Source organism: Schistocerca serialis, chromosome 4 (genome assembly GCF_023864345.2).
Source record: "Schistocerca serialis cubense isolate TAMUIC-IGC-003099 chromosome 4, iqSchSeri2.2, whole genome shotgun sequence".
NCBI lineage: Eukaryota > Metazoa > Arthropoda > Insecta > Orthoptera > Acrididae > Schistocerca > Schistocerca serialis.
Genome location: NC_064641.1, coordinates 757,649,363 through 758,802,795, shown reverse-complemented (window position 1 = coordinate 758,802,795; position 1,153,433 = coordinate 757,649,363). Strand labels below are relative to the sequence as shown.

General features: G+C 41.8%; 4 protein-coding genes and 1 non-coding gene across 5 annotated transcripts; 2 read left to right on the top strand and 3 right to left on the bottom strand.

The window, feature by feature from the left end:
- The first annotated feature begins 177,139 nt into the window (after positions 1-177,139).
- On the top strand, positions 177,140-235,837 carry LOC126473306 (uncharacterized). Its single transcript, XM_050100281.1, has 14 exons — positions 177,140-177,196; positions 177,297-177,386; positions 188,841-189,068; positions 189,154-189,279; positions 190,951-191,062; positions 191,146-191,334; positions 202,559-202,738; positions 202,935-203,107; positions 203,189-203,299; positions 206,768-206,829; positions 207,593-207,652; positions 224,080-224,316; positions 227,456-228,374; positions 234,594-235,837. Coding segments are annotated over exons 2-14 (2,727 nt in total). The 5' UTR covers positions 177,140-177,196; positions 177,297-177,384; the 3' UTR covers positions 234,922-235,837.
- A 45,091-nt stretch (positions 235,838-280,928) lies between these two features.
- Trnat-agu (transfer RNA threonine (anticodon AGU)) lies at positions 280,929-281,000 on the bottom strand. The gene has a single exon. It is a non-coding gene; the product is annotated as a tRNA-Thr (tRNA).
- Positions 281,001-313,069: 32,069 nt separating this feature from the next.
- Positions 313,070-330,072, bottom strand: LOC126473305 (ATP synthase subunit d, mitochondrial). The gene is made up of 4 exons (XM_050100279.1): positions 329,849-330,072; positions 329,600-329,768; positions 314,813-314,950; positions 313,070-313,303 (listed from the first exon to the last, which is right to left on the bottom strand). The coding sequence occupies exons 1-4, from the start codon at positions 329,974-329,976 to the stop codon at positions 313,199-313,201; spliced, it is 540 nt and encodes a 179-aa protein (XP_049956236.1). The 5' UTR covers positions 329,977-330,072; the 3' UTR covers positions 313,070-313,198.
- Positions 330,073-330,243: 171 nt separating this feature from the next.
- LOC126473304 (uncharacterized) lies at positions 330,244-460,801 on the top strand. The gene is made up of 10 exons (XM_050100278.1): positions 330,244-330,560; positions 330,840-330,935; positions 341,256-341,960; positions 366,553-367,234; positions 382,533-382,764; positions 393,515-393,723; positions 405,548-405,695; positions 414,771-414,975; positions 436,817-437,118; positions 459,087-460,801. The coding sequence occupies exons 1-10, from the start codon at positions 330,343-330,345 to the stop codon at positions 460,610-460,612; spliced, it is 4,323 nt and encodes a 1,440-aa protein (XP_049956235.1). The 5' UTR covers positions 330,244-330,342; the 3' UTR covers positions 460,613-460,801.
- Positions 460,802-504,151: 43,350 nt separating this feature from the next.
- On the bottom strand, positions 504,152-1,136,859 carry LOC126473303 (endothelin-converting enzyme homolog). The gene is made up of 16 exons (XM_050100277.1): positions 1,136,297-1,136,859; positions 710,203-710,341; positions 701,288-701,446; positions 697,465-697,613; positions 685,819-685,881; positions 657,935-658,138; positions 615,606-615,733; positions 615,308-615,411; positions 613,459-613,586; positions 606,085-606,183; positions 583,389-583,570; positions 565,224-565,337; positions 541,943-542,210; positions 539,051-539,146; positions 515,489-515,565; positions 504,152-504,911 (listed from the first exon to the last, which is right to left on the bottom strand). Exons 1-16 carry the CDS (start codon positions 1,136,672-1,136,674, stop codon positions 504,809-504,811), a joined length of 2,391 nt encoding a protein of 796 aa, XP_049956234.1. The 5' UTR covers positions 1,136,675-1,136,859; the 3' UTR covers positions 504,152-504,808.
- Positions 1,136,860-1,153,433: the final 16,574 nt, after the last annotated feature.

The following is a 1,153,433-nucleotide window of genomic DNA, read 5'->3' as shown; positions in this document are numbered from 1 at the left end:
CGCACTGCTGCTAGGTCGCAGGTTCGAATCCTGCCTCGGGTATGGATGTGTGTGATGTCCTTAGGTTAGTTAGGTTTAAGTAGTTCTAAGTCTAGGGGACTGATGACCTCAGATGTTAAGTCCTTGGAGCCATTTGAAACATATTGATTGCATCATTTGAAATCAAGTTTAGCGGCTTGAGAGCAGCAAAATCAATGGCCAGAGGGTTAAGTAGGTCACATATCTCATCAACTTTTTTGCTTGTTTCGTCACCGTCACGGTTCGCTCCAGATCTCAGTCGGCAGAAATCGGCAAAAATATGAAACCTTTGATCTACTAACATACACTGCCGGAAAGAAAAGTAGTATGTCTGGAAAGGCGGCGTTGATTTTCATCCGATGGCGACATATGTCAGCTGGAGGTTAGCGGATGTACTGAGAATGGTTTCAACGTCGTCTGGCAACAGATACCGTAGTGGCATAGCTACAAGAGCATAATTTGAGCTTACTCTTAAATAGGGAATGCTCACAGGCCCAAGGTTCATTCTGGTGCAAACCATGAAGCAAGCAGGCAACCATGTCACGGGGACACAATCGTGCTTCCTACAGCCAACTGAGCGACTTTGAAAGGTGACAAATAGAGCCCTTCCCAGCGGCGGGATGGTCCTTTCGGAGAATTGCCACACAAGTTGGATGTGCTGTGTCAGTTGTGCAACGATGCTGATATCAGTGGTCAGGTAATCATTCTCACACCCATAGATGAGGTTCTGGACGTCCACACACAAAAGACGCCGTCCAGGATCGTCGTATTGTAAGGACAGCAGTGGCAGGTCGTACAGCTGCCACAGTACACGTAAGAGGGCTTGCGATACAGACGTGTGTACATGAACTATTGAGAAATGGTTATTAGAAGTAGGTCTATGGGCACGCACACCTCTAGCCTGACTTGCTCACGCAACGGCATCGACGTACACAGCTCGACAGGCCCACTTGGAAGATGGAATGGTGCGCCGTTGTCTTCAACGATGAAAGCAGATTCTGCTTGAACGCAAGTGATGATCGTCTGCGCATATGACATAGACCAGGTGAGCGCTGTTTCGTAGAGTGCATTTGCCAAAGACACACTGGCTCCCACCCAATGTCTTTTGGTCTGGGGTGCATCTTCGGTGTTTCTGGAAGGGATGGAAACCAGCGCTCTGTAGGTGTAGAATGTTGTTAGGCCCCTAGCGACAGGAAGATGTGTTGTTCCAACAGGATAATGCTCGCCCACGCTCAATGTGCTCTGCAACACGTGCGGGAACTTCCCTGCCCAGAATGATCTCCACAGCGTCCCTGGTCAGCACGATCTCCAGACATGACTCCAATAGAGCACATGTGGGATTAGATTGGGTGAGAAAAATCTCGTGTGACACTTCAACCAACAAGTCTTACAGAATTACGTGAACAGGTCGGGCGGGCGTGGAATAACATCTCCCAGGATAGTAGTCGCCATCTGTACGATTGCCTGGATGCCACAGTCAGCGTCTGCATTGTCACCCATGGAGGCTACACCACAAACCAATATAAGTGTTTCTGCATGGGTCGATACCGGATACCTCAGCACCGCTTGTGCTGTTGCTCTAAATGTTCAAATGTGTGTGAATTCCTAATATACCAAACTGCTGAGTCATCGGTCCCTAGACTTACACACCACTTAAACTAACTTATGCTAAGTACAACACACCCACCCATGCCCGAGGGAGGACTCGAACCTCCGGCGGGAGGAGCCGCGCAATCCGTGACATGGCGCCTGAGACGGCACGGCCAATCCGCGAGGCTCTATTGATCTCTAAATGTAATCATTTCATGTATTCCATATACACTGTTGCAACAATAAATTGTGAGTAACTTGCTAACCTCTAAAAGAGTGTGCCATTTCTTTCGGCAGTGTAATTACATCAGCACCCGCTCCCCGACGATACAAGGCTGTACAAAAATTGTCTTAACACCAGATTTATGCAGAAGGTCTTGTATAAATGTTCGATTAAGGCAAATACATTTTATATTGCAATATAAGATCGCGTAATTCGTAAAACTGACCTTGTCAAGTTTTAGCAACAAGTTCAAAATTGGTTCAAATGGCTCTAAGCACTATGGGACTTAACATCAGTCCCCTAGACTTAGACCTACTTAAACCTAACTAACCTAAGGACATCACGCACATCCATGTCCGAGGCAGGATTCGAACCTGCGACCGAAGCAGCAGCGCGGTTCCGGAGTGAAGCACCTAGAGCCGCTCGGCCACAGCGGCCGGCTTTAGCAACAAGTTCATTGTCGTAGATGAGTGAACTGTGTAGTGGCAACTGTGTGGACCAAGCACGCTATTGTCACATAAACATTGTTAACGATAGACATCTGTCCGTTCTTTTAATGATACCGTTGAAATGACACTGTAGCAACGTGAGACTTTACAGTGGCGGTTCGTGTGAACGGCTTCTTCGCCGGCCGGTGTGGCCGAGCAGTTCTAGGCGCTACAGTCTGGAACCGCGCGACCGCTACGGTTGCAGGTTCGAATCCTGCCTCGGGCATGGGTGTGTGTGGTGTCCTTAGGTTAGTTAGGTTTAAGTATTTCTAAGTTCTAGGGGACTGCTGACCTCAGAAGTTAAGTCCCATAGTGCTCATAGCCATTTGAACCATTTTGAACGGCTTCTTCTCGTAGGCAGAAGACAGAAATTCGAGGGATAAGACAAATCACGTATCTCGCCGGTTAATTCGTAAGCCGTATTCTTTACGGTCAGTTTCTACGCCACCTCTGGGCCTGCACCTTGGCAGTGTCCCAACACGCTACTCTCGTAGTATGGCGTTGCATATCCGAGGAACGCATTGTCAGCTTTAACCGACAGGCGACTACTGTGTTTCCGATGCTTCATTTTATGCGTTACATTCACTTAAAAGTTCTACTGATATAGAATGAGATGACAAAAGTCATGGGATGGCGATATGTGCGTATAGACATGGCGGTAATATCCCGTACACAAGGTATGAAAGGGTAGTGCGCTGGTAGAGCTGTCATTTGTATTCAGGAGATTCATGTAAAAAGATTTCCAACGTGATTCTGTCCGCGAAATGGTAGTTGGAACTAGACGCATGAGACATTCCTTTTCGGCGATCGTTAGGGAATTCAGTATTCCGAGATCAACAGCGTGCCGAAACTACCAAATTTCAGGCATTATTTCTCGTCATGGACAATGCAGTGGCCGACGACCTTCACTTAACGACCGAGAGTTGCGGCGTTTGCGTAGGGTTGTCAGTGCTAACAGACAAATATAACTGCGGGAAATAATAGCAGCAATCAATGTGGGACGTATTTTAGGGCAGTGCGGCGAAATTTGACTTCAGTTAGTTACGGCAGCAGATGACCAACACGAATACCTTTCCAGAATGAGATTTTCACTCTGCAACGGAGTGTGCGCTGATATGAAACTTCCTGGCAGATTAAAACTGTGTGCCCGACCGAGACTCGAAATCGGGACCTTTGCCTTTCGCGGACAAGTGCTCTACCAACTGAGCTACCGAAGCACGACTCACGCCCGGTACTCACAGCTTTACTTCTGCCAGTATCTCGTCTCCTACCTTCCAAACTTTACAGAAGCTCTTCTGCGAACTTTGCAGAACTAGCACTCCTGAAAGAAAGGGTATAGCGGAGACATGGCTTAGCCACAGCCTGGGGGATGTTTCCAGAATGAGATTTTCCCTCTGCAGCGGAGTGTGCGCTGATATGAAAATTCCTGTGCAGATTAAAACTGTGTGCCCGACCGAGACTCGAACTCGGGACCTTTGCCTTTCGCGGGCAAGTGCTCTACCAACTGAGACGAGATACTGGCAGAAGTAAAGCTGTGAGTACCGGGCGTGAGTCGTGCTTCGGTAGCTCAGTTGGTAGAGCACTTGCCCGCGAAAGGCAAAGGCCTCGAGTTCGAGTCTCGGTCGGGCACACAGTTTTAATCTGCCAGGAAGTTTCACGAATACCTTTGCTTACAGCACGACATCGCCTGGAGCGCCTCTCTTGGGCTGTACCCTAAGCGACTAGAGAAACGTGGCCTCGTCGGATGAGCTGATGACAGGGTTCGAGTGTGGCGCAGACCCCCGAAGCCATTGACCCGAGTTGTCAACAAGGCACTGTTCAAGCAATTGATGGCTCTGTAATGATGTGGGCTTGTTTCCATGTAACAGACTCGGTCCTCTGGTCCAACTGAACTGATAATTCGCTGGAGAAGGCTATGTTCGGCTACTTGGAGACCATTTGCAGCCATTCATGGACTTCATGTTCCCGAATACGTCACCAGGCCGCAATTCGTGATTTGTGCGGAGAACATTCTGGACAATTTGAGCAAATGATTTAGCACCAAGATCGCCCGACATGAGTCCCGTCGAACATTTATGGGACATAGTCGAGAGGTCAGTTCGTGCACAGAATCCTGTAACAGCAACACTTCCGCAGTTATGGACGACTATACAGGTAGCATGGCTCAATACTTCTGCAGGGGACTTCCAACGACTTTTGAGTCCATGGTACGTCAAGTTGCAGCATTACATAGGGCAAAAGGAGGTCCAACACGATATTGAGAGGTATCCCATGATTTTTTTATCTTATTGTAGCATTAATTTATCGCTTCTGGATATTTCACTTTTTTGTCTGGTACTGTATAATGGAACACCCAGAAGACATGGCTGGATGTCAGTGTAACTTCGTACAAATATCGGTACCCACCATCAGCAGCTATGTAAACGATTGGGGTTACAGTTCTCTGTGACAGGCAAAATGGCCAGCAGAGTGCATTAATGTTGGTCGCTTTCAGCGTTGTTCAAATGGTTCAAATGGCTCTGAGCACTGTGGGACTTAACACCTGAGGTCATCAGTCCCCTAGACTTAGAACTATTTAAACCTAACTAACCTCAGGACATCACACACATCCATGCCCGAGGCAGGATTCGAACCTGCGACCGTAGCGGTCGCGCTGTTCCAGGCTCAGCGTTGTTACGAGGACTGTTAGGAAATGTAAAGGGCGTGAACAGCGTCAGATGTTGAGTGATCACTGTGAAGAACACGCAGAGATGTCAATGTGAGACAGCGTATCAGCACCTGACAGAGTAAGAAATGGGCCTCATTGTGGGTCTCCATTTGACCGGTTGATCGAATCGAGCAATATCCAGATTTTCGGTGCGTTCTGATATGACAGTGGCCTGATGTTGGGCTTCATGGATACGCGAGGGTAGGCATACACGTCATCGACGTTCCGGACGAACACGGCTGGCCACCACAAGGGAGGATCGCCATATTGGGCACCAAACACGTCATGCGCTTTTTACACCTGCTCCTGTTATCTGAGAACAAGTAAGGGACTCCGTGCAATATTCTGTGTCATCCCACACCAATATTGGGAGATCAGAAGCAGGCGGACATAGGTAATTACTGTCTCATTTGTACGCTGCCGTGAAAACGTCAACACAAACAGCTGTGTATGGAGTAGTGCCATGACCAGGAAGCATGGGCTGCTGATGAATGGCATCGCATTGTCTTCAGCGATGAATGGCGTTTCCGTACTATCCTGATCAACGTCGTCGAGTATGGTGGTGATCTAAGGCGAGGCCAATTCTTCCAGTCTTTTGGAGAGGGTTGGTGGTGTTACCCCATGATGTGGAGAGCCATCGAGCATGACCAGGTCACGGATGGCAGTGACTGAGATACATCTGATAGCACAACAGCTCGTGAAGGACATGATGCATCCCCACATGTTACCCTTCAAGTGACAGTGTTCTGTCATTTTTCAGCTGGACAATGCTCGTCCACATATGGGCCGTTTCTACAGGTCTGTTCCCAAAAGAATCTTGTATGGGACCAACTCGGATATCAACTCTGTCCCAGGGCCAGTATCCAGGATATCAAGGACCAGTTATAACAGCCAGAGGGGGTGACGTCATACTGATGTGTGTGGCCTCATATCACCAGGTTATGTGTAAATTTTACTCGGTTTTATTCACTTCTTTTTGTCAGGCAGTGCATTTCCTGATCAGCACATTGGTGTCCGGAGCACGTTAGACTCTTTATATAGTACAGCAGATGTATCACCGTTTACTGCATTCGTTTTGAAACTGTTCTTTTTTTTTTTTTTTTGTTCTCGAGAGGTCTGAAACATCCTTTGCAAAGGGCTCATGTGGGTGTAAAATAGGGAAGTATTCTGTTTTGCATCCTATGGACATTTCGTGACTGTCCTGCTGGAGAATCGGCCGGCACCCTCAGATAGCTGCAATTCCACACCCAGTCACCGAGCGAAGTGAGACAGTGGTTACCAGCCTGGACTTGCTTGCGGGAGGACTATAGTTAAAACTCGCCTCCAGGCATCCTCATTTAGGTTTCCCATGAGTTCCAGGAAAATGCTAGGATGGTTCCTTTGGAAGAACACGGGTAATTTCCTTACCAATCCCTCCCTAATTCAAGCTTGTGCTCCGTCTCTAATGACCTCGTTGTCGACGATACGTTAAACGCTAATCTCCTGCTCCTCCTCCTCCTCCTCCTCGACCCTCCTCGACACCCAGTTTAGTTAGATTGCAATGCCAGTATGAGCATCATGTACAATAGTGGAGATAGACAGCACGTGACACCATATTGAAACCAGCATCTCAATCAGTTAATGGATAGATAGTGGCTACAGCCGACTTCTGAATCAAACATTTTCCGTATTTTAGTATTTTTTATCGAGACTTTTTTATTATTAAATAAAGTTTTGTGCATGGTTTGGTTATATAGAAAATACGTAAAAGAAGTAATATTTTGTTCCACTAGTAAGAGTGTTTCAAAAATATCTAGATTTTGCTGATATATTTTCCTAGGTAAAGGCATTTGATTACTGAAAAACGACGTTATTTCCTCCAAGGCTGTGTGTTTATTTGGACCACTTTAGATCAATTTCACTACGTAGCCATTTTCGTGTTGACAAGTTCGCGAATATATGCCATATTACATCTAAACCGGAATGATACATAATAATTTTTTTAGCCTGAATCTAAGGAATGATATCGTTACAAATGTGATACGATCAGCCTACAGTTTAAGAATATTTCCGAATAAATATTCTGAATTTGTTAACAGATTTTATGAAAGTGAATACGTAAATTTATTAAATATTAATTACAGTATCTTTATACTGTTTATCCATAATACACTACTGGCCATTACAATTGATACAACACGAAGATGACGTGCTACAGACGCGAAATTTAACCGACAGGAAGAAGATGCTGTGATATGCAAATGATTAGCTTTTCTGAGCGTTAACACAAGGTTGGCGCCGGTGGCGACACCTACAACGTGCTGACATGAGGAAAGTTTCCAACCGATTTCTCATACACAAATAGCAGTCGACCGGCGTTGCCTGGTGAAACGTTGTTGTGATGCCCCGTGTAAGGAGCAGAAATGCGTACCGTCACGTTTCCGACTTTGATAAAGGTCGGATTGTAGCCAATCGTGATTGCGGTTTATCGTATCGCGAGAATGCTGCTCGCGTTGGTCAAGATCCAATGACTGTTAGCAGACTATGGAATCGGTGGGTTCAGGAGGGTAATACGGAACGCCATGCTGGATCCCAACGGCCTCGTATCACTAGCAGTCGAGATGACAGGCATCTTATCCGCATGGCTGTAACGGATCGTGCAGCTACGCCTCGATCCCTGAGCCAACAGATGGGGACGTTTGCAAGACAACAACCATCTGCACGAACAGTTCGGCGACGTTTGCAGCAGACTGCACTATCAGCTCGGAGACCATGGCTGCGGTTACCCTTGACGCTTCATCACAGACAGAAGCGCCTGCGATGGTGTACTCAACGACTAACCTGGGTGCACGAATGGCAAAACTTCATTTTTTCGGATGAATCCAGGTTCTGTTTACAGCATCATGATGGTCGTACCCGTGTTTGGCGACATCGCGGTGAACGCACATTGGAAGCGTGTATTCGTCATCGCCATACTGGCACATCACCCGGCGTGATGGTATGGGGTGCCACTGGTTACACGTCTTAGTCACCTCTTGTTCGCATTGACGGCACTTTGAACAGTGGACGTTACATTTCAGATGTGTTACGATCCGTGGCTCTACCCTTCATTCGATCCTTGCGAAACACTACATTTCAGCAGGATAATGCACGACCGCATGTTGCAGGTCCAGTACGGGCCTTTCTGGATACAGAAAATGTTCGGCTGCTGCTGCCCTGGCCAACACATTCTCCAGATCTCTCACCAATTGAAAACGTCTGGTCAATGGTGGCCGAGCAACTGGCTCGTCACAATACGCCAGTCACTACTCTTGATGAACTGTGGTATCGTGTTGAAGCTGCATGGGCAACTGTACCTGTACACGCCATCCAAGCTCTGTTCGACTCAATGCCCAGGCGTATCAAGGCCGTCATTACGGCCAGAGGTGGTTGTTCTAGGTACTGATTTCTCAGGATCCATGCACCCAAATTGCGTGAAAATGTAATCACATGTCAGTTCTAGTATAATATATTTGTCCAATGAATACCCATTTATCATCTGCATTTCTTCTTGGTGTAGCAGTTTTAATGGCCAGTAGTGTATATACTTCGTTACTTCTTTTTACGTAATCATCAATACCTGTTTGTGAGATACGAAGTAATGCTTCGATCCTTGCCTTGAAACGAAAATATTTTTAAGGCAAACGACCATAAAAAGATATGCAGCAAACTCTTTGTCTGAATGTTTCGTAGGTGATGTTTTGGAAGGGAAAATCAGGAAGTTTCCATGTCAGACAAATTGGGAAGCAATCTACATCGGATAGTCAATATAAGATATAGGTAAAATACTCGTTTTTCAATATGACTTTAAAAAACTGTAAAGCACAAATGTCAGTAGGTTAAAGATATAGTTTCACTCCATTGGAAACTACGTTTGGCTTAATATGGTTTAATTGATATAAACAAAATCGTGAGAAGACCATATTGTTGAATAAGAACTCTTATTATCAGCATTAATAGACACAAAACTCAGAAGAACATTCCAGCAGCAGAATGTGGTGTGAATACTTGGGCTGCTAGTAGCAACATTTTTATGTACTTTGTATTGATAGTCAGTGCAGAAATCAGGAATATTTGTTTTCCCTCGAATTCAAAATTTGGTAAATAACGAAGAATTTAATGGGATAAAATGTTAAATTATCTGACTTACTACAGCAGTTTTTCCAGCAACCTTCGGTTTCTGATATATTCTGTTTGGTGTCTTGACGTTGTTTCAGTGTCTTTACTGAATTTAGCATGTAATGGTACTTGAATTACGTAACCATTACAGCACCTCACCTCAACCTTTCGATACCAGCAATATTCTACTGTGTTTCTGTAAAATATTTCTGTGATAACATTCAGATTTAATATCATTAATGTCGAGGTACTTTGATACATCGATATGTTTATATTGCAATGATATAATTCTTACGTGTATTCTTTCTTTTGTCACTATGATCTTTGACGTACTCGTAACTCTGAATTTTGGGCGCGTAAGCGGTTATTAGGGAGTCAAGTCTTGGTCGTCATGTTGAAAAGATGCAAATTGTAGTCATGTTTATGAAATGTGAACTTTAACAGTGAGGAAGATATTTTCAAGTATGTTTTATATTGTGAAGTGATATTGCAATAAAAGTAATAAAAAAAAGAAGTGTAACTTAAATTCGGAGTGCTGATTACTTTTTTACGTTACCCTTGTCTTAACTTGCAAAAGTTTAATCTTCAAGAATGGTTTATGAAACACATCTATAAAACTTTTGAATATCGCAGAATAACACCTAGGCCTCTTTGCATCCAAGCTTGGAATCATCACTACCTAGATTTTCGACGATTGAGCCATGAGTTCACAACGAGACCAGCGTGGGAAACACGAAAAATGAGTGCCTAGTTTATTCATTATTTCAAGAAATGACTTTAATAACTGTGCTCTAATGACACCTGCCACATAATATAACTTTGTTGTTGCCCTAAAATGCAATATTTAGCAGCGTGAGCAACATTCACAATCATAATTAATTTTTGACCTTTGTTGTGGTAGGGTTGTTAGAAGCAGCAGTCATAATAAGTAAACCATACAAACAGAGCGTGATGAAAAGCACCCAAAAAAATACTTTACACTTATTTTTGATAACCATCTGAAAGTGAATTACAATGACGCAAAAAACGGAACTACAAAAAAAAAAAAAAAATAGAGTAATGACATTTCGGGAATACATTTGTCTACATTACATATTTAAGTGATTAACAATGCAAGATCACAGATTAATGTAAGCGCGAGGTAAGCCACTGCAAACATGAAATGTTGGTACATTAATAATCGATGTAACCACCAGAATGTTGAATGAAAGCATGCAAACGTGCGTTCATTGTGTTGTACAGGTGTCAGATGTCAGTTTGTGGGATGGAGTTCCATGTCTGCAGCACGTGGCCAGTCAATACAGGGACGGTTAACGCTGCTTGTTGATGACGCTGGAGTTCTCATCCTATGATGTCCTAAATGTGCTCGATTGGAGACAGATCTGATCATCAAGTAGGCTAAGATAACATGTTGACACTCGGTAGAGTCAGTCAGGGAGCGTGGGATAACCACGAGAGTACTCCTGCTGTCATACGAAATAACACTCCAGACCTTAACTCCAGGTGTAGGTCCAGTGTGTCTAGCACGCAGATAGGTTGGCTGCAGGTCCTCAATAGGCCTCCTTCCAACCAACAAATTGCCACCACTGGCACCGAGACAGAACCAGCTTTCATCAGAAAACACAGCAGACCTCCACCCTTCCGCTCAATGAGCTCTCACTTGACAACACTGAAGTCGCAAATGGTAGTGGTTTGGGGTCAGCGGAATGCACGCTCCAGGGCATCTGGCTCGGAGCTGTCTGTGAAGTAACCGATTTGCAACAGTTAGATGTGTCACTGTGGTGCCATCCACTTGTCAAATTGCTGCTGCTTGTGCAGCACGATGCGCCAGAGCGGTAAGTCAAAGATGGTCTTCCTTCCTGGTAGTGCCATGTGGCCGTCCACAGCCCGGTTTCTTGCGACCGTACATTCTGGTGACCACCGCTGCAAGCAATCATGTACAGTGGCTATATTCTTGCCAAGTCTCTCTGTAGTGTCGCATCCAGCTTCTCGTAGCCCTATCACACAACCTCGTTCAAACTCAGTGAGGTGTTGATAATGGCGACTTTGTCGCCTTTAAGGCATTCTTGACTAACATCAAACCACCACGTCTAAACTCAAAGGTAACTAACGCTCATGACTTTTGAAGCATGTATTTAAAGGAAACCTGATTTGCATTCTCCTAGTGACCCAATAGCGCCACTCATGCGACTGATGCGAAATTTGAATAGACATCATCTTTCAGCCGTAGAAACCAGCCTATCACCTTTCATTTATGTGACACAACTCCTTCTTGGTGTTGCGATTTTTTTCCATCAGTGTACTTCCTATGAAACTGAAGCATTATCTTCCAGTCATGTGTGAATGGTGAACCAGATGATTTACGGTGTACAAAACAGGAGAATCCACTGAAGGATATTTTTAGTGCACGAAGACTACCATGGCCGGTATATGAGCGGAGGGCAGGGCACGCGTGGGCAGAGCGGTAGTGGTGGAGGCTGCGGGCCCGTGCTGTATGGGAAATGTCGAGCGCTGGAGAGGAAGTGCCTTTCAGAGCTGAAGTCTATACTCACATTTTTTTGTAAATATTAAGCAGCGCCCCTTCACGTCCACACTTGCATAGTGACGAATCAAAAACATCTGTCGTCTCTTCTTTGATGAGTATCTAAAAAAAATTCCGCCGAAAATGCAGCGATTTATTTTCTCCTGGTTTGTTAACCATTTGTAACTTTCAGAGCCGTGTCACGAGTGGGAGATTTTGAATAAAACACACACATTTATTTTGTTGCCATGTTAAAATTTTCTTCTACTTGCAAAATTCAGCGGACTTTACACAGTCTCACCTCATTAACTTGTTGTGCAGACGCAGTTGCGACATAATTCTGAAACAGTGGTTTATTAAATTGATTAAGTGAGTAACTGAGGAAAAATAAGATCAGCATCTAATGAAAAAGCATATCATCGGTACAAAATAAACGTGTAGGCTAATGACTTCACTTATGTTGTACCAAAACCCATAGCATTTCTCATTTCACCATAAATTACATTCTTTCATCGAAAAAGTCTGCAGTTAGTGGAATAACGTGGTAGATAATGAAGTGGATATTTCACTCTGGGTTTATCGTTGGCGCGGCGCCTTAGCAAATGAGTGCGCTACGTCAGATCAATTTTCTCGAGATTGGTGTCAGATAGACCTCCACTCAAGCCTACAGAAAAATTCGATATGTTAGCTAAATTTCATTCGCAGCAATATATTATGCGATTTGCACCAAGCGCAAAATCATAGAGACTCCTATTTTTCATTGCAAGCCTTTTCGAATTTCACGCAGTGTCTTATTTCCATGTAAATACCCACATCAAAAAAAGTTTTGCATCACCCCGGTTCCCAGAACTCCTGAAGATAAACGTTGACTGTGGATATTGTATCACAGACATGGTCTCTTGGACTGTTCAGAGATGTCACTAAGCCCACACAAAGATGTAAACAACCATGCATGAGCAGCGCCTATTAGACGGAGGGGGCCCGACAGCCGAACAGTTCCAGTCATTCCACTAGGAGGGAGGTACACGGCTCGTGTTGTTTTGTCTGTAGTTCATCAATGCCTAGACGGTCAATACCGCGGTTCGATGGCGTCACCATTGTTACTTCGTGCCAGGAAGCGCTCTCAACAAGGAAAGTTTCTAGGCGTCTCGTAGTGAACCTAAGCGATATTATTCGGACGTGGAGGAGATACAGAGAGACAGGAACTCTCGATGACATGCCTCGCTCAGACCGCCCAAGGTCTACTGCTATAGTGAATGAACCGCTACCTACGGGTTGTGACTCGGAGGAACCCTGACAGCAACGCCACCATGTTGAACAATGCTTTTCGTGCAGCCACAGGACGTCGTGTTACGACTCAAACTGTGCGCAACAGGCTGCATGTTGTGCAACTTCACTCCCGACGTCCATGGCGAGATCCATCTTTGCAACCGTGACGCCATGCAGCGCAGTATAGATGGGCACAACAACATGACGAATGGACCGCTCACAGTTAGCAGCACGTTCTCTTCACCAATGAGTGTCGAGTATGCCTTCTACCAGACAATCGTCGGAGAAGTGTTTGGAGGCAACCCGGTCAGGCTGAACGCCTTAGATACACTGTCAAGCGAGTGCAGCAAGGTGGTGGTTCCCTGCTGTTTTGGGGTGGCATTATGAGGGGCTGACGTACGCCGCTGGTGGTCATGGAAGGCACCGTAACGGCTGTACGATACGTGAATGCCATCCTCCGACCGATAGTGCAACCTTATCGGCAGCATTTTGGCGAGGCATTCGTCTTCATGGACGACTATTCGCGCCCCCATCGTGCACATCTTGTGAATGACTTCATTCAGGATAACGACATCGCTCGACTAGAGCGGCCAGCATGTTGCCCAGACATGAACCCTATCGAATGCCTGGGATAAGTTAAAAAGGGCTGCTTATGGACGACGTGACCCACCAACAACTCTGACGGATCTTCGCCAAATCGATGTTGAGGACAATCGGGACCAACAGTGCCTTGATGAACGTGTGGATGACATGCCACAACGAATACAGGCATGCATCAATGCAAGATGACGTCCTACTGGGTATTAGTGGTGCCAGTGTGTACAACAATCTGGACCACCATCTCTGAAGATCTCGCTGTCTGGTGGTACAACATGCAATGTGTGGTTTCCATGAGTAATAAAAAGGGCGGAAATGATGTTTACTTTGATCTCTATTCCAATTTTCTGTACAGGTTCCGGAACTCTCGGAACCGTGGTGATGCAAAACTTTTTTGTATGGTATTATAGTAAGTACGACCATTAATGTAATAATGCTCACATCACAATGAACCTGAGATATAAAGCTACAAGTGAAGCAATAATGAAATTTTTTACCGAGTAGTCTCAGTAAAATCGTCTCAGAAAGGTTTCAGGGCTTGCCCGTCGATTGTGTCAACGCTGACCAGCCGAAAGGTGGCAAACGTTTGGCGGCCGCCCTTTCAGAACAAACGAATGAACTCGTCCAGCGCTCTTTATGAAAACCGGTCACTGCGCTTCAGCCACCGTATACTACGTGACCTACAATTATCGCGTGCCGGCCGAGGTGGCCGAGCGGTTCTAGGCGCTTCAGTCTGGAACTGCGCGACCGCTACGGTCGCCGGTTCGAATCCTGCCCCGAGCAAGGATGTGTGTGATGTCCTTAGGTTAGTTCGGTTTAAGTAGTTCTAAGTTCTAGGGTACTGATGATCTCAGAAGTTAAGTCCCATAGTACTCAGAGCCATTTGTACCATTTGAGCCATTTGAACCAATTATCGGTTTGTAAAACTTCGTCACTCAAAGTACTGCAAATCCCATGTTTCAAGCGTTGTTAATGCTTTTACCTTGTCCACTGTTAAACCGATAATCATCATACTAGCAATAAAATTTGACATAGATTACATTAACTGTGCTCCTGTAAATGTAATGTCTATAAAACAGGTCGCTCGCTTGTTAAATCGGTTCATGTCTTCAGCTGTGAGTAGGGAAACGATGAATCTCATATCCACTTCAAACAGAACGTAATGTCAGTAACTTGGTCTTTCCTATCAGTCAAGTGATTTATAGCTGGGCGTTTCGTTCTGGGTATATTTACGAGCTGACCGTTATAATGCTGTAATGGGTTTGCTTAGCAGACTAATAATGGTCCTAATCACTTTTCTGCGTACTTTCGCATCCAGTTTCGACAAACATTCTGTCACCTGCAATAAAAACATGTCACATACAGAAATACGGAAAACAATGAAGCCCAATCACAATTGGTACATTCGTAGGACGCAAGCGTAGTCTGCAACTAACTGTGGCAACTGGCACTTGATTAGGGCTGATCGAATGATCCTTGTGCTCTAACGGGAAGAGAATTCCCGATACGCCGCAGGTTTCGACACCGTATCGAGCGCTGCTCGAAAACTCATAGACTCTCGCGGGTCGAGTGCAAGCGATATACGAGAAAATATGAACTAGACACAACAATAAGCTGCAGCTCTGCTTTAAAATTTGACAGTTTCGTGAAACACAGTCGAAAACGAACTTTGTTGTATATGCTCTGTTGTATGTGAACACATTTGCAACAGGAATTTTCATACAACAGGAATGGATATATAAACGTTTATGGCGATTTAAGTACAGGTAACAGTGAAATCTGAAGCGTTTCTCTGTCTTCATTAGCTGAGATGTTTTAAATAGGTTTCTCAGTACGCTATAGCAATAATATGATATGAAGGGCGTATTTCAATAGTGGTGCAAGTCCATTACCTCCACTTTTCTGCCTATAATGTTTCTGCAATTAATGATCCAAACAAACAGAAAGAAAGTTTAATCTCTAGCAAGAAGCCATATGCTTTAATATTTCTGGTATCTCAACTGTAGATTTTTCAGCACTCATTTAACTTTAAGACTCTGTATCTCACAACGAACAAAATTGGACTTGTATCACTATTGAAATAAGCACTTCATATGTTTATCCAAACATTTTTTAGAATATGATACCGTGACGAGAGAGAGAAATCTCAAATGACGGTGAACCTGTTCCAAAATTTTAGAGAAAAGAAAGTATTGATTTCTGATCAAATCAGATGATTACGATTTAACGTAATACTTCAGTTCACCATCTGTTTCTTTTTGTGAGGCGGAGACTTCAAGCCAGTGAAGTGATTGCCGACGGCATTGTTTGATGGCAACTGACCGATCAACCTGACAAAATTCTTACGTACAAAATATAAGCAAGGAACTGTAAGAAATGATCGTCAGGTCATCCTCAGGGATGTTCTGCTTAGCGATGATGCAAAAATAACGAAAGAACATGTAATGTGTTCAGTCGTTACGCCACCGAGCAATTCGTGACCAATCCTTTCTTTAAGCCTCTGAAACAATACAGAATTAGACACAAATTACCTTTGCCATCATGGGAATTAGTCAGGTCAAATATTATAAAGTGAATACCGCACACACATAGTTGTCAGAATATGCTCTATTTAAGCTAAAACGGAATTAGCAGAAACATACACGTTTATGTTACAAGAGAACGACCCTAACACGGTTCTATGGAGTAAAAATTTGAAGTGAAGTCTTTCACTTGTTTTTAACAAATAGCTACTCAGAGGTTTTTTTTCACTTCTAGAAGCTTGACCTAGTAGCAAGAGCTTTTGGCCTCAAAGCTTTACTTTGCCTTTAATAACATAAAATGGTTCGTAAATAAAACAGGACAGAAATTCACATAGTATTACAATAATTTCAAAGTTTTGTTCATATATGTTCTCGTAGTTTCATGCATGATGCAAAACGATATTTCGTATATAATCGTATAAAGCCAAAAAAAGCCTTTAAAAAGTATTTCTTGTATCTGAACCCTTTACAATAATTTACTTAGTTATTAGAGGTTTTAATTATTTACCATGTAGGTTGCAAATCAGCATTTAAATCCTTGTTCACATAATAGAACAACAGGTATAAAGTTGTCAGATTTTAATCACTTTGAAAACTAGATGATGACACTCAAATGAAACAGGGAAGGGAAGAAATTAACTGATAATTAAATGCCTAATAAACGAAATAAATCATATTGAACTGACTGTAACTGCAACTGCGAGAATAAATTGCAGCCGCGAGGCCCATTGTGGAGATAGTCCAACAGACTACACTATATCGCAGGGCTAAGGAAACCGCAAAAATCCGACTGAATCAAGACTGTGACCTATTATTTCATCTACATCTACATGACTTCTCTGCAGTTCACACGCAAATGCCTGGCAGAGAGTTCATCGAACAACTTTCATACAGACTACACTATATCGCAGGGCTAAGGAAACCGCAAAAATCAGACTGAATAAAGACGGTGACTTATTATTTCATCTACATCTACATGACTTCTCTGCAATTCATACGCAGATGCCTGGGAGAGGGTTCATCGAACAACTTTCACACTATGTCTCTAGAGTTTCGCTGTCGAATAGCGCACGGGAAAAACGAACAGCGAGTGAGGTGGCGCAGTGGTTAGCACACTAGACTCGCATTCGGGAGGACGACAGTTCAAATGAGTCTCCGGCCTTCCTGATTTAGGTTTTCCGTGATTTCCCTAAATCGTTTCAGGAAAATGCCGGGATGGTTCCTTTGAATGGACACGGCCGATTTCCTTCCTCATCCTTTCCTAATCCGAGCTTGTGCTCCGTCTCTAATGGTCCCTTTGTCGACGGGACGTTAAACACTAATCTCCCCTCCTCGACTTCCCGAAAACATTATCCTTGTGATCGTTTCAATTTAAGCTGTTCGGTATAGTTATCCCTGTATTTAGTTGAACTGACAGCTTTTATATTTATGTAAATTATCATGTAACCGAAATCTAACGAATTTATTTCAGTACTCATGTGGATGACCTCACAGTTTTCATTTCTTAGGGTCGATTGCCACTTTTGCATCATACAGATATATTGTCTGAAAGATTTCGCAGTTGGTTTTTATCTTCTGGTGGCTTTACGAGACGATATATGAAAGCGCCATCTGCAAACTACCTAACATGGCTGCTCGTATTGTCTCTTAAATAACTTACACAGATTAGGAACAGCAGAGGACCTATAACATTTTCTTGGGGAACGCCAGATATCGCTTCTGTTTTATTCGATGACTTTCGGTTGATTACAGTGGACTGTGACCTTGCTGACAGGAAATTATTAATCGAGTCGCACACCTGAGTCGATACTCCATAGGCACGTAATTCGCTTAAAAGTCGCTTGTGAGAAAGGGTATCAAACGCGTTCTGGACATCTAGAAATATGGAATAGATTTGAGGTCTCCTGTCGACAGCTCACATTACTTCATGACAATAAAGAGCTAATTGTGTTACAGAAGAAAGATATTTTCTGCTTCTGTGCTGACGTTCTCAATAAATCTTTTTTCTTGAAAGTACTTCATTATGTTCGAACATAGTATATTTCCAAACCCCCACTGCAAGTTGACATCAGTGATACGGGTCTGTAATTCAGCGGATCACTCCTATTTCCTTTCTTGAGTATTGGTGTGACTGTGTGGTGTTCCTCTATTTATGTACGATCTTTTGTCGAGCGAACGGTTGTATATAATTGCTAAGTATGTCGCTGTTATATCTACATACTCTGAAAGAAACCTAATTGTTATGCAGTCTGGACTGGAATTCTTCCGTTTATTCATTGATTTGAGCTGTTTAGCTACACCAAGAAAATCTACTTATAAGTTACTCGTGTTGGCAGCAGTTCTTGATTCGAATTCTGGGATATTTACTTCGTTTCCTGTAGTGAAAGAATTTCAGAAAACCGTATTTAGTAATTCCGCTTTAGTGGTTCTGTTATCAACAACATTGCCATTGCTATCGTGTAGCGAAGATATCGATTATGGCTTGCCGCTGGTATACTTCACAGACGACTTCTTTGGATTATCTCCCAGATAGATTTCGTCGTGCAAAATATTCAAAGTATCTCGCATTGGAACGAGTACTAAATTTCGAGCTCCTGTAAAACTTCACCATTCTTGGCGATTTTGCTTCTTTTCAATTTGGCATGCTTCTTTTATTGTTTCTGCAACAGTATTCTGACCTGTTTTGTGTACCATGGGTGATTAATTCCGTCTCTTATTGATTTATTTGGTATAAGTCTCTCAGTGACCGTCGATACTACTTCTTTGAATTTAAGCTGCATCTAGTCTACTCTTACATAGTTTGAAAGGAATGGAGACTGTCTCTTAAGAAGGTGTCAAGCGAATTTTTATCTGATTTTTTAAATAGATATATTTTGCGTTTATTTGCGGTGGGTTTGAATCTTATGGTTTCCAGTCTCGCTACAACTACCTTGTAGTCACTAATTTCTGTATCCGTCATGACGCTCCCTATTTGTTTGGGTTTAGTTTTGCTAAAAGGTTATGTACGTTATCGCAACCATTTACAATACGAATGAGCTACTGAAATAAATGCTCAAAATAATTTTTGGAGAAAGCATTTAGAACAATTTCTGATGATGTTTTATACGCACAGGTCACATCAATACTCAAGAAAGGAGATAGGAGTGATCCGCTGAATTATACACCTATATCACTGACGTCAACTTGCAATGGTATTTTGGGAATATACAGTGTTCCAACATCATGAATATACATATCGAGGATAGATGGAAGCCACCGTCGACCGACCACAACTGTATGAGTGGGGTACCGATTTCAAATGATACTCAAGTTTTCTTTTAACCTTTCAGCAACTGTATGGTCTGAGTCTGGGATAGGTAAAAGGAATCAATTATTAATTTAGTCCGATTTTCAAGTATAACCTTTATCCATACTAACTCACAGGAATTATCTACCTCAGTTTCGCTATGAGATATATTACTTCTTACAACAACACATGCCACCACCAGCTGCATTTAAACTGTCCTTTCCGAATACAGTGAAGTCCTTTGTAAAAATTTCGGCTGAGTTATGTCTGGCTTTATCCAGCTTTTAGTACCTGTAACTATTTGAACTTCAGTGCGTTCTATTGGTACTTGAAACTCTGATTCTTTCTCACCACAGTACTGCTCTAATACCTATGATTCCTATATCCACTTCTGTCATATATTTGACTTGTACCGTTTGGAACTAAAGCTCTTTTTGCTCTTTATTGAGATCCACTTACTCAAAAAAAAAAAAAAAAAAAAATACCGCCCTGTCCACTCCAAACACCCCTCCCCTTCCTCCGCTACCCATGTAGCTGCCTCCTATGTATAATGCACCTCTGACCTATTAACCGTAACCCTATACACCACCACCTTATGGCGTAAGTCAGATAATCTGCAGCCTACAAGTTGGCAGAACCGTCTGAGCCTCTGATTCAGACTCTCCACTCGGCTCTGTATTGAATGACCTAGAATGGGTCCTATCGACGATGTCACAGATAGCGAGCTCTGTCTTCATCTTGCAACCAAAACTGTCAGTCTTTACCACTTCAGATAGCCACTAAAAACCAGAGAGAATGTCTTCTGATTTAAAGCAATACACATCATTAGTAGAAGCATGAGCCACCACCTGCAGTTGGCTGCACTGTGTACTCATCACGTCATCCAGAAGCACCTGTTCCACATCTGGGATGACTCCCTCCAGTATGCGTACAGAGTGCACGCTGGGCTTCTTCCCCTTCAGCCATATCTCAAGGCCCCCATTGTGCACCTAATGCTGGAGCTCCCTACTGTCAGTAATGTCACCCTCTGTGAGTACTTCCTCTGAAATAAGACAAGTGACTGTATCTGGCTGAGGATGTCTATCAGCCGCAGATAGCGCCTGAAACCTGTTTGTCAGACAAAACGGGGAAGCATTTCGATTGGGCCCCTGGAAAGTATTTCGCTGCCTGCGCCCCGTTTGAACAATCTTGCACTCAGCCACAGGTGAGGGGTCAACCCCAATGCAGGCAGTAACTGGAGCGCTTACAGTAGTGACATACAGTTCACCGTACATCCCTCAGATTCCCATGTTCGGCCACCCACAGTGAAGTCCATTGGCAACAGCCTCAAGCTGCATGATGGAAGCCAGTACCACCTGGAACTGTGGACGAAGGATAACCAACTTAGTCTGCTTCCAAACACAGCAAAAACAGTTTCTGTCACAAAGATGGTGGAACTATACACTACACAGTAACTAAAATGAGGGTGTGTGCCTAGTAAGCACATAGACATGCAAGGCTTTTACTAATGAAATTACTAATCTTGAAATTAGATCAAAAACAACAGAGTCAAAAGTATGTATACCAAGAAAAATTTCAAGCAAACTACACTTCCAGATGTAGGTGAATATCGGACAAAAATGCTTTAAGTAAAACTCACAAGTCAACATCTTTCGTAGGAACCAAACCAGAAATGCAGATATGTTCATTTCAGACAACTGATGATATTTTGAATCAGTAAAACAAAACTTCTATCACATAACACATATGCATGCTTTGCAAAGCCAGATTCCAAATATCTTTAATAAATCTGTTATTGTTTGAACCTATTTGTTACTCAAGTAAAATAGTTTCTTGCACCATGACAAAGTGTTAATTTAATAGTGGTCCGATGAAACAAAAAATAAAACAAATAGATTAAAGAAAGGCAAGAATAAATTTGGTATCATGCACACACACTAAACATGTATCAAACGCTGGCTTTTGCAGTTTGAATACAGTGTAAGCTTTGTATTAAAAAATTATCTCTATATGAGAAATAGAATATAAGGACATCAAAAACTTGTACTTTACATATCGTTTTCAATTGCCAACTATTGGTTGGCCCTGTGTGTGCTTGTTAAGAGTGTCGTGAAATAAAACTTTAAACTTCATGAAATAAAAAATTTAAAATGAAAATGAATCTAATTAAATGCAGAAAGAAACTGTCTTCTCAGTGGAAACTATATAACTAAAACTCAGTGCCGAAGTAATTTTTGAACGTTGTGTTACCATATGAAGCGCAAATTTTGAACTGGAATATCCACAAAAATAAATTACTACTCTGCTCAGAAGAAAACAACTTGTCTGAAATTGTTAACACTGTTCACTGAAAATTAATCTTTCTACTAACGCGACACCAGACAATCCAGACTACGCACTGCTCAAGACCGCCAGCTGAAGTCTGCCCTTAAATAAAAGTGACTTATGTTTTGCTCAGCATGCTGTTTTTGTGTCTGGAGTACTGACGTTCTCGAAAGCAAATACAAATCAGCAGATGCAGGAGCTAAGGAAAATAAACTACTCACTACTAATTTCTTTCTTTTTGCTTATCAGAAACAACCTGTGACTTGTTGTGGCGTAAGGTGCAATGCACACGCGACAAAATATTCAAAACTTTTCTATGAATCATGGAGGTGGGTTTTACTTTAAAGTAAATCGTTCTTGAGAAATCAAACTCTGATTACTGACAAAAAGACTGCACAACATAGAAGTACTCTAACAATTACAAAATTCTCTCTTTACAAAAAAAGTACAAATATTTCAACCAACTGAGTTATATGTGACATAATATGAAGAACACTAATGGTGAAAGTTATTAGTTATCTGAGGAATAAGATTTCCTTCAATTAATAGTTCTGACAAACAAACATTTCACTCTTGCACATGTCTTCGCTTGCTTTAAAATTCCTCCAAAAATTTCTCCATCAGTTTAAAGAACGAGAAAGTATTACAAATCAGTTTTCCTCTCCATAATATAGTATTCCAGATAGCTTCTCCAGATTACAAAAAACAGATCTCATTCTCTGAAAAAAAATTTCAACTGCTCGCTACAAATCATCAGATAAGAGTACCAGAGCGCTGCACAACTGACTGACTAGCAAGTCAACCACAGATAAAACGAAACACAGAGTCAAGGATCTTATTCACGACTCATGCAGTGCGCTAATTCATCTTTGTCCCAGTACAGTACTAGTGAATTATTTATAACAACAGAAAACATATGAGAACCTTACAACAGATGACATCTAGACGGTACTATCTGAAATGTCACAGTTAATATTTCCTTCCCTCTAATGCTTCAGCAAGATTTCTTGGGTAATGCGACAGCCTCGCATCCGTTTAACTTCCGCGATAGCGTTTTGAACGAATTGCTCGCGAAACTCGCTGTCATATCTGCGAACTGGCCGGGGCGGACCGCGAGGGTAAGTGACGTATTGCAGGCCGTCACGAGAGGGGGCGCGGGGTTCGCGACCGACAGCCGGCTTCCCGTCCCGATAATGGCGGCACTTCCGGCGCTAATGAAGCCTGTTAGCGGGCAAGCCATTAGCGGGAGGCAGCCCGCCAGCGCGCCCCTGCCGTCACAGGGCGCCCCGCCCCGTCCCGCCTGACGAGTGCTGAGCTGAAAATCCAACCAGCGGACCAGCTCAGCAGGCGCCGGCCCCAAGCCAATCCGGCGGAAGAGTCCGGCCCCTCGCGCAACCTCACAGTCGCGCCTCTACCTTCACCCACGTCCGGGGAAACTCGCTCAGGTTGCACACATTAATATGAACACTCATCTCGCCGTTCAGTAACATAAAGATCTCATGGGACTGCTATGGTTACTACACTGCCGCCATTAGAACTGCAACGCCAGGGAGGATAGCAAATAAAGAAATTTTGCTTTGCCTATAAAGTATGCACTATCTGATCAAAGTCGTCCGGAAACCTTCTTTAATCCAGATTTGACTACTAGACGTCAAGAGAGACGGACCCACTGGTATAAAAGGAAGTGGCGAGTTTTGGATTGCCAGTAGAGAGTAAGTATGAATTTGGCAGTTATTGCAAAATATCCATGTAGAATTGAAACATCATGCCATCTGTTGATTATCTTGTACATTTGACCACCAGATTTCAATGTTTAGCAGGACAATTTAGGGAGGGTTTTGAAATATGTTTTCTTCCACTGTATTTGATAAAGTCATTAGAAGATCAAAACAAATCGCAAAACGATTTAGAAAAGATATCAGAATGGTGCGAAAAGTGGCAGTTGATCCTAAATAATGAAAACTGTGAGGTCATCCACATGAGTGCTAAAAGGAATCCTTTAAACTTTGGTTACGCGATAAATCAGTCAAATATAAAGGCCGTAAATTCAACTAAATACCTAGGAATTACAATTACGAACAACTTAAATTGGAAGGAACACACAGAAAATGTTGTGGGGAAGGCTAACCAAACACTGCGTTATATTGGCAGGACACTTAGAAAATGCGACAGATCTACTAAGGAGACTGCCTGCACTACACTTGTCCGTCCTCTTTTAGAATACTGCTGTGCAGTGTGGGATCCTTACCACATAGGACTGACGGAGTGCATCGAAAAAGTTCAAAGAAGGGCAGCACGTTTTATATTATCGTGAAATATGGGAGAGAGTGTCAATGAAATGATACAGGATTTGGGCTAGACATCATTAGAAAGAAAGGTATTTTTCGTTGCGACGGAATCTTCTCACGAAATTCCAATCACCTACTTTCTCCCCCAAATGCAAAAATATTTTGTTCATTGACCTACATAGGGAGAAACGGTCACCATGATAAAATAAGGGAAATCAGAGCTTGTACGGAAAGATATAGGTGTTCGTTCTTTCCGCGTGCTATACATTATTGCAGTAATAGAGAATTGTGAAGGTGGTTCAATGAACCCTCTGCCAGGCACTTAAATGTGATTTTCAGAGTATCCATGTAGATGTAGATGTAGATGTAGAGAAGCAGTAACAGCAGAATGGGTCCATTAAGAGAGCTCAGTGACTTCGAAAGTGGACTAATGATTGGATGTCAGATGATTAACTGATCCATCGGGGACATTTCAATCTTTCGAAAGCTGATCAAGTGGACTGCTGGTGATGTGTTTGTGAAGGAACCAAGTTTAGGTAGGTCTCACATACTGACGAACAGAGACTGTCGAGCACTGCTGAGGATGGTTGCAAAAAATCGCATGAACTCAGCGGAAGGAATCAGTCGTGTGTTCCAAAATGCTACCGTCAGTCCAGCTAGCGTATGAAGTCAAAAAGAATGGCGGAGAATGGTCGAGTAGCAACTCATAAGCCATACATTTTTGTAGTCAATGCTCAGCGACGCTGGGAATTGTGTAAAGAGCGGCGCCGTTGGACAGTGGATGACTGGAAACGAGTGATTTGGATTCATGAATCACGCGATGCTCTGTGGGCCAACCGATGGATGGGTTTGAGGCTGGCGAATGGCTGGAGAGCGTTACCTGCTACCACTTGTAGTGCCAACAGCAAAGTACAGAGGAGATGCTGTTATAGTATGGAGGTGTTTTTCGTAGTTAGGGTATGATCCCATTATTGTGCTTAAGAAGATGCTAAGTGCAGAAAGATACGAACACGTCTTACCGTTCTGTGTACAGCAGAGGAACAATTCGGAGATGATGGATGCACCCTGTCATAATGCAGCACATGTGAGCAGTGATTTATCGACAATAACTTTCCTGAAAGCCACTAGGCTACCCACAGTCTCGAGCTGAACCCAGAGGAACACCTCTGGAATGAATTAAAACGTCGACATCACTGCAGACCCTAGTGTCCAACGTCACTACCTTCTTCCGATCTTGAGGAGGAATTGATCGCCATTCCTCCCGGTTCAGTTACCCCTATGAGAGTGTCCCCAGGTCAGTGAAAGCTGACATGAAGACGAAGGGTGGAGACACCCCATATTAATGTCGAATAATAGATGTCTGGTTGCTTTTGATGAGTGAATGAAGTAGGAGGAACACTTGATTAAATTTGTAGATGACTTGGGGATATATAGGGTGTGAAATTTAGTACACAGGATGCTCGCAGCAACAATGGCTCTAACTCAGCTTGGACGTAAGTCATACTTAAGCTTGCATTACAGACACGGGTGTGCCATTACATGCTGTTTCAACTCTCTGCCAGAGTTCATCAACCATAGAGGGTGGCGAGTGGAGGTGAACCAGTTTGTCAGCAGCCTATTACCAGATATTTCAGTAGGTCAGAGGTCTGGATAATATGCTGACCGTTGGAACAGTGGAGTGTCCTCTATACTGTGTTAGGTCAAGACCGCACTGGCGCCATGTGGGTTTGCATTATCTTGCTGGAATGCAATGCCTTGAGGGTCTCTGCGATACAGCACCACCACCATACTTAACACGTCAAAAATACCCCTACTGTCCAAATTATCGGCTATATGAACCGAGATGATCGTATTATGTCCTCAGTGGCACCCCATGGCACCACACCAGGTGCTGGCTCTCTCATTGGCAGCTCCACACAAAGACACTTTCATATGATTCTGCATGCACAACCAGGACTCAACTGAAAAGACAACTTGGCGCGACTCCAGCCTCCAGTTTTTTATTTGGCGCACCATTGTCAGCACGCTTATCTCTGATGCCATGTGCTCTATACATCGTCCCAATATTTGTGTGGGTACGTGCCATGCAGCAAACAAGCACATTTTCTGACTCATGATACGTAGTGCTGTACGATCGTGCACAGTCAAGTGAACAATTTGCGTTACAGTCTTGGGGTCCCATACAAGGTAAACAGTAATAGCACAGAATGATAAACTAAATTCCCTATAGGCCATGACCCTGCTTCTGTCGAATTCCGACATGTAATTTTGGCGGTTTCTCCTTCTTATATGAGGGTTAACACAATCCTCTCTCGGACAAACAACTTGCAAATGCGATTTCTGAATGAGAAACCCACTGGGCAATGTGTCCTTCTCCACAGAAAGCAGACTTCCCCAGGGGACACCAGCTTGTCGAAAGCACCTTCTGTGCTAGTCGGGGAGGACTGTGTGGTTTGAGAAGCTGTGGGCTATGCCGACGATAGCGTAACAACTGGGATTATCACCCATGCTGGACTGGCCACAGCAGAGGGTTACTATGGGATTAACCTGCTGAATGAAACCTACAAAATTTCCTTTAGTGTCATATACAATAGACTGCCTCCATATGCAGAAGAGATTCTGGGAGAATATCAATGTGGATATCGGCTTAATAGATCAGCAACAAATCAAACATTTGTGCTGAGGTAAAAATGTGGAGTATAACATACATTATTATAACATTGAGCTTCATAACCTCTATGATGACTTGAAGCAGGCCTTCGACAGCCTTTTCAGGCCAGGACTGCTAAATGATTTCTTATTGCTTGGTATACCATCCAAATATGTTTCACACACTCAGGCAACATTGGGTAGTTCCAAAGCTGCAGTGTCAGTGGTTGGAGAACTAAGTAATTCATTTGGCATTAGTAAAGGAGTCAGTCAAGGCGACACCCTCTCTACACTGCTTTTCAATATAACTCTTCAAGCATCCACTTACTTTGGTGCCAAGCCAACTTAGATGTGTGCTGATGATGTAGCAATTATTAGTGGAACAAGGGTTTCACTAGAAACATCAATATATGAGGTGAAAGAAGCCAAGCAGTCCAGGGGTCCTGCACCAATGAAATGAAGACTAAGGTCATAATCTCACCAGGAGCGAAAATAACAACTTGGATAAACTATATACAGCAGAGCTCAATACTACATTTGCATAACTTTGATTATCTGAGAGCTAATATTAACAAGACGAATTCCATATCAATTGACATTAAACTGCACATCCTGAGCGGTAATATATGGTTCCACACGTTTAAGAAACTATTGGTCTCCAGGTTATTAAACAGACAGCTGAAATTTTCGTTCCTGGTGAGATTATGTACTTAGTCTTCATTTCATTGGCAGCAGGGCCCCTAGATTGTTGGCTTCGTTCAGCTCATATACTGTTCGCTCTAGTGAAACAATTCTTCTGCTATTAATTGCGTGGTTGTTTCTCTTGTATTTATTTTTGACTCATTTTGACGAAATGCTTGTTATAGCAACTATTTTAAACACTGAAGCGCCAAAGAAAGTGGTATAGGTATGCGTATTCAGATACAGAGATATGTAAACAGGCAGCATACGGCGCTGCGGTCGGCAACGCCTATACAGCGTGATTCACGAAGATATGCAAATATTTTAGTATGTCATTCTACAAGTAAAACTAAAGAAAAAAGTTCATATAAACATAGAGGTCCCCTTGACTACCGCACGACAACGCTTTACGCCTTGTTTGGCCTGTCAACACTGACATTGGACTTTTGATGACTGGAAACATGTTGCCCGGTCGAACGAGTCTCGTTTCAAATTGTATCAAGCGGATGGACGTGTTCGGATATGGAGACAACCTCATGTATCCATGGACCCTGCATGTCAGCAGGGGACTGTACAAGCTGGTGGAGGCTCTGTAATGGTGTGGGGCATGTGCAGTTGGAGTGATGTGGGACCCCTGATACGTCTGTATACGACTCTGACGAGTGAGATGTACGTAAGCATCCTGTCTGATCATCTGCATCCATTGCCAGCCGCGGTGGTCTAGCGGTTCTAGGCGCTCAGTTCGGAACCGCGCGACTGCTACGGTCGCATGTTCGAATCCTGCCTCGGGCATGGATGTGTGTGATGTCTTTAGGTTAGTTAGGTTTAAGTAGTTCTAAGTTCTAGGGGACTGATGACCACAGATGTTAAGTCCCATAGCGCTCAGAGCCATCTGCATCCATTCATGTTCACTGTGCATTCCGACGGACTTGGGCAATTCTAGCAGGACAATGTGACACCTCACATTCCAGAATTGCTACAGAGTGGCTCCAGGAACACTCTTCTGAGTTTAAACACTTCCGCTGGCCACCAAACTCCCCACAACATTATTGAGCATATCTGGGATGCCTTGCAACGTGCTTTTCAGGAGAGATCTCCAGCCCCCCGTACTCTTATGTATTTATGGACAGCCCTGCAGGATTCATTGCATCAGTTCCCTCCAGCAATACTTCAGACATTAGTCAAGTCCATGGCACGTCGTGATGCGGCATCCTGTGCTCGCGGGGGGCCCTACACTGTTATGCAGGAGCCAAGGTAGCCCCTGACGGCCGGCAACCTATATTACACCACAGAAGACGAGGGTGTCTATGTCCAAGGCACCATGGTACATACCGGCTAATTACATACAAGATAATGGAAACAGACATTCCAAGCACTACTTCCTGCAGGGGGAGCTCGAGCCATAGCCTGCAGGAAGTATCACTACGCCAAAACCTGACTGGCTGGAGACTGTTATTTAGGGGCTAGAACCAGCCCCGATGTTCGGTTCGCTCTACCTGCCGACCTCGTGTACTTCGACTACTGAAGATTACGTCTTCGTCTTCGTCTCTGACTTGGACTCTTACTAGTGTGTGTGAGTGTATGTGTGTGTGTGTGTGTGTGTGTGTGTGAGTGTGTGTGTGTGTGTGAGTGTGTGTGTGTGTGTGTGTGTTACCACGAACCTTTGTGGAAATTTAAATGTGAACTTTTGTTTGCCTCAATTAGGAGACTTTAACTGGCATCGTTAATGTTGCCTTTCGTTTGTTGTTCAGTCATCAACCTTTGTGAACATACATCAATAAAAGTTGTGTTTGTTAAAAATTGGGAATTGTCAGTCACAACACTACACGATTTTAGGCAGGTGTACCAGTTTCTTTGGCTCTTCAGTGTATTATGTAATTTATCCACTTCCACATTTGTTATTAACTTTTCTATAACTATTCTGTGTATACCTGATTGTAATAAGAGTTTTTCATCCTGCGTTCCTGACTGGCTATTACTGACGTAATGGAGTATGAGGTGTGCAGAACATCGTTATTTAAGCAACAGCTCCGTTATTCTCTTCAGTAGTCGACACTTGTGGATCGATGATACCTGCTCCGTTCACCACCACCGCCTGCCGTTATAGGTATAATTTCTTTCTTTTCCCTTTGGTATATTTTATGTATCTTATATTTTATTATTATTTCCCTCAAAATCCATTCTTAGATTTCAGTTTAATATGGTCTGAAGATTGCCCACTTCGACCGAAACCGGTTACCATTGCCAATAAATATTTGATTGTGGTCAAGACAGTTTTAATTCAATTTTAACGTATTACTTTGGCCGAAAATGTGTGCCGGACCGAGAATAGAACTCTGGACCTTTGTTCTTCGCAGGCAAGTGCTCTACCACTGAGCTACACAAGCACGACTCACGACCATTCCTCACAGATTCAATTCTGACTGGACCTCGTCTCCTACCTTCCAGACTTTACAGGAGCTCTTCTGGTAGGGTACATGTCCGCGAAAGGCAAGGGTCCCGAGTTCGAGTCTCGGTACGGCACACAGTTTTAATCAGCCAGGAAGTTTCACATCAGCGCACACTCCGCTGCAGAGTGAAAATCTCATTCCGAATTAGATTAACCGGCCGTGCAATGAATTATGCAGGCGTGGTTTTACGTTTAGTTGACCAGCTTGGTTATGATCATGAAATTGACGTCAGTCAACCATTGCATTTTGTGCAAACCACCCTATGGGCGGCCACAATATAACCCATCAAATGTGAACTGGCAAGTGAGGCACCACCCCGCAAAAATGGAAAATGGCATAGGAACGATCCTTGCGGTTCGAGGGCGCCATCTCATCGGGCAGACGAGAGACGAAATTACGGAGAGCGCTATGAACAGCGAAGAGTAGGTGCGAAAATCGTAGTGATACGCAATCCAGCTCCATGAAGGGAACCACGTGAAAATCACGAAAAGATAAATATGAGACGAGATAAACTAGCGAACTAGGCTTTGACTTCGCCATTGGACGGAATGCATCTCCAGGATCCTTAATTGTAAATCTGGAGACTTAGTTAAAGTATTATCAGGAATTAGATATCCACAAGGTATTTTGGACATTGGAAGTAGGACAGAATGGGTTACGAGTTAGTTTTTGATAGGAGTTTTGACATGTGTGTGTGCACAAGTTAAACGTTTGCATTTTACTGGATAATGAAACTACATGAAAACCGTAGAGCACAAGGAGATAAAGTAAGTTTGCTGAAGACAAAGGAGCAATACTTCGTACAGAGTGAAGAAAATAACACATGACAGTATTATAGAGATCGAGACCCAGAAGAGCTGCTGCTAATCAAAAGATCTGTGACGTATTTCGCACCTCAAAATATTTATTGAATAAGGCATACTAGAGACCAAACAACCAGTCTCATAACCACGAGCGAGCGTACAGTAAAGAATAAGAGAGAATTATATGGAAGAGTTTTGTTATAAATTACACGTATACAGCTTCCTGGTAAGGTTTAAAGCATTGAGCTACTACTGGAGGATAATAATAAGCATCGGACGTGACATTGGACAAGTCTACCCTATAAGGACGATTTGCGTGTTGTAGGTTTGATACTACATACCAGTTAAGGGGAGCACTGAGTGGTAATTGCCGCCAGCAACGGGACACCAAGCAGTGTATGTTTTGCTGGACCCAGTGGAGAACTGAGCCTTCGAAGACTTTTTTATTGTGTTTAGGTAAGCCAATAAGGTGAGGCACTAAGCGATGACATAGGAAGGAATAGTATACTGGCACGCCACATTACGTAAAGGTATGGGAGTAACCAACTGAAGGTGCAGGACACACTTGTGTATTTTGTTTATGCTGTTCGCAGAGGATGCGACTGTCATCTGGAGTAAGTCCTTAATTGCAATATGGAATATCTCAGACAAGGGGAAAGTAGCGCCATGAAGGTAATGATTTTGTGAAGAGTACACTAACTTAAGAAATAGAGGTAAGGTGAAATCACAAATTCAGGTATGGAAACTAGGCTACGTGGCTGTATTAATGTGGTAATGAAAACCATAATAGAGCCAACCATATGTTATGCTTGTGTGTCTTATATGTGTTTCAGAATCATCATCTGAGAAGCAGAATGATTAGTTCTTTTCAGAATTCTTGGAGTGTAACGAGAAAAAAATGTTCTCGAGAGAGACAGACAGAATAAAACCCGTCATCAAACTGAGGAAGTATGTCTGCACACAATGACAGTGCAATAATGAGGTGCAGGATGTGCTGGCGGAATTCCGTTAATCATCTTCGGATATCTCAGAGAATAGCAACACTTACATGCCTTGTACATTAACTGCATGTCCATTAACTATTAATGAGAGACTAAAGAACTTGCCATTATCACCAGTGACAAAATTAGATCTAAAAATGTTTAAATATTAATTGATAAAACTAGGTTTATGTGTACAGTCATGTTTGTATATTAATTATTAATCTGATTGTTCATTTGTAATACACAAAGAAGCCCGATCTCATTGTTCCACTTTGAAGACGCCATGGAGCCAAGATGCAGTTGTAAAACACAATGACCTTGCGCCGCATGATAGTTTGTAGTTTTTGAAAGCCAAAGGGTCACGATAATTTATTATTCATTTATTTTTGAGAGGATAAAGGACGGTAATACTTTTAGCCCTTATGTTTATTTGATGCCAATTAGTAGCTTTGTTAGGCAAGGACGTTGAGGGTCACAGCTATTATGTAAATTTTATTTTGATGGGCAGCATGGAGGGTAAAAATCTTAGAGGGAGACCAAGAGATGAATACACTAAGCACATTCAGAAGTATGTAGATTGCAGTAGGTACTGGGAGATGAAGAAGCTTGCACAGGATAGAGTAGAATGGAGAGCTGCATCAAACCAGTCTCAGGACTGAAGACCACAACAACAACAACGCCTAATATTCCCATGTAACACTGTTTCAGTACAATACGACCGGAATGGCCATGCCGCTTGCGAGAGAAGGCGAGACGGGACACTTGACAGTAAGGCACCTGTCCGAAGAGACTGAGATGACCTCGAGACACTAGTGTGAGGCAAGGACGCACAACACGCTGTGCGGCTACTGCTGGGGGAGCACTGCCTCCCTCACCCCAGCCAGGCCTTTGCTTGAGGCTGGTTACCTCTCAGCACGTGCCTAGCACCTTCCTAGGCCAGTGTGGGGAGTCACATTTGCCCAACTTGTTTCTGCCTCTGGCGACCTGAACCACTCCCCAAGGGCACCACCTCGAAAGGTTGCAGTCTGCTTGTTTGGCTTACGACGCCCTTGGTAACAGCCAACAGTCTGGTCATGAAGTGACACTACAGATGATATCAGATCTGCAAATACAGCACTACTCATGAGGAAGGCTGTAAGTCGACCTGACTCATTAGCGAGGCTGTGTGATGGGACTGCACGAAGAATTGCTTATGAGCAAATTATTGCGTTTCCCACAAGGTCATGCTAAATCTATAAACAATACTAATCTGTAACTTCTTTGAACAATTGCTTGGTTACAAACTTAAAACTTGGAGACAAATGATACACGTTGGAGTTGCAAACATCACCATATTTCCTAGTTATTTGTGTGTGATAATGAACACTATTATGCTACTTTCCACGGTATTGATTTACTTGTGAGTCAAGGAAATAAGCTTTTACTGTTGTTAACTGTGCTATTAGGAGACTGGTCAGACGTTAGAGCAGGCACTTGTGATCCTCATTATGATAGACACTGTATGTCATGTGAGAAGGAATCAACTGTTGTTTCCTTTCATATTTCATACTTAATGCTAGCCAGTGGCAGTTACACAAGTATTCGTATAGCAGAGTTGTCTATCGTTTTTAATAATCACCGCATTTTCTTGGTGTATGCACATTCGAATGTAAACATGATCATATGTCTTGATGGTTTATAGATTTGTTCTTCCACCTGATCATACATCAACGCAGGTGTGATACAGTTTGCTTATATTACATTTTGGATATCATGTAAATATGCTTACATATTTTTCAACGTATTTTTATAAATCTCCTTTGTAACTTTCACGTATAAAATAATAAAAATGATAATAATTTTTTGTCAGTATGAAAACTGATAAATTCTGGCGTAGGCACCGCTACGCCATGTCTCTGTGAAATCAATCTGAAAAATTCTTACCTCATGATGGTGCCGCCGGACAACGGTCTATATATCTACTTGTAAATGGCACAGCTTAGTGCAATGCTGGCCCATCTACTAATACTGGACAACGTTTGTCTGAGATCTGAATTATTAGAAAAACTGACTTTGCTTATTGACACATCTGCACAGCTGGTCGTCTGATTACTAAAGAACACATGACTATGATGTGCGATAATTTCTGAAATAGTTAGACTTAAATAAATGACTTGATCGGGACTGGTAATGACTTAAGGCAAAATTATTCTTTCCTTATTTGTAGACTGGTAAAAATTATGTTCTGAAAATCCTTTACATTATTGATAAAGATCTGCAATCCATTATATGAAAAATTGAATGTTTCAAATCTGGGTCAACTGATGCTGACGAATCACAAACAGATTTAAACAAACATACAAGTGACTTAACTACGCGCATGCCAATAAAAATAATAAAATTTACCTTACAATATATGGCTATAAACTGCGCTGTACCAGCGACAGCCTACAACTCCAATGTAGCATCAAGTGACTGCAACAACTACCGAGACTGCTCTGACCTGCGACTCTATTGCTGCAAAGATATTTTTCTGTCGCAGGCAGCGCGTGAGCAATACATCGAAATTACATTTGCTCCAGCAGGGTGGTGAACCCCTTACACCTTGTTCAGTGTGATGTAACTTCTAGTAGGATATGTTTACAGCGGAATAAATGATTTGGTATTGGCATACAGCAAGCAAGAATATAGTAGCAATTGTTAATTTGACATTGAGCATGTGAATATTTTGAACACAGAACATGTGCATGTGTGAGTCTATCAAGACACTGCCTTCATTCATCAATATTGTACAACTAAATAGTATTATTGTGTAGTATTGTGTAAGTTGGTGCTTCCCTTTATATTACATGTATTCCAAATAAACTCATTCTTACACCAGCATATATGATGGAGTGCAAGGAAGCTTGTGAGTAAACATTAGCAGTTTGTCGTCTTGGTACCTCGTTAACCCTATCCACCCATGATATATGGCATGAACCTCATTAGTCGATGATCATTCATAAAGGAAATAAAAATAGTTGGCATATCCCAACAAAAATGTCTTTGATGAACTTGTGCCACAGACTAAATCAGTAAAACTTTATCGTCATCCATTTTGAAAATGACGAGGTTCTGTTACATGGCAGTTTATGCCCAAACTGTTACACAATCTATTTTTATAACGTAATAAGCACATCCCAAAAATAAGTATAGTCAATTCGTTAACTCTGCATGAAAGCTGCAGACAATATTCACTACTGCGAAGGACTCCACTGCTTACTACTTTTTTCCGTTTCCTTTTACAAGCATCAAAAAAAGTTTTGCAGCACCCCGGTTCCCAGAACTCCTGAAGATACACGTTGACGGTGGACATTGTATCACAGACACAGTCCCTTTGACTGTTCAGAGATGTCACTAAACCCGCACAAAGATGTGAACAACCACGCATGAGAAACGCCCATTAGACGGAGGGGGTCCGACAGCCGATCAGTTCCAGTCATTCCACCAGGAAAGAGGTACACGGCTCGTGTTGTCTGTAGTTCAACCATGCCTAGACGGCAATACCGCGGTTCGGTCGCGTCCGCATTGTTACTTCGTGCCAAGAAGGGCTCTCAACAAGGGAAGTGTCCAGGCGTCTCGGAGTGAACCAAAGAGATGTTGTTCGGACATGGAAGAGATACAGAGAGACACGGACTGTCGATTACATGCCTCGCTCAGGCCGTCCAAGGGCTACTACGGCAGTGGATGACCACTACCTACGGATTATGGCTTGAAGGAACTCTGACAGCAACGCCACCATGTCGAATAATGATTTTCGTGCAGCCACAGGACGTCGTGTTACGACTCAAACTGTGCGCAATAGGCTGTATGATGCGCAACTTCACTCCCGACGTCCATAGCGAGGTCCATCTTTGCAACCATGACACCATGCAGCGCGGTACAGATGGGCCCAAGAACATGAGGAATGGACTGCTCAGGATTGGCATCACGTTCTCTTTACCGATGAGTGTTGCATATGCCTTCAACCAGACAATCGTCGGAGACGTGTTTGGAGGCAACCCGGTCAGGCTGAACGCCTTAGACTCACTGTCCAGCGAGTGCAGCAAGGTGGAGGTTCCCTGCTGTTTTGAGGTGGCATTATGTGGGGCCGACGTACGCCGCTGGTGGTCATGGAAGGCGCCGTAACGACTGTACAATACGTGAATGCCATCCTCCGACCGATAGTGCAACCACATAGGCGGCATATTGACGAGGCACTCATCTACATGGACGACAATTCGCGCCCCCATCGTGCAGATCTTGTGAATGACTTCCTTCAGGACAACTACATCTCTCGACTAGAGTGGCCAGCATGTTCTCCAGACATGAACTCTATCGAACATGCCTGGCATAGATTGAAAAGGGCTGTTTATGGACGACGTGACCCACCAACCACTGAGGGATCTAGACCGAATCGCCGCTAAGGAGTGGGACAATCGGGACCAATAGTGCCTTGATGAACTTGTGGATAGAATGCCGCGATGAATAAAGGCATGCGACACTGCAAGAGGGCGTGCTAGTGGGTATTAGAGCTACCGGTGTGTACAGCAATCAGGAGCACCACCTCTGAAGGTCTCGTTATATGGTGGTACAACATGCAATGTGTGGTTTTCATGAGCAATAGAAAGGGCGGAAGTGATGTTTACGTTGATCTCTATTCCACTTTTTTATATAGGTTCCGGAACTCTCGGAACCAAGGTGATGCAAAACTTTTTTTTGATGTGTGTACTATGGTGAGGGGGACTTTCTGCGGCGTTGGGGCTTTTTTTAGCTGGCTCAAAATAAGGATACTAAGTTAGATGGACTGGAGTATGATAAGCTTGTTTGACAATGAAAGCCGTCTCCATGCAGGTATAGGATGGTGAAATAGCAGCTTCTTGTGTCCACGCAGCAGGAGTGTAGGAGAGGGCGGAGTGCATTCCATAAAACCCGCATTGTGCGAGACACTAAAAGGAGTCCTCTCTGGCTACATAAGATGGGAATACCAGGTGAAAAACATAGAGCTTCAGACCATAAGACCAAATGCTGTAAACTGGCATGTCATGCAGGAATGGTAACTGAAATCTGAGTAAGAGGTTATTTCGGAACAAGGCGCGTTTTCCCCATGAGCGCCTATATGCTAGACTTTTGATTGGCCATGGTGGAAACCCGTCATGTAATGCAGGAGATTCTCTGCCTTCCCTCCTGTGCTATACCATTCTTGGTTAGCTGTGAAAAAATTTGTGAGAGTAGGGAATATTAATCTTGTTTATAAAATTATTATTGGTCAGAACTCACAAAGTGTGCTGCAATTGGCAGGCGAGATTTCTTCGCTGGGAGAACCATCTAAGTTGCAAAGAGCAAAGTCCGAATATACACTCCTGGAAATGGAAAAAAGAACACATTGACACCGGTGTGTCAGACCCACCATACTTGCTCCGGACACTGCGAGAGGGCTGTACAAGCAATGATCACACGCACGGCACAGCGGACACACCAGGAACCACGGTGTTGGCTGTCGAATGGCGCTAGCTGCGCAGCATTTGTGCACCGCCGCCGGCAGTGTCAGCCAGTTTGCCGTGGCATACGGAGCTCCATCGCAGTCTTTAACACTGGTAGCATGCCGCGACAGCGTGGACGTGAACCGTATGTGCAGTTGACGGACTTTGAGCGAGGGCGTATAGTGGGCATGCGGGAGGCCGGGTGGACGTACCGCCGAATTGCTCAACACGTGGGGCGTGAGGTCTCCACAGTACATCGATGTTGTCGCCAGTGGTCGGAGGAAGGTGCACGTGCCCGTCGACCTGGGACCGGACCGCAGCGACGCACGGATGCACGCCAAGACCGTAGGATCCTACGCAGTGCCGTAGGGGACCGCACCGCCACTTCCCAGCAAATTAGGGACACTGTTGCTCCTGGGGTATCGGCGAGGACCATTCGCAACCGTCTCCATGAAGCTGGGCTACGGTCCCGCACACCGTTAGGCCGTCTTCCGCTCACGCCCCAACATCGTGCAGCCCGCCTCCAGTGGTGTCGCGACAGGCGTGAATGGAGGGACGAATGGAGACGTGTCGTCTTCAGCGATGAGAGTTGCTTCTGCCTTGGTGCCAATGATGGTCATATGCGTGTTTGGCGCCGTGCAGGTGAGCGCCACAATCAGGACTGCATACGACCGAGGCACACAGGGCCAACACCCGGCATCATGGTGTGGGGAGCGATCTCCTACACTGGCCGTACACCACTGGTGATCGTCGAGGGGACACTGAATAGTGCACGGTACATCCAAACCGTCATCGAACCCATCGTTCTACCATTCCTAGACTGGCAAGGGAACTTGCTGTTCCAACAGGACAATGCACGTCCGCATGTATCCCGTGCCACCCAACGCGCTCTAGAAGGTGTAAGTCAACTACCCTGGCCAGCAAGATCTCCGGATCTGTCCCCCATTGAGCATGTTTGGGACTGGATGAAGCGTCGTCTCACGCGGTCTGCACGTCCAGCACGAACGCTGGTCCAACTGAGGCGCCAGGTGGAAATGGCATGGCAAGCCGTTCCACAGGACTACATCCAGCATCTCTACGATCGTCTCCATGGGAGAATAGCAGCCTGCATTGCTGCGAAAGGAGGATATACACTGTACTAGTGCCGACATTGTGAATGCTCTGTTGCCTGTGTCTATGTGCCTGTGGTTCTGTCAGTGTGATCATGTGATGTATCTGACCCCAGGAATGTGTCAATAAAGTTTCCCCTTCCTGGGACAATGAATTCACGGTGTTCTTATTTCAATTTCCAGGAGTGTATTTGCTATAGGGACATTGAACACTGCACTTGCTGCATAGATGTTGAAGAGTACACTTTCTTCAGGTATACACGCGAGAATGCTCTTCACTTTAGGCAGCTGCTGAGAGAGGTACCTCTGACTTAGAGCAAAGTACAGAACTCGAGCTGCACCCAGAATTTCCAGCCTTTACTTCAGCTGTCTTCCACACCCACACCATTTGCAAGTGATAAGCATGTGTCACTGATGCAGCCACCAAGGCCAGGGTAACGTCAGACTAGTTTATATGCACCAAGATTTAAGTCAACATATTTAACATTCAGCTGCAGCTAGTTGCACCTGTCATGTGCTTTGGCGAAAACATTGGTATTCGTTCTTGCTTTTCCAGGGATCTTTCTTCAAATCACTGACCATTTTTTGCAATCATTGGCCGTGTCTGTGATATACCTTCATATTATACTTTCATGTGTCCCGCCACACGTACTAAGGCTATAGTTCATAACTGCAATCCCTTGTCCACTCATGAAATGTTTATATGCTTAGTTCAATGAGTAAATCATTTTGTTTACTGTCTTATGGCAATAAACTAAACTGTTATATTGAGGACTAGTTTCCTTTCATAACTGGATGACTGCCTTCATTAATACGAGGGCTATTCGGAAAGTAAGTACAGATCGGTCGCGAAATGGAAACCACTGTGAAAATCAAAAATGTTTTATTTGCAACAGTTAGCTACACCTTCCAGGTACTTTGTATATAGTCGCCGCTCCGGCTTAGATATTTGTCATAGTTTTGTGCAAACTTCCCAATACTCTCACTGTAGAAGACAGCAGCCTGTTCTTTCTGCCAATACCCTACGCTGGTCCACAGCTCATTGAATGCATCAAAATGTTGTCTTCCAAGACAGTGGTTCGTGTGAATAGAGATGAAACTCAAGAGCATAGACCGAAAACGTTGTAGGGGCATCTTCATTGCCCCTGCAGAGTGCAGCTGAGAATGTTCTTGAATAAGGAACCACATGACAGTAGTGTTATGCGGGCTGCATGACATCAGGCGAAATCTCTCACCATGCCACCATTCCTGGCGGGAGACGCTATTTTCTAGGCACTTTTACATGCTTACTGTGCACTCAGAACTGAAAAGAGCGACGTGACGCGATCGACTGGCATACTACAGACACTGTCAAATACTTCTGTTAAAAGCTTCATCAGCTTATCACTGTGGTTTCCATTTCTCGACCGATCGGAACTAACTTCCCAAATAGCCCTCATGTAGCCTTGTGATGTGTGGTTCTGTTATTTTTGTGCTTAATTGGGCCACCCCTAGTAATTTCCAATTAGTAAGACGTTATGCATCGTATGACATCGGTTTCTGTTAAAACTGCACGATCTTTTAGAGAGCTTTCCTTCACTTTTGGACACTGGGGAGCAGACTCATAGAATCTCAGGAGTATTCTAAATGGCTCAATTGACATTTCATGCAATTATTAGCGCATTTTCCAATTCTGTTCACATATGGAGTGTGGTAAGAATAGCTCTTAGATGTCTCTGTGAACGCTGTAATTAATCTAATCTTGTCTTCAGGATCGCTATGGGAGCAATATGTGGGGGATTGCAAATTATTCCTATAGTTATCATTCAAAGTTGGTTCCTGAGATGCTGTAAGTAGGTTTTCTAGGCATAGTTTACATCTGTCTTCAAGAGTGTGTCTGTTCAGTTCTTTCAACATCTGTGTGACACTCTCCCAGAGGTCACTGTGGGAACGTGGCCATTCGTGCTGCCCTTCTCAGTAAATGTTCAACATCCCCTGTTAGTCCTACTTGATACACGTCCCACACACTTGAGCAATATTCTAGGACGGGTCGCTTGAGTGATTTGTCAGCATTCTCCTTTGCAAACTGACTGCATTTCCTTAGTATTCTACCAATAAAACGGTCTGCCACATGGCTTTTTACCTACGACTGATCCTGTGCGATCGTTCTCTGTCATATCCCTGCAAAGTGTTGCAGTCTGGTATTTGCATGAGTCGGCCGATTCAAACAGTAGAGCACTGATAATGTGGCCATAGCATACTATGTTTTACGTTTTTGGAAAATTGACAATTTTACAATTTCGAACATTCAAAGCTGGTTGCCAGTCGTTGCACAACTTTGAAATCTTATCAAGATCGGACTCAATATTTGTGCAACTTTTTTCACACAGTAACCGTTACCTGCAAAATGTCTTAGGTTACTGTTAAATTATCTGCAGGGTCCCAATACACTTCGTTGGGACCCACCATAACTTCTTTACAAATCCGTCAATGACTATATTCCAGACAACATCGACGACCTCTTTACCAAACCAAAATTCCGTTGCTATCTCGATAACAACCGTGGGGTGGTACTGATACGTGATACCACAAAAAGCATTTCAAAAAGAAGAACTTCTGTACATCTAAGACAGATTTAAGTATAAGGAATTTTTTCTAAAGGTATTTGTCTGATGGCCAGCCTAGTACAGAAGTGAAATACAGACGATAAACAGTTTGAACAAGAAGAGAATAGAAGCTTTCGAAATGTGGTGCTATAGAAGAATGCTGAAGATTAGATGGGTATATCGAGTAAGTAATGAGAATGTACTGAATCGAATTAGGGAAAAAAGAAATTTATGGCACAGTTTGAGTGGAAGAAGGCATCGGTTGAGAGCACACCTCTGAGTCTCAAGGAATCGTCAGTTTGATACTGGAGGGAGTTACACGGATAAGAATTTTAGAGAGAGACCAAAATATGAATACAGAAAGCAGTTTCAGATGGATGTATATGGCAGATACTACTCAGAGATGAGAAGCTCTGCAACGCGAAGACTAGCCGGGAGGGCTGCATCAAACCTGCCCTCGGACTGACGAGTAGATCGACTATATTTTTTGCTGCTGACATACATTTTATTTGAGATAAGAATCACCAGACGCGATCTTCGGCCGATTTTTGACAGCAGATACTTAGTTTTACAGAAAAGTACAACTTAGCTTCTTTACTGTTGTACTTCTTTTTGAAATGCTTTTTGTGGTATCACGTATCAGTACCACCCCACGGGTGTCGTCGAGATAGCAACGGAATTTTGGTTTGGTAAAGAGGTCGTTGAAGTTGTCTTTACTTGTTAGTTCACACATTTAACGCTTAGTGTCTCCACTGATACTTCACTGGTCTTTTATCATCTTACATCTACATCTACGTCTACGCGATTACTCTGCTATTCACAATAAAGTGCCTGGCAGAGGATTCAATGAACCACCTTCATGCTGTCTCTCTACCGTTCCACTCTCAAACGGCACGCGGGAAAAACGAGCACTTAAATTTTTCTGTGCGAGCCCTTATTTCTCCTATTTTATCGTGATGATCATTTCTCCATATGTAGGTGGGTGCCAAAAGAATATTTTCGCAATCGGAGGAGAAAACTGGTGATTGAAATTTCATGAGAAGATCCCATCGCAACGAAAAACGCCTTTGTCTTAATGGTTGCCACTCCAATTCACGTGTCATGTCTGTGACACTATCTCCCCTATTTCGAGATAATACAAAACGAACTGCCCTTCTTAGTACTTTTTAGATGTCATCCGTCAGTCCCACCTGATGCGGATCCCACACTGCACAGCCATACTCCAGGATAGGGCGAACAAGCGTAGTGTAAGCAGTCTCTTTGGTAGACCTGTTGCACCTTCTAAGTGTTCTGCCAATGAATCACAGTCTTTGGTTTGCTCTATCCACAATACTGTATTATCTATGTGATCGTTCCAATTTAGGTTATTTGTGATTGTAATCCCTAAGTATCTAGTTGAATTTACAGCCCTCAGATTTGTGTGACTTATCGCGTAATCGAAATTCAGCTGATTTCTTTTAGTACTCACGTGAATAACGTCACACTTTTCTTTATTCAGGGTCAATTGCCACTTTTCGCACCATACAGAAATCTTATCTAAATCATTTTGCAAGTCGTTTTGATCATCTGATGACTTTACAAGACGGCAAATGACAGTATCATCTGCAAACAGATGCCTATGTCGTTAATATAGATCAGGAAGAATTTATTTTTTTTTTTCATCAGTCTACTGACTGGTTTGATGCGGCCCGCCACGAATTCCTTTCCTGTGCTAACCTCTTCATCTCGGAGTAGCACTTGCAACCTACGTCCTCAAGTACGAGTATTTGCTTGACGTATTCCAATCTCTGTCTTCCTCTACAGTTTTTGCCCTCTACAGCTCCGTCTAGTACCATGGAAGTCATTCCCTCATGTCTTAGCAGATGTCCTATCATCCTGTCCCTTCTCCTTATCAGTGTTTTCCACATATTCCTTTCCTCTCCGATTCTGCGTAGAACCTCCTCATTCCTTACCTTATCAGTCCACCTAATTTTCAACATTCGTCTATAGCACCACATCTCAAATGCTTCGATTCTCTTCTGTTCCGTTTTTCCCACAGTCCATGTTTCACTACCATACAATGCTGTGCTCCAGACGTACATCCTCAGAAATTTCTTCCTCAAATTAAGGCCGGTATTTGATATTAGTAGACTTCTCTTGGCCAGAAATGCCTTTTTTGCCATAGCGAGTCTGCTTTTGATGTCCTTGCTCCGTCCGTCATTGGTTAGTTTACTGCCTAGGTAGCAGAATTCCTTAACTTCATTGACTTCGTGACCATTAATCCTGATGTTAAGTTTCATGCTGTTCTCATTTCTACTACTTCTCATTACCTTCGTCTTTCTCCGATTTACTCTCAAACCATACTGTGTACTCATTAGACTGTTCATTCCGTTCAGCAGATCATTTAATTCTTCTTCACTTTCACTCAGGATAGCAACGTCATCAGCGAATCGTATCATTGATATTCTTTCACCTTGTATTTTAATTCCACTCCTGAACCTTTCTTTTATTTTCATCATTGCTTCCTCGATGTACAGATTGAAGAGTAGGGGCGAAAGGCTACAGCCTTGTCTTACACCCTTCTTAATACGAGCACTTCGTTCTTGATCGTCCACTCTTATTATTCCCTCTTGGTTGTTGTACATATTGTATATGACCCGTCTCTCCCTATAGCTTACCCCTACTTTTTCAGAATCTCGAACAGCTTGCACCATTTTATATTGTCGAACGCTTTTTCCAGGTCGACAAATCCTATGAAAGTGTCTTGATTTTTCTTTAGCCTTGCTTCCATTATTAGCCGTAACGTCAGAATTGCCTCTCTCGTCCCTTTACTTTTCCTAAAGCCAAACTGATCGTCACCTAGCGCATTCTCAATTTTCTTTTCCATTCTTCTGTATATTATTCTTGTAATCAGCTTCGATGCATGAGCTGTTAAGCTGATTGTGCGATAATTCTCGCATTTGTCAGCTCTTGCCGTCTTCGGAATTGTGTGGATGATGCTTTTCCGAAAGTCAGATGGTATGCCGCCAGACTCATATATTCTACACACCAACGTGAATAGTCGTTTTGTTGCCACTTCCCCCAACGATTTTAGAAATTCTGATGGAATGTTATCTATCCCTTCTGCAACAATAGAGCGTCTATAACTCTTCTTTGGGGAACGCCGGATATTACTTCTGTTTTACTAGATGATTTTCCGTCTGTTACTATGAACTGTGGCCTTTATGACAGGAAATCATGAATCCAGTCGCACAACTGAGGCGATATTCCGTAGACACGCAGTTTGGTTAGAAGACGCTTGTCTTCTGGAAATCTAAAAATATGGAATCAATTTGACATCACCTGTCGAAAAATTTTTTATCCTAAAATGGGGTCAGCATTCCACTCCATACACCCATGTGCCCTGCTTACCAATACTTTAACTTACCAACAACCACTGAAGATTAAAAAGGGAAAAACAAACACAGCAACACTAATACTACAACAGACTTCATTTCCAACTGGATACCTCAGTGACTGACCTACTTAACAACATCAGAAACAAGTGACTCACAGACAAACCTAATCCGGAAATCCACTGAAGCACAAACAGTTACCGAAACTCGGTGGGAATGCAATAAATATGAGCACCAACGACCAGCTATGTATTACAAAAATTTGATGATCTAAGCCCACTCACTTCTGGATGTGCTGAAATATAACCACGAGTAACATTACCCTATTACTATTTACTAACATGCAATTTAAGGAAATACCTGCAACGGAAGGCAAGACCCTTCACCAGACATGCTTACACGGGAATTGATCCCACTCCTCATGAATATTGCTAACACCGACGGACTTGTACAATGTAAAATGACAGTGGCATATCATCAGCACATCAGAATTAATAGGTGCTAGGCTAATAGGCGTAGCGCTTAAAAGCACACAAACGTCTAAAGAACACCTAGAGCCGCTCTAACCACGGCTTAACAAACAACAAACGAGTTCCTCTCAAGAGAACTTACGCAAGCACAACAGCTTATCACCAAAAGCAATAAATTCTTAGTCGCTGCTCGTATTCCCTCAACAGCTAACAGCCAAAGAAGAACGCAGCGTCATTGAACTTACAAACATCGACGGCCGGAAACTAATCGAGGTAATCAACAATCTCTAACTACGCAATTCTTGAAAGGAGATCGGGAAAAAATCAAGAAAACAAAACCACTCGTAGTAACTTTCATAGACAACAACGTGTCAATGGCCCACTGCGAAGGTTCCGTCCGAATCACTGCCCGCTCGCCAGGCAGCCGCCGATGCTTGCCTGGCTAAAGGTAGAGGGTAGCGGCCGCTTACCCAGTACACAACACTCTGAAACAGCGGGTCTGTTTATTTAACTCGGTAGCCGGGAAGTGTCGTACGGCACAGTTTGATAATGAGAATCATCCTATTACTTAGCGACTGCCAACAAGCTTCAAACATAATTTCAAACCTTTTCTAAGTTTTTTCTCGCTTACGTGCTTAACGTCAAATATTTAACACGCTAACTCGTTTGTAAAGCAGTCGGAAGGTGGAAGCTGTTTTGTACATGGGAGTTGGAGTCTTTAGAGATTCGTGAGTTTGTTAGTATATTACAAAGCCCTACATACCATTCCCATAGGGATCGTAAGACAAGATTAGACAAATCACAGCGTTCACAGTGCCATTTAAGCAATCGTTCTTCCCGCTCTCCATGTGTGTTCACGTTGATGTAGAGGCATACTGGTTGGTCAGAAACAGTGTGAAAAGCTTGTAAGGACGTTGCAGAGTAGATTGTACTGATACATAACTGTAGAGAAAAAAATTTGATACGTTGAGTCGTTTCCGAGTTAATTAGCACTGAAGTTAGCCAATCAGGCCGTTGTACGCGCAGATTGAAGTGATCCGCCAGATACGATTAGTATCAGTTGTTCTCATAGCGTAGATGATAGCGTACGAGATTGCTCAGTCCTTGGCTCGGAATCGATTGTTATTACTACCCGATACTCAGTTTTTGTTTCGCTCTCTTGTTTGGTTTTAGGAAGCGACACGAAGTACACGTCTGGCGACACCGTCCCTGGCAGGCCGCTTGAATTTTCGCGCGGAACGGCTGATTGGCTAACTTCTACGTCTACATCTAGATTTATACTCCGCAAGCTATCCAACGGTGTGTGGCGGAGGGCACCTTACGTGCCACTGTCATTACCTCCCTTTCCTGTTCAAGTCGCTTATGGTTCGCGGGAAGAACGACTGCCGGAAAGCATCCGTGCGCGCTCGAATCTCGCTAATTTTACATTCGTGATCTCCGCAGGAGTTATAAGTAGGAGGAAGCAATATATTCGACACCTCATCCAGAAACGCACCCTCTCGAAACCTGGACAGCAAGCTACACCGCGATGCAGAGCGCCTCTCTTGCAGAGTCTGCCACTTGAGCTTGCTAAACATCTCTGTAACGCTATCACGCTTACCAAATAGCCCTGTGACGAAACGCGCCGCTCTTCTTTGGATCTTCTCTATCTCCTCTGTCAACCCGACCTGGTACGGATCCCACACTGATGAGCAATACTCAAGTGTAGGTCGAACCAGTGTTTTGTAAGCCATGATAATTAACTCGGAAATGGTGCAACGTATTGAATTTTTTCTTAACAATTATTTCTCAGCACAGCCTACCCTATAACAGCGTTACAGAGCTTTTCAGACTGTTTCTGATCACCCTGTATATGTCAGGATAGCACTGGCGCCGAGTCTCATCTGTTTCTTGAAGAAGCAGAGACCATTTCCTCTCTCAGGATTTAAGTTTCAACTAAAAATATGAAATTTGTAACCTGTTTTACGTTTATTCCTGTTTGATGCATATTTCTGTACATAAAACTGTAAAACCACACGAAAGAAAACAAATTAGATGAAGTCTGCAATAAGTTGCCAAATGCTATAAAGAAGAATAGCACTTCACTTTGGAGGTATGGTTGCCTCCAGAAACGATACATGCTTGTCACTAAAATAGTATGTTCTGTCTAAGATACGTCGCAACCCGGCTGATGCCTGCGTAGTGCAATCTGTGCAGTTGACGAAGTGCGTTAACTAAAATGTAATTATCGAAGGCTGAGGCTTAGTAAGACACCTTCAACGGAGTGAGAGGAGAACATACAGGTTGCTTAACATAGGCGATTCTGGAGAGGAGAGGACAAGCTGTGACTCATAGGACGTGAATAAGGATGCAGACGCTTAAGGTTTCAATTCGAAGACAATTTGTTACCCCAACGATTTCACCGTATTATGGACGTGTCTTACAGTGCCTGATCTTTGCAAATCAAAGAGTATGCTTACCACTCCATATTTTAACCCTTTGCAGGCAGTTTCGATTCCTGAGTTCGACCTTTTGCTATCAGGGACCAGTACTTTGCTTCCAACTCATTTCCATAATACACAATCATACACTTAAGCCACAATTAGAGACAAGTGCGAGATTGCGTTTTTTCCTCCCTACTGTCTGCGTGACAGAAAGATCAAACACTACTCGTGCTACTAGAGACAAACTCTGTTAGTGTTTTTTCTTTCCGAACAGATGGAAAATTGAAGATAACAACTGTTGCTGGCTACTTATCGAAAATTCAGTTGCCCTCTCCGACTGTGTACTAACTTCTCGCAGTCTTTACTGCATCAAAATGTCATTCTGTAGTGACTTCGAGGCTACTGCTCCTGACGACTACTAAGTCTGACTGGTTCCTAGTAATTATTACTTCTAACTGGTTTGGCGCTCTGTCCTGCCCGCTTGTACAGTGTTTTTTCAGGGCTCTTGGACGAGTTTCTCTCGAAGCATCTCTTTCCTCTGACTGTTGCGAAAATCTTCCTAAGAACTGAAATTTTTCCAGCACTTTTTGACTGATTCAGATGTGTTGGATCTATACTCAGTGTGGTTTCTGCAAGCTACCCTAGCATTGTTATTCTCGCCAGCAGTTACTGCACGGCTACTTTCTTGGCTAGCTGCCAATATCACATACTTCGTACGAAAGTTTGGTCCAGAAACCTTGCTTCCTAGTGTCTTCCATGCACCACATCTGAGAATTGCCTAAATTATACTTAATGATGTTTCTTTCCTCTCCTAGCAGCCATAAAAGTGCTCCACGACCTCTGTCAACAGGTGATCCAGTTCACGAGAAGAACTTTAGAAGAGTGGTTGGTGGCGGCTAATTGAGTGAAATTTCAAACACCCTGTGATGTGGTTTATGACATTCACATCCAGTAACAGCGAAGAATAACTTGAAAAATGTCTGTCAGAAACTTCTTTCACAGTATTTATCACTATAGAAGTTGCAAGTTACTATCACGGCTCAACTTCTTCTTTCGTCTGCTGGGGATATTGTATAGTGAAGCATAGCTGCCTATTTTACTCAGGAGGCAGAATTCTGCCACCCCAATCAGATGGCTAGGCAGTTAGGATTTCAGTCGAATGGCCCATGTGGACGCAGAACAACGCACTTCTTTTGCACTGTCTCTGGTGCCGACATCCGCTTATGCTTGTCCTTGCTGTTGCTAACTTCTTCTGAGTGTTAAGTTCAGGCGTTAGCATGTTGTTTATTACTGAGTTGGACATTTCTAAGCTGCATTATTCAGGATTTCTGGTTGGAGCGTTGTTTGCTAGCGTCACATTGCCGTAATTCTATATTACCTGATTTGCAGATTTTTTCTGATTGTACGAGACATAGGATCTCTTTGCTCCAATCACAGCTTTGTCCATTGTATAAGGATAAATAGCAGTTTTTCATCAAGTCATCCACGGATAAATGTCATCATTCACGTTACTTTCCCACTTATTTGCATTTGTTATAGGGCGTTTTCCCTATCTTTGACAATATGTGGTGCTGTATTTCCAAATAGTTTCACGGAATACATACGTATGTATCTTGTGGTGTCACCGCCAGACACCACACTTGCTAGGTGGTAGCCTTTAAATCGGCCGCGGTCCGTTAGTATACGTTGGACCCGTGTGTCGCCACTATCAGAAATTGCAGACCGAGCGCCGCCACACGGCAGGTCTAGAGAGACTTCCTAGCACTCGCCCCAGTTGTACAGCCGACTTTGCTAGCGATGGTTCACTGACAAAATACGCTCTCATTTGCCGAGACGATAGTTAGCATAGCCTTCAGCTACGTCATTTGCTACGACCTAGCAACGCGCCATGTTCAGTTACTGTTGATATTGTAATTAATGTACAGACAAGAGCTACGTTCAACATTCATGGATTAAAGTTAAGTATTCCACCATCTGCGTCCGTTTTTCTACATTCTAATTTCCTTGTCCTGTTCCAGACCTCACGCCAGCCTGCGTGAGCTAAAACGCGTGCCTTTCGGCTTCCTCTATTCATACGGGTTGGCTCTCCTGCCAATCCACAACATATCTCATGTTTGTGAATTTACATGCTTACTTTTTTAGTAATAATGCGAATTAATTTCAAGTCTATCCTTTATTTTTCTTCATCTCGTACACGTTTCTAAACTCTACGACATTTATGCTCAGTTTATATGAGGGTATTTATCCTTTGCCCGCGTTTGTAATCGACGCGAGCACAGATAATTGAAAAACAATCTTCCTTCCAAAGAATGAACATAATGAGAAACTAATTTCGGAAGATAGATTACCTTTCTTCATTGCATACAACTTTCGGCCAGCATAGGGGGGGTTGGGTTGTTTGGGAGAAGAGACCAGACAGAGAGGTCATCGGTCTCATCGGATTGGGGAAGGATAGGGAAGGAACTCGGACGTGCCCTTTCAAAGGAACCATCCCGGTATTTACTTGGAGCGATTTAGGGAAATCACGGAAAACCTAAATCAGGATGGCCGGCCGCGGGACTGATCCGTCGTCCTCCCGAATGCGAGTCCAGTTTGATAACCACTGCGCCACCTCGCTCGGTCCAACATAGGGCAGACTAGACGTACAGAAAGCTTCAGGTCACCTGCTGCAGTCCTGAGTGCATCAAGAGTCGGTTTCTTTGGGGTCCATGTCTCTTATTATCATCTGTTAGGAAATACAAGTTGCGGTTCACATTGGTATGGCACGCGTTTGCTATATAAGAGAAGACACAGCTACACTTATAGGTTGTGTTAGAATGATTGAATATCTTGATTATAATTTTGCATTACTTTAACACATGTTAGTCGCCTCTTCATATATTTCGTTACGCTGTGGAAGCATATTTACTGTCTAATATTTGACTGATAGAAGTCAAACTGTGCTGCTGTTCTTTCATGGGTCAACATTTTGTAAAAGAAGGGGAATATTTCGTGGTCATTAGTACCGGAGGCGTATTTGTTGTGCACTCAGGTTAAAGGCTTATAGATAGCAGCAACATTCATGTGTCTTATCCTACCTGGATTTCAATTTTAGTGTTTCTGATTTTCCAAAACAAGTGTGCTGCTACTAAGATCATTCACGTTGCAAATATTCTGTGGATTAGGTTTTCATAATATGTGAGTTTCAAATTGCTGTAAATGCGTTCCTAGGAGTTTGTGAGGCAAATACATACTGCAGATAGTTTTAACGGGATGTGTGGTTTCCTGCTGAAGTTATATTCACGTAATTCTGTCTCCATATGCATTTCACTTAACTAACGAGAAGACTTTTATGTAACTAAGGAGAACGTCTTGATCAGATTCAAATGGTTCAAATGGCCCTGTGCACTATGGGACTTAACATCTGAGGTCATCAGTCCCCTAGAACTTAGAACTACTTAAACCTAAATAATCTAAGAACATAACACACATCCATGCCTGTGGCAGGATTCGAACCTGCGACCATAACGATCGCGCGGTTCCACACTGAAGCGCCCAGAACCGCTCGGCCACTCCAGCCGGCTCTTGATCAGATTCAGTGGGGCTTATTATTGTATAAAAGTTAATATGTTTCTTTCCAGAGTTACAATTTTCTTTTGCTATGTGTAGTGATTATTGTACATGTGTGGTTATGCTGCTGATTTCATTGCCGTGTTCACATGCTAACACTTATGCCATTTTAAAACACTGATTCATTGCTTTTAAGCCTAACACATGAACTTGAAAGGACCGTAAATACTGATCAGTGTGGTACAGTGAACTGATGCTTTTTGGTGTTCTAGTATTGTTAGTTAATAGGGGAACTCGTTTTGTATTATTACTCTTGCTTTGAAGTGGATTAATAATTATTTTGTGTACTTGGAAAACTGTGGGATACTTTGCTGTTCCACAGTAAATACAAATTGAAATTGTCTTATAAACTGTGAAAGCTGGATTATCAATTATTTTTGTTGGATACTGCATTTATTTCTATACAGATACTGTGACATAGGTCTTTGCAGTTTAGAAGATTTACAAATTATCTTTTACATTTTGTCTTCCTTTCATGAAATGAGTATTGGGTGACTGAAATTTTCTTCTGGCTTTATGTTGTGTCTTGAATCTCAAGTGCTTCTGTCTTTTATACTTCTGCATATTATTTGAGTTCCTTAGCTAACTTAGAACAAGCTCATCTTACTGCTCTTGCATTTATATACTGGTTGCTAAGGTGTGGAATTATTAGAATCATGTAAGGAGGAATCTCATACAAGATAGTGTGAAGACTCTGTATAGTAATTTTTTGATGAATTGTTTTTGGTTTTTGTATTTTGTAAGTGATCTGATGTGCCACAGGAGTAATAATTTGCATACTGATTCAATTGATCTGAGGCTGTATATCAGTGTATTGTGGTGAAAATTCAGTTTTTCGTGTGTTGGCATTTTAACAGTAGCTGTTAGCATAACTTCCAGAAACCAAGCCTTGTCTATAGTAAAATCATAGTGCAAAAAACTTGTTTATGTGTATTCATTAGAGTACTCAGGTTCAAAAGTATTTCGACGGGAGTGTTGTCAGATTCCAAACTGAAACTGTCTGCAATTTATTTTTTTCTTTAATCTGCTGGTCTTGAGGGAGAACCTTCTACAGTGAAAAAAAAAGTATTTCGTGTGATGTTGGGATAGAGGGAAGCCAGAGAGGGGTTGGAATAATGCTTAGTGAGATCCAAGTTAAACGTGATGTGCATTTGTGTTGTAGCTCCTTTGCAAGTTCAGGTGGAGCTTAAGATGTAGATGGATGTTCTTGTGAAGGTTCAATGCTAAAAAGGGTAGTCTATTTGATGAATCTATCAGGATTTTGCCTTGAAAATGGTGTATGATTATACAAATTGAAAACTGTGATTTTTGTGAGGCAGATTTCTCTTTTCGAAGATTATACTGTATTGACGATGTATGATACTTTTGCCATTACAGAGTACTGTGAATTTAGTTTTGCACAGGGTTGCTATTTTGTCAGTTATTTTGTAAATTTATGATTGAATTTCTCGATGGGAGTGTTGTCAGATTCCATTGTTTACGAGATCACAGGGACCTGAAGATCTTTCACATTTCTGGGGTAACTGTAGAGAGGAATATGTACGACCAGGTACATGCCATTACATTAATTTGCTACTGAATGGATTGCCTTGTGCTAGGACTGTGGCATTAACTTGTGATATTTGTAGAAGGTTTGGCCATGAACCACAGCAGTGCTGTGAGTCTCGCTGGGCCACGATACGTAGTAAGGATTAGTGGATTTGTTTTGCTTATCGATACAGCGTCAGTGTACTGGGTTCTTGTTTGTTCTATAGCATAATTCAGAATGGATGTTACGCAGCGATCAGAAACTCGAGCCGCAACTCTAAGTGAAGCCATTGAAATTCTGGAGCCAGGTGGCCACGTTACTCCAGGGTAAAGTAGAACAAACTCGGCTTAATGAGGAGCTGGCGAAGGGACTGGAAACGTTACAAATCGTAAGTTGGACAGACGCAATCTCAGGGAGGGGACACCAAGGCCTTAGTGAGCATACCTGTCCCGTCCATTGATACTATGGCACCCAGCCTCACTGCGCCTTTTTCTGGAGAGGCATCCGAGAATGTGTTGTCTTCATTAGTGAAAGTGGAAATACCTGCCATGTCGGTTGATACTATAGCAGCCGAGAATGTGTTGGTCTTCGTTGAGGGTGTGAGGGCAGCAGTTGAATTATGGAATTGGTCTGATGAAACGTATCGACATAGGACTAAGTTACGATCAGTGCGTGTCACTAAAATGTGTGTCATGTACCATGAAACCCATAGTAAGGCACAGACATTTGACCACCTGGCTGTAAAGCTTCTCCAGCGGTCATAAGCAGAATAGTGCCAGGTTTTTCTGAGAAAAACTCATTTGATTAACGCAGAGGTAAAGTGAGTCGGTAGAAGCATTCTCTAACAGGATTCGTAAAATGTACTCGCAAATTCATGAAGTTTCGCAGAATGCTGAGGCAGATCGAGTCCCCTTCTTGGAAGTGGAGAAAGGACCTTGGACATATTCGTAATGGATGTTTAGGCGGATATGTCGCTGCGTGTGAGGATGAAAAATCCTAGTAATTTGTTCTCAACTCCCAGCATTGCCACGCAGCTGGGTGATATCGATATTGCGGCCCAGAAACGGGATGACCCTGGTGTCTTCTGCTCTGGCGTCAAGTGTTATGGATGCGGACAGATGGGCCTCGTAAGGAAGCAATGTCGCCATTTGCAGTGTCTTGAGTGTAGTGAGTGTAGTGTTGGCAGAAGCGCCAACACTGTGTTGCTAGAGGAGGCCGAAATGCACGCGTTTAATTACATGCTGACTGGCGTGAGGTCTGGAACAGGACAATATCTTGAGAATTGCAAATAAAGGACGTAGATGATGTAATACTTAATTTTAATCCACAATTGTAGAACATCTCTCTTGATGATACATGCTGCACATAATAAATATCAATTGAATACGGCGCCTTGCTAGATCGTAGCAAATGTAGCTGAAGGCTATGCTAACTATCGATTCGGCAATTGAGAGCGTATTTGTCAGTGAACCATTGCTATGAACGTCGGCTGTACAACTGGGGCGAGTGCCAGTACGTCTCTCTAGACCTGCCGTGTGGTGGCGCTCGGTCTGCTATCACTGACAGTGGCGACACGTGGGTTCGACGTATACTAATGGACCGCGGCCGATTTAAAGGCTACCACCTAGCAAGTGTTGTGTCTGGCGGTGACACCACAGTGAGATCGACATAGGTCATGTGACTGCAAGAGTAGCACTCTGTCTTCAGGCCACAAGTGGCCCATCGGGACCATCCGACCGCCGTGTCATCCTCAGATGAGGATGCGGATAGGAGGGGCGTGTGGGCATCACAACGCACTCCCGGTCGTTATGATGGTTTTCTTTGACCGGAGCCGCTGCTATTCGGTCGAGTAGCTCCTTAATTGGCATCACGAGGCTGAGTGCACCCCGAAAAATAGCAACAGCGCACGGCGGCCTGGATGGTCACCCATCCAAGTACCGGCCACGCCCGACGGCGCTTAACTCCGGTGATCTCACGGGAACCGGTATATCCACTGTGGCAGAGCCGTTGTCGACTGCATGAGTAGGAATCAGGATAAAAAGACTCAAAGGAAGCGTTCGGCAAAAGCAAACGAAGTGCCTTTACTATCAAAGACCATTCCCAATAAAACGGTATACTGCAAGGACGTGTGCATAGACGGACTGTTGCTTGCTTGGCACTGTAAAGGATGAGGAGCATAAAATGTTGGTGGACACGGGTGCACATGTGCCGGCTTTCAGTCTGAATCTCTTGGGTGGGAAGAAACTTCAGTCACCACGGTACAGGTTACGTGGAGTGTGTAGCAATGAGGTGGAATCATTAGGAACAACACTGCTCAAGGTTAGCAGATAGAATAGCAAATGGAAGAGTTGCCACATTTGGTGAGGGGTACTGTACAATTCTCGGATTTCATTTTCTGGAGAAAAATTTCGCTATAATTGATCCTTCGTGGCATTCGTTCGAGTTTGGTGAAACATTGTTTCCGGTAGAAGAGAGAGCTGCTACCGAAACAATGTCCCAAGGTGCACCCGACGTGAATGTCCTGCCAACTAAACTGCGTGCGCATTCACTAAAGGCTAATTCGTGGGATAACGTAGCAGTAGGCACAGGAAAATTTAGCAGGGGAACTGTTGCGCATGGTGGGACCGTTTGACTACAACAAGGAATTAGATAAGTCGCATTGTGTGGTGCACAGGAGCATAGCACACGATACGGTTATGGATGGGGAATTTATAGTTCCCGTGAAACCGAACAGATTAAACATAGACGAAGTTAGATGCCAGTTTGTCTTCGAAGATAGGCCGAGTGACGACAGTAGCCACGAGCATAAAGTTAGCAATTCTGCGCTATGTGAGAAAGTTGAACACTTGCAAGGAAAAGATGGGGAATATGTGGAAGCTTTGTTTCTTAGGTTCACGGATTCGTTCAATTCGAGGGACCCGTTACGAGTGACGCCTATAACACAACGTAGGATACCGGTTGGAAGCAACGCTGCGGTGTATAGGAAGCCATACAGGGCCTTAAAGCGTTTACAACTATTAGGAGCAGTTCATCGACCAATAGTTAGATGATGGAATCATTGAACATAGTGATAGTCCCTAGGGTGCAAATGTTGTCATCGTGCCCAAAAAGTCGTCGGACGGTGCTAAGAAATATAGACGCTGTTGCGTTTATCGCTACTTCAACGCAAGGACTATCAGTGACGCGTAGTCGCGCATTGTATTGCGTTTCATATACACAAGGTTCTTAAAAGCTATTCCCTATGCAGTTGTGTCAATAAATAACTCGTAATAAGTATGAAGAGTAACATGGGTGCCTCTTACAAAAATAATGTAAAAATCCTGATGGTCTAGGCAAATTAGGCTTTTGCTTCCCAATAAATATGCAAAATTTTTGATTCCCAATAAATATGCACAAGCTGAAAATAACTTTAATCGACGTTAGACATCCAAAATAAGAGTTATGTGAGCTTTCGACGATTTCTGGCTTGTGTTAAACTTTTGATGGCCCAAAATCCACGGAAGTTATGGTCTTTTTTTGAGCTTTTCGCATGTGACTCTAAACGATGCACTTCCAAGAAATACCAGAACGAAAGAAGTTCAAATTTCACGTAGAATGACGTACTTAAAAGAATCGATTCATCCGTTTACCCACAATCGATGCCCAAAGATCGGAAATTTTTACCACGTTGACAGACGAGTGAATTATGCTCATGTTCCAACGCCTGTAACTCAAAAACGGCTTCTCCCAAATGAGAAATGTCATGTATCCAAGTTGTAGAGCATAAAATTCTACGAAAAAAGAACTTCTAAAATTCAAAATTCGTTCAGTCCTGTGCTGAGAGTGTAATAACAATGTGAAAGTATTCGTAGCGCTAAATTCCTTCTAAGCCTTTTTTGTGCAGTCAAAAATCTTTGGAACCAACTGCATCTATTAGTTGCCTTAAAAGGCAATAGAATAAAGAAAAATTAATTAAGCACCTTCAGGTGACCAATGTGTTTAACAATTTTAAAACAGTTACAATTAGTAACTCGCTTTTGACGGCAGCCAAGAAGAGCAAAATTTTGAAAAAATTGCATTTGGCAACTAGCTGTGACACCAGTTGGGTAAAGGCACATGGGTGAACTCTTGCGCTTAATTAAATTATCCTGAAGGGACATGAAAGAAACAATGTCAAAAGATATTCCTGTTTGTCGTCTTACATGAAGCAGCTGCTAATAGTATTTAAGATAAAATGCTTACAAGTATACGTCAACTATGTTAAATGGACAGCGAAAATCTATTTCTTTGGATGTAACTATAAAAAAACACATGTCTTTAACACCCCGATGTTATACCAATTTCTGTTCTCCTAGAATTGTACTATCCGAGAAATATGGACAAAAAACTGCCTCACTGCAATGAAAAACACCCTGCAACTTGCTTATCATATCCATGACACACTCTACCCTATTTCGTGATAGTACAAAATCGGGCTGCGCCCTCTTTGAGCTTTTTCGATGTCCTAATTCAATTCTCTCTAGTAAGGATCCTACAGAGCGCAGCAATACACAATTTTATTATAAGTATCTTGTGAGGAACGATGTCACAAGCGTTCTGGAAATCTAGAAATATAGAATTAATTTGAGGGTGTGTCAATAGACCATTACCTTCAAGATCATCCATAATGTTTAAACACAGTAGAGATTCCAAAATCCTACTGTAAAAAGATATTGGCGAACTGGTCTGTAATTCAGCTGATTACTCTTATTTGCTTTCTCGAGTACTGGAGTGACCTGTGCAGCTTTCCAGTTGTTTTGTATGGATCTCTTGTCGATTGAGCGGTTGCATATTACTGCTGAGTCTGGGGCTATTCTTTCAACATACTCTGAAAGGAACTTACTGGTACGCTGTCTGGGCTGGAAGACCTGGCTTTCCTGACGAAAAGCTGCATTCACAGTTAAAGGTTTCTATACAACATTCCAGCACTGGAATATCATTACAGTCAGTTTGACAGAATACATAGAGACAGTGTAGATCACAGTAGCCTGTCACCTAATTGTACATCATAGGTGATGGAGGCAGCTATTACCTTTTCTGTTGTTCTTTTAGAGGAAAGTCTGCTAAAATGTAGGCAGTCCCAAATCTCCTCACCTGATAAAAAGAGCACAACTCAGTCGTTTTCATAAAATCATTTATAGGAGTTTTGCCTAAGACATGGACTAATGGGCAAAAAAGACAGTTAAATACAGAGTTTATACAGGATGAAGAAACACTATGGGCGATAGCAATTGCTGAATGTTGCCAGCCATATGAATAATATGAAAAGGCTTTCTCTTCCAGATATTGGTCTACCTGCGCACAGAAATGGCTCAGAACGGAAATTTTTAATCCAGAGCTCTTCCATAGTCAACAAGGTAGATTATGTAAATACTTCAAAAAATATTTGAACAAAACAGCGTACTGGGATGAACTGATCTCACACCAAAATGTGTTGTGGATTCATAAAGCGTAACTACCACTAGGTATCAGAGAAAAGTTAATAAATGTTCCTCAAACGAACTTTGAATACTTTACACCGATATTGTACTTGATGAATTTGATACATGGGAATTTTAAAATGAATAATATCGACATACTGTGCCAGTCCATTCCATTGGGTAACCATTTTAACTATCAAGGTATATCAAACGATTGCTGTGACAGGTGTTAGCATCGCTGATCCCTTGAACCTAAATGAAAGCACAAGGCATGACAGTAGGTATAGTCCCGAGTACTTTGTTAATGGAGAAAATCAATGAAGTTATAAAAATCACAAATGGTGGAATCCTAGTTCAAGAAATAATGATCAGTCAAATGTAAATAACGATCACCATACTGATAATCAAGTGCAAAACCACAACTGGCACAATCAGAATCCAGCAGTTAATGTGGTTGAGGTGGCGCAAGACAACAGCCCTGTTATACCAAATTCTGTATACCCTGAAATGTAACTCACAAGGTGGGGCTAGGGCAGTGATGCTAGTTCCATTAACTTGTTACAATGCAATGATGGTACAGATATTAAACATAAGTTCTGTATTGATCATAGTATGTTTAATAAGCAGTATGAGAACCTAGTTCAGGCTGTGGTTAATGGTTTAGTGGGAAACATACCAATTATTATTGTACTAGATACTGGAGCTGCTGCCATTGCGATGTCCACTAACTTATTAAGTAGAATTAATGAGATTACTAATGTTCCTACCTTGCCTGTTCACAACAGTAAAAATATCAGAGCGGTAGGTACCAGGTCGCTCAATGTGAAGGTGCAAACACAGTTGCCTGTAATCCTAGGAAATGGGCTATTACGTGCATGAACCTAATTTTAGAAGATTTGATCATGAGCTGCATCCTTGGTATTGAATTTTTGTGGGAGAGGGACACCAAATTAGACCTTCCTAATGGCAAATGGTAGATGTATTGATGGATATAATATTGCTGTAGGTTTATTGAAAACAAAAGTCAGATACAATAAGTACCATAAAATTGCTGCATATCAGCAGTCAGCAGTCTAGTTGCATAGATATAATCTCTAATAAAGATCATATTAGTAAAAAAATGTTGGAATCCAAGTATCTCAATTTACAACAATATGTTTAGCTATTACATTTATTATTAAAGTGTGTAGATGTATACGCAGAGAAACCAGGCATCATCCAAGATGATGAATATTATGATATTCTGTGCAAGTAATTCCTCACAAGACCCATTGTCATATGTCTTGCTCTGTCCCATGGTCCAAGCAAGAGCCTGCAGCTAAAGAATTATGTAAAATGCTATTGTACTCAGCTCCATTTAAAATCATTGTTATACCACATGAAGAGATGTTCCTATTACTCTTCCATAGAGGTTTTTGGAAATACATAGAACCCCCAAGTTCTACATATAAGCAATGACAAAAACCTAATTATATGATTTATCCAAATAAGTACAAGAGTGCTAGTAAGCTTCAGTAATTAATATGGCTTTCAGTCTTATAGATACTAGATGTATAATACATGTATATCCTATAGTAAACTAATATGTAGTTCAAAGAATATCTAAAAAGAAAATTTTCTTCTGTCAGTTAAATGACAGTTACATACAAACATAGCTAAGCTGTGAAAGAGCGTTACTGAGTGTCTAGCTAATCATTTCCATGCCTAATGTATTTGTATACATGTACATGGTAGTGAGTGAGCACATAGAATAAAATGCACATCAAATTCTTTTAAAGTATTTCACACAGGACTATCACTGTGCCATTAAAAAGTACTTGCAGTACTATTGACAACTGTGTCTATGTTAATAATTATTGCTAGTTCATTGAACTAAGGACATTAATAATATTATGAAGAAATAGTCAGTGGAATATACAAGTACAAATTAACAACATGTTCATGTCTTCACTTAGGAATATATAGATGAGCACTAAGACAAAGGAGAGCATAATTTACTATCTATGCTTTCATATAGATTAGATTAGATTAGATTAATAATAGTTCCATGGATCATGAATACGATATTTTGTAATGATGTGGAACGAGTCAAATTTTCCAATACATGACATAATGAAGTTAATTTAACAGCATACTTAAGTTAATATAACAACTTTTTTATTTTTTGTGTTTTTTTATGTTTTTTTTTAATAATTTTTTTCTTAATTTATATCTAAAAATTCCTCTATGGAGTAGAAGGAGTTGTCATTCAGAAATTCTTTTAATTTCTTCTTAAATACTTATTGGTTATCTGCCAGACTTTTGATACTATTTGGTAAGTGACCAAAGACTTAAGTGGCAGTATAATTCACCCCTTTCTGTGCCAAAGTTAGATATAATCTTGAATAGTGACGATCATCCTTTCTCCTAGTATTGTAGTTATGCACACTGCTATTACTTTTGAATTGGGTTTGGTTGTTAATAACAAATTTCATAAGAGAGTATATATACTGAGAAGCTACTGTGAATATCCCTAGATCCTTAAATAAATGTCTGCCGGATGATCTTGGGTGGACTCCAGCTATTATTCTGCTTACACACTTTTGTGCAATAAATACTTTATTCCTCAGTGATGAATTACCCCAAAATATGATACCATATGAAAGCAATGAGTGAAAATAGGCGTAGTAAGCTAATTTACTAAGATGTTTATCACCAAAATTTGCAATGACCCTTATTGCATAAGTAACTGAACTCAAACGTTTCAGCAAATCATCAATGTGTTTTTTCCAATTTAATGTCTCATCAATGGACACACCTAAAAATTTGGAATATTCTACCTTAGGTATATGCTTTTGATTAAGGTCTATATTTATTAATGGCGTCATACCATTCACTGTACGGAACTGTATGTACTGTGTCTTATCAAAATTCAGTGAGAGTCCATTTACAAGGAACCACTTAGTAATTTTCTGAAAGACAGTATTGACAATTTCATCAGTTAATTCTTGTTTTTCAGGTGTGATTACTATACTTGTATCATCAGCAAAGAGAAATAACTTTGCCTCTTCATGAATATAGAATGGCAAGTCATTAATATATATTAAGAACAACAAAGGACCCAAGACTGACCCTTGTGGAACCCCATTCTTGATAGTTCCCCAGTTTGAGGAATGTGCTGATCTTTGCATATTATGAGAACTGCTTATTTCAACTTTCTGCACTTGTCCAGTTACGTATGAATTGAACCATATCTGCACTGTCCCACTCATGCCACAATATTTGAGCTTGTCAAGCAGAATTTCATGATTTACACAATCAAAAGCCTTTGAGAGATCACAAAAAATCCCAATGAGTGGTGTTCGGTTATTCAGATCATTCAAAATTTGATTGGTGAAAGCATATATGGCATTTTCTGTTGAAAAACCTTTCTGGAAACCAAACTGACATTTTGTTAGTACTTCATTTTTACAGATATGTGAAGCTACTCTTGAATACATTATTTTCTCAAAAATTTTGGATAAAGCTATTAGAAGGGAGATTGGATGGTAATTGTTGACATCAGATCCATCCCCCTTTTTATGCAAAGGTATAACAATAGCATATTTCAGTCTATCAGGGAAAATGCCCTGTTCCAGAGAGCTATTACACAGGTGGCTGAGAATCTTACTTATCTGTTGAGAACAAACTTTTAGTATTTTGCTCGAAATGCCATCAATTCCATGTGAGTTTTTGCTTTTAAGCAAGTTTATTATCTTCCTAATATCAGAGGGAGAAGTGGGCGAGATTTCAATTGTATCAAACTGCATAGGTATGGCCTCTTCCATTAACAGCCTAGCATCTTCTAATGAACACCTGGATCCTACTATATCCAAAACATTTAGAATATGATTATTAAAAATATTTTCAACTTCTGACTTTTTGTTCGTAAAGTTTTCATTCAATTTGATGGTAACACTGTCTTCCTGTGCTCTTGGTTGACCTGTTTCCCTTTTAATAATATTCCAAATTGTTTTAATTTTATTATCAGAGTTGCTGATTTCAGACATGATATACATACTTCTGGATTTTTTAATAACTTTTCTTAATATAACACAGTAGTTTTTATAATGTTTGATAGTTTCTGGGTCTCTACTCTTTCTTGCTGTCAGATACATTTCCCTTTTCCGGTTACAAGATATTTTTATACCCTTTGTAAGCCATGGTTTGTTACAAGGTTTCTTACGAGTATATTTAACTATTGTCTTGGGGAAGCAGTTTTCAAATGCATTTGCAAAAATGTCATGAAATAAATTACATTTTAAATTGGCATCAGGTTCACGGTACACCTCATCCCAGTCTAATTGCTGTAGGCTTTCCCTGAAATTTACAATTGTTAAATCATTGACTGAACGTACTACTTTGGAGAACTGCTTAGTATTGCTGAATGGAGCTGTGTCATATATTGCAACTAGCTGTGCACCATGATCAGAAAGACCATTCTCAACAGGCTGAGCATTTATCTGGTTAAACTTATCTTGGTCTATAAAGAAGTTATGTATCAGTGAGCTGCTATCCTTTACCACCTGAGCAGGAAAATCAATAACGGGTGTCAAATTGAAAGAACCGAGTAATACTTCAAGGTCATTTTTCCTATTACCCTCTTTCAGAGATTCTACATTGAAGTCCCCACAAATAATAATTTGCTTCCCCCTGTCTAACAGATAGCACAACAAGGAGTCCAAATTTTTCAGAAATAGATGAAAATTTCCTGATGGGGACCTATATACAGTTACAATTATAAATGTGCCTTTATTTAATTTAAGCTCACAGGCACATGCTTCTATATGTTTCTCTACACAAAACTTTTTTGTTTCTATACTTTTTGCACAATGATAACTTTTGACATAAATGGCAACTGCCCCTTTCTCCCTATTTTCTCTCATTACATGTGCAGAGAGCTTATATCCACTTACATTTACCTTATCCATATTAGTAACAATGTGATGCTCAGACAAGCATAGTATATCTATTTCATCCTCAGCTTATAAATCTTCTAAACAAACCAGTAGCTCATCTATTTTATTCTTTAAACTCACAATATTTTGATGAAATATACTTACATTATTTTTAATTATACTTTTATGAGAAACATTTGCAGTACTCTCCTGTCTGAGTTTTTCATTGCGCTTAGCCCTAGTTCCTATACCAGTGGTCACATGGTGTTCAGAGGGGCAGATTATGTCAACTCGGTTGGGTGACTTTAATTCATCAATGCAATTACCTAGGACTGAGATACAACTTGGTGGAGATAAAATTTCTGGTGATTGGTGAAAATTTGTAATTGACAGCTGTGATTGGTGATCCAATGTGCTAGAATTGTGCTGTTTAATTTCTTTCCTAAACTGAAGATTTGTTTCAATCCTGACCTCTCGTAGAACTTGACATCTTTCTGTCTTACCATCCTAAAAAAGGTGCTGCTCCAACACCTGTGACCACTGGTATTTTACCATTCATGGCAGTGTTTCCCCCCCTTAATATTCCTGCTATTACCCCAGCCAGTTTCCCCTTCCCCTTCCTGTTGAGATGTAGGCCGTGCCTGGTATAGTCCCACCTACTGAGAGAATCAACAGGAACCACACCAATATGAGCCCCTGCACCCAACCCAAGCAGCCGTTCCAACTCCAAATTAACTCTCCCAACAGAAGAGTCCAAATGAGGCCAGTCATGGCGTCTCAGGACAGATACAAATTCAACATTGGTGTGTCTCGATGCCGACACATCTTTACCAGGTCACACTCTATACTGTTCCCAGGATCTCTGTGGATGCTGTTCCCTGGCCCTCCCACAATAACCACGGTGTCTTCCCTGGTAAATCCTTTACAGAGTGAACCTAAATCCTCTGTCACCTGATCCGGACTAGCACTTGGTTTGAAAAAATTTGTGATCTGGTATTCTGGTCCTACTTCCTCCTGCAGAAGTTGGCCTACACCTCTGGCATGAGAACTGCCTAACAACAAAACTTTCTTCCTTTTCGATGACTTTCCTACATTCTTTTTGAATTTCCTATTGAAAGTTTGTTGTGTCCTGTCCACACCTACCTCTGCTTGAGGCTCATCAGTTTCTAACTGAAGCAACAGGTCAAACTTATTTTTGACATTCACCACAAAACTGTCAGACTTAGTTCTAGACCTGTTCCTTCTGTTACCTGTTGCCACTTCCCACCTCTCTTTGCCCTTCTCCCTCCTTAACCTGTCCAGATCTTCCCTAGCCTGATCTAGCTCAGCCTGAAGGGCAGCAATTTTCCCCTCCTGTTCCACTATCTTCCTATCTCTACTGCAAATCCTACATAACCACTGATGAGCCTGATCCACTTCCCCGACACCCACGCCACTGCAGTCCCCCCAGTGAAAAAAACTACTGCATCCATCACACCAAACCCCAGAACTAACAATTCTACGGCAAGTCAGGCACTTCTCACTCATGGCAAAAATAATACTTTAGCTAGAATAAATCAATTAAATTACCGAAAATAAAAAAAAGACGTTACAAGAATTAAGCCTATTCACAAAATGTATATAAGCAAGTTTCTGGTTTAAAATTCCGCTGTTTTTCTGAGATCTGTATTAAAACAATGAAAGTATATGCTATTTATTATATATTTCACTCGGTGGAATGAAAAAAAGGACAATTAAACGAGATACTTTAAGTTTGATTCTCCAAAAACGTTACGAGAATTAAGCCTATAAACAAATGTATATAAGCAAGTTTCTGATGTAAAGTTACGCTGTTTTTCTGAAATATATTGTAAAACAATGAAGTTATATGCTATTTACGATAGTATAGTTTTGAGAATCAAATATATTTTTCAATAAGATAATAATTGACACCCACTTAAATGGCATTGCAATGAAGACCAGAAACTAACCTTTTACATTTAATATGCATAATAGCTGTGCCCCAGCAGCAACCATTGATAAACGGTAAAAGGATGTCTACCGTCATGATGGGCATAACTGGTGCAAATAGAACATACAAGGTTAATATAAAATCAGCACATTTCAAGATTCTTCATGCTTCTATATATGTATCTATGAATGATAATTTAGGACTGTTGTTTAGGAATAATTTCTAGCTTGATACCTGAGGATTTTCATAGGCATGTGGGTAGTGATATTAGATACATACGGACTATGATCAATATAGTGTAGAACTGACATTAGCTCTTAGCTAGGAAATCTTTGATTCACTCATGCTTGAGCTTGTTGTATTGTTCTCATATTCCAGTGTAAGAGTAGTACAAGCAGAGATTTATGTTTTGAAAATAAACAAGGATGTCCTAAACCTTTAATAAGTACAATAACCTCATGAAAATGTGCATCTCTCACAAGCTCAGGTCTAAATGTCACACTCTTACACGTGGGTGAATCATTGTGGATTTGAGTTCTTGTTTCCTATAAAATGTGTAAATGCACATTAAATATTGTTTGCTTACACTTTGTGTCATAAGAAATTATGATCCATGGGGACAGTATTAAAACGATTGTTCACATAAAATGAGAAATGAAAAACTCTGCCACTACGAACTGTATGTAGAAGTGCTTGTGTGTAAGCTTTACAAAGTGGACAGTTACAACACTCCTCCAAATGATATTAGCAAGTATTGACATGGACAGCTGTCTAGTTCATAAATAAATAAATTCTCATTGGCCTTATTCAAGTTTGTAGTAAGATGTGCTCACATCGATGATCCAGTGAGAGCCCTCAACTCCAGACAAGTTTTATGAACTGTTTTATGCAAGCAAGCACACGTAAGGTAACTGTGAGAAATCAGTAAATGCCCACTGTATCCACACTCGCTGTAAGCAACAATACTGTCTGCACTGTGCCTGATCGTCAATGTGGAACAATAGCATGTAACAGTTATTGACTTGATCTGTGCAGTGCCTATTTTGAAACTTAGTCCTATAATGACACTTGTCAGGTGCATATGGTAGACATTAACATTTATAAGGCTTGCCTGTGAAATATACCACAGGTTACAAATAATAGACGACACTTTAAATCAATATACTAAAACGTACAGATCAATGGCAGTACAATGACCTGCTACACTAATAGAAAAAGAAAATGGGTCCCCAATAAAACCATGGAATTATTTTTAATGTATTCAAATAATACAAAAATTGTTCATGTATGTGTTAACAAGATTTTTATTTCACAACAACGTAATGTAGTCTTGTGTGTTATTGACACAACTATTTCATGTATTCCATATCTGACTAGCTGCCTGATTCCTTGAAGTGTAACCAACCTTTCCTGAGGTCCGTGACCTTCTACCACTTTATCAGCCAGGCCATCCGGATCCCTACTCTTCCACAACATGGCCTGTCGCCGACGAGTGACATTTCCTTCCAGCCTGAGGTCCAACTCACCTCAACAAGGGAGACCATTTGTTGATAGCCACCATAAAAAAAAAGAAACTTTCCTTTCACATTTTACACATGCATGTTGTGTTTACAAAGACTGTTATGATTTAACGAACTCTAGAGAATTTTGTTATTTGTTCTCAGACAAAAAATGTTGAACACAACTGTATGTCCGCTCCTCATGGATAAAATTCAAAATTTATTGGATGCTGCATTCTCAGAAATCTCCGTACTTTAACTAATCGTGTTTGAGACATATGAACTTTATCGAAAAACAGTATACTTACACTGGTTTTCAAGGACCTTAAATTCGTTATCAGTTGTATGTAAAAGAAACTCCAGATTTTATGTGGCGTGCTCCATGATCCATAATGCTTATAATTATAATGATATTAAAGTCTTAAGGCTCTGTTACGGTTTCCAGCTCAGGTTCTCCATGGACTTCACCTGAATTGAGGGCAATAATGTTATAAATAATCCTAAGTGTGGACAAAGTGATCAAAACTTTAACAACACAGTATCATCTTTAATTACCTAGTTTAAACCTCATCAGCTTTCTAACTAATTAATGAGGTGAATATCAAGTGGCAGAAAGACTCTGATAACAATGTTTGTTTCGTAAAGCCAGATACAAACGAAAACCAATGTAATTCAATCGAAGGAGTCTCTTTCGTGACTACTACGTAATTAGTTACACTAGGTAAGTGATTAATGTTTACCGTTTCTTTCTAAAGTTTTTGGTAGCAACTGAAGTGAATAACATGTAGTCAAATAATGGAAGCCTGATTACACTAATGGACACTGACTCCATCATTCAAGGGGGCTGTATTACACCTCTTTTGATAAAAACTCATGAGTGAACTTTCGAGTCTAATTAAAAGATCCTGAAGGGACATGAGAGTAACAATGTTAGATCTACTGAATGAACAGTAAAAAACTATTCCTTTTGGTTGTACCTATGGAAAAATAAGGGTCTCTAACACAGTCATGTTTTAACAACCTTTGTTCGGCGCCAGGTATTCTACCTGAGGAATATGTGATACTCAATTGTCCTGTTTTCTTGTCCTGCCATCGACAAAATATGGATGTACGTTGTACTAGATCTATCTTTTTCCCAGTAATAATTAGAATGTCGCATTTTCAGTCTGTTTTATTCTGTAAAACGGCAAATCTCTCAGGTCTCCTGCTTTAATGATATAAGACAATCAATTTCTGGGCGTTTAAATTAAACTGGAAGCGACTTGTTTGGTGATGTGACGATCGAGCGCCTTAAGCGTTGCACGGAGCCATCAGCAAAACGTTACCCACATGTCGCAGTACTGCAGTGGATTCTCAACCAGCCTCTTGCTGTAGCCCTAGCTCGCTGCTCTCTGGTTGGGTGCCTGAGCTGCAGTTACCAGACAATGGATCAAAGACGTTATGTTAGAGGCACAAGTATAATTAAAGGCTCTCTCACGGATCACATACATGTGACTAGTAGACTTGAATGATAAAAGACAAGTACACACAGTACGATGAATTTACGACATGAGTTTGAATTTCTGATAATAGAATAATAACAACTTTGTTACGTAAATGGACAGAATACACTTACAATTCTTGTTCATTAACATACTAAACAAACAGTGATAGTCTGAGATACACAACCCGCTAATATACAAAGTTACAATTGGCGATATTTTTGGTGACACCATTAGTGTGTGTCGTGGAACTTTCAATAAAATTCTTTCCTTTGGATGGAAAGACTAAAATGCTGCTACAAAATTTTGTAGAACAGACAAAAAATGCCGATGTGTGACTTCCTAGCTTTAAGATAAAAAATTAGTTCAAACACCTCCTTTTTAAACAATTGCTTTGCTGCCCTTCACACGATTAGGGGCACTGAGTTCATAAAAAGTATGTTTGAGTAAAAATATAATATTACTACTTGCCAAAGAGTCTATATTATGTACCTGTTCTCATCACTCTCTGATGCATGTCAGCACGTTGTAGGTGTCGCCACCGGCTCCAACTTTGTGTGAATGGTCTCAAAAGTTAATCATTTGCATATCACAGCATCTTCCTGTCGGTTAAATTTCGCGTCTGTAGCACGTCATCTTCGTGGGGTAGCAAATTTTAATGGGCAGTAGTGTATATATCTCACTAACTATGTTCTTCTACTGGCTGAGAGAGTACCCTTGCCAGTCTGTGTTTGATAGCTGCTGTTAAAATAGCACTAGCAAGTGGCCCTAGCCAGTCTGTTGTTGTTGTTGTTGTTGTGGTCTTCAGTCCTGAGACTGGTTTGATGCAGCTCTCCATGCTACTCTATCCTGTGCAAGCTTCTTCATCTCCCAGTACCTACTGCAGCCTACATCCTTCTGAATCTGCTTAGTGTATCCATCTCTTGGTCTCCATCTACGATTTTTACCCTCCACGCTGCCCTCCAATACTAAATTGGTGATCCCTCTTGTCTCAGAACATGTCCTACCAACCGATCCCTTCTTCTAGTCAAGTTGTGCCACAAGCTCCTCTTCTCCCCAATTCTATTCAATACCTCCTCATTAGTTATGTGATCTACCCATCTAATCTTCAGCATTCTTCTGTAGCACCACATTTCAAAGTTTCTATTCTCTTCTTGTCTAAACTATTTATCATCCACGTTTCACTTCCATACATGGCTACACTCCATACAAATACGTTCAGAAACGACTTCCTGACATTTAAATCTATACTCGATGTTAACAAAGTTTTCTTCTTCAGAAACGCTTTCCTTGCCATTGCCAGTCTACATTTTATATCCTCTCTACTTCGACCATCATCAGTTATTTTGCTCGCCAAATAGCAAAATTCCTTTACTACTTTAAGTGTCTCATTTCCTAATCTAATTCCCTCAGTATCACCCTACTTAATTCGACTACATTCCATTATCCTCGTTTTGCTTTTGTTGATGTTCATCTTATACCCTAATTTCAAGACACTGTCCATACCATTCAACTGCTCTTCCAAGTCCCTTGCTGTCTCTGATAGAATTACAATGTCATCAGCGATCCTCAACGTTTTTATTTCTTCACCATGGATTTTAATACCTACTCCGAAATTTTCTTTTGTTTCCTTCATTGCTTGCTCAATGTACAGATTGAATAACATTGGGGATAGGCTACAACCCTGTCTCACTCCCTTCCCAACCATTGCTTCCAGTCAACATTGTCAAAAGCTTTCTCTAGGTCTACAAATGCTAGAAACGTAGGTTTGCCTTTCCTTAATCTTTCTTCTAAGATAAGTCATAGGGTCAGAATTGCCTCACGTGTTCGAACATGAGGCAATACTGACCCTACGACTTATCTTAGAAGAATGATTAAGGAAAGGCAGAGCTACGTTTCTACCATTTCATATATTGTAACGTTATATTTACACATGACGGGCAAACAAAGTACGGGAAGTATCTTGTCGTTAAAAAAAATTAGTCAAAGCATCCTGCAATATTCAAAACTATTGCTGCGACTAATAACCGTTCGAAAATCGTGCGTCTCAGCACATACCTGAATTAATGTACGAGGAAATGCAGTTGGTGTATTTATTCTTCGCTCCTCAAGCCTGCATTCAGTGCCATACATTAACAGTGATATACACCAGTATAGGTAAGTTTGCAAATGCAAGTTTTGTATTGCTCCCACAGCGACAGTGACCAGTTCACAACACTTGCACTTCGACGCAAACATGTCTATGAAAAAAAACATTTGCAGTCGGATCAAAGAAGAGAAGGTGTAGGCGGTGGACTTCCAACGTTAAGTGCAGTTTTCAGAATGATTCCTACAACATTGTCACAAAATTTCACCACAATTCTGCTCAACGCCGCCGTGGACACGCCACCCACATTTCACCCCTTCTTTGAACCCTCTGCATTGGAGGTTAGAACGCCACCACCCAGAGTTGAAGTCACGCCGATTCCTCGTGGGTGACCGAAAAAAATATTTTATACACGCCGCCACTCATAACCGACACATCAGAGAACAGCATAAAGGACGTCAGTGAAACCACCCCTTTCCTTGTGCCATTGACTCCCATACATTTCACACTCGAAGACGACAGATCTCAGTGCAATGAGCAAAAGGTCGACGTTCTTGACAACCTTTTAGGCTGCTGACACACCTTGAAGTTTTAACCCCTCTCTCAGTGGAGCTGTATGCACACTGAACTTTATCCTAGCCCTTTGGTGTGCAGTGTGACCGCAGTTTTTTCTTTCGGATACAGCCTGGAACAAGTAACGGCCGTTCAAACTCATTCGACGAAATTTGAATGTGATCTGAAGCGCCAAAGAGTTCTTATGCTTATTTGAACCTCCTGTTCCAAGCACTCCTTTTCCGTTATCGTGGAGGGGTACGACGTTGTCACATGAGTGAGTATAACAGCAAAACGTGTCTCTAAGAGTCCCCGTTCGACAATACCTTCGGTAGCACCCGCCCACATTTATTGAGAATTTTAAATATGTGGCCTTACAGACAAAACCTGCTGCCAGGCAAGTTGCCTTTTCCTCGCCCACCCATAAAGGAAAAGCGTGATTTCGAAGTTTGGTGTCATCGTTCAGACTTCCATTGGAGGTAAAATTTGGTTACAATATGACGGCATTAACACACCGCACACTTCGGATGAACTTCGGAGCTGCGATCTTCCTTTCTCATGTGTCGACACATTACTGTTTCAAGCATCGCCGTGTCCCAGGCTGACCTCGCAGCGAGTCAGGCTTTTGCGTCATTACAAAGGGAGATAGAAGGCATCTTTCAGCCAAATATTAAACTTCTGCGTTGTAATGGGAACCAATTTCGGGATTCCAAAAAAATGATCATTTAATTCTGTTGCGTAATGTGTGTAGGATCCGGACATTAATTTGTGATCGGTTAACAGAAAGCATTGTCCCACTATTTGTTAGAGCGCTCCACATTAAATACAGTCCAGGAGGGCCACACATGCAAAAGTAACGAACACCTGTGGTCGTTCTGTATGAAGTCTCTTAATCATCCATGATAATCCCAGCAGTAAGATGCTATTTCTTACATAGGTGTAAACCAATCACACAGGTATTCCTAAAAATAATAAAGCTCATTCATACACGAAAGCCTTTTCCCTCTCTTCAGTTCCATAATGTCAACATTATCACAGCAATCAGAGATTTATAATCACTCTAGCAAACTATGACAAACACCCTATACATATTTTTGGTATTCCATGGAAGAAAGTCAAAGTAATTATCGCGATAATTCTACTCTTGGCATGTCGTATTTCACCCAAATTTTCTATGTTGCTAATGTGTATTACATCTTAAACAAAATAGGTATTACAGAGCACTTGCCACAAGCAATTGTTTGATTTGTGAAGAACACTACATGGCAGTTAGCTAAGTAACAGATGTGCAGTACACTCCACACAGTAAGGTGTCCTCCACTTGACATAGAATATTATGGCAACTAACATATGGGACGAAGCTCTACGTCAAAGCAAATACACTCAGAAGCCTCCATACAGCGTATGATGGAGAATACACCACACTGCCTTCTTGTAGAGAGGTGAGGATTTATGAGTCCAATGTTGAGGGTAGATATGGTGCATATACACACACCAAGGAATACTTTCACATATTTCTCTTTTTCACACACACACACACACACACACACTCTCTAATAATGTGGAGTTGCAACACATATACATAAGTAAAAGGGGGAACATAATATTATAAATTAAACATATATTACATATTAATTTTTTTACTAGTTTCATTTACAAAAAAAAAACTTCGTTCATAAAGGAGAATGATCCTAGCCTTGTTCCACACAGATAAGTATCCCTTAGGTAGGGGTACTTCAATAAAACAGGTAATAAGTCTTCACTTGTCTCACTCATCTATTTCCTCAAAAAATTTGTTGTATGTCTTTTCAATATAAATGGGTCTCTTCAGTGTTCTGGACGTCAGAAAATGTTTATGTTAAAAATATTTTAAAAGAAATACCAAAGGTGTTATCTGGTAAATCCATGAATATGTTAATCATCCCAATCACATTCTGTACTCAGAATTATGATAAGAGAATTTTTTCAAATTTTAATGATTATATGAGTGTAAAAGATAATTAGGATTGCTGTAAATATAGCTTAGGAATGAAAGAACATGTAACTGATGCTATTTTCAATGGAAAAAATAAATATATTTTTTATGAAAATTAAAAATACATATAATGTAAATTTTATCAAATTATTATTTTATTATGTCAATGTGGTAGTATATCAATTTTCTTGTCCAAACCATATATTGTATCATCTTGAGAGCTTAAAGATGTTTTATTAACCTCAACAGAATAAATCTCATATTTATCATTATGTATCAAATTTTGAGTTCCATGTTGTTCAGTAATCTCATATTATTAAATAATCTTTACAATCTTGTAAGGTTATTTTATTTTTTATAACATATTTCTTAATTCCTTCAGATTTTCTCTCCTCAATATCAGCAATTTTACAAACATACATTTTTTTATGTTAAACCACAAAAGTCTCCCTCTACTTGCCATTACATTCTTCGTTCACTTTACCTAATACGTTTTTACTTACTGTGGAATGTTGTAAATGTTATCTTTTGGATAACAGCTTGTGTCAAATTCATCAAGAATTTTCGTCATATCTTCATAAATATCTTCTATTCTTATATTCTAAATGTAACTGTCAGTATCTTGATAAGGTTTTCTTTTGGATATTGTTCTTCCTTTGAAATTTGGTTTTCCTATAAGGTTTTAAGACCTTTTTGCATGTGGAACTACCTTTATATCCTCTCCATTTCTAACATTTTCCACAGTTTTTCCAAATGCTGAGTGATTCACCAGCTTGAAAAATCTTTATCAAAATCATGTTATCCTTTAGTTCTCATTCCTACATAAAGATCAAATATTTTTGGAGCCTTAAATTTTAATGTTGAATATATTTTAGGTATTTTCATTCCTAGAAATAAATATTGTTTAAAATTTCAATAATGAAATACATAAATTTATTGTCATTCAGTGTTGTAAATTACTTTGTTCTTCAGTTGCAGGTACAATTTTATTTGCAAGAACTACTGGTAAATCTTTATACTCATTTCAAAGTTGTTTTCATATTCTAAATCTACTTTCAAAATATGTCAATATTCAAAATTATCATCAGTTTTCATCACATCAATATTATTTTCCCACCCATAGTTTCCATATGGTAAAAATTGACTCGTAGCCCAGACATATAAATTACTTCCATCTAAATACATTAAATAATTTGCTTTCTTATTTCTGTTATAATATTTAAATACTGAATCATAACATTTCTAATATTTATTATTTACTGTGACATACGTTTTATAATATTGATGTATTCCGCTTCTAATTCTTTTTCAGCTATTAATACCATGTCACATTCATCCAATAATTGTAAAGTAACTTTAGTCATTTCTAATATCGAATCCCTTTCTTAAACCTGCCACCATAAACAAAGAAGATAGATTTACATCTTAAGCTCTTATATAAGATTTTTTTTACAATTTTCAAAAACTATAGAGAAGAACAAAACATCAATCTATAAGATATAAATTGTGATATCAATCAATATATATATATATATATATATATATATATATATATATATATATATATATATATATATTAAACGTTTCCCAATATTATAGAATTTTTATTTCGATGGAATATCTATTTCTGCAATTTCTCTGAAACCATCCATATAATCATAAGTTTAACAGCCTTTTTAATTACTATATTTACTAGTTTTTCTAGTAAACATTTTCTGATGTTTCTCATTTGATTTTTTCTAAAATAGGGGATGATAATTTACCAAATGCAGAAGTAATAAATTTAAATGTATCAAAGAACGTCACTTTCAGATAATCTGTTTTTATAAAACTAATATATCCATCTTCATTATTTGTTATTAAATCTCCCCCACCCCCCATGAACCATGGACCTTGCCATTGGTGGGGAGGCTTGCTTGTCTCAACGAGACAGATAGCCGTACCATAGGTGCAACCACAACAGAGGGGTATCTGTTGAGAGACCACACATATGTGTGGTTCCTGAAGAGGGGCAGCAGCCTTTTCAGTAGTTGCAGGGGCAACAGTCTGGATGGTTGACTGATCTGGTCTTGTAACAGTAACCAAAATGGCCTTGCTGTCTGGTACTGCAAACAGCTGAAAGCAAGGGGAAACTACAGACATATGTCATCTTGTGTCTGTATATGTGTGGATGGATATGTGTGTGTGTGTGTGTGTGTGTGTGTGTGTGAGTGTATACCCATCCTTTTTTCCCCCTAAGGTAAGTCTTTCCGCTCCCAGGATTGGAATGACTCCTTACCCTCTCCCTTAAAACCCACTTCCTTTCGTCTTTCCCTCTCCTTCCCTCTTTCCTGATGAGGCAACAGTTTGTTGCGAAAGCTTGAATTTTGTGTGTATGTATGTGTCTGTTTGTGTTTCTATCGACCTGCCAGCGCTTTCGTATGGTAAGTCACATCATCTTTGTTTTTAAATATATTTTTCCCATGTGGAATGTTTCCCTCTATTAGATTGATATCATTAATTTGAACCCAACAATTACGTTTGTTATTGTCACTGTTGCATTTCGAAATCTTTTCTGTCGTCTTATTTTCTCTTTCTGTTTTTGCCAGTAGTTTCACTTTGTATTCACCTTCTCCTTTTTACCGTAATCTGCTATACAATTTTATCCCGCCTATATATACTCAATAATACGTAACCCACTTCCAAACCATAAAAAAAAACAAAAAAAAATTTTGCCGCTTTCAACACAACCGCCGCTATAAAATCCACCATTTCTAGTTCACAAACAGTTCCTTTCACCTTTTAAACAACCATTTCGGCTAGTTCTAATAACTTTCCCTTTATTTCCGTTTCCGTTTTTCCCACATCAATGATAATTTTTAACCGCTTCCCACAGGTTTTAACGTCATTATTTCTTCGTCAGACAATTGTTAGCCTCACTTTCATAATACGCCACCACAAAACCACTCCTTTTAATATATTACACGCAGTTTTTTCGAAATTTTCCCGAATTTCTCCGTCCTTTAACGTGTTTTGGCGGCAACACAACCACCTAACCTTTGTGCACATCGTTGTCTACCAACCCAAGTCCAACAGCCCAGCTGTAACCAATACCTTTTCGCCTTTTTTCACACCAGATCTCCAGTTACTTTCCAGTCCACCTTTATCCCTCCCCATATATTTTTATTTTCATTTTCATTTCCTCATGTTACACTTTCCACCTTTTAATACCATGTCACCCTCACAACACCCCCACAACGACCCCATTAAGTTTTATTTACATTCCCTCCGCAAAAAGGTCTTTAAATATGTCTGCTTGTGTCTGTATATGTGTGGATGGATATGTGTGAGTGTGTGAGTGTATACCCGTCCTTTTTTCCCCCCTAAGGTCAGTCTTTCCACTCCCAGAATTGGAATGACTCCTTACCCTCTCCCTTAAAACCCAATTCCTTTCGTCTTTCCCTCTCCTTCCCTCTTTCCTGATGACGCAACAGTTTGTTGCGAAAGCTTGAATTTTGTGTGTAAGTATGAGTCTGTTTGTGTTTCTATCGACCTGCCAGCGCTTTCATATGGTAAGTCACATCATCTTTGTTTTTAAATATATTTTTCCCACGTGGAATGTTTCCCTCTATTAGATTGATATATATATATATATATATATATATATATATATATATAGTCACTAACTAAAACTACTTCACCTCATGGTCTCTGATATACAGCATTAGTTTTTTGAGAGTTCTGTGGTAAAAATATGAACCAATTAGTTATTAAATTCAGTTTAAAATTTTTTGTCATCAACTTTCGACATCCATTTCTGATAACAAATATAAAATTCAATTTTAAGATAGTAACTGATCAACATTCTTAATATGACATAACGATTCAACTGGTTCAAATAATGAAAATGGTACAACTGGTGTCTGTTTTAGTACAGAAGGTTGTGTTTCTGTAGCTGATATTTTAGCATCTAAATTTTGAATGGCGTCAATGTTATCTTGAGATCAACTGAATATTGATCCATTCAAATGAGAATAAATTATTTATCGAAAAATATATGTATGTTGTGAACTTCATGAGTGACCGTTTTCATGTATTATTACTTCAAATAGATTTATTTTTGGGTATTTAAATCAATCTCGAAATACCATATCCCACCTTGACCGAAATGTATTTGCACTGAATTGTTATTAGTATCTGGAAAAAGTGCATCTGCTACTACATTATCTTTTCAACCTAATGGTGCATAGATATTTGGGCTCGATTACTTGAATATTGATTACATTTATTAATTTTATATTTAATTACATGTGATTTGCTCATAATTAAAGTATCAGGATTAATGATATGTTCAAACAAAATATCTAGGTATTTTTACTCTGAAATAAATACTTTTCTGCTACTTGTATTACTGTTTTAATTGCTCCTTATAGTGTCGCATTATAAACTTTTTTTTGTACTTATAAACAATTGTATAATAGCTGTCAAATGCATCTTTTACACCACATCGAGACATATTCACAAAATTAGTATTTTCACTTATTTCACGTTTTATTTCCAGACTACGATAGCATTAAAGAATCTCTCAATACATCATCACGTACTCTACTGTTCAAATATTCTGATATCTCCGAGTTACCAACATCATTTAAATAAGTTGTGCATTACATTTAACATCTCCAAATATCATTTTTACCAACAGACCTAGGAAAAGTGTTTTCATTTTAATATATTAATTCAATAATTAATGAAAGAGAACTGATGAAATCATAAGATTTAGATTAAAATTATTTTAGCATATTTAGACAAATTCAATTCTGACATATTAAAAGGAAATGAAAAATCATCTTTAATTATCAATGAATCATGTTTCCATAACTTAATTTCATCATCGAATATAAGAACCTAAAAATTAATATATCCAAGAAAAATTTATCTAATAAAAAAGGTTTCTAATAAATGGAGTGTATCCTAGCTACAAATAAATCTGAATCAACAGTAATGTTTATTATGTTCTATTTTAGGAACTGAAAATTTATCAATACATGGTGTATAGATATATTAGGCTCCATTATTTGAACAAAATTATATGTTGAATACAAATAGTTGTTATGTTTTTTACATATTACTCTAGAGGCAGTGAATTATTCTCATTGTGTTTTTAAGATATTTAAATACGTTTATGATACATTTGTTAAAATTTATAAAATTACACATATGGAAATAAAACTTGATGTTCCATTAGCTCTATAATATGAAAACATACAAAATAGAATTAAAATTTTAAAAACAAATAATGTTGTTCCAAACAAATGTATGTTATTGATAGTTAATAATTTTAAGGAATCAGTAATGACCCTTAATACAGTACAATGTAAACACATATAAAAATATTATTTTAATCTAGGAAAAAGATTGATAGATTTTCCAATATTTGCATCAGAACAGAAACATTAAAGAAATCTATAGGTTTTGAAAATTAACTGAAAATAGAGAAGAGCAAAAATATCTACCTGTTATAGAATAAGAAGTAAAATTGAAGAATAAAAAATTAGTAGTGGTAAACTACAAAAATCTGAAATAGAGTACAATGACTTCATCTACACAGGTAGGAAAGTTGTTCTTCAAAAAGATTATTTTTTTAATGTTGGTGGTAGAACTAAAAAATTGATTAAATCAAGATTATCTGCATGTCTTACTGGAGAAATCTAAATAATAAATTTTATTATAGATATATCAAAGAACATATCAAATATAGAGTATCCAAAGAAAACTTTTAATCTACCTTAAAATTTATATTACAAGAAGATAAAGAGTTGCGCAATATGAAATTTTATGATTTTAAATATCATTTAGAAAATATTTTAGTGCCAAAGAAACATAAGTGAAATAATGATGAAATAAAAAATAAGTCATATGGGAATCTTCTAACACAAAATATATTCAATCTGTTATTATCAATCAAGAACTTATAACTAAAGTTAACAACAACACAATTGATGTAATCATATAACATAATCTCATTCAGGAAGATAAAGCCAACACTAAAAGAATGCTAATATATCCTAACAAAGAAAAAATAATAAGCAAAGATTTTGAATAATTTTTACATGATAATGGTTATAAAATAAATAAGATAGGGGAAATATTTAATTTAACTAAAGAAACACCTGGAGATAAAATTAAATGTGTATATTAGTCTCTCACGTGTAATAATTATAAGTAGTACACAATAACTGTACCATGTAGTTTCAATAAATAAGTGAAAAACTATCAGTGAATTGATTCATGAGTGTAATATATAAGTGCAGCCTTAAATTCATTATCATCAGGATAACAAAAAGAAGGAAAAATGAGAACGAAAATTTCTTTGTTGAGAGTCTGTCCATTAACACACAAAAGAATTTCACAATATAATTTTATCTTTATTTTCCAATTATTGTGTGAATTATCAACTCCTAATCAATTAACATACACATTTTCCTTTTTATAAATTTTTCTTAAAGTTATATGTGCAGAAATTTTGTTTTTTGTACTTCTCACTAATAAATATTTCCTTTCATATCTTTCAATTTATGTCTAATTAGATATGAAAATTTAATGCTTTGAATTTCAAATATTTCTGTTTACCAGTCTGCAGTAAAAGTATTTTCAAAAATTTATTTCCTTTTGCTTATTCTCACTTTATCTCCTATGTAAAATTTTGATTTATAGTGATTAGATAGAATTTTAGTCTGATCCAAATTAAATATATCTACATCTTTTTGTTTCATTTTTATTGTCAAATATTATGTATTATTATGTTCTTCAACCAGTTTTTTGTAGTAAATCACCCAACTTGAAATTATCTTGAGGATAAATTTGTTTCCAGATTTTACCGCCAATGTTCTGTTAACTCTTTAACAAAAGATCCTTTTAATTGTGAGAAAGTCGAATGATGGTTTGTTTTATTTTTTCATAAGGTCTTAAAAATTCTTATTGTAGTAGTATTTTCTATTATCTATCTGAAGATTTTTCCAACCTTCTTAAAATAAACTTTTTTCAAATGATTGTGAAACATTTTCACTTGTTTCATCTTTAACTGGAATAACCCAAGAAAATTTTGCAAAAGCGTCTGTTACAGTTAGTAAATATTATTTAGTTGTAAAATTTATTTTAATTTTCGAAAATCCATTTTTGCTCAATCAACTTGCCTTAAATAGTCTAAATCAAGTGAAACAACATTTCTTCCTTTAAAAATTTTCTCTTTGCCATTTTAACTCATTAGTTTCTTCTTGAATATGTTGTGATGGACTGTGTGCATCTTTGGTATACATATACATACTTTTTTAGCAAATTTGCTTCTTTATTTTCACATACTGCACAAATTCTTTCAATCCTCTGTCATACTTTTTTGTTATTATACTTTGAGGATGATGAGTTACAGTAAATTTTGGCATTTAAGACACTAAATACGATCGTTCTTAATAATTGATATCCTGATGTCTCATTTGACTCTGGATGGGTGAGAGTTCATAGGTCATCTAACACTGTTTCAGACCATTGATGTTGCCTTCTTAGAGCAACATCTGAACTTACAGACTATGGTATGGTGAATACAAAAAATTTGGTTGCATTTTAGTAATGGAGAAGAGACTGAATGAAAATGCATTTTGTGAAGTAGATTCTATTGTGGTTAGAGAACCAGTGTATTTGTCTAGTTTCAGAGGTAATGGAAGTCACGATTGGTTGGTGCCTGGTAGACGTGCACAGCAAAGCCTACGGGCCACTCAGCACCACATACAGAATCGGTTCAGTAAAATGTTATACATGTAATTGTTGTGAGCGTATTGATAGGCAATGTTGGGAGTCGAGATGGCTCATGATTATATGTAAGAATTAAGTTAATATATTTTGTTTCGTTTTCTTGGGAGTGCTAGTTCTCAAAATGAGTGTTGTCATGGGCAAAGCTGCAAGAGAACCAGAGACACAAGGTGTCTCAGAGCCAGAAGCAGTATGCCTATTGTTATAAAAGGTAGCACAATTATAAAAGGTAGCACAATTATTAGCAGATAATACAGACCTGCATGGGATGGTAAAATCGCGATCATCACAGTGAGATGTAGATTTGTCAGTCGCAAGTTTAATTGCTTCTTTTTATGAGCAGGAAACTGAGGATGAGCAAGCCTTTTTGGGAGTCCATGGAAATTTGGCTCAGATGTAAGGTTGGTCTGATAAAGAAGTATTGAGTGATGCAAAATTGAGAGATACAGTGGTAGCTAAAACTTATGTAGGGTATAAAGGAGCCGTTATGAGAGCCACAACATTCAAAGAATTTAAAGAAGGTTTATCAAGATACACGATATGAAATAGTGCCAGGCACTACAGTGAACAATTACAGATAATAACTAAGGGAAATACGTGGACTGTGGAACAGTTTGGGGATAGAATAAGGAAAATTCGTGGATGTTCCAATCAATGAGGTTAGGATGCTGCAGTCAATGAAATTATTTTGCAAGAAGTTGAGCAAAGGGTGTCTGATGCCTTTCTAAGAGGGTTGCATATGGTAATTTCAAGACAAGTACAAACAGGTGGTACACTGGATTTCCACACAGCAGTGCAGTTAGCTATAGAATGTCAGGAGATCGATTTGTCGACTCACACAGCAGAGCAGTGGAATGAAAGGTAAACGGGCAGTGTTTGCAGCTAGTATAAGATGTGTCAGGTGCGGACGAATGGGGAATGCAAGAAGGCAGTGTCGACAACCACAGTGTGAAGTGAATAAAGTAAGTGGAAGTATTACTTTTAAAATTAGAGGACCAGGGAAGATACATGTTAAACGCCAGTCCAGGTCCATCTACGGCCATTCCCATTAAGGCTCAGTGCTACAAAATCATACGCAGAGGTGGATTGTGCAATAAGAGGAATAGTAGGAAAAAGGGTTGCAGGATATTATTGGACAAAGGTCGCCAGTAGTGATCTGATGAAATGTAAGCAATGGTACCCACCATGGTACAGATCATGTGGAGTAGGAGATGAAGATGAAATACCATTAAGATTGGTGGGCATAGACTTTTGCCTTAATACGGTTCAGTTTAAACAATGTGTAGAGATGGTGCCACACTATAGTGAGAGCTATGACATGTTCCTATGATTAGATTTCTTATATCAGCATTATGCCATTATCTATCTTTGGCAGCATAGGGTGGACCTTGATGGAAAAATGTTTGAGTTAGGTGAAGCTATTGTCAGTGCAGTGATGTTGTTAGGGGAGTCTGTCGCAAAAGCCGAACCGACTAAACCGCAAACAATCTCACTAAGACTCAGTTTACACGTTTTTATACCTGATGTTACTGGGAAATCACTTTGGGTCTGTGTTAAGTCTAGCTAACCAATAGAAATTTTCTATCTTGTGGAAATGTTGCAACAAAATGAAGCATTACATCAGGTGGGTTGCTAAGTTAAAAGAGCTACTGTACACATATGAGAAATAAAGGATGAAGAGAAGGTACCTGTTTCTACAGATAATTTTAGTGCAGAGGACATAGGATTAACCAAGGGGTTGTTAATCGCTAATATGGATATCCTGCAGGAAGAGGAATGGGATACAAGGTCTCCCAGCAATGGACAATCGCCTGACGCCATTGAAACCATAATGTGAGGAAAAGTGAAGCAACTAGAGCAAACAACAGGCAACAGATGGAACAATTACTTTTGGTATTTAAGGATTTATTTTTTCCTAAAAGACCATTACTATTTATGCATATTATACAGTACTGCATACCAATGGGAAATGAATCACCAGTCTACCACAAACCATACAGAAAACCTAGATACTTGCAGACAATTTTGGAAAAATTTATGGGTCAACAGCTGAAATATGGAATAACTGAAGAAAACAATAGTGCATGGGTGCAGGAATAGTCGTCATGCCAAAAAAAAATCACTGGATGGAACATAAAAGTATAGGTTTTGTTGTGATTACAGACATGTAACAGTGAAAAAGATAAGTCACGAAGCCTTTGGCAAAAATCACAGAAACCTTGGACCATGTAGGGCAATGCATACATTTTTCACCAATGGAATTGAAATGCAGTTATCACAAGATAAAGGTTACACTGCAGGAGCGACACAAAACAACGTTTTCAGCACCCTGGGACACTACCAATTCAGATGAATGCCATTTGGATTAAAAAATGCACTTGCAGTGTTACAGACATTGTTGGACCGAGAACTCAGAGGTTTAAAACTATGGCAGTGCCTAGTGTACATCTATGACATAATCGTCTATGGGAGTGATATGGAACATCATATGCAGCGATTAAGGAAAGTATTCCTAAAGTTAAATGCAGAAAAGTTAACAATGAGTACAGAAAAGCGTTATTTTGTGATGGAAGGGGTAGCCTACCTAGGTCAAATCCTAAGTAAAGATGGCGTCAAGGCAGAGCCAAAATTAATAGGACCTGTACATGAATTTCCCGTCCCAGAATCTGTAAAGAAGTTACAGTTGTTCTTAGGAGTCACAAACTATCACCACCAGTTTGTAAAAGGATTTGTGAATATTGCCACATTGTTGACAATGCAGTCATCTATGGTATATCCGCATTATTTATTGTTTTGTCGATATACGATTTCGTCCTTTATATGTTCATAAGAATTCTTGTTTATTATAGATCTGGAGATGATCTTATAATAAGATCAACACCGGTCACCGCATTAAAAAAATTTCTGCAGTCTAGACTACTTCCTGTTTATTTATAAAAATCGATATAACTTTTAGTTACATGAAAAATATTGCTCAATTCACTAAAATATTGATCAATTAAATTTTTTCTTTTTCAATGAAATCCTTTTTAACCTCAGTTCTTATTTCTTATAATTGACCTAATATTACTTTTACAGTGCACTAACATTTGCTTCATTTCTGAAAATGTCCATTTATTAGTATCAAAATACCTTCAAAGTTATAATTGTCTGACAATACCTTTAGCACAAATGAATAAAAATGACCACACATAACTTCTCTCAATGTTGTCATATAATTCATTTTGACCTAGATATTTACCTAACTGGTTTGGTATATTGGCACCAAATGAATCAAATACGGTTTTTGTATTATCTGTTTTATGATAACAAATCCAATGTACAGAAATATGATTTGAAATATCTAAATTAACTGTTCCACAATAATTTTTTTGTCTGTGAAGTAACAGATCAGTCATAAAACACCAAAAAAAATTTTAATTTTAAATTGTTTAATTAGATTTTCTGGGTCAAAAATACTTAATGGATTAGGATATGTATTAATTATTTTTTTCGAAAAGTTTTGTAAACTATAACCCTTTTTTCTAATACGAATTATGTCTTTTTTACTGTGGTAATTTAGCCCCATTTTTTTCTTTACCAAGAACTAATTCAGTGACAGATGTTTCTTCGACAGTTAAACAACCGATAACTCCTAATGCTGCTAATAAAATCGGTAAAATATCTCCCTCACCTTTTTTTAACCTGCTCCATGTTTCTTTTTTATTAAATATTGAATAGGTTTTATAGCAGGAGTACATCATGTTATGAAAAAACTCCACCAGTTCTTTGCTTTTGTCTGTTTCTTTTCTGAGCATAAGTTAAAAAATTATCAATAATATATTACTGATTATTACTGAGTTCAGTTTTTAAACGATTTAGCTTCAGTATTGCCACTCAGTAGCCCAAAATCATCAATGCTGAAAGTATTCATTTATATAGAGTAAAAATAATTAAAAGTCTTACAATCCCAACTACTATCATCAATTTCCAATCATAGTTCTTTTACCATAAAATTCTTTTTCCATACATTGTTCCTCTAACTGCTGTTGCAGCTAATTTTCTCCAAATGATGTGGCTTCAGCGCACATTGATGTCCAGAGTCTAAATCTTTATTATCTCTCTATGTATGATCGTGTTTTTACATTCTTCATCTAACTGGTTTATACCTTCAGCTCCTCCCGCTAAACTATCTTCTAATTTTGTTCCTGACCCATAGTAACACTAGTCTGGAAGACATATTTCAATTCGTAATTTATTAATTATTGTGTTAAATGATCCTTTCCTGTATTTTTCGTTTTCCAAAACATATACAATCGAATGTTCAAAAATCTTATTAAATAAAGAATAATGATAAAATTATTAAATTTAACGATTAACATTTTTGACACACCAGTGTTTTCATTACAATAATTCATATTTATTACTAATTCTCTACCATTAATTACAATTAACCTTACAATTAAATCTTTAACATCACTCTAACAGACATATTAGCTGGTTCTTCTGTATATTTTTCATTACTCCTTCATTGATTCCCCAATTTCTGAATAATCTGTTCTTGGCTGTCTTCATTTTGGAAAATAAATTTCCAAAATTCCTTTTATCAAATTATTTGATTTTATTTTATTTGGATTCTTGTCAGAATATAGAGCTCCTGAATCAGATTATATATTTGCATAATTTGATAAATCGATAGAATCGAATTTTATATTTACATCATCTATAGGAATATGTTCTTTAGTTAAAAGATTCATGAGAACATACATACCTCCACATCCTCTGCAACCACTAAATTATCTTCATCAGATGCTAAATGACCAATACGTTTAAGCATACCAACAAGTTTTAATCCAAAACCTTTATCTTCACTGTGATTTAAATAGTTCAATATTTTTCACCTATATTTATTTTTTAGGGTTTTGTTCTTTTAGATTTTTAGCCTCTTCTTCATATTTATACATACATCTTGTATTTCTGGTTCACCAAATGTATAACCAGTTCTTTAATAAGGTGGTATATGTTCAAATTTTTCTAAATGTTAATGAGTAAAGCTTTGCTGTGATCAAGAATAATTTGATTTCCCAAATCTCTAATTTCTTCAATAGCTTTTAACACATTATCACCCAATCCATAGGTTTCTCCTTTAATTTTATTGATTGCATCGATAACAGATTGATCTCCTTTTTCAGGCTACTCATGTTCTGTTCTTGGTTGTTTGTTCCATCTTTTAAATTATTTTAATTCTTCGACTTTTATTCTATTTTGTTTAGTTTGTTTAACAAGTTATAGATCATTTTGCCAACATTTAATTCGGATAAAAATTAATTTTTTGACAGTTTTTGTTTATGCTTAACATGTTTAATATTTTTTTTTACATTTATGTTCATGTTTGATGGTTATGTTGATGTTTAACGTTTATGTCTACATTTTTACTATGTTTATGTTCAATATTGAATAATATCTAACAAAACCGATTTAAATTAAATTAATTTTTATAGAAATTTTTAAGATAAAGTAGTGTATATTTACATTCATCAAAAAAATAAAACCACATGTATCTGGTCCACTTTTAATTTCATTACCAGATAACTGATAAATTGAATAAGTTTGAGCACTTCCTTCTAAATTTTCATATTGTCGTAAAAATCAAATGCTTCAGTTACCTCATTTATGTTCATGTATAACAGTTTGTTAATATATTTTAATATCTACATCATCCATTTCAATCATTTCTGTAATTAATTACATTTCTTCTCCTATAATTTCGCCATTATGACTTTGATTCCAACCCTCATGCTAAAATACATCACGTTAATCACCATTAAATCTCTGTCTGTTGTTACTCTCTAATGCTCTATCACATTTGTCCATGTGTTTCAAAAACTCTTCAGTAGATTTGTCATGTCCATAAATCAACCCAACTGTACTTTCCCTGGTAATCTCTTCAACACATTCACTCGTGTAACTTCAGTAAAAGGTTTGGCTAAATGGATCAAACTTTCTAGTTGTCTCTCACAAAGGTCTTTCGTGGCTCCATGTGCTTCTGTGCAACTTCGCCCATTGAAAAATTCAGTTTTAATCCTAACCTGCTTACTTTCTGACCATCATTTACTTTGGAAATTCTTCTCCAAACTACTGTATCTCATTTTTGTGCTAGTGTTTGAATTAGTCCATGAAAGACCCTCCCCATCTGAAAACAGTCATAAAAACATAATTTTAAAGTCATAAGTCATACCAGAATTAAAACTATCTCAACAGTGATGCATAAAATCAACGGTGGATCTTATTAGCACTAGGAACTTTCTTATATGCAGTTACTAGTAAAACGTTTTGCAACAAAATTTTGCTGCAACTCAGTTAGCCTTTGGCTAATAATACTCACACCATTGCAGCATATATCCGCATTGTTTTGTTCCACAACATTTCGGGAGAACTGCTGGATGTCTGTAATTCGGCGCCGAGTCTTCTGGCCACCTTCAGGTGCTACTGGCGAGAACGAACTGAGCTCTGGTATTTAAGGCCCCGCCGGCACATGCATGGTGGATTCACTGGGCGTTGCGTGTGCGCTACTTGAGTGCATTCGATTCTGCTGCGCCGCGCGCCCTCTGTGCTGAAAAGTCACTACTTTGCAGCTGCAGTAACATAAGTCTGCTGATGAAATCACTAGATTTCTTTATGTGAAGTGCACATTTCCCTACCATTGGTTTGAGCAAAGACGCCCAGTATTTTGTTAATTCGTAGGTGGCCTCTCCAATATTATTCACAATTGGACATAATGACACGTTATCCTTGTGGATCTTAGGTAGTCCATACAGCCTAGTTGGAACAAGCTATTTGGTTTTAGTCTCTTAATTACCTCCTCTGGTAAGGAACATGAAGTATCTGCGCTAGCAGAATAGATATGTGGAAAACACAAGTCCAAAAACAATTTATTGGACACATCAAAACCAAACAATAATACAATCTCCAAAAGAACAACAGACTCGTTCCGAACTGCAGATAGCCACAAGTATAAAATAGCAAATAATAATAGTAGAGACCTGACCCTTCATGGGGAGGATCACAATAAACAACCCTACAATGTCAAGATGTTCGTCGACTATACAAAGTCCATCTGCATGAGATCGGACAGCTAGAAGAGGCGTCTGGCCGTGGCTGATGGGGTGGCAGCTCTGTAAACTTCGGAGCGGTGCGCCTGGCGTATCAAAGAGGTTCCTGGGCTCACCTCTGGTGCAGCTGTTCTGTGGGCTCTGCTAACGGGTAATGGTCCCTGGAGGCCGTTGGTGGAGCCCTGGTGTTCTTTCGTGTTATGGCCGCCGGTAAATATTTTTGTTGACAATACAGACGACGTAGGTTTTCCTGGTTATGCCCTATGATGCAGGCATCCCGTGTTGGTTAGATGTGAAGTGGGATGCCGATGATGTAGGCGCTACGATGTATGAAGTGGGCGGCCACAGCAGAATTCCGCAACACTCAGAAAGTAGGATCCTTATAGATTTTGCGATATGTTGAGTCGCTTAACAAAACATTGATCTTATTAATATAGTCCTCCTGTAGCATTAAAACAGTAGCATTACCTTTGTCCGATTTAAGTACCACTGTATCCGCGTCTGCTCGCAAGTTACAGGGCCCTGCCCTCCCCATAGGCGAGATGTTACTCTTTGGCGGTGTAGCTCTTGTCAGTACACGACAAGACTCCCGAAGCACTTCCTCAGCTTCATCTGTAGCAAGGCGGCGCACAGCTTCTTCGGTGAAACTGACAAAGGCCACGAGTGGTGGTGAAATAGGTGTAGGAGCAAAACTCAGAACTCTTGCTAGCACAGACGTAGTACCGTCACCTGTTTCACCACCATTAGTGGTAATATTTCAGCGCAAATAGGCAGAATATTAATAAAATATAAAGTAAAAGCAATCTTTCGCCATTCTGCAAAAATTTCGTCATTCTTGGGATCTGCCAAAGACAACCTAGAGCTGCTCAAGGCAGGTGTTTACAGGATTCCGTGCGAATGCGGCAAATCTTATATAGGGCAAACGAAGGGTACTGTGGGGGATCGCATTGTAGAACGCCCGTGGCATACACGCCTCCTTCAGCCTTGTAAGTCTGCTATAGGCGAACATTGAGTTTCCACTGGTCATGTAATGAATTACAGTGAGACAAAAATTGCGGCCCATACGTTTAACTTTTGGAGCTCTACTGTTAATGAATCCGTCTAAATACGACTGTCTGTCAGTGAGTCTCTTATTAATCGAGAGGGCGGTTTTCAGTTAAATTCGGCATGGAATTCAGCCGTTGAAAAACTTCATGTCCCCCGCAGCTGGAGTAGTTCTGTGATGGAACCTCGCGAAGACAATCGAACTGATATAGATGAAGCGAGTTTTCACCATGGAGAGCTCGCGGTGCAGCAGAATCGAATGCGCTCAAGTTGCGCACGCGCAACGCTCAGTGAATCCACCACGCATGTGCCGACGTAGCCTTAAATACCAGAGCTCAGTACGTTTTCGCCAGTATCACCTGAAGATGGCCAGAAGGCTCTGCGCCGAAATATTGTGATAGCAAGTTACAGACATCCAACAGTTCTCTCGAAATGTTGTGGAACAATATGTATGCCGGGAAAGTTTTAAATCTCATATCTACATTGTTAGTTACAAAGTTCTTTACATCAACATCTTTCATGTTAATTTCAGAGACTTGGTTATTTGTATTGGTTTCTAGGTTTTTTAATTTTGTTCCTGTTCCTACCTGTTTTGTTTTCTTTTACAACATAAACTATGATTACTTTGTTTTATATACAGCACTATAAACAGTTTTTAAAAAAATTCTCAGTTGGCTCAATTTGATCTGTGTGATTTGACTCAAATTCACCAATATTGGTTTCATCTGATCCTATCAAAGCATCGATCTGTTTATGTTCTGTTCCTACCACCAATTTGAAGAAAGTTATTGTTCCCTTATCTCTGTGACCTGTACAGTACTAACTTGCTTACCTACACTGGCTAAACAAAAACAAATCGCAACTATTTCTTGGCCTCACTCAGTCCAGCCTTCCACACCCTCCTGTCAGCTGCATATTCATCTCCCAGACCCAGCATGTCTCCCGTGGTATTATCCTTCAATCTCATTCTTGGCTGTCCTAATGATCTCCTTCCTTCGGCTTCTCCAACCATTACTGTATTTATTACCGAGTTCTCCCCTCTCCTCATGTCTGCACACCTGAGTCTTTTAGTTTTCACATTTGCTACGATATCAGGTAGTGTGTTTAACTGTCTGAGTTCTCTGTTTTTCCTTATTCTTCATTGTTCATTCTCTTTTACTGGTCCATATATTTTTCTCAGTACTTCGTTTTCAAAAGTGATGAGCTTTTTCTTTGTATTTTTTCTGTAAGGGTCCATGTCTCGCTTGTGTAGCACACTATTGGTTTGATGATGGTCTGATATATTCTTATTTTTGCCTGCCTGGATAGTAACTTGTATCTTATGATGTTATGTATAGCTTGAGTTCTCGCTATAATCTCTTGTCCTATGAGGTTTTCTTGGTTGTTATTGACACTGAGGTAATGAATACATCAGTCTTCTGTATTGTTAGGTTCTTGATTGATAGATGGTTTCATCCTAAGTGAGCTCTTCTTCCTATTACCATGAAGTTTGTTTTACTTTCATTTCTACTTAGACTTACTTTCATTGCTTCCACCACTAGTACAGTTCCCATTTTCTCCAGGTCTTCCATGCTCTTTCGTATCACTGCAGTATCAACTGTGAAAGCCAGAACATTTGTCCTTTTCCCTGTGGTGACTCCTGCATATTCTGGTATTACTCTCTTCAGGGTGTTGTTGAGTGCCGAATTGGACTGGATAGGTGATATAATATCTCTCTGTCTCACTCCTGTTTTTACCTCAAATGTTTTTGAGAACTCCCTCTGTACATTCACTATACAGTTTGATTCCGTCACACAAATTTCAGTTAGCTTTATCAGCTTGTCCAGTATCTCCCACTCTGCCATTATCATCTACATCTCTTCTCTCACTATGCTGCCATATCCTTAGTTGAAGTCTACAAACATACAGCTGGTATCCTGATTGTGCTCCCAGTTCTTACCTAGTATTTGTCTCAGTGTGAATATTTGGTCAGTTGCTGACTTATCCTTCCTGAATCCCTCTTGTGCTGAGTCTAATATTTCTTCAGTGTATGGGTTGACCCTGTTCAGTATAATTCTTGTTGTTTTATAGTAGAGATATCTTTCTTTAGTTCTCTATCTATACCCGTGGTCTAGGGGTAGCGTCTTTGATTCATTATCAGAAATGTCTTCGGTCCCGGGTTCGATTCCCGCCACTGCCTAAATTTTGATATATAATCAGCATTGGCGGCCGTAGTCTTCCGGCATAAGAAGTCAGCCTCATTCTGCCAACGGCCTTGTCAGAGTGGGCGGAGGAGCGGATAGAGGTTCAGGGCACTCTCTTGTCCTAGGGGTGGGAAATTGCCCCTAAAGGCGGAAGAATCAGCAATGATCAACGATATGAGGATGCAGAAGGCAATGGAAACCACTGCATTAAAGACACGTAACGTGTATCCACAGGACATGTGGCCTGTAATTGAAGACGTGTCATGATGATCTCTCCATTGGCAAAAGATTCCGGAATAGTCCCCCATTCGGATCTCCAGGAGGGGACTGCCAAGGGGGAGGTTACCATGAGAAAAAGATTGAATAATCAACGAAAGGATAACGTTCTATGAGTCGGGGCGTGGAATGTCAGAAACTTGAACGTGATAGGGAAACTAGAAAATCTGAAAAGGGAAATGCAAAGGCTCAATCTAGATATAGTAGGGGTTAGTGAAGTGAAGTGGAAGGAAGACAAGGATTTCTGGTCAGATGAGTATCGGGTAATATCAACAGCAGCACAAAATGGTATAACAGGTGTAGGATTCGTTATGAATAGGAAGGTAGGGCAGAGGGTGTGTTACTGTGAACAGTTCAGTGACCGGATTGTTCTAATCAGAATCGACAGCAGACCAACATCGACAACGATAGTTCAGGTATACATGCCGACGTCGCAAGCTGAAGATGAACAGATAGAGAAAGTGTATGAGGATATTGAAAGGGTAATGCAGTATGTAAAGGGGGACGAAAATCTAATAGTCATGGGCGACTGGAATGCAGTTGTAGGGGAAGGAGTAGAAGAAAAGGTTACAGGAGAACATGGGCTTCGGACAAGGAATGAAAGAGGAGAAAGACTAATTGAGTTCTGTAAGAAGTTTCAGCTAGTAATAGCGAGTACCCTGTTCAAGAATCACAAGAGGAGGAGGTATACTTGGAAAAGACTGGGAGATACGGGAAGATTTCAATTAGATTACATCATGGTCAGACAGATATTCCGAAATCAGATACTGGACTGCAAGGCATACCCAGGAGCAGATATAGACTCAGATCACAATATAGTAGTGATGAAGAGTAGGCTGAAGTTCAACACATTAGTCAGGAAGAATCAATACGCAAAGAAGTGGGATACGGAAGTACTAAGGAATAACGAGATACGTTTGAAGTTCTCCAACGCTATAGATACAGCAATAAGGAATAGCACAGTAGGCAGTACAGTTGAAGAGGAATGGACATCTCTAAAAAGGGCCGTCACAGAAGTTGGGATGGAAAACATAGGTACAAAGAAGGTAGCTGCGAAGAAACCATGGATAACAGAAGAAATACACTCCTGGAAATGGAAAAAAGAAGACATTGACACCGGTGTGTCAGACCCACCATACTTGCTCCGGACACTGCGAGAGGGCTGTACAAGCAATGATCACACGCACGGCACAGCGGACACACCAGGAACCGCGGTGTTGGCCGTCGAATGGCGCTAGCTGCGCAGCATTTGTGCACCGCCGCCGTCAGTATCAGCCCGTTTGCCGTGGCATACGGAGCTCCATCGCAGTCTTTAACACTGGTAGCATGCCGCGACAGCGTGGACGTGAACCGTATGTGCAGTTGACGGACTTTGAGCGAGGGCGTATAGTGGGCATGCGGGAGGCCGGGTAGACGTACCGCCGAATTGCTCAACACGTGGGGCGTGAGGTCTCCACAGTACATCGATGTTGTCGCCAGTGGTCGGCGGAAGGTGCACGTGCCCGTCGACCTGGGACCGGACCGCAGCGACGCACGGATGCACGCCAAGACCGTAGGATCCTACGCAGTGCCGTAGGGGACCGCACCGCCACTTCCCAGCAAATTAGGGACACTGTTGCTCCTGGGGTATCGGCGAGGATCATTCGCAACCGTCTCCATGAAGTTGGGCTACGGTCCCGCACACCGTTAGGCCGTCTTCCGCTCACGCCCCAACATCGTGCAGCCCGCCTCCAGTGGTGTCGCGACAGGCGTGAATGGAGGGACGAATGGAGACGTGTCGTCTTCAGCGATGAGAGTCGCTTCTGCCTTGGTGCCAATGATGGTCGTATGCGTGTTTGGCGCCGTGCAGGTGAGCGCCACAATCAGGACTGCATACGACCGAGGCACACAGGGCCAACACCTGGCATCATGGTGTGGGGAGCGATCTCCTACACTGGCCATACACCCCTGGTGATCGTCGAGGGGACACTGAATAGTGCACGGTACATCCAAACCGTCATCGAACCCATCGTTCTACCATTCCTAGACCGGCAAGGGAACTTGCTGTTCCAACAGGACAATGCACGTCCGCCTGTATCCCGTGCCACCCAACGTGCTCTAGAAGGTGTAAGTCAACTACCCTGGCCAGCAAGATCTCCGGATCTGTCCCCCATTGAGAATGTTTGGGACTGGATGAAGCGTCGTCTCACGCGGTCTGCACGTCCAGCACGAACGCTGGTCCAACTGAGGCGCCAGGTGGAAATGGCATGGCAAGCCGTTCCACAGGACTACATCCAGCATCTCTACGATCGTCTCCATGGGAGAATAGCAGCCTGGATTGCTGCGAAAGGTGGATATACACTGTACTAGTGCCGACATTGTGCATGCTCTGTTGCCTGTGTCTATGTGCCTGTGGTTCTGTCAGTGTGATCATGTGATGTATCTGACCCCAGGAATGTGTCAATAAAGTTTCCCCTTCCTGGGACAATGAATTCACGGTGTTCTTATTTCAATTTCCAGGAGTGTACTTCAGTTGATTGATGAAAGGAGGAAGTACAAACATATTCCGGGAAAATCAGGAATACAGAAATACAAGTCGCTGAGGAATGAAATAAATAGGAAGTGCAGGGAAGCTAAGACGAAATGGCTGCAGGAAAAATGTGAAGACATCGAAAAAGATATGATTGTCGGAAGGACAGACTCAGCATACAGGAAAGTCAAAACAACCTTTGGTGACATTAAAAGCAACGGTGGTAACATTAAGAGTGCAACGGGAATTCCACTGTTAAATACAGAGGAGAGAGCAGATAGGTGGAAAGAATACATTGAAAGCCCCTATGAGGGTGAAGATTTGTCTGATGTGATAGAAGAAGAAACAGGAGTCGATTTAGAAGAGATAGGGGATCCAGTATTAGAATCGCAATTTAAAAGAGCTTTGGAGGACTTACGGTCAAATAAGGCAATAGGGATAGATAACATTTCATCAGAATTTCTAAAATCATTGCGGGAAGTGGCAACAAAACGACACACGTTGGTGTGTGGAATATATGAGTCTGGCGACATACCATCTGACTTTCGGAAAAGCATCATCCACACAATTCCGAAGATGGCAAGAGATGGAAAGTGCGAGAATGATCGCACAATCAGCTTAACAGCTCATGCATCGAAAATGCTTACAAGAATAATATACAGAAGAATGGGAAAGAAAATTGAGAATGCGCTAGGTGACGATCAGTTTGGCTTTAGGAAAAGTAAAGGGACGAGAGAGGCAATTCTGACGTTACGGCTAATAATGGAAGCAAGGCTAAAGAAAAATCAAGACACTTTCATAGGATTTGTCGACCTGGAAAAAGCGTTCGACAATATAAAATCGTGCAAACTGTTTGAGATTCTGAAAAAAGTAGGGGTAAGCTATAGAGAGAGACGGGTCATATACAATATGTACAACAACCAAGAGGGAATAATAAGAGTGGACGATCAAGAACGAAGTGCTCGTATTAAGAAGGGTGTAAGACAAGGCTGTAGCCTTTCGCCCCTACTCTTCAATCTGTACATCGAGAAAGCAATGATGGAAATAAAAGAAAGGTTCAGGAGTGGAATTAAAATACAAGGTGAAAGAATATCAATGATACGATTCGCTGATGACATTGCTATCCTGAGTGAAAGTGAAGAAGAATTAAATGATCTGCTGAACGGAATGAACAGTCTAATGAGTACACAGTATGGTTTGAGAATAAATCGGAGAAAGACGAAGGTAATGAGAAGTAGTAGAAATGAGAACAGCGAGAAAATTAATATCAGGATTGATGGTCACAAAGTCAATGAAGTTAAGGAATTCTGCTGCCTAAGCAGTAAAATAACCAATGAAGGACAGAGCAAGGAGGACATCAAAAGCAGACTCGCTATGGCAAAAAAGGCATTTCTGGCCAAGAGAAGTCTACTAATATCAAATACCGGCCTTAATTTGAGGAAGAAATTTCTGAGGATGTACGTCTGGAGTACAGCATTGTATGGTAGTGAAACATGGACTGTGGGAAAACCGGAACAGAAGAGAATCGAAGCATTTGAGATGTGGTGCTACAGACGAATGTTGAAAATTAGGTGGACTGATAAGGTAAGGAATGAGGAGGTTCTATGCAGAATCGGAGAGGAAAGGAAAATGTGGAAAACACTGATAAGGAGAAGGGACAGGATGATAGGACATCTGCTAAGACATGAGGGAATGACTTCCATGGTACTAGAGGGAGCTGTAGAGGGCAAAAACTGTAGAGGAAGACAGATTGGAATACGTCAAGCAAATAATTGAGGATGTAGGTTGCAAGTGCTACTCTGAGATGAAGAGGTTAGCACAGGAAAGGAATTCTTGACGGGCCGCATCAAACCAGTCAGTAGACTGATGACCAAAAAGTTCTCTATCAACATTTTGTATCCCTTCCTGTAAATGGAACATACAGTTGCACTTTTCCATTCCTCTGACATTACATCTTTCCTCTGCACCTCTTTTATCGTTTTGGTTAACCATTCATATGTCTTGTCTCCCTCTTCCTTGATGAGCTCTGCTGATATTATATTCATGCCCATTTTTCAGTTTTTTATTACTTCCTTCACCTCTACCAGAGTTGGTTCTTCATTAATATTTGTATGTTCTGGTTATTTTTTGCCCTGTTTTCATTGTGGTATGTGTCTATTGGGTTGTTCAGCAGTTCTTTGAAGTATCTCCTCCAGTTCTCGAGATTCTCTTCATTTGTAGTGATCAGTTTTCCATTCTCATCTTTCGTTACCACAGGCTTAGATCTATGCTCCTTTCTATAGCTTCTCATTGTCCTCTAAAACTGTTTACTATTGTTCTGGCTATAGTCCTCCTCTGCCTTCTCTATCTGTTTATTTGTGAATGATCCTTTCTCTTGTCTGATTGTTCTTTTCATTCTTATTGTGGTTTTCTTGTATTTTGTTTTATTTTCATATTTGTTACTGCTTATTATTGACTGTCTGGCTGTCTTTGTGTCCTGAACTGCTCTTCTACATGTTTCATTGAACTATGGTTTGCCCTAGATATTGCTATTATTCTTATCTCCTAGTACTTCCTGTGCTGTCTCCTTTATAATTGTTGTTTGTTCCATTTTATATTGATATCTTCACCTTCTTTCGTATTGCTTCCGTTCTCTAATTCTGTGGATCTATTTCTAAGCTTAATATTAAACTGTTTGTTCACCTCCTCTTCTTCTAGCCTTCCTACATCTACTTTTGGCTTCTTTTGCCAATGCTGCTCTCACTTGGTTGTTCTGGTAATGATTGTTTGATCTTCATTAGCAAAAGAGAATGGACTGGTTCTACCTCAAGCTTTCTCATTGTCTTAACTCTGTTCTTATGATTTTTCACTATCAATACATGGTCTGTTTGGTTCCTAGTTAGCTCATCCAGTGAAGTCCTTGTTGCTTTGTGTACCTCTTTATGTGGAAATGATGTACTGATTATTTTCCTGTTTCTAGCTGTGGCGAAGTTGATGAGCCTTGTACCATTATTATTTGATTCAGTGTGCAAGCTGAACATACCTTTATATGGTTGTCATTGGTGTTGTTGTACTATTTTGGCATTTAAGTTTCCCATCACAGTTCTGATGTCATATTGTGGTAATCTGCAGTACATATGGTCTAAGGTGTCACAGAATTAGTCTTTTATGTCTTCCTCCTTGTCCAGGGGCATAACTCTTACTAATGAGATTATATATTTACATTTTATTCTCGTGTAGCATATCCTTTCATGGACATTTTCTAGTGTCATCTCACTGACCATTATATGACGCAAATCCTGTCCCAAATATATAGTAACCACATTTGTTTCTGCAATATATGATTGTATAGTTTTTCTCTCTGTGCATGCCTTGCCCAGGCCATATTATCTCCTACATAGCTGTAATATTGATCTTGTACTCTGTTAGTTCTTCAGCAGGTATCTTTGTCTGTCCTGTAGCGTATAGTGTTCTTGTATTCCATGTTCCCATTTGTAGTTCCTTATTTGTAAGCTTATGTCGTTTCCCATAACATTCAGTCCAGTCAAAGGCTGTGTGTAAATGTATGGGAACCTTTCAGTTTTTTACAATGTTGAATGGTTAGCCCAACCCCTCTACTTTATGAGGGCTTGTGACAGATGGAAGACTATCTTCCCCCTAGGTGTCGTATCCAAAAGTTGATTTCTAAGTTAGCTTACCTTGTTGTTAGTGGCATCAGTTTTCCTACTCAGTTCAATTTTTGTTTGCTGTAAACTGTTATTTAGTTAACTTTTTGACGCTTCTACTCTGACACTCAAATAATTATTTGATTCTTCAACTTGTTATTCTGATTCTTAAGTTGTTCCTGCATAAATGCCTTTAATTGTTCAAAAGATGGATGTTAGGTCCTAAAAGTTTTCCACATCAAAGCCTCAGAATGGACTGGAAACACTACTCACATTCCCATACATGGCTCCCTTTTCATGACTCTGATTAAGTTATACATTACTACTATGAATGCTTCACTTTGATTATCATTATGTTCCAATCTGTGATCTGAAATTGGTGCATTGTTATCTACCTTTGCATGGTTTTCCATTATCAACACTGTATACTACACAACCTAAATATAAAGTATTTCACTCGACCTAACAGTTCACAGCATAACAATACAGAAGACAGAAAACATTTTAAAAAATAAACAGAATATTTAACTGTTGTGTCCACATTTTAATTTACGTTTCTCATTCACCCGTCCATTCAACATCACAGTCTATATTTCAGTATTCAGTGTCTGTGCTTTCTCACAGTTCTTACATGGAATTTTAGTTTAGTATCATTTCCAGTCCTGGCCTGAAATTTGAAAGTAGTTAGAAAACTGATCTTTAGTTTCTCAGATGGCTCCCAGCTCTGAACACCAAATTAGAATGCAACTATAATCAGTGCACTTAACTTTGTGACTGGCTCTCATGTTGTGTGTGCATGTGTGTAACTCTACCTTCTCACAGCAGAAATTATTATGTCATTAGATTCTCTATGCTTCTGTAAGATCTCTCTCTACTTTTTGAATCCCAGCTCTACACAATAATTTCAAGTAGTAAAATATTCTTACATTTTTCTGAAATTATTTTAAAGATAAGGCTGACATGACTTTGCTTCAACAGACACCAAACTCACACTACTCCTCACAGCACTGCATTGCCCTGCTGGTACATTCACCACATATAAACATGTACCAACAATCAAGATACTTCATAGAACTGTTATGTAGCTGTTTTTCACAAATAATAGTTAAACTCTTGGAAATTTAAACAGTTTGCTAGTGGAATAAATATTGACATAATCCAAAGTTTTTTGCACAATCATAATTTTATGAATCCATTAACATTATGATGTGCAATTACTTAAAGTTAGCTACACCAATTACTACAGCTGTATAAATACGAATTACAATGACATTATGATGAATTAAGGATCGCTGAGATATTTTCAGCAATTTTACACCAAGTATTTTTACTGAACTAATGGCTTTTACCAAGAAATTTTTATTATATCTATATTCTTGAGTTCGTTTATGTTCTGAAAATGATGAAATATGTTGCAGTTGGATACTTTCATGAACATTACAACATTTTAACCACAAAATATTTGAAGTCAGTTTCTTAAAACTGTAAGTGTTTCAGCATATTGTACATTTATGTATATAAATGTAAAAGTTCTTCACTGCAGATAAAGACATGTGATATGGGTACCAAGATCTGTGGTTGAAAGAGGTATCGATAAATTCATTTTCTCAATCCCCATTCTGCCATGATTCAATCTTAAATTATAAATGTCAAATAGTATGAGTTATTTCCACCAAGTTACAACATTCATCAACCTGTGTTTACATAGAATGTACTAAATATGTCGAATGTAAAGTGCAGCACATCAAACTTCAATGTTAACAAATGTAAGTTCCAAGACTCCACTGTGCATTATAATATGGAAAAAGTCAAGTATATGTATATATCTTATAAAATGCTAAGTGTAATTGTGACAACATGACAAAATGATCAAACCTCTTCTTTACTGAATATTTCCTAAAGCAAAATTTGAAAAAATATTGTGACAACTAACTTAAATATTCTACAACTCATGGTACAAAATTCAAAGTATAATCCTACAGCGGTTCCGAATTTCCATGACAGAATGTGCTTCTAGACAGTTGTTTTCCATGGAATTTATTATTTTTTAACAAAACTGTTTGATAACAGTAATACTTATTTGTATAGTATCAATGACAACAACCCCCCTCCCACACCAGTTCCTTGTTACATTTTAGTTTGAGCAACCCCCAACTCCTCTTTAAGCACTATTCTCTACAACAGTCAAGACTTGCTGCAAGAAACACACAGTTGACACAAAATGTTAGATAGAAACATCAATTTTTTTCAAAACAGTTTCAATACTTATCTTTTACTAATTTCACTTCTCAAGACATGTTCTATTATAAACCCATCAGACATAGTAAGTATTTATTATTTTGCTTACACATCAAGCTCTGTAGGACCAAATTAAGGAGCAAATCTCTAAGGTCATGGAACGTATCAGCATATGAAATTACAACATAAAAGTGTCAACAGATAAACATAATTGTTTATGAAAATGAGAAAAGTCAGTTTATAAGTTTAAGTAAACACAATCAACACTACAACAAGAATCAACTTAATTTTTCAAGGAACTCCTCGACAGAATAGGAGGAGTGACCCACGAGGAAACTTCAGTTTCGACTTGAAAGCATGTGGATCACTGCTAAGATTCTTGAATTTGTTGTAGCTTATTGAAAATGGAAGCAGCAGTATACTGCACACCTTTCTCCACAGGACTTAAGGAAGTCCAATCCAAATTCAGGTTTCATTTCTGCCGAATATTAAATGAGTGAAAGGTGCTTATTCTTGGGAATAAGCTAATATAGTTAACAAGAAATGGCACTAAGGAATATATATATTGAGGGGCCAATGCGAAAATACCTAGACTCATGAACACTGATTGACAAGAGGTTCCGCACCTTACACCACTTATTGCCTGAACCACCCGTTTCTGGGCCAAAAATATCCTTTTAGAATAGCAACAACTACCCCAAAATTAACACCATGTGACACAAGTGAATGAAAATAAGTGAAGTGGACTAATTTTTATGTCGAACGATCACTCACTTCAGATACCATTCGAACAGTAACAATGGCAGCATTAAGTCTTTGAACAAGATCCCGAATGTGGGCTTTCCAAGACAGCTTACTATCTGTCTGAACACCTAGAAAATTGAACTGTTCAGTTTCACTATTCATATGCCCATTCTGTGAAATTAAAACGTCAGGTTTTGTTGAATTGTGAGTTACAAACTGTAAAAACTGAGTCTTACTGTGATTTACCATTAGTTTATTTTCTACAAGCCATGAACTTCGGTCACGAACTGCACTATTTGAAACCGAGCCTATGTATCACACAGCATCCTTTACTACCAAGCTAGTGTCATCAGCAAACAGAAATATTATTGAGTTACCCATAATACTAGAGGGCATATCATTTATATAAATAAGGAACAGGAATGGCCCCAACACTGATCTCTGGGGCATCCCCCCCACTTGACTGTACCCCACTCAGACCCCACGTCACAGACATTCTCAACATTGTGAATAATGACCCTTTGCTGTCTGTTGCTAGAGTAAGAGGTGAACCAGTTGTGAGCTGCTCCCCGTATTCCATAATGGTCCAACACCTGGAGCGATCAAATACAAAATTTAAATCGAAAAATATGCCTAGCATTCGAAACCTATTGTTTAACCCATCCAGTACCTCACAAAGAAAAGAGAATACAGCATTTTCAGTTGTTAAACGACTTCTAAAGCCGAACTGTATATTTGACAGCAAATCGTGTGCTATAAAATGATCAATTACCCTTATATACACAGCCTTCTCAATAACTTCATCAAACACTGATGGCATAGAAATAGGCCTAAAATTATCTACATTATCCCTTTCTCTCTTCTTATAAGGCAACTTTGCTACTGAGTACTTTAATCGTTCAGGAAACTGACCATTCCTAAAGGAAAAATTACAAATATGGCTAAATACAGGGCTAACATGTGCAGCACAGTACTTTAATATTCTGCTAGGAATTCCATCATAACCACAAGAGTCCCTAGTCTTCACTTATTTAATTATTGACACAATCTCCCTCTGGTCTGTATCACACAGGAGTATTTCAGACATCAATCTCAGAAAAGGCATCTGCCAAGAAAATTATGATTCCCTGTAGAAATTAAATTTTTATTCAATTCATCAGCAATGCTCAGAAAATGATTATTAAATACTGTACATATGTCTGATTTATCAGTAAAAGAAATGTTTTTACTGCAAACTGACTTTATATCATCGACCTTGTGCTGCTGACACTTCCTTCACAACTGACCATATAGTTTTAATTTTATCCTGTGAATTAGCTATTCTGTTTGCATATGACATACTTTTTGCCTTTCTAATAACATTTTTAAGTGCCTTAGAGTACTGTTTGTAATGGGCTACTGTAGCTTTATTGTGACTACTTCTAACATTTTGATATAATTCCCACTTAGTTCTACATGGTATCCTTATCCCACTAGTCAGACACCCAGGCTGCCTATTACTGCTAGTACCCTGTTTAGAATGTTCTAGTGGAAAGCAACTCTCAAAGAGCATGAGAAATGTGTTAAGGAAAGCATTATACTTATCATCTATGCTATCGGTACTATAAACATCCTGCCACTCTTGTTACTTAACAAAGCTTAAAAACTCTCTATTGCTGTTGGATTAACTTTCCTACATAGTTTGTAATTAAAGGTGACATTTGTTTGAGTACTAAAGCCTTTTAGTGTTAAGATTTGCACGTCACAGTCTGAAAGGCAATTCACTCTTTTCCTAACAGAATGCCCATCTAGTAATGAAGAATGAATAACAATATTGTCTATGGCTGTGCTACTGTTCCCCTGCACCCTAGTTGGAAAAAACACAGTCTGCATCAGATCATATGAATTTATGAAATCTACCACCACCCTCTATCTTGCGCCATCGTACACAAAATTTATACTGAAGTCACCACATATAACTAATTTCTAGTACTTTCTGCTCTAGTTTGAGCAGAAATGCTCTGAAGTCAGAGTAGGGGACCAACAAACAACAACAATTAGAAGTTTAGTTTCACTAAATTCAACTGCCCCTGCACAACATTCAGATATCTGTTCAGTGCAGTATCGTGATACATCTATGGACTCAAATGGAAAACTGTTTTTTTACATACATAGCCACTTCCCCACCCCACAAGGAACTCCTTGAAAAACAGGCAACTAATCTATATCCTGGTAAAGGAAGACTCTGAATTGTCAAATTATTTAAGTGGTGCTCCTATATATCAATAATTTCAGAGTCAACATCTATAAGCAGTTCACTAACTTCATCCCTAATACCTCTTATATTTTGATGAAATATCCTAATTCCTTCTCTACTTCGAAATATTACATCCTTTGAAGCTGAGCCCTAAGTTGGAGAGACTTTCCTTAAGCAGGTATACCTATTAGCTGAGTTCAATCTAAAAAAGGTGCAGCTCGAACACCAACTACTAGAGGAATTTTTCCATGAGTGATCCCACCACCACCACCACCCACTACACTTTCCTAGACTTCCCTTCCCATACTTATTTAGGTACAGGCCATGCCTAGTGAATCCCCAGGTACTGATAGACCTAACTGGCACCACTGAGATATGACCCATGCCCTCTGCCATCAGTGCCCTCCCCAGCCCCATGTTAATGCTCTAGCAGCCGCATTAAGATGAGGCCAATCATGACGCTGAAGCAGTTCCACGAAATGCACATTATTGCGACCAGTTTGACTAGCTATCTTTACCAGGTCACTACCTACATCATATTCCCCGTCCCTATCAAGACTGTTCCCTGCTCTACCAACTATTACTACCTGATCATCCTTCACAAAATTCCTACATAACTCTACCATGCAAACTACCTAGCAACAGAACCTTCTTCTTTCTGTTAGACTTTGCAGCTGACCTAGGCCTCCTAACTGCTGAGAACTGCCACATGTTCCCCACATCTACAGTGACACGAGGCTCCTCTCCACTCAACTCTGACAGTTTGTAACACCAATATCGGTTGTAAGTAGGGTATACTATGTAACTATGTGTATATGATTATGAAGTGGTTGTTCTTTACTAATTAAGGTCATTTAATTGTGAGAGGAAATTTAAAGTTTATTATGTATGTATTGTAAAAGATAAAGGATGTTTAAAATTAATGAAATTTTATAATATATGTCTGTTCACAAAGGAAACTATATATATTGGATGCTGGTTCATGCTTAGGGAATTTTTATTGTAAAGTATAAAAGCTGTAGGGAACCCCCTCCACAACGGAAGTGGCTTGGTGCGCAGTAAAAGGTGGTTTTGGCGGTCTATCTAGGCAGCTACTTGGTGGGATCACTACGCAGTCAGTGGGTAGCCATTGTACAGTGAGCATTGAGGGTGCAAGGGAGGCATCTGAAAGCCAATTTATATTGCTATCTGTCTCGGATGTGGGTTCGGTTGCCGCATGGTGCTCTTGGTATTATGGAATGGCTCTAAAACGATGAAAAATCCGTAGCCAAGAAGGAATGGTAAAGAGCATTCAACATGATGAGCTTGAGACCAGTTAGCCACCACATTGCTTGCCACCACTATTGCGCCACAGTTCTGCCAACTTCAGGAGCACATGTATGTATTATAGCATGGACCAGTATAATTATGTTTTTTTTTTTTTCAATAATAATTCAAGTGCTATAAACTTGTGTTTGAAACTTAAAGTTATCCTAATCTTGATCCAATGCACGATCCCATCCTAAACGTGCAGAAACCAACGTAATGTCTCTTTCTGCTATAAGTTATATGAGGATTCTATTAAGTTCGTGAAGTTAAATTTCGTAAAGCTATCTTTCATAAAACCTCGTAATAAACAATTACAAATAAGCAATATTATATTTGCAGGTTGCCAAATTAAACTTTAAATTCTGTTTGAAAACGAGCGCCAGGCTACCTACAAATAATAACAGATGTGTTAGCGTGATAAAATTTGTGCAAGAAGGCACGTGACCTATAATAAATTGTATCACTGTAAATAGTCACTTTATGATAAAATAAATCTCGTGATTTGGTGCTAATTAATTTTAATAGTACTTTTAAATAAGTCCTTCTGCTCCAGCTTCGTCGTATTTCCTGTGGAAATAAAAAGTTTAAATGCGCCACGTAATGGCAGCCAACTTTCTCAGACAAAGATGATTGCAGCTAGCTCCGCAGCAGCTGCAAAGAATGCTACACAAACTCTTGCATATAACAAATGTGGCGTGGGTTCCTTAAATGATTACTCTGCACTCCAGATTAGCTTATTATATTTTCGTAACTCCTTTACACATCAATTACGTTCTAGTATTTAAATGAGAGCAGGACAAAAGCTATCGCAATAGAATCGTACCTTCTGCACTCAAACAATAGCTAAGACACAAGAAAACATCAGAAGACGACAAAGTTCTTTGTCTTCCAGTCATTTTATAATATAACAAAGATTATAGTGTTCAGTTCTTTAGTTTACACATATGATCTTATATCACGGAGAATAATGTCTTTTTTCTATTATCAGAATCAATAAAATGTCTTTAAAGTTATTTTGTCACTTTGTCCGTATCACAATTAGGCATTAAAGTTCACACAACATTATGCATGTATAGTTCTTTTGTCGTTATTTATCTTGTTCATGTCAAATATATGGAAAGGAACACTATATCGCCCCCTGGGCTACAAGGAATATACATATAAATGTTTGGTCCTATTAGACCACAAGCGTCACTTTTACATTGTTCATTTGTCACATTCATTTCACATTACAGTTTCTTTTATATATCATGGCTGCGGATAGGTATATTACATTCAGCTCTTCCATTTGGACATACGCCGCAGGGAAACGCCAGAAAAACCTCGGCAGAGCTATTGATCTTTACCCACTACACGAATTTCAAAACGTGATCATGCATATTACATCATTATAAATATATACATAGAAAAGAAACAGTTTTCCTGCAAAAGATCACATACACAGGGTTTTATATGAGTGTTCTATGAATTTAATTCTGTTGTTTATGAAAATCATTCAAAAGATTAATCGACGAATTTCTTGTTGCATGTAGGTGGTGTCACTGGCGTTGTATTGTGCCATTGCGATGTCTCCTGCCCGTTGTCAAGTAATATCAACTGGAAACGTTCTTTTTCTTGTCTCTTGTGCTTTGTATGTCGGCATTGTTGCATGGTTATGCATCAATCGCTCGCGTAGTCAGGATGCGAGAAGACGCTCCCTGCTCACTGCCGCCGTTGGATAAGCAGCTGCCAGCAGAAAGTCGTATACTCCTAGCTCACTTATTTGTTACATAGTTTAATTCTTCATTTCTTTGCGTGTTTTTGGTACTTGTATTGTTTAATTCATAAATTTCGGGCGTATTATAGTATTTGAGAGATGTAGCATTGCGTTTTAGTACCTGAATAGTGTAAAATCGCCTAGTCTCCTTCCGCCGCCGAGCAGTGTATCAGCAGTGCGCAAGTAGTAGCATTACTGCATTTACTAGGCAATCTTTTATTTTAATAACCGTTTAAATTTTGTGTCGATTTGTTTGTGCTCTCTGTAGATTAGTTCAGACGTTCTTTGCACAACAGTTTTTAGCATGGATAGGGACTGCAACTGCTGTGTTCGGATGCAGGCTGAGTTGGCATCCCGTCGCTCCCAGCTTCAGGCAGTGTTGGCATCGGTCACACAGCTTGAGGCTGTTGCCAATGGGCATCACTGTAGGGGTCCGGATGGGGGTTTGTCGGGGACAGCCATCTCGTCCCACGCATCCCCCGATCGGACTACGACTGTGGTTGCCCGGGATGCTGCCCACATTGAGGCTGATCCCTCACCTGTGGTAGAGTGGAAGGTCATCTCAAGGTGTGGCATGGGGTGAAAGACATTCCGGTGGGCTGAACGGAAGGCCTCTCCAGTTTGTATGACGAACCGGTTTCAGGCTCTGTCTCAGGCTGATACTGATCTTCGGCCAGACATGGCTTCTTGTCCTGTTCCAGAGGTTGCCCTCAGTCTGCAAGATGCGGGCGGTCGCAGAGGGTGGGCTTACTGGTAGTTGGGAGCTCCAACGTCAGGCGCGTAATGGGGCCCCTTAGGGATATGGCAGCAAGATAGGGGAAGAAAACCAATGTGCACTCCGTGTGCATACCAGGGGGAGTCATTCCAGATGTGGAAAGGGTCCTTACGGATGCCATGAAGGGTACAGGGTGCACCCATCTGCAGGTGGTCGGTCATGTCGGCACCAATGATGTGTGTCGCTATGGATCGGAGGAAATCCTCTCTGGCTTCCGGCGGCTATCTTATTTGGTGAAGACTGCCAGTCTCACTAGCGGGATGAAAGCAGAGCTCACCATTTGCAGCATCGTCGACAGGACTGACTGCGGACCTTTGGTACAGAGCCGAGTGGAAGGTCTGAATCAGAGGCTGAGACGGTTCTGCGACCATGTAGGCTGCAGATTCCTCGACTTGCGCCATAGGATGGTGGGGTTTCGGGTTCCGCTGGATAGGTCAGGAGTCCACTACACGCAGCAAGCGGCTACACAGGTAGCGGGGGTTGTGTGGCGTGGACTGGGCGGTTTTTTAGGTTATATGGCCTCGGGCAAGTACAGAAAGGGCAACAGCCTCAAAGAGTGCGGGACAAAGTCAGGACATGCGGGGACCAAGCAGCAATCGGTATTGTAATTGTAAACTGTCGAAGCTGCATTGGTAAAGTACCGGAACTTCAAGCGCTGGTAGAAAGCACCGAAGCTGAAATCGTTATCGGTACAGAAAGCTGGCTGAAGCCAGAGATAAATTCTGCCGAAATTTTTACAAAGGCACAGACGGTGTTCAGAAAGGATAGATTGCATGCAACTGGTGGTGGCGTGTTTGTCGCTGTTAGTAGTAGTTTATCCTGTAGTGAAGTAGAAGTGGATAGTTCCTGTGAATTATTATGGGTGGAGGTTACACTCAACAACCGAGCTAGGTTAATAATTGGCTCCTTTTACCGACCTCCCGACTCAGCAGCATTAGTGGCAGAACAACTGAGAGGAAATTTGGAATACATTTCACATAAATTTTCTCAGCATGTTCTAGTCTTAGGTGGAGACTTCAATTTACCAGATATAGCCTGGGATATTCAGATGTTTAGGACGGGTGGTAGGGACAGAGCATCGAGCGACATTATACTGAGTGCACTATCCGAAAATTACGTCGAGCAATTAAACAGAGAACCGACTCATGGAGATAACATCCTGGACCTACTGATAACAAACAGACCCGAACTTTTGTACTCTGTATGTGCAGAACAGGGAATTAGTGATCATAAGGCCGTTGCAGCATCCCTGAATATGGAAGTTAATAGGAATATAAAAAAAGGGAGGGAGGTTTATCTGTGTAGCAAGAGTAATAGAAGGCAGATTTCAGACTACCTAACAGATCAAACCGAAAATTTCTGTTCCGACGCTAACGATGTTGAGTGTTTATGGAAAAAGTTCAAGGCAATCGTAAAATGCGTTTTAGACAGGTACGTGCCGAGTAAAACTGTGAGGGACGGGAAAAACCCAGCGTGGTACAACAACAAAGTTTGGAAACTACTGCGAAAGCAAAGAGAGCTTCACTCCAAGTTTAAACGCAGCCAAAACCTCTCAGACAAACAGAAGCTAAACGATGTCAAAGTTAGCTTAAGGAGGGCTATGCGTGAAGCGTTCAGTGAATTCGAAAGTAAAATTCTAATTACCGACTTGACAGAAAATCCTAGTAAGTTCTGGTCTTACGTTAAATCAGTAAGTGGCTCGAAACAGCATATCCAGACACTCCGGGATGATGATGGCATTGAAACAGAGGATGACACACGTAAAGCTGAAATACTAAACACCTTTTTCCAAAGCTGTTTCACAGAGGAAGACCGCACTGTTGGTCCTTCTCTAAATCCTCGCACTAACGAAAAAATGGCTGACATCGAAATAAGTGTCCAAGGAATAGAAAAGCAACTGGAATCATTCAGCAGAGGAAAGTCCACTGGACCTGACGAGATACCAATTCAATTCTACACAGAGTACGCGAAAGAACTTGCCCCCTTCTAACAGCCGTGTACCGCAAGTCTCTAGAGGAACGGAAAGTTCCAAATGATTGGAAAAGAGCACAGGTAGTCCCAGTCTTCAAGATGGTTCGTCGAGCAGATGCGCAAAACTATAGACCTATATCTCTGACGTCGATCTGTTGTAGAATTTTAGAACATGTTTTTTGCTCAAGTATCATGTCATTTTTGGAAACCCAGAATCTACTCAGTAGAAATCAACATGGATTCCGAAAACAGCGATCGTGTGAGACCCAACTCGCTTTATTTGTTCATGAGACCCAGAAAATATTAGATACAGGCTCCCAGGTAGATGCTATTTTCCTCGACTTCCGGAAGGCGTTCGATACAGTTCCGCACTGTCACCTGATAAACAAAGTAAGAGCCTACGGAATATCAGACCAGCGTTTTTAGCAAACAGAACACAGCATGTTGTTATCAATGGAGAGACGTCTACAGACGTTAAAGTAACCTCTGGCGTGCCACAGGGGAGTGTTATGGGACCATTGCTTATCACAATATATATAAATGACCTAGTAGATAGTGTCGGAAGTTCCATGCGGCTTTTCGCGGATGATGCTGTAGTATACAGAGAAGTTGCAGCATTAGAAAATTGTAGCGAAATGCAGGAAGATCTGCAGCGGATAGGCACTTGGTGCAGGGAGTGGCAACTGACCCTTAACATAGACAAATGTAATCTATTGCGAATACATAGAAAGAAGGATCCTTTATTGTATGATTATATGATAGCGGAACAAACACTGGTAGCAGATACTTCTGTAAAATATCTGGGAGTATGCGTGCGGAACGATTTGAAGTGGAATGACCATATAAAAGTAATTGTTGGTAAGGCGGGTACCAGGTTGAGATTCACTGGGAGAGTCCTTAGAAAATGTAGTCCATCAACAAAGGAGGTGGCTTACAAAACACTCGTTCGACCTATACTTGAGTATTGCTCATCAGTGTGGGATCCGTACCAGATCGGGATGATGGAGGAGATAGAGAAGATCCAAAGAAGGGCGGCGCGTTTCGTCACAGGGTTATTTGGTAACCGTAATAGCGTTACGGAGATGTTTAACAAACTCAAGTGGCAGACTCTGCAAGAGAGGCGCTCTGCATCGCGGTGTAGCTTGCTCGCCAGGTTTCGAGAGGGTCCGTTTCTGGATGAGGTATCGAATATATTGCTTCCCCCTACTTATACCTCCCGAGGAGATCACGAATGTAAAATTAGAGAGATAAGAGCGCGCACGGAGGCTTTCAGACAGTCGTTCTTCCCGCGAACCATACGCGACTGGAACAGGAAAGGGAGGTAATGACAGTGACACGTAAAGTGCCCTCCGCCACACACCGTTGGGTGGCTTGTGGAGTATAGATGTAGATGTAGATGTAGACGTTGTCTCATACCGGACATGCAACAGATGCACGTATGTTATAGTCATGGGTTTTGTTTAGTGCTGTTGCTGTGGGTAGAAATTGGTTAACAGACAATATTGCGTCATCGAGGCACAGGCTCTGTCAATTGTTAGTATCGGTGTATTTGCACTTGCGTGTGCTGCATTTTGTAGGAGACATGATGCCTAATAAAGCACTACATGTCGCTGTTATCACCATTTCGCATGAAATGTCAACGTTTGTCATCTTTTTGTTTGATGCTGGTCCACTGTAGTCGTTGTCATATAAACGTTCTACTACGCTGTTCACGGCATCGTATGTTTATTGGCGCACTGAAGGTAGCGTCCAAATTCACAGTATTAATTGCACAGTTCAAACACACACTGTACACAGTTTTGTGTTTTATACCATTGTACGTATAGACATTCGGCCAATGTCTGTACCTCGTACGGCTAACGTCGCACAGCACATAAATGTTCACTGTCCAAGGCTATCACCAATACATTCCTCAAAGCTCACACTGCATTTGCAAATACCAACACACTATTTCAGTTCCTGTTAGTATTGCTAAACGTATGACTTTGACAAATGGCATTACATGATTCTTGGTTTTGACATAACATAGTGACACATATGTCTGCTTCTGCATAAAACATATTACATGAAATTTTATGACTCACACTGTACTGCATGGTATATCTTTGCATACAGTTGATGGTTACATTATACATGTAAAGGATTCTGGCCTGACTTAGCAATATGTGAATCCATCTTATGAGCAAAATTGGTTATTTGACATATTTAAGTAGTAGCTAGGATCTCTACACATGTTCTTGCTTCATAAACTTTTAGCGTAAACGTGTATCCTCGGAAGATGTTTGAAGCTATTTTACGACAAGCTCTAATGTTACGTTATTATCTACTCTCAAATAATTTAGTCTTATGCCTATACTTTCCCCTTTATTTTTCAAAGTACTGCACCATAGATGTCACACAGTGTGCACGTAATAAAACACATGCATCATGTGTAAACATTTTCACATGACTTTAATAATATTTAGTGCATGAATTGAATAAATATTGCACATGAAACATATTAACACTTATCTTTATTAAATCTATTACTGTTTGAAAATTCAAAACAATACATAATTATAAATTATATTTTGAATAAAATTTATTCTTGAACTGAAGGTCCTTTATCTTTTTTCTTCTCATTGAAATGATGCAAATGTAGTTACTCATTGTCACATGGACAAAATATCTTACATACTAGATACAAAACATAAAACACACTTCTTATAATTACAATATATATATATATATATATATATATATATATATAGCATTAGAAAATTGTAGCGAAATGCAGGAAGATCTGCAGCGGATAGGCACTTGGTGCAGGGAGTGGCAACTGACCCTTAACATAGACAAATGTAATCTATTGCGAATACATAGAAAGAAGGATCCTTTATTGTATGATTATATGATAGCGGAACAAACACTGGTAGCAGATACTTCTGTAAAATATCTGGGAGTATGTGTGCAGAACGATTTGAAGTGGAATGACCATATAAAAGTAATTGTTGGTAAGGCGGGTACCAGGTTGAGATTCACTGGGAGAGTCCTTAGAAAATGTAGTCCATCAACAAAGGAGGTGGCTTACAAAACACTCGTTCGACCTATACTTGAGTATTGCTCATCAGTGTGGGATCCGTACCAGATCGGGATGATGGAGGAGATAGAGAAGATCCAAAGAAGGGCGGCGCGTTTCGTCACAGGGTTATTTGGTAACCGTGATAGCGTTACGGAGATGTTTAACAAACTCAAGTGGCAGACTCTGCAAGAGAGGCGCTCTGCATCGCGGTGTAGCTTGCTCGCCAGGTTTCGAGAGGGTCCGTTTCTGGATGAGGTATCGAATATATATATATATATATATATATATATATATATATATATATATATATATATATATATATATATATATATATATATCAGACTCTCTTCAAAACTTACATACTACAGGGTGAGTCACCTAACATTACCGCTGGATATATTTCGTAAACCACATCAAATACTGACGAATCGATTCCACAGACCGAACGTGAGGAGAGGGGTTAGTGTAATTGGTTAATACAAACCATAAAAAAATGCACGGAAGTATGTTTTTTAACACAAACCTACGTTTTTTAAATGGAACCCCGTTAGTTTTGTTAGCACATCTGAACATATAAACAAATACGTAATCAGTGCCGTTTGTTGCATTGTAAAATGTTAATTACATCCGGAGATATTGTAACCTAAAGTTGACGCTTGAGTACCACTCCTCCGCTGTTCGATCGTGTGTATTCGAGAGAACCGAATTACGTAGGGATCCAAAGGGAACGGTGATGGACCTTAGGTACAGAAGAGATTGGAACAGCACATTACGTCCACATGCTAACACCTTTTTATTGGTCTTTTTCACTGACGCACATGTACATTACCATGAGGGGTGAGGTACACGTACACACGTGGTTTCCGTTTTCAATTACGGAATGGAATAAAGTGTGTCCCGACATGTCAGGCCAATAGATGTTCAATGTGGTGGCCATCATTTGCTGCACACAATTGTAATCTCTGACGTAATGAATGTCGTACACGCCGCAGTACATCTGGTGTAATGTCGCCGCAGGCTGCCACAATACGTTGTTTCATATCCTCTGGGGTTGTAGGCACATCACGGTACACATTCTCCTTTAACGTACCCCACAGAAAGAAGTCCAGAGGTGTAAGATCAGGTGAACGGGCTGGCCAATTTATGCGTCCTCCACGTCCTATGAAACGCCCATCGAACATCCTGTCAAGGGTCAGCCTAGTGTTAATTGCGGAATGTGCAGGTGCACCATCATGCTGATACCACATACGTCGACGCGTTTCCAGTGGGACATTTTCGAGCAACGCTGGCAGATCATTCTGTAGAAACGCGATGTATGTTGCAGCTGTTTGGGCCCCTGCAATAAAGTGAGGACCAATGAGGTGGTCGCCAATGATTCCGCACCATACATTTACAGTCCATGGTCGCTGTCGCTCTACCTGTCTGAGCCAGCAACGATTGTCCACGGACCAGTAATGCATGTTCCGTAGATTCACTGCCCCGTGGTTTGTGAAACCCGCTTCATCGGTAAACAGGTAGCACTGCAACGCATTCTCTGTTAATGCCCACTGGCAGAATTGGACTCGATGATTAAAGTCATCACCATGTAATTGCTAATGTAGCGAAACATGAAACGGGTGAAAGCGGTGACGCATGACACTACTTTGACTCAGTCCACCGGCTCTCGCAATGTCCCGTGTACTCATGTGTGGGTTCATGGCAACAGAAGCTAACACACCAACTCCACCCGCTTCTCCTGTGACGGGCCTGTTACGGACCCGTTTGCGTGCTACGACCATACCTGTTGCATACAGTTGGCGGTAGATGTTTTGCAATATGCGGCACGTTGGATGCTCTCTGTCCGGGTACCGTTCTGCATACACCCTGCAGGCTTCAGCTGCATTTTGTCGACACTCGCCATAGATGAGTATCATCTCCGCCTTTTCAGAGTTCGAATACACCATGGTCACAGTTCCTACAACACTACACTATCACAGACGTCTGGTAACACGGTGTACTACAGTTGGTCTGCGTGCGAAGACGAATGCAGAATAACAATAGCAGCAAGCGCTACATGCGGACACTGCGACAGCTAGACCAAACCACAACAGTGCACTACAGCCACACTCGTAAACACGATGGTCATCGTAAACATGTCCCTGCAGATGCTGCTCGCCGACCGTGGCCCGTGTGTGTTACAACACGCAACTGAACGTCGGAGGTTTCAAGCGTCAACTTTAGGTTACAATATCTCCGGATGTAATTAACATTTTACAATGCAACAAACGGCACTGATTACGTACTTGTTTATATGTTCAGATGTGCTAACAAAACTAACGGGGTTCCATTTAAAAAAACGTAGGTTTGTGCTAAAAAACATACTTTCGTGCATTTTTGTATGGTTTGTATTAAACAATTACACTAGCCCCTCTCCTCACGTTCGGTCTGTGGAATCGGTTCGTCAGTATTTGATGTGGTTTACGAAATATATCCAGCGGTAGCGTTAGGTGACTCACCCTGTATATGCAAAATACAGAAAAGGTATTCATGTTCACTCTCCAGGCATAATAAATTTCTTCAAGTCCTCATAAGGATATAGTCCTTTGATTTTCCCACTAGTCAAATCAGCTAGAAGGTAACTACAATTATGTGGGATTTGCACAATTCTGAAAGGTCTGGTACATAACATCTGCCACTTTCTATTCTCCTTTGTGATGAGAGATGACTTAGGGTGATTTCTTATCAGGACTAAGTCATTGACTTGATATGTGACTGCTTTTCTTATCATCTTGCCATATTGAAGCTTTCATCGATGAGCAACTCTGGCCATATTGTTGACTGCGTCTTTTATTCTCTCCTTTTGGGTGGTATCCTTGCATGGTAGTTTTGGCAACCGAGTGATGCAATTGTTTGGCTACGAAGCATTGAATAATAGTTCGTGTGCTGTATATCCTGTTGTTGGGTGTGGCAAATTGTTGTGGATATTTTCGAATAAATGTATTAACTCTCGTCATTTAGTATGCTGCTGATGAGCATAGGTTCGGATAAATCTATTCATTTCACGAAATATTCTTTCCACAGGGCTGGGTTCCGAGTGGAAATGTGCAACTAATCTGTGCTTTATTTCCTGGTCACATAGAAATTTCCTCCACAGCTTATAACACTACTTTACGCTACAGCTATACAATAACCTCAAAGCTGGAGGCAGTTTGTAAAATTGAACTATTTTGTTAAAGTAATTATAGTATAAAGCAACAGAGCAGTGTTACCCTCTGAGAGGAATTTTATTTGTGTTGACAGTGAAATACCTAACGGAGGGAGCTTATCGGAAGTGAAAGTCAGAATTACGTAAATATTTAAACAGTAACAAACAATAATTTACTTATCTACAGGGTCCAAATGATAATAAAGAAAACGGTCGCCGGTCTAATTGGGAGTGAGAATGATTAACATTCTCGTTCAAGAAAATAGTTATTAGTAACTTTAATGGACAAACACAAACTATACTTTGCCACATGCGAGTGCAATGAACTCTGACACCTGCATATGTTAATGTTAAGGTTGGAACTAACGGCTAGAACAGAACAAACTATTTACATAAATATAACAGATAACAAAACACACCTTGAGGACTTAGTCAAACTAAATTGTCTCAATAATGTTACTATTAATATTCTATGAAGGATCGTAAATTGGACATAAGTCCAGTATTACTTTTCAAACATTTTCCTATCTGACAAAAAATTGTAAACGTATCTCACTGCAAAATTATAAACGGGTCATATGTTAAGTCTCTCTCAGATAAATACCTTTTTATTTAGAATGAAAATTAAATGGAATTCACTAACAGATTACTTCTCACTGTCTTCTGAATAAAGAAATTATTGTTTTCATAGATAGTGGTCTTTCTATTAATCGTTATCTAGCATGAGCACAATAACAAACTGTTGATCCGGTTACACCATTAATATGCACTTTTAATACACAAGGTGAGTCCAATATCGTTCAGAAGCTCACTTGAATAGGAAGAGTAATTGAAACTTGCTATAATTAAGTAACTTTGTGCATTTGAACTACTTTCAGTGAAGGGGGCCCTTAATTTTGACCACTGTAGCAGAGCATACTAAAAACACTTTCAATACACTAAAGAAACAAGCCCTTAACAAGTATGAAAATGTAACCTTCAACAGTATTAGTTCTCAACTCTTACTGCAGTAGAAAACAACTTGATGTTGTTATAAGACAATAGCTCAACTTTGGTCGATTTTCAACAGACTGCACTGTGATCACTTACTAAGCAAAACTTTGTAAACCTCAGTTTTGAGAACTTTTACTTTAGAAGTTGGCAACAAAATTTTAATAAGCAGTTTTAATAGAAAAATTATTTTCAGCAAACATTATTCACTATATTACTCAGTTCTGCTAAAACACTGAGCTTTAATGTTCTTTCAATAAGGACACTCAGTAATCACTTTAGCATGGGAAGGACCCTAAGTGGTTGTGTGACTAGGGATAAAAAATCAAGGTAGGCATAAGTGTTCGAGTATAAGTTACCTTATATTTGTGCACACTAAAACATCCAATGAGCTGATCCTTCACCATACATTTTTACTATTCCTTGGTTCCTTTTCAATAACTGCGTAATGTGGTGGCGATTGCATATTGGCAGGTGGATTTGCAGGTAGAATTGCTGGACTCTGTCATTTCTTGGTGGCGGTGATAGACATCGGTTCCAAAATAGCTCCAGCTCTTTATCCATCCATCCGAGGCATTGGAAAGCGTCAGGAAAAGCCTCTCTCGGAACCAGCACAATACACAACATTTACATGAGCAGTTGATAGTTTAGTAACTCATCCCCGATTGACTCTCAATTCCACCTTTCCTACCCAGGCCAACCACAATTTGCACACGCTACACAGTTCTGTTCCCGAGGGGAACCACAACACCTTTTACATACAAAATAACTAAGAACCCTAAGTGAAGGTCAGCAGTTTACATAACAGCAAACAAACATTTTGAATAAAACAGAAGATTTGCATATATTGGTAGTTCTACACAAAATTATTTAAATAAAATTATTTAATTTTAAAGATAACCAAAGAGGTTATATAGGAAGTCAAAAGATCATTACAGAGATTATACTTCATTACGGTATCGAATTAATCGTACACTAATTACAGAAGTTCAACGATGGGATGTTGAACAAAATAGAAAGCTAAATGAATCAACAAAAGGTATGTAATGTCTAAACTATGGTGTTACAAGCTGACCAGTGAAGTACTTAGCATTGTCTGTGAGAATATTCTGCGATTTTCCTATTTGTGGTAAGTAATCTTGTAGCATACGTTGCACCATCTGTCTGGAAGTAGTAGCTTTCATTGGAAACAATTTAACATATTTCGTGAAGGTGTCATAAAATGCTAATATATACCTCATTCCACCGCGAGCAGTCGGTAGCGGTCCTGCGACGTCTACTGACACTATTTGCAGTGGCTGTACGGGAATAATTGGATGTAATTCTGTTTTATTACTCCGATTGTTGGCTTTAGCTTTCTGACACAGATCACATGTTCTTAGTATCTTTTGAACTGTACGTTAAGATTAGGAATGTAACAATGTCGTTGAATCATATTTACACATTTAAAAAATTCCGATGTGCCCCCAAGTGTAGTGCGTGTACCAGACAAAAGTTTGAATGTACTTGTACAGAATACACACACACCAAATTTCTGAGGCGATGTCGTTTCGATGATATGAGATGTTATTTTCTATTTTATACTGTAAGGTTTCGTTGCTGGTTTGCCCTGTTTTCACTGAATGCTTTATTTTTGTCCAGATAGGGTCTTCGTCTTGTAGCTGTCAGATATTTCTGCATGTGTGTAAATATTCACGACGGTGTGGTTGTGACACCATTAGTAGCATCTTATATTCTGATGCTGGCTCATTCATTTCCACTACTTGTGACACGCCTACAGGTAGACGTGATAAAGCATCAGCAATCACATTATCCTGTCCTTTTACTTACATTATTTTTAAATCGTACTCCTGTAATACAAAAGGCCATTGGGCTAGTCTGGCATGTAAGAGCTTGCAAGTTAGTGAAAAACTTAAAGCTTGATGATCACAGAATAATTTGGTACCATAAACATAATAATGAAATTTTTGTAAGGTCCAAACTACACTTAGTGCTTCCAATTCTGTAACTGAGTATGCTCTTTCACAACTGTTGAGCACTCTGCTGGCAAAAGCTATTACTCTGATTTCACTTTCTCCATTTACCTCTTCAAGTTGAAATAAACCTGCTCCTAAACAATAGGATGAGGAATCAGTAGCTATGCTAAGGTCCTTGGTCATATCCGGATGATATAACAATATAGCATTTACTAATGTCTCTTTAATCTCTTCGTATGCTTGTTGGCATTCCCGGGGCCAGTTCCAGATGGTGTTTTTACGTAAAAAGTTAAGCAATGCTTCATTGTTGAGCTGCTGGTTCGGTACAAACCGGCGGAAAAAAGAAACTAATCCAGTAAATGATTTTAACTGCTTCTTATTGGTGGGTTGTGGAAATTCTCTGATTGCTTGTAACTTCTTGCCATCGAGCATTATTCCTAGAGGTGATATTATATGCCCAAGGAACTTAAGATGATTTCTCCCAAATTTGCCGTTATTCCTGCTTCTGTTAACTAATTTAATACTCTTTCCAAGATTTCGACGTGCTCTTCCCTTGTGGGTGTGGCCACTAGAAGATCGTCCACATAAAGAGTCACCTTTTCGAGTAAATCCACGCCTAGTGCTTGATCCAGTGCGGTAATAAACACACCTGCGCTTACATATATCCAAAAGGCAACACTCTGAACTGATAACTTCTTTCATTAAAAATAAAGGCTGTATATTTTCTAGACTCTTCAGTTAATGGGGTTTGCCAATAACTGCTTTGCACATCTATCGAGGTTAGATACTTTACACGATAGAACTTCTGCAGTTGTTCTTTTAAACTTGCTGGTCTTCCTCTAACAGGTATAATAATGTTATTTCTGTTTCTGGGATCTAGGACAAGTCTGATTTTCCCTCTGGGCTTGGCTACAGCTAACAGACGACTACTGTATGATGATAATGATGGTTCTGTTATCCCCCATTGTAACATTTTCTGGATTTCTTCACTCACTGCTTCCTTTTTCGCCCACGGAACAGAATACGATGCTTGGCAGTATATCTCATGGGGAAACACCCCTATGTCATACACGTACCCTTTGGTGGTTCAAGGTTTTTCAGAAAATACGTTATTGTAGTTATTTAATAGCTGTGTAAACTGTTGACGTTGAGATCCGGTTAGGTATTCTGATTCGTGCACATTACTATCGAGCGTGTCCGTCCAGCGAAGTGTTTCAGGTTGAACTAGATCTGAATAATATTCCTCTTGCCCTCTTAAGTCACTGATTACTTGGAATATGGGCAGTCCTCCGCTTTTCACCTGTATGCTCTGGCAATTTTTACCAAGAACATTTTCAGTTGGCATAAAATCCAATACAATCTGTCTATAGCCATTCATCATGCAAATCTTTCCGGTTTAAAGGTCTATCTTTGCCTTTCTCGCGCTGAGGAAGTCGCACCCCAGGGTGAAGGCTACTCCTAATCCCTTGACCACAATAAAGTTACATTTAGTAGTATCCTTTCCCAGGCATAAATCCACCAGCACGTGGTACTGAATGTGTTGTGCCTGTGCACTAATTGTTCCAGTGACACGACAGTTTTGTACAGAATATGTGCGTAATTTGCGGTTTTGACTCAAGGTTCTGTATAGATCGTAGCTCATTACGTTGGTAGTAGCACCTTTATCTATGTAGACTTCTATCGGAATCTCATTTATCCTTCTTTTATGGTAGTTTGCAGTACATTTGTTTCTGTTGGATTACATTTATGATGTTCAGTTAACAAATCTTGTTGCATATTACTTCCCTCCTGGTACCTTAGTAATCTTACATTATTTTGTGCATTATTTGTAGATGTGCCCCCTTTCCGCCCGTCGACCTTCAATTGGGAGATTATTGAGGTCTTTTTTCGTTTGACGGCCTAGTCATGTCGTTGCTTCCATCTGATGACATTTCCACTATTCGCAAACTGCTGATAGTATCTGTCCACGGTTGTGGTATGACATTGGTATCTTGCACAGAATTCTGATTATGGTATTGATATTGGGTGCTATTAACTGGCGGTGGTGGCGTCATTGAAGTTTGCATCCTCTGCACCGGGCAATTGTGGTTATTTGCACTGTTGTTTTGGTTTGGCTACTGACCTTCATTCATTTTTCGCTTGTTGCTCGGGTTATTGTTGTTGTTGTTGTATGTGGGTTGACTTCTCTCTTCCCATCTCCTTTTTTTTATTATATGGCGTTTGTCCATTTCCATTCTTCCTATTTTGTTCGGTATATTGGTCTGATTTTCGGTTACCATTATTTCCAAAATTGGAATTGATATTGTTATCACGATTTCCACACTTACGGGGTGAAGAATTTCCATTCTCACGGTCCCTATTTGACTTATTTTCCTCCTTTGAAAGATCAATTTCATCCAACAGAAACAGGTATCGTTCCAAGTCATCTTCTGGTACATTTATCAACTTGTCACGAATATAGCTGGGTAACCGTAATTTTAATATTTGGATAACATCCCATGGGCTATACACTTCAGTTCTCAGTCTTTCTGAATTGCTTTCGACCAGTATCGTTCCAAAAAATGTTTCTCAAACTACGGTACACTGTGGCAATTATCTACGACTTCATTTGCCCATAGGGCACCGTCACCTTCAATGTGTGCGATTGTTAATTGTATTTTCTACTGTTCATTCCAGGCAGTCGGCAACATATTACGGAATCCTATGATAAAAATTACTGGATGTATGGTTTTCTTTTCGGCGTTTAACACCTGGAATTGGTGTTTGATTAAGCTTCCACCTATGTTGTTTACGGAATAAGAAGAATTATGATTATGAATCGGCTAGCTTCCCTGTACAGGTACATTCTCTCTGGCCGAATTATTGGTTTGTTGATACGGACTGTACATAGCACGTTCATTACCGTGCAGGTTCCGGATGAGCGTGCCACAGTCGTTGCTTTTACTCGCTTTCGATTGCGCACGCTCTTGTACAGATATTTTTAGAGTGATTTCCTCCTGCCAGAGCGGTATATTTCGCTTCGATTTTTTCACCTCCGAGTGGTAGCGTTTCGATATTAGTTTGTTTGCCTACCGCTGCTCCGTTAATAGCTTGTTGCATTGTAGCCTGCACCTTGCTTTCTACTTGTTCGGAGATCTGGTTTTCTTTTTCATTTAACCAGTCTTGGAACTCCTTTTCGACCTTTTTTGCTTGTTCATTTAAATGTTGTTCTATTGTCTCTTTCTGGGCTATTTCTAAATTATCCATGCGATTAGATAGTTGCTCCACGTCTTTCTTAATTACTGTCTGTGCAGTTTTTAGCATTTGCTCATCTTCAGTAGTTCGGAATGGGCTTTCTTCATTTCGGTCATCTCTAATTGTATCTTTTCAAATTGGTTATTCAAACTACTAATACTCTCCATTAAGATTTGATCTCTTTTTAGCAATTCATGTTCCCTTAATCTATCTCTTTCTTCTAATTCTAAGAAATTCAGCAAATGGATCCGGTATTGGTGAACATAGTGGTGTGGTAGTTATCCTACTCCTTGAAACTTTAACACTATCCCTGCTGGTAGCTGCTACTAGTTCTAAAATTTCAGTACGCTAGCTACTTACTGGCATTTCACTGGAAATTATAGTGTCTATGTTCTTTACTCGTTGCTCACTATTAATGTCTAACATTTTGTTACCCCTGTCCATTTCAGGAAATAACTGAACATTATCTAAAACACCCGTCCCAACATCTGGTTGCAACTCCAAAACTCGTCCAACTTTCCCCATAATGATAATATATTCACTTATCTAACTACTAAACCTATACTAAACTATAAATGCGGACTATGTTCACAAATACTAATGTTACTACTTCAAAAAATCACAAAATTATCACTTGGTTACTATGGGGTTGTTACCAATGCAGAATTTATTCTATCTCACTAAACACCATGTACCATCTATGATACTGTACTTTGATGATACTTGTCTATGTAGCAAGCAAGATATGATGCCCAGTGGTCCGTTACCTGAAGGTTTTCTCTTCTTATTGCAATCTGCATCATCTCAGGTTATAGTCAGTACTTCTCTGCTATTCTCGCTCAGGATGTTTATACATGAAATGAAATTTATTTTCTATTAGAACACAATAAAAGTGAATGAATACCTATATACATATATACTGAATTATTAATATTTCCTCTTCTCGAGCCCCACGTTCTTGGGCAACATCCATTTGTAATGTCTCCTTCTGCTATAAGTTATATGAGGATTCTATTAAGTTCGTGAAGTTAAATTTCGTAAAGCTATCTTTCATAAAACCTCGTAATAAACAATTACAAATAAGCAATATTATATTTGCAGGTTGCCAAATTAAACTTTAAATTCTGTTTGAAAACGAGCGCCAGGCTCCCAACAAATAATAACAGATGTGTTAGCGTGATAAAATTGTGCAAGGAGGCACGTGACCTATAATAAATTGTATCACTGTAAATAGTCACTTTATGATAAAATAAATCTTGTGATTTGGTGCTAATTAATTTTAATAGTATTTTTAAATAAGTCCTTCTGCTCCGACTTCGTCGTATTTCCGGGGGAAATAAAAAGTTTGAATGCACCACGTAATGGCAGCCAACTTTCTCAGACAAAGATGATCGCAGCTAGCTCTGCAGCAGCTGCAAAAAATGCTACACAAACTCTTGCGTTATAACAAATGTGGTGTGGGTTCCTTAAATGATTACTCTGCACTCCAGATTAGCTTCTTATATTTTCGTAACTCTTTTACACATAAGTTATGTTCTAGTACTTAAACGAGAGCAAGACAAAAGCTATCGCAAAACTGGTACAAAGATAATAAATATAGCAGTAAATGCCAGTTCACACTGGATGTCATGTCAAGTTACCTCACATCCTGGCAAAACATTCTGCAATGCTTTTCCAATGGTGGCATCCACATTGGCCATACCATTACGTCACATCACATTTTGGCATGATCAAGGATTCTTGAGAAGAAAAGTTTGATGGTTGAAATCATCTGCCCATTCATTGTACATCATGTGACTCCAAGCTCATTTCCTCCTGATATATGGCCGTGGACGATCTCTGTATTTCACTTCAAAGTGGTTTGTTTTTTGTATTAGTTGTTTAATGTTCATTATTTGTTACAAATTGTTACATTTTCTTATTTCTGTCATTAAAATTTATGATAAATGACGAAAGACGAATTGAAACAGTGAGGTAGCAGTCTGAATTGTATAATATGAGCGTACTAAATTACTTGTCCCCTACTTCATTTATAAAGCGGATTTTTATACATAGCAGTACCGTATTTAATATTTTAGAATGAAATGAAGTTAAGAAAATACTGTGAGTAGAATCAGATGATTAAAAGGTGACATTTATTTTAGTGTTATCATGCATATGTAGTGTTTCATAGAGAAGTGGTCTGAAACCTTTGACAATGCAAGTTGTTCATTTAAATATGTGTTTGTGGTAGGCTTATTTATTGTTAAGTAGCTCTCTGGATTGTGTGTGAAACATTTTTGCAAGCATCAGTGGTCAATATTTATGTGGTTACACTAGCTCATCACAGCACAGATAAGGCACATGAACTATTAAAAGCCAAATTCGAGATGTAATGAAAACCTATAAATCTTGAAGGGAATGGTATTATGGGAACCCACCAGGATAGCCGAGAGCGCTAACGCGCTGTTTCCTGGACTCGGGTAGGCGCACTGGCCCCGGATCGAATCCGCCTGGCGGATTAACGACTACGGCCAGTGTGCTGGCCAGCCTGGATGTGGTTTTTAGGCGGTTTTCCACATCCTACTAGGTGAATACCAGGCTGGTCCCCACGTCTCACCTCAGTTACGCGACTCGCAGTCTTTTGAAACACATTCACACTATTTCAGGATTTACACTAGACTCAGACAGCTGGGGTACACTAATTCTGTCCCGGGGGGTATGGGGTGGCAGCAAGAAGGGCATCCCGCCACCCCTTAAAATTAACCATGCCAAATACGTTCTTAATCCTACCGACCCTGCGCACAATGCGGGATAAAGGCAGTAGCAAAAGAAAGACAGAGAGGAAAGGTATTATGGGAAATACGATTATTGCACAAACATTTGCTGGTCAAGCAACTAAACTGAACCTTAAACAAATCATTGGCAGCTCTTTATATCGCATTCCTTTTAGTAATTCTGGGTACAGTTTTGCGTAATAAATAAAAGAACTGATGCTTAAATATAAAATACAGATTCCTCTTCCTCAAGCTCCTTTTTTTTTTTTGGACGCACACTCCTTTTTGTGTTGTTTTCCACTTCTGTCTTCCTTCTCTAACATACAAGCTATCTGTGGAACCTGCAAACAATTCTGAGTACAATAAATGTAATTTTCGTACAAATATGCGCTCCAGTATCCACGTTTGTAAGTTACCGTCTCGTGTATGTGCGCCTCGCGAGTAAAAACAGTTGAATATCACCTTGCGAAGATCGCAATGCCCGCGAAAAAAGCAGTTAAGGACAGCCATTCGAGTTGAGATCATGTGACTTGAACTGATTTGATGGGCCATGACGTGACGGATAGTGTGAATACACTTTGACCTGACAGTTCCGTGACGTGATGGTGCCGTGCGGCCAGCGTGAATTGACCGTAACTATGTTTGTTTACTTTACACATATCTTCTGTTTCGGTGCAAGATGCTCTCACGAGGGTGCAGCAGCAACTGGTCACGGTCGCTGCTCGGACGCACCTGTAACTGTGTCTCGCACTGTACTACTCAATACAACGAGTGTATGCATTCGTCTGGACTGTGGAAAGAGCGAATCAGTGCACAATTACCTCGCTTTTTGCGGCTGCCTACACTTTGGACCTCTGGGCACAAATAAAACTGTTCGAAAGTGTTTCAGCACAAATATCATATGCTTTGAGTTATATGTGCCGCTGCCGCGAATTACGAGTATGCTGTCACTGTGGCATTGTGTGTGAGTCTCTGAGATTGCCATGCATTACGATTTTCTCCCACGCATCAACAGTGACATCTGTCCACAGTAGACCACTTCAAACTGCAAGCTCCGCGAGAATAGTCTTGTGAAGTGCATCTCAAGCCAGCAGACGTCTGAACTCAGCCTCTCCATTTCGACAACACGACACAAGTGAGCAGCGCCGTTCGTATCCACTGCCGCCGGCAGCTGCAGCCTAGTTAGAGCTCAGTAAAGACGCAGGCTCTGTTTCCTTCATCTATATCCTATGTGCTGATATCCTTAATTATGGATCCTGTCGAAAAACGAATTTTCAGTAAGATGAGAGCAGCTACCACATTACGAATGACTCCACATTTGTTAACAGATTTCAGGAAAGATCAAATCTCAGCAACATTAGAGCCAGTGTCAAGTACAGGGTAAATCAAAAAGGGTTTTACGACTTTGGTATGATGTAGAAATTTATTGAGATAGCTCACAGAATCGGTAGATGTGTTATTTTGTAGCAAATAATCTCAAGTTTCACATGAAAGTGTCGAGTGTCAGTTTGGTTTGATGTGTCTACCATTTGTCATGGGCTAACATCCCACCAGTAAACAATTTCTTCCCACACGCGTTGCTGCAAATGGTGAGTAGCTCCTGCAGTGCCACCGAGATTCGATTTTTCAGGTTAGCAATATTGTGTGGTAGAGGAGGAAAATGCACACCGTCTTTAACGAAACATCACAGTGAGAATTCCAATAGTGTCAAGTTTGGGGAGTGAGGTCACCATGTGATTGGTCATTCGCGGCCAGTCCACCGACTAGGGACGCGATTATCGAGGAAATCTCGAACTTCCATGAGGAAATGAGGTGGTGCACAGTCTCATAGGTAGTAAACCATCCTATCTTGGTCATCTTCATCGATATGTGGAATTGAGAAGTTGTTAAACATATCCAGATACACAATACAAGTGACAGTTTTCTCCATGAAGAATAGAGGGCCATACACTCAACAAAGTTCTTGCGCCAAAAGTAAGGCTGCGTTCTACATAAGTGTCAGAAGCGACCGACATCTGGATACGCGACACTCCACCTACAAGCAGCAACATTGAGCGAATAGCACAGGTGTTCTGCGTGCGAGCGACCATCTAGCGCTACAACATGGCTGCTTAGAGCTGACCAGCTGTTTCTATAAAAACGTTTGACTTTCTTTCCAAGAATTTTGTATGCTTTACCTTTACAGACTATTTAGATCAACCGAAACGCTTGGCCTTAACACCGGCTATTGATGAATTCGCATTATCAAATATCTAAAATTAAATGGTTGTTCATGGTAATTTATTAGGAATTTAATGTGTGTGATACACTGGGGTAGGTGCGTATACAACTTAAAAATCAAGTACTTTGGCAAGACCTTAAAAATATACTTAGTGATGCAGTGTGAGCAGTAAACATAAAAAAACTTAGTAAACAGAATTGTAACTGAATCAGTTAAGAAAATAGGAAGGGGCTAGGACCGAAACCACAAACTCTCTATAGCCGCAATTTCAAACCGTGAACGTTACTGTTACACCAAAGTTAACTGTTGATTTGGTGCACTCATCCTTTGAATTTACAGGAGTCAGTCATTCTTCCTTACTTATTGGCTGTTAAAAGTTCTTGATCATGTACAAAACATTCATCTTTAATTTATTGATGAGATAGTCGAATGCTCCTCTGCTCATTCACGTATATTTGAAGAATTTGTCTGCTGACCTTTGTAGTTGACCATACAAATTGTGAAATTCTCCACGAAAAATGATTTGTCTGAAAGTATGAAATAAAAAATATTAGGGAAACGTCTGATACATCTCATTTTTTGTTCATGATTTCGAGCATCATTCAAAGGCACGTAGAATGTCTCTCTGATCTATTTAATTCTTTTACACAAATCATTTCACAAAATATTTGACCAATTTCTTTCATTTTTTATTTTCAAGTTTTATTCAGGAAGCATAATCTTACTTGCTTGCTTGCCTAACGTCTTCTGTTCTCGAAAGTCCTTACTTTGGTACTTGATTCGAAGGAAGCCTTCTTGACATTTAAATACCGCACAAACGTCTCTTTTTATGTGCAAAATAGCTAGGCCTTGAACAGGTGAACTTTTTGACACTTCATTTACGTAGTTTGGCAGCAGCTTTCCGTGAAATATTTCAATTTTTCCTCAACTCATTGATTAAGATTCCCTTAATTATCCTGATTACTTGCAAGCAGTTAAATATTTTCATGCAAAACTAAACGTTACGCTGGTCACTTTGATACACCATTTGCCTGCTTCTCTCTCTTTGTCTGGCTATGAAAATTCGGACAAAACCTCATGGTGTAATTTATAGGGAGTTTTGTTTTCGCCCTGCTCACGCGTTTACAAAAACGTATTAAGTGTTAATCGTACCGTAAAATAGTTCTTTCTGCGTGCTGTCATTTCCAAAAAACGTCGTATCGATTTCTTGAAGCGCTTGTGAGATACGACGATTTTTCCGACTACTTGGTTCCCGAAGCGCAGGAAAGGATTCGGACGCGCCGCGAGAGACCCGTCCGCGGATGTAACAACAAATATCTCAAGACTGAAAAGAGCTATCATTCCGATCTCAACGTTAAATACAATTTAGATATATTGGTTACATTTCATACGCAGTAATGTATGGCCTTAAATGAACTACACGGAAAGTCTACGCAATATGATTTTACTTCTGCAAATTCTTAAAAATTTCGTGATGCCGTGTACCCAGTTCCATGCAGCACAGTAACCATGACGAATAACGAAAATAAATTAAGACTTTTATCGAGCAAAGATATCAAGTTATAGGACACAGAAGAATCAAATTTTTTCACCCAATAGTTTCCTAAAAATCGGATGATAAGTATTTCAGAGCTGCCGTCGCGTCCTCTCCACTGTTTTGTCGAGAAGACACGTATCTGTCGCTCTTACTGTCGCGCTTGCTGCAGCGACAATATTCGAACGTCGCTAACTGTAGCAGAGGACAGGCAGCACCACGGACGTCGCCCACGTAGGACACTTCCGTAACCATACCTGCGGTGGTGTTTCGTCGTCTGAAGCTGTCACTCGCTTCTGTCACTTACGTAGGACACAGCCTCAACTGTAGGCCTGCTTGGAGGTTCATTAGCGTGTTCAGTGCGAAATTTTCGCCGAACGGTTATTTCAGAGTTTGTTTCGTGAAACTAAAGTACGAGGGTGAGTCAAATGAAAACCTCAAATTTGTAATAACAAATCAAAATTTCGCGCCGTTATCCTTTAAGTTGGTAAGCGTGCTACAAACAGCATGCAGAATGGCCTGTAGGTGGCAACATAGTGCAGGTGCACACTTTCCGAGCAGTAGTAGTATAAAGATGGCCACCCCACTTGCGACTTGCACCAGGGAAGAACAGCGTTCTGTTATTCGGTTTTTGCTTAGTGAAGGTGTGAAACCTATTGAAATTCATCGACGAATGAAGGTTCAGTACGGTGATGCATGATTGTCACAGCAGCAAGTCTACGAATGGCGTACGAAGTTCACAAATGGTGTGACTTCAGTGGAAGATGCTCCTCGTCCAGGTCAGGCACAACGAGTTGTGACTCCACAGAACATTGCAGTAGTTGAAGCCATAGTGAAGGAAAACAGCCAAGTGACACTGAATGACATTGCAGCATGTTTACAGATTAGTCATGGGTCAGCACACCACATTGTGCACGATGTGCTCCAGTTTCACAAAGTGTCTGCAAGATGGGTGCCACGGCAGCTGACTCCTGAAATGAGAGAACAACGTGTTGATGCTTCTGAAGAACTTCTTCCGTCCTTTGAACGAGGAGGTGATGGCTTCCTTGCAAGAATCGTTACTGGGGACGAAACCTGGGTTCACTTCCACCAACCAGAAACGAAGAGAGCGATCAAGGAATGGCGCCATTCATCAACACCAAAACCAAAGAAGTTTCGAACAGAACCATCAGCAGGGAAGGTTATGCTGACTCTCTTTTGGGACGAAAAAGGCGTCATTTTGGAGCATTACATGCCTAGAGGGACCACTGTTACCAGTCCATCATACACAGATCTCCTAAAAAATCATCTGCGGCCTACAATCAAATCAAAGCGACGTGGATTGCTCTCAGAAGGTGCCCTTTTGCAACATGACAATGCAAGGCCCCACACTGTCTGTACAACAGTGGCAACAATCACAGACCTGCATTGTGAGTGTCTTCCTCATCCACCATACTCACCAGACCTTGCCCCAAGTGATTTTCATATGTTTGGACCACTCAAAGACGCAATGGGAGGAAAGAAGTTCCGTTCTGATGAAGAGGTACGCCACATGGTGCACGAGTGGTTGCACGGACTACCAAAAGAATGTTTTTCTAAAGGAATTTAGGCACTTTGTAAGCACTAGAGGACTCATTGATCGTGGGGAGATTATGTCGAAAAGTGATACAACTTTGTACCATTTCTGAACAATAAATAGTATTTTAAAAAATATTTAAGGTTTTCATTTGACTCAACCTCGTACATTGCGAGAACGCCCCGCACAGGTGAAAGTAGCCATTTTAACTGTGCACTGCGCTGGCACTCCTGGTGGTGGAATGGGGTACTAATACACTATATGAATCAAACATGAGGTTGTTTGATACAAAATGGCACATCTACCGATCCTGTAACTTATCTCAATGCATTTCTATACTTTTCCGAAGTTGTAAAGTCCTTTCTCTGTACAAGTAAAGATGAACACAAACACAGTTAGAGACCGACGATGTGGGAGAGTCTTATAATGTTGACAGGGAGTCTTTTGAAGGGTTGTGCTTACATCTAGAATCAAAGATAACGATATTACTCCAGTCAGATGTTGTGTTACCTTCTCATTCTGCAAGTTCATGAAGTCTGAGTGAAATAAAGTTCCCAGCAATTTCATTACCATAATCCAATGGTAGCATTGCAGAATTCATCAATTTTTTTGATACTTAGAGCACTGGTTATTAACAGTGGGACATTAAGTGATGTCTAGCGGCATTGTTATTTGTTATCATGTGTATCTGGTGAACTTCGTAAGCTGAGTGAGAGCTCACTGGTTACAAAACGTAAATTTAAGATTGCATGGCGTCTGATTGTTCAAAGGTACAACAACCCCAAGTTAATTGTTGATTTGCGTACAAAGGAACTCTTAAATATGGCTAACATCAGAACTAAATCTGCTAGGCCTTACCAGTTAATGATGAATCTGAACGCGACTGAGGTCATGCAAGGCAGCATTTCATTGCATGAGATATTACTGTCCCACATTTTGCTGGATCACATTATTCTGAATCTGAGGGATCGGTGGAAATCGAAAACAGCTGAAACCACGATTCCTCGTTCTAAGGATCTGGTGTCATTTTTATAAAACCGCTGTCAGACATTGGAGCTTATTCACACAAAATCCTGCACGAGTCCCAGCAGCCGGTCGCAAAGCACACTAACGCAAGAGCGTACAGTTCTCGAGAAACATTTCTCGCTGCTGCTCCCGAATTTGAATTCTGTGGTAACTCGACACACAGAATAAGTAGGCGTGCTAATTGTTGGGTCTTGCCCACTCGTCTCGTTTAGGGTGCCTGAGGGATGCTGCATTCTCGGAATGCTATACAACAATTCAAGCAAATAACATTAGTAGTTTTATTTCTTTACAGCAGATTGACAATACTTTGAAGTACTAATGGAGTCGCAAGCGATGGGCGACATACAACGTAAATCAGAGTTCATGCATGTTTGACACACAGTCTGTGGATCACTACAATCTGATACCATAGCACTCTCTGCTAGGCCGCGCTAGTGCTGTCCACTAATGTCTGGCCAAGGCTGCCAGGACGGGCCTTATATTCACTTCTTGTAGGTCTCGCTCATTTCGTGGCTCGGTCCTAATCAGCGCATTGGCTGAGGTCGTTTCACCACCTTCTCTGGTCTTCCGTTCTTCGTCTTCATTCCAGCGCTTGTGGTTACACCGTAACATTAAGTTCAAAGAGAGCGCTACTGCAAGCAGAATGGTTTTCGTGAATGGACAAAAGCTATGTTTCACCCGTCTGGGCACGAATCGTAGGCAGAAGGAATGCAGTGCCGGCAGCCTGCCACATTTGTAACAGGCACCACATTTTGCTACTGCACAGGGTGCAAATCAGTTACAAAGTAAGAAGCAAAAATATAGCGAAAGGAAACATACTGCTCAGTGAAAGGAAAGTATTATTATCAGTTGCCCATATAAACATTGCCAACATGTGGTACAGTGTACCGATGCAGAGCACTTCTTGACAGTGCCTCACACACGGAATTTTTGTCTAAGAGTTTATCAGATCGAATGGGACTACAGCTCAGCCGGCGTCTGATTCCAATAGGTAGTATCAACGATGCCCAAATAATAGCATCGTCATGCATTTACGAGGTGTTGCTGACTACCACACCTCTGCTGTCTGTGCTTTACTATCACGCATAAGAGGGCCACTCCCAACAGCATCCCTTGAAACCAACACCTGGCAACTTACTTAGCATATAAGATTAGCAAATCCATCATCGAATAAAATTTGTGAGATTGATCTCCTGCTTGGAGCATCGACGTTTTTTGACATATTGACACCCAGTCAGCTAAAGAGCGTGAACCATCCAACCTTATAGGACACATCATTCAGCTGGACTGTGCCAGGAAATACACCACCTCACTCAATCAAGTCCAGTTCGCGAAGGTCACGCCTCGCACGCAACAACAACCTTAACATTCAGGTCGAGTGATTCTGGCAGTAGAAGTCTGTTTCTGTGCACATGGAAGAACAGGGATTATGTGAAGAGCATTTTGCGAAAACCATTAGAGGAAACTTGACAACAGGATGACTTCACAGAGCATCAAAGGCAATCATTCGTATGGTACAACAGCAGTATTACATGCAGACTGTACAACTAAAACATGGCTAATAATCCCCAAGAAAAGCAAACTGACCTCACTTCATCCCTTTCTGGACGAGGAAGAGTTGTTAAGGGTGGGCGATAGGTTGGAACAGCGAAAGGCTTCTTACAGTGAGAAGCACCCCATGATACTTCCCCCTAAGCATCATGTAAATAAATTGATAATCATGGCCGAGCATCTCTTTTGTGCACTCAGTATCTCAACTCTTGTTAGCAAGCCTCAGACAACAATCCTTTACATTCAATGGAAGATCTACAAACAAGTAAATAATCAACAAGTCTTTTACTTGTTACCACACACCCATCTTATGGTACAACTTCCTTCAGAGCGAGAAGAACAGAGCAGACTTTTCCTTAATTGCAGGACTGACTATTTAGGGCCGCTATTCATCAGGGATGGAGAAAGGAGGAGCAAAACTAGGGCAAAGGTCCACGTTGCCGTCTTCTGTTGCATGGCAACAAAAGCACAGCACAACAAGATTGTCACTCATCTGTCCTTCTCAAATGTTCATTGCTGCTCTTCGAAGATTTGTTTCAAGACGAGGATTTGCGCAAACGTTTACAGTGACTGTCGGAAGACCTTCATGAAGGCAAAGGAATGAGCTGCGTGAACTGCACAAGCTGTTCAGATCTCATTTCTATGCCACACAAATCCATAAGTACGCATCGCAGAATGGTATACGGCGTCATTTTATCCCAACTCACGCACTGCATTTTGGCGTGCTATGGAAAGAAGGTATAAACTGCATCAAGATAAATATAAAGCGAGTCATGGGAAACCAAGTGCTGAAGCCTGAAGAAGTATACACATAAGAAGTATACACACTACTAACTCAAATTAAAGCTTGTTTTAATTCCGGATCGGTGATGCAACTTCTTAATAGCCCAGATGAACTCTTATACCTGATCAGCCAGAACATTATGTCAACCAATCTATTGTCGACATAAACCCATTCAGGCGATAGCAGCATCATCAAGAATGACTGTTAGTCAGACACACACATGGTGCATGTAGTATCAGTGAGCGTGCTGTCCGTGTGTAGAATGGGGGAGTCGCACCATCTACCTGAGTTTGACTGAGGGCAGATGTAATGGCCCAGGCACTTGGCACAACCGTTTCGGAAACTGCACGACTTGTCGGATGGAGGAGTGCTGTGGGGAGTGTCTTAAACACGTGGCGAAACCAAGGTGAAAACATGTCCAGACGACTTGGGGTTGGATGGCCATCCCTCATTACAGATGTCGTAGGCTTGGCAGAGTGGTAAATGCGACAGGCGGCGAAATGTTGCGGACCTAACATCAGGCTTCAGTGCTGAGCAGAGTACAAGTATGCCTGAACACACAGTGCATCAAATAATCTTAACGATGGGCCTCCACAGCCAATGACCCATGGTTGTGCAAATGTTAACACCACAACATCGGCAACTATGACTGAAACAAGTTCGTGTCCTTCGGCACTGGACGTTGGCGCAGTGGCGGAACATTGCGTGGACTGATGAATCCTGATACCTTCTTCATCATGCCAATGGGAGGGCACAAATCCGTCGTCTTCCAGGGGAACAGCTCCTTCAGCTCCTTGACACATGTACAGCAGAATGGAGACAAGCTGGTGGTGGCTCCGTTATACTGTGGGGAACATTCACGTTGGCATCCATGGATCCTGTGATTGAAGCACATGCAAGGCAAGTAGTATGGTACACTGGTAGCAGGCCACGTACACACCTTCATGATAATCATGTTTCCTGATGGCAGTGGCATTTTTCAGCAAGATAATGCGCCATGTCACAGGAACAGGAGTGTGACAGAGTGGTTCGAGGAATGCAGTGTCCTGTTACAATTGATGTGCTGGCCCCACAACTCACTAGATCTGAACCCAATCAAACACATCTGAGCTGTGATTGAACGTGGTGTCAGAGCTCATCGATCCCATCCCCAGAATTTACAGGAATTAGGTGCCTTGGGTGTATAGATGTGGTGCCAGCTCCCTCCAGCGACCAACCCAGGGCTCATTGCTTCCAAATCATGACACATTCCCGCTATTGTCCATGCCAGGGGTGGACATGTCGGTTATTAGGCAAGTGGTCATAATGTTCTGGCTGAACAGAGTATAAACGACAGCTGACGAAGATCTGTGTTGATCCACACGAAAAATAGACTCTTGTACTCTTAAAAATTCATTTAGTATCTGAACGAGTATTTCTTTTGTGCACAGTGGACCTGAATTTTTCAATCATTTATTTCCTTGTTTGTTTGAGTTAACTTGTACCAGGTATGATTATCTGTATTTGCGTAATTCGTAATTTATGCAAATTAGGTTGGCAGAATGTTGTGTGTTGGTGCCAGGTGCCCTCACAAGGGTGCAGCAGTGACTGCTCACTGTCACTGCAGGTAAGAATTTCTACCTGGCCTTCAGCACTGTGGAACATCTGGATGACAGCAGAAGTGAGGGAGATGGGTTCAAATGGTTCAAATGGCTCTGAGCACTATGGGACTTAACTTCTGAGGTCATCAGTCCCCTATAACTTAGAACTACTTAAACCTAACTAACCTAAGGACATCACACACATCCATGCCCGAAGCAGGATTCGAACCTGCGACCGTAGCGGTCGTGCGGTTCCAGACTGTAGCGCCTAGGACCGCTCGGCCACCCCGGCCAGCGAGGGAGATGGGTCTTGGCTGCCAACCATGCAGACATATCTGTAAATGTATCTCTTAATGTAATGCTAAAAATAGAACGATGTACTTTCAATTTTCAGCCACCTTTTCTCTGCAACGAATGTACACATTCGTCTCTTCTGTGGAAAGAGCGAGGTGGCACAGAATTACCACGGGTTTTGTGACTGCCTGCAACATAATAGGTTCACTAATTACATCACAAACTGTCTGTTTTATTTGAATAACATCGTTACGAAACGTATATGAACGTTTCGCATATGAACCAAGTTATGTGAGTATTGTAACCTCCAATACAACTGGCATCGATCTGTTCACAATGTACTGCTCCACTCTACTACATAACATGCAAATACTATTCTTGAATTAGTTGAGTTTCCCACCATGTAGGGTTATGTCTGCAAAAGAAACAAAGAAGGAGCATGGGGAAACGCAAAACTAAAACAACAGAGTTTGAAACTGAGGATTATTGATAAGTCAAACCACACAAGCGGTCTAAATTACTGTCTGCTGAGATGAAAAAGTTTTTTGGATACTTGCATAATGCATACCAGATAACGCATAACATATACTGTTTCATTTATCCCAAATCAAAGAAACTTCTTGTGTTTAGAAACATAACTTTCTTGAAACCATATAAACAGAAAGGTGGACATATTTCATACAAAAATCTGAAGTTGAAAAAAAAGTACTTTACTGGAAAAAGAGTGAAATATTTTTTGATTTTATTAAACACTGAAAATACATTTATACATTATCATATGTGTGTACATATAACATGATTTTTCTTGTTTTGTCTGAAATATGTGAACTTCATATATTTTAGTGTTGTTGTTTTATTTATTGACACATCTAGTTTCATAGGACCAAACTGAGGAGCAAGTAGCAAGTCTCCAACGTTATGTAACGTGTCAGTACATGAAATCACAACATAAAAGTGATAGCAAATAAAATTGAAACGTTTATGAACAGAAAAAGGCAAGCCATGAGTTTAAGTAAATACAATCAACAATATGACACAGGAATTAGCTTAATTTTTCAAGAAACTCCTTGACAGGTTAGAAGAAGTGACCTATGAGGAAACTCTTCAGTTTCGATTTGAAAAGTGTGTGGATGACTGCTAATATTTTTGAATTCTTGTGGGAGTTTGTTGAAAATGTTTGCAGCAGTATACTGTATACCTTTCTGCACGAGAGTTAAGGAAGTGTGATTCAATTGTAGATTGGATTTCTCCCTGGTATTAACTGAGGAAAAACTACTAATTCTTAGGAATAAACTGATATTGTTAACAAGACCCGACAGTAAATAATATATATATTGAGAGGCCAATACCAGAGTACTGAGACTAGTGAACAGGGGTCATCAAGAGGTTCATGAACTTACACCACTTATTGCTTGTACTGCCTGTTTCTGAGACAAAAATAATCTTTGATAATGAGAAGAGTTACTCCAAAATAAAATACCTTATGACATAAGCGAATGAAAATAAGGAAAGTAGACTAATTTTCGTGTCAAATGGTCACTCACTTCAGATACCATTCGAATAGTAACAATGGTAGCAATAAGTCTTTGAACAAGATCGTGAATATAGGCTTTCCATGACAAATTTGAACTGTTCAGTTTTACTAATCATATGCCCATTCTGTGAAATAAAGATGTCGTGTTTTGTTGAATTGTCTGTTGTTGTTGTTGTTGTTGTTGTTGTTGTGGTCTTCAGTCCTGAGACTGGTTTGATGCAGCTCTCCATGCTACTCTATCCTGTGCAAGCTTTTTCATCTCCCAGTACCTACTGCAACCTACATCCTTCTGAATCTGCTTTGTGTATTCATCTCTTGGTCTCCCTCTACGATTTTTACCATCCACGCTCCCCTCCAATACTAAATTGGTGATCCCTTGATGCCTCAGAACATGTCCTACCAACCGATCCCTTCTTCTGGTCAAGTTGCGCCACAAACTTCTCTTCTCCCCAATCCTATTCAATACTTCCTCATTAGTTATGTGATCTACCCATCTAATCTTCAGCATTCTTCTGTAGCACCACATTTCAAAAGCTTCTATTCTCTTCTTGTCCAAACTATTTATCGTCCATGTTTCACTTCCATACATGGCTACACTCCATACAAATACTTTCAGAAATGACTTCCTGACACTTAAATCAATACTGGAGAGGCTACAACCCTGTCTTACTCCCTTCCCAACCACTGCTTCCCTTTCATGTCCCTCGACTCTTATAACTGCCATCTGGTTTCTGTACAAATTGTAAATAGCCTTTCGCTCCCTGTATTTTACCCCTGCCACCTTCAGAATTTGAAAGAGAGTATTCCAGTCAACATTGTCAAAAGCTTTCTCTAAGTCTACAAATGCTAGAAACGTAGGTTTGCCTTTCCTTAATCTTTCTTCTAAGATAAGTCGTAAGGTCAGTATTGCCTCACGTGTTCCAGTGTTTCTACAGAATCCGAACTGATCTTCCCCGAGGTTGGCTTCTACTAGTTTTTCCATTCGTCTGTAAAGAATTCGTGTTAGTATTTTGCAGCTGTGACTTATTAAGCTGATAGTTCGGTAATTTTCACATCTGTCAACACCTGCTTTCTTTGGGATTGGAATTATTATATTCTTCTTGAAGTCTGAGGGTATTTCGCCTGTCTCATACATCTTGCTCACCAGATGGTAGAGTTTTGTCAGGACTGGCTCTCCCATGGCCGTCAGTAGTTCCAATGGAATATTGTCTACTCCGGGGGCTTTGTTTCGACTCAGGTCTTTCAGTGCTCTGTCAAACTCTTCACGCAGTATCATATCTCCTATTTCATCTTCATCTACATCCTCTTCCATTTCCATAATATTGTCCTCAAGTACATCGCCCTTGTATAGACCCTCTATATACTCCTTCCACCTTTCTGCTTTCCCTTCTTTGCTTAGAACTGGGTTTCCATCTGAGCTCTTGATATTCATACAAGTCGTTCTCTTATCTCCAAAGGTCTCTTTAATTTTCCTGTAGGCGGTATCTATCTTACCCCTAGTGAGATAGGCCTCTACATCCTTACATTTGTCCTCTAGCCATCCCTGCTTAGCCATTTTGCACTTCCTGTCGATCTCATTTTTGAGACGTTTGTATTCCTTTTTGCCTGTTTCACTTACTGCATTTTTATATTTTCTCCTTTCATCAGTTAAATTCAATATTTCTTCTGTTACCCAAGGATTTCTACTAGCCCTCGTCTTTTTACCTACTTGATCCTCTGCTGCCTTCACTACTTCATCCCTCAAAGCTACCCATTCTTCTTCTACTGTATTTATTTCCCCCATTCCTGTCAATTGCTCCCTTATGCTCTCCCTGAATCTCTGTACAACCTCAGGTCCCATCTCCTTAAATTCCCACCTTTTTGCAGTTTCTTCAGTCTGTTAGAAACTGTAAAAACTAAGTCTTACTGTGATTTAGCGTTAGTTTATTTTCTACAAGCCATGAGCTTATTCATGAACTAAACGATTTGAAACACAGCCAGTGTTGCCTACAACATGCTTTACTACCAAACTAGTGTCATCAGCAAACAGAAATACGGTTCTAGGCGCTCAGTCCGGAACCGCGCGTCTGCTACGGTCGCAGGTTCGAATCCTGCCTTGGGCATGGATGTGTATGATGTCCTTAGGTTACTTAGGTTTAAGTAGTTCTAAGTTCTAGGGGACTGATGACCACAGATGTTAAGTCCCATAGTGCTCAGAGCCAAACAGAAATATTTTAGAATTACCTGTAATACTAGAGGGCCTATCATTTACTTACATAAGGAACAGGAGTGGCCCCAACAGCGATCTCTGGGGTACCTCCCATTTGACCATACCCCACTCAAACATGACATCATAGCCATGCTCAACACTGTGAATATGACCTTTTGTTGTCTGTTGTTAAAGTAAGAGGTGAACCAATTGTGAGCTACTCCCTGTATTCCATAATGGTCCAACTCCTGAAGCACTATTTAGTGATCAACACAATCAAACGTCTTAGTTAAGGGGACATTGGGTGAAATTATCGAATTTTGTGACCCATTGTCTTAGAAATTTTTTAAGACATCAACTTACAATTTTCCATAATTATTGAATGCACCTTTCTAGCTACATTGAACTAGAATTATTATTAAAATTGTATTGTGGGACATTTTGTCTTTTTTTTCAAACACTCAATTTTTTGACAGAATTTTGTAAATAAATGAACATCAAAACAAAACAGCTCAGGATATTTTAATTATTCTAGTTCCATATGTGTTTAATCTCACATTTGGCATGCTGTGAAAATTTCATGTCTCTACTATCAGTACTTTTTTAGAAAATGGGTCATTTATTGCAAAAAATATAGTTCAGAAATATTGAGATTTAAAACGTTTTTATTACATATTCTTATACATACTTACATTTCTACGTATTTTATGCACTATAATTGCCCTGGCGCATTGCCTGTGTCTTCTTCAGTGTCACAACAACCCAGTGCTTGCCTCCTCTTTTTCTTTCCTCCTTCTTTTGTCATTTGCTGAGCAGTAAACTCTGCTTCATGTACACGAAGCTCATCCAGTTCCCACAGTGCTTTAGCTGTGTTCTGTCCAAATCTTACCCCTAACTTCTCCAGAACCTTAAGTCTTTCATAGTTCCCACCATTAAAAGTTATTATAGCATCATACACTGCTAACTTTAGAGTCACAAGGCCAGCAAATACATTTTTAGGCACATGGCACCACACAACATTATTGAAAGACTCATTCACATTCTGGGTCTTCCCATGTAAACACTTCTTTAGTAGCTCAGGATTTGCCAAATCTCTGTAAATAGGTTTGATTGCCTCCATTACTGCCAAGGGGAGAGAATGATTATGTGTAAATTCATGAAGGGTGCAAGAAAATTTAGCTTGCCTCTATTTACACCAAGTGTTCAGTGGAGGGGGGACAGAGCATGACATGGCTTTTCATTGGTTGATATTTGATGAAAGAAAGTGCTCCACACAGCTCTTTTCATCTCTAAATTGTCGCAGTTATCTCTGATGGCCTTCCCGTAATATTCCTGCTATTCGTCAACTACTTTGTCTGTTAGTCTTCCAGCACATGTTATTGTCTTGCCATCAGACAGCTGTGTTACCCAGCTTGGTTTTTAGGCTATGCACACGTGTTCCCATCCTTTCCTTGACGTATTCTACACACTCAACTTTTGGTATGGGAACATCATATGGCTTACTGCTTTGTACTGCAATGACAGCCTTGCTGTGTCCATCACCTAAGAAATTCAAATATCTGACATCTCTCTCCTTCTGCGAACGCTGGAAAATGTTAACTGCTCCTTTTACCTCCATTCCTCCAATTCCGCAATCTTTTTTTTTTACACTGCTGCTTATTAAGTAATCTGTTCTTCTGGTTCACTGTACAGCATTGGCAGTACTTACCAAAAACTTCAAAATCCAAAACTTTTCCAGTGTCAATACTTATTACAGATGTAAAACCTTTTTTTGAACTCAACCCACGCTTTTGCCAGGACCCATCCACAGAAATGCTGATATCTGTGTGCACTCATTTTCTTCAACAACTTCTGATGTAGCAGCAACCACTGAATCTTCGGCCACAGCATTTACAGAGTCTCCAATAGCTCTTGTCTGTTTCATATACCTAGACGGTGGTTTTGGCAAATTCAACACAGTGCAGAGAACATTACCAGCCCTTGCACCTTTATCAACGCGTCTAGGGCCATAGAACAGTCTCTTATTGGTTTCATACATCCCCCAGGCTGTGGCTAAGCCATGTCTCCCCAATATCCTTTCTTTCAGGAGTGCTAGTTCTGCAGGGTTCGCAGGAGAGCTTCTGTAAAGTTTGGAAGGTAGGAGACGAGATACTGGCAGAAGTGAATTTGTGAGGAAGGGGCGTGAGCCGTGCTTGGGTAGCTCAGCTGGTAGAGCACTTGCCCGCGAAAGGCAAAGGTCCCGAGTTCGAGTCTCTGTCTGGCACACAGTTTTAATCTGCCAGGAAGTTTCATATCAGCGCACCCTCCGCTGCAGAGTGAAAATCACATTCTGGAAACATCCCCCAGGCTGTGGCTAAGCCACATCTCCGCAATATCCTTTCTTTCAGAATTGCTGGTTCTGCAGGTTCGCAGGAGAGCATCTGTTAAGTTTGGAAGGTAGGAGACGAGGTAGTGGCAGAAGTAAAGCTGTGAGGACGGGGCGTGAGTCGTGCTTGGGTAGCTCAGTCGGTAGAGCACCTGCCCGTGAAAGGCAAAGGTCCCAAGTTCGAGTCTCGGTCCGGCAGACAGTTTTAATCTGCCAGGAAGTTTCATATCAGCGCACCCTCCGCTGCAGAGTGAAAGTCTCATTTTGGTGACTTTGTATTGGCGACCTTGTGCTGCTGACCATATATTTCCTTCACAACTGACCATGTAGTTTTAATTTTATCCTGTGAATTAGCTGTTCTGCTTGCATACCACATACTCTTTGCCTTTCTAACAACATTTTTAGGCACTTACAATACTGTTTTAATGGAAAAACTTATTTGTTAATCTTTCTGCAGTTATTATTATTAGGGTAATCAATTTTCATTTTCATGATGTACAACTAGTATCCACTTTGACAATTTGTTTCAATTGTATTAACCTGAAAATATACTGTAAAGGACTTTACAGACAAAATATAAGCAATGTGCTAGTTCAGCTGATTTTGATTTTATTACTGAATATAATACTGGCTGCAACACTTACACATATTAAGCATATTTCACTTAAAAACTGTCTTTTATAAAATTACCTATTTGTCAAAATTAACCATTGGACAGTTCCACTGCTGTGGCATTAGAGTTTTGCTAGCATTTTTATGCTTTCCAAATTCTTGGAGACAGTTGTAATGGAACTTATCAATGGCTTACTTTCGCCACAAATGGACTTGACAATACACACAGATAATTGGATTACTTGACACACATAAGCAATTGCATTACTCAGCACATGGACATAAACAGATTACTCTATACACTGACCTACTTCTGAAATCACAAAAATTTTTGTTTTGACTAAACATACAGGAAAGTACTTACATTCAGTTACGAAAATATATGTTCAAGCATTGGTATTGAGTTGGATGGTATTAATATAATTACTTTTGAGTGACATAATATTTTATATGTTCAATTAACCTAAAAATTTTAATTACATTTGAAGTCATAGATATTGCTATTCTTAATTATTAACTTTCAAAATGAAATCAAAGAAAAGATAACAAATAAGCAGTTCTAATGCTGTATAAAATATAATATTTAAGGTGTACATAATTTTTGTACTTCTTGATTAGCAGTTGGAAGTTGTATGTTAGTAGGATCTTATGCGTCATGTTGTCATATGAAATCCAGACATGTGATTGAGACTGTGCAGTTTAAGAAGGAGTACAGAAGATAAACTGCCTCCAACAAGCTATTTCATCATACACATCAAAAAAAAACCTGAACATCCTCCTGCAAATTCAAGAATACATCTAGATACTGGCCAACAAACAAGGATGTCAAAATATGTCAAAAGGAGATAATAAGTTAAATAACGATTATTACTAAATTAACTTATATTACGATCTTCATTTTATGAAAAGTTCAACCTATACTCATGAGCTCTTTTCATAAGTAGAACAAATTATGCAACCATATCCAGACTTCCCACTTGTAAGGTTCATTATTAAAAATTAAGTATTGTTGATGTGAGTACAGATGTTGGAAGAGGCAATGGGGAAAGAGATTTTGATGAGCAAATGGATCTTTAAAGTCAAAGGTGATGGTCAGTGTAAAACTGGATTGGTTGTTGGAGCTTGTCAATACGAAAATGGCATAAATTGCAAGTAATTCTTCAGCCCAGTAGTTGATATCTGTTAATTTCATTCAGATTTATGGTATACACAAGGAATGACCAGAAATGAAAGTGATAACAGTGGGAGCTCTAAATATCCAAACATTTAGAAAAAAAAACATATTTGACATATACCAGGTGAGACATGCGCCATTGATTTTCGTATAGTTTCCAGACAGTGGCTGGTGCAGCGAAAAGAGTACATAAGTGCAATCTGAACCTTGTGGGGACGAGTCCCTATGTGAAAAGTCTATTATTTTCATTGTTTACATTGCTTACATTGCAAATACGGCGAAATAATTCATATAGTTTATTAATATTTTCAGAAAGGGCTTAAGGCAAGGCAAAAAAATTTGAGATTGCAAAAATTTGCCAGGGAGGGATTCTACAGCATACACAAGAACTTCATACATAAAATCACATTTGTTATTTTACAGTTGATGTGTCGTATCTTCTGGAGAGATATTAATCACAAACATAAGAGAAGCAGGAACTTTCTTGGCAACTTGCATATGTTATAAACGTCACATTTTCACCATTACATTGCGGTTTTCAACTTTCTATAGGAAAACAGACTTACTGTTGTTGCACAGCTTGACAGCAAACCATGTGTAATGTGTCCTTTTGCAAAGTATTGTCGATGATAGTTGGAGATGCACAACAGACCGCTATTTGATGCAGTCTTCTTGAGACATGATTTCCTTTCTTCTCTCTCAGCTTGGGAGCTTTTTGATCAAATTATTTATTTGATGATAAAAATAGATATTACAGGGTTGCATTAGTTGCTGAGGACTGCTCGAAGAAGCCAAAACGAAACTAATGGAATACACATTTGTTTATCCTTTAATTACAGTTCCTTCTTGGAAAGTTATTTGCAGAGCCCTGTAGATGCTGTAAGTACAATCCTTTCATTTATGAACATTCCCTGCATGTACCGTAAATTTTGAATGAACTTGTTGATGATGAGTAGTTTATCACACCTACACTACAGTACATTAAACTCTGTAATTCATTTATTGCTTGTCTCTATCTCTCCCTCTCTCTCAAGATAACTTAACAAGATTAATTAACATGTGGCACAAAATCAATGTTATCGCAGTAGCTTCAACCTTTTTAATGTTCATTTGTTAACAGTTTTATTTTTAGTAATCACTTCTCTTGCAACAGTCACCTCCATGGTGGGATGTTTTAGGGAGATTCTCTGTCTTCTGTGTGTAGGAAAAATATAAACTTCTCTCAAGAAGTACACTGTTTATTACAAGTCTGGAGTGAGGTTTTATATAGTAGCAGGAAAAATATGTCTATAAAGATTCCTGTCTCAAAGATTTTATATCACGAAGATGACACCTTATTAACATGATATGGACACAGGAAATTTATCTATCTATTCAGAGGTAGGCCACAGAAGAAGATCCTGGAGCTGCTACTGTACTCATGCTCATAAATTAAGGATAATTGCAGAATATGGCGCCACAATACGTGGCACTACGCAAAACTGGCCCTAATAGCATAAGCACATAGGGAACACACACGATACAAATATGTAAGTCCGCGGTATTGGTGATAAATTGAGAAAACAGTCCAGAAACACATGTGCTACAAAACACCACTGCTTCCTGCGCTTGTACCCGGACATCAATATGGGATATGATCAGCATGCACATGTACATAGGCTGTACAATGGGTTGGCATACTCTGGATCAGGTGGTCGAGCAGCTGTTGGGGTATAGCCTCCCATTCTTGCACCAGTGCCTGTTGGAGCTCCTGAAGTGTCGTAGGGGCTTGAAGATGTGCAGCGATACTTCGACCGAGAGCATCCCAGAAGTGCTCGATGGGGTTTAGGTTTGGAGAACAGGCATTCCACTCCATTCGCCTGATACCTTCTGTTTCAAGGTACTCCTCCACGATGGCAGCTCGGTGGGACCGTGCATTATCATCCATCAGGAGGAAGGTGGGACCCACTGTGCCCCTGAAAAGGCGGACATACTAGTCCAAAATTATGTCCCAATACACCTGACCTGTTACAGTCAAAGACATATAGGGGTGTACATGCACCAATCATAATCCCACCCCACACCATCACATCACGACCACCATACAGGTTCCTTTCAAGGAGATTAATGGTTTGGTATCTGGTTCCTGGTTCACGCCAGATGAAAACCTGGCGAGAATCACTGATCAGACTATACTTGGACTGGTCCGTGAACATAATCTGGGACCACTGTTCTAATGTCCATGTACTGTGTTCTTAACACCAGGTTTTACAGGCTCTCCTGTGACCAGGGGTCAGTGGAATGCACCTTTTAGGTCTCCAGGCGAATGAACCATGTCTGTTCAGTCGTCTGCAGACTGTGGGTATGAAGACAACTGTTCCAGTGGATGCGGTAAGGTCCCGAGCATGGCTACCTGCAGTATTCCGTGGCCGTCTGCGGGCACCGATGGGGAGAAATCGGTCTTCTTGTGGTGTTTTACACTGTGAATATCCCGTATTGTAGTGCTTGGACACGTTTCCTGTCTGCTGGAATCGTTGCCATAATCTTGAGATCACACTTTGTGGCACACAGAGGGCCTGTGCTATGACCTGCTGTGTTTGAACAGCCTCCAGTCGTCTTAGTATTCTATCTCTCATAACGTCATCAAAATATGTTCTTTGATTCATTTTCAACACACAGTCACCATTAGCACATCTGAAAACGTATGCACACTTACTCGCTGCACCCTACTCTGACATGTACCAACACACCTCTTGTGGACTGCTGCTAGCGCCAGAGTGCGAAGACCACAGGACAAATGCACCGCATGGTGATACCCTGAGGTGATTTAAACCAGTAAACCGCCCACCAGAGCGTTGATTCACCAGGAGCGTTGTTTCACCATGTATCATCATTATCCTTAATTTATGAGCATGAGTGTATTTAGGAGAAATGAGGTAAAGTGACAACTTATATAGATATTACTTTACAAGACATTAACGAGAATCAGTAGTGTTACAGGTTAATGTAACAACAGCAACAGTTTGGTCTGCCATCCCCATTCACATATCTTCAAAAACTCCCCACTACTTATAAAAATTTTAAAAATAACCAAATCACGTAGTCGCCACTTCAGCTGGCTACAAATGACAGAACAGTGCTGAATGAACATATAAATGGGTAGATAAAAGTATTATATCATATACATTGTAAATGAACAAATTGTGCTTTACTTCTGTGTTACATGTTTGCAACTATTATGGATGAAAGAGATGAGTAGCAAAATCGAGGATGTAAAGCAGCTAGGCAGCCGTTGTGACCGAGCGGTTCTAGGCGCTTCAATCCGGAATCGCTTTTACAGTCGCAGGTTCAAATCCTGCCTTGGGCATGGATGTGTGTGTTAGGTTTAAGTAGTTCTAAGTCTAGGGGACTGAGGACCTCAGATGTTAAGTCCCATAGTGCTTAGAGCCATTTGAGCCGTTTTTTTGAAAACAGCTACAAAAAAATTATATTGGTTATGTACTGCAGATAAATTGCAAAAGAATGAACAGATAACCATTTTCTAACAAAGGTAGGAACCACCCCATTAATGAGCTGGCATTACATTTGTTAGTGTCTTTATGAATAGTAAACATAGATCCTATCTTGTCCTAAAAATTTGAACTATGGTTACTATTATTATTTTTATTAGTAGTAGTAGCACTAGTATTGTTGAACCAAAAAAATTACTTCAATATTACATTGACCATAACAACTAGTCGCCATTTGGACATAGCGTAAATTGCACATAAAGTTTTGAAATGTCTCATAATATATTGTAAAGAAGATTACTGTTCTAATTTTCAACAGAATTTTTTTTCAGTTTGTCGATATGGAACCTGTCAATAAAGTTGTTGTTTAGAATAGTGAAGCAAATTTAGGTGTAGGAAATGTCTCTGTGCAAAGTCAGACGACAAATGCAAGCGAACCATGACAGGTCAGATGTTAGCAGAATACCCACGAATTTTACTTAAAGTCAACTGATATTGAGGAAGATATTGTACTGATCGGAAATGTAACATTATTTGCAGTAGATGAAATCACTCACAAGCAACTCCAGTGAACATTATTTAGATAATTGCGAAAGATGCACTTGTATGCATTCTGGAAAATCTATATGTTCGACATTATATGAACACAATCTGTCATGAGGGAACAAATTCTGAAAGATACACAAAGCGCTAGCACTTCATTAATTTCCATGACACAAATAATATTAAAAGGTATTAGTGATCTAAATACGAGCATGCACAGTTTCCACACAGACTTGTATAATGATGTAACAGAGAAATTTGACAATTTGAGCACAGAGTAATGCATAGACCTACACAGAAATTTGGTGAAAGATTCATGCACAGACTTGTCAACTGAATAAAATAAGGCAATCACAAGCTCTCGTCCATAGAACAAGTTCAGAATAAGCTACAAACTGCACAGATCGAAATTACAGAAACCTTGAAGGTTGTGCAAGGCAATATCATGGAATCGCAATTAATTTACAAGAACTTACCGAATCAAGTACAAATACAATAAGGAGAGTTGAAACACTTGTAGCTAGGTCACGAATTCTTGAAAGAATACTGAGAAGGTATTGGCAAAGATATCAAGAAACTAACTGAAATAGCCAAGGTCGTGTTGTTAGATAGTGACACTATGCTTGCACAAAAGTTCGTATAAGGGCATAAAATGTACATGAGTTTCACAGAAGAAGTAATGACACAGAAGCAAAGCAAAATAATTGTTAAAATCGACTCAGATATCAAAACAGCAAAAGAGTGAGTACATACAGAGCTCATGAATGGTAGCAATAGCCCAAATGAGCCGAGTGCAATCAACAATCGTGTCCAAATAGATGTGTCAGGAAGCAGAATGCTTACACACTTTCACCTGTGACTATATAGTGTGGTGCTAAAAGGGAATATCATTTGCAACAACCAATACCACTGAAAATGCCGTCACATGTTGCATATAATAACACACAGGCAGAGATGGTGGCGCAGCCTGCAAACACAGTTGCTTGTTTAACATCTGTTTTATCAGATGAAGGCCTAATTAGGGACAGGCGATATCCAGCATACTCGACTGATATTAAGAAAACAAACTGTGTCGCACTCATAAGAGTGTTCTAGAATGTGCTGCCACACTGGATGTCAGAACGAAAGATCAGATCATAGTAGGCTGTATTCAAGATGACAGTTTGCTTGGTATTATGGACATTACTGAGACTTACCACATATATGAACAATTCGAGCAAGTGTTCTTGACAAATTCAGGTCACTTCCTATACAAGGGAGGTTGAGCTGTGATATTTGAACACTCAACCCTTTAATAATAACCAGGGATGATTGCGGCAGTATTCTGAAAAATATTGTAAAAAAGGCAGTACTGGACAAATCCAATCTCACATGTTGATATATGTGAGATATGCAAGAGTTGCTTCCCGCCATGTATCAGTAGAGAGAGCTATGTTGAGATTTCGAGCGCAATATTCACATATTTTTAAAAATCATGAAATTTATGCTAAATTTCACAAAAACGACTAAAAATTTATCAAACCACCGAATTTTGACAGAATGTGAATTTTAATAAGAACAAAGTTAAATTGATGAACACAAGAACAATCGTGTTTTTCATGCATTTTAACGGTTTGTTTGTCTTTTTCTCAAATATTTTAATCATTTTCAAATATTTTCACCAATAATTTCGAGCATTTCCATCATTGCCCAAACACTCTTCAAATATTTTTTCCAAATATTTGACCGTGAAATCATGAAATATTAATTCATATCCTCATTTCACCTCTCTTTTGCTCGAATGTGATGAAAAACAATGGAAAAAAACACAGTAAGACAACTAATAATTTTTCACTTTCCTCAGTCCTTAATTTCACCACAAATTTTACGTTAAAAAACTTTTTTTACTATAAATGGGTCTCATCAATGTTTTGAAAGAATTAGGAAATTTTAACATTAAATAAATTTTAGTAGAAATATCAAAGATATTATTTGATAAAATGTATGAAAATGATAATTATCACAAACACTCAATACTTGAAAATTATGAAAAAAGTTTTCCAAATTTTAATGGTGATATGCATTTGAAAAATGATAATGATGGCTGGTAAAATAGTTCAGAGATCAAAGAACTTACAATTTGTTCATTTTTAAGTGGCAAATTTAAATATATCAAATATAAACTTAAGAAAAATATTAAAAAACATTAAACGTAAATCTAAAATAATTATAGAATTTTACAATGTCCATATGGCAATCTATCTACTTTACTATCCAAAACATTTATTTTATTATCAAGTAGACTTAATGTTTTTTGACCTCAACAGAACAAATTACATGTTTACTATCTTGAATTAAAGTCATAGTTCTTTATTGTTCAGTGTTATTAAACGAATAATCTTCATAATCCTATAAGCCTATTTTATTTTTTACAATGTATTACATACCACCTAGTGACTCTTTCTCATCTTCATCAACAATTCTATAAGCACACATTTTTTATCTTAAACCCTAAATTTGTACACTTCCTTTTTCCATTAGATTCATCTTTCATTTTAATTAATACTTCCTTATTTCCAGAATGAGATTTTCGCTCTGCAACGGAGTGTGCGCTGATATGAAACTTCCTGGCAGATTAAAACTGTGTGTCGGACCGAGACTCAAACTCGGGACCTTTGCCTTTCGCGGGCAAGTGCTCTACCGACTAAGCAACCCAATCACGACTCTCGCCCTGTCCTCACAGCTTTACTTCTGCCACTACCTCGTCTCCTACCTTAGAAACTTAGCAAATGCTCTCCTGCGAACCTGCAGAACTAGTACTCCTGAACGAAAGGATATTGCGGAGATGTGGCTTAGGCACAGCCTGGGGGATGTTTCCAGAATGAGATTTTCACTCTTCAGGGGAGTGTGCGCTGATATGAAACTTCCTGGCAGATTAAACTGTGTGCCGGACCGAGATTCGAACTCGGTAACTTTGCCTTTCGCGGCAAGTGCTCTACCAACTGAACTACCCAGGCACGACTCAAGCCCCGTCCTCACAGCTTTACTTCTGCCACTACCTCGTCTCCTACCTTAGAAACTTAACAAACGCTCTCCTGCGAACCTGCAGAACTAGTACTCCTGAACGAAAGGATATTGCGGAGACATGGCTTAGCCACAGCCTGGGAGATGTTTCCAGAATGAGATTTTCACTCTGCAGCGGAGTGTGCGCTGATATGAAACTTCCCGGCAGATTAAAAACTGTGTGTCGGACCGAGACTTAAACTCGGGACCTTAGCCTTTTGCGGGCAAGTGCTCTACTGACTGAGCTACCTAAGCACGACTCACGCTCCGTCCTCACAGCTTTACTTCTGCCAGTACTTCGTCTCCTATCTTCCAAACTTCACAGAAGCTCTCCTGCAGAACTGCAGAACTAGCTCTCCTGAAAGAAAGGATATTGCGGAGACATGGCTGTGCCACAGCCTGGGGGATGTTTCCAGAATGAGATTTTGACTCTACAGCGGAGTGTGCGCTGATATGAAACTTCCTGGCAGATTAAACTGTGTGCCGGACCGAGACTCGAACTCTGTAACTTTGCCTTTCGCGGCAAGTGCTCTACCGACTGAGCTACCCAAGCACGACTCACGCCCCATCCTCACACGTTTACTTCTGCCAAAACCTGTTCTGAAGGTTTTCAGGAGAGCTTCTGTTAAGTTTGGAAGGTAGGAGACGATGTACTGGCAGAAGTAAATCTGTGAGGATGGTGCGTGTGTCATGCTTGGGTAGCTCAGCCTGTAGAGCACTTGCCCACGAGAAGCTAAGGTCCCAAGTTCGAGTCTCAGTCCGGTACACAGTTTTAATCTACCAGGAAGTTTCAATACTTTCTTATTTACTTGACAAGTGTTGTTAATGCTATATTTTGCGTCATCACTTGTGTCAAATTTATCAAGAATGTCTTCATATTTTCTGTTTCTTTATTACAAATGTAACTGTCAGTATCTTAATAACAAACGTCAATTTTTTCTCCATATTTTGGTTGACAACATTACAGTTTAAGTTCTACATGAATTCTTTAGATAAATATGGAATGCTCATTCCAACATAAACTGATTTGTTAAACAATTTTTTGCAGTATTCTTTTGAGTTGCAGCAACATTTTCGTTGAGCATTGATTATTTCTCCTATAAAATTGGTTTTTCACAATTTTTGCATCTGATATTTACTTTTTAATCCATTCTGATTTTTATATTTTCCAATTTTTTCCAAATACCAAATTATTCATTAACTTGTAGAAATCTTCCTGAAAACAATTTTTTGCTTTAATTTCTGTAGTTAACTGCATACTTTCTTTGTCACTCAATGCTGTCAATAACTTTTTTCTTCAGCCTCAGGCAAAATAGTATTTTGAGGACCTAGTGTTAAAACTTTATGTTCGTTGTGTGTATTTTTTGGATATTTTAAATCTACATCAAAAATTTTCCATTTTCTGTGTTATAAGGAATTTCACTTAATTTTTACAATCAAAATTACTTTGATCATTCCATTTAAATACGTCATATACCAAGCATCAACTCATAGCCCCCAACACATAAATTATTTTCACTTAAATGCGTTAAATAATTTTATTTCTTACTTCAATCATAATCTTTCAAATATTTATTATTTGCTATGAGAAACCTTTTACAGCACTGAGAAATACTGTCTCTTATACCTTTTTCAATCATTAAGATCACAACATAATCATCTAACAATTTTAACATAAACTTTTTCCATTGAATCCCAACTTCAACCATGCACCACAAAATATCATGGTGGATCTAAATCATATGATATATTTCTAAAATTTTCAGTGGTATAACACAACAAACAAACATCTGTTTTAAGATAAAATTCATGATATCCACATATATTTTTTCTATGAAACTTTTCCCAAATTAATTTTTTTGTTTGCAATTGTCATCACTAAATCACTTTCATTTGATTTATTATAGACTTTTTCTTTTAATTGAAGATAAATTTTCAAATTTTTTCAACTATCCATATAATCATCAGGATTAGCTCCTGTTTCAATTACTAAATTTAGTAAGTCTTCTAGACAAATTTTCTAATTCTTTCATTCGACTTTTTTCTGAAATTTGATTACAGTTTATCAGGGCTTGAAGCCATTAACTTAAATGGATCAATACTTCTGATTTTTTTCATTATTTAGTATTAAATCTATTTTTTTCTAGACATCAAGTTCTTTTATGGAAGAATATAAGAATTACATCTGGATAAAATATGTAAATAAACTGATACAAAACTCGTATGTTTTAGCCGTTAATTTCATTTATTACACAGTGGATTTATATATTTTCCAGTTAAATGATCATGATGAAGAACTTTTTGTTTTTTGTGAATAATTACACCTATATAATGAACTAGATATTCATTTATTGTGTTTCAGTTATCTTCAGATAGAAATAGTTCCATTTCTTTAGTTTCTAAATATAAATTACCAATTCCTTCAACTTGTTTCTCGATAATTTCATAAATTTTAAGATAATTTGGACCTCATTATAGCAATGGTTTTCTGTAATGTCGTTTATGTATTTAATGCAATAACTAAAAGTACTTGGTTCATGTTTAAGATATTTCATTCTATTTCATTTTTCTGGATCAGTGGACAATTCTCCATTTTTAAAGGTAAATATCCAAAATTAACAAAAACCAATGGAATCCTTATTGCATATTAATAATTTTTGAAAATTACATATGTAACTGTGTTTGAGCTTTTAACGGTTTATTAACTTAACAGTTTGGAATATAACTGTCTAATTTTTCTTTATTATTAAAATGTAATGAACATTATCACAAATAAATTTCCACTCTTAAAGTTTAGAGATCTGAATTGAAATAACTCGAGATAAATGTTTAATACAACAGAAATGCGAGTTACTTTCATCTTTAAAGTATGGTAGATGAATATTCTTATCTTAAATAGATTATTTATTTTCAGTTAGTATGCTTGACACTTTTCTTCAAATGAATAAACAACAACAGATATATTACAGTGAGTCTCAGTTTTTGGAATAGTGTCAATCTCAACTGTAGCTTCAAGTTCTTCAGGTTTTTGATCAATGTCAGGTCCAACATCTTTATAGTTACTAATTCATTCTGGATAGTTACTTACATGCTGCAATGCCAATTTTATTGACCACAAAGAACATTTTCGAACACTACTTTTAACACTAACATAACATTTCTCTTCCTTTATTTTTTCTGGTAATTTGATGTAAGGACACTCACTGCATGGATTATATTTATCTACTGCTAACTTTAATCGAATGATTCGATTTAATCTTCATCCAGATCCTGCAGCTCTAAATTCTGACTGTCATGCTGAAATTTCTTTTTTTTTGCCATTTTCATAACATTACATAAAATATCTTTAATTCGTTATTATATAATAATCTGCTTGTAATTTAAATTCAATCTTTTTCATCTTATAGTACAAAAATTATAAAATTTACTTTTAGTCCATTACGTACTTTTAAATTTTCTTTCACTGTTTCCCTAATTTTTGGTTTTGGTGCTTCCCAAGTTGAAGTTTGGATCAACCTAGTTAAGGTTGATTTCTTAATTTACAGTTTGTAATCTACTTTCAAATTTTTATTAACTAGATACTGAAAGACCGTTATTCTCATTTTTGTTTTCCAAATACATTAGTAGAATATGGAATACTTTCAATTGTTGAGTTTAATCATTATTAAAAATGTCATGAACATTTCTAATCTAAAAATAAGGTAATTGTTCAAAAATATTTTTCTGAATATTTTTCTATTTATTACGATATTTCACTATCAAATCAATTCAATCATATTTTATCAATCTACTATGTCCAGCTACATAACTTCTGTTACAGTAATCACGAAGTTCATCGTTTATAAACTTTTTCAATTTGTTGCATTTTATTTGGTAAAACATTTTATTTGAAATATAACAGATAATAAAAAATTAAAAATTAATTGAATAAAAGATAAATAAAGAGAATCCCAAATTAGTTAAAAGTAATTATATATAAAATAAACATAAATTTAATTGAGTTCAAGAAGAAGGCAGATTCAGAATTAAGACTATGAAATTATTTTTAAATGGTTTGAAGCTGTTTTTTTCACCAGTTTATCATTAATATTTATAAGAGAAAGAAATTTTGTAGGAAATAAAAAATTAGACATGAGAATCTGTTAATAATTATTCAAAAAAATTTAACATCATTCAATCCAGTTTCGAGCTGTGTTCGCATTTCTTATTTGTCATATATTTTGATACACAATTAACACATTTACTTGGACAATTGCATTAGCTTCTGAATTTGACTAAAAACAAAACTTTTAATTTCTTGAAATGTTAAACATTCCTTTACTAACTCTTGTAAACCTGAACTTAATTCTCATAATTCTATACATCTTCTTTTGTTATATCCTCGAATACAGATTCGAAATTGATTTTATATTTTTCTTTAGATGATAGACTAGGATAAAAACAATAAAAATATGTAATTTTTGACATTTAATATAATTTTCTTTTTCATGTTCATTTTTTTCATGATTTTCATAGATAATATCATCTTGGAATGTTCATAATTATAAACACTTCGAAAGTCCTTTGTAATAACATTAAGAAATATATTTTCAACATAGACATAGAATTCTATTATTATTATACAAGTTTTATGAGCCTAGATAAAAAATGTTCTACATATTGTTCTATAACCATCTTTTGTATGCTGTTACAATCATGGTCAATACTCAGCAACTGTGTACCTAGTTTCAACATAGAACTATAAACCCAAACAGTTGCAATTAAATTACTGTTTGATAAATGACCTAGGTTTTGACACCTACTAAAAATGTCTTCATCAGAATGAAATTTTTATAAACCATAAAATTACGTTGCAAAAAAATGGTCGGAATTTGGAGAAGCTATGCTAAGTTTAAAAATAAATGAAACCATTGCAACCTTTTCCACATATGTCTAGCTAGGAACAACATCAGAGATTTCTCCTGACTAGGCCCACAAGGCAAAGACTAGAACTTTTTATTTTATTTTTGACTTGAATGAGCACAGCTACTCTAAATTCAGACCACTGTTTTTTTGCAGTGTAATTTTACAGTTTATGAGAATTTCATTCTGATGAGAACACCCTTCATAGGTGTCAAAATCTAGGTCATGTACCAAACCGGTTGGCTTTATAATGCTAGTTGCAAATTACAAACATTTTACACATTTTAGTTTAGACACAATCTGAAGATTTCTTGCTCACTTCCGATGGTAAAAAAGTTTATAACATAAAATCAACTACAGTAATAGTTAAATGTTCAAGGTTTTATTATTTAACCTTTGGAACAGGAATTAATTCAAATGATTTAATACAACTTATACAAAATATAATAAGGTGTAGCTAACTAAAAATTAATGATATTAAAGCAAAAAAATTTTCTAATAAAAGAAAATTCTTTAGTACATTGATTGAAACCAAGCTACAAATAAACTGGAATCAATAGTAATGTTATGTATATTATATTTTATCAACCAAAGCAATTACTAGTTAAACTTAGGAATGTGGTTCAAAGATATTTGGTTTCCATTGTTTGGACAGAAAAAATGTTGATTATTAATGTTATTGTATATTTCGTTCATTACAGATTTGCAGAGGATCTGAGTGTATTCTCTATGAATATGATTATATACAAAATTAAACCAAATAAATAACACCTAAAATTTATATAAAAAACTACGATTTTACTATCAGATACAAATTTAAAAAATAGAAATCAGTTACAGAACTAGAGATGGTGATGAAATTACACACTATTCTATAACAACTCAGTAAATATCAGTTAATTATATGAACTACACAAGAAGGGCAGAACAAAATAAAGGTCAACAACTTGCAACCATTTTTGAAAAATACGTAAAATTCTGCCAACCGGTTGCATAGGTTTTCTATATACCTTGACCAGGATGAGATTTTCACTCTGCAGTGGAGTGTGCACTAATATGAAACTTCCTGGCAGATTAAAACTGTGTATCGGACTGAGACTCAAACCCGGGGCCTTTGCCTTTTGCGGGCAAGTGCTCTACCGACTGAGCTACCCAAGCACGACTCACGCCCCGTCCTCACAGCTTTACTTCCGCCAGTACCTCACCTCCTACCTTCCAAACTTTACAGAAGCTCTCCTGCAAACCTTGCAGAACTAGCACTCCTGAAAGAAAGGATATTGCGGAGACATGGCTTAGCCACAGCCTGGGGACTGTTTCCAGAATAAGATTTTCACTCTTCAGTGGAGGGTGCGCTGATATGAAACTTCCTGGCAGGTTAAAACTGTGTGCCGGACCGAGACTCGAACTTGGGACCTTTGCCTTTCACGGGCAAGTGCTCTACCGACTGAGCTACCCAAGCACGACTCACGCCCCGTCCTCACCGCTTTACTTCTGCCAGTACCTCGCCTCCTGCCTACCAAACTTTACAGAAGCTCTCCAGCGAACCTTGTAGAACTAGCACTCCTGAAAGAAATGACATTGCAGAAACATGGCTTAGCCACAGCCTGGAGGATGTTTCCAGAATGAGATTTTCACTCTGTTGGCAGGAGAGCTTCTGTAAAGTTTGGAAGGTAGGAGGCGAGGTACTGGCGGAAGTAAACCTGTGAGGACAGGGCTTGAGTCGTGCTTGGTTAACTCAGGTGGTAGAGCACTTGCCCACGAAAGGCAAAGGCCCCGAGTTCGAGTCTCAGTCTGGCACACAGTTTTAATCTGCAAGGAAGTTTCATACCTTGACCAGTTTTCGTCACGTCTACACCGACATACAGACTGGCTCCAATGCTGCACTATGGTTGCATGCTAACAATGTGGAGTGAAGACTGAATTTAAATAATCAATATGCCCATTGTAGTGACAATACGTAAAAAAATTATAAATTGAGCTAAGGAGGGTATGGAGAAGAGAAAAAGTAAATGTATATCAAATATTACAAATTATATTATTGTATATAAGAATTTTGTAAAGTGAATAATGGGTAAAAGTTTTAAAAAAGCTCACATGTGTAGGAGTACTAAAGAAACTTGTTAAGTTTGGGCAAACAATAAAGGGTACTGACCTCCCTCCAGGCCAAGAACCCAATATAGAAATAGTAACATTTGCACTGAGCAGAGAATAGACAGACACTAAACAAGCAAAAAAGTATACCATTACTACTATTGTATTCTGCCATCCAATAAAGCATGGACATGCCAGTCTCCATTAGAGGGGCAGTTTGTCAATCTCTCTCTCTCTCATGACTTATAGGAAGACAATCCTCTCTCTCTCATGATTTATAGGAAGATAATCCTAACAATATTATACAAAACGTGGTATGAAATCAGTGTTATCCGATTAATTTCAATTTTTAATACTCTTTTGTTAACAGTTTTCTATTTATTAATCACTTCTCTTGTTTCAGATGACTCCATGGTAGGATACCTTATCTCTTCGTCTTTTATCTGAAGAAAAGGAGTGTAAGCTTATATCAAAAAATAACCAACACAGGGTTGTAACCTCGGAACAGAAAAATAATTACAATACTCACATTTGCGTATCCTCTCGACAGAAAAAAATCTCGTTTAAGTTCCCAATAGAAAAATGTCTTTCCAATAATAAAATTTCAAGTTTTCGTGTGACCTTCCATTAAAGACTGACTGCACATCGAGATTATTAAGTTTTGACCTCAGCAGCGCTGCATTGTGGCTCTGTGAAATCATCCTGAATAAACTGAAAAATTCTTACCTCACAATGATGCAGCCAGATAATGCTATCTATATACCTGCTCCTATAAAAAAATTTTGGCACAGTCCAGTACAATGCTGGCTACTAGATTTTCATTTGTAGGAAAACAACTGATTTTATTTTGCTTAATCAACATGAGTATGCACAGGAAAAATTCGTAAAATCTTTAAACTCAGATAAACGACTGGCGAAAGTTTTCATCAGACCAAAAGCTATTATTGAAACATTTCTGCAAGGAATTACATGGGACTTTAACATTACACTTAAATCAGATGTGGCAGTTAACATATGCGTGCAGCAACAAAGAACAATAATATTTTTTTACCTTACACTACATCGCTCAGGTACTGCCATCATTCTGCACGACCAGCCCAACACAAGTCAACCACTGAACTGCCCTGTCTGAACTCCAGAACTCAAGTTCTCTGTGCGAGCTACAAAACACAACTACTCTCTATGACCTATTGAACTCGACTTACAGCCAACACTGCTCCGACCTGCGATTCTATTGTAGCATAGATATTCCATATTGCAAGCAGCACATGAGCAATCCATCGAAATTAGATCCGCTCAAGTGTACTAGTCAATTGGACTTGCCATGAGCAACAAATTTCTCTATTGCAAATAGATATAACATATTTAGTTTACTAAGTCTACAGTCACATAGTATATATGACATTATTCATAAATAATATAAGTACAGAACATATTAAGAAATGTCAGAAAGTGCATATGTACTGTAAAAGTCTTTAACATTTTTATACGAATTGAACATATTAAGAAGTGAAATGAAGTGCACATGCACTGTAAAAGTCTTTAGCATTTTTACAAGAACTAGTGAAGCAATGGCAAGATAGCATCATGGCTGTAGCACAGTGGGTTGTACATAGCTGCACTAAAAGTCCATATCTTTTTACAGAAGTACAACACCAAGTGAGACAATCCGAAGTCCTCTTCCATGGAGTATTTATCAGTGTAGCCAAGACACTGAAATGTTGTACTAATGGTGTATGTTATCATTTTGGTAGTACATTAGTTACAGCAAACAGTATGTCCATAATAATACTCTGTCGTTCATGGTGGTGGACAGCTTGATATGCCAACACCATGTTCTTGTAGAATCCATACTCGTACATCAACGTAGAATTAGTGCAAAAACCAAATAGAGTGCTCCATGACCGTGAGGATGGACAGGATAAAGGGATGCCTCAGTAATTGGTCGTAATTAGGTCAGAAGGTGAAGGATACATTGAGTCTTATACTAATCATCATTCAGAAGTACATATTAGTATATCATCATAGTTGAATAACTGTTGGCACTCAGTGGTCTGTTGTTTCATTGTGTATTATGAACCTTTCATTGAGCATTACAAAGCATCATTCAGAAGCACATATTGGTATATCATCTTAATTAAATAGGTGTTGACACTCAGTGGCCTGTTGTTTCATTATGTATTACAAAGCATTCATTTAGCAATACAAAGCAACAATTCAGAAGTACGTATTCGTATATCATCTTAATTAAATAAGTGTTGGCACTCAATGGCCTGTTGTGTCATGATGTATTACAAAGCGCTCATTGATCATTAAAAAGCGTCATTGAGAAGTATATATTGGTATATCATCTTAATTAAATAAGTGTTGGCACTAAGTGGCCTGTTGTTTCATTATGTATTACAAATGAAATAGAAGTCATTCTTCAAAACTAGGATTTATTGCATGTAGCGATAAGCTGCTAGTGAGTACATATGATATTATGCAAGTGACATAAGATATATTTAAAATGTAAGAGATTTGACCTAGTAGTCAAGGTGCTTAGCCTAATAATACATACAGGTAATGGAATCAGTACATCAGACAGAATGGAATGTTGCATTATATTTTGGACTAGCAATATTTTTAGAGTGGTAACATTATTTATTTGTGTACTGGTAATAGATGGGACTAGTAATAATATTGTTGTGTTGGGATTAATATTTAATTGCTGGAGCATGAAAATATTTGCCTTTCATATACTGCTGGAAATAAAGTAATGAAAGTCGTTTGTCATTCATCATGAGTCAGGTGCAGCAAGGTTAGCAAAAACAAGTAGAGTATATATGATCACATTCATGACTCATAGGAACAACTAGGTAAAATGCAGGTACTGGAACAGCCTTAATAACTAAGTGCCTGTAGCATATAACATAAGGACATATTTCAGAAATGATCTTAATATCATGAAAGCTTCTCCTAGAAAAAATACAAAGTGGATTATTGAGCTGAAATAAGAAATGTATTCAAATTATGCTGACAAGCAGTAAACTTCAAATTAACAGGCAATAAAACGTGCACTTATTATACCATATATGTACTCTAGATATCTTTCCCAAAACAGAACTGCAACAAATACTTAAATAACTACATAGCATCTTTTAACTAATAGAAAATATATAAACTTCATCGTTATCATCATCTGCAAAGAAAAACTTCATTATTCATATTACCATATTCTTCATATTTCATCATCATTTATTATCATTTGCAAACAAATAGACACTTCATTATTCATTATTCATATTACCAATTTCTTCATACAACTATTCATCATCATTCATTATTTCATATATTACAGAGTTTCTTACTTCTAGCATATTTCATCACTAAAATAAACATGTGTAAAAATAATTAGTCAAGACTGCTATCATACAGTGTGTATAGTATATTCTTGTTAATGATGTTAATTCCAATCCATTTACTTTTCGTGACAAAGTATTGCACCTTCTTTCTCTCCTTCTGATGGTAAAATATCCATGTAATTTTACAATAAATGCTGTGGTTGCTTAATTTATTTCTTTTACAGGATATTGCTTTCTGAAAATGATGAATATGGATCATTATCTTGCATTTATATCATATACTCATTGAAGGAACTTATGTTTCTAATGATATAACTAAGCATACAGCAAAGCATGACAAAATGTGTTAGGCCAAATCCATAGACAAGAATATTTTCAACTAAAAGAGTATTTACATAATAACATAATGTAGTAGCATAAAAATGTAGAATAGTCATGACAGTGGGATATCATAAGGCGAAATGTCAAGGTCAACTGGTGTTTGTTACATCTTACAGACTACATAGTGCATACAGAGAATATTCTACTCTCTATAGGAATACTCTCATATATACATTATAAAGTGGAAAATGTCTCAGTTCTGTGATTATAGTACATGGATTGACTTGCTAAGTTCAACTTATTGGGACTTTCCCAAGAAAATTATGTCATTTAGAAAATGTGCACAATCTGATATATAACGACAAGAAAAGCGACGTGCTAACTTTACCTTGCCAGGCACTTGCCAAGAAAAATACGATCATCATCAATAAGTGGCCATATAAATGTAAGCGTATCTGGAGAAAATGGCATTACAGTGTGATAAATCATAAAGTATGTTCATTGTATAAAGGGTTTAATATTTGAAATGTGGTGGTTGCCCTTAGATTTTCTGGTTCTTAAAGTTTCAATATGTACTACATTGGGGTGAGGAATGCTGCGAATTCTATATGGATCAGCGTATAGACACTCAAATTTACTGCATCTACTCTTTCCTCTGTTGGATAAATAGTGTGTACGTACTAATATTTTCTGTCCTATGTGAAATTCGTGGTGTTCACAAACCAGTTTTTGCTGTCTTCTGCGGCGCTGTGCAGCACGCTTGATATTTTTGAGCGCAATGTCAAATACTTCATGGTGGCACAGTCTTTGAGATGTAGGAAAAGGTACCAATTCTTTAATTTTGTTAGGTGGTTCAACATTTTTCAAGATAACATTAGGAGATAACACAGTAGATTCATTTGGTATAGAGTTAATTACATCCTGGAACTGGAATATGTGTGTGTTCCAACCAATACGTCTTTTATGGCAATTTGAAGAAGCGTGGTACTTGGATATATAGATCGGAGAAATGTTTCTAGCTTGTAACCCATGTGTCGATGTCGCAGATCGAAGTTGTGGTCCATTGACGGTAAATTACTTTCCATACATGACCCACAAAGGTAGGAAATGTTTTACAAATCCATTTGAAATAGATTTAGCAGTAGCTTTGCGTAGCAGAGTGAAGGTAACAAATTTCGAAGTGAGTCCAACAGCGATAAAGATGTATTAGAAACGTCTATTAGATCTGGGAATCGGTCCAAAAATATCTACTGCGGTCATATGTCTTAATTTAATGGGTACAATAGGATGTAACAGTGCAATATGTGAAGTCATGTCTGATTTAGTTTTCTGGCAGATTTTACACAACGCTAAAACTCGTCGACTACATTTCTCCATGTTGGCAAAATAACAATTCTGATGTTGGGTAAGAAAACACTTTCTGGCTCCATAATGTGCATAGCTTAAATGAGTATACCAAATTAATTTGTTAACCAGTTCGTCAGGAATGCAGAGTAACCAGTTGTTGCTGTCAGGGCGAGAGCGGCGAAACAGAATGTTATTGTGTACAGTATAATTGTTTCTAATGGTGACATTATTCCTATCTTGACAAAGGTATTTAATTTCTTTCCACACCTTGTCTTTGCTCTGTTCTTTCGCTATGTCTCGTAATGACGACGAAATAAAATTTTCAAATGCAACTTGTTGAATATACATGAGGCTGAAATTTGTTTGACAGAAATTGGTTGCGATGTCTTGCTGATTGTTGCTGAGAGAACGGGATAGAGTGTCTGCTGTAATATCTTTTATACTGGAAATGTAAACAATTGTAAAATTAAATTACTGTAAATAAAGTTCCCATCTGCTTAACTTGTCATGTGTACATTTCGCGGAAAGTAAAAACTGTATAGTTCTATGATCTGTGTAAACGGTAGTATGCCTCCCATAAAGAAAATGCCTAAATCTGGTAAACGCCCATGCAACACATCATGTTTCTAGCTCTGCAATAGAAAAACTGCGTTCAGCAGGTGACAGAATGCGACTTGCAAAGGCGATGTTTTTAATTACTGTAGTACCGCCTTCTTCAATTCCCTGAAAAATATGTACACCTAGAGCGGTGTTAAAACTGTCAGTGGCAATGGAAAAATTTCTGGTGGGATCTGGGTGTGATAAAAGTGGTGCATTCAACAAATTCAAACTGTGTTTGACTATCCCAGGAGCAAATAGTGTTTTTGCGAGTCAACTGGTATAATCTAGGGGTGTCTAAAGCAGACTAATGAATAAATTTACGAAAAAAGTTCATCAGTCCTAGAAAGCTGCGTAGTTGTTTCTTGGTCGTTTGAACAGTAATATCAAGTAATGCTTGAAGTTTTTCAGTGTCAGGCGCAATGCCTTCTTCTGATACTACATGCCCAAGAAATTTTATGGAGGTTCTGCCAAAGTACGACTTGCTAAGATTATCTGTGTGTCCTTGTGCATGAAAAGTTTGTAACAGCTGTTCAAGAACCAAATTATGTTGAGACCAGTTAGCTTCTGTGATAAGGATGTCGTCTACCTATGTTGTGATTCTACCTTTAAGTTGTGTTGGAAGTACTGAATTCAGACCATGAATAAATGCTGCTGAAGAAATTGTTAGACCAAACGGCAATTAAATCTAAGGTGGAATAAATAGCAGTACCATGAAATTTCTGTAGAAGTTACTCTAGTGTCTGTGGGTGATCAGTTTCATTAATAATAATGTCATTGACATGACGGGAATCTAGTATGAGGCGAAGTGAGCCATCCTTTTTCATAACAATGTGGAGTAGGTTTATATACAGACTAACTGCCAGTTCAATAATCCCTTGGTCTAGCATAGTTTGTAATTCTTTCTTAACTTGTTCTCTGTGGATATGGAATAGGATAATGTTTGGCTTTAAACGTGTCATGCTGTTTAACTTGAAATTCATACATAAAACTGGGCATAGTACCAGTGTAACTTGTCATGGTCACTACTTGTAAGTTGCGGAAAAAAATGGTGTTATGTGTAAGTTGCGTGAATCTCACTTTGAATAAGAAAATGCTATATGACATAGAAATCAACGTAAAAGATTGGGCCGACACCGACTCTAGCCACATGACAAAAATGGTTCGACTGAAACAGAAAATTAATTAATTTAATCCTAAGAAAAAAAACTCATAAAAGATCATTCATTGTACTATCACTCATAAAAAATGGGATGTAATTACTAGTTAGGTCCAGGCATTGTTCACGTGAATCAAATATTAAAATAATGCGTGAACACTGTTCATAAGAGCAGCTTGCAGCAGCACTCCTGAAAACAACATCTATTCTAAAGAATTTATTTTAAATAAAAGGGTAACACTACTTATTGGGCCTGTGTGCATGGAAACACTATGGATGAGCTAACAAGGAAGCTACAAGGTAAATGGCGTAGGTAATAGAGACGTAACATCGGTACACAGGATAAGATTCCTGGCAAAATTATTTATTCCTTAAAACGTTGATGTAATGCATCTACACAACTGCTGTTGCCTGGTAACTAAGTACAATTTCTTGTGAAACGGGACACGATTCACGACACACTCGTATGTTCATGTGGTTTGTGGAGACACGATTTCGACATACCATGGCCAAGTTTTAACGACATTAAGCCACGCAGCTGCGAACAATTAACATTTTTCAGAAAGCACATTTGAATGGACAAAGTGTGATGGCAGTGGGCCAAAAAACTCTAATATTAAACCATGTGGACAGCTTCCAGCGGACATAAGGTAAATGAGAGAAAGAAAATTCATGAAGAGGCAAAATTATTAAGGTGCAGGAAAGATTAGAACGTATACAGACCCAGTTGCAGGCAGACAAACATTCACACTGAACCGAGGACTCACTTCTTACTTATGCAACACCTTTGTGTTACGTTCCTCTTACAGATCAAAGTCTGTATTAGGAATTAAACTGAAAATCTGCAGAAGCCTTGCATTCCTTACTCCAACAAGGATAAACAATCTTTATAAGATGAGACGTGAGACCAAAAGCTAAAAGCTCCCCTCTCGCTACGAAACAACGCGCCATGCAGTTAAACCAACTCACCGTTCTTCGAAGAGAGCTCGGCTGTAGACCCTCTGCGCACTGGAACCAGACTGACTGTCTCACACACTCCAACGTCTCCCACGTGATTCCATGGCCAGAAAAAGCCAGAGGTGAGGCTTCCACCACCAATCTAACACCGGTAACTTTCACACAAGGAGAGCAAACCTCTTTGCCTACCTGAAAACAACAGGGGTTGGCCATTCTCTACGACTACCGCTGATTCTCTGCAGCAGACGAAACCAGCGTATAGCGACATGAAACACGCCATATTCATTCACTCACGCCTGCCAGAGAGTTTTGTATCACTGGAAAGTAAATAAAATGATAATTAAAGGGGACTACAGGACCGTTTCACCAGGAATGTTGTCAAAAACTTCGGCTTGCTGTAAAAGAATTTTGCGTAGCTCTGCACGTTCATCATATGTATTTGCGTCGCTCTGTTTTACTTTGTCAGAAATTATTTGCATAACGTCACAATCGGCTTCATCCAGTGTATTGTAATTGTGTACATACATATCTTGAACAATGTGGTATGCCAATCTACATTACAAGATATAGAAATGACCTCTGTTCGATTATTTGCCTGTTCTTCTGCTGATAATGCATGCTGAAATTCCAATGCCAGTTTTACCTTTTCATCCTTTAGCATCAAATAGCAACTTTGAAAGTCTAATAATAGCGTCATATTGCACCAAAAAATTCGTACATAAAATAACGTCTGTTGTCAGTAAAGGAACAATCCAAAAATGTGTGTGAAACATATGGCCTGAAATAAAAAAGGATAAGTATGTCTGTAATTTTATGTCTACTCCTTTACCAGATACTGCTCTTACTTTAGTTTTGCCTAGTGGTAATGTATAATAAGTATACATTTCTTGAAAGTCTCTTCATTTATTACTGACGTAGGTGATCCAGAATCGATTACTGCTGAAAATGTGGATGATCCAATTTTTACTTCAATAACAGGGTGGGAAATGTTTTTTTGTAACTGGTTTTTCATGTAAAAGCGTGTCTCGGATATCGTCAAAAGTAATAACATTTTAGTGAACAAAATCTTGTGTGCCAAAAGTATTGTTTATGTTGCTGTATGTCGCTGGAGGAAGTAACCTGTACTGTATCTAATCACGTTTCTTCTGACATACTGTTATTTGCAGGAGGATGCTGTGGCATTTCGACTATTTGTACTGTTCTGTTACTTCATCCTGACGTATTTGTCTGAGAATGATACCGACTGTCTGGTTCATTCATAATAAACTGTGGTTGTGGATGATTCTGCTGCTGATAAAACCTACTGTTATTAAACGTGCGCTGAAAACTTTGCTCATTGCTTTTACGTCTGTCATGATCGTCGCTACTATATGGCACATTGAGATGGGAGTTGAAATAATGCGTTTTCTGTATGTACTGGTTTCCTTGTTACCGAGCGTTATTATTCAGCGGACCCAATGCTGTATGTGCAGGTGGTAAAACATTAAAGCCTGCCTGACCTTGTAAACTACATTGTTGGTTAGGTTGCCAATTGGTTGGTTTTGTTGCTGTTGTGGGGAAAAGCCACGATAGTTGCCAAAATGTGTTTTCAGTTGCTAATAATTTTGAGGATACTGATGATTAAAATTTTGTTTGTTATTAAAATTGTGGTACTTGTCATTTCTGGAGCGTCTATCTCCTTTGCTATTAAAATATCGTGGCTGGTCATAGTTGCCATATACCTGTTGGCGTTGGTTATGTCATGAAAAATTTTTACTGACGGAAGAATAACCTGACTGCTGGACTTACAAAAGCTGTAATAAATCTCTAAAAGCCGAAATGTTTTCTTTCTGTTGTCCAGTTAAGAGCGAAACTCTTAACGATTGTGGTAATTTTGAAATACATAGTTGGATTAATGCTGACTCACTGTATGGTTCGCACAATTATTGGTTTTGGTGTACCATATGTTCAAAAAAATTGCGTGATAGTGGAGCAGTTTGAGTTTTCATAATTTGGTAGGCTAATTAACTGATTTTTAATTCTGCACTGTGTCGTCATCGACCAATAAGCCGACAGAAAAGCATTTTGAAATTCTTCTACCAAGTAACATTGTCTCATGATTGGTCTCATACTAGTTGCCAGTTCGCCTTCCAAAAAACTGCAAATAAATTCTAATTTGTGTGTTACAGGCCAAGTTGGTGGAAATGCAAAAGTACGTTGTTGTATCCAGTCCAAAGGGTGAATCTATGTTCTGTCATTCTTAAATACCTTAAATTTCCTGACTCACAGAAGGTGCTTGTAATCAAAATTATCATCTCTAAATGTCTGACCAAGATCGGGGTTGTATAAGAATCTGTTTGCCTGTGTCTGTTCGGAATCTAGGTCATGTACTCTCTGTAATCTGCCTAAGTTTTATTGAATGTGGGAGTGTGACAAATGTTCAGATTGTAGCATATGCTGTGACATATTAGAGGTTGAAACATTTTTCATTTCTGTCACTTCTTGCTGTAAAGATGACAGTTTTCTATGCAATGTATTGTTGGACGTACCTATCTCACTGATTGTCTGCTGTATGTTTTGGAATTCAGGTGTTTGATTGAATGAAACTGGTGACATATCATCTGATTTGGTGTCTTTGTTATTTTTAATGATGTCAATACACCTGCCCAGTTCATCAGATTTTTCAGTCAGTGATTTTACCTGCTCATCATTTTTGGTGTCACAACATCAATTTATTTTTGCGTTTTATGTGTGGTTTTGTTTAATTTCTTAACATCTGCTTTGATGGTAAAGGGATCCTGTACTAATTCCAGTTGTTCAAGTCTGTTGCTAACTGTCTGAAAGTCTTTTATGTATTTATTTTCCAAGGTCTGAATAGTAGTATCTGTTTTTGTTTTCAGATCGTTAAGTTCATTCTTTAGTTCTTTGTTCGATTGTTTGACTGTGTTAATTTCATCTGATATTGTAGCAATGTTTGTGTCTACATATGTTTTTACTTTCACGAACAATTTGCGCTTGTCTTCCTGTCTCTGTGTAGTAATTGTTTCCATGACTTTTTTCTTTACTTCATTCTGTTCCTGTATGAATTCGCGGTAACGTATTTTGTTGTTTTGTAGGTGGTGATTAAAATGTTCGTCAATTTGGGTGTTCTGTTGTTCAAATTTCTCATCAACTTTTGCATCCAAGGTGGGTGAAAGTTCTGCTGCTACTGCTTTAAGCTCATCGTGTAAACGTATTGTGTTTCCTGAACTCTGTTTAGCGATTGCACTGATTACATTTCTAACAAGGGAACCTCCACATCGCACCCCCCTCAGATTTAGTTATAAGTTGGCACAGTGGATACGCCTTGATAAACTGAACACAGATCAATTGAGAAAACAGGAAGAAGTTGTGTGGAACTGTGAAAAAATAAGCAAAATATACAAACTGAGTAGTCTACGGGTCGCATAGGCAACATCATGGACAATCTGAGCTGAGGAGCGTCGTGGTCCCGTGGTAGTGTGAGCAGCTGTTGAACGAGAGGTCCTTTGTTCAAGTCTTCCCTCGAGTGAAAATTTTATTTTCTTTATTTTTGCATATTTATTATCTGTCTGTTCGTTCATTGACGTCTTTGTTTACTGTAATAAGTGTAGTGTCTGTGTTTAGCGACCGCACCGCAAAACCGTGCAATTAGTAGACGAAAGGACGTGCCTCTCCAATGGGAACCGAAAACATTTGATCGCAAGGTCATAGGTCAACCGATTCCTCCACAGGAAAACACGTATGATATATTCTATACGACTGGTGACAGCATGTGCGTCACATGACAGGAATATGTTGTCGACCCACCTAACTTGTACACTTGGCGAAGGGGTAAAAACATTCTTCTATCTTGCCCGATTTAGGTTTTCTTGTGGATGTGATAATCACTCCCAAAAAAGTGATGAAAACATGAGTTTGTCACATAAACCGAAAATAAAAAATTAAATTTTTCACTCGATGGAAGATTTGAACCAAGGACCTTTCGTTCCGCAGCTGCTCACGTTACCACGAGACCACGGCGCTCCTGCATCCCCAATGTCCTTGACGTTGCCTAGCTTCCCATGAACTACACAGTTTGTATATTTTGCTTATTTTTTCACAGTTCCACACAACTTCTTCTTGTTTTCTCAATTGATCTGTTTTTCAGTTTCTCAAGGCCTATCCACTGTGCCAACTTATAACTAAATCTGAGGGGGGTGCGATGGGGAGGTTCCCTTGTAAGTAATTTTGTTTTAGCTTCATGTGCATTGCGTATCTCTTGTGCAATCGATCTAATTTCCTCACTGCTGTTCCTGCACAAGCCTTAATTCCCTCATGTAATTGTTCTTTAGTTTCCTTACATTGCATGGCAATGTCTGTAATCTCATCATTAATCTGTTTGAAGTTTTCATTAGTTTGTTTGATCGACCTGTCGTGCTTTTCATTCGACTTTTTGAAATTTTCATTAAGTTGTTTGTTCGATTCATTAAGTTGTAGAAATATTGCCATAATTTGATCAATGTTAAATTTAGCTGCTCTGTTTCCTGTGCTGTGTGATAGTGTATCTGCATTTGATATGTGTTCTGTAACCATTTGGTCATTGTCTGATTCATGAAAAGCTTTGCTGATCAGTTGTGCACTGTTGGTCACTACATCGGAATTAAATAAACCTGACATATTTTGAGTCTTGTAGCAATTAGCATATGTGCACAGCAACAAAGAACAATAACATTTTTTTTACCATATACTACATCGCTCAGGCACTGCCATCGTTCTGCATGACCAGCCCAACACAAGTCAACTGCTGGACTGCCCTGTACGAACTCCCGAACTCAAGTGCTCTGTGTGAGCTACAAAACACGACTGCTCCCTCTGAGCTACTAAACTCGACTTACTGCAGCACTGTTCTGACCTGCGATTCTATTGTAGCATAGATATTCCATATCGCAGGCAGCGAGCGAGCAATCCATCGAAATTACATCCGCTCAAGTGCGCTAGTGAATAGTAATGAACGCCTAATGAACCCCTTACAGTGTTTATTACAACTTTGGAGTGAGTTTAATTTAGTAAGAGGAAAGATATATGTCTATTACGATTCCTACTACGAAAATTATATCATAAAGATGATGCCTCACCAATATGATACTGTCAGATGAAATTTATTTATCTAGTAAGAGGAAGGCCACAGAAGAATGTTCTGGAGTTGCTACTATCAAGAACAAATCATGTTAAGCGATAATTTCTGCATACATTACTTTACAAGATACTGATTAGAATTGGTAGTGTTACAGGTGATTATAACAATAGCAGCTGTCTGTTCTGCTGCCTCCCCCACATATCTCCAAAGACTTACAGTTATTTATAATTTCTTTTTAAGAATGACTAAATCACATCGCCGTCATTTGTGTAGGTGTCGTCCCCTTGTAAGACTGTTGTTTGTTCTGGCAGCAGAGAAAAATTTCCAAGTGAGAGTGTTTGTGTTAAAAATAATCTTTCTCTGTGGGAAACAGAATGAAGAGATTTTGATGAAGATACAAAATAGCTGGAAAATTTGTGTTTTGACGAAAGGATGGATGGCAGTAAAACCCAGACAAATTTTCCAAAGAAAGACAAATTCAGTTACAGTCATATCAATGAATATTAAAAGATGTACCTGAAGAAATGTACAGGATTATAATGGTGATGATGGAATTATAATACATAAAGACTTAGAGAAAATTGACAAACTGTTGAAGAACCTCAGATTCACCGTCATTCATGAAGATCGAAAGAAAGGGCATTAACGATATGTCAAACGAACTCTGAGCTAAACAGATGATTCTAATAATTATTGCCTTTTCTGTAACGACAAAGAAGATGAAGGAGATGACACTATGCATCTAACTGTGCATTGTGACGCTTATTATGCACTGTTAGGCTTCGCTAGTACTTGGGTGGGTCACTTTCCATGTCTGCCGAGTGCTGTTGGCAAGTAGGGAACAGTCAACCCTTGTGAGGCCTATTTAGGAGGTACTTGATTGGAGAAGTAGCGGTATCGATCATGAAAACTGAGAATGCCCAGGAGAGTGGTGTGCTGACCACATGCCTCTCTGTATCTGCATCCAGTAATGCCTAAGAGCTGAGGATGAAACAGTGGCTGGCCGGTACCATTGGGTCTTCAAGATCTGTTAAGATGGTGTTTTTTTCTTTTTTATGCTGATTATTCACAAAGAGACATGAAGAGTACAAGTGCATACAATATGCTTTATAAAATTTCTCCCATTATTTCGTGTATCAAGAAACAATATATAAAACCTACTTCATCAACTTATGCAGAATATATTTCAGCAACAGGATGCACCAAAGAAATAATCTCATCAAAACTCTAGTACCAGAGCTACAGGGTGTTTCAAAAATGACAGGTATATTTGAAACGGCAATAAAAACTAAACGAGCAGCGATAGAAATACACTGTTTGTTGCAATATGCTTGGGACAACAGTACATTTTCAGGCAGACAAACTTTCGAAATTACAGTAGTTACAATTTTCAACAACAGATGGCGCTGCGGTCTGGGAAACTCTATAGTACGATATTTTCCACATATCCACCATGCGTAGCAATAATATGGCGTAGTCTCGAAATGAAATGACCCGAAACCTTTGACAACGTGTCTGGCGGAATGGCTTCACATGCAGATGAGATGTACTGCTTCAGCTGTTCAATTGTTTCTGGATTCTGGCGGTACACCTGGTCTTTCAAGTGTCCCCACAGAAAGAAGTCACAGGTGTTCATGTCTGGCGAATAGGGAGGTCAATCCACGCCGCCTCCTGTATGTTTCGGATAGCCCAAAGCAATCACACAATCATTGAAATATTCATTCAGGAAATTAAAGACGTCGGCCGTGCGATGTGGCCAGGCACCATCTTGCATAAACCACGAGGTGCTCGCAGTGTCGTCTAAGGCAGTTTGTACCGCGACAAATTCACGAAGAATGTCCAGATAGCGTGATGCAGTAATCGTTTCGGATCTGAAAAATGGGCCAATGATTCCTTTGGAAGAAATGGCGGCCCAGACCAGTACTTTTTGAGGATGCAGGGACGATGGGACTGCAACATGGGGCTTTTCGGTTCCCCATATGCGCCAGTTCTGTTTATTGACGAAGCCGTCCAGGTAAAAATAAGCTTCGTCAATAAACCAAATGCTGCCCACATGCATATCGCCATCATCAATCCTGTGCACTATATCGTTAGCGAATGTCTCTCGTGCAGCAATGGTAGCGGCGCTGAGGAGTTGCCGCATTTGAATTTTGTATGGATAGAGGTGTAAACTCTGGCGCATGAGACGATACGTGGACGTTGGCGTCATTTGGACCGCAGCTGCAACATGGCGAACGGAAACCCGAGGCCGCTGTTGGATCACCTGCTGCACTAGCTGCGCGTTGCCCTCTGTGGTTGCCGTACACGGTCGCCCTACCTTTCCAGCATGTTCATCCGTCGCGTTCCCAGTCCGTTGAAATTTTTCAAACAGATCCTTTATTGTATCGCTTTTCGGTCCTTTGGTTACATTAAACCTCCGTTGAAAACTTCGTCTTGCTGCAACAACACTGTGTTCTAGGCGGTGGAATTCCAACACCAGAAAAATCCTCTGTTCTAAGGAATAAACCATGTTGTCTACAGCACACTTGCACATTGTGAACAGCACACGCTTACAGCAGAAAGACGACGTACAGAATGGCGCACCCACAGACTGCGTTGTCTTCTATATGTTTCACATCACTTACAGCGCCATCTGTTGTTGAAAATTGTAACTACTGTAATTTCGAAAGTTTGTCCGCCTGAAAATGTACTGTTGTCCCTAGCATATTGCAACAAATGGTGTATTTCTATCGCTGCTCGTTTAAATTTTATTGCCGTTTCAAATATACTGGTCATTTTCGAAACACCCTGTATCTAGAAGATTAGTGAAGACCATTCTTCACGTAGACAATCAAACTACCACACAAATGTTAGGTGAAGGAAACATACAGATGTTAGATTAGATTAGATTAATTCTAGTTCCATGGATCATGAATACGATATTTCGTAATGATGTGGATCGAGTCGAATTTTCTAATACATGACATAATTAGGTTAATTTAACAACATACTTAAGTTAATACAACAACTTTATTTTTTGTGTTTTTTGTTTTTCTTTATTTTTTATTTTTATTTTTTTTATTTTTTAAATATTTTTTTTCTTTATTTATATCTAAAAATTCCTCTATGGAGTAGGAGTTGTCATTCAGAAATTATTTTAATTTCTTCTTAAATACTTGTTGGTTATCTGTCAGACTTTTGATACTATTTGGTAAGTGACCAAAGACTTTAGTGCCAGTATAATTCACCCCTTTCTGTGTCAAAGTTACATTTAATCTTGAATAGTGAAGATCATCCTTTCTCCTAGTATTGTAGTTATGCACACTGCTATTACTTTTGAATTGGGTTTGGTTGTTAATAACAAATTTCATAAGAGAGTATATATACTGAGAAGCTACTATGAATATCCCTAGATCCTTAAATAAATGTCTGCAGGATGATCTTGGGTGGACTCCAGCTATTATTCTGATTACACGCTTTTGTGCAATAAATACTTTATTCCTCAGTGATGAATTCCCCCAAAATATGATGCCATATGAAAGCAATGAGTGAAAATAGGCGTAGTAAGCTAATTTACTAAGATGTTTATCACCAAAATTTGCAATGACCCTTATTGCATAAGTAGCTGAACTCAAACGTTTCAGCAAACCATCAATGTGTTTCTTCCGATTTAATCTCTCATCAATGGACACACCTAAAAATTTGGAATATTCTACCTTAGCTATATGCTTCTGATTAAGGTCTATATTTATTAATGGCGTCATACCATTCCCTGTACGGAACTGTATGTACAAAATTCTATTATGTTAGTAACAACACAGAGAAGATCTGTGAGGTGAAGTAGTGTACTGCAAAAGGACAGTTGACAAACATACTCACCAATGCAGAATTGGTTTCTTTTGCAGATGACACTTCTATTGTAGGAAATTCAAGTTAATATACATCAACAGAAGAAATGGTAAACAAGATTCTTAAAAGTACCGTTGACTGATTTGCTGTGAGTGATCTAACATCAACTTTAAAAAGGCACAACATATTCAGTTCTGCACATCTAGGGACTACACCAATAATAAATGTAACTCATGGTGAGGAAATAAGAAATTGGGTGGAAACATTAAAATTCTTAGATGACGAAATTGATTAAAATTTAACATCTTTAATTCCTAAAACAACTTAATTCAGTCACATTTACACTTACAAGCATTTCGAATCTTGGAGGGAGAAAATCAGTTAGCTGATATATTTTGCATTTTTTTATTCTATAATGTCGTATGAAATAATACACTGCAGTACCTCACCTTTGAGAAAGAACGTCTTCATTTCTCAAAAACATGCTGTAAGAATAATATGTAGTGTTCGTCCACCATCATCTTGCAGAAACCTGTTCAAGGAGTTGGGCATTCTGACTACTGCTTCACAATTTATTTATTCCCATATGAAGTTTGTTATAATTAATTCTGTGTAGTTCAAAAATAATAATGATGTACATAATTACAATACCAAAAGTAAAAATGATATCCATTACTTCACATTATAGTTGTCTTTAGCACATTGATAACTTGCCCAGTAATATAAAATTTCTGATCACTTTCTTAAAATATGAAAACAAACTGCTAAAGTTTCTCATTGACAACTGCTTTTATTCTATATCATATAGAACAATTTCTATTATTGTAATGTGCAAAAGGTTGTGGGTAGGAATTACTAACTCATATGTTTATATTTAATATCAATAATAATAAATCAGATAAAACCTTGCAAATGTTCAGTGTGTGTCCATATTTACAGGTGAATGTAAAACAAGTTTCAAATCAAAAATTTTTCGGGCGTTGTCAACACCATTGACACACTTGGAGAAATACCTGCACACTTTGCTGTCTTGAAAATAAAAGGAAAAGTAATAATGCTAGTAGTAATATAATGAGAAAAAATAAAAGGGAAAAGCAGAAATAAAAGAATATACTGGGAGCAAAGAAAAAATTTTGTACGTTTGTATCCTCTTTTATTGTAATTTAAGTGCATTTTTATCCCTCTACGACCCTACCATAGTGTACACATTTTGAAACTTGTTCTTTGATCATGATCTTCGACTTTTGCTTGCAGCTTGACTGATCAACACTTGTGTGTTAACCTGCCAGCTTTTATGCCAAAGCAGTAGTGCTGTGGAATTACTGGTTACATTTTTTTAGATATTTCAAATATTTTCTGTTTGTTTGACCTGGTGTTATGGCATTAATTATCATTTTCAAACTATCTCATGTCAGCAATGTCATATACTATTCTGGTTAAAAAGCATATATGACATGTGAAGTGTCACAATAGATACTCTTTGTAACTACATTTAATTTTTCTGATTAATAATTCTCATGAAAATGTAATTTGCGTTGACATTCACAGCTTTTATTTTGCTTCGATTTTTGTGCTAGCACTGTGAAGATGGTCTGTGATCACAACCAGTAGCGGATAAATATATTGTAAGACAGCAAAATATGTGTCATGCATTTCTCCAGATCATTTCACATCATTACCATTTATCATGCAAATTATTCTTGGGACACGAATCTAGCTAACTAACTAATTTCAAAGTCTGACAACTTTAGGACGGCTATTATGCAAACAATTGCCACAACTTCGTTTTAAAAGTATGTTAGGTAAGAACTGATTACTGAGTAACTAAACATGTAAAACTTATGACTTAGATTTACTGAAAAGAACATTGAAAGTGTTGAAGAACTGGTAAAATACAAATTTCCTGTATGTTTTCTTAAAGTCTGCATTCAGAACAAAAACTAGACAGCAAGTTATCTGAGAGTATGAATAAAACATGTCTGCGTTGTACAAAGTTGATAGTAAAATAACTTATATAGTTTAATCACTGTGTATATTATATTCGAAATAAAGTGAAGAATGAAAATCAAATACGCAACAGTTTATGGATACAGGATCTAAGAATAAAAATGGTTAACACGGATAACATGAATAACGATATATGAGTCGTAAGAACAATCTAAAAACAATAACAACAAAGAGAAGCACTTAAATATGTCTCAAGGAAATATTGTTTAACATGCAAGATAGATGTGATACTTGTTCTTATGCAAGATTTAATGAAGTCTTACTAGTTGTTATCTTTGTTTTTCAGTTTCATAAATTTTTGTAAATTCTTGTTTACATTCCAATGTATGTTGAAAGTGTTGTAGAAGTGGTAAAGGATGGTGTTTGCTACACATTTTTTAAAGGCTGGCAACCAGAACAAAAAAATTAATGTGAATTTTCTGAACATGTATATAAAATGTATCTATGGTGTGTGTTGTATGAAGTTGGTAATAAATTAACTTATATAGTTTAATCAGTGTGTATCTTACAGTTCTCAAAAAAAAGAGAACACTGTAAAGCAAAGACACAACAATGCATAACATGTTAGATTTAACAAATAAATTAATCTTTCATATTGTAAAGTGTTTATTAATAGTTCAATCAAAGATGGTTCTCTCTTCTTGCAATATAAAAAGTTGCAGAGCCTTCCAGTTTCTGTCGTTTTAGCCTTCAAATTTAGTTTTTTTATTCTATTTGAGATAAAGAAAATAATGGAATCAGTCACCAATAATTGAAATTTATATTCTAAGATTCAACTTCAAAAATTTCTTCCTGATCTACAGTTTATGTATTTCCAGAACATTTACTAGTAGAATTCTTAGATGCGCAGTTATTGAATTACATGTAAAAATTTTATGTTGTCAAAAGACAACTACTTCCTTTGATATTCAGACCGTAATCAAACCATTTCATGACTTAATTACATAGTACAGTTACAATGTTTTTACTTTTTGTTTGATTATTACACTAAAAAGCAATAATGCTCCGCACAGTGCAACACCCATCTTCTCATTGTTGGTTGCTATTGGCTAATACGCTGTGATCACGGTCACACCAAAATTCTAAGTATGTTGAGAAATATTATTCTGTGTTGGCTAGATCCTCTTAACTTCAAATGGAACAGAGAACAAAATAATTTTGATTGAATAAATTGTCAAATATCTGATGTACCTAAATTGAAATATAAATATTTAAATGATTCTTTCAGGGAGTAAAAACAATAGTGTTATAGCAGCATTTGTAACATTGCAGCTTCACATTCCTATTCATAGGTAATAATTTCAGATTACATTCCTATAGATATTAATAGTCAAAATCTTGTGTAAAATATATTTATTAAAGCTCCAGCCACTTTGAAAAAAATTCCAGTATACAGTGATATGTGCCAAAACTTAACTAACTCCTCCCGAACAGGCCATGAAGGCCCAACGATACCCACCGGCCGCCATGTCATCCTTAGACCATAGGCGTCACTGGATGCAGATATGGAGGATTATGTTGGCAGTACACCGCTCTCCTGGCCATATGTCAGTTTCCAAGACCAGAGCTGCTACTTCTTAATCTAGTAGCTCCTCAGTTTGCCTCACAAGGGCTGAGTGCAAACCTGCTTGCCAACAGCACTCGGCAGACCGGATGGTCACCCATCCAGGTACAAGCCCAACCCAACAGCGCTTAACTTCTGTAATCTGAGAGGAACCGGTGTTGCCACTGCTGCGAGGCCAACACTTAACTAAGGAGGAGCAAAAGCAAAGACATTAGGAATGCTGCACATCCAAATTAAAATAAACAGAATCCAGCACATGTAACTTATGTTATTAAAGCATGACTTAGAAGGAAATAGACGCTGCACAAGTGTAAAAGAAGAATTTAACAAAAATGTTTTAACTGAAAGAGAAAAACTACTGTTACACAAGTAACATAGTGTGAAAAGTAAGAACCAATTTTTCAAGATATGTTCTTGTTCTGTGACAGTACACTAAACGTTGTTGACAATGGACAAGATATGACGATATGATCACAGAGAAGGATTATAAATACAAGTTGGAGATTTTGACAGAAGAAAACAAAACCTTTGGTTATATTTTTATGCAAAATACCTTAAAAGATATGTCTGAAGGAAAAATTCGGTGGAAAGGCAGAAAGAACATGGCGCTGCGTAGCGGATCTAAAGGATCTACGAATTACGAAACGAAAGACAGACGCAGCGATCAAAATGCAGTCGAAAAAAACTTTATTCGCACAGCCAAAGTGAGCGCGCATGGGAAGAGTAGGTTAACTACCAAACAGATGAAGTCAGCCTTCCCCCTAACAACGTCAACACTTGCTTCTCTACAATCGTTGAGAGTGTCATCCATTCTGTTTTCTATGAAGGGTATCACTTGAAATGAATTACGGAACAACATGAAGTTCTGTTCCCTTCTGTGTCATCCAGTGGTAATCGACATTTATACAAAGGAAGTGAATAAAAGAAAGCAATAAATTAATCTTAAAGCCTGCACTGGGCTTGAATAAGCACATAAATAGGTTAAACAACTTTCATTAAAAATACAGTTCTTTAACAATGAATAATTCAGCTTTATTGGTGGAAAAATATAGTTTCTTATATGATCGGACATTCAGAAGGAAAACTTAGGAAAAAATAAAAGTACGTTACGTTCAGTCTTACAAAGGTTGTTTGACATGTAGGTTTTGTATGGCCTATTAATTTTTCGGTCAAACTAAAGCTAAAGTTTTTAAATGTTTGGTCGACAATTTTGTAGTCTTTCAGTTCTCAGCAGTGTCGAATATTTACCTTAACCTTCATCAAGAACAGTCGTTCTAAAGTTTGCTTTGGGCATTAAGAAACTCCATATCATTACTTATTCCTTAATAATGTACATACTGATTTTGTGAATCACGTTTCGTGGCTTATAACCTCACTTTCGATGTTCAGTAAAGGGTGCAGGGAAGAGACATTATGCTGACGTATCCTCTAGTTCCCTTCCATGTTGGAGCTCGAAATAAACGGATCTACTAAGCAATACACTTCTTTTGGGATATACAGCAGTAGACAATACATTATCACGAATACTTTTATGAGGAAAACACAAATTTGTTATTGCTGAATTTCTTTAAAAAAAAATGTTTAGCTCAATACCTTTTACGCTGCTGATGTGGCAAATAATATCTTTGGCGTGCGAGAAACCATTTTGTTGATGCAACCTTGATCTCTTCCGGTTCTTCCTGTCATTGTGCGGCTTTGATAGTAAGTTGTCGTTAAGAATTTGTTGGTTTTTGTTGGATTTAATTGCCGTGTTTTGCTGTAAATGTGCTTCAGATACTTATATTTGTTTCTTTTTCTTTAGCAACCGCCGGGTTCCCAAGTTACTGAAGAAAAACCTAAAAAAAACTGATTTATAGCAACTGCTAACGGACGTGCTGTAGTAAGCTAAAATGTAAGTTACAATTTGGAAGTATGGCATTAGCCGCCTACCAGCTCAGTTCAAGAGAGGAACGTTATGAATGAGATGTTTTCACTGTGTAGCCGTAATGGTGGAGCTCTAGGAAACATGATCGAAGAGGCACATTGATTACCTCGAAATTCGTTTGGTTATGCTATGAATCTAATAAGGTTATAGAAAACAAAAAATATCCCTTGCTGTAACTATTGTTATTATCACAGTTTTAGTTTTGCAGAAAGTGTTTATACTGGAGTTCTATGTCTTGCTGTTTGAGGTATGAGGAAACTTCAGTTGACTACATCGTCGCCATTTATGATTGGCATAGCTCAGGTTATAGTCTTGGCTACGTCATACTTCCCGTAACTCTTTACCAATAAAGTTCATAAATTTGATGCGTGGATTTGCGGCCATTACTAAACTCGAACCTTCTATTTTACGTCACGGGAGAAAGCTGTAATTAATGAATGGCTGTTCGTAAACCACGCCAGATGAGTTGCGAGGAAGTTGCATAGTTTGCTTATTAGTTCGGTTGAAAGCAAATAAATAAAAACGTTTTCTTTTGGTGAAACATAATTTCACACTGTAAAATCGCAAGAGAATATCAATGCCGTTAGAAATCGGTGCAGTGTTAACATTGTTGCGTATGTTAGTAATAAACTTAACTGCTAAGAAGGCCTCATTTAGCTCATTGTGTACGTCACCAGTCATTACCGATATTACATTCCTTGTTCGTGGGAGCAGTGTATAAGATTATTGAACAAGTTACTTTGTTGTAAGTTGTGGCAATAGATGTACTACATATGCTTTGGCAGTTAGAAATGTTTGCTACTCCTTTGGTGAATTGAGACAGACCTTTCTTGATCAGTAAAAAATTACATTTGTTCTAAAGTTACTAGCTTGACTTCTTAGCGTGTTCACCCCCCCCCCCCCCCCTCGACACATCGTTACTGGTAACTATTATGAGGCCTGGAAATTGCTGTAAAATACACAGTAACATGACATTATTGTCTGGTACTTATATGTAGCCCATTTCTTGATACATAGGCATGTCATGTGCTATTACAACTTTTGGTAAAACTAAATCCTGATTTCCAGTTTAACTATCCCAGTATCTGTACTAAATACAACAATACCTGTAATGTGTCCTCTGCTTTACACCCAAAATAGACGTTGAGTGCCCATGTTTTAGAACATTTCTTGTGGGGGAAATGGGCATGGAGAATGTCTGTATAGGTGTGACATAGCACGTTCACTAAAAGTACATGTTGCTTAATCTGGATGTAGTTGCTCACTTCTTAACTTAATTCACTTATGAACTCAGTCTGTTGTACGCATGTAAACCAGCAAGTGGTACATGTTCATTTGTAATATTATGCAAGTAGTACAACTTGGCACTTTGTATGAGGATTGTTGGAAATGAGGATCGACAGCTCCTGCTTTGTGAGGCGAACAGATGTAAAACATTTACATGAGTTCCTATGAAATCTGAGCCAGTACTTCGAACTGACAATTGATTAATCGATTTTAGGTAAGGTTTTCACTGCACCAAAACAAATGAACTGCCCTTGAGCAAGCAATTGGTTTGATTACTTCTGAAGTGTTACACAGGTTTTGGAAGTCTTAAACCGTACATTTGGTTGATGATTCTGAACATTATTGTAACACTGTAAATTTGGTTAGTTAATCAGGAATGTAACCTCCAATGCTGAATCAGGCGTAACAGCAAGTCATATAGCTCTGGCTAAAAGTATTGAGCCTCGTGATACCACTTATCAACTTTGGCACAGTGTCTAATCAAAGTAATGGACTAAAACCATTCATGAAAATAGTGTTTGCCCTGGTAGCTGAGTGGTCAGCGCAACGGACTGTCGTGCCAAAGGGTCCTGGTACGATTCCTGGCTGGGTCGGAGATTTTCTCCACTCCGGGACTGGGTGTTTTGTAATCTCATCCTCAACAACACGCAAGTCGCCAAAGTGGCATCAACTCAAAATACTTGCACCAAACAAACGGTGTACCTGATGGGAGGCCCTATCCACACTACGTTTCCAATAAAACAGTGTGTGTGAAATATGCGTTATGACAGTTATAGTTATTTCCATGGACGATAAATAGTTTGGACAAGAAGAGAATAGAAGCTTTCGAAATGTGGTGCTACAGAAGAATGCTGAAGATTAGATGGGTAGATCACATAACTAATTAGGAAGTATTGAATAGGATTGGGAGAAGAGAAGTTTGTGGCACAACTTGACCAGAAGAAGGGATCGGTTGGTAGGACATGTTCTGAGGCATCAAGGGATCACCAATTTAGTATTGGAGGGCGGTGTGGAGGGTAAAAATTGTAGATGGAGACCAAGAGATGAATACACTAAGCAGATTCAGAAGGATGTAGGTTGCAGTAGGTACTGGGAGATAAAAAAGCTTGCACAGGATAGAGTAGCATGGAGAGCTGCATCAAACCACTCTCAGGACTGAAGACCACAACAACAACAGTTATTTCCATGGCAAAACATTTGTTCGATTTGTCAACTCTTAACCATATTTTCAGTGCCAACCAGTCTCTACCAGACCTTGGGCTATACTAGGGAGACCTGCATGTTGCCAGAACCTGCATTCTGAAAAATGAAGCAAAATAAATATGCCGATATCAGTAGGTTCTACCAGCTTCCAGCCTTGCAGTGAGATGCGTGAAAGTGAACTGTGTGTGTCAGCATAGGTGCATTCACTAACACTTGCAGTACCAGTGCATTTTCAGGAACTTGTATTGCCAAAGAGGGGGGGGGGGGGGGATACTTTATACCCTCCCTAAAATGAATTTTTAAAAGACATAATTTATTGATTGTTTTTACTTACATTAACAACATGTTTATTAAAGGAGTATTAATTTGCAGGTAGGGTATGGAACCTAACTGTATCATATAGCACACTAAATACCATCTCACTTTCAGTAATGCGTGCTATAATGGGGGATGTACTTTATGACCACCACAAAAAATATAAATGCACATTTTGTTGGTTATGTTGACTTTTACTTCCAAAATGTTTTAAAGGGGGTACAAATGTATAAGTAGGTCCTAGAGTTGAAAATGTGATACTCATTGTGAAGTCACATCTCTGCTACTAAGACTTACATTTTTGGATTAAGTTAACTGAAAAATTGAAAATGTTTGTGGACTCTGGTAGAAGAATTCATTAAACAATAATTTTTTCCAAAATTTTAAAATATTATGTCCCTGACAAGATAAAAATATTTTTAAAAAATGGGCACAAGATATCTCCCCCCCCCCCCCCCCCCCCCCCAGTGTTGTAGGAGTTAATAGCCATGAAAATGACGTCCGAGTGTAACAATTAAAACATTGAGTGTTGGTAGTTTACCAGAGGTACTAAGGGTTTCGAAAAGTTAAGATGTCCAATATTCCGTTTGAGTTTAAGGTATTCCTTAAAAGTTTCTCTTAGCTTTCCTAGAATTGTAAACAGCGATTATTGCAAACAATAGGGGGAAAAAAAACTAGGTGTAGATGTGAAATTCCGAACGTTTGGAAGCTAATCACAATTCTTACATCAAAACTAATAGTATATTGTGAACAGAAAGACCTAGTTTTCAGATAGTTTCTGGTGTTTTGTTGTCTTGCTGCAAGATGAACAGGGATATAATAAAGGCTGTGCTTGTCATTAACAGTGTGTTTAAATCTGATTTTGTTTTTATGAGGATTTGCTGAAAAGTAATGCCTCCAAATTTTTTTGTGAAAGCTCTTAAAGCTTTGTTAATAAAATATTACTTTTCAGCATGCCTTTGTATATCCCTTAGATCATTAGTAGTTTTATTGTAACAGTGCAACTACATCAAACTATTCACACTGGTAGGTATGGCAGGGCTGTTTTGTGGCATAGCAATAACATTTGTCCATTGCATAAATGTAGAGAATGATGTCATTTGTTGTTAATGATTTAAACAGTGCATGCCAAGGGAAACAAAAAATTGTATGCCAAAACATTCTGCTCTTGTTACATTACTACATGATACATCCTGCATTGCAGGTTGTTCATGACGTTGTTGGTAGAGTGCGCTGGCCTTCCCAGTAGCGGTAGCTTGTGCCTGCCTGGTATTGCATTCGGGAGCCAATCTGCCATTCACCATTAGATGTCAGTGGCATCGTTTTAACAGTGATGTGTGGCCCTAATTCATTTAGTTAACCAGTCTGTACAAAGGATGTGCAAATTATATACCTCAAACCTTCTTCGCAAAGCAATCTTATCTATTATTGAAAACCACATCAAAAGCTCTGCAGAAGTTCCTGAGATTCGCACGAACATTTGAACAGAAACTGTGGTGGGGGACTTCAATTTGTATATTGATATAATACAAATGAAACACGGCTGATTCTGCGGTCATGGAGAATGTAGCCCTTTCATACTTAAGGGGTTTGTATAATTTCAAAAAAATGCAATGAAAGTGATTGTGTGCCCGTTTATTCAGGACTGACAGTATAAGCAGTAAGAATGGTTCCAGCAAGTAAATTAATGTTAATAGTTTGCAGACAATTTTTTTTTTTAGGGGAATGGGGATTTGGAGTAGTATACTGGGTTGAGAGACACCATAAGTCTGCTGTGACCTGTGACGTAGTTGTGATGTGTGGTGTGATATCGAGATATGGTGTGCTTGTTTTGGAATGGAATTGAAATCTTCTTGTAGAGGACACAGTGATGAAGAGATGGTATGCTCTATAAGAGTTTTAATTATGTGGTAGCAATGTTTGTGAGCTATGTTGTTGTCATTTATTGTGCTAAATCGTCATGGTGTGGAGTGTACGAAATTACCAGGTGACCCAAAGCAATACACTGTGCAGAATGTTGGCATGTAAAACAATTTGTAAAATTTAAACTGTATGTTAAGGTTCCCATGTAACAACTAAGTGGATCAATGATTTTAATTAAATCCTGGGTTATTCATAAACAATGATCCAACTACCGTCTCCCATGATTTAACTAAACATATTTATCCAACTATCCTCTCATGTTTTAATTAAAACATGAGGAAAGAGTGGTTGTTTGAGTGCCTCTGTGCGTGCAGTAATTATTCTAATCTTCTCACAATCCCTATGTGAGTGATATGTAGGGGGATGTTTTATATTCCTAGAATGATCATTCGGTTCTTGAAACTTGGTTAATAGACTTTCTTGGGATAGTTTACGTCTATTTTAAAGTCTTCCAGTTCAGTTCTTACAGTATTTCTGTGCCCCTCTTCCATGGATTCAACAAATCTGTGACCATTTGTGCCACACTTCTCTGTATACGTCCAATATCTCCTGTTAGTCCTATCTGGTATGGGTACCACATACCTGAGCAGTATTTTAGGATCGGTCGCATGAGTGATTTGTAAGCAACCTCATTTGTAGATAGGTTGCACTTCCCCAATATTCTACAAATAAACTGAAGTCTTCGTCGTCATACCATTTCGTATCTGTACAAAATGTTAAAACCCAGGTATTTGTATGAGTTGGCTGCTTCCAGCTGTGACTCATTGATATTATGGTCATATGATACTACCCTTTTTCATTTTGTGAAGTGGTTAATTATACATTACTGAACATTTGAATCAAGTTGCCAATCTTTGCACCACTTTGAAATCTTATCAAGATCTGACTGAATATTTATGCAGCTTCTTTCGGACAGTACTTCATTATAGATAACTGCGAAAAATTTAGGTTGCTATTAATATTGTGTGCAAGGTCATAAATACGTGATGGCACACCCAAACTTACTTCTTCATCCAAGATAATATGGTGTCCTCCCTACCAAAAAGTCCTCAGTCCAGTCACAAATTTCACTTGATATCAGATGTGATCATACTTCTGTCAATAAGTAGTTGAAGTACTGAGCCCAATACTTTTCAGTAATCAAGAAATTTCTTTTATCCATAGCTTACAGTATGTCGTGTGAGACAAGTGTGCATTGGTTTTCACTTGATTAGTGTTTTTGGAATCCGTGCTGGTTTACCAGAAGGAGATGATCATTCTGTAGTAGACACTTAAATATGTTTTGAACGCAGAATGTGTTCAAGATTCTACAACAAATCTCCAACCTTCTTGTAGACTGTTGTGACCTGTGCTTTTTTTCCAACTACTGCGCTTGTTTTGTTAGAGGGATCTACAGTAATTATTGTTAGGAGAGGGGCAAACTTGGATGCAAATTCAGTGTAGAATGTGATAAGGATTCCATTAGGCTCTGGAGCTTTGTTCAGTTTTAATAGGTTCATCTGTTTCTTAACGCCACTGACACATACTTATTTCAATCATCCTTTCAGTGATACAAAGATTACATTGGATCAGTTCTCCTGGGTTTTCCTTTGTAATGGAATATTTGATAATAGAGTTCAGCATTTCTGCTTTTACTTTGCTATCACATCAGAATTCTTTGGGTTTTGTGGAAGTTCATTTGACAATATTCTGCTACAGTTGTCTTTGGAGACATTCTGTTGCTCTCTTGACAACCAAACTGATTTCATTCAGCACATCTCTTACATTCTGTTCCGTGCATTGTTTTATACGTATTGTGCATGTTTGTTTCTTTAGAAGTTTCTTTACAATGGCTCTATATCATGGGGGTCTCCCAATATGAACTGTTCTGTTGATCGGTTGGCCAAGCAGGCCACCACTTTGTCACCCCTGGAGCTGGGTCTCGTGGAAAGAGACCTCTGGTCAGCCCTATATCGCAAGGTCCGCGATGTCTGGCGCTCTGAATGGTCTGTCTTGTACACGCCAAATAAGCTCCCCATGGTAAAGTCATCCACGGCCGTATGGGAACTCATCCTTGAGGTGCACGCGTAGGGACTCAATTGTTCTCTGCCATCTCCGAATTGGACATACGCGGTTGACCCACAGCTATCTCCTTCACCGTGAGATCCACCCAAGTGTCGCTGTGATGCAGGGCTGACAGTGGTCCATCTCCTGATGGACTTCCCCCCCTTTTAGCCGCCTTGCGACAGTCCTGTAATTTACCAGCTGCACTTCCTTTAATTCTGGTTGACGATTCCTCTATAGCTGACTGTTTTACATTTTATCCGTGCAGCTGGGTTTTATCACTCACTCCAGTGTGGGCACTCTCGTATGATTTCTCAGGCTACATCCACTCCAGCGACTTTTAATTGTGACGTGGATACCAAAATAGTGTCTTTCATGGTAACAAGTTGTGTTGGTACCTCTATCAACGCTTGCTAGCTCTAGTAACTATTTTCTCTGCTCCTTTTAAGTGTCCTCTATTTTGTGTTATTGCGGTGTTCATTTTAGCTCTGTACCCCATGGTGTTCCCTCCCTCTGGGTGCAGAAGTTACTCTTTTACTGTATAGGCCTTTTACAAGTATGACTGTTTGGAACAGGGGACTGATGACCTCGATGTTTAGCCCCCATCAAACCCCAAAACCAACCAATATGAACTGTTCTTCTGGGCACGTACATATTTAGTGCGTGGTCAGTTATTCTATTATACCTGAGCCATAGCTGCTCTACATGCTGCTGCCCTGTGCTGTAAGTTTCAAGCTCCTCATTGAGATACGACATGCTGATTTTTTATCTAGTTTACTGAACACCAACTAAAAATATTATGTAAGATATCTTGTGTCCTCCTAAAGTCACTCATTTCGACACCTTCCCCTACACTACAGCATCATCAGCAAACAATTGCAGATTTCTTCCCATCCTGTTCGCCAGATAATTAATGTATCTGGAAAATAATAGTGGTTCTATTGCATTTCCATGCGACACTCCTAATATACCCTTGTCTCTGATGAACACTCACCATCAAAGGCAACACATAGGGCTCTATTGCATAAAAGAAGTCTTTGAGCCACTCTCATATCAGAGAACCTATTCTGTATGCTCCTACCTTCGTTAAGTCCACAGTGGGGGACTGTGACAGATGCTTTCCTGAAGTCTTAGAAATATGGAATCTGCCTATGCCCTTCATCCGTGGTTCACTGTGGACTGTGAGGGAAGGGCAAGCTGAATTCCACACAAATGATTCTTTCAAAAACAGATCTGGTTCATGGACATAAGGTTTAGTTCTTGGTCCCAAGAAAATTTATTATATTTCAACAGAGAATATTTCCAAGGATTCTGCAGCTAACCAGTGTTAGGGATATTAACCTGTGGTTTTGTGGGTCTATTCTCTTATCCTTCTTAAGTACAGGATTTACTTGCACAGTTTTCTACTGCTTGGATCTTTGCACTAGGCGAGGGATTTGCGATAAATGCAAGCTAAGGAAGGGGCCAACATGAAATTTAGAACTTCATTGTTCACTTTGCTATCTTTAACTGCAACTCAAGAATGGTCAATGAGTGACTGGGTAGAAGCCTTAGACCCGCTTAGTGATTTTACATAAGACAGGATTTTCTGAGGTTCTTAGCCAGATTTGTTGCTAAGGGATGACAGTGGTAGTTGTATACTTCGCGCATTGATCTTATCATGGACGCGCGGATCTATTCTAACTTTTGTCTTTCATCCTTTGTGCGTTCTTTTGAATCGAGAGTGCAACAGCCTTTGCTTCCTCAGTGTTTTCCAACTTCATAGTTAAACCACGATGGGGTTGGACCCATACTGCTCCAGAGCATGATTTACAACTTGTTCAAACTTTGCCTGTAATTCCTTTATGGGTATCATACTGTAACTAATAGATGTCAGTTGATTGTCTTAAGTGAGATGCTAACAATCAGAGACACTCTTCTAGCCTTATTCACTGATTTATTAATTTAGCAATTATGGTTGCTGTGATGACATTAAGTGCCAGCAGTTCATGTAAATTGCTTAAGCACCTTTCTATTTGCAGTATAAAATATAGTATACAGTGATATTAAAACATGAAGTTAACAAAGTTGATACAGCCTGCAAGGTGAAGATGGCTTCTGAAGGACTACTACACCTTCATCCATTAGATGGCCATGCATGAGCAGATTTTAGTGACAGGCCTAGTTCAGCGTGAGTTTTTGGTGGGCTGGTGAGCTGATGTGCTACTGTGGCAGAACAATGTGCTCACATTGGCTGTCATGCAGTCTGAGAAACTATTTGGTAACATCTTTTTGTCAGTTATGCTTTACATATCAGCATCATGATAAAGCAGCTATTATTTTACAAATGCTCATAGTTATTGTGATGTTCACATGTAAGTAACACAGTGAAATTCGAAAAGTTTGCAATGAAAAATTGGGATGGCTATGAATAAGCATTTTGTGTATGTTAGACCGTGTGTTGCTGTATATGAAATGTAACTGAAGTATTGAATTTTTCTTCAGGCTTGATAGGTGATCTTTTATCTCCAGTCTCAGGAAAACAGATGTTAACGAGTGCACTCGTGTTTGTCCGTGTCAGCAGTAAGGCTAGACTGAAATACTATTGCTGTCACTCGTATCTCTCAAATGGTTTGAGATATTGAAACGAGGTCTTGCAAAATGATAGCATGTAGAGGAAAGTATTTTGCAATGGTAAACAGGCGGAACTTCATTATCTACTGTGGTATACTAGTAACTGCTGACCGATAACTGGTGAAATGTGAATTAGTATAGCTTTGCAACAAGATCAGTGAAAAAGGCACACTTTTATATTGATACCAAGAATTTGCTTTTTTATAAGCTTTTGACCTGTGATTTGTTCTCATTTCCTCATTTAATCAACTGTTCTATCACAGTTGCAACTGTATTAGGGTGTCAGGAAGGTAACATTGTATAAACACTTGGTTGTTGTGCCAAAAGAAGCAAATTTTTACACAGCAACCAGAGAAATGAGTGGTTTTCAAGTGAGAGTAAGTTTTAGTTGCTACAAGTATAGTAAAATAGTTGGACCAGTGACCACATTGAAAAATTTGTACAACTGTACTGCGAAATACCTTTTTTGTGGCAAATGATACATGAACATTAGTCAAACAAGAATGTAAATGTTAGAGCACACAAAGAGATGGTCAAACATTACTAGACAGTATTCCAACTATGGACCAGTGTTATATAAACTAACAGTAGTGCCAAACAAGGGTGGTTTTTTTTTGTAAGTGAAAGCCTACGACAATTCATGATGTGAGCAAAAATTGATGTAATATATCATGAGTAACATAATCATATTTTCTAACAAACAGTTTTCGGATGCAGTAAGCAAACTAGATCGTAAAAGTGTTTCATTACAGACTGCCAAAGACTTTTATTTTAATAAAGCAAAATGCATTTGTGACAAGTACACATTTTGTTGTAGTAGCAAAGATAGATTTGAAGTACCTTCAGTAATTCCAGAAATAATCCCAGAAAGATGTAGGTATCCTGAAAAAATGTGTGAAAGGAGGTTTGGGGAGGAGTTGTATAAATCAACACTGTAGTGAGTGCCAGTAAAATTTTGCTTGTGCTGTGATTATTATTATTGACTATTCCCACAATTTTATGTCCATTATTTTATGGGTATTATGAATTACTGTACTTTACAAAAGTTCAACCAGCCGGCTAATCTGTTTTCTTCCTAGTGTTGTCCATATTTTCTCTCGAAGATATGAACTACTTTCCAAGTGCGAAAATGTTCTGCAATAAAATGTTGTTGCATACTTCAGTCCGGAGACTGGTTTGATTCAGGTCTCCATGCTATCTTGTGCAAGCTTCATCTCTGAGTAACTACTGCAACCTACATCCTTGTGAATCTGCTTAGTGTATTCATCTCTTGATCTCCCTCTACGATATTTACCCTCCAGTACTAAATTGGTGATCTCTTGGTGCCTCAAGAACATGTCCTACCAACCAATCCCTTCTTCTAGTCAAGTTGTGCCACAAATTTCTCTTCTCCCCAATTCTATTCAATATCTCCTCATTAGTTATGTAATCTACCCACCTAATCTTCAGCATTCCTCTATAGCACCACATTTCAAAAGCTTCTGTTCTCCTCTTGTCTAAATTATTTATCATCCACGTTTCACTTCCATACATGGCCACACTCCATACGAATACTTTCAGAAACGACTTCCTGACACTTAAATCCATACTCGATGTTAACAAATTTCTCTTCTTCAGAAAGGCTTTCCTTGGCATTGCCAGTCTACGTTTTATATCCTCTCCACTTCTCTCAGCATCGCCCGATTTAATTCAACTACATTCCTTTATCCTTGTTTAAATGCCTATAAAATGCTTCATTGTACAACAGAGTTTGATGTGAGACACAGTTGCAACTGTCGAGCATGCATGGCAGTTCTGAGTCAGTGTCAGAGATTGCTGTGGTTCTGGCCTGTGGTGGAAATCTTATAGTGTGTGTGGCTAGTTATACAGCACCTTGTATGACTGTTGAAGATGCCTGTACCAAAAGCCGATGCCTAAAGAAGACATATCTTTAAATGATGATATATCAGTATAATTCCAGTCTCTTATTTTTTAGAATTGTATTGTTGGAAGCTTAATACTATATAAAAATGTGATCCTCTATTTTGATTTTATTAGGTACAGAGATCGAAGCAGGAATCGCGGCAGGCCAAGGTCCAATGATCGTGGTCCGAGGGGTGGAGGAGGAAGAGGATTTGGTGGTGGTGGTGGTGGAGGGGGATTTGGAGCAAGCAGTCTCAAAGGAAAGCAGCCTGGTGAAAGATTAAGACGGCCGCGATGGGACATGTCAGCACTACCGCCATTCAGGAAAGATTTTTATGTACCACATCCAAATGTGTTAAACAGGTTGGTTTTGGTCGTTGTCCATTATGTTGCTTGTACATGGGTGTATATAAAAGTTGACACTTTTTTCTCCTTCTGTTTTTTATAGAAGCCCTCAAGAAGTTGCACGGTACCGTGCAAGTAAGGAAATAACTGTGAAGGGAAATGCCGTTCCAGATCCAGCTTTAACTTTTGAAGAAGGAAATTTCCCAGATTATGTTATGAACGAAGTTAGGTGAGATAGTTATAGTTACAGTGCATACATCATAACAGTTTAAGGTATAGACAAGTTGTAATGGTTGATAAATGAATATGAACCAGCTTTGCTTTCCACTATCCAGAACTTAAGCATGTGTCAGTTGACACTTCACTAGCTTCTCATTGCAGTTGAGGAAGGAATTTAAAAGCAAAATACACAAGGTTATTAACAAGTGGAGATGTTTATGTTGGTGACTGGTGAGTGTTTCAGTAGCTGCTATATGGCAGATAGTTTTTGATGTCTGTGTTGACATATGTGAAGCTCTTCGAGGATTTTGTTAAAAGTGTACACATAACGTGGTGATCTCAACAAAATATGGTAACAGAAATGTGTAATATTAATGTGACCTTTTCACATGGGGTACCTGATAACAACTGCTGTATGTATGCTAGAAGATGGATAATGTGGTCACTGGTAAACAATTTTTATTTATCATCAAAAATTTCTGTAATAACAGTGAAACATCAGTCACGTTATCGCAGATACCATGAATGTAATAAAGAGAATGGTCAGGTCTTTTCGCATATTTTTAATCAGCATAACTGACACCTGTTGTCACTTGTTTACTTTCAAGGAAATTTGTTGTTTTTCTTTTAAATAGGAAGAGTTACAGAACTTGCGCTTATTCACTCGATTCCCCAATGAGACTATTGCTTCAGCAGTTTTCTACCAGTCATATTTCTTTTCCTTTGTCTTTTGTGCTGCAAATCTGTTGGTTCCCAGAAACACGTGCGATACCTACATCCAACAGTACATTCTCTTTGGACCACTCCATTGCTCATGCAACTCCAATCAACAATAACAAAAGCAGAGAAGATAACAAACAAGTTTTTTGTAATACTAGGGCCAGTATAGAGATGACACAAACTGTCTTCAATGGTTTGCAGAAAGATTGATAGCCGCAGAACACAAGCAGATGTGAACCAAACGTGACTAAATGCCATTTGACCAGAGATAAATCTCGTTTGCTGTTGCACGTTCCTTGTTTTCGTGTTGGTATAAAGGAACCTCAGTATGACAATAGAAGACATTGAATGATATTACATGTTGCACTAATCCCAAATGGAGAATGCTTCTTGTACTGTTTTCCGAATTTCTTTGGATAAACTCTGTTTTCTTTTCCAAGTATCTAAAAATCATGTTTTCATATAATTGTCAGATTGTTTGAAAAGTTATTACCATGAGTGTTCCCCTTCTACGACTCTCACTCCATCTGTAAATATTTTGAATCATGAGTTTTAAAAAGATCTGTATGTGATGATTAATGCTGCTCTTTCATTTAATTTGTTTTACCTTGACCAGATGGATAGACTTTGCAATGTGCATGCAATGAAATGAAATGTGAAAAATCTGGAACTGAAATTCTTTTTGTGCGTACCTGTTGCAAAATAATTTCATACGTTAATTAACCGTAATATGTGTAATACTTGTATATAATAGCTTCAGGTAACACTTCCTGCATAATTACAGTATATTCAGCCTGATGTTCTTATAACTACTTTGATTTATTTGAGATTTGCAGAGCAGTTTACTGTTAAAAAAGATTTTTGTTATTTTTAATGTTGATATAATAAAATTAAAGTATTTGCATATGAAGTGAAATACACACATTAAATTTGCCTTTTTTTGTTAATCTTTCCTCAATAGACGGCAAGGTTTTGAAGAACCCACTGCCATACAAGCACAAGGATGGCCCATTGCTCTTAGTGGAAGAGACATGGTTGGAATAGCACAAACCGGTTCTGGGAAGACACTAGCGGTAAATAACGAGTATCAAATAAATACTTGTAAATCTGATTCAGTCATCCCTTTGTGTCTAATTTATTCTTTTTTTCTTTTTAGTACATTTTCCCAGCAATTGTCCATATCAATCATCAACCACGATTACAAAGAGGTGATGGCCCTATTGCACTAGTGTTGGCTCCCACAAGAGAACTGGCACAGCAGATACAACAGGTTGCCTCAGAGTTTGGTGCTTCATCTCTTGTAAGAAACACTTGTATCTTCGGAGGTGCGCCAAAAGGACCACAGGTGTGTTATAACTGAAACGTTTCTCATGGTCAGGCAGAGTAATCTCCCTCTCTCTCCTGTGTGACATTTCATAAATATTTGAAGATACTAACTATTGCTATTAACCTTGAACGTAAAAGGTCTGAGACGTTAACTGACTGTATTGTAACATTTTGTGTGTGTGATGTAAGTTCTAGACTACAAAGGTCTAGAATTTGACTTCGTGTCATTGATATAATCTGGTAAATTATGGTTTGTGAAGAGGAAAAAGACCATATATCTTTAATCCAAAAAGTATGCATCCCATTTACCACCATTAATCAGTCTGTCTACAATTCTGAAGTGGTTAGTCATTTAATATCTTCATACTCCAGCAAAACATGAAAGATGGCTGTTAAAACCGCACATTGCACATGTTGCAAGAGAACTGTCTAGCGACAGTTTTATCTGTGACTCCGCGTATAACTTGAGTAAAATGTGGGCCACTGTTGAAGTCATTGAGGATTTTACTCATGTCGGGCAACTCCAGTCACTGCTCATTACTTTGTCAGACCCAGCAAAGATTTTTCTTGTTGCATGAATTTTGTCTCATTGCTTAGTAATAAATTAAAACCCCTATTTTACATTTTCATGCAGTCTAGGCTGAAAAAAATGCCAAATTAAAGGCAGTGCAGAATCAAGGAAAATGTTAACTCTCCAAACCCAAGCAGAAACAAATATATATTACGCTTTGCATATATAATTAAAAATTGTAATCCTCTAAAAAACATTGTATAAAATCTCTATAAATGAGAGCAATTGAAAAATAGAATTCAATGCTTATGCAATAATTAGAGGTAATGAATTTCATCACTTCTTAAAAAAAATCACGAATTTGTAACAGTAAGTAAAACCTGTCAAAATATTGAAATTAGTATCTGAGTACAAGGAAGCAAGCTATTTTCCGACATACTGTGGCCACAAATGGTACATCAAAACATGTGTTTTTGAAAGATCTTTTGTTTGTGCTCACACAGAAAAAAAGCAAAAATTGATGACTACGGAGAATTAAACCGAAAACTGTGAAGTGCAGTGAAAGGTATGGGAGTGTTTCTTTCCTCCTCTAGCCAATGACATATTGCACACTAGTGATGTGAGCACAGTAACCTCCTGTGTATCCAGCAGGTGAGCTTAATTTGTGTTAAAAGCCCCATTTATACAATGGACTCTTGTCTCAGTTGACTACTCGGGACAGAGGTGCCTACTGTGGCACTCCTGGTGTTTTATTTCTGTACTGAGAATCATCTGTTTTGAGTGGTCATTTTTGATCACACGTCAGTGCCAAAATTGCAGGTGTTGTGAAACCTGTCTGCTATGGAATTTGACATGTGTATGGTGAAAGTGAGATTATAAGCGATTATCCTGTTTGTAGAAAAATTGATACAGTAACAAAATGTAGGAAAAAGCAATGATAACAGAGTTAATTAATGACAGAGGCAGAAATCATGTTCTAGTCAAACATCTTGTGGTAAATAGTTCATACTCCTGAGAACTGCAAGAATGGGAAATGTCATCCAAACATTTCAGAACACACACATTTAATTGCTCGAGAAAATATGTGCTTGCAAACGTATCGGGCACTATGTAGAGCTCAGTAAATAGTGCCTTTTATCCTTTTTATCTTACTTTTTATAGATGCCAAGTAACATCAAAAATTATTTTTCTCATCCAGCAATTCTAATTTTTTTACTGTTGAAATAATTTTAATTAAAACATTTATCTGTTTACATTCTTAGCTGTGCACAGTATAGGCACTTTCTATGTAAAACGTAAATGCTTTTTGCTTTCAATTATTTTGTCTCTCCTGTAGGAGAATGCTATAGTTGAATTCTTTTATCTTGGCGGCTCGCGCATGCCCGCCCAGACGCGGTAGATTGCTGCGTTGCCAGTTGCACACGACGCACGCGCCAAGAGAAACAGCGCCATAGTATAGTATAGTTCGCAAGCTTACACTTAGGGGGGAGCGCGCAGTTTATGAAGTAGAGCCACCACGGTCGCATTAACCCTTTCGCTGCTACAGAGACGTGCTCCCCGCATTCCGCGCTGTGCGCGATTTTGTCACTGCACTGCTCGCCTGTGCTGACACATGGTGTTTCCGACTGCTTTGACACACTTATCATTCGATTCCACAAAAACTATTTGGCCCAAAAATTAGATTTTTACGCGTCTTCTTGACTGATACCTTCCCCCCACTTCCTTTGACTGACTGAAGTGCTTTAAAATAAAGCCAAACGTGCCCGGTGTAAATAACTTTTATTACAGTCGCGAAAGATGGAATATTTCTCAATACTACATACAACACCTATGTGGTACTTAAATTAAATGAGATATTGTTATACAGTAAATTTTATATGAAATTTAGGTACCTTGTTCACATTTCATTCTCAACATTGTGGCAACTAAAATCGACCATACGGAAAGTATACCCTATGGACTTTTACCTCTGCAAACTCTTCAAAATTTCATGCAATGGTTTACTACATTTAATGCTGCACAATAACTGGGTTGAACATCGAAACAAAATTAAGTCATTTATGGGGGGAAGGTATCAGTCAAGAAGATGTGTAAAAATCTAATTTTTGGGCCAAATAGTTTTTGTGAAATGGAATGATAAGTGTGTCAAAGCAGTGGGAACACCATGTGTCTGCACAGGCGAGCAGTGCAGTGATGACAAAATCGCGCACAGCGCGGAATGCGGGGAGCACGTGACTGCAGCAGCGAAAGGGTTAATGAAGAGACAAAGCACTAGAAATTTCAAAAAATTGCATTCAAACGAATAAAATTCATGAAGTAATACACTTCGATATTGTTTTAAAATAAAAAAAATATTTAGTATCGCACAAGGTTTGAACACTTTACATTACGCTTACTAACCCAACACCTTAACCGTTACGCTAGCGCAGCTCGTCCTGCAACGTCTCTACAAAAGGAGTCTAACAGGTCACGCAAAATTCTGACAAACACTGTTGGTATGCCTATGAATTACTCGCACTTCGTCGAAGTACAATAGGAAATAAACAATTACAGCTGTTCTTTATTGCGAAAAAGCGGTTCGTGAAATTGATACAAACACCTTTCCTTGCTATCGCCTGAATTAAGAGACTTATTGCTTGTTTGGATTAATTAATAGAAAATGAAGCAATTGGTATAAAGAATGGTTTTTCCAAACTTTCAAAAAACAGTCTGCTATCAAGACATTGCTTTTGTTCTATTATTGACTGAATGTTTCCAAAACTGAAGACACTCATCCGTGCTCTGCTCTGCAGTCGACATCTGGCAACGTCGTTCTCTGTTCATTGGCTGACTGTATTTTTTGACGTGAGATGCGCAGAACGAACCTAAACTTGGCCGCCAACATAAATGACGCGCACTTTAGTAGGAAAAAATACCAGAACCTTGTGTAACTTTTCGGTGTACCACGAAAACAAAGCAAACAAAAGAATAAACATTAACAAGACAACAAATCACAAAATGCATTTCTATAATAGGAATGAACTCAGTCAGGATTGGTTATAGCTCCCAGTGGTAGCAGATGCTGCCATAGTACGTTGTCTGCACGTGCGCAGCATATGACATACTTGGAAATTTAGAACTCCAGCATGATCTATAGATAATTGATGTCGTAGACACATTTGTCATGGTTTTACACACAAGTACGAGAGGCGCGAGCACTTAGAGTAGCCGATTTTGACCAGTAAATAGCTCAAGTAAAACCAGCTTCAGTGTGGTGTCATTGCACTGGTTGATGGGTGACGTTACAAGTCATCAACTAATAAGAGCATACTACCAGAAATCAGACATTTCTTTGATTCTGTTGTTGTTGTGGTGGTCCTCAGTCCAGAGTCTGGTTTGATGCAACTCTCCATGCTACTCTATCCTGTGCAAGCTTCTTCATCTCCCAGTACCTACTCCAACCTACATCTTTCCGAATCTGCTTAGTGTATTCATCTCTTGGTCTCCCTCTAAGATTTTTACCCTCCAACACTAAATTGGTGATCCCTTCATGCCTCAGAACATGTCCTACCAACTGATCGCTTCTTCTAGTCAAGTTGTGCCACAAACTCCTCTTCTCCCCAATCCTATTCAATACCTCTTCATTAGTTACGTGATCTACCCATCTAATCTTCAGCATTCTTCTGTAGCACCACATTTCGAAAGCTTCTATTCTCTTCTTGTCCAAACTATTTAGTGTCCATATTTCACTTCCATACATGGCTACACTCCATACATTCAGAAACAACTCCCTGACACTTAAATCCATACTCAATGTTAGCAAATTTCTCTTCTTCAGCAAGGCTTTCCTTGCCATTGCCAGTCTACGTTTTATATCCTCTCTACTTCGACCATCATCAGTTATTTTGCTCCCCAAATAGCAAAACTCCTTTACTAGTTTAAGTGACTCATTTTCTAATCTAATTCCCTCAGCATCACCCAACTTAATTCGACTACATTCCATTATCCTTGTTTGTCTTTTGTTGGTGTTCATCTTATATCCTCCTTTCAAGATACTGTCCATTCCGTTCAACTGCTCTTCCAAGTCCTTTGCTGTGTCTGACAGAATTACAAGGTCATCGGCAAACCTCAAAGTTTTTATTTCTCCTCCATGGATTTTAATACCGACTCTGAATTTTTCTTTTGTTTTCTTTACTGCTTGCTGAATATACAGATTGAGTAACATGGGGAAGAGGCTACAACCCTGTCTCACACCCTTCCCCAACCACTGCTTACCTTTCATGTCCCTCGACTCATAACTGCCACCTCGTTTCTGTACAAATTGTAAATAGCCTTTCGCCCCCTGTATTTTACCCCTGCCTCCTTCAGAATTTGAAAGAGTATCCCAGTCAACATTGCAAAAGCTTTCTCTAAGTCTACAAATGCTAGAAATGTAGGTTTGCCTTTCCTTAAACCTTTGCACTCTGTAAGGCAGACACAGGGCGGCCCCGCGCGCTCGTATTTAAATCGCCGCCGCCTGGGCGGCAGTGCACCGCAGAGATTTGTGTGGATCTCTTTGTGGAAACAATGTGGCCACTGGCCAACAATTGGGGTATACATAGGGTATCAAACTGCAGATATAACCATTCAATGAATCCGAAATTACGTAAACTCTTGAGTCCCCATTTTGTTGGTTTTTGAGGATTGTACATTTTGAATAATACACAACCCTTGAACGATACTGTAGATTCATCAGCAGCTAAATACTGATATGGTCGATAAATTTCGAGAAACCTACCTGACAAATAATTCAGTACATTTGTCACTTTACTCAGACGTGACTGAACCTGACTGTTGACATGTGTAGCACTCGTCGGATTAGAAACGTGAAAGTGCCCAGAAAATTTGCATAAATCGTTGGCGACTAAAACAGTCTGGAAAGAAGTTTGGATGATTGTAACCATTCTCTTGAAAAAAGTCCTGCAAGTTGTTACACTTTTGTAATGCCATATTCAGTAGCACACCATGGAAGTGTTTCATTTCTTTCATGGTAACATTTCTCCAGTCCCGCCATGCAGAATGTTGTGGAAGTGGTGTCACTTTACGTATTTTTGATGTAGCATACCTATTCGTTTCATCTGCTATTTGTTGAAGTAGGTTATCTGTAAAAATTAATTGAAAGAATCCGCCGGGCGATGATGGAACAAAACTAGTTTCTGTTATAAAACCACACTTCGATTCGTCAAAAGGAAAATCTGTGAAGTCAGTGTCGCTCCACATTCGCCACGAATCCTCTGCTGAATCACTAGAAACATGCACATTGTCACTGTTTTCTTCGTCATTGTCACTCGTATTGTTTTGAAATGAATCACTATCATAATCAGTCATTTTCACTCTTGTTTTCACTTAGAGATTGCTCTAAAAGATCTAAAATCTCTTCCTCAGAAAGGACTGTACGTGAAGAACTAGCCATTTTGAGCGCGTGGACTTGAACGTAATAATTACAATCTTTGACTTAACACAGCTGCTACTGTTTGACACAGAGTTAACACTAGATGGCAGCAATAATGCCTAGTAGACTCAAAATACGTCTGAGAACTTCAAAAAGTCGTGTCGAATGAGGCTCAACATCGGAGCGGAAAACAAATTTCGCGATGTCGAGTGGCACTCAACATTGGAGTGGAAAGGGTTAATCTATTTTCTAAGATAAGTCGTAGGGTCAGTATTGCCTCATATGTTCCAACATTTCTACAGAATCCAAACTGATCTTCCCTGAGGTCAGCTTCTACAAGTTTTTCCATTCATCTGTAAACAATTCGCGTTAGTATTTTGCCGCCGTGACTTATTAAGCTGATAGTTCGGTAATTTTCATATCTGTCAACACCTGCTTTCTTTGGGATTGGAATTTTTATATTCTTCGTGAAGTCTGGGGTATTTCGCCTGTCTCATACATCTTGCTCACCAGATGGTAGAGTTTTGTTAGGCCTGGCTGTCCCAAGGCTCTCAGTATTTCTAATGGAATGTTGTCTACTCCTGGGGCCTTGTTTCGACATAGGTCCTTCAGTGCTCTGTCAGCCTCTTCACGCAGTATCATATCTCCCATTTCATCTTCTACATCCTCTTCCATTTCCATAATATTGTCTTCAAGTACATCGCCCTTGTATAGACCCTCTATTTATTCCTTCCACCTTTCTGCCTTTCTTTCTTTGCTTTGGATTGGTTTTCCATCTGAGCTCTTGATATTCATACAAGTGGGTCTCTTTGATTCTAACTGAGCATATTCTTCTAGACTCGGGGTTTGGATTTGAAAGATTTACAATCAGTGTTGTTACTGAATACAGTACATTGAAAATACTTGCAAAAGATGAGACTGAGTTATAAGTGACACAAGAAAGGTGGCGGCTGGGCCCCTGCATCACATATTGGCTCGGTCAGGAACATGTCATGTTGACTGCTCTGTTTTTTCATTGCTGCCACAATCTAGCAGTAGTTGTATCATTGTGCAATGATGCTGAATGTTGCAAGTTGTGTTGACATTTCCTCTCACATCTACTCTCTTCACAGCGGCAAAAAACATTCCCTTAACTCCGTCACCATCCATGGTGCAAACCATATCTTCTTCTGTGCCACTTAAAACTCGTTGAGTCACATCAGATGTCAAGAGGAAGGAAATGGGATGAAGTCAAGTGAGATGTCAAGTGTGTCTGTTGACTCCAAAGGAAACTGCTTAAATTTATGGATGTACACATACATCTACTTGGGTACTCCACAAATCATGCTTAAGTGCGTGACAGGGGGTTCGTCACACCACCTTCATAATAATTCTCTCTTATTCCACTCTTAACAGCGCGTGGGGAAAAAAAAATCTTTCTGTGCACACTCCGATTTCCCTTATTTTATTATGTTGACTGTTTCTACTTATGTCGGTGCCAACAAAATATTTTCACATTTTGAGGAGAAAGTTGATCAAAAAAACCAGAAACGCCTTTGTTATGATGATGCCCGTCCCAAATCTTGTATTCTTCCCTCCCATATTTCTCCATAATGCAAAACGTGTTGCTCTTCCTTCAGTTTTCTCGATGGACTCCGTTAATACTATTTGGTAAGGATCTCTCACTGCGGAGTAGTATTTCAAAAGAGGGCAGACTAGTGTAGTGTAGGCAGTCTCTTAAGTAGATCTGTTGCCTCTTGTCATTGTTCTGCTAATAAAAGTGCAGTCTTTGGTTTGCCTCCCTCACATAGAAAATGTGTTCTCTCCAGTTTAAGTTGTTTCTAATAGTTATTCCTAGGTATTTAGTTGAACTTATGGCCTTTAGATTTGATTAGTTTACTGTGTAACCGAAGTTTAACGGATTCCTTTCAGCACTCGTGGATGACCTCACACTTCCCATTATTTAGGGTTCATGGCCGGTTTTTGCACGACACACATAATATCTTTTCTAAATTGTTTTGCAGTTTGTTTTGATCTTCCAATGACTTCACTAGACAATAAATGACAGCATCATCTGGAGACAACCTAAACCGGCTGCTCAGATTGTCTCCTAAGTCATTTATATAGATAAGGATCAGTAGAGGGCCTATAACACTACCTTAGGGAATGCAAGAAATCACTTCTGTTTTACTCTATGACTTTCCGTCAATTACTACGAACTTTGTGATCTCTCTGACAGGAAATCATGACTCTAGTCAGATAACTGACACAATATTCCATAAACACTCAATTTCATTACAGTGAAAAATCCAGGATGGAATGTAACAATATTCTGAGAAGGAAAGTCGCTACTCACCATACAGCTGAGTGTTGTGTGTGTGTGTGTGTGTGTGTGTGTGTGTGTGTGTGTGTGTGTGTGTGTCGTTTGTAAAGGCCATTTGTCGTAAGCTGCAAGTGTGAAAATCTTTTTGTTGTGCCTATCTGCAACTCAACATTTCCACTATATGGTGAGTAGCAACTTTCCTTCTCAGAATATTGTTAAAATTTCACTACAAGATGCTTATGAGGAACTGTATCAAAAGCCTTATGGAAATCCAGGAATACGTAATCAGTTTGAAATCCCCCGTCAACCGCACTCAATACTTCGTGGTTCTCTTTGAGGTAATCATGATGTCCGAACACAAAATATGTTCCAAAATTGTGCTGCGTATCGGCTGTACTGGTATGGGCCTCTAATTTAGTGGATTGTCTTGAATATTAGTGTGATTTGTGCAACTTTCCTGTCTTTGGGTACAAATCTTTAGTCAAGCGAGCAGTTGTATATGATTGTCAAGTATGGAGCTATTGCATCAACAGTCTGGAGGGAACCTAGTTGAAATATGGTCTGGACCAGAAGACTTGATTTTATTAAGTGATTTAAGTTGCTTCACCACTCCAAGGATATCTACTAAGTTACATTGCCAGCTGTTCTTGATTCGAATTCTGGAATATTTACTTCATCGTTTGTGAAGGAATTTTGGAGGGCTGTCTGTAGTAACTCTGCTTCGACAGTACTGTTGTCTATAGTATACCATTGTTGTTGTGCAGAGAAGGCATTGATTGTGTCTTACCACTGGCACACTTCATATACGACTAGTCTCTCTTTGGAGTTTGACAGGTTTCAAGACTTAAGTTTCTTTGTGTAAATTATTATAATCATCTTGCATTGAAGTCCATGAAATTACAAGCTTCTGTAAAAGGTCACCAATCTTGGGGATTTTGCATTTGTTTAAATTTGGCTTGCCTTTTTAATTGTTTCTAGAACAGTGTTGTGACCTGTTTAGTGCACCGTGGATGATCAGCTCCATCATTTCTTAATTTATTTGGTTTAAGTCTCTCAATTGCTGTCAATACTATTTCTTTGAATCCAAACCACATCTGGTCTACACTTAAGTGTTAATTTGGAAGGAGTGGAGATTGTCTCTAAGGAAGGCGCCAAGCGAATTTTATAAATTGTTTCATCCAAGTTGGATGGTCAGTTAAAGGAGCCAATTATTATTTTATTCCGGTTACCAAACATGACCTCTTCCCATACTAACTCACAGGAACTATCTGCTTCAGTTTCATTAAAAGATAAATTACTTCTAAAAGTAACAAACATGCCACCACCCCAATTGTATTTAGCATATCCTTTCTGAACCCATTAGGTCCGTGGCGAAAATGATAACAACAAAGGCTGCATGAATGCTGCACCCACAAATTATTTGAATAAGAATTTGAGATGGGATGCCCTATGTGTCAAGTATTAGATCAAGTTTCCGATCCTATTGCTGTGAAGAATAAGGTACTGTAAGCTTCAGAGTAGGAAAACAGAGAATACTGGGGACATATTAGAACAATTGTGGAACTGACATCTGAAGAAAAGATGAAGTGTGTGTAGCTTCTCAGCAAACTGCTAGAGTTAGAAATGAATGATATTGATGATGCCAAAAATATGTATTGGAAAACACAACCACTTTTTTTTTTATGAAGTTCCATATTTGTATAGTCTGGCATATAATCTTTCATGATTAAAGTTGTGTAAATACTTTTTTATAAAATAAAACACAAATTATGCATTGAAAATTAACCTTCATATAATGACTAAGAACCTCCCTTAAGTATTTCTTTTTCAGAAATAAATAGTTGAAACTGATACATAAATTGCTAGCTACTAGCTAGGGGAATGTTATTTCCAGCAAGTTCCCAAGCAGAAAATCTGAAATCTCAGTGACCTGAAATTCACAAACAAAAAGTCGTCACTTCGAATTTGTCTTACCTTTATCTAGGTACATCTTTACCTCCAGTCGCTTTTGTGTGTTTTTCTGTTGCCTTTCATCTCAATAAACGCACCACAAGCCCTTCCAAGCAAAGAAGGGGATCCTTAGCAGACTGCGTGTGCAGTGTGGCAACATGTGGACGTAAAAGTACATGGGTTCTTTCCACAAACTTTTGTGCTTCCTCAGTTACTCGGTGTGTATGCAATTGTGCACGATGAAACAGTCATTGTGTCTACATACCTTTAGGGCAATAATATAGCTTTCCACATACGCTCTTGCATATTAGCACTAATGTTTTGAAAACCACTCACGGTAGACATTTTGCTTCCATTTTTAGATGTTTCTATTTGCAGCGTAAGTCACTTATAAGGTTTTCTTGTAAGTTTATTTTGCAATATGTAGGCTCACCATTGTTGAGCTTGATAATTTTCTTGTGGTTGGATCAGTATTAAGTTTGCCTGGAATTATGCCTTTGTTTATGCATTCTGTGTTTGTTTTGCTGAGATTAAAATTTCTTTGTGCTGTATTGGTCCTATGAAAGTATTCAGTTGTTCAGTATGATAGCAGAAACAGTGAAAGTAATGCATCTAATATTGTTGTTGTTGTTGTTGTTGTTACTATTTCATTTTTACATGAGGTTCAGTACCTCATACTGAGTAAACTACTGCAATAATTTATTAGTGGGTTTTTTTGCAAGATAGTGTGTCATAACACTGTATTTTGTTAAAGTACGCTTCTTCAAACTCTTCCGGCATAATTCGTCTTAACTATATAGGGTCTGTGTATGATTCGCTCACTAAGAACAATGATAGTTTTAATGGCTGTGAGAGAGCACATGTAGGTACTCTGTAAATGCTGTAAATATGTTAACTTTCCTCAGTGTTTCACTGCACTTTTTATGTGTATCTGTTTCAAATGTTTCGTCTAAGTGTGAAACAACTAAGTAGCTATAGTTTGTGGCAACTGTACTGTGTGTTTCCAGTGTCAGTTAGATAAAATTAGAGTTGTCTTATCAGTTCTAAATCAATTCCCGTTCACCTTTTAGGCAAGGGACTTGGAACGTGGTGTTGAAATAGTGATTGCAACACCAGGACGTCTGATAGACTTTCTGGAGAGAGGTACAACGAATTTACGTCGTTGCACATATTTGGTTTTGGACGAAGCTGATCGTATGCTTGATATGGGCTTTGAACCACAGATACGGAAGATAATTGAGCAGATTAGGGTAAGTATGTCCATGGCACAAACTTGCTTCCAAGCATTATCTAACTAAACGTAATTTTAAACGAATTTTGTAATTCTTATTTTCAGTGTTACAATAGATTTAACCACATAATGTATAGGTTGTGTGTGATCTATCATATGGAAAACAATTAGTTTTATGTTCTCATGACAGTAAGTGTTGTTTTCTGTGTTAAAAGCCTGACCGACAAGTCCTGATGTGGTCAGCAACATGGCCAAAAGAAGTTCGTAACCTGGCAGAAGAGTTCTTAACAGACTACATCCAGATAAATATTGGCTCTCTGCAATTATCTGCCAATCACAATATCCTTCAGATTATTGATGTATGTCAGGAGCATGAGAAAGAAGCAAAGTATGTACAGATGTTATAAGTGTACTGTTAATATTTTTTATTTTTATTATGTGTTTCAATGTTTTTTGTTTTCGTTCACAGGTTAATGAAGTTGCTGTCAGAAATAGCTGCTGAACCAGACAGCAAAACCATAATATTTGTAGAGACTAAAAGGAAGGTGGATGATATAACAAGAAGCATTGTTCGTTATGGGTAACGTATTCATTTAGGTGAAATAATTAGTACCATCTAATACCACATGGCAAATTGTCATCTGTTTTTAGAAAACAAATGGCTGCAACCTACAGATGATGGTTTCAATATGATATAGGCTTCAGTGTCTTTACATTTCCCCAGAATTAAAATATTATAAGAGGATATTTAATGGAGGCCACTGTAGCTTGACTGACTGACTGACTGACTGACTTGACTGACTGCAAAATGCCACAGGCAGATTGTGGAGGTGCACCAGAGTAGCTACTATGTGGAAAATACAAATAAAATTTGTGTATTGTTGCACAATTTCAATGTACATGCGTTACAATGCTATTTACATCTGTTCAAAAGTTTACTCATGACATAAAATGAGGTGAGGAGAAACAATCTAATCGCAAATTTTCATATGCAGTGGGTACTATTTTAGGAGGGTTGAAACATTCGTAGTGGCAACTATTTATTTACATCTTATAAGGAATAGGCACATGTTTCAAAGTTTTAATGTCTATCAAAGTAGTCACCAGAATTGTATATAAGCGATTGCCAGCAATGTGTAAGTCTTACGATATCCTCAGCAGTGTCAGTTTTGTTGATAGTTAAGTGTAGCAGCCTATTGCCTGGAAAATCTCTTAACAGTTGTGGAGCAAGTGCCATGGCGTGCTTCCTTCAATTTAGGAATTAAGTTGAAGAGACATGGTATTAACGTCTGGGGTGTGTGGTGGATGATAACCCAACAAATCAATTACAACCTGCGCCCGATTATTATCCTGCAAAATTATAGGCTGGTCCTGCACATAGTGTCACCTCTTGTTTCTCTAATCTGGTCACAGGTTATGTTCCACAAATGAACAGCTTTGTGAAAGAAGCAGGGACACTGTTTGCAGGACCTACCTGCCATTTTGCATGACAATGCTACGGTGCATATGGTGAAAGCAGTGATTGATTTGTTCAATCAATAGCATTGGGAAATGCTGTGCCAGCCACCACAATCTCTGAACTTAGCCCCTGTGACTTCAACTTGATTCCTAAATTGAAGGAAGCATTTCATGGCATTTGCTTAAGAACTGGCACAGAGATTCTTCAGATGGTAGACTGCTACACTGTAACTACCAACACAACTGGCACTGCTAAGGGTATCACAAGACTGCCATGTCACTGGCAATGAGTTATACACAGTGCTGGTGACTATCATACTTGTCCTGGTGTTCTGCCACTGCTGACCTGGTGCGTTGTCCCAGATAGGCAAACGTTTCGTGCTCTGCAATTTGTGTGCTGATTGGTCTCGCCTACATAGACCAGTCCACATTGCACACCAATTTCATAGACTCCTGTGGAGGTTAGCTTGTCAATTCCCTCTTTCGTTGAGCCTAAAACATCTTTTATTTTGTTATTGCTTCAGAAGATTGGCTTGATGTCGGCGCCGTGGAGAATTTTGCCCACACGTTCAGTGGGGTAATAGGGATATGTTCTGTACTTCCTTCTGCTGTTCCCTGTTGCCTTCACTGTTGTCATTATAGTTTTATCTATCATATTCTTGCCACAACCATCGGCTTCAAAAATGGATCTGAGCTTTCGTAGTTTTGCCTTCAGGTGTATGTCATCACTGATTCTGTGGGCCCACATGATTAAAGTGTGAAGGGCAGACTTGTGCGTAGTATGATGGTGGTAGGAGGCATGGTCATGCTGGTGGCTTTTCTGTATACTGTGCAGCCAAGTATACCATCAGGCTTTCAGTAAACTTATATGTCGAGGAAAGGCAGCACCCCATTCTTTAATCTCAATTGTAAACTATATTTCACTATGCTGTTGATTGAGACATTGGTAGAACTTCAGTAGTTTTTCCTCACCATGTGGCCAGATGAAAACACATCATCAACATAACGTAGCCCGCAATTGGAGTAATGGTGCGCTGTTTCTTCAAATGCCTCCATGAAGATGTCTTCTGCATTAGGCAAGACAGGGGAACCCATAGCTAAACCATCATTCTGTTCATAAAATTCCCATTTCCATCGTGCATTTAACATTCTTTGTCTTTTCCGTGTAGTACCAAAGTCTCGATCAGAAGGCATGTAGCTATGACCAGTCACTAAAAACTTGATTTCAACACTTATTATATCTTTCTGAAACAAGCAACATTAAAACCATCAACATCAAACAATTTTTGTTCTAGTTGTCACACTACAAAATGAGTTCCTTCTTGTGAGTTAATCCTGAAGCCATGAGCTTTAATACACAGGATACCACTTCATTACCTCCTCGACCAGTTAGGCCTTCGTGCCACATGCACTTCAATGATGTTCCTGCATCGATATGTATTCCCAAGTTATGATTTGAGAGCTGTCATGAGTAAAACTTGCTGATGTGTGTCAGTATAGGTGTAAACATAAATTGTTGCAAATCTATGGACACAGTACATGCCTCACTTAAGGGCATCTGTGAATTTGTAAAGTAGATTTTCATCAAGTCCTGAGGTGTCCTGGTGTGTTTGTGACAAGTTTGTAGTGTAGACTTGGCAATTCATTAGATGTTATTTTTGCCTGCATACTCACTTTATCACATAGTTCACCCATCATTTCTTGGATTGCTGAAAGAAACATTGCTGTAGAATTTTTTGAAGATGGTAGAATAATATTTGTAAGTAACTGAAGAAGCCACATATATTTCTCTAAAAGAAGTGTATGTGTGGCTTACATTTAAATCAAGACTGAAATATTCTTTACTTCCTTTTGTTGTTTGAGGAAACTATTGACACATTCTGTGATTTGGTTCACATTTTCATTGTTGAACTTCTTTTATGAGCTCGAGAACTTGGAGTGTGTCTTCTACAGTCCTTGCACAATGTTCCTGCCTTTTGAAGTTTCACCGTGCCACTGCCATTCCTCTTACGCCAATCAGATGTTTCGTGAACTAACTAAAAGGAAATCTTTGTGGTACTACCAACCTTTTCCATGTTACTGACCTTGGCTCTTACAACAGTTTCTGTGAAAAATTTGACATTGCACAATTTTGGTACTTTCAGCATTTCCAGTCTTCAGTTTTGATAATATACTGACATTGTTGTAGCTATGTTGTAACCATCACCTTTCGTTATGATCATGTGCAAAGGACATTCACCCCAAAAAGTTCTTTGATCCTTGCCTTCTGTGTAAGCATTAGAATTAAACCTTCTGAAATGTGTAATAAACTTTGGATCATTGTAAGATGAAATGGAATGCACACCTTTAGCGTGTAGAATGTTATATTCCAAGTGATATTGGCGAGGTGCTGAAATTTTGCAAAAACATGTAGGACAAAATATATTGAGGAGCACTATTACCATTGGCTGTTGCCAGGATGAGAATGGCAGTTTAACTGATAATCATGCTGTCATTTAGTTTAGATGACAACTTCATTGTTTCAAAATATCTACTTATTATCCATATTTTTGTACAGACCCTATGCTAACTGTTGTTTTTCTTTATTTAGATGGCCAGCTAAAAGTATTCATGGAGATAAATCACAGCAGGAGAGAGATTATGTATTAGCAGGTAAGGTCAACAACATTTTATTTAAGAATAATTGGAAATTGAACCCAGTTTGCAGTTTTGTGTTGTGTGATACATTGTAATTTGTAGTCACATTTGTGCAGTATGCCTGTCATTTTGAAATCCTGGATCCTCTGATTTTGCTGAACTAAAATTTTATTCTTTGAAGTGTAGCTTGGAGTAAAAATCCACTCTCTAAATACACCAGTTTTGGGACTGGGTGTGTATGAAGTTAGCAAACTGTCTCAAAAGTTGGCAAGTGTTAATCTGCAGGGTTTGTTGCTTTTGCTAGTGCTCACTATTTGCTGCATTGTGTGTGTGTTGAGTAGTACACATACAAATAAAAAAGATCTGTAATTTGGACCAAAGAAGAAATCTGAATGTAATTTTCTAAGTTATATTGCCATGTTCTACTTATTAAGGTGCCTGTGAATGACATGTCTTCACTATTTGGTAAGTAGCTATCTCTTCATTCTCTATCAGCGCCACCCAGGGTTTGTCAGTATTGTCCACTTCTGTTATGTGAGAAGCATAATTGAACATTTGATAATTAAGGTAATTAGCTCATACAGACAAATTACTAGCATTGACTATTAGTCAAACCTTTCTTACTTTGCTGTTAAATTTAGAACAGTGGAAACCAATAATATTTTAGAAGGAAGATCTCATTTGATGATATTTTGCAACCACCCAGAAATCATTTTTATTGCAATTATCAAGAATTTTTATTCTACATAAAATTTCAATGTAATTGTGTTTTTTCCAGAATTTCGAAATGGGAAGGCAGCAATTTTGGTTGCCACAGATGTTGCTGCGCGTGGTTTGGGTAAGTACAGATAGATTACTCCAAAACATTATTCATTTTTCCATGTTTCAAAGGTAATTTTGCCATTGAAATTTTGGATGTAATGGATTTGGAGTACAAAATCTACGTATTCAACAGTTTTCGTAACTTTTATTTCTGTTCACTGATAAGAAAGACAACACTGTTAGCTCAGGCAAATCACGCTTAATATAATACTAAAATTGAAGCAGTTATTTTTATACACATATGACTGAAAATTTCTAGTTAAAATTTTTCAGTGTTAATTACATAACAGAATCATTTGTTTCATCCAGGGAGAAAACACTATACTCATAAATTGCATTAGTAATTTAAGGAGTACAGATAAAACCCATTGAATAGTTGAGACACTAAGTAGTTGACAGATATATAAAAAAGCTAGTAACATAGTCTTATTTATCTGCCTGTCAGTGACTTAGCTCATAAACTGTTGTGTGAGTTGTTTCTTCTGTTCCTTACATAACATTCCATCAAGGAACTTCCATTGTCATTTATATTGCATTAGTGTATCTAATTACAGATAGTTCTGAATGCCATGAGATTAATGCAGTGTTCATGTGAGTGAAAACATTCTGTTATTTTCCAACATGGAGTAAAGTGTGTTATTACAGATCTGTGTTTCTTTTTCATCTGTGATTTCTTTGTTGCACTATCATTCATGTAACAGTACATTTTGACAGTTTTCAGTATGTTAGTATTTCTTCATCAGCGTTTACAGCTGAGAGGTTGATGTATAAAAGGGGAAGTTAAATTCAGGTAACAGCCAATCACCTCATTATGACATTAGCAGACAATGCTGCATTGGAGTGGTAATAAGTTATGTTATATGTAATATTCCTTAAAATTGATCAAGCTATTTGTAGTTACATAAGTCATTTAAAACCCATATCTATAGAGGTTATTGGAAATATTACACTTAGCACCCAGTAATAGTTCTGAAATATGGTATAGATTGTATACTGCAGCCAAGTTCAAGGTGTCAAATTATTAGATAAAGCTGACCTGTTATTCCCTTAAGCCTGCAGTGAACATGATAAATTTTAAAATATATGCTCTACCAGTTATAGCTTATTTATTGCCCGTGGTCTTTTTTAAAAATAAATGTCCAAAACTTATACCAGGTGTTCTGTTGGAGGTGAAAAGACAAATTGTGGCAGTGGTCACCAGACTGGTTGACAAAATAGGAAAAGCTGATGCCCTGTAAACATTATTTCTTAGGATTATTCACGGTTGTTTTCATGCATCAACATTGTACATGAAACATCTGACAGTGTTACAGCGAAACCCCTATTTATTGTTGATTTGACTGGATGAAATACAGTGTATGGAGGTGTGCTGGAAACTACTTAAACAGCATTAATGGATCACTCAGGTCACACTAAATGGTGGTTTCACTGTTCAGCTAGCTGTTACTTTATCCTTAAGAGGGTCTCCCAAATTTTATATCTAAGAATCCCACAAGAGTGTGAAATTCCAGTGGAGCTATTTGGTAAATCTATATTTTTTTCCCCCGTAACATTTGGTGGAAGGAAACCATTGCTCACTAAAGATGCAAATGGAGTAATAGACGTTCAGTGAATTTGTGTGGAGTAATCCTCATTAACTTCATAGTTTTTAAGCTGAGTAGTGAAAAGTCCTCCACCAAGTGTGTTTCATAACTTAGTTGCAATCATGATAATAACATTCATTCAACTTTTTGTAGTCCAGCTGTCATCTTGTAAGCATTTTTTAATGCCAAGAAAAATAAACTGGTGGGTGTTTGGTTTAATTTATGCCTACTGTGATGGTTGGAAAATGACAATGTGTTGTGATAAAGTCTATCTCCTTAATTAGGTTTATCAGATGCTAAAGATTACACATTTCCTTTGCTTTACACACTGCCTCACTTATAGAATATTACTCTCTAAATTTATATCATATAGGAATTGGGCTTCTCAGGGCATGCCTTCATAATCTTCTGGAGCACCACAATATCGATACAAGTAAGATGCTTGAGAGAGAACAGTTGTTTTGTATAGTACAGTTACAGTAAAGCTGTGGAAACAGTTAGATCAGGTGAATGGAAATCGCCAAGTAGAGATTATAGCATGATTTACAAGTAGAATGTACATACAACAAAGCTTTTAAATGTAAAATGGTAATTGCAGAAATGCATGTGGATTTGGGTGAAGGGGAAGTTCACAGTATTGGGAAGACAAAATTACGCAAAGGTGGAGACAAATCAGGTGGTCAAGAAAAGGGATAGCGCAATGTCAAGACATCCTTTTCAGCAGTGGACTGGTGATTTATTGCTGCTGAATAAGTTAAGTCGTCGTCATATAACAAGAAATAATCGCTAAAGGTGAAGAGGTCAGAGTGCACTCATTTAAGTTAGTGTTTCAACATTATAGGATTTATTAACTGTTTTACAGTTTCTTTGAATAACACCACAGTTACTTAAACTTTGTCAACGACTTCCCACTGATTTATCATAGTGCAGCATGTTTTTTTCCAGTTTTGAACAAATTGCATCACTTATCCAATCAGATTTTGAAGCTTCATATCAGATTTTATAAACCTATGTCACTGTAAAATCAGCAGTGTTGTGAAATTTGCTACCCCTCTTTCTCCTCTATATATTTGCAAAAGTTTTTCAGCCATTTAGTCTCTCACTGTGCATTTAGTCTCTCACTGTGTGTGTGGGTGGGTGTGCGCGTGCGCGCTCACCTGCCATACTCAAATATGTGAGAGTATCTTCAATTCCATAATCTGTCTTTTAAATTTAGAACATGTCAGTTACTCAATGCTGTTAATGTCGGTCAGCTCTTATGTGCCCTCTTCTCTGGTGCTTTGCTAGGGTACTAAAGATTTTCTCAAGTGTAAAGTAAATTCCCCAGCAATGATTACTGCGTATTTAGAAGTCATTGTGTTGGCAAGTGAGAGAATTCCTGTTACAGGGTATACACGACCCGGGAAAAACTCAGGAATTTTTTCATCCGCGAGAAAACCGGGAAAAACCCGGGAATTTTTCGGAATTCCGGGAATTTTTCTGCTACTGGAGAATGATACTGCAGCAATAAAATATAAACGAGAGGGGAAAAATAAAACTTTAGTGGTAAAGGAAATGTGCAATTTACAACAACAAAACATCGTGCACGCACAAGCGTCTGCAAATTGCAAAAATATGTCAAAGGCCGTAGGGCGCAGACTGTAATTCTTCGTAACAATAAACTGCTTGCTATGAGCATGACGTCACAACTGTTCACATTAGATTCGTTTGACCAATTGCCAGCAGTCTGTTGCGCATGCGCATTTGACTCGCGTATAAGCAGTACCTTCTCCCGCTACTTGAAGTTTGGCTGTTAGCTGTATCGGTAGTAGCAGCAAGCAACCAGATACAAACGAGAAAAATTTTTCTCGCGTGCCCTAGCTGCCAGATTCACGCTTGCACAGAGTTATCTGAGTTGTTGTGGGGAGGGGGTTAACCTCCACGTGACACGTGTTTACGTTAAGTGATTTCGCTGCTTCTCTTCGTGTACAGCTCCCACGTCAAATGAAAACAAATCGGATTTCTGTGGCTGGGAGCTATCAAGTGAATTAAAATACATTCACATAATTACGGAAGGCAAAAATATATTATTAATTTCAGTTTTCTGATTTTATTTTATTTCCAAGTTAGTAGCAGTCAAGCATTAATCAACCGCCTTGCAGAATAGTGAAGTTATTTTTGCAAGTTTGCTAAAGAAATTTGGCTTTATTAATATTTCCGCTGAGGCAATCATTTTATTTGAAACGAAGTGTTTCATTCTACAGTATTCGCTAGTTCTAACTGTTCGCTGAATTTCAAGTGCACGTTATCATCTTCTGCCATATATGGCATTATGCCATAATAAAGAACCAAAAATGAGATCGTAGAGTACTGGTACTCCAAGAAAATTTACATCCCAAAACCACACTGAAAAGCTTAATATCAGATGAGACCTACTTCATTGTGAATCCGGGAAAGCCAATTTGCACTTCAAGCCGAATTATGCATTTTAATATGGTTTACGAAATTCCGATGCTCTTTGGAGTATCCTCTGATGCTCTGTTTCTTTTATGGTGTGATGTAAGCTCTCTTAGTGCTTTATACACATGAACATGCGGGCTTCCTACACCACTGCAGTTCCACACGCACAATAACGCCTGTTTTCTGGCACTCTCTGGCAACTGGTAAATCGAACCTATTTCCAACGGTCTCCGGATAGTATTGCGAACGGTGGTTAGAAAAGCGTTACTTTCAAAGTAAATTTCTTTTTACGCAAGATGAATTATGTTACGTGTGAGAAAGTGGGCTGGATATCTAAATCACAGAGCGTTCGAAACTGAACAGTTTGAGGACCAGCCACATACTAGAATTTCGAATTTTAAATTTACTGGCACATTTGTGTGATGTATTTTAAAGTATAACACACGCAAAAAAAGATCAATATTACATGTGTAAGCTTAGCCTCTGTTGTAGCATGTTAATCTTAGAAACCAATATTATATGTGAAAGCTTAACTTTTCTTGTAGATATGCGGTACTGTGTACATTAATGTAAACCGTTAACTAACTCTTGCGTGTTCGCGCTATGTAACCAGTGATCTTGCTATTGGCTGACTATAACACGTGTCCTATGCTCTGAATAGCTGCTGTCATCGGCTGGCGAGATCTCGTGACTTGAGATATGACTCGCTTACAAAAGGACATCGCAACCTCGGTTTCAACACTCCGGAAACTAACGCCCTGTGTTTGGTGCAATTCAAATTTATACTTTCGTAATCCGAAAATATGCAGCGTATATGTTGCTGCAAATCAAAGGTCTTTCCAAAACTTCTCTCTCTTTTTATTAAGTCTCACCAAAACTTCTGCCCCGTCTTTTGTCTTTTTTTCCCGGGAAGTTCTATGCGATTGTATAAAACATTTACCTTTCAATCCTGATAAGGTTTACAGTTCCGAGGGAAAATCTACGAAAAACCTACTGTCACTTAGCACAGAAAAAGTGTATTTTCGCCTGGGAAAAAGCATATTTTTTAAACGGGATATCCGGGAATAATCCGGGATTATTTTTTTCCTTGTCCCCGTATACACCCTGTGTTAGCAGTGTGCTATTTACTAGTAATGATACTTATTTATCAAGTGAGTTAATTGCAACATTGAAGTCTTATTAATCTTATAAAATTGTGTGTTTGCAGTTGAAAGTGCATGCCAATCATTGACCTTAAAAGCCAGCTCTCACCTTCAAGCAGCATATTTCATAAAACTTCTTATGAATGAAAAGAATTTTTGAATAGATGCATTATATAATGCCAGAAAAAATTAGTATACACTTTTAGAAGTTTAAATTTCACTAAAGATTTATTGTTGCAACAGTGCATATGAAGTACATGGAAATGATCACACTTACAGGTCAATAGCACACGCAGTTCTGAGGTTCCAGGTATCAACCTGTGCTGAAACACATTAGTACACGGTGTAGGCTGCATGGGTGGCAGTGTGGTCACGGACTCTTGCATCCAGTCAGTCGTACAGTTGGGGGATACAATCCTCAGATATTTTATGCTATTCCCACTCAACCTGATCATATCATTCAATAAGAGATTGTTGACTGACAAGTTGCTCAAGACACTTCTCGTCCTATCATATACCACTTATGCTCAATGGAGGGACATATCTGGAGATAGTGCTGGCTGGGGAAGTTGCTGCATGTCTTACAGGGGAGCATTATCCTTTTGAAACTATACATCACCTTCCTGTTGCAAGAATGCGTCTAACAACATTCTGCACCTACCGAGCTTTGGTTACGACCCCCTCCAGAAACACCAAAGGTGAAAGAGAGTTTCAGCGTATCGCACCCCAGACCATAAGAGCTGGGGCAGCACCATTGTTCATGGATGAATGCATTCTATGTAACAGCATTCACCAGATCTATACTGTGTACACAAATGACCGCCACATGCACGCAGGCAAATCTGCTTTCATCATTGAAGACCAGGACGTGATGTTCCATCTTCCAGCTGAACCAAGCATGTTGATGCTGTGGCATGTGTGGAAGATGGGCTAGAGATGTGTGTGCCCATAGCCCCACTGCTAATAACCAGTTCACAGCATCTGGTTTGACAAGCCCTCTTATCTGTGCTGTTTGTAGCTATATGATATGCCACGGCTGCCCTTACAATACGACAATCCCCGTGGGCGTCTGTGCCATGTGTATGTCCAGAACAGTGTCTACAGGCATGAGAATATTCACGTAGCCACTACTGACACAATTGATGCAGCACACCCAACTTGTTTGATAATTTTCTGAAAGGACCATCCTGCCACTCAAACGGCAACATTTTGACCCCTTTTAAACTTGCTCAGTTGGCTGTAGGAAGCACGTGTGTGTGTCTGTGGCACTGTTGCCTGTTTGCTTCACCCATTTGTATCTCACTGACCCTTCTGGCTGTGAGAAGTCCCTATTGAAAGGTAGACGTAGATGGAGCTCTGGTAGCTATGCCACTACCCTATCTGTTGGTGGACAGTGTTGATACCAATGCCAGTACATCTATCATCAGGTGCCATATGCTCTCATTGACTCAAAATTGTCATCTTCCTTAAGTGTACTAATTTTTTTGTCTGGCAGTGTGTTTTGGTTACTCGGGTCAGTATCAGTATTGAATATTGAGTAACTATCTTATCATACTTTGTGTACTAATGACGACAAATCTCTACGCATCTTACTGTCAACACACTATATCCTCAGGCTGTGCATCTAAGAGCATCCATGTTCCATGAGCATCATAAAGGTCTTCTCTCAGAATAAGGTAGTGAGAGAATCAGTGAAACTGAATCAAGCATGCCTGTAGGAGCAGCGTAAGTTAATACATTCTGTTAGGGATATTACTTTTTAGTTTTGTGTCTTCAGATTTGCTGTTAGTAATGTTATGGTGAAGTGTAAATGTTGGAGAATACTAAAATACAGTCTGGTAAGGGTGAGAAATGTACTGAGAAGTTCTGTCAAACTCGCATGTTGCTGAATGAACCAATCGGAAGACAGCATAAGAATATAGTGCATAGCACTTGTTAAGCAGCCCTGGCATTGAAGTAATCGGCAAAACAATCGGTTGGTGTTCATGGACATGCAATTGTTGAGTAGCCTCTGATCACAAATATAAATTCACTGCACCATTTAGTGGGGCAAGTAATGCTGTGATTGGTCTGTGGAATTGGTTTTATGGAGGGTCAGTTCACAATATATGAAGTTGCTCTTTGGGTCGGTGGGTATCTAGTGGATGCGTAGGGAATATTATTGAGTGCATTGTAGTGGCACTGAAATGGAATTGAGGTGTTGTGATGCTCCTTTAGCTACACCTCTGATTTAGGATCAAATGATTAAAGCCTGATATGATAATCATGAAATAGTGTCATATAGATCTTATATTTTTCCCTGAGACATTTAAGTCTCTTCTTTATCTACGATTAATGGCTGAAGCAGAAGAAATGAATAAAAATTTGTATTGTGGCCGGGACTTGAACCCAGGTCTTCTTGCTTGCTAGGCAAAAATACTAACCATTACACCACCATAGCAATGGTATAGTGAAGTGAAAATGTCTGAGAATACCAAATACTTAACCATAGCAATGTTACAATGAAGTGGAAATGTTGGAGAATACCAAATTTCATTTCATTTCTTCTGCTTCAGTCATTATTGTAGATAAAGAAGAGACTTAAAATGTCTCAGGGAAAAATATAATAATATCTATACGGTCATCTATGGTACAGGACTTTCCCATTACGTCCAGCACTGGGGTGCTATTCCAATGCTGGAGAGATCTGGCAGTAGTGACAATGTAAGGGAAAATAAGCTGAAGATACGGATTGAAGTTTGTGTTGGAGAGGGCACTCAACTTGGGTAGTTCATGCAGGAATGTTAACCATAGGGCTGTGGTGGTGTAATGGTTAGCATGACAACCTGGGCTAGAGTCCCGGCCGCAGCACAAATTTTTAATTCATTTCTTCTTATTCAATCATTACCGTAGAAATAGTGTCAGTTACATCACAAACCAGTCTGACGAAGGTTCTGATAAATGCTGTTCACCAGTCTTTGGTAGGAATGGGAAAGAGAGTTTGCCATTCAGTAAGAACTTAGTGGAATGCCATTTTACAGACATGGTGATGTAACTGTAGCAAAAGGGAAGCATTCAGACTGTTAGACGGTTGATGTCTCTTTAAAAAAATGACAGAAATCGCCGGGAGACTTCTGGTCATGTGATGTATTTGAAACTCCAAATTTGGAGGTTAGAATTCTGTCACTGCAGGTATCACAAGTGCATATACAGTCAAAAGGGGCAAGTACTATATGAATTGGAGTGAGCAAACCATTCCATAGTGGAATCGGTGTAAGTTGATTACTGTTAGTTGCAGTGGGCTGGATGTGGCAGCTTCACGTGTCTACAACAATCAGTAGCGTAATGCAATTTTGTAAACATCTCTGTGACAACACTTCAGTATTGTCACAGCTATATAGATGACTTGTTTTCACCTGCAGCCTTTTGTGCTTCATAGTTGAAAGCTGGCAACAGTGCTGCAAGCTCTCGGGGATCTTTCTATGCCATCTCGACTGTACCAGGTTGTATACGCCCCAGGACAATCTGGGAAAACCTGGAAATTTTTTATAATTCCAGCAGTGTTTCATCGTTTTAGTTTTCAGTTAAACTTTCATAATTTTGACTGGTAAGAACTGATATTACAACAAAGAATTTTACTGTATCCCACTACTGCGGAATAATACTGCAGCAATAAAACACATAAGATAGAGGGAAAAGTGTAAGTTGCAAAAGAAATGTACTATTTACAACAGCAAAATACAGTGCACAAAGCGTCTGTCAACAGCAAAATGTCTCAAAGGATTTAGGACGAAGACAATGCAATACTTCATAACAAACTGCTTCTAATGAGCATGACATTATAATGTTTACGTAAGGCTCGTTTGAGCAATTGCCAGTGGAGCTTGTGCGCATGCGCACTTGAGTCACATATGAGCAGCACATTCTCCCACATCTAGTTACTTGATGTGGTGTGGCAGTTAGCTGAATCAGCATTAGGAACAAGCAGCCAGAAGGTACACGGAAGATTTTTCTGGTGCACCCAAGCTGCCCAATTCATGGATGCAAAGAGCAATGTGAGTTGCAGTGGGAGAGAGGTTAGAATGCATTCACATGATTAAGGAAGGTTGAAATATGTTACTTGGTCTCAGATTTTTAGTTTGTTTCTAAATTTTTGGCAGCGAGTCGTTAATCGCCTTGTGGAAAAATGAAGTTATTTTTGTTGATTTGCTAAAGAAATTTGGCTTTTATTAATATTTTCCGCACAGGCAGTCAGTTTATTTGAAACAAAGTGTTTCATTTCACACTGTTGGCTAGTTTCAACTGTTTGCTAAATTTCAAATGAATGTTTTCATCTTCTGACACGTATGGCATTATACCATAATAAAGAACCAAACATGAAATAATACAGTACTGATACTCCCAAGACAATTTGAGTCCTGAAAACCACATTGAAAAGCTTAATATCAGGTTGGGGCCTACTTCTTTGTGAAGCTGGACATAAGAGCGTGTACTTGTAAGCCAAATTATGCATTCCAGTGTGGTTTAAGAAATTCCAATGTTATTGGAATATCTGATGTCCTGTTTATTTTGTAGCACAATATAAGATCTCTCAATGCTATTATGTACGAACATACAGGCTTCCTATGTCACTGTAGCTGGGCACATGCAGTGACGTTTCATTTCCTGGTGCTCTGACAACTGCATGACTTAAAACAGGTTGTGGAAAATATTGTGAATGTTGATTTGATGAGAGTTACTTTTAAAATAATTTTGATTTCACACAAGATGATTCATGTTACATTCAAGAATGTGCTTTGAATTTCTTCAATCACAGTGCGTTTGACTCTCATTTATAACTTAACCCTTTGAGTGCCAGTCACTTAACCAGAATTTCGAGCCCAGGAAACTAGACATTGTCATCATTTAAAATTTTACTGGCACACAAAAAAACGTGTATATTATATGTGAAAGCTTAGCTTTTCTGTTACTTAAACTATATATGTTAATTTAAACCACTAACTTTTCCTACTGTTGTGTTCGCACTTCATAAATGGTGTTGCTATTGGCTGACTACATCACGTGTCCTGTGCTGTGAAAGTCTCCTGTCATCAGCTGACGAGATCACGTGACATGAGCCAATGAGCTATGATTGGCTTACAAAAGCTCATTGCAATCTCACTCAATTACAATGCTTTGAAAACTAATGTGCTGTGTGAAATTTGAGTACATGCTTTTGTAATACGAATATATGCAGTGTACAGGTGCACCATCAGAGACCTTTCCAAAATCCTTTTTCGTTTTTAAAAGTGCCAAGAAGTATAAAAGCTTAACAGTTCAAAATGATTGATAGGTTTTGTAGTTCCTAGGGAAAGAATACTGTCACTTCATGCAGAAAAAGTGTATTTTTAATCCAGGGGAAAACCAGGAATTTTTTTCTTGTGCTTATATACACCCTGTGTACAAAAATTTGATATAATTATCACAGGATTGAAGTTACTGAAAAGCTTAAGTTTTAGTGTATTCAAATTAGTTGGTCACGTGCAGTTTTGAATACATGGTGTTCGATCATAGCATGTGACTGCAAAATTTTTCATTTCCCATTGCCTTTTCTCGTTTCTCTACCCAGTCAGCATTGTTCTATATTGATTTTGGTTGTGTTGGTGACATTAGGTGCCTAGATGGCCTTCTTGATGCTGTCGTACTGCCCACTACCCCATCTTACATGTGTCTGATGTAGATTTCAGATCTCATATTCAGATGTGATAATATTTCCCAAGTGTTTGCCTAATGTGTATTTGAGGCAGAAAGTTGGTACCAGCCCTAATATACCTCATTGAGTGTGGGTAACAGGCTGGAAACCCCACGCAGGCTGGCCGGCTCCCCAGCCCTCGACGTTAATCTGGGGTTGGTAGCCAAGGACATTCCATCTCGACCAGTAGGTTGTGTTATAAAGCACTGTGGTGTTACAATCAATGGAAATAAAGATAGCTTTCCTATGAGTAATGACTCAGCTAGTCTCTTTGGTATGTCCTCTCTCCTTTTGACACTACCACTTCAGGGTTAAGAAGAGCCTTAGGGGCAGTAGCAAGTTGAATTTCTGACTTTCTTGTTGTACACAAGACTCTTTTGGTCTTTGGGCTTCGTCTTATTTTTGTAAACAGTGTTCACTTTTTGTTTTTGTGCGACGCCACCCTTAGTTTTAAAACACTATTTTTCTGACAGGTTATTCCTTTCAAAAAGAAGTAAATGCATAGATAAAAACATCAACTTAGCAGGACAACACACTTGCAAGGTTTTAGAGCCAGTGGCTCCTGGCAGAAGGGTTGATGAGAAAGGAAAATAAGGAAGGAAAAGTAATGGTGAGGTTGAGGGAAAATGGCAGAGTTCAAAAGAGTTACTCAAAATACCAGATTAAGGGAGACTTACCGGACAGGGTGAGAAGGAAAGGATAATCATGGTGGACTGCCTGCAGTCTGTCTTTCCTTCTCAACCTGTTCTCGGTAAGTCCCCCCTGGCCTGGGGTTCTGGGCTACTTTTCTGAACTCTTCCCCTTTTCCTAAACTTCATCAGTCCTCCCCCCCCCCCCCCCCCCCCTTTCACCCCTCTTCTGTCTCCAGCAGCCCTTCTGCCAGAACAAGGAACCACTGGCTCCAAAAGCTTGCAAACTGTAATACCTTTTTGTGTGTCTCCTCCCGCCGCCGCATGATGAGTAGGCTTCTTTTATATATCTAATCACTTAAAATTTCAGAAATTGATTGTTTTCATTGATAGATTGTTTCTTCTCACACAGAAGTGGTGGTGGTATGTTAAGCCTTTCAATTATTTTGATATGATGGGGAAAATAAGATAGATATTGGGGAAAATAAGATAGATATAGGAGATATATTGCACATTAATGTAAAGAAGTTACTATTCTCCAAGAATGAATATGTATCAACATACTCATAGGGGCATTGTTGGATTTTGTGTATTTAAATTATTGAGCCTAACAAAAATTAATATTATCAACTACTTGTGTTCAGAAAACATGTTCCAAATTGTGCAATATGGAACAGGTTTGGTCATTTGTTAAAGCTCCATTCGTGAAAAAAGTTAAAATTCTTGGTTTCAAGTAAATAAGGAGTATAAATTAACTCATTTGTGATAATACCATTTTTTATTGTGTATACTAACAGTTGTTAAACACAGACGGATACCGGCCTTGAGAGTGATCAAGAAAGATTGTTAGGGTAGCCCCCGTTACAGTTTCCAGCAAGCTTAAGCTGTATGGAAATTTTAGCCAGGTAATTAACTGATATCTTTATAGAATGAAAATACAGTAAAACCCGTCTTTCGTAGTTGGCCAAGGGTCTTATATAAAGAGTTGTGGGAAAACATAAATATGGGAAATTACAATTTAAGTGCATACTTCAGAAATGATCAGTAAGCAATTTAATTCATTGTACTCACATGTAAATTGAAATGCTTGGTCTTGTATACATTTCAGATTTCATGAACACATTGGTAATTCTTGCATTTTTACCAATAAATCTGTAATTGTAGTTATTATTGTAGTTCACAAATATATTCAAAAGAAAGATGCTTGCACATACAACAGAAAATTTTTAAGAAAAATGGAATAGCAGTTGACAAAGCGCAAAGTTAAATGATTATATAAGAAAACAGCAGTGATAGAATGTTTGGTAAATGTTGTCATGATGTACCCTGCAGGAAGATACTCTGCAGGATAATGAAATATTATTCTGTAGCACTTAAGAGGGAGAAATTAACACCTTGAAAATCGTTGTTTGGCAGTCATTATTATAAATATCATTGCTGCTAATTTCACTCACAACAATTTAAGCTGTGCTATTAGCTCCCAACCTAACCAACACATTGGAAATCACTTCATATTCCGTATGGGGGCATACAGTTTACCACTTGATAATATCTTCCTTGAAATGAAAAGTATTGCTCATTTGACGAAAAATAGCCCAACAGGTTTCATGTAGTTCATATATTTTCCTAAGAGATGTCACATATGCAAATGTTCAAAACTAGTTTGTATATTAATCGAAAGACTCACTGCCATAGCTCTTGTTCATCATTGCCAACTTTTCCTCTGCTCAGACTAAACTGAAGTCTACCTTAACACAGCTACTAAATGTGGGAACACTTGTAATAACTACATGTATATTTATTGTTAAGTTGACTTTGGTAGGGGACGCAGCACTGGTGGCACAGATTGTTCAGGCTTGATAGACGTCTGTCGATATATAGCAAGGAAGTCCAGGGCCCAAGAGTGTTTTCTGCTTAATATTTGATACTTGTAAACATTACTGGAAGTTCAATATAATGTCAGCCACTTTTTTTTTCATGAGTTGTGTGGTGTGACATAAATAACTACACACAAATAGGTGCAAATCATTGTGAGTATAGGGAGCTTGAAGGGGCCAATAAGAAGGTTTAAAAGGTTGGAAAACATTAATACTTGAAATGTTAAGTGGGGTTATACTGTATGCCCAGATATGAAAGAGTAGTGGTTCATTTCAGCGTAAGAAGTCAATATAATGTTCATTCTCCCTCTCTATTAACTCCACCTTCCATTCTCTTATTCATAATTTTTTAGTGAAGTATACCTGTCAGTTTTGTTAATTTAGAAACACTGATTTCAATTTTGTCAACGTGCTTCAGAAATAGTGCAGCTGTTGTATTTAAATTAACTGTAAGTAAAACAGTTGTCATGGAATGTCTCTTGCCCAGTGATCATTTATGTACGCAGACTGACTGAAACATGACAAAACACAATCTACAAACAATAGTCAGTCACACTGTTGGGATTTGCTGTGGAATATCAAACTGCTCCAGCATTTAACATGTACTATTTTTCCTCAGTGAAGTGGCACACAGTGTGTATACGCATAAATGGCACTGTACACTGTCAAAATTACATTTACATCTAGCATTACTCCTGAAATACGTCTGTGTGCAGAAATGGATACTTCTACTAAACCCATGTTGAGGTTCAACTTGAGTCCCTTCATTTTGTACCTTTTGAACTACTAAGCATAACTTAAAAACAGTGCTTAAAATATGCATGTTTACTCAGTCTAATGATTTTTCTCTCTGTTCAGACTGCAATTTTTCTGTTTACAAAGTCTATAAAAATTTGTTCTCCCTCTCCCTTCCTCCTACCTCGAATCTCCCCCCCCCCCCCCCCCCCCCCCCCCACTCCCATGCGAACACACACGCTAGCAATTAGTCAACTGTCTATTACTAAAATGCCACAATATTTACATGTTTCTAAAGGAGGTCACAGTTGAACTATTTTGTAAGCTGACCTCTATTGTAATTCAGTATTTTTTCCCCCTCTACATTTTTGTGAATAGTAAAAAAATAACTGTATAAGTAATGTGAATTTAGATGCCCTCTGCTGATACAGTATTTGTAATAAACTAGATTGTTTCATATATTGTTAGAAAAGTCATTAGGTTCCTCAAAATTACACGAAGTCCAGAACTGTAACATATTTGTAAGAAAGAAAAGGAGAAAAAGAAAGTAAACATTTCTGCACTCATTACACTGTATATTTTTCGGTTTCCTAAATTTTACTTCATTTCAATGACTTTTGAGAAACATTTATAATATACCTAGTTCTGTCACCAGTACTCTTTTGACTTTTTTGGCCACATTTTCAGGAAATGTGTGATCTTTGCCTGTTTTCCTTCCTTTTGTTTAAGATAATATAAGGGAGATTGCAGTTGGAGGTGACCAGTGTAAATTTTATTCTACATTTACCAGTTCGTTTGTGATGCTCCACTGAATTAATGGTATATATTATTGTTAATCAAGATTGTGTTATTAGTTAAGCACAATAATTTATGTACGCTTCAGTTTATTTATAGAGTTTAGCAACAACAAATTCCATTTATAAGTATGAAGTAGTGTCTCTATAAGGAAGTTGTGGATGATTCTTTGCTATGATTTCTGAGAACCTCGTTTTAGCACTAAAATTGCTCAGAATTTCCTTGAAATTAATTTAATGTTTGCTTTTATACATAGTTTAGAAGTAACTCAATCAAATTATTCATTTGGCACTTCTGAAAATTGCTTTTTATCTGGTGGTAAAGCAGACACAGTTGTGAATCAAACCAGTAGTTCCTTTCTTATTTGTTGAAGTGTTGATGAAAGTTTGATTGCGTACATATTTATCTATAAATCATCAGACTTTTGGTTATATCTTGATAGTTGGGCATCAATTTTATATTTGTCAACTAATCAGTCTGGTTGTTTCTTATTTTTCAGAGGCACATGCAAGATAATTTAGTAAAAAACACATGTGCTTTATAGCATCTGTCTGGCAGTGCCTCTGATTGGTTGGTTACTCCTCGAGGGCAACGGTGTTGAAGCCCACGGGAGAGCCAGCCACAAGCAGTTTAATTCATGCCACGATTCTATGAACACCCTTCTCCTATCGTTTGTCACACCCCTACCCACTCAACTCTTGAGCAGTTAGGTTCACAGCTGAGTGATATGCTGTCAAGGAATAGACAGGTAAATAAGTTCTTGCCAGAAATTTATATGCATATTGGCACACACACAACTCAGTATAAAGAAAAATCAAAACACACACATTTAAATCCTTGGTATCAAAATTCAGTGCCAGTATGTATATACGAAATGGTTTTAAGCATTTTGTCATTCAGTATGTTATACAAGAATATTACTTTTTTATTTTAAAAATTGTTTTGTCATTGTCAGTTCAATACTACAATCATTTTATAGATGTTGAGTATTGCAGTAGTGGAAAACCAGGTAATTTGAGTAATCAGTTTTTAGCTGATAGTGTGCATTCATTCTTCTTTACAAACTATGCTAAGGCAAATAAAAAAGGACTACAGTCGGTGAATACATAAAGAATGGGAGGAATGGCAACAATGCATAATGGATACTGAAAATATTATTTTTAATTTTAACTTCATTGCTGAGGTACAGTGGTAAAGAACAGAAGAAATAAAGAGAATAAATATTTGTTGCCAGTACAACCACTGAATGTGAGGTAAAGGCTGGTTCATTCATATCCACTATTCCATGGTTTATTTCTCTGGTGGGTAAGACTAACCCACTCTTTCCAATTTCTCATATATTTGTTTCCTTTAGTGTCTGAACATTCCGCTATGAAGGATTGAATTCAGTATACATTTGCTGTTGCCCTGTCACCATTTTTATGTTGATTTATATTTTTTATCTGTCTTGGTATGGATATTATAAGCTTTATAGTTTTGTTGCTTGTAAGCCATATAATCGGTGTCACAATGTCTGTATTTCTTTGCCTTCAGATGTTGAAGATGTCAAGTTTGTCATCAACTTTGACTATCCTCAGAGTTCAGAGGATTATGTCCACAGGATAGGACGAACTGGACGATCAGATAAGACAGGAACAGCATATGCATTTTTCACACCAAGTAATGCAAAGCAAGCAGGTGATTTAATTTCTGTGCTAAAAGAAGCCAATCAAGTAGTGAATCCAAAGTTACAGGAAATGGCCTCTATTGGAGGTGGATTTGGAGGAAGAGGTAAAACCTGTTGTATTTCCTTATTTAAAGTAATTATTATTTGTTAACTTTTATGTTAATAGATGGGGGTACAAAACATTTGCTGATGTAATTCACTATGCACAAATTGTATCACATCATACAAGTTAAGAATTTGTATTTAATTTGGTTTTTTCACTAATATTTAGATTAAAGAAATCATGATTTTCCTTGGATTTTCCTTCCCCGCCACCACCACCTGTACATCAGTTGGTAAAAATGGAACTCCTATAGGATCATCACCATGTTCTGTCTGTTACAATCCCTTTGCTGAGGAAGATGTAGAGGTATCCAGTTGAAATTTGTCAAATACTAATGTCCTTTGGTGGTGTGAAAATTTAAGCTTGTAAGTCAGTGCAGTCAGAAGATACATTCATGTCACATATTTCCATACTCGTAAGCTCACTCGCCAAAACCTATAGATCGACTATCGACATGTAATCAAGTTTGTAAGGAACTTTCAGTGCGTGCTACTCGCACTCATGTTTTTTCTTGTTTTTGTTATTATTATGGAGAATTTTCCTAAAGTGTGATAGCTAGAATGTATGTGAACAAGTGAAATGTTAGCAACATCTACTAGTCCCTAACCTGCATCCACATAAACAGAAATTTTGCAAACTACTTTAACCATTTCAGGGGGTTAGAGTTCTTGCTGTGGGCTGTGACCTAAAAGTTTCCATTTGCTCGAATCGATACCCATGGTTTTGATGCAATGCTAGTAATACTATTTCCTGAAGCTTCACCAGTGTATGTGAAGAAATTAGTCATGTTTGTGTGCACTGTAAGAACATATGGTTGTATTTAAAGCCATTGTATTAGTTTTCTGTAATTAAATTTTAGACACTACATTTGCTTTAAATTGGTTTCTCGAATTAGTATACAGTAATCCTGCTTCACTCTACATGTCATTTGGTCCGTGATTTAATTTCTTGACACACTCTCAAAGTGAACTTTATTGCCCATTTCAGCTGATTACTTACTCTGTAAAGCAGCGAGAAGCTCACAACTAGTGCATCGTATGTAAGTGATAGTCAAGAATGACTTTGTCAATATGCTTCACAGATTGTGTGAAAGATATCTCACAAACACGATGAGAATATGTGGAGATAAATGAACATTGTTGTCTTTCTAGTTCTGCCACACGAACTGAAGTTAGTCTTTGGCCTAACCAGTCCTCCTCCAATTTTTCAATCCATGTATTTTTCTCCAGTCAGTCCTATCATCTTCATATCCTATCCGATCTCATCCGTCTGTCTCAGCCAGTCATCCTCTGGGTCTGTTTGCTGCGATACCTTCTTCCACTGCCTGCCTGGTGATCTGGTAATGCCCATACAACTTCAGTCTCCACTCTTTAATCACAACCATAATGTCCAGTGATTTGCACGACCCCTGAAATTCACTATTCTTCCTTTTCCTTAGTCACTATCCTTCACTGGTCCAAAAATTTGCTGACAGCATTCTTAAATGTCAAGAATTTTGCTTTTTATCTTTTGGGTCAGAGTTGAGGTTTCTGCTTCATGTAGGACTACAGTATTACAAACTCCTATAGAATCTAATCTGAGTCAAAGCTGGGACTGGAACTGCTTTCTGAGTGCAAACGATGCCTGTCTCATGCTTGAATTCTTCGCATTATATATTTTTCTGTCTCAAACCTTTCACTGGGTGGTGCCCCAAGATATTTGAACTTTCACCCTCTTGAAGATTTTACCATCCACATCTAAAGGTCTGTCATTGCTCCCTCTGCACACTGAGGTATTCATCTTCAAACCAGCTCTCATTGCCTCTTCCATTAACATCATTGCCTTCTGAACCAGATCTTGCTTATTATGTGCTATTAAAACTACATCACCTGCATAGGCCAGGGTGTCGATCCTTTTACACAATTGAATTCCTGTCTCTAGGCTTGTTACCTTTCTCAGTGCTCTTACTGGAACCAAACAGCAAGAGCAGGGGCAGTCTCTCTATCGCACTTTAGTCCTCATCTTTTCCCTGGCATATTTTCCATCCAATTTTCACTGTGCGTGTTGTCTCAGTATACATGCTTGTGTTAGTTTTATTAGTTTTCTGGGAACCTGCACCATTTCTAGTTCTTGCGATATTGCTTGTGTGTTCACACTGTCACCAATAGGAAAATTTTGCTGAGACTTTGTTGCAACTTGTGACAGTGTAACTGTGTATGCGCCCTGCAAAGGTGCATCCATATTTGTCACAGAAGTCATTTTTTCGAAATCCTCTCCCATTCAGCATTTTTTGCTGTTAGTCAAATGTCAAAATGGAAAACAAAATAATGTGGGGGAGAGGATTTTGAAAAACATGACTTTGTTAAATGGATGCACCATTGTAATGTACAGCAAGACCCATGTTAATATTACTTTAAGTTTTAATGTCTGTTACTGTTTCAATGGTATTCATTCATAAACATTAAACTCAGGTGTCCCCTCCCTGCCGCCGCCGCCCCCCCCCCCCCCTCCCCCATCCCACCCCCACCTCTCTAAGGGGCATTTCACACTTTAAAGGCTGTGTGGGCTTCTATGGAAAAATGTATCTTTCGTTTTGCTCTACATTACAACATACGCAAAGCCTATCAAACTTGAAGTGTATCATTTTGGTAGGCTTACATGTAAGTTATTCACTCATTTCCATGTTTGCAGATAGTTACCTTTGTGGTGGAATTTAATTTCTTCTGAGTTTTAAAATCGCATTGTTATTGCCTGGCTCTGTTTGTCAACCTTTCTGTAGGGATGTTTTTGTTTAATGCAGTGTAATTAAATCTGAACAAAGCACCTATCAACAATAATCTTTTAACATATGTGCAAATATTATATAACATTTTGACCAAATTCTAAAGCAGACACTTAACTGAAAAACTTTACTGACAAACTATAAACTAATGGGTACATGTTTTAAACCTAAACATTGAAATAATATGAACATTTATATCACTTCTGCCTGTCCCAAATTATTTCTTCATCTCCTTCCCCCCACTCCAGCTGCCAGAGATAGTTCAGATATCAGTATTTAAACGTAAAAGTTGTGATTCCTTATGTAGCCTCCTGTAGAGCTGATTTGTGTGTTACGTATTTTTATATTAAGACTTAGCAGGAATATTAATTTGTTTCAGGAAGAAACCGATGGAGCAGTGGTCGTGGTGGAGGAGACAGAGGGCGTGACAGAGGTAGAGACCGTGATGCAGACAGAGGTGGTCGTGATAGAGGCAATGATCGGAGTGGAAGTAGATGGGGTGACGGAGATCGCGGGGGTGGCAGGCGAACCCGCTTTTCTGACAGAGACAGAAGTGATTTCAGTAGGGACAGCTCTCAGAATGCAAACTTTGAACCACTTGGTGGAGGGGGAGGCAGTCGTCCAGGTTTGGGTTCTGCTAATAGTCCAAGAGGTCTGGGCTCAGGAAGTGCCATCCAGGGAGGACTCGGTTTGCAGAATATCCCAAGCAGTAGCGGTTTGGGTGGTGGATTAGGAAGCCAGAGGCCAGCTCCTGTGAATCATGATACTGGTGGTCCAGGATTTGGAGGACTTGGCAATCAGAGAACTGGTCCTGCCAGTGGTAGGGCCGGTCTGTTACAAAATCCTGATTTCTCTCAGGGTGGTGGTCGCAGTGTTCTTAATCCCGACTTTCAGCATGCTGGGAATAGACGTTCTAGTAACACTGACTTTCCACCTGAAGGGAACAGAAATATGCTGAATTCAGATTTTCAGCAAGGCGGTAACAGGAATATTGCAAATGCAGATTTTCAGCAAGGTCCTAACAGAGGCCCACCAAATTCAAATTTCCAGCAGAGTGGTAACAGGGGACCTTCAAACCAGGACTTCCAGCCAGGAGGGAATAGGGGAATGCAGAATTCGAGTTTTCCTCCGGGTGGCAACAGAGCGGGCCAGAACCCTGACTTCCAACCTGTTGGAAACAGAGGCCCACCTAATCCTGATTTTCAACATGGAGGAAGTCGTCCGCCCAATGAATACCAGACGGGAGGAAATCGTGGGCTGCAAGATTTCAACCAGCCGCATGTTGGAAGCTCTGCCAGGTATATATGCTTATCGCATTAAAAGGAATTCTTTTCTCATATATTAAGTAGTAGTTGTTATTTTCAGTCTGTAGACTGGTTAGGTGTTGCTCCCTTTGCAAGCCTATCCTGTGCGAGCATCTTCATCTCTGAAAAACTACTGCAGCCTACATCCATTTGGACCTGCTTACTGGATTCATGCCATGGCCTTCACTACAGTTGCCCCAACACTTCCTTATATTGCCATGCTGACAATTCCTCGAAGTATTGGGATGTGATCTATTGACCAATCCTGTCTTTTAGTTAGTTATGTCTTGCCACAAATTTCTTTTTTCTCTAGATTGATTCACTACTTCCTCATTACTCAATATACCAACATAATTTTCACATTCTTTTATTCTCCTCTTGTCTGAACTGCTTACCGTTAACATTTTATTTCAGTAATGGATGACGTTCCATACAAATACCTTCAAAAACAACATTTTTTGTGTGCATGACTAGTTTTGCAAATTTTAAAAATCCCTTGTGTTAATATTAAACAGAAATATGATAAACTAGGGGTTAAATTATGTAAGTTAAAACAAAATTTAAATGATGTATTGTAATGAACAGCATCCATTATTGTGGAAGTGGAAATGAAGATGTCAGAAGAAATGTCAATAAAATTGTGGGCCAAAGTTCTAAATTAGAATGGGTGTTGTCAACATCATAGCATCAGAACAGGAAGATAAGCATAATTGGGGAAGATATTCAGAGAAAGCTGTATATCCTGCAAAAGATGAATAGAAGATAGCAAGAGCGAGACAGTCAAGACAGAGAGAAACAAGGACAAACAAATTACGAAGAACTTCCCATCAGTGGAAACTTCTGCAGTTGCTACTACTGTACTAAAGGACATCAAATAGGTTGCCAAATCATTGTACACTTAATGGCATAAAATGTAAATTTTATGCATGGATTTGAATTTTGCTGTGAAGAAGTTGCTAGGGACATTCCTGTTTCTAAGGTAGTCGTTGTTATTGAGTGAATATAAATTAAAGCTGGTAGTAATTAGAGATAGCATTTAATGAAAGGTTGGACAATTATGTTACCTAGTATATATAATTTTTTATTAAAAGTGACAAGATAACAGGAGTGATTTTGTGAAAAGTGAAAGCCACCTGTGGAGAAAATGGGTGTTTACCAAATTATCTAATCCAATCTACTCTTTTTCTTGTCTTGTAAATTATTAGATATAGTCACTTCTCGATTCACATTTGAGTATCCTACAGCTAGCAAAAATTTACACAGTTGTTATAACCTGCTTCGTCACTGGTTAATGAAAGCGGCATAAACAGTTAAATTTGTGCAGTAATATGTAGACCAGATAAGAATGCAGTCTATACAAGGTAATTCCCAAAAAGCAATGAAAATATGGGCAGATTCCGGAAAGTGCTTTGTGAAAAATTTGCAAAATTGATAACTTAGTATAATTGGACAGTTGAACTGGAATATGGTATTTTATTTCATTTTTAGTCCTACAACAAGAGTTTTCTGAGTAGAGTGTTTGCTTTTGTAAAATCTATACACACACACACACACACACACACACACACACACACACACACGTTTAATGGTGCTAGTTACTTTTCGTTCCATTTAAGGTTTCAATAATTCTGTGGAGAAGCAGCTGGATTCTCTCACCCAATTCAATATTTGCAAAACCTACAGAATGTTGATTTCAAATAAGCACTGATGTGCATAATAGAGATCTCTTTCATGGCCATTCAGAGCTATGTGACATGTACTTGAGAACACTACAAACAGAACCAACAAGGCCTGGGCCTCGGATTTGAACTGAAAACAAGTAGTTCTAAAGAAAGACTTCGCTTGGTCGAAATGTATTGACCAGTTTTGTGTTCACTGTAGCGTGTATATTAAGAGGCATTCGGCTGTGAACATAAACATCCGAGAACTCTGATTGCTCAAGAGGAGAGGAGCTGTATGGGGAAATAAGCCCTGTCTTCCTCTCACAGGGCAACCAGCCTGCTATTGTAAGAACAAATGCAATTTATGGAACATAGTACTTTATAGAGAAACACACAAGATTGAATGAATACAGGATGTGCATAGTACTGAACACATCAACTGGACAGCAGTAATTCAGGTTACAGAATAGGCTGAGCACCCGTTTGCTCTCACTTAAATAATACTGTTTCTTTGATGGCCCACCAATATGTGCCAGGGAGCTGACCCAGGTGGTCTGTGTACTCTAGGGACATGCGATCTCTGAAATTGTGTGCATATTGAGTGAAGGTATGTCACACCCTGCACCCATTTTCTGTGTTTTATGTAAAGCAGAACTGACTCAGTCAAAGGAATTACTGATCCCTTATGATGATGTGTGACTAACCCTTGACTCCCATAACAGATAAGGATTAGTCTCTCCACTCTTACACACAGCAAAGCAGAATACATAAAGCATTTGGTAATGGCAACCACACAATTCCTTGCCTAGGTTGTTAGTGTCATAAACGAGGCTGACCAGTATATTGCAGAACACTCGTCACAACTAAAATTTGCCAAGTTAAAATGGCTGCATAATACCACAGGATGTATACGCCTCAGGAAAAACTCAGGAATTTTTTCATCCAGAAGAAAACTGGGGGAAACCCCGGAACTTTTTAGAACTCTGAGTTAGTTGTTCTATTTTTCAGTTAAACTTGTGTAATTTTGATAAGAAGTGATACTCCAACAAAGAATTTTACTTTAGCCCACTATTGCTGAATAACGCTGCAGCAATACAAAATAAACAAGAGAAAAATACCAAAGTAAAACGTAAATCACAAAGAAAATACACAATTTACAACAACACAGCGCACACACAATCCTCTGTCAAGAGTAAAATGCGTCGAGGGCTTTCGGACGATAGCTATGCAGTACTTCATAACAAGAAACTGCTTTCAGTGAACACTACGTCATAACTGTTTATATTGGTTTCATTTGCTGGCTGACCAGCAGGCTTATCCACAGAACTGAAGCTGCGTATGAGCAGTGCCTTCTCCTGCTTCTGGCTACTTGAAGTGTGGCTGTTAGCTGCACAAGCAGTAGCAGCAAGCAGCCAGATGCTAACAGCAAAAATTTTTCTAGTGCACTCAAGCTGCCAGATTTCACTCACGCACAGAGCAGTCGGAATCATAGTTGGGGGGGGGGGGGTGGTTAGTCTCCACTTCTGTTAATTTTTGTGTAAAATACGTTCAAATAATTATGGCAGACTAAAATATGCTGTTATTTTAAGTTTCTGATTTTATTGGTTTTCCTCATTATTAGCAATCAAGTATTAATTGATTTGCAGAACAGTTATTTTTGTTGGTTTGCTAAAGAAATTTTGCTTTTATTAATCTTTTCTTCAAAGACAGCCAATTTATGTGAAACAAAGTGTTTCATTCCACATCAGTTTCAATTGTTCACAGAATTTCAAGTGCACATTTTCATCTTCGACACTTACAGCATAATGCCATACTAAAGAACCAAACATGAGATAATGCAGTATTGGTACTCCAAGAAAATTCGCATTCTGATAATCACAATGAAAAGATCAGTACCTGGCAGGGGCCTACCTCAGTGTGAATGTGGACATACAAATGTTCACTTTGAGTGGAATTATGCTTTTTTAGCATGGTTTACAAAATGCTGATGCTCTTGGAGTATTCTGACATCCTGCTCCTTTTCTGACGTGATGTCAGATCTGTTAATGTTACATACTATGAAGATATGTAAATGTTCACTTAGAGATATCTAAGCAGGCAAATTTTGCCTGTAGTATTGAATAAAATGTTTTGTTTCAAATAGACTGAAAGCTTCAGCAGAGTTTCATCAATCTGTCTTCCGTGAAACATTTTTTCGATCACAAGGCATTAAACACTTGTCTGGTACCTTCTCTAGGCTTTACATTATTTCTTAATTTGTGTTGTTTACATCTTAAATTTACAGCACACCATTCTTCAGTAAATTATAGACTGGGAGCACACCGTCTTTTATCATTGTAACTCCCAACGAGGCTTTTTATTTACTTCTGGAGTAGAATATAAACTGCCAATTATGCAGTTTCTGGCATCACAGAAAACTTTAATTTTTTATACTATTTCAAAAAGTCATGAAAAGCTTATTTTCCGTAATTCTGAGGTATACGAACAACTTTTCCCCCCCTAAAGAAATTTGTATTCTTTGTTTTTCGCTTTTTGCAGTGCTATGTGGATATAAACCCGTTTGGAAATGTTAGATAACAGAATTCCAGAATACAACTAAAAAGTGTGTTAAACTCAACACATAGCAAAATACTAGGATTGTTTGAGTTGAAGAGTATAGGTTTGACATGATTATTATGTCAACAACTGCTTTATTTTGCATTCCTGGCCTGTATAGAATATGAAAAAAATTGCCATAAGTACAGAACTCCTTATGTCCCCTTTGAACAACACACTGCAATGCTGTACTTTGGGCTCATGATGCCCCACCATGCACAAAATTCCAAACAGAAAAGCAACAAAAGGCATAACAAACAGAGCAGACACCAAGCAATGGCTTCCTACATCATCGTAGCTGCACAGTAATGCCCGTTTTCTGGCACACTATGGTAAGTGCTCAAACCAACCTATTTCTAACACATTGCAGGAAAATATTGTGAATGGTGATTTGAGAAGCACTACTTCCCAAATAAATTTCCTTTTACACAAGATGATATATGTTAAGTATGAGAATGTAGGATGAATTTCTTAAATCATGAACGTTTGACTCTCATTCTAAATTAAATACTTTGAGGACCAACCACTTTGAAAAATTGCGGGCCCAGAAGACCAGCCGTTTTGTCATTATTTAAAATTTTACTGGCATGTGTATGTTCGATACATCTTGAAGAGTAACACACGCAAGAAAGGACCAATATTATATGTGAAAGCTTAACTTTACTGGTAGTATATTAATTTAAACCATTAACTTTTCAAATTCATGTGTTTGTGCTACTTAAGTGATGTTGCTATTGGCTGACTACTTAATGTGTTCTGTGCTCAGTTTGAGTGCTTTGGAAACTAATGTTTTATATTTGATGGAATATGTATTTATACTTTCATAATCGAAACACACGCAGTGGACAAGTTTCTGCTTATCGAAGATCTTTCCAAAACACATTTTGTTTGCCGTTTTTCCTTTCCCAAAGTGTGCGGAAGTTCTACACTGATGTCTAAAACCTTCATCATTAAAAGGAATTGTAGATTTTACAGCTCCGAGGGAAAGTTTACTGTCACTTAACACGGAAGCCATACATTTTCACGTGGGGAAAGAGGATATTTTCACTCGGGGGGGGGGGGGGGGGGGGAGGGGGTGATTTTGAACGGGAAATCTGTGATTAATATACCACCCCACCCGCATGTACACCTTGTACCAATTTATACCACCCCACCCGCATGTACACCTTGTACCAATTTTAATTAGCAGACAAATGTACGCTTCTCTTTGTCTAAGGTGCTAGGTCCTATGGCTGTGTCCTGTGTTCCAACAGTTGGCAGGGGACTGGGACGTAACTTATAAACACATTGATACATCATCGCATTTGTGTGTTGGTAAGCTCTTTCTTTTGAAAACACGTTCCTACACACATTCTCTTTCGAAGTTGTGCTCAGCCTAGACAGATGTTGTGCAATACCATTAACTGAAAATTGGTAATTTTCCCTACATTCATAAGCACAAAATAGAGCTCTTTCAAGCTGTCTCAGATAAAGTAGTTCTCCTGGATAAAATTCTATATGAACCAGGTGTATTACATAGTTTGCATTTTGAGGTAGAATTTACATTTATCACAAAAGCAAATTCTTCAGACTTTAACTGTTGTTCATGTGTCTACTGGTAATTTAAGTTTTCTCATCAGTTTTATCTGCATTTAAAATGAATTCTCCAAAGTGGTGCAGGTAACTGCATATTGCACCTAGAAATATTTGAGGAAGTGACTAAAGTGTTAGTCTTTTGTGCTAGGAATCAGTTGTTCTTGGTGAATATTTTTGAAACTAGTTGTCCCCTCTTAGTTTTCCTTGTTTGGATTGTGGCACTGTAATAGTTCATGTGCTTCATTATTTTTAAGTGTGTACGCTCTAAGATATTCGTTATTGCACATATTGTGTTTTTGTTAAACAGTAATGTGACTTTTGGTCACTTTATACTCTTAGTATTAAAGCTTTCAATTTATTGTACACACACTTTTTTTTCCAGGGGACCACCTCACAGCTTCCCACACAATGATGATGTCAGCAGGGGGCCTCGTGGTAGAGCTGGAGATGGGCAACTGTCAGGGCCAAGCAGGGGTGGTCAGCCTCTTCTCAATAACCCACCGTCATTGTTATCAATGAACTTAGCTAAACCGCCACCTCCACCACCAGCACCTGCAGGAAAAACAGGTGGTCCACCAGCACAGATGCCATACATGAATAAAGGGTCATCTGCATATGGTGGTATGAGCAATAGTGGGAATTTCAATCACTACCAACAGAATCCACAGTCACGTAATACACAAAATGGTTTTGGCTACCAAAGGAATTAAACTGGATTCTTAATATTTGTGTAATAATTTCAAAACATTGTCACAATTTAATTTGTGTAGTTTGTCACTGTGATAGTGTGAATGGAGCAAGGAAGCTGCACATCACCTCCATCACAATCTTAATAGAATTGTTTAGCACATGACTGTGCATCCATTATAATCTCATATTTATCATGATTTAATGCATATTGACCACTACTTGTGCATTGTAAGCTGTCTGGTTCTATGTGAGGCTTCATAGTTTCGTGTATTAAAATGGATTTGTTTCGTCCTAGCTGTTGTAACTTAAGACAACAATTACCTGGTTGTAAAGCATGGTGCTTAATGACAATGCATGGTTTTGATTAAACAAATTTGCATTTGCAGATTGATTTCTGCTCAGACATGTGCAAGCTCATATTACTTGCTGTTGTTGCACCTTGACCATGCAGTGAATAGTGGAAATGAGTAATTCTCATGTACAGATGAGAGTGTTCAGCAGAAGTGCTTCTTACAAATTTTTAAGAAGCTGCCTTAATGGCACAGCTGTAGTTAAATTGGGCAGGCATATTGGGATTATTAAAATATAAATCATACTGTCTATCTTATCTGACGGCTGTTGACATTCCCATTCACAACTTCATGAATTTTTCATAATTTATAAATGTGAAAGTTAATTATTTTGTGTTCTGTTGAAAAAAGTCATGTGAATTTTTGTTCAGAATTTTGTACGTTCAGTATTTTATGTTTGTATATTTTTAATAGTTGTGCTTGAAAACAATTTCACACTGATGAAAATAAATATTGTGACAGGTGTGAATTTTTAAAGCATTACAAGTGCTACTTGCACACATAACCTTTCTCAATGTTAATTGGCACAAGACAAAAATGTGCAGTAATGTAAAATTCATACATGTGAATAAAATTATAAACAGTCTTCAATTGACTTATTGCTTGCGCACTCTCTCTCTCTCTCTCTCTCTCTCTCTCTCTCTCTCTCTCTCTCTCTCTCTCTGTGTGTGTGTGTGTGTGTGTGTGTGTGTGTGTGTGTGTGTGTGTTTGTGTGTAGCAATTCTGATGCTAACTTTGTTTGAACGTATGTGGAACCTGTAACAATTGATTCTGGCATGGGCACTTTGACATTGAAGATTGTGTTGACATGAATGACTGTGGCAATATCAATATAAAGAGGAGGTTGAGTATTTGAAATTAACTTTAATTTACAAAAATTGGCGCACAAACCTTAAACCATAGCATACCTTGTGTCGAACTAAGTCCATTGTAAACAGGTGTCGTCTTCCTTTTGTGCAAATGCACTTCGAAAATGTTTACTTATTGATTCTGACTGTTTCAATGTCTCCCAGGCTTCTGGAAATATCATCATATTGTACTGTGATGGCCTTTAGTGAAGGATTTTTACGATATTCCACATATTTTCAACATTATAAATTTTGGAGCCTGGATTGTCATTGGCTGTTGTGAGGTGTAGCAAAGAAACCACCTATAGTAATTGTTTCCACAATTATGTTTAGTGCCACTACGTTGTTTAGAAATAAAGTTATTTTCAGCTACAACTACACTCCACAAACCAGCATACAGTGCATGAAAGTGCATACTTTGTGTACTACTGTTCTCAGTCCAGATAGTTTATTTTGCATATTATTCCTTCAGTGAAATGTAAGTTTCACATTCCAGCAAAACTTAATTGTGTACACTAAAACAAGCACTGATTCCTCTGTACTGCATTGTCAGAAGGGTAGCTCTGAAATTACTAGGTATAAAGTAAAAAATATTTGTGAAATTAGTGCACTATATGACTTGATGTAGAAATTATATTGTTGTATTGATTTTATTTCGTCTTTCTGACTTTACAGCATTTATGATTTTGAATAGAAAGTTTAGAACAATAGGGTAATTCACAGGAAGATAAAACAACTTTATTCAGTGAGAAAGAGCAGTAAAATTTTCGGAGTGCCATCAAAATTGGGTATAACTGTCATTTCCTTCTGTAAATAAATTGTTTACAAGTAACTTGGAGGAAACTTTCTAGCAGATGAACCAAAGAAGCAGTGGAAACCCACATATACGTTGTATGTAAACTACCGCACATGACAGTTGTGCTTTTGTGAAGTACTTATCTTTTGGAATCCAGCAAAAAATTATATTTTGTCAGTTGTCTATATGTGTTGGTAAATATTATTCCCATCTCCATTTCTGTTTCAATATAGTCACAATCTTCCACTTCTATCTGCTCACTGAGCAGCCCTCAGTTTTTAAGCCCATGCCTCACCACTGCAAGTGAAAATTATACACTTGTTTAGAAATCCACTAGGATTTATTAACTACAGTTTACTGGGCATGTAATTTCAAATTTTAATATGTGGACATTCTGGTGTTAAAGCTTTTAACTTTAAAGAATGCATCCACCAAAGTGAAATTCCAGCAGTCGCAGATCACACACAGGAGTAACATCAAACGTTATGAAAGGGAAAAAAGAGGGAAAGAACTGGCTCATCTTGTAATTGTCCTATTTTCTCCAGTCCCCACCCTTCATCTCCAGATCATAAATGCATATTTTTGTTTTTGTGACAGTGTTTAATGCAGTCATTACATTTACTGAATGTGAAGATGATAAAGAATTTAGAATTGTGGGATGAATTTGTTCACATCAAATTTGCGCATGGTTAACATCAGATTTTTGTAAGTCAGTGTCACTTTTTACATGGCCAAGAAGTGTGTTCGTGTTCAGAAAAATACGATCTTGTACTGACTTGGTTGGACCAGTAATTATTTATTCTTTCAGTGTCATTCTCAATAGTGAAACAATAAAACCAATGCGCTCAAGACTCAACCCTCTTAAGGGGTTGGAACGCCCTGTCCTGACAATGTTAAATTTAGTCACTTGGCTTCCCTGTATTTCAGGAGCCACTGTAGCCATTGACATGAAACTTTTACAAGACATTAAACCATATGTTGTGGGTCTACTGAACTTCAATAATTGGCCACTGCTTTCGGAAATACATTTTTTAATTATACATAACATTATGTTCTTCTTTTAGTTCAGTAGACTCAGGATATAGATGTTATTACTCCCTGAAAATTTAAATACTCTACTCGAAATGGTTTCTGGGACTTGGGGAAAAAAGCAACAGAAAATGTAAATTTTTCAGGAACGACTTCTAAATTTTCAAAAGACTGTAATTCACTTAATTTTTTTTTTTTTATTTTTAATCACTTAGAAGCACCCTGCACCATAGTGTGTATCGACCTCTTGATCTCTTTCCAAGTTTTTTCTTCTTCCTGCACTCCTTAGTGGCCAACTGTGCTGCATGCTCTGCTTTATCAGTGTGAACCTTGTCAATCTGTTCAAGGTATCTGATGCAGTTTGCTCCAGGATTAATTCCCACATGCTGTAGCATTTTCACCCTACGAATGTTACCATCATTAAAAGCAATAACAGCTCCCCACTTTAGTGTCTTCATTCCAACAAAGCATTTTTTGATAAACGAGCCCATATAAGATTATTGAATGACTCATTGGGATTTTGAGCGTGACCATGAAGACACAACTTCAGGAATTGCCAGGTCTCTGTAAATAGGTTTTATGATATCCATGACTGCTGCTGGGATGAAATGTTTATGGCTGTATGAACTACTGCCGGCCGCGGTGGTCTAGCGGTTCTGTCGCTGCAGTCCGGAACCGCGGGACTGCTACGGTCGCAGGTTCGAATCCTGCCTCGGGCATGGGTGTATGTGATGTCCTTAGGTTAGTTAGGTTTAAGTAGTTCTAAGTTCTAGGGGACTTATGACCTAAGATGTTGAGTCCCATAGTGCTCAGAGCCATTTGAACCATTTTTTTGTATGAACTACTGTATTTGAGTACTGGACATGGCACCATAAACCAGGGCCAGGAGGGCAAATGTGGTGTACTGGTTTTTCATCAGTTGACCGTATGTGGAAGAAGGCAGCCCATAGTGCCTGCTTCATTTTCAACAAATCCTCAGTATTATTTCTAATGGCCATTCCATAATATTGCTGTTCATCAATCATTTTGTCTGACAGCCTACCTGTTATGGTTTTACCATCAGATAGTTTCTTGTGTCTCAAACTTTGTTTCAATTTCCTCAACCTGGTGCCCATCCTCTTCTGGACATGACTAACACATTCCAGTTTTGTGATAATGTTCTCACCATAAGGCTGAGTGGCTACTACACTGTTACATGCGTTTTGAGTCTCCATCACCTAAGAAATTAATGTAACACACTCCCCTTTTGTTCACAGATCGATTAAAAATGTCAGTAGCTGCAGAGGCCTCCATACAATCACTTGTTCCTTCATAATTTCTGTCACAGATATGCCCTTCTTCATTCCCTGATTTACACTTATAGCAATATTTAGTTAAAATCTGGAAATTATTACCTTTCCAGTATCAACACTAGTCACCATAGCAACAGAATTCTTTGAACTGTAGCCATGCTTCTGTCAAGTGCCATCAAAAGCTACTGGTTGTCAGTCATACCATCACTGATTTCAACAGCTTCATTTGCAGGACCCTTCATTGACTCATGGCAACAGATTCCACAGCAGCTCCAATAAATTCTGCATACTTCTCGATTTTACAAGGTGGGCATGGCATATTCATCACGGCACACGTCGTTTCTGCTGCAGTGTGTCCTTTGCCAATAGCTCTCGATCCATAAAAACCAAAATGTGAGAGTATATTTACAACTGGCACAATTAATAAGGTTCCTGGTTAGTCCATTTGATACCTCACTGTCTTCATGTAAACTAACTGGCCTCCACATATTTTACAATACATACATTCACCTAACACTCTTGTTAGTATGTGTAAATCAATCAGAACATAACCTAACCTACCACTTACATCACTTTCGTTTTGGGAAAAAAAAAAATAAAACTGTGTATCACAAGTTTTATTGTAGTCTTTGAAGCACTAGTGGATGTTTCTCTAGATACTGAGAAGTTTGCCTGTATTTCATTGTCCATAACTTCACACACCAAGTGTTTCCCTTTATTCGAAAATCTATTACCATGAAACCCATGTTTCTTAAAAACACTTCATTTTGGCATCATACTTTACTTTTTGAGATATTTACCAATCTATTCGTCAATTTTCCTCGGAAAAACATCAACACTTCGACATACAATGTGCGTTTATACTATAAAATGATAAGATACTGCTTTTGGCAGTGCTACCAATGCAAACACATAATTTAACCTTTATAACACAGCATTCTATATAAAAAATTAGCATATTTTTTTTAGATCTTGAAAGTAATGCACATAAAAATTTTAACAATTTCAGCCAGTGTAGATTATACTTTTTTAATAAAATACTTCCCAGGTGATTATATAAGTATATATAATCAATATAATAGAGGGAAACATTCCACGTGGGAAAATATATCTAAAAACAAAGATTCTGTAACTTACCAAACGAAAGCATTGGTACGTTGATAGAAACAATAACACACACACAAATTTCAAGCTTTTGCAACTCACGGTTGCTTCATCAGGAAAGAGGGAAAGACGAAAGGATGTGGATTTTAAGGGAGAGGGTAAGGCGTCATTCCAATCCCAGGAGCGGAAATACTTACCTTGGGGGGAAAAAGGGACAGGTATACACTCGCTCGCGCGCGCGCGCGCGCACACACACACACACACACACACACACACACACGTGTAACAGACACAAGCAGACATGTGTAAAGGCAAAGAGTTTGGGTAGAGATGTTAGACGAGACGGAAGTACAGAGGCAAAGATGTTATTGAATGACAGGTGAGGTATGAACGGCGGCAACTTGAAATTAGCGGAGGTTGAGGCCTGGTGGGTAACGGGAAGAGAGGATATATTGAAGGGCAAGTTCCCATCTCCGGTGTTCTTATAGGTTGGTTTCAGTGGGAAGTGTCCAGATAACCCCGACGGTGTAACACTGTGCCGAGATGTGCTGCCCGTGCACCAAGGCATGTTTAGCCACAGGGTGATCCTCATTACCAACAAACACTGCCTGTGTCCGTTCATGCGAATGGACAGTTTGTTGCTGGTCATTCCCACATAGAAAACTTAACAGTGTAGGCAGGTCAGTTGGTAAATCACGTGGGTGCTTTCACACGTGGCTCTGCCTTTGATCGTGTACACCTTTCAGGTTACAGGACTGGAGTAGGTGGTGGTGGTGGGAGGGTGCATGGGATAGGTTTTACACTGGGGGCGGTTACAAGGGTAGGAGCCAGAGGGTACAATATATAATCATTTTATAATGAGGTAAAAATCTGAAAATGTGGAAAAAAAAGGTTTCCCCTTAAGACATTGAATGCCACAGTGGTGTTGGTGGCCATAGCTGACGTCTATGCCTGAAGCCGTTTGCTTGGTGGCAGCTACAGCAGTGCCTGACACCCTGGCCTGGCAGTAAGCCATCCATCAGCGTGTGTATTTATATTTTTTTTTATTTATTTACTTATCCATCTGTAGACAAATATTGTATGGATGTTGAAAAGTATATGTAAATTTATGGGAAAAAATTTGTGGAAAAGGAACATACTAAATTTTACAGGAAGTAGTACAAAGAACAATACTTGGTCATACAAAGTTATACAACTTTTTATACATGTATACTAACAGGAGATGGGACCTGGATAAAGAGGTTGTACAGAGTTTCAGGGAGAGGATAAGGGAAAAATTGACAGGAATGGGGGAAAGAAATACAGTAGAAGAAGAATGGGTAGCTTTGAGGAATGAAATAGTGAAGGCAGCAGAGGATCAATAGGTAAAAAGATGAGGGCTAGTAGAAATCCTTGGGTAACAGAAGAGATAATGAATTTAATTGATGAAAGAAGAAAATACAAAAATGAAGTAAGTGAAGCAGGCAAAAAGGAATACAAACGTCTCAAAAATGAGATCGACAGGAAGTGCAAAATGGCTAAGATGGGATGGCTAGAGGATAAATGTAAGGATGTAGAGGCTTATCTCACGAGGGGTAAGATAGATACTGCCTACAGGGAAGTTAGAGACTTTTGGACAAAAGAGAACCACTTGCATGAATATCAAGAGCTCAGGTGGAAACCCAGTTCTAAGCAAAGAAGGGAAAGCAGAAAGGTGGAAGGAGTATATAGAGGGTCTATACAGGGGCGATGTTCTTGATGACAATATTATAGAAATGGAAGAGGAGGTAGATGAAGATGAAATGGGAGATATGATACTGCGTGAAGAGTTTGACCGAGCACTGGGAGACCTAAGTCGAAACAATGCCCCGGGAGTAGACAACATTCCATTAGTACTACTGACAGCCTTGGGAGAGCCAGTCCTGACAAAACTGTACCATCTGGTGAGCAATATGTATGAGACAGGCGAAATTCCCTCAGTCTTCAAGAAGAATATAATAATTCCAATCCCAAAGAAAGCAGGTGTTGACAGATGTGAAAATTACCAAACTATCAGTTTAATAAGTCACAGCCGCAAAACACTAACACGAATTCTTTACAGGCAAATGGAAAAACTGGTAGAAGCCGACCTAGGGGAAGATGAGTTTGGATTCCATAGAAATGTTGGAGCACGTGAGGCAATACTGACCCTACGACTTACCTTAGAAGAAAGATTAACACTTTCGCTGCGGCATCGGTGCAGGTGCGCAACTCTCCAGTGTGGCCCGGCAACGTGCAAGTGCGGGCCGGTAACACTCTGAAAGGGCACGTACTGCTTGGAGCCGACGCTCCTAAGACAGCTGAGTTACAGGCCGACATCAAGACCTTGTAAGATCTGTAGGATCATGTTCTATACTTACTTAATGATGACGCCTACACTTAGAGGTTTCCATTTACAGATCCTAGATCCCTCTTTTGTATTTTCGCTCAGCGATATGTTGACTGCATTATCGTTCATTTCGTCACCTATAAGTTTCAACAATTCGTCTGTTACCAATAATCTGAAGAAATCCATAGGAGAATTGCCAGCAAGATGAATTTGCAGAACTTCTTCCTTTGTAAATGGGCGATACTGCATATTATGTGGTTCTTTATGCCAGGACTCACCTGGATTATCTCCGTGTGAGAGGTCGGGCTCTTTTTCGTCGTCGATTTCCACACAATCGTCGTGATTCGTATCGTCAGATTCGGAATTGTCACGAAACAGATTCGAAAGCTGTGCTTCCACGCTATCATCACTCTGCAATTCTTTTGCAGCCTGTAAATGACAATCTCCATGGTATGCCTCGTCCTCACTACACGAAAAATCACTGTCGTCTAGTACACTAAGTAACTGTTCCTCTGTCAATTTAACACTTTTCTGCTCCTTTTCACATTGGAGGGTCTAGGTGTTGGTTGATTTGCCACCATTAAAACAATATACATTCGATAACTGACCCCACAAAACAAAAGTTTACACGCTTTGATGCTAGCTTAGACGCTGCAACTAAACTGAGTAATCCGACAGTAAGCGCGGATGCTTATAAGCGTCAGCCGTACTGGCTCATGGTTTGTTTTGACGCTTATAAGCGTCAGCCGCAGAAAAAGGCAAACCTATGTTTCTAGCGTTTGTAGACTTAGAGTAAGCTTTTGACAATGTTGAGTAGAATACTCTCTTTCAAATTCTGAAGGTGGCAGGGGTAAAACACAGGGAGCGAAAGGCTATTTACAATTTGTAGAGAAACCAGATGGCAGTTATAAGAGTCGAGGGGCATGAAAGGGAAGCAGCGGTTGGGAAGGGAGTGAGACAGGGTTGTAGCCTCTCCTTGATGCTATTCAATCTGTATATTGAGCGAGCAGTTAAGGAAACATAAGAAAAGTTCGGAGTAGGTATTAAAATCCATGGAGAAGAAATAAAAACTTGGAGGTTCGCCGATGATATTGTAATTCTGTCAGAGACAGCAAAGGACTTGGAAGAGCAGTTGAACGGAATGGACAGTGTCTTGAAAGGAGGATATAAGATGAACATCAACAAAAGCAAAGTGAGGATAATGGAATGTAGTGGAATTAAGTCGGGTGATGCTGAGGGAATTAGATTAGGAAATGAGACACTTAAAGTAGTAAAGGAGTTTTGCTATTTGGGGAGCAAAATAACTGATGATGGTTGAAGTAGAGAGGATATAAAATGTAGACTGGCAATGGCAAGGAAAGCCTTTCTGAAGAACAGAAATTTGTTAACATCGAGTATAGATTTAAGTGTCAGGATGTCGTTTCTGAAAATATTTGTATGGAGTGTAGCCATGTATGGAAGTGAAACATGGACAATAAATAGTTTGGACAAGAAGAGAATAGAAGCTTTCGAAATGTGGTGCTACAGAAGAATGCTGAAGATTAGGTGGCTAGATCACGTAACTAATGAGGAGGTATTGAATAGAATTGGGGAGAAGAGGAGTTTGTGCCACAACTTGACTAGAAGAAGGGATCGGTTGGTAGGACAGGTTCTGAGGCATCAAGGGATCACCAATTTAATACTGGAGGGTAAACATCGTAGAGGGAGACAAAGAGATGAAACACTAAGCAGATTCAGAAGGCTGTAGGCTGCAGTAAGTACTGGGAGATGATGAAGCTTGCACAGGATAGAGTAGCATGGAGAGCTGCATCAAACCAGTCTCAGGACTGAAGACCACAACAACATACTGACAGTATTGTAACTGCATAGTCTGATTGCCCTAAGGCTTTACTTTTGTCTTCCCTGAACAGGAAGCCCTAGTATTCATCATTACAATAATTCAGTAAAGATTTTACCTCACTCAGCAGCTGTCCATCAGATTTAAAAAATTGACAAAGTTGAGGAGATGAAAGACAGTGTAATTCAATTTTGCCTTAATATAAACATTATCAGAATTAATTGGCCTAAATAGTCATTTACTGGGTAAAAACATTGTTCAGGTAGAAATTCTTTAAATTCCACTTTAAATCTGTTTTCATCTTCTAACTTCCTGATGTTGGCTGTAGTGTAGAGTTTTGTACCAATATGGCTCACATGCTTTCGTATGTGTGTGTGTGTGTGTGTGTGTGTGTGTGTGTGTGTGAACGCACGCGCAAACAATCTGCTTACACCCACCAATGAACCTTTGACGGTCTTTCAGTGCCCCTTTTTTATGCTTGTCAAGACATTTGACAACGTAGCCGTAAAATGTTTACTGTTGGTTTCAGTGGCATTATACCACCGTAACAGAAGATTGCACATCACGTCAAGAGTCTGAATAGTTAAAGCGAAAAATTTTAAATGTTTTGCACTAGCATCATAAGAGGCATAGTTTGTAGTGTTTTTAGTTAGAAGTATCATTATAGTGTTTTAACCACAAGAAATCATTATATATAACCACCTGTGTAATGGGGATACAAGTCATTCTTCAGTCAATAATCACTGAAACTGGGTTCATAGCTGCAATTTGGTTAGTGATTTTGTCCCGCCTTCAGCTGTCATTTTATTTATTTGTTGTGCTATTGTGCAATATCAGTCCTAGACTATTTTTAAGTATCTAAAATAGAAGCATAATATACAGCGTGCTAGCATCAGTTAAGAATTAAACAAAGTATATCAGATCTCAAAATATGCTAGAAACATTACAAGTAACATTGCAGAAGATGTAACAGTCAGAAATGTTAGCTCAGTTATTATGGGAGCATTGTCACTATTAATCAGTAGAAGCTAGGTACAGGGACATTGTCTATAACATCTATTGAAAGACATACCACACAAATTGGGCCCTTTTTCACAATCCAGAATATAAAAAAATTAACAGTAAAGATTACCAAAATTTTTATATTGGACAAACAGGAAGATTAGCACCCTGTTTAAACACCACACAATGACAATGACAATAACCTCTCCACATTTGTGCAGATCACAAAACACCCAGTGTTCATAAATCGCTACAGATCCTTCACAGAAAGGTAAAGTCATGGACATTACTGAAGAGACTGAAATTTACATTCATCAAAAGGACCAGTTGAACAGTTTTATAAACAAACAATCAAAACCACACAATCAAAAATTTCTGAAATTTTGTGCAAGTTCTACAACAAAATATTGCAAAGGCATAGAAACCAGTCATCATGCTAATCAAGTGTAGGCCATTCTAAGATTTGCGCTGGCACAGATATGCCCACTTTCGGCACTGGTGTGGCGCATCGTGTAACAGGAGTTTTACAGTCTGTGCACGATGGGGAAGTTTATCTTGAGATGCATTTTGTTCTGATGATGCATGGCTGTATATGTCAGGGTACGTAAATTTTCAGAGCAATCGACGTTGGAGCTCCGAAAATCCTTATGAATCACATCAACAACCTCTGCGTGATGTGAAAACGAATTTGGTGTACAATTAGTGCAAGACAAATTATTGAACCAATCTTTTTCCACAAAACAATACACTCTTACAGCTATGTGAACAATATATTGCAACCATTTTTTTGAGAATTAACACTTAACAAAAAGATTACGCATATTTCATGCAGGACCACACATCCACAATTCTTCTGTGACAGCAATACGAAGTGTTTTTAATGATAGTATAGTTGACTGGCCTCCTCGTTTTCCAGGTCTAAATCCATGTTGTTTTTTTCTTTGTGGAATGTTAAAAGACGAGGTGGATGCAACTGATCCTCACATGGTCAAAGAGTTGGAAGTCAGTAATTTTCCAGATTTCGGCAGCCGAAATACGTCGAATGCTTGCTAATGTGTACAGATGATGTCAGACTGCTCTTACCACAGAGGACCTACTGTACATAAAGGTAAGCTTAAGTTAATCAGATGATGATGTTTGGTTTGTGGGGCGCTCAACTACGCAGTTATCAGCGCCCCTACAAATTCCCAACCATTGCTCAGTTCAATCTCGCCACTTTCATGGATTATGATGAAAGGATGAGGACAACACAAACACCCAGTCATCTCTAGGCAGATTAAAATCAGTTAATCAGATGACAACGCTGTTTACACTTAAGGGGACATTGTATGTCCTATTCTGCCACTGTTAAATTATCGAATTGTGTGACCCATTATCTTGGAAACTTTTTAAGACATTAAACTTACAATTTTCCATAATTATTGAATGCACTTTTCTAGATATACTGAACTAGAATTATTAATAAAATTGTATTGTGGGGTTTGTTATCCTTTTTTTTTCAAACACTGATTTTTTGGCAGAATTTTGTAAATAAATGAACATAAAAACAAAACTACTCAGGATATTTCAAGTACTCTAGTTCCATATGTGTCGAATCTCACACTTGGTATGCTGTGAAAATTTTATGTCTCTACCGTCAGTACCTTTTTAGAAAATGGGTCATTTATTGCCAAAAAATGTAGTTCAGAGATATTGAGGTTTAAAACCTTTTTTATTACACATTCTTATACAGACTTACATTTCCGTCTCTTTTATGCACGGGAATTGCCCTGGCTCATAATCAATGTCTCCTTCAGTGTCACAACAGCCTATGCTTGCCGCCTCCTTTTCTTTCTTGCTTGCTTCTTTTGTCATTTGCTGGGCAACTACCTCGGCTTCATGTAGATGAAGCTCATCCAGTTCCCACAGTCCTTTAGCTGTGTTCTGTCCAAATCTTACCCGTAACTTCTCCAGAACCTTAAGACTTAAATGGTTCAAATGGCTCTGAGCACTATGGGACTTAACATCTGAGGTCATCAGTCTCCTAGAACTTGAAACTACTTAAACCTAACTAACCTAAGGACATCACACACATCCATGCCCAAGGCACTGCTCAACTGTGGCGGTATATGCGTAGCAGCGAAATTTGAAAGTCGCACATCAACATTCAAAATATTATTTGAAGGTCTCACAATTGTCTGATTTTAATGTATTATACACCAAATTGTTCAGGAAGGTACAAAGTACATTATAGAGTAGAAAACAGAAAATGTCAAATTTCAACGAATTTTACGTACGTCCCTTTAAGGGGATACGGAATCACCTATCCCCGCAATGTTAATATATGCCTACTATAGGGAACATTTTCTCACAAACTACTGGAGACAGAGAGGTAAAAATTTTACTGTATGTGCATTCATATGTTACAACAATACTGAAACAACAGTTTATTGTCAAAGTATTTTCTTACAGAGATATTGTACATTTATTTTTAAGTAAATTTTTTCCATCGCTTTTTACTAGACTATCACCCCTAAGTCTTTTGTAAATCAAGTAATTAAAAAATCGTTGTTTCAGTATGTAATAGGGACCTATGTCACTACGTCATAAAAATTTCAGACTTCTAGGTTGACCAGTACCTGAGATAATATTCCTAGATGAAGTAAAAAGTAAACTTACGGGAAACGGAGAAAGAAGATTAAAACATTCCTGATCCGTAGCTAATACCCCCTTCACAGTCTTCATAATCATCTTCAAGTCTTCTTTTGGCACCCCTCTGCACCTGTCTTGCTTTTTTCACTAATGTCTTGATTATATTATCAGCATGCCTTAGTCTGTGCTGATCTAAAAAGAACATAGCACGTACCGTACGGGAACCAACACACATACCCAACTTTTGAAGGACCTGGCATTTAGTTATATTTCCAAGATTGAAGGTTGCCACAGCATCATACACACCAAAATGTAGTGTATTAATTCCGACAAACACTGTTTTTGGGAGACGATGCCATATCACACTATTCAAGCACTCGTTGGGGTTCTGCGTCTTTCCGTGAAGACATTTCATCAGAAGACTTCTGTCAGCCAGATCTCTGAAAATGGGCTTTATTTCTGCCATGATGGCTGATGGTAGACTGTGGTGGTGAATGTATTTCTCTCCTGTTGTTAGTCCCCTATTGTATTTACACCAGCTGTTTTCACCTTTGGGGCACAAACCATGTTGTGGATGCTCATCCGTGGATGCGGTGTGGAAATATAAAGCCCATATAGCTCTCCTCATTGCTTCAAGATTGCCTGTATTTTGCCTGATTGCAAGGCCATAGCAGTTCTGAATGTGGTCTATTATGGAATCAGTCAATCTTCCTCTGCCATCCAAGGTTTTCCCATCATCTAGTTTTTTCCCTTTCATAACTGATTTTAACCTTCTCAGCCTCGCACCCATTCTCTTCTGCACATGTCCTATACATTCAAGTTTGCTTATATTTACACTGTTCCCATATGGTTTGCTTTCCAAAACTTCTTTGAATGCTTTAGAGTCACCATCTCCCAGATATTTGACATAGCGAACATTATACCACTGTGAAGAGCGATGAAAAATTTTCTTCACCCCAGCAACCTCCATGCCACCACTACTACCATAATAATTAGCAATACAGTCATCACTGTGTTCATTTTTCAGCCTGCCTGTGCACCTACAGTATTTAGACATTATTGCAACATCAATAACCTTGCCAGTATCAACACTAGTTGCTGTTACAACACCATTGTTGGAGGTGTGGCCCCTTTTCTGCCACGTGCCATCAAACGCCACTGTGAGGTCACGACTGCCGTCATTTTCTTCCACTGCTTCTTCCACAGCAACCTGCATTGACTTCTGTGCTACATCTTCAACTGCAGATCCTAGTACATAATTGTAAGCTTCAAACTTTGAAGGTGCACTTGGAAGATTTAGAACACCACATAGCATATCACCAGCTGCTTTGCCCTTACCAATTGCTCGCAATCCATAAACTAACCTAATATTTACACTATAAAGTTCAGTTTTCTTGTATCCATTATTTACAGTTACTGAAACCGAACTTGGAAACTTACAGCTGTATTTACAAACACTGCATATTAAATTAAACTGGGCAGCCAGGCCAACATGGGATTCTACTTTCAGAGAAACGTTTCCATGACATTTTTTGCAGCACAAACTGTTTTCAAGAGCTTCACACAATATATTCGTATCAATGAGTTCAAAAACTTCATTCCCTCTATCAAGTAAATTATATTTCTCTTCCAAATCTCTTAGTTTTTTATGAGAAGCACTGTTTTCATTTGGTGTAAGTTCGTTCGGCAAATCAGTAATAAGTGGATTCACATTTTCCAACAGTGATGATGACGAACTGCTTTGCTTTGCTAATGAATCATTATTTCTTTTCTTTTGCCAGTTCACACGCTTTTTAAATACTTTTGCTTTAGCTCTAGGCATTTTCACTGCGAAAAATGAAGCACTAAATACGAAATAACTCAACAACAACTACTTTCTTATATCACACTGTTTACAAAACAGTCCCGTCACAAAGTCAAAGAGTAACTTGAGGAAACCAGAGAGAAACATTTTCGGGCAACTAGTGTATAAATAGTCGCTGGAAACCGGGATATTTGAATTCATGTCACTTTAAAGGTACTGCCAAAAAGTTCATGGTCAGCCACGAGAGACGTGTATAACTAAAGCGCAATACCCGATCTCACAAATATATAAAAATAAAATAGTTATAATTGTAGTAGAGCTATGTATGATACGTCATTTTAAAGAGGAAACATGGCAGAATATAATACGCCAATAAAAAAAAATTCGATTTTTTAACCCAAAATCCGATTCCGTATCCCCTTAAGGCAAGCTGTTCTCCTTACTGGAATCTAGTAGACAACTGGGTTTTGCTGCAATGAATAAAGCATACCTTTTTAGCTAAAAAAAACTAAATGTCAACATTAAAAAAATCGGCTACGATGAACTGAAGAGTTTGTTGCAAGGGAGACAAAAAATACTAGTTGTAGCGCGGGCGACGACGACAACCATGCCAAAAATCATGTTTTTGAGAAAAACGCGTTTCAAGTTTGACAAGTTTTTATCGTGTATAAAAAAGGGTCAAAGTTTGAAACTTATGGGATATGATCGAAATTTGAAGGGCATTTTCCGCGTATGGCTACACTGAATAGACATACAGCTAAATCTGAAGCAATGTTGACGATTTCGCTTCTGCTGGATGTTATGTTTGGAGCATATCTCCAAATGAGGCAACTGAAATTTTCGTTCACATTTTGAGTAAAACCGCCCAAACAACGCTCCAGTAAATCAGGTTTACACAAGTCGGTATCAATTCAAACGCTCACAGAATCGTTACTTTTTGGAGTTAGCGCATAATATTTTCGGGAATAATTCTTCTATGTATACACATTTGAAATCAGTAATTTAAAAAATTCGACTTTTTTCGACCGTCACCCCGTCGTTGCCTCAATTCGTGGGACGCGCGTGCGCAGCCGACTAGCAGCAGCTTTTAGTGTCCTGAGAGACGGGCGCTGTGGCGGCTGGCATATTCGGTGTCGGAGGCCGGTGGCTGTGGCGCGCGACTCGCGGTCCCTTCCCGGGCGTCTTTCGTGAGACACCCTGTACATACACTATGTGATATCCGAACACCTGGCTTAAAGCGACTTATACAAGTTCGTGGCGCCCTCCATCGGTAATGCTGGAATTCAATATGGTGTTGGCCCACCGTTAGCCTTGATGACAGCTTCCACTCTCGCAGACATACGTTCAATCAGGTGCTGGAAGGTTTCTTGGGGAATGGCAGGCCATTCTTCACAGAGTGCTGCACTGACGAGAGGTATCGATGTCGGTAGGTGAGGCCTGGCACGAAGTCGGCGTCCCGAAACATCCCAAAGGTGTTCTACAGGATTCAGGTCAGGGCTCTGTGCAGGCCAGTCCATTACATAGATGTTACTGTCGTGCAACCACTCCACCACCGGCCGTGCATCATGAACAGGTGCTCGATCGTGTTGAAAGATGCAATTGCCCTACCCAAGTGGGAATCAAGAAGGTGCTTAAAACATCAATGTAGGCCTGTTCTGTGATAGTGCCACGGAAAACAACAATGGGTGCAAGCCCCCTCCTTGAAAAACACGACCACACCATAACACCAGCGCCTCCGAATTTTACTGGTGGCACTACACATGCTGGCAGATGACGTTCACCGAGTATTCGCCATACCCACACCCTGCCATCGGATCGCCACGTTGTGTACTGTGATTCGTCACTCCAAACAACATGTTTCCACTGTGCAATCGTCCAATGTTTACACTCCTTACACCAAGCGAGGTGTCGTTTGGCATTTACCGGCGTGATGTATGGCTTATGAGCAGCCGCTCGACCACGAAATCCAAGTTTTCTCACCTCCCGCCTAACTGTCATAGTACTTACAGTAGATCCTGATGCAGTTTGTAATTCCTGTGTGAGGGTCTGAATATATGTCTGCCTATTCTACATTACGACCCTCTTCAACTGTCGGCGGTCCCTGTCAGTCAACAGATGAAGGCCTGTCTGCAAGTTTTTGTGCTATACGTGTCCCTTCACGTTTTCGCTTCACTATCGCATCACAAACAGTGGACCAAGGGATGTTTAGGAGTGTGGAAATCTCGCGTACAGACGTATGACACAAATGACGCCCAGTCGCTTGACCACATTCGAAGTCCGTGAGCTCCACAGAGCGGTCCATTCAGCTCTGTCATGATGTCTAATGACTGCTGAGGACGCTGATATGTGGAGTACCTGGCAGCGCAACGCACCTACTGTGAAAAACATATGTTTTTGGGGGTGTCCTGATACTTTTGATCACATAATGTATCTCCCACTTTTCTGTAAGGTATCTGAAATTATCTGGAACTTATTATCTTCTGAATTAACATCAAAGCCTTAGACCATTGCTAATTTCGGTTACAAATAATTTCAAAATTACTGTTAGATTCTGAACTTGGGCATTATAATTTTGTTGATATATTTTTTATGTTCCATTTGACGTGCAGCATTTGTAAATTAACTCACTTATTAGAAAGTTCAATATTTTGATCGTCAAAAAGGTATTTAGGATGGCTGCCATCAATAACGAGTAGTGTGAAACATTTATTTGAAGATTGTGCAGGAGAGTTTGAATTTTCAAAGGAAACACTTTTAAATATATATGCCTCTACGGATCCCCCAGCACAAGACTGCAGGGTTTTCCTCTGCAGACATGACACTACCCTAGGCCCGGTTCTTAAGAAAGACGTGAAGTTGACTGCACATGGCGATTTTTCCATAGAAATTTTGTAACTGATATATTATTGAATTTATTTGAAGCCTAAAACTTGATGAAGGCAGTAGTTTCGACTATAGGTCAGGAAAATAGCAGCACAACAGATATCTTCATGATTGGTTCTCTAGCTGATAGGCATGGTGTCAGAAAAATCAGATCATAATGCAAAAATAGTTGGGTTAGATAGAGCAGCAATCAGTCGTAGAATTGCTTTAATATGAGATTTATAGTCACAACGCAGATCAGATTTCGACCTGTGTCAGGTCATTATCAATGCAGTGCGGAATTGTAGCACGAACAACTGCTACAATTCCGCACTGCATTGATAATGACCTGACACAGGTCGAAATCTGATCCGCGTTGTGACTATAAATCTCATATTAAAGCAATCCTACGACTGATTGCTGCTCTATCTAACCCAATATAACCACAGTCGTTGCGTGCACCCACCCCATGGAGGGCAACCTGGCAAAAATAGTTTTACTGAAAGGAATCAAGGCAGAGTCATATCCCAAACTAGTGAATAAAGAGTCCACTTGGAATTCAGATAGTTAAAGCAAACTCGGTAAGAAGCACACGATACAGACAAATGACAAATATAACACATTTTTTAAAACTTTTATCACGTTCTTTGAGACCTTTCTCAAAGACAAGACAATTTCTCTACAGGCAATACTGCAAGAGCTGAAGAATGTCGTCAGACAGTTTAAGACAAAGCATTACGCCAAGAGAAGAGAGAGCTCTCAGAACAAAATCTAAACTATGAGGTCAGTTTTGACAAAACAATCAGAACTGAATATGAGTGATTAACATATTACACCCATGTTGTGTGAGAATGAAACTTACAAGGGAACTGTCCAATCTGACTTGTCGAAACATGGCCTGACGTTTTTTATACAGGAAAAATACACCAAAAGAAACACAATTTCAAAATTTTAGCTGCTAAGACACATTGCATATAAAAAAAGTTGAGATTTGCCCAAGTCGTAGCCCGTGAGGCTCCTGGAGACATGTATTATACATCCCTGCCATAGTTGCAGTAAACGGCGCATTCACAACACGGCGAGCACATGTCCTTGGTTGACGCCTCATCAGTGAATACGGTAAAACGCGATGGTAATTTGCAAAGCGAATTTCATTTTCTGTTGATAGTTTCACTAACACAATGGTTTACAGTTGTATTCGCTCGAATTTTCGATTCATTTAAAATTCACGATAATCAGCAGTTGTATTTGTGGTATCATTAAATGTCAACAATGTAGATTTGGGTATATGCTTGTCAATAGCATCTGTCTTTATGTTGCTTCCAGAGTTTCAGAGTAACGTGGAATCCAAGTATTTTTTTCAACATTGCAAAAGATGAATTATGAGGAATATGGTACTGGTATGCAATCTAAATCATGTACCTCTCCTGAAGATCAGTGGCGGATATAAAAATTTTGCGGCCCTAGGCACACCATATTATATGCGCCCCCCCCCCCCCCGCCCCCCCCAAAAAAAATGTTTTAAGTAATAACTATTACCCGATCACTTCACAATTTCCGTTTTGGGTGGGAGTGCTGTGAGCTGTTTCCAAACTCCACTATTCGTTAATTGTTCCGAAGGACACGTCAGCGGTCTAGTCACACTCATTCAAAATGTAATGTAGTTTGTGAACTGTACTTGGTGTAAGCCAGCGGCAAACTTAAAACTGCATGGTGTTAACACATTCTTCTGTCTAAAGACAACAGAAATGAACACAAGGAAAATAACTTTTCTTTTATGGACTAAAAACTCGGCAGAGAGTGTAGGTGACAATTTTTGTTATACATTCACTTTTAACACTTTCTTTTACACGAAACCGTTGAAAATTAAAATAAAAAAAGTTGTGTTACGATCTAAAAATTGAAGCGAATGTGTTATACATTAGAAATTGATACGTTTTACAGAGATGCGTTGAAAATTAAACTATCGTTTTACGATCTAATAACTTGAATGTGTAGCAGATAAAAAAAAACACATTCGATATTAACACATGAATATATAGGAAAGACATTAATAAATGAAAATAAAATAGAGATTTCGTTGCACGAACTAATAACTAAATACAGATGAACAAACAAAGAACTTGGTTTGCTATTACATAATTTTACAGACTAGTGTGGAATAATCAAATTTGTTTTATAATCTAATAGTTAATGTGTACGCTATCTATCCTAGCCTAAGAAAATTGCGCGAAAGAAAGTGCAGTTAGGGTACCTCCACTAACCTAAGTCAGCCAACCACCACCTCCTCCTACGGATTGGTAGGCATAGGACTGGACCTGTGCTGGACATTAGTCTTTATTTATACAATTTTATGCAGTACAGCCATCCGGTGTGTTCATCACGAGGTCCAGACTCGAACTGACTTAGTACACTATACTGTCAGCAGAGGGCGCTGTCGTCTGTGACGTAATCCACGATGGCGGTCTGGGGTGGGGAAAAATGGCGGGAAAACAACTCTGCCTGTGCTGGACATAAGTCTTTATTTTGTAGGCAGTATCTCCACCGCGAAATCTAGAGTCCAACTGACCTAGAACACAGTACAGCCACCAGAAGGTGCTGTTATCCCTCATGTGACGTAATACAAGATGACGATCTGGAGGGAGAAAATGGCGCGAAAATGACTCAACCACGCTGGGCTGCTGGAAAGAGTAAAGAAGGAGTATACTTTATTTATTTTGGAGCAATTTATTTAGGGATGGAGTATATTTATCACACTGATACAGAACAACGCTCTGACATGCTTGGGGTCACACCACACAGCCCACAGACCTGTAAACTACTACTAAATAACACTCTGCACACACGCAAACATCTCCTAAAATACCGAAATAATTTCAGTACAGTCTACAGACCTGCTAGCAAAATAATGCAACAGACGCAGCTGCTAATTGTAGGCTGTGGAAATAATGCATCCCACAACCTACACACATGCAAACTACTACACTGAAATAATTTCAGCACGCAGCACACAGACATGCAAACTCCTCCTAAATAATGCAGTACACAGATATGCAGGCACAAAATCAAATCGTTAACTGTCCAAGTAATGCATAGCACAGCCCACAGACCAGCTCGCAAAATAATGCAACAGACACACAAACAACATACGTAGACACTACTCACTGACACCTGTCCACCAGATCGCACAGGAGGCTACCGACAGCCCCGCGAAGTAATGTAGCTGTCAGCTGTCAAACCACACACAGACGCCCTCAAGCATGAGGTGGTGACATCCCTTTCATACTTGACACCTGAGAAATTCCTCTCGAAAATACATGGACACCTACCCACTGTTGCTGACACGACTGCAGAGGAGCAAAGGCTTACTTGCTGAGAATGCTGACGCTGCCACGAGTAACCGCCGGATGCAAGCCAGCATGACCCATTGCTCTCACGGCCCTGCAGGTGAAAGTTGGGCCTATTTTCGGGTATACAGTAAGTGTTATACTGACGTCACAGAACTGCAACGTGCGCTCACGCCGGTCCCATATGCGAGACACCTCTGGGCAGCACGTGTGTGTGTTTACTGTTGCTGACATGATACCTATGGATACTGACGTCACATCTCTATGTAAATAAGCGCCATGTGTTCACCGCTGCTGGCGAGACCCCTCGCTCTACCTGTGGTCCAATGCAGAGAGAGAAATGTTGCAATGTTTCTCAGAGTAGCACAGTGTGTGTTGTTTCTAGCTGGACATGCGAGCTGCGTCTAATGGTGCTTAACTGCCCAGCGTGACTGACGCAGCGCCACAAAGTGCGTCTGCATAGCTACAAACCATCAGAAGCTCATTTAAGAAGGTTCTCAATCTTATACTGAAGCCACATGGCTATCTAAAATAATAACCAAGTCGAACTCTAGTAAACTGTATAGTGTCCCAGAAATACTTAACATGCGCTTTTGTAGGAGTTTTCGTGATGTTTCAGTTTGTATTGACGGAAATTCTTGCCTTAACAGAACCTGTTTAAGAAAATAGCCCAGAATAACATCGGATGCAGTCTTCCTAGCGGTCCTAACATAATACCTGGTCCATCACGTGTTACCCTTCCTGCTTGCAACACACACAATCGTTCCTACCGCTATGTAGAGACCCCTATATCCCAGCACAAAAGAATGTCTTGTGAATGAAGGGAGCATTATGATTGGCTTTTTTAGAATTTACCCTCTGAATTATTGATGCGATCAGTGTGGACGTACCATCTGCCTTTTGCTTCTTTGTGCAGATGAGACTTTCAGTGGGAAAAAAACCTATTTTAACAGATAGGCATACTGAATCACTAGTTAAACCCTGCAAAGTGCCCTCCATATCGTCAAATATGGAAAGACTCTTACACAATTACACTGCTCTCCCACTGAGGACTGGAGTGGGAAACCAAACTCCAGCCCAGAAACATATCATCGTGTACTGTGTCGACGTAGTAAACATACAAAACCGCCCTTTTTACATCATTCATACTTATACTGCAAAGACAGACAGCACAGTACGTATACCTGCAGCACTAGGGCAGCCACGCCCGACGGGTGGCCACAGCACCCTCAGCATACTGAAGTCACTCTCAGAACCGTTCTACGAATTCGGGCTCTCTTCCCCCGGCACAAACGCGTTACTGCTTCTGGTCCAGACCTAATTGTTTGCTTGCTTTTCTACACCCATCTCCAGACTCTGGGATTACAAGAACATAAGTATTTTCGCATGGTTTGCCATAATATTATACCATTTTCGCGGTACTTCTCGATATCAAGCACATAGCAGTAGCCTACCGATCGTTCACGCAACATAATTCCGAAGATATAGACTGGAAATTATTTTTCTACAAACTCGAAACTTTAGCGCTTATCCAGTCTGCGAGGACCTTTACGTGAGAACTCATAACAAATAGAGGAAAACGGTATTTCCAATAGTGAACACCGATGCCGGTGATGAAACAGATTCCAAATCGTCCCTATAGTTTACAAAGTCAACAAATGTGTTTCTATTGTCTAGAGAGCAAGCAAAAGTCTCTTTCACCTGCTGGATGCACACACCACAACCGACCTTCTCTCAACTAAATATAGGCGCGAAATGTGCAGAAGCAGTCAACCAAACAATTTACATGGGAGGGAATAACGGTCCAGCGCAAATTCACCCCCATATTCAATCTTCTCAAATTTCCACGCAATCACATACTAACTATTAGTTCACTATATTGCCATCTAGAGGACGGCAAAGTTAACTCAGATACATTCATATATTCCAACAGGCCCTTGCATTTGGTCGGCTGCTGCCATTAATGGAAAACGTGAATCATTCCTGCACAGGTCACTGGAACTGAATGCCAAGCACACATAGACAGAATGATCCTACTAATTGGTTCACATATATATTTTATCCCTGTACTTACAACTAAATGTTGGCATTGCGGGCTCGGTTGTATGACACGCGTCAGTGAGTAATGTAGTAACCAAAACCAACTGCGGGAACGCCTTGGGCTGCGGATCGGAGGCACCAGGCAGGGAAGCCGCCTGTGTGGAGCACGCACCACCAGGTAAACACAGGGACGAGTCGGACGACAGACCAACGACAACTGACAACAACCGACCACGACCGACTATGACCAACACGACAAGGAAGAGATAAACAACGGAGGCTTGTGAAACCACAACACCAAACACCAGCAGTAAATCCACTGCGAACCAGAGCCAGGCAAATGTCAACAACGGGAAATGACCAGAACGCAGTACCGCCGAGATAGAAACGAAATCCAGAGCGAGTACCAGACTGACTGGACTAGGTTTTTTTTTTTTCTTTATTGTATTTCAATTCCCCATTGGGGCGGGCTGGCAGCAACATATGCGCTGCTCTTCAGCCGAAAGACATAGGACAAACAATAGAAGACGTTTAAAAATAACAAAGGAGAGAATATGGTGAACACAGATATAAAAAAGGGGGAACATCATGGAAGGCAATAGACAAAAAACGGGATGACTGTAAAATGGAGATAAAAAACTGTTTAAAAGTAGCACACATAAAAAGCCACACACTGCGACAATTAAAAGAACACAAGGCACAGTATGACGGGAGCATAAGAGGTATCGACGGATGGCGTAGCACATAACAAACACTGACGGCGAACCTCAAGGCAGTACACAATTAAAATCACACCTCTTGACGCACAGGAGAAACAGCACTAAACACAACACTGATGTGGCACACTGACGATGATCAAAACAGAGGATCTGCCAGGCCCAAGGAGATGAGGGAGACCGGAAGAAGGGAGGGAGGGGAAGAGATGGGGGAGAAGAGCGGGGGGCGCGCTGAAGAGGGCCAGGTAGGGAGGGATGTGGGAAGGAAAGAGGCAAGTATGGGGTGCAGGGTCTTAGGGGAGGGGGGGAAAGGAGGAAAATCCGCTCTGGGAGAAGGAGGGAAGAGGAAAAAGGGGGCCCTGGGGGGGGGGGGGGGGAACAAGGCCAGGTTATAGTTGGAAGGAAGGGTAGATGTCACGGCAAAGTTCGCCATCCGGGAGGGGGAGGCGTTGGAAATTGCCCTGAGGAAGGAGATGGAGGGTGTGGAGGTGGAGAGAGGGAGGGATACAGCGATAGAGGCGCGGCAATGGGCGAGGGGTGGAGAGGAAGGAGGAAACCAGAGGGTGGGGGGATCAAGCCTGCGGACAATGTAAAGGATGCAGAGATGTTGGAGGAACAGGAGGAGGTGGGGGAAGGGGATCAGTTCATACAGGAGCCGTGTGGGGGAAGGAAGGCGGATACGGAAGGCAAGGCGGAGCGCATGGCGTTCAAGGATTTGGAGGGCCTTGTAAAAGCGGGTGGGGGCGGAGATCCAGGCAACGCTGGCATAACAGAGGATAGGACAGATGAGGGATTTGTAGGTGTGGAGGATGGTAGAAGGATGCAATCCCCATGTCCAGCCAGACAGGAGTTCCAGAAGGCGGAGGTGGGAATGGGGTTTCTGCTGGATGGTCTGGAGATGAGGGGTCCAGGTGAAGTGTCAGTCAAGGGTGAGGCCAAGGTATTTCAGGGTGGGGATGAGCTGGATGGGACGACCATAAAGGGTGAGGTAGAAATCATGGAGGCGAAAGGAGCGAGTGGTGCGGCCTATGATGATTGCCTGGGTTTTGGAGGGGTTGAGACGGAGGAACCACTGGTTACACCAAGTGGTGAACTGGTTAAGGTGGGTTTGGAGGGTACGTTGAGACCGTTGAAGGGTAGGATAGAGAGCCAGGAAGGCAGTGTCATCAGCATACTGGAGAAGGTGGACTGGTGGGGGTGGCTTGGGCATATCAGCTGTATACAAGAGATAAAGGAGAGGGGAGAGGACAGAACCCTGGGGAACACCAGCCGTGGGATAAAAGATGCGGGAGTTGGTGTTGTGGAGGGTGACATAGGAAGGACAGTGCGAGAGGAAGGAAGTGACCAGACGGACAAAATTGACAGGCAGGGCGTAGGTTTGAAGAGGAGACCGGGATGCCTTACATGGTCAGAGGCATTTTGGAGGTCAAGGGAAACAAAAATGGCGGAGCGACGGGAGATGAGCTGGAGGGACAGAAGGGGAACAAGGTTGAGGAGTTGGTCCTCAGCAGAGAAGGAGGGTCAGAAGCCACACTGGGTAAGGGGGAGGAGGTGGTGTTGAGCAAGGTGCTGATGGATACGGTGGGAGAGGATGGATTCAAAGACCTTACTGAAGACGAAGGTGAGGCAGATGGGACGATAGGAAGAGGCGGCAGAAGGGGGTTTGTTGGGTTTGAGGAATAAGAGGATGCAGGAGGTCTTCCACAGGTCAGGGTAGAAGCCAGTAGAGAGGATGACATTATAGAAATGGGCGAGGACAGTCGGGAAGGAATAGGGGCTTTCTCGAAGGTGACGGTAGGTGACACAGTCATGACCAGGGGCCGTGTTGCATTTGGACCGGAGGATAAGTTTAATGTCTTGTGCTGTGACGGGAGTGTTTATGTCAGAGGGGGGTAACTGCCCCAAGTACTGGAGACTAGGAGCAAGTGGAGCGACCAAGGTATCGGCACATTCCATGACGGTGGGGAAAAGAGAATAATCAAAGTGGGGATCATCGGGGATAGAGAAGACCTCGGAAAGGTGGGTAGCGAAGTGGTTGGCCTTACTGAGGTTGTCAGGAAGGGGGCGATCGCTATGGAGGAGGGGGTAGTGGGGAGCGGAAAGGGAGCCAGTAAGGCGATGGAAGGCGGACCAGTACTTGGAGGAGTTGATAGGGTGGCGTTGAGTCGTGTGCAGGTCTGGCGCCAGTCTCGGCGTTTCGTTGCTGTAATACTGGACTAGGGCAGAGCGGGTCCCTATATACGAAACCGGAGGGAGCGGCTATTGGCCGCTGTCTGCACGTGGTGTAGAGGTGGTGCCCTCGCTGCGCGAGAGCCGCTGCGCGGAATAGCCGCCGCGGAGGCGGAGCCCTCTATGGGCTGACCACATCCATTTGTTCTGGCGCGTGTTCGACTTCCGCGGCGGAAGGTACTAGAAGTAACATATCGGAAATACACCCCACTGATGGCTGTGGGTCTGGAAATAGAAAAATCAGTACCCATTCTAATGACTTGATATATTCTTTGCATGCTATCACAGTTCTCCATGTCAAATCCACACCTTCCTTACGACTGTACATAGTAATTTCCTTTGCCCATGTTGGAACACAAACACATACTTTATAAGCCTGATGCTCAAATGCGAACATATCACGCACCCTCTACTACTAAATATAATACTTCGTCAATAACTGATCGCTGTTGGTATGAAATAATACTGAGAGAAAATCAACCCTGGATGGACATGTCTCATAAGTTTTTTTCTTTTTTCTTTTTTTTTTGCGAATGCTACTCTGTGTCCTAGAAAGAGAGGTTTAACCACCAGATATTAAAAAGCCTCGATCTCAACAACTACTGTATGTTACTGTCACAAGTGGTCCTGGTTCTACAGGTGCACACAAGTATCCATGTTTAAAGCTATATTTGCTTTATAACTCGAGGTACAACATTACCTCTGAATGAGGTGGTTTTTCAGGACAAATACGGAGACGGTGATCGTAGGAATGTGTGTTATCAGACCAGCACTCCGGTTATGCGTCGCCGATGGTGCAACCTCGTAATAAAATCACTGAAATATGAAAGTGGCCGGCCGTAGTGACCGAGCGGTTCCAGGTGCTTCAGTCTGGAACCGCGCGGCCGCTACAGTCGCAGGTTCGAATCCTGCCTCGGGCATGGATGTGTCTGATGTCCGTAGGTTAGTTAGGTTTAAGTGGTTCTAAGTTCTAGGGGACTGATAACCTCAGATATTAAGACCCATAGTGTTCAGAGTCATTTGAGCCATTTGAAAGTGATTCGGCTAAGGAACGTGGTATGTAAGCGGTATTTGCGGCTCACTCACGCCGCCCCAGCTAGATATTTCTATAGTACTTGTAACGTTTACTGTCTCGATACCATGTCAGAGGTTCTGCAATATATCCACTGAGCTATAGGCGATGACTGATTGAGAAGGATCACAAACAGTAGTAGTAGATGATGTGCTGATTGAAGTCGTAAGAAAATGTACACTACCTTCGTAGATCTCTAGTGTTACGCTATCTGCTACAAATGATGTCCATGATTTGGAATCAGGTCTTTCCATTCAAGCACATACCTGCATTGGATAATATTGACAAGTCCTATAATGATTACAACCACTACTCAATCATATTATTGGCACTCCCGTGTCTCAAATCGATCCACCTTTCTCGAATCTATCTGCTACAGTAAAATTCCATCCTGGTTTTAGTCAGCCCCTACATATCTTGCAACGGCTCCCATTTCTACAGCATTTTGCATGTGATCATTCCAATTTAAGTCGGAACTGAGCAGAAGTCGGAGAAAGCCATATGCACCACCTCCTGCAACCCATGTAGAAACAGAACGACCTGAGTTAGTGCAACAGAACTGTGTTTTGACCATTCGACGGAAATGAAGCCTGCTCCTGCAACACAAAATAGTATAAAAGACAGTACAGGAACTTGGGGAAGGACGTGGATTTTGTTACTGCATTGTGGTGATTCTCCAAACTACATACAAATACTACAGATCCAGGCACATTCACATCTATCTCCCCAACATGCTATCTTCGTAATTCTGTACCATCCATCAGAGAAAAATTACAACCTATAAAAGCTCAACTAATTTCATCCGATATAGAACTCACTTAGTCCCCGTTGCAGGCGCAATGACTCATAACTGCGATGTGGATCTGGCACAGAGAGAGAGTTTTGTGATGCTCCCCAGAAAAGCATTCCTAACAGGACACCACGTCCGTCATCAAATTTACCTGTCAAACTGCTTCTGCTGCCTATGCGGGACGATCCTATTAAATACACAGGTATTGATTGATCAACTCCAAGGACCAGTTTAAAATTCCATCACCTATACTGTAGGAGGATGACCGTGTCCTGCAGACTAAACAGTAAGTCGCATGACATGCTCACTGTGACCATGTGTCGTTGTTGAAACATTATTTTGTAACATGCGTTGTACACTATCAAACATTTCGTTTTTATGCCATGACCTCGAGGTCTGGGTCAGCTTCTAAACTGACACTAAGACACTCTGGTCTACTGCCTCTCGCAGACAACTAGACATCGCATGGTGTAAACTATTTTGTTACTACAGCTACCATAACACACGACACATACTGGATGATTTTAAATAAAAGACAGTTACAACATAAGGAAACTACACTACTGGCCATTAAAATTCTACACCACGAAGATGACGCGCTACAGACGCGAAATTTAACCGACAGGAAAAAGATGCTGGGATATGCAAATGATTAGTTATTCAGAGCATCCACACAAGGTTGGCGCCGGTGGCGACACCTACAACGTGCTGACATGAGGAAAGTTTCCAACCGATTTCTCATACACAAACAGCAGTTGACCGCCGTTGCCTGGTGAAACGTGGTTGTCATGCCTCGTGTAAGGAGGAGAAATGCGTACCATCACGTTTCCGACTTTGATAAAGGTCGGATTGTAGCCTATCAAGATTCCGGTTTATCGTATCTCGACATTGCTGCTCGCGTTGGTCGAGAGCCAATGACTGTTAGCAGAATATGGAATCGGTGGGTTCAGGAGGGTAATACGGAACGCCGTGCTGGATCCCAACGGCCTCGTATCACTAGCAGTCGAGATGACAGGCATCTTATCCGCATGGCTGTAACGGATCGTGCACCCACGTCTCTATCCCTGAGTCAACAGATGGGCACGTTTGTAAGACAACAACCATCTGCACGAACAGTTCGACGATGTTTGCAGCAGCATGGACTATCAGATCGGAGACCATGGCTGCGGTTAACCTTGACGCTGTATCACAGACAGGAGCACCTGCGATTGTGTACTCAACGACGAACCTGGGTGCACGAATGGCAAAATAACATTTTTTCGGATGAATCCAGGTTCTGTTTACAGCATCGTGATGGTCGCATCTGTGTTTGGCTACATCGCAGTGAGCGCACACTGGAAGCGTGTATTCGTCATCGCCATACTGGCGTATCACCCGGCGTGATGGTATGGGGTGCCATTGGTTACATGTCTCGGTCACCGCTTGTTCGCATTGACGGCACTTTGAACAGTGGACGTTACATTTCAGATGTGTTACGACCCGTGGCTCTACCCTTCATTCGTTCCCTGCGAAACCCTACATTTTAGTAGGATAATGCACGATCGCATGTTACAGGTCCTGTACCGGCCTTTCTGGATACAGAAAATGTTCCACTGCTGTCCTGGCCAGCACATTCTTCAGATCTCTCACCAACTGAAAACGTCTGGTCAATGGTGGCCGAGCAACTGGCTCGTCACAATACGCCAGTCACTACTCTTGATGAACTGTGGTATCGTGTCGAAGCTGCATGGGCAGCTGTACCTGTACACGCCATCCAAGCTGTGTTTGACTCAAAGCCCAGGCGTATCAAGGCCAGAAACCGTTGTTCTGGGTACTGATTTCTCAGGAGCTATGCACCCAAATTGAGTGAAAATGTAATCACATGTGAGTTCTAGTATAATACAGGGTGATTCAAAAAGAATACCACAACTTTAAAAATGTGTATTTAATGAAAGAAACATAATATAGCCTTCTGTTATACATCATTACAAAGAGTATTTAAAAAGGTTTTTTTCACTCAAAAACAAGTTCAGAGATGTTCAATATGGCCCCCTCCAGACACTCGAGCAATATCAACCCGATACTCCAACTCGTTCCACACTCTCTGTAGCATATCAGGCATAACAGTTTGGATAGCTGCTGTTATTTCTCGTTTCAAATCATCAATGGTGGCTGGGAGAGGTGGCCGAAACACCATATCATTAACATACCCCCATAAGAAAAAATCGCAGGGGGTAAGATCAGGGCTTCTTGGAGGCCAGTGATGAAGTGCTCTGTCACGGGCTGCCTGGCGGCCGATCCATCGCCTCGGGTAGTTTCATAACTAACCTTTTTCGTAGGACTCTCCATACAGTTGATTGTGGAATTTGCAGCTCTCTGCTAGCTCTACGAGTCGATTTTCCTGGGCTGCGAACAAATGCTTGCTGGATGCGTGCTACATTATCATCACTCGTTCTCGGCCGTCCAGAACTTTTCCCTTTGCACAAATACCCATTCTCTGTAAACTGTTTATACCAACGTTTAATACACCACCTATCAGGAGGTTTAACACCATATTTCGTTCGAAATGCACGCTGAACAACTGTCGTCGATTCACTTCTGCCGTACTCAATAACACAAAAAGCTTTCTGTTGAGCGGTCGCCATCTTAGCATCAACTGACGCTGACGCCTAGTCAACAGCGCCTCAAGCGAACAAATGTACAACTAAATGAAACTTTATAGCTCCCTTAATTCGCCGACAGATAGTGCTTAGCTCTGCCTTTTGTCGTTGCAGAGTTTTAAATTCCTAAAGTTGTGGTATTCTTTTTGAATCACCCTTTATATTTGTCCAATGAATAGCCGTTTATCATCTGCACTTCGTCTTGGTGTAGCAATTTTAATGGCCAGTAGTGTAGAAGAGTCTGGCTGCGTTGTGGAGAGTTTCCAAACTGATGTCCGAAAGTGACTGGCTATCTCTACATCTTAACTCATCTGTCACAGTGACAGAACAGATGACGGCTCTGTGTTTCCTTTCGAGTGATTCCTCATATTGCACTCATGTATACGATCACTGTGTCGGTGCTAGCAACCCTCAGAATGTGTCACCCATCCACAAAACTCATTCACCAATTCAAACAAGCGCTGTCAGTCAATCATTATGTGGTAACCAACAGTGCGCCAATGCACGGATGGTATGGAAAAGACACAGCCAGTGTACTGTAATAATAAGCATCACAGTTGACAGCATGAATAATTTTAGCAGTTGTACAGTAATTTCAACACTGACCAATGATGTGACAGCATGTTTCCCCAATTTCAGAATCATAGCTAAACCACCCCTTCTCTGTTTTGCGAGCATCACTGTGAATGTATATAGATGACTGCGCGGTACGTCCATTCAGTGTTAATTCTCGAACACATAAATCATCAAAGTATGCCAGACAGCACTCTACATATTTCTAACACCTTGAGCACAGTACTTAATTAACGATCTATCTCTCTGCGTATGAGAGTCACAGAGCATTCTCGCTGTCTTAGGGTAAAATTAGAGTGTGAAAGACCCTCATCACATTATCACTGAACAACGTGCCCTGCAGCACCGTTACCGAATTAATCTGCAACAGATTAGAAGTAGACCGCTACAATCCACGTCACGTGAATGAATGGAGCTTTCCGAGTCCTCACCCATCCAAGTGCACGAAATTTCTCGAGATGTGCCCATTTCGAGGAGCTTAGCACTCCTTTTCGGTGTACAGTAACAGATTTCAAAGTGTCGTGATGGTGATGTAATAGCAGATGGTTAAGAAGAACAAGAAACGACAATGTAAGAAATATATTTCAAGCGCAGGAGATACATCCTTCTTCCCGGTTCCTCTACGATACACTATGTTATCGAACTGTAAAACGAAAAAACTACTTCCTTAAAACGTTGGCTCTGTGTGATACGTGTATAACATAGCTTTCCAGAGATGTATAGCGCCCACTGTTCGCATCCGATCTAGGTTCGGAAATTATACTATGCCTGCATCAGCCCTACATAAAATGAACGAGGTATCATGTTAGTACCGCTAGGAAGACTGCATCCGATGTTATTCTGGGCTATTTTCTTAAACAGGTTCTGTTAAGGCAAGAATTTCCGTGAATACAACCTGAGACATCGCGAAAACTCCTACAAAAGCGCATGTTAAGTATTTCTGGGACACTATGCAGTTTACCAGAGTTCGACTTGGTTATTATTTTAGATAGCTGTGTGGCTTCAGTATAAGATTGAGCACCTTCTTAAATGCGCTTCTGATGGTTTGTAGCTATGCAGACGCACTTCGTGGCGCTGCGTCAGTCGTGCTGGGCAGTTAAGCACCATTAGATGCAACTCGCATGTCCAGCTAGGAACAATACACACTGTGCTACTCTGAGAAACATTGCAACATTTCTCTCTCTGCATTGGACCACAGGTAGAGCGAGGGGTCTCGCTAGCAGCGGTGAACACATGGCGCTTATTTACATAGAGATGTGACGTCAGTATCCATAGGTATCATGTCAGCAACAGTGAACACACACACGTGCTGCCCAGAGGTGTCTCCCATATGGGACCGGCGTGAGCGCGCGTTGGAGTTCTGTGACGTCAGTATAACACTGACTGTATACCCGAAAATAGGCCCAACTTTCACCTGCAGGGCCGTGATAACAGTGGGTCATGCTGGCTGGCGTCTGGCGGTGGCTTGTGGTGGCGTCAGTGCACACGGCAAATAAGTCTTTGTTCCTGTCCGGTCGCGTCAGCAACAGTGCCTAGGTGATCACGTATTTACGAAAGGAACTTCTCAGGTGTCAGGTATGAAAGGGATGTCACCACCTCATGCTTGAGGGCGCCTGTGTGTGGTTTGACAGCTGACAGCTACATTACTTCGCGGGCCTGTCGGTAGCCTCCTGTGCGATCTGGTGGACAGGTGGCAGCGAGTGGTGTCTACGTACGTTGTTTGTGTGTCTGTTGCATTATTTTGCAAGTGGGTCTGTGGGTTGCGCTATGCATTATTTGGACAGTTTACGACTTGATTTTTGTGCCTGCAAATCTCTGTACTGCATTATTTAGGAGGAGTTTGCATGCCTGTGTGTTGAAATTATTTCGGTGCAGTAGTTTGCATGTGTGTAGGCTGTGGGATACATTATTCCCACAGTTTAGAATTAGCAGCTGTGTCTGTTGCATTATTTTGCTAGCAGGTCTGTAGACTGTACTGAAATTATTTCGGTATTTTAGGAGATGTTTGCGTGTGTGCAGAGTGTTATTTAGTAGTAGTTTACAGGTCTGTGGGCTGTGTGGTGTGACCCCAAGCATGTCAGAGCGTGTGTTCTGTATCAGTGTGATAAATATACTCCATCCCTAAATAAATTGCTCCAAAACAATTAAAGTACACTTCTTCCTTACTCTCTCCAGCATCCCAGTGTAGACTGAGTCATTTTCGCGCCATTTTCTCCCTCCAGACCATCATCTTGTATTACGTCACATGAGGGATGACAGCACCTTTGGGTGGCTGTACTGTCTGCTAGGTCAGTTGGAGTCTAGATTTCGTGGTGGTGGCACTGCCTGCAAAATAAAGACTTAAGTCAAGCGGAGGTCAAGTCCTAAGGGCCCTAATCCATAGCAGGAGTTGGCAGCTGGCTTACTTAGGTTAGTGGAGGTAGCCCAACTGCCCTTTCTTTCCCACCATTTTCTTAGGTTTGTAGAGATAGTCGAAGTGACCTTCCTTAACGCGAAAATTCAAACTTGGTGCCAGTTCGCAGGAGGAGCTGGCAGTCGGGTGACTTAGGTTAGTGGAGGTAGTTCAAGTGACCTATCATCCCGCCATTTTCTTAGGTTAGTAGAGATAACTGTGGTGTGATGCATTATCCTGTTGGAATTTTAACTTCCCGCCATTTTTACGGTGGAGGGAAGGGGAGGGACGTTAGGTTAGTTGAGGTAGCCCAACTGACCTATCTTCTCCCAAAAATTCAAACTTCCCGCCAAAATCCGCCATCTTGGGTGGCGTCACGGCTGACATCTTGGATGACATCACGTGTGCCATCTTGGATGACGTCATCGTCTCCATCTTGGATAATGGTACTTGGGGTGACAGGAAGGTAGCCTTACTACTGTGTAGCTAGATGCTGCATAATAAGTGTGCACAATACCTTTAATCCACGTAAGGGCTGAACAGTTTTGTACTGCAGCTGCTGCTCTCATCATAGCTCTCTCTAACGGCATCAGCCAAGCTTTTACATATTATCGACAGAACTGAACTACGTTATTTATTAACACTCTTTCATCTGAAAGTAGTCTACGACAACGTATATTTCCGCGAAAATTACACATTTCAGCAGACGCCAAGAATACGCAACAGTTGTAATACAGTACAGTATCAATATGACATGACTGTACAGCACCGAGCGGCCTGGGTCATTCGGGTATTGTTTGGTATTGTCGGGCGCCTTCGGTCACGTCTGCATGTAAACGAGCTTAGTTCCGCGTTCTGCCATCAGCAATTGTAAAATAAACAGGTATTACGTTGTTTGTAAATCCAATGAATGTGCTCTAAGTTATAATAAAATCACATTATAATCTTAAATTTTTAAAACTAATATGAATAAATAAACAAACTCATCAGTCAGCAAAGTTTTCGTCTGGATTTGACGGCAGAAAACTCGTTGATCATATCTTCATAGTTCAGATGGTTATCAGGTTTCGATGTGAAGAATGGTCAAGAAGTAGGTACGATTTCAGTCTTTCAAGAGCCGAAAATTTGTCAACATTCAGAAACATGGACTGTAACCTCTCTTTTCGTAAAAATTTACTCATTTCGACTGGTATATCACTAATCTCAGAAAATTTCAAAAGTTCCGCGAAAAGTACACATTCACTAGGGAAGGAAGGCTCTAAATGTGTGTCATATGACGCTTGGAGTTTTGCTGCACGTTCGGGTGTACTTTTCTTAGTGTAAGTTCTTGACATATTGCTTGCATTGTCGTATGACTGGCATCTGTAGACAGTAATATCAATAAAATTTGTAGACAGGACTTTTAGTAGGCCCTCAGCTAAGTTTTCGGACTTGTGTCCTGGGTTTGGCAAAAACAGAAGGAAACGTTAAACAGGTTTACCATTCTCGTTCACATATATCTTAATATGAAAGATAAATGATCAATATGTGAAATGTCTGCAGTAGAATCTACTATTATAGGTAAATATTTGGCCTGTTTTATTTCACTTATGATAACTGTTTTTATTCGTTCAGAAAGAAGCTCTATTATTTCATCACAGATTGTTGAAGAAAGATAACTTCTATGTCCCTGCCCTGGATTTCCATATCGTTCAATGTGCTCTGCGAGAAAAGGATCAAACTCTGCTATAAGTTCAAGAGACATCATAAATTGACCATTATATAATGAATGGAATCTTACAACGTGTCCACATAGGGGAAGTCCATGACTTGTTAGCTTCTTCACTTCTGCAAACACCCAAATATTAAATCAGCATTGTGCTGCCATCTGTCACCAATGATATGAGATTGTTACACCACCTAGCGATCAGGGTTACCATTGTCTTACTGTATTTGGATTGAAAAATTCAAATTTGAGGGTTACCATTGTCTTTCCTCATATCCTTCAATTAGTCACGTTTCGTGCCAACCGTACTTTTATCATTTAGAGCGAAAAACAGAGTCGCTTGTGCAGTCGATGAGTGCTATGACACATTCGTATACAACAATGCCAGTGATAAGTATCAGCGAGTTACTGTTTTCGCAGCTTTATCCTTGCCTTAAGGAACATCAAGGCAAATTAGGACCAAAAATTAACAAAATGCGCCGTTTACTTGTAGAAGTCGTGTAATCGACATAGCAAAATCTGGAAAACTGGGAGAGAGTAATTCTCAATGTTAGATCCGAAACGTCTTCTTACCATTAGCAGAAAATAATTCATTGCTTTTGTTGGACTTTTGGCTTGAACATAACAACACCTGTCTTTAGGACGACGAAATTTAGTTCGGATTCCCATTGAAGCTAATGGTATGATTCAGCCTCCCGATTAAAAATTTTTTCGATAGTGTAAAGCATTTTTCAGAAAATTGTCAGACAGTAAAATTTCGGACAAATCTTTGTCATTTCTGGTTTATTAGCGGAACAGTCATCTCTGTTCAGTCATCTCTGCGTTGTCAGTTTGCAGCACATTTTACGAATGACTGAATGCTTCTGTGCGTGCAGTAACATGCAGAACGGCCACGACAATTTTTTATTCCATTCCAATTCTATCTCAATAAAACACTAGTCATTCCAGTGAAGACTTTGTATAGTGCAGCGAATTGTTTGTTTTCTTCATTCATGGACATCGCATATTTGTGTGACGACTGCAAGGAATAAAAATGGTTCAAATGGCTCTGAGCACTATGGGACTTAACATCTGAGGTCATCAGTCCCCTAGACTTAAATCTACTTAAACCTAACTAACCTAAGGACATCACACTCATCCATGCCCGAGGCAGGATTCGAACCTGCAACCATAGCAGCAGCGCGGTTCCGGACTGAAGTGCCTAGAACCGCTCGGCCACACCGGCCGGCATCACACAGTCATATAAGCTGAATACATTGGACGTTTCTGTACGGCTGGCAAGGAATAAACAAGGGCCTCTTTCAATGTTAGCAAAATATACAATATTGAAAAAATATCATAAGAATTGTGCCACAGGAATTGTTTTAAAATATTTAATATTAATAACTTGAAGTGCCGACTGATGGAAGTCGTTTGTAATGTAACATCGCTTTCACTTTCTTTCCTCTGCTAGTCACTCGTTTAATAACAGTTACATCTCTGTAATAGTTTAGCTGTCGATATGAACTGCAAGTAATTAAAAAATTAACGATTTGGGACATTTTTGGTGCGGTTTAAATGCTTAAAATTCTTATTCGTGCACCTTGGACTTCGGGCAGCAGGATGCTACGTCTTCTTATCACGGCTGTGTCTGCTTAATCCCGCAGTGCCCAGGAGGGGCGTATTATGAGAGGTTGTTCGTTTGGCAAAAACGAGTAAATTTAACATTTAAAAAAAACATCTTGCCATGCGTCTTAGCAGCTAAAATGTTGACCGTGCATTTTTTTCAGTGTATTCTTCTTGCGTGAAAAACTTCAGGGACGGTTTCACCACGTCGGATTGGGCTATTGCCATGTTGGTGATCCACCAGTGGTGCAAAATATTTAACAATCGCTTCCTGTCAATAGTCGACAAGTTAGAGAAAAATTTTGTTGCTACAGGTGAATATTCGCAACTCTTACATCTACTTCTATACTCTGCAAACCATCTTGAGGTGCATGGCAGAGGGTACGTTCCATTGTGCCAATTATTAGGGTTTCTTCCCGTTCCATTCACGTACGGAGCGTGGGAAGAATGATTGTTTGAATGCTTCTGTGCGTGCAGTAATTATTCTTATCTTATCCTCACGATCCCTGTGTGAGCGATAGGTAGGGGATGTAGTATATCCCTAGAGGCATCATTCAAAACTGGTTCTTGAAACTTTGATAATAGACTTTCTCGGGATAATTTACGTCTGTCTTCAAGAGTCCGCCATTTTGGTTTCTTCAGTGTCTCTGTGGCACTCTCCCACGGATTCAACAAACCTGTGACCATTCGTGCTGCTCTTCTCTGTATATGTTTAATATCCCCTGTTAGTCCTATCTGGTACGGGTCCCAAATACTTGAGAAATATTCTAGGATGGGCCATACGAGTGATTTGGAAGTAATCTCTTTAGCAGAATGACTGCACTTAAACGGTCTTCTACCAATAAGCTGAAGTCTAGCACCTGCTTTACACACGACTGAACCTATGTGATCATTCCATTTCATATCCCTACAAAGTGTTACACCCAGATGTTTGTGTGACCAGGGCCCGTAGCCGTCTCCAAAGTTGTGAAGGGTTGTCGTTGCCTAGTTGCTCGACGTGGAGCACTTGCCGTATTGCTGTCTCAGTTGAGTGCGCAAGCCGGCGTAGAACTGTCTTTTTGGCTAGAGTGTACCAGGTAGCTGAGTCTGGGGCTTCGACCAGGTCAGCAATCAAGTTCTTCTGGTCGTGCAGGTGGGTGATAAGGCACAGAAATCTGGTTGATTCGTCGAGTTTGAAATGGTCGAACACTTCGTCCTCAATTTTGAACCAGGTTGTTGCCCTGTCAGGATTGAACGGCGGCAGCGTCGGTAAGTGTTGTAGGATGTTCGGAACAACAGGGTGAGTTGAACTCGTCGGGGTACTGCCTGAAACGAGCTGTTGTTGCTGCAGTATTCCAAGAGAGTGTGTCTCCAGGGTGTGTGGCGATGACGGCTGGTCGAGTGGCAGCGTGAAGGTGATGCATTGTGGTTGAGCACGATCCGTCATGAAGCGGAAGGCTGACACGGGTGAGACACTGTAATGTGTCAATTGCGGTTGCGGAAGTTCGACTGGAGCCGGCAGGGGGGCCACAGAAGAGAAAAAGTTCAAAGTTTGAAAACATGTGCCAGTCTGCAGAAAACTTGACGTGCGATCAGAGGCTGCAGAGGTGCGGGCTGTCCAAAAGCACTGTGAGGAAAATGATGTCGAACATTGGGCGAAATGTGCGAATGTTCACTGTTCATAGTCACTTCACTCAAAACGGTTTGCAGAAAAGGTGAATGTCATGGCACAAAACACTGAGGCGTAGCAGAAGGACAGAGATGGGGGTCGGGCACAGATAACAAGCCATTGTTCCTGTTGCAGGCTGAGGTATTGAAGCAGGAAGGCATGTGCTGATGCTGAACCGAGACAGGCGCGGGCGTGGTCGGATGCTGAGGAGGGTGATCTGTGAACAAAGCAGTTCTGGCCACATGTCAGGAATCCACGTGGTACTGCATGGATTGCGGTGTGGCAAACTGTTGTCCTGGCGGTGATAGGTTATCCAACGGAGCATCCACAGAAATCAGCATTGATTCCGCACTGCACGGAGCTCTGTAACAGGTAACTGCACCGTCGATGAGGGAGGGCTCATGTGGCAGGAACAAAGGCGTCTGATAGCCAGAGTCATGCACACTCCTAACCTCACTTATTGTTGCAGGCACGAAAACGTCCGGCGAAATCGGCGTAATCGACGAGTGAGAGGCTTTGTGTTGCAGTCCTGACGGGTGTACATCGCCCGCAAGACGATGCATGTCGATCACAAAATCCGACATTAGGCGTTGGGCCAAAGCCATTATTCGAATGTTGTGTTGATGTAATACACACGAAAATAACCGACGCGGAGGCCGCGGACACAGTAAAACGGCGAAAACGGAATATGTTACAACTCGGGGTCACCAGTGAGGTGGATGCTCGGGTTAGATACACCAAACAACACCTTACAATCCGGAGTTCATTTATTTACCTCTTCACACAAGTAAGTCACAGAGAACTGGATGGCGGAACTACACAAAGATAATGTTTTGTTAGGTGCAAAGATGATGCTCAGATCGATACTGGTGTCGATCTCATCGGTGCCACACACCTATTACGTTTGCTTCTGCTCCTTTTCCTACTATCGAATTCCAGTCCAGTGTTCTATGCTTCAAAATTATATATTCTATGATAAAACTGATAAGACTTCAGAACTTGTGCAGTTGCTACACTCTTGGTGGCAGTATTTCTGGTAAGGCAGTCGGTGCACACTATTATCTATTTAAACTGAGCAACTTCTAGCGGATTTGGTATCATATGTTCTGCAGGAAACTAGGGCACATGTTTCCATTGTTAACATCCCCTACATTGTCTTGCATAATGTCTGAAAGATAGGTAGAGACATGCCAGTGATATCTGCTTTTGATTCTGTCAGAAGTCTTCACAAACTACAGGTTAATTTGATTTCTGGTAGTCATGAAAATACATTAGCATGTCTCACTGTAAAAGATCTGGGATAACAAGCCACCATTTCCATCCCACTGGGTCTTAATTCATTTTATACTGTGTTCTATCTCTTTAATCTGAATTCTACTTGGTTGGTTTTTCCTTTTGTTTAGCTGCAGTTTTTGTGAGTGTAACAATGACAGGGAAATTACCATTCTTGTGTTATCTCCCCAATGGATTCTGTGAAATGTAGTTGGCAGCCTCATATCTGCATGCATTTTTTGATTCTACTGTCATCTTGTATTTCTGAAGCCACAGTGCCCATTATGCCAATCATCCTGATGGATCATACTGGCTTGTCAACTTGCATAAAGAGTGGTGGTCAGTCACAACAATGAGGGATCTACTGTATAAATAAGGTAAGAACTTACTGATTGGCTAAGTGACTGCTACGCACTCTTTCTGTTGCAAAGTAATATAACCGAACTGTAGTTACTTAACAGGTCCAGTATGCACTGTAATTATCATATGCCCACAAAACTTGATAGATATGCTAAAGCATTAATGTGGAACCAGTTTACACTGGAAAGAACAAATAACCTCAAATTTTGGCCACCAAGTGCAAATCTGGTGCTGTACATTGTTTATATGATGGTATGACATCCACTCTGTCATTCGACAAACCATAACATGTGAGAAAAGTACGGCTATCGAGAAGACAGATTGTGCTGTTAGTGAACAGCAGCAATTACTGTGCTGCATTGAGAGAGTATCACCAACTGAAAGGTCTAAGGACAGGCCCAGTGTCATTAAATGGCTAAAAGAAGATGATCGTGAAATTTGAAAGCACAGTTGAGTTTGCTGAGGCTCCTGGAAGAGGAAGGCGATGTACTCTGGTGGAAGAGGTTGCTGTTGCTGTAAGTGGCCATGCAGCACATGCCCCAGTTTAGTGCTAGTGCTTCTACAGTGTCACAAGAATTGTACATCCCATGGTCAACAGTACGGAAAGTTTTGCAGACTATTTTACACTGGTACCTGTACAAGACGCAGATGGTGCAGCAACAGAAACCTCAAGATTAGCAGAAATGTTCTGAATTTGCTTCTCGGTTTCTGACATGGATCAAAGTTGCTGACATTTCGCCAGGCAATATTTTATGGGGTGAAAAGGCACATTTAGCAATACAGGGTGCAATGAAAACACAGAACTGTTGAATTTGAGGTAACGTTAAACCATGTGTTGTGCATGAGGAGCTATTGCACTCACCATATGTGACTGTGTGGTGTGGATCCACAACCCCCTTTATTCTCAGTGCATTCTTCTTTGAAGAGAATTCACCCAGAGGCGTGTTAGGTATACTGTGACGTCTGCACGTTATTGAGGCCTCCTGGTACAGCATGTGATTCGTGCTTTGTAAGAGCGCAAGTATGTGAAAACCATAGTTTTAATGCAAGATGCTGCTCACCTGGTGAAATCTCTGCTTATTGCAACCTTCCACAAACTTGAATCTCCAAAGATTTTCCAGATGCACAGCCTGCTAGATCACCTGATCTGAATCCATGTGACTTTTGGCTCTGGATATATCTAAAAGAACGCATTTACTAAGGACGTGTTTGGTCTCCACCTGATCTGAAGGCCAGTATACAGGAACATGTTGCCCAGACACCACAATAACTGCTGCAGGCAGCTGTTCATGACATCATTTTGTGGGTGCAGTACCTCGTCAACATCACTGGTGCTCATACTGAGTAGACTGTGTAAGTGACAGATAATAATAAAATCAACATTATGCCTTTCTCACTAGTTTGACCTTTTCTGTCCAAGTCCCATTCTTAATTCATTACATATGGAAATATTTCTGTACGTGTTTTTGCATTCAAAGTGGCAGATTTGCACCTGGTAGCCAAAACTGGAATTCTTTTTTCTAGTGTAAATCAGCTCCACATTAACACATTGGAATATCTACTAAGTTTTGCTGCCATATGATAATTAACAGCCCACACTGGACCTCTGTGGGTAACTGCATTTTTGTTATAGCCATCTGGTACTACTTTATGACTTGGAGAGTACTCTAGAGGTTGTATCAATCACTCTTTCAGTGCTTCCTACATTTGCACAAGAACTGCGCATATCACATGACAACTAACATAGTTTGTAGTTCAGTCTTGACATTCTCATAAGATATGAGTGTCTCTGTATGGATGCAGAAAGATTTATCTTGCCCCTTGCTGCGCGAAATTTGGGCAGCTCTCTGTGGCAGTTCTTGGAGTGGTCATAACTAGCAGCTGAAATCTCTTATGAGGCATCTGTAGTAAGAGCATATTCCAAGAATGCCTCTCACATAATTAGCTAAGACACATCATTCATTTAAGATGTTTAATCAGACTGTCCATTTGGTGTTCGAAGGTGGCTGGAGCACAGCACAGACCACATGGCATAACTTGAACTTGCAAGTGCTATCAGGTGTTATGACAGCAGTTTTTTCCCAGTCAGCCTCATCAACCTTGACCTACCAGTAATCAGTCTGCATGTTCATAGTGGAGAAATACTTCACTCTCAGTAGATAGTTCGTGGTTTCAGTAGTTCATGGTAACACCCAGAGGCCTGTCAGGTATACTGTGACGTGGTATTTTTTTTTTTTTCAGAATTTAATAATACCTTTCTCATCCACAAAAGAAATCACAGTATGGCCTACTTCTTTCTAAATTTCCTGTGTTCCACTGGGCGTACCTAATACAACCATTAACTGATGGAGATGAACCCCAGTGTTTATATGATGCTTCACATTTTGTTGGCAAGTTCTCCTCATCTTCCTTCTTGACTTGATGAAGAATGGGCTGTGCTGAGCTTTCTTCTCACACAAACCAGGACCTATTGGCAACTAGACAGTAGAACCCTCTAATGTTCCGTTGATAATGGTAGTATAGCATGGTTTCCATCAACAGCACTAAGCTCACCTTGCTGTATGGGTTCAGCTGTACTTATGCACATCCTTAAGTTACGTTTTCCTAGCTGTGGAAATTTGTCGCAGCATGCTGCGGAATATGCTTACCTCTTCCGCTGTCCGATGCGGGTCGCAGGGTGCTGCGTGAAAAGTTTTCCTAGGAGTGGCGCGGTGCACATCGGAACCTAAAGAATCAAACTTTTTTTTAGAATTTGGCAACTGAACCTGATAGAGTGATACGAGAACTACCTCCTGATACATTTTTTAACCCAATAAAAATTTTGTGCTGTGGAAAAAGATAAATATTTAAGATTTTAAGAAAAGTTGATTTTTCACGCTACTCGATATTTATCACGCCATATCTCTTAAACTAAGTGTAGTACAACAACATAACTTTATAGTTGCCTTCAGTAGTATATGTCGATAATGTCCGCAAAGGTTCTCGCCAATAGAGTTGGTAATAGTGAAGTAATGAATTAAAATGTAACATCTGATGCGGTACTTTACCAAATCAACATCCAAAATGTAGTAAGCAACAAACTTTTCCCTGTTATTTTTTTTGTAGGGGTTGAAAGTGAGAAAAAGTTTCAGTTTTAAAATAATTTTTACAGTTTATTGGAAGTTGGTGGGTGCTTCTCCTAGACGAGAGCAATTTCATGCGGTTTGTTGGCGCAACGCTATTTCCTGCACACTGTGAGGAGCTTTCTGCTAGGCCCGGGGCAGTGCAACACGACAGTAGCAGCGGAGACAGTGAAGGACAAACATGCAGCGCAGTGCTCGAGCTAAAAACTGTTAATTTTGGCACTCCAAAAGTACATGGAAGTTAGGGAAGAGGAGGAGGAGGACTGTATGTTATTAGAAAGAGTACTCAGGAAGTGCAATGCATTGAGACAAATGTTCTTGCATTGTGAAGAAAAAGGAGCATATAAAATTTTAGTTACATAAAATTTACTCGACGATGCGGAGAAGTTTATCGCATTTTTCAGATTCACACTCAACCAGTTTCATTATTTTCTTTCATCAATTGAAGACAAACTGGGAAGTAATTTCTGTAACCGAGTGACAAAAAAGGCATCTACATCTACATCACACTCCACAAACCACCTAATGATGTGGGGTGGAGGGTACTTTCAGTACCACTATCTGATCTCTTCAACGCTGTTCCACTCACAAATAGTTTTATTCATTTTTCTTCCGATTTCTGACCACATTAAGTCGGCCATATTCCACAAAATTTGCTTTTCTGAAACCAGTTGTTCATCCTCTGAGGCAGAGAAGGGTCAGCCAACATTACTGGTGACTGTTTCTATACAACACTGTTAAAAATAGTATGTTGTTGCCTGTGCGCGCGAAATAAAAACAGCGGAGCTGTCGTCCCGCTGCCGCCCAGTTCGACTACCCATGCTCCTCTGGCCAAGTAAATCGTTGCGACACGCACGACAGACTCCTCCCAAAGCACGCAAGCATTTCTCGCAGGGGGAGTCTGTTGCGGCACTGCATTGTCCGCACCCTAGGAAAAAGGTCTCGTATGTTTGCAATGTGAGAGTGAGCATCAGAGTCTCACACGCGTTTTATGCAGTACGCTGCGGGAAATTTCCGCAGCTACGGAAACGCAGCTTTAGGGATGCATTGAGTTGTTTCACAGCAACTGGTGACCCATAGCTCTCTGTGTGCTCATGGGACAATATGATTGTCAGTAGCATATAGATTTCTTTTGAGAGGCTGAGTACATTTTTGCACTTGACTTGAACTTCAAATTTTAACTTAGCATCCAGATGACTGACATCAACTTATCTCATTGACGATGGTGAGGAGAGTGTCTTTAATGATTGACAACCAGAGGATTTGTTGCACGAACTTGATAGAGTACCTCAAATTTTCCGCAGTCTTTAACTGCTTATGATTCCTGCAAAATGTCCCTTCCTAGGGTAGAATTATGGTTGCATTCTTTTAAAAAGACAAATTGAAGAAGTTGCATTTGTCATAAATAGTTTTTCTCATACCACAGCTTATTGTCAGTTGGATATTTTTTTCCATTTGGAATCTTCAGCTCAATGACAGGTTGGTCATCAAAATGATATCTAAACATTTAGGCAACTGTTGTCATAGGGTAATTTTATCTTTGGTAGCCTCACTTTCATAGATGGTCACTTCATTTAGTTTTGCTAATTATAGAAGTTGGATGATTGGATGGAACCTCTGTATGTTGACAAGGAGTGGCTGTGGTATGTTGTAGAGTGACCTCAAAAAGGGTTGGACAATAGGCTTTGTCCCACATGTTGGCTATATAGTCATGTGCAGTTGCCTGATGAATGTAGACCTGCCCTGTTACTTGATGATGCCTTGCTGCACAATAGTCATCAAACACACTTTTTAATTTTTTACAGTAGTGCATGGTAGGCATACTTCATCCACAGTTAAAACATACTGCCATAATGTCCTCTGTCGCCCATATGCTCATTTTTCTGTGTGCCAATCCAACTGGTGAGGGAGCCAGCTGTAGCTCTGCTGTTGAGAACCACGGATTTTGTACAGGGTTCCCAACTTCACAGCCGGCCGGGGTGGCCGAGCGGTTCTAGGTGCTACAGTCTGGAACCGCGCGACCACTACAGTCGCAGGTTCGAATCCTGCCTCGGGCATGGATGTGTGTGATGTCCTTAGGTTAGTTAGGTTTAAGTACTTCTAAGTTCTAGGGGACTGATGACCTCAGAAGTTAAGTCCCATAGTGCTCAGAGCCATTTGAACCCAACTCCACGTTAGCTTGCCTTGTAGGGATTGATCCTAATGTCTTCAAGTAGCAATGCTAATTCCTTTTGATTGGATTCTACATTCAGCAATGCTTCTTTAGGCTATATAGGTTCAACATTAACAGACATCATAAACGGTTCTCTCTCTTCTCTTGATAGGTTAACAACAGTTCAAATCATCAGTCAAGAATTACTTAGTTCAGCATGGAAAATCTAGAAAAACAAAATTCTACCACTATTTGATGTTGTATTTGTAAAATGTTTTCAATGCATAATGCTATATTTCAATATTATGTGTGTAATTTGTCTGATGTCTGTTGCACACAGTATAATACTATATTTACAGGATTATAAAATAAATCAAATGAAACTATATGGTTACAGTGATGTTTTCAAGTGTCAAGCATCAGTGATAAATACATGCAAACTGAGAGAAAAAATGACAATTTGTACGAAGGCCGGGATTCAAACCCAGGTCTCCTGCTCACTAGGCAGATGTGCTAACCACTACACCACCCCAGCACAGTGGCTTTGCACAACTATATGGACTACTGTAGTATCCATCCCTCCTTAATCCAAATTCCCATTTATGCCTCAACCTGCTTGATATTCCCTCAAAACTCAAAACAACATTGCAGAGGGTCTTCATCTGTAATGGAATAGCACCTCAGCACTGAACAAAATGAGTATAAATAAAATAAATGGTGGATAAAGGCAAATTGTGATGTTACAATGGTAAATTACTATAATTTTATTTGTCTTGATTGCAATATAAAGAAGCAACTAGATGACTAGTTTCTACAGCTGCATCTACAGTCTGAAAACCACTGTGAAATGCATGACAGAGGATAGGTCCCATTGTATCAGTTATTAGGATTTCTTCCTATTCCATTCACATATGCAGCATGGGAAGAATTATTGTTCGAATGCCTTTGCGTGTTTTGTAATCATTCCAGTGTATTCCTCACGATCCCCGTGTGAGAGAAATATAGGGGGTTTTAGTATATAGCTAGAGTCACTATTTGAAGTTGGTTCTTGAAACTTTGTTAGTAGACTTTCTCGGGATAGTTTACATCTATCTTCAAGAGTTTGACAGTTCAGTTTCTTCAGCATCTCTGTGACATTCTCCCACGGCTCAGACAATCCTGTCACCATTCGTGCTGACCTTCTCTGTAAACATTCAGTATCCTCTGTTAGTTCTATTTGGTATGGCTGCCTCCCACTTGAGCAATATTCTAGGATGAGTTGCATGAGTGATTTGTAAGTAATCTCCTTTGTAGACTGATTGTGCTTTCCCAGTATTCTACCAATAAACCAAAGTCTACCATATGCTTTCCCACAACTGAGCGTATCTGTTCATTCCATTTTCATATCCCTACAAAGTGTTACATCCAGGTATTTGTATGAGTTGGCTAATCCCAACTGTGACTCATTGGTTTATTTATTTTTATTTTATTTATTTATTTCTGAGTTCCACAAATCCTTGATGCGAGTGTATCGCTAGGGTGTAGAATGTGTCTGATTTTTGTGTATTTTGTTAATGCTTTAGGTTTAAATAAGAATGTAGTTCATAAATTCTGCTGGGCAACAATAACTGAAAATGATGTTAGCAAAGCAATAGACAAAGTAAGTAGTTCCCGAGCAGAGGACTTCTATGGTCTGTCAAACTTTGTCATAAAGAAGATATCAAGTGATCTTCTGTCCACTCTAACCACTCTCATTAAATGTATATTACAGCAAGGGATTTTCCCCGACTGTTTGAAAATAGCAGTAACTATTCCCATATTTAAGAAAGGAGATAAATCACATCCAAGTAACTATTGCCCTATTTCATTAATCCCAATAATATTTAAAATAATTGAAGACTGTGTTCACCAACAAATGAATCACTACTTTGAGAGGAATAACTTGTTAAGTAACTCACAGTATGGATTCAGGTCTAAACTATCCACAGTTAAAGCGGTTGAAACTATTGTTAGTGACATATATGATGGCTTTGAAAACAAATTAATCTCTTGTGCTACTCTCCTAGACCTGAGTAAAGCATTTGACACTGTATCTCATAGTACTTTGATCATGAAATTAAGACACTGTGGCATGAAAGAGGGCACCCTGAAATTATTAGAATCCTACTTAAGCAACAGAGTACAATTTGTTAGTGTAAATGGGCAGCTGTCAAACCCAAAAACAATAAAAACAGGTGTGCCACAGGGCTCCATACTTGGGTCCTTCCTGTTTGTAGTGTATGTTAATGATATGCCACAGTATTTACCCTGTAAAACAGTCCTCAATGTGGACGATACATTTTTTATCAATTCAGGACAGACTCTTGAATCTGTACGAGAAAAAAATAATATAATATTTGAAAAATTGGGTCATTGGTTTAGTGCAAACTCCCTATACATAAATGAAACAAAACCTGAGGAAATATTCTTTAATTTGAAGGTATCAAACAAAGAAAATAAGTCTGTTAAGATTGACCAGAAACTTAGCTGGGATAAATATATCACATACATCTGTTCTAGACTTGCACGTGCTATGTTCCTACTTTGTAAGCTTAGGAATAATGCAGCCAAAACTTACTGCTGCATTCATATTTTGCTTATATCCACCCCCATCTTTCACATGGTATTCTGCTCTGGGGAAATTCTTCTAATTCAGTATCAATTTTTAGATGGCAAAAAAAAGCTCTTCAATGTATAGTGGGTTTATCTCCTAGCGATACATGCAGGGAACATTTCAAAAAACTTAACATCATGACAGTTCCTTGTTTGTAGATCTATTATTGCTTATTACACGTAAAAGAAAACATAGCTCAATATCCCCTTATGTCATCTGTCCACACCCATAATACAAGACAAAACCACACAATTGATCTAAAAAATGTTCAAATGTGTGTGAAATCTTATGGGACTTAACCGCTAAGGCCATCAGTCCCTAAGCTTACACACTACTTAACCTAAATTATTGTAAGGACAAACACACACACACCCATGCCCGAGGGAGGACTCGAACCTCCGCCGGGACCAGCCGCACAGTCCATGACTGCGCCCCCGCGCGGCACAATTGATCTGCCATACTCTAGATTGTACAAGATACATAATAGTTATAAATATGTAGACCTCAAACTGTTTAATACGCTCCCCAAAATTGTACAAACAGTATCTAAAAATAAATTTAAGACAACATTGGGTCAGTGGCTCAAAGGTAAAGCATTTTACTCAGTTGATGAATATAAAGATTGTAATATGGCAGATTTGCTGTTTTAACATAGAGAAAGGTACCTCTGCCTGTAGTAGGATCTAAATTTGGAAAAACAATATCCAACATATAAGCATAGACCTATTTCGAGTGCTCTATATTTGTATCAATATCTTAGGATAATGACATAGTGTTATCAACATGTATATGATAATGACATAGTGTCATCAATATGAATACTCCCCCCTTAATATAAATTTATATAATGTTTTCTTTTTTATTGTGAAATTAACGCCATATTAAATTCCAAATATTTGCTATTGTACTACACTAACATTCATATATTTATATATACATTGTTATGAGAATATAACCATATTTATACTGTAATTGAACTTACTGATGAAGCCCATTGTATAAGAAAATACTGAACGGCTAATAAAGATTCTTATTCATTTTTTTTAAAAAAAAAAAAAAAAAAAAAAAAAAAAAGCACATTGCGAGCAGCAGCACCAGTCCATGATGGGAGTGGCAACTGGGTGGGGGAAAGGAGGGGGCTCTGGGGTGGGGAAGGGGAGGGATAGTATGTTGGGGATGGCGGACAGTGAAGTGCTGCAGGTTGTACGGTGGGCAGGGCAGAGGTGTGGAAGGGGGGTGGGGGGTGGAAGTGGAAAAGGAGAGAAATAAAAATAAAAAAACTGGGTCTGGTGGTGGAATGAGTGCTGTGTAGTGCTGGAATGGGAGCATGGAAAAGGGCTGGATGGGTGACAACAGTAACTAATGAAGGTTGAGGCCAGGAGGATTACGGGAATGTAGGATTTATTGCAGGGAAAGTTCCCACCTGTGCTATTCAGAAAAGCTGATGTTGGAGGGAAGGATCCATATGGCACAGGCTGTGAAGCAGTCATTTAAATGAAGGATATCATGTTTGGCAACGTTTTCAGCAACAGGGTGGTCCACTTGTTGCTTGGCCACAGTTTGTCGGTGGCCATTCACATGGACAGACAGCTTGTTGGTTGTCATGCCTACATAGAATGCGGCACAGTGGTTGCAGCTTAGCTTGTAGACCACATGACTGGTAGCCTTTCCTTTGATGGGATAAGTGATGTTAGTGACCGGACTGGAGTAGGTGGTGGTGAGAGTATATATGGGACAGGTCTTGCATCTAGGTCTATTATAGAGGTATGAGCCATGAGGTAAGAGATTGGGAGCAGGGTTTGTGTAAGGACGAACGAGTATATTGTGTAGGTTCGGTGTACAGCGGAATACCACGTTTTCTCTCCTTTTGCGCTTCTCCTCCTCCCTCCCCACCTCTCCCCCTGCTCGTTGCCCAACCTGCAGCACTTCACTGTCCACCATCTCCACCATACTATCCATCCCCCTCCATGCCCCAGGCCCCTCCTTTCCCCCACCCAGTTGCCACTCCCATCATGCACTGGTGCTGCTGCTCGCAGTGTGGTTTCAGTTGCCTGAGACTGCAGTCGTGTGTGCGACTTGCGTTTTGTGTGTGTGTGTGTGTGTGTGTGTGTGTGTGTGTCTATTGTTGACAAAAGCCATTGGCTGAAAGCTGTAAGTGTGAAAATCCTTTTATTGTGCCTATCTGTGGCTCAGCATCTCTGCTATATGGTTAGTAGCAACTTTCGTTATCATAAAATAGTGCCAGTTGCATCATAACCTCATTCCTTTTAGTGAACCAACAATGTTGGTGATGTAAACAAGTTGTCAAAATAAAACCTGTAGCACAGGTTTTTACTCTTTTTTTAGGAATTGAATCAATCATTTGAACCAAATATGCAGCATATTTTTCAAATGCTTTCTTGTACACTTCATACCTTTGTGGATCAGTTCCTTGGTATATTTGAAAATCCATTAGATACCCATGTTTGTGTTAGGCACCGTAGCTTGTACCCCCATCTAATAGGTTTACCTTTCAGAAATTGTTTGCATCCCTGCCTGCCAAAATAATTTATCATCCTCACACCATAATGCACATCTTGCTTAGGCTGAAAGTGGAGAGAACACACTTTTCTTAGCACATTGATTTGTGTATTATACTTGAGTGAATGAATCTCATAATTGTTTCAAATCTGTCTTTTCTCATCAAGTTGTGCACTGTTTCATTTCCCAAGTCCAACCCTGACTTCCTGTTTTTTAAGCCAGTGCAACTTCATTCACCATGACAGGTAAGTCTATGTTGCAGCGTGTGTATGGCAGGATCAGTGTAGTCACTGTCCTGCCATACACACGCTGCAACATAGACTTACCTGTCATGGTGAATGAAGTTGCACTGGCTTAAAAAACAGGAAGTCAGGGTTGGACTTGGGAAATGAAACAGTGCACAACTTGATGAGAAAAGACAGATTTGAAACAATTATGAGATTCATTCACTCAAGTATAATACACAAATCAATGTGCTAAGATGAAGCCACACTGTCTTGCAAGAAGGTTGTGGTGGTGCCCGTTCAACCAGTGGCGTACCATTAAAACACCTTCTGTGCATTAACAAAAATGTGGTACTGAAATGCTGCCTCTGTACAATGCACTCATAATGTCAGTCCCCACAACATCCCCAATCAAATTCAAATTCCCACGGAGAGGCAACGCCGCTTACCACAATTACGACAAGTGAGTTGGTGCAGTGGTTAGCTCACTGGATTTACATTCGGGAGGATGACGGTTCAAGATTGTAGCCCAAGAGAATTAGAAATCCTAGAAAACCTTTCACCTCTCCATGTGTTATTTTGGGATCTGGGCAGTTCTTGAACATAACATATTTTGTTGATTCAAAGAAATTTAACCATTTCATAATACCGAAACAGCTCAAAGCACTGAACTGGAGGCAAGGTTCTGTATTTACACACTAAGGAATTAAAGTGTTATTGCTTTGCAGATCCTCTCTTCTACAATCTCTGGTTACAATTTTTAAGATCTGTAGCCTTTTTGCTCCACCTGAATTGATTTTTTCTTGTTTATCATTGTGAGAGCACACCATCTCAGGTTTACAACCTAGCCAGTTATTGTTCGTCAAAACCTCTTCTGTGCCAGCATGAAGTTGTCTTGGTCCAAGATTATTGCTCTTTCTACCCCCATCTTCTTCACAACAATCTTCATCTGACCCTACATTACTTTCAGGAAGCTCAATAAATATATTTGTTACAACTTCTTCTGTCTCAAGAATAGCCAGGATTCCATGCACAGACAGGTCTCCGAGAAAGAAGGAATTATTATACTGACTGTTCTGCCTAGCGTAACACATGTGCAACACGCAATTAAAAACTGGATTAGGAACCATAATAATGAGCTGCATTTTGTGGTTAACCTGTATCATAGATTTCAGCACCTTTAACATTATAATCAAGCAAAAGTTTTAAGAATTGTGTGAACTGTTGTGACAGAAAATAATATTTATTTCTTATTCCAAGACATAATTTTAGTTAGAAAAAGTCTTCAGTAATTGAAGCACCAGATACTGTCCTCTTCCTGCTTTCTACTAGCAGAAACACCCAAATATCAACAATAGAACTTTCTTGTCTGGGAGACATACACCAATTAGCATTTCAGATGCACAGATTGTTGCCAGCAAGAGAAAACAATGGCAGGATATTATGTGACATATGTTACACTAGGCAGAAATGGGATAAACCGATGTCAGAGGATGTGGCAGTCATTTCTCTTATTCCAATATCAAAGAACATAAACAAACTGCAGGTTTTTATGGGCAAGGTTATATATTATAGCTGATTTATCCCCCAAACAGTGATGGCAACCCACCGTTGAACCAACTGTGGTGGGAAGGCATCCCTAACCAGTGGTCCGCAGATTGTCAACAAGACTTTCTTCAGCTGAAGCAATGCTGCCAAACTAATATATGTCTATCCTTGTATCAACCTCATTTACCACTTGGGTTAGCCATGGATACATCACCATTTGGCGTAGGGACCATTCTATTGTGTAAGTACCCATATGGTTTGGAATAGCCTATCACATTTGCAGCTTTACTGTATGCATGGAGAGCTGCATCAAACCAGTCTCAGGACTGAAGACCACAACAACAACAATCACATTTGTCTCTATGACACCGACCACAGCCTAATAAAGTTTCTCACAGATACAGAAACAGGCAATGGCAATTATGTTTGGTACCTGGAAGTTCCACATTTCCCTGTATGGCAGCCAATTTCATCTGGTCACAAATCATAAGTCAATGTCATCTGTACTTGGCCCTAAGTCAAACTTGCCTCAACACACATCTCAGATGTTACAACACTGAGCTCTTTTCTTATCAAATTAACAATGCTCCATTCATTGTCGTGCGTCAGCTCAGCATGTGAATGCCGACACAGTGTCAAGCTTTCTTAGGGGCCCACTTGAGGAATTTGATAAACATGAGACAGTCTGTTTCTGCATTGATTCACACTCAGAAGTTGGTGGAAGAGTTTCCCTTTACTTCCAGAGATGTTGCAGCAGCCACAAGTAAGGATCGACTCTGAAACCAAGTGAACCAGTTTCTACAAATTGACTGGCCACAAACCCTTCTCTCAGCAGCCTCCACGGAACGAAGTCTTCTTCTTTTTTTTGTCTCTCTCTCTCTCTCTCTCTCTCTCTCTCTCTCTCTCTCTCTCTCTCTCTTTTTCTCCACATCGCTATACCATTTATTCTCTCAAAGGTGTCCTATTGTGGAACCTGCATGACCAGAAGTTGTTGTCTTTCAAAGGGAGTATTAGGCAACAATTAACTGAAATAGAGAAAATGAATGAAATGTAGAGTGAATGTGTAGTTTTGAGAGAAGATATAATGAAGGCAGCAGAAGATCAAATAACCAAAAAGACAAGGCATAGTACAAATTTTTAGATAACACAGGTGATACCGAATTTAATTCACTGAAAGAGAAAACATAGAAGTGAAGCAGGCAAAATGGAATAGAGGTGTCTAAAAATAATTGCAAAGAGCAATGGAATGTAGTTGAATTAAATCAGCTAGAAACATAGAGAAACATAGAGAAAACATAGAAGTGAGGCAGGCAAAATGGAATAGAGGTGTCTAAAAATAATTGCAAAGAGCAATGGAATCTAGTTGAATTAAATCAGCTAGCAGTAAGATAATAAAAGTAGTAGATGAGTTTTGCTATTCTGCAGCAAAGTAATGAGATGTCCAAAGTAGATAGGATATAAAATGCAGACTGGCAATAGCAAAAAACGTGTTTCTGAAAAAGAGAAATTTCTTAACATTAAATACAAATTTAGGTGTTAGGAAATATTTTCTGAAGGTATTTTTCTGAAGTGTAACCTTGCATGGAATGAAACGCAGATGATAAACATTTCAGATAAGAAGAGAATATAGGATTTTGACATGTAGTGCCACAGAAGTATGATGAAGATTAAATGGGTAGTTTGGATGGTGGTTGTTGGGATGTTTAAGGGGGACTAAACAGCTAAGGTCATCAGTCCCCCAGGTAGATTGGATAACTAATGGAAAGATACTGAATTGAATTGGGGATAGAAAAACATTATGGCACAACTTGACATCCTGAAGCATCAAATAATTGTCTGTCTGGTAATGGGGGGAAGTGGTGTGGGGGGGGGGGGGATTTACAACTGTAAAGTGATACCAAGGGTGGAACACAAAAGTATGCTCAAATGGATGTAGGTTGCAGTAGTTATTCATATATAAAGAGGCTTCCAATGGAAACTACTCTCAGACTGAAGACCACAACATACTTTCAGACTCTACATGAAGAAAATGACATATTTTTGTATACAAAATGAGTAATATCTGATAAAACAATAGATAAATGGAAGCAGTAATGTACTGAATGGAGAACAAATCCTTGCTTTTTTTAAATAAAGCACACAATGTCACTATGACACCAAGTTTCAACTACGTTTTTTTTGTGTTGTGATCTGAAGGAGTAAAAGATGAATGAGTATGGCTATTGCTTAAAGATCAAGCATTTTACATGTTAGCTGCATCTTTGAATTGCAAGTCTGTGTTCTTTTAGTTAAAACATGAGACCTGCATTGCGCACACTATTCACCAAGGTTGTGTGGTACTAAAAGAAGAGTACTCAAGCATGAGTGAATTTGTATCTTACATTAACAAAATTTCAAACGAAGGTCCTGCCAGAAGACAGACGTACATACATCAGACCACATTCAGATTGTTTCTCCACTATTCCACTTGCTAATTGTGAACATGAAAAACGAACACTTAAGTCATTCTGTGTAAGCTCTGATTTCTTATTTTATTATACTGATGACAAGGGGGCTTCAACAAAATATTTTCACATTTGGAGAAGGAAGGTAGTGATTAAAATGTTATGAAAAAACCTCGTCACAGTGAAAAAGCCTTTATTTTTACGATTCCTGGCCCAAACCACATATATCCATAACACTATCTCTGCTATTTCACAATAATACCAATGAGCTGCCCTTCTTTTAAGATTATCAATGTCTGCCAGTCCAGTCTGGTAAGGACCCCACACCACACAGCAGTAACTCCAAAAGAGGATTGAGAAGCATGGGGTAGGCAGCCTTTGGTCCACCTTCCACAGATTTTCTAGTGATTACTTCAGTTTCAGTTTTTCATAATTGGAATCCCTAGGTATTTAGTTGAATTGTCAGCCGTTAGATTTGTTTGATTTGCCATGTAACCAAAATTTAACAGATGTCTTAATACCTCATCTGGATGATCGTTTTGTTACTTTAAGTCAATTGCCATTTTTAGAATGATACAGTTACCTTATCTAAATCATTTTGAAATTGGTTTTGCAATATGGCAAACGACAAATTAACTGCAAACAATATAAGAGGTCTGCTCAGGTTGTACCCTAAATAGATTATGTAGAGTAGAAATTGCCTGTAACACTTTCTTTAGGAAGCCAGATTCGCTTTCGTTTTGCTTGATGACTTCCCGTAAATTACTACAAACTCATTCATTCCATGTCAGGAGGTCTAATTTCCGAAGACGTTCCCACATGGCCATCACAAATTTTGTTGAAATTTTGTGTGAATACTTACAGATATATAAGCATTTGTTTGACCGCATAGCGTAGCTATCAACAGTGCATCCCAGAATTTTCACCAAATTGGAGACAATATCTCCGTCAATATTTTCTTGAAAGTAACAAAACTAGACTATTTTTGTATAAGTTTTTACTCTCTCTTAGGTAAAATAATAAAAAATATTTCATAAGCATTTTTCATGTGGATAATTTGAAAAGAAAAAAAAGAAAGAATGAAAAAAACAGACTGAGAAAAAATGTGAAGCTTAACGTTTTATACCTCCAAAAGTAATTGTGGGATAAATCAAAAACTTCAGATGGAATAACTTACCAGTACAAGGTCTCTCAATATAAAATTTCATTCTCCCACTTCTTTCCATTAGTTAACATATTGAGAGCAAAGTTAACAACTTCTGTAAAAATACCAAAAACACGTCTTTTTAGCCCACTTTTCTAAACAATTTTCGTAAGAAAGATCATGTTCTAAACAACCTAAACAATGACATTTGGTTTTGAAATGTGAGCATATAAGGCACAGAACATGATGACAAGGAGTAGATGCACTGAAAGTACATGCATATTCCACAGTTACTCAAATTAGATCTGACATCTGTTGCTATGTTCTACAACTGTTTAGTACATTGTGAGGAAGGTAATATCAAAAGCCCTGATGATTAGGAAATGAGCATATTCTTGTTTCTTTGAACACCTCTAAAGCATTCAGCTTTACAAAATTATTTTTAGATAAAGAATTCAATATAAAAGTTAGTTTTCTCTTTTTGGTGACTCTAATAATTTGAGTTAATCGCATTTGAAAAGTGTAATTTCTTGAGTTCTGTCTTATTAAAAATTCTTCTCAAACAATCACCACTGTGTGTTGAACCATGTTTTGCATGACAATGTTCATAACTAATGTTGAACAGTATTTAATTCTCTCTAAAATGTGTGCTTTGTGATTTTCTTATGTGAAATTATTCTTTTTAAATAACTTTGAGTTTAAAAATAAGTTTGTATTTCAGCACTGTAATACAAACATAATCCTATAATTATGTAACTGACTAATTTTACATGGAAAATATCACAAGGTTCACATTATGGAGAAAATGTCATATCAAAAATTACTTTAACAATTGGCTGTACTTATGTCTGCTTCTTTCTTGGGGAGTCTTGTACAGACTACCTGCATATTACTGATGCGTCTGAGTGAAGCTCATATGTGCTTCGTAAGACCATTCAAGGTTTATAATCTGATCTATATTCATAATACTATTATTACTGATTACGATTTGTCTAGCAACATACGTAGCAACATATAAATATTTTTGTTGGCTGTTTTAATCTGGTGTTATACCCTCTACCATGGAATTCACAGTTGTTTGCAGAGTACAGATGTATACATCATACATAATTTCATTCAGTCATTATTGGAGCCAATGGTGTTTGAAAGAAATACTTTTGTGACTGAGGAGAAATAGACACAGAAGGGAGCTGCTTACCTTGCTACTTAACTGGGCAAGGAACTGGAGCACCAAACTGTCATGCAATTTTTCATGCAAAAAAAAAAAAAAAAAAAAAAAAAAAAAAAAAAAAAAAAAAAAAAACTGTTTTGAAAATTTTTAAGGATTTTAGTGAACGCAGAGAAGAGTTACTAGTCTGACACACTGAAGCAAAGCTGGGCAATACATCCCAAGTTTGTCTACTACACCATGAAGCTCTGTTGCTGACTAAATATCAGAATTTTTTGAAACAGAGAGAGGGGGAAAGGGGGAGGGGGGGAGGGAGGGAGAGAGGGAGAGAGGGAGAGAGGGAGAGAGTCATGATCACAGTCTGATGAGGACTTCATACCAAATGAGTTAAACACTAGCTCATCATCAAATGGTATTTTACCCCCGAATAATAATGAATAAAAAATAGGAATGCGGGTAAGCTACTACAAACAGCATAGTGAAGGCATTATTGTAGCCAAGATAGATACAAAGCCCACGCCTACCACAGTAGTACAAGTTTATATGCCAACTCAGCTCCGCAGATGACAAAGAGATTGATGAAATGTATGATGAGATAAAAAAAATTATTCAGATAGTGAAGGGAGACAAAAATTTCATAGTCATGGGTGACTGGAATTCGGTAGTAGGAAAAGGAAGAGAAAGAAATGTAGTGGGTAAATATGGAATGGGGGTAAGGAATGAAAGAGGAAGCCGCCTGGTAAAATTTTGCACAGAGCATAGCTTAATCATAGCTAACACTTGGTTCAAGAATCATGAAAGAAGGTTGTATACATGGAAGAGGCCTGGAGATGGCTCTGAGCACTATGGGACTTAACTTCTGTGGTCATCAGTCCCCTAGGCCTGGAGATACCAGAAGGTTTTAGATAGATTATATAATGGTAAGACAGAGATTTAGGAACCAGGTTTTAAATTGTAAGACATTTCCGGGGGCAGATGTGGACACTGACCACAATCTATTGGTCATGAACTGCAGATTAAAACTGAAGAAACTGCAAAAAGGTGAGAATTTAAGGAGATGGGGCCTGGATAAACTGACAAAGCCAGAGGTTGTAGAGAGTTTCAGGGAGATCAATGGGGAACAATTGACAAGAAAGGGGGCAAGAAATACAGTAGAAGAAGAATAGGTAGCTTTGAGAGATGAAATAGTGAAGGCAGCAGAGGATCAAGTAGGCAAAAAGACGAGGACTAGTAGGTATTCCTTGGGTAACAGAAGATATATTGAATTTAACTGATGAAAGGAGAAAATATAAAAATACAGTAAATGAAGCAGACAAAAAGGAATACAAACATCTCAAAAATGAGATCGACAGAAAGCGCAAAATGGCTAAGCAGGGATGGCTAGAGGACAAATGTAAGGATGTAGAGGCATATATTACTAGGGGTAAGACAGATATTGCCTACAGGAAAATTAAAGAGACCTTTGGAGAAAAGAGAACCACTTATATGAATATCAGGAGCTCAGATGGAAACCCAGTTCTAAGCAAAGAAGGGAAAGCAGAAAGGTGGAAGGAGTATATAGAGGGTCTATACAAGGGTGATGTACTTGAGGACAATATTATGGAAATGGAAGAGGATGAAGATGAAATGGGAGATATGATATTGCATAAAGAGTTTGACAGAGCACTGAAAGACCTAAGTGGAAACAATGCCCTGGGAGTAGACAACATTCCATTAGAACTACTGATAGCCTTGGGAGAGCCAGCCCTGACAAAACTCTACCATCTGGTGAGAAAGATGTATGAGACAGGCGAAATACCCTCAGACTTCTAGAAGAATATAATAATTCCAAACCCAAAGAAAGCAGGTGTTGACAGGTGTGAAAATTACTGAACTATCAGTTGAATAAGTCATGGCTGCAAAATACTAACACAAATTCTTTACAGATGAATGGAAAAACTGGTACAAGCTGACCTCGGGGAAGATCAGTTTGGATTCCACAGAAATGTTCGAACACGTGAGGCAATACTGACCATACAACTTATCTTAGAAAATAGATTAAGGAAAGGCAAATGTACGTTTCTAGCATTTGTAGACTTAGAGAAAGCTTTTGACAATGTTGACTGGAAAACTCTCTTTCAAATTCTGAAGGTGGCAGGAATAAAATACAGGGAGCGAAAGACTATTTACAATTTGTACAGAAACCAGATGGCAGTTATAAAGAGTCGAGGGGCATGAAAGGGAATAAGTGGTTGGGAAGGAAGTGAGAGAGGGTTGTAGCCTATCCCCGATGTTATTCAATATGTATATTGAGCATGCAGTAAAGGAAACAAAAGAAAAATTCGGAGTAGGAATTCCATGGAGAAGAAATAAAAACTTCGAGGTTTGCTGATGACATCGTAATTCTGTCAGAGACAGCAAAGGACCTGGAAGAGCAGATGAATGGAATGGACAGTGTCTTGAAAGGAGGATATAAGATGAACATCAACAAAAAGCAAAACGAAGATAATGGAATGTAGTCGAGTTAAGTCGGGTGATGCTGAGGGAATTAGGTTAGGAAATGAGACACTTAAAGTAGTGAAGGAGTTTTGCTATTTGGGGAGCAATGATGATGGTAAAAGTAGAGAGAATATAAAATGTAGACTGGCAATGGCAAGGAAAGCATTTCTGAAGAAGATAAATTAGTTAACATCGAGTAAAGATTTAAGTGTCAGGAAGTCCTTTATGAAAATATTTGTATGGAGTGTAGGCATGTATGGAAGTGAAACATGGATGATAAATACTTTGGACAAGAAGAGAACAGAAGTTTTCGAAATGTGGTGCTAGAGAAGAATGCTGAAGATTAGATGTGTAGATCACATAACTAATGTGGAGGTATTGAATAGAATTGGGGAGAAGAGAAATTTGTGGCACAACTTGACTAGAAGAAGGGATCAGTTGGTAGGACATGTTCTGAGGCATCAAGGGATCACCAATTTAGTATTGGAGGGCAGCGTGCAGGGTTAAAATTGTAGAGGGAGACCAAGAGATGAATACACTAAGCAGATTCAGAAGGATGTAGGTTGCAGTAGGTACCTGAAGATGAAGAAGCTTGCACAGAATAGAGTAGCATGGATAGCTCCATCAAACCAGTCTCTGGACTTAAGAACATAACAACAACAACCCCCAAAACAAACAGCAATCACCAGAGATAAGCCTCAGTATGTGAAGCAGAAATTCAAAGGGTACAGAGTATGACTGAAGAATGTAATGGATGTAAATCAGCATACGAACGAGTCAGTAAACGTAATCAACGCAGAAGCTGTGCTGACTGAAAATTTGCTGACTAAACTGAAGGGCAAAATGCCAGGACCCCAACTATGCAAAACTTAACCTTGGCACCTACAAGAGGGACAATCAGAGAAATGGCAACATATTTTGATTATCAGAAAGGATGGTAATTCATGCTTGAAATTCTAAGCAGAGAAGACCATTCTAGCACTTTATGAAAATCATCAAAGAAGACAATTACCAGCAGTAGCCACTAGTAGAGGGCAAAATTCTCTGCATGATGAAATCAGCAGATTATGTCACAGAGTGCAGGTAAGCTAATACAAACAGCACAGTGAATGTATCATTGTGGCCAAGATAGACACAAAGCCCACACCTACTACAGTAGTACAAGTTTATATGCCAACTAGCTCCGCAGATGGTGAAGAAATTGATGAAATGTATGATGAGATAAAAGAAATTATTCAGGTAGTGACGGAAGACAAAAGTTTAATAGTCATGGGTGACTGGAATTCAAGAGTAGGAAAAGGGAGAGAAGGAAACAAAGTAGGTGAATATGGATTGGGGGATAGAAATGAAAGAGGAAACGGTCTGGTAGAATTTTGCACAGAGCATAACTTAATCATAGCTAACACTTGGTTCAAGAATCATGAAAGAAGTTTGTATACATGGAAAAACCCTTGATATACTAGAAGGTTTCAGATAGATTATATAATGGTAAGACAGACATTTAGGAACCAGGTTTTAAATTGTAAGACATTTCCAGGGACAGCTGTGGACTCTGACCACAATCTATTGGTTATGAACTATAGATTAAAACTGAAGAAACTGCAATAAGGTGGGAATTTAAGGAGATGAGACCTGGATAAACTGAGTAAACCAGAGATTGTACAGAGTTTCAGGGAGAGCGTAAGGGAACAATTGACAGGAATGGGGGAAAGAAATACAGTAGAAGAAGAATGGGTAGCTTCGAGGGATGAAGCAGGGAAGGCAGCATAGGATCAAGTAGGTAAAAAGACGTGGGCTAGTAGAAATCCTTGGGTAACAGATGAAATATTGAATTTAATTGATGAAAGGAGAAAATATAAAAATGCAGTAAATGAAGCAGGCAAAAAGGAATACAAACATCTCAAAAATGAGATCGACAGGAAGTGCAAAATGGCTAAGTAGAGAGACCTTTGGAGAAAAGAGAACCACTTGTATGAATATCAAGAGCTCAGATGGAAACCCAGTTCTAAGCAAAGAAGGGAAAGCAGAAAGGTGGAAGGAGTATATAGAGGGTCTATACAAGAGCGATGTACTTGAGGACAATATTATGGAAATGGAAGAGGATGTAGATGAAGATGAAATGGGAGATACGATACTGCGTGAAGAGTTCGACAGAGCACTGGAAGACCTGAGTCGAAACAAGGCCCCGGGAGTAGACAACATTCCATTAGAACTACTGACAGCCCTGGGAGAGCCAATCCTGACAAAACTCTACCGTCTGGTGAGCAACATGTATGAAACAGGCCAAATACCCTCAGACTTCAAGCAGAATATAATAATTCCAATCCCAAAGAAAGCAGGTGTTGAAAGATGTGAAAATTACCGAACTACCAGTTTAATAAGTCATGGCTGCAAAATACTAAAGCGAATTCTTTACAGATGAATGGAATAACTGGTAGAAGCCGAACTCAGGGAAGATCAGTTTGGATTCCGTAGAAATGTTGGAACACGTGAGGCAATACTGACCTTACAACTTATCTTAGAAGAAAGATTAAGGAAGGGCAAACCCACATTTCTAGCATTTGTAGACTTAGAGAAAGCTTTTGACAATGTTGACTGGAATACTCTCTTTCAAATTCTAAAGGTGGCAGGGGTAAAAAACAGAGAGCGAAAGGCTATTTACAATTTGTACAGAAACCAGATGGCAGTTATGAGAGTCGAGGGGCATGAAAGGGAATCAGTGGTTGGGAAGGGAGTGAGACAGGGCTGTAGCCTATCCCCGATGTTATTCAATCTATATATTGAGCAAGCAGTAAAGGAAACAAAAGAAAAATTCGGAGTAGGTATTAAAATCCATGGAGAAGAAATAAAAATTTGGAGGTTCGCGCTGATGACATTGTAATTCTATCAGAGACAGCAAAGGACTTGGAAGAGCAGTTGAACGGAATGGACAGTGTCTTGAAAGGGGGAAATAAGATGAACATCAACAAAAGCAAAACGAGAATAATGGAATGTAGTCGAATTAAGTTGGGTGATGCTGAGGGAATTAGATTAGGAAATGAGACACTTAAAGAAGTAAAGGAGTTTTGCTATTTGGGGAGCAAAATAACTGATGATGGTTGAAGTAGAGAGGATATAAAATGTAGACTGGCAATGGCAAGAAAAGCGTTTCTGAAGAAGAGAAATTTGTTAACATCGAGTCAGGAAGTCGTTTCTGAAAGTATTTGTATGGATTGTAGCCATGTATGGAAGTGAAATATGGACGACAAATAGTTTAGACAAGAAGAGAATAGAAGCTTTCGAAATATGGTGTTACAGACGAATGCTGAAGATTAGATGGGTAGATCACATAACTAATGAGGAGGTATTGAATAGGATTGCGGAGAAGAGGAATTTGTGGCACAGCTTGACAAGAAGTAGGGATCGGTTGGTAGGACATGTTCTGAGGCATCAAGGGATCACAAATTTAACATTGGAGGGCAGCATGGAGGGTAAAAATCATAGAGGGAGACCAAGAGATGGATACGCTAAGCAGATTCAGAAGGATGTAGGTTGCAGGAAGTACTGGGAGATGATGAAGCTTGCACAGGATAGAGTAGCACAGAGAGCTGCATGAAACCAGTCTCAGGACTGAAGACGACGACGACGACGACGACGACATGTCACAGACGAACAGGATTTTATACAAGTTAGACTTTCAGACGCAGAGACAAACATACATAAAATGTTGTTGATTTGCAGTTTACAGGAAATCTATGCGAGTTACAGGAATCAAAATGGGCCTGAAAGAGGGTTCCCAAAATTTTATGTACTTTGACGAAAATGGTGTGTAACAAACAGTTGGATCAGATGGCATGCATGTAGTGTGTGCATGTCTAGTTCATCAGCTTATGTTTAGCGAAGCAGCAATAAGTGAAAATTATAAAAACCTTAGTTTGCAGCCGAGAACCTAAAAAATGCGTGTTACATAACTGCGAAATATCTCCTGGGCCAAAAGCTGTAGCATCTGCAGTTGGCAGCTGCTTCATAGAACATGATCCACAGGAAATTACTGTTTACAAACAATGGCTTCATATTAGAGTCTGTCATGCCATCATTACGTTGCCAAATACCACCTGCTTAGCTGAGTGGTAACATGCTTATCTTTAGCAGGATCTATTGTGATCAGAGTTGATCTTTCTTTCATGATCCCATTTGGTTTTCAGGGTCATGTTCATCAATTGTTTTCTTTATTCTTTTCATTATTATTTTAGTGAATATTATGAAAGATGCTATGTCTCTAAGTGCTAGTGTCCTCCAACTCTGCTTTTCCTTTATATAGAACTTTTATTACTGGTTGTCTCCACTGTCCTGTAATGGTGGCCATTTCCAGGAACTTCTTGTAGAGTTTTGCCCACACTGGCATTAGTATTTGGGCTTTGTCTTTTGAATGTTCACAATTCATTCTGTCAGAGCCTGCAGCTTTTTTGTTCTTGGTGCTGTTAATGGCATCTTTGACCTCTTATGTGACCAGCCGGACCCATTACAGAGTTGTTTGTGGCAATATCTCTGGTTTGCCCTCTTATCTGCCTTTCAGTCCATCCTTATTCAGTATGTTGTTGAAGGGCATGGCCAACAGTATAACTTTACTCATGAGACTCAACAGCAAATTAATGAAACATGCAAAAAGTTCAAGTAGCTTGAAGTAAACACAAGCTAAGGATCGTAACGGATACCTCTTCTAGCTTCGACCTATTACACTTAAAATAAATGTATCATCAGGTGTGGGAACCTGTAGTAAGGATACCAACATGTGGCTGCTGTCGCACAGCTTTAAAAGAAACCAGCAGCATTTAAGCCACCTTGGATCACAGCAACATGGTTATACAATTTTTCTGTCAGTATACTAACATTCCACATAAACCAAAAACTATACAGACACAAAATATCTACATTTACATCTACAACAACATTCATTCATACTCTACAAACCACCGCATAGCACATGGCAGAAGGTATGCCCCATTGTACCAGTTATTAGTGTTTTCTCCCATTCCATTAATGAATGGAGTGCGAGAAGAATGAATGAATGAATGCCTCTGTGCATGCTGAAATTATTCTAATCTTGTCCTCATGGTGCCTATGTGAGTGATACGTAGGGTGTTTTATTATGTTCTTGAAACTGTTAGTAGATTTTGTCATATTTTGTGTGTATCTTGAACAATCTGCCAGTTCAGTTTCTTCAGCATCACTGTAATAGTGTCCCACAAGTCAGACAAACCTGTGACCATTTGTGCTGCACTTCCCTGTTTATGTTTGATATCTCCTGTCAGGCCTATATGGTACAGGTCCCACACGGTTGAGCAATATTCTAGAATGGCTCACATGAGTGATTTGTAAGTAATCTCCTTTGTAGGCTGCGCATCCCCCAGGATTATACCAATACACTGAAGTCTACCACCTGCTTTATGCACAACTGAGCCTATGTGATCGTATCATTTCATATCCTTACAAAATGTTACTACCCTTGTATCAGTATGAGTTGTCCAATTCCAGCTGTGACTCCCTGATATTATAGTCATACGATATTACACTTTTCATTTTGTGAAGCACATAATTATACTTTTCTGAACATTTAAAGCAAGTTGCCAGTCTTTGCATCACTTTGAAATCTTAAGATCTGAATATTTACGCAGCTTCTTTCAGACAGTACTTCATTATAGGTAACTGCATTAAGTCTGAGGTTACTATTAATATTGTTCACAAGTCATTAATAAACACTGAGGAGCCAAAGAAACTGGTACACCCGTCTAATATCGTGTAGGGCTCCCGCAAGCACACAGAAGTGCCGCAAAACGATGCAGCATGGACTCAACTAATGTCTGAAGTAGTGCTGGAGGGAACGGACACCATGAATCCTGCAGAGCTGTCCATAAATCCGTAAGAGTATGAGGGGTTGAGATTCTTCTGAACAGCACGTTGCAAGACATCCCAGATATGCTCATTAATGTTCATGTCTGGGGAGTTTGATATCCAGCGGAAGTGTTTAAATTCAGAAGAGTGTTCCTGGAGCCACTATGTAGCAATTCTGGATATGTGGGGCATCGCATTGTCCTGCTGGAATTGCCCAAGTCTGTCGAAATGCACAACAGATATGAATGGATGCAGGTGATCAGACAGGATGCTAACATATGTATGAACTGTCAAGAGCTGTATCTAGACATATCAGGGATCCCATATCACTCAAACTGCACACACCCCACACCATTACATAGCCTCTGCCAGCCTAACAGTCCCCTGCTGACATGAAGGACCCATAGATTCACGAGGTTGTCTCCGTGCCCGTACAGGTCCATCTGCTTGATACAATTTCAAACGAGACTCATCCAACCAGTCAACATGTTTCCAGTCAACAACAGTCCAATGTCGGTACTGACAGGCCCAGGCGAGGAGTAAAGCTTTGTGTTGTGCAGTTTTCAAGGGTACACAAAAGGGCCTTCTGCTCCAAAAGCCCATATCGATGATGTTTCATTGAATGGTTCATATGCCAACACGTGTTGATGGCCCAATTGAAATCTGCAGCAATTTGCAGAAGGGTTGCACTTCTGTCACATTGAAGAATTCTCTCTGGGAAAATTTCCACTTCTCACTATCTTGGAGATGTTGTGTCGCACCACTCGTGCGCCAACTATAACACCACATTCAAACTCGCTTAAATCTTTATGACGTGCCATTGTAGCAGCAGTAACTGATCTAACAACTGCGCCAGACATTTGTTGTTGCATATATGTGTTGCTGACTGCAGCGCCCTGTTCTGCCTGTTTACGTATCTCTGTATTTGAATATGCATGCCTATACCAAATTCTTTGGCGCTTTGGTGTACAACCTGCAACATGAACAGCAAGGATACCAACACACTTCCCTGCGGCACCCCTGAAGTTACTTCTACACCAGAAGATGGCACGCCATCCAACATAATATACCGTGTCCTCCCTACCAAAAGTTCTATACTTTAAACCAGAATTAAACAAGCACTTTAATAGCATTGCACAATAAAGACATACTCAAAATTCTCTGACAAATCCTTTCCAAAAATGTCAAGCAGACTGCTCTGAACTTTACCAATATTTGGACAGTGTGTCAGTGGTGTAAAACTTGGAAGCATTTTATATGGTGTGTGTTTCAGCTATTATGCAACAATTTCACCACCATTATCTCCAGTGCCTTGGTACTGCACAGATAAATTTTGAAATTTAGAACCAGTTTGATCCTGCAGCTGTTATAGCAGAAAATCATGCTGAAATATGTCATGATGAGTCATGTCAAAAGATACACCCTATTTTCTGAAGTTTTTCGAGTTATTCTGACCCGATCTCAATTCCTAGCCATCAGCACTTTTGATATTACCTTCCCCAAAAAGCACTAAACAATTGTAGAACATGAAAAAAGGTATCAGATTTCATTCACCTCCACCCTGTCTTTTAGGGTACTGCACAACAAAATCAAGTTTATGTGGTTTAGAACACACTCTCTATAATGAAAATGGTTTAGAAGAGTTTGCAGGAAAAACTTTTTTGTGAAAGTGTGCTAAAAATATCCATTTTTTGTGTTTTTACAGAAATTGTCAACTTTGCCCTCAATTTGTAAACCACTGGAAAGCAGTAGGAGATGAAATGTTATATTCTATGACTGTATATTGGTAGATTTTTACTTGCAAAGTTTCAGGTTTATCCTGCAATTACTCCCGGGGATGCAATAATCTGAACTTCATTATTATCTAGTGTACTTTCTCAGTCGACTTTGCTTGAAAATATCCATAAAAAATTGCTCATGAATTTTTTTTAAATCTTTTGCTTGAGAGAACACAGAAAGTTATACAAAATAGCCTAGTTCTGTTTCTTTCAAGCAAATATTGTTGCAGACATTATGTCTCAAAGATACCAAAAACTCAGGGGTACACTGCTGAAAGCTGCACTATGGGATCAAACATGTGCAAATGTTCACACAAAATTTCATCAAAATCCATTATGGTCATGTGGGAACCTCTGGACCACTATGGATGGAATGACCCAGTTGTAGCCTTTCTGACAGAAATCACAGAAACAATTGCACAACTGAGAACTGAGACGATACATCGTAGGCACACTATTTAATTAGAAGCTGTTTGTAAGGACCGTTGTCAAAAGCCTTCTGGATATCTGGAAATATACAAATTACAGAGCTTTCTTTTAAAACCTTCCTCCACCAATATGCAAGGTACTTGTCTGAAAGCCACTGTGTTTAATTGTAATAATATTCAGGCTACATTCAAATTTTTTGGTACTTTGACAGATGATTCTTCAGCTACAAGAAAGGTTAAGGAACTTTAAACAAAAACTTCCAGATGAAATTTGTCATACACCGACAATCCTTCCTGACAACAACCATGAAAAAAGTAGGAGTATGTTTTGAGAAAGAAGCACAGTGGACCATTTTGGAACACACGTAGGATGCACTTGAAGGTAACGAAAAACAGAAGCTCATAGAAGGCTGACCCAGAACTACTGATGTAGAAGCTATGGTGTCAAACAAAAATCTCGATTAAAACTTAATAATTAAATACATACCTTTTGTGTGTGTAGATGTAGAACATTTATTTTTAAAAATGCTGAGCAACAGCAGGTACAGCATCACTTTAAAAATTAGAACATTTCTTTCAACTGTCTTCTAAATGAGTGACTGAAGATGTGTTCAGTGCTGCGTTTCATTATCTTTTACAGTGAGTTAGTGAATTAGTTTGGAGAGTTTGAGACTTAATGAAATATTGCGTTCCATGATAAATTTTATCATTTGGAATTGGTATAACAAAATGTTGTCCATTATAATGTATATTCCCTGAATTAAAAAGTTCAGGTGAGATTTTCATTGGCCCCCTTTAAATGAGAGTTTATGAGGTTTTGCTGGACCCCCCTTTCCCCATTTTGACTCCCATAATTAACAGATGTCCCCCGAGTAGGCTTTCATGGGATAGTTTGAGTCCATTTTCAAGTATTTGTTAGTTCATTCTTCTCTGCACATACTTGGCTGTCTCCCATGGGTCAAACAAATTTGTGATCATTCACACTGCCTTTCTTTTCATTTGTTCAATATCCCGTTAGTCTTATTTGGTATGGTCCCACATATTATAGCAGTATTCTAGGATGGATTGCACAAGTGTGTTGTAAGCAATATTATACCAATTAACTGAAGTCTGCTACCTGCTTTACATGCGACTGAGCCTATGTGATCATTCTATTTCATATACCTACAAACTGTTACACCTAGGTATTTGTAAGAGTCTACTGATCCTGCGACAGTGATATTTTAGTCATAGAATACTACTATTTTTTATTTTGGGAAGTGCAGAGTTTTACATTTCTAAACATTTAAAGCACATGTGGGCTGCAGGTGGCCCACAGGCGAGATCCAGCTTGCAACCAGTTTTAGTCTGGCTTGCAGAGGATTTATTTATTTGGGGGGGGGGGGGGGGGGGGGGGGGCAATGGCAATGCACTCTCTCTGTGACATTTTTGAATTTTTGAGTATTTGTCATTCCGGTGTTCGCATTATTCTAGTTTGGCTTCTGTATTATACAGCCAATATATGCTAAGTTAAACAAAATGGCCTTGCTGTGCTGGTACTGCGAACAGCTCAAAGGAAGGGGAAACTACAGCTGCAATTTTTCCCCAGGCGAAGTGGCTTTATGTGTGGTTAAATGACTGCATCCTCTTGGGTAAAATAGTCCTCCATTTAGATCTCCGGGTGAGGACTACTCAGAAGGACGTCATCATCAGGAGAAAGAAAACTGGCGTTCTATGGATCGGAGCAGGGAATGTCAGATCACATAATTGGGCAAGTAGGTTACAAAATTTAAAAATGGAAATGAACAGGTTAAAGTTAGATACAGTGGGAATTAGTTTGGTGGCAGTAGGAACAAGACAGTTCTAGTCTGGTGAATATAGGGTTATAACACAAAATCTCCCCCGTGAACCATAGACCTGAGGCTTGCGTGCCTCAGCGATACAGATAGCCGTACCGTAGGTGCAACCACAACGGAGGGGTATCTGTTGAGAGGCCAGACAAACGTATGGTTCCTGAAGACGGGCAGCAGCCTTTTCAGTAGTTGCAGGGGCAACAGTCTGGACGATTGACTGATCTGGCCTCATAACATTAACCAAAACGGCCTTGCTGTGCTGGTATTGCGAACAGCTGAAAGCAAGGGGAAACTACAGCCGTAATTTTTCCCAACGGCATGCAGCTTTACTGTATGGATAAATGATAATGGCGTCCTCTTGGGTAAAATATTCCAGATGTAAAATAGTCCCCCACTCGGATCTCCGGGCGGGGACTACCCAGGATGACGTCGTTATCAGGAGAAAGAAAACTGGCGTTCTACGGATCGGAGCGTGGAATGTCAGATCCCTTAATTGGGCAGGTAGATTAGAAAATTTAAAAAGGGAAATTGATAGGTTAAAGTTAGATATAGTGGGAATTAGCGAAGTTCGGTGGCGGGAGTAACAAGAGTTTTGGTCAGGAGAATACAGGGTTATAAATACAAAATCAAATAGGGGTAATGCAGGAGTAAGTTTAATAATGAATAAAAAAATAGGAGTGCAGGTAAGCTACTACAATCAACATAGTGAACACATTATTGTGGCCAAGATAGACACGAAGCCCATGGCTACGACAGTAGTACAAGTTTATATGCCATTAGCTCTGCACATGACGAAGAAATTGAAGAAATGTATGATGAGATAAAAGAAATAATTCAGATAGTGAAAGGACACGAAAATTTAATAGTCATGGGTGACTGGAATTTGATAGTAGGAAAAGGAAGAGAAGGAAACGTAGTAGGTGAATATGGATTGGGGGGGAAGAAATGAAAGAGGAAGCCGCCTGGTAGAATTTTGCACAGAGCATAACTTAATCAAAGCTAACACTTGGTTCAAGAATCATAAAAGGAGTTGTATACATGGAAGAAGCCTGGAGATACTGACAGGTTTCAGATAGATTATATAATGGTAAGACAGAGACTTAGGAACCAGGTTTTAAATTGTAAGATATTTTCAGGGGCAGATGTGGACACTGACCACAATCTATTGGTTATGAGCTGTAGATTAAAACTGAAGAAACTGCAAAAAGGTGGGAATTTAAGGAGATGGGACCTGGATAAACTGAAAGAACCAGAGGTTGTACAGAGTTTCAGGAAGAGCATAAGGGAACAAGTGACAAGAATGGGGGAAAGAAATACAGTAGAAGAAGAATGGGTAGCTTTGAGGGATGAAGTAGTGAAGGCAGCCAATAATCAAGCAGGTAAAAAGACGAGGGCTAGTAGAAATCCTTGGGTGAGAGATGAAATATTGAATTTAATTGATGAAAGGAGAAAATATAAAAATGCAGTAAATGAAGCAGGCAAAAAGGAATACAAACGTCTCAAAAATGAGATCGACAGGAAGTGCAAAATGGCTAAGCAGGAATAGCTAGAGGACAAATGTAAGGATGTACAGGCTTCTCACTAGGGGTAAAATAGATACTGCCTACAGGAAAATTAAAGAGACCTTTGGAGAGAAGAGAGCCACTTGTATGAATATCAAGAGCTCAGATGGAAACCCAGTTCTAAGCAAAGAAGGGAAAGCAGAAAGGTTGGTTGGTTGTTTCGGGGAAGGAGACCAGACAGCGAGGTCATCGGTCTCATCGGATTAGGGAAGGACGGGGAAGGAAGTCGGCCGTGCCCTTTGAAAGGAACCATCCCGGCATTTGCCTGGAGCGATTTAGGGAAATCACGGAAAACCTAAATCAGGATGGCCGGACGCGGGATTGAACCGTCGTCCTTCCGAATGCGAGTCCAGTGTCTAAGCAGAAAGGTGGAAGGAATATATAGAGGGACTATACAAGGGCGATGTATTTGAGGGCAACGTTACAGAAAGGGAAGAGGATGTAGATGAAGATGAAATGGGAGATATGATACTGCATGAAGAGTTTGACAGAGCACTGAAAGACCTAAGTTGAAACAAGGCCCCAGGAGTAGACAACATTCCATTAGAATTACCGACAGCCTTGGGAGAGCCAGTCCTGACAAAACTCTACCATCTGGTGAGCAAAATGTATGAGACAGGTGAAATACCCTCAGACTTCAAGAAGAATATATAATTCCAATCCCAAAGAAAGCACGTGTTGACAGATGTGAAAATTACAGAACTGTCAGTTTAATAAGTCACGGCTGCAAAATACTAACGCGAATTCTTTACAGACAAATGGAAAAACTGGTAGAAGCCGACCTCAGCGAAGATCAGTTTGGATTCCGTAGAAATGTTGGAACACGTGAGGCAATACTGACCCTACGACTTATCTTAGAAGCTAGATTAATAAAAGGCAAACATACATTTCTAGCCTTTGTTGACTTGGAGAAAGCTTTTGACCATGTTGACTGGAATACTCTCTTTCAAATTCTGAAGGTGGCAGGGGTAAATTACAGGGAGCAAAAGGCTATTTACAATTTGTACAGAAACCAGATGGCAGTTATAAGAGTTGAGGGGCATGAAAGGGAAGCAGTGGTTGGGAAGGGAGTGAGACAGGGTTGTAGCCTCTCCCCGATGTTATTCAATCTGTATATTGAGCAAGCAGTAAAGGAAACAAAAGAAAAATTCAGAGTAGGTATTAAAATCCATGGAGAAGAAACAAAAACTTTGAGGTTCGCTGATGACATTGTAATTCTGTCAGAGACAGCAAAGGACTTGGAAGAGCAGTTGAATGGAATGGACAGTGTCTTGAAAGGAGGATATAAGATGAACATCAACAAAAGCAAAACAAGGATAATGGAATGCAGTCGAATTAAGTCGAGTGATGCTGAGGGAAGTAGATTAGGAAATGAGGCACTTAAAGTAGTAAAGGAGTTTTGCTATTTGGGGAGCAAAATAACTGATGATGGTCGAAGTAGAGAGGATATAAAATGTAGGCTGGCAATAGCAAGGAAAGCGTTTCTGAAGAAGAGAAATTTGTTAACATCCAATATTGATTTAAGTGTCAGGAAGTCATTTCTGAAAGTATTTGTATGGAGTGTAGCCATGCATGGAAGTGAAACATGGACGATAAATAGTTTGGACAAGAAGAGAATAGAAGCTTTCGAAATGTGGTGCAACAGAAGATTAGATGGGTAGATCACATAACTAATGAGGAGGTATTGAATAGGATTGGGGAGAAGAGGAGTTTGTGGCACAACTTGACAAGAAGAAGGGATTGGTTGGTAGGACATGTTCTGAGGCATCAAGGGATTACCAATTTAGTATTGGAGGGCAGCATGGATGGTAAAAATCGTAGAGGGAGACCAAAAGATGAATACACTAAACAGATTCAGAAGGATGTAGACTGTAGTATGTATTGGGAGATGAAGGAGCTTGCACAGGATAGAGTAGCATGGATAGCTGCATCAAACCAGTCTCAGGACTGAAGACAACAACAATACAAAATCAAATAAAGGTAATGCAGGAGTAGGTTTAATAATGAACAAAAAAATAGGAGCACGGGTAAGCTACTACGAACAGCATAGTGAACACATTATTGTAGCCGAGATAGACACAAAGCCCATGCCTACCACAGAAGAACAAGTTAATATGCCAACTAGGTCTTTAGGCGACGAAGAGCTTTAAGAAATGTATGATGCGATAAAAGAAATTATTCACGGAGACAAAAATTTAAGAGTCTTGAGGGACTGTAATTCGATATTAGGAAAAAGAAGAGAAGTAAAAGTAGTAGGTGAATATGGAATGGGGATAAGGAATGAAGGAGGAAGCCACCTGGTAGAATTTTGCACAGAACATAAATAAATCATAGCTAACACTTTGTTTAAGAGTCATGAAAGTGTGTTGTATGCATTGAAGAGGCCTGGAGACACTGAAAGGTTTCAGATATGTTATATAATGGTTTTATTATTTATCGTATGATGTGTACATTGATTTACATTTATATACAATATTTTCAGGACTAAAATGTACAATCACAAGTTCGTACAATTTTACAGCTCTATGTCTAGTTCTTCAATCCACTTGACTGCTTCATCCGATGTACGATGAATGTCCATTAAAGTTCCTCTGAAAGTACGATGAGGGCAGTCAGCAACAATGTGATGAATCGTCTGTGAGGGGGCACCACAGTAACAATTTGCAGAGCCAACCCATCCCCATTTGTGCAGTAGATAGCCACATCTGCCTTGTCCAGTTCGAATGCGGTTAATGATCCTCCACTGACGCCTTGGAAGATCAAATCCTTGCGTCTGCTTGGAAGGGTCCTCGACTAGATGTTTATTGGCTACTGAAGACTGATCCCACTGGAGTTTCCATGAACTGTTGATGTTGAAAGCAGATCCTTCAAGGTCGAGTGCTGTGCGCCATGGTGGTTTCCTCGATTTCAAGCGTTGGTGTGTTCCTTGTACAATATCTTGATGGATGGGGAGCTGGGGGTTCTGCTGAATGTTTTTCCACGTCTTTAGGAGAGCTTCTGATCTTCTTAGGGCTGGAGGTGGGATATTGCTTAGAACCGGCAGCCACAGCGTGTTTGTGCTCCGAATACATCCTGTGATTAATCGCATTGCCTGATTGAGTTGCACGTCTATCTTCTTAGTGTGAACACTGTTGATCCAGGTTGGGCAGCAATATTCAGCAACAGAATATGACAGAGCTAATGCTGTAGATCTCAAGACGTTAGTATTGGCTCCCCATGATGTACCAACACGCTTCTGAAGAATATTATTTCTAGTTTTAACTTTAGCAGCCACATTTGATAAATGCTGCTTGAAAGACAGAGTTCTATCTAGTGTTAATCCCAGGTACTTTGGTGTACTACAGTATGGCAACACTTGGTCTCTGAATACAACTTCTGGTTTGTAATTTGACTGTCTGTTACGTAGGTGGAATGCAGATATAACTGTTTTCTGAGGATTTAGGTGGAGGCACCATTTCTTGAAATATTTGTCTAAGGCTTCCAGATCAGTGGATAGAATAGTTTCAGCATCAGCAAAGTTGGAGCACTGAGTCACCAGACAAATATCATCAGCATATATGAATTTCCTTGAAGATGTTTCTGGTAAGTCGTGTGTATACAAATTGAAAAGGAGGGGAGCCAGAACAGACCCTTGAGGTAAGCCGTCATTTAGTTTAAACATTCTGCTCCTATCATTATCTGAGTAGATCTGAAAGTACCTATTGCTTAGCATATTGTTGAGTAAGGCCGTGAGTTTACGACATGGGAATCTGATTCCTAAATATCTATCTTACCATTATATAATGGTAAGATAGATATTTAGGAATCAGATTTTAAATTGTAAGACACTTCCAGGGGCAGATGTGCACTGACCACAATTTACTGGTTATAAACTGCAGATTAAAATTGAAGAAATTGCAAATAGGTGAGAATTTAAAGGGATGGGACCTGGATAAACTGAAAGAACCAGGGGTTGTACAGACTTTCAGAGAGATCATTAGGAAATGATTGACAAGAATGGGGAAAGGCAGCAGGATCGAGTAGGTAAGAAGACGAGGGCTAGTAGAAATCCCTGGGTAACAAAAGAGAGATTGAATTTAATTGATGAGAGGAGAAAATATAAAAATGCAGTAAATGAAGCAGGTGAAAAGGAATACAAACGTCTAAATACTGAGATTGACAGAAAGGGCAAAATGGCTAAGCAGGGATGGATAGTGGACAAATGTAAGGATGTGGAGGCATGTATCACTAGGGCTAAGATAGATATTGTCTACAGGAAAATTAAAGAGACCTTTGGAGAGAAGAGAACTACTTGTATGAATATCAAGAGCTCAGATAGAAAACCAGTTCTAAGCAAAGAAGGGAAAGCAGAAAGGTGGAAGGAGTATATAGGGGGTCTATACAAGTGCAATGTACTCGAGGGCAATATTATGGGAATGGAAGAGGAAGTAGATGAAGATGAAATGGGAGATATGATACTGCATGAAGAGTTTGACAGAGCACTGGAAGGTCCAAGTCAAAATAAGGCCCCGGGAGTAGACAACATTCCATTAGAACTACTGATAGCCTTGGGAGAGCCGGCCCTGACAAAACTACCATCTGGTGAGCAAGATGTATGAACAGACGAAATAACCTCAGACTTCAAGAAGAATATAGTAATTCCAATCTCAAAGAAAGCAGGTGTTGACAGGTGTGAAAAATTATCGAACTATCAGTTTAATAAGTCACAGCTGCAAAATAATATCACAAATTCTTTACAGACGAATAGAAAAACTGTAGCCTGGGTCAGTCTTTTCTTCTTTTGAGGCTAGAGTTTTAGATGGAAGCATTAAATAATTTAGCCCTGTTTCATCACAGTTACACAGTTGAATGGGAGCAAGATTTTCTTCTTTTATAATTTTGCTCGATTTCTCAGAATGTTGTGTAAGAGCTTGAGAATCCACAGAAAGTCTTGTGCCACAAATTTCAAATTGCCTTATGTCTTATCACTTCTTTCACCTATCCAATCATCCTAAACTTGCAGCAAAATCATCCTCACCTGCATTTAATTTATTCCTAAAACATGAAGAATAGGCCCTGAAATTGGATTTCCTTTTTGCCTTTGTTGAGTGAACCAAACAAACAAAGCTTCATTCGCGTTTCTCATACTCAGATTTCTTCACTGACTTCCATTCTAATGACAAAATAGAGTACTTGCTGATGAAAACTTCTCATTTTGTGTCTGTTCTATGCCAATCTCGAACTGTCACTTCACTGACACCACACTTGGCAGCAAATTTTATTAATGTTTCTTCTTTGTCCTGTCTTTTCAAAGCCTCCAGTTTCACATTCAAAGGCACAAATTTCCTACTGTTCCTACCACTCTTTACAATGTATGAATTAAAACATTAAGAAACACCATTACGTATGTCCAGTATACGGCACATAAACATGACACTTTAAAATTAATGTGACACAGGTGGGCTCACTACCGGACAGATGTTACTACACAACTGTTGTTCAAATCATGTAAGGAGGTGGCCCAAATTTTCAGCTGTTCTGCACATCCCCCTCCACTAGCCACTGGCGACAAATAATATTCATTCTGAAACTTCCTGGCAGATTAAAACTGACTGTGTGACGGACCGAGACTCGAACTCGGGACCTTTCCCTTTCGCGGGCAAGTGCTCTACCAACTGAGCTACCCAAGCACGACTCGTGCCCCATCCTCACAGCTTTACTTCTGCCAGTACCTCGTCTCCTACTTTCCAAACTTTACAGAAGCTCTCCTGCAAATCTTGCAGAACCAGCACTCCTGAAAAGAATTTAAAAGCAGGTCTCCTACAGTTGACATTGGAAAAAAGAAAAACAGACTCCAGAACTATGTGGTGTTGGCAAGAGAACTGTAACGAGAATTGTAAAGGAAGGTGTCAGAGCTGTAGGAACCGGAGAAACAGTTCACGTTGCCTGGAAAGCATCGAAATTGCAAGGAACCTGTAACACAAATGGATAGTTTTAACAATGATGTTTTAAAGTGTTCCCTGTGAATGATGAATCCTTGACACAACAAAAACGTGTTACAGTTATGCAGGCTTCAATGGTAAGCGCTCCGTCAAGGTAAAGAATTTTAAAAGAAGTTGGTTCCAGGTATGTTAAGAAGAGAGTTTTTAGTTCAAAGAAGTGACCTAGGTGCAGCATGAACTATATCCCATAAAAAGATTCACGATATAGGAGAAAGAGGTAGTTGATGAAACATGGGTCACTTAGAATTTACAAGATGATCTGCTGGAAAATGAGTGGTGGTACTGGCAGTTTTAAAGTTCTCATAGGGACAGGTTCTCTGATAATTATTCTGCATGCTCACTCTTCTTCTGGTCTTATTTCTTAGAACAAACACAGTAATAATATTTCTTAGTTTTAAAGACTCGTGGTTTAAAAAATGTTTGTCAACTTATCAGTTGCATACATAATAATGAGAACTTCCTAGCCTTTTTGATTAGGACTCTGTATCCTTTTAATCATGCAGACTATAACTTTCAACATACTGCCCAAACAGAAGTTAAGCTTCTCCCACGATGTTGTAAACCTCTTTCATTTTCAAGGCACAAACTGGATAAGGCCCTAAAATGACAGTAACTGTTACTTCGAGATATCAGTCAGATTCCCTAGAGTTATTCATATGTGATGGTTAATTGTGTGCTTGTTCAATGGATTACAAATGCAGTCTCTCACTATAATATCGAATGTGTTAGCTTACACTCATTACGCACGCATGTGCAGGAGCAGCAGGACTGCTGCTGCTGCTGCTGCTGCTACTACTACTACTGTAGTAGTAGTAGTAAAATATCTACTCTTGCTCCATTTTGAAAATTATTTTTACAAATCTTGTTGTGCATCACCACTTAATAGCTCTGACAATTATTAAAATTTCTGAAGAGCACAGCAGTCATTTTAGGACCTGTAGGTTTCAAGAGGCAATAAGTTGATGTGAGTAAATCACTAAACTTGACAAAAGAATGAAACAAGCATATTTTATGTACTTCTGTAAACAGTTATATTAATTCACTATACATTCTAATGAAATTTGTGTAAAGTACAGAAGGAAGAAACTGGTATCAGTCTAATCCTGCTAAGGCTACCACACAATTAATGTCCAGATTCCTGAGTTGCAACTGCATCTGATGCTTTGTATCCAAGCTGCTCCTCTGGATTGTGGGGCCAGAAAGTTGGCCTGTTGATAGGGTCTAGTGCCTAAATAAAAAGAATAACTTGATTACATGCTGCACACAAGTACAAGATCATATGAAAACAAACAGGCTGTTTAATGAACACAAATGAACACAACTAATGGACATGACTTAGAAACCCATTCACTGCCTAAGCATCCAGAGGATATCGCTTGCCACATATCCACTAATTAAATATTCTCTGTAGCTCAAGTGTTTTATTTGCTTCCTTACCTATCCTAGTGACTATTTTATGAACATATGTAAAGGAATATGCTTACTGAAAAAAGAGAAATACAAAATCTCGAAAAGAATAAAATACAAATTTCAACCAGCAGTCTCAAAGAATTTTATATATATAAAAACAAAGATGATGTGACTTACCAAACGAAAGCGCTGGCTCGTCGATAGACACACAAACAAACACAAACATACACACAAAATTCTAGCTTTCGCAACCAACGGTTGCTTCGTCAGGAAAGAGGGAAGGAGAGGGAAAGACGAAAGGACGTGGGTTTTAAGGGAGAGGATAAGGAGTCATTCCAATCCCGGAAGCGGAAAGACTTACCTTAGGGGGAAAAAAGGATGGGAATACGCTCGCTCGCGCAGCAGACATGTCTGCTTGTGTCTGTGTGTGTGTGTGTGTGTGTGTGTGTGTGTGTGTGTGTGTGTGTGTGTGTGTGTGGGCGCGCGCATACCCGTCCTTTTTTCCCCCTAAGGTAAGTCTTTCCGCTCCCGGGATTGGAATGACTCCTTACCCTCTCCCTTAAAACCCACTTCCTTTCGTCTTTCCCTCTCCTTCCCTCTTTCCTGATGAGGCAACAGTTTGTTGCGAAAGCTTGAATTTTGTGTGTATGTATGTGTCTGTCTGTGTTTCTATCGACCTGCCAGCGCTTTCGTATGGTAAGTCACATCATCTTTGTTTTAAAATATATTTTTCCCGCGTGGAATGTTTCCCTATATATATAACCATTTCCTCCCATCTAATCAGATTTTTAGGTTAAAGAACCTTCATATTCATATGAAATCTCTGAATGCAGTAAACAAGGTTCAGTGATAGTCTAAATACAGAATACCATCTTTCATATGTATAACAGCTCTAGCTTTGGTTACAGCTACTATTAGGTCTTTGTTAACTTCATAACTGATAGGGACTTCGGATGTACAATCTTTGAGCATAGCGAGGATTACCTCATCTGTATGCTTTCTTTCGTAACTAATTTTTCACTCACTTTTCTTCTAGGACACATTTACCACTAGCATGAAATCAAGCTGTCAATTTCAGTAACTTAAAACAAAGAGACTGTTTTAGTCTCCAGTTTAGAATTGTGCACTATCTGGGTATTCATTAAGTATAATGGTAGGATTGATTTCCAGCCATCTTTGCAGTATATGGAAGGCTTACAATTACTACGTAACAATAGCAGTGAACTACATGCAACACATGAAGAGCCTGCAGAAAGGGTCAGGCTTAAACTGCAGAACATACTAGGGGGCAGTGAAATGTAACATAGCATAATGATATGGTTCTTACCTGGTCTGGGAAGGCATCTCTGAAATCTTCCATAGTCATTTGCTCAAATGGTAAGATAGAACGCAGCTTATTTGCCTCTGCTTCAAAGTTGGCTATTCTTTCATTGGAAGCTTTAATGTAATCTTCAATGGCTTTTTTCTGTAACAATGATTTTAGTTAATACCATAGGAGAAAGATATCATATAAAACCCTGTCAGACACTCCACAAAATTTACACCTTCAAATGACTTATTGCCTACAGGTTTAAATTTTACATCTAATACATGTCTTACAGATTTCCAAATTTTGTTTATATTAATGGTTTTGTAAATTTTGACAAATTGGCAACTTGAATTACGTTCCAGTGTAGGTCTAGTCTGTTTTTGTTTACAACTTAAAGCCCAAAGTTTCTTTCAGCTAAAGCTTGCATGCAAAATATACACCACCACCACAAGAAGAAGAAGAAGAAGAAGAAGAAGAAGAAGAAGAAGAAGAAGAAGAACAACAACAACAACAACAACAACAACAACAACAACCAGAGTGATGATCAAGACGGGACGTGTGTAAAAAATTAAAAACTGAATAGTTTCACAAAGCCATTACATGAGGCATGAGTATAGAGGTGGTATACTTTCCACCACCATGGTATATTCGAATACCTTCTAAGTTTGTCTATGGTTCTTCATAATGGTACAGCTGCTCCTTGTTTCATGAACTTCAAAACAATGGGCAAAAGAGTATTGCCAGTACATCCCAGAAAGAAATGATGGTTCCTTTCACTCTAACCTTACAAATAAAAGATGCAGTACAATACTTTTCTATGGTAAAAATCACAATGCTTCCACAGCAACAGTAAGGAAACACTTGTGTCCCCTTGCCTGTTGACTACAGAACTCCTAGCCTACACAAATCATGGAGAAAAACAGTTCAAAGATTAATTTGGAAACTTATGCAACTCAGCATTCTTGATCGCTGACAATCCAAATGATAGGCGTGGCAGTAAGAACTTGTGCTATATAAAGATGGGACAAAAACACTTGGAAGCCAAGCACCTTGTGAGCCATTTGCAAGCATGTTCCTAGATAGTGTGTAATGCTTGTCAACAGCTCGTGTCAAGTTAACTCAGCTTGAGCCACTAGCTGCTGATTCTGCCAGTGAGTACAAAGGCTCAGAGTGGATGGCACTGTTGTGTGCTTATAAATGTGTACATGATCATGAGCAACGTGGTTCACAGAATGCTCAGGCGAGGTTAGCTTTTTCCCACCGAGCAGCTCATGAACATATTGTTTTTAGGGGTGCGTGCACTTCAAAGCAAAACTCTGGGATGCTGGCAGCAATTTCAAACAAACTTGATATAAATATGAATGGGGAAAAAACAACAAACTAGGACACCCCTATACTAGATGTGATACTGAAAATTTGTACTTTTTACTTTTTCAGGGATCCAACAATAGCAGAGGTCCTAATACTGAGCTCTGTGGTACATCTTGTTTAACAGTTTTACTACCAGATAGGATAGTGGTTATGGAAATATTTGTTAGCGTAGTACATATTGATTTTCTGTATGCATAATGAGTGCATGTGATGCAAATATAGTAGCATATAATATTAGCATAATTCTGAGTTTGTACTTCCAACACAAATGTGAATGAGTGAGCATGTGAAGTTACTCACAATACCACTGTATAGCGAACTTTCGTTTTCATAAATGTGAAACAATAACAGTAAGATCAACCTGTTGGTAAAAAGTCAACTACAGTTTCAGATGAGACATTATTACCCACTTATGAGTGTTTCTTCTTGTGTCAACCAAAAAAACCTCCACTTCTTTGGCCACATTGTGAGAAGAGTTGGAGACAACTATGGATGGAAAGATAGGGGGCACAAGACCAAGGGGAAGAGCAGGCACAAGACCAAGGGGAAGAGCAGCACGCAGGTGGAGACATCAAATCAAGAACATATCTGGAAATGTGATGCATTTCATAATAAACAATTTAGGGTCAAGTTGAAATGGTTTGTCTGATTTACAACTTACATGATTTTGCTTAAAATTGGTGGCCAGCAACAGCATTATCATGCACTAGCTGATCTTACTAGTGTGGAATGCTCAATTCCTCCTCATCACTTCCCCTTCCACTACAATGAACACAGCATCTAACACATGAAAGGGTGTTGAAATTACACACAACTGTTAATATTTTTCTTTGTGGCAGTGTGTTCATTAATAGTGTGCATAAACATTTCAAAACATGGAAAATGAGCCATAGAAAAATTTGCTCTTTTGAAGAGCACACCGCAGTGCGTAGCGTAAAGCAGTCGCCTTCTGTTTCTGGCAGTGGCGCCGCTGTGGCAATCGCAGCTTTGGTGTCTCCCTCTGGTGGGAAAGGGGAAAGTTGCCTGTTCACGTGCATTTAAGAGGCGCTATGAGCTCGGTAGTCGGTCAATCTGAGTTGCCGAGTCTGGTTAGGGGGTCAGTCGGAATGAGTCTGGGGGCAGTCTGTCAGTCTCGGCGAGTCGGTCAGTTGGTCAGTGCGGAGCAGTCTGTGTCTGTCATCCGGAGTGCTAGGATGTGTTAGGCCGCCAGTCTGCTCGAGTTTGTGCACGCAATGGACATTGGCAGTTGGATAGATCGGTAGGTCGGTCTCTTCTCGGGGCAGGGATGTCGGGTAGCTTTAGGGCATGTTTCTTCTGTAGGGGTGGGTCTGACCAAGTGATCGCTTAGCCAATGTCGGTCTGCTGTCTGGAGTGCCAGGACGTCTGTCTTCGGATCGACTTTTAAGGCCGGTTGGATTGATCGGTTGGTTGGTCATGCACTGAGACACAAGATGCCTTGTCCGTCTTGAGCGTCGGTGCACGAGGTCGCCACGGAAAGTGCTGCGCCAGGTCTTCGTCAGACATCACTGTTTGTTATAAGTTAAGTGACTGTTGATATGTCGTTTCATTTACTTGTCAAATTCTACTTGTTTTCTTGGTCACTCTCTCATCCCCAGCTTACTCGTCTGTCTCCCATCCTCATTTGTTAGCCAGTTAGTGTCTGTCTGTCGGTCTGCCATACGTTAATAGCTGCCTCTGTCACATCTGTCGGATTCGGTGTTAACGAATTTATAGAATTAAGGTAAAGGCCGAATTCCTGAAATATGTTTTTAACTTGCCTATCATCTTGCGAGGCGGTATATGTGTAATGTAGAGCATGTTGTACATTTTATGTAAGTCTGAATTTCATGGGTTTTATTTAAATAGTCATTTTTAAAAAGTTGCCACCCTTCCACCGTAAGAGCCCTTTTAAAACAAATTGCACTTTTGGAAGCAAATAATTTCTTAGTGTGAGTGTTTGTACCATTTCCATCCCTCTTACGGGGTGCATAGTTAATGTGTATGTGTGAGTTGTTAAAACGTTTAGTTTAAAGTAATCTGGTGTGTTGCAGATTTGCACCAGTGTAGTTTTTCAGAGGTCGTCGTGAGTGGTCGTGACTATGGCCGTGTTGAAAGGGAGCGGAAGCTTCTCAGCCCAAAGGCGCCTACTGTAAAAAAATTGTCATTCTGCCTCTGAGTAATTGTAACTTGATATTTAGAGGGTCCTTTCTGACTACTTTTAAATCTGTTTTGAAAATGCTTTTAGGAATAAAATTCACATTTGTTAAACGTAATTTTATTTTCCATCAGTTACTTCCTGGCAACTACTTCCACGCTCACCTAGTGTGATTAAATGTGTTAATGTTCTTGGTGAATCGCTAGTAAAAAAAAAACCTTTAAAGAAAAGAACTTGAAAGTGTAAATTCACGGTTCAGAAAAATTTCTGAGCCAGAGCACTCCACCATGTTTGCATGGCATGCACTGGTATTTCTTATACAGAGCCAATTCAGCCATCAGTCCCTTCTATTCTATTTTATAGTGCATTTCACATGCTTATACCTCTAAAAACGTCTTAGGCCTACATGGCAATTTCACACCTGTATATAATTCTCTACTCTTAATTCAACCACTGGCGTAGTCCATATCAATTCAGTCAGACTAGGAAAAAATCTTACCTTCATAGTCTCTGATGTTACTGAATTTAACGTATGTTAAAATGAAGGATTAAGTAAGGAACACGTATTTTGTTGTTTTTGCAAAAAAATTCTGCTATGAGGTACAGCTCTCCGAAGATGACACTGTGCATACCATTTTGAAGATGTCTAAGGCATTCAGCATGACCGGGTTGCCTCCAAACAAATCTCTGACGATTGTCTGGTTGAAGACATATGCGACAATCATCGGTGAAGAAAACGTGATGCCAATCCTGAGTGACCCTATTGGCATGTTGTTGGGCGCATCTGTATCACGCTGGATGGTGTCATGGTTGCAAAGATGGACCTTGCCACAGACATCGGGAGTGAAGTTGCGCATCATGCAGCCTATTGCGCACAGTTTGAGTCTGTCCTGTGGCTGTACACAAAGCATTATTCAAATGGTGGAGTTGCTGTCAGGGTTCCTCTGAGCCATAATCCTTAGGTAATTTTTTTTTTTTTTTTTTTTTTTTTTTTTTTTTTTTTTTTTTTTTTTTGTAGGGTTTAAGGGCGCTCAACTGCTGAGGTCATTAGCGCCCAGTCACTGGTGTTAAGAGCACAAGGAACCTGCTAAAACTCAAGGGGATGGGGGGACATCAAAAGGACCTGACAAAGATGCAGATGAAATAAGTAAAAGGTTAAATGTCTTTGGTCAAGCCAGTTAAAGTTATAAAACGCAGAAGACGAGCAGCTGCTCGAGCGTCATCAGCTAAAACATCCGGTAAGGTAGATGGCAGGGACAGGACAACACGAAATTGACTAAAACGGGGACACGACAATAAAACATGGCGCACCGTTAATGCCTGACCACAAGGGCACTGCGGGGCTGGGTCACCAGAGAGCAGGTAGCGGTGGCTAAACCGGCAATGCCCAATCCGCAACCTGGTCAGAAGGACCTCCTCGCGCCGAGATGGTCGGGAGGAAGTTGTCCAAGCAGTTGGGAGCGGTTTTACTGCCCGGAGCTTGTTTCCTTGGAGGGATGACCAAGCATGCCACCACAAGGACACAAGCCTCTTACATACATCCCCACAAACGTCAGATGACGGGACACAATGGGAGGCTGGCCGAGGCTGGAGGACTGCAGCCTTGGCTGCAGCATCCGCAGCCTCATTCCCAGGCACTCCTACATGTCCGGGGACCCACAGAAAGCTGACAGAACCGCCATTATCAGCGAAATAATGGAGGGACTGCTGTATTCGTTGAATCAAGGGATGGACCGGATAGGGAGCCCCAAGGCTCTGAAGAGCACTGAGTGTGTCAGTGCAGAGGACATACGATGAATGGCGGTGGCGGCGGGCATACTGAATGGCCTGATGGAGAGCAAAAAGCTCGGCCGTAAAGCTGGAACATTGGTCAAGGAGCCGGTATTTAAAGGTGGCGGTCCCGACGACAAAGGCACAGCCGACACCATCGTCAGTTTTGGAGCCATCGGTGTAAATAAAGGTGTGACCAGCAAGTCGAGCACGAAGTTCGACAAACCGTGAGCAATACACTGCAGCCGGAGTACCCTCCTTCGGGAGTGCGCTGAGGTCGAGATAAATACGAACCGGAGCCTGGAGCCAAGGTGGTGTCGGGCTCTCACCCTCTCTGAAGGTGGTAGGGAGGGCAAAATCCAATTGTCGAAGCAGGCGACGGAAGCGGACTCCGGGGGGCAGCAGGGCAGACACATATAACCCGTACTGACGGTCGAGAGAATCAGCGAAGAAGGACTTGTAAGAGGGGTGTTCGGGCATAGACAACAGCCGGCAGGCATACCGACACAGCAGTATGTCGCGCCGGTAGGTCAACGGTAACTCGGCAGCTTCAGCGTAAAGACTCTCGACAGGACTAGTGTAGAAGGCTCCGGTCGCAAGACGTATCCCCCGATGGTGGATGGAGTTGAACCGGCGTAAGAGGGATGGCCGAGCGGACGAGTAGACGAAGCTCCCATAATCCAGCTTCGATCGGACTATGGACCGACACAAGCGAAGCAGGACAGTGCGATCCTGCTCCCCAAGATGAACCGCTAAGAACTCTGAGGACATTAAGGGAACGTGTACAACGGGCCGCCAAATAAGAGACATGTGGAGACCAACACAGTTTCCGGTCCAACGTGAGCCCTAGAAACTTAGTTGTGTCCACGAATGGGAGAACAACGGGACCGAGATGTAAGGATGGCGGAAGGAACGCTTTATATCGCCAAAAGTTGATACAAACCGTCTTCTCTTCAGAGAACCGGAAGCCATTTGCCACGCTCCATGAGTAGAGGCTGTCTAGACAACGCTGGAGGCAGCGCTCCAGGAGGCATGTTCTCTGGGCACTGCAGTAGATCGCGAAGTCATCGACAAAGAGAGAGCCTGAGACATTAGGTGGAATGCAATCCATAATTGGATTGATCGCGATGGCAAAAAGGGCTACGCTCAAGACGGAGCCCTGAGGCACTCCGTTCTCCTGGAGGAAGACGTCGGACAATATGGAACCCACACGTACCCTAAACTTTCGATCCGTTAAAAAGGAATCAATAAAAAGGGGCAGACGACCGCGTAGGCCACACTTGTGCATAGTGCGGAGGATACCTCCTCTCCAACAGGTATCATAAGCCTTCTCCAAGTCGAAGAACACGGCTACCGTTTGGCGCCTTCGCAAAAAGTTGTTCATGATGAATGTCGACAAGGTCACAAGGTGGTCAACAGCGGAGCGGCGGCGACGAAAGCCGCATTGGACATTAGTAAGTAGTCGTCGAGATTCAAGAATCCAAACCAACCGAGCATTAACCATGCGCTCCATCACCTTACAGACACAGCTTGTAAGAGAAATGGGGCGGTAACTAGAAGGAAGGTGTCTATCCTTCCCGGGTTTGGGTATAGGAACAACAACAGCGTCACGCCAACGCATGGGGACCTGACCTTCGGTCCAGACGCGATTGTAGGTACGAAGAAGGAAGCTTTTGCCCGCCGGAGAAAGGTGGGCCAGCATCTGAACGTGAATGGCATCTGGCCCCGGAGCAGAGGACCGGGACAGTGCAAGCGCACGTTCGAGTTACCGCATAGTAAAGGGGGCATTGTAAGTCTCCAGATTCAGCGAGTGGAAGGAAGGTCGCCGAGCCTCGTCTGCCTCTTTCCTGGGAAGGAAGGCAGGATGGTAATGGGCGGAGCTTGAAACCTCCGCGAAAAAGCGGCCAAAGGCGTTGGAGACAGCCACAGGATCAACAAGGACCTCATTACCTGAGGTCAGGCCAGGTACTGAGGAGTGGGCCTTAATGCCCGACAGCCGGCGCAGGCTACCCCAAACAACGGAAGAGGGAGTAAAACTGGTAAAGGAGCTCGTGAAAGAGGCCCAGCAAGCTTTTTTGCTGTCTTTGATGACTCTACGGCATTGCGCTCGGAGTCGTTTGTATTCAATACAATTCGCCAACGTAGGATGGCGGCGAAAGGTGCGTAAAGCACGTCGTCGAGCACGGATAGCGTCCCTACAAGCCTCGTTCCACCAGGGGACGGAAACGCGACGTGAAGAAGAAGTAGTACGAGGTATGGAATGTTCGGCAGCATTGATAATAACAGCCGTGAGGTATTCGACCTGACTGTCACAACTGGAAAAATCGCGGTCCGGAAAGGTCGCCAGGGAGGAGTAAAGTCCCCAGTCAGCTTTCAGTATGTTCCAGCGCGAAGGACGTGGGGATGGGGTGTGGTGCAGGAGACGAACGACACAGGGGAAGTGGTCGCTCGAATAGGTGTCAGAAAGGACATACCACTCGAACCGACGGGCAAGAGTGGTAGAACAGATCGAGAGGTCCAAGTGGGAGTAGGTATGAGTAGAGTCCGAGAGGAAAGTCGGGGCGCCGGTATTGAGGCAGACAAGATTGAGATGGTGGAAGACATCCGCCAAGAGTGAGCCTCTTTGACAGGATGCAGGAGAGCCCCAAAGGGGATGATGGGCATTGAAGTCGCCAAACAATAAGAACGGCGGGGGAAGCTGATCGATCAGGTGCATCATGTCAGCCCGACTAACAGCAGATGACGGTGGAGTGTAGACGGTACAAACGGAAAAAGTAAAAGCAGAAAGAGTAATGCGGATAGCTATTGCTTGGAGTGGGGTGGTCAATGGGATGGGATGGTAATATACATCGTCCCGAACGAGCAACATGACCCCACCATGAGCTGGGATACCGTCCACAGGGGCGAGGTCATACCGCTCCGAGGTATAGTGGGAAAAGGCAATACGGTCAGTCGGGCGCAACTTGGTTTCCTGGAGACCAAGGACGAGCGGACAGTGCAGGCGGAGGAGCAGTTGTAATTCCTCCCGATTAGATCGAATACCCCTTATGTTCCAATGAAACAACGCCATTGCTAGTCAAAAAGTTGGGGGAACGAGACGGGGAAGAGCTGGTCACCTCGATGGCCGCGGAGGGCCAGGTTGCGAGGCAACAACGCTACAACTGACGGCAGGCGGATCCAGTTCCATCGACTCGTCGCCAGCTGCGGCCGCTGTCCCTGATTGTGTAGGAGGGGCCGCATCATTTGCCGACAAAAGGCCGGCGGAACGCCTGGCAGCAGAGCGTCCCGGCGAAACTGAGGACGGCCGGGAGCAGCGACTCACGGATGAAGCGTCAGATGAAACGCGCCGGGGTGGAGAGGGGGATAGAGATTTCTTCTTGGAGGCCTTCTTGGAAGGCCGAGGAGGCACAGGGATGGTGGGCTGGACCCGAAGAAGGTCCTCACGCGCGGGGTCCGTTTTGGAACGCCGGACCTCGGAAGCTGGGGTCCGGAACGTTTCCCCGATGGACGCCTGAGAAGAGGATCGCTTCTCAGGTGGCGTGGGGGGAGGAGGAGGAGGAAGGGTGGCCCCTGGGGCAGGGGGGGGTGGGGGCTGCGGGGGAGGAGGATTTGGAAGGGAGGGATTTGGGAGGCGGAGGCAGAGCCCCCTGACGGGCAGAGGAGGCGGAGGGGGGACAGGATAGAGGTGAGGATACAGCGGAAGGAGTGGACACAACTGAGGCAAACGAAGTGGCCAGTGACACGGGATGAAGGCGGTCATACTTCTTCCTGGCCTCAGAATAAGAGAGCCGATCCAAAGTTTTGAGTTCCTGTATCTTTTTCTCCTTCTGATAGGCGGGGCAGTCCGGGGACCTAGGCGAGTGGACGCCAGGACAATTAGGGCACCGAGGTGGTGGGGTGCAAGTATGTTCCTCACGAAGAGGACGTCCACAGTCGCCACAAAGGGGCTCAGCCTCACACCGGGACGACATGTGCCCAAAGCGCAAACACCTAAAACAGCGCATAGGAGGCGGGACGTAAGGTCGCACGTCGCACCGGTAGCACATCACCTTTACCTTCTCCGGGAGAACGTCCCCCTCGAAGGCGAGGATAAAGGCCCCGGTGTCGATGCGACGGTCCTTGGGGCCGCGCTGGACTCGCCGGACGAAATGCACGCCGCGGCGCTCCAGGTTGGCCCTGAGCTCCTCATCAGATTGTAGCAGGAGGTCACGATGAAAAATGACCCCCTGCGTCCTATTGAGTGCCAGATGTGGGACAATGGAGACTGGGATGTCCCCTAGGCGGTCGCACGCCTGGAGTGCCGCCGATTGTGTGGCAGAGGTGGTCTTGATAAGAACGGACCCCGATCTCATCTTGCTGAGAGCCTCGATTTCCCCGAAGACGTCCTCAATGTGTTGAACAAAGAACATGGGCTTGGAGGTGGCGAACGTCCCCCCATCTGTTCGAGAACAGACCAAATAGCGGGGGAAGTACTTCGCCCCAAGCCGGCGGGCCTGTCCCTCCTCCCATGGAGTGGCCAAGGGGGAAAGGGCAGGAGAACCAGAACTAGAAACGGTACCTTTTCTTTTGGAAGACTCGGCCGCAGAGCGACCTGATACATGTTGACGTTTCATGTGCGAAACGTCCGCCCCGATACCACCCACTCCGACCAGGGGCTCTCCCCACGGGCGCCACCCAGCCGCAGCAAGGGCCACCTGGCAGGATGACCATTGCCGGGAGTCCTGATGCCCCAAGGAGACGGGCATCTACTCCTTGGCCAACGTGGGGAGGGTGCAGCTCAGGTATCGGCAGTACGATCCCTGTGTTGTCAGGGGGCTACAACCTAGAGGGTACATGACGACCCCACCACAACGGGCTGGCTACCGTGCTGGATTTCTGGTGCCATGGAAAGTCCATCATGATCGCTGGTGCAGATGGAGAGGCACTATGGGCGTAACGTGGACAACCCATCAGGCGTTTAGGCCCAATTTAAGGAATAATGGGTATGGTGACAACGCCGGTGCAATGCTGAGTGCCAAGGTCTTAGTGCACTTAGGACCAGTGGTACACCATGTAAGGTGTCCTTCCCCAAAAGGCTCGTACTTCTGTAGAATTTTGAAAAATGGAGGTCAAACCCCAAGGGGGACCATCACATTAAGGCCAAAACATTTGAGACTCCTTTTAGTCGCCTCTTACGACAGGCAGGAATACCGCGGGCCTATTCTAATCCCCGGACCCGCAGGGGGGAATCCTTAGGTAGCATTAATCCACTACAGTAGTAGCCCTTGGGCAGCCTGAGTGAGGCATATCATTGACAGTTCCTGTCTTTCTGTATCTCTCCATGTCACTCCAACGCGCCTGGACACTTCCCTTGTTGAGAGCCCTTCCTGGCACAAAGTAACAATGCGGATGTGATCGAACTGCGGTATTTACCATCTAGGCATGGTGGAACTACAGACAACACAAACCTTGTACCTCCTTCCTGGTGGAATGACTGGAACTATAGATCTTTGGGCAGGTTTAGTGACACATATGAACAGTGAAAGGGACTGTGTCTGTGATACGATATCCACAGTCAAAGTCTATCTTCAGGAGTTCTGGGAACTGGGGGGGGGGGTGCAAAACTGTTTTTGATGTGTGTAGTTAAAACTTTCACAATTCACTGTAGGACGCACAATTTTCAACAGCTGAACTGATATTTGTGAAAAATTCCTGGCAAGAAGTGCAAGAGTGCTTTGATTCATTTTCTTCTGAAGATGGAATTTCTACTTTGACGGGTTTCGTCAGTTTTGCTGTAGTGTATTCATCTGCGGCTTAATAATTTCTCTCCACTTTCTTGATGCACAGAGCTTATGACTACTTCACTGACCATGGTTTCTTACCAGGACTAACACCTAACTCTGTAGTTGACCGATTCAGGGTACTTAATTCTTCCTCTATTGATGTAAAATCTGCGTCATCTGCACCATGGGAGGCTCCACCTTGTTCACATACTATCATTGTTGTTATTCTCTCAAAACATTTACAACACAAAAAGTCATCACTTGAAACATCTCCACTTTGAAACAGTCTTCAAATGTAAACATTTATTCCCAACATGAACAAAGTCTGTTTTTTGTTTGTCTTATATATCACTCTTATCGATATGCAAATAGTCAGCACACTTCATTCTCCTATGGCCCCAGTCAGAAGACATTCCGAACAGTCCTTCATAAAACACTGCAACTGTGTTAACTGGCAAATTTCTCACGACGACACAGAACTCACTGGATGGTCTCAGATTTCTTAGAAGTCTCTTCAGTAAACAAATTAGCACTGAACGACTAAAATACAGATACCTGTAATGAACAACCCCAACAGAGAAACTGACAAGAAACTGCAACAAAGTGTAAGAAATATCTCCAATAATGAAAGTTAAAAAGAATAACTGCAACAAAGAAAGTGATAAGAAATAACTGCAACAAAGAAAGTGATAAGAAATAACTGCAACAAAGAAAGTGATAAGAAATAACTACAACAAAGAAAGTGATAAGAAATAACTGCAACAAAGAAAGTGATAAATAACTGCAACAAAGAAAGTGATAAATAACTGCAACAAAGACAATAGCAATAAACATTGTAATAAAGAAATTAGTAAGAAACACCTTCGGTGAAGACATACATCACCCTGAAAGTTAAGAAAAATGATTTTTTAAAACAAAACCTGTCCAACTTTAAAGTGGAAGCTCTCCTTTAAGAACAATATAGTACTACATGGTACTAGTCAACAGAAAGAAAATCTAACTTTTTGGATTGGTATTTTTGGAAAAAAATAAATTCTGTAAATTATAAAAAAATTCAAAAGGCAACAGTAAAAGAGCTTTGGGAGAGATGTCTAGATGGAGGACACCATTGTAATAACAAAGCAATTATCATTCAAATAAAAAAAATTCTAACAAAATATCTAGAACTGGATCATTTAAAAAAATAAATTCCAATATTCGCACCTTCAAAATGGTGTACACGGTGTCATCGTTGGAGGCCTGTATCTCAGAGCAGGAATTTTTTTGGAGAAAACAAAAATACATGTTTCTTACTTGCTCCTGAATTTTAACATATGCTGCATTCAATAACATCAGAGACTGAAGGTAACCTCCCTGCCTGAAGTGATATGGATTATGCCCACTGTAGAACTACAAGGCCAGCTAAAGTTAAGTATTGGATCCTCCCTGGAATCTTTGTTGTGGTGACAGACTGATCTGTAGCACAGCCTGAGGTCTATGCTAGTGTGGAAGGTGACAATTTGGTTGAGAGTTGGCAAAGCCATCAAATGTGAAAGCAGAAGTACATCCGCACCATATTGAAAAACCGAAGGGAGGACCCAATGGGCAGTTTTTACCTAGTAGGCCTACACCAAGTTCTCTTTAAAGTTTGCAAAACATTTAACAACAGTCTTGTGCATGTTTCTGATCAATGGCATACCCTTTGATACAATTTTCAGAGTTTATGTGTAATATATTTAGGTACATAATCTACATCAGAATACATGCTGAAGGCTTGTCCCTTATCTTTTATACATTGTGGGAACATATCTTGCAGTTTTAGTTTGTATGATGAAAAGTATGTTAAATGTGGAAATATGTGTTAAAATATGGCGCAGAAGTTGTCATTAGGCTACGCAAAAGGTCAGCCTATTACCACAACTATTTGACATTTATATTCACTGGCGTCCACAATTCACAACCAAATTATCAATCTTCCAATCTAACCAAGACATTGGTTTACGCTACAGACTGATATGTCACCACAACCAAGACTTCGGGAAGGGAACCCAATACCTCACACTAGCTCAACACAGCATATTTCCATAGTAAAGTTCATGGGTGCTTATATACAGTAGTTAAAACATCTAGCAGTTTGGTTGCCTTTCTGCCATTTTACATCACATCATGCAAATTTTTCATAAGAACTAACCCAAACAGCACTGATAAAGGATGCTACACATGCAGGTAATGACATCTTCCAAATACAGCTTTCCTGTAATTACCAATCCCGTTACTCACTGCACTGAAATATTCACAGGTGAGACACTATATATATTTTTAGTGGTTAATGCTTTATGGTTTGTGATTGAGTTGTTTGGAACTATAGTCTACATTTGTTTAAGGCCTACTTACATGAAAATTTACTGATGAAAAATACTGGTATACACACTACTTGCTCAAGACAACTTCTTTTTCTATGCTGCAGAAGACAAAAGGATGCATATGAGGATCACGTCAATGCTCCCAACCCACTCATTCTCACCTCTAATGCCGCCAATACAAACTCACTGCCTTGATCCTTGAATAAATATTTACTTCATCACAGTTTTACAGCAAAGTGGACATTATCAAAGGAGTATCATAACAGTAGTACTATCAGACAGACTCCTATCACTAGTATGTTTGTAATGTGGCAACATGGCAGTATTCCATTCACATGCCATCTGCACAGTTCATGTTTAATTATGAAGCTGTGACTTCTACTTCGAGTATTGTTGGATCACGACAGTATCAAGTTGGAGCAGGAAGGAGAAGGCATTAAAAGTAGGAGCCTGTTCACACCATCTTTTGCATTTTAAAGGATTTAAAGATAATGTAAGTCAAGAAAGCTGGACGGGTATATTCTACACCCATATGCCCTGAATATGAATCCAGCATTTTACATGTGTACATCTTCATGAGATATAAATCGTTTACAAGAATGATAAAATTGATACTGAATAGGTTACAAACAGCACATGTGACAAAAATTCATGGGCATCTCTAGTCAATATTCACAGAACCCTTTTGGACATTTTGTTTGCTAATGAATTCATGATGTGATGTAGGGAATCCTAAGACAAACATAACTAGGATTTGGAATGAAATTACCTGTGACCTTTGCAAAATCCAATGCCTCACAGTTGTACCACATTGCATTGCAAGCATTATCATTTTCATTTCATGTCAACTACCCTGACAAATGTAGTAACATCTACCAACCAAAGTTTGCTGCTGTGGAGGCCTACACCTCTTAGTAAAAATACAGCAGGCTACAGATCTGAGGAAACTGTACATGTACATGAGACTGTAATATTTGCCGGAAGAATTGACATACTATCTATAATTAACACTAGGACCATAAACTGATAAGTCAGTATGTCCCAGTCCAGCAGACTAAGTACAGTACTATAAAAATACAAAACTCTGGTTCTAAGACATTATCCATTACATCCACACACATTTCAGACAACTCTTAACTACTATAGTTTATTTACCCATGTTTTGCGTACAGTTCTCCCTGCTTGATATGATGAACTCAAATGCAAAAAGCGGTAGAGTCGGGACATTTATTTACTTCTCACATTACAGAAATACAATTAGAATATTTGTGTTGTTCTTGAAACGCCAACGAGTGCTTAAGTTTAATTTCACGCCAGCCTTAATCCGATGTACGAATATATCAACGAAGGACAATTGGATCCAGTCCACTGTAAATAAGTGATGTAATTCATATAAGACACTTACTATTTCTTTTTCTTGTGCTTCAATCTGTGGTGTGACGTTGTCGGCCGGATATGGAACTTTCAGTGCTTCATACTGTTTCTGGAAATCATCAACCATAGTTTTCAATGGTACGCGTGTTTTGTAATACGTCCAGTCAATCTTCGGCGGGTTTTCTGGATTTGCCAGCATTCTGTGCACAGTGAAATAATGTGAAACCCTTTCCCCATTTTAACGACTAACCAAATTAACAGAATCTTAAGAGCAAAATACCTTCTAACGTATGAATCAGATTTTGCTTTAAATGCGACGAAAAATGACTTCTGATCTTCCGGTACTCTTTCGGCCATTTTTGCCCAGTCTACGGACACTTGTCTAATTCTTCTTGCAGCTGAAGCCATTTCTGTAAATTGTAAATTACACTTCCCTTTAACGCTTGTCTTACGAGCTCCTCACGCAGATCTTGCCTTAATGCCTTCTGCCTTGCCGAGTACCACGATCGTCCTTGCTTACCGAACCTTTACGAGCTCTCCCGGTTTCTCACGACTATAGAGGCGGGCGTTCAAACAGATGCCGAGCTGCTCCGGAACCCCACGGAGTTCGTATTTCCCGCACTTTCCCATGTTAATAGAATCGTCTGCTACTTGTCGTTCATTCGCCATGTTGGGGGTCGATATGGGCAGAGGGCTGGGCATAAAGAGGATAGTATATTACGACCAAGAGAATCAAAAGTTTTTGTGATAATTTGGAGGCATTAGGATGTTGTGATGCCCAAAAAAAGTTCTAGAAACAGTAAAATTATACGTAAAAGCTCTTGGAGGACGAAATTACTCCAACCTACCTCGGATGAAAAGAAAATTGTGAGTAACATATACATTGGTGCGGGTAATGCTCGGAGATGGATTATTTTGAAGAAGAAATTAGACTACCAGAGTGATGTTGACTTTGTCGCCTATTTACTAGATCTCGCCGAACCTCTTTCTGGGTAAGGTATATTCAGTATCCTGCAGCGCGAATCTTCTGCATGCATCTCGGATAAATTGCTGTAGCGACGTATCTCCTGTCATAGTAATGATGATTTGGGGGTGTGGTTACGAGCTAGAGGCTGGATACTGCATAAAACTTTTCATCAATCGCTTTCCCGCCATGTTACAAATGACCGATTTATAGTTTTGTTCGATGATGACATGCGTCAGTGAATACTCAGTTTGATCCTCGTACTGCAAAGAAATTACATGACATCGTAATTGCTGATTACTTGCAGGGGAGAAAATACGCACCCCACAGTGAACGATCAAGATAAAAAAGAGGACAGCGATTCGTTGGCAGCCTGTGATGTACAAGAAGATACGGATGACAGGTAAATTGAGGAACAGATATACGATAACGTTTCAGCGATGTATTAAGAGCATGTTTACATATTGTAAGATTACTCATGCTTACTCGGTCGTATTTACAACATTATATCTGCGGAGAGAGACCAATGGGCTTGCGCTTTATGTCCACATTTTAGAGCTGACGCCTGTTTAGTCATCGACGAGTATCTTCCGTCCGAACTAACGAGAAAAACGCGTCTTGATAATAAAAATCCTCTTCTTCTGTTGTCCTGTACCGCACTCTCGTAAATGCGCTTTTCGCAGCTTGACGAACAAAAATAAAATCACCTGCAGCAATTTGACAATGAAGAGGGGGAACAGAATAAAACCGCTTATGAGCTTGTATTTGTAAGGTCTGTGTTTAATCTGAGTAGTCAGTCGCATTTCATCTTCAGATGCACAGTTTTTTAAAAAAAAAAAAAAAAAAAAACTGCAGGAACAGAAAGATAAAGATCAAGAACTCCTGCAATTATGATCTATGTAATGGGTCCCTTTTTTTTTTTTTTTTTTTTTTGCAGCTACGATCATATCTATCTTCCATAACTATCCTAATAATGTATTTTCTCTGATAATACATTTCTTCCAGTCTCTTCATCCTCTACAGAATTAGTTGGCATGTAAACTTAGGTAACTGTGGCCGGCGTTGGCTTCATGTCTAACTTGGCTGTGATAGTGCGTTCATTATGTTTTTCATAGTAGCTTTGTTTCATAGTATCTTAGGCCTACCACAGTTCTATTTTCTCATTCATTATTAGGGCTGTTTTCTTATCCCTACCTGATTTTTGTATTGATAACCCATTACTGATCTGGCCAAAAGGACTGTTCTTCCAGCCAATACACTTCATTTAGTCCCACTATATCTAATAATTTCACCTTATCCATTTCCCTTCTCAAATTATGTAATCTACCTACCTGATTAATGGATCTAACATTCTACATTGTGACCCACAGAATGTCAGAATGCACATCCTTGTGAGTGGTCTCTGCCTGGAGACCTGAATGGGGGATTATTATACTTGTGGAATATTTTACCCAAGGGGATGCTATCATTGTTAAGCCTTACAGTAGAACTGCATGCTCTCATTGAAAGAAGGCTGTAATTTCCCCTTACTCTCATGCATCTGCATTACTATCATGACTAGGCCATGTTGATTAATGTCACAAGGCCAGACCAGTTAATCAACTAGACTGTTGTTGCCTCTGCAACTACTGAAAAGGTTACTACCCCTCTTTGGGAACCATGGGTTAGTCTGGCCTCTCCACATATACTCCTCAGTTGTGGTTGCACCTATGGTCTCACTATCTGTGTTGACAAGGAGCACAAGTCACCCCACCTCGGCAAGGTCCATGGTTCACTAACAAGTTGTTTTTCTATTATCTCACTTGGAGCTATGATAGAATAATAAGGACCAAACCTTTCTCCATAAGTGTTTTGTCCAGAAAGAAATTTATTTAACATTAATACTGAAAAAACACCTTAATAGATGACTATTTTTTGCAGAAAATTACTTTTTCTGAATTTGCTTTCCCTATGCACTGTATTTTTTGCATTGTTCAACAGTTACTTATTTGGGAACATTCTGACAAACTTTTCATAAATTTAACATGCAAGTGTGACACCAGCTCTCATAGCCCTTGTCAAATAATATCCTTCAAATGTATTCATATTGCACTTGATTATCCATCTGTTGATCCACTGTTTAGATAGTAGTATTTAAAAAAAATACATATTCCTGTGTTGAGGAAGTTCTACAGTATTGACATTTTCAGTCTGTCAGACTTCTTTGTCCTTAGCATGACACAGTCAGTTGCAAGTCTCCAGACTTCTTTTTCTGGTACTTTCATTATTTCCCATATTTGTTCAAAATGCCCTCACGCCAATTCCAAGTTCATTTGCAATACGACACAACTTTGAATTTGTCTGTCTTTAGAATCCTTAACTTCCAGATGTATTCCTTTTGAAGATTTGCCTTATAACCAACTCACACCTGTTGCATTTCAAGAAGGCTCTTAGCTCCAACCAAATATTTTGTTTCAGGCACTAGTTCTATTTTTAATTATGGTAAAGTGATAATTTGTAGAATTAAACTAATCTGTCATGATCATTCTGATATCATTGGCTAATTGACTTGTTATTGGGCTCGTGGATCTCTGTTGGCTTTGCAATTCCTTCTCATACAAGTTCCATCTGAACTGATAACTCTTTCTGTTCTTGTGATTGAAGAAAAATTTTCTCCTATCAGTGTTCCTCTTCTGTTAAGTCACTCTTTCCTTGTATGGGAACCCATGGTGCCACCTTAAGAAAGCCAAGAATACTTCATATTTCCTGTTACATCATGAATTAGGACAAAATGCCACCCACCACATAGAGGAGGCATTAAACAGAAGATGGACGAACTTCATTCATCTCTGTGCAGGTCCTAAGTCTTATTATCCCATCCTAGATTTTCCATTGTTTAATGTTTCTTCTTCTAATATATCCACTCAGTAACACTTACTGCACTGCTCTGTGATACCACTTATATTTTTGTTTCTTTTCTTACCCTAAAAAATGCATGGCAGGTTTGTTGACAAGAAGCTCCCCTACCTGCTCTAATAGTTGGCTGGAGCCTACCATTCCCTTCTTAAACATCAGTTAGATCCTTGTGTGGTAATTGCACTCCAAATAATAGTTGATTGTGGTCAAGTGTCTTGTTGTTCAGTCTCAGGTAAATTCTCCAGTTATATAGTGGATCTGAAACTCTCTCTGCTAATGTGGTTTCTCTGTGCATCACGAGTATGGCACACTGTGTAGTAATGGCAAGCAACTCGTGGACAATTTAACTTGTTCTTCATATTCCCATGAAAGTGTTTTTGTTCTCAGGTACAATGCTTTAAACTACTATTGTTATGGGAGCAGATTGGGTAGGGCAACTCCCACTGCATGCTGTGTATAAGAGACTGTCAACTCTACCACTTTGCCAGCTGCCTCAGTCATCTCTCTTTTACTCTGTTTTAATTCCTTTTAGTCGAGGTTAGGCCTTTTTACGTTGCACCTAATTTTCCATTTTAAAGATATGACTCTGATGATTAGTGGGTGCATTTCCAGTCTTCAAAGCTTTGTCTACAACTCATCAGCAGTGGGACTTATCCTGTTGAATGCAGAAACCTGTGGGACACTTGCCTGGTCCCACCACCTACTGATCTGATTTGTTACATTATTTTTATTATTGTTGGAGTAACTGATGCCCATTTCATTTTTAACCTTCTTGCTTTTATTATTGGCTAGAAGAATGTTTTTACTCTTATGTGGATTATTTCTCAGTTGTGGCATGGATCTTGTCTTCAGTGTTTCAGTTTTTACAAGTCCTATTTACTCTCATAGGTTCAAATTTCTCATGGATGCCAGTAACTCCAGATGAACACTCTCTTGACTGATGACCTCACTGTTTGGTCCTCAATCCGCAGCCAAGCAGCACCCCTACGCGATTCATATGTCTGATAGCAAATGTTTATAATTAAACTAACAGTGTTCAGAGTGCTGCAGTGCAGCCTGTATACATTGCAGTACACTGAAACATTATAGGTATGTTTGTTTATTAATTGATGTGCAAGTGGAGCATTTTCACTTTGTGCTATAAAGTGAAAATCAGAATGTGAAAAACCGAGCAAGGTGGCGCAGTGGTTAGCACACTGGACTTGCATTCGGGAGGACGACGGTTCAATCCCGCGTCCGCCCATCCTGAATTAGGTTTTCCGTGATTTCCCTAAATCGCTCCAGGCAAATGCCGGGATGGTTCCTTTCAAAGGGCACGGCCGATTTCCTTCCCCATCCGCCCCTAATCCGATGAGACTGATGACCTTGCTGTCTGGTCTCCTCCACCCCCCCCCCCCCCAAAAAAAAAAAAAAAAAAAAAAGAGAGAGAGAGAGAGAGAGAGAGAGAGAGAGTGTGAAATGTTTTCTGTTTTGACATAATGCACATAACTGCCACATATAGGGTTCTACTCTGCCACATGTTGTGCAGGAACATCCACTGTTCTCAGCTTAGGTGACTGTGTGGTGCAGTTTCAGATGTACAGTGACATCTGCATGTTAGAAGCACCTCCTTGTGCAACATGTGATTCCAGCTTTTCAAAAACACAATGTATCCACACCACTATTTTCATGCAAAATGGTGTGACGCCATCTGTTACTTGCTAGATGAAAAATGTGCTTTAAGGAATTGTCGGTAATGTCTGCATCAAGATTGTGCGGTCTCCCCAGATCCCTCGACTTGAATTCACGTGACTTTTGGTTGTGAGAATGACTGAAAGACTGTGTCTATCATGGATGTATCTGGACGCTTCCTGCTCTGAAGGATAGTGTACAACACATGACACTGATTTATTTTACTTTTTTTTCCATCACAGTCCATGAAATACAGAAGCGTCCGATCCAGCCCACCTGCTTTGACCCATGACGTCACAAATATGGCTGAAACGACCATAAACCATGATTCCAATATGGCGCATTATGAGGACGAAAATACATCAAGAAACAAACACACACACTTTCCACAAAAAGCCTAATGACACTAACGGGACAAGCGCAGGAAATGGGGTGTTTTTCGGTGTAGGCAAACTAAATATAAACAAATTTAAACACCAACCCCCATACAAAACGTCGAAAAAAACCGACATCACAAAACTCCCCAAATACCACTGAACACAATATCATCTGGAATCGGACACTTCCCTTTACCTATATAGCTCAACAGCAGCTCCCGATCCCATAAATTAGGGTCAAACACTTCCCTTGGCCTGTATAGCTCAAAAACATCTCCCGATACCAATATCAACATACACAGCCACACATTGGGATCGAACACCTCCCTTGACCTGCGCACTGTTAATTTTATCCGTCATATCCATTCCTGAACAGAAACAACCACCGATTAATTTTACTAAAATTACCACACGATGTACAGCGAACAACACTAAATTAACCTTCACACAAAATCGTTAACTCACTGAAACGAATTCCACTACAAAACAGACCTGACACTCGAACAATTCTGGATAATGAGCAAAAGCAAACAGCTCATTACACCACACAAACGAAAACCCTGAACATACTACCAGAGAGCACAACAAACCACAACACGACGACATCTACAAACACGCCACACTCACAAACCAAACTCCGCACCGTCATGACGTCACACACGACAACACCCTTACGTCACAGGTCAAAGGCGACGCATGGGATCGGACGCTTCTGTCGACCTATTTATTTTACTTTTTTTTCCATCACAGTCCATGAATGTGGCAATTGTACCTACAGTTTTTCAGCATCTTTATGATGTATACAGCCTGCATTGCAGCACTTGGAACATTATCAGTTTAATTACAACTACCTGGTGCAGACCCACTTGAATCAGGTTCAGCTTCGCGTAGTGTCTTTATCAAAATTGGGGTCAACAGAAGCGTCTGATCCCACGTGTCGGCTTTGACCCGTGACATACGGGTGTTGTCGTGTGTGATGATGTCATGATGGCGCGGAATTTGGCTTGTGAGTGTGGCGTGTTTGTAGATGTCGTCGTGTTGTGGTTTGTTGTGCTCTCTGGTGGTATGTTCAGGGTTTTCATTTGTGTGGTGTAATGGGCTCAGTTTGCTTTTGCTTATTATCCAGAATTGTTAGTGTCGGCTGTGTTTGTAGTGGAATTCGTTTCAGTGAGTTAACGATTTTGTGTGAAGGTTAATTTAGTGTTGTTCACTGTAGATCGTGTGGTAATTTTAGTAAAATTAATTGGTTGTTGTTTGTGTTCAAGAACGGATATGACAGATAAAATTAACAGTGAGCAAGTCAAGGGAAGTGTTCGATCCCATTGTGTGGCTGTGTATGTTGATATTGGTATCAGAAGATGTTTTTGTGCTATATAGGCCAAGGGAAGTGTTTGATCATAATTTATGGGATCGGGAGCTGCTGTTGAGCTACATAGGTCAAGGGAAGTGTCCGATTCCAGATATCATGGCTTAGTGGTATTTGGGGAGTTTTGTGATGTCGGCTTTTTCGTCGTTTTGTATGGGGGTGGGTTTCTAAATTTGTTTATATTTAGTTTGCCCCCACCCAAAAACACCCCACTTCCCGCGCTTGTCCCGTTAGTGTCATTAGGCTTTTTGTGGAAAGTGTGTGTGTTTGTTTTTCGATGTATTTTCGTCCGACTTTATATGCGCCATATTGGAATCGAGGTTTATGGTCGTTTCCGCCAGATTTGTGGCGTCATGGGTCAAAGCAGACAGGCGGGATCGGACGCTTCCGTATTTTCCAAAATTGTCCTCGTAGATAAGCATAGCTAAAATCTACTAAATAATGAAGGCATGCAAACTGGGCAATTGCAACCACAATTTTCTAATAGTCTTTAATCCCATTAAAAATGATCATCATAGTTAAAAAGTGTAAATGTCCTGTGGCACTGTTGACTTTGATATCCTACAGGGAGGGTTCATCCACCTGTCAGGAAGGGTGTCCTTGCTCTGTCCACATTGTCCCCTTTCCTTGCTGATATGTGTAATGTCATATGTGTATTTGTAGAGTGTAGGTGATTGTAATGGATGCGTGTATAGTGCAGTGTCATGTTTCAATATTATTAAAAGGATAGTTGCTACTCACCATATAGCGGAGGTGCCGAGTTGCAGATGGGCACAACAAAAAGACTGTCAGAAAGTGGGCTTTCAGCCAACCAGTCTCTGGCAACTGAAGCTAGACGCTGTCAGTTAAATGTCTATGCAGCATACTTGAAACGACTGTGACAACATGTTGGCAGGTCCACATGTTTAGACTAAGAGGTCTGTTAGGAAAGTACCCAACACCCCCCCCAACACCCCCCTCCTGAAACCACCTGATTGATTTGAATCTAGCCTGCTTGTTTGAGCTGTCCTTGAACTTTCATGCACTTCCATTGTGACTGAAGATTTGGCCACGAAGAGAGTGTCGGTGAACTCGTGCTTAAGCTGCCAATGACAGAGCAAAAGTTACTTCGTGATGAAGTCTCACAGGACATGCTGGACTCAACAAACAGTAACCCCGACTTCATGAACACCCTGTGATGAGTCGTGGGTGTACAGGTACAACTTCAAAACCAAACGCCAGTTGTCACAGTGGAAACCTTACTCGTCACCAAGACCAAAGAAGGCCCGCCAAGTGTGCAGCAATGTCAAAGTGATGATGACTTCTTTCTTTGACTCCCATGGTATGGTATAGCATGAGTTTGCACCACAGGGTCATTCACCAGAGAGTGCTGCACGGATGTCCTCCGTTGCCTATGTGATGCTGTGGGGCGCAAGAGACTGGACTTTCGGTCAACAGAAAATTGGTGCCTCCATCACAACAATGCTCCTGCATATTCCTTACACATGATTAAGACTTTTTTGGCAAAAGAAAACTAGAGTCCTGTGCTTCAGCAGGCTCCTGACTCTTGCGATATGGCCCCCAGCAACATCTGCCTGTTCCTGAAACTCAGGAGGCCATTGAAAGGAATGCAATTTCAGACAAGGGAGGACATTATGGCTGCAACGACAGCCGATCTAAACTCCATTCTGAAATAGGCTTTTTTGGCATGCTTCCAACAATGTGACACCACTGGGAGAAGTGTGTGAAGTCAGTGGAATCCCAAGGGAACAACTGCTTTGAGGTTGATTAGGCTTCAGACATTCCAGGTAAGCCAGGGTTTTTTTTGTGGCCAAAGGTAAGATACGTTTCTAAGAGACTTTGTATGCTGCAGAAGTTTCACTGGGAAGCCCTTACACATCCTCCATATGGTCCTGACCTGTATTTGTCTGATTTCCATACTTTTAGAGCCCTGAAAACAGATATTATTGGTTATCAGTTTGCTTTGGATGAAGAGGTGCACACCTGTATACAGTCATTGTTCCATAGACAGCCACTAACATTTTTCACTGAAGGCACTGACTGTCTTGTCACACAATGAGATAAATGTATTTACAGTTAGGGTGATTACTTTTGAAGTAATTTAAGTTTAGTTCATTTTTCCATCTGTCTCGTTTTCGTTTGCTCCTTATAGTTTCAACTGTGAGGAAAAGGCATGGACATGTACAGAGAAAAATTGCACACTCCCACATATGATTTCTACTATCCATTTTAATATATTCATAACCAACCACTGTTTGTGTTTTATTGTCAGAGAGTCTTTAAAGTTCTTAATATGTAACCACTATGTAAGTAGCTGAGTTGTGCTGTTTGAGCAGTAAAAATAACTGATAGTGGCTGAAGTACAGAGGATGTAAACTGCAGTGGAGCTATAGCAAGAAAACCATTTCAGAAAAAAGAGGAATTTGTTAACATCTAATATAAATTTAAGTGTTAGTGAGTCATTTGTAAAGGTATTTGTTTGGAGCACAGTCTTGTACAGAAGTGAGACATAGACAATAAACAGTTCAGACCAGAAGAGGGTAGAAACATTTGAAATTAGGTTCCATAGAAGAATGCTGAAGATTAGATGGGTAGATGGAGGAACTTATGAGGTGATACTGAATCAAATTGAGGAAAAGTGAAATGCATGGCAAAACTTGGTTAAAAGAAGTAGTTGATTGATAGATACACCTGAAGGTCAAATGGTTGTAAGTGCAGTAGTTATTAGGTGTTGAAAAGACTTGCTCAGGATAAATCAGCGCGGAGAGCTGCATCAAGTCAGTCTTCGGACTGAAGAGAACAACATGTGCCCATGGGCTATTGTTCCTAGAAGATTGTTTATGAGGAAATACTGTGTCACTAAGCATTTACTTCACATTCTGCAAGGGTCCTGATAACTATGTCGTTGGGTACCATGAAGCAAACTTCATCACCACCACCACCACCACCACCACCACCACCACCACCACCAAACAGCTATTTATCATAGGCTACTTGAGCAGTACGTCACCACATCTGGTTGCAAGTTCTGTAGTTTAAGAAATGTTTCGAGACTTATGAACAGCACTGTGAAATACACTGGTTTGTAGGCACATACTATTACATGGAATAAAACATATTTGAGTAGCTTATGGTGGAAAAGAAGTGAACAGTTGGAATTTTGCTTTGCATCATTGTCAGTGCCATTGCTTGACTAAACAATTTGGGGTAAAACAGTTATAATGAATAATTTCAAAAATTCATTGCAGCTATTTTAGTAACACAGACACTGTATAGTGTATGTGTTGGTCACCTGAATATACAATACCCTTGAACATTGACATGATCATATGGCATTATTAACTGGGAGACACCATCTGGAGTTGTTTGGCTGCCTGGTACAAGTCTTTCTATTTCATCCCAATTCGGTGACTTGCATGTTTTGTGGTGGTGGTATGAAATGTTTAGGACAACACAGACGTCCAGTCCCCGAATGAAGAAAATTTCTGATTTGGACAGGAATTGAACCCAGGACACAGTGGCCTAGAGGCAGTGACACTAACTAATAGACCACTAGTTGCAGACATTAATTCACTAGTAAGAAAACTTTCTCTAATTGTTGCAGTAATTTGATAATGATTAACAAATCTCAGTACAAATGCCTTTACAAGAACTGATTTTAGTTATCTGTGGAAATAGATTTTGCAGTTAAGGATTTTTTTTTCTTAATTTTAATATAAGTTTGATGGTAATTTGTAGAATACTTTGTCAGTGTTGTCTGAGAATTTGACTAGCAACTGGTCACATTTAGTCACATCCTTGACATTGCTAAGAATATTGCTCTTTGTATAACAGCTGTTAATAATGGAAATGGTGTTTGCTTTTTAGTTTGCAATATGGTTTGAGACACAGATAAGTAAACGTCAGAGCATGCTTATAATGTGAGATTCAACCCAAGCAAAGAAAAAAAAAAAAAGTTGAGACGATGCCGGCCAGGGTGGCCGAGCAGTTCTAGGCGCTACAGTCTGGAACCACACGACTGCTATTATCGCAGGTTCGAATCCTGCTTCGGGCATGGATGTGTGTGATATCCTTAGGTTAGTTAGGTTTAAGTATTTCTAAGTTCTAGGGGACTGATGACCTCAGATGTTAAGTCACATAGAGCTCAGAGCCATTTGAACCTTTTTTTAGTTGAGATGTATGTGCAGTTTTACTAACTTGAGAGATTATATCAGAAGAGACAAAATGTGACTGAAAACAAAACTTCAAATGCTGCTGTGTGGGGGGGAAACCATTTTATGGGATGCAGTTTTTTTAATCTGTGTTGTACATTTTGTGACTATTCACATTCATTAGTTCTTATTGAAATTAATTTTCTTGTGAATCCTTGCATGTGAAACATGTTACACACATACGGTTTCTTTTTATATTTCAGCACCAGCTCTGTTACACAAGACATCAGTGATGGAGAATGGCAACCTACTAGCTCAGGAGCACTACGCAGAAGCCCTCGAACCCAGAATGCTCCAATCAAATTGCATGTACGCAGAAGTGCAAGGAATAACCTTGAAAATGTTGATAGTGGACAAAAAGTTCCTTCAGATAGAAAATATAAGAAAGACAAAAGTGATAGCGTAGATGAAAGTTTTGATAAATCTGCCTCAGACTTTGAAGGTTCAAGTGTTTCAGTAAGTGATGAAGTTAAAGCAAGTACTTCAGACAATATTCATGTGGTCACAGAAAATGTAGAGCCAGAAGGAAAAAGTGTTCACAGTTCAGGAACTTCTGCTGAAGATCTACCTGTGGAATCGAGTAGAAATAATTCTAAAGTGTGGTTTAATGAAAGTTTTTGTGATGTTCAATTAGGAATTGAAAAAAATAAGTCTTCCACTGTAACACTTTCGCCATTAGTTGTTTTGGAAAATGTAATGCAGCCTCTGGATGCCGGTGATAGCGAATCTAACAGTGTTTTGATTGAAGTTGGAGAACGCGTTAAACTGAAAAGGAGGAAGAAGAGACGCAATCACATTATAGATGAAGCAGGAGAAACAGATGAATTGCAGAATGGGAAAAATGAGCATATACATACCAGCAAGCACAGGAAGAGGAAACATAAACATGGAGAGCACAGTACAAAAAAGTATGTATCATGTTTTCAAAGTAATAATATAGTATACAACTACAGCATACAGATTTGACCTTCTTTAGATTGTTGGCAAAATACATGATAGGAGCAGTTTATACTAGGAATAGAGGAAGTAAAATTCATTTTGTTGTTAGGATTAATTTGCAATAGGGTCTGAAATGTATAACTGCACCTGCATTGCTGGTTCTATGTTGTGAAGCAACAAATGGTGTGGCCTAATCGGTGGAAAATCCAGGATGGATAACAAAAATGGAATAGAATAGATTGCTATTCAGCACATAGAGGAGGCACTGTTCAGCAGACAGGCATATTTAAAAGTAGACTAAGCTTTGTTTAATAACTTAGTCTACAGAAGCGTCCAATTCCACTTCTCTGCTTTAACCCAAGATGTCACCAATATGGCGGAAATGACCATTTTTAACATTTCCAATATGGCACCTATGACGTCATTACATAAGCGACCACAAACACGAAAATACATATAAAACCAACACGCACATCTCTCTCTCCAAATATAATCAAACTAACGTGACCAGTGTGGGAAATTTGGATTTTTTTTTAGGTGGGGACAAACTAAATATAAACACACAAAGACACACACCGCGATCCCAAACCACACAAAACAACGACATAAAAACACCACAAAATTCCCAAGTTCCACTACACTTATAGTATCAACAGGAATTGGTCACTTCCCTTCACCTACATGGCTCAACTGCAAATGTCGATACCACAAAATAAAAACTAACTACTCCAAAAATTATAATCACACCGCAACTGTCGATACCACAAAACCAACACCTAAAACAACAAAAATTGGAATCGTACACTTCTCTTGACCTGAAAAATTTGTAGCACTGTTACTTATATTGTTGGAACTGGCAGAAGATATTTCTTTGGGATATAATTTAAAAAAGTAAATAAATCATTGATACACTGACGGAGACCTTTGCATGTTTGGGTTAACATAATACAAATGGAGTGCAGTAGATGGCTTGAAGACTGTTACATTGCAACATCTTTTTATATTCTAAGCATGTTATTCACATTGAAGTTGCCAAATTTCTGGTGGATTTATGACACACACCCACCCACACACACACACACACACACACACACACACACACACACACACACACACACAAATGAGGCAACAAAACCAATGTCAACACTCCTTACAACTCACAGAAGTCATTATGGAAAAGTCAGATTCCACCCATCTGCTTTAATCCATGACATCTTCAACATGGTGGACATCCTCAACCTTGACATCACTATATATACACATGACCATATATAAAAACAACAAGGGGAGTAGGGGGTTTATGGCGGGGCCAATCTTAATATAGCCTACAACAATATGAAAAACAATAACACTCAAAACTACACATTATCCACAGAATCAAACATGAAAAATTCTCAAAATATGACATAACATCACAAACACAATAAACCACAGCAGTCGCAGATTTCACTTCATGGTTTAGCTCAAAGGAATACCTCAAACCCAAAAACAAAACAAAAAAAAACTAGAAAATGAGGTTTTGCAAATTTCACTTGTCCTATATAGCTGAAAAGAAGCCCTCAGTACCAAAAAACCAACACAAGCTGCTCCAAAACATGGTATTGCTAACTTCAGTAGACCTATAAAGTTAAAATGAAGCCCTCAACACTTAGAACCCAAACATGTCAAAAACCCCAGTACCACAATTTTCACGTAACCTATGTAGCTCAAACACAATCAGTGATACCGAGACCTCTGACACGAATCGAAAATCCAAAACCCACAGTTTCACTAGACCAATGAATATACAAACATAAACTATAAATGCATAACAAACAAAATATTTAAAAATGCACTAACTTCAAAACAAAAAGAAAATTATTTAGCAATCAAAGCCACCAACAAGTAAACCTAGATTAGCCACCTCCCTACAAAAACAATATCAACCAAACACACTTCTTGCATTCACTCCAGTCGCATCAGTCTCATGTGCATAAAAGATTCAAAAGGACTGATAACAAAAAATGTCCAATTCCATCTGTCTCCTTTGACCTGTGACGTAAGAGTGTTGAGGTGTGTGACATCACTAAGGTGCAGAGTTTTTGAGTTGGGTGGGTTTGTAGATCTCGTGTTGTTGTATTTGATGGTGCCCTCTGGTGGTGGATGTAGACGTGCTGAGTTTACCATGTGGTATTTGGTTCATTTGAGTTTAGATTGTCATCGTGCTAACATGGTTTTGAGTTTAGGTAGTTGATGTGGTAATGTAGGTTATGGAAGTGCTTCCAGTGAGTTATTAAGGATTTTTTTGTTTAGGTGTTTGGCATATTTGTTAGGTCTGGTTAGTCTGGTGTTTGCTGTGCAGAAAGAAGTCTTTTTTTTGTTAGGTATGGGTATGACAGTGCAGTTCATGAGATGGATGATAATAAACACATGATGATGGTATGATGTCTGTCAAACAATTTCTGCAGATATTAAGTCTTATTGCTGAATGTGTTAGCTGTCACGTTTGTGGCAACAACATGAGGTTGGCAAGAGCTCCGGCAGCTCAGGCCCAGGATACGTGTATGTGGCATTGTCAGTGCAAGTGTACGTGTGTGTGGGGGGAGGGGAGGGGCAGGGGGGGCATGTGGTGGCCAGCCAAGGTGGTATTGCCAGAGGCTTTTGTAGGTAAGTAATTTTTGTTTTGGTTTTATTTTATAGCAATTGTGATATTTTGTGTGTTGTATATTTATAGTTGGTCGGTTGTGTTTTAATTGGTATAGTGAATATGGGGTATTTGGGTTTTTGAGTTGTTGGGATTTCAGTTCCACTTTTCGGAGTTGTAGGTGTTTGTTTTTTGGTATCGATAGCTGTGGTTGAACTATATAGGGCTAGGGAAATCTCAAATACCACTTTTTGGGGTTGTAGGTGTTGATTTTTGGCATTGGTAGGGGTGATTGACCTATATAGGTCAAGAGAAGTGTCCAATTTATATGGTTTTGTTGGTGTAGCGGAATGCTATAAATTTATTTATTTATTTTGGGATGGTGCAGTGTTTTTTTGTTGTTGTACATTCAGCCTTAAACCCCCAATTTTCCGTGGTTGCTCCGTTAGTTCCATTTTATTTTTGGAGTGAGATGTTATTGTGTCAATTTAATTTTTGTTTATGTTTATTGGAATGTATATGTAGTGACGTTATTGTTGTCATTTTGTATACACTGGAAGTAGCTGTTTCCGCCAAATTGATGACGTCATGACTCAAAGCAGACGGGTGGATTCAGCCGCTTCTGCAATGCCAAATTTCCCTCACGGCCCACCTAAAGCTCTTGAACCAGGTTCCATGCCAAATATCTCTCCAAAATATTATCATGGTGACATGTCCCTATGTGTAAGTCCCTGATACTACAGGGCAGGAATGTGGTAAACTTCATCCTTTCACCACAAATGTGACATACATGTAAAACACCACTACCACCACCAAGTTATTACATTTTGTTCCATGGAACACACACGCCACAAACATACTTAATACAAAAGCCCAAATGCATAAACCGTGGAGCCGTTAAATCAAAAAAACTCACTAGCAACAAAGCACATTCTTCTGAGAACAAGTTCATACAATGATTACTCACAATCAAATTACCGAATACCAGGTATAACACAAACTCCAAATCTCAACATCCACCACACGAGTGTGCCACCAAATACCACAACACAATGACTACAAATATGAAGCATCGCAGAAACACTGTGCCACAGTGATGTCACACACAACACGACCATTACATTACAAATCAAAGCAGACGGGTGGAATCACACGTCCAATGACACCACACAAATAATCACAACATTGCCTGGTGAAGTATTTAAGCAGTTTACAATATTGGGGGACATAGTGAGGACTTCTTTGATCAGTACTGCTGGCCCTACTGATCCCTCAGTCAATGGAATCTTGATTGACACAATTTGGGACAAAGTTCTAAATCATTCTCTAAATGCTACGGGATGAGACAGCATTGTCTCTATATTTGGCAGTAGACTGTATTAGCGAAAATGAAATAGGATACACTGCTACTTGCCATACACAGGAGGCAGTGAATAACACATTTAAAGGACACAAGGTCAATGGAGGCGTCCGATCCCACCCGTTGGCTTTGACCCGTGACATAAGGGCATTTAGTTTATGAGTGTGTTGTGTTCGTAGGTGTCTTCTTGTTGCGGTTGGTGGTGTCCTCTGGTGGTGTATTGGGTTAATTTGGGTGTCGGTACTTGAAGTGTGCATTTATCGGTCTTGACTGTTATAGAAGAACGGAATTAGTTTCAGTGAGTTAAGAATTAAGTTTCCGTTGTGTTTATGTTATTGCGCTGTCGTTTGATGTTATTGATTTGCTGTTTGTTGCATGGTTGTTGTTGTTGTTGTTGTTGTTGTTGTTGTTGTTGTCTTCAGTCCTGAGACTGGTTTCATGCAGCTCTCCATGCTACACACACATGTGTGCAAGCTTCATCATCTCCCAGTACTTACTGCAACCTGCATCCTTCTGAATCTGCTTAGTGTTTCATCTCTTGGTCTCCCTCTACGATTTTTACACTCCACGCTGCCCTCCAATGCTAAATTTGTGATCCCTTGATGCCTCCGAACATGTCCTAGCAACCGGTTCCTTCTTCTTGTCAAGTTGTGCCACAAACTCCTCTTCTCCCCAATTCTATTCAATACTCCCTCATTAGTTATGTGATCTACCCATCTAATCTTCAGCAATCTTCTGTAGCACCACATTTCGAAAGCTTCTATTCTCTTCTTGTCCAAACTATTTATTGTCCATGTTTCACTTCCATACATGGCTACACTCCATACAAATATTTTCAGAAACGACATCCTGACACTTAAATCTATACTCGATGTTAACAAATTTCTGTTCTTCAGAAAGGCTTTCCTTGCCATTGCCAGTCTACATTTTATATCCTCTCTACTTCAACCATCATCAGTTATTTTGCTCCCCAAATAGCAAAACTCCTTTACTACTTTAAGTGTCTCATTTCCTAATCTAATTCCCTCAGCATCACCCGACTTAATTCCACTACATTCCATTATCCTCACTTTGCTTTTGTTGATGTTCATCTTATATCCTCCTTTCAAGACACTGTCCATTCCGTTCAACTGCTCTTCCAAGTCCTTTGCTGTCTCTGACAGAATTACAATGTCATCGGCGAACCTCAAAGTTTTTATTTCTTCTCCATGGACTTTAATTCCTACTCCGAATTTTTCTTTTGTTTCCTTTATTGCTTGCTCAATATACAGATTGAATAACATCGGAGACAGGCTACAACCCTGTCTCACTCCCTTCCCAACCGCTGCTTCCCTTTCATGCCCCTCGACTCTTATAACTGCCATCTGGTTTCTGTACAAATTGTAAATAGTCTTTCGTTCCCTGTATTTTACCCCTGCGACCTTCAGAATTTGAAAGAGAGTATTCCAGTCAACATCGTCAAAAGCTTTATCTAGGTCTACAAATGCTAGAAATGTAGGTTTGCCTTTCCTTAATCTATTTTCTAAGATAAGTCGTAGGGTCAGTATTGCCTCACATGTTCCAATATTTCTGTGGAATCCAAACTGATCTTCGCCAAGGTCGGCTTCTACCAGTTTTTCCATTTGTCTGTAAAGAATTCGCGTTAGTATTTTGCAGCTGTGACTTATTAAACTGATAGTTTAGTATCGTCGCATGGTGAGTCGTTTAATTCAATTTGTGCCCACAACTCTTGGACCTAGTAATGGCGTTAGTTGAAATAGCAACCAAGTTCATGAACAGGACAACAAATACTAAACTATGTCATTTTGCACAATTTGCGATAAAAATAGTTAACAAGTTACGGAACCTACCACAAAGTACTGCAGTACCATATTGGCCCAAAAATAATCTACACTTTTTATCCAGATTTTATCCTTTAAAACTTAGCATGGGCTTATGTCCACCCCCTTGTCTTTATAAACATCTTTGCTAAAAAACACCCTCATTTGCAACAATACAACTAGCATCTGTAATTGAAACTGACAGAAATGAATTTTATTATGCAACAGTGCAAACTTTTTCCGATATTTTATTGACTTTAACATTGTGTATATCTACCTATATTATTTTGTTAGCTTGTAATTCAGTTTCAGTTGTATAGTGGTAAGAAAGTGCGATTTAAGCTGATATTAATGACCATTTAGAGCATAAAGCATCATCAAGCCAGGGAAGTGGGTGCAGTTACAATGCAAGCTTGGCAGTTGAGCACTATGCCAAAACTGCAACCAATAGAGGGGCCAGAAGAAAGTACAGATTGGATGAATTTAATGTGTGATGTTGGGTTTCTTCAGAAGAAAAAATGGAAGACGGCAGTTTCAATGAGAAAATCATTCAGGGGACTGAAATACAGCAAAATAATGTGAAGCTAAGGTTCTTACCTATGTGCAAGATAAGAGTAAAGATGGTATGCCTATCTCACGAGAAATAATCAAACTGAAAGCCTTGGAAATCACAAGAATATTAAATAAGCCACAAGGAGAATTCAGTGCACATATTGGTTGGTTTTATTGGTTTATGTGGAAAAATGGCCTCTCTCTCTCCTATGAAGTAATTCACTAGTACAGAGAATGCCAGTAGATTTTGAGGAGAAGCTGGATAACTTCCAGTGTGGTACATCATCCAGTTGTGAATGTCTTGCTCATACCCTATTCATCTGTTTAGCATGTTAACAAAATGCCAGAATTTTTTTGATATGCCAAGCAATAAGACAGTAGGCATGAAAGGGGCAAAGAATTCCATTAAGAAGAACTGGGACTTAAAGTATAGGATAATTATCACTTAGCTTTTACAATCAATGGGGAAAAGAACCTCTTACCCCATTCTGAAGAAGCAAATTTTCCTATGGGCTTAGTGATTCGCTGCCAAGAAAAGGGCTGGACGACAATGTAACTGATTGTTGCCTGGATGTCTACTGTTTGGGTTCACAGATTGGGGCACTGCTTGCTAAAGGGAGCCTTGCTATTTTTGGATGCTTTTAAGGGACATCTAATAGCTGAAGTAACAGATAAACCCGCTGCACAATAGGCAAACCTTGTTGCAATACCTGGAAGAATTACTTCAGAACTACCGTTTCTAAATATAGTCATAAACAAGCCGTTCAAAGGCTGTCTCCAAAAAAAGTATCTGGACTGGCTCATGGAAGAAGACCATGCCCTTACTGGGTCTGGTAAAATGGAGAGCCATCAGTCACCCTTCGGTGTGAGTTGGCTCCTCCTTAATCGCCCTCTATTTCATCGAAGTCTATAAACGAGGGGTTCAAAAAATGCTGCACATCAAATGTCCTGAGTGGCAGCATTAATGACATACTGTGGGAAGAGAATGAGGAAAATGATGAGAGTGAGATCAGTGAAGTGAATACCGATGCTGGTGTGAGAATGAATAAGACAAAATCTGACTCTGGTATGTTAGGTGCCAATGTGTTGTATCATATGTTAGAATAAATGTTTACAGTGCATGCCTACATCTTACATGTAAGTACAAGTAAATTTCTGATAATTTTCTCCTCTTTATCTATGCACAGCTTATTTTAGCTTCAAAGTATGAGTGCCATCTTCACTCTGTCATTGGTGCACGAGTCACAGTGCCAGTGGTAGGAAGCACTCAAATATATTCTGAGCCTGTTCGTCCTGTCTCTTGTTCATGGGACTATGCAGACAGGCAACACTGCGTTAGGATGGAAACAATGCAGTGTTGTCTGGTGCCTGTTTTGGTGGCAATGTCCATTACAGAATATGAGGATTTTCAACCACAAAATTAATTGAAGGAGGCCCCAATTAAACATGTCAGTTACCGGTGTTTAAATTTCTTATCACTCATATGAAACTAAATCTCCCCTCCCCCCCCCCCCCCCCCCCCAAAAAAAAAAAAAGAAAAAATCACCAACACCCAACACTAAATCTCATTCTGGTAGCATGAAAGTTATTCGCTGGTGTATTAATAATGTCCTTTCATCCTGTCACTTTTCCTTGCATGTGTTTTTCATATGTTCCTTTCTTCATCTTTTCACTACTCGTTAGACTATTCATTCCATTCAACAGATCCCCCAAGAGGCTCACAATTTTTTTGGGTTCATGTGCGGAGCGCATGGGGCCGCGAGCCATTTCTTCTCTCTCAGGATGCATTTCCTTCTCCATATTCACTCCTTGTCATCCTAGCACCTGCCTCTCCCCCCCCCCCCCCCCCCCTTTCACTGTCGGTGTTTCTCATTGTGACAACCCAACTATTTCCTTGGTTCCGATATTCCATTTCCATTTTGTATCCTGTATTTCCACTCCACCCCCCTCCCCCCAGGTACCCCTTGGGGTTGACCCCCCCCCCCCCCTTTCTAAATTCTCTTCCCATAGCATGAGCCATTTGGGAAAGAACTCCCTCCCTAGCATCTCTGACGTGGATTCCTCTGTGTACCTTCCTTACCCGCTGTTGCCCCTCCCCCAGGACACCAGTATATGTAGACAGTCCATGTCATGGGCTGTTATGCATCCATCTGGCTGAGCCCATGACAATGCAGAGATTACACTTGTGGCACCTGAGCTGTCACTGCCTTGTGTATGTCTAGGAGTGGTTGCTCGCCTTTTTGGGGCATCTGAACTCCTGGCAATGACTGCTGTGCTAGGCAGCCCTTTTCCTGGCTGGGTGGTGCCCAGAGGATGAGCCTGTGATGGGAGTTTTGGCACACGAAGCTTGCTAAGCAGCATACTTCTTGCCACTCTTCTGCGGCTGTGTTGTTTTCAGGCAGGAAAGGTTCTTTCTCTGTTCCTAATTTTGCTTCCTCGACCATACCCTCCCTGGCCACCTCCTGGGAGGAGGACCAGGCTTGCTGGCGTAAGCGAAACTCTTTCCCAATTACTGTGTTTGTTCCAGGATGGACTGAGAGACTTCCATTGCTAGCAAACCACTCTGTTTTGTCGAATGTATTGAAGATGATTCACTTAGTAAGATGAGGTCTGGTTCCTTATTGATTAAAACATCTCTGGCAAGTCAGTTGCCTTTCCTTTGTGTGTTTGAGCACTTAGGAAACATCCCAGGGAGCATAACCCCTCATCAGTCCTTAAATATGACCCAGGGCATTATTTTGTGCAGGGACCTCCTCCTTCAATCTGACAAGGAACTCTGGACTAATCTGGAACAGTGCAGCTTTCTCTTGCCCGGTGGGTCCAAGAGAGTTCCTAAGGACTCTCGCATTGATATCAGTGTTTTCATCCTGGATTTTTGGGGGGGGGGTATCCTTCTGAAAAAATACAAAGTTAAGGTTTACCATTGTGACATAAGTCCTATATTCCACCTCCCGTGCACTGTTTCCATTGTCTCCATTTTCGTCACGTCTTCATGATGTGAGGTGAGTCCTATTTGTGGCAGCTATGGTCGCCGTCTCCATGTGGGGAGTCCTTGAATCACATTGCCATAGTGTATTAAACTATTACTGCCCACATTCTCCTTGCTTGCTGGATTCTCCGATCTATAAAAAGGAATGGAAGATTGTGGAATTCAAAACTCTCGACCATCTGTGCCTCTCTGAGACACAACAGAAATTTTACCATCTCCACCTGGTATCCTTGACATCTACTTTTGCTTGTGTTACATTCTTTCCTCCTCCTTCATCTTCTTTACCTCTCTCCCATCCCCTTTACCTTTCCTCCTCTTTGTCAGTTCCTGTTCCTCCTCTCACAGAACTTTTCCTTCTCCTCAGTCAGAGAACAAACCCCCTTATCTGGCCCCCGCTGGGATGGGGGTCCAACTAGGAATCCCTCTCACCAGTGCCTCCGGGACAAGAAGCCTGTTAGCTCAAGTCAGATGTGGGACCCTGCTCTGTGGGCCTCAAGGCTGCTCTTCTCTTTCAGATCCTGATACTGCTGTGTTTTGCTGTCTTCCCGACCACACCTCCTATTGCCCTCAGGAGCAGGAGGAGATGCATAAGTCACGGGATGAGCCCCCCCCAACCCCAACATTCCAGTGGGTATCACCCCCTCCATCAGAATTAGGTTTGAGCTTTGATTCATGGATGTCACTCCATCCTTACCAGTGACAGACACTGCCTCGACACAATGATAGATCCTGGCTGGTTCAACGTCCAACTGGATCCTTGTGCCACTATCCCCCAATGGAAATGTAATGGTTACTATTGTCGCCTTCTGCTATTGCAGTCTTTTCTTTCTCTCTACTCTGTAGAATGTTATATATTGCAGGAATCTCATTTTTTTGGATACTCATTTGCCAACTCTTCATGGTTTCCAAGCCTTATTCCGGAACCAGGTTGGTCCTTTATGAGCCTCTGGTGGTGTCTGTACATTGGTCCCCAGACATTGTTAGTTCCTGGGTTCCTCCACATACTGTGCTAAAAAGTAGTGCCCATTCGGATCCAGCCTCCTACACTTACTGCTTTTGTTGCGCTCCTTTGGTAGCTCCCTTCCTTCTCCTTGGGATTTTAATGCCCGTAACCCTCTGTGGGGTGGCACTGTGATCACTGACTGGGACAGTATTGTTGAAGACTTGTTGGCAGGGCTTGATCTCTGCCTCTTCAACAGTGGAGTCCCCACACACTTTAGCCTGGCATTCAGCATTTTCTCAGCCATTGATCTTTCCATCCGTAGCCCTGAATTCCTCCCCACTGTTAAATGGGCAGTACACAATGATTTGTGCAGTAGTGATCATTCTCCAGTCATCTTATCTTTTCTTCAGCATAACTGACCTGTACCCCTACCAGGTGACCCTTTTCTAATCTGGTCTGGGATGCCTTTTCCATGGCTGCCATTCCAATTGCTCCCACCACATGATGGCATTGTTCAGTCCTTATGGAGTTTGGTGGACACCACCCTTTCAGCATCTGCTTCAGTGATTTCTTCTTCCTCAAGTTCTCTCCAACGGAAGACTGTCCGTTGGATCAATCCGAGGCCCTCTGTTGCCAATTCTTATCGATTCTCAGCATGTTTTGGTGGTCAGTAGTAGTTTATACTGATGGCTTGATGGTTGCAAGTTTCGCTGATTTAATTTATGTTCACGCAGGATGTAATGAGCCCCGCTTCTCGCCGGATGGCTGCAGTGATTTCACTGTTGAGATCTTGAGCACATCAGTTCCTGCACTGGGGAGTCCTTTCTTATCTGTAGCAACTCTTTGAGCAGTTTGGAAGCTCTTGACCAGTGTTACCTTCACCAGCCTTCGTTTCTGCCGACTTACAATGTGGACACACAGTGATATTTGTCTGGAACCCTGGTCATGTTGGGATCCTGGGGAATGAACTCGTTGACAGACCAGCCAAATTGGCTACCGACAGGCCACCTCTTGACACTGGTATTCTGGAATTGGGCCTTTGATCATTCTTGTGCTGTCAAGATCTAAGGATTTGGAATGTGAAATGTCATACTCTTGACTTTGCCAAACAAACTACATGTGATAAAGGAGACCACAAATTTGTGAAGGTCCTCCATGGGTGCCTCTTGCAAGGACTCAATTGTCCTTCGCTGGCTGACACTTGGCTGACTCACGGTCACCACCTCCGTCATGAGGATCCGCCTGACTAATTGTGGTGCCTCTTTGACAATGGTCCACTGTTTGCTTGACTGTCCCGAACTATGTGGCAGACTCTGTCTGCCGTACTCACTACTCCCGGTGTTAGCGGACGATGCCTCAGCAGCTGACTGGTTTTACGATTTATTCGAAAGTGGGGGTTTTTACCACTCTCTCCCTCTAAGGGAGAGTGCCTCAGCCTTGTTGGTACATCGTGGGCTTGCAGGACACCCTGTTGCCTCCTTTGCCCCAAACAGGCAATTGGGCTTGATGGTCCACCTTAGCCTTTGCCCTACCCACCCTTTCGCTCGTCTTCCCCCTTCTCGTGGTGCTGGTCTTGTCTTTGTGTTGTTGGGTGGGGTGCCTCTGGTAAGTGGTGGGGACATGTCTCGGCATTGCTCTTTCTGCCTTTGGTGGCCTGTGTCTGCTCACTGGAAAGAGCATTTCAACTGCCTTCGATCCTTTCACCCCCTTTCCCCTTCCTTGTTCCTTTTTCTAGGCATTGTTGACCTTTGGTAGAACTTAGGGTTTTCTTTCATTAGGTTTCGCGCACAAGCCCCTTTCTTTGTGAGTGGTTTCATTGACTTGCCTGTTTCAAGTAGGAGGGACTGATATCATAGTTTGGTCCCTTTAATCATTAAACCAATCAACCATTCAAAAGATCCTTTAATTCTTCTTCGCCTTCACTAAGGATAGTGTCATCAGCAGATCTTATCATTGATATCCTTTCACCATGTATTTTAATACCACACTTGAATCTTCTTTTTTTTTTTTTGATAGCTTCTTCAGTGTATAGCGTGAACAGCAGGACCAAAAGACTGCATCCCTGTCTTACCTCCTTTTTAGTCCGAGCACTTCATTCTTCGTCTTTCAGTCTTGTTGTTTCCTCTTGGTTTTTGTACATATTGTATATTACTTGTATTTCCCTGTAGCTTATTCCAACTTTTCGCAGAATTTCAAACATCTTGCACCATTTTACTTTGTGAAACACTTTTTGTAGGTCTTGCTTCCATTATCAAATACAACATAAGGCCTGTCTCTCTGGTTCCTTTACCTTTTCTAAAGTCATAGTGATCACCTAACAGTTCCTCAGTGTGCTTTTCCATTCGTCTGTGTAATATTCTTGTTAGCACATTGGATGCATGAGCTGCTGAGCTGATTGTGGGATGGTTCTCGCTTATCTGCTGTATCTAGCTTTGGAATTGAGTGGATGATATTTTTCTGAAAGTCTGATGGTATGTCACCTATCTCACTGATCCTATACACCAGCTTGAAGAGTTGTTTGGTAGTCAGTTCCACCAATGATTTTAGAAATTCCAACAAAATGTTATCTAATCCTTCAACTTTATTTAATATCAGGTATTACAGAGTACTGTTAAACTCTGTGTCTAATAGTGGATCTTTTATGTCTTCTTTATCGAATCTAATTTCTTCCTCTATCACTCAGTCAGACAATTCCTCCTCCTCACAAAAGTCTTCTGTATATTCTTTCCACCTATCCAATCTCTCCTCTGTATTTAACAGTGGTATTCACATTGCACTCTTTATGTCGCTACCCTTGTTTTTAATTTCAGCAAATGTTGTTTTGACATTTCTCAATGCTCAGGAGTACGAGGAAGGCACAGACCTCCATAAAAAAACCATCAGCCTCAAGGTGTGCTGCATGCTAATGAGGTGAATGGCTGTTGAGGTGAAACAGTCTCTAGCGGGCAACCTCTGGGGTACCTGTTGTGATTCCGTAGATTTTCCCAGCGTCTTACATGTTTATGCTCTTCACGGGTATGCTGCCGGATATAATTGTCTTCACTACACGATAGTGTCGGCGATCCATATGGCTCCCATCTTCAGGTGCAATCACTGAGTACACAATGACACCGGAACTGAATGAACATCAGAAACGGTGGCTCATTTATACCCTGGGTATAGGGCACTGCTCCTGCACAAGAAGTAGAAGAGCTGCCCTTGCAAAGTGAAGAATTGCAGCGCCACCAGCGATAGAAACTGGCAAAAGTGATAAATTGCAAATTCAGATGTAATGAGTCGAAAACCAGACCATTGTTGTTTTATATCAGATAAAATAGGGACCCATATCTTACTCAAAGGAAAACCTTTATCTCTATTAATAATAATCCTGAGAATTATGATGTTACCTTTGGCCAAGACTAGAGCCTTGTTTCGATGTGTTAAAGATGGTTTGGGATTGATAAAGCCTGGAGTTTATAAATTCCCTGTCATTGTGGACAGGCTTATACTGGACAAACTATTTGCACTCTTCATGACCGATGTGGGGACATCAGCATCACATATGTTTGCTCCACCTTAAAAATCTCATGAAGGGCATAACATGTCATTTAGAGATATGCAAATTATTGCTCTAGCTTCTCATTACTGTGATTGTGTGCTCAAGAAATCCATTGAAATAAGAGTATCTGGTGACACTATTAATAGAGGTAAATGTTTTCCTTTGAGAAAGATATGGAACACTATTTTATCTGATATAAAACAACAGCAGTCTGTTTTTTGACTCACTACATCTTAATTTGCAATTTATCATTTTTGCCAGTTTCTAACTGCCGGTGGTGCTGCAAGTCTTCACTTCACAGGTGGCAGCTCTTCCGCTTCTTGCGCAGGCGCAGTGGCCTATACCCTGGGTATAAAGTAGCCTGTGTTTCTGATGTTTGTTCAGTTTCCGCGTGATTGTGTTCTTGACAATCACACCTGAAGATGGCGGCCAAATGGATCGCCAAAATATCATGTAGTGAAGACGAATTATATCCAGCAGCATACCCATGAAGAGAATGAACTATGGGGCACCTGCTGCCCTGCCCCCCCCCCCCCCCCCCCCAGTTGTATAAGGCTTTCTCAGGCATGCAGGGCTCTGCCTGGGTCGACGGTTGTTTTCCCTAGCATCTCATGAGAGACCTATGGGACAGTCTCATCAAACTACTACACCTGACAGGATGGCAAGGGACAGGTGTACTGTCAGTTAGTGCTTACATCTCCACTAATCGAAGAGAGCTCTGTTGGTCAGTCCTCCCAAAAAGAAGTCTCAGAGTCATAGTAACAGGGCATTAGTGTGCCATAATACTTTCATTGTAATCAAGCGAACAGGAGTAACCTTTGAGAAGGTATCCCTTTTCTATATTCACAAGGCATTGGAAGATATTGTTGGGTCTCTAAAATGTGTCAAATGACTTTGTAATGGAACACTTCTAGTTGAAACTGCTCATTCAGCCCAACCATCTACGCTCCTGGGATGTAAGGTCTTAGATGACTACCCAGTCAAGTCTGAGTTCGCTAACACCCTTAACTTTAGTAAGGGTGTAGTTACCTGCTCTGATCTAATGGAAGTGGATCCTGTAGGGTTACATGAAGAGTGGAAAAATATGGTCATCACAAAAGTGCAGAACTATGTGAGCAGAGTCAGTGGCAAATTGGAAAAAATGGTCAATATTTATTCTAATGTTTAGTACTCTGGAATTACCGGAACATATCCTTGCAAGCTATATCTGTCACAAGGTTCGTCCGTTTGTTGCTAACCCAATGCGATGCTGCAAATGTCAAAGACTTGGCCATACCACTATGGTTTGTAATGGAAGGGCAATGTGTGACAATTGTGGATGCCCAGCTCACGAAGCAGGCAATTCTTGTACACTTCCACCAAAATGTGTGGACTGCTCTGGGGATTGCTCAGTGTGAGAGGTCTACAATGAGGAAAGGAAAATTCAGGAGTTGAAAGCCAAGAGATGTGTACCTTATGATGAAGCAAAAAAGGCTTTGAAAGCTATGCAACTGCCGGTTTTTGCTACTTCTTTTGCATCAACCCTTAAGGTGCCAATTGCTAAGTGTGATGCCTCCACACAAACTCAGCTCATAGATTCAAGTACAAGCACATGCACTTGTTTGTGTACCTGTGTGGAAAACACTCCACTTGAAACTGAAGCCATTTGGAAGCAATCATCAGTGGGCTTACCACCTAAGCCACATACCACTACCTAACACCAGAAGCCAACAAAGCCATTCCCACAACCCAGGCAACCACCTCTTCTCATCGGTAAAGAAAAACATCCTTCAAAAAGTAGCTCAGAGTCCAAGAAAGTGGTAGTTAAACCTTCAGATTGGTGAGCTCTCTCCCTCTCTGATGCGGACTATGCTCTTGAGGATATGGACTTCCAATTGGAGGAACTGGGGAGCAGGGAACCAGCTAACATTCTCCCTGGTAAATCACAGCCTCCAAGGGAGGAAGAAAAGAACAACCATTGCTAAACAATGGCTTCCACAATTACTTCTGTGTTGCATTGTAATTAGAAGGATATTGCTCACATTTTGAAGAATTACAGCTCTTGGTCCAGGAGAAACTGTTCTGCATGTGCCTACAAGAAATGCATCTTAAAAGTCACAGACCCATCTACATTATGGGGTTACCACCCATACAGGAAGGACGATACTACTGGAGACAGGGCTAAAGGTGGAGTGGATCTTTTCATTGATGACAGATGCCACTTCTCTCCTGTTCCTCTTACCATGACCATGCAAGCAATTGCCGTGAAAGTTATCGCACCCTTTGATATCACAGTGTGTTCTTTCTGCCTTCTCCCTAATGATGCTTTGGATGCAGACACACTATCAGAACTCTTCCAGGCACTCCCACGCCCATTCCTTCTTGTGGGGGACTTCAACATACACAATGTGCTGTGGGGTTCAGCTACCACTTGCTTCAGGGGTCAGATGATCAAGCGATTCATTCATTCTGAGACTATATGCCTTCTGAATGTGGGTCGAATGACACACTTTTCCATAGCTGCAGGGTCTTTTTCAGCCATAGACGTTTGTTTTTGTTCCCTGGCTATTGTAAACTCGGTTCAGTGGGAAGTAGCTACAGATTTACATTCTAGTGACCACTTCCCAGTGTGGATCCACCTACCGACTAGGACAGTGATTAACAGGAGACCACGCTGATGGATGATACAAAGGGCAAATTGGTTGCAGTGCGGTTTACAGGCTATTTTTGAACAAAAGCAGCGTGAGCTGTGTGCGACATTGCATTGACCTGCTGGTAGATGCCATTGTGCCGAGAAAAAACAAACTGCATGTAGGGGTTGGTACAGTCTCCAAGGAGAGATGCATACTTATGAAGATCCATTGTGCCTTCCAGAATGAAGAGATTATCCAGAGAATGTCATGAAAACATTCCCCAGACCGTAACACATGCAGGATGTTTGCTTTCACACATTTCATACTGTACACGCCACTGGCCAAATGTCCAACAGAGCACAAAATGTGATTAATCTGGAAAGGCTACCAGTCGCCATTCAGTGGACATCCAGTTGCAGTATTGGAATGCAAATTTCAGCCTTCATCACCAATAAATATCAGTCAGCTTGGGCCTATGAACCAGATGCCTGCTGCAGAGGCCCATACACAGCCACGTTCGGCTGAACGGTCATTGAGTATGCACTGTTGATAGCTTCTTGTTTCATCAGCGTGGTCAGTTGTTAACCGTTGCATCAGTGACTGTTTTGGATAGCGCCATTTTGCCAGGCACAAAATACTTTAATCATGATGGCACACCAACACCTTAAAGATTTAACTGTTTTGGAAATGTTTCCACCCTTGGCTCAAAATCCAGTGATTGTGCCTTTGTGGATTTCAGATAAATCACTGTTTCTGCATTAAAAAAATGACTTCACTGTTTTCCACACCCCTTTGACACACTTCATGTACCCTCCACTGCTACTGCTGCCATTTGATATCGGTGAGTGAAGCATCAAATAGAAAATAAAATTATTTTTGTTTTTAGGGACTGAATCATCTTATTGATGCATATAATCGAAAACATAAAAATGATGATAATTTTTCATTTGACAAGGCATTTGCATGTCTATTAAATTTTAATTTATTTTCATATGGCCAGAATTTAAAATAGGAAATGTTGTTTTTATTTAAAGATCCAGATTCAGTTTTTGTTGGTTAACGTTTCCATTTGTTAATAAATATGGAATTTAGCAAGATTTGAACCAGCCACTTGAGGATTACACTCTAGGAAATTGATGCCTTCAGATCCCATAAATACTGAAAAAGTCGAATAGAACCAGTCAGCAAAGTCTCGTTGTTATAGAACACAAAAGGATATAAGAAAATTGTATATACCAACCATGTTCTGTTAATTTTAATAAATCCATATTATGTTACATGTATAATAAAAAAAAAATGGTTCAAATGGCTCTGAGCACTATGGGACTTAACATCTATGGTCATCAGTCCCCTAGAACTTAGAACTACTTAAACCTAACTAACCTAAGGACATCACACAACACCCAGTCATCACGAGGTTGAGAAAATCCCTGACCCCGTCGGTAATCGAACCCGGGCGCGGGAAGCGAGAACGCTACCGTACGACCACGCGCTGCAGACTACATGTATAAACCTCCAAAATGTGTAATAGAAAGATAAGTCCCATAGTGCTCAGAGCCATGTGAACCATTTGAGCCAATTCTGAAAACAAAAAAGTAATTAAAAAGACAATCACAAATTTAAAAAAAAAAAGTAGAATTGAGAATCCACCCTTACTAATTTATAAAAGCCTGAAATTAGGCAAATTGTGAGTATTTCCAACATAAACTCTATTCACCACCAGTGCTTAGCGGAACATAACTATAATAGTGACAAAAAAGGAAACACTTGTTTGATGTTGCAGAATATTAAACTGTAATGGAGTTGAGCTCTGCCTACATCTATGTAATTCAAAGAGGTAATGAAACTGTCTGCATAAAGTTTGAATTAGAGTCTATTTTTTGTCAGGCTTAATAAAGTTCTCTGATTTTGTGATGATGCTTTCTGACACGACAGTTTGGGAAGGACCAGAAAGTAGTATGCTCAATGGACATAATTTAAGAGGCGGCTTGCTACGACCTGAGGGTGTGTGTGTGTGTGTGTGTGTGTGTGTGTGTGTGTGTGTGTGTGTGTGTGTGTGTGTGTGTGAGAGAGAGAGAGAGAGAGAGAGAGAGAGAGAGAGAGAGAGAGAGAACAAAACTAGCAAGTTAGTTGTCCATCACACTCATGGGCTCATCTTACTACAGAAACAGCTGTTAATGCAACACATGCATGTCACCTTGCCTGCCAGTGTGCTGCGTAGAGCAATAATCACATGTTGGTTTGTTTTCTTTATCCATCTGCAGGCAATAAATATTGTATAGATGTTGTCCAAAAGTACATGTAAATTTGAGAAACCATTTCAAGGAAGTGGAACATACAAATATGTAAATAAAGAACTACCAAAAGTACAAGGTCATACAGTTAATAGTAATACAGAATAATACAAGACCATACTATACATAGTAGTAAAACTATATAGACACATATGCTTATGGTATTGTAATTGCAGAGTCTGTTTTGTCATCCCCTTTATATCCAGCTATCCGTTAGGTATGCAAATACGAGGGCCGTTCAGAAAGTAACCTCCGGTTGATTTAAAAAAATACACCAAGTTAAATAAAAATATTTGAATATATACATCTTACAACTACATCTTTGCACTATTTTTCTACATAGTCTCCATAGCGATTGAGGCACTTATCGTATCTCTTTACAAGCTTTGAAACTCCTTCTGCATAAAAATCACCCGCTTGTGCCTGGAGCCAGCCTGTGACCGCATCTTTGAGCTCTTCGTCGTCATCAAACCGCTGTGACCCGAGCCATTTCTTCAAATGCATGAAGAGGTGATAATCACTTGGCGCCAGGTCTGGGCTGTAAGGTGGATGGTTGATAACGTCCCACATGAAGGACTCAAGAAGGGCCGTTGTTCTGCGAGCAGAGTGAGGACGGGCGTTATCGTGCAAAAAAACGATACCGGAAGTCAGCATACCACGGCGTTTGTTCTGTATAGCCCGTCGTAACTTTTTTATTGTTTCACAGTACACGTCTTGATTAATGGTCGTACCACGTTCCATGAATTCAACCAACAACACCCCTTTGGCATCCCAAAACACCGTTGCCATCAGTTTTCTGGCAGAAAAATCTTGCGAGGCTTTTCTTGGTTTGGTAGGCGAATTTGAATGTGCCCACATCTTTGATTGTTCTTTTGTCTCAGGGTTCACGTACTTAATCCAGGTTTCGTCACCGGTCACAATTCTGTTTAACAATGGTTCTCCTTCGTCCTCATAACGTGACAGAAAGTCTAATGCAGAGGCCATTCTTTGAGTTTTGTGGTGGTCGGTAAGAATTTTGGGCACCCATCGTGCACAGAACTTACGGTAACCCAATCTTGCTGTCACTATCTCGTACAAGAGAGTCTTAGAAATCTGTGGAAAACCAGTAGACAACTCCGACAATGAGAAACGTCGATTTTCACGAACTTTTGCATCAACTGTCTGAACGAGTTCGTCAGTCACCAATGATGGTCTACCACTCCTCTCTTCATCATGAACGTTTTCTCGTCCACTTTTAAATAAACGTACCCATTCACGGACAACTCCTTCACTCATAACTCTTGGTCCGTACACGGCACAAAGCTCACGATGAATAGCTGCTGCAGAATATCCTTTGGCTGTAAAAAAACCTTATGACAGCACGCACTTCACATTTGGCGGGGTTTTCTATTGCAGCACACATTTCAAACTGCCACAAAAACTAAACTAGCGCAGGTACGACGTTCACTCGACCACGGCTTGATGCCGACTGACCTGTTGAGTGCGTGAACGCACAGACGGCGTCGCTACTCCCCCCACAACCCGCACTGTGATCAATCGGAGGTTACTTTCTGAACCGCCCTCGTATAATAAAGAGTTTCAAGGTGAAAGACAGTATTTTCAGTTTTACCTTAATATAAACATGGTCAGAAAATATTTATTAGCCTACAGTGTCATTTGAGTAAAAACGTTGCTCGAGTAGAAAATTAAATTCTGCTTTAATTTTTTTCTGACTTCTAACTTCCTGAATTTGACTGGCAGTCTGTTGTAAAGTTTTGTGCCAATATGGCGAATGTGCTTTTGAGTGTTTGTTCTTTTTGTTTGCTGTGTATGGAGTGTTGTTGTGTTTTGAGTATTGTAGTTATGGAAGTTGGCATTCGTTTGAAAATCTACAAGGTGAAACACACATGCACCATACAAAATATTGTTAGTATTTTAAGCTTTTCGAATGTGGGTTTGCAGTGTGTCTGTGGATGGCTGTGTGTTACTATTTGGATACCCTCTTCTGTCACAAAAAATAATAATAAAAAATTGTTTTAGGTGGCAAGTGGTGACACCCCAAAGTTGTATTCCGTATGTTGCAAGAGACTGAAAACAGGCAAAATATGCCGTCCTAGCATCCTCTGAGATACAAACATTTTCAATAATTCTAAGAGCAAAATTGGCAGAATTAAATTTCTGTGAAAGTTTTGTTACATGATCATTAAAATTTGTTTCCATCGATATGAATACCCAACAATTTTGTAGATGTCAGTCTGTCTGTAGCTTTGTCACCCAACACCAGATCAATAATTACGTTTTGGCTTATTTTCCCAAGCTTCATGTGTTTGTTTGTTTGGCTCTAATCTCGTGCTACAAGCAGCATTTGAAAATTGCTTCTGGATTTGGTCTTGAACATTAAATACGACAACCAGTTCATTTGTATCATGATTTTAACACAGCTCGGCAACCTGAAGATATTCTAAGAACAAAACCTGTCATAGCACAATAAACTTGTAATAATACAGCTAAGGTGGTTTTCATTAATCATTAAAATTAGTTAGTAAATTGTTTAAGGTGGTTACCATGATTGTTTCTTTATAAAGGATTTGTCTAGCTGGCTTCCCCATCCTTGTCCTTCCTCATATTCGTCCTATCTGAGCTTGTACTCCTTTTTTAATAAACTCACCATTGGCGGAAAATATGACCCTAATCTTCATTTCTTTCTTGCTGCCAGAGCTGTGTTACCTTTTTCATTATAGCAGAATTGTGTTGTGCCCGGCACAGTAACCGGACGTGCACTAGTGTCATTCAATTTTTCACAATCTTTTGTTTTGTCTGTACTTTCTGAAGGTACTTATTCCTTTGCTTAGACAGGTTACTTTTATTCAGATTGTAACTAAAAGGACTTTACAACTTTGGAATGATATGCAAATTGATTGAGATAACTTACAGACTCAGTAGATGTGTCATTTTGTAGCAGACAATCTCAAATTTGATTCGCATAGTAGATCAGTACCCCATTTCGCCACCAGCAGCACCAGTGTAGCACACATTTAAATGGCTACTTTCACTCATGTGGAATGTGCACACTGTGTGTTTTAGTTTCATGAAAACTTTTTAATTCCACAGATAAATTAACATGACAGTGATGGAATGGTTTACTACCAGCAATATGCTGCACCACCTGATTTCCTCAAGGTTTCCTCGATAACTGCTTCCCAAGTATGTGCATTGGCCATGAAGGGCCAGTCGCAAGGCCACCTTGCTGCCCAGACTAGACACCACTGGATTTCTTTCTCTGGGGTTTCATTAAAAACCATGTGTATGTTCCTCCCCTACCAAACCATTTAGCAGAACTGAAAAACTGAACCTATGCTGCCATTGCCTGATTCACTGTAACGAATGTGGGAAGAAATTGATTACCAGTGGGATGGTTTTGCATCACAAATGGTAGCCACATCGAACCAAAATGACAGTTGACACATTATGTGAGACTTGAGGCTGTTTGCTACAAAATAACTCTCCTACTGATCTGCAATTTACCTCTATAAGTATCTATATCATTCCAAAATTGTAAAGTCCTTTATGACTCACTCTTTATATAAGGGGCATTCAAATGAAACCCAGTCACTAGTGTAAAGTATTGATAATGATTTTATTAACTCAAAAATGTAGTTATACCCACAGTACACATACTCAAAAATAGTCGCCAAAGCTGTTGGCACGTTTGTCCCATTGTGACACTAGCCAGTCGATTCGATCCTTGAAGAAGCTAGTAGGCTGCTGTCAGATCCAAGCCTGGACCCAGTCATACACTTCATTAACCGTTGCGAATCGATGTCTGCCAATAGCTTGTTTTAGAGGTCCAAACACATGTAAGTCACATGGTGAAAGGTCGGGATTGTACGGTGGATGTTCCAGCAGTTTCCCACCGAAACTGCTGCAATGTTGTCTTCACTGCATTGCCTGTGTGTGGGTGGGTGTTATCCTGTAGCAGGATAACACCATTGGACAACATGCCTTGGTGTTTCAACTTGATGGCTCGTCCAAGGTTCTATAAAGTGGCTTGATAATGCTGGGCATTGATGGTGTTCCCCATTCCAGGAACTTGAGAAGCAGTGGGCCCTTGTGGTCAAAAAAGGACATTATGACTTTACCAGAACTAGTGTGCATGTCCTTGGATTTTTTTTGGAGGTGGTGAAGTCGCATGTTTCCACTGCTTGCTCTTACACTTGCTTACACCATGCTCGTTATCTGTGATAATATGCGACAGAAAGCTGTATTCCTCCTCATGATAATGTTTCAGGTGACTCAAAGACAGTGCTATTTGAATATTTTGCTGTTCAGCCATCTGTTGGTGGAAACCCAATGCACACAGATTTTTCGAAAGTTCAAGTGTTGTTGCATTATGGGTTGGGTGGCACCCTCGCTTATACCCAGTAACTGATGGATCTCATCCACGGTGATTCTGTGGTTGTCCAAGACTAAAACGTTCACTTCCATCAGCATTTCCGGTGTGATGACACAACGGTCCTGTCCAGGATGATCGTCGTCTTCCAGTGACTCGTTCACCTCAAGGTATTGTTTGTGCCATTCCACAACACTTGAACGACTCGGACTGTACTCACCGTACACAGCCTTCATCTGTTGATACATTTCACGGCCTCTAACTCCCTCCACCACCAAAAATCGAATCACTCCTCATTGTTCCTGCTTACTCGCCTGCATATTCGGTAGTGGATGATAACTTGTGTGCCCACCTTCTCTTTTGCGTGAAACCACACTAGTGCTATGCAACACCAAACAGTGCACACGCGTCAGTCTCTCTACCTATAGATGGCACCCCCATACCTGCAGTTACGTGGTGCCACCTTACGTGTAAGGCAAAGGTTGACGCACTGACCAGGTTTCATTTGAGTGAACCTTATATACATAAGCTTTCTGAATAGTTCTATATGAGTGGCTGACTAATTTGTTGTTCCTCTTACTGGACTGCTGACTGCAGTTCTTTATATTTGATTTATGTTAGCTGTTGAATGCTTGTTTAGATGAATCTGGATGTACAGTGGAGGTAGAAGATGGAGATTTAATTTTGGCTGTATGGCTATATGTGATTTTGATATATAACTACTCTGTTAATGTTGACATCTGATATGAAACAACTTATTGTGAATTTTTATATTTGAAGAGAACACACTGAAAATGAAAATGCAGTGTTAAGTGCATCATAACTCCCCTACCCCCCCCCCCCTTTCCTCCTCTTAGTGCTGTTATGTGCCTGTAACCACTACAGTATCCAATTGTTACTTTCCATAATTACGTTCAATTCCTGGCAACTTGAGCAGTTCATCAACTCGGCTCTTCATTCGGAACAAACTAGTGTCCCAAATAAGTTTGACTGCAAATGTTTCCTTTAGTAGCAAAATTTTAAATTAATGTATCTTTCTTTGCAGCAGATGGTGTTACTGAGCACCTTTGTATTTGCATTTAATGGGGTAAATGTTACAGACGGAGTACTTTTGTATGGTCATCTGTACATCGTGAAACTCTTAAGTGTTTTGCTGTTGTTGTTTTGTTTGCATATGTCTCAACAACAGAGAACAATGCATAGACTTCACATCGTGATTAAAAATTATTGATGCCTCTGAATTAGCTGTGTTGTAAATTCGGCAAGGGAAAATGTATCTCACTGTTGACAACAATTTAGTATATGTTTCTGTACCTCTCTTCATTTTATAATTAGAGGAGAACATAACTTTTATAACATGCAGTTAAAATTCTGTAGTTCATTTTTCTCACTTTTCTGATTTTAGTATATCTGTTCACATTTGTGACTAATCGCTTTACTATTTTTCCTGTTTCTTCATAGGAAGCATCACGATGTTCGGAAAGCACCAGAAGATGGCTTTCCTCATGAGAACAACATGATTGAGGTTGAGGCAGATAGTCAGTGTAGTCTTGCAAATGGAAATAGGGAACTTTGTGTAAAAGAGGAAAATGTCTCATGGCCCTGTACATCAGATGATGTTCTCAAAAATGTGGAAATTGACCCCCCAATTGCCACACCACCACATTCGCAACAAGAGGAACAGCCACAGCAGCTACAGCAAGAGCAGCATCAGGCGCAACAGCAGCCTCACATTCAACGTGTTGCAATCAGGATTAAGATGTGTGGTGATTGCAATTCACGTCATTTGTTAGAAGCTTGTCCTCTTCGCAGTCCACAAACAATTGTGAGTGATTCTGTAATATACAAGCAATGGTTTGACCATCGTGAGCAGAGTGAAAGAACTAGTGCTGTAATAGTGAGTAACCCTTGTGATGGAGAGGAACGTAAACCGACTATACTCGAAGGACGGTCTGGTCATCAGAGTTATGCCGAAGCATCGTTACCTGTCAGTTTGACACTGAAAATGTGTAATGCTGAACATGGACTAAGTGTTGTAGCATTGACCCATATCCAGCCATTTACTCAGTTTGGACCCCTCGTTGGACAAGCCATCAGAGAAATGGACATTCCTGATGACTTTAATATGAAGGACATATGGGAGGTAAGTCTTCCCTGCAAAACTCTTGCCATTGTGTGGATTATGAAAGTATTTTATTAATACGGATTGTTATTTAGTCCATAGATTATTTTGCTGTAAATGCCTGATTATGTATGTTCGTACAGCTTATTTGTACTTTTATAATTTCAGTGATGAATTTTTCATAACTTGTTAAATAAAACTACCATCATAGGGGCTTCCTGGTATGTATTGGATATCTTTTTGATTCTTGCAGGGTAAAATTCTTTTTCCAAAAGTGAATTCTTACCAACGTATTGCTCCAAATATGTTAGGTTTTTATTTTCTACACTGTAACACTCACTTGAACACTGTATCATTGTTTGTTTTCTGGTCCCAAAGTTTCATGACATCATCATCCTTGAACCAATTCATTACTTTTGTATTTCACTGCTATGAAAGACGATTTTCGATTGCCTGACTGGCTCAAATTCATCTCTTCTGCTAAAGAAAAATATCTTCATAATAATTATCAGTGTGTATAATTGCTCTGTTTCCAATATAATACTTTTTGCTGACAGTATGAATGGAGCATTTAATTATGCATCTTTGCATGTGTGTTTGTGTGTGTAAACTGTGTCAGTGGTTACCTTTACTCATTCCATTTTTATAAATATTAATAATTAAAGAACAAGATATTTGTAGTTGTGGCAGTTCTCCATTATGTGTAATCATTGAGGCTTAAGGCAAGTCATGTTCGCAGTTCAGTCTCCCTGAGCAAAATCTCATAACTACAGTAACATGCAACTCTTATAAACAGAAATTAACAAAATTATGTTCTGTTTTCCCAGCATTCATTCGGGCAGTGCAGTGGTAGTGTATTCTGTTGGGATATTTGTGTTGTTCTGGTGGTGCATGGGTGGTATAAGGTTTACGTTTCACAAAGAAACGGTCTTGGCCTCTGATGTGCCAGATGGCTTGAAAGAAGCTTTTTTGAGGTTTTGATGATCCCCTCCTTGAGTTTTTACTTGTTTTATTTCTTAAAATTCCTAACCATATTCTGAATTTTACTCGGAGATAATAGGTTCATTTTATATACTCTTGTCACTGTAATATTGTTTAGTGAGGACAACCACCTGAGCAGTCCCTGCCTGGACATTTGACTAGGGGACTATTTTACCTCCACAATATTTTACCAAAGAGGATGCCATCATTAAACCATGCAGTAGAGCTGCATGTCCTTGGAAAAAATATCAGCTGTAGTCTTCCCTCGGTTTCAGCCATTCACAGTTTCAGGCCCTGTTGATTGATGTTAAAACACCAGATTGACCATGAAAAACAAGACTGATACTTTACTGACTCCACTGTGGAATGTTAGATCCCTTAATGTGGCAGGTGGATTAGAGAATTTAAAAAGGGAATGGGTAGGGTGAAGGTAGATTTAGTGAGAATAAGTGAAGTGTGGTGGCAGGAGGAACAGGCCTTCTGGTCAGGTCAGTGCAGGGTTATCAACACAGTCAGATAGGGGTAATGTAGAAATGGGTCTAATAATGAATAAGAAAATAGGAATATGTGTAAGCTACAGTATAGCAAACATATGTTGTAGCCAAGATACACACAAAGCTAAGACCCAACACAGCCATAAAAGTATATATGCCAACTATCTCTGCAGATGATAAAGAGATGTTTGATGATATAAAGGAAATTATTGAGGTTGTTAGTGTTTTTATTGTGATGGATCCATTACAGGGAGATTGCGATCTTCAGATGATGTCCGTGTATCATAAGTGGTCGCTGCCACTCTGTTTGCTTTACAGCGTGGTGTAGATTTAGGACTCTTTTGTTATAAGCTATTTTCATGGTTTGCTGCTGTTAATCATCGTTTCTCATAATTATCACAATTTGACTTTCATTGTCAGATTTGGCAGTCGTAGCAGTTGGCCAAAGGTGGCATACAATCTGCTCTACTGCAGATAAGATAGTCCACCTGTAGTCTGTTATTTGAACAACTTTCACCCAATGTCAACACCTTGTTGCAATCTTCTTTGATCTGCATAAATCTTATGATACCATTTCGTGGCACCACAGCCTCACCACCTTACATGGGTGATGCCTCCATGGCCCACTCCCGATTTTTATCTGGGACTTTCTTCCATATTATGTCTCACTTAGCACCACCTATCTGCCAGAGACTGGGGTGTGGCAGGGTTTTGTTTTGAGCGTCCCTCTCTTTTTAATGGCTATCAATGGTCTGGTGGTGGCTGTGGAGCCTGTGATTTCATCCTCTTTGTATGGTGCTGATTTTCGCTTTACTTCTGTTCATCTGTGATGGGTGTTGCTGAATGCAGACTGCAGGGAGCATAACACTGAGTGCAATCTTGAGCTATCACTCTTGGCTTCCATTTTCAGCTGCCAAGACATGTGTTAAGCATTTCTTTTGCTGCCATACAGTCTATCCCCTTCCGGATATTTACCTTTATGGCCAGCCCCTCAATGTTGTGGACTCTCATGGTGATTCCTGGTTGACATGGACTCCCCATCTTCGTCAACTAAAGTGAACATGTTGGTCACACCTCAGTGCTCTTTGATTCCCCTGCTATACCAACTGGGTTGTGGACTGCTCTGCCCTGCTGCAGCTCTACAAAGCATTGATCCAGTTCCATCTAGATTATGGGAGTCTTGCAAATGACTCAACATGACCTTCGATGTTAAGAGATGTGTGACCCAATACGCCATTGTGGGATATGGCTGGCAGCTGGCACCATTTGGACTAATCCTGTGATTAGCCTCCTAGAGGAGGCACGGGTTCCACTGTTGCGGGTCCTGCAGAAACAACAGGTGATTGCTTATGTGTTAAGCATCCACTGTTCCCCGCAGTACCCGAACTACTCTCTCTTCCTACCAGAAACAGGGAGCGACCTCCCGCATTGGCAGCCCACGTCTGGGGTTACAAATGCTATCCACATCTGGTCCCTTTTTTTTCTGAACTCCAGCTTCCCTCTATACCACCTCTTCTCTGGGCCTGCTCACACAAACGTCTGTGGTGTATCCCCTGTCCACAGCTCTGTCTTGACTTGTCACAAGGTCCAGTAGCCTCAGTAGCCAATTCTTCCTTATCCTCGGCGGGTTTCAGGGTTCAGAAGTAGTCTATACTGATGGCCCGGTGGTTGGCACTTGCATCCATGCAGGATGTAATGAACTTCGGTACTTGCTGGATGGCTGCAGTGTTTTCACTGCAGAGTTGCTAGCCACCTCTTTTGCTATTCAGTATATCCTCTCCTGCACCAGTGAGTGCTTCCTCATCTATAGTGCCTCTGAGCAGTTCACACACTCCTGACCAGTGTTACCCTCACTATCCTTTGGTCTTGATCATCCAGGATTCCCTTTTTGCCCTCAAACAATGTGGATGCTTGGGGTATTTGTCTGTCCCCTGGGTCACATTAGGATCCCCGGGAATGAGCTCGCTGGCAAGCTGGTCAAATTGGCTACTGGCAAGCCACCTCCTTGAGATTGGCATTCTGGAACTGGACCTTCAGTCAGTATTATGCCATCAACTTCTAAGGATTTGGAATATGGACTGTCTTACCCTGACTGCTGAACACACTATGTCTGGTAAAGGAGACCACAAATTTGTGGAGGTCCTCCATACAAGACTTTATCGTCCTTTGCTGGCTCCACATTGGCCAACTTGGCTGACTCGGTCATCTCCTTCATCACAAGGATGTGTCCCACTGTTGTCGAGGTACCTGTTTGAAATTGATCCACATTTTACTGGACTGTCCCAATATAGCCACCCAGTGGCAGACTCTTAATCTTCCTGTTGCACTACCCCTGGTGTTAACAGATGAAACCTTTGTAGCTGATCTGGTTTTTTGGTTTATTCATGAAAGGAGCTATTATCACTCTCTCTAAGGAAGGGCGCCTCAGCTTTGTCGACCCATAGAGGGGTTGGCAGGATGCCCTGTTGCCTTCTCCGGCCAGTGGCTGCTGGGTTTGATGGTCTGCCCCAGCACTCACTCTACGGGGAGGGTGTATGTCCCCCATTGTACTGTCTAACTTTGGGGATCTGCGGCTGCTCCCTGGACAGGGCACCTTGCTTGCCTTTATTCCTTTTCTTCTTCCATGTTCTTTTCTCTAGGCATTGGGTAGACCCTGGGGTTTTCTTTCCTTGGGTTTCATGCTCTAGGCCCTTCTTTGGGGTGTAATTTTGTTGACGTAGCTGTTCCAGGCAGTAGGTACTGATGAGCTCATCGTTCAGTCCCTTTCATCAGTAAACCAACAGGCCAACCAACTAATCAACCCAGTTAAAACAAGTACTTGGACCATGCCTCTGGCAGTGGTAAGGAAATCCAGTTTCTCCCTCTGGCAATGCAGAGATATTGAATCAACAGTAAGTACTCAGGCACAATTCAAAATCTCTCTTACACCATGTCCAGAAGACTTCCTCACAAAGCTTGCTGGAAGAATTTTTTTTTTTTTTTTTAGACTGGCCTTGCTAACACACATTTGCAGATGCCACTGAATAAGGAGTTGCAAAACATCATAATGATCAACACTACCTTCACTTTATACAAATACAGACGTTTGCTTTTTCAGATCTCTTCTGATCCAGTGATCTTCCTGAGATATCTGGAACAGTTAACCATGTCCACACTTGCACAATCTATCTTGACTGTGATTGCTACATGTCAGGACCACCTGTGAATCTTTTGCACCCTATTCACTATATTGTATGCTGCTGGGCTAATGTGCTTCTTAGACAATGCCAGTTTTTCCAGGAACATGTGGAATACCTCACCACCAAAACTTACAGGAGCTGCAGGCTTTTTTGGGAAATGTGAATTATTAATCAGAGTTCTTCCCACAATCATCCTTTATCATGCAGCCTCTAAACCAGTTGCATAAGAAAGGCATTCACCACTGATTGATGGCTGCCTGTGAGCACACTTTCACACATATGCTGCACTTACAATTCCCATTATCTGTCACAACTTCTTCAACTGCTTCCTTCAGTGTTGCTTGAGCAATATCTTCAGCAGAAGATCCCACCAATTCATTATAAAATCCTAACTTGGTTGGTGGTTTTGGCGAGTTGATAATTCCACATAACATTATCCCTGCAGCACTGCCCTTGCCAATGCAATGCAAGCCATACACTAGCCTAACATTTATATAATACACCTTCTTTCCACTATTACCACTATGAGGAATACTGTTAGAATTAGAAAACAAAACTTCTGTTACACTTCAATAACATTTTACATGCCAAACCAATATGTGAAGTTATTTTCAATTCCAGTCCTCTTTCTTTGCAAACTTGGCGTAATACGTTATGTTTCAAAATATTAGAAATCAAGGAAATATTAATTATTTCATTCACATCATTACTGTCACTTTCATAGTTTTCAAATTTTTCTTTGCTGTCACAAAGTTTCTTGCTGGAAGAAGTTCTATCACATTCATCTGGAGTAGTCGGTGAAGCAGTCTGAGCAGCATTTCCCTTCGAAACAACAAAAGATTTCTTCTTCCACTCATTGTGCCTTTTCTTAAACACTCGATTGCTGAAATGGGGCATATTGATATCCACAAATCAAATACGTAAAACAGGTACGAGGAAAATTCGTCAAATACACAAAATTGAACAGCTAAACAACACAAAGCAAACTCCACAAATCAACACACACAGCATAGCATTGATGTTCACCGATATGAACAGTCACTTGTCACAGAGATAAAGCCATACAACGTTGGAAAGCAAAACACTATCTAATTTCGCAAAGATACCCTGCTTTGTAGCCAGCGAGCAGCACCATCAGAGGTGACACACCAAGTCGCTACAACCGTTTACGTGGCGCGTCAACTTTGCAGCAGTAAAATACACACTTAGGAGGGTGAAACTTGTTTTGTTTTATTCAGAAAACTCCAAATAATTTTATAATGAAAAAAAAAACAAAAAAAACGTTAATTTTGTCATTTTCATCGTTCCGGCTCCCCTTAAGCTTTACACCTGCTTTCTGCATTGCCCTCCAGGAAATCTGGTTCCCGGCAATACGGACCCCTGCCCTTCACAGCTATAGGGCACATTACAAGAACCGTAGCAACTGTAATAGAGTGTCAGGGAGAGTTTGTGTCTATGTTATGAACTCAGCATGCAGTGAACATCTGCCCCGTCAAACCCCTCTTGAAGCTGTGGCTGTCAGGATAAGGACGACACAGGAAATAACTGTCTGCAACATATATCTTCCTCCAGATGTTGCAGTACCCCTGAATGCATTGTCTGCACTGATTCAACACCACCATAAACCTTTCCTACTTATGGGAGATTTTAACACCAATAACCCCTTGTGGGGTGGCTCTGTGCTTACTGGTCAAAGTAGAAATGTCAAAACTTTCCTGTCTCAACTCAACCTCTGCCTCTTAAATACTGGGGCCCCCACACATTTCAATGTATCTCATGGCACTTACTCAGCCGTTGATTTATCCCTCTGCAGCCCAGGACTTCTCCCATCTGTCCACTGGAGAGCCCACAGTGACTTGTGTGGTAGTGACCACTGTCCGATTTTCCTGTCACCACCCTAGCACTATTCCCCTGGATGTCTACCAAGATAGGCTTTAAACAAGGCAGACTGGGACGCCTTCACCTCTGCTGTCACCATTGAATCTCCCCCACATGGTACCATCGATGTGGTAGTTGAGCAGGTCACTAGGACGATCATTTCTGCAGTGGAAAACATGATCCCTTGTTCTTTAGAGTGCCCCTGGTGAAAGTCAGTACCTTGGTGGTTGCCGGAAATCACTGAGGCCATTAAAGAGCGTCGGTGAGCTCTACATCGACATAAGCAGCACGCATCCATCCCTAGAGCACCTAATAGCTTTTAAACAGCTCTGCCCGAATTCACCAGCTTATAAAAAGATGGAAACAGGAGTGTTGGGAGAAGTACGTCTTGACCATTGGGTGCCATACATCGCCTTCCCAAGTCTGGACAAAGATCAGATGTGTTTGTGGGTACCAGACCCCGACAGGTGTTACTGGCATTAACATCAATGGCATGTTATCTACTGTTGCAAACGGAATTGCCGAGCAGTTTGCTGAGCACTATGCTCTAGCCTCTGCATCAGAGAATTATCCCCCAGCATTTTGGACCCTCAAACAGCAGATGGAAAGGAAAGCCCTCTCGTCCACTGAACGTCACAGTGAACCCTATAATGCTCCATTTACAGGGTGGGAGCTCTTCGGCACCCGTGCACATTGCCCCAATACAGTACTTGGTCCAGAACAGATCCGCAGTCAGATGATCAAACATCTCTCGTCCGACTACAAGCTCATCTTCAACCGGATCTGGTATGATGGCGTCTTTCCATTGCAATGGTGGGAGAGTACCATCATTCCAGTGCTCAAATGTGGTAAAAACCCACTTGATGTGGATAGCTATCGGCCCATCATCCTCACCAAAGTTCTTTGTAAGCTGTTAGAACGTATGGTATGTTGACAGTTGTGTTGGGTCCTGGACTCACGGGGCCTACTGGCTCCATGCCAGGGCAGTTTCCACCAGGGCCACTCTACTATTGATAATCTAGTTTCCCCTCGAGTCTGGCATCTGAACAGCCTTTTCCAGACACCAACACCTGGTTGCCATCTTTTTTGATTTATCAAAAGCTTACGACACAACCTGGCGACACCATATCCTTGCCACATTATATGAGCAGGGTCTCTGGGGCCCACTCCCAGTTTTTATCCAAATTTTCTATCACACTGTACTTTCCGTGTCCAAGTTGGTGCCTCCCATAGTTCCCCCCCATATCCAGGAGAATGGGGTCCCACAGGGCTCTGTATTGAGTGTATTTATATTTTTAGCGGCCGTTAATGGTCTAACAGCAGCTATAGGGCTGTCCGTCTCACCTTCTCTGTATGCAGACGACTTCTGCATTTCGTACTGCTCCACCACTACTGGTGTTGCTGAATGGCACCTACAGGGAGCCATCCGCAAGGCACAGTCATGGGCTCTAACCCACGGCTTCCAGTTTTCAGCCATGAAGTCATGTGCCATGCATTTCTGTCAGCATTGCACCGTTCATCCTGAACCAGAACTTTACGTTAATGATGATCCACTCATGATAGTGGAGACATATCGATTCTTAGGACTGGTTTTTTATGCCTGATTGACATGGCTTCATCAGCTGAAGCGGAAATGCTGGCAGCACCTCAATGCCCTCCATTGCCTTAGGAACACTAACTGGGGTGCAGATCGCTTTGCACTACTGCAGCTCTACAGAGCCCTTGTTCAATCCAGCCTTGATTACAGCAGTCTGGTTTATGGTTTTGCGGTGCCCTCAGCGTTGTGTTTACTCAACCCTGTGCACCACTGTGGCATTCGACTGGCAACAGGAACTTTTAGGACGAGTCCAGTAATCAGTGTCCTGGTGAAGACCGAAGTCCCTCCATTGAAGGTTAGGCATGCACAACTGCTCACCAGTTATGTTGCACACATTCATAGTTCTCCTGAGCATCCGAATTACCGTCTTCTTTTCCCATCCACGGCAGTTCAACTTCCGCATCAGAGGCTCAGGTCAGGGCTTACAATTGTGGTTTGCATCTGATCTCTTCTGTCTGACATGGAGTCCTTGCCTTTACCTCCTGTACTCGAGGTCCATTCACGTACACCTCCATTGTGTACACCAAGGCCGAAGCTTCGCCTGGACCTTTCACGTGGTTCTAAGGACTCGGTTAACCCCACGGCTCTCCACTGTCACTTCCTCTCGATTCTTGACATGTACCGGGACCGTGAATTGGTTTACCCTGACGGCTCAATTGCTGATGGCCACGTTGGCTTCCCGTATATTCATGGAGGACATATTGAACAGCACTCCTTGCCAGCCACAGTGTTTTCACTGCAGAGCTGGTGGCCATTTCTTGTGCTCTTGAGCGCATCCGCTCTTGCCCTGGCGAGTCGTTTCTCCTCTGTACTGGCTCCTTGAGCAGCCTACAAGCTATCGACCAGTGCTACCGCCGCCATCCTTTGGTAGCGACCAGGAGTCCATCTATGCCCTGGAACGGTCCAGTTGTTCCGTGGTGTGGACCCCAGGCCTCGTTGGAATCCCAAGAAATGAACTTGCCAACAGGCTACACGGAAACCTCTTCTGGAGATTGGCATCCCTGTAACTGACTTGTGATCATTATTACGCCGCAAGGTGTTTCAGATTTGGGAGACGGAATGGCATAATTTCAGTATGCACAACAAACTGCGTGCCCTTGAGGAGACTACAAATGTGTGGAAGACCTCCATGCAGGCCTCTTGCAGGAACTATGTGGTTCTCTGCCAGCTCCGCATTGGCCATACGTGGCTAACACATGGCTACTTCCTCCGTTGCGAGGATCCGCCTCAGTGTCACTGTGGCTCACATATGACTGTCGTCCACATCTTGTGGTACTGCACACTTTTAGCCATTCTTCGGCAGACTTCTAACCTTCCCAGTTCCCTACCTTCAGTGTTGGGCGACAATACCTCAACAGCAGATTTAGTTTTAAATTTTATTTGTGGGGAGGGGGGGGGGGGGGTTTACACTGTTTGACATGGGTTCTATTTCTGATATTAAAATATGTGCTTCTAGACCATTTTACCATGGGAAATTCAAATATGTAAACAAAATATCATTGCCAGCGACATATTTCAAATATGTCTGCTTGTGTCTGTATGTGTGGATGGATATGTGTGTGTGTGTGTGTGTGTGCGCGCGAGTGTATACCTGTCCTTTTTCTGCTCCCGGGATTGGAATGACTCCTTACCCTCACCCTTAAAACCCACTTCCTTCCGTCTTTCCCTCTCCTTCCCTCTTTCCTGATGAGGCAACAGTTTGTTGCGAAAGCTTGAATTTTGTGTGTATGTTTGTGTTTGTTTGTGTGTCTATCGACCTGCCAGCGCTTTCGTTCGGTAAGTCACCTCATCTTTGTTATATATATATATTTTTTTTTCACAATTCATGGCAAACACAGAGACGTTATAGAGAAATACGGGTATGTTGCCGCATCCAGTAGTGATAGAACGTGATAATTTCTTGTGCAATAGCAGGTGGGAAGAATCAGACATCATTAGGTTATCCCCCGCCACACGTACGTCATTAAGACCACCTGAAACATCTCATTAACTCGAACGGCAACAGCCGGTCGCTGCCTCGCCAGTAAAGCTTCACGCCTCCTAGGGGCAGGTGCATCGAGTTTACAACAGTGGTGTTAGCCGCAATTTGTGTCAGTCTTAACGAGTGGATGTTTTGGCTGACAAGTAACTGTCTGTTATATTTCTGAGCACGGTTGAATTTTTTAGTTCCTGTGTGTAAACTGATTGAGCCTGGTGCTGAAGGTAAAACGACTGCTTGTTTTTACACATCAGCGTTCCTCTAGTTCCCTACTACTAATTTAATACAGGTGTATTACCAAAGTGGTATTTTTAAATTTGCAGAAATGCCACGTCGTCGTGGATGTCGATATAAGCCGGACAACTTCTGCTACATCTGTCAGTCATAAAGAAAGCATACAAACATTACTTTGGAGTAGAGGTAGGAGACCAAGATAAAGAATGGGCACCACATTTCTGTTGTGCTACATGTTACTGCAAAATAATTCAGTGGTGGAAAGGTAAAGAGAATGTGGCGTTGTTTGCTGTTCCCATGGTGTGGAGGGAGCCTAAGGACCATGTTACTGATTGTTATTTCTGTCTAACAAAAATTCAGGGGTTTACGAACAAAAAGTCGAAGAGGCACATTGTTTACCCAGATCTGCCTTCAGCGAGAACGCCAGTGCAGCATTCCGACAACCTTCCAGTACCTTCAAGAGCTCGAGGTCAAATTCCGAGTGACAGTGAAATAAGTAGTACTGAAGAAATCACAGATGATGATTCTTTATATCACTGCACAAATGAGTCATCACCACATTTGTTAACAAAGGCAAATTTAAATGATTTAGTACGTGATCTAGGACTAAGTAAACAAAAGGCGTAGCTGCTTGGTTCAAGATTACAAGAGTATAACCTACTGCACCAAAGTACTAAAATCAGTGTGTTCAGGCACAGAGAACACGCCTTTATTTCTTATTTTTGCAATGACGTTGCTGGCCTGATGAAAGTGCTGAACTTCACTTATATTTCACAGGAGTGGAGACTTTTCATAGATGCATCGAAAACAAGTCTGAAGGGTGTTTTGCTCCATAACGGAAATAAAATACCCTCTGTTCCAGTAGCTTACGCTAGTTTGACAAAAGAGAATTACGAATTCGTACAAAGGATGCTAAATTCATTAAAATACAATGAACACAAATGGAAAATATGTGCAGATTTCGAGGTAATTGCTATGGTACTGGGAATGCAACAAGGCTACACAAAGTATGCCTGTCTTCTTTGCGAGTAGGGTAGTCGAGACCGAAATTCTCACTACGTGAAAAAGAAATGGCCTAAGCGAAGATGGAAAGTTGGCGAAAAGAATGTACAACGTGAAAGTCTGGTAGCTCTTGAATATATACTACTTCCACTGCTTCACATCAAACTTGGCCTGATGAAACAATTCGTGAAGGCCATGGATCCAACAGGCTGTGGGTTTGCATATCTAGCTACCAAATTCCCCCGTCTTTCAGCTGCAAAAATAAAGGAAGGTGTATTTGTGGGCCCACAAATCAGGGAGCTGCAGAAAAATGCAAATTTAAGCATGTTTAACTGATAAAGAAAAAACCGCATGGGACTGTTTCAAGATGGTGTCGGAAAACTTCCTCGGAAGAAGAAGAGCTACTAACTACAAAGCAATGGTGAAGGATATGATCAAAGCATATCAGGATTTGGGGTGCAATATGTCTTTGAAGGTACATATGATGGACTCATCTGGACTACTTCACAGAGAGTTGCATTGACGTATCGGATGAACATGGGGAAAAATTCCATAAAGACATTTCTACCATAAAAAGGCGCTATGAAGGGAAGTGGGTACCTTCTACGTTAGCAGATTATTGCTGGAATATCATTCGAGAGAAGAAAGATTCACAATACAAGAGAAAAAAGTGATGTGTATTACAAGGCAGTGGCTCATTGTTTGTCAATTTTCTGTAATTTCTCATGTCAAATAAATGCTTCAACGTGTATACACAAAGGTTACTGTTTTATATATTAGATCCCACCCTCCATTAATGTGATGAATTTATAACATCATAAAGATGTGCATTTGTTTGTCGAATTTCACCTCACGTTTGCTGCACTATATCAGAAACTGAAAAGAGAAATAAAATTGTGATTACTCATAAACTATCCCTGACAGAAAAAAACTAAAAACAGTTTTCAATTCAGTACTGAGAATACAACTAGGATCACAATATTTTTTATCATAAATAGAAAAAAAGGTTTTTTTTGTAGAACAGTGTTATCGTACCATCTAAGGGTGGGCATTTAGCCTTCTCTCTAAGGTCGCCACCCTCCCTCCGTTTGAACTCTGTCACACTTTCTTTGCATTTGTTTGTCTTGGTGGTTGTCTTTTCCCTACATGCGTTCACCTCGCCTTGTCTTTTTGGGTTGGACATTTTAATGTGTTGCAGAGTGGTTGGCTCATCCTCTTTATTATTGTGATGAGCCAGTCCAGACCATCTGCTGTATGGTTTTAACAACTTCTTCTCCTTTTCCTTGTGATGTAGGTTTCCTCATTTTTTGTTCATTCCATTCGTTTTCTTTTTAGGTGAGGTGTTTGGTGTTTTTGTACCTTGAGCCTTGCTTGCATCAGGAAAAAGGGACTAACGACCCTGTAGTTTGATCCATATATACCCCAAACCAACCAGTCCAACTTCTGTTATTACCCTTTTTAGATGTATCCATTCATTTTCAACTGAATTACCTTTTAGGTATTCATTACCACAGTTTCAACAGCCTTAGAGAACTCTGAAACGTGCATCATCATTCCTCAATAGTTCGGTATTTGGCTTCTTTGTGTGTTGATTCTTCCTGGTGATTCTCTTGGAAGTTAAGCTTTATCAGAACTAAATTGTGATCTAAGTCTATATCTATTCCTAGTATGCCTTCCAATCCAACAATTGATTTTGGAATATCTCTCTCTTAATAATGTAGTTCAGCTGGTATCTTCACCTTTCTTCTGGCCTTTTCCAAGCATACCCCTGCTCTTGTGATATTTTCAACAATTTATGTGCTCCTACAAGGTGGAATTTATTGTAAAAGTCTGAGATCTTAGCCTCTCTCATTCCTATTGCCAAGCTTGTATCTTTCCAAACTCTGCCTTTTATTCCATGTCATACTACAGTATTCAAACCACATGATTGTCACAGTTCATCACCTTCTTACACACTGATTTATCCATTCCATTTTTGTTATTTCACTGTCCTATCACCTTCTGCGTGTGACTTTGGCTTTTTTAACTTAACTGTCTTTGTTGGTTCTGATTTGGTTTCAATTCTTAGGTGCGTACCCTATCACTGAACTGTCACACCAACTCATGATTTGTTGTACCTTCCTATTTATGACCAGTCCGAACCTCATTATGCTATTCTTTAACACTGTTGGTGTTACTTTATATCGGCAGATCAAATATCTTTGTTTTCCTTCCATTTAACTCCACTGTCTTCTGTTATACCTAGATTTAACATCTTCATTTCACTTTTCAGATTATCTAGTTTCCCTACTACATTTAGACTAGTGACATCCACACTGTGGCTCATTTTCAGATCTTTTGCTATGTTCATCACCACCTGAATAGTTCTCTTCCAAATATATGGGATTAATCTAAAATATTTTGCCATTGAAGAGATTATCATGGCTGTTGTGTACGACTTGTTGCACAATGGTAAGGAGAAGTGGGCGACAGAGTGGTGTGGCAACTGTCGTCGTAGGAAAGCTGGGCAGGAGCAGAAATGATTGGTGAACAAGTTAACGCAATAAAAAATGGATTTACTTAGCTTGTATCCTTCCAAGTGTATGAAGACTCATAACTACAAAGGCAGCAAGAAGCAGAGTTCAATTATCACAGTGCCCCCCAAGGACGTGGTTGTCTGTACCACAGCACAATCTATGGTGTTGGAGCCATGACTAGATGGCGTCACGTGGAGAAGTGGCTCCAAGCGCAAATGTACTGAGTGGCTGCTGCCAGCCATCCTATACTGTGGTGACACAGGGCACTCAGAATATAGAGCTGCTGGATGTGTGGCCCAGTGGACACACGCCATTGGATCCGCCAGATCTCACACGACCATTATTGACGTCAGACAGAATCTTGCCAGTCCGATACCAACCTGGATACACTGTGGGGTGTTTTTGGTACATGATGCTACAACGGCACTTTTACACTTATGGTCCACATTTACTGTGAATACATATTATATGTGTTTAATGCAATGGTTGTTTCTATTTCCTCGTGCATCCTGTTATTGTTGATCATTGTTGAGTCTTCCACCTTTAGGGGCAATTTCCCACCTGAAGGGCAACAGCGTGCTCTGAATGTCTATCTCCTTCTTCACCCTCTTTCAAGAAGACTATTGACAGATAGGGGTGACAGTTTATACAGAAAGTACTAGGTCAACTGGTGTAACTTTGATACACAACACAACCAAGAATGTTAGAACAACTTTATTAGACCGTGGCATGTACACCAATCATCATAACATCCACTGAACACAGCAAGACAAAGCAAATGAGTGCAACTATTGCATTGTAGGAATTTTGTTAGACATCTGTGAATAAGACCTGTGGGAACACACCAGAAATGGGAGGTTCCCAGTGCTAAATATGGCATCAGCAAACTTAAGGGCTTTCTGCCACAGATCTATAAATGGCATCCATCCCAATTTGATGGCAGAAACTGATAAGTGGTATTATATGCCCTTACTGACTATGCTGGCACAAGTGCTAATGCTGACTGTTGTTGCACTACAGAAAAAGTGAGCAAAATGAGCTTTTATGGTCAGTGTGGAGAGTTCAAAGATGCAGAAGTTATGATAAAAGGAAAGTTATTTGTCAGAATGAAAATCTTTTTAGTTGATTGTATTTTGTGTAATACAATTGAAATTATGAATCTAACAAAGGACATCTTCCTAATTGCTTCTATTTGGTCTCTACTCAGTTTAGCTTCCCTTTCATCTTGGGTATGAGTGATCTACCCATCCTTTCCAAATTTCCAGAAATCATCCCTCTCTGCTCTGTAGGAAGCAACTAATAATTCCAAAAGCTAAGATAGTTTTTGTATTTTTGCATGTGTGTATTAGTAGTATTTACAATTTTGTCTTGTGAAGGTAAGTACTGGGCAAGCCTTAAGCACTGGTCAGGCTTTCTGTCTCCTTGTGAAATTAAGATAGTATTGTTATTTCTTTTTATAGATTATGACAGGAAGTGACCGGTTATATATAAGTACACAGGATGCAAATAGCTCCAACTGGCTACGTTACTTAAGGCCAGCTCCTACACGTGATCAACGTAATATTGTTCCACTTCCTCGTGATGGTCATCTTTATTTTGTAACATCTATTGACATTCAAGCTGGTGAAGAACTGCTTTACTGGGCAGATGACCCAACCACCATATGGTCAAAGAAGAAAATGGAGAAAACAAGTAAGCCTTATATGATAAATATGAACAAATTCAATGAGGTGCATTACAGTAGATTTTAGTACAGTTTTTCATTAAAAGAAAACTTTATGGAATTAGTTGTTAATACCATCAATCATGTTTCCATTATGCAATATATTGAGGGGTGTACAACAAGTAAAACAAAACATTCATTTATTCATTTGCATGCAGCAAATTTACATCTGTGTAATTGAGGGTGCATTTCTGTTTAAGACTTCATCTTTGAACAACTTGAACCTGCACTTAAAAACTCTTCTGCTGCCTGTGACACTCAATTTTATTTAAAAGATTTTCAAAGTGTTTTGCAGCTGTTTGTTTCACTCCTTTCTGATCCATCATCAGATTCACCTTTGGAAGATGAGTGTCCCTTCTTGTATCGAGTCTGTGAATATTGCTGTTACTATTGCTTTCAAACTTGAATGATTTGCTGACAATAAATTTTATCAGTAAATAAGTGCTCTTATAAGCTATAGCTGATCTTTAACTACTTAAATAGTTGGCTGAAGTTCTCACATTATTCATATTACTTTTTTGTCCACTGGTGCCAGGAGAGGAAGTACTGGACTCGAAGCCAAGAAGACTGGAATTCAGATTCCCATGTGACATTTGTGATATAGATTTTCAGTGGTTTCCCTACATACTTCTATATTTACATGCATACTTTGCAAACCACTGTGAAGTGCATGACAAAGGTTGCTTCCCTTGTACCATATATTAAGGCTTATTCCTGTTGCATTTGCATAAGGAGCTCATGAAGAATGACTGCTTAAATGACTCTGTATGTGATGTGATTAGCCTAGTCTTTTCTTCACAATCCCAGTGGGAGCAATAGGTAGGAAATGTAGTATATTCCTAGAGTTTTTACATAATGTTGATTCTTGAAAATTTGTAACTAGCCTGCCATGGAATAGTCGAGGTGTATTTTCATTCTTCTGACAGTTCAAGTTCTTCAACATTTCTGTGACATTTTTCCGCGAGTCAAACAAACCTGTGACTGTTTGTCCTGCCCTTCTTTTTATACATTCAGTACTCTGTGTTAATACTATTTGGTATGTGCATCACATATGTGAGCAATATTCTAGGATGAGTTGGATGAGTTTGTTGTAGACTGATTGCATTTTCCCAGCATTCTGCCAATTAACTAAAGTCTACCACTTGCTTTTCATGTGAATTAGCCTATTTTACCATTTCACTTTGTATCCCCCAAAGTGTTACACCCAGGTATTTGTATGACTTGACTAATTTCAATTGTAACTCTTTGATATTGTATCATCATCGTCATTCCCCCCTGCATCTCATATTATGAAGTGAACCATTTTATAAATCTGGACATTTAATGCAAATTACAAGTCTTTGCTTCACTTTGAAATTTTATAGATATTTGTGGAGCTATTTTAAGATGGTATTTCATTATAGATAAGTAGTAGTCTGAAGTTACTGTTTTTAACACCTTAAATACTCACCAACCTAACAATATTCTGAATTTTATAGAATGACTGGTTTTTCTGTTTGTCTTTTTTGTTACGGAGAGAGATCAGGAGTTGGATATGGAATTTGGTGGGTCAGAAGACTTCACACACTGATATTGTTAGTGAAGTGACAACAGATCAGAAAAGTGGTTGAAGTGACGTTAGTTCTTTCATCATCAGCAAATGGTATGAAATAGATGTGACTGCAGAATTGCTTCCCTTAACTCCAATATTTCCATTTACTAAAACACCTTCAGACACCACACTCAATGACTCTTCAAATTTGACGGATATGTAAGTAAAATAATTAGCGATAAATTAGTGACTATTGTAGTTGCCGATTGGAAGGACAGAAACAGTGACTAAATAAGAATCTTCTTTAGTATAATACTGTTACTAAGTATTATAAAGAAACCAAGCTACGAGATATATTGGGCTAAATGTCCACTACTTGCAACTCCAGCATTTTGCCAGTTACTTAGCTACAAATGATTTTTGATTCTAAATAAATACCTCCATTTTTTAGATAACTCAGGATAGGAACTTGCTAGCCATCCACAGCCAAAGCTAAACAAAATATGGCCTGTTTTAGACCATCTCAATAATAAATTCATTTTTCTTTGTACTCCAAAGAGTGATGTCACCATAGATGAGTCTTGTGTTATATAAAGGCAGATTAGGTTGGGTTCAGTATCTACCAGTAAAAAGAGCAAGATTTGGAATAAAGAGTCCAAGTCAGGATATGTGTGGTGTATAAATATGTATAGGGCACAAAATTTGATGATGAACATAAAGATCTGCTCCAGTCCTCTCAAATGAAACCCCTTCTCAACAAAGGCTACTGGCTTACAGTTCATAATTTCTAAACCTCTCTGCAACTAGCAGATCTCCTTATTTCCGTGAAAGCTGACACAAAGGGTATTGTGCAACCTTCTAGAAAAGGTATGCCACCAAACTTTCGAAGTAAGGAATTGAAGAAGGGAGATATTGTTGCTTTTCAGAGGGGTAAAGTTACAGCAGTGAGATGGAAAGACAAGTGTAATGTGTCTATTTTGAGCACTATCTACAGAGCTCAAATGAAAAACTTAAATAAAAGGGGTAACCAGTTAATAAAACCACCAGAAGTTATGTAACGACACAATTGAAGGGATGGAAAAGTTGACCGGTATATAGCAAACAATCCAGTAACATGAAAAATAGGGGGAAAATAATAGAAAGAATATTTTTCCATCTACTTGAACTGGCACTCTGGAAGTCATTCAGCCTGTTCAAGAAATCTGGGGGAACAAAGAATGCTGTTGATTTTCATGTGGCAGTGATTGAGATGATGGACAGCTGAACATCACAGGAAGAATTCTCTTTGAAAGTAGTTGTTTGTCCATCCACGAACACCAATCCTTTTGGTCTAATTGACCATCATTTCCTATCATTCATCCCAGATACTCCATTGAAACAGAATTCTACCAAAATTTGTGGGATGTGGAGCTGAGTTGGGATGTGAATGGGAAGAAAAAGGAGGGAATCATGATATATGTGTGAAGATTGTTACGTAGCTAAGTGTATTGTACCAATGCTTCAGAGTCTTTCGTGTAGCCATGAACATATGAAGATGAATGTTGTGCAAAAGGCTATCATTTTAGTTTTTAAGTCAAACAATGGAAAATCCAGGATGGAATGTAACAATATTAGAGAAGGAAAGTTGCTACTCACCATATAGCAGAGATGCTGAGTCGCGATAGGCACAACAGAACACCTGGTTCAGATTCATTGATGAAATCTTTGCTATCTGGATTGAAGGTGAGGACACCCTATTCACATTCCTCCAGAACCTCGACTATTTCTCCCCCATTTGCTTCACCTGATACCACTCAACCCAACAAGCCACCTTCCTAGATGTTGACCTCCACCTCAGAGATGGCTACATCAGTACCTCTATCCATATCAAACCTACTAACCACCAGCAATGCTTCCACTTCAACAGTTGCCTCACATTCCATACCAAGAAGTCCCTTCCGTACAGCCTAACCACCCATGGTCATCGCATCTGCAGTGACGAGCAGTCTGTCTCAAAATATACTGAGGGTCTCACTGAAGCCTTCACTGACCGTAATTATCATCCCAACCTTGTACAAAAACAAATATCCCGTGCCTTATCTTTCCAGTCTCCCACCACCTCCCACAGTCCAGCCACAGAGGAGCATTCCCCTCATAACTCAATACCATCCGGGACTGGAGCAACTGAATTACATTCTCCGCCAGGGTTTCGATTACTTCTTGTCATACCATGAAATGAGAAATGTCGTGCCCACTACCCTTCCCACCCCTCCTATGTGGTATTCCGCCATTCACAGAACCTACACAATATACTCTCTCATCCTTACACAACCACTGCTCCCAATCCCTTATCTCATGGCTCATACCCCTGTAATAGACCTAGATGCAAGACCTGCCCCATACATCCTCCTACCACCACCTACTCCAGTTCAGTCACTAACAACACCTATCCCATCAAAGGCAGGGCTATCTGTGAAACCAGTCATGTGATTTACAAGCTAAGCTGAAACCACTGTGCTGCATTCTATGTAGGCATGACAACCAACAAGCTGTCTGTCTGCATGAATGGCCACCGACAAACTGTGGCCAAAAAACAATTGGACCACCGTGGTGCTGAACATGCTGTCGAACATGGTATCCCTCATCTCAATGACTGATTCACAGCCTGTGTCATATGGATCCTTCCCGCAAACACCAGCTTTTCTGAATTGCGCAAGTGGGAGCTTTTCCTGCAATACATCCTACGTTCCCGTAACCCTCGTGGCATCAACCTTAGTTAGTCACTGTCCTCACCCATCCAGCCCCCTTCCTGTTTCCATTCTAGCACTACACAGCCGTCATTTCATCTCCACACCCAGTCTTTTTATTTCTCTCCTTTCCACTACTTACCCCCCCCCCCTTTTCTCTCCTGCCCCCATCTAAACTGCAGCACTTCACTGTCTGCCACCCCCACTATACGATCCTTCTTCTCTCTGCCCCCAGCCTCCTCCTTACTCCCACCCAGTCGCCACTCTCATCATACACTGGTGCTGCTGCTAGCAGTGTGCTTTCAGTTGTTTGAGACTGCAGACATGTGTGCAAGTTGCGTTTGCTTTTTTGTGTGTGTGTGTGTGTGTGTGTGTGTGTGTGTGTGTGTGTGTGTGTGTGTGTCAAAACCTGTAATTGTGTGAATCTTTTTGTTGTGCCTTTCATGACTCAGCATCTCTGTTAAATGGTGAGCAGCAACTTTCCTTCCCTAATATTGTTATTGTAATTTTTAATGTGTATCAAAAACACAAACAGTTTTGAAAGAGATTCAACTAAAATGTTCTGTCCTAACACATTTTATTCTATGTGGTGTTATCAGGGTTGCCCCAAGTTCTAGAAATCAGGGAATTTCAGAAGTATCAGGGAAATATCATTTAAATTTGGAAAACCCTGAAAAACATCTCGTTTTTGTCTCAGTAGCATGAAATTTTTTACCGAGATTTCATGCTTTGTCATTGGGTGGGTGCAGCGGAGTATGTGTGCCGTTTCCCTTCTCTCTCGTTCTTACTGCTTGTCCCCTGCCCACCCCTCCCCTCAGCCGCCACCACTACTTGCTGCTAGCCTAGCAGCTGCTGCTGTGAGACAGGGGGGCATTAGGAGTGATTTGTTTGGATCTGATTCTGAGAGCTTGTTGACGCAGCAGCTGGAGACAACGGTCATGTGTGAATGAGTTGTGTCTGACTGTGTAAATGTGTGTACTTCTCTTTTTCTGACAAAGGCTGTGGCCAAAAATTTAGAAGTGAGAGTGTGATTGTCTTTTCTATGTGCCTGTCTGTGGTTCAGTGATCATCTTTATGGCGAGTTGCTACCTATCCTCATTAGTATTGATTCTCAGAGTATATGCGCAAGTTATCTATTGCGTGGGTGATCACCGCGGTCTAATTTCATCAACAAGGTGTCTGTGACACTTGAATAGCTGTCCACACGAGTGGACTTCCATGACGGACCAAAACTGCAGTCCATTCCTGTGGGTATCTGACAGGTCAGACCTGCTGATCTGGAGCCCGTAGTTTCCCGTTGATGTACAGTGCGGCATTTTATAGAAATTTTATTTATTCTAGTACATTTTGTCCCTTCAGAAGTAGTAAGAAGAAGGAAATTGTGGCAGTCGCTGGCAGTGTTTGTACACTATGTACTCATGTATTTCTTGAAAGAAAAATCACACAATACCTGTAGAATAATAGACATAATGCAGAGGGTAATAACCGACAATAACGAAAACACATAGGGTAATTACAGACAATAATGAACATAGTAGAACCACCATTTTATTGGCAGTCACCTATAGTATTGGTTTACACAACTCTTCCCCACATTATACATTTCTTTCAAGAGGCCTACTTTTTTCTGAGGTTATTTCTGAAAACAGTGAAGGTATTCTAAATCTGTCTTGCGACTCCAACAAAATGCATATTTTAGTCACCAAATGTGTTTCACATTATTGAAATAAAATAACATTAGTGGTCTTAATGAAACACACATACCATTTGGCTTGCTTTCTCCATCTAAAAACAGTTCATTACAAGAGATGTTGATGTTAGTACTTAAGATTTTTGCTCACATGTTTAGAACTACAGAAGTCTTTACATATGTCTTTTCTTACCCTTGAGATCACAAAATTTGTCAGGGAAAAATGCTAAAACTCATCTGGAAATCTGGGAAACATCATGGAATTTCACTTGGGGAAACGTGTTGGAACCCTGGTTATTTTTTTAAAAGCAATGAGTGTACTTAGGGTTTTAATATAACCTTTTTCAGCAGTCTGTAACTACCCTTTAAATGGATGACGAACTATTATTTGAAAGAACCTGTAATCATAATAAAGTTTAAAATTCAACAATAAAAAAACTGAAAATTTTTGTACACACTTTTACAGAAACATTGTTAAGATAAGGGGCTAAGTAGTAAAAATTATCATTATACCATAATAAGGGGCTAATAATCTATGCCATGTCATTAATATACATATGAAGTAGGGACACAACACACTTCCCTGGAGCATGCCTGAAGTGACTTCCACATTTGACAGTGACTATCCGTCCAAGATAACATGTTGCATTCTCCTTAATAAGAAATCCCACTCCATCCATACATTTTGTTTGCTACCCCATGAGATCATGTATGTGGTGGTGGAGTAGTTCAGTTAGAACACTGCTTTGGTGCAGATTTTCACACTAATCTAGCTTACGCAAGCCTCTTTGTCCCTGCATAACTGCTACAACCTACATCATCTCTGTTTGGCTATAGTCAAGCCTTGATCTTCCTATCTTCCTCATTATGATCTCCCCCCCCCCCCCCCCCTCCTTTCCAAGCTTCCCTCCATTACCAAATTAAATAATACTTCCAATAATACGTATTGGTATGATGCTGAGTCTAGTGTTTCTCAGGAGTCAAGAAATACTGTCTCCACCCGATCAATGGGTTCCAGGATGTATTATGAGAGAGATAAGAGTCAGTTTTTGCACGGCCAGTGTGCTGATTGGCCTGGAGTAATCATTGTTAGAAACATCAATTTTGTTTGAGCTTATAATATTTTTAAGGTACTAAAACAGAGGAATGTCAAAGATATTGGATGGTAGTTTGATGGATCACTGCTACTAACCTTCTTGTAGGCAGGTGTGACCTTTGCTTTCTTCCAACCAGTGGAAACAGTTTTTCTTTGGAGTCATCTACAGTGTTTCATGGTTGACAGATATATCCCATACATCCCTCCAACCCTGTCACAGGCATTTCCTACCCCATAAAAAGCAGGGCCACTTGTGAAAGCTGCCATATGGTGTACCAGCTTAGCTGCAAGCAATGTGTGATAGTCTGTATGGGCCTTTCACATAGCAGAAGTGGCCACCACCAGAATCTGGACCACCTAGTTGTTGAATATGCAGCACAGAACTATGTTCTTCATTTGACTGACTGCTTTGCAGCCTGTGTCACCTGGATTCTTCCCACCAACACCTGTTTTTTTAAGTTGTCTAGTTGGGAACTCTCCTTGCAGGATATCATTCATTCCCATAGCCCCCCTGGCCTCAATGTTTACTAGTTCTTGCTCTCCACCTGCCTCTATCCCCTTCCCTGCTCTCACTCCCAGGCTCACACACTCATTTTGCCCCCCCCCCCCCCCCTTCCCAGCACATGCATAATCCTTTCCCCTTCTCTGCTTCTTTTCTCTCACCCTCCTCCCCTACCCCTCCCAATTCTGCAGCTACCAGCCCACTATCCTGACTAATAATGTCCTTGCACACAGTAGCCAACCTTATTTTTTATTGTGAAACCAACAATGTTATTGGGGCATGTGTTCTCTCTGTTTGGAGGCATACGAAGTGTTTTGTGAAAATATTTCATTCCACCATTTATGGAAATAAAAGTCCTAAGGGTGTGAAATAGGAGGTGAAAATTTACCACAAGAACACAAAACACATGATTAAAAAAAACCTTGGACTGCAGCTACCAGAATTGCTGTTTGGTCAGAAGCACATCCAGAAAAGACCATGCTTCCATGGCCATGATTAGTGTGAAAAGCTTAGAAGGTGTTGCAATTTGCAAACTAAATAAAATAAATCTGTCTAACAGTCACCATGACAAATTAGCTTTGCCAGAATTGCATGGAAAGATCTTTAATACATCAATTTTTTAGTAGTCTAATAACTGCTTATAAAATTATTTCTGTTGTAATCACTACACAAATAATCATTACTGATGACAAAATGGACACCACATTTAAATGCGATTCCATGTACGGGAATATGCATTTGAGACGAGAGAATTAGATACCGGTGTAAGACTGGCACTTGTAACTATAGAATCACTTACACGATTTGTCCCCTTTTTTTTAAATTCAGTATATAAAATGAAATTAAAGCCATTGGTACACTTTAATTATGGAAAGACTGACAGACATGTAAAGTATCGCTAATTCCTTTACAGAGGTAGGTTCTTTGGTTGCTCTCTGTTTATTGTGAAGTATTAAATAGTATTACATCAAGTTCATTCCCCCCCCCCTTCCCCCCTGGATGCTCTTCGATACACTGGAAAGACTTTATCAATAAACTTACTTCTAGCAAAGTAAGGATTGATCAGGACATTGCTTTAGCTGTGGCGTCATCTGACATTGCTGCTACGCTTTTGGAAGGTGGTAAAACAGGTCACCCTGCCTTTAAACTCCCACTCAATCTTTTCAAAGTTGGAACACTCATATGCAATACCTCTAGTCAGTGTATTATGGCTCAAGTTCTCCAGGAGCATAAATTTATCATAAGGAATGACAGTATCATGGCCCACATAGGCGAATTTGAGGCACTTAATAGAACTTTGAAAGACATTAGAGGCGGTGATCATGTTATGGGTGGAGTTCCTGTGCTGAGTTAGGAGACTTTTGGCAGATTTCTTTTTGTACCTTGAGGACCCAGGCTGATGAGGTTAAGGCATGCAGGAAATCCTCACACCTGTGCCCCTATTTCAAGAAATTATGTCTCTAAAGAAAAATGTGAGTGTCCATGTAAAGGGCAATAATATCTCTGCCGGAGAGTTTTATGAACTCCTACCGAAAATAGGGAACGTAAATTATCCCAAGTCCAAAGGAAAAGTGTGTGTTTCTGGCCACAGTAGTCACAACCATATGAGAACTCATAGATGTATCTTATCCCAATATTTTGACCATACGGATGAAATCCACAGACTGACTCTGTAAACAGGCCATATTAACACCCAGGACCAACAGGGGTGCCCCATTAATGACATGCTACTGAAGTCCTTTGGAGGGTCAGAGATGGAGTACAGTTCTGTTGATTCAGTGTTGCAGACAGATGAAGCATTTCACTATCCAATGGAGTTCCTTAATACCTGATCTTCTTCTCACAAACTACTCCTGAAGGTTGCTACACCTATCATGCTACTGCACTACCTTAACCTGCCTAAACTTTGTAATATTATTAGATTAAAAGTAACTGTTCTCCACAAAAACATTATTGAGGCCACTGTGCTTACCAGATGTGCTTGGGTGAACCAACGTTCATACTGCGAATACCAGTTGTACTACTACACATATGAGTTCAGATGAATGCAATTCCCCCTTAACATTTGGTGTGCAATGATGATTAATAAATGTCAGCGTCATTTGTTAAAGATGGCAGCCATCGATTTGGGGGAGAACTGTTTATGTAGTCAGTTCTATGTGACCTGTTCAAAGAGTCAGTTCCAGTGGCGGCCTGGTGATTTTGGCACCAAACAATACAACCACCAATGTGGTACATAAAGATTTACTTCAGTAAATTCCAACTTCCTGTCTGTAACTTTTTTCTTGTTGAGCAAACTCAGTGTTTCTAGATTGTTGTTTTGTTTATGAAGAATGCACTTAACGATGTATAAATTCAATTAATTTTTTTTTTAAATGTGCAAGTGTTAAGAAGAATTGCTTTATTAAATTTTGGTACCTTGTCTGCAGCTTAGTTTGTGTAGACTAGATACACTGTTTGTACAGTGTGTAGATTTACACATGGAAGTGGGCGTAACAACTTACAAATCTGGTTGAAGGCAGGGGAGGCAATGGAATCATCTGTGCAGACCATAGTATCTACACGAGCTAAGTGGCAGGCACTCAGTTAGTGTAAAATATTTGGATTGTTGACTGCAGGTGATATGTACATTCATATTCTATCTTTTCCATATATATTCTAATTTTCAAATGCATCTTAGAGTTACTGCAAACATTTTTTGCCCATTTGCAGCAAGAGGGCTCATATATGAGCTAAAAAATCTAATATTATAGTGAAATGCAAACTGACTCCTTAAAAAGGAGCTTTGACTCATGTAAGTGTACCTTTCGTAATTGTTCCTTACACATTCGGCCAATTTTACATACTTACTATATTAATAGCTAGATGATAAGTACAAAACACAGGTATAATTGCTCAGCTGTATGACAGAAGCAAAGTTTGCTTCGTCCACGCTACTCCTCACCCAGCAGCAATCTGTGTGCAGGCTGGAACATGCCCCCTTATAAAGGTGGTCAAGAAAACGTAAAAAGGCAATAGGTGGACCCAAATTTTCTAATTACTGTTAGAAGATCTTCAGAGTAACTAAAAAGGAGCGTGTGTTTGAAGGTAATTTATATTCCCATTTTTATAATCTGTATGGTGATTGTGTAATATTTAGGTGTATTCATTTGTTTTCTCTCTGCATGTTTACAGATTGTGGCGGCTGTAATTTGAGATTCTCTCATCCACTTTACTACCGTATGCACTGCTCATTATTTCACGATCCAAACTTCAGTCTTACCATACGCAAATATCATTGCAAAGTTTGTGGCACAGCAGTGTTGGGGAAGGAGAATATAATGAAGCATGCTGCAGAGATGCATGATGGCAAAGGAGCATACCAGTGCCAGTATTGCAAAAAGGTGAACCTTTTTTTCTTAATGTGGTTCTTTGGAATAGTGCTTGTTAGTACTGTTCTTCAGTTTCTTTTCTTATCCTCCTGAAGAGAAGTAGCGTTTGTAGATTTAGAGAAAGATTTTGACAATACTGACTGCAGTACTCTCAAATTCTGAAGGTCGCAGGAATAAAATAGAGGGACCAAAACATTACCTGTAACTTATACAGAAACATGACAGCAGTTGTGCGAGTCAGAAGACATGAAAGGGAAGCAGTAGTTAAGAAGATAGTGAGACAGGGTTGTAGTTTATCCTCAATGTTATTTAGTCGGTATATTCAGCAAGCTGTGACGGAAGCCATGCAGAAAGTGCACAAAGAAATTAAAGTTTTGGGAGAAGCAATCAGAATTTTAAATTTGCCAATCAAATTGGATTTCTGTGGAAGAGGGCAAAGTGCTAGGAATATCAAGTTATCGGACTAGGTTGTATCTAGAAGAGAGGTTTTAATATCAACAAAAGTAGAACAAGGTAATGGAATGTAAATGAATCAAATTGGGTACTACCTGAAGAATAGATTAGAAAATGAGATAGACAAAGTAGTAGATGGAATTCCTTTTTTAAAAAAATAACTGACAGTGAGGTTATAAAATGCATACTGACAATGGTAAAACATGTATTTCAGAAAAAGAGAAATTTGTTAACATCTAATATAAATTTAATTGTTGGGAGATTTTTTCTGGAAGTATTTGTTTGGAGTGCAGTCATGTAGGAAAGCGAAATCTGGACAATAACTGTTCAGACAAGAACTACTATTGAAAAGGGGTGTTACAGAAAAATGCTGAAGGTTAGATAGTCGGATCATGTAACCAAGGAGGTGCTGAATAGAAATTGGGAGAAAAGAAATTTGTGTTACAACTTAAGAAGGGATAGGTTGATAGGAGACATCCTGAGCCGTCATAAAATTGTCAGTTCGGTTAATTGAGGAAAGTGTGGAGGGTAAAAATTGTAAGAGGCCAAAGTCTGACTATAGTAAAAATGTTTAAGTGACTGTAGGTAGCATTAGTTACACAGAGGCGAGTCTTACAAAGGAGAAGCTGACTTGAAGACGATGACAACAACGAAGAAACTACCTCATGTGCAATGTCCGTCTCCTTTTTACTTTAGATTTCATGCAGTTTATTCTTGGTATTGGCGTATTCATAAAGCATTTGTCATCCAAGTTTCAAATATAAAATCTTTGACTTCAGAGCATCAAAATATATTTTTTACATTAGAGTATGTGTCTACCTTGCTAGCTCTGATTCTTGTTTCATACGTATAATGTTGTAACCTGCATTCCTTTTCTTTTACTATTTATTATAGCCCTTGTGTGGTATCCATGTTCATAACAGATGTCACCTTGAATTTTGGTAGTGGAAAAAATTTTCACTGTAATTGGGGTCAGCTTAAGGAGTGATGTTAATGTGTACATCCAATTAGCAGAATGTGGGACATTGTCTTTGGTTGAACTCCTGTTGCTTCTGTATGCAACATACATGATATATGGGTGACACTACGAGAGCACACACGTCTGAGAGCACTGGCTGAATATTGTTTTGGCAAATCTAAGATTTGTGATGTGATGCCTGGATATTACAACCAGTCCCCTGTTAAGCATACTCTCTTCCCGTATTTCAAAAGGTATTTTTGCCTGTAGTAGTGGCATGTTATATGCTGCAGAAAATGGATATTGTGAGATTAACTGCTTCAATTGTAAGGATGGTAAATACTTCTTTAAAATAAAATAAATATTCAACTACAAGTAATACACCATAGAGGATACTGGGTTTTTGATGCTACTGATATTCTGAGAACACATTCAGTAACCAAATTGTATTCAGCATTCCCAGAAGTGCAGAAATCTGCTTGGACAGAGTTGCATTTCTTTAGCTGCTCCTGGAAAGAGAGTGATTCCCAGCGTCAAACTTACGATTTTGCCAGTGAGATGTGCATACTACCAGGAAATTATAGCACCCATTCAGTGGTAAGTGCACCAGGAATTCAAAAGCCAGAATCCAGCATTAAATACCGAAATTATTTATTCACCATTGACCACATATAGGAGACTAGGCTTCATCAGTACATAAGATATGGATTTTTGTAACACCGTCCATAATAATTTAGGCTAATGAGATCCAAACATTTAAAAACTAATGCCAGTATTGTTTCTGTCAGAAAATTCAGTTACTTTGTAAAATGGCTATTCCATTAGCCAAATGTATGACTCTCTCTCTCTCTCTCTCTCTCTCTCTCTCTCTCTCTCTCTCTGCCCTTATATGATGTTTGATGTTAGCTGGACACACAGTGCCAGTGCTGCATTTTAGCAGATGGATTAGGATAGGGTTGGGATTAGTATTGGGTGGCAAGGGGTTGGGATGGGTGGCTAGTGGCTCAGAGGAAGGCAACCATTTTGCTGACTAGGAGTGCAGGAGGTAGTGGTGGCAGCAGGTGCATGGGTATAGGCATGCAATAGTCAGTTGTCAGAGCTGGTGAGGTGCCATGATGACATAAATTTGGAGAGCGGTTACAGGATGCAAGACGGGACTAGAGTGTAGAGTGTGGGGACAGAAGGTTACAGGAGATTGAGGCCAGGATGGTTATGGGAGCGAAGGATGTATTTTGAGGGCATCTCCCATTTGCATAGCACAGAGGAGCTGGTGATGGAGGGAAGGATCCAGATGGCCCAGGTTGTGAATTAATCATTGAAATTGAGCATGTCATGCCCAGCTGCATTCACAGGTGGCTCAGCCTCTGATGGGGCGCCATAGTTCTTTGACAGACTGGAGTAAGAAGTGCTGGGTGGAGTGGATTGGACAGGTCTTGCATCTTGGCCTTCTACTAGGATATACCTCTATGAAAAGGGCTTGGGAGTGGGAGTGACTTAGGGATGAATATGATGATATATAGGTTGGGTGGGTGAGGAGAAACCACTTTAGAAGGGGTGGGTAGAGTCTTGGGTAGAATGTCCCTCATTTCAGGGCATGATGAGAGATAATCAAAACCCTGATGGAGGATATGGTTTAGTTATCCTAGTCCACAGTGATACTGGGTGATGAGAGGGGTGCTGATCGTTGGAGGTTTTGGGAGGATTGAGGGTATGTGAGGACATGCCACAGATCTGTTTGCTGACTAGTTTTAGGGGGTAGTGACTGTCTGTGAAACCCTTTGAGAGACTGTTAGCATATGGGACAAGGCGTTCTTGTCACAGCAGATAAAGTTATCCACAGGTGCCCCGGGTGTACAGCAGGGATTTTTTGATGTTGAAGGGATGGCAGTGGTCAAAATGCAGGTCATCTTGGTGGTTAATAAGTTTAATATGGGCAGTGGTGTGGATGGAGCCATCAGAGAGGTGCAAGTCAATGTCCAAAAAGGTGATACACTGGGGTGAGGAGGACCAAGTGAAATGGATGGGAGATGTGGTGTTGAGGTTGTGAAGGAATGAGGATGGGGTGTCCTGACCCTGGGTCCAGATCCTGAAAACATCATCAATTAACCTGAACTAGACTAAGGGTTGTGAGTTTTGGGGGCTAGGAAGGTTTCTTCTAGATGTCCCATAGGAGAGTGCCATTCAGGTGCTATAGCTATGCCATGGTTTTGTATGTATACCGTCCCTTCCTTCAAAGGAATTTATGTGTGTGTGTTTTCTATTCCAGAACAACTGCTTTCTCTGAAAGCTTAATATTGTAGCAGTCTTCATCACTGGGCCTGTCTGTGACTGCACCTCTGTGTGGTGAATAGCAGTCAATCATTTCCATATTGTTGTTATTCCATCCAGGACTTCCCATTGTTAGCTTTTGAAGCTGTCTTGAGTTATTCAGGACTGGCAACTGAATCTTTTGTGTTTGATTAATCTCCATGTAATTGTTCTCCTAAAATGTGTAATTTAAATCCTAATGCTGTGTAGCTATTGAGTGACACATGTGGTGACACAGCCAACTAAAAAAATTGTAAGTAATAGTATGTACATCGTCTTAACAAAATGGTGGCGAGTACACACGTCACATTTGGTTCATGAGAAGGAATCCATCCAAAACTAATAGTGTTCTCATGGTTCCATGTAACATGTTCTGTTGCAGTAGATAGTGCATATTCCAGCAAGACGTCAGTCCTTCAATTGTGCACACACACTTGTACCTCCTAGTGTCTGCCAATGCACCATGCAGTCGCATCCACCCAGTCACACCGGACTCATAATCTGCCCTTCTAATACAATACTAACTACACTGGTGTCCAATATTAAAACAACAAATGGAAATTTTGCAGGGTTACATTTATTTTGCCAGCCACAAAACAGTATAAACAGGTGATAGTGTAATAGAAACAATGTAAAGAATACAGAACGTGAACAACTGCAACATGCATAATGGTAGACAAAAATGTTCTTCATTTTTTCCAACTTAAAGGATTTGCACACCCATTCCGACAACTGGTTAATGTGCTCAGTATGGGTGTGGCCACCATTGGCAGCATTATTGGCCTGACAACGTCGGGGCATGATGTGAACAATGTAATCAGTCACACGTTGAGGCAGTAATGCCCTCTGGCAGAACAAGTCTTGGAGAGTGATTGGTGCTGACATGATGCAACCTGTCTTCCTAGGACATCCCTAACATGCTCTATACAATTGAAATCGGGAGAGTGTGCAGGCCATGCCGTGCATGCAATATCTTTCCATTTTCAAGAAAACAATGACAACCTGTACTCTTTGAGATCGAATATTATCACCCATCAGTACGAAGTCAGGGCCCACAACAACCACACACAAGGTCCCAAGATCTTGTCACGATACCTGACACCAGTTAAACCCTGCCAATTCACCCATACAATTTCACGAAGAGTTGTTTGAGTGTTCAATGTAATCCTTGCACAAACCATTTGGGATCCTCCTTGATATCAGTCTCTTTCCACAATGTTTTGGTCCCGAAATGATGTTCCATATTCCCTCCAGATGAGAATCGAGAATCACTCTCCAGACCAAATCGGAACTCATGAAAAGAACATTGGCCCACTGTTCGACCATCCTGGTGGCATGTTGATGACTCCGCTCTAGATGTTTCCTTCTGTGAAGACGCATCAGAGTTACACATACAGCAGGTCTCTGACAAAACAGCCACTCTGCCAAAGCCTTCTGTACACTGTTTGCCTCAACACAACACATCCAGCGGATGCTGCGAGGTCAGATGCCAGATGCCGTGCAGTACTAAGGTGGTACTGTCATGCCCTTACACCAAATAATTGTCCTATCTCTGATGTCACACATGGTCAGCCCTGCCCTAGTCTTCGGTCTACAATTTTGATCTCTATAAATTGTCGTCACATTAGAGAAACAATAGAACGATTCACTTCAAGCCATCAGGCCACATCAGTTGTCCTGCCTCCATTCTTCGTATGACCCCTCACAGCAGAGGGTCTGGTAGGCATCTTCTCTGTGCCGTACTGCACCGTCTGTGACTGTAAGCAGTGATTGTGGATGTGGGACTGTTCAGCAAACACTACCCCGTTTGGTAGGTGCCCTCACGTCATTGTTCGCGTGGTTGTCTATTGACTGGAATGCCATCTTGTGTACAGAACACAATCAGACAGACATCTGTTGACAGTTTGTATGATTATATCATGAATTAGACATAGGCCAGAGACATATCAGTTTGTTGCTTTAATTTTGGACACCAGTGTATTATCATTTTCCATCTCATTTATTAAACAAAGTTGATAATTTTTGTTTTGTCAAGACTCTAGTATCACTGCGAGCTTGATGTACTATGTGAGTTTCTATATAAAAACACAGAAATGTTGTTATTTCTCACTTTTATTCTCTTTGAGCAATGGACGAGCCATTAGTCTGAATCTCAGTCATTTACCTTGTAGCATGATCAAAGTTTGCTACAGCCTTTCATATCTGTCATTAGATATTTTAATTTATTTGACTGCATTTACATAACTATACCAAGAATGTATTTAAATGTTAGTTGTGTTTCTGTTAAATGTGTGGTCTTATAAAGCATGAAAACCATACTTTGTGTTATGTTCCCCCTCTCTTCTTCCTCTTTTATTTTATTTATCACATACATATCCAGAAGTGTGTGTGTGTGTGTGTGTGTGTGTGTGTGTGTGTGTGTGTGTGTGTGTGTGTGTGTGTGTGTGTGTTTTATTTTATATGCTAGTTGATTAAGAAGCAGTTATCACATACAGTAGAACCCCTCTAATCCGTCACCTTCGGGACCAGGTCCATGGTCGGAACGAAAAAAAGGTCGGATTATCTGAAAAATCTAATATTTATTGCAAAAAATATAAAAATACATTTAGTGCATAAAATTGAACAATTTAAGATCTAAAGACGTCTACAGTAATATAAAAAGATGTGTTAAACAGTATATTAACTACAAAATGTCTACACACACTATAATATGTATTGGTTTTAAAAGGAAAAACGACAAACAAGTTACAGTACTGTACTGTACTTAATAACGTATAAACGATATATACTGTAAACTAAAAATGTTTATAGCACTGCAAAGAAATTTTTTACAAAGAAATAAACTACTGTATGTAAAAACTAAGAAATGATATACTGTACGCATTGTTTTTACAGTGAAAACGAAAACAAATTACTTGGAAAAAAAGTCAGTGATACATTTTTGCTTAGCAAATGTTATTTTAGATTTAGCTGCAGTCTCCCTCCATTTTTTATCCACAAAATGTCCATTGGAATTGAAGTTGGATTCTGCTCGAGGTATTGAAGGGCGATGTCAAAAGCATTTTTTGCATCATTGTGTGAAATCCGGGTAGGGGGTTCGTCTTCGCCGTCCGAGTCCTCATTACAGTTTCCTTGCTAACAGCAGCAACAATCTGGTCATCAGTGAGCTCTTCATAAGTGTCACAGTCTTCGTCACATTCGTTGATCCACTCTTCAACTTCATTGGCAGGGATGTTCGGCTCCAGAGTTTGTAGATCTTTAACGATTTCCAGTGCGTCATTGTTTTGCTCATCTTCGGTATGCTCAATTTCAGTTACAACTTGTGGCCAAAGCTTAGGCCACGATTTCCGCAGAGTGTCAGGTTTCAGTTCATCCCATGCTGCAGCGATTGTGTAGATAGCATCTTTGATGTTCAGGGATATCATTGCCTCAAATAAGTTATGACCTTCAGATTTCTCCAAGATTGAGCTGATATACTTTCTGTGATATTGCCTTTTTAACCATTCGATAACACCCTGATCCATTGGTTGGATGAGTGAGGTCACATTAGGAAGCAGAAAGAGAGCTTTTATGTCCCCTTTCACCAAATCTTCCTCAGATTGATGTGATGGTGCGTCATCCAACAGCAGTAGAGCACGAACAGGCAGTTTTTTTGCTTCAAGTCTTTTTCGACCGATGGCACAAACTCGTCGAAAAACCATGATTTTTAAAGGTTACAGTCCATCCAAGCAGATTTTTGATTTCGATAATAAACCGGCAAGGAAGATAAGTTTATATTTTTGAATGCCCTTGGCTTCTTATATTTGCCAATGACGAACAAGGGGAGCTTGTGGGTACCATCTGCGTTGCTACAAGGAATGACTGTTATTCTATCTTTTACAAGTTTCGTTCCTACCATGAATTCGTTTGAAGTTGTGAGCGGCTTTGTTGGCAACATTTTAAAGTTCAGCCCTGTCTCATCGATGTTATATACTTGGCAGTGTAACAGTTCATTTTCTTCTACAATTTCTTGAAACTTAACAGAAAACTCCTTAGCAGCTGTGGCATCGGCAGATAGTTTTTCACCGGAAATAGAAAAAATTGGACACCATGACGGGTTTTCCAACGATCAATCCAGCCTTCACTGGCAGCAAATTTGCTTTCGGCTTCCAGTTTTTTGTGCAAAACTATCGCTTTTTCTTTGAGAATTGGCCCGGATGTTGGAGTTCCTTTCCTTCTTTCTTGACAAAACCACATCCACAATGCGTTATCAAGCAGTTCAAGTTTAGGCTTTTTTAATGTTTTGCGATTCTTCAGAGTGTTTTCATCATCAATCGTAACTGTATAGGATTCAGTGTCTTTCCGATTCTTCCTCCAACCCTTAACTGTCGTAACACCTACATTCAGTCCCTTTGCAATTTTTTGGAGCGATTCTCCTTCGTCCAGTCTTTGTAGCACTGCTAATTTTTAATTTAGTGAAAGAGTTATGTGTTTACGTTTGAATCCAGACATGTTGAAAAATAGACAACTGTACACGCAATAAATCTACAGTAATAAGTACTGAAGAGAACACGGAATAAAGTAAACGACGACGTCTTTTAATCCCAACAAAGGATAAAACTGCACAATAATGTATAGTATAACAATATGCACAATGATAGACACCGCAACAATGGCCCGACAGGTGTCCAGTCGGTGACAAGTCGGCACAGGCTCGCGAGCCTGAGCATGGTCGGACTAACCGGAGTGACGGACCATCCAAGGTCAGATTAGAGGGGTTCTACTGTACATATCCAGTAGAGTGTGTGTGTGTGTGTGTGTGTGTGTGTGTGTGTGTGTGTGTGTGTGTCTGTCTGTGTCTGTCAGTTTGCTGTAATCTTTATTGTCTTCCCTGTAAAATAAGTTTCCATTCCCATTTGTGATGACTTCACACTTATAAGAATGTTAAACTGTAATCTTTCCACACTCTCAAATACACCCCCCCCCCCCTCCTATTTTTATGTAGATACTGAGATAATTTTGAGTGGGATTCATCTTGGGGAAACTGCTTCCAAGAAATCAATCCATAGCCTTTCTAGATATGTTGTGTATCTTTCTTTCAGGCCTTATAAATGAATGCAGTTCTTTATGTGTGTAATTATTTTCATAATGTTCTCTTTTTAGTGTCCTACTAGTGCCACTTTTTAACCATTCAGACAGGAATCTTCCATATTTTAGCAAGACACAAAATAAACTAGGCAAGTGAACATTCATAACAGATTAAGATTAATATGGGCCACAATTCACAGGTGCCCTCAGGGACTCAGCATTCGTTTGCTGAGAATGAGCTTCACGACCCTCAGGGTTCCTGAGCTGGGGACTGGTAAGCACTGCCAGTCCCATCACCATAAGTTCTGGGCATGCTTCAGCAATCACTGTACAGCATGGCAGGTGAACATTGGGTGTCACAGGGAATGGGGACCTTAGCTTGACCACCCAAATCACGAGGATGGTAAAAACCTGTATAAACAATCCCTCAATCTCAAAGTGTGCTGCACACTGATGAGATGCATGGCTGTTGAGATGGAACAGTCATTAGCGGGGCAACCTACGGGTAACCCGCCACTCCTCTGTTGTATGAGGTTTATCTAGGCACATGGGACTCTGTCTAGGTGGACTTTTAAATCTCTAGCTGCTCGTGACACCAAAATGAATCTTTTGAAAGTTTCTTTTCCTCCTCCTGAGCAGAATGAATGGGCCTATGGAAGGCACCAACATCCATTCAGATGAGAGGACTCAGGTAGCCAGTCCTCCAGTAAACAGTAACAGAATGCATGCTGGTTGTCAGAATATGCTTATCGTAGTTAAGAAGAAAGAGGGTATCTTTGATAAAGTTTCATTGTTTTGTATACAAGAAAGGTTTAGAGGGCATTGAGGGAACTTTAAAATCCCTCAAGCGCTTATGGAATGGGATGCTCTTGGTCAAAATGTCTAGTTCCCAACAATTGAAGAACCTCACGAAAGCTCAATGCCTTGGGAAGTATGCAATTGAAACCGAACTGCACAACACCATGAACAACAGCAAAAGTGTTGTGTGTTGCAGGGTTCTTGTTGACATCCCCTGAGAAGAACTGAGAGCCTACTGGTCCTGGGAAGGCACTATGGATGTGCACAAAATTCTGAAAAGGGTGAATGGCAGTATTGCCAAGTCAGACACTTTTATTATTACATTTTACAGCAGCAAGCTTCCGGAGCATGTCAAAGCAGGTTTCCTTCATCCAGGACATAAAAACAACAAAGCACATTCCATATAGTGAAGCAGATATTATCATGGCTGCCACACCTGAGGGACCAGAAAGCCAGAGCCCAGAAGACACTACATATTGTGAAGTGCCTAAGCCTGTCTGCTCAAGATTGTCTCAAGAGTTTACTGTCTTTGACGCAAAATTATATGCGACCTTGCGAGCAATCAAGCAAATGAGACGTTCTTCCAGTGCTAAATATATTGTCATTTCAGATTCTCTGGGTGCCCTTCACTCTCTACAATGTCTGTACCCAGCAGATAAAGTAGTTCAGAATATCCAGGATGTCTTCCTCCAACTATGATGATTGAGGAAGGAGGTATCTTTTTGCTGGGTACTAAGGTCCATGTGTATTGTGGGGAATGAAGGGGCAGATCTAGCAGCAGAGGAGGCATGTCGTGATTCTCAGGTAGTTCAGTGTACCATCCTCATGCATACTACAGGCTCTCTGTTGAGAACCAGTCTTGCCTCAGCGGAAGGATGAGAGGCTGGATGTGACAGACAATAAGCTCCATCTAGTGAAGCTCACAGCACGGCCGTGGCATACCTCCTTCCAGCCACATTGATGACCCAAGTTCCTCCTTAGTCATCTTCGCATAGGCCACAACCCTATGACGCACAACTTCTTGTTCCTGTGAGAGGGCCCTCTGATGTGTGGTGCTTGTGGCTGAACTACAAATAAAACACATTCCAATAAAATATGGCGCACAGTGATCGATCAGTGGGCAGTGGCGGATTTGTTAATGGATCTGTCTTTCATTTTAGATAACAGTCAAATGAATGTGGTTGGGTTTGAAGTTTTGTAAATTGTCCAACATTTTTCCAAAGATTGTTGGGAGGTGATTTTAATGCATTAACAGGACGACTGGCTCACCCATGTTTTTTGTAAGTGAGCAGCCAGTCACATTTCCATGTGCCTTTGTTTTAGTTTGTTTGTCATTGTGTTTTAATCTTGTGTATAGTACCTTTTACTATTTCTCTGTTGTCTTACTGCATATGCGATATAATGATTAAGTGACCAATTTCAGTGAGATAGGAGTGAGCGCATGAGTGTGCAACAACTTTAGAGATCTTATTGACATTTTTTTTGTTTTAATGAGCATGAGGGCATTGATAACCTTGCAGTTGAGTGCCCGTAACCTCCACACACACACACACACACACACACACACACACACACACACACACACACACACACACACCCTACTAGTTGGGCCATATGAGTACTGATGACAGGCAGATTCAAAGTATCATCACCTCACATCACTCCTCTTTCAAGCTTTATGGATTTCCCTTGTTGAACTTACAGAACATTGAGCTTCCTAAGTTATCAATTGATCTTTTTGAAGAAAAGGTAGTGTACATTGTAAATTTCACTGGAACTATATGTATTAGCTCAAACTTCACCTTGCCGTTCTGCGAGTATGGGGAAGTGTTTGTAATGGGTAACAACAGATCACCAGTGAAGACCCACCGTCCATTTCATAATATAGAAAGTACGGATAAACATTTTCATTAAAGTGTGTATTCAGATCAATTGTAGGAGGTTAAAATAATGTTGAGGTGTGTGTGTGTGTGTGTGTGTGTGTGTGTGTGTGTGTGTGTGTGTGTGTGTGTGTTTTGTTTGTTTATTTCCCTTTTTAATTTCAGTATTGATTAAGAAATTCACATTAATTGGTAGACAGGGAAAAGATACTACCCATCACAATTACTGGTAGCATTGTAGCACATAGTTTTAGGATTCTCCTATGAACTAGGATGTTGCATGAAGTATCTGTTTAGTTTTGTAAAGAAGTAGCTGGAACCCACAATTTGAAAGAAGAAAGCAACAAACTGATACCAGTTTTAATTTTTTCAGTTCTTTCTACGGCTGAATTATCTGGAAATGCATAGAACATATGGCTGTGCAGCCAATCCCCAACGAGCTCGTCCTCTGTGTGATTTCTGTGGGCGCAAATTCTGTCAGCCTCAGAAACTGAAGGTTCACATCAAACGTATGCATAGTGGTGAGTTGGTAACTGCAGGAAACCTGGTATTGTCTGATAACTTTAGTCCTCTTTGTTAACTTGATTTTGTTTATCTTTAACGTGTTTGAGAAAGAATGAAAGAGCAACATAAAGTGGCAATGCCTCCCATGTCTTACTTTCCTGCCCCTGTAGAATTTTGACTGCTCATTCTGCCCTGGTTTCCCCAACATTCTCATTAGCAAATCTGTCCTTCAACAGACAGAGACTGCTCATTGTATTTGCCAACTGGTGTAATCTGTGGCAGATCAATGAAATAAAGAAAAAAGAATGAGCAGACATAGACAGGCTGCACCGTTAACACTCAATACAGTATTGCAATATATACTGTTCGTTTCAAAGGAATGACTTGAATCCTTGGTTTCATTATGATTACTGCACTATTTTTGAAAGGGTGACAGAGCTCCGCATCAGGAATTTAGTTCTTCTCACATTACACTAGTTAATGTCAATCAATGTTTCTATTATCCTCTCATTCTCCTGCTTGGGTATGTCATATCCCAGTAAATACAATTTTTCAGCATGTAACAATTGTTTCTCCATTATTGTAATTTATCACATGTTTACCTATACAATCTGAAAATCTGTTTTTAATTTTCCAATTTTTTTTCCTTGTATTGCTCAACTACTCTTCTCTTTTTAATGCCGTGCTTCACTTTCCCATCCCTGTCTGTGTTTCTCTCTGCTACATTTCTTTCTCACCATCTTCTTCTTTGTATCTGTCTTAATAGCTGTCCTCTCTTGTGTTCTTAGCTTCTCAGCTCTCTCTCTCTCTCATGGACTATAGACACAGTTTTACTTCAAAGTTATTATTAAAAGGCATTGTTAATGCAGATGGTGCATTAAGCATGTAAAAGGAAAGCTATGAATAAATTACAAAATTCTTTGATAAATTACTGGTCTGCGATGGTCTGTAGGGAAGGCTATAAGTGATACAGTCATCAATGGCAATACTGGACAACAAGCTCCTGATGAGTACAAAGTGAAGAATTTATTCAAGGACATATAAATAACAAATATAAAGCTGGAGGTGACATAGTGGTAGAGCTCCAAAAGCTTCAATGTCAAAAACATTATGCAGCTATGGATGTTGCAGTTTGTCACTTTAAAAAATCCTACTGCATCATAGCTGTACCATTACTGAAACTGTAGAAGAGTGGATGAAAACTAACAGTCAAAGCATAGAGAATGAAAAATCCAGTATGTGTTATATAATTCTATATGAGAATCTAGCATAAACACAACAAAAAATTAAGATTGATCATATTCGCCACATGGATGTGGTGTTCAGCAGCAGACACTCATGTAAAAGGCACACAGTGCCACAAAAGTTGTTACATGGTGCATGATTTGCAAACAGATAGTGTGTGTATGTGCAGTCATTCGAATGTGCTTGGGCAAAGAGGTAGGTGGCAAGAGAAGAATATATATGTAGAGAGGAAAGATGAACAATGAAAAAGGACCTATTGTATTTGTATGCCTGGTGCTCGGTGCTACCTTCAATTGATGGTTAGTGGTATATCCTCAGATAGATATGTGTAGTATTATTTGTCTCGTAAACACTTGAACAAGATGAAATATAACATTAGTTTTATTTAACTGTGCCCATGAAAAAATTGTTGTAGAGTGATACAGAAAATCATATGAAGAGGATTCAGAACTGGGAGAGAAAAAAACAGTTAGAATATTTCGATTGGCATGCACAGATAATATATTAGGCTTACAAAAATGTCTGTAAGTGAAGAATAGTTCTGAAGAGCTCTACAATAAAGTAAAAATGACTACATGTTACATACAAGAAAACAGAATGTATGACAAAAATTGAAAAGGCTCCCAGGAGTTTTGGGGTTAATAGAAGGAATAAAAGTTCTTAACAAGGTGATGACGAGTAGCTATAGCTAGGAGATCAAATAACAAAGGCACTTAACAATAAGCTGCCAATAACACAAGAGCTTAAAATAAAACATCTAGACACAGTTATCAAACCTTCATGCTTGCCTGCAGCAATAACTGTACATAATTGGAAAATGTAGGGGGGAAGATATAAGAAGGAAAGAAAGAAATATGTTGCTATAAATCTTGAACCAAAAAGAGGAAGATACACTATGTGATCAAAAGTATCCGGACACCAGGCTGAAAATGACTTAAAAGTTCGTGGCGCATTCCATTGGTGATGCTGGAATTCAATATGGTGTTGGCTCACCCTTAGCTTTGATGACAGCTTCCACTGTCTCAGGCATATGTTCAATCAGTTGCTGGAAGGTTTCTTGGGGAATGGCAGCCTATTCTTCATAGAGTGCTAGATTGAGGAGAGGTATTGATGTCGGTCAGTGAGGCCTGGCATGAAGTCATTGTTCCAAAACATCTCAAAGGTGTTAGGATTCAGGTCAGGACTCTGACCAGGCCATTCAATTACAGGGATGTTATTGTCGCGTAACCGCTCCGCCACAGGCCGTGCATTATGAACAGGTGCTTGATCGTGTTGAAAGATGCAATCGACATCACCGAATCGCTCTTTAACAGTGGGAAGCAAGAATGTGCTTAAAACATCAATGTAGGCCTATGTTGTGATAGTACCATGCAAAACAACAAGGGGTGAAAGCCCCCTCCATGAAAAACGCCACCGCACCACAACATCACCGCCACCGAATTTTACTGTTGGCACTACACACGCTGGCAGATGACGTTCACTGGTCATTCGCCATACCCATGCCATATCATCAGATCACCACACTGTGTGCTGTGATTTGTCACTCCACACTACAGTTTTCCACTGTTCAATTGTCCAATATTTACACTCATTACTCCAGGCGAGGTGGTGTTTGGCATTTACCAGTGTGATGTATGGCTTATGAGCAGCCGCTCGGCCATGAAATCAAAGTTTTCTCACCTCGCACCTAACTGTTATAGTACTTGCAGTGGATCCTGTTGCAGCTTGGAATTCCTGTCTGACAATCTGGATAGATGTCTGCCTATTACACACTATGACCCTCTTCAATTGTCTATGGTCTCTGTCAATCAACAGACGAGGTCGGCCTGTACGCTTTTGTGCTGTATGTGTCCCTTCACGTTTCCACTTCACTGTCACACCAGAAACAGTGGAAATGTTTAGACGTATCACAACCAATCATGTGATACGTGACACCCAATCACCTGACCAAGTTCGAAGTCTGAGTGTTCCGAGGAGTGCCCCATTCTGCTCTCTCACGATGTCTAATGACTACTGAGGTCGCTGATGTGGAGTACATGGCATTAGGTGGCACCACAATGCACCTAATATGAAAAGCGTTTATTTTTGGGGGTGTCCAGATACTTTTGATCACATAGTGTAGGTGGAATAGACTGTGACTTAACAGGATTGCAACAGAAGAAAAAAGGAAGAATTCTTGAGTAAGAGATAAGTGCAATTTTGTATTAATTTTGTGGGAATGGACAGCTACCCATTCTGGAAACATCCCCCAGACTGTGGCTAAGCCATGTCTCCGCAATATCCTTTCTTTCAGGAGTGCTAGTTCTGCAAGATCCGCAGGAGAGCATCTGTAAAGTTTGGAAGGTAGGAGACGAGATACTGGCAGAAGTAAAGCTGTGAGAATGGGGCATGAGTCGTGCTTGGGTAGCTCAGATGGTAGAGCACTTGAGTGCGAAAGGCAAAGGTCCCGAGTTCGAGCCTCGGTCTGGCACACAGTTTTAATCTGCCAGGAAGTTTCATTTCACATGACCATTGCCTCTTTTTAGGAACCATCATGGGACCAACAACTACTTTTAAAAAAAGTGTTAACGTTTCTCAATTTCCAACTTCATGTCTGAAAAATGACATTTCTTGGTTTGTTAACAGAAGTAACTGAAGCAATGGTGACGATTTGAAATATTAAGCAATATAAGGGCAACTATGCTGGGAAAGAAAGCATTTAAAGTGGACTGTCGCATGACATACTGTCTGCAGGTGCTAAGTACTCCAGGTTTACAGAGTGATCTCTACTACAGTTCTTTCAGTTCATTTGTCTGTACCAGATTTTTGAGTAGATGCAACTTGTGTTCCAGTTCTAAACATTGAAACAATTTCACAATTCAGCTGCTGATACTTTGGAATTTGCCCCTGAATAAACATCTTTTACTTGAACAGAAATTATCATTCGCCCCCCCCCCCCCCCCCCCCCCCCCCCCACTCCCAGGAAAAAATTATCTATGCCCTCTGTTCCTTTCCCCATTTTAGTCCAATGTTGCATAATCCTCCCTCAGAAACTCCTAACTACTTCTGATTTCTTCATGCCAATCAGATTCCATCTCTTTAACATGCTACCATTTTGTAATTTCTTCAGCTTCAGTTTGCAGTTATTAAACATAAATTATGGTCAGAGTAGGTAAAAAGACGAGGGCTAGTAGATATCCTTGGTAACAGAAGAAATATTGAATTTAATTGATGAAAGGAGAAAATATAAAAATGCAGTAAATGAAGCAGACAAAAAGGAATACAAACGCTTGAAATATGATATTGACAGGAAGTGCAAAATGGCTAAGCAGGGATGGCTAGAGGACAAATGTAAGGATGTAGAGGCTTATCTCACTAGGGGTAAGATAGATACTGCCTACAGGAAAATTAAAGAGACTTTTGGAGAAAAGAGAACCACTTGATATTCATATCAAGAGCTCAGATGGAAACCCAGTTCTAAGCAAAGAAGGGAAAGCAGAAAGGTGGAAGGAGTATATAGAGGGTCTATACAAGGGTGATGTACTTGAGAGCAATGTTACGGAAATGGAAGAGGATGTATATGAAGATGAAATGGGAGATATGATACTGCGTGAAGAGTTTGACAGAGCACTGAAAGACCTAAGTCGAAACAAGGCCCTGGGAGTAGACAACATTCCATTAGAACTACTGACAGCCCTGGGAGAGCCAGTCCTGACACAACTCTACCATCTGGTGAGAAAAATGTATGAGACAGGTGAAATACCCTCAGACTTCGAGAATATAATTCCAATCCCAAAGAAAACAGGTGTTGACAGATGTGAAAATTACTGAACTGTCAGTTTAATAAGTCACGGCTGCAAAATACTAATGCTAATTCTTTATGGACGAATGGAAAAACTGGTAGAAGCTGACCTTGGGGAAGATCAGTTTGGATTCTGTAGAAATATTGAAACATGTGAGGCAATACTGACCCTACTACTTACCTTAGAACCTAGATTAAGAAAAGGCAAACCTACGCTTCTAGCATTTGTAGACTTAGCTTTTGACCATGTTGACTGGAATACTCTCTTTCAAATTCTGAAGGTGGCAGGGGTAAAATACAGGGAGTGAAAGGCTATTTACAATATGTTCAGAAACCAGATGGCAGTTATAAGAGTTGAGGGACATGAAAGGGAAGCAGTGGTTGGGATGGGAGTGAGACAGGGTTGTAGCCTCTCCACGATGTTATTCAATCTGTATACTGAGCAAGCAGTAAGGGAAACAAAAGAAAAATTCAGAGTAGGTATTAAAATCCATGGAGAAGAAATAAAAACTTTGAGATTCGACGATAACATTGTAATTCTGTCAGAGACAGCAAAGGACTTGGAAGAGCAGTTGAACGGAATGGACAGTGTCTTGAAAGGAGAATATAAGATGAACATCAACAAAAGCAAAATGAGGATAATGGAATGTAGTCAAATTAAATCGGGTGATGCTGAGGGAATTAGATTAGGAAGTGAGACACTTAAAGTAATAAAGGAGTTTTGCTATTTGGGGAGCAAAATAACTGATGATGGTCAAAGAAGAGAGGATATAAAATGTAGACTGGCAATGGGAAGGAAAGCCTTTCTGAAGAACAGAAATTTGTTAACATTGAGTGTAGCTTTAAGTGTCAGGAAGTCGTTTCTGAAAGTGGTTTGTATGGAGTGTAGCCATGTATGGGAGTGAAATGTGAACGATAAATAGTTTGGACAAGGAGAGAATAGAAGCTTTCGAAATGTGGTGCTACAGAAGAATGCTGAAGATTAGATGGGTAGATCACATAACTAATAAGGAGGTATTGAATAGAATTGGGGAGAAGAGAAGTTTGTGGCACAACTTGACTAGAAGAAGGGATCGGTTGGTAGGACATGTTCTGAGGCATCAAGGGATCACCAGTTTAGCATTGGACGGCAGTGTGGAGGGTAAAAATCGTAGAGGGAGACCATGAGATGAATACACTAAGCAGGTTCAGAAGGATGTAGGCTGCAGTACATACTGGGAGATGAAGCAGCTTGCACAGGATAGAGTAGCATGGAGAGCTGCATCAAACCAGTCTCAGGACTGAAGACCACAAAAACAACAAAAACATGGTCGGAGTCCACATCTGCTCCTGAAAATCCCTTGTAGTGTAATAAAATCTGATTATTAAGCCCTTGTCTTGTCATTATATAATCAGTGTGAAACCCTCCAGTATTGCCAGGTCTCTTCCACATATGTAATCTTCTTTCATGATTCTTAAATCAGGTGTTGTCGCCTCATCAGCACAGCTAGTAGGCATGTGAGCTTGTACTACTGTGGTGGGTGTTGGTTTTGTGTCTATCTTGGCAACAATAATGCATTCACTATCCTGTTCATCCTATTTCATTTTTCATTATTAGGCCTACTTACGCATTATCTGTTCTGTGTTGATAACCATGTCCTGAACTGACCAGAAGGCCTGTTCTTCCTGCCACCCCACTTCACTAATTTCCACTATATCTAACTTCAACCCATCCATTTTCCTTTCTACATTTTCCTAATGTGCCTACTTGATTAAGGGATCAGACATCCAACATTTTTGCCAATAGAATGTGTATTGTTTTACATGTTGACGGCATTACCCTGAGTTTATGCCATACAGTAGAGTTGCATGCACGAGAGGTGTGGGGGGGGGATGATAATGGCTAAAGTTTCCTCTTGCTTTCAGATTCCTGCAGTATCATAACAGAAAGACCATGTTGGCTAATGTTACAAGGCCAGATCAGTCAGTGATTTACATCTACTGAAAAGGCCTCTGTCCCTCTTCAGGATTCATTTGTTACTGTGGCCTCTCCGTAAATAATCCTCAGTTGTGGATGCCATCTGTATCATTGAGGCAAGCAAGATGCTCCACCTCTCCAAGGTCCATGGCTTACGTAGTCTTAAAATCTAATAAAATAAATTGCTGTTATAGGAATTTAATCAGTTTAGTCTGTTAGTGAGAATTTCGGGAAATAATTGATGTTGACTCTTATATTGTGGATTCTTGGTTGCAACTGACTTTTTACATCAGAATTAGTCGGTCAATTATTGTTGTCCTATCCAGAACAGTTCAGAAGAAATTACATTAACAGAATTGCAGTTACCACTCTCTCAGGCATATGTCAGCTTACATTTTATATCAGACTGAAACGACATATGTTTCAAACACCAAACTTGTTTGCCAAGTTACGCTAAACAGAGTTGCTGGTGGGTGGGGTTCCTAAACTGAGCATTTTGAGATAAGGCACTATTAGTCAGAAACAAAAATGTTTCTTTTCTTTACATAGAAAATATACAGCTTTCAGGAACAACTTAAAGACCTGTATCAGCTGTTCAAAGTTATGACCACCGGATTGTATGCTTATTGATGAACCATCTTTTTGCAGTCCAACACCATCACCTTAAATTCTACTGTGCAAACAATTCTTTGCCTAGAACCTTGGCCAACTTTCTGTAACTTGAACAACCTAATTCCTCATAACTTTGTATCCACAGTGATAAATTTCTTGGAATTAAGATTATACCTGCAGCAAAGCTGTATTCTCTACATTCATTTGGCTTTCCGGTTACTACATTCATGTGCACGATCCATTAATTGCACATATACTAGTTCCTGCAATGAATAATGGTGTGTGGTGCACACCATAAATTGTAAATAGTGATAAACTCCATAATTGACAAATCACAGACAGCTCAGTATTGTTTTTTGAGGTAGTGCTACCAACACTGAAGTGGAAAGCACTTATTTGTTATGAAACAAGCTGTTTACAAATATGTGCCTGACCCACATTTAAGTCATCATATGGCCTAAAGTATTCATTTTTTATCACTGGTTTTTAATAGCAAAAAATCAGTTTCATTCTCTGTGATCTGCGTAATTTTGATACTAATCATTAGGGACATCCGGTATGAATGCTAGGACTGTCTTAACCCTTTCGCCACAGTGAACTTCTACAGAAGTTGGGAGCAAATGTGTCGTTCAGCTCGTGGACTGCTGCAGTATTCGAGTGCAGCCCGTGCTGCCCAGCCGGTGAACTGCTGTAGCAGTTCTGCCTCGCGTCATATTTCTCCGCTTCACTACTCTCGACTTGTGTCGAAGTTTGACATAAGCACCATCTAGCGGCTTTGTTCAGCCTGCTTAACTGCTCATTTGCTGCCTTGTTTCTAATCTGAAGTGATGTGTTATTAGTTTCTACTAGAAGTGATATATCAGATAAGTGATGTACTGTGGACAAAGCTCATTCTCTCATACTGCGTAGTGACTCCGAAGATGAAAGTGAATCATTGTCTGAATCTGATGATGAACATGAAACACCTACTGTAGCTGCTTCTACATCAGGTTCACGTGCTACTCCATTGACGTCCCCAGACTTGGATTTGTGCACAGACATGACACACAATATCAAAAACATTAGTGATTTGTATAAATATTTTCCTGAATAAACATACAGTATAATGTCCAATAATTGCGACAAAACTAAGTGTGTGAAAGCAGGAGAGAGTAGCGCCGCAGGGAGCACGAAAAATGTGCCGTACTGCGAGCATGGCTGAGTGGGTCTAGCGCTCGTCTACAGCACACTACGCATCAATCACATCACCAGTGTGAAAGAATTGATAGGGAAATGATTATCAACACACAAAATTCAAAGTAGTTCACAAGTTGCACCTTAAATAAACAGAACTAGAATTATTGTTGAAGTATCTGATCTTGTGCAGGATTCACTGTCTTTCTGTTATTTTGGTAGGTGTTGCAATTTGAGCTTTATTTTGTTTTCTCACTTGTCAGTTTCATTATCATGGATACACATTTGCTTGATGACTTTCATTTTGTTCCAACAATTTTTCAGATATGGCTGAAGTCTTGCGAGAATTCCAGTGTAAGATATGCCTCAAACTCCTTGGGTCTCGTGCAGCCTTACAGAGACATATGAAAGAAGTCCATCACAAAGATATTGTTGGAGCCTGCACATGTGATCGTTGTGGCAAGATGTTCCAAAATAAGTCTAATCTCAAGATACATATGTTGACACATTCTGGTGTTAAACCGTTTAGGTTTGTTGTGTATTCATAATTTAATTATTAAAGTATGTTGAAACCTAGTAAATTATTCTAAAATTAACTATTTGTTGTCAAATGACTATGAACTGCATATTGTATAAAAATATTTAAATGTATTTTTATTTACATCCCAAAAACATTTCTGCTATATTGCACAGTTTCAGTCCATAGTACAGTTTATCAGACCTCAGTACAAATATTCTGTGTTTCACTGCAAGTAAGAGTAAGTCAAAATTATTGCTTAAAATTCTTTTGAATAAAATGCCAGCACCAGTTGCACTTTTGCAACTGGTGCTGACATTTCATTTAAAACCAAGACTGCAGTTGTGGAACATGCATCAAGCTGTCCCATATGCTTGACAAGAGCGAAAAGTTTCTGCTAATATCATTTATAATCAATTGTATATAAATGCACTATGATACAAGTCATTGCATAAACTAATTTTTCTTTCATTAATGTTTTAATAGCGAATTAACAAAGTTTGTTTCTGTGGCATAAGCATCATTTGCCTTTGATATCTGCCTTTTGCTACCACTATGAAAACTGTTCTTGTTATCTCACTAATACATATAAGATGGAGAGAGATAATAAACAGTGAGAACTGATGATTGTCCCTGGCATTGTGTGGGTAGCACTAAGTGTTGTCTACCATGGGATGACTTGTTTGGTATTGAGGTAATTTTATATATGGACTACTCTGTACAGCTGTGAGTAAAATCCAGTGGACAACATTAGGTAATTGAATGGTAACTCCAAATTCTACAATTTAAGCTACGCACATCGGGAGGGTTCTCAGAGGGTATGGTGTAATCGACAACCATCATCATCATCATCATCATCATCATCATCATCATAGTTCAGTCAATTTGCACAATATGTTTATAAATTATGTACACAAACCTTCCTTGGGAATCAGTCTGTCTATTAGTGGAAAACCAAACTGTGGAAAATACATAATTGAATAATGGCAAAATGAAAAGGGTAGATTGCTAATCACCATGTATCGGAGATGTTGAGTTGCAGACAGGCGCAACAAAAACACTGCTAAACACACAAACTTTTGGCCAGAAGCTTTTCTTATGAAATAGACAAAAAAACAAAAAGACACACACACACACACACACACACACACACACACACACACACACACACACACACACAAAACCACTGTGTCTCGCTGGCCTCAGTAGTCTATTTCAGAAGAAGGCCTTCTGGCTGAAAGCTTACGTGTTTACTGATCTTTTTGTTGTGCCTGTCTACGACTCAACATCTCAACTATATGGTGAGTAGCAATCTATCCTTTTCATATTGGCACTCAATGAAAACCAATATATCAACAAAAATAATCTGTTTTTGAAAATATAATTGGATAGATAAAAAATCTGCTCACCAGTGGCAGTAAATCTGCTCACCAGTGGCAGTAGGAGAAAACACACATAAAGGCTAAAGAAATGTGCATGCCTTCAGGGCCAATGGCTCCTCCTTCTGCCAGAAATGTTGAAGGAAAAAGAAGAGATGAAGGAAAAGGACTTGCATGGTTCACTAAATAGGGAGAATTCAGAGAAGCCACTCAGAACTGCTCCCCATTTCTTAAAACCTCACCAGTCCTTTCCCTTTATCCCTCTTTCTTGCCACCCAACCCGACTGCCAGAAGAAAGAACCATTGGTTCCAAAAGCTTGCACATATCTATAACCTCTATATACATTTTCTCCTGCTGCCACTCAGCGAGTAGATCTTATCATCTATCTAATTATATTACATAAATGAAAATACGTGCAGTAGTTTGAGAGATACATACAGGCAGAAAAACACAGCGAGGGACTGTAATTTACAACATGTAGTGATATTATAACTGATGAATAGTTCTTATACATAATGACATTGTTTTCACCTTAACTATAAATCTCAATAGGTCTCTTCTTTAATATAAGAACTATTTTTATAGAGAATGGCAATAAGGAAACTAGCCTAGAGAATGTTTATAATTCTGACATGAAATAAGTTACCCTAGTGAAACTGCTCTTTACAGAAAATTCTGGAAGAAGCCACCATAGAGCTCAATGAAAGATTTCTGTCAGCTGCGTTGTCACAAAATGCTAAGAAGGATGTCGTGCCAGATTTGTTTTTGCCACCTTGTACTATTTTTGAATAATATTACCTATCTTTTAACTATAATTCTAATGAAACATGAGTTTTCCATTTTACCTCGTTTGTTTCAAATACTGATAAAAGTAAAACAAGGTGTACACCACCAAAAGGTTTGGAGAGAACAAAGAATACTTCTGCTGGTTATGAACTGTCGTTGCTCTTGACAAGTGCATAAGAAGCAAACTGCACTGTTCACGTGTGTTCACTTCGAAAATTCTTTTAACAAATGGAAATTTGTTATTGTTAGGCATTATTTACTCAGTCAGTTTGTCCAAAGGTAAAAGTAAGACATCATCCCTGTACTTTGGAGATCCCTTCCCCCTCTAACTCCTCCTCACCCATTTTTATAAAAGTTTTTGACAACCGGCAGTTCAGCTTGGCCTGGAATATACCTCCTTACAGAACATATCTTCCTAAGTGACCTGATAGTGTAAATGACTTCTATTTACATTTCTTCAATAAAACTGAAATTTCATCCTAGTCTGTAGATGCTTTTCTGTGCAGCTATTAAGTAGCTTCAGAATATGTAACCACTAAAAATATTGGCAACAAGAACTAACTAAAATTGTCCTTGACCTGAGGGCTGATTAGAGAATGACAGCCAGTTATAGGGGGACCCACATCTTTAACATGAGCTCCAAACCTTGGTGCTACTTGTCATTTTTCCCATATTCAAATAATTGTCAGAGGTGAAAGAACCAATAACTGACAGAGAAAGATTATAATACCAAATTAGTATTGAACCGTAAACTTTTAGATTTGTAGCCAAACGCTTAGTATCTCTGTCTTCAATGCAGAGGGATCTGGATTCAATTCCTAGACCCCTTCTTAGATTTTGTTTTCTGAGGTAGGGAGCCCCTTGTGAGGCCACATAAGGAGCTGCTTGAGTAAATAAGCAGCACCAGCAGGTTCATCTATTGGCAGTAACAGCTGGAGGGATTGATAACATGCTGATCACATGTACCGTGATCAGAGATTGCTCCTCGTACCACCTTGTAGGCAGCAGTCGACTTGTTTGATCTGGCCTGAGGCCTAAGCTTTGTGTGGTGCTTACCTTATCTTTAGATCTGTAGTCTGACACTTAACTTGTTTAATCACCAAGCCACACACTAACAAGATATACAGGGTGATTCAGCTAAGCTGTTCACATCAAAAACTGTTTTTGTACATTAACTGTACCACGGTGTTTGTAATCTACATTTATATATTCTTTAAGTCGTTCCATATCTGATCACACCTAGAAAATGTATAAAATAAAATTTTAAAATTATTTCTTTAACCCTTTAAGGTATAGTAATTCTGTTTTCACCCAGATTGATCGTGAGAAAGTGTTCATGAAGTGACATATAGTTTCTTTTCGTGGCTCTATTAATTGCAGAAATATTAGTATCAGCATTGCTCTACAAAATGAAGCTGTTGTAATTAATGTTGCCAGTATCGTAATTCTAAAAGACACAACTACAACAGCATTTCAATCTCCAAAATCTGGTTGCTTGTTTTGAAGAAATTATAATATTTGTAACTTAGGATTTACGTGTTTTGAACATTAAACTGATTGCTGTCTTATCAGGAAGTTACTGATTTCATATGAACTAACAAAATGTGTAATGTCAGCTGAGAAGGAAATCAGATCGCAGGCAAAGCAAAGGCGCTTCAGCTATCAAAATTTTAGCAGTATATTGTCTAAACATTCCTGAATTTACTGCCTTGCTAAAAGGCTCTCAGAACTGAGAGCTGAATGAAACCTGTGGTAACAACCACCAAAATAATTAATGAGATATGGGATGTACATCAGAAAGACAGGTTAGATCCTATAGGGGGCAGAGTGTTTATTGTAATTAACAAAATTATTGTGTTTGTTGAGGCTGAAATCAAATCCAATTATAAAGTTATCTGGATATGAGTGACTGGTCTAGATGAACATGAGTTAACCCCATTTCTGATGACCTCGATGTCAGTGGGACCTTAAACTCTAATCTTACTTTCTTCCTCCCTCCCTCCCTGTTAATCGGCCGGCCGAAGTGGCCGTGCGGTTAAAGGTGCTGCAGTCTGGAACTGCAAGACCGCTACGGTCGCAGATTCGAATCCTGCCTCGGGCATGGATGTTTGTGATGTCCTTAGGTTAGTTAGGTTTAACTAGTTCTAAGTTCTAGGGGATTAATGACCTCAGCAATTGAGTCCCATAGTGCTCAGAGCCATTTGAACCATTTGAACCCAGTTAATCATTGGATGTTTTGACCAGCCACTCTGTTCTGCTGTAACAGTCATAAAATCATTCAAAGAACGTCCACTCTCAGTAGTGCAGAAATACCTCAATCTTTCGTTTTAGTTGCGGACAACATAAATGTATAGAATGTACCCTGGGATGTTTATGGATTCAATGCAAGTGATGTTACCGTGGACATGGACGTGAAGTAGTTGCTCACATTTTCATGGAACATCTTCACAGTTAGTATGACAACCTATGTGAAATGGAAATATTTTATATCTTATCAACTGTGTCGGTGTGAAGAAGGAATTAGTCATCATGGTGTCATCATAGCAATGATGATTACTAAAGTTATTAAATCCATTAATAAGGTTAGGAGTGTATTTATGCTGGAAAGAGCAGATAAGCAGTTGTTAACACCTTACTTAGAAGTGAGTGGACATCATTAAGTTCCAATATAATGGATGTATAGGAATTATGGGCAAAGCTTAAACTGATTGTAGATCACATTCTAGAGAAGTATGTGCCAAGAAAGCAGATTAAGGACTGAAAAGACCCATCATAGTTTAATAATGAAATTCAGGAAATGCTGAGGAAGCAGAGACTGTTGGTTCAAAAAAGAATGCACGGATGTCAACATGTGAAAGTTGGTAGACTAATGTACCAAGATTGATGTGGACTTGCACCACTGTCCCTTGTGTTTAAGAAATCATTCATGCAGCGGGATTGTACAGACATACCGTTGTTTGACTATGGCACAGACTCTCCTATGGAGGACATAATAATAGACAACCCTGGCATTGAGAAGCAACTGAACGATTTGGAAACAAGTAAGTCACCTAGTCTGGATGGAATCCGAATTAGGTATTACAGAGAGTATATTATTCCTTCCCTTTCCTATAAAAGTTAAGTGTTGATGGAGTTATATGTATTTAAGTATTAATGTCTTTTGCAAATTCTATATATGCTTCACCAATCTTAAGAACGTGGGACTAATTTTATTGAGATGAAGTGAAAAATGGCTTGAAATGAGTTGGACTGGCTACACAGTCATCATGCGAGCCGGAATATTGAGATGGAGTGATCTGTTGCAATTGATGAAATAATGTTTTCAGTCGTATTCAGGCTTGTAGCGAGCGGCTCAGTCGCCTTCCAGTTCCATGCCACATATTCCTGAAACTGCTACAGTTTAGGTGAAATGAGAAAAGTATTGGATTCAGCCTCACCCTGAATTTACAGACAAGTCTTGAATTTATTGACTCCATATTATTAAATTACATCCACAATATTTCACAATAGTAACAATGGCATCTTTCATTCCATGCATTGCAACATTCCAGCAGCTAAAATGTAAATTAACAAAAAGATCCCAATAATAACTATTTCTTTAACATTATGCTGACAACAGAAGAATGTAGCAAGACACACAATGCATATAGATTGACTAATACAGTTAGTGCTGAATCATCATTGTCTTTGGCCAGTAGTTTGACACTTCACTACATGGATACAAAGAGTTGAATGTTAGTTTTCAATCTCATAGAAAACGTGGTATTACAGGAGTTCTCTACGACCTTATAGCGAATATCTCACCCAGCACAAAGTCCCAAGTGATTAGAAAAAGTGGAAGTAACTTGTATGTATAAGAAGGGTAAAAGAATTACCCCACAGAATTATAGACCAATATCCTCAATACCATTATGCTGCAGAATTCTTGAACATATCCTGAGATAATATAATAAATGTCCTTGAGATGGAAAAACACCTGTCCATAAATCATGATGGATTTAGAAAGCATCACTCTTCCAAAACTCAGGTTGCCCTTTTCTTGCATGATATCCTGCTAACCATTGATGAAAGGCAGTAGGCGGAGTCCATATTCCTATATTTCCTGGAAATCATTTGACGTGGTGCTGTACTGCAGACTCTTAACTATGGTCCAAGCATATAGAATAGTTTTCCAGATATGTGAGTGGCTTGAACACTTCTTAAGCATTTGAACCCAATTTGATGTCCTCGAAGGCGAATGTTCACCAGAGACCTGGTTTTCTCCAGGTGTGCCCCCAGGTAAATGTGGTAGGACTGCTCTTGTCCATGATCTGATGCGTAGGGCAAGCAGCTGTCTGCAACTGTTTGCTGATGCCGCTGTAGTACATGGGAATGTATCATTTTTGAGTGACTGTAGGAGGTTAGAGGATGAATTAGACAGAATTTCTATTTGGTGTGATGAATGGCAGCTTGCTCTAAATGTAAGTTAATGCAGATGAGTAGGGAAAAATAACCCTATACTGTTACATACAGTATTAGTGACATGCTGCTTGGCTACATCACTAAAGTTAAGTATGTAGGCATAATGTTACAGAATGATATGATGTGGAATGAACACAAGGAATGTGAAGTAGCGAAGGCAAATAATCAACTTCAGTTTACTGGGACAATTTTGAGAAAGTGTAGCTCATTTAACCACCAGGTGACGTTAAAAGAAGACATGGAAGCAATTTAAAAGCTAGATTTGTTACATATGTATTTGATCAACATGAAAGTATGAGGGTCGTTCAATAAGTAATGCCCCATAATTTTTTTTTTTTTTTTTTTGAAAATCCATTAATATACATAGACGAATGTCCTTGGTGCTTCACATTTGATGTTTGTTCTGTGCGCTGGTCAAATTTCGAACCGTTCTGGCAGATGTCAGAGCCGTAGTACAGTGCCAAAATGGCATCTACATACGATTTGCTAGGAGCAGTGTGCTGTTATTGAATTCTTACGTGCAGAAAAAGAAACTGTGCTGAACATCCGTAAATGTTTGTGTGCAGCATATGGCAATGCTACAGCTGATAGGAGTAGAGTTGGGCAATGTGTAAAGAAAGTTACAGCTTCAGGAAATGCAGAAACAGAGCTCCATGATCAGCCATGCTCGGGACATCCTGTCACAGCCACTGCTCCAGACATGCTAAATCATGTAGATGCCATTATTTGTGCCGACTGGTGCACCACAACTCGACAATTGGCTCTACAGTTGTCAGTCAGCATTGGAAGTGTGTCTGCAATGATCGAGACTCTTGGATATTCGAAGAGGTGCTCACGAAGGGTTCCACAAATACCCACAGTGGACCAGAAGATTAAAAGAAAGGCCATTCCATCTGAATGGTTGGAGCGTTTCGAGACCGAAAGAGTGGCCCTTCTGTCACGATTGTTATGCGGGACCAAAGCTGGGTGTGCCACTTTGTGCCAGAAACAAAAAGGCAGTCTATGGAGTGGCATCATCCTCATTCACCACAAAAGAAGAAATCCAAGACAACCCCTTCTGCTGGAAAAGTCATGGTGACAATCTTCTGAGATTGTGATAGTGTCATTCTCGTGGATGTGATACCAAAAGGGTCAACCATCAATTCAGAGGCAAACGTGAAGACTTTGAATAAACTCAAGAACCATTTTTGACATGTTTGATTGGACAATGTTGCTCCAACATGATAATGCACGCCCACACACAAGTCTGAGAACCCAGGAACACGTCACCAAATTGGGTTGGACATCAATGCCTCATCCACCCTACAGTCCAGACCTGGCACCCTCGGAATTCCATCTCCTTGGGCCACTTAAAGATTCTCTATGGGGAACACATTTTGAAGATGACGAGTGTGTCAGTCATGCAGTGAAAACATGGCTACGCCTTGCTTTCACCAGCAAGGAACACATGCTCTTCCACATCGCTGGCATACAGCCATAGAATGTGATGGAGACTATGTAGAAAAATAGGACATGGACAAGACATGTTGATGGATGTTGTCACCAAATTCTGACTCTTAACAATAAATATATTCTGAGGAAAAAAAATGTGGGGCATTACTTATTGAACAACCCTCATATTGTTGAGAAAATTCAGACAGCAGGCATTTCTAGGTGACTAGACAGCAGGCATTTGTAGGTGACTAGACAGCAGGCATTTGTAGGTGACTAGACAGCAGGCATTTGTAGGTGACTAGACAGCAGGCATTTGTAGGTGACTAGACAGCAGGCATTTGTAGGTGACTAGACAGCAGGCATTTGTAGGTGACTAGACAGCAGGCATTTGTAGGTGACTAGACAGCAGGCATTTGTAGGTGACTAGACAGCAGGCATTTGTAGGTGACTAGACAGCAGGCATTTGTAGGTGACTAGACAGCAGGCATTTGTAGGTGACTAGACAGCAGGCATTTGTAGGTGACTAGACAGCAGGCATTTGTAGGTGACTAGACAGCAGGCATTTGTAGGTGACTAGACAACAGGCATTTGTAGGTGACTAGACAGCAGGCATTTGTAGGTGACTAGACAGCAGGCATTTGTAGGTGACTAGACAGCAGGCATTTGTAGGTGACTAGACAGCAGGCATTTGTAGGTGACTAGACAGCAGGCATTTGTAGGTGACTAGACAGCAGGCATTTGTAGGTGACTAGACAGCAGGCATTTGTAGGTGACTAGACAGCAGGCATTTGTAGGTGACTAGACAGCAGGCATTTGTAGGTGACTAGACAGCAGGCATTTGTAGGTGACTAGACAGCAGGCATTTGTAGGTGACTAGACAGCAGGCATTTGTAGGTGACTAGACAACAGGCATTTGTAGGTGACTAGACAACAGGCATTTGTAGGTGACTAGACAACAGGCATTTGTAGGTGACTAGACAACAGGCATTTGTAGGTGACTAGACAACAGGCATTTGTAGGTGACTAGACAACAGGCATTTGTAGGTGACTAGACAACAGGCATTTGTAGGTGACTAGACAACAGGCATTTGTAGGTGACTAGACAACAGGCATTTGTAGGTGACTAGACAACAGGCATTTGTAGGTGACTAGACAACAGGCATTTGTAGGTGACTAGACAACAGGCATTTGTAGGTGACTAGACATTAGGCATTTGCAGCTAACCAAGACATTAGGCATTTGCAGCTAACCGGACATTAGGCATTTGCAGCTAACCGGACATTAGGCATTTGCAGCTAACCGGACATTAGGCATTTGCAGCTAACCGGACATTAGGCATTTGCAGCTAACCGGACATTAGGCATTTGCAGCTAACCGGACATTAGGCATTTGCAGCTAACCGGACATTAGGCATTTGCAGCTAACCGGACATTAGGCATTTGCAGCTAACCGGACATTAGGCATTTGCAGCTAACCGGACATTAGGCATTTGCAGCTAACCGGACATTAGGCATTTGCAGCTAACCGGACATTAGGCATTTGCAGCTAACCGGACATTAGGCATTTGCAGCTAACCGGACATTAGGCATTTGCAGCTAACCGGACATTAGGCATTTGCAGCTAACCAGACATTAGGCATTTGCAGCTAACCAGACATTAGGCATTTGCAGCTAACCAGACATTAGGCATTTGCAGCTAACCAGACATTAGGCATTTGCAGCTAACCAGACATTAGGCATTTGCAGCTAACCAGACAACAGGCATCTGCAGCTGACTGCAGAATAATTCTACTGCCACCAATGCACATGTTTCATATGAACCATGAAGGTGAGATAACAGAAATTAAGACTCACCCGGAGGCATATAGACTTGTTTTTCTCTCACTACATTTACAAGTGGAATAGAAATAGAAATGGAGTATTGTGATGCAATGATAATTATACAAAAGGGTAGGATAAGAAAGTTAGCTTTCATTCCCTGTGTCATTAACATGTGGAATGCTGGTTAGTTTGTAAAACTAAATGCCTTCCACAAACTAAGTGAAACTAGATGTACTACTTCCTTACAGAGAACACAGAAGTAAAATTAATCTGTATGAACAAAGGTAATCCAACAGACGATGTCCAAAATGAATGACTGTTCTCAGTGTGTGCTAGAAATTCTTATTGGAATGGCACTGGAATAGTATGAAGGTTGTAAGGAGAAAGCGTGCAGTGAGCAGAGTGTGAAACAATGTTCTGGCAACTGTTGTACACAATCCACATGTTTCATCCAGAGAAACTGTGAGTGCCTCCATAGTAAGTCAGCCCTGTGTTGTTTACATTCTGTGCACAGAGAGCTTCCATACATATCATGTCTAACTTCACCAGCTTATTAATCAATGGGACTGCAGAAAACACATGGAATTCTGTTGCTTGTTTCTGATGTAGAATCAGGACAACGGGTTCTTTCTTCAGAGAAATCTCTTTAGTCAAATTATCAAAAGCTGAATGTAAGAAATAAGCGTTATTGGGTTGCTGAGAATCTGCTCTGGCTGAGGTGGGTTGAACATCAGAGGCAAAAGGTTGTTAATGTTTGCTGTTGGGTTATTGGAGACTACGTGATTGATCCTTGCTTCATTGAAGGAACCATAACCCTCTAGCAGGTGCACTTGTGTATAAACTGTGCCAACCAAAAATAAAGTTGTTTTGCACCATTCCATTTTTGTTTCACAATTGCGAGCCCATATCTATTCCTTCGTTATTGTTTCAACTAACACGGTAGTAAATTATGTTGTCGTATGTCCAAATAAGCAGCAGTAATATAAAATAAACAGTGAGCTAGGTGTGAGAAAGTTTATTTTGCTTGCAGGAAAATGACCCAGATTATGATCCAGCAGCAAAATGCAACAATGAGGCAATTGTCTACAAGATAATTAGTAATCAAATAAAGGGTTGGCTGGGATCTGATGCAACTGATTTGTTTAATGCTTCGAGTGAGTCATGACGTGGGGTATCACTGACTGTGGCAACAGAGTGATATAATGAAAGTTTATTGCATTATTTTTTAATTAAACAGCACTTTAGCTCATATTATGTAAGTTTATTTCATCACTATTTAATTAAACGAAGATCAGACAGTGATTTTGTTCATGTAAATTTACTTTGGTAACGTAAAGACAACTATTCTTTACAAGTGTACAAAGTACACCATGCATGTTCATTTTACAAAAAAAGGCATGGGTTAAGGGTTCAAAGATACAGACAATTTATTACCAAAGTGCTACTGGCTCTCCTAGAGGAAATACCACTTTAAATATGTAGATGTGGTAACAGCAAGATTGGTGCCCTTCTCATTACTCACTTGTGGCTAGGACAACACTCGCCCATTTATTTCCTGGTCGCTGAGTAGGATGTGAAGACATTATCAATTTTCCTATGTGTCCACCTGATTTGTTACCACTGGATCTTTTTTGTGTTGGATAAACTCTAAAGATGAAGTCCGTATAAAAGTTCCACTGGCCCAAGAGGATTTAAAAGAACACATTGTTGTAGCATGTGGAATGATATTGAAGAAATCTCTCCAGTCTTTCCAGAAGTCCTTGCATCAGTAACTGCAGACGTATATTGCAGTAGGCGGAATTTCAAAGACATGATGACATAAATTGAATATTAAGGAAGTGTTTATGGCCACATTGTGATTTCCTTTTTGTTGCTTTTACAGATGTAATTTTGCACTGTAAATGTGTATTTTGGCATTAAACGGAGGTGATTTCATCTCTGATCACACAGGTCACTTCAACTCGTGGTCATGAATTTCTCCAGAAAAAATATGTGTTAGACCTGGCAGATATTTAGCATTAAAGCTTCCTCTTCATTGTGTTGAAATTAGGTTAATACCCACACACTCATTGGCTTACAAATTTAAGACAAAAATATGAAATTTAAGTTAATTTTTCCACTTAATTTCCTTTTTTTCCCCCTCCCCCTCTAATTCGGAAAGACGCAGAACACTATCTTTTCTGTCCATTACCAGATGCTACTGATGCAATTATAAACAGTGTCTTCTCTGCCCCATGTATATGTATTATGTAAATATTTATTACTAAAAATGTAAAAGAATTGCATTTTTACAAGTTTTTATGAATTATTTATTTGAAAACCCCCATCCGAAAACTTTTGAGAATCACACAAAATATTGTTTGGTTAATATGTTAGTAGTAAGTGCAAACACTGTGGGCAGTATTTTTCTGTGTAAAGTGTTAAAATTTTTTAAAAATTCTGTATATTTCGCATCACTGAATTTCTAGTGTAAATTATGCATGTTGGCAATACTGTTTCCAGCACTCTTCTGTTTACAACAAATGAATGAGAATTTGCAGTTAAACCATTCTGCATCGAGTTTTGTGGTTGGTTTGAACTTTTTGTTAGATACAATGTCAGTGAGGAAATACAGTGGTGAAAGAGTGAGGTGTGTGGACTAAGAAAAAAGACACTAGAAGATAGTTTTTAAGAAAAGTGAAAAACACTTCACAGTTTGCAGAAATATCTTGGTCCTCAAGTAAAGGTATTAGCATCACATCCATTGTGCAAATTTAGTGACAGCCCACTTGAACGATCACCATCACCCAAATGCGAAACTGAAAAAGACACTGGAAATGTTTATATTCCTAGGTGTGAAGTTGTCGATGCATTGAATGTTAGCATTTTTGCTGTAGCACCTACTGTATTACCCCTTAAACGTCCAGGAAAGGTAAGAAGCACAAGAAGAAAACAGTATGTAAAAAGAAAAGTGGATGAAATTGAAACAAGTTTTACACAAGCAACATCTTCAAAACTTTGTGAAGAGCATAATGTGGATGCACTTGATGCAGAACCTGAAGATAGTGACATGTGCATGAAAAATGATGTGTTGTTTCAAAACCTAATATTAGTATCTCAGTAGCCACCTATACTGAAAAGGTACAGTTACTGACACTGATACTCTAAGCAGCAGATACAGAAATACCTATCTGTTGCAAGACGATATGCTTACTGTTGCTCTGGAATGTTATCTAATTGATGACAAAGATTGCAGCAGGCAAAGTTCTAACCAGGCTGATGTTATCTTTGTCAGTGAAAGATAAATAGATATAGGACAAGATCAATAAGAGAAGCATATTTCCTAATGAAAAAGGAGAACCTGAATTTAAAAAGTGGTCTCACAAAATTCTACTCTTTACGACCAAAATGGATAAAATACCAGCCAGTGAACGAAGTACGTACTTGTATTTACTGTACTAATTTGAAACTTTCTTGTTTCACCATAAGCAGTGTCACAGGAAAGAAGTACACAGTGATGGTTGTTGTGACTTGGCAAGACAGCCAAGCCACTATGAGATAGCCGAACGGCACGCGTTTAAGCTCACGCGGGCTGGCATGAGGTCTGGAACAGTTAAAGGAGTTGAGTCTAGTAAAAAAAGTACGTAGCTTCTGGAATACTTAACTTTAATCCATGATTGGTAAACATCGGTCTGACGGTATATGCATCACAAGATAAATAGCAAATGATAATGGCGCCTTGCTAGGTCGTAGCAAATGACGTAGCTGAAGGCTATGCTAACTATCGTCTCGGCAAATGAGAACGTAATTTGTCAGTGAACCATCGCTTGCAAAGTCGGCTGTACAACTGGGGTCGAGTGCTAGGAAGGCTCTCTAGACCTGCCGTGTGGCGGCGCTCGGTCTGCAATCATTGATAGTGGCGACACGCGGGTCCGACGTATACTAATGGACCGCGGCCGATTTAAAGGCTACCACCTAGCAAGTGTGGTGTCTGGCGGTGACACCACAATGGTCTTGATGCTTTTGTGTATATGTCAAAAGCCGCAAGATAAATGTTGCAGGAGTGTGCAATGTGTCCTGGTGCTTGAAGTTATGACAGTTGCAGCATTACACCTTCAGGATACTGACAGTGACATAACATATGCATTGTGAGAGGGAGAAAAGTTGGTGAAGAAGACAATAGAGTCAGAGAAGTTTGTTACAGAGGTTAGGCATTCGGTCATGAAAGGAACAGCTCCATCATATCTGGAGGATTCAGAGACAAGCCACAGCAGAAGTGGAATTAGCCACATCCCAGAGTACTGACACATTAGTTCTTCATTTCAACTTTGCTGAGAACTGGTCTGTTGCTTTGCAGAACCAAATTCAAAGTTACCACTGGCACCCATCACAGGTATCACTATTCATGTGTTGCTCACTTCCTTGGAACATCACACTGTTTTGCTATTGTCAGTGATGATCCCATTTATGATAATGCACACACGTGCTACACTGTCAGAGTGATAATTGATGACATAACATCTAGAGGCCATGCATTTCCTAAACATGTGTATGTGACTGATTGTGCAGCATCTCATTTTAAAAACTGCTTTCTGATTTATGAGCTTGGTCAACACTGTAGTACAAGAATTAAGACAAAAAATGGATATTTTCAGCAACAGGTCATGGAAAAAGTGCATTTGATGGGGTAGGAGGTATTTGTAAACATCTTGCAACAACATATAATCTCCAGCATGAAGGTGTTGATGCTATAAGAGATACTACTGGATTTGTACACACCATGTCAACATTAGTAACAAACATGAAACTCTTAATTCTAAATGAAAATACATTAAGGGAATTCCATATAAAAAAGAGAGAAGAGTAGTCTGCAATGAAGCCTGTGGTAGGAATTCAGTCAAGTCACTACTGGGCTGCATCCCGGAGTGACATATACATTGCGAGAATGGTTCTCCATGAAATGCAACCTGTTACTCTATGTGGAATGCAAAGACAACAGTATACATTAGAAGACTTTTTAGTGAGCCACTTCATTTCTTGTGTATGGAGATCAGTGGAGGGTGCGGCAGATTATTAGTCTCTCTCATGAGCTGCAAGATATAACCATCTCCTTTGACCCCTCATGGTCCTGCTAATGCTTTCAGATGGTCATCATCAAAAGATCAGTTTGCAGTTCCCATTTCCCAAGTACTTCTCTTATTGGATTACCCTCATCCGTGTGCAAATTCAGCTTGACTATACAAGTTCAGTGAGAAGAGATGAAAAAGAAAAACAAATGAACTCTTTTCAGCAATGCAGTGTTGATCGTTACATTGCAATCAATTTTAATTCATGGGAAGTCATTAAGAAGTGAAATTTTGACAGAAGACAATAATAATTAGTGAATAATATCATAAAATGAAAAATGGATATAAATATTCTGTATCCAATTTTTGTTTTAAAATGCTTTCAGACAAAATTATGAATTGTTTTCCCACTCACTTATAATGTTGTAAAGTAATTATTTTGATTCAGAAATACCAGTTTTGCTTGACATTTACTTAAAATCAGCAATCAGTTTAAATATTTAAGTGTCCTTGATTTTTAAACATTGAGGGTAGAGCTGGGTCTGCCTGAAAAATTTCTCACGTTTTGTACAGACAAGTATTGCCCAGAACGACATTTTCACTCTGCAGTGGAGTGTGCACCAATTTGAAACTTCCTGGCAGATGAAAACTGTGTGCCGGACAGAGACTTTAACTCGGGACATTTGCCTTTCATGCGCAAGTGCTCTACCATCTGAGCTACCCATGCATGACCCGTCCTCACAGCTTCAATTCTGCCAGTACCTCATCTCCTACCTTCCACACTTCACAGCTCTTTTGCAAACCTTGCAGAACTAGCACTCCTGGAAGGAAGCACTCCTTTCTTCCAGGAGTGCTAGTTCTACAAAGTTCGCAAAAGAGCTTCTGTGAAGTTTGGAAGGTAGGAGGGACGAGGTACTGGCAGAATTGAAGCTGTGAGGGTGGGTTGTGAGTCGTGCTTGGGTAGCTCAGATGGTAGAGCACTTGCCCGTGAAAGGCAAAGGTCCCGAGATCGAGTCTCAGTCTGGCATACAGTTTTAATCTGCCAGGAAGTATCAAGTATTGCCCACTCTTGATTGTACATTCCCTCTCTTTGTACAAATATTTTGACAGTTTGAGAATTTTATGCATTAATGAGCGACAGTTAGCAGTCCTTCCACTTTATCATTTATCAAGACAGTTAACATCCTGTGACTATTCATATTTTCAAAACATAATTTTATAATTCACAAAATGTTACAATTAAAAAAAAAAAAAAAAAAAAAAAGAAAGAAAGAAACACTCATAAGTATATATCTATTAATCATGTCTCATGGTATTGGGAACAAAGTATTTATTGAAAATAGATTCAGATCTCTCTCACTTTTGGTTTCTTTATTACAATTTTTCAATTTTCCCTTTCAGTACGACATTTTCACAAATACTCTCATTTAGAGAGGTCTGTAGTGTTTTAACATATCATCAGAAAATATTTTAGTTTTGGAGAGGTATCTTATGGAACTTCAACATATATTTTTTTCAGCAAACTTTGAAATAGTAATGTGACACATTCACTCTTCGCCTGTGTTATTTGAGATTAAATCGCCCCTCGGTCTTATACCCCAGTTCCCTGCTTCACAAATCCATTCAGTTTTTGATGTGCACATTTCTTTCAAGGCTATTGCAGGAACAAGACTAGAACTGTTACCATAATAGGATAAGACAGCAATCAGTCCCGCGTTCAAAACAGATAAACCCTTTTAATAAATTATGTAATTTCTCTGAAATTACTAATTAGATTTAAAAGAGTGAAATGAAATGCTGTTGAATTTCTTTGTTTTAGATATATGATACTAGCAGCAGAAGTTGCTGTCATGACGTTTGAAAGAGTGCTGTTGATAACAAAGTCTCTCAAGTAATATAGCTATGAGAAGATATTATTTAATGAGCACATTCTCACAATTCATCTGGGCGGAAACAGAATTACAGTATCTTAAACAGTTCAAGAAATATCTGAGGTGAACAGCTTAGCTGAATCAGCCTTTATCATCAGTTCCCTAGAACTCATTGTGGCCTGCTGGTTTAATGGCAAATGGAGATCTTAAACAACAGCCTTATACTTTATTGTGTCAATCTCTGATGCAGATTTCTTGAATTCTGCTATTAAGTCAAGAGATACAGGTGTCCCCTTGTTCTCTTTGGTGGGCATGACAAACAAGAAGTGGTAATCAGGTAACCTAACTACATAATAGAATACTGTTATGTGCTCATATGGGATTTTAGGTCAGAGAAAAACCTTCCATAGACCTATTGAGGTGCTTATCGTATTAGGAGAAAGGGGTGGATCGGTTAAAGTCAATACAGAGGGGAACTTTGCCCTTGCAGAGAAGAAATTTAAAATATTTGTATGAATCCATAGTAAAGTCCCAGCATTAGTCTCTCTCATTAATGGTAATAATTATCCAATTAGCACTAGGAATAGAATGCTTGTTATAACTAGAAATGAATAGCAGTAAAATTGTAAATTAAGGGTAGTCTGTATATCAGTGCTGTCAGAATATTTTTCACCATCAAGAGCTTGATAATAAATTTAAGTTATTCCTCATGTTGAATATGAATGATTTAGTTGAAGGTAAACCTCAAAGATGAGTCAAATATGGTAACAACATGCTTTTAAGGACCCCTGTCTCAGAATTCACCTTGGTAGAATACTCCCAGGTAATCTTTGACAATGTCACAAGAAAATTTCATGATTGTGTTATGGTAATACTGGCAGATTTCAACTTGCTCAACTGTAGATTGGCAAATACATGAGATTAGAATAGTTTGAAGGGATATGGATATATTTGAGTTTTCTAGACATCTCATGTGACTATAGCAGTCACAGAACCAATTCATTAGGCTACTATCTGACACCTCAGGATGAGAGGCAGGCAGACATGAACTTCTTGACTCACGTAACATAGAGAAGGGAACCTGTGACTATCCTTTTATTGTGTCAGTCACCACAAGTGTCAGGAGGAGTCTTAATGGACAGAAAATATTTTTGCTTGCCAATTGTGACAAAGGAATAGATAGCAGATTACCTGAGCAGTCAGCATGAAACAACATCCCTGGAGCTGAAAATGTGGGATATCAATGAATGAATTCCAATGGTATACGAGGTGTGATCAAAAAATACAGTGAATAATTTTATTAGAAACAAAGTAATAGGCTTACTTGGAATTTGATTTAATCTCCTTCAAAGTATGGTTCTCAGCTAGAAATGCACTTATCCCCAATGTTGAATCCATGACTGGAAGCATTTCTGGAAAACTTGGTTTGGAAGGGCATTCAGCTGCTCTGTTATGGTCCCTTCAGCATTGGGAATGGTGTCAAATCATTTTCCTTGAAGTACATTTTTAAATTTTGGGAAGAGCCAGAAGTCGCTTGGTGTTAAATCTGGTGAGTAAGGTGGATGCTGATGGACGGGAACACTTTTTCTGGCCAAAAACTCGCGAATCAAAAGAGAGGTTGACACGATGCGTTGTTGTTGGGAAGAAGGTAGCCATTGGCCTATTTTTCTGGTCTCTCTCTTCTTATGTTGTTCCATAAATGTTGCATCCGTCCTTGTAAAATTCGGTGTATACAGTTGTTCCCCTTGGAACAAACTCTGATCACACTATGCCCTCAAATTTTGCTTTCACTCATCTCATTTGCAAATTATCTGTTAAAATGCTTTGCGAGGATCTATAAGAGAGAAGTTCTTCAGTAAGCTCTTGAATAGTTATTCACCTTTTTGAAGGAACAATTTTTACCACCTTTTGCACATTTTCTTCTGTTTTTAAGGTTAATGGACATCCTGAAAGTTGCTCGTCTTCTACCGATTCACTTCTGTTTTTAAACTGCTCTTACCACTTGTAAACAGTTGCAGCATTATCGTGATACATCACTTTCAACATGTTGTGTGTTTCTGTGGCACTTTTTGCAACTTGAAACAGCTTAATGTTCACATTTTATTCAAAATCCATGATGCACAACAGACACAGTGAACACCATCTCACTCTAGCATCTCTGAATGCTGAGTTCCAAGTCAAAATGTGTTCCAACTTGATGCTGCCTGTCTCAGTTGATCAGGCTACCACACAAATTACATCAAATGGTTGTAGCATCAGAAGTTCCTGCCAAAAAAATAATTCACTGTATTTTTTGACTACTCCTTGTTTGTTAATGACGTCATGGATAATGTTGACGATCAGTGAAGATGTTCAAATCAGCAAGCACTGTAGAATATCGATGTTTGGTGGAGGAATTGGCAGTTGACCACCATCTACATCCAACTGTACTCTAAGAAATAGTTATGGATCGAAATAATAAGTTTCAAACTCACTTAAAAATATGGTAACAAGGATTTACTTTTTACTAATGGAATGCGAATTGAGACCATTTGTTGCAATGAATCTGCCTGCACCACAACTAGGACCCCATATGAAATTTTATAAAAAAGGACATTCAGGTAGGCTCTTTGACACCTCAAGAAATGGTCCAGCATATAAAATAACTAGGGTGCTCAGTCTAATATAGAAACAAAATTATATCTGCAAAGATAACAGTTTGGTTCATAAATGTTTGAATCTACAAAGAGTTCTTTTCATGGGGCAACTTTACATCTATGTTTTCACAAAATGAAGAAAATCACAACAGCTGTTGAATCAGTAATATTTTCTTGTTTACAACCAGTTTCAGAATAATGTAGTTCCATCGTCTGGACAACTGTAACAATGGAAACAATATGTTAAGATTATGGACAAGCAGTCATCAAAAAAATTATTCATAATTGTAACATATGCCAGAAAATGCAATTATATTATTCCAAAATGGATCGTAAAAAATAAAATGTTATTGATTCAAAAACTGTTGCAGTTTTCTTAATTTTTTGTGCCTCTAATTAATGAAATTAAAGGTGAGCTCTTAAAAACATATCGTGGTTTGTTTTCCTGGTTATCAAGAACCTATATGTAGATTGCAACTTCACCACAGTTCTAGCAACAATAATGTGAAATTAATCTCCAGTCAACATCAGTTTCTAGTTACCTAACCAGCAGAGAGTGAACACACAACCTTAGATTTTAATATGAATCATCTGGTCAAAAGAGGTTCATTCACACGCTGTTGCATCAAGCCTTTATAGAAGCATGGATTATTCATGAAACATCTTAATTAGCAATGACAAATAGCGAAATAATTAAATAAATAAATACAGAACATACCAGGAGAATTGGTCAGCATTCAGAGATATGACAGAAACAATGATTTAAGGCAAAAAAGTCTACTAGACATAGGCTCTAAAACATGTACCTTAAGAGCCAAGAGTATTTCTTCATCTTCAATACTCTGAAATGAATCTCTTCTGATGTAAGCTCTTTGATTTCTGTATTTTGAGAGGTTGTAGTTTGGATCAAAACAAGAAAAGAATGTCCTGTAAACACCTTAAGAGCTATGAGCAGTTGTTCATCTTCGCTACTGTAAAACACATCTCTCCTAATGAACAATTGATCATAGCTCTTAAGGTATGCCTTTTGCAGCCCATGTTTACTAGACAATTTTTTCTTCTTCTTTCTTTGAAAAATATGGGAAGCAAAGATTTTGCAGTAGAAGAGATTTGTTTCACAATATTGAAGTTGAATAAATGCTCATATGCACTTCAGAGGCCATGTTTACTAGACTTTTTTGCTTCAAATTATTGTTCCTGTCATACCCCTAACACTGACCATTCCTCCTGGGACACCCTGTATATACATAGTGATCATTAAAAGGAAAACATTAAAAAAAGACCCTACAGGATAATAATATTGGCTACAAACAGATGGGTTATCCTTGGCTGTTTAAGTTTATTAAAATAATCATACACAAGTTTGAATCCAAACGGTGGCCTTACACAGATAGTTAATACATCACAGTTGAATGGAAATACCACTGGACGATGCATTTGTTGTGCAAACAGAGCATTTCACAGTCAGTAGCAAGTGCAGACAAATGCCTGAGCAGAGGAAAAAAAATATCTGCATGGTAATCACAAAGGTCAACAGCTACACCCAAGTCTTTAATCATTAACAAATTTTACTGCAGTTAAAATTATTATCACTGATAACTGGCCTGTGACACTTTAAGTTCACCAGCATTTGTAGTTGCATAATTATTCTAAGTCCCAATTGGTGGACATTGAAATGTTCGTAAATCTGAACTACCACAGTTAAACCAAAAGTGGCTCTGTGGCCACACAAAACCTTCCAAACACCTTACTACTTCAATCACATACCCACAAAAGACCCCCAGCTCTGGCTTGCAAGCCTGTTTAAAACCTTAGTCATGTGACCAACACTGTAGTCGGCCTAATCTCTCTCAACCTGACAATTCATAAAATCAGATATATTACAATATTTACACAACTTTTAAGTATTTACCTTAAGCACTCTTTAAATTGTTTTTTTTTTTTTTTTTTTTTTTTTTTTTTTTTTTTTTTTTTTTTTTTTTTTTTTTTACAATATTCTCTCTGTACTTGGCATTAACAATCAGATTTATTAATTTCTTTGCTGTATCTGGAGCTGCAACTGACACTAGTCAGTACAATGTCTCTACGCACATTGATCTTACAATCCTACAGCATTCAAAGAACCAAATTATATATTAGTAGGACAGTAGGATGGGAGTCTCATGATAGTAATAAATCAGTAGTGTACTTGTGGAGAAGTCATGGTTTTGGCACTCTTTTTTTTGTAAAATAGTTTATTGGTATTTACTTATTTGTTTATCAATATTAGAGACTTGTTCATCCCTTAGTTACTTAACAGTGTGTCACATGTACATATTTTGTGTGTTTCTTGTATTCAGTAATCTAGAAAGCTGCTCAGTTTCAGGCATTGTGTTTACCTGTTTAGATGTATGTCTGTAAGAAATACCTTATAATTGCAGATGCAGAGAAACTGGATGCACAGCTGCATTCACGACCAAGCAGTGCCTGCAGTTTCATTACAAGAAAGTCCATGGGTTCACAGAGGAAAACATGCCTGTGATTGAAAGATCAGTTGCATACACATTTGATGCTTACTCTGGTGGCACTGTGGAAGACCCTGGCAGAGGAAAGTCACCTCGGTTTGATAAAGAACGAAGGAATTCCACAGATAACAATAGCAGCAGTCTGCTGTCATTAGATGATAGTAGTACTACCTCTAGTGCCAAAGCTGATATCTCAGGGACCAGCTCTAACACTGATGGTAATAAAATAAACACCGTAAATTTGCAACAACTTTCTTAGTGGAATGTAAATATGAGTTCCTACTTAAATAATTAGAGCAATGTATGCTAGCTCTTAACTATAGTGCATTTTTATTTACTATTTTAAAATAGAATCATTTACCTTTAATGATAGAATGTCAATAGATTGCAGAGTAGCACTTCCTCTTCAAAGATGTTGCTGAATAGTAATGTGCCACACAACTGTCACAAAATTATTTAAACTGGTCACTATTAAACAGGATATTGTAAGGTTATCAGATGCATGGTGAATAAATAAAGACCAAATGTATTGAAATAAAGTCAGAACATCCATGTTCACAGAGGAACAGAGCAGGAGGAATATTCAGATGTAGCTGTCCTGTAAACTAGAAAATTAATAACAATATTAAAGATATTGATGTAATCTCAGTCAGGAAAACATGGCATGTATCAGAAATTAAGACTTTCTGTGGAAAATATTAGATTCTGTGCAATGAGTTACAGAACATGATAAATGAAAAAATATCACACTGCAACATGATAATGAGAGATTTTAATGGGAAAGGGGATAAACTGAAGAACTACCCTACAGTGGGAGGCTTTAAGTATAGTACCAGAAATTAATGCTGTCACATGTTACGAGAATTTGCCAAGAACAATAATTTGTTTTCCTTAGTATGTTCTTCAGGCAACAACAAATGTAAAATAGATTAAGATGCATAGTTTTACTAGATATGGAGCTAAAAAGAAACATATCAGTTCAGCACCTTCAGAGGTAAATGTTACGCAGATGATGAAGAAGGGGAAATTTTTTAACAAAGATTTTTATGAAAGGAGCGAAAAGATGTTGCAGATATGAAGAACACAAAAGAAAATAATACGTCAAATGATACACTAAATAGAAGGTAAGAATTCCAAGAAAAAAACAATTGGAACGTGATAGAACAACAGATTTTTTTAAATATGTAAATTTTAAAATAACTGTCTGGAAATATAGTCAAGAGGGTGTGAGAAAATAGAGGAAATTTTGTAAGGAAAACTATTGAAAACAAGAAATGTGTGAAGAAAATGGAAACTGTGTTGCCTGGATATGTCAATGTTTCAGTAGAAATGAGTAAAGCTGGAGGCAAAATAATACCTTAGAAATTTGTTGCAGGAGTAGTGAATATACTGTGTTATTTCATTTCACAAGAAAGGAAACAAACAACATATGAAAATACAATAGACTATTCCGCGGCCACTCCTTAATATTCAAGACATTCATTAAAAAGTTCAACAATATCCCAGGAACAAGTATTCGATTTTATTCAAGCAAAGAAATGAACTAGTTTCGGCTGTGAATGTAGCACTGTTGACCCATTTCAAGTTGCTAAAGACATTGGAGAATAGAGCAACAAGTAAGAATTACCACACTGTCTGAAATTCATAGATTTTTAGAAAGATTTTGACTATGTTTCAAAAAATATGTTGGAACAACCCTTGAGTAACAAGATCACTTAGAAAGTCAAGACATCCCTCTGGGATATCCATCTCTGAAAGAGTTTTCGTTAAACTTCATCAGAATAATGGGAAATTCAGAATTGTATGAAGAGTCGGGCAAGCAGCCCTAGTGAATGTTTTCAGATCCCTAAACTGCCAAAGAGGAGGAGGAGGAGGAATACGTAATTTTGCTGGGCACATTGTATTGTTTGCCTCTCGAGCAGGTAATTTCAACAGTTAGTGATGCTTAATAGAGCAAAGTCAAAATAAAGTCTGAATATTAATTGTAACAAGACTTAAAAATGTATAATCAACATGTTGTTGTTGTCGTTGTTGTTTTCAGTCCAGAGACTGATTTGATGCAGCACTCTATGCTGCTCCATCCTGTACAAGCCTCTCCATCTCCGAATAACTATTGCAACTTACGTTCTTCTGAATATGCATAGTGTATTCATCTCTTGGTCTCCCTCAATGCTTTTTACCCTCCATGCTTCCCTCCAATACTAAATTGGTGATCCCTCATATCAAAGCTGGCCACTGTGGCTGAGCAGTTCTAGGTGCTTCAGTCTGGAACCGCGCTGCTGCTACGGTCACAGGTTCGAATCCTGCCACGGGCATGTATGTATGTGATGTCCTTGGGTTAGTTGGGTTAAGATAGGTCTAAGTCTAGGGGACTGATTATGACTTCAGATATTAAGTCCTACAATGCTAAGAACCATTTGAGCCCTCATATCAAAAAGAAAATATGATACATTATTGATGAAGTCATTGAACCAGTTAAGGCAGTGGTTCTCTAACTATTTTCCCTGAAGCCTCTCTTTGTGAGGAGAAACAGCATCAAACCTCCACTGCCAAGCCTATTTTATGAACAAAAGTAGTCATTTTTGTAACATTTTCTTTGCGATATTCTCTGTTTTGCCAAATTCAGCTTAGAAGAATTTTACACAACAGAAATCAGAACTACATGAATTATTATAATGAAAAAATGGAACAAATTGTTTATCTTACAGCATTTTTTATTTATTCAAAAACTATTAAATGAACTATATTCACAATTCAGCAGAAAAGGATTTAGAAAGAATCACTCATGTGAAACTCAGCTTATGTCAATGGCTCAAAGACTTCATAAGTAATAGAGCCCAGTATGTTGTCCTCAATAGTGAGTGTTCATTAGAGAGAAGGGCATTGTCAGGAGTGCATCCAGGAAGTGTGACAGGACCATTGTTATTTTGTATATACATAAATGATCAGGTGAGCAGCATTCTGCAGTTGTTTGCTGACAATGCTGTGGTGTACAGGAAGGTATTGAAGTCGAGAGACTGTAGGATGATACAAGAGGAAACCACATATAGGAAATAGTGCAACCTATTCTTGAGTCTGCTTCAGTGTTTGGGATCCATACCAGGTCGGATTAGAGGAGGACATCAAAGCAATTCAGAGGTGGGATGCTAGATTTGTTTCTGGTAAGTACATGAAGAACAAGTAAATGTTATGGAGGAGCTTCGGGAGCTCATTTCCAAGGAACACTACTGTGGAAATTTAGAGAACCAGCATTTGAAGCTGAATGCAGAATGATCCTACTGCCAACAACATGCGTTTTGCATAAGAACTATAGAGACAACGTATGAGAAATTAGGACTCTTATGGAGGCATATAGACAGTTGTGTTTTCCCTCGCTCCATCTACAATTGTAACTGGAAAGGAAATGGTCAGTAGTAGTACAGGGTCCTTCTGCCATGCGCTGCACGGTGGCTTGCGGAGTATGTATGTAGCTGTAGACGTACAACAGCATTACAAATTTAAATTACAAAGTTATGTATGATGGATGAGGTTGCATTTGAGATGACAGTTTTTCAAGATGTGGTGTAATTGAAAAAACAGCAACTTGAAGTTCTTTGCGTACTTTTAGCTTTGAATGGTAGTTAGACTTCATAGCTGACAAAGCTGAAAAGCAAGTCTACAACATGTATGTTGTTGCAAAAGGAATCAGGATCTTTATTGCATTTTGTCTCAGAATTGGGAATTCCTTGCTAATATGTATCCCAAACGCCAGCAAAGATGCTTCATTAAATTTACTCTTCAGTGATTATAACGCACAAGTAAGATGAATAAGTTGTTGTTCTGTTCTGTATTTAGACATGATGGTCCAGGAGCATTTTTGAATTGCTGAAATACTTGTCGAAGGGAAGTAGGGTGATGAAGGCAGGCTTTAATCTACATTAGAACTATCAGATTATCTGTATCCTTTAACACTGACACCAAAGAAGGGACATACCTAGCATGCTACTTAGCATTCAGTTTTGCCACAGCTCTAATTTCTTTATGAATGCCTTCACTTTTTCATTCCAAGATAATACAGTTGCCCGATTACCTTGAAGTGAATTGTTAAAAATATTGAGTTTCTCAAAAATGTCAATAGAAAATCTGCATTGCTGAAACAGTTTGCCAGAGAGTGTCTTTTCTCCTTTAAGAAACAGAATACCATGTTCCCCAGTTCAAACATTCTTTTTAGAATGTTTTTTTCCCATGAAAGCCATTGTACATTACTAAAAAAGAGCAAAGAAATCAATTCCTCTCATATGTTAAACACATCAATGAAACAAGCGTAAGCAATCAAATGAGCATCTTTATGAATATCAGCTGCTTCACCCACTTGAAGTAAAAAACAGTTCTCATGCAATTTATCGATTAACTACTTGAGAAAATCGTCAGAAATGTCTAAAAATTTTCTATGTGCTGTATCATTAGACAGAGGAATATTTTTCAGCTGTTGAGCAAATGAGGCACAAAACATTGTTGATACTACAGTTTCACACTGTAACAATGCTGGAGAATTTGACGCATTTGGGTGGGTCTGTCCAGCAATCACCAAAGTGTTAGCACTTAAACATGTGATAGTGACTGTTTATTCAAATCACTACTGTCATGTGATAGCAACCTTCCTCCAATCTAAGTTAAAATAGTTTGTTGGGTAACCACAGCTCACACTTCTCACTGTTTTCTAGAAATTTTGAGAGAGTTGTTTCCTGGACATCTGTCTTCATAAGGAGACATCAGGTGGCTGGCCAGGTCACCCAGCTTATCACCTTGTGATGTCTTTCTTTGGAGACACTTCGTCTCAAGAGCACAAACAGACACACAACCTTGCAAACTCTTCAGGAGGCAATCACCCAGGAGATGGCTGCCATTCCAAGGGAAATGACACAAAGTAATATGGACAACTTTGGGGGAAGGTTTTGTCACTTTATCAACAATGATGGATGCCATTTACCAGACATAAGTTTCAAAGCCAACTAATGTAAAACGGCATAGTATTTGTTGTTCACAAATAAAAGTTTTTCTCTGTGTCTTTTTTCGCTCGTTTGTAACTAATACAGGAGGTCTTTTTGCTGGACCCTGTATATCGATTGCAGCAGGTAAAACCAGAGTTTCTGCGACCATATGTGCTTTCTTGCATTTAGCAAACCTGTGCTAATCCTGGTATGAGGCTGAAAAGGCCCTAGAAGTCACATTCATCATTTCAGCTAAGTTCTTCTGCTTAGACAATAAAACATTTAGTTTCCTGACAAAAATGTATTTGGTTTTCCCATTAATTCAGGCTGTTTGGTTTCAGGATGTCTCTTTAATAAAATGGTTTATGCTGTCAGCAACTAAAATTGTTACACAAATTACACACTGCAGAAGTTCTTGAACACTGGTTGTAGTTTCATGAAGTGTAGCGATAAATAGGTCTCATCATACCTTCTCATTTTTGCGTTTCAAGTATCTCCCTCCCCTTGACCAGTTTGTGGACCACTGGTGTCTTAATATCCGTCACTAACTAAGAATCACTTCATACTGCAATAAAGTCTTCCTCGTGAAATCTAAAGACTTTAAGGAGGCATTGAGAGACACCAACCAAAGCCTGCAGTGTGCATTATAGTTAAGGATACAGCGACAGTGGAGCTGACAGTGAGCATTTCCGCTGACAGCCGATGTTAACCATCTCACCTGATCGTTTTAGACAATGTTAAAAACATGACTATGCTGTCATTTTTGTTGACCGTGTCTGGTGTAACACTGATGTCAGGTGAAATTCAATCCAGATCTACAGCATCATCTTTGTTTGAAGGAAAAGATAAACATAATTATTTGCTACTAAGAATTTTGAGAACCACCGAGTTAAAGAGTATTTTTTCCCATTAGAGCAGTTTTAAATGACCAGATGGACAGGAAAAGAAATAAACAGAAGACTGAACATGATTTTAAATGCTTCTGTTAAACTAATGTTCCCAAGATTAAGCCGCTAACTTTACTGAGGCGGAGAGCCTACAGTAAATATATACAGGGTGTCGAAAATAATCAGCTGGTTTTAAAAAAGTGTAACTTTTATGTTATTTGAGATATGTGCATGAACAACATACTGCTGGAAAGAGCAAACTCTCAAGTTTTACATGGTTCCTACTAGGTAGCAGCAGTGTGCGCCCACTTCAGTTCTAATAAAACTGGTGTTGGGATAACAGAAAGCATTTTGTGTTCTACGTTTTGCGCAGTGCGGAATAGTAATAACTGTTCGGTGTGACTTTTCATACTAGATATGGTGTGGCTCCTCCTACAGCACAGAGCATTAGATAATGACATGAACAAATCCGAGAAACAGGTTGTTTGTGTAAAGGCAAATCGCCGAGCTGCCCCTGAGTGCATTACACAAACATCAAACGCACCTGCCATAGTTTCTCGAAGAGTCTGCAAAAATCCGTTCACCCTGCAACTCGACAGCTCAACATGTCCCCAATGTCTATCTGGTATGTGTTGCGTTGACGTTTAAACGTGAAACCATACAAAATTCAACTACTGCAAGCTCTTCGTGAAGGTGACAAACAACAATGTGTGGAGTTCTGTAATTTTGTTGTTGGCAAGATGGAGGATTACAGTTTTCTTTCACTCTTAGTGTTTAGTGTGAGGCAACATTCTATTTAATTGGGAAGTTGAACTGTCATTATGTGAGAATGTGGGGTATGGAACAACCACATGAAGTTGTACAGCATGAGAAGGTCTCTCCAAAATTTAATGTGTTTTGTGCAGTTTCAGGGGGAAAGGTGTATGGTCCATTTCTTTTTTTACCGAGAACGCTGTTATAGGAAGCTCATATCTCGATATACTTGAGAACTCTCTTTTCTCACAGTTGGACATTGATTCAAACAACTTCATTTACCAACAAGATGGGGCACCACCACACTGGCATCTGGAAGTACGGGAATTTTTAAATGAAAGGATTACTGAACAATGGATCGGTCGCACTGGACCAAAAGATTCAGCCTTACATTAATGGCGTCCAAGGTCACCGGACTTGACTGTATGTGATTATGTCTTGTGGGGTTTATAAAAAACCCTGTTTGTGTGCCTTGTTACCAAAAACAATGAATGAACTAAGACATCGCATAACAGCACCTGTGGTGCTCGCTGCAGTGTGGGAACAATTTGAATACCGCATTGACCTATGTCATGCATGTCTAGGGGGCCTTATTGAACCCCTATGAAAAGGTATGGAAAAAAATTCATTGTATATCATTATTAGTTTCAGAAATATAGTCATGCCAAATCAGATGATTCATTTTGATACACCCTGTATATTAAGTTTTGACATATAGTCTTTTAATGTAAAATCCATTCAAAACTGAGGAAAATTTAGTGTGCAGTCCAGAGACGTGCTGCGAATTTTTTGGAGAGACAGAAAAACAAACATATTAGACTGGCAAAAGACCTGATTGGAAAGCGTAGTTACAAATATAAGGAAAATAAAATTACAATTGGTAGAAGTAGTATCCAGGTGAATAGTTGGTAGATGGACCAAGGAAGTTCTTTGTAGGACTCCATGTGATAAGAAAACGCTTGAGGTTACGATTTAATGGAAGGTGATATACTACATTAGAAAACTTGCAGGAGCAGATCTTGATAAGATTTCAAAGTGGTGCAGAGATTGGCAACTTGCTTCAGATGTTCAAAAATGTAAAATAGTACCCTTCACAAAAGTGAAAAAAAAGTATACTATGAAAAAAATGCAATGGTTGTGTAGCATTGTTGGCTGGGAGGCCCTGTCCTGGCAAGTCCAGCCGCCGTATACAAGTCTTATTTCAGGTGACACCACATTGGGCAACTAGCGTCTCAGTAATGATATGATATGATATGATGATGATGATGATGATCATGATGATAACACCCAGTCCACACTCAGAGAAAATCTCCAACCCGGCCAGGAATCACACCCGGGCCCACTGCATGGTAGGCAAGCATGTGTTACCATTCACCTAAGCAGGCGGACAGTGACCTGTGACTATAATATCAATAAGACACTTTTGGTATCAGCCAACTCATACAAATACCTGGATGTAACACTTTGTATGGGTGTAAAATGGAATGATCACATAGGCTGTCTTGGGTAAAGCAGATGGTAGACTTTGGTTTATTGGTAGAATACTGGGGAAGTGCAATCAGTCTACAAAGGAGATTTCTTACAAATCACTTGTACGACCAGTCTAGAATATTGCTCAAGTGTGTGGGACCCATACCAAATGTGACTAACAGGGTAAATTGAAATACACAGAGAAGGGCAGCACGAATGGTCACAGGTTTGATCTGTGGTAAAGTGTCACAGAGATGCTGAAGAAACTGACTGGCAGATCTTGAAGATAGACATAAACTATCCCAAGAAAATCTACAAGTAAATTTTCGAGAACCAGCTTTTAATGATGACTCTACGAATATACTAAAACCCCCTACATATTGCTTACATAGGAATCGTTAGAATAAAATCAGAATAATTACAGCATGCACAGCGGCGTTCAGTCAGTTATTTTTCCCACACTCCATACATGAGTGCAATGGGAAGAAGCCCTAATAACTGTTAAAATGGGATGCACTCTATGCCAAGCAATTCACAATGCTTTGCAGAGTATAGATGTAGATGTGTATCTAGAGCAGTGTGGATATGTAATGTTAAAGACCACAATGCACGGAAAAAATATAAAGAAGGCCTTTTATCCTGTTGCATATGTTAAATGGGCGATTACAATGATATCACACAATAAACAAACAATATCTTGACACATGCATTTCTAAGTACAGTTATGTTCGTTCACGGATCTGGTTAAATCATATGTTATTTTAATCTTGTTGTATTTGTACACTCGCAAAATAATTCTATATTTGTGATACTTGGCTCAACTCTACTGTATTTGGTTATCAATACGAGAGAAGGAAAGTTGCTACTCACCATATAGCGGAGATGATGAGTAGCAACTTTTCTTCTCTCATATTGTTACATTCCATCCTGGATTTTCCATTGTATTTGGTTATCAGTGTCAGCCACTTTTCTGTTGTTCAAAAACTTCACATACATTCTTCATTCACTAGCCCTCCAGCCACTGTGAACAGTCAAACAGCTACCTGGTTGCTCTACAGCTCAGCTGCCCCTTAACAATGAATTCTAACAATGCCCTGGTCATCATATATGCAGGACTAAATAAATTGCAGGGAAGGGGAAGGGATAGTAATGTATGGATGGGGAGAGAGATAAACGCCGTCTGGTAGAGTGTGCAGGGACAAGAATGCCAACAGGCACAGAATCAGGAGACTGTGGGGCAGGGAGGAGAGGTTAAAAGAAGCAAAAAAGGGGAGGAGTGTGGAAAGACAGGCAGATTCATTGGCAGAGAGCTGCAGATAAACAGAGTAGGAGATGAGAATGGGGAGGAGGTGATACGACAAAGCGGGTGGAAACTGTTGGCTGGAGGGTGTGGGGACAGGCGGTGGCCATTCATCCTGGTAGACAGCTGGTCAGTACTCATATCTATATAAAAAGCTGTGCAATGATTGCAGCAGAGCTGGTAAATGACATGGCTGCTTTCACAGTTGGCCCGACCCCTGATGGGGTAGGAAAAACGTGTGACAGGCCTGGAGTAGGAAGTGCTGCGTTGATGGATTAGGCAGGTTTTGCACAAGAGTCTTCCATATGGGATATGATCCTTGTGGCAAGGGGTTGGAATTGGGATTGGGAATGAGATATGGATGGACTAGGATGTTGTGGAGGTTAGGTGTGTGACCAAACACCACTTAAGGAGGCATGGGAAGTAACTCGTGTAGGATGTCCCTCATTTCAGGGCATGATGATGGGTAATCAAAGTCCTGCCAAAGGATGTGGCTCAGTTGTTCCAGTCTGGAGTGGTACTGCGTGATGAAGGGGACATTCCTTTGTGGTTGGTTCTTGGGAGTTGGTGGTAGGATTGGGAGTGTGAGGGGAAAATGGCATGGGAGATCTGTTTGTGGACTATGTCTGGGGAATAGACCCTGTCTGTGAGCAAGGAAGTTTTTGTCACTGCAGATACATCAGCATATTGAACAAGGGAGTTTTTGACACTGCTGATGCACTGACCTTGGGTGACCAGACAGTATGGGAGGGATTTTTTTTTTTTTTTTTTTTTTTTTTTGTGAAAGTGATGACAGCTGTCAAAATGTTGGTACTATTGGTGGTTGATGGGTTTAATGTGGACAGATGTGGGGGTGGAGCCAACAGAGAGAGAAAATGTTACCATCTAGGTAGATGGCATCCTGGGTTGAGGAGAACCACATCAAGCAGATGGGAGAGAAGGCTTTGAGGTTGTGAAGGAACGATGACAGGTTATCTTGGCCCTAGGTCCAGATCATTAAGATACTGTCGCTGAACCTGACCCAGACTAGGAGGTTTGCTGTTTTTGGAGGCTAGGAAGGTATCCTCTAGATGGCACATAAAAAGGTTGGTATAGGAGGGTGCCATGTGGATGGCCATGGCTGTGTCACAGATTTGCTTATGTACCTTCCCTTCAAATGAGAAGTAGTTGTGGGTTAGGATAAAGCTAGTACTGTGAATGACAAATGAGGTAGCAGGTTTGGAGTCTGAAGGATGTTGGGAAGGGTGGTGTTCAATAGCAGTAAGGCCATGGGCATGAGGGATGTTGGTGTACAGGGAGGTGGCATCAACAGTTAAGAGTAGGGATCCAGGAGGTAAAGTAGTAGCAATGCTGGAGACTCGGTGAAAGAAGTGGCTGGTGTCTTTGACATGGGAGGCTGGATTATGGGCAGTTGGTTAGAGCTGTTAGCCAATGAGGGCCAAAATTCTTACAGGGAGGCACAATAACCAGCCACAGTGAGGGGGGGGGGGGGGTGTCCAGCATTGTTGGGTTTGTGGATTTTGGGGAGCATGTAGAAATCAGGTGTGCGGGGTGTCATAGAGGTGAGGAGGGAAATGGATTCAGGCGAGATCTTCTGGGAAGAACTTAAGGCTTTAAGCTGGAATTGGAGTTTGTTTTGGATTTCTGGGAAGGGGTCACTCTGACAGAGTTTATAGGTGGAGGAGTCAGATAATTGACAAAGACCTTCTGCTAGGTAGTCACTGTGATTCATAACGACATTGGTGGAACCTTTGTCTGCAGGTAGAATGATTAGGTCAGGATTTGTTTTGAGGTTGTAGGTGGCTGTTCATTCTTCTACTAAAAAGTTGGTGTACTGAGGAAGGGATGGTGAAACTAAGTTGGCAGTAAGGAAATCCTGGAAGGTGAGTAGTGGGTAGTTAGATGGGAGGGGGGCACTTGCCTTTACCTCCTGGATCGCTGCTCATCACTGCTGACACTACCTCCCTATACACCAACATCCCTCATGCCCATGGTCTTACTGCTATTGAACACCACCTTTCCCAAACGTTAGTCCTCATGTACTATACTAACTTTATCCTAACCCACAACTACTTCTCATTTGAAGAGAAGGTATATAAATAAATCTGCAGCACAGTCGCAGGCACCCACGTGGCACCCTCCAATGCCACCCTTTTTATAAGCCATCTAGAGGAGACATTCCTAGCCTCCAAAAGCACCAAATCCCTACTCTGGTTCATTGATGATATCTTCATGATCTGGACCCAGGACCAAGACATCCTATCTCCATCCCTTCACAACCTCAACACCTTCTCTCCCATCTGCTTCACGTGGTCCTCCTCAACCCAGCATATCACCTTCCTAGATGTAGACCTCCTACCTTGTGATGGCTCCATCTGCATGTCTGCCCACATTAAACCCACCAACCACCAACAAACAGTACCTGAATCTTGACAGCTATCATCCCTTTCATACCAAAAAATCCCTACCATATTGTCAGGCCACCCAGGGCAATGTATTTGCAGTCACAAAAACTCCCTTGCTGAGTATGCTTAGGGTCTCACCAAGATCTTCACAGTCAGGCACTATCCCCGTACCTAGTCTGCAGACAGATCTCCCTTGCCATTTCTGCTCACAGCCTCAATCCTCCCACCTCCCAACCCTCCACCCCCACCCGCCAAGAACCAACCACAAAGGAATGTCCCCTCTATCACCCAGTGCCACTCCAGACTGGAACAACTGAACCACATCCTTCACCAGGGCTTTGATTACTTATCATCATCCCAAGAAATGTGTGACATTCTCAATCCCAACCACTTGCCACAAGAACCATATCCCTTTGAAAGACTCAGGTGCAAAACCTGCGTAATTCACCAACCCAGCACTTCAGCTTCCAGTCCTGTCACAGGTTTATCCTACCCCATCAGGGGTCGGGCCACCTGTGAAAGCAGCCATGTCATTTACCAACTCTATTGCAATCATTGCACAGCTTTTTATATTGATAAGACTACCAGCCAGTTGTCCACTAGGATAAACGACCACCACCAAACTGTGGCCAAGAGAAAAGTAGACCACCTTGTAGCTTAACATGCAGCTGAACATAACACATTTTATTTCAATGGTGCTTCACTACCCAATCTATCTAGATCCTCCCCTACACCACCAGCTTTTCTGAACTGTGCAGATGGGAGTTATCCTTACAACACATTCTCCGCTCCTGTAATTATCCGGTCCTCAGCCTACTGTAACATTCCGTGCACACACCCGGCTTTCCACTCCCTTTGCCCTTATCATCTCCTCCCCATTCTCACCTCGCACCCTGTTTAGTTGCAGACATCTGCCAATGCATCTGCCCATCTTTCCCCACTCCTCTCCTTTTTTTCTCCACCTCCCTGCCCCACAACCTCTTGACACTGTGCCTTTTGGCATTCTAGTTCCTGCACACTCCACCAGACTGTGTTTCTCTCTCTCTGCAACCATACACTACTATCCCTTCCCCTTCCCTGCCCCCTCCGCAAGCTGCTTGCATCCAACATGATAGTTGCATTCTTGTGCTAGATGCTGGAGTTAGCAGTCATGTGTGCATGACATGCTTGCTTTTGTGTGTGAATGGCATGTCTCTCTCTTTCACTGAAGAAAGATGTGGGCAAAAGCTTTATGTAAATGTCTTTTAGTTGTGCCTGTCTGCAACTTGACATCTCTTCTTTACGGTAAGTAGCAACGTGTCTTTTCCTACATTATTGATATTTGTACCTGGAGTTTTCGTTGTTTGATTTTTGCCGAACAGCTTCCTTACAGCCTACAACCCTGTGATGGTTTCCTTTGTTACTGTTCTCTAAAGCATTACGCTTTTCAGTGTCCATCCTCTATTCTTTCCTGTGTTTATTCACCACCTTCCATACCACACTGCATCAGTGATTTGTCTGCACACAACACAGATTTTGTGACCGCGTGGATTGTTGATGCACCATTGAATGCCCCAGATTCTTTCCTTCCGACAAATATAATTATTCCTATCAATCCTATTTCATCCCTGATCCTGATGTACTTCAGCCTTTTCTTTTTCACACCTGCTCTTGCCACATGAACTTTTGATCCTGGACCTAACCCATCACCTGTCCCCCTCTCTTCCCTTATTGTAGCACACGTGCGCACGCACGCACGCGCGCGCGCACACACACACACACACACACACACACACACACACACACACACACACACACACAAAACCATTTCTTTTCACTCATATTTCTGTACATTTTAACATATTTGTGCGTATTTTTACATAGTTTGAAGTATCTTTACATATCTGTGCATATCTTTGCATGTTTCTGCTTGTCTTACATATTTTTTACACTTTTTGCATTTTCAGCTCCTCTCACAACCATCAACACCTATTTTGCCCATTTCTGTGTCATTCCCGTTTTCTTTACACCATTCCTGCCCCAATGGACCCTTCCTCCATCTTCCTCCACCAGTTCAGAAAACCATCCATTTCCATGGCTAAAACCAGTACCACATCCTGTTTCTCAAATGTTGCCTAAACCATGGAATCCCTCCAAATGGTGTAAATATGAAGATTCCTTTCTCTGGATCCTAATCCCTCCTTTCACAATGATCCACGCCTTTCCATATTCCACCAATCCCTGGCTCTCACAAATGTGGTACTGCAAAAACACATCTCTGTGGCACAGGCATCCCAGAACCACCTCTGCTCCCCTTCGCAAGATACTACTACTCAACAATCCCTACTCCATACATCACATCTCTGAAATTCAATTCCTTGCTCTCCAGCACCTTGAGCAGCATTCCAGACACCATCTCAATCAGTTATCTAACCTACTGCCACCTTGGGGCACAACTATCCAACCCCTATCATACCCACAGTGTTCCTCCTCGTCCACCCATCGTAGCAGCTAAACCCTGCCTAGCTGACCTTTTCAAGTTGCCACATCCCTCCAAAACTCCCTACCAACTCTCCATCAAATCCAGAGACAGATCATCCTGTAACACTGTTGTTACCTTTCCACCAAAACCCACAGCTCCACAGAAGTTTCAGTACTATCCAAAGGCCTCACCTTTAGCCCTAAACCCAAATTTAATCGTGCAGGATGTGTCAAAGTTGTACTGTCCTTCTCCCGATCCCTGCAATGAAAGCACTTACTTGCCCCCAGTACCTCCAATCAAAACCACTCTAATTCCTGCATTGAACCCTGCCTCTTCCAATTCACATCACCATTCAACCATGATCTTCCTTCGTACCCATTGGTCACCTTCCAGGAATTCCGTATGTCCAACTTAGCCTCACCATCCTTCCCCGGGTCCCTTCCTCAGAACACCAATCTTTCAGCAGAAGAAAGAACAGCCACGTACAACCTCAAAACAAACCTTTACCTTGTTGTCCTACCTGTAGACAAAGGTTCTACCACTGTCATGAACTGCAGTGACTACCTGGCAGAAGGCCTCTGCCAATTATCTGACTCCTCCACTTGTAAACTCTGACACAGTGATCCCATCCCAGAAGTCCAACAGAAACTCCTGATAGAAGCCTTAGGCCCTTCCCAGAACATCTCCCCTGAATCCATTTCCCTCCTCACCCCTATAGCAGCCCACACACCCAACTTCTACATGCTCCCCAAAATCTACAAATCCAATAATCCTGGACACTCCATTGTGGCTGGTTATTGTGCCCCCCTTGAAAGAATTTTTGCCTTCATTCACCAAGACTTTCAACCAATTGCCCATAATCTAGCCTCCCATGTGTAAGACAACAGCCACTTCCTTCACTGACTCTCCAGCATTGCCACCCCTTTACGTCCTGGATCCCTACTGGTCACTGTTGACACTGCCTCCCTATACACCAACATCTCTCGTGTCCAAGGCCTTCACCGCTATTGAACACAACCTTTCCCAATGTCCGTCAGACTCCAAATGCACTACCTCATTCCTCATACACCTTACTAACTTTATCATCACCCACAACTACTTTTCTTTGAAGGGAAGGTATCTAAACAAATCTGCGGCACAGGCATAGGCACACGCATGGCACCCTCATGTGCCAGCCTTTTTGTGGGCCATCTATAAAAGACCTCCCTAGCCTCCAAAACACCAAATCTCTAGCTGGTTCAGGTTCGTTGATGATATCTTCATGATCTGGACCCAGGGCCAAGACACCATATCTTCATTCCTTCACAACCTCAACAACTCTCCCACCTGCTTCACATGGTCCTCCTCAACCCAACATGCCACCTACCTAGATGCAGACCTCTTCCTCTCTGATGGCTCCATCCACACATCTGTCCACATTAAATGCATCAACCACCAACAGCGCTTGGATTTTGACTGCTGTCATCCCTTTCACACCAAAAAATCCTTCCTATACAGACTGGCCACCCAGAGATTGTGTATCTGTAGTGACAAATACTTCTTGCTCAGCATGCTGAGGGTCTCACCGAAGCCTTCACAGACAGGCACTGTATCCCGAATGTAGCCCCGAAACAGATCTCCATGTCATTTCCTCTTCATCACCAAGTATCACAGACTGGAGCAGCTGAACCACATGCCTCACCAGAGCTTTGATTTACCTATCATCATTGCCTGAAATGAGGGACATCCTACCCGACATACTTCCCACTACTCCTAAAGTGGTGTTCTGTTGCCCACCCAACCTCCACATCATCCTAGTCCATCCTTGTACTATTCCCAATCCCAACTCATTGCCACAGGGTTCATATCCCTGTGGATGACCTAGGTGCAAAACCTGCCTAATCCACCCACCTGCCACTTCCTATTCCAGTCCTGTCACAGTTTTATCCTATCCCATCAGGGGCCGGGCCACCTCTAAAAGCAGCCATGTCATTTACCACCTCTGCTGCAATAATTGCACAGTTTTTTATACTGTTATGACTACCAGCCAGCTGTCCACCAGGATGAACAGCCACCGCCAAACTATGGCCAAGAGAAAAGTAGACCACCCTGTGGCATAACATGCAGCTGAACACAACACACTTGGTTTCAACGGTGCTTCATTGACCGAGCCACCCACATCCTCCCCTGCACCACCAGCTTTTCTGGACTGCGCAGATGAGAGTTATCGTTACAACACATTCTCCGCTCCTGTAATTATCCGGGCTCACCCTATGGTAAAGTACTGTCCACACAGCCAAGTTTCCACTCCCTCTGCCCTTTCATCTCCTTCCCATTCTCCCCTCCCACCCTGTTTACTTGCAGACCTTTGCCAGTGCATCCGCCTGTCTTTCCCTACTCCTCTCCATTTTTGTTCGTTTTTTCCCCACCTCCCTGTCCCACGACCTCTTGACCCCTGTTAGCATTCTAGTTCCTACACACTCCACCAGACAGAGTTTCTCTCTCTGTGCAACCGTGCACTACTCTCTCTTCCCCTTCCCTGCCCCCTGCAGAAGCTGCTTGCATCCAACGTTAAATTTTAAATCAGGTAAAATAAAATTACATGAAAGAAATAAATCTATTCTTTTCAGAAACAGATACCTTTGTAAGTAAAATCGTACATTTATAAAGTTTCAAATGTGTAAAATGAAAATATTTATCAAGCCTCCTTGCTTTCTCTTGACGCATAACTCTACAACCAATAGTTGTCTGTAATAGTATCTTTCACAGTCAGTTGTACTGCAGTGCTTTGCCACTTTTGTGTTACGACCATATCCTTCATGACTTTTATTCACTCCTACTAACAGATAAAGCAAAAAATTTATTGTATGTGTGGCATTGGGGTGAGCACTACTGAATTTCTTTCACAACATCCACAGATTACTTTTGTCTTAATTTTGTTTTACTAGGTAGGCAGGCAGAGTTAATTTAACTATAATAACTTAGAATAAAGAGAACATTTGCCATAGTGATTCTTTTCAGACATTACTTGACACAAGAATTCATTATTGTTTCCAAACATGATCACAGAACAATGAGAACAAAATTGCAGAATCCAAACAAGTTTTTCAGGTTTCCACTTTGGTTGGAACTTTATGTGGCATTAAATTCTGATTTAGGAGTATCTCATTGATTCGGAACATGCAACGATGGACTGAAGACTTTTAATGTAATTGTTTTGCAATTTCCAGCTGTAATGCAAATACATTGCCGGAAGAAAATTTGTATACCCCTTTAGAGGTTTCCAACTCGCTCAAGATTTATTGTTGCTACAGTGCTTGTGCATTACATGAAATGGTTACATTTACTGATCAATAGAACATTTGGTTCTGAGGTACCAGGTGTTGACCCATGCAGAAACACCCATATTAGTACATTATGTAGACTCCACAGGCAGCAATACCAGCACTGATTCTGGCATGAAGTCACTCAAACAGATGGTGAATACTATCCTGGGATATTTTATGCTATGCCTGCTTGACCTGTTCACATAGTTCTGTAAGAGTTGTCGGTTGATGAGTCACTCCTTGTCCTATCGTGCCATACACGTGCTTGATTGGAGTTAAGTTGGATAGTGTGCTGGCAGGAAATCTGCACATATTGCAGAGCACATTGAGTTTTACGGGCAGTGTGTGGGTGAGCATTATCCTGTTGGATCAATACATCACCATCCTGTTGCAAGAATGGCTCTAACAACATTCTGCACATACCAAGCACTAGTTAGCATCCCCCCCCCCAAGAAGCACCAAAGATGAACGAGAGTTGTAGCTTATTGCACCCCAGACCATAAGGCATGGGGTGGGGCCAGTGTGTCTTGGAAGAATGTACTCTAAGGGACAGCACTCACCAGGTCTACAATGAACATGCAAATGACCATCACTTGCATTCAGACAGAATCTGCCTTCATTGTTGAAGATCACCGCGTGCCATTCCATCTTCCAAATAATCATCCAATGACACCAGTCAACCCATGCACATTGATCCTGTGACATGAGTGGAAGATGGGCCAGAGGTGCATGTGCCCATAGTTCCACTTCTAATAACCAGCTGGGAACAGTTCATGTTGACAAGTCTGAGCTCACAAGGCTTCTCATCTGTGCTGTGGAAGCTGTACTATCAGCCACTGCTGCCCTACAATATGACAATACTGATGGGCGTCTGTGCTGTGTAAATGTCCAGAACCTTGTCTAGGGGTGAGAGAATGTTCACATGACCACTGATACCCAGCGCTGTTGCACAGCTGATGCAGCACGTCCAACTTGTGTGGCAGTTCTCCGAAAGGCCCATTCCGCTACTTGAAAAGCCACAGTTTGATCTCTTTCAAACTCACTCATTTGGCTGTAGGAAGTGCAGGTGTGCCTCTATGGCATGGTTGCCTGCTTGCTTCATACGTTTTCACCACACTGAGCCTTCTGGCAATGAGCATCCCCTATTATAGGATAGACGCAGATAGCAGTCAGGTAGTTATGTCACAACGCTATCTGTTGGCAGACGACAATGAAGTCATTATTATTACATCCACTATCCCCCAGGTGACATTTGTTGTCATTGGATCAAAATTGACATTGTCTTTTGAGGTGTACTTTTTCCCCCCATAGTGTATATATTTGAGAATTCAAAGATTTTTGTTTAAATTTAATGGCAAGAAATACATTTCATTCAGTTTCTGCTGTTCCCAGCCCACACATTGCTGTGGCTCAGTCTGGTTAAATGGAAAAGGAGGAAAAAAGAAAGCAAATATTTGTAATATTCATGGAAATTGGATGTACCTCCCACACTCCTTCTCTCTCTTGTCTTTGTCCATCTCCTCCTCCCACTCTCTTTGTCCATCTCCTCCTCATCAAGCCCCCTCTCCCTGCCCATCTTCTCCTCTCCATCTCCTGCCCCTCTCTCTGCCCATCTCCCCCTTTCCACTTTGTGTCTTCATTTCCTCCCATACCTCTGTCCATCACTTCCCACCCCTCCCTCTGACCTTGAGCCTTGTTTATTTTTATTGCATATTCAGATGCTGTAGTAGTATTGTAATCATACGCTGGTAAGCCATCCATTAAGTACACCTTTCCTGTTTCCTAACAATGTTTCACTATTATATTTGGGTATGTCCGTCCAAATGTTCACTAGAGTTCTGTGTAAAAATTTAAAATGAAACACTCAAGAACTTTCCAAGATTTTTGGTGATAAAATTTCTCCTTTATGTATTACATTTTTATTTATATATCATTTAAAAATAGGTATATAAAAGTGCACGTTCTTGAATGGAATATTGTATCAAAATTTCAAAGCAATCGATGAAGAACTTTCAGAGATTTATAGTTTTTCACAGATGAATATCTACGTATTTTATAAGTTTCTCTTACAATTATTACATATATATGTATATATTATATGTGGCACTCTTGGTAGGTGTATAAAACCACACACACACACACACACACACACACACACACACACACACACACACACACACACACACACACAACATTGTTTCAAAATTTCAAAGCAATTGATGATGAACTTTTTGGAGATATTTATGGCTTTAAACAAATAAAATTTACTTTTTTATTTTTGAGATTTATAGCTTAATGCAAAATTTATGTGCTTATCGGAATACAAATTCCAACACAAATAATAGGATTACTTGGGCATGTTGACTATAACACTGAAATTAAATTTTGGAAGATGTAGAACAGTGATCAGTAATGGGAGATAGTAAAGATTTTCAGCCTCAAGATCCAAACCAAATTGCAGATTGTATCATCTACAATAAGGTTTGTTCAATTGATCCACAAACTACCTTTCTATGTATCTCAGTTCTGTCTGTGCATATTGCACATGTATTTGGTTAGAACGTGACAAGGTACCGATCTAGTTAAAAAAAACTGGCAGCTGGCTGTTATTGTAGGCAGATGTGAAATTGTTTACGTCATAAAATATAAATGATATTGGTTGTAACTTACACATGTTGTTGGGGTCTTGATTTTAAGACCTTTATTCCAATTACTAGTTCTGCCATCTTCAGATTGATACTGCACTTTGCGTGTACATTTACATACACGTTTCATCGACATTTTGAGAATGAAGTGTAAATACATTAAAAAACTCCACTTGGTTTATCATTTATAAAAAGGAATGGTCACAGATGGGTTGTCAAATGAATAAAAGGTAAAAGTACAACATCCTTAGCACCGACAGAATTAAAACTATACGCCATGCCGAGTCCATGTGAGTTCGTCGGTATGGCTCTGTTGGCGTTATGGATATTGTACTTTAACTTTTACTCATTTGACAACCCATCTAGGACCATTCTATTTTATAAATGACAAACCATGTGGAGTTTTTTAATGTATTCACACTTTGTTCTCAAAATGTAGATGACACATGGATGTGAACAGATATGCAAAGTGTAACGCCAATCTGAAGATGACAGCACAATTCTGTCGAAACTAATAATTGGAATAAAGGCCTTAAAATCAAGTGATCTTGGCTTTCACAAAAAATATATATTGATTGTGATGTCACGTATTACACGGAATATGTGGACGTAACACCAACAAATTGTTACAAATGAGACGAGTTCTGGGTAAAGCAACTGGCAGAGGAAGCAAAGTATATGTACAAAACAGTGTTTCTTTTAAAATAATTGTGGTTGTGTTGGAATATTTGCCGAATTCCAAAATTTACTATCTAGATATCAGTGTGATAAAAGACTCTGGAATTAAAAGTAACCCACTGGATACCATGCTGTTAAGTAATGCAAGTTTTTCTAAACAAGTGATATATTGTTCCCGGATTCACAGTATAATTTCAAAATAGTGTTTGATCTACTGAAATGAATAATGAAATATCAAGAAATCTGTATTCTTTATATTTAATGAGCATGAAAATCTGTGTAAATCACTATTTAGCATATTTTAAAGCTGCATACATAAATTTGTATGGCACACATTGATAGTGATTCATATCACAAAGAAAACTGCTCTCAGGTAATGTAAGAGTGTGACTCAAATATAACCAGAATTTTTTGTAAGTTTATTTCAGCTTTTGAAAAACTCATACACATGAACTCTTTTTTTTTTTTTCTATATGGTATTCTAAATGGGAAACAAAATTTTCTCAGTGGTTAGGTGGTTTCTCGATCCTGTTTTCTTAAAATGAATGTGACTGTGACAGTAGCCAGTTGTCCATGAACACTTCGCAGTGCCATCATCATCAAATCTGTGTCCCTGGACTGCTTCCTTTAGCGGTTCAAACAAATTAAAATTTCAGGGAGATAAGTCCAGACTGTAGGAGGATGTTAGTGTGGTTCAGAAAAATTCCTGAATTATTTATTGTATTCTGGCAGCTGTGTGCGATTGAGCATTGTCATGAAGCATGATCACATCCTGAATTGGATATATGCATGTTTTGTTTGGTCCAAAAGTTGGCAATAGTATGCAGTGTTCATGGTACGATGTTCTTGGAGAAAATTTGTGAAAACAACTACTTTAAAATCAAAACAGATTCTCTGCAGTCATGTTGGTCCTTGAACTACTTCAGTGAGCTGCATTGTCAACAGCTTCTTCACCTTGTAAAAACTGTTTGTGCCATGCATACACTTGAGTTGGTCTTTCTCAGGGTGTTGTCCCCAAATTGTGCCACAAATCTTTCCAGAATTTCAGATGATTTTATGTCCTCTGTTTTGAGAAAGTTTATTATAAAGTGTTGCACAACAGATGATGGTACTTCTGGAAATGAAAGCAACAATGAGCAGAGATCACGCCACTCTCTGTTTAAAGAAAGGCACTTAAAATAAAAATTCCTGTTTATATTTGATTCACTCTTGTATTTTATAAAATGGTAGGGCTCTGTGTAGAAGTATGTACTCAAAAAAAAAAAAAGTGTATACGTATATTACATTTTACTTTTTGGTTTGTTTGTTACAGCATTGGAAGACAAAATTAGTATGGCTAATCCCCAGCCGACAGCATCGTTACCACCTCCATTGCCCCCATCTTCCCAGTCTCACATACATAACACAAACATTTACACTACGCAGACATTATACACAACCAAAGTTGTAGTGAGCAAAGGAAGTAAAAAGTGGATGGGTGACAGTATCTTACCTCTTGTGCCTTCCCCAAAGAGGGATATTTATGAGTTTGTGGATGAAAAGCAGATAAGGGAGGACGAAAGGAAGGTAAGTGTTGAAGACACTGATAGAGTGATAGAACACGAGTCAGTTTTTCGACGTCCTGAATCGTCAAATGCTAGCCTTCTAGTAGAAGCAGCACTTGATGCTGCTGAACGTGATATTGACATCTCAAGTATGGTACCAAGTACTGCTTCTACGACTGTAATAACTGCCAGTGAACTGGCTGGTACCAAAGAACAGACAGGAAATTTGTATGACCTACCACATTCACAAAGTCATTTAGTAAATGGAAATCACCACCATCAAGCACTGAGCATGCAGTCACCCATCCACAATAAAACTGAACAAGATAACCATGTCGAAAACTATCTTGTGTCACCATCCACCACACCAGAGCACCATTTGCAGCCACAGCGTTCAAGCCCAGACAATAATCACTTACAACAGATGGATAGTTACACGCTTCAGAGACAATCACCGTCGCAGCCTGATGCAGAGTCTCTCAATAATCATCCACAACATAGGCCTCATGTTGTGGATGTGTATGCTTTGCAACATCGTGATGATGAAGGATCAGAATCAGTGCCACAAGGGTATGCCATACAACACCGGCAGGAGGAACTGATGTCTCCTGCTGGTACACCAGATGCAAGCTACAGCCTGCATCACCAGGAAGAAATCATCTCACCAGCTGGAACTCCAGCACCAGCTACAGCTGCTGCAACATATGATTTACCTGCAGCTGATGATGCATCTAGTTGTGATGAAGGTGAAGTGCAGAATTTGAGTGTAGGCATAAAGGGCAAGCTGGACTTGGCAGCCTACAAGCAATATGAAAGCCTGGATGAATTCAGTCGTGTCGGGGACAGGTTTGAACCACTGACAGTTGTCGGCAACAGCGGTGAGCTGCAAGGCCTGGATATGTCGGCACGCACGTACCATCCTCATCCTACTCACCCTCAAAGTTTCCCTCGTTACCACCACGCACTGTACGAGGAAAGACAGAGTGTCGACCTGTCTCGAGGTAGTGGATATGCGTCTCCACCTCCATACGGTGGACACTCAGAGGTATTGCGAGTGGTGAGTTTGGACTTAACACCAGGAGGAGGTAGGCACAGTGTAGACTTGTCTTTACCCCGGGCAGCTGTGGTTCCTGGCCAGCAGGCATTATCTGAACGAATTGTATCACCTCCACCACCACACCCCAATTATCACGGTTATCCTCTCTCGCCATCACCATACCATCCTGCTTCCCGTACTCCTCATATCACCTCTACCTCTCCAACAACGTATCATCATTACTCAGGTTACTATTGAGGTGTGCTGTGTATCTTATTTTTTGTCAGAGTATTTTGGAAGAGTATTTCTTTACTACTGTGAAACAAATGTATTTGAATAAGACATAGATGATGTTATTCAGTAGAATTAGATGTTACAAGGCAATTTTTTATAGCTGTCTTACTTGTTGCTACTTGTGATTGGTGGAAAGATGATGTGAAAGCCACTTTGCATCCACATGATTTATATAATTTTTAAGATTAATTGTCAGAGGTTTCTAAAATGACGTTAAAAATTTTATATGTCTATCTCCCTGTTTTTAAGTTTTTCTGTTAAAATGTTTGTCGTCATTAAGTTGCTTTGATGTCATTTCACAGTATGTTCCTGGCAGTGGGCTCTGCCACTGGAAAGACAAGCAGAATCACTTAAGTCATGACATGTTAATAATTCAAGCATTATAACTGGCAAAACTTGCTTCATCACAGAACAATACTTTCCTGCATATTTTCTCTTCACTGGTTTTGAAAGTATGTAGGGTATGTTTCTAAAATTTTATGTAGTATGGAATATACAAACAAAACTAATTGGAAGTAGCAGTCTTGTACTAGCGTGATTAAAGATAAGTTGACTTGTTGATCACATTTTCCCCCAGAAAGCTATTCTTATTTTGTTGTAATTTTCCTTGAGTTCTTGGATTAAGATAGCCAAATGCAAAATTTGAAAATCAGTGGAGTACCAACTAACTTCCTCCTTGAGATGTAAATTTTTACCTAGTTTTTTTTTTTTCCTTTTGTTTCTGTAACATCTTTTTCTTTTGATGAAGGGATTATCAGATTCAAATGTAATATCTTTAACATTGTTCTGCTTGTTTCTGTCGAGTCTTCTCTGGTTTTTGAGCTTTTGGTGGTCAGTAAATTGATACTGTTCTGTTCTGTTCTTATACATTTTATTGCTACGGTTAATGTTTAAGCTGCATAGTGGTACCCATTATCAGCATTAATATATTTGAAGATGTGAATACTGTAAGAGTTCTCAAGTTAATTTTGAAAGCACAAGTGGCATTCTTTCCTTTTTGTCTCCTGCTTTTCTTGGTCCCCTCTTCACCACCACCACCACCACCACCACCACCCCCACCCCCACCCCACCCCCACCCCACCCCCACCCCTTTTCCTCCCTTACTGATGTCCATCTTTTTGCTGGAATTGCTATCCCATTAATTACTTTAGCAACGGAATACAGGCCCAATTATACAAGAAAAGTAGAGGGTCAAAAAATTGATTTAGCCAACAGTATTTCATGGGTAAATCTGTGTGTTTCTTCCATGCCAACAAAGCTGGTTTATGCTTCCTCCTTAGCTGTGTGTGTTCACACCATGGTACTGTCCTATCTAGGGGAAATGTTTTCTCCAACTTTCTTTTTCTTTCAGCTCATAATATTTCATCTCACAACATAAGAGATAATTTAAATGGGAGAAAATTCAATCAAGAAAACTACCAAACTATGAGGCAGAATTTCTGGCCAGTACTCACTTTCACACAATGAAATAGTTAGTAATGCCAACAGATATGTATATAAAGGCAAGCGTGACAACACTGTCCTAGTTTTGCAATTATTAGTTCCTTCCACGGGGAGGGAGAATGTATAGGTTGGGGAAATTTAAAAAAGGAAGTGTCATCCTTTTTACCTACCCCCATCTCCTCCCTGAGGAATTGAAAATTTGAAAGCTAAGATAACATAAGAGATGAGTATGAGGGAGTCACATTCTGAAAACATATCTGACTAAAAGAATGTGGACTTTCGAACAATCCCTATTAAACGAAAATATTAATTTCATCACTCCTTCTTCTTCTATTTCTACTTCTACTTAGTACTACCACCACCACCACTACCACTCCTACTATTGAGAGTTTTACAGGTGCATGAGAGGGATGGTCTATTGGCCAAAAGCTGATGTGACCTATACAACGTTGAGCAAAAACTGTGCTGAAATACATGTGTTCTAAATCATTGATCACAAAACTGAAGAAAATGTTTGTAGCAGCCATGACAGAGAAAAAAGAATAGCACTTCACTTAAACTATACAGTCATATCTCCCTTAAGTGGGCAAGAGACAACAGCCAAAATTTACAAATTAAATGAAACATAGCTACTATGCTACTGAGCTGTCAGAGGAATGCAAGCTCCACTGTCATTGAAACAAGCCTGAAAATTGATGTCATTTGTTAGTAATTACAACATTCATTACTAAAAAACTACACACAGACAATTTTTATGATGTTCTCCTTTATTTTAGCATGTCTTAAATTTGAAGAATTTTGCTTAATACTTCTTGTTTCGTACAGCCAGACATATTCTGAATTAAGCTCTGCCTTGTCACACAAGAAATATGGAGAGAAAAAGTTTTAAAAATTAATCATGAAATTGACTCCTTTGTGAAAACAGCTAGTAACAGTCATGTACACATAAAATATAAACATCTCAAACCTTGTCCTGTAAGTGACCTCAGTTCATTCACTGAAGTTGAAAGAGAAGTGGAAGAGGCAAATAGATTGCTCCATTGCTCCTGAGTAACTGTTGGTTTTTGTCTGTCTTATTAGTAATAAAAGATCTTGAAAGAGAGGAAGATAACAGTTTATATCTCACTGATAATGACATCTCTGTATGGTACATCCTATGCACAAAATGTGGACTATACTACAGTCCTGGTGGTTATAAACCCATTAAATTATTGATTTTTTTTTTAAGTTTTATTTTCAGACTGGATGAGATAGTGCATATAAATTATATAAATACGGTATGAATACATGCAGGCAATCCACCTTCCTCCTCCTCCTCCTCCTCTCTCTCTCTCTCTCTCTCTCTCTCTCTCTCTCTCTCTCTCCCCCTCCCTCCCCTCATGCATCTGTCTGCTATTTTCTTGATGTAATTTATAATAATTGCTTTATCAAAATACAATCCTCAGGTTCACATTTGTATGGGATGGAGATCTTTCTCACAGGTTGTTGATCATTGATAGTTAAAAGAAAATATTGGTGTGTATATATAAATATACTGTACCACTTACATTGGTATGTGTAAATAGCCATGTCTGTTAAAACTGATTTTTACGTTTAATGTCATAACCTAGTTGCCAAGTGTGTACCAAAGTGTTTGCTAACAAGCATATGTCAAATAGCTTATATCTTTTAAGTTTTTTGTTGCTTTATTCATCAAAGCTTATGTTTTAGTTACTCGCAAACTGTGATTTTTTTAAAAAATGTTACTGATGTGAAGCCATGTAAAATTTTACATATTTGCTGCTAGTCACTATATTTACAGTATTATGTTTGTATATAACATTGTTCTAGTATTATTGTTCCAAAACTGTATGGTACCTGTAAGTTTAATACTGTGCAGCTGTACTTTTACATTGCTCTGCAATTATGTTTAAAACCTGACACATAATTTTAAACACTCAGGACGTAATGTTTTTATTATTATTTGCTTGTTTATTGTAGGCAGGTAATTTGGTCCTGAGTGCATGTTAAGACCTCACTTCAGCAGTTGATATCTGCATTGCAAGTTTTAGAGTACTGAAAGCTAAGCAGTACCAGATATTAATAATGCCATTTGTTGTAATGTTTGCTTGATTTGTGTGTGTGTGTGTGTGTGTGTGTGTGTGTGTGTGTGTGTATGTGTGTGTGAAACAAAAATGCTTCCAAAAATGTGTGTTCATACTAAAGGTCGGTTGCCATAAAAATACATTTAGAATTAACTGAAATATTACTGCCTATTACCATTGTGCATGTTTATCCTTATACAGATTGATTATATATGTAGCCTATGCTTAATGCCAAAGAGTTTTTAGAACTGTTACCAAATATACTGAAGCCAAAATTTATATGAGAGCCATGAGTGATAAGTGGAATTTCATTATTATTATTATTATTATTATTATTACTATTCAGTCTATTTATAAAATATTAAATCAAACTTTGGTTAATATTTTGTAGCCATTATAATGCTCTAATAGTGCTTAATACTATTATAGCTGTAGGAATGATATTATATAGAAATTATGAAACCAATGAAAAATTGTTCAACAGCTATTAATCAATTACAATTTGCTTTTGTTAGGTGACAATGGAGAGGAGATAATGATGATGATGTCTGATGTATCATTTCTTGATAAATTTTGAACAACAGTAACATTTGACATTAACATTACTTAACCTATGTTGCAGCACAGAAATATTTTAATGACTATAGTCTACATTATAAATAATAATGCAGCAATGTGTGTGATGTTAGACACATCAAAATCTGAGCCACTAAACAGTTAACAATATTTGCTGCTTCTCTCTTCGTTTTCTCAAAGGAAAAACTCTTCTTTAAAACTCATTGAAATGTTTCAAATGTCAATCAAAACAGTCTTATTTTGATAAGAATTGGTAACTTGTGACCAATTGTTTGAATCTGCATTTTGATACTGTTAATTAATAATTGAAGGCTGTCATTTATCAGAGTGTTTACATACGTTTTCTTTTATTCTTAAATAGTGCCTTTGAGTGCAGTTTTGGAACATTGAAAAACCAAAATGCAGACCATTTCATGAAGAGAGTGTGAGAATACTTTGTATCCATTGCATTGAATGTTCATTTCACTCAGATATAGAAACGGGTAGAGTAAATTAATCTGACAGGTTAATGTAAAAATAAAATAGAAATCACCCCACCACTGATAACTCAACATATAAAATATTAGAAAATTAAGATATTGTACTAGGTGTAAATGGCAGGGTATTGGAATGAGTATTTGAAGCTACTGGAAGTTAAAATAATTTCATTACCTTCAGAAGATTTCATATTTATTCAGTGGCAGATAATATTGAGCAGAATGACTTGCTGCACAGTACTGCACTTGACAGTTGATTCCAGGAGAACCTACTTTGGTACAGGGTTTAGACAGATCAAACTAAATTCGTGTATTCATTTCATTAATATTATGCTCAGAGCCCCTACCTGCTTTTTGTTATATTTGCTTCAAGGATCCTACAGGATGTACTGCTTTTAAAGCAACAGATTCCATTTACAACTGAAGTAGCTATATTATGTCTTAGCAAGTATGTTTGAAAGCATTGTCTACACATTAAACCCCTTTATGCCCTCTGTATGTTTCTAAAAAAATGTGGCAATGATACTGAAAGTATATGAAAAATAATATTGCTGTGGTGCAGCTCAGGACAACAAATGAACTGCCTCCATGCATTTAAACATGTATTGTCAAATCGTACTGAGATTCCTAACTGTATTTGTTATAAAGTGCTACCATGTGTATTTGGGAATTAACAATTCATTGATGCTAGCATGCCAATAAACATATTTCAAGATTTCATTTTAAAAAGTCACCCAGTGATTTTTATTGAAAATACGTTATTTATAATTGCTGCAGGGATTAATATGATTGTTATTTATCCCAGATAGCAACTGAAAGACATTGACAGTGAGACTCATTTTCACTTTACTAAACATATTTAGGGAAAAAACAGAAAAGAATGACAGTAACGTATTGCAAAGCTTGGACCAAGCTGTGGCATTGCTCATTTTTTTTTTTTTAAATCAGTAATTTACTCCCATTCACTTCATTTAAAACTATGAAAGTGTCTTTTATTTGGCTCTGGAGAAAGTGTCCTGAAGGACATGTGCACATTAGAAGTAGGTGGGTTCAGGGAAGTTTCAGTGCAAAATGTGCTTACGTTGCAGTATCAAAATAAGACGTAGCATTATAGGCCTTATCAGATACAAAAAACATTGATAATCAGAAAGGGTAGCTGGTAGCATTTTGTATTGAAAGAATCTCAATATTGGATATATTATTGTAAAATTTACAGTAACAGGTAATCTCATTAGTTTTTTATGATAGTTGTTTATTAAGTTTTTGGTCTATTTCTATTATTAATAACAGTATTTGCATTTTATCTGGTCATACCACCTTTAAATCTGGTCAGATATAAGTTCCAAACGACAGTGGAAATATATTCATAGTGTCACGAGTGACAGGGCATCTTCAAATAGTGGCACTGTTGTGAATTCAGTCTTTGTATTAAATGTTGAATATACATGTATATTAATCTTAAAGTACAAATTGTATTGTACCAAACAAAGTAAATTGTTATTTTAATGTAACTTTTCTATGGACTGTAGATCTGTAAAAATGGAAAAAAAATTAAAGTCTGCAGTTTGCATTTGTTCATATAACATTATGGTATATCTCTGATGTTCTCGAATCATGGTGACAGACATTTCAGTCTGTGAATGTTGCTGCTTATAAATCTCAGCCATTATTACTCAATGATTAAATTGAATTTTTACTAAATATTTTCTTTTGAACTCTTTCCTAAGAAGAAACCTTCAGTATATTTTTTTGTGTAAGAGTGAGGGACCAGTGACTGGTGACAAGTAGTTGCACTTGCATCTTTCAGCCCTGCTCTTTCTCCACATTTCTTGACTTCCATTTCATATTGTAGTATAGTGTCGGTGAAAGAAGTTAGTCATCTATAGAGCTGCAGCAACACGGAGGCACTGCCGCCGAGATGTATACAAACAAAATCACATTTCGTGATTGGTTGAGGCAGACCCATGAAGCAGCCACACGAAGCCCACTGTAACTGTCGGGGATCTTCTTTCACTGGCGCTGAGATCGTAACACAAATTGTATAGAAGAAAATTTTTTGTATAAGAAAAAAAAAAGAATTAAGATGTGTGATGATGTTGGGACAGAAAAGTGATGACAGATGTAGAAAAGTGAACTAATGTTGCAGTAGTAGTAGGATGCTTTAGTATCTGATAGTGATTCACGTTCAGCAATGTAGGAAAGTACAGATTGCTACCTACCGTAAAAAAGGACATGTCAGGTTGCAGAGAGGCACAGTTAAAAGACACTTACACAAAGCTTTGGCCACAGCCTTCATCAGCAAAAGAGAAACATACACCTTTCATGAACACAAGCAAGCACCCCTCACCCACACATGACCGCCAACTCTAGCGGCTCCGTTTGGGCGTTCTGCCTCATGCTGATGGAGTTGGTGGTCATGTATGCATGATATGTGTTTACTTGTGTGTGTGAATGATGCGTGTATCTCTTTTACTGATGAACGCTGTGGCCGAAAGCTTTGTGAAAGTGTCTTTTAGTTGTACCTGTCTGCAACATAATATGTCTTCTTTACAGTAAGTAGCAAGCTATCTGTTCCTACATTGTTGATATTCCTTACTGTGGTTTCCATTGTTTGAGTAATTCACATTTCCCATCCAGCCTGAGTATCGATGTGGAAGACAGGGCTGAGATAGTTGGGCTTATTAGCTCAGTCACAGCTCGCTCTTGTGGAGGCCGCCAACGCTGTGGGCATGGCATATGGGCCCATCTGCTGATGCGAGAGTATTATGAAATACTGCAGTCCTGTACTTATTTGACAGTTCTCACTATTCTGTGAAGCCTTGAATACATGCTATTGATAGTGACTGCCCTTGCCTGTGTTCACACTTTTTGATTCAGATCCCTCCCTGGACTGTTTGTGTACTATTACAATGACTTTCATTATACTCTTCCCTTTGCTTCTGGCTAGCTGTTTATTTCACAGAATCTTTTGCCATTGGCCACAGAAATCACCATTTTGTTCCACTGGTCTCTGTATCACTGCCAGTCCTAGTGATCACAAACAGTGGTCTGCATTTGCCGAGTGGGTTAGAAAAGTGGCAGTGAGCAATGTCTCGCCATGCTCCTATTCACAGTGATGCATGGGTCCTAAGTTTCTAAAGTTGTGACAGCAGCATTTGCAACATCAATAACTGCAGCAATAGGACGAAAAGCAGGAATTGCTGTTACAACTACAGCAAACCCAACAACAGTCTGCAGTTGCACCATCGCCGCCTCCCTCTCAACTATTTCCTTGCTTTGACAAGGCAAACGAGGGTTGGGAGATTTATTTATGTTGTTCTGTTCTTCACTGTAAGGCAAGTTACATTGCTGATCCTCAATGTCAGAATCCAATCTAATTGTTTTTTAGTAATAAATTCTATGATATGATGCAACAATTATGCCGGCTCTTGGATACCAGTAATTTGAGCTTTTCTATTGTTTGCGGTTAGCTGACTGACTATTAAGATCACCAAACCCACATCGTTGCAAATAGCCTCAAAGTTAATTGATGCGTTAAGCAACATAAGCAAACATACACAGCACAATCTGCTGACTTGCAAGGCTTTTTCTGTAAACGGTCTTGCACATCGTTTGTGGAATCATTAATTTGTGATGTTGTTATATGTCTAGTTCCTGATAGAGAAGTTAATGCGAAGGCTTTAGAGTCACCTGGTCCAGCCATGAGCGATGTGAATTGTCAAAACTCACAAACAGCATTATTGTAAGCTATGTTAATAAGTCACAGCTGCAAAATACTAACACGAATTCTTTACAGACGAATGGAAAAACTAGTAGAAGCCAACCTCGGGGAAGATCAGTTTGGATTCCGTAGAAACACTGGAACACGTGAGGCAATACTGACCTTACGACTTATCTTAGAAGAAAGATTAAGGAAAGGCAAACCTACGTTTCTAGCATTTGTAGACTTAGAGAAAGCTTTTGACAATGTTGACTGGAATACTCTCTTTCAAATTCTGAAGGTGGCAGGGGTAAAATACAGGGAGCGAAAGGCTATTTACAATTTGTACAGAAACCAGATGGCAGTTATAAGAGTCGAGGGACATGAAAGGGAAGCAGTGGTTGGAAAGGGAGTAAGACAGGGTTGTAGCCTCTCCCCGATGTTCAATCTGTATATTGAGCAAGCAGTAAAGGAAACAAAAGAAAAATTCGGGGTAGGTATTAAAATTCATGGAGAAGAAATAAAAACTTTGAGGTTCGCCGATGACATTGTAATTCTGTCAGAGACAGCAAAGGACTTGGAAGAGCAGTTGAATGGAATGGACAGTGTCTTGAAAGGAGGATATAAGATGAACATCAACAAAAGCAAAACAAGGATAATGAAATGTAGTCTAATTAAGTCGGGTGATGCTGGGGGAATTAGATTAGGAAATGAGGCACTTAAAGTAGTAAAGGAGTTTTGCTATTTGGGGAGCAAAATAACTGATGATGGTCGAAGTAGAGAGGATATAAAATGTAGGCTGGCAATGGCAAGGAAAGCGTTTCTGAAGAAGAGAAATTTGTTAACATCCAGTATTGATTTAAGTGTCAGGAAGTCATTTCTGAAAGTATTCGTATGGAGTGTAGCCATGTATGGAAGTGAAACATGGACGATAAATAGTTTGGACAAGAAGAGAATAGAAGCTTTCGAAATGTGGTGCTACAGAAGAATGCTGAAGATTAGATGGGTAGATCACATAACTAATGAGGAAGTATTGAATAGGATTGGGGAGAAGAGAAGTTTGTGGCACAACTTGACCAGAAGAAGGGATCGGTTGGTAGGACATGTTCTGAGGCATCAAGGGATCACCAATTTAGTATTTGAGGGCAGCGTGGAGGGTAAAAATCGTAGAGGGAGACCAAGAGATGAATACACAAAGCAGATTCAGAAGGATGTAGGTTGCAGTAGGTACTGGGAGATGAAGAGGCTTGCACAGGATAGAGTAGCATGGAGAGCTGCATCAAACCAGTCTCAGGACTGAAGACCACAACAACAAACAACATGTTTCGCGATACTTCTGGTGTTGATTTCCTTGGTAGCAGTACTCGCTGTTGAGTCCTATGATCAACTGACGACAACCAGTCGATGTCGTCATCTGATTTACTGGACATCATATTGTTTGGTACTCTGTCGAAGTGGGATTTAGTGGTTACAGCAGTAGTTACCAGTCCACCACCCTCATCATTAGTAGATGCACACACAGAGTAGCACTTTGTTCGTCATCAGCATGTCCCAAAGAGAGCAGAAACTCATACAAAAGTTTCCATCAAGTTGTTGTCAAAGAGTCACAGAAACGTTAGTGCAGTAAAATTGATTGCAGCCCAAGCCATCAGCAATGACACTGCCCATTCTGTGACGTCACTTATTTTACAGTTTGCAAACCAGAGCATCTGTCAGGCATCTGCTTAGACTTGTGGGCGACAACAACAATAGTCGCCAGAGCGATGCACTCTGTCTTGCTGGTGCCAGTAGTAGCAACAGGTGGGATGCAAAGGCTTATGCTGCAGCCAGAAAGTAATGGAGCTCTCACAGGCACAGCCATGTCTCTAATTAATGTTGGCACATACCAGTACATCAGCTCCCCATAGCTGCAATATCCTCACGGCAGAGTGGTAACAAATAATGAGGATTGTAGTCCACGCTAAGTATAAAAATGTCAATCGGCAACTAACCCCACTGGTAGTAAACTTTTGGACGATATCTAACATTTTTGGCTTAGACACTTTCCCAGTTTTTGGTTTCCAAATTCAATACCAAGTGAATATGAACTTCCTGGCAGATTAAAACAGCATGTCTGACAGTGACTCAAGCCTGAGGTCTTTGTCTTTTACATGCAAGTGCTTTATCAACTGATATATCGAAGTACATCTCGTAGCCCACCCTCACAGCTTTACTTCTGCCTGTATCTGATCCCATACCTTCCAAACTTAACAGAAGTTCTCCTGCAGAATGAAAATTCATTCTGGAAACAATCCCACAGGCTACGGCTAAGCTAAGTCTCCGCATTATCCTTTCTTGCAGGGGTTGTTGGTCCTGCTGCAAGGCATGCAGGAGAACTTCTGTGAAGGCTGAAAGGTAGAAGATGAGGTACTGGCAGAAGTAGAGCTCTGACGGTGGGTCTTGAGTAATGCTTAGACAGGTCAGTCTGTATAACACTTGCCAACGAAAGTCCCAGGTTCAAGTTTCAGTCTGGCACATAGTTTTAACCTGCCAGGAAGTTTCAAATCAGCACACACTCCACTGCTGAGTGAAAATTCATTCTGAGAACAAGGAATTCATTTTCAAATTCCATTCAAAGAACAGCTTACATTATGTATGCAATATAAGTAACTGTTTGAACCTACATTAGGTTGTGCAACGTATATCGTTAAAGCAATCAGCAGCGCCCAAGTTTTGTAGAGCGCATCCAGTGCCTTTCACCATGTGTGAACGAGTTAAAGTGAAGGTAGATGGCTTGCAAAGTATGGGAGTAATATCCTTAGTGTCACTTAGCCAGTGGGCAACACCCATGGTAGTAGTTAAGAGATGATAAATGGATCACATAGAATTTGTGGCAATTTTAAGTCTGCCATCAATGCTCAAGCTAATGTACATCTTTATCTGCAATTCCTAGGCTAGAAGAACTGTTGGAAAATTGGCTGGGCACCATTAAGATACATCTCACTGATGTCTGTTTTCAGTTACCTGTAGATGATCAGACGAAACAGTTGTGATTAATGCTCAGTTCGGCATGTGTCACAACATATTGCTATTTGGGGTCACAAGTGTCTCCACTATATTTCAGAGATATCTTGAACAACTTACCCAAGGTAGTCCCATTTGGATTAATTATTTGGATGACTTGCTGATTACTGACCACATGGAAGAGGCATCTGCAAAATTTACAGATGATGTTTGAGCATCTTTAAGCCCATGGGCTGCATTTCTTCCTCGACAGATATAGTTCTTTTGAGTCAAGTGTAAAGCACCTAGGGCTACCCTCTGACACAAAATGTGGTGCATCCCCGAAGAAATTATCCAAATGGGATGGAAATTAGTGGACATGATACATGTACAGACACAAAAATTACTACTATTTCAGAAAAATTGGACGATTTATTCAAGGGAAAGTTGTTCACACATTGAGAAAGTTAGTAACATGTTGGTCCACCTCTGGCACTGGCACTGATTAAGAGTTGTTGGATGTCGTGAGGGATATCGTGCCAAATTCTGTCCATTTGGCGAGTTAGATCATCAAAACCCTCTGCTAGTTGGAGGCCACCGCCCACAATGCTCCAAACGTTCTCAATTGGGGAGAGATACAGTGACCTTGCTGGCCAAGGTAGGGTTTGGAAAGCACGAAGACAAGCAGTAGAACTCTCGTTGTGTGTGAGCCTCATTATGTTGCTGAAATGTGTGTCCAGGTTAGCTTGCAAGGAAGAGCAACAAAATGGGACATAGAATATCGTCAGTGCACTGCTGTGCTGTAAGGGCGCAGCGGATGGCAACTGGAGGGGTCCTGCTAGAAAATGAAATGGCAACTCTGATCATCGTTCATGGTTGTCCAGCTGTATGGCCGGCGACAGTCAGCTTGGTATCCCACTGGTATCTGGTGCATCTCCAGACCCGTCTTTGGCCTGGAATCTCATTGACTGAAGTAGATTCCTCTTCAGTGATGAGTCCTGCTTTGAACTTTGCCCTAATGGCCAGTGAACATGTGTCTGGAGATGCCCCAGGCAGCAGTGGGATACCAACCGTATTGTGGCCCACCATACAGTCCAGCCACCAGGAGCATTGGTCTGGAGTATCATTTCTTTTTATAGCAGGTAGACCCAGGACACTGTTGTTGGCAATATGGGGGTTTGAGTTACAGCTGGCCAGAAGCACACTGTCGGACATTGAAATTAGCTCTGGCCACACCGAGATATAGCATTTCCACTGCAGCCAACTGGGCATGACACTCACAACCACACCTGAAACAATCTTGCCCAACTGCCTGCCTGCAACCACTACAACTTCCACCCTCATTTTAGGTTGGGAACAATGACTAGTGATGGGAGCCGATGAAGGTGAAACCATTTCCACCCCCATATGTCATGTCCACATTCCACCAATGCCAGGAACCCATTCCCCAGACAGACAGCAGAGGTTGAGTGTACACATGCTGCGGTGCCTGTGGAGGCTGAACTGACCCAGTCTTGACCACCCATTCACCTGCAATGCCACTGAAACTGTCAATTGGCCAGCAATACCTCATATGACATCATCTTTCAACTCAGCCAATCACAATGCAGAAATATCATGGGAGCCTTTGTCAGTGATTCCAGCACCACTCTACCTTTCCTCGAAAAAGTCTGCACAGACTTGGCCATTTCTAACCCCATGTACTGATTAGGGAGGGAGGCATCATTTATGACAGAGCACAAGCTCAGTTTAGGGAAGGCAGTCAGCTGCGTCCTTTTTGAAAGTAACCATCCTGACATTTGAATTATGCAATTAGGATGGGGATTTGAACTATCATCCAACTGAATGTGAGTTCATTGTCATAACTGTAGTGGCTTGGAGATTAAAGAAAACTGGGTGCTATACAGAAAAACTACTATTTGAATACAGAGTTAACGATCAATAGAAGGTTAATTTCCATAAATGACTTAAAGTAAGTTGTGGAATCATTACTTTGAAAAAGACACAACCATTTTCCTTCCACAATCCAAGACTGTGCACCATCTCTAGTAGACTCGTCCAAGAAATGTCTCACCGTATTGCAACTGCTGTTTATGGTGGACTGATGCTGCCTGCCCCATGTTTGGTTACAGAGACAGTCTGCTGGTTAAACAACAAATCTGTCTCTACAATTAGGGAAAGGGTGACTGGAATTGAACTGCAACAACGGAGATGTGAATAACAGCTCCCCCCCTCCTTTTTTTGTGGAAACTTTATAATCTGCAATGTCTATGGCTGGAAATATGACTCCAGGTTTGATGGTGTTCAATATTCCATGCTGTCCCAACTGAATAAATGTCCGAAAAGGAGTCCTCTTCAATGTTCACAACTGGATAATGTTCCACGAGTGTCACTGAAGGGATACAAATCTGACTTCTCTCCAGAAGCTAAGGAAAAACATAGAAAAGGTGTATGATGCTGAGGTGCAGTACTCTAAGCAAAATTCATAGCTGGGTCCTCAGTGGCTGTCACCACTGTAGCTGTAGTGTTGTCTTCTAGTGTGGTTGTTCTGCTGTCAAGTTGGGAACAGGCATCAGTCATATGAATTCACTTGAGCGAATTTTGTCCCATAGTATGTGTGTACTTCTGTTAAACTGTTAAATATTTATGTAAAGAGCTTAACACAGTAAACAGCTTAGGCTAGTACTCAATATCCTTCAGTGATCTTATGATCTTTTAATCATCCAGCCTCAAAATGCACACATCAGTTACGATTTACTCTTCAGAAGCTATATTAAGCGGCCACATAAATAAGCTTCACATTTTCCTCAGTGATTATAATGCGCGTTGAGTTCAGCCAGAGTTAATGAATGTACCTCAATGCAACTTAATATCATTCTCAGTTTTGGCAATTCAGTGAGGCTTCTTGGCCACATGTTCAATGCAAAGAGTACCTTTTTGCCAAATCTAAAGAACTTTAGTGTGATGAAGAAAAAGACGGGAGAAACTGGAGAGCAGGTAGGTCATATGTGTCACAATTTTACAGATAATTCAATAACTTTAACCCTTGCGCGGGTGCACAGTTTTCCATCACACAAGCAGGCGTGCAGAGTACTTTGTACAATGTAAAGAATAGATGTCATTACGTTACCGAGGTAAGCATATATGAACAAAATCACAGTTTAATCTTAGGTTAACACTGATTAAATAAACTTACATTATATGAGCTACATCACTGTTTAATCAAACAATAACAAAATAAACTTTCATTATATCACTCTGCTACCATGTAAATGTGTTACCCCACACTAATGGCTCACTGAAAGTGTTAAACAGGGCAGGTGCATCCGACTTGTCGACTCTCACTTGATTACTGTTTATTTCATAAGTAACTGCTTCATTGTGAGATTGTGCTGATAGCTCGGGACCTGAGTCTTTTTCTTACACGGATCATGAATTTTTTCTCATGTAGCCCATCATTTGTATTGCTGCTGCTTACTTGGACATGTGACAACATGGCTTATTACTGTATTATCTGAAGGAATAGGTATGGGCTCACAATTGTAAAACATGAAATGGTACAATACAATGTGTGTGGGTTTTTTTTTTTTGGGGGGGGGGGGGGGGGCGCCTCGCGCACTTTATATGTAGGTATGCCTGCTTGAGGCTTAACCTCGATTATGGATTTACTAATCAAGCTACCTCCAACTGTCCAATGAAGTTTTCTCTCTGTGCAACATGCATTTGAAGCCACTGTCAGCAACATTAATAGATGATACATTTATTCATATTCTGAAAAAAGATACACAATATTCAGTCAGATCTTGATAAGATTACAAAGTCATGCAAAGATTGGCAACTTGGTTTTAAATGTTCATAATGTAAAACTAACCACTTCACAAAAAACAAAAACATGGTTTCCTATAGCTTAAGTATCAATGAGTCCTCGTTGTAATCAGTCAAGTCGTACAAATACTTGGGCATAACAATTTGTGGGGTACAAAATAAAACTGTCAATAGGCTGAGTCCTATATAAAGCAAATGGCAGACTTCAGTTCATTGGAAGGATACTGGGAAAATCCAATTAGTCTAATGAAATGAAGTCCTATGTTTCTTGACAGAGCATAGGGGAACGATGGGGGAGACCTGCACCGTCGTACTGGGCAAGGTCCTAATGGAGGTGGTTTGCCATTGCCTTCCTCCGACCATAATGGGGATGGATGATGATGATGATGATGATGATGATGGCGATGGTGACGACGACGACAGCAGCAGCAGCAGCAACAACAACAACAGCACCCAGTCATATCCGGGCAGGTGAAAATCCCTGACTCCACTGGGGATCAAACCCGGGACCCCATGTTTGAAGCAAGAACGGTACTGCAAGACCACAAGTTGCGGACCAATTAGCACAACCTAGAATATTGCTGAAGTGTGTGGAACCTGTACCAAATAGGACTAACAGGAGATATTGAAAATATACAGAGAAGGCCAATACAAATGGTCAAAGACTTTCTTCTTCCTCTTCTCCCCCCCCCCCCCCCCCCCCTTTCCCTCCTCTTCCCCAACTTAGAGTGAGGAGCGGAGAAACTTGAACCAGTAGATTCTGAAGATATATGCCCACTATCTTCGAGAGACTCTTAACAAAGTTTCAAGAAGTAATTGCATGTAAGCATTCTTGGAATATAGTACAGACCCATAGATATTCAAGGGGACTAACCAACTAGGATTGGACAACCTGTGCATACAGTGGCACTTAAGAAGTCGTTTTCCTGCACTCCGTACATGAATGGAAAGGGTTGAATACATTGTATGAGGGCTTCTTTTAAAAAGTATGTGCCCTTATTTTTTATTGTTGAAGCCAACGATGATACTAGAGCATGCACACTCACTATGTTTGTAGGCATACGTAGTGCACATGCCTGCTTTTTCCCCCATCCCCACAACTATGGAAACAGTCAGTCATTGGGTAGCTGTTGACAAGTGAACACGTGTAAGTGGTAGTCACCGGATTTTGTGTTGTGGACAAAAGGGCATAAAAAATGGAACAACATTATTGCATCGAATTTTATTTCAAGTTTGATGATTCTCAAGCTGAAGCAATCCGCAAGCTTTGACAGTGGGTACCATACTGATAAAGGATTGACACAACTGCTTCAAAAAAATTTGCTCATTAGTGAACAATTAAGCACATTCAGGTAGGCACTCAACATCCACAAATGAGGTTGTTATTGATCAAGTAAGAACCCAGGTGATGCATGGTGGAAAATCATGATCAGAGAACATGCAGATGAGGTTAAAATTACTATTGGATCCATTCAGTCTATTTTAACATAACACATGGACCTCAGGAGGATCTCAGCAAATTTGTGCCAAAGTTGCTAAAAACTGAACAGAATCAAGGTTGTTTGATCACACAGGACATGCAGGATACTGTAATTCCAACTTTCTTAACACAGTGGTCACTGGTAAGGAGCCCTGGGTTTATGGGTAAGGTCCAGAAACAAAAGTTCCAGTCACCGCAATGGAAGCATCCATCACCCCCAAGACCCCAAAAAGGGAGGCAGGTCTCCAGCAATATGAAAGTCACACTGACTGTCATTTTTGACTTCAGTGGTATGGTCCATCACAAATTAACCCCGGAAGGTATCTAATGTCAATAAGAAGTACTGCGAAGAGGTTCTGCATCACATTTGTGAAGCAGTGAGCTGCAAATGGTCAGACTTGTGAGCAGTTGGCACCTTCACCACAACAATGCACTTGCTCATCATTCTCAATTAGTTCAGAGGTTTTTGGCCAAACACAACATGGCTGTGGTTTGTCAGCCTCCCAGTGCCCCTGAATTAACACTGGGTGACTTCCGCCTTTTCTCTAAACTGAAAAGACTAAAAGTAACCAGATTTTAGAATAGGGAAGACATTATGTTGAATGCGATGGAGCAGCTGCACACAATACCAAAAGAGGCTATCCAGCAATGTCAGCAGTGTTGGGAGAGGTGTGTAGAAAGAGGCTGCTTTGGAGGTGACTAGTGTCAAACAATTGTTTCTGAATAAAGATTGGTTTTATTAATAAAAGTTGGATACCTTTTGGACAGGCCTTGTACACTGGAAAGTATCTTCTACCATGCTCTTTTGGTTTGCAGAGTATGTATATTGATGAATCAAAGTGTATTTCATGCAAGATTGATACATATGGTAGTAACACCAGTGTACTAAAGTGGAGATGTTCTCAAAAAAAGGGAAGGTAGCTTACAACAGAGTTCTATATTTTTGAGGATAATCTTTAGCTTCTGTAAAACAGCTTCTGCTGAGAATGCAATAATTTTCTCGTTTAGCTCTGCTAGTATTAAGTTTGTTAGACCTAACAAACTTAATTCTAGTAGAATTAAATCAGAATAGTTAGCCTCCTGACATTTTGTGTGTTCCAGCCAAGGCCGCTTAATGTGTAGATCATACAGTTCCGCTAGGGAAAGTAAAATAGATGGAGTCACATCTTAACAATAGGAAACAGTGGGTCAGATTAGCAAATGATACAACAGGAATAAGATTAAATTCAGAGTGGCAAAACATTGGACACAGTGTGCTGCAAGTATCGTGATGGGGCTGTTCTTGTTCTTGATCTACATAAATGATTCACACACCACACTTGAAGACTCTTCAGAAATGGTCACCTTTGCTTATGCCACACATACACAGATAAAGGATCCAAACATATCCACACCTGACACAGCTAAGAGAACGATGGAACAGCCTAACAGCTGGTTCACAACAAACAAGTCAGCCCTTAACTTACAAAAACTTACGTTATGCAACTCCAAATTTAAAAAAAAATTGACTTACAGACATCAGAAGTAGAGATCAGTAAGCATACATTGAATGAGACTACACATGTTAAATTCCTTTGCATACAGATGGAGGGTCAAAAATGTAAACTTTTGTTATAAAACACTTTCAGAATCGTCATGGTGCCTTCTGCATATGCATGCTTACAGTTGGTACCATTGTAGTCATGTACACTCCATTCAACCGCCATAACTTCAGCTGCATTCTGTCAGTGATAGTGTAAACATATCCACTCTGCTAATTTTCTTGCACCAAGAAGTAATAACAAGCAATGATTCGACTTCCTTTGTCAAAAGAGCTGAAACAGGCTGAAATTAGTCATAAAATTCAGGACAATACAGGGACAGTTCCATGTCCCATTTTCTTCTTCTCACGGCATTAGAACCCTGTGTGGGTTTTAGCCTCATCAGAAGTTTCCTCCATTCTGCCCTCTCCAGCAGAGTTCTCCGCCATCCTCAGACTGAGAGATTTTATGACTTCTTCCACATCATCTGTCCACTGTTTTCATGGCCTTCCTCCGTGTCTTCTTCCGGTTGGCCTCCATTCAAAAATCTTTTTAGTTGTTCTTCCAGTATCTGTCCTGAGGACATGTCCAAGCCAGGCTATTCTACTTTTTATAATTCTTACGATGTCAGCTCCTTGTATAAGGCGGTCCCTCAGTATTTGTCCTAGATCTCCAGAAATCATTATTATCCTGAACTGCCCCATGGGTCTTGCAAAGCAACTATACGTTCAAATATCGTGAGCTGCTGCTCATCAACACTCGTCAGCATCCATGTTTCACATCCATAGGTTACAACTTGCCTGATCATGACCTTATATAGTTGCAGCTTCAGGTGCCTATTTTATAACTTAGAGGCCAACAATTTCTTAATTGTGTGGAAGCATCTATTACCACTCAGGATGCACAGTTTTATTTCAGTTGACATGGAATTTGTGCTAATAATATTAGAGCCCAAATAGTCAAAGTTCTGATATGTTCAACATTGAAACCGTCTGCTGATAATCTGTGCAAGTTATTATTTTCTTTCCTGGTGAAATTCGTGTACTTAGTCTTTGTTTCATTTATAGAAAGGCCCCTAGGTTTTGTGGCTTCTCTCAACTCACATATTGTCCTCTCTAGTGACACCCTTCTTCTACTAATAATTGCTACATCGTCAGCATATGCACATATCTGGGACAACTTTGTGCCTGTGTAACCAGATATCTGAGACTTCTGCGTCTGATTCCTTTACTGCTGCTAAACCAACTGCTCAATTCTCCATCCACTTGCACTGCAGCCTTGGAACCACCCAGCATTGCTTGAATAAGTGAGACATACTTCGATGGTATACCAAGCAGCAGCAAATCATTTAGCATTTGTGCTCTACCGAGACTATAAAAGACCTGCTTAAAGTTTCCGTAGAGGTTATGAAGCTCAATGTTATACTCATATGCCTTTTCATGTATTTGCCTCAACACAAATATCTGGTCCATTGTTGACCTTTGGGCTGAAATCCACACTGATACTCCCCCAGAATCTCTTCTACATAAGGTGCTAACCTGTTGTAGATAATACTAGAGAAGAGATTATAGGTTACATTCAGCAGGGTAATTCCTCCATAATTTGAACAGCAGGTCTTGTTTCATTTCTTGTGTATTGGTTGAATTACACCTAACATCCATTCTTCTGGGATTCTTTCCTGTTTTCATATCAACTTTTCATTTTAGCATTTCTGCAGTTATTTCATTCCTTCCTGGTGCTTTGTAATTTTTTAGACGATACACTACCTTCTGTACTTCCTCTAATGTTGGTTCCTCTATTTCTGGAACTGTGGTTTAATAGAGTGGCTGCTCATTACTGACAGGATTGCCCTCCAAAATTGCCTTCAAGTTCTCTCCATCTATCCAGAACATCTTGTTTATCTTTCAGCAAAATTTACCTCTTTGTCCGTACAGACTGTTATTTTTGGTCTATGTTCTTGAGTTCTTTCTTTAATTTTCTTGTAGAATTTTTTGCATTCATTCCTTTGGTAGTGCTCTTCCTTCTCCTCTGTCTTTTTGTTCATGGCTTCCCTTTTTTTTCTCCTACATACCCTTGCTGCCTCTATTCTCTTTTCATTATATAATGCCTGATTTGATCGAGTACGCCACTCAACCATTTCAGCCTTGCTTCGTTTTTCTGTTCCATTGCCTGTCTACATTCATCATCATACCAGTCTTCATTCCTAAGTCTCCTTGTTTCCCCCAGTATTTCATGTGCTGTTGTCCTAATGGCATCTTTAATAGAGTTCCATTCTTTGTCTATATCGTGTCTACAGTATTTTGTTTGTAACTCCTGTCTCAATCTGTTCTGGTGCTCCTGAACAGTAGATCTATCTTTCAGTTGTTCTGTATTCCATTTGTTTACTCTGATACTACGTGCATGGCAAGTTTTTGACTCATTTTGGCTCCTACCAGGTAACAGTCAGAATCAGAATTAGCTCTTCGGAAAGTGCGCACATGTTCCATATGGGATGCCCACCTTTTTGATATCAATATATGGTCTATTTGGTTTGCTTCATTTGTTCCTGGTATTTTCCATGTCCCTTTCTAGATATTTTTCCTTGGAAAACATGTACTTACTGCTTTCAACTTGTCTGCAGAAGCAAATTTGGCAACCCACATACCATTATTGTTAGTTTCATCATGCAGACTTTCCTTACCAAACACACTTCTGAATGCCTCTTTCTTTCCCAGTTTTGCATTATAATCACCAAGAACTATTTTGGAATCATAGCTGGGTATTCTGTCACAAACCAACTGTAGTTGATCATCAAGATGTCCACAGTACCTCCATCTGATTCTTCCATTGGTGCATATAAATTCACAAAGGCCACATTGTGAAATTTGCCTTTCATACGCAGAGTATATTTTCTTTCATTATGTGGGGTGAGAGCAATAACAGATCTATGCATATCCGTAGAGACTGTAAACCCAGTTCCATACTCCCATTGTCTTTCGCCTTTTCCTGAATAGTACAGGAAGCATTTGTGCTTATAAATCTCAACTCTTCCCTTCCACCTGATTTCCTGCAGTGCAGCAACTCCCATTCCATACCTTACCACCTCTTCTGCAACACCATTCATCGCTCCTTTTTGCAACAGCATATGCACGTTCCATGTTCCAAATTTAAGCACCGACAAATCCATATTCCTGTTTCCTAGCACAGTTTGTCTACATAGCAGCAGTCCGGCATTCTTTGTTGAATTATTCGGAATAACAGATTTTTTTCAAGGCAGGGGTATCAAGCCTGCACTCAACCCCCAACCTGGAAGACCAGGCTTTCTTTTCAAGGTTAGCTCTCCCAGAGGGTTTGACGACCTAGCCTATAGAGTCCCCCTACCCTATGGTGTGGGACACACACTTTATCTGGCTCCTCAATCAAGACCACACTGGCTTCGGTGACCCTGCAAATAGCTACACTACTGCCGGCACAGCTCTCAACATCATCAAAGCATGCAAACCCTCCCACCTGGCACTGAAGATGCCTACGGTAACACTGTGTCCCCTGGGAGGGGGTTCCACGCCACATGAAAGTGTTCATTTGTTGCTCAAGATGTTTGAAAGTAGCTGGGCGAGTGTGACCCACAAAGAGAGTAGAACGTCTGTTGACATCCCTCACAGTCCAAATTATTCAGAAAGGCGAGACGATTTTAGTGAATAGGTGAGTTACCATCAGTAACTATGTTTGGACATCAGTCATGGTTCTGCATATCAATCATCCATGAAGAACTTAGCTTCCATAAATATTCTCCTCAGTGGTTACTAAGACAGCTTACTAAAGAACTGAAGATCAAATTTGTTGACATCTGCTAACACTTACTGAACCATTTCAGCGGGGAGGGTAACTGATTTTTATCCAAGATAGTTACTGTTGATGAAATGTGGGTTCATCACTATGGCCGGCCGCGGTGGTCTAGCGGTTCTAGGCGTGCAGTCCAGAACCGCGCGACTGCTACGGTCGCAGGTTCGAATCCTGCCTCGGGCATGGATGTGTGTGATGTCCTTAGGTTAGTTAGGTTTAAGTAGTTCTGAGTTCTAGGGGACTGATGACCACAATAGTTAAGTCCCATAGTGCTCAGAGCCATTTGAACCATTTCATCACTATGAGCCAGAGTCAAACCACCAGAGCATGATGTCTAAACCCACTGGATCACAAAAAAACAACGAAATTTAAGACTTCCATCAGCAGAAAAGGTTATGTTATATATATTTTTTATGTGCGGGGGGGGGGGGGGGGGCAGGGAAGGCTTGAGGACACTAATGGGCCTGTGCTGAAAAAATAACATGACAAAGGGAACAACCATCAACAAAGGATCTTACTGTGAACTGACATCAAACACGCTACAGCCAGCAGTTCACAGTGAACAACAAGGCTTCTTATCAAAGAAAGTATTGTCGTTGCATTGAGAGTGCACATGGCTCATAAAGTTGAAACTGGTTTTAGTGTTGCTGGAACTCACTCTCTATAGTGGAGAGTCCAGATCATGCTCCCTCCACAACTTTCATTTATTTGGGCAACTCAAGGGTGCTTTGAAAGGTCTTCGATTTTCCTCAGATATGGAGGTGCAGAAAGCAGTGCAAAAGTGGCTTCACCACCAAGTGAAATCCTTCTTTTTGGCAGGAATACACAAGCTTGAGGACCAGTGGATCAAGTACATTGAAAAGGTTGAACCACCAATTTTTTGTAAATAAATGGTAGAATGAAAAGTGTACATAATTAACACTATGTCATAAACTGAGATTTCACCAGCATATAAACAGACTAACCAAAAAGCTCAGTTTTGCCTCTTTGAACTTATAAGTCTCTCTCACTGTGCAGACCTGCAGGTGGGATTGTTAACAAACTTTCAAGTAATTGTGTACAGTGGCAAAATCTTCTGTGCATTGCAATTAAGGTGGAAAAAGCATTTATTCAGCAGAAGTGTGAAATAGGAATATTGGGTAAAGTTGGTTACCAAAACTCTTTCAGAAACCTTTGCAAGGACTGAGGGATTATTGCACTTTACTAACTCGTATAGTCCCTATTGGTATTTGTGGTTAATAACAAGAGTGAACTTAGGATAAACTCAGCAATTCAATGACAAAATATCAAAAATAGAAATAACTTTCAGACTCTATGTCCCTCCTTACGGTTCAGAAGGAAGTTTTACATTCTTGTGCAAAAATCTATAACAGGTTGCTGGTGGATATGAGGCATTAAATCAGAAATCCCCAAATATTCAAAAGCAAAGTAATAGAATACATTTATCATTCCTTCTACAGTTCATCAGAATACTTGAACTCAGAAATGTAAATGCTGCATAATTTAGTTTTAGATAGATTTGACTTTGTGTATATAGGCAGCAGATGGTGGTCTGTGTAAAGATACTTAAATATGCTTTGTTTGATGTATTGTATAAAAACAACAGCTGATGGAAGAAAGTACTCTATCCGTTTTTCTTGAATGTAGCTTCAGTAGTCAGATACACCAGTTATATGTGTGTGAGTTGCATTTGCGTGAGTGTGTGTATGTATGTGCTATCTTTGACAAAGGCCTTGTTGACCAAAATCTCATTTTCTGACTGTCCTTTTGTTGTGCCTATCTGCGATTTAGTGTCTCCAATGTATAGTGAGTAACAACTATGCTTTTCATAATATTGTTTTTCTCCTAATATATAACACAAATTATCAGTTTGAGTAGATTAGCATTAGGCATAATTAGTTATTAGTATACTTTACAGAAGTTACCAGAAGTGGTTCCTTCATGTTTAACTTGATCTGTTTGACTTCCGTGAAGGTTTCATGATGGGACTTCAGAACATCATGTATGAATGAATGATGTGTAGTCTCTCCTAAATTTGGTTTGACAGCCCACTATCAGATCAACTATTTATCTTCCACATATGAGCAATGGTGTCTTAGGAACCCAAGTGAATATTACAGTGAATCAGAATGTAGTAGACTTAAAGATTCTCCCGAAAGGTTGGAGAAAACAACCATCTTGGTCAGTCTGCAGACCCAACAAGTGCTGTAGATTTTGTATGCCATTATACATTCCACTGTACTTTAAGCATGTTCCATGAACATTGAATGGAATGCACAGATGACTCCAAGCAAGCAAACTGATTGCTTATCCTGTTATTTACTTTGAGAAATTTCTAAGAATGAGTCTTGGCTCTTAAGTGGATTGGATGTTGAAATGTCCACTGCTTTTCATTATGAATGACCATATATTATTTGAATCCATTTCGTTAAAGCAGTTATCTTACAGCTGCTTTTAGTGGAGTCCATTGTGTCAACTTAGAACTGCAGTAAAATATTCAAGTTTCATTCACTCACAGTGTATTTTTCTGTCCACTAATAGCTCCAAAATTTATTTTCTGGCCAGATGTATGCTGCCAAACCACACTGATTTATTAAAAGTACTCAGCTGAAGTTCAAATATGAAGGGCACTCATAAAGATACATAGTTAATTATTTGTCTGCTTGTAGGTACTTGTCTGCAGTGCTAGTACACATTTAAATCCCCATGCCACAGTACCACAGCGTGCCACTAGAGAAGCCAAAACTAATCTGTGTAGGCATGTGAAGGGGAATGATATTGCAACAACCCACCATTGTGCAGGTGGAGGTGATGGCAACACTGCACCATCATGCATGGCACATTTTCCAGAGTAGTTGAAAAAATCTGAATTAGGAAGTGACATACCATCTTTCTGTGAACAACCAGGAATCAGAAGAGGAGGCCTCAGTGCCAAAAGAGTAGTGTATCACTATCAAAATGGTAGTGAAAGAAATGAAAATCAGTCTTGGAATTGTTCTCATCTTGCATGACAGTTTGAACATGACAAAGACTGCTGCCCACTGGATTGGGACTGCTCACACCCATTGTAGAAGCCCATCAAATCGAGGCAGCATTGGAAATGTAGCAGCTCTTTCAGGGCAATTCAGATGACTTCTGGAGACTGCTTTCTCAACATCATAATCATAGACCCACATCACATCACCAGTTATGATTCTCTTAATGGACATCTCGTTCTCATTTGCACGATCTAAAAGCTCTTTACAGATTGTAAGGCGAAGATCTTTCTGACCTTGACTCACGAGCCATAGGATGAACTTGGCAGCAACGTGATGCATTCCAAGGTGCTGCATCAGGATTTTGTGACATGATCCATCTGTATTGTTACATTCTTCTGCAATCTCTCAGTCAGTCAGTCTTCGATTGGTATGCACAATTTCTTTGACACTCCTGACTTGAGTTTCATTGGTAGAAATTGAAGGGAGTCCTGAACGAGGGTGATCTTTAACTTCTGTCCCCGTTTTTAAACTGTGTGAACCATTTGTAACACCAAGTATGGCTTAAGCAATCATCACCATAGGCTTCCTCATCATTTGATATGTTTCTGTACAGGTTTTCATGAGTTTCGGGCAAAATTTAATGCAGACACATTGCTCCTCTAACTCTGTCATCTTGAAATTTGCAAACTGTGTGTGTTTTGTACTCAATACAGCACTGAATAATAACTAACTGACATACAACATTGAAGCTTCCAGCAGTTACACATTAAACACAGGTGTGTGGAGGGATGCCAACCGCATTTTGCTCCAACACGCCATTGGCAGGTAATTACGAATGTTCCTCTACAATTTCTGCCCCAATATCTCTCTTTATTACCAAATTCACTGTTATTTGACATCTTGAGATGGATGTGTATATCACGTCCCTTCTTTTATTCAAGTTCTGTAAACTATTTTCTATCAGGTAACTGTATTAATACAGGTTTCATGTGGTTAACCAATTCTAGAAATTTTCTTTGATTTAAAAGCAATGAGAGTTTTAATATTCTTTTATAAAAATTAAACAAATTTCTTGACAAAACTTGAATGTAAATTGATAATGACTGAATATCCACAAAACAAATGTAAACAACTGCAGCCTCAGAACTAACAACGTTTCTTTAGATAAATAATTCTTTACATCCAAAAACCAATAAACCAAAAATATCAGTATTTTCAGTTCAGTATTTGAGATGTTATCAATATCACTCACAAGATTTGTCAAAAATTCGATATATAGGTACTTTTGCCATCTCTAGATTGCGTGCTGTCTGTACAATGACAAGAGGGTGTGAAGTGATGACACTGCGAGAATCAAACACCTCTTAAAATACTGTATGGGAAAAAATTTTATGTTTTTCAAAATTTAGATTTCATATATTTATTATTTTTATATTTTTATGTTTTATTTATTAACACTTTAATCTAATCTTTTTTACTTTGTTGCTATCTTTTGCAGGTAAAGGCTATCTTAATTATTTTTGGAAGGGCAGTACTGGCTATCCACTCAGATAAATTTTATAACTGTATAAAACAGTTTCTCATATGAAAACCTCTGTGAAATCATAATACAGAATGTCAGTGGGGAGGTACATGACATCTGATGCAAAGTAGTAAATTATGTGGTTAGCTATGAACATGACACTCATAGCACCACATAGCGCTGCAGCACAGTTTTAACGAATTTGGCTTTGCAGTTTATGATAGCGTTATTCTTCTGCATTTTGAAATTTATTTATATTTTCTACTTCTATATTCTGCGAACCACTGTAAAGTGCATGACAGAGGGTATGGCTCACTGTACCAGTTATTGGTGTTCTTTTCACCATTCACAAATAGAGTGCAGGAAAAATTATTGTTTAAATGTCTATGTGCATGCTGTAATTAATCTAATCATATCATCGCAATCCTTATACAAGCAACATGTAGGGGGTTGTAGTATATTCCTAGAGACATGAATCATTGTTAGTATACTTCCTTGGGATAGTTTATGTCTATCTTCAAGAGTCTACCAGTTCAGTTCTTTCAATATCTCAGTGACACACTCTCCCAGGACAAACAAACCTGTGACCACTCACACTGCCCTTCTCTGTATACATTCAACATCCCCTTGCTAGTACTCTGTGATATGGGTCCCACACACATAAGCAGTGTTCTAGGATAGGTCACACAAGCGATTTGTAAGGAATCGTCTTTGTAGACAAATTGCATTTCCCTACTTTTCTGCCAATAAACCGAAGTCTGCTACCTGCTTTATCCACAACTGAGCCTATGTGATTTTGCCACTTCACGCCCCTACTAAATGTTACACCCCGGTATTTGTACAAGTTTACAGATTCCAACTGTGGCTCACTAATATCAAATTCATAGGATAAGGAGTTTTTCGCTTTGTGAAGTACACAGTTTTAAATTTTTGAACATTTAAAGCAAGTTTCCAGTCATTGCACCACTGAAATTTTATCAAGATCTGAATGAATATTTATACAACTTCGTTCAGAATGTACTTCATTGTAGATAACTGCATCATCTGGAAAGGTCTGAGGTTACTATTTATATAGTCCACAAGATCATTAATATACAACATGAACAGCAAAGGACCCAACACACTTCCCTGTCGTGTACCTGAAGTTACTCCTACATCTGTCAATGACTCTCAATCCAAGCTAACATGCTGTGGCCTCCCTACCAAGAAATCCTCAATCCAATCACATATTTCGTCTGATACCACATATGTTCGTACTTTTGATAATAAGCCTAGGTTTGTTACAGGGTCAAATGCTTTTCAGAAATCGAGTAATACTGCATCTACCTGACTGCCTTGATTCGTGTCTTTTAGGATGTCGTGAGAAAAGTGCAAGTTGTGTTTCAAACGATCTGTGTTTTCGAAATCCATGCTGGTTGACATGATTCATGATACCTCATTAAGTTTGAGCTCAGACTATGATCTAAGATTCCACCACTTATGGTGCCTGATTTCACTTTAAATCCAGAATTTTTTCTGAAAATTACTCAAGTCAAGTCATATATTACTTTGTGAAATTGAACAGTTGTAGAAATACTATCCTACCTTTATTAATTTGCAACCGTATGTCTATATACATACCACGTTGAATAAAGTACAACACATTGTGGCCTTACAAAAAATCAAAGTTTTCATGCTGACATTTTAAACATTATTCATACACTTTCTTCACCTTATCTTATTGTAATGAAAAGCTTCTCATCAGAAGAAATAACTAGTCGAAAATTTGTGTCCTGCTTTGTCATAGTAGCTGATATTCTTTGTCCCAAAAAGTGGAATCTGTTTGGACTCATACAGTGGAATGTGTGTTCATGCCGAGAGTCCTCAAGAGAAACCATAGCCATACTATGTTTGATATTTATAGCATTGTACAGGTGTATCCATTATTTCCTTTTTGTTTTCAGTTTTTTGAACACTAAAGATAATGACAAACTGAAATAACATCCTCTTCAGAAAAACTCATTATTGCAACTGAAACTGAAATGTGGTTTTCTGACTTCTTGCTTGTTGTAAAGCGAGTCACATTGTGTATTGTATCGCATATCGTATCATCCCACTGGGAAGAAAACATCGCATCAGGCAATCAGTACGGCAGTGTGTTGTATTCTATATTGTATCATCCCAGTGTGGACTGTGCCTTAGATATTGACATGTATACCGATGATACTTGTACTTCTAAGAGTGAATTTATGATGAATTTTGGAATTAATTTACAAATTGACTTTCCATCCCTGTTATGTTTTAGACTGGAGTTTTATATTCTGGTGCAAAAATCTACATTGGTGTGCAAAAATTAAGGATGAAAGTCCCTCCCACATGATGTGCCACTGCCAAGTAACATAGCTCAATGAAACTTGGACATACATAAAACTGCTACAATATAGTGAAGAGGTAACAAAGAAATCCACAACAAGATGACACTTTTATTCAAAGACAATAATTACGCTAAAGTCACTGCAGTTTATTACGGGCCCCTGGACTTTTCAAAAGGGAGCACACGGCTCATAATATGGTGTGTGATCATCACGGACAGCAATGCATGCTCTGCAACCTATTCTCCTGCTGGCCACAAGGTTGGCGAGGAGTTCCATTCCTCCATCGGCATGGCTGGTAACTGCTGGATGGTTCTTGGTGCATGTGAACATGCTGCAATGTCTCTCCCCGAAGCATCCCACACATGCTCAATGGGATTTAAAGTCAGGCAAACAAGCAACCCAGTCTATTCACCGAATCCTCTCACTTCGAGAATTCCCTCATAGGCACCGCTCAGTGCGGTCATCTATAAAAATGAAGTCAGGTCAAAAAGCACCCCCTGAAATGACACACATGGGGAAGGAGCACAGTGTAGTAATAACGTTGACTGGTGACAGTACTATGTTCAAAGTTTTGGCAGTTATGATCAACAACAGTGGACATATCCTTATATGGCTTACATGGTGAGAGGTACAAACATATGTATAATGCATCCAAGAACATTGTCAAACATGACTGCTTTGGTGGCCTGTGTGTTATGGGGTGGGGAGGCATAAAGTGGCATGATCACTCTGACTTCCAAATCTCTTTAACGTGGCAAACTTGCAAGTCTACATTATTGTGATATTATACTCCTTCCTTATGTGTGTCTTTTCAGGAGTGCATGCAGTTCTGACTTCCACTCTTAGGGATGATAATGCCTGAAATGCGTTGGACAGTGCCAGGTGGAGGAGCTCTTTGAATGGCAGGGTATTCAGCGAGTGGACTGGCTTGCCTACTCCCCCAGCCTAAATCTCATGAAGAATATGTGGGATGCACTGGGGAGACACATTGCAGCACATTCACATGCACCAATGACCATCCAGCAGGTGTCAACTCTGCTGGTGGCAGAATGAAACTCCATACCACAAGAAGGCCTTACCAAACTTGGGGCTAGGATGGGAGCACATTATAGAAATGCAATGCCATCCTTGGTGATCACACACTCTATTAAGAACTATGTGCCATATTTTTTAATATTCAGGGGGACACTGGTGACTTGATTATAATTATTTTCTGTGAATAAAAGTGTCATTTCTGTTCATCTTACTGCATATTTCTTTCAGTTGCCTTCTGTATTACACTGCAGAATTTATTTCTACATACAGTCCAATAGTCATCAAGCTATGTTACTTGGCAGTGAAACATCATGCAAAAGTTACTTTCATCCTTGAGTTTTGCTCTCTCTCTCTCTCTCTCTCTCTCTCTCTCTCTCTCTCTCTGTGTGTGTGTGTGTGTGTGTGTGTGTGTGTGTGTGTGTGTGTGTGTGTGTGTTCGTTCTATAACTCTGAAAAAGGATTTGTCGGAAAGCTAGCAAAGTTCTCAGTCTAGTTTATGTGCCTTTCAGTGACTTGGCAGCTCTTTTATTTGGTGATTTGTTACCATCATTCCTTAAATTATTTACATTCCACTAAGACTTTCTATTATTATATTTGTATCTACCAATATACCTACACTTATATAAATTAGGATTACTCATAATCTGTTGTTATTATACTTGACAAATGTAAGCTGCAATGGCTACTTCTGCTTGTTAATGTGTAACTTAACTCATTCCATGTCCCTGAAGGTTCTCTTTCATGATACGGTTTACAGAATGTGACATATCGTTGAATGAAATGAGATCAGGTATCACCCAGTAGTCCAACAAAGTTTTCACAAACTTGGAAAAAAATCTAATGCTCCTATATTTAAACTAGCAAAATGTTGGATCTTGCCCACTCTTCGCTTATAGGGTGCCTAAAGGATGCTGTGTTCTCGGAATGCTATACAACAATTCAAGCAAATAACATTTGTAGTTTCATTTCTATAAAGCAGATTGATAATACTTAACTTTGTAAGTGACATGCAAACAGAAATAATCTTCACTATAGACAAAGTCCAAGTAAGCACTTGATATGGATCACTACAATCTGTTTCGCGAGTGTGGTCCACAACCATCCACTAATGCCCGTACTCTGAGCCGATCTGAGCACTAATGTCCACTGAGGCTGGCAGGAGTAGCGCTTATATTCACTTTTTCCAGAGGTCACTCCTGGTGCAGCGCGGTCCTTGTCAGTGGGCTATCGGCTGACCTTTCCTCACTGCCTTCTCGTCTTCCATTCTTCCTCTTCGTTCCAGTGCCAGAACACTAAACATATAATTCCCTTCATTCATCCATTCACTCACTCATAGTGTTCCAAAGAGAATACTTAGTTAACATCCAAATAACCAAATCTCACATATTTTGTAGCTCTTTTATTAATCAAGAAATAATGAATCAATTAGCCAGTTGAAGCTGTTTATTTCTAACACTGCTTTATACTCAATTCGGTGTAAGCCAATGAAAATCATAAGTCATGCTCCAAGTTTATTTGGTTCCTCACTTTTGCTTCCATAACTGCCATAACTAAAACTCTACTTTCAGAATCACAGGTTGAGGAATTTGTTTATTAAGACTTTTTCTATTTTATAAAATTCTATCTTCAATGTGTTTTCTTTACTAAGTCCAACAAATTGTACATTGGCTCGAATTTCACTGTCAGAATATATTGCTTCACTGACAGCAAATTGCGCTAGAACTCCCTCTACCATTATTACCCCCCCCCCCCCCCTTCCCCCACCCGCCATTTCCATCCATTACGAAATTAATGATGCCTTGATGCCTCAGAATGCCTCCTTTCAACTGAATAGTCAATTTCTCGACAGTGTGATTCACTGCCTCTTCATTAGTTATCCAATCAAGCAATTAAATCTTCAGCATTCTTCTACAGCCCTCCCTTTTCAAAAGCTTCTACTGTCTTCTTTCAAAACTGTTTATCAATCACATTTACTGCCACATAAGGCTACAGAGCAAATACTTTCAGAAAAGACTTCCTAACACTTCAATTCTTATTCAAAGCTAGTAAATTTCTTTTTTTCGAAAACAATTTTCTGGTTATCACCAATCTGCATTTTGCATTCTTTCTGCTTAGGCTGCCATCAGGTAGCGTAAATACTAAAACTTATCTATAACTTTTAGTGCATTATTTGATAATGTAATTCCCCAGCCTTGCCTCATTTAATTCATCTACAGTCTACCTTCTTTTCTATTCATCTTAAATCTCTCATCTAACCTAAAAGTTCTTATTTCTTCTCCTGGTACTTTAATTTCCTTACAAAATTTCTCCTTTGTTTCCTTTACTGTTTGCTCTATGTACATACTGAATAGCACCGGGGATAGGCTGCAACAATGTTTCTCTCCTGTGGAACAGTTATGCCAGTTATGTTGTGGTTTGTCCCGACAAGGATTTTAATGATTCTGGGGAAATAACATTGTTTAGACTTGTGTCTTTCTTTGCTGTGTCAAATTACTCTCACAGTATCACATTTCTCAACTCCATTCACTTCTTACGATAATATTGTTTTCACACCTATTTCCTTCAAATATCCTTCCTATTTACTGTATTTTACGGACGATAAGGTGCTATCGACTAGAGAGGAACCTCATTTTCTAAGCGACTGCTTTAAAAAAATAACTTTTTGACCATTTTTGTTATTAGATTGCAAAGCCCGACTAAAAAAATTCTTAAATTATAAAACTAAACTGACCTTTAAATCCTCTGAAAATCATCTGAACTTTCTTCTTCTTCTTCTTCTTCTTCTTCTCCATCAGCATTGTTGCCCCTCTTCATATACAGGGTGTTACAAAACGGTATGGCCAAACTTTCAGGAAACATTCCTCACACACAAATAAAGAAAAGATGTTATGCGAACATGTGTCCGGAAACACTTAATTTCCACGTTAGAGCTCATTTTAGTTTCGTCAGTATGTACTGTACTTCCTCGATTCACCGCCAGTTGGCCCAATTGAAGGAAGGTAATGTTGACTTCGGTGCTTGTGTTGATGTGCGACTCATTGCTCTACAGTACTAGCATCAAGCACATCAGTATGTAGCATCAACAGGTTAGTGTTCATCACGAACGTGGTTTTGCAGTCAGTGCAATGTTTACAAATGCGGAGTTGGCAGATGCCCATTTGATGTATGGATTACCACGGGGCAATAGCCATGGCGCGGTACGTTTGTATCGAGACAGATTTCCAGAACGAAGGTGCCCCGACAGGAAGACGCTCGAAGCAATTGATCGGTGTCTTAGGGAGCACGGAACATTCCAGCCTATGACTCGTGACTGGAGAAGACCTAGAACGACGAGGACACCTGCAATGGACGAGGCAATTCTTCGTGCAGTTGACGATAACCCTAATGTCAGCGTCAGAGAAGTTGCTGCTGTACAAAGTAACGTTGACCAAGTCACTGTATGGAGAGTGCTATGGGAGAACCAGTTGTTTCCGTACCATGTACAGCGTGTGCAGGCACTATCAGCAGCTGATTGGCCTCCACGTGTACACTTCTGCGAATGGTTCATCCAACAATATGTCAATCCTCATTTCAGTGCAAATGTTCACTTTACGGATGAGGCTTCATTCCGACGTGATCAAATTGTAAATTTTCACAATCAACATGTGTGGGCTGACGAGAATCCGCACGCAATTGTGCAATCACGTCATCAACGCAGATTTTCTGTGAATGTTTGGGCAGGCATTGTTGGTGATGTCTCGATTGGGCCCCATGTTCTTCCACCTACGCTCAATGGAGCACGTTATCATGATTTCATACGGGATACTCTACCTGTGCTGCTAGAACATGTGCCTTTACAAATACGATACAACATGTGGTTCATGCACGATGGAACTCCTGCACATTTCAGTCGAAGTGTTCGTACGCTTCTCAACAACAGATTCGGTGACCGATGGATTGGTAGAGGCGGACCAATTCTATGGCCTCCATGCTCTCCTGACCTCAACCCTCTTGACTTTCATTTATGGGGGCATTTGAAAGCTCTTGTCTATGCAACCCCGGTACCAAATGTAGAGACTCTTCGTGCTCGTATTGTGGACGGCTGTGATACAATACGCCATTCTCCAGGGCTGCATCAGCGCATCAGGGATTCTATGTGATGGAGGGTGGATGCAGGTATCCTCGCTAACGGAGGACATTTTGAACATTTCCTGTAACAAAGTGTTTGAAGTCACGCTGGTACGTTCTGTTGCTGTGTGTTTCCATTCCATGATTAATGTGATTTGAAGAGAAGTAATACAATGAACTCTAACATGGAAAGTAAGCGTTTCCGGACACATGTCCACATAACATATTTTCTTTCTTTGTGTGTGAGAAATGTTTCCTGAAAGTCTGGCCATACCTTTTTGTAACACCCTGTATAAAATGGTCTTCAATGCCATCGACAGTGTTACTTATGCCATGACTGTTTTATTCACTGACACACTTGTTTGATTGTAGAGATAAAAAACCTCTTCACCAAGTGACAGCAGAACATGCACATAAAAGAAGGTTATAAATATGTGTGCTTTTGGAGCCAGGGGCTCCTTCTTTCAGCAAAGGTGAAGGTGAAGGTGAAGGCAGAGGGGTAAAGGAAAAGGACTGGAGAGATCTAGGAAAAGGGATAGATTTCAGAAAAGTCACCCAGAACTGTGGGTCAGGGGAGACTTACCAGATGGAATGAGAAGGAAAGACTGATAGCTTCGAACTGCACCAGACGAGATTTGAAAACTTGAGAGCTTCAAGGTAGAAGACAGGGTAAAATGCAAGACAGAGATTACTGCTAATACATCCAGCATGAGTTAAAAAGAGTGAAAAGCTAAGGGCAATGTACGTAACAGAGGTGGGAGTTGTACGGCAAAAAATAGACAAGTAAGATAATGAAAGATGCAGAAAACTAAAACAGAGTAAGAAAGGAGTAGTTACTGTGAAGAAATGCAGATATGGAAGAAATTAACATAAATTGAGGCCAAGTGGCTAGTGAGAACCAAGGACATGTAGTGCTAATTCCCACCTGCAGAGTTCTGAGAAACTGGTGTCTGGGGGAAGAATCTAGATGGCGAGTGTGGCGAAACAAGCACCGAGATCATGACTGTCATGTTCTAGAGCATGCTCTACAACAGGACATTGTGTGTTGCCAATATACATCCTCTGTCTATGCCCATTCATTCTAACTGATAATTTGAATGGAAGTCACTCTGACATAAAAGGCCAAACAGTGTTTACAGAACAGCTTGTATATGATATGTCATTTCACAGGTGGCTCCCCCTTTGATAGTATTGTTTTGCCAGTTACAAGGCTGGTATAGGTGGTGGCAAGGGGTTGAATAGGGCAAGTCTTCCTGGGAGGCAGGGGAGGGGAGGGGAGGGGAGGGGGAGGGGAAGGGGGGGGCAAGAGTCACAGGAAGGAGCCATAAGGTGGGGAGATGGATCCAGAAGGAGCACAGGATCTGACAAGAATATTGCGGAAGTTGAGAGGGTGACGAAAAGTTGTTCTAGGTGTGGTGGGCAAAATCTTAGACAGAATGGATCTCATTTCAGGGAATGATTTTAGGAAGTCATGGCCTTGTCGAAGTAGCTGATTTATACATCCCAGATCAGGATAATACTGAGTCACATGTGTTGTGTTCCGAAGTTGCTTTTCGGAGGGATCATCAATATCAGGATTGGATGTGATGGGCTGGTGGGGTAATCACGTCCAGTGAAGGCTGAGGTGAGAATAGTGGTGTATTGCTATAAAGAATCTGCATCCGAACAAATATGTTTGCCATGTATGCTAAGACTATATGGGAGGAAATGTGGAAATGTTCAACCTGAAAAGGATGGAAACCATCAAAATGTAAGTACTGTTGTTTGTTAGTAAGTTTAATGTGAACAGAAGTGTGTAGCTGGCCTTCAGTGAGGATGAGATCAACTTCAAGGAAAGTGGCATGGGATCCGGAATAGGACTGTGTTAAATTTAGTTGGGAGGTGGTATTCAGAAGCTCCAGAATTTTCACAGGTCAGCCTCATATGTGCCCAAATGGCAAACATGTCTTCAATGTATCTAAACCAAACCAGAGGCTGAAGACTTAGGGAGCCCAGGAAAGCTCACTTGCACAGTTAGTCTTCCTCACTTTTTTTAGTTCTTCTTCACTACCCTACCAATCCCTGATGGTTTTTCCAGCTGATGGAGGGCCAAAATGCCACTCAGCTGCTCAGTTTCCATTTTCTTCTGCTTATACTATTACTTTCAATTTATAGCCAGCATCATATGAATACTTTTAATTTTTCTTTATTATGAAACTAGCTACTGACAAAAATTGTGTACTGTTACTGATAACACAAATCACTTTCAATTCAAGTTCACTGGCAGTGCAGACTGCAATGGCGCATCATAGGCACACAGCATTCTGGGTTTGTGATTGTGGGATGGGAGGGAGACAGTGTTAGCAAGCTTGTGAATCCCCACAACTCATGTTTGTCACATCGGTGCACTGCTTCTGCCACATGAATCCAGTGTTGTCTGATAGAAATAGGTTTCCCACAGCCTTGAATATATGGCCATTTTTAAGACTGGTGGGAATTTTAAATCGAATACTGGACATTTCTATATTAATTTTGAGTATAAGAGTCATCCGACTTTTGAAGGCAATTTTTGGAAGACAAAAGTGCATCTTATAGTCAGTAAAATATGGTATTCTTTCCATTTTTCAGCCTCCCCTTCTTTGTTTAGTATTTTCTTGCCACGTGAGCTCTTGAAATTCATACAGCTGCAACAGCTTTCCATTTCTCCTCTAGCCATTTCTGTTTCACAAATTTGCACTCTCTATCAAACCCATTTTTTAGATTGTATTGTGGAAAGGATAGATTGCTACTCACCATATAACAGAGATATTGAGCCACAGACAGGCATAACAAGAAGAGTACTAAACACATTAGCTTTTGACCAGGAGGCCTTCTTCTGAAATAAACAACATACATAGACATACATTCACACAAATGCAGCTCGCACTCGCATGACCACTGTCTCTGGCTGTGAGCCAGTGTGGCCTTGACAGCCAGAGACAGTGGTCACTTGCGTGTGAACTGTGTTTGTGTGAATGTTTGGCCTGTATTACACTATCATATTTCTTCGTCAAAGATTTGATCAAAGATATGATCAAATATTCATCAAATTTGTTTGAGAAAGATATTTGGCGTGGCATTAGAAAGGGGTATTACACTGTCATCATATTTTTCGTTAAAGTTCAAGGTGACTGACAACAAATTGTTATTATGTGCAGCAGTTGCATGAACCACAACAGCACTGTGCGTGCATTTGGAACAGAAGCAGGGGTGGGGGTGGGGGTGGGGGGGTGGGGGGGGGGGACATACCTGAGTGAAGCCATGCTTTTAGCATTCAACAAAATTTGTTACATGAGCTTCTAGTGGAGGACGTAAGTCGTACATACATTACTTAAGACTGGATGAGCATACATTTCAGTATTTGCTCAGAGAAGTGTCTCGTCATATCACAAAGCACAATACTCACTTAAGAACTGCTATGTCTTCTACAGGCAGACTCACAGAAAGATTCCAATTTCTTGCTACAGGAGACAGTTACTCTAGCTTGTAGTACAGCACTCTAATACAACAGTGCACATTAACTAAAATAATACCTGAAACATGTGAAGCAATTTATAAAGCCCTAAAGGACCAATATCTAAAGGTAAATAAATGTTCAATGTACTTTATGTGCACTAAGAACTATTTTTATTGTAGATCAAAGTAATAATTACATTTTGTGTCCCGCAACTACCAAATTAATAGAAATGTATGAAGCTTATGATGCGCTTAACAATGTGGTGCATCCTGAGTACAAAATTAGATTAAGGAGACTGGAGAGCTCAGAAAAATTGACTAATGACCTCTGCATTTCTTTGTAGCTCTCCAGTCTTCTTAATCTATTTTTGGACTCATTGCGCCTTACTCTGCAAAGTGCCTCATCAGCTTCATAGCTTTCTATTAATTTTCTAGTTGACTGCGCACACAAATTAAACTTCACAGCCACGTTTACAAACACACTACCGGTGACAGAATGCTGCAGCGATGCTAGAGATTGAAGTGGCAACATTTCACATTGCAATGAACAGAATACAAGTGACTTTTATGATCAAATCTACTGCAAGGCCGTAGATTTGATCATATTTATTTGACAACAGGTGAGATTTGACAAAGTTCCCTATTAAACCATCAAATTTCTTTGACATAAATATTTGACAAATCAACTTTGACAAAGAAATATGATAGCGTAATATTGGTCTATATATGTGTAGGTTGTCTATTTCAGAAGAAGGCCTTCTGGCCAAAAGCTAATGTGTTTAGTAGTCTTTTTGCTGTGCCTGTCTGCTACCCTACATCTTTGCTACATTGTGAGTAGCAATCTATCCTTTACATAATATTGTCATTATTCCATCCTGGATTTTTCATTGTTTCTTTTTTTTAGACCTCTATATTCACTTTTGCTTGCTTCATTTTCTGCATTTTTACATTTCATCATTTCATCAGTCAAATTCCAAACCACGTACATTATCAAAGGATTTCTTCTGGACCTAACTGCCTATCTGAACCTTTCATGCAATCACTATTTCACTTCTCAAAACTACGCAGTCATCTTCTACTGCATTTCTTCCACATATTTCAAACAATCATTGCCTAATGATCCATCTGAAACTCTCAAACTCTGTTTCTTTCAGTTTATTCAGATCCCATCCCCTTAATCTCCACATTTCTAAAATTTTTTCACTTTTAATCTGCACTTCATAACCAAACGTCAGAGTCCAATCTATTTCTGGAAATGTTCTGCAGTTTAAAATATTGGTTCAAAATCTCTGTCTTGGCATTATATAATCTACCTAAAATCATCCAGTGTCTCCTGGTTCCTACCTGTCAATCTCTTGTATTATCTATATAGGTAGTGGGCATATATACTTTTACAGTTGTGGTGGAACATTGCTATGATGATCCTTCCACTCTGCAGTTTCTAGTCATACACTGAAAACAAACACTACTAATTCAGACGTACATTCAATAGACTGAAAGCTTTGGCAGCATACTAAAAATTTTGACCACACCATAAACATAAGATGAAGAAGGACAAGAAGAACAAGACAATGATAAAACTGCTGGTAGTGAAGATGCTGTAGCTCTAGACTATACAAGAAAGAATTGCTGATTACTATGATTAAAGAAACTAAAACTTTAATAATGTGCCAAATAACGAAGACTTTCTTGTGCTACTTGATGTGAATGTGCGTGTATTATTTTTAAAAAATAATAGTTGACCCACATTCCTATTTTTAGTTCACTGTTAGACCTATTCCTATGGTCCCCCTATCTAATTTTGTTTTGATAACTCTGATCAGAAATCCTGCTTTTTCTCACCACATCTGGAATATTTTACACATAAGGATGCCATCCTTCCCCACGAACCATGGACCTTGCCGTTGGTGGGGAGGCTTGTGTGCCTCAGCGATACAGATAGCCGTACCGTAGGTGCAACCACAACGGAGGGGTATCTGTTGAGAGGCCAGACAAACATGTGGTTCCTGAAGAGGGGCAGCAGCCTTTTCAGTAGTTGCAGGGGCAACAGTCTGGATGATTGACTGACCTGGCCTTCCAACATTAACCAAAACGGCCTTGCTGTGCTGGTACTGCGAACGGCTGAAAGCAAAGGGAAACTATGGCCGTATTTTTTTCCCGAGGGCATGCAGCTTTACTGTATGATTAAATGATGATGGCGTCCTCTTGGGTAAAATATTACGGAGGTAAAATAGTCCCCCATTCGGATCTCCGGGCGGGGACTACTCAAGAGGACGTCGTTATCAGGAAAAAGAAAACTGGCGTTCTACGGATCGGAGCGTGGAACGTCAGATCCCTTAACCGGGCAGGTAGGTTAGAAAATTTAAAAAGGGAAATGGATAGGTTAAAGTTAGATATAGTGGGAATTAGCGAAGTTCGGTGGCAGGGGGAACAAGACTTTTGGTCAGGTGAATACAGGGTTATAAATACAAAATCAAATAGGGGTAATGCAGGAGTAGGATTAATAATGAACAAAAAAAATAGGTTTGCGGGTAAGCTACTACGAACAGCATAGTGAACGCATTATTGTGGCCAAGATAGAAATGAAGCCCATGCCTATTACAGTAGTACAAGTTTATATGCCAACTGGCTCTGCAGATGATGAAGAAATTGAAGAAATGTATGATGAGATAAAAGATAGTATTCAGGTAGTGAAGGGAAACGAAAATCTAATAGTCATGGGTGATTGGAATTCGAGAGTAGGAAAAGGGAGAGAAGGAAACATAGTAGGTGAATATGGATTGGGGCTAAGAAATTAAAGAGGAAGCCGCCTGGTAGAGTTTTGCACAGAGCATAACTTAATCATAGCTAACACTTGGTTCAAGAATCGTGAAAGAAGGTTGTATACTTGCAAGAATCCTGGAGATACTAGAAGGTATCAGATAGATTATATAATGGTAAGACAAAGATTTAGGAACCAGGTTTTAAATTGTAAGACATTTCCAGGGGCATATGTGGACTCTGACCACAATCTATTGGTTATGAACTGTAGATTAAAACTGAAGAAACTGCAAAAAGGTGGGAATTTAAGGAAATGGGACCAGGATAAACTGAAAGAACCAGAGGTTGTACAGAGTTTCAGGGAGAGCATAAGGGAACAATTGACAGGAATGGGGGAAAGAAGTACAGTAGAAGAAGAATGGGTAGCTCTACGGGATGAAGTAGTGAAGGCAGCAGACGATCAAGTAGGTAAAAAGACGAGGGCTAGTAGAACTCCTTGGGTAACAGAAGAAACATTGAACTTAATTGATGAAAGGAGAAAATATAAAATGCAGTAAATGAAGCAGGCAAAAAGGCATAGAAACATCTCAAAAATGATATCGACAGGAAGTGCAAAATGGCTAAGCAGGGATGGCTAGAGGACAAAAGTAAGGATGTAGAGGCTTCTCTCACTAGGGGTAAGATGGATACTGCCTACAGGAAAATTAAAGAGACTGTTGGAGAAAAGAGAAACGTATGAATATCAAGAGCTGAGATGGAAACCCAGTTCTAAGCAAAGAAGAGAAAGCAGAAAGGTGGAAGGAGTATATAGAGGGTCTATACAAGGGTGATGTTCTTGAGGACAATATTATGGAAATGGAAGAGGATGTAGATGAAGATGAAATGGGAGATACGATACTGTGTGAAGAGTTTGACAGAGCACTGAAAGACCCGAGTCGAAACAAGGCCCCGGGAGTAGACAACATTCCATTAGAACTACTGACAGCCTTGAGAGAGCCAGTCCTGACAAAACTCTACCATCTTGCGAGCAAGATGTATGAGACAGGCGAAATATCCTCAGACTTCAAGAAAAATATAATAATTGCAATCCCAAAGAAAGCAGGTGTTGACAGATGTGAAAATTACTGAACTATCAGTTTAGTAAGTCACAGCTGCAAAATACTAATGCGAATTCTTACAGACGAATGAAAAAGCTGATAGAAGCCGACCTCGGGGAAGATCAGTTTGGATTCCGTAGAAATGTTGGAACACGTGAGGCAATACTGACCTTACGACTTACCGTAGAAGAAAGATTAAGGAAAGGCAAACCTACGTTTCTAGCATTTGTAGACTTAGAGAAAGCTTTTGACAATGTTGACTGGAATACTCTCTTTCAAATTCTGAAGGTGGCAGCGGTAAAATACAGAGAGCGAAAGGCTATTTACAGTTTGTACAGAAACCAGATGGCATTTATAAGAGTCGAGGGGCATGAAAGGGAAGCAGTGATTGGGAAGGGAGTGAGACAGGGTTGTAGTCTCTCCCAGATGTTATTCAATCTGTATATTGAGCAAGCAGTAAAGGAAACAAAACAAAAATTCGGAGGTATTAAAATCCATGGAGAAGAAATAAAAACTTTGAGGTTCGCCGATGACATTGTAATTCTATCAGAGACAGCAAAGGACTTGGAAGAGCAGTTGAACAGAATGGACAGTGTCTTAAAAGGAGGATATAAGATGAACATCAACAAAAGCAAAATGAGGATAATGGAATGTAGTTGAATTAAGTTGGGTGATGCTGAGGGAATTAGATTAGGAAATGATACACTTAAAGTAGTGAAGGAGTTTTGCTATTTGGGGAGCAAAATAACTGGTGACGGTCAAAGTAGAGAGGATATAAAATGTAGACTGGCAATGGCAAGGAAAGCGTTTCTGAAGAAGAGAAATTTGTTAACATAGAGTATAAATTTAAGTGTCAGGAAGTCGTTTCTGAAAGTATTTGTATGGAGTGTAGCCATGTATGGAAGTGAAACATGGACGATAAATAGTTTAGACAAGAAGAGAATAGAAGCTTTCGAAATGTGGTGCTACAGAAGAATGCTGAAGATTAGATGGGTAGATCACATAACTAATGATGAAGTATTGAATAGAATTGGGGAGAAGAGGAGTATGTGGCACAACTTGACAAAAAGAAGGGACCGGTTAGTAGGACATGTTCTGAGGCATCAAGGGATCACAAATTTAGCATTGGAGGGCAGCGTGGAGGGTAAAAATCGTAGAGGGAGACCAAGAGATGAATACACTAAGCAGATTCACAAGGATGTGGGTTGCAGTAAGTACTGGGAGATGAAGAAGCTTGCACAGGATAGGGTAGCATGGAGAGCTGCATCAAACCAGTCTCAGGACTGATGACCACAACAACAACAAGGATGCCATCACTAAACCATACAGTAAAGCTGCATGTTCTCTGGAAATATAATAGCTGTACTTTCCCACTGCTTTCCTCCATCCACAATACCAAAATAGCAAGGACATGTTGGCAAATCGTACAAGGCCTGAGCAATCAATCATCCAGGCTGTTGTCCTGCAGCCACAGAAAAGGTTGCTGCCCCTCTTCAGCAACAACATGTAAATCTGGTTTCTCCATAGATATCCTTCCAACATGGGTGCACTAAAGGTAAAACTAATTGTATCATTTAAGTGTGCGACAACTCCACCTTGTGAGGTTACTGTTGGTTTTTATAAAGTTATCTAATGTCTGCCATTATTCAGTTATCATATCCTTGTCAGCTAAATTGAGATTTTTAGGCGATGAGAAGCAACTATAGTATATCACCCACACACACACCCACACACACACACACACACACACACACACACACACACACACACACACACAGTGAATCATGTTTTTTATGTCAGATGTAATGTTCAGAGGTGACAGGAAAATGAATCCACTCTCATGAAATGAAAGCATTAACTGATATTGCTTTACCTTTAAGGGTAAGAGATACATCCCATTATTGCTTAAACTCAAAGAAAGAGACTTCATCAGTGATGAAAAAGGGTAGTATTATGTGGTAGTGAACATCACCTGGACTGTGACAAAATATGTTCACCCTGCACAATTAATTCAGTCTACCCATCAGCCCCCTCACCCCATGTCTGAACTACAGGTAGGATATAATTAGGTTCAGAATCAAAACAAGTGTTGGACCAATGTGCCACAGCAGTTGCTGAAGATAAATAGAATAGTTGCCAATATACTGTGCAAAAAATGTATTTGTCAACCCAGCTTCCACATTCAAAAACATACAACTTATCAATCACACTTGGAAACCCTCAAAAATCACATTCTGATAAATCAAGATTTCAGATATGTATTTTTATTAATTTACTTATCGCTTTAGGCTTATGATACATAATCACAATTGATGGCAGCAACGTTTTGAAAATGCTGATACTTAGATTAGATGTAATTACAAGATATAAAATAAATCGAGTTTGCACAGGACAAATGTTTTCTTTCATATATTGTGTTCACAAGATGAACAACGACTATTATTACAAAAATATTAAAATACTTTTAAAGACTAGCACAGAATCACTATATTTTGCAATATATTTACTTTTATCCAAAAATATAACACTTCTAGAAAAACTATTCAAATTCTTCAAAGTGACAGTATAAAAAACTGTTCTATGCTTTCCATATTTTCAGATATATACAAAATCAATTATTTCCTGCTGCTTTCCGATTTTTAAGCCAGTGTAACATAATTTATACATTGCATACTAGATTGTCAAAGATCTAATGGAACTTCACATATACATAATTAGACTTTCTATATCTTACTGATTTTTAAGATTTAGGAACAACAAACAAAAACTGTGAACATCATTAGTCAGTAACAATATTCTATATGCACAGCACGAAGTACTTCTATGATGTGATGATTTGAAAGTGATGCATGAATCATTGTGAAATAACAACAGTTAGAAAATGAAAGACCAACAAATTCTGAATTGATGAACAAAAATTATAAATTACAGTATGTCATGGCAAGGCTGTGAAGCATAATGTGTTGATTCTTTTGGACAGCAGAAAACTGCTGAAAACTCTGGTAGTTGTTTCAGAACAACAGGAATCCTGCAACAAAAGAAATACAGAAAAAACTTTAGTTATGAAATACATGACCGAGTTATGGAAAAATATTTTATTTTCATAAATGGTTCTCATACCTAAAACGTGTATTAGTACACATTCACAAATATACTGGGTGTTAAAAATTTTTAGAATCAAGATCGTAGCCAATAAAGAATCCTATATTTTTGAGGTAAGGTACACATGGTAGCAAACTAATATTTCAGGTAGGATGAAGTACTGAATGAAAGATGCCTCTGAGGCACATGTTTATAAAATACGTATGTTGCTGCATCAGTGTTGGTGGTGCTATCTTGATAAACATAGCAATCAGTAACGTACCCAGATTTTCCATTTGAGGATACATGAGGTTACATGAAGTCATTCATGACTGAAATCACAGTATAAACTGAAGAGGAACTGATTAGAAGTGTCCTAGCCTCTGTCTCATTACATAAGGGACAAGGAGGATATTTGAGAGTATGTGTAAAAATATCGATATGCCATTTTAATAAATGAATTCTGAACAGTTACTATGAACTTAAGATGTTGCTGGAAGTGTAATGTGTTTATAGAAAACTAAATAGTTGTTCTTGATGCCTGGTTTCCTCTACCATCTATACAATTATGAACCTAAAGGTTGGGTTACCCTATATATATGGTGTTCCATGCAATGTAAAAACCTCAAATATTTTGTAAGTGTTAAAATATTTCAAATGGTGATTGTCAGTAAGTGGTAATACAAATTGGGCAAGATGTTTTGACAGTGCAAATTTTTTAGCTATGATATATTCAAGCAACTGCACTTTTTTAATGCAAGGTTCTTTTTTAATGACACTTGATATCTACTGATAAGAGTAGCTCACATTAATGGTTGCAGTTAAAAATTACTCAAAAGACTTTTACATCACATTTAGCTATTTATGAATTATTTTTTCAAAAATTTTTTTGCATGTCAACAAGTATTAAATCACTGTGCTCTATAAAAGTTAGGCGTGTTAGCGTATAATGCATTTCAATTTATCTATTATAAGTAGGCAGAAACCATGATCAATATCTCCAACTGCTCATGAAAAGTCAGGGGAGTGCATAATATGCAGTGCACTTGATATACAGGGCTATTACAAATGATTGAAGCGATTTCATAAATTCACTGTAGCTCCATTCATTGACATATGGTCACGACACACTACAGATACGTAGAAAAACTCATAAAGTTTTGTTCGGCTGAAGCCGCACTTCAGGTTTCTGCCGCCAGAGCGCTCGAGAGCGCAGTGAGACAAAATGGCGACAGGAGCCGAGAAAGCGTATGTCGTGCTTGAAATGCACTCACATCAGTCAGTCATAACAGTGCAACGACACTTCAGGACGAAGTTCAACGAAGATCCACCAACTGCTAACTCCATTCAGCGATGGTATGTGCAGTTTAAAGCTTCTGGATGCCTCTGTAAGGGGAAATCAACGGGTCGGCCTGCAGTGAGCGAAGAAACGGTTGAATGCGTGCGGGCAAGTTTCACGCATAGGCCGCGGAAGTCGATGAATAAAGCAAGCAGGGAGCTAAATGTACCACAGCCGACGGTTTGGAAAATCTTACGGAAAAGGCTGAAGCAGAAGCCTTACTGTTTACAATTGCTACAAGCCCTGACACCCGATGACAAAGTCAAACGCTTTGAATTTGCAACAGCTCATGGAAGAGGATGCGTTCAGTGCGAAACTTGTTTTCAGTGATGAAGCAACATTTTTTCTTAATGGTGAAGTGAACAGACACAATGTGCGAATCTGGGCGGTAGAGCATCCTTAGCATTCATGCAGCAAATTCGCAGTTCACCAAAAGTTAACGTGTTTTGTGCAATTTCACAGTTTAAAGTTTACGGCCCCTTTTTCTTCTGCGAAAAAAACACAGGACACAAGTATCTGGACATGCTGGAAAATTGGCTCATGCCACAACTGGAGACCGACAGCGCCGACTTCATCTTTCAACAGGACGGTGCTCCACCGCACTTCCATCATGATGTTCGGCATTTCTTAAACAGGAGATTGGAAAACCGTTGGATCGGTCGTGGTGGAGATCATGATCAGCAATTCATGTCATGGCCTCCACGCTCTCCCAACGTAACCCCATGTGATTTCTTTCTGTGGGGTTATGTGAAAGATTCAGTGTTTAAACCTCCTCTACCAACAAACGTGCCAGAACTGCGAGCTCGCATCAACGATGCTTTCGAACTCATTGATGGGGACATGCTGCGCCGAGTGTGGGAGGAACTTGATTATCGGCTTGATGTCTGCCGAATCACTAAAGGGGCACATATCGAACATTTGTGAATGCCTAAAAAAACTTTTTGAGTTTTTGTATGTGTGTGCAAAGCATTGTGAAGATATCTCAAATAAAATTGCTTCAATCATTTGTAATAACCCTGTATATCCAACCAACTAAAGTGTGTATCTGGAGAGTCAGCAATTCATTTTGGAAAAATTATAGGTCAAATTCACACAGTTGTCTTCATTCCATATTATTTTTTATAGATTACTGTAATAAGTTTTATTATTTGTGCACTTGAGCTCTCAGGTCTGTATCTCTGAAGTGGAAGGGTCACTAGTGTTCAGTGCAGAGCTATGGCCATCTTTACATGGGTGTCTCCAAGAATTAGTTCTAGGGAGGGCCACAATTTGTTAGAATGTTTTGATGTAATAATAATAATAATAATAATAATAATAATAACAACAACAATGCCAATAATAATACATATTTGTTTACTTAGTTTTAGCATAACTTACAAGATTTTGCAAATCTGAAAAATGCAGCATTTGATAATCATTCATTCAAAAATTTGGGAGGTACGTGTGCCAAACAATTATTTTAAGAATTAATATAGTGACATTTACCCTCACTGCTTTGACAATATAAAGGGTTTTCAAAATTAATTATCTCAATAGAGATGTGCAACAAAAAGCATGTTTATTGTGAAAGCTGTATATCTTCTGTAAGCAGTCATTACCATCACATCACAGTCTTTCCGAAATGTCCACCACTCACAGTACATAGGTGGAACACATGAACAATGAACTTTACCACCTCATCCTGTAGTGTCTTAATGGAAAAGGATTCAGATGCTACACACATTGCCGAATTGAGCTCATCCGATACTGTGGGATAGCTCTGGTGGGCAATCTCTTTCAATGTGTCCTACAAACAGAGGTCACAATGTGTCAGATTGGGTGAATATGAATGCCAATTCACCCCCGCACCAGTAAATTTGCAGTAATCCAACCCAATGACTCTATTCCCGAAGTATTCATCAACAAAGCTAAACACTTTTTCAATGTAATTTGATGTGGCCCCATCTTGCACTAACTACTCGGTGCCTGGTCGATCTTCCGACACTAGCTGTGTGGCAACAAACTATTCCAGAGCTACAATTTAGTGCTTTTTAGCGATTGTTTCTCACATGAAGAAGGGCCAACAATGCCTCTGCTGCACACCGCAGCCCAACCAGTAACTTTGGGAGAATACAGTGGCTTCGCTTTACACAAATGGGATTTTCTGAACCACAAAAATCAGCGGTTTAAATGTGCCTCATCTGTAAACCAGATGCAGCCAACAGTTCCAGATACTGTTATATGTTTTTTATTCCAGTTTTTGATCACAATATGAAGTCCTTCAACAATGACTGGTTTCAGTCATTAATGACCATCTTCAGATCTGTTCTACACCATGTCCTAATGTGATAAAACCATAATAGCATCATCAAAATATATATACGATGCTTTGCTGAGTGTATTTATTTGTTTCGACGATGCCATTACGGCTTTATCACATTACGACATGGTGTAGAACAGACCTGAAGATGGTCATTACTGACTGAAACCAGTCATCATCGAAGGCCTTCTTATTGTGATCAAAGATTGGAATAAAAAACACTTGGCTTTGGATTTGTAATGGAAACATGTTTAGGCTTCGTTTAGTATTTTCTGCGTGCTGAAAGACTTCAAACGAATCTCTGCTGAAGTTCTTCAGACAGATTTCCTTCAATTTTGCTAAATAATTCCTGAAACTGTGCGTGATGTTGTCAGGAGTAACTACAGTTAACCAGGGCCAGCATTCCATGCTAGATATCAGACACATTGCCTGCCCATTGGAATTTGGTAGAGAGCTTGCGAACGGTTTTCACATCAGATCCTTTGGGAAAATTAAACAGTGTTTGAAAATGACACCTTATTGTTATAGAACTATGTTCTAACCTTTGGTATTCCAGTACCAAAAAAAGATAACATGCCTTATCTGAATCTCTCCCTTTGGTATACTAACCTCATTTCACATTTCAATGGTGGAACTGATCACTCTGAGCTGAGGCACACTGTACTTACTACTTATTGCCATTGCAGTGCCGTATATTAGCAGCTTTCCCAACTATTTCAAAATTTCTGTATAAAATTCTTATAGCTTTCAGAATAAAATACCATTTATTGCACTTGTCTATTGATCTTAGTAATTAAGTAAATGTGTAAAGCATGCTAAGTTGCAGGCAGGCAACTTAGCGTGCTTTACGGTAAGTAGCAATCCATCTTTTCCTACATTATTCATATTCCTACCTGGAGTTTCCATTGTTTGAAATTAGTCCGTGAGATACCTAAGTTTGAAATCAGGGGCTCCTTCATTGGCCGCATCGTATTTACACATTATAAAAGCAGTATGTACAAGTATATTTACCATTATCAGCATTTCACTTAGCATCCACCTCTACACTTACACTCTGCAAGTCACCTTAAGGTGTGTGCTGGAGGATACTTCAGGTACCGATATCATTTCCTCCTTCCCCTGTCATGTGCACAAATGATGTGTGGGAGGAATGACTGTCAATCTCTTTATAAGCTCTGTATAAGCTCTAATTCCCCCTGTGTTTCTCAACCTGGTCATTCTGAAAGATGTATGTGCTAAGCAGAAATATGTTGCCAGACTTCTTGAAATATGTTGAAATTGACATTGATGTTGTTGTTATTGTTGTCTTTATTGTTGTCATGGTCTTTAGTTTGAAGACTGGTCTGACATAGGTCTTCATGTTACTCTATCCTGTGTAAGCCTCTTCATCTCTAAATAACTACTGCAACCTACATCCTTCTGAACGTGACGACTGTATTCATCTCTCGGTCTCCCTCTACAATTTTTAGCCCCCACACTTACCTCCAATACTAAATTGTTGATCTCTTGATGTCTCAGAATATGTCCTATCAACCGATCCGTTCTTTTAGTCGGGCTGTGCCACAAATTTATTGTCTCCCCAATTCTATTCAGTACCTCTACATTAGTTACATGATCTACCCATCTAATCTTCAACATTCTTCTGTAGCACCACATTTCAAAAGCTTCTTTCTTTTCTTGTCTAAAATGTTTATCATCCATGTTTCACTTCCATGCATGAGTACACTGTAGACAAAGACCTTCTTTGGAAACACTTTTCTTGCCACTGCCAGTCTATATTTTACATCCTTCCTCCTTTGGCCATCACAGTTATTTTGCTACCTAAATAGCAAAACTACTCTAAGAGTCTCATTTGCTAATCTAATTACCTCAGCATCACCTGATTTCATTCAACTATATTCCATTATCCTTCTCTCACTTTTGTTGAAGTTCATCTTATATCCTCCTTTCAAGACACAGTCCATTCCATTCCATTCAGCTGCTCTTCCATGTTTTGCTGTGTCTGACAGAATTACGATGTCACTGAGAAACCTCAAGGTTTTTATTTCTTCTCCCTGAGCTTTCATTCCTATTTCAATTTTTTCTTTGGTTTAATTTACTGCTTGCTTACTGTATAGAGTGAATAACACTGGCAAACAGCTAAACAACAATCTCACTCACTTCTAAATCACTACTTCCCTTTCATGCCCCTCGACTCTTGTAACTATTGTCTCAGTTCTACAGAAGTTGTAAATAGCTTTTTGCTCCATGTATTTTATTCCCACTGCCTTCAGGAGTTCAAAGAGAATATTTCAGTCAACATTGTCAAAAGCTTTCTCTAAGTCTACAAATGCTAAGAGAAGTCATAGGGTCAATACTGCCTCTTTTGTTACTGCATTCCTTTGAACTTCAAATTGATCTTCCCTAATGTCATTTTCTAGCAGTTTTTTCATTCTTCTGTAAAATTTGTGTCAGTGTTTTGCAACCAATTAAACTGAAAGTTGGGTAATTTTCACACCTGTCAGCAACTGCTTTCTGTGGAATTATTGCATTCTTCTCATACACCTTGCATGCGAGATGCAAGAGTTTTGCCATGAATGGGTCTCACAATACTATCGGTAGTTCTCATAGAATGTCATCTCCCCACCAGGGGCCTTTTTTCGACTTAGGTCCTTCAGATTTTAATTGTTTAATTGAAGATTGTATATTCGAAAGCTGTTGTGTAAAGACCTTGGCATGTCAGTCATTTCAATTTACAAAATTCCAGAAAGGGCATTAGTCACACCATTCCTCTCTAAATTCCAGTGCTTGCTAAATAAACTAAAGCAAGAAAAGAAGAAAATAATTGTAATAGCAATTGATTTTAATGTAAACACTGCAAATAACAATGAAGAATCAACAAAATTTATTGATTCAATTAAAAAGGCTGGTTATAACCTAAATTTTTTGTAGTTCGCCACAGAAAATATTCACTCAGCAACATACATTGGTAACATTATACTAAATTACTGTTTTGATAATGCTGATCACTCAGCCTTGTTTGTCTCACTGCCAAAAACTGATAAACATAATGCAAGAAAAACTTATATCAAAAGAAGTTTCAATAAAACAAATATTGAAATATTCTATGAGAAACTAAGTACAGTTAAATGATTTCTCGGGGATGGAGATTCAACACGTGATAACTTTAGTACATCCTTAAATAGTTTTCTTGAAGCATTTAAACGAAACTTTCCCACCAAGATCATATTCCAATAAAACATCAAATAAGATAAGATGGATCACACTAGAAATAAAAATAATATCCAGTGAGAGGAAAAGGAAGGTACACAATCAGCCGAAGTACAGCAAAGATCCTGATATTGTAAAATATGTTAGGAACTATTTTTTTAATGTGAAAGTTTTAAAACAAATGACAAATAATAAATTCATTCTAGGGCAAAAAAATAAAACAAGGGCAGTCTGGTCTGTAGTTAAGTCTGAATTAGGCATCAAAAATTACAAACGAGGCATTTAACAAATCAAACTTAACTAAAATCTGTTGTACATCCCGGTCAAATATCTAAGTGCTTCAATGAGCACTTCATAAATGTGGCAAAATCTGATTTAGATGCAGCAAATTATGAGCAGGAAGTAAATAGTTTGGATTGAAAAGTAATTTCAGTGAATATCTTAAAAAATTCAACACAGTCTCAACAAAATTTGTTGAAAATGTCATACTCTCCTTAAAAGACAAGTATTCAGCAGGTTGGGATGGGATAAGCACCAAAGTAATTAAAAAAGTTTACAACATAATAGCTCATCCTCTCTCTCACACACAATAAACAAATCGTCTGAGGAAGGTTACTTCCCTGACCTCTTGAAATATGTGGAAGTAAAACCAATGTTAGAAAAGGTTCACAAGATGATATGGGAAATTATCGCCCCACTTCTGTTCTTCCAGTCATATCAGAAATATTTGAAAATATTGCTGCTTTACAGGGAGAAAGCTTTGTCACAGAGTATGATATCATTTCAAATAACCAATTTGGCTTCTGACGGGGTACAAACATAGTACAAGTGATAAATGAATTTGTCGAAAAAATTACTTCATCAGTTAGATACGGAAACTCAAGTTGCAGAAATATCCTGTTATCTTACAAAAGCATTCGACCCTGTAAACCATGTCCTGCTGCTTTTCAAACTCAACAGGTATGGAATAAGGGATATTGCTTTGAAATGGTTTGGATCGTATCTCACAGAGAGGAAATAAAGGGTAATAACCACATCAATTGGAGTAGATTACTTCGCAGAGTGGAAATCTGTGTCACAAGGTGCTCCTCAATGTTCAGTTCTTAGACCAATTTTATTCCTGTTCCAAGCAAATGACTTGCCTCTCAGTATAAACATTCATCTAACCTTGTTTGCTGGTGATACTTCTGCCCTTATTGAAAATGAAACTTCTGATAATATACCTGCCTCGGGCATGGATGTGTGTGATGTTCTTAGGTTACTTAGAATTAAGTAGTTCTAAGTTCTAGGGGACTGATGACCTCAGATGCTAAGTCGAATGGTGCTCAGAGCCATTTGAACCATTTTCAATAATATACCACAGAGTGTCATGAATGCGTTAAGTAACTTGGAAACATGGTTCTGTCTAAATGGCTTAATGCTTAAGATTTCAGAAATCCACATGATGAGTTTTAAAACCAAACAGTCAAAAACTAAAGAAATCTGTATTGCTCACAATAATCAAAAAATGGAAGAACTTGACTCAGTCAGATTTCTAGGAATAAACTTAGACAGAAATTTGAGTTGGAATATCTAGCAAATAAATTAAACAGCCTTGCATTTACTCATATGGACACCAGGTAAATAGCATACTACAACTACTATGAATCTGTTATTAGATATGATATAATGTTTTGGGGAAACTCAGGAAACGTTACACAAATTTTAAAGTTACAAAAAAGAATCATAGCGCAGTGTGTCATTTAAAGACCTAAAAGTATTAATTGTCAACTCTTTACACATCTTTAAGGTGATTCTTTTCCTACACAGCAGCTCTGATCTATTTTTAAAAAAATTAAACACTCAATACAACACAAGACAAAAAGAAAACTTTTTGCTGACCTCACATCACATAAGCTGTGTGCTCAGTACATAGCCATGAAAATTCACAAGAAAATAAAAGGATGTGGCATAACAAATATGAAGATAAATATTTTAAAAAGCAAGTTACGTGATTTTCTAATTGAAGATGCTACTACTCTGTGGAAGATTTCAAGAAAGACTAATTCTACTTTGAGCTGGATCTCTAAAATGGAATAAAAATTTATGATGTTATAGTGGATGTAACAGGGTGTACACAAGGACAAGGAAAAAAATTTCCAGATTTTTCCTGGATTTCCCAGTTAAAAATACATTTTCTCATGGGTCAAAATACACTTTTTCCATGTTGAGTGACAGTATACTTTTCCTCGGAACTGTAAAACTTATCAATCCTTTGATTGGTTATGGTTTTATAAACTGGCATAGAATTTCCTGGCACTTTAGAAAACGAAACTGTGGGAACAAAACACTTTTTGGAAAGATGTCTTATGTGCAGCGACATGTACATTGCATATTTTTGTATTATGAAAGTATAAATTCAAATTCCACCAAACAGCGCATGTTACATTCCCAAGCACTGAAATCAAGACTGCAATGCGCTTTTGTAAGCCAGTCATAGCTCGTGTCACGTGATCTTGCCAGATGATGACAGCGGATATTCAGATCATAGGACATGTGATGCAGTCAGCCAATAGCAACATCACTGTTAAGCAGCGCGAAGACGCAAATAGGAAAAGTTAATGGTTTAAATAATTATACATAGTGTTGCTACAATGAAAGAAAAGTTTGCACATATAATATTGGTCTCGAAGATTAATAAGCTTCAAGAGAAGCTAGGTTTTCACATATAATGTTGATGGTTTTTGGGCGTGTTAAACTTTACTATACATCACACAAATGTGCCACTAAAATTTTTAACAACAGCATAAATGTTTATCTTCTGGATTATTCTAAATGGTCGTCTGTGAAGAGTCGATTTTTAAATGAGAGTCAAATGCTCTGTGATTTAAGAAATTCATCATACATTCTCACACATAGTTCATCTTGCATAAAGGAAATTTACTTTGAAAGTAATGCTTTTCAAACCACAATTCACAATATTTTCCTGTGACCTGTTAGAAAAAGGTTCGTTTCAGCGGTTGCCAGTGACCGCCAGATAACAGGCATCACCGTGCTTGTGCAGCTACGATTCTGTTATATATAGGTCAGTGTTGAACACTGAACACTGAATATCTCTTTGTTATGATATGAATTGTAATAACACAAATACAATGAGATCAAGATTTTGAGACTCAGAATTTACAAGAGAAGCAGTCAAAATGAAGATGAAATCAAGTCATTTTGGATGCAAGAATGCAACATCAATTGCACTCACAAATCAATTCAGCTGTATAATTATGCAGTCCAGAAATGTTATCACAGAGTTCTAAGCAAAAACAGAACCATGTGTCTAAATTCTAACCATCTGGAAGTACAAATACTTTTGCAGAACCCAACAATATAGATATTTTTTCTGAAACATTGTGTACTACTTTGCTAACCATGATTAAACATTCAAATAATGCTATCTTTTGTACAGACATTATTTGCGTGAAGAAATCTTTAAGCTCTCCTCCTCCTAGATCCCTGTCCTTGTAGCTGAAGTACACTTTGTTCTAATAAGATCTGCTAATGTTTCACGATTGTTGATGTATTCTTTAACTACAGCAATACAAAATACTTAGAATTATATAAGATTTTACTGAAGTCTTAAGCATGTAACTCTTATTTTTAATTGTTATTTTGCTATTAAAAGAATGAAGTTTACTGTACTTACAACTGGCTACTGTTTAATCTTCTACTAACTGTGTTATCAATATCCATCTGTTGGATTGTTGAGTGTGAACACGTACTCTGAAAAATAAAGAAGAATACTCATAGTGGCAGAGCAATAAACAATGCAGAATACACATTATTGTAACACAGATGGCATATACAAATAGATATAAAACATTAGCTTTCAAATCCAACATTCCTTCATTAGGAGCTAAGCAAAAGCATGAGAATGGGTAAATACAGATAGATGGTAAGAAAAGTATAAACAATTTAGAATCTTGGGCAAAGGTAGATGGCAAACACAAAATACAGAACAAAAAATCCCAATTTATCGGGTTGTTGCAATCCATGAGTCACTCCTCCTATAACTTACTCCAGCATCAGACTTAAAGAACAGAAGAATCTAGTTAAACACAAGACAAAATCACTGTAAACAGATCTGAGGTCATACGACATTTTTACTATAGCCTGATTAAGCAAAAACAGTTTGCAACAGTTAACTAATAACACAGTTTCTAAAAGTTGGTCCTCTTCAGTAACGTATACCCTGACTTGCTCCTTATCCGACCACTCAACTACAAGGCAAGTTGTTACTTTTACTCAGTCCATTATTTATATTCTGTTGAAGTTATCCCTGAAACACAATTAATCCAAAACCAGAATGGGCATAGACTGCAAAAAAAAAAAAAAAAAAAAAAAAAAAAAAAAAAAAAAAAAAAAAAAAAAAAAACTTTACTTGTGAGAGTTTAATGAGAATTCAATTCACTGGCAGATAATAATAGTATGGATTCCAGTGATTATGGCACAGACAGCACATTGGACATCAGGCACCGACAACTGATATGAGCCTCACCAAAAAGTCTGAGTATGAGGCTAACTTTATAAGTATGTGTAACCAGCCAAATATTCATGTCACATAGAAGCTATTACTTTGATGTTTAATTGCACTATTGCATAATATGCAGTGCTTCTATGATCAAGTTGAGATCACAGGAATTCACTGTAGAATTGTCTGCTTTGTATGACCAGTGACAAAGTTGCTATAGAAAGTATACTACTGGCCATTAAAATTGCTACACCATGAAGATGACGTTCTACAGGTGCAAAATTTAACCGGCAGGAAGAAGATGCTGTGATATGCAAATGATTAGCTTTTCAGAGCATTCACATAAGGTTGGCACCGGTGGCGACACCTATAACGTGCTGACATGAGGAAAGTTTCCAACCGATTTCTCATACACAAACAGCAGTTGACCAGTGTTGCCTGGTGAAACGTTGTTGTGATGCCTCGTGTGAGGAGGAGAAATGCATACCATCACATTTCCGACTTTGATAATGGTCAGATTGTAGCCTATTGTGATTGCGGGTTCTCGTATCGCGACATTGCTGCTCGCGTTGGTCGAGATCCAATGACTGTTAGCAGAATATGGAATCGGTGGGTTCAGGAGGGTAATACGGAATGCCGTGCGGGATCCCAACAGCCTCGTATCACTAGCAGTCGAGATGACATGCATCTTATCCGCATGGCTGGAACAGATCATGCAGCCACGTCTTGATCCCTGAGTCAACAGATGGGGACGTTTGCAAGACAGCAACCATCTGCATGAACAGTTCGACGACGTTTGCAGCAGCTTGGAATATCAGCTCTGAGACCATGGCTGCGGTTACAGGGGCGCCTGCGATGGTGTACTCAACGACAAACCTGGGTGCACGAATGGCAAAACGTCATTTTTTCGGATGAATCCAGTTTCTGTTTACAGCATCATGATGGTCGCATTCGTGTTTCGCGACATCGCGGTGGACGCACATTGGAAGCGTGTATTCATCATCGCCATACTGGCGTATCACCCAGCGTGATGGTGTGGGGTGCCATTGGTTACACGTCTAGGTCAACTCTTGTTTGCATTGACAGCACTTTGAACAGTGGACGTTACATTTCTGATGGGTTACGACACATGACTCTACCCTTCATTCAATCCCTGCAAAACCCTACATTTCAGCAGAATAATGCATGAACGCATGTTGTAGGCCCTGTATGGTCCTTTCTGGATACAGAAAATGTTCGACTGCTGCCGTGGCCAGCACGTTCTCCAGATCTCTCACCAATTGAAAACGTCTGGTCAAGGTGGCTGAGCAACTGGCTTGTCACAATACGCCAGTCACTACTCTTGATGAACTGTGGTATCGTGTTGAAGCTGCATGGGCAGCTGCACCTGTACAAGCCATCCAAGCTCTGTTTGACTCAATGCCCAGGCATATCAAGGCCGTTATTACGGCCAGAGTTGATTGTTCTGGGCACCGATTTCTCAGGATCTATGCACCCAAATAGCGTGAAAATGTAATCACATGTCAGTTCTAGTATAATATATTTGTCCAATGAACACCCATTTATCATCTGCATTTCTTTTTGGTGTAGCAATTTTAATGGCCAGTAGTGTATGTTGAGATCCTTGGTCTTCAAACACAGGGTGTCCATAGATGTTTACCCTGACTTCAGTATTAAATATTAATTATATTTATGATGGTAACACTTGTTTTTTGTAATAGGCCTACTACAGAACCCATCAAGTTTCTGTATGGCTGCGTCTCCTTCAACATTTTCATGCCACAAGGCGCGCTGTGTGAGCTATATCGTAAAAATGGCTTTTGCCCCAGGAGAAAGCTCAATGTGTTATGTGGCTAGCAGAAACCAAATCACCAATTACCACACAGCAAAAGTTTGTGTCCCATTATGGAGAGAAATAACTGGATGTCAAGTTAATCAGAACATGCATGGAAACTTTTTTTGCAACAGAGTTGGTTCAGAAATGAACAAGCAGTGGCAGACTATCAATTAGACAAGCTTTGCCATAGCTTCAAGTACCAAAGAGTACAGTGCATAAAGTGGTTCAAAAATGTCTTAAATTGCATGCATACAAGTTCCAAATTGTTCAGACATTACAACCAGTTGATCATCCAAAATGTGAACAGTTTTCCATAGACATACATGCTGAACAATTTGGATGAGGACAATGATTTCAATGCAAAGGTTAATGTGTGGTGTGGGGTAAAGTGTGATTGAGAGATTGGCCCAATTTTCTTTCCTGAAAGGGATGTAGGTGGATATGTTTACCTAGACATGGTGAATTATACTATTCCCCAGGTACAGGATGTGCATGGCACTTATCACTTTCAGCAAGATGGTGCTCTCCCTCATTTGGCTCTAGAAGTCAGCTATTTTGTTAATGGAACCTTCCCCAACAGGTGGACTGGCCGAGACAGCCTGCTTCATAGCCCCTGAGATCATCTGACACTACCCCATCAGATTTCTTTCTTTGGGGGCACGTAAAATATATAGTGTACAAAACAGCAGTTCCTGATATTGTTACATTGCAATAATGCATCACAGATGCCACTAGCACAATCACACCAGACATTCTGCACAATGTATGGCAGGATATTGAATACCTGCTTGATATTTTGCATGTTACCAGTGGTGTGTATGTTGAAGTGATTTAAATGTTTATGTATATTACCTGTATTAAACGTTTATGTAAGGTTCAAAACTTAATGAGTAGAGGTGTATGTAGTATAACACAGACTTCATTTACTGTATCCAAGAGAGAGTGTTTTGTTATCAGGGTAAACATTTATGGACACCCTGTACTTTTGGCATGATGTGATAAACATGCAGGAAACGATATTATGAGAAGGAAAGTTGCTACTCACCATATAGTGGAGAACACGTGTGTGTGTGTGTGTGTGTGTGTGTGTGTGTGTGTGTGTGTGTGTGAGATCTAATTTTGACAAAGGCCTTACTGGCCAAAACCTATATTTATGACAGTCTTTTTGTTGTACCTATCTGCGACTCAGTGTCTCTGCTATATGGTGAGTAGCAACTTTCTTTTCATAATATTGTCACATTCTATCCTGGATTTTCCATTGTTTAATGTTATGCTGTCGCTATCGACATGCATACAAATTTTTATTTGTCCTGTGTCTCAGATCCCACTGACGATGGGCTCCGTATCTGGCAAAGCAATATTTTACAGGCAGTTTATGGGTTAACAAGATGTTTTTTAACAAATATTTACAAGCTGCAGAGCAAAAAGCACACATTATTTTCAAATGAAGAAATAATTAGCACTGCACAGTTGTTCATTTCAGGGACAGTAACATTTTAATTGCTATGACAAATGTCATCACAATTAAAATAGACGGCTGACTGACTCTGTTCCATTTGCCCCAATTCTGTATTGCCACCTTCACCACAGACAGGTAATAAAGGATGGGATGATATCTCTGGAAGCTCGAAGGATATGAGGTCTACTTTTAGAATTTCCGGAAATAGGTTTGGTGGTGGTGGGAAGGGGATTTGGGGTTGGAAGAAAGTGATGGTATCACCATTTCAAAGGCGGTATTAGTCTTGGCCACTCCACAGGATGTTTCGATTAAAATAAGTCATATCACATCATTTGAACCATTAGCAAATCTGCAAGTCACTGTTTTCATTCAGTGTTTCAAAGGTGTGTTACCAAAAATTCAGTTTGTGTCAAACAATGGGAATGGCAGAGCTGAAAACTGGGGAGTATTTATACATAATGAAATGAATAGTTAATATTAGTTCAAACAAGCATTTGCTTTTGCTATGACCAGTACTTCTGCACTAACAGAAGTATAAATTGCATTACTGAATGGACTTAACTACCAGAGGAATGACACAACATTGAAAGAATTTGTAGAAATGGAATCTTCCATGAACGAATATTTAGATCAGCCTGGAAGGGACAAGATTTTTTACTAACCACAATTGTGTGACAGTTGCCCAACAACACATTTTTGAATAAGATATATCAAACAGATGGAGTACAGATAAGATGGTCAGGGATCGATCACCAAGAAGACCCTTGACTGCCAGTAGATATCCAATATTTGGGTGCCACGATGATATAAGGGGATGGCTTGGATCTCAAGGTGGGCATGGTGGAGCTCACACTGCCTATGTAGTCAGTTAGTGAAGTGACAGGTTCCAACACACAGAACAACAAGTGGTGAAAGCAACACAGTGAATCAGGAATGTATCTAGATAGTTCTTATTCACAAATGGAAATGACAGGGTTGTATAAAATAAACCAATAAAGAAGGACTAACAAGACAAAAAATAAACAAGGAAGAATTAACAATAACAAATGAGAAGTAAAGGAATGAAGAATATCACTGATCATTTTGCAGCTTTATGTCACTTATCATTGTCCCATTAGGTAAAACATGGCTGACTTATAAAGCCACAGAGAAAGTGAGGAAAGGAGTGTCCTTGAGTCTGGGTATCAACAGATGGCAGAGCAACACATTTTTACTGGTGACTCTACAACTAGTGAGTTCAGAGTTGAGTTACTACTAGTTCAGACACTCCTAGCCCAAGACTACCGGTATGTACATAGGTTCCCAGGTTGAGGGGTTAAGATCTACACAGGGACTTCAGAAAGTAAATTACACATTTTGTCCCATGATAAAACCACTGTGCAACAAGAGTGGTGTATTATTTCCAGAAGAGAGAATTCTGCAGCAGTATCAATAACAATCACATCGCAGTATGGCAGTGAATGGCATAGTAACTGGAAGTATAATCCAAATTGAAATAGATGGGACAATACATTTCTTGGGGGCAAAATGTCTAAATTTCACACAAATTCACACATGGACCAAATGTAATGTCACGTACATCCATAGCGAAATGATGTCAATAATGCCACACATACATGAGTGACGCTGGTAAGGGAGGAAGCCCATTGGCAATGACACTGCACACAATGCTGAGGCAATCTTTGCCTGAATGATTGGAAGAACTTTCTGACTGATGTTGACACAGAGACTTGGTTAAAATGCTGAAAAATAGTATCATGTACCTGTGTCACTTTGAAGTGTTGGGCAGCATTCAATAAAAGTTACTTGTCCTGCCATAATAATGTGTAACTTACTTTTTGTCATCCTTTATAAAATATGACAAGGATGGTAGCTATCATCTTCACGATATTTTAGATGTGATGATGATCTAATATAACCAAACCTAGACATTACAACAAAAATACATCCTCTAGACTGTGCTTTGTTCATATAGTTGATATGGCCATTTTAGTAGTACATGCATTTTGTGGTTACTCAACAGCCTGAATCTGTGTAGAGACAACCGTGTTTTTGTTTGACTACCTGAGAGCTGAGACGAAAGATATTGCAAATTCTGGAGGATCAAAAGATTTACATTTTACCTGCCTCAACTTAAGATACTTTTTTTTTGTTTCCTTTCAGCTCATGAATTAAATCCTCTTTCAGAAAGACTCCATGCTTCACACTGGGTGGAAACAAATACACGAACAAATACACATGATTCATACAGATTAGTTGACTTTTACACATCAACCAAGTATAAAACTCTTCAGACATTTATGTTACTGAATGCAGAATAACGGTCAGATCCGCTGGCCCACAATTCAGCTTTAATGTTTCCTGTGAGATGTTGTGAGTTGAAGTTACTTTAAATATTACTGTTTCCTCTGGCTCACTGCTGGCTTTCTCCACTATAATATGTACATTCAAGCTCCATTAACCCCTATGTTGAAACCCAGGTGTCATCTGATTTTGAAACTATCTTTTCAGTAAGTCAAACAATGTAAATTCCAGAAAGGAATAATAACACTATTATGAAAAGTGTAAGACTGCTACTCACCGTACTGAGGAGACACCGAGTCACAGACAGGTACAATGAAAAGACTGCTGCTGTACATTTAAGCTTTCATCCAAATGGCCTTCTTCCCAAGTAGAAAACACACACGTGACCATTTTTCCATCCACTGTGGCCAGACAGCAGACAGTGTGGGCTTCTATGCTAGATGTTTGGGGATTGAGGTGGGGTTGGGCGTGGGAGGTGGACAAGAAGAGAAGGCGAAAAAGACTAGTGGGTGCATTGGCAGAATAGATGACTATGTAGTGCTGGAGTGGAAGCAGGAAAGAGGATATGTAGATGGAGGACAGGAACTAGCGAAAGTTGATGGTGGTATAGGAATGTAGGATATACTGTAGGGAGAGTTTGCACCTGGGCCATTCAGAAACACTGGTGTTGGTAGGAAGGATCCAGATGGCACAGATTGTGAATTCCTCCAGCAACATATCCACCAGTCTTTTCCCACCTGTCTCTGCCTCCCCCCCCCCCCCCCCCCCCCCCACCTCCCATATGTACCTAGCAGTTCCCTGTCCCCAGTACGTCCATGGCCCTCCATGCTCCCAGAAGCGGCACTACACCTTTCCCGACCCCTGCAGTGCAATCACTGTTCCTCTCCGCCCCATACCTCCTCCTTACCCCTGGCATTCATGCCATATAGCTGCACTGATCAGGCACACTGTGTTGGCTGCAGTATGGCCACAGCAGCCAGAGACAGTGGTCACGTGTGTGTGTGTGTGTGTGTGTGTGTGTGTGTGTGTGTGTGTGTGTGTGTGCGCGTGCGTGCGTTTGTGTGCGTTTTATTTCCACTTGGGAAGAATCTGGTACCGCGCGCTGTGGAATTTGATTCATTTGGTTGTCTCTGTCACTCCGTTGATTCTTGGGTGTTGTCGTCGTAAGGTCTGTCTCCATCGTCCGTCATCATTTTGTGTCCGTCCTTTCTGTCATTTGTTTGTTTGCGGGCCGCTCTCCGTTTTGGTACCGCCGCGCTTTCTCGGCCACCCCGCGACCAGAATTGTCGTGGTTACAACATCTTTGGTGGTGAGGTAAATGGTGGTAGTTGCTAGCATTGAGGCAAAGTTGGTCTGTCTTCTGGAGCAACAGCAGCAGCTCATGCAGCAGCAGCAGCTCCAGTTAGACATCTTACAACAGTCGCTGCAGTTGCTAACGGACAAAGTCGATGCCCGGGACGCATTACCACAACAGCTTCCGAGTCCTCAGGTGTCCGATGCTTTCCCATGTCCGTCGTCATTTCCACCCTTCAATGACACTACAGAGGACTGGGAAACCTACTTACATTGAATAAAACAACATTTCATGGCTTTTCAAGTCACAGACGACTCCTTGCAGCGGCCATTGTTTTTGTCTTGGGCCTCCCCAGACACGTTCTTTCTTCTCCGCAAGTTGGCACCATTGTCCGATCCTGTGGCTCTCTCTTTCCAGGAGATATGCCTTTTGCTGACACACTATTATTCCCAATGGTACCATGTGGTCGCCTCTAAGCTGGAGTTCCGCCAGTACCATAAAGAGCCTGGTCAATCGTATCGTTCCTGGGTCACGGACTTGAAGGGTCTCAGCCGTCAATGTGATTTTAAGTGCACCAATCAGCAGTGTAAGACTTCATGTGCAGACTCCCTGATCCAGGATGTGGTGGTTCAGCTGGCTCCCAATCCTGAGTTCCGTAATGCGGCGTTGAAACTCAGCAACCCCTCTTTGAAGAGATAATCTGCATTGCCCACTCCTTTTAAATTGCTCAAGCAGCTAACGAGTGTCTTATGGTGCAACCGCAGGTGGCGGTGATCGTGGCGTCATGGCGGGTTCTGCTCTTGCAACGTTGACGTGGCCCAGCTGACAGAGGCCAGCACCATTGGGACTCCTCATTGTCCGACGTCTCTATGGCGTCAGCGCCTCCGGTCATCCCTCGTCGCCAGTTGCACGGCCCACTTCCATCTTGCCCACAGTGCTTTACTGCACATTCACGGACTGATGGTCCCCACCGCTGGAAAATGTGCACACTGTGTAACAAGGAGGGCCACATCCGATTGGTCTGTCGTAGTTGCTCGACTCGCTCCAGTCACTCCAGTCCTGCCCCTCCTGGGCCTCAAGATACAGTCCATGTTCTGCAATCGGACGTCCCACAGGATGACCTGTCAGCACGGAAACTTTTCCTCATGCTCCCCCTTTTCACTGAGGATGTCAGTTTTCAGGTCGACTCTGGGGCCACCGTCTCCCTGATTAATATGGTGACATATACCTAGCTGGGTTCTCCTGAGTTGTCACTTCCCTCTCGTCAATTGGTCGCCTACGGAGACTGTTCCATTCCCCTTCATGGGCAGTTCGTCGTACAGGCGACATACAAGCGTGTTCCCCGGCTTCTTACCCTCTGTGTCGTCGACCATTCGTTGGCTTCGAATATTTTTCGCCTGGATGTGTTTCAACTGTTTGGCTTTTCAATTTCCAACAAAGTTAAAGTTGTTTCCACAGATGTTCCTTTTCAGGACTTGGAGGATCTGTGCTCCGCTTTTGCATCGTTGTTTGCAACGGATCTCAGATGTGCTTCTGGCTTTCAGGTGCACATCACCATATCCCCAGATGCACAGCCTCACTTTTTCTGGACCCAGCCCCTTCCGGTGATGGTCAAGCAGGAACTTGATCGGCTCCAGGCTGCTGGCGGTATGGAGCCTGTAACTTACAGTGCCTGGGCGACACCACTTGGTGGTCATACAGAAACCCAATGGGTCCCTTCGGCTGTGTCGGGACTTCGGCACTACAGTCAATGCTCGGACCCTCGTTGACACTTGCCCCATTCCCCGACAGGAAGACCTTCTCGCCAAGCTTGCCATGGGAGAGTATTTTTCAAAGATCAACCTGGCTGACGTATACCACCAGTTGCCCTTGGATGCAGCATCTCAGAACATCATGGTTATCAACACACTGCCAGCAGCGAGTCGTATACTCTTAGCTCACTTATTTGTTACATAGTTTAGTTCTTAATTTCTTTGGGTGTTTTTGGGTACTTGCATTGTTTAATTCATAAATTTCGGGTGTATTATAGTATTTGAGAGTTGTAGCATCGCGCTTTAGTACCTGAATAGTGTAAATTCGAAGAGTCTCCTTCTGCCACCGAGCAGTGTGTCAGCAGTGCGCAAGTAGCAGCATTACTGCATTTACTAGGCAATCTTGTATTTTAATAACCATTTAAATTTTATGTCGAATTGTTTGTGCTCTCTGTAGATTAGTTCAGACGTTCTTTGCACAACAGCTTTTAGCATGGATAGGAACTGCGACTGCTGTGTTCGGATGCGGGCTGAGTTGGCATCCCTTCGCTCCCAGCTTCAGGCAGTGTTGGCTTCGGTCACACAGCTTGAGGCTGTTGCCAATATGCATCACTGTGCAGGTCCGGATGGGGGTTTGTCGGGGACGGCTAGCTCATCCCACGCATCCCCCGATTGGACTACGGCTGTGGCTGCCCTGGATACTGCCCACATTGAGGCTGATCCCTCACCCGTGGTAGAGTGGGAGGTCGTCTCGAGGTGTGGCAGGGGGCAAAAGACATTCCGGAGGGCTGAACGGAAGGCCTCTCCAGTTTGTCTGGCGAACCAGTTTCAGGCTCTGTCTCCAGCTGATACTGATCTTCGGCCGGACATAGCTGCTTGTCCTGTTCCAGAGGTTGCCCCTCAGTCTGCAAGATCCGGACGGTCACAGAGGGTGGGCTTACTGGTAGTTGGGAGCTCCAAGCATCAGGCACCTAATGGGGCCCCTTAGGGATATGGCAGCAAGAGAGGGGGAAAAAAACCAATGTGCACTCCATGTGCATACCGGGGGCAGTCATTCCATATGTGGAAAGGGTCCTCCCAGATGCCATGAAGAGCACAGGGTGCATCTAACTGCAGGTGGTTGCTCATGTCGGTACCAATGATGTGTGTCGTTTTGGATCAGAAGATATTCTCTCTGGTTTCGAGCGGCTAACAGAAGTGGTAAAGGCTGCCAGTCTTGCTTGCAAGATGAAAGCAGAGCTGACCATTTGCAGCATAGTCGACAGGACCGATTGCGGACCTCTGGTACAGAGCCGAGTGGAGGGTCTGAATCAGAGGCTCAGACGGTTCTGCGACCGTGTAGGCTGCAGATTCCTCGACTTGCGCCATAGGGTGGTGGGGTTTCGGGTTCCGCTGGATAGGTCAGGAGTCCACTACACACAGCAGGTGGCTACACGGGTAGCAGGTGTTGTATGGCGTGGACTGGGCGGTTTTTTAGGTTAGATGGCCGCAGGCAGGTACAGAAAGGGCAGCAGCCTCAAAGGGTACAAGGCAAAGGCAGGACATGCGGCAGGACAAGCAGCAATCGGTATTGTAATTGTAAACTGTCAAAGCTGCATTGGTAAAGTACCGGAACTTCAAGCACTGACAGAAATAACCGAATCTGAAATCGTTATAGGTACAGAAACCTGGCTGCAGCCAGAGATGAATTCTACTGAAATTTTTACAAAGGCACAGATGGTGTTTAGAAAGGATAGACTGCATGCAACCAGTGGTGGCGCATTTGTCGCTGTTAGTGGTAGTTTATCCTGTAGTGAAGGAGAAGTGGATAGTTCCTGTGAATTATTATGGGTGGAGGTTACACTCAACAATCGAGCTAGGTTAATAATTGGCTCCTTTTACCGACATCCCGACTCAGCAGCATTAGTGGCAGAACAACTGAGAGAAAATCTGGAATACATTTCACATAAATTTTCTCAGCACGTTATAGTCTTAGGTGGAGACTTCAATTTACCAAATATAGACTGGGACACTCAGATGTTTAGGATGGGTGGTAGGGACAGAGCATAGAGTGACATTATACTGAGTGCACTATCCGAAAATTACCTCAAGCAATTAAACACAGAACTGACTCATGGAGATAACCTCTTGGACCTACTGATACCAAACAGACTCGAACTTTTTGACTCTGTAAGTGCAGAACAGGGAATCAGTGATCATAAGGCCGTTGCAGCATCCCTGAATATGGAAGTAAATAGGAATATAAAAAAGAGGGAGGAAGGTTTATCTGTTTAGCAAGAGTAATAGAAGGCAGATTTCAGGCTACCGAACAGATCAAAACGAAAATTTCTGTTCCAACACTGACAATGTTGAGTGTTTATGGAAAAAGTTCAAGGCAATCATAAAATGCGTTTTAGACAGGTACGTGCCGAGTAAAACTGTGAGGGACAGGAAAAACCCACCGTGGTTCAACAACAAAGTTAGGAAACTACTGGAAAGCAAAGGGAGCTTCACTGCAACTTTAAACGCAGCCAAAACCTCTCAGACAAACAGAAGTTAAACAATGTCAAAGTTAGTGTAAGGAGGGCTATGCGTGAAGCGTTCAGTGAATTTGAAAGTAAAATTCTATGTACAGACTTGACAGAAAATCCTAGGAAGTTCTGGTCTTACGTTAAATCAGTAAGTGGCTCAAAACAGCATATCCAGACACTCTGGGATGATGATGGCATTGAAACGGAGGATGACATGCATAAAGCTGAAATACTAAACACCTTTTTCCAAAGCTGTTTCACAGAGAAACACCGCACTGCAGTTCCTTCTCTAAAATCTCGCACAAACGGAAAAATGGCTGACATTGAAGTAAGTGTCAAAGGAATAGAAAAGCAACTGGAATCACTCAACAGAGGAAAGTCCACTGGACCTGACGGGGTACCAATTCGATTCTACACAGAGTACGTGAAAGAACTTGCCCCCCTTCTAACAGCCGTGTACCGCAAGTCTCTAGAGGAATGGAAGATGATTGGAAAGATTAGATTTAGATTAGATTTACTTTCATTCCAATTGATCCGTAGTGAGGAGGTCCTCCAGGATGTGGAACATGTCAGAAAAACAACAATACATGACAAATATTTAAACTAAAACAAATAAGCTAATGTACCATTCCACAGGTCCCAAGTGGAATGATCGTCATTTTTTAATGAACACTAAGAGTCATTTTACAAATACTATTGCACTGAATTTAAAATAAAAAAGTTTTATATTTATTTATAAGGTAAGAAACATGTAATACAACTACTGTAATACTTATTTACAATGAGCACATTACTGCACTGAAATGGTGCAGAAGTTAGATTATACTTACACACACACACACACACACACACACACACACACACACACAAATTTTCAGTGAACACATTACTGCACTGAAATTGTGCAGAAGTTATGTTGTACTTATATACAAATCAGTTGGTTTTCCTCAGAAATTCATCAATGGAGTAGAAGGAGTTGGCCACCAATAAATCCTTTAGGCTTCTCTTAAACTGAATTTCATTGGTTGTTAAGCTTTTTATGGCTGCTGGCAAGTTATTGAAAATGTGTGTTCCTGAATAATGCACACCTTTTTGTACAAGACTAAGTGACTTTAAATCCTTGTGAAGATTATTCTTATTTCTAGTATTGATTCCATGAATTGAGCTGTTGGTTTGAAAAAGTGATATATTTTTAATGACAAATTTCATTAAGGAATAAATATATTGGGAAGCTGTAGTTAGTATCCCTAGTTCCCTAAACAGGCTTCTGCAGGATGTTCTTGAGTTCACACCACATATAATTCTTACTGCACGTTTTTGTGCCCGGAAAACTTTAGCTTGGCTTGATGAATTACCCCAGAAAATAATCCCATATGACATTATGGAATGAAAGTAAGCATAGTATGCCAGCTTTTTCATTTTTATATCCCCTATGTCTGACAAAATTCGCATTGCAAACAGAGATTTGTTAAGACGCTTCAGCAGTTCTGTGGTGTGCTCCTCCCAGTTGAATTTATTATCAAGCTGTAAAAAGAGCACAGGTAGTCCCAGTCTTCAAGAAGGGTCGTCAAGCAGATGCGCAAAACTATAGACCTGTATCTCTGACGTCGATCTCTTGTAGAATTTTAGAACATGTTTTCTGCTCGCATATCATGTTGTTTCTGGAAACCCAGAATCTACTCTGTAGGAATCAACATGGATTCCAGAAACAGTGATTGTGTGAGACCCAACTCGCTTTATTTGTTCATGAGACACAGAAAATATTAGATACAGGCTCCCAGGTAGATGACATTTTCCTTGACTTCCGGAAGGCGTTCGATACAGTTCCGCACTGTTGCCTGATAAACAAAGTAAGAGCCTACGGAATATCAGACCAGCTGTATGACGGGATTGAAGAGTTTTTAGCAAACAGAGCACAGCATGTTGTTCTCAATGGAGAGACGTCTACAGACGTTAAAGTAACCTCTGGCGTGCCACAGGGGAGTGTTACGGGACCATTGCTTTTCACAATATATATAAATGACCTAGTAGATAGTGTCAGAAGTTCCATGCGGCTTTTCGCGGATGATGTGATAGTATACAGAGAAGTTGCAGCATTAGAAAATTGCAGTGAAATGCAGGAAGATCTGCAGCGGACAGGCACTTGGTGCAGGGAGTGGCAACTGACCCTTAACATAGACAAATGTAATGTATTGCGAATACATAGAAAGAAGGATCCTTTATTGTATGATTATATGATAGTGGAACAAACACTGGTAGCAGTTACTTCTGTAAAATGTCTGGGAGTATGCATGCGGAACGATTTGAAGTGGAATGATCGTATAAAATTAATTGTCGGTAAGGCGGGTACCAGGTTGAGATTCATTGGGAGAGTCCTTCGAAAATGTAGTCCATCAACAAAGGAGGTGGCTTACAAAACACTCGTTCGACCTATACTTGAGTATGCTCATCATGTGGGATCTGTACCAAGTTGGGTTGACGGAGGAGATAGAGAATATCCAAAGAAGAGCGGTGTGTTTCGTCACAGGGTTATTTGGTAAGCATGATAGCGTTACGGAAATGTTTAGCAAACTCAAGTGGCAGACTCTGCAAGAGAGGCGCTTTGCATCGCGGTGTAGCTTGCTGTCCAGGTTTCGAGAGGACGCGTTTCTGGATGAGGTATCGAATATACTTCTTCCCCCTACTTATACCTCCTGAGGAGACCACAAATGTAAAATCAGAGAGATTCGAGCACGCACGGAGGCTTTCCGGCAGTCGTTCTTCCCGCGAACGATACGCGAACAGGAAAGGGAGGTAATGACAGTGGTACGTAAACTGCCCTCCACCACACACCGTTGGGTGGGTTGCGGAGTATAAATGTAGATGTAGATGTAAATGTAGATCTCACTTTTCCGACTGTATAAGTGCCTTCCTTTTGGTGTGTTTTTGGCACTGGCCATTTTCCAGAGATTCCTGGAGCAGCTTACACAGCCTATCCCCACCTATGTGAATTATCTGGATGATATCTTGGTCACCAGGTGTTCCCGCCAGGAACATTTGCAAAACCTCAGCACCTTACTTCAACCGCCAGGATGCACTGGACGGTCTGCCTCTTATGGCTGCCCACATTGCTGTGGTTACATGCCACGACCCTGTCTTGTGGCAGGTTCTCCACTACATGGTCCACGGGTGGCCCTCCTATGTTACTTGTCGTCGGATGCAGTCCAATTTCAGCACCTAGCACCACCTGTCCCACAGGCTCTCCGTGGTAAATTATGTCCTTCTGATGGCCATGGAGTCGGATACCCATTGGGTGGTAATCCCTCCGGACTTGTGGCTTCAGGTGCTCAGTTTGTTACACCGTGGGCACTGGGGTATGTCCCATATGGAAGTATTGGCTCACCGGCACGTGTATTGGCCTGGGATCGATGGCAATATTGAGTGCCTGGTCCGTAGGTGCACTGTCTGTGTGCGTCACCCCCTTAGTCGTTTGCACCCTGGCCTGTGCCTCGCCAGCCCTGGGATCACATCCATAATCCAGTTTTTGGGGTCCATGTGGTTACTCATCATTGATGCCTACTCCAAATACCCATATATTGTCTGCATGGCATCCACCACCACAGAGGCTACTCTCACAGGCTTGGCCCAGGTTCTCACAATTGGGGGCCTGCCTTACATGTTGGTCTCCGATAATGATCCCCAATTCATGTCATCCTCCTTCCACGACTTCTGTCAGGCCAACGGTATCAAACATATCCATAGTCCCCCTTTCCACCCTTTGTCCAACGGCGTGGCGGAGAGGCTTATCCGCACTTTTAAACACAAGTTGACAAAGGTGGTCGACACATCTCCAATCATGTCAGACCTCACCCTCACCTCTTCCCATATCTCCTTCGGGTGTGGACGTGGTCCTCAAGTCGCCATCCCTGACCCCGGTTGCCATCTCCCCGCGGGCCTGCTGCCAGCCCTCTCTGCCCCTTGGTGGATCGGCGGCTCCCTCCCCTGCTCTGGACTCTGGATCGGCTCTCATGGATACCTCGTGCGTCCCTTCCTCCCCGCCAATAGCGGTTGATGAGCCCGGCTCCTCTCCCCACTGCCGTCCACCTCGGCACCGTATTGGGCATTTCCGCCCCTACGCCGAAGTTTTAGAGGGGAGGGACCTGGTACCACACACCACGGAATTTGAATTCCTGCCAGATATCATGGATGTTGAAGACCCCTAGAGGTCTCTGCACCATCGGGCCATTAGCTGTGGCGGTGCGCGCGTCCTGGCCCAAATTTAGTGCGAGGGCACTACAGTGGCAGAGTATATAAGCGCCTGCCTCGCGCTCAGCCAGCGAGTCTAATTGTTGCGTGAGTCTTGACACATCGCCTCGACAACATACAGCGTGTTTACCATTCTTTGTTTTCATTACTAGTGGACGCCTTGGATTTGTTTGGTTGGTTCTGTCACTCCATTGCTTCTTGCGTGTTGTTGTCCTAAGGTCTCTCTCCATCGTCCGTCATCGTTTCGAGTCTGTCCTTTTCATTCGTTCATTTGTTCACGGGCCGCTCTACATTTTGGTCCCGCCGCACTTTCTCGGCCACCCCACAATCGGAATGGTCGCGGTTACAACAAATAAGATCTTTTTGTTGAAATCTTGAACCTATAGCAGTCTTTTTGTTATGCTTGTCTGGAACTCAACATCTCCTCTATATGGTGAGTAGCACTCATTGTTTCAGTAATATTCTTTTCAATAGTCCAAGATGCTGCACAACCCTACTGCAATCAAATATCCCACAAAGTGGTTACTTTTCATCAAGTTGGCAGGAAATGGAAGTTTCCATGAGAAGTGTTTCATTATTAAGACTCTTGGATATCAGTGAAGTTCTTCCAAGCTCTTTTACAACCTTTTATATATAAAAGAGGCACACTTCCTCAAACAGCTTCCATTGTTGCTTTATTAAAACACTTTGACACAAGGATTACTTTTCTTAAGACACTTTCAGGAGAACTAGTCCATGATCTCTTTGAAGGTGCTGACAAACCAAGTTTATATCTATATATCATTGGATTCCAACAAGGGCTTATGAGTAGTGCACTTAAATGAAGCTCAATGTGTTTGCGTAAGCCTGATATAACTGCGATGTAACAAGAGTCCTTTCATCTGGACAGCAATGATAATTTTGCCTCAAACCCACTCAAGTATTGAATGCATTGCTCATCTCAAGGTTGAGAGGCAGTTGTCTCCCCACATACCCTTTTTTTCCGAATTCAAGAAACCTCACAGTTCCTGTACTCAAAGCCAGAACCATATGAGACTTTTTGTGCATTCATCATATGGTACCACCAAACAGGGAATATTAACTTAAGTAACATGCCAAATACAGAATGAATTATCCTCCTCACTAACAGTCTTATTAGCTACAACCCAATAAACACAGTTCACATTATGATGCTCTAAAAAGTAATTTAATAACAGACATGCATTCTCAAAATTTCAATGACAGTGAAACTGTCAAGATTGAAACTGAATACTGGACGAAGTGTGTACCTTAAACCTCTTGCCTTCTTACTTACTAACTTATCCAGGTACGTCTCGTGGCCCACGTAACAGTTTTAGTCTGTTGGCAACTCTCTCCTACCTTCTAAACTCTGCAGAGGTTTTCTTGTATTCACTGCAGGAACAGCACCACAAGGAGATATGGAATTACAGAGAATGGCTTAGTGCTGGCATGTGTGCGAGTCCAGCAAGGTGTGCAGGGGAAACAATGTGGAGTTCAGAATATAAAGAATAAATTTTTGACAACATAATTTAACTGGATTGACAAAAATGTATTCACCAAGTGCTGGCAGAACACACACACACACAACCTTCTTTTATGTGTACATTCTGCTGCTGCTGCTTGGTGAGTAGACAGTTTATCTATCTATTTAAATCATTTGGTAAAGAGCATCACCCACAAAAAATGGGGGGTCCAGATTCATGTCACAGTCCAGGACACACATTAAATTGCTGGAAAGTTACACGAGAGTCTACATCCAGCTCCAGAGTGAAAGATACATCCCCACTTAAAGTCACGTCCCAGGGAACCTCTCATGAGAGATCACATGAAATAAAACCAGAAAAGATTATCTAAATTAAAGGTTCCATAAAATAATATCTTTAAGTAAATGATAAAATATTGCTAAAGGAAAATGTAGATGTGATCAGGAACATCATGGTGAAATCAGCTGTATAATTTTCTTGAACAATTTATTAAGTTGTGGAAGTCACACACTGAATTAAAAGCCACTAGAAGATTCAATAAGGCATATTTTTTAAAATTGTTTTACTTTACACTTTTTTTATAAAATTATATGCAAAGAAATGTTTTGCAAACTAACACATAAAAAGCTACTAGTAAAATGTCTGAAGTACGTGTGAATTTGGAAAAACAGTTATGGTTGGTTGGTTGTTCTAAAAGAGGGGGGAAGGCACCAAACTACAAGGTCATTGGTCCCTTAATCCTAATAAAACAATGCCAAGGTGTGAGATTAAAACGGACAAGACATAGAACACAAAACAGGAAGAAAGGAAAAACCACAAGAACGAAAGAAAGGCAATGAACCCTAAAAGGAACAAAAGAGGACAAGAAAACAATAGAGACACTAGAAAAAGAAGAGAGTAAAACAACAAAGCAGATTACAGTGGCTGGCCAACCACGAGAATAAAAAGGAGAAGCCAGCCACTCTGCAACACATTAAAACTTCCACCCTAAAAGCAAGGTGGAGGACACAGAGGGAGAAAGGACATGCACTAAAACCAACATATAAGTACAGAACCCAGTCTCATGGATAAAACTTAAAATTAAAGCTGCTGCTGAGGCATCGTTGCCCAACACTGAAGGTTGGGAGGTGGGAAAGTTAAAAGTTCGTCAAAGAGTGGATAAAAGTGGGCAGTCCAGCAAGAAGTGGATGACTGTCATTTGGGAGTCACAGCAACACAGAGGTGGGTCCTCGTGACAGAGTAGGTGACCATGCGTTAGCCACATATGGCCAGCGCGGAGCTGGCAGAGGACAACTGATTCCCTGCGAGAGGACCGCATGGAAAACCTCCACACATTCGTCGTCTCCTTCACGATACGCAACTTGTTGTGCATACTGTTATACCATTCTGTCTCCCAAAGCCTGAAAACCCTGTAGCATAATACAGAACACAGGCTAGCTTCAGAAATGCCCATCTCCAGAAGCAGTTTCCGCGTAGCCTGTTTGACAAGCCTGTCGGCAAGTTCGTCGCCTGGGATTCCGACGTGTCCAGGGGTCCACACAAACACCACTGAAAAACGGGACCATTCCAGGGCATAGGTGGACCCCTGGATGGATGCTACCAGAGGGTAGCAAGTGTAGCACTGGTTGATAGCTTGTAGGCTGCTCAATGAGTCAGTACACAGCAGAAATGATGCACCAAGGCATGGTCAGATGAGCTCAAGAGCATGAGATACGGCTGCCAGCTCTGCAGTGAAAACACTTCAGCCATCTGGCAAGGAGTTCTGTTCAATGTGTCCTCCATGAACACATGGAAAGCCTAAGTGACCATCAGCCATCGAGCCATCAGTGTAAACCACTTTAAAGCCCCGGAATATGTCAAGAATCGGGAGGAAGTGACAGGGGAGAGCCGCAGTGTTAACGAAGTCTTTAGGGCCTCGTGAAAGGTCCAGACGAAGCTGCAGCCGAGGCATAAACCATGGAGGCATATGTCATCAGACCGCAAGCAGAGTTGGTAAAAGGAAGGACTCCAGTTCGGAGAGAAAGGAGTGCACGCAAACCGCAATCGTTACCCCCAGCCTGGGCCGCCAATGCGGGAGATGGACTGTCGCAGACGGGAAAAGGAGACAGTAAACTGGATGCTCAGGAGAACTATGAATGTGTGCAACGTAACTGGTGAGCAGTTGTGCACGTCTGATCTGCAATGGAGGGACCCCAGCCTCCACCAGTACGTTGGTCACCGCACTCGTCCTAAAAGGTTCTGTCGCTAGTCGAACCCCACAGTGGTGCACAGGGTTGAGTAAATGCAACGCTGAGGGTGCTGCTGAACCATAAACCAGACTCCCATAGTCAATTCGGGACTGGACAAGGGCTCTGTAGAGCCATAGCAGTGTAGAGTGATCTGCACCCCAATTGGTGTTGCTCAGGCAAAGGAGGGCATTGAGGTGCTGCCAGAACTTCTGCTTAAGCTGACGAAGATGAGGAAGCCATGACAATTGAGCATCAAAAACCAGTCCTAAGAATTGATATGTCTCGACTACAGTGAGCGAATCGTCATGAAGGTAAGGTTCTGGATCCAGATGAACAGTACGACGCCGACAGAAGTGCACGACACGCGACTTTGTAGCTGAAAACTCGAAGCCGTGGACTAGAGCCCATGACTGTGCCTTGTGGATGGCTCCCTGTAGGCGATGTTCAGCAACACCAGTACAGGAGCAGCAGTACGAAATGCAGAAGTCATCTGCATACAGAGAAGGTGAAACGGAGGGCCACACAGCTGCTGCTAGACCATTAATGGCCACTAAAATGAGAGAGACACTGAACACAGGGCCCTACAGGACTCCAGTCTCCTGGATATGGATGGAACATGGGAGGCACCAACTTGGACACAGAAAGTACGGAGCAACAGGAAGTTTTGGATAAAAATCGGGAGCGGGGCCCGGAGATCCCCCCCATACAATCTGGCAAGGATATGATGTCGCCAGATCATGTCATATGCTTTACGTAAGTCAAAAAAGACGGCAACCAGGTGTTGCCATCTGGAAAAGGCTGTTCAGATGGCAGACTTGAGGGACACAAGATTATCAGTGGTAGAGCGACCCTTGCGGAAGCCACCTTGACATGGAGCCAGTAGGCACGTGACTCCAGGACCCAGCCCAACCGCCGACATACCATACATTCCAGCAGCTTACAAAGAACATTGGTGAGGCTGATGGGCTGATAGCTATCCATATCAAGTGGGTTTTTACCGGGTTTGAGCACCAGAATGATGGTGCTCTCCAGCCATTGCAATGGAAAGACACCATCGCACAAGCTCCAGTTGAAGATGATGAGGAGATGTCACTTGTAGTGAGATGAGAGATGTTTAATCATCTGGCTGTGGATCCGATCAGGCCCACAAGCTGTGTCGGGGCAACGTGCGCAGGCCCTGAGGAGCTCCCACTCTGTAAGTAGGGCGTTATAGGATTCACTGTGGTGTGTAGTGAACGAGAGGATATTCCCTTCCAGCTGCCATTTGAGAGTGCGAAAGGCTGGGGAGTAATTCCCTGACGCAGAGGCTCGAGCACACTGCTCGGCAATTGCGTTTGCGTTGGTAGATAACACGACATTTATGGTAACACCAGGAACACCTGTTGGGGGTCTGGTACCCGAAAAGACGTTTGGTCTTTGCCCAGACTTGGGAGGGTGACGTATGGCACCCAATGGTTGAGACATATCTCTCCAAACATTCCTGCTTCCGTCATCTGATAATCTGGTGAAGGCGGGCACGGAGCCGTTTAAAGGCTATGAGGTGCTCCAGGGAAGGGTGCCGCTTATGCTGCTGTAGAGCTCGCTGACGTTCCTTAATTGCTTCAGTGATTTCTGGTGACTACCAAGGGACTGCCTTACGCCTCAGGCACCCTGAAACGTGAGGGATCACATTTTCTGCTGCAGAAACAACTGTTGTAGTCACCTGCTCAACTATCACATCAATGTTACCGTGTGAGGATGCGTGTGAAGCCCTACGACCAGCTGCTTTTGGGCTCTTCAGCCACTGGTGGGTGTCATTTTTCCCACCAGCAGAAACCTGGGAAGGGAGTGGCCCAAGGGACCCCTTCCTAGCGAGGGAAGCAAAAGAAGACTTATGCTTCTCTGGCTTAGAAGTGGGGACGGACGTTCCCAATGGTTGGGGTGGGGGTGGGGGGTGGGGGGGTGTTGCTCCCAAAGTATGTGGTGCAGGAGCAACAGGGGCGGAAATGCCACCCCACCTTCAAGGGGCGGGTGTAGTCTTCTGGCTCCGAGAGGTGACTGGGGTTGGCGCAGCTGATGGTGCCAGAAGTGTTGTAGTGGTGGCATTAGACGATGTCATACGCACAAGATGCAGGCGTTCAAATTTTCTCTTAGCCTCAGTGTAGGTCAGTCGGTCTAGGGTCTTGTACTCCTCGATTTTCCTTTCTTTCTGGAGAATCCTGCAGTCTGGCGAGCAAGGTGAATGGTGCTCTCCGCAGTTGACACAGATGGGAGGCGGGGCACATGGAGTATTGGGATGTGATGGGCATCTGCAATCTCGAGATGTGACACTGGAAGTACAGCGGGAAGACATACAGCTGAACTTCCAACACTTAAAGCGCCGCATCGCGGGAGGGATATAGGGCTTTACATCACAGCAGTAGACCATCACCTTGACCTTCTCGGGCAATGTATCACCCTCAAAGGCCAAGATGAAGGCACCGGTGGCAACCTTATTATCCTCGGTGGACACGCAGGACGAAATGTACACCTCGCGCTCTAAATTGGTGCGCAGCTCGTCATCAGGCTGCAAAAGCAGGTCCCTGTGAAATATGATACCCTGTACCATATTTAAGCTTTTATGGGGCATTAAGGTTACAGAAACATCCCCCACCTTGTCACAAGTGGATAATGCCCGTGACTGGGCAGAGGATGCTGTTTTGATAAAGACACCCAGATCTCATTTTGGACAAGCCCTCCACCTCCTCAAACTTGTCCTCTAAATGCTCAACAAGAAACTGAGGCTTCATTGTCATGAAAGATTCCCCATCAGCTATCGAACATACAAGGTACCGGGCCAAATAAGATCCGCTGCCATCCTTAGCCTGATATTCCTCCCATGGTGTGGCCAGGGAGGGGAACGATTTGGAGTCATACTTCAGTACACTCAATTGAGCTCGTGAATGCTTAGAGATGGCTGGTGTTTCACCAATAGTAAGAGATGATGGACTACGATTCATCGCGTGTCATCTGCCCTGATGCCACCCACTCTGACCAGGGCCCCTCCCCGCAGGTGCCACCCAGCCGCAGCAAAGGCCACCTGGCAGGATGACTTGCTGGGAGTCCCGATGCCCCAGGGGATGGGCATCTACCCCTTGGCAAATGTGGAGAGTTAACAGTGTAGGCATCATCAGAGAGATCCCTGTGTGGTCAGTGGGCTACAACCAACAGAGTACAAGGTGGCCCCACCACAACAGACTGGCTACCGTGCTGGATATCAGGTGCAAAGAAGTCCATGGTCATTGTCAACACAGAATGCGACACTGCATAGTGCTTGGTGGAAAACGCACACAGGAAGGTGTCCTTGCCCAAGAGATGGAGAATGGGCAGGACTGCAATGTGACGATGAAAAAGTGGGCTAAAGCTCTCAATGCACAATGGACACAATGCACCATGTAAGGCGCCCTTCCCCAACTGGCTTGTTCTTTGGAAAAATTTTGGAGAATGGAGGTCAAACCCTACAGGGGACCATCACATAAGCCCAAAACATGTGAGACTCCCATTAGTCACCTCTTAAGACAGGCAGGAATACCTCGGGCCTATTCTAATCCCCAGACCCACAGGGGGGAAAAACAGTTATGAATACAGAAAAAGTTGTTCTCCTTACCTGAGCATAGGACACAAAAAATAACTGTTCACTTTCATAATCCTCCAAAGCTGGCTGATGGATATGAGGATCCTTAGATGTAATTTCAGTTAAAGCCTGTAATTAAAAAAGTAAACAAAGATTACACACTAAAAGGGCACAATTTCATAACTGAATGGATGTCAAACATTATTTCACTTAATGTTTTAGCTTTTATATTACAATAGATCAGTCACATAATTTCACAAACATATCTTTGAAGTACTTCTCAAAAAAAAATTCCGACAAATGTATAAATGGTAATTACAAAGAAACTGCATAGACTTATGACTACAATGGGCCCTGCACAATATATATAGAGATAGCATGAATGAACCACTTTGCAATTTTACTTTTGAAATACTAATAGGATATGATACCTGATTAATAAATGCTGCTGTTTTCAATAAACCAGAACTGAAGCTTTACAAGATTCACTTATTTACCAGGCCAGTAATATTTTGCTTTTCTGTCATTTTTACTGGCTTTCATGGATCATATGGACAACTGTGCATGGGAACTGCTTTCATCCATGAGGTAAAACTGTATTCAACCTGAAGGTTGGTTTAAGCAGTACAGTGCTTTGCTAGGAATTAGTATGATGTGAAGTTGTGCTTGAATGTAGGTGTTTGTAATAAAAGTTCATAACTGAAATATTGACATTATGCATACAGAGTGTTCAGAAATTCCCATTACAAACTTCTTGGGCTTGCAAAGGGGACTGAATAAACAATATTTTGAACTGGAACCCATGCTCAAAAATGTACCATTTCTGTGATATAGCTGTCTGAAAACATGTTTACTCGGTACGTATGCAACAAGGTAGTTATAGTGGGGGGGGGGGGGGGGGGGGCGTGCTTATGTCGAATTGGCTGATGTCATTTGACATCTATCCTACCTCTCTGACCTGGTTCAAGCTCCACTGACATGTGAGTGTTACGGTAATGTGGTTGAGTTCATGTTTGCAGAATACACCGACATGATCCTTCTGTATGGCGAAGCTCATGATAAAGGAAGAGCTGCTTGCAGCCTACATCAAGATTGTTATCCACAACATCTGACTCCATCAAACATCCTTTTTGCCAAAATTACACAACAGCTTCAAGAATTTTTTTGGTTTTTAATGAGTGGAACTGAAGAACAAGTCATGTACCAAGTCACATGTAATAAATTATCCATAAAAGTGGTTGTGTTACCAAAATATTTTCAAATGGCTGTAGCACAGAAACGGTATGTTTCTGGAAATGGGTTCCAATTCAAAATATTATCTACGCAATCCAGTTTGCAAGGCCTATAAGTTTATAATGGGAATTTATGTACTCCCTGTATACCTCAGCAAGGTAATTTATCTTCAAATTATAGGCCAATATTAAACTGAAAGTCTTTTTTAACATTAAATATGTAAACAGTGTTATTTAATAGTGGTCTAATATTGACAAAAAGTAGGTGGAGTACAAAGAGTTGCTAACTTGAAATTGCTTCAAACATAGTTATATTGTCAAAAGGAAAAATTACTGCTGGTATTTTACAGCGACAGGAATAGTCCTAGGTCCAGACGTAAATGTTTTAATATTATTGCTTTAGAGTGACAGTAGTCAACATGGTCCCATTGGTGGGCATTCCAATTTTCAAGACTGACAGTAGGTGGCAGGGATTTTAAAAACATTTTCATCAGATTTTCATATAATTTTGCCATTAAGTATTTGTTAATTAATTTTTATTATATACTTTCATTTGCAGTAAATCTGCTTTATAAATTTTATAAAATAAAGTTACTTCCCTGTTGTATAAATCACCACACTGTGGAACCAGTGGGTGGTTAGAAAATTTTGCTACTATCAGAGATACAAAACTGGGCGGTAGGTAAAAAAACTTTACCTTTGTTTTATAGGATGGTAAAGCAGTCAAACAATTCATTACTCGGGGGAGAAAAAATTGAATTAATGTCTTAGTGCCCATATTCACCTGATATATTATCTAACTATTTTTTTTGTTCTCTTATGTCAAATAAAGAATTCAGAAACAGCAATTTTCATCACCTCAAGAAACTGCTGAATTCTTCCAAAACCATGTTGTGGTACCAACATCAAAGTAGAAAAAAATGTTTTCAGAAGCATTTCAACACATCTGAAAGTCTCTATATTTTAATGACTGGTATTATGAGAAAGAGTAAAAATACTCTGAGAAACAATAAAACAATTTTTTTCAAAAGGGAAAAAAAAGCACACACACACACACACACACACACACACACACACACACACACACACACGGCTTCAGGAATTCCCTAGACCCATAAAAAGGTTATATGATGGATTTTTATGAAAAATATACATATCTAAAGAATAGCAAGACACTATCTGCATAATCTTTAAAAAATATTTTGAGCAAAACTTAACAGCATAGTTACATTATTTTTTTAAAAAATTTTAAATGTGTACGTTTATAGACAGCTTGATTTCTATATGTAACAAGAAAAGTTTACAGAAAAAAGGAGAAGAAGGAAAAAGGAATGTGTGATCTATAGAAAAACTGTAGGTGCAATTTTAATAACCATCAGGAAGGGAGGCAAAGAATTAGCCAGAATACGTAAGTTACAATTTCTGTTCTTGCAGATGAATAAAAGCTGAAGATACTTTTTCCAAGTTCTTGGAAAGGTATACGAACTTACTTCATGCTTGAAGTACAGGAAATACCTGTTCAGTACAGTAATCTTTCTACAATGTGACATTACAATTTATGAGGCATTCTCTTTTATTAAAATTTTCACATACACTACAAGAAATAGCATTAATGCTGCACAGTACAATTACCAAAAATGCTCAGCTCACTTTTCAATGAATGACAATTAGATCACATAATAAAAATACATACTTTGAAAGCACTTCTCACGGCAGAAACTTCAATGGTTGTTGTCAGGGCAGTTCTATTGGCAAGCGTATCATCAGCACTTGCAACTTGAGCAGAAACTTTCATCACACAGGCAACTGGATCGGCCACTGCCTGCACAAGTTGATCCACTTCAGGATTGTATGGCAGCAACAGAGACCCTCCAGCTGTGTGGAGAGCTCCCCAGGGAGAGATGACACCCCACACTATTCCACGAGATATCTGCACTCCCAGTCGGCCATAGAGAACAGACCTGCAATACACAAAGAGGTAATAATGGAACATATTGTGATACATATCGTTATACTCTGAAACAGTGGATCAAATTTGTCTCCATGTAATGGGTAAATTCCACATAGTCAAACAGGTAAGTTATTCAGATGATTGTGAAGAATATATTTTGGGATGGGGAGGGGGTGGGAGTGCACATTCCACAACAATGAAGTCTTGAGGAATCACTATGATGAGCTAAAAGTTATTAAAATTGGCAAAACATTTAAGAATGTATTTTAAGACAGTCATGTTCAAAAACATTAGGTAAAAAAAGTAAAGATATTTAAAACAACAAAAATGAGGGGCCCAGGAATTACTGTACGCGATATAAACTTTTTACTGTCAATCTTGCAACAAAATCAGCCACTTCCAAGTAATATCCTCAAATAGTGACACAAACATTTTTTCCTGTAGTGACATGATTCCTGGAGTGAGTTATTTCGGGTAGGCTTTAGTCCTCTAACCAACTTCACATAGATCTCATCTGTGCTTTGAAAACTACGTCCTTTAAATACAATTCTGAATTTGAGGCACAGGGCAAGTCAACTGCAAAAATTTAAGAGAACAGGCTCTATAGTTGTGCAATGCTTTGCTGTGTCACTGTGTATCAGAAGCAATGCATTAACTGCTACACTGTCATGATGCGACACTCTTTCTACCCACAGGCTCTCATAAATTCATTAACATAGTTCTTTGATCCCAATGGCCACACAATATCCACTTTTAATACACTATGGTATTCCAATTTAAGACCACAACAAATGGCACCATAGCATTGGATTGACACTTACATCTTTTTTTTTTTTTTTTTTTTTGTGTGTAAGGAAACACTTTCCCAGCCCATTGTGACAACTTCACCTTTATTTTCATGTGGTATCTGTAGACCTATGTCTCATCTCCTGTCACTTTGTTCTTCAGGAAGATATCATCAGCATTTGCACTTTCAAGTTTCTCTTGACTAACAGTGAAGTAATTCTCTGGTCATTTGTTCTTCACCAACAGATGCATGAAGTTTACAACAAGGTTTGTGTGATGCTTGTCCTTTAAAATTGCGTGGCATTATTCTAAACTGGTGTCTCCTTTATTAGCAACCTCTTGGACCACTGACTGATAATTTCTATGGCTCATCATACAAACATTCTACTCATGGTAACTATGTTCCACCTTCATCAACATGATTGACCACTTTTAGTAACACACATGCGTCATTAAGTCCTCTCTGTATGCTTATTTGAGCAGTTCAGTTGTTACCATTAAGTATTTCCCTAGTTTCCAGCACATTTTTATATGGATACTTTCATCTTCCCATTCCTTCATCATCTTACCACACACTTCACATGTTTGTTTCCTACAATGGGAACGAAAACAAGTTAACACATAAAAATATCACAAACAACAATATGTTGTCAGAACTTGTTGCTAGGAATGCCCAGCATTCAGCACTAAACTAACTGTAGTGGATGGTGTATTGTATCAAATGATCCCCCTCACCTCTCCCCGTCAAACGTGTGTAGCCAACTAATCTCTACACTGAGATCCTCCTCGAGAAAAAATCTCAGACAATATGCGAGGGTTGCCCAGAAAGTAATGCACTGCATCTTTTTCCTTCAAGAGTTCTTTACTGAATATAATGAGAATAACACACACAAAAGAATGGTGTTTTACCTACACACCCTATTTTTCCATATAATCTCCATCCCGCTCTATAGCCTTCCTACAGGGCAAAATAAGGGCTGTCAGTACTAATCCTTGTCGTGGTGATGGAGCCAGTGCTTCACTGTGTGAATCACCTCCTCATCATCCTCAAAATGTCTTCCATGAATGGCATCTTTTAATGGCCCAAACAAATGGAAATCCAAGGGGGCTAGGTCACGTATGACAGCTGTGGATGGTCTCCCTGACTGCTGTAGATTGTGGAGCTCCAACGAACTGCCTTCTGATAACCTTACCCTCTGTGCTCAGCGACTAATTGTACTTCTGTCAACAGCAGGTGCTCCATAGAATTTGCACAAGTTTCTTTCTCTGCTGTCAGAAATTCAATGATGGCACTTTGTCTGTAATGTACGTCACCTACAGGTGCCATTTTGACACTGTCCTGCAGCTAAGCTATCCGTCTGAAGTGATGGACACTTGGTGTGCTCACTCGGGAGACTTCAAATAATATATACATAATGTTTTGCTTTTGTAACACTGTTTTCGGCTGAGAAAAACAAATGTGTTGCATTACTTTCTGGGTAACCCTTGTACAACAGTTTAAAAAACATGTCATGCTCATTACAGTTAGCTAAATTTGAGGACAGGTTCCCCTTTAAATTTTCAGTAAGGTTTACTGAAATATGTACACAACAAGCACCACTAGCTAGAAAGTCTCCTGGCTGAAGTAAAAAAGTCACACATAACAGGATAATTCTCTGTATGGGACATCTAAATAGAAGCTTTCAACTACAATGATCTGCTGTCCTTCATTTCCAGCCACTCTTTCTCCTGCAGACGCATATTTCTTTGGAGTTGCCTTCAAAGCAATGGCACTTTGTTCAGCTTACATGCTTGCTTATTTTCTCAGTTCCTATATAAAAATGGTACCCAGCATAATAACCTGTCTGTACCTACTTTGGAGCTTTCATGGATGTTTTGAAGCAATTTGCCTTCAGCACAGCATGCAGCTGTGCACTAAATACTATGGAAGCAGATACAGAAGATATACAGGATGGTCAGAAAAGTCTGAAACACATATAGGGACGTTGCAGGGCAGGTTGTACAAAGACATAAATATTAAGAAAAAAATTCGATACACTAGGCTGTTTCTGAGTTATTTAGCATTGAAGTCAGCCAATCGGGTTGGCGCGTGCACAAATTCAAGTTTCAGCTAACCAAACAAAGCACTCATTGGGCAACACCGACCCTGGCAGGCCGCATGAATGGGAGCACGCGATGCTCCAATTGGCTAATTTCAATGATAAATGACTCATAAACGGTGCATAGCATCGAATTTTTTTCTTAACATTTGTTTCATTACAACTTTTCCTGCAACATTCCTATGAGTGTTTCAGACATTTTATGATTACCCTGTATTATACATACTCTGAAGTCAGTGATGTGCTAACATTAGCCTGGATTCTCATTAATTTGGCTTTTGGTTGATTGGATTCATGTTGTGAATTCTTTGCACTGCCATGTCCTCGTACCTCCAAGTTTGCCCCTGACTGTTCTTTCAGACTGTCTTCTCACCGGTTAGGTCAACACTTGGTGTTCATCACAGACGATCACTGAGACTGTAAATCAGAGTGGCCACTTCAAGACCCTGAAAAAGTAGAACTTTCAGAGCTGCATGCACTACTATGGTCAGAAAACACAGTGGCATTTGCCCATTTACAGTTCAATCAATGACATAAGCACGTCGGGCAGTTGTATGCAACAAGGATAGCTAACATATAGGGGTTAACGTGTAGATGTTATATTGTGTGTTAACAATGTAGCATGTCCTACACAGACTGTCTAATTTTCATTGTACTGGTGCAGCTAGTGCCAGATAGGGCACTATAGATCAAAACATTAACAAATTCAAATCTGATGTTAGAAGAGGTAGGACAAATTGCAGAATCTGAGGTGTTGACTGCTGCAGTGCAATATGTGTTCTCAGATTATTGCCATGTGGCAAAACTTGACAATTCGCAACAGCAGGAGAGGTCCCCAACGGCAGCAATTCAGGCTTTAGTGACCATGCTGTCGAGTCAGTTGGTCAAGCATGTTAGCAGTGGGGTTCTCCTGTGTCCCAGCACCAGTTGGCTACAATTGTGGGGGACTTCTCTTGATCCCTGCAGTGTGAGTCATCTGCTGAGTTCATGGCAAGCAGTCTTGCCCAGATTGCTGGTCATTACATGAGAGGAGACACTGTCCCTATTTCTTTCCAACTTGTCATGCCTGCTATATGCCAGAATATTTAGCAGTTGTATGCAGAAAATGACTGTGAGCAGTTCCATGGAACAAAGTTCCCATACACACAATCAAGCCTGCAAGAATGTCTGTAGGTCTTCAGGCACTTCATATCATAGTGGACTCAGAGATCACTGGGTGTTGCACTAAGTTTCAGTTAGACACAGTGGCCTCAGCTGGGCAAATCAACTTAGTTACTGACAGCACTCTCAGCACACCAAGTAGTATCTCATAGTGGGCGTGGATTCTCTTGTGGAGACAACTGTTAAGTCACAGCCAAACACAGAAAAGTGGACACCAGGTCACATTTATGGTTGTTGATTCACATTTGGCAGAAAATATTTTCAGCCTTGATGCTTTCATTCTTTTTGGATTTGAAGCAGTTCATAAAGTTAACCTCACCTCTTAGGTAGACCATTTCAGAACTTGGAGGCATTGCCGCAGTCGTTTCATCAACTATTTGAAAGAGCCTGGGCCCACATAACATTGAAACCATCAGCAGTTACTAAGTTTTGTCGAGTCTGCACCGTGCCATTTACTATGCGGGATATAGTGAAGGTGGAATTTCACAGACGGCAGAAGCTTGGAGTGGTGTCACAGGTTTCATCAAGCCAGTGGGCTATGCCCATGGTTGTGATATGGGAACTTTGTGACATTTTTCACACACACAAGCAATGAACAGAGTGAAATAGATGTTCAGCCCATGCCCCATGAGAGGAGTTGCTGGCTAAGTTGGCCAGTGGACAGTATTTTTCCAAAATTTGTCCTCAATGAGTCATACTTGCAGTTGCTGTTGGACACTGAGTCTCAGCAGATTTTAGTATTAAATACGTTTTGGGATGTACCAGTTTAACCGTTTGCCATTTCGGATAGATTCAGCTCCAGGAATATTTCAGTGTTTTCTCGAACACTTATCAAAAAAATTCTGTGCTGTATCAACTATTTGGATGACATTTGGGTTAATTGCACCATGAGAGAACAGCATTTGCAAAATTTGCAGGCCGTTTTTCAGTGAGGGTTAGACAATGTAGCTTTTTTGCTTCTAGATTGCAGTGGTTTGGGCATGAGTTAAATAAGGACAATATCATACAAATAGCAGAGTGTATTGCAGCAACAGAAGATTTGCTAGTTCCTTAGAATATTAAGGAGTTACATTCCTTTTAGGGAAAGTAAATTACTGCAAGAAATTCATTCTTCAGGCTGTTCACCTTTGTCATCCTTTAAATCAGTTTTTCAAGAAAGGAGAGAAGTTAGTGTGGTTGGAGGCAAATGAGTTAGCACTTCAGCAATTGAAAAAACACTTTTGCTCCGTGTTTGGCTGCTTTCACTCACCTAAATAAGCCATTGAATCTGACCATCAAAGCTTCTCAATGCACCTTTGGTGCTGTGTTCTCACACAGAAATTCTGATGGTTTGGAGTAGCTTACTGCATTTGCCTCCTAGCCCTTGCCAGTCAGTATCACACAGAAATTATCCTCAGATTGAGAAGGAGGCACTCACAATAATATGTTGTTGTTGTTGTGGTCTTCAGTCCTGAGACTGGTTTGATGCAGCTTTCCATGCTACTCTATCCTGTGCAAGCTTTTTCATCTCCCAGTACCTACTGCAACCTACATCCTTCTGAATCTGCTTAGTGTATTCATCTCTTGGTCTCCCTCTACGATTTTTACCCTCCACGCTGCCCTCCAATACTAAATTGGTGATCCCTTGATGCCTCAGAACATGTCCTACCAACCGATCCCTTCTTCTGGTCAAGTTGTGCCACAAACTTCTCTTCTCCCCAATCCTATTCAATACTTCCTCATTAGTTATGTGATCTACCCATCTAATCTTCAGCATTCTTCTGTAGCACCACATTTCGAAAGCTTCTATTCTCTTCTTGTCCAAACTATTTATCGTCCATGTTTCACTTCCATACATGGCTACACTCCATACGAATACTTTCAGAAATGACTTCCTGACACTTAAATCTATACTGGATGTTAACAAATTTCTCTTCTTCAGAAACGCTTTCCTTGCCATTGCCAGCCTACATTTTATATCCTCTCTACTTCGACCATCATCAGTTATTTTGCTCCCCAAATAGCAAAACTCCTTTACTACTTTAAGTGCCTCATTTCCTAATCTAATTCCCTCAGCATCACCCGACTTAATTAGACTACATTCCATTATCCTTGTTTTGCTTTTGTTGATGTTCATCTTATATCCTCCTTTCAAGACACTGTCCATTCCATTCAACTGCTCTTCCAAGTCCTTTGCTGTCTCTGACAGAATTACAATGTCATCGGCGAACCTCAAAGTTTTTATTTCTTCTCCATGAATTTTAATACCTACTCCGAATTTTTCTTTTGTTTCCTTCACTGCTTGCTCAATATACAGATTGAACAACATCGGGGAGAGGCTACAACCCTGTCTTACTCCCTTCCCAACCACTGCTTCCCTTTCCTGTCCCTCGACTCTTATAACTGCCATCTGGTTTCTGTACAAATTGTAAATAGCCTTTCGCTCCCTGTATTTTACCCCTGCCACCTTTAGAATTTGAAAGAGAGTATTCCAGTCAACATTGTCAAAAGCTTTCTCTAAGTCTACAAATGCTAGAAACGTAGGTTTGCCTTTCCTTAATCTTTCTTCTAAGATAAGTCGTAAGGTCAGTATTGCCTCACGTGTTCCAGTGTTTCTACGGAATCCAAACTGATCTTCCCCGAGGTTGGCTTCTACTAGTTTTTCCATTCGTCTGTAAAGAATTCGTGTTAGTATTTTGCAGCTGTGACTTATTAAGCTGATAGTTCGGTAATTTTCACATCTGTCAACACCTGCTTTCTTTGGGATTGGAATTATTATATTCTTCTTGAAGTCTGAGGGTATTTCGCCTGTTTCATACATCTTGCTCACCAGATGGTAGAGTTTTGTCAGGACTGGCTCTCCCACGGCCGTTAGTAGTTCCAATGGAATATTGTCTACTCCGGGGGCCTTGTTTCGACTCAGGTCTTTCAGTGCTCTGTCAAACTCATCACGCAGTATCATATCTCCAATTTCATCTTCATCTACATCCTCTTCCATTTCCATAATATTGTCCTCAAGTACATCGCCCTTGTATAGACCCTCTATATACTCCTTCCACCTTTCTGCTTTCCCTTCTTTGCTTATAACTGGGTTTCCATCTGAGCTCTTGATATTCATACAAGTCGTTCTCTTATCTCCAAAGGTCTCTTTAATTTTCCTGTAGGCAGTATCTATCTTACCCCTAGTGAGATAGGCTTCTACATCCTTACATTTGTCCTCTAGCCATCCCTGCTTAGCCATTTTGCACTTCCTGTCGATCTCATTTTTGAGACGTTTGTATTCCTTTTTGCCTGTTTCACTTACTGCATTTTTATATTTTCTCCTTTCATCAATTAAATTCAATATTTCTTCTGTTACCCAAGGATTTCTACTAGCCCTCGTCTTTTTACCTACTTGATCCTCTGCTGCCTTCACTACTTCATCCCTCAAAGCTACCCATTCTTCTTCTACTGTATTTATTTGCCCCATCCCTGTCAATTGCTCCCTTATGCTCTCCCTGAATCTCTGTACAACCTCTGGTTCTTTTAGTTTATCCAGGTCCCATCTCCTTAAATTCCCACCTTTTTGCAGTTTCTTCAGTTTTAATCTACAGGTCATAACCAATAGATTGTGGTCAGAGTCCACATCTGCCCCTGGAAATGTCTTACAATTTAAAACCTGGTTCCTAAATCTCTGTCTTACCATTATATAATCTATCTGATACCTTTTAGTATCTCCAGGGTTCTTCCATGTATACAACCTTCTTTCATGATTCTTAAACCAAGTGTTAGTTATGATTATTTTGTGCTCTGTGCAAAATTCGACCAGGCGGCTTCCTCTTTCATTTCTGTCCCCCAATCCATATTCACCTACTATGTTTCCTTCTCTCCCTTTTCCTACACTCGAATTCCAGTCACCCATGACTATTAAATTTTCGTCTCCCTTCACAATCTGAATAATTTCTTTTATTTCATCATACATTTCTTCAATTTCTTCGTCATCTGCAGAGCTAGTTGGCATATAAACTTGTACTACTGTAGTAGGCGTGGGCTTCGTATCTATCTTGGCCACAATAATGCGTTCACTATGCTGTTTGTAGTAGCTTACCCGCATTCCTATTTTCCTATTCATTATTAAACCTACTCCTGCATTACCCCTATTTGATTTTGTGTTTATAACCCTGTAGTCACCTGACCAGAAGTCTTGTTCCTCCTGCCACCGAACTTCACTAATTCCCACTATATCTAACTTCAACCTATCCATTTCCCTTTTTAAATTTTCTAACCTACCTGCCCGATTAAGGGATCTGACATTCCACGCTCCGATCCGTAGAACGCCAGTTTTCTTTCTCCTGATAACGACATCCTCTTGAGTAGTCCCCGCCCGGAGATCCGAATGGGGGACTATTTTACCTCCGGAATATTTTACCCAAGAGGACGCCATCATCATGTAATCATACAGTAAAGCTGCATGCCCTCGGGAAAAATTACGGCTGTAGTTTCCCCTTGCTTTCAGCCGTTCGCAGTACCAGCACAGCAAGACAGTTTTGGTTATTGTTACAAGACCAGATCAGTCAATCATCCAGACTGTTGCCCTTGCAACTACTGAAAAGGCTGCTGCCCCTCTTCAGGAACCACACGTTTGTCTGGCCTCTCAACAGATACCCCTCCGTTGTGGTTGCACCTACGGTACGGCTATCTGTATCGCTGAGGCACGCAAGCCTCCCCACCAACGGCAAGGTCCATGGTTCATGGGGGGGGCACAATAATATATATTGAGTAAAATAGTTCCCCATTTTCTTGTATGGAACAAAGTTCCATTGTCTTACACAGTGTAAGTCATTCATCTCACTGTTTGGACCCTGGCCCAAGCTCCCGAACAGAATGGCACAGCATTTACAGCAATTGTCCTTATTTCTGAGTACTTATTCCTTTGAAATTCACTACAGGCCACCTCAGAGCATGCAAAGGCAGACACCTTGCCTTTCCTGACAAGACTTCACAGTGCGGAAAGTCACGCCAGCTCAAAGCAAGAATCCATTCTCGCGCAGAGTAATTCAAGCGATCCAGCCAGGATGATCAGGATATTTTGCTGCGTGGTCAGACTCAGCGCACCAGATGTACGAGGGCATTTCAAAAAGTAAAGATACAATGGTTCGCAGTCCTTAAATAGAACATTTATTTAGAAAACATCAGTTACATCTTATTAACTGGATTATTTGTTATTTTTCGACATAGTCACCCCCATTATCCAAACATTTGTTAAGTCGGTGCACAAGCTTTTGTATTTCACAGTCATAGAGGGTTGCCGCCTGTTGTCGGAACCACATTTCACCTTCATCTTTGATCTCTTCATCGTCGTGGAATGATTTTCCACCAAGATGTGACTTCCGGTAACTGAACACATGGAAGTTGGTGGGTGCAAGGTCTGGGCTGTATGGCGGACGGTCCAATACATCCCATTTGAATTGTTTGATTAGTGCTTTGGTTATGAGCGCTGTGTGAGGCCGAGCATTGTCATGAAGCAAGCAGACTCCACTTGTCAGCATTCCCCTGCATTTGTTTTGAATTGCCCTTCGAAGATGTTTCAAAGTCTGGCAATATGCAGCAGCATTAATTGTCGTTCCAGGAGGCATAAATTCCAACAGAAGAATGCCTTGTCTGTCCCAAAAAACAGAAGCCATGATTTTCTTCACTGAAATCGACATTTTGCATTTCTTGGCTTTTGGTGAATTCGAATGGCGCCATTGCATTTATTGTTGCTTGGATTCATGTCTCACGTCTCATCACCTGTCACAATGTGATCAAGGAACTCATCACCTGCTTCAGCATAGTGTGTGAGGAAGTCGAGTGCAAAGCCCATCCTTTTCTTTGTGTGTTCTTCCGTTAACAGTTTTGGAACCCAGCCCATACGCAACTTCCTGTACCCTAACTTGACAGTCACAATGTTATAAACAGTTGTCATTGACATGTCCGGTATGATCTGATGCAATTCTTTCAATGTGAGACGTCTATTTGCACGAATTGCTTCCTCCGTTCTCCGAAGAAGGGCATCAAAGATCACAGATGGCCAACCTGTTCTTTGTTCGTCATGAACATCGGTCCTACCTTCAGAGAAATGATGACACCATCTCGTTACATTTGGTCGATTTATAATGTTCCCATAAACAGAAACAATTTCTTTGTGAATATCCGCTGGTCACTGACCTTTTGCATGATGAAAACATATGATGGAGCGCACTTCGCATTTGGTGGGATTCTGAATTGGCGCAGCCATTTTAAACACGACCTACTCCAACCAGAAGCAACATTCAACTGCCGAACGACTGCGAGGAGAAAGCTAACGATTCAAGGTTAACACCAGCGTTGCCAACTTGCTCGCCAAAACTCTTCTGTTCCTCTGGTGTACGGTGTATCTTCACTTTCCGAAACACCCTTGATTTAAAACTTTGTAATAGGCTCAGCATTGCAGAAAATCAGAATTGCACAGTTGTTAGTCCAATGTTGTCACGACAATGCATTCTGCAGATGTATGTGTTCCAGTGGGGGATGTCAGGCATGAAACCACAGGCACGGTGACATGTCAATAGGCCATCAACTGATTCCACCATCGAGCACACAGAGCTAGCCTTTTCAACATGTGCACACACCCAGGTGGCCCAGCCACAAAAATTTTCTCCATGACCTGTACCCGAGTATGCATGAGACTGGATGCATGGGGACTTCAACGGTTCCTTCATGGGGACCATGTGGCTGTTGATGATACATGCCTTGTCTGACTTCCTGTGTTGCTGATTCGTCCACCAGGTTGTCACACACTACAGTTTGGGGTGTACCCACTATTTATGCTATTGAGGGCATGCTGCACATCCTGGTCTTACACTATAGTTGCCAGTTCACATCAGAGGATTTTGAGTGTTCTGCTGTCAAAATGAAATTTAGCACCTGACGTCGCACCATGCTGTTAGGCATCAAACACAAAGGTTGTGCGGCTGGCAGACACACCATTGGGCATCAAACATAGAGGTCATGTGGTTGGTCAGGATATCACAACTATAGAAAGCAGTCCCAGTGGTACCTAGAGAGGATTCCCTTTCCAGTTGTTTGGCATCTTATCAAGCAACTTATATCAATTGGTGAAGTCTGGCTGAGGTACTACACAGGTCTCTACCATGCAGTACCTTCAACCTTTTACACCTGGTACCACACACCACTGGCCTGCAAGTTGTGCCATGGTATCACCAAGGTTCTGCCATCTGGGTGCACATGTTCAGGCAGACACCAGGATGTATGCAAGGCATCATGGAGGGACATAAGAAGCACAACTTTATATAGCTGTGTTACATCAGCAGCTTCCAACATGCCATGTGAAACAGCTGCACACACATAAAGCTGAGCAGCACACACCACGAATTAGGCACACAGGAACCCTTAACACAGACAGAAGAAACCAAATAAGGTATGGGCAACCTTGAAAAGAAAGGGAGTTGGAAAGCAAACACTTGAAGTCATCCAGGCAATGTACGAAAAAAACTCTAGTTGTGTGCAGATACCAGTTGGAAGAACTGAATGATTTAAGAATGTTATGGGACTAAGACAATGAAGTCTGATATCACCACTACTATTTATAATGGTGATGGATGAAACAGTAAAAGAGACGAAAGAAGCCCATAGGGGAAGGGGGATGAAGCTGTTACTATTTGCTGATAATATTGTGGTGTGGGGAAAAAGGAGTAAGGAGATACAAAAACAAACAGACATTCTAAATGATAAGGTCGAAAAATATGGAATGAAATTTAGTATGGAGAAAAGCAAGACCATGGTGGTAACCAGAGCAGATAGAGAGGGCAAGGGACAAATTCATATTAAGGGATGAAATATTGAAATAGTGGACAACTTTAAATATTTGGGAAGTGTATTAACTGGGAATGCTCATTTGGAGATAGAAGTTGGCAAAATAATACAACAGAGTAGTACATTTTACCAGTGTGTGTGGAGCTTGGTGTGGGGAAGGGAAGTGCCAATGAGGTGCAAGATGGTGTTACACAAGACATACTTCACACCCATACTAATTTACAGTTCAGAGGCTTGGACTATGACTAGAAGAGAGTAGGATACAATCCAGTGAAATGAAACTTCTGAGAACTATGCTAGGGAAGACGAGGAGTGAAAAATGAAGATGGTAGGAAGGAAACTGGAGTGGAGAAGTTGACTGAGAAAATTGAAAAGAATAGATTAAAATGGTCTGGGCATGTGAAGAGGGTGGGAGAGGGAAGAATACCAAGACGAATGTCGGAGTTCAAGACTGAGAGCAAGAGGCCAAGAGGAAGACCGAGAACAAGATGGATTGATACAATAAAGATGAGTTTAAGGAGGAGAAATCTGCTATGGAACCAAATTGTGGCAGGAGAATGGTGGAAAGACAGAGTTAAGTGACAAAGTACAGTTGATAGCCCAACCCGACCAGATGTTGGATAGAGGGGAAATGAAGATGATGATGATCATGAGGAATCATCGGCTTTAGGATAGACCAGGGACAGGACTGATTCTAATTTCCCAAGTGGCCAATCTAATTCCCTAATGCTGCACCTTATCCATTACTTTTAAGTGCATTGGTCTAACAAGTCCATAAACAATCATGGACTGCATATAGGTGCAGTAAACTAGAGCATCATATAAACTAGAGCATCATATAAACTAGAGCAAAATAATTTAATGTTCTCTTTATCAAACTCAGTTCAGGTACATCTAAATGCTTGACACATATAATTAAAAATAATAAATATTGCCATTAGCTGTACAGCATGCCTTGTGGAGCAGCAGTTTGCATCACAGGCGAGTGTGTTGTAGATAGCTGGATGAAATTTGTTATGCAGTATTTATCATTTGTCGAAGGTTTTTGATATAGCTTATATTTGTAACTTACAGAATATTTGATGTTTGCATAAATACCAGCATCCTGGTATATTTGATGTGTGATTAAATAGTTTCACTCTCTGTTCAGGAGTTTAGTTCTTTTGTGGCTATATTTAGTGTTCATAATATATATGTGCTCCGAGTGGTAAATGCCGTACTTAACAGAGAAACCTACATTCAGATTTGGTATTGATTGTGGTTTTGACATGACATTGTGCATTGGAGATGCCAGGAACTTCAAAACATCTATGTCACCATTGTCCCATTTTGGTAATGTAACAGCCATTGCCTACATGGAAAGGAACTGGAATAAAGCAGTACATTGATCCTAAGATCTATATATTCATGACAGGGATGGATTTGAAAACAGCATGAGGTCAGCTGCACATCAGGCGTCCATCAGCGTTTTCAAGAGTCACTGGTCAGGATGCTACGGAATGGCTAAAATGGTTAAACTGAGTTGCCAAATATAACAGGTGAGATGACACGATGTGTTCGGCAAATGTGTACTTTTACTTGGATGGCACAGCCGAGCAACGATCGAAGAACAACGAAGAGAAGCTCAATAGCTGGGACAAATTCCAGGCCAAACTGAAGAAAACACTTGGTGACACTCCACATCAAATCTGTGTAGCAGTACAGCGCCCATTGTCACTGGGAAATGACACAGTTGTAAATACAGAATGTTTTGGCTCTATGCCAAACTGTGAATCTGAATTTCTACATCAACCTGGCTTCTCTGCAGATCACACTTACATGCCTGGCAGAAGCTGAAAAAATTTATCACTTGAAAGGAATCAAAGAAGACATGTACCAAGCCAAGGTATGTGTGTAAGGACAAGCAAACCAATCCCACAAGTACAGCTTAGTGCTATCACGAAAGAATCATAATCTGTTACCACAGAAGACAACACAGTGAAGGAAGCAACTATCGAACCATCAACAGGATCTTGCCTGACCAAGGAACAATATCTGCGAGTGATAACCATTCTCTGTATCAGTTTCCAGATGCTTAGAAAACCAGAGTGCAGAAATACAGACCAAGTGACCATGGCACACCACCATATCAACACTGGCGGTAATCCATCTATTAGCCGGCACTCATATAGAATATTGCCGGCTGAATGACAGATAAACTGGGAGGGAGTGCAGAATATGTAGCAAGATGACATCACTGAACCTTTAGAGTGCTTGGTCCTCTCCTTCAGTCCTTGTGCACAATAACAACAGTGTTGTTTGTGTGACACCTATTGAAGACTGACCAAAATCATACGGAAAAGATGTCAGTCCATTGCAGTGCACTGATGACACCCTAGACTGCTGTAAGGAGCAAAGTATTTCTCAACTATGGACATGCACACAGACTACAGGGAAAAAAAGTGCGTTCATAACTCCTGATAGTCTCTATGAGTTAAAATTTATGCAATTTGGACTGTGTAACTCTTCAGCCATCTTCAAACATCTGATGGACAGAGAGCTTCAAAACATTAAATGAACAAAGTGTCTCTACTATCTGAATGAGATTGCTGTTTTTTCAAAGACATTCGAAGAACATCTAAGCCACTTCACAACCAAGTTCAAGTGTGTTAACACTGCAGGCCTACGCCTGAATCATAAAAAGTGCCTCTTCATAAACAAGAAATAAGAATCTCAGGGTATCTATTGGATGGCAATGAAGTCTGTCACATTCCAGAGAAAATAACAGAAGTAACTGTTTTTCTGACCATCATGTGAGGACTTCTGTACCAAGGCACATCCCTTGCAAGAACTAGTGCAGGAAGACGCAAAATTTTCCTGGAACAAGGTGCAAGAAAGATCTTTCCTTGTCCTTAAGGAGACACTAATGACTTCACCTTGTAAACTGAGAATGCCCTAGTGCATATTCAGAGAGATGCTGAAAACTTAATAGCCTATGCCTCAAAAGTACTCTCTAAGTTTGAGATGAACTACTGTATAACTGAGAAAAAGTGCTTTGCAGTTGTTTGGGTTCTCAACACATTCCAGCCATATTTATTTTTGCATCATTCACCACTGTGATGGACCACTATTCTCAGTGCTGACTGACTAGCCTGAAGGGTCCGTCAGGTTGATTGACAAGATGGACCTGAGGCTTTACGAGTACGATGTCACAGTGGTAAACAAAAACCAGATGCAAACACAAGGACATCGACTGCCTTTCAAAGAATTCTTGAATGAGGATTCTATAAATGAAATCTCTGTTATCCCTGCAATAAATGACATTGGTACTGAGCAGAGGGAAGATCCAGCACTACTGGAAACCACAGGAGCATTGAAGGGGGAGGAAACAACCAAAGGAGAATTCAAATTAATAGATGAAGCATTGTATATGAGGAACTATGATTCAATGAGGCACTAGTGATTGCTCATCATCCAAGCTCAATTATGGCCAGCTCTCATGAAGTATTTCCATAACACTCCAATTTCTGGTCACTTGGAATTCCTGAGGACACTTAACAGAATCAGATGCAGGAATCCCTGACCGGGCCTCTACCTATCCATTAGACACTGCATGAGTCAATCCAAGGAATGCCCATGATGGAAGCACATGCCACAATTACCTCTGGAGCTTCTGGGACCAATCCCACCTGCAGCAGTTACATCGAACAAATTGGAATCTATCTTTGTGGGAGATTCACAAAGTCAACAAATGGGAATTGGTGGATAACAGTCTCCATTGACTATCTCACCTGCTATGCTGTCACCAACACTATGCCAATTGGTGAAACTCTGGATATTGCAAAGTTCTTTGAAGGAGACATTGTTTTGAAGCACAGATCACCATGTGTAATTTCATCGACACCTTCCAACTATCCATAGATGAACAGCCTCACAGAATGCTTTAATAAGACATTGGCAAATATGCACTTTATGTACACTGATGTCAAAAAGAGGGATTGGGATACAATACTGCCCACTGCGATAATTGCACACAACATTTCGAAGCAAGACACTGCAGGATTCAAATCCAAGGTAGAGACTGATAAAGTATACACTACTAATGTTTCAACACATCACCAGGACTGAAGATGCAAGGCAACTGACTTGTCATACGAAACCTGGATGCCCAGGAGAAAGTAAGTTAGTTAGTTACATGGATCATTTTGCATGACAGAATGTAATGATGCGGAACGAGTAATTTTACATTCACACTGCAAACAATTTGTAAATACAGTTACAAGAAAAATGATGCCGATATGAGTTAATAATTCCTACCCACCACCTTTTACACATTACAGTAATATGATATTCTTCTATGGAACAGAAGGAGTTGTCAAGGAAAACTTTCTCAGTTTGTCATCAGATTTTGCTTTGCTTTCTGTTAAGACATTTTACATCACTGGGTAAGTAATCAAAAATTTTTGTTGCAGCATTATGCATCCCTTTTTGTGCTAAAGACAACCTTAATGTGAAGTAATGAGTGTCATGTTTCCTTGTGGTAATGTAATAATGTCCTTTGATGTTCCTTTTGAACTGTAGTGTATTACTTACAAAAAAAACTTCATGAGGGAATAAAAATACTGTAAGCAGTAGTCAGAATGCCCAGCTCCTTAAACAGATGTCTACAAGATGATCGTGGGTGAACACCACACATTATTCTTACAGCACGTTTTTGTGCAACGAAGACTTCTTTCCTTAAAGATGAGCTACACTATAACATTATTACATTTGACATTATTGAATGAAAATATGTAAAATATGTCAACTTACTGATTTCTCTATTCCCAAGATTTTACAACGATTCTAAATGCAAATGTGGCTGAATTAATGTTTAACGAGTTTCAAAATGTGTTTTCTCCATTTAAATCCTCATTAATACAGACGCCTAAGAATTTCAAAGTTTCCATCTTCTTTATTATTTCTTCACCATGTATTATGCTTACCATTGGTGTAGTACCTCTAGATATGCAGAGCTGAATCTGTTTTGTCTTTTTAAAATTGAGGGTGAGACCATTCGCAGAAAACCGGTCAGTGATAGTTTTAATAACTTTATTTACCATATCTTCTGTTTCTGTATGTATACTTGAATTGATTACAATACTAGTATTATCTGCAAAATGAATTAATTCTGCTTGTTGTATACTAGATGGAAGATCGTTTACATATATGAGGAACAGTAATGGACCTAAGATTGAACCTTGAGGAACACCAAACATGATTGCTCCCCAGTCAGAATTATGTCCCTGGACTACATTGCTTGAATTATGAAGCACAACTTTCTGCATGACATTAACCATTGGTTGGCTATACCATCAATCCCATACACATTAATTTATCTATGAGAATACGATTCACACAGTCAAGTGCCTTAGGGAGGTCACAGAAAATACCAACCGGCCCTATTTTATTATTTAATGATTGTAAAATCCAGTGAGTGAATGTGTAAATGCCATTCCCAGTAGAGCAATCCTTCTGAAACTCAAACTGTTATTAGCTAAGGATATTATCATTTCTAAGGTGAGATACTATTCTAGAATACATCATCCTCTCAAAAATTTTGGAAAATTATGTCGGCAGTAAAACAGGTGGTAGTTATTGAAACATCTGTCATATCGCCATTCTTCAAGAGGGGTTTAACAATGGTATATTTCAGTCTCTCTGGAAAAATGCCTTGAGTTAATGATGCATTATGTATTTCAGATAACATTGGGCTTATTACATGAGAACAAATTTTTAGTACTCTATTGGAAACATCATAAAAATTGGATGAACTTTTATTTTTGACAGAATGTATGATTTTCTTAATTTCACAAGCAAAAGTTGATGATACATTCATATGACTGAATTTTATGAAGACTGCATTTTGAACATACTGCTGTGACTCATCATTTATAGCCCTTCCATTCAGTTCAATAGTGATGTTGTCTTGTTTATTGCATTCCATGTGATTGTAAGCCTGTTGTCAGGAGTACTGATTTCTGACTTAATGTGCATGTTCTCTGACTTTTTTAATAATGTTTTTTGGTAATTTTGAGTAGTTTTTGTAGTGTGCAACTACTGCAGGATCCTAACTTGTTCTCGTCTTTATCAATTAAGGCCCTGCCATCGTTATCCATCCATGTTGGAAAATTAATTACTGATACCAAATTTTAGGATCCAAATAAGGTTTCCAGATCAATTTTCCTATCAGAATCCTTAAAAAAAATCTACACTCAAATCACCACAGACTATTAAGTGCTTGCTGCTGTCCAACAAATAACACTGAACAGAATCAAGATTCCTCATAAATAGTTCAAAATTTCCAGTGGGGATCTACATACGGTTACAATTAAAAGTGAACTATTTTTCAGCACTAATTCACAAGCATACACTTCTATGTGCTGATCACTATAAAATCTACTTATCTCAATGTTTTTGAAGTTACACTCTGTCTTAATGTATGTAACAACTTCTTCCCTTTTCCTATGTTATTTCTATGTATAATCTTTTATATGGATCTTATCTAACCTTGTGGTTAATTACACCTTTGCAGAAAGTGGGGCTATTGGAAAAGCCACCTTTGGGCCATATTGTATCCTTCTTTGCTTGTAGGTCATCCCATATGAAGTCAAGAACTAGGACCACTCGACAAAAAGCGCAGACACGTCACTCATTTCCTCTATATGAAGCCCTACTACAGTCCAGAGGTGCAGATCAATGACGGGTCCAAGGAAACTGAAGACCCATTCAACGACTGCAAAGCTTCAGCAGGGAGGGGGGGGGGGGGGGGGGGGGGGGAGGGGGGGAGGGGGGGGGCTACCATCAGTGCTCATCATAGGGAGGAGGATGTAACAACAGGACCATAATGCAAGGCTCTGGCTACACCACTGCACTGAAAGTCTCCCAGCTGACTTTGTGGAATGACGTATTATGTTCATGAATTCATGCTATGATCTCTTTAATAAAAGGCAGTACTTTGTTCTCACCATTCATAAAGCTGTGTGATTTTCTGCAGTTGGTCTGCACACGAGTGTCCACAATAATGTGCATATCTCCCTTACTGCAGACTGCCATTCCTCACTGCTACAGGTGGAATTCCAAAGCAAACAGGAAATTTGAGTATGGATGAATCAACAGAATGGTAAATTGTGCTACTTCATTCGCTCCTGGAAATCATTGGAAAGTTGTTGCTTACTACCTGACTTCCCACACTGCAATGCCTACAAAGGCAGGTGAGCACAATGCAAAATTAACAGCAGAGAGCAAATCTTGCATTGGAATTTTGCTGTGTGGTTTGATTCCTGAATGTATGATTTTTTATATATAGACCCTCACGGTCAATAACTGTGTAACCAAACTGCACATTCCATTTGTTATAGTCCCCTTCATCACCAATTCCACTTAAGAATTGTCATTAGTGTCCCTTTTCATTTATCTATCACAATTTTGTTTATATGCTGTAATGGCCCCTTACCCCATTCAGTCACAGTCATCATCTCATTTTATTATATCTTTCATTTCCCTACAGCAGTATGCTAAGTGAAGAATGCATGTGCACCACAAGAAAGGGGGAGCAATAGAAAGCAAGAAAATGGAACGATATCAGAAGTTGAAAATAACTGAAAGAGCACAGTGCACAGATTCATCCCATTAATAATATATAATTAATGATAAGTACCCCCCCATGAACCATGGACCTTGCCGTTGGTGGGGAGGCTTGCGTGCCTCAGCGATACAGATAGCCGTACCGTAGGTGCAACCACAACGGAGGGGTATCTGTTGAGAGGCCAGACAAACGTGTGGTTCCTGAAGAGGGGCAGCAGCCTTTTCAGTAGTTGCAAGGGCAACAGTCTGGATGATTGACTGATCTGGCCTTGCAACAATAACCAAAACGGCCTTGCTGTGCTGGTACTGCGAACGGCTGAAAGCAAGGGGAAACTACAGCCGTAATTTTTCCCGAGGGCATGCAGCTTTACTGTATGATTACATGATGATGGCGTCCTCTTGGGTAAAATATTCCGGAGGTAAAATAGTCCCCCATTCGGATCTCCGGGCGGGGACTACTCAAGAGGATGTCGTTATCAGGAAAAAGAAAACTGGCGTTCTACGGATCGGAGCGTGGAATGTCAGATCCCTTAATCGGGCAGGTAGGTTAGAAAATTTAAAAAGGGAAATGGATAGGTTGAAGTTAGATATAGTGGGAATTAGTGAAGTTCGGTGGCAGGAGGAACAAGACTTCTGGTCAGGTGACTACAGGGTTATAAACACAAAATCAAATAGGGGTAATGCAGGAGTAGGTTTAATAATGAATAGGAAAATAGGCATGCGGGTAAGCTACTACAAACAGCATAGTGAACGCATTATTGTGGCCAAGATAGATACGAAGCCCACACCTACTACAGTAGTACAAGTTTATATGCCAACTAGCTCTGCAGATGACGAAGAAATTCAAGAAATGTATGATGAAATAAAAGAAATTATTCAGATTGTGAAGGGAGACGAAAATTTAATAGTCATGGGTGACTGGAATTCGAGTGTAGGAAATGGGAGAGAAGGAAACATAGTAGGTGAATATGGATTGGGGGACAGAAATGAAAGAGGAAGCCGCCTGGTCGAATTTTGCACAGAGCACAACATAATCATAACTAACACTTGGTTTAAGAATCATGAAAGAAGGTTGTATACATGGAAGAACCCTGGAGATACTAAAAGGTATCAGATAGATTATATAATGGTAAGACAGAGATTTAGGAACCAGGTTTTAAATTGTAAGACATTTCCAGGGGCAGATGTGGACTCTGACCACAATCTATTGGTTATGACCTGTAGATTAAAACTGAAGAAACTGCAAAAAGGTGGGAATTTAAGGAGATGGGACCTGGATAAACTAAAAGAACCAGAGGTTGTACAGAGATTCAGGGAGAGCATAAGGGAGCAATTGACAGGGATGGGGGAAATAAATACAGTAGAAGAAGAATGGGTAGCTTTGAGGGATGAAGTAGTGAAGGCAGCAGAGGATCAAGTAGGTAAAAAGACGAGGGCTAGTAGAAATCCTTGGGTAACAGAAGAAATATTGAATTTAATTGATGAAAGGAGAAAATATAAAAATGCAGTAAGTGAAACAGGCAAAAAGGAATACAAACGTCTCAAAAATGAGATCGACAGGAAGTGCAAAATGGCTAAGCAGGGATGGCTAGAGGACAAATGTAAGGATGTAGAGGCCTATCTCACTAGGGGGAAGATAGATACCGCCTATAGGAAAATTAAAGAGACCTTTGGAGATAAGAGAACGACTTGTATGAATATCAAGAGCTCAGATGGAAACCCAGTTCTAAGCAAAGAAGGGAAAGCAGAAAGGTGGAAGGAGTATATAGAGGGTTTATACAAGGGCGATGTACTTGAGGACAATATTATGGAAATGGAAGAGGATGTAGATGAAGACGAAATGGGAGATAAGATACTGCGTGAAGAGTTTGACAGAGCACTGAAAGACCTGAGTCAAAACAAGGCCCCGGGAGTAGACAATATTCCATTGGAACTACTGACGGCCGTGGGAGAGCCAGTCCTGACAAAACTCTACCATCTGGTGAGCAAGATGTATGAAACAGGCGAAATACCCTCAGACTTCAAGAAGAATATAATAATTCCAATCCCAAAGAAAGCAGGTGTTGACAGATGTGAAAATTACCGAACTATCAGTTTAATAAGTCACAGCTGCAAAATACTAACACGAATTCTTTACAGACGAATGGACAAACGAGTAGAAGCCAACCTCGGGGAAGATCAGTTTGGATTCCGTAGAAACACTGGAACACGTGAGGCAGTACTGACCTTACGACTTATCTTAGAAGAAAGATTAAGGAAAGGCAAACCTACGTTTCTAGCATTTGTAGACTTAGAGAAAGCTTTTGACAATGTTGACTGGAATACTCTCTTTAAAATTCTAAAGGTGGCAGGGGTTAAATACAGGGAGCGAAAGGCTATTTACAATTTGTACAGAAACCAGATGGCAGTTATAAGAGTCGAGGGACATGAAAGGGAAGCAGTGGTTGGGAAGGGAGTACGACAGGGTTGTAGCCTCTCCCCGATGTTGTTCAATCTGTATATTGAGCAAGCAGTAAAGGAAACAAAAGAAAAATTCGGAGTAGGTATTAAAATTCATGGAGAAGAAATAAAAACTTTGAGGTTCGCCGATGACATTGTAATTCTGTCAGAGACAGCAAAGGACTTGGAAGAGCAGTTGAATGGAATGGACAGTGTCTTGAAAGGAGGATATAAGATGAACATCAACAAAAGCAAAACAAGGATAATGGAATGTAGTCTAATTAAGTCGGGTGATGCTGAGGGAATTGGATTAGGAAATGAGGCACTTAAAGTAGTAAAGGAGTTTTGCTATTTGGGGAGCAAAATAACTGATGATGGTCGAAGTAGAGAGGATATAAAATGTAGGCTGGCAATGGCAAGGAAAGCGTTTCTGAAGAAGAGAAATTTGTTAACATCCAGTATTGATTTAAGTGTCAGGAAGTCATTTCTGAAAGTATTCGTATGGAGTGTAGCCATGTATGGAAGTGAAACATGGACGATAAATAGTTTGGACAAGAAGAGAATAGAAGCTTTCGAAATGTGGTGCTACAGAAGAATGCTGAAGATTAGATGGGTAGATCACATAACTAATGAGGAAGTATTGAATAGGATTGGGGAGAAGAGAAGTTTGTGGCACAACTTGACCAGAAGAAGGGATCGGTTGGTAGGACATGTTCTGAGGCATCAAGGGATCACCAATTTAGTATTGGAGGGCAGCGTGGAGGGTAAAAATCGTAGAGGGAGACCAAGAGATGAATACACTAAGCAGATTCAGAAGGATGTAGGTTGCAGTAGGTACTGGGAGATGAAAAAGCTTGCACAGGATAGAGTAGCATGGAGAGCTGCATCAAACCAGTCTCAGGACTGAAGACCACAACAACAACAAATGATAAGTAGTCAATGGAAAATTGTTTCTATGATTTTCTCACATTCTTTACTTGAATTTTCAGGTCCTGATTGTCATGTGCTTTATCACTCACCCCTTTCAAGGTCCATTATTACAAAAGGCACATTATTACAATCATGTTTACGTCATCACAATCATGATTATTTTAATGCATCTTTAGCAGATCTAGTCTTACTTTGGATAAGCTGCACTGAAGTAAGGTTCCATAAGGCGTCGTTGGGGGATAACAATTTTGTTTTCCGTGGGTATATATGTAACATCAGCTGAAGATGCCATGATTTCAAGCCACCTGAAACAATAAAAGCATATCATTCAAATAAAACCACGAACAGAGAAATAAATTTAAAAAAACACATTTTGTTAAGTTGTTACCAAAGATGCATATTAATTTATTTTGTTATGCTGTCATTTCAAGCAAACATTTGTACATTGGTTTTTGGAAGTAAATCATGAATAATACCATTAAAAATGTAAGAGGAATATCAAAATTGCATGATTGGAAGTACTCATTCATCTAATATCTGTCATTTTTCAATGATCCAAAACCTCCTACTTCAGAAGCACCTCTTATTCCAGTCCTGCACAAGTTTGTTGTATCTCCTCAGTGACCAGGCCACCTTCGAAAGCAGCAATCTCACATATCAACTCGGCTGCAAACACTACACAGCATTTTACTTTGGGATTACCACCAATAAGCTGTCCGCCAAGAAGAATGACTACTGCCAAACTGTTCTCAAGAACAAAGTTGACCACTTGGTGGCACACCATGCAGCTGAGCACAACATGCTTAATTTGAATGACTGCATTACAACCCAAGCCATATGGAGCCTTCCCTCCACAACAAGTTCTCTGAGTTGCACAGACGAGAGTTTTCCTTGCAACAAATTCTCCACTACCATAATCGTCCTGGCCTCAATCTCAGGTAACCCCGCACCCTCAACCCAACAGTTTTTGCTTCATCTGTCCTGTCAGCACCTCCCAATTCATGTTGCCTTCAGTGTGCGAAACTTCCCACCAGCCCCAACAATCTTGCCAGCCCTTATATCTGCCACCTCTCCCTCCCATATTCCTAGCCAGGAAAAGGCCGTCTCCGTCCAAGCCGTGTGAGTGTGTGTGTGTGTGTGTGTGTGTTTTATTTTACTCTAGCTCGTCAATGGATAACTCTGAAAGTTAGAAAATCTTCTTTCTTTTGTATGTTCCTATCAACAATTCGACAGTTCTGCTTTTCGGTAAATGGCCTCAAATAACCCTAAAATACATATGTTGTAAACTTGTTGGTTAAAACACACATTACAAATTTGCACAACAGTTATATTTACGTGTTCTGTTTCCAATGGCATGCTGTAACTTATTGCAAATGAGTGCCATGATACTACCAACAGAAACTGCGTGTGTTAAATTCTTAACAAAGCTCACCTAAAAATCGTTTGTTGATATGCCTTTGAAACAAACAATGCAGGATGCTCAGTGAAACAGATAAAAGTTGTTCTCAATATTATGAAAAGGAAAGTTGCTACTCACCATATAGCAGAGATGCTGAGTCGCAGATACACACAACAAAAAGACTGTCACAAATAAAGCTTTCGCCATTAAGGCCTTCGTCAACAATAGATGCACACACACACACACACACACACACACACACACACACACACACACACACACACACGCCCAAATCCAACTCACAGGAAGACTGCAGTCACAGGCAACTGAAACCACCTACAAGCAGCAGCACCAGTGCATGATGGGAGTGGCAATTGGGTGTGGGTAAGGAGGAGGCTGGTATGGGACAGACAACGGTTAGTATGTGGTGGGGGTGGCAGAAACTGAAGCACTGCAGGCTAGACGGAGGGCAGCAGCAGTTGGGGGAGGGCGAAGTAGTGGAAAAGGAGAGAAGTAAAAAGACTTGAGTGTGATGGTGGAATGACGACTGTGTAGTGCTGGAATGGAAACAGGTAAGGGGCTGGATGGATGAGGACAGTGACTAATGAAGGTTGAGGGCAGGGGGGTTACGGGAACATAGGATGTATTGCAGAGAAAGTATCCACCTGCACAATTCAGAAAAACTGGTGTTGGTTGGAAGGATCAATATGGCACAGGCTGTGAAGCAGTCACTGAAATGAAGGATGTCATGTCCACATAGAATGCAGCACAGTGGTTGCAGCTTAGCTTGGTTTGTATATCACACGACTGGTTTCACAGGTAGTCCTGCCTTTAATGGGCTAGATGATGTTTATGACCAGACTGGAGTATGTGGTGGTAGGAGGATGTATGGGATGGGTCTTGCATCTAGGTCTATTACAGGGGTATGAGCCATGAGATAAGGGGTTGGAAGTGGGAGTCGTGCAAGGATGGAAGAGTATATTATGTAGGTTCGGTGGTCGACAGAATATCACTGTGGGAGGGGTGGAAGACTGGAAAGATAAGGCATGGGAGACTCGTTTTTGTACTAGGTTGGGAGGATAATTATGTTGTGTAAAGACTTCAGTGAGACCTTCAGTATATTTTGACAGGGAACACTCGTCACTGCAGATGTGATGACCACGGGAGGCTAGGCTGTATGGAAGGAACTTCTTGGTATGGACCAGGTGGCAGCTGTTGAAGTGGATGTTTTGCTGGTGTTTAGTAGGTTTGTTATGGACAGAGGTACTGATGTAGTCATCTTTGAGGTGGAGGTCAAAATCTAAGAAGGTGGCCTCTCGGATTGAGTAGGACCAGGTGAAGCAAATGAGGGAAAAGTTGTTGAGGTTGTGGAGGAATGTGGGTAGGGTGTCCTCACCCTTGATCCAGATCACAAAGATGTCATCAATGAATCTGAACCAGGTGAGGGGTTTAGGATTCTGGGTGATTAGGAAGGATTCCTCTACATGGCCCATGAATAGGTTGGCACAGGATGGTGCCATGTGGGTGCACATAGCCGTAGCTCGGATTTGTTTGTAGGTAATGCCTTCAAAGGAGAAGTAATTGTGCATGAGAATATAGATGGTCATGGCAAGAAGGAAGGAGGTTGTTGGTTTGGAAGACGTTCAGCATTGGGAAAGGTAGTGTTCAATAGTGGTAAGGGTATGGGCATTAGGAAAGTTAGTGTAAAAGGAGATGACATCAGTAGTGATGAGCAGGGCACCGTGTGGTAAAGGGACAGGAACTGTGGGCAGTTGGTGGAGGAAATGGTTGGTATCTTTTATGTAGGAGGGTAGGTTCCGGGTAATAGGTTGAAGGTGTTGGTTGGTCTATGACAGCAGAGATTCTCTCAGTGGGGGCACCGTAACCGGCCATGATGGGGTGTACTGGGTGGTTAGGTTTATGGACTTAAGGAACCATGTAGAGAGTAGGAGTGTGAGGAGTGGTAGGGGTGAGTAGAGAGATGGACTCCAGGGGGAGGTTCTGGGATGGGCCTAAGGATATGGGTAGTGATAGGAGATCCTGCTGTATTTCTGGAATGGGATAAATGTGGTAAGGTTGGTGGTGGAAGTATCTGAAAGCTGGCGGAGTCCTTCTGCCAGGTAATCCTTGTGGTTCAAAAACAACAATGGTGGAACCTTTGTCCGCAGGTAGGATTATAAGGTCTGGTTCAGTTTTTAGATGGTGGACTGCAGTTCTTTCTGTGGATGTAAGGTTACTTTGCATGTTGAGGGATTTGGGGAATGATGGTGAGGCACGGTCTGAGGTTAAGAAATTCTAGAAAGTTAAAAAGGGGTCATTTTGGGGGCAGTGGTAGTGTGTCACGGTTGGATGGAGGAGTGAACTGATTTAGGCGGGGTTCAATATGGGTCTCTGGTTGAGACCGATTGGTAGGGTTGGTGACAAAAAAGTGTTTCCACTGTAGGGACCGAGAGAAGGAGAGATAGTCTTTAACATGTCCTACATGACTGAATTTGGGAGTGGGGCGAAAGGTGAAGCCTTTGAAAAGGACTGATATTTCTGTGGGGCTACGGCTTCTAGAGGAAAGGTTCATGACTTTGTCACAGGCCTGTTTATGTTCTGGACTGTGTGTTGTGGTGAGAGAGAGTTTTGGAGGGTGGGGTTAGGATCTGCAAGACAGGGTTTGTCAGCTATGAGGGGACGTGGGGGAGATTTGGAGGTTGTTGTAGAGGTGGTGGACAGGGCAGGAGTAGGAAGTGAGCAGGATGGAGAGCTTTTTGAGGTGGCATAGTGCATGTTGCTCAAGTTCCTGCAGGGGAAGAGTCTCAATGTGTGTTATGGGTTCCAGGAATTTGGGATTGCGTAGCAGGAGAATTTTGCGGATGGAGAAAAGGTACTGTAAGAAGGTTGGATTTTGTTGATATGGTTTTGTAGGACTATGTTGGTGAGGAATAAGATTTGGCAGAATCTAAACAGGTGGCGATAATTGTGGAAGCAGGGGTGGCAGCCAGAGATGGGTAATTTGATGGAAAGGCCATTTGGGCAGGGTTCCATGAGCCAAGCAACAGTGCAGGAACAGTATGAGGGACTGGGATCAGGGTATGAATAAAGAAATTTTTTTGTATTGACGCACATGGAAAGTGTAATGATCCATGGCAGTGAAAAACAAAACAAAAAAAAAAAAAATGCAAAAAATCAGGTAAAAAAATTTCGCAAAAATTCACCCAAATACATCTGAAAACTCAAGGATACAAAAGGGGGATGTTGTGGTTGGCAGGAGAGCCAACACCGTGTTACTAGAGGAGGCCGAAAGGCACACGTTTTAGCTCACGCAGGCTGGCGTGAGGTCTGGAACAGGACAATGAAATTAGAACTTAGAAAAACGGACATAGCTGGTGGAATATTTAACTTTAATCCATTAATGATGAATGTCGGTTTTGACGGTACATGATTCACAATATCAATAATAACTGATAATGACCCCTTGCTAGGTCGTAGCAAATGATGTTGCTGAAGGCTATGCTAAACTATCGTCTCGGCAAATCAGAACGTAAGTAGGCAGTGAACCATCGTTAGCAAAGTCAGCTGTACAACTGGGGCGAGTGCTAGGAAGTCTCTCTAGACCTGCCGTGTGGCGGTGCTCGGTCTGCAATCACTGATAGTGGCAACACGCGGGTCCGACGTATACTAACGGACCGCGGCCGATTTAAAGGCTACCACCTAGCAAGTGTGGTGTCTGGCAGTGACAACACAGGGGAAACAAGATATGATAGAGGAAAACATTCCACGTGGGAAAAATACATCTAAAAACAAAGATGATGTAACTTACCAAACGAAATCGTTGGCATGCTGATAGACACACAAATAAACACAAACACACACACAAAATTCAAGCTTTCGCAACCAACGGTTGCTTCGTCAGGAAAGAGGGAAGGAGAGGGAAAGACAAAAGGATGTCGGTTTTAAGGGAGAGGCTAAGAAGTCATTCCAATCCCGGGAGCAGAAAGACTTACCTTACGGGGAAAAAAAGACAGGTATACACTCGCGCGCGCGCACACACACACATATCCATCCGCACATATACAGACACAAGGAGACATTTGTAAAGGCAAAGAGTTTGGGCAGAGATGTCAGTCGAGGCGGAAGTACAGAGGCAAAGATGTTGTTGAATGACAAGTGAGGTATGAGCGGCAGCAACTTGAAATTAGCGGAGGTTGAGGCCTGGTGGGTAACGGGAAGAGAGGATATACTGAAGGGCAAGTTCCCATGTCCGGAGTTCTGACAGGTTGGTATTAGTGGGAAGTATCCAGATAACCCGGACGGTGTAACACTGTGCCAAGATGTGCTGGCCGTGCACCATGGCATGTTTAGCCACAGGGTGATCCTCATTACCAACAAAAACTGCTTGCCTGTGTCCATTCATGTGAATGGACAGTTTGTTGCTGGTCATTCCCACATAGAAAGCTTCACAGTGTAGGCAGATCAGTTGCTAAATCACGTGGGTGCTTTCACTCGTGGCTCTGCCTTTGATTGTGTACAACTTCCGGGTTACAGGACTGGAGTAGGTGGTGGTGGGAGGGTGCATGGGACAGGTTTTACACCGGGGTCGGTTACAAGGGTAGGAGCCAGAGGGTAGGGAAGGTGGTTTGGGGATTTTGTGGGGATGAACCAAGAGGTTACGAAGGTTAGGTGGATAGCGGAAAGACACTCTTTGTGGAGTGGGGAGGATTTCATGAAGGTTGTTGTTGTTGTTGCTGTTGTGGTCCTCAGTCCTGAGACTGGTTTGATGCAGCTCTCCATGCTACTCTATCCTGTGCAAGCTTCTTCATCTCCCAGTAACTACTGCAACCTACATCCTTCTGAATCTGCTTAGTGTATTCATCTCTTGGTCTCCCACTACGATTTTTACCCTCCACGCTGCCCTCCAATACGAAATTGGTGATCCCTTGGTGCCTCAGAACATGTCCTACCAACCGATCCCTTCTTCTAGTCAAGTTGTGCCACAAACTTCTCTTCCCCCCAATCCTATTCAATACCTCCTCATTAGTTATGTGATCTACCCATCTAATCTTCAGCATTCTTCTGTAGCACCACATTTCAAGAGCTTCTATTCTCTTCTTGTCCAAACTATTTATCGTCAATGTTTCACTTCCATACATCGATACACTCCATACAAATACTTTCAGAAACGACTTCCTGACACTTAAATCTATACTCGATGTTAACAAATTTCTCTTCTTCAGAAACGTTTCCTTGCAATTGCCAGTCTACATTTTGTATCCTCTCTACTTCGACCATCATCAGTTATTTTGCTCCCCAAATAGCAAAACTCCTTCACTAGTTTAGTGTATCATTTCCTAATCTAATTCCCTCAGCATCACCCAACTTAATTCAACTACATTCCATTATCCTCATTTTGCTTTTGTTGATGTTCATCTTATATCCTCGTTTCAAGACACCATCCATTCCATTCAACTGCTCTTCCAAGTCCTTTGCTGTATCTGACAGAATTACAATGCCATCGGCAAACCTCAAATTTTTATTTCTTCTCCATGGATTTTAATACCTACTCCAAATTTCTCATTTGTTTCCTTCACTGCTTGCTCAATATACAGACTGAACAACATCGAGGAGAGGCTACAACCCTGTCCCACTCCCTTCCCAACAACCGCTTCCCTTTCGTGTCCCTTGACTCTTACAACTGCCATCTGCTTTCTGTACAAATTGTAAATAGCCTTTCGCTCCCACTATTTTACCCCTGCCACCTTCAGAATTTGAAAGAGAATATTCCAGTCAACATTGTCAAAAGCTTTCTCTAAGTCTACAAATGCTAGACACGTAGGTTTGCCTTTCCTTAATCTAGCTTCTAAGATAACTCGTAGGGTCAGTATTGCCTCACGTGTTCCAATATTTCTACGGAATCCAAATTGATCTTCCCCGAGGTCGGCTTCTACTAGTATTTCCATTCGTCTGTAAAGAATTTGTGTTAGTATTTTGCAGCCGTGACTTATTAAACTGATAGTTCGGTAATTGTCACATCTGTCAACACCTGCTTTCTTTGGGATTGGAATTATTACATTCTTCTTGAAGTCTGAGCGTATTTCGCCTGTCTCATATATCTTGCTCACCAGATGGTAGAGTTTTGTCAGGACTGGCTCTCCCAAGGCCGTCAGTATTTCTAATGGAATGTTGTCTACTCCCGGGGCCTTGTTTCGACTGAGGTCTTTCAGTGCTCTGTCAAACACTTCACGTAGTATCATATCTCTCATTTCATCTTCATCTACATCCTCTTCGATTTCCATAATATTGTCCTCAAGTACATCGCCCTTGTATAGACTCTCTATATACTCCTTCCACCTTTCTGCTTTCCCTTCTTTGCCTCATGAAGGATGGATCTCATTTCAGGGTAGGATTTGAGGAAGTCGTATCCCTGCTGGAGAGCCACATTCAGAGTCTGATCCAGTCCTGGAAAGTATCCTGTCACAAGTGGGGCACTTTTGGGGTTCTTCTGTGGGAGGTTCTGGGTTTGAGGGGATGAGGAAGTGGCTCTGGTAATTTGCTTCTGTACCAGATCGGGAGGATAGTTGCGGTATGCAAAAGCTGTTTTCAGGTTGTTGGTGTAATGGTTCAGGTATTCCAGACTGGAGCAGATTCGTTTGCCACAAAGACCTAGGCTGTAGGGAAGGGACCGTTTGATGTGGAATGGGTGGTAGCTGTCATAATGGAGGTACTGTTGCTTGTTGGTGGGTTTGATGTGGACAGATGTGTGGAGCTGGCCATTGGAAAGATGGAGGTCAATGTCAAGGAAAGTGGCATGGGATTTGGAGCAAGACCAGGTGAATCTGATGGAACCAAAGGAGTTGAGGTTGGAGAGGAAATTCTGGAGATCTTCTTCACTGTGAGTCCAGATCATGAAGATGTCATCAATAAATATGTACCAAAGTTTGGGTTGGCAGGCCTGGATAACCAAGAAGGCTTCCTCTAAGCGACCCATAAATAGGTTGGCGTACGAGGGGGCCATCCTGGTACCCATAGCTGTTCCCTTTAATTGTTGGTATGTCTGGCCATCGAAAGTGAAGAAGTTGTGAGTCAGAATGAAGCTGGCTAAGGTAATGAGGAAAGAGGTTTTAGGTAGGGTGGCAAGTGATCGGCGTGAAAGGAAGTGCTCCATCGCAGCGAGGCCCTGGACATGCGGAATATTTGTGTATAAGGAAGTGGCATCAATGGTTACAAGGTTGGTTTCCGGGGGTAACAGATTGGGTAAGGATTCCAGGCATTCGAGAAAGTGGTTGGTGTCTTTGATGAAGGATGGAAGACTGCATGTAATGGGTTGAAGGTGTTGATCTATGTAGGCAGAGATACATTCTGTGGGGGCTTGGTAACCAGCTACAATGGGGAGGCCAGGATGATTGGGTTTGTGAATTTTAGGAAGTCGGTAGAAGGTAGGGGTGTGGCGTGTCGGTGGGATCAGGAAGTTGATGGAGTCAGGTGAAAGGTTTTGTAGGGGGCCTAAGGTTTGAGGATTCCTTGAAGCTCCGCCTGGACATCAGGAATGGGATTACCTTGGCAAACTTTGTGTGTGGTGTTGTCTGAAAGCTGATGCAGTCCCTCAGCCACATACTTCCGACAATCAAGTACCACGGTCGTGGAACCCTTGTCCGCCGGAAGAATGACGATGGATCTGTCAGCCTTCAGATTACAGATAGCCTGGGCTTCAGCAGTGGTGATGTTGGGAATAGTATTAAGGTTTTTTAAGAAGGATTGAGAGGCAAGGCTGGAAGTGAGAAATTCCTGGAAGGTTTGGAAAGGGTGCTTTTGAGGAATATGAGGTGGGTACCGCTGTGACGGAGGACGGAACTGTTCCAGGCAGGGTTCAATTTGGATAGTGTCTTGGGGAGTTGGATCATTAGGAGTAGGATTAGGATTATTTTTCTTCGTGGCAAGGTGATATTTCCAGCAGAGAGTACAAGTGTATAACCGTAAATCTTTGACGAGGGCTGTTTGGTTGAATCTAGGAGTAGGGCTGAAGGTGAGGCCTTTGGATAGGATAGAGGTTTCGGATTGCGAGAGTGGTTTGGAGGAAAGGTTAACTACTGAATTAGGGTGTTGTGGTTCCAGATTGTGTTAAATTGAATTTTGAGGTTTTGGGGGGAGTGGAGCTGGAAGTGGGAGATTGAGTAGATGGGAGAGACTGGGTCTGTGTGCAATGAGAGGAGGTTGACGTTTGCTGGAAAGGTTGTGGAGGGCGAGTGAGTTGTGGGGATGTTTTGCGGGTGACATGGTATTAGAACATGGAAGGTGTAACATGAGGCTGAAATGAAAATGAAAATATATGGGGAGAGATAAAGGTGAACTAGAAAGCAACCGGAGATCTGGTGTGAAAAAAATCGAAAAAGTGTTGGTTAAGGCTGAGCTATGTTGATCCTGTAGTGAACTTGGGTTGGTAAACAACAATGTGCACAAAGGTTAGGTGGCTGTGTTGCCGCCAAAACACGTTAAAGGATGGAGAAATTTGAGAAAATTTCGAAAAACTGCGTGTAAATGTATTAAAAGGAGTGGTTTTGTGGTGGCAGATTATGAAAATGAGGCTAACAATTGTCTGACGAAGAAATAATGACATTAAAACCTGTGGGAAGCGGCTAAAAATGATCAGTGATGTGGGAAAAACAGAAATTGAAATAAAGCGAAAGTTGTTAGAACTAGACGAAATGGTTGTTTAATCGGTGAAAGGAACTGTTTGTGAACTGAAAACGGTGGATTTTATAGCAGCGGTAATGTTGAAAGCGGAAATAATTTTTTTGGCTATGGTTTGGAAGTGGGTTACGTATTATTGAGTATATATAGGCGGGATAAAATTCTATGGTAGATTGCGGTAAAAAGGAGAAGGTGAATACAAAGTGAAACTACTTGCAAAAACTGAAAGAGAAAGTAAGATGACAGAAAAGATTTCGAAATACAACAGTTATATGAGTATAATAGAGGGAAGCATTCCACGTGGGAAAAATATATCTAAAAACAAAGATGATGTAACTTACCAAACGAAAGCATTGGCATATTGATAGACACACAAACAAACATAAACACACACACAAAATTCAAGCTTTCGCAACCAACGGTTGCTTCGTCAGGAAAGAGGGAAGGAGAGAGAAAGACAAAAGGATGTCGGTTTTAAGGGAGAGGCTAAGGAGTCATTCCAATCCCGGGAGCAGAAAGACTTACCTTATGGGGAGAAAAGGACAGGTATACACTAGCACACACACACATGTCCATGCGCACATATACAGACACAAGCAGACATTTGTCAAGGCAAAGAGTTTGGGCAGAGATGTCAGTCGAGGTGGAAGTAGAGAGGAAAAGATGTTGTTGAATGACAGATGAGGTATGAGCGGCAGCAACTTGAAATTAGCGGAGGTTGAGGCCTGGTGGGTAACGAGAAGAGAGGCTATACTGAAGGGCAAGTTCCCATCTCCGGAGTTCTGACACATTGCTGTTAGTGGGAAGTATCCAGATAACCCGGACGGTGTAACACTGTGCCAAGATGTGCCGGCCATGCACCAAGGCATGTTTAGTCACAGGGTGATCCTCATTACCAACAAACACTGTTTGCCTGTGTCCATTCATGTGAATGGACCGTTTGTTGCTGGTCATTCCCACATAGAAAGCTTCACAGTGTAGGCAGGTCAGTTGGTAAATCACGTGGGTGCTTTTATACGTAGCTCTGCCTTTGATTGTGTACACCTTCTGGGTTACAGGACTGGAGTAGGTGGTGGTGGGAGGGTGCATGGGACAGGTTTTACACCGGGGGCAGTTACAAGGGTAGGACCCAAAGGGTAGGGAAGGTGGTTTGGGGATTTCATAGGAATGAACCAAGAGGTTACGAATGTTACCTTTATCTCTCACCATATATTTTCATTTTCATTTCAGCCTCATGTTACAACTTCCACGTTCTAATATCATGTCATCCCCACAACGACCCCATTAAGTTTTATTTACATTCCCTCCGCAAACGTGCCTTCGCCCTAGCCAGATTACACTCCCATATTTTATTTACTCAGGCATGCCTGACATTTGGCATTACCCCCAAAGGCCTCACACTTAAAGTTCCCATCTCTGGCTGTAACCCTTCTTTCCATCAGTCCCTATACCAGTTCCAAATTGAACAACCCATTGCCCTCACCCACCTAATCCTTCACCTACACATCAACTCAGCCAATGAACACACCCGTCAACTCCTATCCTTAACAAAAGTCCTGAATCTTTTTTCTCCCACATCCACACCGGCTGTTCAGAGCATCCTCCTACAGGCCAACTGCAAATTAGAACAGCATGCCACCCTACACCTCAAAAAACTATCCAATCTCCTGGTTTCCCACCTCCAGAAAGGCAACTCACTCACCCTCCACAACCTTTCCAGCAAGCCTCAACCTCTTCTCATTGCACACAGACCCAGTCTCTCCCATCTACTCAATCTCCCACTTCCAGCTCCACTCCCCCCAAAACCTCAAAATTCTAATCAACACAATCTGGAACCACAACACCCTAATTCAGTAGTTAACCTTTCCTCCAAACCACTCTCCCAATCCGAAATCTCTTTCCTATCCAAAGGCCTCACCTTCAGCCCTACTCCTAGATTCAACCAAACAGCCCTCTTCGAAGATTTACTGTCATACACTCGTACTCTCTGCTGGAAATATCACTTTGCCACGAAGAAAAATAATCCTAATCCTACTCCTAATGATCCAACTCCCCAAGACACTATCCAAATTGAACCCTGCCTGGAACAGTTCCGTCCTCCGTCACAGCGGGACCCACCTCATATTCCTCAAAAGCACCCTTTCCAAACCATCCAGGAATTTCTCACTTCCAGCCTTGCCTCTCAATCCTTCTTAAAAAACCTTAATCCTATTCCCAACATCACCACTGCTAAAGCCCAGGCTATCTGTGATCTGAAGGCTGACAGATCCATCGTCATTCTTCCGGCGGACAAGGGTTCCACGACCGTGGTACTTGATTGTCGGAAGTATGTGGCTGAGGGACTGCGTAAGCTTTCAGACAACACCACATACAAAGTTTGCCAAGGTAATCCCATTCCTGATGTCCAGGCGGAGCTTCAAGGAATCCTCAGAACCTTAGGCCCCCTACAAAACCTTTCACCTGATTCCATCAACCTCCTGATCCCACCGACACCCCGCACCCCTACCTTCTACAGACTTCCTAAAATTCACAAACCCAATCATCCTGGCCTCCCCATTGTAGCTGGTTACCAAGCCCCCACAGAATGTATCTCTGCCTACGTAGATCAACACCTTCAACCCATTACATGCAGTCTCCCATCCTTCATCAAAGACACCAACCACTTTCTCGAATGCCTGGAATCCTTACCCAATCTGTTACCCCCGGAAACCAACCTTGTAACCATTGATGCCACTTCCTTATACACAAATATTCCACATGTCCAGGGCCTCGCTGCGATGGAGCACTTCCTTTCACGCCGATCACCTGCCACCCTACCTAAAACCTCTTTCCTCATTACCTTAGCCAGCTTCATCCTGACTCACAACTTCTTCACTTTCGAAGGCCAGACATACCAACAATTAAAGGGAACAGCTATGGGTACCAGGATGGCCCCCTCGTACGCCAACCTATTTATGGGTCGCTTAGAGGAAGCCTTCTTGGTTAGCCAGGCCTGCCAACCCAAACTTTGGTACAGATTTATTGATGACATCTTCATGATCTGGACTCACAGTGAAGATCTCCAGAATTTCCTCTCCAACCTCAACTCCTTTGGTTCCATCAGATACACCTGGTCCTACTCCAAATCCCATGCCACTTTCCTTGACATTGACCTCCATCTGTCCAATGGCCAGCTCCACACATCCGTCCACATCAAACCCACCAACAAGCAACAGTACCTCCATTATGACAGCTACCACCCATTCCACATCAAACGGTCCCTTCCCTACAGCCTAGGTCTTTGTGGCAAACGAATCTACTCCAGTCCGGAATACCTGAACCATTACACCAACAACCTGAAAACAGCTTTCGCATCCCGCAGCTATCCTCCCGACCTGGTACAGAAGCAAATTACCAGAGCCACTTTCTCATCCCCTCAAACCCAGAAACTCCCACAGAAGAACCCCAAAAGTGCCCCACTTGTGACAGGATACTTTCCAGGACTGGATCAGACTCTGAATGTGGCTCTCCAGAAGGGATACGACTTCCTCAAATCCTGCCCTGAAATGAGATCCACCCTTCATGAAATCCTCCCCTCTCCACCAAGAGTGTCTTTCTGCCATCCACCTAACCTTCGTAACCTCTTGATTCATCCCTATGAAATCCCCAAACCACCTTCCCTACCCTCTGGCTCCTACCCTTTTAACTGCCCCCGGTGTAAAACCTGTCCCATGCACCCTCCCACCACCACCTACTCCAGTCCTGTAGCCCGGAAGGTGTACATGATCAAAGGCAGAGCCACGTGTGAAAGCACCCACGTGATGTACCAACTGACCTGCCTACACTGCGTAGCTTTCTATGTGGGAATGACCAGCAACAAACTGTCCATTCGCATGAATGGACACAGGCAGACAGTGTTTGTTGGTAGTGAGTATCACCCTGTGGCTAAACATGCCTTGGTGCACGGCCAGCACATCTTGGCACAGTGTTACACCGTCCGGGTTATCTGGATACTTCCCACTAACACCAACCTGTCAGAACTCCGGAGATGGGAACTTGCCCTTCAGTATAGCCTCTCTTCCCGTTGCCCACTAGGCCTCAACCTCCGCTAATTTCAAGTTGCTGCCGCTCATACCTCACCTGTCATTCAACAACATCTTTGCCTCTCTCTTCCACCTCGACTGACATCTCTGCCCAAACTCTCTGCCTCTACAAACGTCTGCTTGTGTCTGTATATGTGCGGATGGATGTGTGTGTGTGTGTGTGTGTGTGTGTGTGTGTGTGTGTGTGTGCGCGCGAGTGTATACCTGTCCTTTTTTCCCCCTAAGGTAAGTCTTTCCGCTCCCGGGATTGGAATGACTCCTTACGCTCTCCCTTAAAACCCACATCCTTTCGTCTTGCCCTCTTTCCTGACAAAGCAACCATTGGTTGCGAAAGCTTGAATTTTGTGTGTGATATCTATATATATGTGGGTAGCAGGTCTAAGGGTGAATAAGTGTGAAGAAGAGAGATGGCAAATGTGACTGAATGAGGTGGAATTAGTAGGTGCGAACTGGGATGGAATGGAGAAAGAGTGGGGGGGTGTGGAGGGGTTTGTATGATGAGACATAAGATCATGTGGCACTGGAAAGGTGCGGGAAACAGTTCGTGAAAATATTGGAGATTGAAGCAGGGAAAGTGATTAACTGGAAAGTATATGATTAATTGTATCGGTGGGAGTAATGTAGGACGTTAGATGCTGCACCAAAAACCCCACACAGAATCCAGAACCGAAATAGAAGTGTAACAGTCATGAATGTTTCCTCTAGAAACCTTAGCCCCACAGAAATATCAGTCCTTTCCAAAGGCTTCACCTTTTGCCTCACTCCCAAATTCAATTATGTAGGACTTGTTAACGACCTTCTCTCCTCTTCTCCCGGTCCCTACAGTGGAAACACTTTTTCGCCACCAACCCTTCCAATCAGAATCAACCAGAGACCCATATTGAACCATGCCTAACTCAGTTCATTCCACCATCCAACCGTGATACACTCCCACTACTCCCAAAATGACTCCTTTCTAACTTTCCAGAATTCTTAACCTCAGACCGTGCCTCACCATCATTCCCCAAATCCCTCAACATGCAAAGTAACCTTACATCCACAGAAAGAACTGCAGTCCACCATCTAAAAACTGATCCAGACCTTATAATCCTACCTGCGAAAAAAGGCTCCACCACTGTTGTTTTTGAACCACAAGGATTACCTGGCAGAAGGACTCCGCCAGCTTTCGGATACTTCCACCACCAACCTTACCACATTGACCCCATTCCAGAAATACAGCAGGATCTCCTATCACTACCCATATCCTTAGGCCCATCCCAGAACCTCCCCCTGGAGTCCATCTCTCTACTCACCCCTACCACTCCTCACACTCCTACTCTCTACATGGTTCCTTAAGTCCATAAACCTAACCACCCAGTACACCCCATCATGGCCGGTTACGGTGCCCCCACTGAGAGAATCTCTGCTGTCATAGACCAACCAACACCTTCAACCTATTACCCGGAACCTACCCTCCTACATAAAAGATACCAACCATTTCCTCCACCAACTGCCCACAGTTCCTGTCCCTTTACCACACGGTGCCCTGCTCATCACTACTGATGGCACCTCCTTTTACATCAGTACTGTTGTCCATATCAAACCTACAACCACCAGCAAAACAAATCCAAGCTACGGCTAAGTGCACCCACATGGCATCATCCTGTGCCAACCTATTTATGGGCCATGCAGAGGAATCCTTCCTAATCACCTAGAATCCTAAACCTCTCACCTGTTTCAGATTCATTGATGACATCTTTGCGATCTGGATCAAGGGTGAGGACACCCTACCCACATTCCTCCAGAACCTCAACAACTTTTCCCCCATTTGCTTCACCTGGTCCTACTCAACCCAATAGGCCACCTTCCTAGATGTGACCTCCACCTCAAAGATGGCTACATCAGTACTGTTGTCCATATCAAACCTACAACCACCAGCAATACCTCCACTTTGACAGTTGCCACCCATTCCATACCAAGAAGTTCCTTCCGTACAGCCTTGCCACCTGTGGTCATTGCATCTGCAGTGACAAGTGTTCCCTCTCTAAATATACTGAAGGTCTCACTGAAGTCTTCACACACCATAATTATCCTCCCAACCTTGTACAAAAAAAGTCTTCTGTGCCTTATCTTTCCAGCCTCCCACCACCTCCCAAAGTTCTACCATCCGGCCACAGAGGACCATTCCCCTTTTAACTCAGTACAACCCAGGACAGGAGCAATTAAATTACATTATCCGTCACGATTTCAACTACCTTTCGTCGTGTCCCGAAATGCGAAATGTCCTGCCCACTGTCCTCCCCACCCCTCCCACAGTGGTATTCCACTGTCCACCAAGCCTACACAATATACTCGTCCATCCTTACACATTACCCGCTCTCAACCTCTTACCTCAAGGCTCGTATCCCTGTAATAGATGTCCCGTAAATCCTCCCACCACCACCTACTCCAGATCAGTCACGAACATCACCTATCCCAACAAAGGCAGGGCTACCTGTGAAACCAGTCATGTGAGCTACAAGATAAGCTGCAACTGCTGTGCTGCATTCTATTTGGGCATGGCAACCAATAAGCTGTGTGTCTGCAGGAATGCCACCAACAAACTGGGGCCAAGAAATAAGTGGACCACCCTGTTGCTGAACACGCTGCTAAACATGACATCCTTCATTTCAATGAAGTTTCACAGCCTGTGCCATATTGATCCTTCCCACCAACACCAGCTTTTCCGAACTGTGCAGGTGGGAACCTTCCCTGCAATACACCCTATGTTCCCGTAACTCTCCTGGCCTCAACCTTCATTAGTCATTGTCCCCACTCATCCAGCCCCTTCCTTGTTCCCACTTCAGCACTACACAACGGTCATTCCACCATCACACCCAGTCTTTTTACTTCTCTCCTTTTCCACTACCTTCCCCCACTCCCCGTATCCACCTCTCCCCTGCCCCTCGTTTAACCTGCAGGACTTCACTGTCTGCCACCCCCACCATTTTATCCCTCCCTCTCCCTGCCCCAACCTCTTCCTTACCCCTATCAGTTGCCACTCCCATAATGCACTGGTGCTGCTGCTCACAGTGTCTTTTCAGTTGCCTGAGACTGCAGTCATGTGTGTGAGTTGCGTTCGCACGCACGTGCAGTTTGTGTGTGTGTGTGGGGCGCGCGTGTGTGCGCGCACACGCATCTATGTCTATGTCTATTGGTGACGAAGGCCTTAATGCCCGAAAGCTTTATTTGTGACAGTCTTTCTGTTGTGCCTGTCTGTAACAGCATCTCTGCTATATGGTGAGTAGCCACTTTCCTTTTCATAATATTGTTAAATTTCATACTGGATTTTCCATTGTTTGAAAAGCTGTTCTCACTAATCTTGAGTTCTGGGAACAGTTTGCCTCTGAAATATGTTTGCCTTTCATGCTTCTGTAAAGTTTCCAGGCATGCTGTAAAGTTTAACCCATTCAGATACCATAGCATTCTCATTCCCTCTCGCTGAATGTTGCACCACTAAGCACAACACAGATTAGGCTTTCAAAATCAGTATGCCACTGGGTGCCACAGAACTATTGTGCGCATCCAAAAATAATGGCCTACGTAGAAATTCAAAGTTAAAGAAAGACATATTTTACTTTTAATGTGAGCTGTAGCACCTCATAATCAATTTTGAGACAGTTTACTCTAGTCAGAGCCTGCAATGATGGGACACTATCACTTCTTCTTGGCAGTAATTCAAATGATGGCAAAAAAGTTTTGGAATAGTACTTACCTTACTATTTCCACTCAGAGAAAAAATTGTAAGAGCACTATAGTCATTCTGTTTCAATGTACATACAACCAAAGTAGAATGTGGAACAAAAATTTTATTATGGTTTTATGAAGTGATTTTTCATTGCTATGTGAATGGAGCTAACAAGAGCAAACAGTGCTGGGTCATTTTAGCTTGCTGAGTAACGCTACTTATGATCCAAAAATCAATATGCATAGCATCTGTTCATACATAGATTATTGAAATAGAATTTTATTAGATGTTACCTTTCCATTTTATGTCGAAATCAAACAATATGTCTAAAAAATTTGTGCATATTGCTGAATAGAGGTCCTGCAGTTGATCAGTGCTATGGGCTTCACACTAGCATAAACAGGCTCTAGCAGCTATGAATGTTTTATGAAGCTCAACACGTACATGTTCAAAAAATTGGTACCACTTCCAAAGAGGTAGCCTTGCTGATACATACCTTTGTTCCTCAGATGGTGATACCAGAAGTTCCATCTGTTTTGACAACAAGAATTCAATTCCAAACTGAACATTTAGAAAGAAGTCTCTCTTCTGCACACGGAATGAAGAATAATACTCTTCGAGAAAACTGTCTGTTGTCACTGAAGTTGGGAATCCAACAGCCAATGCCATTGCATTCACCTGAAACAAGTATTTGCTTGTAAAATCCCTACAGATTAAAGTGCTTGATTCTAGATGTGAGGTAATTTAGTTGAGTAAGTAAAACAACTCAAGAAAGGCAGATTACTGGGTTTGATTTCCTAACTTACACACAGTTCTCATGTCATAAAGTAATTACAATCAACAGTCAACTGGGGTTAAAAAGGACTGCACCATGGAAAAGTAAGTTGTGTTAGAGTGGGAAGAGAGAACAGGGTGGCAGACAAGAGAAACAGTCTTGAACTAAGAAGTGCACTATCTCCATTACTTTTAACAGTGGTGGTGAATGATGTAAAGATAAAAATGGCAAGAGAGATTGGAGACAGGATGACAGCAATGTTGTGTTGCTGATAATTTGATAGCATAGGGGAACAAGGATAGGAAATACAGAACAGTTAGATGTTTGGATCAAAGTTGTGCAAGAATGCAGCTTAATATGTTTCGTGAAAAGCTGTGTCAGCTGGTGTTCACAAAAAGAAAATTGGAAGACCTATAGCAAAACATCACACTGGGTGAGCAGCAGCTGAAAATGGTGGGAAATACTGGGAAAGCATAAAGCAGAAAAATGTAACTGATGACAAAGAGCTAAGTGAACAGGCAAGGCAATTTGGTAGCTTTAGGAGAAGTGCGAGAGGAATCTTATGGAACAAAGAAGTCTCTCAGAAAACTCCAGAATGAGATTTTCACTCTGTAGCGGAGTGTGCGCTGACATGAAACTTCCTGGCAGATTAAAACTGTGTCCCCGACCGAGACTCGAACTCGGGGCCTTTGTTTGCCTTTCGCAGTGGTATAACCTTTAATCACTAATAAATTGCGTGGATATACAAAAGTAGAAACACTAGCGGGTTACATGTTACTAACTTCGTATCTGTCAATCGACTGCCGTGCCGTGACATGCGGCCCGCGCCGTTCATAGCCAGGTGGCGCTCCCGCGCTTGGCCGAGCTGCGGAGCGCCTCTATTGCCGTGTTCGCGTACTAACGTAGCGGCACTTTTGAATATCATGGCACTGTCACAACACTTTTCCCCCCTTGAAAAAAAACACTCCCTTCCTTGGAGACACGGACAGTGCGGAGACATCCATGGCCTCTTGGGAGGTCCCGAGAAGATCCCGCGGAGAAACACGAGAGTATGGTCGAAAATGTCCAGGGCGGAAACTTGCGCGTGGAACGTGCCTCCTGGACGAGATGATGGGTGAAAACTCCGGAGCAGCATACATAGGCGTCGTGGACCTGGGGGTGTGCTCCAGCGAGATGGGTCCCGGAGAAGGCGGCGTCGTGACTGGGGCCGGTTCCGGCGTTCTCGGAAGCGGTAGCGACGGCGGCGGCAGCAACACGCCCGGAAGATCGGCAGCAGCGACAGGACTGGCTTCTCGGGCCGGTGGAGACGAAAGAAGGGGCGGTGGTACCGGCGTGGCCACCACTCGTGGGCGCATCTGGTCGTAATGGCGAACAACCATGCCGTCGTCCGTACGTATTTCACAAAGCCGGCGGCCGCGAAGAGCCTGGACCACCCCTGGAATCCATTTAGGGCGAGATCCATACCCCCGTGCCCACACGTCGGCGCCCACCAGGTATTTTCCAGCACTAGGGGACACAGTACAAGGCCTGACAGGGTGAAGCAGGTGCAGTAGGGTGCGCGGTTGGCGGCCATGCAAGAGTTCAACAGGGCTGCGATCACCCAGAGGCGTGAAGCGATAAGAACTCAGAAATTGCAACAGAGCGTCATCTGTGGAAAAATCACTAAGGAATTTTTTCATTTGGCTTTTGAAAGTGCGGACAAGGCGCTCGACCTCCCCATTCGATTGCGGATGGAAGGGCGGTGCTGTAACATGATGAATCCCTTGTCCAGTACAAAAATCACGGAAGGCCTGCGAAGAGAACTGAGGGCCATTGTCCATGACAATCGTGGATGGAAGACCTTCTAGCGCAAAGATTTTGGACAAAGCCAGCGTCATCGCTGCAGTGGTGGGCGACGGACATCAAACAACAAACGGAAACTTCGAGAAGGCGTCAATCAACAGTAGCCAATAAGTGCCAAGGAAGGGGCCGGCAAAGTCAGCGTGCACCCGTTCCCAAGGCTGCGCCGGATCAGGCCACGGAGAGGGCAGAGTACGAGGCGCAGCCAGTTGTTGAACACACTGATCACACGCAGCGACCATGTGGGCGATGTACGAATCAATACCGGGCCAATAAACGTGCCTGCGGGGCAGGGACTTAGTCCGAGAAATCCCCCAATGGCCCTCATGCAAGAGTTTGAGAACATCTTTGCGAAGAGAGGCGGGCACCACAACCCGTGGAGATGCGCCATCCGTGGCCAGAAGAACAACACCCTCACGAACAGACAGACGAAGGCGCAAGGCATGGTAGTTGCGAAGGGGATCCGACGCCCGGCCCTTGGTCCTGTCCGGCCAACCCCGCTGAACAAAACCGATCACCTGACGCAGGACCGGGTCCCGCGCAGTAGCCGACGCGACCTGCGAACCTGTAAGTGGAAAACCCTCGACCGCACGACGTTCTTCCTCATCAATGTGGAAACAGAGGAGTTCATCTCGATCGAAAACCGGGTCGGGGCCCATCGGCAAACGCGACAACGCGTCAGCGTTGGCGTGCTGGGCCTTGGGGCGATAGTGAATCTCATAGTGAAAACGAGACAAGTATAAGGCCCAACGTTGCAGGCGGTGAGCTGCCTTATCCGGAAGCGACGCCGAGGGGCTGAACAGAGAGACCAGCGGCTTGTGGTCGGTGATGAGGTGAAACTTAGAACCATACAAAAAAACGCTGAACTTTATTAGAGCATAAATGATAGCGAGCGCCTCCTTTTCTATTTGAGAGTAACGCCGTTGGGCATCGTTGAGGGTCTTGGAAGCGTAGGCGATGGGTCGTTCCGACCCATCCTCATACCGATGGGCGAGAACAGCCCCTAGGCCATACTGTGACGCGTCAGTCGCCAGAACCAAGTGCTGACCCGGGCGGAATGTGGCAAGACAAGGCGCCGACTGCAAATGAGCCTTCAGGCGGACAAAAGCCTGCTCACACTCGGCGGACCAACAGAAAGGAACGTTTTTGCGTAACAGCTGATGCAGAGGATGAGCCACCGCCGCCGCGGAGGGAATGAATTTGTGATAATAAGCAACCTTGCCTAGAAACGCCTGAAGTTCTTTGACCGTAGACGGCCGGGATAGAGCGGTAATGGCCGCAACGGGCTGTCGTAGAGGACGTATACCCTCACGGGACAAGTGGAAACCAAGATACACAATGGAGGGTTGGAAGAACTGAGACTTGTCCAGATTGCACTTCAACCCTGCTGAATGCAGAACCCGAAACAGTGAACGCAAATTGCGAAGGTGCTCCTCAGTGGAGGCCTCCGTGACAACAATGTCATCCAGGTAGTTGATGCAGCCGGGAACGGAAGCCGTGAGCTGTTCCAAAAACCGCTGAAAAATGGCCGTCGCGCTAGCGACGCCAAATGGTAACCGCTGGTACTGATACAACCCACAAGGAGTGTTGATGACGAGAAATTCCTTGGAAGATGCATCCAACGGCAACTGATGGTACGCCTCCGATAAGTCAAGTTTGGAAAAGAACTGGCCCCCAGCGAGTTTGGTAAATAACTCCTCAGGACGGGGAAGGGGATAAGTGTCAATGAGGCTTTGAGCGTTGACAGTGGCTTTAAAATCACCACACAATCGCAGACTCCCGTTTGGTTTAGAAACCACCACGATGGGCGATGCCCATTCGCTGGAGGTAACAGGAAGGAGAATCCCCGAAGCTGTTAACCTGTCTATCTCAGCTTTGACAGGCGCACGCAACGCCATCGGAATAGGGCGTGCCCGGAAAAACTTAGGGCGAGCCGTAGGTTTAAGAGTAATGTGGGCTTCAAAATCCTTGGCACGACCCAGACCAGCAGAGAACACGGACGAGAATTCAGAACACAAGCCATCCAGCTGTTGATACGGAATGTTCTCAGATATGAGGTGCACATCATCATCAATGGAGAACCCAAACAACTGGAAAGCATCATAACCGAACAGGTTTTCAGTGCCCGCATGATCCACCACATAAAACGTGAGGGGCCTAACAACAGACTTGTAGACAGTGGAAGCATCAAACTGGCCAACGATAGGAATTTTCTGCTTATTATAAGTTCGTAGATTTCGCGTAACTGGAGACAAGGGAGGGGAGCCCAACTCCAAATACGTGCGAGAATTAATGAGAGTTACTGCAGAGCCAGTGTCCACTTGCATGCGAATGTCTTTATCCAGAACACGAACAGTAACAAACAACTTATTTGTTTGAGAAAGCACACAGTTAACATCCATGTCCGATGCCTCGTCATCGTCGACAGGAACTTTAGGGGACTGACACACAGAAGCAATGTGGCCTTTTTTCCTACATGAATTACACGTGGCGCAACGTTTTGGACATGCGGCTCTGTCATGCTGTACGAAACAACGTGGACAAGAAGGAAGGGCGGAACGAACCTGCTTCTGTGGTTGCTGTTTTCGCTGCGAGCGTGGCGGCCCAACGCGACGTTGTTGACGCGAGTGCACCGCCGCCACATCGTCGTTTCCCTGTGAAACAGGCAAATTGTCTGCGTCGAAAGTGGTTTGTACAGCGCCTACATCACACCACGCGTCTATTTGCGCACCAGCAGCGTGAGACACTTCAAACGATTGAGCGATGCTGAGAACTTCCGACGACGACGGGTTTGGCAATTGTAAGGCACGTTGCCGAACTTCTTTATCAGGAGCAAGCCGTAAAATAGCGTCCCTAACCATTGAATCAGCGTAAGACTCATGATGAGTGTCCGTGACAAACTGACATTTCCGACTCAGACCGTGTAGTTCCGCCGCCCAAGCCCGGTAAGATTGATGGGGCTGTTTACGACACCGGTAGAAAGCCACGCGGGCGGCAACGACATGGGTGTTTTTTCGGTAATAGTTAGACAATAAGTCACACATTTCTTGGAAGGACAGAGAGGCAGGTTCCCGCAGAGGGGCTAACTGAGATAGCAGCTGATAGATCCGTGGGGAAATCCAAGATAGAAATAACGACTTACACATAGGAGCGTCGACAACGCCGAAAGCCAAGAAGTGTTGCCGCAAACGCTTCTCATAATCCTCCCAGTCTTCAGCGGCCTCGTCATAAGGAGGGAATGGAGGCGGAGAAGAGGAAGACAGACGATGAGTAAGCGACGTCGACAACGCCTGAATAGCAGCCGTCAGCTGTGTTTGTTGTTCAATAAGCGCTTGCATAAGCTGTTCCATGTCTGCCCCGACACGAACACACAATTCCACAACGCAGGAAAAAAAATATCCCATCCTCGTCGCCAAAAAGTGGTATAACCTTTAATCACTAATAAATTGCGTGGATATACAAAAGTAGAAACACTAGCGGGTTACATGTTACTAACTTCATATCTGTCAATCGACTGCCGTGCCGTGACATGCGGCCCGCGCCGTTCATAGCCAGGTGGCGCTCCCGCGCTCGGCCGAGCTGCGGAGCGCCTCTATCGCCGTGTTCGCGTACTAACGTAGCGGCACTTTTGAATGTCGTGGCACTGTCACAACACGCAGGCAAGTGCTCTACCATCTGAGCTACCGAAGCATGACTCACGCCTGGTACTCACAGCTTTACTTCTGCCAGTAGCTCTTCTCCAACCTTCCAAACTTTACAGAAGCTCTCCTGCGAACCTTGCAGAACTAGCACTCCTGAAAGAAAGGATATAGCAGAGACATGGCTTAGCCACAGCCTGGGGGATGTTTCCAGAATGAGATTTTCACTCTGCAGCGGAGTGTGCGCTGATATGAAACTTCCTGGCAGATTAAAACTGTGTGCCCGACCGAGACTCGAACTTGGGACCTTTGCCTTTCGCAGGCAAGTGCTCTACCATCTGAGCTACCGAAGCACGACTCACGCCCGGTCTCACAGCTTTACTTCTGCCAGTATCTCATCTCCTACCTTCCAAACTTTTCATATCAGCGCACACTCCGCTGCAGAGTGAAAATCTAATTCTGGAAACATCCCCCAGGCTGTGGCTAAGCCATGTCTCCGCTATATCCTTTCTTTCAGGAGTGCTAGTTCTGCAAGGTTCGCAGGAGAGCTTCTGTAAAGTTTGGAAGGTAGGAGACGAGATACTGGCAGAAGTAAAGCTGTGAGTACCGGGCGTGAGTCGTGCTTCGGTAGCTCAGATGGTAGAGCACTTGCCCGCGAAAGGCAAAGGTCCCGAGTTCGAGTCTCGGTCGGGCACACAGTTTCTCTCAGAAAAGTAAGAACATGATAATACTAAATGTATTACATACCAATGCTGTCGTATGCTGCAGAAACCTGAGTCATGAAGACAAGGGAAAAAAGTAACACACAAGTAAGTCGGATGAAGTTCTTGAGACATCGGGTAGCAGTAACAAAAATGGAAAAGCTGATAAATTAAAGAGTTAGCAAGATAACACCAGGAAACTCTAAAAGACAGACTTAGGACAGAAGATTAAAATGCTACGGACATGCGAAAAGAATGGATGAGACAAGGATGTCTATGGAGATGCACGAGATGAAGATGGAGGGTGGGAGTGCAGGGAAAGCCTAAAGAGAAGTGGCTGAAAGGAGTAAAAGAAACCATCTGGGAAAAGAGAAGAAGACTGGGCCAGAGAAGCAACAGAGTGAGCTGCTGGGAAGACTAGTATAGATGGAGAGGCTTGGTTTCTCTGCAGATCTTGTCAGTGGAGGAAAACTGTACAAGGTGGTGATGATGATGATGATGATAACTCAACTGCATAATGAAAGATGTATTCTGAATATTGGATGGGGAAAGGGGGACAAATATTGGATGGGGAAAGGGGGACACGACAGGCCACAAAATCATTGCAAAAATGGCAGTTTATAGGGTGTGGCTAAGTACAGGAACTACCATGAAACAGATAACTCTGGGAGAGAGTATGGTAATTTAAAAACAGATAAGTGGCAGCAACAACACATATGCTGTACAACAAAATCCCACCTTCAAGTTATTGAGATTGCTGTTATTAATTTGCAATGTAAACTGAAAATGTCACTGTTTCATTCATCCTTATATGCATCTTGATACTTAATGTCACAATGAATTGAACACTGAACAATTTTTACCAAATCTAAGGCGTGATCTACATAAACCTCACAATACTGGAGAGAGTTTGTTCCATCATTATTAGCAGTTTCCTGTTCTATTCCATTAACATATGGAGCAAAAGAAAAATAATTGTCTGTATGCCTCGGTACATACCATAATACCCCTTGTCTTATTCATGTGATCCACACACAATTTTTCCTTGAATATTAGGCCTGTTAATTTACCCAACAATGTTTAAAGAGAAGACTAATTTCACTTTAAACATTCTCATTTAAGTTTCCTGAGCATCTTCTCAAATACTTTCATATGGGTTGCGCTAACCTGTGATAATCGTAGCACCGTATCTCTGAATTTCTATGATGTCTGCTATTATGCTCGCTTGATACAATTCCAAACATCGGAGAAGTTCTCTGTGTTTTTTCCTTGAGGATGTATCACTTTTACTCATAATCTTCTCAACAAATTAGAATATTCTTAACAACTACATGAACATCATACTCTGCTAACCACATAATCGTGGGGTGGCTAATACCACTAACTGACTTCGCCCCACCCCCATTCCCCCACATTGTTCCACTCTTGAATGGCACTTGGAAAGAATGACTGTCCATAAGCCTCTGTATTCACTTTAATTTCTCATATTTTCTTGTCATGGTCATTTCGAGTGTTTACGTGGAAGTAAGTAATATGATGTCCAACTCTTCCCAGAAAGCGCTCTCTCGAAACTTCAATACTAAACCTCTCCATGATGCACAATACCTCTCTGTATTGACTGACACTGGAGTTTGTTGAGCACCTCTGTAATTTGAATCTCAGTCTGGCATCTGCTTTTTTATGTGGCCATTTGACTTAATGTCATTGGATAGTTACTCATTTAATCATTTAATAGTAGACACTGTTTCCAGAAATTTTTCATCAATAGTGTCATTTTGCAGTAGTGGCTTTCTTCTCCAATGTATGTGCAATTTTTGTTACATTTATTCACATTCACAGTCAACTGCCAGTGCCTGCACCATACATCAATCTTCCACTGGTCATTCTGCTAATAGATACTGTCTTCTGGTATTGCTACTATCTTGCAGACAACTGTATCATCTGCGAACAGTCTTAAAGAGCATCCAACACTTTCTACTAAATCATGTATACACAACGTAAATAATAACAGTCCTATCACATTTCCTTGGGGTACTCTGGAAATCACCTTTACTTCTGCTGATTTTGTTTGATTAAGAGTGACGTGCTGAGTTCTACCTGCAACGAAATCTTGTATCCAGTCATAAATCTGGCCCAATACTCAATAAGCTCATATTTCTTTCACTATGTGGCAATGTGGCACAGTGTCAAATGCCTTTCTGAAGTCAAGGAACATGGTGTCAACCAGAGCACCATTGTCTACAGTGCTATGAAACACAAAGAGGAACAGACTGAGCTAAGTTTGTGCAATTTATGTTGACTTTTAGAGAGGATATTTTCATTCTCAAAACATTTCATAATTATTGAGCAAAAAAAGACATTCCTTAATTCTACAATAGATCGACGTTAACAACACAGACCTATAATTATGTGCACCTGTCCTACAACTGTACTTGAAAATGGGAAAGATGGGCTGTTTTCCAGTTGCTAGGTACTTTTTGTTGCTCCAGCAATCTACGATAAACTGTTGCTAGAAGGGAAGCAAGTACTTTCACATAATCTTTGTAGAATCTTATGGGCATATCATCTTGTCCTTACAACTTTCCACTACTAAATGATCGTAGTTGCTTTTCTATTTTGTGATTGGTTATCTTGATATCTGCCACCACGGTGTTTGTATGATTATTGAAAGGAGAGACTGAGTTATGATCTTCAGTGGTGATGCAATATTGGAAGACTAAATTAGTATTTTGGCCTTCTCTCTGTTATCTTCCATTTCAGTGGCAGTATGGTCACGGAGTGAATGAATGGAAGATCTTGAACTGCTTACTGATTTGATGTAAGTACTGTTCTGATTTTGTGTGACCATCTCATTTCATATCAGTTCATGACGTACAAACATGTATTTGTGAGTTGTTTACAGTTAATGGCATTACTCACTCAACAGTTTATGGAGATTCTAGAGTCTATAGCTTCCCTGACATCTGTCACTGTCTTCTAGGCTGTTGTCCTTGTTCCCTCCACCCCTCCAATCCAGAGAGCTGAAACCACCTGAGACTGCAGATGTGTGTGTGTGTGTGTGTGTGTGTGTGTGTGTCTACTGCTGACAAAGGCCTTAATGGCCAAAAGCTATAATTGTGTGAATCTTTTTGATGTGCCTATTGTGACTCAACATCTCCGCTATATGGTGAGTAGCAACTTTCATTCTCTCTTATTGTTACATTCCATCCTGGATTTTCCATTGTTTGCTTTTTAGTTTTATTTGTGAGCTTATCACTCAAAACCATTTGGTTGGATGAATAACACGCTCTCTTGTCAAATCTTGTTTTGAATATATTTTACATACTTTCCATTCACAGGTATATTTACACCTTGATATTTAAAAGAAGAACAATGTGTAATACAAAAATTCATTGCATCTGTACCATACAGTTTCTCTCCACCCACTATCACAGTCAGTTTTCTTTGTGTTTATTTTTAAACCACATTTGTTATATTCTTAAAACAGCTCCCTCAGCATATCTTCGGCAGCTGTCACCTGGTTGTCAACGAATAGGTGAGGGTATACTGTATCATCCTCTACTGACATTTGCATTGGATACATTTTCTTCTCTATTTCTGTATATTTCTTCACATAAATATTAAACTGCAAAGGAGCCAGTGGACAACCTAGTCAAAGCCCCTTGATAGTTGGAATTTCTCTACTAAAGACATTATCCATTTTCACTGAGCTGATCCATCCGCAGTGTCAGTCAGACACCTCCTTAGGCCTATGAATGTCAATCGAACTGGTTATCCTCTTTAAATACATTTTTGTGTCATATGTTTTATGTTTGCCATTAATATTGTAATTGGATACTATCAGGTTTTTTCTCTATGTTATGGGTAGAGATTTGTGTGGATGCTGATATCACAGAAATACAGATTTTGTTGATAAATGCCTTCACTGACATAGATATTCCTGGGTATATCTGTGGATATCTGCAATAATAATTGCTTGGTTGTTAAAAATTAAAGGACAGTGCCAGCATAATGCTTCCCATGATTTTGTACTATTACTATACAGTCAGAGGAAATGACTCCATAACCAATATCTGCAAATGTGGGAGCTGCCAGAAACACCTGATTACTACTCTAAGTCCACCAACACCTGTTTTTGTTATCCATATGAGTACACAGTCAAATTCATTTTGGGCATTGTGAGACCTTATATTTGTGGTTGTTGCTATAAACCCTTCACCTCAAAGACAGTCTAATGCATTTTTTTTTCAATATATATCTCTTGTGTTTCTGAAAACTGACCTACTGTCTACAATGGGTTTCAACCAACTATCAGTTTCTAGAGGGCACTGTTGCTTTATAAGTAAGCTGAATTCTGGGACATTGTTGTGAATTGAATTCTACAATAAACAGGAACTAATACACTGGCTCACAGAAAAAGTGAAACACACAGAAGACATGTTCTGATGTGAATTTAGCTTCATATACTTGTACACCATCAACAAGTAAGTAAATTATTAAGGGTGACAAGCAGAACAGTCACCAGAGTGCATTAGAGCTGTTCATGTTTAATGTTGTTACCAGACCTGGCAGGGTTTATAAGAGGCATGAATAGCTTCAAATGTTCAGAGGTCACTGTGAAGAATATGGAGACATGTCACGTACTTGGAGACATGTCACATACTCATGTTACACAATGTTATCAGCACCTGAAAGAATTTGAAAGGGGGCCACAATGTGGATTTCCATTTGGACAACTGGTCATATTGTGCAATATCCAGATTTTTGGTATACTGTATTTACTCGAATCTAAGCCGCACTTTTTTTTCCGGTTTTTGTAATCCAAAAAACCGCCTGTGGCTTAGAATCGAGTGCAAAGGAAGTGGAAGTTCTGAAAAATGTTGGTAGGTGCCGAGACAATTAACTTCTGCTGTCGAATATATGTAGCGCTACACAGGCATGCTTTGTAGGCACAAAGATAAATACTGGCGCCAAAACCACTGCGTCAGTAAATAAATAAAAAAAAGGGGGTGGAAGATGAGCTTTTTTTCTCCGCCCTGAGTTTCGACCACCGCATTTTCATACATTACCCAACGAAGTAAATACAAATTCCATATTGTTCATCTTCGAATGTAGCAGAATTTCAATGTACTACGAAAATCCGACTGGCAAGACTGTTTGGGATGTTTGTCAATATGGCCAACTCTACGTTCGGAATTTTTTCCTGCCCGGTGAGAAGAGATGGTTGCTAATAGGAACCTGATGAAATGTGAATAACATGCAGCATTCTCTTCACCATAAGAATAATACGAATATAAACATTTTGTCATGTATTCTTTCGTGTTTGCTGCTATCTCATTTAAATCCTGTCTGCCTAATAAACTACAAAAATAGAGTGAGACAACAGCAAACGCGGAAGAATATATGTATCGTGTCATGTTTCTCTTCGTATTATTCTTATGCCTAATAGTGATACAGTCAGAAACAAAGCACGGCAACTGACTAGATTTTAAATCTAAGATGACTCTAATTTCTGTGCAGAATTTGACGTACTAAAGAAGCGGCCGCAAAGATTTTCAAACGGAGAAAAATTTTCGCCTAACTCCCAATCAGAACATGTTCCATCATACGCAGTCTATGATTTGGTTCTTGTTGATCATTATCACAGAAAGCAGCAGTGTAAGTAACAACAAATAGCAGTCTCTTGCCTTTGTTTCGCTAATGAGACGATTCCTCTCTTCTTTCTTTTTAAATTGTAAGTGGCGGTAGCGCGCACAAAGGCAAGCCATGCCGCGAGCGGCGACAGGCTGTAAACACGCACTATCAGAATGCGACAGTACAGTATTGCATTTTCAGCTTAGAGTGACGTAAACACCTATAACAAAGAAAACGGCACTTATCAGATCAAAGCAAAATAAGCAATCGATTCAAACCAGACGAAGCACGTAAAAAAGGAAGGGTACCCGTATAAATACGGACGGAGCGCCTGACGCATAGCAATGGCTACTTGGTAAAGCCTAACTGCTAAGCTTACGACTCGAACCAAACTACTGTAGCTTTATTGTCATTCATTCGACCTAAATTGTGTCTCATATTACAATGGACCAACTTCGTTTCGATTTGAAAGTGTGGCCTAAAACTTTTCTCTCCCCTTGAATTTCGAGTCTCAAATTTCAGGTGCGGCTTAGATTTGGGAAATTTTTTTTCCTTTATTTTGAGTCTCATTTTTCAGGTGCGGCTTAGATTCGAGTGCGGCTTAGATTCGAGTAAATACGGTATTTGGATGTGACAGTGGCCCATTGTTGGACTACATGACAATGTGAGGACAGGCATACTTGTTGTCAAGCTTCTGGTCAAACACATTAACCACCACAAAGAAGGCGCACCACACTGTGAACCAAACACATCGTAACCACTTCACATCTGCACCTGCTATCCACAAATAAGTCACGGACTCCCTGCCACATTCTATACCATCCTGCACCACTGGTCGGATACTAGCAGCAGACGGACTAGGGAATTATTGTCCCATTCGTAGGCTGCCAGTAACAACACAACACAAATGGCTGCATTTGGAATGGAGCCATGCCCAGCAAGCATGGACTCTTGCTGGTGTCAAATTGTATTCACTTATTAATCACGGTTCTACACTATTCCCAATGACCATTGTCTCCAATTATGGCAGCAACCAGGGGAGAGGTTTTATTTTTCCAATGTTTTGGAGAGGCACAGTGATGTTACTCCTGGCGTCATGATGTTGGGAACAATCAGGTATGGCTTCAAGTCAGGGCTGGTTATGAACAACGGAATTCTGATTACACATTGGTACATCAGAGCTCCTGTGTCCTCCTATGTTGCCTCTCATTCCATTTTCCAAGAGAAAAATGGTCATCCACACATGACACATCTCTCTTTGCACTGTTTCCATGACACTGAGGTACTCCTACAGCCAGAAAGATCTCCAAAACTGGCACCAGTAGAACACTGTGGGACCAGATCAGACATGGCACCGGTATCAAGGATATTAAGGCAGTTACGACAGTTGTGGACTAGGTTGCCTCAGGAGAGGGCACATTATCTTCCTGACACCCTTCCCAACCAAATCAGTGCATGCATCCAGCTCATACTGTTCAACGGGCTTATACCTCCAAGTTCTTTCTCAGTTTGACTATTTTGTAATCACTGCGATAACATCATATACCATCTGCTCCTCCAACACCAGTAAACCTGTTAACCACCAATCAACCAGCACTCCTCTGATCACCCAGGATCACCATGGCCTTGAAAAGCTCAACCACATCCTTCATCATGGCTGTCCTCTCACCGTACCCTGAGATGAGGAATATCTTATCCACATCACTAAAATAGTGTGCTGCCCACCCAACTTAAATATCTTTGTCCATCGCTATTACAATCCTGCACCCTATCACACACCCCTGAGTTATTCCATTGTGGGCTCAAGCACCTAAGCAACACCTCTCACTGGAGTCCAGTCACAGACATTCTGCACTTTATAAAAGGCTGGGCTGTGTGTGAACACAGACCTGTTATATATGAGGGTTGTCCATAAAGTAAGGTATCCAACGAGCTCCCATCAGGACGGAACGAGATAGCTTGAATCTGACAACAGTGCTGTGTTCCTTGCTCCCCACACTCTAGTACCTTCCGCCGCGGAAGTCGAACACGGGCCAGAACAAATGGACGTGGTCAGCCCATAGAGGGCTCCGCCTCTGCAACGGCTAATCCGTGCAGCGAGGGCGCCACCGCTACGCCACATGCAGACAGCGGCCAATAGCCACTCCCTCCAGTTTCGTATATAGGAACCCACTCTGCCCTAGTCCAGTCAGTCTGGTACTCGCTCTGGATTTCGTTTCTATCTCGGCAGTACTGCATGCTGGTCATTGTTCGTTGTTGATATTTGCCTGGCTCTGGTTCTGACTGGTTTTACTGTTCGTGTTTGGTGTTGTGGTTTCCACAAGCCTCCATTGTTTATCTCTTCATTGTTGTGTCGGTCATAGTCAGTTGTGGTCGGTTGTTGTCAGTAGTAGTTGGTCTGTCGTCCGACTCATCCTTGGATTTACCCAGTGGTGTGTGCTCCACCGCCGGCAGCTTCCCTGCCTGGCGGCTCCGATCTGCAGCCCAAGGTGTTCCTGCAGTTGGTTTTGGTTACTACATTGGCGACGAGGTAAACGGAACATAGGAGTATGGAAGAGAAATTACTCACTCTCTTAGAGCAACAGCAGCAGCCCATGCAACAGCAGCAGCAGCAGTTGGAGGTCTTACAGACGTCAGTGCAGCTGCTCTCGGAAAGGGTCAATAAGCGGGATTCCCTCCCACCTCTTCTCCCAGGTGCCCCGCTTTCAGACATTTTCCCACGTCCACCGTCGCTCCCACTGTTCAACGACGCAAAAGAGGATTGGGAAATGTACCTGCATCATCTGAAGCAACATTTCACGGCCTTTCAGGTTCCGGATGACTCTCTGTAGCGGTCATTGTTCTTGTCTTGCTCCGCAAGTTGGCACCGTTGGCCGAACCCGTGGCTCTCTCCTTTCACGAGATCTGTCTGTTGCTAACTAACTATTATTCCCAGCGATACCACGTGGTTGCGTGTCACTTGGAATTCCATCAATACCACAAGCAGCCGGGTCAGTCCTACCGTTACTGGGTGGCGGATTTGCAAGGCCTCACCGCAAATGCAACTTCACGTGCACCAATCAGCAGTGCAAGGCGTCATATGCAGATTCGTTAATTCAGGATGTGGTCGTTCAACTGGCGCCCGATCCAGAGGTCTGTACGGCGGCGTTAAAGTTGGACAACCCCTCGTTGGAAGACATTCTGTGTATTGCCCATTCCTTTGAAATTGCTCAGGCGGCGCACGAACGTCTCATGGCACGGCCCCAAGTTGCACCATCGAGTCCACTTCCTGATCCACTCCTTCCCGCCGTCGATGGGGCGCAGTCCCCAGAGGGCACCGCCGTCGAGATTCCTCGCTGTCTGACGTCTCTATGGCGTCCGAACCGCCGGTCGCCCCTCGACGTCAGCCGCGTGGCCCCCTCCCGTCATGCCCCCAGTGCTTCTCGGCCCACACTCGAGCTGACTGTCCCCATCGCTGGAAGACCTGCTCGCTCTGTGAGAAAGAAGGCCACCTTCGATCAGTCTGTCGTAGCTGCTCGACCCACCCCCGTCCCACCCCTGCAGGCCACCAGGAAGCCGTCCATGCTTTACACGCAGTCGCCCCTCAGACCGACACATTGGCTAAAAAGTTGTTCCTCACTCTACGTATCTTTAACGAGGACGTCTGTTTCCAGGTCGATACGGGGGCCACAGTTTCCTTGGTCAATCTGATGACGTATGCACGTCTTGGGTCTCCAGAATTGTCCCCACCCTCTCGGAGGTTGGTCGCCTACGGCGACAGTTCCATCCCTCTCCGTGGGCAGTTTTCTGTTATGGCCATCTACAAAAACGTTCCCCGACCCCTTACCCTATTTGTGGTGGACCACCCATTGGCTTCGGACATTTTTGGACTAGATGCATTTACACAGTTTGGCTTTTCCATTCAAGACGAAGTGCAGTTCGTTTCAACTACGGTTCCATTTCAGGACCTAGACGATCTGTGCGCGTCCTTTTCCTCCCTGTCTTTGGCAGACCTGGGCTGCGCTTCCGATTTCCAGGCACACATCGCTTTATTGCCGACCGCACGGCCTCGCTTTTGTCAGGCTCGGCCTATTCCGGTAGCTTTGAGTGCGGCCGTCAAGCAGGAACTCGATCGGCTCCAGGCTGCGGGGGTTATCAAGCCAGTACAATCGAGTGCCTGGGCAATGCCCTTGGTGGTCATCAAGAAACCCAATGGATCACTTTGTCTTTGTGGGGATTTTGGGGCTACGGTCAACGCTCAGTCTTTGGTCGAAACTTATCCCATTCCTCGACAGGAAGACGTTCTCGCTAAACTGGCAGGTGGCGAGTACTTTTCTAAGATTGATCTGGCAGAAGCCTATCACCAATTGCCGTTGGATGAGGAATCGTAGGCCATCATTGTCATCAACACGCCTTTCGGTCTATATAAATACACGCGTCTTCCGTTTGGCATTTCCTCTGCCCCTGCGATTTTCCAGTGGTATCTCGAGCAACTTACGCAACCAATACCAGTTTGTGTCAATTACCTCGATGATATCTTAGTCACGGGGCACATGCGCCAAGAACATCTGGGCAACCTCAGTACCTTATTTCATGCCCTGCAGGCTGCGGGTTTACGTTGTCAGCTGGAGAAGTGCAGTTTTTTTCAGCCGGAAGTGGAGTACTTAGGACATTGGCTCAGTAAATATGGCATTTGCCCTTCGGACCGCAATGTCGCGGCCATCGATGCCCTTCCCTGTCCACAAAACTTATCCAAACTCCAGGTATTTTTGGGGGAAGTCAATTATTACTTAAAGTTCTTACCCCAAGCCACCCACATCGCGCATCCCCTAAATCGCCTGCATCACAAAGGGGTACCTTACACGTGGACTTCTGCCTGTGATCAGGATTTCACCCGCCTGAAGGTGATGCTGAAATCTGCCCCTTGCCTTACGCCTTTCTCTCCGGATCGTCCCTTGGTGGTGGCGGCCGATGCCTCAGTGTACGGGACTGGGGCAGTCCTGGCACACAGGAATGAGGATGGGTCGGAACAACCTGTGGCATATGCATCCAAGACGTTAACCCCTGCGCAAAGGAATTACTCTCAGATCGAAAAGGAGGCTCTTGCCATTGTTTTTGCAGTTCAGAAATTTCACATTTACCTCTTTGGGGCGCAGTTCACCCTCCTCATGGATCACAAGCCCTTAGTGTTGCTTTTCGGGCCCCATTCGCAGCTCCCAGAACGGACAGCTCAGCGTCTTCAGCGCTGGGCGTTGTTCTTGTGTAATTACAATTACACCACCCGCTATAAAAAATGGTGCAAATGGCTCTGAGCACTATGGGACTCAACTGCTGAGGTCATTAGTCCCCTAGAACTTAGAACTAGTTAAACCTAACTAACCTAAGGACATCACAAACATCCATGCCCGAGGCAGGATTGGAACCTGCGACCGTAGCGGTCTTGCGGTTCCAGACTGCAGCGCCTTTAACCGCACAGCCACTTCGGCCGGCCCATCCGCTATAAGCCCATCAGTCAACACACAAGATGCCTTGTCACGTCTCCCAGCGGGACCCGATCCGGCGTTCGACCAGCAGGAAGTCCGGTGCTTCCACATCGACTCTGCCCGCCGGGAGACTCTCGATTGGATTTCCTCTGACGGCTACGCAAATCGCCACTTCCACGCACAGGGAGCCCATTCTGCGGCAAGTCCTCCACTATGTGACCCACGGTTGGCCTCCCTACCTTACCTGACGTTTGAAAACTGACTTCAGCCCGTGGCGTCACGTCTCACACAGACTTTCGGTGATGGAGGACAGCCTCCTGTTGTCCACGGACTCGGACGCCCATCGGGTGGTCATCCCTCCGGACTTACGCCACCGCGTCCTGCACTTATTACACCGCGGACACTGGGGGACGTCTCGCATGAAGGCGTTGGCTCGACGACATGTCTATTGGCCAGGGATCGATGGCGACATTGAGCACCTGGTCCGTGGTTGCACAGTGTGTGCGCGTCATCAGGCTAGTCCTCCACAATCTTTCGCGCCCTGGCCAACACCCAGCCAACCTTGGGACAGGATCCATCTAGATTTTGCAGGCCCCTTCATAGGCTCCATGTGGCTCCTCATCATTGATGCCTATTCCAAATACCCATATGTGGTCCGCATGGCGTCCACCACCACTGACGCCACCCTCACTGCCTTGGCCCAGGCGTTGGCCATTGAAGGCCTTCCTCAGACGTTGGTCTGAGATAACAGGCCCCAATTCACGGCGTCCTCATTCCAGACCTTCTGCTCCGCTAATGGTATCACACACATTCGCTCTCCCCCGTTCCATCCTTCATCCAATGGCCCAGCGCAACGCCTGGTCTGCACTTTCAAACAGCAGCTCATGAAATCAGTGGAGCCGTCGGCAACCGCCTTGGCCCTCACCTTATTTCTCAGCACCTACCGCACTACGCTGGTGGCCGGTCATAGTCCTGCCGAACTCCTTCACGGGCGACAACCCCGGACCCTCCTCCACCTGCTGACACCATCCCCTTCTGGGCTCCGCTCTCACCCCTCCCGGCGCTACGCCCCGGGCATGGCCGTGTGGGCCCGCTCCTATGGCAGCACACTTGCATGGATGCCCGCTACGGTGACGGCGGCTCATGGGCAGTGAGTGACGACCGTACAGACACACAGAGCGCTCGAGCGTCGCCACCATAACCAACTCCGCCCTCGGGCCCCTGCCTTGATTCCTCCCCCACCGCCTTCCCTGCTTCCTGGTGCGGACACGTCCCTCGAGATGGAGCCCTTCCCTTCAATCTCCATCTCCTCGCCGGCTCTGCAGACACCCCTTCCGCCTCGCCAGGGTATAGAGACGACCTCTGACCCCCTGCCCTCTGGTGATGCCTTGATGGATGCCGCAGACAGTCTGCCCTCCCCTCCCCCAGTGGTCCCTCCGGACGTCTCACAACTCGTGCCCTCGTTCCGCCCACATCGGCATTGTCCAAGGCATTTCTTCCCCTATGCACCAATTTTGGGGCGTGGGGGGGGTCTAGTACCTTCTGCCGCGGAAGCCAGAACAAATGGACGTGGTCAGCCCATAGAGGGCTCCGCCTCTGCAGCGGCTATTCCGTGCAGCGGCTATTCCGTGCAGCGAGGGCATCACCACTATGCCACGTGCAGACAGCGGCCAATAGCTGCTCCCTCTGGTTTCTATATATAGGAACCCGCTCTGCCCTAGTCCAGTCAGTCTGGTACTCGCTCTGGATTTCATTTCTATCTCAGCGGTACTGCGTTCTGGTCGTCGTTCGTTGTTGACATTTGCCTGGCTCTGGTTCCCAGTGGATTTACTGTTGGTGTTTGGTGTTGTGGTTTCCACAAGCCTCCGTTGTTTATCTCTTCCTTGTTGTGTCGGTCATAGTCGGTCATGGTCAGTTGTTGTCAGTGGTCGTTGGTCTGACGTCAGACTCGTCATTGTTTTACCTGGTGGTGCAGGCTCCACTGCCGGCGGCTTCCCCGCCTGGCGGCTCCGATCCGCAGCCCAAGGCGTTCCCGCAGTTGGTTTTGGTTACTACACACACCACTATTCTTACCAGTCCCCAACCCTCTGCGACATTCAATCTTGGCTTAGCAGCCATTAACAACGAAAGGGAAAATCAATGCTCCTGTAGAGTGTGAATTGCGCTGTGTGATCCAACCCTCTGCGACACTCAATCTTGGCTTAGCAGCCATTAACAACGAAAGGGAAAATCAATGCTCCTGTAGAGTGTGAATTGCGCTGTGTGATTAGATATCTGTGGTTTAAAGCGTCAACCTCTATTGAAATCCATCGCCAGTTGGCCGGTGTGTATAGACGTAAGAAATGTGTGTAAGTGGTGTAAGGAGTTTGCAGTCGGCTGTACAAACCTATGTGATGAGGCCAGCCATAGGCTATCCATCAGTGTCAAACAAGACAGTGAAGAAAGTCTAAGAAGTTGTGCTTTCGGATCAGCGTGTGACTGTGCAAGAGATTGTCAAACTGATAGAGGGTGTCTCTAAGACTACCATGGATAAGATTTTGATGGACATTTTGAAATACTACAAGTTGTGTGCCATGTGGGTGCTGCGGATGCTCACTGGTGAATACAAAAAGAAGCGCATCAAAAGTGTCTCCACGTTTCTGCACCATTATTGGGAAAAGGATGAGGAATTTCTGGATTCAGTTGTAACTGGAGATGAGACTTGTATCCACTACTTCACGCCAGAGACTATGGAACAATTAAAAGAAGTTCAAGCAAACGCCGTCAACAGGGAAGGTGATGGCTTCGGCGTTCTGGGATAGTAAAGGCGTTCTGCCGGTCAACTACCTAGAACGAGGTACACCAATCAATAGACCAAGGTACTCCATGACACTAACACAGCTACGCCGGGCTTTACAGAACAAAAGACGGAGTCGGCTGACAAAGGGAGTTTGTTTGCACCACGACAATGCCCGTCCTCAAGTCGTTCACAATGTGACAGATCTCATCACCAAATTTGGGTGGTAAATCAATGGCCATCCTCCATACAGCCCTGATTTGGCTCCCAGTGGCTACTATTTGTTCCCCAACTTGAAACAACACATGAGGGGAATGAAATTCCCAAGCAATGAAGAGCTGAGGGCAGCTGTCCATTCCTTCCAGCACGAGTCAGCGGGAGAGTGGTACAATGCGAGTATGAAAAAGATTCTGGAGCATCTCCAAAAATGCATGAATCATGATGGGGACTAGGTTGAAAAATAGCTTAAAGTCCAAGCATTTAGAATTCATAACTGGTTTTGTTATTCAATCTGTATATTGAGCAAGCAGTAAAGGAAACAAAAGAAAAAATCGGGGTAGGAATTAAAATCCATGGAGAAGAAATAAAAACTTTGAGGTTTGCCAATGACATTGTAATTCTGTCAGAGACAGCAAAGGACTTGCAAGAGCAGCTGAACAGGATGGACAATGTCTTGAAAGGAGGATATAAGATGAACATCAACAAAAGCAAAATGAGGACAATGGAAGGTAGTGGAATTAAATTGGTGATGCTGCAGGAATTAGATTAGGAAATGAGATGCTTAAAGCAGTAAAGGAGTTTTGCTATTGGGGGAGCAAAATAACTTCTGAAGGTCGAAATAGAGAGGATATAAAATGTAGACTGGTAATGGCACGGAAAGCGTTTCTGATGAAGAGAACTTTGTTAACATCGAGTATAGATTTAAGTGTCAGGAAATCGTTTCTGAAAGTATTTGTATGGAGAGTAACCATGTATGGAAGTGAAACGTGGACAATAAATAGCTTAGAAAAGAAGAGAATAGAAGTTTTCGAAATGTAGTGCTACAGAAGAATGCTGAAGATTAGATGGGTAGATCACATAACTAATGAGGAGGTATTGAATAGAATTGGGGAGAAGAGAAATTTGTGGCACAACTTTACTAGAAGAAGGGGTCAGTTGGTAGGACATATTCTGAGGCATCAAGGGATCACCAATTTAGTATTGGAGGGCAGCATGGAGGGTAAAAATCGTAGAGGCAGACCACGAGATGAATACACTAAACAGATTCAGAAGGATGTAAGTTGCAGTAGGTACTGGGAGATGAAGAAACTTGCATAGGATAGAGTAGCATGGAGAGCTACATCAAACCAGTCTCTGGACTGAAGACCATAACAACAACAACAACAAAAACAACAACAACTGGTTTTGCAACAAAATTATGTTTACTATGTGAAAAAGCATTGGAAACCTTAATTTACAGACAACCCTCATATCAGCTATGCTACAATTACTGTATAGCATTCTACATGGACATGACAGGTAACTAACAGTCTACTTGCATGAATGTTCACTGCTAAACAGTGGTCAGCTACAAACTTGACTGTACAGAAGCCAGGCATGATACAGACCACAATATAAATAACTTTAACAGCTGCTTTACTACATTCAGATACTCCCTCCCAGTACAAGTTTCTCTGAATTATGCATAAGGAATTGTCTCTCCAGCATATCCTGTGTTCTTGCAGTCTCCCTGACTAAAACTTCGCCTACCAGTTTCCCCACTGCCTCACCTTGCCTTCTCCCTTTTCTGTCACTGTCCACATCACTCCTTCCACATCCAGGATAGGTATGCCTTCTCTCACCACACTTCCCCTCCCCCCTGTGGGTTCTCTCTCTCTCTCTGTTATATGCTCTCCTCCTTCATAACTTCTTTCATCTTGTTGTACAGCCACTGAGTTATCTGTGTTTCCCATTCCTACCTTGCACAATCTCACTCCCCCTCCTTGCCTTGTGCAACCTTTCCTACCACACCCCCACATCCATCAACCAAGGCAACTGCTGTCAATAATTGATAATCAATAATCAGTATCGCCGGCACCCTGGTATTGTACGTCTGTGTGTGTGAAAGTCTGTACTTTCTACTAGAAAAAGAGCCAGTGCTTAAAAGCTAGTGAACATGTTCTGTTAATGTCTCCTATAGGTGAATGAATACATATTGATCCAGCCAAGAATTTCCGTTATTCCTATAGAATTAAAGTAATTTTGACATGTCTTAAATTTTATAATTTGTAATAACATAAAAGAAGACACGTAAAAGTTATTTTATTTAAATATGAGCATGATTTAAAGTAATGTTAGCAAAAAACTACATCCCTGATCCATACTCACCTTCTCTACAGCAAGTCGCTTTAATTCTGACCCATACCATGATGCTCCGAGTAAACTGTTTCTCACAATTGCACGTATGCTGTCAAACATTTTACTAACCTGGAATAATACATTCATTAAAAGCAAAGACTTACTCCATATACATAACATTTATTGAAAGAAACAAATCAAGATCTTTATTGGTTTCTGGATGATACTTATTCAGAATAATGACAACGAATTCATGTCTGCAAAAAGGCATCTTAGTTACAAAGATAAAACTGATTATCAAAACCGATACTATCAGACCAACATAAATTATATTAGTCTGCATGTTTACTTGCATCAAAAATATACTTCAAATCAGAGAATGTTTTTACACAGCCACAAGATAATGACAACACGTTTCCTGTTGAATTTATCGTCCTGCAGTAAAAAATGTAACCACATTGCTGCTACTGCACAAAAATAAGAAATGTCAATACAGCAGCTGATATGGGTTATTTTCCAATCTGACCAGTGTTATTTTTCTAAAAAAGTTGGCTAACAAAATTATTTATTTATTGGAATGTTGCACAGTTAACGATGTGAAACATGTCAACTGGCCAAAGCTTATGTCCAAGAATCAGCACAGTTTTAGAAAGCATCATTTACGTGAAACTCTGCTTGCCCTTTTCTCACACGATATACAGTGAACTATGGGTGACGGGCAACAGGCAGATTCCATATTTCTTCATTTCTGAAAAACATTTGACATGGTACCCCACTGCAGAATGTTAATGAAGGTACAATCATACAGAATAGGTTCTCAGATATGTGAATGTCTCGACAACTTCTTAAGTAATAGAACCTATTGCATTGTCCTCAGAGTGAGTGTTCAGTGTTCATCAGGGACAAGTGTATAGTCAGCATTGCTCCAGGGAAGTGTGATAGGACTGCTATTACTTTCTATATACACTCCTGGAAATGGAAAAAAGAACACATTGACACCGGTGTGTCAGACCCACCATACTTGCTCCGGACACTGCGAGAGGGCTGTACAAGCAATGATCACACGCACGGCACAGCGGACACACCAGGAACCGCGGTGTTGGCCGTCGAATGGCGCTAGCTGCGCAGCATTTGTGCACCGCCGCCGTCAGTGTCAGCCAGTTTGCCGTGGCATACGGAGCTCCATCGCAGTCTTTAACACTGGTAGCATGCCGCGACAGCATGGACGTGAACCGTATGTGCAGTTGACGGACTTTGAGCGGGGGCGTATAGTGGGCATGCGGGAGGCCGGGTGGACGTACCGCCGAATTGCTCAACACGTGGGGCATGAGGTCTCCACAGTACATCGATGTTGTCGCCAGTGGTCGGCAGAAGGTGCACGTGCCCGTCGACCTGGGACCGGACCGCAGCGACGCACGGATGCACGCCAAGACCGTAGGATCCTACGCAGTGCCGTAGGGAACCGCACCGCCACTTCCCAGCAAATTAGGGACACTGTTGCTCCTGGGGTATCGGCGAGGACCATTCGCAACCGTCTCCATGAAGCTGGGCTACGGTCCCGCACACCGTTAGGCCGTCTTCCGCTCACGCCCCAACATCGTGCAGCCCGCCTCCAGTGGTGTCGCGACAGGCGTGAATGGAGGGACGAATGGAGACGTGTCGTCTTCAGCGATGAGAGTCGCTTCTGCCTTGGTGCCAATGATGGTCGTATGCATGTTTGGCGCCGTGCAGGTGAGCGCCACAATCAGGACTGCATACGACCGAGGCACACAGGGCCAACACCCGGCATCATGGTGTGGGGAGCGATCTCCAACACTGGCCGTACACCACTGGTGATCGTCGAGGGGACACTGAATAGTGCACGGTACATCCAAACCGTCATCGAACCCATCGTTCTACCATTCCTAGACCGGCAAGGGAACTTGCTGTTCCAACAGGACAATGCACGTCCGCATGTATCCCGTGCCACCCAACGTGCTCTAGAAGGTGTAAGTCAACTACCCTGGCCAGCAAGATCTCCGGATCTGTCCCCCATTGAGCATGTTTGGGACTGGATGAAGCATCGTCTCACGCGGTCTGCACGTCCAGCACGAACGCTGGTCCAACTGAGGCGCCAGGTGGAAATGGCATGGCAAGCCGTTCCACAGGACTACATCCAGCATCTCTACGATCGTCTCCATGGGAGAATAGCAGCCTGCATTGCTGCGAAAGGTGGATATACACTGTACTAGTGCCGACATTGTGCATGCTCTGTTGCCTGTGTCTATGTGCCTGTGGTTCTGTCAGTGTGATCATGTGATGTATCTGACCCCAGGAATGTGTCAATAAAGTTTCCCCTTCCTGGGACAATGAATTCACGGTGTTCTTATTTCAATTTCCAGGAGTGTATATATAAATGACCTGGTGGTCTGGGTCAGCAGCAGTCTCCAGTGGTTTGTGAAGATTCTGTGCTGTGTATGTAAATGTGTCGAAGATGAGTGAGTGTAGGATGATACAAGATGACTTAGAGAAAATTTGTAGTTGGTGTGATGTACATTAGCTGGCTCTAAATGTAGAAAAATGTTAGTTAATGTGATTAAGTAGGAAAAACAAACTCATAGTGTTTGGATACAGCATCATTGGTGTCCCACATGACTCAGTCACGTAATTTAAATATCAGAGCATAATGTTGGAAAGCAATATGAAATAGAATGAGCATGTGAGGATGGTGGTAGGGAAGCTGAATGATAAATTTTGGTTTGTTGGGAGAATTTGAGGAGAGGACTGCTCAAGTGTTCAGGATCTGCACTATTTCGATTTAAAGAAAATATTGAAGCCTTTCAGAGGTGGGCTGCTAGATCAGTTACCTGTAGGTTCGAGCAACACGCAAGAGTTACGGAGATGCTTCAAGAACAAAAATGGGAATATCTGGAGGGAAGGCAACTGTCTTTTCAAAGAACACTATTGAGAAAATTTAGAGAACCAGCATCTGAAGCTGACTGCAGAACAATCCTACCACTGCCAAGATACATTTTGCGTAAAGACAAAAAGATAAGATATGAGAAATTACAGTTCTTATGGAGGCATATAGACAGCTGTTTTACCCTCGCCCTATAAGCGAGTGGCAAAGGAAAGGAAACGACTAGTAGTGGTACAGGGTGCCCTCAGCCACACACCTTATGGTGGCTTGTGGAGTATGTATGTAGAAGGTGTGTGTGTGTGTATGAGAGAGAGAGAGAGTTGCTCTTTCCACAAATTTGTTCCCATGGGAAAACTGCCATTAAACAGAAACATAAATTTATTTTCACATAAATTATATTCGGAAATGACATCTGACATGTTCTATTTCTCTCTCCCGCAGACATACTGTGGGTTCCTTCAAAAGTTTTTCTTTGTTAATGTGGTCTGGTATAGTATTGTCAAAACCTAATTTAAATAAATGTTAACCCAACTGATTTATTTCTCATATATAAAAACAGAATCTGTCCTGCACAGTTCTGATGGTAAAGTTTACAACTGACTCCACATTACAGATGTAAACAAACACTTCCATCACTAACTTGTTCTACATGAAAAACAAAACAATTTTTGTCTTTTCTTGTACAACCCCACAAAAATATTTATTTTATAGAAACATTGTGGAGGTCTGTGAATTTCCAGTATCAGAACCACGCTCTTTGAGAGTGCTGATTAATTGCAAAATCTTCTCTGTGCAGTATAAACTTACAGTTGTCCTCTGGGTGGACATGTAAGACAACAAAAGAGAGTCCTAACAACAGCATTTCCAAATAAGTTGCAACTTAAACATAACTTACAACAACATTCGTAAAAATTGTAATACCTGAAAGTACGACCCAGATTAATCAAACACCAAAGAATGTGTAGAACAGTGTACCAGAAATAATCAATTAAGATACCAGTGATCAGTGTATACATAATTTCAGTAGCAGCCTCTCTTTTGTGACCAGAAAAGTCTATGTTATGCCAAGACTAGTAAGTGAAAAGCTGGAAATGTGAAAGCAACTGACAGTATGTCTTGTCAAAGGGTACAGCAAGAGCATCTGAGTCACTCCCAATGGGTCTGAATGATTAGTGCAGCTTGTAGAGCATTTGCCGCTGTAACAATAATGCATCAGTGGAAACAGTACTCCAGTGATGGCATACATACATTTTTTATGCCACCATGATAATCACATCCAGTAAAATGCATTGTTGATCAGAATAGCAGATAAAAACCAAGGGTAACAGATTGGGAATCATTGTATATAGGGGATTTCTACCTCTACATATTGGGGACAATAATATCACAATAGTGAATGGGTTCTGGACAGTGCAGAGTGACCACAGCTTGTGATAACCAAATTCTTGTCTGCATGGTCGTAGTGGATTACGAAGTTTTGTCCATAGTGTCAATTCAATGTTGGAACACTGCAGCAGGTGTGAACAGTTCTGGCTCAATTCTTTAAAGAAATCTCTTGTGGACTGGTTTAGTGCCACACGCACCATAGCTTTAGCTTCCATTGTCTCAATAGAACAAATGTGCCAAATTATAACGGGTACGTGAACACCATTTTTGGCATACTTTGATGTATGCCTGTCCTCCAATGATAGTTACATACATTTTAGATGCCACTATGGTGACTATATCTGCTAGACCATATTGCTGATCATCACAGGAGATAAATCATCAAGGGTTATGGTTTGGAGCACACACTAAAAAAGTGATTCCAACTCCTACATATTGAGGGCAATCAGAAGTGTTTTAGAGGATGAAGCACTGCCTCTTCTTCAGGCAACCACATACTTCACATACTACTTACAGTTGTTCTACATTCGTATCTACAAGCATCCAGTCACCTTCAATGCATACCACTATACCGTCCCTCCTTTCCTGTTCCAGTCATGTATCGGTGGCAGGAAAGAGGAAAAGTAGTAATGTCCAATAAACAACAGTGTCATTAGAGACAGAGCACATCCTCGGACTGGGGAAGGAAATTGGCCATTGGCCATGCCGTTTGAAAGCAACCATCAAAGTGTTAAGCAATTTGGGGAAATCGTGGAAAACTTGAACCTGGATGGTCAGACAGACATTTGAACCACCGCCCTCCTGAAAAGAGTCCAGTGTCTTATTACTGCACGACCTCACTTGGTAGGTGTATAGGAAGAAGTAGTCAACATATTGAGGGCAATCAGAGGTGTTTTAGAGGATGAAGCACTGCCTCTTCTTCAGGCAACCACATACTTCACATACTACTTACAGTTGTTCTACATTCGTATCTACAAGCATCCAGTCACCTTCAATGCATACCACTATACCGTCCCTCCTTGTACAGTGTTTATACAGTACAGTGTTTATAAGGAGAAGTAATATATTCGTTGGCTAAATACTTAGGCTAAATTCTTGAAAACTGCCACAAGTCGCACCTTGTATTTTTTATTTACTGGTTTCGCTCTTCAAACAAACAAGAGCATCATCTACATCTACATCTACATCTACATCTTTACTCCGCGAGCCACCTTACGGTGTGTGGCGGAGGGTACTTATTGTACCACTATCTGATCCCCCCTTCCCTGTTCCATTCACGAATTGTGCGTGGGAAGAACGACTGCTTGTAAGTCTCCGTATTTGCTCTAATTTCTCGGATCTTTTCGTTGTGATCATTACGCGAGATATATGTGGGCGGTAGTAATATGTTGCCCATCTCTTCCCGGAATGTGCTCTCTCGTAATTTCGATAATAAACCTCTCCGTATTGCGTAACGCCTTTCTTGAAGTGTCCGCCACTGGAGCTTGTTCAGCATCTCCGTAACGCTCTCGCGCTGACTAAATGTCCCCATGACGAATCGCGCTGCTTTTCGCTGGATCATGTCTATCTCTTCTATTAATCCAACCTGGTAAGGGTCCCATACTGATGAACAATACTCAAGAATCGGACGAACAAGCGTTTTGTAAGCTACTTCTTTCGTCGATGAGTCACATTTTCTTAGAATTCTTCCTATGAATCTCAACCTGGCGCCTGCTTTTCCCACTATTTGTTTTATGTGGTCATTCCACTTCAGATCGCTCCGGATAGTAACTCCTAAGTATTTTACGGTCGTTACCGCTTCCAATGATTTACCACCTATGGCATAATCGTACTGGAATGGATTTCTGCCCCTATGTATGCGCATTATATTACATTTATCTACGTTTAGAATATACGTTTCAGAATATACAGCTGAAAAGTTGGCTGACGGCATTAACGATTGTGTTTAAGGTTGGCTGACAACTCAAAGATTAAACTGGTTGTACTATAGTACTTAAACTTATGTTCAAAGCACAGTAGTAAATGCTGACATTGACATCATCAAAGAAGAATTTAAGTACTATAATACAGCCACTTAAACCTTTAGAGCTGTTAGCCAGCTTTGAAACATAATCTTTGATGTTATTAGCCAACTTTCAACTGTATATTCTGATGATACTCTTGTTCATTTGAAGAGTAAATGAAAAATACAAAGTCAATTTGTGGCTGTTTTCAGGAATGTAGTTTTAACGGTCACTCCCCCCTGTGGGCAGTGCCGCCTCCTGCTATATTCCTTGGCTTTTTTGGAATATAACAAACACTCTCGAATTTCTACAGGAAACTAAATATGGTGAAAACCTCTCTTGTAGTGTTTGCCACTAGATTTGGATGAGCATCTCCATGACGCTTTTATGGTTGCTACATGATCATCAAACAAAATGCACTGCTCTTCTTTGGATCTTCTCTGTATACTCCACTAATCTTATCAGGTATGGGTCCCAAACTGATGAGCTATACTTAATAATTGGTTGGATGGACATCCCTATGATGTTTTTATGCTTGCTGCATTAATCCCAAACAAATTGCACTGCACTTCTTTGGATCTTATCTGTACTCGCTATTAATCTTACCAGGTATGGCTACAGACTGATGAGCAATACTTAAGAACTGGCAGAAACATTTTCTTAGGGTTTTCCACTGAATCCCAGTCTGTCATTTTCCTTCCCCAGAACTAACTTTATGTGGTTGTCCAACTCAAAATGACTTTAGACGCATATTTAATGGTAGTAATTGTTTCCAGTAGTTGACTGTCAGTTCTATTTTCATACAGTAAAGAGTCTGCCTATACATACACAACACTTTACATTTGTTTACACACTACGCTAAATTTTCTGGCTTAAGACTTCCCTGTACACAACAGTATCAACTGACTCAGGGAGTGTCAGATGTTATCCACCAAGTAACTTCACATGTATCACTCTCAGTAACAGTCCTGCATCACTCCCGCAGAGTATGTCTGACACTATTTTCAAATTCTCCAGTGAGAATATTAATTTTTGATAATGACATAAAATTTAAATTTCATGGTGAATAAATTCAAAGTGGGAAATTCAGCAACCATAATTTTCAACAATACTAACCTCCGTCTTTTCCAGTTCTCTTTCATCTTCATGGAAAGTGTTCTCCACCATGGTTGCTAGACCAAAACTCATAAACTTCTCCACAGTCTCCACACACATTTCCCATCGTTCAACAGGTTCCTGCACACCTGTCACACGGAGGAAATGATGTTATTTAGAACTAAATAGTTATTAATTACGTGTAAAAGAAGTTAAGAAAAAAAATAAAATAACTGATATTTAAATGATAACATGATCAGGATTGTATATTAATTATGAAAACATGGGCTGGAAACGTGTATTCCACGAAAAATGTGAACTATCACTTCACCGGGATCTGAATAGCTCATATTACTAGTCCAACATCCTACAGTGTCATCATATACCACAGTACTTGTGTCATAGTCAACATCTACATGAGCACTATTTCTCTCATAAAGAACACTCCTTCATTCAGGCTAATTTCAAAATATTTGACTACCTCTCCTGTGAAATAGAGAAACCAAGCCCAGTTGGAATATGTGTACCCCAACTGTCTGCTTGTAGTATGAAAGTGGGCAAAAGTGTTTGCACATCATGTAACTGAGATGCTACTTTGGTACCAGCCCAGTATTCATCTAGGGGGATGTTCACCGAATGGATTCTACCCACAGTCGCCACACCTCCACATCCCAGAAGTGCTGAAAGGAACACTTGTAAACATACTGAGGAGTTCTGCATGATAGTGAGTTGTCACACAAATGATCCACAGAACATGTAAATAACTAACAAATCTGAGTCAGTAGCTTCATAACAAGGAAATTGTTTAACGGTAAGCTCAATGATTCTTACCTGTCCCCAAAATCCACAATGCAACCAAAGCATCCACAATTAATCAGCATCTCTCATCATTTGCATGTCCTGTTCTGCTTTATATTCCCTGCAAATTATTGCCACCTCTACTGATTGTCATATTTTACATCTTTCAAAATCACAAAAGTAACTTTGTTTGTGGGCAAAAGTTAGACCTCCACAAAAGGTATGCTGGATGAAGTTGAACATGCAAAGAATAGTGTGTCTAAATGACACACAAAGCAATTGTTGTCTTTCTTAATTCACCTCTCCCACATACTCCCATCTTTTACTTGAATGATTATACAATTTGAAAAATCAGTTTTTCAGTAATTCTCAGATGGTGGGGTGGGAGGTATTGAAAAGGATCTACTCAGCATTGTGATCACTGGAGACCTATTTTTGTTAGCGTCAAAATTCTTTCATTACTTACCAAATAAAAGAAGCAAGCCCACTATGATACAGAGAGACGATGATGTTAAAAAAGCCACAGAACCCTAGGTGAATACTGGGCTGGTACCAAATTAGCATCTCAGTTACATGATTTGCAAATATGAATGGGCAAATGAGGGGTGGGGTGGAGGTGGGGGGTGGAGGGGGGATTTGAACAGGAAATTCAAACTGGTTTTCCTTCTTCAAATGTGACAAAAAAGTGAAATGTAAAGCAAATAAACAAAGCAATAATATGTATGTAGAACAACACATGAATTTGAAGTTACAGTAGAAAAATATGGACATTCTGTATTATGTATCAATTAGCATCAACTGTCCACACACTATAATGATAAGACTCATGCACCTCCACACGTCTGCTCAAAAGGATTTAAACTTTGTAGCTCAACAGCTGTGCAACTGATGGAGTTAGTGGGAAGGCTGCATAAAAATTAGTTCCAGAACTTATGAACTGCACTTTGTATTCATTATTTCTATTAAGGAGTTTTACAACATCTACCCTTTAAAACCACTTCAGTTTTATTATTACTGATTGCATATCAAATATAAAATGTTAAAAACTTGAACATGAATTTGTTTGTCATACCTGTTAACTGAATATTGTAATTGTTGTAAACAGATGTAAAACTGTTCGACAGATATGGCAGGTACATGACAGTCAGTTTCCACAACATGTAGTCATTCAATGAGCTGAAAGAAGATAATACAATATAATTTAGCAGAAGTAGTCCTACCTATAAACACACATTACAAATTATCAATATAAAACCTAGAATTATCAATATAAATAAAGAACTGAATATAACTGCAATTATCAAATTGTAAATTTAGTTAAGCCTGGTAGTAAACAAGAGCACAAGTCTGCAAGTGCGCAGTTCCCTCACCTGCGATCAGTTGTTGACAGGAGCATTGAAACCTTGTTCAAGTAAGAAGGGGCCGTAACAATAATTTCCGTTTTGTCTGAAATTCTTGCCCTCGGAAACAGACCTTGCAGGATGTCTTGCAAGGGAATCTGAAATTATATACAGACTCATAATTTTGTTTCTGGTTCTAAATTAATAAACTTTTCAGAATGAAACAGAATGCAACAATAAGTACAGGTCTTAGGTCTTAGTTACCAATAATACAAAGTGCAGGATAGTGTAACAACATTTTATAGGAAATGATAATACAGTGAATAAAGCCAACAATTTCTTCATCTTCTGAATTATTTATTCTCTCTAAGTAATGAGAGATTTCGTGATTCCTGTATACTAATGCCTACATTACCAAATTACAAAGAAAGTAACCAGTCTGCTGACAAGTGAATGGTTCATTACACATTCATACAAGGATCAAAAGATTTAGAATGGGTAATATTAGAAGTTCTATATCTCAACATTTAAAACTGGACAATACAACTACACATCACATTCTTTCTGAATCTATCCTAGAGTTCTATGAAAATAATTAACCTTGAACCATAAGATGAGTTAACAATTTCATAGATTTTTGGACAACATGGTTGTGCAGATGAAACGACGATTAGTATGATTAATCAATTATTCAAAAACAGTCTTAATCTCATTTATTATTATTATACCGCCAATCAGTTTCAACCCGACGTAGGGGTCATCTTCTGGGCGTTTACACCATTGGTCGACTGTTGGTGGTGTCACTCCTGTCTACATAACGGCAGGAAACTGCTACTAGTGAGGCTTATAGTACGCATCCAGGATAACACGTCTTGCTGGTGTCTGCAGAGTCTAAGTCCGTTATCAGCGCGTTACGTAATCAAGATCACTCGTTGTCTATATAAGCGGGCCGTCCACGCCAGCGGAACCATTCCACTGTGAGCTCTATCTGCAACAGCATTGAAGCACTATGCCTCACTGACGTGTGTATTGTCATCGCCGCCACTGCATGCCTGTCTACAAACATATTATTAGCCTCGAAAATAAATAAACACCAAGTCCTTTCATCCATACATGTACTTTTTCATCATTACTAACTTTTCTACAGGAGCGGGTATACAAGGTAAATGGCGTATTACTATACACATAATTAGGTCTACTTTGAGTCTTTGGGTCGATTCCACAATGCCAAGTTTTGTAGGCGATGACATCTCGCCTTTCATGTGTAATGATTCCCGGCAGGAAACGGGCGTTATGTAGACAGGAGTGACACCACCAGCAGTCGACCAATGGTGTACACGCCCAGAAGATGACCCCTACGTCGGGTTGAAACCAGTTGGTGGTATAATAATAATAAATGTGATTAAGACTCTTTTTGTATAATTGATCAACGATTTCAGTTGTGCTACCTTTTGTCTAAAAGTAAACAATTAAATGTAATTAATCAGTCTTATATAGGCAGAACTGAAAGAGATACTTAGGGGGCAGAAGTTCCAGGGACACGATGAAAAATAAGTAGCCATTACATTACTGAAGAGTGGAACTTCTCGTAGCTGTAAAGACGTATCAAGGAAATAATTTAAAACACCCTGCTGTTTTCTCCATCATCAATTAATCCTCCCCTCAAGTAATCTGTATAATTGTTCCATGACACATGGAGCACTCAATGAAAATTTTATTAATCAGCTACAGAAGTGAATAAAAGCAAGTAAAATCTATGTATATACCTTCATTACTCCCTCTAATACACCCTCATCCTTTGAAAAGACTAGGTGTTTCATACAGATCGTTTTATTTTACAAGACTGAACCATCTAAATGAATGAATATAGAAATTTGGGATAAATTTTAACTTGCACTTTGAAATTTAAAGATTTCACACATCTGCCCACTTGTTAATTCAAGACAGATTCTATTCAGCACTTTCTTGCATGTAGCACATGGAAGTCTACTCACTGTATCAGCCGATAGTTATCCCTCATGTTTCTGACTGTTATGTTCAGTGGCAAAGTTTGTCTTTCAAATTATACAGGATTCAATTGCTACAAGACCTCCTGATGGTGATAAATAACAATGTGTGGAGCTTTGTGAATTCACCGCCTTACACCTTTCATGTATAAATTTTTTTTTTTTTTTTTTTTGTGGTTTTAGGGCGCAAAACTTCTATGGTCATTAGCGCCCAGCCCGTGACGTAGAAAACAGGAAAAAAACGAAATTTAAAATCAGCAGCAATGGAAACAAAGTCAGAAAATTTGAGAAACTAAAGGCAGAAGGAATGCTTAAAAGTCCACTATAGAAAGGGGATGGTTGTCCCCCCAAAAAAAAGCTTCAAATGACTGACGTCATTTCACTGTCACTAAGAAACTGTAGAACGCGGTCAGCTGAGCGCGTGTCATCTGCTAAAATCGACGATAGATCAGGCGATAGCTGTAGACGGGAGCGTAACGGATTAAAATAGGGGCATTCAATTAAAAGGTGTCTGACCGTCCACAGCTGAGAGCAGTGGGGACAGAGTGGGGGAGGATCACCGCTTAAAAGATGTCGATGACTAAAAAGACAGTGCCCTATCCGGAGTCGAGCTAAAATTACCTCCTCCCGACGACGCGTTCGGGAGGAAGAGGTCCAAGCGCAAGGAAGGGCTTTCACTTCCCGCAATTTATTGTGGAGAAGTGTTGACCAATGCGCATGCCATAAATGAGTAACTTGGCGACATAAACCGCTCCGTAGATCGGTAAATGGAAGAGACTGAAGAGCTGGCCGAGGAAGAGAGACTGCAGCCTTGGCCGCTATATCGGCCGCCTCATTTCCACAGATACCAGCGTGTCCCGGGAGCCAGAGGAACGCCACTGAGACGCCCCCCAGGTGGAGCAAGCGCAGACAGTCCTGAATCCGGTGGACCAGAGGGTGCACAGGGTAAAGAGCTTGGAGACTTAGGAGAGAGCTGAGAGAATCTGAGCAGATTACGTACTGTATCCGCTGATGGCGGCGGATGTAGTGGACAGCCTGGAGAACAGCGTAAAGCTCCGCAGTATAAACCGAACACTGGTCGGGAAGCCGAAAGTGATTTGGGGTGTCGCCAACAATATAGGCACTCCCTACACCTAACGATGTTTTCGAGCCATCGGTGTAAATAAATGTGGCTTCCGTCATTTGTGCACATAGAGCAGCAAATGCCCGACGGTAAACAAGTGTAGGGGTACCATCCTTGGGAAATTGACATAGGTCTCTGAGCAAGTCGATCCGGGGACGGAGCCAAGGCGGTGCTGTACCCCAAGTTGTCAAGAAGGTTTTAGGAAAGCGGAAGGAAAGAGAATGGAGCAGTTGACGGAAGCGGATTCCCGGGGGTAGTAGGGAGGAGGAGCGGCCTGCATACCCGACATCAAAGGAGGCGTCGAAAAAAAGGTTATGGGCTGGATTAGCAGGCATGGAAGACAGATGGCTAGCATAACGACTCAGAAGGACTGCCCGCCGATTGGACAGCGGAGGTTCAGCAGTCTCAGCATAAAGGCTTTCCACAGGGCTGGTGTAAAAAGCTCCAGACACTAAACGTAATCCACGGTGGTGGATAGAGTCGAGACGCCGAAGAATAGACGGCCGAGCAGAGGAGTAGACTATGCTTCCATAATCCAATTTCGAGCGCACTAAGGCGCGATAGAGGCGGAGAAGGACCACTCGGTCCGCTCCCCAAGAGGTACCATTCAGGACACGGAGGGTGTTAAGGGAACGCAGACAGCGAGCCGAAAGATAGGAAACGTGGGAGGACCAGCACAGTTTTCTGTCAAACATAAGACCCAAGAATTTAGCGACGTCGGAAAACGGAAGGTTGACAGGACCTAGATGTAAGGAGGGCGGAACAAACTCCTTACGTCGCCAAAAATTAACACAAACGGTCTTACTGGGTGAGAAACGGAAGCCGGTTTCGATGCTCCACGAGTGGAGGCGATCGAGACATCCTTCAAGACGTCTTTCAAGAAGGCTGGTCCGTTGAGAGCTGTAGTAGATCGCAAAATCGTCCACAAAGAGGGAGCCCGAGACATCAGGAAGGAGACAATCCATAATTGGATTAATGGCGATGGCAAACAGTACAACACTCAGCACGGAGCCCTGGGGTACCCCGTTTTCTTGGGAGAAAGTACGGGAGAGAGTAGTGTTCACCCGCACCCTAAATGTGCGCTCTGCCATAAATTCGCGAAGAAAAATGGGCAGCCGGCCTCTAAAGCCCCAAGAGAACAGTGTGCGGAGGATGCCTGTCCTCCAACAGGTATCGTACGCTCTCTCCAGATCAAAAAATATTGCTACCGTTTGGCGTTTCCGGAGAAAATTGTTCATGATATAAGTGGAGAGAGCAACAAGATGGTCAACAGCAGAACGATGCTTTCGGAATCCGCATTGGGCTGGTGTTAAAAGACTGCGGGACTCCAGCCACCAAGCTAAACGGTAATTCACCATACGCTCCAAAACCTTACAGACACTACTCGTGAGAGAAATGGGGCGATAGCTAGAGGGGAGATGTTTGTCCTTACCAGGTTTCGGAACGGGAACGACAATAGCTTCCCGCCATCGCCTGGGAAAGGTACTGTCGGTCCAAATTCGATTATAAAGGCGAAGGAGGTAACGCAGGCTATGGGTTGATAAATGCAGCAACATTTGGACATGGATACCATCCGGTCCTGGGGCGGAGGAGCGAGAAGAAGAGAGTGCATGTTGGAGTTCGCGCATGGAGAAAACAGTATTGTAGCTTTCGCGATTTTGAGAGGAGAAAGCAAGATGTCGCACTTCCGCTGCACGTTTCTTCGGGAGAAACGCTGGTGGGTAATTTGAAGAGCTCGAAATCTCAGCAAAGTGCTGACCCAATGAGTTAGAAATTGCGATGGGGTCCACTAAGGTATCATGCGCGACAGTGAGCCCAGAGACCGGGGAGAAACTAGGCGCGCCTGAGAACCGTCGAAGCCGACTCCAAACTTCCGAGGAGGGAGTGAAGTTGTTAAATGAGCTAGTAAAGAATTTCCAGCTTGCCTTCTTGCTATCGCGGATGACGCGACGGCATCGCGCACGGAGCTGCTTATATCGGATACAGTTGGACAAAGTTGGATGGTGACGGAAAATGCGAAGAGCACGTCGCCGCTCACGTATTGCGTCACGGCATGCCTCGTTCCACCAAGGAACTGGAGGGCGCCGGGGCAATTTGGAGGTGCGTGGTATTGAACGTTCCGCAGCTGTGAGAATAACGTCGGTAAAATGTGTGATCTCATCGTCGACGCTGGGAAAGCGACAGTCATCGAATGTCGCTAGAGACGAAAAAAGTGTCCAATCGGCTTGGGCAAACTTCCAGCGTCGCGAGCGCATATATGGCAGTTGAGGCTGCAGTCGAAGAACACATGGAAAGTGGTCACTCGAGTGTGTATCATCAAGGGCGAACCATTCGAAGCGCCGAGCTAGCGGAACAGTACCGACCGCAAGGTCCAAATGGGATAAATTTGCCGTGGAGGCAGACAAAAATGTGGGGACCCCAGTGTTGAGGCAGACTAGATCCGCTTGGTGGAAGACGTCTAGCAATAGTGAGCCACGTGGACAAGGATGTGGAGATCCCCAAAGCGGGTGGTGGGCATTGAAGTCCCCAACCAGCAAATAGGGGGGTGGAAGCTGATCAAGAAGATGAAGGAGATCAGCTCGTGCCATTGGTGTAGACGATGGAATGTATACCGTACAAAGAGAGAACGTGTATCCAGAAAGGGAAAGACGGACGGCGACAGCTTGGAAGGACGTGTTTAAGGGGATTGGGTGATAATGGAGAGTATCATGGAGCAGAATCATGAGTCCTCCATGGGCTGGAGTGCCTTCAACAGAGGGGAGGTCATATCGGACGGACTGAAAATGAGGGAGAACAAAGCGGTCATGGGGACGCAGCTTTGTTTCCTGAAGACAGAAGATGACCGGCGAGTAGGATCGTAAGAGGATCGACAATTCCTCCCGATTGGCGTGAATGCTGCGGATATTCCAGTGGATAATGGACATAGGGTGAACAGAAAATGGAGGAACGTGACCAAGGGTGCTGTCAACTCAACGACTGCTCAGAGCTTGCGACCGACAGCATGGAATGGCATTCAGTCGAAGGCAGAAGATCCTGATCCATAGGTTGGTCAGGAGCAGCTCCTGCCACCAACGATCGGCCAGTTGACCGGCCACCAACAGTGCGCCTCGGCGACACAGAAGATGGCCGAGGGCGATTTCCGCCAGGTGGTGCTGTAGATGGGACACGCCTTGGCGGAGAAGGAGAGGAACTGTGTTTCTTCGTAGCCTTCTTGGAGGTATGTTTAGATGAAGGAGGAACCGATGGTTGTGAAGTTGCAGTACGTAAAAACTCTTCACGAGAATGCTCTTTTTTTGAAGACTTGGCGTCTGACTTTTGGGCTCGAGATTTAGCAGAACCCGACGAAGGGTGAGCCATAGAGTGGGCAGGCGAAAGAGGTGAGGTTGAACGGGCGATCTTTGCGCTGGCCGATCTGACGACCGTGGTACTAAATGTGAGGTCGCAAGTCTGCGTGGCCGCCTCCTTTGTTGGCCGAGGAGAAGCAAGGACAGTGCTGTATTTTCCTTTCTGAGGCACGGTGGGCTGTCGACTGGCGAGTAACTTTCGAGCAGCAAAGGTCGACACTTCCTTCACTCTTATTTCCTGGATCAGCTTTTCGTCCTTAAAAACAGGGCAATCTCGAGAGGAAGCAGCGTGGTCACCCATACAGTTGATGCAGCGAGGGGATGGAGGTGGACAAGCACCCTCGTGGGCATCCCTGCCACACGTAACACATTTGGCCGGATTGGAACAGGACTGGCTGGTGTGATTGAACCGCTGACATCGATAGCAACGCGTAGGGTTTGGGACATAAGGGCGAACGGAAATTATCTCATAGCCTGCTTTGATTTTTGATGGGAGTTGAACTTTGTCAAATGTCAAGAAGACAGTGCGGGTTGGAATGATGTTCGAGTCAACCCTTTTCATAACCCGATGAACAGCCGTGACGCCTTGGTCAGACAGATAGTGCTGAATTTCTTCGTCAGACAATCCATCGAGGGAGCGTGTATAAACGACTCCACGCGAGGAATTTAAGGTACGGTGCGGTTCCACCCGGACAGGGAAGGTGTGGAGCAGAGAAGTACGCAGCAATTTTTGAGCCTGGAGGGCACTGTGTGTTTCTAACAACAGGGTGCCATTCCGTAATCTGGAACAAGACTTTACAGGACCCGCAATTGCGTCGACACCTTTCTGAATAATGAAAGGGTTGACCGTGGAAAAGTCGTGACCTTCGTCAGACCGAGAAACAACAAGGAACTGTGGCAACGATGGAAGAACCGTCTGTGTCTGAGACTCAGTGAACTTACGTTTGTGAGCAGACATAGTGGAAGGTGAGGAAACCATTGCGGAAGAATCCCCCATGATTACCGGCGTCTCCGATGGCGCGCTCCTCCCTTGTGGGGGCCCTCACCGAGGGCACACCCGCCTTAGGTGATTGTTCACACCTCAGGTCACACCTCCCGACAAACGAACGGAGGGACCAATCGGCACTTTCGGAAGGTATCAGCTCGGGTAATCACCCCTCCCTGGGCCTGGCCGTTACCAGGGGGTACGTACGTGTCCTACCTGTCTACCCGGGGCGGGGAATTACGCGTTACCCCGTCACCGGCTACGCATGGAAGTGCGTGGGTCGGCCTTCAGACACGCACAGGGAGGAAAAAAGAGAAAGGGAAAGGAAAGAAAAGGGGGTCTCAAACGCCGCAGCGGAGAAAAGGGCAAGGAGAAGAGGGAAGGAAAAGAGAAGGACAGAGGAAGGGCGAGGACTTGCAAGTGTAAAAGCAAGGAATTTGGAACAGTTTCGAGCGTCCGTCTCCGGACGTAGGCACAAACCATACTCCCAGAGGGGGAGAAAGGGAAGGAAAGAGCCAGAGGTGAGGGGGGGGCGAAGATGGGGGACGGGGAGGGATGCGGAAAGGGAAGGGAAGGTTTTTCATGTATAATGATTCCCATGTTCAATTTAAGTGGAAAAGTGAACTGTCACAACATAAAAATATCCAAATACAGCAGCCACAGACTATAGTTGAATGCAAGACACATTGTACAAAGCTTCATGTGTTTTTTGACATTTCACGAGAAAATATTTATAACCTACTCGTTCTTGCAGAAAAGATGGTACCAGGAATCACATACCTCGATATATTGAGGATATGGAGTTTTACAAAGTTGCAAGGACATGCCGAGAACTTCATTTTTCAACAGGACAGGGCACCATAACATTGGTACCTGCATGTAAGAGCTTTTCTTAACAATGAGCTGCCTCATTGATGAATCAGCCAAAAGTGCAGATCTCATATAGCAGCACTCACTTCCAAGGTCATCCAGTCTCAAGGATCATGATTTTTTTTCCTAACTGCTTTGTGTGAACAATGACGCCACATAGTAACAGCAGTGAATGCTGTAACTCCTACCATGCTCGCTACAGTATAAGTGAGTTAGACTATATGTTTGTGGTGCATCTAGTGGAGTGCACTCTGAACGTTTGTGAAACATAAATGATAGCTTTGATCATAAACATAATTGTAAAAAGTATCCCAAGCCTATAAGTGCATCTACTTAAAATATATACCCTTCTAAAATTGAACAGATATTTTGAAAATAAAAACATTTTAGTCCTATGAAAGTTAAAATTCATCAGAAGTTTCTATCTTCCCTCATGTAGAAGTTACAGTTTTTAGAAATTTGATTAATCTTGTAGAAACTTTGTGTATTACTTTTTTCCTGACAGTTTGTTTTAAGTAGTGTTACGGAATTTTACTCTCAGCTATTAGCCTATTGTTATTTCAAAATCATTTCCTGCACACTGTGATTATGTAATCATGATTACTTTTAAAGAATAATATCCCATAAAGAGAACATTTTGGAATGTGGAAATATCACAATAATGTAAATTTTACTTACTTATAATACTACAGAATGACTTAAAATTATTAAATGTTATACTGAATAGAACTAGTATGTATTGTATACAGTGTAATGTAGCACAACACAATATCAGAATTCCTAACCAACTTATAATCTGCTTCCACAAAAACAAAAATATGAGGGTTGCCCAGAAAGTAATGCTCCACATTTTTTTATCCTGAGCTGAAAACAATGTTACAGAAGCGAAACATTATGTATGTATTATTTGAAGTCTCCTGAGTGAGCATGCCAAGTTTCCATCACTTCAGACAGATAGTGTAGCTGCAAGACAGTTTCAAAATGCCGTCTGTAGATGATGTACAATACATGCAAAATGCCCTCATTGAATTTCTCACTGCAGAGAAAGAAACTGTGGGGAATATTTACAAACACTTGTGCAAAGTCTATGGAGCATCTGCTGTCGACAGGAGTACAGTTAGCCATTGGGCATGGAGGGTGAGGTGGTCAGAAGGCTGTTCGGGGGAGCTCCATGATTTGCAGCAGTTGGAGAGACAATCTACAGCTTCACACCTGACCTAGCCCCCTCGGACTTCCACTTGTTGGACCATTAAAGGATGCCTTTCATGGAAGACATTTTGAGGACAATGAGGAAGTGATTCACAAAGTGAACCACTGGCTCTGCCACCAGGACAAGGATTGGTACCTAGAGGGCATATACACCCCTGTTTCGCCCTGAAGGAAGCACACAGAATGGGATGTGGATTACGTGGAAAAATTGGGTGCATAGGTAAAGCACCAATCTTTCATGTCTGTAATTCTCATTCCCCCCACGAACCATGGACCTTGCCGTTGGTGGGGAGGCTTGCGTGAATCAACGATGCAGATAGCCGTACCGTAGGTGCAACCACAACGGAGGGGTATCTGTTGAGAGGCCAGACAAACGTGTGGTTCCTGAAGAGGGGCAGCAGCCTTTTCAGTAGTAGCAGGGGCAACAGTCTCGATGATTGACTGATCTGGCCTTGTAACACTAACCAAAATGGCCTTGCTATTCTGGTACTGCAAACGGCTGAAAGCAAGGGGAAACTACAGCCGTAATTTTTCCCGAGGGCATGCAGCTTTACTGTATGATTAAATGATGATGGCATCCTCTTGGATTAAATATTCCGGAAGTAAAATAGTGCCCCACTTGGATCTCCGGGCGGGGACTACTCAAGAGGACGTCGTTATCAGGAGAAAGAAAACTGGCGTTCTACGGATCGGAGCATGGAATGTCAGATCCCTTAATCGGGCAGGTAGGTTAGAAAATTTAAAAAGGGAAATGCATAAGTTAATGTTAGATATAGTGGGAATTAGTGAAATTTGGTGGCAGGAGGAACAAGACTTTTGCTCAGGTGAATACAGGGTCATAAATACAAAATCAAATAGCGGTAATGCAGGAGCAGGTTTAATAATGAATAAAGAAATAGGAATGTCGGTAATGTATGATGAGATAAAAGAAATTATTCAGGTAGTGAAGGGAGACGAAAATTTAATAGTCAGGGGTGACTGGAATTAGAGAGTAGGAAAAGGGAGAGAAGGAAACGTAGTAGGTGAATATGGATTGGGGCTAAGAAATGAAAGAGGAAGCCACCTGGTAGAATTTTGTGCAGGGCATAACTTAATCATAGCTAACACTTGGTTCAAGAATCATGAAAGAAGGTTGTATACATGGAAGAAGCCTGGAGATACTGACAGGTTTCAGATAGATTATATAACGGTAAGACAGAGATTTAGGAACCAGGTCTTAAATTGTAAGACATTTCCAGGGGCAGAGGTGGACTCTGACCACAATCTATTGGTTATGAACTGTAGATTAAAATGGAAGAAACTGCAAAAAGGTGAGAATTTAACGAGATGGGACCTGGATAAACTGAAAGAATCAGAGGTTGTACAGTGTTTCAGGGAGAGCATAAGGGAACAATTGACAGGAATGGGGGAAAGAAATACAGTAGAAGAAGAATGGGTAGCTTTGAGGGATGAAATAGTGAAGGCAGCAGGGGATCAAATAGGTAAAAAGATGAGGGCTAGTAGAAACCCTTGGGTAACAGAAGAAATATTGAATTTAATTGATGAAAGGAGAAAATATAAAAATGCAGTAAATGAAGCAGGCAAATAGGAATGCAAATGTCTCAAAAATGATATCGACAGGAAGTGCAAAATGGCTAAGCAGGGATGGCTAGAGGATAAATGTAAGGATGTAGAGGCTTATCTCACTAGGGGTAAGATAGATACTGCCTACAGGTAAATTAAAGAGACCTTTGGAGAAAAGAGAGCCACTTGGATGAATATCAAGAGCTCAGATGGAAACCCAGTTATAAGCAAAGAAGGGAAAGCAGAAAGGTGGAAGGAGTATATAGAGGGTCTATACAAGGGCGATGTTCTTGAGGACAATATTATGGAGATGGAAGAGGATGTAGATGAAGATGAAATGGGAGATATGATATGCGTGAAGAGTTTGATAGAGCACTGAACGACCTGATTCGCAACAAAGCTCCAGGAGTAGACAACATTCCATTAGAACTACCAACAGCCTTGGGAGAGCCAGTCCTGACAAAACTCTACCACCTGGTGAGCAAGATGTATGAGACAGGTGAAATACCCTCAGACTTCAAGAAGAATATGATAATTCCAATCCCAAAGAAAGCAGGTGTTGACAGATGTGAAAATTACCGAACTATCAATTTAATAAGTCACGGCTGCAAAATACTAACACAAATTCTTTACAGACGAATGAAAAAACTAGTAGAAGCCGACCTCGGAGAAGATCAGTTTGGATTCCGTAGAAATATTGGAATATGTGATATGTATCTTAGAAGCTAGATTAAGGAAAGGCAAACCTACGTTCCTAGCATTTGTAGACTTAGAGAAAGCTTTTGACAATGTTGACTGGAATACTCTCTTTCAAATTCTGAAGGTGGCAGGGATAAAATACAGGGAGCGAAAGGCTATTTACTACAATTTGTACACAACCAGATGGCAGTTATAAGAGTCTATGAGCATGAAAGGGAATCAGTGATTGGGAAGGGAGTGAGACAGGGTTGTAGCCTCTCCCCAATGTTGTTCAATCTGTATATTGAGCAAGCAGTAAAGGAAATAAAAGAAAAATTCAGAGTAGGTACTAAAATGCATAGAGAAGAAATAAAAACTTTAAGGTTCGCCGATGACATTGTAATTCTGTCAGAGACAGCAAAGGACTTGGAAGAGCAGTTGAACGGAATGGAGGAATGGATAGTGTCTTGAAAGGAGTATATAAGATGAACATCAACAAAAGCAAAACAATGATAATGGAATGTAGTCGAATTAAGTTGGGTGATGCTGAGGGAATTAGATTAGGAAATGAGACACTTAAAGTAGTAAAGGAGTTTTGCTATTTGGGGAGCAAAATAACTGATGGTGGTCGAAGTAGAGAGGATATAAAATGTAGACTGGCAATGGCAAGGCAAGCATTTTTGAAGAAGAGAAATTTGTTAACATCGAGTATAGGTTTAAGTGTCAGGAAGTCGTTTCTGAAAGTATTTGTATGGAGTGTAGCCATGTATGGAAGTGAAACATGGACAATAAATAGTTTTGACAAGAAGAGAATAGAAGCTTTCGAAATGTGGTGCTACAGAAGAATGCTGAAGATTAGATGGGAGATCACATAACTAATGAGGAGGTATTGAATAGAATTGGGGCGAAGAGGTGTTTGTGGCACAACTTGACAAGAAGAAGGGACCGGTTGGCAGAACATGTTCTGAGGCGTCAAGGGATCACAAATTTAGCATTGGAGGGCAGCATAGAGGGTAAAAATTGTAGAGGGAGACCAAGAGATGAATACACTAAGCAGATTCAGAAGGATGTAGGTTGCAGTAAGTACTGGGAGATGGAGAAGCTTGCACAGGATAGACTAGCATGGAGAGCTGCATCAAACCAGTCTCAGGACTGAAGACCACAACAACATCAACAACATTAGTCACATAAGCATTAAAGTGGCCGAGTGCCCAGCGCACTGGTTTATATAAGGCTGTTGTGCCGATGTGAGGCAGCCTCTTTAGGCTGGCCCTAGAGGTGCTTGCTGTTTAATTACACATGCTCATTATAAACGGTTACAACACTCTTTCCCCCTCAGGGGAAACTTTTCACCCTGGAGATGTCCATGCCTACACTGGAAGAGAATATGCTCTGACATGGCACAGGCCTGGACAGGCACTGTGCCCACTCAGGCAACACCAGTGATGGAGGCGCCATGCCATGTTGATGTCCACATCTGGGCAGGCGCTCAGTGATGGAGGCAGCATAGAAGACAAAGGTGATGGCAAATGTGGTGGCAGAGGTGGCAGCACCATCGACAGGGGCTGTGGAGATGGAAGCAGCCTGGCGCCAACTACTCTGCCTGGCATTGGCAGCACCTAGAACAGAGATGGTGCAGGAGACGAAGGGGACACGGACCACATCGCAGGGGTAGGCGTAGATGGTGGAGGTGACCATGGGGGTGGCGGGGCCTCTGTCACATGGTCATTCACATGTGGGCAGAGCTGGTCCTGACAACAAGCCATCGGATATGCACACAACACAGAGGCGGCAGCCTCAGCAGTGATGGATGACTGCCAGTATTCAGTTACGGCGTTGGGCAAACACATGGTCTTGGACAGCAGAGCCCAGATGGAACTGCTGTGATATCAGTGTCAATGGATGGACGGGCACCAGCTGGACCGGATGAAGCAGTGTGTGGGTCTGGCAGCTGGGAAGCAACTCACCTGGGATATAGTTGCCTGCTTGAATAAACCTATATGAGCTCAAGAACCTATTGTGGGCTTCCTCAGGAGAAGACTGCATGATGTACTTTTTCATCTGAGTTTTGAAAGTACAGACCATCCATTTTGCCTCAACATTAGACTCAGGATGAAATGAAGGAGGAGTAACATGCCGAATGCCATTGAGACAAAAACTGTGAGCCACTGTCATTTCAAGCACATACAGTTATCCTTCTAAGGAAAAAATCCTTGTGAGAGCTGTGACTGTAGCCACTGTGGATGTGTGAGAAAGTGTCAACTACAGAAAGCCAAAAATATTTAAGGAAGGTACTCACAAAATCAGGATAATATGCTTCCAGGGGTGCTGGGGGCAGGCCCCAGGGAAAAAAGAGGCCTGTGTGTCACGTGATGGATGGTGTACTGCAGACAGGCTGATTGTCAATAACCAGCCAAAACACTTGGTGGCAGGCCACCAATTCCAGCGATTATGCACAAGAAACTTCCCAGTGGTCCTGGTGGAGAGGACATGTGATGTCCCACTGCATTGTGGACAGGGTGACAAGCCCGGGTACCGACTTTTCAGTAGGCAGTAGTAACACACCTTCAAGAACTGAGAAGTGATGGTGAATAGTTTAGTAATTACACAAGGGATCTGATGCTCGGCTTTGTGATTTATTCTGCCAGCCATGGTGAACACAGTGAACAACCTGATGTAAGAAATCATTGGCTGCAACAGCTGCTGGAACCTGAGGACTGGTAATGGGAAAACAATCCATGGTGTTTTGGGCTTCAACATCTAAATGGAAACACAACAGTTCATCCAGATAAAATGATGGATTGGGGCAAATTGGCAACTGAGAATGAGATCCGTATTAGCATGTTTTGCTGTGGAACAGAAGCGAATCTCATAGTTATAAGCGACAAAAACAGAGGCTAGTGTTGTTGGTGATGAGGCGCTTTGTCCGGAAGAGATGCTGGAACAGAGAAACCATAGATATACGTTCAGTAATCAAACGAAATTTAGAACAGGAAAACATTTTTTTTTCTTTTTCACATACACAATAGCAAGGGCTTCATTTTTTATATGTGAGTAGCACTGCTGTGCCTGATCCAGGGTTTTGGAAGGATATGAAATAGGGTGTTGAGAACCGTCTGCATATTTGTGAGTGAGAATGGCCCCAAGGCCATACTGGGATGCGTCTGTGGGCATAACATATTGGCCAGGTTGGAAGGTAATCAAGCAATGTGCAGAGATATTTTTGACTCCAACAGGGTAAAATCATGCTCATAGGCAAGCACTCAGCAAAAAGGAACATCTTTACATAAGCCAGCAAGAAGGTGCTGAGCACTGTGGCCTTACCAGGAAGAAATTTACGGTAGTATGCAATATTTCTGAGAAAGGCCTGCAACTCTTTGACACTGGTAGGAAGTGGCAAAGCTGGAATGACATAAACATGCTAGCGTAAAGGCTTCATGCCACAACACGAAGCTTCAAAACCAAGGTAGATGATAGATGGCTGAAAAAATTGCGATTCATTCAAATTATATTTCAATCCAGCACCCTGCAGCACCAAAAAAAGGGCATGAAGGATCAGCAAGTGTTCATCTGTGGAGGAACCAGAAACCACAATTGTCATCCAGGTAGTTACTGCACACCAGCACGGAGGTAGCGAGTTGCTCCAAAAATCATTGGAAAATAGCAGGGGCACTGGCTTTGTGGAATGGCAGGTGCTGGTATTGGTATAAGCCAAAGGTGGTATTCACTATGATGATACTTTTGGAACCTTCATCCAGAGGCACTTGCAAGTAGCCCTCTGACAAGTCTGTTTTGGAAAAATGTTGGCCCCTGGAAGGCTGTGTTAAGAGTTCATCCTGTTGGGGTAAGGGTGAGGTATCAATAACAGAATGTGAATTTACAGACTTTCTAAAATCACCACAGAGCTAATGATTGCCATCAGATTTTGTGACATTTCCCATCAGAGTAGATCATTTACTAGAAAAACAGGCGTGATAACATCCTATTTGACTTGCTCCCATAGAGCTATTGGGATTGGGCAGGCACAAAAGAAATGGGGGTGCACTGTCAGTTTCATTGTGATGTGAGCCTTGAAACTGGTAGCACACCCTAAACCTTCCAAAAACAGTGAGGAAAATTCCAAGCAGAGTGCATCCATTTGTTGGTACAGAACGTGATCAGATACCAGATGCACTTTGTCAGGCATAGAGAAACCAAAAATTTTGAAGGCGTCTAACTCAAATAAGTTTTCAGTGTTGGCATTATCCAGTATCAAAAAGTCAAAGACCATACAATTGCTTTATACACTATGGGAGTAGAAAACTGTCCCAATGTGGGTATTTGTTGTTTGTTGTAACTCACCAACCAGCGAAAGGCAGGGGACAACACAGTTGATCCAAGATGCATACAGCTTTGAGAATTTAACAGAATCACAGCTGCATCCATGTCTATTTGCACTGTGCTGTTGCTGTTTAGCATGGCACAGCCCCATGCCTCATGGAAATGGCGACTGCATGGCTGCGACATCATCTTCCCCCCCCCCCCCCCCCCCCCCCCCCCTCAATGAGCTAATCGACTGCGGATGAGGAGGAGAAGCAATGGCAGCCACTTCACACCAAGCTCCTGATTTCCTGCTTCCCTAGATAGCTCAAAAGACTGGGCAATGTTTGGAATTCTCTGTGTGAGAGAGAGATTTTCACAATGTAAAGTGTGTTCAGGAACTTCTCTATCACAGGCCAGTGTATTATAGCATCACAATCTACTGTATCAGCATATGAGTCCTGGTGAGCTCTAGTAGCAAACTGGCAACAATGGCTAAGCCCATGAAGTTCTGCTGCCCAAGTTCTGTATGACTGTTGTGGCCACTTTTGACAATGGCAGAACTCAATGTAAGCAGCAGTAACGTAAGTATATTTGCAATGATAAGCAGAGAGCAACAGACACATTCCATCAAAAGAGAGACTGGCAGGTTCGTAGATAGGAGTTAGCTCACACAAAGGGTGATCAACACGAGGAGAAATCCATGACCGAAAGAAAGCCTTATACATGTAGAGGCTGACAACACCAAAAGCCTGAAAATATTACCAAAGGCATTTTTTATGCATCCCAATCTTCTCCAGAATCATCAAATGGAAGAAATAGTTTCAGACTGCATCATGAGCAGTGAAGCCTGGCCTATCAACAAGGCTGCCAAATTGTTTAGTACCACGGAGAGATGCTGCTGCTGGTTTGTGAGAGCTCGCTGCTGTTCGACTAGGAGATTGAAGAATTTCTTCCATAGATATATTGGCCATAGTGAACCACAAAACAAAACATGTGGAATAGAATACTGCACTTGCCTCCAAAAATGTTGTACAGGGGTTGGAACTTAAATAGTGGCAACTATTTATTCATAACTGATACAAAAGAGTTACATGTTTGCACCTGTTACTGTCCTTCAAAGTAGTCACCAGTGTTGTGTAGAACCTGTTGCTAATGATGTGGAAGGTGTATTATACCGTTAGCAGAGCCTGTTCTGCTGATGGTGTGAATGGAGCGGTCTGCTGCCTGTGAATTTCTGGAACAGTTCTGAAGCGAATGCCATAAAGTGGTTCCTTCATCTTTGGAATCAAATCAAAGTCACAAGGACTTAATTCCGGGAAGTATGGTGGATGGTAAAGTACTTCCCAGTCCCATCGACCAAACAGAGCAGCCACAGCTTGCACTGTACGCACCCGCGCACTGTCACGCAAAATGATGGGTGGGTTGCGCAGAAAGTGTCACCGCTTCTTTTGCAAAGCTGGTCGAAGGTGATGCTCCAAAAACAAACAGTAATACCTCTGGCACATTCAGTCTTGATCCATCTCCATTGTTCCTGTTTCGAAAACATAGTGAGACCGTTACGTTAGACCACTCGCTCACAAGTGACTGTGTTTCCCTCGATTGAGCGTATGCTGATGACGTGGGATGGGAGAGTCCAGTTGCTCGGGGGTAAGGTAGGTATGTCAACAACGTGTGCTATCAGCGACAATAGCAGATTCCATTGCATAGTATCTCCACAGCAGTGTTGCCACTATTTAAGTTCCAACCTACATAACACTGCACAAGACAAAATCACAATTCCCACTAACCAACTTTTAATTTGCTTCCGCATACATGAAAATACTTAGACACTGAGTGAGGCAGTAGTCAGTACAAACACATAAAATCGGAGAGTACATTAAGGCACAGTCTAACAGTAAAGCATTTAACAGTAACATACACATTCGATTGGCTGAAGGCCTGGTGCGCTGCTTTAGATATGGTTGTTTTATACATGGTGCTGCGCTTGCTGTACTGTCTGTGCCAATGTGAGGCAGCCTCTTTAGGCCAGCCGTGGAGAAGAGCACTGTTTTATTAGGCAGGATGACTGTTTAGGGTTACAAGAGTATAATTACATACAAGGAAACTAGTTTTAAGAAACTTGTGAAGATATTCAACGTAGTTAACGATGTGAGTAACAGAAAGTTAGTAATTTCAGTCAAATTCCATTACACTGCTCACAAGGCATTAACTGTTCTGAAAAGTTGCTGAATGTGTATATATGTGCATCTGTTTCCTTCCAGTACCACTGTTTAACCACTTAAGTACATGTAGTGATTGTTCTTAATCATGGTATTATAAATCATATTGTACATTATTTTCCAATAAAAGGGAAATATTGCTAACCACAAAGAACACTGATGAATTTGCATGATCTAGAGCTAATCTAGATATCATACTTGTAACTGATTACAACATAATATTACAAGAAGTTTGCATTTTCCACTTTTGCCATGATAATTTTATTAATAAATGTCAAACTGTCAAACCAACGATACAACATCTGTGAACCGACATGGACAGAAAACAGTAATTCACAGACACTGTCATTTCAATATGTAAGACATAGTTTTCTATTGCAGAACAACAAAATCAATTGAGAATCACCTAGAAGGCTGAAACTAGTTGTGAACTAATGAAATTATTACAGTGAAAGTGGAAAATGCCACTGTCTTTTAATAAATTCATTACTGTGGTACCAACTAAGAAGAAAACACGATATTTAAAGAGCAATATTATTAATATGGATATATTATTCCTTTTCAGAATATTGTTACATTCCGTCCTGTATTTTCCATTGTTTAATATTTAAAGAACAGAAGAATCAAATTTTGGCACTTCAAGAAACACAAATGACGGACAATAACACCCAGGATTTCGGCAATTATCATCGTTTTAAAAGTTAAACTGATAAAAGAATACTTAATAATACACCACATCTGGGAGTTCTGCAGGCTCAAAAAATATTTTAAATTCAATATTGGAGGTAAAACCCATCAATAATAGACTAATGACAATTTCTCTTAAATGTGCAAATACAGCGTACACTGTAATTAATACCTGTATGCCAGTCAATGAGGGTAACCGTAAAAAACCTGAAGAAGTTAATGAAGCTTGGGAAATGTTAGAAAACATCATCTCAAAAATTCCCTCAAGCCATATTAAAATTTTAATGGCTGATTTCAATGCTCAATTAAGTAAAGACAAACAATATGTGAAAATGGTGGGTGGATGGGCAAGCCAAAATGGCCAAGGCTTACCGAAATGTGCAAAAATTTTAACCTTAAAATCATGTCAACACATTTTAAAAAGAACCCTTCCAAACAAAATACTTAGCAGGCACCCAATACATTTATTGGGGAATTTCAAATCAATCATATAGTGATTTCATAACCTAAATACAAAGAAATTTTTAATGTCGAAGTTAAGAAAGGGGCTAATACTGATTCTGGCCATTATTTAATGTGAATAAAAGTAAAACTTCAGTCTCAAAAAGAGTGGAAAACAGCCATAATTTATCCACTGCATAAAAAAGGTATAGAACCAATATTAATAATTATTGAGGAATCTCTCTTCTCCAGGTCACAAACAAAATTCTACTGCAGTGTTTACTTGATCGAGCCCAAGAACAGTTAGAATCTAAAATCCTGTCCGGAACAAAGTCTTAAACTGAGACTAAGCCTTAGGCAGCAAAGGATTTCTAGTAACAATATTGTAAGTACATTTGTGGATTTTAAAAAGGCCAACAACTGAGCTGATCATGAATCTTTTTTCCAAATTTTAAAGGAGCAAGAGCTACATAATAAAACTCTAACACTGATTAAGGAAACGTTAACCGACACTAGCTCAAAAGTTAAATTCATGGGAGAAATTTCTAACCCATTTGATAGAAAGACTGGTGTTGGACACTCCCCATCACAGTTTAACTGTGTTTTGAAAAGGACAATTACAGAATGGCGAGAGCAAAAGTCAAATCAAGTTAGGTAGAAGTAATATTAGAGTACATTGTCTCGCCTTTGCAGATGATATGGCGATCTTAAATAGAGATATTACCACAGCTCGAAAACAAATTGAAATTCTTAAAGAAGTTGTGGAAAAAGTAGGCTAGAAATATCATCCGAAGAAATGAAATATACGACATGCAACAAACAAGCACCAAAGTTTCTGAACACAAAATAAGGAAAAATAAAAACGGTTTCTCAGTTCAAATAGATGGGAGTAATCATAAAAGAAAACAGTCTGGAAAAAGCAGAAAATGAAGTTCACAAAAAGGCGCGGGGGGGGGGGGGGGGGGGGGGGGGACGGGGGGGGGGGGGGGGGGGGGGGACTACATTCAGATTAACAAAAAATATATACAATAAAAAATCACTTTCTAACTTCAGTAAAACTTAGCCATTACAGCACTGTTATCAAACCTTAATGTCTTTAAGGGGCAGAAACTTGAATTTTAAATAGCAAGAGGGATATTGAAGAAATTCAAAAAAAAGTAAGATTATTAGGAAAATATTAGGTCCAAAAATTACTGAGTGAGAAACTTACAGGCTGAGAAGTAATATGGAAGAAGAATAATACACAGACATACATGGTGACAAAGAGAAAACGATGACTTAAATTTTATGGCCATATTAAAAGAATGGCTACCACTAGGTTGACAAAACAAATAGTAGAATTATACAAGAACAGATGTAAGGCCAAAACAGAGTCACTTAAATGGCTCACTGCAATTAAGGAGGATCTTAAAAGTAGCTGGTATAGCTCAGGCAGATGATTCAGACAGAAAAGCATTCAGACAAAAGATATATGGTTGGAAAGATGGACAGAGGGAAATTAGAAAACTGGCTGGGACACCGTGGTTTGATAAAAGAAAGCAACATCATTCTGAAAATATGAAATAAATTTGGACACAAAAGAAGGCCATTGACAGACTGTACCTGGTGTAGTCCTATTGGGCCTATACATGAATAATAAAAATAATAATAATAATTATTATTATTATTATTATTATTATTATTATTCTTTCCTTTCTCAGACCTTAGGTCTGGTTCGGAATGAAAGTGACGCGGACCTTGATCAAGCGTCACTTCCTTTTAACTGTACGGTATATGTTACATTGTGTTTAGGAACTTTCGGGTAATTGAACATGTATCAATAATTACGGATTTCTGAAGTTGTATATATAAGTTTGGATGTGGCTGTATTGCATTGATGTACTGGTGGATATTGCGTGGTATGACTCCTGTAGTTGAAAGTATAATTGGTATGATGTCAACTTTATCCTGATGCCACATGTCCTTGACTTCCTCAGCCAGTTGGATGTATTTTTCAATTTTTTCTCCTGTTTTCTTCTGTATATTTGCTGTATTGGGTATGGATATTTCAATTAGTTGTGTTAATTTCTTCTTTTTATTGGTGAGTATGATGTCAGGTTTGTTATGTGGTGTTGTTTTATCTGTTATAATGGTTCTGTTCCAGTATAATTTGTATTCATCATTCTCCAGTACATTTTGTGGTGTATACTTGTATGCAGGAACGTGTTGTTTTAAAAGTTTATGTTGTAAGGCAAGCTGTTGATGTATTATTTTTGCGACGTTGTCATGTCTTCTGGGGTATTCTGTATTTGCTAGTATTGTACATCCGCTTGTGATGTGATCTACTGTTTCTATTTGTTGTTTGCAAAGTCTGCATTTATCTGTTGTGGTATTGGGATCTTTAATAATATGCTTGCTGTAATATCTGGTGTTTATTGTTTGATCCTGTATTGCAATCATGAATCCTTCTGTCTCACTGTATATATTGCCTCTTCTTAGCCATGTGTTGGATGCGTCTTGATCGATGTGTGGCTGTGTTAGATGATACGGGTGCTTGCCATGTAGTGTTTTCTTTTTCCAATTTACTTTCTTTGTATCTGTTGATGTTATGTCATCTAAAGGGTTGTGGAGGTGGTTATGAAATTGTAGTGGTGTAGCCGATGTATTTATGTGGGTGATTGCTTTGTGTATTTTGCTAGTTTCTGCTCTTTCCAGAAAGAATTTTCTTAAATTGTCTACCTGTCCATAATGTAGGTTTTTTATGTCGATAAATCCCCTTCCTCCTTCCTTTCTGCTTAATGTGAATCTTTCTGTTGCTGAATGTATGTGATGTATTCTATATTTGTGGCATTGTGATCGTGTAAGTGTATTGAGTGCTTCTAGGTCTGTGTTACTCCATTTCACTACTCCAAATGAGTAGGTCAATATTGGTATAGCATAGGTATTTATAGCTTTTGTCTTGTTTCTTGCTGTCAATTCTGTTTTCAGTATTTTTGTTAGTCTTTGTCTATATTTTTCTTTTAGCTCTTCCTTAATATTTCTATCATCTATTCCTATTTTTTGTCTGTATCCTAGATATTTATAGGCATCTGTTTTTTCCATCGCTTCTATGCAGTCGCTGTGGTTATCCAATATGTAATCTTCTTGTTTAGTGTGTTTTCCCTTGACTATGCTATTTTTCTTACATTTGTCTGTTCCAAAAGCCATATTTATATCATTGCTAAATACTTCTGTTATCTTTAGTAATTGGTTGAGTTGTTGATTTGTTGCTGCCAGTAGTTTTAGATCATCCATGTATAGCAAATGTGTGATTTTGTGTGGGTATGTTCCAGTAATATTGTAACCATAATTTGTATTATTTAGCATGTTGGATAGTGGGTTCAGAGCAAGGCAGAACCAGAAAGGACTTAATGAATCTCCTTGGTATATTCCACGCTTAATCTGTATTGGCTGTGATGTGATATTATTTGAATTTGTTCGGATATTAAGTGTGGTTTTCCAGTTTTTCATTATTATGTTTAGGAACTGTATCAATTTAGGATCTACTTTATATATTTCCAATATTTGTAGTAACCATGAGTGGGGTACACTATCAAAAGCTTTTTGGTAATCGATGTATGCGTAGTGTAGCGACCTTTGTATAGTTTTAGCTTGATATGTCACCTCTGCATCTATTATCAGTTGCTCTTTACATCCTCGTGCTCCTTTGCAACAGCCTTTTTGTTCTTCATTTATAATTTTGTTCTGTGTTGTATGTGTCACTAGTTTCTGTTTAACGACTGAAGTTAATATTTTGTATATTGTTGGTAGGCATGTTATGGGGCGATATTTAGCTGGGTTCGCTGTGTCTGCTTGATCTTTAGGTTTCAGATAAGTTATTCCATGTGTAAGTGTATCAGGGAATGTGTATGGGTCTGCAATGTAACTGTTAAATAATTTAGTTAGATGTGAATGTGTTGCGGTGAACTTCTTTAACCAGAAATTTGCTATTTTATCATTTCCAGGGGCTTTCCAATTGTGAGTAGAATTAATTGCTTGGGTGACTTCATGTTGCAAAATTGTCACTTCAGGCATTTGTGGTATCATCTTGTATGTGTCTGTTTCTGCTTGTATCCACCGTGCATGCCTGTTATGTTGTACCGGGTTTGACCATATGTTGCTCCAGAAGTGTGCGATGTCTGTTATGTTTGGTGGATTGTTTATTTCAATGTGTGTGTTATCTATTGTCTGGTAAAATTTCTTTTGGTTTGTGTTGAATGTTTGGTTTTGTTTCCTTCTATTTTCACTTTTTTTGTATCTTCTGAGTCGTTTGGCGAATGCTTGTAATTTCTGCTTCTTTTCGTCTAATTGCTCTGTCGCTTCTTGTTGTGAGATTTTACCTAACCTTTTTCGTTTTTTTTCCGAGATTTCATTTCTTACAAATTGTGTTAGCTGTCCGATGTCTTTTCTCAGTTTTTCTATTTTGATCTGTAGCCTGTGTTGCCATGCTGGTTTTGTGGGTTTCTTCTGTGTGTTGGTTGGTTCTGATCTCTGCCTAGTGTGTATATTTAGTGTAGTGAGTGCTCCTATATATACCAGTAGTTGTAACTCTTCCAAAGTTGTGTTTTCATTTATTTTGTTGTGTACGATTGTGTTGATAGTTTTTATTGTTGTTTCGACTTGTGGGTTATTTGGTGGTCTATGTAAGAATGGTCTAATGTCTGTATTTGTGTCTTTGTATTCTATATATGTTAGCTGAAATTTTTCTTCTGTATCTAACATGTGTGTTACTTTGTGTTCTATTTGTGCTTGTTCTGGTGGCTGCCTTAAGATTTCGTTTTCCTCTGATTGTTTAATTGGTGCGTGTTGTTCCTTATTTGTTTGCTCTGGGATGTTTGAGTCCATTACTGTATTTTCTTCTTCTTCTGATTGCACATTATTTTGTTCCAGTATTTGTTGTACTTGTTGTTTGATGTTATCTAATTCTGACTGGGGTATCCTGTTATTTTTTATTATTACACGGATCTGATCAGCTAGTCGTTGTTCTGTTAAAAATTTTAATTCTGGGTATCTGGTAATAACTGTTGTGTATACTTGTGTTGGTTCCTAGGTTTGTTGCTTGGTAATAACAGAACATGAGGTGTCGATTAACTTCATCTGACCATCTCATCCTCTGTCTTTGTTTTCCTTCTAGGGTGGTTGCAGGAAGCATATCCTGCAAAACACCTCTATTTGGATTTAAATCATTTTCCAGTTGGCTAGCAGTGTCGTTACCATTGTGGGCGGGCATAGGGTTCAAGCGTCGTCCCCGACCATGACGGCGCTTGTCCGAGGCTTCTTTAGTTCTGTCCTGAACCAACTAATCACACTAAAAGGGGGGTTAGCCCTATTAGTGGTTTGTTCTTTTCGTCGCCTTTTACGACTGGCAGAACATACCGGAGGCCTATTCTTTTCCCGGGCCTCCACATTATTATTATTATTATTATTATTATTAATAATAATAATAATAATAATAATAATAATAATAATAATAATAATAATCCCGTGGAGGCCCGGGAAAAGAATAGGCCTCCGGTATGTTCTGCCAGTCGTAAAAGGCGACGAAAAGAACAAACCACTAATAGGGCTAACCCCCCCTTTTAGTGTGATTAGTTGGTTCAGGACAGAACTAATGAAGCCTCGGACAAGCGCCGTCATGGTCGGGGACGACGCTTGAGCCCTATGCCCGCCCACAATGGTAACGACACTGCTAGCCAACTGGAAAATGATTTAAATCCAAATAGAGGTGTTTTGCAGGATATGCTTCCCGCAACCACCCTAGAAGGAAAACAAAGACAGAGGATGAGATGGTCAGATGAAGTTAATCGACACCTCATCTTCTATTATTACCAAGCAACAAACCTAGGAACCAACACAACTGGATACAGATCACAAGTATACACAACATTTATTACCAGATACCCAGAATTAAAATTTTTAACAGAACAACGTCTAGCTGATCAGATCCGTGTAATAATAAAAAATAACAGGATACCCCAGTCAGAATTAGATAACATCAAACAACAAGTACAACAAATACTGGAACAAAATAATGTGCAAACAGAAGAAGAAGAAAATACAGTAATGGACTCAAACATCCCAGAGCAAACAAATAAAGAACAACACGCACCAATTAAACAATCAGAGGAAAACGAAATCTTAAGGCAGCCACCAGAACAAGCACAAATAGAACACAAAGTGACACAGATATTAGATATAGAAGAAAAATTTCAGCTAACATATATAGAATACAAAGACACAAATACAGACATTAGACCATTCTTACATAGACCACCAAATAACCCACAAGTCGAAACAACAATAAAAACTATCAACACAATCATACACAACAAAATAAATGAAAACACAACTATGGAAGAGTTACAACTACTGGTATATATAGGAGCACTCACTACACTAAATATACACACTAGGCAGAGATCAGAACCAACCAACACACAGAAGAAACCCACAAAACCAGCATGGCAACACAGGCTACAGATCAAAATAGAAAAACTGAGAAAAGACATCGGACAGCTAACACAATTTATAAGAAATGAAATCTCGGAAAAAAAACGAAAAAGGTTAGGTAAAATCTCACAACAAGAAGCGACAGAGCAATTAGACGAAAAGAAGCAGAAATTACAAGCATTCACCAAACGACTCGGAAGGTACAAAAAAAGTGAAAATAGAAGGAAACAAAACCAAACATTCAACACAAACCAAAAGAAATTTTACCAGACAATAGATGACACACACACTGAAATAAACAATCCACCAAACATAACAGACATCGAACACTTCTGGAGCAACATATGGTCAAACCCGGTACAACATAACAGGCATGCACGGTGGATACAAGCAGAAACAGACACATACAAGATGATACCACAAATGCCTGAAGTGACAATTTTGCAACATGAAGTCACCCAAGCAATTAATTCTACTCACAATTGGAAAGCCCCTGGAAATGATAAAATAGCAAATTTCTGGTTAAAGAAGTTCACCGCAACACATTCACATCTAACTAAATTATTTAACAGTTACATTGCAGACCCATACACATTCCCTGATACACTTACATGTGGAATAACTTATCTGAAACCTAAAGATCAAGCAGACACAGCGAACCCAGCTAAATATCGCCCCATAACATGCCTACCAACAATATACAAAATATTAACTTCAGTCATTAAACAGAAACTAGTGACACATACAACACAGAACAAAATTATAAATGAAGAACAAAAAGGCTGTTGCAAAGAAGCACGAGGATGTAAAGAGCAACTGATAGTAGATGCAGAGGTGACATATCAAGCTAAAACTAAACAAAGGTCGCTACACTACGCATACATCGATTACCAAAAAGCTTTTGATAGTGTACCCCACTCATGGTTACTACAAATATTGGAAATATATAAAGTAGATCCTAAATTGATACAGTTCCTAAACATAGTAATGAAAAACTGGAAAACTACACTTAATATCCAAACAAATTCAAATAATATCACATCACAGCCAATACAGATTAAGCGTGGAATATACCAAGGAGATTCATTAAGTCCTTTCTGGTTCTGCCTTGCTCTGAACCCACTATCCAACATGCTAAATAATACAAATTATGGTTACAATATTACTGGAACATACCCACACAAAATCACACATTTGCTATACATGGATGATCTAAAACTACTGGCAGCAACAAATCAACAACTCAACCAATTACTAAAGATAACAGAAGTATTTAGCAATGATATAAATATGGCTTTTGGAACAGACAAATGTAAGAAAAATAGCATAGTCAAGGGAAAACACACTAAACAAGAAGATTACATATTGGATAACCACAGCGACTGCATAGAAGCGATGGAAAAAACAGATGCCTATAAATATCTAGGATACAGACAAAAAATAGGAATAGATGATAGAAATATTAAGGAAGAGCTAAAAGAAAAATATAGACAAAGACTAACAAAAATACTGAAAACAGAATTGACAGCAAGAAACAAGACAAAAGCTATAAATACCTATGCTATACCAATATTGACCTACTCATTTGGAGTAGTGAAATGGAGTAACACAGACCTAGAAGCACTCAATACACTTACACGATCACAATGCCACAAATATAGAATACATCACATACATTCAGCAACAGAAAGATTCACATTAAGCAGAAAGGAAGGAGGAAGGGGATTTATCGACATAAAAAACCTACATTATGGACAGGTAGACAATTTAAGAAAATTCTTTCTAGAACGAGCAGAAACTAGCAAAATACACAAAGCAATCACCCACATAAATACATCGGCTACACCACTACAATTTCATAACCACCTCCACAACCCTTTAGATGACATAACATCAACAGATACAAAGAAAGTAAATTGGAAAAAGAAAACACTACATGGCAAGCACCCGTATCATCTAACACAGCCACACATCGATCAAGACGCATCCAACACATGGCTAAAAAGAGGCAATATATACAGTGAGACAGAAGGATTCATGATTGCAATACAGGATCAAACAATAAACACCAGATATTACAGCAAGCATATTATTAAAGATCCCAATACCACAACGGATAAATGCAGACTTTGCAAACAACAAATAGAAACAGTAGATCACATCACAAGCGGATGTACAATACTAGCAAATACAGAATACCCCAGAAGACATGACAACGTCGCAAAAATAATACATCAACAGCTTGCCTTACAACATAAACTTTTAAAACAACACGTTCCTACATACAAGTATACACCACAAAATGTACTGGAGAATGATGAATACAAATTATACTGGAACAGAACCATTATAACAGATAAAACAACACCACATAACAAACCTGACATCATACTCACCAATAAAAAGAAGAAATTAACACAACTAATTGAAATATCCATACCCAATACAGCAAATATACAGAAGAAAACAGGAGAAAAAATTGAAAAATACATCCAACTGGCTGAGGAAGTCAAGGACATGTGGCATCAGGATAAAGTTGACATTATACCAATTATACTTTCAACTACAGGAGTCATACCACGCAATATCCACCAGTACATCAATGCAATACAGCTACATCCAAACTTATACATACAACTTCAGAAATCTGTAATTATTGATACATGTTCAATTACCCGAAAGTTCCTAAACGCAATGTAGCATATACCGTACAGTTAAAACGAAGTGACGCTTGATCAAGGTCCGCGTCACTTTCATTCCAAACCAGACCTAAGGTCTGAGAAAGGAAAGATAATAATAATAATAATTAAAAAGGAAACACAACTGAAATTACTATAAAGATGTCATTTCTGCAAGTATAATATCCTCAAAAAAAAATTATTCCTAAACCATTAGTGAATGATTGTACACAGAATAAGCTAGTTTGTTCATTCTTATATTGTCAATACTTTTTAACATCCAACTGCAAATATAGCAGAAGTGGAGCCTCTGTAAGTCTACCATGTGTGTCTTCCAATTCATATTTTCTTGTACTTTTAGATGAAAAAACTGAACAATTATTATTTCTTAGAGTACACTGTTTGAGTAGGTTACAGTTAGGACAGCAGTGAACATAATGAGTATCACTTAAATTTAATAATGAACCATTTGCCAAAAACAATCTGGCTTTTTAATAAAGGTACAAGTAAGAAAAAGCTGTCCCCAACCTTAAGATGCACCAAAGCGAGTAGGAGGATTCAACTGACTTACAGTCTAACCATGATGTTTTTTTTTTTTTTTTTTTTTTTTTTTTTTTTTTTTTTTTTTTTTTTTTTTTTTTAAAAATTGTAAAGATCCTCAAGCTTGAGACATCCTTCACTTCTGGCTACACTTCTCTCATTGCTTTCTGAAATATTATTACTGCCAAAGATGCAGGATGCACAGACTCCTAAATATGTAATTTTTCATGGACAGTTGCGACTTCCTTTTCTTTTATGATACTGTAGATGTGCAGTGAGTAAACCTAGACAGTAATTTCCACGAAGTTGGGTACATCAATGCACAGATGATGTATCTGTGGTCTGGACTCACAGCAAAGAAGAACACCTTCATTTCATTTAATAGCTTGACTCCTTTTCCAAATTCAAATTCACTTGGTCCTTTCCCAAAGTCCAAAACACCTTCCTTGACGATATTCTCCATCTTGTTGAAGATCACCTCCAAACCACAGTTCATGTAAAACATACCAACGCACAACAACACTTGCGCTTTGACAGTTCTTCTTACTTCCACGTCCAATGTCCCTTCTCTACAGCCTAGACATGTATGGTATACTTACGTGCTCCACCACCAGACCCCTCAGCACCTACACTAACAACCTCACTTAGATTTTCCTTTCCTATAACTACTACACGGAGCATATCCCCAAACAAATCTCTTGGACAGCATCCTCCTCACGCACTTTGATTAATACAATTCTCACTTCTAAAAAATTCCAATGTAGTCTCCTATCACCCTCCTAAACTCTGTAACATTCTTGTCAATTCAGACAACATTACCAGACACTACCTCTCACCTAAGGTTCACATCAATGCAGTTGTTCCCACTGTAAAGCCTACACCTTGCATCCATCCACTAGCACTTACCTTGAACCTTATTGCCAGTAAATCCTGCAATATAAAAGGCAGAGAAAAGTATGAAACCACACACAGTTTCTTATGGAAATGATCACCAACGAACTATCTGAGCCTACGAATGGGCATAGAATACCTGTTTGTGTTTGGAACATTAACTACCTAATTGCTGAGCATGCTCTGCAATACAACTCGAGGGTCTTGAATCCCTACTACGCTATATGGACTATTTAGATCCTTCCACCTGATACTAGTTTTCCCTGAACTCTGGAGCTCTCCAACATATCCCCCAATTCCACTAACTTCCTCACTCCCTTCTTTATTGAATTATTAACTGTTTTATTTATTTATGTACTCAAAACTTTCTTAACTGCATGGACGGTTCAGTGTCAGATGGTATAGCATGAACTGAACCATATTTCCATGAGACTGCTGCTTCTCATCCTCAGGTGCTACAGATGCATTGCTGTTGTGGTTCACCAAATTGTGTGTTGGCTCACTACAAAAGTGCTGGTGTCAAGAGGAGGACTATGAAGTCATCTTAGACAAATTCTGGAAGACATCAACATCCAGAGCCTTCTCCCGGAGAAATGGGCCGTGGTCTTTGCATGTGTGATGTGGGCAAAGTGTGGCTAGGCAGGGTGTTGGTGCCTGGCTTAACTACAGGTATCAGCATGGCACGGATATCAGCACTAGTGGCATTGAGGGATCAAAAGGATACAAAGAGATTAACAAGTACGAGGAATCAAAGAGAGGAGAGTTAAGCCTGAGACCAACATCTTTCACCCACAAGCACTCTGGCTCCATGGATCTGGCTGCACTTTCCTGTGCCATGCCTATGAAGACTGCAGCACATTTTGCTGGCAGGGGATTCTAGATGTTGATGTTCTCTATGATTTGATGACAATGATGTTATATAGGCCTGCTCCTTGGCATCTGTGCTTTTCTAGAGAGCCAGTGCATAAATTGGCAAGCCACAACAGTAATGCCTTAGTAGCACCTTAAAATGATGAGTAGCTATCTCGTGGAAATATTGTGCAGTTTACACAATACCATCTGACACTACATCTAGGAACCATTCAAGCCGTTATGTTGAGAAAGCCTCAAACAGCACTTCCTTAACCACTTTTCTGACCAACATCAACACCCCATCTCCTGCCTTGTTTCTTCTCTCTCCTCTCCAGTTTTTAAGTGAACATTTGATTTGGTCATTTCTCTTTATCTTATGTTTGCCACCCAGTCCTTATATCATATCTGGACTGAATCTGACACAGTGCTTACCAGTGATCTCTATACTGCTTATTTGCAGAATTCTGTTCTCTGTACACTGAACTTCAGTTTGAACACACATTCCTGTTGTCTGCATTATTTATCATACTGAGGTAACAAAAATCTTTTAAATAATCTGTACACAATTAAGAACTATTTGTTTATTTCAGGTTATAAAGCATTTCCTGTATTTGTGTCTGAAGAATAGAGCTATCAGAGCAGCAGAATATTGCAGAAGTCCATCAGAAGACTCTCACATAACCAGAATAATTCTTGTCTTCATAAAATCTATGAATTTTACAATTTTATGTGGCTTTGTTCCTGCAAATAGAATTAAAAAATTCAGGTCTCTAGAAATATTTTGTTTTGTTTTGTTATCTTTTCTGTGTATATCCTCAAGAAACTGGCAATCACTTACAACGTTGTTCCCAAAATCAATTATCTGTCATCTTTTATGCATCCTTCTATGTCAGAACTAACTGCATGTAGTATTCGAAAGAGCAGGTAGTAGCCCTAAAAATGTTATATTTAATGTCCTATTGAGAAAACATTGTCAAATTTTTAGTATGTGCCTCTATGACATTAAGTGTCAACATAAAAGTTGGTAGGCAACGTATTACTTCAGGCACTGAGCATGTAAATTCGTTTTTCGCTTTGGATTGAGAAGCATATGCCCTCACAAATTTTAGTTTAGCTCATTTGTAATTTTTCTTGTCAGTAATGGTATGCCTGAGTTAGCACTGTCAGCATACTACAAAAACAACATGTGATTAAAGATTTGATAACATAATATCTAATTTACTGATTTTTTTTCTACATCTTTTCGCATTGTTTTTCACATGAATGGAATGTATGAATAAATCAAAACCAATTAACAGTTCAAATTTTCTCAAGCTTTCAGCTGTGTCAAGTTGTAAAACATCCAAGAACCTTCAAAGGAGTACTTCTCAGCTTGGTGACGACCGAGGAGCTCTCATCCAAAAGGTTGTGGATACTCAATCACTTGACAAGGCTGGAAGCTCGAGAAACTTTTATTAGTTGATATAACCATGAACCACCCATTGTAGATATTTTGATCAGCCTTCAAATGTCTGGATCACATCATAGTTTTGAAATGATATAACACTACTGTCACTTTTTTGCAGCAGTTTTCAAACATTCATTTTATACCTCCCACAAAATATGAACCATTCAATGTAATGTGCTCATGTGGGCACCGAGTTGGAAAGTATTTGTATTCTAGTGAAACTCCATGCATGCCATGTTTTAGTAACGCAAGAAGTGAAAACAGCTGCTCTTTGACGTCCTTTTACATATATATGGTGCTTAACTACTATTGGCAGAGGAAAATCTAAAAAGCAAATAATCCTAAAAAACATAGGTCTGGAAACTGAAAGATTCCATGAGACAACATACGCCTGTTGTATCAGTGCAGTCATGAGAATGCTAAAACACTTTTAATATCTAATGCTACAACTTTGGTGGTGTTCCTTATGTTGAAAGGATGCATATGCAGTATATGCATGCTGGTGCACTGGCACATTTTCATGTGGCTGTCGGGGAATATGTAGCATGAATCTTTGACAACACACTTATCGGTCATGACTCGCCAATGCCATGGCTTCCCAGGTTCCCCAATTTGAATGCATCAGAATTTTTTGTCTGAGGATATTTAACAGTTTTGGCATATTCTAATCTTTTCGATAGTGTTGAACTCTGTGAACATAATATGGATGATTGTCAATATATTCGGAAAATGCTTGCAATTTTTGAATATGTACGGGCATCAATGAAGAGGCATGCTGATACCTGCCTTCATATGAATGGTGACCATGTGGACCACTTGTTGCAGGGTGCTTCTGTCCTCAAGTGCACAGGGACAAGGTGCTCATGTACTCAGCTGTAATATGTCACATCAGGGAAACAACTGGTTTCTGGACCTATGTTTATTAAGATTATTTGCTTATTTCATTGTCCTCCACTTGCCCCTTTTTTGGACCGAGCGAGGTGGCGCAGTGGGTAGCACACTGGACTTGCAATCGGGAGGACGATGGTTCAATCCCGCGTCCAGCCATCCTGATTTAGGTTTTCCTTGATTTCCCTAAATCGCTCCAGGCAAATGCCGGGATGGTTACTCTGACAGGGCACGGCCGACTTCTTTCCCCGTCCTTCCCTGATCCGACAACACCGATGATCTCGCTGTTTGGTCTCTTCCCACGAACAACCTGTACAACCTGCCCCTTTTGTTCATATCTTTCATAATCTGATATCCCGTATATCATTGGTGCTTGCCAACATATTTTGCCCCCCTCCTCTCACTGACACCTCCCCCTTCATCTTTGTTTCCCCATGTCCTCACAATGGGTGGTTCCTCCCATCCTGGGCTCCGAGTGCTTTCTAACTTTCCCCCAACCTACCCCTCTTTCCTAAAGTGGAGAATGAACTAATAGTTCCAAAAGCTAGGACTGCTGTTTTCCCTTTTAATTTGTGTGGACAGTAATGGAATTTCACCTTCTGAAGGTAAGTTATAGACAGCCTTTCTCTCTCTCTTTGTAATTTTATAGTCTTCTTAAGAGAATTTTGCTTTCAATACAATTAATTTACGACTCAAGTTGACATGGCACGTCCACATCAGACATCTTTTCCCAGGCTACAACAAATTATGCACATTTTCCGCTCTTTGGTGGGGAATACAGTATGAATCATCTAAAACTTGCACCACAAATATTGCAGAAATGGAAAGTGCTATTGATGTGAGGTTTTCATACAACGGATTGGTGGTCACGGGCTCGTATTGTTATCCAATAAACAGGTTGCAATAATACTTAGAAAGTGTATTTTGTACAAACATTTGCTTTTTTAAATGGAACGATTTGTACTGACATTAACAAACTAAAAGTAGAGTAAATTAGAATGTCAGTGTTGTTTGTTGCAGGATTCTACTGCGAGTCATTCACGAGATATGTGTTTTGAAACGTTCACACATTGACACTTGTACAATACCTGTGGTAACACACACAAAGAACAACACAAGTGTGTGCACTAGTTATATGGATTCTAACTAGTAGCGAGACCTCACATTAGAGGTTGTGTTCAAAATGACCACTGGCAGCAGCAATACTTTTGTGTGGAACAGCTGCTGTACACAAGCTAGCATTTCAGCGGACATGTCCAAGCAAGTTGCAGAAATATGTTTTTACATATCTTCGGGTGTAATAGGTATGTCCTTGTAGACAGTGTCTTTCAGCTCTCCCCAGAGAAAAAGGTCTACAGGCGTCAAATCTGGGGAATGGCCAACCAAGGTACAGGTCCTCTGCATCCAATCTAACATTTTGAAAGAATTAATGAAGACATGTTGCAGTATTTCATGCACTATGGGCTGGAGAGCCATCATGTTGGTATCCGAGGTTCCTCCTAGTCTGCAAAGGATCATCATCTAGCATTCATGGAAGGTGGTCTGTTAGGGGTCTGTGATACTTTTGTGTGTCCAATGTTCCCTCTATGAAAAACGGGCCTATGAACTGATGGTTCACTATCCCACACCACACATTGAAACTCCACGGATGCTGACACTCCACCTGACGAAACCAATGGTGATTGTCAACAGATCAATAGTGCATGTTTTGGTGGCTTACCTGGCCATGTTTGGTAAACCAGGCTTCATCACTAAACATGATACTTGATACATCTGAGGTATCCTGTCTTAATACCCATGTACAGAAGTTAACATGATTCCCATTATCATTTCCATGCAGCTCTTGACGGAGAGAGATGTGATAGGGATGGAACCTGTGTCAATGGAGAGGGTGTAGAACATGTGCCTCACTCACGCTCACATCCTTATGTGATTGTGTAAGAGCTAACATGTGGATCGACTGCAACAGCAGCAAGAATATTAATTTCCTCCTCTTCTGTCACACCTGTTACACTATAATTTTCACTAACCGGTTGAAGAGGTTGACGAATAACTGCAAATATGGTTGACATCTATTAGGATATCTTGCTGCATACACCATACAAGAACAAGCTGCATTCTTCCTACACTCCCCATACACCATGAACATGTCAGCTTTTTCTGCATTGGTAAATCTCTGCTTGGACAGTCAGACCTACTGCTTGGACAGTCACACACTAATTGACCATCAAGTTGAAATGTACTCGAGAGACACACATGCACACTGTAAGCAAACATAACAACATTGTGCCTAGCAACTACGAATGCTGAAAGCCACAAACAAAAGTTAGTGTGGGAACTTTTCAAGATATGATATCTAGTGAACGACTTGCACTAGAATCCAGCAACAAACACCACTGACATTTTAATTTACCCTACTTTTATCAAACAATGGAAACTCCAGGTACAAATATCATCAATGTAAGAAAAGACATATTGCTGCTTACATGACAAGTTGCAGACAGGCACAATTAAAACACACTCACATAAATCTTTCAGCCCCAGCCTACATCATTAACACACACACACACACACACACACACACACACACACACACACACACACACACAGACGACCGTCAACTCCAACATCTTGGGTCAGAATGCCATCTCTGCTGTGGCCAAAAACTTTTTGTGAGTGTCTTAATTGTGCCTGTCTGCAGCTGGATGCATCCACTTTATGGTAAATAGCAGTCTAAATTTCCTACGTTGTTTATTACCTTACTTTTAGTTTCTTACAGTCAATAGGCATTGTTCCATTTAAAATATGTGTGTTTACACAAAAAATACACTTTCAAAGCATTATTACAATCTGTTTATTGGCTAAGACTATACACGCTTGACTACTAACCCATTCTGGGAAAACCACACTTCAATAGCACTTCCCATTTCCTCAACATGTGCAGTGCAAGTTTTTGACGATTCACCCTGTATATCCCACCACAATGCTATTACTGCATCAATTATTGATGTAGCCCTCATTTACGGTGTAGTGCAATCTTTTGTGACATGACAGTAGCATCAAGTTAACACTCGCCAAATTAGACAAAATATAGTCCCCAGGGACTCGCACCTAGTGAGTACATGGCTGGCGACCACGGGGTCCTGGCATTGCTTCCACTTACTTATGTCAGGCTCCTCACTTTTAACTTTCATATTTGGCCACCCTCGGCCAACTCTTGTTCTTTTCCGACCCTGACGCTATTAGGTTTCGAGGGCTAGGGGTCTTTCATTTCCAACCTATACTTCTACTGAGTCGAATATCTCCCGGGATAAGGAGATTAACTTCTATCAAGTGCCAACGGCCTTTTAGGAGGGCGGATGAGTGGCTAGAAGGGAGGGCACTCTCTTGCCCTTGGGGTGGGAAACTGCTCCTAAAGGCGGAGGAGTCACAAGGTGGCCAACGGCATAGAATGGAGAAGGCAACGGGAAACCACTCCATTAAAGACCCGGGCCAACAGCTTATGATGGAAAGCTCTTTGGTTAAATTCTCCGGAGGTAAAATAGTCCTCCATTCGGACCTCTGGGCGGGGACAACTAAAGAGATACCGAAATCCAAAAGCATTAGTGTAAGAAAGATAGCAACATGGAATGTCAACTCACTTCTTTTTTGGTAAACTGGAAAACTTGAAAATGGAAATGAAATGAATGGATATTGATGTACTGGGAGTTTCAGAAATGAGATGGCCAAATGCTGGTGACTTTTGGTCAAGGGATTACAGAATCATACACACTGGAACAGCACAAGACAATTCCAGGATTGCAGGAGTGGGAATTATCCTCAACAAAAAGATGGGGTTAAGAGTAAAAGGATTTGTTCAACATAGTGAGAGGATAATTTCTGTCAGATTGGAAACTAAACCAAGAGACACAATCACAATCCAAGTATACATGCCAACTACGGGGCACGAGGATGATGAAGTCGACATGATGTATGACCACCTTGAAGAAGTAATTGGCAGAATTAAAGGAGCTGAAAACCTCGTCATCATGGGAGATATGAATGCTGTTGTTGGGGAAGGTAAAGAAGAGGGTGTGGCAGGGAATTTTGGATTAGGATTAAGAGAGGACAAACTTGTAGAATTCTGCCAAAGAAATAAACTTTGCATTACAAATACCATCTTTAATCATCATCCAAAAAGAAGATATAGTTGGAAAATGCCTGGTGACATTAACAGATCTCAAATTGACTTCATATTAGTGAAGCAAAGATTTAAAAACCAAGTTAAGGACAGGAGATCATATCCAGGCTGTGATGTGGAAAGTGACCACATACTCGTTATGATGACGACTGAACTAAAATTCAAGAACATTAAAAAAAGAAGTACATGTAAATGGGATTTGACAAACCTGAAAAATCAAAATGCACTGAAGCACTATCAACTAGAAACAGACAAGAAAACAAATACAAAGGGCTGCAATGACATCCAAAGCAGCTGGGAAAAAATAAAAACTAGTATTTTAGAAGCAGCAGAAGAAGTAATAGGAAACGAAAGGACAGAGAAAAGAAAGGAATGGATCACTAATGACCTACTAAATATGATGGAAGAAAGAAGGAAATTAAAAAAAAATTCTGTGAAGAGGGAAGACCAAGAGAAATACAAGAGTCTGAAAAACAAAATCAACAGAGAGGCAAAACAAGGAAGAGAAAAATACCTTGATGATCTCTGTATTTCAGTTGAGGACAACATGAGAAAGGGAAATATTGACAAGGCCTATAAATGTGAGAGACATTTCTTTGGAGACAGAAGAAACAAGTGTAGGACTGTGATGGATGAAAATAGCAATATGTTGGATGACGATGACAAAGGTGTAAGAAGATGGAAACAATATATAGGAAAACTGTACAGTGGACCAGAACTGCCTGGAAAGATCATGGAAGAAGAAACAGAAGTAGATGCACACAACATAGGTGAACCTATATTAAAGGAAGAGTTTGAACTAGCTCTGAAAAAACTGAAAAACAACAAACCGCCTGGTATAGACAATATCCCAGCTGAACTTCTGAAATCTGGAGGAGCAAAACTGAATCAGGAGTTGTAAAATCTTGTTTTCAACATGTACGAGCAGGGTAAAATTCCTACAGACTTTGAGAAAAACATTATGATCTCCATTCCAAAGAAGGCAAATGCTACAAGATGTGGAAATTATAGGATGCTCAGCCTAGTTACTCACGCCTTTAAAATAGTAACCTCAATTATCCTAAAACCCATAGAACAAAAAGTCAAAGCTACACTTTCCGAAGACCAGTTTGGATTCCGGAAAGATAGAGGAACCAGAGAAGCAATATTTGCTCTAAAACTAATAATAGAGAAACGACTAGATAAGAACCTGACAACATACATAGCTTTCGTAGATGTAGAGAAAGCCTTTGATAATGTTAAATGGGATAAGATGTTTGAGGTACTCAAAAAATTAGGAATAGACTATAAAGATAGAAAAATTATATGGAACCTGTACAAAAACGAGACATCAGTTATCCGTGGACGGACAAAACAAGAAGAGGTGCAGATATGGAAAGGTGTCCAACAAGGTTGTGCACTATCCCCTGTTATCTTTAACCTATACATTGAAGAGGTGCTGAAAAAAGTAAGGGAAAATTCACAGACAGGTGTAGTAATTCATGGCCAACAAATAGATATGATAAGATATGCCAATGATATAGCTGTCCTAGCTGAAAGTGAAGAAGATCTTGTAGTCCTACCGAATAGAATGGATAAAGTTATGGGGGAAGAATATAATATGAGAATTAATAAAGCAAAAACAAAAGTAATGGCATGCGACAAAAAAGATCAAGTGAAAGTCCAAGTTCATGTAGGCAATGAACTGCTTGAACAAGTTGATAAATTTACTTATCTGGGCAGTAATATTACCAGGGATGGAAGGAGCAAGGCAGAAGTGAGAAGTAGAATTCCTCAAGCAAAGGCTGCTTTTAACAAGAAGAAAAACATCTTAACATCTAAGAGCATCAGCCTTGAAATCAAGAAAAAATTTTTGAAATCATTTGTGTGGAGTGTGGCATGCTATGGGTGTGAAACATGAACTCTTGGGACAGAGGAAGATCATAAGTTAAATTCTTTTGAAATGTAGTGCTATAGACACATGCTCAAAATAAAATGTATCGACAAGATCACAAACGAAGTGGTTCTCGAAAGAACAGGTGAGAAGAGAAGCTTCTGGAGTTTCATTGTTAAAAGAAGAGTGCAATTTACAGGCCATCTATTAAGACATGAAGGACTCCTGAACACAATCATAGAGGGATATGTCGAGGGGAAACGACCAAGAGGAAGACCACGGCTGAGGTACATGGATCAAATCGTGAAAGATGTGGGATGTAACACGTATAAAGAAATGAAGAGAAAAGCTGAAAGACGCGCAGAATGGAGACAAGCTGTCATTGTAGCTGTTGCAAACCAATCCTTGGATTGACCACAACAGAAGAAGAAGATAGTATTGCTGAATTAGAAACTGTATAGGAGTGATGCTTTTAACACTGGCCAATACTCTGTTCTTGGAAACAATGAAAATAAATCTTTATATCTGATGTCAGTTTCTGAAGGATAAATTTAAGTTGTGGAGGAGAGTACAAGCTTTTTCAGACTAATTATCAACTGTCTACCAAAACAAATATTGTGCTGTTGAATAATAATCGCTATTTAACAGGGACAATACCTTACTTCATAAACATCCATGAAACAGTGTGTGATGTGCACAAAGACCAATAAGGGTGACTACATAGGACTACAAGAGATGAATCCTAAAATGTGGCACTGGAAATGATTTAGCACTCGCTACAAAAATCTTTGGGGCAAGGATCCCCTGAGAGTTGTGTAAGGATCAGTAACATACAATGCATTCTGAAGAGATGCAGGTCATGTCATTTCATTCCATGCTGGTGCCACAGGTAAGGGACAATGAGTGGGATTGCAGAATACACCTTTGTGAAGAGGTTATGAGGCACAGTAAAAGAGGAAAGGCAATACCATGTAACCTGGACATATTTTGTGACTGGTGGCAGAGGGGGCGGAGGGAGGGGGTGGCCGGCCTCGTTATATGGACTGGGGCAATGTTAGTAGTAGTGTTGGCCCATAGCAGAAACACAAAATGGTGAAAGGAGCAGAAGAAGAATAGGAAAAAGAAGACCATGATGTTTCGTTGTGATCTTTTGGTCCATAGCAGAAACACAAAATGGTGAAAGGAGCAGAAGAAGAATAGGAAAAAGAAGACCATGATGTTTTGTTGTGATCTATCATCAGCTGCCATCCACTCTGTCAGCTGCTAACCACTCAGTAAGTACTTACATAAAATGGTTTTAATCATAAACTGTACAGCTTATGTAATATTACACTGGTTATAAAGCACATACATTATGATAATTATACTTTTTTCCAATATTCCCTCTTCTATACACAAAGTCAGTAAAGGAAACAAAAGAAAAATTCGGAGTAGGTATTAAAATTCATGGAGAAGAAATAAAAACTTTGAGGTTCGCTGAGGACATTGTAATTCTGTCAGAGACAGCAAAGGACTTGGAAGAGCAGTTGAATGGAATGGACAGTGTCTTGAAAGGAGGATATAAGATGAACATCAACAAAAGCAAAATGAGGATAATGGAATGTAGTCCAATTAAGTCGGGTGATGCTGAGGGAATTAGATTAGGAAATGAGGCACTTAAAGTAGTAAAGGAGTTTTGCTATTTGGGGAGCAAAATAACTGATGATGGTCGAAGTAGAGAGGATATAAAATGTAGGCTGGCAATGGCAAGGAAAGCGTTTCTGAAGAAGAGAAATTTGTTAACATCCAGTATTGATTTAAGTGTCAGGAAGTCATTTCTGAAAGTATTCGTATGGAGTGTAGCCATGTATGGAAGTGAAACATGGACGATAAATAGTTTGGACAAGAAGAGAATAGAAGCTTTCGAAATGTGGTGCTACAGAAGAATGCTGAAGATTAGATGGGTAGATCACATAACTAATGAGGAAGTATTGAATAGGATTGGGGAGAAGAGAAGTTTGTGGCACAACTTGACCAGAAGAAGGGATCGGTTGGTAGGACATGTTCTGAGGCATCAAGGGATCACCAATTTAGTATTGGAGGGCAGCGTGGAGGGTAAAAATCGTAGAGGGAGACCAAGAGATGATTACACTAAGCAGATTCAGAAGGATGTGGGTTGCAGTAGGTACTGGGAGATGAAAAGGCTTGCACAGGATAGAGTAGCATGGAGGGCTGCATCAAACCAGTCTCAGGACTGAAGACCACAACAACAACAACATACACAAAGTTGCTAAAATATGCTAGTACAGCTAGCAGCCAGTTTGAAACCTGATAGTGGAAGTCAAGTTCATTGCTGGGGCTTGGCTGACAATGGGAGGTCAGATACTGCATGGAATTTCTACCTGTCAAATTATTTATTCAAGCCCAAGGCTATCTTTTGAGCCTCACAGCAATGTCTCCAAACAAAGGCATAGACATTCACTGTTGGTGATCTGTCTGTCAAACAGACATTAACTCAGAGGTCCCCTTTATGTAAACTGGGAAGAGTAGGCTATGTGCTGGTATTAGATTTCATCTGTTACCTTCCTTCCATTCAACTCTTCTTCATAACAATATTTTGAAGAAGGGAACAGAAAATTACTTCCATTATGGCCTTAATCAAATCACTTGCAATTTATTTATGTTTCTACAGCACAGAATAGAAGTTTGGTTCCATAATCTTAGAATAAATATCTGCAGGCTCCTGCACCCTTATGTTACAATGTATCAGTCTTACCAATATTAATGCAATACTTTTTCCTGCTGCTCACATTCAGCTATTGGGAAAATTGCAACTGGTCTCAATAAGAAATACCAACACTGTCTTGTGAAGTGTTTATCTGGAAGATGAAATCCCAACTACTGACTTCTATCTTTATACTTATTCATTGTGAATGAAATTGCCTTTGTTCAACATTTTCCTTATATTTTACTTCATTGAGCTCCTGGGAATGTCCACTAACACTTGTCAGTTTTAGAAGAAACAAAACGCTTTTTTGAGAACAATATAGAACTAGGAAGTACAACTGAGGATAAACAATTCATGAAGAGGTGAGTACCGCACATTTCTTCTTGATAAAACTTTTTCTTCATTTACCGAAGGTGCTGTTTGCCGCAACTTGTCAATGGTGAGACGGTTGTATGCCTCATTTGGATTTGCAGGCACTTCAGATACATTCAGGAGCTCAGCTATCCGCTTCTCAAAGTGGTACATGTTGCTAGAAAAGCTTCGTGCATCAGTGCTGGTTGCTCCGAGAAGCTGCACCACATCGGTCAGAAACTGTTGATATGCCATAGCTACCTGCACAAAATGGAGAATAATGGCAGTCAATAACTTAAAAACTGTGTTAAATAGTAAACAAAACCACTACAGTTATTAATATAATATATGCAGTGTCTCTTATCAGTTGGCAACTGTGTTGATTCAGTAGACAGATATCTCAAAGATTACCATTCCATCCCTATCCACAAGACACAGTATACATGTTTAGAGCATAAATTTGTAGATTGTTTTTTTTTTAATCACAAAATATTTTTTAAGATATTTGTTAACCCTGTAAGAAGGGCTTGTGTGGAAAGTTATGCAATATTACAACTTCCCTGCATTCCAGACCCTTGTTCAATGCATCTTCTATTATTTGGTGAGCAGTGATCTACTCATATTTGCACATTCCAGCCCTGATTTTTCTCCATAAATGAAGACGTATATCTGACTTTGTGACCAATACATATGCCCATACTGTAAAAGTTTCTAACAAAACAAAAAATAGTATTTTATCAAAGTATACTGGCCATCTAAAGCAATTAGAAAAACAGGTTGCTTCACCAAACGAGTGTTGAAACCAAAAAGATATAATAAAATCATATAAAATGTTATTATGAAAAGTGTAGTTGCTACTCACCATATAGTGGAGATGCCAAGTCACAGACAGGCACAACAAAAAGACTATCTGCAACTCAGCATCTCAACTATATGGTTTGTAGCAACTATCCTTTTTATAATATTGTTACATTCCAACCTGGATTTTCCATCATATAAAATGTTATGTTTGAGACAGTAATGCCACATAAACAAATAAATTTAAGTCTTTGAGCTTCCTGAGCCACAAGCTTGTCCATGCCTAGGTCACATACCTTCAGTTGTGTTAAAAACATGCCTGTCATTGCCAAGAAATTGCCATATGCATAATCAGGTAGTATCTATTTATAACAAATCATGCAGAATGATCACAGTAGTTGTGTGAAAGCAAAATCAGAGAAACTGAAGTTGTGCAGAGATAGGTCAGAAATAAACTTGTTATACAAGAAACTTTCAGGAACACCCAGCAAAGTTTGATCTTGGGTTTGGAAGAAATAAACAAGAAATGTGGTATGGCTGTCTAAGAAAACAATAAATTTTACATCATGGAAATTCATTATCCCTCTTACAGCATTTGTAAGAAACAAATAACTCATGTTTTGAAACACAGCAGAAACAGATGACTATAGAAACAATTAGAATCTGAATAAACATATATGAACAGAAGTGCGCCCAGCACACAAATAGTGCTATCAACACACAGTGTGTACAGGTATCTTCTTTGGTTTTAGAGAGAGAATGATCATTTGTGTGAACCATGCATTTGAATAAGTTGTAACTCTATTGAGTTAGGGCAAAGTTCAGTAATAATTTCTTCTGTATCCGAGAAACACCCATTTGAATAAGTTGTAACTCTATGGAGTTAGGGCAAAGTTCAGTAATAATTTCTTCTGTATCCGAGAAACAGGAAGCAGAATGTTGTCCTATAGTGCAAACAACAATAAGAAGCATTATCCTGTAGATTACACAGACTGCAGCCTAACGTAGATTCTGGCACAGTCCTCTCTTGAAAGCAAATTTTATTACTATGGGGTAGTGTATTAATAAGGCAAGTCAAACTTTTTAAATTCTTACAGTTGAAGACAGAGGAAAATGTTTCTTGGAAGTGTCAACACTACTTATCTTGTTCAAAAATTGGATGTGCGAACTATCTTTACTGTCACCAACACAAATCAAGAAGCTTATAAGTTTCTGAACTTGTGCAGGTCGCTATTCAAGTGTCTTAGAAGATATCTGAGTCACAGAACTTGTGGTCACTGATACTGACTATTTCAAAAGAAACTGCAGTATCCATTTAATGAGCATTCAACAGAAAAAAAAACAAACCTGTAAAACACTTCATTAACCACTGTACACAGAGGAGTGCTGTATCTTATTTGCACCATTTTCAACAGGCTTCCTGTAGAACTGAAAAAAGTTATAGCTAAGTTCCATACTTTCAATGGCTTTTTTGTATCACAACCATTTTATTCAGTACAGGTGTTCCCCACTAAAGTTTAGAGACTTCTGACCCATGTAGTTCCCAATTTCTTTTATACGCATTTTTTTAAATTCTGGAATAAACAATTCTACTACAGTATGTTCGATCACATAGTCTCACAGAATCTCTAAAACAAATAAATAGGAATGTCAAGCTTCTCTTTAAACTATGGTCTCTGTTCAGCAAAATTATCTTTTGTCATAAAGTATCAAAATATTACAGATTCACATTCAAGAACTTAAGCATGAAGACAGCATATAGAATGATATTACACACACTACACACAAGTAACTTAAGTATGTCAACTTTTTTTTCAGGATTTTGATGTCCAGAAGGCTCCAGAAGTGACACAGAATAGGAACAGATCACTTGTGCTTCCAGCAGCAAATGAATTAACCACATAGGCATGGTCATAAAAATTTCACATTCAACCTTTAAAGTGGAATATATTTTTATCCATTAGCAGTTGTTTATCACAATGAACTGACAGAATTAATGGAATCTGACTCTCACCAGATTGAAAGCAAAGCAAAAATATTTAATGAACATTAAATAACAGTTTCCCAATACTTGTAAGGGCACGAAACAGTCAGAATGTTCAGCAATACACATCCTCATAAATATGATAAAAATCACAACACATGACACATCAATTGGAAACGTGTATATCCAACATTGCAAAATAAAAATTCCTCATTAAACAGAAATAGCAACCTCAAATATGAGAAATTATTCTTTCACAGTTAATTTCTGGTTAAATAACATCTACTTAAGACAATTTTCAACAGTAGCACACGTTACAGCACTCTACATTGTGTTGGGATCGTAGCTGCTGTCACGGAGCCGAGAGGATGCACCTGTAGCTGTAGCAGTTTGTTTAATACACAGTCATTTAGTATGATTTCTGTTTTTCATGTATATTTCAGCAAAGAGGTGAATTGCACCCCTGTATTTCACTGTGTTCACTAGTGTTAAGTAACTTATTTTTAGTGCATTAACTTTGTGTGAGGCAACTTTCTTGGGTAGAACAGATTAAAGATAGTGTAGCAATGGAACTTAAGATTACATCCAGCAACTCCTTATGTTAGTGTTACTTTACTTGTGATATAGATAAAAATTAAATAAGAATGGACAGGGGGTGCACCTCTTTCCTTAAACAATTGGGAGCTGTGTTGGTCATGGTCAAAAAGATTTAGGCTGCTGGTCTGGGCTACAGCAGCATTGAGGAGCTGAGACAAATGCTTTGGCAGCTCTGGACTCTATAGTGCTGCTGGGTCACTGGTGCCGCTGCACCTTCTGATCTGCAAGTATCTGCCAGTTGACACTTGCTTGACAGTGACTGGAGAACAGTGGCAAGGACACGAATCTCTGGGTGGAAGGTGAAAGTAGATATCTTCTGCACAGCTGTCCCCTTACATCTCAGAAATAGGGTTGAGGTATTGCCCACGATATGCCTCATCTGTTGGGACTGTGGCTGATATTTCCGAGAGATCTGGACAAGCGCACAGTGTGGAGTTCCTTGTTATTGGGAGCTCCAGTGTAAGGCGAATGATCGAGCCCCTCACGAAAATAGCATACAAATCAGGAAAGACAGCCAGTATCCACACTGTCTGCCAAGGGGTCTCATCTGGGAAGTGGAGAGGGCTCTTTTGACAGTGACTGAGCATACTAGGTACAGCTGACTACACATTGCCACTCATGCCTGCACAAATGATGCCTGCCACAAATGATACCTACCATCTGGATTCAGAGGCCATCCTTGGCTCCTGCAGGCATTGGATGAGATAGCATTTGTTGTTGCAGATTGCAAAAAGGAAGTGTGAACAAGGCGTTAGTTAACTGCAGGAGCATCTATATAATGGTTCTGGAACTAGTCTCGCTTATGAGCGATAATAATGCCCACTTAGTGCTAGCAACAGAAAGCAATGAAATTTTAAACTCCGACTGGAATGTATATCGCAAAGATAAGTTGAATGCCAGAGGTGGAAGCGTGTTTACAGCAATAAAAATAAGATATCATTTAATGAGATCAGTGCAGATTGACAACGGGAAACAATTTGGGTGAAGGTAAGTGTTAAAGGTGGATCAAACAGGTTCACAAAAAGCTTTTATAGGCTTCCTGCTTCAGCAGCAGTAGTAGTGGCACTGTCACTGTCACTTGGAAAATAGCTCACATACATTTCCTGGTCATATTATAACTTTAGGTGGTGATTTTAATTTACCAGCTATAGACTGGGAGACTCAAGTGATTATGGCAGGTAGTAAGAACAGGAAATCATGAGAATTTCTTCAAAATGCCTTATCCAAAAATTACCTTCAGCGATTAATCCGAGAACTGACTAATGAAGACAAGATCTTACACCTGCTGGTGACAAACGGACCTGAACTTTTGAACTTCATTACAGCAGGGAACTGATGATCATAAGGCCATAACATCATCACTGAATATGGCTGTAAATACAAATACAAAGAGAAGTAAGAAGATCTTTCTGATTGGCAAGAGTGACAAGAGACAGATTTCAGATTACCTGAGGTCACCCAGAAAATTTCATTTCCACCACCGACAAGGTTCACTATCAATGGACAAAGTTGAACAGGATTGTACAATACACTTTAGACAAGTATGTGTTAGAAATATGCTACAAAAGCTAAGAGGGTTTCACTGCAAATTTAGGTGTCATTGCAAATTTACACGTAGCCAAAGCCTCACAAACAAGCACAAACTTGTGCCAGGCAAAATTACCACAAGAGAGATGATAAGTGAAGAATATGAAAGTAGACCACTACCTACCAATTTGACAGAAACTCCTAGGAAATTCTGGTCTTATGTTAAATCTGTAAACGGATTGAAGCCACCTGTCCAGATACTCAATGAGCATAATGGCACTGAAGTAAAGAACGACACATAAAAAGCCAAATACTTAACATATTTTTCCAAAACTGTTTCACAGAGGAAAATCACACTGTAGTTCCTCTTTTAAATTGTCACACAAATGACAAAATGACAGATATCAAAATAATTGACCAAGAGACAGAAAAATAACTGAAATAGCTCAAAGGGGGAAAGGCCACTGGGCTTGATGGGATATCAATCAGATTCTACACAGAGAATTTTCCACTCTTCTAGCAGCAATGTACCGTAGGTCTCTAGAGGAATGAAGCATTCCTAATGATTGGAAAAGAGCACAGATCCTAACCATTTTCTAAAAGCACCGTCAATAAATGTAGAAAATTATAGGCCTATATCTCTGACATCGGTCTGTTGTAAAATTTTGTATCACATTTTATGCTCACGTATTATGACATTTCTGGAGACCGAAATTCTATTCTGTAGGAACCAACATGTGTTTCAAAAACAATGACTGTGTGAAATCCAACTCGCTCTGTTCATCCACGAGACCCAGACACAAATAGATACACACATCCAGTTACGTGTCACATTCCTTGACTTCTGAAAGGCAGCGTACAGAATATAAGTCAACTTGTGATTGGACTGAAGAGTTTCTAGCAAACAGAACACAGGATGTCTTTCTGAACTGAGAGAAGTCTTCAGGGATACAGATGTACTCCAAGAGAGCATTACAGAACCATTACTTTACACAATATATGAAATGATCTCGTAGATAACTTCAGAACCTCCACATGACTTTTTGTGGATGATGATATTGTGAACACAGAAGTTACAATGCTAGAAAATTGTAGTGAAATGCAGGAAGACCTGCAAAGAATCGAGCCTTGACATAGGGAGTGGCAACTGACTCTCAACATAAACAAAACTAACATATGGTGAGTACACAGGCAGAGAGATCTTTTGTCATGTGATTACACAATTGTAGAACAATCACTTGGAGCAGTTTCTTTCATAATAAATCTAGGAGTATGCATACAGAGTGATTTAAAGTGGAATGATCACAAAAATTTAATCACGCGTAAGGCAAATATGAGGAAATATACTACATCAGCAAATGAAGTAACTTAGAAAGCACTTGTTCAAGCAATACTTGAACAATGTTAGCCTGAGATTCATATCATGTGGAATTGATACAGGAAATAGAGATGATCCAAAGAAGAGCAGCATGATTTGTTGGAGGTTCACTTAGTAAGCACAAAAGCATCATGGAGTAGCTCAGCCAACCCCAGTGAAAGATAATGCAAAAGAGGCATTCTGCACCACATATGATCTACTGTGGAAGTTCTGAGAGCATACGTTCCTATAAGAGTCAGTCAATATATTGTTTCCTCCTATGCATGTTTTGCAAAAAGACAATAGAGATAAAATTAGAGAGATTCAAGCCCACACAGAGGCTTACCAGCAATCAGTCTTCCTGCGAACCATACCTGCCTGGAAAAGGAAAAGGGGGAAATGGTAGTGGTACAGGAAGTACCCTCTGCTCAAACCGTAAGATGGTCTGCAGAATGTAGATGTAGAAAGGAGTTGGGGGAGCAGAGAAGGAGGGTCGGGGAAGGGTAACTGTTAGCTTGGAGGGAGGCAGCAGGTATGCAGGATGGGAATGCAGGAGGGAGAGGCAGCAGCAATCAACTCCTCCACATCATCATCATCATCATCATCATGCTCATTGTATGCAGCATTAACTCACCACTGCCAGAGCTGTATGTTGCATTGCTATCCCATAGAATTGCTGCCTTCCTCCAAGCCATCAAACATCCTTACCTAACCCTTCCTCCTGCCCCAGCAATGTGTATTCAGCTGGCATAAGATAGCTGTGCGCACACACACACACACACACACACACACACACACACACACACACACACACACAGAGAGAGAGAGAGAGAGAGAGAGAGAGAGAGAGAGAGAGAGAGAGAGTGTGTGTGTGTGTGTGTGTGTGTGTGTGTGTGTGTGTGTGCGTGTGTGTGTGTAGGCACACGCGCCCATGCGTGCATCTATGTGTAATCTAGCTTGAAAGAGGATGTGTCAGAAAGCTAGCAAGTTTTCAGTCTTGTTCATGTGCCTGTTGGTGACACATTTCCTCTACTGTTTGGTGAATTGTTACCTTTACTTCTAAATTATTTTCACTCAGTCAGTAATTTCCATTAGAAAATTAAAAACTAAGCATCATCAGTTCAAATTACTAAATAAATAAAATGTTTATACATTTTCTCGCAGAAAAAAAGCAGCTTATTGCTATTATGCAGATAAAAATATTCTTTAATCAAAACCTTTTCTTGTACATAAGGATGTTTGTGCTTGACATGTTATGCCAAAATTCTAATACATTACAATCACAAATATATGCAGTCATCTTAAGACAGGCTTTATGCCCAAGGCTAAATTCATAATGGTGTATACATAATTATCTACAAAGTTGGGTGAAAGAATGCCAGAAATTGGCCAAATGGAGCATTGGGAGTAATAAACACATCTCCAGGGCCACAAACATGGGCTAACAGCCCTGAAAATTGTCACTGAAGATGCTTCACAAATAAAAGAAGCAAAATGTGTATGACAATAAACAAACTGCCTTCAATTAGTTGCATCAACAGAACATACCTCCATGAATTTTGGAGCAACTAAGGAATGACAGAAAACAGAAATGAAAACATACAGCGGTTGCAATTGGTTTTGCAATTTTGATCTTACAAACAACCAGGGAGAATGCAAGAAATAATTATGGATAGAGTGGTGACATATAGCAAAATTATATGCCCTGTAATTATTACTGGCCTGGTGCAGTAAATAGATGACCCAAACCTTTCAGCCAGCTGACAACTCTTTCAGGAAATATAATTTTATATGCTGATTTTATTCACCTTCCATTTTTACAATGAGTTAAAACATTCAAGATTACAGCAGTAAGATCACCTGCCTGACTGTACAAAATCCATGAAGTACAATGACCTAGAGTGGATCATCAACATGAAGCGTCTCTCGGCATCACATTACTAAATCCTAAGCAGTGCAGACATGACACAGATTGAAAATAACAACCCAGGTGATTCTTACATGATATGGAACAACATTCTTATGTGTCCAAATTATTCATCACAGTTCTCAACAAAAGTGTACATCCTTAATGAAGTTCAAACTACTGTTTGATGTTACACAATAAAAGAAGATAGTTCATGTGTAACAATCTGCAACTGTGCAGGTGCCTGTTACAGTCTTTTTAACTAACAACATTATTAGAGTTAATGTTGATAAACAAGCTGCCAGCCTGAAGCCTGTGTCAACATCCTGCTCACAACTGCCTACAAAATTCATTTGATGTGATATTACATTGATTCACATTCAAGTACACAGATTATCCATAATAATATAATAATTCAGTGTATATATATGAAAAAAAATCCAATGTAAGATCCATGACCGTATGTTCAGTCATGATTATGGCTATTTCGTAATTAAGGTGCCACTATAGTCCAATCCACGAAGAATGGGGTTTGCGCAGGTTGAAAAACGGATGGGGATTGCACTGTTGCAAGTGACACCTGCAGTATGCACATACATGTGCTTTGTGCTTGAGGTAAGTGCATGTCCTGAAAATTATGTCTCTCACTCGTCAGTGTAGAATTTGTCGCTTACCACCACCATCAGGCATGACACCTCATAACAAATGGAATAAAAATTCATTGAATAAATCGCTTGTTTTATGTTTTGTGCTCGCACTGGGTAAGAAATTTACAGCAGAGTGCTCACAATACTAGTTAATGCTCACTGGCTATCAGAGAATGCATGGTGCAAGTGCACACATTGAGCCTAAACTTGGCTGCCATCATTTGTGACTCCAACTATACATAGCATCTGAAAGGGCACTGATGACTGCAATGTGAAGAAACCAGTAAATCCAATCATCATTACTTCTTTGATTTTGCTGTTATAATTATGTTCAACAATCTTGCAACATGTTATCATATTTTTTATGAGTAGGCACTATCATTGTCTTCTGTCAAAATACACAACAAATGCACATAATAAATTAACTAGTAAGCACCTCAACTATGTACGTATCTTAAAATCTATATCTATTCTACTACATTACTAACTTCATATAAACAGAATGTCAATATAAACTGTACTAGCAGGTAAATAAATACTACAACTGACACAATTAAAAAGAAGCTACATATACAATTAAACAATTACAGAAAAAAGCCTTTCAGACAGAGTAACGACTAATTTGCAAAACATGCCTGCTGAGAAAAGTGTCTGCATCCAGTCAGCTAACAGTAAAAATATCATTTGTTGATCAGTATGTGGAATTTTCTATTACAAGAAAGAGCAGACCTACATTCAATGATTAATTTTCATGTGGCCATGGCTATATGAATTGATGAAATATTCATTAAAATGTGACTAATATGCAGAAATAAATAACAGACCTAACTGAAAAGATAGTACACACTGAAGAGCCAAAGAAACTGGTACACCTGCCTAATATCGTGTAGGGCCCCAGTGAGCACGCAGAAGTGCTGCAACACAACGTGGCATGAACTCTACTAATGCCTGAAGTAGTGCTGGAGGGAACTGACACCATGAATCCTGCAGGGCTGTCCATAAGACAGTGTATGAGGGGATGGAGATTTCTTCTGAATGCCATGTTGCAAGGCATCCCACATACACTCAATAATGTTCATGTCTGGGGAGTTTGGTGGGCAGCGGAAGTGTTTAAACCCAGAAGAGTGTTCTTGGAGTCACTCTGTAGCAACTGTGGATGTCTAGGGTGCCATATTGTCCTGCTGGAATTGCCCAAGTCCATCGGAATGCACAACGGACATGAATGGATGCACATGCTCAGACAGAAAGCTTACGTACGTGTCATATATCAGAGTCGTATCTAGACATATCAGGGGTCTCATATCACTCCAACTACACACAGCCCACACCATTACAGAGCCTCCACCAGCTTCAACAGTCCCCTGGTGGCATGCAGAGTCTATGGGTTCATGAGATTGTCTCCATACACTCGATACAATTTGAAACGAGACTCATCCCATCAGGCAACATGTTTCCAGTCATCAACAGTCCAATGTCAGTGTTGACAGGCCCAGGCAAGGCGTAAAGCTTTGTGTCATGCAGTCATCAAGGGTACATAAGCGGGCCTTTGACTCTGAAAGCTGATATCAATTATGTTTTGTTGAACGGTTCACAAGCTGACACTTGTTGATGGCCCAGCATTGAAATCTGCAATAATCTGAGGAAGGGTTGCACTTCTGTCGTATTGAACAATTCTCTTCGGTCGTTGTTGGTCCTGTTCTAGCAGGATCTTTTTCAGCCGCAGCGATGTTGGAGATTTTATGTTTTACCAGATCCTGATATTCCTGGTACTCTCGTGAAATGGTCGTACGGAAAAATCACCACTTCATTGCTACCTCATAGTCAAAATGTTATGTCCCATCACTCATGCACTGACTATAACACCACATTCAAACTCACTTAAATCTTGATAACCTGCCATTGTAGCAGAAGTAACTGATCTAACAATTGCTCCAGACACTTATTGTCTTATTTTGGTGTTGCCAGCCTCAGTGCTGCATTCTGCCCATTTACATGTCTCTGTATTTGAATATGCATGCCTATACCAGTTTCTTTGGCACTTCAGTGTAGAATCACCTTTGTGTTAGAACAAGCAAAACTTATGCAGTTCTTTAACATACTGAGCATTACATAACCATATGTACACTATGTGATCAAAAGTATCCAGACACCCCAGAAAACATATGTTTTTCATATTAGGTGCATTGTGCTGCCACCTACTGACAGGTACTCCATATCAGCGACCTCAGTAGTCATTAGACATGCGAGAGAGCAGAATGGGGCGCTCCGCGGAACTCGTGAACTTCGAACATGGTCAGGTGATTGGGTGTCATTTGTGTCATAGGTCTGTACACGAGATTTCTACACTCCTAAACATCCCTAGGTCCATTGTTTCCAATATGATAGTGAAGTGGAAGCTTGAAGGGACACGTACAGCACAAAAGCGTACAGGCCGACCTCATCTGTTGACTGACAGAGACCACCGACAATTGAAGAGGGTCATAATGAGTAATCAGCAGACATCTATCCAGACCATCACACAGGAATTACAAACTGCATAAGGATTCACTGCAAGTACTATGACAGTTAGGCGGAAGGTGAGAAAACTTGGATTTCATGGTCAAGCGGCTGCCCATAAAGCACACATCACGCCGGTAAATGCCAAACGATGCCTCGCTTGGTGTAAGGAGCGTAAACATTGGATAATTGAACAGTGGAACAACGTTGTGTGGAGTGACGAATCACGGTACCCAATGTGGCAATCTGGTGGCAGTGTGTGGGTATGGTGAATGGCTGGTAAACATCATCTGCTAGCGTGTGTAGCCCCAACAGTAAAATTAGGAGGCAGTGGTGTTACAATGTGGCCATGTTTTTCATGGAGTGGGCTTGCACTCCTTGTCATTTTGCGTGACACTATCACAACACAGGCCTACACTGATGTTTTAACTACCGTCTTGCTTCCCACTGTTGAATAGCAACTCGGGGACGGCAATTGCATCTTTCAACATGCTCGAGCACCTGTTCATAATGCACGGCCTGTGGTGGAGAGCTTACACAACAATAACATGCCTGTAATGGACTGGCCTGCACAATGACCTGAATTCTATAGACCACCTTTGGGATACTTTGGAATGCCGATTTCATGCCAGGCCTCACCAACCAACATCGATAAGTCTCCTGAGTGCAGCACTCCATGAGGAATGGGCTGCCATTCCCCAAGAAAACTTCCAGCACCTGATTGAATGTATGTTTGTGAGAGTGGAAGTTGTCATCAAGGCTATGGTGGGCTAACACCATATTGAATTCCAGTATTACCGATGGAGGGCGCCACAAGGTTGAAAGTCATTTTGAGCCAAGTGTCCAGATACTTTTGATCACATAGAGTATTTCACTTCAAAAGAACACTACTTTCTTAAAAAAACATTCAGCAACAAAGACTGAGAAGTGATGGCTCCCCCTCTGTTTTAAATGTTATGTATGTCTCCAAAAAACATAGAAAAGCACACATTATAGTTTCAGGAGGTATAATTCATATGGCAGACAATGAATTCACATTTATCACTTGAGTAATACAAACATGAATAACATGAACATAAACTGTGTACCTTGCCAAGGTGGAGTAGCTTGTGTGCTTCAGTGATACAGACAGGCCTACTGTAGATGAAACACATCACATGGGTATCTGTGGATAGATGTTGTAGGAAAGTTCTGGTATAATTTAAATATTTTTGGATCAAAGGAGACCACTCCCCAAAAAGCAAAAGTGTTGAGTTGTTAATGAGCACATACAAAAAGAAAGAAAACTTTACAGCTTTTGGAGCAATCCATTTTTGAGCCAGGGTAAAATACACACCTCAGTGTGCATCACTCCTCATGCCTCCGACAACAACTCTGCATCACACGCATAGCCCATGAACCTGCCACTCCTCCCTCCTGCATTTCTAGCCAGTAAAATGGATGCCTACCTCTGCCGCTAGTGACCCATCAACAATCCCTTTCCCGCCTTTCTCTCCCTCGCCCACTCCAGCCAACACTACCCCAACCCAACCCAACATTACCCCCACCACAACCCATTCCACCTGCCAAAATGCAATGCTCGATATAAAGAGAGCAATACAGTACGCAGGTTAAAATGGATGTAGGTTTTTCCAGTTGTTATGCAGAGATGAACAGGTTTGCACAGGATAGCTTAGTGTGGAGAGCTGCATTACACCAGTCTTCAGACCTGATATCAGAACTACTTAAGTTTCAACATTAAAGGTGAAGACCTCTGACAATAATTCTGAGACTAAAGATAAGTCACCATAATAAACAGTTCAGAATAACTATGTAAAAATTGATCAGGAAACATCATGTAGCTTTATGACCAAAGTAATTATTACCTGCAGTCTGCTCCTCCAGCAACAATAATCACTGTCTGACAAATAAGAGGAGCGTAAAATATCTGTATGGGTACTTTATTGCTACATCAGTCTTAAAGTAATTCTATCAGTTAAATGGGAATGGAAAAGTTCTGGACCTAAGGAGGAAACTAGAAATTTGAGTCACAATTACTAAAAATATTCGTGTAGTTTCCCTTTCACCCCATTGTTGTTTTATCAACAGATCTTAATTGAATCTCATTCTCATATGTTTATTGCATTGTCAACTGATGTGAAAAGTTACTATTGATAGTAAACATTGCTACCGAGTACCAATACAGTATAAAGTGTAGGTATTTTATTTCTATTCATGCTCAAGGATTCACAAAACCAAATATGCAAAAATAAGGTCTACTGGTCTTAAACAGTTTCATTGATTTTTACACTTACCATCTGAACAACCTTAGACCACTGTTATATAAAATAAGGGAAAGGCAACCACTCACCTGTGGCGGACTGATATGTGGCACATAGACACACATAACAGAAAACAGTATTTACACTAGCTTTTGAGCTCTTATTCTTTTTCTATCAAAAGTACACACCTTCACACACACACACACACACACACACACACACACACACACACACACACACACACTACTGCGGCTGTGGTGAGACTGGTTCTGGATATTGAAAGCAGTTGTCTGAACAGTGGGGGTGGGGATTTGGAAGAGAAGGACACATGAGACAAGGAGAGGGTAGCAGGATAGTGTGAGGCAGCTCTTTCATGTCTTCTTCCACCCCCTCTTAATCTTTCATCTCCACCTTTCTCTTTCCTCCTTTTATACCTCTCATCTATTCTACCTTCTGAACTCCTTGCATCTTGTGCAGCCACTGAGCTATCTGTTTGAAGACTTTACCTGCAATATCCTGCTACCCTGTTCTTGTCTCGTGCATCTTTCTCTACCCCTGCTCTCAATAATCGGTAATCAATAATCAATCTTTGTGTGGCTGTGTGCTTTTAGGTCTGTGTGACTCTGTGTATTTTTGCTACAAAAGGGCAAGAGATCAAAACCTAACGTGAATAGTGTTTTTTGTTACTGTGTCTATGTGTCACACATCAGTATGTTATAGATGAATGGTTGCCTCTCCATTGTCTTACATATCGTTCCAACCATCAATATTCATTATATTATAGTACTGCAACTGTGACAGATTTGTTAATAAATACTTCATGAAACATCCATTATTGTTATAACATTGTTAGTACCATAAAATAAGCTCATTAGCATATTTGTTACTGTTCATTTGTGCAAACTCAGATCAGAACACATTATCTCTCGGTTGTACTCTGCAACTGCCACACCCATTTTCCTCTTTTCACAGAGAATGTATTATAGCAGCTAAATTATATTAATTTGCAATCTAGATTTTGTTCGGGCAGATTTATTCCAGTCATACTTTTCATATATACTGGTTCTATCTTTCTATGCTTTTTTCTTGTTCTCTGTAACTTTCAAAACTTATTTCCTTTTACATTTTATCAACTTGTTGAACTCTTCCCGCAATAATTCAAATATCTGACCAAGTTTTTCATTTCATTCCTCCAGCATTAATTCTATGACTTCTATTCATTCTACAACTTCCATGCTTGCAGAGTTCACAGTGTTAACTTAATTTCTCCTCATTTTTTTTAATTTTTACTGCGTGAGATACTGTTGCTACGAATACTACTTCATCAGTAACTGTAGAATTGTGAAATTATCATTTGCAACAGGTTATAAGATTTTCTTGTGGTCTTCTAGTTATAAATTTGTCTGTTCTCATGTGTGTTTTCCAAGCCTTTTCAAATTTTACTTCACAAATATTTAAATTGTTTGCTCTATTCATTTTAAATTTTCAAACAAACAAAAATTCCATTCTTTCACTTCACATCTTTTCCCTTTGGGTGTTGTCACAAAGTAGAAAATACAAAGCTACCAATTTTCTCGTCCTAACATTTTTGCCTTCTTCGTTTTCATTGGATTGTTCTTGGTACCTAGACAAATTCCCCGTTCCTTCACACATTAGAAACTTCAGTTATGTTTATAATAGCTGTTTATATCATTAGTTTAAAACATCAATCTCTGAAAATATATTTTATCTTTTGTGACTGTTCTAGATACCTTATTTTCCTCTCACCTGATACTCCCAACATTCCCAAACACACTGCTGACTAAACAATTCCTTGAGATTTCTCAGGTTATCTTTGTATTTGATTTTTTGGAAGATTTTTTTCAGTGTTTACAGAGAAAATTATAAATCGTATTTTACACTTTTTTTATTATTTTTATTATTTTTACTTAGAATATCTTCAAAAGACCATCCTCTGTAAGTAATTTTTGTTTATTTTACTTTGTTTTCCTTAATCCTTAAACTCTGTGTTCTCTCTCTCTCTCTCTCTCTCTCTCTCTCTCTCTCACTCACACACACTCACACACACACACACACACACACACACACACACACACACAAACTTCAACCTCAAATACCAGTCAAAAGACATAAACACACACATACACACACACACACAAACTTCCATCTTCAACATCAAATATCAGTCAAAAGACATAACTTTTATTCCTTGCTCCTTTGTCACTCTACCTTCTTGGTGCACTGCACTCACTACATAACACACCTGAACTGTTAATGTGACCCTTATTAACTTCAGAGTGTACATACTCATTCCTTGCAGCTTTTTATTCCACTTGCCCTCTAACTCCTCCCTGACTTTAGCCACTTTTTAAGTGCTTATGAGGCAAATATCAAGTTAAATGTATTATTGCTAAATGATTACATATTCACTAAATATGTGTATGGGAAACAAGTCAAATCTGTCAGCATACTGTTTACACAAGTTAAGTTGGCAATCATTTTCATTAGGCCTATCACTGTTTGTTGACATCCACTACTGCATATTAACACAACTGGCACCTATCACGTCACAGTATTATGGTGCCATTTTTCAACAGGACAATGGTCATTCATACTTGAAATGTGTGTCTATGAACTGTCTATGTGATGCAGAGGTATTCCTGTGATCAATAAGATTCCCAAATCTGTTCCCCTAGCACATGTGGAACCAGCTCAGAGGTCAACTCCGTCGTAGTGCTGGTATCCAGGACATCAAAGACCAATCACAACAGTAGTGCACTAGCTTGCTTCAGTTTTGAGATACAACCACCTTAACAGTTCTCTTCCCAACCAAATCAGCACAAGCATCCAGACCAGAGGGGCTGCAATGTAATACCGATATTTGGGCTCATAATGCCCAGTTTTTTATAAGTTTGATTTAAATTTGTAATCACTGATCACGCTGATGTCATGTTTCATTTCATTTCCTCCTACCCTTCTGGGTGCTACACTTTTTTATCAGGCAGTATATTATTGGTAATCATTTTATAAAATTTAATTTGGTGTGAGACAGATGAAAGATGGATGTAACTATTTGTATGAGGACAGACACTGTTCATCAAATAGAAAAGGTGCTCAGCAGCAGACAGGTATACACTGAGGTGACAAAAAGTCATGTTACAGTGATATGCTGGTATACAGACGGCGCTAGAATCATCTATTCAAGATATAAAAGGGCAGTGCGTTGGCACATCTGTCATTATATTCAGATGATTCACGGAAAAGGTTTCTGGCATGATTATGGAAGCATGAGGGGATTTAACAGATTTTACACACAGTTGGAGCAATACGCATGGGACATTCAATTTCAGAAATCATTACAAAATTCAATATTCCAAGATCCACAGTGTCAAGAGTGTGCCAAGAATACCAAGTTTAAGGCATTAACTCTCACCACGGACAATGCTGTAGTCAACGGTCTTTACTTAATGACTGAGAGCTGCGGCATTTCCATTACAGCTGTCAGTGCTAACAGACAAGAAACACTGCGTGAAATAACCTCAGAAATAAATGTGTGACCCCCCTTAGGACAGTGAGACAAAATGTGATGTTAATGAGCTATGGCAGCGGATGACTGATGTGAGTGCCTTTGCTCACATCAAGATATCACTTGCAGTGTCTCTGCTGAGCTCGTGACCATATCAGCTGGACCCTAGATTACTGGAAAACTGTGGTCTGGTCAGACAAGTCCCAATTTCAGTTGGTAATATCTGATGGTAGGGTTCAAATGTGGTACAAACCCTAAAGAGCCAAGGGCCCAAGTTGACAACAAGGCACTGTGCAAGCTGATGGTGGCTCCATAATGGGCTATGTTTAGATGTAATTGATTGGGTACTCTGGTCAACTGAACTGATCATTGACTGCAAATGGATCACTGACTTCCAATGAAAGCCAATATCCACTACTAACAGAGTGTAACAGGACAGAAAATGAATGGTGGGAGGAATGGATGTGGAGGTGAAAGCAGCAAGGGTCTGTACCTGGTGCCACAATAGTGATGATGACCAAATATATTGATTTTATTATATTTTCTGTTAATTTTGGCACAAGCAATGAATACATATGAATTAAAATACAAACCTGTAGCCTTGCAAGTATTATGTTGTTTATGAAATGTCACAGTGTAGCATTTGAAATATTTACTGTTCATTTGTTTAACTTCAACCCTTATGCTATTACTAGCTTTACATTCTTTCATAGCTCACAACAGGTTCAAATTTCCTGCAATGGGCATGTTCAATAATATCTATTAATAGGTAAGGATTACATGTTAATGAAATGATACATGTTCTTGAAAGTAACCTGAGGAACAGTTCTGTTTCATTACTTCTCTTTCACATTAGAAAACAGCATATATTTAATAAAAGCTAGGCTGAATCCTGTACAAAACTGATTGCTTTGGAAAGGTACAGTGCCACATTTCTCTTTGCCAGATTTGAATAAATCACCAACATCATGCAAACATATACTTTCCTCCACCTACTCTCTCTCTCTCTCTCTCTCTCTCTCTCTCTCTCTCTCTCTCTTCCCACCACACACAAACACACACACAGATCGCTCTAGGTTAAGTAGCAAATCTATGTTTTAGAAGCTGAATGCAAGTTAGTTACACAATTACATGAACAAACTGCTACTAAAAAAGAGTAAATACCAACCACTGAATATCTAGCAGGCAGAACACAGTGACATTTAGAATACACAACAGGCATGCTCTACACAACGAGCATTACTTAGGACTTTTCGAGTTACATGTGAGATTCCTAGGAGCTTGATCACAGATTGCAGCGATGTTACATTGGATGGATCAATGCAGAATGGCCCAATGTTTCGCCAGCCTGAGCGAGGAATAGGTTTGAACTGAAACGAATGAATTCAATGTATGTGCCTCAGCTGTATATACTAAAAGAGCCATTAAAACTGCTACATTAGCATTGCAAATTATGTGTATACTTTACAGCTGCTGTGTTAGCCACAACTCACATAGTCCAATTTACAAAGTAGTAATGAAAATTAGTGTCTGACAACACCCTAAAACAATATTGGTAATACTTCTATGATTTACTTTAGTACAAAACACCTAAATCTCTTAGTTCTTCACACCACATACTTCAGAAAATCGTACTTCACTATGATGTGCATTTCCTACCTATCCAGAAAAGCTCTAGTGTGAGAGCCTTTCATAACAAAAAGATTCCCTGCCAATGTACACCCATCAGAAGTTGCAATTCGTACTGTATTTTATTTTTTATCTCACACAAACTCTCATTACAAAAAGAAAGAAGAATAATCATAGCTTGCTATCAATGGTGACACACTCCAGTAGGTGTAAATTAGAATGATACAATTTCAGATTAGCCCCCCATTCAGATGTCTGAAAAGGGAATGTAACAATGAGAAAAAAATTAAATAACCAATGAAAGGCTCAAATTCCATGAGTCAGAGAGTGGCAAGTCAAAAGTATGAATCTGGTAAGGAAGCTACAAAATTTGAAAAGGGAAATGCAAAGGCACAGACTAGATGAATACAGGTTAATACCAACAGCACAGACAATGACACAACTGAAATAGGATTCAACATGAATGCAAAGACAGGACAGAGAGTGTTGTGACTCGCCGATCTTTCAAAGTGCCGCCGCGCAGTTACGCACATCCTCTACATGCAGCACTGTCTGCCAGCCATGCAGCAGCAGCACCACCTAAGCAGCCAGCCAGCCAGCGGCCGCTAGACTCACAAGGGGAGGCCGCCAATTGTGAAATTCAGATTCGATTCATACTGCGCATAATAAAAGCTCATGGCCAGAGGTGTAATGTGGCAAAGCACCAAGATGCACTTCTCAGCCATTGTCGAGAAAATCGACAGTTAAAAGAAACCGTTGTGGTGAAATACTCTCTATGATTTATAATTTCCTACAGCGTCGTGGCGCAGCGGAAGCGATCGGGTGAAGGGCACTGGATCGAATCTCGCGCCATGCAACTTTTTTTTAGTATTTGTTTTTTGTAATTCATATATATATATATATATATATATATATATATATATATATATATATATATATATATATATATATATATATATGATGTGACTTACCAAATGAAAGTGCTGGCAGGTCGACAGACACACAAACATACACACAAAATTCAAGCTTTCGCAACAAACTGTTGCCTCATCAGGAAAGAGGGAAGGAGAGGGAAAGACGAAAGGATGTTGGTTTTAAGGGAGAGGGTAAGGAGTCATTCCAATCCCGGGAGCGGAAAGACTTACCTTAGGGGGAAAAAAGGACGGGTATACACTCACACACACACACACATACATATCCATCCACAAATACTAAAAAAAAGTTGCATGGTGCGAGATTCGATCCAGCAACCTTCGGATTACGAACCCCAGCGCTTACCGCTGCGCCATGACGCTGTAGGAAATTACAAATCGTAGAGAGAATTTCACCGCAACGGTTTCTTTTAACTGTCGATTTTCTTGACAACGGCTGAGAAGTGCATCTTGGTGCTTTGCCGCATTACACCTCTGGCCATGAGCTTTTATAATGCGCAGTGAGAACCGAATCTGAATTTCACAATTGGTGGCCTCCCCTTGTCAGACTCAGTTATGATTTGACTGTTGAAGTGTACACTCATCCTACTCTGTTTACTTGATTTGTGACTTTCACGTATTGCATCATCCTTGAAATATATTTGTTCAACTTGAAGTTATAACAATTGATCCCATCCTCGTTGCCAATTGTTATAACTTCAAGTTGAACAAATATATTTCAAGGACGACGCAATATGTGAAAGTCACAGATCAAGTAAACAGAGTAAGACGAGTGTACACTTTAACAGTCAAATCATAACTGAGTCCGAGTCTAGCGGCCGCTGGCTGGCTGGCCGCTTAGGTGGCGCTGCTGCTGCATGGCTGGCAGACAGTGCCACATGTAGAGGATACGCGTAACTGCGCGGCGGCACTTTGGAAGATCGGCGAGTCACAACAGAGAGTCAATTAGAGTGAATAGTTCAGCGATAGTATCAGTCTCATCAACTATCAGCAGCAAACCAATGACAACACCAATAGCTCAAGATATATGGCACAGTCACAGGCAGAAAATGAAGAAATACAGAAAATATATGAGAATAATAAACATATAATTCAGTATGTAAAGGGAGATGAAAATCCAAATCATGGGTAACTGGAATACTGTAGTTATAGAAGGAATAGAAAACAGGAGGAATATGGGCTCTTTATTAGGAATGAGAGAGGTGGAAGACTAATTGATTTATGAAATAAATTTCAGCTAGCAACAGCAAATACACTGTTCAAAAATCACACAAGGAGGGGGCACACTTGGAAAAAATCTGGAAAGATGGGAAGATTCCAGTTGGATTGCAAAGAAGTGGGATACTGAAGCAGTGTGGAATGATTGAATGTGTCTGAAGTTCTCTAAGGCTGGAAACAGTGTAATGATGAATACCACAAAATGCAGTCCAGTTGAAAAGGAATGGATGTTGATAAAAAGGGCAATCAGAAGTTAAATAGACAAGTATAGGTACAGGGCAACTAACTGCGAAAAAAACTTTGCATAATGTAAGAAATACTTCCAATAATATGGTAAGGAAGTTCTGGCAGAATGTAAGTAATTTAAAAGAAAAGGAAACTATTTGTTGGATTGTGGAAGCACTGAGTCACAGGCACACAAAAAGAATGAAAATCTGGTTCTACACACACACAGATCACAGATATATATATATATATATATATATGAGAGAGAGAGAGAGAGATGTGCCAATGCATTTCTGGGCTGAACACACAAATTTGCTTTTATATTACAGCATATTAAAGAATTTGTTCAAGAGCTAGCTTCTCCATTCTTTTTTGTGCATTCCCTTTTACTATAGTGTGAGTTGTCTTCTTTACTACTAAATTAAATACTTCCATTGACTGACAAAAGAAGTACAAAACTGTTCACAGAAAGACGTGAATACAGCAATATGAGTCACGTGGGAATGCATAGGAGCTGCAGGTAAACTAAGGTGAAATGGCTGCAGGAAAAGTGCAACGAAACTGAAAAATATGTGATCATCAGAAGGATCAATTCAGTGTACAAAAAAGTAAAAACATTCTTTGATGAAATTAAAAGCACAGGAGTCAACATCAAGAATTCAAGAGGAATTCCCCTGTTAAACAAAGTGGAGATCGGATAAGTGGAATGAGTATACTGAAAGCCTATATGAAAGGGAGGAACTGTTTGATGACATGAAAGAAGAAGAAATGGTAGTTGATATGGAAGACACAGGGCATTCAGTATTAAAGTAAGAGTCTAACAGCTTTGGAAGCCTTGTGATCAAATAAGACAGACGGCATAGATAACATTCCTTTGGAAATTCTGAATATCATTGGGGGGAAGCAGCAACCAAAAGATTATTCAAGTTTATTTGTAGAGTCTATGAGAGTGGAGACATATCATCAGATTTTAGGAAAAATATCATCCAGGCAATCCCAAAGGCATCAAGGGCAGGTAAGTGTGAGAGCTATCAAGGGATCAGTTTAGAATTTCTTACATCCAACTTGCTGGTGAAAATAATGCAAAGAAAAATGGAAAGGAAAATTGAGATTTGTTCGATGATGACCAATTGGGTTCAGGAAAGGCATAGGCACCAGAGATGCAGTTTTGACATTATGTTTGAAAATGGAAGCTAGACACATTCATAGAATTGACTCAAAAAAAGCATTTGGATAATGTAAAATGGCATAATGTGTTTACGTCTCTCAGAAAAATAGGTGCAGCCTATAGGGAAAGTAAATATAAGAATGAAGAAGCAAGAACGAAGTGCTCATATGGAAAAAGAATGTAAGATAGAGATGCAGTCTTTCAGCCATGCAGTTCAATATATACATCAAAAAATCAATGATCGAGATAAAAGAAAGATTCAGGGTGAAAGGATATCAGTGACAAGATTTGTTGATGAAACAGTTATTCTCAATGAAAGTGCAGAAGAATTACAAGATCTTTTGACTGGAATGCACAGTATTGTGAGAAAACGTTATGTATTGAGAGGAAACTGAAGAAAGAAGTGAGTAATAAGTAGCAGAAGTGAAAATGCAAATAACATAACACAATTTTGGACCATAAAATAGACAAAGTGAAGAAATTATGATACCCTGGAAGCAAAATAACTCACAATGAACAAACAATAATAACAGACCAACACAGACAAACAGGACATTTCTTGAACAAAAGCAATTTAATAGCATCAAACATTGGCCTTAATTTAACGAAAAATTTCTGGGAATGGATGTTTGAAGTACAGTATTTTATGGAAATGAATCATGTGTGGAAGTGAATTAAAAGACTATAGAACAACAGGAAAATAAGGGAATCAAACCACTTCAGATATGCTGCTACAGAAGGATGTGTTAAGATGTCAAGAAATAACTTCCGTGGTACATGAGGCAGTTGTAGTGGGTAAAAACTCTAGGGGAAGACGCAAGATTGGAGTACATCCAACAAATAATTAACTGAGGATCTTCGAGCACAAATGCTATGCTGATATTACGAAGTTGATATAGGTAAGGAAGATGTGGCAGGCCACAACAAACCAGTCAGAAGACTGACAACCCCTACCAAGAAAGGCCATACTCAAGTGCACCAATTAAAGCACAGCCAATGAAATTAAATTCCAAGTTCCATAACATGATAGCTCAAGTGTGTATCTTTGGAATAAATCACACCATCCCAGTGACCAAAAGGGCTAAAGAAATCATCCTCATATTTTATGATGGTAGGAAGAAAATATACACAGATATCCATAATAATTTATGTTGTAAGCACTTTCAAAATAATGAATGTTATGACAGTTCAACGGGCTGTCCTATGTCACGGTTATGCATTTTCTCCATTTTGAAGAAGGTTTTTGAGGGCTGTAACTGCTCACAGATGAATATGAAATAAGTACTCTTCATCTACTGGCTACTGACTCATTACCATGTCAATTCTAAAATGCTCTGCGCAAAAAAATTTTGAGTATAGGTTTATATCGAGAATCCTCGTTTGATATACTAGAATTTTATATGTGTAGTTCTTAATGCAGTGTTGAATATTTAATAATTCTCCCTCGGCTACTGACCATCTACTCTTTCACAACTGGTTTTGGGATAAATGGTCTCTTTTTCAAGCCCTCCTGTGTAATATCATGTTTTACCATGAGTACATGTTTATATAACCTGGCAACAGCCCAAAACTGCAGTAATAAAACGTCAGAAATTACAAGCTACATCATTGCACATTCCACAATAACAACTGCAATGCAGCCACTACAGTAAATTGTTGAAAATCATTAGTGGTAATAACCTGTTAAATGTAGCTAATTATCGTAGCAGCCCACTGCATCTAATTTCTATAGAATTATTTATATAGTAATTAACATATTTGTGTGTAGACCTAATATGTGGGAGTTGCATAGGAGCTCAAAGAAGTGAATATGTCAGTTGCCTGTGCATTTGTTTCACACACCCTTTGACTTGCAAAAAACTACATGGTCCAATTATACGTAAGTAGAGAACATTATACATAAGTAGAGAAGTCCCTGAACTCTGCCTAAGTGATCTTAGAGTGCTATAATCACGTGAAGCCAAATGTAATGTGTACAGACAAAGAGTGCAGACAGTTCTCTTTCACATTTAAAAAAATAATTACAATCTTTGTATTACCCCTGAAAACAATATTAAATGCACAACTGATTTTGAAATAGGAAAAAATTATCCACATTCTTCATGTGTGGTCAACATTATTTTTGATCTTGCATAATTATAATAGTGTAACAGATGAAACACACCCATACTAGAACACTGAGCTTGATCTGTTATGTATCTCTCCTGTATTACATTTACTCATGGGTGTGTCAATTAATATACCAATAATTTAATAAAAGTTTTGATAAATTAAGCTGCTATGCTAATTTTTTACCTTTTATAAAAGGCTATATCTTCATAATACTGAACAACTTACTATGATGACTGCACGTTGTAATTATTGTATCACGGACTGAAAACCTACATGTGTTGCGATTTCTGAGGATGTTTCTTACTTGCAATTTTGCCTCTAAATCTACATCTATACTCTCTAAACCACTGTGAAGTGCATGGTAGAGGGTATGTTCCATTGTACCAGTAACCAGGGTCTTTTCCCATTCCATTCACATATGGAGCATGGGAAGAATGATTTTTAAATGCCTCCGTGAGTGCTGTAATTAATCTATACTTGTCCTCATGAGGCCTGCGGGAGCAATAGGTAGCTGTCTGTTGTATATTCCCAGTCATCATTTAAAGTTGGTTCTTGCAACTTTGTAGGTAGGGTTTGTCGGCATAGTTTATGTCTATCTTCAAGAGTCTGCCGGTTCACTTTCTTCAGCATCTCTGTCACACTCTCCCACCACTCAAAGAAACCTGTGACCATTTGATTTCCCTTTTTTGCATGCATTCAACATCCCCTGATCATCGTATTTGGTATGGGTCCCATTATTATGAATTAGGAATATTTTAGGATGGGTCACACAAGCAATTTGTAAGCAATCTCCTTTGTAGACTTATTGTATTCTACCAAAAAATCGAAGTCTGCCACCTGCTTTTACCAACAACTGTGCCTATGTGATCATTCCATTCCACATCTCTATAAAAGTATTGCACCCAGATATTAGTATGAGTTGACCAGTTTGACCTGTGACTCATTTATATTATAGTCATAGATACTACGTTTTGCCTTTATACAGGGTGGAGAAAATGTGTCACGAAATTTTAACCCTGGATAGCTGATGCCAGTAGGAACCAAAATTACTAATGTTGTGTAGGTCGACAATGCACCATTTTTAAACTACAGAAACTTGGTGCCACACACTCCAATTGGCCATGTGATTGCCCTGTTGCTGTTTGCCAGTGGACGCGCAACGCTATGGTTGTCAGTTCACACATACAAATGTATCACACTGAGGCAGTGACAGGACGAAGGATGTTTGTATGTGTGAACTGACAACCATAGTGCTGCCTGTCAACCAATGAACGGCAGCAGAGCAATCCCACAGCCAATCAGAGCTTGTGATGCCAAGTTTCCATACATTGTCGACCTACACAACATTAGTAATTTTGGTTCTTACTGGCATCAGCTATCCAGGGTTAAAATTTCATGACACATTATTTCTCCACCCTATATACACTTGTCAGTCTTTATGCCACACCTTTTACCATTCCTTTGCTACACAGATTAGGTACAAGGCCTGTCCAATACACCCACTCTACACATTCCACAGAAGTCCTGTCACAGACTTACCCTGTCCAATCAGAAGCAGCCTTTCTGCACAGAATTTTATATGAGCATGGTGACCAACCAGCTGTCCACCTGAAAGGGTTAACTACCAGTGACAAAACATTCTGCTGAGCACAACATGCCCACCTTCAATGGCGCTTCACAACCAGTGTCATCTGGATCTCCCAAGCTATCCTGAATTACTTAGATGCAAGTTGTCTTTAATACTCTTACTTCAATCCAGTCCCCCTCTTGGTCTCAAGTTATGCCAGCTCCTGCTTCATGATCATAACTTCATTCACCCTGCACTCACACCCACTACTCCACCCCCCCCCCCCCATTCTACCCTCTTCTCTACAACCCAATGGCCCCTTTTCCACGGTTCTATCACCCCCCTTCCAACCCACAACTGCAAATAACTGTGCGCTGCACAAAAACCCCCTGCCTGCAGCCAGAATCATTTGTGCCTGCTGCCTCTTCCTCTAAAAGTCAGACATCATTCTCAAACTTCCCCTTCTGTTTCCCACCTTCTTTCTCCCATCATCCAGGTTTAGGGCGCACAACTACAATGGTCATTAGCGCCCAGGGGTGGGCGTGGGCGTGTGTGTGTGTGTGTGTGTGTGTGTGTGTGTGTGTGTGTGTGTGTGAGGGGGGGGGGGGGGGGGGGGGGGGGGGGTGCACGCACACATGCGCTTGCTAAGGCTCCAAAGAAGGAATGGTAACTCTTGTTTATGTTTACATGCCTATCAACAGCTCAACACCTGAACTATTTGGTGAGTTGCTACCTTTACTCCTTAAATTATTTATACACACATATACTCATTACAAAAAGTATAAGAGGCTGTCGAATGAAAACGAGACAGGTAGAAAAAAGTAAGTAAACTGTTTATTATTTCAGAAGTAATCTCCAAACTGTTCATACATTAATCCCACTCAGAGACACACCAGTCTATGCCTTCATAAAAAAAAAAAGTTATGGTTGCCTACAGAACCATAATTGTACCCAGGCATGCACCTTCATCTGAAGCGAATCATTGGCCATGACTGTCTTTCTTCATAACTACAAAAATATGGAAATCACATGGGGAGAGATCAGGACTGTATGGAGGATGTGTATGGGATTCCCAGTGAAACTTATGCAGTGTAGATGGAACAACGTTGGCAACATCGAACCCCATGCGATTTCCGTATTTTTGAAACCCTGAAGAAAGACATTCATGGCTGTGGATCTGCTTTGGACAAAAAGACGAATGCCTGGGTACAATCATGTTTCCACAGGAAACTGCAAACAGTTTTCAATGAGGGCATTGACTATCATATCTCACAACAGGATAAATATATTGACAGTTATGGCAATTATTCTTGAAATAATAAACAGCTTACACACTTTTTTCGCAATCTGTTGAGATTTAATTTGAATGTCCCTTATATTTTTACAGTAGCTCTCAAGATTAAGACCACTTGTTTGAAAACTAATTATGATATATTAAAGAATAAATAATTCACTAGCCGAGAGAGAATTATTTCATTTGTAGCAACACCATAACAGCTCCTTATGGGAACTATACTATGTATGTTGAACCACAATTATCAATATAGGTCAGGAAGTTATGGACTATTGTGGGAAATGTACAGATTTCTTCAGAAGCCAATCAGCTTCAACGATAAATATACTGAACACCAAATTTTCTCCCCACTTTTCACTTTGGATATGTGAAACAATTCTTGGTTCTGATTTTGTAATTTGAAAAGTTTAACAAGCATATAAAACACAGGTCAGTCTACAGCCATCCATTAATGCATCAATTTAAAACAAAGAGTCACAAAAAATTACAGCAAGCATACAATAACACTATTTTTCTAAATATTAGTGAATGAGTACAGGGATTTCAGAAAGTTTTATAATTTGCACTTAATACATATTTTATCAAAATAAATTACACGATCAATATTCACTAACAACAGATTAACTTTCCAACATGCTCATAACCAGTTAGAATACACGTAATTTTACATAAACACAAAAATGAAATTGCTATTTACCGCATTCTCTGCTACTCTGTAATAATAGCTTGGGTCAGGGAGTCCCAGCTCAATTGGAGTTATCTGGAAATGAAATGGAATTATTAGATGAATAATCTCAACAACAATAACAAAAACAAGTAATCAAATCAGTACAGTTAGGAGCACAGATACCCCTTTCTCTACAGCTAAAGAGAACTCAAACAAACTTAAATTACCTATATTTCTGTTCATTCTTTAAAAATTTGCATCACTGAAAGGCTGAATGCACTTGCACATGGCCAATTTCTAAACTTCCACCTCATAACACAAATGGCTCAAGTTTTTGTTCATTTTTCCAGTTTGTTCCTCAGTTGGTTGTTACCAGTTGACCAGTGTTTTTTTGGCATCATCACTTGTGCAGTTAAAATTCTGATGTACATTTACTCAATGTGTGTTTCATTTTGTATTCAGTGAAAAAGCATAATCAATGACCAGAACTTATGTTATACTTACATACATGTGTATATGGATATTTCAAATAATCTATTAATAGATTTGCTAGCTTTATAATCTGGAAACAGTTTGAATGGCTGATCTATTTGTGTGAAACTTTGAATATATATTTCCTATTTTTTGAAATTCTTATATTTTCAGTGGCCATCTCCTTTTTCTTCTGTTACTTGAACTCGTCAGTTTATAAATAATTATGAAAGCACATCTAATACTAATACAAATCATAATTATCGGGTGCCTAGTGACAAACAACGCCAAAAATAACAAATTGTGTAGATGGTGAATGTGATTACACAATAACACCACTAAAATCTACACAAAAAGCTTTTTTTGTCAAACATTTAAAAAAAAACTTCAATTTTGTGCCCACTATGACATCATCATAATTTTCAGCTGTAATTGGTGTATGTCTGGTACACGAGTATCTGTGTGACACTCTTCATAGGTTGCTTGAGATCATTAACTTAAATGGAATCAGACTGTCTAACACTATTAAAAGTTATGAAAAGTTGTAATTCTTGCCATTTCCACCAACCACCAGCAGTACTTGCATTTAGATAGCTGTCATCCCTTTCACATCAAAAAGTCCCTCCCATACAGCCTGTCCACCTGTGGGTGGCATATCTGCAGTGATAAAAACTCCCTTGCTTGGTATGGTCACCAATACCTTCACAGACAGGCACTATCCCCCACACCTACCGGTAGTCCACAAACAGATCTCCCATGCCATTTCCCCTTACACCCCCAGTCCTCCCACCACTCCCAAGAACCAGCCACAGAGGAGTGTCCCCTTCATCACACAGTACCACACCGGATGGTAACAACTGAACCATATCCCTTGCCAGGGCTTTGATTACCTATCTTCATGCCCTGAAATGAGGGACATCCTACTGTAGCTACTTCCCACCTCCTAAAGTGATGTTCTGTCACCCACCTGAACTCCACAACATCCTAGTCCATCCCTATGCTACTCCCAATCCCACCCCTTGCCACAAGGATCATATCCTTGTGAAAGACCCAGGTGCAAAACCTGCCCAATCCACCCACCCAGCACTTCTTAGTCCAGTACTGTCACAGGTTTATTCTACCCTATCACGGGCTGGGCCACCTGTGGAAGGAGCCATGTCATTTACCAGTTCCGCTGCAATTATTGCACAGTTTTTTATATTGACGGTCTACCAACAGGATGAACGGCCACGGCCAAACTGTGGCCAAGAGCAGCTCAACATAACACAGTTGATTTAAATGGCTGCTTCACTACCTGATTCATCTGGTTCCTTCCCTCCACCACTAGCTTTTATGAACTGTGCAGAAGGGTGTTATCCTTACAACCAATTCCCCACTCCCGTAACTATCCTGGCCTCAACCAATGGTAACATACTGCCCCACACCCTCCACCCAACAGTTTCCACCCCTTCTGTCCTATCACCTCCTCCCCATTCTCATCTCCCACCCTCTTTATCTGCTGCCCTCTGCCAATACATCTGTCCATCTTCCCCCACGCCCTCCTTTTTTCTGCTCTTGTTTCCCCACCTCCCTGCCTGACAACCTCCTAACACTGGGCCTTTTAGCATCCTAGTCCCTGCACACTCCACCAGTCACCATTTGTCTCTCTCCCCACCCGTACATTACCATCCATTCCCTTTCCCTGCACCTTCCAGATTGCTGCTTGCATCCCACAAGGCAGTTGCACTCAGGCCTGAGATGCTGGAATTGGTGGTCATGAGGTGTGCTTGCTTGTGTGTATGAATGGTGTGTGGCACTCTTTTACTGATGAAAGCTGTATGTAAGTGTCTTTTAATTGTGCCTGTCTGCAACTTAGTGTGTCTCCTTTACAGTAAGTAGCAATCTGTCTTTTCCTACACTGCTGATACTCCTAACTGGAGTCTCAGTTGTTAGATTTTTGTAATAATGATCATTATAGAGGGTGCTGTTGTGCCTGGTGTTGGCAATGGACATAGCTACGCGGATTCCTGTAAGCAGCCAGCCCAGTTGCATTTGTTCCTTCGGTCTGACAAGAACTCTTCCTAGATATGTGCTGATATTGCAATTTTACTGCTTGTTTTTATGAGTTCACAGGGCTTTACTACTAGGTATATTGATGAAACCAGTCCCTTTTGTATGTTCTTACTTGTATAGTTGGACAGGTTTATGTCATAGTGCAGTCTCATTATTTTGTTCTTGTTTTACCTGCAGCACTGATGATAGTCATGTAGTGATTAAAATCAATTTGCAACAGAAATAAAGATTTGTGCTTCAACAATCAATGCTGACCCTCCTTTTTTTTAATTAATACTGGTGTTATGGTCATGGTGCACGTAACTCATGATAGAATCCCTACTCGAAAGAATTTATGCTGTTCTTTGACTATAATTTTTATTCATTTTTGGCTACAAAATATTGAGAAACTTTGGAGTATAATTTTCCACAGATAAAAGTGTCTCACTGAGACTTAGCTGCTGTAAAAAAGGTTTCACTCTCAGCCTCATCAATCATTCAGGTTCATATTTTACAGCTAATCTCAGCTCGGGAAACTGTACCCATCATGAGCAAAAAACGAGAGATGCCAGTTGTGTTGCAATGCCACATCTTATCGGATTTTGCAGTGTGTTGTGTGACTAGACTGAATGAGGTAGCGCAGTAGTTAGTACATTGGACTCGCATTCACGAGGAGAGCCCATCCAGATTTAGGTTTTCTGTGATTTCCCTAAATCGCACAATGCAAATGCAGTAATGGTTGCTTTGAAAGAGCACGGCATAATACCAATTGAAGGTCCATGTGGTGTCACTGCCAGACACCACACTTGCTAGGTGGTAGCCTTTAAATCGGCCGCAGTCCGGTAGTATACGTCGGGCCCGCGTGTCACCACTGTCAGTAATTGCAGACCGAGCGCCACCACACGGCAGGTCTAGAGAGACGTACTAGCACTCGCCCCAGTTGTACAGCCGACGTTGCTAGGAAGGGTTCACTGATAATTATGCTCTCATTTGCCGAGACGATAGTTAGCATAGCCTTCAGCTAAGTCAATTGCTACGACCTAGCAAGGCACCATTTATCCTTTGCTATGTATCTAATGAAGCATGTACAGTAACAAGACCAATGTTCACCAATTGTGGATTAAAGTTAAGTATTCCAGCAGCTGCGTACTTTTCTTTATAGCATTCATAACGTATCCTGTTTCAGACCTCACGCCAGCCTGCATGAGTTTAAGCGCGTGCCTTTCGGTTACCCGTCACTGTGGATTGGCTGTCTTGCCAGTCCACAACAGTCCAATTCTGGAATACTGATCTCAGGAGGTGGCATTCCAGTGCACAATTTGGCCAGCCTATCAGCAAGTTCATTCCTTGGGATCCCACTGTGACTCATTGTGGTAGTGAGGAAAGCTGGAGTTGGATTTCTATATCTGAAAAGAGGAGAAGGTAGTTAGGTGCTCAGGTGAGTAGCACACATGTAACACATAAGCAATTAACCATTGTTGGTGCAAAACTTGCAAGGGCTAGTCCGAAAGGCACCAGTTGGCAGTTGTACCTCACAAGGCTGTGGGTCCAGCCTAAGTAATGTCAAAGGCAATGCCAAGCATTATGTAAATCTCCTGTAGTCTAGATGGGACTGGACCAATGCTGTGTAGAATTGTATCAGAGTAGTGTGGTACGCATCCCGGTTGGTATTGCTGAGACATCAAACGTCACTGAGATGTGAGCAGCATGTCGACTTTAGCTGAAGAAGATGGGGAAGCCATGTCAATTGGATGTCAAAGACCTGTCCCAAAAAAGATGAGATTCCTCCACATTGAGGGACTGGCTATCAAGGTACAGATCGAGATGGGAATGGACTGTACGGTGACAACAGAAATGCATAACGTAGGTCTTGGCAGCCAAAAAATGGAAGCCATGAGTGAAAGCCCAAGACTGTACTTGGTGTATTGCTCACTGCAGTCTGCGTTCAGCAATGTCCATCACAGACAAACAAAAATAAATGCAAAAAATCACCAGCATACAGAGAGAGGGACACCGTAACTCATGCTACCGCCACCTGAACCATTGACAGCAACAGTCAAGACAAAATCCTGCAGAATCCCATTCTCCTGCAAAGAAAGGGGAGGGGGGGTTGGTGCTACAAAAGGCACCAACCTGCACCTGAAAAGTGCAACAGGAAATAAAAATTGAGTTCAGGCCATGGAGGCTCCATTCATGTAAAGTGGCAAGGATGTGGTGGTGCTGTATGGTATCACAAGCTTTATACAGAAGACTGCAGTAAGGTACTGTCACCCGCTGTAAGCTGTTCGGATAGCAGACTCAGGTGGACTAAATTATCTGAAATAGAGCAGCCTTGGTGAAACCAACCCTGGGTTGAAGCCAAAAGGTCCCAAGATTCTAGGATTTAATACAGTCTTTGACTCCCCATACAGTCAAGTAACTTGCACAAGACACTGGATAAACTGGTTGGCCATTGAAGAAACAAGAAGAGAACAAAGCACAGAAGGCTGGTCTGGGGAGAGATAATGATTGTATATCGTTACCACAGTATCTAAATGGATCTGAATGGCTACCACTCACAGTGCAGTATAAGAGGATCCTAGGAACTGAAAACATCCATGCACAATACCGTACAGACACCATCAGAGGCTCATAAAGGGCCGATGCAGTTCCAGCGGAAGGCTTGGAAACATCAGCGAATGAGTATCCACAAAATGAGATTCCTGCAATACAACACAAGCTACAGAGTAGAGAGAAAGAAGAGACTACAATTCTGGAATGTGAAGACAGGAGGAGAGTGGTCCAAGAAACCATACAGATGTTGCACAGGCCATAATGCGTTGTTGTGATGAGTCACTGTCTGTCACTGGTAAAGGTGGTGTGACATCCATGAATGTAAGATCAGATCCTGCTTGACAGGTGGATGGGGGGCAACAATTCCAGGGGTGGAGGGATCAGGGAGGGGTGGAGGGGATGGGGGGGAGCCTCATCCTGAACCTTACACATCTTCTTCTTCTCCTCCTTCGGAGGGCGAGGAAGAAGTGGTCAGGAAGAGAGCAAACCACAGCAATATCAAGATCCGAAAGAGAAAAAGTGATCATGAGGCCCAGAGAGTGTGGGACTGTGTCCTACTTGAAGTAAGAGACTTCTTGTCCTGGAGATCTCAGAGAGGAGGGTTCCTACAGGAATCCCATCAACAGCAGTTGCCAGAGAAGAGGATTTCTTCACCAGCCAAGGAGAAGAAGCAGTTCCGTGAGGGGAGGAACAGGAACTACCAGGGGGAAGGAAAGTGAAGGGGGACAGGATAGAATCAGGAATGAAGGAGGAGGAGGAAAGGACGCAGCAGAAGCAAAGGTAGAAGTTAAAGATACCAGGTGGAAACAGTCAAATTTCTGTCGGAACTCAGAGTAGGGTAGACGGTTGAGAGTTTTGAATACCTGAACCTTCCTTTCCTTTTTATAGATCAGGCAAGCCGGTAAGCAAGGAGAACGTGGACCAGAACAGTTCACGCACTTGGGTGCAAAGACTCCCCACATGGAGAGGACATCATCAGTTGCTGCAAACAGGATTTGCCTCACATCACGAAGACACATGACCAAAATGGAGACACTGGAAACAGAGCATGGGAGGTGGGATATAAGCCTCATCTCACAGCAGTAAATCACAACTTTGACTCTTTCTGGAAGGATACTCCCTCAAAAGCCAAGATGAAAGGGCCAGTATCAATGCAATTGTTCTTAGGACTTTTCTGGACTCTCCGTTTGAGATGAATTTTGTGGAGTGCCAGATTAGTCCTGACTTCCTCATCAGATTGAAGGAGAAGGTCCATGTGGAAAATATGGCTCTGTGTCATATTTATGGAATGGTGAGGAGTAAAGCTCACCGGGATGTCTCCTATGTGCTTTTAAGCAGAAAGGGAAGCTGACTGACTGGCAGAAGAGGTTTTAAGCAGTAGGAAACCGGGTTGCATCTTAGCAAGTATGTCAACTTCACCAAACTTAGCTTTCGAATGTTCAACAAAAAAGAGCCGTTTGATAGTGACAAAAGTCTCTCTGTCTGTCCTGTAACAAAGCAAATAAAGGGGAAAGAGTTTCGCCCTAAGCCAGTGGGCCTGTACCTCCATCCAGGAAGTGGCAAGGGAGGGGAAGACCAAGGAAGCAAAAGTAGGAGCAGAGAGAGAACTGTTCCTGTCTGAAGAGGCAGCCACAGAAGAGAAACCAGAAGTATGGAGCTTAGCAAGCTTCATGTGCAGAATGTCTGCCCTGGTACCACCCACTCCAATCAAGGGATCACATTGTGGGGGCCACCCAGCCACGCCATGGGCTTCCAGGCACAGTGGCTGTTTCCAGGAGTTCTGATGCCTGAAAAAGAGCAGCAACAACTCCTAAGCATACACAAGGTGGTGACAGCTCAGATACCAGAAGTGAGATCCTTGTATTTTAAGGGTCTCAGACAGATGGGTACATAACAGCCCCATCACACACACTGGATAACATGTGCTGGTGACCTAAAGGAGGGAGGGAGGGGAACACACAGCAGAGATGCTATGGAGTGAGTTCTTCCCCAAACGGCTCACACTACATATAGTCTGCTCTGATGTACAATTATTTTACTAAAATTCTTATATTTCTTTTAATTAAAGGAAAAAAGGGAAAGATCTGTTACGCAGATCATGGGTAGCATATTTACTATGTTTCAGAAGTTGACAAATGTAACAAATCATTGCACAATGACATTTCACAACTGTATCACAGTAATGGCCAAAGATAAATTTGCTATAATGTGTATGTAAATATATATAAATGGATACATTGATGTACTTTGAACTGAAAATCATCACACACAATTCCTTTTCAATTCAGGTCTTGAATCATAAGACTGATAGCCCTGGACAGGACTGGAAAATTCAAGTGCAGATTCACAAACAATAAACAATCATTTCAATCTAAGGAAGCCTTACAAACTTAACAATGAAATTTGGTTTCCACAATCAACACCAGTGCAACTGGAATGCACAATGCTCACAGGACATCTCAAACGAGATACCGTGGCCAGCAGTTTGACGAAAGCTCCAGCCAAACATTTTAACAAGGAGGACACCTAAAGTGGTTCAAAAATGCCATCCTATACTGTTGACATCCATCAGTTGCAGACTTTTAGAACATACTCTGAGATCAGACATAATGAGGTATCTCAAACACAGTGGCCACCTCCATGCCAACTGGCATGGGTTCTGACACCACTGGTTGTGCCATCCTGAAAGCCATGGATCAAGGCAATCAGAGGGATGCAGTACTTTTTGACTTCCAAAAACCTTTGACTCAGTACTACACCAATCTTTATTAACAAAAACAAGGTTATATGGGGGTATCAAATGAAATTAGTGACTGGATTAAGCATTTCTTGGCTACTATGTGGGTACATATCAAACAGGACTAACAGAGGATAGTAAACATACAAAAATAAGAGCAGAACTAATGGTCACAGGTCTCTCTAGCTCACAAAAATGTGTCATGGAAATGCTGAAAAATCTGACTTCACAATCACTTGGAGATAGAGAACAACTATCCTGTGAAAGCCTGCTTACAAATTTTCAAGAACCAGTGTTATGTGAAGAATCTAGAAAGATACAGTGATCATAATTAAAGTTCTAGTTACAAAACACTACAAAATATGAACCACTGTTCAGAATGGTGTCAAATTTGAATGGAATAGTATGTATCAAAGAAGGGGGGGGGGGGGGGGGATGTTATTGTGGGGGAATATGGATGGTGCCATAAGTGGCAGAACATACAAAATAAAGACTGCCTCAAATCAGGATCATGTGCTACAGATAAGACTCTTTTACAAGAACGGTGCATATGTGCCAGTAGCTCTGCAGAAGTTACAGACACTCAAGGGTACGAAGAAAGACATGGGACTGATGTCTGCCAAGGATCTGGAGAAAGTGATTACAAAATTTGAAAAGGCATATTTTTTGTACTGCTGTGTGTCAAAGGGAGGAAGAAAATAACTGATCCAATATCAGTAGAAGAGGTGGCCACAGCACTGCAAGAGTGGTCGAGCAGTGGTGTGTAGACATGCAGTGCATGGCGAATTGCCCAAACTTTGGCCATGCCTGTGAGCAAGATGTATAAAATTCTAAAAACATCCTGCACTGCTATCCACATAAAATTACCCATGTTCATGAGTTTCTTCATGCTGACCTTCTGAGTAAGACAAACATTTGTTCAAGAATTTCTTTCTTGCATGGAAGTGGACAATTAATGGAAATGGGGCATTCTGTGGACATACGAAGCCCATTTCCATTTCCAAAGACATGTCAATACACGCAACTGGAGAACATGGGCAGCAGGAAATCCACTCGCACATGAACCAGTACTACTTCATTCTGCAGAGGTAACAGTGTGGTGTGGGTTGACAGCATCATTTGTTATGGGGCCATAATTTTTTCAAAGAGATGGGTCCTGTGAGTCCTGTTACCTGTACCATCACTGGCAAATGCTATGAGAGTCTGTTGCACACCAATGTCATTCCAATCCTTCAACAGCATGGATGTGTGGGTAGGATCATTTTTAAGCAAGATGGCACTCCTCCACACATTGCACAACCAGTGAAGCAGCTGCTACAGAGCCATTTTGAAAACGCTACAATTATCAGCAGTTACTTCCCTACAGCCCAGCTGTCCAGATGACCTGATCAAATCTGTGTGAAATCTGGCTATGGGATTATCTGAGAGGTGCTGTGTTCAGCGCTCTGATTATAAATGTAGCTGAATTGAAGGCACACATTGCACAACACATTCTGAACATGCCCCCCTGAGATGCTCTTATTTCTTATGGAACATATTGCTTCTTGATTTCAACTTGTGGCAGAAAATGGTGGACAGTATATTAAACACACCTTGTGTCAGTCTCGTGATAATTACATACCAATTTCATTGTTACTTTTTATGTGGTTTACAGTGCCATAATATTTCCCCTTTCTTCAATAATATTCCATTCAAATTTGACATCATTCTGAGCAGAGGTTCTTTTTTTTACACCATTTTGAAACTGGGACTTTAATTATAACCATCCTGTATAATTAAGCCCTATACAATGGACACAGAGGTATTAAAACTGACATTCTTCCTGTGCCCAATATGCAAATTAAATGAAAAGAAACCCTAATATGTGGTAGAATAAGACATATATTTCACAGCTGTTTCAAAAAATATTTATGTGGATGTCCACATAATTAAAAGCCAGGCATAAGGGTGCAGTTTAACTTTGATATTATCACAGTTTTCCTAATGAAAAATTGATCATGCTTAGAATTACAGTTACCATGTCTAAGACACTGGAGACTACAAAGCCACATCTACCTTTTGACACATCCATCTTATTTTTAATGCAAAGCTGAATTACTTTTTGTGTGGAAAGTTGAGTCCCCTTTGACACACAGCTGACATTTTCATCCACTAACTCTGCTGCAGGCCTAAAATGTTAATTACAAATGTGAGAGTCACCACTAATTTCACAAATGAATTAAGTATTCTTAACAAGTTAATATCTGTAAACTTCAGGTGCAGCTGGCAATACTTCCAAACTATCTCTCCAACTGACTGTCATGATGTAAAGGAGATCTGTTGCTGTTCAGGATGGGATCAGAAAATATCTTTTTTTTTCTTTTTAATGTAAAATTCAACAATTTATTTTTACTGCCATTAGTTTTGCGTGGCTAATATGATTCCAACACATTTTCAATTTTTTCATCTTTTAATCTATTATCATTATGCTCATGAGATTCTTATGAAACAAGCCCTTCTTCTTCTACCAGTAACAAAGATAGAAACCACATCATTTTCTTCACATTAGACAACATTTCCAAATTTAGGTCAAATCAGGTATACAAAGAAACACTAACGACTTTGTCAGTGCCAGTTACACTACACACCGTAATTAAATGAATTTTAGGACACAATAGAAAAATGCTATACCTCTGTAAAATAATTTCTCTACAATTTGTTTTTATGTTCGGAGGAAAAGCAGAATGGGTTACAACTTTATTTAAATGTATATTAGTGCATGCAAACTAAAGTCCTTTTTGCACAACTGCATTTACATTTGTAAATCACATCTATTACACATCGATTCAAAGATCGATTAATGACTAAATTTGACTAGCTTAATTAAAGACATAAAAAGCCAGTTCTTCTTATGTTTTCAGCTATCTGCTTTATTACAGAAATTAAATTCAACTAACCAAACAATTACGTAATTCCAGGAGTCAAAGTTATTAAAACAAAATTGTTGAATTGACTAGTAAATGTGGCATTACCCACATATCAGAAAGCATCTGTTTTTTGGTACGAAGAAAGGGAAACTGCTTGTCAGTGGTCAGAGACAGATGTCAGTGGTGGAAGCTGGTAGCTTGTTATGCTTTGAAACTTGGCAAAGTTGCACAACAAACTGTGCTTTTATAAATTGTGCTTGATATACAGCAGTGATAAGGAGATGACATAGTTTCTGGAAATAAACAAATGGATAACAACACATGTACAGTTTAATAATTAAATGACCCACCGCCCAACTTTTGAAAACAGCTGGAGAAAGAAGAAGCAGATTGACACACCAACCAGATAAGTATCAGAATTCAAATTCTTAAATTGAATGTACTCCTCTTGTCATGTAACTACAAGCACTGACACAAAAATAGATATACTGTCATTGTTGTCACAAGAGCTAGTCGGAAATCTAGTACTTTTTACACATGGAGGGGTTTACATGCTTCAAAAAGAAACTACCAATTTCACACAACTGTACCAAATCTAAAAATAACAAATACATTAGCTTACTCTTTAGAATATTCAATTCAATGAAAAAATTTCTTTACCAAATTATATGAGTTTAGGTCCACTCATTATGCAAACAACTGTTGTTTATAAACACCTTTGTCCCATAACCATCTCAAATAAATACACCACTGGGTACTTTTACTCAATTCTCATTTTCTATACTACTGAATAAAAATACCCACTGATGATAGTGAAATGGTTCTGAAACATATTTTGGATTTTATAAATGACAAGTTTTTTGGCTAATAGGTATACCTGAATTCCTACAATTCAGTCTGGAAACACGGCTGCTACTTGAGCTTCAAAGCTAAGATCTATATTAAACTTAATTAACTCAATTTAAAAATGTTTAGTACCTGAATAACATTTCTTTCTGGATTCCTGTTATCAGGAACTACAGAAACTCTAAAGAAGGGTGAAACACCGTACTTCTTATGAAGCTTGATCAGAGTCTTCTTATAGTCAAACGACTGCACAGAAAAGTCTCTCAGTACGTGCCAGCCACCTGCCAAAATAAAAACACTGAAATGCATACTTCTAGTTTCTGCGTACAACTACAGTTAATTTTGTGGAGGAAACAGATTTTGATGCAATAACCAAATCTGAGGAGCAGTCAAGTCACCATTTCTTTGAGGCAAGTAAGCATAGACAGAGGATGAGGAACATAGGGTATGAGATAGCAATGCGACAGGTTTGGAGGTGGGGAGGGGAGCAGAGACAAAAACAAAACATCTACCATATTTTACAGCCTATAAGACAGACCTTAATTTTTAAGCAATCTTTAAAATAACATTTTTACCAATTTCTTTATTAGATTGCAAAGACAGACAAAAAAAATTCTTAGTTTGTAAAACCAAACTGATTTTGCAAATCCATGAATATCGTCATCTGAACAGTCTTTTCCTCTTCTTCTTCTTCTTCTTTTTCTTTCTCTTCATTGTCCTCCTCATATATAAAATGGTCTTCACTGCCATTGTGAGTGTTACTTATGCTGCACTTCTTGAAAGATTTAACAATAATGTCTTCTCTCACTCTATACCACAAATGTGTTATCCATTAACACACTTGTTTGATTGTAGGTCGTGTTAATGCTCCCTTCAGTATAAATTCATGTTGGGTTTCATCCATCATCCATTTGTTTCATTCCTCTCTCATATACACTTTAAATGGTTTATTTATTGGGACATCAAGAGATTGCAATTGCAAAGTAAGTTCTCCCACAATAATATTAAGCTCTGTATTTCGCTATCTCGCTTTCACAGAATTTTTCAAATAACTGCTAAACTGACACAGCACAAGAAGAGAATTCTTCTTCAATAAAGCACTGTTCCTTCTCCCCCACACTCTGTTAATACATAATTTTATACCAGCCTCATCCATCCAACCCTTTTCATGTACATGAAAAACAACACCTAGTTTTATTACTGACATTGTTTTGCACTTGAAAATTTGATGGGTTTAAGTTTATTACTGTCAGCACAACATGAAAAGACAACAGTGTAGTGCATTTTTTCATGTCCATTTATTTTTATAGTTACAGTTTTTAGCACCTTTCATGGCAACAGTTCTGTTACTCGGGACATCAAATGACAGAGGAGTTTTGTCCATATTCATTATTTAGCATATTTCGACACAGGTTTTCTTTTGATGTTACAAAAATTGATGAGAAGATAATATTTTCTCTTCCTATTCTTGCAGCATTTTGCTTTTTGTTTGCATGCTAAGTCCATCACACTTCATAAACTTATAGCACCAACCAACTCCAGCCTTCGAGTCTATTAAGTTCCACAATAGCACTAGCTTACTAGTATATATTTGAATCATGCTTGTATTAATTCCAATGCCATTTTGATCGTGTCCTCAAATCCATTTCAATATGTCACATTCGTGTTCTGGACATTTCGCATTGAGTCCTCTATTTGCACATTAAGTCTGTTTTCAGTTCTTCTTTATGAGCCCACCAACTGCAAATGTTTTTTTTTTTCAGTTGGTGGAGGGTTCAAATGCCACTCAGCTGCTCTGTTTCCACGTTTCTATGCATATGTTATTCTTTCAATTTTTAGCCCACATTATATGAATATCTTATTTTTTCCATTACGAAACTAGCTGCTATCAAAAATATTGTACTGATACCAATAATACAAATCACTTTCAGTTCAAGTTCACTAGCACCATAGACTGCAAAGACGCATCATAGGCTCGACAGCGTTCTTGGTTTGTGATGGCTGGGTGAGAGGGAGACAGTGTTAGCAACCTTGTGAATCTCTGCAACTCACATTCATGACACTAACGAACTGCTGCTGCCCGTTTAATCCAATATTGCCAGATAGAGATAGGGTTTCCCATGACATAGAATATGTGACCATTTTCAAGACATGGGAATTTTAAATCAAACACTGGACATTTTTATATAAATTTCAAGTATAGTATACACTTGAATCTTGGAGGCCATTTTTTGAAGAAAAAAGTGCATCTTATCATCCGTAAAATACGGCACCTACTACATTAATGCACATGAAATGTGACAACCATAATATACTAAAAATGTCACACAGCACAATACAATAAATCTTGGACATAGTAAATTCTCTACTTACTTATCATGTATATCTTATTGTAACAAATTGCTGCATATCGTATTATCTTTATTTCTTTTAGTTAAGACCTTTCATTGTTTCTGTCTTTTTATTCACTAAAAGGTAATCAGATAAATCTTTTTCAGTTAACTCTGAAACAAAATCTACCTGCAAGAAAAGTACAAAAAGTAACTGCATGCAATATTTTTGTTAATTAGATTCATAGACTCCTTTATCTTCACACAAATAAAGATTTTATGTACCACTCTTTTCTAGAAATCTGCATAACTATACATTTTTACTACAAATTGAACATTATCAACGGAGTGTGATTGTTGATTTATCTTTAATCCTTCAATGATATTCATAATGGAAAATATCTCCATGATAGTGAATGAGAAAAGCTTCAGAATCAAAAATCAGTGAAACAGATGTAACTAAATAAGCAAATGTTGAGAAAGAATTTTAAACGGTGTTTTGGAAGTTTAAAATTCTATTTCCAATCACCATACAATATGGAACTAAAAATTTACTTTAAAAGGCAATAATATATTTAAAATGGAGCTTCGTTTAGTGAAAAGGTTGCTCTTTACTATTCTGATGGAAAGGTGGTGCTATTCTGCTGCATAATTCATTGAGGAACATTACAGAGTTCCAACAAGTATATAACACACTGAAAACTGCGATAAGTATTTGTGTTGCTCCACAATCACACTGAATGACAAGCCGTGCTCTAATGCTGAATCTTATCAACACATGCAAATGAGAATCAAAGTTTCATTTTTCTTACACAGTTTCATTTGTGATTTTTTAATGACAATTCAGGAGCGGTTCTGATGTAGTTTCAGAACACTGCAAATGCCAGCAGGATCCTAATAAAACTCATTTTCCAATGTAAATGCCAATTAGTGGTAGTCTGTTTGAAAAGTCTGTTGGAAACAGGACACTACACATAGAATAGGAAGTGCCCGCAGTTGTCAAAGGTGCTATTTTTTATCAATACTAATGTCTGCAGAGAAGGAAGACATTGGGAGATAACTTCCTTCACGTCTGTGGAGGTGATGTTAATGATAAGTTTATTTATCTAGTTTCAGTGGAAGCAAATAAAATGCGACAGAAAAGTACTGTATACTTCTTGAGTGCTTGGACTGTTAGACAGAGCAACATAATCAGTTTTGCTTATGACAAATCTACAAGCCATCTTTACGTTCTCAATTTACATCTTCTCAACTTGAAATTGTGAGAGACAGGCTTGACAAATAAAAACTAAAATATTGATCATCCAAATAATGTCTTTGGCTATATCAATTACTTATTTTTGTTAACAAAGAGAAACACAGTCATGAGCTTTGTTTTTTAGCAGACAAGGAACTGTGCCAATGGTACAGCTACAGTAATGTGAGTAAATGAAAAGACTTTTCTGGGAAGTGCACTATGAATCTGGCTTCAGAGTAGAATAACTATTTCTATAGTTATATGAAGTACTTTTGTAATAACAACATGAATAAATGACTTGATTAATTAATTAATTAATCAGCTTTTGGAATGTGAATTTTATGTGACTATTATTGAAACATCATTAGTAGTATGAAATATAACTTACCAAGTTCATTAATAATCCTAAGCAAAGGTCTGTCCCCATCAGCTTCTATGCTGTCCAGTTCCATGCATGACTCATACAAGTTTTTCATTTTCCATGCAATTGATTCAATTTTATTTGGTTGAGGTAGTTTCACAATCAGCGACCTTGCCACCTCATTATCTGGAGCAGAATAACGATATTCATTAGAAGTGACCATTAAATATTAAACTCATACATTTTTAGTCAAGTGAAGTAGAATAGTATGTATCAAAATAGATAATATACGTACTCCAAGTGTGTGAAAAAAAGACACTGTATGTACATTCTGCTCCAATTAACAGCTAGGTTATTCGTGATAATATGTGTGTTACAGCAGCTGCATCCCTGCTAACTTTTCGTATAGTTCTTAAGATCATAAATAATATTTATGCATTCTAATGGTAGTAGTTGTTTTTTTTATGGATCTAAGCTGCACTTCATTGTTAATATTTACCATGATAGTTTTCATATACCCACAGATTCCCCTAGATGGGATCTACAGAATTGCAACATTTGACACTGATAGATGGAGCCATAGACAGGAGAAGGGCAACATCTGGGAAGGTGGCACACTGGGTTGAGCAGGACCATGTGAAGCGGATGGAAGAGAAGGTATTGAGATTCTGAAGGAATGAGGATAGGGTGTCTTGGCCCTGCGTCAAGACGATACCTTCATCATCAATGAACCTGAGCCAGAAAAGAGGTTTGGGGTTTTGGAAAGATAGAAAGGTTTCCTCTAGATGGCCCATAAACAGGTTGGCATAGAAGGGTGACATGCACGTTCCAATGGCTGTGCCATTTTTATACCTCCCCTTGAAAGGGGAAGTAGCAGTGCGTTAGGATTACTTTAGTAAGGTGTATGAGGACTGAGGTAGTGGGTCTGGAATCTGAAGGACATTGGGAGAGGTAGTGCTCAATAGTGGCAAGACCATGAACATGAAGGGTGTTGGTGCATAGGTAAGTGGCATCACTAAAGGATGGGGATGCTAGAGTGTCAGTGAAAGAAAGGATCGGTATGCTTTTATGTTGAATGCTAGATGTTGGACAATTGGGTGGAGATGTTCATCAATAAGGGGCAAAATCCTTTCAGTGGGGGCACAATAATGGGCTACTAGGGGACATCCAGGATTTTTGGGTTTGTGGATTTTGGGGAGCATGTAGAAGGTGAGTGTACAGGTTGTCACAGGGGTGAGGGCAGAAATGGACTCAGGGGAGAGGATCTGGGAAGGGACTAAGGCCTTGAAATACATTCTCCACTCCCGAAATTATCCCGGTCTCAATGTACAATAATCTACTATCCCCACAACCTTCACCGAACAGTTTCCATTCCCTCTGTCCTACCACCTCATCCCAATTCATGTCCACGCACACTCTTGACACTCTTGTCATCGCATCCACTGATCTTTTCCTGTTCTGAACTCCTCTCCTTTTCCACCCCCCCCCCCTTTTATAGTGAGAATGCTGATGCTGCCACCAGTATATTTTGTGACCTGTTAAAGGCCCTTGTCTATGTAAATCACAACATACTTATATGTGAATTACAATATTATGCTGTCACATGATTTTCTGGAAACACACACAACATAACATACACTATTTGATCAAAAGTATCCTGACACCTACTAGTGTACATTAATATAGAATGTGTCAACCCTCTGCTTTTATACAGCATGAAATCTGCTGATGGCACTTTCAAACACTGCATCTCTAGAGCAAAGTCAATGATCTAAGTCAGTCTGAAGGTGTTCCACTGGGTCCCAGGTCAGGACTCTGGGTAGGCAAATTCATTTTAGGATTGTCATTGGTCGCAAACCATTGCGTCACACATGCTGCTTTATGAAAGTGCACATTGTCATGCCAAACTGCTGTACCAATACCCAGTGCTGTAAAATGTGTTTATATGCTTTCATATTTAGCAGTGTCTTAAGCACAATAAGGGGATTACATCCTATTCACAAAAAATGTCTGATACCTTAACACCACCTCCTCCTGTTGACACTGCATACGATAGCAGGTAACATTCTCCAGGCATTTGCCAAACCCAAACGTTTCCACTGAAGTTGTGGTTTACCTACGGTTGTTCATATGCGTTTTCATTTCACAATCACTTCACCAACAGCTGACTTGGGCAGCTTTAGTAGAGCTCAAATATCCCTGGTGGATTTGTTACTCAGGTGACATCCAACTATTAGTCCAAAGTCATTGAGCTTTCCCGACAACCCATTCTGTCATTACTGTCAATACAATACTCCCCATCTCCTTTAGTACTGATAAGTCATCCCTCATGGCATCTAGCAGTCAATTTTGCATTACACAGAGGTGTCTGAATACTTCTGACAGCATATCTCTCCAACATGAAACAATGAGTGTTAATAGGATGAGTCCTATATTAAGGTCATTTGACTAGGAACTAATTATCTGTGATCTTCCAGGAAGTTCCATCCGAGGATGCTTACTTATTCTTGTATAATTATTGTTCATCATAAAATATCCATTCTCTTTGTAGACTATGAACTCTGTCACAAATAGCAAATCAAGTATAATTATAGAAATTGTTAACAACATCAAAAATTTTTTTATTTCCATTGTACTTTGAAAAACTCACAAATTACATTTCGGAACCTGCAAGAGATTACCACTAAGGACACACATAAATTATTAAGACCTGCAAATAAAAGAGGTTGACAGTGTGGAATTCTTGATATTGTGAATTTATAATTTATCTGATAGGAGCACACCACAGAAATTCTGAAACAACTGAACAAATCAATTTTGATACACATGTGGGATCAGAAAAGAATTACATAACAATAAAAAAACAGACATTACTTTGATACTTTCATCCTGTAATGTCATATCATATAACATTTTGGGGTAATTCACCGAGACAAAGGTAATTTTCTTAGTTCAAAAGCATGCAATATGTATTACATGTCATAGGAATTCAAAACATTCTACAGTAAGTAGTTCGTATAAATGGGTAAACTATCCACTCTTTTGATGTCAATTTATTTCTTGAGGTAATTCATTGTAAATAACACATTTCCCTTGCAAACTGAAGGCTCTGTACGCAGAATTGTGCTAGGAATACAGACATACTTCATAACTATATAAAGTCACTTACTTGGTTCAAGTAGGTACTGATTAGTCAAGAATACGGATCTTCAATAATTTGCCAGCAATGATAATTGCTTAGCTACTAATAAAGTACAGCCAAACAAATTCGTGGGTGGACAAAACTTCTATTTTATTGACACATTTCTTAGAACAACCAAATGATTTACCTATTAACAAAAATTAATAATATCATGTACTGTGAATGTTATGTATCACATGACTTCTGCACATCTTCATTGCATACTTGGTTTGGATAGGACCCCAGGTGTGTCAAAAATTAGTGGTTTCCCCTCACAAAAGCAATCAAAACAAAAGTAATGGGAAAAAATAAAGAGTACATGTTAACTACATACCTAAGTAAGTAATTTTCATTTAGTATTATTTTTAACTCCAATAAAATTTGAATATGATATGCATTAATTTCTCTTTCTTCTCTGTTTAGAGCAAGGTTTGCTTATTAGTTTCCATCTAGTGTGATCTTGGGGTCTTGACCAGTGGTACCCATTGGGGATTGTGGTTCCATAGTGTCTCAGTCCAGCACTTCCTTAATTAATATAAATAATGACTGCAAAGCACAATTACAATGTTTTGTAGTAATAGTTTAACATAAATGCAGAGGCATCTAAATTTAGTGAATTCCATTCTTTTATTAAATTGGAGCTGTTAACTCAGATGTGTAGCTCCTGTGGCATAGCAGCTGCAACAAACAAACAGTTCATACAACCATATCTACTTCTGACTATGTATCATGTGATGTGAAGTTGCCTAAACTCACCTAACCCAAAAGTATTGTTTCCAAAAACTGACATGTCCAAGCTTATTTTATTGCAAACTGGAATGTTTGACAAACAATTATTTATGAATATTTCCTCACAATACTCTTGAAGTTCGAAGCTTGCTGTGTATTTTTGGGAATTGCTGACAATGCAATATTAAGTCCAGTCGTAGAGCAGCAAGTAGCTACCAGCAGCAGCTGCATTTAGTTTGTATATGCATGTAGTCTTTTATGCACGCTTATACGAAGAGGCGAACAGTAACTGATTATTTATCTATACACAGTAGCATTTACTATTTTTTTCCAAGTACTGTATTTGGGTATTTTGGAAGAATTTGTGTAACGTGAGCTGGCTAGTATTATGATAGCCTGAAGCAGCATCAGCATCTAGCAATTGCTTGGATTCATAGTTTATTTATTATTGTATAATTGTGTGCAGGTAAAGGCAGATAAAGACTGTGCCTGCTGTGTACTGTCCAGAAGCAGTCAGAAGTTGTGTTGTCAGCCACAGGCTCCATGCTCATGTCAGGGGCTGTGGTGGCATCGATGCACCCACAGCAGAAATTTCTTGTATTTCCTGAGATCGCTGATACCACAGAGCCTTCTGATATGTGTGAACCTGCCCAGTTCCCATTCACTTGAGGTTGAATGGTGAATAGTGATGGGGATGCAAATTCTCTGAGTGAAGAGAGAGAGTGGGCACTGACTCTACATTTCCACAGCTGCCATCCTTGAGAAGAGTCTGTCAGTACTCACATGCCAAATACAGAGTGCGGAGAGCAGGGGGTGAAGGGGAGTAGGGGCTGGGGGCCCTCCTCCAGAAAATTTTTTAAAGTTAGGAGCCTGATTAGGATAACACTTTAGTGTTTCACAATATAACTATCTGAATTTGCTACTGTACTTAGTCCTTCTTTCAGAGTACTTACTTTTTAATTGTGATCATTTTTTATTTAACTTCTTACTACAATTGACACTATCAGTAAATCCATAACTACTGGTACCTGGAACACCTACAGAAGCTTCCAGATTGTAATATCCCCCCCCCCCCCCCCTCATATATCATGCTTGCCTTTATAGGAACAGTTGCCAAAGGCACAAAAAAAGTCTAATTCCTTACCTTTGTCACAAAACAGCTAAAAAAATTCTTAGCGACTAACACCGTGTACAGAATGTATTTGATTCCAAAAGGGTGAATAAAACCATCAGACACAGATTATGTCAAAAAAATCATGGTATTTTTATCACCAACTTTCTCCTCTGAATGTGATAATATGTTACTGTCGACTACATAGAGGGAACTGGGCATCATAATAAAATCAGAGAAATCAGAGCATGTACGGAACGATTTAAGTGTTTATTTTTCCCATCTGCTGTTGGAGAATGGAATGGCAGGGAAATAATCTGAAGATGGTTTGAAGAACCCACTGCCAGGCACATAAGTGTGAATTGTAGAGCAATGATGTGGATGTAGAATTACTGAAATCAGTCTTATAATTTACTCCAGCCAAAATTTAAAAGGAGACAGCCATTACTATAATAGCGATAATGTGGGGGTGTGTTACTAAGTATGGATTAATAAGTGAACTGCATGTCTTGTGACATCACATGATTAGAAAAACCTACCTCCACGGAAAAATGGCAACAGCTTACAGATGAGACAAACACGTTGAACCTTGTGACATCACTTGGTTCAAATGCAGTTTGTTGCTATCCTTTAAGCTGACACACACAGACAAAAGATTTTCATCATAACTCAGCATAATCTATCTTACTAAGCTGTGGTGACGAAATCATTCATAGACAGGTTTACTACGTACTCAGGATGGAAATCATTACATTTTATAAAATATGTTTATAATATATGATTAGTGAAATGTAAACAGTAACTTTTCTGACTTTTTTAAAACTCTGAATTGTGAAATGTCTATTTCCCTATTTATTTTAGCCATTTATTGTAACTTCATAACTAAGGTGATAAAACCCATAACAATTACGGACAATCAGCAGTAGTTGGCAGCCCTGTGGGCCTTCCCTTATGCCCTAAAAATATATCTGAGGTCTTGCCCAATGCTGAGAGTACAGCTGAGCACGTACTTGAAGCTTCATCCATTGGGACTGGAGTCAATCTCGCTAATAGATTGAGACAAACACAGACGGTGAGTTTACTGATCATTGGGAAGTCGAAGTTCATGCAGGTAGTCTACATCTACTCTACACCTGCATATATGCCGCTCCTCAGGGAAATAGCTGGCAAGTAGGGATCGACAGTTAGTGTCCATTCTGTATGTTTGCTGGGGGATCTCATTTGACATCTGCAGAATGCTTTGGAAGAAAATATTGAGCACAATGGGTGCACCTGGCTATAAAACATGACTCATATTGACACTAATTATGTCTTCAGTCAAGGTTTAGAGGACTGAAAGTCACTAGCTGAATTCATAAATACAGTTAGGCCTACAAACGGAGTGGAATCTGAGCTGGCTTTAAGCAGCAAATGCTCAGAATTAGTCATGGCCCTTTGATTTTGAACAGGAGGGTTATGTGACTATAGTGAAAAAAGTTTTCTCAACCTCCGATGTCAGATGGAGAAATGTAGATACTTTATGCATTAAATATCACGTGATTGTTTCGACTGGGTCCTACTACTCGTCCAGAGTCATTAGCATGAAGCTGCTGTGACTGATCTTTTTGCTGGCCGTGATGGATAATAATTACTTGAATGCAGAGCTTAGGTACAGGCAACATGTGGATTGAGAAACGTGTGATAACCAAAGAAATCTAAGAGTTATGTGCTAGCACAAAATTATTTAATAAATTCCATTTGACATTTTTGTCATCCTTTTTAATTTATAGCCCAATTATCTAAAACAATCTTTACCTCATCAGAACTATTTGCATTACATAGTAACATTACACATAGTTCCTGGAACCAACAAGCAGATAGTGACGGCACAATCATTGATAAGATTTTAGTATTTATCAGGATAGCATGAAAGAGCATCTGCCATCAATGAGAAACCAGCCTACTAGTAGAAATAACATTTGCAAATTTTCTGTTTTTGCAAAATTATGCAGCACCTGAAGCTCCGGTTCTGTTTGTTCTGATGGAAATCAACTTCTGAGACACTGTTGACATTTGTGTAGCGGTAGGAAAATAAAACAATGCAAAAAGTTGCTAGTAGCTTAGCAGTACAACACAGTTTTTGATGGTCACACAAGTATTGAAAATTACCCCCACTTACATCACACATCTGCTTCCGTTATTCACAAAAATTTTGAGTGTATTTGTCAGAAACTCACTATTAGCAAGTGATACAGTGAGTCATCTAAATAGGTGCAGACGGTTCAGTAGGAACAACTTTTACTAGGTGTTAGCATTAAAATACTGCTGAACATGCTTTTTTGATTTATAACAATGTTCCACATAACACTCTGTTAAATGGTATAAACATTTCATCTTACAGAGGAAGTCTCCATTTGAACAACAAAAACCAAATAAAAATGATTTTAAAATACAGATACGGAATTCTGCTACCCATCAAGGTCATTTATTTTTCAAATTCGGTATTTGTGAAAAATCAAGACAGAACAATGGAACAGTACGCACACTTCACAAGTGTAACACTTGGACAAACTATATAAATTTTTATGTACATCCACATTGCAGAAGTACATCAAAAACCATGTTGATTTATCATACTACCCAGATCTTCGCCACAAGCTACTGCATTCTGCTGTTGTTTTCATCACCTCACTGAAACTTCACATTTACACTTCGATGACGAGAATGGGAAAAATGAATGAAAACGTGGCAATATCTATTTTGGGAAATACAACTCTTGTAAGTACTCAACATTTTAATGTACATTATTTCAAGTGAGTGTTTAGCTTTTTGCCAAATAATGCATATCTCATTTATTACTCTTGTCACTCGCACATAATTTTACGTTAACAGTACTGTTTCTCTCTGGTAACTTGTGCATCTGTGGTTTCAGAATTATTAACCTTCAAACACTAATTGTACACAAATGCAGTATTTTACAGATAAAATACCTTGGTGGGTGGCAGTAATCATTTTTATTTAGTTTTAGCTCTTCAGCCTGAGATTCGTACCTTGTTAGAGTTAATCTACATGTGTACATACATGGTTAAAGAATTGACTTTTTTTAAATATGTGTGTGTTATGAATATATAATTTTTTTACTTGACACTGAAATTGTCTTTCAGGTCTTCAGGCAACATTTTTAGAGCAGAAAAGGGGACATCTTTAAAAAAAGTTTAAAATAAGGAGCTGGCAGTCAGATGGATGAGTTGTTCTTGTTTGTGTATATGAACGGTTTGTGTTTCTCTTTTGCTGACAGAGGTTGTGGCCGAAAGATTTATGTAAGTGTCTGTGCCTGTCTGCAACTTAACATGTCTCCTTTACAGTAAGTAGGAATATCTCTTTTCCTACCTGGAGTTTCCATTGTTTTAAAATAAGGAGAGCTTGGCAAAAATGATGAAAACATCTGGAGTTAAAATGGTAGAAGCAATCAGTGGAAAACAGCAGTGAAAGAGTTTCTATGTTATAAAGTAAACTATTTTTGAGGATCTGAAGGGTAAGAACATGAAATCTTACACTTGTCATGTGCTACATGAAAGCACAGACATAAACTAAAATAAATGTAGAAATCAACATATACAACTATACAGGCAAATATTACAAACAGAACTTAAGTAGAAGGTAGGACAAGACATACTGGCAGGTGTAAAGCTGTGATGATGGGTTGTGAGTCACTCTTGGGTAACTCAGTTGGTAGAGCACTTGCTCACGAAAGGCAAAGGTCCCAAGTTTGAGTCTCAGTCCAGTACACAGTTTTAATCTGCCAGGATGTTTCAGAACTTAAGTAATCCAGGTGAGTTTAAAACATTGCACTGAAGTTCTAATAGGTGTGGAGTATATGCAAGCAATATTTGAAGTACATACTGTTAAGAAATGAGAGTGTAGTAAAGAAGCTGAGCTTACATTTAGAGAGTAGCTGCTCCGTCTGACTCCATGTGTTGCGGCTTGCAGGGATACTATTGTCACGCAGCCATGAACCACAAGAGAATTTCAGCATGTCGTCACAGGCACTCTGATCACTGCTGCCCATCGCTGACACCACCTATCAACAACAGAGGTACATGGTTAATACTGAGTCATGAGTTTCTCTATTGAAATAAAACTGAAGTCTTTGTGTAAGGGCCACTGCAGAAAAATATACACAGACAGCATGACAATGCAAATGATTCAGTGGATATTCACAACACAACTAACTTCTAATGGTTTATTCTCATTAGATGTCCCAACAATATTTACTGAAAAATTTGGGTTCTGGCGGTGATGTCCATATTTGTAGGTTACCCATATCTGTTATCTTAATTACATCTGGTACGTTGTTAACACCTGTGAGATGCCTTAGGGAAATTATAGCTTTTGAATTGAAAGTCTTTTTTGAAATGTGTTCAAATTGTATCACTCCTCACTAGCTTTGGACAAAATTGTGACTTCTCAAATAGTTATTCATCATGGCTGATGCTATTGAAGAATTAACTGAGATATTAAATACTGCTTTGCCCTCTCACAACCAAGCAATGACCTTCAGCCTTACCTAGACCTCAAGCTACACTACAGATGAGTATGTCACCAGATCTAAGAAGATTCTGCACTCATGTTTGTTGGCTTCATAGACTAACAACCAAACTGTCGCATTTCAATCTCAACTAGACCTATGGCTATGTTACAGATAATCTATCACTATAAAGTGCATTCCAGAATCTAATACATAAACAAAAGAAATATTGCCTGTGCTCTGTTGACTTTCTGTTTGGACACACATGGTGGCACACACCACGTCGTTATTACATTACTGGACGAAGATGAAGACTAGTATCAGTATGTTCAACTGATCCCTTGTGAATTACAGTATCAACTTTGTGATACTCATTGCAGGATAGGATAAGATGTAACAATATTACAGGTTCTTGAAAACCGTGGTACTGATTACCAAATTAATAACAATTTGATAATATACTAGCTTTATAAAGCACATACTGTAAATGAACTACATTATAAATCTCAACTAAATGTATGAACATAGGTAGTGGCTCCACTGTGCACCATTTGTTTCCTTTTAAGGGTACTACAGTCTGATCAAATATCTCTATGCCCACAATGAAAAGTTTGACAGAGAGTGAACTAATTTCGTTGTGGTGCATCACTGCACCTGCCAAAGGGACAACAGAGGAATCCTAACAGTAAACGTATTTTTACTCCACAATTTCTTGTTGGATCAACCAAATGGTTTACGGCCACCATATCTAACATATTATAGGGCCAAAAAGACAATACAAAAACAAGACTCCCAAATGAAATATTCATTTCGCAGCAGAGTGTGTGCTGTTTTGACACTCCTGGCAGACTAAAATTTGCTCAGACTAAGCATAATACACACATACACTTACTTGAATATGTTACACAACAACTCACCAAAGTACGACTGAATAGGGCAATAGCAGTGCTCTCAGCGTAAAAGCAAGTATAGCATTAATTTGTAAATTTTAATTCCTCTTCAGAAAAAAGTGCCATCGTGGAGGAAGGATGATCAGAGTTCAACGTCCCCCAGAGAACATGTTCATTATAGATAGAACATAAGCTTGGGATGTGGATAGAAATATGCCACTTCCTTTATTGAGAAACTTGTATTGAGTGATTTAAGGAAACCATGGAAACTTTAAATCTGGATAGCTGGACGAGGATTTAAACTGCCATTCGTCCAAAATGCTACTTCAATCTACAAGTCACATCAAAGTGTCTGTCACTAGGTACTTTGTGTACATCTGTCACCACCTCTTCCCGGTTCCAATCACGAATGGTATGCGGGAAGAATGAGAAGTTCTTATAGTGGCTGAACAAGATCAGGCCTTACATCTGAACAGCTATGAAAAAGTAGTATTTAGAACCACTCAAGGTGACAGCTGTAAACTTTGTTGCATACAATAGACCACAGACCTCATAACAGAATTTCGTGCCCATGCAAAACAGTAAGGTGTGCTTGGGTCATCACTGGCAAATATGGAGAGCTCTGGGAGTATCTCAGTCTGTTTAAAAATGGTACAACCACTTCCCCTAAAGAAGTCATGACAGCTGGACATAACACTAATCTCTACGATAAAAAATATGTACCGATAGAACGGTGGAGGTTAAAATGTCTGACAACATCGAACGTCAGCCAGATGAAAGATCTTGCCCTGTAACTAAAGTTTTAGTCACATGTGATGAAAATATAAACAATAAAGTGGGTCACAAGAAAATAAGGATCGGAGAATGGGCAATGTAAAAACTGATGGTATCCTCATCACCACTGGTGCCCTCAGATAAATGCCATATAATTTCCTGTTTCCAGAATTCCAGGATGTAGTAAAGATAGCGCTCTTTTCTTAATAATAATAATAATAATAATAATAATAACAATAATAATAACAACAATAACAACAACAATAATAATATACTGTCCAGCCACATTAATGTGACTACAAGTCAAAAGCCTGAATAACCATCTTTTGTAACAGAAGATGTGAAGAAAGAGTGTCAATGAGATTCCAGAAGGTACTGACAGGATGTGGAAAGATGCCGATTCCAGTGCCGTGGCCAGCTGTGCTAAGTTTCTTGGTTGAGGATTGATGACGCAAACAGCCTGATCGAGGTAGTCCCACAGAGTCTCACTAAGGTTTAAGTACAGGGAGCCTGGTGGGTGGGGAAGTACGGTAAACTCATCCTTGTGCTCTTCAAACCATTCACATTCATTGTGAGCTGTGTGTGACATTGCATTGTCCTGCTGGTAGATGCCATCATGCCGAGGAAAAACAAACTTCATGTAAGGGTGGACTTGGTCCCCAAGGATATATGCACACTTGTGTTGATCCATTACGCCTTCCAGAATGACAAGATCACCCATGGAATGCCACAAAAACGTTCCCCAGACCATAACACTCCCTTCTGGTTGCAGAGTATTTATTTCAGATGTTTAATGACATGCATGCCAAGGCCATCTGTCCAATGGAGCATAAAAAGTGATTCATCTGAAACAGCAAACTGTGGCCCCATTAAGTGGATGTCCAGTTGCAGTACTGGTATGCAAATTACGACCTTCATTGCTGATGAACAACAATCAGCATGGATGTATGAAGCAGGTGCCTGCTGCGGAGGCCCGTGTGTAACAAAGTTTGCTGAAGGGATACTGTTGGTAACAGCACAAGTCATCTTGGCTATCAGTTGCTCAACAGTTGCACGTCTGTTCACCCATACAAATAAATCTCTGTAGCCATTGTTCATTCTTGTCATCCATGAACCCCAGTGCACCACAGATGCCTTGGCTCAAGTTCTGAATAGTGCCATTTTGCCATGCATGGTATACTTTCGCCATGGTGGCACCTGAACATGTAACAAACATAGCCATTTCAGAAATGCTTTCACCTTCGATCTGAAAACCAACGACCATACTCTTTTGAATGTCAGATAAATTGCCCTGTTCCCACATTATGACAATGGCTGTACAGTTTTCTGTGTCCCCCTGATATGGTTTATATACCCTCCATTGATAGTGCTGCCACCTGCTGTCTAAGTGGTTATTGCCCATTAACATCAAACACAGGCAATGGTCACGTTAATGTGATTGGACCAAGTAGTAGTAGTAGTAGTAGTAGTAGTAGTAGTAGTAGTAGTAAAGAAAACACTGTTGGGATTCTTCAAAGATGAAACAACCGATATGAGACATGATTTTCTGCCAACTTCTGGAGGACCATTTTTGGCAAGCTTGCATACCTTTTCAAATATTCCATGGGTGTTAGTATGTTACATTCAGATGTAATGTGCGATATCACATAGTTTTATTCTTACACTTGCTGCAACAATAATATATTCCTTGCTTTATCAGTGTATACTTCCAGTAGTTCCTCATCACAATGACCTGGACTTGTACTGCTGTCAGACATCAATCATTTTCTGCATACCAATCACATGCATCAACCAGTTGCCTGATGCTTGCGAAGTGACTCTAGACCTAGCTGATGTTGTTCACACGTTGCAGTTCTTTTACAAGTCATCCAATTATTCTGGTGTCAATTATTTCAGTCTTAGTTACTGGGATTGCTCTCCTGTTTCTGAAGGACAGAGTAGTATGTAATTAATGTCTGTGTCTACTATTGTTTCATGGACTGACTGATTTCCTGTTGTACAATACTACTTCAAAGTGACTTTTCATGTAGATGCTAAATATCTGGTAGTTTTTGCCTCCTTTCTCAAGTGAGTGGCCAACCCCTATAGCAATTAATTTAGGGTGATGGATGCCACACTTAATGAAATTTTCCACATTTTGCTCTGTATTTCTTCCAGGCCTGTTTTGTCCAATTAATGGCATTAAAAGTTAGCAATGGACAGCATATGTAGCAATGGCACTAAAATTGTCTTTTATTCTGTCTAATGCACAATTCAAAACTGAGGAAATTCGGGTGATGTACATAACAGTGATGTGTTGTTTTATAGTTTTATGCAACACTTATATTTATTCACACACTTGATTATTTTTTCCACTATATTATTGTCGTTGTTGTCGTTGTTGTTGCTTTATCTTTGAATTGACCAATTAGGTTCATATAACAGGTCAGTTCCTTTCTTTGTATCTTGTTATCTATTTTTCCAGTATTCCTTCCTCTTCACTCCAAGTTGCCTTTTCCTTTCTTCTGTCCATGTTGTAGCGTGTTCAACACTTTCTTCTCACTTGAAAGCCTTCTAAATTCAGTATTTTATTCTCAAAAAAAGTTTCTTTCTGTTATTTCTGATTCTTTGATGCTGTTTCTCTCTAGTTCTTTCCATATTTTTGCAATTCATCATTTTCTTAACTTCTTTTTAAAGAAACATAGGAATTTTTTTTTTTTTGTCCTGTTGTCATTTATTCAGTCAAGGTGTCCAAACAGATTTACCTTTGTTTTGCCATTACTTCATATATTTTCTCCATATTTTGATGGATGTCTTCATTACCTCTCATTTTACAACCATCTGCAGTTTGTATTGCACCCATTATGTTTCTAATATTCCAATTTTCAAGTTTATCTGTTCTGCGCATCTTTTAGTTCATCATAAAGCATTCACAAGCACATAAAAATTCTGATCTTACCATATAATACCGTATTTCTATGGATGCACTTCTTGTTTTGGATATTTTTAGTTAAATCATATTCTCCTTCCATCTTATTCTTACTTCTATTGTAAATTTTTCTAGCCCATTTAGCTGTAGGTCATCCCCAACATAGTTAAATGCACCATGTCATTCTATTTTACCTAATTGTGTTTCTGTGTTGTTTGACTACATATATCGTGTTGTTTGACTATACATATCATGATAATTTTTTTCCCAGTTGAAATTCAGAGACTAGCTCCATTGGCTGTTCGTTCCAGAAGAAGTAACTGCTCCTGTTAGATTTTCTTATGTCACTGCCAAATCAGCTGAAAAAGCTAGGCAGTTATTATTATTGCTTTAATTTTCATATTGAGTAATCAGATCCACATAAAAATCTCAATTCCTCTTCTTTCCTTGTTGTTTTCTATTTTTCCAGTACTCCTTCATCTTCTCCCCATGTTTTCCTTTCCTTTATTCTATCCATGTCGTCCCCAATTTCTTATTTCTTCTGCATCATAAGCCTTCTGAATTTAATATTTTATTCTTAAAAAGATTTCTGTATGTCAATTCTTTAATGTCATTTCTTTCTAGATGCTTCCTTATTTCTGTAATCCAAGCTACTGTCGATTTCTTCTTCCAGAAATACAAGAATATTTGTTCTGTGAGCCTGTTCTTATTCATTAGTTAGAGGTGTCCAAAAAAGATTAGTCTTCTTTTAGCCATTACTTCTGATACTTCCTCTGTATTTTTGTAGATATTCTCTATACATCTCATTTTCCAGCCATCTGCAGTCTGTATTGCACCCATTGGTTAACTAATTATCCATCTTTCAAGTACCTCTAGTCTGTCCAGCTCATAGTTCATTGTTAGGCATTCACATCCATAGAAACATTCCCGTCTACCACAGTGGTACAGTGTTTTAGTTTTGTTTTCCTTTATATGTATTTCTTGTTGTAAATATTCTTTGTCAAACCATATGCTCTCTTCATTATGTTAACCCTTACATCTGCTGGAAATTTTTCTGCTCCATTCCGCTGTATAGTTTCTCCAAGATATTTGAACTTACTTAATCACACTATTTTACCTACTTGCATCTCTACGCATTTTGGTGCATTTTTTTATGTTTGTCACGAATTTTGTTTTTTTCTGTGGAAATTTTGAGACCAGTTCTATTTGCTATTTCTTCCAGAAGATTTATTTGAATTACTGTGTCTGTCAGATTGCCTGAAAGTATAACAATATCATCTGCAAAAGCCAGGCAGCTTATCTTAATTCCATTTGTCTTCCTAGAAATATTAGTTCAATTTTATGATCCTTTAGCTCCAAATTCCAGATCCTTACAATTTTTTTCTAGAACTCAGCTAACAGTAAAGGTGATTTTTATTTTGGTGGCTGATACACATCTCCCATAAATTTAGCTTTAGTAATTGTAAGAGTTTCAGTAATTATGTTTGCTAATTTTGCTTTAACACCGAATTCTATACTGATTTTATCTGTTGTTTCTCTGTCTACTGAATCAAATGGCCTTTAAAAAAAAATAATAATAAATGATGCAGTAATAGGTTTGCTGGTTAACTATCTGTGGCCAACTATTGATTTTAAGTTAAAAATCTGTTCTGCGCAGCATCTTCTATTTCGAAAACCTCCCTGATATTCTCCTAATTGTTTGTCTAAGGTTTCTACAACTCTGTCCAGGATAACTTTTGATAATATTCTGTATACCACTAGCAAAAGTGACACTCCCCTGTAACTGTTGACATTTTGTTTGTCTCCCGCTTTCAAATGGTTCAAATGGCTCTGAGCACTATGGGACTCAACTGCTGAGGTCATTAGTCCCCTAGAACTTAGAACTAGTTAAACCTAACTAACCTAAGGACATCACAAACATCCATGCCCGAGGCAGGATTCGAACCTGCGACCGTAGCGGTCTTGCGGTTCCAGACTGCAGCGCCTTTAACCGCACGGCCACTTCGGCCGGCCTGTCTCCCGCTTTATGTAGCGAGTGGATTAATGCTATTTTCCCCTCTTCTCGAATCTTTTCAGTTTTCCAGATGTTCTCAAAGAGCAGGTGTAGATCATTTATAACCTTTGGTACTGACCATTTCAATAATTCATTTATTTCAGTTATTATTATTATTATTATTATTATTATTATTCGCGCCGCGATTCTGCTGTTAGCACGACGGAACATTCGTCTAGGTAGGTTAACCGAGAGGAGTAACATAGGGAAATTTGAGCCGATTAAGATGCGATATGAAAACGGTAGCGCTGGCAGATACTTCCGAGGTCTCCGATCTGGAATGTAGCAGGAGCTGTTGAGACGGAAGCCGGCGGCTAACGAGCGCCAATTGACACACATTGCAGCGAATCTGACGGCTGTGGCGGCCGTTGGGGGCTTCTCGCTGACAGTGCTATCGGACTCGCTCATATAGATGAGTGATGAACTTAAGTCACCAACTCAATACCTTATTCTCATTTCTGTTAAAACGTTTTTTTCACAGTAACGGAGTACAAGGTTTTGTACTTTCGACAAGTTTCAGTTTGAAGATTCCTGTCTGAAAATCAGTTTCTACACAGATAATTTGGTGCCTAACAGATTTACATGACGGTAAATGAAAATGTGTATTTGTAACATCAGCATTTTGACACTGCAAGGTGCAAGTCTTCAAAATACGAATCTGCTACCGAGATAACCCTTTAGTGCTGCCGTGGGGTGCTGTAGACACCACACGCATCCGTCTGAGCAAGACAACTGAGGGGACTGACCGTAATATAACGGCTGAAAATTCGTTTACTACAGAGCTTCCGAAGAAGAAACTTACTCTCGTTGTATTCTGTTCGTAAACATAAAATCAAACTTTCTTCCAAGTTCGTCAATTGGTTTAACGTGAAGCAAATCGTAACTTATTTGGATTTCAAAAGGATTTGACAATCTTCTCGTATGTGTCAAAAAGGCAAAAACGTGACACTTCTTTCATATATGCACTTCGATAATAAAATAGATGACAGCACCGAAGAGAAAAGGAAGCTTGAAATTATCACAGTGTACAATTTCACAAAAACATGAGCCGATGCACTGGGTGCAATGTGCGCCGTGTACGCTACGTCAAGAAAAACACCTCACAAAAACATCTGTACAATATTTTTCCATATTCTGAATGTTTCTGGAATTTATGATCAAAAATATTTACCAGAAATAATGAGACCAATAATACGGTCAGCAACTGTCCCTACGAGAACCAGGAGTTTAGCTAATACAACCAGTTATACAGAGGATACCAGCGATGAGATCCCTACCTACATCTATCTGACAGAAAGTGGCCAAGATGACATCAGAAGACAAAAACCAACGACCTTCGGCTGGAAGGCCAGGGGTTGCAAACAGAAATGTGGACGATGAAAGGAACAAGAAGAGAAGATGTACAAAATTCCCAAGAAGTAAAGACGTAAAAACCAAAAGAATCGACGCGAAGTGCATAAAAATTATGTCTGAGTCATATGGTTGCAATATATCATGATTGCTTCGCTAAAGAACGTGTTTCTGATTCGGAATGAAACATAAATTAATGTACAAAACGTTGAAATTTTACACAACCAATATATCTATCAACTGATCATGGAAAGAATGAAATATTGCTAACTCTAGTGCTAATGTTTAAATTAATATTATAAATGCATAGAAAGTGTACAAATCTGTAGAAGAGTAACACTTAAGTACAATAATATTACAACAAGGTGTTGTGCACCGCAACATTCTTTAGGCTCTTACACCATTGGGTTGTAAGATACCTTTACTACAAATTACTCTTTGTGTGCGTAAAATTTCTTGTATGCTTGTGCAAAGGAAGATGTATTTGATGTATCTATTATGGACCAAAGAGCCCATATAGCAATATTTACATCTACTGTCTTTAGAAATAAAAGAGGTCGGGGACTTCAATTTTTTTCTTCGAGGGCTGCTAGGAGATGATTGACTGTTCACCTTTGTCTTTTACCATCGTGATCTTGTCATGTAAGCATCGCTGTCTGTAGCACTGAAAAACTTCTAATAAGCTACTTTTGATTGAAAATGAGTTCGAATATTTTATTACAATACCAGTCCACATATTTATGTTAACAATCATTGTGCTTCTAGCTCGATTTTTCAGCCCTTTTTAGTGCGAGAGACGCAAGGCTTCGACGTGGCACCGATCCTCCGTTACGTGATTTCGCTTCAAATACATTGAAGAGACAAAGAAACTGATACACCAGCCTAATATCATGTAAGGCTCCCGCGAGCGCACAGAAGTGTCGCAATACGACGTGGCATGGACTCCATTAATGTCTGAAGTAGTTGACACCAAGAATCCTGCAGGGCTGTGCATACATCAGTAAGAGTACGAGGAGGTGGAGATCTCTTCTGAACATAACGTTTCAAGGCGTCCAGGATATGCTCAATAATATTCATGTCTGGGGAGTTTGGTGACCAGCGGAAGTGTTTAAGCTCAAGAGGGTTCCTGGAACCATTCTGTAGCAATTCTGGACGTGTGGTGGTCTCGCATTGTCCCGCTAGAACTGCTCAAGTCCGTTGCAAAGCACAGTGGATACGAATGAATGCAGGTGATCAGACAGGATACTTACGTACGTGTTATCTGTGAGAGTCGTATCTAGACGTATCGGGGGGCCCATATTACTCCAACTGCACACGCCCCACTTCATTGCAGAGCCTCCACCAGCTTGAACAGTCCCCTATTAACATGCAGGGTCCATGGATTCATGAGGTTATCTCCATACCCGTACACGTTCACCTTCTCGATACAATTTGCACCGAGACTCCTCCGACCAGGTAACATGTTTCCTGTCTTCAACAGTCAAATGTCGATGTTGAAGGACCAAGGTGAGGCGTAAAGCTTTGTGTCGTGCAATCATCAAGTATACACGAGTCGGTCTTCGTCTCCGAAATCCCATATCGATGATGTTTCGTTGAATGTTTCGCACGCTGACACTTGTTGATGGCCCAGCATTGAGGGCGCTGATAACCTTGTTGTTGTGCGCCCTAAAACACTGATCACTTACTCACTCATCCAGCATTGAAATCTGCAGCAATTTGCGGAAGGGTTGCACTTTTGTCACGTTGAAGGATTCTCTTCAGTCGTCGTTGGTCCCGTTCTTGCAGGATCTTTTTCCGGCCGCAGCGATGTCGGAGATTTGATGTTTTACTAGGTTCCTGATATTCACGGTACACTTGTGAAATGGTCGTACGGGAAAATCACAACTTCATCGCTACCTCGGAGATGCTATGTCCCATCGCTCCTGTGCCGACTATAAAACGACGTTCAAACTCACTTAAATCTTGATAATCTACCATCATAGCAGCAGTAACCGATCTAACAACTGCGCCAGACACTTGTTGCCGACCGCTGCGCCGCATGCTGACTGTTTACATTTATCTGTATTTGAATACGCATGCATATACCAGTTTCATTGTCGCTTCGGTGTATAAGTAGATGTATACCAGAACTGTTAAGTGTATGATAAAGATCATACGCATGCCATAATTTCACCAAGTCCTGTATGAAGTATGATTCTAAGTGAAGGATTATACCTGAATATACAGGGTGATTCAAAAAGAATACCACAACTTTAAAAATGTGTATTTAATGAAAGAAACATAATATAACCTTCTGTTATACATCATTACAAAGAGTATTTAAAAAGCTTTTTTTTCACTCAAAAACAAGTTGTTCAATACGGCCCCCTCCAGACACTCGACCAATATCAACCCGATACTCCAACTCGTTCCACACTCTCTGTAGCATATCAGGCGTAACAGTTTGGATAGCTGCTGTTATTTCTCGCTTCAAATCATCAATGGTGGCTGGGAGAAGTGGCCGAAACACCATATCCTTAAAATACCCCCATAAGAAAAAATCGCAGGGGGTAAGATCAGGGCTTCTTGGAGGCCAGTGATGAATTGCTCTGTCACGGGCTGCCTGGCGGCCGATCCATCGCCTCGGGTAGTTGACGTTCAGGTTTCATAACTAACCTTTTTCGTAGGACTCCCATACAGTTGATTGTGGAATTTGCAGCTCTCTGCTAGCTCTGCGAGTCGATTTTCCTGGGCTGCGAACAAATGCTTGCTGGATGCGTGCTACATTTTCATCACTCGTTCTCGGCCGTCCAGAACTTTTCCCTTTGCACAAACACCCATTCTCTGTAAACTGTTTATACCAACCTATCAGGAGGTTTAACACCATACTTCGTTCGAAATGCACGCTGAACAACTGTCGTCGATTCACTTCTGCCGTACTCAATAACACAAAAAGCTTTCTGCCGAGCGGTCGCCATCTTAGCATCAACTGACGCTGACGCCTAGTCAACAGCGCCTCAAGCGAACAAATGTACAACTAAATGAAACTTTATAGCTCCCTTAATTCGCCGACAGATAGTGCTTAGCTCTGCCTTTTGTCGTTGCAGAGTTTTAAATTCCTAAAGTTGTGGTATTCTTTTTGAATCACCCTGTATAATAATTATGGAATTTTTACTTCCTGAGCGAGTAACCGTTATGAAACAAACCAACCTTGCATACATTAAAAGATTACTATCAAGCGATTACGAAGCATGTGCACAACAATGAACTACGCTCACGTTAAGGTTCTTTAGTTGAGTGTAAGAGCGCCTTCTGATAAACGCGCCGCACAGGGAACTTGTGCATTAAAGTTCATTTTAGCGCTGTGTGTTCATTACAGTTCGGCTTAATATTTAAATATTTAACTAACATTGTATTTCGGATAAGTGCTTCCTGTACGCCCGGGTTCCCGGGTTCGATTCCCGGCGGGGTCAGGGATTTTCTCTGCCTCGTGATGACTGGGTGTTGTGTGATGTCCTTAGGTTGGTTAGGTTTAAGTAGTTCTAAGTTCTAGGAGACTGATGACCATAGATGTTAAGTCCCTTAGTGCTCAGAGCCATTTGAACCATTTTGCTTCCTGTAGGGCATGATTTCTCATTGCACATAGTTATACCGGCAGCTGTACTGTAAGCTGTTTAATAGTTATTCTCGGCTCTTCGTGCTGTAGTTCGATACGTAGAACGTCTTGTCAAACAATATATAACGTTAAGATATTGTGTTAATTCGTGTAGTTTATTAAGCGGGTGTAATGTCAAGCAGTGATGAAGAGATGTGCGGTGTTTCTATGCCAAAGAAAAAGAAGACGCAAAGAGATGAATTCCCAAAAAGTGAAAAACCTCAACACAGGATTCAACAACATCGCCTTGCATGGGAGGGAGATCCGGCATTTCGTTCACTGATAGCGAAGGACCCCAATAATAGCTATAAGACACAATGCAAATACTGTAATGGTTCTATAGTAGCTTCTCTAACTGTATTGAAGTGACACATGCAATCAAAAAAGCACATTTTGTCTAAAGGCACGGCATCACTCATCAGATACACTATGGGAGCCGAGCTTAAAATTTCCGCGCTCCTAGCAGCTCATGATACTGCTTTTAGTACAAATGACCATTTGACAACTATGCTCAATAATGCGTTTCCTGATTCTTAGGTAGAGAAGTGTTGATCTGAAAAGGATCACAAGTATGACTATAATAAAAAAATGCTATTACACCATCTCGTAAATATGATTCTATTTCCAAGCTTAAAAAAAAATAAAAGTTTCCATTTTGACAGATGAAAGTACCGATATTACTTCAGTTCTTCTTGTGCTGTTAGGCGTTATTATGATAGAATGGGAGGCCAAATACTGAGCAAATTCTTCAATTTGAATGAAAAAATTACAGTGTCTGTAACTGGAGCTTGTAAACTAATTCAACCTTAGTACAACATAATACTCCATTACAAAACATCATTGGCCGGCCGCTGTGGCCGAGCGATTCTAGGCGCTTTAGTCCGGAACCGCGCTGCTGCTACAGTCTCAGGTTCGAATCCAGCTAGGGTATGGATGTGTGCGATGTCCTTAGGTTAGTTAAGTTCAAGTAGTTCGGGGTCTAGGGGACTGATCACCTCAGATGTTAAGTCGCACAGTTCTTAGAGCCATCATTGGTTTTGGCTTAGATAGCGCAAACGCTATGGTGAGCAAGCGCAATCCATTATTCAGTCGAATAAAAGTTTTTCTTCCTCGAATTATATTACAAAATCCATTTTTCATTCACTTGTACGCTAATGATGGCTGCAAGGCACTTCCTAGTCGTTGTGAGAGATGAACATAATTACTTAAAGCTAAATTACAAAATGGCAATGTCAACTAATCCAATTTCAGCCCGCCCGATTGGTCGTGCGGTCTAACCCACTGCTTTCCGGGCGGGAAGGTGTGCCGGTCCCCGGCACGAATCCGCCCGGCGGATTAGTGTCGAGATCCGGCGTGCCGGCCAGTCTGTGGATGGTTTTTAAGGCGGTTTTCCATCTTCCTCGGCGAATGCGGCCTGGTTCCGCTTATTCCGCCTCAGTTACACTATGTCGGCGATTGCTGCGCAAACAGTTTCTCGACGTACGCGTACACCATAATTAATCTACCATGCAAACAATGGGGTTACACTCGTCTGGTGTGAGACGTTCCCGGGGGTGGCCCACTGGGGGCCGAACCGCACAATAACCCTGGGTTCGGTGTGGGGCGGCGGTGGGGTGAGTGGACTGTTGCAGCCTGTTGTGGCGTTGTGAACCACTCACGGCTATGGCGGGAACGAAGCCTCTCCGTCGTTTCTAGGTCCCCAGTTCCAAAAACCAATTTCAAAAATACATACAGCTTTTAAGTACATAAAATACTAAATCCAGCGTAGATTCGTTGACTTTCAATTATTTCTGTTGTCGAAGGAATATTGGAGCACTGGGATGCATTTATTTTTTTCTTTTATTGATCGGTGAGCAACAAAAAAGGTTAATAAGTCCAAAGAGATGCTAAACTTGCTCCATGATGCATTTATTAAACTCTGTTTCCAGTTTCTAAAGTGTATTTTGCCCAAATTTAATACAATGAGTTCTTACTTCCAATCTTAAAAAGTTGTTACCAGATTAACCGGCATAGCCAGAGCCTTACTGGTAACACACAGGAAAATACTCAAGTTTTGTTAGGATTTTTGGATTAGTTAGATTACTTAAATATGTCCAGTGAGAGTTGTGATAGTCAAAATGGATTTAGTAATGGAGGAAAAAAGGGCATCACGCGCATATTGTGCACTATGGACAAATTGTCCAACATTCTGAACATAATTCCAGCAACATGCGAGTATGGAAAAGAGTACACCAACCCTGAAATGGAAGTGATAAACAGCAGGAGAGATATTTTAGGTATAAAGATAAATGTAGTCCTGACATGAGATGGCGACAGTATTGGAGGCGAAATAATAATAATAATAATAATAATAATGAAGTGGGTTGGACGCCGCCGCAGGAAGGAGATCAGGGAAGATTATTCAGGGCAGCGAAGAGGAAACTACAACTGAAATTGAATCTCAGACGTAAAGAGATTTACAATCTGCTTTTATCCGTTACCAGGAAGGGGAACATGAAAACGAAATGTTAATGTGAAAGAGAAGGAAATAAAGTTGAGGCTTTCTTGACCCACAGTAGGTCATATCAGAAAAAAAATGGTTCAAATGGCTCTGAGCACTATGGGACTTAACATCTCAGGTCATCAGTCCCCTAGAACTTAGAACTACTTAAACCTAACTAACCTAAGGACATCACATACATCCACGCCCGAGGCAGGATTCGAACCTGTGACCGTAGCCGTCTCGCTGTTCCGGACTGAAGCGCCTAGAACCGCACGGCCACCGCGGCCGGCTCATATCAGGAAGTTGTTGTTAATGTGTTGTTGTTAATGTCTTCATAGATACTAACAGTGAACTGAGTTTTATTGACCAGCTCCTGTGGGAGGAGATTAACAACCAATGCGGAGCAATTACATTACCTGTTAATGGAGTAAAAATCAGAGATGTAACTGGAGATACAGAGAAGAGTACCAAGGAGATTGCGGATGTGAAGTTTCGAATAAAACATGTGTGTTTCAAACAAGCTACGCATGTTTAACCAGAACTTGCGGCGGGGCGGGGTATGTCGTCGTCGCTCGTTCGTACATACAGTTTCATTACTTGTTCACCTACCTCGGTACGGCTTCCTTACGACGTCCCTTCACTCTGGAGTAGTAGATACTCACCAGGCCGTGTAAAGCAGCGTTGATGAAACCACGACCTAATATCTACCACACAGAGGCCGCGTAACTCAAGTTGCTAATCAGTTCCTCTAACAAGGGGAGGCCGCCAATTGTGAAATTCAGATTCGATTCATACTGCGCATAATAAGAGCTCATGGCCAGAGATGTAATGTGGCAAAGCACCAAGATGCACTTCTCAGCCGTTATCGAGAAAATCGACAGTTAAAAGAAACCGTTGCGGTGAAATACTCTCTACGATTAACAATTTTACACAGCGTCGTGGCGCAGCGGTAAGCGCTCGGGTTTGTAATCCGAAGGTCGCCGGATAGAATCTCGCACCATGCAATTTTTTTTAGTATTTGTTTTTTGTAATTAAAATATATATATATATATATATATATATATATATATATATATATATATATAAAATTCCCGGCAATCAGTTGCAACAATTATGCACATAATAAGTTGTTGAAAGTCGTTTGTCGTGGAAAAACTGGCGACTTCGAACATCATTACGTTTTCCGCAAACAAAGTTGTATTTCACAAATGTTATTAATTGTCTTCATAATGTTAACCACGTATAGTTAACGGAAGACGTAGAAACGATATTCCGAAACGAATACGTATAGCGTAAGTCAAACGTTCGAATTCGAATAGAGACCCCACGAACACAAATTCGCTGTGGCAGGTATGAAATATAAACTCCGTTACTCGCTCGTTACACTTGAAGCACAGATGTTGAATGGGCCGAAACGAGCCGCCGCATAACAGCGTAGTTGCCTGCTAACTTCGAAAGAAGGTAGATGCGGTCCCTAGCGCAACTTATAACATCGTCGAAAATCAGTGGGGACGGGAGAGCTTTGGTACACCCTGTTAAAAAAACGGAAAAATGGAGGCGGTACAAGTGGAGAGCGATCCGCCTTCACCAGCATGCATAAGCTATTCATTAATAGTTATATATATAATTTGAATTACAAAAAACTAATAATTAAAAAAATTGCATCGCGCGAGATTCGATCCGGCGACCTTTCGATTACGAACCCGAGCGCTTACCGCTGCGCCACGTCGCTGTAGAAAACTATTAATCGTAGACAGTATTTCCCCGCAACGGTTTCTTTTAACTGTCGATTTTCTCGGCAATGGCTGAGAAGTGCATCTTGGTGCTTTGTCAATTACACCTCTGGCCATGAGCTCTTATTATGCGCAGTATGAATCCAATCTGAATTTCACAATTGGCGGCCTCCCCTTGTAAGTTCATTTTGACAAATTTCTGGTGGTGGTTAAACTCAGTTTACCTGCAGTAAGCCTTCGGAAATTTTAGTAAACTGGTTTTTTTTATTCTTAAGGAACCAAATAACTTTGCTATCAAGTCCGAATTTACTATTTTTAACTGCTCTACTATTCCCATCTCATAGTCTGTACAAAATGTTCCCACACGAAAAAAAGCAGCCAGACTATCTACCAGTCCGACCCGATTAATGTTCGATCTGATAGTTACTGACCCACTACTATAGCGAGTTGTGTGATGTGCTTAGGTTAGTTAGGTTTAAGTAGTTCTAAGTTCTAGGGGACTTAGGACCATAGATGTTAAGTCCCATAGTGCTCAGAGCCATTTGAACTATTTGAACTATAGCGAGTTGAAACTTCGGTCGTATCAATGGTCTTCAAAGTTAGAAGTGCACGCTCAAGTATTTCATAAAGTATACGGAATATGCCATGCGGAATTTCACTAAGACCGAAATATCACACGGTCATCATACATCAATTAATTAATTAAATTGTCCTCTCAATGCTCGTAACTTAAACTGCCTAAGTCACGACACTTCCTATCAGCAATCAACAGTTCTTCATTTTACAAGTTATTTTCTCGGCGACATTTAGCACGATGTTACACGTACGAAGGGTAGCAAGCGACTCTCTCGATGCCACCCCACTCTATGTCTTTCTAACTTTCTGCGCGCGGGAACAGCTTAATTCTGATTGGCTAATGGTTTGAATGTCCAATCAGAACGATACTTCTAGAACATTCACGCGACAAAACTTGCCTGAGCCAATCACTAATCAGAAAATCATTTACGTCATTCCAATGCCAATTTCTACTATAATATCTAATAAAATAGACCGAAATACAAAATAATCTTTAAATTAATTTTGAAACTTATTCCAGTTCCGACTTCTATTCTGGCTGCTCTCTTACAAAAGCAAGCACACATCGACATACGTCATCAGCTTCCTGGTTGCACCACCCCACGATTCAATTTCCTAAGATTTTACATAAAATAGTTTACATAAAATAAGTTTTTACGTATGTCCTACAGACACTCTCATTCATTCCCATGTAAACATACAACAAAATAATAAATAGATAATAATTTTGAAAAGACAATTCCAATTAAGTGATTTTATACACCGAGAACTCTGTTTATGACTTTAGATGATAAAAGACAAACTGCTATTGTTCCTAACTGAGTTTTGTAACCTAAGTGTCGGTTTCTGGACATATAAGTAATTTTCTCAATCTCCGGAACTATATGAGATAAAAATCTGAAATTTTGACAGGATTCTTTTCTTAATAACAAACTGCGGTATACCAAGTTTGAACAAAGTCGGTTGATAATTACTATGGTTTATTTAGATTCGTAGAGGGTATGACTTTACGTTCCTACTAGACGTTACTTGAGACCGTTCTCACGGCTACTAGCGTCAGCTGCGCTGTGTGTCATAGCGAAGACACAATCCTGCAGTCACCTCGACACACAGCTGCGTGCAACACTGCAATAAATGTTATTCGGTAATAACTTGCTACGTTACAAATTGGGAACGAATGTTTTGCTTGGTCTGAACTGATTGAAAGAAAATCAGGTAAGGGTATGTTTGGGTGAAGGTAAGATTAGTGTACTTTATAATGATAGGAGGAGAGAGGTTAAATTCAATAATGAAATGAACGGGGAACAAGAAGGAAAGGATGAGAGTGTCAGCGCAACTATGACGCAGCCTAACTTAAAGGGTGATAAGTTGGAAACGAATCAGTGTAATAATCTAATGACTGAGGACGGTGTAAGAGAAAATTAATGTTATGAAAATTATGCAAAAGCAACAAACTTGCAAAAGGAATCAGCCACAAAAATAAAAAGAAAGTTGACACCATCCCTAATGATTTAGCACATTCTTCGGCAACATCACGCAAATTACAAATAAAATTTAACTAATGGCCCAACAGTAAAACAAAAATTTAATAGTGAATGGTATTTCGACTCGTATAATGAAGTACCATGGGCGTACCCAGCGAGGGGCAGGGGAGGGGCAGCTGCCCCCCCCCCCAGAAGATATCCGCAGTTTTTCACTAGTTTACTGTTTTATTTAATAAGAAATGCTGCTTGTTTTCTCACATTGTACAAGTGCATTCTGGTATTTAAAATGTTTATTAAAAGCAGTTTTTCACTGGTTTACTGTTTTATTTAATAAAAAGTGCTGTATGTCGTCTCGAGTCCTTGTTTCCTACTAGTATGATCTGCCCCCCCCCCCCCCCCCCCCCCCCGCCCAGTTCAGATTCTGGGTACGCCCTTGGTCACCACTTTACGGGTGTTCTGCACGGGAGAAACCTGGAAAAGCATATGCTCTCGCTACCGGCTGCGCAGATGTGTCAAGGGTGTTGCAGGGTCACAAGGGGCTCTCCGCTCTTCGCACCGGCCCTCTGCAGTAAGGAACACCGACGTGACTGGGCTGTTGGTGCATGTAGTTTTACACAACATTTTAAATGCAATTATAATTGCTGAATTAAACTAGGACCGCCACCTTAGAGTTCCTTGCATGTGGGTTACGAGCCCTCTCGACTATATTATAAGCGTCGATTTCGAGTTTCTGTCGTGACATATTTTGAAGTGAATTAGAGTGTTTAAAATTAATAAATTAGCGAGAACTATGAAGCCTACACTGAAAACAAGCTGCTTCGCTCTTATGTAGATGTGTTTAGTGTGACTGACATGTGAGTTACAGTGTCCAGCGTCCTACACAAGACAGCTAACTGCATCTTCATGCATGACTTTTAAGGTCAGTAATTAACATACTTTTACGAGTAACTCTGAAGCCACCAATTCCAGATTATTCTATAAACGCAGTAATTCTGATGGAGACCGATGCCACTTACAGGATGACCGTGTTTACGACATCAATTTTTTTTCTGCAATACAAGGCAGACTAGCAAATACGCTACACCACAAGGCAATCGCATTATTGAAATTTTTTATATTTATGGTACGTGAAGTTCTCAAGAAACTGGATTTAAAAACTCTTCGACTGTCTTAAATTCTGTAGAGGTAGGATAGTTTTCGACAGGCTGCGTAGCTCTACTTGTAACGCCCGAGACTGGTAATCGCTGGGTCGCTCTTTTGAGTCTCCTGTAGGCAAATTTTTTCGTTTGATCGGAATACCTGTGGCAATAAAATTCATTAAATTTACGCTGATTAACACAAATCTGTAATTTTTTACGTAAAATGCACGTCGTCTTACTTCTAATAACGTATCGGATGCAAAATTTGAGGTATAATTGCAAATAAACTGAAGTGCCAAAGAAACTGTTATAGACATGCTCATTCAAATACAAAGATATGTAAACAGGCAGAATATGGTGCTGCGGTCGACAACGCCTATATAAGACAAGTATTTGGTGCAGTTGTTAGATTGGTTACAGCAGCTACAATGACAGGGTATCAAGATTTAAGTGAGTTTGAACATGGTGTTATAGTCGACGCACGAGCGGTGGGATACAGGATCTCCGAGGTAGCGATGAAATGCGGGTTTTCCCGTACGACCATTTCACGAGTGTAGCGTGAATATCAAGAATTTGGTAAAACATCAAATCTCCGACATCAACAAGTGACAGCGTGGGAACCATTCAACGAAACTTCATCGATATGGGCTTTCGGAGCCGAAGGCCCACTAGTATACCCTTGATGACTATACGACACAAAACTTTACGCCTCGCCTGGGCCCGTCAACTCCGAGATCAGGCTGTTGATGACTGGAAATATGTTGCCTGGTCGGAAGAGACTCGTTGCAAAAGTGTATGGAGTGGATGGACGTGTACCGGTATTGAGACAACCTCATCAATCCGTGGACCCTGCATGTCAGCAAGGGACTGTTCAAGCTGTTGGAGGCGTTCCTAGGCATATGGAAGACTGCGATACATTCGATTTTACATCAACCTTTAGCTGTTATAAATATCCGTTCCTGTTGGATTCCACACAATTCCATTAAACTTCAGATCATCCAAGTGTCGAATGGTGTATGGAAATATTCGACAGAAAAAAATTTAAAATCCGTATACAACATCGTGACAAAGGACGAAACTTTAATATACTCTTACGAGTCGGAAATTATTATTATTATTATTATTATTATTATTATTATTTATTCGTTTCGCCCTCTAAGGAGCACGCGGTACCATTATTTAGCACTGATCTTCTTAGCTTTCTCGTTCTTCTTTTGTCAGCCACTGCGGCCAAGCGGTTCTAGGCACTTCAGTCCGGAACCACGCGGCTGCTACAGTCGCAGGTTCGAATCCTGCCTCGGGCATGGATGTGTGTGATGTCCTTAGGTTAGTTAGGTTTAAGTAGTTCTAAGTTCTGGGGGACTGATGACCTCAGATTTTAAGTCCCATAGTGCTTAGAGCCGTTTGAACCATTTTGTTGTTCTTTTCTTCCCAAAACATCCTCATCCTTTCACTATGGGCCTGTCTTCTTTCTTGTATCCATGCGTTTTTTCAATTTCAGATTCTTTTCCATCGAGTTTTTGATTGTGAACTTATGAGAGTTGATTTTCTGTTTGTACACAGTCCGTGTGGTTTCTAGTGGGTCAATACCGAGTTCCGTGAGATCATTTTGGGTTTCTGCGAGCCAGCGTGCCCTAGTTTGGCGAGTTCCTTTGATGATAAGGAAGATTTTCTTGGTCATCCTAGAGGCGTCTATTCTTGCTAAATGTCCGTAGAATTTCAATAGTCTTTTCCGTGCAACTGACGTGAAACATTATTATTATTAATGGACATGTTGCGACTACTGCTTTAGAGGACAGAAGAACTTCTGCTAATGATGAAATGTACACTATTTGCTTGCCCCAGGTCATCGCTGAAATCAGTAAACACAACGCCTGAAGTAAAAATAAATAAATAAATAAAAAGAAGAACCCATAATGGGAGGAAGAAACTAAATGAAACTTCATGGGTTCAGATGGTATATGAAGTTACGAGGGGTATTCGAAAAGTAAGGTCCGATGGCGTGCGAAACGGAAACCACAGCGAAAGCCCGGTGAAGCTTGGCACAGATACGTCGAGCAGTGTCTCTAGTATGCCCGTCGATCGCGTCGCGTCGTCCTTTTCAGTTCTGAGCGCACAGAGAGCACGCAGATGTCTAGAATAGTATTGTCTCCTCTGATGTTTATTATTCCAGTCTTTGATCACAATATCAATTCTTTTGACGATGGCCGGTTTCAGTCCGTGAAGACCATCCTCAGATCTTTTCTACACCATGTCCTAAAAGCCATAATGGCATCGTCAAAACATATAAATATAGTCAGCACAGCATCGTCACATAGATCTAAAATAAGGTGTAGAGTAGGCCACATCGTCCACACAGTCATTATTGCTACTCAAGCATTGGAAAAATGGGACCTCTTCCCAGTTCGCCGCCATACCAGCCAATGATGATCATCCGGGGTGGCGCAGAACCGCGATTCGTGACTAAACAAATGCGACGCTATTCATCAGCAACCCATGCTTCCCTGTCACGCCACCACTCCAAACGCAGCCGTTTGTGTTGCGGCGTCAACGGCAGCCTACACACGTGATGGTAACTGCCTAACCGGATTCTGCTCCTCTCCTGCCAACAGTGCATGATGACACATAATGATGCATAGAATCCATTACTTATTTCCGGGTGGCATCTGCAGACGTGAAGGGGTAGGATCGGCTTGGTCCGCAATACAGTGATCTTCCCTTCTGGTGCTCAGACGGGGTCGATCGGGATCTGGAGGCGAATACGCCTGCCATCACGTTGTCGTGCAGTCCAGCATCAGGCCACTGTCACTTCCGGAAGCCTCAGAAACACGCATATTGCCGGCCAAATGGAGACCCACAACTCTGGCAGGGACTGATAGCGCTGCCTCACAGGAGTATGCGGTATCTCTGCGTCCGTCACGTCATGTCACGTCAGAGTGATCACTCAACGACTGACACTGTTCACGCCTCTTATAGAACGTATCAGGTCTGGTAACAACCACAAATACCATTAATGCACTCTTGGTGGCCATTCAACATGTCACAGAGAATTGCAACATTCACATACTCTCCGATGGTGTGTAAGTGTACCGAGTTATACTGACATCCATGTCTTCTGTATACAACATTAAGCACCCTGCCACTCTTTATCATGAAACAGTCACATTTCCCTAAGGCCGTCAGTTGATTTTTTGACGGAGAAAACTGCCGAATCAATGTCTTATTGAACGTATCGAGTTTTTTTTATCGCCTATCGACTTCTATTTGTTCCCTTATGACAAACCGAAACTGCATGGGAAACCATTTTCTCATCTGTTGAATCCTTCCAGAAGCCTATTTTTGCGGCACAAACGTAAGAAAAAAAAAAAAAAAAAAAAAAAAAAAAAAAAAAAAAAAAAAAAAAAGTGTCCAAAAATGATTCTAACCCACCGAAAATGTATAAATTTAATGGTGCATATTTTGACACTCGAGACAACGACTACCGGAAACAATATTTTTCTTTCATTGTTTCTAGAAAAAGTTGTTCGGTAGTGTTACAGGTACGTTTATATGTGCAATAAAAATTGCATATTTCCGACAATGTTGTCCGGCAACATTGTGCACACACCAATTGCATCACACGTATTTTAAACATTACTGGTCACTACTGCTCGGCAATATTTGCGGCAATACAATTCTGTGCCAGTAGTGTTTACAAGGGGTCACAAACAGACGAACGCTAGCTAGTGTAAGTGGCTGCAACTTTACTGCTTTTACATCACACAAGGATTGTAGTTAGAAATAACAAGAGAAATCGAAGTTTGTGGATGCGTACCTTCTTGCGTAAGTAATTTAGCTAGTGAACTGAAGCTGTTCGAAAATACAAATACTAGTTACAATTTGATTGGCAATCACCCTTCGGTTTTAGATACAACTGATTCACACAGAAGTACCTCTTTGACGTTCACTATTCATCAATAAGCTTCGTGATACTAGAAGTACGCAATACTTTGGTGGAAGAAATGAAAAATTTCGTTAAAGGAAGCTTGAAATAAGAACACAATTTTTATTTCATTTTTGTTCATCAGCAAACACAACTGTTTACACTGCTACGTCTCGAGATAGTATTAAACGCATAGCATAAAATTCAAACTATGCAGATAATACGCCACGGGCGCTTCCACTCTTCCTATGCAACTTCACTGCCTCGCATTTGATACAGATGCGAAGATTTCGGGATTTTTTTTTTTTTTTAAAATACTTCATCGAACGTGATTCTGAGCTCACTGGAAAAAGCTTCCCAACTGTTTTTTTTTCTTCTTTCTGATTATAATCTTTGTAGAAATTACTTCCTACGTTACATAACTTTGGTCGTATACGAATCGCATTTTAAAATTTAACATCTGTCTCTTATGTCCACTTTTCCATTTCTGTACACACCAAACGCACGGTATCAAACTACAAAACATGTGGCTGTGTGTACGAGCACCAACTTTCGAACAAAAGTGGAACGATATTGTTTTTGTTCAGACACACAACCCCAGTGCTGTCGGTGAGAGAAGTAGGAAACAACAGTGAGAGCCAGAAGGAAGCATTTACAGACAATGACAGAGATGGATATTGCCCTGCTATACGAAATATTCTTCACCGTTGGCGGACACAACTGGCAACGCCTCATCAGTGAGTCGACAACAGCTCGCGACGTGAGTAATACTGCCTATTCATACCGTAAAATTGCAACCTATTGCAACCACATTGCTGCCAAGTTGATGGCAACTCTATTGTGGCCAAATATTGCAGTAAAAATTGCTTGTCTAAAGGTGAGACTGCTTCTGCTGTTTGCGAAGCACAGTCCAAAGTTAAATTTGTCGCTTAGCTGAGTGTAGCGCATGTAGCAATACTATTCTCAGCTTGTTAAATCACTCAGTTTGTGGTCCCTAAACATAAATTACATCATTTTTTCCTCTCGTTTTAAGAAGTGTCAAAACCTGCTTTTGCAAGTCTCTCAAGATGAATCATAGCACCTCGTCAAAGGGTCGGAGAGACTTCTCTCTCGCTGACTTATGAACCAAGTTTATTACACCACGTGGCAGTTTATTCCGAAACTGTTCCGCAACCTGTTTCATTACTTAATATGCACGTCTCAATACCCAGTCAAGTCTAATGCCGAAGACTGCCGGATACCCGCAAGCAGTATTCATCATAGCCAATGGCTGCATTTGAAGTTACTTCCATATCTCCTTAGCTACCAATACGACGAGGAAGTCTTATTTCGTTAGCCTTGGGGCTTTTAGCGGGCTCATGACAGGAAAGTTTCGCTTAGGGGAACGGAATAGTCATAAATACACTCCTGGAAATTGAAATAAGAACACCGTGAATTCATTGTCCCAGGAAGGGGAAACTTTATTGACACATTCCTGGGGTCAGATACATCACATGATCACACTGACAGAACCACAGGCACATAGACACAGGCAACAGAGCATGCACAATGTCGGCACTAGTACAGTGTATATCCACCTTTCGCAGCAATGCAGGCTGCTATTCTCCCATGGAGACGATCGTAGAGATGCTGGATGTAGTCCTGTGGAACGGCTTGCCATGCCATTTCCACCTGGCGCCTCAGTTGGACCAGCGTTCGTGCTGGACGTGCAGACCGCGTGAGACGACGCTTCATCCAGTCCCAAACATGCTCAATGGGGGACAGATCCGGAGATCTTGCTGGCCAGGGTAGTTGACTTACACCTTCTAGAGCACGTTGGGTGGCACGGGATACATGCGGACGTGCATTGTCCTGTTGGAACAGCAAGTTCCCTTGCCGGTCTAGGAATGGTAGAACGATGGGTTCGATGACGGTTTGGATGTACCGTGCACTATTCAGTGTCCCCTCGACGATCACCAGTGGTGTACGGCCAGTGTAGGAGATCGCTTCCCACACCATGATGCCGGGTGTTGGCCCTGTGTGCCTCGGTCGTATGCAGTCCTGATTGTGGCGCTCACCTGCACGGCGCCAAACACGCATACGACCATCATTAGCACCAAGGCAGAAGCGACTCTCATCGCTGAAGACGACACGTCTCCATTCGTCCCTCCATTCACGCCTGTCGCGACACCACTGGAGGCGGGCTGCACGATGTTGGGGCGTGAGCGGAAGACGGCCTAACGGTGTGCGGGACCGTAGCCCAGCTTCATGGAGACGGTTGCGAATGGTCCTCGCCGATACCCCAGGAGCAACAGTGTCCCTAATTTGCTGGGAAGTGGCGGTGCGGTCCCCTACGGCACTGCGTAGGATCCTACGGTCTTGGCGTGCATCCGTGCGTCGCTGCGGTCCGGTCCCAGGTCGACGGGCACGTGCACCTTCCGCCGACCACTGGCGACAACATCGATGCACTGTGGAGACCTCACGCCCCACGTGTTGAGCAATTCGGCGGTACGTCCACCCGGCCTCCCGCATGCCCACTATACGCCCTCGCTCAAAGTCCGTCAACTGCACATACGGTTCACGTCCACGCTGTCGCGGCATGCTACCAGTGTTAAAGACTGCGATGGATCTCCGTATGCCACGGCAAACTGGCTGACACTGACGGCGGCGGTGCACAAATGCTGCGCAGCTAGCGCCATTCGACGGCCAACACCGCGGTTCGTGGTGTGTCCCCTGTGCCGTGCGTGTGATCATTGCTTGTACAGCCCTCTCGCAGTGTCCGGAGCAAGTATGGTGGGTCTGACACACCGGTGTCAATGTGTTCTTTTTTCCATTTCCAGGAGTGTATGTTTTCTGCTGAACGCTGTTCTTCGCGCAAGTAGAGAGCACTGGAGGACAGTCTTCTACATCTACATCCATACTCCGCAAGCCACCTGACGGTGTGTGGCGGAGGGTACCTTGAGTACCTCTATCCGTTCTCCCTTCTATTCCAGTCTCGTATTGTTCGTGGAAAGAAGGATTGTCGGTATGCTTCTGTGTGGGCTCTACTCTCTCTGATTTTATCCTCATTGTCTCTTCGCGAGATATTCGTAGGAGGGAGCAATATACTGCTTGACTCTTCAGTGAAGGTTTGTTCTCGAAACTTTAACAAAAGCCCGTACCGAGCTACTGAGCGTCCCTCCTGCAGAGTCTTCCACTGGAGTTTATCTATCATCGCGATTACTAAATGATCCTGTAACGAAGCGCGCTACTCTCCGTTGGATCTTCTCTCTCTCTTCTATCAATCCTATCTGGTACGGATCCCACATTGCTGAGCAGTATTCAAGCAGTGGGCGAACAAGTGTACTGTAACCTACTTCCTTTGTTTTCGGATTGCATTTCCTTAGGAGTCTTCCAATGAATCTCAGTCTGGCATCTGCTTTACCGACCATCAACTTTATATGATCATTCCATTTTAAATCACTCCTAATGCGTACTCCCAGATAATTTATGGAATTAACTGCTTCCAGTTGCTGACCTGCTATTTTGTAGCTAAAAAGGGATCTATCTTTCTATGTATTCGCAGCACATTACACTTGTCTACATTGAGATTGAATTGCCAATCCCAGCACCATGCGTCAATTCGCTCCAGATCCTCCTGCAGTTCAGTACAATTTTCCATTGTTACAACCTCTCGATACACCACAGCATCATCTGCAAAAAGCCTCAGTGAACTTCCGATGTCATCCACAAGGTCATTTATGTATATTGTGAATAGCAACGGTCCTGTGACACTCCCCTGCGGCACACCTGAAATCTTTCTTACTTCGGATGACTTCTCTCCATTGAGAATGACATGCTGCGTTCTGTTATCTAGAAACTCTTCAATCCAATCACACAATTGGTCTGATAGTCCATATGCTCTTACTTTGTTCATTAAACGACTGTGGGGAACTGTATCGAACGCCTTGCGGAAGTCAAGAAACACGGCATCTACCTGTGAACCCGTGTCTATGGCCCTCTTGAGTCTCGTGGACGAATAGCGCGAGCTGGGTTCCACACGACCGTCTTTTTCGAAACCCATGCTGATTCCTACAGAGTAGATTTCTAGTCTCCTGAAATGTCATTATATTCGAACAGACAAGCAGCAGTGTTGAGGACTCTGGGTGGTGTGCCACAAAACTGCACTGCACGAGAAGTGCAAGGAATCCTGTTTAGCTGAAAAAAGTGTTCAAATGTGTGTGAATTCCTAAGGGACCAAACTGCTGAGGTCACCGGTCTCTAGACTTACACACTACTTAAACCAACATATGCTAAGAACAACACAGACACACCCATGCCCGAGGAAGGCAATCAGTGGCATGGCGCCTCTAACAGCGCGGCTACTCCACGCGGCTGTTTAGCCGATATAAGAATCAGGAGAAAACACGAGCCGACGAAGCATGGAGAGCCCATGTTCGACCCGCTGAAATGTTTGTTCAAATTTTAGTAAATAATTCTCTGATTGGTTCGTAGTAATTATTTTGGTGGAGGGTGGGGGGCGAGTTCCTGCGCGTGCATACGTGCACGTTATTTGACTGAGAATATGTCATGTAGTGAAAGAGATTTTCTGCCTTTTTCGCTGCACCATGGGGGAAGTAGACCTTATTGGTTCAAATTCACATGGTTCAAATGGCGCTGAGCACTATGGGACTTAACATCTGAGGTCATCAGTCCCCTAGAACTTAGAACTACTTAAACGTAACTAACCTAAGGACATCACAGACATCCATGCCCGAGGCAGGACTCGAACCTGCGACCGTAGCGGCCTTATTGGTTAACCACGACAAAATCCACAAGATTAAGAAATTGTTGAGCCTGTTTATTACATTATCAATGGTCGGAACTCGCAAAGTCGGCAGGGAGATTCCCACTCCGGCAAAACCAGTTAAGCTTCGTAGAGAAAAGTTGGAACACAGCTCTCTTTTTGCAGTCACACATGACACTTGTTCCAGGGCTCGAGTCAGTACGTTGCGTCTTAGAGCTACAGAGAGAGAAAAGTCTCCAACTTAAGAGCAGAGTGTAGAAGCCGAGTTGAACTCATAACCTTTTCTGCATTCACTGGCCGCATTCATGACATGGTTTTATATTGTCGTTTTAAGTATCCACATTTTTACCTATACTATAGATCGCATTTGCAATCCTTTGTCCACTTATTAATTTTTATGTTTTTGGTTCAAAATGGTTCAAATGGCTCTGAGAACTATGGGACTTAACTTCTGAGGTCATCAGTCCCCTAGAGCTTAGAACTAATTAAACCTAACTAACCTAAGGACATCACAAACATCCATGCCCAAGGCAGGACCGTAGCGGTCGCGCGGTTCCAGACTGTAGCGCCTAGAACCGCTCGGCCACTCCGGCCGGCTGTTGTTCAATGGGTGAATCATTTATGATGGTTTTTGGCAATAAACCAGACGGTTATGGTGACCATTACTTCCTTTTTGTGGTTTGATAGATTTCGTTAACAATATGTCCGCGTGAGGTGCAGTACCCATACTTCCATTCTTAACGGAGCTATTCCTAGTAGTTTTCAATTAATAAGACGTTATCCCCTGTGCAACCTTGTTTCTTTCAACTTTGCATTATCTTATGAGGGGTTTCTCATCCCTGCGAGTCAGTAGGGATAGTGTCAGTAACATCTTAGGGGTATGCTAAACAGCTCAACTGGCACCTCACACAAGCTCATGCTAGACTTTCTCTCGTCATATCCTTTCTTATACGTCTCTGTTACATGTCTTGTTTTATCCACCGCTTCTTCTTCTATTTCCTATTAACCCTCCACCAATAGAATGATACGACGTTATTAATATCGACATTTTATCGTCGCCATATTGTTGTGCATTTGTTCGTATATTATTAATTTTGCTCGTTAAAAATATTAACTTTAATTAAATGCGTGGCGGCTGTCCGACTATCTGTAGCCACTATCGAAAATTTCATCTATGAATGGTTTCTGTATTCATTTACTGTTGTTACTTTCCATCTCAATAATTGAATATTTCTGTGATCTTTGATACATGTTAAACTTACAGGCTGAATTTTAAAGTTCTTTCCATTCTCGTGTCCTAGCCCTCCACAATTCAAGTTTTGATTTGTAGTCCCTATGTCATAGCTATATTTTAACAGTAAATTATTACTTTTGTCGAGTATTCTCATATCATATGTAAGACTTCGTGCATCAACAAAGGATAGTTGTCATTAAATAATTTCGGTTGTTCAGATTGTGACTATAGAGCTCTACTGCAGCTGCATGTCATCCGCACAGATGATGAATTGCAGCTTTGTCCTTCTCATGTATCCCAAGTTGAGCATTCACCAATAAACTCATTTCTTTCATGGCAAATTTCGTAGCTTCGTAAACTCATTTAGTTATTTTATCATTAAATGTGACGTATGGGTTTTTTCAGTAATTTTTATTTGACTTCGCTATCAGAAGTTTTGAGAAATCAACAAAGGACAAATTTTCATTCTGCAGCGGAGCGTGCGCTGATGCGAAACATCCTGGCACATTAAAACTATGTGCTGCTCCGGGATCCGAACCTGCGATCTTTGCTTGTTGCAACTACGTGTTCTACCAACTGAGCTACATGAGCATGACTGACGACACGTACTCAACAGTTTTACGAGGGTCGCCCAGAAAGTAACGCACCGCATTTTTTTCTTCAACAATTCTTTACTGAAAATAATGAGAATTACACACACGAAAGAATGGTGTTTTATCTACACACACTATTTTTCCAGGTATCTCCATCCCGTTCTATGGTATGGCCTTCTCCAGCGCGAAACAAGGGCGTGTATGCCCTGTCGGTACCAATCCTTGTCCTGATGGTGGAGCCAGTACTCCACTGTGTGAACCAACTCCTCATCGTCCTCAAAATGTCCTCTCGTGTCGTAATGCATCCGTCTGTCCTCACGAATGACAACACCAGCACGCTTCAACAAGTCAGATGAGACAGCCGTGGATGGCCTCCCAGACCACTGCAGATTGTGGAGCTCTGCCGAACCGCCTTCGGATGACCTCACTCTCCGTGCCCAGCGATTAACTGTACTTTTGCCGACAGCAGATGCTCCATAGACTTTGCACAGGCGTTTGTGAACATTCCCCTGACTTTCTTACTCTGCAGTAATAAATTCAATGACGGCACGTTGCTTGTAACGTACATCAACTACAGACGCCATTTTGAAACTGTCCTGCAGCTACCCTATCCTGTCGGAAGTGACGGAAACTTGGCGCGCTAACCCAGGAGACTTCAGATAATACATTCGGAACGTTTCGCATTCGAAGCATTGTTTTTGACTTAAAAAAAATGCGGTGCATTACTTTTTGGGCAACCCTCGTATTTCCGCCATTAACTTGTTCTCCTACCTCCCAAATTTCACTAGTTCTCCTGCCTAGCTTGTAGGACTAGCGCTCCTGGAAAAAAGGATACTGCGGAGACAAAGCTTAGCCACAGCCGGTGGGACTACTTACAAATCGAAATTTTGTAAGGTAGGAGATGAGGCACTGGCGGAAGTAAAGCTGTAAGGAAGGGTCGTGAGTCGTTCTCAGGTAGCTCAGTTAGCAGAGACCTCGCCCGAAAAACGGAATGGTCCCGGGGTTGAGTCCCACTCTGCTAGCACAGTTTTAATATGCTAGGAATTTCTTGATATCTATGAGTTTATCAATAGCTTTTCTGGTGGCAAACATTCTATCTTTGTTTGCTGGATCCTGACTACCCCTCTCACTAAAAATCTTCTAAAATTGCTGCAAGAATGGATGTTCGTTAATTAGCCAAGTATTTGATCTATGAAGATGAGTACGAAACTAACAACCCATTTGATTTACACTTTCTCTGGTTTAGATATAAAGTGACGAACTTGTCCTGATAGTGAGTAGGCACTCACGCAAATCGTTTTTAGCATTTTTCATGAAGGAAGAATGCTGTCTCTGACACTGAAATGCGCAGGTTTGTTTACTTCGCTACTTCCATTCTACTGTCTCCCATGGTATCATGATCTGTGGCACCTACGTGCACTCACCACGAAAATTCTTAGCCCAGCAAAGGGCAGTCCGGCAGATCTGTGGTATCAGTTTGTAAACTTCCTACAGGCCAGTCTCCAAAATCTGGAATTGTAACTGGCGTGTTCAGAGACATGCGGACACGGAGGCTTGCGGAAAGGAAAATTTCCGGGCAGAACAGGTTCATGGAAAAATTTACGTAGCCACAAGGGATGGACACCCAGTCGCTGTCCCCAACCCCTCTGAACTATAATTCTTGCATTCCACTGAGATAACTTTCCTGTCGCCCGAAACCTTAGTTATCCCTAACTTATTTTCAACAGCGATTTGTTCTCTACCACTTTTTCTTTCTCTATTCTGTCCCGTGACATCATTAATAAATTTTCATAAACCGCAAGTGGCCTCGGATTTCAGTGAGCGAATTAAGATCGAATACGTCTCTTTTTTTTTTTCTCAACCACTCACCTATCCATTCTCTCTCTTGTTACTGTTTACTGACAGTCATAGTTAATAAAATAGCGACAAACGCTTAATTGCTCTTCGGCATCTTGGCTTCTGATATCGCGTTGTCAAATGAAAGCAGTGACTTAACTTTGCATAGTGTGATGGTGGCTTCAGTATATTTAAAGACCGGGAATATAGTACTGTCAATATATATTGAACGTCTGGAGGCTCCTTACGTAATGGCGATGTCGGCAAAGATGTGCACAAGACGGCTTGAAAGCGTATATTTTTTGACACCTGCGACGCGGGGACGGACTTCCCTAGTTTTCAGGGATCAGTGCCCAAACTACATGGCAAAGGTGGTGTCCGAAAATCTCGGCCAGACCCTGCTGCCCGCTCGTCACCGTGTCCGCATTCCAACTCTGCTGCAATACCTTCTTACATGTTGCATCATACGATTTGTCGGCAAAAACACTGAATCTGTGAGAAACGAGGATGACACTCACTCAGTGAACACTACACGGAAAAACGATTTGTATTTGAGTAACACTTCCTCAAGCATTGCACAGAAAGGTGTGCGCAACCCACAGGCTTCATTTTAAGCAGGCTTCCAGCAGAACTGAAAAGAAGTGTGATAAACCCCAAGTCCTTAGACCTAACTGGGGAAAAAAACGAGTGGTAAGCCCCACGTCTTTAGATTTAGGTTAAAAGGTTTACGTGTGGCACACCGATGCACAGTCCATGAGTGCCCCGCAGTGGACGAAACCTTTCCTCTATAATATGTGATTTATTCGCATACGCTCACATAAAACTTCTCTTCGTATTTTATTAATTGCTTAGTCTTCTATTTACAAATTTTCTACCCAGCCTTCAGTAAACTATGTACTGTTATGGTTCCATGACCCAACAGCATTGGCTCGCACGGTCCCGCCAACCGGATAAATAAGCAAAGCTACATTCTCAGCGCTTCCGAAAATCCCAAGTTCGCATACAAGAATATCCTGAAGACGAAAAGTAAAAGAATGTTGGAAAAGGAAAGTAGAAATGCACGTATTACAGAGTAGCCGAATACTAACTGGAATTTTAAAAGGAACAAGAACTAAAAACGGTAAGTATAGTTACCAAATATTACGATTTTCTCTTGAAATTTTCAGGGGCAGAAGCAGATATACACTTTCATCGTGGATCTATACTGGGGAGTGGGCAATCGTGAATTAACCACAACATGTCCGTGAAATCCCGCTGTCCCAAGGTGAAAACAGTGCATTATGTATTGGAATACTCACACATAAAAGCTATCTACGGAGCGGATCTGTTCGTGCATCATCATGTGTACACAGGGATCCACGGGTCTCCAGGTCCTCCTTGACATCTTGAGCAGCATCTTAGACGCTATGCTCCGAAAAGCTTCCTCGACACTTTTGCGAAATTCTTCAGTGGAATTTTACCGCCGCTGAGCCACAAGGGACTTATTCCCGGTAATGAGTCTCTTTGGAATGGCAAGATGCAGGCTTCTTGATGATCATTTCAATGAGCCTGTGGACGTTGCTGAAGCACACCCATCCCATTGGCCACGAAATTTTTCGTCAAGGAGATAATGCATCTGGATAGCGAAGTGTGCCAGAATTCCATCGTGCAGTAACCACATATGATTGATGATTTCGAGCAGAGGTACTAAAAAAATGTTCAAATGTGTGTGAAATCTTATGGGACTTAAAAGCTAAGGTCATCAGTCCCTAAGCTTACACACTACTTAACCTAAATTATCCTAAGGACAAACACACACACCCATGCCCGAGGGAGGACTCGAACCTCCGCCGGGATCAGCCGCACAGTCCATGACTGCAGCGCCTTAGAGGTACTATTTTTGTAGTATGTCCAAATAAGAATTTTCACTGAAGTGTCTTAATAAAAATGCGGTAACATCGTAGCCAATATCAAAATAGCAACTGCGCGCCTTTACAGGTCTTGAACGTGCCGGTCATTTTCCTTAGAACAGAAAACCACATTCCTCCTATGTGAACTGCAATATACCGCAGATTCATCAGAAATTAACATTCTTGAGCGAGACACGATGTCTGGAATAGTGACAACAAAGCGTGGCGGATTGCAGTTCGCTGCTCCATGTCGTCGTCAGAGAATCCACTCACAACCATCAGTCTTAATACTTTCGTACAATGCTGAAAAAACTTCTTTTCGTCAGTTTCAAAGCTGAAATACCAATAAAACAACTATTTATTTCCACAACTGAACAAAGTCAAGAGGGATATGGAACTTCTAAGACACCCTGTTCAATGCTACATACACTACTAGCCATTAAAATTGCTACACCACGAAGATGACGTGCTACAGACGCGAAATTTAACCGACAGGAAGAAGATGCTGTCATATGCAAATGATTAGCTTTTCAGAGCATTCACACACGGTTGGCGCCGGTGGCGACACCTACAACGTGCTGACGTGAGGAAAGTTTCCAACCGATTTCTCATACACAAACAGCAGTTGACCGGCGTTGCCTGGTGAAACGTTGTTGTGATGCCTCGTGTATGGAGGAGAAACGCGTACCATCACGTTTTCTACTTTGATAAAGGTCGGGTTGTAGCCTATCGCGATTGCAGTTTATCGTATCGCGAAATAGCTGCTCGCGTTGGTCGAGATCCAATGACTGTTAGCAGAATATGGAATCGGTGGGTTCAGGAGGGTAATACGGAACCCCATGCTGGATCCCAACGGCCTCGTATCACTAACAGTCGAGATGTCAGGCATCTTATCCGCATGGCTGTAACGGATCGTACAGCCACGTCTCGATCCCTGAATCAGGAGATGGGGACGTTTGCAAGACAACAACCATCTGCACGAACAGTTCGACGACGTTTGCAGCAGCATGGACTGTCAGCTCGGAGACCGTGGCTGCGGTTACCCTTGACGCTGCATCACAGACAGGAGAGCTTGCGATGGTGTACTCAACGACGACGCTGGGTGCACGAATGGCAAAACGTCATTTTTTCGGATGAATCCAGGTTCTGTTTACAGCATCATGATGGTCGCATCCATGTTTGGCGACATCGCGGTGAACTCACATCGGATGCATGTATTCGTCATCACCATACTGGCGTATCACCCGGCGTGATGGTATGGGGTGCCATTGGTTACACGTCTCGGTCACCTCTTGTTCGCATTGACGGCACTTTGAACAGTGGACGTTACATTTCAGATATGTTACGATCTGTGGCTCTACCTTTCATTCGATCCCTGCGAAACACTACATTTCAGCAGGATAATGCACGACCGTATGTTGCAGGTCCTGTACGGGCCTTTCTGGATACAGAAAATGTTCGACTGCTGCCCTGGCCAGCACATTCTCCAGATCTCTCACCAACTGAAAACGTCTGGTCAATGGTGGGCGAGCAACTGGCTCGTCACAATACGCCAGTCACTACTCTTGACGAACTGTGGTATCGTGTTGAAACTGCATGGGCTGCTGTACCTGTACACGCCATCCAAGCTCTGTTTGACCCAATGCCCAGGCATATCAAGGCCGTTATTATGGCCACAGGTGGTTGTTCTAGGTACTGATTTCTCAGGATCTGTGCACCCAAATTGCGTGAAAATGTAATAACATGTCAGTTCTAGTATAATATATTTCTCCAATGAATGCCCGATTCTCATCTGCATTTCTTCTTGGTGTAGCAATTTTAATGGCCAGTAGTGTAATAATGCTACAAGAGGTTGCAATTCAAGGAATGTTATAGCCAGAGTAAATTAACGTAGGTAAAAACATTGAGAAAGGAACATTTCACTAATCACACGGCTCAATGAAATGCGAATACGTGACGTTCACGGCTGCCGTAACGATAGCCTGTACTCGTAACTAGTGTAACAGCAGGCTCTGGCGGGAAAACAAGCGCAGAGACGAGCTATATCGGGACACCGCCCTCTGCACGTCCATCAGCGAGCCACGTTGTCAGGGAGGAGCGCGGCAGGCGCAAGTTATTAAAAGAAGGGTCTCAAGCGCCGGATGCCCTGGACAAAACACGCACGCGCTCACACAACACACACACGAACCGCGCGACTTTCAGCACTTCGCCTTGCTCTTGCCTCGTCACTGTGTGTGCCCCTGTGGGCAGGGTGTCCGCTGTCATGCTGGTGGAAGAGCAGCCCATGCCACGGCTGCCAATGTTACGGACCACAGCCATCTTCACGTTGTCACGAGAGAACATTCGTGAGTAAAATACTGAAAGTAAATATTCAGAACGGTGAAACTTCCTGACAGATAAAAACCGTTGGCTGTACCGTGACTCGAACCTGGTACCTTTCACTTTCACGAGAAACTACTCCAGTCTCTCCAAGTCGATTCACAATGCACCCTCACAACCATTCTTCTGTCACTACCTCTTCTCCTGCCTCAACGAGGAGGGAAGAAAAGCCCTTCTAGGTTTAGGGGTGGCAAAAATGAAGAACCAAACTTCGAAAACAAGATTCATAGCGACATGTCAGGTTTCCTCGGCGTGATTGATTAATATATGTTAAAAAGTGACGAAATTCCTCCAGCTGTATTAAGGTGTTGGTTTTATTGGCAACTAGTTTCGATGTTGCTACATCATCATCTTCAGGCCCATACTTGTTGACAGCAACCGTATGTGTCTAACACTAGTAGTCAGTGGTGAGATAGGCGTGTTCCATGCGGAAGTCAGTTACTACCTGCCTTTTTTTTAACATATATTACACTAGCTGACGTCCCACGTCGTCCGTTTCAATTATGGATATACGATGATTGATTAGTGGCATGCCTCTGGCAGTTCAGCCGAGCTGTATCTTCCATTTTATGATTTCTTCACGTCCTGCAAGTTGTGCTGTTACGACTTGTATACCCGCTGTCTGGATGAAGCCCACATTGTATACAAATATCTTTTAAACCCTTTACGTGAGGCAGGGTAATCTGACACAGAAAGCGATACGGAATGTATGGCTTTAAAGGATTTAGAGAGATTCCTAAAATTTGGGAGGGGTGGAAATTCTTGAAACATGTAACAAGCTGGGTTTTGGAGGATGAGGGTCTTAAAAATATGAAAGTTCCACGACTATTTCGATACCAATGCAAAGCCGGTAAGCATGTTTAGCCTACTGCAGGCATTCTTTCGGATTAAATTCTGCGTAGGTGGCTCGACTAAAAAAAATCTGTGCGGCCGTTGCACGTGTCAGCGCGGAGGGCGCTGCCTCTAGGTACGGTACGGCAGCTGAGAGGTGGGATCATGTTTCGCGGCGTCAGCCTGCTGACTGCGCTCCTTAGGAGCGGCAGATGGGAGGAGAGGAGGGCCCGGAACTAACCGGCAAGAGGGCAAGGGGACTCCCTCCTGGGAGAGCGAGAGGCACAGGGAGCGCTTTGCTGCGCCGGCCTGTTGCTGTTAGCACTGCCTCAACGCCACCCAATGCGAAGAGGCGCGCGGCAGAACTATTTGCGAAATACCATGCCGTGTCGACGGACATCGCACTCCAATCGCAGCTAGGAGACCCGCACAAGTTAGGAGGAATCAGTCGCTTGCTACTCCCTATTAAGGCTAGGATTTTTGTGACTTAGGATCACCATGACATGCACACAAAAATACAAAAATATGCACAATAACATGAAAAACATTACGTAACATTATTAAAACGAGGTAAAATTTCTCTTGTAAAATAAATTAGTAAATCACTTCTTGCTAAAATCTATCGACCCTGCATGTCAACAGGGGACTGTTCAAGCCGGTGGAGGCTCTCTAATGGCATGGGGCGTGTGCAGTTGGAGTAATTTGGGAGCCCTGATACGTCTAGATATGATTCTGACGGGTGACACGTACGCAAGCATCAAAAATGGCTCCAAGCACTGTGGGACTTAACATCTCAGGTCATCAGTCCCATAGACTTAGAACTACTTCAACCTAACTAACCTAAGGACATCACGCAACACCCAGTCATCACGAGGCAGAGAAATGCTAAGAGTATCCCACGACTTGCACATCGCTGGCAACGGGTTCTACACAATCCTTGTGACTACTCTGAAGGTTAGTAAAACTTTGAAACACGTATCTATTTTGTACAAGCTGTAAATCAGTAGTTGCCACTATTAAAGTTCCAAATTATCAATAAATAAATAAATAAATTCTACTGTCAGCCAACAACGCCTCAATACTTTAAACTTCTTTCTTTTCCAGCTGACACAATAGGATCATATTTAAAATGGAAAATATCATCTGAATGTAAATCTAAATGATTACGAGACAACTTTGAAAAAAAAAATTAAATTCAAATGGACACAGTGTATGATGCGTTGTTTAGTTTACTTAAGGGAATGTCAGAACACAGGAAAGCTGTAGATCTACTAAGTTCCTAACAGAAGGCTGAACAAGGGCGGTATTCCCCTAGGAGCATTTGCTGTTTCTCCTCCATTTTCAATCCGTTGCACTCCAAATTTGTGTTTTTCTGTTGCCACGTGCTGTCGAACATCGAAATAATGGCTTCGCCGAGTTACTCTCACGTTATCAGTTCACGAAAATAAATTCTCAGCATAGTGATTGTGAGATATGAACTATTGTATATAGGGCAATACTGTAACACTTTTGGGATGAGTTAAAATACCAATTTCGCTTCAGGCCCCAGCGTCCAATTTCACTACCTTTTGTGGTTTCAGCTCTTGAGGAAGAATGGGCTGCCACTCCACAGAAATTCGACACCTCATCTCATTAAAAGTGTCCCCAACACGACTCACGCTGCCACAAATGTGAAGGTTGGACACCCCTCGTAGTGATGTCCACGAACTGGTGTTCGGATACTATTGATCAAACAGTGTCTGTAACACAAGGTTTCCGAGCTCCGGAAATACTGTCGTCTTTGTGGAATCCGGAACACCTTTACCCACGCTACAGATACCAAATCTGGACATACCTAAATTTCCCTAATAGTTTCCACTAATTCGCAGCTATTTACCTCTTATTTTACGCTATCACAGACCCACTTTGTGTCGTCATCGGCGATGTATGTTTTGTAACACTGAAGTTATCAGTGCATGAAGAAACCAAGCACAGGTGATGAAGTATACGCACAACACAGGCGAGGCAGAGTCACGTGACGTTGGACACGGGTCGGCAGGTTCCGGAGAAGCCGCATAGGGACCGACGCACAGGTACTGGGAAGGGCTCCGTCGAATAACACGGCAAAAAACGTCCAAAACCGGTGGCTTCGCCCATGGAAACGCAAGATCCCGACTGCAGTAGCGGTAATACTAGTAACTGCGTCCTGGTCAGTGAGTAATCCTGTTCCACGTATGAAAGTTACCAACCAGCCCAAATAATCGCGCACGTTAGCACGCCGCTTTCAGGATTCGGACCGGCGCACCAGCCCCAGACTGCCCACCTAGCAGATTAACGACGCGGCCGGTGTGCCGGCCAGCCTGGATGAGGGTTTTAAGCGGTTTCCCCACATCCCGCATGATGAATATCTGGCTGCTACAGACGTTCACTTTTGAGTTACTGGATTCGCAAACACTTCGAAAGCATTAGCACTCTTTCATATGGATAACGCTAGACAGACAGATACTAAACTCTAAACTCCGTCCGAACAGGCCTTGGAAGTCCCAACGGTACTGACTGACTGCAGTGTCATCCTGAGACCACAGCCGTCACCAGATTCGGATATGGGCATGTGGTCAGCACACCGCTCTCCCAGCCGTATATCAGTTTACGAGACCGGAGCCGCTACTTCTTAATCAAGCAGCTCCTCAGTTTTGCGTCACAAGAGCAGACAGACAGATGGGGTGCACAAATTCCGCCTCAGCTGGGAAGGGCTGACAACAGAAAGGGCATCCGGCCGCACTCTACCACTAACATTGCCAAATCTTTAAACTAATATGCCGACTTCGTGTCGATACGGCATAAAGACCAGGTAAAAGACGTCTAATATTTACTCGCCGTTCCAACCACATCAGATCTGCGTTAAAACTCGTTTTCGAAGATCATCACCATCTTTATCGTCAGGAGATGACTGTCAACCGAGAGATTTTTCTCCACTGTTATTTTAGGTCTCCACGAAACGGTCGGCTGGTAACGGATAAAACCACACTTCACTCAAATGTCACATATATTTAAAAGATGTTCTGAAATACATAATATACAGATGACAGCAAAAGATATTTACAAAAAAGAAAGACCGTGGTGGACAATATTCGTGATTTTTAAACATTGTAGCTGGGACTGCCGTGAAAATATTCACTGATGATAATGTTAATGATGTTACAGTGTGATGTGGTACTGTTGGTGCGTAATAAAGGCCATGGTCACGATGGAGGTAGAATGATGAATATGACTATGAGACCCGTGGAGCGGCAGTTAGTGAGAGGAAGTGGGAGGGAGAAAAATGGAAGAATGCGTGAGATGGAGCGTTGTGGACAGGGATGGGAAGAGGGGTATACCTCGGGAAGCGTGTCATCGTTGGAGAGTTGCAGATGTTTTAAATTACGGCGCGAGAGGATGGATAAGGCATAAAGGTGTATGGGAGCAGGAATATGGATGTAGTGGCGTAGCAGGATACCTGGGCTGGTGAGTAGTAAGTGGGAAATCTGGTGCCGCGACTGGGTTTTGCCATAATTTTATTGGATTCGAAGATGCTCTAAGAGAAGAGGATTTGGGTAGTGGAGGAGCTGGTATAGGATGTGAGTTTGGGAAGGCGGCGGATGTGGTACGCGAGGCGGAGTGCACGTCTTTCCACCATTTCAAAGGACTTGTGTAATTTATGAGAGGCGGAGACCCAGGCTACACTGGGGTAGGTTACTAAGGGACGGATGAGGAATTTTTATGTAAGGATAATCTTATACGGATATAGACACCGCGTGCAGCTTCTCAGTAGTTTTAGTCGGTTTCGGGCTTTCTGTTGCGTGGTACGGAGACAGCAACGCCTGCTGCTTTACAATGGCGTTCAAGTTTGTCATCGGCCGAGTGACTTCTATTGGAGGGCGGATTCGCACGCACAGATGCGGCAAATAAAGCCCTCTCTCTTCCACCAGGCCGCTACTGAGGAGCGGGACGGGAATGGAGACCACCTCCAGCATAACCTATCCCCTTAATAATTAACTTCCTTGCCTTTATTTCTTTCAAGATGCTGCAATTACTACCGAGTCTCAGCATGCCGATGCGTGGGAAAAAGATCTTACTAGTGAGTTAATCTGATGTCCTGTGTCCCGCAATCGTTCACTTCAAGTACAGAACTGAAAAATCTGCGGAAAGCATTTCTTTATTTCCAGCATAATTAGTTTCATAGGGCTATATCCATCTTCAAGTGTGATGTGTCGACAGAAGTGCCGACACAGTGCGGTTTGAGGAAGCCGATATGCACGCGTTAACCCACGCAGGCTAGAGATAAGTCTGAAACAGGATACGTAATGAATGCTATAAAGAAAAGTACGTAGCTGCTGGAATACTTAACTTTAATCCATCATTTGTATACATCTGGAGATTGTGACGATACAAGTGAGACTCTTTAGATACAAGCTATGTAAGGCTAATGGCGCCTTGCTAGGTCGTAGCGATGGACTTAGCTGAAGGCTATTCTGTCTTCTCTGCAAATGAGAAAGGCTTCGCCAGTGTAGTCGCTAGCAAGTCGTCCGTACAACTGGAGCGAGTGCTAGTAAGTCTCTCGAGACCTGCCGTGTGGTGGCGCTCGGTCTGCGATCACTGACAGTGGCGACACGCGGGTCCGACATGTACTAATGGACCGCGGCCGATTTAAAGTTACCACCTAGCAAGTGTGGTGTCTGGCGGTGACACCACAAAGTGGCTACGGAATTCGAGGTGTCATGAAAAAGTAACGGGAAGTTTTTAATTTCACGGGCTTTACACAAACATATTTCAAAATTTTTTATCTTGTAGGTACACGGTCCTGACATATGTTTGTATTTTTAGCTGTTTTGTACATTTAGTTTATTGTTGACAGTCGAAAAGGTTATACGCGTTTTCAAGTACGCGGTGAATTTTTACTTTCGAAAAAGATTAATAAAAAAAACTGCGTTAAATTTTGCTTGAAAGATGGAATAAAGTGCAGCACTTCATTCGAAATATTGACTGTGTACTATGAGTAATACAAGAGCTTAGGAATGGTGTAAAGGTTTAAAGAGGATCGGGAAGACGTTGAAGACGACAACCGCCTTGGACGCTCTAGCACATCAATTATTGTCGACACTGCGGAAGAAGTAACGAAAATGGTTCTGGAAAATCGCCTAGTCACAATTTGAGACATTGTGTCAGCATATCCTTTGGTTCACGCTAACCAATTTTTTCTGCTGTTTTGCGCATGAAACGTGTAGCAGGAAAGTTTGTTCCGAAGATCCTGAATGATGTAGACAACGATCAGAAACTTCTAAATCAGGTTTATAACAGGTGATGAAACTTGGGTATACATGTATGGCGCCGGCCGCGGTGGCAGAGCGGTTCTAGGTGATTCAGTCTGGACCCGCGCGACTGCTACGGTCGCAGGTTCGAATCCTGCCTCGGGCATGGATGTGTGTGATGTCCTTAGGTTAGTTAGGTTTAAGTAGTTCTAAGTTCTAGGGGACTGATGACCTCAGATGTTAAGTCCAATAGTGCTCAGAGCCATTTGAACCAGACCAACATAAACATCATTTCCGCTCTTTTTATTGTTCATGAAACCACACATTGCATGTTGTACCACCACACAGCGAGACCTTCAGAAGTGGTGGTCCAGGTTACTGTACACACCGGTACCTCCGATACCCAGCAGCACGTCCTCTTGCACTGATGCACGCCTGTATTCGTCGTGACATACTATCCATAAGTTCATCAAGGCACTGTTGGCTCAGAGATTGTCCCAGTTCTCAACGGCGATTCGGCGTAGATCCCTCAGAGTGGTTGGTGTGTCACGTCGTCTATAAACAGCCCTTTTCAATCCATCCCAGGCATGTTCCATAGGGTTCATGTCTGGAGAACATGCTGGCCACTCTAGTCGAGCGATCCGTTATCCGGAAGGAAGTCATTCACAACATGTGCACGACGGGGGCGCGAATTGTCGTCCAGGAAGACGAATGCCTCGCCAATATGCTGCCGATATGGTTGCACTATAGGTCGGAGAATAGCATTCACGTATCGTACAGCCGTTACGGCATACGGCGCCTTCCATGACCACCAGTGGCGTACGTCGGCCCCACCTAATGCCACCCCATAACAGCAGGAAACCTCCACCTTGCTCCACTCGCTGGACAGGCGTTCAGCCTGGCCGTTTGCCTCCAAACACGTCTCAGACGATTGTTTGGTTGAAGGCATATGCGGCACTCGTCGGTGAAGAGAACGTGATGCCAACCCTGAGCGGTCCATTCGGCATGTTGTTGGGCCTATCTGTATCGCGTTGCACGGCGTCGGGAGTGAAGTTGCGCATCATGCAGCGTATTGCACGCAGTTTGATTCATAGCACGACGTCCTGTGGCTGCACGGAAAGCATTATTCAACATGGTGGTGCTCCTGTCAGGGTTCCTCCGAGCCATAATCCGTAGGTAGTGTTCATCCACTGCAGTAGTAGCATTTGTGCGGCCTGAGCGAGGCATGTCATCGACAGTTCCCGTCTTTCTGTATCTCCACCATGTCCGAAGAACATCGCCTTGGTTCACTCCGAGACGCCTGGACGCTTGCCTTGTTGAGAGCCCTTCCTGACATAAAGTAAGAATGCAGACGCGATCGAACCGTGGTATTGACCGTCTAGGCATGGCTGAACTACACGCAACACGAGCCTTGTTCCTCCTTCCTGCAACTGGTCGGCTGTCGGACTCCCTCCATCTAATAGGCGCTGCTAAAGCGTGGTTGTTACTTCTCTGGGCGGATTTAGTGACATCTCTGAACAGTCAGACACCTTGTCCATGATACAATATCCACAGTCAACATCTATCTTCAGGAATTCTGGGAATTGGGGTGATACAAAACTTTTTTTGATGTGTGTATAAAAGGTAAAGTTCCGACTGACTGACTCACTAGCTCATCATCGCCCAGCCAAAGGATAGAAACTTGAAATTTGGAGAGAGTGAGGATCTAATACAGTAGATACGATTTACGAAGAGGGACTGTTCGAAATTCCACTCCTTAGGGGATGAATGGCTTTCCGAAAAGATGTCGGTATTAACGCCATTTTGGAGCACGAACTACGAAAACTAGTATTTGGTTTGTGAGTCAGAAATAAAAAAGTAAGTGTTTCAGCATTTTTAGACATTCAACCACGAAGGACGTGAAATAGGGGATGAAAATTTTGAAGAAAATATTTATTTATATTAAAAAATTTTAAAGCTGAATCTATAAAAATTGGTATTTCAGTTTGACGGATACATAAAAAGAATGTGTTAGGGGATGGAAGTTTCTATGGAAATATCACCATAAGAATGCAAAAGGCATGATGAATAAAAACTTTGGACTCCAGCTACCAAAATCGTATTTCGCTCAGAAGTACATTCTGAAAAGACCACGCTTCTACGGTCTACAGCAGCGAAAAAAATTTAAAATGTGTAGCAATTTGTGAACAACATAAAAATTCGATCAAAGAAAAGCAGAAACATGTGTGCAAGTCATACAGTCGAAGTGGTGGGAGCTAAACTAGTATGGAATAGTTAGTCCAGGTAAGCCTGGGTACGCTCCTGATAACAACTAAGTGCAAGTAGGAAGCCGCTCAGCAGGAGAGACTCGGTAATTGGGCGGTCCGACCACGACAACCAGAGCAGGGGCACAAGCAGGGCAGGGGCCGCGCGCCAGCCGCCCGCCGTCACACCGGCTGCGCCAATTGTACTCCGCCTCCGCCGCCGCCACGCTAGATGGGGCTCCGGTTACACCGCATCTGGGCCGCGGCACGGCTAGCCACCGCTTCCTGCGCCGTGTTCGTAGCCACTTCTCTCTACTTTGTTGTCTTTAACACTTCGACTGCCAGTACCGTCAACTGACGGGATTCTAAATTTTCTGTAGACTGCCTATCCCAACACTTGTCGGAGTACGACTTCTTACGCTTGTTGGCACTCATAGCTATTGATAGTCTCGATCGTTCTTCATTGCGTTGAGAGGGACATGTAGTTTTTAACACAGCCGACAGATAGCGAAAATGTATGTGATTCTTCAGTTTCTCCCGGCGTATTTGTTGCTCGAACAGTCCACGGGTATACTGCCGGTTCATAGTGTCCAACGGGCACAATATTTTGGCGATCAGACATGTCGCCATCGTCAGGTGCACTGACGAACTGAGCTCCTGAGGGCGGGCGGGCGATTTAAATCCCCTCCCCCCGCGGGCCGCTCTCTTCGCCGTCCGCGCCCGCGCCCGTTCGTCAGCGCACCTGACGATGGCGACATGTCTGATCGCCGAAATATTGTGCCCGTTGGACACTATGAACCGGCAGTATACCCGTGGACTGTTCGAGCAGCGAAAATGTACTTTCTAACTCGGCTGGCAGATTTGCGTTTTTTGTTTTACGGAACCAAGTTGATGGCGGGCGGGCAGCAGCCGTTCGTTCGGTACGTAAAGAAACGAAAGACATGGTTTCACATTTTCTTATACACAATGAAATTTGAATTGGAGTAAGATTTTGGTGAAAACGACAATGCGATTCATATGATTGGTCCTCTGTGCAAGAAGAATTGCGTCGAACTCCTGAGTATTTAATTTGGTAACACGTTTGTTGAAACAACTGTTTACATTATTTTCTGGCCTTTTTTTTCATTTTCTGAACTGTGAAACATTTTTATTTTTTTGTTATAAGTTCGGGAAAAAAAAGTGAGTGTAAAATAGGCACGTGTAATGTGTCATGTTCTAGGGTGTCTCACCCAAAAAGTTACACACTGTCAAAACAGTGCGTTAGTCTTCAATTACTGAAAGAAGAATAGCAGAGAATTACGACTAGAATGGTAATAAAGAATTATTTTGACTTTTGTAAACTCTGATATTTTTTGCAAAACCTAACAACCATTAAAAATACGAGGGCGAAAAACAGACATTCAAATAAGCTGGAAATCCGTAATCAAACTGGGGTAGTTCCAGGCTTTCATAAAAGGTTAAATGTTGGCTAGTCATCTCAATAAAACATATTGAAAATCCGTAATAATGGCGGAATTCAAAGGAACTGAAAGACTTTTTTAAAAATTTGTTGCGTTTTTGGATGTGCCCATACAGCCATCTCAGAAGTGTAATGGCAATTATGACGATACAAACGTAAGGACAACACAACACCTACTCCGCCGTGGGAGGGGGGGGGGGGGGGGGGGGGGATCTCTGAGCTCTGAGCCGGCTGCGGATCGAACCCGGGTCTCACGCAGCTACCGAGGCGGGGGAACTGAGATATTTACAAGGTTGGCAGTCAAATCCGTCCTCACAGGGAACTTGTTTCTGACTATAAAGCACGCACGACAAATGTGGTTTCTATCGTCGCTGGTGCACGCTCAGAAGCGTACTGGTAGATCACATGGAACGTGCTCGTCATCGTGATCTGCGACCGCACCGCTCTCCAGTGGCAATTGTTGGAGACGTCGCGCGTGCAAGCCACAGTTTATGTATGAAAATGTTAGCCCTATTAAAATGTACATTCTGCTTTTAATATGCATAAATGTAATTTTTTAATATCGGTGAAAATAACACAAAGCAAAAAGAAAATTTTCAAGTCTAATGACTAAGAAAATAAGATTTTAAAACTCTCATTACAAACAGTGCGATCCCAATTTACAATAAACTTCCACGCAAGACAGAAATTACTTCATCATCACTTTTTAGTAAATACCTAAGGGCATTCTTATTAGATCACCCATTCAAAAGCAGCAGTTTTAGACCGTGAGACTTGCACTGGTCAGCCAGACCATTATGAGCACCTACGTAATAGCCGGTGTGTCCAATATGTCCACCTTTGGCATGAATGAGAGCGTCGATGCGTCGTGCATGGAACCAATGAGGTCTTGGTAGGTTGCTGGACGGAGTTGGCACCACATCCGCACACACAAGTCACCTAATTCCCGTAAATTCCGAGCAGGAGGCGGGGTGCGGTGAGCTCTGACGCCATGTACAATCACATTCCAAATGCTTTCGGTCGGGCTCAGATCTGGCGTTGGAGGCTAGCACATCAATTGGAACTCGCCACTGCGTTCCTCGAACCACTCCATCACACTCTCGACTTAGTAAAATGGCGCATTATCTCGTTGAAAAATGCCGCTGCTGACGGGAAACATGATCGTCATGAAGGGGTGTACGTGATCTGTAACCAGTGTACGACAATCCTTGGCTGTCGTGGTGCCTTGCACGAGCTCCACTGAACCCATGGATGCCCACATGAATGTTTCCTAGAGCCTAATGAAGCCGCCGCCAGTTTGTCTGTGTCCCGCAGTACAGGTGTCAAGGATCTGTTCCCCTGGAAGGTGACGGATACGCGCCCTCCCATCGGCATTCATCAGATCATGCAACGCTCTGCCTCTGCGCTAACGTCCAGTGCCGATGGTCACGTCCCCATTTCAGTCGTAGTTGCTGATGTCGTGGTGTCAACATTGACACAAGCGTGGCTCGTCGGCTGCGGAGGCCCTTCGTTAGGTATGTTCGGTGCACTCTGTGTTCAGACACACTTGTACTCCGCCCAGCACTAAATTCTGATGCTAGTTCCGCCACAGTTCGTCGCCAGTCCTGTTTAACAAGTCTCCCCAGACTAGGATGTCGGACACCTGTAATGAGGGGTGGTCGCCCAACCCCACGATGTCTGGATGTGGTTCCACCTTGTTTCCGCCACGTGTTGAAGACACTCATCACAGCACACCTCGAACACCCAACAGCTCGTGTTGTTCCCGAAATGCTAGTGCCGAGCCTCCTGGCCATCACGGTCAAAGTCAGGCAGATCGCGCGCCTCCTCATTCTACGCACGGACAGAACGCTCACTGATAATACATGCCCTGTGTGCGTGTCTGACTAGCAGTAATTCCACACCAGGTGGCGCTGCTATCGTCTGGACAGGTTTATATCGATAATAGGTCGGTCGTCATATTGTTCTGGCTGATCAGTGTATACAAGAAAGTCCTAAATCTCCTGCTGCCAGTAGTGCATGATCTTTGGTAGATAAAGCCAATAAATCGATAACGAAACAGCGATGTTTAAATTCCCAGCATGGATATTTTGTAAATACCGTTGATAATCAAACATCCTTGTCGTTCGTGACTCCCAGTATACATACGTTCATGCGATCACTCTTAGGGCTAAGGGATAGAAGATTGTAATGCTTTTCCAACCTCGCGTAGGTGTCTGCTGGGATATGCAACGCCCATGCAGCACAGCGTGTGTTACGCAGTGACAGCGGGTGGGCGTCATGTCCTTCGAGGATTGCGACTCCATGGGGACAGATAAACTAACCTAGCGGCAGCTGCGAGATCTTTCACATGTGTAATGTGGAGGCTGTTACAAGCACCTCCCCCTCACACAAAAAAAACGGGAGGATGCTGACACAGACTCTCGCTAACTAACCTCAGTCACCCGGGATATGACGAGTGAAACAGCGAAGACGCATCGCCGTAGTTCACGGTGGAGGAATCTCGGGCACGGCAGGATTGTTCGAACATACGTGGAGAGATGATGGAAGGGTTAGTCTTTAGCCACGATGTGGCGATATCATTCCTTGCACGCTTGTTGTCGACATTGCGCCTCAAAGGCTGACGTAATAGCGAATTCAACTGAAAAAAAAGAAAGTAAGGAGAACGTAAAAAAGCTGGGTCAGATAGGCAAAGAGAAGTTTCCTAGGAAAAAGAAGTTTTCTACTAGGCAACACCGGCCTTAGTCTGAGGAAGAAATTTCTGAGAATGTACGTTTGGAGCACAGCACAGTACGGATGTGAATCATGCAATTGGGAGAAACTGAAAAAGAAGAATATCGAAGCGTTTGAGATATAGTGCCACAGAAGGATGTTGAAAATTTGGTGAACTGCCAAGAAATGAGTACGTTCTTCACGGAACCTACGAGGAACATTTTTTTTTCTTTTTTTTTTTTTTTACAACAATGGCAAGGAGAAGGGAAAGGATGTTAGGACATGAGTTAAGAAGTCAAGGAATAACTTTCACGGTACTAGAGGGAGCTGTTGGAGGTGTAAAAGTGTGTAGATATTGAAGTATATCCAACAAGTAATTGCCAATGTTGAGCGAAAGTGTTACTCTGAGATGAAGAAATTGGCACAGGTGAGGTTGTCGTAAAGGGTTTCCTTCAAATAGAAGACACGAAAAAAAATTAAAAAATAATGTACGCGTGTGCTAGGACTGACGTTCGCTAATTTTGCTACGATGTGCCCTACGCCATCTGTACAGTAGGCTGCTCAGAATATGTGTCGCTGTAGATGCATGATCCAGTATTAGAATATTAAAATATACAACGGAGCGGATAAAAATGTGTTTAAAATGAAGTGCGAAGTTATCGGAGAGTATAGCTTGGTGTCTAAAAGAACACGAGTGAAATTAGAAATTAAACGGTGCAGTCAAACGTATAACTTCTTCCACTTCTAGCAGTTATTACTGTAAGTTGCACGGTGGTCCGGAATTAGCAGTAAAATGTCGGTCTCCCTGTAAGCGGTTGGGTAAGTTATTTCAGAGGTCAGAGGGAGGTAACTGCACTCCATTTCCTTGCATGCCACGTAAACACTGCCGTGTTCAAATTAACCTTGGACTTCTGGCCATCTTTAGTTAGTTAATCGGAGAGACAAAACCAATACCTGAAATGTAACCAGTCTATACTACGCAGTACTTCTAAAATGAAAACTCATAAAAAATTTACGAAATATCTGGGTAAGTGTAAGTACAGATAAGTAACAGTTACGAATAAGGTTCTTTTAACGGTAATCAGTCACAAGTATAGTTAAAAAAGTTTATTCGCGTTAAATAATCAATGATTTCGAATTTATTACAAGTCCATCTTCGGATGGCTCTTACAGATTTTTTTTCTTTCCTGCTGGGGCTTCATTTTGTAGTCGTCATTGGTTTTGTGCACTAAGATAAACGAAAAAGTTTCTCGTTCAAAATTCGTTGACCGCAGGAGAGATGATTATTTTTCTTTCCTTTTTGACCTTCACAGAAACATAACGAAATGGTTGTAAAGTTGATAGCGTGAGGTATATTTCGTTGCGACGAAATATTTTTGGATTTTGACTTGAGACATGAAAGCCAAATGTATCAGGGATACATAATCTTCATACACACGACATCGTAAATAAGATAGTTGTACACTTTAGGAAATTATTTTATTATTAGAGTTTTACACACTGGACACATTAGTTAAACATACTACATATGTACTCGGAAATGCAATTCACACGAATACGACGACTATTGATTACCGAATCCAAACTCATCCGATTATATCTGGTCTCTAGAGAGTTTGCCGAGCGAGGTGTTGGGGCGGTTAAGAAAAATTGGAAATTTGTGGTAAGGTCTTATAGGACCAAACTGCTGAGGTCGTCGGTCCCTAAGCTCACGCACTACTTAATCTAACTTGGGCTAAGGACAATACAGACCCATTTCCGAGGGAGGACTCGAACCTTTGATAGGAGTGGGCGGAGGGGGGGGGGGGGGAGACCAGCTGATAAGATTGTACTAGAAACAGTTGTGTGCCCCTAAGGTATGAGTCATTCAATGAAGTTATGCAGCCGATCTCTGGTGTGGTGACAACGCGAAAACAGACTTCCTACCCTTTCCTAGAGACGAATGTTTCTGCAGCCCAAGATTGTAACAGCATGTACACGTTTTTTCACGAGGAGTGCGGCACCAACAACTATGTCGAACTTAGAGCGGATAAAGACATTAACGCCAATTTTCTGTAAGGGATTTGTAGTGTACGAAGTAAAATGTTCAACTTGCTCCTCCCATCATTGAGAGGTAAACGCTAGATTAAAGCCAGAGTGAAAATATTCGTGATCCGACCCGGATTCGAATCCGCGGCCTCTCGATTTCCAGGCGGGCGTTTTGTCACCAGACCACTAGGCCCGATGTTGTATACATTACTTGCAATTTAAAACCTCATCCGGTCATCTAAATTTAGATTTTCCCTGATTTCACTAAATAGCTCAAGGCAAATGCCAGGACGTCCCTTTCATAAGGATACGTCCGATTTTCTTGCAGTCCCCACCGAATGTACATTAAACTCTTAAGCTCATTCCTTTTCCTAGACGCGGTAACGAGAGAGGGAAAAAAGTGGAACTTGGCAATCATTTCGATGTATAGTGACGTTGAACTAACACAAATCGTATTACAGGATTGGAGATTCATGCTTAACCTCGAAACTGTTGTACTGTTTATTTTTGTATGATTTATACTTTTCGAAATACAACTTCTAAAATTACCTAAGATTTTCGTTAGGTCCGTTCAGCGCGAGTGGTTCGCAGTACGACAGCGAAAACAAACCAACAGTTGGGATTTTGATAGTGGATTTTGGTTTTATGCCGACGCTGCGACGGATCCATAGAAAAAGCACTACTATATGTAAACAGTCAGGTCGGAAGTATCCGGACATCCCTATGTAATACGGAATTTACCACTCGATGCCACCAGAGCGAGTCTGTCACTATAGAAGGAGGCAGGTAGTATCGTATTGTCAGTAGAGAAGCAATAACAACAATGTGACTTCGAATGTGGGCTATTCACTGGGTGTCATCGGAGTAACAAATCTACCACTGCTAATAGAAGATCAGATCGATCTCACGTACTAACGGACAGCGACCATCGAACGTGCTTAGGATGATTGTAAGAAATGAGCGGAAGGAATCACTCTTGAGTTACAAAGTGCTGGAGACAGTGCAACTAGAAAACAGTAGGAAATGGGAGTTAATAGAACGGGATAGAACAGTCGAACAGTTCCTCATAAGCCACAAATTTGTGTAGTCAATGATAAATGTAAGCGACAGTGGATGACTGGCAACAAGTAACTTGGAGTAATGAATCAAGCTGTACACTGGGGCAATCAACCGGATGGAATAGTTTGGGTATGTCGAATGCTTGGGGAACGTTACCTGCCACATCACGTGTACTGCCAATAGTGAAGTGCGGAGGGCATGGTGTTAGGGTATAGGAGTAGTGTTTCGGGTAGTATAGGGGTGGTTTTCGTGCTTAGGGTATGGTCCCCTTGTTGTGCTTAAGAAGGATATGAACATATTTAACGGCATAGTGTATTGCTTACAGGAGAGGAACAGATCGGAGACGGTGACTGCACATATGAAAACTGACACTGCACCTTGTCATAAAGCAACATCTGTGAGGTAATGGTTTGTGGCAACAACACTCCTGAAACGGACTGACCTGCTTAGAGTCCCGGCCTGAACCTGACAGAACACCTTTGGGATGAACTAGAACTTCGTCTTCGCTCCAGACCGCAGCGTTCAAGATCACTGCCTTCTCCAGTTTCCGCTCTTGAGAAGGAATGGGCTGCCATTTCTCTACAGACAGACACCTCTCTGAAGGAGTTCGCAACAAGGTCGTGCTAAATGCGAAAGGTGGACACATTCCATATTGCTGTCCACTAAGAGGTATCCGGATACTTTTGATCAGATGGCATATACGCATACCAAAAATTTAATTTCTGGTATCATAAATACATACATAAACTTTATTTATTGTAATATCTTTCGGGAGTGCGGTCGGGATAATATTGTTTCTCCTTATGATATTTCGACTATTAACTGTACAGCCATCTCCAAGGCGATTCGGTGACAGAATTAAAACCACCTGAGAACTTACTGTGGAGTGAAACGCACATACGCCAGAGGTAAGACAGTCTGCACACCAGAGACATACACTACTAGACTGGCAATACCGTATACAGTATCATTGGTGTCACTGAAGCCAGCGCTTTAGAATAGCAATATGGCGGCGAGCGCAAAGCACGTGCGAACAGCTGTTTATTTACTAACAAAACAGTCGTAAAAATGGGGATAAACTGATTTAACTATGTTACCTTTAGAGTTGTGACAAAATGTCATGTTTGGCTGTAATTTATCATACAGCAGGCGGGAGATACAAGGAAAGGAACTTGTCACAATGCAAGAGTAACTAGAAAAATCTTACGTGTTTGCTTCATGGTGCATATAATCCTAAATAATTACATTTCAGTTTGTATTATCTGATATACAGGTAGTGATTAAATAGTATATGTACATTTTAAGGGGTTTGATAAATCTAGTATTAACAAGTGTAGCTTAATGTGTTTTTAACCAGTTTTGACGAACTTTGGCTTTTCTTTGTATTGTATGCTCGTTATGGAAGTGATCCTATATGTAGAAAGTGCTCTCTGGCGTTGATAAGATGTGTCTTTACTGATCTGAGTGTTCTTACGATATGCTTTAAACGTTTGTACATGTAAATGTCGTGTGACTAGGGCCTCCCGTCGGGTAGACCGTTCGCCGGGTGCAAGTCTTTCGGTTCGACGCCACTTCGGCGACTTGCGCGTCGATGAGGATGAAATGATGATGATTGGGACAACACAACACCCAGTCCCTCAGCGGAGAAAAATCTCTGACCCTGCCGGGAATCGAACCGGGGCCTTAGGATTGACATTCTGTCGCTCTGACCACTCAGCTACCGGGGCGGACAACGTTTGTACATGTAACTTAATGTTCTTCATATAACACGGTTCTACAGTCTATGTGTTAACATCAGCTAACATGGAAATGTTTGTTCAATTGCACAACTTGATCAGACCACCTCGTAAAGATTACATCGTTTGGTCACGAAAATCTTGTAGTACCATATGCAAACTTGCTTAAACCGCCATCTTACTTCACCAAACGTTCAGGCTTCAGTAAAAGTTGTGGCTGTGCCAGTCTAGTAATGTACAGGGCGTTTCAAAAAGAAAGAGCAGATTTCAAACATTTATTTCTCAAAAACTACAAATGATAGAAACACAATTCCAACGGTCCTTCACTCAATATGAGTACCAAATGTTACACAACAAATATCAAAACTGTACCTCAATATGAGCACCATTTGTTACACGACAAATATCAAACCGGTATCTCATTTCTTGCCACACACGACGCAACTGGTCTTTAGTTACCGAATTCACGGCCGCAACAATTCGATGTCGTACCTCTTGAAGAGTAGCGGGCATAGGTGGGACATAAACACAGTCCTTTATGTACCCCCACAAATAAAAATCGCAGGGAGTAAGGTCTGGTGACCTGGGAGGCCACAGACGATGACATTGATCTTGTGCTCCTGCTCTTCCAATCCACCGTCCTGGAATGGTGTTATTTAGGTACCGTCGTACAGGTTCAGAGAAGTGTGGTGGGGCGCCATCTTGCATGAAGATGAAGTGATTTGAATCTTCCTGAAGTTGAGGAAATAGCCAGTTTTCTAACATGTCCAGGTAAATGGTTCCTGTGATAGTTTTCTCCATGAAAAAGAAAGGTCCATAAACTTTGTTTACCGAAATTGCACAAAAGACGTTAACCTTTGGTGAGTCTCTTTCATGTTGAATAACGTCCCTCGGAGTTTCACTCGCCCAAATTCGTACGTTATGCCGATTAACTTTACCAGAAATGTGAAACGTTGATTCATCTGAAAAAATTAATCGTTCGGCAAAATTGTCCTCTTCCATGTCCTGTAGAATTGCAGTTGAAAATTCGAACCTTTTGTTGTGGTCGTCAGGACGCAATGCTTGCAATAACTGCAGTTTGTACGGCTTCATGTGCAGACGCTTACTCAGAACGCGCCATACCGTTGTTTTAGACATGTTTAGTTCGTGACTTGCCCGTGTCGTGGATTTTCTAGGGCTCCTTTCGTAAGCTGCACGGACACGCTCGACATTTTCATCCGATGTGCGTGGACGACCCGTGCTTTTTCGCTTGCAGATGCAACCATCTTCTACGAATCTGTGATGCCACTCATAAATTTGCTTATGACGAGGCGGCTGTTTGTTGAATTGACGGCGGAATGCACGTTGCACACCAACAATGGACTCTAACTTTGCAAATTGCAGCACACAAAATGATCGTTCCTGTGGTGTCGTCGCCATTTTCCTACAAACAAACGCCAGCGCCACTGCGGATTTGCATGGAACTTCTGCGCGGACCATTGAAAAACTTTGAACCTTTCTCTGACAAGAAACGTTTGAATTGTGTTTCTATCATTTGTAGTTTTTGAGAAATAAATGTTTGAAATCTGCTCTTTCTTTTTGAAACGCCCTGTATGTCTGTGGCACAACAGCGCTAGTCACAGGTAATATTTCATGTGCCTAAGAATAAAACACAGCAAAAGTATATCAACAGAGAGAGACAGTGGTTACAAAACATTGTGATTAATTATTAAAGTTCACGGCATGTGCTTGTATTCTAGGCAGCGTAGCTTTGAAACAATAATTCCTCAGAGAGGAAACGTGTAATGAGAGGTTTTCGTGAACTGTCGAGATGGTTCGGTCACTGACTCACGCTAAAGACAGCTGAACAGTAATCAGCCCAAAATATCGAAAGATGAAATATTCCTGTCCATGATGCATACTAGAAATATGACGGATTCCCTGGTACTTGCAGATTAACTTTGAACGAGGTAAGTAATAAGTTAAGTGTCATGCCGAATTCTTATGGTGAGGGTGTCCACAGCAGCCGCTGTGGTGGCGGCAAGGGAACCGAGTTGAAACGCGCGACACTCGAGACGAGCGCCGTCCCCCGCACGTGCCAGGTCACACTGGCGTCAGCTGCAGCCTGCGGTAACGTTTCACACACCGTTAACACACTTCCACGGTGGGCCGCCTACCTACAGCGTTCCCACGACTGTACTGTACACCAACTACACGCCGCGGCCAACCCACCGCGGGGGATCCCGTAAAGTCAGAAAAACTTGACAGGACTGCTACACCATGGTAATTATCTGGTCGCACAACAGGGTGCGAAGCTGCACGACCCAAGACTGGTATACGAGCCAAATGTCTGAACTAATTCTGCTTACATTTTCTGGCATGGGGGAGAGGGATATAAACAGTGCCGGCCATCCAAAATGAAACAGCAAGAAGGGCCGGAGATGTCACAGCCAAACTGATTTGGGAGATAACACGTCGTACAAAGATCACATGATTGAATACACAGCACCATGTGCAGTGAGCAAGATTACGAAATCAGTATTGAGTGTTGTCGCCTCTGCTGACTATAACCACTGCTTCACGCCTCGACATTGGATTAATGAGGCTCTGGATGTGTTGTTAGGTACAGCAGTCCATGCTGCTTCCACTTAGTACCACAGCTGATCTGGTGTAGCAGCAAGTGGTGTGTCCCGGGCCAGTGATTCCGCAATCGTCGACCAGAAGTTTACGATAGGCGACAGATCGGGAGAACAGAGAGGCCAAGACAGAAATGCAATCGTCTTGAACATTGCGTGCCACGTGTGGTCGCGCATGATCCTGTTGCAGTGTGGCCGTCGGCAAGCTCCGGAGGTATGGTATGACGACAGGTTCCGACACTTCAGAGATGTAGCGTTGGCTGGTTAGTCTACCGGCAATGCGTGCTAGGGGCTGCGGGAGTGGAATTCAATACCACTCCAAACCATAGTATCGAGTGCAGGACCAGTCTTGCGACGCATAAGGCAACAATTCGACAGTCTCTCACCGCGGTATCTTCAGACCTCAATCCTACCATCGTGGTTGTGCAGGAAGGATCGGAATTGGTAAAATCAGTGTCATTGCATTCGGTTTTTCATATCCGTCGTTCGTCGCACGATTGCCGGAGCAAACGCCTGTGACGTTGATTCAATGGTAAACACAGCAATGGACGCCTTGCAGACAGTCCATTCTGCTCCTGCCGGCCGGAGTGGCCGAGCGGTTCTAGGCGCTACAGTCTGGAACCGCGCGACCACTACGGTCGCAGGTTCGAATCCGGCCTCGGGCATGGATGTGTGTGATGTCCTTAGGTTAGTTAGGTTTAAGTAGTTCTAATTCTAGGGGACTGATGACCACAGATGTTAAGTCCCATAGTGCTCAGAGCCATTTGAACCACTCTGCTGCTAACGATGTCAGATGGTGGTACGTGCGGGCACTTCTTGTGTGCAACAGACCGAATTTGTTGTGACTCGGTTAGTGATGTGGCAGAACGAACCATCACTGCCATGCGCACGATATGCCTGTCATCACGCGTAGTGGTGCAACGAGGTGGGTGCAATCGGTCCGTCCGGTCCATTGTTCCCTCTTGCATCGAGCGATTACAGATCCGCATAACAGTCGCTTGGTCCCGTCCGACACGTTCGCTGATTTCTCTGAAGGATAATCCGCAATCCCTATAGGCAAATGTTGTATCTTGGTCGAACTCCGAAAAGTGCTCGAAATATGCTTGCTGTCTTCTACGTGCCATACTGAAGCCGCTTACGCAAAACAATCGCACGAAAGAGCAATTCCTGTACGCCCACACGGTTGTTCAAAATGGCTCTGAGCACAATGGGACTTAACATCTGAGGTCATCAGTCCCCTAAAACTACTTAAACCTAACTAACCTAAGGACAGCACACACATCCATGCCAGAGGAAGGATTCGAACTTGCGTCCACACGGCTATCTGTTCCCTCTTTTTGCCGGCTGGTGTGGCCTTGCGATTCTAGGCGCTTCAGTCTGGAACCGCGTGACCGCTACGGTCGCAGGTTCGAATCCTGCCTCCGGCATGGATGTGTGTAATGTCCTTAGGTTAGTTAGGTTTAAGTAGTTCTAAGTTCTAGGGGACTGATGACCACAGATGTTAAGTCCCATAGTTCTCAGAGCCATTTGAACCATTCCCTCTTTTATAGCGCTTGCACATGGCGTTATTGGCGAATATAATGTGAACCTACGCTGAAATGCTAATCATGTGCATCTCTCGTCGCCACAAACGCATGCTTCAAATTTCACCTGATTCGGATGTTTCCTTCAGGCTTTTCCTTCAAGCTGTTGCATTTTGGGCGGCCAGAAGTATACAAAGTGTGTTAGAAAAGTATCCGGACTTTGGCCCGGAAAAAAGCCGGCTTACCTGGGGCGTTGGCCACCTAATCACCCTCAATGTAGTTCCGTTGGGACTCCACATAGTCCTCTAAGCGGTGCCGCCATTGTTGGAAGCATAACGAGAAATTCTCTTTCGGAATGGAGTCTAGCTGCCATGACGTCCTCTTACCTGAAGTCCCGTTCCTTTGACTGTTCTCTTGAGCTTCGGGAACAGCCAGAAGTCGGGGAGGTGTGTGTATGTAAGGGGGGGGGGAGGGGGGGACAGATCAGGAGAGTAAGGAGCCTGTTGAAGCACAAGAATTTGGCTTTTCGTCACAGAAGTCTGAATTAAGTGCGAGGAATGTGATGGAGCATTCTCGCGAAAGAGCCGCCAATTTCCTACTGACCACAAGTCCGGTCTCTTGCGCTGCACAGCATCATACAGGCGACGGAGGACATCCCTGCGGTATTCTTTGGTGACTGACTCTGTGGTGCGTACTCGTGGTGTACCACACCGCGTGAGTCAAATAAAGCAGTTAGCATCACTTTGACGCTGCACACTTGGCAGGCCTTCTTTGATCTTAGCGACGAGGAATGCTTGCACAGTGACGATTGGGATTTGGCCGGTACACCCAGGACTCGTCACCAATGATTATGGTATTCACGAACTCGGGGTCACTGTTTGTGGAGTCTAGCGTGTCCTGAGAGATTTCAACATGAAGTTCCTTTTGCTCTGGCGTCAGCAGTTTCTGGCTAAATTCGCCGGCACTCTCTTCGTTGCTAAATCTTCCGCCACAGTGTAATGTGCCGAGAAAGTGTTGATGTCCACCTAGTCCGTATTTTCTGTAACAGTCTCACGACGGTCCCGCATCATGACAGCGTTTACTTTCGCAACGACATGGTCATTCTAGTATGTTGATGGCCGACCAGTGTCTGAATCGCTCTCGACCTACGTGCAGATGTCTTTAAACTGGTTGTAGCACTCCTTAATCTGTATGATGTCCACTGCATCGTCACCGAAAGCCGTCTGAATCTTCGAATGATTTCCCCCTGGCTGTAGCCCAGTTTGTGACAAAATTTGATGCAGTAGTATTGCTCCAATCGTTCGGTGACATAGCTTTCAATAAAAAACACTACACACTACCTCACTCAAGTGCTGCTCGCCAGCAACTGACGCTATCAACAGGCGGGAAAAAAATCATGCATGTGCCCGAAGGCTCAAGGTCGCTCAAGGTCGGCTCATGCATGATGGCGTTACTGTTACCTATTTAGTGTACCTGCGCTGAATGCTAATCATATGCGTATCCAAGGATGTAGTACATTTCTTGCCAACCTGACGTCTGTTACATGCCACCTCTATGGTGTTGCAAATTTAATGGACATCCAAGTAATAACGTCGATTTCAAAGTCCGGTGCGACCTGTGCTTATTGCTGAAAGGCATAGGGTATAAAGAACTTCATGGCCAACTTGGGAACGAAATCATAATCCTTAACTGCACTCGCCCCCCCCCCCCTCTCTACACAGCAGAGCGCACGCCAACGGCCTTGCTGCAATGGTAACACTGATTCCCGGCAGATCACCGAAGTTAAGCGCTGTCGGGCTGGGCTAGCACTTGGATGGGTGACCATCCGGTCTGCTGAGAGCGCTGTTGGCAAGTGGGGTGCGCTCAGCCCTTGTGAGGCTACTGAGGAGCTACTTGATCGAGAAGTAGCGACTCCGGTCTCGAAAACTGTCACTTAGCCGGGAGAGCGGCGTGCTAACCACATGCCCCTCTGTGCCCGTATCCAGTGACGCCTGTGGGCTAAGGATGACGCGGCGGCCGGTCGGCACCGTTGGGCCTGCTCGGGAAGAGTTTGTTTAGTTTTTGAGTGAGAAAGAGATAGAGAGCAGCGACGACGGAGGCGGAGGGGCGGTGCAATTAAGAATTACAATTTCGTTCTCGAGTTGGCCATGAAGTAATACCCTACGACTTTCAGCAATAATCACAGGTCGTACCGTACTTGGAAATCAACGTTACTGCATTGGTAGCCATTAAAATTCCAACGCTATGGAAGTGGCATGGTAACAGGCGTCAAATTAGCAAGAAATGTTCTACATCGTCGGATACACATATAAGGCTCCAACTTCGGTGGTGGTGGTGGTTAGTGTTTAACGTCCCGTCGACAACGAGGTCATTAGAGACGGAGCGCAAGCTCGGGTTAGAGAAGGATTGGGAAGGAAATCGGCCGTGCCCTTTCAAAGGAACCATCCCGGCATTTGCCTGAAACGATTTTAGGGAAATCACGGAAAACTTAAATCAGGATGGCCGGAGACGGGATTGAACCGTCGTCCTCCCGAATGCGAGTCGGCTCCAACTTCGATCAGTAGAGTGCGGCATAGAGGCGCATCCAGTAAGGTGGCTTAAGGCTGTCGCGCTGAACGCAGATTATGCTGAAGAAGTTTTAAAAAATGGGTTGCATTACTTACTGAACGCCCCCTAGTAAATATGTGGAATTTAAGAATTTTTAGTCTTATTACCATTAATTCAGCAGTTTCCTCATTATTTTCTTGTCGAACGCTGAACGCGAGTAAGGACATTTAACAAAAACAAATGACAGCAGCCCAGAATGGGTCAATGTGAAGGAGTTTACTGGTCCGAGGAAGAGCGAGTAATACTGTAGTAGAGTAAGATAGCAGATGAGATGGGAAGAAGCAAAAAGTGACAGAAAGGGATGAGCAGCGCGTAGACAGTTTGCAGCGTAAGAGTCATAATCGTTCCCGTTGGACAGAAAGAAAACACCTGCGCTATGCCGGGAGAAAAGCCACGCCTATAATAATAGAAAACGCTTCCAAGTCCTCTTGAATGCAGAGTGGTTTCGGATAAGAATCTGTTCCACAGTCGCATGACTGCATCGGACAAGGAGATGGACAAAGAAATGGTGTTGTGCAAAGGTACAGCCAAGGTGCTAGACGTATCTGACCTCGTACTGCAGTTGTGGAATGACGTCAGGTATTTTGTGTGTAAGGACAGGTATTAAGCAGACCAGTGACTAAGAAAACGTCGAAGCAAACAGAGTGTATGAAAATCACGCCGCCTATCCAGTCGCATCCGAACTAAGCACAGGCTAGTCTGATACAATCAAACAACTGATTGTTGCACACACACACACACACATCTTAAGGGCGTTCATCGCCAGCTCGACCTTCTGAAGTTGACAATATCTGTGCTGTGTTAAATTACATCATAGCAGTAGTCGTACAGAACTAAAGACTGGACTATTTTTCGTTTAATTTGAAGTGGAGATGTATGCTGAAGAGCCAAAGAAACTGGTACATCTGCCTAATATCGTGTAGGGCCCCCGCGAGCACGCAGAAGTGCCGCAACACGACGTAGTATGGACTCGACTGATGTCTGAAGTAGTGCTGGAGGGAATTGACACCAAGAATTCTGCAGGGCTGACCATAAATCCGTAGAATACGAGGTGGTGGAGATCTCTTCCGAACCTCAGGTTGCAAGCCATCCCAGATATGCTCAATAACATTCATGTTTGGGGAGTTTGGTGGCCAGCGGAAGTGTTTAAACCTGTTGGAATTGCCCAAGTTCGTCGGAGTGCACAATGAACATAAATCCATGCAGGTGAGACGTATCAGGGGTCCCATATCACTCCAACTACACACGCCTCACACCATTACAAAGCCTCCACCAAATTGAACAGTCCCCTGCTGACATGAGGGACCATGGATCCATGAGGTTGTCTCAATACCTATACACGACCGTTCGATATAATTTGAAACGAGAGTCACCCGACCAGGCTACATGTTTCCAGTCCAATGTCGGTGTTGACGGGCCCAGGCGAGGCGTAAAGCTTTGTGTCGTGCAGTGATCAAGGTTACACGAGTGAGCATTCGGCTCCGAAAGCCCATATCGATCATGTTTCGTTGAATGGTTCGCATGCTGACAGTTGCTGATGGCCCAGCATTGAAGTCTGGGCCAATTTGCGAAAGGGCTGCACTTATACCACGTTAAACTAATCTCTCCGATCGTCGTTGGTCCCGTTCTTGGAGGATCTTTTTCCGGCCGCGACGATGTCGGAGATTTGATGTTTATTTCTGATATTCGCTGTAAAAATGGCTCTGAGCACTATGGGACTTAACTTCTGTGGTCATCAGTCCCCTAGAACTTAGAACTACTTAAACCTAACTAACCTAAGAACATCACACACATCCATGCCTGAGGCAGGATTCGAACCTGCGACCGTAGCAGTCGATATTCGCTGTACACTCGTGGAATGGTCGTACGGGAAAATCCCCGCTTCGTCGCTACTTCGGAGAAACTGTGTCACATCGCTCGTGCGCCGACTACAACACCACGTTCAAACTCACTTAAATTTTGATAACCTGCCATTGCAGCAGCAGTAATAGATCTAAGAACTGCGCCAGACACATATCTAGGCGTTGTCGACCGCAGTGCCGTACTTGCCTGTTTACTAATGTCTTTATGTGAATACGCATGCCCACACTAGTTTCCTCGGCGCTTCAGTGTATTTATACATTTCTAGATGCATATATGCAAGAGAGAAATTTCCTGCATGTTGCCATAGTTTGTTCTTCCCAACTTACATGCTCACCCAAGATTACGCCAATCTTATTACTACAGTTTGCACACGTAATACTTTCACAAGTATTTTATTAGTTACCGTAATAACAGCACACTTATGTGTAGTACTTTGATTAGTCTTAGAGTGCAGTTTGCTGCACTTACTTGCATTTTTATAATTATTGTAAATTAGATTTCCGAACTGGGTAATATAACAAATGCATCACCATGTAAATAGTTTTCGAGCGAGAAGCCGACCAACTATTCAGTACGTGTCTTCCTTGTAATGTCTCGCTTTTCAGATAGTAACCGCTCTGTAAGTGTACCATCTTAAGTCCATATTGATTGCCCATCGCGCTCTTACTTGACCCATCGTTACCGTTCTTATAATTAGTCGCCTAGTTTGTGTATTGTTTAGAATAGGAGAACTGAGTGAACGCACAGGTCTCCAAAAGCATTAACACCCAAAACGGAGGAACCTTATGGTCAAGGTTAGCGCAAGAAAAACAGAGTGGAAGTAGCTGTGAGTAAAATGAAATGTAATGAACGTGAAATTGCAGGAACTGGGAGACCCGGGCTACATGGAAATTTTAATGGCGACCAAAACAGGAAATTAGTTACTGTATTTATTAGGTATTTAGGATAAAGCGTTTTTTGCCTTTTTCTGGTACTGAAGAGCTTACTTTTTACGTTGAAATGCAAAGTTCCGGAACGTTAAATTGAAAATACCGTCGAGTTATATCGGCGACGTCCTAGCGGAGATATATAATTAAATGTCCGGCCACGGCGATCGAGGTGTTCGTGCAGCAGTCAGACCGGCTTCTACGTCACGTCCACAAGCACCTTGTTGGTGAGCGCGCCAGCAACGGTTTTGCAGCGAGGCCAACGAGGGAACGCGAAATGGTAGGGGCGGTGGGCAAAATATAGCCTACCCCACGGTAATTGTGGCTTCGTAAGAAGCTGTTAACTCTCCTCTGTGTCTTCTACTACCAAACTAACTGCGTTCCACGTCTCGTGTTGCAGCACTTATCGGCCAGACTCACAGCTTTCGGGAGCCTGGAACCAATTTTAAAAGCAGCTTGGAATAAAGGCGGACAGTCTCGCCACAAGTATAATAATGTTTCTTTGCAAGTGATTTCTTTTAGTGTTATTTATTCGGGTCTGAGGAAGGGCTCATACAACTCAACATACATATACACACATTAAAATAAGTTTTGCAGTACCCGATTCCCAGAACTCCTGAAGATAGACGTCGACTGTTCAGAGATGTCACTAAACACGCTCAAAGATGTAAATAACCATGCATGAGCAGCGCCTATTGGACGGAGGGGGTCCGACAGCCGATCAGTTCCCGTTATTCCACCAGGAAGAAGATACACGGCTCGTGTTGCCTGCAGTTCAACCATTCCTAGACGGTCAATACTGCGGTTCGATCGCATCCGCGTTGTTACTTTGTGCCAGGAAAGGCTCTCAACGAGGGGAGTGTCCAGGCGACTTGGAGTGAACCAAAGCAATGTTGCTCGGACATGGAGGAGATACAAAGAGACAGGAACTGTCGACGACATGTCTGGCTCTGGAAGTCCATGGGCTACTAGTGCAGTGGATGACCGCTACCTACGGATTATGGGTCGGAAGATTCCTGACAGAAACGCCACCATGTTGAATAATGCTTTTCGTGCAGCCACAGGACGTCGTGTTACGACTCAAACTGAGCGCAATAGGCTGCATGATGCGCAACTTCACTCCCGACATCCATGGCGAGATCCAGCTTTGGAACCACGACACCATGCAGCGCGATTGGCCCAACAACATGCCGAATGGACCGCTAAGGATTGGCATCACATTGACCGCTGCGTGTTGTGTATGCCTTCAACCAGACCGTCATCGGAGACGTGTTTGGAGGCAAACCTGTCAGGATGATCGCCTGTCTAGCGAGTGCAGCAATGTGGAGGTTCCCTGCTGTTTTACGGCGGCAATATGTAGGGCAGACGTACGCCGCTGGCGGTCATGGAAGGCGTCGTAACGGCTGTAGGATACGTGAATGCCATTCTCCGACCTTATCGGCAGCATATTGGCGAAGCATTCGTCTTCACATGCATATCTTGTGAATGACTTCCTTCAGAATAACGACATCGCTTGAATAGTGGCCAGCATGTTCTCCAGACATGAACCCTCTCGAACAACCGTGGGTTGGATTCAAAACGGCTGTTTATGGATGACGTGACCCACCTACCACTCTGAGGGATCTACGCCGAATCGCCATTGAGGAGTGGGACAATTTGGACCAACACTGCCTTGATGAACTTGTGGATAGTATGCCACGACGAATACAGCCGTGCACCAATGCAAAAGGATGTGCTACTGGGTTTTGGAGGTACCGGTGTGTACAGCAATCTGGACCACCACCTCTGAAGGTCTCGCTGTATGTAATGTGTAGTTTTCGTGAGCAATAAAAAGGGCGGAAATGATGTTTACATTGATCTCTATTCGAATTTTCCGTACAGGTTCCGGAACTCTCGGAACCGAGGTGATGCGAAACTTTTTTTGAAGTGTTTATATAAACCAATATACATTAAAAATGGAGTTGATTGTAAAACGAGAATGAGATAATCGGTACTACGAATGTGTTGTAGTAAGAGTAAGAAATATGAATAATTTTTTTTATGTAAAATGTATGCAAACCACCAAACTGCTTTGATGTAACACAATCAGATCTCATCAACCATTACTGACTAATATATCAACTGCCATTCATCAAAATAATATTTATTTTTTCGAATAACCCTTTTGGATGGTACGGTAAATCACCTTTGGTTTTCCTTCTTTGTATTTCGTTGCTCACAGACTTACTCCATCCTTCGACAGTGTGGTTCCTTTTCTTCCTGGGTCCACTTTCTTCCTTTTGCAAACCTCTTTCTGTCCTGAAACCCTGCCCTTTGTGTTGCTTCTCTAAAAAAAAATTTTGTTATCGGTTATGTCCATTCTAATACTAATATTTTTCATATTTTTGTCAATTTCAGTGAACCATGTGGGTTTGGATTTGCAGCTGCTTAGTAAATTGAAGATCTGCCCGGTTAGTCTGTTACTATCCATTCGGTATGTATAGTCATAAATTGGTCTTCTTTTCCTCGTTACATCATGTAGCTTTCCCATTTCGAAATAATGCTCTTAGTTTGATCTTAATTTGTATTCAACATTTTTTTATTTGTAGGTCCAAATATTTCCCTTATAATTCTTCTTTAAACTTTTCCCAGTTTTTAAAGATCCCCAAATCTTGTTACTTTAAGTATTTTGATACACACAGTCTTTCATGCCTTGCCACTGTTTGATAGTGTCTTAGTTTTGTCTTCCAGGACAAACCATTTTTGTCATTTGGAATATCCTTTCCATTTTGTGGACTGTATTTTCTACGGCCGGCAATCTTTTCTTTTGTGTTGCGTGTATCCATTCCCCTAGGTATTTAAAAGCGTTTGTTTTAGATATTGTTACGAATTTTAAGATTTGTAGGGGCATCACTGATATTTATCATTAAACGTGTTTTCTGAGATGATTTTTAGTCCTATTTCTTCTGCATGTTTCTCTAGTGAGAGAACGGTGGAAATCCCTCAATGCTAATGCATAGTTAAGAAGTAAGGGTGATAAACCATCTCCCTGCCCTACTCCTGATTTTGTTTCAAAAGGTTTTGACAGTTTCCCCAGAAATTTTATTTTCGATATTGTGTTTGTTATAAGTTCACTTAATTATTTCTGTTGTTTTATTGTCGAATCCGAATTCTTTTAAAATGTTGGTTAGTGCATTTTCATGAATTGAGTCATGTATGAATTGAGTCATGTGCCCTTTTAAAATCTACAAAAATTATCGCGTGTTTAAAGTTTCTGGTTTCCTCATTTCTATTACGTTCTTTACATTTAGTATTTGTTCTGCACGAGACAGTTCCTTCCTAAATCCTGCTTGATACTTTATTAGCCGTTGCTCGAGAATTCCTTCAGGATTTTATAGGATATTTGTTTAAAAATTTCATAATTAATTATGAAATAAATCCGAATAAAAGAATAAATAAATAAGAATAAACATGCTAATCTGACTCCAAAGAAACTTAATAATTATCTCCGTGTATACAACTGTGTTTTTTTGTATAATTTTTTTTTTTACATGAAAATAAATATAACGTGTGTGTTCATGACTTTAACTTTTCGTTATAGTTTGTTTCTGAATTTCCTGACTATCTGTATTTTCGAAAAACCCGGACGATGTACGGTCGCACGTAATGCGGATAAACAAGGTTCCCCTGTACGTCGCCTAAATCTGTCGCTGCTTCGCAGGTCAGGCCGTTGTTAGGCCGGCCTCCCCGTGCCGAGCAGCTGGTGGCAGTTTCCGGCATCGGGCCATCCGAAATAAATGTTACGACACGGTTTACGGGGCGCGTCCTAGAGAGGAGCAGCCCCATAAACACGCGTGTTTACCCTGGCGGGCGCTGTTTGAGGGCGCGCCCGTAAAGTAGCCCGCTGCGGTCCACCCGCTGCCCACAACAGGTGGGCCGCGAGACGCCTGCTGCTGGCTCCGTACTCGTCTTTCCTCACACCACCCCGAGGCCCGGACTGCGGTAACGCAGTGGCCTCTGCCCAGGCGCGGGTCCAAAGATGCGGAGCGAGCGCGTAGGGTCGTGAACCCTCTAAAATTTCAGAACAGGTGGTCATAATACGAGGGTAATCCCTAAAGTAAGGAGCACTGTTTGTGTGGCAGTTGGTCACACTGTTACTAAGAGTGCTTCACGCACTGTGTGTGAACATGCACACGCCGCGCTGAGGGGCTCACAAGGGAGGCCACGACGTTTGGAACGCGGATTTACTGCATACTTCGTACACTCGTAGTACTCCATGAGGACAACAAAATGTGTAAGCAGTAGCCCGTACTTTGCAAGCGTTACTGAGAAAATCGCAAGATAATTTCGGTCGACAAACTGCCTACTGGCTTCTGTCTCGGGTTCTTCGGCCGACGTTCATCTAATGATTTTTCTGACGTTTCGCCAGCACGAGTGGCTGGCATTGTCAAAGCTTCACCCTCCATTGCCGGTGGGTTCACCGGGCGTGTGCTATGTATGTTTCTCGGTATCCTGGACGACACCATCCTAGTGTCCGGACCATTACGTTATTTAAGGAAACAGGAAGTGTTCAGTCACATGTGAAACGTCAACCACGACCTGCAACAAATGATGATGCCCAAGTAGGCGTTTTAGCTGCTGTCGCGTATAATCCGGACGTCAGTAGCAGACAAATTCCGCGAGAATCGGGAATCTCAAAAACGTCGGTGTTGAGAATGCTACATCAACATTGATTGCACCCGTACCGTATTTCTATGCACCAGGAATTGCATGGCGACGACTCTGAACGTCGTGTACAGTTCTGCCACTGGGCACAAGAGAAATAACGGCAGGATGACTGATTTTTTGCACGCGTTCTATTTAGCGACGAAGCGTCATTCACCAACAGCGGTATCGTAAACCGCCATAATATGCACTATTGGGCAACGGAAAATCCACGATGGCTGCGAGAAGTGGAACATCAGCGACCTTGGCGGGTTAATGTGTGGTGCGGCATTATGGGAGGAAGTATAATTGGCCCCCATTTTATCGATGGCAATCTAAATGGTGCAATGTATGCTGATTTCCTACGTAATGTTCTACCGATGTTACTACAAGATGTTTCACTGCATGACAGAATAGCGATGTACTTCAAACATGATGGATGTCCGGCACATAGGTCGCGTGCGGTTGTAGCGGTATTGAATAGCATATTTCATGACAGGTGGATTGGTCGTCAAAGCACCATACCACGGCCCGCACGTTCACCGAATGTGACGTCCGCGGATTTCTTTCTGTGGGGAAAGTTGACGGATATTTGCTATCGTGATACACCGACAACGCCTGACAACATGCGAAAGGGGATTGTCAATGCATGTGCGAACATTACAGAAGGCGAACTACTCGCTGTTGAGAGGAATGTCGTTACACGTATTGCCAAATGCATTGAGGTTGACGGACATCATTTTGAGCATTTATTGCATTAATGTGGCATTTACAGCTAATCACGCTGTAACAGCAAAAATGATAAGTTCACAAAGGTACATGTATCACATTGGAGCAACTGAAATAAAATGTTCAAATGTACCTACGTTCTGTATTTTAATTTAAAAAACCTACCTGTTACCAACTGTTCGTCTAAAATTGTGAGCCATATGCTTGTGACTATTGCAGTGCCATCTATCACGAAGCGAAAAAAGTGGTCCAACAAAAACATTCATATTTCTTTACGTACTACACGAATATGTAATAAAAATGGGGGTGCCTATTTTAAAAAACGCAGTTTGACCTATGGCAGCACCATCTAGCGGGCCAACCATAGCGCCATCCGGTTTCCCCCTTCAAGCTAGACAAGTTTCGTTGTTTGTAAGTTTTCGTTTGAGGCTTATTTCGTGAGATATTAGGCCCCGTCACGATCAATGGACCACCCTGTTTATATTTGTGTGTGTGTGGGGGGGGGGGGGGGGGGTGAACATAGACCACGCATATTTAGAACGAGCTATACGATCTTGTTATATCAGGATGACGGGACGAATATTCAAACCTAAAATGAGCCCAGTGTGCTCAACTCTGTGCCTCTTCAATAGCGGTTTATCGGATGGACTGACTACGTGTTGGCAGGTTTTACCGTCACCCTTCCCTAATACACGCCGCACGACACTTCCATAGTCACTAGTGCGGCCTTGCGTAATTTTACTGCTACGTTTTTAGCTAAATGAGCGGAAGACTAAAACTTCTTCCAGTTCAACGTCAACCCGCCCTAACCCTCAGCCTCGCCGAGAGGCGAGGGGACGTTAAGCTCGGCGATCCCCTTACTGCTACTCGGGAAGAGAACGCTATGCGACGGCATCGGGTTTCTCCCTCTAGCTTCCTTTTATTCAGTACCCATCGGTAACAACAGAACACTTTACTGTTGCAGCAGTCAAAACAACCATCCACCCAACTCACTTGGCACATAATTAGCATGCCAGACGAACACCTTTATTAGAATGGGAAGCACGAACCCTAAGTATCACCGGATTTGCTCGCCTTTCCGCGCGATTATAGTACATACATGAGTGTTACAAATACTGCTCCAGTACTATAAGTTTCTCAAGGGTTTTCGCCAAGTCGCTGTTCAAAAGTTGTGCCAGCCTGTTGAATACTATACGAGAGCGCCAGCCGTCGACAGCGGCGTTAACGTAACAAGCTAAGGGCAGACTGAAAGTCTCACTGTACTGCCCCTGAGTCAATTCTTCTTCTTCTTCTTCGTCGTCTTCTTCCTTTCTTCTTCTTATTCCACACGACTTGTATGGCCAACGGGCTTTCCGCAGTGCTGACACCGGTTCCCGTCACATCTCCGAAATTAAGCGCTGTCGGGCTAGGCTAGCTAGCACTTGGATGTTTGACCGTCCGCGTCTGCCAGATCGCTGTTGGCAAGCCCTTGTGAGGCCAATTGAAGAGCTACTTCAATGGCCGTCAAACGTTTTTGCTTAAGAGCCAATACTAAGATTGTAGGGCGACACCCGGGCCACATAGGATCAAATCAGGGAGGAGGCGGGGAAGGAGGGAGGGGGCGCGAGGGAGTGGCCACCCAAACAGAAATTTAATTTTCAGCGAAACATACTAATTGATAGTTTACCACTTAAGCATTTAGAATCTATGTATTGTAAAGTATCACATCAAATATTTTAAGTGAAAAAGAAAATAATATATTGGAGCTACATGCATTTTTCTGAAGGCTTACACAATGATCAACTTTCCGTACCTAAGAGGGTACTGCGGCCAGTAGCACCACAACAGGATCCCAATTTCGTTTATCGGATTTCCAGGAACTTTTGTAGGCGTCTTCACGCCCTAGTATTTGAAAGAATAGCAGGCGGCTGTAGCTGATCATTTTCAATCGGACTTTTGTAATAGAGCGCACATTCAACATAACAGAGCCGGTTTTAAATAACATTACTTAATTAATTCAAAACTGTCAGAAAGGGGTAGAATGGCGGGTGACAGCTTCGTATATAAAAGGTTTTACAAGTCAGTTTTGTATCTTGTATTATTCGTGTTTCTTGGAAATAACTAACTCTTACGGCGGTGAGCACGGTGGCCATTTTTCTCGACGAGTAGTGTGGCTACTTTTCCCGATTCGCTAAAAGCAAGCATTATTATAAAATACGGCTGAGAGCCGCGGACCGCACCAACCCTTGATTCGGGCCGCAGTTTGACCACCACTGAGCTACTTGCCCGAGAAGTAGCGGAAAACGGTCGGGACAGCAGCGTGTGACCATATCGAGTGGCACCTGTGGGCTGAGGATGACACGGTTGTCGGCCGGTATCTTTTGGGCTTCAAGGAGTTCAGTTTTAGATCACTTGTATACGAGTCGCGTTTCTTCGGAAACATTATTGATAATCAAAGTGCTTAGGTATGATCGAGGCATAGCAACGAATAGTAATAAGCTGAACATTTACTTACCGATACATTCGTGCGTATCGCACTGAATGTCTGTAATTCTTCGTCACCATTGGTTAACCCGACAGTATTTGGAGTTGTACTCACAAATGAAGCACGAAAAACATACAGACTGACGCAAAACGTGTGACAGGCTTCTACGGTTTGCAACCAGATTTTCAAGCAAATTTGACACAATGCCTTTCGACGATCTACGTGCCCGTCATCTTTAGGTCAGCAATAGCAGCGTCTGACCTGAAGATAACGGCCAGGTGGGCCCCCGAAATAGTGTGTTAAGTTAACTTGAAGATCTGGCTGCAAATCTGATTTTATTACAAGCTACTCCGCAGGGAAAGCTTACGAAGATGCACAAAAACATATTTCCCAGAATGCAAATTTCTGACACGCACACCTGATTTTAATACTGATGGCGGAAGACGAGTTTCATTGATACTTAAAAATAACGGCCGTACAGATGTATTTTTTGTCATAAATCATGCATACTTTAACACAGATACGAATACCAGAACTGTCAACTGATGCAGTACTAGCAGGTGAAGAGTAATGCAATCTCCCACAAGATATTCCTCTCGGCACCGCGCGCAACAATGTACTCGTAGAAGCATTCTGCAACTGCTCAAGGATATGTTTTGCCTGGTTGCGTTAATGCCGCTGCTCTGTGATCGTCATTATCTGCATGCGTTTTTTTTTTTTTTTTACTGCACTTTGTTTGCTTCGCCAAAAACAGCACGCTTGACATGCAGAATAATATCTAAATATCACAATTTTGCTATTTACAGTTGTATAGAGCGAAAACTGTTTATTAGATTTTAAAAAAAGCACTGTTCGTAGAGTCGGCACGCTATGCTGGTTCTCTCGTGTTCTCTTCCATTTCGTCCAGTACAAAGTTTGGTTCAGAGGTACGAGGAGGATCGGTTCAAGAACATTTTTCCATGCAAGCAGCTTATTAATTGGAGTCCCCCCCACCCTCCCCAGCCAAACCTGTTTCCCTAGCACATTTGACCAGTTTGCGGCACCGTATGCAAATCTTAGTTGGGCGCCCGAAGCGGCGGCTACTACGGACCAATTAAAATTGCTTGATAGCCGACACTTCACGCGTTGTAGCTGGTTTCCTCCGATCAGAACGCTCAAGGTCACGCCCGAAACGTTTGCCGTTGCCAAACTGCCACAACAGTTACACTCGGTTCACTTCCAAATTTCTTGGCCAGCTTCCTTTCTTGATGTGTTTGGACCCCGAATCCTGGGTCTGGTCCTTTTATTTCGTAATCCATCACCCATGATAACCACACCAAAAAAAAAAAAACACACACACAACGATGCTAAAGGAATAAAAGTTTCATACACAGCACTAACCAAACACTACTGGATCCTTCCGCATAAAATGCGATTCAGCATCATATATACAGTTTTATAATCACAGAGATCGGTTGACATCACGTACGCTTCGCACAACATTAGTGAAGTCGAATTTTTGAAGACTGCGATTTATCATTGCGACTGGTTCACCAGAGTCATAAATACAACTATATTCTCCGCTAGAACTGTTCAGCGTAATGGCTCGCGTATGGAACGTCGTAGGTTCTAAACTCGTCAAATACACCGAATTTTTTTCATTTTTCTAAGTCTAATCAAAAGGCGGCATAATTTTTATTCAATTAATTGGTTTCAATATGTTTTTTATTTCTAATACTTTGCCGTGTTATTTTAATCATCGAACTGACTTTTGCCGGCCGCGGTGGTCTAGCGGTTCTAGGCGCTCAGTCCGGAGCCGCGCGACTGCTACGGTCGCAGGGTCGAATCCTGCCTCGGGCATGGATGTGTGTGATGTCCTTAGGTTAGTTAGGTTTAAGTAGTTCTAAGTTCTTGGGGACTGATGACCATAGATGTTAAGTCCCATAGTGCTCAGAGCCATTTGAACCATTTTTTTTTTTAACTGTCTTTTCCATTTGCTCTTATTTTTCTTCCTATCATTCTTTTTTCGTTTGTAATCTGCCTGTGCCGCCTATAATCTACAACTAAAAGCCAACCAGGACTGCTCATCGGTTGGTAACGTGGCATCCCGTGTAGCCAGTGTGAGGACAGAGCGAGAAACCATACCTTGCTTTTTCAGCTGAAACCGAAATTGTTCTGTCTCGAGTTTGCTCGTTGAGAGTAGCCTTAAGCACCATGAACAATGCGATCGTGATTTCAGTTCTGCCACAAAGTGTTCATCGCCACTTTCTCGGATATACTGCACATCACGAGGTTGTGGTTAGTTTAGGGCTAGAGTTTAAATTCAGGACTACAAAATCCGTCGTCTGCCGCAGTTCAATCACTGCTCACCTCAGACCAGCTGAAGACAGAGCATCTCGCATTTCCGTCATACCTCGCAGCATCCGCTTTCAACACTGCTCCGCATTACACATTAACAACATGTGTGAATGTGGCGCGCCGTGTTTGTGTGCTGCCCATAACCGAGGGGTAGCCGGCAGCGGATGTGGCAACAATATAGCGACACGTGACAGACGTCTACTATCAAGCAATTGTAATCGCGCTACAATTGTGATACGTCCTGTATACAGTAGAAACCTTACAATTTTGGCGCCTCTCGCACCTTCTCACCATGCGGTGACTTGAGTCGCTTGGGCCTTAAACTTGCCCTCGATACAACCGAATAGTGGTTAGATCTGAGGAACTGCCTGTGCACACTCGTTCGCTTGTGTTCGCGTCCTCTCATTAAGATGAGAATGACGTTTAAGCATGTGCTACAATTGTGCGAAAATGGAGTAAAATATGTGATATGTTGAGTGGCTATGCTTCTACTGTAAGCCATTGCACCGGACAGGAAGTTACGATTCCCTAATAGTCCCTGACGCGTATGTGATTCAACCTGATTTTGCAGCCTTGTTACCGGGTCGTTGACTTGGGCGTGGTCTCTGCACTGCCCCAGCTGGGAGCTACCGAGCACACAAAGAGGTCCAGCTGACCGTAATGGCTTCGAGACCTGGAAACGCACTAACAAAGCAGCCGCAACGCTCGCCTTCCACAGCTGCAGACGGCCAGCCATATTAAGCTGCGTGAGTCCCTACTTGGACCACGTGCTGCGTTGTGCGACCTCCGTATACGGGGCACCAACTATTGCACCGGTGTACTGCAAAGGCGGCGCAGAGCGATCTCCCTGCCATCGGAGGCGCACGATGATGTAGAGGGTAATGTCCAAAAGCAGCAGCTTGCTGCGAAAAGCACTGCAATTCCAGTAGGCACAGCCCTACCGGTAAGACCTTTGTTTGATGGGAAGTGGAGGAGAGCAAGTATGAATTGTGAGTCTGACACGGAAACCAAACTGATGAACTCCCCGTTGCTCAAATTCAGTCGGTCATTATACACTTTAGCTCCTTACTATGCTGGTCCTTGTCTGCTTCCCGGAATTGCCGTGCAGATGAAGGCATATGGAGGCTATATGTACATCTATATGTACATCCCATAAGCACTGTAGAGTGGCAGAGACGAGGAACGTCGTGCCAATATTGTCGATTTCATTTCATATTCGATCAAGCTAGGGAAGAATAACTGTCTATATACATCTGTACGCGCCCTGATCTCTCGTATCTTATTCACACGATCCCTACGCGAGACGTAAGACAGTCAAAGCATATCGCCACACTATTTTTCTCGGATTCTAGAGCTTTAGAATTACATATTTGTATAGACTATACGGAACTAACGCGACTCTGGCAGCGCGCCTCTAAATCTGTTCCTGATCTGTTGTCGAGTTTGTTTTACACTATCGTGTACGACCACCACGAGCACGCAGAAAAGCCGCAACACGACGTAGCATGGACTAGACTAACGTCTGAAGTAGTGCCGGAGGGAATTGACACCACGAATCCTGCAGGGCTGTCCATAGATCCGAAAGAGTAAGAGGGGGGGGGGGCGGATATCTCTTGTTAACACCACGTTGCAAGGCATCCCAGATATGCTCAATTATATAGATGTCTGAGGAGTTTGGTGGCCAGCGGAAGTGTTTAAACCCAAAAGAGTGTTCCTGGAGCCACTCTGTAGCAATTCTGGACGTGTGAGGTATCGCATTCTACTATTGGAATTGCCCAGTCCGTCGGAATGCACAATGGACCTGAATGAATGCAGGTGATCAGACAGGATGTTTACGTACGTGTCACCTGTCAGAGTCGCATCTAGACGTATCAGGGGTCCCGTATCACACCTACACACACCCCACACCATTACAGAGCCTCCAACAGCTTGAACAGTCAGCTATTGACATGCAGAGTCCATGGATTCATGAGGTTGTCCGACCAGGCAACTTACTTACAGTCAGGCAACTTATTTACAGTCAATGCAGAGTCCATGGATTCATGAGGTTGTCCGACCAGGCAACTTAATTACAGTCAGACAACTTATTTACAGTCAATGTCGGTGTTGACGGGTCCAGACGAGGCGTAAAGCTTTGTGTCGTGCAGTCATCAAGGGTACACGAGTAGGCTTTCACTCCGGAAGCCCATATAGATCATGATTCGTTGAATGATTCGCACGCTGACACTTGTTGGTGGTCCAGCATTGAAATCTGCAGCAATTTGCGGAAGGGTTGCACTTCTGCCACGTTGAACGATTCTCTTTGTCGTCGTTCCCGTTCTTGCAGGATCTTTTTCCAGCCGCCGCGATGTCTGAGATTTGATGTTTTACCTGATTCCTGATATTCACGGTGCACTCATGATATGGTCGTATGGGAAAATCCCACTTCATCGCTACCTCGGAGACGCTGTGTCCCAACTCCCGTACGCCGACTACAAAACCACGTTCAAACTCTCTTAAATCTTAATAACCTGCCATTGTGAGAGCTGTAACCGAACTAACAACTGCGCCCGACACTTGTCTTTTATAGGCGTTGCTGACCACAGCACCATATTCTGCCTGTTTACATATCTCTGTATTTGAAAACACATGCCTATACCAGTTTCTTTGGCGCTTCAGTCTATAAAGAGTGCTAACACTGAACCAATACTCTACAACTGGTTGTACTATCATGTTATATGTGATTTCAGTTACATATGCTTTGCACTTCTCCAGATCCCAAACAACAACTGGAAGTCTTCCATTCGTCTTCCACAAAACTGCTTTCAGATAGTTTTTCTATTTCATATCGCTTATTAGGCTACAAGGAGAAGTCGTCGCCCACCCCTCCCTTCCTCTCTCTCCCCCGGACGATACCAACTTTAAGAAAACCATATACACCGTGGAGTAGGTGAGGGTCCCAGGTATTGCTCTCTGCAGCCACTTAAACTGTTTGTCCTTCGTTTGCGAGGCATCGGAAAAAATAGCTTTAAAAATAACAACGATCTTCTAAACTGCGCAGTAGCCCAGCTGATAACATATTTGGCAGGTATGATGAATGTTGTGGGTTCGAATCCTGGAGGAATTTAATTTATTTTTCTATAATCTTTCTAAAAAGATTGATCTTTTTTTTTCAACTAAGTAGTTTATATATAATTTTTCTTTACTACTACGACTGTTGCTGGTACCACTATTCCTAACTTTTTGTCACACCATTGTTATCATCGTGTTAACTCTTTATTCGCTCTCATTTTCACTCTTTTTTTAATTTGGAATGTTTGGACATGTGATTTTACCTGTATGATCTAATAATTTTATTTTATTAAAATGCTCATCCACACGTTACCAAGGTGGTTCCTGCTACGCTGAAGAAGTTCAGGCCCGATCTCTCCCCCATGCTATTTCCATATTTTTTAACCCCTGAAGAAAGACACTGATTCTCGTCGATTTGCTTAGGACGAACAGCTGCACGCCTGTTACAATTATTGTTCCAAAGGTAACCGCAAACGTTTTTCCGTAAAGGCATTCACCATCTTGTCTCACAGTGGGGTAAATGTGTTAACAGTTACGGGGATTACTTTTGAAATTATAAAAATTACTTACATTTTCCCATCTGTCTCGTTTTCATTTGACTGACCCTTATACATAACAATAAATAAAAATCACATGAGCAAAGAAACCAAATGAAAAAACTGAACGAATAATCACAGCAAATAAACTTAAATCTATGACTTTAATTATGCAGCAGAACATTGGAAATAATGAAGTTATACTTAAACCAAGTAATGGAATAAAAATTCTGACGATTCATTTCTACAGAGCTGCAACAAAAACTTGACAGGTGACAGGATTCGAATCCCCACTTCAGCAAAAAAAAACTCCACTGCTACGCTACAGTGGTGTGTCATAAACTGTAGTTGTTATTCGGGCTTCAGTCATCTAGCAGATGATAGGAAATTCTTTTTTGTCGAATGTTCTAGGACGAATTGACTGCAGGGCGTGGTAGCTGGAACCTTGACATAATGCAACGTACAGGTGGTTTCAGAAAGTCGATCCCACCCGTGGGGACCTATGCTTGTTACTATTACCCCTGAATACTTATACGATGCTACATGTTCACGATGTTCAGCTCTAGTCTAGCCTAGTCGAATGCTACATGGTTCCATCTACTTGTTGAAGGAATTATCTACATCTACATCTACATCTATACTCCGCGAGCCACCTTACGGTGTGTGGCGGAGGGTACTTATTGTACCACTATCTGATCCCCCCTTCCCTGTTCCATTCACGAATTGTGCGTGGAAAGAACGACTGCTTGTAAGTCTCCGTATTTGCTCTAATTTCTCGGATCTTTTCGTTGTGATCATTACGCGAGATATATGTGGGCGGTAGTAATATGTTGCCCATCTCTTCCCGGAATGTGCTCTCTCGTAATTTCGATAATAAACCTCTCCGTATTGCGTAACGCCTTTCTTGAAGTGTCCGCCACTGTAGCTTGTTCAGCATCTCCGTAACGCTCTCGCGCTGACTAAATGTCCCCATGACGAATCGCGCTGCTTTTCGCTGGATCATGTCTATCTCTTCTATTAATCCAACCTGGTAAGGGTCCCATACTGATGAGCAATACTCAAGAATCGGACGAACAAGCGTTTTGTAAGCTACTTCTTTCGTCGATGAGTCACATTTTCTTAGAATTCTTCCTATGAATCTCAACCTGGCGCCTGCTTTTCCCACTATTTGTTTTATGTGATCATTCCACTTCAGATCGCTCCGGATAGTAACTCCTAAGTATTTTACGGTCGTTACCGCTTCCAATGATTTACCACCTATGGCATAATCGTACTGGAATGGATTTCTGCCCCTATGTATGCGCATTATATTACATTTATCTACGTTTAGGGAAAGCTGCCAGCTGTCGCACCATGCATTAATCCTCTGCAGGTCCTCCTGGAGTACGTACGAGTCTTCTGATGTTGCTACTTTCTTGTAGACAACCGTGTCATCTGCAAATAGCCTCACGGAGCTACCGATGTTGTCAACTAAGTCATTTATGTATATTGTAAACAATAAAGGTCCTATCACGCTTCCCTGCGGTACTCCCGAAATTACCTCTACATCTGCAGATTTTGAACCGTTAAGAATGACATGTTGTGTTCTTTCTTCTAGGAAATCCTGAATCCAATCACAAACCTGGTCCGATATTCCGTAAGCTCGTATTTTTTTCACTAAACGTAAGTGCGGAACCGTATCAAATGCCTTCCTGAAGTCCAGGAATACGGCATCAATCTGCTCGCCAGTGTCTACGGCACTGTGAATTTCTTGGGCAAATAGGGCGAGCTGAGTTTCACATGATCTCTGTTTGCGGAATCCATGTTGGTTATGATGAAGGAGATTTGTATTATCTAAGAACGTCATAATACGAGAACACAAAACATGTTCCATTATTCTACAACAGATTGACGTAAGCGAAATAGGCCTATAATTATTCGCATCTGATTTATGACCCTTCTTGAAAATGGGAACGACCTGCGCTTTCTTCCAGTCGCTAGGTACTTTACGTTCTTCCAGCGATCTACGATAAATTGCTGATAGAAAGGGGGCAAGTTCTTTAGCATAATCACTGTAGAATCTTAAGGGTATCTCGTCTGGTCCGGATGCTTTTCCGCTACTAAGTGATAGCAGTTGTTTTTCAATTCTGATATCGTTTATTTCAATATTTTCCATTTTGGCGTCCGTGCGACGGCTGAAGTCAGGGACCGTGTTACGATTTTCCGCAGTGAAACAGTTTCGGAACACTGAATTCAGTATTTCTGCCTTTCTTCGGTCGTATCTCACATTTATCCACATTTAATTACATCAAGCGGAAATGTTGTCCCAGTATTTCAGCATTCCATAACATTGTCCAGCGAAGATATTTCACCGTACTCAACATCGACATCAGCGAACACTCTTATCGAACTGATGATATTATCTGATGAAGCGATTATGTGTATTGAGGAATTACAATTCGTGTTGCGCCTCCTTGGAGCACACCCGATGTTACTTCCATCTCTGTGGAACATTCACTGTCGAGTATAACGTACTGGGTTCGATTAGTCACATAACCGCGGATTCTACACATATTTGCGAACTATGTTGGTTGGTAGTTGATGATGTGGTACAGTGTCGAACATCTTCCCGGTCTCTAGAAGCGCGGAATCTACCTGTTGACCTGCTAATACTAACTGCAAGGTTTGGTGCGTGAATAAGGGCAGCTTTATTCCACACCAACGATTCTGCCTGAAATCGTGCTGTTTTTTGAGAGTAGCTTCTCCTCCCCCACAAACGACATGTTTCAGTTTCGAATATGCTCTAGGATCTTGCAAAACAAGGACGTCAGAGGAATTGGTCTGTAGCTCTGTGCATCCTATTTTTTATGCTTTTTGTAAACAAGAGCGACTCGCACTATTTTCCAGTCACGCAGGGCTGTTCAGCCGCGAAGATTCTCGATAAATATGAACCACACTCATGCTCATAAATTAAGGATAATGCTGATACATGGTGAAACAACGCTCTGGTGGGCGGTCTGCGGGTTTAAATCACCTCGGGGTATGACCATGCGGCGCATTTGACCTGCGTCGCACGGTGGCGCTGGCAGCAGTCCACATACGCAGAGATGTGTTGGTGCATGTCAGAATACGGTGCAGCGAGTAAGTGTGCAGACGTTTTGTATAAGAATATGTGAAACGAATGGTGATCCGAAAAGGGAGAGGCGTAAGTGTGGAATGTTGTACTGCAGGCCCTAGCACTTCGTGCACTGCAGCGCTGAAGAGTGTGTAAGTAAGTTAGGGGATTCCAGTAACCATGACAAAGGCTCAAGGCATTTGAACGAAAGTGCAGGGAAAAACCTATGTCCCACCGCCGACGACGTCTTAGCGGACGGCCCCTATGCTCGGACTGAGGAATTTTCAAAGGAATCGATCCAGCATTTGCCTGAAGTTGCAGTAAACTCTCCATTATCCGCGGGCGAATAATCCATAGCTATTTCCCTCACTTTTTTTTTGTCTGCTGAAAATTTTTCTTTAACCCGGGATCGGTCGCGGGTGAGCAGTAATCTCATGTTACAACACGAATGTAGTGAACATCGTGCTGTTGGAACACTTCAGCGCTGGACTGTATTTTATTTCACAAGAAGTGTAAGACAATGTGAAACTGGATTGTACTGTATTCTTTGTAAGTACCCAATTTTCACATATACTACCATGAATATAAGTTATTGTAAACATTAGTTAATTGATTTTAATTATGACATTGTAATTAATTTTTTTTAAATAACGCTAATACGAATACATTACTGTGTACTTGAAATGTGGATAATCCGCGGTTTCAAGTCCCCAATTACCGCGGATAATCAAGAGTTTTTTTTAATTCTTTATTTCCAGAACTTATTAATTATACAATTTAACCCACTACCTTATATGATTAGTGGGCCGAAAAAGTGGTACAATAGTTTCAATTGCAGCTAATCTAAGTTGTATTTAAGTAACTAGTTAGTATGTAAGCTATGGGATAAGTGCAATGGGCAAATTAGTTTTGTTAATTAATTAGAAAGCAGGTAACCTAACTATTGACTAGTTACTAAGGCCTACAGCGTTACATACGTGTCAGTTGAAATATAAACCTACTATAGAGCCTTGCTCATTGAGCTAACCCCAATGAGCGTGCCCCTGACACTGGGCAGGCCAAGATGTTGATCCCTGCAGGTTCCTAGAAATAGTTCCTAAAAACTAAGTCCTACAACTAAACTTATTCTAAGGTCAAATCCGGTGCATTGTCGAGATCGGTGAAGTTGCACCCCATTCCCCCTAAGCCCCAAGGCGCGGCGGATTCCACACTGAGGAAGTCGGCCTTTCCGCGCCCAGCCGGTTTGGGAATAGGGTACCAGACTCTGTAGGTGTTTTAAGTAAATCTCTCATTATTGCTGGTTTAAGTCTCTTAGATAATCCTTTAAGACTTTCTGTGATACCATGTTAGCCAGTTTATTAATGGTCTGAAAGGTGTCGTGTTGTCTAAGTAATCTGTATGTGTCATAGTGTGGCAGTTGGTCGCGTAACATTGAAACTACATCATTGAAAAGGGGGCACTCGTAGACTACATGGTCAGGAGTACCCTCCGGAGTCACCACAGTCACACGCGGGTGTTGCCTTTTTCCCGAATCGACATAAGTATGTTGGGTCAAAAATGGGTCAAATGGTTCTGAGCACTATGGGACTTAACATCTGTGGTCATCAGTCCCCTAGAACTTAGAACTAATTAAACCTAACTAACCTAAGGACATCACACACATCCATGCCCGAGGCAGGATTCGAACCTGCGACCGTAGCGGTCGCGCGGTTCCAGACCGTAGCGCCTAGAACCGCTCGGCCACTCTGGCCGGCTATGTTGAGTAAGGTCCATGTCAAGTGAGAAAGTGAAGTAGTCCCTGGGTTGGTTCGAAATACGCCATTCCCATCCGTTCCCTAATATCTGGAAGAAAATCAAAGGTTCTGCGTCCCGTTTCTTCAACTTCCCACGATTGTTGCCATAACTGGTCCCTTCTTAACCTAATCTCAGCATTGTTCCCAGCCCTGCTGCCTAAAATCTCCTCTGTTATCTCTATATTCCCCTTCTTTGCCCAATACCAAGCGGCCTGTTCTCGAATATTGATGTCCAGGGGGCAGAGCCCCGTTATGACTAACAGGGCTCCTCCCGGCGTGGTCCTCTATGCCCCCACTGATCTCATAACCATATTTCTCTGTACTCTTCTCACTGTCATGGCAGACACCACCCTCGTGAGTCTGTGCGCCCAGACTCCCGAGCCGTAACCCACTATTGAGGTGAGTATACTATTGTGGTATAGTTTGATGAGATGTGGTGGGAGATGAAATCTTTTGTGTCCAATGGAAATGAGGTTGTTGAGTACTTGCAGTGCTCTTTGGGCTACGGTTTCAATGTGCCTTCCGAAGGACCACCTTTCATCAATGATGATTCCAAGGTAGCGAGTCTCTCGTCGCCGGAGAACTGGTGAGCCCTCAATCCTGACTGTTGGATTACGAACTAGCTGTCCTTTCAGAAGAAGGTGTGTGGACTTGGCAGGTGAGATCTTCATCTTTGTGCTTCGGCACCAAAGTTGTAGTGTTTCTATTGCACATTCTATCTTGGGCTCTATATCTTCTCGGCTACGGCCGCCGACCAGTAAGAGGTGGTCATCTGCGTAGGCTATCACCTCTAGCACTTCATCACTTTGCTGTAGTTTGTCTAGTAAGTGTTCCATATGGATGTTCCAGAACAGGGGACCTAGTACGGAACCCTGGGGACATCCTTTTGTGATAGTTTTTCTCACTCTTGTGCTAGGGGATGATAGCCAAACCTCCCGATCCTCGCAATAGCTCCTCAGACACCCCAAGAGTTTACTGTATTTAGAAAAACCCAAAATCTGAATGCCCGGACCTGGACATGAACCAGTGCCCTTCCAAACAGCGTAATTAGGGTATCTGGCGCTCAGGACGAGCTTCGACTTTGCGACCCCCTCCCCCCAACACCACTCCGATACACTCCCTCCGCCACTGCCGATATTTTTTCTTTCACGTTTAATTATGATCGCTACGTACCTTTGTTTACAGAGACATACGACTTCACAATGAAGCGAAACGTAACATATTTTAAAAATTCTTCTTTGTAAGATTGAGTTCAAACTATAGAAAACTCGGAGTTAAAATTACATTTCCGGCATCAATAACGCGAATCCTTTCTATTGTTTCATTGATGACCAAAGAAAAGCTCTAACTTCGACAATGTTATGTCTGCAGTGGTGGAACTAAAGCACGGCACGTATTTTGTGACCTGTGAAAGGCCGATGCTGCCCAGAACCGTTATTTTCATTTGAACAAGCGTGATTTTCCCAATCACTAGGGCATGCTTCCCGACAGTCATACCCTAGTTACGCCGCTAGGCTTAACCACTTCGCTGGGTAGGATTTCGATTAGTATGGTTATGGGAGGAGTAAGAGGGGAAACGGGAGCGGCACAAGACTTCGGCTTGTTCGTTTACAGTAGTATATTAGAGTCGTTCTTGGGCTAAGTACAATGATATTTCATTATAGCGCCAACACAGGTGTACTGCCACTGGAAAGAGCCTTTGGGCGAACCACTGGAAGCAAATCTGGCACAAGTGGATGTTGATGTAGTTATAACGAAGGTGAGGAAGTACTGGCGCAGAGCTGCTAATCTGCGAGTGCTAGGAGAGAGTGCCAGAAGGTATCATATTGCGTCCACAGCAGCTGCCCTTGGCTTTTTTCAACACGGCCAGCGACAGCGCGCGTCCTGCTGACGACTAGGGACTTAAGTAGTGGGGCCATATCTGCTGTCGCTAATCACGGCTGTGATATAACCACGCTGCTTACACGGTGGCGCTGTACGGGTGGCCATCAAACAGCCTCTTGTATCCTACCTGCTGTTCCTCACCGTGTGTGTGTGTGTGTGTGTGTGTGTGTGTGTGTGTGTGTGTGTGTGTGTATTAGTTTGGCGTTCCGACCCCTGATGACCGCACTGAAGGCCGGTTCAAGTAATGGATGTCACGGAGCTGAACGTCAGAACATCACACAATGCATTTCAAATGGTGGCATCCGTACACCCACCGTCAACGGAACGAGACATCAGCGTCAAGAATTCTCCGAAAAAACGTGTGGGTGTTATAGGGATAGGGGAGGAGGGGGCGGGGCAATGGCGTCGTTGTTATCATCGAAAGTTAAACAATTCATTCCACATTCAAGTTGTAGTAGTGGATCTTGTATCTCCTCAATCTTTATTTTATTATTTGCTTTCTTCTTTCTTTCTTTCTTTCTTTACACTATCCGAAAGTTCCTTCAGAAGTTCGCTATTTGCCCTGTGAGTGTTGTTCTCTTCTTGTTTAGTGGCGGGAGGGGGAGGGGGTGGCGAGAAGAAGAGGAGGGGACGGGAGGCTGTACGACATGCTTGTGGAAGGTTTGACGCGGCGCACTACGAATTCGTCTCTTGTGCCAACCCCTTCATCTCTCTTGCACCCTAATTTCTCAATTATTTGTTGGATATATTCCAATCTGTATCTTTTCCTGCAGTCTTTAGCTTCTACATCTCCCTCAACGGCGACGCACTAGCTAATAGCACCAACCTGCCACCTGCCGCGTCTGTCTAGCTTGCGTTTCCGGGTGCACGCAGAACATTTAGCGTCGATTTTTGTTAGTTCAGCTATTGCATAGTACTGTTTATTGTGAGTGGCATAAAGCAAACACGCCAAGTACTGCGTTAACAAGAGACAGCGACGGTTGTTCGAGCATTTGGGATTGTCAGAAACAGTGGCTCAACATGCTGCTTACTCCATGAATGTCAGTTACCATGATAGGCATGGGATGGAGACATGAGAGCACGCTGGCGACTTCGCGAAGTATTCCTCGTCTTTCTCCTTGTGTAGTACGCATACGCAGCCACCTTTCTACATGCACCATCCGTTAACACTCTTGAAATATGTTGAAGATAAGATACCTTCATTAAGTCAGTAATGAAGAGGTCCTCAGTAACGAATCAAAGAAAGATAATGCCTAATAACGAGCACAATGAACCCATACATGAAAAGTGTATCTGCTAATTCTTCATCAGTAAACTCATCCACACCGCGTAGAACTAACGCTGTGACAGAAACAGTCCGGAGACACAACACGAGCAGTACTAAATGCAAGTTTCATGGCGAAGGGTAAAGTGGACACTACTGTTAACAGCATGTACTGATAGAAAATGGAATAAGTTTGTTTCCGAACAAGACACAGAGGTCATGCCGCCAGTAATTGCACTGTTGTGTACATATTTTCACTGTAATTCAGATAAAAAGATAAATGAGGTTAAGAAATCAAATTGCAACTACTTTGGAACGAGCAACCAGAGACGCTGAGTCCATTATACCAAAATAAAATGATAATTAAATGGACAAATTGTTCAAATGGCTCTGAGCACTATGGCACTTCTGAGGTCATCAGTCCCCTAGAACTTAGAACTACTTAAACCTAACTAATCTAAGGACATCACACACATCCACACCCAAGGCAGGATTCGAACCTGCGACCGTAGCGGTCGCGCGGTTCCAGACTGTAGCGCTTACAACCGCTCGACCACTCCGGCCGACAATTAAATGGACACCCTAGCTGCAAACAGGCATTGATATACTTCGTTGGGGACATGTTGAAAATGTGTGCCCCGACCGGGACTCGAACCCGGGATCTCCTGCTTACATGGCAGACGCTCTATCTATCGGGAACAGATACTACGTCATATATAGTTAAAATATGGCTTCCCGGCCATTAACCTTCTTGTGCGAACGAACGCGCTATGCCCGGACTCGTACGGGACTTGGTAGATTAATCTGCCACGAGTAATGAGTACGATGGGCAAACATCTATTAGGTGCACTACGAATTTAGTGGTTTGGACATGTTGGGAATGTGGGTCTCACGGGGAGCGTGCAAGGGATAAGTCCCTGCAGGCGCACTATCCTCTGTGCCCTCGGCGGCTCAGATGGCTAGAGCGTCTGCCATGTAAGCAGGAGATCCGGGGTTCGAGTCGCGGTCGGCGCACACATTTTCAACATATCCCCAATGAAGTATATCAACGCCTGTTTGCAGCTAGGGTGTCCATTTAATTATCATTTCATTCTAGCAAAGCTGCAAGATCATCAACGGTAACTGTTCTTTCGGGAACAGATACTACCGTCATATATATACCAAAATACTCAGGAAATATTCCTGATCGACCTCGAAAATTAGGACTGTATTCTTCCATATTCCCAGTATTATGCACATACCATTAGTCTCTAAACTACGAGGGTTGCTCAGAAAATAATGCACCGCACTTTTTTCCTCAACAACTTGTAAGAGGTATGCGATGTATGCGCTGCCTGCAACAGGTAAGACTTAGGAGAGTCTCTGACCAGAGAGCAGTATGTAGCTAGTTGTTGCTTGACGCTAGTCGGCACTAGTCTTGAGTAGTCTGCATGAGTCGGCAGTAATCGGCGGTTGTATGCGCATGTCTGCGCTTGTGTGCAGTCTGCTCTGGTCGGGACTCTGGAGGATGAGTATTATTGTAGAAGGTAAAGAAGCAGCCTTGCGCATATCTAGTAATGTATGTTAACTGTCATCCAATTTCTTTTAAAAAATGCCCCAATAATAATTTTTATAATATAAAGTAATTTTTTTTAAAAAAAAGCATTCATTTCAATTTAAAGATTTTTTTTCAATGCATGATAATTCCTTTCACGAGTCACAAAGCATAGGCCAGCATTGCACGGAGCTGTGTCGAAAATTTTTTAGGTAAGAGCAGATATATTCGCAGTTTTTATTGAGGTAAGAATTTTTGCTTTTTTTATTCAGAGTACAGGGCCGTGGCGCAGCGCTGCTGTCGTCATAAAATTTACCAGGTTACTGAATTTTTTATTATTTTGTTGTTTAGGAATTTTTCTGTTTCGAACTTAACATTAAATGAGAAAAGAATTTGTGGGTACATTAAATGTGAATGCATTTCTGCACAGAGATTATAAATGGGAACCAATTTCGTTCAGAGGTTACAATATTTAAAATTCATTTAATTATTATTTCCGTGGGGAGGTTACACTTGGTTCATCATATTCATTTCAATATTTTTGTGGGGAGGTTACAAACTCTTTACTGAACATAATGAGAACTACACAGACGAAAAAATGGTTTTTTATCTACACACCGTATTTTTCCACGTTATCTCCATTCCGTTCTGTGACATTCCTCCAGCGCGAAATAACGGTTTGTATGCCCTGTCGGTACCAATCTTTGTCCTTGTGGAGGAGCCAGTGCTTCACTGTGTGGATCACTTCCCTATCGTCCTCAAAATGTCTTCCACGAATGGCATCCTTTAATGGCTCAAACAAGTCCTCGCGAAGGACATCAGCACGCTGCAACATGTCAGGGGTGACAGACGTGGGATGGTCTCCCCGATCGTTGCGAATCGTGGAGCTCCGCCGAACCGCCTTCTGGTGACCTCGCCCTCCGTGCCCAGCGACTAACTGTACTTCTGTCGACAGCAGATGCTCCATAGACTTTGCACAAGCGTTAGTGTATATTCCCGACAGTTTCTTCCTGTACAGTCAGAAATTCAATGATGACACGTCACTTGTTAGGTACATTACCTACAGACGCCATTTTGAAACTGTCCTGCAATCTGTCGGAAGTGACGGAAACTTGGCGCGCTCATTCGGCTTGCGCATTCGTAGCAGTTTTCGGCTAAGGTAAAAAAAAAAATAAATAAATAAAAAAAAATAATGCGGTGCATTACTTTCTGGGCAACCCTGGTAATATTCACTGTTCAGTTTTGGACAATAGGACGGGACGGAGACAGTGGGTATTAAGTTGGCACGCTTTGTTCCGTGTTCCATTCACGACCACTGTGAGCCGACTGTGACGTGCGAAACCAACTGGTGCCTCTAGACAGCAATTGATGGCGAACGGAAGCCGCGACCCGCAGACGGGGCGGTGTAAGGTGGGGCACAGTTGGCAGCTATGTATAGCCGGCCGTTTACTGGTCGGGACTGCGCGATGCGGCACACCTGGTCGCGCGGGAAATCCCCCAGCTCCTCGCATATACCAGCAGCGGGACTTGGTACTTCAAGCGTCTCATTATAGGTAACGAGACAAAGCAAGTATCTTGCGGACTGAGGCCCAGAATCGCTCATCACATGCTTACCCACCCTGTACGAAACGGGGCTCATGGTTCACTGAGATTAAGCAAATACGAAATTAATGACAACTTTATACAGGACTGGGAAACACATAGTAGTCGGAGCAATTCTCGTACAGTGGAAGCAAAATAACACGTGATGGATGAAATGAGGAGGACATAAAAGTAGACTAGCACAGGCAGAGAGCATTCATCACTGAAAGATGTCTGCTACAATCTAACATAGGCTTCAATTCGAGGACGAACTTTCTGAGGGTGTAAGTCCGAAGCACAGCACTGGAAAGCATGAACTGCTGGAAGACTGGAAAAGAACAGAATATAACTGCTGAGATGTGGTGTTGCTGTAGGATTCCGAAAATTTGTAGACTGGTGAGAATTGAGATAGCTCACTGGAGAACTGGCAAGGAAAGGAATATATGGAAAACACTAATAAGAAGAAAGGACAGGACATATCTTAAGATATTAGGGAAGGAATGACCTCTGTGATAGTAGAAGAAGCTGTGGAGGGTAACTACCGTATTGGAAGACAGAGAAATATATAGACCAAAGAACTGAGGACGTTGAGTTAAATGCTTCTCTAAGAAGAAGAGATTGGTACAGGATAGCAAATCATCACATGCTACGCCGGCCTCTGTGACCGAGCGGTTCTAGGCGCTTCACTCCGCAACCGCGCGGCTCCTACGGTCAGGTTCGAATCCTGCCTCGGGCATGGATGTGTGTGATGTCCTTAGGTTAGTTAGCTTTAAGTAGTTCTAAGTCTGGGGACTGATGACCTCAGATGTTAAGTTCCACAGTGCTTAGAGCCATTTGAACCATTTGACATGCCGCTTCAAATGAGTAAGGAGATACAAAAAAAGAGCTGCATTACTTGATGTGACTTTTTTGAATGTAGAAGACAGATATTTGCAGAACTGGAGACGCAAATGCGGGACGTGATTCATACCTGGACTGCTCAGTCACTAATACCACTGCTTACAAGAAATGCGTGTTCGAGTCCCCGTCTAGCAAGTAGCTTTTATGCAACTGAAGATGGCAGGAAAGGGATTTGAACCCTGAACCTCATTTCAAGTCCTATCCCACTTAGTCTTCTCCCTCATTCCCGAGAACGTGCGGTTAGAGTCTAGAAAATTTGGATGAAATTAAGGGTGTGGTTAAATAATATTGTATGGAGCAGCAGTGTTACAAGTGGTTGATGTAGAGTTGTGTGTTTGTTGGAAGGACGACGTGACAGTCTAGAAGAACTAACCCTGACCAGAGGTTTATTAGTGTGAGTGCGAGAAGAGATGGGCAAAAAATGGACAGTCTGATACATCTGAGCAAGTTGGGACATACTGAAGGGTGATGCTATGCATGCTGGAGGGTGTATCCTGACGTTTTTTTACGGAGAGACAAGGCAGCGCCTAGGTGCTTTATTGGAAATCCTTATGACAAGTTCGAGTAAAACTGGAAAATTATTATCGAATTTTGTTATGAAAACAAACGGCTGCAAAATACCAACAGGAATCCTTTACAGAAGAATGGAAAAATTTGTAGAAGCCGACCTCGGGGAAGATCAGTTTGGATTCCGGAGAAATACTGGAACATGCGAGGCAGTGCTGATCCTGCGACTTGTCCTAAAAGACAGGTTAACTAAAGACAAACCTAGGTTTATAGCATTTGTAGACTTGCAGAAAGCTTTTGACAATGTTGACTGGAATATTCTCAGATTCTAAAGGTGGCAGCGGTAAAATACAAGGAGCGAAATGCTATTTACAATCTGTATAGAAACCAGATGGCAGTTACAATAGTTAAGAGGCACGAAAGGGAAGCAGTGGTTGAGAAGGGAGCGAGACAGGATTGTAGCTTATCCGTGATGTTATTCAATCTGCATATTGAGCAAGCAGTAAAGGAAACAAAAGAAAAAATTGGAGTAGGAATTAAAGTCCAGAGAGAAGAAATAAAAACTCCGAGGTTTGCTGCTGACATTGTAGTTCTGTCAGAGACGGCAAAGGACTTGGAACTGAACGAAATGTACAGTATCTTGAGAGGAGGATACAAGAGGCGCGCGGAGTGGCCGCGCAGTTTAAGGCGCCATGACACGGATTGCGCCCCCCCCCCCCCCCTTCACCGGACGTTCGAGTCCTCCCTCGGGCATGGGTGTGTAGGTTGTTCTTAGTATAAGTTAGTTTAAGTAGTGTGTAAGTCTAGGGACCGATGACCTCAGCAGTTTGGTCCCTTAGGAATTCACACACATCTGAACATTTGAGGATATAAGATGGACATCAACAAAACCAAAACGAGGATAGTGGAATGTAGTCGAATTAAATCAGGCGATGCTGAGGGAATTAGATTAAGAAATGAAACACTTAAAGTAGCAAATGATTTTTGCTATTTGGGAAGCAAAGTAACTGATGATTGCCGAAGTAGAGAGGATATAAAATGTATATTGGCAATGGCAAGAAAAGCATTTCTGAAGATGAGAAATTTGTTAACATCCAGTGTAGATCTAAGTGTCAGGAAGTCCTTTTTGAAAGTATTTGTATGGAGTGTAGCCATATATGGAGGTGAAGCATAGGCAATAAATAGTTTAGCTAAGAATAGAATAGAAGCTTTTGAAATGTGGTGCTAATGAAGAACGATGAAGATTAGGTGGGTATCACGCAACTAATGAGGAAGTACTGAACAGAATTGAGGAGCAGAGAAATTTGTGTTACAAACTGACTAAAAGAAGGGATCGGTTGGTAGGACACATTCTGAGGCATCAAGGGATCACGAGGGGAGGGGGGGGGGGGGGTAAAAATCGTAGAGGAGAAACAAGAGATGAATACAGTAAGCAGATTCAGGGGGATATAGGTTGCAGCAGTAACTTGTAAATGAAGAAAATGAAGAGGCTTGCACAGGATTGAGTAGCATGGAGAGCTGCGTCAAACCAGTATTTGGACTGAAGACCACAAGTATAGCAACAATCTGCATGAGAGAATAGCACTGCCTATTGTAAAGGTTATAAAAATCAGCGGATAAGACTATTTTATGGATTTTTATATATAAAGCTTATCACCCCGTCAGCTTAAAGCCGCCACATAACGTTATTGTCTGACCACTTCATCGGCAATCACTGGGGCGGTAATATCTTCGAGATGTCTCGGTCACTGTTCTATATGTCCTTCAATAGACTGTTGAATGTATGGGCAAGTGCCTTTTTCAAAGAAGCATCTCACAGATAAATATTCAACGCTCGCTCAAGATTTTCTCCGCAGACTCGTTGGGGGGACGGGAAGATCATTCAGGACGAAACAGTTATTCACTTGGAGAAGGAGTCGGTAAGTAGTCTGCTGTGATCTTCTCGAAGGAACGAGTACGACGCGCCAGAAAATAAATTTGGAAAAATCTGCGAAGACAGTGAATTATGCTATATTGTGAACAAGCCCCAACAGAAACTAGGTCTATGGCTGCAACATCGGAGGCGTATGGGGCTGTCACGTTACCGAAATAGCAACTGCCTTCGTAGTTCGTACACAAAGCCGCTAGTGCAGGCTTGTGCAGTGAAGCTGCAGCTTCGAATCCTGTTTGTGGAAGAAATTTCAAACGCTGGTATTTGTTCGTCGAGGGAAGGGGAGTGGTGGAAAAAGCAGCTCGTCACCAGAATTCGCTCGAATATGCACCGCAGTGTTTCATGGAGCGAGGGTCGGTGGGACTGACGATCAATCTGACGTATGACGACTTTAAGTTCGGCCCCTTTGTGCTATTTGATATGAGTGGACTATTTCCCGCCCCTTCGGCTTCACCAATGCACAGCAAAACTACGAGCCAACTATTCTTGTCCGATATACCTCAGAAAGTAATGCGAAGAAAGCCATTTTCAATGAAGCCTCTAGGTCTACCCTTCGGAGCTTTGCAGTCAAAGATGCCACAAACGGTGTTATTGTTTCTACGTTCGCGGACATTTCCTCAAAACAGTTCCCTAATAAAACGGTCGTAAAAGAAAGAGGGGATGGGAGGGGTAGGGAGGGAGGGAGGGAGGGAGGGAGGGAGGGAGGGAGGGAGAGAGAGAGAGAGAGAGAGAGAGAGAGAGAGAGAGATATTCTTTATATTCCATTGTTTAAGTTCTTCCCAGAGCCGTTGGAGAAGCTAATGATTTTCGATGGCGTTGAGCCACAGTCATGCAATACTTTTTAAAAGAGTGAACCGCCATTTGACTGTGTAGGCTACTATTCCATTTATCTTTCGTACTACCCAGATTTCCGTTTTTATTCCATTATCAAGTACAATGCTCCCAGGCCATTGTTAAGTCATATCTGTCAATACAGTCCAAAGCAGGTGAACAAGGCTAACACATGTCTTTAAGATGGACATGTCTACCTGGAGATGTTTACCTGTGTTTGACTGCTTAACAACAAATCTGACTTAATAATGGTCTAGTAACTTTTATCATTGTACCTGATAATGACATAAAAACCGAAATCTGGATAGTACAAAAGATAAATACACTCCTGGAAATGGAAAAAAGAACACATTGACACCGGTGTGTCAGACCCATACTTGCTCCGGACACTGCGAGAGGGCTGTACAAGCAATGATCACACGCACGGCACAGCGGACACACCAGGAACTGCGGTGTTGGCCGTCGAATGGCGCTAGCTGCGCAGCATTTGTGCACCGCCGCCGTCAGTGTCAGCCAGTTTGCCGTGGCATACGGAGCTCCATCGCAGTCTTTAACACTGGTAGCATGCCGCGACAGCGTGGACGTGAACCGTATGTGCAGTTGACGGACTTTGAGCGAGGGCGTATAGTGGGCATGCGGGAGGCCGGGTGGACGTACCGCCGAATTGCTCAACACGTGGGGCGTGAGGTCTCCACAGTACATCGATGTTGTCGCCAGTGGTCGGCGGAAGGTGCACGTGCCCGTCGACCTGGGACCGGACCGCACGGATGCACGCCAAGACCGTAGGATCCTACGCAGTGCCGTAGGGGACCGCGCCGCCACTTCCCAGCAAATTAGGGACACGGCGAGGACCATTCGCAACCGTCTCCATGAAGCTGGGCTACGGTCCCGCACACCGTTAGGCCGTCTTCCGCTCACGCCCCAACATCGTGCAGCCCGCCTCCAGTGGTGTCGCGACAGGCGTGAATGGAGGGACGAATGGAGACGTGTCGTCTTCAGCGATGAGAGTCGCTTCTGCCTTGGTGCCAATGATGGTCGTATGCGTGTTTGGCGCCATGCAGGTGAGCGCCACAATCAGGACTGCATACGACCGAGGCACACAGGGCCAACACCCGCCATCATGGTGTGGGGAGCGATCTCCTACACTGGCCGTACACCACTGGTGATCGTCGAGGGGACACTGAATAGTGCACGGTACATCCAAACCGTCATCGAACCCATCGTTCTACCATTCCTAGACCGGCAAGGGAACTTGCTGTTCCAACAGGACAATGCACGTCCGCATGTATCCCGTGCCACCCAACGTGCTCTAGAAGGTGTAAGTCAACTACCCTGGCCAGCAAGATCTCCGGATCTGTCCCCCATTGAGCATGTTTGGGACTGGATGAAGCGTCGTCTCACGCGGTCTGCACGTCCAGCACGAACGCTGGTCCAACTGAGGCGCCAGGTGGAAATGGCACGGCAAGCCGTTCCACAGGACTACATCCAGCATCTCTACGATCGTCTCCATGGGAGAATAGCAGCCTGCATTGCTGCGAAAGGTGGATATACACTGTACTAGTGCCGACATTGTGCATGCTCTGTTGCCTGTGTCTATGTGCCTGTGGTTCTGTCAGTGTGATCATGTGATGTATCTGACCCCAGGAATGTGTCAATAAAGTTTCCCCTTCCTGGGACAATGAATTCACGGTGTTCTTATTTCAATTTCCAGGAGCGTATAATAATACACAGTCAAATGGCGGTTTACTCTTTTAAAAGCTAATGACCATGAACAACTTAATTCCCTAATGTGCAGCTATCCGAATGAGCGACGGAGTTACGGATGTGTTCTTCCGATCCACTGTTCAACTTCGTGTATAAGGATCGAACTATTACCTAGTTCTTAGGTTAAATGTTTCGTTTCTCATTTTCGAAGGTTTAGAATAGCTAGCATGTTTCGAAATTAGGGGCACATCTTTGTATGTTTAAATTCCGATAGTCCACCGTTCATTCAAATGGTTCAAATAGAACTACTTAGACCTAACTTACCGAAGGACATCACACACATCCATGCCCGAGGCAGGATTCGAACCTGCGACCGTAGCAGCGGTTCTGGAGTGAAGCGCCTAGAACCGCTCAGCCACAACGGCCAGCACCCTTCAATCTTCGGAGTGCAAAAACACTATCGGCCTTTTAGTGTTCACTCAACGTAAAACACATTAATTTGCAGAATACTCCTCGATCGATGACATATCTATTTTGAAGAGAGAGGACCAACAGTACTTAATCGTATTCACATGAGGAGGGAGTGGTCGTGACGAAGCGGCGGTTACATCACGAGTCTTCCAAGAACGCGACTGCGCACGAGGAACGATTGTTCCGCAAAGCATGACCGCTACTAGGATAGGACGCGAAGTCCGGCACGTCGACAGAAAGTCGGAGGATTGGCTGTAATGGTGACGAGGAGAATCCTGAAGAGCAGCGGAAACTTTTTTACGTTTCTCCACCTTACGAGAAACACACGTTTGCACCGTTCCATGACAAAAAAAAAAAAAAAAAAAAAAAAAAAAGAACGGTGATTGCTTGCATACCTGTGGAACTACATGCCCTAACGTATTACTTTACCACTTTTTCCAGTCACCAGCTGTATCATTACGATGAGACATCATTAAAATCGATAAAAATCAATGGCAGAGGACGAGCAGTATAATACGGATGTGTTTTTCCGATCCACTGTTCAACTTAGTGTGTAAGGATCGACACAAATCAAACCACGACATATGCTTGTATCCTTTTCTTCTGCTGGCCATTTGTGTGTGTCGCTTTCTGCGAGGCTGCGCCGGAGCTCGGCTGGCTTTGCTCGCTGGCAGAGCGCATTTACGACTGTAGTAAACTGCTTACCAACCGCTACAAAGTTGATCGACAAAAATGAAAAAGCCTCACAGCTTAAAGATACAGTTCAAGGTCGAAAAATAATCGCCCACTAATTCGGTACGACAAATGGTTCCTTACTGATGCGGTTAACTTGTACCGGCTGGGAGTCCAACTCTAGACCGCGGATACCAATGAAAGTCATTTCGTTCAATAAGATCGTTACGGTTAATAATTGAAGAGCCACTGCAGTACAAAGCAGAGCGTGAGCATTGACGAATTCTATGAACGAAACCGTCCTCAATACTCACGGGATATTGTAGCTGCCTCGTGAAGTCGAGCTATCAGATTCGGTTCGTGCCTCTGCCACGGAAATGGTTTTAAATGTAAAGTTGCTGCATCAGTTACACACACACACACACACACACACACACACACACACACACACACACACACACACACACAGGGTGATGGTCCACCTCTGGAACGCAGTAGCGCAAGCTGTGTGGTATGGATTGGACACAACTCTCGTGAATTACGGGCCGTTATTTTGTGGGCGTGGAGCTGGCAGCCGGTAGCGCCCCACATATGTTCCACAGAGTTCATATTAGGCGAATATGCTGAGCCAAGGTAGCAACGGGACTTCGCCATCATGGCCCTCAAACCACTGAAGCAAGATTCTCTGACACTGGGTTTTTGGTGGAAGATGTTATTGCCGTCGCATGAAGGGGTGCAGATCGCACGCAATACCGCTTGGAAGATAAGAGACGACGTATTGGCGGACGTAAAGCTCTGAGGACAGGTCGTGAGTCGTGCTTGCATAGCTCAGCTGGTAGAGCACTTGCCCGCGAAAGGCAAAGCTCCCGAGTTCGAGTCTCAGTCCGGCACACAGTTTTAATCTGGCAGGAAGCTTCACCGTTCACGTAATTCACAGCTGTCACGGTGCCTTCGATTACCACCACAGGTCCCCTGAATGCCCAGGTGAATGTCCCCCATAGCACAATATTGACCCCATCGGCCTGCGTTCGTGGCGCGGTACATGTTTCGTCCAGCCGTTCGCCTGAATGTCGGCGTATCGATCTTATGCAACAAGAAACTTTATTCATCCGATCAGGTGACATATTCCCACTGATCCACGGACAAACTCGATACTCCAGTTCCCCACTGCAGTCATAATTGAAAATGCCGTTGGGTCAACATGGGTACACGTACAGGTCGTCTGCTGTCGAGCCCAGTGTTCAACAATGTGAGGTGAACGATGTGTTCAGAAACACCTGTGCCTACACATCCACCGTACTCTGCCATCACATCTTGCGCAGATCGTTGCCTGTCCTTCACAGCTTACGACCTACGCGTTCTGTGACAAGGCGTGGACGACCGACAGCTTGTCGCCTACTCGTGGTTTCGCCGTCCTCCGCCACTTTCTACAGACACTGACGACAGAAGAACGCGTTCGGCTTCGCCGTTTCCCAGATGCTCAGTCCAAGGCAGCAGGTCGTAACAATCTGCCCTTTGTCAAAGTCGCTTGTGCCAGTCGATTTCGGCATTATCGGTTCGAATCGTCGCTATAATGACTCCCCATTCGTCTTTGATCCGTATCACGTGCCAGCAATGCCACCATGCAGTATTCAGTCTCGCGGTGGTCAACGGTCATAACGTTTTCGATCATTAGTATATATTTCCGGCCTATAGCCAGTGTTGTAAATAAATTTTGTCGGTCTTTTATGTATTAATTTCCTATAAGGGCGCTGACGACCTCGCCGTTGCTAAACCACCAATTATTCTTCTTCATCGTTTTCCTATATTAAAAAAAAAAATTGTGGAGATGAGTTTGCAGTCTGGCAACTAAAATGTCAACTTCACCCCATGCGACGTCCCTCGAGCTTCATTCCAGAGATCACCCCCCCCCCCCCCCCAGAACGAAATTTCCGGGCTCCAATAAAATTCCCCCTGCCAAGTACAGTAAATGAAATTTCCTCGTTGTCGCTTGGAATTCAGCGAGCGCGCTCTGAAGAAGTCCAGCGGGCTGTTTTGTGGGGTTGTCTGGATGACATGCGGCGTATTCTGCTTGTTATCATTACCTACTACGTTTGTTTATAATATAATGGATACGCTTGTCTCAAGCCAGTCTCACTCTGACACTTCTTCTGATACCAGAGAATCATTTACCACAGTCTCGCAGGTATCGTAGAAGTGAGATGAGCGAGCATACTTTTATAACTATGGTGTCAAATCATGCAGAGCCCCCCCCCCCCCCCCCCCCGAACTTCTGACAAATACTCGATATGAACGTCATAATGCCCCCCGTGACAGCGACTGTAATATACACTGAAGAGCCAAAGAAACTGGCGGACCTGCCGAATATTGTGTAGGGCACTCGTGAGCACGCAGAAGTGCGGCAACACGACGTGGCATTGACTCGACTAATGTCTGAAGCAGTGCTGGATGGAACTGAGAGTGGGCCTTCGGCTCTGAAAGCCCTTATCGATGATGTTTCGTTGAACGGTTCACACGCTGGCCCTACTACTAGCTTTGAAACTCGTAAACATTAAGAATCTTACACAGCAGAAATCCTGCAGGGCTGTCCATAATTCCCGGGGGTTGGCGGTCTCTTCTAAGCAGGACGTTGCAAGGCATCCCCGATATGCTCAATGTTCATGTCTAGGGAATTTGGTGGTCAGCGCAAGTGTTTAAACTCAGAAGAGTGTTCCTCTGTGGCAATTCTGCACGTGTGGGTGTCGCATTGTCATGCTGGAATTGCCAAGTCCGTCGGAATGCACAATGAATGGATGCAGATGATCAGGCCCCACACCATTACAGAGCCTCCGCCAGCTTGAACAGTCCATGCTGACATGCAGAGTCCATGGATTCATGAGGTTGTCTAGATACCCGTACACGTCCATCCGCTCGATACAATATGAACCGAGATTCTTCCGATCAGGCAACATGTTTCCAGTCATAAACAGTCCAATGTCTGTGTAGATGGCCGCAGGCGAGGCGTAAGGCTCTGTGTCAAGTGATCAAGGGTACACGAGTGGGCCTTCGGCTTTGAAAGCCCATATGGACGATGTTTCGTTGAATGGTTCATACGCTCACACTACTACTAACTATGAAACTCGTAAACATTAAGAATCTTACACAGCAGAAATCTATCCGTGTAGAGAAACGCTGGATAAGTTTTCTATCTTCGGCTGAAAGATACAACACATAAACAGAAATGGCTCTGAGCACTATGGGACTTAACATCTGTGGTCATCAGTCCCCTAGAACTTAGAACTACTTAAACCTAACTAACCTAAGGACATCACATACATCCATGCCCGAGGCAGGATTCGAACCTGCGACCGTAGCAGTCGCGCGGTTCCCGACTGCGCGCCTAGAACAGCTAGACCACCGCGACCGGCACGTAAACAGATACACACAGATGACGTACACGAATCTTGAACTTCCCCATACCCAACAATGCGTTGACAACATAGAATATCAGTTAAATGAGAGATTCATGAATTGCGACGTTTTCGAAATACGAGCACTCGTAAACACTAATAATAAGGGGTAGGTACTGGAAACGCCCTGAGTCCATATAGGTGTAATACGAGGGCTACATGAGGAATGAGCTGGCAGTCGTGAGTGGTATGTGACAGGCAGGTCTGTTACGTACTACGCTATAGCAGAGCTCTTACGGTAGTGGAAGCGGTACAGCTCACTTGCAGACATGAAGTGTCATACTACGGCGTCTGACACCAGAAACAATTATGTCAAATGATGATGCCAGCGTAAAAGGAGTCAACGTTACTGTATACAGCCCAACTAGGTTTACTTTAAAACAATGATTCAAGAATGTACGAGTATTTAATTTCTGAGTTACCGATGTTGCAGCTCCTGTCGCGGGTAGCTGGTTCGAATCCTGGTGATCCGTATATGACCACAAAAGGTGACAGCGTAAAATTTCTAATCAGCACACTGTCCACCGACGTCCTACGTTAAATGCAAAACATTCCAGCGCTGTCTCGTATTGTGCTGGGATGTGATTTGTCGAAAGTGCCCTGTTGTCCATTAGGCTTGGAGGTCCGTTTGGAGCTACACAACAGGAAAAAACCACTGGATTTCAAAGGAACACTATCTCAGTATTTCTATGGGTGACACTGTTCTGGCTAGATATGATATGAAGACACACACTGTTCAATTCGCACTGCTGCTGTTAAACGACAAAATACCTTTCCGCCGGGAATGTGAACTACGTATTTCTGTCTGTGTATGACGACTTTGTTTGCATAAATACGACTGAGCACACGTGGTTTGTCTTCTTGAACACGATTATGATAGCTGGTTTTAGCAGCTTCTCGGTGTAACATCTCACGAGTTACAACGTCCAGACGAACTTTCGCGTGTTGAGTTCTGGCCGGTGGTTACCGACTGATGTGGGATCACGCTTTTGGATCCTTAGCTTTTCATTCCTTCAGATGAGGTTTGGTTTCGCCTGTCAGGATATGTGGACTCTCAGAATCTGCCATTATGCATCAGAAAATCCCCATCAGTACTTTGAAGAGACGTTGCATAATCTCAAGATCGGTGTTTAGTGCGCATTGTGTGATGTCTGCATCGTAACACGATTCTTTGAGCAAACTATTAATGCTTACAGGTATGTCCAGAAGCTGTTTAATCCATAAGTAGATCAACTCGCGGAAGACGAACGACTGTACGTATATCTTCAGCAACGCGGAACAACAGCGCAGACTGGCTGACAACGAGCAGAGTCAGTACAACCTCCTGGCCACGTCGATCGGCTGACCTCAATCCCTGCGATTTTTTACCTGTGGGGCAAAGTGAAGGATCAGGTGTAGTCAAATGATTCTCAGGCACAGGGAGAGCTACAGCAGAACACTGGAAGAGCTGCTACGCCCGTCTCGTAGTTTGATAAATCGAGCACAGCGCTGCATCACCGTCAACTCTGGCAATTTCCAGCATCTTCTGTGGTGTTGCATTAACGGCAATCCCGTGTCAGTTTTACTGTAAATACTTCTCGGGCCAATTTCATTTTACCCACCACGTGTTAAACACTTATTTGAAAAAGATCTGTGAAAAGAATTAAATGTGAACTATTTATTGTAATAAATACCACCACTATGAGGCCCGTGTCCAAACTAGTAGCACTAAAGACTACACGCCTCGGTCGTTCATATAGGTTCTCTACAATCAAAAGTTTTCCAACTGTTCAAATGGGTCAAATGGCTCTGAGCACTATGGGACTCAACTGCTGTGGTCATAAGTCCCCTAGAACTTAGAACTACTTAAACCTAACTAACCTAAGGACTTCACACACATCCATGCCCGAGGCAGGATTCGAACCTGCGACCGTAGCGGTCGCGCGGTTCCAGTCTGAAGCGTTTCCAACTGTTCCATTTAATTACACGCTTCATCTGTCCAGACACTCTGTGACCAAAATGGTACTGAAACAGAGGATGACAGACTAAAGGCCGAAATAGTAAATGTCTTTTTGCAAAGCTGTTTCACAGAGGAAGACTGCACTGTAGTTCCTTCTCTAGATTGTCGCACAAATGACAAAATGGTAGATATCGAAATAGACGACAGAGGGATGGAGAAACAATTAAAATCGCTCAAAAGAGGAAAGGCCGCTGAACCTGATGGGATACCAGTTCGATTTTACACAGAGTACGCGAAGGAACTTGCCCCCCTTCTTGCAGCGGTGTACCGTAGGTCTCTAGAAGAGCGTTGCGTTCCAAAGGATTGGAAAAGGGCACAGGTCATCCCCGTTTTCAAGAATGGACTTCGGACAGATGTGCAGAACTATAGACCTATATCTCTAACGTCGATCAGTTGTAGAATTTTGGAACACGTATTATGATCGAGTATAATGACTTTTCTGGAGACTAGAAATCTACTCTGTAGGAATCAGCATGGGTTTCGAAAAAGACGGTCGTGTGAAACCCAGCTCGCGCTATTCGTCCACGAGACTCAGAGGGCCATAGACACGGGTTCCCAGGTAGATGCTGTGTTTCTTGACAAACAAGGCATTCGATACAGTTCCCCACAGTCGTTTAATGAACAAAGTAAGAGCATATAGACTATCAGACCAATTGTGTGATTGGATTGAAGAGTTCCTAGATAACAGAACGCAGCATGTCATTCTCAATGGAGAGAAGTCTTCCGAAGTAAGAGGGATCTCAGGTGTGCCGCAGGGGAGTGTCACAGGACCGTTGCTATTCACAATATACAAAAATGACCTTGTGGATGACATCGGAAGTTCACTGAGGCTTTTTGCAGATGATGCTGTGGTGTATCGAGAGGTTGTAACAATGGAAAATTGTACTGAAATGCAGGAGGATCTGCAGCGAATTGACGCATGGTGCAGTGAATGGCAACTGAATCTCAATGTAGACAAGTGTAATGTGCTGCGAATACATAGAAAGATAGATCCCTTATAATTTAGCTACAAAATAGCAGGTCAGCAACTGGAAGCAGTTAATTCCATAAATTATCTGGGAGTAGGCAATAGGAGTGATTTAAAATGGAATGATCATATAAAGTTGATCGTTGGTAAAGCAGATGCCAGACTGAGATTCATTGGAAGAATCCTAAGGAAATGCAATCCGAAAACAAAGGAAGTAGGTTACAGTACGCTTGTTCGCCCACTGCTTGAATACTGCTCACTGGTGTGGGATCCGTACCAGATAGGGTTGATAGAAGAGATAGAGAAGATCCAACGGAGAGCAGCGCGCTTCGTTACAGGGTCATTTAGTAATCGCGAAAGCGTTACGGAGATGATAGATAAACTCCAGTGGAAGACTCTGCAGGAGGGACGCTCAGTAGCTCGGTACGGGCTTTTGTTAAAGTTTCGAGAACAAACCATCACTGAAGAGTCAAGCGGTATATTGCTCCCTCCTACGTATATCTCGCGAAGAGACAATGAGGATAAAATCAGAGAGATTAGAGCCCACACAGAAGCATACCGACAATCCTTCTTTCCACGAACAATACGAGACTGGAATAGAAGGGAGAACGGATAGAGGTACTCAAGGTACCCTCCGCCACACACCGTCAGGTCGCTTGCGGAGTATGGATGTAGATGTAGATGACATGTGTTTTAAGGGTATCATCTATCACTTGTTTGATATTCTTAAATAACAAGGAAGCGTCTTCGTACTTTCTAACTGATCGGGAAGTTACGCTTCCTTCTTCAGTGCAAGCTGGTTAGCTCAGTTAAAGAGGATGAAAGCATATCGGCGATTTAACCTTCGTCGTAAATGAGTACGACCTTCAGTGAAGGATCGTATGGATACATGGCAGAATTAGCCGGAGTCAGTATCCTGTTTCTCTGCCTCGTGATGGCTGGGTGTTGTGTGATGTCCTTAGGTTAGTTAGGTTTAAGTAGTTCTAAGTTCTAGGGGACTGATGACCATAGATGTTAAGTCCCATAGTGCTCAGAGCCATTCAGTATCCTGGTACAGTCAACAACATAGAGGATAAATAAGGAGCCGAGGTCACAGTTCACCGGGCTGTAGCATTCGACAACTGCGCGCTATTTTTCCTCCTCTTCTACCAGACTCCAGACGTTGAGAGTTATACTAAAACCTCCTCAGCTAATATCAACTCGAAATAGCCAGACGTTTCTCGTCATAAGAAATCCTACCAAGAGGTGTGTGCAAGGTACGACCTGCGAATCAGTGTTTCAGGATAAGATTACCTGTCACATACTCTGATTAGAAGGCAGGACGCAACAGAAGCAGTCGCTCAACACTCCCAATACATTTTCCCATAACGCTTACTACTGGAGGGGGGCGGATTATTCACACCACGAACAAATTAGTTAATTGTTGTTAACGATTATTAATATCCTTTTTAAGTAGGTCCTGACCTATAAGTACGGTCCAGGACACAATCTTAGCAATACCAACGCATTTTCTGTACACGGAGAAAAAGGGTATTTCATCAGCAGGGCAAAAAATAAAAATACAGATTTCGCTAATTTTCGTTGGGTTTTATTCATTACACACTTTTTAAATATGCGGACAACTGTAAGAAGTGTCCTGAATTTGAAAATATAAATATAACAATTATTTTGAAAAGCCACATTCACTACTAAGACTTAAATTTTTCAGTTTTACAGAAAAATTTATAACAGTTACGGAATCTGGTATAAGAAATCATTTAAAAAAATAAACATTCTTTTTTTTTAACTTAAAATGTTAAGCACGTGACTAGATTACAATATATTCAGAAAGTGGGTACAAGCTAACTCACACTCCCTCCTGGTATAGCGAGGATTAAACTGTACGTGTTGTTGGCACCGTAGCCTCAACCATATAGATCTATAACAAAAGGAACCGGAACCATACATCTGATTCACCAGTTGTGCAGGTAAAATAAGCCGCAGATGGTCCCAATGAAATATAAATTTTAGTCATGCCTATTGCTTAATAGCAGATTCTCAAAAGAATAAAAACTTTAGTCGTGCCTGCTGCTTAGCAGTAGATACTGGAAACCCAGAACATGTCCTGATAGCGATTCATAAAACACACAAGTATTTTCGTTTACAAAATGAGGAAGGTGTATCATTTAACCTTCGCATCGGTGCAGTCTGTGCTCTAGAAGTGGCCACGCCCTTATCTACAAGTTTCACAAGCATGCACGATATAGCATAATATAGCATTCTACAAGTATGCTTGACAGTGTAGCGGGTGATGAAAGCGTCAGTATAAATTTGAAAGCTGAATAAATCACGGAATAATGTAGATAGAGAGGTACAAATTGACACACAAGCTTGGAAAGACATGGGGTTTTATTAGAACCTAAAAATACAAACGTTCAAAAGACAAAGCAAAGATGATGTTCTTTACAGGAAATGCTCAATATGTCAACCATAATTCCTCAACAATAGCTGTAGTCGAGGAATAACAGCACTGTAAAGCATGTCCGGAGTTATGGTGAGGCATTGGCGTCGGATGTTGTCTTTCAGCATCCCTAGAGATGTCGGTCGATCACGATACACTTGCGACTTCAGGTAACCCCAAAGTCAATAATTGCACGGACTGAGGTCAGGGGACCTGGGAGGCCAAGCATGACGAAAGTGGAGGTTGAGCACACGATCATCACCAAACGACGCGCGCAAGAGATCTTTCACGCGTCTAGCAATATGGGGTGGTTCTAATAAAACCCCACATCATTTCAAGCATGTGTGTCAATTTTTACCTCTCTATCTACATTATTCTGTGATTTATCAAGTTTCCAAATTTATACTGACTTTTTTATCACCCGGTATATAATTTTGCACAAGCATTCCGACTGTTCGATTTGCTTGGGACTTGTTTGATTTTCCATTATGATGTGCAAGCATAGCAACATACGCATGGTTAAGTCAGTACCCCGAGATTGTTCAGGCTTGTACAAGCTGTCAGTCGTGAAGCGACACTACGAAGCGAATGAATTGCAAATTCATGGAAAAGTTTATCAGGGTATATGAAAGCCCACCTTGGTTCTGGATCACTAATCGAAAGCCCATCTCGTAAAGGCGAAGAAGGATGTTGCATACATTATACCTTTAATAAAATACAAAGCGACTGCCCCTCACAAACAGAAATGTCGTTATTAAAATGAAGCATTCTGTCAGAACCAAAAAGGGGAAAAAATATGGAAGATGATTATTAACCTGGGGCAGGAAGAGGTGAAGGATTTAAGTCGACACTAGTATATTCCAGATTTCTGTAGATGTGTATCTGAAGTCTTCATAGCGCCTCCAACACTAGATAATGTACTATTGTTGTCAATCTGTCGACTGGTGATGTAGATTCTTTCATGATTGCTTCCTTTCAGATATGTCTGTCTAGAGCTCCTGAAATATTTAGATCAATCATGTAGATAGTACTTCAAACCTGCATAGTAACTTAAAGGGAGAATATTTTTTCATTCTATTAATCAGTACCCATCCCAAATGTTCAAATGTGTGTGAATTGCTAAGGGGCCAAACTGCTGAGGTCATCGGTCCCTAGACTTTCACACTACTTAAACTAACTTATGCTAAGAACAACACACACACCCATGCCCGCGGGAGGACTCCAACCTCCGGTGGGAGGGGCCGTGCAATCCGGGGCGTGGCGCTTCAAACCGCGCGGCCGCTCTGCGCTGCAGTATCCATCCCACACATACCGTTTTACTCCCGAGGCTTTTTCCCGCGTCACAACAGTGAAGGCGGCAGAAACGGCTTCCCTTGTAGCCCAAGCGCCACGTATTCGAAGAACGAATTAATGACAGTACAAGCATGCTCGGGATGTGTGGCCGCCTTATCGCCTGACGGGGCGAAAAAGCGACTCCGAGACGGGTATCGGAACGGTGTCTGCATTTAAGGTGAATCTCTCGACCTGCACAAAGTACCAAGGGAGTGGAAAAGTAGCGCAGGTGGCTCCTGTATAGAAGATGAGTAACTGAATGGAACAGCAAAATTAGTGAGCAGTGGCCTTAAAATCGGTTTGCTGCGCAATTCTTGAGCATATTCTAAGTTCCGACGTAATAAATTTGCTTGATACATAAAAGATTCTGGTTCAAATGGTTCAAATGGCTCTGAGCACTATGGGACTCAACTGCTGAGGTCATTAGTCCCCTAGAACTTAGAACTAGTTAAACCTAACTAACCTAAGGACATCACAAACATCCATGCCCGAGGCAGGATTCGAACCTGCGACCGTAGCGGTCTTGCGGTTCCAGACTGCAGCGCCTTTAACCGCACGGCCACTTCGGCCGGGCTAAAAGATTCTGGCTGCATATCAACAAAAGTTTAGAAATCATAGTTCTTCGGAAACTCTGCTTGCCATTTTCTAGCATGGATGGAGGGCAACAGGCAGACTCCGTAATCCTAGATTTCCTGAAAATGTTTGAGGCAGTGTCCCCCGCTGCAGAGAGTTAATGAAGGTCCGAGCACACGGAATACGTTCCCAGATATGTCAGTGGCCCGAAGACTTCGCAAGTTACAGAATGCAGTACGCTGTCCTGGACAGCGAGTATCATCAGAGACAGAGACATCGACAGGAATATCCCAGGGAGGGCAGTTTTTCTTCTCAATATACGTAAACAATATTACGGGCACGGTTAGTAGGAATCTGTAACTTTTCCAGATGACGCTGCAGTGTACAGAAAACTATCGTCGCCGGAACACTGTAGAAGGATACAGGATGATCTAGACAGAAGTCGCATTTAGCGTGATAAATAACAGCCTGGTCTAAATAAGTTAAGCAGATGAATAAAAAAATAAAAAATAAATTTAAAAAACCAATCCTATAACTTATTATTGATGGTGTGTGTGCTTGCAGTCACGTCCATTAAATATCTTGGCGTAACTTTGCAAAACGATATGAAGTGGGGTGAGAGTTGTAGGGAAAGCGTGTGTTCAGCTTTGGTCTACTGGGAGAATACTAGGAAAGAGTAGCTGTTCTACAAAACAGACCACGTATGGAACAGTAGTGCGAGCCACTCCAGACTACTGCTCGAGTGATTGGGATCCCTACCACGTCCGATTAGAGGAAGACATGCGTGTTTTCAAGATTTATTTCTGGTCGGATCGATCAACATGCGACGATTACGGAAATGCGAAACACTACTGAGATAATTTAGAGGACCGGCATTTGCGGCTGACTGCAGAACGATTCTACTGCCGCCAACGAACATTTCTTGCAAGGACTATGAAGACAAGAGAAATTAGGGGTCGTACAGAGGCACATGGACAGTTGTTTCTCCCTCGCCCCCTTTCCAAGAAGAGCAGGAAATGGAATGATTAATAGTGGTACAAAGTACCGTCAGTAACGTATAGTATGGTGGCTTGCGGAGTACTTGCGTAGATACATATGTACAAGCCCTCGTTTCGCCCTGTAGACAAGGCCTGGGGCACAACACCAGGACTGACGCGGGTAAATCAGCTGCCCAGAATAAATGAACAGAAATATTTTAACGAGGCATTCAAAAGTTCCAAAAAAGGAAAGTGCTATTTATACGCCGCAAGTGGGTCGACCGTCCACAAACACAGTGACAGGGAAATCCGACAGCTACGGACACAAAATCTGCTACTTCGTAAGGTTCATCTTGGGAGTCGAGGATAGCAAGGGCTGTATCAAGGAGATACATTGCTCAGATGTCTGAGTAAGAGAAAGATGTGTGTCCCAGATTCGTTAACTGACAAGCAGAAGGCAACAATGGGTGTATCTGCTGATAACTGTGCGCCAGTTAAGCTGAGTGTGTGAGCAATGCATATATTATCTGATCAAAAGTATCCGGACCTCTATTGGTGGAAATAGGGGGTGTGGTCACCCTGCTCCTTTATGGTGGCTTGAACTCTGCTGGAAAAACCTTTAACCTGGTGTCTAAATGTTTGCGGAACAGTGGCAGCCCATTCTTCCTCAAAAGAGGTAACCAGAGAAGGTAGCGGGGGTTCTGGACCGATTTCGAGGTTGAAACTCACCCCAAACGTGTTTCATTAGTTGGGGTTGGGATTCTAGGAAGGCCGCTCCATTTCAGTACTGTTATTGTCCACAAACCATTGCCTCACAGATGCTGCCCTGCAACCAGATGCACTGCCATGTTGCTAAATCAATCATCGTTTCCGAACTGTTCTACGCAGTACACGGTGTGTAAAATGTAATCATATCCTTCCACATTTACCACTCTCTTAAGCGTAAGACTACACCATAAATCCGAAAAACATCTCCATACCGTACCAGAACCACCTCCGTACTGCTACAGTGTCGTCACTACGCACGACAGCATGTAACGTTCTACTGGCATTCACCAGACCCAAACAAATCATTCCATCGGATTGTATAGCGTAATCCATCATTCCCTATCATTCGTTTCCACTCATCCACTTTACAGCGTCGTCACACTTTCCCCCACCTTAAGTGTCTCGTAACGCTGGCAACAGAAATGTGTGGTTTAGAGGAGTTTTTCGACGATTGTACCCCATTCTTTTTAACTGCCTGCACACAGTCATTGCGCTTTATGGATTGCTGGTAGCACTTCCGAACTCACTAGTGATTCTTTCCCCTAATATGATGCGATTTTTTTTTTCAACCACCTACCGCAATGCTCAACGGTCCCTGCCCGATAGTACACGAGTTCTACCTGATCCTGGTTTAGCCTTAGTTGTTCCTTCGCGTTTCCATTGCGCAATCACATCACTATCAGTCGACTTGGACAGCTTTAAAATGGTTGAAATGTTCCTTAATAGTCTTCTTATACAACTGACGTCCAATGACTATTCCCCGTTGGAAGTCAGCGAGCGCTGCTGACCGACCCTTTCTATTCTTCCTGCTCCTCTCCTGACGACACAATATTTCCCGCCTGCTTTTCTTCTAGTTTCGCCTGTCGTGACATCTAACAGACCCAGAAGAAGGCAGCTGCAACCGTGGCCAGATAATTCCGCATTACACAGGGGCGTCGGATACTTTTGACCACAGGGAGGGAACGATTACAAATTACAGAATAAAAAGCTGCTTTAGCGTTCAAAATGCAGTTGCCAAAAACGGTGTGTTGTTGACGATGATATAAATACATTGAAGGGCCAAAGAAACTGGTACAGGCATGTATAATCAAATACAGAGATACGGCGCTGCGGTAGGAAACGCCTATATAACACAACAAGTGTCTGGCGCAGTTGTTAGATCTGTGCCGGCCGGTGTGGCCGTGCGGTTAAAGGCGCTTCAGTCTGGAACCGCGTGACCGCTGCGGTCGCAGGTTCGAATCCTGCCTCGGGCATGGATGTGTGTGATGTCCTTAGGTTAGTTAGGTTTGATTAGTTCTAAATTCTAGGCGACTGATGACCTCAGAAGTTAAGTCGCATAGTGTTCAGAGCCATTTGAACCATTTTTTGTTAGATCTGTTACTGCTGCTACAATGGCAGGTAATCAAGATTTAAAGGAGTTCGAAAGTGGTGTTATAGTCGGCGCACGAGCGATGGGACACAGCATCACCGAGGTAGCGATGAAGTGGGGATTTTCCCCGTACGACCATTTGACGAATGTACTGTGGATATCACGAATCCGGTAGAACACCAAATCTCCGACATAGCTGTGGCCCGAAAAGATCCTGCAAGAACGTTCAGCGTGACAGAAGTGCACCACTTCCGCAAATTGCTGCAGATTTCAATGCTGGGGCATCAACAATTGTCAGCGTGCGAACCATTCAACGAAACATCATTGATATGGGCTTTTGAAGCTCGTGTACCCGTGTGATGACATCACGACACAAAGCTTTACGCCCCGCCTGGACCCGTCAACACCGGTATTGGACTGTTGATGCCTGGAAACATGTTGCCTGGTCGGACGAGACTCGTTTCAAATTATGTCGAGTAGATGGACGTGTACGGGTGTGCAGACAACTTCATGAATCCATGTCAGCAGGAGAGTGTTCAAGCTGGTGGAGGTTCTGTAACGAGGTGGGTCGTGTGCAGTTGGAGTTATATGGGACCTCCTGATACGTCTAGATACGACTCTGACAGGTGACACGTACGGAAGCATCCTGTCTGATGACCTGCATCCATTCATGTCCATTGTGCACTCCGACGGACTTGGGCAATTCCAGCAGGACAATGCGACGTCCCACACGTGCAGAATTGCGACGGAGTGGATCCAGGAATACTCTTCTGTGTTTAAACACTTGCGATGGCCACCACACTCCGCAGACATGAACATTGTTGAGCATATCTGGGATGCCTTGGAACGTGCTGTTCAGAAGAGATCTCCACCTCCTCGTACTCTTATGGATTTATGGACAGCCATACAGGATTGAGGTTGTCAGTTCCCTCCAGCAGTACTTCCTACATTAGTGAAGTTCATGCCACGTCGTGTTGCGGCACTAACGCGTGCTCGCAGGGGCTCTACACGATATTAGGTGTACCAGTTTCTTTGACTCTCCAGTGTATATTACGCCATTTGAAGATGGCTGAAAACCCGGTAAATGTACTAGCAAAAATAAATCTATATAAAATGTGGCTAACTGCTGATTTCCCTAAGCAATTTCAAGTGCCAGTATTAAGTGAAGACAATAGAAATAAGCTTCAGAGCCCTACAATGACGCTGCCGCTGAGAACGTGAAGACAAGATTAGACTAATTACAGTGCGCATGTGGGCACTTCAGCAACCATTCCCATCGCTCCTCATACGCGAGTGGAACGAAAAGAAACCCTGACACGTGCTAAACTGCTAACAAGGGAACCTCCCCATCGCACCCCCCTCAGATTTAGTTATAAGTTGGCACAGTGGATAGGCTTTGAAAAACTGAATACAGATCAATCGAGAAAACAGGAAGAAGTTGTGTGGAACTATGAAAAAACAAGCGAAATATACAAACTGAGTATTCCATGGGCAACATAGGCAATATCAAGGATGTTGTCAGCACCGGAGCGCCGTGGTCCGTGGTTAGCGTGACCAGCTGCGGAGCGAGAGGTCCTTGGTTCAAGTCTTCTCTCGCGTGAAAAGTTTAAATTTTTATTTTAAGACAATTATCAGAGTTCAGGCATTCACACATAATCAACTTCGCTCTCCAAAATTCCAGAACATGTTCAGATTTGCTTGGACATATGCAGGATTTCACGGTCTACACACGGAAAAATTTGAAAACGTTAAAAACATATGATTTGACAGAGCACAGAGAAAACTGTGCGACTGTGAAACTGTTGCATTCAGTTGTTGCAGTTTATGTGACACACTCTTATGTTTTCATCACTTTTTTGGGACTGATTATCACATCCACAACAAACGTAAATCGGGCAAGGTAGAAGAATCTTTTAACCCATTCGCCAAGTGTGCAAATTAGGTGGGTCGACAACATATTCCTGTCATGTGACGCACATGCCGTCACAAGTGTCGCATAGGATATATCAGACGTGTTTTCCTGGATCAAATGTTTTCGGTTCCCATTGGAGAGGCACGTCCTTTCGTCTACTAATCGCACGGTTTTGCGGTGCGGTCGCACAACACAGACACAAAACTTATTACAGTGAACAGAGACGTCAATGAACGAACGGACAGATCATAACTTTGCAAAAATAAAGTAAGCTAACTTTTCGCTCGAGAGAAGACTTGAACCAAGGACCTCTCGCTCCGCAGCTGCTCACGCTAACCACGGGACCACGGCGCTCCTTTGCTCCCATCATACTTGATATTGCCTATGTTGCCCATGGCCTACTCAGTTTGTATATTTTACTTGTTTTTTCATAGTTACACGCAACTTCTTCCTGTTTTCTCGATTGATCTGTGTTCAGTTTTTCAAGGCCTATCCACTGTGCCAAATTATAACTAAATCTGAGGAGGGTGCGATGGGGAGGTGCCCTTGTAAGTACCCTCTGCCATGCACTTGACAACAGCCCGAAGTGTATAAATGCAGATTACTCTGAAGGTCAATAAAACTATTTTGTTTTCATCTTTCGTTCTGCTTTGTGACACCTTTCATCCAACTTCTTAAAGGTCAAACGGTTCAAATGGCTCTGAGCACTATGGGACTTAACGTCTGAGGTCATCAGTCCCCTAGAACTTAGAACTACTTAAACCTAACTAACCTAAGGACATCACACACATCCATGCCCTAGGCAGGATTCGAACCTGCGACCGTAGCGGTCGCGCGGTTCCAGACTGAAGCGCCTAGAACCGCCCGGCCACACCGGCCGGCTTAAAGGTCATATAAAACTAGATTTCGCCTATTGTAACTTGACACATATGTTAATACACTGGTCGTTTAGGTTTGACTTTGCTTTTTTATTTCATTTTAAGACTGAAGATGATCACTCTATGATTGAATATGATATGGGAAAAAAAGGAAAAAAGGTTTCAAATTATATGACCTTGTTGACAATACTTGTATTGTCGTGGCGCACAAACTTTTTAATGGAATCCTTTTAAACGGAGCCCGCATTATTAACTCAGGCACTAGCAAATCAGAATATTAATTCGGTTTACCCATATTTTTAAGCAAGTAGTGCAGTATACACAAAATTTTTGCGTAACACAGCCCTCAGTCGCGAACACAATTAATTTGTGACCTAGGTTTCGGTGTCACAAGGGACACCTTCTTCGGACAAAATTAAAACTAAATGTTACAGCTTCACGTACCAAAACATACGAAAGCTGCGGTGTTGACTGTAGCAGAGGACACATGGCAGCCCCTAGTGGCTTGCGCCTCTGTTGCATTTTATTTTAATTTCTGACTGTCTGACGCTGTCAGGTAAGACCGCAGCTTTCGTATTTTTTGGTACGTTAAGCTGTAGCACTTAGTTTTAATTTTGTCCGAAGAAGGTGTCCCTTGTGACACCGAAACCTAGGTCACAAATTCATTGTATTCGCGACTGAGGGCTGTGTTTTCCAAAATTTTGTATTATACAACAGTCGCTGATTGACAGCCATGTTAAAAACCTCAAGTGCAGTATACCCCCATTTCAGATCCAATGTGCAGCAGCGGCATTATTGTACAACAGGTTGTGAAAGAACGTGACTCGAGCAAAATGCGTCCACACCTGACGCCGTGACGAATGGTAGAAGCGCGGCAGCCAAGAGAGTGCCCTCGGCATTGTAGGCGGCGACAGCGGTATCTTCCGCACCAGGGAGACACGCCGTCGTATTAATAATAACAGAACTGAGGGAGGTAACTCCCTGCCACTCTCGGCTGACAGGCCCTAGGGCTTGCAAGGTGTGGCAAGAGGCTGACCGCTAATGGCGCATTCTGCTCTGTGGGGGGAGTGTAGGCACGGGCGGACATGAATAGGGAAGGGGCTCGACGCGGCTGTGGAAAATACCGCTGAGGATACTTGAGCTTCATCCTTTGATGTCGGGGCAGCAAACTTCTCCAATCTGCGGTCTGGAACTGTTAACTGCAACATGTATGCATCCATAGAGGTGAAGCACCCCTGCCCTGACGCCAGTGGAACGGGGAAGTGGGCCATTGTTCATACTCGTTCAGTTCCGCTTTATTTCGCGGCGAACAAAATACCAGCTGTAAAATGCTAACTTTCACGGCCGGAAATGTGATACTTATTAATATACTAGCCGAGAAGCCGGACGTTGCCCAGGTATTTATTTATAGCTGTGCCCCCACGCCCGTACCACGAAGCATCCGGCCTTGCGCTTAATGCTATCTCCTGAACTGTGTGTCGTAAAATGATCAATTCAGCGGCATATGTCTACAAACTTTGTTGCGAATAGAATTAGCAACAAAGAAGTAGTAAATTCAAACGTCGTGCATGATGCGGCAGTTTTTCACACATCGCATAGTTCATGACGCCATATCTTCTACACTATGTGACGTATAGTGATATAGTTCTGCAGTTACATACAGTAGTATATGTGCACACTGTCTGTAAATTGCATCGCGAATACAGTTAGTAGTAAAGAAGTAATAAATTATAATGTCATGACTCACGCGGTACTTTTACTGCATCAACGAGGGAAAAGTACTAAGCGACGAACAGTTTTCCTTTCAGCGTTTTGTGGGGACTGTCAGCGATATAAAAAATATATATATACAGATTTGAAATTATGTGTAAGGTTTGTCGCAAGTTGCCGGCCGGGATGGCCGTGCGGTTCTAGGCGCTACTGTCTGGAACCGCGTGACCGCTACGGTCGCAGGTTCGAATCCTGCCTCGGGCATGGATGTGTGTAATGTCCTTAGGTTAGTTAGGTTTAAGTAGTTCTAAGTTCTAGGGGACTGATGACCTCAGAAGTTAAGTCCCATAGCGCTCTCACTCTGAAATACTGGGTGAATCAAGTCTGGGAATACTGGGATACTAGCAGAGGATTCATCGAACTACTTTCAGAATAATTCTCTATTACTCCAAATCTCGTACAGCACGCGGAACAAACGAACACTTATATCTTTCCATGCGATCTCTGATTTCCCTTATTTTATTATGATGGTCGTTTCGTGAGAAGATTCCGCCGCAACGAAAAACGGCTTCGTCCACCCCAAATCCTGTATCATTTCAGTGACTCTCTCTCCCCTATTTCGCGATAATACAAAACGTGCTGCTCTTCTTTCAACTTTTTCCATGTACTCCGCCAATCCTATCTGGTAAGGATCCCACACCGCGCAGCAGTATTCTAAAACACGACGGACAAGAGTAGTATAAGCAGTCTCCTTAGTAGATCTGTTGCTTTTTCTAAGTGTCCTGCCAATAAAACGCAGTCTTTGGTTAGCCTTTCCCACAACATTTTCTATGCATTCCTTCCAATTTAAGTTGTTTGTGATTGTAATTCCTAGGTATTTAGCTGAATTTGTGGCCTTTAGATTTGACTGCTTTATCGTATAACCCAAGTTTAACGGATTCCTTTCAGCACTCTTTTCTAAATCGTTTTGCAGTCTGTTTTGATCTTCTGATGACTTTATTAGTCGATAAACGACAGCATCATCAGCAAACAACCCAAGACGGCTGCTCAGATTGTCTCCTAAATCGTTTATATCGATAAGGAACAGCAAAGGGCCTACAACACTACCGTGGGGAACGCCAGAAATCACTTCTGTTCTAGTTCATGACTTTCCGTCAGTTATTACGAACTTTGACCTCTCTGAATGCAAATCACAAATCCAGTCACATAACTGAGACGCCATTCCATAAGAACGCAATTTCACAACAAGCCGCTTTTATGGTACAGTGTCAAAAAGTGAGTGGGTGATTGCCGGCCGGTGTGGCCGAGCGGTTCTAGGCGCTTCAGTCCGGAACCGCTCGACCGCTACGGTCGCAGGTTCGAATCCTGCCTCGGGCATGGATGTGTGTGATGTCCTTAGGTTAGTTAGGTTTAAGTAGTTCTAAGTTCTAGGGGACTGATGACCTCAGATGTTAAGTCCCATAGTGCTCAGAGCCAATTTTTTGAGTGGGTGATTCTTACAGTCACAGCAATTGCCTCTGTTCTAATCGGTCCAGTGGTTTATAGGAAGACGGGGAAAACAGACACACAAATCCGTTTTTGTAATATGTATGGATTCCGGGCTCCTATGCCGTGGTGGGATGAATTTCTTGTTGAAAGCGAACATAACGTTCCGGATTGCGGAGCAGATCTTCGGGAGTGGCTCAATTGTGCTGTAGTAAAATTCCGTTTGTACCGCGTTAAATTCCAGATCCCCTTAAAGCTGTTTACACACTTAAGAGGGCAGAAGTAGGCAAGGACACAACAGCTCCGGTACTACTACTTTGCCATACAATGCTCTTTGAGGTTCAAGAGAACACTGATCGTTTTGGAGCGCTGCACACGGTGTGTGACAGGTGCCAGGCGGTCGTATACCTCTTCACATTTAACGTAAATCACGATAGTGAAGTGATGTTTACGTGCCATTCTGTTGTATGGAATGAGCGCAGTGATATGGGTCGACATGACAGAATGGCAGAAAGTAACCGTCGAGTTTGGAGGTGCCCATGACAACTCTGAGAATGACACTGCCCCATTTGTTGGTGCATCAACGCGAATTGTCCAACGTTGTCCAATGTGTGTACACGATTTGGTGTACCCTTCACAGCTATGTAATACGGCCCAACAACAGTGGTTGTAAAAAAGAGCCAGAGGTATGAATCAATCCTTCTCAGCGACAATCAGTTTCAAACAGACAGAATTTGCTGCTGTCAATAAATGACTGCGTATCTATCTCAACTACTTACCGAGAGAACATGACGAAAGGAAGTGCATGCATTGGGCATTTGAGGCTGGGTTGCTCGTCAAAGGTACCTGTTCACAGCAGAACATTTAACTGTGCGTCTTCAATGGGCCAAACGACAGAGAAAGTGGACGACTGCTGAATAGAGGCGCCTAGTGTGGTCCGACGAATCGCCATTATATCTCTCGTCAAATGACGCAAAGGCCCAATGGGGAGTTAAACCTGTGTGATGGGCATAGCTTGGGCCTGGGATGGTTTATTTTATTGTGAGCGTTTTTCGTACCACGACTTGGGCTCAGTCAGGTTTACTTCAGTATTCTCGATGACTGAGTGTTGACCCTTCTTCACTTTTATGATGAGTATGCTACTGTGTACTCTCCCATCTCTGAAGATAAGAGCCGTGTTCACAGGATTCCACGCATATGTTCCTGGTTTTACGATCATACGAGCACCCTAACACACATCGTTGGGCCCACCAAATCAGTGGAGCTTGGTTCTACAGAAAATGTGTGGGACTATTTAGAACAGAGGGAGAAATGTAGATTTCAACATCACCGCAATATTGTATCTGTACGGCAGGGGTTAACCAAACTATGGCCTGTGGGCTGCATCGGGCCCGCCGACGGTACTTGAATTTGACTTCTTACGTCATGTTCCATTTATACAAGCACCAAACGAAATAGATGTTATTCTTACTGAAAAAGATATAACTGATCCACAGGCATCAGATCCTGCCTGGTTATTGTTTGTCACTTGTGGTCGACGTCACATCTCGCATGAATGAACTGAACTTTATATAAAGGGTAACTTCGTCTCTGATCCCTACAGAATCAAAGGATTTCGGAGAAAGCAGTCGGGAGAAAACTTTTTTTCATTTTTGACAGTCCCAAAGAGTTACGTGCTATAATCCCCGAAGATGTCAATCTTGATTTTCCGAAAATAAATCTTCGTGACTAGAAGCATTTTTTGGAGAGCTTTTCAGATCGTGACAGAACTGAGAGTGATATTCTTCTGTTCCAGAATCGGTTTAATAATAACCTCGGTGATGCGCCAGTTCAACTACAGTTCAAGATCATTCAATTGCAGGTGAATGATTTACTGAAAGAGAAGTACAGAGAAGGAAGACTTTTTGAATTTTGCCGCTGCTTACACGATGTAGAGTTTCCGAAACTGAAGAGATCTGCCGCTGGTATGATATCAATGTTTGGAGCAAATCACGTCTGTGAACCCACATTTTCGAAAATGAAGTATCTAATGTCAGCACATCAAACGATACTGACTGATGAACATTGGAAAGGAATTCTGTTGATTAGAAACAGCAATATCAAACCCAAAATTTGATGATATCTTGAAAGCGAAACGTCAGTTTCCAAAGTCTCGCTAACGACTTCAGCTCCTTTGTTTATCATATTCAGATATGTGCAGACCAGGTCTGATGTAATTATCTTTTTCCTAACGCCACCTTATTTGATAACTTTTTACTGAAGAAATATGTCCGTTGTCTCTGTTTGTTGTGGATTAGATGCCACCCACCAAGGATTAATGCGGAATGATGAACTTAATTTTTTGTCTTTTTCTCCAGAGCTTTCATTCTGCCTTGCAAGTATTGTACAAAATGACGATGCAGCCCGCGCTCGTCATTTTGCCAGTTATATGGCCCGCCGTGAAAAACCTCTACGGGACCTAGTCACCAATAAGCCGCTCCCGTTGGATATGAAATACAGGAAGAAACTTGTGAACAGTCTTCCTCGCGGAATTGTCTTTGTCACAGAAAGGGGTAAAATATGTTGCTATAAAAGTTTTTGAAAAATTACCAGATGAAATAAAATGTCTGACAGACAGCAGTAATAGTTTTAAAAACAAATTGAAATCATACCTCCTTGACAACTCCTCCTATACCATAGATGAATTCTTGAATATGAGTAAATAAATCTGGAGATATACTATATGTATGCAATTTGTATGGGATAGATAACAGAAATATTTAGGTATAACACTATAACGTAAAAAATAAAATAAAAAAATAAAAATATAAATAAAAGAAAAAAAACTTGTTTCCTGTGTGCATTTCTTGTGCATTTGACACGTTCCTTATCGTGCTATTGATCAGTGGAACACGGCTAACTAAAACTAACCAACTTATGGGGATGACCAATTTACTGTCAGATGCGCTTAGTTCAATCGGGTATCGCTTGATCTCAAAGCGTCTCAATAATCAGTGCAATACTCATTAGTGAGGTATGTGTTCTGTTAAAATAGATTAAAAGCCGACTGGTGGTTAATGATACGTGGCAGTGGCAGCGGCCATGTGGCCTGCTGGGCCGGCGGCGCCTGGAGCCGCCAGATAGCGGTCCTCGACCAGAGTGCGCCTCTGTAAATAGAGGCGGGGCGAGGTGAGCCGAGGCGAGGCGAGCCGGCGCAGCACGGCAAACAGCGCGCTCCGCCGCTAATGTTGGCGCGCCTAGGCCCTCTGCAGCTAGCGGCGGCTCGTGCCGCACCGTCAAAGCGCGCCATTCTACCCAGGGGCTCCAGCAGTAAGCTACGCTTGTCGTCCCACGCGCAGCAACTGTCGCTCATTGTCAGAAGAGAACACATGTTGCGGGTTTCGTGTAGACACAGTTCTACTGCGGTACGGGTAACGGCTGCATCACACAGTTCGAGTGAAATGGCGCGTCAACCGGGAATGTATTCCAAAGTTGAAGTGCGCGGAGCAATACGATTCTTGTAGGCAAAACGTGTAAACTGCACGCGTACTGGGGCCTCTGCTGTTCCTGATCTATATAAATGACCTGGGTGACAATCTGAGCAGTTCTCTTACATTGTTCGCAGATGATACTGTAATTTACCGTCTAGTAAGGTCATCCGAAGACCAGTATCAGTTGCAAAGCGATTTAGAAACGATTGCTGTATGGTGTGGCAGGTGGCAGTTGACGCTAAATAACGAAAAGTGTGAGGTGATCCACATGAGTTCCAAAAGAAATCCGTTGGAATTCCATTACTCGATAAATACTACAATTCTCAAGGCTGTCAATTCAACTAAGTACCTGGGTGTTAAAATTACGAACAACTTCAGTTGGAAAGACCACATAGATAATATTGTGGGGAAGGCGTGCCAAAGGTTGCGTTTCATTGGCAGGACACTTAGAAGATGCAACAAGTCCACTAAAGAGACAGCTTACACTACACTCGTTCGTCCTCTGTTAGAATATTGCTGCGCGGTGTAGGATCCTTACCAGGTTCAAATGGTTCAAATGGCTCTGAGCACTATGGGACTCAACATCTTAGGTCATAAGTCCCCTAGAACTTAGAACTACTTAAACCTAACTAACCTAAGGACATCACACACACCCATGCCCGAGGCAGGATTCGAACCTGCGACCGTAGCAGCCCCGCGGTTTCTTACCAGGTGGGATTGACGGAGGACATCGAAAGTGTGCAAAAAAGGGCAGCTCCTTTTGTATTATCACGTAATAAGGCAGAGAGTGTGGAAGATATGATACGCGAGTTGGGATGGAAGTCAGTAAAGCAAAAAGGTTTTTCGTCGCGGCAAGATCTATTTACGAAATTTCAGTCACCAACTTTCTCTTCCGAATGCGAAAATATTTTGTTGAGCCCAACCTACATAGGTAGGAATGATCATCAAAATAATAAGAGAAATCAGAGCTCGAACAGAAAGGTTTAGGTGTTCCTTTTTCCCGCGCGCTGTTCGGGAGTGGAATGGTAGGGAGATAGTATGATTGTGGTTCGATGAACCCTCTGCCAAGCACTTAAATGTGAATTGCAGAGTAATCATGTAGATGTAGATAAAATACGGCATATGAACCAACAGCAATGTCGCGTCCAGCCTTAACGAAACGCCAACGACAAAATCCGCTAAAGTTGTAAAAATTATTTCTAAAAAGGTAAGCACTATTCGGTTTCAGGACGTATGTCCTCTCTTCAGGTGCACCTGCAAAATTTGAAATGAATAATAGTATCTTTCGACATGGTTAATGTAGATAAGTACATTAAAACGTGAGTCCATAAAAGGATGCGAAACTAACTTTAAAATACTGCATCCCAAGTACCAATGTTGTTCAAATATCGATACATCGGAACTTTCTCCGAAAAATATCGACGTACATTAGCGACAATTTTACACCTATATATCGATATCGAAACAGCGAAATCGAATGCGGTTATTTCTATTTTTTTCCAATTTTCGATAAATAAATTGAAGTTTTTCTGTTCAAATCGTAGTAGGGCATAATTTTTCTTTCACTTTCAAATTCTAAAAGTGGCAGGGATAAAATACAGGGAGTGAGCGGCTATTTAGAATTTGTACAGAAACCAGATGGCAGTTATGAGAGTCGAGGGGCATGAAAGGGAAGCAGTGGTTGGGAAGGGAGTGAGACAGTGTTGTAGCCCCTCCCCGATGTTATTCAATCTGTATATTGAGCAAGCAGTAAGGGAAACAAAAGAATAATTCCGTGTAGGTATTAGAATCCACGGAGAAGAAATAAAAACTTTGAGGTTCGCCGATGACATTGTAATTCTGTCAGAGACAGCAAACGTCTTTGAAGAGCAGGTGAACGGAATGGACAGTGTCTTTAAAGGAGGATATAAGATGAACATCAACAAAAGCAAAACGAGGATAATGGAATGTAGTCGAATTAAATCGGGTGATGCTGAGGGAATCAGATTACGAAATGAGACACTTAAAGTAGTAAAGGAGTTTGGGTATTTGGGGAGCAAAGTAACTTATGATGGTCGAAGTAGAGGGGATATAAAATGTAGACTGGCAATGGCAAGCAAAGCGTTTCTGAAGAAGAGAAACTTGTTAACATCGAGTATAGATTTAAGTGTCAGGAAGTCGTTTCTGAAAGTATTTGTATGGAGTATAGCTATGTATGGAATTGAAACATGGACGATAAGTAGTTTGGACAAGAAGAGAATAGAAGCTTTCGAAATGTGGTGCTACAGAAGAATGCTGAAGATTAGATGGGTAGATCACATAACTAATGAGGAGGTATTGAATAGAATTGGGGAGGACTTTGTGGCACAACTTGACAAGAAGAAGGGACCGGTTGGTAGGACATGTTCTGAGGCATCAAGGGATCACAAATTTAGCATTGGAGGGCAGCGTGGAGGATAAAATTTGTAGAGGGAGACCAAGAGATGAATACACTAAGCAGATTCAGAACGATGTAGGTTGCAGCAAGTACTGGGAGATGAAGAAGCTTGCACAGGATAGAGTAGCATGGAGGGCTGCATCTAACCCGTCTCAGGACTGAAGACCACAACAACAATGAGAAGGAGTCTTACTGCTTTTTGAGCTTTCATCACGTCCAGTCTTTCTCTTCAACTGTGTGAAGCAAGTACGCACAGATGACACAATCCGATAACTGACGAAACCGAACGACGGACCCATCGGACACCTTTTATTGTGCCACTCACCTGCAGTTACTATTGTTAGCAACTGCAAGCGTAAACGTGCATCGTTTTCCTTTCAGTTCTTGCTTCAAAGGGGATAAGCAGGCTGCTTTCTTGGTTTGTGTGCAGAATATATAATAACAAATCAATACTGAAATGTACACCTCTAACATTGGTAATATTTTACAATGTGCAGCCGATATTTTTTGGCCAGTACGTCGACAATTTTCCCGTCGATATATCGGTAATTTTTTCAATGTATCGAGGGCCGATAATATTTTTTTTTAATACTGGTATATCAGAGTCTCGACATTTTTCAAAATATGAACAGTACTACCTAATACATGGGATCCAAGAGAATATCCTCTTCAATTCTAAGCCTACCACAAAGCCTCTCGCAGAGGACGACCTATATAAAACGAAGGTCCCCGATTAGAAGATCGGAAACCACCGTTAAATGGAATAAAATACATATAGAATTAACGACACTACGTCCCAAATCAACCATTACAAAAATTACAACGGTTCAGGCTTATGTAGCGCCACACACGCAGCATCCCTTGAGAACTCAGGTTTTAATGTACAAATAAGGATGTTTTTCTAAGAATTTCTGTTGGTTCTATTTAGCTTTGATTAACTTAATCACATGGATACGTATTATCATTCATTAAAATTTTGCTGAACCACCTGTAGATGGCTGATCCAGGTGCCGCAGGTGCCACTGCAGGTAATTCCTGTGCATAAAGAAAGGTAAACGAAGGGACCCGCAAATTTACAGACTAATATCCCTATCTTCTGTCTGCTGCAAAATCCCTGAACATATTCTCATACTCTCAGTTCGAATATAATATACTGAGACTGAGAAGCTTATGTCCATGAATCAGCATGGTTTCAGAAAGCATCGCCAGAGCGAAACTCAGCTTGCCCTCTTCTGCGAACTATGGATGAATGGCAACAGGCAAATTCCATATTTCTAGATTGCCGGAAAGCATTCGACTCGGTACCCCATTGCAGGATGTTAAGAAGGTACAACCGTATGTAATAAGTTCACAGGTCTGTGAGTGGCTCGAGGACTTCTTAAATAATAGAACCCAGTATGCTTTCCTCGACACTAGTGTTCATCAGACAGGGGTATCGTCAGGATTGCAACAGGGAAGTGTGACAGTGCCGCTGTTGTTATCTGTATACATAAATCATTTGGCTGAATGGGTGGGCAGCGGTCTGTGGTTGTTAGCTGATGATGCTGCGGTGTACGGTAAGATGTCGAAGTTGAGTATGTGTAGGAAGATACAAGACGACTTGACAAAAATTCCAGCTGACGTGAAGAATGGCCGCGTATTTCTTTAGGCCGTTGCTATGGGTTAATTTATCGACTGTCCTTTGTGTTTGGAAGTTCAAGTTTTGCTTGAGTTTACATATCTGAGTTTTTCAACTTTGGTTTTGATTAGTTGGCCACTTCTATTGTATCATTTAAGCATGCCCCACGTATTTACAAGCGCTGAATGTGAAGATACGGTGTTTGCGTGCGGATATTGTAATGGAAGCCTTGTCGCTGCTGTTTCTGCTTGTAGAGAATACTGTATAGACGATTTCCTAATCCCCGAGTGCCAGATTCAGGAGTTTTACTCGTGGTTTCACTAAATACCATGAGACTGTTGCCGTACCCGGCAGTCATACATCATCTGAACGTGCAATAGAACAGAAATTGGATGAAGCAGAAGATATTATTCAGATGGAAGAAAGCAGTCCTTTAACAAACGCAGAAGGAGATGTAGGTAGACAATTGGCACTTTGTTGCCGGTTAATTGCAAAGCGCAAAGTAATCCCATTAATACAGTTTGATGATGAAGCCACTTTCGCAGTTGACATCTACATCTGTATGACTATTCCATAATTCACACTTAAGTACCTGGCAGAGGATTCTTCGAACCACGTTCAGACTATTTAGCTACCGATCCATTTCCTAACAGCGCGTGAGAAAAATGACCGCTTAAATCCTTATAAAGCTTATTCCATTCCTTGATGGGCTAACTGGTACAGCAACCGGTTTGCATAACTATATAAAGAGACAGTCTCGGTTGCAAAAGTTATTTTTAATTCGAATAACTCGTTTCGCCTGTCAGATAAAGAATTATGTATGACCGGCTGGTAGGGCGGTTGGTCAAAACGATGGTCTGAACTAAGAACTGTCGAACATGACACACTTAAAATACAGACGCCAGATGAAGAGCAGCATAGTGCCACACGTACATCGAATGACCAATATGGCCGTCTGTTGATCACCTGCTATCCAGGCCATTTGATGTACGTGTGGCTCTATCCCGCGCATCACCTGGCGTCTCCATTTCAAGTGTACCTTGTTCGACAGTTCTTCCTTTAGACGGTTTGTTACCACCGTTCTGACCAACCGCCCTACCAGCCGGTGATATGTAATGCTTTGATAGCCTTTCAAAATCTGACGAAGCGTTAACCAGGCGAAACGCGTTTCGTATGAAAAATAACTTTGCAATCGAGATTGTCTCTTTATATACTAAATTCTTTCCGTACGAGCTATGATCTCTTATTTTTATCATTTCCCCCTATTTCCATTCAGAGCAAAAAGTTGATGACTAAATATTGCGAAAAGATCTCGCCGCAACGAATAACGGCTTTGTTTTAATGACTGCCATCACAAATCGCTTACCGTAACCGTGGCACTCCGTTACGGTGTAAGTAACACCTGTAACTCACATCGGTGGTCCAAAGAAAATCTATATGCCTTTGAGCAGACATTTTCAATAAAGCTGCTCGAAAACAGGTGGTGCAGTACGATAGACAATAAGCTGACTTGGAGTGTTGCGCCGTTGCATCCTCTTACAGAGTCTCGGTATCTAGGCTATCTTGAAAATGAACTTCCAGCAAGAGGTTCATTTCGCTACAACTGGCGTTTAGATGTTTACCTGTAAGGATAGTTGAAAGTTGAAGTCTACGCAAGAGTGACCGTTGGGATTCCTCCCCATAAAAGAACGTCAAGACGACCTCAAAAGAGATACACTTGGTCTTCTCAAGATAACTCGAAAACGCATTTAAACACACTCATGCTCATAAATTAAGGATAATGCTGATACATGGTGAAACAACGCTCTGGTGGGCGGGTGCATTTGACCTACGGTCGTCGCACGGTGGCGCTGGCAGCAGTCCACATACGCAGAGGTGTTGGTGCATGTCAGAGTACGGTGAAGCGAGTAAGTATGCAGACGTTTTCAGACGTGCTAATGGTGTTGAAAATGGCTCAAAGAACACATACTGATGACGTTGTGAGGGGTAGAATATTAGGGCAACAAACACAGCAGGTCGTAGCACGGGCCCTCCGTGTCCCAAAAGTGTTATCTCAAGATTATGGCAACGATTCCAGCACAAAGAAAACGTGTCCAGGCGCTACAGTACGGGACGTCCACAGTGTACAAAACCACAAGAAGACCGATATCTCACTATCAGTGCCCGCAGACGGTCACGGAGTACTGCAGGTAACCTTGCTCGGGACCTTACTGCAGCCAATGGAACAGTTGTCTCCAGACACACAGTCTACAGACGACTGAACAGACATGATTTATTCGCCCAGAGACCGGCAAGGTGCATTCCACTGATCCCTGGTCACAGGAGAGCCCGTTAAGCCTGGTGCCAAGAACACAGTACATGGTCATTGGAACAATAGTCCCAGGTTATGTTCATGGACGAGTCCAGGTATAGCCTGAACAGTGATTCTCGGCAGTTTTTCATCTGGCGTGAACCGGGAACCAGATACCAACCCCTTAAGGTCCTTGAAAGGGACCTGTATGGAGGTTGTGGTTTGATAGTGAGGGGGGGATTATGATTGGTGCACGTACACCCTTGCATATCATTGGCAGAGGAACTGTAACAGGTCAGGTGTATCGGGACGTCATTTTGCACCAGTATGTCCGCCTTTTCAGGGGCGCAGTGGGTCCCACCTTCCTCCTGATGGATGATAACGCACGACGCCACCGAGCTGCCATCGTGGAGGAGTACCTTGAAACAAAAGATATCAGGCGGATGGAGTGGACTATCTGTTCTCCAGACCTTAACGCCATCGAGCATTTCTGGGATGCTCTCGGTCGACGTATCAAAAATGGTTCAAATGGCTCTGAGCACTATGGGACTTAACATCTGAGGTCATCAGTCCCCTAGAACTTAGAACTACTTTAACCTAACTAACCTAAGGACATCACACACATCCATGCCCGAGGCAGGATTCGAACCTGCGACCGTAGCTGTCTCGCGGTTCCAGACTGAAGCGCCTAGAACCGCTCGGCCACTCCGGCCGGCGTCGACGTATCGTTGCACGTCTTCAAACCCCTACGACACTCAGGAGCTCAGACAGGCTCTGGTGCAAGAATGGGAGGCTGTACCCCAGCAGCTGCTCGACCACCTGATCCAGAGTATGCCAACCCGTTGTGCGGCCTGTGTACGTGTGCCTGGTGATCATATCCCATATTGATGTCGGGGTACATGTGCAGGAAACAGTGGCACTTTGTAGCACGTGCTTTGGGGCGGTTTTCTGAACTTATCAAAAATATCGTGGACTTATAGATCTGTGTCGTGTGTGTTCCCTATGTGCGCATGCTATTAGCGCCAGTTTTGTGTAGTCTGGCACCACATTCTGCAATTATCCTTTATTTATGAGCATTAGTGTAGAAAATCATGAAAATCAGCTTTCAGCTTTATTATTTGCCTTGGCTCAACATCTAAGAATATTTCTTTGAGTTACATCAGCTATACTCCTGAAGCCAATAATAACTGGTCACACTTGATGTGGAACCTTTTATTCGAAATGCTCCACACTACCAGTACCGGGCAATATAATGTAGGGCAGCAACTACATCTTTATAATGTTTGGTTTTCGAGATGAGTTGACGCAGTTCACATTGCAACGAAGACATCTGAATCAGCTGGCGCTTGCTGGACGCGTCGTTTTAGTGAGGATACAGCCTTGCGAGGCACTGGAGCGACCGCCGCCTCTGCGGAAGCAGCCAAGCGGCAACAACCGTTCGCGGCCGGCGGTTGTGTGGGCGGTGCGTAGCGGAAACGTGTGTGCGTGACACTGTGTGCGTGTGGCGCCCGGCACGCGTTTGCGTGACCGTCAGCGCTGACTAATGCCGCATGTGCGCGGTTACGCGCCGGCCACCAACAATAACAGATGCGGACGTACATCAATAGATTGATCGTCATCAGGACACTTGATGGGCTGTTGCTTATCCCCACCACCAACACTCCCATCCTGCCTTACTCTCCCGTCTTCAGCTCGCTCATAATGTGTCCTCCTTTTGCATATTACTACGTTATTCAGTGCACCCACTTCGGAGCGCATATCCGTACTGCAGCGTTATCACTATCAACGTACAATTAATACTGTAGCAAAAACAAACTCGAAACAGAACTGAGCAGTGCTACAAGCAAGCTCGACGGCGAAGACTGAAGTGGGCATTACAATTCTGAAAACCAAGTACCGTGGATGAATGGAGCAAGATTGTATCCAAGCAGGACACACAGTGCATGGCGTCGACATTTCCACTGCTGTGCAGATTTTTTCACTGCAATACATGTCCAAAGTTAAATTGGAGCTATACGAAATGCAGTTGCTCTGAACGAGCCACCGCAGACCAATAGTTCCTCGTACCATAATACTCAGAAAATATCTTCTGAACAAATTCACAAACATTGTCGGCAGAGTTCGGGTTCACCCGGTATATGTAATGTCCTGCTCGTGTACGAGGCATGTTCAAAAATTAAGTGTACTGAGACCATAACAGTCTGCGATTTTTTCACTCTGTTTCTTAGTAGTTGGCAACGCTGAGTGATAGAGGGGGATCCCCTGACCAGAGCGAGCATCGCAGGAATGCGGTAGTATGTAAACTCACGTTGTGGTGTTCAGTACCGTAAAAAATATCGGTAAGAAAAGTGCGAGCCACGTGCTGTGATTCGCTTCCCACTCACGGCATGAATAAAACCTACCTTTTTTCTGCGTATGAAAACAGTTTATGGCGAAGGTGTTATGAAGAGAACGAGTGTGTTTAACTGGAGTACCGAGTTCAGTGGAGGAAGAGCAAATCAAATGACGAGCAGAACACCTATTTTGACTCATGAGTCGTGCAAGAAATCAAGAAAACTGTTCCTGGAGACCGCCGACTGACAGTGGATAAAATTTCTGCGATGTTTCCAACATTCTCTTATACGAGACACTCATAGAAAGGCTGGGAAAGATGGGTTCCAAAACAGCTGTCAGACCAGTATAATAAAAATCGGGTAATTAGCGCCAGTGAGTTTTTTGAACAGCTTGAACTATAAGAAGAGGATTTTCTGAGAACTTTTGTGACTGGAGATGAAACGTGAGTGGCTCATTACACGCCTAAGACAAAAAGACAGTCGTCATAGTGGCGTCACATTAACTCTCCAGTTGCCAAAAAATTCAGAGCCACAATTTCGGCAAAATAAAGAATAAAAAAAAACATGGCATCAGTGTTTTGGGACCGAAAAGGCATCGTTTTGGTTGAATTTCTGCCTCAGGGAGACACCACCAAAGCGCAACGATATTGTGAGATTCTAAAAAAAGGATCGTTCGAAACAAAAGGAAGGGAATGCTGACTAAAGGAGTCGTTGCACATCGCCAGTTCTCACACAGCCTCATCCTCCAAGGCGCTTTTGGACTCATTTACTTCTGATGTATTGAACCACTCCCCGTATTCCCCTGACTTGGCGCCTTCATATTATCATCTTTTCACCTCTCTGAAGGCACACATGAGTGGAATTAAATGTTCAACAGACCAGCAGGTGAAGTAAGAGATTCCGTAGTGGAGGATGTAGCTCGCGGGAGTTCCTCGAGGAGGGCATAAACAAGCTAACCACACATATTGAACGGGATGGCAATTATGTCTACACCTTTTCTAAATAAAAAAAAATGAAAATTTAGAACACTTACCTTTTGAACATGCCTCGTGGCTTAATGCGCAGGGCATCAGCTTACAAGCCTAGGAGACAAGCCACACTCAGTTCGAACCTGCACGGCAGATTAACGGCCGTTGGTCTAGAGGTCTAGAGCAAGGGACTGTCAAAGTTTTAATTATAGCCTTGAAAAAATGAAGTTACGTCTTAAATTTTTTGTTTTGTTTTCAGGTACTTATGTAGAGTCGTGGCACCCACTGAGATTCCCGCGCTAAGGTACCCTATTATGCCGCTAGAGTGCTATATCGTCCGGTAATGCGTTATCGGCAGCAACGGAAATATTGCAGCTGTGTCAAGGCCAAATTAGATTATTTCTTTAGACGACTTGTGTTGCCGAATGTGCCGAGAGGTGCTTTAAAGCTCTAAAACGGTTTGCTGCCAGGCCAATCTATGTCTGAAAATGCGCGTGCCTGATGAGCGAAACTAGTCAAACTTATCAAATAATATGCAATCTGTGGCAGTTTTACCTTTCCATTATTTTCTAAAATTGTTCCCACAGGTGGTTATAAGGAAAACCACTAAAACTTTCTTCTCTTACCTGTTGAACAGAATGGATGATCATACTACGGCGTTTGGAGATTAGGTCTCTAAAACCACAGCCACAAACATTCGCTTTTATACCTCTACTTGGCCACGCCATTTACAGCATTTCTGGCCATTTTTTGCAACAATTTTCACTAGAGACTTCGCCAGATTTCATATCACCGTTCTCTCTATGTATATCAAATAAGATTAAAAGGTATAGTTATTTGATGAAAAAAGCTCACTGATTTCGTTATTCGGCGGATAAAAAAATTGTTCAGTATTTCATTAGATTAAAAAAATTATCATTATTAATCGTACACACATTACGCACAATGAGTTATCGGCAGTCTTAAACTGTTAACGAAATTATCTGATCAAAAGCATGGCAACTACTAACAGACATTAATGAGATGTGTACAAAGATTAGCAATTTGCTTCAAATGTTCAGAAATGCAAAATTGTGCACTTCTCAAAACGAAAAAAAAAAAAAAAAAAAACGGTGACTGTAATATCAGTGAGTCACTGTTGGAGTCGGCCAATAAATACCTGGGTATAACCTTTTATAGGGTCACGAAATGGAATGATCAAACAGGCTCAGTCATGGGTAAGGCAGATGGTAGACATCAGTTTGAGGATAGAATACTGGGGAACTGCAACCAGTCTACAAAGGAGGTTGGTTGCTTACATATCACTCGTGCGACTCATTCTAGAATATTACTCAAGTGTGTGGCATTCGTGCCAAATATGATTAGCAGATGATACTGAACATATACAGAGTACAGCATTACGAACGGTCACAGGTTTGTTTGGCCCGTGGGAGAGTGTTGTTGAGATGCTGAAGAAACTGAACTGACACGCACTTGAAGATAAGCGTAAAGCTACCCGAGAAAGTTTACTAACACATTTTCAAGCACCGGCTTTAAATGACGACTCTACAAATGAACAACAAACCCCTACGTATCGCTCACACTGGAATCGTGAGGAAAAGACCAGAATAATTACAGCATGCACAGAGGCAGTCAAGCAATCACTCTTCCGGCCCTCCGCACGTGAATGGAACGGGAAGAAACCCTGATAACTGATACAACGGGACGTATCCTCTGCCACGCCCTTCACGGTGGTTTGCAGAGTATGGATAGAAGTGTACGCTAAGTTCACGCACCACTTTGTCTTGTTTCGTTCGTAGGAGCCCCACTTCATCCCTGGTGTTTGTCACGCATGTTTCGAAACGCGCCGCATAACTTTCCGGGCACTGGTCTCCTCTAACAACATAATCATGTTCTCTTTCATCACTGGCGCGAGTACCTGTCACGACTCGAAACTCGAACAAGTAAAACGGCTTTCAATCACGGGATCGGAAGACGCCGCCATCAGCGAGTGGTTGTCGTGCCAGCCTAAGCGAGGTACGGCGATTAGACGGAGCCCTGTGGGCCTCACGTGGCGGAGACTGCGTCACGCAAGCACGCAATGCGCGTCCCACGTACTGGGACGCACCTGCTCTCACGGCCGGCGGACCCATATGAAGGGGACTGTTCAGCCGACCCTAAAAACGATAAAGATATTCCACACACACAGCTATGTTTACTGATACGTTCGCCATTGTTAGAACACATAATAAAAAATGCTGATAATTGCTGTAAGCCCCGATAAGCATTATTGCTAGGACACTTTTATCGACGGATTCACTGAAGCTACTTGACGGTGAAGGCAAGCTACTCTGTCGTCATTATTTTAACAGTTCTATCTCTCCTAATACCATCCCCCAGCAAGATTCTATTAAATTTTATTTTGTTTGGAATTGCAGACTTGTCTAGCTTCTCAGAAAGTCATACAATTTCGCTGCAAAACGTATCTATGACTTTTTTTCCATACATAGAATTCCGGATTTACAATGTCCTCCTATTATGCAAAAAAACATTTCATAATATTGTAGTTTCTTCATAGTCAGCGTGTGTGTGTGTGTGTGTGTGTGTGTGTGTGTGTGTGTGTGTGTGTGTGTGTGTGGGTGGGTGGGTGTGGAGAGAGGGGGTGGGGTTGCTGCACCCTATGACGTGACGTACCCGTTGCGTTATCAATATACACCACGTGATCAAAAGTACCCAGACACCTGTTAGTGGAGAGCAATATGCTGTGTGTCGGTGTGTCCACACTTCACCTTTATGATCACCTGAACTCTGCTGGGAATACTACTAATTGGGTGCCCATTTTTCCTGAAGAGCCGAAGCGAGAGAAGGCTGTGATGTTGGATGCTGAGTTCTGGAGCGAAGTCGATGCTCTAATTAAGCCCAAAGGTACTGCTTTGGGTTGAAGTTGCGGCTCTAGACACGTCACTCCATATCAGGAATGTTATTAAACTTTCTGGCAGATTAAAACTGTGTGACGGACCGAGACTCGAACTGGGGACCTTTGCCTTTCGCGGGCAAGTGCTCTACCGACTGAGCTACCCAAGCACCACTCACGCCCCGTCCTCACAGCATTACTTCTGCCAGTACCTCGTCTCCTACTGTGGTGTCACCGCCAGACACCACACTTGCTAGGTGGTAGCCTTTTAAATCGGCCGCGGTCCATTAGTATACGTCGGACCCGCGTGTCGCCACTGTCAGTGATTGCAGACCGAGCGCCGCCACACGGCAGGTCTAGAGAGACGTCCTAGCACTCGCCCCAGTTGTACAGCAGACCTTGCTAGCGATGCTACACTGACAAATACGCTCTCATTTGCCGAGACGATAGTTAGCGTAGCCTTCAGCTACGTCATTTGCTACGATCTAGCAAGGCGCCATTACCAGTTTATATTGAGATTGTAGTTATGTATCAACAAGAGCTATGTTCTCCAATTATGGATTAAAGTTAAGTATTCCTGAAGCTATGTACTATTTTTGGCTGCTATAATTCCTTGTCATTTTCCAGACCTCACGCCAGCCTGCGTGAGCTTAAACGCGTGCCTCTCGGCTACCGGTCATAGTGGATTGGCTGTCTGGCCAGTCCACTACACCTACCATCCAAACTTTACAGAAGATCTCCTGCGAATCTTGCAGAACTAGCACTCCTGAAAGAAAGCATATAGTGGAGACATGGCTTAGCCACAGCCTAGGGGATGTTTCCAGAATTAGATTTTCACTCTGCAGCGGAGTGTGCACTGATATGAAACTTCTGGCAGATTAAAACTGTGTGCCGGATCGAGAGTCGAACTCAGGACCTTTGCCTTCGCGAGCAAGTGCTCTACCTTTTTTAAAATATCTCATTTCGTTCGTTTTCGTTCGTTGTAACTGCTCGAGGCGGATCAACGACACCTGTTTCAGTTCGTCTTTGATCCATTAACTCAGTTTTGTTTTTTTTTTTATTATAGAGGGCAGCTAACCGTCTGACCGAACACTCTGAGTTACCGTGCCGGTATCCATCTGAGCTATCCAAGCACGACTCACTCCCCGTCCTCATAGCTTTGCTTCTGCCATTATCTCGTCTCCGCGATGAAGGCAAGCTATTCTGTTGTCATTATTTTTACAGTTCTATCTCTCCTAATGTCATCCCCAGAAAGATTCTAATAAATTTAATAAATTTTATTTTGTTTGGAATTGCAGACTTGTCTAGCTTCTCAGAAAGCCACACAGTTCCTCTGAAGAGCGAACCTATGACCTTTTTTTTCCATACATAGAATTTCGAACTTACGATGCCCTCTATTATGCGAAAAAAATAGTTTCCCCATAGTATATATATATATATATATATATATATATATATATATATATATATATATATATATCTGTGTGTGTGTGTGTGTGTGTGTGTGTGTGTGTGTGTGTGTGTGTGTGTGTGGGTGTGGGCGCGCGGTCAGTGGGTGAGGTTGCTGCACCCTATGACGTACCCAGACACCTGTTAGTAGAGATTAATATATCCTTCACGTTTATGATGATCCGAACTCTGCTGGGAATACTACTGATGGAGTTTCTGATGTGTCTGTGGAGAAATGGCAGCCCATTTTTCCTAAGGAGCCGAAACGAGAGAAGGTAGTGATGTTGGACGCTGAGTTCTGGAGCGAAGTCAACGTTTTAATTCAGCCCAAAGGTATTGCTTGGGTTGAAGTCGGGGCGCTAGACAGGCCACTCCATATTAGGCATGTTAATGTCTACAATATTATTGCCTCACAGATGCTACTTCATATCAGGGTGCATTGTCATGCTGATACAATCATCATTTCTGAACAGTACACAATGCTGAAAATGCATTCAGCGTTTTGTTAAACGCAATAAGGGGACAACATCCTAACCATAAACAAGAAACCCCACACCGTAAGCCTACCTCATCTGTACTTCACTACTGGCACCAGAAGTTCAAAAAATGGTTCTGAGCACTATGGGACTTAACATCTGAGATCATCAGTCCCCTAGATTTTAGAACTACTTAAACATAACTAACCTAAAGACATCACACACATCCATGCCCGAGGCAGGATTCGAACCTGCGACCGTAGCGGTTGCGCGGTTCCAGACTGAAGCGCCTAGAACCGCTCGGCCACTCCGGCCGGCCGGCACCACAAGTCATGGCAGGTGAGGTTTTCCAGATATTCACTGGCAGGTGACGTTGTCCAGACATTCGCCAAACCCAAACCCTTCCATCAGAGACGCGAGGGGTAGCTGCGCGGTCTAAGGAGCCTTGTCACGGTCCGTGCGGCTCCCCCAGTCGGAGGTTCGAGTCCTCCCTCGGGCATGGGTGTGTGTGTTGTCCACAGCGTAAGTTAGTTTAAGTCAGATTAAGTAGTGTGTAGGCTTAGGGACCGATGACCTCAGCAGTTTGATGCCACAAGACCTTACCACTAATTTCCAAATTTACTTCCATCGGAATGCCAAAGGAAACAGCGGGATTCATCACTCCAAAGCACTCTTTTCCAGTGGCATCACTCTATGAACCACCTCAAGCGTCAATTAGCATTGACTGCTGATATCTATGGTTAAGGAGGAGCGGATCGCCCATTACATCTACACTTTTTCAAGCCCCTACGCACAGTCATTGTGCTGGCTCGCCTGCTGACAACACTTTGCAGCTCAACATTTTGCAACTACCCTTTGCATTGTTCGACGGTCCCTGCCCGCCAGTACGTCTCCCTGGTCTTGGTTTAGCTGTGATTGCTCGTTAGCGTTTGCACTTCATTATCATATTACCAACAGTCCACTTTGGCAGCTTTACACCGGTTCACACGGATGGATTTGTTGCTCAGGTGACAGATGGCGACTTGTCCACGTTCCAACTTACTGAGCTCTCCTGCCCTTCCTGCTTCTGTACCACCAACAAAATACTCCTTTTATGCTGGCATCCTGTGACACCTACTGGTCAATTCTGCATTATACAGGGTGTATCAAAAAGAATCATCTAATTTGGCACGTCTATACAAGTTGTACAACTGGCTTCCTCCGTTTTTTCCTCAACATTTGAGGCTTTAATGAAACAAATTGGTTACACATGTATCATTCAACGTATTTTCCGTCGCTGGCCACTACGTTTTCCCATCTTTCGGGCACTGTACGAATCCCACGTCGACAAAATTGGTCATTTTTGAAGCGATCCACGAATCGTTCCAATTTGTGAATTCCTCATGAGATCGGAAGTGTTGGTCAGCCAGGCCTTGCGCCATTGATCTAAGCCGGCCGGAGTGGCCGTGCGGTTCTAGGCGCTACAGTCTGGAGCCGAGCGACCGCTACGGTCGCAGGTTCGAACCCTGCCTCGGGCATTGATGTGTGTGATGTCCTTAGGTTAGTTAGGTTTAATTAGTTCTAAGTTCTAGGCGACTGATGACCTCAGAAGTTAAGTCGCATAGTGCTCAGAGCCATTTGAACCATTTTGAACCACTGATCTAAACAGAGAATACGGTGGGTGGGGTAGGACTTCGCATTTTAACGTTTCCAAGTATGTTTTGACCTCTTTTGCAACGTGGGGTCGAGCGTTGTGGTGCTACAGACTCACTTTATTGTGCCTTTCGCTGTATTGCGGCCGTTTGTCTCTTAATGCTCTGCTGAGACGCATTAATTGGGTTCACTAACGAGCACCTGTGTTTCACTTGGTTTTAACACCTCATAGTACACGACGCCAAGCTGGTCCCACCAAATGCACAGCATGATCTTGGAGCAGTGAATATTCGGTTTGGCCGTCGACGTGGAAGCATGGCCGGGATATACCCATGACTTTTTTTTTTTTTGCGTTTAGGGATATCGTAATGAACCAATTTTTCGTCCCCAATCACAATGAGATGCAGAAATCCCTTCCTTTTTTGTCTCTGAAGCAACTGTTCACAAATACACAAACGCCGTTCAACGTCTCTTGGTTTCAGCTCAAATGGTTCAAATAGCTCTGAGCACTATGGGACTTAACATCTTAGGTCATCAGTCCCCTAGAACTTAGAACTACTTAAACCTAACTAACCTAAGGACATCACACACATCCATGCCCGAGGCAGGATTCGAACCTGCGACCGTAGCAGTCCCGCGGTTCCGGACAGCAGCGCCTAGAACCGCACGGCCACCGCGGCCGGCGGTTTCAGCTCACACGGGACCCAAGTTCCTTCTTTCTGAATCATGTCCATAGGCTTGAGACGTTTTGAAATGACTTGCTGTGTCACTCCAACTAATCGTGCCAATTCTTCTTGAGTTTGACGCGAGACTTCACTTAGCAATGTCTCCAATTCTGCATCTTTGAAAACATCCTCTCTTTCACCACTATGCCGGTCTACGACGTTAAAATCTTCGTTCTTGATGCGTTGAAACGACTCACGACACTTTCTTTCACTAATAGCGTCCTTGCCACACGTACTTGAGAGCATTCGATGAGACTTAGACGCTGTTGTTTTGATGCTGAAACAAAACAGTAACACCTCACGCAAATGACGAGAATTAGGCTCGTAAACTGATACTTTCAATCAAGAACACCCTTTATGATGCACACACAAATCGACTAATGTTTGAACGAGGTTATGTTGACCGAGGTCCAAGCTAACTGCCTGACGTCTGCGATCTGTTTGTTTCGACCGCTACTTACCGTTGTCGCCACCTGTCGGCAAACGGCGGAAGCAAAGTTGTACACTTTGTATTTCTGAAACTAATGAACATAAAATGAATTTTGTTTTTTTCATGTCTTTTCAAAGTGTTCAATACGCCCCCTGAGATGTGATATTCAAATTGTTTCAACACTGCAGCGAGCAAGTCTTGAGTTACAGCTTTCACAACGATGTCTCAGTTCATTCATTGTTCTTATTAACGGAGGCACGTAAACAGAGACTTTTACAAATCACATACACTCAGGTCCGGTAACCTTGGAGGCCAGTAATATAAGGCTGAATCATTTGGTCCAGTGCAACCGATCCATCGTTCAGTAATCGTTTGATTTAAAAATTCCTGCACTTCCAGAAGCCAGTGTGGCGGTGCCTCATCCTGTTTGAACATGAAGTCTTTCGAATCAGTCCCCAACTGTGGGAAAAGAAAGTTCGCAAACATATCGAGATATGTGCTTCCTGTAACAGTGTTCTCGGCAAAGAAAAATGGACCATACACCTTTTCCTGTGAAACTTCACAAAACATATTAAATTATGGAGAGTCCCTCTCATGTTGTACAAACAACTTCATGTGGTTTTTCCGTATACGATATTCTCTCATTATCACGATTCGCCTTTCCATTTAAATGGAATGTCGCCTCGTCACTGAACATTAGGCGTGGAAGAAAACTATCATCCTCCATCTTGTCATGAACGAAATTACAGAACTCCACACGTTTTGTAGTAGTCACCTTAACGGAGAACTTGAATTAGCTGAATTTTGTATGGTTTCATGTGTAAAAGTCGACGCAATACACACCAGATGGACATCGGGGACATGTCGAGCTTTCGAGCTGCACGGCGAACGGATTTCTGCGCCCTCCTCGTGAAACCATGGCAGATGCGTTCGCCGTCTGTGTCAGACTCCCAGGGACGGCCCGGCGATTTGCCTTTACACAAACAATCTGTTTCTCGAAATTGTTCATGCCATCGTCTAATGCTCTGTGTTGTAGGAGAACCCACACCATAAGTAGTACGAAAGTCGCGCTAATCAGTTATTACTGACCCGCACTGCGCAAAACGTAGAACACAAAACGCTTTTTGTTGTCCCGGCACCATTTTTGCTAGAACTGAAGTGGGTGCACACTGCTGCTACCTAGCGGGAACCATGTAAAACTCTATAGAGTTTGCTCTTTCTAACAGTACGCTGTTCACGCAGATGTCTCAAATAACATAATAGTTACGATTTTTAAAAAAATCGGATGATTCTTTTTAATACACACTGTGTATGGGTGACTGGATACTTTTGATCAGACAATGTAAGTATGTTATGCTGGGAACGTCACGAGACCGCTTCTGCTTTTAATCAGATGATGACCACTGGCTGCTATAAAACGGTTACGCATTATGAGATGCCAAAAACCAAGGCAATCATCATAGGCCGCACCACCTACTCCTTCCATCTCCATGATTTCTACCGCACCATTTATGGTCATCCTATGCAGCTCACCCCCACCCTGAGGTACCTTGGCCTCACCCTCGACCGTCACCTCACCTGGACCCCTCACCTCCTGACCATCCAGCAGAAAGCCCATTCCCACCTCCGCCTCCTGAAACACCTGTCTGGCCAGACATGGGGATCGCATCCTTCCACCACACCTACAAATCCCTCACAAGGCCCTCCATATCCTTGAACGTCATGTGCTCCGCCTTGCCTTCCGTATCCGCCTACCTTCCCCCACATGGCTCCTGTATGACCTCATCCCCTTCCCCCACATCGTCCTTTTCCTCCAACATCTCCGCATCCTTTACACTGTCTGCAGGCTTGGTCCCCCCCACCCCCTGGTTTCCTCCTTCCTCTATAGCTGTATCCCTCCCCTCTCCACCTCCACCTTCTTCATCACGACAGCTTCCAGCACATCCCCTTCCCGGGTTTTGAACTTCGCCGTGACATCTACATTCCTTCCAACTGTAACATGGCCTTGTTCCCCCCCCCCCTCCCCAGGGCCCCCTCTTTTCCTCTCCCCTCCTTCTCCCAGAGCGGTATTTCTGCTTCCCTCCGTGAGTCCCTGCGCCACCTCCTCGAGTGCTTCGCTCCCACATCTTTCCCTCCCTGGCCCTCTTCAGTGCACCCCCCGCCTCATCTCCTCCCTCCCTTCTCCTCCCTCTCCTCCCCACCCCCCTCTCTCCTCCCCTCCCTCCTCACTCGTTTGTATGCCCCTGACAGATCCTGTTTCCTCATCGTCATCAGTGTACTACGTCAGTGTTGTGTTTGGTGTTGTTCTCCTGTGTGTGAAGAGCTGTGATTTTAATTGTGTGCTGGACTTGTACATAGTGTTGCTGTCAGTGATTTATGTGCTACGCCGTCCGACGATACTTTTATGATCCAGTGTGTGGTTTTGTTTTGTGTGCGCTAATTGTTTACGGTTTTTATCTCCATTTTTTAGTCTGTTCTCTTCCGTACTGTTCTCCATTTTTTTATATCTATGTACGCCATATTTTTCTCCTTTCTGTTATTTTAAATGTCTTCTTTGTGTAATTACTGTCTTTCAAATGAAGAGCAGCGCATATGCTGGTGCCAGCCGGCCCCAGATGGGGCATTAAAACACAATAAAGGGAAAAAATGAGATGCTTTTGTGGTTTTGTCATTATAAAATCTAAGACGATTAATCGCGGATCTTCATTCACAATACGTCGTATTTTCCAAATAGAGTGAGATATCACAGTGTGTGGTAGAGTGACAGGAGTAAGTCATCCCCTGCTGCGTAGGACGCTGTGGTCGGCATCAGAGCAAAGCAGCGATTGTCAACGGTACTGCAGTCGTAAGAGTGAATCAGCGCAAGCCGAGACCGTATGTCAAGTAAAGGACACGACAGCACAACGCAACTGGCAGGCGGCTGGCCGCGCCTGCCACCTACGCACAGCGTCTGACCGTCTGGAAGGCAGTCTGAGGACACGGACCCTGTACATGCGACCGAGGAAACACTTACAGCGGGGACATGACCTTTAACATTACCTCCGAACCACGGTGAAACTCTGTATTTGACACAAAGAGTTAGTATAAAACGCACTTAACAGAGAATGAATAAGCTATCGATTGCGCCATTAAAGAAACAGCAGAATTCGAAATGCTTACTTAAGTAGTATAATCAACAAAAGGTGCCTGAAATACTGTTACTCGCGATGGCGAAATAAAGCAGAGAATTTACACTCGTTATTGTTCATCACTTCATTGACACCGCAAGGGCCGGCCGGAGTGGTCGAGCGGTTCTAGGCGCTACAGCCTGGAACAGCGCAACCACTGCGGTCGAAGGTTCGAATCGTGCCTCGGGCATGGGTGTGTGTAATGTCCTTAGGTTAGTTAGGTTCAAGTAGTTCTAAGTTCTGGGGGACTGATGACCACAGTAGTAAAGTCCCATAGTGCTCAGAGCCATTTGACACTGCCGGCCACTACAACTGCAACATCATGAAGGGCTGCAATAAACGAAAACTTTACGTATTGCGCATATTCAGTACACACTGAGGTGACAAAAGACATGGGATACCTCTTAATATGAATTATGACGTTTTTGGAAAATGAACACCTCCTTTATAAAAATCAACAAGTATTTGGCAAACAAGAGAACCTGCGAAACTCGCCCCGCTCTGTTCCTCCATGAGATCCACAGCGCAGTGGACAACGGCGCTCAGGCCGATGCCGCGTTCCTTGATTTCCGTAAGACATTTGACACCGTCCCGCTTTGCCATTTAACGAAAAAAAAAAAAAAATACGAGCTTACGGAGTATCGGAGCAAAACTGAGGTTGGCTTCAAGACTTTCTTGCAGACAGAACACAGCACGTCGCTCTTGACGGAATGAAATCGACAGATGTAAAGGTAATATCCAGAGTGCCACAGCGAAGTGTGATAGGACCGTTACTGTTTACAATATACAGGGTGAGGCAGCTAAGCCATAACACCCCTTGTATCTCTCCAATCGTAATAGATACAAAGATACCGTTTGGACAGTGAATTGCAGGGACAAGGGCTACTTGAATACATCACATTTTATGTTCGTGCTACTTTTATTACAGAGATATGAGGCCATCTTTGGTTTTTTTAAATGGAACCCTATGTTAAATTTTAGCGTAATATGATGGGCTTAAAAAGACGGGTTCAAATATGTGTATATCGTAATATTTAGGCGAATAGTTTTTCAGACACAGATATGTTGTCGTATCGTGTTCGTCCTTCGAAGCGGCGTTGTCCAATGCGACCTTTCCTGTTGTGCAGAATACATGGTAAACGTCCCGAGTCCGTCCTTACACAAACACGCCAATTTACCCGACGATAGCAATACACACTGCGATATTTTGCGCAAAAATTAACTGATGATGCCGCGCAAATATTATTCAGTTATTTGACTATTGCGATACCAAAATAGTTGACAACATACAGTATTAAAATACTACCAGATGATAATACATTTCAAGTAACAGAAATACAAATGTAAATGAGGAGGCCCTTATTGGTCACAATTATTTCGTACGTGTATGCATTTTAATTTGAAATTTTTACTATTGATCATAATACGTAGCAAATAGACACAAAGATGCAAAATACATACTGTATAAGATACAAAACTTTACTGACGCATGTGCTCAAAATGCTTCCCCTCTGCTGCAATGCACATTTGTAGTCGCCGTTCGAATGATTTGTGAACGGCTGCGAGGGTTTCACGTGAGATATCAGCGCATACTTCGATGATACGTTGCTTCATATCGCCTGGCGTAGTTGGTATTTGAGTATACACTTTATGTTTGATTGCTCCGAACAGAAAAAAACCAAGACGGGTCAGCTCAGGAGACCGGGCTGGCCACTTCACTTCAGCACGTCGTCCTATCCAACAATCTGGGAACTTTTCATTTAATAGCTCTGCAGCCACACGGGAAGAGTGAGCATGACCGCCGTCATGTTGGAACCAAATGCACTGACGCGTAGTTAGTGGTACCTCCTCCAGCAAAATGGGCAGAACGTTTCGCAGGAACTGTGCATAGTTATTGCCATTTAGTATACCCGGAATGACGTACGGCCCCACAATGACATTTCCGACTATGCAGCACCACACGTTAATACTCCACGGTTGCTGATGCTGTACGCCGGCCGGTGTGGCCGTCCGGTTCTAGGCGCGTCAGTCTCGAACCGCGTGACCGCTACGGTCGCAGGTTCGAATTCTGCCTCGGGCATGTGTGCGTGTGATGTCCTTAGGTTAGTTAAGTTTAAGTAGTTCTAAGTTCTAGGGGACTGATGACCTCAGCAGTTAAGTCCCATAGTGCTCAGGGCCATTTGAACCATTTTTTGATGCTGTACCTGTCGAAGCCAATGAGGGTTCTCTATTGACCAGTAACGCATACTATGGAAATTCACATTACCGTGGTTGGTGAAAGTCGCTTCACCAGTAAAAAACACAAGTTGAAAAAACGTTGGATCATCTTGTAGGCGCTGCACAGCAAAGCGGCAAAATTCCTGGCGCCGTTCGAAATCCACACCGGAGAGTGCTTGCTGTAATGAGAGGTGAAACAGGTCAAATCTATGCCGGTGCAATGTGCGTAGAACACTTCTCTGATTTATACCACATTTCGAGGCGATGCGTCGCGACGAAACAGTAGGGTCGTTATGCGCCAACGATAGAACGCCCTCTTCCTGTACCTCGCCAGTTGTAGTTTTCTGCCTTGTCCTCTGTATGGCGTTCCATGATCCAGATTCGTTTCTTTGCCCGCCCCTGGTAGCTCAGTGGTCAGCTCGACGGAATGTCATGCCTAGGCCCGGGTTCGATTCCCGGCTGCGTCGGAGATTTTCTCCGCTCAGGGACTGGGTGTTGTGTTGTCCTAATCATCATTTCATCCCCATCGACACGCAAGTCGCCGAAGTGGCGTCAACTCTAAAGACTTGCACCAGGCGAACGGTCTACCCGACGGGAGGCCCTAGCCACACGGCATTTATATTTACAAGTAGTTTCCTACAAATACGTGCAAGAAGCTGGCAAGTAGGACGCTCACGATCAGGATACCGCTCTCCATATCGCTTTATTGCTCTAACAGGATTTCTTCTGCTTTCACTATACACTAGAAGCATATCTAACTTTTCTTCGTTGGTGTACATGTCTGCTCCAAGAAACTGTGACGGAAATGCGATGTCTCATTACCCCAGCAACACATTCATACCCTTCTCTCCAGCTACCTCGTGCGTCACCTTGAGGCGTTATCGAGAAGCAGGAAAACAACGCCTTCCCTGTTAAGTTCCTCAGTGGTCAACAGGAAAGGTCATAATGTACAACGCCGCTTCGAAGGACGAACACGATACGAGAACATATCTGTGTCTCAAAAACTATTCGCCTAAATATTATGATACACACATATTTGAACCCGTCTTTTTAAGCCCATCATGTTACCCTAAAATTTAACAGAGGGTTCTATTTTTAAAAACCAAAGATTGCCTCATATCTCGGTAATAAAAAATTGCACAAACATGAAATGTGATGTATTCAAGTAGCCCCTGTCTCTGCAATTCACTGTCCAAACGGTATCTTTGTACCTGTTACGGTTTGGGAGATACAAGGGGTGTTATGACTTAGCTGCCTCACCCTGTATATAAATGATCTAGAAGAAAGCGTAGGATGCTCTTTAAGGCTATTGCCGCGCGGTGTGGCCGCGCGGTTTAGGGCGCCATGTCACGGATTGCGCGGCCCCTCCCGCCGGAGATTCGCGTCCTCCCTCGGGCATGGGTGTGTGTATTGTTCTTGGCATAAGTTAGTTTAAGTAGTGTGTAAGTCTAGGGACCAATGACCTTAGCAGTTTGATTCCTTATGAATTCACACACATTTGAACATTAAGGCTATTGGCAGATGATGCAGTTGTCTACATAAAACTAGCAACGTCAGAAGAAAGTAAGAATTTGCAGAACGAACTGCAGAGAATTGAAGAATGGTGCAGGCTCTGGCAGCTGACCCTGAAAGTAAATGAATGTAAAATATTAAACATACTTAGGAAAAGACATCCACTACTGTATGGCAAACAGCTGGAGACAGCGTCTGCCGTAAAATATCTAGACGTAACTATCCAAAACTTCCTTAAATGGAATGAGCATATAAAACAGGTAGCCAGACTCAGATTCATCGGAAGAATCTTAAGGAAATGCAACTCATCCACGAAAGAAGTGGCTTGTGAGGCGCTAGTTCGCCCGATTCTTGAGTACTGTTCATCTGTCTGGGATCCTTATCTGCTAGGACTGATAGAGAAGATAGCGAAGATCCAACTAAGAGCGGCGCGTTTCCTCACGGGATCGTTTAGCTGGCGAAAGAAATGTTAAACAAAAGAGCGTTACGGAGATGCTAAACAAACTCCTCTGGCAGACGTTACAAGAGAGGCGATGTGCATCACGGAGAGATTTACTATTGAAATTTCGGGACATCATTTTTCAGGAGGAGTCTGGCAACATAATTCTTCCCCCCACATACATCTCGCGTACTGACCACGAGTTGAAAATTCGAGAAATTAGAACCAATACAGAGGCTTACCGACAATCATTCTTCCCAAGTACTATTCGCGAGTGGAACAGGGTTGGAAGGATCAGATAGTGGTACCGGAAGTACCCTCCGCTACACACCATTAGGTGGCTTGCGGAGTATGATGTAGATGTAGATCGTGACGGACCTCCTTTTGCCTGGCTTAGTGCAGCAACTCCATGTGGCATGGACTCAGTACGTCATTGGAGGGCCCATGTAGAAATATTGAGCCATGCTGCGTCTGTAGCCGTCCATAATCCTGAAAGTGTTCCCGATGCAGCATTTTGTGAACGAACTGATCTCTCGATTATATCTCATAAATGTTCGCTGGGATACACGTCGGAAGGTCTGAACGGCCAAATATTTCACTCAACTGTCCAGAATGTTCTTCAAACCACTCGTGAACAACTATGACCCGGTGACACGATATCTTTGTTTGGGGACATGGAGTCCACGAATGGCTGCAAATGGTCTCCAAGCAACTGAACATGATTTCCAGTCAACGATCGCTTCAGTTGGACCAGAAGTCAAACTTCATTCCATCCAAACACAGCCCACAACATTAGAGAGTCACTACTAGCTTGCACAGTGGCTTCTCGACAACTTGGGGCCATGGCTTCGTGAGGTCTGCGCCAGGCTCAAAGCTTACCACCAGCTCTTACCAATTGAAATCGGGACCCACATGACCAAGCCACTGTTTGCCAGTCGTCTAGGGTCCAACCGATGTGGTCACGAGCCCAGGAGACGCGATGTTGTGCTGTTATCAAAGGCACTCGCGTCCGTCATCTGCTGCCATAATCCATTAATGCCAAATTTCGCCGCATTGTCCTAGCGGATAAGTTCGACGTAGTCCCATATTGATCTTTGCGTTTAATTCGTGCAGTGCTGCGTGTCTTTTACAAATGGGAGCTCTACATAAACGCCGCTGTTCTCGGTTGTTAAGTGAAGGCCGTCGTCCAATACGTAGTCTGTGAAGAGAGGAAATGCCTGAAATTTGGTATTCTCGGCAAACTCTTGACAGTGTAGATTGCGGAATATACGACAATTCCCTAACGATTTTCGAAATGGAATGTCCCATGCGCCTAGCACCAGCTACCATTCCGCGTTCAAGGCCTGTTAATTACGGTCGTGCGAGCATAATCATATCGGAAACTTTTTCGCATGAATAAACTGAGTAAAACTGACAGCCCCCCTCCCCAACTGCTCTTTTATACTTTGTATACGCGACGCTACCGCCATCTGTATATGGCATACCGCTATCCCATGACATTAGTCACCAAATTTTAGCAGGAAGAAGACGGGGGTAGGAACTTTAATAATAGCGGCTATTTATTTACAACTCGTACAAAATAGATGCAGCTCTTACTGCTCTTCGGAGTAGCCTCCAGCATTGTGTATAGCCTGTTTCCAGAGACGTGGGAGTCATAGGACACGCTTATCAGCGCCAGTTGTGTTGACAGTTCGACTGGAGCGGCTATTGCATGATGAATCTCTAGCAGTTTTGAAACGAATAGTATGCAGTGCTTTTAGGAAGTCCGGGAGCTGTGGTGGGAAGTACAGGACTTCCAGTCGATCGATCGAACAAATGAGTCACAACTTGCGCCATATGCGCACGGGCACTGTCCTGCAAAACTGCGTGCGGGTCCTGCTAAGAAAGTGTCGCCGCTTCCTCCTCTATGCTGTTCACTTTTGGGCCTCAGCTCTGCGACCTGCTTATGTCGCAATAAGGGACTGATTTGTTAGACTGAAGGTCTGTACCACCCATTACTCTCCCCAGACTTCAGCCCATGCCACTAACTTTATTCCTAAATTGAAGACAGCACTTCATGGCATTAGCTACAGAACTGTTACAGAGATTCATCGGGTGATCACTGCTCACCTCGAACTCAATACAACTGGCGCTGTCAAAGGGATCCTACGACTTCCACATCGCTGGCAACGGTTATGGACAGCACTGGTGACTACTCTGAAGGACAGAAAAAAAACACTGGAACACGTATCTATTTTGTACAAGTTGCAAATAAATATTCTTCACTTGTTTGGCCATATAGTTCGCAGTTGCTTTACAATTCTTAAAGAATTCAAGAATTGTAAATAAATCGTTTCTACTATTAAAGTTCAAAACCTCGTATGAGATTCTAGGGTACACAGGTTGTGAAATTCAGCACAAAATGCTGCCCCCTCTGGTAGCTACGACAGTTCTAACCCTCCTGGGCATAAACTCGAGTTGAACGAAATATACGGGTACGTCATTCCAAGCTGCTTCGATTCTACACTAGGCAGGGTTCATGAACAGTATTGTTGGTGAGTGGTAGTGTACCAGTCTCTCAGCAACCCAATTTAGACAACCTGTATTCGAAGAGATGTCTGTGTGACTCATATACTGCCAACAACATATTTCTCGCTTCAAAGAGATCACGAGAAAAATATGACAGAGATAAGAGCGCGAAAGACGTATTTAGTCATTTTTGATTTGCTCAATACGGGAACGCTACAGGAAAGTTAATCGGTAATATTTGTACAATGCAACCTCCTCCATGGACTGCACATTCGTTTGCAGAGTATTTAGAGAGTGACAATTATTGAACCATATGAAATAAAAACGTCACGTCTGAACGGCTTGGGTTAGGACGCTCGGACTACACGGTTGGCCGCGGGGCATGATGGGAATTAGTATGATTTGGTTTAGCGACGAAGCGCTATTTCATTTCGCTTGATTCGTGAATAAGCGAAATTGGTGCGTTTGGGGGACTGAGGATCCGCATTTGGCGATCGAGAAGTCTCTCTTCACGTTCAACGGATGATTGTGTGGTGTGCGATGTCCAGTCACGGATTAATCGGTGCGATATTCCTTGATGGCACAGTGGCTATCGAACGTTACGTGAAGGTTTTCGAGGATGATTTCATCCCCATCATCCAAAGTAACCCTGATTTCGACAAGACGTGGCTTTTGCAAGACAGAACTCGACCCCACTGAAGCAGGAGAATGTTTGATGTCGTGGAGGAGCTCGTTGGGGACCGCGTTCTGGCTCTGGGGTACCCACTGGCATGAGCCTCGATCGGCCGCCATATTCTCCGGACCTGAACACCTGCGATTCCTTTTTGTGGGACTGCGTTAAAGACAAGATATTCAGCAATAACCCCAAAACCACTGCTGGGCTGACAACAGCCATTCATGAGGTCACCGACACCATCGATGTTCCGACACTTCACTTCAGAGGGTGTTGAATAAAGTGTGTGCACGCCGTAGTTTGTAACTAATTTACGTTTTTTTCATACAGTTCAATAATTGTCACCCTGCATGTAACAAATTTGTATTCATTCTCGACATTTCGACGAGCTCCACCGTTCTCATAATCAGGAGGTTTCAGTACGTTCTTAGGAACTTGCAACGATCTCTGCTCGCAGGTCACTCCACATGTAACCGTCGGCAACGTCGCGAACGACGAACGCTGGTAAGACCGCGTTCTCCAGCAGTCGGTAAGCCTACTCTGCCTGCCGCGACGCGAGCATCGGTGTGTGTGCTGTTACCGGACATGCGTTACTGCGTGGCAATAACAATAGAGTCTATGGTAGTAGACGTGATATCAGATGTGTAACTTGTTGTGCTGACCAATAAAACGTCACTGTCTTAAAGCGAAGTATGCCGTACCTTCTTCACCTGATCGAATTAAGTCATGGGCTCACGAACTTCCGCGAGCTACCGGAGACTATTTCGATGTCTACGACTGAAGAGGGCTGGTAGCGATGCTGATTTCGTTTGATGTGGGATGACTCAGGTGATTTCTCTGTTGCCTTTCAGTACCATGTGCCCGTTTACATGCACCACTGAGGGCGTAGCCATTGTCTCATTTAAAGTAATTGTTACACATTGTGATCTCGACTGCTTCTTTGATGTCAGAACCCCAGGAGGTCGCATGCGAAAACGGTCTACGCGAATCTCCTAACAATGGTGACAGAGGAAGTCGTCATAAGCCCGAGATACAATACAAATCCGATGTGGTAAGAATCCAGCGCAGCATTTTTTCAAGAGTGTCCTCGCGGACAGAGCCATCACACCGACGTCATCTCAGACGCCACGCAATCTGTTCCACAGAGCGACCGTGGCGTGGGGCGCGGACGGCGGAGGGAGTGCGCCGCGGGCGGAGGGTATTTAAATCGGCCGCCGCCGCGACCGAACCCAGTTCCCCCTGAGCAGCCATAGCGTACGGACCTCCGTACCGGTACGTTCACAGGAGCTCAGTCCGTCAGTTCACCTGATGATGGCGACATGTATGATCGCCGAAATATTGTGCCCGTTGGACACTGTAGATCGGCACTACACACGTGGATATTTTGATTAAGATTCAGATGTGATCTCTGAATGTCCGACCAACTGCGTAAGCTTTCCATGTAGACAGAGGTGACAAAAGTCATGTGATAGTGATATGTACATATGCAGAAGGCATTAGTGTCGCATAGACAAGGTATAAAAGAGCAGTGCATTGGCGGAGCTATCATTTGTACTCAGGAGATTCATGTAAAAAGGTCTTCGACTTGATTATGGCCGCAGAGTCTAAAGGCGGAATGGCGGTTAGATCTAGACGTATAGGACATTCCATTTCGAAAATCGTTAGAGAACTGGATATTCCGAGGTTCACAGTGCCAAGAGAGTGCAGAGAATACCACTTTTCAGGCATTACATCTCACCACAGATAACGCAGTGGTCGACGGCCTTCACTTAACGAACGAGAGCACCGGCGATTTCGCATTGCTGTCAGTGCCAACAAAAATGCAACACTGCGTTGAAAAACTGCAGAAGTCAATGTGGGACGTACGACGAACGTATTTGTTAGGGCAGTGCGGCGAAATCTGGCGTTAATGGATTATGGCGGCAGACGACCCACGCGAGTACCTCTGCTAACAGCAAGACATCGCCTGTAGCGCCTCTCCTTGTCTCATGACCATGTTGGTTGTACCCTAGATGACTCTAAAACCGTGGCCTGGTCAGATGACTCCAGATTTCAGTTGGTAAGAGCTAATGATAGGGGTCGAGTGTGGCGCAAATCCCACGAAGCAGTGGACCAAAGTTGTCAAAAAGAGCCGGCCGGTGTGGCCGTGCGGTTCTACGCGCTTCAGTCTGGAACCGCGTGACCGCTACGGTCGCAGGTTCGAATGCTGCCTCGGGCATGGATGTGTGTGATGTTCTTAGGTTAGTTAGATTTAAGCAGTTCTAAGTTGTAGGGGACTGATGACCACGGATGTCCCATAGAGCTCAGAGCCATTTGAACCATTTTTTGTCAAAAAGACACTGTGCAAGATGGCGGTGGCCCATAATTGGTGTGGACTGCGTTTACACGGAATGTGCTGGAACCTGGTTACGTTTGGCTACTTGGAGACCATTTGCAGCCATTGATGTGCTTAATGTTCCCAAACAACGACGGAATCTTTATTGATGACAATGCGCCTTGTCACCGCGCCTCAGTTGTTCGAGATTGGTTGAAAAACATTCTGGACAGTTCGAGCGAGAGATCTGGTCATTCAGATGGCCCGACATGAATCACATCGAACTTTAATGGGACATAATGAAGAGGTCACTTCGTGCACAAAATCCTACAGTGACAACACTTTTGCAGTTATGGATGCTGTAGAGGCAGCGTGGCTCAATATTTCTACAGGGGACTTCCAGCGACATGTTGAGTTGCTGCACTAAACCGGGCAAAAGGACGTCCGACACGATAGTATTATGTGTCCCATGACTTTAGTGTCCTGACTGTACTTTAAGCACGGCGGGAGGCGAATAGCTTACAAACTTAGCCGTTTCGGAAGTGCTGCACTCTTGGTCTGAAAGCCACTCATCATGCACTTCTGGACGTCAGATAAATAGCTTTGTTTCCGCAATACGACAGACTGCACTGTTTCCCGCGTTGTCCCCTCCTCAATGCATGCTTTCTATACGCTCCATTGTTTGTGCTGCTACCTGCTGTCTATGAGCGGATATTGCACATTGATGTTGAAGACATGCAGAAATCACAGTACTGTGACTGGACCATGTAGAATGTAGATGGCGTTATCCTTCCCTGCTTTCGGCGGTTATGCTAAAATCCTAATCATTGGTACACCTCATTACAGCTTGACCTCACTGCATGCCGCCTCCATGGTGTTGCTATTTTAATGGCCAGCTGTGTATTTCACAGGCTTGGTGTTCGGGTCTATTACAACCGATAGAATAGCTGACTGCTCCGTTGCGTCTATGGTACGGAAACTTGTTCCGAATCTTTGATGGACGTGTGTAGCAACGCGGAGATGGGGAGCCCGGAAGGCGGTATCGTGGGAAGTATGCAGCTTGGCCCGGCTGCGGCTTCTTCCGTGGGGGCTATTACCGCCGCGCTAAATGCGGAACGGTCCACGCGACAGCAGGAAGTGCCGTCGTTTTTAGCCCACTGTGAATCTGATTGCGGCAAAGGTAATGTACCGTTTTGTCGTGCTCTGCAACAAAACCTAAGCTGTCGTATTGTATGTCACAAAGCCATCTGGGACGCTTGTGTCTCCGCGGACGCGGGCACAATGTACGGGGTAAGTATTTTATCATTATTTGCTGTTCTTTTAAGTGGGAGTATTGTAACTCCAAAAAGAGTTTCTGTTGCTTTTTTACCTTCGATTAGCGGGAGAATACGTGAGTCCTCCACCGACCCAGCCGCGCCGAGTACCTGGTCGTTCGCTGCCTGTGCGCTGACGGGCGCTGCTTCTATTAGCACATACACTGTGCTCCGAGAGATTCTGTAAGTTGTAAAACTGATGTTTTACGCTATCTTTTGCTGCAGCTGACATGTACGTCTGCATATACACAGTATTCTGTTAGCCACGGGAAAGTGAATGGCAGAAAGTATTTCTTACCATGAAATTCATTTGTGTGGCCAAATTGTCCGGAGTTGCTTTAAAATAGCTGTTTTTCCCACCAACCACGTTTCGCTTTATTGAGGTAAATCATCATCAGTGGTCTGTAACTGAAGATATTTACAATTCGGTACATTTTTAAGATAGAAAAACAATAATTTATTTCTGGTTTCTCGCCTACATTAGGAAATGCCTCTTGCTAGCACGTCTTCAGATTCTGTCTTCATTAGACACCGCTACTTTTAATCTACTTTTTCGCTCCTTTGCAGAACTGTGCATTTTTTAAGTTTTACACAGCACACCGTCTCGTACATCACTGTTTACTATTTCTTTTCATGCTTTTAAGGAGTATTGTGTTTTGTTGTGTTGGCAAATTGTCTCAAGTTTGTAAATGACCTATACTTTTTTGTAGTTAATTAAGTGTATTATTTGCATGCTCTAAAACCATTCCGACGCCTAATTCGCTTTGTTATGCAAAAAGAACACGGTCGTTTACGCGCTTTCTTTGTTGCTAAGCTGCAACGCAACGCTCTCCCATCGCAACACCTCCTTCACGCACAGAAATACGACATAAAAATCTCGCAGAGACTGATATCTCAGCTTATCATGCAAACTCTCACGCTGCTGGGTATAAATTTCCGACATCTGCTGTTGCACGACTCTCAGAAGCTTACAGAATCACAGTTACAATAACGTCCATTGCCTTAGTCCGCTCCCCGATCTGTTTGACTGTTTCCTTGTCTCTACCAGTAATTACCAACATGCGAAACACAAATGCGGCCATTTAAATTACAGCGGAGACCGCTTTCGCTGTATGATGTCACATCCAGTACTGTACGAACTCAACTGTCAGTTTCCTTGCACTCCGTTTTGTACCAACAGACACGTTCTCGGGAAGGCAGCGGCGAGCTAGTTCCTTCTTATGAAAGGTGACCGCTCGATTGGTGGGCGTTGCCGGCATCAGCTGCGTCTCGTGTGGGACTCCAGGAAATGCTGGCTCCGCGCCGTTTATTCCTGGAAAGCGGCAGTCCAGCAACCACTTCCACAGCTCACGTGGTTGCCGCACACACAGCTATGGTCAGTTCTCTACAGCAACGGAAGTTCTTAGTCACGGTGGGCTAATATTTCGTCACCTAGAGTAACATGTCATTCCCTGCCCACACACGTATGCTAGTCTTCTACACTGTCGGCGCAAAGGCCGGCTTCCACTTGTAGGGAGAACGGGAAGTTGCTGGGCCTTAAGCAGATGGCCTGGAATTTCCCTAACCCTCCTAAATGAGTGGTGCTCGGAGATGACTACTGTAGTCTGATTTTAGGGGAGAGTAATTTTGCTATGACAGCCGGTGTTTCCAACATCCAAATCCTGCCAGAAGGCATCACTTCACTCGTTCTCAATAAGCAGTACCAGAAAATGAGCAATGAGAATGCCTAAGTCCACTCGCCAGATAGCCGCACGTATTAAAGCGCAGCTTTCGTGACGGGGAGATGCGCCGACCCCGTATCGGTTCCGCTCTGCGGTGTGCTGGCCGGCATGGATGTGGTTTCTAGGCAGTTTCCCCGCATCGCACTTGCTGAAACCGGGCTGGTAAGTCTCGCCGCAGATACACGATTAGCAAAAATTTACAAAACTTTCGCCCATTTTCATATAACACAAATAACGGGGTTGGGCTTGGTTGTTTGGGGGAGGACACCAGACAGCGAGGTCATCGGTCTCATTGGATTAGGGAAGGACGGGGCAGGAAGTCGGCCGTGCCCTTTCAAAGGAACCATCCCGCCATTTGCCTGGAGCGATTTAGGGAAATCACGGAAAACCTAAATCAGGATAGCCGGACGCGGGATTGAACCATCGTCCTCCCGAATGCGAGTCCAGTGTCACAAATAACGCTACACGCTGACAGTTGGGATACACAAATCCACCCCGGTGGTCCGGGGTGGGGATGAAGGGCATAGCAGAATGGCGACCGAAGCAGCATGTGGCCACCCCCTTAAGTTAACCATGCTAAATCCGTTACAGACTATGCTAAATCCGTCACCAACCATGCCGAACCTGCGCCGGTGCGGGACAAAGGCACAAGAAAAAGAAGAATACCTGCTCAAATTAATATGAGTTCTTAAAAAAAAATGACATGATACACTATCCAGTCACATTAATGTGACCACCTGCCAAAATCCTAAATAACCGGCTTCTGCAGAGCAAAAAGTGCAGAAAGAGCGTCGATAAGGCTCTGGGCGGTACCGATATCGGTGACGTGGGGCCATGCAAACTCCAGTGCCGTGGCCAGCTGCCCAAAGTTTCTCGGCGGAGGGTCCATGGAGCGAACAGCCCGACCGATTCCACAGATTCTCGATTGGATTTAAATCCGGGGAGGGTGGTGGTCACGAGAGTACGGTGAACTCACCCTGGTGCTCTTCAAAGCACGCAGCGCGTACACTGCGAGCTGCGTCACACGTTTTAGTGTCCTGATGGTGGATGCCATCGTGCCGAGGAAAAACAAACTGCACGTAGTGGCGGACTTGGTCCCCAATCATAGACGCATACTTGTGTTGACCCAACGTCCTTTCCAGAATGACGAGATCACACAGGGAACGCCACGAAAACATTCCACAGACCACTACGCTCCCTCCTCCGGCCTGGACCCTTCCGTCGACTGCTGAAGGGTGTTTGCTTTCAGTCGTTTCATGTAATACACGCGTAAAAACGTGACTCGTCCGAAAAGTCGCAAATTGCAGCCTTCGTCGCCGACAGACAGCAGTCAGTTGGGGTGAATGAAGCAGGCGCCTGCCGCGGGGGCCCACACGTTGCAACAATGGCTGTTGACAGCCCCTTGGTTCATCTGGGCAGTCAGTTGCTCAACATTTCCACGTCTGTTCGCCTGTGCGCATCTCAGCAGCCGTCGTTCACCCCCGTCATCTATGGCCCGAGGGTCACCACAGTTGTCTCGCCGCCGATTTTGGAGGGCGCCATTTTCCAATGCACGGTATACGTTAACCACGGCGGCATTAGAACGGTTTACAAACTTGGCCGTTTCGGAGAAGCTTCCACCATAGGCCTGAAAGGCAATGATCATGTTCTTTTGCACGTCAGGTAAATCGATCCGTTTCCACGTTACGACAACGACTGCACTTTTTCCGCGTTCCAGCCCCAACCCCTTCCCACCTCCACCGCTGAAGCTGCCACCTGCCATCAGTGCGTCGTTATCGCACACTGACGTCGAACATAGGCCGTGGTCACATTAATGTGACTGCGCGACGTTTTACGTAACCAACGTGAAAAAAAATTGTAGCCGGAGTGTATGTAATGGTTCAAATGGCTCTCAGCACTATGGGACTTAACTTCTGAGGTCATCAGTCCCCTAGAACTTTGAACTACTTAAACCTAACTAACCTAAGGACATCACACACATCCATGCCCGAGGCAGGATTCGAACCTGCGACCATAGCGGTCGCGCGATTCCAGACTGTAGCGTTTAGAACCGCTCGGCCTCCACGGCCGGCGGAGTATATATATTTTTAATGACTAATTACATTCTTGCAGAAGGCAATTTCATTAACCAATTGTTTGATATTGCCGCCTACAATTGTTGAAAACTAAACATTACTTCGCTCTAAGTAAATATTTTTGTTATCTGAATGTATGGAAAATAGTTTTGGTTTATTCTAACCTTTTCTGAGCAGGATTGCAATACTTTAGGACACCTAGTCTAATTTCTAAATATTTTCAGATATGGGATTAGCTTTTCACATTTCATCAACAAAGAGGAGTCGTCAAAGGCCTCTTGACTGAAACCAATCTTTCACAACCAAAAATAGCAAAAAATAACGAATTTCTAAATCTTCAGGGGTTAACATTATTAAGAATTGAAAACAATTTATTTACTGAACAATGGGATAACTTTATCGTACCTACAAATTTTCGGATCGATTGCGCAGATTGCTGTGCATCGTCAAGTATGAAATTTCCTTATCTTATGTCTTCCAATTGAAGTTATGCAACAATACACTGCTTCCCTTGAAATCACTGTAAGGCAAGTCGCGCGCAATTTGATGTGCATAACGTAGTCGGTAGCTACCCTGCACATGCCGTAAACTGTAATGAGCATCCTTGAAATGCGCAAACATTAGTTTTTGTAACAAGTGCGCCTTGTCATCCCTTGAATATCCTTTGTTTTTTCTAATTCACTCCAAGGTTGTATTGCTGTAGACTTATTCGAAATCTATTCGTGTTTTTTTTTACTATGGTGCGGATGATCTTCATGTACGTAATTATGTTTAGTACCTGCTCGTTGGACAACGATTGCCCCTTACTACATTTCACTGGAGACGGAATTTGTGGCTTCCTGTCCGACAAGAATGATGAACTATATGGTTCGACACCTCATTCAGTATCACATTCACTTGTTAACCACGTATCGTCATCATCGTGCTCCTCTTGTACACTGTCCGTACAGTCGAGGGTATACGATACCACACGTTCCACTGATTCATTCTGCAGAAACGCTAACATTTCACCTGCCACTTCCTTGTCACTCTGGGAAATTCCTTTTGTTCCTTGGTGACGAAATATCGACTTCGGCAACTGTTATTGTGGATATAATAGAATGTTTGGTTTGTTTATCGTAGACATTACTCTGCTTTGTATCAACACCACTAGCACAGTAGCACTGTTGAGAGTTACTAGTCGACTACGCAGGTCAACTAGGTTCCGTAGCCTCAGGCTGTGCTCATCATTCGATATCTGCAGTCCCGCCCCCTGTTGCCAATAGCAGCCAGTATTGTGGCCGCATGGTAGACAATATGTGGGGCGCCGAATGCCGTAAACATCACTCGCTTTTTGCGACCACGCACTCAAGGGGTTCCTTGATAGAAAGGAATGAAATACGACACAATTACAATGGCACAAATGTACCGGAAGGTGTCTGGGCAATTAAAAGGTTAGCCTGCTAACTGTAACAGCATCAAAAACCAAATTACGATAACAGCGTATGTAATCTAGTGAGGTCCAGTTCAGAAGTAGGCAGGCGAGACAAAATTAGGCAAATTAGCGTCGACAGACAAACAGCGGATGGGCAGCGCGGCTGATGAAACACGATGAAGGCGGTCAGGCAGCGCGGGAACGAGGGACCAAGGCCGGCCTGCTGGCCCGTCCCAAACGCGCGCACCGCCCGACACTGCTGCAGTCTCTCCAGACAATCTCTGCTGACAACCAGGTTGCGGGATGACCACTGGGGACAGGACGGAAGGACATTTCCCACGGCAAGACGCTGTTGCGAGTGGCACTAGTAAGATCAGACAAGAATATGAAACAATTCATTACGTCAAGATCCTCGCTAATTACTTCAAACATTCATATTATCGATTTCGGCACATTTACTGCTAACACTTGGCTCAAGAATCATAAAAGAAGGTTGTATACCTGGAAGAATCCTGGAGATACTAAAAGGTATCAGATAGATTATATAATGGTATGACAGAGATTTACGAACCAGGTTTTAAATTGTAAGACATTTCCAGGGGCAGATGTGGATTCTGACCACAATCTATTGGTTATGAACTGCAGATTGAAACTGAAGAAACTGCAAAAAGGTGGGAATCTAAGGAGATGGGACCTGGATAAACTGAAAGAACCAGAGGTTGTAGAGAGTTTCAAGGAGAGCATAAGGGAACAATTGACAGGAATGGGGGAAAGAAATACAGTAGAAGAAGAATGGGTAGCTCTGAGAGATGAAGTAGTGAAGGCAGCAGACGATCAAGTAGGTAAAAAGGCGAGGGCTAATAGAAATCCTTGGGTAACATAAGAAATATTCAATTTAATTGATGAAAGGAGAAAATATAAAAATGCAGTAAATGAAGCAGGCAAAAAGGAATACAAACGTCTCAAAAAAGAGATCGACAGGAAGTGCAAAATGACTAAGCAGGGATGGCTAGAGGACAAATGTAAGGATGTAGAGGCTTATCTCACTAGGGGTAAGATAGATACTGCCTACAGGAAAATTAAAGAGACCTTTGGAGAGAAGAGAACCACTTGTATGAATATCAGGAGCTCAGATGGCAACCCAGTTCTAAGCAAAGAAGGGAAGGCAGAAAGGTGGAAGGAGTATATAGAGGGTTTATACAAGGGCGATGTACTTGAGGACAATATTATGGAAATGGAAGAGGATGTAGATGAAGATGAAATGGGAGATATGATACTGCGCGAAGAGTGACAGAGCACTGAAAGACCTGAGTCGAAACAAGGCCCCGGGAGTAGACAACATTCCATTAGAACTACTGACGGCCTTGGGAGAGCCAGTCATGACAAAACTCTACCATCTGGTGAGCAAGATGTATGAGACAGGCGAAATACCCTCAGACTTCAAGAAGAATATAATAATTCCAATCCCAAAGAAAGCAGGTGTTGACAGATGTGAAAATTACCGAACTATCAGTTTAATAAGTCACAGCTGCAAAATACTAACGCGAATTCTTTACAGACGAATGGAAAAACTGGTAGAAGCCGACCTCGGGGAAGATCAGTTTGGATTCCGTAGAAATGTTGGAACACGTGAGGCAATACTAACCTTACGACTTATCTTAGAAGAAAGATTAAGAAAAGGCAAACCTACGTTTCTAGCATTTGTAGACTTAGAGAAAGCTTTTGACAATGTTAACTGGAATACTCTCTTTCAAATTCTGAAGGTGGCAGGTATAAAATACAGGGAGCGAAAGGCTATTTACAATTTGTACAGAAAACAGATGGCAGTTATAAGAGTCGAGGGGCATGAAAGGGAAGCAGTGGTTGGGAAAGGAGTGAGACATGGTTGTAGCCTCTCCCCGATGTTATTCAATCTGTATATTGAGCAAGCAGTAAAGGAAACAAAAGAAAAATTCGGAATAGGTATTAAAATTCATGGAGAAGAAGTAAAAACTTTGAGGTTCGGCGATGACATTGTAATTCTGTCAGAGACAGCAAAGGACTTGGAAGAGCAGTTGAACGGAATGGACAGTGTCTTGAAAGGAGGATATAAGATGAACATCAACAAAAGCAAAACGAGGATAATGGAATGTAGTCAAATTAAATCGGGTGATGCTGAGGGAATTGGATTAGGAAATGAGACACTTAAAGTAGTAAAGGAGTTTTGCTATTTAGGGAGTAAAATAACTTATGATGGTCGAAGGAGAGAGCATATAAACTGTAGACTGGCAATGGCAAGGAAATCGTTTCTGAAGAAGAGAAATTTGTTAACATCGAGTATAGATTTAAGTGTCAGGAAGTCGTTTCTGAAAGTATTTGTATGGAGTGTAATCTGAACATTAGAAGATCGCTTACTGCCATCTGACAATATATCAGTTCTTAAATGCTGTTATACGGGCATGACTGTTTATGAAATTTCAGTTTTGGTAAATTCTCAAGTGCTGTTCCGAATGTGTTAGAAATAATACAAAAAAAAAAAACTATGCTCTGAACCAAGCAAAAACAGTCTCGTAAGCTCCCAAAGGAAATTCGTAAAAAAGGGAGCTCCTCGAGGAAAGAGAAAGAATAATACCGTGTATCCGTATATCATGTGCTGAGAATGAATTTTTTTCTTTTTTATGCTTCTAGTTAATATGTGAGATGCTGAATTCTTCTGTTGCCTTTACTGTAATACATCCACAGGCACAATTTTGCAATTAATGATCGATATCTTTATAGAGAGTTAATGGCGGATATGGAAAAAAAACTTTTGCTTCCTTTTTTCTTCTACTCCCCTTATTTAGAAACTAACAAATAATCAAAACCTACTCGCAGAATTTTAAGTGCACAGTACACATTGCAAACAGCAAACTTACAATACAAAAACAAAAGAGCCACAAAAATAACGCTATAGAACAGCGTATGATACACTTTTACTCTAAACATACCCATACAAGACGATGTAGCAGCAATCCAAAAGAGCAGTATGAAATACAGGACACTTACATACAAAGAAATTTTGGAATTCATAGAACGCCTCCAACTAATTTAGTCAGTAAATACAGTCGTCGTCGCGTATGAGTCGCTACTCTTTATTTTGATGATCGGTTTCGACCTACTACAGAGATCATCTTCAGATCTACATTCCTCAGTGGCAGCAGGAATCGCTGGGGTGGAGCAGGCCCGTCCGCTCAGCGATCTCCACGCCAGCGATTCCTGCTGACACTGAGGAATGTAGATCTGAAGATGATCTCTGTAGTAGGTCGAAACTGCTCATCAAAGTAAAGAGTAGCAACTCATATGCGACCATGGCTGTATCTACTAAATAAATTCTAATATTATTTCTTCTCCCCCCCCCCTCCCCCCATGAACCATGGACCTTGCCGTTGGTGGGGAGGCTTGCGTGCCTCAACGATACAGATAGCCGTACCGTAGCTGCAACCACAACGGACGGGTATCTGTTGAGAGGCCAGACAAACGTGTGGTTCCTGAAGAGGGGCAGCACCCTTTTCAGTAGTTGCAGCGGCAACAGTCTGGATAATTGACTGACCTGGCCTTGTAACACTAACCAAAACGGCCTTGCTGCGCTGGTACTGCGAACGGCTGAAAGCAAGGGGAAACTACTACCGTAATTTTTCACGAGGACATGCAGCTTTACTGTATGATTAAATGATGATGGCGTCCTCTTGCGAAAAATATTCCGGAGGTAAAATAGTCCCCCATTCGGATCTCCGGGCGGGGACTACTCAAGAGGACGTCGTTATCAGGAGAAAGAAAACTGGCGTTCTACGGATCGGAGCGTGGAATGTCAGATCCCTTAATCGGGCAGGTGGGTTAGAAAATTTAAAAAGGGAAATGGATAGGTTGAAGTTAGATATAGTGGGAATTAGTGAAGTTCGGTGGCAGGAGGAACAAGACTTCTGGTCAGGTGACTACAGGGTTATAAACACAAAATCAAATAGGGGTAATGAAGGAGTAGGTTTAATAATGAATAGGAAAATAGGAATGCGGGTAAGCTACTACAAACAGCATAGTGAACGCATTATTGTGGCCAAGATAGATACGAAGCCCACATCAACTACAGTAGTACAAGTTTATATGCCAACCAGCTCTGCAGATGATGAAGAAATTGATGAAATGTATGATGAGATAAAAGAAATTATTCAGGCAGTGAAGGGAGACGAAAATTTAATAGTCATGGGTGACTGGAATTCGACAGTAGGAAAAGGAAGAGAAGAAAACGTAGTAGGTGAATATAGATTGGGGCTAAGAAATGCAAGAGGAAGCCACCTGGTAGAACTCTGCACAGAGCATAACTTAATCATAGCTAACATATGGTTCAAGAGTCATGAAAGAAGGTTGTATACATGGAAGAACCCTGGAGATACTAAAAGGTTTCAGATAGATTATATAATGGCAAGACAAAGATTTAGGAACCAGATTTTAAATTGTAAGACATTTCCAGGGGCAGATGTGGACTCTGACCACAATCTATTGGTTATGAACTGCAAAATGGCTAAGCAGGGATGGCTAGAGGACAAATGTAAGGATGTAGAGGCTTATCTCATGAGGGGTAAGATAGATACTGCCTACAGGAAAATTAAAGAGACCTTTGGAGAAAAGAGAACCACTTGCATGAATATCAAGAGCTCAGATGGAAACCCAGTTCTAAGCAAAGAAGGGAAGGCAGAAAGGTGGAAGGAGTATATAGGGGGTCTATACAGGGACGATGTTCTTGAGGACAATATTATGGAAATGGAAGAGGAGGTAGATGAAGACGAAATGGGCGATATGATACTGCGTGAAGAGTTAGACAGGGCACTGAAAGACCTAAGTCGAAACAAGGCCCCTGGTGTAGACAACATTCCATTAGAACTACTGACAGCCTTGGGAGAGCCAATCCTGACAAAACTCTACCATCTGGTGGGCTAGATGTATGAGACAGCCGAAATTCCCTCAGACTTCAAGAAGAATATAATAATTCCAATCCCAAAGAAAGCAGGTGTTGACAGATGTGAAAATTACTGAACAATAAGTTTAATAAGTCACAGCTGCAAAATACTAACGCGAATTCTTTACAGACGAATGGAAAAACTGGTAGAAGCCGACCTCTAGGAAGATCAGTTTGGATTCCGTAGAAATGTTGGAACACGTGAGGCAATACTGACCCTACGACTTATCTTAGAAGAAATATTAAGGAAAGGCAAACCTACGTTTCTAGCATTTGTAGACTTAGAGAAAGCTTTTGACAATGTTGACTGGAATACTCTCTTTCAAATTCTGAAGGTGGCAGGGGTAAAATACAGGGAGCGAAAGGCTATTTACAATATGTACAGAAACCAGATGGCAGTTATAAGAGTCGAGGGGCATGAAAGGGAAGCAGTGGTTGGGAAGGGAGTGAGACAGGGTTGTAGCCTCTCGCCGATGCTATTCAATGTGTATATTGAGCAAGCAATAAAGGAAACAAAAGAAAAGTTCAGAGTAGGTATTAAATCCATGGAGAAGAAATAAAAACTATGAGGTTTGCCGGTGACATTGTAATTCTGTCAGAGACAGCAAAGGACTTGGAAGAACAGTTGAAGGGAATGGACAGTGTCTTGAAAGGAGGGTATAAGATGAACATCAACAAAAGCAAAACAAGTATAATGGAATGTAGTCGAATTAAGTCGGGTGATGCTGAGGGAATTGGATTAGGAAATGAGACATTTAAAGTAGTAAAGGAGTTTTGCTATTTGGGGAGCAAAATAACTTATGATGGTCGAAGTAGAGAGGATATAAAATGTAGACTGACAATGGCAAGGAAAGCGTTTCTGAAGAAGAGAAATTTGTTAACATCGAGAATAGATTTAAGCGTCAGGAAGTCATTTCTGAAAGTATTTGTATGGAGTGTAGCCATGTATGGAAGTGAAACATGGACGATAAATAGTTTAGACAAAAAGAGAATAGAAGCTTTCGAAATGTGGTGCTACAGAAGAATGCTCAAGATTAGATGGGTAGATCACATAACTAATGAGAAGATATTGAATAGAATTGGGGAGAGGAGGAGTTTGTGGCACAACTTGACCAGAAGAAGGAATCATTTGGCAGGACAAGTTCTGAGGCATCAACGGATCACCAATTTAGTATTGGAGGGCAGCGTGGAGGGTAAAAATGGTAGAGGGAGACCAAGAGATGAATACACTAAGCAGATTCAGAAGGATGTAGGCTGCAGTAAGTACTGGGAGATGAAGAAGCTTGCACGGGATAGAGTAGCATGGAGAGCTGCATCGACTCAGTCTCTGGACTGAAGACCATTACAACAACATTATCTACTCTTTTTTCGTTAGTTCACTGTTACTTTAATCTCGGGCATGAGGAGTTCCGCATTTTATGTGGGACACCCTGATTTCATAAAAATCTTACAATGCAGTCGCAGTTCTCAAATAACCTCCGTATATTAGAACAAATTTAATCAAAACAATTTGCGGAAATATCTGCAGTATAACTATGAGACTAAAGAATTAAATAGGAATGAAGCACAAATAAAAGAAAGAGAATTGTATCAGCAAACTGGAAAGTAGCAGACAGCCCATTTGGCATCAGTAACAAAAAATGGCTCTGAGCACTATGGGACTTAACTTCTGAGTCCACTAGAACTTAGAACTACTTAAACCTAACCAACCTAAGGACATCACACACACCCATGCCCGAGGCAGAATTCGAACCTGCGACTGTCGCGGTCGCGCGGTTCCAGACTGTAGCGCCTAGAACCGGTCGGCCACCCCGGCCGGCGAGCATCAGTAACATAAAGTAACCTACAATTCCGAAGGAAAGCGTTTCACAACAAGTTTAATCAATCGCAATTCCCGTTCTTTTTTCATTTTATACAAGTGTTCGTGGAGATCAACTGCCGCTGGTGCTAAGTATAGAAGTTTTCGAAACTTCCTGGCAGATTAAAACTGTGTGCCGGACCGAGACTCGAACTCGGGACAATTGCCTTTCGCAGGCAAGTGCTCTACCAACTGAGGTACCCAAGCACGACTCACGCCCCGTCCTCACAGCTTTACTTCTGCCAGTACCTCGTCTCCTACCTTCTAAACCTTACAGAAGGTCTCCTGCGAACCTTGCAGAACTAGCACTCCTGGAAGAAAGGATATTGCGGAATTAAAGCTGTGAGGACGGGGCGTGAGTCGTGCTTGGGTGGCTCAGTTGGTAGAAGCACTTGCCCGCGTAAGGCAAAGGTCCCAAGTTCGAGTCTCCGTCCGTCACACAGTTTTAATCTGCCAGGATGTTTCATATCAGCGCACACTCCGCTGCAGAGTGAAAATCTCATTCTGCATAGAAGTATTCCATTCCCCACCCATTTTTCTCTAGACCAATCAGAAACAGGCTTGCTCTGCTACCGCCAACCATTTTTTATGCCAGTGCTTGACACAGTAGCGTCCATGAAACCGGTGAAAATTGCTAGCTAAATGTGGCGGGGTAAAAGTGAGCGACCGATGGCAGGCAACATCGCCAGCTCGTGTGTTGGGTCGGTACGGCGGCAGAGAGGAGCATGGTGGGGGTCGGCGATTCGGCGGCTCGCTGCGTCAGCTGTGTTGCAGCTGCAGCTGCAGCTTGACGGTATCAGGAGGCGCGCTGCACAGCTGCGCTGCTACTGGGTACTGCACGGCTCCTGCTGTGCTGACGCAGCGTGGTGCCTTCCAGCAAGCGCTCAGTTAACGGGGTGCGTTCTGTTGAGGCACGCCTTGCTGACACCAGAGGTGTGATATCTCAGTCACAGACCGTTAGGGCACAGCAATTAGTTACGTTGGACGTCTTATAGGCTGTAAGAGCGTCGAAGAAAACAGCGGCTAAAGGGGCCTGCACACGCTCAATATTTATTGACAATACTTGTTTGTCAGACCTTCAATGTTTTGAAGCGATCCTACGCCATCAATAACATTGACAAAACTTCTACATCTACATCGATACTCTGCAAATCACATGTAAGTGCCTGGCAGAGGGTTCATCGAACCACCTTCACAAGTCTCTACTATTTCAACCTCGTATAGCGCGCGGAAAGAATGAACACCTATATCTTTCCGTACGAGCTCTGATTTCCCTTATTTTATCATGGTGATCGTTTCTCCCAATGTAGGTCGGTATCAACAAAATATTCTCGCATTCGGAGGAGAAAGTTGGTGATTGGAATTTCGTGAGAAGATTCCGTCGCAACGAAAAACGCCTTTCTTTTAATGATGCCCACCCCAAATCCTGTATCATTTTTGTGACACTCTCTCCCATATTTCGAGGAACAAAACGTGCTGAACTTTTTCAATGTACTCCGTCAATCCTATCTGGTACGGTTCCCACACCGCGCAGCAGTGTTCTAAAAGAGGACAGACAAGAGTAGTGTAGGCAGTCTCCTTAGTAGATCTGTTACATTTCCTAAGTGTTCTGCCAATAAAACGCAGTCTTTCGTTAGCCTTCCCCACAACATTTTCTATGTCTTCCTTCCAATTTAAGGTTCGTAATTGTAATACGTAGGTATTTAGCTGAATTTACGGCTTTTAGATTAAACTGATTTATCGTGTAACCGAATTTTAACGAATTCCTTTTAGCACTCATGTGGATGACCTCACTCACACTTTTCATTATTTAGCGTCAACTGCCAATTTTCGCACGATTCAGATATCTTTTCTAAACCGTTTTGCAATTTGTTTTGATCTTCTGATGACTTTATTAATCGATAAACGACAGCGTCATCTGCAAACAACCTAAGACGGCTGCTCAGATTGTCTCCCAAACCCTTTATATAGATAAGGAACAGCAAACGGTCTATAACACTACCTTGGGGAACGCCAGAAATCACTTCTGTTTTACTCGATGACTTTCCGTCAATTAGTACGGAAGTGACCTCTCTGACAGGAAATCACAGATCCAGTCACGTAACTGACAAGATACTCCATTAGCATGCAATTTAACTAGAAGCCGCTTGTGTGGTACAGTATCAGGTGACAGCGGCGATTTTAGACGGTTAAGATGACGAACAGCCAAAAGAAAGCGTGTGCTGCGATTATATTACCTATAGCTTCAAAGCAATAGAAAACAAGGAAAACGAGGAAATGGGTCCGAGAGTGGTTGAAAAAAGGAGCGGATGGCCGCATGTTAATTTAGTGTCTGAAATCAGAATCACGAACCCGAAAGGTTTCATAAATTATTTTCCGATGAGTTCTGCATCGTACGACAAGTTATTAGTGTAGATACGAGATAAAATAGAGAAGAAACATACATTAATGAGAGGGGCAGTCGCGTTCGTCAAGAGATCAGGAGTAACTTTGAGATGTCTGATGACAGACAGGCCGTTCTAATGCTCGAAGTTTAATTCTGTAACATCAGCAAGCACAATTAGTAAAATTCTATGGAAACCTGTGAAGCAATTTTATCTGCCTGGCTAGGATCTGTACAGGTAATTAAAGTAAAACTCTTTTTTTAAACTTTGTGGTAATTCGCTGAAACTGACATGCATTTCGCACACCTCTTAGTAGTCTCCATCTACATCTACATCCATACTCCACAAGCCACCTAACGGTGTGTGGCGGAGGGTACCTTGAGTACCTCTATCGGTTCTCCCTTCTATTCCAGTCTCGTATTGTTCGTGGAAAGAAGGATTGTCGGTATGCCTCTGTGTGGGCTCTAATCTCTCTGATTTTATCCACATGGTCTCTTCGCGAGATATACGTAGGAGGGAGCAATATACTGCTTGACTCCTCGGTGAAGGTATGTTCTCGAAACTTCAACAAAAGCCCCTACCGAGCTACTGAGCGTCTCTCCTGCAGAGTCTTCCACTGGAGTTTATCTATCATCTCCGTAACGCTTTCGCGATTACTAAATGATCCTGTAACGAAGCGCGCTGCTCTCCGTTGGATCTTCTCTATCTCTTCTATCAACCCTATCTGGTACGGATCCCACACTGCTGAGCAGTATTCAAGCAGTGGGCGAACAAGCGTACTGTAACCTACTTCCTTTGTTTTCGAACGCATTTTTCGAAATAGGAATATTTTTCAAAACTGTTGTGTAACAACAATCTGTACAATATTTTCAAATTAATAAAGTAAACAATGTCATAGAAAATCCTCCGTCAACCATCCTAAAGTGGCATATACTATGATTACCCTTGTATAGGCCTATTAAAATTCTTTTACGTTAAAAGACTCTTTAAAAACTGGTCAGTTGTATAATATACACAACGGCGAGTTGAAAAAATAAACACTGCACACTAACGTCGCGTGACTGGTTCCTGCGCTCCGGTCGCAGGTTCGAATCCTGCCTCGGGCATGGATGTTTGTGATGTCCTTAGGTTAGTTAGGTTTAACTAGTTCTAAGTTCTGGGGGACTAATGACCTCAGCAGTTGAGTCCCATAGTGCTCAGAGCCATTTTTGACTGGTTCCTGAAGCTCTGTCAACATCTGAATGGCGAGTATTGTCAAACCGTCCATATTTTACCTCACACATTCTGTTATGTACTGACAATACTGAGAATATTTTGAGATCCATCATGACTGCTCATCAATATTTCTAGTACTGACAATGTATCAATACGCGCTCTCAGACGGTCAGTATGTTAACAGTTTGACAATGTTATTGAAAGTGTGAGGCCCCCTTGAGGTCCGTTTTACATGAGTGACTTTTTGACGAATATCGGTTACTCGAAGTGCGTGCGACTTTCGTGCCTGCGCGTAAATTAGCAGCCAACCACGATGTGATTGTGTCTACGAGGTCAACGATCTACAGATTGTGCCGAGTGAGTTGTTCTAAATTTTCGAGTATGCTGCGCACTGCGCATGCGCACGGACAAGGGGGACTGGCGGTGGCGTCTGCTAACATCGGAAGTTATAACCTATTCTAGTCGAGCTCACTCCTGTCATAGGAATTGATTTTGTGCTTCCGTGTCTTCTTAATCTTTACTGTGTTGCTTTCGTGGTACACTAGAAAGTTACATGAGGTTCGGGTATTTTTTTCCCATTAGTGTTGCTCTGTAAGGGACACGAAGTATTTGAAAGCAAAAAATATTTACGTTTTAGAGAGAGAGAGAGAGAGAGAGAGAGAGAGAGAGAGAGAGAGAGAGAGAAACCTATACTATGGAAAAATAAGAATGTAAACGGATAAACGTATTTTAACGAAAATTATTTCAAAAGTGAAAAAGTCAGTTTTATTCGGCGAGAAAAATAATTTTTGTTTGTTTTTTGGCACTTAGCAAGAAAAGAAGACACAAAGGATAAAGCAAAATGCCACTATTTACTGCGTTCTACATTGTAGGATATGCTTGCGACTACATATTTTCCCGAGCGCATACATGAAATTATATTCTGAAACGTTTGCATGACACTTTCCCTATTCTTTCCATTCTCAGGAGTTAGAGAATTTACCACACGACCGTTGACAAGAACTTCCAATATGAATTCTGCTTCGGTCTTTAACGAATTCTATTAACATTATTTGTTCCTACATTTTGTTACTATATTCCGATTTTTCCGTAAAAACGGTAGTCTCTCTATAACCTCACTTTCACCATTCACATGCCAAATTGCACAGCAAACAGCTCTCGCGACACACACAGTTTTGGCCATGACATGTAAGAGAAAACGACAAATCAAAACAGACAAGACTCAGTAGGGGAATATAACGCCAGGGCCACTGCAGTAGTCAGTCGAGACAAGAAAGTCCATCACGTGAAAGGGGCTTAAAGGAAAGCGTGGCGCATGGCTTTTTTGAGGCGTTCACGACGCAGCTTTGATAATAATGTAGGGTGGTGTCCCGAGCAGTGTAGTTATTTTCAGGTTGGAGTGGAAGACAGGGTAATCCTAAATTTATCACAAAAGGTTTTCCGCTTACTGTGTTCATCATGTGCTGAAAGACGATACTCTAGCAAAGCACACTATATACAGCGTTGGTGCAAGAGTTCGTAGCGTTTTTCCATAAGTTTAAACACAACAGATACATGCAACAGAAACGTTAGGCACCAATAAATACATTCTCCTTCATTCCGCAACTGTATAAATCAAGTGGTTTTGAGGCTAAGTAGTAGTCGAGCCATGTTCGGAGCGCACTGAAAATCCAGAGAGCAATTTACTTGAAAGTTGTTCGATGAGAGAGGAAAAAATGAAAATGTGAGGGCGCAAGGTCAGGTGAATAAGGTGAGTGCAGAATGACTTGCAAACCCAACTCTTATAGAGTGTTTTTTGTCAGCCTAGCCGAATGCGGGAGGGCGTTATCGAGGAATAGCATCACTTCACTTCACGCAGTCTTCCTGGCCATTGTTCCTGGACTACGTCTGCAAGATACCTCAGTTACTGACAGTAATGTCAGTAGTGATGGTTACGCTAGGGGAAACAATTCGTAGTACACAACACCGCAGCTGTTTCCACCAGATGCATAACACTATCTTCTGGGGATACGCGCAGGCATTTCTTTGTACGGGGACAACCATTGCTTTCCTTACCTTATGTTAGCATAAAGACATCATTTCTCGTCACCAGTGGCGATACAGGAGAGCAATGATAGGTATTGTTCACGAGCCAACTAATGACGAGCAAGCAGAGATGCACGTATCCACCGGCTGATTTTTGTGATTTTGGCTTGGAGCATGCTTTACCATTACACCCTATTTTTGAACATTCCCCATTGCATGCAAATGTCGCACGACTGCGGAATGATCGCAGCTCATCGTATTTTCCAGTTCTCCAGTGCACCAACGTTGATCAGTGTGGATTAATGCGTTTAAATGATCTTCATCACACCCCGAAGATCTTCCTGACCGTGGAGAGTCAAAATTATCATGTGGCCCTTCCTTGTATACGCTCAATACCCTCTGTTAGTCTTTTTGGTATGGTTCCCACACACCTGAACAACATTCTGGACTGGGCCGCTCGAGTGTTTTGTAAGCAATTTCTGCTTACATTTTTTCCGTATCCCAGTAAAATTGAGTCTGCCACTTGCCTAACGTACAACTGAGTTTACGCGACCCTTCTATTCCATATCCCTGTAATGGTAAATAAAATCTCTCGAGTGTCCGCAACTCGTGCTCGTGCGGTAGCGTTCTCGCTTCCCACGCCCGGGTTCCTGGGTTCGATTCCCGGCGGGGTCAGGGATTTTCTCTGCCTCGTGATGACTGGGTGTTGTATGCTGTCCTTAGATTAGTTAGGTTTAAGTAGTTCTAAGTTCTAGGGGACTGATGACCATAGATGTTGTCCCATAGTGCTCAGAGCCATTTGAACCAAATCTCTCGAACGATCTACACAGAGAATATTCACTGAAATAGTTAATTACGAGAGACAATCTGCACTACTGATTGTAAAAAGGTTTAAACGAACGGTCGTTCCAACGTACAAAAAAATAGACTAGCGCTGTTATTCATCTTCTTGTTTAGTTTACGCCAACTAAGGACCACGACATTCATTTATTGTGTCTGGAGTGGGTTTTGATGTTCTACCGTTAGATGCACATCCTCTGGCTGCGTTGTTCCTTCCTTTCCTTTTCCTATAGGGCACCTGTCTTTGTCTACGTGGTTTGTCCTGGATTCTCGTATGCTTAATCATTATCCTGAGGTATGTCCGGGCTGTTAATCTCTTTCTATAGTTCCCAGATGTTTTGCCACTTCCATCATCCTTGGTGACATGGTCTTCCTGTATGCGAGAATCTGACTGTCAACCTGTTGGAATTCTTCCTGTAGACAAGTCAATGCAAGGGTAGACGTCTCTTCCTGTTATTATTATTATTATTATTATTAATGCCGGCCGGAGTGGCCGTGCGGTTCTGGGCGCTACAGACTGGAACCGAGCGACCGCTTCGGTCGCAGGTTCGAATCCTGCCTCGGGCATGGATGTGTGTGATGTCCTTAGGTTAGTTAGGTTTAATTAGTTCTAAGTTCTAGGCGACTGATGGCCTCAGAAGTTAAGTCGCATAGTGCTCAGAGCCATTTGGACCATTTTTATTATTAATGTTGTTAGTGAAAACTCATTTCTGAAACTGTACTCCACCTCCTAATGCAGAGTTATGTCTTATTTGCTTCTCCGCCTAGGAGGCACAAAAACGCAAAGGGACTATTATTATTATTATTATTATTATATTATTATTAGAGTGTTGTTAGTCAAAACTCATTCATGAAACTGTGCTCCATCTCCTGATGCAGAGTTATGTCTTACTTGCTTATCTGCTTAGGGGAGACAGAAACGCAAAGGGAGCTGACAGCACGGAACAGCCTATACACTTCGCACTACCCCCTCTAAATCGAACATTGGAGATGAGCTGCGTTACATTTCCGCTTACAGAATTAACTGTCACATTCACATCAGGTTCTTATGTCGTTTTTGAAGAAGGTAACTTGTTTGGCTTCTGCAGGTGGTATACAATAATCAGTCAAAATACCAGAGATACATCAGACGGATGACACTAACATGGATTTGAATGAAGATATTGAACAGGTTATATCGGTTGACGTAAAAGTTATCTCAGTATCGTACGGCGGGTTGACGTAAAAGTTATCTCAGTATCGTACGGCGTGATAATTAAAAAAACTATCTTGGAGAAACGAGTGTTTCGGCCACAGTTACAATGGCCTTCTTCTGGGTCTGCTGATGAAGATCCAGGAGGCGGTCGCTGTAACCATGGCTGAAATGTTCCTTTCACCAGTTCAGCTTTTTTAGTATCATACTGTTCGATACTCAGAAAACTATTATGTCACCTAACACTGGCCGCGGAAGCCTACCTAATTATACAGTGTTACATCGAATTAACACCTGTTACGCTAAATTCATTTTGTAGTGAATGGCCAATAAAAGCTGTTGGGCTCAGCGTATAGCTTGAAGACAAATCTCCTTAGCAACATATGCGGAAGATTATAATAACTGAAGACAGTTTACCAGTACCGCAGGAAGGCAACGCCAAAGTAAGCAGTTTTCCTTTGCATTGGTTCTGTCGGTTATCAGTTAGATATACAGTCGATCACTGAGTATCTAAGAGCGTTTCTGATAATGTTGCTGTTTGCTGAATAAACTATACGATGAGCTCCAAGATTGCGTGCACCCAGTTCTAACCTCGCCGTGCTTTTCCTGGTTGTGTAATTAACGTCTGCAACAGCGCTGATTCATAACTAGTAATCTGTTTTCCAACGAGTGCAGTGTCAATTTTTAATGTATCACGCAAGTGCACGCTGGTAAAAGTAGAAAAGAAGAAATGTCATGGTTCTTGCAAATCTGGTCGCGTTTCGAAACTAGCAGACACAACCTGATTTCTCTGGACGAAAGCCATTAAGATCATATGTGATACCACACTGCATCAGCGCTTTCTCTGCGGCTTCGACTTTCTGCAGCACACGCCTACTGCCTGAAGTTCTCGCGTTCTGTTTCGCGGGTTCACACTTGTTACATTCAGGCGCGTATAATTCTAAGAGGTTCTTAGTATTTACACCATTTGTGACTGCGGCGTGAAAATCCAACTCACGATAGCCCTTTTTGTCAAAGCGGTATATTTTGATCAGGGCTGATTTGTGTACAACATACATTAATTTAACTTAAAAGCGGCAACCAACCACATGCAAAGAAACACGAATATCAGTTTCGGATTCGCAAATTTTGTCTGCTGTGAACTTAGGTGTTGATGTTGCAACCTCGCATTGTGACCTAATAGAAGTGTAATGCCCTAAAATGAACTAAATTCGATTTAAAAGAGAAAACGCTCAGAGTTGCGCAGAGTTGCGAAGTTATGTTGGCAAGAGTTCTCGTTTTACTCTTACAAAAGGTAAATCGTACCGCTAGGTGTTACCACTAGCTAAATACACCCTGTTAAAACTTGAAAGCAGCAAATGGCTTTAAATTACCTTAACCATACATCAAGAATGCTTCTAGTCGCTGTTACTCGGTTTGTTACTGAGATGTATCGCAATCTGTTGATGGTGTGATGCCTAAAGCTAAACAGAAAATTTGCTGTAGAAGTGAACACGCTTAACCAAAAACCACCACGAATTCATCATTCATGTTCCTCAGAAGTCACTCAAAACAAGAACACCACACGCTGGTCCTTACCGGATCCGGAGGAATTTATATATTTGCCTTCTCCTTCATCTCACAAAGTTTGTCTCGTCATCAAAGAAACACTTCGTGTGTCAACGTGTGCACTAAATTCCTCAGTTTTCGAGTTATGTGACAATCAATAACGGCAACGTTCCATTTGAATACGTGTTCCAGTTCCTCTTGTAAGTTTATGAACTGTTGTACTAACTGTGCTGTTGTGATTACTTTGATGACGTCCCAATAGCTCCCTATTGTAAGTATTATTTCAGGCACTACCACGTCTTCCCATGAGCCTGAGTGTACCCTTACCCACATAACACTATTCGATGGATCGTTTGGCCTCGCCGCTCATCTGACGAAACACAATCCATTCTTTCCGCTCTGTTGCGTCAAAACGGTGGATTACGCAAACACGCCCAGTCTCTTCCAGCTCGATTTGTAAAAGCATGCGAGGTGGTGCACCCTACTCCAGGAACATGCTTCTGTGTTGGCACTCGCTTCGGCGGCGGTCTTAATGTCTGTGTGCAGACGGGAAAATTGAGGTTCTAACACTTTTTTGGTGCAAGATGTTGTGAACTATTCCTATAAGTAGTAAATGACATGTCTTGTGAACAGCTGCTTCGACTGTTCTACTCTGCTTGGCAGGCTCATGTTTAACCCAGTTATTATACAACTTTTCTCCTTTTTCATTTAAATGAGGCTACTCATACCAGGTAGTTTTCACTGTTTTTGAGACACAGCGCATTCTCACACTATGTTAAATTAAAATACACGTCGTCTTAACTTATATTACAAACTTAAATACAGGCAACGAGGAACTACTTACCTTTCCCCATCTTTAAAGTTCCTCTCTTTCTCGTCAGCTCATACAAGGAATGGTAAAGGATTGACAAACCTGCAAAAGAAATAATTCGATTAGTTGTTATGAAGAGAGAATTGTTAAAAATACAAACAAGTTCACTGTTGACGATTATATCAATTTTCTTTCTATATGCGTCTTCATCTGAACTTCGTGAGACTCCGGCCCGTGTGTGCTCTAAGATGATCCAATATTAAGACATAGTTAAGTACCGATACTTTTGTTTCGGGACTTACAATATCTATGCTGTTCGATTATTTTGTAGAACGCAAAGAAATATGAGCGTTTTTTAAGACATGTCACCATCGGGCGAAAGAGATACATCAATATGTAATACTTGTTAAAATTTTTAAAAATCTAGATCACATTAAAAATAAAATTACAATATGCTGATTACTGGTTTCGGTTGACAAACTACCATCTTCAGATCATGCTTACGCTGTTGACCATAACACCATTGTTGCTGAGTTCAACCCAGTTCAATCTCACTAAGGAATCTGTACCTAAGTATCACTGCCACTAAGCGCAACACGTCAAAAGACAAATTTTGCTCAGTACATGGCTGTTAATGTACAAATCTATCGGACGACCAGGTCTTCCTTCCTTAGTAAATACCGTTGCTAAGTGTAACACGTCGGTAGTAAAGTGCTGGTCAAAGCGAGTCCTCTGACGATTTCATACGTTGACAGCCAGCCATGCTTTCACTAATATGTTTCCACTGATGTGTTACACGTAGTAACTATGATGTGTCGACATTATATTTAGGTACAGATTCATTTGGCCGGTATTACGCTGTAAGATTTCTCCAGTATGTTGGACGTAGTGTAATATGTAACTTTTTTAAATGTCGCCTTCCCCCCGATATGTTTGATCAAATCTATCGTCGTAAGAAAGCGTCCGTCTTTTGTTTACTGCAATGAGAAATGTAACCGCTGGAGGCGTTAGCACCGCTGCAGCTGTTTGACGTCTGTAGAGTTTGTAAACAGTGCACCATGGCATGTTCCATGGACTACAAAATTGATAGAAATGTATGAAGCAGATGAGGCGCTATATAACTTGCGACTTCCGGAGTACAGAAATTAAGGGAAATGGAGAGGTACAAAAAAATTGCGGAAGCCTTTAGCCGTGAAGTACGACCTGGATGTGCACCAGGTTAACATTGAAAAGGAATCAATGGTTTCTTCTAATGAGAAGATAAAAGTACGTAACGACACTTATTTAAACATATAGGTTGAACATTAATAAAACCGACAAATTGAGAAAAACGTTCACATAATACCCAAATACTTTGCAATTTTTGCTAATTACAAATATTTAAAAGTATGAGGGAAATTAGAGCCAGTACACACGTTGTTTACCAGCAGCAAGTGTACTAGTTCCGACAGATTCGTAGATGAATCCACGACAGCTGATGAAAGTGTCGGCGAGATTGAGAGTGAAAGTGTCAACAAGAGAGACATCCATCTTTGACGAAGTTTCTGAGGTGAGTGTATTTGTTTCGATTTGGTTAGGAAATGTGAATGTCTTGCCAGGACACTTTTCCACAGCCACTGTAAAATGTTTTAAAACTCGTCTCTAAACGCTCTTCCACGTACTGCACATTCAGAGGCAGCTTGGAAACCTGTAAGTTGCACTTCCTGTAGTTCCTTGGTGCTTTGTGACTCAAGATATGTGCAGTTTCTTGCTACTGAAGACACAGTTTCCTGACGAGTGCATATGTTTACTCCTCTTGGTTACTAGGTAACGCAGTGTGCAAGCAGCTAGTGTTGTAGTAATTTTTTTCTGGCGGTAGTTTTTGAAAGCAAGGAAAACTCTGAAGCGACTGCCTAGAATACCGAAGGTGCTTTCCAGTAGTCCTCTTCCTCGTGACAATCTGTTGATTAAACATCTGTTCCTCCTTAATGAAGCCCTTTAGAGGAAAAGCGTCTTCTGCCAGCACAACCACTGGTGTTATGTTTCTGTTTGCTAGCTTTCTGCCTTCAGGATAGTCCAAAATCGATCTGTCGAGAAGACGTTTCAGGTCTTTGCTTTTTGAAAACACTCTAGCATTTTCCTTCCAACGCCCCTATTGCGTCATGTGCGTTCCACTTTTCCGCGAAATGATTTGCTATTTGCTCCCACACCTCTCTGCGTATGAGTATCTGGAAAAATATTTATGTATGTCTGACACTATATGTAAATAACGGTTTTCATTTCTATTTTTATAGCGTGAAATAGAGGCTCAAGAGTCACAAGAAGAGAGTGAAATCGCCCATGGTGAACCACAGCCGCAGCTTCAAGAGGGCGATATGACGTAGAACAAAAAAGTTTTTTAATGGCTTTCGATTCATCTTACTCTATTTTTGTTCTCCAGATGGCGCTCGTTATAAACTGTTTCATCTGTTCCATAAATTTCTATCAATTTTGTACCTGATGGAACACAATCTATAACTTTTTAATTAACAAAAAATAAAAATAGTTCTTAATGCCAGTATAGCATACCAAACATTTATTTACCTTCAGATACTCCTCCTTCAGTGCTTTATAAATAGCTTCACACGTTTCTGGTATTATTTTCGTCAATGCGCATTGCGATATTCAAGTGCTATACTGTAAGCTGCAGTGGCTTTCTACTGTTGCCAGAAATCGTAGCGTTACGGTAAATAAAGCCTGTCTTTTCGCTGATGGCCACGACGCTGAGCGCCCCACAAACCAACCAAGTCTATCTTTTGCGGTTATAGCATATCTAAGGTGACTGCTCTGCTTTGCTACATGAGGTGCAACTTCCCTGGGCGTATACCGAAATGTACTCTTGTCCATTCACAAGTAATTTTCATACGACTTTACGACCTCGATTTGGAGCTCCCATAACAAATTTTGTTGCATGCCTTTATTATCTCGCCATGCAACCCGCGGCCTCAGTCATCTTCCAATAATGCAATTGTTGTACACACAACTGCAGAGCATAGTGAACAAGTCGTCTTCCGCCATTCTGATGGGACTTGAACCAAAAAAACTGACGACACTGTAATGCTCTGTCCAAGATCTTTGTCAAAGTAATATGACGAATATTTGAGCATTTTCCTTGTCAAAGAAATTTGACAGTGTAATACCGGTCTTAGTAAGCATGAACGGAAAATGGCTATTATCAACCGTAAAAAGCAAGCAAGAAACAGTAATTTCATTTTTATTACCATCAAGAGTATTAAAATTTTTAATAAATGCAGAGTATCGGAATTGGAAATAGCGATTGGCGTTGGGAAAAATAATAAACGTTTACTAAAGTTTAATAAGATTCAAAATGTATTTACATCTACATGGTTACTCTACAACTCAAACTTAAGTGCCTGGCAGGGGGTTCATCGAACCATTTTCATACTACTTCTCTACCATTCCACTCTCGAATGGTGCGTGGGAAAAAGGAACACCTAAATCTTTCCTTTCGAGCTCTGATTTATCTTATTCTATTATGATGATCATTTCGCTCTACGTAGGTAGGTGTCAACAAAATATTTTCGCATTCGGAAGAGAAAGTTGGTGATTGAAATTTCGTATATAGATCTCGCCACAAAGAAACCCGCCTTTGTTTCAGTGACTGCCACCCCAACTCGCGTATCATATCAGTGACACTCTCACCCCTATTGCGCGATAACACGAAACAGGCTGCCCTTCTTTGCACTTTTTCGATGTCCTCCGTCAATCAAACCCGGTAAGGATCCGACACCGCGCAGCAATATAGCAGCAGAGGACGGACAAGTGTAATGAAGGCTGTCTCTTTAGTGGGTTTGTCGCATTTTCTATGTGTTCTGCCAACAAAGCGCAGTCTTTGTTTTGTAATTGTAATTACTAGGTATTTAGTCGAATTGACAGCCCTTAGATTTGTGCGGTTTATCGTATACCCAAAATTTATCGGATTGCTTTTAGTACCCATGTGGATGACCTCGCACTTTTCTTTGTTTAGTGCCAATTGCCACTTTTCGCACCATACAGAAATTAGCGTCCATGTAGTATCAAGAAAATGCAAATGCTACAGAAAAAGTTTCATACTTACGTTAAATGTCTACAAATAATCTGGAGAAGTGTTTCGAGTGCTGATTTTATACTCGAGGTGATGCACGTAAATGTGACATAATTCCGATATTTTGCTTTGTGTTCCAAGTGAGAGGTTTCGTTCTGAAATGCTCAAGTCGATTAATTGGAACACAGCGTAATTTCAATTTCGTTCAAAAAAAGGTTAAAAATATAAAGCAAGCACTAATTTGCGGTACTATCGGTATACAGGGTGTTACAAAAAGGTACGGCCAAACTTTCAGGAAACATTCCTCACACACAAAGAAAGAAAATATGTTATGTGGATGTGTGTCCGGAAACGCTTAATTTCCATGTTAGAGATCATTTTAGTTTCGTCAGTATGTACTGTACTTCCTCGATTCACCGCCAGTTGGCCCAATTGAAGGAAGGTAATGTTGACTTCGGTGCTTGTGTTGACATGCGACTCATTGCTCTACAGTACTACCATCAAGCACACCAGTACGTAGCATCAACAGGTTAGTGTTCATCACGAACGTGGTTTTGCAGTCAGTGCAATGGTTACAAATGCGGAGTTGGCAGATGCCCATTTGATGTACGGATTAGCACGGGGCAATAGCCGTGGCGCGGTACGTTTGTATCGAGACAGATTTCCAGAACGAAGGTGTCCCGACAGGAAGACGTTCGAAGCAATTGATCGGCGTCTTAGGGAGCACGGACCATTCCAGCCTATGACTCGTGACTGGGGAAGACCTAGAACGACAACGACACCTGCAATGGACGAGGCAATTCTTTGTTCAGTTGGCGATAACCTTAATGTCAGCGTCAGAGAAGTTGCTGCTGTACAAGGTAACGTTGACCACGTCACTGTATGGAGAGTGCTACGGGAGAACCAGTTGTTTCCGTACCATGTACAGCGTGTGCAGGCACTATCAGCAGCTGATTGGCCTTCACGGGTACAATTCTGTGAATGGTTCATCGAACAATGTGTCAATCCTCATTTCAGTGCAAATGTTCTCTTTACGGATGAGGCTTCATTCCAACGTGATCAAATTGTAAATTTTCACAATCAACACGTGTGGGCTGACGAGAATCCGCACGCAGTTGTGCAATCACGTCATCAACACAGATTTTCTGTGAACGATTGGGCATGCATTGTTGGTGACGTCTTGATTGGGCCCCATGTTCTTCCACCTACGCTCAATGGAGCACGTTATCATGATTTCATATGGGACACTCTACCCGTGCTGCTAGAATATGTGCCTTTACAAGTACGACACAACTTGTGGTTCATGCACGATGGAGCTCCTGCACATTTCAGTCGAAGTGTTCGTACGCTTCTCAACAACAGATTCGTTGAACGATGGATTGGTAGAGGCGGACCAATTCCATGGCCTCCACGCTCTCCTGACCTCAACCCTCTTGACTTTCATTTATGGGGGCATTTGAAAGCTCTTGTCTACGCAACTCCGGTACCAAATGTAGAGACTCTTCGTGCTCGTATTGTGTACGGCTGTGATACAATACGCCATTCTCCAGGGCTGCATCAGCGCATGAGGGATTCCATGCGACGGAGGGTGGATGCATGTATCCTCGCTAACGGAGGACATTTTGAACATTTCCTGTAACAAAGTGTTTGAAGTCACGCTGGTACGTTCTGTTGCTGTGTGTTTCCATTCCATGATGAATGTGATTTGAAGAGAAGTAATAACATGAGCTCTAACATGGAAAGTAAGCGTTTCCGGACACATGTCCACATAACATATTTTCTTTCTTTGTGTGTGAGGAATCTTTCCTGAAAGTTTGGCCTTACCTTTTTGTAACACCCTGTATATAGCTTTGATCCGAATTATCAAGGTATCGATACAGTACATGTACTATCATCGATATCAAAAATCATATCGAATCTGTACTGGAAGGTCCCGAGGAAGGTGGCGTAACAGTATAGCCCAGTTGCGGAATATAATAGACCGGCATATGATTTGTATGCGTAGTAACGTCCAGGCATGTTGGTGAGGTTTGGTCTTCTGCTGGGAGCCACGTCGCCTGCCTTAAGGGGCTCCGGAAAGGCTCAAAATCATGAAAAGTTCAATTTTTACTTTTTTGCGTTTTCTGAATCTGCAGACTATTACCTTTTAATAAATATATAATTTATTCAATTCCGAAAACTACAACTATTTTTAAATTTTTTTTGAAATGTGTTCTACATGGGCGTGACCCACTGTGGCGCTGTTAAACTGCTGTCAAATGGTGTCATTATTAACGTCCGTGTTCATCAGGTACATTTTAGTGATGTGAGATAAAGTATGTGTTGTGGCTAACCTGTGATGGTTCAATATATATCGCTGGTGTGATTGTCAATTGTTTCATGTTTATTTACTCTGTCGCTATCTCGAAAATATTCGTAATTAATTCTGTTTCTTGAGTCTCTGTTTTGTTGAAGTATAATAATGAGTAAAAGTAAAGTTATTAGAAATCCTCTGAAGGCTTTTAAGAAAAGGAGAAATGTTGGAAAGCCAAAGGTATGTGTTATTACTGTAAACAATAAAGACGATAACCAAGTGAGTGAACCTAACCTCTCAAGTACACCTGCCCATAGCAGTCAAAGTGGGAAAGAAAATACTTCACAGAAGAAGCTTGGTTCAATGAGTGAAAACTATGAATGTTTTATGGGCGAATCGGATGTGAATGAAATATTTGATATGTCGGTTCTCAAAGGAATTTTTTCAAACTGTGTAAGATGTATTCATTGTAGTGAAGTTGGTCTGGAACTCTCCATAATAAAGCACGTAGGACTTGCTAGTGAAATACAACTGAAATGTGATAAGTGTTTATACATGACCACCTTTTGGAACAGTGTTGCAGTGACCGCAACTGAAGAAAATGGTAGCAAAATCTACGAACACAACAACGAGCGATGCTTGCTTTAGACAAGGAACGCCTTCGGGCTGCAGACAGGGCTGTAAAGAGTCTAGAAATACAAGCAAGAGTAAACAGGAGGAGGAACAAGAGGAAGCTGGAGGAGGAGTTTGCAGAGGATGAAGATAATCCATCCTATGGACCTGGAATGTACTAAAAAGTTAATCCAATCTTTGTCGCTCGATTCCCAAAACTTTTATTTTCTCATACTAATTACATGTTTTCTAAGGATCTTCCAAACATATTTGTTTCAAACTTTCAGCAAATGTTACACAGTACCTTCTGCATAATTTAACACAGCCTTTTTCCAAAAAACTGTATATTTTTGAATATATAAATAAAAAATCGCAAAAAAATGTTGTGAATTTTCATTACAATTGAAAAAAAAAATCATCTTTAATAACTGAACTAAAATTTTGTAAAATCCCTGTGTTAAGTTGCAGCCCATATTCTAATAAATAATCTGTAAAAAGTTCAACTTCCTACCTCAAATACTTTGTGAGGAAAGATGTAATTTATAAGCGTTATTTTAACATTGCAAGTATAGGGCGTTCCGGAGCCCCTTAACGTAGAACGCGCTGGCTGTGGCGCAGCGCCAGCTAGGCTGCTAGACAGGAGGCTGTCCTTCACACCTAGTGAAGCAGGCCGTAGCCACTGCGCAGGCGTCATAGGAGGGAGGCGACCTGTAGGGTCGTACTAACGGCCGACACATCCGCAATAACCGCGCACCTGCCTCGTCACAGTGTCCGCTTCCGGCAACGGGCATGTCAAAGTGGCAGGAGCCACACGAGGTCCTACACGGCGAACCCCTTTACCGTTCTGCACAGGTCACGACATTAGCGCGAAACACCGTTGATACTTTTATGGTGTTAGTGAGAGTAATGCCGTGTCGTGAAGATAGTGGTTCATTTTCTTACCGATAGATAAAAGCACCAGGACACTAAGCATACCTTCGTAAAACTAGATAAAACGCGGCTTGCAAGTGCTATATGAGAGCTATTATCCCCCTTCTTATACACGGTGAAAAGTATTTAAACCGACAAACTCTTGGAGGTTGCAGGGGACATCAAAGCAAATATTTTCCCCTAATGTCATTTTTTTCCTATGAGCATTATTTAAACTGGTGGAGGCCGTATTACGCTCTTCAGTTGTTAGAGGCCGTATCACGATCTTCAGTTGTTAGAGGGCGTATTACGCTCTTCAGTTGTAGGCAACTTCTGTCCACCAGTGTAGTAGTGCATTTTCTCTGTCTACTAATGGAGCGATACACCTGGAGTGAGTACACTGATATGCTTGGTGCGTACTACGTAGCGCATCACAACGGACGAGCTGCACAGCCAGTTTATCAACAACAATATCCTAATCGCCGTACCCCGCATCATACGACCTTTGCTGCTGTGTACCAACGTCTGCGTGAGACCGGGTCATTTAGCAGATTACCTGGACGGGGACGCCGTCGCACGGTAAGAACGCTGCAATTTGAGGAAGCTGTCTTGCAGCATGTGGAGCGGTATCCTTCAATCAGCACTCGTGCAACTGCACGTCACATGGGGACGAATCAGACGAATGTAAGAACAGTCCTTCGAGAACAATTCTTACGTCCATTTCACTTACAGCGTGTCCACAATCTGGAAACAGTTGATTATCTACCCAGAACACAGTTTTCGCAGTGGTGCCAGGAACAATGTGAAATCCTCTGTGTTCTGTACCGATGAAGCAACGTTCGGGCGTGATGGAGTCTTCAACATGCACAATTCGCATGTTTGGAGTGAGGATACCCCACATGCCACAGTTACTAGCGCTCATCAAGTGCAGTTCTTCGTTAAAGTGTGGGTCGGTGTTGTTGGGGATTGTTGAATTGGGCCGTATCTGCTACCTAGGCCTTAAATGGCAGGCACTACTACAATTTTCTCGCCAGAACATTGCCAGAATTGCTGGAAGACGTCCCGCTCCCTACAAGACAAAGCATGTGGTTCCAACATGACGGGGCGCCGGCACATTTCAGTCGTCGTGTGCGTCGATCCCTGGACCGACGGTTCCCAGAAACGCGGATTGGCAGAGGTCGTCCTGTACCATGGCCTGCTCGATCCCCAGATACGTCCCCTCTGGACTTTTTTGTGTGGGGAGAGAAGCGCAACCTTGTTTACGCAACTCCTGTTGCATCAGAAGAGGATCTGGTTGCCCGGATAGTAGCAGCAGCAAGGAACAATTCAGGATACTGCTGGGGTTTTTGCCCGTGTCAGACAGAACATGATCCGATGGTGTAACTTTTGTTTACGTGTCAATGGAGGCATTTTTGAAAATCTACTGTAATTGGAATTTGGTTGTGTTAATGTGTTGTCTCTTGGTCATAAAAAAATGGATAAGTGTTTGCTGGTTTAATTAATTTGCCGTCAGAAAATCTTCCTCTATCGGTTTAAATACTCCTCATGGGAAAGAGTGACATAAGGGAAAATATTTGTTTTGATGTCCCCTACAACCTCACAGAGTTTATCGGTTTAAATACTTTTCACACTGTATACAGGCAGTACGAAAAATAACGTTCAATTTACTTTCTTATGTTGTCCCTCGGGTGTATGAATTGACAAAGTTAGATACTGTTCTCTGATTTACGGACTCTTCCGTCCCTTCTTGATACAATCATTCCATGTTTGAGATTGAATAACAAGTAAACTGTTTTTGTGCTGCTGACTTTTGATTATTTCTAACAAGTTCTCGGCTTACTGGGCCATTTCTTGAAACACCTGACTAGCGTCTGCAAGGGACACTATACCTCTACGTGTAAATCACTAAAAATAAAAATACTTTCAAAATTTGCAGAAAACCCACAACAGACACAGTAAGGCCCTCATGTTCACAACAGCCAATAACACACAAAAATGCTGCATTCCATGGTGCATCGTCTTACATCCATACCAATATCAAAACAGAATTTTCCAACAAACATCATTAAATGTATTGCATCTAACAATGTCTGTATCCCTGACGTAACAGACAAAATTCTACACAAAAAAGCAAAGAAGAAAAATGTTGCCCTACGTGTATGATCCCCCTGCAGCAACAGTCATATCTAAAACCAACTGGTGTACTATCCCACATTTACGAAAGCTATCTGAAAAATTAGCCAAAACACTCAAGTACTGCAATTATAGAACTTCATTTTATGTAAGAGCCACTATACCTTAGATTAGATTAGGTTCGTACTTCTTCCATAGATCATGAATACGACACTTCGCAATGATGTGGAACGTGTCTTGTTCAACAGCAACGACGAAACAGATTTATTAAGTAACATTACAAATTCGCAACATTAAAAATTCACTTGCAATGACTGCAAAAAACTGTATATTGGTCAACAGGCAGGGCTACAGCAACTAGGCTGACTGAACACGAATGCAAAGAGAGATTGCATGAATCAGACTCCTTTGCCGAACACGTGCTGAAGGAAGGGCAAACATACCAAATCCACACAGAAGTGCTACATATAATCAAGAAAGGAAGGGAACAGGCTGTTAGAAGAATTTGAGGTAAACAAACATTTAGCTCAAAATCCCCAGCTGGTTCTAAATGGTCATTCACAGATGAGGACATCCCCACCTTTAAGTTTCATCTACATCTACATCCATACTACGCAAGCCACCTGACGGTGTGTGGCGCAGGGTACTCTGAGTGCCTCTGTCGGTTCTCCCTTCTTTTCCAGTATCATATTGTTCGTGGGAAGAAAGATTATCGGTATGCCTCTGTGTGGGCTCTAATCTCTCTGATTTTATCCTCATGGCCTCTTCGCAAGATGTACGTAGGAGGGAGCAATATACTGCTCGACTCCTCGGTGAAGGTATGTTCTCGAAACTTCAAACAAAGGTACCGAGTTACTGATAGTCTCTCCTGCAGAGTCTTCCACTGGAGTTTATCTATCACCTCCGTAACGCTTTCGCGATTACTAAATGATCCTGTAACGAAGCGCGCTGCTCTCCGTTGGATCTTCTCTATGTCCTCCATCATGCAATCAACCGACCACATACCCTACAGACCGTCACAATGACTTATACGACTACACGAAATTAAAACACAATAGAACTGCATATTCCTTACTTTGCTTATCTCGCAAACTTCACCATAACGACAACGTAACTTGTGTTACTCTAACAAACGAATGACACGGCCTCACAAAAAGTAGCATCAACCAAGTAACCTGTAATCATGTGTATTTTGTTATTAATGAGTTAAATATTATCTGCTGTGTAAAATGTAATTTATAATGTTAAAAAAACATTGTTTAGTGCACAACATAAATGAACAGTGCTCAGTTTGACATTTCTCAACCGATGTCACGACCCCACAAACTTGAGCATTACAACCATATAACCTGTAATTCTGTAATACTGTGTTGTTTATTTGTTGCATTTAATATCGTCCATTCCGTAAGTGTAATTGGCAACGTTAAAAACAAATTTCGTGCACAGCATCCTGTGCAAGTGGATTGTATCTTTGCTGACATGTGTGGTTACCTAAGAACTAGTGCCCTTGCGGACGATAGCCAGTTGTTTCAAGAAGATGGCTCATTGAACCAAAAACTAGTTAGAAATAAACAAAAATCAGTAGAATAGAAACAGTTTACATGTTGCTCAACCTTAAACATTCTTTTCTAGTTCAACCAATGGCGGCCGATATTGATTAATGATGTAAATCATTTTCTGCAATTCCGTGGAAGAAATACGAAGTTTGAAAATTTTTAGAAATTTCGTGCTTGCATAAAGTTCAACTGCGGTTAAAGATAATGTCGTTACCGACAGGATGTAACTGAACGTCACGCGTAAATCGAATGCACGACACTACTTTTACCACAACGCTGGGAAATTAAAATTCCATGACAAACTCTGCTAATGCCATGATGTGCATATAAACACTCATAGGAATGCACCTACCAACACTTACAGAAAAGTCACACAAGTAATTGGTGCAAATTTTACCTGCCAAACTTCCATCCATAATCATACTGAAAATTTTTTGATGCCTCACATGTCCCACAACGGACCCCTTCTTTTGGCCAAGTTGTGCCGTAAATTTAGTTTTTTTCCCAATCTGATTTAGTAGCTCCTTATTATTTACTGTATCCGCTCATTTAATCTTCAACATTCTTCTGAAACACCTCATTTCAAAACTCCTTTTCTCTTTTCTGAACTGTGTATCGCTCACGTTTCACTTCCAGGCAAAGCTTCGCCTCAGACAAATACGTTCAGAAAACACTAATTCTGGGGAAATGTCACCTGCTCCAGAGGACTTGTTGCTTGTTCGACGTTCTCTTCAGACCAGCTGTCTGAGATCTCTTTCCGTTAAATGAGGTTAAAATTAGGTTGAAAGAACGACGAGTTCGTATAGTTCAGAAAATTCAAGCAGAAATGAAAATGTACAAAATGTTGTCTTAAATAAAGTTATTTTGTCTATCATAAGCTTTAATATCAATAGGAATAAATCCAAGAATAATTAAAGCAATTCAAAATTTATATAAAAATTCTATTTGAAAAATAAAAATTGGTAAATATCTATCACATGGATTCCAAGTCACAAAAGGATTACGTCAAGGATGTAGCATCTCACCTACATTGTATGAAATATATACAGAAGTAACTTTACAGAATTGGAAGAAAAAATGTCACGCTATGGGAATACCAATAAATGATAGAACAATATACTCGTTACAATTTGCAGATGACCAACTGATTATAGCCCAAGACTATGAGAACATAGAGTATATGACCAGAAAATTGATTCAAGAATATAAAAAAATCAGGTCTAAATGTAAACATGAATAAAACAAAGTACATGGTAATTGGTGGAGTGAATGGAGACTTAATATTAGAAGAAGGGATGGGAACAATAACAGCTACTGAGGAATATAAATATTTAGGTGTGAAAATTACAAATGATGGGAAACAGGACAAAGAAATTAGATCAAGAATAAATTCTGGAAAGACGACAATCTCTTTATTGAATGAAATTCTCTGGGACAAACACATAACAACTGATAACAAAATAAGGATTTTTAAAACAATAGTTAGGAGCATTATTACATATGGTTCAGAAGTGTGGACAACAAAATGGCAACTGAAATCAAAATTATTAGCCACAGAAATGGATTTCTGGAGACGTTCAGCAGGAATATCAAGACGAGAAAGAATAAGAAATGAAGTAATCAGAGACAAGATGAAATGTAAAAATTCAATTATTGATTTCATCGAGCACAAACAACTTAAATGGTATGGACACATCAGACGAATGGAACAGGAAAGGCTACCAAAATGCTTTATCGACTGGGTACCATTTGGAAGAAGAAAAAGGGGACGACCACCTGATACATGGATACAGGGAGTTCAGTCAGCAATGAGGAAGAACAACATTCCTGAAGATTTATGGACAAATAGAGAAGAGTGGAGAACAATAATTAGTGACTTACTGTAATGTAGAATAGGTGCTGGAAAAATGTACTCACATTGTAAATCCAGAATAATAATAATAATAATAATAAGCATGTTTGTGAAAATGCAGAAGTACTTCTCAAATACGCTACAGTTTCGGTTACAAGATTTTGATTAAATTTTTGAGTTCCGAAATATTTCCCGATTAAAGGCGACTGCGCTAAAATTCAAGTCAACATCGAGGCAGACATCAAATCCATTCGGATGAAAATTCCACAGCACTTGCTATTGGCGATTAGTTGCGGAATCGTGTCGATCTTAGCGTAAAAATGTAACTGGATCAGTGGTTTTGTTATTTTGAAGCTGTAAACATAGATCCCAGAATTCATTTACAAAGTTTTAGGAACGTTGTGATCGGTGAATGCAACTGAAGGTGATACTGCTGAATATGATCCCGTTACAGACAAAATATGACTGTTTACATTCAAATGTCGCGTCAGTCGCATAAACGTGGCGGCAGTCGCCCCACTATCAGGATGCCCTTTAACACCGCCGTGACGGCCGTGGGCGTTGAGCTCGGACGTGGTAAGTTGATGTTAGTTAAGAATGCCTTTGAGGCGAAATTGACGCTATTATCAGAACCTCAATGAGTCTGGACGAAGTCGTGTAATAGGACTACGAGAAGTTGGATGTTCCCTCTGCGACACTGCAGAAAGACTTGGCAGGGATGTAGCCACTCTATATGATTGCTGGCAGCGGTGGTCACCAGAATGTATAGTCGCAAGAAGATCTGGCTCCAGATGGCCACGTGGCTCTACCGAGACAGAAGGCCATCGTGTTCGTCGTACGGCTCAGGCACAACGCACTGCATCTGCAGCTTCCATTTGAGCAGCAGTCAGCACCACAGTGACACAACTAACTGGTACTAATCTGTTACTGCTAGGACAGCGCCGAGCCAGACGCGCTGTAGCGTGCATTCCACAGACCCCAAACCACCGCCATTTGAGACTTCGGTGGTGCAAACGCCAGCTCACCGGAGGGCAAGATGGGATCTGTTGTGATTTATGATGAAAGGTGGTTGTGCCTCGGTGCCAGTGATGACCGCGTATAAGTTAGTAGGAGGCGAGTTGAGGGCCTGCAACCAACCGGTCTACTCCTCGAGTTATGGTCTGCGGTGCGATATCGTATGACAGCAGGAGCACTCTCGTCGCTATCGCACGCAGCCTGCCTGGAAAATTTTACGTCAATCTGCTGATTCGACCAGTTGTGCTGCCATTCATGAACAGCATTCCAAGGGGTGTTTTCTAACAGGATAACGCTCACCCTCACACCGCTGTTGTAACTCAATATTCTCCACAGAGTGTCGATATATTGCCTTGGCTTGATCTTTCACCAGATCTGTCTCCAGTCGCCGGCCGGAGTGGCCGAGCGGTTCTGGGCGCTACAGTCTGGAACCGCGCGACCACTACGGTCGCAGGTTCGAATCCTGCCTCGGGCATGGATGTGTGTGATGTCGTTAGGTTAGTTAGTTTTAAGTTCTAGGGGACTGATGACCTCATATGTTAAGTCCCATAGTGCTCAGAGCCATTTGCGCCATTTGTCTCCAGTCGAACATGAATGGGAAGTCATCCGACAAGTCCAGCGTCATCCACAAATAGTGTACTGACCGACCAAGTACAACAGGCATGGAACCGCATCCCACATACTGACATCTGGAAGGTGTACAACACAATTCATGCACGTTTGAATGCTTGCATTCAACATTCTGGCGATTACACCAACATTTCACATTTGCAGTGGCTTACTCGCGGTTACACTAACCTGTGGTCTTGCAGTGTTAATCAATTCAAAATTATTCCCGAAATTTCATTAATCTACATTAAGTATTTTTAATGCGATTTTCTGCGTCAGTATACGTTCAAAAAACTTCTGGAATGCATCTTTCAGTTCGATCCAAGGTCACTGCATCTGATATAGCAGTAACGTGCGCAGTACACTAGAATACCCCTAGTTCATTTACACACAACATAATACTCTTCAGACATTCTTGTAAGAAAGAATATCCATTTTGCATTGCAATACAGACTGCTTTCCTGGTTTGGTACTGTTGGTATCCAAAAATCAGAGTGGCGCATTGCCACCTCATGTTCCAAGCGCAAATGACGTTCTTCTTGCTCCTTTTGCACTTAAGGAAACTGTTGCTCAAAGCTGACTAATCTAAGCAAAGTACAGGCTGTTTAAAAAAGAATACAAGTTTTACAAAGTTTTATTTTGTCCAAACTATCGATCGCTGCGACTCGGCTCGGCTATTGGAGAAACGAATACATAGTCCACTTTATATTAATAGCCGCTGGATGTCAGTTGCCTTCTGGTTTGCTTGGTAATGGTCATATGTTTAAAATAGCTACTCCGCAGCAGAATTCATTTTGTGTCCTCAAGTTTGCAAAGTGATATTCCATGATTACAGTGCAAAGACGTTTCAGGTTGAGGTACCGAATCGATCCACCGAATGGGTGGAACATTCGCAGATGGTATCGACAGTTTCTAGATAAGGGATGTGTATGTAAAGGAAAGAGTCCTGGCCACCCTCGTGTTCCTGAAGAAAAGGTTGCCCGAATTCAAACTGCTTTCCAACGTAGTCCTTCAAAATCAACTCGTCGTGCCAGTCGGGAGTTACAGCTGCCTACAACAACAATGTGGCGTGTTTTGAGACGTCGGTTGGTTATGAAGCCGTACAAGTTACAACTGCTGTTACAAGTTCTGCGTCCTGATGACTCTACCGAACCGTTGGATTGGTCGTCAAGGACCTGGTGACTTAGCATGTCTCAGCTGGGCTCTCCACGGTCACCGGATTTGACACCCTCTGAGTTTTTCATGTGGGGTTTCGTTAATGTCAACTTTTACGCACCACCACTCCCATAGAACCTGGAAGAGTTGAAGAACGGGATCCGTACTGCCATAACATCAGTGACGAAGGATATGCTTGCCCGAGTATGGGAGGAATTTGAGTATCGATGTGATATTGTTCGTGTCGCTGATGGAGGACATATTGAACATCTGTAATCTGAACATGTGTGTAGAGTTTCATATTCGTATGTCTTAAAGTTTAATAAATATATCTGTTCGAAATACGTATATTCTTTTTGAAACGTCCTGTAATTTAGAAAAGCACCACATGATAGTGTGGGCGTTTGGTCACACTTCTTTTACTTGACAGAGAAAGGTAGCAGCGGAAAGTTTCGCCTCCGCTACTGTCGTTTGCTTCTCTCCGTACCGCACGTACCACTCAGCTCAACAAACAAGCTAAGAAACCAAACACTTGCCGAGAGTGCAGCCGACACGTCTTTTTGTGACGACGTCCTTTAGGGATCTCAGCTGTTAGTTTATACTTCTCTTTCTACGTGCCTCAAGACGCGACCGTGTCCATGAGCTGTAAGGCGCGATGCAAGTCAACACATACGTTTCTAACTGAATGACTTCATTTTAATATACCTTTTAGTTTCAAGCATCTAATATTATTCGAAATTACTTCCCTTCATCGATCTATCGTGCATTTTGAATCCTTGGAGCGTATCGCCAGAATCAGTATTCGTCAAACTTCAGAGAACTAGAACAACAATCTAGTTATTACAGTAAAGACTGAAGGCTGGTTAGGTCACGAGTGACTTAGTTGATGACAGATAGGTAAACACGTTATAATATTGGAAAATAGCCTGTACGAGGGGCAGTCAGCCCGTAAAAATAATGTTACATTATTAATTTTTTGTTTGTTTGCAGGTACATGTGTGAAGTCCGAGAACACATGGAAATCCCCGCGCATAGAACCTTAGAATGCCGCTAGAGCAGACAAAAGACAGTAGCGCAGAGCATTCATAAAGTGGACTACCGTGGGGGAATGTTGCAGCCGTGTCAGCACAAGCCAGATAGCTAATGAAGTCATCTGCATTTGCAATTGCTAGTTCATTTATTGATAACATGCTCATCTTTGCAATAGCATCAGTAAGTCGCCAGACGAGTCAAATGGCTCTGAGCACTATGGGACTTAACAGCTGAGGTCATCAGTCCCCTAGAACCTAGAACTACTTAAACCTAACTAACCTAAGGACATCACACACATCCATGCCCGAGGCAGGATTCGAACCTGCGACCGTAGCGGTCGCGCGGTTCCAGACTGTAGCGTCTAGAACCGCTCGGCCAACCAGGCCGGCACCCGACGAGTCTAACACTTTGTTATCCAGCAATGATACCTTCGTTTGAATTATTGTTTCCTTAAAATGGGTACAATATAATACACGTCTAATTACCGTAAGTACAAGCATTTTCAGAAAAAAAATGTTTCAAAGCATTTTTAATTGTAGGTGCTTTTACAGAGTCACAACTGGTAAATAAGGCATTCTTCATTTTTTGCGGTATTCTGAAAAACAATTCTTACGTTGAATTCAATGCAACATGTCCGTAACGTTTGTTACAAGTGGGGTGTGTCACTGTGCTACAGAACGCGCAGCTTCTTGATACTCCTTTTGCATGCACATTAGATGCTTCATTTCCCCGTTCAGCTTCTGGAATGTATGGCTTTAAACAGTTTATGCGTAGCGCTGTATTTGCTCTGTACAACTTTATTTGTTAATGATGTCACTGACTGCAGCAACATCAAGAAAATCCCACATCATCATCAACAAAATCCCTTATTATATGCTGCCACCATTTCACTTTCGTGGTGACTGTCAGAGGTTACTGACCTGCGATTAATTGTTGATTCATCCAGTAGCTGATATAGTTTTTGTTGAATCCTGCTTAGTTGTCAAATATTGGATGTCTAGGAAACCTGCTTCTCGGATCGCTAGACAACAATTCAAGCAAATCGTATTAATGAGTTTTATAACGAAAAGTACGTGACAATACTTTGTGTTAAACAGATGTGGCGCAAGCAAAGGGCGACAGACAAAATAAACAATGTTCTTCAGTATATACAATTCCTAAGTCGCTGGCCTTGAAGTGTCTAATCTTGATGCTGCTGTAAAAGGGGGCGGCGACCAGTTAGTGCGGCGCTTATGTTTTCGCATAGAGGCCGCTGCCATCGTCCTGGAGAGGGGTCGCTCAGCGTGCGATTGGCTGGCGTTTTCTTCACAGCCCACTTTGCTCTCTAGTTTTTTGACTGGCGTGCCGGCACTTGGCTTTACGCCGTAACAGTTTTCGACTAGTCAGTCGCCCGCATCTCGTGGTCGTGCGGTAGCGTTCTCGCTTCCCACGCACGGGTTCCCGGGTTCGATTCCCGGCGGGGTCAGGGATTTTCTCTGCCTCGTGATGGCTGGGTGTTGCGTGCTGTCCTTAGGTTAGTTAGGTTTAAGTAGTTCTAAGTTCTAGGGGACTGATGACCATAGATGTTAAGTCCCATAGTGCTCAGAGCCATTTGAACCATTTCGACTAGTCAGTCCAACAGGGCGTAAATTATATGACTCATGGGTGATGAAGGTAGACGACCCGACACTTACTACCACTACTTACAGACTGAGACGTACTTATGGTTGTCTTGTTTAGCACGAAAGCAGACTTGTAATAAAAAGTACGACCCAGATTTTAATGACCTAAAAACAACGAAATACGCAAGCATTTATGGTTATAAATATGGCCTTAAAACCAGTGAAAAACATTCTCGTTATTTTTTTTTATATGCCATGTAATACAAAATCACTTCTGAACAAATGTTCAGTATAGCATCTACTTTTTACCGTGTCTGAAACTAACTGGCATTTATTTTTGAAATGTCTGCATGTATTGAAAAACACACGAAGTACAGTGAGAACAATAACACCTACGCAAATAATAAAACCATGTTTTTACTACTGCACACCACTCGTTTAAAATATTTCAAATTTATTAGGAACGAGAAAGCTACCCTACACTGCGTGCCACGATTTTTCACTCTGTGCAGTCCCACGCGTCAGCGACTGCACTGGTGAAAATCCTCGAATTGCGGTTTCAATTGCTTGACCACCTTCCTTACTCGTAAGACCTAATCGCAAACGACTTTTTTTGTCCCTCGTCTAGAAGGTGAACTAGGAGGATAGAAATTATCGTCGAATGACGAGATCAACACCTTCGTAAACAATTATTTTGCAGAGAAAGACACTATTATTTGGAAGGGTTAAAGAGCTGGAAGCGGAGCTGGGAGAAGTGTATTGACTTAAAAGCAATTATGTTGAGATATAAAAATAAACTGGAACAAAAATGTATAATTTACTTGTTATGTCGGAAACTGTTAAGACTATCCTCGTATATGACAAAGTTTAACAGAACAACTCTTGTTGATTAGCTATCCAGCCATGACTCCCGACCCGGCCTCAGAGCTTCGCTTCCGCCAGCACCTGTTTCCCACATGCCAAAATTAAGAGATTGCATCTAGCATTCTTTGCCAGTGTAGCAGTCCAGGAAAATAATATCGCCACAGCCTATGAGATCGTGAAGTGTGTGGAATGGCAAACTCCAGTAGGCGACTTCATTGTCATAGAGGTCCTTTTCTGGACACATTTTGCTGTTCGTAGTTCACCTCCGCAACATTTTGCGGTGATTCATCTTTCAAAAAATGGTTCAAATGGCTCTGAGCACTACGGGACTTAACATCTATGGTCATCAGTCCCCTAGAACTTAGAACTACTTAAACCTAACTAACCTAAGGACATCACACACATCCATGCCCAAGGCAGGATTCGAACCTGCGACCGTAGCGGTCACGCGGTTCCAGACTGAAGCGCCTAGAACCGCACGGCCACACCGGCCGGCGATTTATCTTTGCGAGAAGCATAGCTTTAATATCCAATAAAAAACATAGAGAACATCATTAACAGTGTCAATGTGTTAAAAACTTGGGTTAATAATAGGTGGAAGGAAATTAGGATGCGGGCGAAGATCACAGGCAGAATTGGTCTGACAAATCCAAGTGGCATGACAGCTCCTGACAGAAGGAAGGAAAGATGTGTGCTGATGATATGCGACATAGTCATACACGCAAGAGTGCCGAGCTGCCTACTATTCAGGTGCAGTTAAGACCAGCCCCAAGAGAGGGCGCAACAAAGCAAGCACTATTTTTTGCTTCCGCCATATGTCAACCCAATACACGGCACAACAGAAAAGGTCAGTTTTTTTAAACACCATAATTGTTTTCCATTGCGACACATTAATTTGAAATTTGGCTCAAAAGTGCTTACAATCTTCCTCTGTAATGTTGCAACAGTGTGGTGCCCTGCGACGTTACCTCAGGCTTCCCGACGCTTCAGAGAGCAAGATGTCGACACATGCGAAAAAGCTTACACCTCACGTGAACTTCTGAGCTGTGCTCTTTGAGTTGATGTCACATTGGCACCAAGTTTCACCACAATTCTGTCAAACACCACAGTGGACGTGTTACACGATGAGAAGGCCGCCACTCTCCCGCTTATCCACACTTCACCCATTCTCTTGACCACTTTACAAAGATGGTCAGAATCGCGATGCCATGCGTTGAAATCTCGGGGATTTCTTATGGGTGGCCGAGGAAAACATTCAGACACCGCCACGCAGAAGAGGCCTTAGATGGTGGGATGTGGTACCTCTATGAAACCACCCTTTCGCTTGGGGCGTTGCTTCCCACACATTTCTCTGTTGAAAACGGCATTTCGCAGTTTGCTGGGCAACAGGACGACATTCTTGACAATCCTTGACTTTGCTACCATCCCGAATGATTCAACCATATTCTAAGGACATGGTGGGCCAGAAACCCCATTGAACGTGACACCATCCCTTTGTAGCGCTGTGCTACCACAATTCTAGCTCTAATGTACAGGGTGGGAACACTAGGGACCATTCAAAAATATGTAATGAAATTTGAAGACGGTCCAAAGCAGCAAAGGATGCTTATACACACATCAAAAACGTTTAGCATCATCCCAGTTAGATAGACGTTCACACCAAACGCTACACACCAAGGGCGACCTAGAGAAGATCCTCACAATGAAAAATTTCCGGGAAAATTATTGGACCAAAACTCACATACGAAGGATACAGGCTTCACTCCAGAGACACCACAGAGAAGTTGTCCAACTTCGCAGCGGACATCAGAAAAAGGCCACATCAGCAGACTCCCACAGACCAGACTCACCAACAGAATACCCAGATACATACATAGGCTCTAAACCACTACACTTTGGATGGCACAAGTTAAAATTGATCTGGGAAAAGCACAGGTAGATTCAGCGGACATCACAGACAAAAGCGTCTATAGACACAAAATGCACAAGTGGGAAGTAACGTCGGGGAAGACAGCACCTAAAGCCCAAAGACCAAAATGGACCGAAAAAGGGAAGAGGGCCTTTAGCAAACGAATGAAAGAGTATTGGAAGAACATGAAGAACAAGTAGTCATAAATGCTTCGCGTGGTCTGATAAAGGCCTGTAACGTGAGTAATAACAAATAATAAAAAGAAAGGTTCAAATGGCTCTGAGCACTATGGGACTTAACATCTGAGGTCATCAGTCGCCTAGAACTACTTAAATCTCCTACTACTACTATTGCTGCTACTGTATCCCGCGTTTAATTTTATAATCGAGGGAAGGGAAGCGAATGGGAGGCCGGCGAGGAATGTGTTGCGAGCCAGAGAGCGGCCAGAACCAGCTGGCCGAACAGGTCTCGCCGGCGTAACGCGGGAGGTAGCCGGCCGATGTTAATGGGAGGGGCGGCGAGGCAGAGCTGGGCAGACGGGTTGACAGGGAGGACAGGAGAGCCGCAGCGGACAGGGCAGAGACGAGAGAAGAGGAGACGAGGTGAGACGAGACGTGGCAACAGGGGCGGCGCGCGGCGCGGCACGGGCCCGTTGTCCAGCCATTGTCCCTCTGCCGCGGCCTGCGGCACCGTCGAATCGCGCTGTCATTTCTGCGCCACGCGACGGCGTGGAGTACTCAACCCTCAATTTCTATCGTGGGGTCATTTTTGACCCCAGCATAAACAGTATCTCTGGAGTGACTCTGCTCTTGCGCCAAAGATTGTACGTATTCTCATAGAAGTCAGCTGTCTTCAAGGAAACGTATTAGTGCAAGTCGTGACATCGTTTGTTAGAGAATAATTGGATTTTGGGGTCACTGAAGACCCCAGGATAGTACTTATGTGCCATTAATTTTGAATATTCCATTGTATTTTCTTTGTTGCGTGTGTGATCTAACGATGTGTAATGAATCTATTCGCATCGACGGACATGTTATGACAGCGGAAGAGGTTATGGACTATTTACGTAACATAGAAAATGAATCTGCAGAAGAAGAGCGAAACCAGGAACACGATTCGGTAATTTCCAAGAATGATTGCCTATCGAAGTACATATCAAACGCGCGATCGTAAATCGATCATGCGACTCTGGCGGCGGGCATGAGTATGTTTACGGTGTTCATTACAGCAACGACAGAAGAAGAGCATTACAAAGTACTTCTAACTGCAAAGAAGACGACTTACCTTTCTCGTCGTCGGTGTTGTCGTCATGTGAAAGTCCATTACGCTGGTGTGGATGGATAATTTGGAAGAGTCGAACCATGTGTTATTCCTGATACTCGTTTTCCACATTGTCTACAATGAAACTGTAACGGTATTTCAGCATCGAAACTGTTTTTACGAAGTTTTACACACTTCGCACCACCACAGTCTACACAGTCCCTCCGTTCCTAGTCCGGTAGTACTCCATATTTGCGACAGAAATGTCTAACAGTTTTCTACGCTGGATAAGCATGGAATTATATGAAACTTCCTGGCAGATTAAAACTGTGTGCCCGACCGAGACTCGAACTCGGGACCTTTGCCTTTCGCGGGCAAGTGCTCTACCAACTGAGCTACCGAAGCACGACTCACGCCCGGTACTCACAGCTTTACTTCTGCCAGTACCTCGTCTCCTACCTTCCAAACTTTACAGAAGCTCTCCTGCGAACCTTGCAGAACTAGCACTCCTGAAAGAAAGGATATTGCGGAGACATGGCTTAGCCACAGCCTGGGGGATGTTTCCAGAGGAGTGCTAGTTCTGCAAGGTTCGCAGGAGAGCTTCTGTAAAGTTTGGAAGGTAGGAGACGAGGTACTGGCAGAAGCAAAGCTGTGAGTACCGCGCGTGAGTCGTGCTTCGGTAGCTCAGTTGGTAGAGCACTTGCCTGAGAAAGGCAAAGGTCCCGAGTTCGAGTCTCGGTCGGGCACACAGTTTTAATCTGCCAGGAAGTTTCATATCAGCGCATACTCCGCTGCAGAGTGAAAATCTCATTCTGGAAACATCCCCCAGGCTGTGGCTAAGCCATGTCTCCACAATATCCTTTCTTTCAGGAGTGCTAGTTCTGCAAGGTTCGCAGGAGAGCTTCTGTAAAGTTTGGAAGGTAGGAGACGAGGTGCTGGCAGAAGCAAAGCTGTGAGTACCGCGCGTGAGTCGTGCTTCGGTAGCTCAGTTGGTAGAGCACTTGCCCGCGAAAGGCAAAGGTCCCGAGTTCGAGTCTCGGTCGGGCACACAGTTTTAATCTGCCAGGAAGTTTCATATCAGCGCACACTCCGCTGCAGAGTGAAAATCTCATTATGGAATTATATGTTTCCATGTGACTGAATCCGCCAAAGAAACGTCAAGAACACCAGACATCCCACTCACTACCGACATAAATCGTCTGGGTTTCCCTAGCAACTCACAAACAATTCGCGGAGGTATGTAATTTAGAGCAACTAAGGGAACGACGGAAAACAGATAAAAATGACGATCACAAATGATTGATCATAACGCCCGCCACCAGAGTCACGTGATTAATTTACGATCGCGCGTTCGATATGTATCGTTTGGACCCCGCGACTTCGATAGGCAACCATTCTTGGAAATTACCCACGATTCCGATATAAGTGATTGTGAAAGTGAACACAGTGTTCACAATACGGACACAATAACTTTTTGATTTGGATGTCTCAGAAGACGAACTCACTGACAATGATTCTGGTAGTTACTATTATGGGAAAAACAGGTTCAAATGATCGCGAAACCCGCCCAGTAGTACTAGAACGGGAAAATCTAATATTATTGTCCAGTTACCGGAATTGATTGGACCTGCTCGGCAATGTAAGCCTTTATGCCATTTGAAGCGTGGTCTCTGCTTATTACAGATGATATACTGAACACTATAGCAGATCACACAAACGATCAACATTCTGAAGTGAATGCAAACTATGGTGTGACTGCGACTTACGTTGATCATGTGTCTCTCGAAGAAATAGAGCTTTTTTACCTCGCAGATGCTTGTACATCTAATCATGAGAATGCAGGCTCTCCTTTTGCTACGGAGCTAACATGAAGACCAATATTTAGAGCAACGATGTCCGCGGAACGGTTTCTTTTTCTTCTGTCTGTTACGAGATATGACAGCAGAACAACAAGGGAACAGAGAAAACATTCAGGTGACAAGTTGGCGCCACGCGGGATTAGCCGAGCGGTCTCAGGCGCTGCAGTCGTGGACTGTGCGGCTGATCCCGGCGGAGGTTCGAGTCCTCCCTCGGGCATGGGTGTGTGTGTGTGTTTGTCCTTAGGATAATTTAGGTTAAGTAGTGTGTAAACTTAGGGACTGATGACCTTAGCAGCTAAGTCCCATAAGATTTCACACACTTTTGTTATTGTTGAAAAGTTGGCAGTTATTTCTGAATTGTTTAACAAGTTTATATCCATCTCCGCAGCAAATTATAGCTGCTTACGTTTTGCTACAGTTGATGAAATGTTAGTAGATTTTCCTGGACGGTGTTCTTTTAGAATGTATCTACAAAACAAAGCCCAAAAATATGGATTAAAAATGGTGTGTTTGTGTTGTGCAAAATCCAACTATCTGCTAAACGCTTTTACTCGTATTTATTCAGGGAAGGCGACAACGCGAAATCCATCAAAACTAAGCATCCCCACACCATCTGTTTTGAAGCTGGTTCAACCTGTTGCTAAGACAAAACAGAAACGATGTGGGGATAACTGGTTCACCTCTATAGAACTGGCTAATGAATTACAAAAGATTGGCCTGACATACGTCGGTACGCTTCGGAAACAGAAACGTGGAAAAATTCCGGCAGAATCCTTGCCCGATAAATCATATGATGTGGGACATACAAAATTTGGTTTCACAAAGGGTTTAACAATATGCTCCTATGTCCCCAAGAAAAGTAAATCAGTAGTCATGCTGTCGTCAGTGCATCTTGACAATCGCATTGATTAGCAGAGTGTTAAACCTGATATTATTATATTTCACAATTCTACATGGGGAGGGGGGGGGGGGGGGGGGAGATGGATGCTCTTGATCAGAAGTGTTCTCTCTATAAATGTGGAAGAAATTGTAAAAGGTGGCAGGCCACTAGCCATATGGCGGGCTGTAATGAATACTGCTATTGTTACCTGTTACGTGATACGGCACTACTCCAATCCTAACACAAAGATGTCACATTGTCAATGTATGAAAGAAAATGGTTCAAATGGCTCTGACCACTATGGGACTTAACTTCTGAGGTCATCAGTCCCCTAGAACTTAGTACTACTTAAACCTAACTAACCTAAGGACATCACACACATCCATGCCCGAGGCAGGATTCGAACCTGTGACCGTAGCGGTCGCGCGGTTCCAGACTGTAGCGCCTAGAACCGCTCGCCCACTCCGACCGGGCAATGTATGAAAGAACTGTCAGCAACTCAAACTGAAAAGTATATGAAACAACGTGCCACTGTACCAACTCTATCAACAAGTTTGAAAACGTTAATTAATTCAGCATTTGGATTGGAAGAGCAGTCACAGCCATGAAGCTCATGTGGGCCTCAAAAGCGCCAGAGATGTAACTTTCGCTCAAGAAATCATGACAAAAAAGTGTCAGTCACTTGTTGAAGTGGCAGCAGATATGTCTGCAAAAACCACTCTCAGAAGAAGACATTATGTGTACAACGCAACAAAGAGTAACTTTATTACGAACAACAATTTATTAGAAATTGAAATTTTTGTTAAGCGTAAAGTAATGGCTGTTATTTTCTTTACTGCATTTCCCCTTTCAGAGATTAATTTGTACATTCATCAACCAGGCAAATGAAGCAAAAAAGAAGAGTTACTACTAAAATGAAAAATTTGTTACTTTCAAATTACCTCTGGATTGAGAATTTAAAAAAATCTACATATTAAAATCATCATGTTTTGTATGAGTTTTTGGCTTTCTTATACCTGATATTTACATTAAAGCGGTTGTAAACAAGTTAAAATGAACGTGTATATCACAATTACCATAAAAATTGAATCAAAGTAAATGGAGATACTAATAATTTTTGGGATCACTAATGCCCCCACGATAGTAGGTGTGATAGTCAAAAATATCGATAGTAATTATCAGGGTTAACAGTCGCGACTCTTCTTTTGTTACCCACAGCGGTAGCAGCGCTCCAAGCGGCCATCATATCTAATGAGTGCGCGTAATAAGGTTTATTATTATTATTGTTATTATTATTATTATTATTATTATTTGTTGCCGGCCGGTGTGGCCGAGCGGTTCTAGGCGCTTCAGTCTGGAGATTTAAGTCCGCTACGGTCGGAGGTTCGAATCCTGCCTCGGGCATGGATGTGTGTGATATCCTCCTGTTAGTCAAGTTTAATTAGTTCTTAGTTCTAGGGGACTGATGATCTCAGATGTTAAGCCCCATGGTGCTCCGAGCCATTTGAACCATTTTGTTGTAGTTGTTGTTGTTGTTGTTGTGGTGGTGGTGGTGGTGGTTGTGGTTGTGGTGGTGATGGTGGTGTAGTCTGTATGTTCCGAAGACTAATTCAAAGCTGTTCTATCATGTGCAAGACATTTCACCTCTACACAACTACTATACCCTATATTTGAACTTGCTTGATGTCGCCAGGCTTGGTGTCCCTCACACTTCCCTACAATGCTGAACACAAGATTCCTTGATGTCTTTGGAAAGCGTTGAATCAGTCGGTCGCATCTTTAACTCGTACCTAAAAGTCTCCCCAATTCGATTCAGCACCCTCTCATTAGAGTACTCGATCTACCGATCTAATATTCGGCATTCTTCCACAGCACCGCATTTCAAAAGCTTCTATTTTCTTCTTTCTCTTTGTCGTCCATGTTCTATTTCCGTACAATGCCACACTCCAGATAAATACATTCAGAAAAAGACTTCCTAAAACACTGTACTTAGTGCTAAGAAAATCCTCTTCTTCAGAACTAGTTTTCTTGTTATTACAGGTCTGCATTTTACGCACTTTCTAGTTCGGCCGGTATCAGTTATTTGGCTATCCAAGAAGCAAAACTCATCTACTACTTTAAGTGTCTCATTTCCTACTCTTAATTCCCTCGGTATCTTCAGCTGTAATACCATTACATTCCATTACCTCTTTTCGAGACATTATCCATTTCTCCCAGGTCCTTTGCAGTCTCTCGTAGAATTACAGTATCATCGACGGAACTGAAAATTTTTATTTATTCTCCCTTAACTTAATTTCCTTTCCAAATTTCAGTTTCCACATTTTTTGTTTCCTTCACAGCTTGCTCAAAGTACAAACAGAATAATATCGGGCATAGGCTACAGGCTCGCCTCATTTCCTTCGCAACCACTGATTCCGTCGTTTCATGTTCCTCGACCCTTATACAGCTACATGCTGTATGCTCTACAAGTTGTGGGTAGCCTTTCGCTGCCCGTATTTTATTCCCGCAATCTTCAAGTGTCACTCTCACCATGTTTAGAAGCGATACAAATTGCGAAACAGGACATCGCAAACCTTCCTGTCTACACGTTAGGACTATATCAATTTTGCTGGACCGATCAAAAATCAGTTTTCCGAGTGTCAATTGTTTACCTTCGTAATGTTTCTAATAAAGGGAGTACTATTTTTCTAATAGTTGTCGCCGGCCGGTGTGGCCAAGCAGTTCTAGGCGCTTCAGTGTGGAACCACGCGAGCGCTTCGGTCGCAGGTTCGAATCCCGTCAAGGACATGGAGTGATCTCCTTAAGTTAGTTAGGTTTAAGTAGTTCTAAGTTCTAGGGGACTGATGACCTCAGCAGTTAAGTCCCTTAGTGCTCAGAGCCATTTGAACCATTAACAGCTGCCAAATGGCTTGGTTCAAATGGCTCTGAGCACTATGGGACTTAACTGCTGTGGTCATCAGTCCCCTAGAACTTAGAACTACTTAAACCTAACTAACCTAAGGACATCACACACATCCATGCCCGAGGCAGGATTCGAACCTGCGACCGTAGCGGTCGCGCGGTTCCAGACTGAAGCGCCTAGATCCGCTCGGCCACTCCGGCCGGCTAACAGCTGCCAGATAAATCTTTAATGAAGAAGAAGAAGAAGAAGAAGAAGAAGAAGAAGAAGAAGAAGAGGAGGAGGAGGAGGAGGAGGGGGGGGGAGAAATAAAGGAAGAGAAGATCAATTAAGTCGTGCGAAACTGTTTTATTATAGCCACGCCTAGGTCACACGCGTTGTGGAAGAAGTGATCGCTGGTGGTATATTAATACCCTACATTTCCTGAAGTTCGCAAGGGACAGAAAACTTACGAATGAGTACGGGCATTGCTATACATGTGCACATAATAAGCGAACGTTTTGTCACCAGCCAGTTATCGTGTGGGAGGATCTTTGCCACTAAAGGTGTGTAGTTTACAAATTACCTAGTTGTGTGAAAGAATGTCTGAAACGTGACCATTGTGCCAGACTACCGTTCAGAGGACCCGGTTCAACAGACGGTACTGCCAGGGATTTTTCCTCAGTGGAAAGACTGCAGGATGCACCACTGAGAAGCAGCGTCGCCAAGGCCTGCTAAGCTGACAAGACCTTTACAACCGACGTTCGTACCGAGCGAGGTGACACAATGGTGAGCGCTCTGGACTCACAACCGAGAGGAAGACGGTTCAAACCCGCGTCTGGCCTTGCTGATTTAGGTTTTCCGTGATTTCCCTAAATCGCTTCAGGCAGTTGCCGGGATGGTTCCGTTGAAAGGGCACTGCCGATTTCCGTCCCCATCTTACCCTAATCCGATAGAACCGATGACCTCGCAGTTTGGTCCCGTCCCCCAAACCAACCAACCAACCAACCAACCAACCGATGTTCGTAAACGAGTTATCTGATTCAGACCAGAATGAGCACGTTTCAGCATGTCGTGCTTTGTTAACTCAATTTCCAAAGGCACTAAGCCGTTCTAAGTTTATGTTTTCATAAGGATGTGCCATTTATCGCAGCTCGCGTGCTAGAAATATTGTCGTTTGGGACAAAGTAAATCCTCGGTACACAAGTTGAGTTAGAAAAAATGGCCCTGAGCACTATGGGACTTAACATCTGTGGTCATCAGTCCCCTAGAACTTAGAACTACTTAAACCTAACTAACCTAAGGACATCACACACATCCATGCCCGAGGCAGGATTCCAACCTGCGACCGTAGCAGTCGCGCGGTTCCGGACTGAGCGCCTAGAACCGCTAGACCAGTTGAGTTAGAAAGCAACCCGCCTCACGTAATGATATGGGCAGCGATAACATCACATCATCTGCTTGGACAGTACTTTTTTTTCTTGAAGGGAGTGTGAATGGCGCTAATTATTTACACGTGATACGAACATGGTTCATACCTCAGCTTGAAGAAAGGGGGCTCACAGAAGGCGGATGGTTGCAGTACGACGGAGCGCCTCCTCACTACGCTCTTGCAGTGCGCGAGTTCCTAAACGAACACTTTCCAAGACGGTGGATAGGTTGTGGTCCATCTGCAACACCAGCTCCCTTCAAATGGCCACAATGAACTCGTTACGGGGAGTCATCAAGGCGCATATATCGGGACGTCGTCATGCCATAAACGAAGAACTGCGCAATGCAGTTAAGGACGCATTTCGCGCCACCGGAAATGCTCAAAAATATGTCAAGAACAACACGGAGGCGTATGAAAAATATGTTTACATGACAATGTGTTGTAGTCGGCGCACGAGCGATGAGTCACAGTATCTCCAAGGAAGCAATGAACTAGGGATTTTCCCGTGCGACCATCTCACGAGTAACTTCCAACAAAATCTACATATATAAGGGGCAGTCAAATCAAAACGAAACAGATGGATAACAGCAATTAAACTGTTTATAATATCAAAAATAATAGGCATAAATATTAATACGTTGATCTCACTGTGAGACGGTCAGTGCCTTCATGGAAAAATGTTTGCGGTTGCCTACGGAAGGATGGTTGTACCCACGCGTGCACCTCTTAGTCCGAAGCAAGTCGACGGCTACCAACGTCTTTCTTCAGGACTTAAAAAATACGGAAATCGCATTGGCAGAGATCAGGACTGTGGTGTCACCGCCAGACACCACACTTGCTAGGTGGTAGCTTTAAATCGGCCGCGGTCCATTAGTACATGTCGGACCCGCGTGTCGCCACTTTCAGTGATCGCAGACCGAGCGCCACCACACGGCAGGTCTAGAGAGACGTACTAGCACTCGCCCCAATTGTACGGACGACTTCGCTAGCGATGCACACTGACGAAGCCTCGCTCATTTGCAGAGCAGATAGTTAGAATAGCCGTCAGCTAAGTCCATCGCTACGACCTAGCAAGGCGCCATTAGCCTTAGATAGCTTGTATCTAAAGAGTCTCACTTGTATCGCCACAATCTCCAGATGTACAACAAGGATGGATTAAAGTTAAGTATTCCAGAAGCTACGTACTTTTCTTTATAGCATTCATTACGTATCCTGTTTCAGACCTCACGCCATCCTGCGTGAGCTTATAGCGTGTATTTCGGTCTCCTCAAACCACACTGTGTCGGCACTTCTGTCGACACATCAAGGACTATACGGGAGATAATTTACGGGATTACCAGCGAAGCTTCTGCAGTGTAGACGAAAGAACCTTGACAGCATGCGGGCCCGCCCACAGGCTGGAGTGTACACGTAACCGTTAAATCTGCAGTATAGCGATACAGAGGTGGAGACACTGGAGACAGTGTCAGTGTGACGGGCAATAGCCGCCACTTACACAGCAGAGGTCGCCGAAAGCGCCGTCGCCTTCTGCCCCCAGTACGTGCTCTGAAGTCAGATGAACTACTTGCCGTTTCTGTACGTGGCACTCAGATGAAAACCAAACACCCGTCACAACAGAAACACGGAATCGTTCCATTCGAAAGTAATCACCATTTCGTAGAACGCGGTCGGTCGCTGACGGATCCACAGCTGCACCCTCTTCTCGCACCTCCTAGTCTGACAAATCTACGTCCACGCATGTCTTTCTTCAGGCTCCAAAGATCTGGGCTGTACGGAGGATGTTGCAGTGTTCCCCTACCAAACCGCTGAATCCCATTGGCAGTATACAACGTGACTTACTGTGCCATGTGTACAGGGAGTTACCACCATCAAATAGGCGTTAATATCTTTTTCCATTCAGGATCGGCGTGCGCGGATAAGGAACATATGCCCGCTTTCTCTAGTGTCGCGATCGTGTATTTCAACTAACACCGGTTTGCAGAATTTGAAGCGTAGCTCGCCTGATCGTACCTAATCGCTTTCTGCCTAGTGTGTTACTGCAATTTGTTGAGCGTCAAAATTTGTCATTAATACTGCAGCGTTCTATGTTTCATTCCGACTTACAATAAATCATAACCCTCTCCGATTCTTTACGTAATGTAACTCCTATGTATAAAACAGTTTGCCGCCTGCCGCGCCTCGACTGAAATGCAAAGCGCAGACAATTCTTTTCTGGAAAAGAATTATTATGGGGGACGAGATTTAGTGACATCAATATGGACCTACCGCAGAACGACGAAGTGAAGAATTCATATGAAGGGTCAACGATTTGTCGACCATAAACGCCCTTCAAGTCACTGTGGCGCACGAACTGAACAACATCCCGCTAAAACTACCATTTCCTTATACGAAAGTTCGATTGCTTAATAGAAGTCTTGTCAGACACACATGTAGTCACTAATCTTCCACACCTTACAATTCACTTCTCGGCCTGGCCCCTATACGCAGTCTCTCTCTCTCTCTCTCTCTCTCTCCACCTCTCTCTCTCTCTCTCTCTCTCTCTCTCTCTCTCTCTCTCTCTCTCCCTCCCCCTCTCTCTCTCCCCCTCTATCTCTCGTTTTTCCCGCCATCCTCACCACAACACTATCTTTAAGCTGAGTTCCTACGTAACGTACCATGGTCCTGCATTGGTTAATTGTTAAGTGTAATCTGTCGCTCAATAAATTTCGCTTTCATTAGTCCGTAGGTTGATTTCCGCAGCTGTCCACACTATGTGTATGTCTTTTTTCATCTGTGCCCTAAATCCATTTGAACTTTATTACTGCACTGAAGCCTTTGTCTCCCTCTACTGTACATTCTGTATGTACTTAATTGGTGAATTTGTTAATCTATGATACACAATATCTTGTTCTGTTTGTAGACATAATTTCACTGTTATAAATTAACAAGTTTATTTGTGATATTTATTTAGCCCGATCTGATTAGGGCTATCCGGCCTTCTTAGATCGGACCAGGGTTTCACACAAAGTATCTATAGCATCATAGGTACCAAAGAAATAACGATTTTAATATGACAATTAGTATTAAAGTGATTTAAGTGTCCGAAGTGGCAGTGTGAGTAATTTATACTTACTATTAACCAACAAAGTAAATACTGGCGTTATTTATACTACTGTAGCAGCAGCCGCTAATACTGATAGGGACAGTTGGACGTTCATATGCTTTTTTTGAAAAGTTGGCTACTGATGCTGCTGTTGCCTGTATACGCAAACTCTGAGTCTGAGACTTTATTATCGTGAGTTGTAGCGAGCGAACAGTTGTTTAGTAGTCGGACGCAGAGCGGCGTGGAGGGAAGTTGCGCGCCAGGAGAGGTCGCAGCCTGTCCTGAGCGTGCTACTAGCGCCGCAGGAGATTTGGGTATTAATCGAGAATTTCTGGTAATTTGCCTTTTTGCTGCATGCGGTTGTTACCTGCTTGCGTACAGGAGGGATTCTGTCAGATTTGTGTATGCATACATTGAAAGTAATATTCAAATACTTTTAATTATTCCAAACATGTTTAATATCTAATTAAAGATTTTGCTAATCAAACTGTCCAAGGAAAAGAAAGGCCTGAGTAAAGTTTGTCTCTGTATGAATCTTCAGTTTTCAGAATATATTAGATTAAACGTTTTTAGTGACTCCTTTCATTTTTTACATTTCTTAACTCTTGTTGACTAATCCCTCCTGATTATTTAATTTCTATAAAAATAAAACAAAGTTGCATCAGTAGCTGTGATCACTCATTCCACTCTGCATGGATCGCAGTATTTCTTTTGAATTATTTTAGCACGTTGCTGTATACAATATATTCATGCATCTGCAGCGGCAAAACGACGTAAGATGTCTGTTGCGTGCAGGAGCATTGCAGTATAATTGTTACAGAATATTTTGAAAGATCGCAGTCAGATATTAGAGAATTTATTTTTCATGATTTATAGGAAGAGTAATTTCTGTTTTTGCTCTCTATCAGAATAATGACATGTCCGATATTACGAGGTTCCAGAAAGAGTTTAAATACCGACATGTCAGAATAAGTATTTTCATAATACAGGTTGTACGGCTACGCATCAAATTTCATGATAACGGTAAGAACGTTTCACTAGACTGCCTTGAAATTTTTAGAGAAAAAGTACAGGTATCGATAATATTGCCAGAGACAGAGCTTTACACATTTTCGCATGTCTTTTATCAGGCTAATAATAATTACAATTTTTTGATGATGAAAAGCTACCAATAAGGGCAACACTAATCATAATAATAATAATAATAGTAGTAGCAGATATAAGAAGACTTTGTAGGTGTGCAAAAGAGATGTACTCCGATATAGCGAATTCTGGGAAGAAGAAATTTAAGGAGACTACATATGCTAAGAATAACGGGAAATGAGGACCGCCGGCCGTTGTGGCCGAGCAGTTCTAGGCGCTTTTCCGGAACCGCGCTGCTGCTACGGTCCCAGAATTCGAATCCTGCCTCGGGCATGGATGTGTCTTATGTCCTTAGGTTACTTAGGTTTAAGTAGTTCTATGTCTACGGGACTGATGACGTCAGATGATAAGTCTCATAGTGCTCAGAGCCATTTGACTATTTGTTGAAAATGAAATCAAACCTAGATCCTCAACTTCCGCGGGCATTTCGCTAGCACGGCTCATGGACCAACTATTAGCTAGTCACAGGGTTTGTCCTTGTTCTGTCTTATTCTCGGTACGCACCATCATCTCTCTTATTTAATCTTGTGGTCCGCAGGCGGACAGCAGAATTATTGTACCGTCATCCACTAAGAATATCGGGTCTCCAATCCTTCCCTACAGGGTTTAGTAACTGCTCTTATTTTACAGGCATTCTGCAAATAAGTTTGAAAATTCTTTGTGTATTATTTTTCCTCCAGGTTTAACCACGTCTAATGAAACACCAACATCTTTTCTTCCACTTAATACAGCTGACAAAAAAGAGCACCTGAATGCTGTCTTAGATTGTCGGTATTCCAACAAGCAATCACCGGGTTCGCTGTTACGGCACCTTGCTTGCTACAGGATCATCACGTTCTCCACAACAGACGTAACAACCCACCTACCCCGGGCAAGGCCTGTTTCTTGGAACTACGAAGGGGAAAAAAGACCACCCGCTTATTAATGAAGCAGTCATTCTCGCAGCAGCGAAATATGCTGGCGGCCAAGCAAAGTGTATTAGCTCACGTTTCTCGGGAGCAGCTGTCTCAAGTACAACAAAGGCTGCTGTCGAAGTGTACAGAAAACAGGGTATTGTTATCCTGTGGGACAGATTCTTCACTTACGTTAAGGATGATTATACTCATCGCAAGCGTGATTGGTGACTACCGCACGACCACGAGCTGCGGACTGAGTAACAGCTATTGCGAACAACTGCTACAGATGCCAGCTGAAATGTCAAAGGAAAGGCATAGGTAAACACAGTGAAAATCTATTCGTATTTATGAGATTTTAGGTTCTTCCGGCGTAGGAAAATTCTGAATATAGTTGTCATACCATTAGGAGGTGCGTTATACGAGTTGAAAAAACATCGAGACAACAAATATTGAGATAAAACTGCAGGAATAATTTTTCTGATTATAAGGCCATATATTTGCCGGAAATCACGAACAGATGGCCATGATTTTTTCAAGTGCCAATATCAAACCCCAGTACACAAAAGAACGTGGAAAATTTGCAAATGGCTCTAAGCACTATGGGACTTAACTTCTGAAATCATCAGTCCCCTAGAACTTAGAACTACTTAAACCTAACTAACCTAAGGACATCACACACATCCATGCCCGAGGCAGGATTCGAACCTGCGACCGTAGCGGTCGCGCGGTTCCAGATTGTAGCGCCTAGAACCACTTGGCCACTCCGGCCGGCGGAAAATTTTGAGATATTGCTCTATATAAAGCGTTCGTTCACAAAGTTAGAGCAAATTTCAAACTATCAGAGATTTTTTTTTTCAAAATTATGTAACACTTAGGCCATTTCACTCGTGTATCAGGGTTAGATGGCCAGACACACAAGGGATAGATGACCAGCTGACAAAACACTTTGAAAATGACGAGAAAATCGTATTAAAAGAGTGTTCGATAATCTTGACATGTTTTCATTGAACTGCTTGTTACAGATAAGATTTGTAGACAAAATTATACGAAATCGCACAATTCTAAATGAAATTGAGACATGAAATTAATAAACCAAAAGGTAGGTACATTGTATAGATCTAAAAGTTCGTTCCACTGAAAGTGCCAGGTCAAATATCGTCCACTTTAGTCGAGGGACCAAGACAAGGGAATGTTTGCCTCACTTGTCTGTTGTAGTAGGGGTGTCTGCGCTAGTGGCGGACTGGGGCTGAGGTAACGAGCTTCAAAATGGCTCTAGGCACTATGAGACTTAACATCTGAGGTCATCATTCCCCTATACTTAGAACTACTTAAACCTGACTAAACTAAGGACATCACACAAATCCATGCCCGACATAGGATTCGAACCTGCGACCGTAGCAACAGCGCGGTTCAGGACTGAAGCGCCTAGAACCGCTCTGTCACAGCGGCCGGCTAACGAACTTCATTCGTCGGATTTTTAGCTGATGGATTGATGGTTTCATTGCCTGCAAAACCAGCTGCATCACTTGTAAAAGATTAGTCTAGAATTGAATTTGGATTAAAAGGGTAGATCCCCGTAGCTTTGAACTCAGACATGGCATTCGCTGGCGTTACTGTTTTTCCGAACACTCATGAAGAAGCGCGCGAAATTGTTATCCTCGTAGCTGCCGACCTCGATGATTCCTTTACCATTTAGCTGCGGCACTGTTAAAATAAGTATTGCCATCAAGAACATTTAAAACGGATTACGAAGCAAAAAGTCATCCCTTGGCTACAGGAAAAAGATATCCGCATTCGCTATTTTGCTAACCGGTGGCATGTTGTCCTCCCAGTCTTTTCTTGTTAACTCCCTTCATGACTCAGCGCTATAGCATGCCAACACGGTAATAGTTCCCCCTTTGCAGACGATGTAACTAAAAGAACTACATTCTCTCTCAGCTACAACTGCGTCTGGTCTGTTTAAGTCCCGTCTTATTCATACTAAATATACTTCCTGGTTTTGTGAGCACATTATTGTCTTCCATTAGGTTGGTTCAAATGGCTCTGAGCACTATAGGACTTAACTTCTGAGGTCATTAGTCCCCTAGAACTTAGAACTACTTAAACCTAACTAACCTAAGGCCATCACACACATCCATGTCCGAGGCAGGATTCGAACCTGCGAACGTAGCGGTCGCGCGGTTCCAGACTGTAGCGCCTAGTACCGCTCACCCCGGCCGGCTTCCATTAGGTTGGAAAGTAAACTAAAATATCCCTTGATTTCATTACGATTTATTCCTGAACTGTGCCATGAGCGAAACCTTCAGATTTCTGCACAGACAAATCAAGATGTTTAAAGAAAAACTGTAACCAGTCGTTAACAGCTTTTTCTTTTTCAATTCTATGTTCTTGGTGAAGCTGCACTGCAAAATTATAAGCTAAACTCCGTTGGCTGTCCCTTGTAACAGGAAACCCATAGGCCTGCATTTTATTTATATGGCGGACAAGTCGTTCCCCACTGGCTAAACCCAAACCCGGACCCACTGCAATTTTTAAATCAAACCCGGTTTTCATTTTTCGCTCTATGGTTTTCCTTGGAATATTGAACTTTTTAAAAGCTTTTATGACTGGATAATCCTCATTTTTTACTTTGTTAATAATAATTTGAAGTTGTTCTTTTGTCCGTCTGCCTACAGTAGAAACAATCTTGGGAACGTAGTTAGTTGGCACCGATAAAAAAATTCCTGTCAATACCTAAAAAATGAAGTTACGAATGGTAACCATCCCAAGGTGTGGCCACCCCTCCCAGTCCGCAGCGAGAGGTGGCCGTAGCACGTCATCAAACATGGTGGACGAGAACACAAAAAGAAAGAACATGACGGTAAGCAGCTATACCAATAGAGCACTGAAATGTATGTTTCCCGTAACTACTCACAGTCTAACTTACGGAAAATGGAAAGCTAGAAAACTATTGATATGCTGTATAGTATTAAGGTGGATTAAAAACTAAAAATCATGAAAACTAATTTTTGTTGAAATAAAGAACGAAGGAAAACATCAATATATCACTCATGATAAAGATTACCAACTGACCGGCAGCGCTGTACAGTGAATACTAGAAGAACCAAAACCTTTGGCCATCTCTCCTGCACGGCTTACCCCTGTTTTACTCTAAATGTTCTAGGTAATTTCGCAGATTTTGAAATCTGCTGCCACTCAATCCATTTAATATGCACACATTTCAAGCAATATTCACCTGCTGATAACCTTCATATACGCAGGGAATTCGGAGAGCAAGTTACATATGTCGTCTCACGCTAAGACAGCACAATGGAAGTGTAGCGTTATAAGGAGACAGTTCACGTTCCGCGTTTCCTGCAGACATAGCTCTGAAACAATGCGGATAACAGTTGCATCAAAGCGCGCGAGTGAAATTGCGCGGCAACTGGAAATGAACTCCCAAGTTAAAGTACGCGAGAGAGTTACGATTCTTGTAGGGGGAAACGACTGAGTTACATACAGATACACAGTGAAATTCTGGTGGTATACGGAAGAAACACAATGCCGCGTCCAGCTGTAGTAAAATGGTGCCAACGGTTTGATCAAGGCCGCACAGACGCAGGTCGCGTTGATCGGGAAGGAGCGCCATCGACGTCGACCACATAAGTGGATATTCAGACAGCTGAGGAAGAACATGATGGCGGGGAGGGGGTATAAGATATTTCAATGATGAAGACGTTCGCACTGAGGTTCTCCAATGAGTCGATACCAAGGAGCGGATTTCTATCGTCGAGGAACTGAACGATTGGTTCTGATGTAAGAGTACGCTGCACTCAGAAACCTCATGCAGCATCTCAGGTCGAGGATAAAACTTAATAGTATCACACGCGGCATCTCCTTCAAGCAGCACTGCTGGCTGAAGGAGTACATAGATGTTAGCATTGAACACAGGGCTCTCACGACATGTGACTTTTAAAAGATTGTTCCATGTTAATGAATAATTCAGTTTTCAGAAAAACAATGGAATATGTTAGAGAACATCGCGCAATTCATTTAGTTTATCGGTGAGACGGGCGTTACGGCGTAAGGGTAGACATTGCCAGGCCATATGTCAAATGGTTCACAACCTTCAACGAAGGACAAGCCGCTGTGGAGATGGCCAAGGTTTCATTTCATGATGCCTGCGCATGTCGGTATGCGATGTGTCTTCGGGACCTCTCCAAACTCCACAAGTATCGATTCCATTACGAGTTTGCACGAAGCCAAACTTCGCCGATCCCAAGTTACTTTACATGGATACATACCGTTTTATCTACGAGGTGAAAGGCTGCAATTCATATAAAGTACAAGGGCAGTTCAATAAGTAATACAACACATTTTTTTCTGAAACAGGGGTTGTTTTATTCAGCATTGAAATACACCAGGTTATTCCCCAATCTTTTAGCTACACAACACTATTTTTCAACGTAATCTCTATTCAATGCTACGGCCTTACGCCACCTTGAAATGAGGGCCTGTATGCCTGCACGGTACCACTCCACTGATCGATGTCGGAGCCAACGTCGTACTGCATCAATAACTTCATCATCCGAGTAGTGCCTCCCACGGATTGCGTCCTTCATTGGGCCAACCATATGGAAATCCGACGGTGCGAGATCGGGGCTGTAGGGTGCATGAGGAAGAACAGTCCACTGAAGTTTTGTGAGCTCCTCTCGGGTGCGAAGACTTGTGTGAGGTCTTGCGTTGTCATGAAGAAGGAGAAGTTCGTTCAGATTTTTGTGCCTACGAACACGCTGAAGTCGTTTCTTCAATTTCTGAAGAGTAGCACAATACACTTCAGAGTTGATCGTTTGACCATGGGGAAGGACATCGAACAGAATAACCCCTTCAGCGTCCCAGAAGACTGTAACCATGACGTTACTGGCTGAGGATATGGCTTTAAACTTTTTCTTGGTAGGGGAGTGGGTGTGGCGCCACTCCATTGATTGCCGTTTTGTTTCAGGTTCGAAGTGATGAACCCATGTTTCATCGCCTGTAACAATCTTTGACAAGAAATTGTCACCCTCAGCCACATGACGAGCAAGCAATTCCACACAGATGGTTCTCCTTTGCTCTTTATGGTGTTCGTTTAGACAACGAGGGACCCAGCGGGAACAAACCTTTGAATATCCCAACTGGTGAACAATTGTGACAGCACTACCAACAGAGATGTCAAGTTGAGCACTGAGTTGTTTGATGGCGATCCGTCGATCATCTCTAACGAGTGTGTTCGCACGCTCCGCCATTGCAGGAGTCACAGCTGTGCACGGCCGGCCCGCACGCGGGAGATCAGACAGTCTTGCTTGACCTTGCGGCGATGATGACACACGCTTTGCCCAACGACTCACCGTGCTTTTGTCCACTGCCAGATCACCGTAGACATTCTGCAAGCGCCTATGAATATCTGAGATGCCCTGGTTTTCCGCCAAAAGAAACTCGATCACTGCCCGTTGTTTGCAACGCACATCCGTTACAGACGCCATTTTAACAGCTCCGTACAGCGCTGCCACCTGTCGGAAGTCAATGAAACTATACGAGACGAAGCGGGAATGTTTGAAAATATTCCACAAGAAATTTCCGGTTTTTTCAACCAAAATTGGCCGAGAAAAAAAATGTGTTGCATTACTTATTGAACTGCCCTCGTAATTAGGTGCATCACGAAACATTCGACACATATGGATACGCAGCTGATAATCCTTTTGAAATAACACCTCAATACAAGACGGCTATCGACCCTGATGAAAGATGTGGCGAATGGGTCCCAAATTGTAGAGTTTATGGGGGTCAGATTAGATGCCACCGGTTGACTACAAGGTGCGTTTAGACCTGTGCGACTTCCCGTGCGCACTAGGCGCGTACAGGCGTTACCCGAAGAGACAAGAAGGCGCAAGCACCGGTGCGAAGTCGCGCAGGCCTCTGAATTGTGCGCACGGGGCAGCGGGAATCTTCCCATGCCAGACATGGCTCTACTTGCGGGTGGAGCAAGCACAGCGGCAGGGCGAATAGCCGCAATGCGCACAGTTGTAAACGCACCTTAATGTGTGCATCGTGCGGCCTCTAAAGCTCCTTTTACACGATCCACTTCCTTGTCTCAATTGACTAATCGAGACAACTGCGTCTACTACAGCGCCCCTGGCGTTTTATCCTCGTACCGAATCTCGTCTGTTTTCAGTGGTTACTTTCATTTACACGTCAGCGGTAAAATAGCGGGTGTTTTGTGAGCTGTCTGCTGTGCAGTTTGCCATATGAGTAGTGAAAGTGAGATTACGAGGGACTTTTGTTTTTTTATGAAAGAATTGAAATATAGTAACAACATGAAGGAACAAGCACTGGCAATAGAGTTTATTAATGACTAAATCAGGATTCATAGTGAAAGTTCTGTTCAAACTCCTGAGAACTGAGAGAATAGTAAAAGTGTCATCCAAACACTTCAGAATATATACATTTATTTGCTCGAGAAAATATATACTTGCAAACCTACCAGACAATATGTAGAGCGCAGCATTCGTAAATATTACCTTTTTGCTTTCTCCTTGTACCTTGTTTTCTAGCCAAGTGCCAAATAATAACGAAAATTATTTTTCTCGCCAATAACCCTGACTTTTCACTGTAGAAATAATTTTCGTTAAATGGTTCAAATGGCTCTGAGCACTATGGGACTTAACTTCTGAGGTCAACAGTCCCGTAGATCTTATAACTACTTAAACCTAACTAACCTAAGGACATCACACACATCCATGCCCGAGGCAGGATTCGAACCTGCGACCGCAGCGGTCGCGCGGCTCCAGACTGTAGCGCCTAGAACCACTCGGCCACCTCGGCCGGCTTAATTTTCGTTAAAACACGTTTATTTATTTATTTATGCATAGTGCAGGTTTTTTCCGTAAAACGTAAATACTTTTTGCTTTCAGTTACATATTTCACTTCTCTTGAAGGAAAACACTAGTGGGAAAAATATCAGCAGTGTGCCACGAAAAGAAATCCAACACCACAATGAAGATTAAGACGACACGGAAGCATAAAATAAGTTTCTGTAATACAATGAGCTCAACCAGAATAGGTAATAACTTGCGATGTTAGCAGACATCGCACAATCTCTCATCTCTGCGCATGCGCAGCGTGTAGTGTGCTCGGAAATTTAGAACTCGACACTCGGTACAATCTATAGATCATTGACGTCATAGACACATTTGCGTCGTTGTTCATTGCTGATTTACACGCAGGCATGAAAGGCGCACTAATTTTGAGTAGTAGATTGTGGCCAGAAAGTCGTTCGTGTAAAACGGGCTTAAAACTCTCACGATCGATGATTACAACGCGAATTCTCTCGAGGGCGTTGGCGCCCTCGATTGCGAGGCTATGAATTACGTACTGCACTGCAGCTGAAAGTGGGGCTGTCGCGCCATGCTCGAACGGTTCATCTGAGGGGGCGGGATCGACACCCTCCCATACATTATTAATTGGATTGAGTGTGACTGTGTATTTACTTCTAAATAGTTAATTGTGCTTGCATTCATAGTTGGTTGCACACTATGTGCGCGAGTCATACAGGGCGTACATAAAGTCCGGGAACACTTTCAATTATTTACTGCGTAAGAACTAAACATTGTACAGATGTCATACATAATGCATTTCGAAGAGAAACTCTGAAAGTTAAAAAAAAAAAAATCGATATGCGAACCATGAGTGACCCGGCAGACGTCAATACGGTAATCGAATTCTTGCCACACCCTTCCCAGCATGGCATCGTCAACTGTGGCAGTCGCTTCCCGTTTTCTCTCCCGGAGCTCTGCTACATCACGTGCTATAGGCGGTACATACACCACTTTAATGTGTCCCCACATTAGAAAGAGAAATATGGTGATCGGGGAGGCCATTTCACGAAATAGCTGTCCCCTTCTGTAGCACGGCAGCTCCGTTTTCACGTCACAATGAAAATGGGGTGGAGCAACGTCCTGCTAAACGATGAACGGAGAGTCCGATTGCATTTGAGGCATCAGCCATTACTGCAACATGTCCAAGTAGGAATATCTAGTGACAGTGCTCTCTGCGAAAGAAGAATGGCATGTACAGTTTTCGACGTAACAAGGCACAAAAAAAATTTACCTTTGGGGAATCACGCTCAAATTCAGTGCATTCGTGTGGATGTTTTGATCCCCAGATTCGACAATTATGCCTGTTCACTTTCCCATTAGTGTGAAAAGTGGCTTCGTCGCTAAAAATTAAGCGATCAACTAAGCCATCCCCACTTCATTCAATTGTTGCAACTGCGAACAAAACTCAAAACGCTTCTGCACTAGCTCCAATTTGAATGGTTTCATAGACAGCTTCTGTAACACGACTTTCCACACTGTCATTGGAGCCATTTCCAGTTCACGGGATGCACGACGCACCGATTTCTTTGGACTCCTTATGAATGTCTCTCGTACGCGCTCCACATTCACTTCTCTCACATTGGGACGTCCGCTTCACTTTGCCGGGCACAAGCAACCCCTCGTAACGAATTTGTTGTGCCAGTGGTAAATGTCCTTCCTTGTTGGTGGCTTCTTACCGTACTTGGTTCTAAACATACGCTGAACAGCTGCAGCACACTTGTTCTTGTCGAACTCCAACACACAGAAAGCTCGCTCCGCACCTGAACTCGCCATGTTTGTGACTAGCGCTGACTATCGGCAAATTACCAAACTACGCTGTGGTGGTATACATGGAAAAAAAAAGTTCTGGGTTTCTCTTCAAAATGCCACATATATGTTACCTGTACGCTGTTTGGTTCTTGTGCAATAAATAATAGAAAGAGTTCCCGGACTTTAGGTACACCCTGTATTGTATACAGGATAATTCTGTAATGATGCTACAAACTTACAGGGATGATGGAGAAGAGTAAATGTATCAATATGAATTAAGGGACAGAGGTCCGGATACGACCGAGTTGAGAGTTATATGCGAAAATCGTTTTGATACCTCGACAGTGGAATACATGTGCAGATACTGTTGTTGCTAAGATTGTAGCGTAGGCAATTTTAAGAAGCGCTACTACAGACCAAAACAAGATAAATGTCTTGTAAACATGGGCTCCAAACTGTGTACCCTAATCTATGACCACCTGTTCATCTTCGCGACTGTGAAACACATCTCTTCCACTGAACATCTGCCCACAGCTCTTAAGATACGTATTTTAGTGCGCATATTTACTGGACATTTTTTCCGATTTTGGTCCATACTACCTCCTCCAAAAATATGGACACCAAAGAATTTGCAATAGAAGAGATGTTTTTCACTGTAGCGAGGATAAAAATGTGCTCGTAGCTCTTAATGTATGCATTCTAGAGTCCATGTTTACTTGGCGTTTTTCTCTTGTTGTAGTCCGTACTAGTACCCCCTGAAAGTTCTCTGCCCTACAATCTTAACGACAGTACCGTTATATGTATTTCACTGTCGAAGGTACCACACCGATTTTCGCTTATAACTTTCAACTCGGTCGTGTCCAGACCAGGATTCCTTACCTCACATTGGTATGTTAACTTATTTTTCGTATCCCGGTATTGGTACTACGCGATGCACTACAATTGCAGACAATCAACATGGGTCTTGACAAAGTGCGCAGGGCTTTACTCGTAAAGCTGTTTTATCAAAACAACAGCAATAGACCTGCTGCTCTTCGAGAATATCAACGCATTCAAGGAATACGGTTAGGTCTTTTTCCGCACCGGGGCTGAAGAACATGATTCGGAACTTCGAATTAACTGCCGATTTGCGAACTGTTCGTGGGAGAAACCGACGGCCAGCTGCGCCACAAATTGTTGAAGTTGTATACAGAAAATGATTAAAATCTAAGTACTGTATATAGAAAGGTAACGGGAAACGTAGTATTTAAGTTTTTCGTGTACCTGACAGTCGTAAGTCTTCAGAAAAAAATTTCTTTCTAAATAAATCCAGTGTATACATATGTGTAAATAAACCAGCAGAAATTGGTGGATTGTTATATATAAGAAAAATATCTTTGTAAGAAAACCCACTGTGTGTAGAGCACATACACCTGTAATTAAAAAATTGTCGACAAACAAATGAGTGTAAATACAAATTTTACTGTGTGCGTAACAAATAGCCTAGCAAGTAAAAAATTGTTAAAAACAAGTGTTTGTGAATAATTTATTGCAAAAAAACAATATTATTAGTAATAAACTAGTAGTTCATGTGGTATATCATTAATATTACTTCCAAACCCTTTCACAAAAGAATTGTTGTTTATAACAAACCTTAATCTCACCCAAATGACGCACATGTCTCGAATGAGGAGGCCTACACAGCTGAGCTAGTTGTAAAGGGTGCGAAGGGGGAGGAGAAGCTTCAATCTTTTTGCTCCAGCAGTTTCCCGCATTTCGACGTGCTCCCATTTGTCCAGGGCTTTCCCACCAATTTTATATCACGTGACCAATATCGAGTTACATGTTCACTTGCCTTAGGTGCATGTGTCCCCCTTGTTGACCTCGAATCTATGTCACAAAATTGCCTCAGGTGTTTGTGGGGTTCCCCTCGATGGCCCTGAACATACCATACACGCGTGCCAGTGATACCTGGAGAAAGGGGAGTGACACTGATTATAAGTTGCCCAAGTGTGTAACGTGACCCCAGAGTGACCGGTTATAACTGGATTGCGAATTCCACGGATAACTTTATCCTGTCGCTCAAGGCGTTCTGCCCCACACACCATTCGCAAGTAGAATAGGAAACGGCGTAGGGGTGGAAGCGTGAATTGCATGGGCATCCGAAGTGCTGTAGGCCACACACCACAAGGTAGTGGCGCTCATGAAAGGGACATCGGCTTCATGAGAAGCTACAGATTTCCGAACGCTTTCATGATGTGCCTTTCAGTTTGGGGAGAGGCATTTTTTATCTTTTTCTTTTGAGCAAAATAAAAATCAGTTCTTCGCTGCACAAAAATTTTTATTTTCACTTTACCCGCTTAAAGAGATTAATCAGCCATCTACAGAAGTTCGATACAGACTTGAAACATGGGTAAGCCGACGTGAAATAAGGGTCGGACGATAAGGATGTCCTAAAAAGATTAAGTGATAAAAATGTTTATCAAAATCGATGTACACCCGACCCGGATCGCCGTGTGTGCTAAAGCGCCGCTTCTGGGACGGGTACATGCGCCGGCCCCGCAGATTAACGAGGGTTGGTCTGTCGGTCAGTCTGTATGTGTTTTTTAGACAGTTTCCCACGTCCCACTATCATCCATTTCATAATGACTGACCCCTGACTTCGAGCTCATATTCTGGTCACCTCGCATGAGGAACATCGATGTGTCATCGCTTGCCGAAATCGTGGAAATGTCTACTTTTATTTGGTGTATGAATATTACATTTTAGTTGAAAAGGGGCGGCATACGCGGTAATATTTAAGAGAAAGCGTGCCTTTTGGACCATTTTAAGGCGAGTATCAAATTGAGGAATCACAGAAGTCAGGCCTCAAATAGGAGAAAAAGTTCCTTTGCACAGTTTAAAGATACAACTATACTCAATTTCCAGACGAACTGTCGTTGCTTTCCACTTAGTAGTTTTGTCCCAATAATGATGGGCGTAGATTGCTGCAATTCGCCTAATGGTGGTACATATTAACAAGACGAAAAGGGTTGTTGCCTTCCACGGCCGTTATGTTTTTATGAACATAAATCTACATAAAGCGCCCCGTGCTCGCGTTTCCTATATTACCAGACCTCTGAACAGTATTTCCACTTCATAGTTCATTGATGCAGTTTTTACATCGCGGCTTCCCGCCAGATAGGAAACAATCATGCTCCCACTCGTTCTTGTGCATTCGTCTGAGACAGTCCTCGTTACATGATTAGTTGCCTTGTACTTGGTGAAACCATGCATTACTCACGGGGCTGCGAAAAGTCTATGGTGATCAGCGCGCGTGCAGTTTCGTATCACAGCCAGTAAAGAGAACTTCTGAATACCTCGGTATTAGTTAAAAGTACAGTGAAGTGAATTTCGAGAGAATATAGGGAGACTTCATGACTTGTGTCTCCAAAAACGAGTTCTGACGGGCGACGGAAGTTTGTATTGGACGAGTTTACACAGGGAGTCATAAGAAGAAAAATCCACGACTTCTATGTGCAAAAGCAGTTTCCAACGCTGGCAGCCCTGTTGGAGAAGTTGATGCCTGAAGTGGAAGATTTTCCTGATATGGGTCAAGCAAACTCTCTGGCGTGCTACTCGAAAATTGGGTTTCAGAAGTTCAACAAAAAACCTTTGCTGATGGAAAATAAACAAGTAGCAGGAAAAAGAGACAAGTTCTAGGGCAACACTGGGTGGACTATTAATGACACTGAGGAGAGTTGCTGTGGTGCAAATCATTCCAGAAAGTTTGGTTGACAAAAAAAACAAACACTTCGTGCATCAGACAATGTATACGATTATCACAGAGGAAGAGTTCGAGAATGGAATGGCTGGAAAGGAGGAATTCAACCACCGTCCGGTCCTCGAAAAAGGACTATAATTTGCCGCAGTGGGAACGAAGATGGGTTCGTGCAAAATGGTGGCTTCTTTTACTGGGCAAAATGGAGGTGCAGATTATCATTCTGAAATGAGATATTTGTGCCGGCCAGGGTGGCCGAGCGGTTCTAGGCGCTTCAGTTTGGAACCGCGCGACCGCTACGGTCGCAGGTTCGAATCCTGCCTCGGGCATGGATGTGTGTGATGTCCTTAGGTTTGTTAGGTTTAATTAGTTCTAAGTTCTAGGCGACTGATGACCTCAGAAGTTAAGTCACATAGTGCTCAGAGCCATTTGAACCATTTTTTTTTTTATATTTGTAGTTGAAAAGTTGACGTTCTATGTCACTAAAAACGGCTGATATGTCGGATGTAAGTTTCACTCCACAGGCATGTTTAATTGTTAAATAAAAGCACAGAAAGGAAAAGAGATCCATCAAACTGGAAGCAGGATGTTCAAATGTGTGTGAATTCCTAAGGGACCAAACTGCTGAGGTCATCTGTCCCTAGACTTACACACTACTTAAACTAACTTATGCTAAGAACAAAACACACACACACACACACACACACACACGCACGCACGCACGCACGCGCGCGCGCGCGCGCGCGCCCGCGCCCGAGGGAGGACTCGAACCTCCGGCGAGAGGGCCCGCGCAATCTGTGACATAGCGCCTAAAACCGCATGGCCACTTCGCGCGGCAAAAGCAGAATGTCAAGATGATTTGGAGGAACAGTGGAACATAATGTATTTCTCCAGCCGGTAAAGACGTGCCTCAAAAAATTACATCAAACGTGGTATATCATTGTAACGCAAAAATTGTGCAGTAGAATAACGTGCTTGGTCTTGCCGTTGCTTTCGACAAAACAACAACGGGACAATGACACTTTTGTGTAACTACCTTGCTGTAACGGGATATTTTATAACAACAGTAGAGCGAAAGTTTATTGTTATAGTGGAAATGAGCCAGAATGACTTTGTTGCTGTCAATGTTCTTGAAGGAACGATACCTATTATGGGGCTTGTCTTATTGTATAAAGAGCTTCTTCCTCTACCATTAGTACGTACTGTATCTCTGACCATACTCACTAAAACGCATAAATAAATGGTATGAAACGAAACCAACAATTATTTTTACTTCCTGCAAAATTATGAAATCGTGATTTACAACTTTCTCTGAGCGAGGTCTTCACTTCTGTCCCAACTTTCTTTGAGGGAGATCTTCACTTTTGTACCAGACTGATCCCTCCGCGTTTCTTCCGGAGTCTACGTGGGATTTGTTTACTGTTGCTCACTACTTTAGCATTCCCAAAATGTATCTCTAAGCGGATTCCTCGACGACTATGCTTTGCAAGCCGATTTTGGGGGTCAAGATACAAGACAACACTTTCTAGCCGTGTTCTCGAAGTTATCATTTAGACATGGAACTAAAAGTAGTAGTAGTAGACACCTGAATATGAGGACTAAATTGTAAAGGGATCGCTATAGACGACGGTCTAGCTTTCACAAAGTCTTCGTCTTATCAAATGACACCAAATAACGTTACTAGCATACTCGATCTTTTGCTTCTTCCTTGCCAAGATCATCTGCTTCTGCAACAAGCATATACACGCAGTGTCCACATGCTGCAACATTCCTGAGCCTTTCTTCACCTTTAGACATCAGGGAGAAACAAAAAAAGGATGTAAGAAGGAGAACAAAGAGGTGTTACCATCGATTTACTCGTAACGTCTCAAAATAAGCAGAGAGCAGCGGTGCGGCGGCACTTAATGTGTGTGTGGGTGCTCCACAAGTGAAACAAAAGAACTTTAATGCCCACCAGCAGGTAGGGGGCGCGAGGCGGGACGCGGGATATCAGCGTCCACGCGCGAGAGCAGGCCGGCCCGGCCTAATCGAACGCTCCCCAGATTGATGTCGTGACCCACATCAGCATCACAAGTGCCGCCGACACGGCGAGAAGGGCCAGGGCCGTCACAGGCGCCACGGCCGCCGAAACCAGCCAAACTCACGCTCCACACACTGCCCACTTGACAGCTGTTGACTAATGGACAACGCTCAGTGTCTGGTTACAAGATTGGCTTGTGTCTCTTTACAATATGAGCCACCAATATACACTCCTGGAAATGGAAAAAAGAATACATTGACACCGGTGTGTCAGACCCACCATACTTGCTCCGGACACTGCGAGAGGGCTGTACAAGCAATGATCACACGCACGGCACAGCGGACACACCAGGAACCGCGGTGTTGGCCGTCGAATGGCGCTAGCTGCGCAGCATTTGTGCACCGCCGCCGTCAGTGTCAGCCAGTTTGCCGTGGCATACGGAGCTCCATCGCAGTCTTTAACACTGGTAGCATGCCGCGACAGCGTGGACGTGAACCGTATGTGCAGTTGACGGACTTTGAGCGAGGGCGTATAGTGGGCATGCGGGAGGCCGGGTGGACGTACCGCCGAATTGCTCAACACGTGGGGCGTGAGGTCTCCACCGTACATCGATGTTGTCGCCAGTGGTCGGCGGAAGGTGCACGTGCCCGTCGACCTGGGACCGGACCGCAGCGACGCACGGATGCACGCCAAGACCGTAGGATCCTACGCAGTGCCGTAGGGGACCGCACCGCCACTTCCCAGCAAATTAGGGACACTGTTGCTCCTGGGGTATCGGCGAGGACCATTCGCAACAGTCTCCATGAAGCTGGGCTACGGTCCCGCACACCGTTAGGCCGTCTTCTGCTCACGCCCCAACATCGTGCAGCCCGCCTCCAGTGGTGTCGCGACAGGCGTGAATGGAGGGACGAATGGAGACGTGTCGTCTTCAGCGGTGAGAGTCGCTTCTGCCTTGGTGCCAATGATGGTCGTATGCGTGTTTGGCGCCGTGCAGGTGAGCGCCACAATCAGGACTGCATACGACCGAGGCACACAGGGCCAACACCCGGCATCATGGTGTGGGGAGCGATCTCCTACACTGGCCGTACATCACTGGTGATCGTCGAGGGGACACTGAATAGTGCACGGTACATCCAAACCGTCATCGAACCCATCGTTCTACCATTCCTAGACCGGCAAGGGAACCTGCTGTTCCAACAGGACAATGCACGTCCGCATGTATCCCGTGCCACCCAACGTGCTCTAGAAGGTGTAAGTCAACTACCCTGGCCAGCAAGATCTCCGGATCTGTCCCCCATTGAGCATGTTTGGGACTGGATGAAGCGTCGTCTCACGCGGTCTGCACGTCCAGCACGAACGCTGGTCCAACTGAGGCGCCAGGTGGAAATGGCATGGCAAGCCGTTCCACAGGACTACATCCAGCATCTCTACGATCGTCTCCATGGGAGAATAGCAGCCTGCATTGCTGCGAAAGGTGGATATACACTGTACTAGTGCCGACATTGTGCATGCTCTGTTGCCTGTGTCTGTGTGCCTGTGGTTCTGTCAGTGTGATCATGTGATGTATCTGACCCCAGGAATGTGTCAATAAAGTTTCCCCTTCCTGGGACAATGAATTCACGGTGTTCTTATTTCAATTTCCAGGAGTGTAGTTGCAGCACATCTCTAACAAGTTAAACTCACCTTATACGATGCGTGATGGTTGGAGAAGTCCGCATCTATTCAGAATAATAATAATGGTGGAGGAAAAGGCAGTTTGACGCATACGGGGTATCCGAGGTACAGAGAAAAACGTTTGTTTATATTTCAGTACCTATTAAGGTTTATAACCTTATTTGTCGAACATTGTACACAGGAACTCAAACATTTTTTTATGTATTTTGGTACAGTTCAATGTGGACACCGATACTTGACTCCACTTCTGGCCCAATATCCATAAGCATGACTGGCGAACATTTGTTCTGTAAACAATGTGCTTGATAAAGACCAGTGCACTGAAATCCAGCGGAGTCAGATCGGGAGACCGAGCCGCCCCCGCCCCCCTCATCATCATCAACGAACAACCAGGAAATATCTCATGGAGAACTGTGATAACATCCCCACGGTAGTGGGATGAGACACCAACCTGTTGGAAAATGGGGTCAGGAGGCATCTGTGGAGTTTGTAAGAGCGCAACAGGAGACGCTTGTGCACAATGTCGTGCACCGTCAGACGGGGGACGGCTAGTTCCCTTACTAGCTTGTCTGATTCATTTACGTGGGTTTCTAGCAAACGCTTCGCATACACGTTACACGCTCTCTTCATTCACGTGCGTTTTAGGGTGTTTCCCAGCATCTGAAATCAAACTTCATGTTCTGTCCCACTGATAAATGGCTTAATGTGTGGGACGATCCACGTTCCATTCTCTTCCTGCACGCTGCTGAACACGTGGTACAGATTCAAACTTCGCTAACCATAGCACACACTGCACCTTTCGATGTGGTGTCCACATGTTGACCATCAGAAGTAAGTCAGCCTGCTCCGCGGTAAACATTTTTGCGCATGCGCTGTTCGCCCCAGCGCCGTTCATGAAATGGTGAGGATCACATCTTGGAGAGTGTCTCTATCGATTGCGCATTTACCCAGCAACATAAAAATGTCGAGTTAATTCGTTGAAAGCATTTGTTTGTGTATACCGCTAGCTCGGACACCCTGTACAGGGTGGATAAAATAAAATTGCGCCGGAAAATATTTCATGCAACTCAAGATTGCGGCTAAAGTATGTTGAATTGCCTACGAAATATTTTTCCCGGCGTTTTATTTCAACCGCCCTGTGGATGTGGTACCAGGCAGTTATGTGGCAGCCGGCCGAAGTGGCCGTGCGGTTCTAGGCGCTGCAGTCTGGAACCGCGAGACCGCTACGGTCGCAGGTTCGAATCCTGCCTCGGGCATGGATGTGTGTGATGTCCTTAGGTTAGTTAGGTTTAACTAGTTCTAAGTTCTAGGGGACTGATGACCTCAGAAGTTGAGTCCCATAGTGCTCAGAGCCATTTGAACCATTTAGTTATGTGGCCATCCACCGCTGTGTCATACCAATGAAACACGTTGACATCCTTAGATTCGTACAACCACAGCCTGGTTTCTGTACAAGTTGAAGATACATTTTCGTTGCCTGTATTTTATCCCTGCAGCCTTCGGAATTTCAAAGGCAATATTTCGGCCAGCACTGTCGAAAGTTTTCCCCAAATCTACAAATACTGTACAGTAAGGTGTACGTAATAAGCGCAGTACCAATGGACGACGTGAAACGAACAGAATACCAGAAAGAAGCAAGGTCGTGCCCGTGGCAACATCGCGCATGGAGTTGCCTGATTTGTTGGCGTATCGAGGCAGATTGGCCAGCTTGTCTATAAGGAACGGTGTACCACTCGCGGACATGTAACGCGGGGGTAACATCAGTGATGGTAGAAAGATTCTAACCGACAGGGACTGGAGAAGTGTTTCTCGCCTTGTCAGTGAGAATCGGTTTCCAACTCGACAGAAATTGAGAAATGTAAATGTCGTGTGACTACGGCTTCCCGCCGGGTAGACAGTAAGCCGGGTCTTTCGATTTGACGCCACTTCGGCGACTTGTGATGATGATTGGGACAACAGAACACCCAGTCCCTGAGCGGAGAAAATCTCCTACCCAGACGAGAATCGAACCCGGGCCCTTAGGATTGACATTCTGTCGCACTGACCACTCAGCTATCTGGGGCGGACGACAGAAGTTGATGATGTCTGTGATTCGAACTCCATCAAACCGTTTCCGAGCAAAAGCTGCGAAGGAAACTACATGAAATGGGATATCCGGAGTTGGGTACCTCCCAAAGCCTATTTCTCACAGAGGAACATACAACTGCACGTCTTCAATGGATCAGCCAACACAGAAATCGGACAACAGCTGACTGGGGGCGTTTAGTGACGTCGGAGGAGTTGCGATTTTGCCTATTGTTAAGCGATGCAACATGTGCAGAGCGCCGACGGTCCAGAGAGGAGTTTTACCCGCAGAATGAAGTGCGTAATTTAGGTCAAAGATTCTTCTGTAGCGTTTTCCGTATCATGATTTGGGCTCATTTATTCAGGTTACCGTGAAGACGAACCAGAATTTATGTTTCAATGCAACGGTAACCAAGTGTTTTCCCATCTTCTAAAAGCTAAAAATGCCGTCTTGCAAGATGACAACAGTCGTGTTCAAAGGACTGGACTAATATGTTCTTCGTTTGACTATTTTCATGCAAGTCTGAAACAAACGAAGCACTCGGCATCCGTGTAATTTAGTAGCATTACCGGAACTGACATGGTGGTAGTGTAGTCCAAAGATTGGTTTCGTGCGGTTCTCCTCTGGTCTCTCCTGTCATCTCCGAATATCAACTTAAAATACAAATTGCCGTAACATTTATCGCTGTGTCCGGTACACTGGAGAGGACGCCACACGGCAAGACCAGCCCCAGGCCATGTTGCGCTTCCGCCTAAAGCGGTGGTCGGCAAATCTTGACTCGCGAGGCACATGCGGCTCTTTGGCCCGTTGGTTGGGCTCTCGCGGGCGCGCACATACACTGCAACAGAAACTTGGTGACCCATGCACGAGAGACTAAATTAATTGCCGTTAAAATCCACACCCATGCAACTGGCCATTCCATATGCCTCTGTCCGAAGCCCACTGCCTACCCTGAAATATTCCCCCGCCAGGAGCATTTTCCCCTGTTCACTTAGAGACCACGAGCACGATCCAGCCAGCAGTCTCACTGTGTAGTGCCAAGTGCTACAATCCGTTCACCGTAAGAATAAACCTGATGTAAACAAACACAAACGCGATGATTGGTCAGAAGCCGTAGCACACGTAGACTGGTGTTGTTACGCTCTTGGAAGTAGGTCCTACTAATGTATTAGGTATCTTATTATCAAGTTACGTCAAATGAAACTTTAAGATACTCAAATGTATTAACAGCAATCAACGTCTTTCTTAATCACGCTTTAGCTACGTAGTTTTTATTTCACAGCCTCTGCAGCGTTGTGCTCTGATTGCCGCGCTGTTAATGCGCAGTATGAAATGGCTGAGGTTGCTTTCTGTTCCGTAGTGAAACACGCTCGTGGAGCACGGTTAAAAGTGCCAAGAAATAGGCTGTTCATAATGTTTTTCATAAATTTACAGAGATAATCGGCTTTGAAGTTTTCCCAGCATATAATATGCAGTTGATAAGAAATCCATTTTGAACGTATAGCGCAGTCGGTAGCGTATTGGCATGTGAACCGAATGTGGTTATTCGTGTGTTGGTTCTAAACTCCCCAGCATCATTTTTTTTCTCGTTCAATTCGAAATACCTACATCTCGTAATTATAAAACTCATCATTCATTTTGTATGAATAATGCACGTCTTCCTGTTTCCAGTAACATATTGGACGCGAAATTGCTAATTTCATTTCAAGTACAAATTCTTAATTATCGATGTTTTATGGAAGACTGTTCATACAAGTTGTTTAAATTAAGAACACATAACAATTTAATTTTTTAAGGCAAAATGAAAAACATAATCCTCTTTATTTCGACTATGTCCATCGTTTTATACCGTACAGGTAGATAAGTATCGTAGAAACATGAAAAACAATCATTTTCACAGCATCGAGCACATCATACAAATGCTGCATTTTTACATTTGCTGCTGTGCCATTACAATATGAATCTAACGGAACTGATCTGGAGCCAAGTTGCGGGATTTGGCCCGAGAAGTAACAAGACCGTTAATGTGCCAGACGTACTGGAACTAAAGCAAATGGCTTTCTCACATGTCACTGCCGAACGCTGGCGGGATATAGAATGGCTCATCACAAAAGAAGAACAGAAAATGCTGCGCCTGGTTGGCTTCGTGGATTCTGTTGTTGATAGGCTCGTTATCAACGTAGCAGGTGACACTTCCAGAACCGAAATGTATTTCTCGGACTCGGATAAGGAAGGAGCTAAGAGATTACCAGACGACTGACTGTAAGTAATACCTCCACTGGCCTCAATATTTAACTATACGGTGAAATCCTTCAGTACTCTCCTACGTTACACACAGCTTATGCAGAAAAATTACCCTGTGGTTAAGTCAGGAATTTCATCATTCTTGTTTTTAATTACAATAGTACCTTAGCTTAAAACAACAACGTGTTGCCATTTCGCCTAGTTGTCTAAGGAGTGTATTTTGGGAGATTTGCAGAGAATTATTTCACTCTGCTTCAAAATTAAATAACATTAAAAGCTGTATTGCTCCTCTGCTCGTCTCTTTTAACGTGTGAACTGCAGCTCGCCACGTCACTGCACGCTATCTGTACCAGCTGACCGACCAGAGCTGTCCAAGTTACATGCCTAGTAAAGCTGTTGTCCCGTATTATCGCTAAGTCGACGTGCGCGTAACGCACAGCATAAAACGTACCTTATTATCGTACTTGACAGTACGCGAGACAGGTTGGCTGCAGTCCCACGTTGAAACGGAAATCCAATGAGGTTCAGCAAACGCGGAAGAATACATAGTGCAATGTTTACATCAGGTTTATTCTTATGATGAACGGATTATAGTCACGCGCGGCCGACATAGTTACCTACTCGATGCATGAAGTTAATGGCTCTGAGCACTATGCGACTCAACTTCTGAGGTCATTAGTCGCTTAGAACTTAGAACTAATTAAACCTAACTAACCTAAGGACATCACACACATCCATGCCCGAGGCAGGATTCGAACCTGCGACCGTAGCGGTCATGCGGTTCCAGACTGAAGCGCCTTTAACCGCACGGCCACACCGGCCGGCGCATGAAGTTACCTTATTTTTCTAACCAGCTTCAAATTCTACAGACATCTTTGCCATTAGTTTAAGAATCATACGTATTTTGTGCTGACAGATTTATTATTTTAAAATGGAATATTTTTTAGGTAGTCTGTTTGACAGTGCTACAAAGAAGAAGCAAACCAAAATGGGAAGTTGAAAACATTGATTTTAAAAGTTGAATAGACCTAAACGTAAATGGCCTTCCGACCTGTCTTATTTGACAGAAAAAAAATGGCTCATAACAAGGGGCCACATTTGGAGAGACACTTAAAAACCAAACACGTCTCGTGTAGTAGTAAATATCCTGTTCAGGTACTTCAGATGAGCCAAGAAAAATCAAGAAAATAATTGTCATATTGCCATTTGCTATTTAAAAACGATTTTTAAATATGAGTTTTGTTTTTCACAACAGGTTCAAGATTTCGGAAACAGCATTGCGACATTAGCCTTTGTTAAAAAAAAGGAAATCCCCTTGATGCTACCGTAACAGAATTTAATTTTTCTCTCTTTAACAATGAAATTGGCAACCTTGAAATGCAACTGCTGGATTTAAAAAACAAAGAATTGTGGAACTCTGAGTTTCAATGTCTTTGTACTTACATATAAATATTGAAGAAAAAATGTGAACCTAGTTCACAGCACAAATGGTCTCCTTTGGAAGACCTAAAGAAGGAAAAAATTCTGATTTTTTATACGCTCGGAATAGTATTCATGACTCAATACAGCTAAGAAATGCAAGGATTTTCAGTTCTTTCCTTATTATTGCGATCTACATTTTATGGGGACAACCACTGTTACCCATGAACCTTATCAAGACTGAAATGAAAAGCCATCTTATTGATGAGAACATAGAGTCATGCCTAAAACTGAAAACAGCAACATACAAATTTTACTAACCCAAATTTTTCAAGGCGATGCATGGTAACTGTTCATATCACTGTTTATAGGTCACTGTCGTGATTTAATTTTATGGATGCTTACATTTAATTTCATCAATAAATTACATCGTCGTTAAGAAGAATATCAAGTTTTATTCAATGTACCTATAGTTTAACTAAGACTAAAAATGTTAAGTTAAGTTTATTTACCTAATTTTAGAGAGTGAAAGAAGGTTTAGTGTTGAGTATTGAAAACGTAGTTTGAAATGGTTTTGACATACGCAGGGCAATACAGGAGGAATGGTCACTGTTCAGGGATATGACGGAAACTATCATTCGAAGCTAGAATGTCTACTAAACATGGGCTCTTAAATGGATCTCTTCCTCATCTTCGATATTGTGAAACAAATCTCTTCTATAGCAAGCTCTTTGCTTCCATACGTTGGGAGGAGGCAGTGTGGATCAAAATAAGAAAAAGAGTGCCAAGTAAAAAAGTGTTCTGAAATGTGTACCTAAAGAGCAATGAGGTCTGTCTGGTTCAGTGGAAGAAATGTGTTTCGCAGTAAGGAAAATGAACAAGAGCTCAAAGCTAAAGAGTTATGCACTTCAGAGCCTATGTTTACTCCACCTTTTTCTTGTTTTTATCCGTACAACCTCCTGTCAAAATATGGTTAAAAATGGTTCAAATGGCTCTGACCACTATGGGATTTAAAATCTGAGGTCATCAGTGCCCTAGAACTTAGAACTACTCAAACCTAACTAACCTAAGGACATCACACACATCCATGCCCGAGGCAGGATTCGAACCTGCGACCGTAGCGGTCGCGCGGTTCCAGACTGAAGCACCTAGAACCACTCGGCGACTACGGCCGGCTCAAAATATGGAAAGCACAGAAATTGCAACAGAAGAGATTTATTCCACATTGCGTAAGAGGAAGAAGTGCTCATAATTCTTAAGGTATTCATTGCAGAGCCCATGTTGACTAGATTTTGTTTTGCTTCGAATACTCGTTTCTGTCATATCCCTGAACAATTACCATTCCTCCTGGGACAGCCTGTATATAGGATGAACGATTGAAGAAACAAGTATACAAGACGGGTGTGAGTAGAAGAGTTATAAGTGAACGTACCTCAACCAGAATGAGGACGTTTTTAGCGAAAGCCAGCACGGAGTACCCTAATTAAGTTAATAACAATGTACCTAAAGAAATTACAATTGTTTTACTGTTGACATTTTGATCTTTTGACTATCGAGTTTGCCGACCACTGGCTTAACGCCACTCAAATAGTTCCCAGGTGGACATCGCCCGCAACACGCGGATATTAGCGGAGGCGTGGTTCCATTCAGACAATTTGTATTATCAGTTAGTTCGACAGTACCGACGCCGTGCCTCGAGACAGCATCAGGTCTGGTCTACAGTCACTGTCCAGACGAGCTTACCTGGACATTCCACCAGTTCCCTCGCTGCGTTCAGGACCAGACCAAAACTAGACCGGTGCACGTGTCACACATATCTTCACACACAAGACGCGTAATGTATATTTTCTCTTAATAAATTATCGTTAATTTTTATCATATTGGGTTGCCTTCAATACTGCCGCAGTTTACTCAAACCTGTTTGTCCCTGTGACGGAGCTGTATGGGTTGCTACGTGCAAGTAGTCCACCTCAATATCAGCAACTACTTTTGGTGGTAGGGTGTTATTTTCCTGTCACACTTATGTTGGCCGTCAATAACATTTGGTGAATGCAACGTTTATTACACCGGGTGATCAAAAAGTCAGTACAAATTTGAAAACAATAAATCACGGAATAATGTAGATAGAGAGGTACAAATTGACACACATGCTTGGAATGACATGGGGTTTTATTAGAACCAAAAAAATACAAAAGTTCATGTAAAGCATGTCCGGAGTTATGGTGATGCATTGGCGGCGGATATTGTCTTTCACCATCCCTAGAGATGTCAGTCGAACATGATACACTTGTGACTTCAGGTAACCCCAAACAATAATAGCACGGACTGAGGTCTGGGGACCTGGGAGGCCAAGCATTACGAAAGTGGCGGCTGAGCACACGATCATCACCAAACGACGCGCGCAAGAGACCTTCCACGCGTCCAGCAATATGGGGTGGAGCGCCATCCTGCATAAACGTCGTACGTTCCAGCAGGTGTTTATCAGCCAGGCTGGAGATCATGCGATTCTGTAACATATCGGCGTACCTCTCACCAGTCACGGTAGCAGTTACAAAACCAGAATCACGTATTTCCTCGATGAAAAAAGGCCCGATAACGGTAGATGTGGTAAATCGAACCTATACCGTGAATTTCTCGTCATGCAATGGAGTTTCCACGACAGTTATAGGATTTTCGGTAGCCCAAATTCTGCAGTTGTGGACGTTGACAGACCCTCGGAGCGTGAAATGAGCTTCGTCGGTCCACAAAACGTTACTCAACCAATCGTCATCTTCCGCCATCTTTTGAAACGCCCACACCGCAAATGCCTTCCGCTTCACTAAATCGCCAGGTAACAGTTCACGATGACGATGGATTTTGTACGGATAGCATTGGAGGGTACGCCTAAGTGCCAACCAAACAGTAGTGTATGGAAAGCCGGTGCGACGTGCGACTGCACGAGCGCTGACTTCCCCGTGCATAGACGAACCCGCTACAGTCTTCATTTCTTCCTGAACTGTCTCAGCAGCATTACGCCTTGTGCTCGGTTGGCCACTACGGGGTCTATCGTCTAAGCAACCCGTGGCTTCGAACTTCGAAATCATTCTCGCCACAGCTGCATTTGTCAACGGACCTTCACGTGTTCGAATCCCCTTCCTATGGCGATAGGATCGTAAAACGTAACGCTGAACTAGTACATTCCCCGTTCTGATAATACAGTTTCACTAAAAGCGCCTTTTCAGGTAACGTCAACATGCTGCGAGTGCTGGCGCATCTGATTCTCTCTTTTTTTTTTTTTTTTTTTCATTTATTGAATTTCAATTCCCCCCGAAGGGGGCGGGCTGGCAGCAGCTTAGTATGCCGCTCTTCAGCCGACAGATTTTGTGACAAAGATCAAGAGAACAAATAATAAAAAACAGGCGATAAAATCGGAGACTTAGAGAGTAACAAGGCGAAAAGAAATCGTGGAACTTAAAACAACAACACAGGGATGATGACGCTAATAAAAATACATACGAAGCAGACAGGGAAAACAATAGACAATTAAAAAAACACGGCGACAGTCTGGATTCTGTTCGCAAAGGACATAAAATTCACACCTAGCGACAGCATGGTTTCTGTTCGCAACACGAGAAAGACAAACAACACTGAATAGTCACTGGAACACTGCACTAAAAAGTTGGCAAATGTGACACCACAGTCGAGAGCAGGTGGGGGGAAACTGGACAGAAGATGGGAAAACAAAAAAGGGGGGAAAGGAGAGTAAAAGCGAAGGGGGGAGCCGGGAAAGGAGCTGAAGGAGGATGAGGACCCATAAGAGGGGGGGGATTGTCTCTCTCATTACATCTCCTTTTATACACGATTGTCATGTGCAGTCACTGACGTTTTGCTGTCGAGCGCCATCTGTCGGACATTTTGTGAACATTGTTTTGGTTTTGGTTCTAATAGAACCCCATGTGATTCCAAGCATGTGTGTCAATTTGTACCTCTCTATCTACATTGTTCCGTGGTTTATTAAGTTTTGCAAATTTATACTGACTTTTTGATCACCCGGTACTTTCCGCTGTCGGTGGTCACAGGTTGTGTACAGAGAACTCGGTTCAGTGGGATGTGACGTTTCGGTGTCAGCGACAGATGTAGACGTCATGCGGGGGCGGACGTTCCCGTATCATTCGCACAGCGAGAGCCGCGGAACAGCGCAAAAAACGAGGTGTCCAGGGCCCGCGCCGCGCTTCCTGCTCCTGCCGCTGCGTTGCTCAACACGCCGCCCTCACCTGCGCACCATGAGGCTGCTACGGCGGGACGACACACGGCCAACGTAGGCGCACCGACCGAAGCTTGCGCAACCCTACGTAAGAAAGCAAGGGCTACACTCTGGCCTAGACCATACTTGGCGTGTGATCTGCTTCCCGAACACAAGCAAGAACGTAAGCATGCGCGCGCACTCACCACACACACACACACACACACACACACACACACACACACACACACACACACACACACACACACGAAGGTTCTGCCTCGTACAGTAGTAATGCTTCGGTACCCAGGCACGCTAAGCATTTCTTGCTAGGGCTGTTGATAAAATATCGATATTTTTCACCCAATATATCGACATTAAAACGGCAATACAGAGTGCCGATATTTTCATTTCATATTTTTTTCACAATTTTCGGAAAATATTTCTGTGTGAAGGAGTCATACTATTTCTTGAGCTTTCATCACGTCCAGTCTCTCTCTTTGACTGTTTGAAGTAAGTATGATGATGAGGTCCCATACTCATTGACAGAGCGTAGGGGATGCGGGAGACCCGCACTGCCGTACAAATGGCAGAAAAGGAGAACTGGGGGAAAGGGGAGGGTGTGTGTGTGAATGGAATAAAAAGATTTCCGATGGCGAGAAACAGCACACCAGTTGCGTAAAAAAAATTAATTCAACTAGTGTACTAGTTCTTCACTCCGACATTCTTAAAAAACGATATTGTAGTGACTGTGTTATTCCCATTCCGATACTAAGTTCCTTTGCGCATGCATCAGAATAACACAGGCACTGCAATAACGTATTTCTCTGCCGATACCGGGCAAGGGACTTTCAAGTATAATGTCTGACCTATTCCCGAATATACATAATGGATGTACGAGTCCAGGTCGTAGGCGCATGGTTGACGGATTGACGACATATGGAAGTTTGGGTGTCGCCGTGAGCCGTGCACGGATAGCCAAGTTGTAAAACGACCACTCGCGATAAACAGGAAATCCAGGTTCGGCACAAATTTTCATTGCCGTCACTCCATTCTGATGGTTGCATTATTCGCAATTGCGAACACATTTAATGTTCTTCAAAAACAGTTGCTGAACATAATGAACAAAAATCTAAAGGAAAACATTGCTCGTTGAGTGGGTGGAGACGTGTGAGGGGCTACCAACAGAAACTGCAACGTTTAACTTCACCACGCAATTTTGACACTACAATCGCCAGGTTGCTGGCGTTTGCGATAAAAATAATTTAAAAAAAAAACAGGGAAGTCGACATGAAGTGTTCCTGACAAATCTGATATGTGACGAAACAGAACGGTGGACCCATCTGCTACCTTTTCTTGTGCCACTTACACGCAGTTAACATTGTCAGCAAAGAAGTTATCGCCAAGCGTGAACGTGCTTCGTTTTCCTTTCAATTCTTGCTCTGAGGAAGATAGGCAGGCTGCTGGCTTATTGATTTACATAATATCTAATAATAAATCAATACTTAAGCATACGGCTCTGAAACAGACATTATATTTACACTGTGCAGCCGATGAATTTATAAGCAGGTACGTCGATATTTTTTGCCGCCGATACTTCGATACTGGAAATTTATGGTAAGGTCTTATGGGACCAAACTGCTAAGGTCGTCGGCCCCTAAGCCTACACACTACTTAATCTAACTTACGCTATGGACAACACACTCACCCATGCCCAAGGGAGGAGTCGAACCTCCGACGTTGAGAACCGTACGGACAGTGGCAAGACGCCTCAGAGCGCGCGGCTACCCTGCGCGGGGATACTTCGATATATCGATGCCTTTTCTCGATGTTCCGCTCTCAAGTACACTCACCTGGTAGTCGCAATTTCTTTAACGCCGGACGGACGTTTACGTCACAAGAAAATCTATCAGCAACATCAGTCAGCGTCAAAACAAGCTCCAGAATTTGCTTCCCCAAAGCACAAGGTGCCTTCGAAATTAACAGAAAAGCTAACTCTTTTTCACGCAGCCCCTGTGTACTATGCCTTATAAAGTGTTTTCAATAAATAATGCAATTTCTGAAATGCGAGTCACTTCTGTTATAGGAAGTTGATAGCATTGAACGTTGCACGATTTTCACCTTTTTCCTTTGTGTTTGGTAATGGTGCACTTCGCGGCGGATCGGTGTGTTCTCATAACGAAAAATTATTTCAAGTGTGGTGAAGGCAGTGCAAAGACTACAAAGTCCGTGGAATATTTGCACAACGTAATGCACTGAATAAGTCGACTGTGATGAGGCTGATTACTAAATATCAGAAAACTGGCTCATGAAACCCTCAGAGCGTCCTCGTGTTAACTGTTCAGTGGAAAACATCGCCATTACCCGTAATAATGTCCTTTTAAGTCTAGTGGAAGCCATTCTCGGTCGTGCACAATGGGATATTTCCAGAACCAGCATGCAACGAGTTCTGGAAGAGGATCTGTACCTTTGAGCCCATAAAATCCATTGACACAAGAACTGAAGCCAAACGAAAACGAAAAGCGCGTAACACTTGTCCATTTTGGGTGCTTTCAGAACTGGGAGCGAACAATAATATCATCAAGAAAATAATGCTCACTGGTTAGGTGCACGTTGTGTTAAATAGCTTCGTGAACAACAGAACTGCAGGATCTCGGCCACAGAAAACCCTGGAGTAATTATGGAGAAGCCTTATATGTGAAACAAGCGACTGTGTGGTGTGGCATTCGGGCTGAGGACGTAATTGGGCCGTACTTGTTAGATGATGTTGCCGGAAACGTGTTATCAGTGGACGGCGAACGTTACTGCAATAGGTTAACAAGAGCTTTTGTGATCTGAAGTGGCCCGTATGTATGCTGAAGAGGTTTGACTTCAACAAGACGGCGGAACCTGTCGCACATCGTACGAGAGAGGTTCCATGGCCGGACGTTTTCTCGCAACGCTGACGTGATTGCCCACCTAGATCTAGTGATATGGCACCGTGTATCTGATAAATTTCATCGAAAGAACGAGAGTGTGTCCGCAAAGTCGTGGAGGGCATTTGAGTAATATATCAGATACATATAATCGCCGGTAGTGTACACTGCAATAATATGCAAATTACTTCATTTCATCAATAAAGTTTTACAGGGTATGCACTCCAAATTTGTTCATGGGACAACCTTTACTTGAATCTACCGTCAAATAGTGGAGATACGAGGAAGACGAGAGGTAAGTCGTGGAAACTGAAAGCGGAGTAACAGAGCCGCTTTAGAATTCGTAATGAAGAAAATGCTGTGGATTCGTTACTATACCCCCCCTCCCTCCACTCAACCGTCCATTTGTTAACTGTGCAGTTTAGGATTAAAGAAAATATTACTCCTCACGTGTTTTAAAATACGAAGTTCGGGGTTGTTGGAATCTTCCCTTTAGTATTCAGTAATCGTAAATAACCAGAAACCTAGATTCCATATTCCGTGATTCGTTCTCGTACTAGTATTTTTGCTCAATGAACAAGCGCCGGTTTCTGCGTTTCCCAACACAGAATTTCTACCTTCATTAAATGTTTCCATCTGAATATCGGCCTCGCATTTACGAATGCAAAACTGCTAAAATAAAACAGCAGAAACGAAGAACTACCACCTACAAATTTGTACAGAGAGACTCTACTTAAGGAGCTAGTTCTCTTTGACAATTTCAAAATCGATTTTTTGGCGTAACCGGTTCTCTTGGACGTCTACTTCATTGTAGCATTTATTCAAACTTCGCCAGGAACTCCGTTATCAAGTTACATGGCGATTTGAGAAAGTGTGTCTCCGAAAACCATTTACAACAGAAAAAAAGTAGTCGACATCGCGGCCAGTGTGGCAGCATGTAATATCAACGACACAAGTAGTTGAGCACCCTGAGTGCGAGTGCTACTCTTAAGCGAAGAAGTTGGCACAGGAAGGAAGTCGTTATGGACGCCATCAAACCAGACAGAAGACTGGTGAAGAAAATAAATAAATAAATAAAACCATGGGAAACCGTTTTGAACACTGTAGAAGAGCTCACAGTAGACAGGAAGACCAGAAAACTAATCTGTCGGAACCTCATAGAAACATCACATTTGCAGTGAAGTTTCCGGCTGAACTACTAGAGCCTTTTAAAGTACATACAGGAGTTTGACAAAGAGACGGACTCTCCCCATTTGTGTTTTGCATAGTGTCATACAAGGTCACCAGAGAATGGGGGGAAAGAAGTCGAGAGTATATAGATCGGGATCTCGGGACGGAGAATCAAAGTGAAGTGCCTAGCTTTTGCAGACGATCTATCCATTTTTACTGCGGATAGTGAAGAAACCAAGTATGCTATAGAGAAGTTACACGAGGAAACGAGACTCATTTGATGGAAAATTTACATCAGAATATCAGAAGATCCCCACTACAGTCGAAATATGGAACAATTTCATGTGCGTCTTCTTTTCAATATCACGGAGAAATCACAATACTTACCCATCTGAACTAGATAGTAGGGTCAATTTAGAAAGACCCACCAAACTGAAGAAAGCGTACAGAATAACATGGAATCACAACAATAAACGATTAATATCGCGTAATGTGTAGCTTCAGCATAACAAGACAGATGCCGGCCGCTGTGGCCGAGCGGTTCTAGGCGCTTCAGTCTGGAACCGCGCTGGTGCTGCGGTCGCAGGTTCGAATCCTGCCTCGGGTATGGATGTGTGTTGGGTTAGTTAGGTTTAAGTAGTTTTAAGTCTAGGGGACTGATGACCTCAGATGTTAAGTCCTGTAGTGCTTAGAGCCTTTTTTTTTAAACAAGACAAGTTTTGCCTGAAGAATTATATGCCACTAATACTACGTCTCTTATGAGACAACTCAAAAAAATTAATGAAATTGGCAGGGAAGACCGAAAAATCCTGAGAAAAATTTATCGTTCATTTAACGTAAATCGTGGATTAAAAGAAGAACTAAGGCGAAAGACAAGTTTCTGATGCAACAGGTAGAAGACGTTTGAAGTTCAAATGTCGCAGAATGGACAACACTAGATCCACTAAAAATTAGTTAATATAAGAAATTTAAAAAATATGGAACTCATTTGGTTAGAAGAAACTAAGTAGAGAGCAGGGGGGAGGGGACTGGATGCACCGAAGATACCGTCAGAGAACGCAAAGCTTTTTTCATCCTAATTGTAAATCACACATTCAAAGATAGAGCTAAATAGCCCATTGAACACGATGGGCACGGAAACGAAAGAAACACAGCGAAGTCATTGAGACATTTTGGAAATAGAAGAAGAAAAGGAAACTATCAAATCAAACTAAGGAGCTCAAACGCGTGAACTGGGCATAAAGAAAAGAAGAAGAAAGGCATATCGAACCCTATACAGGTTCGTCACGGAAACTAACATACTCGCATGATTAGTTCTCTGTTCATCGTAGTGTGCGTTGTTACCTCGCAGTGCTTCGACCATGTACCTTTCGTCCATTTTCTGAGTGAGGCGTTAGACCGTAGCTCACTCGGAAGGCGGCCGAAATACCATTCGATCAGATGAGAGTTTGTGCGCCTGTACCCCGAAATATAACCGACAAGTCTTAGTTTTTACCGCATAGAACAGGATTCCAACACTAGCAACGGAAGTGGAGGGAAAAATTTATCCTTCTATGGGATTTTCTTTTTTGGTGATAGAATAATTGAGCCGTCATGTGTGGACTAAAGGACAAACTGCAGAAAAGACAGACAACAATAGATTTTTTACGAGAAAAATGAAGCATCAGAATTATAGCGGCAAGTGGTTTATTTAGATGGAACATGGATTCACTCCCATTACACTGTGAATACATGTGAGCAAAGTAACTGTGCGAAGAGTGCCGTTGTCAAGCGAAATCACCAGTCAACGTTTAATTGTTTTACTTGATAAGAGTTTCGTTTCGGGATAGCTTCCAATACACCACTATCAGAGCAAAAATCTTGTACTATCATTGAAAAATGAACGGCAAAATATTTTAAGTACTACATTCCAAGATTAACACAACGATGTCATAACCGTTTCTGATCATCTCTGTATCACAAGAACAGGAGACTCAATCACTTTTCTCCACTTCGGCAAAATGTTAAACACAGTTCTGGTTGACCGCTAACTACATAAATTAAGAGCCAATTCTAAGGGGAACGGAACTTTTGACATTACGGAAAGAGACCGATTTTCTCGTTTTTTTTTTCATTGACTAAATTTTTAAGAGAAAAGGAAGATGTGATCCCCTACTACTGCCACCATACCATTCAGACCTAAACCCACAGAACTGGTCTAGAATCTCGCAAAGAAAAAGTACCGAGTCGTTCTCTGTCAACCATCTCGTCCCGCCGGAGGTTCGAGTTCTCCCTCGGGCGTGTGTGTGTGTGTGTGTGTGTGTGTCTTTAGCATAAGTTAGTTTAAATAGTCTGTCAGTCGAAGGACCGATGACCTGAGCAGTTTGGTCCCTTAGGAATTAACACACACCTGAACATTCAAGCATCTAGCTCTCGGAGCTGAACAAGTATACTATCTGATCAAAACTATCCGCACATCTATTAGTGGGTACTAATATGGGGCGTGTCCACTCTTTGCCTTTATGACGGCTCGAACTTTCCTACAAACATTTGCAATGAAGTGTCTGAATATCTGTGGAGGAATGGCACACCATTCTTCAAAAGCAGACTTCATAAAAGGTAGCGATGTCAGACGTTCTGGAGCGAAGTCGACATTCTAACTAATCCCAACGGCGTTCCATTAGGTTCAGGTCGGTACCCCGGGCAGGCCAGTCGATTTTGCGAATGCTATTGTCCAGAAACCATTGCTTCACACATGCTGCTTTACGGCATGCTGCATTGCCATGCTGATATTATCATCGATCTGTTCTTCTGCCGTTCGCAGCAAAACATGCCGTTAAACGTGTTCATATCTTTCTACATTAAATGTTTTCTTAAGTGCAATATAGGGACGACACCCTTATCACGAAAATCACTTCCATGGCGCAACACCTCCGTGCTTCACTGTTGGATATACACATGATGCAGGTAAACTCCTCCACGCATTCGTCAAACCCAATTCCTTCCATCGGATTGTCGGAGGATACAGCGTGATTCGTCACTCCAAAACAGTCGTTTCAGTCATCCACTGTCCCGTGGAGTCGCTATTTACATCACCTCAAACGTCGCTTGGAACTGAATACAAAAATGTGTGGCTTTTGAGGAACAGCTCGACCATTAGATCCAGTTCTTTTAACTTCTTAAGCACTGAGCTAACTCTACTGCTGGTAGCACTTTGAGGCTGATGTGATTCCATCTGCCATTAGCATGCGATATTTTAAGCCCACTCCCCTCAATCCTCGAAGGTCCTTTTCCGTCAGTACATGAGGTCTACCTTATCTTGGTTTAGCCGTTGTTTTTCCAACGAGTTTCCACTTCACAAGGACATCCCTTGCACTTGACCTGGGCAGCTTAGAACTCTTTAAATGTCGTAGATGGATTTGTTACGTGACATCCAGTGACTAATCTACGTTCGAAGTCACTGACATCTCCTGATCAGCCCATTCCGCTGAGAACATGCTCTACTGACAACATAATACTGTCCCGCCGCTCGTGACATCTAGAGGCCAACTCAGCATTACACAGTGCTGATCGGGTATTCTTGTTCAGACAATGTAACAACTCAAGGCACTGACGCTGTGACATTAGAAAACTGGAGGTAAACGCTGTGTCATATTTAAAAAGTGTGTGATGAGTACTGGAAGAGAGATGCTTTGATGCACTAGGAAACAAAATTACAGAATATAGGTCGGCATGGATTCTAACGAACAGGCGACATTATTTTATTTATTTATTTGCTTATATAGCGTCACCAGATTAGGGGCTTAAGGCCCTCTCTTATATCTGACCAGGAACAACACATACAGATATATTACCAAAACATTCATGAAAATGTTAACAATCTTAGAGATAATTAATTGAAACCCTCAGCTGCCGACAGGTGGTATTGATATACCTCGATGGGGACAGCTGAAAATATGAGTCCCGACCGGGACACTAACAAGGGATCTCCTGCTTACATGGCAGACGCTCTATCCATCTTAGCCACCGAGGACACAGATGAATATCGCGACTGCAGGGACTTATCTCTTGCACGCTTCCCGTGAGTCCCACATTTCCAACTGACCATAATCTACATATGCAATGTACCTAACAGGTGTTTACCCATCCACTGTAAGAGTTCAGGCAACCTGTGTGCATTCGCACAGACGAAGGTCAATGGCTGGGTAGCCATTAACTATATATATGCAGATAGTAACAGTTCTCGAAAGAACAGATACCACTGATAATCTGTTCTTTCAAGAACAGTTACTATCTTCATATATATAAACTTAGAGATGATAATAAGCATAATAATAGTAATAATAACAATAATAATAATAGTAGTAGTTGACAATAATGGAATTAAGGATAAATGGCAATAATAACAGTAATAATAAAACAAAATGCATTAAAAATAATATAGACTAGTTTAGAACAACTTAAATTATGTTTAGTATTGTCAGAAAAAAGAAAGGATGAAGAACAAGAAAATTGGAATGACTGTAACAGTGGCTGTTAGGAGAGGACGTGATGTAAGTAGATAACACTGTAAGCGAGGAGAACGGAAAGGTTGTAGGGGGAGGGAGGATTGAAGGGTGTGGGCTGCAAACCAGTACGTGGGAGAGATAGCTGTTGCGAGAGAAGATGAGCTATTAGCTGCATTTTGAAGCCTGGAAGTGATTTAATTTCTCTGATGGTTTGAGGAAGATTGTTCCAAAGTCGGGTTCCGGATACAGAAAATGATTTAGAAAACATGACGGTGTTGTGTGGTGGTAATGAGAGGATGTTACTTTGTTGAGAACGAGTATTTCTGCTGTGCTGTTCAGATAGTAACGTAATGGATTTTCATTGGATTGTTTGGGGGAAAGAGACCAAACAGCAAGGTCATCTGTCTCGTCGGATTAGGGAAGGACAGGGAAGGCCCTGCCCTTTCAAAGGAACCATCCCGGCATTTGCCTGGAGCGATTTAAGGATATCACGGAAAACCTAAATCAGGATGTCCGGGCGCGGGATTGAACCGTCGTCCTTCCGAATGCGAGTCCAGTGTGCTAACCACTGCGCCACCTCGCTCGGTAGTAACGTAATGGCTGAGGATAAGTAAGAGTGATGATTGAGAAGACGATGGAGTACATAAAGTATGGTAGTCCCTACGTTTATCAGCACGTAGCCACGATAATTGTTCAAAGGCTGGAGTGATATGACCGTAATAACGAGCGTCACAAATATATATTGTATGCAAGCATTCATCGCCAGTTCAAGCCTGCGAGAGGTTTCGTACGAAAGTCCTTGAAGAATAGCATCGGCATATTCGAGAATAGGGAGCGTTAGAGATTCTATGAGCTTCTTTTTAAGTTCGAATGGAAATACTTTTTTATATTTCTGTAGACAATGAAGGGATGCAGAAACTTTCTTACAGACTGCAAGCAGCGTGTTCACTACAGTCTAAGTGGTGGTCCAGGATTATCCCCAAGTTCTTTGCAGGAGGAGAAAAAGTTATTTCAGTGCCATTTAAAATTAAGCATGGAAGAGATTCTCTGTGCTGTGTTGTAATAAGTCTTTTGTGGGCGACTAAGATTGCTTGCGTAGTTTCATACCTAAGTTCTGCGACCATTCTGATAAAGCAAGTAAGTCAGCATTTACATGATCGATGGCTGTGTGCAGGCTTGCTGGACTTGCACTGAGATATAACTGAAGGTCATCAGCTTATAGGTGGTATCTGCAGTGGGAGAGAATGGTTGACTCATCATTAACATATAATGAGAAGTAATGGGCCAAATACTGACCCTTGTGGGACTCCTGCTACAACATCCTTCCACTATGACCTTTTAGTACCTATCATTACACACTGCTGGCGGGATGTAAGGTATGAGTGGAACCACTGTACATCGCCTGAAGAAAAATTTTGACGTGTCATTTTAGCAAGCAGAATGTCAAAGTCAACGTCCGCGACTGAAACGGACGACGACTTAAGGTAGTTTATAACCAGACAAGCGCCGTAAGCAGCAATGATAAGATAAATATTTAGTGTTTCTTAAAGTTTCATCCGCTTTCATAACACTACACCTGAATGAAGATACAAAGTTGGGGTCATTTTTAGCTTACGCATCGAAACTAAGACTTTACGATAATGCACTCAAAATGTCGTCGATTCGGGTGGTTGTCAGTAGGGGTCTCCTTTCTGCAGGTAACTCGCTCGCTCATTGACCAAATGTTTGTCGACTAAGGATTTTTGAGATTACGGTACTGCACCTACCACGGATCTCTCACCCTAATCATAACTGTTAAACATACCCCAAAGTTGTATGCGCATTCATGTATAAGATACAGCCAGGAAAAACCGTATGGTTTTTGAGGGTAAAAGCTGTGTAGTCCGATGTGTAAGTTAAAATTTACGGAAAATTCTGATATTCATACACGTAGAACACATCGTCTTGAGGAATCGTATTAATATTTTTGTATTTAGCATGTCACTATAAGGAAAAACCAAACGAGTTGTGTAGGCACTGCTCTGCTTAACTGAAAAATTGTTCCGTCAAAAGAGTGTTTGAAGGCTAGTGTTTTAATTATAGCGATTTTGGCAAGCATTTTTTTGTAGGTTGCCAGACTTCTCACCACAGCCAGTGAGATAAACCTCGCTAGCATACAACTTCCGGTAGATTGCACAGTAATCGTATGAGTGTTCCTGCTGATACAGCCGACGTATCTGCCATACCATGACATTCGTTGTTCAATCGTCGTCGGACTTGTTTCTATTATTCTCACTGACCAATCAAAGTTCTAAGAACAAATAAAACGTCCATTGCATAACGAGCTTTGAAAACAGAAGTTTCGTCGTTCGCTTCTGTAGTTGAGATTGGTTTCTAGTTTTCCCCAGTCTCCGCTTGACCCGCGACAATTTATCTCTCAATACATGGCGCATCTAATATGTTTAATAATGTATGGTGAATTCTCCAATTTTCGTCTTATTCCGAAAGTTTCCCTGTCTATCATTCTGTTCAAACTGACTACTCCCGAAAGTTTCCCTGTCTATCATTCTGTTCAAACTGACTACTCCAGATCGTCAAACTAAGCCTCATATAGATAAATGATTTAGGAGTGAAGACTGTCTCTTAAAATGGCGTTAAGTGCATTTTTATCAGCTATTTTAATCAGATATACTTTGCGTTTCTTTTTGATGGTTGTAGATGTTACGGTATTCAGCCTAGCAGCAACTGCCTTGTGGTCGCTAATCCCTGTATTCGTCACAATACCCCAACCCCCCTCCCCCCAAATCCACAAAACATCGAAAGGGGAAAAAAGTGTGTCGCTTACTATATTTTCGCTGTTCACGCAGTAAAACAGCAACTTCACCTATGACGTTTTAATTTAGTGCTAACTCCATTCGCAACACATTCTGCAGACTGTATCTACACACACCACTGAACTTACTTGCAAAATTATATTACTGTGTGACACACAGTTCGGGAGATAGGAGGTTTTATACAAGGAAGAATTAAAGAATCGGGGAAGAGGGTTTACTTTTCCTTATATGCAGTGTTAAGAGCAAAACTTCCGAGCTTGTGGAACTTAGCTACCTAACTGCTGCCCGTCACTCAACTCAGAAACACACGAAAACAAAATAATAAACATGAAGTATTTCTAATTAAAAACTTGTCAACTAAGGTTCAAATAAAATGTCTTATGTTCGTCTTATGTTATTTCTTAATTAAGAAAAAAGACTCCTTACCTCTCTATACATCTCCCATTGGGGTGCAACAGTACAGATCGAGAAGACAATCGGAAATGTGTCCGGTGACTTCAAGCCACGTACTGTATGAAGGTCTTCACACAAATCACATTACACGCGTTGTTCGGAATTAATTACCTATCACTATAAAGGGTGCTTAAGCAACGTGTGCCATATTCGTACGTGAGGCAGAACTGGTGAAAACTGGCTAATAAGACATGTAAATATATGCCCCAAAATAAGTCCTTGTTGAGATAAGGGCCGTTTTACTTGTATGGAGAACGGTCAGTATGAAGCAGTGTAGGGTGTCATTTTATTTACGTCCTTTGCTTATTTATTATTGATTGTGTTCCCTTGTGATTAGTCCTCTCACTGTAATGCTGTTTTCAGACATAGCACTTACACCCGTCTCGTACTTCGACCTTTCTTAACGTAGCACTCTGAGATTGTGGTGGCGTCACATCAAGATCAGAAGTGGCGCGCGAACAACGTAAGCAGTGGAATGGATTCCTGTTCTTGTACATGACACGTGGCAGACACAGTGCTGTGGTGAGGTTCAGCCAGCGGCATTAATCGGCAGGCACCTGTAATGCACACCGAGCTACGTCCTCAACGCCGGACTGCGTCGGAAAAAATGGTCACGGGATGGTTCGCAACAAAGAGAAGAAATCGTGGCAGCTCTTGCATAGTTCGCATACCGTAAGTGATGAAGCGACTACTTTGTCGAGTAGATGATACTAATGAAAAAAGTGGGCGAAGAAATGGAGCTATTGAAGGCATAAACGGCGCTCTTGCTTGGTCAGTTACACACAAACAGTTACTATATCCACTTCACTGTGTGCGTGTGTTTGTTTAGCTGTAGCACGCGATAACTCGAAGGTCACAGAGCGCCACGCTAGGTTATAGTTTTGCCAGTTGCTTCTAAGGTAGAGGGCTAGAGATCTGCTGTTCGCAGATTTCATTTTATTTACGAATGAGATGGGACTTGCACCGAGAGAGATAATAAATTACCGTAATAATCCCATGTGGGCTTATGCAAACTCTCGAGTGATCATGAGAGCAATGCATCCGGTTCGCTTTGTCATGGCTGTCGATTTTTATTAATATAACTTGTGGCATGGCGACGAAGAAAGGAGGGACGCTATAATATTCAGTCAACTCACAAGGTGTGATGCCAGATGGGTATCCGGAAGGCACCATTTGAAGTAAGACTTCTGAGACGGCTGAGGGCACGGCAGTGCAGTAAAGAATAGCGCGGACAAGGTGAATTGCAGAAGCAGGTATACTGCCAGAATGCTCGAGAAACTTCTAGAAGGTTCTGGAAAGATTTCGGTCATTAGGGGGATCTTCGGTAGCATCAGGGGAAAGCAATGCAGTTACAGAAAACTCATCCAGAAGTCCCAGAAAAATCAGTATATAATCGCTGCACAGGACCAAGCAAGTCGTCGTCAGTCACTACCAGGAAGCAGAGGAAATAGTGATATAGTTGAGCCTCTGAGTCACTACGGAGAGGCACTTCGGTGCTCGTGCAGTAAACTACGAGAACACTACACATTCGAGAGAGGCCACATGAGTTTCTGGTACGTAGCCAGTAACAATTATTATTTGGTTTTCTGCTTGTTAGAAAAGCTTAAAGTCTGTAAATATTGCTGCAGCAATACCAACGAAGAGTAGTTGATATCACACGTGTGACAGAATACACAGAGGTACAAGCGCCTGTCTCCTATTGTGGCACCGACCAGGGTAGGGCAGTGGCTAGCACACGAGACTCGCATTCGGGAGGACGACGGTACAAAACCGCGTCCAAACATCCTGATTTAGATTTTCCGTGGTTTCCCTAAATCGCTTAAGGCAAATACCGGAATGATCCCTTCGAAAGGGCAGGACCGTTTTCCTTCTCCCTCCCTAATCCGAGCTCGTGCTCCGCCTCGTCGTAGGGACGTTAAAAACTAATCTCCTCCTATTTCTCCTATTGTCGTTATTGTCAGAAGGAGCTGCGAGCGTAGATTTCGTCTCTGAAGGTGAAAGGCTCAGGAATTGCTGGCAAGGACTAACAGGCACTGATGAGCCGAAACATTATGACCACCCGGTTAACAGCTTGTATGTCCTGTCTTTGGAACCAAATACATCATTGATGCATATCAGGGATCCGCCTGTTTCTTGGTATGTTTGTAGAGGTATGTGGAATTAGGTGTCTACGCACAGGTCATGTAATTCACGTAAATGAGTCTAATCTAAAAGCCATAAATTGAACTAAATACCTAGGTATTATTATTACAAACAACTTAAATTGGAAGGAACACATAGAAAATGTTGTGGGGAAGGCTAACCAAATACTGCGTTTTATTGGCAGGACACTTAGAAAATGTAACAGACCTACTAAGGAGACTGCATACACTACGCTTGTCCGTCCTCTTTTAGAATACTGCTGCGCGGTATGGGATCAAAATGGTTCAAATGGCTCTGAGCACTATGGGACTCAACTGCTGAGGTCATTAGTCCCCTAGAACTTAGAACTAGTTAAACCTAACTAACCTAAGGACATCACAGACATCCACGCCCGAGGCAGGATTCGAACCTGCGACCGTAGCGGTCTTGCGGTTCCAGACTGCAGCGCCTTTAACCGCACGGCCACTTCGGCCGGCCGGTATGGGATCCTTACCAGATATGACTGACGAGTACATCGAAAAAGTTCAAAGAAAGGCAGCACGTTTTGTATCAAAAAATGGTTCAAATGGCTCTGACCACTATGGGACTTAACTTCTGAGGTCATCAGTCCCCTAGAACTTATAACTACTTAAACCTAACTAACCTAAGGACATCACAAACATCCATGCCCGAGGCAGGATTCGAAACTGCGACCGTCGTTTTGTATCATCGCGAAATATGGGAGAGAGTGTCGCAGAAATGATACAGGATTTGGGCTGGGCATCATTAAAAGAAAGGCATTTTTCGTTGCGACGGAATCTTCTCACGAAATTCCAGTCACCAACTTTCTCCTCTAAATGCGAAATTTTTTGTTGACACCGACCTACATAGGGATGAACGATCACCACGAAAAAATAAGGGAAATAAGAGCTCATACGGAAAGATATAGGTGTTCATTCTTTTCGCACGTTATACGAGATTGGAATAATAGAGAATTGTGAAGGAGGTTCGATGAACCCTCTGCCAGGCACTTAAATGTCATTTGCAGAGTATCCATGTAGATGTAGAATAACGGGCCGCTGCTTTGCGTACGTGGTGGTGGCGCCCGGTGGCGACACAGACGGGTTAGACAGCATTTACATCAGACGAATATGGCCCCGAGACATCAACTGAGTTCTCTATAATGCCCCTCAAACCACTGTTGCATGATTCTGGTTCCGAGACACGGACAAGCATACAGCTAAAAGATGACATCGCCGTAGGGGAAGACATCAAGCATGAATGGATGGCCGGCCAGTGTGGCCGCGCGGTTCTAGGCGCTTCAATCTGGAACCGCGTGACCGCTACGGTCGCAGGTTCGAATCCTGCCTCGGGCATGGATGTGTGTGACGTCCTTAGTTAGGTTTAAGTAGTTCTCAGTTCTAGGAGACTGATGACCTCAGATGTTAAGTCCCATAGTGCTCAGAGCCATGAAGGGATGCATGTCGCTAGCAGCTGTCAGCGTGTCTGATTATTACGCTCAGGTCCCATTCAGGCTCAGGAGACTGCTCCCACCAGCACGCATGCGTGGCGCGCTGCACGTTTCGAGCCGCCGCTCACCTCGATGATGGAGTTTGTGGAGACGCCCAGCGACCTAGTGTAGCAAAAATGTGATTCACCCGAAGAGCTGACATGTTTCCACTAATCAACGGTCGAATCCCTATGGTCCCGTGCACTGTAATCATAACAGATGATGTCTCTGGATCAACATGTGAACACACAGGGGTTACGGGTGGCTGTTGCGGAGCTGCATGTTCAACATTGTACTAGGGACGGTGTGCTACAGAAACACTTGTGCGTGCACCAGCATTGTGCTCTTTCGGCAGAGATGCCACAGATCACTACCTACTAGTATCCTACTTTACAGAGCAGACAAGCCTCTGAACCCCACTTTCTGTAGAGGGTCGTGGACCTCCAACCATTTAGCGCCTACTGGTAGTTTCACCGTCCTTCTACGCGTTTCCGCATATGCTCACGATAGTAGCACGTGAACATTCGACCTGCTTCACCGTTTTCGAGATACTATTTCACAGTCTCTGCGTAATATTAATCTGCCCTTCGTCAAAATCGCTTATCTACATCTACATCCATACTCCGCAAGCCACCTGACGGTGTGTGGCGGAGGGTACTTTGAGTACCTCTATCGGTTCTCCCTTCTATTCCAGTTTCGTATTGTTCGTGGAAAGAAAGATTGTCGGTATGCCTCTCTGATTTTATCCTCATGGTCTCTTCGCGAGATATACATAGGAGGGAGGAATATACTGCTTGACTCCTCAGTGAAGGTATGTTCTCGAATCTTCAACAAAAGCCCGTACCGAGCTACTGAGCGTCTCTCTTGCGGAGTCTTCCACTGGAGTTTATCTATCATCTCCGTAACGCTTTCGCGATTACTAAACGATTCTGTAACGAAGTGCGCTGCTCTCCGTTGGATCTTCTCTATCTGTTCTATCAACTCTATCTGGTACAGATCCCACACTGGTGAGAAGTATTCAAGCAGTGGGCGAACAAGTGTACTGTAACCTGCTTTCTATGTTTTTTGATTGCATTTCCTTAGGATTCTTCCACTGAATCTCAGTCTGGTATCTGCTTTACCGACGAACAATGGATTTCCCCATGTCGCGGCGGGAAGAGGTCAATGTTTTGGGTTAACGTGTATGAAGCGGTAGGGTGTACTCACCGATTTACAAAGATATAAAGCCACTGTAAGACACCTCCCCAAATAAGTGTTAATCCTCCTAGGAGACTTTCTCCTCCTCACTCAGTTAGAGGTAACGTATTAGACCTCAGCACATACTGTCGTCAACGCCCTAACTGCGCCACGCAGGCCACCCTCCGTCCTGAGCTGCCGATAGGATCAGTGCCGGGATGCGACACCTTCAGTACGAGGTGCATTCAAGTTCTAAGGCCTCCGATTTTTTTTCTCCGGACTGGAAAGAGATAGAAACATGCGCATTGTTTTAAAATGAGGCCGCGTTCATTGTGAATACGTCCCAGAGATGGCAGCACCGTACGGCAGATGGAATTTTACCGCCAGTAGCGAGAATGAGAACTGTTTTAAATACTTAAAATGGCGACGTTTTCCTTACTTGAACAGCGTGCAATCATTCGTTTTCTGAATTTGCATGGTGTGAAACCAATTGAAATTCATCGACAGTTGGAGACGTGGTGATGGAGTTATGGATGTGTCGAAAGTGCGTTCGTGGGTGTGACAGTTTAATGAAGCAGAACATTGTGTGACAACAAACCGAAACAACCTCGGGCTCGCACACGCCGGTCTGACGACATGATCGAGAAAGTGGAGAGAATTGTTTTGGGGGATCGCCGAATGACTGTTGAACAGATCGCCTCCTGCAGAGTTGGCATTTCTGTGCACACAATCCTGCATGACGACCTGAAAATGCGAAAAGTGTCATCCAGGTGGGTGCCACGAATGCTGACGGACGACCACACGGCTGCCTGTGGGGCATGTTGCCAAGCAATGTTGACGCGCAACAATAGCATGAATGGGACTTTCTTTTCATCGGTTGTGACAATGGATGAGACGTGGATGCCATTTTTCAATCCAGAAACAAAGCGCCAGTCAGCTCAATGGAAGCACACAGATTCACCGCCACCAAAAAAATTTCGGGTATCCGCCAGTGCTGAAAAAATGATGGTGTCCATGTTCTGGGACAGCGAGGGCGTAATCCTTACCCATTGCATTCCAAAGGGCACTACGGTAACAGGTGCATCCTACTAAAATGTTTTGAAGAACAAATTCCTTCCTGCACTGCAACAAGAACGTCCGGGAAGGGCTGCGCGTGTGCTGTTTCACCAAGACAATGCACCCGCACATCGAGCTAACGTTACGCAACAATTTCTTCGTGATAACTTTGAAGTGATTCCTCATGCTCCCTACTCACCTGACCTGGCTCCTAGTGACTTTTGGTTTTTTCCAACAATGAAAGACACTCTCCATGGCCGCACATTCACCAGCCGTGCTGTTATTGCCTCAGCGATTTTCCAGTGGTCAAAACATACTCCTAAAGAAGCCTTCGCCGCTGCTATGGAATCATGGCGTCAGCGATGTGAAAAATGTGTACGTCTGCAGGGCGATTACGTCGAGAAGTAACGCCAGTTTCATCGATTTCGGGTGTGTAGTTAATTAGAAAAAAAATCGGAGGCCTTAGAACTTGAATGCACCCCATATCACGAATTGTGCGTGACAGGCTCCATACACATACACATCACCGAATAAATTAACAATTACTGTTAATCACCAGCTTCAGTGCAGCGAATTACCCGTGATACTGGAGGATCGTTGCCCCTGCAGAAAGACAACGCTTGTCGGTTATGCGGGGGGGGGGGGGGGGGCAGTGTCATTTCATATACCTTGCACTACAGCCGGCCGGGGTGGCCGAGCGGTTCTAGGCGCTACAGTCTGTAACCGCGCGATCGCTACGGTCGCAGGTTCGAATCCTGCCTCGGGCATGGATGTGTGTTATGTCCTTAGGTTAGTTAGGTTTAAGTAGTTCTAAGTTCTAGGGGACTGATGACCTTAGAAGTTAAGTCCCATAGTGCTCAGAGCCATTTGAACCGTTTTGAACCTTGCACTACGGTATCTTACGCAAATGTTTGAAGAGTATTGGACTGATCGAGGTGGTTCTGTAATTACCCGCTCACAAGAGCTTAATTTCTTGCAGCGGGAAATGGAAATGTACTGTTGGATTCCACAACCATTGACAACGTGCACACATTAGAAGAACATGAGTCCCATGCTTGTGAACCAATCCGGGGGCAGCACAATATATTCGCAGGAGTTCATAAGATTTAAGAAGTAGGGTTGAAGGATGTATAAGAAGGAGGGGTAAGCACACTGAGCACCTTACGTTGTGTAAACAGACACGAGGCCTTCACAGATCAGACTTGACTCGTACATCTGCAAGTACTGTATTTGCTTTTGGGCGTACGTCTGTAGGACTTTCTTCTGGTTCTGACCAGTGTTATCTATAGTAGACAGCTTAGAAAGCTTTTCAGGTAACATTCCTTCGCAAGTCATTGATGTAACCGGTAATCAACCTATTACCAAAGTTAAAGTGTAGAATCGCACACTGGTGACATACTATCGGACTTTTTTTCTTCTCCTTATCCACTTCATGGACTAGTTTTTTTTTTTTTTTTTTTTTTTTTGCGCGTTCCGGCTTCATTCACAGTTTTCCTCCATCGTGTCCTGGATCTTCCTCGGTCCCTCCTTTCGAAAAAATATCACTCACACAACACCGTAAATAGAAATGATAACTATCGTACAACCAGTTGAACAGAAAACCTCAGAAACAAACAGGGTACGACGGATAGTATACAAAGTTTGCGGGAACCTACGTATAGGGAACAATATGAATGGAAGAAGAAGAGTTTGAATCAAAAAGGGCGCAAAGCTAGGATGTACTCTTTCTCTCCTGCTATTCAACCTGTACATCGACTAGACAAAGACAGTTGGTTGCTTTCTTGGAGGTTCATGCAACAAAACGCTTCGCCACACCGTGACACCTGGACTATGTACTGTGCCACTTCTGGATAAGCAAAATCACTCGCTAAGCCAGTGAACCACACTGCACTCACTTGTCAAGTAAATATGTCTGAGTTTAACGGGACACTTTTCTACTACTCACCTTTTTAAGAAGTCAGAATGAAGTCGTGCTACTCTTCGTTTCAACTGATGCAAGGTCATTGATTTAACAAGCAACCATCAACAGTATACAGTAGTATACTCTGTGTATCGTTTTCTGTGTACTGTTTTCATCAAACAATATGTCTACCGAGTTTAGTGTGGAACTAATTGGACTACACACACAACCTTGCGAAAGAATCTAAGGAACAAATCGTCTACGCCGGATGTAGCACTACGGCTTGCATCACTATTGGTTAGCCCTTGTTACCCTTTCTTATTCACCTCACTCCGTTGTACACTCGCGAGTAAACCAGTTTTAATCACAGAGTATAAAGATCTACAAGACGTCATGTGAAGTGAAATAATTCCATTCGAATGGTTGGTTGATTTGAGGGAGGGGAGTAAACAGCGAGGTCATCGGCTCCATTGGATTGTCTCTGGGAGTTCACCCTGAATGTAATTAAGTGTAGCATAATACGCATATATATGACAAGAAATCCAGTAATGCAGAACTACACTATTGATGATAGAACTGCTGGAAACAATACCTACCTTAAAATATCTAGGAGAAGCTATCCAGAGCGATGATTACATAAAGCAAATAACAGGAAAAGTAAATCACAGGTTGAGAATCACAGGAAAAATCTTAAGGGAATGTAATTCATCCACGAAGGAAGTGGCTTACATGGCGCTTGTTCGACCGATTCTTGAGTACTGTTCATCTACCGGGTATCCTTAGCAAGTAGGACTCATGAGAGAGAGAGGGAGAGGGAGAGGGAGAGAGAGAGAGAGAGAGAGAGAGAGAGAGAGAGAGAGAGAGAGAAGATCCAACGAAGAAGGGTGCGTTTCGTCACAGGATCGTTTAGTCGGCGCGACAGTGATACAGAGATGCTCAACAAACTCCAGAGACGTTACAAGAGAGGCGTTATGCATCACAGAGAGGTTTACTGTTGAAATTTCGAGACAAATTGAAATGGCTCCAAGCACTATGGGACTTAACAAAAAAGTGGGGTTTAACACTATGGGACTTAACTTCTGGGGTCATCGGTCCCCTAGAACTTAGAACTACTTAAACCTAACTAACCTAAAGACATCACACACACACCCATGCCCGAGGCAGGATTCGAACCTGCGACGGTAGCAGCCGCGTGGTTCTGGACTGAAGCGCCTAGAACCGCTCGATCACAGCGGCCGGCATATTTCGAGACAGCTCTTTCCAGGAAGAGTGGGACAACACATTACTTCCTTCCACAGATATCTCGCGAAATGACCACGACGAGAATATTCGAGAAATTAGAGCTAGTAAGAGGCTTGCCGACGAACATTCTTCCAACATGGCACTCAAGAGGGTAATAAGGAATGGGGGATCAATCAGTGGTACCAGGAGTAATCTCCAGCGCATACTATTAGATGTACATGTAGGTGCAGATGTAGACAGACAGACAGCCCGTCAGAAAAATGGTGAACCAGAAAAGTGTCCTGTAAGAATATGGGACACCTCTGCATAGCAATAATGCTAGAGAGGGAGTATCAAGATTTTCGCATTCGAGTAATTTCGCAATAGGGGCAAAGTACCGCGAGACGGGGTCGCAGCGGGTTCATCCAGGGTTTCAAGGACTGTGGCTGGCTCCGGTGCAGCCAACGCAGACGCAGAGGAAGGCAGACACACGAGTGGGCTTCTTGGCCGGGCGCCCACGGACGGCTTGAATGGCGCCTTAACTGTAGGTGAAGGCCGGGTTGCAGCGGCTTTTAAGCGCGGCCTAACCTCTGCACCGTCTCCGATGGGAGCGGCTCGCAGCTGCCCAAGATTCTATCAGCCCTCACGGGGCCATCGCGAGAGGCTTCGCGGCGTTTCATTAGGCACTGGGCCAGCAAACGATTGGGGAAAAGTTATGCGTCCAGTCACCATATGTACTGTGTGTTCAACATTTACACCGAATAGCGCAAAAATCAACTTCATTTCTACAATAAAGTGAAAAAAGCAACCAGCCACTCTTGATAATGCTATTTATAAAGAAAAAATAACCCACTTGCTGGCGGCTATTCAAGTTTAAAGTTACAGATGGCTATCAACCGATCTCTTACTTTCGTCAAGCTGTGCCACAAATTTCTTTTCCCCGAATTCGATTCAGTACCTCCTTCTTTGTTTTCAGATCTAACCATGTGATCCCCAGCAAGCTTCTCTAGCACTACATACGACATCTACATCTACTGATTACTCTGCCATTCGTAATAAAGTGCCTGGCAGAGGGTTCAATGAACCACCTTCAAGCTGTCTCTCACTCTCCAACGGCACGCGGGGAAAACGAGCACTTAAATTTTTCTGTGCGAACCATGATTCCTCTTATTTTATCGTGATGATCATTTCTCCCTATGTAGGTGGGTGCCAACAGAATGTTTTCGCAATCGTAGGAGAAAACTGGTGATTGAAATTTCATGAGAAGATCCCGTCGCAACGAAAAACGCATTTGTTTTAATGATTGCCACTCCAATTCACGTATCATGCCTGTGACACTATCTCCCCTATTTCGCGTTAATACAAAACGAGCTGCCGTTCTTTGTACTTTTTCGATGTCATCCGTCAGTCCCACCTGATTCGGATCCCACACCGCACAGCAATACTCCAGAATAGAGCGCCCAAGCGTGGTGTAAGCAGGCTCTTTAGTAGGCCTGTTGCACCTTCTAAGTGTTCTGCCAATGAATCGCAGTCTTTGGTTTGCTCTACCCACAATATTATCTACGTCATCGTTCCAATTTAGGTTATTTGTAATTGTAATCCCTAAGTATTTAGCTGAATTTACAGACTTCAGATTTGTGTGACTTATCGCGTAATCGAAAAACTTCTATTCTCTTCTTGTCCGAACCGTTTATCGGCCACCTTTCATTCCCGCACATAGCACACAAATACCTACAGAAAATACTTTGCAACACTTAAAATTATATTCGATGTTAACAAGTTTCTCTTTTTCAGTAATGCTCTTCTTGCCACTGCCAGTCTATCTCTTATATCCTCTCTACTTCTGCCATCATATGTTATTTTGCTGCCCAAATAACAATATTCATCTGCTGCTTTTAGAGTCTAATTCCCTAATTAATTTCCTCAGCATCGTCTGATTTAATTCGACAGCGTCCCATTATCCTCGTTTTGCTTTTGTTGATTTTCACCTTATATCCTCCTTTCAAGACGCTGTCCATTCCGTTCAACAACTCTCGCAAGGTCCCTGCTGTCTCTCACACAATTACAATGTCATCGGCAAACTGCAGAGATTTTATTTCTTCTCCCTGAACTTTAATTGCTTCTTCAATGTAGAGATTGAATAACATCGGGAATGGGGCTATACACCTTTAAAAAATGGATTTTCTCGCCTTTTATCTTAAACAATACAGCCAGTTCATAACGTAGATAAAATATAAAAATACATAGTTACAGAGAGAGCAATACTGTACAATCCAGTGTAAAATCAAATATTATTAACACTTTTGTGTAGTCCTTTTAAGTAACAACTTGGTGATAGATACGGATACTTCAGCAACTGTGAATCTGCACATCGCGCGAAAAAGTCAGCAATCCAGTACTGCTAACAAAGCCGTCACGCAGGTTGGCAACAGATGGCCAAGCTACAAAAGATCTTGTAACAGGACTGTGGCACTTTTCTACGTTGACTAGGGCATCCAAAGAAAAGGTGAGCTGCGTCCTGTTATTCTCACCACGAGCAGAAAGGTGTGTAATTTTAGCCTAACTTTCAACAGTTGTCGCCAAGACTTTTTCTTTTCGGAGACTGACGAGATGTCAGAAACAACCAGTTGGTGGTTAAATGGAGACCGTTCGTTCGCCGGATGCAAGTCTTTCGATTTGACGCTACTTCGGCGACTTGCGCGTCGATGTGGATGAAATGATGATGATTAGGACAACACAATACCCAGTCCCTGAGCGGAGAAAAATCTCCGACCAAGCCGGGAATCGAACCCGGGCCCTAAGGATTGACAGTCTGTCGCGCTGACCACTTTTTTTTCTTTTGTATCCAGATATTAAGAAATTAAATTTTAATGAAAATAAACATTCATGTTACAGATTACTGTCCAAGCCTTCCTCTTGTACATGGCAAAGTATATTAAATATCTCTCTCTTAGCTTTCTTCACTAGAGTTTTTATTTGCTGTAGAGAAGCAGTTACATATGAACCAAATACTTCAAGATCAGTTGGAGCAGTTTTTGGTTTATTTATGCTGGTCAGTGTATTGTCAGCTCTTTCCAAAATAGCATTTTTTTCCTCGTTGTAAGCACTCTTCCTTTTTGTCCCCTTGATCATATCACTCCCACGTGGACTGCTGTATGATGACGACAATAATGCTGTTTGAAATGTCTGGCAACATCACATCCCTCTATAATAATGAAATCCTCACTAACATTAACGGTAGAGTTTGGGATCTCTAGACAGTCATCCTGAAAGATAATGATAACAATTTTGTGGTACGATATTTAAGGCCAATACGAGACACTGTGCAAGATCATGGTTTACGAACTCAGCTTCACATAGTATTTTATTTAAAGTTACAAAGGAAAAAAAGATAGCGCTACTACCAGGGTTCGAAACCACATTCTTCGAATTAAAAATGCACCAGATAATTTTTTTATTATTATTATTTTTTTTAATTTTCCAATGTCAGACTTACAACCTTTGCTGACATACATTTTGTTATACCACCGCATAAATAGTGTCTACAATGTCCAAATGTTGACAAATAGTGGCTAATTAGAAAATTAATCAAGTAAGGAAATGAATAAAACTGAAAATTTCCAAATGAAAAAGACCTGAAGACATCGCAGATAGTACAAATACAAAATAAACATGCTCCTCTAGCAATGAAATTAAATTTATGTCGGGGGCGACACCTGCTCACGACCCGACGTTCGATAGTGCAAGAGAGCCATCTGTCGACCCGTTCTCCAGACGTTGGTGTAAGACTGGGTCGTCTTCTCGAAATTAACTATGGGTCCGTAAAGTGTGATCGATGTCTATCTCGGCTTCTTCGTTTATCTCATCTCTCACCCGTCACACCCCATATGGCCGGCGGGTCGGTAGATGTAAGTCGCAGGTAATTAGCGAAGCCTTGCCTATATTTCTTATGCTGTTGCAGCTTCGTGTGTCCATCCAGGAGAAAATGCCAAAAATCCATTTTGTCCTTTGCCCATTCGTTATAGACGTAGTCCACAACCATTCCCCGTACCCATGTCACTGCATTGGTTAATGAATCGCGTGCCGCCGTTGATTCGTTGCGAACTTCCTATTTATCACCACATACCATGTTGAGCATACCGACGTTGGGAGGTAACCGTTCCGTATAACACGCCATATCTGTCGCCAGTTCTTGCCTGGATACTTCTTTTCCAGGGTATGAAGGCTTCTCTGACATAGGAAAAAAAAATAATAAAAAATAAAAAGAAGAAGAAGACGACGACGACGACTTGAAACGTGACATCTTCGGTAAAATATGGCCCACATTGACCGGGAGCAGCATTGAAGTGGGCGCTGTTACATCGGCCAACGCAACTGAGATATTGTGAAATTGACCGCGCCACTGTCGTAAAATGGTACTGACGAATAACGCCCGTGCCTTTTCATATACGTTCACCAGACCAAGTCCACCCTCTACAGGTGGTAGCGTAAGCGTTGTGTATTGGATCTTAAACAGGTGTGCCACACTCACGTAAGTTCCGAAAGTTGCTTGTATCCGTGATGCCATTGTGCGCGTTACAGGCAGGACATGCGCTACGTGAGTGAGTCTCGGTGCTAGGTATACGTTAACATAGGTCACCCTATGAATCATATCCAACGCTCTTAATTTCTGTAACAGCACCATTGTCCGCATCAGCTTCAATATGCGTCGGCTGCTGTCCGCTGCACATCCGTGTGGAACGTAACACCGAGACATTTTATGGTGTTAACTAACATGAGCGGGCCTTCCTCCCCCGGTTGTAATCCTCGACCGACATTCATGCAGCTTGACTTCTGTAGATTAAGCACGCTTTCCGCCGCCATCCCGTATCGCTGAATCCATGCCAACGCCGTACATACTTCGTCGCCTATCCTTGCCATCAGCATCACATCGCCAGCATAAGCGCGGCAATGAAAGGTCAGTTGTGGCAACGGCACTCCCTCTAGCCGTCTTCGGAGAGCATATAGACAGGGTTCCAAAGCCATTGCATACAAAAATATCGAAAGGGGGGCAACCTTGACGAACTGACCTTGAAATAACAATGTAGTCAGTGCCCCGCCCATTCACCGAGACCTTTGATCGCACCCCGTGTAACAGTCGCATGATCACTAGAATGAAGGCCTGTGGGATTCCCAATCTGTTCATCACTGCGTGCAAAAAGATATGATCCACTCTGTCGAACGCGTGATGACCACTCAGCTACCGGGGGCGGACAATAGAGACTGTCAGCATTGTGTATTTGCAGTCCAGTGGTCGAAATTTACATTTTTTTCTGATTGCGGTATTGTTAGAGGGCAGTAATCAGTAGTGTCAGATTTGTGTCTTTATCATATTATCACGCTGGTCAATTCGTGTCCGCCGATTATCGGGGGGGGGGGGGGGGGGGCATTCGAGATCGTGAGCATCATAAAGACAGCGGCACGAACGTGCTTCCGCGACGTCATGAAGGCGAGAAACGGACTGCTTCCTCAGTGAAAAAAGTTTTAACGCGCAAGCATACTTGTGCCACCGAGTAACGTTGGCTAAATGTAACGCAACGTCAGCGGTTGTCAAAGTTTCAGAACTGTCTGGGGGACCTACAAAATACGTCGCAATCAAGCACGCGCGAAGTTCAACCAACTGCACCCACAGCTTCACAGACGAACCATTCTAAACAGAAACGCATCGAAATTCAAATACATGACTTATTAGACTGGCGATGACGCACGCAGCTCCAGTCTGGGGATATGCAGCTCCAAACACACCTATGCCACCAGCAGGACATACAAACGAGGTAGCCCGAATCTTAAGCAAACGCTCCACGATGCAGGCGCACTGCGCACATCCACAATGAAATCCGCTCCAAGACAACCTTGATGGTACTCAAGAAACTCGCTACACCACTGTACAGGAACACAAGACATTCATACGAAAAATTGACCGTTAATGCCAACTTTAAACACAATACAAAAACCCACACATGAAGTCGGCGAGCCCCTGTCTTTTAAAAGCACTGGCTCTGCCACCTATTATTATACAGCCCAACATTAGACTGTCACAAGAAAATCAGCCAACATGCAAATCACGAAAGAAACGGTCACAGACGTTCACCCCGATTTTGTAAACGTCTCTATGGCAAACCCTTAGAACGGTCATAGCTCTGTAGATCTATTGTTTGCGCCTGCAGAAGTTGGCGTTTCGCAGGTGAATGCTGGTAACAGCACTGCGAACCGTCCTGGGCCTTCTTCGCCGTCTGGACTATAACAACTCTTGCTCTCAATCGTACAACGCGAGCTTTCACTGTTTGCTATGCGGCTGATACTTGTTTTATGGGCATAAGACCATGGTCCAAGGCATAATTCTTTAGATAACGTTTCGTCTTCCACTGCTTGGAGACATCATCAGAGGCTTTAACGTCCCAGAAAGCTGTTACAGATTGAAAAATGCTCAGCGAACCGTACCACCTGCCTAGAAAGTCGCAGAGGCCCTTTTTGCCATGGCTTGCTGTCGCACTTCCTTCCTTATGCCCTAAACCGCTACCATTCACAAATGTTTCTGCATACTTTACTCAGATTGGACCATATTAATGGGTGTCGCACCCACACGTACGGCCAACATCGCAGGCCGTAAGCGCATGGGTAGCGATGCTTCATTTTCTGCAAAAGTGGTGCTCCATTTTCTGTTTAAGAATGTTTCCGAGCCAGATTTTGGTGCAGGTGTAACAAGGGTATTTTTCGGATGGTAACTCTGGGGTTCACCCTGTGACATTTCCATAAAAATGATTAAGAAGTCACAGTTTTTATAATATGAAATTATGAGTATCTCGATGGGATTTCAGTCACAATTGTAAGTCACACGAAATAACAAAAAGTAACATTATGACAATCAACACCGTGTACCATCTATTGGCCGCCGTTCGTACTTCGTTGTCAGAACCTTGTGTCTCGCGCTACTGAACCTTCAAGATTCCTACTGCCAATATTTCCGATAATAAACGCACTTGAATGGCGGAAGCCTGCACACTTGCATTAAAATATCTCACGCTCTCTCACAAACTTAAAAACTAACCTTTCTTCGGAAGAAGGCGGTCACCTAATGGAGCAGAGGCAACTTCTCCAGTTCTGCTGTCTATGATACTTCGAATTATCTCCATATCGAGTGGTTCAAAATGTAGCTGACATACCTGTGACCATAACGAAGCTATTAGAATTCGTATGTGACACCCGCTGGAATGTATAAAATAAAGTGTTGAAAAAATTGCTTTTTCCTGCTTCTAGTTATTTTATTTATCCCATACGCGTTTCGCCTTCTGTTCTAAGGCATCATCAACGGGATCTATAGCGATACAGTTTTGCTAAACAGTTCAGTTCGCGATTTTCTGTATTGCGTTTTGGGTGCTGGGTGAACTGTTTTTAATCTTTACATTGATATATTTAGGTACAAGACCGTTACATTTGCATATGTTGTTGAATTTTGTGTGTTGTATGGTTTTATGGGTGTTCAGATGAAGTCTTCTGAATTTCTGGTATAGGCCACCTGGAAATGCCTGGCATGGCATGAATAACAAGTTTGTTTGTGTGGCCATCCTCCGCAGCAAGCACCTAAATACTTGTTTTGTAAATAAAACTGCCTTTTCCTGCTGCTACTTACTTTATTTATCAAATGGTTCAAATGGCTCTGAGCACTATGGGACTTAACATCTGAGGTCATCAGTCCCCGAGAACTTAGAACTACTTAAACCTAACTAACCTAAGGACAGCACATACATCCATGCCCGAGACAGGATTCGAATCTGCGACCGTAGCGGTCGCGCGGTTCCAGACTGTAGCGCCTAGAACCGCTCGGCCACCCCGGACGGCTTTTATTTATCCCATACGCGTTTCTTTAATCATCTGCCTACCTGTCCGTCTGAATACTACTCAGGGTTGGCATGTTTAAAATAAAGTGGTTTTAATCAATGTTTAAAACAAATTTAATAAATCATTTTATGGGTTTTTACCGGATACGGAAAAAAACATCAAGTGAGGGGGACCACCAAATCTCACCAAAGGGGGCGGGCGCCCAAAATTTAAAGAAAACTCCTGGGGTAATTAATGGGCGTCGCGTTGGAAGGCAATACTTACCAGTACCCGTTACTCGTTACTTGTGACTTATCACAATGTAACAGCTACGATGATAAATAACAGCAGAAACATTTTAACGTTGTTGGAGTGCGGAGGGATACAGGTTGTGAATTCGTAAAATGTTATTTAAGACTATGGCAAATGACAGCTTACTACTAAAAATACTAACTACCGAATAGTGACTTCCTATGATACCAAAACCTGTTGCCTTGTGGTGGTCCTTTTTTTATTGCATTTGTTAGGGGCGGACATCCCTTGACACCCTTCAAGTTCATCGTTGATATATTCACTCTGTTTTTTTATTACAGAGCTGGCAGATAACCCTCTGACCGCACACGCTGAGCTACCGTGCCGGCGGAATCGAACTGGTCCTAACGCCGCTTTCACACTATACGGTTTTGACCGTACGGCAAAAAGCCGTACGAGTTTTAGCCGTGCCTGTGTTGCTTTCACATTACACGGCTTTTTGACGTGACCAGTTGTTGGTGTCTATTCAGTTTGCTTAATGTGTGTATCAAGATGAACCGTAAACGAGTTGTTGCTTTGTGGTTGCTTCATCGTCGCCGCAAAAGAAAAGGTCGTCTTTTGTGGGTACACCCCATTAACCAGAGAAGAGACGAAGTGGGTTTATTTTATACACTCTTTGAAGATTTGAGGAACGACGGAAATAAATTCTTTAACTATTTCCGAATGTCTATTACCTCGTTTGACGAATTACATAGAAAACTAAAGGATGTGTTACAACGACAAAACACACAATTCCGCAATTGCATCCAACCTGTTCAAATGCTGGCTATCACGTTAAGGTAATTTAATACATAAAAACTAGTTCTGTTTATTTACTTATTTATTTGTGTTTTACATTTTTATTACGCTCAGATTATGAAGTAGAAAAGTCAATATCAATATCAGCAGTTGAAACCAAAGAGTTTGTAGCAGGACTGACTGTACTGTCACTTTGTGGCGACAGGCTCTCTGCAAAAACGTTGTAGAACTGCGTTGTTGATGGTGGGCCTTCATGGCTACTTGTGGAAGGCGAAGGGTATGGTGGTGGCACTTTATTAATTCGTTGATAAGAACTGCGACCTTGAGAAGTCTGTAATGGTTGTTCGAGAAAAGTAGTTGGGTTTGGTGCAGCTGGAGGAGGACGAATCTGATGCGTATGGTAAGAGGATATTGGAGCAGCATTTTCCATAGGTGAATAAGAATAAGCTTGAAATCTATTATTATAGGGCATGGGAGGTGTGTAATGGGTAAATGGAGGAGGTTGAGCTGTCAATATATTTCTCCTTTCATATATATTTTCTATAACTTTGAGGACTCCCATCTGAAACTGAAGATAATCCTGTTCATCAAATTTTTCCAGATGAGGCTTCAGACTAAGTAAAAATGACATTTTGCTGCAAGGTTTGTCTTCTTCCAGAGCTCGTAATATTTTCATTTCGATTGCATCAGGTTTTCTATGTTTTCTGTTTGTATGGCACTCGCTTTTGGATGTTTGTTGTGTGGGTGCTGTATCAAATGGCCCAGAAACATTCTCAGTATTTTCGACGGAGCCCTGCGTTTCTATATCTTCTTCCAGTCTGGCGGTGCGTTCCGATTGAAAACTGTCCTCCGTCTCTCGAGCATCATACAGCTTTTTTAGAAACTGCAGCTGATCAGAATATACATACTTTTTCATTTTCTTTGCTGCTGAGCCACTTTTTTTCGCAGCTTGAATTTTTATGTTTGACTTCACAAAGGAGTCTCGTAGATTGGTCCACCTCCGTATTACTTCTATACCTACATCAAAAGAAAACAAAACTGTATGAAAACATTTTAATTTTGTATAGAAAAAAGCAAAACTGTAACAAAAAATGTCCACTGCAAACTAAATGTCACTGATTTTTTTTCGTTTTGTTCAGGTATCTGGCAAGCGGTTGTTCCTTCACTGACTTACATTTCCAGTACAGAATTGGGATTTCTACAGCAAGTAAAGTGGTTAATGATGTATGCACAGCAATTTGGTCATCACTGCGGGAAGAATGTATACAAAGACCGACCAAAGAGGTATGGGAATCAATAGCGGCTGGATTTGAACGTACTGCTAATTTCCCCCACTGCTTAGGAGCGGTGGATGGAAAACATATCCGTCTTACTGCCCCATTTAATAGCGGATCAATGTACTTCAATTACAAAGAATACTTTTCTGTGGTTCTGATGGCTGTAGCGGATTCCAACTACAGGTTCATTTATGTCGACGTAGGAAGTTATGGCAAAGACTGTGACTCTTCAGTGTTCAGACGGTCCAGTTTATGGAAGTCAATAGAAAGTAATTCCCTGGAATTTCCAGACGTCCAATGTCTGCCTGGTACGGAAGGTCCAAAAGTACCCTACTTCTTCGTGGGAGACGCAGCATTTGGCCTACACACGCATTTGCTCCGGCCTTTTGGGGGAACAAACTTGACAGTTGAGAAACGTGTATTTAATTACCGTTTGTGCAGAGCAAGGAGGTATGTGGAATGTGCTTTTGGCATCCTCACCAATAAGTGGCGGTTGTTTCACCGACCTTTAAATGTTCATCCAGATTTTGCAGTAAAAATGGTTAAAGCTTGCATTGTTTTACACAATTTTGTACGTCAGAGAGATGGATTTATAATTGAAGACACCACATCCTTCACTGGTTTGGAAGACTTAGCCCAAGATGCCAACATAAGAGGACTGACAGCCAACGCCATAAGGAACACTCTTTGTAAATATTTTATGACAAATGCTGGAAGCGTGTCATGGCAGATGTCAAAGATATAAATTAACAAGCCTTTTCCTTTTTGTAGATTGTTTGTGAAAGCCTGCGACTGTATAGTAAATAGTTTTCTTTATAAATAAATTACTGCTACCACTCACGTTTTTAATCGTTTTGTTTATATTTTGTACGACGCGTTTCGGGAAATAATTCCGATCTTCAAGTGCGTTTTTTTCTCTAAGTTTTCATTATGTGTAGTGTTTTTTTATTTGTGAGGTCTTGTGCGTGTTTCTCTTATAAATTACAGTAAAGAAAACAGAATGCAAGACCTGACACATAAAAAGACACCACACATGATGAAAACTTAGAGAAAAACGCACTTAAGGATGGGAATTATTTCCCGAAACGCGTCGTGCAAAATATAAACAAAACAAAAAAAACGTGACTGGTAGCAGTAATTTACTTATAAACAAACGATTTACTTTTAGAATAAAATTTATAACGTTAAATAAAAACTGTTTAAAACGTATTAAATGTAATATTAATATATTAAATAAATACTTACCAAACGCATTTTTATCTTTGTCTTCCATCTCATCAAAATCTTGCTTCAGTGCTACGCAAACTTCCCGCCAAGCATTCTTTGTAGCAATACGATCTCTATACGCATCTAGAGTTTTGTCCCACAGAACAGGTCTTACTTCCACCAAGGTTATCAAAAGTTCAGTATCAATTTCATCCATTCTTCTACACTTTTCAGTAAACAAGAATAAACACAAATGAATAAAACGACACTACAACGAACTAGTCGACGCCGTACGGCTCAAAACCGTCCAGTGTGAAAGCATGCACTTAGTCACGTAGGCCACTGTTGTCGAACTTGCCGTACGGCGACCGTCTGTTGTAGTGGCAAGACACGGCTGCAGCACGGCACGGCAGCGGCATTTTGCCGTCGCCGTATAATGTGAAAGGCGCCATACATTTCTTCACACCTACAGCCGTACGGCTTTTTGCCGTACGGTCAAAACCGTATAGTGTGAAAGCGGCGTAAGGGCTGCGAGCGCGGGACCGGCAACTGCACGCAGTTCGGCACGCGAGGCCTTGGAGCTGTGGTTTCCCGCCGCCTTCCTTATTGGGTAAAACCGGGAGCAGGGGCGGGCACGCGCAAACAGGTGTCTGCCTGCTTCCAGCCGTAACGCCGCGGGCGCTACCTGTTGTGCGCGCCGCGGCAGCATTTAGCGCGTATAGGCCGCTAGCGTGAGTGACCCTGCAGCGCGGCCCTACAATGGGAAATTCTGTGGTAACTAAATCGCAAGAAAATAGCATTTTCGAGCGGTATTCGAATTAAAAACCTACAACGCAGCATTTAAGGTTTATATGTTTACTAACTGACAAACCTGGCATTGCCCGGATATTCATTTTGCCAATTTTCTATTAGAGAAAAGAAACAAAAAATGAACTGTGTTTGTAAATAATATCGAAAAAATTTCATTTCTACGTATTCGCGGAAATACCTTTGATATTATGAAAAAGTCGTACAAAGAAATAGGCAAGAACGGGTGCATCGCGTGTCTACAACGCGATTTTGTAAACGGCTCTATGGCAACTCCTCACCACACATCTCTAGAGAGGCATACTGCTTTCGCCTACAACCGTTTGCGATTCGCAGTTGAAAGCTGTCAAAAGCGCTGGCAGATGTCAGGAATTTCCTTAAACTGACTCGCCTGTAGGAGTGTCTTTAGCAGTATTAAAGCTTCACGCAGGATGCGGCATTTTTTCACGCATCTCAGAGTGTATGACGTCAAATCTCCTGATCTAGGGGCCAGACAATGATGTAATATGTGGGCACTGTCTGCAAAATGTGTGGCGACTGGAGTTAGTAAAAAAAAAAAAAATACTAAACTTGAACGTCGTGCACAATGCTGCAGTCTTTCACGCATGTTAGTGTTTATGACGTCATGTCTCCTCAACTATGATACGTGGTTCTGTCACCGACAGAGATTGCTGCCTGACAGTAAAGGATACGTGTACCAAATGTGGTTGAAATCGGTACAGTGCTTGAAGTGGAAATGTGGAAAACACACACACACAGTTTTAAAATATGTATGGATGGATTGTGTGTGAATTTACTATACAATTCTTGATTTAGTGAATTGAGTCGATGATAAAAACCGAAAACAATTTAACACGATTTTTTAATAAAGCAACAACTTTAAAAAAAGTTGTAAATTCATGTCCATCCAAAAATCAGTATCTCAATTTAAAAAAGAATATTTCATAACTATAAGCAAACTGGTTTATAGATAAATGCAAGATGGCAAAAAGAGTTTGTCGGCGAAGCATATTCTACTTCCATTAATTAAAACACATTACTTTCCCAAACAATCAGCGTTAAAATATTAAATAATCTTACTGAATCCAATCATGTGCTTCCACTAGTGTTCCTCCTTCTGTTTAACCATCGCTTTGACTCTGTTCCTTAACACAACGTATTTTTTTCTGAGATGAACGGTCTTATCACATAACACTCTTTCTTCTCCACAATGCAATATTCTAAATTCCTGCTTTGCTTTAGCACGTATTTGTTCCTTCTTGTCTCAGTCCTTGAAGCTTCTGTGACCACATAAAGACAGAAGCAAGAGTAAAGATGGGAAACAAAACAACAACAGAAAGGTTTAAGCCATAAAGGGCGTTAAGCAAGGTTGCACTCCGTACCCATAACTTTTTAATGTATACATAGACAAATCGCTGCTGGCACGATGCAAAAGAAGTTCAGAAATGGGTATTTTAGTTGGACAGTATAGAATAGATACCCAACTTTTTGCAGATGACAAAATAATTTCGCAAACTGCAGACAATATATGGAACAGACGCTCGATGTACATGTCTATTGGTTAACAAGAAATTGATTTAGTTCTCTAAGATGAAAGACTTAAAATAACTTGAACATTTTAAATATTTAGATTCCATTATATCCAGTGATCGCAGCTGTGACAAAGATATTGAATCCAAAATAGCGATGGGTAAATGACCGACGAAATCCATAATTGGACTGATTTGGAATAATGGTACAAGTATAATGGTACAAGTACACAGACAAAAAAGGATATTCAATAGTGTCACTGAGAAAGTAGTTAGTTATGGCGCAGAAATATGGCCGCTTCCGAATAAAAGGAGGCCAAGATCAGGGCAGTGAAATTATGTTTTATAAGAAGATTCCTACAGATCATCAGTGAAAATACGCTCAAAACACCTAAAATATGTGTGGAAGTGACATAGCTCACAACGAGGAGACTGAAGAATAAAAGTCTTGGTCACGGTAAATGATGACAGCCGAAACAGTTGCAGAATAAAGATTTATTAAAATTCTTGACCAAGGTTTCGGAATATATAAATATACCTTCATCAGAAGTAAAAAATCCTGAACAGGAAGACACTTTCATTAGCAAAAACGTAGCTTCGGAAATGAGAAACAAAAAACACTAAAGCTTAAGTAACTGCGAAATTACCAGAGTAATACAGGCACAAAATCTTTTAGTTACTTACTAAAATTACATCCTGCAATGGAGATAAATAAAACCTTGGTCAAGAATTTTACTAAATCTTTATCCTGCAACTGTTTTGGCTGTCATCATTTACCGTGAATGATTTCAACAGTTGCTGTTTCAGCCATGTTTAAAATCTTGAAAAGTCTTGGTGACAGCAATGACATGTGGCCTAAGAAGGTGTTAATGTGTGCCTCGAGAAGAACTGAAAAGGGACGACAACCTTTGTCATGGAAATTCTATATACCGATCGGGCAATGAATGGGAAGGGGTGGACAGCTTTCCATTGGAGTAACTGAGACTAGTGGAACGAAAAAGCGACGAACTTCTAATGTGACAAGTAGCAGTAGAAGAAGAAGAAGAAAAAGAAGAATCTTGCCGGCTAATTGGTTTGTGCCTACACTTCATACTCAAAGTAGCAGCAGTCCCATATCCAAGAAATGAGCGCAGTGGAGCAGATGCAGTAACGGTGCACCCCGTTTCACGGCAAGGTCCTAGTGCAGGTGGTTTGCTGTTGCCTTCCTCCGACCTGTTATGATGTGTCAAGTGACTATCTGTGTCGTGTGGATGGCTGACGAGTGCGTGTACAATGTAGTAGTGGTGGGTCTGCGTTGTCACGCATTATGAGATGGAGGAGGGTGACACCCGGCGCCGACACATAGCCTATTCCTCTCCAATAGCACCACGTGGGGACGCCGAAGCTTAACGCAACCACCCGACGGACGGATCACCATCAAAAGTGTCAATATTATCACTCTATGAGACACTGTGGAGAACTTTGGAATTTAATCCAGGGCATTGGCGTAAATACTGGTGGTCAGGAACTTCACGCTGCCACCTGTCCTTCTCGTGCCGGCGAAATGCTAGCAGTGAAAAGTTCATGCACCACCAGCATTCGAACCGGCTTACCTCCGAGTCATGCGGCAAGGTACAGACTGGCGTTAGCGACCTCGTCTACGAAGGTAGGTTACGCTTTTACTAATGGAGCTATTTAGAGTATTGTAATTACTGTCACAATATGGCAGTCTTAAAATATTTTCATTTTTGTATCAAACCAAACGGAGATTTCGAAGCTTATTTTTCGATCAACTTCAATTTTAGAAATAACCTTTTCCTACAGTTGTTTCAGATCGTAAGTGAACGCTCCCGACATTTATGAATCTTCGTTTGGATGAAATGAGATATGGAAGAATTTTTTCACGAAATCGAGCTCATTTCGACCAGCCAAAAGTCGGTTAACCGTTCTTTTAAAAGTCTTTATGGTTTTGCCAACTGAGGTGCCTCTCGTATGAGCAAGTGCCACAGGGAATTCGACGCGAGGGTGCGCTAACTTCGAGAAGTGAATGCAGACTTCATTCATATCGGCTGTTTATTGAAAAAGCGTAGATTTTTTTTTTTTTCAATCCAAGTATTTGTGGTGCTGACCGCAGTCAACTGCGGCCTTGGCAAAGGTATCCCTCAGCCCCAGTATATCAACGACTGAGTAGTCAGCGCCAGAGAAGTTTGCCTGGCGAAGAAACTGGTCAGTAGGTGGGTAGGCGTTTTTAACACTACGCACCGATTTGTGATTTTGCGTATCAAGTGTAACAAACGCGAACCGGGCAGGACGTTCGGGTTCCATTATTGGTTGCTGTTCATAGAACAGTGAAAGTACGGGTATAAGGGCCCGTCTTACGGAGTGTCGAAATAGTGTATAGGCGCAAAGGAACGGACGATAGTAATACAGAGTCTGCGTTCGATATCTTCAGCGGTGCTCCTGGTTCAGCTGCGCCTTGGCAGATGTCAGGAAAAATGAAGTGGTCATCAGTCCCCTAGAACTTAGAACTACTTAAACCTAACTAACCTAAGGACATCACACACATCCATGCCCGAGGCAGGATTCGAACCTGCGACCGTAGCAGTCGCGCGGTTCCGGACTGAGCGCCTAGAACCGCTAGACCACCGCGGCCGGCCCTGCTCCGAAGGGTTGGGTCGCTTGACTCCCCCTCCTCCTACTCATCGCTGTCACGCAGTAAAGGTACTTACTGAGCCTTTCCGCTGGTTTACTTAACATAGGACCAGAATCTCTTTGGATTTTCCGCCACATTTCTAGAGAGACTTTCGTTGTGGAAACTATTAAATGCATCTCGCATTGAAATCCGCACCAAATTTCGAGCCTCAGTAAAGCTTCGCCCATCTTGGAGATTCGTCTAAATTATACGTGCCTTTTTCGGTGCTCCTGCAGCAGCTTTCTGTCGTGTTTTGTGTACCATGGGGGATCAGTTACGTCTCTTATTAATTTATTTGGTATGAATCTCTCGAGTGGTGTTGATACTATTTCTTTGAACTGAAGCCACATATGGTCTTCACTTACATAGTTTGGAAGCATTGGAAACTGTCTCTTAGAAAGACGTCAAGCGAATTTTTAGCTGCTTTCATAAATAGATATATTTCACGTTTAGTTTTGGTGAATTTCTTTGTTACAGAATTGAGCCTCGCTCGACTGTGTGTTCACTAATCCCTGTATCCGTCGTGATTCTCAGGATTATTTGTGGCTAAGAAGTCAAGTGTGTTTTCGTAACCATTTACAATTTGAATGGCCTCGTGAGCTAATTGTTCAAAATAATTTTTTAAAAAAGCATTTAGAACAATTACGGAAGTTGTTTTCTACATACAATAGGGTCTGAAAATGTATTTTTGTCAACATACGGAAGGTAGATTGAAAGTCACTGCCAACTATATTTGTATGATTAGCGTACATATTTGTGATTAGACTCAAGTTTTCTTTGGGGGACTGATGACCCCAGAAGTTAAGCCCCATAGTGCCCAGAGCCATTTGAACCATTTTTAGGGACACTTAAATTTGGTTTCGGGCAATCGCTGCAGAGTTTTCAAACTGGATAAATCGAAAACCAAATTGACCCCTATACTTGTAAAAAGGAGCGAGGCGTACAGGCAGTGGCCAGTGCGATGGCTTTTTTGCTGCTGTAGCTTCGGAATGGCAGGGCTGTACAGAAGGAAAAAGAAAGGAAAAGGGACTGGCTGAGGCACGCGTCTACCTGCTGCAAAGCGGGAAAGGCTTACAAGTTGGACTGGAGAGGGAGAATGAGGATAAATGGAACGTGGGGGCGGGCTGGGAAGCAGGGAGGGAGGAGTGGAGGAGACAGCTACCGGGCTACACCATGCGGGCAGTTCCAGGGTTGTCCAAGGAGGCGGCACCTCCAGACCGTTCCTTAAGAAACAGGTAGAACGAGGCGCGAACAGACACACTTGTACCTTCACTGAAGGGAAGTCTAGGAGACGAAGGAAGAAAATGCATACCAGCGAGACTGCAAGAAAAACGTTGTACATTACGAATAACCCGGAACATCGCCGTCATGAAGGCCACATTTACATAATTTGCAGCAATTAATTAGTTATGTTAATATAAAAATCAACACATAACTCAATGGCGAAATCAGTATATAACTCAATGGGAATGGTGGACCTAAATTTAAATTCTGCAAATGACATAGTAGTCAGGTAGCGACCTAAGAAATTGTGTTAGTTAAAAGCGATTGAATCCACGCGTAGGATTCTGAAGTAAAAGTAATCAAATTAACTTTAATGTGCAACTCAAAATCAATGTAACTGTAGTCATATACTGTAGTACATCTACTGTAGTACATCTACTTGCATGTACGAGTAAAAAGAATCATTAAGAAATTACAGAAGCGTCATTCACTGACTTTAAATAAAATTCCTACAAATATATGGTACCTATGTTCTTGAATAGTAAGTATGCATGCACCAAGAAATTTACTCAGTTACTCGAAATACACTGACACACATAGAACATCTAACTCGCATAATATTGTAAACAAACCAGCCACAAACACGTGTACACCAGCTGCCAAACTCCAATATAGCGCCGGCTGCGGTTCTCGATCAATCAGAAGAAAGATTTATGGTAGGTCCGCGCGCGCAGTTTGTAAATCTGCTCACTTCAGAAAAATATTTATTTACTATTTGAGAAATCAAAATCTGCGAAACATCGTTAATGTACGGAATGAATCGAGGCATGTGAGAGTAATCTGTTACAAACAATAGAAAAATCATAGGGAGGTATGTGGGGTGAAGACTACATTTCTATGTTGGAACTGATGCTGTGACAAATTACAATATTACGACTGGAATAACATTTTATTTTAAAAAGAAAAGAGGCAGTGCCATCTGCATTACCTCCGAAACTGATCGCATTTAGCAGTCTTTTTGAAATATCTCCGCTTCAGCTGCGCCTTACCTCGTTTGCAGTATTCTGCAGTAGTACAACGACGATAATGCGTTATCCTGGTATTTGGCGATTCTGCGTTGAAAATGATGTTCGCAGATACGCTATACGTCTGTTGCAGCTGTCGTCGTAAGCTTGGTGCTGTGGGATTGAAGCTCCAGTGAGCACAATATGAAACACGACGAGTATTTATGGAGCATATTCTTCTACACAATGTCCTACTCTGGCACCTGCGAAACCGTTTCGGTCCGATGATTAATTCGACACGGTTCAGGACTTACTCATATCAAAGCACAGTCGTCGAAGTGCTCAAACCTGATATCGCGCACACGAATTGTTCCACGTAACACCCAGATATGTGTGTCCATTGCAAACGCGGAAACTGTCTTAGTTCATCCACGCACAAAAGCAGAGCGCACAGTTCACAGTTAGTTCAGTATTAATAACTAATGGTTCAAATGGCTCTGAGCACTATGGGACTCAACATCTTAGGTCATAAGTCCCCTAGAACTTAGAACTACTTAAACCTAACTAACCTAAGGACATCACACACACCCATGCCCGAGGCAGGATTAGAACCTGCGACCGTAGCAGTCCCGCGGTTCCGGACTGCAGCGCCAGAACCGCACGGCCACCGCGGCCGGCAGTATTAATAACTGTCCTTCTGTAGCTAATATGATGTACAAATTGATTTAAATCTTTTATCCGTGTGTTTATGCCCCGCACACACCAGCCACTGTCATACCGTCACGCCAACAATCAGTCTTCTCCTCGTCAGCACTGTTCTATTCGACTGTTCAGTCTCAATTGTCGAAAACAGGGCTCCCTTTCAGCAGAGATATATTTTAAAAAATTTAGTGAAACATATTCAGATAGAGATACTAGTTGAATGTTCTGACATTTACTATTACACCTAACGAATAATACAATATAATACATGATAAAACTAATTTATATACGCTCCCCACAGTGTTTTGTCATTATTTTGTATGCAGTTACGAGACAATTCTCCTCCAGAGTTTATAAAGATTTCCACATTTACGTTACAGGACAGCAGATGCGGTAAAACATCTACTAGAAGGTCTTATTAGTGCAGTTGAGAAGGCAGCAGTGGAAAGATAATGTTAATGTGGCGTGAGGTACCGATGACGGATGATTTGTTCGTTATGGGTATCGTAATGAAGACCGCCTAATCTGTGGTCCTCGTTAATTGGCTACTGCGTTCGGTAAGCAGCGCGCCAGAGTTCTGCTATTAATATTGGAAAAACTAAACAGTGAATTTACTTGCCTTTGATATAAAAGCATATAGCAGGGTTTCATTCCATTAATTCAAAAGTGTTATAAAGTCAGCAGAATAATAGACAACTGCTAAACGAAATGGCAGACGAAGCGCTTCGGAGGTCTTCCGATCGCGCCTTGGCGGGCGAAGTGGTTCGGCTGTTAATATCAGAGCTGGCTCGGCAATCTCGAAAGACAGACATGTTGTATGCCTTGGTAGGTATCGGTTAAGGCCTTAATTAGCAACCTCTGGTTATTTGGAAATATAATAGAGAACAATTTGATAGTAATTACGCAAATAGGCAGTTCACGGTTTTATTCATTTTTTTATAATTGTGTGAAGAATGGAGTCTGTGATTCATAAAGTGAACCACAATTGTATAGTTTCTCGTTTTCTGCTTATTAAAAGAAGAGTGGCCTCCAGTATAAACAAACAAACTGAAGATTTAATTGTTTATAGAATATCAGTTCCTCGGTAAGGATTTATTACAGCTTCAATATTTCACGACCTACGTGCTGTTTTCTGTGCAGGGGACAACAACTATTGAAGACTACAGGTAGGTGAACATTAACTAGAACTTACGGATTCCACTCCGGGCGGTGGAACCAAATAAGCACCTCACGTGTACTGTAATCTTAGTACAAATGAGTTCAGTGACACGTTATCTTTAGTGACACAGAGGAGGTAGGAAGAAGAGTAATTTTCGAGGGAGGGGTTTATCATACGCACGTAAACTGACTCTCTCTCTCTCTCTCTCTCTCTCTCTCTCTCTCTCTCTGTCTCTGTCTCTGTCTCTCTCTCTCTGTCACTTGTATCCAATGATGTTTCGTTCAGTTTTATATTTACAATATAGTAAAATATTAAAATTTATTCATGCTTTTTTACAATGAGTCCACTAGGGTCAACACGACCCCAATTTAAATTTATTTTTGTTTCTTGAACGTAATACTTAGAAAATAGAACAATTACTGTTACTCTGAAAACTGGAAGGTATGTTTTTACGTTAGTTCAGTAAAATATTGTCAATACAGTCCTGTGTAAATTACTCGGGATCTATATAACTTCTGCAGTACTCGATGAGACAAAAACTCCTGGTGGTAAGAGAGTTAATTGTGTCTTGGTCTATATTTGGAACGCAGTACAACAACTATAATACTGTGTAGTATGGAACATCTATCACGCAAAGGACACGCAATTGCGGGCCGGTGGTTTGTTGGCGTTGAGCCTGCGCCCAATAGCGTCCTAGACGTGATCCATAGGGTCCCGATCAGGCGAATTTGGTGGCCAAGACATCAACGTGTGTTTACTGTCATGCTACTTAAATCCCTGTGGGGCGATTCTGGCCTTGCGACGCGGACATTCGCGCGGCTGGAATACACCATTGCCATCGGGGAAGACATCAAAGTATGAAGGGGTGCAGGTCGTCCGCAGTGTTGTTCACGTAATGCACAGCATTTACGGTGTCGTCGAATACAACGACGGGTCCCACGGAAGCCCATTGAGTGCCGCTCACAGCATAATACCGCCTCCATTGGTCCGTGTCTGCGGCAAGGGCGTTTTGAAAAGCTGTTCGCTTTAATGGTGGCGTATCCGAACACGACCATCGATAAACTTGATGTAACAACAAATGTGCTGCATTCGACAAAGTGACAAGTTTATATTATCCCACGGTGCAATCAAACCTAGCTGCGTGCTCAATGCAACAGTAGTTAACGATGTCACTAGGTCAACATGGGAACACGAAGGGGTTGTCTGCATTCTCATGTTGAACAACGTATGGTGAACGGCGGGCTCCGACACACCCTGGCTCTCTCACACACCCGTGCCTGCAGCACCACCGTACTCTGTCGTCACATCTCCCACAGACTGCCGCCTATCCAGCTTCTGCTTTTCGTAACGAGGAAACCTTCACGTTCTATTATCAGAGGTGGACGTCCAACACCTTATCGCTGGCTGCATGGCCTGCCTCGTGGTTTCTATATAATATTACTGCTACTACTACTACTATCCACAGATGCTCACAATAGTAGCAGGGAAACAGCCGACCAGCTTCTCCACCTCCGAGATGGTCGTTCCCAAGCTCCGTGATACTCTGCACTTTGTCATAGATATTTATGTTGGTGGATTCTCCCTTGACGCCCGTGTCGTCGCTTGAATGATTCTCCAGTCATCTCTAGCCCGCTCACACACTTTCACAATCGTGTCACGATCAGGCGTCATTCAGTATCGCGGTGAGCAGCGGTCAACGATTTGTGTCATCATAGTAAATGATTCCTAACTCATCTCACTCAAATCCAACTGAGCCCTACCGGCGACGCTACTGGACTATTTCTGCGAATCATTACGGTTGATGGATAAAGGAGCTTGGAGAAGATTCAAATTAAAAAAACATCTTCAATAACTCTTTCATCAACTTTTATTTTCCGTGTCATTATAAGCCTAAGAGAAAAACGAATCAGTAACTTAATATTTTTCTCTTTCTTTCTTTACATTCAGTATGGTATATGACGTTATACTCGGGGAAAACTTCATTTATGAAATAAAGTTCTCATTGGGCTAAAGCTCGTTATAAGAACAGTATGTGATGCTTACCAACTTCATGTTGTAGACAAGTGCATAAGGAGTTGGGTATTTTAATTAAAGCGCAAGTGTACATTTTATTTCCTCAAATTTTTTGTAAATACTCTATTACAGGTCTGAAAGAATAACAACTAACATAATTACAGTGCCAGAGGAAAAAGGACTTTCAGTTACGCAATTAATTAAAATAACTTTATTAGAAATAGAGTGAATAACTCTGCTACCAAAATCTTTCATCACTAATCCAATGTTAACAAACGCATGACACACAGCAAAGCCAAATTTGAAAAGTAAACTAAAATAGTTTCTTGTACGCAACTCTTTCTAGTGCATAGAAGATTTTTCTGCGTAGAAACATTCGGCTTATTTATAGCAAAATTATTATGGTCTTCTGTTCCAAAACTAAATACTCTTTTCTCTTACGAGAACTTACCTGTAAAAGGTCAGCAAACAGTTATACTTAAATACAAATTACAATTAAACAGGCAACTGACTCATCGCACGTCGTTACGATGCATCGCGCAAGTACACACAACAAAAAAAGTTTCGCATCACCTCGTTTACAGACCTGTACAGAAAATTGGAAAAGAGATCAACATAAACATCATTTCCGTCCTTTTTATTGCTCATGAAATCCACACATTGATTGTTGTACCACCATACAGCGAGACCTTCAGAGGTAGTGCTCCAGATTGCTGTACACACCAGTACCTCTCATAAATAGTAGCACGTCCTCTTGCACTGATGCATGCCTGTATTCGTTGTGGCATACTATCCAAAAGTTCATCAAGGCACTGTTGGTCCAGACTGTCCCACTCCTCAACGGCGATTCGGCGTAGACCCATCAGAGTGGTTGGTGGGTCACGTCATCCATAAACAGCCCTTTTCAATCTATCCATGTTCGATAGGGTTCATGTCTGGAGAACATGCTGGCCACCCTAGTCCAGCGATGTAGTTATCCTGAAGGAAGCCATTCACAAGATGTGCACGATGGGGGCGCGAAATGTCATCCATGAAGATGAATGTCTCACCAATATGCTGCCGATATGGTTGCACTATCAGTCGGAGGATCGTACAGCCGTTACGGCGGCTTCTATTACCACCAGCGGCGTACGTCGGCCCCACATAATGCCACGCCAAAACAGCAGGGAACCTCCATCTTGCTGCACTCGCTGGACAGTGTGTCTAAGGCGTTCAGCCTGACCGGGTTGCCTCCAAGCATGTCTCCGACGATTGTCTGGTTGAAGGCATATGCGGCAGTCATCGGTGAAGAGAACGTGATGCCAATCCTGAGCGGTCCATTCGACTTGTTGTTGGGCCCATCTGTACCGCGCTGCATGGTGTCGTGGTTGCAAAGATGGACCTCGCCTTTGACGTCACGAGTGAAGTTGCGCATCATGCAGCCTATTGCGAACAGTTTGAGTCGTAGCCCGACGTCCTCTGGCTGCACGGAAAACATTATTCAACATGGTGGCGTTGCTGTCAGGGTTCCTCCGAGCCATAATCCGTAGGTAGCGGTCATCCACTGCAGTAGTAGCCCTTGGGCGGCCTGAGCGAGGCATATCATCGACAGTTCCTGTCTCTCTGTATCTGCTCCATGTCCTAACAACATCGCCTTGGTTCACTCCGAGACGCCTGGACACTTCCCTTGTTGAGAGCCCTTCCTGGAACAAAGTAACAACGCGGACGTGATCGTACCGCGGTATTGACCGTCTACGCATGGTTGGACTACAGACAACACGAGCCCTGTACCTCCTTCCTGGTGGAATGACTGGAAATGATCGGCTGTCGAACTCCCTCTGCGTAATAGGCGCTGCTCATTCATGGTTGTTTACATCAATGGGAGGGTTTAGTGACATCTCTGAACAGTCAAATGGACTGTGTCTGTGATACAATATCCAGAGTCAACTTCTATCTTCAGGAGTTCTGGGAACCGGAGTGATGCAAAACTTTTTTGATGTGTGTATTTAATCGGTAAAAGCAAATAAGTATTTCAGAGAAACTTAACACGGCTGTTAAGATTTAAGCAGTTATTATCAGCGTTATTCCTCAAGTATTTACGAAGGAAACACGTGTCCATTTGTCCGCTGATTAAAGTCGATAACACGAAGCGGAATGCCTACTTCATAATGTTACGGGTGTACACTTAAAAGCTGATAGCCAATATTAAAATGAGGTTCTGAAGTAATTTCTGTATTGTCTGTCACATTTCCAATAATGGAATGCTGAAGGCGGAACTTTGTCGAAGACATTTTCCTGAACAATTGTCAGCTCGTAACAGCGGAAAACACAGCTTTGCTTGCACCAATGGTCCCTATAAACTACCAGTATCTATCCTAGTCAGGACTGCTATCAAGTGACAACAATTACGGACAGGCGTGCAGCAACGAATACTATGAACATGTAGGGTAACATAGAACCACTGCTGACATCGATAACGCATCAGACACGGCCAACCGATTCGGCTCATATTTGGTAGGTCGCTTGTGTACAACCTAAAATGAAAGATTCTAACGAGGAATCCCTTGGGTGCGGGGTCGCGAAAGCCCAATAATGTTTACGGCATTCGACTCCCCACATCTTGACTTACCATGCTGCCACAATATTGGCTGCTAATGGGAGGAAGAGGAAGAAGAAGAAGAAGAAGAAGAAGAAGAAGATCATGATGATGATGATGATGATGACTGGTTTGTGGGGCGCTCAACTGTGCGATTATCAGCGCCCGTACAAAGTCCCAATCTTTGCTCAGTCCAATCTCGGCACATTCATAATGATGATGAAATGACGAGGACAACACGAACACCCAGCCATCTCTAGGCATGTGGATATCCCTGACCCCGCCAGGAATCGATCCCGGGGCTCCGTGTTCTGGCTAATGGGAAGAAGGGGCGGGACTGGAGATATCCAATGGTGAGCACAGCATGTTGCTACGGAACGTAGTTGAACTGCTTAGTCGACGAGTAACTCACAACAGTGCTACAGTGCTAGAGATGTTTATACAAACAGAGCAATGGCAACGATAAACAAAGCAAACATTACATTATATCTAAAATAAAAGTTGCCGAAGTCTACATTTTGTGAGAACGAAACCCAAGAGATGTCGCAAAGTGAGAAAGAAGTGGCAAATTAAATACTAGCGTTTCTGCAAGATGAGTCAGTAGAATGTATGGCATCGTATAATGGCGACGGTACTTGTTTAACAAGTCAAAATAATACTGAAACAGGTGTCGGGTCATGCAGTTCATCATCCTTGTCGAACAGGGAGCCATAAATTCCGTGTCCAGTGAAACATGGTAAAGGGCAATCGTTATCCAAGTTTATATATATATACACACTCCTGGAAATGGAAAAAAGAACACATTGACACCGGTGTGTCAGACCCACCATACTGGCTCCGGACACTGCGAGAGGGCTGTACAAGCAATGATCACACGCACCGCACAGCGGACACACCAGGAACCGCGGTGTTGGCCGTCGAATGGCGCTTGCTGCGCAGCATTTGTGCACCGCCGCCGTCAGTGTCAGCCAGTTTGCCGTGGCATACGGAGCTCCATCGCAGTCTTTAACACTGGTAGCATGCCGCGACAGCGTGGACGTGAACCGTATGTGCAGTTGACGGACTTTGAGCGAGGGCGTATAGTGGGCATGCGGGAGGCCGGGTGGACGTACCGCCGAATTGCTCAACACGTGGGGCGTGAGGTCTCCACAGTACATCGATGTTGTCGCCAGTGGTCGGCGGAAGGTGCACGTGCCCCTCGACCTGGGACCGGACCGCAGCGACGCACGGATGCACGCCAAGACCGTAGGATCCTACGCAGTGCCGTAGGGGACCGCACCGCCACTTCCCAGCAAATTAGGGACACTGTTGCTCCTGGGGTATCGGCGAGGACCATTCGCAACCGTCTCCATGAAGCTGGGCTACGGTCCCGCACACCGTTAGGCCGTCTTCCGCTCACGCCCCAACATCGTGCAGCCTGCCTCCAGTGGTGGCGCGACAGGCGTGAATGGAGGGACGAATGGAGACGTGTCGTCTTCAGCGATGAGAGTCGCTTCTGCCTTAGTGCCAATGACGGTCGTATGCGTGTTTGGCGCCGTGCAGATGAGCGCCACAATCAGGACTGCATACGACCGAGGCGCACAGGGCTAACACCCGGCATCATGGTGTGGGGAGCGATCTCCTACACTGGCCGTACACCACTGGTGATCGTCGAGGGGACACTGAATAGTGCACGGTACATCCAAACCGTCATCGAACCCATCGTTCTACCATTTCTAGACCGGCAAGGGAACTTGCTGTTCCAACAGGACAATGCACGTCCGCATGTATCCCGTGCCACCCAACGTGCTCTAGAAGGTGTAAGTCAACTACCCTGGCCAGCAAGATCTCCGGATCTGTCCCCCATTGAGCATGTTTGGGACTGGATGAAGCGTCGTCTCACGCGGTCTGCACGTCCAGCACGAACGCTGGTCCAACTGAGGCGCCAGGTGGAAATGGCATGGCAAGCCGTTCCACAGGACTACATCCAGCATCTCTACGTTGTCTCCATGGGAGAATAGCAGCCTGCATTGCTGCGAAAGGTGGATATACACTGTACTAGTGCCGACATTGTGCATGCTCTGTTGCCTGTGTCTATGTGCCTGTGGTTCTGTCAGTGTGATCATGTGATGTATCTGACCCCAGGAATGTGTCAATAAAGTTTCCCCTTCCTGGGACAATGAATTCACGGTGTTCTTATTTCAATTTCCAGGAGTGTATATATATTCCTATTCCGCGGATGATCTTCCACGTGCGCTACGGTCGCAGGTTCGAATCCTGCCTCGGGCATGGATGTGTGTGATGCCCTTAGGTTAGTTAGGTGTAAGCAGTTCTAAGTTCTAGGGGACTGATGACCTCAGAAGTTAAGTCCCATAGTACTCAGAGCAATTTGAACCATTTTTGATCTTCCATGTGCGAAATGATGTTTAGTTCCCGCTCCTTGGATAAAGATTACCATGTTTCACATCTCGGATACGTCCACAGCAAATCACAGCAATATGATCGTGTAGTGCAAAAACGATATTCAAGAGAGGACAAGGCGCACTTGTTACTAAAACTGGTGTCTGCCCTTTTCAAGGATACTCGATACAATTTGCAGGATGTGCATGATAATATCCTACTACGTTATGCACATCAAATTGCGCTTACAGTGACTTCAAGGGAAGGATTGGATGGCTGCATAACTTCAAACAGTGCTACGCGATTGGAAGGCATAAGATAACGAAATTTGAAATAACGCGTCAACTTGACGATGCTCAGCAAACTGCGGAATCGGCCCGCAAATCTGTAGATGAGATAAACTTATCCCATCATTCAGCAAGGAATTTGTTTCCAACCCCCACCTATCGGGGTCTGAAGAAGAAATGCATATGAAAGTAACCCTGGAAATTTGAGGTATCAAGAGAGTTGTATCAAGATCGACTAACATCAAGGCGGTATGGGGACTGCCTTCACCCAATAGCTCGTCAAAATAACGGTTTTGCTTGATTCCTGGTCTGCTTATAAAAATCTTATTGCTTTAGAGCAAACTATTCCTCCTGAAAAGTGTGTGACATTGCAATTCATATCACCTGGAACCACTGGACTAATTGAGCCTCTGTATGTTGGTTTTTTTTCCCCTGTGCCTGCATTATCTGCCGCTACGCCTTACAGGATAGCCAGTTTCACAATAAACTCCACGACAGATTGTTTCGCATTCGGTTTTATGACATCACATTCAAGCCGTTCTCATTACCTAGGTACATTACACCTGTAAGAATAGATACCTAACCGAACGCCCTGCACAGTTTGTATCTCCCAAGGAACTCTCCTTCGAACTTGATGGTGCGAAACTTTGTGATCACTGGCGCACAATTTTTCATTCGGCACTTGTGATGGAAGATGGTATGTTTTGAACGTTTCTTGAATGTCGACGATGTCCACTTTGCGAAGTGTAATACGTACATTCCATAGACATTTTGCCTCAGCAACTCCCGGACATTCGCCCTCCTGTTGCAAATGATTAGTCATTAGGAGCTAATCTTTTTCCTGTCATAATTGTTAACACGACACTTTCAAATGAGCCTACCTAAAGATTGAACTTGCTACCTTGCACTCTAGGGGTTCCTAGTAGAATATTTTGCCTCAACAGTCCTCCGTTTTCGAGAAACCCCACCACTAATGTTCATGATGATTTACAGACTCAAAATTGACGGAATCGATAGATAGTTGAAAACGGAGCATTTTTCATCATAGTACATGTGTTCCATGAATTCAGTTTTCCTAGAAATCGAGAAAAGAGGCTATTATAACTGCCACTTATAAGCGCATAAGGCATACGCTGTTCAACGAAAGTGACGCCAGCGTAGCGACCTAGGCATCCGGCTGCGGATCAGAGAACCTGTTTTGGATTCCCAGATGTGTTCAGATTTTTTTCTCCGCATGGAAATTAGTTGCCACAGGATAGTTAATAAAGGGAGTAAATCAAAAAGAAATAATAAATTATTACTCAACCACGCAGTTACTGCACTTGGCCGTTTAAGAAAACACTCAGTGACGCTACAGTAAACAAGTCGAGTGGTGACTAAGGAACTGCGTCTCACTGTCAATGCTTCCAAGTTAGTTGTGCACATACTATCTACCCCGATTATGCGCAGCCTCACGGTAAGCCGACCAAAAAGTCCTGACCCCAGGTGTAATAATACTGTGGTCCACTAACAGACAAATTCCTCAAACGTCTTGGACTAGTAAAGAATTATAATGTCAACTTTCGTTCTATGAAAACAATTCCGTGTAAGACTACTGCGAAGATGAGCACATAAGGGAGAGTAACGAACCCGTTTCGCTGTTGGTAATATACATATAAAACGCATTCGTACACGGCTCAGTAGTCCATCACAGAATCTGCTTAAGTTGTTGCCTAAAGTCTTTCTGTGCTTGTAAGAAACTAACGAGTGATTTGGTCCTCGGCACGTAGAAGAGGTTAAGAAAATTTTTACGTGATTTGCTTCAAATCCAGGAACTTGATAAATACGATTTACAAAACTTATCTTGAGAACGTCTTAAAATTATATGTTGCTGATAACCAGTCTGATACAGGATTTGTGAAGTGAACATGTATGATAGCAAGTTTACAGATAACGAGGGACAACCGACTTGCGCGGTAGTAGTAATATCGCCAAACTGCACATCTGTTTGCCAACCATGCTATGTTTATTTTTATCTCAAAGCTAAAAAACTTATTCCGAGGTTTCAAAATTGCAATCTGCTTCTGGAAACCCAGTGCGAATCGCACAACCGCTCGGATGCAGTAACAATTCACAGCATAATACATGATCAACTTTCAGCACGTATTTTTCAGGCGCTGTTGTCGTAGGCATGATATGCACCAAAATTAATTGTCCAAAAATAAATATTTATAAATGTAAAAAAAAGTCTGTTTTCCGACGAATCTTTGGAAGAAACGAAGTAGTTGCGCGAAGATTGTATTCATTACATGTTCTTGGTGCTGCGAGTGCATTTGCTTCGAATATTTATACAAATAGCATCCCTCTATATGTTCGATGGAAACTGAGAAAATATAAGTATGTGAAAGAGCCACTGTAAAGTGCGCAGGATTAAATTTGTAATTCTTTACTAATGCAAGTCGTTTGAGAAACTAATTTGCCTACCTAGCTGTCATTCCTTATTTATTTACTTACCTTCTTAATCCTCCTATTACTAACAATTCCGAAACGGAAAAAATACCAATAAAAAATCCGCGGAATCCATGTGGGAATTCAACATGGGTAGAGATGCTTTGGTCACTACTCCATCGCCACTTATGTTGAATGGCACTTACCTTAAGGGTACATACATGGCAGTCCTAATGCGTTTGTACGTTGCACATACGATGATCAAAAAACGTTCAGTTTTCAATTATCTATAGATTCTGTCAATTTGGAGTTCATTATGTGTCACTGACTCTAGGAGTGGGTTTCTCAAAAACGAGGGGACGGATGATGTTGAGCCAAACTATTTAAGACTCTCATTTTAGGTTGTACACAAGCGACTTGCCAAATACACTGTGCGATCAAAAGTATTCAGACACCTGGCTGAAAATGACTTACACGTTCGTGGCGCTCTCCATCGGTAATGCTGGAATTCAATATGGTGTTGGCCACCCTTAGCCTTGATGGCAGCTTCCACTCTCGCAGGCATACGTTCAGTTACTTCCTGGAAAGTTCATTGGCTAATGGCAGCCCATTCTCCACAGAGTGCTGCACTGAGGAGAGGCATCGATGTCGGTCGATGAGGTCTGGCACGAAGTAGGCGTTCCAAAACATCCCAAAGGTTTTCTACAGGATTCAGGTCAGGACTCTGTTCAGGCCAATCCGTTAGAGGGCTGTAATTGTCGTGTAACCACTCCGCCACAGGCCGTGCATTACGAACAGGTGTTCGATCGCGTTGAAAGATGCAATCGCCATCCCCGAATTGCTCTTCAACCGTGGGAAGCAAGAAGATGCTTAAAACATTAATGTAGGCCTGTGCTATGATAGTGCCACACAAAACAACAAGGGGTGCAAGCCCCCTCCATGAAAAACACCACCACACCGTAACACCTCCGCCTTAGAATTTTACTGTTGGCACTACACTCACCGGCAGGTGACGTTCACCGGGCATGCGCTATACCCACACCCTGCCATCAGATCGCCATATTGTGTACCGTAATTCGTCACTCCACACAGCGCTATTCCACTGTTCAGTCGTCCAATGTATACGTTCATTACACCAAGCGAGGCGTCATTTGGCATTTACCGGCGTGATGTGTGGCTTATGAGCAGCCGCTCGACCATGAAATCAAAGTTTTCTCACCTCCCGCCAAACTGACATAGTACTTGCAGTGGGTCCTGATGTTGTTGTTGTTGTTGTTGTGGTCTTCAGTCCTGAGACTGGTTTGATGCAGCTCTCCATGCTACTCTATCCTGTGCAAGCTTTTTCATCTCCCAGTACCTACTGCAACCTACATCCTTCTGAATCTGCTTAGTGTATTCATCTCTTGGTCTTCCTCTACGATTTTTACCCTCCACGCTGCCCTCCAATACTAAATTGGTGATCCCTTGATGCCTCAGAACATGTCCTACCAACCGATCCCTTCTTCTGGTCAAGTTGTGCCACAAACTTCTCTTCTCCCCAATCCTATTCAATACTTCCTCATTAGTTATGTGATCTACCCATCTAATCTTCAGCATTCTTCTGTAGCACCACATTTCGAAAGCTTCTATTCTCTTCTTGTCCAAATTATTAATCGTCCATGTTTCACTTCCATACATGGCTACACTCCATACGAATACTTTCCGAAATGACTTCCTGACACTTAAATCAATACTGGATGTTAACAAATTTCTCTTCTTCAGAAACGCTTTCCTTGCCATTGCCAGCCTACATTTTATATCCTCTCTACTTCGACCATCATCAGTTATTTTGCTCCCCAAATAGCAAAACTCCTTTACTACTTTAAGTGCCTCATTTCCTAATCTAATTCCCTCAGCATCACCCGACTTAATTAGACTACATTCCATTATCCTTGTTTTGCTTTTGTTGATGTTCATCTTATATCCTCCTTTCAAGACACTGTCCATTCCATTCAACTGCTCTTCCAAGTCCTTTGCTGTCTCTGACAGAATTACAATGTCATCGGCGAACCTCAAAGTTTTTATTTCTTCTCCATGAATTTTAATACCTACTCCGAATTTTTCTTTTGTTTCCTTTACTGCTTGCTCAATATACAGATTGAACAACATCGGGGAGAGGCTACAACCCTGTCTTACTCCCTTCCCAACCACCGCTTCCCTTTCATGTCCCTCGACTCTTATAACTGCCATCTGGTTTCTGTACAAATTGTAAATAGCCTTTCGCTCCCTGTATTTAACCCCTGCCACCTTTAGAATTTTAAAGAGAGTATTCCAGTCAACATTGTCAAAAGCTTTCTCTAAGTCTACAAATGCTAGAAACGTAGGTTTGCCTTTCCTTAATCTTTCTTCTAAGATAAGTCGTAAGGTCAGTATTGCCTCACGTGTTCCAGTGTTTCTACGGAATCCAAACTGATCTTCCCCGAGGTTGGCTTCTACTAGTTTTTCCATTCGTCTGTAAAGAATTCGCGTTAGTATTTTGCAGCTGTGACTTATTAAGCTGATAGTTCGGTAATTTTCACATCTGTCAACATCTGCTTTCTTTGGGATTGGAATTATTATATTCTTCTTGAAGTCTGAGGGTATTTCGCCTGTTTCATACATCTTGCTCACCAGATGGTAGAGTTTTGTCAGGACTGGCTCTCCCACGGCCGTCAGTAGTTCCAATGGAATATTGTCTACTCCGGGGGCCTTCTTTCGACTCAGGGTCCTGATGCAGTTTGAAATTCCTGTGTGCTGGTCTGGATAGATGTCTGTCTATTACACATTACGACCCTCTTCAACTGTCGGCAGTCTCTCTCAGTCAACAGACGAGGATGGCCTATACACTTTTGTGCTGTACGTGTCCCTTCACGCTTCCACTTCACTATCACGTTGGAAACAATGGACCTAGGGATGTTTAGGAAAGTGGAAATCTCGCGTACAGAGGTATGACAAGTGACACCCTATCACCTGACTACGTTCGAAGTTCGTGAGTTCCGCGGAACGCCCCATTCCGTTCTCTCACGTTGTCTAATGACTACAGAGGTAGCTGATACAGAGTACCTGGCAGTACGTGGCAGCACAATGCACCTAATATGAAAAACGTATGTTTTTGTGGGTATCTGGATACTTCTGATCACATAGTGTATCAGCCGAACCGGTTGGCCGTGTCAGAGACCTTCCCTTTATCATACCTAGCCTGGAATGAAGAGGCTGTACAGAATGTGTGTCTCAAAGCCTTTCCATCGAACGTCTACAGATGATAGATCACATAATGGGGAACAACTTTTGTTGGAGACGAAACGTTCACTGATGCTTTACCGACGGCGCTAGGCGTCCTTCTGTATTCGCCCGCCCTGGGACGAAGAGATTTCACTAAACTAACAGAGACTATTAACCATGTCTGCTGCATACTACCTATCCCAACTAAACTGATACAGCGATTTTGAACAAGAAAACCTGAAGAATGAAGCTGTCTAAGAGGATAAAGATATTTTATAAACGAATCAGGAACTTTAACTTTTGTTGACCTACCCCTTTCGTGCTGAGCAGCTTACTGGATTATAGTCAACACAGATGGCATACGCAAACCGCAGAGTGCCTACGCCCTCCCGCCTCTCAGGGGCGTAGCCAATACAAAAGGAAACCTAGCGAACATTTTGTGACTACACAAGTTGTTCCCCATGACGTCATGTACCACCTCTAGATGTTTGGTGACAATGAAACTAACTCTCTCGCTCTCATATATACTGATATGCCAAAATATTAGCCGGCCGCTGTGGACGAGCGGATCTAAGCGCTTCAGTCCGGAACCGCGCTGCTGCTACGGTCGCAGGTTCGAATCCTGCCTCGGGCGTGGATGTGTGTGATGTCCTTAGGTTAGTTAGTTTTAAGTAGTTCTAAGTCTAAGGGACTGATGACCTCAGATGTTAAGTCCCATAGTGTTTGGAGCCATTTGAACCATTTTTGACCCAAAATATTATGATCACTGCCCACCGTGACACTGGATACCGCCTGGTGCTCTATGCGGGCACGTGACGCGACAACAGAAGTATGTAATTGGAGCAGACACAGACCGGAATCACCCTAGCGAAGATACTGGCTGCAAATGCGGAAATCCACTGAGATAAGCGACTTCAACAGAAGGCAGATTATTATTACGCACAGCCTGTGAACGAATATCTCGAAAACCGCGAAGCTGGTGGAATGTTGACGTGTTACTACAGTGAGAGTCTACGGAAAGTGGTAGATGGACAGTGAAACTAACTCTAGGTGCTAACTGGTTGGACACCCACGAGTCTTCACAGAACGTGGGGTTCAGATTCTTGTCTGCTCTGTTGAGTAGGATAGATGGTGATCTGTGGCATCTCTGCCGAAAGAGTACAGTGCCAGTGCACGCAAAAGTTTTTCGGAACACAATGTTCACCCTACTTGTTGAACATGGTGCTCCGCAGCAGACCACCTCTATTTGTTCATAAACTGACCCAACGACGTCGTCAATTACGACTGCATTGGGCATGGGACCATCGGGATTTGACCGCCGGTCAACGGAAACGGCGAATCACATTCGTCCGACACCAGATCGATGGGCGTCTTCATAAACGCCGTCATCGAGGCGAACGCAGCTCCAAACGTGCAGCGCGCCAAGGACGCAGGCTGGAGGGAACAAAAAATGGTTCAAATGGCTCTAAGCACTATGGGACCGAACATCTGAGGTCATCAGTCCCATAGACTCAGAACTACTTAAACCTAACTGACCGAAGGCCATCACACACATCCATGCCCGAGGCAGGATTTGAACCTGCGACAGTAGCAGCAGCGCGGTTCCGGATTGAAGCGCCTAGAACCGCTCGGCCACAGCGGCCGACTGGTGGGAACAGTATTATGATATGGGAGTCATTCTCCTGCGCTTGCATGGAGCATGGGGCAGCAATCGAAGACACGCTGACAGCTCCGAGCCACCTGCATCCCTTCATGCTTGATGTCTTCCCCGACGGCGGCGACATCTTTCAGCTGTATAATTGTCCTTATCTTGGAGCCGGAACCGTGCTACAGTCGTTTGAGGAGCACTATACTGCATTCACGTTGATGTCTCGGCGACCAAATTCGCCTGATGTAAATCCTATGGAACCCATCTGGGTCGCTATCGGGCTTGCGCAAACGAGCGGCCCGTTATTTTCGCGAATTACATGACCTATCGGTAGACATTTAGTGCCACATATGTCCACAACCTACCGAGGTGGCGCAGTGGTAAGCACACTAGACTCGCATTCGGGAGGACGAGGGTTCAATCCCGCGTCCGGCCATCCTGATTTAGGTTTGCCGTGATTTCCCTAAATCTCTTCAGGCAAACGCGGGGATGGTTCCTTTGACAGAGCACAGCGGACTTCCTTCCCAAATCCGATGGGACCGATGACCTCGCTGTTTAGTCCCTTCCCCAAAACAAACCAACCAACCTGATACGCGGAATCAGTGACGTATTTTGTTCCAAAGACTGACAAACAAGTTATTAAGCAGGTCGTCATAAAATTTTGGCTTATCAGTGTATATACAAAGGGGCGACCAGAAAATTTCCTTTTGATGGCGTTGATGCGGCTTATATGAGACATAGCGCGACTCCGATGCGGGTATATAGGTACCGACACTATACATACATCGGCAAATAAAGAATGTGATGGGGCAGCATGTCTGTCGAAAACCATCGTTGCAGAATGCTGCGCCGAGTTCCCTGCTGATCCCGATTCCACGCAAGACATCTATCCATCGGGGAGGCCAGCCCACAGATTAGCGATTTCAACGAACTGGGAACGGTACTGCACAATGATGGAGTTCTTATGGCGAATCACCCGGGAAAACTACAACAAGGGGTGCAACAGCTTCGTGATCACGCACTTCGCCACATCGCAAATATCGTAACTCACAAGTTATGCCAGTTCAAGTGGGAGACACTGGAGAACCTACCCTATAGTCTGATCCGTCCCTATGCCATTATCATGCCTTCAGCCCCTTAAAAAAGGTCTTCAATGGTCGACGATTCATGTCGGATGAGGATGCGAAACAGGCACTTACGGCCTTTTTCAGCAGGAGGACAATGTTTTACCAAACGGCTATTTTGGATCTGGTGCGTCGGTGGAATAATTGTGTCACTGCTCACGGCGATCACATCTGATTCGCATATCGATTCTGGACTGTATGGCCTTCGGGCGGAAACTTTTTGATCGCGTGTTAATATACAGGCTATTTCAAAAAGAATGAGCTGATTTTGGACGGCATTAATCACGAAACATGGTAATGGGGCGTGCTAGCAAGGAAATGTGTATTGTTTGAATGGGCGTAGTCTAGAGTTTCACAAAATCGCCGTAACATGTCAGTCAATGCATCTTTTCGGTTTGCAGTCAGTCAGAAGTGAGTTGGGGTCTGCTCAACACAAGGCATTTTGTATGCTGCAGTTTGCAAAGAGGAGCCAGTGATTTCGGTCCAACGTGCTTGTCGTCGGCGTTTAGGCAGTGATGATGATGATTGGTTTCTAAAGCGCTCAACTGCGCGGTCATCAGCGCCCGTGCAAAGTCCCAATATTTACACAGTCCAATTTTTTCACAATCCAATATTGTAACTGTTACGAATGATGATGATGATGATGATGAAATGACAAGGACAACACAAACACCCAGTCCCCGGGCAGAGAAAGGCGTTTAGGCAGTGATCCACCTGCACCCAAAAACATTTGTCATTTGTATTGTCAATATGAGGATTCAGGATGCTTGCGCAAAGGTAATAGTCTCTGTCGACCTAGCAATTTTGATGACACGGTGGAAACAATTCGGCAGAAGTTTGACCGGAGTCCACTAAAGCGTACTTCGTCGCGCAAGCAGAAAACTGGTAGAGCCTCATATGACTGACTAGTGTTAAGGCGTCGTTTGGTCTAGAAACGACGTATGTCAGTTTCTCAGAGACAATCTGTCTCAACGCTGGGCAGGGCACACGAGACCTCGAGACTCTACACTGCGTTTTTGGCCTCCAAGATCGTTATACATGACCCCACGTGATTCTTTTCTTGTGGATATATGTGAAGGAAAGTATGTTCATCTCTCTCCTCATGACACAGAAGAATTGAAGGTCAGAATAACAGCCGCCATAACTTCTGAAAAAGCAGATACATTGTGTGAAGTTTATGACGAATTTAGCTGTCGCCTAGATGTTGTTCTCACTGTTCCTGCTGCTGCTGCTGCTGCTAGGGGACACAAAAAAATGGCTCTGAGCACTATGGGACTTAACTTCTGAGGTCATCAGTCCCCTAGAACTTAGAACTACTTAAACCTAACTAACCTAAGGACATCACACACATCCATGCCCGAGGCAGGATTCGAACCTGCGACCGTAGCGGTCACGCGGTTCCAGACTGTAGCGCCTAGAACGGCACGGTCACACCGGCCGGCTAGGGGACACAGATCATCTTTTATATCATAGGTGAAACTGTAAGATTTTGTATTTTGCACTTCATACCATGTTTGTAGATTGTTTTTACCAATAAATATGGAGTTTTGAAATCAGGTCATTCTTTTTTGAAACACACTTCCATATACAGGGCGTAAAAAAACAGCTACAAGCTTTAGAACAAGTTCCTTAAACCAAAACAAGAATAAAATGTCTAGCAAACACGGACTCCAAAGTGCTTATCTTAAAATTTATGAGCCCTTGTTCATCTTCGATATTATGAAACAGATCTGTTCTACTGCAAGGTGTTAGCTTTCCATATTTTGCGAGAACGTAGAATTGACAAACATGAAAAGAAGTCAGGTAAACATGGGGTCTAAAATGCATACCTTAAGAACTAAGAGCATTTTTTCTGTGGAAGAGATGTGTTTCACATTAGCGAAGATGAACAGGTATCCAAAACTCTTAAGATATGCATTTTAGAGCCCATGTTCAGTAGCCTTTTTTCCTTGCTTTGGTGTAAGGAACCTGTCCCTAGAGCTCGTGAAGCGCAATTTCAGTTTTCGTCGGACTATATACTACTCTGATGAAAACTGAAATCACACACACACACACACACACACACACACACACACACCCGAGAGAGGACTCGAACGTCCGGCGGGAGAGAGTCCACTTTGTTTAGAGTTTGAATAGTAAAGTAAACCAATCAGAACGCACGCGCTCTTTGAGATATAATTTTGAGAGGGCCAGTTTCTTATGAATTATGCATACTTCATACTAACGATGCAGAAAAATAGATTCCTGCTTACCGTAAAGATCCACGTTAAGTTGCAGACAGGCACAACTAAAAGGCACTTACACACAAGCTTTCAGCCACAGCCTTCGTCAGAAAAAGAAACACATACCATTCATTCACACAAGCAAGCACACCTCACGCTCACATTTGGCAGCTCGAGCTGTGGCCAAAAGCTTACGTGTAAGTGATTTTTAATTGTGCCTGTCAGCAACTTGTCATGTCATCCTTACGGTAAGTAGTGATCTGTCTTTCCCTACATTGTTGATATTCCAACCTCGAGTTTCCATTGTTTGTATACCACATACAGACAGGAAACGCGTCTTGCCGAGTCCAGACGGGAGACCTGTGCTGCATGTCAGCCAAACCGAGACACGACCTGCCTCTAGGGGGTGGAGCAATGCAGGGCAGCGCGGCTACAGAGAACGTGACGCGCCGCGCCTATCGCGGGCCATTATCACCGACCGCAACGGCCGCAAGAGCAGCGCAGCACCATGGGCGGGCCGGCACTGCACCCTCCGTATCCACGGCAACGGCGGAGGGCTCTCTCTGTGGCCGCGGCTCCCGCAACATGTTTGGGCTGCACGATAATACACTACTGGCCATTAAAATTGCTACACCACGAAGATGACATGCTACAGACGCGAAAATTAACCGGCACGAAGAAGATGCTGTGATATGCGAATGATTAGCTTTTCAGAGCATTCACACAAGGTTGGCGCCGGTGGTGACACATACAACGTTCTGACATCAGGAAAGTTTCCAACCGATTTCTCATACACAAACAGCAGTTGACCGGCGTTGCCTGGGGAAACGTTGTTGTCATGCCTCGTGTAAGGAGGAGAAATGCGTACCATCACGTTTCCGACTTTGATAAAGGTCGGATTGCACCCTATCTCGATTCGCGACATTGCTGCTCGCCCTGATCGATATCCAATGACTGTTAGCAGAATATGGAATCGGTGAGTTCAGGAGGGTAATACGGAACGCCGTTCTGGATCCCAACGGCCTCGTATCACTAGCAGTCGAGATGACAGGCATCTTATCCGCATGGCTGTAAGATCGTGCAGCCACGTCTCAACCCCTGAGTCAACAGATGGGGACGTTTGCAAGACAACAACCATCTGCACGAACAGTTCGACGACGTTTGCAGCAGCATGGACTAACAGCTCGGAGGCCATGGCTGCGGTTACGCTTGACGCAGCATCACAGACAGGAGCGCCTGCGATGGTGTATTCGACGACGAACTTGGGTGCACGAATGACAAATTGTCATTTTTTCGGATGAATCCAGGTTCTGTTTACAGCATCATGATGGTCGCATCCGTGTTTGGCGACATCGCGGTGAACGCACATTGGAAGCGTGTATTCGTCATCGCCATACTGGCGTATCGCACGGCGTGATGGTATGGGATGCCCTTGGTTACACGTCTCGGTCACCTCTTGTTCGCATTGACGGCACTTTGAACAGTGGACGTTACATTTCAGATGTGTTACGACCCGTGGCTCTACCCTTCATTCGATCCCTGCGAAACGCTACATTTCAGCAGGATAATGCACGACCGCATGTTACAGGTCCTGTACGGGTCTTTCTGGATACAGAAAATGTTCGACTGCTGCCCTGGACAGCACATTCTCCACATCTCTCAACAATTGAAAACGTCTGGTCAATGGTGGCCGAGCAACTGGCTCGTCACAAGACGCCAATCACTACTATTAATGAACTGTGGTATCGTGTTGAACCTGCATGGGCAGCTGTACCTGTACACGCCATCCAAGCTCTGTTTGACTCAATGCCCAGGCGTATCAAGGCCGTTATTAAGGCCAGAGGTGGTTGTACTGGGTACTGATTTCTCAGGATCTATCCACCCAAATTGCGTGAAAATGTAATCACATGTCAGTTCTAGTATAATATATTTGTCCAATGAATACCCGTTTATCATGTGCAGTTCTTCTTGGTGCAGCAATTTTAATGGCCAGTAGTGTATGATCTCTCCCTGCGGTATCAACTTCTGAGAGTCTTTCCTCTGTAAGATCCCCTTGATCGTAATTTTTTTCTAAAATTGGTATTCCTTCATCTAACATGTGACGAACCTCATAACACTTTGAGATATAACAACCACCACCACCACCACCACCAAGAAGTACTCCATCGTAGAAGGTCGCAAGCCAAGGACTCAGTTTTCCTCCCCTACTCTTCAAACTGTATATCGAAGAAACAGTGACGGAAAAAAAGAAAGGTTTAGGAGTTGGATTAAAATGCAAGGTAAAATGATACGGTACAGACAGGAGATCTCAATTGATTCCATATTTCTAGATTACCGGAAGCCTTTCGACACCGTTCCTCACAAGAGATTTCCAATCAAATGGTGTGTCTATGGAGCATCGTCGCAGTTGTGCGATTGGATTTATTATTTCCTATCAGCACAGATCGTAGTAACCGACGGCACGTCATCGCGTGAAACAGAAGTGATTTCTGGTGTTTCTCAAAGAAGTTTTATAAGCCCTCTGCTACTTATAATCTATATATTCGATTTAGGAGGCAATTTGAGCAGCCCTCTTACAGTGCTCGCGGATGGTACTGTCGTCTACAGTCTAGTAAAGTCATCAGGAGATCAAAACCTATTGCAAAATTATTAACACAATTATCGCCGGCCGTGGTGGCCGAGCGGTTCTAGGCGCTTCAGTCTGGAACAGCGCGACCGCTACGGTCGCAGGTGCGAATCCTTCCTCGGGCATGGATGTGTATGTTGTCCTTAGGTTAGTTAGGTTTAAGTAGTTCTAAGTCCTAGGGGACTGATGACCACAGATGTTAAGTCCCATAGAGCTCAGAGCCATTTGAACCACTTTTGAACACAATTATCTGTATGGTGCGAAAAGTGCCAACTGACACTAAACAAACGTGTAAGGTCATCCACATGAGTACTGCAAGGAATTCGTTAAATTTCTGTTGCAGAATAAATCATAAGAAAATTTAATGGCTGCCAATTCCACTAAATACCTAGGAATTACAATTATGTCCAGCATAAATTTGAACAATCACGTATAAAATGTCTTGGAGAGAGGGTGGGGAAAGATGAACGAAGGACTGCCTTTTACTGGCTGAATACTTAAGAGGATGCAACAAATGTACTAAGGAGACTGCCTAAATTACTCTTATCCGCTCTCTTCTAGAGTACTGCACGGTATGGGATCCTTACAAGATAGGATTGACGGAGGATATCGAAAAAGTTTAAAGAAGGGCAGCTCGTTTTGTAACATCGTGAAAAAGGGAACTGAGTTTCACGGATAGTATACGAGAGTTTGGGTGCGAATCATTGAAACAAAGCCGTTTCTCGTTGCGGCAACATCTTTTCACGGATTTCCATTCGCCAGCTTTCTCCTCCGAAAAAAGTTTTCGTTTTTCGAATATACTATTCGAGACTGGAACGGTAGATAAACAATCTGATGAAAGTGGTTCTATGACACCCCTCCCCACAGTTCTCCAGTTGCCTACATCATATGAATGCAATACATAGGATATGCTTTGCCTTCCTGCAGCAAGTGGGGGTCACTACTTCAATCCCCTTTGGACAAGGGAAGAAGAAAGTCGGCACTATTTACAAGAAATGCTTCCCTGTAGAGGAATGGCTGGGTGACTGGAAGATTCCATTAGCCGGGCTGGACGGGTGATTCCCAAAACAGCAACGAAAAACGCATCCTGTACCGAAAATCATTTCTTGGAAACGTACAAAAGGGTTTAGCACAGGGGCCTTAAAAAAAGCAGGAATCCGGTACTCTGTCATTGGCAAACACTGTTGTGGCAAAGCACGTGCGAGTTCACCCGAGCCAGATCTCAACGAGAAGGCTACAGAAGTGGATTACAACGACGGTGAAACTCTGACGGAAGACATCACCACCGACGAGGAAAAGCTGACGCTCAATAAGATTTGCCATCTGCACCAAAGAGATCGAGGTGTTAACATGATTTGTGTTATTCTGCTTTCTCTTACATGTTCCTTTATCAGTAGCAATTTCCATTTTTTAAAAATATTGGCTGCCTTAGAAATGACCTTGTATTAGATGTAATTACAAGTATCTGACAAGAAACACTGTTTTTTGCCATTTCATACAGCCTTCGCAGAAATGAGCATCCCGTTTGAGAGTGGGAGAGGGGGGGGGGGAGGTTAGGTTTGCTAAACGTTGACATGAATCGCATAATATTATGCTTCAAAAATGTAAAATTAAAGTTAGATTGTTAATGATGCACTGATTTTTTAATGAGTTAAGATATATGCTGCTTCTACGAAGCTTTGTTATCAAAGTAATATCCCTTGTAAAAATATGTCTGACCAGCGTAAATTTTAGGAAATTATACCGTCTACAAGGAAGATCTGAATTCATTTTTTGTAGTAGGGCTCAAGGCAAAACCTTACGAGTGTCAAAATTTCGCGGTTCTTCGGTTCTCCACAAGTTTACACATGGAAGGTTCTCAAGGTCGAGAACACTACATGCAACACACTAACATTTCAGAAAATTAGGACGTTTTGTTGTAAGGTCCACCGTGTCTTGCGACTGGGCTGAAGTAGGGAAGTCTTAGCAGCAACCATCAGCCTTGTCATCGTTATCGTGTTAGTATTCAGGCTTGTAGCATCGGCACCAGTAAACTTGCCAACAAGCTTACGCGATTATATCGTCAAAATAGAAAAAAGAATATAATCAGTCAATTACTTAATCTCGAATAGTGTTGGAAGCCCCATGCGGCTTTTCGCGGATGATGCTGTAGTATACAGAGAAGTTGCAGCAATAGAAAATTGTAGCGAAATGCAGGAAGATCTGCAGCGGATAGGCACTTGGTGCAGGGAGTGGCAACTGACCCTTAACATAGACAAATGTAATGTATTGCGAATACATAGAAAGAAGGATCCTTTATTGTATGAGTATATGATAGCGGAACAAATACTGGTAGCAGTAACTTCTGTAAAATATCTGGGAGTACGCGTGCGGAACGATTTGAAGTGGAATGATCATATAAAATTAATTGTTGGTAAGGCGCGTACCAGGTTGAGATTCATTGGGAGAGTCCTTAGAAAATGTAGTCCATCAACAAAGGAGGTGGCTTACAAAACACTCGTTCGACCTATACTTGAGTATTGCTCATCAGTGTGGGATCCGTACCAGATCGGGTTGACGGAGGAGATAGAGAAGATCCAAAGAAGAGCGGCGCGTTTCGTCACAGGGTTATTTGGTAACCGTGATAGCGTTACGGAGATGTTTAACAAACTCAATTGGCAGACTCTGCACGAGAGGCGCTCTGCATCGCGGTGTACCTTGCTGTCCAGGTTTCGAGAGGGTGCGTTTCTGGATGAGGTATCGAATATATTGCTTCCCCCTACTTATATCTCCAGAGGAGATCACGAATGTAAAATTAGAGAGATTCGAGCGCGCACGGAGGCTTTCAGACAGTCGTTCTTCCCGCGAACCATACGCGACTGGAACAGGAAAGGGAGGTAATGACAGTGGCACGTAAAGTGCCCTCCGCCACACACCGTTGGGTGGCTTGCGGAGAATAAATGTAGATGTAGATAATTAATTGTTTACAAAATGCCTGTGAAGTTGCCCTTAACTTCTCCTGAAGGGTGTACAGTAGAATAATGACAGCTTACTGTGAATTGATGCTGTCGTGTTATCCTTGGATTTTTTGGTAAACTGGATTTCTGCGTGGTGACGTAGTAGGAAGTCAAATGTTGCACCCACGATCGCTTACCTGAAACAAAAACAAAAATTATGTATAGGTTAGGCGGCAATGTATCAATGTTTTTATTTACCTACATAATTTCGTCTCTCTAATATTTACCATTGTCGAACTACAATTAACTGTTTCTTATTCTTTGAATGACCTTCGCAATTAGCATATTTCAGATTTTGTTTTACTGGTATGTCCTTTTCTACACTGACATCGCACGTACGTAAACGTAAATTTTCATAACTAGGAAGTACTCGACTATAAAATACACTCCTGGAAATGGAAAAAAGAACACATTGACACCGGTGTGTCAGACCCACCATACTTGCTCCGGACACTGCGAGAGGGCTGTACAAGCAATGATCACACGCACGGCACAGCGGACACACCAGGAACAGCGGTGTTGGCCGTCGAATGGCGCTAGCTGCGCAGCATTTGTGCACCGCCGCCGTCAGTGTCAGCCAGTTTGCCGTGGCATACGGAGCTCCATCGCAGTCTTTAACACTGGTAGCATGCCGCGACAGCGTGGACGTGAACCGTATGTGCAGTTGACGGACTTTGAGCGAGGGCGTATAGTGGGCATGCGGGAGGCCGGGTGGACGTACCGCCGAATTGCTCAACACGTGGGGCGTGAGGTCTCCACAGTACATCGATGTTGTCGCCAGTGGTCGGCGGAAGGTGCACGTGCCCGTCGACCTGGGACCGGACCGCAGCGACGCACGGATGCACGCCAAGACCGTAGGATCCTACGCAGTGCCGTAGGGGACCGCACCGCCACTTCCCAGCAAATTAGGGACACTGTTGCTCCTGGGGTATCGGCGAGGACCATTCGCAACCGTCTCCATGAAGCTGGGCTACGGTCCCGCACACCGTTAGGCCGTCTTCCGCTCACGCCCCAACATCGTGCAGCCCGCCTCCAGTGGTGTCGCGTCAGGCGTGAATGGAGGGACGAATGGAGACGTGTCGTCTTCAGCGATGAGAGTCGCTTCTGCCTTGGTGCCAACGATGGTCGTATGCGTGTTTGGCGCCGTGCAGGTGAGCGCCACAATCAGGACTGCATACGACCGAGGCACACAGGGCCAACACCCGGCATCATGGTGTGGGGAGCGATCTCCTACACTGGCCGTACACCACTGGTGATCGTCGAGGGGACACTGAATAGTGCACGGTACATCCAAACCGTCATCGAACCATTCCTAGACCGGCAAGGGAACTTGCTGTTCCAACAGGACAATGCACGTCCGCATGTATCCCGTGCCACCCAACGTGCTCTAGAAGGTGTAAGTCAACTACCCTGGCCAGCAAGATCTCCGGATCTGTCCCCCATTGAGCATGTTTGGGACTGGATGAAGCGTCGTCTCACGCGGTCTGCACGTCCAGCACGAACGCTGGTCCAACTGAGGCGCCAGGTGGAAATGGCATGGCAAGCCGTTCCACAGGACTACATCCAGCATCTCTACGATCGTCTCCATGGGAGAATAGCAGCCTCCATTGCTGCGAAAGGTGGATATACACTGTACTAGTGCCGACATTGTGCACGCTCTGTTGCCTGTGTCTGTGTGCCTGTGGCTCTGTCAGTGTGATCATGTGATGTATCTGACCCCAGGAATGTGTCAATAAAGTTTCCCCTTCCTGGGACAATGAATTCACGGTGTTCTTATTTCAATTTCCAGGAGTGTATATTTACTTTTAAACTATTATTCACATTTCACAGTGGACATACTGTGTGTGAAAGAAAGACAAATTAATCACTAAATGATACTTTTTGACAAAATCTTATAACGTAAAACCTGACAATTTTACCAGAAAAACTGTGCCGTAGGTTGAATATGATGGCATTAGCAAACACTACGTAAATCGATGAAACTGCTACGTAATTGCTGCAGAATATATTAAATCTCTCACAATAGTTTGTCAAATACGAGAGCAAGGTCATCAAAGAAAGTCAGATACTGAAATAAGTATTCTAACACAAACACGACACAAAGTTCATTCGGAGTTTAACTGCCTTCTGGGCTAAGAACGATACAATTTATTGCCCTTAGACGTAGACGGAGAAGTTCAGGAATCCAAGTATTATACCATAAGGAAGCTTCTAGTTTCTTTCGGTATCTTATAATATTAAACTTCAACTACCAGCTGGAGCTCGACTTTGGAAACGAGCCAGTAACCTGCGCGCCTCTAGCGAATAACCGTTAACCTCCGCAGCACGCTGGACAACCCACATTTGCAGCAATACTGACGCAGGTTGTTAGATAAAAAGGATGCAATAATGACGTCACCCGCAGTCGATGAACAACTAGAGAGCAATACACATCTTTGTAATCATATAGATTACGATTTTTCGTACACTAGAGGCGGAAAAATATTGAGGTACTACAAACTGAAGCAAAATTACGAACAATAACGTTTACGGTTCTTACTCGCGAATTGCTGCAATGTGAGCACGAAAACTTAATAATGAGTTAATTTGTAAGCTCTAGTCGATATTCGGCTTTTGCGGTAATTACACATTTATGACTGTGTACGTACATGATTCGTCAAGTTACAACGCTATGAATGGTGTCAAAGGTTGTTTAAACGGTGCCACACACAAATGGAAGGCAGTTTATTATCGTGGGAAGAAACAAACAGACGGACAGCCGCCACAAGAACGCCTCTCGCGGTTTACAGCATCTTACACTGATCACAAATGAACTGATTTCGCCTCGTGATGACTGGGTGTTGTGTGATGTCCTTAGGTTAGTTAGGTTTGAGTAGTTCTAAGTTCTAGGGGACTGATGACCATAGATGTTAAGTCCCATAGTGCTCAGAGCCATTTGAACCATTTTGAACTGATTTCCTTTTTAACTATTCTGTATCTGTTCCACTACTATCTATTGTACGGTGCTTATGACTTTACCTGTAGTCGCGACATTTTAAGTTTTCGGGCGAAGATGTCCTATGTCCTAAAAAGCCGAAAACCGTTTTGAGAGTATATACCTGTACATTAGCTATAGAGCAACAAATACTCTTCTAGAAGAAGAAAAAGAAAAATGGTTAGATGCGACTCTCCACGCTGTTTTACTCTGTGCAAATCTCTTCATTTCTGCATAAATAATGTAACCTACATACATTTGAACCAGTTTAGTACACGCGTTGTGCTCTTCCCCCTCCCGCCAATACTTCACAAAACTATTCTCCAGACAAATACCTCCAAAAAAAGAATTCCTAAGTTTTAATGTTCAATGCTGGTCAGCATTTTTATCCTCCCTACTTCGACCATCGTACCTTGTTTTGCTGCCCGGATAGCAATACACAAGCTATTTTAGTGCCTCATTTGCTATAGTAATCCCGTCAGCTTTGCTTGATTTAATTCGACTACTGTATATTACCTCTGATTTACTTGTCTAGATATTTATCGTGTGACCTCTTTTAAAGACACTATCCATTCCGTTGAACATCAGAAAGATAATAGGCGATGGGGTTGTTCGGGGGGAGGTGACCAGACAGCGAGGTAATCGGTGTCATCGGATTAGGGAAGGACAGGGAAAGAAGTCGGCCGTGCCCTTTTAAAGGAACCATCCCGGCATTTGCCTGTTACGATTTAGGTAAATCATGGAAAACCTAAATCAGGATGGCCGGACGCGGCATTGAACCGTCGTCCTCCCAGAATGCGAGTCCAGAGTGCTAGCCACTGCGCCACCTCGCTCGGTAGATGATGGGCGAAAATTAGTTAAACTTTTTTTCTTTTTTTGTGTAGTAGCACATACTTTTCAGAGGCATGTGGAAAGAACAAAATTACATTAAATAGAAGGAAGTTTCCTAATGATCTGCACAATTATATTTGAAACTTACTGGAAGATAAAAACTGTATGCCGGGCAGACGACATTCGAACTCAGCAAGTGAATGAAAGTCTTATTCTGGAAAATATATTCATTTGGTCACGAAACGGCTTTCGGCTTCTTAGACCATCTTCAGATGACATCTGACCGTTGCAAACGCAGATAACAATGATGTGAGACACACATATTATTTATAAAGAAGATACAAAAATGACGTACACTGTTTACATAGGAAAACATTATATTTTTTGTCACGTAGAAATAACAACATTAACTACATGAAAGAATGGGAAATCAGAGTTTTTATGTGGCGATACATTTAAGAACTGATGAGAAACAAGCTGATTTAACAATCTGAATCTTTTGTATGTAACAAAGCTTAACAATGTGGAAAAAAGAAACAGAGTGTGATCATTTAACGTGTGGCAGTTAGCTTATCTGAACATGAGAGAAGCTGGAGAGTGTGGACGAATGGTTCAACCTTTGCTGATCATCTCTTAAAAGATAACCATCCATGTGTTGTAGAATGCGAAGTTTTACATTCTGTTAAGAAAAGCAGAAAGGTGACTCTACAGGACATACTGGAGATCAACAAACACGTCTCACAGAAGGCTAGCTTGGTATTAAATGACCAAACTCAATTTCCTTTTTCGTCAATTCTTAAATGAATATTCACTTAACTTTGACTTCCTCCTGTTTAGTTAATGTGGTTATTTCTACGTGACAAAAACGTAATGTTGCCTCACGTGAACACTTATGTCATATTTGTATCTTCTGTACAAATAATATCGTACATCACGTTTATGTGTGTTTGCGACATCTGTAGATGGCCTAAGAAGACTAAAGTAGCTACGTGACCAAATAAACATAATTTTGCAAAACAGTAGGAAGAGTTTTTGTGCTTTAATATTACCATTATGTTCTGCAAAGACCGACGGAAAATTCTGTTAATGTTACTGGTGGTGGTGGTGATTGTAGTGGCAATAATAATAATAATAATAATAATAAAGGCTAGGGCTGCGAAGGTATGTGGCTATGTTATGTCAGGCTATGAGGGTGAGGAAACAAAGGCGTCACGACGAATATGTAGGGGGATCCCTGATATTTTTGAACCATTCACTGAAGAAGGGCGTTTCATGGAATTGAGAAACGAAATCATTCCGGGAAGGACTGCTTCCAAGTGTTGCGAGTGTGCAATATTTCACAGGCGCTTTTCGTTTTGGAACGGCTCAAGGTCTGGCGCGCGTAGTAAAGTTACCGGTCCGCCTTCCACCGCGTCTGGCATGGTTTATAAGCCTCTGCGACTGGAAATGCAGGGCGCGGAATGCTGACTCGGTCGGTGGGCGAGCTGCAGCCCGTCCTGCAGCTAGGGGTTCACTTCTGGCACCGATTAGTCTTGAAGCGGAGCAAGTTTCAGCTCAACAGCAGTGCTAAGATCCGTTGCAAAGTTGACAATAGCTTAGTTTTAAGTTACAAATTCTGTAAACAGTCGGAAACGTCAAATTAGCGATTTCAAAATCAAGGCTGCTTCAAGAAATTTTACCCTCGAAGATAATATTTGTAATAGAACGGAAATGTTTTTTGTGGGTGTGGGTGATAGTTTATATCGTCGAAACTTGTAGCAAGTAAAGAGATTAACCTCTGCAGCTCTCGGTGCTATCAACGTGACTTTCTCTGAATTGTAATGGGTGCTACATTAGCAATTTCGCAATACGTTCTTAGTTCCATATCAAGTTAAAGGCGGTGAACAAGAGATCAAAGAAAATTTTCTTGAAATTCGCTAATAAAATGTACGCGGTAATTAATGCATATATGACGATCAACCAAAGGAGAAAGGCAAGTCAGTGAAAAGTAAATAATTCATAGGAAGTAGAAAATATAACCTCCGAAATTAAACAATATCATGTGAAAATTCAAATGGGCGATTTTAAAACAAGAGTTAGGGAAAGAGAGAAAATAAGGGAAAACTTATACTGAATTTCCTGCACACCAATGATCCATTCAAAATCGACACAGACTTGTAGAAATGTGTAGAAATGTCAACCTCAAAATTATTATATTAAGAATAAAATTACAAAACAAAATATAAAAACATGGCTGCCACCCAACAATAATATATATGAATTCCAAATTGGTTATATCCCAATCTCGCAGTCACATCACAAAAATATCTTAAACGTTCAAGTATGCACAGAAACAGATACTGACACTAACCACCATATAGATTGTATGAAACTAAATTTAAAGTTCTAAAAATTCAGCAAAAGGATGTCAGTAATTCTTAAATTTGATACTAGTAAAATCCAGCCACTATTATTTCGAATATGGACAACCATCAGCTGTATAATGGAATGACGACAATGAAAATTTGTGCTGCACGGGACTCGAACCAGGATTTTCCGCTTATCGCGAGCGGTCGCCTTACCATTAGGCTATCCGAGCATGCTCCATTAGCCGACCCAAACTTCCATGTGTGTGTACTGGAAATAAGAGTAACGTGACGAACATGACCGGTAACAGCCGAGCGCTGACGATTTATATAGGATGACCACCAAATTATAACTCGGGAAGTATTGGAGGTAGAGAATCGTGGTTTCTAGTAAGTGTTTAGCAGCTCTAGAAGTCTTCCCTTTGTGCTTTTTTTTGCAGATTTCAGTTAGAGTGCATCAAAATGGTGACAGACCAGTAGCAGGTGTCGTGTGTCATATGGTGTGCAGAAGCCATAGTCTACCTACCTGTGAGAAGGATACTGCTGGATTATCGACGCTTGTGCGGGGGGATACCACCCCTAAAAGCAAGTATATGAATCGCCACAACATCATGATTTGAGATCTGAGGTTCTGAAGACCCACACAACACAGGTGGACACATACACGATAGCCTGAAGTTTGATGTCTGGCGTGTGCACGATAGGGTGACGGCTCATTTTTCTTCGCAGAGTAAAACATAACGGGCAACGCTCACCTGGAAATGCTCCAACAGTTCCTGCTTACAAAGACCGAAGAGCTGCCGCCGGCCATCATCTTCCATCATCATACCGCACCCCCACATTGGAATTTGAACGTGCGGGATGTGCCGGATGACATTTACTGGGAAGTAGGCGGGTGGTGGTGATCCCATCGCATGGTCCCCGGCACTAGACTCATTTTTATGGGTTTACGTCAAGGATCGCATTTACACGGCACCGGTCAATGCCACTGCTATCCTTCGTGCACGATTCAATAAGGCAATTAGAATTGACGATGGTGTCCAGTACATGGACAGAACTCTAATATTGCCTTGGTGTCCCACACCCGACAAGTGGGACACACACCGAAAGTCGGATATAACAGAAAAAAAGCTTTGAGAGCTGTTAAACGTTTTACAACAAACTACGATGCTCTGTCTTTAATAGTTTCCAAGTTATAAATGTTTGAAATGATAGTGGGTTTTCGGACACATGTAGTTCGCGCGGACAGAGTCCGCTATAGTCTCCAGTTTGTAGGACTCTACCACAGGGGTAAATCGCAGATGGTCGGCAGTAGTGTATGTTTCTTTCCAATCTGTCCACTGTAGTGTATATTTTAGTGTTAAAAGTGTAATCAGAGGTGTGAGTTGCCATCTTGACTCTATCGATAGCGTATGCTGAAGTATGAAATGTGTTTTGTTTTATCGAAACACCAAAAGTCAGATAGCCCTCCTCCTTTTAAATCGAAAGAGTTGGAGTTCATTATTCTAGACAGAAGAAGCGATTCTCCGTAACACCTCAGCTGTCTGCGACCAGCGGCAATGATAAGCAATGTGACATCGAGACGTCTATGGAAGACGTGGGGTAAGCACACCATTTCGGATTTATCTATTTATTTAATCTGGTCTGACTAGGGCCATCAAGCTCTCTCTTACGTCGGACGAGGCTTTCACACGTACAGTACCTTTTTTTACATCATAGTTATCTAAGAAAAAACAATTTTAATGCGACAAATAGTATTAAAATGATCTGAGCGTCTACAGAGACAATGTGAGTAAATAATACTGGCTGTGACCTAATACAATTAATACTAGCAGTACTTTTATTACTGCTGCTGTCACTAATGATATTAATAATAAATAATAATAATAATAATAATGATGATGATGATGCGGATAATGATGTCAATAATGATAGTGGCAGGTATAAAAACAATTTATTGGTGTACAAATGGCTCTGAGCACTATGGGACTTAACATCTGAGGTCATCAGTCCCCTAGAACTTAGAACTACTTAAACCTAACTAACCTAAGGAGATCACACACATCCATGCCCGAGGCAGGATTCGAACCTGTGACTGTACGGTCGCGCGGTTCCAGACTGAAGCGCCTAGAACCGCTCGGACACACCGGCCGGCTATTGGTGTACAAAATAGATGTTTTATGGTATAACGAATTCTGGGAAAAGAAAGTTACCGAGAATATGTCAGCTAAGAATACTGGGAAATGAACATCTGAGTGGGGAAAAGGATGTACAGGGGAATTACTCTAGCAGTTCGTCTGACGTAGCTCTCCACACACTACGTCACAGAGCGATCGACGCAGGAACTTCACTTGCAATGAAAATTACGAAGGGATACGTTACACCATGTATGCAGTTCTGTGGTTACCATCCGCCAAGTCGTCCCTGACTCCCGGTAACGTAAGGAACTATGTTAGTCCAGGTACTCCTGGACACTGTTTCGGTTCTTAGTTCTTCCCGAGTAATTCCACTGCTTTCTTCGATGTCTTCATCCACCTTGTCCTTGCTTTTCCTCTAAGCCCCTGACTTAGTGCCGGCCGTTGTGACCGAGCGGTTCAGTCCGGAACCGCGCTGCTGCTACGGTCGCAGGTTCAAATCCTGCCTCGGGCATGGATGTGTGATGTCCTTAGGTTAGTAAGGTTTCAGTATTTCCAGAATGAGATTTTCACTCTGCAGCGGAGTGTGCGCTGATATGAAACTTCCTGGCAGATTAAAACTGTGTGCACGACCGAGACTCGAACTCGGGACCTTTGCCTTTCGCGGGCAAGTGCTCTACCAACTGAGCTACCCAAGCACGACTCACGCCCCGTCCTCACAGCTTTACTTCTGCCAGTATCTCGTCTCCTACCTTCCAAACTTTACAGAAGGTTCGCAAGAGAGCTTCTGTAAAGTTTGGAAGGTAGGAGACGAGCTACTGGCAGAAGTAAAGCTGTGAGATCGGGCGTGAGTCGTGCTTCGGTAGCTCAGATGGTAGAGCACTTGCCCGCGAAAGGCAAAGGTCCCGAGTTCGAGTCTCGGTCGGGCACACAGTTTTAATCTGCCAGGAAGTCTCAAGGTTTCAGTAGTTCTATGTCGACAGGACTGATAACCTCAGATGTTAAGTCCCATAGTGCTCAGAGCCATTTGAACCTGACTGTTTTTCGGAGTGTACAGTTATTTCTAGTGAGTCTTATGCTGCATGACTAGCCCAAAATACAGTAATCGTATAAGGAGTATGTTAGTTTCAAAGATACTTAAGAGTATTATTTTTTTGCTTATGAAATCCTCGGGATCCTTCTCCAATCTCAAATTTCAAAAGACTCATTTTTCTTGAGGCGCACTTGTTTCATTGCTCCCTTCTCGCATCCGGACAGAACTACAGGAAAGATCAAAGCTTCAAAATTACTTTTTTTGTTTATAGTGACAGTTTCTTCTTCTTTAGCAACCTGCTTAATTTAATTGTAGCGACTGTTCCGGATTGTATCCTTATTGAATCTTTGGTATATAAAGGACAGCATCATGGAGGCTTCGACAGCTCATAAATATAAATAAAACGGTTTATTGCGTCAGTCATATCGAAGGACCGTAATCGTTTTCAGCTATGTAGCTCATACGTGTAGCATATCGTTGTGAATCAGTCGATCTGTAAGGGAAAACTCTTTCCAAATCCCTATAGGAGTGCAAGAGATCAGCCTTCACAAACAGACAGAAACGCGGCGGGGGACTCGTGATTTATAATATGTACAGATTTCTGTTTTACGGCTGGATGACAAATTTCCACGTCAGGAAGTATCACGCAGCACCATCATAAGCACGCTTGACGTGATTCGCACCTTTTTAACAGCAGCAAGATGAGATGTGGCAGTCGTAATGGAGACAACCTGGTGGTAATGACGTGTCCACAGGCGGCGGTATTTCCGACACGAGCAGAAAGCATTGTTCCCCTTCGCTGTCAATCTATCATGCGGAGGTGCGCCCGCCTTCTCACTTCCAATTTCCTTCGCGCGCTCTGCGTGCCCCTAAGGGACACTTCCGTGCATTGTTGACACGGGTGACAGCCCTAAGCAGACCGAGAAATTAGACGTCGTCCTGGCGGGGAGACGAGACACCGGCGGTGGCTGTGGGCGCGGCCGGCTGTTCCGCTCGACACGTCTACTTAAAGCCTCGAGCTACGTACTGGAATAGCCCTCGACTATATCTTCACATAAAGCTTTCCTAAGCGTGTGAGACAGAAGGTATTTCGAGTACCACTGCCACAGTCCCCATTTGGTACCTGCGCGCAGTTAGAATAACAGTCGGTAAGCTTCTGTACCATTTATGATACCTCCTCAAATTATCCAGTTGGGATCATTTTGCAATTGTACTGTGCCTGACAAGAAAAGCGTGATGCATCCAGAAAGGGAGGAGGAAACGAAATTAAACTTCAAAAGTCGAAAGGGTATCTGATTTTCCAGCCAAATTTACAAAGAACCTGGCTGTGTGAGCGCACTTATCAGTGAGACGTCGCCACCCACCCCCCCCCCCCCCCCCACGCCCTCCCCCCGGGTGGGCACGAACACTGTCCTGCTGAAAAACGCCACCACCATACTGTCGCATCGGAGGCAACACATAAGGACGCAGGATGTCCATGAAGTACTTCTGAGTCGTCAGAGTTCATTCAATTACTACCCATGAGCTGATGTCATACCCGATGGCTACCCAAACGGTGAGGCCAGGGGATAACACCAATGTGCCTCTCCAAAACACTGCAAGAATGGGACTTTTCCTCAGGTCGCCTCCATATCCGCCGACAATGATCATCCGGGGAAGCGCAGAACTGCGTTTCATCTCTGAACACAGTGCGACACCATCAGCAGGCCAAACTTTCCTGTCGCGGCACCATTCCAGTTTGTCTTGTCTAGTTAACGGCAGTCTACGAATGGGCTGTTGATTCCCTGGTCCCGCTGCTGCTGTCTCCGACTAACGCTGCAGGATGACACAGAATACTGCAGGGAGTCCACTTGTCCTGGGATGGCAGACGCAGATGTGAAAGGGGTGAAGATGTGCCTGGCGCACAATACGAGGTGCATTCAAGTTCTAAGGCCTCCCATTTTTTTTCTCCGGACTCGAAAGAGATAGAAACATGCGCATTGTTTTAAAATGAGGCCGCGTTCATTGTCAATACGTCCCAGAGATGGCAGCACCGTACGGCAGATGGAATTTTACCACCAGCGCCGAGAATGAGAACTGTTTTAAATACTTAAAATGGCGACGTTTTCCTTACTTGAACAGCGTGCAATCATTCGTTTTCTGAATTTGCGTGGTGTGAAACCAAATGAAATTCATCGACAGTTGAAGGAGACATGTGGTGATGGAGTTATGGATGTGTCGAAAGTGCGTTCATGGGTGTGACAGTTTAATGAAGGCAGAACATCGTGTGACAACAAACCGAAACAACCTCGGGCTCGCACAAGCCGGTGTGACGACATGATTGAGGAAGTGGAGAGAATTGTTTTGGGGGGTCGCCGAATGACTGTTGAACAGATCGCCTCCAAAGTTGGCATTTCTGTGGGTTCTGTGCACACAATCCTGCATCACGACCTGAAAATGCGAAAAGTGTCATCCAGGTGGGTGCCACGAATGCTGACGGACGACCACACGGCTGCCCGTGTGGCATGTTGCCAAGCAATGTTGACGCGCAACGACAGCATGAATGGGACTTTCTTTTCGACGGTTGTGACAATGGATGAGACGTGGATGCCATTTTTCAATCCAGAAACAAAGCGCCAGTCAGCTCAATGGAAGCACACAGATTCAACGCCACCAAAAAAATTTCGGGTAACCGCCAGTTCTGAAAAAATGATGGTGTCCATGTTCTGGGACAGCGAGGGCGTAATCCTTACCCATTGCATTCCAAAGGGTACTATGGTAACAGGTGCATCCTACGAAAATGTTTTGAAGAACAAATTCCTTCCTGCACTGCAACAAAAACGTCCGGGAAGGGCTGCGCATGTGCTGTTTGACCAAGAGAACGCACCCGCACATCGAGCTAACGTTACGCAACAGTTTCTTCGTGATAACAACTTTGAAGTGATTCCTCATGCTCCCTACACACCTGACCTGGCTCCTAGTGACTTTTGGCTTTTTCCAACAATGAAAGACACTCTCCGTGGCCGCACATTCACCAGGCGTGTTGCTATTACCTCAGCGATTTTCCAGTGGTCAAAACAGACTCCTACAGAAGCCTTCGCCGCTGCCATGGAATCATGGCGTCAGCGTTGTGAAAAATGTGTACGTCTGCAGGGCGATTACGTCGAGAAGTAACGCCAGTTTCATCGATTTCGGGTGAGTAGTTAATTAGAAAAAAAATCGGAGGCCTTAGAACTTGAATGCACCTCGTATGACGGGACCTCCCTAGTGGTGGTCAGAGGTGGTCACCCGGAACTTTGACGAGAAGAATTTCTGCCCTCACGTTCCGATGTAGACCAACATCGGGCCACTCTCACATCCGAATGCCCCACAAATATTGCGTTTATCAACCAACCGGCTAAATGGAGTCCTACACTGAAGCTGCTTTCAAACTCTGTCAGGTGCTGATAGCACTGTCTTACAGGAGTACGCAACATCTTCGCGTCCTTCACATTGATCACTACTCAACATCTATCGCACCTTCTCCATCTCTTCTACTGATACTGCCTAGACGTAATAGCAACGAATAGTCGAGTAGCTTACAAAACATCCGTTCGACGGAAGAAGTATCTGTCCTTAGGGTTCTTCCAATGAATAACAACTAAGCAACTGCTTTTGCCATTAGCCATTTCCACGTGCTCGTTCCATCTCACGTAGCTCCGGACACACACCACCACCGAGTGCTGCGGAGCTGTGGTTAGCTCACTGGACTCGTAATCGGGAGGACGACGGTTCAAATCCGCATCCGGCCATCCTGATTTAGGTTTTCCGTGATTTCCCTAAATGGCTTCAGGCAAAAGCCGGGATGGTTCCTTTGAAAGGGCATGGCCGACTTCCTTACCCATCCTTCCCTAATCCAATGGGACCGGTAGCCTCGCTGTTTCATCTCCTCCCCCCACCAACCAACCCATACCTCCACTGTCTGTATTGCGAAAGGAGAGCCCTAACAAGTTAGCTTAGAGCGACTGCTTCACGCGAGCACCACCCCCAATTACGTAGCACGATTTTGTGTGTGTCTCCATTGCAACGCCTCAATGTTACCGCAACTTTTAGAAGGATTATTACTGTTTCATTCACATAGCTTTGTACTGCCAGCTGCCGTTTTCTCACTTCGCAGTGAACGTTAGCAACGGCATTGTCAGATGTTGGCGTACGAAGTACAGGTACTTTACGTTTGTTAATGCTTCCTCAGGGTGACTGCCAATTTATGCTCAACACATTACAATTGTGTGTTTCGAGCTCAACCGCCAGTCTGTGCACCAAGCGAAGTCTTCCTGCAATTGACCACAGTGTTCTCATTTACACCTACATCTATACTCCCCAAGCCGGTGGTGTGTGGAGGTGGGCACTTTGTGAACCACCGTCACTTACGTCCCTTTCCTGCTCCAGTCGCGAATGGTTCGCGGAAAAAAACGATCGCTGTTAAGCCTATCTTAATTTTTCCTTCGTGGTCTTTTCGTGAGATGTACGTAGATGGAAGCAATGTTCTGGTTGACTCTTCTAAAAACGTACAATCTCGAAACTTTAACAGTAAGACCAGACTGGTGCAGAACGCCTCTCTCGCAGCGTGTGCATCTCTAGTTGGCTGGACATCTCGGTGACGCTTGCTAATCTTCCCACTTTATATCACTCCTTACGCATACTCCTAGATATTTTATGGATGTTACTGCTTCCACTGATTGTTCTGCACTTGTGTAATCATATAATAAAGGATACTTCTGTCTATGCATTCGCAGTACGTTACATTTGCTTATGTTGAGAGTCAATTGTCAATGTCTGCGGCAAGCGCCGATACTCTGCAAATCTTCCTGCATTTCGCTCTAGCGTTGCGACTTCTCTGTATACAACAGCATCATCCGCAAGAAGCCTCATAAGTGATTCACATATTGCGTAAAGTAATGCTCTTGTAACATTCCCCTGAGGTATGCTCGAAGTTACTTTGGCGTCTAAAGATTTCTCTCCTTAGACACTGACATTCCGTGTTCTGTTTGCTACATACTCGTCAGTTCAGTCACACAGCTGGTCAGATATTCCGTAAGCTCGTATTTGCTCCGTTCGGCAGTAGTGCGGAACTGGATCGAACGCCTTCCGGAAGACGAAGAGCACGGCACGTACCAGGTACCAGGTACCAGGACGCCTGCATCTACAGGGTGAGGCATAATGTCGAGCAATTTTGAAAAGCGCGCGGATCAAGCTGCGTCGGTGAGAGGTGGTGGAGATAGCATCAGTTACGTTTGGCGCAAAATAGCATTTCTACATCTACATCCACACTCCGCAAGCCACCTGACGGTGTGTGGCGGAGGGTACCTTGAGTACCTCTATCGGTTCTCCCTTCCATTCCAGCCTCGTATTGTTCGTGGAAAGAAGGATTGTCGGTATGCCTCTGTGTGGGCTCTAACCTCTCTGATTTTATCCTCATGGTCTCTTCGCGAGATATACGCAGGCGGGAGCAATATACTGCTTGACTCCTCGGTGAAGGTATGTTCTCGAAACTTCAACAAAAGCCCGTACCTAGCTACTGAGCGTCTCTCCTGCACAGTCTTCCACTGGAGTTTAGCTATCATCTCCGTAACGCTTTCGCGATTACTAAATGATCCTGTAACGAAGCGCGCTGCTCTCCGTTGGATCTTCTCTATCTCTTCTATCAACCCTATCTGGTACGGATCCCACACTGGTGAGCAATATTCAAGCAGTGGGCAAACAAGTGTACTGGAACCTACTTCGTTTGTTTTCGGATTGCATTTCCTTAGGATTCTTCCAATGAATCTCAGTCTGTCATCTGCTTTACGGACGATCAACTTTATATGATCATTCCATTTTAAATCACTCCTAATGCGTACTCCCAGATAATTTATGAAATTAACTGCTTCCAGTTGCTGACCTGCTATATTGTAGCTAAATGATAAGGGATCTTACTTTCTATGTATTCGCAGCACATCACACTTGTCTACATTGAGATTCAATTGCCATTCCCTGCACTATGCGTCAATTCGCTGCAGATCCTCCTGCATTTCAGTACAATTTTCCATTGTTACAACCTCTCGATATACCACAGCATCATCCGCAAAAAGCTTCAGTGAACTTCCGATGTCATCCACAAGATCATTTATGTATATTGTGAATAGCAACGGTCCTACGACACTTCCCTGCGACACACCTGAAATCACTCATACTTCGGAAGATTTCTCTCCATTGAGAATGACATGCTGCGTTCTGTTACCTAGGAACTCTTCAATCCAATCACACAATTGGTCTGATAGTCCTTATGCTCTTACTTTGTTCATTAAACGACTGTGGGGAACTGTATCGAACGCCTTACGGAAGTCAAGAAACACTGCATCTACCTGGGAATCCGTGTCTATGGCCCTCTGAGTCTCGTGGACGAATAGCGCGAGCTGGGTTTCACACGATCGCCCTTTTCGAAACCCATGCTGATCCCTACAGAGTAGATTTCTAGTCTCCAGAAAAGTCATTATACTCTAACATAATACGTGTTCCAGAATTCTACAACTGATAGACGTTAGAGATATAGGTCTATAGTTCTGGACATCTGTTCGCTTCTTGAAAACGGGGATGACCTGTGCCCCTTTCCAATCCTTTGGAACGCTACGCTCTTCTAGAGACCTACGGTACACCGCTGCAAGAAGGGGGGCAAGTTCCTTCGCGTACTCTGTGTAAAATCGAACTGGTATCGCATCAGGCCCAGCGGCCTTTCCTCTCTTGAGCGATCTTAATGGAGCGCTGGACCCCACAGCGTCATGCGTACGCTGCAAAGCAATTTATCAAAACGGCAGTTCGCACCAGCTAGCACGTCGTGCATTCCGCAACCACTTCCACATTAATCGGAATCGGCCGGTGCCATTTGCTTGTGCGATTAAAAAGTGGGTTGAGAACTTTGAGGAGACGTCGTCAACGACAAAGAAGAAAACTGGGAGACCAAAAACTGTGCGCCCTGCTGAAAACATCGAACGTGTAAGAGTTGCCATTGAGAGAAGCCCTCGTCGCTCAGTTCGCCGGCACAGCGCTACGCTTGGGATTTCAAACAGAACGGTAAGAAGAATTGCACTTTCGCCCTTAAAAAATCAGAATCGTTCAGGCCCTTCAGTAAACAGAAACAGAAGCCGGTTCGCTTAGAATTTTTGGACACGATTAAGCAAGACGAACACATTGTAAACCGTTTGTGGATGAGTGATGCTCACTTCCATCTCTCCGGTTATGTGAACAACCAAAACTTTCGATTTTGGAGTGACGTTAATCCTAGGGAACTGCGTCAGCAACCATTGCACTACGCAAAAGTTACTATGTGGTACACCATGTCTTCATTAGGGATTATAGGGCTATACTTTTTTGAAGATGGCCTTGGCAATGTTGTAACCATGACTTCGCAGAGGTACACAGACATGCTGGAAAAATTTTTTGCTCCACAACTTGCACACTACGGAGTGAACCATGAGATGTTTTTCCACTAGGACGGAGCAACCTCCCACACTGCTCGAGTAAGCATGAATATTGTCAATCATTTGTTTCCAAATGATGTGATCTCCCGAAATGAGGATATTGTAGGGCCCTCTCGGTCACCAGACTCCACAACATGTGACTTCTTGTGGGGTTACCTGGAAGGCAAAGTTTACAAAGGTAACCATCCTCGAACTCTTGTAGCCCTGAAAGAGCGGATCCGACAGGAAGTTATTCAAATCCCACTGGCAGTGCTGTGCAATGTGATGAGTCACTTCAAGTTCCAACTGGAGGAATGTGTGCGTCCAAACTGATGCTATCTTACCGCAGTTATCTTAAAAAATAACCGCAGTTTTACTCTTGTCGAAAATGCTTTTTCATGTATTTCAAGATAGCGAAATAAAAAATTTTTAACTAAGTGTTTTTACTTAACAGTCTTTTAAATTTATTATGCCTCACCCTGTATTACTTTCTGAATCTCGTGGGCTAACAGAGCGAGCTGGGTTTCACACGACTACTGTTTTCGGAACCCATGTTGATTCCTACAGAGGAGATTTCGGCCTCCAGAAATGTCACGATACGAGAGCATACATAAGTTCCAAATTCTACAGCACACAGACGTCAGACAGTAGGTCTATAGTTTCGCGCGTATGTTTTATGGCCCTTCTTGAAAACGGGAATAACGTGCTGATTTTTGAATCATTAAGAACGCTTCGCTCCTCAAGCGACCTATGGTACACTGCTGCAAGTGCAAATTCTTTCGCATGCTCTATGTATAATCGTACTGATATCCCATCAGGTCTAGTGGCCTGTGCTCTGTTGAGCGACTTCGTTGCTATTTTATCCCAAGACAGCTTATTTCGACGTATGTTATTCTGACGTTTTGTGGATTTCATTAGGCTTAACGAGATAATTAAGAAACTTTGAAAGTATGTATTCTCAAAGAAACATCAGCTTTGTTATACCAAAAGTCAGATGAAATTAGTGTAGAATCAATGCGTATTTTGGGGAGAATTATTGTTACTTTAGGTGTTTGTAAATCGACTGGAAACTGCTTGTGTAATTAGTAACACTAATCTTTAAATTGTATTTTTTAACACACTTGTTAGTAATCTGTAGGTTATAGGTTGGTACAACGTCCATGTTATCAGGCAGGATCAAAAAGATATACAAATATAAAAGTATGTTTTCTAAATTCAGTGCAGAAATTATAATAAATAGAAAATTGTATGTCAAGGTAAAAAAAGTGAAAGATAGCAGTGTCTTGGAAGTTTCAAAAGACTGTAAGTAGCTCAGTTGGGAAATTATTCTTGGCACCAGCCTTATCGAAGCACGTCGTGAGCAGCACTTCGTGATCATTCTAAGTCAGCAAGTTGTGAGAACAGGACAGGCATTATCAGCCAACCAGAATGCTCGGTGTACTTCAGTTTCCGAATGAAATATGTTTCAAGTGAAGAAATAAGAAAATGATGTTTCATAATTTCATCAAAATCCGACTCAAATCAATTAGTAGAAGCGAAGTAAAGAAAATACTGCGTCATGAGCATCTACAACAATTGCGATTCGCTTCAGTCAACAATCCAGAGAGGTTACAATTAGCTGTACTTCTCGGTATCGCATTGAATTCCAGAAAGTACATTAAATACCAGTTTTTTTTAAATATTATGCGCAAGGAGGAAATGTGTATTTTAGACCGTTGCAATGGATGAAGACATTACGCAATGCGCGCGGGTGAAGAGTGAAAACGTAGCTATGGAATTTATGCAGACTTTTTGCGCATAACAAGTCGACTGCCTTTCCCCGTTATCTTTTTTAAGTTGTCCCGTTAAACCCGCAAGACTGATTGATGAGAAGCAAATCCAATTATCTGACGCGCAGTAAGTGTCAAAGTTTATGTCGTGAAACCGTCAGGAGAGGATAATGCCCCCACAGCGAGGAGCTTCAAGTCGGAGGTCTCCAGGGAAGGAGCAAGAAAAAAAAGGCTGGGCAGACGGGCCACGGAGTAATGGGGTGTGGCCACACGGGCCCTGGACGCTGCGGTAACCCGATCCGAGGCGTCCTCTTCTCTGACGAATCAGGACACTGTGTGCTCTCGAGGAATGTGGGGGCACGGCTTCACAGAGGGGAGGGGACGAGAGGGGAGGGAGAGGTCAATGTGGGTAATTAGCGCGTGCGCTGATGGACGCACCGGACCAACAAGAGCAACGCGAAATGTGCGGCAGGTGCAGTTTCCGTATGCTAGACGCGATAGCATGTAGTTTTGGATCGTGCACTTTCTACGGTCACACAGCACCGGGAGTCCTCCTTGCATGCTAAAAAAATAATGTTACAGTCTGTCCAGGTAACTATCTTTGCTTTAGCAGCAAATGATATAGCACAGACGTGCGATGGAACAATAAAAAAAATTAAAAACAGTAAAAACTGACTTTAAAGGATTCTCGAATTGATATACACCAAATGAGACTGCATCGTATTCATTATAGACCATACCAACAGCCACAAAAATTCTAAGTCAAATACTATTCTACATCTACACTTATACTCCGCAAGCCACCCAACGATGTGTGGAGGAGGGCACTTTACGTGCCACTGTCATTACCTCCGTTTCCTGTTCCAGTCGCGTATGGTTCGCGGGAAGAACGACTGCCGGAAAGCCTCCGTGCGCATTCTAAGGACTCTCCCAATGAATCTCAACATGGCACCTGCCTCACCAACAATTTTATACGATCATTCCACTTCAAATCGTTCCGTAAGCATACTCCCAGATATCTTACAGAGGTAACTGCTACCAGTGTTTGTTCCGCTATCATATAACCATACAATAAAGGATCCTTCTTTCTATGTATTTGCAATACATTACATTTGTCTATGTTAAGGGTCAGTTGCCACTCCCTGTACCAAGTGCCTATCCGCTGCAGATCTTCCTGCATTTCGCTACAATTTTGTAATGCTGCAACTTCTCTGTATACTACAGCATCATCCGCGAAAAGCCGCATGGGACTTCGGACACTATCTACTAGGTCATTTATATATATTGTGAAAAGCAATGGTCCCATAACACTCCCCTGTGGCACGCCAGAGGTTACTTTAACGTCTGTAGACGTCTCTCCATTGATAACAACATGCTGTGTTCTGTTTGCTAAAAACTCTTCAATCCAGCCACACAGCTGGTCTGATACTCCGTACGCTCTTACTTTGTTTATCAGGCGACAGTGCGGAACTAACCAGCACCTAATATTCTGTACCTGATTTCGAGTAGGCGTACCATCCAAAAGACCGTCAAATCTATACAATGACGTAACAAAAGTACTGCGACAGATATATGCACACACATAGATGGCTGTAGTTTCACAAACACAAGATATAAAAGGACAGTGCATTGGTGTAGGTGTCATTCGTATTTAGGTGATTCATAAGAAGCTAGACGCATGGGACGTTCAATTTCGGAGATCGCTAGGAAAATCAATATTCCGAGATCCGTAGCGTCAATAGTGTGCCAAGAATACGAAATTTCAGGCACTACCGCGCGAATTTTGGCGTTAATGGGCTGTGGCACCAGACGACCGACAGCGAGTGGCTTTGTTAACAGCAGGACATCGCCTCTCCTGGGGTCGTGACTATATCGGTTGGACCCTAGATGACTGTAAAACTGTGGCTTGTGCAGATGAATCCCGATTTGAGTTGGTGAGAGCCGATGGTGGGGTTCGAATGTGACACAGACCAAACGAAGCCATGGACCCAAGCTGTCAACAAGCTACTGGGCAAGCTGGTGGTGGCTTTTTTAATGGTATGGGCTGTGTTTACATGGAATGGACTGTGTCCTTCGAGTGTTCAGCTCCTTGGGGACCATTTGCAGCTATTCATGGACTTCATTTTCCCAAACAACGATGACATTTTTATGGGTGACAATGCGCCATGTCACCGGGCTCCAATTGTTTGCGACTGGTTTGAAGAACACTCTGGACTATTCGAGTGAGTTATTAGCCAACCAGATCGCCTGACATGAATCCTACCGAACATGTATGCGACGGTTCAATTCGTGAGCAACATTCTGTACCGGCAACACTTTCGCAATTATGGACGGCTGTAGAGGCAGTAAGGCTCAATATTTCTGCAGGGGACGTCCAACGACTTGTTGAGTCCATGCCACGTCGAGTCGCTGCACAATGCCGGCAAAAAGGAGATCCGACACGATATTAGGAGGTATTCCATGACTTTTCTCACCTCAGTGTATTACTAAGCGACTATCCTGGGGCAGTGAACCAAAATTGATTTGCGGGTATCGCATCTAGTAACTTCCAGCGGCACAAAAATTTGATTTCCAACAGTTCATATAAATAAGAGAACGAATTTAAAAAATGAAAATGCTGACATAATCTACTAATTAAGCGGTATAATATTATTTTGAAGGTTCTACACAATAAGACAAGTATTACAGTTATGAACTCCGTATACGTCTAGAAGCAAAAAAATGGTTCAAATGGCTCTGAGCACTATGGGACTCAACTGCTGAGGTCATTAGTCCCCTAGAACTTAGAACTAGTTAAACCTAACTAACCTAAGGACATCACAAACATCCATGCCCGAGGCAGGATTCGAACCTCCGACCGTAGCGGTCTTGCGGTTCCAGACTGCAGCGCCTTTTAACCGCACGGCCACTTCGGCCGGCTGTCTAGAAGCAGCGTAACTCATCGCACGCAAATACTCATACTACATTCATCCAATCTTTGAGAATGACAGTACTCAGTGACTTTCAATAAATTTTACACACAATTTCAAACCTTTGCGGCGCAACTTCTTATCGCTGACTCTAACAAACCCCCCCCCCCCCCCCCACACACACACACACAATGAAAGGAACAAAAAATTTCGGTGTTTTTATTTTCGATGTACCTGCAAATTTATATTATTCTACGAAACACAGTTTAGCACATATGACGACGTAAACATTGAGACGCGTCAAATTACCCAGAATACACTAATCCAGTGTTTGATAATGAGAGCACTTGGCGAATTCCAACAAACTTTAAGCAACAATTTCAAACCTTTTTCACACATTTTCGGGTTTACATGCTTAACGTCAAATACCTAACATGTTAAAAACTTCCTGGCAGATTCAAACTGTGTGCCCGACCGAGACTCGAACTTGGGACCTTTGCCTTTCGCGGGCAAGCGCTCTACCATCTGAGCAACCGAAGCACGACTCACCCCCGGTACTCACAGCTTTACTTCTGCCAGTATCTCGTCTCCTACCTTCCAAACTTTACAGAAGCTCTCCTGCGAACCTTGCAGAACTAGTACTCCAGATAAATCATTTGGCTGTTTTTTCCTGATTTTTTATTTCGTTTTTTTTATTTACACATTTCAAAACAAAGTAATTTTTATGTGCGAAATAAATAGGCCAAGAAGAGATATGAAAATTTGGAAAAAAAACGATCGTGTAATTATAGAACCCTGTTTTTGCTCCGCTGAAACATTTAACCAAAAAGTAACAAGAGTAAAATGTAAAGTCTGACTTGAAACATCACACACTGAAGAGCCAAAGAAACTGGTACACCTGCCTAATCGCGTATGCTCCTGCGAGCACGGACACGACTTATGTCTGAAGTAGTGCTGGAGGGAACTGACAGCGTGAATCCTGCAGGGCTGTCCATAAACCCTTAAGAGTATGAGGAGGTGGAGATCTCATCTGCACAGCACGTTACAAGGCATCCCAGACATGTTCATGTCTGAGGAGTTTGGTGGCTAGAGGAAGTGTTTAAACTCAGAGGAGTATTCCTAGAGCCACTCTGTAGCAATTCTGGACGTGTAGGGTGTCGCACTTTCCAGCTGGAATTGCCCAAGTCCGTCGGACATGAAACGATGCAGGTGATCACACAGGATGCTTACGTACGTGCCACCTGTCAAGAGTCGTATCTAGACGAATCAGGGATCTCTTTCGCTCCAACTGCACACGCCCCACATCGTTACAGAGCCTCCACCAGTTTGAACGGTGCTCTGCCGACCTGCAGGGTCCATGGATTCATGAGGTTGTCTCCACAGGCCAGTGTGGTCGAGCGGTTCTAGGCGCTTCAGTCTGGAACCGCGCGACCGCTACGGTCGCAGGTTCGACTCCTGCTTCGGGCATGGATGTGTGTGATGTCCTTAGGTTAGTTAGGTTTAAGTAGTTCTAAGTTCTAGGGGACTGATCACCTCAGATGTTAAGTCCCATAGTGCTCAGAGCCATTTGAACCATTTTAGGTTGTCTCCATACTCGTACACGTCCATCCTCTCGATACAATTTGAAACGAGTCTCTTCCGACCAGGCAACATGTTTCCAGTCATCAACAGTCCAGTGTCCGTGTTGTCGGGCCCAGGCGAGGCGTAAAACCACTGACACCATCTTCAAACTTTACAGTTTTTTTCACTATTTCATTCTGAAATCATAATTTCCGACATAGACTAACGGATTTGCAACAGAAGATTCTATAATTACACAATGGATTTTTGTCCTAATTTTCATATTTCGTCTAGCCCTATTTATTTCGTACATAAAAAGTTACAATGGTTTGATATTTGTCAATAAAAATTTTTTTTAAAAAAATGTCATGCAGTCAGCAAGGGTACACAAGGGGGCCTTCGGTTCCGAAAGCCCATATCAATGATGTTTCGTTGAATGGTTCGCACGCAGACACCTGTTGATGGCCCAACATCGAAATCTGCAACAATTTGCGGAAGAGTTGCACTTCTGTCACGTTGAACGATTCTCTTCAGTCGTCGTTGGTCCCGTTCTTGTAGGATCTTTTTCCGGCTGCAGCAACGATGTCGGAAATTTAGTGTTTTACCTGATTCCTGATATTCAGGGTACACTTGTGAAACGGTCATACGGGAAAATCACCACTTCATTGCTACATCGGAGATGCTGTGTCCCATCGCTCGTGCACCGGCTATAACACGACGTTCAAACTCACTTGAATCTTCATAATCTGCGATAGTAGCAGCAGTAACCGATCTAACAACTGTGCCAGACACTTCTTGTCTTATATACGTGTTGCCGACAGCAGCCCCGTATTCTGCCTGTTTACCTATCTATGTATTTGAGTACGCATGCCCATACCAATTTCTTTGGCGCTCCAGTGTAGAAACCAGACGCGTCTGTTTTTTTTTTTGTGTTTAAATCTTGATGTAATGTTAATGTATTATCAACATCGAATTACTACAAAGAATATAAAAACTGGAGAGTTACAAATTTACGTGTTGAGTACATTATTTACGTAATCCGTTAGTCTATGTCGGATATTATGATTTCAGAATGAAATAGTGAAAAAGCTGTGAAGTTTGAAAGGTGGTGTCAATGGCCTTATCAGTTGTAAAACTCGTTTGATGCAACAAACTGGTCGATTAAAATTGTGTGCCGGTCCGGAACTCAAACCTTTGCCGTTTGAAGGCAAGTTCTTTACGGAGCTGTCCAAGCACGATGAGAGATATATGGAACTGGTACAAGGAAAGCTGTGAGCGTGAGTCGTGGTTGGATTGCCCACTTATCCGTCGGCAGATCACTTGCTCACGAAATGCGAAGGTCCCAGGTTCGATTCCCGATCCGGCACACACGCCGGTTTAGAGTGAACATTCGTTTTGGTTTTATGCACCTCCCAACGCTAGACTATCCCATGCAGGTCCTTTCATCTCTGCGTACCTACTGCAACCTATATTGATCTGAACCCGCTTACTGTATTCGAGCAACGGTCTCGCTCCAATTTGTATCTTTGTTGAAATCTCTCCCAGTGACTGAAGCAGCGAAAATCACATCATTCCATACAACATAGATAAATTTAACTGTTTGTCTTTTCTATTATTTTTGCCCCTCTACGGATTTTTCCAGCACTAATTATTCTTGTGTCTTTTTCTGGTAAAGGTCTTTCACACGCCTAGTACTACTACTTTTCATACTATCTGTCCACTAAATTTTGTAACCCTCTTCGGTAGAAAAAGTATCCATTCTGTTCTTCCTATATTGAAGGGACTCCAAGCTTCACTTTCGGTAACTTCATTTCCACGTCAATATCTGATGGCAGTAGAGCTCTTTTACTGAAAGAAAAAGCTATCTTCGCCTGCCCCGTTAGTCTTCAACGAACCGACGACCGTGGGAAAGAAGCAACTGCTGACAGCTACACTTATTTGCTACGTCCACAGTTCTCAACAAAGTAAACTTATAAAAAAACTTATATGAAACGATGTATTTTCTGTACTGATTGAGCTTTGTATCAATCAAAGTCTGTATGAACCGCAGATACTTCAATAAACGAGATCCCTGATTTCAAGTTTTACGTGGCGAAGAATATACAGTATAATGTCCTCAGAACGGCAATAAAACTGTTGGAAGTGTTTAAGTAAATACAAACGTGCTCCTGAAGCTATTTTTATGGCAAGTTACTACTTTAAATACTTTGAGAATTATAACAAAGCATTCTTAACATTCTTCAAGCATATAAATAAGTCAAAACAATAATTAATGATGACGCTCAAGAACTGATAGACTATTATCTCTGTTTATACAAAGATACGACTGCCGAGAATTTTCGTTGATATTTGATGTTAGAAAGGATAGTCACATCGCAGGAGATTAGTGTTTAACGTCCCGTCAACAAAGAGGTCATTAGAGACGGAGCACAAGCTCAGTTTAGTCCGCCCCGCCCCTGGTACCTGAGTGGTCAGCGCGACGTAATGTCATACCTAACGGCCCGGGTTCGATTCCCAGCTGGGTCGGAGATTTTCTCTGCTCAGGGACTGAGTGTTGTGTTGTCCTTATTTCATCCCCATCGACGCGCAAGTCGCCGAAGTGGTGTCAACTCGAAAGACTTGCACCAGGCGAACGGCCTACCCGACCGGAGGCCCTTGCCACACGGCATTTCCATTTTCAGCTCAGTTTAGGGAAGTATGAGAACGGAAATAGGCGTGCCCTTTCGAAGGAACCATCCCGGCATTTTCCCGAAGCGATTTAGGAAAATCACGGAATGGCGGGACGCGGGCTGAACCGTCGTCATTCCAAATGCGAGTCCAGTGTGATAACCACAAAGGCAGTATTTGATAGTCGATACTGACTGAAGTGCATTTCCTATACAGTGAGTATACTGCGCACGGAATTAAAGGCAAAAAAAGTTCAGTTATCTAGATCCTCCTTATCAGTGAGTCTGCTGATGGATACCCCGCAGTTAAGAATTATCTTTGGCTGTCTAACCTTCCGACGGGCTGGGTTTACAAACCGAAAAATTGCAGTTTGTGAAAGGACATGTCTATACTTAGCTTGTCTGCGAAATTCGTTATCTGCCGATTAGAACGACACCAGGACATAAAGCCATAAATTAATTTTAGATGCACATTGCTGTTGCACGTACAGAGACTTATTTTTGCAAAAAGATAAGCGGCAGATATCTCGTTGACATAGTAAACGAATCAAATGTGCTTTTAACCGCTGCATGTTACGTGATCAAACTGAAAATATTTCTCTGGTAAAGATTCGAATTTGTGCTTACAATTCGTTTGCTAGAGTGGAAAGATCCCTTTTTAATAACTGGAGGTCTGTTAGAAACGATCTTCGGAACCATGTAGCGAAATGCAATCTGGATTAGGCGATGAGTAAATGTGCCGTCAAATAAATATGCAAAATAGGAAGTCGCTCCACTGCACTACCGGGTAAAGAGGGCAGAACCTCAGTTCTTGAAGATCATGCCACACGTTCTCCACACAGCCGCAGGGGGAAGGCCAATCGCCTTTAAATTTCACACGTGTTACATTCACCACGACCACACGATGCCACTTGTGTGTTGCCCTCCAGTACCATCTCGGACGCTACTTCAGCAGATATTTTGAGCCTCCTGTTTTACTACACGCTCTTCTACATTCCAAGTGTACTCTGAACAGCTCCCAATGTGAAACAAGACAGTGTTCGCGCAACACTTTTGATGCCAACAGAAACAAAATGCTGTGACTGCCCATTCGATGCCCTGTTAATATAGCTGCACTGAACAGCTACAACGTGTACAGGTATCAAGCCTCACGCTCACTTAAAAAGATAAATGCAGAAGCTTTAAATTCGAGTTCCAACACATGGATAAGTCACTAGCAAAAGATTCTTACTGTTCAATGTTGGAGTGAGGGCCAGTCTTAAGATCTGGTGTCCAGCAAGTTTTCTTCAATAGCGATGGGAAGCAAAGCCGGGGACGCTATTAAGATGACCCTAGTTTCAGGGCGGTCAACGGCATGGTTATCAGTGCCATTGCCCAACACAAAGTGGTTCATCGTAAGCAATCTTCTTGGGGCAATCATCCGTGAACACGTCTTTGTCTAGCAATACGAATGTATTAAAGTGGATAGCAAAAGTAACGCACGGGAGTGCGTAGATTGAATCACTCTGGTGTTATCTGTCGGAGAGGAATGTAATTGTAACCATATTTTATATTATTAAAATAATGTGTAATATCTTTCTGGGACCTGCTTTGAAACCAAAAGACGCTACTGCGAATTGTTTGCGAATGATTGACTGCTTGCTTTTACATTTTAGGATCACTTGCACGAGAAAAGGTTGTGGTCAAAATTTACGAGATAAAGATTCAGCTGAACGTCAGTCCCTCACTCAACCGCTATATTTCTACTTACACTGTCCGGCGAACAGTCCACCTTCCACTGGAGAGTCCGTTGAGTCTCTAGATCCAAGTACAATCGACGGTAGAACAGAGTTCATTCCTCCGTGCCTATTTACGGATCTTGTAATTCTTGCGCTCAGCTCTGGCATACCAATTCCTCTCTTCCTCCACCCCTCTGTAATTCTCTTGTCACGGCTGGGTACGACGGCCGTTGTACCTCACGGAACAATCGATTTGTTACAGATGACCGACCGTCCTCCCCCCCCCCCCCTCCCCCCTGCCCCGACCCGCAGCATACCGATTACCTTCCACAAGTTCACGCCCGAGAAGAACAGTGACACCCAAAAACACGGGAATCGTGACCAGTTGATACGGTATGCAGTCTAATCCAGGACCGCTTTATATACTGTCAGGATCTCCCACACAAAGACTAAATACGGTAACTAAATGAAAATTTAGCGTCGTATCATAACAGTAAAAAATCATCACATTATACAAAAATGGCTAGCTTCTAGATCTATCAGATGTTCTTTGAGGTGTGGACCATAATAATCGGATCAACGCTCCACTCTCCCAGAATGGTTATATTCACACTTTGAGAGGTGTTTTTTGGATCGCATCTTTGTAAGAAGCTGATATGATGTAATATTATAAGGTTACGTCAAGCACTAAGCCAAATTAAAAAATCCCATCCCCCTTCCTTGTAAGACATTTGGCACACGGCTCACACAGTGGTACTACTTTGTAGCTATCTCTGAAGTGGTTTTGACAAGTGTTAACGTTACTTGATGTTTGGGCATGGTGAATGCAGGTCACAGTACTGTACTGGCCACCATATCCACAATGCAGAATGTTACGGCAGTGTGCTGTGCAGGATGTCTGTCGCATTATCTATCTGTAATCATATCATGTAATGTGACGGCTGGTCTATATGACCAGATATATGTTGTAATATCGGGTGATCAAAAAGTCTGTATAAATTTTAATAAACCACGGAATAATGTAGATAGAGAGGTAAAAATTGACACACATGCTTGGAATGACATGGGGTTTTATTAGGAAGAAAAAAAAGTTCACAAAATGTCCGACAGAAGGCGCTGGACAGCAAAACGTCAGTGACTGCGCATGACAATCGTGTATAAAAGGAGCTGTAATGAGAGAGAGAATGAGATGTGCCAGCAGTCGCAGCATGTTGACGTTACCTGAAAAGGCGCTTTTAGTGGAGCTGTATCATCAGAATGGGGAATGTGCTAGTTCAGCATTACGATCCTATCACCATAGGAAGGAGATTCTAATGGGTAAAGGTCCGTTGAAAAATGCAGCTGTGGCGAGAATGATTTCGAAGTTCGAAGCCACGGGTTGTTTAGACGATAGACCCCGTAGTGGCCGACCGAGCACAAGGCGTAATGCTGCTGAGAAAGTTAAGGAAGAAACGGAGACTGTAGCGGGTTTGTCTATGCACGGGGAAGTCAGTGCTCGTGCAGTCGCACGTCGCACCGGCATTCCATACACTACTGTTTGGTTGGCACATAGGCGAACCCTCCGATGCTATCCGTACAAAATCCATAGGCATCACGAACTGTTCCCTGGCTATTTGGTGAAGCGGAGGGCATTTGCGGTGTGGGCGTTTCAAAAGATGGCAGAAGATGACCATTGGTTGAGTAACGTGTTGTGGACATACGAAGCCATTTCACGTTCCGAGGGTCTGCCAACGCCCCCAACTGCAGAATTTTGGCTACCGAAAATCCTAGAACTGTCGTGGAAACTCCACTGCGCGACGAGAAAGTCACGGTATGGGTTGGATTTACCACATCTACCGTTATCGGGCCTTTTTTTCTTCGAGGAAATGCGTGATTCTGGTTTTGTATCTGCTACCGTGACGGGTGAGAGGTACGCCGATATGTTACAGAATCGCATCAGCCCCAGCCTGTCTGATAAACACTTGCAGGAACGTACGATGTTTATGCAGGATGGCGCTCCACCCTATATTGCTAGACGCGTGAAAGATCTCTTGCGCGCGTCGTTTGGTGATGATCGTGTGCTCAGCCGCCACTTTCGTAATGCTTGGCCTCCCAGGTCCCCAAATCTCAGTCCGTGCGATTATTGGCGATTATTGGGGTTACCTGAAGTCGCAAGTGTATCGTGATCGACCGACATCTCTAGGGATGCTGAAAGACAACATCCGACGCCAATGCCTCACCATAACTCCGGACATGCTTTACAGTGCTGTTCACAACATTATTCCTCGACTACAGCTATTGTTGAGGAATGATGGTGGACATATTGAGCATTTCCTGTAAAGAACATCATCTTTGCTTTGTCTTACTTTGTTATGCTAATTATTGCTATTCTGATCAGATGAATCGCTATCTGTCGGACATTTTTTGAACGTTTGTATTTTTAGGTTCTAATAAAACCCCATGTCATTCCAAGCATGTGTGTCAATTTGTATCTCTATCTACATTATTCCGTGATTTATTCAGTTTTCAAATTTATACTGACTTTTTGATCACCCGGTGTTTCGAGGGCGACATGTTGTTTAGTGGAAGAAAAGACAGACAACGGTTGCTAGTAGGCACTGAAATAAATCGATGGGGAAGGTTGAACATTTGTGCTCAACAGGCCTAGAGTATCGGCATGGGGAAAAATTTACAACTTTCCCCATTAATTTATTGCAATGCCTACTAGCAACCGTTGGCTGTCTTTCTTCGACTGATATTAAGTAAGGCTTCAGAAGCAAACAAACGGTGTCCGCTCTTTCGGACATCTCCGAAAGAACAGGCATCATATCTATATACAAATGCTATTCTTGTATGCTGGACATTTTGTGAGGTGTATGTAAAGCTCTTAAAATAAGCACTTTTATGTTCTGCAAATTAAGCCTTGCACTGCATGATTCCTATGTCTTATTGATTTTTGGTGCCGGCAAACACGAGAAGTACCAGCATATGAGCAGAAAAAAGTTTATTTGCTCTACGAAGCGGCTGAATACACATTGCAGAATGGAGAACCGAGAGCACGGCTGCGTAGATGTAGTGTAGGGTTCCCCCAACAGCTATGGTGTGATTTAAATTAGTTGGCACCCGGCGTTTAAGAGAATAATTACTGCCTGCAGCCAACCACCACAGCGCTCTGCGGCAACAGAAAATCGCCTACAAAATGAATGCAAAAATTCAGAAGTTCACATGTGGTACAGATCTCTAAATTGTCTCTTAGCGTTAAGAAAAATAGTTTTAATTACGACTGGAGTTATATTTTTTCTAGAAACTACAGAAATTTTAGCATCTGGGAAAGTTTCGTACTGGAGACCTAGCAGACCGGTGCTTTATGCAGCGGAAGCAGCGTCATAGTTGGAACACTTGGACGGAGTTACTTTTCTGAGGAGCCTAGAGCTCTTGCCAGAAGAAAAGCTTTTTTGCAGGTGACACACAGAATTTGTTTCCTGTATACCAGTGTAGCACATTGCGCTGTAGTCTACGACACGCGTTACTAGGAACTGTTTTTAATATACACCGAAGCGCCAAAGAAAGTGGTACAGGCATCCGTGTTCAGATACAGAGAGACGTAAACAGGCAGAATAGGCCGCTGCCGTCGCGGAAGTTCGACAAGTGTCTGGTGCAGTTGTTACATCGGTTACTGCTGCTACAATGGCAATTTATCAAGATTTAAGTGAGTTTGAACGTGGTGTTTGTGCACGAGAGATGGGGCTCAGCCCTCTGAGGTAGGGATGAAGTGGGAATTTTCCCGTACGACCATTTCATTATTGTACCGTGAATACCACGAATCCGGTAAAATATCTAATCTCTGGCTACGGTCGCAGGTTCGAATCCTGCCTCGGGCATGGATGTGTGTGATGCCTAAGGTTAGTTATGTTTAAGTAGTTCTAAGTTCTAGGGGGCTGATGACCTCAGAAGTCAAGTCCCATAGTGCTCAGAGCCATTTGAACCATCTAATCTCTGACATCGCTGCGGCCGGTAAAAGATCCTGCAAGAACAGGACTAACGACGACAGAAGAGAATCGTCCAATGTGACAGAAGTGCAAGCCTTCCGCCAACTGATCTGTAGCTGAGATCCAGCTCGTGTTGGAAGGTGGCAATTTTGTTGTGATTTCGCGAGGTCAACGAATTCGAATGACAAAAACCTGCCTGCGATGACGGGCTGATCTGTAGCTTAGCCTGAGGTTTAGGTTAGGCTGGAAGGTGACAGTTTTGTTGTTAGGTGGCGAAGCTAACAAATTTTAAAGCAAAAAAATTGGCAACTGCGAGTAGGACTCGCGCAACTCAGGGTCTGTACCGGTGCCTCTGACGAGAAATAATTGGAATGTTTTCAGATGTGGTACGACAACTTCTGCTGCGGTTGAAGCAAAACTGTTATATTCACAGTTTTAAAAAGCCCACAAAAGCAATAAAGTAACGTTTTAAGATGTCGAAATTTCAAAAAGACCCCCTCCCCCCCGGTAGGTCACACTACAGAAACCTCTTTCTTTACAATATACAGGGCGTACGTTAATAAAACCGACGAACGGTAGGGACGGATTCCTGACTGGAAATGGACGAAAGAAGGTCCTACGAACATGTGTCCCGAAATGGACGGTGTATGCACTACATCAAATAGTACCGGAACAGTACAGAGCTGCATCGCATCCATGTCACCACAGATGTTCAAAGTGGCTTCCATGGGATGCAACGCACGTCTTCGCACGTCGCACCATTGATTGCCGCAATCTTTCGCACGTTCCGCCCTCTCTCCGAACAGAGTCTCAGGCGTCGTGAAAACGCTTTTGAAGGATCTGCGTATCATGAACTCTTGCAGCATACACAACGTATCCCGTATGTTCACAAAGGTAAAAATCCAAGGCGTTTAAGTCCAGTGATCTAGCAGGCCACGCTAGAGGGCCTCCGCATCCTATCCAGCGTCCAGGGCGATGATGTTGAAATGTCGGTAAACAGTTATGCGGAAACCACACAACCTGCCAAGAGCACGCTCTCAGACAGCCCAGGCAGAGTCTTCTGCAGGAAGTCCAGGTACGTTCCTCCGTAGAGGCGTAGTGGAATAGCAACTGGTCCAAGTATGTGGTCGCCTAGAAACCCTGCCCACACATTGACGCTGAACCGATGTGTGTAGCCCACAGATGACGATTATGCGGATTCATGATGCCAGTTCTGGTAAAGGTTGCTTCGTCGGTAAAGAGGACTGATGAGAGAAATCACACAGTTGTGATGGTCTGATGCAAAAACCATCGACAAAATGCTTCCCTTAGATGGATACTGATGCTGCCGGGAGCTTGTACAACGGATTGTATCAATACCCCGTAGAAACTGGTTCTCCAAATGTGGTGTACGCACAGTCTGCCGCCTCCCTGGACGTTCGTCTGTCGGTAGGGACTCATGATCACACAAACGCCCAAAAAGGGCTTGCAATGTTGTGTGATGTGGTTAGTATCTGTGAGGGTACATGTTTTGGTATAGTCGCGCTACCTCTCGACCGTTTCGATCTGTTTGGCTGTACACAGATACCACCTCGGCTTATTTACGAGGGACCATTCTGCAACACTCAAGGAACACACAGCATGTGGTCAGAGATACTTTCATTCTTCAGCGCGAGCTACCGTGGCCTCAATGCATTTCCGGACATATGTCCATAGGATCTTCTTTCCTGCATTTTCAGTTGGGAATCCGCGCTTGCAGTAGGTCGGTTTTATTAATGCTAATCCTGGAAATCGAGAATCTCAACGATTTTTGCCTGCTTTTGATACAGATATTGGCAAAATATCGGCTCCTGGAATTCCAAGACCGTATCAAAATCTCTACAGTAGTTTTTCAGACTAGCCCAGGCATACAAAAAGATACGCGCAGTGGACTTCAGTTTATACACACAGAAGATTTAATAAAATAGGTTTTATTTAATTAATAAAACTTGAGTACAACTCACGTTTTATGTTTGCATGCAGTAATGTTCGCCTATTACGCTTTTGACGGATGATGAATGCAATATATTGCTAACGGCAAAAAGATATTTTTTGTGTGATATAGTTACTATTTAACAATTTTCAGAGATTTTTACACTCCACTTGTACTGTGAAACCTTGTTTCTTGCCACATTTTATAATTCTAGCACCCCATAGATTTTAATGAGCGATTTTCCGATTATCAAAATATGTGATGAAAAGAACCGGATCTTTTGATTGCATTGTGTCAAAACCTTAAATTTTTTTACACCGCCATGGAACCATAGTCCTCAATAAATAACAAATTTGAATTTTATACACCAACGAGTTCACGAGAAAAAGGTGTCTTTACAGGACAAATACGCAGACGGATCAAAACTGACAAAAATATATTTTTTCGATTATATAATTACAAATAACCAATTTTCGGATTTTTTCCTTTAAATGTACTTTTAAAACCTTGCTTCTTACCAAAACTCATGATTCTAGGTCAACGGATAGTACCCTATAGGTTTTGATGGGTGACTTTTCATCAAAATATGTGACATTAATGGGCGTATCTTATGGCTGCCCTGACTTAGAGGGATCATAGACTTAATATGTAACAAATTTAAACATGATGTGTCACGTCGTTCCTGAGAAAAGGGGCTTTTAAGAATCGGCCGGCCAGAGTGGCCGAGCGGTTCTAGGCGCTACAGCCTGGAACCGCGCGACCGCTGCGGTCGCAGGTTCGAATCCTGCCTCGGACATGGGTGTTTGTGATGTCCTTAGGTTGGTTAGGTTCTAGGGGACTGATGACCACAGCAGTTAACTCTCATAGTGCTCAGAGCCAATTTTTTGTTTCAACAATCGGGCAAACAGACGGATAAGAAAGTTATCCCATAAGGGTTCCATCTTTACAAACTGAGACACGGCACCGTAAAAACTACCTGAAGTGTTTGGGCTCCGCTGAAATGTCAAATCATTCCATCGCCATTTCGGACTAATGTGACAAACTCACACCAAGTTGCCACTGGCATACTGGTGGAAGCTGCGGTCTAACCCGGTCGCTAACTAATTTAAATGCAACTATTACTGGTATTCGTAAAAGTTCTCGTTTCTCGGATGTGTATTCCTTTTGGTTCACCGTAACTGTTATCGATTCCTCAGAGTTCTCGATTCTGCCCGTCACACGACAGCTGGTGCACTGCCTGCGCGCGTCCCTTACGGTTAGTAGCTGCGGCAAGGAACGCTCGGGCTAATGGGGGTAACATCATCTGTGAAGCCCCGCGGCGCCAGTGGAAAGCGAGTCCCGAGGCGCAGAGAAACCGGCCAAGTCTGAGGGAAGGCGGCAATTGTGGCTTGTCAGCCTTCCGCACAATGGCTGCCGCTTCTCCGGTGTCTGGAGGAGAGGCAGAGGGCCGGTGAGTGCGCGCGCTCGGCTGCGTGCCTGGCTGCGTTCCGGGAAACCCGAGACGGCGCGCAGCCGGCCGACCGAGGCGCTGTCCGCTCCACGCACTATGCGTGAGCGCGCGGCCCGCGCCGTGCGTACACGCGCTACTGCACAGCGACCGAACAAACCCGCCCCCGAGCGATCACACCCGACCGCGGAACTGGCCCAACAACGCGTATCCCAGTGGCGCCGCGGCCAGAGCAGTCGTTTCGTGAATTCTGTCACATCTGTTGTCTTGGCAGAAGAGCCAACACCGTGTTACTAGAGGAGGCCTAAATGCACGAGCGGACGTAGCTAGTTTGATACTTCACTTTAATCCATTAATGATGAACGTCGCTCTTGACGGTACATGAGTCACAATATTATCTGTTCAGAATACATTCTTGAAGAATATGGCGCCTTGCTAGGTCGTAGCAAATGACGTAACTGAAGGCTATGCTAAACTGACGTCTCTGCAAATGAGAGCGTATGTAGTCAGTGAACCATCGCTAGCAAAGTCGGCTGTACAACTGGGGCGAGTGCTAGGGAGTCTCTCTAGACTAGACCTGCCGTGTGGCGGCTCTCGGTCTGCAATCACTGACAGTGGCGACACGCGGGTCTGACGTATACTAACGGACCTCGGCCGATTTAAAGGCTACCACCTAGCAAGTGTGGTGTCTGGCGGTGACACCACAACATCCATCTACACTGAGGCAACAAAAATTATGGGATATCCTAATGTCCTGTCGGAGCTGCTTTCACCCGGCGTAGTGCAGGAGCCCGAAGTAGCATGGACTCCCCAAGTCGTTAGAAGTCCCCTGCAGAAATATTGGGCCATGTCGCCTCTATAGCCGTCCATAATTGCGAAAGTGCTGCCGGTGCAGGATTTTGTGCACAGTCTCACCTCCCGATAATTTCCCATAAATGTTCGATGGATGGGCAACGGCCATACCATGTTCCGCTTCTCGTCCGATCAGGAAAGTTAAGCAACATCGGGCCCGGTTAGTAATTGCACCCGGTTACCACCTGGGAACACCGTGTACTGTTGGCTGCCTCCGTTTGGCTAGCACCTGTGTGGGTGACCATCCCATCTCCCAAGCGCTGTTGACAAGTGGGGACACTCAGGCCTAGTGAGCCAAACTGTGGGGCTACTTGATCCGAGAACTGGCGCTTTCGGTCTCATAAACTGACATAGAACCGGGAGAGCGGTGTGCTGAGCACATGCCTCTCCAGATCAGCATGTAGTGACATCCGAGGACGACACCTGAGGACGACACATTGGCCGCTCGGTACCGTTGGGCCTTCATGGGCCGTTTAGTTTCGATGGGTGGCCAAGTCATTTGCTCGAACTATCCAGAATGTTCTTCAAAACAGCTGCGCGACATGGCGCATTGTCCTCCATAAACATTCCATTGTAGTTCGGGAACATGAAGTCCATAAAAATAAATGTCGCGTGACTAGGGCCTCCCGTCGGGTAGACCGTTCGCCGGGTGCAAATCGTACGATTTGACGCCACTTCGGCGACTTGCGCGTCGATGGGGATGAAATGATGATGATTAGAACAACACAACACCCAGTCCCTGAGCGGAGAAAATCTCCGACGCAGCCGGGAATCGAACCCGGACCCTTAGGATTGACAGTCTGTCGCGCTGACCAGTCAGCTACCGGGGGCGGACGTGAAGTCCATGAATGGCTGCAGATGGTCTCCAAGTAGTCGAACATTCCATGTAAACACAGCGCACACCATTTTGGATGCACCAACTTATGCAACGCCTTGCTAACAAACTGTGTCCATGACTTCGTCGGGTCTCCGCCGCACTCGAACCCTACCACCAGCTCTTTCAACTGAAATCGAGACTCCTCTGCCCGCGCCACGGTTTTCCAGTCGTCTAAGGTCTAAGGTACAACGGATAAGGTCACGAGCCCAGGAGAATCGCTGCAGGCGATGTCGTGCTGGTAACAATGGCACTTGCGTCGGTCATCTGCTGCCACAGCCCATTAACGCCAAATTTCGCCGCACAGTCCTAATGGATACGCTCCTCGTACGTCCCACATTGTTTTCTGTGGTTGTTTCACGTAGTGTTGCTTGTCTGTTAGCGCGAACTCTGCACAATCTCCATAGCTCTCGGTCATTAAGTGAAGGTCGTAGGCCACTGCGTTGTCCGTGCTGAGAGGTAATGCCTGACTTCTGGTTATCTCGGCACTCCCTTGACACTGTGGATCTCGGAATATTGAATTCCCTAATCATTTCCGAAATGGAATCTGCCATGTGTCGAGCTTCCGCCTTCAAGGTTTGTTAATTCCCATCGTACAGCCATAACCACGTCAGAAACCTTTCCACTTAAGCGGTTCTAGGCGCTTCAGTCTGGGACCGCGCTGCTGCTACGGTCGCAGGTTCGAATCCTGCCTCGGGCATGGATGTGTGTGCTGTCCTTAGGTTAGTCAGGTTTAAGTAGTTCTAAGTCTAGGGGACTGATGACCTCAGATGTTAAGTCCCATAGTGCTCACAAGGGAACCTCCGCATCGCACCCCCCTCAGATTTAGTTATAAGTTGGCACAGTGGATAGGCCTTGAAAAACTGAACACACCTCAATCGAGAAAACAGGAAGAAGTTGTGTGGAACTATGAAAAAAATAAACAAAATATACAAACTGAGTAGTCCATGTGCAAGATATGCAACATCAAGGATAACATACGCACCTGAGTGCCGTGGTCCCGTGGTTAGCGTGAGCACCTGCGGAACGAGAGGTCCTTGGTTCAAGTCTTCCCTCAAGTGTAACTTTTACTTTCTTTATTTTCGCAAAGTTTCTGATCTGTCCGTTCACTGACGTCTCTGTTCACTGTAATAAGTTTAGTGTCTGTGTTTTGCGACCGCACCGCAAAACCGCGCGATTAGTAGACGGAAGGACGTGCTTCTATAATGGGAACCGAAAACATTTGATCGCAAGGTCATAGGTCAACCGATTCCTCCACAGGAAAACACGTCTGATATATTCTATACGACACTGGTGACGGCATGTGCGTCACATGACAGGAATATGTTGTCGACCCACCTAACTTGTACACTTGGCGAACGGGTAAAAAGATTCTTCTACCTTGCCCGATTTAGGTTTTCTCGTGGATGTGATAATCACTCCCAAAAAAGTGATGAAAACATAAGAGTTTGTCACATAAACTGTAACAAATGAATGCACCAGTTTCACAGTCGCACAATTTTCTCTGTGCTCTGTCAAAACATGTTTTTAACGTTTTCAAATTTTTCCGTGTGTAGACCGTCAAATCCTGCATATGTCCAAGCAAATCTGAACATGTCCTGGAATTTTGGAGAGCGAAGTTGATTATGTGTGAGTGCTTGAACTTTGATAATTGTCTGAAAATAAATAAATAAACATTTAACTTGAGGGTATACTTGAACTAAGGACCTCTCAATCCGCAGTTGCTCACGCTAACCACGGGATCACGGTGCTCCTCTGCTCATATTATCCTTGATGTTGCCTATGTTGCGCACGGACTACTTAGTTTGTATATTTTGCTTATTTTTTTCATAGTTCCACACAACTTCTTCCTGTTTTCTCGATTGACGTGTGTTCAGTTTTTCAAGGCCTATCCACTGTGCCAACTTATAACTAAATCTGAGGGGGGTGCGATGGGGAGGTTCCCTTGTCAGAGCCATCTGAACCTTTCCACATAGATCACCTGAGTACAAATAACAGCTCCGCCAATGCACTGCCATTTCCTGCCTTGTGTTGCTCTTTTACACCTTGCGTACGCGATACTACCGCATACTACTCTGTGCCTATCGCTATCCCACGATTTTTACTGGCACAATGTACATTACCAAACGGACATTATGACCACCCGGTCCAACTTGCAGATTGACTGCCTAACGGCTTCCACTGGGAACAAAAATATTATTTTCAATATTTCATATCACTGCTGACCGAATTTCACCATCATATTCCCAGTATTTGGCGGCTGGCGCCAGTTCTCGCTTCCCGTATTCCACATCCTGCGATCATGCCAGCCTCTTTGTAGTTCTCTGGCACCCATCGTGTCCCGGACTTTCGACTCAAGCTGCTTCTAGGTCGCCTGGGCTTTCTTCTTTTCGCTGGAGTCCATAGCCACAGTATCGATCATTCTTTTTACACTGTCCAGTAACATTAACGTAACCGCCTCTCGAAAGCCTGAATAACCACCTTTCGCATCGCATACTGCTGAGAGACGTACAGGGAGAGGTTCTAGAAAGAACTGTCAGGGCTGTAGAGCCATGCAGACTCTAGTGCCATGGCCAGCTTCGATAGGTTTCTCGGTTGAGAATCCACGCCACGAACAACCCGATCGATGTAGTCCCACAGATTTTCGACTGAGTTTAATTCTGAGGAGTGTGATGGCCTGGGTAGTACAGTAAACCCATCCTGATGCTCTTAGAACCCCATACATACATTATGAACTGTGTGGCATATTGCATTTTCCTGCTGGAAAACCCACTGTACTGGCTGCTGCTAGATGCCGTCTTTCAAAGGAACAACGAACTGCATATACAGGTGGATATGGTCCCAAGGACAAATGGATACTGCTGTCGATCCGTTGTGCATTCCACAATGACGACGAAAACATTCCCCAGACCATATCGCTCCCTAGTCCAGCCTGTACCCTCCCGACAATTCTTCCAGGCTCTTTGCTTTCAGATATGTCATGCCGTACACGCCAACAGCCGTTTGTCCAGCAGAGCAGAAAACGCGATTCATCTGTAAAGGTCATTCAGTGGACATCCACTTGCAGCACTGGCGTGCAAATTCCGGACTTTGTCGCCAATGAACAGCAGTCAGCATACTTGCATGAAACAGGCACCTGCTGCAGAGGCCCATGGGCAGCAACGTTCTCTGAACGGCTGTTGAGGAGACACTGCAGATAGCGCCTTAGTTCATCTGGGCGTTCAGTTGCTCAGCAGATGAACATCTACTCGCCCCTCCACAGCCATCGCTCATCCCTATCCCTTATCGCTCACGGTGCACCACAGTTGCCTTGGCGCCAATTTTGCATAGCACCATTTTGCCATGCATGGTATACGTTAACCATGGCGGTAAACAGTTTACAGAAGGGGTTGTCAAGAATTCGATTCTTAGGCTGTGCTCTGGCACATTTCTCGACAACACAGTTCAAAAACAACATTAGTAAATGGACAATCTGTTGTGGACTGGCAAGACACCCAATCCACAGTGACGGGTAACCGAAAGGCACGCGCTTAAACTCACGCAGGCTGGCGTGAGGTCTGAAACAGGATACGTAATGAATGCTATAAAGAGAAGTACGTAGCTGCTGGAATACTTAACTTTAATCCACAACTGGTGAACATTGGTCTTGTTGATGTACATGCTTCATTAGATACATAGCAAAGGATAAATGGCGCCTTGCTAGGTCGTAGCAATTGACTTAGCTGAAGGCTATGCTAACTATCGTCTCGGCAAATGACAGCGTAATTCTCAGTGAACCTTTCCTAGCAAAGTCGGCTGTACAACTGGGGCGAGTGCCAGGACGTCTCTCTAGACCTGCCGTGTGGCGGCGCTCGGTCTGCAATTACTGACAGTGGCGACACGCGGGTCCGTCGTATACTAGCGGACCGCGCCCGATTTAAAAGCTACCACCGGGCAAGTGTGGTGTCTGGCGGTGACACCACACAATCAATGTTTCAGCACAAGTTGTTACTGTGGGTTGCCCACATTCATGGGCAAGTATGCATTCAGGGGGAAACCTATTGCTCTCTTTTGATTGACAGGTGCTCAACCTATCGTTCTGCTAAGAGCATTATGACCCCCTGGGGATAATCCTGCCTCTTGATTGACAGGTCCTTAACCTACTGCGCTCCCTGCCCCTCCCCTCTACTCCACCATCCCTCTGAGAACTCGCGTCGCCGATACAAGCACACTTTTGATATCACTAATTAATTAAATCGATCAACTAATTAAATCCCCCTCTGGGAAACCCCCCAGCCCTCCCCCTCCCGGGAATTGGAAGGGAGAAGACTCAGTTGATAGGCGATTTGGAATATTATTTATTTGGAATGTTATTTATTTAAACAATTTAAGGGAAAGAAAGTGATATATGAAATACTTAAACAATTGTGAAGCTTTTTCATTCCGACCGTGTAAGGAATACCGTCACGAAACACCTATCACATGTAATTACACTGATAAAAGTCTTTCAGTTGTGAGGCACACATCGTCTGCTAGCCCGCCCCCGGTGTCAGCGCAGGCTGGCCGAAGTTCAGGTGCACCTGGGGCCCTGCGAAGTGACGTATGTGTTCGTCAGTGCCCGCGTCTCATGTCGGTGTCCGTTCAGGCCCCGTGACTGACAGACCGGATGTCACGCTAATTCCCAAACATTAATTCCCGAACAAAAGCACCCAAGAATTTCCTGTCGTCCCGCAGCGTGCCACTGTTTGGCCTGCATGTGCCTTCTGTCGTAGTCAGACTGAACTGCAAACAAAGGAGCACTTACCCAGCAAACTCATGCGGAATACCAACACACGTGAGAACTCCTTCCAAGGCAAATGCCTGACTGACAATGGATTCCGCCATGGGCTCTAAGCTGCTGTCTGTGTCGAAGAAGAAGGGTCTCTCATCAGGATATTCAAAAAGTATAGGATGTACTGTTTATTTATAAAACTCAATTCGCATGGGCTGGATCTCACTTTTATTTAGTGGAAGAAGCACACATCCAGCAAAAACACGGTTGCATATTGGAGGTGTTGTCTTATTGGAATATTTTCATGTGTGCACTCACCTTGACATGCAGGGATCGACTGAGCTAGTGCATAGCGCCACCACCAGAGGACGTCCCATCCCCCTTCCCCTCGACCCCTCCCGCCCCACTGATCCCAGAAAAAAATGGTAGGAAAAGGACCCACAGCATGCTGGACAAGAAGGATCTCACGACAGGAAATTCAAATCACAGTCAATAACATGTTGATACATATTCTTTATTTAACCAGTTTCTGGAAGACAGGGTTCCCCCACTTGGGTATGCATCATGACTGCAACCCCCTCCCACCCTTGCTCCCCATGAAATAATAACTGCAATCACCAGGGAATGGAATGGAGTGCATTATAGTAGTCACTGTTTAGGATCTTGCCCCATGTGTGTGTCTATCGTCAGGGCGCCGCCACGAAGGTCAACACACCCCAGTCTACTAATTACAGATAACATTGGTAAATACCACCGACCCTGGACCGGATATTGGTGTTCTTTGATCTCGGGGCCCCCCGAACAAAGCATCAAGTGCGACATTCTGTTGATCAGCAAATTCCAGACTTGCCTCCTCTCTCTGTCTCTCACAAGAGCCCACTGCTTGTCTGTGTGAACCAACGTCTCCAAACACGAAGATGGAGCTCTCCTCAGAATACTGTATCCTATTGGCTAATGCTGGAGACAAAGGGAAAGCTGACGCAATTTCGATATTAAAAATAAAATGAAATAATCCATTTGCACTATCCTGTCAAGTTAATTGTTTAACAGTTTGCAGGAGTCAAATGGATGCTTAAAACCCTCACTTCAACTTAACAGATGCCCTTCCTCATAATAAAACATATTTTAAACGTTTGCGTATGACATGCAAACATTATGCAAATAAAGTAATGAAATTTGCGTCACAGATAGATCGTTCCGCTAAATATATCCGAGGTCTTGCACACACCGACGTTTGAGAGCATAAACAACCTCCTCCGCCACAACGTTTCCTCTAAAGATATCTGGTGGGAAAAAAATCCTGACGACCACACAAACTCGCAATCACGAAGCGCGCCGCCGGCCGGAGTGGCCGAGCGGTTCTAGTCGCTACAGTCTGGAACCGCGCGACCGCTACGGTCGCAGGTTCGAATCCTGCCACGGACATGGGTGTGTGTGGTGTCCTTAGGTTAGTTAGGTTTAAGTAGTTCTAAGTTCTAGGGGACTGATGACCAGAGATGTTAAGTCCCATAGTGCTCAGAGCCATTTGAACCATTTGAACGAAGCGCGCCATCCATCGACTGCAGGCTGGTCCTGTCCGCGCCGGCTGGGTGAGGGAGCGACCCACACCCACACCCGTGCTGGCTACGCCCGCACATCCCGGACGCGTGCGTGTACGCCTCTGTGATTAAGCCATTTTTGGTCCCCTTAAAAAGGCTCTGAGGGGCAAACTATTCACCTCTGACGACGACGTCCAACTGCATGTGCGGAATTGGTTAACACTGCAGACCCAGGAATTTTATGAGACAGCCATTCACCGCCTTGTGTCACAGTGGGATAAGTGGCTCAACAGCAAGAGTCAATACCTCTAACATACAGGTACTGGTTTCTGTAATTATGCCTCCAGCTCGTTTCTTTTTGAACGCCCCTTATAGAATAGAGGCAACAGCAAATACCACTGAAAGACGGAGTGCGTTGCAATGTATTGAGAAGCACTAAACACAACACACTCAAAACATGATCCAACCAGTAATAGTAAGTAGTAGTAGTAGTAGTAGTAGTAGTAGTTGTTGTTGTTGTTGTTGTTGTAGTTGTTGTTGTGGATAGCTGTCGGAGATCGCTATCGGTCGGTAATTTGGCGTCGCGACTAGTTTTTAAAGCACTATAGAATTCCTAAATTGATTCTCTCTGCTACGTTCAGAATAAGGAAAACTCTACTGCGTGATAGGATAGAGGCAACAGAAAATACCACTGTAGAGACAGAGTCAACCGCGATGTTGGGAAGCGCAAAACACGACACGCTTAAACTGCGACCCAGTCTGTAGCACTAGCTGCCTTGGGCAGATGTCGGAGATCGCTGAAACACTCGCACATCCCGCACACTCACCTTCCAGATGTCTACACACAGCGCGGCCACCCTCCTGTAAGTATTGGGATAACCTGTGTTCTAGCCCAAAGTACCAAGATGGCGGCGATGACGCCATCCAAGATGGCGGCGATGACAAATCCAAGATGGCGGATTTTTACGGGAAGTTGTAATTTTGGGGGGAAGTGCCACGCTAACTCGCCCAGAAAAATGGAGCGAATTTCAAATTCCAACATGATAATGCGTCACACGCCAGTTATCTCTACTAAGCAAAGAAAATGGCAGGAAAAAAGGACTTGTCTTTATTATGTACCCAATTTCAAGCATGTGTGTTCTCCATTGGGTCTGAACTGCAACTGGCTTAGTTCATATCGTCGCCACCAGAGAGTTGTTCTGCTGCACATCCTTGCGGTATTTCGGTATAGAACTTTAAATTTACAACTTTTGCAAACGAATTGCCATTAAAGGTTGTTATTCCGTTGGTTGTAAGCTCTGCAAACGGCTGTTCTGTTGCTAAGTGCACGACATCGAGCCCACCACACTTCGATATAATGTATCCATCCTTTTTAAGCAGCCCTAAGGAGGAATGCAGTTTGATAAACACATTTTTCGTGTCTCTCTTAATACAGTAAACGTTCTCGATTCCACTGATTTTGGCCAGTACATCACCATACGGGCACTTACCACTGCTCCTTACAGTAAACGCTATTATCTTGTATTCCCAGTTGGTAGTTAGATTTTACCATACAGAATGTTTAAATCCGTACGTAAACCTGGCCTGCACATCGGCAATAGCTTCTTCCTTTTCCAGTTGCAGCTTATATTCCTTCTTTATAGCAGTTGTCTTCTCCATATACTACACTTTCCTTTTCTTTACTTCGAGATCCTCCATCTCCAGTTTTCTTTTCCGTACACTTAAAACACTAATTGCACTTAAAGGAGTAATTTCTTTGATGGGGAGTGGTTTAAGTCAGTCTAACACGTTGGTCCTTTTCCTTTGTAGAAACCAGTCCCAATGCGGCGATATCTGTATCGGACGGTATTGTGGAGAACAGGGTTCTAGACTGAGAAAAATAGATTCTCCTGCTTTAACATAACATTTACGCATAATACTTATATTGTCTTTGTTGGAGTCAAAGTTAAGAACCTCCACGTAGTTTACAGGCAGAGAGTTAAAACTGTAAGCAGACAGAATATAACTTATAAGCTTTTCTCCGTGTTGCGAAACAGGCAAACTTACTTGCACACCAGTCAACTTTCGGGAGTTCTTATTACCCCAGTAGACAAATTGTAGAACGTTGTTAAACACCACACAGCAACTGTTCTGTAAATTATTAGTTAGCTGACGCCACATGGATGCAATTGGCACAGAGTAAGCACATTGTAAATACTGCTTGTTGGTGTCTAACACACTTAAAAACAGCTTTGCACTGTATATTGTGGCCTCCAGCCTGATAATGCCATGCTCCTTAGCCAAATAAGACGTTAAAGTTTCACGTAGTCGCGTGTCTGGACACTTTATAAAATCTATAAGATGGTTACCTATAACTTTGTTTACTCCTGGAATTGTGACTTGACATATAAATTTGTTATATACCTTTACCTTACAACTGGAGCTCATCCACGTTAACCAGTCTATTCCAGCTGTTTTATCATTGTCCATAATCACATTGTTGCGTCCCTGATGCTCTCCTTCCATGCAGAAGTCGTGGGTTGATATTAAGTAGAAGCACACCTTCATTTTATTAAAAATTCCGGCAAAGTCTTGCGTTATGTCTAAATTCAAAAGGCAATAAACGTCTACAAGTAGCTGCTGCAATATTCCGGGCAACTCCTCCATTAGAACATCCAATTTAACGTCCGCTAATTCCACTTTATATGGTATAGCTACAGGATTTTTATATTTCTTCGAAATAGTCTCCAGTGCTCCCTTGCCGATTTTGTCCAATATTCTTCTTGCTGTCACACTGTCGCTTCCATGTAGGAGAAATGGTAGCTTCGCCTTGACACCATGTCTTGCGGTGGCTAACTTGGAGCGTAGGTAATAGTTAAATGAGCCACACATCTCCTCCTTTAACATTACAGATCGTCCCTTCTCTAACTGCTCCTGACAGTCCTCTTGATCACAGATTTTAACTACCATAATGTTATCGCAAAAAGGCTTTGTAATAGGAGTGAGCACACTTAAATTCTTCTTGCTAAGGAGCGTACCATTTTCGGTGTAATTTATGTTACCAATGTCAGAAACAAGATTGTCCAGGTTCTCCAGTAGTAACCATAAACCAAAGCGTTCGTCGGTTGGTCTCGTCCTCCTCCCTAATAGTTGAGGCATGGTAAGCACTTTGGAGGAATCCTTGTTGGCACTTTCAACTACCCCAGAAGACTGATTAGATACGGCCAACATGCATCCTTTTGTACTCTACAAATCCGAGATGATTGCACTTCCGGTCACGTGATTTCAGGTCATACACACTGCTTAAATCCTTGCCCAATTGCGCTATTTCGTGCGCAAGTTGTTCATGGTAGGGAAGGCGAATGCCCGCCCCGTGAGTACATGGACTTTTGGTTCATGACGGAGTGCTAATATCTACCACTGTCACAGGACGCCTCCTCACTTTCAGACTCTCTTGAGAACAGCACAGAGAAGTTGTAAATATAAGGTTTATACTTCGTTTCACTTTATAAATTCGGTAATACATCTGATTGTATTACGATGGTCATCTCTCCCTGTGTAGGCGAGATATTCAAATATCACTAAAAACATCGTCCCAACGAAACACACGTCAAGTCAGGAATCATATCCGTGGTGCCCTATCCATCGCCTTCATCTGTAAGGCAGCATGTCACTGAAATCAAATTGATAAGCTAATTAATTAAATTGGCCATGAGAGTGGAGGGGCGGGGGACAATTTTAGACCAACACTAAGGGTTGATGGCAGTACACAAGTTCTAGCTTGCAGCACTTAACGCTGAGCATACATTAGAATGGAAAGATGTGAGCCGTGCGTGGCTCGTGATCCTGCCATCATCTATTTCTCACCCTGTTTTTAACGTACTTCCACCTCGCTACGTTAATTTAAATTACTACTGTCACTGAGTTGCTGCTTTGCCTGACCGTGAGCGGCGTTAGCAGCGCGTATCGATATATCGCCTCTCGTAGCATCTTTGCTCGACTGCTATTACTTCCCGGTTTTGTGGGGCATGAGGCAGTTCCCGTCGGGAGTTCAGGTCGCGAGTCCGGACCTGCCAGTCGGTTGGAACGCTTCTGGAGCGCAGTCCGGACCTGCCAGTCGGGGAGTTGCAATGAGGCACTAGTGCAGTCGGGTTGGAGCAGTGAGGTATGCGGCGACATGGCTCGCCCGACCATTGCCGCCACGCATCACTTGGGCCGGGCCACAGTCTTGGTGGATCGTCGGTCGGTCGTCCAACCGGATGACGCGTTTTGGCTCGCCAATCGTCCATGAGTCGTGTCGTGTCGTGTGTGTGTGTGTGGTGTGTGTGTGTGTGTGTGTGTGTGTGTGTGTGTGCGCGCGCGCGCATCGACTCCCGATTTGTCTTCGTGTGTGTTTAGTTACTGTTGGGAGTCGTTCAGGTCTTCGGCAAGTGTTTGTCAGGTTGTGTGTGTAGTGGCGTGATTTCCTTTGACAAGTTATTTAAAATGTTGTCGACATACTGTTCTCTGAGCGCTTCTGGGCCCCTACAATTACCAACTTGTGGAACTTAGGTCGGTCCTTTCCTGGTGCAGGGATGTCGTTTGGGCCAGTGAGCGCGTTTCCTCTGCATGGTTGGGTCCGAGCCAGTATTTCCGCCCTCGTGTGTATGGGAGCGAGTCAGAGGCGCGCCAGCAGTGCAGTCGCGACGGAGCAGCAGTCGCGGACGGAGCAGCAGGCAGTCGGTCGGTTGGTGCGGACCAGGGAAGACATCTCCGTGCGGTGCAGTTGCCTGTGTCCGCTGCCGGGCCCTGCGCAGTGTCGCAGCGTGTGTGCAGCTGTCCGATCGCTACGAGCGGAGTGGTTCACCCACCCAGGACTTCGAAGTTCAGTGTAGTTTGACAGCTAAATACAATTCCTTTGTGGATTACCACGTTTGTAACACTGCCGGTTTGAGTTCTCATGTACTGATTGACGGGAAGCAAGTAGTTGTGTCGGTAGGTCCGACGGATCAAGTATAGTTAGGAGAGACAGGTGGTGAGCCCAAGTGAACGCGGGTAGAGTGACCTCCCTGGAGAGTTTCTGAGTGCCCGGTTTTTAATTATCTCTTGTCAGCTACTTTAAATTTTAAGCTTATGGTTATTTGTTTGATTTCTTAAAATTTTGCAAAATTAATTTTTAAATTTATCTTTCAAGCTTAAACATTGCGACACTTCTGCCTTTAAAAGATTATGTTAATATATTTTAAAATTTTGAAGTTTAATTGTGGCCTCAGCCATTGGTATTGTACTTTGCATATATATATTTTTTAAATTATTTTATTGCTATCTTAATTAGATTTTTAAGATTTATTGTTGTTAACATGCTGGCCTTCTGCCTTTATAAAGGCCTATGGTAATATACTCTAAAGTTTTCAAATTTTATTTGGCCCTCAGCCATTTGTGTTGTACTTTGCATATGTTGCTTTTCGGGTTTTTAAATTATTTTATTGTTATCTTGTTGATTTGTTAAGATTTCTTGTTGGAAGCCTTCAGCCGTGAAAGAGTTGCATTCGGTAAAGATTTGGTTGTAAAGGTTATTAAATTACAATAAATGTGAATTAGAAGGAGAAACTGAGCTCAACCTTTGGCCCCTTTCCACAATCCTATTACCTGTTCTGCCCAGCCGGTTTAGCGGGTGTTTCAACTTCTGCAAGGTTCGCAGGAGAGCTTCTGTAAAGTTTGGAAGGTAGCAGACGAGGTACTGGCAGAAGTAAAGCTGTGAGGACGGGGCGTGAGTAGTGCTTGGGTAGCTCAGTTGGTAGAGCACTTGCCCGCGAAAGGCAAAGGTCCCGAGTTCGAGTCTCGGTCCGTCACACAGTTTTAATCTGCCAGGGAGTTGCATGGAACCAGTCTTTGAGTGATGACCACAACAAAAAAATGGCTCTGAGCACTATGGGACTTAACTTCTGAGGTCATCAGTCCCCCAGAACTTAGAACTACTTAAACCTAACTAACCTAAGGACATCACACATATCTATGCCCGAGGCAGGATTCGAACCTGCGACCGTAGCGGTCGCGCGGTTCCAGACTGTAGCGCCTAGAACCGCTCGGCCACTCCGGCCGGCATGACCACAACACCATATTTTGCAAGCGCGAGAGCGCCACAGAGATGTTCAACAGACTTCAAGATGTTTGCTCTCGAATTTCCGAGAAGACGAGAAGTATGTGCTGGCACAGTTTCCCACGCCCGGTAGCTGAGGAGTTAAGGCACTGTGCGATGGCATGTGCAGTGCCCCTGGCGGCCTGTTCGCTTAGATCTCCGCCCGGCTGCTCCTCGTTGCGAGGCCTAGAAAGCCGCCGCTAATTACATATCCCCCACCAGGCGCGCCACCCGCTATTACCAGCGCCACACCAACGAGCTACTTTTACGACGACCCTTAACGTCGGCTTCCTCTGTTCGGCGATCGCCGCTTTACTGCCCTCTTCATCTGGACGATACCTCGCTACCCGAAACCACACCGCCCAAGGAAAAACACTCATGTTGCTTCTACTTCCTTCGGAACACGCACCGGTTTCTCCACGCACCGGTTTCTCTTTATCGAAAGCAATAACATGAGATTTAGTCACGAGAGCGCGGTGTCACATCGAAGTCGGCGGCGCGAATCGATACGAAAGACATTAGCGAGGTTCGTAGCGACGTATGGGAGGGGCTCCAGAAGACCACGCCTGCCTCTCACCATCGGCAGCGCCCTCGCACTGAGGTCAATGTAGTGTTGAGCGCCGGCGAGCTCAGCCCAGTTTGAGACCTTAGCTACAGCAGTCGACACGACCGTCTGGGATCGACGAGTAGTTGAAGTTTCAGATGAACTTGTAGACTTCTTAATGCTGAATATTGTACATCAACAGAACAGTTCGTTAATTAGTTTATCAAGTGATAGTTTGGTTCAAATGGCTCTGAGCACTATGGGACTTAACTTCTGAGGTCATCAGTCCCCTAGAACTTAGACCTACTTAAACCTAACTAACCTAAGGACATCACGCACATCCATGCCCGAGGCAGGATTCGAACCTGCGATCGTAGCAGTCGTGCGGTTCCAGATTGAAGCGCCCAGAACCGCTCGGTCACAACGGCCGGTAATTCGTGTGTGGAATGAAATGGACTATAATTTCCAAGTTTCTCGAGCAAGGCATGGTGCTCAAGTTGACTGTGAGGCGTAGGGTCTGTGGAACGTAAAACATTGAATCTTCCTCTATCCAGTGACGTGTGCAATGTATTTCTATCTTTCGTAGTTTGTCTGTAATAAACAATTGAAGTCTGTTTTTTCTTTTTGGTTCACCCTGCATACAGAGTGCTTGATCCCAAGTCTTTCTTCAACCGGAAGCCTCAGTCCGAATTGTTTAAGTTTTCCAACTTTTTTGTTTCGATAGACTTCTAAACTGAGCCGTTCCAGAAACTTAGCATTTGCACCACAATGCTAGTCTCGTCGTGTTTAGTTCCGTGATTATCAGTAACCCTCGACATTCGATTCGTCAAGGAATCGATCTCCACTGTATAAAACAGCTTCATCGTCTGATTACTTTACAAGTGACTTAAGGTGTTAAATACCTGTCGTTAAGCATGTAATCCCCTTATGGTTGAAGCCTGAAACTAAGCTAAATTCCGCCGGAACAGGCCATGAAGGCCGCCCAATGGTACCGACCGACCGCCGTGTCATCCTCAGCCCACACGCATCGCTGGATGTGGATATGGAGGGGCATGTGGTCAGCACACCGCTCTCCCAGCCGTCTCTAAGTTTACGAGACCGGAGCTGCTGCTTCTCAATCAAGTAGCTCCTCAGTTTGCCTCACCCACTTGCCAACAGCGCTCGGCAGACCGGATGGTCACCCAACCAAGTGCTAGCCCAGTCCGACAGCGCTTAACTTCAATTATCTGAAGGGAACCGGTGTAACCACTGCGGCAAGGCCGTTGGCTATGGATGAAGACGAAAATCCCTAATTATGTTGATTTTTTATTAGTTTTGGTTTATGCAGCCACAGACTAGCAAAAACATCAAAACCAAAACTGAAAACGTTTAGAAAAGTTTTGAAATTGTATTTGAAGTCTGCTGGAAGTCGCTAAATACTCTCATTGTCAAACACTGGATGAGTATAGTTTAGGTCAGGTCTGGCCTAGCAACGCTCCGCGAGCGTGATCGCCTTGGCTCTGCGCTCCGGGCGCTGTGGTATGTTGGACTAAGGGTACGGAGGAGAGCGTACGGCTGCAGCCGGCTGTCGCTAGAGCAACGCAGTCGGCTTGTCACAGTTTGCCAATAATACCAACCGTGTTAAATTAGATTTACGTTCTCCATTTGCAGAAACAGTGGAGAAGACACATCGTCCAATGCTGAATCGGAATAGATTCGCTGTTCGTATAGTTTGAAGGCCACGCAACGTTCTTAATATCACACTCTTACCAGCTGGAAAACCATGCACTGGATCATCATTACAACATCAGCCACAAAGACGATATGATGTCTTCTGATGAAGGAGTCTGAATGCTGTCTGACTTAGGGCGGCCATTAGGGAAAAAAATGAGTTAAGGATAAACAGAGCAGTGATAAAATCTTTTATCGTCGACATCACCAACATTTAAATTCATTAAATCTTTTTAGCGCACAGGAAGAAAACTTTGGGAACATATCACAGACAAAACTGATGCAATCAAAGAAAAGTTAATCCTGTGTAATTATCAACTTCAAGTTTATTACTTGGAATATTTCCCATAACTCAATGCAGTTATTTGTGGGCCAGATAGGACTGACTACGAGGGCCGTCTGAAAAGTCCGTGCGAAGTCCGAGAGATGGCACCACCGGCGCGTATCGAGGTCATATTTAGTTAATAGCGTCTTTGGAAAGAACGCACGCCAAGTTTCAGCCATATTGGTCTATTCCTTTGTGTTTGGCATTCGTGTGAATCAAGGAAGTCGAGTGATTGTCAAAAAATGGACGAAAAAGAATTTACTGTGGTGATTAAACATTACTTTATGAAAGGCAAAACGCCTCAGGAAACTAAAGAGAAGCTGATGAACATTACAGTGACTCTGCACCTTCTATTAGAACAGTTTATAAGTGGTTTCAAAATTTTCGGAGTGGCCATATGGGCACAATTGATGCTGAACATTCTGAACGCCCTGCGGAGGTTACGACTCCAGAAATCATTGACAAAATCCATGATATGGTGATAGATGACAGAACAGTAAGGTGCGTGAGATTGCTAGTGCTGTGGGCATATCGAATGAATGGGTACCGGTACATAATATTTTGCATAAACATTTGGAAGTGTGAAGTGTGGCAAGGATGGTTTGCAGCTGTTCAGGAAGAATCCGCAGGACTAAGCGTCGTTTTGTCACTGTGGATGAAACATGGATACTATACTCCTGAGACCAAAGAACAATCTAAACAATGGGTTATCAAGGGAGAATCTGCACCAAAAAAGGCGAAGATCATTTCTTCGACCGGAAAGGTTATGGTGACTGTCTTTCGGGATTCGCAGGAGATAATCCTCATCGTCTATCTGGAAAAGGGTAAAACTATTACAGGTGAATATTAATCACGTTACTGGACCATTTGAAAATCGAACTGCGAGAAAAACGCCGGCGATTGGACCGCAAAAAAGTCCTTTTCCATCACGACAATGCACCAACACACACCTCAGCGGTTGTGGTCGCAAAATTATTGGAAATAGTATTCCAACACATTTCACATCCCCCCTATTCTCCAGACTTGGCTCCCTCAGACTACTATTTGTTCCCCAATTTGAAGAAATGGCTGACGGGACAAAGATTTTATTCAAACGAGGTGGTGATTGCAGCAACTAATAACTATTTGGCAGTCTTGGACAATTCCTATTATTCGGAAGGGATCAACAAATCAGAGCAGCGTTGGACGAAGTGTATAAGTCTAAAAGGAGACTATGTCGAAAAATAAAAAAGATTTACCCCACACACATAAGTAGTTTTTATATTTGCACGGACTTTTCAAATGCCCCTCGTAGAGCAGTGATAAAATCTTTTATCGTCGACATCACCAATATTTAAATTCATTAAGTCTTTTTAATGCAGAGGAAGAATCATTTGGTAACAGATACGACAGACAAGATTGATGCAATCAAAAAAGGTAATCCCGTGTAATTATCAACTTCAAGTTTATGAAATGGAATATTTCCCATAACTCTATGCAGTTATTTGTGGACCAGGCAGGACTGACTACATTTCAATAATTCAAACATTTCATCATGAGTTTCCAAAGAGATTCCAAGACTTGGCATTCTGAAGATTTAAGTAGATTTATCTGCCAGACCGTTTCCACTTTTGGCTGCTGATGTATCTCGCCATTACTCCGACTTGCGTTGTTAGGTGCATATTACAGCATCTGACTGAATTAACGAGACACTTAATAAATTTTATCCTGAGAGCAATATCATTGACTGCGCAGACAAGCCGCTGAAGTAATACATTGTTCGGTTCAACTTACGCGTGCAAACGGTTTTTTCTGTTATGAAACTGACCAAGTGCCGCTAACTTTCGGCTTTAACAGATTTTAATTGCGTAACTTTGTGTGTGTGGCTTTATGATGACCCAACGGTCCAGATATTACACTTAACCCTAAAAGAGAAATGTCTATAAATTTATAAACCTCACAACTTGGTGTTAAATGCTAGTATATAAAGCTGTTTGTAGTTTGCACGCTGCAGTAACACTGTCGAATGTACTTAATGAATTAAGTAAAAAAGTTCTTACTTTGGTAGAAAAATACGAAAGTCGAAAATAAGCCCAGTGGTGAAATTCTGTTTATAAAAGTATGCTGCAATATTCGCGCCTTACAATTAGTCACACTGTCTTGCAAAAACGTCTTCTTTCGTTCCTCGCGTGTGAGGCCGTTGGCATCTAGCCGTCTCTCACACACTTGCTCGGAATAACGCAGGGCCGGCCCTGTAGCCGAGCGGTTCTAGGCGCTACAATTTGGAACCGCACGACTGCTACGGTCGCAGGTTCGAATCCTGCCTCGGGCATGGATGAGTGTGTGATGCCCTTGGGTTAGTTAGGTTTAAGTAGTTATAAGTTCTAGGGGACTGATGACCTCAAATGTTAAGTCCCATAGTGATCAGAGTCATTTGAACCATTCGAAAAAGGCAGTGGTGGGGGAAGCCGGAGTGCTGAGCAGATTCGGCTGCGCGTATCTTGACCAGGCTTGGTCTAGGAAATCCGCGCTCCATTTTAAGAGAAACTAGCTTTTCACGCATCTCACTGTTTACAATGTCATACTTCCAGAAGTGTGTGTTGTACAGCGATAAATTTTACAAGTAAAAATGGAAATGAGCCTATGGCGTCAGTGTCCGGGAGTTCCCAGGCGGGAAAGGTATGTTCAGTGGATATATGTGGAAAAGTTTCAAGTAAAGAAGTAATAAATTAAAATGTTATCCCTGATGCTGCAAGTTAACTGTATGAATAGTAAAAATGTAGCAAGCCATAATTTTTTCTATTTATTTTACAGTGGACTTCCACCGAGAGTTTCGAAAAACTCTGAAATTATCTGCAAAGCTGGTTGGAAGTCACAACGTGCCCTCATTCTCACGTACTTGATAAATGGAGTCTGAGTCATTTGTACGTCAAGAGTTACACAGCCTCAAGAATACACAGTTTCCAGCTATAATACTTGTTTCACTCTGTAAAACTTGTAACATAAGATTATTAATGAGCTGATTATAACAGCATTTAAAATTAGGTCAACAATTATGTGAAGTAGCGAAAATCAAATTTTTTCCGCCCCTGGAAGCCATTTGTTAGGTGACCTGCTGCTGAGATTGGATGACTTTTTCGGTCATTCATTAATAAGATGCTTGAGGCTGTGTTGGCCGACAGCTGATTCGCTTGGTTGCATTAGTCTGGTGTGGCGCTGATGTTCCTTGCTTTTCTCCCCCCCCCCCCCCCCCACCCGCCCCCCCCCACCCCCCGCCAAAGACTTAACCAATATTCTTTGCACACTCACTACCGATCGGCAACGGGCAAACTTTACTAAACAAAATGCTTTATTTACCTGGTTCGCAGCCGGTTTCAGCGACAACGGAAAAAAGATTACTGACAGTTTGTCTTTCACGTACTGTATCACATGTTACGTTATGTTCAGCCATTTACCTACACGAATTTGTTAAAATGTTTCACGGACATTATAATTACTCAGTATTCTAGTCTGATCGTCTTTACAGGCGTACTGCATCTGCAAGACGGATTCAAGAGGTCTCCTCAGTCAGATATCCCTGGCTGCTGCGCGCCAATGTTAAAACACGAGAGCCGCTTAGCTGGACTGCTCGATCAGCCAGTTGCCGTGTCCGAGTTCTGGTGGAACCGGTCGTACGCGTTATGCATGCAGGCTCTGGTCCGAACTTAATCAGCCGGCTTCTGTTTGCAAATGGAGCGTAGTAATATTAGTCAGCACCCAGCCACTGCCGGCCGCGGCTACGTCCATTACACACACACACACACACACACACACACACACACACACACACCAGCAGTTCGTTTTGTTGTACTGCATTGCCACTCGGACACATGGCGATGGAGTGAAGCGTTGTTGCGGATGCTGCAAATACCGAAGCAGGCAAGCAAATGCTTCGGTTCGGTGACCCCTGTTGGGTACCCTCAAACTGCAACGGTTTCTTGAGATGCAGTGACGGGGTCTATAGACGCACTGGATCCTTTTTTTTTTGGGGGGGGGGGGTGCAGAGTTCCAGGTTTTTAGCTAATAGGTTGTTGCATAAGTTGGTAGGGCTTTTGTTTTGCTTGTTCGTATTTCGATTGAGGTTTTTTTATTTGTAGTTCACTGATGCTATTTAAGGTTACAAACTAGCATTTTTGACATTTAGAGATACGAGGGGCGTTTGAGATGTACGTGCAAAAATAAAAACTACTTACGTGTTTGGGGAAAACCTTTTTTATTTTTCGACATAGTCTCCTTTTAGACTTATACACTTCGTCCAACCCTGTTCCAATTTGTTGATCCCTTCTGAATAATAGGAATTGTCCAAGTCTGCAAAACAGCTATTAGTTGCTGCAATCACCACCTCGTTTGAATAAAATCTTTGTCCCCCCAGCCATTTCTTCAAATTGGGGAACGAATGTAGTCCGAGGAAGCCAAGTCTGGAGAATAGGCGGGATGTGAAACGAGTTGGAATCCTATTTCCATTAATTTTGCGACCACAACTGTTGAGGTGTGTGCTGCTGCATTGTCGTGATGGAAAAGGGCCTTCTTTGCGGTCCAATCGCCGGCGTTTTTCTTGCAGCTCGGTTTTCAAACGGTCCAATAACGATGAATAATATGCACCTGTAATAGTTTTACCCTTTTCCGGATAGTCGATGAGGATTATCCCTTGGGAATCCCAAAAGACAGTCGCCATAACCTTTCCGGCCGAAGGAATGGTCTTCGCCTTTTTTGGTGCAGGTTCTCCTTCGATAACCCATTGTTTAGGTTGTTGTTTGGTCTCAGGAGTATAGTAAAATATACATGTTTCGTAGTGACGAAACGACGCTTAAAATCCTGCGGATTCTTCATGGACAGCTGAAAACCATTTCTGCGGACTCTTCATGAACAGCTGCAAGCCATCCTTGCAACACGAGCCCATCAAAATGAAAGTGGGCTTCGTCGCTAAAGCATACCAAACTAATTCCCATCATACCCCGTGGCCAACCGTGCAGTTTTAACGTCCTAACGCAAACCGTTCATAAGTTATGACGATTTTATTTCATATAGTGCAATAATTTTCACCCTGTACGTAGATGGCATATCAGATTGCTCTTAGAAAGGCATGTGCAGGTAAGCGTCGAGTAATATGAAATAGCGACCGCCGTTCTAGTCGCGAGCGCGCCGTGTCGGCAAACGACGCCACCTGTTGCGGGGGCCGCCAGCGGCCTGCAGCTTCGCCCACGGCCAGCCGCGGGTCCCTCGCCGTGGCTTCGCGTTCCGTCGTCTGAAGAGGCGCTCCGCCAAGGCCGGCGCCATTAACCTCCAGCAGGCTGCGCATGCGCACTGGTGCAACGTCGCGCGCGTTCCGACCGGCATACCAATGCACCGGGCGCGCGCATCGCCGCGGTCGCACCGTTCCTCCTGTCCTGGCCGTTCATAGCCGCACGTGACGGCAGCGAGGGGCAGGGCAGCACTGTCCAGGAGAAGCGTGGCAGGTGGCCTGCGAGCAGCCGCCACCTCCAGAACCAATTTAGGGAGTTTCACGACCTCGTCGATAAAGCGTGGTAGAATAAAAAACTGTAAGTTACACAAAAGGGACGAATATTTGTTAAAGAACACTGGCTTTAATGTAAAGAACACAGACACAGGACAGGTGCTAACATTATTCGATGTATCTGTTACGTTCGTCAGACACGAGGATCCCCGACTCTGTGGAAATCGCCCGTATGTAACAGCAGCATCAAATAAAGTTAATTTCTAAAACTCGATTTATATTCATTACTCTAGTGACGATACGTTAAAAATTAAAATTACGGCATTGCACCACCGTCGATACAAAGTAGTGAGAGATGATCTGCAATAATTACAGTAAGCTATTTGGCCACATTTCTTTTAGAGTATAAATTATGACTGATGTATGGATAAATGATGATTATTTTAGTTTCTTACCATTGTACCACACGTTTGTCTGGCCTCTCAACAGATACCCCTCCGCTGTTGCACCAACGGTGCGGCTATCTGTATCGCTGAGGCACGCAAGCCTTCCCACCAACGGCAAAGTCCGTGGTTCTTGGGAGGATGTATAGGCATGTAGCACTAGGGGGTAAGATAGATACTGCCTACAGGAAAATTAAAGAGACCTTTGAGGAAAGAGAACCACTTTTACGAATAACAAGAGCTCAAATCGAAGCAAAGAAGGGAAGGCAGAAAGGTGTAAGTATCATATAGAGGGTCTATACAAGGGCTATGTACTTGAAGACAATATTATGGCAATGTAAGAGGACGTAGATGAAGATGAAATGGGAGATACGATACTGTGTGAAGAGTTTGACAGAGCACTGAAAGACCTAAGTCGAAACAAGGCCGCGGGAGTAAACAACATTCCATTAGAACTACTGATAGCCTTGCGAGAGCCAGCCCTGACAAAACTACCATCTGGAGAGCAAGATGTATGAGACAGGCGAAACACCTTCACACTTCAAGAAGCTACAGCTACAAAATACTAACACGAATTCTTTACAGACGAATGGAAAAAACCGGTAGACGCCGACCTTGGCGAAGATCAGTTTCGATTCCGTAGAAATGTTGGAACACGTGAGACAATACTGACGCTACCACTTATCTTAGAAAATAGATTAAGGAAAGGCAAACTTACGTTTCTAGCATTCGTACACTTAGAGAAAGCTTTTGACAATATTGACTGGAATACTCTCTTTCAAATTCTGATGATGGCAAGGGTAGTATACAGGGAGCGAAAGGCTATTTACAATTTGAACAGAAACCACGTGGCAGTTATAAGAGTCAAAGGGGCACGAAAGGGAAGCACTGGTTGGGAAGGGAGTGAACCAGGGTTATTCAATCTGTATATTGAGCAAGTAGTAAAGGAAACAAAAGAAAAATTTGGAGTGCGACTTAAAGACCACTGGTTCTTTTAGTTTATCCAGGTCCCATCTCCTTAAATTCCCACCTTTTTGCAGTTTCTTCAGTTTTAATCTACAGGTCATAACCAATAGATTGTGGTCAGAGTCCACATCTGCCCCTGGAAATGTCTTACAATTTAAAACCTGGTTCCTAAATCTCTGTCTTACCATTATATAATCTATCTGATACCTTTTAGTATCTCCAGGGTTCTTCCATGTATACAACCTTCTTTCATGATTCTTAAACCAAGTGTTAGTTATGATTATGTTGTGCTTTGTGCAAAATTCTACCAGGCGGCTTCCTCTTTCATTTCTGTCCCCCAATCCATATTCACCTGCTATGTTTCCTTCTCTCCCTTTTCCTACACTCGAATTCCAGTCACCCATGACTATTAAATTTTCGTCTCCCTTCACAATCTGAATAATTTCTTTAATTTTTTGTTAGATAACTGATAACGACATCCTCTTGAGTAGTCCCCGCCCGGAGATCCGAATGGGGGACTATTTTACCTCCGGAATATTTTACCCAAGAGGACGCCATCATCATGTAATCATACAGTAAAGCTGCATGCCCTCAGGAAAAATTACGGCTGTAGTTTCCCCTTGCTTTCAGCCGTTCGCAGTACCAGCACAGCAAGGCCGTTTTGGTTAGTGTTGCAAGGCCAGATCAGTCAATCATCCAGACTGTTGCCCTTGCAACTACTGAAAAGGCTGCTGCCCCTCTTCAGGAACCACACGTTTGTCTGGCCTCTCAACAGATACCCCTCCGTTGTGGTTGCACCTACGGTACGGCTATCTGTATCGCTGAGGCACGCAAGCCTCCCCACCAACGGCAAGATCCATGGTTCATGGGGGGGAGGGGGGGGGGCTATAGTCGATACATGAAGAGAATTTTTTTTTCTACCTTCAAATACTATTGAATAAATGTAGGCTCCAAAATTGTTTTCTGAAACTTCAAAGTTTCACCTTTCATCTAAAATATCATTTTTTTAAAACTGTGAGTTTAAACTTTTGTAAAAATAGTAGGAACTGAACCTTTGAAGTGCACCTAAAATTGATACCCTAAAATGGACCTGCTCCTAAAGTCGACAATTTTGGCACCTATAGTTGACATAATTCTCATATCCCATTTTCTAATAAGTGACTAGAGCTCAAAACGCGGCGAATTCAATATTTTTTGACACGAGCCCACTCTTACTGTTTAAAAGAATTTTAACAACATTTTACTTTAATTGATAGTTTATAGTAATTTCGTTCCGCTGCCCACCAGAGTGGCGTTCGATGTATTTGTTAGATTTCATAAATGGTACTGTGAACAAATCCAGGTCAAATGTAGTTCTGGCATAATTTTCACAAATAAAAAACTAATTTTTGTTGGAAGCGTTTGGCAGTCAATTGAGAAATGTGGGTAAAATACGATACAAACATAGGATGGCAGGCCGCTGATTTGAAATCCGGCCACGTTTTGCCAACAGTCACGTGGTTTATGTTGGAGCCACACCAGCCCTATAGCTTCTGCACAGCAAGGCCAGTCTACTAGTATCTATGGTCGAAGTACAGCTCACACTGCGGATTCCGATTTAATAATTACTATTATCGCGGAAGTCAAAAGTGCACGCGACACAGCTAACCTCAATAAGTGTCAGCAATGGAGATAGTGGCAGATGTTTATAAGGTCATGGATAAAGAAACGCAAGGAATGAGTAAGAACATGAAAGAAAGATATACACAGAATTAAACATTCTAACAATAAGTTGGAAACAAAATAAAGCTGTAACCACGTTACAGATAAGGCCAATTTCATTGTTATCATTCTTGATGATAACTACAGAAAACAATGAAGTTTTTTTTAATGAAAACGATATTACAGAGGTACAAAAGAACGCGGCCATTAAATTTCTTAGACATAAAAGATAACATTGCGAAGTTCAATTTATTGCTCAGTTATTAGAAGGTAGAGAAGAAGAAAATGACCACAATTACTAAAATCATTCTAAAGAATGTAAAGCATAGCTGAAGCACATTATACCTTTAGATGATTGTTCATGTGAGAAGTTATGAATCCGTGAACTTTGTAAAATACATCAAAATTCCAGTAGATAAAACTCTTGCTTCATTCGATATTGAAAACCTATACTACACTAACATACCTGTCAGCAAACCCTAGACATATTTCAGAACAAAATATTTATTAACAAGAAAGGTTAGCCATGGGAAATAGTTTGGCGGGAACATTTGCTGATATTTTCATTAACGAATTTTAAATTTTGTTCGATCCTAATTCACACGCATTTGATGAAGTACTTTATTATAGATGACATGTTAAAAAAAATGCGGTCAAAGCGGTCCATAACACAGTCTAGTGCAATTATAATCGCGGACTCTCTTAATGACATTATGCCATTCATTGACTCAGTACATTTCTCCGTAAGGTATTGCCTTTGCGCTTCTAATGAAAGTATGCCCGAAAGAAAAATGGTTCTGAGCATTATCGAACTTAACATCTGAGGTCATCAGTCCCTTAGAACTTAGAACTACTTAAACGTAACTAGGCTAAGGACATCACACACATCCATGCCCGAGGCAGGATTCGAACCTGTGACCGTAGCGGTCACGCGGGTTCGGACTGAAGCGCCTAGAACCGCTCGGCCACGTCGGCCGGCTATGCCCGAAAGAGAGGAGGTACTAAAGACGGTGAAAGGCATGAGAAGTCCGTAGAAAGACATCTCCATGAACGAAAGGCCCGAGTGATAAACGGCACTGCGATTTCACGTGCGTCCGCGCACTTTATGCAATGTATGCAGTGTATCATTTCATGGTCAAGCACCGTGTTGAGGTTCATTACCAGAGCCCTCCGCTGTAACCGAGCGGTTGTAGGAGCTTCAGTCCGGAACCGCGCTGCTGTTACGGTCGCAGGTTGGAATCCTGCCTCGTGCGTGGATGTGTGTGATATCCTTAGCCTGGTTACGTTTAAGTAGTTGTAAGACTAGGGAACTGATGACTTCAGATGTTAAGTCCCATAGTGATTAGAGCCATTTGAATTTTTCATTACCTGATAGTCAATTAGTTACGTGTTGCGGACAATGCCATGTTCTTTCTATCGTGACTTGCCCAGCCCATCTATTACACTGGGCACCACGGTATTCCATCAGTTCTGCCAAAACGTCCCAAAAACCTAACAATATGCGTCAGATTTACAATACTTCTTACACTTTAATATCACAGCAAACTAGAGAAGATTTGAATACCCAAGCGCAACAACAAAACTGAATATTCTGCCTTGCAATCTCGGAACACTGATTCAAAACGTGGCGAACTTTAAGATAAACAGTGCATGAATGTCGACCAATATTTCGCAGGGGAACTGCTCGCTGACGAAATAAATTAGAGGGCAATCAGACTTCTGTACATCCCCCCAGTTCAGAGACTTATTCTGTGTATGGGGCTGCGAAACAGCGAGGGAGCTGCCGTACTGAAACTCAATTGCTGCCTAAACTGTTTTTCCGATGATTTTCGTTTTCCGCTGCACAGCACAGATGGTCGTCGGAGTGCAACAAACACTGGAAGTATATGCATGGAGCAATTTTATTAAAACCTAGTACATAGATGAAACACACCTCTACCACCCTCAGGTACGGGGTGCAGGTGTGACTAGACGTGTACACACAATCAAAAACGAAAGACATTACAGTAGAACCCATAGTTTTTGGTATCACTAGTCTCATTGGTGGTAGTCGTGATGACAGATAGAAATATAATTCCCTAGAGCCCTTCAAACGAAACTGAACGTGAAAGAAGTAAATTCTTCATTTCTTTACGTTGAGGTTAGTAATCAAGCATCATCATCATCATCATCATCATCATCATCATCATTATTATTATTATTATTATTATTAGTAGTAGTAGTAGTAGTAGTAGTAGTAGTAGTAGTAACAAGACTATAATAATAATAATAATAATGTAAGCATTGCTGGAAGACATAAGGTAGTAGCACAGCATTACAGCACGATCAGCGTTATCTTGACAATATCTAGAACGTTTAATCCATAGTGAAGGCGCTTTCGATAACGAATCAGACCTCTGATATCACGTTCACCTACACATGACGATCGTCTGGGACGACGCAACGGCTCAGCAAGATGATGTACCTTGACACACATTTCGCAGTGTCTGCAAATCACTGGCAGAGAACGGCCAAGACCTGAAAAAGCTTCCCGGGCTAACATCCCTGTTATGAAAATTCATCATCTGTGAGCCAATCGAGATCGCCTTTTCGAATTCTCCTCCCTTTAACTGTTGTGAGAAGCACTGAAGCAGCATAGCTACAGATACACGTAGAGATCGACCAGTGACCGACACAAACTGGGAACTTGTCTACTGATATTTAAAAGCACCTTTCGAAGGCAATATAGCACCGATTCTGCGTGGCGTGGATTCGACAAATCCTTGACAGGTGTGGATAATTGCGTCCCAGATGTGTTCCATGGAGTTCAGATCAGACACATCTGATGGCCAAGATATCAGTGTGAATTCACTATTGTGCTCCTCAAACCACTGATGCACTTTTCTGACCTTGCGACAAGGATATTTACCGTGCTGGATGATGTTACCGCCTTAGGGGAAGACATCAAGCATGAAAGGATGCACTGCTCTATTGTTTACATAGCCCACAACCGTCATGATGCCTTCGATTACGACCATAGGTCCCATGGAAGTCCCGGTAAATGTCCCCTCATAGCATAATTCTACCCCCCACCCATGTGCCAAAGGACGCAGTGCATGTATTATTTAGCAGCTGTTCGCCTGTTTGACAGTATATCCGGACACGACCAACGACCTGGTATAACAAGGAGCGTTATTCACCCGAATAGGCGACAGGTTTCCACTGACCAATTGTCCAACTTCAATGACTCCGTTCCCACCATTATCTTGATTGACGACATTGTTGGGTCAACACAGGAACATGTAGGGGTCGTCTGTGCGGAGAACCAGGTTCAGCAACGTGCGCTCAATGGTGTGCTCCAAAGCAGTTGTGCCAGCAGCAGCAGCATTGTGCTCCGTAATCATAGTCTAACCTTCAACCTTAACGTTCTCTTACGAGTCATGAACGTCCAACACTATCGGCTACTTTTGGTTTTACCATATTTTAACCAGTTTCTATGTACACGGACTACAGTAGCACGTGAACAGCTTCACCGCTTCCAAGGTGCTCGTCCTCAGACGCTGGGCCATAACAATCTGCTCTTTGTCAAAGACGCGTACGTCAGTGGATCTCCCAATAAATGTAACTATTTCGTAGTTTAAGTGGGAAACTAATTAAATGCGATCTTCAAATGAAATAGTGTGGTTGCAGAGACCTTGTTGTTGTTGTTGTGGTCTTCAGTCCCGAGACTGGTTTGATGCAGCTCTCCATGCTACTCTATCCTGTGCAAGCTTTTTCATCTCCCAGTACCTACTGCAACCTACATCCTTCTGAATCTGCTTAGTGTATTCATCTCTTGGTCTCCCTCTACGATTTTTACCCTCCACGCTGCCCTCCAATACTAAATTGGTGATCCCTTGATGCCTCAGAACATGTCCTACCAACCGATCCCTTCTTCTGGTCAAGTTGTGCCACAAACTTCTCTTCTCCCCAATCCTATTCAATACTTCCTCATTAGTTATGTGATCTACCCATCTAATCTTCAGCATTCTTCTGTAGCACCACATTTCGAAAGCTTCTATTCTCTTCTTGTCCAAACTATTTATCGTCCATGTTTCACTTCCATACATGGCTACACTCCATACGAATACTTTCAGAAATGACTTCCTGACACTTAAATCTATACTCGATGTTAACAAATTTCACTTCTTCAGAAACGCTTTCCTTGCCATTGCCAGCCTACATTTTATATCTCCTCTACTTCGACCATCATCAGTTATTTTGCTCCCCAAATAGCAAAACTCCTTTACTACTTTAAGTGCCTCATTTCCTAATCTAATTCCCTCAGCATCACCCGACTTAATTAGACTACATTCCATTATCCTTGTTTTGCTTTTGTTGATGTTCATCATATATCCTCCTTTCAAGACACTGTCCATTCCATTCAACTGCACTTCCAAGTCCTTTGCTGTCTCTGACAGAATTACAATGTCATCGGCGAACCTCAAAGTTTTTATTTCTTCTCCATGAATTTTAATACCTACTCCGAATTTTTCTTTTGTTTCCTTTACTGCTTGCTCAATATACAGATTGAACAACATCGGGGAGAGGCTACAACCCTGTCTTACTCCCTTCCCAGCCACTGCTTCCCTTTCATGTCCCTCGACTCTTACAACTGCCATCTGGTTTCTGTACAAATTGTAAATAGCCTTTCGCTCCCTGTATTTTACCCCTGCCACCTTTAGAATTTGAAAGACAGTATTCCAGTCAACATTGTCAAAAGCTTTCTCTAAGTCTACAAATGCTAGAAACGTAGGTTTGCCTTTCCTTAATCTTTCTTCTAAGATAAGTCGTAAGGTCAGTATTGCCTCACGTGTTCCAGTGTTTCTACGGAATCCAAACTGATCTTCCCCGAGGTTGGCTTCTACTAGTTTTTCCATTCGTCTGTAAAGAATTTGTGTTAGTATTTTGCAGCTGTGACTTATTAAGCTGATAGTTCGGTAATTTTCACATCTGTCAACACCTGCTTTCTTTGGGATTGGAATTATTATATTCTTCTTGAAGTCTGAGGGTATTTCGCCTGTTTCATACATTTTGCTCACCAGATGGTAGAGTTTTGTCAGGACTGGCTCTCCCACGGCCGTCAGTAGTTCCAATGGAATGTTGTCTACACCAGGGGCCTTGTTTCGACTTTGGTCTTTCAGTGCTCTGTCTAACTCTTCACGCAGTATGATATCGCCCATTTCGTCTTCATCTACCTCCTCCTCCATTTCCATAATATTGTCCTCAAGAACATCGTCCCTGTATAGACCCCCTATATACTCCTTCCACCTTTCTGCTTTCCCTTCTTTGCTTAGAACTGGGTTTCCCTCTGAGCTCTTGATATTCATACAAGTCGTTCTCTTATCTCCAAAGGTCTCTTTAATTTTCCTGTAGGCGGTATCTATCTTACCCCTAGTGAGATAGGCCTCTACATCCTTACATTTGTCCTCTAGCCATCCCTGCTTAGCCATTTTGCACTTCCTGTCGATCTCATTTTTGAGACGTTTGTATTCCTTTTTGCCTGTTTCACTTACTGCATTTTTATATTTTCTCCTTTCATCAATTAAATTCAATATTTCTTCTGTTACCCAAGGATTTCTACTAGCCCTCGTCTTTTTACCTACTTGATCCTCTGCTGCCTTCACTACTTCATCCCTCAAAGCTACCCATTCTTCTTCTACTGTATTTATTTCCCCCATTCCTGTCAATTGCTCCCTTATGCTCTCCCTGAATCTCTGTACAACCTCTGGTTCTTTTAGTTTATCCAGGTCCCATCTCCTTAAATTCCCACCTTTTTGCAGTTTCTTCAGTTTTAATCTACAGGTCATAACCAATAGATTGTGGTCAGAGTCCACATCTGCCCCTGGAAATGTCTTACAATTTAAAACCTGGTTCCTAAATCTCTGTCTTACCGTTATATAATCTATCTGATACCTTTTAGTATCTCCAGGGTTCTTCCATGTATACAACCTTCTTTCATGATTCTTAAACCAAGTGTTAGTTATGATTATGTTGTGCTCTGTGCAAAATTCGACCAGGCGGCTTCCTCTTTCATTTCTGTCCCCCAATCCATATTCACCTACTATGTTTCCTTCCTCCCTTTTCCTACACTCGAATTCCAGTCACCCATGACTATTAAATTTTCGTCTCCCTTCACAATCTGAATAATTTCTTTTATTTCATCATACATTTCTTCAATTTCTTCGTCATCTGCAGAGCTAGTTGGCATATAAACTTGTACTACTGTAGTAGGCGTGGGCTTCGTATCTATCTTGGCCACAATAATGCGTTCACTATGCTGTTTGTAGTAGCTTACCCGCATTCCTATTTTCCTATTCATTATTAAACCTACTCCTGCATTACCCCTATTTGATTTTGTGTTTATAACCCTGTAGTCACCTGACCAGCAGTCTTGTTCCTCCTGCCACCGAACTTCACGAATTCCCACTATATCTAACTTCAACCTATCCATTTCCCTTTTTAAATTTTCTAACCTACCTGCCCGATTAAGGGATCTGACATTCCACGCTCCGATCCGTAGAACGCCAGTTTTCTTTCTCCTGATAACGACATCCTCTTGAGTAGTCCCCGCCCGGAGATCCGAATGGGGGACTATTTTACCTCCGGAATATTTTACCCAAGAGGACGCCATCATCATGTAATCATACAGTAAAGCTGCATGCCCTCGGGAAAAATTACGGCTGTAGTTTCCCCTTGCTTTCAGCCGTTCGCAGTACCAGCACAGCAAGGCCGTTTTGGTTATTGTTACAAGGCCAGATCAGTCAATCATCCAGACTGTTGCCCTTGCAACTACTGAAAAGGCTGCTGCCCCTCTTCAGGAACCACACGTTTGTCTGGCCTCTCAACAGATACCCCTCCGTTGTGGTTGCACCTACGGTACGGCTATCTGTATCGCTGAGGCACGCAAGCCTCCCCACCAACGGCAAGGTCCATGGTTCATGGGGGGGGGGGGGGGGGGCAGAGACCTTATGAAATCTAAAACATCTTTGATGTATAAAGGGTGATCCATTGATAGAGACCGGGCCAAATATCTCACGAAATAAGCATAAACCAAAAAACTACAAAGAACGAAACTCGTCTAGCTTGAGGGGGGAAACTAGATGGCGCTATGGTTGGCCCACTAGATGGCGCTGCCATAGGTCAAACGGATATCAACTGCGTTTTAAGTAGGAACCCTCATTTTTTATTACATATTCGTGTAGTACGTAAAGAAAAATGAATGTTTTAGTTTGACCACTTTTTTCGCTTTGTGATAGATGGCGCTGTAATAGTCACAAACGAGTAAGTACGTAGTATCACGTAACATCACGCCAGTGCGGACGGTATTTGCATCGTGATACATTACCCGTGTTAAAATGGACAGTTTACCAATTGCGGAAAAGGTCGATACCGTATGTATGGCTACTGTGATCAAAATGCCCAACGGGCGTATGCTATGTATGCTGCTCGGTATCCTGGACGGCATCATCAAAGTGTCCGGACCGTTCGTCGGAAAATTACGTTATTTAAGGAAACAGGAAGTGTTCAGCCACATGTGAAACGTCAGCCACGACCTGCAACGAATGATGATGCCCAAGTAGGTGTTTTAGCTGCTGTCGCGACTAATCCGCACATCAGGAGCAGACAAATTGAGCGACAATCGGGAATCTCAAAAACGTCGGTGTTGAAAATGTTGTCAACATCGATTGCACCCGTACCGTATTTCTATGCACCAGGAATAGCATGGCGACGACTTTGAACGTCGTGTACCGTTTTGCCACTGGGCACAAGAGAAATAACGAGACGATGACCGATTTTTTGCACGCGTTCTATTTAGCGACGAAGCGTCATTCACCAACAGCGGTAACGTAAACCGGCATAATATGCACTATTGGGCAACGGACAATCCACGATGGCTGCGACAAGTGGAACATCAGCGACATTGGCGGGTTAATGTATGGTGCGGCATTATGGGAGGAAGGACAATTGGCCCCCATTTTATCGATGGCAATCTAAATGGTGCAATGTATGTTGATTTCCAACGTAATGTTCTACCGATGTTACCACAAGATGTTTCACTGCATGACAGAATGGCGATGTACTTCCAACATGGTGGATGTCCGGCACATAGCTCGCGTGGTTGAAGCAGTACTGAATAGTATATTTCATGACAAGTGGATTGTCGTCGAAGCCCGCACGTTCAGCGAATCTGACGTCCTCGGATTTCTTTCTGTGGGGAAAGTTGGAGTATATTTGCTATCATGATCCACCGACAATGCCTGATAACATGCGTCAGTGCATTGTCAATGCATGTGTGAACATTATGAAAGGCGAACTACTCGCTGTTGAGAGAAATGTGGTTACACGTATTGCCAAATGCATTGAGGTTGACGGACATCATTTTGAGCATTTATTGCATTAATGTGGTATTTACAGGTGATCACGCTGTAACAGCATGCGTTCTCAGAAATGATAAGTTCACAAAGGTACATGTATACATTGGAACAACCGAAATAAAATGTTCAAACGTACCTACGTTCTGTATTTTAATTTAAAAAACCTACCTGTTACCTACTGTTCGTCTAAAATTGTGAGCCATATATTTGTGACTATTACAGTGCCATCCGTCACAAAGCGAGAAAAGTGGTCAAACTAAAAAATTCATATTTCTTTACGTACTACACGAATATGTAATAAAAAATGGGGGTTCCTACTTAAAACGCAGTTGATATCCGTTTGACCTATGGCAGCGCCATCTAGCGGGCCAACCATAGCGGCATCTGGTTTACCCCTTCAAGCTAGACAAGTTTCGTTCTTTGTAGTTTTTTCGTTTGACGCTTATTTCGTGAGATATTTGGCCTGGTCGCGATCAATGGACCATCCTGTATATGCAGACTGAAGCGAATGAAAATTTGAACCAAGCGTAGTGTAGTGGTTAGCACATCTGCCTAGTGAGCACGAGACCCGGGTTCGAATCCCAGCTTTGGTACAAATTTAATAAATCAAAATATACAATCTTTATGGTAAATATGGCGTTAAGGGGAGTTAATAGGAAAAATGCATTTCTTTACATTTTTAAAAACTTTTGTCTCGATATATAATATGCAACTTAGTACAAAAATAATATATACTGCTAAATCAGTTACAAATTCGCTTGGGAAGTATTTTTTAATCGTGTTTATATGTTCAAAATAATAAAAACTTTGCTTACATTACTTCAAGATGAAAGAAAGGTGGTGTTTTTTTATGCAGAAGCCTGTGCATTGCAGTATTACAAAGGTGTCTTCGATAATGGAATACTGACGTAACCGTTATTTTTACGCTCTACAGCCAGGCATGAAATATTACCTGATGAGTAATTAGAAGCTCTCCTTAATGACAAAAATGCAGAATTATCTGATTGGTAAGAAGAGGAGTTCTGGTTTTTGACCAAAGTTTGTTTAGCTCAGCTTGATGATGCTCAGTGGTAAACAATATGAACGTTGAAATGTTGTGCTAGGAGAAGTGGACGTCCTTGAACAGCGAATTCCACTGGGAGTGAAGATGTAAGACCATCCAGAAAATGTGAATAAAAAGGTAAGAAAAGCTGTCTAGAAACCAATTTCAGAAGTTACGTTTCACAGTGTTTTCCAACTACCATAATTTGTTGAGGCAAGGAATAGACGTAAATGCAGCAAACCTGACTACAAGATAAGAGACATGTGCTTTAAAAAAAAAAATGGCTCTGAGCACTATGGGACTTAATATCTGTGGTCATCAGTCCCCTAGAACTTAGAACTACTTAAAGCTAACTAAGCTAAGGACATCACACACATCCATGCCCGAGGCAGGATTCGAACCTGCGACCGTAGCGGTCACGCGGTTCCAGACTGAAGCGCCTAGAACCGCACGGCCACACCGGCCGGCCATGTGCTTCAAACGTGGATTTTATTTATGTATTTTGGAAACATAATTGTTTTCAAGCTTATCACATACAGTAAAGATTATTAGCCAGAAATTATTGTATGCTTATTATATTCTTGCATTTATGAAATTGTTTTAAAGTATCAATAAAAACCTGTATTTCAAAAAATTAACATTAAGAATCCCATTTTGTGTGTGCATTATCATATATAATTTACTGCTTCAAATGAAATACATGTATTGCGGAATAAAATGATTTTATTGATGGGAGAGAAAATACAAAGCAAAGAATAATCCATTTTTAAGATAAGTGAGACTTAAGGTCCACATAATTATATGGTCCTCAATTTATGCTTTAGTGAACCGAGGAAAAATTAACTAAATATTACAGACTAGTGGCTGAAACGCCACGATCATCGTACAGTACACTAAGAACATAACGTGTAATGTCCAGGAAAAGGTTCATGCCCATTGCTGGAGTTGTTTCTGAATTACAGGAAAGCTAATTAAGAAAGTTTTGCATTGTCGATATGGGGCATTCCAACTGCTCTTAGACGGCCTTTGGTGGCCGAGCGGTTCTAGGCGCGTCAGTCTGGAACCGCGCGACCCCTACGGTCGCAGGTTCGAATCCTGCCCCGGGCATTGATGTGTGTGATGTCCTTAGGTTAGTTAGGTTTAAGTAGTTCTAAGTTCTAGGGGACTGAAGACCTCAGCTGTTAAGTCCCATAGTGCTCAGAGCCATTTGAACCATTTTTTTGAACTTCTCGTGAGTGAGGAATGTGTTTCTCGACGCTAGGGGCGCTACTGTGTCTTCAACTGCCAGACGGTAGTAAGTTTCACGGCAGTGAGTGTAGCGACTGTACACTGTGTTTACTTTACACCAGACACAGGGAACGTGGCGAAGAGAGGCGCCGTCTTTCTGCAAAGGGGCGAGTCAGCCGGCGCACGCCACACGGCAGCCCCAGGGAACTCTCCCTCCCCAGCAGAATAACATCCTGGGGGAGCAAGCGGCACTACCACACCACTCGATTAGCTGCCTGGATCGATACTTTCGGGCGCCAGCTCATCCTGCCCCGAACGACCGGTGTTGCACTGTCTCCTTGCGGAAAGCTAGCCGTCGGTGGAATTTGAAACGTGTCATATACTTCCCATCTTATCCACAGTGGCTGCCCTGAGCAAAACTGGTACAGCGAAACGAATGGAAAGCTTAATAATAGAGATCGCCAGCTGCCTACTTAACACAGTATTTTATTCGCCAGCGTGTACAAAAATGCAAAACTGTGCAATTCGCAAAGTCGGTAGTTTTATTCAGAAGAATTTTATTGAAATGGGCTCCAGAAACCTATCATCTTTAGATGCTGCTGTTGCTGCTGCTGCTGATGATGATGATGTGTCTGCTTTGATGTAAGAGGGAGCCTGAAGGCCCTATTTCTGATTAGTAAAACCAATGCATACATAAAACTTTTTAACATTTTTGCCCTTAAATCCAATATGTACATAATTGGACACTGAAAGAGAGAAATAAACGCAATTGCATGGTTTTTAATTTAATACAGGAACCAGGAACTAGTATGGGTACAAAAGTGTATTTAAATTTATTTATTTAAATCAAATCTGACCGGTTTCAGATCTACACTCATTCACCTTCGGATGGCTTCACAGATACTGGGACCCTCGTTTTGTAGTCGTTACAGATTTTGTGCATCAAGATAAACAAAAAGTTTTCGTTCAGGATTCGGTAAACGTATGAAAGGATTTTAAGCCGCGCGGGGTAGCCGCGTGGTCTGCGGCGCCTTGCCACGGTTCGCGCGGTTCCCCCTCGGAGGTTTGAGTCCTCCCTCGGGCATGGATGTGTGTGTTCTCCTAAGCGTAATTTAGTTTAAGTTACATTAGGTAGTGTGTAAGTCTAGGGACCGATGATCTCAGCAGTTTGGTCCCATAGGAACTTACCACAAATTAACAAATTTCCAGACGGCCGCTGTGGCCGAACAGTTCTAGGCGCTTCAGTCCGGAACCGCGCTGCTACCACGGTCGCAGGTTCGGATCCTGCCTCGGGCATGCATGTGTGTGATGTCTTGAGGTTAGTTTCACAATTTCGATAGCACTTGATTCATCGCTATCAAGCTCACAGAAGATTGTCTTTATTTGGGTGTAGTTGGTGAAGTAATACTCAGCAGCATTAAGCCAAGAACCCCATCGTGTAAGAACAGGTTTAGGTGGGAGGGGCGTTGAAGGTGCTTGTTCCTTGAATTTCTGCACCCGTACCGGAGCCTTCACATAGATTTTTTTTTTTTTTTTTTTGCCACAGGAAATTAATTTGTCCACGTCAGGGAAATTTGATCGCACCTCTTCGGCAACTCTGTGCAACGCATGTGCAAGGCAAGTGGCGTACACCATACTGGGGTAGAGAATCTTTATATATACGGCTATATATATATAATATACGGCTAAAGCACCCTTTGGTTGCTTTAGCCGTATATGAAGCACCATCTGTTACAAGCAGCAAAACGTTGTCTCCTGTCATACCATCCGGCCACAGTAGCTTCAGAGAGTTGTCAAACAAAATAGCAATCGTCGAATTGTTTACTCTATCGAGAGCTTCACACGTTAGTAGGAACATATCTCCAGGGCCATCAACTTTTAGAAAACCACCAACAACATTTGCAATATATCGCCCACTAATATCCGTAGCTTCATCTATCGACAGCCAAATCTTTTGATCAGCAATAGTAATTCGTATTTTGTTGAGCACATCATTGCAGCATACGGATAAATAGTTCTTTCTCGGTGTAGATTCATCTGGAACTGGATGTGTTGTGCACTTCTCCAAGAACCGTCTGAAGCGTGGATTCTTCAGCTTTTCCAATCGGATGTTGCAGGACACCATTATCTCACACCAATCCTTGCAGAATGATTGCACGGTTGACTGACCTGTCTGTTCAAATAACAGCGTTTGCCTGCTGTTATTTTCAGCACTTCGTTTCACACAGCTGCTGTGTTTAGCGGTATTACAGTGTTGTTGCACACTAAAGCGCTTTTCTGCACTAACTTTAACTTCACACAGTTTACAAAATAATATTTTCCCATCGGTACTAAAGAACTTATCTCCAAATTCTCGAACATATCCTCGCTACTTCACGCTGTCGGAGCACTTTGCTTTAGGCATGTCGAACAAGGCAAAGGCTGTATTCAAACTGGTTACTGGGAACACCTGTGCAACTGCGATGATTAGTACGGCAGAAGCCGCCTTTGTTGGCTCTGAGAGCGTATTGTCGACTCTGCGCAACAATGTTTTATGTTCGTGAAACGACTGTTGTGGTACACCGATTTTCTGCTAGTCCTGAGAAATAAAGCTGTGTACTAATTTTTCTGTTTATCTTTCATAATAGCACGTTAGGTATTGTCTCGTGAGCAACATATTCATTTTCTTATTCGTGTGTCCCGTAAGATACGAGAAAAACGGTATATGCATTTTTGGCAAAAGTTGACGGAAATATGACCTATTATATTAAAAGTTAGCCGCAATATGACCTATTACTAAAATTTCTTGAAATATGACTCTATATGCACAATCAAAATACATTTTTCGACACTTAAATGCCTAGATTTGTGTATAAATTGTTCTAAAATTCACCCTATAGTTCAGAAAAAAATATGACTTGTCATTAAAATGTTAAGTCCCATATGCTTAAAGCCATTTGAACCATTTTTGAGCCAAATTTCCAAAGGATTTTTAAGTTGGTACAACTTGGCGAAAAGTTATATTGTGCATATTTCTGTGCCATGAATTCGTAGTGTATTTCTGTAATACATTTTACAGTTTCTACAGTTTGGCATGTGAACTACGTGAGTGCTGTTAAATTCTCGTAAAACTGTTTCAACACACACTTTTCTGTGTCTTATAACCGGGGCACAAATGCTCAACATTTCCAAAACATGGCCCAACTTCACGTAAATCAGATACGACACTGCAGTGCCTATGCTGTTACAGCCATCATAAAACAAATGATAAGTATTCATAGTTATGAATAAGAAGAACCATCAGCCGTCACAGCGAATGACGACAGCGAAAATCTGTGCCGGACCGGGACTCGAACCGGTGTATCCCGCTTTACGCAAACAGTCGCCTTAACGGATTTGCCTGTCCGTGCACGACTCACGGCCAAACCTAAACTTCCGTTACGTCACCGTTCCTCCGTCACAACCTGTACTCGTACACATATTATGTAATTCCCGTAGAGAGGAGGACATTTTATTGAAAGTCCCTGCCTAGTATCGACGGATACACAGTGGCTGTGTTATTAAGAACCATGCAATGTTCCTTCGGTCATGCATGCATATCTCATTTCACATCTAACTTAAGTAACAAATACATTAGTTTCAAAGACGTTATAGTAGTGAAGATGGCAGTGACCTCTATACTACCTGAATGTTGAACATCAGCTGTCTGATCACGCCAGCCATAGATGCTCGTATTTCGTTTCTTGCCAAACTAGAACATGCCTGCTAGAAAAGTCACTAAAAGAAGAAAAGTATATACGTTTTGATTCCGCTCCCACATCAGCCTATTACATTACATGTTGACATTAAGTTCAGAACAAGACATCAAGTTGCAATTCTTTGTCACGTACAGAACGATGGAAATTTGTGTGCCAAATTACAACATGGCGAACGACGCAAAGCACATGGATCTGCAGCCACGCCGCATTTCTATACTCAGAGACCAGATTTCTACATCCAGGTTGTATAGGGATCACTGGAAGATGGTAAGTTGATGCTATATAGAGTATATGGTCACATTAAAATATGTCTTTGCTAGAACGATAAAATTAATTAAAAGGTCGAAAAGGGATTAAAATTATGTAGGGTAAATTCTAATATGGCGTTCTACTGAGTGGCTACGATTAGACAAACAAATATTATAGATCAACAGTTAAAGTTTTATAGGGGGTGTGGGCTATCTAATCAGTTTTTGGGTGTGTTAGATTGTGATCGGTTAAAGTATTCGTACATTGAACAGAACCAGCACTGAACAGGGACATTAGATGGCCGACAGTGTGTACGGTACAAGAGCACAATAAAACACTTTTCTGGTTACACTGATGAAGTAGAGTACGAACACTGAATCTGAAGTCGCATTCTAGCTATATATAGATTAAGTCGTCACACACAAATATACACCAAGTAAATTTTCGCCGTATTTCACGGCGGGTCGAAGGTCGAAATGAATAAAAATCATCCCTCTTAAGTTTACCGAATTCCGAACATAAATATTTTTTGTTTATTTCAGTGGACAAAACCTGTGAAATCTGAGGACAGGTAATATATGATTTAAATAAACTCCTTTAAGCCATTATTTTTGACTGTTTAAATTATTAGCCTAATAATTTCACAGCAACCACGCTTCTCGTGTTGTCTACTTTGGACGAGATAGCGAATAAAAACTATTTAAACCGCTGTGTTAGCGATAGAGTAGGAATGACGCACTGAACCAAAAGACGGCGAGCCCTCGAAAACAGAGCTTCCTATTGTTTAGAGCGCAGTGCGCCAGGACAGGTCGTGAAAATTTCACAAGGATGTACGACGGCGCGCTAAAAAGTAATGCCTCCGAATATTTCATGTGAAAACACTTAAAATTCTTAAAGTAAAAGAAACATTATTAACATTTTACATCTCTATCCTTCATATTTATTTCTCAACATCGTCAGCCTGACGACGAAAATAATTCTCTCAACGTGGAAGCACTTTGTTGCAAGAGTCACACCAGAATGTTCGATTTTGTTGACGGAGCCACCACTCACCTCTATTCGCACCGCTTCGTGAAATCTTCGAAGGTGTTCTTTAGGTTTTGGAAACACGCGAAAGTCAGGACGTATGGAGAGAATGATTGATGAGGGTGAATCCAAGGCGTCGGATTGTAGCAGATGACGCAGCAGCAGTGTATTGTCTGGCATTGTCATTCTGAAGGACAGGGTGCTTACCGTATGGACAGACTCTTCGAATTCGAAACTAGATTACCGCACGCTGTTTCTCGTGCACAGAAATAGATATATTGCACACCGCCATCCTACACGCTACAATCCCGAACCCTCTAGTGGCAGTTTCCTGCAAACACACTGACGGAAAAAAAATCACAACACCAAGCAGGAGTAATGCAACATAACCGAAAGTTGGTAGGCGCGTTTCTACATCAGAAAGATGATATCTATTAAAATTTCGTGCCAGTCGCATAGGTGTGGCGCTAGTCGCGCCAATATGAAGACACAAATCAGATTTGCTTTCAATATACGCTGTAAAGGCCGTGAGCGTAAGTTACCTTTGAGATTGGTCGTGGTGAGTTGACGTTAGCCAAGAATGCCTTTAAGGCGACAAAAACGCCGTTATCTGCATGTCACTGAGTTTGAACGAGGTCGTGTGACAGGGCTACGGGAAGCTGGATGTAGCTTCTACAATCCTGCAAAAATATTTATCAGGGATGTAGCCACTGTACATGATTGCCGGCAACAGTGGTCACGAGATTCTAAAGCCGCAGGAAGACCGGGCTCCAGGCGGTCACGTGGAAGACCATCGTGTTCAGCGTACGGCTATGGCGCGTCACACTATAGCAATCTGAGCACCATTTGGCACTACAGTGGCACAACGACTGTTACCAATCTGTTACTTCAAGAACAGCTCCCAGCCGTACGCCCTTACGTCCATTCCACTGACCTCAAACCAACGACATTTGTGGTATCAGGTGTGAGCTCATTGGAGATCAGGGAGGAGGTCTGTTGTGTTTCTGATGAAAGCTGGTTCTGTCGCGGTGCCAGTAATGGCCGTGTGTTGGTTATAAGGAATTTGGTTTAGGGCCTGAAACCAGCCTGTCTGCGTATTAAAGACTTCGGACCTACTCCTTGAGTTACCGCCTGAGGTCCAGTTTCGTATGACAGCAGCAGCAGCAACAGTCCCACGCACCGTCATTGCAAAACTGTACGTCAATTTGGTGATTCGAACTGTTGTGCTGCCATTTGTGAACAGCATCCCGGGAAGCCCAGAATGAGATTTTCACTCTGCAGCGGAGTGTGCGCTAGTATGAAACTTCCTGGCAGATTAAAACTGTGTACCGGATCGAGACTCAAACTCGGGACCTTTGTCTTTCGCGGGCAAGTGCTCTACCAGCTGAGCTACCCAAGCACGACTCACGCCCCGTCCTCACAGCTTTACTTCTGCCAGCACCTCGTCTCCTACCTAAACTTTACAGAAGCTCTACTGCAGTTCTGCAAGGTTCGCGGTGTTTTGAGTTCCCCGTGGCGATGCCACAGGTTAATCTGCACAGGAGTACCGGACAGTCAGGCATGCTCCCTCTTCAAGCTATCGAACTTTGCCTCAATGCCACCGCTTCAATACTCATCTGACTTGGCTCCCAGCCACTGCTTCCTTTTTCCACGGAGTTCCAGAATATGAGATGATTTTCGAAGTGGAATGTTTTCTGAACGGCCAAAACGCAGACCTCTACAAGCTCTGCTAAGTCATCCATCACTGGGACACAAGCATCGCTCTAGAAATGTGAAGAGAAGGCTGAATATGAATAGACTTAAACCGTCACCACGTTTCATGGCCGCAGCTTAATTTTTCGAACGTGATGATTAAAATTTCATATCACAAAATTCCTTAACACGCATTATAATGCCCAGTAGATCTTTCCGAATACTGTCATACCACCTCCACAGAAAGAAACGAAACTGTTAACCCAATTTGTGATAGTCTCAAATCACTTGTTTGTAGCATATCTGTAGTCTATTTTGTTAAGCTGTTCGCATGCCAACTGAATATTATTACCATGTGGATTTTTGACCCACATAAACTGTACCTGTTGGATAGCTACGTTCCTTTATTTTCATATCTTGATTCACATCCAGGATAGGTTAACAGGTGTCTTCTTAATACTGGACGACTCCTGGTTGGTAGATCGATTTTGGAGGAGGGAACCAAACAGCGAGGTCATCGATCTCATCGGATTAGAGAAGAATGGGGAAGGAATTCGGCCGTGCCCTTTCAAAGGAACCATCGCGGAATTTGCCAGAAGCGGTTTATGGCAATCACGGAAAACCTAAATCAGGATGGCTGGACGCGGGTGTGAACCGTCGTCCTCCCGAATGCGAGTCCAGTATGCCAACCACTGCACCACGTGGCTCGGTGGACGACTGCGAAGACTGAAGTATACTCTTGCTATCTGATATAATCTGAAGTTTCTTACGTTAGGTTCTACCATATACGTATCACTACTTCTCGAATTACATACGCTTCCTCGGAGAAAACTTAAACACCAATTCTACGCTTTGTTTTTACACCTCCAGTGTTAAACGATGTTAGGAAAATCGTTCCCTTATGATTCAAATGGCTCTGAGCACTATGGGACTTAACTTCTGAGGTCATCAGTCCTATAGACTTAGAACTACTTAAACCTAACTAACCTAAGGACATCACACACATGCATGCCCGAGGCAGGATACGAACCTGCAACCGTAGCAGCAGCGCGGTTCCAGACTGAAGCGCCTAGAACCGCTCGGCCACAGCTGGCGTTCACTTATGACGCGACATCGCTATTTTTACTAACAGTAAGGTACAGACTATCCCGAAAATGTAAAAGTAAGGTTAGTCCCGCACACTGATTGAAGAACGAAAACCACGACACGTGGACGCCTGCCGCGACCTGGCTGAAATGCGAAAAAGGACAATTCTTTTCTCGAAAAAATAATCAAGTGGTGACGAGGCTTGGTGTTCTCAAAAAGAACGTAACGCAAAACAATAACGTGCGGAAATTTGCATGTAGGATCAACGCCTTGACAACATGCCCAACATTCATGACAACGTGACGAGCGACTTGAACATTCCAGTGACGGAATTTTTGTAACAGTTTCACGTGCGTTGTACTCATGTGGAGGGACGACTATGTAACACACCTGAAGCATTAAAACCGCCATTAACCTTCCTCTGCTTTTTATTAATCCAGTCTCAAAACTTTATGGGCTGACGGGGTACGTCCTTAGCTTTCATAATTGCCAGAAAGAGCTTGAAGTGTTCTCCCCGAGAGGAATAAAGTCATCCTCGGTGACACAGCGCTGCGTGCGGTGATAAACTTTTCTTGCGAGGCTCCATTCCCGACCTCGCAATGCCGGAGCGGACAAAAACACTACGGACAAACACTCCGTTGAAGCGGCTGTCTGCGTGTCTCTCTGTCTCTCTCTCTCTCTCTCTCTCGGGTCTGCGATTTTCACATTATCATTTTTTTCTTTTTCAAAAGCTGCTTCTAATTGTCAAGGAAGGGAATAAAATGGTGCACTCAGAACCGACATAAGGAATGAATCATTTCGTAGGACTGAGTGTGTGACCTGTAATTGACGGTTAACGTCGCGTGTGCTGTTGTACAAAAAACCACCGTTAAACATTCGTCGATGTAGAAAGATACATACATGTCAGAGCGACCAAACGATGCTGTATGTACAGGGAAGCCGCAACGCTAGAAATTTGTGAAGAACTGGAAGAAGGCCTGCAGAGGTTCGGCGCTTTAGACTGTAAGATGCATCATTCATTCGCTTAATGAAAATTTACTGACGTTCCTGTTTAGAACTAGCGTAGCGACATAAGTAATTCTGAATACGAAATTGCAGGAATAAGACAAGCTGTACAGGATGGCCAGAAATAGTCCGAAAAGCTTGTAATGTTGTTGTAGGGTATGTTCTGTTCAGAAATAATTGTTAAGAAAATAAATTCGATACGTTGCGCCGTTTCAGAGTTGATTGACATTGAAGTTAGCCGATCAGGCTATTGTGCACGCAAATTCAAGTGGCCCGCGAGGGCTGGTCTTGTCAGACGTGATCTTCCTTTTGTTTCCTAAACCCGAACAAGAAAGCGATACAAAAATTAGACACGCGGCGGTAGTAAGGATCGAACCCGAGCCAAAGGCTGAGATGTCTGGTGCATATACAGTGTGAAAACAACTAACGCTAATTGTACTTGGCTGGCCGCTTAAATTTGTGCGCCCCGCGGTCTGATTGGCTAACTTCAACACCAAGTAACTCTGAAGCGGCGTAACGTATCAAATATGCTTCTTAATTAACTTCTCAGCAACACTCTTACAAGCTTTTCACACTGTTTCTGACCACTGCTTCCTCCTACATATACAGGGGTTGGACAAAAATATGGCAAATCCGCGTGAAACGCATGGTTGAACATATATGCGGATTGATAATTAATTGAAACTCTCAGCTGCCAACAGGTGTTGTTGATATACCTCAAAGGGGACAGCTGAAAATGTGTGCCCCGACCGGGACTCGAACCCGGGATCTCATGCTTACATGGCAGGAGCCACCGAGGGCACACAGGATAGCGCGACTGCAGAGACTTATCTTTGTGGACAGTTGGGAATGTGGTTCTCACGGGAGGCACACTTTTTCAGCTCTCCCCATTCAGGTATATCAACAACACCTGTTGGAAGCTGAGGGTTTCAATTAATTATCATTTCTTTCTAGAGAAGCTGCATGGTCATAATTGGTATCTGTTCTTTCTGAACAGTTACCATCTTCATACATATGCGGATGCTAGTCAAGCCTGCAGGTTGCACTTTCGTATCCGACCACAAACGGCACCTGTGCAATGTCCTCTGTGTTGCAAAAGTCAGCCGTAGTTAAAAGAGTATTTTGTGCAGTCGTGAGTAGCTTATGACTGCGGTGGGTGAATTCGAACTTGGACAAATTGTTGGTGGTCGTATGTTGGATGCTTCCGTAGCCAAGGAAAAAAAGGGTTCAAATGAGTCTGAGCGCCATGGGGCGTAGCCATCTGAGGTCATTAGCCCCCTAGAACTTAGAACTACTTAAACCTAAGGACATTACACACATCCATCTATGCCCGAGGCAGAATTCGAACATGCGACCGTAGCGGTCACGCAGTTACAGACTGAAGTGCCTAGAACCGCTCGGCCACAGCGGCCGGCTAACTAAGGAAGCCGAAGTGTTTGGTGTTCCAAGACGCACCGAGTCGAACATTTATAATGCATACAGGGAAAGCAGCGAAACATCATCCGCGAAATCACTATGCTCACGAGAGTATGTGTTCATTGATCTTGATACACGGTTATTGAAAAGATCTGTTACGAAACAAGAGAAGAAGACAGTTCCAAAAGTCACTGCAGAACTGTCACACTCGCGAACCCTGTCAGCGCCAAAAGAACACGTAGGGAGTTGCGTACGCAGGGAACTACCAGGTGAGATGGAATTCCAAAACATTTCGCTAATGATGAAAATTCCTGTAAAAGGAAAACTTTTTGCCAAAAGAAAGAAACCTGGACTACGGACCAAGAGAAATCATTTGGTCGGATGACTGTTGTTGCACACTGTTCCCAACTTCTGCCAGAGTTTCCATAGGAAGTCCGGTGGCGAGTTGGGCAGCCATACAGTGGTATTTCATGGGCCCCATGGATATTCTGCGACGTCGCATTACTACCAAGTGTTATAATATCATTTTAGGTGATCGGTTCTATCCCAGGGTATAATATTTGTTTCCGAATGGTGATGCTATGCTCGAATACGGTAGGACCTCTGTTCAGACAACTCGCAAAGTCCACGACTGGTTTAAACACAGGAGGATGAGTTGCCGCAACTTCTCTGGACAGCACGGTCGCAAGATCTCAGTATTATGGAAACTTTGTGGCCTGCCTTGGAGAGAAGGCTGCGTGACCGCTATTCACTGTTACCTTAATGTGTCCCTATTTGGAGTAAAAATGGTACAAGATTCCCTTGAAGACCATACAGGACTGGTATATTTCCATTCCGAGACGACTGGAAGTTGTTATGAGCGTCATGATTCTCCTACACCTTATTAGGCATGGCAATGTGTGTTGTGTTACCATATTTTTGTGTAGCTCCCACTGTACGTCTCCTAAAAACCATAACCATAAAGTTAAAATTCGAGAGAGTCATTTGATACGGAGTATTACCAACAATGTTTCTTCCCGCGCAACAATCGAGTTCGGTACAGGAAAGGACGGAGGGAGAGGGGGGAAGGGAGGCGACGGCAGAGGTTAAGGAAGTAGCTCCCGCCCCAGCCGTAAGGTGGCTGGAGGAATACAGGGTATCCCAGGAGGAATTGTCAATATTCAGGGATATAACAGGAATGATCATTCAAAGCAAAAAAAGTGTACTAAACATGGGCTGCAAAACGCTCTTCAAAGGTATGCATTTTTTGAGCTGATGTTTACTAGACTTATTTCGTTCGAAAGATCGTTCCTATCATATGCCTGAATACTGACGACTTCTCCTGGGACACTCTGTCTATGCAGGGTGACAATTATTGAACTGTATGAAAAAAAAAAAACGTAAATTATTTACAAACTACGGCGTGCTCACACTTTATTCAACATGTAAACGTGACTACAGAAACTCGGATTTAGCTTATTATGACGCGTTCGATATGCCTGCCACCACTGGCGATGAAACGAAATGAAATGATCGTATGGCATTGTTGGCCGCCGGGAGGCCCCATTCTGGGTAGTTCGGCCGCCGTATTGCAAGTCCTTTTTAGGTGACGCCACATCGGCGACTTGCGGGTCAATAATGATGAAATGATGATGAAGGACACAATACCCCGTCCCCTGCCGGGAATCGAACCCGAGCCCCTTGCGTGGTAAGTGGTAACGCACTGGCGATGATGTGGCGAGACCAATAGCGAAATTCTGCATGTCCCCTGAAGTGTCGGAACATCGATGCTGTAGATGATCTGAATGGCTGTTTTCAGCTCAGTAATGGTTTTGGAGTTATTGCTGTACACCTTGTCTTCAATACAGCCCCACAAAAAGGAATCGCATGTGTTCTGGCGAAACCACAAGCGGCGGAACGAAGACGAAGAACGCAAGACCAGAGAAGGCGGTGAAACGACGTTGGCCAAGGCTGCGCGGAATAGGACCGCACCACGACAGGAGCGCCCTCAAGCCGAAGTGAATAAAAGCGCCGCTCCTGCCAGCCTCGGCCGCTCAGGTCGGCTCAATACACTGACACTGGTGAACAGCATTAGCACGGCCTAGCAGAGTGCTACGATACCAGATTGTAGTTATTTATTTAATCGTATGGCTAGGGCCCCCCGTGGGGCAGACCGTTCGCCAGGTGTCGGTCTTCCAATCCGACGCCACTTGGGCGGTCTGCAGTCGATGAGGATGATGATGAGGACAGCACAACACCCAGTCGCTGGGTGGAGAAAATTCCCCCACCCAGCCGGGAATCGAACCCGGGCCCAGAGGATTGACAATCCGTCACGCTGACCAATTCAGCTACCGGGGGCGGATAATCTGATTGTAGTGATCCATATCCATTGCTTGTTTGAACATTGTGTATAGCACGGATTTATGTTCCATGTCCCCTATCGCTTGCGACACCTTTGCATGTTCAAGTTAAGTATTGTCAACTTGCTTTATTGGAATAAAAACTACTAATGTTATTTGCTTGAATTGTCGTATAGCATTCCGAGAACGTAGCTTCCTTCAGGCACGGTATACGAGTGGGCAAGACCCAACGGCATGTGTTCATATACGGAGAATACGGCGGCCAATCTGGACCCACGCCAATGGCCTCTGGGCACCCCAGAGCCAGAAAGCGGTGCCCAAAGTGCCCCCTACATTCTTCAGCTTCGATGGGGTTAGCTCCGTATTGCACGAACCACATCTTGTCGAAATCAGGGTCACTTTGGATAATGGGGATGAAGTCATCTTCCAAAACCTTCACGTACCGTTCGGTAGTCAGCGTGCCATCAATGAATATCGCACCGATTATTCCGTGACTGGACATTGCACACCACACAGTCACCCGTTGAGGGTGAAGAGACTTCTCGATCGCGAAATCCAGATTCTCAGTCCCCCGTACGTGCCAATTTTTCTTATTGACGAACCCATCGAAATGAAAGTGAGCTTAGCGGTTCTAGGCGCTACAGTTTGGAACCGCACGACCGCTACGGTCGCAGGTTCGATCCTGCCTCGGGCATGGATGTGTGTGATGTCCTTAGCCGGCCGGAGTGGCCGAGCGGTTCTAGGCGCTACAGTCTGGAACCGCGCGACCGCTACGATCGCAGGTTCGAATCCTGCCTCGGGCATGGATGTGTGTGATGTCCTTAGGTTAGTTAGGTTTAAGTAGTTCTAAGTTCTAGGGGACTGATGACCACAGCAGTTAAGTCCCATAGTGCTCAGAGCCATTTGTGATGTCCTTAGGTTAGTCAGGTTTAAGTAGTTGTAAGTTCTATGGGACTGATGACCTCAGATGTTGAGTCCCATAGTGCTCAGAGCCATTTGAACCATTTGAAAGTGAGCTTCGTCTCTAAACCAAACCATACTAATATCCATCATGCCCCACGGCCAGCCGTGCAGTTTGGACATCCTAACGCAAACCGTTCTGAAGTTACGACGACTTTATTTCATATAGCTCAATAATTGTCACCCCGGACGTAGCTGGATTCTTGTGTTGGAGGCCGGAAGCGGCCTTTTAAACGGCAGGGGGACAATCAAGATATCCGCCGCACCTGTCGCAGAGGCGCGGCACAGGTTAAGAGCAAACAACCCGCCGAGGCGTTGCGTAACAGGCGGCCTTATCGCCTCCCCCACTGCGCACGCGCTCAGCTTCCCGCTGACGGCGAATCTTATCTCGGCCCTGAGAACAGCCACCGCTACAACACACCGACTGACTGCCGTCGCGGTCTGCTGGCAGTCTGCGGCGCCCTCGGTCAGCACAATGCACAGGAGGGGGGCCCCTGTCAGAAGAGGGAGCCGCCAGGCGCCAGGTCGATAGCGCAGTCAGGGGCACGCACCGTACACACGCACTTGGCCAGCTGCCCCGTTCCCGAGGCACCCCCGGCTGGCTCAAGGGCGCGCCATTCACCCGCACTCTTCTGTCGACGCCGCCTGCTTTCTGCCGCCACATCAGTGAATAAGGGGCCGATTCACGCTGGACAGCACGTCAAAACGTTCCACAATGCACTACAAACGGCGGTGTTCACACTGTCCGCCAACAGAGCGGAAATGAAAGGGGAGGAACGGGGCGAAACGGAACGAGAAGGAAGTCCCCACCAAATCATCTCGTCAAATTTTTGTGTGTACATAATGATGAAAAGTTTAATTGGAGAAGCTTCTCAAACAATTATGTTCAGTTGATTTTGTTTCTCGTGGAATTGCAAGTCTTGAGAGCAATAAATTTTGCCTATTTCCATTCAATAATGTCTCATGGGTAAGTTGAAAGAACTAGAGGTTGTTGAGAGTTTCAGAAGGGAGCATTAGGTAACAACTGACTAGAACAAGCGAAAAGAATACAGCAGAGACGAACAGGTAGCTTTGAGCACAGGATCAAATAGGTAAAAAGACAATGTCTAGTAGAAATCCTAGGATCACACAGAAGATACAGAATTTAATTGATGAAAGAGAAAAAATAAAAATCCAACAAATGAAGCAGGCGAAAGGGAATACAAACGTCTCAAAAATGAGATTCACAGGAAAAGCAAAATGGCTAAGCAGCAATGGCTGGAGAACAAATGTAAGGAGTTAGAAACATCTCACAAGGGAAAATATTGATACCACCTATAACAAAATTAAAGAGGCCTTCGGAGATAAAAGAAGCAACTGTATGAATATCAAGAGCCCATATGAAACCAGTCCAGGGAAAGCTGAAAAGAGTATATAGAGGGTCAGTACAAGGCAGTATTATAGAAATGGAAGATGAGGTGGGAGATATGATACTGCTACAAGAATTCGGCAGAGCACTCAAAAACCTAAGCAGAAACAACGACCCGGGAATAGACAACAATCCGTCAAACCTGCTGATAGCCTTGGGAGAGCCAGCCATGATAAAACTCTTCCATCTGGTGAACAAGATGTATGAGACAGGCTTAATACCCCCAGACTTAAGGAAGAAATAATAATTCCAATTTCAAAGAAAGCAGGTGCTGACAGATGTGAATATAACCGAACAATCAGTTTAATAAGTCGTGGTTACAAAATACTAACACGAATAATTCACAGAATGGAATAACTGCGAGAAGCCAAGCTTGGGAACGGATCAGTTTGAATTCTGGAGAAATGCAGGCACACGCAAGGCCAAACTCAGTCTACGACTTATCTTGGAACACGGGTTAATGAAAGGCAAACCTATGTTTATAATTTGCATTTGTAGACTTAGAGAAAGGTTTTGATAATATTGGCTGGTATACTCTCTTCGAAATTGTAGCATGGGTAAAATACAGGGAGCTGAAAGCTATTTGCAATTTGTATAGAAATCAGATGACAATTATAAGAGTAGAGGGACATGGAACAGAAGCAGGATAGTAAACCAAAGAAAAATCTGGAGTAGCAATAACAAACACCTCAGGAAAAAGAAATAAAAACTCTGAATATTTGCCGATAACATTGTAATTCTGTCAGAGACAGCAGGAAACCTGCAAGAGCAGTTGACGGAATGGATGGTGTCTCTAGAGGAGGATATCAGATAAACGTCAACAAAGGCGAAACAAAGATAATGGTGCGAAAATTATATTAGTAAACGAGACACTTAAAGTAGTAGATGAGTTCTGTTATTTGGGCAGCAAAATAACTGAAGATGGGCGATGTTGAGAGGATATAAAATGCTGACTGGCAATGGCAGTAGAAGTGTTTCTGAAGAAGAGAAATATGCTAACATCGAGTACAGATTTAAGTGTTACGAAGTCCTTTCTGAAAGTATTTGTGTGGAGTGTAGCCATGAGTGGAGGTGAAATATGGACAATAAACAGTTTAGACAAAAAGAGAATAGAAGCTTTCGAAACGTGGTGCTACAGAAGAATGCTGAAAATTAGATGGGTAGATCACGAAACTATTGAGGAGGTAGTGAATAGAATTGGGGAGAAGAGGAATTTGTGGCACAACTTGACTAGAAGAAGGAATTGGTTGGTAGGACACGTTCTGAGGCATGAAGGAATCACCATTTCATACTGTAAGCCGATTCAGAAGGAGTTACTCGGAGATCAAAAGCTTTGCACAGGATAGAGTAGCACGGACAGTCGCATCAAACCAGTCTTCGGACAACAACAACGACGTCTTATGGAATAATTCTCTGCGGTAACTCATCACTTACAAAAGAAGTTATGATTACACAAATGCGAGCGGTAAGAATAATGTGTGGTGTTCATCCGCGATCGACATGTAGGTGTCTCTCCGCGGTATTAGCCATCTTAACGGCATCATCGCAATACAGTACATATATCCGCTAATGAAATTCGTCATAATCAATCGTACTTGACAAAAACAGTGGTGTCAATACCTACAACACACATGCAGCAACAAAAGCCGCGAAAGGTAGCCGCGCGGTCTGAGGCGTCTTGCCGCGGTGCGCGCGGATCCCCCCCGTCGGAGGTTCGAGTCCTCCCTCGGGCGTGGGTGTATGTGTTGTCCTTAGCGCAAGTTAGTTTAAGTTAAATTAAGTAGTGTGTAAGCCTAAGGACCGATGACCTCAGCAGTTTGGTCCCATAGTAACTTACCCAAATTCCCAATTTCCAGCAACAAAAATCTTCTGTATTTGCCCAAAACATAAAATATCTGACAGGTTGCAAAGCGAATTTGAAAGTGACCTACAAATCATTTGTCCGGGGCAACTACTACTGTCTCATGGACCGATTTTTATTTAAAAAGTGGTAGTCTGTAAAGAAAACGACAAATTACTTTCAGTGTAGTTGCATGAATAGGACTAAAAACTAATATATGTTCATTAATGTTAACACTAATCATGTATAAGTTTCCTGTACACGCACTTGTTCCGCAAACTGCGATAACAGAAGCGTTCAAATGATGTATGAAACACCTAACTAACTAAATGAATAAATAAAATTGTAAAGTTCACTTTGATGGGGAAGTTTGTGCCGTCGTCCGCTAGCCTCAAAGCTAACCTATTCTAGCCGGGCTCTTTCACGTTTATAGCAGTGAATTCTGTCTTCTTAATCCGCATCCCTTGCTTTGCTTTCGTGACACATTGCAAAGGTTGCATGAGGGCTATAATGTGTTGTTGCACAAAGTGAGCCAAATATATAAAAGGAACAAATTACATACGAGGTGCATTCAAGTTCTAAGGCCTCCGATTTTTTTTCTAGTTAACTACTCACCCGAAATCGATGAAACTGGCGTTACTTCTCGACGTAATCGTCCTGCAGACGTACACATTTTTCACAACGCTGACGCCATGATTGCATGCCAGCGGCGAAGGCTTCTTTAGGAGTCTGTTTTGACCACTCAAAAATCGCTGAGGCAATAGCAGCACGGCTGGTGAATGTGCGGCCACAGAGAGTGTCTTTCATTGTTGGAAAAAGCCAAAAGTCACTAGGAGCCAGGTCAGGTGAGTAGGGAGCATGAGGAATCACTTCAAAGTTGTTATCACGAAGAAATTGTTGCGTAACGTGAGCTCCATGTGCGGGTGCGTTGTCTTGGTGAAACAGCACACGCGCAGCCCTTCCCGGACGTTTTTGTTGCAGTGCAGGAAGGAATTTGTTCTTCAAAACATTTTCGTAGGATGCACCTGTTACCGTAGTGCCCTTTGGAACGCAATGAGTAAGGATTACGCCCTCGCTGTCCCAGAACATGGACACCATCATTTTTTCAGCACTGGCGGTTACCCGAAATTTTTTTGGTGGCGGTGAATCTGTGTGCTTCCATTGAGCTGACTGGCGCTTTGTTTCTGGATTGAAAAATGGCATCCACGTCTCATCCATTGTCACAACCGACGAAAAAGTCCCATTCATGCTGTCGTTGCGCGTCAATATTGCTTGGCAACATGCCACACGGGCAGCCATGTGGTCGTCCGTCAGCATTCGTGGCACCCACCTGGATGACACTTTTCGCATTTTCAGGTCGTCATGCAGGACTGTGTGCACAGAACCCACGGAAATGCCAACTCTGGAGGCGATCTGTTCAACAGTCATTCGGCGATCCCCCAAAACAATTCTCTCCACTTTCTCGATCATGTCGTCAGACCAGCTTGTGCGAGCCCGAGGTTGTTTCGGTTTGTTGTCACACGATGTTCTGCCTTCATTAAACTGTCGCACCCACGATCGCACTTTCGACACATCCATAACTCCATCACCACGTCTCCTTCAACTGTCGAAGAATTTCAATTGGTTTCACACCACGTAAATTCAGAAAACGAATGATTGCACGCTGTTCAAGTAAGGAAAACGTCGCCATTTTAAGTATTTAAAACAGTTCTCATTCTCGCCACTGGCGGTAAAATTCCATCTGCCGTACAGTGCTGCCATCTCTGGGACGTATTGACAATGAACGCGGCCTCATTTTACAACAATGCGCATGTTTCTATCTCTTTCCAGTCCGGAGAAAAAAAAATCGGAGGCCTTAGAACTTGAATGCACCTCGTACGTTGCAGATGGGATTTTTCAGGCTGCGTACAGCGCCGCCACCTATCGGTAGTTCATGAAAATATACAGGTGAACGCCCCTCGTATATGAACAGTCAAAGAAAGTGTTGTCACAGCGCAAATATGTAATGCTTACAGAGCAGAAATAAAAATCAAAAACAGCAAGCGCTACGACTTTTCAAGGGTACACTGTGGCCGCGAGATGTGTGGCGGCAGCCGCTGTTTGCTGTGCAGCGCAGAGCCAGCAGCCGTCTCGCTCCCACGCGTCGGCTTTCTTCTGGCTGCAACTTCAACCGCCTTCCCGGAACGTCGACAGCTCGCCCTCCCGACTTCTGCCGGCGGCTTCTCTGCTCAGCAAACCTTCTTTATCTCTCCGCCAGTCCCCGTCCCAAACGGCAACAGCACAATCAAATCTTACTGCTGTCGCTGATCTTCTAACGCGACTGAACAGCAGACGCATACAGATTAGCTAGTGTGCCATCCGGATTCTAGACCAGCAGAGTTCAGAGATTGGGTAGTACTAATTTGTGAAGCCTTTCTGCAAACGTGACGCCATTCTAACGTGGACAACTGCAGGAACTGCTATCGACTTGCGATAAGGAAGAATATAAACGTTATTGCTCCTCTTAGGTACCTATCTAACCATACATTCAAAAATGTCAAATATTGAATTCATTCTTTGTTCTCTGATCACACGGAAATGTAAACAACATGGAATAATGCAGAACATACTTGTATTACATTTATAAGAAAGTCCCAGACTGTGTTACAAAGCTAAGATGAAGAAAAGAATATTTGCACGTAGCGCGGGATGTGTACCTACATCCTTCGATTCCATAAGCCACGAAATTATCCATTACGCTAGCACGTCATGCGATAATAGTATCATTTCTTCATTACCACATTATATCTTTAAAGCTTACATCGTTGATGGATTATTAACTGACATTTAATAATAATGGTGAGATGTTTGTGGCAAATTTGCAGTGCATCATTTTACTTTTTAAATTATTGACGATAAAAACTTACTCTTCAGAGAGCGCTGTTAAATGAAAGCAATAACCGTCAATAAATCATTACGTGAGTGTAATAATAACTAGCTATACCCGGCGAACTTCGATCCGCCTCTGAAAATTTTTATATGTTATAGCTAAACCACAAACGTTGTTTTGCCATATAAATTATCTCTAGTCTATAATAATAATGTATACGTGTAACACGATAGCCGTTGTTGGCGGGAGCTCGAGACAGTGTCGACGCTGCAGCTTGCTTCCATCTTCCGCCAGTACGCGATCCGCGCCGGTAATTGCTGACGAGTAAATAAACACGGTGGAGGCTCGCGCGCTTTGGATTTATGGCCTGGCGAGGCCGCCGTGTAACGGTCAGGAATGCTGCACGTCGACAACTTAGCGTCCAGCAATCCCACTTTACACATGCGGCTTTCTGGTCAAAATAGACTTCTCTAAGTACCTGCGCATAAATCACCAGTCAAGTGTGTCTGTTACGTCAATGACTACAGATCGTAGCCAACGATAAACACAGGCCTGAGCGCATGTCTGTGTGACGTCAGCAATGTAGTGTTCGTGGTGAACGATAAATACTTCTCAAACCCTGTTGGTCAAATATTTGACAGTGTTGTAGGGAAGCTTTTAGCAAAGACCTTCCATAAAAGCTAGAGGGAGCGCCGTTGTTTACATGTTGATTCGTTTGCATTAGCTATAAAACGTGGAAGTATATTTTGTGCTTGTCTATCAGCACTGTCATTATTGCTTATTCTTAAGAATTCAAAATGGTTCAAATGGCTCTGAGCACTATGGGACCTAACATCTTAGGTCATCAGTCCCCTAGAACTTAGAACTACTTAAACCTAACTAACCTAAGGACAGCACACAACACCCAGCCATCACGAGGCAGAGAAAATCCCTGACCCCGCCGGGAATCGAACCCGGGAACACGGGCGTGGCTCTTAAGAATTAGAAAGTCTTTATAACACAAAGCACGCTGCCTACAAAAACAGTAATAAGCGGTTGGAATCTTACAAATAAATAGCTACGGCCATCAGCTGAATTCGAAGTTGTGGCAGTGCGGATGGTGTGAAGCTTACATCTAAAGACAAATGATGTGGAAGGAGATAGAGATGTGAAAATCTAAGTGTTCTCAAAGAGTACATAAGTGAAATAAATCTATTTCTTTGTACTCTAAATAACCTTGCTTATCCTTAAACGTATTTTTTATACTCTAAATAAATTTATTTAACCTTCAAAAATCCTCATTTAGGTGATTAATATATTGGTCCACATGTTGCTGGAATGATACAGGTTGAGTCAGGACGAAAGGTACATGGTTGGCTCTGAGAACTATGGGCCTTAACTTCCGAGGTCATCAGTCCCCTAGAACTTAGAACTACTTAAACCTAAGTAACCTATGGACATCACACACATCCATGCCCGAGGCAGGATTCGAGCCTGCGATCGTAGCGGTCGCGCGGTTCCAGACTGTAGCGCCTAGAACCGCTCGGCCACCCCGGCCGGCGAAAGGTACATGCTTTGAGGGGGGGGGGGGGGGGTATTATTAGTTATTCTCAACAAAAAATTTCATATGGACGTATGCTCCATTCCGAATGGTTTCCGAGATAGAACACATGTAATATCACTTTTGAACGTTTTTCTTGGGTAACTCGAAAACCGCAAACCTCCAGCGAAAACTCGCTCGACGCCGTACTGTTTGTAGGCCAATTTGAGGTAGTTTCTCGACTTGATAGACTACAAGTGTCACGTAGCAAACTGTTCGTCTCAACTTGCTCTACACAACTGTGGTACATTGTAAACCTCAAATTGTCCTACAAAAACTACGTAAGCTAGCGCATGCGCGTCGAGCGATTTTTAAACATTCTCGCGCTCTCACGCACAAACCACTAGTTCTAGAGAAAAAAAATGAATATGACTTTTTGTGGGAAATTTGATATAGTTTAATTTTGTATTGCGACACCTTTTCGCTGGAGGGTGCGGTTTTCGAGTTATTCGAGAAAAACGTACGAAAGTGATATTAAATGTGTTCTATCTCGGAAACCATTCGGAATAGGGCATACGTCCATATGAAGGTTATTGTTCAGAATTACTATCACCCCTGAAAGCATGTACCTTTCCTTCTGGTCACCCTGTATATAAAATGGTACATGGTGATTTGAATACTATATTGCAAGCTGGAATAGCTTTAGCCTGTTGCCAAAAATCTTAGCCATGGGACGATCTTGGGCAGAAATAGCATTCATGATTTAAGCAATGAATCGATGTACCAATTAAAGATGTTGGCCGGCCGGAGTGGCCGAGCGGTTCTAGGCGCTTCAGTGTGGAACCGCGCGACCGCTACGGTCGCAGGTTCGAATCCTGCCACGGGCATGGATGCGTGTGAGGTCCTTACGTTAGTTAGCTTTACGTAGTTCTAAGTTCTAGGGTACTGATGACCTCAGATGTTAAGTCCCATAGTGCTCAGAGCCATTTGAACCATTTTTTTATTTATTTTTTTCAAGATACTATTCGAGAATTTATTCTCATTATCAAGTACAAACATTTACGTAGATATTTTATGTGACGTTTGGGAAAATCGGACAAAATAAATCTGTCCGACTGCAAGGCAATAGAGGCAAAACAGCATGCATACGAACATAAAATAAAATACCTATGTGATTATTTGCTTTTGATAATGAGAATAAATTCTCGAAAAGTGTTATATTAATCATTAAAAAATACCTAGATAGTGCAGTGTTTAATTATTTAAATCATAAATGACACAGTTCCAGCTTTAAAAAAAAATCGATTGTTAAGAAGGAAATTAAGAATCGGCATTTTTCTAAAAACATCGATTATTAAGGAGGAAATTAAAAACCGCATTTCTTAAATGAGTATTGTGTACGCAAATATGATGGGCCACTTTCATGAGAGCAAATTGAAACGTTTGTTCGCCCTTTCTGAAATAATCCTCGTTGTTCCTTATGCCTTCGCACTTTGGCTCATGAAACTAATTCTGGTGAACACTTCGAGCGTCTCCTCTCGGTATCCATGGCTTTAGCCACGATCGTTTCCATTTCTCTTTCTTTTCAAGCAGTGCACTCGCCATTAACTGCTGTTAACTGATCGGCATCCATTCTCAAAGAATTATGACGAAAAATTTTAATAGCTCCAATGAAGCAGTTTGGTCAAAGAAATTTGACGAAATCTTTGACAGAGCATGCGTTTGTGTCGGCCGACAGTTGACACTGCACTCCTGACATCACACAGACGTGCGCTCAGGCCTGTTTTCATCGTTGGCCACGCTACAGATCAGGCTATCGATAAACACCGGCCTGAGCGCACATCTGCGTGACGTCATTTCGACGGATGAAACCAGAGGTCCGTATTATCCACACCTCCGGTGACTGGTTTCCATGGTTTCATTTTTAATGTCATGAACGCATTCTACTGAAGACTATCTCATGGCTAGGTTAAGATTTAACTTGCGAAAGCTATTCCAGCTTTCAATATAGCACTCGAATGTATAAATCCAGAAACATGTGAATCAATATATAAATAAGCGAAGGAGGGATTTATAATCTTGGGTGGTCTCGCGGTAGTGTTCTCGCTTTCCGAGCACGGGGTCCCGGGTTCGATTCCCGGCGGGGTTAGAGATTTTCACCTGCCTCGAGATGACTGGGTGTTGTTGTGTCGTCTTCATCATCATCATTCATCCCCGTTACGGTCGGAGGAAGGCAATGGCAAGCAACCTCCACTAGGACCTTGCCTAGTACGGCAGTGGGGGTCTCCAGCATCATTGCCCTACCCTCTGTCAAGGAGTATGGGACTTCATCATCATCATCATCAAGCAGGAATTTATAAAGGGTAAGTCTGGTTATTTAAGAGTAAAAATAAATAGATTTATTTCATTCTGACACACTTGGCTATTCAATTCTGCAACTCCTTCCACATCCTTTCTTTCTAAATGTAAGTTTAACATCATCCAAAGTGCAGCCACTCCGAATGCAGCTGCTGCAGCTATTTCCTTGTAAGATTCCAACAGCTTACTACGTTTCTGTAGTCAGCATGCATTGCGTTATGAACAATCTCGGACTCTTGATACTTTGCAGTGATCACTGTGGTGGTAGCTGCACACCAAATATACTTCGCCATTTTATAGCTTAACCGCACTTACGTAAGCAGAGCGACATGTATGTAATGGCGAACTGTAATCAAAGTTAAGACCTCCCTTTAACTGTTATGAAAGATCTTTGATGAAAGCTTCTCTGATACACTGTCAAAGATTTGACCAAAGGAGTTTGATAAGTATTTATCTTTCGTCACGAACAGTACACTGCTGACGTCACACAGACGTGCGCTCAGGTCTGCATTTATTGTTGGCTACGATCTGTAGTCATTGACGTCACAGACACACTTGCGTCGTGATTGACTGTTGATTTACGCGCAGGGACCTCGAGAAGTCAATTTTGACCAGAAGATCATTCGTGTAAAGCGGATTTCCTGCACGTTAAGTTGTCGCCGTGTAGCATTCCTGCCTGTGACACGGCTGCGCCAACAGGCCATGAATCCACAGCGCTCCAGACTCCACCGTGTTTGTTTAGTCGGCAGCAATTAGCGGCGCGGTTCGCGTGCTGGCTGAAGCTGGAAGGAAGCTGCAGCGCTCTGCTCAGCCATCTCGCATACCTGCTAACACCTGCCCATAGATGGCGGCTGCCCACAGCGGACATGCCGCAAACACAGCGCACTCCTGTCTATACGTATACCTACACCTACCGCACACACACACACACACACACACACACACACACACACACAGTGATAAAACTCATGGGACACCTTCCAGTATCGCCTGGTTAGTGAGTTAATTCGATATGGCATGGAATCATAAGTCTTTGGAAGTTTCCTGCAGAAATACTGAGCCATACTGCCTCTGTAAACGTCCACAATTGCGAAAGTGTTGCCGGTGCACGATTTTGTACATGAACTGACCCCTTCATTATGATCCCATACATTTTCTAGGAATTCATGTTCAAATGGTTCAAATGGCTCTGAGCACTATGGGACTTAACATCTGAGGTCATCAGTCCCCTAGACTTAAATCTACTTAAACCTAACTAACCTAACGACATCACACTCATCCATGCCCGAGGCAGGATTCGAACCTGCGACCGTAGCGGTCGCTCGGTTCTAGACTGTAGCGCCTAGAACCGCTCGGCCACAGCGGCCGGCCAGGAATCCATGTCGGGCCATTCGCGAGGCCAAGACATTAGGTAGAACTGTCTAGAATGTTCATCAAACCAGTCGTGAACAACTGAGGCCCGGTGAGATCACATCGTCCTTTGGGAACACTAAGCCCACGAATGGTTGTAAATGGTCTCCAAGTAGCCGAACATAACCGAAGACCCAGCCCATTCCCTGTAAACACAGCCTACACCATTATGGAGCCCCATCAGCTCGCACAGTCTCTTTTTGACGACTTAGGTCTTTGCTTCGTGGGTTCTACTCCACAGTAGAACTCTACCATCGGCTGTTACAGACTGAAATCAAGACTCGTCTGACCAGGCCACAGTTTTCCATTCATCAACTGAAATAGTCACGAGGCCAGGAGAGACGCTGGAGGCGATGTCGTGCTGTTAGCATAGGCACTCGCTTAGGTCGTCTGCTGCCATAGTCCACTAACGCCAAATTCGCCGCACTGTCGTAATGGATACGTTCGCCGTACGTCTCACATTGATTTCCGCGGTTATTTCACGCAGTGTTGCTAGTCTGTTAGTACTGACTACTCTACGCAAACGTCGCCGCTCTCGGTCATTAAGTGGAGGCCGTCGCCCACTGCGTTGTTCGTGGTGAGAGGCAATGCCTGAAATATGGTTTCCTCGGCAGTTGCTTGACACTATGGATCTTGGAATATTGAATACCCTAACGATTTCTGAAATGGAATGTTCCATGTGTTTAGGTACGACTATCATTCCGCGTTCAGAGTCTTAATTCCGATCGTGCGGCCAAATCAAGCAGGAAACATTTTCACATTACTCAACTAAGTAGAAATGACGGCTCCGCCATTGCACTGCCCGTTTATCCCTTGTGTACGCGATACCACCGCTATTTGTATATGGGCACATCGGTATCACATGACTCTCACCGCAATGAAGTACGTTATGGCTATATTAAGGACGTGGTAAGTTGGCCGCCATCCCCAAGTACAGATGACGAATGGTGCCTACTTTGGGCACCATTCGTCGTCTGTTTCAGATGTCTGCCAATGTCAGCGATGAAACAGTTGTGATGCCGCAGTTTTGTGGTAAAAAATGTCGTGTGAGTAGGGCATCCCGTCGGATAGACCGTTTGCCGGGCGCAAGTCTTTCGATTTGACGCCACTTCGGCGACTTGTGCGTCGATGGGGATGAAATGATTATGATTAGGACAACACAACACCCAGTCACTGAGCGGAGAACATCTGCGACCCAGCCGGGAATCGAACCGCGGACTTTAGGATTGACACAGTGTCGCGCTGACCACAGCTACCGGGGGCGGACAGTTATGTGGTGTAGCGTTGGCTTTGCTATGTGTGCGAATGACTTTGGCTAATGATAGTATTTGAACTTATATTAATATGTATTATTCATTGCCGGCCGGAGTGGCCGAGCGGTTCTAGGCGCTACAGTCTGGAACCGCGAGACCGCTGCGGTCGCAGATTCGAATCCTGCCTCGGGCATGGATGTGTGTGATGTCCTTAGGTTAGTTAGGTTTAAGTAGTTCTAAGTTCTAGGGGACTGATGACCTCAGAGGTTGAGTCCCATAGTGCTCAGAGCCATTTGAACCATTTTTGAACCATTACTCATTATGAAACACGATCACAATAGTTCGCTAAATAATTTAAATGTCCGTTTTCTTATACCACTGTATCGTATAACAGTTTTAATTAATTTAATGTCAGTTGTTGCAAATAAGTACTTCATTTGAAAATGACCGTCTATGTAATGAGCATTCATGAATTCATATTACATCGTGCAAAAGTTTATACCAAAGCAGTTGATCGGTACGAGACGTGCTCGCCCGTGCGTTGTCAGTACTGGGAGGCAAACAATGAATCAGCCCCACCTCTCACATCGTTTAATGCCACAGACGGTGTTCTACTTACCCCTCCGCCCCTGAAGCAAGCGGTCAGTTTGACAGCTTACGGTCGAAATCAACATCAGTTAAAATTAAGCACAGTTTAAAAGTATTATTGTCTCCGGTTTTCCTGCCGGGTAACAAACAAAAATAGTTACACACTTTTACGAATCTGTTGACGTTAGTTTATGTTTTTAGATTTGGGTTTTAGTTGATAGATGCAAATTATTACAAAATACGACTGAAAACCCCGGGTCGCACGAATATTTTATTCAGGCCGCATGCGACCCGCGAGCGCCGTTAGACGACCGATGTTCCAGCGTCTAGAACATCCTACAGTTCTGTGAACAGGCTATTGTCATCTTGGCAGAGCATACTCATCGTGAAAATGTACAAAAAGGACAAAAGTTGGTTACTAAGGGTGTTGAAATAAACAACATAGCTCATGTTGTTGTTGTTGTTGTGGTTTTCAGTCCAGAGACTGGTTTGATGCAGCTCTCCATGCTACTCTATCTTGTGCAAGGTTCTTCATCTCCCAGTACCTACTGCAACCTACATCCTTCTGAATCTGTTTAGTGAATTCATCTCTTGGTCTTCCTCTACGATTTAACGTAATCCAAATGAGTGGGACCAACACTCTCAAAACAGACCTCCTGTCTCAATCATAGCCACCGCACACTAAGAGGTAAATTCCTCACTGAGTCATCTCTGTACTCTGAGGCTTCAAAAGGGACTCAATTGCAAGTCACCGAATGCCATATCTTCAGTCAGCTACTGTCCAGTTTCCGTACCGTTTAGCCCACTGTGACTAATGCCTCCCGCCGTGTAGACGGTTCGCCGGACGCAATTCTTTCGATTTGCCGCCACTTCGGCGACTTGCGTGTCAATGGGGATGAAATGATGATGATTAGGACAACACAACACCCAGTCCCTGGGCGGAGAAAATCTCCGACCCAGCCGGGAATCGAACCCGGGCCCTTGGGATTGACATTCTGTCGCGCTGACCACTGAGCTACCGGGGGCGGACTTAAGCCCACTAAAGACATGAACTTTATGCAGCTGAAAGCAGTGGTCTTTTGCTAAGCACCAGACTCCAAATATCACCTGCATGCAGTTCCCTTAGCAAACGTTCGTTCGCTCGGGTACTTGGTGTGGACCTAGATTTACTGACAGCAGAATATCCTGTCGGTTTGAAACTGACTTCCATTATCATGGCATAACACTCATCTCCGGTCACTGTCGGTTAGATCTTCTTACTACCACTATTCTCACGCAGTGCCACGTGGCTATATGAGTGCTACACCAGTCCTGGGCAGTCTGCGTTGACACACCAACGATGGTTTTTTAATTTAACGGTCTTTTTTAATTTATTGGTCTTTGGCGTTAACCAGTTAGCCAGGGATGTAACTACAGATCTGATAAATCGTATCAATTATATACCACACAGGTATAAGAAATTACATTAATTCCAGGTTAACTTCGTGGTACACTTAGTACATTCACATTCTCAACACAGTCAATATATAACAACTTGTTTGTGTTTGACATACAACTGGATACCCGCTTCTTGCAGAAACCGAGCTATACTGACATAGTCCGTTGTGGACAGCTGTCGAAACAAGTCCGTCATACATGTAGGTTCGGAAATTCGTGCTTTGATCAAGTCCTTAAGAAACTTGCGGCTTGTCTGTCACAGGGCGAACACCCTAGCATCACATGGTTGAGGTCTGCACTCCCTGCTGGGTGACACCAACGAATTAGACAGCGTTAACCACAATGTGGTCATGGCCATTCCCAAATGCGATCCCTCATTCATATCATTCTACTGATGGGATAAAAGGATTTTTTTCCCATAACATATAACAGGCGCTTGTCCTCAACACCACCTCGTTCTTCACCCTGTCTTGCCACTCACAACCTCTAGTCTCCTTCACACCCAGATTTTCAGTGCCTCCAGCCCCCTTTCCTCATATTTTCGCATGTCCTGGTCTCTGCACGGTATAAAACAATGCGATCATCCTTTCTACCGGTTATAATTCAATGGCTCACACACGAATTTCCTCTTTCTGTTAAACATTTCCTTGATTATCGGCAGTCTCGATCGCATTATTATAATTTAAATGTTACCCGAAAGACATCACCTGTCGTGGACAGCCTTAAGCCGTCGGCATACGGACCGTGCATTCGAACGTTGAGCGTGCCGAGTTTCTGACGTCGTAGCGTGGAATAGCACGCTCGGGAGTCTTTCCGAACGTGCAGAGCAACATCTAGCATGTCAGATATTCTGAGCGTGCGTCTGAGCGTTGACCAATGAGATGGCACAACACCACTATGTCACATTCACGCCATCTCCCTTCAGTACAAAGTTGTGAGGCGCCATATTGGCATTCATTTCAAGCCTATACGTATATATGCCGTTTCTGAGCACCAGCAAATTGAGAATCACTGGAAAACCCGTTGTTAACTGTCAGATCCGTTGCAATAAAATAATGAGAAACCACATATTCGTGGCAAAAGAATGATTGTAACTTGCGTGTTATGAGAGTATGCTATTTGAAGGCAGCAATACACTGAGCATGCACCCAAAACGCATTGGTCTTGGTACTATTTGTTATAATTAAATTTCAGTTAGTAACACAGTTACGATTAAAGCTTTCAGCAAGTGCTAAGATTGGTAAGATCCTAGGAATGACAACTAACTTCATAATGTTGGTTTAGCGTGGTGAGTAGAGTTACTGATTTGTTAAGTTTTTATGTTTGTGCGGTGGTTCGCGACTCGCCAATATGTAAATTTTTTCCCAACATTTGCGTTTTTATTAGGTTCTGTTACTTTATTATTAGTTTAATATAAGTTAACCTTTCTTTGGGTGTTCGATTGGCTTGATATACAAGACATCTTGCCCTACTTGTGTAAAGCTATTTTAATCCTTTTTGTTTCACTCTTCGTAATTCACGATTTGCAAAGATTCTGCTACTGGGTAGGAACAGTGATCAAGTAAGACTGACCTTAGAGTTTTATTAAATGTGGGATTGATGAAATAATGTTCATCTTATGTGAAGAAGTATTGCAAATTTGTATCGCACTGTTCGTAATGGAACTTTTATAAGCCCGCGTCCTCATTGATTGGACAGGGTACTTTCCTTTTCGTGGAAAATGGAGGAAACGTGCGTTGTAATAGAGCTAACGTGGGAATTTTACGCGCGATCGTTTAGTAAACAGTGTGATTTACGAACTAGAAACTTCCCGCAACTGCCGCCGGGGTACGTTGCGATCGCGTGTACCAAGTTGGGGCCCACGTACCGTATGCACATGTCGCATCGGTTATGAGCGTTCAGCAGCACGTTGAACTTAGCACGCACAACGTTGACGTTCGACAGCACGGTCCGTGTGCCGACGGCTTTAGATGTCTTCCGCATAGCCACCTTCCGCTAGGTACGCATCACCAAGGAAGCCAACGTGAAGACTGAAATAGTGAATAACAGTTAAGATTTTGCGGACAGAACGAAGCCGTAGAATAAGAAATTACGAGGTGCACAGTCCGTTCCTCTTCCGCTGTCGAGCTGACTGCCTGTTGGTGAGAGGCTGCGTTCTCGACTCTCGCCCTTGCATTTGCTTCCTTACGCGAAAGCAGGCGCGGTTCCGTGCACGAGGTGATCAGCTCGTGCTCTCGTTGCAGATATAATGGCCCGCTAGTCACGATCCTTCGGCGCAGAGCCCTTGCAACATATTCGTTGCATCAGCGTGCAGCGTGCAAGCTCACGCGTGCGGGCAACAGTCACAGAATGCAAGCAGTCGGCAAAGGTCCCAGAGGTGGCCGGCCGGCGCGAATACCCGGCAGATGGCGCGGCAGAGCGGGCGATGAGACATTCCACCTGCTGGTGCAGCCGGAGAAAGCGCGCCGCAGCTAGCCAGGCACAAGGTTACATCAGACAAACGCCGCGCCGGGCTGCGAACCGGATCTCCTGCCGGCGAGCCGCAGCACACTTCCCACGCCGAAAAGGGGTGGCTGGAAGTGCGCGGAAAACAGACGATCCCACAAAATGTCTAAATTGTGTTTTCCTCGTCTGACTGTTTTCTATTTCCTTCTGGATACACTGAATTTCTAATTTATTGCTATTGTCTAGCATGATTCAGTAATGTCCTTTCGAAATTAATTACATTTACTTGTCTAGAACACCATACCCATTATTTGGTAACAGTGGGATCGTCATTTCAATATTTCTTACAGGGGCTGTACGTCTTCCTTCATTGTTTCTAGTAGAGAAACCCAGAATTACCCAGATACTATAAAGGCGCAAACTAGGTAGACACGCGGGGCGTGGCGTCGGCTGATGGGAACGATCGTTAGGGGGGCTAGGAGGTCAAACGGACCGACTTGGAGCAGGAGAGGCACCACAGGACATTTTAATTTCCACTGTCTATACTTTTACAAATGATTTTTATTGAAGTCTGTCAGCATGACCAGGAAGGATTCAGGATTCACACTTATAGCAGTGGAAGTTCAAAAACAGAACAAAATAAATTTTTTTACATGTGCAATTTCATTATTTTTTGGCTTACTATTGGCTACATTTGTTGCTATAGGTACACTTTTCTTCCTAAGTAAGAGAGATTATCTCAATTTTTACCTCAGTTTTTAATATATTTGAAAAATTCTAGAGTTTGATACACCTGTATGGTTTGTATGCTGCGCAAAATTCACCGAAGAATCTCTCTTACTTATGAAGAAAATTGTACCTATAGCAACAAATGCAGCCAATAGTAAGTGAAAAATGATGAAATTTCACATGTAAAAAAAAAATATTTTGTTATGTTTCACTGCTATGAGTGTGAATCCTGAATCCTTCCTGGTCATGAATTTATTTGTGAAAGTACAGACAGTGAAAACAAAAACGTCCTGTAGTGCCTCTCCTGTTCCAAGTCGGCCCATTTGACATCTTACCTCCCGTACGGCATTTCCCATGTACAGTCGCTCACATCAACAACTGCGCCGTGTGTCAACGTAGTTTGCACGTATAATATTTATTTATAGCTATGCGTCTGGCCTTGTGCTTAATGTTTATGACGTGATACCTCCTGAACTATGTGTCGTACAATCATATAATTTTATAGGTACATTCAGCGACATATGTGGACACTGTCTCCAAAATGTGTTGCGAATGCAATTAGCAGCAACGAAGTATAATAAATTTAAACGTCTGCACGGGGTGGCAATTTTTCACCCATCGCACTGTTTATGACGTATCTCCTGTACTATGTGTCGTACCAGGATATACACTGATTAGCCGGAACATTATGACCACCGAGCTATTATCGATATGAACCTGTCCTGGCGTTAGCAGCGTCACCTGGCGAGGAATGACTGCTAGTCAGACGTACGTACGTTGCATGAAGTATCAGTGAACGCGATGTCCGTGTGTAGAATGGGAAAGGTGCGCGATCTATCTGAGTCTGACCGAGGGCAGATTGTGATGGTCCGGAGGCTCGGCACGAACATTTCGGAAACTGCACGACTTGTCGGCTGTACGAGGAGTGCTATGGGAAGTATCTTCAACACGCGGCGAAGCCACGTCCTGACGTCGTGGGTTTGAACAGCCACCCCTGATTGCAGATGTCGGACGTCGTAGGCTGGAAAGACTGGTGAAACAGGGCAGGCGGCGAACTGTGGCGGAACTAACATCAGACTTTAATGCCGAGCAGGGTACAAGTGCGTCTGAACACACAGTGCATCGAACACTCCTAAGGATGGGCCTCCGTAGCCGACGACCCATGCATGTGTTCGGCGTATGGCTCTGACGCTTCGTACTGCATCTGCAGCAGCAATCTGAGCAGTAGTTGGCACCACAGTGACACAACGAACTGCTACAAATCCCTTACTTCAAGGACAGCTCCAAGCCACGCGCCTTGTAGCGTGCATTCCACTGATCCCAACCCGCCCGCCATTTGCGATTTCAGTGGTGTCAAGCCTTACCTCAATAGGGCACAGGGTGGAGGTCTGTTGCTGTTTCTGATGAAAGCTGGTCCTGCCTCGGTGTCAGTGATGGCTGTGTGTTGGTTAGGAGGCTACTTGGGGGCCTACAACAACCCGTCTGCGTGCTAGATACACTGGGCCTACACCTGGAGGTTTTGGTCTGGGGAATGACTTCGTATGACAGCAGGAGCACTCTCGCGGTTATTCCACGCAAACTGACTGCAAATTTGTACGTCAGACTGGTGATGCGACCTGTTGTGCTGCGGTTCATTAACAGCATTCCATGGAGTGTTTTCCAGTGGGACATCATCGGACCACAACTCCAGCGTCATTCACAACCAGCATTTCCTGTATTGACTGACAACGAGCAACAGGTATGGAACTCCATCCCACAAACTGGCACACGGCTCCAGTACAACACAGTGCAGGCACGTTTGCATTCAACATTCCGGCGGCGCACCGCTTATTAACGTACCAGCATTTCACATTTGCAATGGCGTAACTCGTGCTTACATTAACCTCTGATCTTGCGATGTTAATCACTTAAATGTGTTACCTAGACAAATGTATTCTCTGAAGTTAATTATTGTTTGGTGCTGCGTTAATTTCCGACGTGTATTATACACTACTGGCCATTAAAACTGCTACACCACGAAGATGACATGCTCCAGACGCGAAATTTAACCGACAGGAAGAAGATAGCGTGATATGAAAATGATCAGCTTTGCAGAGCATTCACACAAGGTTAGCGCCGGTGGAGACACGTACAACGTGCTGACATGAGGAACGTTTCCAACCACTTTCTCATACACAAACAGCAGTTGACCGGCGTTACCTGGTGAAATGTTGTGATGCCTCCTGTAAGGAGGACAAATGCGTACCATCACGTTTCCGACTTTAATAAGGTCGGATTGTAGCCTATAGCGATTGCAGTTTATCGTATCGCGACAATGCTGCTTGCGTTGGTCGAAATCCAATGACTGTTAGCGGAATATGGAATCGGTGAGTTCAGGAGGGTAATACGGAACGCCGTGCTGGATCCCAACGGCCTCGTATCACTAGCAGTAGGGAGGCATCTTATCCGCATGACTGTAACGGATCGTGCAGCCACGTTTCGATCCCTGAGTCAACAGATGGGGACGTTTGCAAGACAACAACCATCTGAACGAACAGTTCGACGACGTTTGCAGCAGCATGGACTATCAGCTCGGACACCGTGGCTGTGGTTACCCTTGACGCTGCATCACAGACAGGAGCGCCTGCGATGGTGCACTCAACGACGAACCTGGGTGCACGAATGGCAAAACGTCATTTTTTTCGAATGAATCCAGCTTCTGTTTACAGCATCATGGTGGTCGTATCCGTGTTTGGCGACATCGCGGTGAACGCACATTGGAAGCGTGTATTCGTCATCGCCATACTGGCGTATCACCCGGCGTGATGGTATGGTGTGCCACTGGTTACACGTCTCGGTCACCACTTGTTCGCATTGACGGCACTTTGAACAGCGCACGTTACATTTCAGATGTGTTACGACCGGTGGCTCTACCCTTCATTCAGTCCCTGCGAAACGCTACACTTCAGCAGGATAATGCACGACCGCATGTTGCAGGTCCTGTACGGGCCTTTCTGGATACAGAAAATGTTCGACTGCTGCCCTGACCAGCACATTCTTCAGATCTCTTACCAATTGAAAACGTCTGGTCAATGGTGGCCGAGCAACTAGCTCGTCACAATACGCCAGTCACTACTCTTGATGAACTGTGGTATCGTGTTGAAGCTGCGTGGACAGCTGTACCTGTACACGCCATCCAAGCTCTGTTTGACTCAAGGCCGTTATTACGGCCAGAGGTGGTTGTTCTGGGTACTGATTTCTCAGGATCTATGCATCCAAATTGCGTGAAAATGTAATCACATGTCAGTTCTAGTATAATATATTTGTCCAATGTATACCCGTTTGTCATTCGCATTTCTTCTTGGTGTAGCAATTTTAATGGCCAGTAGTGTAGAATGCTTAACAACAATTTAATTTTCTTTGTCTCGACGATGGCTTCTGTGCAATGCCATTACCAGACATCGTTTTATTGTGTATCATAAAATTATTGATCACTCAGTAAGTGTGAACATTTGCGCTGGAATGAACGATTTAATCGTAAATATGTTTACCATTGCAGATGGCAATTTTTTATACGATGCAATGAACTGTTTTGTTTGATGTGATACTCTTCCATTTGTTGTACCAGTCTTCCTAGCCTCATTACATATTATTAAAGCTGAACTACGTCTGCCGTTAGCTGTGTACTTCCTGCGGTCCATGGCGGCTGTCCTGTAGCCGCGTGTAACGGCTCTGCCGGGAAAACCTAGTCGTTCGCTCTCGCTTATCTTGCCATTGTCCGTAAGCCCTCAGCATACCTGCTTAGCGGAAACCATTTCTAAGCTTCTAGCTTTCTGTTCACATTTATTTGGACTCAAAAGCCCCAGCAGTCTCGGGATCCTCCCAAGACTCTTTCAGTTTCATTCTTCTATTGTAAGCTCGTCCTCGACAGCTCAACAAACACTATCCACTTGTTATGTTCAGTTCGGCTTCCTCCAAAAACTCATTAAGTCTACACAGAAGTGCCAAAGAAACTGGTATAGGCATGCTTTTTCAAATACAGCGATATGTAAACAGATAGAATACGGCGCTGCGGTCGGCAAGTGTCTGGCGCAGTTGTTAGATCGGTTACTGCGGCTACAATGTCAGGTTATCAAGATTTAACTGGGTAGAACGTGGTGTTATAGTCGGCGCACGGGCGATGCCACACAGCATCTCCGAGATAGTGATGAAGTGGGGATTTTCCCGTACGATCATTTCACGAGTGTACCATGAATATCAGGAATCCCGAGAACACCAAATTTCCGATACTGCTGCGACCTGAAAAAGTCCTGCAAGAACGGAACCAACAACGACTGAAGAGAATTGTTCAACGTGGCAGAAGTGCAGCCCTTCCGCAAATTGCTGCTGATTTCAATGCTGGGCCATTAACAAGTGTCAGCGTGCGAACCATTCAACGAATCATCACTGACATGGGCTTTCGGAGCCAAAGGCCCACTCGTGTACCCTTGATGATTGCGCGACACAAAGCTCTACGCCTCTCCTGTGCCCGTCAATACCGACATTCGACTGTTGATGACTGGAAACATGTTGCCATGTCGGACGAGCCTCGTTTCAAAATGTATCGAGTGGTTGGACGTGTGCGGGTATGGAGACTACCCCATGAATCAACGGATTCTGCATGTCAGCGGGGCTGTTGAAGCTGGTGGAGGCTCTGTAATGGTGTGGGGCGTGTGAGGAGTGATATGGGACCCCTGATACGTCTAGATACGACTATGACATGTGACACTTATGTAAAGCGCCCTGTCTTATCACCTGCATTCATTCATATTCATGGTGCATTCCGACGGCAATTCCAGCAGGACAATGCGACACCTCAAACGTCCAGAATTGCTACAGAGTGGCTCCAGGAACACTCTTCTCGGTTTAAACACTTCCGCTAGGCACCAAACTCATCAGGCATGAGCATTATTGACCATATCTGGGATGCCTTGTAACGTGCTGTTCCTCAATTACGTACGTCAGTGCTTGATCCCAATTTTCCGGATAAGAATAACAATCACAGTAGTTTTGAAGAAATCTCTCTCGAAACAACAAATACCCATTATGGGTTCAAAGAGAAAACAATGTTTTCTGTGTGCCCGTGCCAGCGAGAAAAAGACCAACCAGTATCGTACTTGCTGGAGTCGTCCAGTTTTTAAACTTGTCGTTGGAGTGCGAAAGGAGAACGTGGGTGTATGTTCATCAGTTCATAATATGCTGTTAATTTTTCACACCCTGTATGCTTATCTTATAGCAATATCACTGTATCATGTTATTACTAATATAATAAGCTAGTTGTAATATACGTTTAATTTCATTTCACTGTACTGCAGAGTTACATACCGTACTAATTGCGTCCCCCCTTTTTTTTCCTCGAAAATTTTTCTTGAAAACACTAGAGAGGGAATTATGCGAGTAGTAGTGTGATGCTTCTATGAATTTAGAAAGGAAGGGAAACGATTTTTTAGGTAGGTAAAAGTCATATTTACGGTAATTAGTGAAAAAAATTGTATCTACCGGTATTTATTTTCGTTTAACACAGAACTGGATTCATACCACGGTTTCATTATGCTTACAATGAAAGGCAGCAATGCAATGTTTCACGGTTTCTTTTCTCTCTCTATTTTGCGACCTCGCTTTTGTCACTATCATCACTAGATAACACATCATCATCGTCTTCATTTTTACTATTCCACAACATGTCGCCCTCGGAACCGTCAATGGCACAAGAAATTCCAGATTTTTAAACTCTTCTTACCAAAATCTCCCAGGTACGGATTGTCCACCCGCAACGTCGGTATTGATGGCGTCCTTTCCAGCCTCCTGGAGTCAGCTGACGAGACCCCGCCGCCATACATTCTGAATACAGGCGTCGAAGATGACATCTAAAGGTTGAAGAATGGATGTTCAACCTCCAGGAATTTGACTTCATCCGTTTAATTTTCTCCTTTACAGCTTCCACAACGTGATCCCAGAAACTGTCTAGGACTTCTTTTGTAATAATGCCCCAGGTCGTCTTTCCCAGACTTTCTCCAACAAATCCCCCATCACATCTATCATCCAGCACTTTTCCTGAACTTGAAAATGAAATCTATGTGGGGTAGTTTCCTTTGGTCTTCCTTTTAAAAATGGCATACGGTAGAAGTTTATTGCCGTCTGCTGTAATGCACAAGATTATTGTGCGTTTTATGCATTTTAGTTTCTCCGCGTCAGTCGTCTTCACAAGGACACTTTTTGAGCCATTTGGAGCAACGGTGGTGTTGTGCGGCATGTCAAAAAACAAAGACGTCTGGTCAGCGTTATCAATCGGGGAGACCAAGTAGTCATATTCCTGTCGCACTTGCATTACGAAACGATGGAACTCTTATTACCTCATTGTGTGGTCTCGAGCTATACGCCGTCACAAAGATAGTCTCTTTCGTAGACTGAGATTTTGCCGTCTCATAAAACGAATCATCCAACCTCACTTTAAAATCCTTTCTGTCAATGTTTAGCGTGGCAACTATCTCGTGAGATTCGTTAGGCGTCTACTGTCTCAACTGTACGACAAAGCCTCTAAGCCTAGCAATAGTACTCCAGACTGCGTCTTGTATGCAGTTCCTTTACAGATGCACTTGCACTTTCAGAGAATCCTTTCAATAAATTCCTTTAGCGTAAACACAACCACCATTACCTTCTTCTTCTTCTTCAACGTTCAGCCCTGAGGTTAGTTTGCAGCAATACTCCATTCCACTCTTCTGTCTGCCTTACTCCTCATTTCTGCATAAAGAGTACATGCAACATCACTCATAATATGATTCCTTCGCTCCCGGCGATTCCTTTCCTCAATCACTCCTTCCGCTATTATTCCGAAGATGCAACTCCATCTTAGAATGTGTCCTACGAGTTACGTCTCTTCTTGTTTGCATGCGCATTCAGAGAGATCTGGTTTCTTGTGTTATTCTCAGCACCTCTTCTACTATCTCTCCAACTGAACTTCAACATCGTTCTGTAACTCCAAATCTCCAGGGCTTCTTGCCGTCTTCTCTGTCGTTTTCCTACTGTCCAAGTTTCACACCTGTATAGGGCTCCACTCCGAACACTTCCTTCTATGTTCAGTTTCCTCGTTTTCAGGCTAATGATCTTGCTAGTGAGTATGTTCTTTCTAAAGTTAAATGCAATTTTGGCCTCAGAATTTCTTCCCAGCTCTACCGCCCGTAGTGCTCATGCTCCCCAAGTAGGTAAATTCTTTTAGCATTTCTGGCTCCTGTCTTCCAGTTCTCATTCCTAGATGTTCTTCTTCGTTACTGGATACCATCACTTTAGTCTTCCTCTTGTTTATTCAATAATTCATTGCGGTGAGGACCACCTCTAGATTTTCTTTCGTCTCCTTGAAAACAGTAATTTCATCTGCATACTGTAGCACGTTTATCTTCTGTCCATTAATTATTATCCCGAACACAATTGTTTTCTGAACTTACTCTATAGCTTCCTGGACGTTAGCATTAAAAGAAAGAGAGAATCTCCAGACCTTTCTAATTTTTGCTTCTTGTTCCAAATGCAAATTCCTAGTCACAGGCATTTCGTAATCAATAACGACAGCAATCGCGAAATACTTTGGGTACCATTGAATTCTACACCAGGCTGCGCCGCCACCACAACCTGTTTCTCCAATGGTCTGACCATGGCCTGTTGGCAACTACCGCTTTCGAAGCGAAAATAAGACAATCAATTTTTAAGGCATATTGAAACAGTGGGCATTTTAAACAGTAGCCAGTCTATACCACGTAGTGCTAGTATTGCATTACTTAGCGGAAGTGAGTGTTTCAGAGGTGCGGAATGATGAAACAGCGATTATTATAAGCGCGACCTTGCGTGTGTTTATCCAGTTAATCTTCGCCAGTCTCATGCTGATTTACAACTTGCATCTCCTATGCTGCGTCAGGCAGACAGTAAGCATCGTTTCCATAAGTGACTTGAGCGTTTCTTTTTAAGACAAGACTTTCAGATGAGATGCCAACAAGTTTCTAAAGCGGCGTTTCGCAAATATTTCCGCAAAGACTCATAAATCACTCGAGCGTACATTTATAACTGTTACTGCAAATTCACAATAAATGAGGCGAATGTTACTGTAATAGCGTAATATGTGACTTCTCCCTATTCTCAAATAACTCTAATTGTTTTTTTTAAAAAATAATACAATATGGCACTCGATATTATTAGAGGGCGTCCGCGAATCTTTGTCGCAATTCCATTTCAGATCGAACACGGTACGACGTCCCCTACTCCAATAGTTTTCTGGACGAAGAACTAATCAAACTTTCATATAATAATAACAACGCGAGATGGTAGACAAATACTTAGACAAAACAAGCCTGGAAATTATGCACCAAACCTCAATCTCGTCATAACATCACGCAAAGGCTCTTCAAGGTACTGATGATGATTTGCGTATGTAAATGGCGCGTGCTCTATGAGTTCGTTTACCAGGGCAGACTAAAACGGGCCCCATTTGAAGATATGAGGAACCAAGGACCCGAATATTTCGACACCACTTCAGTCAGAAACTAACGGCGGAAGTGAACACACACAGCTTGGTCTGGAAGTTAGAACTTCATTCACAAACAGATAATATTTAAGGATAAAGATGGAAGTCCTTTTAGTAGTGTGCTGACATGACGATCTTTTAATTCAATCTGCAATACCTATTTTACGATGTTGTCTGACTTTTTGTACGCTGTCTTTCACCCGAGCAATGTTTTCTTGTTTCCGAGCTGTTTCGGTTACCATAGTTCACCGATGATCTCCTTCCAGCTAACACATTTGTTCAGGACACTGGCATCAACATCGCGTGCGCCCCCGTCGCAGTTTTTCCCAGCTTTCACCAAAACTTGACGTTTCTGCTTTACACTCCCAGTCGGTGTGTGTGATTCACTTTCTGACTGGGCACGGTCCTTGTCCACAGCACCTGGATAGACTCCAGCGACGAAAAAGGCAATGCGATTATGGTGAGCTCGGAACCTCAGAAAATATTATCGCTAAATGCCCCATGCACCAAGCGTTTGCACTATTCTCCTGTTAGGTTAGCCAGTGACGCACTTACTGCATGGCAGCAGACTACCTGGAGACGCTTGTATTCTGCATCTTTCTTTGTGCGACATGGTGTGGGGCAAACGAGGTACTGTCCCTGATGACTGAAAGCGTATACGCACAATTCCGTGTATATCATGGCGCTACAATAGCTATTACAGTCATTGACAGTATCACCACCGCAGTAAAGAATAAGTCTCTTGCGACGCGGACACCACACTGACGTTTACAATCCATTCGGACACCGATTTGAAGTGTGTAATGGTTGTTTATGTAACTGTAGATGTAATAATAAATGTTATTCAAGTGGTAGCATATAACCGACAGGGACAATCCAATCGCAGGAGACATATTAAACCAGCTAATTTTGGCAGGATACAATAATGGACTATGGCTAGGGACAGATATAATATTCTATGATTTATTAAATTATGGGATAATACATGGACTTTATATAGGGTAACAAAATGATTCCGTTCCTCGTGATCTATAGCTGCCCGAGGAAATACATCATGGTGCAAACCAAATCCAACAAATATTGTGCAATTAAACTGTATCAATTTATTTACATATGGAGCATAAAAGACGTACCCTATAAGTTTAGGAAACTCGTTTCATATTAGAAGAAGAAAGATTTTGAATAGTAGTAGCAAATATCATGTAATAAACACAGCAACAGATATTGAGATACGAAGCATTTAGCAACTGTTCTGAGCACGCATATTGGACTGCTGAGAAACGCAATCGACTAGTGGTTGTTTACTTACTTATCTGTTTATAGAATAGGAGGACTTGCACCATGTATGCAGTCCGGAGTGTAAGCGCGTATGGAAGTGAAACGTGGACAATAAACAGCTTAGACATGAAGAAAATAGCTTTTGAGATGTGGGTTTACAGAAGAATGCTGAAGACTAGATGAGGACGTACTGAATAAAATTGATAAGGAAAAGAAAATTGTGGCACAATCTGACTAGAAGAAGGTATAGTTGATAGGACACATTCCGACTTTTGAGACATCAAGGGATCACGAATTTAGTACTGGAGGGAAGTAATATATATATATATATATATATATATATATATATATATATAATACATCGTATCGTAGAGGGAGATCAAGAGATGAATACAGTAAACAGATTCAGAAGGCCGTAGGTTTCAGTAGTTATTTGGAGATTATGAGGCTTGCGCAGGATAGAGTAGCATGGAGAGTTGCACCAAACCAGTCTTCAGTCTGAAGACCAAAACAATAACAACAACATGTTGTGCACACACATTTACTAACGATAATCTGTAGCTCTAACGTTCTTGGCAAAGCACATGTATAGAGCACCTTGTTCCCCCTCATCACGGATAATTTTTCTTTCTTCTTTTCATGCCGATTTTGAGCGCAGTTGGAAGACACATATTTTGATCTTTATCTTAGTATTCTATACATTATCTTTGCAATACGCTGACGTAACAAGTAGGGATTCTGTGAGTGTCTGTCTCACGGTAAGGCCACGATCATTTGCATGAATGGAAATTCATGGAGAATTTGTTGATCATTTGCGTACAGGCTGAGCAGCGTAGGTTCTACCACATTTCTTTTTTTTTGACTCGTCTTGTTTCTCCAGTTTTACAAATCTTCCAGCAACAATTCACAGCGTCATCCGGTGCATCATCGCCACTGTGTATCACACATTTCGGCTCAAACACTACACTATGGGATGTACCTAGGAAGTCCTGAGCGAGGGCATACTCACCTGGCCAGAGCTGCTCACTCCGGTGCGAAAGGCGCGCGCAGTGAGCCACGTCCACAGGGCTGCCTGGCTGTCTGGCCGGCACGCTGTCTGTGGGTGGTCTGCGCTCACCCGGATCTGAAGCCGGTAGCCTGGCCTTCGGCTCTCGGACCGACGACACTATTTTCCCGCGTTCTCCTACAATTCTGCAGTTACACCCATACTCTTCAAGTTGGTCTCAAGTGTACGGCAACGGGTCGGGTGCTTTATTAGTACATGCTACCCTAAAAAGTTTGGTGACTGGAACAGTGTGTAATGGGCAAACGTGTGCAAAATGCGCGCATGAGTCCGGAGAAATCACCGGAATAGTCACCAGGCGCGTATATATATAAACCGGGTGATCAAAAAGTCAGTATAAATTTGAAAACTGAATAAATCACCGAATAATGTAGATAGAGAGGTACAAATTGACGCACATGCTTGGAACGACATGGGGTTTTATTAGGACCTAAAAAATACGAAAGTTCAAAAATGGCTCTGAGCACTGTGCGGCTTTACTTCTGAGGTCATCAGTCGCCTAGAACTTAGAACTAATTAAACCTAACTAACCGAAGGACATCACACACATCCATGCCCAAGGCAGGATTCGAACCTGCGACCGTAGCGGTCGCTCGGTTCCAGACTGCAGCGCCTAGAACCGCACGGCCACTTCGGCCGGCTAAAAAAGTTCAAAAAATGTCCGACAGATGGCGCTTCATCTGATCAGAATAGCAATAATTAGCATAACAAAGTAAGACAAAGCAAAGATGATGTTCTTTACAGGAAATGCTCAATATGTCCACCATCAATCTTCAACAATAGCTGTAGTCGAGGAATAATGTTGTGAGCAGCACTGTAAAGCATGTCCGGAGGTATGGTGAGGCATTGGCGTCGGATGTTGTCTTTAAGCATCCCTAGAGATGTCGGTCGATAACGATACACTTGCGACTTTAGGTAACCCCAAAGCCAATAATCGCACGGACTGATGTCTGGTGACCTGGGAGGCCAAAGTTTCGGCTGAGCACACGATCATCACCAAACGACGCGCACAAAAGATCTTTTACGCGTCTAACAATATGGGGTGTTTTATTTTGGTTGTAATAAAACCCCATGTCATTCCAAGCATGTGTGTCAATTGTTACCTCTCTATCTACATTATTCCGTGGTTTATTAAGTTTTCAAATTTATACTGACTTTTTGATCACCCGCTTTTCCTCATTACAGAGGCTTATCTCCAACATAATAATTTACTCGGAAATTACTATACAAAGAATAAACGTTCTTAAACTACATTTTCAAAATATTCTTTCAGGTGTTTCGATCTTGTGTGTCCTCTTCCTCTGCGCCCATTCTCCTCATTGTGTGCTGTACATTTTGGAGCGAGGTGGTCATAGATCGTCGTCTTCTTCTTCCCCCCCTCCGGTTCCCACTCCAGTATCAATTTTGATATTCTGGCTTTCTCCATTCGTCGTACATCCGCGTACCACTGTAATTTCTTCCTATCCATTACGTCATATATCCTTTCTTTTATTTCCATTCTCATTATTTCGGTGTTCCTTATCTTCTCTTTCCTAGAGATTCTTGCCGATCTTCTCCAGAAGTCCATCTCTAGAGCTTGTAATTTTTTAATGTGCTTCTGGTTAGTTGTCCAGGTCTCCGTTCCATACAGAACCACACTCTCTAATACGGATTTGTATATTAATTTTTTAGTTCAGCTCATTACATTCCTGCTCCATTTTTTTCTGTAAAATTGTGAAAAACTTTCAGTGCAATGTATTTCTCGCCACTTTTTAAAGGTATTCCACGCACGTTTTTCAGTATGGAGCAGGAAGCAGCGTCAAGCCATTTTCAGACTACGTATTAACGGTACGACAGTGTCAGCACAAAAACAAAGATGCGACTGTATATGATTTTTGAAATAAAAACGACATAGTGGAAGTATGATTAAGGAAAGCGCCATTGGTTGTTGACACATTAGAATATCTTGACGTTTCATTTAACGTGATACAGTAACAAGCTAATACATAAGTAGGACCTACTTCCCAGAGCGTAACAGCGCCGGTGTACGTGTGCTAAGGCTGCTGGCCAGTCTTCGCGTTTGTGTTTGTTTACATAATGATGAACAAAGTGTAGCACCACGCTTACGTGACTAGCGTGAAATTTGAATAGATATCATCGTTCAGATCGAGAAAGATGCAACATCTCCTTGGAGTTCTGGTATATATATATATATAGGAGATGTTGCATCTTTCTACGTATATATATATATATATATTCCGGGCTAGTCAAGCTTTTGTCTAAAAGGGATTCAGTCTCTTGAAATTTCTTTATTAATCTAACCATCGTTGAATTGTTTCAAGGGCCGGCTTTAGATGATTACTCTAGGGATGTATTACAAACCCCTACGTATCGCTCACATAGGGATCGTGAGGCATTCAAACAATCATTCTTTCCACGATCCATACGTGAAAAACAGGAAGAAACCCTAATAGCCGGTACAACGGGACGTACCCTCTGCCGTGCACTTCACGGTGGTTAGCAAAGTACAGATATAGATGAAGAACTGTACAAGAAGAACTGAACGCGTACAACGGGGCAGTGTTCGTAGAGGTAAGCAGACCTGTACATCGAATCAGCTCTCGGATCGTTCAATAGAAGAAAACACTCTTCCGTCCTACGCGTTATCCGTAGTGAACGGAAACTAGACACTAACGATTTTATAATAACAATAAACAAAAAAAATTTCAATATGTAATTTGTTTACGACAGTGATTAGTACATTGCTTCAGGGCATCAACTGGCAGAAATACATAATTTACAATGCTTTTTCGAGACACTTACTGTCCATGCTACTTTATTCTCGCAAAATTAGCTGACACATGTGGAAATATATGTATGGAAAAAGGGAACTCGAAGAATAAAATGTTCCTGGGACGAGTGTCCTGATTCTCATGATTCCCTCACTCTGGATACGTAGATGCACACTGTTAATCGAAACGCCACCTGCAGACGGTTGTCCTAGCAACGAACGTTTGGCATGCGGTTACCTGAACCAGCCCATGGATTACTTATTTCCCATTCAACGCCGGAGAGAGCTCTTGGGTCGTACATACTGAAAACACCTAGACATTTACTGACTGGTTTACGTCGACGAGGGAAAATGTAATTTAAAGATTAACAACGGAACGTGACAACCTCCCTTTTTTTAAGCTTTACGTCCGACTTGGCGAAATCACCTGTGGAGGAAGCAACTAGACTTGGTCGCCAACAGTAATAATAATTGTCCCTCCCCCCAAATACAGGTTCATGCCAGGAATCTGATGACTAATTAACGTCGCGCTTGATTCCTATACCATCCTCCGGTCCCAGACAGGCGCACAGTAATAGCGTAATAAAACTGTAATTAACTACAGCATTATACGTGTGGGCATGCCGATCGGTCTACACCGTTCTCTCTCTCTCTCTCTCTCTCTCTCTCTCTCTCACACACACACACACACACACACACACACACGCGCACACACGCACGCACGCACACTGCGCACGCTCGCACTCCACTCCTTATCTAATTATAAGACTATAGTAGTAATGTATGCTCGACTGCACTCGGGAGCTGAGAGTGTGGACAATTTTCTTCCCTGGTGATGCGTCCCGCGTGAAGGTGCGCCTCCTGGGTTTTTGTTTTTTTGGTTTTGGTTTTAGGGCGCAAAACTGCTATGGTTATTAGCGCCCGGTCCGTGACTTAGGAAACAGTAAAAAACCGAAAATGGAAACCAGCAGCAATGGGAACGAAAGTCATAAAATTGGAGAAACTAAAAGCAGAAGGAAGGCTTAAAAATCCACTACAGAAAGGAACGCGCCTCCTGGGTATTTAGGGAATGTAACTGGCAGAATTTAACGCGGTATTCGAGCCACTGCCTCACTTGGCTCTTTATTATCTTTCAGGGGAGGACATCACGTTAATCCATGAACTCCTACGACTTATTTCGGTTTAACTCCAGTCCTTTCTATACGTACATCCGTCTACATGGATACTCCGCAAGCCACCGTATTGTGCGTGGCGGAAGGTATCCTGTACCACCACTAGCTATTTCCTGTTCCACACGTAAATAGAGCTATGGAAAACCGACTGTCAGCGCCTCTGTATGAGCCCTAATTTCTCGTATCTCCACTTCGTGGTCCTTACTCGAAATATACACTACCGACCTTAAACTTGCTACACCACGAAGATGACGTGCCACAGGCGCGAAATTTAACCGACACGAAGAAGATGCTCTGATATGCAAATAATTAGTTCAGAGCATTCACACAAGGTTGGCGCCGGTGGCGACACCTACAACGTGCAGACATGAGGAAAGTTTCCAACAGATTTCTCATACACAAACAGCATTTGGCCGGCGTTGCCTGGTGAAACGTTGTTGTGATGTCTCGTATAAGGAGGAGAAATACGTACCATCACGTTTCCGACTTTGATAAAGGTCGGATTGTAGCCTATTGCGAGTGCGGTTTATCGTATCGCGGCATTGCTGCTCGCGTTGGTCGAGGTCCAACGAATGTTAGCAGAATATGGAATCGGTGGGTTCAGGAGGGCAATACGGAACGCCGTGCTAGATCCCAACGGCCTCGTATCACTAGCAGTCGATATGACAGGCATCTTATCCTCATGGCTGTAACGGATCGTGCAGCCACGTCTCGATCCCTGAGTCAACATATGGGGACGTTTGCAAGACAACAACCATCCGCACGGACAGTTCGACGACGTTTGCAGCAGCATGGCCTATCTGCTCGGAGACCATGGCTGCGGTTACCCTTGACGCTGCATCACACGCACGAGCGCCTGGGTGCACGAATGTCAAAACGTCAATTTTTCGGATGAATCCAGGTTCTGTTTACAACATCATGATGGTCGCATCCATGTTTGGCGACATTGCGGTGAACGCACATTGGAAGCGTGTATTCGTCATCGCCATACTGGCCTATCACCCGGCGTGATGGTATGGGGTGCCATTGGTTACACGTCTCGGTCTCCTCTTGTTCGCATTAACGGCACTTTGAACAGTGGACGTTACATTTCAGATGTGTTACGACCCGTGGCTCTACCCTTCATTCGATCCCTGCGAAACCCTACATTTCACCAGGATAATGCACGACCGCATGTTGCAGGTCCTGTACGGGCCTATCTGGATACAGAAAATGTTCGACTGCTGCCCTGGCCAGCACATTCTCCACATCTCTCACCAATTGAAAGCGTCTGGTCAACGGTGGCCGAGCAACTGGCTCGTCACAATACGCCAGTTACTACTCTTGATGAACTGTGGTATCGTGTTGAAGCTTCATGGGAAGCTATGCGTGTACACGCCATCCAAGCTCTGTTTGACTCAATGCCCAGGCGTATCAAGGCCGTTATTACGGCCAGAGTCGGTTGTTCTGGGTACTGATTTCTCAGGATCTATGCACCCAAATTGCGTGAAAATGAAATCACATGTCAGTTCTAGTATAATATATTTGTCCAATGAATACCCGTTTATCATCTGCATTTCTTCTTGGTGTAGCAATTTTACTGGCCAGTAGTGTACGTTGGCGGCAGTAGAATGATTCTGCAGTCAGCTTCAAATGCCGGTTCTCTAAACTTGCTCAATAGCGTTCCTCGAAAAGAACGTCGCCTTCCCTGCAGGGATTCCAATTTGAGTTCTCGAAGCATGTCCGTAACACTTGCGTGTTGTTTCAACCTACCGGTACCAAATCTACCAGCTCGCCTCTGAATTGCTTCGATATCTTACTTTGCTTTAATCCGATCCCAAACACTCGAGCGTCCTACACACGGGTTCCTTTACTGATGAACCACACTTTCCCAGAATTCTCCCAATACACCGATGTCGACCATTCGCCTTCCCTATCACAGTCCTCACATGCTTGTCCCATTTCATATCGCTTTGCAACGTTACGGCCAGATATTAAACGACGTGACTCTATCAAGCAGGACACTACTAATGCTGTATACGAAAATCGTGGGTTTTTTTTTCCTACTCATCGGGATTAACTTATATGTCTCTAGATTTAGAGCTAGCTGCCATTCATCACACCAATCAGAAATTTTGACTCAATCATCTTGTATGCTTCTATTGTCACTCGAGGACGAGACTCTACCGTACACCACAACATCATCAGCAAATAACCGCAGCTTGCTGTCCGCCAGATCATTTATGTGTACAGAAAAAACGAGTAATAGCGGTCCCATTACACTTCCGTGGGACACTTCCGTCAATACCCTTGGGTCCGACGAACACTCGCCGTCGAGGACTACATACTGGGCTCTATTACTTAAGAAGTCTTCGAGACACTCGCACGTCTGGGAACCTATTCCATAAGCTCATACCTTCGTTAAGTCTACAGTAGTGGGACGCCGCATCAAATACTTTCCGCAAATCTACCTATTTGCCTGTTACCCCTCATCCATAGGTAGCAGTATATCATGTGAGAAAAGGGCTAGCTGAGTTTCGGACAAACGATGTTTTCTAAAACCGTGCTGATTCGTGCCTTAAGATTCTCGATCTTAAGAAAATTTGTTATGTTCCAACTGAGAATATGTTCAAGGATTCTGCAGCAAACTGATTTTACGGATATTCGTCTTTAATTTTTCTGGTCCGCTCTTTTCCCCCTTCTTACATGTAGGAGTAACCTGTGGTTTCTTCCAGTCGGGTGGGACTTTGCGCTGGGCGAGAGGCTCGCGATAAAAGCAAGCTAAGCGAACTGCTGTTCTGACATTTCGTACAGAGCTGCAGACAATCCTTGATAACCAGTACATAACGGTAACAGTAACAGCGACGCCAAGTGGACTGTTATAGCAAAGTAGGCCGTTATGCAGGCGTGACATCACAGCACTGCCTGTTCGAGCCTCAGACTGGAAATCATGGGTGACAGCGCCACTCTAGACGCAGCGCATTACTTAATTCGAGCAATCCCAGCTGATACTGGACGCGGCAGTTGTCACCTGAGTAAAAGCCCTTCTGAAGCGCACAAGTCGACGGTTGAGATGTGATTGAGGAACGGAGACGCAAAGAAACAACCACAGTTAAACACAGATTAGGAACATATCACGTATTGGCGGGCAGGGGCCTCCGAGCACTGTACAGGATGGTTGTAAGAACTTGAAATCAGCAGAAGTAATCACTCGTGAGTTTCTAAGTGCTCCCAGCAGTCCAGTTAGTTCAATGACTGTGCACAGGGAGTCAGAAGAATGGGGTACTATGAGTGAGCAGCTCTTCATAGGCCACAAATTTCTGCAGTCAATGCTAAGCGACGGCTGAAGTGGTGAAAGCGACACTGCTGGACAGACGATGACTGGAAACGAGTGATGGATCACGCTACATACTATGGCGATCTGATGGCATGGTTTTGTGTTTGGTCAATGCCTGGAGAACCACTGCCGGCCGGTGTGGCCGAGAGGTTCTTCAGTCTGGAACCGCGCTGCTGCTACGGTCGCAGGAACGAATCCTGCCTCGGGCATGGATGCGTGTGTTGTCCTTAGGTTAGTTAGGTTTAAGTAGCTCTAAGTTCTAGGGGACTGATGACCTCAGAAGTTAAGTCCCATAGTACTCAAAGCCATTGTTTTTGGAGAATCACTACAATCTCTTGAGGTACCAAAAGTGAAGTATGGAGGATATGATGTTACGGTGTGGGGGTGTTTTTCGTACTTTGGTTATGGTCCCGGAGATAAGTTTACTTTGAAAAATATCGCTGCACTCAAGTAAATACAACGCCCAGTCACATTAATGTGAGCACCTGCCAAAAGCCTGAATAACCACGTTTCTCCGACTCCAATGCCGTGGCCAGCTCCTTGTTGAGGTTCCACGGCACAAACCGCCCGATAGAGGTCGTCTCACAGATTCTCGACTGCATTTAAATCTGTGGAGTTTGATGGCCAGGGGAGTACAATAAACTCCTCCTGGTGCTCTTCGAACCACGCAAATACACTGCGAACTGACAAGTAGCATTGTCTTGCTGGTTGATCCCATCGTGCCGACGAAAAACAAAACTCCTTGCAATGGTGCACATGGTCCCCAAAGGTAAATACACACTTATGTAGATCTACGGTGTCTTCTAGAATGACGAGATCAGCCATGGAATACCATGAGATTATTTACCAGACTATAACGTTGCCCCCTCCAGCCTGAACCCTGCCAACGACTGTTACAGACTGTTCGCCGAACGCCGCACACGCCAACAGCCATCTACCCGAGAGAGCATAACACGTGATTCATCTGAGGTCACCCAATGGACGCCCAATAGCGGGGCTGCCGTGCAAATTCCAGACGACGACGTCAATGAACAGCAGTCAGCATAGCTGCATGAACCTCGCGCCTGTTACAGTGGCCCACGTGCAGCAGCGTTCGCTGAACGGTTGTTGAGGAGACACCCTTTGTTCACCTGGGCAGTCATTTGCTGAACAGTCGCACGTCTATTCGACCATACACGTCTCCACAGCCATCGTCCACGTCTGCCATTTATAGCCCGTGGTGCACCGCAATTGCCTCGGCGCCGGAAATGTACAGCGCCATTTGCCATGCACGGTACGCTTTAACCACGGTGGCAAGCGAACAGTTTACAAACATCTCGGTTTCGGTAACGCTTCCAACCTTGCCGTGAAAGCCAATGATCGTATCCTCGTGGACGTCACATTTATGGCTCCGTTTCCGCGTTACCACGACTTCCCTGCATTCCGCCCTTCCCCGATATGCTTTGCATACTCTCCTGTAGTGTCATACGCCCTCTGCTTTTCCTGATTTACATAAAGATCTAGGTGATAATCTGAGCAGCCCCCTTAGATAGTTTGCAGATGACGCTGTAATTTACCGTCTAGTAAAATCATCAGACGATCAATTCCAATCACAAAATGATCTAGAGAGAATTTCTGTATGATGCTAAAAATGGCAATTGGCACTAAACAAAGAAAAGTGCGAGGTCATCCACATGGGTACTAAAAAAATCCCATAAATTTTGGGTATACGATAAATCGCACAAATCTAAGGGCTATCAATTCGACTAAATACCTAGGAATAACAATTACGAGTAACTTAAATTGGAAAGACCACGTAGATAATATTGTGGGGAAGGCGAAACGAAGACGGCCCTTTGTTAGCAGAACACTTGGTGAAGATGTGACAAACCCACTAAAGAGACAGCCTACATTACACTTGTCCGTCCTCTGCTGGAATATTGCTGCGCGGTAAGGGATCCTTACCAGGTAGGATTGACGGAGGACATCGAAAAAGTGCAAAGAAGGGCAGCTCGTTTCGTGTTATCGCGCAATAGAGGTTAGAGTGTCACTGATACGATACGCGAGTTGCGGTGGCAGTCACTGAAACAAAGGCGGTTTTCTTTCCGGCGAGAACTATTTACGAAATTTCAGTCACCAACTTCCTCTTCCGAATGCGTAAATATTTTGTTGACACCCAACTACGTAGGGAGAAATGATCATCATAATAAAATAAGAGAAATCAGAGCTCGAACGGAAATATTTAGGTGTTCCTTTTACCCACGCGCCATTCGAGAGTGGAATGGTAGAGAAGTAGAGGGAAAACGGTTTGATGAAACCTCTCCCAGGCACTTAAGTGTGAATTGCAGAGTAACCATGTAGATGTAGATGTACTGTAATGCTGCCATCTGCAGCCTGAGAGTGGTTATTGCACACCGACGTCGAACGTGGGCGGTGGTGCTCTTGGGCTCCGTTATTTCAAAAGTGATCATGTTTTAGGCTACCCCTCGAACACCCGTGAGCACGTGTCATTGTGCTTACATTCAGACTCTTGTTATATACTGAAGCGCCAAGGACACTGGTATAGACATGCGCATTCAAATACAAGGATATGTAAACAGGAAGAATATGCCGCTGCGGTCGGCAACGCCTATATAAGACAGGTATCTGGCGCAGTTTTTGGCTCGGTTACTGCTCCTACAATGACAGGCTATCAAAATTTAAGTGAGTTTGAACGCGGTGTTATAGCCGTTGCACGAGCGGCGGGACACAGCATCTCCGGGTTACCGATGAAGTGGGGATTTTCCCGTACGACCATTTCACGTATGTATAGTATCAGGAATCCGGTAAAACATCAAATCTCCGATATCGCCGCGGCCGGAAAAAGATTCTGCAAGAATGGGACGAACGACGGCTGAAAAGAACCGTTCAGCGTGACAGAAGTGCAATCCTTCCGCAAATTGCTGCAGATTTCAGTGCTGGACCATCAACAAGTATCAGCGTGCGAACCATTCAACGAAACATTATCGATATGGGCTTTCGGAGACGAAGGCCCACTCATATATCCTTGATGACTGTACGACACAAACTTTTACGCCTCGCCTGGGCCCCTTAACACACACTGGGCTGTTGATGACTGGAAACATATTGCCTGGTCGGACGAGTCTCGTTTCAAATTGTATCGAGCGGATGGACGTGTACGGGTATGGAGACGACCTCATGACTCCATGGACCCTGCATGTCAACAGGAGACTGTTCAAGCTGTGACGGTGTGGGGCATGTGGGGAGTGATATGGGACCGCTTATACGTCTAGATACGACTACGACAGGTGACACGTACGTAAGCATACTGTCCGATGACTGCATCCATTCATGTCCATCGTGCATTCCTACAAACTTGGGCAATTCCAGCAGGACAATGCGACACACTATACCTCCAAAATTGCTACAGAGTGGCTCCAGGAACTCTCTTCTCAGTTTAAACACTTCCGCTGGCTACCAAACTCCTCAGACATTAGCACTGTTGAGCATGTCTGGGATGCCTTGGACCGGCCGCGGTGGCCGAGCGGTTCTAGGCCCTTCAGTCCGGAACCACGCAGCTGCGACGGTCGCAGGTTCGAATCCTGCCTCGGTCATGGATGTGTGTGATGTCCTTAAGTTAGTTATGTTTAAGTAATTCTAAGTCTAGTGGACTCATGACCTCAGATGTTAAGTCCCATAGTGCTTAAAGCCATTTGAACCATTTTTGGGATGCCTTGGAACGTGTTGTTCAGAAAAAATATCCACGCCATCGTACTCTTACAAATTTATGGACAGCCCTGCAGGATTCATGGTGTGAATTCCCTCCAGTAATACTTCAGACATTAGTCGAGTCCACGGCACGTCGTGTTGCGGCATTCCTGCGTGCTCGCGGGGCCCTACACGATACTAGGCTGGTGTACCAGTTTCTTTGGCTCTTCAGTGTATGATGGTTAAGTCTTTGCGGCTTGGTCTAGATCCTACGCCGAAAGAACATTTCAAACACCTTTTGAAAAAGTAATACGATCATCAATTGTCTGAAATACAATGGTTCAAATGACTCTGAGCACTATGGGACTCAACATCTATGGTCATCAGTCCCCTAGAACTTAGAACTACTTAAACCTAACTAACCTAAGGACATCGCACAACACCCAGTCATCCCGAGGCAGAGAAAATCCCTGACTCCGCCGGGAATCGAACCCGGGAACCCGGGCGTGGGAAACGAGAACGCTACCGCACGACCACGAGCTGTGGACTGAAATACAATGCTCGACTTCACTACAAACGACTGAGACGATTTTCACACTACATGCATCGCGAAAATCCGAGTACGCGTGAACGTACAGTATTAAACTTCATGAAACGGAGAGGAGGTTTCCGTAAGATCATCTGCAGCATGGTAGATTTACCGGTTTCCAGCGCAGAGCGCCCGATAAAGACTACGTTTACCTGCAATAATAAGCTAATAAATTCAAAATCGCGTTGAATCGGAGTACAGTAACGGAAAACGTATGACCAAAGTCAAATCAAGGAAAACAAACAGCTGAACATTAGCCGCTACCATACCCAAGCGAAGCAAGCAGAAGCATAAAGCACTGAAGAACAACGCCTGATCGAGTTCGTAGCGCAAATGTTCTTTTTTTCCCCTTCAATGAGAAAGTTCAACAGAGTGGAAACAATTTGGCGTTAGCAACAATCGTGAGAAATTAACATGTAGTCGAGTGGAGTTATCCATGTGACGCTATTGCCACTCAGGTGGCGGTATCGACTGCCCTTATGTTTACCACATAAGAGGATACTATGGTACACGAACAAGATATACTTGCACGTCTATTTAATTTCGTCAACTACTCTTAAGTGCCTAAAGATGAAGCCATAATAGGGTCGAAGTCAATGGGAAATAATACGACTAACACAACTCTGAAATGTTAAAATAGCCTGTCGCTCCAAAACAGAGTAAGTATCGACAGCGCTCGTCAGTATAGTGATAATTTGTTGTTAATGCGTACCTTGGCTCGTTCCACATCCCTGAAAGTTTCCCTTCTTGGTAGGATCTAAACACGATGAATGAATAAAGCAGAGGCCATCTGATGCAGTATTTCTTTTCCTTTTAAAAAATTAATTTTTGGGAACTAGGTATTAGATAAGAACGGATTTTTCCATTTTTCCACATCTATCAGATAAGAAATAGAACTAGGAAGCTGGCAAACGCTCTTGGTGACAGTGAGAATACTTTAATCTTTAGTGCCTTCCACTTCCCAAGTACAGGCCTAGGTTAAAATTGAAAGCGCTCTGCCCCCCCCCCCCTCCTCCCCAAAAAAACCAGCACGCTGGTTCCTAAAGGTCATTCAGTTTTTTTTGACCAATAAAATTACAAAATTTTGGCTTCTAATTTACTAGTTTAAGAAGTTTTCTAGATGTTCCTGTTTATTGGTAACATTTAAAACGGACTATGTAAATCATCTGAATCAAAAGAACTATCTCAACAGGAATATTTCCGTAAAAAGAACTACTTTGCCCTTCTCTAAGGCAAATTGAAGCGCGTAAGGATAACTGAAATTTTAAACAATCGGCGGCAGCAAAACAAAGCAACAAGACAGGGGGTAGACTCACGAGCGTGGCACGTGTCTTCCTCATCAGACAGGGGGGAGGGCTCGATGGCACGTGCGCACAGATTCGTCACTTCGCACCGTTGTGTGGACACACTTATGTCTATTTCTAGTCCAGTTATCCACATTTTTTAAGCGTTCTCTGATGATGCGACTCCCACAACCGCCCAAAATACTGTCCAAAAAATCAATTAACACCCAAGGGTGGCCGCACAGCTGCATACGCTCATCGTGTAATCCAATAACACGTGCCTAATTGTGGCTAATTCAATCTATATTTCTTTACCTATTCTTCCTGAGTATGTAATAATCATTTCTGCACTTCACAATTACAGATTGAAAAAAAAAACCTTGTTAACGAATTGTGGGCTTGAGGTGGATGTGTTGGTCCGCAAGATTGCGCAATTCATCTGCTGCCAATATCGATCCTTTTCCTCGAGTCTCGTGGAGGGTGTGTCCATTGCAAACATCTGTTCACATCAGATCGTTGTTGTGCCGTTGTATTTGTGTAGGCGCTACTTTTACCAAAACGGCGCCGCCTGTCCACACAAATATGCAGTATGATTTCCTTGGCTCTTCGAAAACAGTCAATAACATCCTGATAACTGTTGGAATGGAATTAATATCAATATACCCTCTGTGGGCAGCCATCTACATAAGTAGAATACAGTATCCCGATCGTAGATTTTATATGCTTGTGAAAAAATAAATCAGTAAATACTCAGCTGTCTTCTGCTTGAAGTATTGTGTCAGTACGGGAAATTAACGGTATCTCCGATAGACTAGATTGTTATGTCCCTCTATGCTGTGTATCCTGTCACTAGATTATCTGATCGCAATGTTGATATGCACCTGGAAGCAAGATGCGACTGCTGTATTTCATTTTCACGAGAACAACAGTACGCAGCTACTATTACACAGCCGTTGGGTTTATAAACAAAGTTCGGAATAAGAAAGAATCACATGGCATACTGATTTTTTACGCGAAGAACAAAAGACACTACAATACAACAATCACTAGTATATTTCGCTTCAGTAACCTCTGGCAGTTGCAGCTGCCTTTCTTGAAACTATGATAGCGATTCATTTTAGATCACGGTGTTCTGTGACCAAGTTCTCTTTGAAGCACTCGAAAGCTTACAACCGCAACTACTTGTCAATTTAGTTGGCAAACTTTTCGCACATGCAGTTCCATTTGCTGTGATCTTGGTGGTATCCCACGATTAAACGATTTTTTTTCTTTATAAATGTGTGCCCATGGATATATTAAACACAGGCTTTTAAATCATTTGTACGTCGGGAAGTCTTAATTGACACAATAACCCACACGTAAACGATATCAAGTGATTTACAATAACTTGAACTGAAGGTGTGCCAGGATTTCAGAATAGAAAGGGCATTAAACTTTCCCTGAACAACATCCTTCAGATTGACAGTACATTCGAAACAACTGATAGCAGGTATGCTTTGCACAGCTTATCCATCTATAGCAACATGAAGGTGTTTACAAATCCCAATTACGCGTAATATGAGATTACTGAGTCTTCCGTAGCAGAAGAAAAGATATTGCCAAATTTGGAATTCGTAAATGGGTATCACTTATCCAAATGTGTCTAAAACAATGGTAAACATTTATATTTACTCCTCTGTAACGACGACTTTAAGGATTAAGCGATAACACTTAATGAGCGATGTAGAGAAGAAAACGGTATCTGCTAATCAGTTACAAGTCAGGGAATTCTAAAGGCCTTTAGTATGCAAGAGTTGAAATGTGTGCAGTTTCGTCTCCATGTGAGATTCTTCAGCGTCTTGGTACTTTGATGGAACATTTTGTTTATTCTGAAGTCAATAAAATTTTTAAAAGGTAAGAAAAACTTGTTTTATTCAATGTTTACTTCAATTGTGAATCATAACTTATAGCAGAAATCATATTTAAAAAATAATTAGTGCGCCGAAACGCTATTAATTGATCGTATTTCGTGGAACACCCTTTTCTATTGTACCGACACCAAAGAGAAGAGAATTACGAGCACACGTTTTTCTCCTCAGCAGCATTTACCTGAAGTGGATGCGACAAGTACTGTTAAAACGCATCCGAACAACCACAGGAAATTATATAAATGTTACGCATTACCACCAAGGTCACCGTGCGTGAGCATCAAAACAAATGTCACTGCAAGCTATTATGGCAACCGGTGACAGTTGAGAAAAAGTAAATGTAATGAGAACGAAGAAACGACAAATAGGTCGAAATGTTCACGGCCTCACATGAAAGAAACACGTTATTTTAGAAGAATTAAAAACAATAACAGATGCCAGAAATGTGCCTTGGCAGACAGCCGCCACTACACATACAGTTATACTGCGTTCGTTTCATAGAAAATGATCGTGAACTGCGTGATCTTTTTCTAAATATTGCTGAAATCTAGTAGGGTGTTCGTCCCTTCAAGAGAAACTTTTCACCCGAACTGGTAACAAACCGGCACATTAACATAAAAAACCCGGGTGTTTTCGTAGATAATATAAAAAAAACATTGTACAGAATTTGGGACAGTAATGTCGCCGAATGCAGACAGCTTTGACCAACTCTTCTCGCACGTACCTGTGCAGAAGCCGTGAGGCACGCAGCTGTCCTACAGAGCGGCGCGCTGAGGTTGTGTGGAGTGACAGGCCACGAAGCAGCCATCACGATGACAGCGATGAACAGGGCCAGACACAGCAAGATGATGATTATCGCGACGATGAGGCCGGTGCGAGACAGACCGGTGCGTTTGCTCGCGCTGTGCTGCAGCCGGGACACGAACCCCGAACGGCCGCGTCCGCCGCGCTTCACACCCACAGAGTCCGCGTCACTCGAACGGCGCATTTGATCGGAACTGGAAGGAGGCAGGCAGGGCACCTTCTCTCCCGGACTCGAAGGTACAGGCGGTGAGGAATCCCTCCCGCCATTAGCCAACCCCTTCTCACTGTCGTCTTCCATTGTTCAGTCACTCACTGCAGCGTCAACAATAACACTCATAACACGGGTGCACTCGCCTGCCGTAACCACCACTGCCCGACTGCACCGTACGCCGTGCACACGTGTACTCAACAATACTCACGTCCAACGGACGCTCGCCCGGCCCGCGTTTCTACCACGTCGAAGCTCATTGGCTGAATGCACGACGCCCCTCGCTCGTAGTTCGCATCCATAAAGTTTCAGCGACGGCCACTGGAGGCGCACCGGCAAACAGCTGAGTGGAGTGGGCGCTCGCCATCCTGCAAGTAGTTCTGACGTCTGCCAATGGGAACGCTACTGTGCTGACCGAACCGAACGAAACACACCGTCGTTTCCGATCTGTAGAATAACTTGCCCATAATCGAACTACGTTTTATAAGGATTTTAATTGTCGCAGGAGCATAATGGGGCACCACGCAGACAGCAAGTAGGAATCTGTATGTGGGCAACAACTATCGTTTAAAGCTGAACGGAATTAGTTATTTCAATTTTTTTAAAAGTCCTATAGCTAAAAACATTTATTTTACTTTATTTATTTATTCGTCCATAGACCATTTAGTTCAGTAATATCGGTCATGTAACTAACACACAGAAATAATACATATAAAAAATTAACAAAATAGGATACGATAACGTGTGGCTAGGACAGAAAATCGGCCATGGCCTAATCAAAGGAAGCATTCCATCTTAGCGCAAAGGGGAAACCATTGAAAACCCACGTCACGATGGCCGGAAGTGAATAAACTCCGGTCCTCCCGAATACGAGTCCAGTACGATAAGACCGGAATAGCCACATCACTAGGCACATGATTGGAAGGGGAACCACAAAATACATCGTTTACATGGTGAATGCAACATGCACAATAAGTAAATCAATGGAAAAGATATTTTGAAAATAAAAACACCACTGAAAAATCATGAACAAATTACATAACACTGCGGAAAAATACAAAATTCACAATAAGGCAGTGATGTAGGTACGCGTGATACATGAAAGTCTGATTTAAAACATCCCTCAAAAAATAGAACACATTATATAACACCGCGAAAAGGCAGAAAGTATATGATCTGTCACTACTTGTCCACTTGACTGCAAGTGACGCGTCAGTGGTAGATCCTGATGCGCCTAACCAACAAGTTTGAGGTGCTGTCTTTACTGAAACTGAATCTGAGTCAGTGTGACTCCCGTCACCTGTTTCAGGTAAAGCTGTGAAGAGGAGACAAACGCAAAAAGATAGGGGGACTATAAATCGTCAGTAGATCAGACCTATCGAGAATGTTGGTACCCTTTAGGGAAATAGCAGCAAAGGACAGGAAAGCACACCAGATGCCCTCAGCGTGTATGCCTGTGGCCCTCATTCAACATGTTGAAGAGGCTATTCCAGCAGCCATTGAGGGAACAGAACCCACCAACTGCAGCTTATGGCACACATTGGAACAAGCAGAGCCTGTCATCCAGGCTCTGGAGTCATACTTCGGTCATTCCAAGGCTGGCAGAGAAGGCTGAGAAGACCATCCTTGTGCATGGAGTTTCAACAAAGCTCACAATTTGCAGGCATTGTCCACAGAACTGATCGTGGCCCTTTGGTTCTGAGTCGAGTGGAAGGACTGAACAAGAGACTTCGTATGCTCCTAACAAGCTAGGCTGTGACTTCCTGGACTTTTGCCATAGGGATGAGAACTGTAGGACCCTCTAAATGGATCAGGTGTGCACTACAGAAGCATGGTGGAAACCTGAAATGACAGTAACGTGATTTTTGGGAAAAATTTGAGTGTACATCAAAAGGACGGGAAAATGGGAACTGGAGGTGGTGTTCTTGTCGCAGTATATAAGAAAAACAAATCCACCGAGATAGAAATTGAGGCCACATATGAAACTGTTTGGCCAATGATAATTGAATCCTTCTATCTCCCAACAGATTCATCTCCTGATGTAACTGAAAACATTAGATAAAACCTCAGTTCACTTGAACGTATGTTCCCCAGTTATACTGTACTTATCGGTGCAGACTTAAATCATCCAGCAACTAATTGGGAAAATTGCAGTTTTGTTAATTGTGGGCATGGTAAGACTTGTGAAAAATTACTAAATGCCTTCTCTGAAAACTACCTGGAACAGATAGTTAGGAATCCCAGACATGATGAAAATATATTGGAGCTAATGGCAACAAATAGACCTGACCTATTTGAGGATGTCTACAGTGAAACTGGTATCTGTGACCATGACAAAGTTGTGGCAACAATGATTACCAAACTACAAAGAACAACTGAACCAAGCATAAAGATATATATGTTCAGTAAACTAGATGAAAAATCGGTAGTGTCATTCCTAAATGAGGAACTAGAAACTTTCAGCACAGGGCACAAACATGTAGAGCAACTATGGCTCAAGTTTAAAAGAATAGTTGACCATGCAATCGATAGATATGTACCCAGTAGAACAGTTCATAGTGGGAGCAACACTCCATGGTATACAGTCACTATAAAGAAAGTTCTGAGGAGACAGAGATTACTGCATAATAGGTGTAAAACAAAGCTTAGAGCTATAGACAGAAAGATGCTCAATGAAACATGTTTGGCTGTCAAGAGAGCAATGCATGATGCCTTCAATGATTACCATAGAAGAATATTGTCAAATGACATTTCACAAAACCCAAAGAAATTATGGTTGTATATAAAGGCATTAGTGGCACCAAAGTTAGTGTCCACTCCCTAGCGAATGAGAGAGCAACTGAAATTGAGGGTTGCAAGGCAAAAGCTGAAATGATTAACTCCGGTTCCAAATGCTACTTTACATAGGAAAATGAAGGAGCACTACCCCAATTTAATCTTTGTACTGCTGAAAATATGAATGAAATAGGTATTAGTGACAGTGGTGTTGAGAAACAGCTGAAATCTTTAAAACTGAAATAGCTCCATGCCTTGATGGAATCCCTGTTAGATTCTATACTCAATTTGCAGCCCTGAACAAAAACTATGCCCAGTACTTGGGAAAAAGCACAGGTCACACCTGTCTACAAGAAGGGTAGTACAAGTGATCCACATAACTACTGTCCAATTTACTTGACATCAGTAAGTTGTAGACTCTCAGAACATATTCTGAGCTTAAACATAATGAGGTATATTGAACAGTGACCTCTTCAATGTCAACCAGCATGGATTCCTAAAACACTGATCATGTGATACTCAACTTTCACTTTTCTCAGATGATGTACTGAAAGCTTTGGATCAAGGCTGTCAGGTAGATACAGTATTTCTTGATTTCCAAAATTTTTGACTCAGTACTACACCTACACTTGTTGTCAAAAGTACAATCATATGTGGTATCAACTGAAATTTGTGACTGGGTTGAGGACTTTTTGGTAGGGAGGACACAGCATGTTATCTTGGATGGAGAGTTATCATCAGATGCAGAAGTAACTTTGGGTGTGCCCCAGGAAAGTGTGCTGAGACCCATGTTGATCATGTGGTATATCGATGATCTTACAGACAATATTACTAGTAACCTCAGACTTTTATCCATGGTTATCTATGAGGAAGTGCTGTTTGAAAGAAGCTGCACAAACATTCGGGAAGATCTTGATAAGATTTCATTCAAAGCAGTGCAAAGATTGGAAACTTGCTTTAAATGTTCAGAAATGCAAAATTTTGCACTTTACAAAATGGAAAAAACACAGTATCTTATGATTATAATATCTGTGATTCACTGTTGGAATCGGGCAACTCATACACCTGAGTGCAACATTTTGTAGGCATATGAAATGGAATGATCATATAGACTCATTTATGGGTAAAGCAGGTGGCAGATGATAAGAAGTTCATAATGTCTGTAGATGATATGTTTTCCAGGGTTCAGGGACAAATGTTAACTTGCTTACAGTTAGCAATTAGAGTGTTGTACTAGAACAGCACATACAGCAAAGAGAAACAGTGAACTTGAATGTCACAAGTTATAGAAAGAAAATGAATGATGAGGGAAATATATGTGGACAATTATCAAGCATAATTGTCCAAAGGTAACTTTATAAATGAAATACTGATGCACCAAGTACAAGCTGGAAATAACTTTAATTATGTATAATTATATATTGTCACATACAGCACTACTTTGCAGAGAGTCAAAGAAGCAGAATAGCTGATCTCTACCATACATTAACAAGGACAGTCAGGAACTAAGCCATGAAAGGGAAGAGCAAGAAAACAAAGCAGCCAGCTAAAATATTCTATCATTTTTTGGGTGTGCATCTGGGACTTTTTTAATTCTTTTATTGAGAAAGGTAACCAATAACAGTAGAAGTGACAAGATAAACAAGATAACTAAATTTGGAGACAATGGATGGTTAATAGACACGTGAAAGGTCAAGATAGTACAGAGAAAACAGAGGAACTGGGAAGAAAACCTTGTCATAGAATACAATCAACAATCAAACAAAGATATAATGTGTGGATAGATATGTGTGTGTGTGCGAGTGTATACCCGTCCTTTTTTCCCCCTAAGGTAAGTCTTTCCGCTCCCGGGATTGGAATGACTCCTTACCCTCTCCCTTAAAACCCACATCCTTTCATCTTTCCCTCTCCTTCCCTCTTTCCTGATGAGACAACAGTTTGTTGCGAAAGCTTGAATTTTGTGTGTATGTTTGTGTGTCCATCGACCTGCCAGCACTTTCGTTCGGTAAGTCACATCATCTGTGTTTTTAGATATATATAAAAACAAAGAAGAGGTGACTTACCGAACAAAAGCGCTGGCAGGTCGATAGACACACAAACAAACACAAACATACACACAAAATTCAAGCTTTCGCAACAAACTGTTGCCTCATCAGGAAAGAGGGAAGGAGAGGGGAAGACGAAAGGAAGTGGGTTTTAAGGGAGAGGGTAAGGAGTCATTCCAATCCCGGGAGCGGAAAGACTTACCTTAGGGGGAAAAAAGGACAGGTATACACTCGCACACACGCACATATCCATCCACACATACAGACACAAGCAGAGAGAGAGAGAGAGAGAGAGAGAGAGAGAGAGAGAGAGAGAGAGAGAGAGAGATATATATATATATATATATATATATATATATATATATATATATATATATATATATATATATATAATTATAATTATAATTATAATAGAGGGAAACATTCCACGTAGGAAAAATATATCTAAAAACAAAGATGATGTGACTTACCAAATGAAAGTGCTGGCAGGTCGACAGACACACAAACAAACACAAACATACACACTAAATTCAAGCTTTCGCAACAAACTGTTGCCTCATCAGGAAAGAGGGAAGGAGAGGGAAAGACGAAAGGATGTGGGTTTTAAGGGAGAGGGTAAGGAGTCATTCCAATCCCGGGAGCGGAAAGGCTTACCTTAGGGGGAAAAAAGGACGGGTATACACTCGCACACACACACATATCCATCCACACATATACAGACACAAGCAGACATATTTAAAGACAAAGAGTTTGGGCAGAGATGTCAGTCGAGGCAGAAGTGCAGAGGCAAAGATGTTGTTGAATGACAGGTGAGGTATGAGTGGCGGCAACTTGAAATTAGCGGAGATTGAGGCCTGGTGGATAACGGGAAGAGAGGATATATTGAAGAGCAAGTTCCCATCTCCGGAGTTCGGATAGGTTGGTGTTAGTGGGAAGTATCCAGATAACCCGGACGGTGTAACACTGCGCCAACATGTGCTGGCCGTGCACCAAGGCATGTTTAGCCACAGGGTGATCCTCATTACCAACTAACACTGTCTGCCTGTGTCCATTCATGCGAATGGACAGTTTGTTGCTGGTCATTCCCACATAGAATGCATCACAGTGTAGGCAGGTCAGTTGGTAGATCACGTGGGTGCTTTCACATGTGGCTCTGCCTTTGATCGTGTACACCTTCCGGGTTACAGGACTGGAGTAGGTGGTGGTGGGAGGGTGCATGGGACAGGTTTTACACCGTGGGCAGTTACAAGGGTAGGAGCCAGAGGGTAGGGAAGGTGGTTTGGGGATTTCATAGGGATGAACTAAGAGGTTACGAAGGTTAGGTGGACCGCGGAAAGACACTCTTGGTGGAGTGGGGAGGATTTCATGAAGGATGGATCTCATTTCAGGGCAGGATTTGAGGAAGTCATATCCCTGCTGGAGAGCCACATTCAGAATCTGATCCAGTCCCGGAAAGTATCCTGTCACAAGTGGGGCACTTTTGTGGTTCTTCTGTGGGAGGTTCTGGGTTTGAGAGGATGAGGAAGTGGCTCTGGTTACTTGCTTCTGTACCAGGTCGGGAGGGTAGTTGCGGGATGCGAAATTTTGTGTGTATGTTTGTGTTCGTTTGTGTGTCTGTCGACCTGCCAGCACTTTCATTTGGTAAGTCACATCATCTTTGTTTTTAGATATATTTTTCCTACATGGAATGTTTCCCTCTATTATAACTATATATATATATATATATATATATATATATATATATATATATATATATATATATATATATATATATATATATATATATATATATATATATATATATATATATATATAACAGGGGAACACACAAACAAAAGGTATTAAAGTCTGCAAGCTTTCTGAGCCAGTGTCTCCTTCTTCAGGCATAAGAGTTGAAGGGGAAGGGAGAGGGGTAAAGGAAAAGCGTTAGAGTTCAGGAAAGTCACACAGAACCCAGGGTCAGGGGAGACTTACCCGATGGCAAGAGAAGGGAAGACTGTCTGAAAAAACAGACACCACTCATATAGATATATTTATGTGCTGTGAAGGCTGACATGATCATTCAGTGCAGAGCACTCATCACCCAACCTCATGTGAGACTTCACGTGGTGTGACATGCAAAAAAAGGAGAAAAAAGGGCAAGGGACACTACTTTGGTAGTGTGTGGCAAATGGAAATTTGGACTATGGGGAGAAGCCTGTGCAGGTGGCATAAGTGGTTAACACATATGCCTAGTAAGCAGGAGACATGGGCATTGGTAGAAATTTTCACTTGGCGCCATTGAATTCTTTCATTGCCTGAATACAGCAGATATCAGAATTTCTCCTTTCTGAATATTATTGATCATAAGGTAGAAGGAGTAAACTCATTCAGCTTCCCAGAAATACTATCTCATTTATGACATAAATGGACATGTGAAAGAAAGCAGAAAGGTTTAATTACATTAACAGAACAATCTAGGTAACCCTCAGAACTAAATTCTGAGGGTTCTACACAATGATATCAGTACCACCATAACATATGTAAGTGAGTTGTGGACTGTAATAAAAAGAAATTAATGAAGATTACAAGCATTGGAGATGTGACTACTGTGAAGAGTAGCTGTGTACACACTATCTGACAGGGAGAGGAATGCTGACATCAAAGCAGAGCTGGGAGTGAAACATTTAAATGAGCAAATTAAGGAATACTGGAAAAACTTTAAGGATCATGTCTCAAGAATGGAAGACAATGGAATACCAAAATCAATGCTGAATTACTACCCAGTGGACAGACAGTGTTTAGAAAGATCATCGAGAAGGTGGAAAGATCGATAATTTCAACCAATGGGGCATAACTGGCAAATGCCTCATAAATGCAGAATGAAGACGATGATGGGTTAAGATGACATCTGATGTGTCACAATGGTCCTTGATGGACAGTCTGAGCAGAGCCTGTACCTTTGGCCCCAAGATCACCTGACTGACCTCAGTACTCTGGATGTTTCTGTGTAGAGTAATGTCATGTTTACAGCATTCCCATCAACGCAAAAGAAGAACTGGAGCAGTAAATTGTAGAGTCTAGTCAAGAATTATGAGGTGATCTGCGGGGATGTTTGAAAGAACTTGTAACTCAATGCAGAGACAAGTGCAATATTGTATCCTAATGTGGGTCATCACCTAGAATGCCTTTAGCAGGTACGAGTATGCAGTTTACATTTCAAATATGTTTGTTCTAACTAGGACAATAGAAAGTAAGTGGTGATTCAAAACCATACATTCAAAATAACCTCACAGCAGCTCATTTGTGGACCCGTGTTTACTGGAATGTTCTTGCTTCTGCTGTAATACACTGCTTACAAGAATTAGGGGAACACATATATCAATGTCCAGTATTTTAAATCTATTTTGACACAGGCTATACCTGTGGTCTTACTGCTTAGCTTGAGATTTTCACTTTCAGTGGAGGCAACAATTAAAATCTATTGACTGTGTTGTGGGTTATAATGTCATGTGACCCCTCAGAAGGAATGGAGTACAGGTGTCCCAGTGTTTTCTAGTGATGTACACAGATTGCAGTTGTCATTTGCGGACATTATATTAAACCAAGCACATGCAATGTGACATCTTAATGTAGTGCAAGATGCAAGGGCAGCCTGTTCAAGCCAAAAAGCATATGCTTTTGGTCTTGTTGCTTCAGATGCCAATGCCTCGCCTTGTGTCATCCATAGGTTGTGGAGATGCTCAGGAAAAAAAAAGTCTGTACACAAGATGGGTTGGCAACATCACTGATGCATTGCAGCCGCATATGAAGACTGATACCTGGCCATCACTGCATTGTGGCATTGTACAGACACCACCAGAGTCCAGCAAGGTGATCTCAGAAGGGCCACTGGAGCCACTGTGTCCAGTAAGAATGTAATGAACAGATTATGAGAAAGGGCCTTACCACCCAACCATCCTGTTTGAGTAAAATACTTGACATGACATCTTGGCAGCTTGCCTTCAGTTCTGCTGTTGCCGTGTCAACTGGCAACTTCATCACTGATGAAATGTGTTATTCACAGACAAGCCCAAATATCCTCTGATGCTAGGTGATGACCGTGTTTGTGTGCAGAGACCCATGGTGATCAGAACCTGCCAAATGTTGTCCAGGAAATCAACACATTCTTCTTTCTTGGCAGCCATATAGATCTTGTTGTTGTGTATAGTCACCTTACTGCCAGGCCGTACATTGAACAGATTATGTTGGTGGCTGCTGCATACAGTGGTGGCCCTGAATTCCTTCTAGTGCCAGGGCCTATGTGTTAGTCACCATCAAGGATATCTTGTGAAGCCTAGATATTGAAGCAATGGAATGGCCAATGGGGAGTCCTGACCTATACGCGATCACGCAGATGTGTGGCATGCTTGACAGACATGTCTGTCATTGTTCTCTTCCACAACAGACTCTCCAAGAACTCTCATGGGCTCTCATTGAATAATGGCAGTGGATACCATAGGGTGACTTCTGTAGACTTACAGGTGTCAGGCAGTGATAAACACTTAGATGTCATACACAGTACTGAAGCTCTCGAAGTCCAATGAGAAACAACCAGGATGACAGCATGAATGGTTGTTTCCACTTTGTTTTAAACTATTATAGGACATTTCAGTTATTTTTATGTAAACCACCAAGGATATCATTATAGTTTTTTGTGTGCTTCATTTGTGAAAGACAAAGTACAATTTGGTAACATACCCAGTCCTCAGTTATTGATCAATGGAATAAGGCAGATGCCCACAGTCATATTCCCCTAATTGTTTTGAGAAGTGCACATTTTCATCCATGTCAGTTTTTGTTGTTAGTTATGATATACTCTGGATAGGGAACAGACTGAACTAGATTTTCCTCATAAAATGCACCAACTAGATCACAAATCTGCAGCCACCGTGTCTGTCATGGTAGTTCATTTCCTGATTATTACTTTTTCTCCATTCTTATTCAGACACTGAATATACCGATTTTTAAAGTTAGAAGAATGAAAATGATTTTTACCTTCAAGTTGTCCTTTTTCTTTTTTTTAAAAAAAAAAGAAGAAAAAAGATGTGAGTATCTGGCATAATTTTCCATTTTCTTCCACCAATGAGAATGTGATGCTTATGCTTCATTTATTGTAATTCCACTCATTTAATATGAGATGTGAACCATTTTTAAACCATAGTTATTTAGTATGCCCCACTTACAAATGGCAGCAGGATAGACTGTCTGCTGAAAAATGAAGTTAATCTAGGAACTAGCAAGGAATTATAATTACCAGCATTGGCAATAACCACATTGTGTACTTTCGTCAGAATTGTGCTGCACATCATATTCCAAATGTTGTGTTTCACTTACAGTTTCTTCGTTTGTTAACAGGATTTTATGAAGTTTCAACATATGTGGGACAACATTAAGATTCCTTGGAATGATGAGAATGCATCTTTGTGTGCAAATGAATGCACATAATCATATCTAAATTCATTTATATTCTTTATTTAAATCAAAAGTTATTCATGTGTAATATTTATTTCTGCACATTTTACAATGTGATTATGAAACAAATGCTATCAGTGGCAAGACTGCAAAAAGAAATCAGCATAGGTAGTTAGAAACATTAATCTGTGTCTTAGAGCAGAGTGGTGTATATGATAAACAACTGAGAGAGTGACCCAAAATTTTGCTCATTTCTCATTTTGCCTTTTTTAATTATGTTTTATTACATACATCATTTAGCCTAACTTTAACTATTACAGAAAATGTTAATCATCATGAGCAGATGAGGAGCTGGACAAGAGCTTGGAATTTCTCTCACACAAGAGTTCCTAGAAAAATAAGCAAATTCTCAAGAACTTCAAAGGTTTAGAAGAAAAAATGAATAGTGCTGCACTCTCTTTAGCACATATGAATCACTATGAACTGTTAGTCTTAGAAATTCTCTCTTGGAAGCCCAGCTGTTGGAGTTGGTTCAGACAACTGCATTTTTGGTTTATCTGCTTTGGCATACATGAATCATTTGCTATGAATTTTAATTAATATGAACAAAATTGATTATTTATACAAAGGGATGCCACACAACTAATCTCAGTTTAGATGGTCTTGAGAAAGAAACATAATGACTTATTTTTGTTAAATAAAGTTGTGTGTTGCTCTGCTCTTGAATTAACTTATGTTTTGGCTCCATTTATTCTAAACATCGTGTTTACAGCTACAAACTGCTTATTCAGTAGAAAGATGAGCAGTTCACATTTACACCATAGATACAGCTCTTTAAAGAAGACAATTTCCAGATTATTTTTTTAAATTTTTTGTCTATAAATGAAAAATAAATTTCTGTTCAGCGTAACATCACAGTCAATTTGTGGAAAATATTTAAAGAAGTATTATCTCTCCTTAGACATTAATATGTACTTCAAGTGTTATTTTCATTAGAGAGAAAGAAATTTCCTGTGGATTCCATCACATTTATTATATGCCGTTCCACTTGACATCTCTTCAGCAGTCTGCACATAATCTTTGCCATTCTTCTCAAGCATTTTTTTTTTCACTTTGTCTCCCAAGGATGGGTGGACCCCATCCATTCCCAAGGCAGAAAAGTGTAAATGAATCAAACTTCAGACTTCCACACTATCAACCAGTGACGTTAACCTTTAACCTATGATGGCATTCACTACTTTATATCAATTCAGGTCTGTTGAATGATCAGGCTCAGATAAATTTTATTTCTCATGAAATGTTTGCTGTTGCAGACAAAACAACTTGTACTCCTATCATTCCCTGAAAATATATGGCAAACCTCAGTTTGTGACTTTGCCTAGTGTAACATGGCAGAAAGCAATTTAGTAAAAATCAAAGACTGCTGTCCACAGAGTGTTGTGTAAACATTAAGTAACAAGAATGCCTATCTTCAAGACACTTATGAGGCATCAATTACAGCAAAAGCATTGAGAAGTTCTTGACATTTGCAAACTCATTTCCCATCTCCCATTTGAACCTTGTTAGTGCCAATTACAAATGTACCACCTCACTTCAACTATTTAAATATAACTTCTTTCAACTGAACAGACAAAAGTAATGAAAATAAACTTATCTGATGCTGTGAAACTACTTCCTCATGAGTTTTTTTGAGGATCCAGCAGTTGTGTCACCATATCAGTTAAAGCCATAGTACATAGTTGGACTTCTGTGCAATACTCGTAAAATGTAAAAGATGAGAACCATGTTTTATACAGGATCCATATATAACAGAATTCTGATCACTCATGTTTTGCCAGCATGATTTATTATCAATGGACTTTCAAGTGTTCAGCTGAATTGCTGTTTCCATTCTATTAACAATATTATGATGACACACCCAACTGCTTCAAGTGTGGCTCAACTACATTGATAGAAAAAAAAGTCACAACACCTAGAAGGAGTTGTGTGACATAAATGGAAACTGGTAGGTCTGTTTATTCATTCAAAAGATGATGTCTATTCAATTTTTTTGCCAATTGCATATGAGTGGCACTAGTAGTGCCACTATGAGGATGCAAATCAGGTTTGCTTTAAATACACAATGCAACAGTTGTGAATGTTAGTTACCTTTGGGATTGGATGTGGAAAATTAATATTAGCGAAGAATGCCTTTAAGGTGTCGAACATGCTGTTATCAACATCTCACTGAGTTTTAAAGAGGCCATGTAATAGGGCTACGAGAAGCTGGACGTTCCTTCTCTGATACTGCAGAAAGACTTGGCACGAATATAGCCACTGTACATGATTGCTGGTAGTGGTGGTCATGAGAATGTACGGTCCTAAGAAGACTGAGCTCTGGACAGCCATGTGGCACTACTGAGAGGGAAGCCATCATGTCCTGCATATGACTCTGGAACAGCATACTGCATCTGCAGCAGCAGTTTGAGCAGCATGTGGTACCACAGTGACACAGTGAATTGTTACAAATCAGTTACTTCAAGGACAGCTCTGAGACAGATGTCTTGTAGTGTGCTTTTCATTGATCCCAAACCATGGCTGTTCTTGACTTCAGTGCCTGAAGTGAGAGCTCACTGGAATGCAGGATGGAAGTCTGTTGTGTTTTCCAATGAAAGCTGATTATGCCTTGGTGTCAGTGATGGCCATGTGTTGATTAGAGGGAGACCAGTTGAGGGCCTGCAACCAACCTTTCTGTGTGCTAGGCACACTGGACCTGCACCTGGGTTTATGGTCTGGGGTGTGATTTTGTAAGACAGCAGGAGCACTCTCGTGGTTATCCCACACACCCAAACTACAAAATTGTATGTCAGTCTGGTGATTCGACCCGTTGTGCTGCCATTCGTGAACCACATTCCAGGGAGAGTTTTGTAACAGGATAATGCTCACCCACATACCACTGTTGTAACACACTGTGCTCTACAAAGTGTCGACATATAGCCTTGACCTGCTCAATGCTCAAAGTCAGTCCATTGCTCAAGTGCAATGTGCATTCCTCATACAAAATTCTTGAAAGTTGGTTACATATGCAAAGGGGGGAGCACTGATCAATCTGATGAAAATGTTGACCATAACTGAGATGAGATCACAAGGAGCCATTGGAAGTTCAAAAGACAGACAGACCAAGAACCCCAGCTTCCTCAAACAAGGGTTTAGTGTGTTCTGAAATGACACCTGCATATGAAGCCTCACAACCTGCAGTCACTGCAGCAATTGTGTCAGATTGACCATAACAGAAGGTATGAATTGTGGATTTCAATCCTCCAGGGTACGACAGAGGACACTTTTCCAAATGACTCATCTTTTCATATGAATTGATGTTTCATCTATTGGCTAAAGTAAACCACCATCATGTAAGAATTTAGAGGTCACAAAATCCTGGCATCATCATCAAAAATGAAAGAGACTCTCCAAAACTGAATGCGTGTTGCGCTGTTTGTGTGCACGAAATATATAGATCTTTCTTTTTTGTGGAGGAAATTTTGACAGGAATGTCGTACGTGGTAATTCTGCAAAACTGGTTGTTTCCTTAACTTCATGAAAATTCCAATGATTTCATTTTTATACAGGATGGCCTCCCACCTCACTTTTACCATGAGATATGCCATTATCTTAACAACACCACCCCACAACACTGGATTCGAAGAGGTGGACAACATGATCTGGTTCATTGCTTTTGGCCTCCCAGGTCACCTGACCTCATACCTTGTGATATTTTCTCTGGAGGTACATAAGAGTCAGCGTCTTTGTCTTACTTATGGGAACTACTCTTCAAGAGTTCAGAGATTTAATTGTTGAAGATGTCGATTCAATAAACAATCTGTTGATTCACGTCTGGAATGAAATGGTATACCGGTACGGTTTTGATGTTTCTCGAGCAACACATCATACTCATGTTGAGTGTATGGTACAGTGTCTACGTGAACATAGAACTTGGAGAAGTTGGAACTTTCCTCTATCCCCTGTGCAATGTGTTTCAGTTATTCATAGTTTATCTGTAATAAAGAACTGAAACATTTCTTCCTCTTTGAATCACCCTGTATTTAAGGCCTTGGACAGTGTGGAAAGAATGCAAGTAGGTCATTAATCAGAGGGAGCTGTGGCAACATCTGTTTTTGGCAGTGGTTTAACTATTCCCTGTTCCCAAGCCTCAAGGAAAAACTTGTATTTAAAGAGTGATTGAAGATATTTGTTATAGTGGGCACTAGTGGGTCAATAATAAGCTTCATCATCTGGACTGTTATGCCATCATATCCAGTAGTTCCTGATCTGATAAGCATTACAGCTTTTTTTTGATGGTTTTACAAGTAACAGTCTTCAGATAGAATTTTTTGTGGCTGCAGTCGTTTACCCCTATGAAGTAATCAATGAGTCTCTGTTTCATTTGTGGTTATAGGTAATGTGAAGTAACGTTAGTACTACTTTCTCAACTACTGCTTTCCTTCTACATCTACATCTATACTCTGCAAACCACCATGCGTTGCATGGCAGAGGGTACATCCCATTCACGTATAGAGTGCGGGAAGAATGATTGTTTGAATGCCTCTGTATGTGCATTAATTATTCTAATCTTATCATCATAATCCCTATGTGAATGGTACATAGGGGGTTGTAGTGTATTCCTAGAGTAATCATTTACAGCCAAATCCTGAAACTTTGGTAACTGAATTTCTCAGGATTGTAGTGTATTCCTAGAGTAACCATTTACAGCCAAATCCTGAAACTTTGGTAACTGATTGTCTCAGGATAGTTTAGACTACCTTCAAGAGTCTGCCAGTTCAGTTCCTTCAGTACCTCTGTGATACTCTTTCACAGATCAAATGAACTTGTGGCCATTCATGCTGACCTTCTCTACATGCATTTAATATCTCCTGTTACATATTCTAGAACTGGTCACATGAGTGATTTATAAGCAATCTCCATTGTAGACTGATTGCACTTCCCCAGTGTTCTACAAATAAACCAAAGTCTATCAACTGCTGTATCCACGACTGAGCGTGTGTGATCATTCCATTTCATATCCCTACAAAATGTTACACCCAGGTATGTGTATGAGTTGGCTGATTCCAACAGTGCCTCACTGATATTGTCACAGAAGAACCTGAGTAGCACAGTCGCTGTAGTGTAGTGGTTATGGTACTAGACTGTTGCATGGAGGGTCATGAGTTTAAAGCGCACTTGAACTTTAAAATTTTAATTTCTATATTCGGTTTGAGTACATTCTAGAAGTATCCACAAATGTCAAGAATCATTGTACTGCAATGTTCTGTAACTGTATATATACCATGTGTGTTCTGGTTGGAGGCAGAATGCTCCGCGCTCTTGTACGTGCAAGTGCTGAATAAACCTTCGTTAAGTGAAGTTAGTTTTCGTCATTCATCTAATTACATCCTCTTCTATGTGACATTATTCTGGTGGAGATGCCGGGTATTGCAACTTGTGATAGCACACATTATCGACGACACAGTGGCTCCCATCAGGCCACAACAGAGCCGCCATTTACGTGTCGTGAAACCTGAGTTCGAGCCATATTCAACAGATCGCAATCTATCGGAGACAGAAGAAGAAAACGATGTTACAATGACAGCAACTGTGTGCCACCACATGAGATATCCTTCTGGGTTCTCTGGTGACGATGGCCAAGATCCAAACAAGTGGCTGAAGATATATGAGTGTATAGCCAAATTTAACAAATGGGATGACACCGTGTGTTTGGATAACGTATTTTTCTACTTGGAGGACACTGGCCAGCAATGGTATGAGAACAACAAGGAGAAGTTCACAAGCTGGGAAGTATTCCAGGAGGAACTTTGCAAGCATTTCGGCGACACACAACGACAGAAGTGCAAGGTTGAAGATGAATTAAAGTGCAGGGCACAGCGTCCAGGAGAAAAGACGACATCCTACGTTCAAGATGTCTTGGACTGTATAAAATAGTGGATCCTCGGATGAAGGAGGAAGATAAAGTTGCACATCTCATGAAGGGTATTGCTGAGGACATGTATCAAGCCCTACTCCTGAAGGAGGTTTCAACAGCAGACGACTTCATAAAATGGTGCCAGTATGTCGAGACAATACATCAAAAAAGAATTACATGCAAGAAGTTTGAACAACTTCCAAACGTCATATCGATGTCTGTGATGGAGGAAGAAACTGATTTCACAAGTGTTCTTCATCAGATAGTGAGAGTGAGAGAAGAAGTTCAGAAGGCACTTGGATTGCACGGCAAGCAAAAAACCGAGACGCTTCAAGAGGTCATAAGGGAGGAAGTGGAACAGACATTCAACCCTATCTGTCGTCCTTCATTTCCCTTTAAAACGGTAAAAAAGTCCACACCCAGGCGAAGTTACGTTCCTGCAATGCCACATGAGGAACCTGTTTGGGCACCAAGGAAGACTGGCGTCTGGAGAGCGCAGGATAACCAACCAGTATGTTTCCACTGCAGATGACCAGGACATGTGGTGCGCCCGCGCCAGGAGACAGCAGACAGATCTTAGCTGACGCCAACTCCGGGACGACGAAGATGGACAAGAAGATATGGATGCAGGACGACGTAGGTC

Bases quoted from the DNA above. Each gene is read 5' to 3' on its own strand.
- LOC126473306 (XM_050100281.1), top strand. The intron at 189,069-189,153 runs GTTGGTTTTGGT...TGTTTTTTATAG, and splicing joins CATCCAAATGTGTTAAACAG to AAGCCCTCAAGAAGTTGCAC. The intron at 202,739-202,934 runs GTAAGTATGTCC...CTGTGTTAAAAG, and splicing joins AGATAATTGAGCAGATTAGG to CCTGACCGACAAGTCCTGAT.
- LOC126473305 (XM_050100279.1), bottom strand. From the start codon at position 329,976: ATGGCTTCAGCTGCAAGAAGAATTAGACAAGTGTCCGTAGACTGGGCA. The intron at 329,769-329,848 runs GTATTTTGCTCT...CACTGTGCACAG, and splicing joins TCTGATTCATACGTTAGAAG to AATGCTGGCAAATCCAGAAA. The intron at 314,951-329,599 runs GTAAGTGTCTTA...TCATTGTTACAG, and splicing joins AAGCACAAGAAAAAGAAATA to AAAAAAGCCATTGAAGATTA.
- LOC126473304 (XM_050100278.1), top strand. From the start codon at position 330,343: ATGCCCAAAAAAAGTTCTAGAAACAGTAAAATTATACGTAAAAGCTCT. The intron at 405,696-414,770 runs GTGAGTTGGTAA...ACAATTTTTCAG, and splicing joins CATCAAACGTATGCATAGTG to ATATGGCTGAAGTCTTGCGA. The intron at 414,976-436,816 runs GTTTGTTGTGTA...TTATAATTGCAG, and splicing joins TCTGGTGTTAAACCGTTTAG to ATGCAGAGAAACTGGATGCA.
- LOC126473303 (XM_050100277.1), bottom strand. From the start codon at position 1,136,674: ATGGAAGACGACAGTGAGAAGGGGTTGGCTAATGGCGGGAGGGATTCC. The intron at 701,447-710,202 runs GTAAGCTCAGCT...ATTCTGCTCCAG, and splicing joins GGAGCAGCTACTCTCTAAAT to ATAATGAGGTGGCAAGGTCG. The intron at 658,139-685,818 runs GTAAATAGCAAT...CATTTTGTGCAG, and splicing joins ACAGAGTAGCAGAGAATGCG to GTAGCTATGGCATATCAACA.